Source organism: Falco rusticolus, chromosome 9 (genome assembly GCF_015220075.1).
Source record: "Falco rusticolus isolate bFalRus1 chromosome 9, bFalRus1.pri, whole genome shotgun sequence".
Taxonomy (NCBI): Eukaryota; Metazoa; Chordata; class Aves; order Falconiformes; family Falconidae; genus Falco; species Falco rusticolus.
The window spans coordinates 3,520,678-4,674,110 of NC_051195.1; the positions used below are offsets into that span (position 1 = coordinate 3,520,678).

A 1,153,433-nucleotide genomic window follows, 5' to 3' on the forward strand; every position below is an offset into this window, starting at 1 on the left:
GTGTATTTATGGGATATATGTCCAAATGGTCCTTAGTGCATGGTTATTTGAAAATAAATAGTGTATTGATTGAAACAGCTATGGAACAAAATGGTATTTCAACACATGGTGATAGCTGATAATTACTTGGAAGCTTTTTTTTTTTTTTCTTAATATATCAAGTAGTCTATTTTTAGCTCCTTTGTATAGAAAGGCAAATCCACTTAGGAAAATATGATAATGTTTCCCAGGGTTTTCTGTATCATTTTGAAAATTCTGCCTCTGATGAAAATACAGCATTCATACCTACTTTCCATCACAGGGGTATCTACATAGTCCCATTTTGACACAGTCAATACCAATTTGAGAGAGGTTTAGAATGGTATTTAATGCAGCCATATTGCTAAAACTCCATTAAAACCACATAATCTTCTGTCATGGGAAAAATCAACAGAATCCATTTCCATGAGCTCCATGCAGGGGAAGTTTATAGGGCACAACATCCAACAGCACTCTTAAGTTTCGGGGCTGAAATCTTTCATGGCTATATTTTTGGGTGAATGAATGAAAGTTATCAGCAAGGTGGAAAAAAGGGATAAAAAACCAATGAAGAGAACCAAGCAGGGGATGGTTATCAGTTGAACAGATTCTCCTCTGTGATTTGCTGGACCCTGATCATATATTCATTTTTCCTTGTATTCTAAAGCTAACAGATAAAATTCCTACACAGAGGAAGAGCTGATATAGTTTATTGGTTTAATATTATCTGATTTAAAAAAATAATTCATTTTTTAAAAAGCTGGAATGGGTTACAAATTTGGAGTAAGCAAAGCACCAGTTTCAATCAAAAAATACAGTGAAAACTTGCTTGGGTTTTCATGTCAAAATATACATGAAAAGTTAAAGATTATTTTTTAAAACATTAACTATCTATATTCTGACTTGCAAGGCGTAGAATTGGGGTTTACCAAATACTCAGCTTGTTGGTATGGTGGTTTAAGCAAGTATTTGGAAAAAATGTAGAGTATATTAGTCTGAGGATGTATTCACTCTCCAAAGTCTGACATACCCAAAGTGGCCACACCAAGCCTCCTCTACCTGCCTTTACCCTTTGGTCTTAAGCTCCCTTTCAGTTAGGTCACAGGCTAGCATGACCACAATATCTTCTTCTGTAGGTATTTTTTTAAGTGCTATTAGAGGCATAAAACCTATAGTGATCTGTCCCTTGGCCTCTTTTATAATTCATCAAGTATTTTGTAGTTGCAATCATCTCTATTAGGAGCTTCCAGACTACTAAATTATGAGGTTCAATCCCATTTAATTACCTCCCTGCAGCATCAGAAAGCAAAAAAGTTAAATCATTTATTCATTTATAACTTCCTCTACACAGCACATCCAATTTTGTAGATTAAGAAACAGCAATCTTATACTGTTAGTTTAAAACGAAAATGAGCGTACCACAGAGCTATAAGCATCTACCAAACAAGCGAGGTATTTTGCTTTCAGAAGGCAGAAAGCGGTAGAGGAGTGTACTGTTTTGCTAGTTCGAAGGACAGTGAAGGGGTTTTTGCATAGGAAGAACCAGGGTTATAGGGCATTTGTCGAAGCAGTTGTAAAGCCAACCCAGTTTCTGTAATTGCCAGTACAAGTCTAACAGTGCAGCCCGCAGCAGTTGCACCACTACAGCTCTGTTTATTGATCCCTGTGACTCAATGTTTTTGCTCATGGGCATAAGTCAGCACTTTGAGCAGATCAGCACAATGGCTGAAGGATCAATCGTTACTTCCCCCTCCTGATCCATTTTAATTGTGATATCAAAGATGGAGTAATCCTTGCTCAGGTTAGAAGATGTATTTGAAGCCAGGACGTAACTGTGTTATAAAAGCAGAGATGCTGGTACGCAGATCTAAAGGAAAAAAAACTAATAATTGCAGGAACTGACCTAAAAGAAGCAGCCAGTGATGCTGAGCTTAGTTTAAATTGTTACAACAACTGACTCAATAAATAAAGTGGTTCGCTTCCCTCACCTCTCCCTTGGCAGCAGCTGAGAACTGAAAGGCAAAGTGTCTCTGCAGGACAATGGTGCTCCAGGGAAATTATTAAGCTCAGGCTCAGAGTCTTTATTTTGACATTCAAGAATAACCCAGAGTGCAGACATGTTATCGGGCATGGGAGGGCTGAGCTTGCTTGAACCTTTAGCTGTGCCTTCCCTCTCGGTTTTTGAAATCTCTCTTTCTTCCCATCTACCAAAGTGTTTAACTAGTAAGAAATAATTTCTTGGGGCGGGAGTGGTGTGGGGGGAGAAAAGCTTCACTGAGCAGCTGCTGGTTGTTGTACTTAATGAGGAGGTATAATTAGAGATCTGGGGTAGCAGCTTGTTAAGACACAGAATTGCTGTCTGTGGTGGGGTTGGCTGGTGTGTTGTGGTTTTTTGTTTTGTTTGTTTTTTGGGGGGTTTTTTGTGGTTTTTTTTTTTTCTTCCCCTCTTTTGATTAGAGATGTGTCCCCTTTGCCTTTAGCTATGCTGGGTGCTAAGACCTTCTCACTCCATGTGGAAGGTGGCTGTGTAGCTCCTGAGGCTGTACTGCCAGCTATCCTATGGAGAGATCCTGTGGGGGAGCCATGAACAGAGGTGGAGGGAGAAAGGAGGTTTCTTCAGGGCTTCTGCACCATCAAGACAAGGCATTCAAGGCTATTTGAACTGATGCATCATTTTCTGCTCTTTTCCCACCTTGTCTGGGTTTCTCTCCATCTTCTAGTCCTAAGAATACTTCCAATGAAATCAAAGTAAGTCCACAAGGTCTGCTGTAGGCCTCCTTCCCTTTGAAGGAATATCTTGCCCTGGGGCTAATGCTGCTCCTTGGAGCCAGCCTTCCTCTTTGCAAAAGCAGAGAAAACTCAGAAAGGGACCTGGAGCATCAAGAGAGGATTTTTGTCTGCAAAAGAGCTTACAAAACTTTAAATTCTTCAGCTGCCACTCAAGAGGTGCACAAAGGACAGAAGAACACACAACTGCTCTTGCTCCCGCTGGGTCGCAAGTGAGAGATGGGGGCAGCCGGGGGGCGTGGCTGGAGATTTTGATCCAGAGAGCAACCACACCAGCGCAAGAGCCGCAGTTCAAGGATTTTGCTGGAGAGGTGCAGAATTTGCCCCAGAGAACCAGACTGGGTGAGAAGGACAGATGCTGCTGTCAGGAGGGGCTGGATCCTGGCTGTCACCACATGGTGGAAAACTGTGAGTAGTTGCAACACCAGGCATCTCTGTCCTGCAACCCATGGAAAGGCGAAGTGAGGGCTCACTGGCCTTGTTAGTTTGTAGTGGCCTGCAGATAAATCGAGGCCGAGAACACAGAGCTTGACTCGGCTTTGCTGTTGCGCTCCAGGCCGTAGTTAGCTGCCGGGTTTTATGCTGGGCTCCAGCAGCGCTATCTCACAGCAAGAGCATGTTCTCCTGCTTCCAACTGAGCTGCCGTTCACCTGCACTTGACACAGGTGGCAACCCTGGAAGCAGCAGGCTTGGGGCCTTAATTCCCTGCTCCTTCATGAGAACTTTACTTATCAAGGCTTTTACAAGACCATTCTGGTGAAGGGGAAGCCCAGACAACTGCTGGCCTCTTTTAGCATCCTCACACGGCACAGGAGATGTTGCACCAGCATCCGTGCAGATTTGTGACCCATTTCAGCTTTCCCTGGACCATAAAGAGCATCAATGTGGAACCCCAACCTAGAAGGAGAAATGGGTTATAACATGTGTTGTGAGACAGAGTGTGAGGGCTTGGGTTTGGTGTTTTTTTGTTTTTTGTTTTTTTTTTAATGTATGTCTTGTCAGATTTTATTTTCTCTTAGAACTGGGGATAATTTTGCATTTTGACCACTGCAGTGTAGCTTCATGCTGCGTTGTGGGAGCAGAGAGATGCTGACCAGAAGCAGGACTGTGTTCATAGGTGTCCAGTATTGGACACGGAGACTTCTCAGCTGATGCCCACAGCACTCCCATGCGTCAAAGCATAAACACAGGAAATTCTAGATAATTTGATTTCTCAAATTGTCCTTCAAAACTGACAAATTGTTCCCATTTAATTTTGTATTTAACTGCAATTGCAACAGTTGACTCTTTCATATTAGTGATATTAGATTATAAAGGCTTCTGTCTACACAAATCGGGTGATGCATCCTGCCACCTTATTTACATCCACCAATGGGCAAAAATCCAAGACCTTCTTATGTATGTTTAAAGTGCGCTTTGAAGTGGTGACTCTGTGATGAAGATATTGTAAAGATGGAAAAGGTATATGCGTAAAAATTGGGGGGAAAAAAAAGTGTCAGCATACAAAGCAAGGGAGGGACAGAATAAGAGAAGCTAAGCAAAATGCAGATTCACTGGGATGGGAACACACAGCAGGTGTTTGGACAGCAAGCAGGCAATAGTAGATGATTTTATGGCAACCCTACAGTGAAATGAGGTAATGCTGCAGACGGATGCAATCTAATGGACAAAGATAGGTGCCTTTAAAAATTAAGATGTAAGGAAAGGGGTTATTGGAGGTAGAGCTGGCACTAAACTGCAGAGATGGATGGAGAGGTATCAACAAAGAGGAAAATGGTAGGAGAGAAGGAGAGGTAGTGTATCACACACTCCCTGTAGAGAAAACGATTATCATTTTTAGATAACTTTAATAGTCCGAATCCTTGAGATACTCTTATCAGGAGAAGGAGCTTGAAATACGGCACTAGATAAAAGCAAATCGGAGCTGTGACACAGCTTCTGTAATAGCATCCCACCTCTGTAAGGCGATGCTGAGGAAGTTCAGATTTGATCTACAGCTACACTGTGCTCAGTGTGATCCAGTGCTCCAGGAGTCAGCCCAGGTTGATGCTCAGTGTACAATTTACGTTGCTTTTTATGTCTAAAGCAAGGCAACTTCCTGGACTTAGTTTTTCTCGGAAAAGTTGAAACTGGGGCAGGTAACCTGGAAGCAGTTTGAGGACAGAAATGGAGCGGTTTTGTTCTAATTTGCGCTGAAGTGCTTATGCTGCTTGTTCCCCTTTTGGGAACCAAAATCCAGGCTGTTTGCGAAGGTTTCTTTAAAACTTTTTTTTTAAACTATGCTTTGCATAGTTTATTTATGTATCTATAGAGGTGTATATAGGTAGATTAGATATATTTATAAAGTTATACCTATATTATAGAAATTATGCTGCTGTAAATTACACTTTGGTACCTCTGCCCTACCATTTTAGCCTTTGCTGCCTGCTGTGCATTTATCGTTTATTTTCCCTTTCTTTTGCCATGTATATAGTGACCCCAGCTATTTTCTAATCTGTAATAGCATTCGTTTCTTCTCCCCTACCTAGGGCACTGGAAACACAAAAAGTTATTTTCTGGGAAGCAATCACAGAAAATGCTCTCTATGAGTTAAAGGTATGGCTCTGTCTAATAACCATGCTATCCCTTCTGTTCCAAGGTCTGAGCCAATATTTGATCTCCTGCAGGTTGTTTCCATTAGGAAGAGAAAGTGATGATAGAGCTGTGTGGACCTCTGATGAACCCTGGTTTGTTTATAGGGCACGTTCACACTCCTGTTTCCCTGCGTGCAGCAGGGCTTCAGCTGTGGAGACCACTTCCTCGCCCACCACCCAATCCCCCTCTACCCCTTGTTCAGCACCACTGATGTTTTCTTATCTTTATCTCTGGGCAGCTCCACAGCTCTTCTGTGGCCCTGGGCAATGCCTCCTTGCTGCCTTTTCTTGCTGTTTCTCCAATTTTGTTTTCTTTCTTTTCCCCCCCAGTGCACAAAACATCCCAAAACAAACTCTGAAATCTTTGCACCTGTGTGTGCTTGGCACACAGCAGTGGTTTGCATGGAGGCTGCTGCTGCTCATGCATCAACCTGGCTACCAGCACTACTGTGTGAGGGTACTGTGTGAATTATTTTTCTAAAAGATAGGGTGGTTTTTTTCAGCTAGTGACTTAGTTAATCCAACCTACAAAAATAAGCTCTCTAATTTGGTACCTGGCCAGGGCTGGCTATCGTTGCACCTTGTTACAGATATGCCCCTCATAATAGTAGGGGGAGTGTATACTTTTTCTTTTATTTATTTCTCGTTTCTGTGCTATCAGACTGAGTAGCCAAAAGAAAAGTCTTCTGAAAACTAGCTCGTGGAAAATCCTTCTTGCAAATCATGGCATATATGTAATAAATGTCAGCCCAGTGTTTGCTTTGCGGTAAAAGGTTGCAACTCACCTATGAAATAATCTGTCCCCAGCAACCCGATCCATGGCAAACGCTCATAATTCACATCAAGGGTGTGTTTAAAATAACACAAAAAAAGCTGAAGATTTGTAATTGCGGTGACATGCTGCAAGGCTGCTAAGAGAATGGCCAGCTGTTCATCCCTCATAGCCAAATCTGCTCTGACATGGCCATGGGACCACTTTGCACAGGAATCTGTGCTTTACCTGAGGAGGTTTTCAATATCTCCGATATTCAGATAGAACAATATATCTGTGTCTCCTTCCTTTCCAGATACAGGCTGAAATGGCTTGATTAATTTGTCGGTTTTGTGCTGTCTTTTTGTGTAAGAATTGGACAGTTGTATTAAGGGAGAACCAGCTTGAGGAGGTAGGCGTTGCAGCCAGTTCTGAACATGATGAAGTCAACAGTGAGGTTGTCCTCACCTAGCTGTTGGGTGCCATGCTCCTCCTGGGGTTGTCTCCTGTTCTCACAAGCCTCCTGGTATTTGGCATGGTTCTTTTAAAAAAAAAATATTAAAAAATAAAAAATTGCAGATAAAAAGCAGCGCTAAGTAGCTAGTAGGCTAAAATGCTCATTTTTAAGAAGTGGTTCATGTTTATTGCATAATGAAGAAGAAAAAGTCCTTTAATTAATATTAACAATTGAGAGAAGATTAGACAAAAAATACCCTATTACCATTTTCCCTAATCCACCTATAATTGTGTACCAAGCTATCAGGAAAGCACTTAAAACCTGAAAAAGCCTTAGTAAGAACCAGAAGGAAATTGTCTGCTTCAGCATCTCCAACAGTTGGACGTGGATGCAATCCAGCTTCTATTGTCTTCTCTTCTTGCAATGCTCTTCACAGCCCCGTAACAGCTTGGGCTGTAAGCGGAGCCTGTGTGGTGCAGCCAACACCCAAATCGCAGAAGCTGCCGCTGAGGAGGAAATTTATTCTGGTGTGATAGGAAAAGGTTGTCCTTCTCTGGATTCTTGCACTAGAGAGGTGTCCTGGTCTTCAGCGACCTGCCCCTCTGTATTAGAAGGAGTACGTGTTTCAGTGTTACTGAAATAATTTAGATCACTTTGCCTGGAAAAATATGGGTCTGATTACCACTGGTTTGCATCACTTTTTACGTAAGTTTGGAGATGGCAAAGCTCTCCAGTGAATTAATTAATTTCACTCAATTTTGACAGGCTTAGAAGTCAGATTAGAAATGCCACAGCTGAGTAAACCCATCTAGCAGTTTGTGATTGCTTCTTTTGGAAGGACCTGCTCAATACCGACAGCAGCTGAAACAGTGCATTAAAGAGAACCACTTAATTAATTAACTGTTACAAGAGCAGACAATGGTAAGACATGTACGGTTCCTATAAGAAATTGATATGAAGTTTTAAAGAGTGATAAGGGTTTTTATTTTGTTTTACATTCATACATTTACTTTGGTGATTCAATGGAAGGTGTTCTCTGGTGTCACAGATGTGGTCACCCTTTAGCTCTCTGTACACACAGCAGGCTCCCATCCTGCAGACGGAAGTTTACAGCTGTCTTTTTCCAAGACTGGAAGGTATTTTGTGGGTATGTAATTAAAATATTTAATTAACCTGAAGCTTCCAGCTTGTGTGTTATATCTGTCTATCTATCTCACGCTTTAGCCCTCTAATATATATTTTACTCTTGAAAGGTCCGTCAGCTTTTCACGTGATGATCTGGCATGAACTCCATCCCAAAGAAAATGTATGTTAATAATGTCCATACCTGTGAGGAAGAGCCGGCAGACCTCCAGACTAAAAGTGTCTTCCCGTGTCAGTCAACAAAGTGGACAACAAAGCTGAAGTGTCTTACAAGGAGAGGCTGGGGGAGCTGGGGGGGCTCAGCCTGCAGAAAAGGGGCTCGGGGGGCCCTGATGGCTTTCAGCTCCCTGGCAGGGGCTGTGGGCAGGGGGGGTCGGTCTCTGCTCCCAGGGAACCAGCCACAGGACAAGAGGGAACGGCCTCGAGTTGCGCCAGGGGAGGGTTAGGTTGGGTGGCAGGGAAAGTCCTTCTTCACCAAAAGGGTGGGCAAGCCCTGGCACAGGCTGCCCAGGGAGCTGGTGGGGTCACCAGCCCTGGAGGTGTCTAAAAGGTGTGTAGGTGTGGCAGTTAGGGACACGGGTTGGCGGTGGGCTGGGCAGTGCTGGGTTAACAGTTGGACTTGATCTCAAAGGCCTTTTCCAACCTAATTGATTCTATGGCACAGGCTGTGGACCGTCTTCTGTGAAATATGGATGCCTTTCTTGCCTAACACTTAATAGTGTTGTGGGTTTTTTTTAAGTGCAGCAACATTTTAAGCTGTCAAAATGTTTTTGACAGCATAGTTTCTTAAGCTAGCAGATCCCTCTACCTTTAATTTCTGCAGAAGATTTTTTTTTTTATTTTTTTTTTTACTTTAAAGCATATGAAAAGAAGAGTATAAAATGCAGTCACCTACAACTTGGAGATGGGAATGGCATTTGCATTATCCTTCATTACTGTTGTGTTTTTCTGAGTTCCAGTGCACAATCATGGCCATCAACCTCGTTGACCTGTTTAAGTTTTAATTTACTAGAGGCTTACCATTAATGTGACCCTTTCAGAAACAACACCCTTCCTGGCAACAGTTGCAGTCAGATAAACTTTTGCATCGCCTGGTTTGTTCTTCCCTTTTGAATTATTTACAAAGATCATTAATTTCTTAGAAAATCAGGCAACAAGACACCGAGAAGTGCAGAAAGCCCGTTGTAAGTTTGTATCTGGGAATTCATTTTCATGAGCTGGGGGTGGCACTATGGCCAAAGGGAAAGCGTGAAACCCCATGCACTGCAAAATGAAATTACTTCTTGTCACTCGTTGTTTCAGGTCAGGCAGGTTACTGTGCCTGTAGATTTCTTTTACGTGGACCAGGTTGCTGCAGACAAGAGAATAATCAAAACCTATATACCTTGGGGGGGCTTAGCAATGTATATGGCAAAGCAAAGATGATACAAGATTTGTGCCTTGCAGGAACCAATGGGAGATTTTTCCACCTGCTCCAGTGAGGCCAAGGTTTCATCCAGGATGGCTTTGACAAGCTTCTGACTAAAACAGACCCAAAGAAAAGGTACAGCAGTAGGAAATGGTGATCAGTAGATGAGAGTGCAGGGTACAGTCCTGGGCTTGCTCTGATGCTTCATTGTAGCATGTATGTTTACATAATCTTATTTGAAAAAAAAAAAAATAATTTCTGGTTTTAAACTATAATAAGAGAACTGGACAGCACAGGTAATACTAAAATTATGATCTAATACTATTCCATTATCTAAGCAATTCCAAAGTTGTAGTGGGAAAACAGGATTATTTTTTTCTCTTCTGTATTTATTTGTTTATTTATTTTTATCACGTAGGTTTCTGTTAGAAATCAGTGCAGCCTCTTGGGCCACAAACGTGCATGTTTCTGAGCAAGCCAGCTAGATCTGCGGGTTCCCCATGACCGAGGGCAGAGGGACCCGGTCCCTGGGGAGGCTGTGCCATCCCCGACCTTGGAGGTCTCAAAACCCACTAGGGTAAAGCCCTGAGTAGCCGGGTCTGACCTGGCATTGGCCCTGCCTGGGATGGGGGCTGGACCTGAGCCCTCCCAAGTCCCTTCCCACCCAGATTTTCCTGGGATCCTGTGAACTGTGTGAAGAAGGCAATTTGCTAAACGTCGACTGAGAAATTTTATAAATGTGGTAAAGATTTGCTCCTGATTCACAGGTACGGCTTTTTTTCTGCTGACCTCTCTTGTGAGCCCTGAATGAACCGATGAAAATATGGAAGGAAAAGCATTAAATTGATCCAGTCTGAAATGATCTATTTATTTTGGTGTGGCTGCCAAACTAAGAGTCAGAGTCCCATCTGTACCGCGGTGCTGGCCAGGCGTCTCAGCTCATTGGGACAGGCGCTTAACAGGAACCGAAAGGTGGCAATGCTGCCAGGGAATTTACGGTCGAAGTAAAAACTGGGAAAATACAGGTGGCCCTCGCTAAAACTGAAAAAATACAAGGTTACCATGAGGACCACAAACACTTCCCTGGGACTTTTAGTTCCCTGGCCATTATCAAGTTGTTTGGTGGGGTTTTTTTCTCTGCAGAGGTGACCTTTAAGGGAGGGTGTGAGAGAGGAAAAATCAGGTCTCCTTTTAGTTTTTGAGAGGGCAGTTCTTTCAGTCCATTAGGACTGGCATGGAATGCAATTCAGAGCTGAGAGGTATGACACAGCACCAGTCAAGGCTGTGTTAGTATCAGAGCAGAGGCAGGGATCAACATCTCTCTAACAGTTTGTGTTTAAAGCAATAGGGAAGAGCAGCCAGTGGAGGGCTGCGAACAGAAGAGTCATTTGGCTGAAGCGATGAGCCAGAAAAATTGAGGTGCTTGGGGATTTGTCAGGGTCAGAGAGATATTTCTAATAGTCCAAAACAGAGGTTAATCAAGACCAACGTGAGCACTTTGCAACGTGCAGTTAAAAAGCAAAACTCTTACATTTGTTACCTAAGATGACCTTAGAAATATTACGCAGGAAAAAGCACAGAATTTGACTCTAACGCCAGTGGAGCTTAGAATAAATTATGTGAACTAATGGTAGGACTTGTCTCCTCACAAACTTGGATAATAGCGCTTCTGGGAAGCAAGGGAAATATTAAGTGGTTGCATCTATGTAAGAGATTGTAACTTCATCTCCCTCTCTTTATTCTTATTTAAGTGTTTAGGATTTTTTAAACCTGGCGGTGATATGATGAGACCCGAGTCCAGCAGTACTGCTAATTGGGACCCATGAACGGCACAGCCAGTTACCAAATGTATTTCTATTTTACTACTTGAAACCAATTAATATCAAACAGTTTATTAGCAATTAAATAGCTTATGTTTAAATTTTTAAAATGTTTGGGAGCTAAATATCTGAGCAAATAGAGGCTATTACAAGCACTTTCTCAGTTTAGATACTTGGCATGTCAATTTATTGTTCTATTTATTGAGAGAAACTAAAATGAGTCAAAAAAGCAAGTTCTTCCTTTTTGTACAAATTGCCCATGAAGCGAATCATTAAGTGGTCAGCTGTATCTGTTACACAGAAGAGTTCTGTGCAGCTGATTGCTACGGTCCAGGCTGTGCAATGCAGACTGTTCTTCATAACAGCCTCTGCCGCTATAACTAAGCGTAACGGAGAATTTAGGTGGCATTGACAAAAAAAAGAAGGGATGTTTCACTGCAAGTTTTACGGGCACTTGTAGACAAAGCCTCTTGTTTCTCTTCCATATCTGTGTATATGGTGTTCTTCTTTAGGACAGTTCACAGTAAATTTCATATGAGACCCCCTCCCTTAGTCCTTGACCCCCTCCAGCAGTCGCACCGGCCCTTCCTTGGCCATCAGAGTCTCTGGTGGTGGATGTCAGATGAGGCACTGGGCGTGTGTATCTCCCATGCTGTTGCTCTCAAGGTCTTGCTTCTGCAGCTGAGGGCAACTGCAACTTCTCTTGCCTCTTATCCACCACCAGCTCCGAAGTCTTGGTCTTTAGCTGAGCTGGTGGTGGTTACTGATTTATTCTGTAAGTGTTAAAGAAAGAATGAGGGCCCAGAGCGATGGGCGTTGTGGGGGTCTGTAACAGAAAGGTATCCCTGATATCTCAGTAATGAGCGGATGGCATTAAAAGGATGGGGCAAGTCAGGCGTGGGCAGATCAGCTATTGCTTCTGAAAAAGCCAAGATTTCACCTGCATTTTAGCAGACCTTTGGGAAAGTAACTCAACTGCACACTAAAATACTTTGCCAGTGTTTAGAATTTTAAAGCCTGTGCAAAAGGTATTTGAAGTTACCAATTACCATTATTTTAAGAATATAAATAGTATTTACACTATGATATCTAAATGAAGTTTGGAGAAGCAACTTGGCAAATAGAGGGGAAGAAACCACTGCGGGAGCAATTGCTACAGAATTGTGGGGGACAAGCAATGCACAGTTCAGCGTGCTGTTGCCGTATGGATGTTCATCAGGGAGACATTTGCTAGCCATGTTTTCTTGGCAATTTTGCAAAATTGCACTGTCGCTCCCTCCTCCTTTTACCATCAATCCAATTTTTTGATTGTCTACTGATAAGAAACGTCATCATCTCTTGAGATAGCGACAAAAGGCTGTGGGAATTTAGCCCCCCAAGTTGGGTCCACTAATGGGAAGCTCTTGAGCCCGTGTTTGTCTCTTTAAAACTGCTACCTGAGTCTGCCTGTGGCAAAAGGGGCTTGTGAGAGATCCAGTACTGGATTGCAGCCAAAGGGGTCTGACCTGTATCGAGAAAAATGCTGGGTCTCTTCGTCACCAGCTGATTTAGTGTAGTTGAATGTGCTCAGTAGTTTGTAGCAGCAAGTTCTACTGTAGGAGAAAAAAAAAAGTTAATTACACTCCATACAAATATTTAGCCACTTTGTGTAATGCATCTGAAATGTGAGCCAGCAAACTATCCCCTCAGTCCACTTACCAGTATTTTTTCCTGACTCTCTAACTTCAATTATTTTTTCATCATTGCACTATTCTTCCTTAATGCATGGATTACATGATGGAATAGAAAGTATGTTCTTGTTTATTCAGGGGAAAAATTACACAAGTACTTTTATTGCATGTCTCTATAAGCAAAGCAACTTGCTTTCTAAAGTGTCTGCATAAGTATTGCAAATATAGAGGAGTTATACAAAAACAGTTCTATGGTATTTATTAACAGATAATATTTTCTTTCCCTTGATTCAGTGCTGATGAAAAAACATCCTTGCTCTTAGGTTTAAATTATGCTTTAATTAGGTTGTTATAAAATCACCTGTGACTTTATTAATCTTTCAAAAATAAGAGTTGTTTTATGTACGTGGTGGCTGGAGAATAGTAGTTTTTATTTGTTTAAATTGCTTGTTTTGTTAAATTAAGTGCTTAAACTAATTAAAGGCACTTTTGGGGATGTCTCAGCTTTAGCTTAATAAATGAGAGGCACAAGAAGGTACACATAGATACTTCTTCCTTATTGCCCATAAATCTGTACTTACTACAACTGTAAACTCTGGAACGTAGTTTTATGACTCCCATTTCATTGGAAGCTATATAGGCTATTACTGATGCTAGATATTTGAATAAGAGCAATTCTGAATTTTGGGTTTGATTGCTTTTAATTGTGAATTATGTTGAAGCTGCTGTAGTCATTATCTTAAAAACTATTTAATTAAATGTAAGTATCCAGCTGTGTGTATTTTCAAAGAGCCAAAATGCTCTAAGGTCTTGAACAGAAGAGCAATATATATGTAAGGATCATAGGGTTTGCAAAAACCTTTCCTCCTCGGTTTTCTTAGAATTCCCTTACTTTGGGGTGTTTTGTTTGCAGCTTTATGATTTGTTTTAGTGTCTATTTCTTGTGGGTAATTTGAATTTTTGAAATAAGCAGAAAATAAGGATAGGACTTAGCTAACAGGATCAATATGCAAAGCGTCCTGGGCAGAGAGAGGAATGGAGACTGGAATCCTGTTCCACTCCGGCTCCCAAAGAGGAACAAATCTAACATCCCCTGACTCTTCTGTCCACTGCAACCAAATGTGAGGGGGTTTTACCTTTTGATTTTTTTTTTTTCTTCAGTCCCTCACAGCGCTAATTACATTTCTTCCCCTCTGAGAGATCGTCCTTCCATTTTCACTCCTGTCCCCATCTTCGTGCCAGATCGATCCCTATCCAAGTCACTCACTCTCTGGGTTTTTTTCATAGTTATTCCCTGTCTTTCCTGCCCAAACTTCTTTCTTTCCCCGGCCACCTTTTAACTCATGTCTTCTCTCTTGGCTTTCTCATTTGTCAGTGTACTTGATCCTTCTTTTTCTGCCAGTCTCCAGGATGAACTTATCTCTTCTCTCACCTCCCTACCCAGTTTCTCAGGAAATCTCTCCCTTGATTGCCCCTCTTTTTCCCCATACCAGTGTCATCCAGCCCCTTGGCCAGTCCCTGTTCCCCTCCTATATTCATATATGAATCTGTGCCCCCTTGGATGCATGAATCCTCGGTCCGTTACACAAACCAGCAAGAGTTCAGCTAAGGTTTCTGCCCAGACTTCAGGCATGCCTCTGAGTTAATGACTTGAGTTAAAGAATCAGCATTAACTTTGAATTTTCTGGCTTTTGACTTTTCACAGCTTGACATTTTTGTAATGCTTTGTTTTTCTGGTACTTTAAAAAAAAACAGATGGGAAATAATGTTACAGCAGAATGCATAACCCTGGCTTTGGCAAGTCTGCCGCCCCATTACCACAGCTCTCCCGGGCTGGTTAATGGTGTTGTCCTCGGTCATCCTGGAGCATTGCCCCTCCTGGTGCCACGCGCCAGAAGAGCCACCAGTCGGTGTCTCATCCCGAAGCCAGCCTGGCCACCTTGGAGAGGTGCCACCTTGGGTAGGTGGCAGCTGTAGCCAAGCCTCTCGGCAGGGAACACGTGGCCTGCCAATGGTGCCAAGGAACAACAACAACAGCAACAAAGCCAAATAACTGAGGTGACATGCTGAAAGACAGCCAGCAGGGAAGGGTCAGGCCATGGGCAGAGCAGAGAATTGATTCACTAACCTTCTAGATGCATTTCACTGATTTTCTGCAGTACCTCGACAGAAGCCAGATACCACAGTGATAGCTAATTTAAAGGTATCAATAGACAGTCACACTCCAATCTCCTGAATCCCAAACCTTTTCCAGAGTCACACGGTCACCCTGTCCTTCCTCGGCTACACAATATGCTTGATCTGCGTAATGTTATATACATCGTCTTTGAACTGTGACAGACTGGGGCCATGCAAACAGTTTCAAAGGTATGATGCAACTTAGTATATTCTAGGAATGATTTCAAATAATTACATACATGGATGCGTCTTTGCACAAAAGTTTTTGTGTGTGTTTGTTTTTTTTTTCATGAGCGGTGGAGACTTACTAAAGGGATGTAGCTCTGATAGCCACCACTGGAGCACTACACACAGTATCTCACAGGGTAGCAGGAGGGTGCGTAGCTCCCCCACATCCACATCCCACCTCAGCTGCCTGGAGGAAACAAATGGAATTAAAAATGCTTGATTTTAAATCATCAAATGCCATCATCTGGATGTTCAAAATTGAATGGAATCTATTTTATCTGAAAAAATACATGATAATATAATTGGGGGTTAAAGTGTTATTGAGTTCTCCTGAAATGCAATTAAAGAGATACTATTCGCATTGTGAACAGCACACCTTTAATCTTAAACTATTTCAGGAGCTCTGTTTGTATGGTGTTTTTGCTCTGCATTTGCAGGAAAGTTCCAGCCTATGTTAATAATACAGTGCTGTACTTCACAATGCTCTCCAATGCACAGAAGTAGCTATTAAACTGTCAACAGCACTAAAAGATGATATTTTGATGGCAATGGATAGGAACCCCATCTTCCTGCTCATGGTACTCAACATTTCTGTAGCTTTCCAGCACAGTGAACCATAATTTGTCACTGACTTGCATACGTGACATTGGCTGAATAGGTAGTCTGAGCTACAACTGTGTCAATCAATTTTGCAGGCAAAACGCGCATAGCATCTCATAGGCAGTTATTCCCTTTTCCTTCTGTATACCTCTTGCACTCATTCCTGTTCACCATATACCTGGAGACCTCTAGAGAAGCTGCAGGACATGCCAACTTTATCACTGAAGCTGTTCTGCTGATATCGACCTGCATAATCCCCTTCCACAGCTGCAGCCAGAGATATCATTATATGGATGGAATGAAAAACAAATTCGGTCTTGGTACATCCTGTGGGGAAATGTGTCCAAGGACTGAGTTGGCCAGTATCTGTCTGGCTATCTTCTCTCTTTCTGCCCAACATTTCCTTTAATGTTTCATGTACCTGAAAGGACGTTTTTCCTCATTTAGTGCAAGTGAAAAAATAGCATTATTTTGGGTGAAAACTTTTTGGTTTTTTGTCATTGTTAGCAGTCCACCATAGGAGGGGGTGACCACAGCAGTGATCTCTGTAATCATCACTTTGAAATGCTACCACACCTGCAGTCTGGAAGAAATGGCAAATTCTAGTCTGTGCCCACACCTAGTGGATTACCACAACCTCTTCTGTCCCTGCTGCAGCTCTAAACTGGTGGTCAATGCCTTAAAAGTCATTCAGTCCCATCTGCATCAAACACTGAATAAAGTTGTGCTTTTCTCGGTCTAAACCAGTCTAGAGTAAGACTATTGGAGGTAGAAATAAGCTTTACTTGTAAGTTCTCTGGCAAAATCAAATTATTTCATATCCTCATGTTCCAAGTTGGTTTTCTTTCTTGCCTTAACTGGAATGATGAGACCGTGGTGGGAGGAAAAGTGCAGCCACCTGGGTTGTTCTAGAAAGGCTCAGCAGCGTGAAGTCTGCCATGAAAAGTTCATCAGCCTAATTTGCATCGCAGTGTAAAGGTCCTCTGGATGAAATCTTGAAATCATAGCAAAATTTTTGATTTAAAGATTACCAGAATCACTGTATGCAACTGATAGGAGGATACATACTGTAAACTTCAATGAACTACACAAACACAATAAAATGCCAAAAGGATTTTAAGGAATTTGTTCTTATGTTCTGAGTCCAGCAACATTCTGTTTTTTGTTTGGCAAAACCATATCTTCTAGAAAGGTATCTGAAAAATGTCAAGGTTACTAGTGTGCTCAGTAGATTTTTGAAGTAGGTAATCACCTTCTCCATTGGAAATGTGTACCTCAGACATACTTCTATCCCAGGTATTTTCCCCTTGTAAAGCCCTTTGTACACTGTAGTCGAGTTAACTCCCAGTACCCTTTTTGACAGCAAACCAGACTGAGTCACATATTTTTAAGACCTTTTTCCTTAGCGAGTTCAAATAATTTCTGCAGTGAATTTCTACACTCTTATTTGCCAGTGTCCTAATTAGAATATGGATACCTAATACAGAATATGGAAAACTAATACAGTATTCCAGTGCTCTTAGCAGTATCAGATATAATGTTAAAAAACTGTGCTTATGTATCCCAACAATGCATTGTATGACTCCACAGGTTATTGATTAAAAAAAACCTTCATCGTGTTCAGTTGGTAGCTTTGTGATCAGTTATTCAGAATTATGATTATTTTATTGTTACTATTTTCAGCTATTGTAGTTTTCTGGATGGTAAACTGTGAGGGAAATAATGGTGCTTCTGTTAATTATTTTTAGAAAACATAATTAAAAATGAAAATAGCCCGTTGAAAAATATCACCTTCAAAACTTTCTTTTAAATAAAACACCGGAAAAAAATATGACTTTTTTTTTTTAAAAAAAAAGTAAATTACAAATTTGCTGGTTTTCCTTGTGGACTGCACACACACACACACACATGCCCCCTCCCCTCCCCCTCCCCCCCCCCCCATCGTGTACAGGGACATTTTGGAAGCCAGGTGTTAGCTATTTAGCAGTCCAAGAGAGAGGTCATTACAGAAATATGCACAAACCCACGTGCTAGCAGCATACTTGGAGTTTTCCTCTCAACTTTGCTCAAGGAGCACTCAGGAACAAAGAGCCCAGCTCTGATATTTACGTCAGGAAAATGAAACATTCATGTGCTGTAGCCAGGTACTGGTGCTGCCGCCAAACAACCCACACCTGCCTAAGGTTGAGGATGCACAGCTGAATTTATATTCTGGCCGTAAAACCTGCATTTAGGGACACAAATTCTAACCAATCAGACTAAATAAATCAGCAGGCCCAGGTTTTATCATCACAGACAACCCTCATTAATCCCGCAAGTTTTTCCTGAAGACAAAGGACAAAATGAATTGCTCCAGTGGAGTTGCCTGAGCAGCATGCTAATGCGGGGGAGGCGGGGGGCATGAATTATTCATGCCCTGGCAGCCCAAGCAGGCAGCTCCTGGCTTTCCCTGTCACCATTGCAACAAGTGGCCGTGGCCCAGCGGCGCGGGGGCCCTGGCCACCCCGGGAGCACCCCAATGCCCTCCGCAGAGCCCCCCGCCCCACGCCTGCCCCGCCATGGCTGCCTGCCTCTGCGCCTCACGCCTGGCGCCCAATGGACCCGGGACACGCAGTCTTTTGTAACTCAGATGTACCTGACCGTCAGCTACTCTTCGTGGAAGCAAATGGGTCGCTTCGGTAAGTTTGCGCAACTTGTGACGTTTTCTGACCCCGCCGTAAGCGATTTTCAGGTTACGGTTCCTACAGCGTGTGGTGTTTTGCCAGGCTTGCCGAAAATGCTCTGCATTCTTTTTGCTTTCAGGATCACTGAAAGATGTCTAAAGAGGCATGCTATAGCTTGATTTTTACCTGTAGAAAGTCAGCTATGTACAGGACTGACGCTAAAGTTACAAACCAGCCTTCTTAAATGAACTTGTATTGTTTACATTTTCAAATCCCTGTAGCATGCTACTAAAACAGAGCAGGATCCAAGATTTCCTGAGTCTCACGTAATTCGGTGTCAAACTGGGGACTCTGGAAGAACATGTGTTATTTTTTAGAAGCGTGTGTTCCCTGTTGGAAGTGTAACTTTGGTTATTGCTCTTTATTCAGCTGAATTGGGTTGCTGATTGGGTTGGGACCAGGAACTGAGACCTGTGTAACATTCTTCCCCTGCATTAATGATTCTCTTGTGTCAAAAAGTACTTGAAAGTAGGGGTGACTCACCCAATTTTTCTAAGGATAGGCAGGAGAGATATTTTGTATGTAAAACATACGGCGGCAGGGAACTAAAGCTAGACTTAGCACTTCTTTATAAGGTGTTTTTGTTTATTATTCGTTATCAGTCTACCTACCTACGATATTTGTTTCAATTGTTTGCCTGATTTTTGTTCTTTTCCAGTAGTGATACTATCAGCATTGCCTGAGAACTCTCAGGTAACTCGCTGCTTGGCACAGTTAAAAAATTCATATAAATAATCAGCTCCCAAGAGCAGAGGCCACAGGTAGGAGCGGGGATATGAAGTGAATCATGAATAAGTTTTGAATGTGGATAACAAGCTCTCCTTCACTTTGTTTGCTTTTAATTGCATAGTCCAGATTCTGCTGCTTCTACTTTATTTTCTTTGTTTTGATCATAAAAGCTTTTTACTTGACATCCAAAAGACAGCCGAATTTTGAAGGGATAAAAGTGCAGCATAATGATATCTAGTGCTAACAGTAATTAAATGCCCTGCGTTTAAAAAAAAAAAAACGAGGTGAAAATAGGGATATGTAAATAACAGGAGATATGCAAACAATGGATGTAATCCTGCACTCCTTAATCATGGGAGTTATCCTTATTCACGTAAGTAATCCTGTTGGTTTCGGTAGAGTCACATCAGTAGGTGCTGCAGCAAAAGGCCCATATTTTTCAAGGAGATAACAGTGTCTGGTTTACCTGTTTTTTTTTCTCTAATGTAATTTTAGCAACACAGGTTTTAGTGATGTGTTTGAATGCCTTAGTGATAATATTAAATTATACTTCACCAAATGTCTATTTTGCTTCTAAAAGTATGAAAGAGAAAAATGGAATAAGGTATTAGATGGGTCAGTGAGGAGGTGCAAATCCCACATATTTTATGAGAGATGTGCTTGCAGTGGAATAGCACTGCTCACCCTGTTGATTATGTTTGTAAATTACTTTTTGGTACATGAGCTGTATAAGCTTTGCTGCTTTTAGGATAGGGTGCAACTTTAGCAAAAAAAATCACTACGACACCCAATTTCTCACAAAGTACATTTAGGTCTACATAAAAGTGACCCTGACAAATATTGTTCATCTTTCTGAATTAAATGCATGGGGTCTGTGGCAATGTCCTGTGAATATTTTTATTGCGGTTATGGTCTCTGATGTTGCCAAAATAACACCTGCAGTTCCGCCTTGGGAATAACGCATTTGTATAAACTTTGCAGTTGCGTTACCCCCCACCCCCAGCCCAGCTTGGCACTTCTGAGCTTTCCACTCCAAGACCGTGTAGTGCTGCCCTGTAATCCAGGATGGGGCTCAGGACAACCTGTGTGCCCTTTCCCAGGCAGTGCATCTGTTAATGAGGAAAAACTAATTACTTAAAAGCCTTCGGTGCCGTTGGGTTGAGAAGTATAAATAGTCATGAACCATTCCTGGTGCTCTGCAGGCTATTAACCTGTGTTTGTGCTGGATGCCAGCGTGGACGTGGACGTTACCCTGTAACCATGGCAGTCATTGCTGTGTTAAGATGCTTCCTCTGTGGAAATACTCTTTTCTGTGCACACTGAAGGGGCCAAAATAGAAAGAAAGTAAAAATGTGACGGGTGATGTGTTCCAGATGGTGTACAAAACTTACACTGAAGTGAAGCTGGTATTCGGTACTCGTTGGCTTTTCTTGGTTGCACTGAGGTATCGAGAATGAACTGACAGTTCTTACCAGCTTTGTTACATGGCAAAGGTTTTGGAGTTTTGTATTTGCCGGTGAGGTGTGCTATATTACCCGTGTCTATTTGCACAGGGTTACCATGTAGAAGCAGTTTAATGCTGAGGCTACATGGCTTTTAGGGACAGTAGAGTGCTGGAGGAAACAAAATGACCAGTGCCAAGGGGCTGGAAGGGTAGGGGCAGCTGCTTCTGAGGGGGACACTGGGGTGGCCCTTGCCAGCAGCATTTCTGTTCGCTTACTCCATGCAGGGTCCCAGCAGAAACATTAATTCTTTCCAGGTAAATCCCTTTCTGTCCCTTCACCGCTGCCCATCAGTTCAACTCCTAATCCTTGGAGAAGTCCACAAGCATGGGTTGCTCATTAACTCGATCACCACAGTTCTGAAGGTTTTTTCTACATCTGTTCTCCTTAGTTGAATTATTTTTAAAAAAACCCACACGTAGCTATTTTTGTTTAAGGATCTCCTTCCGGCAATGGGCAGAGGTCAGGTGCGTGTTCTAATTTTTACTACCTTTTGTGAACTTTAGAGGTGGCTGTTAGTGCAAATTTAGTGAAGTCTTTAAAACTTGGCCAAAAAAAATTGCTTTAGAATGGTTTCAGCTCATTTTGTATAGAAATCATGTCTGTAGCAATTTGGAGCAGCCCGTTTTTCTTTGGGCATGCAAACTACATAGAGGAAGAGGTGTTTTCTGTAATCCCTGACATGTCATTCTCATGTGCCTCTTCATTAGAAGATGCCCATGCCTCCTTGCTCCCCACCCAAGGCGGAGGGAAGGGGAATGCGTAGTCTCCACTATTTCCCCAGGTTAGAAGCTCTGTAAGAGCAAAGCCATGGGTGTGCACGCTGTAAGCAATGGCAAGAGCAGGTTCTTCACGGCTTGGCAGCTTCCCCTCCTTTGTATAAGACGTATTTTGCTGCTCGTCGGGGTTGGTGACACAAAGGCAGTGCATTGTGGCTGTTCTGCCTGGCTGTGGGCATTGCTGCAGTTGATGGATGTTGCTGCAGCAGCATGGAAGCTTGCTGAGGTTTCCAACTTAGGGCTTCCATTGCAAAACTTGTAGAAATGGTAGTTATGCTGGGGTAAGATATTTGAAACAATACCAACGTCTTGTTCTAAGCCCAGGTAGTACTCAAAATAAAAGGCAAGTTTTAAAGTACAAGTAGGGGAAATTTTCTAGCTGTTTTTTTGCAGCTATCCGGGAGCCTGTGGCAGAGAAAGCAGAAAGACTGGAAAAGCCAGTGTGCAGCTAGCACGGTGTGCGGATTGAGCAAGGTCTGGCCCTGGGAAAGCTGAGCACTGGCTGAATGTCAACCACTTACTTTACTGGTCCCCCAAGTCAGAGCCACTCAGCAAACTTCAGCTGATGTAGCACGATGCAGCCACTGGCTATGGAGCAGAGCACGTGTCCCACCATCCTGCGTGTCTTTCTGATGGGACTGGCCGCATGGGTTGCGTGTAGGACCTTGTGGACAGCAGTGCCATGTGCATGACCAGAGAACGGTCTCTCGCAAAAGGAAGCCACAAGACATTGTGGATGGCTCAGTTTGGTCTTTAACCTTAACAAAAGACTAAACCAACATAACTGCCTTAATTATATGCTTATTAGTAGCTGCCTCGTGACTTCTAAGTGGAAAAGCTGAGCTGGTATGAAGATACATGTTAAGTACGACAACAGCACAGATAAAACTGCAATGCCTATGAACTACTTAAGGTTTTTACTTGTTCTCCATTCGTTCCTTTGCTGTAAATCCTGTTCTGTGTCTGACAGCAGCCAGGCCTGGAGGAGCAGCCGTCCTCACCCTCTTTGTGGTCCAGCCCAACCCCATGCTGACATCTCCCTCAGGGCATGCTTCAAGAGCATGCTTTCACACACTATTGCTCTAGTTTCATGTCATGTTTCTGTCTCTGTATCTGCCTGGAAAGGGAGGGATGAGCAGAGGACAGTCACACTCGAACCGATGTGTGTGGTCCCAGATCCAAACCTGTCTCAGATTCCCATCAGTGATGTGCGACATGCATTAGTCACAGTTGTCTGATGGTGTAACACCTCAGTCGCATGCAGACCTGACAGTCCACCAGGAGCAACTGGGAAAATTCAGCATAAACTACTGTCGGGCATACAGCGATGACCACTGTCTATTTTGAACATGGATCATCTTGCCTCCACTCCCTGCAAAGTATACACAGCCTCTCGCTGAATGTTGTATCTTGAGTCGTTGATGGCGTGCTACCGCTCATAACTAGGGTCCTGCATAGGGATGTATCACAAGAAACCGAAAATGTCTCTGCTGCCTTTATATAAACCTTTCCTGATGATTAAAGACCACCAGTGCTGGCTTCGTAAGGGACAGAGAATGTAATGGTGCAGAACAAACATAAAATAAACAGCGACAAATTGAACTATTTTCAATTATTTGGGCCGTCTTTTGGAAGATGAAGAATTGAGTCAAAAAGATATACGATTTCCCTTGTACCTATAGTATAGACAAGAGTAAACACACGGAAAAGAAGTTCTGCTCAGAAGACTGAGCAGAAGGTAACGCTAGCTGCAGTCCTCGTGGGTGGCATGCAGCACCTCTGGGATTGTGATTCAAATCCGTCTCTTTGAATTTCATTGATTGCATTTATTTTTATACTTCTATTGGTCTTGACCTCTAGTATCTCTTAGAGCTACACAGATGTAAAGTTGGGAGGTCGGGTACACAACGGGCGGGCAGGCTGGGAGGTGTCTCCCCTGGCTTGGCTCAGAAATGCCAGTGGGGAAGTGAGGGCAAGGTAGAACCCATGGCTGCACACAGACAGGTACCTTCTGCAACTCTTCTGCCCACCACCTCTTCTGAAACCGCCAGCTGCTGCTCTTCGGATGCTAAGGAGCCCGCTTTCCTCTCTGGGTCACCAGTGCAGGGCTGGTACAGCTTTCCTCACATCCAGCTTTTTGGCCACGTAGATGAAATATATACATTCACAGCCGTCAGAGGGGAGTACGTGTAAATCAGTCCTACCCATAGTTCTTGTGTGTAGCGAGGGCTATTTTGGAAACGCATTTAAATTTATTATGTTATTTTTTTTCCCCCAATAATATCAGGCTTTAACAGGCAGAGTTCCCCTGCAAAGTCTTACAGAAGGAGGGTACAGTTTTCCCCATGTAGTCATTTTTTGTTAACAAATCATACTTGCCTAAATCATACTGAAAGCAAAGTTTAATCAACAGCTGTGTGGATGGCTCTCACTTTGCTAAAATTTTGTTTGACCATCTTGTTGTTAATGTGACTGAATGAAAATGAGACACCCATTAAACTGAAGGTGGGTGCTCACCTTCACTAATAATATTGTGCAGTATTGCAAAACCAGAAAAGCAGTCTGCGGTGAGGTTCCGTGCCAGCCTGCAGATAACAGCACAAAATTTCTCAGCCCAATTTTAAAAAAGGAACTGAAGCAACATGATTTCACTCTCACTTTCCACATCTAGAATAGGGTGTGGACAATACAATGTGCATTGTCACACAGTATGACATACTGTAGTGCGCGTTGTGGCTCTATCTCTCATACAATCCTTTCCATATAGAATATAATAGTTGGACGGAGATACAGAACTTAATGGGAGAACAGAAAAAGCTGTGTGCTGGAATGGACAATAGATTTTGGAGGGTTGCTATGGTTTCTTTTATAAAAACCTTCCAGCCACAGAAATGACTTGCAAACAATGCTGTATGTAGGTGTAAAGAAACGTACCGCACCTGCAGCACCAGCCCACGTGTCGGGGCCAAGCACACCAGGCAGCGCTCAGCGCTTGGCAGGTGCTGAACGTCGCCAGTGCAACCATTCCTTGTCCTCTCCTTAAAATTGAGTTGTCACGATGCAAACAGAGAGCTGCCTGGTGGTAACAGCCTTCCCTTGGTGAAAAGGTGAGCAGCTAGCTAAATCACCCAAAATTTTATTTTCCTGTTGTATCCTCCTGTTTTTGTTATCTCACATTTCCAAATTTCCCAGTGCTGAAATTTTTAGGGCAAATGCTGCTTGCTTTGGTTTTTGTTGGGGTTTTTTTTTTTATTTTATTTTATTTCTTTGCTTGCATATTTGCTTGAACAACAGCTCATGACCTAATTCTGTCTTTTAATTGCTACTGCAATATGAATATTAATTCCAGCTAGAGTCCAGATGCATTGAGGATACGCAGCACATGTCAGGGCCAGGGCCGATTGTCTTACAGCCCGGTGTTTCCCAGCCCTTTGAATTCAAGGAGCCCTTAACCTTTCCGAAAAAATCTTAAACCATCATCATGTATTTCACTGCTTTCTGGTGATGGGAAATGGAGATAATAACTATTAATCTAAATGCTAATATGCATTTTCTCTTGCAGCTTACTTTGTTTCACTGTTCTTTAGGCTCTGACTAAAAATATTAATGGAGATGAATGTGAGCCTTGTGCTTGCATCCTCCAGTGCCCAAGTGAACCTGGCCATGGGTATTGACAATTTCAAGGTCCCGTTTCTGCTTACGGATACTTAATACTTTTTGTTTCTGTTTATGGCCATTGTTGGTGACTTACGGACTTTGGGGGTAGAAGATGAGTGTGTCACCAAGAGCTGTAGGTGTTATGCATCTGGTGGAGATCATAACTGATGAACAAAGTACTAGGTTCAGCATGCTTCAAAAGAGTATGCTTTTTGGAGCAATGTAATCTTTGTTCATAAAAAATCTTTATTTGCTTCTCTGCACTTTAGAAGAAACATTGGCTACATTTACTACATTTTGAGCATTCCACAGATTACCTCTACCAGCTGACATTTAGCTGTTTTGCTTAGCTAAGGTTTCCCCTTTTGCTCCACTGAAATGGGTAAGGAAGGCAAGTTATCAATATGCCTTCTACTGACTGCTCCAGAAAGGGCTTAATTTTAATCATTCTATGATTACACCTCGTGAGAGACACTGGAATCCTCTGGGAGGTAAAAAAAAAAAAAAGACATACATAAAAACAGAGGCTGTTTTAGTTTAAATTAGGTCTCAAAATGCTGGGATACACTAGTTTTCAATCAGCGTAGAAGCTGAATTGTTTATATTAAGGAAACTGCAAAATGGAGAGAAAATAGCCATTTCTGATGTACACATAAGGATGCCCTACCCAGAACGTACTCCTACAAGGCACGTGTGAGCAGAGTTTTTCTTTCTATTATACCAGTTGTAGAACGCAGAAATGGAGAGTCGATAATGCTCTGGAGAGCCAGAGGAGGAGCAGAAAGCAGAGGGGACAGCCTCACAGAAGAACTGGAAATGTGTCTGGGATCAGGCACCCGGAGGACAGCATATGGCTGTGTTTGAGTTGAGTACTGGTAAAAAAGCTGGTAAAAGCTGGCCCTAGGGGCAGAGCAGCTGCCCAGGCTGGGGCTCCATGGGCTCCTCCACAGGTGGTCAACGCTTTGCATCACCTTTGGGAAGGAGCAAAGAGCATCCATACCTTCACCATTACATTATCCTCTTTCCTGAAAAACTACTTGTCAGACCCTGGTGCTTGCTAGTCACTCTGCCAAGCAAATATTTAAAAGCACAGCTGCATCAAATTGTTATCACAGCAATATATTACAGATATTAAGTATATTGTGACTTGTTCTCACAGGAGACATAATGTTACTGCCTTATACTATTACTGATGTTTGATGCACAACCCAAGTATATTCAATTAGCTAACTAAAGTGCATCTTCTGCCAAAGACATGGTGAACAGGAGGGAAAATCACCTTCTTGGAGAAATGCCTCATAGCAGGATGACTAGAGAAGCAGATAGTACAGTCTGAGAAACAGAAATGTAGTACTTTAATCCTGAAGACCCCCCCAAAAGCTGTGCAACCTGGTAGCTGAGATTTCAGAATACAAACTAGCCATTTAGCTGTGAAATAAATCTCTTTAAAAGGAAACTGTCATGATATCAGCTACAGACATTTTAAAGCAACAGATTAATCTAAGGTTATAAGTAAGATAGCAGAAAGATGCTTCTGTGTCAGAGGATAAGTACTTTTATGTTATGAGGAGGACCTGCTCCTCACCCAAAGGGCCGAAGCCTTGCCGTGCAAAATCCAGCCGTGGTCCAGAGAGTCATCCCTCACACAACCACACTTAACATCATCTTCTGGATACCCACATCCATGGCGGCAACGTGAGATCATGAAATAAGTTTTGATGTGCTTTTTACATCCTCCGTGGAGGCAGGAGACCCAGTCTGCTGGCCAGAAACTTGCGTTAGTCTCCTGACTCGTCTTTGTGTGGCTGATGGCACTTTCTCTGCTGCCATGCTACCCAAAGCCAAAAACTCCCTCGGCAGCGTGTTCCAGCAGCCGAGCTGTTCGCAGTCGCTTTCATGTGCTTCTCTCCTGCGGGAAATGTGGGCTGGCTTGGTTATTGTACGTGGGAGGAGGATGTGAGAGTGTGAGCCAAACACCACTGCAGGTCCCTTTCCTCTTGCAGGTGGAAAGATAAAAGGGCTTGTAAATGGGCCTCTGAGCCCTCTTCCATAAAACTAGGGAGTCTTTTTCTTGCTTGAGGCTCATCAGGGGCTGTGAGAAGGGCCCCCTCTGGCACAGCCTCCGCTGCTTTCACCCCGCGAGGCTGGCGTAGGGAGCAGAGGGTGCAGCGGGGCAGGACCACAGCTCCTGCAGCGCCCGGCTGGGGCAGCTCTGCCACTTCGACACTCTGTCATCACCAGCAAACCTCTCCCTGACCGCACGGGACTGCACAGGGAACGCTTGCGGGAAGTGGCCAAGGGAAGCAGGATGGATGTGGGCTTGGTAGGCTTGTGCAGAATTAAAGAGCTGCTTCGGTGGCTCCTTCCAGGAGCTCGTCCAGCTCGGGGAGCAAAAAGGTCAGAAAGAGCCAGGGAGGAGGAACCCGAGGGGCAGCGCAGCAGGCTGCAGGGAAGCTTGTGCTGCCGTCTGGGTTTTACAGGCTGGTAAGTGAATCCCTGTTCCAGGTTCGTGAGAGGCAGCTGAAGAAGGAGTGAGCCAGGGGCATTGTGTCAGGTGCCGGGACTGTCTCCGCAGTCCTTCCAGCCCATGGGTAATCACAGCAGGTTACTGTGTAACAACTTAGTCTTAATCATCCATGCTCATTTACTGTCTGGATCTTCAGTGAGCTGCTCTGCCTCTTACTCACATCCAAATTCTGCTGTATTACTTACTTTTAATGTTGTTTCTTTTCCCTTTTGTGTTCCTCAGCTAGCAACTGCGTTTTAGCTTGTTTTCAGAAACCAGCAATAATATTTCCTGAGACGATTCATTTCTTTAATTTGTTGCTGTGGTGCTTTCTGACACCTCCTGCTCATACAGAGCTCTCCCTGGACTCGACAGTCTCTCTGCAGTACATCTATCCTGAACACAGTTTATTTTAATCAGGGCTCCCAGAATTCAGTAATACAGGCCAATTTCTACAGTAAATTCAAACACATTCAGCAAAAACATGTGCAGCCAGTGATCAGACATAATTGCCAACAATTTCACACCCACAGAATCCTTGCTTGACTCTAACATTCCTGAAGCCCCATCTTTCCCATCACTCTTTCAAGCAGGAATCTCACAGTTGCTAGGGGATGGAATTTTTTACACGCTTACATATGAAATGTTTTTAGCATGAAGTGGAGAATTACACGTACAGTTGTCTGGTTAATATTTGCTGTATTAAAATGGAAGGACCAAAATGCAGCGAGAAGCAAATCTCTAGAGGTCCGGAGGCCAGGTTTGATACAGGTACTATCCAGGCATTCAAAATATTCCTTGAATCCGTGTCTGCTGAATTTGACTGGAGCTCTGACAATTACAGGCTGTCACAGGAGACTTCCACTTCTACTCCTGACTCAATTACCAAGTCTCATGCTTCTCGTAATATAACTATTGCTGTAAATAAAGTCAAGTTCCTTCTCCTTTTTCTTTACTATCCTAAGGAAAAAGGCAGTGGCTGACTTCTAGCACCTAGCACTGAATCGAGCCCAAGCCTCAGAGGACCTCTTGGTTAAATTTGAATTAAATAGTTTTTCAGCAAACTAGTGGTTATTGATGCACTGATTTTTAAAAAAAGCAAAGCCTCCCATATTTATTGCCCATTCCCAAATCCTTGCTATAAGAGCACCTAGTACAATAAAGCTAAAAATAACAGATATACCTAAACAACTTAGGTCCCCTTAAAATTTTACAGCCGAGAAACAGTAGAAGACACAGTACTTTAGCATACCATTAGATTACATTTAGTGCTACTGCATTTTCCATAACACATTCTGTTCCTCATTCAGCCTCATACTTGTTTATTTTTTTGCCTATTCTTGCATGCTGAAAAGTGTTTACATTAAGCTGTTCGTGACTGTTGGTTTTTTCCTAAGTGATTAGTTGATTGCAGCTCAATAATGTTTTGAGTAGTTCAAATTATTTCTTGCACTTCGTGTTTGTAGAAATCTGACTCTGTCTATATACAACTCCTGAACTGTGTCCAGTTCTAGGGCTCATTAAACATGCATGCATCGGGCAGGCTCTGCTTCCAGTGTAAGTGCTTTCCTTCTCTTGTTTTTCTCCTTTTCCAACTGGGGTTGCACAGGCTGATTGCAAGAAAGGGTATCAGCAGCAGAGGATCATCCCTGGGAAGTGCTGTACCACTGAAACAAATTCCTCTAAACCTAGGATTCCCAGGCTGTGACGTGCATGCCATAGTGCTACTCGAATATTGGATGGGTTGCTCCCAAATGCCTTCATACAAGTTCTTCACCAAGCTACATGAGATAAACACCTCTACTTTTGGAGGCAGTACCCAAAAAAAAAAAAAAAAAAAAAAAAAGGCATATCTTTTAGAGGTCCTTTCCATACCCTTATGACTCTGCCCCTCTTCCAGCTCAGGTGAGCTCCACCTCTGAGACACTTACCCCAATTAGCTGCCAGTTATTCCGGCTGATGTATGAAGGGGTAGGATTGGATTTGACTCCTGGGTGTCAAGGTATCGCGAGTTGAGGTATGTGAGAAGTGGTAGGGAGGCTGGGAGATGTTTTGGGGTCCTAGGTAGGTGTGTAAGGACTTGATATCGTTTAATAGAGGAAGGAGCAACTCATACATGTCTTGCACTTGTGCACACATGCCTGTGGTACGGAACATATCTTTAATCAGTTTAATCAAGGTTAATAACACAGTGTTAAGAACCAGTGATAGGAGGATGGAAACTCATGGAAGAAATCTGGTTTAGCAAACAAGAGTGTGTTCTGTGTTACAGAGCTCAGTGCCGCTTGCGTCGGTTTTACAGCAGCAGAAGGGAATGACTTCGCTGCAGTTCTTGGTTCTTATTTTTTAATGTACTTTATTAAAGTACTTTCTGTAGCGCAAAATGCATGAGCAATCCCTGGAGCTAAGAATTCCTTTTAGCATTGGCTTGCCTCCCCTATTCCTTCATGTGCTTTCTTTTATCCCATGAGAAAATCAACCCTCTACTGTTTTACCTGGCCCACGCTCCAGCTGAGCTAATGGGTTTGTTCTGGGAACCGGGAAAATACACTTCTGAATCTTAGGTCTAGAGTCCATCTCCTGTTTCTTTATCCCTTTAATGAGCCGTTTACTTATAACTAGAGAAACTATCTGAGACACCTGGCGTGAAGGAGTGGCTTTGAGCTGTGCATCCCAGCGTGTGAGAAGAAGGTGAGCGCTGAGACATGCCATCCCCATTAGCCCATCAGCTGGTTTAAGCACTGTCCCCTCTGCCTCCCCTTTTTAAATCTTCAAACTTTTTGATTTTCTTGTCTCTGAAGTGTGACACTCTTTCCATTGGTCCATGGGACCAGGGCACCTCAGACGACACCCCTGGCTCAGTGCTGAAGCTGGAAAGTGGCCTCTATTGTAGTCCCTCTCCTTGACAGTTGTCCTGGTTTCAGCTGGGATAGAGTTGATTTTCTTCGTAGTAGCTAGTACAGTGCTATATTTTTGCTCTGATGTGAAAACAATGTTGATAGGACACTGATGGTTTCAGTTGTTGCTGGGTGATGTTTATACTAAATAGGACTTTTCAGTTCCTTGGGCCCTGCCAGCCAGGGGGCTGGGGGGGCACTGGAAATTGGGAGGGGACACAGCCAGGACAGGTGACCCCAACTGGCCAAAGGGACATTCCATACCATACGGCGCCATGCTGAGTGTCTAAACTGGGGGAAGAAGAAGGAAGGGGGGACATTTGGCATTGTGGCGTTTGTCTTCCCGAGTAGCCGTTACGTGTGGTGGAGCCCGGCTGCCCTGGGGATGGCCGGACACCTGCCTGCCCGTGGGCAGTGGGGGATGAATTCCCTGCTTTGCTTTGCTTGGGCCTGCAGCATTTGCTTTACCTATTCAATTCTTCTTATCTCAACCCTTGAGTTTTACATTCCTTTCCGATCCTCCTTCCCATGCCCCTAGGTGGGGGGATCAAGCGGCTGCGTGGGGCTTGGTTGCCAGCCAGGGTGAAACCACGACAGCCATGCACAAAGCACAGGCTCAGAGCAGATGCACCTGGCGAGGAGAGCTGCAAATTGGGAGAAAGCCTTCAGCACAGCGCCTTGGATGGAAACCCAAGGGGTGGTGGTGCCTGCAAGAGGATGCATGAAAACATGCGTCATTGAAACGAAGCTTCTCCAAACCCCATAGCTCTGCACAGACATCCAGCCTCTGCCGTGCACCACCGTGGGCTGCACATCCACGTGCCAAAACACACCAAGATGCAAAAACGTCAACGGAAAGAAAATGCTGTGTGTGTGGGGAGATGAGACCCAGGACCTGCTGCTCGCCGGCTGGTGCTGCTGGGGCGAGGCAAGGGCTCTGTCTTTGGGCAAAGAGTGCCATGGTGGGTGCTTTGTGTGGAGAGAGCTCATTAACTCCACAGCGCTGCTCCTGAAGATGAAAAGTCGTCTTTTCACAGCGCAGGAGTTTTAACTGTGCCCTGGCTAAAGATTACCTCAACCTGCTATAAATAGAGATGTTTCACTAATTGGTTTCTTGGTTCATTAGCCAAACTGTGAGTATGAGGGAAATGGGAAAAGCTCAGAATGAATTTCCCTTGCAATCCTTAATTCAAACACTGAACTATAATTTTATGTTGAATAAAACATGTTATGTGATTTGCAGCGATGGAGTTAATTTTTTGCTTTGGGATCATTTGGCACCTTTAAAGCTTTGTGGGAAAATGATCCTCAGCTCTGCCTCATTCTGGCACGGTGTGACACCAGGGAGGAAAGTATAATCATTATCATGTAATGTAATAATCTCAAATTTTATCCTGAAACACTTTGTCATGGGAAGTTCCTCCTCATATATCGCTTTAAGCAGTGAGGTAAGAGAAATAAACAGCAAAAATCTTTAAAAGTCAGCTTTGCTGCTATGGATGCTGTGGCTCTATTTCCATTACAGCCATGTAAGTAACAAAAATACAATGTGTCCCTGTTTTTTTCTTTCCAATGCAGTGAACTCAGCTAAAAATCAAAGATTAACTCTGAGCAGCTAAAGGGAACAAATTCTACTAATTCATCAAAGCGAATGCTGTAGGATTTAATCCATTTTATGAATTTTCTACCATTGATTGTTATGGCACGATTGTGGCACAGGAGGTCATTTGTGAGCACTGAATTGCTAGTTGTGTGACAGTAGAAAAAGAAGGCTAAAAGAAAGGTTAAATTAAAGAAGCTGCTAGAAGCTATTTTTGTAAGACAAATGTGTATTATCTAAACTAATGACAGTAAACCTCCAATTAGCTGAACGATGATGCAAAATTACAGCTTTATAAGGTAAATACGTGTTTTCTGAAGCCAAAGTGTTGGCTAAGGAAATATTTAGCCTGCAACTGTAAAAGGGTTACAGGTAGATGAACATTTTCTGTGTGTTGGGGCATGGTGACCTCACTGATGTTGTTGACAAATCTTTACAATAAATCTGTCCTTGCCTCCTAACAGCAATACAGACTATGGAACTTATGACCTTGTTCTCTAGAGTATTCTCCCATAATATGGGATGGGCAAAAGCCTAGAATGTGCCGCTTTGTTTTGCAATAAACAGCTTAGCTTTTATTCTAGAACAGAGATTGCTTCTTCAGCCCAGTGCATGTTGTTTTGGCACAAATACATTTGAAGCGGAACCTCTAAACTTGTTTCGGTTTTGTTAATTTATTGAATTCCCCTGTAAATATACATCAAAGAGAACAGAAGCTATGAACTCCTTTCGTTGTGTTTTTTGCATTTTATACACACTAAAATAATTGCATAATGGGGTTATTTGACCAATTTACTCCTTGGAAAGGGCAGAATTTTCTTGCAGATTATCTTTATGGGAAAGTTGGGTACATCTCTTAGATTATCATCTCACAGCAAAACACAACAGTTGCTCTCATCCACGAATACTTGCAGTATACCATTTACCTGTGTATAGGACTTTACCATCATTACGGATTTCAGTATCAGCCAAAAAATCTGATCTGTAAAAAAAAAAAAAAAAAAAAAAAAAAAAAACAAAACCAAAAAAGAAATAAAAAGCACCTAAGAAACAAAATGCCACCCAAACCCCCAAAACAACATCAAAAAACACCCCAAAACCACCTTTGCGTTATTTCTTAAAGTCTTATTTTCCTAAATATTTCTAAAGGATGCCCACGGTGTCTTTTTTATAGAAGCCCTGTGACAGGAACATAATAGCAACCCTGGGTCACAGCAAGGATCCAGTGAAATCCATATCCTCGTTCTGGTCATTTAGGCTCACAATTTGTATTGTGCAGAAAAAATATCTTTTACTGTGCGTGTATCCACCCAGTAGTTTCAGGTCCATGCCTCTTCCCTAAGCATCTTATGAAAGCTGTTTGTTGTTTTTGCAGATCTCTACCATATTTCTGCTTTTTTGATTTTTGCTGACAAGCCCCTAGTTATTTAGTGTCAGTATTTTGCTGTAAGCATCCCCGTTCCGGGCCATTCTGGGAAAATATTGGGGTTTAGTATACTTCTGCTCTTTTAAAATGGAAATTGAGTTTAAGGAGATTTTGAGGTACTGCTGTGTGTATTTTGTTTATTTTGCTTAGTTTATTGTATATTTTCCTTGGTTCTACTTCTTTGTCAGCCTGGTCTTCTGTCTTTTCTGTATAATATATTCTGGGATTTTTTCACAGTGCCCACTAATTTATCTTAATCCCATCATATTGCTGAGATGCCTGTGATATCAATATCCCCTTTTTTAAAATAAGCAGTCATTCTGGATTACTCAGCACTTCTAGGCTATGTGTTCTTGTTTGAACTTACACAGTGTTGCTTTGGTTGTTATTTTTATGCTCCATGTATAAAAGCAGTCTTCCTTGTCTTGGCTGTTCTTTGCAATATTTCTTTTAAACCTGAGACTCTCCCTCTCCAATCTGTCCAAATATACAGAGGCTTTTATAACCACCTTCTCTGCAGCTTTTAGTTTGGGGGTGGGGGGTGGGGGTGTGAAGCAGGGGGGAACCCAAAAAAAAAAATATCAGGAAAACTCTCAGTTTTAAAAGCATTAACTGTTCTGTTCTATTCTGGTGTAGATGGAGTAAGGCTTTCTTTGCAGGCTTCCTCCTTAGTCCCCAGGGTTTTCCCAGCAAAGCTCGCCTCTTTCCCTCTCTCCATTGCATTTCCCTGCAGAGGCACTGCTCTGTTAGGGTGGAACTATTTTTCCCTGTAAGGATTTTTCTTTTTTTCCTGTGTCCACCTCTGTCTTTCCCGGTTTGTCTAAGTGACTATCTGAGAAGAGATTGCTCTCCTCCTGAAAGCTGGTTGGTATTTCCAACACACATCATCAAAGACAAATAGTTATATATGTTGCTTGACCCCAAGCACTGGCTGGGCACCAGCCCACCTTTTCCTTAATTTATTTTTTCCTAGCTTTGATCCCCACTGCTGTTTATTTTACATTTCTAGCGAGCTCTAAGAGACATTTAGCAAAGGCTTTGGATATAAGATGAAGTCCAAAATCCATAGCTTTTCCTCATATTGTATTTTCAAACTGAAATCCTCTTGAAAGGTCACTCGAAGGCTTGAAATACTGGAGCATTTAAATTGTTGTTGATTTTTCTCATGATGATTGACTAGCCATCAAGTTCATCATTATCTTCTACCAAACCCACAGTGGTTACATTTTCTTGTCTTGTAAAGAAAGAGCCCGCTGAGCTGCTGGTGGAATTGCATTGTGCACGGATGGATACCCATGGAAATGACACGTGGATCTGACCTAATAGCGTAGACTCTACGGTGCAGAAAAGAAACCATTTCATATGTGTGCACTGTAGTTAAAGGAAATCACCAATCCGTTTTTAAATGCTTATGATGTCTCGTTCATTTTCACAGACCGGCGTGGCAGTGTTTGAGTTATGATAGCTCTATACATCCCCAGTGAGATGCATGGTGACTCCTTTATCGTCAGCGGCTGGCTTGTATAGGGCTTTCTGGAAGTGAATGGTATTGGTCATCATGCTAATAACATGGTTTTAGCGGTACATGTTAGTTGTGGATGTGTTGTATGGGATAATGTCATTATAGCTGGAGGTGTGGGTTGGTATCTTTTGACCAAGTCTGGCTGAAATAAGGAGTATTGAGTTTACAGTTCTACAGGTAACCCCAAACAATGTATAATTGCACAGACGTTTTATGGTAGGTTAAAACACTGAATTGACTCAGGAATAACTGAAGATGTTTCCTTTATAAAATAAATAAATTTAAAATAAATTCCTACCACCATCATATGTGTGAGGATCAAATTGCTTTAAGACTTTTTTACGAACGTAGAAAAAAAAAACCACCTGACTTTTTGGCTGGGTGGTAACTTCTTTCAGCATTGACCTACCTATGCATGAGTTTGATGCAGTTTTCATTAGTCTTTTGTAAGCAGCATGATAAAGTGTGTAAGCTTGCTCATCTCGGTACTCTTTTCTCTTTGAGATCAGTATATTTCTGCTGCACCACTCCTAGTTCATGGCCTTAAAATACTTTTACATTTAGCTTCCAGGCTTTAATGATCCAGCTCTGCATTGACAAAATGCAGAGTGTTGAGTTACGGTAGAAAAATGTTAATATCATACAGTGATTTTTTTCTGGTTTTTTTCCTTGGGAGAAGATAGATCATGTAAATGAGGCAATCATTTCTGAGAAGCTAACTTAAAATTTTTCGTTTCTCCAGTAGAAAGTGCCAAGTCTTTTTTTTTTTTTTTTTTAAAAAAAGGAAGATGATAAGTGCTATATGGAAGTCAGTAGAAAAAATATAATACTCTCTGTGTATACCTCTTTGAAAAGCTGTAAGTCTGTTTCTTTTTTTGTAATGAGTGAAGAAGTAAATTATATACCATTTCTGCAAGAGAGCTAGCTTTTATTTATTTAAGGCAATCAGAGTTTATTATAACTTATGCGTTTGGAGAAACAGATTTGAAAAAAACACTCTCTTGGAGTTTTGATAGGGGTTGTGTGTTTGGTTTTCACCACAATTAAATAAAACCTTATCTTTTAAAAAAGAACGATTAAATATTCTTTAATTCTTTTTAAATGTTCTTCAATACTGTATAATCCTGTATCATCTTCTATTTGGCAGCCACACAGCAGCTGTTTGCTCGCTGTCTTTTGATTAATTCTCTTACTGTTCCAGAGTGTAATATACCTAGTTTGTTTAGAGAAAGGGAGTATGTTTCATATTTTAAAATCCCTTTTACTGCAGTTACTGCATGTTTGCAGATTTAATTAGGTCTTGGTCCCTTCCAAATCATGTAAGTCAAAGGTCCCATCTTACTTGTCCCTGAGGCATCATTACAAAACGTCCCCAGACAGAGTCTAGTTTCTAACTGATGACTTTACCATATAGGGGATAATTACTTCTAATCTTACACATTGATGAGACTGTATTTTATGTCTCTGAGCCACTGAAACTGTAACTGCCAAATTATCCTCTACTGTAATATGCGGGTTATTTCTCCATTAAATGGACTGGCTTCACAAATGACAATCCCTTCCTGCCAGGCTTTTACATTTTAAACCATAATTATTTCTGGCACACGGTTCCATCCGATGAGCCCTTGTTAATCCACGTTATGATTTTGGATAAGCTGCTAGTGCCTGGCTGATTTAAGCCAGGAAATGGTGAGCAGAGCAAAAGAAGGGAGCCGGGAGCACGAGTGCCAGGGAGACTCCGGCGCTGCTCTCCAGGGCTGCTTGCCTTTCACTTAGCCCTGCCCTCAGCTGCCAGCTTTTTCTTTTTCTGAGTGATAACCTCCATTGGATCTTTAAAAGAAATGACTCAACACTTTCACCTCCTGAGAGGGAAAAAAATGTATTTGGAAGTCTATAATGCATGAAGGTGTTGGAAGCCTAATCTAGTATAAACTGGCTTCAGTCAGCCCTCTTAAGCATTGGGGAAGAGAAACGAATATCTAAAAAGCTGCAAATAACTCCAATTGCACTCTGATTTCATGGCTGTATGTGATAGAGGTCAGTAACATAAAGCTGTTTATTTCTTCATACAAAGCAGTGGCTGTTATCATAACTTGCTGTAGGCAAAATTATTGGAAACTCCGTTTTCAAGGAAATACTGTATTTTATTGCAGCATCACTTTCTCGCAGCTAGGCTTTCTTCCCTGCTTCTTCCTCTGTTAGTTTTGACCCAGCCTGATGGAGCTAACCTTGGGGTTGGCTCCCCAAAGGAGGAGTTTGTTCCAGGAATCCAAGCACAAGGTTATATTAATTTGGGTTTAGTATATTCCTGTAGAGGAATGAAGCTGGGCTAATTAGCATTGACAATATACAGCTGTGGGGTGGCTTCAGGGGCGGTGGGTTGGCTGGTGTAGATGAGGTGCCGGTGTGGCTGGTTAAGTGAAGTGGTTGGGAGCCAGTGAAGGGGGAGCAGCCGAGGAAGAAGCAAGAGAAGGGAGAACACACGGCCTGGATGAGGTGAGACAAGGAGAAGGCAGCAGAGGGACTGTATGAAGAGTGTGGTGGTATGAGATGGTAAAAGACCTTGGTGCAGCTTGATAGTTTGGAGAATGTTATGATGTATTCTAGATCTTAATCCAGCTCTGCCAATAAGTAACCTCTAACTGGAAGCTTTGGTAGAAAAGTAGGGGGTTTGGAAGAATACGTTTTTGGAGCTGGTGGAACTTTCCCTTGGCTAGTTTCAGGGAAGTCAGTAGCACCTTATAGATTTTGCTATTACTTTTTAAAAGCAACAGGGATCTAAGTTGGCAGTGGTGTCTGGGGGGAAAAAAAAAAAAAAAAGAAACAACACCAAAGCCCAAAACAACAAAAAACCCAAACCCACAGCCTTGAAAATCCTGGGAAAATACTAGTGTTACCACTATGGATATATATATATATACCGCAGCCAGAAACACTATCTGCTCAATTTCAGTACTTATGTTTTTTTAAAAAGGCAACAACCCACCGCGTAATGTGGATTAATAGTTTCCTTAAATGTTGATTTAATTATATAAATCTGCATTTATATACCTGTCACTGTAGCATTCTGGCCAAGGTGTTAACCCCACTATTAGTCTAACTAATGCAGCAATACATTTAGAGTAATAAGATGGTCCTAAATCAATATGACATTGACTAGACTGATCTTCCAAAAATGATGCTTTCACTTGAGAGTATGAGCAACAGTTTTACCCTTTTATTTAAAATAACATTAATAACTTGCTGAAGGTTTTTTTTTTACAGCATAGGTTACTTCTACCCTACTAAGCATCCAAATAGTATGCTTACTTATGAATGTATTTAAAATGCTTTTTCTTTTTTAAAAGGCACTATCCTGAAAGCCTGTGTTTTGATCCATTTAAGGAGACCAAAACCTCTAACCCAAATGACCGTAAGATTAAACGTGCTGTTGTGCATGCTGTTGCTGGTACCCCTGGAGTGTGTGTCCACGTGTAACATGAGTATGTGCTATAGGATTGCGATTACCAGAATATATTAAGCAATGTACAAAAGAGCAGCCCTGAATTTGCTTTTCCTTTCTTATCATTATTTGAGCTTAGTCTTTTGAGTGATTAAAACAACACATGAATCTCGTGCTAAACCTCTGAAGTTGGCTTCAATTTGTAGGATTTTAATTTACAGTAAATACTTCTGTTGTAAAAATTGGTCTTTTAGACTCAACTCTCTTGAATAATGCAGTACTCTATAGATTCAGTACCTGTGTATACGCATCTGTTTATCATTCTCACTAACCAAAATGCATGTCTGTATCACGGGAAACAAAATACAGGATCCGTAAGCTCCAGTAGGAGAGTAGATGTCCATGGTTTAAAATGAAATGTTGCTGGCTTGAGACCCTGTTTGCCTCCTCGTGGTGGGGCAGCTGTTGGAGTGCTCTTGGCACACACTTCTACGTGCCCCCGCGATGGCCAAGCTCTTCTCCATTTTGCCTTTGGACGTAAAAGCCACTAAGGTATCTTTTTTTTGAGTGGATGTAAAAAAAAGTCCATTACAAACCAAAAGAGCAAACAGCAGAAGAGCCAAAAACCCATCCCATCCTAAAAACAGTGGAAGTTAACCAAAGTAACTTTGAGTAATCCAATAAAGACATCTACCTGAGCCTATTGGTCCAAGAAAATTGGGATAAAAAGAAGATATAGTTGTACTGTGAGAGAGGAGGGGGGGCAGGGGGAAGGGTACATGCTGTTCAGAGGGGAAGTGAAATTGTTATTTCTGGAAGGAAAGGGAGCATAGTTGGTGGAAACAAAGTACTTCACTGGCCTCTCACAGCTACCTGCAGTGGTTTTGTGGCTGGGAATTTAGCCAGGACACCATCCTAAAACAGGAAAGCGTGGGACTGGCAGTAGAGTGGCAGACAAGAGTGTACCCACAGTAATGCATTAATTACTTAAGGTTACCCCAGGAGTACGGGTGTGGGGCAAAAAAAGGTTGGAGCTGTATTTTTCACAAGGATTCAGCAGCCAGGTAGAAATAGATATTGTGGTTTGCCGATACACATATTAACTAAGTCAGTTAATGCGGCTGGCAGTGAGTAATCCACTAGCACAATCTATGTGCACAAGTCTGTTGCAAGGAGGTCAGGTTAATACTCACAACCTGTTCCATAAAATGCTGTCTGTTTCCAGAGAATTTTTCTTTGGTGCTTTTGCTTGGGTTAGAGAGGTTGAGGGGGGGAAAGTCATGTTACAACATGAGAGTTCAGCTGGGAACCAGCCCAGAATGGAGAGTAGAGACCTCAAAATACAGCTTGCACAAGGGCCATAGCAATGTAGATAGGCTGTAGAGTTTTATGTCTTAACTAAATTTCCAGCTGAAACTTTACTAAAGGAAAATTCCATCTGAGCTTCTCCTTTGCCAAAGCATCCAGGCTTGCACTGGCTCTCTGCACAAGGATGAATTTTTCCCGTTCCCAGTGCAAAGCTCATTGCTCCTGGCTTCAGACAGATCATCTCCTGGTCACGTCCCACCTGAGCATCGGTGGCATCAGCATGGGGTTGTGAGCTCTTAGGGTTCTCCTTGTTAAGCTTTAAAATGCTTGGTAATGTCCTCTAGGTCATTCTGCAGCTTCTAGCTGGAGGATTTGATGGTAGTTAATATTAGAGAGAATATCGATAATGACCAAAGAGGTTTTTGAAAGCACATTCAGCAAAGTCTGTCTCCTGTAACTGGTGGACCTGAAGAGACCTCAGGGATCAATTCTCGTCTCAAAGCACCCAGTGGAAAGACAGAATTGAGAGATGCCAGAATTTGGCTGGGGGAGCTGGGCTGGATCAAGAGTGCTGCTAGATAATGTAACGGCTTACGCATTGGCTCTGGATCAGACGTTGTTGCTGAACAGAACAACTGTAGGACAAAAAAAGTGGTGGTGGTAATCATCTGTAACAATTTTGCCTTTGATAGATAGTTACTTCAGCATTTCATAATTGTTGTTCAGTTATTACTTCACACTGCAATATTCCAGGTATTCTCTGTAGTAAAATCTGAGTATCCAGTGCTGTGTCTATCATAGTAGGCACACCTAGGAAGATGAGTATTCTGGTAGTGATTTGCTATGTGACTTTAGACAGGACAGATGTTGTACATGATTGTCTAAGGTACAGCAATACTGGGGTCAAGCAGTTACGGCATCATTAGATTGGCCTCCAGCACTTAACTTTTCTTTAAGCCTCTCAATTTCCATAATCTTAGCATGAGATTTCCATATTGTTTTATAGAATGAAAACAGATGAAATTGAAAATAGAGGCTAACAAGAAAGAGGTCATTTCATGAGCAGCAGAGCTGATGAAGCCCATGAGTCATACCTGGAGACACAAGTATTGTCCTGGTGCTCCTCCTCCTCCTCACATCTCCTTGTCCATCCCCTCTTCCACTTGCCCCCCATGCCTCCTCACTGCTCCCAGGAGAAGGAGCAGCACCTGCCATGAGCGACGCGGCACTATGGATATCCTGCCCAGCTGCTAAGCGTCTCCGTGGGTCAAACAGGGGAGACCCAGTGAACTTCTCTCTGTGGCAGCTTCCCATTTCTACAAAGCTCGTTGGAGATCAGCTATGGACCCTTCTGTCGTGCTGCTTAAAACAGCCCACAAGATCCAATGGCCCAGGCTGGACAGACAGAAGGATAGGGCATAAATCCAATTCCTTCTGGAAATCAAGCTAATAATTTGATCCAAGTAGAGAGCACAGTGCAAAACAGTTGTGGGGTTTTTTGTTGGTTTTTCTTTAATTATTTCACATGCAGTAAACAATAAGTGAAAAATCAGGACTTCTAAAACACAGGGACAACTTTCCTGTAAGCACGGTTATGTCACACTGTCCAGCACACTCACACCCAAGAGAACCAGACCCTTTGTTTATGGCCCTCAATTGATCTTAGTGGCCTCGTCTTTAAAATGTAGAGGTATGTGAATTATTTACTCATAAAAATAGCTCCCAGGAAACAATTATTGTGAAAATAACTATTCGCATATTAGAATATTTTTTTAGATTGGTCTTAAAATCAAAATGTGTTGGGGGTGGGTGGGGTGTGTTTTGTGAATGCAACGTGGTAGAGCAAGGAGGTCTTGCAGCAAGTAAAGGAAAATGCATTTTCTTATCCATCTGTTTCAGGTCTGATGTTGCTGAATGCAATAATTTGGGATCTGAGCTTTTAGTTTTGCACAAGAAATGGAATGTACAATCATGAGGTTCGGGTTGTTGCTAGGCAGCAGGTTATCGCTCCTTGGAAAAGTGGCCACGGCTGCCTGGTCGGGCTGGGCTGCTCAGTTGTTTGGTGGGGCCAGGTAGGTGCTGACAGCTCCCAGCTCTGCTCCTTCTCATTCGGGTGACATCCACAGCCAAAAGAGAGCCTGACAACTCTACGTTTCATTCCTTCCTTACCAGTATTTAAAAGATGCCAAAAGTGAAGGTTTTGAGGTCTTTAACATTTAATCCTCAATCCCAAGCTTTTCTGCACCCTCCATTTCTGAACTGAAAGCCTGAGTGGTACCAAAAAAAAGGCAATTGCCCATTATTTTTTGTTGAATCTGATAATAAAACCAAAATCCACCGTACTCTGTTTTATGTTCGTATTACTATGTTTTTGTTTTAATCTCTAGCATGATCTCTGTTTCTAAACCTGTTGCGATGGAATTCAAAAGGGCTAATTCCAAGATCAAACAAAGCACAGCTGCGTGGTGAAGGCATGCTGTGAATAGAGATTTGTTTTTCCCTTTCCCTTCAACAGGCAAATGTAGGTAATATTTCACCAACCAAAAAGTTCTACGTGGTAGAATAATTACTAAGGTCAGCTGCATGAAGAGTCATTAGATTTAGAGTTGAGGCAAGGTGGTGACAACTGAAATTAGTGGGAGCTGCTATGTATTCTTAATTATCACAAAATAAATTTATTTACTTTGTGATCAAACTAGTGACTTATAAACTTTTTAGTCTTTATACTTATTTAAGTCTTACTGTGTTTCTACCCAGTGAACACTGATTATTTTTTTCTCTTGGTTTTAGCCTACTGCACCCCCTATTATCAACCAGTTTCTGATGTCTGTAATCCCAGCAGTTAATATGAAAGACTTTCCAGAAAGAAGTAATATCCCAAGTATTGTACAGAAATGAATGCTTCTATTATACAAAAGTAACATGAAAAGTCTGTATCAAATCTGGCATGACTGGTGCTCCACTGCATTTAGTTCTGTTGTACAAACCGTCCAGTGTCAAATTTGGCTCATGTGAACATCCTGGTTCTTTGTTTTGGAAACAAAATTGGACTAATATAGATGTGTGTTAGAATCACTACTTTGATGTCATGACAAAAGCATCTGTACTCACAGCACACATCATTTTCTGGAGCCACCACTGTATTAAGAGTATTAAAAGGAAAAAAAAAAATCAATAAAGGAAATACCATTGTTAAGCAAAAGCGTGGTGAAAAATCCCTGCAGCAGGATATATACTGAGTCATAAAACACATGCATAACAGACAGCGCACAGGTTTTCTTTTGCCCTCTCTACAGTTTCTTGTCTTAAAGTTATGGTCTTAGAAAAGCAGACAAATGTAAGAAACTTTGAACTGTTGAGGCCAAACAATTACCTCTAACTCTTATGATGCAGGAGCAGCTTTAGGCAAATGTTCACAATTGTTAATTGCTACCAGTTCTGAATAACACAGGTGGAATTTTTTACAAACCCCATTTGTACCATCAAATTCTGTGCGTGTTATGACCTTTACATGAATACATGTAATAGCACTAAAATAACTCTTCATAAATATACTTCTTGGCTGCAGAACTGCTTTTCCTTTGTTTGCTTATGCATAGTATTTGTCATGTTTACAGTTACTTAAGAATTTTCTACCTCAAACATTCTTGTACTTTCTGAAATGAACATGGTCACTAAAATGTGGATGTCTTGGCAACACGCTATGAAGGGCACCCTGGGAGTGGTGGAGGTTCCCCTCCAGTGGCTCCTTGTATACGAAATGTTTCTGTTAGTTACACCTTTACTTTGAGAGTACATTAGGTGCTCAGTGGTCATAAGCCAAAATGTTACAGTAGGTACCAACGAATCTTAGTGCAAGGATCTGAACCAGGAGTAGTATTCAGAATGTCTTAGAGATAAGTAGAACCTGAAAAAATTAAATGTTGATGCTGCTTGGATTTGCCTCCTTTCTTTGTCTCTATCTCCTGTCTACCTTTCTTTCTGTACAAATTCTGACCCATGTAGTGCTCATGTTTAAACATTTTATTCAGGTTTGTCTAACCCAAAAGTCAGTGTTATGCATTTCTTACATGAAACAGCCTCCAGTGACTCTCTTGGTCTTTCTCCTCTCCTGCCCCTTGTACCATTCCAGTGACAGACTTTCAGAGCCTGTCAGCTCTTCATCTCCATCTTTGGTTGCCATTGATCTGCCTTTTCCAGCATGGTCCCAAACGTCACCTCCAGGATGAAACCCCTCCTGTGATTTCTCTGCAGATGCTGCTTCCAGAGCTGCTGAGACCTCACAGGAAGATTTGTTTGAAAAATCCCGAATAATTGTTTGGTATCAACAGCTTTCCAAAAGAATAACATGGCCACCAAACAGGAGCTTTCAAGAAACCAAAGATGTCATCTCCCTTGTGCTGCCCCTTACCTTGGCGTGAGGACACAGCAGCTGATATAGGGGTCAGAATTTGCCAGAATCACCTAGAGGGGAGTAGTCTTATCCAAGGAGAGCTTGGGGGTTTTGCTGCTCATGCACAATCTCTCAGTGCTTTGCAAAATCCTCTTGGGAAAATCACAAAATGGCTGGGGTTGGAAAGGACCTCTGGAGGTCACCTCGTCCAACCCCCTGCTAAAGCAGGTCCTCCTAGAGCAGGTCACACAGATTCGTGTCCAGGCAGGTTTTGAGTGTGTCCAAATGGTAAATGTGTCCGAATAATAAAAAAGTAACCATCTCCCAGAATCATGGTGGAATGTATCAACAATATTGCGTTGCTTTTAGCAGTGCAAAGGGATGGGGTGGAAGCCAGTGACACCAAAGTGGGGGGGATCATATAACTTCAAGACCTCTGTTGCTAGGCTCATCGGCGCTGGGGAGCTTGATAGCTTGCTTCTTGCCTCCAGGAATAGGAACCTGTGGCATTTATGGCACCTCTTCTATTTCTACAATGAAACTACTGAAGAAAAATTAGAAAAGAGAATGATTTGGCTATTAAACACTGTCATCCCTCGTGATCCACCCCTATTTCTCCATGCCTTACAGATATCGTACCTCTAACACCCTGTTATTGAGCTCCCCATTCCCCTCCTACTGCATTTCCTAAAGCTCTCAAAAGAGCTCCAGTGGTGGACCATGTTATTTAGACTGAAGAAATCGAACCGCTATCAGTTAAATCTTCTGGTGTACTCCCGTCTGAGTCCTTGGCCTGAGTTATGTCCACACAGCTGGGCTTTGGCAGGTCTGGTGAGCTAGTCACTGCTTCTAGGGGTTGAGATCTCTTAGCATAAGCTTACGTTGCCTAGAGAAGCCTAGGAATGTGTTCCTCTCCACACCACTTGAAATTTTTAAAAAAGGGACAAAATAAATAAACTTGGAGGAGGAGGAGAAAGTGGAAAAGGAGAGAGTGAAGAATCTACTTAATTTTGTCTCTGTGTGTGATGGATATGCTGGGGGTGATTCCCCACTTTATTGTATTAAGTGCAGATAAAGAATAATAGCAATGCATAATGAAAACCGTGTATTTTTTTCTCTTATGCATGGGCTTCAAGGTATAATTCCTGTGCTATTTCTAGCCCCCTGATGAGCACCTTTCTTCTAACGGCATGGATAATGAGAGATTTACTACTTCTGGCTTTTTGATAGCAGACCAGAACTCATTTGTCCGTTCCATGGCAGATCCTGTAATCATCTCTGCAGGCAGCCAGCTACAGCTTCAAGGTGTGCAAGCCGGGAAAGATAATTCAGTTAACAAATCTCATGATGCTACTTGTAATAGAAGAAAATCCATCCTGACATCTTAAAAAAATATTTTCCTATTTTGTTTACATAATGAATTCTGTTCAGACTGAAATGATTTCAGGCTGTTTTGCTTACTCCGGTTTGAAAATCTTCTCAACAAAGCTGCCTTAAAATACTGTTATCTTTGTGCAACTTTGTTGAAGTATTTCTTTTGTGGCAAAGTACTTGTTTGTATTGGTTTGGCTTTTTTCATGATGAGAAAGATTTCAAGTAAAGAGTTGGCAGTTGCTTTCTCCTCCTTTAAATCTATATTGCTGTTTGACCCCCATTGTAAGTAAGTGCGTGCTACTTATAAGTTCAGCAAAGATGCTTTAACAGGACTGATGCACCCTCCCTCTACCATCTTCTCTTGAAGGGTAAGTACAGTTTGGTTTCTAGCTGTGTTTGAGCTATCAGAATGGCAGTGTGTGCTCCTTAAGTATCTTAGTGAGAACTGCTGTCTAGTCTTACGTGAAGGTTGTTGAATGTCAGATCCTGCAGAGATGAAAATCAGATGTATGTTTGATGAGACTGTAAGACAGTAAAATCCACATGTAGCTATGGGGCTGCCTCCTGCCCTGCCTGTGCCCGTCCTCACGGGGATGCTGCCTTAGGACCGTTGTCAATGCAACATCTCACCTCTTCCTTGACCTCAGCATCACTTCTGAAGGCTCAGGAGAAGGTCCTTGAAGGACGGCAAGATTGTGACGGTGCCAAGGCTTCATGGAGATGCATCACTCTCTCCACTAACAAGTAAACACAACATTTGCCAGTAAATTCCCTACAAATCAATTTAATTTCAGTAGGAACTTGAGTATAAGATGTGATTTTCAGCAGTCATCTGCCTCTACCTTTAGTACCAGGCATGTGAAGTTTACCTTCATTGTTCAGTTTTATTTCAGATGACAGTAGTCTCTGCAATTTTACGATGTTCTTTCTTTATGACACATGAAGACGATGTGGATTTGGTGCTGGTGTTCATTCTGACTTGGCTTTCATCTTAGATGTATCTGTAATGTCCGGATGGTTTCTCTGGATGACTCACTTCAGATCTGAAGAAGTGAATTACGATCTCTCCCAGCCCTTACTGACAGGGAGCGTGGTGAATCTTTAATGATGGCACTCTCTTCCTCAACGCTTCCTCAGTTATTTGAATTTAAAAATTCACGAGAAAATGTAAACAAATCTAATGTGGTTTACCTGTTGATAACTTGCAGCAGGAATAATGCATAGAAGGAGAAAAAGGCTTAAAAAAAAATGTTTTAAGTGATGCCAAAGACATTGTATTAGCTGAGGGATTGCTCTGATGCCTCCCTGACCCTGCAGCCAAGTCATCGATGTCCTTTAATTCCCAGGTGAGGAACAGGATTCTGGGTAATCAACAGTGCTGACCTGGGGGCTGTAGGGAGTAGGGAACCTGGCTGCCATGGACCTGGGAGGAAGCCAGAGTCCCTTCGCAGGTCTCTTGGATGGTGAGCTAAGAATCAATAAAAAAATGGGGTTTTTTAGGTAAATGGAAAAGTTTTCCCCTTTACATACTGGTGTATTTGTTCTGAAATGCTGTTTTACGGTGTTTTGAGGGAACTGCTGCAGGTTCCTGGAGCCTTCATAGGAGATCATTTGGAGGTGATGCTGGTGGTTCAAAGTGGATGGCAGTCTTGACTGGTGTAGAGTGAGCAGGGGTGGGAGCAGAGGAAGCCAGAATTGCTGACATGCATTTGAAATTTGTCAGCTTATGAATAGTAAATGAATGAAATATGCGACTTTCATGACAAAACCGGGAGATGGGGCCAGGGCCAGTGGTCTAAAGTCATTCCAGCTCTGCCCAGCATCACTCGGGGTGTCATCAAGCAACCCCACCCCCCACCCCCAGCATAGCAGTCTGTATGTGTCTAGCAAAGACCTGAAACACTGGCAAAATAGCATTCTCCTGCAGACTGTTTTCATGCATGTCTCAAGTTTTGTACAAAACCTCAGCTGGCTCCAAACTGGGCTGTCCTGTGCATGGCAAATATTTGCGGTACGCTATTTTTCACCAGCACCTTCACCTTTGCAATCTATCCGTGTTTTACTGAGCCGATTTACAAGTACATCTTTTCTGAATCATTATCTGAGCCGGCTGCCAGTTGGCCCGAGGCAGACATCCAGGCACTCGAGCCTGGGAGAATCGGTTCCAGCTGCACTGCGCAATTAGGAAAACCCTGGTCTGTAGCCGGATGTCCAGATGCCTTGCCAAGGAGCGTATCGTTTGGTTCAACAAACAGTATTTGTGAGGAAAAAAATAAAAAGAGTGAAGATGTAATAGGACAAAGTTCATCTGCCAGCAAGTGCTCCTCCATTCCTCATCGCATCTCCCGTTCGTAAGCTGGAGAGGTGGGTCATGGTGGGAAGGGAAGGTCTGGGGAGGTTAAACAGATCCTTGGGATTTCAACTCAGATTTACATAAGTTTCTTAAACTCCCCACAGAGATGGAAAGTACTTGAAATACGATTTCTTCCATGCTTTCGCACCAGGGAAAAACTGAACTTTGCATTTCATTGTCTAACAAGAGTTACAGTGCAATGTGTTTTGTCAGCAGTGAGAATTTGTATGAAAACTCTGTATGTGACACATCTCAGCTAAACCCTTGTGCTCCCTGAAGTGTCTTCATTTCAAACACAGATTCAAGCTCTTTTTAAAGGTTTGAGGGTGGGTTTTTTTGCTTCTTCTGTTGACATGAATTAACAAATGTGAAGCTTCCAAAACCAGATTTAATATCATGAAAAATACCGGAGCTTTTGCCACCGATGCCATTTAATCTGTCTCAGCAACTAGATTAAATGACTTGCCAAAAGTCTGAATGTTTTCCAACAATAGGATTCCACATAATATGAGAATGTCATCGCACAGGATATGGTATTAAATGCAATGCAAAACTCCACTCTGGATGATTTAGCAAAGAAAATAAGTATTTCCTCTTTTTCTTCCCACCTCACTTCTTCTTATCTCTCCTACTCCAGAAACAGCTAATGTTTTGAGATAGGCAAGCAAGAATTAACCAATCTGTTTCAAGCGATCTGTGGGAAATTGGAAGGTGTTACCTCCAGATTTTTTGCTAACCACAGGAAGTTACTTTGATAAGAATAACTTGCATGGTATATGTAATCTACGGAATGGACATTAACAACTTGTTCTTGTTTGACCCTGTAGTATTCAGTCTTTCTCTTGTGCTGAAAATATGTTTGAATGAAATTCATGAAAGGCCATCGGGCAAAACATGCTTTTCTGGACCTGATTTATTTCCAGCCAGCCTTCTGGATTTCCTTGTGTACTGGTTGATATTCACAAGTTGATGTTCTCCTGTTGTAGCTTTCCAGCTCAGTATGAGATAACTAGGGTTTTCTTACTGTAAAGCATTTCAGGAAAATATTGATAACTTAGTGGAAGTTATTGCTTTAATTGCATATGGGTTTGATCAGACTTTTGGACTATTTTGAGGTCTTGCATTAACTCATTCCAAGAATTTTTTCTCTATCCTTCTGTACAAGTTATTCCCTATTTAGTTGTTTTAAAAGTAAATAAGACAGCATATATAGCCGCTTTTCATCAGGAAGGTATTCCCATGTAATTCACCAGAGTACTGATATACTGAAAATAACCTTTCCATAAGGCTCACCCAGCAGTTACTCCTATCCTTATATATATGGGTAACTATATATATAGTTATATATACACATACATATATATATACCCTATATATATATGTGGATGCAGGTGGATTCTGCCTTTCACTGAACGCGCAGCACCTCCTCGCTGCGTACACGTCAGGGTGCACAGCAGGCTTCAAGGGCATCTCACCCGTGTTTTGTGCCAGCAGTTACCATCATCCAGTGCTAGATCAGCTTCATCGCATTCTCACTGTTTGTGACCATGCATTATTTCTTTGCCAAAAAATGTGTAGTGGGCCCTCTGTTTCAGCTGTTTTTTGGTTCCTTTTTTTTACCTTACCGTGGCCAATGAGTCCAGCTGTTTTCTGTGTTGCTCAGGACTTTGTGTTGCTCAATGACAAAAGCAAATCCCTTTTTTTTCAAACCAGTTATGAATATATGCAGTGGCACTGGCATCTTGGAGCTGTGCCAGTAAAGTGTTCAAGTGTGTTTTAGTATAGTTTATTAAAGCAGAAGGTTCATCAAACAACCCGTTAGTGGTCTGTGATTACTGCTCCATGGTGGGACTCGAGGAGATCTCAGGATGGGGGATAGACCTGATACTTTCCCCCACTTCGCCTTCTACTCCTTAGCTCCACCCAAGGAGATGAAGCCACGAACCCTGGATATCCTTTAATGATCACTTCTTAAAGTGGAGCTGATTTGTATTCCTTTGTTAGTATAAAGTTACATGTAAACTGAAATTCTGCATCTCAGAAAATTAGTAACTTTCTATGGCAGGCTGCCCAAATAGAAGAAAAAAAAACCCCAAACCAAAAAACAGGTCTTACCAGTAGTGTGACTTGTTGCTATAAAGCATCAGGCAGTAATGTCAAGAGATTTAAATCCAAATAGAGAATTTCTGAAAATTAATTTTGGATGCTTATTACAAAATAGAAAGTAACGTAATTTCTGGCAAAACTGTTAACAGGAGACGTAATGCATCTTTGCAGTAGCCCAGACTCCACGTTATTGGAAATTAGCTCTGTGTAAGAAGTTGCAGACAGGCTAGAGCTCACAGAAAACAGAAGATGACAATATCAAAGATTGATGCATTGATGTAATAGTTATCAGTGAACTAGAAAAGTCTATGATGCAATAGAATTTGTGAATATGATTTAAAGTTACTGTATTTCTTTAAATGGGAAGGTGACTTAGTTCAAAAGAAATCAGACTCACAGCATCCAGCCCATTAATGCGCTTGTTTGTGCTCCCAGTTCTGCAGACTACACAAAAGTGACGTTTGTTGAAATCTGCTTTTCCCATCTTCTCCGATCCCTCCACACTCGTGCCTGAAGCCATGGAAATCAAAAGCAGAGATATTCAAGCTTTGGCTCAGCCCTGAACACATTGTGTGACTGTCCACCAACACATCTTTGCACCAGGATCCCAGGGGTGTTTCAAGTGCCTCTCCTGGGAGGAGGGAGAAATAGGATCCCACCGCTAACCAGATCCCAGGGCAATCAGATCATTTACAGTTGCTCTTTCCCTCCTGCTTGTGCTCCATTTAAAACCAACGATTTCAAACTTGTCTCCTTCAGGACACTGAAAATAATGTTACTTTCTCTGCATTTTTTTCCACCAGGAGTGACTCAAAAGCAATGGGGCGCTGACGGTCAAAGGACATGTGCAGGCCTTCGGCAGAAGAGCGCTGCCGCAAGAAAATCAAGCTCTGCCAAGGTAAAATAAATAAATAATGTTTCGACAGCAGTCAGCAGAATGCAGTCAGGTTTAAAAAACAATCACTGATCGCTGAGCAGTGTATTTGCACTCAGTTTTGTTCAGCTAGGTTGAGCTTAGGCAGCAGAAAAGCCAAATAAAATGACGGCTAGATGTTGTGATTCCGTGTGCCCTTGGTGAGGGGGGAAAACTGCATGTTTTGTGGGGGGAAAAAAGCTGTTAAAAACACCCCAGGAGACTAAATCAAGTGGTATCCCAGATATCAGTACACTCTGTCTCTGATGTTCTCAAGATAAAGCCTGAGGTTTTCACTTCACCACATAGCTCTGTGTAAGTGCATGGTTTTTTCACAAGATGCAGTGAAGCCTGAAAGCTTCCAACAGCCATCGGATCAGCTGGTCAAACCTTTAAGATTCATTTCTTTGCCAAAGAGTGGGGGGAGGGATTCATACATATACTCAAGCAGAAAAAGGGAAAGTAAATTATTTAAAATATTGGTGCATGAGTTTGAAGCTAATCAGGAGTATTTTTGACATGCCTTTGGACTCTGACAGGATGTCTTCTTCATCTGTGCAGTCCTTAACAAAAGAAATAAATGTCAAATTAACTACTGGAGCATGAGAGATGCATCCAAAATAAGGTATTTCAAGGGACATTCTTCTTTGGTGCCCTCCCTGTAGAAATCTTGGGGAAGTGGAGTTGTGGAAGGCATGCAAAGGTCTTAAACCTGTACTCAGAAGCAAATGCAGTGCAGAAAATATGAAGAAAATGTTGTTACAGACCATGAAAGAAACAAAGAAGGAACAAAATGCTGTTCCTGGGGCTGTGAAATTATTGAATTGTCAAAACCACAGGCAGCTGGTTTAAAGAGTTGATAAAATTTACTTGGCATTTCACCTCGTTAATCAACTCTTGATCTACCTTTACCTCCAATCAGCTTCCCAGGAGTTACAAAGGAGCCCGTTTTCTGTGTTGTTTCCATGCACAGAGAACAGGAGCACAGGAATGGTTTTCCCCATGGGATCTGGTGCAGGGCTCCAACTCTGGCACTCAAGCCCTGAGAAGGATGACGCTGGCACCCAGGAGGTCATAACTCTGTCACTCACATAGCCTTCCTCGAAGAAGAATATTACGTTTTGTGAAACATTTGTCAAGTACTGGCATTGATTGTTGGGTGATAGACGCTCAGATATGACTGAGACGAATTCATGACGAGCAGGAGCAGCACAGCTAGCAAATGGCACCCAAACCCTGAATGACCTTGGATGAGCTTTCACTGTGAAGCTAGTCCTCAGATTTTGCATGCCAGCTCAGTGGGTTGTTTTGTTCGGTTTTTTGTGGTTTTTTTTTTTTTTTTTTTCTATTAGGACTGAGAGATCTAAGAACACATTGGCAGGAACAATCTGATCAGCCAATTTACAGCAGCGGTGAGATTAGGCCAGATGCTTTATTGCATGTTACTTATGTGACCAGCCATGTGGATAATATTAACAGGAGGTTTTAAACTCAGGTTTACTCTTTGTCAGATAGCTTTAACATAAAACCAGCTCCTTTGTCACATCGAGTGAAGTAACGTACAGTCTATCAAGATAGATCTTTGCTGTCACGGGTGGAAAAATGAATCTGGCCACTGTCGATCCATCTTGAACATATGTGTTTTTACCTCACTGATAGGTGTCACCAAGTGATCATAAGCAAGAGGGAACTAATGAATTGAAAGAGTACACAGAGCCCTTACAAGCAATTATATCACATCTGTGGGAGGGATCATGGAGTTTTTCCATGCTTATAACTGGTGAGGTTGTAGAGCAGTCACGGCCCTGGTGCCCACATGTCCTCTGCAGCATGTGATGGCACATGTGGACCTTCAGGCTAATGATCCATAATATATTCCAATGCATTTTAAATTCCAGCAGACCGTCATGGAAGGGTAGTTTATAGTCTGAAACAGGCCATTGCCTTTAACATGTCCATTTGTAAAGAAACAGAGCAGCGGCAAATCTGGACTGCAATGACGGGTTAAATACTGAAAATAATAGTATAGAATACACATTTTTAATTTTGATTTATTTTGCACCAGAGTACTAAGGTTTTCATTGAAGCCTCCCAGACAATTCAGAGCTGGTTTCAAGAGCGTGTGTTTTTAAATGACAAAGAAGTTAGCAAGAAATCTCAAACAAAACTGACCAGTGTGATAGTCAGTAGATGAGCAACAGTTACATATATTATGACAGAGTATGTTGCTAATTTGAATCTTTTCATTTGCAGGAATCTCTGTCATCACATAATACAACACTGATTTCACCGACAGTCATTTCACCGATGATTGATGAGAATAAATCAAAAGAGAATTGGCCCACTTCACCTATGCAGTCCGTGATCCCCCTGCCCTGTGCTCACCACAGGAAGCAATCTCTGGCTAACCACGGTTCTGTCAACGTCAACAGAGCATTTACAGTACTTCCCAGCAGGTTAGAAATTCAGGCATCCTTAGATGACACCACGGCTTCATTGGACTCTCCCGTTGCAGAGTGTCGCAACCAGCAGAAAGGTTTTGCCTCCATAACCGTTACAGCCAGGCGTGTTGCTGCAGGCGCCAGAGACCCAGCACATGGACCTGGGGCTGTGCAAGAGCCCGATACCACGTCCCCCACCTCGAGCAAGGTCCGTGCTGCCCTCCCTAGCTGGCCTCCACCAGGCCACGCACACCAACATGCCTCTCTGCTAAAGATTTCTGAATCTTGCTCACAATTAGGTGAAGAGCCACAAAAGCAGCTTTTTGACCCCAGAAACAAAAAGAGCGAAGTGGGTCTTCAAAGCAGCGATGGGAGAGAGAAAGCACCACCTTCCTTCTTCTCATGTGTCCACCTTCAGGTTTCTCAGCAGTGTCCAAATACCATCTATTATTTAGACAAGTCGCTCAATGTATGCATTGACCAACCTCGAATTAAATGCCCCAAAATTCATAGATCAACATTGTCCTTCAATATAAATTGCAGTTTGTCTAGATTAACAGCAGATGGAGTAGATGGCATAGCTAATGGAGAGCCAATAGAGGAGATATTTCAAACAAAGCTCCTAGGAGAAAACAAGACTCCACTCAGAGCAAACATGAGTGCAACCTTAAAAGAAAATAATGTAATTAATAAAGACAAAACAAGTGAAGGCTATTTGGGTAGTAAATACCCGTTGCCAAGTGTCTTTGTCTCTGAACTTTCAGCATTTGTGGATATACCCAGAGGACCTAATAATGTAGTAACGGCAAAGAAAGATGATGATAAGCAGTCTGGCAGCTATCACACTGCATTTTCTCTCCAGCGTCCTAGTTCAAGTGATGAGGCAGGTAAGTAATTTCCATAAACCTCAGTCTGGTGGAGCAGAGGCTCAGGCTGGAACAGACCCACCACAATGATTTTAAGTGAGCAGATAACAGTAATCCTTGCTTCTGCAAAGGCACAGTGAGTCAGAGCACAACCTAGACGTTTTCAGTTTTAGGACTACCGTGAATATATTTGCCGTGCTAGTGATGTGTGCTGCTCATCAGATGACAGAGAGAACTATGCCTGTGTTTTCTGTATTAAATCTCTATTTTTAACCATTTTTAACCGTAATATATTTTTTCCCCTAGTAACATGCAGGCGCTTAGCCCCTGAAAATAATTAGGTCTTTCTTTGAGGGCTGAATTTCAGGGTCTGAGATTAAGAGGGAGATGGCTGCACTGAGCTTGCTTTTGTGCTCCTTGCAATAAAAATGATCTTGTTTTCAGCTTTTATGTAGAAGGCTATAGTAATAAGCCCAGGCTTTTATAACTAATGGCTCCAGGTAAATGGTTTGCAAATCTTTAACACATTTGTTTCAAACATCTCCAAGCATTTTGCAAACATAAAATTTTCTTTGCAACATTGCTTTCAGAGAAGGGAAAGGTACTGTGGGGATTGCTTCATGCCCAGAGTGCTATAGCTTCTGCTGCACTGGGCTGTAGCAGCTATTTTACAGTGCACTTGAATAACCACAGCTGAGTTTATTGACTTTCCAGGAAAGGAGTGTGGATGGGAAGAATGTCAATGAGTGAGTCTGGGTTTTACCAGAAGCACTAAGGTTAAAACTTACCCCCCATGTATCCTGCGACCTTGGGCTACCTTTAATTGCAATTACCCAGTTCTTATACACCCTTTTTGATCTAAGTATATGAGCATAAGCTACATCTTGAGATTCATTTGTACCTTCATCTTCCCAGTGTGCAAATGGAAAATAGGAGAAAAATGAGAAGCTGCATGATGTCTCATGGGCTGGACATGTACAAAACCCAGGCTGTACCATCCCTTTGCACCTTGCTGTGACTGCTGCACTTGCTTCCCCGTGCCTGCAATCGATGGGACTGCTCTTGCAGTTATCAAGGTGCAAACAGTGGTTTCATTCAGAGGCCTTCTGCTTTAACCTTTAAGAAAATCATCCACGGAGCCAGGGTTTTCCACAGGGAAACTGGCAGTGTCAGTAATTCCAGAGCCAGGCCTTTAAATGAAAACTGTGTGGGTCCAAAGGGTGAAGCACCCCTCAGGCTGGGTGCTGAAGAAAGCCTGAGATAAAATATTTCTTTATTCTTTAGAGGGAAGTAAGGTTGTTCAGCCTGCAGAAAAGGGGGCTCGGGGGGCCCTGATGGCTCTCAGCTCCCTGGCAGGGGCTGTGGGCAGGGGGGGTCGGTCTCTGCTCCCAGGGAACCAGCCACAGGACAAGAGGGAACGGCCTCGAGTTGCGCCAGGGGAGGGTTAGGTTGGGTGGCAGGGAAAGTTCTTCTTCACCAAAAGGGTGGGCAAGCCCTGGCACAGGCTGCCCAGGGAGCTGGTGGGGTCACCAGCCCTGGAGATGTTTAAAAAACTTGTAGATGCGGTGCTGGGGGGCACGGGTCAGTGGTGGGCTTGGCAGTGCTGGGTTAACAGTTGGGTTTGTGATCTTAAAGGTCTTTTCCAACCCGAATAATTCTATTTATGTTTATAAGTGTAATCCGGGCTGTCTATTGTTGAGGGGGAGATGACACAGTGAGGAGCAGGAGAGGGAAGATGCCAACCAGTGTTAGAGATCTGGGGACAGAAATGTAAAGGAGCGAGGACTGGTGAGGACCTTCCACTGACTCACAGCAGCAAATTAAGCATTTTGGCTTTGGACCTCATTAAATACCATCCTAATTTCAAATAATGATGTCCTCCTGAAGCTTCCATAGGAAGTATTATGTATGCGAGTCATTGTTCAACAGCACCTAAAGTCTCTCTGTGATATACTGTAGAAACAAGGATTAGAATAATACTGAGCCTTCCGTGGGCTTAGTGATACAGTGACTGCATGAAAGAATCACCTTTACTAGAAGTAATTAGAAAGTGAAACAGGGCACTGCTTATAGATCCACAGTTTTACTGAAAAGAGGAAATAAGTGAGGTAACCTGCTGAGCAGTGCTGGGGTTTGAAAAATTACTTCCGCTATTTGTGTACACAAGAATACAGGTGTAAATAAACGTGGGAAATGCTACCTTTTTAACTGCTTCTACCTTTTGTGTAAGCAATAATGTAGAATGTAAAGGTATATATTTCTCTTGATCAGACTCTTTGTAATAGATAAGAAGGTGTTTAGCAGCTTGCTACAACTTTCCTGTCTGAAATATGTCTAAAGAGCCAGTATAATGCTTCAAAACAACGGCCTTTCTCACCAGGATCCCCAAAGTAATGAGCTCTGGCATAGCCGTCAACCATGAAATGTGACAAATCATAAGAAACCCAGTTAAATGCGTGAGACATCTGCAGTGCTCATTAAAATTAAAGGCAATTGGTATGATTTAACCTGGGAGAAAATGAAAACCTGAGTTCCCTTCAGTTTGGACAATGGGTAAAGTGAGGGAGAGAAGTGATTGCCTAGGTCCAATACTCCGTCCAGGTGCAAATCTGGTACAGTACTACAGCCTGTTATACGGGTTTTGTCCTGGACTAGTCTTAGATATTTAAAGAGAGTTATAGTGGGGACACTGTTGCCTTCCTGCTTTTTGCTGTGGCATATCTGCATATTGGAAATTACAAGACCTGTATTGCAAGATGCTGCTTTACCAGCACAGCAAAATAACTACCCCATCAGCAAAGTCTTTTATACCATTATAGATTCCCAATTCCTTTAAGTATTTTTTTCCTTTGGTGTTTACTAGCTCAAATCCATTCATGTTAAGCTTTGATCTGCTATGTGTTTATGCAATGAAATGTTTGTGAAATGGGATGTTTAAAAAGAAGGAAGAGCTAGCAAAGAAGGGAGAGTGAACAACTTTCGATACAGTGCTAATATCTTAACATAGTTATCTTATGGATGGGGGAACTGTGGAGAGCACACTGTCCATCACATTTCTGATGATCCAGAAAGTTTGAGTTTATATGAGTTTGCAGCTGTAGGCAATATCTTCCTGCCAGCAGAAATACAAGTGGTAATAACATCACCACGGGTAAAAAAAAAAAAACAAAACCACAACCTACTTTCAAGGCTAGACTTTTCTGTATGAAATCTGTAAATGTAGTTTCCAGGATGTATAGGCTGCCTTACTAGGATCTGAAGTCGAATGACACCCAAATACTTCTCTGCTTTTTAGGTACTGGGCCAAGTTTGCCATTTCCTATAGGGTCAGTTGAGTCATGGTCTCTGGAGGATTTTTTTCTAATTTTTCATATGACTTCACTAAAGTAACAATGATTCTACTTATAGTATTACTCATACTATTTCATGTTCAAATCCAAGTATTCAGGATTTGGCTTTACATAGACCTGGATAACCTAATCTAAGGCCCTGCTTTCAGCAAGAGGTTGGTCCAGATAATCTCCAGAGGTATATATTTCCACAATGTGCCACATATGAAAAAGATATTTTAGGAATATTAATGAAATGTAAATCTTGGGCTATGCTCATGGATGGTAATTATACTTAGAAATCCAAGTCTCTCAGCTCAGCTAGTGTTCAAAGCCATGTTTCATGCTACAGCATCCCAAGGATGGAATATGATCTTGTGATTTCACTGCTGTGGACTGTATCTTCTACTGGCTTCATTGCTTTGGGTACTTCCATTATTTGGCAAAAAATTGGACTGTAATTGCTGGAAAATCCATGTTACACGTGGTCAGACTTGAACTGCAGGAGGACATAGAGTTATAGGACATGACTGTCTTTATTTTTAATGAATGGCCACCATTTAAATCCCTTGGGCAGCTTAAGGAAGGTGTACCCGTTAATGTGAAATGATCCAGAGAGCCCCATGACCCACCTCAGAGATATGACCAAGGGTAAGCTCGGGCCAAGCTCCATGGGGTCCTTGTCACAGGTGATCGATGTGTATCACCCTGCCTTTGGTCATGGTTTTTAACAAGCTGTCAGAACTTGCTGGTGCTGCTTTTAAATGAATGCTGCAATTTCCTTTACTGTCTGTAGCTGATGTCTCATAAATACAAGGTAAGTTAAAAATGAAAGGATTAGTCTTGTTTCTGTTGAAGACAGGAGCATTTTTAATCTTTATTTCCCACCTACATTTCACGAAGAACATATTCCACATGAATATCTAGTTTTCCATCCATCTTTTACAATCTATTACCTACTGGATTCCATGCTGAATTATAAAAAAGGGACAAAGGGAAGAAAATCCCACAACTTTAAATCCATTTTAACCTTTTGATTAAACAATATCATTTACTGGGAATGAATATAAGTGCCAACATCTAAATTCATCTGTTTCAGCTTAATTGTAAACATTGTGATGCCTGAGCACCTTCGCAAACCTCAGCTATGATATAAACCAAAATAATTTCTGCTAACACTTCAATTTTTATAACGTCTACACTTTTGTTTTTCTTTTGTTGTCATGCTCAAAACTGCTGTGCAGGGTTACTAAGGAAGAACAGCTGAGGTGGGGAGAAATGAGAATCTGGTCGGGATGGCAGGTACTGGGCTGGCTCCCACAGCCCTACCTTGAGTTACAAAAGACGTGGAGGTGACAAAAGGGCATCTCATGAATCGCACTCCTATGTAAACGACCCAAATGTAGGGAAATCAGGATTATGAGGTATGCGTGAGTAATCAACAGAAGGTGAACATGACACAATGGTGGTGGCGCTGACTGTGGGCGGCAGTAAGTGCAGGCACGGGGAGCCAGCCCTGGCATGGCGGGGGGCTGGGGGCATGCACTGTGAACTGCCAGCGAATGACACAATTCAGGAACAAAGCTCTCAAGAAGAGGAAGAACACACTTAAATCAGTGAACAAGACAGATCAGAGAGCTGGTATTGCAGTTGCTCATTTTCCCCAAGAGAATGGCAGGTGACTTGAAAGTATAATTTACTTAATTAAAACAACCCAAGGCAATGAATGGGGAAAACGGAGATGGGATCTGGGCTTTTGGGGTGTTGAACAGCCCCAGATGACTATTGGCTTCTGATTCCTTCTTAAACAACAGTTTTATTAACAAGTGCTGAAGTCAGCAGCATTTTTTCCAAGGAGTGAATAACTGGACTTTAATTTGTTTCAAGAGCTATTTTATTTTTTTTATGTAGTGTGCGTGTCTATATGTATGTGTATATATACTTGTACTGGAGTCGAATCAGAACAGATTGTGCTGTGGGATTTCGATAGGTTGCTACCTGCAAAGCAAAAAAGCAAAAAAAAAAAAAAAATTAAATACACATTGAAAAGCCCTTGGTATTAGAGACATTTATATATCAAGAAAATATTTGTAGGTCACCTTTAAACTAATATATACTCATGGTAATCAGGATGGGTTAATGTAAGCAATCTTAAGACTGAAGACTATGCATAGCATTTACTTTCAATTATTAAATAGTATTTGAAATGTTGTAATGAATGAATGTGACCTATCTGGCGGTCTCACCTCATCTTCTGTTTATGGGGAAGCCACTATGCAATAATCCAGAGTACAAGTGTGTGTGTAGGGAGATATATATATATACACACACACACATATGAACAAGATATAATTAGATGAAAGCTGTTCCTTACAATATGGAATTTATTGTATAGAAACTTGAGTAGCTACAGCTGATGCTAATTAACTCTCCAGCCTGAGAATGTGTACAGTGGTAGTGATGGTGAAGACAGGAGAAATGTGAAATATGGCACAGAAGATTTTACTTTAGCTTGCACCTGCTAGGCATGAGGAGCCAAATCTTCAGCTGATGTCAACCAATAGAAAGATCTGCCTTCAGAGGAGTGACACTGATTTACATCAGCTGAGAATCTGGCCAGGGGATGTTACTGACTTGGCATTATGGACATAGCAGCTGGTGCTGACTTGTTAAGAACAAAGGACCACATGCCAAAAAGCCCATTAAAAGGAGCTCCTTTGATGTTTCACTTCATCTGGTATAAATTTAAAATGGAGGAGGCTGTCAATTTTCCTTAGTCTAGACATTTTGTGTCATTGGGTCTGTGTCACACTGCAATGTGACCTTCATGTACTGTATCAGATGCTGAGAAACTGAGAACTTGGTCCTTACAGATGTTGAAAACTCCGTGAGGAACTGGAAGTCCTCAGTTATTAGTGACTCTGGAAGGTGGAAGGGTGGGGTCGAGACAGACCCCAACCCGTGTGGTGGGCAATAGGATTTTCCTATCCTTATCCTGGAGACTTTTTATTCCTTTTTAGAAGGAAGAGGATGCCTCCTCTACTCTGAAGGGCCCTTTTGCATTTATAAAGTACCAAGCTCTTGAGCTTTGCTTTTAGTTTCAAATGCCCACTGCCAGTTTCTCCACCATGTGGTGTGGTGAAGGAAGGGTTAATGACGCTCACTGGGTGTAAGAGAAGAAGCAAGGGATTGGCATGGAGCGGTACTCTTCCTTACTCCACTTACTTAGATAAACTACAGGACTCAGGAGAGCGATGTGGCCTTCTGCCCTGTCTTATGGATGTGTAGCTACCATCAGAGGTACTGCCCCATCATACGGACGCGTAGCTACCATCAGAGGTTCTGCCCTGTCATATGGAGGAGTAGCTACCATCGGAGGTCATAGGCGACAGATGTGAGCAAGAGGGAGAGATGATACTCAAGGTTGTGTAAGCCAAAGCTTCTCCTAGGCTGGTTTTCAACGGCAACACTGGTGATGCAGTGGCACTGTTATGTCACAGCGACCCTGGCCCTGATTAAAGAGCTCATCTTTTCCTGTGGAGCTTTCTTGTTCTTTGACAGTTTTTCTGTGGTGTTAGGCACCAAGCAGCCACGGGTGGTTGGGTGAATGATTGGGGTTTTGTATTTGTTTGGGGGGGTTTTTTGTGGATGTTTTTGTTTACTTGTTTGTTTTCACTTGTTTAAGGGCATGACCATAAAATAGTTTGACTGGAGTTGAAGGAGCTCTTCACCTTCAGGAAACATGCCTTTTGCAGATTAAAGGCTTGGTTTTATGCTATGGGGCACAGCAACAAACTTGTTGGATAGAAAAGCCGTTGTTTCCCTAGAAGACAGAAGGATATCTGCCCTGTTAATGATGTTATGGACAACATTTATATGAGTGAAATTCATAAATTAGAATTCATTTCCTAAAGATGATTATATTGTCTGCTGAAGATCCAAGCTAAAGTTCAGCTCTCCTTGTTTTGTCATGTGAAAGTTAATGGTTTGATTTTTTCCACTGTTTTCCATCTTAGGCAGGGTGAGCATTTCTGCCTTGAGCTGTCAGAGTTGGTAAAAATGTGAGAGAATCTGAAGTGAAAGACTCTGGAGGGGGAAAGTCACTCGCTAGCACTCAGGGCAAGCAGTGGAGGACTGAATACTAGAATCATTAAAATGATGAAGAGAAAGAGAGGCTACGTGGATTCGGTGACTGCATTATGTCACTGGATTAAAGGGCCTCATTTTCCCCTTATTCACACTTGGTTTAAACTGGGAGCAACTCTTCTGCAGTCTGTGAAATGAGTACTTGCCTCAGTCTGGCTGCGGAAAATTATCAGAAAGAGCTGAACAACTAGGTGTTTTTGACACGATGAGAATACCAAGTGGTCGATACACTTCTTCCCCTGCAAATCACCATTTAAATGTTCTGAATCGTTGTGAACGTTATTTTTAAAGTCACACTGCATCAGATTACTCCTTGAGTCACTACAATAGTGTCTGATAGCTTCTGGCATGACACCCTTAAAATTCAAATGGGGATGTCTAACTCTAGGATTTTTGTTACGTGGATGTTACAGAGAACGTCTCAAAAGTACAGCAGCAAATTTCAAAGTATTTTCAATAACCATTTCCATGGTTCTTAACAATATGAACAGAGATTCTCTCAGTCTAAAGACCAGTTTCCTGGGAGCGTTGGGCTTGTTAAAGACATAGCTTTGGTATAGCACGGCCAAAAATGCATGACAAGAAAAACAATGATGATCCAAGGCATCACTCTAAGGCTGATTATCTTCAACCAGAAAATAATTACCAGGTGCTTGACCAATCTCCCAATTATGAAAAGTTTAATGAAAAGAGGATATTTTTCCTTTTATCCTGTCCTAGCACATAGGAAGCAAAAGAGGGAAAAACGTTAGCAAAATGTATAAACACTGATGTCAAGCAGCTGGGTATTGGGAACTCACTGGTGCAAGCAGTCAAATCAAATCATATGGGTGGATTATTTCCTGACCACTAAAATATTCTGCAGCAATAATATGCTCTTGTGATTCAGAGTGTAGGATGATCTCCTGTGGGTGCCAGGCAGGAACGTTTCCTTTTTGCTGGTGCAGTCATTGCAAATGACACCCTTGGTCCACCAAACCTCTCCGTGCACGGTCGGCGTCAGTCCCTCACACCCTGTCCTGAGCAGCACGTGTCTGCCCATGAACTCCCTGAAATAGGTGGTGTTCCTTTATTTAACACCAAGAGAGAGGACTGATTAATTATTTGCAAAGTGTTTGGAGAAAATAAATTGGCAGTCACCAGGGAGAGACTTATTGGTAGGTGCTGTTGATTAGCTGCATTATGGGATTGTTTGCTCTGAAAGCAAGTGTTGGACTACACTAATTTTGTCAAATGCCTTTTGTAAACAAGCTATTCCTTGACATTAAGAGGTTCTTCCTACTTTGGACTGATTGTAAATTTGAAGACTAGTAGATCTTAGGTACACTTGATAAGCTTTTTCTTTTAAATGATTACAACTTTCTACAGTCAAATACCAGCTTTTGTAAAAAGAAAGCATCTTCCTTCTGAGAAATGTGCCCACAGCTGTCAATGTTATTTTAAAAATAAAACAAAAAAAACCCCAACCTTTTTTAGAGATGATTTATTAATCTAGACTCTTAGCTTGAGGTGTTATTGATATAACAGTTAATTAAGCTTTATCCTCACCAGGCAGGGCTGTTTGAAGAAGCATTAGTAGAGGTACAATGACATGTTCATCAGGAGTAACAGTCTGGCTGGTCCTCTCAGCTCAAGCTTGCAATGTTGCCTCAACTTGGGGTCTTGAAAATTCTGGGAAGGGAGCTGAGGACATGGCCTAGCCCTGTTTCCCAGGATCCAGCCTCAGGTTCTTACTGAAAGGTAAGTCCCAGACCTTGTTAAGTGTGCCAGTTTGGATAGGGAGCACGGGCAGAGCTACAGTACTGTCAGGACCTTTTGCAATTCGGATAGTTTCCGTGGATGCTGATGTTGAGCAGTGGCTGACACTGTCTCTTACAAATGAGTCATTTGACAAACATTAGAAGGCAGTTAGCGATGTAGGTCTCATTGCTGGTCAGCAGAAATTTTAGTAAAAACATCTGAATTTTGTAGCACTCCTTGCCGACTGCAGCTTGTTGACTGATTAAAAGTGATGTCTTTTCCTCGGCAGTGATCCGAATAATAAATTATCCATCCTATCTTCCATCCTTTGACAAACACTGAAATAACTAATAATATTGTCATTGCTCTCAATATTTCCATTCTTCTGTGTTACCAGGCTGTTGAGATGATGTGGTCTGTTTGCTTCTATCTAAGACCATATGGCTTAGCCAGGGTAATACTTGTTTCACGATAGGAATTGAGTCATCAGTCTTTGTCATCAGGAGGCTGGAGGCTTGGTTTGGATTACAGATCGCTGCTTGCCTGCTTGAGGCACGTGTGGGCTCTGTACAGCCTATGCCCACATATGCCTGGGTCTAAATCTCAAAGAAGGTAGATCTTTCTTAGATTTAAGGAACATTAATTGCCACTCCTCTCTGCTTGGGGTCTTGGTAGCGTCAGCTTCCATCACGGAGGTCTGGGAGAGCTCAGCAGCCCAGGGCATGGGGCCTCTATTAAATTAAAAAAAAAAACCAAACAACAAACAAACAACAAAAACCACCAGGTGGTCTATAATGTAAAACCTACCTACAGTGGTGATGTCTGATCTCGTTAATGACACACAGTGAATCAGCACTGTGTGTCTCCTTCCCTGGCTGCCTCTTGTCAGGCTTGCTTGGTGGTCACAGAGGATTTGTAGTGCTGCATCTGTTAAAATGAGCTTTGGCCAATTTCAAAGAAGCACTTTGTCATGAATGGTCAAAAATCCACATTGAAACACTAGGAAGAGTGTTCTAGGAAAGTATGAAAAGCTGCATTATCCTGTTGTAAAGTGGAAAGAAAAAGAAAAAAAAAAAGTAGTAACAATGGAAAAGGGTATGTTTGCCTGAATTGTCCATGTTTGAAGGAAAGGCAAGTTTAACCTGCTGTAATGCAGGGTCACTTCCTGTTAGCAAAACCCCCTGAAGGGAGAGGGAGGAAAATGTAAAAAGATACTTTACAGTAAAACAATATACTTATTTTACTCAGAGATCAAGGATTCCTTAAAAAAAAAAAAAAAAAAAAGCTTTGGAAAACCCACCCTGGGTTTTACAGAACATTTTTAACTCCTCCAATATCATGTGGTTTTCACTAAGCAATTATTTAAAAATTCAACTATTGTCTTCTTTTTTTCTTGCACGGGGCAAAAATGACTTTTTTTTGTGATTTTTGTTCCTTGACTTTTTCTCCTATAAGCAGCTGAACTTTTACAACTAGGAACTATATTTGCTGAATTTTATTAACAGAGTCATTCTGCTTTCTGTTTCTTTGAGTTTTGTTCTCTCGTATCTCCCAAAGCATTACACTTGCATGTCTTTGTTCATTAGTTTTAAAGCCTTTCTTCAGCTGGGATAATAGAAAAAACATATATTGCTAGTCATCCAGTTGCAATTCTAGATATTCTCAGAGGGGCATATATATTTCGTCTGGTGCATGGGGATTTAGATATACAATTCCAGATAGTCTTAATGAGAGTAGCAGTCCTAATTCCCCACATAGTATATTAAAAACGGATCCAGAATGTATAGAGTGAAACTCTGTGATCTTACCTTTAAGTACCTTTGCCTTTTTCTTTTTTTTTTTTTTTTTCTAAATTTCATTTGCATCTGCATTCCTTAGTTAAGGTAATTGACAGCTGCTTTGAGGATGAGGGAGCTGATCTTTGGAGCCTGTCTGGTTTGTTTCGCTGTGTTTTCCTGGGGATTGGCTGCACCTGGGTGTACCTTTTGAATTGAAAGGTTAATTCAAGAGGGAGTTAGAGGAAAGAATTTAGCAAATTGGCTCTCTTATTATTCTGACTACTGTCGATGTTAGACAAGAACAAGGCGCACCTTTCCTTATTGCCTTAATTAACTACAAAAAAAATTCCCTATCATACTGTGAATATAATAAAGGATTAAGATTTAGTTATAATATTAGTACAAGATCTAAGGAAGACACTTTTCATGCAGAAAGGATGCAGTGGTTTTATACCTGAATTTCATCAGGAATCCTGCTTCTTAAAATTCTTTTTTAGGCATCCTTTTGTTGTCATAAAATGCTAAGAAGCAGCCATCACCTTTTTCTAATTTTAGACCCCATTCCTAATTTTGTCCATGACTTTCTTTCCTTTCTCTCCTGCTCCATGACTTTGTAGGGATTCCCCAGACCTGATGGGTGGAATGCCACTGTGGCATTTCTTTTAGCAGGGAAGGGGCGCAGCGCGTAAGAGAAGGCTGCCGCCGTTTGCACTGTATGTAGAGAAAATTCCTGGAGCTTAACTCTCAGTTCTTGCAGGTTACTGTACTTACACTTGGAAGCCAGTATCCACAAATAGCTAGTTTGGTAGTTAGGAGTAAATGGAGTGTGAATACTCCAGGCAACTCTTCTTTCTTTTGTTCAGATCCATATTTTAAGATGTTAGAGAGGAGAGATGTGACTTGCAGACAACTCTTTTGCACTGTTTTATTCTGCTACATTGCAGCCCCTTTTCACCACCCTGACGATTCATTCTGTAGTTTTGGATACCAACGCCTGGCAGCAGCAAATGGCCTCTCCTGGGGACACAACAGTGGCTTGAGCAGTCTGACAATCTCAGCAAAGAAGCTGTTTGGCTTCCCGACACACGCATTAGTTGCACAGACTGTTTCATGATATGAAGGCAAATTACCTCCTACTGTGATGCTGCCTTGGATGAGCAGAAACGCTTTTCTCCTTTCCACTTTCTGTTCTTCTCTCTGCTTTCTGCTGGCCAGTAAACTATTTGAATTTAAAAGATGATTTAGAGATAATTTGTTTTCCATTCAAGTCCTTTCTGCAGCTTAGTTCTCTTTTCCCCCTCTATCCTTCTAGTATCCTGGCTGTCTTTGTGAAAAGACTTCCTTCTCTGTTGCTTTGCAGTTACTTAATGCTACCTGCTGCTTTTTTCATCTTCTCCTACCGCGCTGCTTGTTCCTACCTCCTCCCACAAACAGACTTTGATGCCCAGGACCCCATTAATCTGTCCCAAAGTTTCTTTCCTCTATATGTCATAAAACATTTGTAGAAACACAGAGTGTAACTGCAGGTCTGGGATCAGTCAGGGACTGAAGGAACAGATCACTGCATACGCACGAGCTCCAACTGAGTGTGTGTACAGAATTCAGTCTATCCAGTTTCCTGAGCATATTCACATCAAAACTATTTTCATCTGAGAAAAGAGCTAAGTTTTGACAAAAGATAAGGCAAATATTTGCAACGTGTGAAAAGCAAGGAGAAAAATAAGTTATACCAGAGAGAAGAGGGAGAGCTTGGATGCCAGCCTAGAATTTGGGAGCTTTGTGTTCGCTTCCTTACTTTGACCAGATTTTCCGTATAGCTGTGAAATTGCTTGGGATGGGGTTCGTCTCAATGATTTTAATCAGGAAAAAAGGGGTGGAGGGTTTTTTTTCCTGTCTATGCTGATATTCGGGGAGCCTTCAATAGAGAATCCCTGAGAAGTTGACTTCTTCTCCCTATATGGACAGTTACAGGAAAGAACTTTTAATGTTACAAGCTTTCTGATCCGCATGGTAAGGGAAAGACACTAGGTGATGTACCTTAATGCCCTTGATTTCCTTAGAAATACAGGATGATGAAAAAGAAACATGAACCATCCAGATCACTAAAATGTGCAGGAGACCATAATTTTGCCAGTAAAAATATTTCTCATCAATTGTGAGTGCATTAAGGATTGGGAAAATGAACTGAAAGCTTCCCGCACCTCACTGCAGGATCTGATTTTACCTAATGACTCTTGGACAAGGAAGTGTCTTACATGATGTGCCATCTCACCATTTCTCATGGACTGGATCAAAGGCGGAAAACACTTCTAACCTTCCCTCTGTCCTCAACAAAGACATTAGAAAGAAGTGTTTAGAGAGGGGCAGTGGCTGAGAATGAGTCAGCAGAGAAAAGAGTGATGTGGCCACTTTCAAAAAAGCGTTTGTCAGGAAACAGCAGTCATCTATTAAATGTCTTGCGTCTGCAATGTAGAACAGGACAAGCCCCACCTGGTTTGTTTGGGTTCATGGTTAGGGCTGAAACCAGTTGGGTTTTTTCCCTTGTACCTCCCAGATCTCTCAGCTGCCACCTTTCAGATTGTTTTAATGGCTATTGGTCATTTCCATCTACATAAAACTTGAGGTCTCAGGTCAGCTTGTGACCGTAGGCAGTTTATGCATGCGATTAAAAAGGAAGAGCAGAGTCATGCTGTGCATGTAGCGATGTGGGTGCCTGCCTACCAGGGTCATCGCCGAGTGGTTCATAAGGATATAACATAGTTCGTACCTCTCCCTTCTTTCTCCCCCACTTGCTGATCCTGATGCCCTTTCCATGCTGTCCCTAATTCTTTGGATTTCGTTTCTTGATTATTTTTTATTATTATTATTGTACCGCTTCTCCCTTCAAAACTCTGCCTACAATGTCCCTTGGAAAACGGACACTTCTGTGGGCTTATTTGCCCACACTTTCAGTGTTCTAGGGTTTTGCTGACAGTAGCGGTGGTCAGCTTGAATCACCTTTCAAGATCTGTACAGCACAAGGCTTACCCAGCCAGCTCTGTTGCTTTTGACATGGCAGGGTCCTGCAGTTGTAGGTGCTGTGAAACATCCTTCTCATCCAAACAATTCCAGGGGAAAGTGTCTTTTTTTGCAAATCAAGACTTTTTGCTGAACACAGCTGTTCCTGCTGTGGCTTTGCACAGAGGTAGAACAGGGCACAACAAATGTTGGAGGCAGGAGATGCTTCTGAGGCAGCCACTCCACTACAAAGAGGTTAAAACTCTGGTGCCAAAACCGCTTGGACCTCAGTTTTCACCATAGCCACCACTGAACTCGTAACTGTAATCTTGACCAGGTTTAACCAATCTAAAATGTTCCTCTCAAGTGAATAAGAGACAAGACAAAGACACATAGCGTACCTTTTCATCAGAGGCATCTTGACTCCTTCCACGCTGCCCGTCAGTTAGAATGGCAGTGTATTTTTATGAAGAGTATCCTCAGTGATTATTTTTATGGGTAACATTTTGTTGCAGTGCATCTGCGTGGTAGTTGTGATAAAATTTGTATCAGTTACAACTTTTAAAATACACGATTGAAAGCAATTTTCCAGGAAATAAGAATTGTGAGGACTAGAGGCGTGAGAAGAAAAATGTTCCCATGATGTAGAATTTGGTTGGTTTGGTGGTTGTTTTTATTTTCATTTTTTTTACAGGAACAGAAATGCTGTTGGGAAGCAAGAAGCAGCAATGCACCACGGGCAGGATCATCACAACAGCCTCTGGCTCTCTTCCAGATACAGCATCCCGAAAGGCAATTGCTGCTGCTACTGATGGCTCATCGAAAAAGGGAGATCACTCCAAAGTCACCTCCAAATCCAAAGAGATCCAAGCACAGAGCATCCTGAAACCAAAAGTGTCTGTCTCCAATAGTATGTGCAATATAAAAGCTTCATCAAGAATCCTCTTGGAAGAAAATGTTCACAGGCAAAACCAGCTCCTAAAAAGTAAGGTACAAATCTTACTGTGGTTGTTAGGAATATGGTTTCAATAACAAGATGAGATCAGTCTCAAAGAAAAAAGTGAAATAATGGAAAGTCAGTCCATTTTTTGTCCAGCTTTAAGTGCTGAGTATGAGTCATCTGGTGAGAGATCAATCAAATAATCTGACTGCATACATTGCTATGGTTAATAGAACACAAGATTAAAATGAGAAAGATAGGTTTACTTTATAAGCAGATTCAACAAAATCTTGAAAAAAACATTAAAATTGCAGAGTCAAGCAGTCCCAGTCCAACCAAGAATGACCAGAAGTGAGGTTATTTTTATAACCTTGTTCTTGTTTGCAACGTTTCTTTCATTTTTTGCAAGGTTATTTTTTGACACAACAGCCTGAACTACATGGTACACAGACATAGCATGAAATAACTCGTTTGGAGAGATTATCATGAAGGAAAAAAAAAAGATTGTTCAAAAATTTATTATCAACAAGGTTTCAGCGTGTAAAATGTGATTTCTTCTAGTTCAGCACTGGTTGGTATGTCTTACTTCCAACACTGATTCACATAGCTAAATGGAGATGACATGAGCAGCTGTATTTATGCATAAGGTAGTTTTGCAGAAGGCAGTTGAAATATAATATAGATTAGTCTGGCTTTAGTATCAATAGGTTTATTTGAAATTTACTCCAAGGATACCTTAAAAATGCTATAATGGTCATGTAGCCTTTCTTCTTACAGCATTATTATTTTTTTTACAGATTTTTTTGTAGGCAGCCAGGCAAAATTTTTTCATTATTGACTGTAAAGCTACTGAACGTAACACCGATTTAGAGGAGAGAAGCCTACATGCTGCTTCCAGTGCCTGAAGTGAAATCGTGCCATTTCACTAACTGGAAATGACTTAGGTTTAGAAAAGCGAAGCATCCACTGAGATCTATCAAAGATGAAGTTAATTGACACTCTGTAAACCTGGCTTATCGAAGAGTTTAATTTCATGTTCACAGATTTCAAGTTGTTTTTCCAAAATGTTAACCAGAACAGTATTAGGGAGGAAATACTGTTCAGGCTTTTATAAGGCATATGTACCCAACACAGATAATTTTAATATTTATGTACAATATGTCATAAAGAGGAAAATACTTAAGTTTATTGTAACCAAAAATTGAAATAAAACAGTAATGGGCTTTATTCCCAGATATTTAGTTCTAGAAATCAAATTATTTGGCAAGGAAGAAGTAGTCCAGTGTGACTTTTCACAATGGTTCATATGGAGCTCTTCTGAAGTTTCCTTGTTGTTTTGGATTAATTCTGTCCTCTAAACAAGAATCTTGTCAACTCTGATTTTTGAGCACATAGCCTCTTTTGGTCCTAATTTGCGCAGAGACTGTCAATCATAGAGCATTAAAGCATAATTTTAAGTGTAGAATATAATATATTTTTCTCAATATTAATTGACAGGTTTCATAATAATACGCTATAATGCATGTTAAACTTTTGGGTTTTGTTTTTTGTTTTTGTTTTTGTTTTTTCATGGAGTCTTTCCACTGGCTAATGAATGTATAGAAGTGATAGAAAGCAAACTCGTATTATCAGCCAGGAAAAAAAACGGAACAGTGTTTATGAAAGTCTCAGTATGGTCAAAGAGAAAGGATATGTAATTAAGGTCCGTAACAATATGTTATTTCCTACAATATGTGCAATGAATGGAAATGAACTCAAACTGCAGGTCACAGGGTTATATTCTTCGCTTTCCATGATGCGACTGAGTTACAGAAGTGTCTTGCCTTTTGGGAAGCAAATATCAGCAAATGGCGCTAAGCGTCCGAGCAGTTTAATTGCACTTCGATGTGATGTCTGGCTTAATGTGAAAGATACTCTGGGTGTCACAGGGCAGTGAGTAGCACCTATGATTAGATTTGATCTATTCCGCTTAATGAGGCCTATTAATAATACCTTGGCATTCTTATTTTAGAAATTGCCCTCTATGTCTAATGAGGTGGAGAACCCAATAAAAAATTAACCATGCACTCTTAATGAACTTTTAAATCTCTCAAAGGTGATTATGAATTTTGTGGTTCAAGTGACAAAATAAAAGAGTGCAAGGAGGAGGATGAGCGGGAGCGAGCCAGGAGGGTAACGCTATCCGCGGCTCACTCGCCAGATGTTACTCGTGAGAAAAACAACCTGTTCACCCAGCCAGAAACCAGCTCCCAACCTGAGAGAACCCCACCAGCCACGCGGACGCTGCGGGTAAATACCAATTTGTTGTTATTGTTGCTGTTAATATGGGGATTTATTTTTTCTTTTACTATTATTTTAATTTTTTTTCTTTTTCCCTTTTTTTTTTTTCTTCCATGGAAGGTGACCTTTAAAGGTCCCTTCCAACCTAAACTATTCCATGAGTCTACAATTCCTGGGAAGTGGCTGAGGGCAGAAGTTCACATTCCTGTGATTTTTCTCCTTTCCCGTGAAGTTTTGGTAGCTTGCATCAGCTGCAAAGACTTGCTGGGTTCTCTCATTGTAAAAGCTCCCTGTTTTAAGCCCCAGCTGCCATATCTGCAGAGGAACATCTTAAAAGTTTGGGGATTTAGAAATTTCCCAAAGATATAATTTTGAAATTATACCTTGAAACTGCCAATTTCCCAAATGTGCATGACATCCAGTGCCACGGGCAGCAGCCACAGGTGCAGAGGTGACCCCAGGTTGATACCAAGCCCCAGCAGCCGCCGTGCTTCCCTGCCTTCTCCTTCAGCTCCTGCCTTCTGTCCTAAGACACTCCTAAATGCTGAGGCAGCCTTTTGAGTGGAAAGCGTTTTCTTTCTAGATCCTCCACGAACAGATCTGCAGCACGATGTAAATAAACAGGAACGCTTGTGAACTGCCAGTGACAAGCTGCTTCAGTGATGGGGTGAGACCAGGAAATAGGCAAAACACCAAAAGCTTGAATGTGGATAATATGTAATTCAAAACATATAAACACATAAATATATGACTTGTAACACATAACAACATGTAATTCAAAAATATGTAATCCAAATATGTTTTTTGAAAGTTGGGTTATTTTCAGAAATTCTCCTTTGTCTGATCTGGAAATTTCACACCAAGACAGCTTTCTAAGAGGAAAAGGAAATAAAGACAGAAAGGAAGGCAGCTGGCTGACTTTCACACAGACAAGCAATCATTTTCATTGATAATCTCTTACTGAACCCAGCTGGATGCACATCACCTTTTTTTTTTTTTTTTTTTTTTCTTTCTTCCTTTTAACTTTTTTAAAACCAAGGGGTTTCTCTGTTTCATTTAGGAAGCACTAGAAATCCATAAGCCTGAGTTCATCTCTCGTTCACGAGAAAGGCTGAAGAGACTTGAACATATGGTCCAGCAGAGGAAAGCCCAGCAGCAGAGTGATGCTCCTGTGAGAAACCAAGGAGTGCTTGTTCGCAAACTTTCCTCAACATCCACTTCCAGCAAAAAAAAACAATACACCATTCCTCACCCTCTCAGTGGTAAGTTGAACTGGGACCAGCAACAGGTCTGTAGCTGATGCTGACATCTTGCCACCACGTGTATAGTATTTCCCTCTTAACTTTGTGAAAAAACAAGAGACCCACAGCTCCTGTTTCACCCCACCAGCTCTCCAGCATCTGTCCTGATGCTCGGAGCAGACAGTCTCTGAAGGTGGGTTAGTGGAGGTGAGTTGTTTTCTGTGGTCTGTGGCAGCAGAAGACGTCTTCCTTGGGGACTTTGAATCGTTGTCATGTGCCATTGTGTTCTTCAGCATGATGCAGGTTGCTGCTAGTTTTAGAGGTGATAGCAATAAAAAGCATTTGATACCTCTCGCAGATCACAAAGACCGGTTTGGAGGGAGAAGTGACAGTTAGGGGGGGCAGTGGGATTTGGGAGTCGGAGTCCCAATCTTGTCTTCTCAGCAGCTTCACATGTGGACGTGCCACTTGACTCATGAAGCCTTCAGCAGCGAGCTAGCTCTGAAAGAACGCTTCTATGCCCAGCAGCTGTGTGCAAGGCTGCTAAATCAATGCATCTAAACTCTGTGAATTCCTAACTCAAGTTGATTAGGTTGTTTTATTGTCCTAGTGGTAAACAGACAAAATATCCAGTGAAAAAGAGTTCTCTCTGAGAAGCTCCTTCACAGCTCTCTCCAATAGCACCCCTGTAAATATTATCTAGGTGCAAGATGTTAAGCAAATTACTTTTGGTTTTGTGGTTTTTGGTTTTTTTAATTGCCATCTGGCTCTTAATTAATTCAGTTGACTAAAGAAAAAGATTATTGGATTGATTGGCATTCCTCTTTACATTTTCGTTTTAAATCTGTGGCCGTTTGAAGCCACATAGTTCTACTGAAAAGTAAATCAATTGAAAACATTAAACAAATAGATGGGTCACCCGGAGGAAGCAGGAAGGAAAATCTCTGATGTCTTCAACACTGGGAAAAAACATGGGTTTTGCTCGCTGGGGAGTGGGCTTGGACACAGGAAGGCTGGGCGCAGCCCCATCGCAGGACTCTTGGTGTGCTTTGCACTGGAGAGAACTGATTTCCATCGCTACATCTGTGCTGTTTGTTGTGGTACCACAGAGCCTACCTTACACCAGAGAGATAATGCCTTGTTATAGTAAGAGCTAAACAAGCGTAAGTGAACGAAGCACAAAGCATGAATTATATTTTAAAGAGTCGATAAAATTCATTCACCACCAGTTATCCAAGTTAATTTACTTGGCTTCGTATCTCTCAGGGTCACGCCGCCCTGCAGTGCTGGGGTCTCGGTGCCAGCACCAGCAAGCCCTCCCTGCAGGCAAGGGCACGGGCGTTTGTCATATATCTTAGAAGAAGCGGCAAATACGTGCACCTTCAGTCAGTCATCTTTGAAAGTCCCCTAAACCACTCTGCAAATACTTTACGGAAAAAAAAAAAAAAAATTAAATCTATTTCTCCTTAAATTATAATTAAATATTAATCTTGATGCTTGCTTAATGAGTAATAAAAGCATAATATTGAAATACATTCATTAATGATTCAAATAAATTACTATTTCCCTCTTTCAGTGGTTGGTCATTAAAGACACATTTGTCTAAAGAAAATCTTTAGTTTCCATAAGTCACCTGCCTTTATGTAGCCACGTGTAATTTTCTGTTTATGAAATCTTAATATTTTTATAATGACAGGAGCGTCACATGTCTGTTATTTAAGCGTAACTGTAATTAGTACTGGAAACCCTAGATCCTTGACAGAGCACAACCTGAGGCTGCAGTTCAGAGGGCTGTGTAGGAGCATATTGAGCATATTTAATTTGCTCTGAGTCCTGACAATTGGTATTTTAGGACTTCTCCTGGTGGATGCTATTGTGCAGAAGGATTAGTATCATTAAGGAGTCCCAGAGTGGGAGATCTTTGTTTCCTACATATGTTCCCAAGCTTTTCTAGTTGCAACCCCTCTTGCAGAAGAGACAAGGGCTTCTCCCTTGTGCTCACCAAGGGCACTGGGTGGATGCCTGTATCCTTCTGATGTCTCTGCTGACAACATCCCCATCCCACTGGGGTCACAGCCTTCTCCTCCCCTTCTGCCAGCCCCCAAGGTTGGAAGGAAGAGAAGTTATCATTTGTTGTCGTTATTCTGTATTCTCTGGAAAAGCCATTTTAGCATGTAAAATGTGCTTTTAAACCAAGGAAGGACTTTGTACCATGTTTTAGAAAACAAAAGTAAAATGAAAGGAAAATGCAGCTGTAGTCCAGGTAGGTATGCAAGTAGTTTCCTTAGCTGAGATGGGAAGTGGACATCAAAATCCCAGTGATTTAAGGATGCCATTTCACATTATAACCTGGTGCAAGGGACACTGTGAGTGCAAGCAGCAGTGTCACCGCCTGCTCTGTTGCTGCGCGTGGCCCATCATGCTCCTGTATTTTGGTTAGCTGATCTAGCAGAAGCTACTTTTTAATTATTTTCTTTAAAATTAGGATTTTGAGGTTTTATCAGATCAAACAACTGATCCAGCTCATCAAACAGTGTTGTGATCAGATGAACTGGCACAGGGCAGGTGGGAGGGAAGGTAGGAGGAGATGGGGAGGGAGGAGAGCAGCACCCCCTCCCTTGGCACCAGCCTCCCATTTTTACGGGTGTAATGGGACTGTACCCCTCCCAAAGAGAGCTCCCAGGCTGCTCCTGTACTGCACCCATGCACAGATGACTCCGAAAGCTACCTGCCAGCCAAAGCTGGCTGAGCAAAGGAAACATGGTAGGGTCCACCACTGACTATGTATTTCAAAGCCAGCTTTTCAAGTGGTACAGAGCCTGGGGTTTATGCAGGACACTAAGTGTCCAGAAGAGGGAAAATATCATCTTAAGGTATGTCTGCATGTCCGCACACACAGAGTCCTGAATGCCACCTCCATCTCTGGCTATTCCTGGTTGTGCGTGGGTTGTGGTCCAGGAGCAGCTGCTGTGACACCAGAGCTGGGACAGGGGCTGGTGGCTGAGGCTCAGTGCTGTGTTATCACAACCATTGCTTTCCAGGGTGCCGTCCTGCTGCCCAGGCTGCGCTGGGCAGCAGCAGACAGCAATGCCCTATGTCCTCCCTATGGTGCCATGGCTGTTCCTATAGTCACCTGGAAGCCCATGCATGTCGCAGTCACTCACAAAGGCCAAAAGAGGCATCAGACCCCAACCATCGTTCAGAAGTCATTAGAAGTCAGAGGAACTGGTCAGCCAACACTTCTGCACATGCGGGGCAGTTGCTTTGCCACGTCCCCATAGCTATTTTATTTGGTACTTGTACTACGGCTTTTCCTGTTCTCCCTGCTAGTGTCAAAAAAATCTTTGCCAAATGCAGCCACCTGCAGCTTTCTTTGTCGAGGAAGCAGGCTGCTCTGACAGCAGCACGCAGGGACACAACATTTGACACAAGGAACCCAGGAGGGTAAAATGATAACCTGGAAACTTGCTTAAGTGTACAGCATTGTATTGGTGGCACCTCTAGGCTTCAGGGTGTGATCCTGTGGTTGCTTTCTTCAGTCTGATAGTTCCCTCCTTTCTCACTTTTTTCTCTTTCCTGACATCTTTGGGGTTTGTGGAAGTAGAGGTCTTTATGGCTCTGAGGTTCACGGGGCTGGTTGCCAGCACACCTTTATACATTTTCCAGTGCCTTTTTCGTAAGAGCAGGTTGGCTGATGAGTTTAATTTCCACTGACCCCGACACAGCAATCCCAGGGATGGGTTATGAGCTCGCGGGTGGGTGGGCAGGAGTGTCTCCGTGCAGACCCAAGGTGCCCGCAGAGCAGGTCGCCACAGCGTACTCGCTGCAAGCGCTGGCTGTAGCTATGAGTTATCCAACTAGTTTTCTGCCGCCAGAGGCCATTCCCTGCCCAGTTCCCCATGTGCACATCCGTGCCCACATGGGAAGGTGGCTCAGGAGGGGGACAGGTGGGACTGTCCCCTTGAGTGGCAGCCTGCTTTCATGCAGGCATAAATGGGGGTTAACTTGCAGCCCGGGGTGTCTCCCTGTGCATCCAGAAAGGAGAGCAATGACCTTCAGTTTTTTCTCTGCCTGAGATTATTCTATCAGACTAAAGTGTCTTTATTGATAATACAAAATTATGAGTTAGCACAGGTTTACAATGTTTTGGCAGTGTTGTTACAAACTTAGTTTCCTGTAGGAGACAGAAATAATTGGCATTGAGCATCATTTCCATATAAATACCAACATCTGTGCAGTTTCCGTTTACCTTCTGATCCTCAAAAAACCCAAGTTGTTTACCATTTTTAATTGTAATTCATGAGCAGGATTTTATAAAACGCTGAAATTAATCTTAGAAAAATGAAAATGTTTATCCTGCAGAAGATTTTCTCGACACAAGAGCACTTTGAAGACAGAGAACCTGCAACTCTCATGCTAGCCTTAGTGCTAGGTAATGTGTACTGCTAAATTTTGAGAGTGCTAATTAGTCCAAGATAGACTACTCTGCTGTTGACTATGTCGAACAAATTAGAGATCCCACTGTGACGAACTGAATAGAAACAATGTTCAAATAACTGGATTTAAATCTCGAAAAACCGTAATGTAATTACTTCAGTGACAGGACTACCAGCTGTTTATAGGCCTTTAAATCTGCATAATGAACAGCCTTGTGATCTTAGTGTACACAAGCACTTTCAGAGGTTTAAAAAATTTTCTCAGGCCCATATGTTTTTTTCATACCTTCCATTTTGAGAGGGTAGTGGTTCATTGGAAATGGTAATAGAAGTTGCACGTTACCGTTCAACCCCTGTTGCGGGGCCTGCTGTGTTTCTCCGGATTTATACCCAAATCCTGTATCTTTAGTAATACTTTGGAAACAAGTTTATACCTTCTCAGTCATGCTTCTAAACCTTTCCAAAAAGCTTTATTGTAACTGCGAAAGCCTGGGGGGCAAGGACTGCTGTTGTTTGTTTGTTTGTTTGTTTGTTTGTTTGTTTTCAAGGGGGTGGTTTCTCGAGAAGCTCTGTGCCAGGGAGGTTTTAATTTGGGTTGTAGAGAGAGGGGAAAAATAGCAATCGGAGAACTTGCAATAATTCTGCAGCCAGCAACCCCTGCAGCCACTAATGTGCATCCTTGTGGTCTTCAGATGCCATTGGCAGTTGGTGAGATGTTTGCAGCCACCAGTCCATCTCTGTTTGTGTGTGACTTTAGTTGTGACATTTCTGGGGTTCCTTTTCCCCGTCAAAACTCATAGCTAGCAGTAATGCCACTGATCCTGTCGGCACCTGGCCTCCTGGTTAAGGCTGCCAGCTCTGAACACAGACTGAGCTGCAGTCAGGTAATTGAATTAGGAAGAGAAATGACCTATTTTTATGATATTATTATTCATCACATTGATTTGAGCACTGCTATGAGTCAGCTAAACATGGCAGCTCATTGCAAGTCCCTGGCTGTGGGTGACACAGTCTCTCAGGAGCATGATGCTCAGATTCACTGTGACGCCAGGGGAGGAGGTGATGTAGTGAATGGGGTGACCAGCATGTCCCCTCCATGCCCTCATTCTTGCAAAGAGGGGAGACAGACAGCCTCTGTGCAAGGAAGGCGGTAATAAATTGGAAGATCTTCAGATATGAAGAGTTTTCTGTGTGGATGACAGCAGTGTTGAAACAATGTGGCTTATATTGGATGACTTACAAAGTTTAGTCAATCTGCTGGGGGATAATTTCATTTGGAGTCCTGAAGCAGCCAAATAGAAAACTGAATTTCTGACGATGGACTTGTTAATCCAGGAATAAAAGGTCTGATTTCACCCATGATTAGAAACTGAAACTAAAAACTGTGAGGATTAAGAAGCTGGTGCAAATTTTACCAAAGATTAAATTAATCTTTTGATGAGTTCACTAAAATCTGTCAAACCATCTTCATAATTTGCTATTTTTTGAAAGAAACCTTACGCTTTCCAAGACTACCTGCTCTATTCAAACAAGAATGATTCAGGAAAGCCAGGTGAGATGCTGGTTTTTTCCACATGAAATCTGTAAGTGTTAAGTACCGTTTGGACTGAAATCTCCTGCATCATGCCCAAAATTAATTTAATACAAAAATGTTTTCATAAACCTCTAAACTTCACAGGATTTTTAGAGATACTTGTGATGTTTTCCATTGTTAAGAATGAAATATTAAGAAGAATCAGAATTCTCAATAGCCACAGTGTAGGACAGACGTGAACAGCTAGAAAGCCCAGGAACCACCTTCCTGGGGTTCCTCTTGGGTGAAGAAGCACTTCTCAGCTTCAGCGTTTGCCTAAGATGAGCAGAAAGTCCAGGCAGTCTTACAATCAAACTTTTAACTAATGGGTTATTGCATTTTTATAAATAATACCAAAACCTCATCTGTTGACTACAGCTGAATTAATTCATTGCATGAAGTCATTGACATACGCTGTGTAAAAGTTTGGGCAGCACCCCTGGGTGTAGGCATTAGTTTATATTCTCTGGATGAATTCCCAGTCAAGGGCTACAGGCGTGCTAAGCTGAATGCCACCTTGACATTCATCTTAAATTCAGGACTAATTTATCTTTTAAAGGACTGTTGATTTAAAAAAGCAGTGTTTAAAGTATTATTTTTTTTAATTTATTTTAGGACTTCTCTGGGTGAATGGGCTTTTGGTGAATTATTTTTTTCAGATCAGTAAAAAAACAGTTTAGAGAACCACTGCTATCAGTGCTTTGCATTTCAGCGACTGACTGCACATCCTCACAGGCACTTTTTAGCTCCTAACAAACTTGGAGGATTTGCATTTATGTTAGGAGAAAATGTATGTATATTCTGATGGGCAGAGTTTAGCCTTTGATAAATTTTGCCATTCTCTTTTTAAAGTGTTTCAGTGATTTAATGGTAAACATGAAGTCAGGGGATGATTCCAACGCAATCATTTTATCTGTTCTCTGTCTAAACATTTACTAACTTCCCAAGCAGGAAAGTTACTCACCCTGTCTGTGGAGCTGTTTGGCACTAGTTAAAATATACTACAGCGATGACCCATTTACCTTCTTCATTTACAACTTGATGAAGTGGCTTCTTTCTCCCACTGTGGAGATGTCAGACCATTGTTGCATACAGCGCTGGTGTAAATACCAGAAGCTCAGCAGTTTCAAAAGGTTTAAAAAAACCACACCATTGAAATGTTTCATGCCTATCTGTCTAGACCTTTTTTTAACTGTGGTGCATCACTGGAAATGCTGAATGACTGCTTTGAAATCCCTTCTTTTCTTTACTTCAGAATAGTTTTCTCCAAAAGTAATACAAGGCTATGAAATTTGATAATGAATTTTGATAAAATGCAATTTAGAAGACTATCAGCCTGGGAATTGTCCACCTTATGCCTCACTTTGATATTTGCTTGGTAGGAGAGAATGTTAATACAGGTCTTCACAATGTGTTTGGCAGGTTATTATAGCTCTGAATGTGTGCTGCTCTGCCACTTTGAAATATGCTTTCTTTTTGGTATTAAATATTAACAAATATTTACAAGTACGTATGATTTTTATTTTTCATTTATACCAATTTTTATTTATTTTTCTGTTATTTTTTGAATTCTAATCCTAAAATCTTTCAAGGATTAGCCTTATTTCTTCTTGTTGCTTGCATGTGAATTTTTTTTCCTCATACATAACGACCTGAGAGAGAGCTGAGAGATACTACCTGAATGGTTAGCTGTAAGCGTTTACCATTTGACTCCAAGTTGCTTCACAAAGGGTATTCTTATTTTAATATTCTTTTCCTTATTTTAAGGAAGATTTATTTTGTTCTTGGAGGATTTTCCCCAGACCCTTTGTTTTTAATCCTTCCCTTCAAACCAACTGCACAACCCCATACTTAGTTCCAGGCAGGATCACGGGCAGTGGTGGGTCTGATGGCTTCAAGACTGTTCCTGTGCCATCAGGAGAGGGTTATTCTGAAGGCACAGCCGTATGCCCCAGCACCCGCACAGCTCAGCCTCTGCGGCGCTTCCCAGCGTGCCAGCATGGAGTCTTGGCAACTCATAGAAAAAGTGCAGATTAACTTGTCATGCTGCTTACAGGATCGGTTGCAGGCCTGCAGATCCCTGCCTGGGTTTTTCATCCCTCACATGTTGTCGTGGCTACGCACAAAGGTCTGGAAATGTTAATGTGTTATTAAGAGGTTTTCTTAAGGAAAAAAGAAAAAAGAAAAAAAAAGGGGGGGGATGTGTGCGTCCCTAAAACAATTAGTTATGATCCAGAAATCCTCCATCTGAGTATTCCTGGAATAAAAATTGATAATTTTGAGCAGATGTCACTCGCAGTGCATGGGAAATCTTACAAACACCAGGCTCTGTGCTGGTCGGCCGCGCAGTGCAATAGCATCGCGTCTTGGGAGAAGTCCACCGCAACTCACTGCGCGAGGGTCGGGGCAGGCAGTGCGGGTTTCTGCCGGGGAGGTCTTTCCAATGCTCTCAGCTGCTCTTCTGTGCCCAAGGACAGGGGAACATGCAAGCAACTGGCTGCAACAGCAGGAACCTTGTACTAAGGACCACATTACCACACAGATGAAAAAGATGCCCAAATTTGCTGTGTAGCATGAAGCACCTCCTATTTTAGTTTTAGTGCTGCAGAGCACTCATAGCAATGGCTTTGTACAACTTCAGCTTGATCCCGTGCCACCTTCCGGGTGAGAGGACGTGCCTCACGGGCAGGGATGCATCCTGCAATCCTGAGCTGTCAGAATGAGGTGTGCAACCTCGAGCAGCCAGGGACTGCACTGAGGCTGCTCTGAAGTGTGCTGCACTCCACACCAGTCCCAGAAAATCAATGACCCCGGGCCCTAACCCTTCACCAGGACCATCGGGGTCACAGGTAATCTGCTCCCTGAAATTTCAGGGTTATTTGGACAGCAATAGCATCCAAGTGTTTATTCCTTTTAAGTTAATCAACATGTAAATGAACATAAAACCACTAATAAATACAAGGCAAATTATATTTTCCTAGCAAACTGAGCATGTTGTGTGTGTGTACTGAAGATTTAATAAGCATGATTAAGCGTAGACAACCGCTGAGTGGCGAAAAGTTAGTCCTCAGGCAGAGGAGGCTCCGCAGCCTCCCCTCCTTTCTCAAATCCCTAACACTTGCACGATTGAAAATAATTCAGAATAGGAGCTGCTGCAAAACTCCCTTTTATTTTTACATAGAGATACAACAGTGATCTTAAAGGACGTGTAGCATTTTCCTGAGAAACACAGTAATCTGAGTACAACTTTGCCTTCAGGTGTAGTCCCATAAACTGCTTGGGGCTGAGTGGTTGCTGAGACATCTCCCATAAATATCCCTGAAACGTGCTGTCTTAAAGAATGGGGAAGGAAACCTGGTGGGTAAGGTAGGGGTCTTTTTTGGGTAGGGGCCGCTGAGCCTGCTCAGGGCAAGCGTCTGCACTGGGCAGTTCTGGAACAAATTATTTTCTGTGTTTACTTCTCTGCCTTGATTATTGTATTTTGCCTCTTTAGTGAGATGGTAGAAGGATGCTGACATGACGCCTGCTGTGATATAGGCCTTCTAAACTTCCTTGTAAAATGGAAGTGCTTAAAAGTTTGCACATATATTTATCTTATACATATGTTCTGCAAACATACTGGCAAATATTTTGGCATTCAGATTATTGTGACTACACAGGTCATGACACCCCTGTCCTCAGTGCCCCAGCGAAACTGCCTGGAGCTGGCTGGGTGTAGGGAACGCTCGGGCCACCCTTGTGTTCAGGCACCAGAACGTGAAACCATTTCTTAAGTACACGTGAACTGAGAAACTGAAATTCCAACTACCTAGGTCGCCTGTGTGCATCAGGGTGGCAGGTTGTGCACTGCAGGGATGTTCCTTCCCCTGCTCTGGATGTGTCCTGCTGTACAGATGGGGGGACCCTGCCCCGTCTCCCCACTTTTTCTTTTATTGTCCTAGTGTAAATCTAAATAACATAGCTGTGCAGGCAGCAGTCCTCCCTCTTCTCCCTGATAAACGTAGTTAGACACAGTCTCCTTCATCTAGAATCAGTTCTGATTATGTATCTACCACCTTCCCATCTCATACAAACACCACCCCTTCCCATTCAGAAACCATTTTTGCAAGGAACATGTTAAACCTACTTATTCCTGAGACTTAGCTGACTGCTAAGATCAGTAATTATTTTCCCGTATCCAGGGAAATGCTGATTGGAATTATCATGGATAATTCATATTTGATCAGGAAAGAGTAATATAATTTTCATCCTCCTAACACTTGGCACAATTATTCACAGCCCTGCAAAACAGGTGGAAATTGAATCAGGCATGATCAGACCAACACTCGTCAGCTGAGGATTCAGGCGGGGGGGGGGCGGGGCGCTGATTGCCTGCACAAGCACGGGGAAAATAGATCACTGTGTACCACAGAAATCATCACTGGCTCTTTATCTGAATAAAGGGCACACACAGCTCCACGTGGCAATGACAAAAGTCATAGGCAATTTAAATAAATGAACTCTGCAATGAAGGTGGTTGCTATGGGTCCTACCCATCCTTCCTTTTCTGTAGGGCAGCTTCAGGAGCCAGTTCAACTCCAGATGTTATTAAATGCCTTTCCATTGACCTGTAGAGGTTTGGAACTGGCCTTAAGCCATCAAAAATTTAACCAGAAATAACATATCATGACTACATGAAACGTGACGTCTAAAATTTCAGTAAACACAGATTCCTCCAGTATTAACTTTATTTTCCCCCTGCTAGATAACCTCTTCAAACCAAAGGAAAGATTCATTCCAGAGAAGGAGATGCATATGCGATCTAAAAGGTACAAATCGCTTCGGTTTAGAGTCCCACCTCACATGTCTAAGGCACTGTATTTCCATGTCATCTCCATGTGCCAGGGGACCGGTCTGTCACTCTGCTTGCACGCTTTTATGCCATGCTCATGACTTACATCCACAGTATCAGGCTAATGGATTTGGGGCAGCCCTGCCCTATGAACACTCCTTTTCTAACCGTTTCAGACAGCGTGGGGTACTCCTCGCATGAAAACTAAGTCCCCGACAGGTGCCTCATATTGGACATTCAAAAATGTAAGCAGCACAGTCACTTTGGGTTGTTTGTTTGTTTGTTTGTTTGTTTCCACCCGATTATGGCACATAGTATGGGAATTGCAGCAAACTATCAGGAACGTGGGGTGTGATCTTTAACTGCACTGCACTTCCTGCCATCACTTACAGCAAGGAAAGCTGCTGGCTACCATGCAGCATTCATCCCGTTTTCAAGAGTCCTCAAGATGTGTCCCATTTCTCTTCTCCAAAACACAACCCCCAGCCAAAACAGACTGCTTCAAGAACTCAGTATAGCAAAATATTGTGAGGAAAAATCAGAACCAAGCAGGCTTTGTATGCATGCAAAGAGAAGGACTTCTGCAAAGGAAGGTCCGACTTTCTTCTCACGCTCCTGGGAATTTTATCACTAATTTCAATGGAAAAAGATCAGACCAGAAGTCACCTTTTTGAGGGCAACTTGTGTTATTTTTAAAATGGACAGATTATCTTCTCCTCGGTAAAAAGAGTTTCTAATGGCAGTGAGAAAGTGTTAAGAGTCTACAATCTTATAATGATGGTTTTCTTACATTTTAGAAAAATACTTGAAAATAATTGCTTGGTATTAATTTTGTGACATAAATACATAAAAGTGTACAGGCCAGGTTCTGGTCTGAATTATGTTGCTATAAATTGAAACCAACTCCACTGAGCTCACTAGAAACTACTCCAGAATTACACTGCTGCCTTGAGATAACCTGATCCCATCTCTTTCCTTACTTTTTAGTCTAAAATTAGAAGTGTTTTTCAGCAAGTCAGATTTTATATAAAAATTATTGTTCATAATATATAATTCCCGTGCCATAAATCTAATTCAAGTGCTTAGAGATGCCCATTAGTGACAAGTATTGCACTGAAGGCAAACGTTTCCTATAGGAAAGGCAAATTATTTACGAGTCTCAGGGATGGCATGTGAAGTTAACTTTCTAAATTCATCCCAGGATTTACAACAATTTACCTGAAGTAAAAAAGAAACAAGAAGAAAAAGAGAAACGGATCATCATTCAGAGCAACAGGCTGCGTGTTGAGATCTTCAAGAAGGTAAGGATTTACTGTGAATGCCAAGGATAGTTCTGTATCCCTTTTTTCAACCTGTGAAGGTGGTCTGTAGAGAGGGACCATCTGCCTGGGGAGCCTGGGCTAATCACGTGCAAACCCTGAGAGCAAAGGATGCTCTCTGAAATCTTGTTCTTGGGGTTAGACACTTTAAACTTGAATTAACAGCTGAACCTTGTGCTGGAACAGGCACTTTTGTTGTGTTTTTTGTTTTTTTAATGAGTAATTAGTTGCGATAGAAAGCTACATTAGCACAATTAACCCAGGTGGAGATCTGAGACATTGCTAGATAACCATGCTCTACAAGTACCAGGTTTTCTTTGTTTAAGTGCTGTGTTCCTCCATTTAATGACACCCTTCCTATCCAAGATGGAAAAGCTTTTGGCGGGTTTTTTTGATGGGGAGTTTTTTTTTGGGGGGTTGTGGGGGTTTTTTTTTTTGAGCAATGTAGCCAGTAGATTTGAAGTCTGAGAATGCTCATACCATCTCACCTACATTATTACTGAAGATTTCTACAGTTATATCCACCTCATGTACTTTAATGGTATCTTAAGGCTGTTTTGTATTGTTTCTTCCCCAGCAATTACTGGACCAGCTCCTTCAAAGAAACACAGAGTGACAAAGGATTCTCTTGCCCATGATCCTAATTGGATCTTGAATGCCTTTGACTGCTAGATAAGCCATAAAATTTACTGTTATCTCAATTACCTGGAGGTAATTTTTCTTATCTTTGGTTCTTTATGGAAAGAAAGATCATTTATATTTCAATTGAAATTTCAAGGCAGCTTTCAAGTAATCAAAAACAGTCTAAATGGGAACACAGCTGTTTCAGAGCATCACCTTTTGGTCAGTGTACCCAGAGGAAATAATTTTAAGAATTTTTAATGCAAATACTGAATTACAGTGGTATTACTTATCTTAATCTTTTAAAAAGTATACATCTCTGTAGCACTAGAACTGGGTTTATAAGATCTGGAAAACTTATTTCTCTGAAGTGTTCTATTAATTGATTTCCTGTGAGTTAAATCCTTGAAGTAAAGAAAAATGAATATCATTATTTGTTATGTTTAGAAACTAGCTGAAATAGCATTACCACATAATCATAGCAGCAGCAGTTTCACATTAATACTTAACATACCAAAAGGGACCAATATTTTAGCTCTCTGAAGAGCTCTATTCCTGTTTATATAGTGAATCTACATAGCAAGCTTACCCTTTAAAAAGCAATATTTAAAAATTTGATTATAACACTATTTTTTGTGTTTTTCATTGTAATATATATTTTACTCCACTTCTGTGAGCATTAAGTATTTATAGAAATGGCATATTAAGAAGTGGTGCCAAGAAGTATGTTTGCATCAAAACTGCAGAACTAAAACCATCTGTAACATTTCCTCCAAAAATATTTAAATCTTTATTTGTACATTTTGGAAGTAAAAACAACCAGCTTACAAACCAATGGAGTTTATTTATGGAATAAAATATGAATATAATATTGATCCAACTGCTATGTTTTTATTTGGTGCTGTTAAATATAACACAATTATTGAAACTGCTTGAGAAGTCATGCCTTTGTATGCCACAAATCCTACGGTAAAAAATAATGCCCATAAAAATCATTGCAAGCGTTAACCTCTGTTGTACAAACACCCAGTTGAGTGTGTTTGAATGAGCCTGGAATTTGGCCTTTGATATCTATGCTTTATTTTTCTAATCCAGCCTGAGATGTAAGGTCAGGGTTTTTGGAAGAGAGATGTTTGTGAGCTGGGCTTTGGCCACTGAGATAGCCTCCAGCTGTGTGACCTGTGCTGGACACAAGGAACCTAGTTATATTTTGTGCTTGACTGTCTCTGTTAGATTGCTTTGCTTCTTTGTGTTTCAGCTTTCCAGTTTGTAAAGTAGGATTCATTATGTTAATCTTTGCCCACAGAGAAGGTATTAATTGCATGAATATATTGCATTCCAGATAGATATCTTTAAAAACTCATCAATTAGTTCAATACGTTTCAAGAGGATATGTAAGGTGAGGTGGTGCTGACTGTGAGAACGAAACTGCCAAGGACCTTCCTCAAAAAAAGTCTTTTTAACCAAGCAAGGGATGCTGTACTGGAAAGCGATGTCAGGGCTGGACCACAAACGGCTTCAAGTAGAACCTGTAAAAAGGACTGCGAGAAGGAACATCCTCCAAGCTTCTCAGCTCAGCTGCAAGGTAGATCTACTCTCCCGTGGGTTCATTGATCCTTCTTGCTGCTCTCCAGGAAAAACATGTGGCCTGCCTCAAACAGGAGGGCCTTTCTCTCTGTGGTGAACTTCTGGGTCTCCACCACAGAGTGATAAATTATAGCCGTAAACACACCCCCACACATGGTCTCCTAGACTGAATCCAAAGGATTGTCTTTCAAGCTTTCATCCAGTTACAGCTCGCTGCAGCTAGAGACATTTCCTATAAAAGTCAGTGCCAAAATCCCCTTTGATTTCCGTAGGAAACTAGCATTTCTCCCCCTTGGCTCCTTGGTCTCTAGTTTCTTGACTTCAGAGAAATGCAGCTTTGGTTCATCAAGTTCGTACCCTTCAGGAGGATTATTTCCTGCACATATCTGTAGAGGAATACTATATACATTTAAGTCTGCTTTACTGTATGCATTTTAGGCCTCTTGTAGTCTCCCCCCAGAGCCACAGCAAGAGATTCTGGTATGGAAACAAGACATTTGGTATTTGGTATCCATGGGGCACACAGCAAGATACACACTGCCTGGGGCAGGGATGTCCCTGCTGCGGGACTGGCATCTAGTTCCACCAGGAGAAAAGAGCCCCCAGGCTTTTCCCACTTCTTCTCTGGCAGAGTGGAAGAGCCAGAGTCTTCCTTTCTGGGAGTGAAAGAGTGTTTTACATGCAACTCAGACATTTCTCCTGCAGTATGCCCGGGCACTGAAAGGAGATGACTTAATCTAACTGCTCTTCATTTCATCTCTACAATCCAGCCATTGTAATAGAAAATAGACTGTACAGGAAAATGTTACTTCAGAAAAACATGAGCGTCACAGGCTTAGCCCTCTATACAAGCAGGCATCAACTTAATAAAGTTTAGAGTTAGGAAAAAATTCAGCATATTTCACTTTGGACTTGCAGGCGTTTCAAAGTCAAGAGTACATTTGCCATTGGATAATACCCGACACAGAAAACTCTGCAGTCTAAATCACCCCCACTTGTCAAATACGGGAATTTTCCTTCTTGCTGGATGTTGTTTGTGTTCAGGTTTTCCGGCTGTCAGCCCATGCCCTGTGTCTTCAGGAGGGACACGTATTCCTGCTGGTACGGCTCTATAAGGATGTATATAAGTATGATATAAGGATGATATTCCCTGGTAATAGGCATTGCGATTTGTTCCCCACCTCCCCTGTTGGGTCACCTCTTCCCACGCTGCTGATTCATACGTGGCTGCAGAATGGTGTTTACCAGCAGAAGCTGGTGGGGATGAGGTGTCGAGGGTTTGGGGGTGTTCAGGCACCAGAGCTGGCGTAGGCTTGCCAACACGTTGCCTTGGCGTTCTCCTTTCGAAACAGAACACCTCTCAGCAGGGTCAACATTTTGCATTATTCAAAATGGAGCCCACATGGGGAATGCACAGTGGTTTAGGTGTGCAAGACATGGTGTTTGTTTGCTTGCTGGCATCATTAATTTTTATCTGACAGAAATACCTCACTAAGGATTGAAAGTCATTGCAACGTAAAGCACTGAGGGTTACAGTATTCTGGGGATTTATTTTAAACCCAAATATTTTCCTGTGTATGTGTATGCAAGCCATTAGTTACTTCTTCGAGTTTACTCAGCTGGTCAGATAGATGAGGAGACTGTCTGGGTAAGACTTTTTAGGAGTTTTGTTGTTGAGAATTTGGGATTGGTCACGTTACTGCAATGTTTTCTGTGAGAGAGCTGATTTACAAGGAAAACAACACAGAAAAGCAGGGATAAAGCTTCTGGCAGCTCTCTCCAGAGGAAACCATTCCCTGATACAGCCATCGCAGAAAGAGCACCATGGCTAAAAATACCCCCGCTGGCCTCATCTGTAGAGATGTTTGTCCCTTTGACTTCAGGGACAAAAATGCCTGTGTGCTTTGATGGTGGGTAATTATCTTTCCAGGAGCATTGACTGGCCACTTGTTCACTGACGGAGTAGATCAGTACACGGGGTTGTCCCACAGGGTCGTATTTCATCAAGCACTATGACTTAAGCCTGTGTAGTTTATTACTCAGTGTGCTTCTGGCTGAGCTGGGTTATGGCCGGCTGGATGCCTGTGAGATGCCCTCACTGTGCTCCCCTGCTGTCGCAGACACAGGTCAGCACCAGGCAAGGGGGGCTGAGAAGTCCCAGCCCCAGGTGAGACCATTCCCAGCCCGCAGAGTTCCCACTAAAAGGTGATTAGAAAGCAGTGGCACAAACTGAACTGCAGGGACACCTGAGCGTAAAAGGGAATAGGATAAAAAAAGATACTGAAAAGCTTTCAAATATAGTGCAGGTAGAGAAGGTCAATATATGTATGAAAATATTTATGAAGCTCTGATTAAAATATGCATCCACTGAGATCACAATCACAAAAATCCTTGCCTGAAATTCTCATTCAGTGCGAGGAGCCTGTGTTGCTGGTTGAGTGGTGCTACTCTGCCTGTTGGCAACGACCTACTGGTGTGTTGGGCTCTGGAAGAGAAACTGGTCTCCCAGCTGGACTGCCTGGAGGTGTTTGGGGAGGTTATTATTTTCTCTTGTAATTTCTGTTTAGCTATGACAAGACTCTTGCAAGAAGCACATCATGTGAAAACACTTTTCTATGTTGAAAATATAAAGCTTCCTCTTTTTTAAGTCAGGCATCTTACTTTTCCCAGTTCCCCTTGGCTCTGTACCAAAGCTGTAGGAGGCAGAATTACTTAATATCCATTTTACATGACCCACAAAATAAGATAATGAGGTGTATCCTCTCCCTACCAGCTGCAGAAGTGATTAAAAAAAAACAACCACAACCTGCATGAATGTGCTCATGGTACACACAATTATATAAAATAGGAAATACAAAAAGTGTAATGAACTGCTTAAGGTTCATGTTGCATAGATAGGAATATGTAGAAGAGCCACTAATTGCATATTTTTTTTTAATTGGTCACAGTGATGTATTTTTAGACTTCATGTTTTAAATACCATTATCTTCTACAGCATCTTACAACAACTAGAATATAGTTAGTATATACTTACAGGAAGATCCTTATGCAAAGATTTATTACATGTAGGCTACTCCCTGGTTCTAGAGTTACTGCAGGTCTGCAACTGGCTTGAGAAATTGCCAGCAGAAAATGAAAAAGACTCATCTGAAACCATTTTAGCTTCATCTTCTCGCTCAGGCCACCTCTTAATACACTGTCTAATATGCTCTTGCAGCTGCACTTGAAGAATGGGGAAACTTCCATTTTTATTTTGTATTTCTGTGCTTTTTTAGAACTTTTTGTTCCTTAAGATAAGTGAACATTTTATATTCCTGTAGTGGAATGAAGCTGGGCTAATTAGCATTGACAATATACAGCTGTGGGGTGGCTTCAGGGGCGGTGGGTTGGCTGGTGTAGATGAGGTGCCGGTGTGGCTGGTTAAGTGAAGTGGTTGGGAGCCAGTGAAGGGGGAGCAGCCGAGGAAGAAGCAAGAGAAGGGAGAACACACGGCCTGGATGAGGTGAGACAAGGAGAAGGCAGCAGAGGGACTGTATGAAGAGTGTGGTGGTATGAGATGGTAAAAGGCCTTGTTGCAGCTGGCTGTTGGAGAGTGCTACAACATATCCCCTTCTAGAGTGGTGAGGGGAAATTTAACAAAGATGGTGACCAAGGGGTGGTCATGGGGGCGGTGTCCAGCGTGAACTAATATTCTGATTACTTGATGACGGCGTCTGAAGGAAAGGTCCCTCAGCAATCGTTGTAATGAATTGTAATATGTAACCATGGCCAGGGAGTTAAAAAAATTTAATAGTTGGGACAGACATCTGGTTTTGTAACTGGGTTGTCCTCTGAAATTGTGTCACTGCAGAAGGAGGCAGGGAAATAGGTTGGAGACAGGCATGTGCCATGATTTGGTGGAGAAATGATGGGATCCCCACGGATAGATACGGGGCTGGGCTTGTGGTGCAGCTGCCCGAGGGCTGCCCGGGCAGGGCTGCTGGATGCGTTGCCCTCTGTGACGGTAACGCAGTGTATTGGATTAATCCCCCGCCAACAGCGGTGTGGTCTTGCATGGCAGTGGTGTCAAGGAGAGGGAATTACTGGTGTATTCCAGGCTGCCGTTTTATAGAGAAATAAACCAGTGCTCCAATATTGTACTCGCATTAGTTCTTTGTCGCTAATGTTGCTACGATGAACACCAGAGGAATTAGTAATGAATACCCACTCACTGCAAAGTGTTGCCAAATACATGGTTAACTTGTAATGCTACGGAGAGCACATATATAATTTTTGTGTTTGGTATTATGTAAAAATATAACTTTGAGGGCTCCTTGGTCTAAATTTAATTATGTAATGGCATAAGTTAAACTGCATGAAAGATGTATAATTATGGGCTGACTGTTCTATCTAATACTATTAGCTGATGTTACAAACCCAGCATTTTACTTCTATTTGTTTTGGTTTTGAGAGATTTTATTTACTGTGTTTGTGACCCAAAGCAAATGAAAGTTTTGCAACAGAATCTAAGAATCAGAAAATGCCTATAATGAAAGAAGCTCTGTTTCACTTTTCCTTTCATAAATAATATGAGGTTAAGACCTAATTGATTTCATTCTCCCATGATGTATACCATAGTGACTTTTAATGATTTCTCTCAAATTTCCCATTAGGAATATTTATTTTTCTTTAAAAACACACAAAAATGTGCTGTCCTCCTAATTTACTGTCCCAGAGTTTATGATGATGGATGTTGCATTGTTTTGTGGTTTGCAGAGGGCTAGACAGGAATATTAAAAATATATGACTTCATAATTTTTAGTCTGGGTTGAATACTGTCCTCTTGTGATACAAGTAAAAAATGTGGGGTTTTTTCTTTCTTTTGTTTTCAGGGAGACAGTGAAACTTGTAACAACACATCAAAGTGCTTGCTCTCAATGTCTGTTCTGAAGTAAAAAAAAACTATATTTAATGGGTCGTTTGTTGTAGTTAGAGGACTTTTAGCTCAGGACACCTTCCTGCCATGATCTCAGAAATGTCTGACATAAGGATCATGCTGGAGAACCATCACTTCTCAGAATGAGTGTCGAAATTAGTAGCAAAGTTTAAAATGACGTTTCTTCCACCGTGGAGAAATAAAGATCTGTTCAGGTGGTCTGAAAAATAAAATGCTATTCAGGTCCTCGGAGGGAAGAACATAAGCCCAAGTTACTCTGGTTTGGATGTTTTCAGGATTTTTTTTTTCTGTAGCAGGCTGCTGGGCAGAGAAATCTCCATGCTTCTGCCTACGTGGCAGAATTTCCTTCCCACTACAGTAAATCGGGGTTGATCAACGGTAGAGTGCCAAATGGGAAGATAGTGCAAGACTTTTTTTTTCTTTATTTTGTGGAATATTAATTCCTGTCTGGTAGCATTAACAAGCTGGTGTGCCACGGGGTCCTCGCTGCCCACTGCAAGGGAGAGCAGGGGTCATCAGTTACTGCAGCAGGTTTGAGAAAGAAAATGGCAGCAACCAGAACGAAAAGTGGAAGTTTAAGGCTGTGCAGACATTCTGAAGAAGATTCTTTGTTTGCTTGTTTATTTATTTATAAGTACTTGGTTGCGTGTTACCGAAACAGAAGAAAGTTTAGCTAGCATGGGGTTTTCTCCTCTTCCTGGAGGAAGGCTGGAAGAGGAAAATGTCAACAGCTAATTGAGTGTGGGGTGAGGCCGGGAGCAGAGCCCTACATCCCTGGGATGTCACGGCTGTTGGGTTAGGGTTCTGGGGGCTGTGGGGGATGCCCACCAGCAGGGAGGGTACCCCAAAGCAGGGAGGGTGCCCCAGGGGAGGCTCAGCGGTGGGGTGCGGGCACGGGAGGCTCAGCTCCCGGTGGGGGCTGCACTCACGGGGAGTGCTGCGCTTGCACAAGCGAGCGTTTATGCTACAGGAAAAGAATGTAACTAGGGACCGTGTGAGGTTTGCATTTTTGTGTTTTAACCGCCAAAGAATTTAGGGGGTTGCAGTTGTTGTTGTCAAGGTCCTGTATCCTTGGAGCGGTAGGTTTCTTTGTTTGCTCTTGCTTGAGCTCCTCTTGGCTTCTTCACCCTTGGCCCTGTTACAGCAGCCTGCAACAGTCTCTGTGTAGTTTCCCTGTAAAGAGCTATATGGAGCTTAATCAGCATTCAAGCAGAGCTTACTCCCCTGCTTTGTTAGAGGAAAGGAGCTGTTTTCCAAATCAATGTTGCAGTGGAGGGGTGGGATGAACTGGGCAGAGCAGGCAGGGGAGATGAATGTGATGAGCGTGTACCACCCACCATCAGCCCTGCTATCCTTCTTCCAGGTAGAAAGGATGCTAGCAAGCGGCGTTCGCCAAACACGGCTTAACAGAAGGGGCTTGCTCCCTCAGGTTATGTTTTATCCCTGAGACAGACTAAAAGTACTGAGTCTCAGTTGTTAAATGTATAAATAATTTCAGGATGGCTGTGTCAATTTTACTTCTATTTTAATATAATGTTGTAACGTTGTATCATTCAAACGAGGTAGGGGTTGATTTAGTTTCTTTTATATATATAAAAGTTATCTAGAAACATCTCAGTTCTGGGGTTTGGTGATCCCTGATAAAATTAATTCAGTATTACAACATCCTGTTCAACTGTAGTGTTTCAAGGTTCTCTACGAGTACATGGGACCATGTTTCTTCAAATAGCTCACAGGTAGGTCTCAGAAACAGTCTCTGCTCAAGAAAACCCCAACTTTATAAGCATGTCCCTTGCATGTGTGCAACAAGGGAGAGCCTGACTAAATCCTTATTCCTGAGAAGCTTATTCCTGTAAAAACTGAGCTCTGCTGAAGCTCATGGGGCACCTGGTGGGCACCAGGAGCCCATCGACCCGGACTAACAGGCAGACCTGGTGGCTGGCGGGGGGGAGGCTGCAGCGCGGGGCTGGCTGGTTTGCCTCTGCTCACTCCCGCTGCCCTGGCAAGCCCAAAGCTGTGGGGCAGAAATGTCAGATGAAATCAATGTTACGGAGCCTTTAGGACGGGAAGAGAAAAAGGTCGTAACCCAAGTAGGGAGCTGCAAGGGGAGTGGAGGGGAAGGGGGGAATGTATGTGTTGATAACAGCGAGGTAAGGTTGCTGGCCTTGCATTGCGTTTCATCAGCTCAATGGCTTGGTTCAGACTCACTGTGAGGCTCGGGTCAGCACGCCAGCGAGGCGAGGTGTGCTGGAGTGCACACTCGCTAAAGATACGGAGGACGGAAACTTACCCTCGTAGCCTAGGAAATGTATAGTATGCAACTTCTCTTGAGTGTGTGCAGTAAACAATATTTACAGCCAGTATTTTATTTCAGTGTGCAGACCTGATGGATGCTATTCATGGGAGCATGAGATTTGATGCCTGAATGTGGTGACAGAGGTCTATAGCGAAGCTCTGTGGCTAAAGGTCATGCTGTATTATGCTATATCTATGCCTGTTAATTATAGAGGACTGTAACCTGCCACTGCAGTCACAATTCAGCTGGATCTTGATTTTGCAGAGTTAATGAAGTGAGCGAGGACTGGAGACACAAAGTCTCAGCAGCTGGCGAGGGGACACACAGATTTCAAAGGGAAAAGCTTTTTTTGTTTTGTTTACTCTAAGAAGCAAAAACTTCAGCCTGGAGGCCCCAAAACTGTAGATCCCTGTAGCTAAGCCCAGACAAGTCTTCATGCATTTTGGCACATATGGGAATAAAAGGACTTGGGTTTTTGGATAATACTCAACACTGTGATTATACAGAGAGGTTTCCTGCATATCCAAAGGGAGATCAGGCAGATCTGGGAAGATGTGCTACAGGGATGCTTTTTCCCCACCTGAACCTCTTATCTTGAAATTGTTCAGCTAGCTGAGGTGGTTTATCCTCCCTTCATATAACTCTGGTTGTAATGCAGGAATGCAATTCCCACTTCACTAGAGAAAGATAGCAGACATAGCTTTCCTTTTCCATTTTTCTTTTCTTTTTCTTATACCCCATACCCTACAGCATACCATAATCCATCTCACAAGTGCCATATAGTTTGTCACGGTGCCCTCCATCTAATGTCACAAAAGCACACAGCATCATAGCCTGGAGATTTTAAACTTGATATATGTTCATTCCACTCCCCACCCCCCATTGTCTCTGTCAGTCACTAATTCCTTCTCAAAACTCTTTCTTCTTTAACCAAGGGGAAACTAATGGAAGTTGATGTTTCCCCGAGTGCATGCTCCTCCTTTCTGCTGCCTGTACTAACCCCTATGTTATGCTTGTTTCCAGGTAAGTTATTCCACACTGGTCTCTTCCATATTGCTCTCTTCTGAGCTGACCTTTTCAGTGCCATGTGAACTAAAGCTCCTGCATGAATTAGTAATTTGATAACCAGAGTCCAAGCCAACTGCCTGTATTGTCATACAGTCAAATATTAACTGTTAAAAATAACGAGTGCTCTTTACATCAAATTATTTTCACGTGTAAATGCAAACTGATAGTTAAGCTACTTCAGCTTGACCTATTAAACTGACATAGTGACGCAAGTCAGAGGCGAGTATGGTAGCTGGAGAGAAAAGGACATAGTAGCTGTAGCCCTGCTTCGTGAATGCCAAGAGGCAGCCGTTAATGCAGGATGCATTCCTGTAAGCATTACCAATTCTCACAGTATCCAGCTGAAAGAGGCGGCTTAAATGTTTCCAAACCACTTCAAGGGGCAGTGGGGGCACTGCAGTTGAAAGACATGCCTGAAGAGGGGCCCTGGTAGGATCTCAGAGATCCTTGTCACTTCATTCCTTGGTCTTTAGCCGCAGGTGACCCAGAGCTGCAGGGTGAGATCTTTCATCCACACATCCTCAAGCGCAGAGATGCTGAAGCCATGAGATCTGTGCTCTGCAGCTGGTGGCTAGGGGCTGGCTGGCTTCTCCTGCAGAGCAGGGGCTGAGGCTTAAAACCGAGCGCAAACCAAGCAAGCTGCCAGCATATGCCACCCTCCGTCCACAGCAACCAGAACAGAGAAGGAAGAACAATGTGTAAGGCTTCCCTTTCCCAAGGAGATAAAGAGCAAACAGACTATTTAGCTATTCACATGCTGTTGCTATTGCAGGATAGCCCTGAACTTGCACGGAGCGGAGGGTAAGCTTTGGAAAGAAAAACTAGTCGTGGCTAAAGTAAAGAAAAAACTAAACACCTAAAGGAAGGAAGATAAGGAGAACAAAAATGGGCGGGGGGGGGGGAGAAACAAAAACAACAACAAAAAAACCCACCCATAGAAAAGCAGTAGGAAAAGATACAAAGGTAAAGAAAACCTCAGCAGCAGTGAGACACCTCCACACAACACCCCCCTCCCATTCCTCTTCCGCTGACAGTGCTAAAGAACAAAGCTGGGAAGGATGGATGGAGAGCCATCGCCCGCGGGAATAACCTGGAGAATCGGGACTGGCCCCCTTTGAAGCAGCCACACAACCTGGATGCAATTTTCATTTCCTGCAGGGAAACTCAGCCTTGTTCTTCTGAAGTGGATATACCGAGCCTCGTAAAACTAATTGTGGGAGGTGGTTTGACATGAGAAATTAAAAGTCAGGGTTTGGCCTCTCTTATGCGCATAGGAATGAAGCAGGGACACTTCAGATTAACTTCCCTTTTCCTGGAGGGTTTTGGTTTTTGGTTTGGTTTTGGTTTTCCCAAAAGATTTTTGAAACTGCTGTGGAATTTTACTGTTGTTCTCCAGAGCCAGAGGTAACTGTAATTCAGTAGCATTCCTACGTGGATGTCATTCATAAAATATTTGGGGATCTTTGGTGATAAACTATTAATTGATAAACTTTAGGCCCATATAATTAGTGTGGTGAAATGCAAGTGTTCCTTTCTGGTTAAGTTTTGGGGGAGGAGGAGGAACTCTGATAATATCTAGTTCATTCATGCTGGTGAATGGACCGAGATATAATTGGCTCCACGTTCTCTGTTAGCAAATATTGTTACTCAAAATAAAAGTACTACCATTTAAGTGAAAAGCCATGTGGGATTACCAAAACTCTATTTAGAAGTCTTTAAGTCCCTTTGACGTATTTTTTTAATGGTGAAAATACCTTCCAAGAATAAAGATGTCTACACGGCTTTCATGGTGGCCTTTCACAAATGAGTCTTCTGTTTTAATTTTAACATTTTTAACCAACATGCTGTGTGGTGCATGTATATCCTTGATAAGCTAGTTCATTTGTTTATATTTTTAAGGGACAAAGTGTTGCCGACTATAGCTGTTAAAATGTGACTGATCATGGGTGAGTCGGGAAAATTTAGCATTTGGGTATCTAAAGCTACGTGTAGGATAATCCCCAGCTGCTCGCAAGGGTAGAGGTTTCCTGGGAAGGTGCATGATGGAAAAAATGTGTGCTGCTGAGGTGAGACTGGAGAGGTAAACGTAGATGGAGTTCAAAATTCAGAGCAAGTGGAGGTGAGTCCATGGGTCTAGTTTTGTGTGGAGGTGTAAGGGGAGAAAATGTACTTTTTATCTGTGAAGAAAAGCAGCCGATCAGAAGCCTTCCTGCATATGCTTCCCAGTCCCAGCTCTTTTTCAGGTTTATTTGTGATAAGATGACCTGACATTACCACTGGTATCCCAGAGATATGACGGTCCCCCAGGGTGGTTCAGGGATGCTCTTAACCATGCAAAGCAGGCATGGTGCAGGACATGGTGCAGGGCTCCAGCTTGGCACGCACAGTGTCTTGTACCCATTGAGTTTCTGCTGGGTCATTTCTCCTGCAAGATGGGGAAAGGCGTAGGCCGGATCACCACAAAACACTTACCAGACTCTGCTCCAGAGAAGACCTGCATCCGTGGTTTCAAAATCAGTTTTTTAAGTGGGATTGCACGGCTGTTGGGCATGCTGGTGTACAGGCATGTCAGACCAGTTTTGGCAACAGTTCCCTGCACAAGGAACACGGGGCCAGTCTGCAGAGTTAAACAGTGATACCCGAATGGTGGGATTTGGGAAGAATCTTGGTAAATTAAAAATAAAACTGCACAATAAAAGTCTGTAAGGGTTTACAGGATCAGGTTCTTTCTACAGCATTCTGTGCAACATGTGGGCATTATATGAATTTTGGTGGTACGTTAAGGAATGGATAATCTGTATTTGGTTATTCTCCCAGACAGTCAGTAATAATAATTTGAATGAGGAAGATTTTAAAAAATGCATCTGGCAACTCTGTGGGTGTGTTGTTTTGGTTTGGGTATTTTTTTTTTCTTACTTTATATTGTGGGTTTTTTTAAAATAAGAAAGTCGGAGGCACCAGAAACAACTCTGAAATAATTATGAAACTAATAAATAATCCCTGTGCTCTAACGTACACAGATGACTTTCCAGAGGAAGCAGCCAGGGCTGCGTGTGCAGCAGAAATGGGGAAAACTCGGCAGCCGGGGGGGCCGAGCCGCTGCGGGGCCGGGGGGACCCCAGAGCCCCCCGGGAGCCGGCTGGTGCCTGCGCGGCGGCGGGCAGTAGGACCCCGCGGAGGGGCGCCCGCGGAGCTCATTTGTTCCGTGGTGAGGAGCGCGGGGAGCGCAAGCCAGCTCGGACGGGCTGCTCGTTCATTGCAACGGTCAACAGAATTCTGCTTGCCAAAAAAAAAAAAAAAAAAAAAAAAAATCCTAACCAAAAAAAAAAAACCCCAACCAACCCACAAAAAAAAAAAAACCCAAAGGAGAAAAAAAACAAACCCAAAAAAACCAACAGACCCAAACCAAAGTAACCCAATCCAAACCTCTTTAAAAAGAAAGAAAGAAAAAAAAAAAAACCTCAAAACCAAAACAACTCTTCCCATACCCCCACCCCCCCACACCCCCAGAAAGCAGAGACCAACTCATCAGCGGCTCATGCAGGAGCAGGAGGGGTTTTGGAGTTAACTGCATGCAGGAAATCTCTCACATCCTGAGTCCCAGCTCGCTCCTCTGTAACTGTATATTATGGTGCTGCTCTCCAGCCCCAGCTGATGAAAGTTTCTCTCCCCCAGCCCGGGCTGCGATGCCAGAGCGCGCCCGTGCCGAGCGGCCGCGCCGCGCCCCCCCGCGCCCCCCAGCCCCGCGGCCCCTGCTGCTGCTGAGCCTCCCCTGGCTCCTTCTGGCATCACCCGCAGCGCAAGGTAAGTACCGCCGCGGAGCTGGGGACTTTCCTGAAGCCCTTCCTCAACCCACGCTCCATTTTCAGGGGACAAGCAAGGGAGAAGTGACCTGAACAAAATCAGCGCAGCCGGCTGCGCGGGGGGCGCTTCGCCGGGCGCTCCCAGCGCTGATTTTGCGGCGCCCCCCCCCTCCCCCCACCGCAACGCTCCGCCGTGCTGGGCGGCGGTGTGTGTGTGTGTGTCCCGGAGCTGCGGATCTCCCGCTGCTCTGCGCGGAGTGAGGGTTGCCCTGTCCCGTCCCGTCCCCCTCCCGGCGGGCCCTGCTGCGGCAGGCACGGCCCGCAGGGTCCCCTGCACGGCCCCGGGCCGGCGTGGGGGCTCCGGGACTGGGATACTGGCAGCGCTGGGATACTGGCAGCGTTCGGCTTCTTGTTTCCAGCCGGGAAAAAAATGCCTGAAAAAGCCCAACCCCGCCGGTAAAGGCGCCCCGGCTGGCGGGCGCTGCCCGGCTCGCTCGGCGGGAGCCGTGCGCTCGGTGTTTGCGGGGCTGGCGCGGCGCTGGCGCCTCGGGGACGGGGACAGCCTGGGAAAAGCCCCTTGTCCTTCGTACAGCCGGTCTGGGGCTGGCTGAGGGGTCCTGGGGGGGGGGCAGGGCCTGTCCTCTTCGCTCGGCAGCAGCTGACAGCGCGCATTTTACGTGAGAGCGGAAGGGAGAGTCTCCTCTACAAATACGTGTAACGGGTCTTTTTTATTGCACCTTTAAACCTGGTAAATGTTTGCTTGTCTCCGGATTTATCCAGAGCAGCTTTTACTGGGACATTGGCTCTGGGCTTGCTGAGGGAAAGATGGAGATATACTTTAGCACATGTTAGCCAGCAGACTGAAATGCTAGGGCAGGCAGAAAGAGCTGTTGCATTTAATCAAGCACCTAGGATTTATGTTAATGAATTAACAGGAGTTGAAGCTTCCCTTTGCCTTTGTGAGGGGTCTATAGTTTCTTGTCGTCAGCGTTTCTGTTTACACCAAATCAGCGCACTGGGGCTAAAGGCTGCAGCAATTCTCGGGTAGATGAGTAGAAACAGGCCCCCTGTTCCCTTGCGATGGGTTGGGGGTGGGTTTCTTTGGGTTGAGGCAGCACATTCCGGCCAGGCTGCTCCATGTCTTGGAAGTGGGCTGGAACAGAAGGTAAACTTGACTATGCATCCAGAAAAGTTTGAGGTAAGATGCTTCAAGCATTCACATGTGACAGAAACGAAGAAATGAACAAACCCCAAAGTCGTTGTCCATGCAATAGAGTAAGAGGGCAAGCTGCAGGTGACTTAGATCCAGCTTGCAAACGAGAGAGCAGAATGGTAAGTGGGGGTGGGAATCCTGTCACCTGTGCCAGGGGATTCCCTGAGAGCCAAGCTGAAGCTCTAAGGGTGAATCAAGCTCTTCGTAAAGTGTGTGTCAGCTGCTCATCCTTACGGTGCCCATCTGTAGATGTCTAAGCTTGAGCAACAGTGGTGCTTGCTGACCCTCGCAGCTCAGCTGGATTTCAGCTTTGCCTTGCTGCATCTTCCTTACTCCCCTTCTCCCCGTAACATGTGTATAACTTGCTCTTTGGCTTCCGCAGCCAGTGTGCTCAGCGAGCATCCTCTCCTCTAATACCATTTTCTTCCCGTGGAAGAAGAGAACAGCTTTAGCTTTGCCCAGAGCATGTGCTGCTTTCTTGGTCGCAGAGGTGCTGAAAGTTACAGCTGCGTGCTTCTAGACCCGGCGAAGCTGCCCGCTGGCGACGTGTGCTGTGCTGGCACTCCGCTCCACCGGGCGATAGGAAGCTCTGCAACTTCTACCTCAGCTGGCTTTGCTGCTGAGCCTGCTTCGGGCCCGGTGTTAGTGATCTGAGGGGCTGCTGGGACATCCTTATTTTTACGTAAAGATATGCTCGGTGATCATTTGAGTTTAAGTTATGATAAACCTTGAAAACCTGTTTTGGAATGTGGTAATAGACATGCATGAGGTGGGACTGCCCTAGTAACAGCTCTAATATTAACCAGTAATTATTAGGTTATGAGCCAGGCAACTTCGAAGTAGCCTTGCCGCTCACTGTTAGTATGAGTTTCCTTTCTCATTTTGTACAGTTTTACAATCGCCCTTCTAGTTTTCAGTATTGCTAGCTCTTGGTGGCTGGCTGAAGGGCCTCATGGACAAAAAGGAAAACTAATTGAAGTACCAGCCTCAGCAAAGCAAAACTGGCTTTGCTATCCTTGTGGAGGAATATATATAATAGGATAAGATCTAATCTTATGGACTCAATCAAATTCCTTAAAATCTCCATCTGCATAAGCTTTTCACAGAGTCAAGGCCTCCTTGTATCTGCAGGGCAGACAAAGTGGTGGTGTGTAAAGGTAAACTCCAAATTACTAGATGCTAAATCTCTTTTACATATTAGGTGTCAGCTGGAAGGACAGTGGAAAAATAAAAATGCTAAAATTGCAGTCCAAAATTCTTTACCTTCAATTAAAATAGCTTTTCTGTCAGATTTTATTGTTGTTACTGATTGCAACTGCATTAGCTGTAACAGAAATAAATTACAGAAGAAATCGTGTCTCTCGCTTTAAACCCCATCTCGCCAACACACTGTGTTTGAGAGCTCACTTTCAAATACTGTCTTCTTTCAAACTGTTCCAGTGTTTGTGGCAGATATTTATGGCCTGTGTATAATCACCTTCTTGTCTGATGATTATCCCTATCAGGTCCCCTGCAGATAGCCTGGCACGAGCTGTCACTGTCCGGGGGCTCCATAGTTCCATGCCAAAACACACCAGCTGAGGATATTATGCCCACTCTTCAAATCATGTTCGCATCGTTAACTCTCCTGCTCGCTGGGGAGCTGCTGGCTTGTTTGCTGCTGTTTTGTTGGGCATCTTCTTGCTTTCCTTGAGATTTTTGGAAAGGTCTCCATCCAGCCACAAAGAGCATCCGTGAACTAATGATTGACAGGCTACGTTCTGGGCAGCTTTTCATCCTGCTTGCAGCGCAGAGGCTGCCCTGGTGGCACTTCTCTAACGACACACGGGTGACTGCAGCCAGACCAGGGCTGTGTTTATCTGTTGCTTCCACTGAAGCTGTCAGCTGCTGCTGATGCTATTGATCATGAAATTCTGTTTTAAAAAGGCTGAATTCATGTACAGGCTTATTTGGTCCTCCACCAGCCTTGTTCAGCCCCCACATACCCTAATCCTGACAGATTTATCACTAACGGTCCCTATGTTTCTAACATACCTCACATTGCCAGTGCAAATTGTCCAAGGAGTCCAGCTGGGCTTTGTTTTATTAGTATTCATGTGCATCCTTTTGGGCAGCACCGTTTGCGCTCCAGGGCTGCAGTGCTGCATGCGAATGGCGAGCAGCAGGCTGGGTTTGCCAGGCGGGCAGCAGGATGTGGCCAGCGCGGGGTGGCAGAGAAGCCCCCACATGCGTGCCCAGGGTGCTTGAACAGCCCGGCTTCTGCTGGGGGTGCTGCCAAGCCTCCTGTCCAAAAAACCCTGACTTCTGGAGACTCTGCTTGAAGGCTGATAGCGTGGATTTTCTCTTGACTTCTGCTGTGAGCGTTGTTGTGAACAAAGAAGTGACGTTTCTAGGGTGTTTGCAGTCAGGTCTGAAATACTGTTGGGTTTATGTGGCCAGGCTCTGCTACGCCAGCAGGCTCTCCCCAGCTTCGCACCTCACGCAGATCCAGCCCTGCTTAGGATGCCAGGCCCTTCACGCTATGTGCATTGGAAGGATTTTTTTCTTTAATTGCTTTTTCTGATGGCTTCTTTTCCTCTACACGTTCTTGTGTTTTACTCCACATCATCTCAGATTTTGCTCTTCCTGTCGTGTGTGCGTTGTACTTGCACTTCAAGTGGCTTTTCAGGTTACTCCTAGGACAAAGTATACCACTTCCAAAATTATACTGTACTAAAGGCCTAAATCACGCCTGTAGAGGCTTCTCTAAGGCCCCGCTGAGCCTCCAGGGCAAATCTATGACAAATCAAATTAAAACCCCATGGCTTGAGTAAGTCTGGTAGAGGGTTGCAGCTGATTCTGGATAGGACAGCACAGTCCAAAAGGACAATTCCCTTTGTTTCTGGGGAAAGCAGAGCAAAGTGCTTCAATGGTATTAAATTTTTATCTTATTGATAAAAGGATCACAGTAACTGAGAAAAAGTATTGTTTCTTAGGAGGCCTCTGCTCCAGGATGTTGACCCTTCTCCTTTCAGTATCGCTTAAGAGTTTGAGACTACGTTGATATCGAGTGTGATGTTGGCATCGATGCTTCAGAAAGTGACTTGATGAACTGCATCATCCAGTCAGAAATGCTGAATCATCTGTTAAGTCTTTTCATGTTGTTTCGTTATTTTTTTATACCCCGTGTAAATGAGTTTGCTGCTTTCCATGCCTTGGAGCTAGGATGAGAACTATTTGGTTAGATTGGGGGTGGGGGATTGTCCATTCACAAGGTCAACATGACAAACCCATTGATTAGATGAACACATTCTTCCTTGTCCAAAATGTATGATCTAATAAGGCAAGAAGTGAAATGTTTCACGGCCTGTTAACCATGCTAGATAATACACAGCAAGGCATAAAAAACTGGATGCAGAATTTGGTACAAAAGAATCTTTAACTAGTTTATTTTTAGTTATTTGTTAGGAGGAACTGTGTCAGTCCCTGTAAATTTAGTCTTACTAGTATGTGTTGTATGTATTAAGTGAAAAACCTTCCTCTGACAATGGTGAGTTGTCTGTTTTCTTGCTTCTATTTAATCTGTTATCATTCTGAAAACAGCTGATCAAGCAAGAGAAATAAACCTCATGTGTGACTGCTTACCTTTGAAAGAACATTCTAGAATATAAACTTCACTGAATCCAAGTGCTTATGGGATTTTGTTTTGATATAGTCACGTAAAATAAAATTTCTGGAGTTTGTCATAATGCTACATTTAATAATGTGAGCATATGGGCCTGACCATGTGTGGAGCTGAACATCACCAATATTTTATTCAGCAGCAGTCTGTACGCAGTGATGGTAGTGTGCTAAAGATCCGCTGTTCCTTCAATGATTAGAAGACGTGAGGAGGAGTACTATTGAGTCCAGGTTATTTAAGCTTGTTTTGCATTCCTGTTCTGCCATTGAGAGCACGGTGGTGACAGAGCTACAACTGAGAGTAAAACGTGGCCTCTGTAGCTTACGAGGAAGGATGCAGCATCCCACTCCTGATCCGCGTTCCTTTGCGAATTGGAGATCATAAAAACATATCTGGATTAAAAACCACGCTTGCATTTTGACACAGATTTTAAAGCAAGAGGTAAGCATTCCAAGTGAAATAGTATTGATTTTGTCACCTATTGCCTCTTAAGTGAGCACCCCGCCAATGAGAGATTTTGGGTAAACCCTTGTGGCTCGTGGGGAAGTGCAGGGTTGTTGGGGAAGAAATCGTCACGCTTCAGGAAGAAGCAGCGTGTCTGTTTATTGTGTCCTGTATGTTCCTTGTGTGTGGGTCTGATCCTCAGTTGGGATAAATTGTCTTATTTCCATGGATCTGGTTCCTTTGTACAACCGGGCGCTGATGTTCTGTGCTATTTGTTTAAAATCTGCTTGACAGGATCAGAGGATGTGTAGGCTAGATAAGCAAAGCTACGTTAGTGACCTGAGGAGATATCTTGACCTGAGGAAACAATAAAAATAAATGTTCGTTACTCCTGTGGCTCATCCTGAAGAAGCCTGTGAAAGTCAGGAGTTATGGACCGATCCAGTGCTTATGGTGACATTTGTTGTAAGGTCACACACATAAACCTGAGCAGGGTAGGTGGCTTCAAGAACATTAAGTAACTCTAAGTTTTCTGTTCATTTGTGTTTCAAAAAATAGAGAGACAGGTTTCAGTGAGAGCTTATGTTAGTACATGTGCCGTTCATTTTCCTTTTTCTGCTGTTGTATAATGCGAGTAGCAGGTATTCCCCGCACAAACAAAAATGTGTGATGGATATTGCCTCCTCAGCCCAGTGTCTCGTTTGCTAGGCTTGAGAAAGAAATACAGATCGTTTCCCACACACGTTTACCTAAATCAATCCCGAAATCTGCTTCAGCTGGATTTGCAGTGTTTTCGGCGTGATTTCCCAGAGAACATCTGAATGAATGATTTGTGTGCATGTGATGAGCACAACTCAAGCTCCCACTCAGTAGGTTTTTTTCACTGATGATCGTATACGGGAATGAACATCCCTCAATACAGCTCTGCTAAGGATTCCTTGCACTCAGCGAGGGAGGCCAATAAATCACTGGAGAAAAGGATTGTGTCTTTTAAAAGACCAAGTGGAAATCGTATTTTGGGGATTAATTTTGAACTTCATTCAGTGGAAAGTAGATTTCTTGAGCATTTGGAGGGAGGAGCTGGAGAGGAATGCTGGATCTGGACTGTCACGTAATTATGTGGACTTGTTGCTGAAAAATGAATATATGCAGTACTTTGACATTGGGGCTCTGTGGATTACTTTTGCCTGGGCTTCTAAAGCACAGATTATTGTTTCTCTCCTCAAATGAGTGGTTTTGTTAGGTGCTGCCTCACTGATGCTGAAGGGTGTGAGGCTGAGTTTATAATCTAAATGAGAATCTCTGAGACTGGGATCCTCTGGGGAAGGAGCAGCAGTGCAGGAAGAAGCAGATGTGCCCCGGTGGTGCCTATGCTGGGATGATGATGGGGTGGTGTTAAGATGGGACATCTTGCGCTATGGCATCCTGGAAACACCTGTGGGAAAGGCATTGTGCAGCCCTTGGTATTTTTTACCTGTTATTAGTCCTGTCCCGCTTGTTTTATGTGAGAAAGAATGACTGGGATGATTTATGTGGTATGTATCAGGGCTTGGAAAAGAATTATGGACGGTTTGGGTTAGAAGGAACCCAGCAAGCTTAAAACAGGATCTGCAGCAAGGGGACAGGAGTTCTCCTAAGCTGTTATGTCACTTACTTTTCAAAGCTACTTTGGGTTTGAATCTTGCATTTACAACATGACATTTTTGGTGAACTCCAAGCCCTGAGCTCTTCCATGGGGGGAACCTCTTGATACGTACCCATCACCCGGTGTGCCAAAATGCCCTCTGGTTCAATGCTTTGTTGCTTTATTTGTCTCCTACCTTGAAATGTTTTCTTCTAGGGGAGAAAAAAAAAAAAAAAGAAGACGACAACTCTGTCTTTGGACTGGTCCTGCATAGTAATTCTTCAGTCAAATGCGTAACAACATCACAAATGAGGCTGGACAGCTGTTTCCCTAATATAGTATATGTATATATACTATATACGTAATAAAGCTTGGTTTTCACAATTTGAAATGCTCCGCAGTCTCCCTGCCCCCTCCTGCAGTCAATGGCAAATGTTGTTCTCCAAACTCCACTTGTCACATTTTGTCCTGGAGAACAGGGAGGATATTGAGATATACTGGCTTCTTTCCTTGAGTGCATTTCAATATGTATTTTGTATAATGAGAGCCCAAATCCTTCTCGCATTACTTAGGCTTTAATCACACTGTGCTCTCCCAAGATTGCTTTAATCGCATTTGCATCAGCAGGAGTAACTCTGTATGATGAGCAATATTTCATCTGCAAACAGAGGAGACAGATCTCGGGCACATGATGAGGAAGGAACTGGCTGTCCTGGATTCGTTGCAGCGCAGCTCTCTAGTGAAGAATGGTGTAGCATCCTGATTTGAGAAATAGATATTCAAGAATTAGAGTGAACAAAAGCTATTTTTGCTGTTTTCTTGAGGACTGTCAAGTGTGATAGTTCCCTTTTAATTTTCTCCTCAATGGCTTTTTTGGCATTTGTTAACTCCCAAGAAGCGCGATGCTGCCTAGTGCAGCACACATCATTTTGTACTTTAGCCATGACATTACCGTATATGAGAACTGAAAAGTTATATAGATATTACACCAATATATAAACCATGTGTGTTAGAAAGACAAGTTCAGTTTTGAAATATTTGACTTAGCTATGCTTTTCACTTTCAATCTGTGCCAAACATGTGCTTGAATGACTGATGGAGTCATATGGTTCCCTGAATAAAGCACTTTATTGTGCGCAGACTTAGAGCCTTCCAACAGTTGTATTACAGAAGCTTGAAGATTAAGATGATCCAACTGCTTAGGGGGTATGTTCCACAATGAACATTTTATTTTCCTTTATTCCCCTCTCTCTCTATTTTTCACCTTAATATGTGTCATTAGTTTGTTCAGCTGGTCACACAGTGACACTGACCACAGAGCCTTTGGTCGAGAAGAACAGCAAGTTACCTTGAAATTTCAGCTTTCACTCCCATGTTTGTATTAAAATGTTGAACACATGACTTTTTTTCCATGGAGTTTATGGGATTTCGTGGGGGAGGGCTGTTCCCTGTCGCAGATTATTTCATCAGCAGAATCACATTTAAGAAGGGAATAACTCATGCAAGAACAAGTGATGACAGGAGATAGTTCTTGGAATTATAAAACTGAAATATTAAAAAGCCTGGGTTTAATGCTGTTTAGTTAAAGGGGATCCGTGCATCTCAAACTCCTATTTCTCATCTGAGCAGCCGGTGCTTGCGAAGCTGCTCAGTGCAAAAGATCAAGCGGACGTGCTGCAGTCACATGCGGACCGGTGCAAAGCTGACAGACCTGTCAAGCTGGAGAGGGGATCTTTTTGTGTTAGAAGCAGAAAGAATGGAAAATTGATTTCAGAAATGCGTGGAGTCATCTTGCTGCTGCATGTCCTCAGGCTCATCAAAGACCTTTACTGACTTTTGAGGTTTTAAAAATTTTGTACATGAGTAGTAATTTTGCAACGGGAAGGAAAATGCAAGATTCAAGCCCAAGAAGATCTATGGAATCAGTTGCTTTCCAAAAGTTACATGTGCTTAAATGCCTGAGGTCTTGGGTTTGGGAAATGGGGGAGGAGTGAGAAAACAAGTAACACTTTGTGTTAGTTAGGTGGCTTGCATTTTTCTTTTCTTTTTCTTTCTTTTTTTTTTTTAATAATTATTTTCCAGGCAGGCCATGAAAGGACTAATTTTATTAGATTTTGTGGAGAGAATCAATGTACTGCTTAGATGTGCAAAGGTTAATTGGAAGAATAATTTATGATTTTGAACTAATAAAAACTTTACTGCAAAAGATAAGATTTCTATATTATGCGCAGTCAAATCTTGCTCAGCCTCTTGTGCTTACATACAAATGAGGGCAGAGCCCGGTATGCTCTGTGCTGTCTTTTTTAAAGCTGTGTAAATGCTGTTAGTGGGATAATGGGAAGTAACTTACCAGCATGGTGGAGTTTCTGATTTTTGGCCTTTCTTTTGAGAGGGCGTCTTTGTTTTCGACTGGTGGTTAGTGTAAAATTTAAGATGGATGGATGGGTGACTTTAAGGCAAACTATTGTTTATTTGACCCTATGCGAGTTACTGGGCTTTCTGTCTTTAACCGTGATGCACTGGAAATCTGGTACTGGTTTATTTTGCAGCATTTTCATATTTATTTTCAGATATTGTTTTAATTTGGATTTTTGTTACATTAGTAAGTGACCAATTATTATTTTTCCTGCCTCAAACAGAATGGGTACCATTCTAGAAGGTGGTTTCAGCAAGATCTGTGCCTGGATAATGTTTAGCTTGGGTAATGTTTTGGCTTTTGCTGCAAGATGGAGTAAAATAGAGGACTGGAAGCACAAATCCCCACTCCTAGGCCAAAGAGTTGGATAGTTGACACTTTTTTTTTTCTTCTTTTTTTTGGCATGATATAGTCTTAGTCCTGATGTTAACAATTTCCATTTAAAGCAAGTTGATTTTTTCCCCCCTTGATCCGCAAGAGCTGGATGTGATCCTCTTTGCTCAGAACTTCTATATTGCAATCCTATCTAACTTTATGTATAGCCACTTTATACTCGTCATCTATAAATATATCAGCACTGGCAAGATAAATACCAAAAGGTATATAAAGCTAAAGGACAGTCATGGGTCCTGTCATCTTTGGTTTTGTAGATTATGCAAAATAATTCTTTTAGTTCCCTTCTTGTAATTCAGTCTTTCCACTTCCCTGCTCACCCTGGCAGCCTTTCCAATCCACCAGCTCCAGGCTGAATTAATCTTTTGTGAATGCAGGTGAGGTGAGGAGAAATGCCCGCAGCATTCCAGATGTGCTTCTATCGCTAACTCTCAGGAGTAACTTCAATATCTGATATTCACTGGAAACACTTCTTTTGATGCAGCGTTCCAGGACTGCCTTTGCTTCACGTGACATCAGTGTTACACTGAATAGCGTGTATGGGTCTGTCAGGTGTCACTTGCCTTTAAAGATTACTGCTCAGAGCAGAAAACTTACTAGTCCCTAAGGGTATGACCCTCCCTTCTGTAGTACTTGGTTTCAGCCCTTTGCTCCAGCCTGCAAGTTATTGGATAATTTGGTAATATTCCTGTCCTCTGTGCAGACATTGTCTCCTAACTTGGAGTATTGGATTTCAGGAGGACGCTTGTGCACGCTGAGTAAAGGTTGCTGATAGAAATACTGATCCTGTATTGTATTGTACTTATTACATTTTCTTACTGAACCTTGGTGGAAACCTTCCTTTACCTGACTAGTTAGTGATGTGCTCGGTGGGTAGTTTTTACTCCTTACTCGGTCTCCTCCCCTTCTTAAAATTCCTAAGTTCACCCCCATCTTGAAAGGCAAATGCTTGTCCTTCTCTCTTAGTGTGTGAGCTTGGTAATTTTGAATTAAAAAGTTCTATTTTGAGTCTGGAGGTGTTAAAAGAATCATCCCAAATAAGATGTGACGGCAAATGATGTGGGGAATAAAACTTTCCCATCTGACGGGCATCCCGGCTGGCAGTGGTGGCTCTGTTGGGATGCCTGCCCAGCTCGCTGGGGCTGGTTGCAGAGAGCAGACCCGAGGTATCCTGGGCTGTAGGGGAAGCCATCTGGCAGCAGAGCCTGTGGGGATGCCTCAAAACTAATTGCCAATGGTCCAGCGCGTGCTGTATGCAGCCATGTGCATAGCCCTTCCACCACACGTAGCCAGAAATGACCCATCCAAATCACCGATCCCACTGACTGTGAACTAAGCAGAGGAAGCTGAAGAAAATGAGGAGGGAAATGGATAAAGCATGCCTCTTCTGTCTTCCACGGCATTGCCAAAGCCTTGCGATACAGAGCAGTGCTGTTAGCTGTTTTCAGTTTGCAGAAAAATTACTCCGTTCTATTATTCTTTCCTGTCCTAAGATTATTCTGGTGCATTGGTGTTTTGTTGCAGAACAAAAAGCAGATAGGCTGTGACTTACAACTCTGAGCCCATTTGTAATATGGAAGGTAACATGAGGATAATATAATTTAATTCCATTTATCCTTCTTTTATCCTATTATTTTCATATCTCAGCAGTAGCTGCAGTGGGTTGCACGAAGGGTGACTGGATGCGGTGTGCCAGGAAGGGGGCTGCGGTCTGGGTGGGCTAGAGATGGACAGCCTGCAGCGTTGCCAGGGCTGGGGCCATCAACCCTGGGCTGGGCTTTAGTGGGGTGCTGGTGCTTGGGTGCCTCGAGACCCTGACAGAACCATGTTAACGTGCGCGGCAAGATGTGCAGATGGGATTCCCAGAACGTGGACATCCACGACGGGAAGGAAGCACAGCATGCAACATTGGCTTGATCGTAAATCTGTATATGTTAATAGATGGATGGTATTTATAAACCGTCCCAGGTCTGACTCCTCCCTGTGCCATGCCAGGGGAGCAGGGAGCAAAACCAGCACTAGCAGGATGGCAGGGGTCTGCAGCTGGGGGGGAGCATTTTCTTTTTTTCCTTTCACTGAATCCCATTTTATCCAGACCCATTCAGCCCTGAGAGCATTCACCTTTTTGTTTGTCATAAGGACAAATAAATTACACTGCCTGGCTAAAAGCTTATTGATTTTAAGTAAATGCAAATCCGAAGCGTGTCTGGGCTTCCTCAGGAGACAGCAGCCCTTAAGCAAGGATGTCCCTTTGCATGCTTAGAGTTTATTTTGTGCAGAGCTCGGAGGAACCGAAATACAAAGCAAAAAGATGAAAACTGTTCTTAACTTCTTTGCCAATGAGTCCTTGTATGATAGTGTGCAAAGAAGAAAAGTTGTAGAAGTACGTGGCAGATGAAAAATATTGAAGCCACACAAAAGTTAATGTCAGATAACATCTACTCATCTCGCTATTTGTACAAAGTATCTTTTATATTACTGAAAAAAAAAAGTATAAAGGGCACTACATCAGCTTGTGGGCTGCTTGCGGATCAAAAGCGTTACCTTCAGTGCAGGCTGAAAATAGAAAACAGATAGACACAACTGTGAAGTTTTTCATGTGAAAAAGTGGGAGACGAGCTCGCGTCAGGAAGAACTGGACAGAATTTCACTGAAATGGAAAATAAGTAGGTGAGTAAGTAGGTGCATGTGACACAAAAGATAGGAAACCTGGGTCTAATAAAAATTTCTGGTAATACAGATGGCCTGATTTTCTTCCCCTCTCATGACACGTTACCAAAATTTAAATTCTCTGATTTCAATTACTACACTATTTATACTGCTGTAATACCGAGAGTCCCTGTAGAGAAGAGGCCTCATTATTAATGTAATGCAAACAACTCTAATGGTTCCAGCTTCAAAGAAATCGTAATGAAAATGGGTAAAGGAGATGAAGAGTGGCAGAGAGGAAATACCAGCACGTCTGCGCGCATGAAGAACTGCAGCACTGGGAGCTCATGGGATGTGATCAAGGTGATGGAAACCCTTCGTTAGCTCAGATGTCCGGTCCCGTCCCATCACGCTCCTCTCCTGGTGCCCCTCGGATGCTCTTTGGGAGGGCTGGGCTTATGCTCAGAGATGGGTGGCCCAACACCCACAGAGGGAAACTGGGAGTGTTCTGTGCAGCCATTGTGCAAGAGACTGGGTGACGTGGCCCTCCCTGGGACAGATTCTTCAGTGTTTCTGACTTTGTTGGAGGCGAGGGCCGTGCATGCCAAGGCGCTCCGAGGTTGCCAGCAGCTGGCCCACCTTTGCATCTACCCAGAAGCCCACACCACTGCTCAGGCTCAGGGCTGCTTTGGGCTGCACATCTGTTTGTCCCATTTTTTCAAAGTTTCCCACAGATTTCAACTTCAATTTCTACATTTTTTTTGGTCTGACTCTTACGGTTTTTTTGTGGTGTTTTTTTTTCCTCCTGACTTACAGTCTTTCCCTACCCACGTCTTTAGACAGCCCTTTAGATGCTGTCATCTTCCCCACCTCCGATGGGGTTGTGTGGGTCACTCTTCATTGGCTGTCATCCTTTATTTTCTGCAACGTGTTCTTTGAAGCTTTGCAGTGAGGCTGCAGAATCCTATTGGAAGGATTTACCTTTCTATCTTCCCCCTACTTTTATATTCACAGATTGATCTGGAATTTAAATATCACTTATGCAGTTTTCTTCATTTTGTCTCTTTCAGAAATATACACAGTACGTAAACATAATGACCTTAAATCAGAAAAATAAATTATTTGATTTACAAAAGGAACTGTAATATGCATCTATCACACTGGGGACAGTTGGGAGTTAAGCAAGTGCATGATGTTAAGCATGTGCCCAAGTGCTGTTCACAATGAGGCCCCATGACTGGGCTGCAGTGCTTTCTCTGCCTTCTTCAGGAAGCTGTGATTTTTATCACACCCAATAATTTAAATAAAAACATTCAGATAAGCAGCAAAATATTTGGCTGAAGGAAAGCAACTAGACAGAAATTGATCTTGTGTTTTATAAATGCTTATGGCTTCAGAAGAGTTTGCAATCCCTAAAGCTTGTCTGGTTTGTTTCCCCCAAATAAATTATCTTTTCCAATAAAGATATAACTGCTGCCTATAAACCTGTCTTGATGTCTGTCTCCAGACTATCAACACTTCTGCACAATATGCATTTTCAGTGTGCAGCTAAATAGGCATGTGTGTAAGATTAAATTTGCTCATTGTAATCTTACTTTGTTATGCACCGCAAGCATCACTTTGTCATAATGGAACAGGAGTAGGAGTGGCAAAATTGATCTGCACGTTGTGTAGATATTGTTCCCTTATTCCCGTGATATTTTTATAGCAGTTGCAGTTTCTGGACCATGACACGTAATGAGGGAATAACACATCTGTGCACAAATACTCATCCCTCCCTTTCCCCTTTTCTTCTGTTTCGGGTAATGTTGTGATGTTAATGCTTTGCAGAATTAATAAGAAAGGCAACTTGCACATGTAGGAGATACCAGAAAGACTTTGATGCTTCCTGATATCTAGCTGCAGCTCCATGGCGTAAGACTGTGTGGAAGTGATGCAAGCAATGCATCAGTGGAAGGAGAAGTACACTCCTAGGGTTTCTTAAAATTTAGGTCTCATGAGACTTTCAGAATGGAAATCATACAAAATAATAGAAGGACCTGAGTCATTTAATTCATATAGTTGTGACTGCTCTAGTGAGCCAAGAAAAAAAAAATCAGGGCTGGAGCCAAACTTTTCTCATTTCTCTGATATATGCTTCATAAATTTCTGTTCTGTGCAGGGAGCTTCATGGCTGATAATCAGAATAAAGAGCTGTGAGGTTCTCCCTAGACCCTCCTAGACACATGAGATGGTACCTTGTACATCTCCACAGGGGTGAACCCAGTTGTGGGCAGGGTTGGGACCATCACTTCCAAGGGCTGACACAGTGTCCTCCCAGCCCCCTGTCACCTGGGCTTGGGCTGCTCTGAGGGTGAGGTGAGACCCTTTCCTGCAGGAACACCATACAACAAGCAACTTTCCTCTCCCCAATATACTTTATCTTTTCATCTTGGTTTTTTAAAAGCATGCTGGAAAATACCGAGCTTGTCTTCCTCTGGCATCGGCTTAACTGTGATGACTGCATACAAAATTTTTAAATAGTTCTAACAGTGACTAAATTATTCTGCTCAAAACATATGTCTGGATTCTCAGAGTGTGTTAGGTGGCCAGAGGGGATAGGTCAGGCTGCTGGGATGGTGGTACTGAGCGCTGGGCTGCGTGGGCAGGTCCCTACAGCTCACCTCTCGCTCCCGTGCACGGTGCAGCCCTGAGCCACGGTTTAACTGCTGAAACGCTGCCCCACCACCTTCCCTCTGCACCTCCTAGCGCAAAGGCAATGGAGGAGGAGGAGGAAGAAAGGTAACACTGGCCCTTCTTCATCTTAACTGAGGGTTGTCACATGTCTAGAGCACCTGTGAAGACGCAGGTTTGATCCTCGTGGGGTCCAAGTGCACCAAGGGGCTCAGTGTGATGGTAGGTCAAGAGCGTGGCAAACCCCGCCAACATTTTGAATGTCCCACGGTACCTGGAACCCATCCCTATCTTCTCTTTAAGGCTTTTTCTCAATACCGTACAATGATGTTGTTTGGGGGGGCTGTTCTTTGACAGGCACCATGCCATTAGTATGTTTAGTGAGAGGAAAAACGCTCGATAAATGTTGCATGCAAATAGCTGTTTGACATTGTACTATGAAATGAAGTCATCTGACTGTGTAGGAGCTGAACATTATGTCAATGGGAATTTACATTCTCTTTTAGATTTTTTTTTTTCCCCCACTAATGAGAATGTGCCTCCTCGATGGTACGGGATTCTCGGTACTTTATGAATTCCTTGCATGTCCATATAGAAATGTCGAGGCTGCTAAATAAATATTCATTCTTTTGTTGCACCCAGTTCAGGATAGTTAAAACAGAGCACGACCACACATTTCCGTGTTTAGCGGAGTAGAGATGGTGCATTAAGAAATGTTTGGGGGATGATAAAATACCAAGGATTAAACGTGGTAGATCTGCTGTGTACGTCAAACCTGGAGCTTTCAGGAGCCCAGACTGGGTTGTTACGTCTATGCTGTAACTCCAGCTCGCAAAGCGTGAGGACTGGCTGACCCCATTACAGAAACGGGAAGGACATAAGGGAAAGTCTGGGATCACTGTCTGCCCTTAGGGAGCCTGTGTCATGCAACTGCAGGGTTTGCTCGCCCAGGGAGAGCAGGGCCAGTTACACCCTGGGCCACTGTCCCCCCGCTCGCCTACCACCACTTCTGCCTTGAATCTGACTCTGCGTGAATGTATCAGGGAAGAGGAATGGGGAGAAGAGGGACTGGGGAGTGGAATGCTCAAGGCTGATTTCTTACCTTGATTACGGAAAAATAGTCCTGATAAGATCTTATCTCTGTTAAATTCCTGCAGCTCGCTTACTGTCTTAATGATGACACCTATTGCATTTCCTCCTGCTATCATCTTCAATGAAAAAAAAAAAATGCAAAGTCTAGTATAATTATTAATGTAAAACTTTCAATAGTGGTGACAATTCCTCTCCAAATTTTTTTTATTTCAATTTGGCATCCCAGCTCCTTCTCTTTCCATCCCGGTATCTCTACTCCTGTATGGCCAGGCTTTGTCTTTTGCTGCTACAGAAGCGCAACATCTAATCAAACTCGACACTTCTCTCCCAGAACCCTAGCTCTCCCAGGAATTTGTGTAGGTTTTGACACTGACAATATGACCCCACAGTGTTTTAATGTTTCATCCTTTTCCTGAATGATTTCCTTTTGAAACGTGCCGCAGGTCCCTTAAGTAGCAAGGTTCACATTGCCAGCTGCTGTTCCCAACTAACATGAAGTGCTTCTCCTTGTCCCTAGGCGAGAATGTGGACAGCAAATTGGAGTCCCGGAGACAGCAGATGCCAACGGACCAGTCAAAAGATTATGAGATAACAATTCCCTTCCTTTTGAATGGAGAAGAGTGGAGACCAGTAAATGGCATTTATTCAAAGGTTAGTCTTCATTTTGCCTATTACTTTATTCTGAGGTGTATAACAATTTGAAGGCTTTAGGGGCAAGTAAATGCACTTAGCTTCATCATATCAATTATAGGAGTATTTTTTATATTTTTGTAGTGAGTCTGCTGTCTAAATTGTTACTTACCTAATTTCAGAAAATGAGTAAGGTCTTTGGCGGAAATTATTACCTTTTTACTGTAATGTGGCATTCTTATTTCTGGTGGCAGAAATGAAAGCTTGAAGTGAAAGAATTTTTTTGAAGAAGTTAACTTACATTGCTCAAGATTGTAGCATACAACAGCAAAACAGCCCCAAAACAGAGGGAGGGGCAAATACACCAAACACATTTCCTTGATTAAATACAGTATGACAGCAAAAACTGTAAGGAAAAGTGTAAATAATGTTGCTTTATTGACTGCAGCCTGAGGCATTACCTGGAGCCCATCATGGGAGATGGCCCCCGGATGCCACCCCATGTACTGCGGGGGGGATGGGGGGCGAGTCACCCTTCACACTCTGCTTTCCCCTTGCCTAACAAGGCGATAATCCATCGCTAGTTCTGACCAAGAAGAGATTGTTCCCCCTCTTGACAGGCCCTGATAAGCTTTCCTCCTTTTTTTCCCTTGGACATTGGCAGATAATATGGGCTTTTAGGAGAAAAGGGCTGTTTTCTGTCTGCTTGGTCCCCTGCTTGAAGCATGAAGACAGGTTGTTGTTGATTATCACCAAAGATGTCACGGGAATCTCTTAGCCAACTTTTTTAACTCAGGTCTGTTTTTCTTCCAGCTTACTTTTTTTTTTTTTTTTTTAATTGTCAGAATGAGGAGAAAAAAGGGTTGTTGTTTGTTTTTTTTAAAAAAAAAAATAACCCAAGCAAAGCAAAAACCATCACATGGAAACAGTGCAAACAGCACAGCCAGCCCTTTAGGAACAACTTTCTTTAATGCATCGGGAAAACGTTTCATGGAGAAATCCTACTTGAGTTCTTGCTTTTGAATCTTTCTGCTGATTGACAGAAATAGGCTTGAAAAGAGATTTCAAAACTAGGGATCTGAGCTTCAAAAAACCTTGTCTGGATTAGAATTTTGTTTACTTCCCAGCCCCCCCACCCCCTCCTAAATGGAAAAGAAGGGCCATTCCTAGTTTTGAATATCTGCAGTGATGAAAGGGATATCATTGTGGGTGTGTAATGGCTTATCTTAGAGAGATAACACAGATGGCTTGGTCCTAGATATATGTGCAGTGCTATTTTTAGGTCATTTAATTAGAAACAGGCATTCTCCATATAGAGTTCTTTTAGCTACTCACTGTAGCTTTCTCAAAGCATTACAACAGAGTATCTTTATGTGAGTAATGATAATGTGATTTATATCATTAATTTGTTTCCCAGAATTACTTTCAGTTTAAGATGAACATTAGAAAAGATTTGTGGTTTGGTAGAAAGATCCAAGTGCTGTATCAGCACTTTTTTTCTTTGAATACTTCTTTTCCATGGAAACAGTTATAAATTAAATACACAAAAGTGCAGTTCAGGCTGTGGCAAGAACAACAGCATTAAATTGGTAGAGGAGAAGAGTAATGAATAGCTTGTCACATAAATATTGATCAAAAGCACAAAAGTTAAATACTGTTGTATTTGATGCTTAAATAGGAGCTATTGTTCTTCAACTCATTTCAAAGTGCTCCTCCGTTTTATTTTAATTTTATATGAAGTAAAATAAAGTGCAAGTACACAGTACTGCATAACCAGGGAAATGGTATTGCAATAGAATACATAGTAAAATAAATAATGTAGTTGTTATAAAAATGCCGAAGTATTAAAGTTATTTGTGTGTAGATAATTACCTCACAATGATAGCCCCATTCTCCACTCCTTTGATCATAAATACTCCTGCTTAACAACTAGCCCCCGATAAACCGTGCTAGTCATTTAGTGCAGCTTACTCTTTCTTTCCTATCTTGAAGATAAAACTGTCCTTTCATTTACCCCAGGAGTCACTGCAATATCTGTTGGCATATCTCATTCAGAATCTGTCAGGAGTTGTTATTAAGCTAATGACTTCCTTGTTGAGGGCCATCTATGCAGTACACTGTGCAGAGCACAAGCAAAAAAGCTGGAACTAGTCATTCTGTCTAATCACACAAACACAGATCTGCTCACCAGCAGCAATCAAATTACATTTATTGAGAAGGAAAAAAATTTCTTAGCTACACCCTGGATTTACTTTAATACAGTTAGAGTGCACTTTTTCAAGGACTTTAATGATTATAGGTATTTCCTAAGAATGACAGTTCAAATTAATGGTAGGGAAAATCACATTTTTAAATCAGATGTGTAATCAAATTGTATTTAAATAATTTTAAAGACATTTTAAGAAATTTGCATTTCCTTAAGTACCAATGCAGTGTTTTGTTTCTGGAGGGGACCTGCCTTTTACTGGGCAGATTTTCTCCCTGCCCTCCACACCCCAAGTCAAAGCCATAAGAGACCCAGACCAGGATCTCATTGTGGGAGCATTATTTCAGAAATGCTATTGCTTCTTTCTGTTTCGAAAATAGATGCATATGCTCATGCAAACACTTTATATAGTGAAACACATTTAAAAAATGAAATATGTATACTTAAGAGAAGTTACTGTGGAAATGCATGTATGTGTTTGCAACTGCGTGATGCCGTTCATCTAGGTAGTGGTTTTTAGCACTTCTCCTGGCGTCTTTTGCTAAATTCAGAAAATGCAGATCATTTTCAGTTGGAATATTTTGATGGTGCCCAGTGAAATCCTTTTATTAACTGGATATAATATACAGTTGCTAATCCTGAACATGCTTCTAAAATTAGTGGGTACTATTTTGAGCATCCAGTTGTTGCTAGTCAGGACTACTGATGCGTAACTGTATTTGTGGGCGAGCGACAGCAAAATCAGGACCTTAAAGTGTTGTGCAACGTCGCTGTGTGCTTTCAAACAATAGCTGCCCATATTTGGTGCAGATGTGATTTCCGTCTTCGCTGAAATTTTGTGTGCATTATAGAATGTGTTGATAGGTCATTACCATTATAGCTCCAGTTCTCCTTCCACTTCTTTTTTTCATTTGTTTGTCACTTTGCATTCTGTGTAGATTCCTTTCTTTTTTTTCTTTTTTTTTCCCCAGCACTTGGTTTAAACCCAAGAGGGTTGGGTTCTATTTTTCTTAAATTATTATAAGGTTTGAACAAAATTGTTTCATTTTTGTATTATTCAAGTGCAGGGAAAAGACTCTTTTCCCTGCATGTTTCCAGCTGAATATTTTTCTTCAGACTTGGCTTGAGACTTGCAAATCAAGCCAAGTTTGATGAGAGTTGGGTAAGTGATGTTTTAGTACACAGAGCACTTTAGGGAAGATTTTTAGAAGACCATCTGTTTGGCTTCAGCTTTTATCCTCACACCCTGTTAGGGACACACACTGGCTAAAGTGTGCCAGATCCCTGCATCACAGGAGCTGTAGGTCAGGTAACATTGCTGGTGTTAGACTGGAGCCTGAAGCACATGCCTTCTCCTGGAGAGACAAGTGCTGGGCAGGAAGCAGTTCACATGGGCATTAAGGGTTTCTTGGCTCTGTTTCCATGCTTAAAAGGTCGTAACTGTGGGGAAACATTGCCTGCCAGAGACCATCCCGGACAGACTTGAAATAGTAGTACCGCTGGGGGAGATCCCGGTGTGGCAGTGCCCTGAGCTGACATTCATTCTCCTGGAGTGACACACTCATTAATGAAGTTGGCTTTGTATCCAGCTTTGGGTCCAGATCTTAAAATGCATTAGGTTTCTGGGAAATTGAAAGCATTTTGTGCATGCATGATATCATCAATTATGCAAGTAAACAAAGAGTCCTGAGGTTGTGACATCTGTCACTTAGATGCAGGTTTTTCTCCAGTCTTGTCTGTGCAGGATCTACCATGCCATCACTGGCTCCTGCAAGGACTCAAATACAATCACAAGGCTGATCAAGCGCCTTGAAAGACTGAATCCTCTGAGGTTTCTAAAAGCATAGGAGCAAGTCTGGGGCAACTCTCCTTACTGGGTGATGATTTGCATCTTTTAATGCTTATGCACACACTTTTGCAATTCTGATCTCTGTATCCATCTGCAATATTAAACGACTCCATACATAGGTCTATGCACCAGTCAGGCTCTAATTGCCGTTCATAAGGACAAATTTGTATGTAGCTGAACTTGGGCAGGGGTTGAAGGACCTGTAGCCGGGCAGCATGGAGCTGAGCATTGTTTCTGAACTGCCACATGAGAAGCTGGAAAGCCCTGAAATGCTTTAGGTTGCAAGTTGCCAGTCCAGGTTGCTTTCAAATGATGCAGAGAATTTGGTTTTCAACATGAAATTTGGGTAATGTATAGAGGACCATGATGCACGCGATATATCTGTTTATGGATTAGATCCTTAATCCACTTGAATCACAGTGAGTCTCACCTGATTCTTTTAAGTCTATCTTCTATCTGGCTGTGAGGAAGAACTTTACTGGGAGGGTGATGGAGCACGAACACAGGCTGCCCGGAGAGGCTGTGGGGTCTCCTGCTCTGGAGACGTTCAAAGCCCACCTGGATGTGATCCCGTGCAACCTGCTTGAGGTGACCCTGCTTTAGCAGGGCATTGGACTGGATGACCCCTGGTGCCTTCCGACCCTGACTGTTCTGGGATTGTGTGAAATAGTGCCACTGACCTCAATGTGTAAAACATATATTGGAAAAGCAAGCTCTCCCCCACCTTACAGAAAGTTAGACCTCTCGTTTGGCAGTGGGTGCTGGATGGATTCTGCATACCAGGAGACACAGATCTGTTGTGTTGAGGTTAGAGACAAGCAAAGCAAAAGAAAGATGCCCATGATGGGCAGAGAGGATGGGATGACCCACAGATGATTCCCTGATGAAGAACAGCTATGACTCTGACACCAATGACATTTAAATCCAAATAAATCAGAAAATAATTTTCCCTTGGGGGAGAGGGTAATGGATTCAGAGCACATTGAAACTGCTTCACCAAGTTTAAGCTCCCAAGGCCAGATTCTGAACTAGTGTGAATCACTTTCCTTCCTTTGGTTGGGCTGGTATAATAAGGTTTGCAAATCAAAATCTTAAAGAGATGTTTTCAAAAATGGAGAAAAGGAAGATAAGAAAACAGAGTTCCTTTTCTTGTAGCAATACTTTTTTCTTTCTTTCTTTTTTTCTCTTTCTTTCTTTCTTTCTTTCTTTCTTTCTTTCTTTCTTTCTTTCTTTCTTTCTTTCTTTCTTTCTTTCTGTCTTTCTTTCTGTCTTTCTTTCTGTCTTTCTGTCTTTCTTTCTTTCTTTCTTTCTTCGTGTTATGTTATGCTTTGACTATAAACTCTAGCAGTGAAATGCAAAGATAAAGATGAAGGCCAGCTATAAATACATACTTAGACCATATTTCTTCTCTTTTCTAAGTGTATGGTTGTCACAACTCAAAAGATTCTGCATATAAAGTGGCAGAAGATTACCATTTTTTACTGCTTAGCATGGATTGCATCTCATTGAGCTTGCAAAGAAGTAGCTTTTGCATTTCTGCCTGCCTCATTCGTGAAGTACTGTGTTATGGATTGTGTTCATAAACAAACATCAGGATCTTGATTATCTGTATGTCATTCTGGACAGTGATAACTTGAATCTCAATGTGAAATTCTCTACCACCTGTAAAAGTATCACATGCTCTGACAGCTGTAAGTTATCTTTATGTTTCTCCAGATTTATCGAATGTATTGGACATTACGTTGATTCTTTTACACCTTTTTGCATTTTTTTCCATACCTTCACTCTAATGCCCTAATTCAGCACCTCCTGAAACAGGGATTTTTGCCATTGAAACAAAAAATCATTGGAAGGAACAGGAAATGACTGTGAATTTGTTATGAAGTCACAGGACTAATGCTGGAGATTCAAGAACATATTTGAAGCTGCCAAGGGGGGATGAGCCTTACCCGTTTGGTCCTGTCTTCCTGCTCTTGCGTTGCTGCATTTCTCTTGCAAACTGGCAGAATATGCACGGTCCGTCATAGTCCAGTCTGTCATCCAGAGTCATGGTGTGCCTGCCAGCTTCAGTGTTGCTACGAAGTTATAGGTGCACCTATTAGAAATACCCCAATTTAACAGGATCTCTGTGGTGGTTCACATTTCCCTTCTTTGCTGCACCTCTTGGTGCTCTCACGTGACTCTAGCATTGGGGTGGATGCATGGCGTACAGCTGAGGGGCCTGCTATGTCAGATAATTAATTTAGTGCTCAGCGTTTTCAAGAGCAAACCCATTCAAGTTTATTTCATAACTGGCATAGCCTTCGTGCAAGTGATAATTGTTTATGTTCCCTTCAACAGAGCCTCCTGCTGTTCTTTTTCATTTGAAATAATTACCAAAGTTTAGACTTCCAGACAATTGTATTAAGGGGAATCATACAGTGCTGCTTAAACAGGTCTTTGAAGACTGAGAGGACAGCTTTCATAGCTCTTTTACATAGTTGTTTTACATATCTTAAAAGAGAGAGAGGCATAAACAGAATTTATAGTCCTTTCCATATTTTTATGACTCATGAGTATCAAATATAAGAGGCAGAGCTATGCAGGCTGCTAAGGCTGTGTCATCAGCTGGGAATGCAGCTTGGCACAGGCAGCCTCAGCGGTGTGAGAAACTGCACTAATCCTCGATAAAATTCTCTGGGAGATCTGCTCCTTGAGCCTTTAATTAGTAACCTGGTAGTCATTAATTTAATAGCCTAGTAAACAATCTGTTATTTCTTTTGCTTTTTATTAGACCTATACTTCTGCCTTGTAGGGCCACTGTGAGGGCTAATTAGTTCAAATATGTTCTATTATTTAATAACTCCTCTGTATTTGTTTAATTCAGAAATAGCGTAATTTTTGCATGGAAGCTATTAGGAAAGGGAATGTGTCACCTCCTCTGCTACTTGGTTGAATTTCTGTGGTGGTGCTGGTAGGGCTGGATCCCTTCACTGGTGAGCAAAAGCAGCTTAAAGCCACCCCTCTCACCCTATCCTGTGCAAGAGGAGGTTCTCATGGAGGAAAACATGTTCCCTTCTTCTCATCCAGCCCCGTAGCTATGTTTAAGCAATCAATCAATCTGATAATTTCATTTATGAAAAGTTTTAGAAATGTCGGTAGGTGATTCTTGGTTCTAGGGACTTGCTGGATCTTACGTAGCAGCTACAGGCTTGAGAAATTCCTGGAGCTGGGACCACCAATAAAAACTTTGTGTTGGTGATTGAGTAGGGGAAATTCTTTTCTCTGTCTGCACTGAATCAGTGCCCTGGTTTCAACTAGATACACTAGTATTCATTTCCTGCCTGAAACGCTTGGCCATACTGGGAAGTGTTAAGCAATTGGGATTCATCCCAGAAAATGGTCCATTTCATTTTTAGCTTAAGTGATACAGTGTGTTAAGTTTGTAAAGTTTTGTGTGATAGTTTATGCACAATATAAATAGCAGATATTATTGAGAGAGATTGCTATTTCAATAAACAGAAAATGTAGAGTTTTATATTAACCATTCACCAGACACTTTCCCCCCCCTTGCCCCCCTTAACATCTTGGAGCCCTCAACAGGGTGAAAGTCCCTTTCATGAGCCTGTATCACGCTGAGCTGTTGGGAGGAATTTTGTCATACTTGGCCAGTGAAGATCGCCAGTGATGCACTGGCGCTGAGTGAGCTCTGCCCCCCCCCGTACCACCCCGGCTCCCTCTGCCAGCAGCTGAGGCGATGGGACTCTGCAGAAGAGCTTTGTGGCGTTTGTTGCCTGCGACCCCCTGGCTATGAGGTAGTGTCTCAGATCAGAGCTGGAGGAATCCATTCATACGGTCCTCTGTAAGGTGATGGAGCTGAAGCCATGTTCTTTAGCATGAGTTTTCAGACTGGTATTTTAAAAAAAACAACAACACAACCAACCAATATCCAAACAAACAGATCATACTTTCCATAATAAAAATGGGAAAACATATTTTTAACGATGCAGTTAATGCTAACAGCCCTTTAACGTGGTATTAAATCTAAAACTAAGTTCTTGCAATTATGCGGCATTATACTGGGTTTGTAAAGTGCTTGTACTGAGGCATTTTCATATTGAATTAATTTAGCTTATACTTGGCTATTTCATGTCTCTTGCAACAGATCTTGCAAGCGTAAGGTATGAATTTCAGTATTGGATTAAAATAATACTTTGCTTTCCAGCTACGAACATGTGATCATTTTTTTTACAGGCAAGAGGAGAATCTCCCTTGTTCTTAATTCTTATTGTGCTTGCCTTGAGTCAAACGGAGCACCAGGTAATTCCTACAGCAGGCTCTCTCCCCCCACGTGCTCTTGGTATATGGAGCGTTCAGCTCCTGCAGGGAGGCGCTGGAGGACTCGCAGGCAGCGGCAGCAGCAGCACTTGGAACCTTTCAAAGGACTCGAGTCCTCTGAGCAGGGGAAGGCCATGGAAAGTAAGAGCTGCTGATGTATGCCTGACGAAGACCCTTATCTCAGCAAGACTTAGTAAATTGAATTCTGGTCGGTGTGTATTTTAGGGACCACGAGGTAAATTTAGCTGGTTGATCCATTGAGTCCCATTGTTAACAAGCCTGATGCCTTTGTTGTTGAATTATGGTTCGGTTTCAATATGATTTGCTCAACTCCCCATTGATTTACCTCTTCTATAGGAATGCTTCTCATTTCTCAGAAGTGTAATGAGAAATCATAGAGGCTATATGCAGTTTAAAGCTTGATAAGAAAAAAATAATTAAGATTGAAAATAAGCCTTTTTTAAATGCAGTAGCAATATCTTGGCAATAAAAGGATTTCAAAGTGTTGCTGTTTTTCTAGAAATAAAATGGTTGCCAAAAGTCTGCCAATTGTTTTTGAAAAGCTTGTGCAGATGAGGTAAAAATTATCTGTATCATATTGATATAGCAGAAAGTTTGCTGTTCTACCCTGAGGAAATTGTGCGTCCCTTTTGTGCACTGCCTTTCCTCAAGGACACAGTTTTAACGTATAATTGAACTTTCGAAGCTTAATTTAACAAAATTGCAATTTACAACATTGTAGACGCAGCAGTGTGATGAAGCTTGGGGAGACTGGAGACGAAATGTGTTTGGTGGTACTTTGTGCGATGCATTTCTGTGTGCACGGCGCAGGTGTGCAGTGGGGTGCTGCCAGAGCCTGCAGGCATTTTGCTGGACTTGGTCTCATCCCTGTCCTGCAAGGACATGCTTGTGATGCTGCTGGTCAGTGTAACGATGAATCTACTGGTGATACTGGTTGCAATGAAGTATGTGTTTGCTCACCCCAATGCAGCAGTTAGACACACATGGTTGCTTTGACAAGGCCACTGGATCCAAGGAGAGGTATTTTCACCTCTCATTGCTCCTTCAGCAAACCGGAATGCATTCAGCTCCATTTAGGTCTCCAGCTATGACTTTGTCATTGCCTTTTCAACCTCTGCCCCAACTTCCAGGACGCTAATATGTTGTTTCTTCTGAAGTTTGAATCACTCTCAGGAAATGAAGTGCTCTTAGGTCCTACCCTCATTCCTTTGCCCTTACTGTGTCTCCTGCATGAGGTTCAACTTTATTGCGCTTCTGCTGAATGAACTTCTGGCCATCTCCCTCTACCAGGAACTACTGGGCGGTTTCTTGGCAGGGTTCATCTCCCTGTTTGCTCCTTCTCTCTCCACTCACCACATCCTTGGAGGAGCACTTCAGAAGTCCTGCACAAAACCAGGCTTTTTGGAGGTGAACCTGCCAAACCCTTCCCAGCCAGTCGTCACTGTCTGGAGTGCTTTACCTCCTTCTGAGGTGGCAGCATTTTACATTAGATGTTTAATGTGAAGCCTATAGATAATTCTAATATTCAGGAGAATTGTACGTGTTACCTGATGCCACTTAAACGGGCACAGGAGCAAACAGTTTTAGTCAGAGCTGCTGCCTAGCTAGGGGAGGATCAGATCTTCCTTGAGATGCCTAATTTTTGCGCGCTGGCAGATGGTCTTTTCCGGCACACTTCATTTGTGTGAGTGTTGGAGATGGCAGGCTCCTTCGGGCAGCAATCTTGGATGAAATCCTACTCTGGTGTCTCTCAGATGACATTATTTACTTTAGTTTCACCCATTCCATCATCCTTCCCTAGATGTTTTCACATTAAGTACATCTTGTACTGAAAAAGAGGCGCTGCTGGAGGAGGTCTGCTTCAGCTCCTGGCAAGTGACGATGAGACAAAAGCTCTTAGATATGTTAATCTGAACAGCCGTAATATCCCTGCCCCAAAAAGGACCGTTTCCTTGGCAGAGACTGAATCTGCCTTTTTCAAAGGAGAGGGGAGGTTCTGGAAATTAATCTGTTGCGGGAAAAGCCAATAAGAGGAACTGTGTAATTTTGTCCTCAAAGCAACTTCTCACGCATTGCCGGTTTAGCGTTGCACACTCCCTTCTGCTACGCTGACATGGTCAGGGTGCGTTTTCAGCAGCAGGATTAAAAGTGGGATCCCTAAATTGAGTGTCTCCAACAGAAACTGCCTTTCTCTTGCTTTCAACAGACAGAAACATTGTTTAAACCAGACTTTTTTTGGCGTTTACTGGCATTACTAAGAAAGAGTTGGCAAGGGAAGCTGGCAGAAGGAGATGAGTTGGATAAGCTTTAAAGATATTTTTTTTCTTCTATAAAATGAATATCCAGAAGCTGTGTAAATGTATTTTTTTTACTTTTAAAAGTGTATAAAAAGACAACATATACACATTTCTGACTGAAATAACTTCTAAGCTTGCTGTGCCTTCCAAATTCTTCTCCCTCAATTAAAAAGGGGTGGGGAGTGGGGTTGGGGGGTGAAGAAAAGGCAAAACAAAACAACACCTCAGGAAATCCCTAGAATGTTTATTTGGGAGCAGACCAGCCTGTTACAATCATTAGCTTGCAAAAGTATTTCTGTTATAGTCAGAAGGCAAAGTGAATTTTAACCTTTTATTGCCAAGAGATGTCATGTTTGTTAGTGAAGTAGCTATTGAGAATACATTGAGGCATGCAAATTACAGTGAATAAGAGAGTGGCATATGTAAAAATCAAAGCCAAACCCCAAAAGCACACCCTGCAGAGAGAAATTAAAATAAATTTAAATAACCATAATTATACATAAAGTTCTATATTTCATACTTTATTGAGTTTCTATTTATTACTTTAGCATTTCTGGTTGTAAAAGGCTTCAGCTGCAATGAAAAGATATTTCAAAATATTGATGTCCTTTTTTCATTGTGAGTTTAGTGCAGAATGGCTTACTGGCATGGTACGTTGATTATAAAGGAAAAAAGAGAACTGGGCTGGACGGGTTTAAACTGTGATCGGTGGGAGCCTTCCAGACCAAGGCGGTTGTTTCCCAGGATCCCCATAGGAGGGAGGACAGAAAACCACCCCTCTGCAGAAACCAAGCATCAAGAGCCTGGAAACCCTCAAGATGCAGAGGTCAAATTTAAAATAAGGACAGAAAAAGTTGGGCTTTTTAAAGACAGAAACCAAAATTGTTTGCTTTGTACAGCAAACTCCCCTTTTATTGTCTCGGCCTTTTCCATCTACAAAATGGGAGTAATGTTTAATCCAAGTCATGGGACATTAATTTGGTTTTGGTAATGTCTGATTTCAGATTAATAGTGTTATTTGCATTCTTACACTCACTGTACAACTTTTTAGGGAGCAGGGATTTGCTGTTCTGGGGGAAAGAGGGATGTCTTGCATTTGAGGATAAATCATGCATGTGTTGTGATAACAAAGGAACAAATATTTTCAAGATTTTACTTCTCAAAGAATTAAAGAGGAGTGTTTGCAATGCTGTATACGACGGTTTTCACTGTTGCAATCACTGAGGCAGTTTAAAAGCATCTTGTAAGTACTATGAAGAGCATTAATTGATATCTTTATAGTGTATGATGAGCCATATGAATCAGTCCAAGTTTAGCATGATCACCTTTCTTCTGAGGGAGATTAACACTGACATGAAAACACTTTATTTTAAGGAACATTTTGAGAAATAATATTTCAGTGTACTATGTATTTTTCTTTCATGTTTACGTTTTTACTGCTCTCTAATATGCCATTTAATCATCAAACATCAATTTAATTTTAAAATTTAATGTACTAGTTTGAACACACTTTCATACATCTTTTATTAACTTATTTAAAAAGAAATCTCAGTGTGTAAAATTGAAATAAATTCTAATTTTGGCCTTCACAGAATTAGTATTTAGCAATTTCTCTAAATATGTGGGTTTGAGATGGAGATAATGACAACTAGATTTGAGCCATTTCTTTAAAAAAGTGATTCCTGAGGCCTCCCCACCGCATTATGAATTTCTCAGTGGGTATATCTGTATCTATATCAATACAGCAGGTATATTGGTGTCTATATTGCTATCTATAGCTATATATACATAGAGATAATCTGTTTCCAACCTTGTTGCAGGATTCAGCTCTTAAATCATGGTTTGAATTTTTTTGCAACATATGAGGAAAAAATGGCTGAATAAGGTCACAGCAAGATTGTGTGTTGAAATCAGATCATAATATATACTATTGAGTGGAATTCCTATCAATGTTTCTGCTCTTCTAGGACATGTTGTTAGGAAGGAATTTAATTTAGAAGCGGAGAGCTTATCAGTGTGTCCTTGTAACATACTTGCCAATGTCATGAACTTCATATATGTAGATAGAGTTGTTCTAATCTTAGCACTAGGCAGTGTAAAAAAAAAAACAGTATTCAGTCATTGAAAGTGTGGATTTTATTGGTCTTATCATTAAAGAGCTTAAAAATTGCAGCAGCAGCAGCTGCTACAGATATTTTGGCTGATGTATATGAAATAAGTGTCTTGTGGGGTTCCCCATTGTGTGTCAGAGCTGAACAACATTTCCTAGAATTCAAATAATTTTGGGCAGATAACAAAGGAGATGGATTTTTTTTTCCCCTTCCCCCCCCCTTCCCCCGAATGTCATGAAATGAGGGGTTTAGGTCAGGTGGTTCAGGTCAATTCTTCACAGCCTTCATTACTAACAATTTAGATGAAGAGTCCAGCCTCTGTTTGAAGTCTTCAAAGGCAATGCTGGTTTGGTTTTCCAGCAAAATCTTTATCTTTCTCAGGGAAAGATGAATCAATATATCACCATTCAAGCACAAAGCTGTGTCTCACAGGTGTATTACTTAAGCTGAATGTGAATTCTTACATTAGCCATCACAATCAAGCCAAACGATTTGGAAATCCTACTCTGTGCTTTGGGGTTTTTTTTAGCAGCCACTAGGCCATTTTGCATTTTTACATTCTACATTTTTATATTATGTGCATATATTTTCTTGTCACAGCAGTGAAAGTTCAAAAAGTTTCTCAAGAGCGATAGTGAAATTACTTTCACGTTCTTCTGGTGTGCTGTCTGGCACCTGACAGTCTACCATGAGCTAGTGAGAATTTTATTCAGCATAAAATAAAGTCATATGGCAGTTTATTGCTGTCTTTACCTATCCCACAAAATCATTCCTCTGCATCTCTCAGAATGAGCAAATTTGCTTCTTCGATTTTAGGGAGCTTGGATCTTGTCTGTTGATGCAATGTCACTGTCACAGCCTTGATAGATGGATAGGAAATAACTTGTCCCGTGTATTTAGCTTAGAGTTTGTATGCGTGAGGTATCCTTATCTGTGAATTTTGATTTGCAAACTAAAATTCAATTGAGTTCTTTGGGGCGGAGCAGTTGATATACCTTCTTCATTTTATGTACCTATATCAAATGTATCATGAAATGCAGGTTTCTTTAAAAACAGAGTCTTTATGTAAAAGCAAGTAACTGTTGATGCAACATCCCTGTGCTAAGGCAGTTCAGAGTCAGTTGCTCAGGAATCCCTCAGGGGACGAGTACAGGCGTGGCATCTTTGCTCTTCCTAATCCTTTCTAAGTCTAACCAACTTGTTCAGTCCTCAAATGTTATTTTCTTGTGCAACTCGATGAGTTGTCCGTCTGAGTTGCTCTCTGAAACTCTTTAGTCTTCTGGTGAGCAAGGCTAGTCGTTTATGTGTGATATGGCTCTAAAATGCTCCTTCCCTCATCATTTGAGGAAATCAGCACAGTAGGGGGAACCCCTGCAGGGACCTTCTCTATTTATATGTTGATAAGCCTGGATGAAAATTTCCAGAAAAACTATATATACTTTTAAACCTGCCAAAAAAAATCTGACTTGCTTCTGTGCTTCAAAGTCCCGCTCTAAACATACTGTGTTGGCTGACACTGTGCTACAACATAGTGGTACCCATGTCTGGCAAACACTTGCTGCTTACGGAGACACTAACGAACCTTTTCAGCAGCCTTCCTCTTCGCATTCTGCTAACTTATATGACTCAGGAGTACAAAACCGAGAATTCTGGTGCAATATGTCATGTTTTCGCAGGCAAAGTTTTATATACTCGCGTCACTAAATATGCAACGTGGTGCAGCATTACGTGGTTTTGTTTTTTTAAAGGGCTGTAAAGGAGTGGTAACACAGTAGTTCAGGTGCATACCTCAACGAAAGGTTGGACTTCTTGCTTTCTGTGGGGAAGAAAAATATAAATAAAAGGAGTACTGAATAAATAAAAGGAGTATTGAAGTGTAACAGTGTGGCACAAACCTGTTCGTTAATAATGATCCAGTGGCTGGAGTACTCAGTAGTGTGGGGAGGAGGCTGTGGACCAGACCACTGAGGTGTTGAATCTCACAGGAGACCGCAGCCCTGGAGACTGTGTGTGTTTCATACCAGATCCTCACTGAATAATTACTGGGAAGGAGAACAGCCATTAAAACAAACGAGAGAGAGAGGTCGCCTGGGGAGACCAGAGGAAGGAGGGCCGGGAACAGCTGGAGGTCCAGAGCCACTGCCCGCAGGGAGGACCAGAGAGCTGGGACTGTCAGTCTAGGGAGGGAGAGGCTGGACGGAGACGTGATAAACATTGCAGCGTGTAAATGGCTGCAGGAGGGCAAGAGGGAGTGATCAGTTTCTGTGTCACTGTTAGGTATGCTCCACAACTAGCAGGAGCAAGATGAATGGCCCTACCAGGCAGCAAGTAAGAGCTCAGTAATGAAGATAATGAGAAAAGGATGTATTTACGTGCATATAGTGAGGAAGGGCAGCTCTGAAGTCTCTCGGAATGTACTTGATTTTCACAGAAGCCAGAGAAACGGCTGCTAATGAGAGAGGTATAGCTGATCCTGACATGGGGCAGGAACCTCTGAGGTTCCATAAGCCACATTTTCTATTATCTGATGTAAAATGGAGACAATTCTTTCTCCTTTATAAATACATGCTTTGCAAACTTTTGCCATCTCTACATTTCAGTGAATAAGATTTGGATTTTTCAGGTATTATAACTACCTAAAACCAGGGAACATCTGTTTCTTGCCTAGGATGAAGACTCTTGCCCCATAGCTTTTCTTTCTCTTCGGTTTTTGCACAACCCAAAACCAGACTAAATAATGACATAGACAACTACAACATCACCTATAACTCCACCTCAGCTAACAGAAAATGCCCTGGCAGAAGTTGAGCCTTTTGCTTGTTCTGTTATATTTCATTATTAATTCGTGGCTGGGCACTGTAATCACAGAGGCGGATTGGGATGCCACGGAGGTTGGGATATTTATAACCTGAAGTGGCTTGGTTTACGGAGGAAGTAGTTATGGCTCTGGAAGGACTTGTTAAATTTTGTGTTGTACTGCAGAGTCCCCGTGTAATCATGGACAAATCAATTAGCTTCTCCGTGCTCTAGCTGCTCATCTGTAAATGGAGATAGTGGCACATCTCTGCCTTATAGGTGTGCGGTTGCAGCAGTGATAGAGACACCTAATAGATGTGCAAGACAGTTTCAGAGAACAGCAGCAGACAGCCTGAGGAAACCCTGTCCTTGGGAAATTTTGGATGTTCAAGAGAGAGATGTATATGTCATTCTGTCGAGACAGGTTGTGAAAAAATACGGTGTCTATGTGAACTGTTGACTATGTCCTGTAGCAGCACTTTCCTCATTGCCTCTTTCCAAAGTAGATGCTATAAAATGTTGAAAACAAAACTTGCATGGGGAAATTAATCTTTTGAAAGCTGAGGGAAGTCTCTTGTACATCTTTCTGGATTTGATGGAAAACTTGTTACACAGAAATAATCGGGCTTCACTGGAGGCCCTTCGATGGCTTTCTGGGAGTATAATGCCATAAGCAATGTTGGGTGGCAGCAGCAGGCTCGTATTTGTGTCATCTGTTACTCTGAGGAAGCATCAAAGCTTCAAAAGATTTTCAGGAAGGGGGAAGGGAGGAGAGGATTTAACTGGAGTGCATCATAAATAGACCAAATCCTGAGATGACAATTTCAACTGTTTACAATAAGCATGAAGTAATTCAAAACACATTCTGGGACATTGGGGTTGTAAAGTCCTGGTACACATGGGCTGTGTTGCAGAGCTGTCTGAGCTTTAACTAGCAGTGAACGGAGACATGGTGATGGGTTTGGGGATTGTTGGGTTTTTTTGAAGGATCGTCTGAATGAAAACACGTTCAGTCCCAAATTGGTTGGTTTTGGTTGGTTTTGGTTGTTGTTTTTTGTTTGTTTGTTTTCATTCAGTATCTTTTCTGCAGTTCTGTGTCAGTAGCTATGAAGACGGTAGATGGGATGCAGAGCGTGGCATGTTGGGAGCAGATAATACTGTGGTTGGCCTAATAGAAATTTTCAGGTGTTCAACAGATTTTTTCACTCAGTGCTCCTCAGTAATATATCTCTTTTGTGGTTACCAACTCTTCCCAATACTAAGCTGGAAAATATGATTTTTCTGTTTTGGTTGGTTTTTTTTTTTTTTCCCCTACAAAGAATAGTTGGTTTGTAGTTCTAGGTCTCTCAGAAGACAGTAAATCTCCAAAGCTGATGGAAATTCAACAGCATATGGCACACCATGCAGCTAGTGCAAATACCTTAATACTCCAAGTATCATAGCCCATCCCTGGGGAAACTTGTGTTTAAATTTCCACTGGGTTTAATCCCGGGGGTGGGGAATAATCTCTGGAACTGAAATAAGACACAGAGAATTTGAGACTCTCACCAACATTTAAATCAGTGTGTTGTCAGAGCTTTATTGTATTTCTCAAGTGAAAGCACATAAAATAAACTGTCTCAGATGACCCTTATTTTTCTGTCTTACCTGTGCTAATTCACTGGCTTCTGGTATTGGGGAAGGCAGGCAAAGTTATAGCAGGACTTGTACAAACAATGGAGTGACAAGAAGCGGGGTAAACATCGTAAATACATGCTTGAATGATATGTGAGCCTAAGAGCAACTGAAAGCTGTCCAGAAAGGCGGATAGACGGTCTTCTCTCATGATGGGATACTCTAGTAGCCTGTGTTTTGCAGAGGCAGGTCTCAGAAAAAGGTCTGGTTACATCCAGAGCGATCCAAATAAAGTTTGCAGTGTCAAACTTTACTTGCTCCTCATCTTTTAGCTGCAAGAGCAACTGCTACTTTCTCCCATTATTTCAAAACTACTGTCAAACTTATTTTCCCCCAGTCCCTATGGGTATCTGACTCCAGCATCCACTGGCTGAACTAAAAAATATTGTTACTCATTCTGGTCCATAAGACTGAGGTTGAGCAATTGAAACATTTTATGGGCCTTCTGCAGAATTTTCATTTTTCTGTGTTCTAACCCTGTGCAGTCGGTTCAGCAAAGAAACGGGAATATTTTTGTTCATTTACATTGTGTGGTAGAGCAGCTGAAGGTGACAGCAGACTTTTCTTTATACTTTTATCACATGTTGCAAATGCCTTTGAGATGTTTCTTTCTTTGTTATCTCAAAATTCTGTGCTATATTGATTTTTGCTTTTTCTCGAAGGGGCTGAAAATTTCAGCACTAACCCTGAAGCCAACTGAAATAATTGATTATCTGTTTTTACCTCCTCTTCAGTTATTTACCGCATGCCCTTCAATGGAGAAAGGGTGTGCTATTTCTGGATGATTTAGTGTAAAGCAGATCTTCGCTGAACTTTAATATCAATTTATATAACCTTGATACAGGGGTTATTTTCAGACCGACAAGTTTATCTAATACGTCGTGAGAAAACTTGCTCTAGAAATATCTTTTATAGCTTATTCTTATTGAATCTATGGGTAATAAAGGAAACATTTTCTATAAGCTCAGTTAATAATTGAAAATAGTTATGCACATTATCTACAGGAGGGATTAGAAGCATATTGGCCTTCTATAATCTAGCTAGATATCTTTTAAAATGTACTTTTTAATTAATAGATATGCTTTGTTTACAGTTTTTTGTGTATATAGTAATGGTAATGGCATTTTCATCTATGTTTTGTCTTTGCCTTTGTAGCAAGAAATATGTTGGACATTAATACTTCAAATCTCTGAGTATCATTCAGAAAACAACATATGTTTTTGTTCTAGAGAGTGCTTTTTTAGATAGGCTTTCCAAGATTTCCACACTACTTCATGTAATTTATTTTCTACAAGAATGTAAATGTATAGATAAGATATCTGTAAGTAAAGTGTCTTTCTAATTAAGCAGAAGAATGTGAGATGCTGCCCACAGGTTTGCAATATCATTTGTGTTACTAGGAAATCTTCAGATTCTTCTTTCTCTTAGGGCACATTCCAGGATATAAAAATGATTCATTTGTCTTGGAACTACAGCTTTGGAAAGTTTGTCAAGTTATCTTGAGTAGCCCAAGACTGGGGTAAAATTGCCCTTTCCATTAGGTTGAAAATATTAATATTTTATCTGTCTTTGTATAACTCATTCATCATCTTCAAAAGATCATCAGAGAGAAATTACAGTTTGAAAGAGTGGAAATTAAATACCATCTCCTCTCTTTCGGTTTGCATTCCAGTACTTGTGATGCAAAAGGAAACTTGAATCCAGAAGCATATCTGTGATTGCAATAACAAATTAGCAAAGAAGATTTAATCTGAGCCACATAATACGAAAAAATGTTTAGGGAGAATGAAGTCTGAGCTCAGAGATCTTGGCACAGACCTGGTGCAGTGGAGCAGTGCAAGTGGAGGGGAGCTGAAGGGATCTGAAAGTGAAGAACAGCATGTGAATTAAGCCAAATAATTAAGTGATTTAAGCATTAATCTAGCCAATCCTCTGAGTTCATTCAGAGAAGCAAAACATATATCATTGCTTCTCTGGAGATTGTTGCATTGTCAAGGATTCAGTTTAGCCAGGACATTCAGACCTACCCCTTACTTGCATTAAAAAAGTTCCCACATTTCTCATTGTCTGAAACTGATTGTATCTTTTTGCCTTTCAATAAATTTCATTTAGTTGCAATTACCCTGGCTTCCAAATCTTGAAATCAAATGAATTAATGAAAATGGAAAATCAGAACTCTTTCCTAATTAAGAACTGAGCTTTTCAAGGAATATGAAAGGATCTAATTTAGAGAAAGATGTTTGGAGAGCATGAAATGTGGCTTGAAGGAGATACATGTGCATTTAATATAACTTACTGAGCCCAGCCAGATTTGTATTGACGGGAAACAAAAAGCATCTGAAATCCTCTTTCAGTGATAGAATTATTTATGGGCTTTCTTGAAGTATTCTGAGTTGACTTTCAGTTCAGTGAAATGGGTGGCCATCTCAGCTTGCTTCTCGGTGGACACAGTTACTACTGTATTTTTCGTTATTGCTTTCTGTCTTAGTTAGCTGAACCATGAAATTATCGGGAGGGGGCTGACGATGGTTTTCATTTTTGCTCATCAATGGCCGTGTAACCCTTCCGTATGGATGTGGAGAAACGTCCATCACGGGACTGTCGCAGTCACTTGAGGATGCAAGTGACGCTGAAGGGACTTAAGGACTGGGCAGGTGGCTCAGATAACTGGAATGGGCACAGTTCAGAACAGACTTAACTTTCTCTTGGCCCTGAAACACAGTTCTCATGGTCTGCTGCTTCCCCAGCATACACAAATACGTTGTGCATACAGTTGTTGTGCGTAGTGCACGGAGCTCATCTGCTTGTGCCCTGCTCAGCATGCCAGACAGCTCCCACTGTGGAGAACATTTTCAGATATAATCTGGAGGACGCCTCATTTCTTATCTTTGGGAACTTAGAAGTAATTATCATCACAATTCTTATCCTCCACAGTGCACAGCATATTGTGGGTTGCCCACAAATACATGCCAAAACAACTACGTGCATGGACAGAGAGAAGAGGTGTCTCTAAAGAGGGTCAGGTTTGCTGTTCAGCTCCAGCTCTGTTAAAACACAGTGGATGTGTGGGTGGCAGAATGTAGAGATATTAAACTGGAATACTCACAGAAAGTACGGCAGGACAAAGGGGGTAAGCTGCATAAAACGTATTGACAGTGGGCAACTAGTTGACCTACAGTCTTTGACACAGTCCGTGCCTGACCTTGAGTTTTTGAGTACGTTGGAAGAATATGACATTGTCATCAAACTCCTGGGAAAAGGAGGTCATGGTCCCCAGAGTCCTTACAAAGAGGAGGAATTTTACTTTTAAAAGCTGTGGGTAGTTTTAAATCCAAGTGGGATCTACTAAATTTACATGGCATAGTCCTCAAATAAGTTCACCTACATTTTAAATTGGCAAATATCAACAGCTGCTCACTCACGTTATAATTACCCAAATTGCAAAGGACCGTCTGCAATGAGTTCTCTTCAATCACTAAGTCTACCCAGACCCACTGCAATTGCTTCCTAGCTGCCAGCTCTATTAAGTTTTGTTTTGTAACACTTTACTACAGAACAGACACGTTTGTTTTCCTTGCACAGCCTTCCACGAAGCATTGTTTAAGCAGCACATAATGTATTCCAACAATGAGGTACTTTTTGCTTCCATCTGTTTGATAGCAAAATGAACAGTTGTGATTCATACGTACAGTGTAAATACTGCATAATGACGATGGGTTTACTTTGAGAAAATTCCAGCTTATTTCATTCCTCTGCCAGGTTTGTGTCCATTTTTGTATCAGGGAAAAAATTCTGATGTTGGGCCTGAACTTTTCAGGTGTTCACCATTTCTCTAGCAGAGTGACCCGTGGTGGTGCAGAGGTGATAGCACAAGGCTGCCACAAGCAGACGTGGTAGCGCAGCAGGTGCTGGGACGGTGAGCTGCCACGTGCTCCTTGGACCTGCAAGGCTGTGTGGTAACTAGTTGTCTTTTCCAGATATAAAGCCACACTCCCCCAGGGGCTGACAGGGCTGTGGATATTTCTATTTTAACCTTCTGGGGCAACACAGTAAGGAAAAAACTATGTAGGAGAGGACTGATTTTTTTAACCAGTCTTTCAACCAGACTCTGCAGCAAGGTTGTTTCTTTGTTTTGGTTTGTTGTTTGGTTGGTTTCGTTACTATTAAAAAGACCTTTCTATTTGCTGATTGTTCAAAAAGTTAAAACCAGCGCTGTTGCAAGCAGCCTCCTGCCCCATCTCTTTGATGAGGTCGCCGTGTGTCAGAGGATGGGCAGGGCAGGGTCTTTCCTGTATAGCTATATATCCACATAGATATGTGGATATATATGATATATTTTATGATATAATATATAATAAGATATATGTGATATAAAGATGATATTTTATATGGTCTCTATATAAAAATAATAATATATATTATATATGATATAAAGATGATATATTTATATGATATAACTACATATCCATAACATGGGTTGTGATAGCAAGCACTCCCCTCCATCAGACTCAGCTGAAAAAGCACTACTGCTCTTGACCTGCTTCCAAGCTGAGGGCCTGCCAGTCATGCCGATGGTCCGGGTGGAAGGTGCTGTGCTCCATGGAGCCAGGTCAGCACCTGAATGACCACGTTTAGTGGCCTTAGAGAGCTTTGCGGGGACAGTCCTTTAAGGAGCTGGCAGGCAGCACCCAAAGTGGGGATCTGTTTGGGATACATCGCAATAAATGAGAGCTGGCTGAAAGCATACGTATTTTTTATTATTTTTATTAGTTGTTCTTAATACAAAATTGAGTTCACAGTTTGGTGCAGCCATTCCCACTCAGTCAAAACCATATGTTGTTGCATTTTCCTTTCTTCCTGCCTTTGTGATTCGTGAATCTAACGAATCACCCCCTCCCAGATGCGGAGCAGACTCCTTGCAGGTCATCAGGCACGCAGAGAAGTGTAATAAATACACACCGAATGCTGGTTTATGTTGGTTTGCATCCATCCTGCTGCAAAGATACAGGAAGGGCTTCCATACCTCGCATTGGCTGGTTTGTATTACAGCACGCATCCTTCTCCCAAACCACATCCTGACACACAGGATAGCGGAGCTTGTTCCCAATCGGCTTTTTTCAAAGTGTTGGCAAAACCAGCCCCCTTTTTCATAATTCACTCATGTTTGTTTTCTGAACTTGTTTTTAGGAGTCTTTGGAAGATTTTTTTAGTTTCAAAGTTTGTCCTGAAAAGGGAGTATTGATTTTTGACCTATTTTTAACCAATATAGTTCAGCAGATAATTGGATAGCTGCTTTAAAAACCAAGGCTGCCCTATTTGCACTGCATAGATTTAATTAAAAAGCAAGAAGGAACACATTTTACTTTATTTAATGTATAAAGTTGTGAATTTTCTGTTAATCCCCGTTTAGCTGGCCAAATGCACGCAAGTCTGCTTCAGCAGAACTTCAGTGCCCGATAATGAAAATATGGTGTAAATGTTGCATTCAGCTTTCATGCCTGACTTTTTACTGACACCAAATAAATTCATAGCATAGCTACTCAGCCTCAGAAGATGCAGATTTCTTTAAAACATCAAACTGGTTATTTTGGATTTACTCCTGAATTATTTGATTCATAATGTTATGACATTTTGAATGTTTTAGCTAAGTTATTCTTTAATTTTTAAAAAATGTAAATCAGGAATACCTCACAAAAAGGATGTAGCTAAATTGTAAGCATGCTTTCCCTTTCCCAGAGTAGTCATTAGCTTTGCATTTCTGCATGGAAACCAGGAAACTGTGTGCTAGAGCTCTGTAGTTTTATTGATTTTGGTCTGGCACAATTAACTTCTCGGTTTCCTCTTTCTTGAGCCTTATTTGCTTGGGTTTTTAACTCTAGATAGGGATCCTGGGACACCAACAGTGAGCAAGGAACTGTTAATTTAAATAGCCCTTTATAGAGATTTGTTGGAGCTTCAGCAGATGTTTCCAAATAACCTGATGGCCAGGGGCTGGGACCGCTGGCGGTATGAGGCAGTGCACCTACAGTTTTGGTTTTGCTTTTTCATTTTGATTGAAAATCTTTTTAGCTTATGAAGAGAAGTCTGCTGCTTGGGGTCAGTCCCAAGGTTGTTCTGTTACTCCTATTTTATGCATGTCACACGAGCTCCGTGGTGGGGTTTTCTGTTCCTGTAAGGAAGCCTGGGAAGAGGCAAAGAGCTGCTGCTGTTGCACTGTCCCTGCCTTAGGACCTCATGGGCAATGAATGGTTCCTGCTGTGCCTTGTGGTGGGCAGCAGGTGACAGGTCGCTGGCTGGTGGTGAAGGGGGCAGGCAAAGAAGAGGGTGGAAAAGCCTGACCGCCTCCAAGCAGCAGATTCTTGCGCTATACAAGGAGGTACTGAAAAAGGCGGGGGTGGGGGGTGGGGGTTGAGTGTGTGTAGAAAAAGAAATTTGGGTTAGAAACAGTGCCTTCCTGATAGAAGAATCTTGCATCTATTTCTACCATCAGCAAGGAGAAGAATATGATGATTCTGTTTTCAAAGAATCACTTTATTTTAAAGTTTGGAACAAACTTAGAAGGTCGTTGGTTTCCTACGTTGTTGGAGTGGCTCAGCCAATTTGTTAAGGGGCTCTGATTCTTTGCTACGCCATTTAAAAAAAAAACAACAACAACAAAAAAAAAAAAACCCAAAACCCCAAAACACAAAAAACCAAAACAACCAACCAACTGCAAAATACTCTGTTCTCTTTGTTGCTACTCATTATATACAGCCACAGGGATACATGCTTGTCATTTGACAGTAAGGAAAGCACAGCTGAATTCGCTGCCCTCAGGAACTTGCAAAACAATATGAATCAAATGTTTATACTTTTCATGTCCGCATGAAATATCACTTGGTTTTGGAGGTGTTTGCAAGAAACATAGCCTCTTGTGTTCACTTCTAAACTAAAGCCCAAAGTAAAAGAAGAAATACTTATTGATTTAAAAGCAGTGCATGCAATTTATAGTATTCGTTGCTCATTGTAATTACCTTAAATGTATATTCTTTGTAGACAGCTTGCATTTGTTGGATTGAATTCCAGTTATCATGGTAAGATTCCCTAGGTGGCTTTATTTCTTATAGATTTCCCAGTTTTGTGTATTACAGATAGAGGAGGAGTAATACCAGACCAAAAATCTGATACCTATAAACATACCTTTTAGCTTGTGAAAGCACCGACACAGAAGGTCAGTGTGTGATAAATAAAGGGGAGTGGGAGGTGGGGTATTTTTTCATATAGATAGCAGAAAATGGCATAGCATTTATCCCTACTGGAATTAATGTATTCTTTCGTCAGTTATGCAATTTCTAATTCCTGATGTTAGCTCTTCAGATACGAGAAAAAGCATCTAGATTTGGTGGAATGTAACTATCTGATATATCTCAAAAGTCCTTCATTTCCAGAGCTATGCTTAAGAGCTAACATAAACTTACGACCCTCACTTTTTTTGTGTTGGAATTTCTGTTTTCAGGAACATACAGGGGAATGTAAATAGGGTTTTATCCTTCGAGTAAATGTTGGTCCTTTTTGCATGGTTTAAAAAATACTCCTGAATTATCCCCTGGGAGAGTACTTTGACTATCACATCATCAAGTCTGGTTTGATGTGTGTTAACGCTGGGGGAAAACAGGTAACCTAAAGGCAGCAGTCCTCGTCGGCTGTCTTTGGCCATGTGAGTAGGTAATTTCTGCGTGAATGAACTCGCATGCATTTAGTTTCGTTCTAAACACCTGCTGAAGTTTCAGAAACATATTCTGGTTTCACTATTCCCCTCCCTGTTTTCATAAACAAGCATGGATTTGCTTCTGCACCCACCTGCCTTGTACAACACTGTGCTAAGCTACCAGCCACAACCACGTCCGTATCACAGCTCGGCTGGCTTTGTGTAGTGGTCAAAATAAACTGCACACTGCTTGCAATCTCTGTGTTCTTTATGCATCCTATGGGAAAATGGTACTTTGTTGTCATGGTCCGGTACAGTGATGATAAGCTTTGTGCAAGGCTGGAGTGGCTTCTAGAATCTCTTCTTTCTCCTCTGCTTCTCACTGATGATATTTCTCTTGCTTCAATCTAAAGTCCAAGCAACTAATTATTAAATGTGACAGTCCATGAGTTTTTGCTGTGTTTTCATATTTGCCCCATGTTAAATGTAACAAGCCTTGTTGCATACAACTAATTGCAATCTATAGTTCTTCTAATTTTTTTTTTCCTTACTATCTTGCCGATTTTGACCCATTTCAGGCTAGGAGTGTTCCACCAGTGACCTGTCAGGACAGTTCACATGAACTGTGGTCTGGCATGTAACAAGCAGTTCATGGGTGTAGGTCAACCACAGGCAAAGTTGACCGTGTTGCAAAGTTGGCTTTAGTGAAGTTAATAGCAGCTCTGGAGGGGCTAGAAACCACTTTGTTGGATTAAACAAACCTGCCTATTTCAGTCTACCATGTTAGGATATAATTTAAAACTTTGAAACCAGAGAAGCAGAGTCATCCCTTTTGGTTCTGTGTCTTGTGCTGATCTCTGTTCTCAAATACTGGGTTTGGACATCTGATACAGCTCACAATGCATTTCTCTTTCCAAATGAATTAATGTTTATTTACACTCTTCCCCTTGCCCACAGATTTTTCTGTTTATTTCTATTATGTAATTACTAGAATCTTTTTTTTTTTATTTATTTAAATCTATACGTGCTGGTCTAACTCATGTATCTTAATCCAGTAAAATCTTTCATCTTTTATAGAGAGGAATTTACAAAAGTAAACGTATTAGGACTGTCCACTTAATCAGTTTTCTGTCTCTTCAAATGTAATAAGAAATGACATGAAGTACTCTATACCAATCTCAACAGCCAGTATCAGGGGAAAAACTCAGAGCACCACAGTGTGATCACAGTGCTGCCAGCTCCACAGCCCAAGGGAAGAGATGATCCAGCAATGATTAAGACTTTTTCCTAGATTACTGTGCAGAAAAATATGCTCAGTGACAACAACTTTGTATTCAAATTCCAGAATGGGCATCCCACCAAGGTGAACAAACATACTCCAAATGGACAGCTACTAGTATTTCAGGCATAAAACCAGATTTTTTTTTATTTTTTTTTTTTAAGGCTATCATATGATTATTATTCAAAAGCAGTCCCGGAAAGTATGAGTTCAAAATCTGCTACTGAGACTTGGTACTCATGGTGGTGTGATAAAACATGAGCAACTAAAGGAAAAAAAGTATTATTGCTATTTTTGAGCCACTGTTCTTGAAATGCCTTGATGCCTTTACCAGAAGGAAGGTGCCTGTTTGCTCACCTCCGTGTTTAGGAAGCATGCCTTTCAAACAGTTTGCATGCTGAGTAGACAAAGAAAGGAGGATGAAAGCTCTTGCCATGTCCATTTTGCAGAGGCAGGTTGGAAGAAAGAGGTGGAAAGGGAAAGCGAAGCCCAGGAAGAGCTGAGGTGTTACTTGTTGGCTCAGCTGGAGGGTTTGCTGTTCCCACAATGAAACACAGCTGTCCCTAAGCCACTACACAAGTCCATGGTAGAGCTGGGCTCCCAACACCACCTCCAGGTTCACAGGGGAAGCCCTTAATCCCAAGCCATCCTGCCTTTTCTTTTTCTGTATTAATATCTCTAGGTCGGTGTGATTAAGAGAAAAAGTTTAACAGTACTTAAAAAACTTGTACTATTTAAACTAGTTTTACTAGCGCGCGGTGATTTCAGTTCCATTGTAAGAAAACAAGAGAGCTTCTCTGACTCAGGCTGCTGACTCACCAGCTTCCAGTTGTTCAAGTAGTGCTTTATTCATTTTTTTGTTTTATCAGAGAGCATTCTTGCTTAGCCTTAACTTAGTTTTTTCACTAATTTCCTTCAGAATATTAAGTTTCACTTCTAGCAATTCAAACCGACGTCCCTCAGCAAGCAAACAAGCAAGGAGCAAATTAATGGGAAAAATGCTTTTCCTCTTTGGCTGATACAATTTGATGTAGATTTTGAAAGTAAATCCCCTAAATAAGAGGGAAAATTTAGGGAGAGTACTACTTCAATTATCCTGCAGTCAGTGCTGCCTCTTAGGATATCAGGGAAAAGTTTGCGTGCACTGGTGAAATCTTCTCTTATGCCACAAAAACATTGCCAAAAAAGAAAGCATCAAACTGTAGCTGAAGAGTAGAAAGAACTAGAAACATCAGTGTAGACAAAAGAAGGTAGAACCATGCAAAATCAATCATTATGGTTTAAATAATGCTACCTTCATAAGGTTCACTTTACTTTCATATTTGATAATTTTAAAGGGATTGATGTGGGAATAAATGCTGGTATCAGCATGGAAATTATTTTTTGTGGTTCTTAAGAAAGGCTTATAACAAGTGGTTCTTTCTGAAATGTTCTGAGCAGAATAGTATGTGCTTTTTCGATTATTCTAAAGAGAAAATATAAATGAGCAATCTAATATCTGTATTTATAGTGATTCCTGTTTCATCTTGATACTCAGTTTTGAAAATATTGATTGTAAGGGGAGAGTATTACAGTGCTTCATGAGATTCAAAATGAGCTTTTGAGGTCTTGCAGCAGAACTGTGCAAATACTTTAGGCAAGGCTCCACCGCTGCTGCAAAAAAAGTAAAAGATCTGAGTTCATCTCACAAATGTATACATTAAAAAAAGGGAGACAACCCCCACCCACCCCTCAGACCTAACCCACCCTTTCTGAATGATATTTATTTTTCTTTCACATTAGAATTGTATCATTTTAAGTTCCTATGTGTTTCCAATCACTATACCACCTGAGCAGCGTGTGATTTTTACTGGATTTATGCTTAGGACTGCCAGTCAGAATAAGAAAAAATATAGTTTCATCTCTTTCCAGATGGCAAACAAGGAAATGAGCTGTTTGTTTGAAAGAAAAATCTATGGTAAAGCAAGAATTTGAACCTGTGTGCCATACAAAGCAGTCCAGCATCCTAACTGGGGACAGTGTTGTGCTCGATAGAGAAGTTTCAGCTTTAGGAGTTCTCCCAGATACGTTTTTGTCTTGTGACAGTCTGTTTTCTTCTGCAGCTGCTTTTTTAACTTTACAGCTTACTAACATCAACTGACTTTCAAGTAAGTACCACTGTGAACTCATGAATAAACATAGTTATCATTTGCATATTAACAGAGGACCTTTCGCTGAAAAGAATCCATTTGTGCTACTGCAATATCTTCATTCTTTACTGTATTATATTGAACTAATTGTATCTTACTCTCTCAGAACCCTATAGTATGTATATCTTACGGGGTTTGGAGCCAATGCACTAATATTAAAGTGGTAATCAACACTCCTAAATATTCATGCCAATAAATGACTCCCATGTGTTTGCTGAATGCCAAGGATAGTCTGAAGCATTTATTTAGCATTGCAGTGGGATCTGGTTTCTGAAAAGTTCACGTAGATGCAGAATTTCAATATTGCTGTTTTGCATGGGGAGAGGAAAAACGTGTTTGGGTTTGCCTGAGCAGTGGGGCAGGACACTTAGAAGAAAGTGATGGTATGTCAGTCACAATCTGTGCTTAATAATGTCTGAGAGCACTGGGGAGTTGTCAGCTATTTTTTATTATAACAAAATTACAATTTTGTTTAGTCTACGATGTCCTCCCCACAATTTCACTTTTTAATAAACATCTACAATTTTCCAAATAATTTAAAAACCATTGCATTTCATGGGTGGGGTGCTCTGACTGTCACGCAGCCGGGGCTCCATCAAGGCACCGCTGTAAGCAGTCACAAATTCAGACACATTTCTCAAGAAATCAATTAAATACTATAACCCTAAAATTATTCTGCTTCACTCCTGCAACTGGCTGACATAAATCTTCAGAAAAGCATATTGAGTGCACAGAGGAACAACCGATATATTGAGCTACTGTTGGAATTTCAAAACAAGGAAATACTGTCTCGCAAACCAGTAAGTTTGTTTAATGAAATGTAAGTTAAGTGTAAACAGTCTTAAAATGTATGGGAGTTCAGTCTTTTGGATGAAGGTTAACTGGCATATCGTACACTGTGTCGTCTCGTTTGAGGTACAGTTGCAAGAGCCCATATAGGTGCACTGCCTCTTTCTGCAAACAGATGTTGGAGCCTCCGCTCCCTCCTGCCTCTGCAGGCAAATGGCTCACCAGACCTTCCTGATGCTCCTTCACAGCTTCCAAAAAATAGTGGATTTACCTTCGAATGCTTGAGATGGAAAAAAAAAAAAAAAAAAAAAGTTGTTTTACAATCAGGGGAATGGCAATATGAAGATTGCACACAGTCATCAGGGTGCTGAAAATGCAATCCAGCTGTCCTGATCCCTGCTCCACGCTGGAGTGCAACTGGGATTTCCGTGTGCCCTGCTGTTGATGTCTTGTTTAGAAAATTCTCTTAAATACTCGTATACATACAAATACTTTGTCTATTGTTCTCACAGAGATACTTGATAATACTGTTGACCATATTTTTAATTGCTCCAACACCAGTTCTTCTATTTTTTAAGCTAAAACTTCCTAATACCTTATGAAAAGTTTAAAACACATATTAAAATATTTAGCTGTTTATAGGGAAAAAATAGTTCAGCATGACTGTACATTATGTTTAGTTTCCATGATCACATGTGCAGTTCTACATGTGAATGCTGAGCATACTCAGCCTTCAGGGAAAAAGCGTTTCTATTAGAGCCACCCTGCTGACGGTGATCACAGCACTACAGGTCTGCTCTTAATGCAGGATATTAAAGCTTTGAACATAGATATCTTAAACTGAAAACGGTCATGCGAAGCCCCAGCCTGATTATCTGTACCTCACTTTATAAAAATAGCACAACAAGATTGAGCATTAATAAGATATTAGTGTTTAATGTAGGTATGCTATTATATGGAGAGGAAAAAGAGAAAACTCAAAACTGTCTCAGATGTCTCCTGAACTGATGTGTCCTGCACCACTAACGCTTATCTTCCCAGGCAAGTTGCACTCTGATGTGCAAAGCTGCAAGTGATGCAATTGCTTCAGGGCACACGGTGATGTCTGGAGGACTGGGTGTGAAATCCTGCAGCCCTGTGCCGCCTCTCGATGTTTGCTCGCGCTGAGCTGCGGCACCACGAACACTTCTCTTTGTAGCTGCTTGCTCTTCCCCAGCAGGGCCTGATCCTGCAGTGACAAACACGTGTCCCCTGCCTGGCAGAGCTGGGTGCGGGGTGATGGGCTCTGGGTTTGGACTCAGCCAACTCCTGTTTTCCTTTTTCAGAATCACCCAGCGCTGCTGCAGTTTGTAATACAAGCAGAAAGCAAACATCTAGTCATCAGTCTGGAGAGGAATGAGTAAGTACCCTTGTTGCATGTTCACTTTGTACTGGAGGTTCTGAGAGAAGGGTTATAATTTTAAAATTGATGGTTTAAAAGTAACCCGGGGCCAAGTTTGCTACTGGTCCCTTTATGGAACAGGCCCCTAACAACAGCTCTTTGTTCCAGTTTGGAGTGTATTTGCACACTGCTTATAGAGCAAGAAACTCTATGATCATCTGCATTTATGTGGGACTGAAAATGGGCATGTTGCCTCTCAGTGTTTTCCTGTTGATCATTATTTTTATTTGATTTGGGTTTGTCCTCCTTTCCTGTGGTAAGACCTTTTATTTACAGTTACATGGAAACTCCTACAGTCTTTGGAAAGTCTTTTGGGGAGCTCATCCTTCCTAATGCTGAGCTCATCCTTCCTAATGCTGCCCACGATCATGGTTCATGGTTGCCTCCGTGCAGTGGCTGTAGGCATCTGCTTAGGGATGATGAGTCAAGGGTTTGGGCTTACTCCCTGCGGGACTTTGAAGTGGGAGCTCTCTGGGTTTGCTGGCGAGGGGCTGGATGGGATGTTTGCGCTTTTCACGAGGCTTAAGACCAAAGCTTAGCTTGAGCCCTTATTTGTGAGCCATAAATATTGCATCTTCTCCCATGTGCCCTTGGCAACTCCTGCTGGTGTCCATAAGCTTTCGGAGCAGGATAGTGGGGGCTGCTTTGGAGGTGGTCCCACAGAGTTTTTACAGAGCGGTACAAAGGGGTACAGAGCCATACAGAAATTAAGTCAGTTCTCTGGAAGTACGTGACAAATGGAACCAAAGTCATCAAAGTCTTAGTCTACCTTCTCAAATGTTCAACTCCTTTTCCTTTAAGAGCATCTCCAGAATACATTGTGAGGATCCAGATCAGGACAGCTACGTGCTGCTCGTCAAAGGAAAACCAAAGATCACTGTCAACGTAGGGAAAACTTTTTATAAATGTTAGCAAGGATCTGTGTGTTCTGTACATTTCCCTGCTGTGAAATAAAAGCAGCAGAGGTATTTTTTTACTGTAATAGAGACCATAGATGTAAGCGGCGCAGCTTTATGTGTTAAGAGGAAGGAATGTGCATGTGAAAGCAAATGTCCAAGGGAGGCCCGGTACGTGCTGCCTCGGGCTGGTGATGGACAGCTGCAATGGAAAATGATGGGGCACCTCTTCAGTCCTCTGTAGGAAAACAATTTTTATTTCCAGTCGTTTGGATGAACTCTTAACATTACCCAGCTGTGATAAAATCCAGTCCACTTTATTATTCAACATCAGGCCCAAAACTTGAGCTTTATTTACATTATTTTTAATGCTCCTTAGTTGTTCATTTCCTATCCTTGAAGGGTATGTGGATCCCCATGCTCTGTTTCAGTAACTGCAGGAGAATTTAATTCCTTTAGTAAACAGGGATTTAACTTTATATTCTTTTAATCTTTGTCAAAGGGTGTGCCTTCCTTCAGGAATGGGAAGTATGTGGCAATTGAGGAAACTATTTACATTCCATGTCAGCGATTAAAAGAACATAAAACTGCTAATACAGGCCTTGCTGAACATACCAAACTCTCTTGTACCTGTAATAAAGTCAGATTTAGAAAACTGTAAGATACAGTCCCCACCCCTTTTAGAAGCAGGACACAAAAGTACAGTAAATTAACTCCATAAGCATCTGTTTGCCTAACCAGATTCGGAGACGCTGAGATCCGCTCCTTAAGAAATGTAGTATTTATCAATGATTACTTTTCAGCTTTCCTATCTCTGTGGTGGGATGTCCACCAGAAGATTTGCATTCTAGAAGAGTTGTGTATGGTGTTAACAACATGAGGTTCCTCATCTTAGCAGGAACTACTAGGTAGTGTTGTAAAACGGTACGATCAGCCTTGCCCGTGTTTGCCCCGCGTAGCACATAGGGCAGTTCATAGATCCCAAACCACAGAAAAAGTTGGCCATGGTTTTGCAGAATCATTTCTCCCTTTTCTCTGGTATTACTGACTTTGATTTTTCAGAAGAAATAATGGTCTGAGTGTTGCAAGTCCGTGCAGAAATTGCTTCAGTGGCTGTGGGGGGTTGTCTGTTTGTTGCCTGTTTCTGTAAATAACAGAGTGCATCAGTCTGCATGACTGCTCCGTGCTCCCCGGGGCAAACAGTACCGAGGCCTCTGTGCCTGCCCGTGGAAGCTGGTGGTTGCATTTCTTCTGTCTGGAGTGACGGTGCCGGGCATTTTGTCACTGGCATGGAGAGGCCAGCGCAGCAGAGGAGGTGAGTCATGTGGGGCATGGAACAGGCAGCGCGCACGGCGCTGCTGCCGCCAGGGTCGGGGGGACTGCAGGTTCGTGGAGTGAAAAATAAGGTCCAGGAGAGAAATGAGAGAATGCATTTCTGCAGAGCAGAATAACAGCTGGTGGCAGTGGGCCAGATTGGACCTAAGGTAGATTATGGATTTGAGAGGTGTGAGAAGGCCATTGCATACCTGGAGAAGGGAGCAATGTTCCCGCGTTGCAGTTTCTGCCCACGTCTCCAAGGCTGCGGAGAAGACCAGCAGATGTGCGTACAGACCCTGTCTCCTCCAGCCTGCTCCATCTTCCTGATGTTGGCATGAAACATGCGTCTTAAATATCTTGAAAGCATTGATGCTGAGCATTGGAGTAGCCATTAGATCAGCATGCTTTAGGCAGAAGTAGAGTGCTAAACACAAACATCTTTTCTTGAGTAATAAGTGACAACACATATGAAGCTCTGATATGTGTGCTGTTATTTTACTGTAGTTTCATGTAAAGCATGTTATTCCTTGGAGAATGGTGGGGGTGGAGGTGGATGGGACCCCTAAATTACATAATTTCTGCATTGGGTCATGCAAAAAAACTGGATGTGATTTTCCATGGTTAGTAGAAACAGCTGCTTTGAGTAGTCTTGACATTAAACTCCATTTATTGAAAACCTTAGAGATTTTCCAAACCTTGAGTTATATTTCAAAACATGATTCAGATGCATTAGGCAACCCCAAGTGGGGACTGATGTGTTAAACCATCTGTTATCTATGGAAATATTTAATGTCAGTTTGGTGTTTTCTGATATTTAGACTCAGCAAGATGTGTTCGTATGTACTGGGCAAGATGTTATATGTTACTCCTGGAAGAGTTACTGGTACCTAATTTCACAGCTTAGGGTTTAAAGTCTTCTTTATGGTTTCCAGCTGTTAAGATTACTTTTGTACATATTCATTAAATATTTTAGTGATTAATTTTCAGGCATTGCACATTTGTGATTGCAAAAACAAAATCATTTGCTGTGAATTCAATTTTTCAATTGTGGAAGACCTGCTAGCAAGCTTACATTGTGAGTACATTTCTTACGATGATTTAGTTGCAAAATATGATTGCACTCTTGAGAACCTTAAGCTCTGTAGTACCTTAAGTGTTTTAGAAACACTTGTCGTATGGAGGGATTTCCAGAATCAGCAAAATCATCGATCAGCTGCAAAATAAACCACTCTTCAGAGCAGCTGACTGTACTGATGTGCATTACATCAATAATACTGATGCACTTCTGTTGTGCAAGGGACAGTAATGTGTGCACATATAAAACCCTTTAAAGTTGATTGCAGCAGGTTGGTTTTAGAGGAAAGTAGGCTTACCATTGTGTAAATGAAACAAAACCCCTGAAAGATTAAATCTGAGCTGGAGAGCAGAACGGTATGTGACTACTGGCTGTTTTTCTTCAACTGGAAACATTTTACACTCTGTCAGAAATCGGTCTGTATACAGCAAAGTACTTAAGTGTTCTTTTAACTTTAAACATATAAGTAATCCAGGTAAAGTCAGCGAAATTACTTATTTTCCAAATTAATTTCATGCTTAAATGATTTGCTGACAAAGGTCATAATTATGGATGTCAAAGAAATATAACTTTGAACAGATGTTAGAGAGCTTTTTCAAGGCTGACTCCTGTGCATACCTGAGTCTATGGCAGGTAAAGATAAAAAACTGAGGTAAACCAAGAGCGTGTGAGGGCAAGTGTGGAGGCAGGATGGTTTTGCCCTGAGGACATGGACGTGGGCAGCACCTCAGGTGTGTCCTGGAGAGTTTCCTTCTGGCAGGACCTCAGTGACCAGCTTTGCAGAGGGAGCAGTGAGGGTGCCATCAGTGCGGCTGTGGTGGATGGGCCATTGGCAGTGCCCAGGGGACCGTGGAAATGGAGAGAAAACGCTCGAGTATTTTCGAGAAGTGGAGTTCAGTGTTCATTGCCCCATCACTTTACACTCTTTTTCATCAGGTTCATAATACAGCCTTTAACAAAGCAATATGAAAAAGGAAATATATGAGGTTAGATTGCTGCCTTTTATTCCCTCAGTAATTTTTTTTTTTTTTTAATCAGGAGGCAAAATCCACCCCAGGCCCCATCTTGTAAATCCCCTAGGATCCCAGAGATCTCCAGAAGTTTAGAGCACCTCCACCTTTCTCCCTTGCAGAGTTACCACTCCTACATGGAGGCACAATACCAGGGCTGTATTGGGATGTAATGGTCTGGTAGTGGAGGTCACTTGGAAAGCTCAGTTCCAGGGCAAAGGAGGATCCAGCAGTATTCCCTCGGTCCGAAAAGCAGGCAGTGGGCGTCTTCATGCATGGTGCTAATGTGACCTGTTCCAATGAGGCTTTAGTGTTCAGAAATCTTTTGTATTCTTTGGTTAAAAGAAAAGTAGCAGTTTTCTTTTCTGCCTGACCTTTCTGAATAGGAGCCCTGATTGGTGTGCAAGTGACATTCTAGCTGCATTAATTTAGCAGGGAAACAACCCATTTCCAGTGCCAAAGAAAATAGCTGACAAAATTTGTTAATGAATTGACACGCTTGTATACAATCAATGGCTTGAAATACAGATAGAGGAAACAAATCTAAAAAAACAAATATCCAACAGAGAAATGGGACCTGTCAGAATATACTTGCTATTATAATTCTGTACTGTAACTTAGCCAAAACACTGTGACCTCTGACTGGTTTATCTGCAAATGCTGGAGCTGGCAGCTGCACTGCAGCGTTTCAGCATGAGATGACAGTTGGGATTTCACTTTAATTGAAATAAAAGTTTCACTTTGATGCGAGTAACAATTTTCCCCTTCTGTAATGGTAACAGTCAAATGGTCTCCACACACTGAAATGTGAAGATTCAGGTGCCACAGCTACAGTAACGACGGTGTCAATCCATGGCTCTAAGGGTACAGGTATTTGCTCTAGCTTTGTGGTATAAGGATGGCATATTTAGTGTGGGCACCAAGATACCAAGATTTGGTCTGTAATTGGGTATTAGCATAGGTTGGTGTTAGCAATGGTAGTCAAGGTTGTGTGGTTGGGGCTGACCCGTGCCTGTGTCATTTTGGAGCTGTGTGTTGCAGTGAAAGGGTTCAGCTCCACCAGGGGAGAAATTGGTGCTTTCTGGATCTGTTTTTCCTCTCCTTACATAAATACACCAAAAGAAAGGAACAACGAGAGAAGATATTTATACACTGATATAATATGCTGGAAGTGGTGCAGATAAAAGGACTGGAATTTGTATTCTGGAGATCTTGTGACCAAATGTCATAATCTCTAACACAGTCAAGCTGCTTCTCTCCCCATGCCCCGTAAAGCAGTGGGGCAATGGGGCTGTGCCAAGTCCCCTGGAGAGCAGGGAGGGCTCTGTCCCACCCACAGCCCAGACCCAGGGTCCGGGGGAGTACGTGGGGTCAGGAGAGCCAGCGCTGCTCTGTTCTTGCCCTGCAGCCTCGGCATATCTGAAGGACTGGGAGGAAAATCCCCTTTCTCAGGTATGAAAACTGAGATATGGGGAAGTTCAACATTTCTGTACGTGCCGCAGAGCGACAAGGCTTGTTCTCGAGCATGCAGAAGAATTAGAGTGCTGAGTAGGACAGGCACTGTTTTCTCTGCACGAATGTTTTCCTGAGAATAGCAGTTTCCAGAGCTCCATCGGCTGACAGCTTTGAACTGAGTTAACACAAGGTTTTGCTTGTTCAGTGTCTGTCAGACAGAGCAACCCTAGAGCTGTACCTTCCAATTAAATATATAACAATAATGGAGAGGGAAATGTACTTGCTGGTGCAATAAACTTAATAAAGAAGTGCCTGCTTCAGATTTCGTCCTCTACGTGTATGGCAGCAGTAGAAATACTGTATTTTCAGAACTGTGTTTTAACCTGCCTTTGTACTGCAGAATGGGAGGTTTTCAGCATTTCAGGTTGACACCGCTCTGCAGCGAGGTCGGGGAGGAGAGCTGGCTATCAGCAACGTGTGCTCCCCCCTCCCGCCGGTGGGCTGGAGTCGGCTTGATTGCCACGATAACGAACACGCAGGCAAAATGTAATCATCTAGGACTGTAAAATAAATAATCAGGGGAGAGACAAGAGATAGAAAGGACTTTCTGGAAACCTCGTAATCTCCCACTGATAGTCCCACGCCAGCCCACGTGGCGCAGGAGCATTGTGCGGAGGAGTGATGGCCATGCAGCCAGCAGCGCAGGGCTGTTTGCAGGTTGGCAGGCGAAGTCTGGGTGCAGCCAGCTGGACCCAGGCTTTGCTCACAAACCTCCTGGGTGTTCCTCACATGCTTCTGCTATCTGCTGCGTAGGCAGGTTTCAGATTGCTTTTGTTTGTTGAGGTTTTTTTGATTCGTTTCTAACAAGAGTGAGCAGCGTTTCAGTGGCAGCAAACGGGAAACACTGAATTTTGCTTTGCATCGCCATGTACCTCATGGTTACCCGTGATGTTTGGTCCCCAATCCACAACGCATGTACAGATACCAGGCCAAAATCACGAGGATTCTCGTACTTTTCAGCAACATTTTTGGATATTGCTTTCTGGCTTCAGAAACACAGGAAGGATTGTAAATGAGTTTTCAAGTCAAAATTGAAGCTAAACGTGCTTTTAATGAATTTTCTATTAGATATTTTCACTTTGGTGCTCTCTCCCAGGGGTGGGTCCGAAGTCTTTGAACAAGAGCAGATACATGACAGTAGGTCCAGCGTATCTGGAATTTGTCTTCTTTTTCTATCTAGTAGCATTTTGCTGGCACACGCTTGGTTCCTGGGATCTCAGCTCCTCCTGAAAGCTTTGCAGAGAGGACAGTGTTGCCTTCATAAAAGTCTATAGGGAAAGATGCCAGCTATTTAATTTGCTTACAGTGTTCCATGTATTTATTTTCAGAGGGTCTAGTAAATACAGAGCACACTGAAGTACAGTTTCTCAGATGAATTCTCCATTATTTTATGTTACACGTGGAAATGGACTATTCAAAATGAACAATTCCATTTTGATCATAATCCCTGTCTGGGAACCTGATCAGCATCCCCGCCAGACACGGGGCGGGGCACAGCACATGCATCCCTGAAGCACAAACTACACATCTGCAAAGAAGAGGTACCCCTTATTGTTTCCGTAAAACATATGTATTTTGATATGGTGGACTATCTATGGGGCAGATAGCTGTTGCTCTTGGCACCTATTTGTATCGTGGTCCATTCAGGTAATTGTCCCTTCCCTGTGTTTGTGCTCCAAGGATTTTAGCTGGGTGGCGGCTGTAACAGAAGGGAGGTAACAGCAGGAGAAGGATAACCCATGTCCTTGCAATACATGCCCATGTCAGTACAAACCAGAAAGAAATCACAGTAAAGAAAGAAATTTTTAAAAAGGCAAAATGCAAGTATTTGATGTTCTTTTTAATCTTCTCTTTTATTGTGATACTTAAGATTCCTATCCTCAAGCTTTGCTGTTCTGTCATAAGTTTAAAAAAAACCAACAAACAAAACTCCAAACCCAAACCCCTGGTAATATTTTCACAGTCACGGTAAAATCCTAAGTTTTGGCAGCCTTGCCGTGCTGTGATCATGGAGTTTAGGTACATGAAGATCCAAGAAGAGATTTTTTTCTTCCCACCACACTCTGCCCCAAGTGATTTGTGTTTTGAGGTCCTGGGACAAGGTTTTACATCCCAGCAACCTTAAAAGAACAAATGTTTATGAAGAACTGAGTGCAGGAATTTTCTCAAGGGGCTAAAGAGAAATTAGTCATCCTGTTCTTGTGAAGAGTTCATACCTTAGCTTCCTTTAAAACTCTCTGTCAGGAATTGAGTGCAGGAACTTTCAAATAAACTTTGATCTAATCTTTTTTCTTTTTTCTTCTTTTTTCTTATTTTTTTTTCCTCTTTTCTGCTCTTTTTTGCCCTTTTTCACCACTCCTTTTAGAGTTTTTTTCCAGGTGTATATGAATTTCCATAGAGAAAGTAGGGCACCCATCAGCATTTCAAGCTTTTCTGTTCTGCCAGGGATGCAGGTGAGGAGGCCAGCGTGCACAGACCCCTCTCTAAAAACATTTTGGTCATCCCATCCCACAAAATACAGGGAAAGAGGAGGGCCAGTGATAGGAAGGAATTAATGCCCAGCATTGGCAGGAGAAGGGTATGATCCCTGGATGTTTCTCTGGGCACGATCTCATTCAACATCACTGATGTAACGGTTTCTTTTACATTTTTTGACAGAGGCATATGTGACTCAGGCAGCAGGCATGTCTGCAGAGCTGCTTGCTGCAACAGCTGTTTCTCTGCATCTACTTATGGAAGGTTTTCCTCTTTGAGAGAGGGAAAAAAAAAAAGAAGGGAAAAGAAAAGGATAGAAAAAGAAAAAATAAAGAAAGAAAGAGAGAAAAAGCCAGATGCAAGGTACTTAAGGACAGGAATCTTCTGTATAGGACTGGATTCAGAGGAGAAGCAGATACTTTCCTGGACACTAAATTAAAGACTCTTTCCAGAAAATGTCAGTTCCTTTCCAAGTGACAGAGCAGTTTCTCAGGGCCGCGGAGGATGGCAGAAAGCACCGCTGAGCAAATCCCCGCTCGCAGAGTGCCCGCGCCCAGCTCTGCCAGCCCCGGCCAAGCCAGCTCACCTCCTGCTGCCGCCTGCCCGGCTGGAAACAGGGCTCGTGGCTTTTATTTATTTAATTTCCTTTGGGCGGAGCCTTGAGGATTAATTTGTTCACATTTTGAAGATGAAAAGCAGCGTATGAGCGCTAAGTATTGCAATATCGGCCGAGAGGGATGATTCGAAAAGCAGAGTCTATATGAAGAGTCTGAGTGTGGAGGAAATAAATACATATATGGAAACATAAGCTTGGCGATAGGGCACTTCCCCCACCCCCACCCCTTCTTTGATGTCTGGCCTCAGTAATCCAGACAGATTCCTTCAAGACATTGGTCCAATTTATTCCTGTGCTTTTATCTTACTACCTGTTACTTGTTCATTTGAAGTGGCTCTGAAAAAAAAATTGAGTACCTGGCTGTGTGTAAAGTATGCTTTTTGTATGAGTAAGGTAATTTGAGTCCACTGAAATACTCCCCCTGAACGGGACTGTTCTTGGCAATTTATGCTTCCCGAGTCCTCCCGGGATGAGAGCAGAGCTTGCCTGTTCCTTCATCTGACCCACATATTTGCACTTTGCCAGTGCTCTTTAGTCCAGTAAAAGCACACTGTCCTTTTCCTATCTGATGCTCTTTTTTCCTCTAAGGAAAAAAAAAGAGTTATGTTCTGTTACAGCCCCAGTTACGGTTCAGTTTCAATGGAGTCTCTATCACATTACATATTTTATCTGACTAGTATTCTGGTATCTGTGTTTTGCTAGTGCTTATGTATAAAAAGATTGTATCTTATTACAGTTTTTCTGTAAAAAGAAAGAATCAGAGGAAGTATGTGTCTCCTGTGCTCTGATCAAAATAAGTCAACTTTTGGCTTCAGAAAAGTTGCATGTGACATTTAGAAATAAAGCAAGCCTCCTAGTCAAACTGAATCAGAAATATGTATATATGCAGCCCACTGACTTCAGGAGAATGATTCCTCATTTACATGAGAGAAGAATTTGATAGATACGACTGTTATTTTTATTCTGGATCTTAGAAAAAGGGAAAAAACCAACACCTGAATGGGAATTAAGAACTAGAAATAGAGATATTTTTACAGCATAGTCTTTGCTGAAAATCATGTAAATAATAGTTTGCTTTAAATTACATACAGGCGCTCAAACATAGCGTAGAATTTTTGTTGCTTCCCTCTGTGACTTGTATCTCTGTGGTTTGGAGTCAGGTTTTGCCTTTTCTCCTCAACAGAGGTCCTCGCTGGAGAGAAAGCTTTGTGCTCTTCATTTCTTCCCCTTCCGAGCGATAGGTAAAGCAGACTCCACATTCTCCCCGCCACCCCCCGAAATCATTTATACTTGTTATAATTTAATACTAAGGCACTGAATGCCTTATCAGTTTTGAAACAGCAGTCTGAATAATTCCAAGCAGATGTCTCTCTTTCTTTAATCACAACACCAGTTATTTCTTGGTCAGTCTTGATTAGCTGATTCTTACATAATGAGAAAGTATAGTTAATGGCCACTTATATGTGAGTTGAACATGCTGAAAAGAACAGCTTAGCCCCTTGAGAACAAGAGGCTGATGAGCCAGTAAAATCAGGCTAAATGGAATGAGTCTTCATTATGAGTCATTAGAAAAGATGACGCTTTGGCTAACAGATGCGATATCTTTGATGAAGACCAGTTGTAAAAGCACAACTTAATGCTTAATAAATGTATTGGGGTGACTCATAAATTCAACGTACACATTTGTTTCTTTGCAGTACGTGTCAAGTCCGGTGCAACAGTGTTTCCTGTAGGAGATGTGTCCCCTGGCTGGATATGGGCTTTCAAAAAGACACTCTTGCAATCACTGGATGAAAGATGACTGTACGATAACTTGGCAGAGGATTCAAGATGAAAATAAGAGTGTCCAGACCCACTGCATTTGGCTGGAAAATGGGCAAATCTCCCATTATGGACTGGCTAGGGCCTGTTAGGTGTATCATAATTTGATTAGATTTGAAACTAATCTAGCTGGAGATTGGATTGGATTGGATTGGATTGGATTGGATTGGATTGGATTGGATTGGATTGAATTGGATTGGATTGGATTGGATTGGATTGGATTGGATTGGATTGGATTGGATTGGTGGAAGCTACAATAGTTTAACTTGTTCCACAGACCCATTGGATAGCTTATGCAGCTTCAGTTGGACAAATAAAAATCTAACTCATGAAACAGCAGGTATTTTGAATGCTACACAAGAAATGAAAAGCAGACTATATCTCTTATCCCTACATAAACAGGAAAAAAAGCCCCCAGTACAAAGTAGATAATGTTACATTATTAGCTGGGCAATAGTGTTGAGGTAGCATAAAAAATGGCAACAATTGTAACATAAATGCTTCTGAAACAAAAATTTTGGGGGAGGAGGGGAGGAAATCTGATAGGAAGAATGTTTTGGTTTTGTTGGAGAAATGGGTAGCTCTTGGTGTCTTCTGAAAATGAAGGAATCAAAAGCAAGTAGTTACTGTTTTCACTTTTACTTGCCTTTGGGTGGAAGAGTAACACAGTCTTTGTTCACAAAGGAGTCGCCTCTTCTTTAAAAGTCTTCACCACTTTATTTGGTGGATGTAATTTGTGGCAAATTCCTGTCTTTCCAAACTGTTGTGGGGATTAATGCTCAAGCAGGGCATGCATTTGACTTACTTTGAACTCAGAAGTGTAGTGATTTGGTAGAATGATCTTTTTTTTTAAAAAAAAAAAAAGGCAAAACCAGTTCTTGTTAAGATATTTTTATTTAGTAGCACCTGTTTGATCCTTTTAAATAAGAAATGCTGTTATTTCTGGAAAAAAAATAATAATATGGATTTTTATGCGAATTTAGAGGACTATCCACCCAAATTGCAAGCAACAGTTCCTTGAGGGGAGTCACAGATGCCTGAATGTAAAGGTGGGTTTTTCTTGACAAAGTTTGCCCAAGCTGTTCTGCAAGAAATAAGCATTTTCCCTTAGCTTAGCAATTCCTGGGGAAAAAAAGACCATATTGTCTATGCAGCATCAGAGGGACTGCTTTATTATTTGTTTTCCAGGAGGCGAATTCATTTGTTTCATTTTCACACCTCCTAATAATTTAAATTGGTTCAACGGTGCAGTCTCAAAGACTTTCTGTCCTTCGTGCTACATCAAGGCTGACATTGTTGTGGACCCAAATCCTTGCAATAACAGGAAGAGATATACTTGCATCTTCCATTTTCTGCCAGCGCTTGTGCTGCCAGCACAGTGCCTTCTCCTCGCCCTCCCGCCAGGCGTGCCCCAGGGCAGCATCAGTGCCCCCACCGGGGACCCCCAAGGTGTTGGGGTCCACCAGTGAGTCACTGGGAGCAAAAGAGCCAGCAGCAAATACATATTTTTAATAAGTAATGAATTCACTTAGTAGGAAAGGGCAGGGTTGAGAATGAATTGTTTAACAGATTAATGTGAGTGTCTTTTATATTTTATAAACCTCTCAAGTCCCTCGTGTGCTGAGCCAGGTTTTGTTTATGTACATGGAAACATGAAATCTTTTCCAGTCCCTGTGCAAATAACACAGAATTGGACTTCATTACATTGGCTAATTTAACAAGTCCTAGGAGGCTTTTTGTTACTCGGCAGTAGAGGAGGAGCCACAACCCCCAGAACTGCTGCACCAGCACAATCTCTTTGAATGAAATAATCTTCCTTGCTTTCTAAGCTCCCCACGTCGGGTTCGCCTGCAAGGCCTGAGTTCACAAGGAACAAAGAATTGGGGCGAGACCCAGGTTTCCTCCGGGTCCACCTGAGCCACGGAGCAGCAGGCGAGCGCCGTGGCGTCAAGCTCCTGCCCATGCTCCTGCTGCAGCAGCCTCTAGTACCCATTTCTCAACAAATAGTTGGAAGCATCCAATTTTGTTGAAGCAATGAGCTTTAATGAAGGATTTGAAGATCTTCTCTTTATAATGAAAAGCATTAAAATTCTAAAACAGGGGATTTATCTCTCTCTCATAACTGGGGGATAATCATGTGGTTCTGAGAAGCGAGGCATTTTAAACTGCTGATATTATTGCTGTTATGCCCGTTAAATAGAACTAATGCAAGCATTGCATAAATATTTTAATAGCTTTTTACAGTATTCCTTTAGAAAAAGTTTAAAGAGCCACCTTATGTCGAACAGAGATGCTTCCTATGTAAACCCTTGTTAATTCTCTTTTAATGGCTTTATTAACATTATTTAGTTGAATATTGATACACTTAGCAGCCCTTTAGCATCCTCTTTTATTGAAGTTTTACACTCACATATTGATAAGTAGCACAATGTAAGAGCACTGAATAATTGCACCTATGCTTAATTTCCTTTGAACTAGTTCAACATGAAAGATGAAATGTAGGTACAAGAGAGATCTCTTTTTTATCAGCGTTACGTATTTTATATACATAGGTTGTACCACTTAATTTAGGTTCATTTTGATTCCCAGTATGCCCAGTTAGTATGAGCGTGATCACACTCTCAGAGCTGGGGGGACGTGTCTAAATATTTCACTCTGCGAAATGTTCTGTCTTTTATCTCTTCTGTTGTGAATAATTTACTTGTTGGTACAGCTTCAGAAGTGAACCCTGTTCTGCAAAAGCGTATATATTTTACTGGGAAAAAAGTAAGTACTACAGTGATATTACCTTTCCTTTGGAAACTGTCCTCACGATATTAGAAGTCTGCAGAGAGGTGGATGCCTTGTCCTGCGTTACTTGGCTGAACAGCCATCTGCTTTTCTCGAATGCTTCCACAAGAAGCACTGGCATTACCATACAGATTTATTGTAGCGTGATTGCTTTTCCCATCTTAAATATTCTTCTTTGTTTCTTTTTACGCATTTATTTACAAAGTTCAAGCAGGGTGAAAATCAATGCAAGAGCAGAGGGGCTGTGGAGGATCACGTAGTGTACCGAAACCACATCTTTAGGGGTTTTGCCATTGCTGGATTTTTGCATAGGCTTTCTGCACCGGGGTGAGTTTTGTAGATTTTCATGACGTTTACTTACCTATTGTTAAGGCAATTAAAGATGTAGCAGTTTTATTGAGTTAGTTTTTCATGCTTATTTTCATTCACACACAGAGCTGAAACCATAATATCCCTTGCATTTGGACAATCCCTACCAGGCAGGTTTTGAACGGGCTGTCGACATCTGAGAGTTGAAATGGCGCAGGATGTGACCTTACCTGCTTTTAGTCTAGCAGGAAAACATGCCGAGTTTTGGCAGGAGAACTGAAAGGAGAAAACCCCTCTTCTGTCAGATTTCCCATAGTCCTCTGATTAAGGGAAAGGTACAGCTGTTCCACACAGGTAGACTATGGGCAGAGTGTTCTACCTGCAGCACAACGTGTTTTGCAAGAGACTCAGATCCTGAGCTCTGATCTCAGCCCTGTGGATTTTGCCATGTCTCCTGAAGACCATGCAAGGGCAGGTATGTCTGTGACAATTCAGCCGGTGACAACTGAAATCTCCAAGAACTGCAGATCCCACAGGATTCTACAGTCTTGTGTTACTTTATATTTTTTGAGAAATCCATGTGGTTTAGTGATTGCAGTCTACAACTTGAGCTCCTCCTTACCTTAAAAATGGAATTAAACGTTAGCCAGACGCAATTTCCTCCTCCTTGCTTCCTCTAAAGGGATCACCTAACAGACTGCTACTGCTAGTGACAGTCACCTTGAGCAGTACTGTGACACTGCTGTAGGATTGTAAAAATGGTGTAGTGCTTGTGCATCATTAGAAGCATTGGGGGAGGAATGCAGGAAAGGACTTGTGTGTAGGTTTCACACGAGTCGGAGTACCGATTGTTAAGCAAATGTGTGAGATGGGAACGTGGGATATAGAGAGTCTCTTTAGCTGTGATTATAATTCCATATCAACACCAAAATGAAACTACTGCCACCGGGGCTGAGGCTCTTTGACTGATAGCCACTCCTCGGGAACGCCATCGTTGGCTCACCTGTGAAATGTTGGGTTTATAGTGTGGTGGCACAGGGGAAAATCATCCTGATGGTGAAAGAAACAATCTAAAATGTAGCTTTCGAGTGCTAAAGTGTTTGGATATTTTCACTTTTGGCAGTGTAAAGCATCTAGGGAGTAACTGAACAGAAATGCATCTGCATTGGGCTAAAAATCAATAATTCACTTTAGATACAGGCCAGATCAGAATCTAGTTGACTCTTCTAGAACTCCGCATTGTTAGCAGAAATATGTGTGACATAAGTTAACTAATGGAAATATCAGGCACAGAGCAGAGACTCATTAATGAGACTGTCATGTTCTCTGTTTAATAGTTCAGTGAGCAAAGGTAGAGAAACGATGTGGCGGAGCAGTGACAAAAGAGTCTGAGGGAGGAACTGGATGTAGACAGAGAGCAAAATTGGTATGAGCAAGTCTTTTGTGGAAGAAGGAGAAGGACTTATACCTTTATTGAGGATTTAGGGGGAAAGGGGAGAAATAGAGGCTCCTTTGGTAAAGGTTTAGCACTGAAATATAAAGAGGTCCATAGGGGAAAAAAACCCAACTTGATACTATTGAGATGGTAAAAGGAAAAAAAAAAAGGAGGGGGTTGTGGGGTGTATGTGAAAATGTTGAAGGTAATAGAGAAGTTGTGATTAACAGTCTGGAAGATCTAAAAGGCAGTGCTGATGCTATGAAGATAAGAAATCGGGGAGGATTCAGTCACTCTGAATGTGGATGGGTTTGCTGATATCCCGAGATCACAGAATTAACTCGCTTAGCTTCCCCACAGGCGTGGAATCATGCAGTGAGGTGGTTCCCAAGAAGGAACAAGAAGCTGCTGTGATTGCCACCTGGTTTACATAACACAGCATATATGCCATACAGTACTCTGTCCTGGAAGCCATCTCTAGCTGTTCTCGGCAGGCTAAGGATTTGCTAGAGAGCCAGATGTATGTTTTATGTAGGTGATGTCAGAGAAAAGAGGCCCAGGTAAGCTACATGCATAGGAATCTTCTACAAAAAACCTTTCTTGTATGGCAAGGTTGCGCAGGAACCGCTGTTAGTGAAAACAGAGCTGCTGTGGTGAGCCCTAGAAGCCAGGAGATGATGTATGCACCCAGCTGGACTGCTGAAACTTGTTCTGGTTTTAACCCCTGGTGGGATTCTGAGAACAGAATTTATTAGGAAGGGATGATTGCAATCTAGAGATAAGGAAAATTGAAGATAAAAACTCAGTCCAATAAAAGAAAGCATGTCAAATATGTGATTGACAGTGCAACTATTGATAGGACTAACATATGCAAATTTAACCCTGGAGGTCACACACCAGGTACCAGGTAAAGTGCCCAGCTGGTATTGGAACAAGATATTAGGAAACTGTCTTTCCCCTTAGGAAATTATGTCTGGAATGAAGTATAAGGAAACTGACACAACATGACAATTCCTGACTAAAAATCATACAGGAAGAATAGGTTAGGTCAAGGGGACACATTACTCATTTAAGGTCATCTTAATTTGTAAAGCTGTAATAGTGTCAACCATGAGCAATTCCTGTGTGTTCTCCACATCATTATTTTCAGTTGCCTAAATAAAAAGATGTTTTCAAAGAGAAGAGGTAGAGAGGAAGACAACAGGTAGCAACAGGAGAGAACAAATTGGTCACAAGGTACGTTCTTTGCTGTACAAAACTCACATTAAAGAGAAAACTACCGGAAAATATGCTATAGCAGAGAAGTAGAACGAAACCTAGTAACTTAAGAGACTTGAAAATATGCTGATTCTAGAATAATGTATAAGTTTTTAATTTTCTCTGGGATCTTGAAGAAACAATTTTATTGATGCCAGAATTGGCTGACTGATTTTGATTGTTTAAGTTTATATAGAAGGGGAAGCAACTCTGTTTTCTATAGGAAAATGGAAAACCTTATATTTAGGAGGGATGGGAAGACAGGATTCAGACTCATAGGATTTTCTTAGATGCCGCACAGACAGAAGCCTTTTGCATGCGCTAGCAAATGAACAGAGACTTGGCAAAGGGGTTGACTGAGGTCCAGTCAAGGAAAAATTAGGAGCCTTCAGACTTAGAAAGAGGTTTAGGATGTGACTTAAGTTTAAGTACTAAAATAGACCAATTTGGAGCCTAGGTACATGCATGCTTTGTATCAGCTGCATGCATTTGGTTCAGCAAAGGATGGGCGCTCCGCTCAGACATGCTTAGAGAAGACCTAATGTACTATTCAGATATTTTAGCCAAAGTCAATTCTAATTTATTTCTGTGTATTACTAATGTCATTGCATGAATCATTGCAAAAGATATGGAGATGAGAATAAAAAAAAAAGTTAAATTGGAAAGGCCTAGTATTTTTCATACCTTGTCAGTTATGACATTTAATCTTAATTGTGTCTGAATTTGACTGATTTTCCAATTGCCTGAGTTTAGCAAGAGTTATGTTGTTGCTAGGACACAGCTACTTCATGTGATACATTTATCATCAACATAAAAAGAAAGATTTTAAAAGCTGATTCTTATATTTATGCTCACGATTATATTTTGAGCAGTGGTGTCCTGAATGAAGAAGTACCATAACATGCTTATTCTGAAATAAAGGCGTCGAGTGGTGGTTAGGAAACGCTTCATTTTTTTGATCTCTCCATGGATAAATCGGAAAGAGGAGCATGCTCTACCCTTGCTCCTGTTTCCTGTGATTCCTTAGTCATGGTTTGTTTATCATTTTCACGTTCTTAGTAGTGAATTTGACTTGTTCTGTTTCTATTCTGTTGCGTGTGAAAGGTAGCTGAGCACCATTCATTTCTGCCACTGATCTGTTTCCTGCTTTTGAAAATTAAGCACTCCTGTTGAAGACCAGTCACAGATACTCGCTGGTTCCACATTCCCTCGCGGGGGATCTCTGAATGCCTGGGGTTTTTTTACTATTGCCATGACACAGGGGAATTAACTGCTTATGTTCGTATGGACCCTGAACCATACATGTAGTAATTCCATTCTATAGTACAGGTACTAGTTACGTAGTGGTGACTTCCAAGGGCAACTTTGGTAACGTCTTTATGGAAAGATTTGAGACTGTGATTTTTCAGGGGGCCTGCGTGAACTGAATGCCTGTATCAGCAACAGCGCATTCGTTCCTGACTCTCTTACCCCTGAGAGGCCCCAGCAACGTTTCTGTAACGATGCAGAATAAGACCTGTGAGGTCCTCCTCGTGTTTGATTCACATCCCTAAAGCCCGCAGAAGCTCTGCAGGCGGCTTGGGTGTAGAATTGCTTCCCACGTAGTAAATGAACCTCTATACTTTTAATTGGTTTGAACTATTTATATCAGTGACCCGACTGCTACAGAATGTCACAGCTCTGGATGCATTTCAAGAACCTTGCCCTTGGTGGCCTGACAGGTTCTTTTTTAATTCTGAGACAAGTAGCATGGAAATGGACTCATTAAGACTCATGTATTAGTTAGGAGTGTTCCAAATTATGGCCGTGTTTGGGTCCCGGTAAGTTCACACCACAGCCTGGCCACGTGGAGAACTAGCTGAGTCACATTTATTATCACTACGCAGTTAGTAAATACGTAGAATGGCAGCCTGGTTACAGGAGCAGAGCTGGGAAATCCTTTGGCTCCCTACTTTTCTCTCCTGGAGACAGGCATTTCTGGAAAAAGTCTCTAGGAGCTATTTTTTCTCCTGAGAAAATACCTTGAAGGAAAACATTCAACCATTCAGTCAGGGGGGAGAAACAGATAGTGTCACTAGTATAACAAAAATGGGATAGCTGGGCGAAACCCTCAAGTTAACAAATTAATCAAATTGCAATGTATGGGGCTCCAAAATAATCATGAATTTGAACCGAATATGGCACACATTTTTACTTAGGAAATAAGAGGGGCATTTAGAGCATGTTAAAAAAATTAATTTCTCAACTTTATATAGTATTTTATTTCAAACTGCTAAAACTTTTGCTTGATGTCAGCTTTTTTGTTGGAACTTAATGTTTCCGTATAGCAACACAGTGCAAGGGCAAGGCCGCAGGAAAGGGTGACGAGAACAGTTTGCACATCATTAATCCTCAGAGTTCATGAAAACCCGAAAGAAGTTTGAAATTTGTGATAGTAGAAGACAATGACTGTTTTACTAGGGCCATTTAGAACTGTCATTTGCATGAAATTAAAGATGGTCTCTTATAAATTTATGTATGAAGTTCTGACAATCCACATCATTTCAGAGACAAAGATTTAGAATGTTGTACTGGAATAATATTTGGTGGATATATTGCCCGATCAAAGTCTGTTGATATTAATATGAAATCTCAGTTTTCTTTATCTTTTACCAGGGATTTTTTTTTTTTCTTTTTTTTCCTGGAGAAGTCTCCAGTAATCAGTGGTTCAGCAGGATTTTAGCATTCCCTATGCAGGGAAGAGTAGAAGACTCTTTTAACACCCTTTGCTGCTTGATGTGTTTAAAAGGTTTCTCCAAATGGACACTTCTGAGGTGAGAATTCAGTGCAGGAGGAAAGCTCCTTTATCCAATATGGAAGCTCAATACGGCAAAAGAACACGTAGACATTTAATGATGTACAAAGAAGCTCTTGTGCTTGGAGGGTGGAGTAGCATGTAAGACCATAACACAAATTCAGATGCCATGAAAGAATGTAAGCAGTGATGTTGCATGCCAGAAAGAAATAAATGGATGATGTTTTACTAATAAAATATGTTCATGTTATCATCCTTGGCTAGCATTACTGACTTAGCTTGGGTTTTGTATTAATTATTGAAATTGTGGGGGTTTGTGCTCCCCAGAAGAGTGCTTTATTATTACAAATGCAGCTGACATCTTGCAGCTGCCAACACCTTTTTTTAACAAATTCCAGCTTTTTACTTCTGTGTTTTAATGTATACATCAGCTTGCCAGAATGACACTATATTAAAGTATTAGACAGCATGGCAGAGGCAGGCAAAGTAAGTAGCATAAATTAGGCAAAGCTGAAAAATAAGAGCAAAGAAGCTGGTAGATTAGATCTGTCATTGACATAAAGTCAATGGCCCCACACCAATTTATCACAGCTGTGTTGATTTACAGGAGCTGGTGATCTTGTACAACAGGTAGTAGGAAAAGCATATTAAAGTAGATGTAATGACCTAGCATTCGCTGTTAGGTTAATGATTAATTGATCTTTGGTTAATAAATTTATAATCATGATTTCCAGAGACATCCATAATATCATTCATGGTCTGTAGCCGTGATAAGCAGCATCCTCCTGACTGTGAGCTCTCAGCATGACCGCTTTCTTCAAATGTCTATGGATACTAACCTGGTCACATTTGAAGATCTTTGCATCCTGATGTGGTCAGAAAAATGTGCTCTAGACATCTAGTTTCATTCCTGTAGTAATTAAAGCTACAATAAATCATGGGATGTTTACACAATGTAACTATCTCTATAGTTACAGAATGTAACTATAATGAATGATTCCCAGAACATCTGAAAGGACGTGGATAATGATATGCAACTGTAATTTATTTGGATGCCACTGTACTTAATTTATGATTAATATTACATCTAGATGGTAATCTGTAGGAATACTATTCAAACATAATATTTTTTATTTTTAAAATGTCTGTTTATTTTTATAATAACATAGGATTTCCTCTATAATATGGAGTTAGATGAGCAAGTACAAATGTCTCCAGATAATCTGGCTCCTCGGGTGTTTTCAGCTAGCAAATCTCTTGGTGATGGAGGGATCTAAGACAGTGGCAATGCCTTTGATCTCTCCTGATGTCCTCCTGTGGCACAGCAGAATTTTATGGCTTCAGAGCTTCTTTTCTGAAGGCTTTTGTTTTATTATGAGGTTCTGGGAATTTCTTATCCTCAGATGAATGGAGCTGATAGTATATACACCCTCCTAAAGTGAACATTTATTTCCAGGTGATTCTTTCTAGTCCTACCTTCCTGTGATTCTTCTGCAAACTATTATGTCATGTGATTTTATCAATCAACAACATAATCATTTGAGGATGGGAATGTAAAGATCAGGGACCTGGCATATTGGGTGCACTTCAGTGGCGTGTTGAATTTGAATGATATCTAAGCATATGAATGTTAGGCTCCCTAAAAGCAAAGCTACAATCCATGTTTAACGTGTAATGAGGAGGTCTTACCTGCTGTGTAGAAAATATTACATTGTCAGGTACAAATTACCAGTAGTTGGTGCTTTAAAAATAATGTCAATATTAACCTTTGGGGTTTTTTTCCACTTTCCTTGAGCTTAATTTTAAGAGTATCATTTAAGACCTCAACTTGTATTGCAAAAAATCACGTACGCAAGATTTGATTGATATTCCAGTATGGGACAGTGCTAATGATGTTAACACAGGAAAATAAATCAGAACAAACATTACATTACTTTTGTGTTTTGTCCATGCAAGTCTTGTGTATTGCAGTGACTGATTTCTTCAGGGGAGAAGTATCTTTGACCATAGTGTTGGATCAGTTCCCTGCAATCTGTCTAAGTCAAGCTTTCAATGTAATTTTCAAGCATGTTTCTTTGAAGAGAGTGTTTGACCTAGCAGATCATCATATTTCACTGTCACAGTTACCATTCCCTTGATAATTAGCCCTGTTTATCTAATTTCAGATGTTCTGTTGTGCTGTTCCTCACTGGTAGGAAGCCGATGCTTTGGAAATGCAGTTCTGGCAGGGGATTATGTGACCTCGAAGGGAAGACGTGTAGTTGATGTCTGCCTGCTCTTTCTCCAGAGGCCTCTTCTAGGGTTGGCCCAGTGGCCTGAGGAATGGTCCTCGGTGCAGGACCACCCCCTTCCTGAGGACCACGCGGGGACCAAGTGGGGAATACAACCTATGCGCATACGGTGCGCAGTAAATCAGAGCCTTGCAGGGAGTGCTGGTCCTTCTCTGCGCCAGTGACGTCTGTAATTAGAGTGGGAACGGTGGCATGTGGCATTCCTGCAAGGGCCTGGGGATCAGCGTGGCACTGCCCATCAGCGATGTGATGAGCTGGGCCAGGATGGAAACCTTACGTGAAGGCTCTGGAAATCGGGGTCTGATCTCCACCGCAGTTTTGTTGCGGCTTAGGGAGATTCAGCAACCGTAGGTGGTTGCCAGTCTAAAGTGGTTTGGATTCCAGGGTTTTAATTTGTTCCTCCAGCTGAAAAGTTTGTATAACATAGCTGTAGCTGAACTCTCGAGCATGCGAAAAGGCATAGCGTGAAAAAGGCTTGGAAGAAGACCCAGCTGTTTAGCAACCAGTCCGAATCATCAGCTGTGATTCCTTTCATTTGCCTACAGAGGAAATAATATCAGATTAATAAATGAAGCATTCAGGGTCTGGGCTGGGAGGTATGCAGGATCGAATAACACACATTCTAGGCAATGACAAACTCGGGCTGTAAATGGAGCTAAGCAACGAACAGTGCAGGCTGTGTTATAACCTGATTTGGTCAGGGAATTAAGAATTGATCCTTTTAGGGACAGACACTGAATTATTGACGCTCGTATGTGTCCTCCAGCAGCTTTCACATCTACGTGAGACTTGTTACACTGACCTCTAAAAATATCTTAATATGAACCTCTATTAATTTTGAACCTTTTTTGGGGTTTGGTTTTGTTTTTTTTTAAGGAAACTTGTTACAGAGAGATGGTCTGAAGTACTGGGACAACAGCAAAGATGCATTTGCCATTTATTTGCAAGTGTCACAGTTAAACTGTTACGCTCTAAAGGACTTTTCTACAATTGTGCAAAACCCCAGCTAGGGCAGTAAAACTGACTGCCCTGTTTTGCTCGTGGAGATTCAGAATTCCTTTCTCTGGGGATCACAAGGAATCAGTGACAGAATAGAAAGGCTGTGCATGATATTTTCCAGTACTGACCTACTTCTTCGCTCATTAAAATCACTTTGAGTTTTACCATTGACTTTTCAGCAGACTCAGGCCAATATTGTATGCTAATGAAATTGCTTTCCAAAAAGCTTCTCCAGTAGTTGTGTCCAACCATTCCAAGCCATGGGTCACAACAAGTTTTCAGAAGTACCGAGGAGCCCGTCAGCATTGTGAAACATATTTCCTGGCTCTGGGTGGCTCCAGTTTGTATCTTGTAGGCTGTGGCAGGAAGGAGAAACTACACAGAGGGGCCATTTCGGAAGAATCTGCTTGTGCATTTACCTCTGTGATCTCCCTCTTTGGGTCTGGTGGAGCAAAAGCATCACGCGGAGGATGCTGGCAGGAACACTGAGCGGGCTGCTCTGTGCAATCACCCCTGCATGCTGCCTAGGGGTTGCATAAGACAGGTGGTCTCAGAGAATTCATTGCTTTATGATTTCTATCATGTGAGTTTTGAACATTTAGGAGGATTTACCGCCCACCCCTCGCCTTTAATTATTTTGTAATTTGCACCGTAGTTCAGTGTTTCACACTACCTGGACACTCACAGCTCCTGCCAAAGGAAACAGACACAATAAAAAAGGATTTTCTTGGATTTCAATGTATATCCTTAAGAAGGAGCTTTACCTGGGTCAGGTTTTTCTTCATCTAGAGGAAATGCTGAATAAGCATAACAGCCTAAATGGATGGAAGCCCAATTTTCCTAATATTAAGGGTAGAATCAGAGCCAGGGATTTGGTTTTAGTCTAAATGAACTCCAGGGTATAAAGCTGAGACCAAAAGAAAAACAGAATTTTAAACTGTGTGCTTTAAAGTTAATGAATAGTTACACTGTCTGGAATGCTACGCAGGAAATAAAAACTCTGGGATGGTGGTGGGGGGGTATTTTTGGCTTTTTATTTTGGGGGATTTTGTTTTTTTCTTGCACAATCTAGCAGTCAGAGGTCTATAGAAGGAAGACCTGTGCATTCAGATAATTTTGGGAGATAAAATATTTTTTTCAAAGGAAACAAAGATGATCCAAAAATTCTTGAGCTGAGCGGGTGAGAGGCTGTGAAAGCAGCAGCAGCGTGCCCTCCAGTGACAGGAGCTGCTACAGCAGCAAGGATGACAGTCTTGCAAGGTCTCTGGGGACTTCTCGACCCAGGGTAGCTCAGAAAGTTAGGATGAATTAATCATAAATACGAAGTTAATACAGGCTAAGTGCAAAGATCTGCATTCCACTCTCACCATCCTCCCATCAGCAGATGCTTTCACTCAGATGTGAAGTGCCCTTAATTTGCTGTAATCTTCATACCCTTGGACATTCATAGAATTGTTTTTGGCTTGTAGGCTAAAATATACCAGGAGAAGAATGCAGTTTCCACATACATAAGTAGCTGACAGTTGTAATCATTTTATATACTTTGATGGATCATCTTGCAGGAGCAAGCAGCTTTGTGCTATGTGGTACACAAGACCTTGATTTTGCAATTGGATTCCAGAAGGAAACCCACCGGTGTGGGGCAGGGAGCTGTGACAGAGGATGCTCAGCATACTGCCCTTCATTGCTCAGGGCAGTGGTATTACAGTGGAGTAATGGAATTACTCCAAGGACTCGGCCCTGAAAGAAAATAGGCTGGGTTGAAAGAGAGGAGAGAGAACCTGGCCTTTCCACTGTCCTTGGGGCAAAACACTTGTGCTGGGGGGACACCAAGGTGACCACTGTGAATGCAGGGTTTCGTGCTGGAGATACACTCTAGCACTTCCAACCTAATGTTTGTTAGTGGGGCATGAGTGTGTCTTGCATGGCATATTGCTTCTTTGGGTTTTTATTTTCTGCATTGAGGCAGTGTTGTCAGCTTCACTGATTTTATGATGAGCATTGGTATAATTGCGTCTTCATTTAGGTTTTCAGCACTTGAGTGCCCTATGGGCATCCCCAAAAGACAAGCAGTCAAAAGGTAAATAGAGGTGTATTTCTGTAACGTAATGACTTCATAACTGAATCTTGTTCTTCTGCATGGAGGGGATATAACCACTGAGATGACAGGTCAGAGCTGGCATTTTTTTCTGAACCCTTTTTTATTGTTTGAAATGTGAGTATCGATGCAAGACTCCCTTGCCCTCCCTTTCTCTTTTTCTCATGCACATACAACTGTACGCAGAGAGAGAGAGAAATCCCAGGACAAACGGGAAACCAAGAAAGGAGAATGAAATCAAGAAAGCAGAACAAAATGCAGGGGTTTTAACAGTCATGTTTTGTTGCTCTGGGTGAGACGAGCAGAGATTTATGGTGTAGCTTGAGCAAAAGTTAAATTGTCTGTCATCTCACAAATCACATTGCACACAAAGTCTGCCTTAAACATATGAAGAGGGGAATCCTTTCTCTCCAGCGAAGCGAACTGATCATATGGAGAACAGCTGTAATTGAGCTGGATCCTGATTTAATAAAATATTATTAGAATGACACTGCCTTCCACTGTCATGACAGTACTTTGGCGTGGCATTCAAAGTGGTTGCCAGGTGGGAATCACCAGCTTTTTAACTGTTATTTCAGGGCTCTTTTCCTGGGCTGCTTTTTCAGAAGGGAAAAAGTAGAGAGAGACCCCTGGTTACATCTTTTGCCCGGAGAAGAGGAGGCTCGGGGGGGGCCCTGATCACTCTCAGCTCCCTGGCAGGGGCTGTGGGCAGGGGGGGTCGGTCTCTGCTCCCAGGGAACCAGCCACAGGACAAGAGGGAACGGCCTCGAGTTGCGCCAGGGGAGGGTTAGGTTGGGTGGCAGGGAAAGTTCTTCTTCACCAAAAGGGTGGGCAAGCCCTGGCACAGGCTGCCCAGGGAGCTGGTGGGGTCACCAGCCCTGGAGGTGTCTAAAAAACTTGTAGATGCGGTGCTGGGGGACATGGTTTAGCGGTGGCCTTGGCAGTGCGCAGTTAGCAGTCAGACTTGATGATGTTAAAGGTCTTTTCCAACCTAAACCATTCTATGATTCTACACAGACATAAGCGATTTTGTACAAAAGGAGATATTTTGATACAAAAGGATATTTTGATCAGGTCACTGTAATGCATCAATTTCTTAACTAATATTTTTAGAGCTTTAGAGTGCAGCTGTTTGCATGTTGTTTCCATACCTTCATGCAATTTTGTAGAGAAGTAGTTGATTTACAGAGTAGAAGAAATTGTTGTTTTGCAATATCTATGTCATTGAGGGGAAAGTGCAGGTACACAAACTCACCTTGGGTTCCCAGATGGTGGGAATAACAGGGTTCCCTTCACTTAAACACTTCTGAAAGAATTAAATAATTTTATTTTTAAAGTATGTCGTACAGAGTGCAGGTTCTCTTTGGTGTCTATCATCAGTGTACATTTTAAGAGGAGTCTTCTATGATGAAGAACTTAAAGCTCAGGGATACTGACTGAAAGCTCTTTAGAACTCTTTGTTTTGGTTTGTTTAACACCAAGGAGAAAATTATTTCACACGTAGCCCAGATCTCTTGACTTTATTTTCAAAGTAATAATTAGTAACAGTAGACTAACATAAGCAAATTTCTTTAGCACAGAAAGAGTCAGTATTTTGCTCTCTTCCAGTCCACAGTACCACATCCTGGTCCAAGTCTGAAGTTTGTGCAAACTCTGAATATGTGAATAAAGTTGATTCCAGTGGTACTTTTCACACACTCATGTATACAAGTACCTAGTTGGAGAAAGCTGGCTTCATATAAAGAAAATATTTATGTGCACTCTTCCACAACTAAATTGGTTGATGGCATCAGCAGGTATGACCTGCAAAGCTCAGAGAAGTTTAGTTTGTGCATGTCTGTATGCTTAATACACCTTATATTAGTTAATGCCTAATCCAGTTTCCTAATTTCTGCAGTCTGAATTATATAGGCAGGTCTTTGTTCTTTGTATTCTCACCGTGTTTATCAAGATAATTTTGGGTTGCTCTCAAGTTGTGTGGGTGAGGGCATGGAAGTCGAGACATTTGCATGCACATGTAATAGAACTGGATCTAAAATCTTAAAACTTTCTTTACACTGGGAGCACATTTTGTTAAGGAAAAGGAACTCCATTGCAGTAGCGATTCAAAAGCAAAAATATTAATTTCCATATTTTCATTTAAATTGATTGAGCCACAGTACCGTTTTCTCATTTTATTTACAAAAAATATGCAACTCTGTTTAAATGGGTGCTAAAATAAAACCATAAAACTATGAATAAAAAGATGTACAAGACATGATAGGGCTAGTAATTCCTGATTAGAAACCACTGCTACAGTTGTTACTGTCATAGATCAAATTTGCAGCTGTCTGAAGGCGTTATATTTCGAATAGTGTCATTTGGGAATCATTACCAAACTTTGAATGCACTTTAAGGGTTTTGACTTCTTTTTTTTACCTTATTTACAATCAGCATGTTGAAACAGTTCCTACTTCTGTTTTTCTTGTTTACTTCCCATGCAGTTATTAGGGCTGCAGACTTTTAAAAGCAAATTTATTCATTACAGGGAGGACCATGCATAATATAGAATTCATGCTGTTTATCAAAGCCTGAAAAATAGTTATGGAATTTGTGCATGAAGGAATAGAATTTACACATGTTAGTAGGATGATATTGTTGTTTATCCACCAGAAAAAAAATTGTTTGCCTGAGGCCAAAAAAGTGTAGTATTTTGCAAAACTCCCATATCAGAAACCCCTGAACTTTGTATGAATTCTTCTGTGGATTTAACTGCTAGCCATGCTCTTCTCTGAAAGAAAACAAAATTAAAATAAAGTTAGCATCTTTGGTAATTTTTTTCAGTGATTTTGAGGTATTCAGTCTCATTCTGACCTTTTGGATAGTTAAAGATCTTTTGGAAGTAGCGAGGGTGCAGCCCAGCCAGCCTGGACTGTGCTGAGCAGCTGCTTTGGTTATGATGCCTAACTTGAAGGGAAATTACTCTTTCTTTGGGTATGTGAAAAACTTAAGTGCACGTTAGATTTCACTTACATTTCAGTGAAGGCTTTTGTTATGAAGGTTTAACTACAGCTTTATTGTCTCCATGAAGCGACCTACTGAAACCTGTCACTTGAAGCAAAGACATTTTTACTCAGTTGCAATTTGGCTCTGTTTAATTTATATTTGTAAATACTTCAGAAACCTAGGGTATTTCTAATTACTTAATTCACAAATTATACAGCACGAGGCTTTAGACTGAATGCTCCTCTCACCCCAAAATCCCAAGCATTCCTGAACAACAAAGACAACAGCACAACTGCAGCCCATTATTAGCCTCCAATGGGTGTTGCAGCCATCGTTTTCCCATTGTAAATCAGAATTTCAGTAGTGTTCATTCAGTAGGAAAAAGCAGAAAGAGAGAAGAGCCATGTACCCGAATGAAACCTCTTCCCCTACAAAAACCCCACCTGAACAATTTCCATCTGAATTAAATCTCTGTAGACTTCAGTCAGGGTAAACATCATCCCAAGTATATGTCTAAAGGCATAAAAAAAATTCCATCAAACCCTCTCCCTTCGTATATGGTCACTAGCAAGGGACCTTAGAACTTCAATCCAAATGTTTGCATTTCTTTGAGACAAAACGTACATACACGATCTTGTAGTTGCACAACAGCTAAACTAAAAGGAATGCAAAATGGTATTTTATGACTTATGTAACCTCCAGCTGTTTAGCTGAAAAATATATGCTATTTTATGCAACAGCAATTTGGAATGTTATAAAAATAATTACTTTTAAAATCCATACTGCACATATGCAGATGGTTAACAAACTCTGGCTCACTCACCAGATGAAAATGATATTGGGAAAATCCATGCTCTAGAGATAGTGCCATTCCATTATAAATGTGCAAAGTATGCAAAAACATTACATCTATATTGTTTTCCAGAGCAGACTGTATCTTAATGCCAGATGTTTTATTCTTTGCATATCTTGTTATAACTTAACAATTACTGTTCTTTGAGTTTGTCCAGACTAGGAAAGGAAATGCGTATGTTAGATGCACTAGCTAAATGCCTGTCTGGTACAGACAGAAGAGGTTCTACCTAGTTAATCTGTCTACCAGCTCTCTCCTGGTTATTCGTATCACCTAAAACCCACGTAACTCATTTTGGTTTGTCCACGCTTGTGTTTAAAGCCTGGTATTAGATAGAAACACTGCAAAAACAGCTCTTGCACCAGTCAGGACAGCCAGGTCCATTGGAATAAATGGGAGTTTCTGTTGCCTGGAAAGAGAATGGCTTTGGCACTAATTAGCGAGGTGAGCCACTTCTGCTGGCCTCTCATTGATTTGTCTTGTAGCATTTGCCGGAATGAAGGTTGATCAGTGAGAGGTAAGAAATTTTGATAGGAAAGAAACTTGAAAATGTCCATTATTTTATAGGTCCAAGCTTAGGTTTACTGAAATTTGTAGCATTTTAAATTAAACATTTAGCTGCACTTTTAGAGAAGATTGTTATCTATGCATTCCATAAAACTACCTTCCATGCACTTCCACACAACATTCCGTTTGTATGGGATCGTTGCCAAGGGGAGCAATACCGTTCACCTCTGAGTAGCATCAGGTGCATCAGGCATTTACAGCTAACCCAACAGTCACCTTTTTCAGTGAAATCAAGATTTTAAAAGTCATTTGCTCACTTAAGATTGAATGAGAAACAGCAAACTTCCCAGTTTTCGTTTTAGAAGATGGCTTTTCCCCAAATTTATAAAGTGCAAGTATATTCTGTAGTATACAGAGGGATTTTTATCATGAATTAAATCTATTTCAGTTGTCATCCTTTAGCCTTATTACTGAGTTACTTAATTAGTAATTTCCGAGAGCAGCCATAATACTGTCACAGATATTATAGGAGTGTCATCGACACTCTGCATGTTAATAAAATTTTAGAGTTTTGTTAGTTTTCTGAGTGTTCCCGTTAAGCACCAAATGCTATTGCCAGTGTTTTGCCCACAGTATTTCATGCCTGAAGGAAATCTTTATTTAAATAAGTATGGACTGCAATTGTAGGAGTCTTCTAAACTGCAATACTTATTCTGCATAAGTATGCATTAGGAAAAGAATCTAAAATATGGTTTAACAAGCATGTGACAATAAATTAAGGAAATACATTTTGATATGTGAGAAAAATTGGTTTCCACAAAAATACTCATCTCCTCCTAGTCACAGCTGTGACTTTTGAATATGTATTAAGCTCTGCAAGGATAGCTAAGCTAGGAATTTGGCGGTAATCGTATACTCATAAATATACATGAAATGTGAAAAAAAATAGTTTACAGAATTGAAAGTGAACATTGGAAAGGGTAAGCATACATACCTTGAGATAAAAATTGCAATTCATTGTCAGCAGATGAAGCCTTTGCTTTTAACTTATAAATGTTATAGTGTCATTAGATTTTCTCATATATGCTGCACTACTTACAACTGAATAGTGTATTAACAACTGAATGGTTGTTTAAAGGAGGAGAAAAAACCTTCTACCCATGCAGTTTAAGTTTTAATATCTACTCTCCAACAGAAACAACTCATTTAACATTCAAAGAGAGATCTTGGCTTTTTCTCTCAGCTCACTTTACCTCAACAAACCAGATGGCAAATGTCTCACTGAAAGAGCCAGTGAAAACAGTGTCTGCATCTGCCCACCCTCATGATTTTCTTGCCAGCAAAGGGGAAACAATATTAAATTTAGGGTCTTCTATTAAACACTTGCAGCTACATTTCTAGTTTTTCCGATTTGGCATTCTGACACTTCATTGAGCCAACCTACTGACAAGTTTTACTTACTTTGACGTATAGTAGGGAATTAAATGTATTTATTGACATCATATTTCATATAACATCTTCCAACAATGAGAAAATGTGCATTTGACTGGTGTTTGATATTTTCCTTTAAATTTTTCACTCGTGTATGTAGAGATCTGTTCTTTTCCAAGGTGGTCATCTGTGATTTGAAGGCAGAGTTATCTGGTAAATAGATGTTTTATATATACATACCTCCAGAAGCCTTGCATAGCACAGATACTAGCTTGCTTTACCAATTTTACAACATTTAAACTTTCATACTTAGGGTAGTCAGAAAGCAACTGAAATTATTTCTTAGGAGGTTTTGTTGCTTATGTCACCACTGAGAACTTTTGAAATGAGCATCATACGTTGCCTTCAGATTTCTAGGGTTTTTTTCTGCACCCTGTCAGCTAGTAAGAGGCAAGAAACAGCAAGAATGGAACATATGGAATTTGTTTTCATATTTCTTCCTATGAAATCTATTTGGCATTAATAATATCACAGTAAGAATTTGATTACTGGCTGATGAAATGAAAAGTGAGGTAATAAATCATGTTTTCCATGAGTTCACGTAGGAAGAATAGTTTGTGTTTTAAGGGACACATTAAATTATGACAAACTTACAATGGTACAAGAGTTTCTGGTCCACATCGGCTGTAAAAGGGAGATCTTTAGAAAGGAAGGATATTGGAAAAAGGACGGTAACGTACCCAGAAAGTCAATTAAACTATTGAGTCAGATTGTGTTTAGTAAGAGCCAGTGGTTGCACCTTACTTCTTTTGTATTGCACATACAGATAATTTCATTTTTATTTAACTTGCTCCTTGGTGAATTTTGCAGTGGAGAGGTATATACTGCAGCATGGCTCAGTGGTTTTCAAATATTCCAGAAAACAGATAAGAAATACATTGTCAAAATAAGCACACTCGAAAATCGCAAGTGAACTCCAAGCAACAGTAGTGCTTTCATGGAAAGCAACACCACTACTTCCAGTAAGGGGCAGCGGGGAGGGAGGGGAGGGAAAGCAGATGGTTTTGATGTTTTTAGATTACACTTGAGATAGAAAATAGATGTGATCAGTTCAAAGAATCAGAGTAGGTTCTGTTCACATAAATTGTAACTGCTCTACATACTTAACCTTGAAAGACTTCTGCAAAAGAAATACCGTTTTGTGAAAGAGGTATCGTCTCATGCTCTGCAGTATCTCATTATACTGGGATAGTCTGCATTCCTGGGCAGCCGGCAGGCACTCTGAACACTATTATCTGCTACTTGTCCATTTGAAAAGCAACATCCAATTTGTTTACTCAAACAAAAAAATGGTGTTTGTGGAGAATTCACATTAATTCTGAGCAAAAGTCCTCACTGGGAATTAATACATGGACTAACTGACTAATTGCATTTTCAGACCACCGTATAATTTAAAGAAATGTATATGTATTTAAAAACGATCAGCTTTCCCTGCTGTGTATTTTAACTTGCATCAGAATAACCTGATGGATGTGCAGTAATTACAGGCAACATGTAGAACAGCGGCTGAGAAGATTCCATTAAATTTAAAGAGGAAGGAGGCCTCTGCGTAGGAGCAGCCACCAGATTTATTGCCAGCAGTGGTCCTCATCTTTCTGTTCTCTGCATAAGACATTTGTAGCTTCCACAAGGTCTGGTATGACAAAGATGCTGAGACCTCACTGTTATGAGCTTTATTTTCAAACGTCAGTACTTAGCGGTGTCCTAAGCGCTGTGGCATTCTCCAAGCACTTAATATGCCACTGTCTGTCTCCTCCATGGGTACAGTAAAAAAGACCAGAGCATTCTATATCCATGATTCCTAATTCATGCTGCGTTGCCCTGGGAGATGCGTTCCCGGCAGCCGCCTTCTCCTTGAAATATTTTTGCATCTAATCTCTTTATTCTCAGTTCCGAGAGTTATAGGAATAACATTTCCTTCTGCCTCCACGTTGGATATTTACACACAGATGCCAACAGAACATGAGGTCTGACTGTTACATTCTCTACTCCAGCCTTTTATCTCCCCCGGATGGCTGGGTGCTGTGCGGTCATGCCCGTGCCGGAGCAGTTGGCCGAGTTAGCTGCTGGGGCACGGTGCTTCGGTGGCAGCTCAGACCTCCCTCGGCTGCCACAGAGCTCCCCGAGCTCTCTGCTGAGATATCTCAGCCTTTCCAGACCATCTCAGTCTGGGACTGAAGAATCTTCCTTCCATATTTTTCTCTCTCTTTCCCGCCCCTTTCCTTTACGAAGCCCTCAGAGCGGTTAAGCTGTTTCTCTCCCTTTCTTTGCTGTATTCTTAAAGTCCTGTAACTATAGTTTGAACTACTCACCACATGTCTCAGTTTTCTGCTGCTTGGCAGAACCTTTCCTGATTCTCTAAATTTTGAGTTTTGGCCACCTTTTTCACGTGCCCAGAGGCTTGGATGGCCGATGTTGTTTAGGTACAACCCTTTATCCTTCTACAGTCACTGCTTTCCAACAAAAAGCTCCCCTCTTCTTTCCCACTACTCTAGTCTTAGGAAATCAAACCCACCAATAATGTGGAGATGTTTCTAATGGATCAATGTCTTTATATTTTGCTGCACTAAGAGACATCTTCCCTATAGACATCTTCCCTGAAGTAGCCCAATTAACAGTTGTAGTCCTTTCTTTCTCATTGTATGAAATCCCTTCCAAGTTTGAGTAAACTGCATATTTTATGTTTACTTCAAAGTTGTTGATCGCAGTGCAGAATAACACGGTGGCTGTTACAAAAGGCTGTGGAATCCCACCAGGAACTGAGTAAGAGCATTCTTTGCTGACACTCATTTTTTGATTTTTCCTGCTTCACTATTCCCTGTTTTATTTAGCATCTCTTGTATATGGATCTTTAGTCAGTACACTGTACAGTACTAGGTCAAACGCTTTGCAACATCTTAAACCATGTAATCATCTTTATAACAGCAAACATGTAATCATATCAATGAATGAAATCAGGTTTGCTTGACGTGACCTATTTTCCTTCAACAATGCTGGCAAAGATTCAGTTCAAAACTTCCTTTTTGCTCATAATTGTGTTACAGGTCTCAGCCCTTTCAAAATGCTGGTTCAGTGGCTTCTGTCCTGAACCCAGCTTAAACTCTTCAGTTCTTGATAGGGAGCGCGGCTTACAGTGAAACCCCTGCAGGCGTAATGTCGTAACATTGCTCCATAAAGCAGGGTGGGTGAGCTGGAAGTCACTCCAGCTTTGGTGTCTTCTGCAGCCATCTGGTAATGGGGGAAGGGAAGGGAGGGCGATTAAAGGTATGAAACTTGTCCTGATACAAAAACAAAGCACGCGGAAGCCTCTGTGATGCTGCTTTAAGAAATGTTCTTACATTAATGAAGGCTGGGATATTAACCATCCTGGATTTAATATACCCCATCTTAATTTCTCTTGCTTGTTGGGTTAGGCTCGTTAACATGTTTTCTTGTTTTGATTTGAAATACAATTGTATTTTTATCATTATCATTTACCTGTAACTTTTAGCCTGCCTAACAGTGCCTCCCTGGCTCAGTTTAGTCTTTGAAATTTTACTCAGCACCTGTTCAGACTCTGAGCCTTTTGGTATAAATGACAGAAATTCCGTCATGTATTGCCTTTTAAAATCTCAGTTTCCTAATATGTGAAGTAAATGGGTGCCATTCAGGTGGACACAATAGTGAATATGTGAGTGGAAGAAAGGCTGGAATGCAGCTAAGGAGAGTAAAATGCTGAAGTTATGAGACAGAGAGTACAATGGGAAGCTGAAAAGGTCTCTTCACTAAGATGTAGCCGAGATGATAAGATCGCAAAGTCTGTGAGTGCAAGAACAGGCACAGTTACTCTGTATAGAATCATGGCAAAATTTAGAGCTGGAGAAATAACCATTAAAAATGTCAGAATTCAGGTTTAACTGCTTTGTATCACCTTTGTATTGCCTATGTCTGCACCTACAAACCACTTGAAAGCCTTGTCCTCCTGAAGAACAGGGTATGATTTTAAATGTGTATTAAAAATACGTACAATAGGAAAGGCGAGTTATAATTTTATGGTTTTTAACTGGTAGGTTAAATCTCTAGGTTCTCCTTCAATCAAATAATTGATATTAAAACTAAAGTAACTAAAAATAAGTGAGTTTTCAAAATCTCCCTTTTTTTTTCAATACTCTCTGTAAGAATAGTTTTTACACTTTTAAGAAATTGTTGTTACGTGAATCTGAGTTTTGGCTTTTGATGAGACAGGCCAAAGGTAATGGATAAGGGTGTGAATGTAATAATAACCTTTTAAGATGAGTGCTTGGAAACTTATTGTGACTGAGAACACAACAGAGACCATTTGTTTCCAGCTGTTCACCTGTGCTCTCACTGTTCCTCATTGTTTCTCACTGGCTAAATCACTTTTTTAATAGGTAATGAATACTAAGTATTTTAATAGAATATCATAGCTGGTGGAGGTAGTCTGAAACGGAGTACCTGACAGCAGAACACCACAACATATGGTGTTTGAAGACACATGTCTAACAAGATTACTGTAGGGTTTTATTGGAAAGGTAAGGATAAGAGGTATTGATGCAATTTTAAAATGAATTAACAACAGAAAGTTATATATTTTTAGAGCGGCAGCGGTAAAAGTATTTTCAGTTCATTACTTAAATAACTTGTAATTCCATACATTAAGTGGATTGTTAATTAGGAGTAGGTTTTGCTTTCCCATTTCCCTTCTCCTGGATCTTCTCTCTCGCCTGATAATACAATTCTGTTCTCTTCCTGAATTCTTAAGAGCTGGATGTATACTAGTCATAAAGTCTTCCGTTACTGGCGATGTGATAATGCGTTTTCTGTTGATAATTAATAGTAATCAGGCACTTGGCTGGATTTTTTCATCATGAGAATAGTATGGGATGTTGTGTAGTCAGCTCTAATTTGCCTGTGGCTGTAGCCAAGATACATGTATAAATACAAGTGTCCCTTCCCTCCCCTGCCTGGGGCACTCCACCATCATACCCATGATGCTACTGTCTGCAGCAGCCCATTGCCCTGTGCTCATCTTTGGCCATCCTTGTGCTGCACACATTGCCTCATCTGAGCATGGAAGTTCCTGGCTTCCATGTTTGTCCCCTACCATTGCTAGATCTTTAGTATTATTTTCATTATTACTCCCTTGAAGTGTCTGAATTATGCTTCAGTTTTAATTAGGGGTTTTATTTCTCTTTAAGATCTTGCACTAGAAGTCTGATGAAACTAGACATGAAACACTTCACACTGTGTAACACTGGAACTGTTCTAGCACTGGACTCCATCAGGCTGTGTGATACAAAGGTGAAGATCTACAGGTACCACTGCCTAGTCTACTGGGACATGAGGGCATAACTGCATTTCTCAGATGAGGAAACTAAGGGGTTGGACAAATGAAGAGAGTTCCTGAAGGTGCTTCAGTATAGAGGAGTTAGGGGTGGACCCCCCAGGGGTTCTTGCTGCTCATTTTTCTCTTCTGTCTCCCTCATTACTGACTATTCTCAAGTACGATTTCCGATGCTTCTCTTTTAGTTGACCTCTAAGTATCAGATTTTCCTTTTTTTCCCCTTCTTCATCATGTTAAGGAAGCTTCAGTGCTTGTTTCAGGTGGATAGCTATTCTTGTAAGGGATAGAAGGGTTAAGTCCATCTTAGCACTTCCCAGTATAAACAAACCTCAGCAGGGACTGATGGTTATGTCAGAAGACATACTCTCCCGTTTCCTTAGCAGTCTTCCTGTAAAACAGCAAAACTCATTCGCTTTCATACTGTGAGATACAATCATAGTGCAATCCCATAAATGAAAGTCTGCCAGTACCTCTTTATACTTTAACCCTTTGACTTATTTCATTTTATAATGACGGATCAATACCTTTACAAAAGCCTTTACCTACCCCCCAGTCTATAGCAGTTAGTCTAATGGCCTTTCTTGCCATTTTCATTCTTTTTCTTTCTTTTCTCATATCTACATTGAAAGTCTTGTTCTGTTATCAGTTGATGCTTTAAACCCATTTATAGTGACTCAGCACTTTACAAACCCAGACAGAAGTCTGACACTGTGTCACAGTGCTATTGAGGCCTGAGATATTAACGTTAGAGTGCGAAGTGGTAAGGAATAGTGCACTAGCTGTACTTGCGTGTTTAATAAGTCATAGTGGCTGGCTTGAACTGGCTATGAACATTTTGGAGGCCACATGGAAAAGTTGCTTGCATTCTGGAAATTGTGCAAGCACTGACACCTCAGAGTGCTATTTGGACCACTTAGAGAGGATAATGATCCTCTCTTGTACTGTACCACAATTTTTATTGCTGTTCTGCATTGCTTGGCTTAAGATGCTGGAGAGCCTGAATGTTGTTGGTGACCACTGATGGGTTAGGTAGCACCTGGGTTCGGCCTGAAGAAGACAGGCAGGCGAGGAGCTGCAGAAGCAACCCACCAGTTTCCTGGTGCAATCTCCAGATACTTTTACATTGCTGTACATAACCCAAGAAGATTGTGAATTGTGCTTTATCTTTAAGGCTTCTGCAGCCTTCTGATTTTTCAAAGCCGTAATCCTTGTTTCTTCCATTTTCTCTACATATATTGAAATTTCTCCAGTGACTTTTGTTGGATTTCATTCTGTCTGGAGTACAGAAGTTGCTGATAATTGGAACTGTAAATACCGTGATGGTTTCAAAGGGACTCTTTTCTATAGTTACTCTGTCTTTAATTTTAATGAAGATTTTTTTGTATTGTTTTCCAAACTCATGTGGAGGTTAATCAGATATGAGGCAAAAAGCATTTGATACTTATGGATGACCATGAATACCTGGGGGAAACAGAAGCTGGCTTCACCTTGTGTGCTGCAGAGATCCTGTAGCAGCATAAAGACCATTGAAACCAAACTGCTGGTGACCCATCAGCCCGGCATTCAGCGGCTCAGGACCCGCCTGGGGTTTGGGAGGCAGGAACTGAGTGGTTCAGGGGACACCGATTCCTTAGCCACTTAGGCCAGATGCCTAAGGATGGTTGGAGAGAGAACAGGGAAAGCAGCAAGAATAGAAGTATAGAGATGCCAGATTATGATTTTCTTTTAAGTGTTGGGGGTATGTGTGTTGTTGTTTTGTTGTTGTTGTTTTTTAAAAGAAAACACTTTTTTTCTTGCCTGTACCTGCTGAATGTCTTTGCTGTCTTGTCCATCTTCCTTCATGATAGGATAGGGTGGCATTTGCCATACTCTTGTCTCTTGATGTTTGATTTGCTTTCATGCTCAGAGGAGCCAGTGTTTTCCTGTCTGTTCCTGGATGTAAGAGCTGCTGCAGTCCAAATCGTGCTCTCATGTTTTATAGGTGTGCTGAGCACTAGCACTCCGTTGTTGCTCTTTGTGTCTTATGGATGATTTCTTTCTTTTTTAAATGGGCCACATTTAAGAGTTTTACTCCTGTCTGAATGTTTTCAACAGTTACTGTGCACAAAGGAGATGAAGGACAATTATTTTTTTTCTCCTGTTTCTTGCATGTTGGCTTTCTAGATATAGAAATAACTTGGCAGAAAGCGCCCTGAGCAACCCTAGGCTTATATGCTGTACAAGTTCCAGTCAAGACCTGCACACTTGAGTGCTGCTTCTCTTCTGAAGGGCTTGGTTACTTAACATTTACTTTTATCAAACAGTTTCAACCAAGAAAAACCACTTTCAAAGCTTCAGTCATGTGCTTAAAGACTTCTCTGAAGAGAGCTGGAAATAAGCATGTGTTTTTACTTAAATGGGTGCTGAAATTTCAGCTGGATCCCAGCCATGATTCTGCAGTTTCCTATTTAGTTTTGGTAGACTTTACCCATTGGGAAGAGGGGGAGATGTTTTTCAAAACAGGAAAATGAAATTGTACCCCCCCACACACAATTGGCAGGCGAATAAAGGGAAAAGAGAAAACTTGAGAATACTCTTCACTGCAATTTAAATTGACTAGACTTCATTTTCTTGGCGGCAATTCACTGTTGGGATACTTGATGCATGTCTACCTCTGCACAGACACAATTTAGCTCTCCTATGTACTATCTGATATGTTTCTGGATGTCTGTCTTAGATTGAGTGCTGTCTGCTGGCTTATTCCTTTCTTGCTCTACCTACAGATAAACCATATTTGCTGTAATGATTTGAGTGAAACACTGATTCTTGACGAATGCAGCTTGGGTTTTGACTCTAGCAGACAGTTTTTCTATCTTGCGTGTCAGAAAGTGACTGTATGACCTGTAGCATCATCTACACCAACCAAGTGTGAAATCACCTGTGCCAAGCAGCTAGTATGTTATAATGAGGAAATAATTTATCTGTGGAAATAAAATATTCATGCTGTGGCACACCTGCTTTTTGAACATAGAGACATACAGCGAGAAAGAGGACTTGTCAGCCTTTCTTCTGCACTGCTACCCACAGCTGACACCTTACAATAAATACATGGTGGGTTCAAGGCTCTGCTACAGCAGGAGCTGCATCTTCATGAAAGAACAGGAATCCTAAACACTGATATTTGCACAGGGAAAAAAAGTTCTGAACAGTCCACCAAGAGCTGCATCAGTGAATGCAGGCTGACCTGTAATGTGTTTGTTAGATGTGGCAGCTTTTTCTGAATTTGCAGCCCTTAGGATGACAGTTTCCCTTCCTCCCCCATCCCGAATGTTTTTCTGTAGAAGTGTTTAAGTCTATACCACTGCAAAGGTATTGTTTTCTTGAGGATTTCTTTGCAAACTGCTATGTTCTTCACATCTGTGTTGCCAGGAGCAGGTAGTTATTAGGAAGTAGCAAAAAAGCTTCAAAAGAGCATTGCACGTGTCTAATTTAGACAGTGGGCAATAGCCGGCAGGTAATCGCTCGGTCCAGGCTGCAGAACGCCTTCCTGTTGCCTTGGCACTGATGCCATAAGCAAAAGGTTTTCTGCCTTCAGCTGGGAAGTTCGCCATAGCAACTCAGCGCATAAGTGCTGTGATTTAGTCTATTTAACATGAGTTTGCCTTTCGGATTAATCTCTGACATCTTGAATTTGGTACTTCATGGAAAAGATATGCTGATACACAGTGAGTTAGTTCTACTGTTGCACCAGCTCCAGTTGAGAAAATAGACTCATTGCTTTGAGAGGCCAGAAGAGGAGTATCCCAGGAAGTAATTTGAACTGATACTGTTGGGAGGGTAATATTGTTTGACATATCTGTTATGACAGCTGAAGCACGAAATAGAAAAGACAGTTGTTAGGCCAACGCCAAGATGAAACTGTACTATTTATGACATCTGTTGGCAGCGTGATATCACTGTCCTCAAGCTTTCTACTGATCTGGAGTATTGGAAACTTCAAGATCATGTTCGTTGTGTGTTTCTAGAGATCTTGTTAGGGATAATGCGCTCTGACAGCAGCCAACTGTAATTGGCAATGCGGAATCTTCAAACACAAACAAACATAAAATATTGACATTTTCTTGCTGATCCTTTCATAGGGTTCTTGGTCATTGCTTTCTTACTAGAACCATTTGCATCTCAAAAAGTCATAAGACTTTCTTGGTTCTAGACCATCAAAGAAAAAATATATGAAGAAATATAAACAAAACTAAGCTCAGTGAGATGCGGAGGGGCGTTTTAGGAAGCAGGCGAAGCTTTGTGTTCTGTTGGTTGAGGTGTAGAGCCGCAAGCCAAGCTGATGGGTTTAGAAAAGCTTTCAGGGAAAAAAATACCTTTAAAACTCTGTAATATCAGCAAACTGTCCAGCAGTGAAACCTCACTGAAAAGTGATGTTCCTGTGCCCTCTCCCCTCCAGACACACTTCTAGCTATTTTTCTGCCACTTAGGCTTTCCAGGTATTTTTTTCTGAGATTCTGCTACCTTTCCAGCCTCTAACCATCATGAAACTGAGACAAGCCAAATAGTCTCTGGTCAGGTCTTGTTAAAGTTTAAAATGCCTTTTTGGCAGTGCTGTCTGTATCTTGGCAGATTTGGGTCTCTGTAGCTGCAGTTACTTTCCTGTTTCAGTGACACTGTACTTTGAGCCTCTCATCCATCAGAAAGGCTAAGAAAAAATTCCTCTTAGGAGAGCAGATTTCTGGAATTCCAGTGCCGTGATGGTTTGGTGGTGGGGTTTTTTTCTTTTCTTCTTTCATAAACTACATTTACTGTCTTGGCACTGAGTTAAAAACTCAGCTTCGTTTGTTCACTGCCTGATTTTAACTGAAGGACCCAGTCTCTTTTGCATTCTATTTTTTATTGTCATGTTCCTTTCAGCTGATATGAACCACCATAACTCAGTAGGAAATAATGAGGTTCTGCTGATTTGCGCTACTATTTATGAGATATTGCTTCCTGTGCACTCTCTAGGTGTGTCCAAAATATGCTTATGAAACCAAATATGAACATTCATCAGTTGACACACTCTTTAGGAGTAAAGATTTCTACCAGATCAAGGTAAAGATCTGAACTGCTGCACTGAGGACCATCTTCCAAGGAAAACTTCCTTATAGCTCTTGATGCTGAAAAAAAACAGTATCTTGGGCTGCAGACCAAAGCTCATCTCTCTTGGCGTGTTATGATATGGAGAAACAGCATGTCTCAGAAGGTCATGCGAACTGCAAGCCATTGCACTTCCCAAAGTACAGCTGGAATATTCATCCTCTCTGGAGCGTGACAAATTGGAGCAGACCAAGGGGAAATCCAGGACCAAACAGTTTGGTCTTAAAGGGCAGAATCAAGTAGAGGTATTTTGTTAATGGCATCTAAAAATGTTAGAGCTATGATAATAGTGGTTTTCATAAAAAACTTCTACCCTACCTAAAAGCCATGGCAGTGTGCATGTGGTTTATTACTGAGATGAAGGGCCTGACTCCTATGTGGAAAATGAGGCAAAAATATGAAAGCAGTGAAGGTGTTTTTAAAGAAAAAAAAATCCACTTCCCATAAAAAATAGTCAGGAGGTGAGGAAGGAAAGCTTTGAAAGCAGTGGAAGGATGCCCCAAAGCATTACTAGCACCTGGAAAATGCCTACAAATATTAAGGAAAAATTTTACATACTTCTTTGGTGGTTGTGGCTTTGATTTTCCCAGGCATTTATCTTTATTTCTGTTTTTCTTTTGTTCCTTCTCTTACATTAATTAGCTGTCTGAAATGTTGGACTAATGTCCCTGGGATTGATGAGCTCTGCGTGCAGAACGTGTAAGCCAGTTTTACTGCACCCTCCTATCGCCTGCCCACTTTGTCTACCTCTGTCGTGCTCTGCCTCCTGCCTCCTAATAGTGAGAGAAGAGTTGGGAATTCATATGGGATCTCCTTCCCGCTCAGACTGATAACAAAACGGACAGTTGGCAGAATTGAGGGAGGAAAGGGGAATGTGGCGAGATTGAGCCTATTGTACGATGATATCACTGGCTAATCTCAGACCAGCTCATTTTTTGCAATCTACACATCAGCCATCAGCTGCTAAAATCCTTGCCATTAGTTTGGACAAGGATCTAATTAAAACCAGAAGTCTGGAGGGGAAAGGCTCAGTATCCCATGACACGTTTCCCAAATTGTTGAATTCTCGGCTATTTTGTGAGTAGCTCTGATCGTGTCTTCTGTTCCCTCACCTAACTGAGCTGGGTTAAAGCTTTTTTGTTCAGTATTATCTAGATCTCCCTGACAACCTGGCGTCTCCCCTGTAACGTGTGCTTTCTCTTTAACCTTTGTTGACAACGCTGTGGTAGGCTTGTCTGGCTTTGGGTAGCAGACAGACACGCACGCGGTAGAAAGTCTCCGTGCACCTTCAGTGCGTTGTCTGAGCAGCTGGCACAGCACTGAAAAAAATGTTCTCTCCTGCTTTTTGCGACGGAAGCGCTGCAGCTAATTCTTATGGTGCAGCACAGTGTAACATTGCTCATCCAGTAAAACAGCCTCCTGATTTCCCTGTTAGCATTGACCTAATGGGAAGAGCGCACCTTAAACAACAAAAAAAGCACCCCTTATTTTAGGTAGGGTAATCAACGTAAAATGTCATATCTGGTTTTTGGGGCCTAAATAAATTCAAAGGTTAAAAGTTCAGCAATGTGCAAGAAAGCAAACAGAATTCTTTTCTGTTTGCGGTGCAGTGGACAATTATACATTGGTTACCTCGAGCCTCTTCTAGTGTCTCAGCAGTTCTCCTTTGAAGAACTCTTTTGGAGAGACTTGCTCTAGGGTCTTTGTTGTTTCAGTTCTCTGCTAGAAACAATCTCTTGCCTTACCTGATGCTATCCAACACTAAAACATGGAGGAACATGTCCTGGCTTGGGTGTAACAAATAAAGATGATTCCGGGGGGAGGGGGGGTGGGTGTTACAAATAACCAGGAAATAAAGCAAAACAATCTTATCCTTTCATGTAATTAACCTTTCTTCTGATATTCCAGATGTGAAGGTTGCGAAATTTTCCTTTTGGAGGTTGACTGGCACTAGCACATGTCTCCACATTCTCCAGTTTTAGGTTCTCCAGCCTGCAGCGTGCTGGTTTGGGCAGAGGTGTTTACAGTGCTGCCACAGCCCGGTGCAAAGCACCACCTCGCCCCTGCCCTCAGGAGGAGGCAGGTTTATGGGGCAGGATAACAGAGCCTCCCTCGCCTTTTCCGTGCCCCAGCCTAGTCTTAAGCCTGTTCGCAAAACTTTTACCCTTATGAATTCCTTGGTGACGACTGCTGTTCCTTTGGCTGATAGGCATAGGCAGGGGAACATTTCTGCATCACTGCCCAAACTTTCTAAAACACACTTAAATAATTTACATAAAATCCAAATCTGCATGTAAAATATTCTCATGAGTCAAGGGTTTATTCACTGTGAATTCATTCTGTGAGTGGGAGGAAACCTAAACTGTCTTGGATAAAATGGCCTTTATAAAATATAGATCTATTTCCCAATATTTATGTCAAATTCTCCTCATTATATTTTTTTCCTCTTTCTTACCTCAGTCTGAAACTACCTCACCAGCCCTGTGCTAGCACTGGCTCACATGGATGTTAATACTAAATCATTAGAGTTTCTCCTGTGCCTGTGCCATTAAATAGTTTCTCTCTGATTTACCAGAATGTGAGTTATAATAGAGGCATTAAAAAGGCATGTATCTGTAATTGCTTTTTAATGCCATTGCTATTTATGGCTGATTTTAGTTTCAAAGTAACCTAGAAAGTCATGTAAAAACATAAAGCATTTGATGATAAAGGTATGCCAAGGAAAATTCATGATACATTAATTTGTTTAATGGAAGTACCGTCAAGGATCCCAGAATGAAGCAGGTTTCTAGGTGCAGTTACTATACTTATGCAAGTTAAACACAGTCTTGCACTAATTATTGTGTTTCTTCACTCTGGGCATCTTCTAAGTTAGCAACACCTACACAAAATAATAGCAATAAGTTGCCAAGATTTCTCCACTTGTGTCTGCAGTAGTAGCAGACATATGTTTCATTTAAGTGTGAATAATTCTGCGTGGTGTAAGATGATGGGGCACCAGGTTCATTTATTTCATATAGGTGACAGATCTATGTGACAAACTTCTTCTAAAAGGGATTTTGTGTGTCCAGCTAGACCAAGTGCCATAGAGAAAACTGATTTTCAGAGGATGGTTAACCAAGTGTCTGAAGCAGTGTATCTGAAATAACCATTCACAAGATTATTTTATATAGGTGCAAACACATACAGTGCTCCAAAGTATATGTGTGTGTATGTGTGTATGCACATACTATTTTTGCATATTTGACTCATGTCTGTATATATGAATAGTTTGTATATAATCCTGTGGAATTTTATTTTCTGGCAGATGAGTCTACATTAATTCCTAAAACCCTGAGCAACAACAGAATTACTTTGCAGTGTTAGGGGGGGAAACATTACAATAAAAATGAAGCATACTTTTAATTATCTGTAGTCATTCGGATGAAATCTATAATAAGCTTGATAAATGCTGATGCTCTAGGCATCAATTTTTCAAATGACAGTAGAACCAAAAATAACTGGAAAGACATTGTTAGCTTAGACTACACAATATTTTTGAGGTCTTGGTTAGTAAGAATAATTAAAATGACTTATGTAAGGTAAATGTCATATCTCTGTCAGCAACTAAATGTTAAATGTTATTATAAAGTAATTACTTCCTTGAATTGAAAAGAAAATTATAATTTTGTGTCTTAACCGCTAAAAGACAGTGTCTGATCCTCCTCTCACCCTGGCTTTTTACCAGCATATCTTCAGTGACTTCAGTGCAACGAGATGCCCTCAAAGTGGGTGGGAAGCCGGTTGGGACCCCCGGGCCAGCAGCAAACCTTCCTGTAGCCAGCAGTCAGAATCTGTTTCTGACATTGACCCATCCTAAATAAGTAAAAGCAGAAGCAGCTGATGCTGGGGGCGGGGTTCGTTGTGTTGCTGACCACAGCTTGCCAGGGGGGTGAGGAGGAGGGTTCCTCGTGCCCCAGCCCCACCGCCTGCCCTTCCTTCCCACGTCTGTTTGCTGCAGCTCTGCTGTGCGCGCAGTCTGCAGCGAGCCAGTGCCCAGCTAAAGCCACGGGCATTGATCTGATGTGTTCCTGCAGTCATTTTCTGTTGAATTAATGTGTTTAATTGGTTCATAAAGGGCTCTGACACATGTCAGAGTCAAGGAATTAGATACAGTGGAAGTGTGCGGCAGAAAGGGAGGCAAAAAAACAAAGAGAAAAGCTAAAAACCTAGTTTACCCTTACCCCAGTGTCCTGGTTTCACTGGTCATTCTTCCTCTCCTGCCTGAAAAACACGAAGAAGGAGCCTGACCTGACAAACAGGGATGATGATCAGTGTTATCTCCATTAGAGGTCCCACTGAGGTCATGTCTTGTGGACTTGGTCGCTTGGTGCCCTGGCAACTGCCGGTCTTGTACACCGTGTTGTGGTCCCCATAGATTTGAGATTTGTTTAAGAAAAACACCAATGTGGTTGTGTTGCTTTTTTGTGTCTTACTTACTAAGAAATCTGTATCTCCTCTTTAACAGCGCAATAATAAACATAGGCATGTCAGAGGTGATGAGAGGAGGGCCATGGAGGAATAATTTGGGGAAAAGGAGAGGGAATGGAAAGATGATGAAGAATGGCTGAGGTAAAACACAGTGAATGTGGGACAGTAATTAATGGGTAAGAAAAAGGAAAGGAAGGAGGAATATTTCAAGTCCCCTCCTTTCTGTCAAATGCCTCCACCCTGTAAATTCACCCATTGCTTGGTCCCTCGGCTCCACGGTTTTGTTCTGTGAACACCTGAATCACTCCCCCCAATTTCAAGTCATATGTTGAAGCAGAATTAGTTGGAAATGAGCCATCATCCTCTGACAGTGTAGCCTAACATTACTTGAAAAATCACTCCAGGTTTTCCCAAATCTCCTGAAGCACCATATGGCAACAGCTGACACAGTGTTTGGGACTGTTGCAGGGACTGAGGCAGTCAGTATAGGGCTGACCGTCTTCAAGCGTGAATGGTGGGGGATGTGCTAGTTTCAGAAGTGGTTTGGAAAACATGCAGTTACACCTTTGTGCAAGAAATGAGGCTACTAGCAAAGCCAGAGAGCAGCAGTATTTCTATTGGGTTGGAGTAACGTTAACAGGAGTCCGTGATCTCATGAAGCTTTGTTTGCTCATTTAAGAATAAACCTTACATACTTGAAAACCACCCGAGCATGCATAGCCAACCTGCAAACAAAAGCATTCAGGCTGTGGGGACAGTGGGTATCTTACGGGGTGCTCTTCTGTCCCGGCAAGGTTGTGCTAGGCCCAAAAGCAAAGCCTTTTCCATAGGAACCGACTTCCCAGCACACCGCGCTGTAATTGCTGCCATTACCTTTAACGCATTGCCTGAAACCTGCAGCTGCAGGCTTGCTGTGTTACCAAATTAATTGATCTTGATGGAAGGCACTGCTTTAACTGGAAAGGAAGAGTGTCAGGGGAGAGTAAGAACACCCTGCGAGCTCTTGTTCAATCCCAGAGCCTCCGCTCCACATCTGACCCTGGCTCATAAAGGATTTGGAGGCAGAGCAGCAGGAGCAGTATTTCAGGGAAATGTAGCATGCCTGTCCTCTTCACAAGTTATTTCCCTCATATTGGCCACTGTTGGAGGTGGAATATAGGACTAGGTGGACCTTTGGTCTGACAACCTGCAGCCAGTCTTAACGGCGTTTGGGTTTACTTAGTTTTAAATGAGCACGCATACCACATTTGTAGGCTTGAGACTTCAACACAGATTTTGCACCAAAATGTCCTTACATGTGTCTGCCCTTTTCATCCAGAATTTTAAAAGGTTAGCGAGAGGGACAGTGAGGCGTAGGGCAAAATGAAGGCATATCTGTAAAAGTCAGCGGTGTTCTGCAAGTGAAATATGAGTACAGCCTATTTAGAGCAAATGGCTCATTCTTGTGGCAAGGGAAAAACTGAGGGCTTTATAAAACAAAAATACTATTTTATGTTTCATCAAACTGGCAGAAACGGCAAGATAAGTTCATTTACATTAAAAACGCAAATGCAAACCTACGGGCACACACACAAAAGCGAGAATGAGAGACGGAGAAGGTGTGGTTGCTGGTCAGAGTCTAACAATAAACCTAGGCTCACTGACTTTTCATTAGTATAAGAGCCTGGCTTTCCAAAAGGATTTCAGTGCTTGCATATAACCTTTTGTAAGCCCACAGCACTATTTATATTTTGTTAGTTATATCTTAATAAGGTCTGATTTTTCATTGGTATTGCTTAAATTTCTATGTTTATAAATTTTCCATGTTAGGACTAGTTTTCTTGGATGTTTCAAATAGAATTCTGTACTAGTCTGAAAATGTTCAGATGAAAGTACAGTGAGACAATTTGCCCAATGACATCTGTTCAGCAGCATAGGTTTACTCAGCTACAAACGACATATTTAATTGAATGAAACATTTCAAATAGAATTTGACAGCTTTCCAGCCCCGTATCTCCAGACTTATTACTTAATGAAAATATGCCATCCTAGAAGTGTTACAGGGACTACAAAGAATTTGTTTTATGAAAGGAAGTACTGTGATGTTAGAAAAGAATGCATTAAAATATTATGTCTGCCACTTGTGATATGTACTTCTTAGCTTCTGAAACATCTCAATGTTTTCTAGTGAATCTTTTGAGCCATGATTTTATGGTGCTGTCTGCGTTGCCTACATCTGTAACTAATGCTGTATTCTGCATGCAAGATCAGAATGTTAAAAAAATCCCCTAGATTATCTTGTACAAGTTTTAGTGGAAGCAGAATCGTAGGAAGTATGTATTTCATCAGAAACCACAGCATTGTCATCTGAGGAACAGATCCATGGAAGGGGAGCCAGACTTTCAGAACCGTGTTAGTCTTTAGTCTAGCCAAAGCCAATTCAGAATACTGAGTTGCGTAAATTTGTCCGGGTTCATCCTGCAGTACAGCTTTGCCCATTAATTTTGATCTTTGCCATAGATACTTCAGAGGTGTAGTCGTTCAATGGTTTTTTCCAGCATAATGCTTGAACTTTTGTCATGTTGCTTCAGGGTTTCACAGCCACTTCCATTGTTCTAAGTTAAAACTACTCAATGTGGCTCACACAGTAAAGTAGCTCTAAAGCAGTCAGCCGACATAGTTTGCCTAAACGTACAGAATTTTATTTTTCCATCAAAAAGTCAGTTAACCAGTAAGTGCTGTCACCTCTCTGTAGCTGACAGCATTTCATGGCTGGTGTTATTCTGGAGCCTTTACTGAAGGTGTTGCTTTTCATGGCAGGCTGCCCAGCTGAACCCATTGTACAATTTCTATTGTTCTACTACACAGGGAAGCTCAAGGAGGTAATATAAAATATTCCTCACAAGGAGCTCTCCTAGGACAATTCTGTGAGAGAGATGCTGAAAACTGTCAAATGCTGCTCTGGTATATTGGAGTTGATTGGTGAAAAGTCAGAGCATCTTCAAGGTTAGCGTCGGTGGGATGCTGGGAAACCAGCTCTGATGTTGTCCTTTGATGTGTGTGAGATGCGCAGTTTTAGTCAAAGCTCCCAGAAGTGATGCCATTACCTCTTCTGCTGGAGAAGTTTGGCTATGTCTCCAAGCTCTCTGGTGAAGACGGAGCTAACCTTGTTCTTATTCCTTTCATTCCCCTCCACATGCCAGGTAGGTTGCTTCATCCCTTAATGACCATCTGAGGTGCATCACGACTGCCCAGAGGGTTTTGGCCAAGCTTAAGCCCTTTCAGGGAGAGAATTGGCTTTCACCCATCTGCTTTTTTGGAAAACATTTTGTTTATCTTCTTCCAAGGGAGAACATGCTTTCACCACAACACTGGTTAACAGTAGTCTGTCTCTTCATTAACATTTTGGAATTAGAATGATAAAATGAACGCTACAGTTTTGTCAGGTAAATGGTTGCTGTAAACATTGCCATGAGGGATGCAAGCAGGGTGTGCATGGAGAGCCTGGGACAGCATGGGAGGCCGCTGACGTGCTTAGTTTCGTTTCAGTCTTTTTCTATTGAAGTGTGGGGAGGTGAGTTTTATGGTTTATTTTCCAAGCAAACAGGAAACAAGAAAGCTCTCAATCACTCGGTGATTGCCTGCTACTGAGGTGGTTTTCTCCCTTAGGTGTTTGGATTTGTTTGCTTAGGCTGTTCTTTGGTTTTCTGTATGCTGCAACCACAGGTAGTGACTAGTTCTGAAGAGAGGATGCTTGTAGGCTTTAGAAGTTGTGCTTTGCCCCTCTTGTCTCCCTATCCCCAGCACACCAGAGAGAAGCTATCATTGAGAGTGCCTGTGTTTCAACACAGTGTCCAGGGATAACTCAGAGTGTGGCTGTTGCTTTTGATGTTGTAGCATTCGTTTATAAAAATTTGCTCTCTTGGTGCCAGATACTGTTCCACTCATGCAAGGAGATGGGAGCGGGATTTTAACGTGGGCTCCAGTAGACACAGGATTATATGAATTTTGCATCAAAAGAACTGGGTGGACGTACAGAGACATATTTTTCAGATGTAGCATATGATCTACTCAAATTGTCTATCCACAGACCACGTGAAACAGGCTAGAGGCTACTGCCATAGAGTTAGTACCGAAACTTGGGATGCCCGGGTGATTTCCTAGCTATTATAGTTTTATTTTGCTCCCATCTTGTCTTCAGAATTGTTGCGCTAATTAAGCTCTGTGAATTTCAATCTCTCAGGTTCTTCAATTATGACATTGCAGTCCCTCTATGGCAGCACGCTGGAGTGTAGCAGATAGGATATTATGAAGTGGAGACATTCAATGGGAAAATGTCCAAAAACATTTCAAATCACTTAAGATAATTAAACAAGGGGAAAGAATGTGCCGTGTTTAAAGAATATGTGGTGGTTTTGCAGATAGGATGATGTTAGGTGCCTGTGCATGGGAAAGTCATTACCCATGCTTCACTCATTCGTTATGTTGTAATGAGAAAGAAGAATCGAAAAACATCTCTGTGAATATCACCTTTCTGAATATCAGGAGGTCCTTGTGCTGGGACCACCACAGCAGAAGCGGCGGGCTTAACGGACTTGTTCATTCCTCTGAATATACCAGTGAAGAAATACAGCAATGGAAGAATTAACAAAAAATCCAGTATAAAGGTCAAAACGACCTGAATTGAGATGCTTAAGGATTAATGGAGTATGCTGGTGTCAGTGGGCAGAGGTTTAGATGACATTTTTTATAACTGCCCGTGCGCCGTCCTGTTTCGCCCCCCTCACCTCCCCCATTTGCGGGCAGGATTTACAGTGCACAGCTGGAGGGCTTGTAACGTGGATTTGCCTAACAGAGTGAGGCAGGACTTGGCTGGGGGAGAAAACGGGCACTTCATCATTTGGAAGGACGAGAAAGACTAACAAGTATCAGTAAAGGTCAGGTGCCCGTCTGAGCTGCAAGCAGCGTATCTGCGGGGAAGGGAAGCACTGGTCAGACTGGAGTCAGCCTTGCACTACCAGGGGCTTATTACGATCGATGCTCCCACCAAGGAGGTGAGGCTGCTGACTGCCATCATTTAAGAAGTCATAGGAGTATTTAATATTCTTCCTAAAAGACCAGTTCTTGAAGTGGTGTAGCTGTACTGAGGTGTTAATCAAAAACAAAGGTAAGTGGAAAAGCAAACTTAAGAGCATGAAAGGTGTGTGTTCCTCTGCAAAGCGCAGGAGGCTCACAGCACCTTCCCTGTATCATCAAATACAACCTTGGGAAACCTCCTACTCCAAGGGCGCATCGCTGTGAGGTTGGACCCCAGAACAGACATGTCCATACATGACCCTATTTGAAAGAAGATTTAAGGTGAGGATTAGGGGCTGCATTCCCAAACCTTTCCACAGGACAAGGAGTTGCAGAAACAAAAATCAGGTCATACGCTTCAGCCCTGCGAGTCTTGCAGTATATATGCGGAATGCCCAAGATTCATTCCTAGGCGTGTCAGACCTCAGAGTCAAATAGTCGACAAAGCTGTAGCTCTGATTTGAGGCTGCTTTACACTTCCATGAGATTCAGAAGAAAAAGCAGCTTTTAGAAATTGCTCGTGGTGTTTCTATTTCAAGCATGGGATTTTAGCCAAGTGTCCTGTTCCTGTTCCACTTTCCCCCATCTCAAAGTCCTAGTTAATGTTTAATGGCAGTAGGCAGATCACGCCACATCCCTGGCAGTGCTGGGTGGGTTTGGGCTCTGTACCACAGAGTGTGTGCCCAAAAGAAGAAGATGAGGTCCCTGCTGGCTCGCTCGCACTAACAATCAGGCAAGCAGAAGCAGGGATTTATTAGTGTAAAAACTTGTGTCTCTTCTGCCAGCTTGATTCCCTGCTGAAGCAAAGGTCAATTTTTATCCTCCATGTCATGCAAAAGCAAAGCATAGTCGTGCTGAGATGTGTGAGAGTGAGCCACACACCACCCAGGATGTCAAGGAAACGTGTACCAGACCATTCAGACATCCATCGCACTGCGTGGCTGTAAAGCGGTGCTGTTGAGTCTCGGTTGCTGGGTGTTACTTCAGGCTCACAGATCAGCCTTGAGAGACTTGTGATCCACCTTGATGGAGAACAGTGTTGGTGTCTTCCCCCTTATATCCGTGTAGCAGGGGGGATGACCTGGAACGGGGAGGGCAACCAAAGAAATTTCATCCCAAAAGACAGATGGAAGAACAAGCCTGTGTGCTGTTAGAGATTTGTTCCTTGGGCTTTTGTCTGCCGGTTTCTCCCGTATCACCAAGGGAAGCCCTGGTGTCTGCTCTGACTGTGGTGATGCTTAGCGTTTTGCTGAGTAGCACTAACATGACAAATACACAGTTCTCATCATTTTTTTTAGCCTGATATTCCATACTTGGCACATGGGTGGTTAAGGGAGAATTTGATAATAATCTGCACCAATCTGAATGATAGATGTACCAAGAAGGAAAAACAATTGTTTCAGCTAGTGATAGAAGTGTGACTCAGGAAAACTAGAAAAGGCTGAATATCAGGAAATGCATTGTGACAGTAACATCTGCTGGAATGCAAAGTAATCTCCCTTTGAAAGCGGTGGGATCAGCATTGCTTCTGACATTTGAAGCGCGATGAGACAGAACCTGATTGATCTATAGCATTCTTGGCTTCCAGGGAGGCCGTCTGTATGATCCACTAGATTTTTTCCATCTCTAGCTTCTGAGACTCTGTCTTGCTGACTCCCTGGGTGATGAAATATCATTATAACCTTTTGAAATAATGTATTAGTGCCTGGAGAGCAGAGACTGATTTTCTCATTTGCAAGTGAGAGGCAGTGTGTTAAATTACCATTCCTGTCATTAAATGGATTGAGCAAAAAATTTGATGTGTTTAAAACAGGACATTTTCCCCCTTCCCAAACAAACCGCCTAAGGCTTCACATTGCAGGGGGTCAGGAAGGTTAGAAAGAGTCAGTTAGAAGTTTAAATAACGTTCATCGTATTCCCTGAGGCTTAGGTTAGTGGAAGCTGCTTGACACCTGAAAATGTTTCAGCAAATCTGACAGGCAAGCTTCTTACTGATTTACAGAGCATGAGGAAGCCTGTGCTGTGTCTGTCATAGATCAGGAAGGATAAAACTTGTTCTTCTGGGCCCTCAAAGGTTCTACTTGTTAATTTGGCTCTGGGAAGTGTGAAAAAAATCCACGGTGCTGACAAACAGTGCCTAAGTACATAAGTAATTTAACTCAAGAACTGCACTTTTGCATCTTCGGAGAATAAATGAGAAAGTGCACTGATTTTTTTTTTAATCATATCCAACAGTAGATGCAGTTCTTTATAGCATTTGTTTCTGCTTCTTCATGCGGTGCAAAAAAAATGATAATCATCTGGTACTGCTGAGCATTGTAGCTGACAACATTTGAAACTCCAGACGTGGTGATGAATTGCACTATGATATATTAATGTTATTTTGATCCCTGCTCTTTCAGAATTACATTGATCCAATTAGGTTAAGTAGCTTGCTATCTCAATTAATTTACTTACCTCTATTAATCTCCTTTACTGTGGGTCAAAACCAGAAATGTAAATCAATCTATTACATTGGATATCTTTTGCGGGATGGGGGGTAATTAGATTACCTAATAGATACATATGTTGAAGTTATTGTTTGGTATGTTAAACATTATTGCCATAATTGGAAAGTGAAGCGGTGCACACTCAGTGGTGGAATTCGAGTGCTTGTTACACTTAGTTTTTATAACTTTCCAAGAAATGCCTTTATATGACTTGCTGTCCCCGGACACTAACGCCGTGTGCTTATACGGTTATACAGCTTTTAAGATATTAGACATTTTGAAAGTGGGGATAACAGCTTCTTTCTCTGCCAGAAATTGTTGGACTCCTTTGCAAAATGTCTTCTAGAGGTCCCCAGCCTCTACCGTGTGGAGAAAGCGTTTCCTCTGGCTTGCTTTCACACTAGCGCTAGACTGCATGTGGCAGGAAAACACATCTGGGCAACGAAGCTTAGTTACTAAACCAAAGGAGTGTTAATGCAGACGCCTGAAAAACTTTCTCATTTTCTTAAAAAGGTCTTTCAGTGGTACATGAAATTTCCATCATTTGAAATCCTACTTTGGCTTCTGCATTGGGGCATACTTTTTATTAGGTTAGTCCATAATGGGACTCCATCATCTTGGTGCTCTTACCAGTCTTTTACTGCTCACACTGGGAATTCTTGTGTTCAGCCGGTAATCTAATCAGGGTAGATAGCAGGCTTTCATCCTGGTAGGGATATTGATGACAGCTACACCAGGAATTTGGCTACCTGTTATATTTCCTTACTTTACTAAGTAGAACTGTCCATGAAGGCTCTAATAAAAATGAAGCATTGACGTAAAGGAGTGAGATCCACTGAGTGTGGACACAGTCAGTCTAGACACAAAGGGCAGTGTTTTTACACTGAGCTTAATTAATTGTTAAAAACTTAGCGGACTTGTGATAGCTTCATTATGGGAAATCTAGACAAGGGCTCTATGCGGTAAGAAAACAGGTCTGGTTCCATCACGGTCATCATACTAGAAGACTAATTCGAGTTAAATGATCTATGTAATGTGGCAGGTCAGATAGCTGATCACAGTGCTCCCTGCTGGTATCAAAATCTATGGATCTATGAAATATTTTCTAAATCTGTGCCTGAGGGTAGAATGAGCAGAAGCAGAAAGGTCACCTTTATCATCACTGCTGTCAAACACTTTGGAAATAGCAGAGCAAAAAGCAAGTATATTGCTCAGTCGCTTTGCCCTTATGCTACATCTGTTACCCTATCCCTTGCCTGTGTTTGATGCCATTAAATACAAATTGCTCCAGTATCCCAGATGAAATTCCATTTCCAGAAAGTGCACGGCAGAACTCCGTTGGCTTCAGTAATGATGGGGTCTTGCCTTTTGCCTTTGCAAAGGTAATGAATGCCTGCTAAGCACAGAACTTAGCAGTGTTGTTATATAAATAATAATTAAGAAAGCAGCTGCTTTTTGTGATAATAAGACAGTGAAAAATGGATAGATCACACTATTTCAGGGAGGCCTTCTAGAGCCTGCAGGCACGAGAGGTGAGATGAACGTTGGTGTCAAATGCCCTGCAAGACAGTACAAGGGGTTTGAGGTGTCCCTACGGAGCTGACTGCTGAAATATATAGAGTATCTCTGATCAACACTAGATGCTTGGTTGGACAACCAAATCCTGCTCTAGGTGTGGTGGCTGGCTGAGACCCAGAGCAGTTCCTGCACAACCCACCAAACACTGCGGTGTTTTAACATTCAGTATCTATTAATATGCAAATATTTCCCACAAGCTGAAAAACGTGAAGTGAGAATCTGTGCTTAAATACTCATTATGTTGGGGCTTTGCTACCTTCATCTTTTTACACTGCCATTTCCTTCTATCTTTTTCTTTTCTTTCTTTTTCTTTTTTTTTTTTTTATCAGTCTTGTTCATATTTTTTTTTCCTTCTATCTTAAGATATAGGCTTCTAAAAATGGGGTTTCTCTCTAATAAGTGTTTGTACAGTTCCTAGCACAACCAGATCCTGATAGTGACTGAGCCATTGGATATTGATGTGATCCAAATAAATCAGTAATGAAAAATAAATGCTTCTTCATGTTCTAGCTTTAATGTTTATTAAAGTGCAAGAAGTGTGGATGGAGACCGTGTACTAGTTCACACTACTCTATATGCAAGAGCACCTTTAAATAAAAGAAAGGGCCTGATTTGTTCAAATGAACAACCCAAGGGAGAAACACATTTCTGAATTGGAACAGAAAGAACATTGTGAAATGCTGTGCCAAAGATTTTCAGTAGTCCAAACTCTCCAGTTTTCTGAGGGTGAGGGTGGCATTTATCTTTGGTTTCTTCTGTATTGTGCTTTTGCATTTCTCTAGAATTTGTGTCAGGACATAGCTATGTTAGGAATAAATGTGATTATGTATTCTTCTTTCTGGCCTTGTTAGCAATACTTTTTAGATAAGGAGTTGAAAAACAGATTAATAGCAGGACTTCTTTAAAAAAAAAAAAAATTAAAAAATGCTGTTGTCCCTGTTCCATGAGTTTACTACCAAAAGAAAAGTTTTCATCATTGTCATGCATGTGCCCCTCTCTGGAGATGTCTGGAAAATGGCAATTGCAACTCAAGATTTTTTTATATCGTTGCCAAAGGCAGGAGGGGAAGTGTGGAGAGAATGAGAACATGTCTCATCACAGACATGTTTTTTCACCGTCTCCTGATACATCACTTCAAGTTGTTAGATTTCTGTTCATGAACATCCTTTTCAGGTGATGAGCATAAATCCAGTCCTTTAACTTCTGTGATGTTCTTGTAGTGATTTTCTTTGAGTGTCAATGGAAGAAGTTTTTTTCATTTACCCAGAGCTATACTAGTCTTTGGGTGGTCACTTGCTGATGAATGCAACACATTCTTTAGAAAAATAAGTAACACAGGGAAAAGATTTTCCTTTTCCACAAACCACCATTACTTAACAATACTCCAAATGCCTAGATTTCTGATTTAATGTAAAAGGTGTTGAAAATTACATGGAAGATTCAATACTGAAATGTGCTGGCATGCAGTCCTTATTTGGAAGAGAAAGTAGCCTGGAAACTTGTAGTCTTTTCACAATTAACAAAGGAAGTGTTCCCGTACTGCAGCTTCAGGAATGCAGTTCTATTTTTCCTTATTTCACACACAGCCCCAGTAGTCATTGTATCATTAACGCTTGGCTTTGATCACTCTCTGAAACGGAACCACTAAAGGACAAAGTCAAGGTGATGCGGCCTTAATATTGCGTGTGCTTTATTTTTTTCAGGGGCCTGTTAGCCAGCAGCTTCACAGAAACACATTATTTGAAAGACGGCACTGATGTGGTTCTCGCACGCAATTACACGGTAAGGGTGGCGTGTCACGGGGAAGCGACGCTTCATTGTTAAAACCCAAAGTGCTCTCTGCCGGGATCTGAGCCATGGGATGAAACAGCTCGATCTGTGATCTTTTTTTATTGTTTCCTTCAGTACCTTTTTGACTGCTGTGATCCTACACGTGAGTTTTTAGAGAGTGACTTTAAAGGCAAGCTGTGGGGTTTTTAACCAGGTGACTTTTAAAGCCTGTAAGATTTGTTCAGCTTCTTGGACATAGACCCATTAAAATTTTGTAATAAATGCAACCATTGTTGATCACTTACAGAGGACAGTCCGGGTTCAGTGAGGAAGAAAGCCCTAAATGTCTGATTTCCATAGTGCAGAAGCTCACATCAGAGCTTTTGAAGGCTTGACTGCCTTTCTTCATTGGGGAAGTCGTGGCTGGGGTTTGGGAGAGGGAGTGGGTTGGATTTATTTTTTAAACCAGACCATAAGACTGTTGCAGATACACTTTATATGCATGTATGTATGTATGTATTTTTATTTATATGCATGTGTATGTATATATATATATATATATATGTGTCATGGTTTAACCCCAACTGGCAACTAAGTATCACACAGCTGCTCACTCACTTCCCTCCAGCCCCGCAGTGGGATGGGGAGGGTTGGGAAAAAAGATGAGAACAATTTAATTATTGAAATAAAAACAGTAAATAGAAAACTGCAATAATAATGATAACTATAACAACAACGACAATAATAATAATAATAATAGTAGTAACAACAACAACAACAGCAACAACAATCATAATGAAAAGAGGAGAGAAGGGGAGAGGAATAAAATCCGAAGGGAAGGGTAAAAACCCAAGTGATGCACAACACAGTTGCTCATCACCTGCTGCCTGATGCCCAGCCAGGCCCCCAGCAGCGATCGCACAGCCCTGGCCACCACCACCACAGTTTACATACCGAGCACGACGTCCCATGGCATGGACTACCCTTTGGGCCAGTTGGGGCCACCTGCCCTGGCCGTGTCCCCTCCCGGCTTGTTGTGCCCCTCCACCCTCGCACTTGCAGGGCCGGGAAGCTGAAGTGTCCTTTGCTTGGTGTAAACATCACCCAGCAACAGCTAAAACCATCACTGTGCTTTCAACTAGTTTCTAATACTAAATCTACAACACAGCGTGGTATCAGCTACTAAGAAGAAAATTAACTATATCCCAGCCAAAACCAAACCAGGAAAATATATAAATACAGCTAATATCATCCTTGTTAAAATCAGTAGTTTAAAACTGCTTTTTATAAATAAAAAAAAAAAAAGATTTAAAGCAGTAATGGTTCTGTTCTCTGACAGTATGAATTCCTTAATTAGAAACAATGCAGCAAGTGATTCTAGTTACAAAGTTTATATTTTGTCTGCCTAAGTCCTATGAAGTATCTGTTATGTTATATTATTATTTATTGACACTGTCAGAAGAGGCATCGTGCCTTGTGTTCCCACCCATAACGGGCTTTGCATCTTCATTATAGCCCCAGACATCCCAAGTAAAGCAGTCATTCTGAAAGCATTCAGCATTTTCTTTTTTTGCTGGATGCTCGTATCTTCTTCAAAATCAGCTTACTAGAAAATACTCATTTTTTTTAGAAGAAGGAAGGCTGTGTAGACTCTTAAAGGAAGTGAAAGGAAAGAAGTGACGCACACATGTCTTGGACAGACTAACCTACACTGGCATGGATATGTGTATAGCTAATGATAGCTAGGCTTTCCTTTACTAACCCAAAAACCTGTTTACATAACGGCAGTAAGTCAAGATCAATACCGACAGTGCATTGTGCTGCCTAAAAGATATTTTTTTTTGAGAGAGCGATCAGTGAATTCATTTTTCATTAAATGCCACAATATGGTTTAAAAAAGATAAGTCTCTTGAGATTTTATTTTTGTATCTCTTTTTTGCTGATGACATCAGCGTAGTCTATAGTTGAAACCAAAGTCCAATTTCCCATTGAAAATTTGCTTAGTCAAATTCTGCTTGGAGGTCAAGCCCAGTCAGGTTTGTGGAGCTGTCATTTGGGGAGTTTCTCTGGCACATAAGTCAGTGTCTGAGTTATTTTTCTGGTTTATAGCACCTGAAAAATTTGCAGGTGTCACAAGCTGGTATTTATTAAATGATCTCAAGTAAGGGTAGAGTACTGTTTTAAGTATGACAAATCAGCCCTGGTAATTATTTGGGTTTAGGGGGTCATCCATTTTATATACTAGTTTATAGGAATAAAATTATCTGATAGGAGAAAAAAAAAACAAACAACCTGTGGTTCAGTGGAGTTACTGAGCTAGAAATCAATTTTCTACCAGTGCAATTGCAGGCCATGGTCTGATAAGTTTACATTTTCAGTATTGAGCTTTGGCATCATATAGTATGTGGATCTTAGAGAAATTGTGAAATGAGCCACAACAAGGAGCTCAAAGTTGATAAAATGACAAGTTGTTTGTGGAGAGGGAAAGAAATCAGGACCTTTGGTATAATTCACTTTCGGATAAAGACAGCTAGACTGCAGCAGCAGCCTGTGTGGGACGAGATACCAGCTTGCCCCCCCCCGTTTCAGAGGGCTGTTCTTAATGCTGGTGATGCTAGACGCCAAAGACTGCCTTCTTAAGAGCTCTGAACTGCCCCTCTGCCTTATACGTTAAGTAATGAGAATAAACCTGCTTCATTTTTGGTTTTAGCCTGTTTCAGGGTCACTATATGAGAGTCAGTGCTGAGGCGGAGGGCACTTTTTTCTTCTGTCTTATCAACTGGATATGTGTAACTGATAACATCACAGTGAAATAGCATGCTCACACTGAGAACTTTGACATCCATCACAACCGTGACTGAAGCAATCATCCCCAAACAATTCAGTTGGTGACTTCCTCCCTTCTATTGTGGCTTTATCCTTGCCAATGTGTCATCGACTACAAGTACTGATGATAAAAATACCCAAGAGTAAAACACCCTGTTTCTGTCATTTCTTTCACTGAGAAAAGCCACTGGAATTTGTATTTAGAAAGTCAGATGTTGCTGTTCTGTGTTCAGTTGCTCATGTTGGAAATACAAATGCTCTAAACAATTTTTTCATGGTGTAGTGTTATTTGCAGAAAATTCATATCTGAATTATTATATCTTGACCAGCATTTTCACAGCTATTGGTTTCTTTAACACAATCAAGGTGGTCTTTAGGAGTCTGCTATGTAAGGCTTTGTAAGTGAAAACCATGCCCCAAAACTGAAAAGGTTAATTAATGCAGCTAGATGGATGCGAATGAACCAAGTAATAAAAAGGCACAGTGAGATGACTGTCAGGTTGAAGCATGAGTGATAACTTTCCTTTGCACTAATAAGATCGGAACCTTTTACACGGCTGTTTTCAGTTTCCAGGTGGCATTCAAAGGAGCCATGCGAAATGAAATGCTGGATGTGACACAATCGCTGCTTTCCAGCCAGTCACATAATTGGGAATGTAATATAACCTTTAGTCAACAATAAAATTAACCTTGATTCCAGACAGATATGTGTATATGCTAGGAAAGTACCTCTGTTGTGGGTGCCTTTTGCAAGCGGTGGCTCATTGAGGAAACACAATAACCTATCCACAAAATGAAATTGTATTGTTGCCTCTTAAAATAGAAGACCCTCTTATTCTTCGTTGTTCTTAATAAGATGCAGCCGTTCGGTTGGTTCAATAAATGGTTTCCTTTCTAACCTGTTTCCCTTCCCCTTCTGTGATTTTTTCCAAACTATGGGGCTGGGGTTGGCTTTTTTGTACTTCTCTTTCTCCATAGCTGCCTCCTGTAGACATACAGAGATGCAAATGACCTTAAATTAAAATACGGATCTCTATAGAAACTAGTAAAATGTGTCAGCTGATTTGTTCAGCTGATTAATTTTATAAAACATCCTATATTGTAGCTTTAAATAACATAACACAGAAAAAGGTGGTCAGTCATGCAAGCTAAACTTCACTGACCTTCTTTCAAAAAAAGCAATGCAAAACCAAGCAAAAACCCCACCCATCCCCAGCTCTTTGAATTTTTCAAAAGACCCAAGGTTTAGGAACCGTTTGGATGTTAAGTACAGTGAATATTTAGTGGGACAGGAAAAGTGCTGTCAGCGCATTTCTGAATGCTGTAGCCTGAAACTGATAATCCCTTTGAAATGAAGGGATGGAAAACCATGAGGAAACTAGAGAGCAGAGAGTGTTTATGACTACTGAAATGTTTTCTCTCTTTTGCAATCAGGGTCACTGCTATTACCATGGCAATGTACGAGGTTACCCCGACTCCTCAGTCAGTCTCAGTACCTGCTCTGGACTCAGGTGAGCCAATATCTCAGTAATGCTCGAGCTCCTTAAGAAACCATCCTACTACCTGTTGAGGTTTTATTTTGCCTTTTAATGAATGTATCAATATCTGGGTTTCAAATGTTGGTACAAGCTCTGTAAAAACATTAATCCTCTAGTTGCTCAGAAAAGAAAAAAATGAAATAGGTAATGCAATTTGGGGTTTTTTTTCATGACGTCCCTTCTCTCTTGCTGCCCATCTTTCTTGATACCCCTTTGCAGCAATGTGGTGCTTGGCATATTTCTGGGCTGGCGCCCAGCGGCCCTCCAGTCCTCCTGGTCCTCAAAGCTGTTTCCCCAGCGATGGCAGGACTGCTTTGCAGCTATGAGCTCATGCATCGTCCAGCAGCCTCGTCATTAGGAGAGACTGCCTTGTAAATATGGCTGTGGAGCTCAGTGAACGGCGCTCATGGCAGGTATGATGCTCAGCGTTAGGTTTTTAGCTACGTGTTAACAGAAGGGTAGCAGATTCATATTGCTGAAATTCAAACCTCTTCTGAGTTTGAGAAAGGAACAGGCTGACAACATTTTAAAAACACAATGGACACGGTTCAGGAAACAATTATCTTCCTTACTTGGACAATCAGAGACTGGTATTTACTCACAGAGCTGTTCCAAATCACAGTAATTAACTGTAAATTGGCTCTAGTGTTCTCCCTGGAAAACCCAGTTTTCCTGTCAGATTTCCAGCTGTCTCAACTTTTCCTGGGTTTGTTTAATTTATCTACAAACAGCATGAATAGCTGGAGTCTTTTTCCCTTGATTTTGTATTTTGTGCAGTGGGGGTATTACCAAGGCTTTTATAACGGAGCTCTAGGACAGGCAGCAGCAGAGCAAGAAAAGTTTGTTACCAGGACCCCTCTCCCTGTCAGAGGGACCCGTTTGCTGGGATTCCTGTGGCTCATTCCCACATGGAGAGGGGCTTTCTGGGTGCTTCAGTATGTATCTGGCAGCTTCACCAAGTTCACTCTAATTAACCCCTTGCACAGACCATGGCAGTCTGCGTTCGCCAGTTGTTCCTACAGCAAGTGAAATATAAGGCAGCGCGCTCGGTATTTCGGTTAAAGGGGCTGCGTTGCTGCAGGGTCCGTGGGGCAAGTTTGGACTGTGTGGGACAGCATCTGCACCAATGTCTTATTCCAGAGCTACCTAAGAAATCAAGAACTCTCCAGATAAATTGCTCTTCTCCACATTTTCTTTCTTCTCTAATGTGCTCTTTTTACAATTGTTGAGCTCAGAGAGTCATTTCCCGGGTTTAGGTAGTGAGGTATGTCAAGGCAGCATATGCTGGCAGTGACATTTTTCTCTCATCTGGCACAATTACAGATAAATCCCCAAAGTGCAAACTGACAGTATTAGGCTCATTCCCCATAGGAAAAGTGTAGCAGCATCTTTTTCGATACAAAGTTTTGTAAGTTTCCCTGCCAATGCATGTTTTCCTCTAGCAGGAGAACAACTGAGGACGTATCTCAGCATCCGTGCCCATTTAGCTGCTACATTCGCTGCTGAGGTTGGCTAAGAGAGTGTCCACGAGTGAGAACAGTTTGTGACTATGGTGCCTGGTGACTTACTCCACAAAGTTCATTTCATAGCCTGATAGCAAATAGTAATAACTTCCAGTCATTACCTGCACTTGATCTGATCCAGCAACATCTGTTTGAAAGGCTTCATAATGCACTGTCAGCTACTTGAACCATCCAGATCTTCCCATTAAAACTGGTTAGGAATAAAAGGCCAGGTGGTACGAAATCCCAAGTAGCTGCACTGAGGTCCTGAAAGCACTAATCATCTTCCAGAATCAGGCCCACAGGTCACCGTGTACCTCTGCCACCAAAAAATATTATTGTATCGCTGCATCCCTTGAGAATTTGGGTGGAGAGATCTAGTTGAAGTTGTTCTTGCTCATTGCAGGGGGGGGGGGGGGGGGGGATTGGACTAGATGACTTTAAAGGTCCTTTCCAGCCCAAACCATTCTATGATTCTATGATTTTCTGCATGTGATCGAGTCTGAAATAATATGAGGAGAAATAAGGCAATTCAAAACTACTCCATGGCTTGCCTTGCTGGCAACTTTACTAGTATTAGAGCTTGAAAAAATGGTTATGGATAGGACAGGATAGGTTAGGTCAGAGTAAAATAAGATGATGTACTTGCCCACTAGCTTGCTGGAGTAGGGACTCTTGTTTTTCCATGACATGACAAAGGCTGCAGGCTGCAGGGGTAGGGACATAAGACATCGTGTGGCCATGGAGCCCTGGGTGAAGACAGTCCCTGGAGCAGCCGTTTCACTTGCAGCAACCAGTGGAAGGAAAGACTGGTCTCATTCTCAGGGTCTGGTCCTGGCTTTGTGACAGTTTCTAAGTGAATTGGACAAATCCCTCTGTCTCGGTTTCTCCATCTGTGAAATTCATTTAAAGATTGTTACCCACCTCACACAGCTGTTGCACAGAGCTGAAGTTTAAGTGCCTGAAAAACATCTAATGAAAGGAAGTGCGAGCTCTTAGCTCACTGCAATCTCAGAGCGCTAATATCCTCCCACTCCTACCAGACAGGCACCTTGGGCATTGTTCCAGGTGTGGATAGGTAGGGACTGTGTCTTTTCCCCCAGATTAGGAGAGTTCATTAAAAGACATGAAAGTAGTCATAAAGAATAGGTTCCACATTTTAGCATGCTCTGAAGCCTGAGTGCTCAGTGGTAGTCAAAGAAGCAAAAAGGATCATAGGAATTACTGAGACAGAAATAGAGGATAGAACAAAAACCCTCATTACCACTTTATAAATCCATAGCGCACTCACATCCTGAATTCTGCGTGCAGTTCTTGTTTTCCCCTCCCCATCCCCATCTCAGAAAAGGAAGTATTATATCCAGAAAAGGTACAAAGAAGGGCAAAAATCATGATCAAAGGTATGGAACAGCTTTTATCCAGGAGAGAAAATAGACTAGGATTTGTCATTTTTGAAAGGACGTGACAGAGAAAAGGGGTATGATGAAACAAGGTTGAATATCATGCTGAAGAGGGGACAATTACTGAATATTTTTCGTAACCCCAAAATTAGGAGACGCCAAATGAGACTTTAGAGCAAAGGAAAATACTTTTTTATTCAACACATAATGAAGCTGTGGAGCTCACTGTCACAGGTGGGTGTCAATGTAAAACATACCATTAGATTCAAAAAAGACGAGACAATCTGGGGAGGGGAGTTGGGGGAGCCTTTCCAGGGCTGTCACACCTAAAGATGTCCCTGACATCCACACTGTCCCAGCTTGGGGTACCAGCTGTGGTGGGCTTGTTACGTTCTAAGTATCTGCTGTTGGCCAGGGCCAGAGACAAGGTGCTGAGCTGGAGTAACCTTGCTCCAACCTACTGTAACCATCAAGCTCTTACTTACAGTGCAGCCACAGGGTTGAGCATTTGAGATGTGTTACTAGCATGATGACATGATTACTCCAGGATGAGCTACAGGAAGAATCAAGTGTGAAATATGCAAACTAAGACAGGTTTGGCTCGTTTGCATTTTTCGGAGAGGTAAGGGGGTGAGATATAAAGGTAAGCGAGTAGTAGACTTGGCTCTTTATACACAGACACTCATGTATCCAGCTACGTTACATCCTCTGACATAACATTCAAGTACCTGGCTTCACATAGGATTACAATGGCATAAATCGTTGGATTGATGCTGATAGCTGCCTGAAATGCAGATTAGAGGAGAATATAATCATGCCATAATCTGTATCCTGCTGGCTCCTCTGGAGGAGGAAGAGCTGAATGGCGAAGAGGAGACGGTAAGTGCTGAATGCACGAAATGGGAACAATGGGTAATCAGGATTTCCGGCGCTTCCATCTGGCTGAGAAAGCCAATTAGACTGTCAAAGCTTGTGGGAAGGTGAAGGTACGACAAAGTCCAGTCATTTCCTTCCTGTCCTCAGGAAATACCCTTCTGTTTATCTAGCTCGGAGGCTCTTCAAGGTTTTAGCAAATCGTTTTGGCCTGCAGCCATCACACACATCTCCTGTGATGAATTTGTATAGACTTGAAGGGTGTTTTCCCCTGTTACTTTTGCTACAAGTGCAGAACCTAGCAAATACACGCAAAAACGTGACCTGAAGAAGAGCGCAGCCTCCCTGGCCCAGGGTCTGGCAGAGGAAGCTGGCGCGGGGACATGCATCTACAAAGGGTCTACAGTGACCTCCCTGGGCGGGGGGGAGCTTGCCAGGTGCTCTCAGAAATGCCTCGGTAGTTCAAGGATACAAATCTCACAGGCAGGAAACCTTTTCTTTCTGAAACACCAAAATGCTCTTGAGAACCCTGAGAATCCCTCGGAGTTACCCGATTGCTAGATAATAAGCCCACTACACGTACGGGAGGTGTTCAGTCATTGTCCAGCCTCAGCAGCGACTGAAAGGTGCTGTGCCCACAGTGACAGCGGTGGGGATAGGGCCCCAGCCCTGAACGGACAACCATTCTGGATGGGATTACACAGCTGGGCTACCCGAGGCTGCTAGGACAACAGCCATCCAGCCATTTCTCAAACGGTCTGGCTGAGCTCACTGGCAGCCCAGGCACAGTCGGTTGAAGAGGGGGTTTAATATGACACTCCAGACATCAATTATAAAAAAAAAAAAAAAAAAAAAAAAAGAATGGAAGTAGGAAACCAGTGATAAAAAATATTTAAATTCCTCATAACTCCTCAAGCACCATTTCCCCATAGAAGGAGAGATTTCATCCAAAAAAAAGAAGTTAGGAGAAAACCCCAGTTGAGAAAAACACCGGCTTGGATGTGTGCTTTTCCCCATACTTTCTGAAGAGCTTTTTAGTTCATATAAACATCTCACATGGTTTGTAAGTTATCCAACTGTGAAACTACTGGACATTTTTTGAGCTTACTGTTAGAAAGCATTCAGCTTCTGGTGTTTCATAGCTTCTGTATTCTGGCTGTTCAAGCGGTAAACAGCTCCCGGATCACAATCACCTCTTTGATCTGAGATGAACGTTATGTCCATTCTTTGACAATTGTGTGCACACTGTCCCCAGGTGCACAGGAATCCCCCAAGCACCACTGCTACTGCCAGGACAAGAAAGAGATGATCTGTACCCAGCTGCCTGAGCCTGCCCCTTTTCCATCAAGTTTGTGCCTGAGAGCACTTAATTAAAACAAAAACAACAACAAAAATCAACCACAACAAAGCAGAACTGAAATTCAATTTTTTTCATACGCTTTGCAACTTGAAAAAGCACCCTGTGAGCCTTAATGTGATGTGCAAGTCTGAATCAGGCCTTCTTTTATTGTTATTCCGTTTGCTGCACAGCACTATAAAATGTGCTCATTAAATCTGCACTGATGCCAATGCCTCTTTCCTTCTTCATTTTTCTCTCCTTTCCTTGGTCTGTCTTGTTGCCCTCCCAGTTGTGCTCACATGTGACACTTCCTCTGATAACACAATTACTGTTTCTTGCAACCCAAATGCTGGACATGAAATTGCATTATCACTTTCAATTCAAGTAACTCCTTGCTTAAATTCCAGGAATCAAAGTTGCAGACCAATATGCATTCACTCTGGACAAATCTGTCTTGCACTGAGAAGGGATTCAGTGCGTTCTACAGTAGGCTCTGGGTATGACTACATTTTAGACACTGCGCTATAGAATATATTTTCAGGTTAATGAAAGGCATTGGCTGGAATAAAACATATGTGACTAATGATGTGTCTGCATGAGAACACTTCTACCACTACTGCAATATGTAAACCCAATAATGCTACTGCTTCAGCCTCCCTTTGAGATGCTGCCTTTTGTTGATTTGGGTCAGACTTGATATTTTAATGGGATCCTGGTGTGCAGTATAGTAGGATAGCAGTATTACTTGGGTCTTGTACGATACTTTTTTATCAATAGATATTTATTGTCTCTGGTTTCTAAAATTTATCCCATTTTAAAGGTGGGGAATTAATGCAGAAAGAGGTGAATGACCTGTCCAAGGCTGCCCAGGGGCAGTAGTAGAGACAGGAGTACTTCTGTCTCTGCAGTCCAGCTCCCATTCTCTGTACCTCCCAGTCGTTTAAAGTTAAAGAATGACCAAAACATTTGGAAAATATCTAAAGATCACCTAACCCATTAGAAAAACAGTTGATAGAGCATCTTGTTCATTTATCCCAATAGTACTCATCTGCAACTTATTAACACAGACTAGAAGTGAAGTTTTCATTCACTACTTCATTTTTCTTCCTCTTTTGTTTGTTTGCCCTTTTACTTGCCTGGGAATTTGTTACAAAAAGTCCTGAGTATGTAGAATAGATAAGAAAAATAAATAAAAATGACCTATCACTTTACAGATTGATGTCGTGCATGTTCAGAAATGCTGCAGTGAGTGACAGCTGTACCTCCACCACAAGCATCATGAGAACACGCCAGGGCCACAGGGCTCCAGTTCTGTTCTCTATTTAACTATAACTCTCGTTGGAATAAGCTGTGGGATCAGACCTTGTACTTCCGAAGCTGTAGCATTAGTTATGAAATGTAGGTGCTGTGATTTTTTAGGTGGCACTTGAGCACTGCACAGTCTTTTGCTGTGTCTGTGGCCAGAGACAGCCTTAATGTGAGTATGTGGTGTGTAAGCATGACAGCCCTCTCTAGTCTAATTAATTTCTTACAAACTGAAAACATCTACATTCCTTTTCCAGTGGTAATAGAGCTTTTTATTATTATTGTTTAGAAATGAATATAACTTTGAGCTTCATTAAAACCAAATGTTTAATTCATTCATGGATATCAGATTTATTGATTTACTTAGCTTTCCCTGTATAGTACAGCAGAATAATATATAACAGTTTCATATAATGCTGTCCTAGCCAAGTTTTACTTTAGCATCACAATTTCTCAGACAAGTATGCATTGATGGTTTATGTTGGCAGGGCCTTTGCTTCTGCTGACAAGTTGGAAAAGAAAAATCCCATTTATATTTTGAGATTTCCTAAAGCCTGTTGATACATGAAATACGACTGGCCTTGCATTAGGTTTTGTTTTGGTTTTGCCTTTTAAGAGGAAAAAAAAAATCACATTTGACTTTATTGACAGTTAAAGTAGTGGACTTATTTTGTCAGATTGCATTTCCCTAATTGAGAGGGTCCTGGCAAGTTAAATAGCAATTAATAACAACTGACTTGTTTAAGTTATGTTTTAATTTCTTTTTCTTTCTGATGGAGAGAGTTCTCCCATCATAGGCCATTTCATATACGCGTTCCCCATGTGTCCATATGGCATATAAAGGCATAGAGCAGGCAAATACCAATGAGTCGTTCATGTTGAGAGCTGATTAGCAGCAATGTGGATGTGGTTTATTTGGTGCTGAGCACCAGACATGCGCAGGATTCAAACCCTGATGAGAGGTAGAATGAAATGTTAACTCATGCTCAAGACCACACTGAAGCTGCTTCCAGTTGGCTTGGAGCCTGTGAACTGATGTCTGGACATGCTGTATGATATAGATTTTTCTGTTTTTTTCCCCTCCCTCTCTGCTACCAGTGATGAAAAGGACAGCCCGATAGATTTAGACAGGATTTGAACTGTCTCTTGTCTTTCCTGCCCAGCTTATTTGCAAGATCTTTCTGACTTCCCAGTATCAGTATGGTTTGGGACTGGGGAAAACACAGATGCCATGAACTAGCTATCTGGACACCAAGTAATGTATACTTTATATTGCATTTTTCCCAAGTATGTATAAGCTTGGGAATTCTGGGAGTCTTTTGCCTGGAAGAGGTGATGGTAGGACTCCAAAAGATTTCAGTAGACGTTGGTCTTAAAGAGCAGCCACTTCTCAAGTATTCCCAGAGTTGCTGAAATCCCTTTAGAGTTCCTTGAATAACCTTTGGTTGGGGATCTGTAGTTTAACATACTATCTATTTGGCACATTGGAAAACATCGTATTATTTAACATTAATGCCTGATGGAAAAGTTACACCATCTTGTCCTTTGGGGAACATAGGCTGACTCAGGAGTGTGGGAGAACCATGTTCAAAAGAAAGACACAGAAACGGTGTAGGAGTAACAGAGGCTTCTTTGAAACACCTGAAAAAAGTGAGAGGAAAAAGTAGTTTTAGATTTATTTTCTTTACATCAGATTCTTAGTATTGAATGACTGGTAGGTATTGTTCATCTAATCCTGCCACACCAAAAAAAGAAAGAAACCATAGCTTTGAGTAGTTACACTTTTAAGGTGCTGTGCTTGGCACTGATTGATGGGGGGAAAATGCAATTGTAGGAAAAGAAAATAAGTCAGAAACAGAAAGCTGGCCAAGAAAATTCATATTTGATATTCATTATCTTATTACAGATGGGCACAAGCCAAGTGCTGATACCCTGTAGGCAGCCCTCAAAGGATAAGTGTGCATTACATGAAAAGTATATTTTTCCTTATGCCGAATCCGCAGATTTTTTTTTACCATGGGATTGCTTCATATGCAAAGGTGGAAGTGTTCTTAAAGTCTGATGCTGTCACTTGGGATGGGACAGTGGCGAGCTGAATAGGCTGCCCTGGCTCTGGTGTGCTCAGTAGAAAAAATTTAATCACTCTGGTACCAGCTCATTTGTCTGTATGCTCTGCAGCTAATGAAAATGAGGGGTAAATAAATGGTATTTACTTATTTTACACAGAAGCTTGATATACAAGGGGTACATTGGAAACCTGACATTGCTGTGGCATGTTTTGGCTGTGAACTCTTCAAGACAATAAGCTGGCTTTAAGAAAAAAGAAAAAAAAGGTGCTTTACCCAGTAAAAGGATGCTAAGTCTCTCCCTATCTAGTATAAATAATTAAAGAACATTATTTAAGTCTATATTTTTTTAAAGTTAATGTTCTAAGCAGGATAAAGTTTAGCATTAAAATTAAAACCCTGCATGGTTTTATGTTGGTTTTGAGTTGTCAGGAAGGGGAGAAGGTCCGGCTGGCCCCTTTCAAACAGTGACCAATGGAGTTCTGTCTCCATTGCTGGCTCCAGCTGCCTCCAAAATTAAATGACTAATTGCACAAGGGAAAGACAACAGTCCTTATTTGATTGTGCTGATTAAACAGTTGCTGATTATCAGAGTAAAGGGAATACGTTGTCCTAGTTTCCTAAATTCTTCAATTAATAAGGCAGATCTGAAGATAATTCAGAGCTGTAGGGTATAAGGTTACTCAGATCATGGGGCGACCTGCTCGGAGGTCTCTCCTGCGTCGTGCATGCTGCATGGTACCCTGGCTGTAGCTACAAGGGTTACTGTAATAAATCAGTCCTGCTTTTCCAGCTGTGATCAATCATACACAGCATGGCTGTGCCATGGGTAAATAATATGTCTGACCTGATTTGCCAAGGCTACTAAGGAAGCTACAAATGAATTATCAGGCCCCGATTCTTGGTTCGCGTCAGTAAAGCAGGTTCTTGCAAATGCTGTCACACAGCCTTTAATATTATGTGTTTCCAGTCTTTTCTTTTTTCTTTTTTCTTTTTTTAATCTTGGACTTCTGATTGTTGTAGTTAACAGGAAAATGGTCATCTGTTGGCTTGGCTGAACTGGTGTTAATGATGGTTTATAGCAAAAGTGTGCAGTCAGCTTGGAATGAAAATTTCAGTTAACTGGTTAGGAGGCCAAAGACTTGAAGTTTCTTCATCATATCTTGCCAAGAATAGAATAGCTAGGGCAGCTTTTTCCTAATAATTTTACTTTTTGTTTTTAAATCAGTCTTTATGGTGTCATTAACCTGCTTCTGGGTCCTTCCTCTTTTTCCTTTTTTTCTTTTCTTAGCTTTCTGCAGAAGAATTGTATAGAGATACGTATCAGTATCACAGTGGTTGTAGTGTCTTACCTTTGTTGCAGTACAGACAGAAATAAAAAGAGCAGACAGTTCCTGTACACCACTAATAAAATGCAGCCAGCTTCGGGCTGAAATATGCTGCTTAATAGCATATATAGACAGTAGAGAGCAGTTTAGAGGAGGAATTGTGGAAGAATGCCTTGGCCAATTAAAAGTTTCATGGAATTCCAGGTAGATAGAATTTAATTATTGCTGCTGAACCTTTGCCAGTGCTTAGGGATTAACGCCTTCATAATTTAAAGACAGGGAAGAAATTAGTAATGCAGTGCAGTATTCTGTGTAGTGTCTAATTGATGAATGCTTACAACACCCCATAAGCAAATGCTTATCCCTGCTGGAGAGATGAGAAATGGATTTTAAAGGATGCCTTTCTCTGGCCACACAGTTACCCAAGAAAACCTGATGTCCAGCTCGATGTAGGAATTCCCTAGGGCTCTCCCGTGTGGTTGGCAGTATGCGCTCAGGATGCAAGTTAGACACTTGCAAGTTAAGCACAGAATATTAAATTCTTTTCTTTTACAGAAATTTCTACCTGAGCCCTGTCTGCAAACCTACTTCATTCCTTCTTATGCGGCGCCAGTCCTGCTGTACAGTAGAGCAGCCGTCTTATTCTGTGGTTCTACAGTTGCAGTTATAATTACTAATTCCAGTGATACTGTTGGAGGTTGTGCTACTTCATGCCGTAGAGTACCAGAAACCCTACTCCAGCACGTGCAGGCCATGGACATCCACACCAAGCTGCCGATATTTCCTGTGCTGAGCTGAAAAAGCAGCTTTATGCCAGCAGCTTCCTCAGCAGGAGGAACTGGAAAGACATTCAGTCTTTTGTCAACTTTGCTTTACTGTAGCAGCTCAGAATAATTGGGCAGGACCCAGCACAAGAGCCCAAGCATGGCTTTTATTTGGTGAGTTGTCTGGAGTGTACAGGGAGAGTGGTTTTTGCTTAGGAGACGGCATGTGAAGCCCGCGGTTGGCTGCATGCCCTCGGTTCTTCCACGTTTCGTGGAGCGAGGTGTTGTATCTCTTCCTAAACCCCTCTTTCCGCTGGGCATACAGTAGCTTAAAGCACTGCAACAAGAGTGCTTTCATTGATGGAAACACTTTGAGGTCCTCAGAGAGCAGGTGGTATTGCTGTAAAAATTACTGTTTTGGGTAGTAAAATGAGTTAAACAGGAATCCACTGGTTAATATAGCTGAGCTTCATTCTGCCGTCCCACTGTGCAATATTTAATAATCCCGGTTTGATATTGCAGTGCCTCTTTCATCTGGTAGAATTGATGCTTGCATCAGCATTTGTTTTAAAAGGTATAATGCACAGTGCAGATCCTAATGAATACTTTAACTCTGTACCTTTTCTTTCAAAAGCCTTTCACCATGCTTTTTGTTCATTACTGTTTGCCATGGGTCCTCAGAAGCACGCACGTCGTGGCTCCACTCAGCAATGGCAATGCATCACTGAGAGAATGCAGAACACATAAAACACAAATATAATTTTTCTCTACAGTACAGTAGTTCAGAAGAGGAAAATTTTCTTTGAGCCATTGCTTCTTCTAGAGTATAGCATACTGCAATGACAAATATACAGCTTTGATGTTTCCTGCTCCACTCAACCATGACATTGTAAATCAGCACTTTGCTTTTTCATACTCCATCATTATTAAAACCTGTTGTAAGTTTGTTGTAGACAAACACACATTAGCTCTTGAAAACTATGCATCTTACTCTAGTCTCTTCTGTAACAGGGGAATTATTGTATTTGAAAACAAAAGCTACATTCTGGAACCATTAGAAGGTGCTACAAGTGAACACAAGATCTACCGAGCGGAGAATCTGAAAATTGCCCCAGGATCTTGTGGCCACCAGCTGGACATCTCTGCCATCAGGGCTGATGACAGTGACATATCACACCATTCTCAAGCTGGCAGGGTAGGTGGATGATGCACTTTTATGTTTCTGATTTGCCGAGTACATCTCTGGTAGCGTTTCCATGTTACTGCCTACCATAGCTCTTTGTTACAAAGAGTCCCTACGGAGCAAACCATTAAACCGTATAGTAAACTTCTGTTGACATCATGTGCTTAAGTGCATGCTTAATATTCAGCATATACTTACATGATTTGCTAAAGCTTTATTAGTTTTTCTCAATCCTGCATACATAACCTGCTTTTTACTTTCTTTTTGGTAATGAGATGGCACAGAAAAGTTTATGGTTTCACATTACAGTAATATATTTTGGTTCATGTGTGATTACAGCCAGAATTTAAGACCCCATAAGAGCACTGAGCACTGTCTGGAAAAGTTCTTGCCCACCCAAGATGGAAGAGAACATGATAGCCGTGATGCTTCGCTAATATTAGGTTTTGAACCTTTAAATTCTAGTGGGAAATTATCTTAGGCAGACAAAACAAATTCTCACCATATTATTTTACAGATGTATTATCGCAGTTATGTTTTGTAGAAGGAAATACACTTAATGTGAAATGCATCTAGCTAATGGCAGCTGTACAAAATTCAATGAGCTAAAAATCAGGAAGAGGACTTACTTTAATAAGTTTATCCGCATATTGGATGAGAATTGTAGAAAAGGCTGGTTTAGGTGTTCAGAAATTATACAATGATACACATCTGCCCTCAGCATTTATTAAATGTCACATACTGGAATTTATACTTGCATGTCCTGCTAAGCCTTTGTATCAGGTTAATTGTTAAGGAAAGCAACCTAAATGGCATCCCTAGATATTATTTATGTAGTGGAATTCAGTTATTTTACATTTTAGGAATATTAAATATTGTATCTAATGCATTAGCCTTTGCATATATCATTTTATGGGCTAAGCGTATTTCTAAAAATGTGTGTATGTCGAAAGCATTGGAAAAGTACTTTTCACAACTCCATGAAGTTTTCCACAAAATCTATGTGACTTTTGACTGAATTTCACTGAAGCAAGCAATGTAACACTTGGAAACCAAAATAAAATGTGGGCATACAACTATCTGATGCAATCAAGGTAATTTTACTATTACCCTCATGGTTCTCACATTTTGTCAATGGCTTCAACTACATCCCAGAATTCACCTTAAATATCTGGAAAATATTTTTGCTATGGTTCAGCGGACATAATTATAAAAACTGTCAACAGGCACATCATATCGATAGGTACAATATATATAATGAGCATGTTGGCTACGCTTCTAATGTATGAATTTTGAAAGTTGTCAAATGTAACGTGTGGAGTGAGTTTTCATATTTCAGTGTTGTCATCAACTAAAGGCGGCTGTCAGGGCGTGCTGAATAAAGATGACCTGCAAAGTACGGAGACGTAAGGCTGCTCCAAACCACACTGGGTGACAGAACTGAGCAGAAATCTACTCTCAAGCTCACGGCATGATGAAAATGTTTGGTTTCTTGATGGGTTTGAGGGGAGTTTTTTGTTTGGGTTTTTTCCCCTGACCCTTCTCTCAACTACCTACACTGTATTATTATTGAGCAGAGCTGAAATGTGAGATGGATATATCACAAAGTTCAATTAGCCTTTGGGTTAGGTTTAAATACAGATTAATAGTGGGACAAACAGTAGATTCAGCTTCCCAGATCCAAACAGGAGATTTCATGGAGCAAGAAGTCAGGTAATGTAGCAGATGCGTGCGGGCACATTTTGCCCCGTTGGAGCTGGGTCTGTAAATACTGCATCGTTTCATAATTCAGTGGACCCTCAAATTGCAGCCAGGAGTGTGTTTTCCAGCTGAGCTCCATCGAGATAGGATCCTGCAGGAAGCAAGCCTGACATGTAAGACAGTCCCTACTGTACGGCCTTTTCTCTGGAGCCACCAAAAAAATAGCCATTGTGGTGGTGCTGGTGGCCCGCAGGTCAGGCAGGTGAGCCATCCGGGGCAGGTGGCTCACAGAGAAAGAGAGAGGTTGCCACACTGCAGTGTGAATCCACGCCATGCCGATTCCCAAGCAAGGGAACGTGAGGAAGGACTGCCGCAGCATGGCACAGCAGTTTTGTGGTAGGGTCAGTGGTGGCAGAAGCAGGGGAGAAGGGCAACAGTCTGGAACAAACCGTATTGCCTCCAACCACTTATTATCTGTCATGGCTGTATTACTGACGCTTCAGTTTAATTCTGAAGAATTAACTCAGGCAGCGGATTGCACATTGATGCAGTTGGCCGCAGAAAGCACGCTGAAAGAAGTCATAATTAGGTATATTTTTTAAATAAATACTGTATCCAAGGAATGCACATAGCCTTTGGGCAAATCACAGGAAGGGATTCGTTATGCAAGTCAGTCACCAGAGGCTTACGTGATCATTCCCTGCTAGCCAATTTCTCTCAGGCAAACTCTCTCCAGTCCAAACAGTTTTACTCTTGGTAAAAAGTAAATGGTTTAAACCGACTGATGTAACAGAGCTCTTCTTACAACTTTGCACCTGGGTTTTCTTGCCTCATCTTTTACTCTTCATTTGAACGGAGGCTAGAGGCACTTTGGGGGTACATCTCTGATTAGGACAGCATAACAAATTTCAGTTTTATGTTAGACTCGGTGTCAGAGTTCAATTCCATCACAAACACCACACACGTAGTGATTTGCCTTATGTGGCATCTCGCTCACGTCTGATGTATTTTGCAGTGAGGTAACCCAAGCTCTGCCAGAGCACTGTAGGTTCCACTGGAGTCTACTGAGACACAGCAGGCCCTTTGTGTTGCATCTGCTGCTGTTCCAGGAGCAGCAGGAGGGGACAGGTTGGTTCCTTGGTGTCCTGCTTCCCAGCTGGCACATGCTGATGACCTGTGTGGCCGGGCATGAGCACCAAGTCTGTTCACACACCATGACCCCATGGTGGTGACAGCTGCCTCCAGCAGAGCACAAACAGGTGGCAGAGAACCCCAATACCAGCAGAAGCTGTCAGAGTATCTACCTGCTCTCATTTGCCAGACCCCCAATGAAAGCGTAATCCTGTGAAGGGTTTATATCATTGACGGTTAGTTCATTAATGATAGCTTTTACAACTTTTTCAGTTCATAAATACTGTCCAAATGGAACTTAATTTTCCAGTTACTGTAGTCTGAAGGCTGTGTAACACTATTAAATATGAATTTGAAAGTCAGAGTAATTAAAGGTTGCATCTGTCACTGTCCTCTATACACAGTGTTTCTTGCAAAACATTCAAAATCATTAATCTGCAGATAAAAAAGAGGAACGCTTTGGTAATGTGAAGAAAACTTTGTGAAATTTGGCTGGAAGCTGATGTGCAGCACTGATTTAACTTCGGGGATCACACAGTTTACCTTGGAACAGTTTACTTTGGAAAGCTTTAGTCATGTTTTAGGTTATAGAACATTGGTTTGGTTCAAGACATCATGGTCATTACTAGGTCAGACATCTGCTTAAGCCCCTTGAATTCTGGCACGAAGATCAGATACCCTGCTGAGACCTCTTTTCCCTAACTGTCTTACTCCAGCAGCAAGGGAGGAATGACAGAATAGGTGCTCAGCTGCTGTAAATCACAGAACATTTACAGGCATTAGTAAGTCACTTAAATTTAGGGTAGCAGAGGGTCTGTGCGATGATTAGCACTCTTACAAAATGATTCCATTTTCTTCAGTCATCTTTTTTGCAGCGAAGCATTATGATTCTTTTAGACTTGCATTTAAACTGCAAGTAGCGTGACCAGCTGTTTTGTATGGATATACAGATACAAAATGAAATGTATGCCTTCCATTTTTATACTATTAGTTTGCTTCCTCAGACACTGACAGTGCATTCCAATTTTTTCTGCAGTTTTTGTTCTTGGGGTTTTCTTCCTACATAATTTATCAGTTGACCACTTGATCTTTTCTCAGCTTCACTCAATATCCCTTTATCTCTCATTTTTCTTAGTAGCCAGTTTGTCTATTGTGTAAAAAGTTTGCTAAAAGTCATCTCATCATTTCTTTAAATGTGCCTTGGAAATAGCAAAGGTCTTTCTGCTAGAGGTGATATTCTCCTGCGAGGAAAGATAACTCAAACATTTCAACCGCAGAAAGCTGAAAGGTTGAGAGAGAGTTTGCACCACTTTCCTGCTTGCTGTGATCAGATCACGGCGAGGTTTTTTGTAAGTGCTACGTAGACTATTTCTGTTGCAGTAGATAAAAGGAAAACTTCCATGAGGAGAAGGAATACAATAAAAATTTGTATGCAGGGAAATCTTTGGAGGTCTGAGATGTTGTGTCTCTCCTCTTCAAGCACTTTGTTGGACTGAGGAAGTGCTGATTCCAAGGATCATTTATTGCCAAAAAAAAATACTATTTTCATATTTTTTTGGCAGTACAAGAGGGAGACTCTGAAGACAACAAAGTATGTGGAGCTTGTTATTGTGGCAGACAATCGTGAGGTAAGAAACTGAAAACTAAAAGTTGTGGGAAGCTTGGGTAGGAAACAGGTAGCTCAGGTCAGCTGCCATGGTATTGCAAATAGTGTGCTTCAGACAGCAATATGATGGTTTTCAAAAGTAAAGCTTCTTCCCTAATTAGGGTTAAGCCAGGGAAGGTGCTGTTAAGATAGGGCAGCACTGACAGTCAGTTGTAAAATTCCTTGCAATACTTCATAAGGAATTTGACTCTCAAATAACTGGCACATCTGGCAGTAATTGAAGAGGAAAATATAAATTGACAATTGACTGCTCAGGATCTCCTTGAGCTAGTTAAGCCTACATTGGCAGAGACTCTGCCCTCGGTGGGACCATCACTGTTTGGAAGACACAGTAGGATCCTGCACGTGAAGCAGTGTTTTACCATCGCATTGCACAAAGCACGACTGCCTTCCTGACAGTTTGCAACGAGAACTTCAAAGCGAGTAACCAGGACTAGCTGTAGAAGTGTTTCAGTGAGTTTAATGGCAGCCAAAGATCTAAGTCTTGGTTTGAATTATTTTACCACCTTTTTTTTTTTTTTTTTTTTTTTTTTTGTCTCCTTGAACACTGCTAGTTAGGGACGTACGATATCACTTTACTAGTAGCAGGAGATGAAACAGCTAACAGAAGAGCCTTCTCTTTTTCACAAACATCGGTCCCTGAAAGATCCCTGTGTAAGACTCAGGGATTTTAAAATCTTTTCACAAGAACCAAAATCCTGTCCCATAGCCTGTGCTTATGCTGAGGCAGACCACGATCCCATGAAGCCAATGAGAGTCTGCCCATGGCCTTTGCTTGCACCACGCAGCTCCCAAACATCACCGACACCGCTGGCAGGCTAAGGTGGCTGTTGGGGGGAAACTGTGACATTTGTGCTGCTAGTACACTGATCCTTTACATTCCAAGTTTCAGAGACAAGGCAAGGATGTGGAAAAAATTAAGCAGAGGCTGATAGAAATTGCAAACTATGTTGATAAGGTAAGAACTTAAGCATTATTTCACTTTTTCCAAACGTACTATGCTTTCTGAAAGGTGTTGTGAAATCTCTTTTTCTTCTACTAGTAAATTAAGAAAGTCGCGGCACTCGGATCAGCAGCTTTCACAACCTTTGTCACAGCTCCTTACCCACGCACCTTTTCAAGGAGCTAAGCCAGCTGCTTTACTCATACTCCGGTATTTCAGAGCAATGCTTCTCTCCAACCAGTAAAACCAAAACAGTAAACTGAAACCTTTCGTGTGCCCTTCAACACACTAAGCTGTGAGCTCTGCTATATGGGATGCATATACCTGTGGAAGCACTATTTCTAAGGAGGTGCACAATTTAGCCCTAGGATTTCATTAACCTGGGGAGAGGGTGGGGATAATCACATATGGAACAGCCCATAGGAAAAAGATTATTTTGAGCACGAATTTGGAGAACGAATTCCTTTGCAGCAGCAAGGGATGGTTCAGTTGTAAGGCCAGCCCAACAGAGGGCCAGTGAGGGCACAGTCAAGAAGATACCTAGCCCAAGGGAGATGATGGAATCGAAGATACGCAGTGTTTAAGGAAGCAGAAGTTGATGGCTGAGTAAAAGCAATAACAAAGAGGCATACACTGCATTTTTTTCTTTATGTGAAGTAATTTCTTGACAATAAACACCACGAGTCCTCTACAGTGCTTTTTGAACAAATTAAAGTTTATTTTTGTTGTGCTGTATGACCACAAAAAACTCAGAGTCCAGTAGTGAAATTGTAACTCAGGGAGTCTTAATTTCACTGAGAATTTATCAAGTGATGCTTCAAGGGCAATAACTCAAGGAGAAGCATTCTTGATTAAAAAACAAGCTGCTGAAGACACCTCCACCTCTTCTGTAATTGTCTTGCTGACTTATTACTGGAGGACAGGTGTTTATATGTTACCTGCTCAAAATTAATTTTGCATGTTAGAATATATTTATGTTTCATGCTTAATTTATGCTCAGCAAATGCCAACATTACCCAAATGGCTGTAATGCATATAAACAAGACAAAGATCTAGTACGTTCTTTTCTCAGGCTGTCAGCCAAATCTGGACTTGATCGATTCTTGAATCTTTCTTCACATTAGTCTCACATTAGAGTTGTTATCTCTGCTCCATTACTAATGCTGCTCTGGCTCCTCTCTTGTGGTAGCTGCGGTATTTACCAGCAGGATAATAGCGTATGGAGCCCACAGCACTAAGATCACTTGTTTTTATCTGCTGCGAGCAAGACTCAATGACTCTGGCTGGTTTTCAGCTGTTATTTTGAACCACAATGGTAGCACAGCACAGCTGCCCCTGCCTCGTGGCTTGCATCGGTGCTAGCGATGGAGGGCAGCCATGGGGGTGTCACCTGCCGTAGCACCTCATTTGTTCAGAAGTGAAGGACGTGCGAAGGTAGTTGCAACGTTCTGTCTTGAAGGAAGATGCCAAACCTGGGTGGGACACAACATACCTTTGGATCTCTTTGAATGTCTTACAGGTATTTAGTCAGGTCAGAACTGTTTTCTGGAAGTCATGGAAGTACTTCATCTTAGTCAGTCATATCAGGTATTCACTTTTGCCCTGGAGAAGAAAACATTTAAGCCTCTATAATAAAGGTTCATATGCACATTATGCTTTGGTTGGAATATTCTAATCCAGTGTGATCTAAAATGGGTTTTAAAGACATGTTTCTGTTTTTCTTTTCTCATTAGTTCTATAGGCCACTAAATATTCGAGTAGCCCTGGTCGGAGTGGAAGTATGGAATGACATGGATAAGTGCTCTATTTCTCAAGACCCTTTCACCAGCCTCCATGAGTTTCTGGACTGGAGAAAGCTAAAACTGCTACCTCGTAAACCCCATGACAATGCACAGCTGATAAGGTACACTTGACACTCTGATATCGGCCGGGATTTCAGTGGTTTGAGACTGGTTGCACTGAATCCTTCCCCAGTTGCTAAGGTATTGTGAGGAACATCTGTGCTCCTGAGGGTTTGTCTCTCCCCTCTACAAACACCAAAATAAAAGCATTTTGCAAGGCCCTTCAGCAGATGCTTCAAATTAATTTCCTTGCACTGCTCTGCAGTAGCCCTGTTACTTGTAGACCTTTCCTGAATACGATTAATGTAAAAGTGTAGATGTGTACTAACCTGGTAAATACTGAGGGTATGAATTTACAGGTGGTTTAAGCTGGTCTCAGCCTAAATTGTTACTGGAAAAGGCAGTCCTGCCCTCACCCCAAATGCGGAGCTAAGGGGGCACTACCTGAAGTAGTAGTAGTCTTTCTTCTTAGTAGAAAGACCTCAGTAGACTTTAGAATTCAGTGTAAATGAGACAGATCATTTGCATTTGTGACTTAGCGTGAAATCATACACATCTTTTACCCTGCTGCTGTTTCCTGGATTAAAGTGAGTAAACATGCTCAAAGTAAAAGCAGTCTTAAAAAACAAGGTAGCCAAAGGAACACCTTTTTCTTGAACCAGGCATAATGTTGATTGATGAACTATTCTTTAGACTATACAGATAAACATACTTAATGTCTTAGTAATTAAAAGGAGCTCTTTACTCATTACATAGATATTCTTACATTAGCTGTGTAAGAATAGACTGAACCCTTCCAAACTGTTCCTCATGAGATATTTGATTACTTTCTATGTATAATAATACTTCGGAATTTTCTAATCTGTGTATTATAACAAGTAGCATATAGACTCCCTACCATTAAATAACCCTTCTTTCAGCTAAAGACATTATGTTTGTATTTCTAATCCCAACTTCAGTCAGGGAAAAAGGACAGGAAGGAAGGGTCCTGTTCCAGAAGTAAACCCAAAGGACAGTGATCAAATGGATCTTTCTTGTAGCAGGGGTGCTGTCATTGTCAGTCTGGCAAGTTGGCATGATTAATCGGTGCTTTGCATTGTTTTAAACCTGCAAATGTGGAGCCGAGACACTTGAAATGGGATCTTTGTTTGAGATTGGCAGAAATACAAAAATAGGGAGGTATCTTGGCACTGAACAGTGATTCTGTGATTCCTCTTCTCCTTTCCTGCCCTCCTGCAGCGGGGTGTACTTCCAAGGGACTACCATTGGCATGGCGCCCATAATGAGCATGTGCACTGCAGAGCAGTCTGGAGGGGTCGTCATGGTAAGTGGTAAAAGCACAGGACTTGAAACTGGCCCAGCTGGTGTGACACCGTCTCAAGTTTTGTAATACTGTATTCTGTAACAGAACATTAGCCCCATTTGTCCCATTTTCAGTCTTAATATTATCTATATGTACATTCAGATTGCTTGTAAATGATTGTTTCCATAGTGAAAAAAATCAAAATATCGCATTAAAAATATAGCATGACCTCTTTGCAAGGATCCTTTACTCCTAACTATCATTAGATCAGGTGCTGTGGTGCTGTGAAGGATGAGAACCAGAAGATATATTTGTTATGCACTTGGGTAAACTAGTGTTACAGGCAACAACAGCCTATCCTGAATCTTTTATTATATTGATTTTATTCTGTATTTACACAGTTTTCTGTGTAAGGCCTTATTTTCCATCTTTGCAGCGCAGTGGGTTTATTACTTTGCCAGACAAGAAGAACAAACAACAGCAGCATTTGTCCTACCTGAGCCTCTCTCAAACAGTGCGACTGGTAATGCTGCCGTTAGGTGCTAGGCATGATGAAAATACAAGTACGCTTCTTAGCCAGTTTCTGGGTGTAGTTCTGGAGTATTTTCTTTCAGAATTTTTTTTTTTTTTTTTACTTTATTTTGAACAGTGTTTTGTGCTAATCGTGGGGGAAGAAGTTTTGCATTGACTAAGCTTTGCAATAGAAGTACTTTAAATAAAATCAGATGTGGACTCCCAGAGTTTGCAGGCCACTAACAGGCTCAGCTGGTGACCTCAGAGCTCAACTCCAGAGCAGAAAGCCAGGGAGCCCTAAAAGCTTCCTGGTCTCTGAGTTCAGCCTGCACGTGCTGAAAACCTTTGTGCTTTCTACAGCTTTGTTGAGACTTCCAACAACCCAAGCGATGTGGGGGTTCTCTCCAGCTCTGCTGGACACCCCAGCTGCAGATCCCTACTTCAATGAGGTGGGAGCTCAGGAATGCACAATGCTCAGCATTTGCATGCTCTCAAAGTTCCCAGTTCTTCAGAGCTTCACGGGACTAACCTGGAGCCCAGGACAGAAGGCTTTTGCCTCAAGACAATCCGCACAGTGCTGTAAGAGCAGAGATGCGGTCCCTTCCCGCTCCTGCATTTCCTCCTTTCTTAACCAGCTCCCAAACCAAGGCTGGCCCGCAGTGCAGGGCCCCTTTGTGGTCTCATGGACAAGTAGGCAAGAAGCCAAGCGGGGGTGAAGCATGCAGTCATGGAAGATGATTTATAGACGGTCCAGACTGTGAGGATTTAAGAGATGAGCAGAGAAGCTGAGGTGCAGGAGAGCTGGAAAGAGCAATCAAATCACATAACTGGGAGAAAGGCATGTCAATATTGTAGAAAAGACAAAGGCTTCAGTCTCCCGGTAGCTGGAGAAGCTGAGCCTCTAGTAGCTGTTTGTAACAGCCTTTCACTGGGTACCTGGGCGATAGGTGCAAAAGAAAAAGGAGGAAGAGGAAGAAAAAGCTGTAGGAGTCTCCCAGAGCACTTCCAAATCTTGGCAAAGGCGTATATGAGGCAGACAGCCTCATTTTATCCATTTCACCCTCAGGCCAGCAGTCACCGCTTTGGCTTATCTGCAGTCAGAGCTGCCTTTAATAATGACCTTTTTGTCCTTTTAATTTTTTGCAAAAGCTTTAAACTATGCTACAGTGTCTTTTACTGCAAAGTCAGTCCTCCACAGTCTGGAGACTGTCATTTTAAACAGAAACAACAAAACATAGTTTGTTCCAGTAACAAGAAAACAAGAATCAACATTTCTTTAAAGTGCTCTCAGGGTTCTGACAGAGGAGAGATGGATTTATCCGTCCGGGAGAGACCCAGTGTCTGTGTACGAGCCATGGGGCTGGCTGCAGCTTCAGCTGGGCAGGGGAGCACGATGTTTTGCAGACTCCCACCTCAGTGAATTTCAGCTTCTGAGGTGCAAATTAACTCAAGGCTTGCGCAGCATAACTAGATCCAGTTCCTTAAGCAAATCCTTAAAAAGGAGCCAAATCCCAAACAAGCAAACACTCACCCCCAAAACCCAAATGGGCAGCTGCCCAACTTTCCCCCTCGGCTAACAAAGGCTAATTCAGATGTATACAAAAATTGTATATGCCGGTACCTACAGAAGAAAGCTCTACATTTGGAAGATATGCAAATGAAAGAATGAACTTTTAACCTGGGAGGCTATAGTGCTCAATGTCTCAACACTGGGCAACTGAACATTTGGTCAACTTTATAATCCAGCCAACCTATTACCCATCCCACCGTGAACACTCAATACCAAAAAACTCCCACACTCTCAAAATTGTTCTGAAAGATGAGGCAATGGAGAGATTGCATGAGAAATAACATTTGAATACAAAAAAATGGAGTCATTCTTGTATGATCTGATTTTACTGGCTGGTTTTGCAGCTAGTCGGCTCTACTATATGATATAAATTCCTCTGCCATGCCTCCCTGAGAGCATGCCCCTCTCCAATTTTCTATAGGGCCGGATTCTCTCAGTGGTAGATGACACCCTGCCTCCCACTAATTTGAAGAGAAACTCAAAGTGGTGAGAGCAGTCATCTGAGTATGAGAAGCTTTTGGTGTATCAAGAGCATTATAATTTTATTTTACTGTGATGCTTCTGTTGTGTTGTAGAAAGACCAAAGAAAAGAGCAAGCCTTTGAGACATGATTCAGACTTCATTCTTATTTCAAAAGATTGTCCACTAAATTCATGGATTTAAAAGTAAGATATTGCTGAGTTGCTGTAATGTAATGTAGTATTCTCACTCGTGTCTAATTTCTGTTAACTTAAGAGGGAAATTAGGCTGAATGACAGGTGTGGAACTGAGGCACTTAGGTTTGGGCGAATTAAGTGGAATAAAAGCATGGTTTAGGAAACTTATTCCTACAACTGAGTGAACCTGCATGAAAAGTACCAGGACTGGGGCATTTGCCTGCTCTGGCTGTAGGTGACAGTATTTTATTATTATGATTTGGTCTGAATCTCAGTGGAATGAGGCAGAGTTCAGCTGAAAGAAGCTGCGTGTTTTGTGCAACAGCTTAAAATGTCTTAACACTAGATGGCTGCTTATTCAGTGGTTGTGGTTGTTGGGTAATGACTTTTACTGCTCAAGTTAACTTTAAAAGGCCCTGGTGGAATAAGTCAAAGTCATTTCTTTAGTCCTTGTGATACTTAAATGGTCTCAGTATCAAATGGGACATGTCACTGTTTGTTTTGACAATCTTCATTTATGCTGCCTACAAATAACCTCTTTTGCTGAGGTATCACATTCTTTGTTTTAAAAACCCTCTCTAGAAACTGATAAAGTTGCATTCCAAGTGGATCTGAGCGAGTAATGAGAACCTCATGGGCTGTAATATTTGTTTGCCTATTCAAGACCAAAATTACATTTCAGATCATTTATTGCTCTAGTTCTGGAGTGAATCGTGTGAATTCTTGGGTTTGTTTTTAATTGCCAGCTTTAGAGGTGTTCAGATAAATATAATCCCTGTTCAGTAGTAGAAGAGATACTGGCAAAATAAAGGAAAGCTGAGCTCGGTTTGCTGTCTGTCTAGGCAGCTCAAAGCTTAAGGGAATTGCTGTCTTGATCACATAGCCCTAATTTCAAGGCATCACTTCAATGTGTCACTGGTAAATTATATGGATCTTTGGTCCTGGAATGTTCTCTGGCTGAGTGAGAGGTTGCGCTCTTTTTATGACATCAGGTTCGATTACATTGAATTCTGTAAATATTTCGTACATTTCTATGAGTACAATGATAAATCGGTTTGTATGTGACTAGTATCTAAATAAGATATCTGCATATGTAGGCATTGTGCAAGTGTACATATATTTTCTTGGTTATTACACATTATTTTGCTGCATAGGTTTACTCTGTTGTTTCTGTGACTAGAAGAGATTGTGCAGCTTCTTTCAGCAAACAGGCATCTTAGAATATAAGTGCACACAAACCTGCTGTTTTCTTAGTCACAAGATTTTTATAGTAAATTTTTAAATTCAGGAAAAACTAAAAAAAGATCTTTTGTAGAAAAGTACAATTATTTTGAGTTTTTTCGAAATGCAGAAAGAGGAGTTTCTTGTTTTCAGAATGGCTGTATTCTCCTTTTGATTTTGTTTTCTGTTTGAGAATTGATTTACTAAAAATATTAGCACAGACAGATGAGGAAACTTTTAAACCTACCCCAAGTCATGTATTAAGGGCTTCATTAATATATAGCTAATGTTTTAGACAGTTTTACCTTTCACTTCTTTTTAGTATGAAGGCTGGCTTAGATGATACTAAAAGAGTTGTTTCAACTGAATATATTCATATATGTTTCTAGAGCAGGCAGCTGTACATAGTAATTCCATTTACTGACTGTTAAAGACTGGATCATGCATTTATATTACATGTTTATGCCTTTAGGGAAAGCTTTCATATAGGTACAGTGGAATTTTTTCCCCTTAAGAAGATGATCAATGTGGAAAGGTCTTTTACTCGAGGTTAAGCCAAAACATCAGGCTGATCAGGAGCCTGTAATCAGATCATACGGTGAAGTTCTTACAAACGATTGTCCCCCAAATCAGCATTTCAATGAGGATTAATGTTAATATCTCAATCTGACACTTGGCAACATTTAGAATATTCATAGGTGTTAATAAAAGGCCATTGAAAGTTTGAAGATTGTTTTGTCCTTTCGTTTTAAAAAGGAGGTTTTTCAAAGTACCTGGTTTTTCTTGCAAGGCTTGTGAACTCTTGGGCTTTCTGATATTAAAGAAACAGTCCAAAAAATATTAAATAGACCAAGTGAAGTCTTTTGCTGTGTTTGTAATTTACATTTTGACGTGAACAATTTTCTCACTTTTCCCTCATCACACTTACCCTTGCCCATAAATGATGGCCCATTCCAATACTCCGCATCTGGGTGACTTTTCTGCCACTGCCGTGTCTTGGGAGTTTGGGGCATAGATTGAGCAGGGGAGTTTTAAGCCCTAAATAAAGAGATGGCCCAGATGTTCAAAGCTGCCCGATGGTCTCAAATGTCTAACGTGCTCGGGAAACTGGGTGGCCAGGCCAGAGAGTTTGTCCTCAGATTCCCAGCCTGCACTTAGTATACGCAGCTGAATTTAAACCTGTGTCCATTTAACAACAGTGTAACCACAGACGGCAAATTTATAAAACATTTCAAAAGTCAGGCAATAGGACGTTGGGTGGGAAATGTGTATTTTGAATTGTTTTTTATGTGTTGACTTGACTAGTTCTTTTGGTTTTTTTAAGGATCACTCAGAAAACCCTCTAGGTGCAGCAGTCACGCTGGCTCATGAACTGGGACACAACTTTGGAATGAATCATGATACATTGGAGAGGGGCTGCAACTGCAAAGCGTCTACTGATAAAGGGGGCTGCATCATGAACCCCTCTACTGGGTGAGTGCAAGTTATAGCACTGGCAAGTTACACTTAGAGTGGAAAATTTTCACTTTCATTTTGTGTCTCAGGACCATTTAAAGGGAAAAAAGAAAAAAAACCCTTTTCAACACCTGTCAAAATAACTTCTCGCAGTTATTCCCCTCCAGCTGAAACAATTAAACTTGTTATCAGAGCACAACATGTACCGTTGTACCTTTCTATTTCTGCATTACCAGTGTGAGAGACAAAAATGCTGTAAGCAACTGGTTGATGTAAAACAAAAACAATCAAACTGCATTGCAAGCGTGGAATCAGAATTTCACCATCTCTCCTCTTGCCAACCGAGTATTGGTCATAATAGGAAATGAGCAGCATCCCAAGGCCAAGACTAGGATGAAAGTGTAGGAAATAAAGTAATGCAGGAAATATATTATTAGGCTTCCTGTAAAGCTTTTCTCTTGTGCAGAGAACGTTCTTTAGTTTTGCACAAACTTTTCCATCTCACCCCTTGTTATAAGTGTATAGCAGTTTTCACATGTGACCGAATTAAATCTGCAAGGTCAGTGGGGTTAGGGTTGTTCAGTGGCCGGAGTGAGATCTTCCAAGAAAACATACAAGACAGTGGGAAATAAATCCAGTGAACCTGTGCTCATCATCTCTGAGTCAGTGCTGAATGGTTGATGATAAAGGCACTACGCCAATGGAGAAGCGTAGTGGTTTTGTAGACAGAAAAAGTACAGGCACCACGACCAGCGTAACCAGTTACAGCTTGCTTCTTTATATTTTAAAGTACTGTTAGAAACTGAGCAATATAATGAATGAGTTCTTCATGCCCGTATTCAGGCAAGAACTGATAGGATTAAATGGAGGTGAGAGAGAGTAGATTTTCCAGCGCTTTCTGACGGTAAGTGATGTGCTGGCCTGGACCACCTGCAGACCCACACATAGCTAAAGTTTGGTGACTGGAAGCTGGTAAGAACCAGTCAGACAAATATCTGTCAGCAGAGTCTTGTAGGTACAGCTGGATTTGCCCTTGGGCAGGAGGATGGTCTAGATGATCTTCTGATGTCTCTTGCAGCTCCAATGTTCTCTCTTTGTGCTTAAAGTTCATCTGTTGCTTAAAAATCTCTTCTGGGAATTGTGATCGACTCAACCTCTGCCATCTCCGAGGTTGCATGTTTCTGGGAAAGAAGGAGAGTGATCTGGGAGAGGCCAGGGAGTGTTGGGCAGGATTGCTCCCTGCTGGTCAGCCTAACAGCAGCCTTGGCATTTCTTCAAAGGCATGCTGTCACCCTCCTTCAAGGCAGAAAAAGGGCTTCTGGCCAGAGGCCAAGCACAGCAAGTTAAGAGACAAACAAAAGAGACTTATGTGAGTGGAGGAGAATGAGAGTGATTTCTACAGTTTGGAAAAGAAAAACAGCTTGGCTCTTCTAAAACAATAGGTAATAAATACCCATATGGAATTGCATTCTGCAGCACGTCAGAGCTCATATGCACCCTGTGAAAACAAATTGGAATTGGAAAGGGGGCTCTGAGGTGTGGTGAGGTAGTAGTGGTGGTGGGCAAGTCTGGGCTCTGAGCTCCTGAAAGATGCATGTAAATTTTGTTTGTCTCAGCTGAGTTGGGCATCCAGTTACTCCACTTCTAGAAATAAATACAGGAGATGCTTTCAGGACAGAAATTTCTAGACGCTTTCTGAACTCGTCTTGTGGAAGTGTCTCTAACGTGAGATTAGATAGCTCTTCCCTGGTTTTGGCTTCTGCACCGGAGTCCTTTGGGGGTATCTGAAGTTGTTCTCTGGGCTGGATGTGCCAATCCAGACACTTGGAGCTGAGTTGGCTCAGAGCATGGACACACCAAGGTTGTGCCCGCTCAGCATATTCCTCAGATATCAGACCGAGCATCTCAGCTCACTTTATGCTGGGGTTCCCGGAGCACCTCACAGGCTAAAGGCCATGCTTCTTTCAGCCCCTCCGTGCCCAGCCTCAGCACCCACAGGGCTGACACTTTGGGGAGGGGGCCATCAGCCACACTCCAGCTTTGTGACGCTCTCTTCGGATTTTGACCAAACTTCAGCTTCAACTTGTGCCTAAGAAGGGATGTGCCGTTCACAGAACTGAGTAGGCTGTCTTGTTTGCAGTGATTATTGATTTATAAACAGAAATTTTAGTATCAGGTTTCTAGCCTTAGGCTTTACCTTCATACTGTGCTGTCAATCTGTAATAAGTATTCTGGGACAATGCTTTATGCCTTAAGCCAAACTGCATTTACCAATTTAAAATTAATACTTTCAATGTTTACCCAACGCCTGACCAACAGTAGTATTCCTCTGAGCACCATTATTCAAGGGTAACTGAAAAGGTTTCAGCTGTGGAAGCACGTGTCAGTTAAGGGAAGGCCAGGTGAAGATTCCCTACCTGAAATGCATGCTTAAGATGGCAAAAACATCAAAACAAAGAGCATCCCAGGGAAGCCATGTACATTTAGAGAGACAGCCTGCTCTCTCAGTATGCTCAGTGGCACTCACTCTGTGCTCTTCTGATTTCTGTTGGTTTAAGGTAAATTTAACAAGGGCTAGGGGGAAAAAAAATCTTCGGGTTGAAGCTCATGTGAAAAGTACAAGCCCCTGAGAAACCCTTATCTGGTATCTAAAAAGAATCAGAAATATCTAGGTTATAACAGAAAGGCCTCTGTAAACTTCCCTTTGGAGTCATTTGTGTGGTTGTGCAGCAAAAGGGAATGTTTAAAGGCTTTTTACTTAAAAGTGATTTCATTAATTATTGCCATTTCTTTCAGTTCTTATGTTTCAGTCTTTGAAGAGGTCTTGGAAATTACATCTTGGTGGAAAAAATCTCCAGGGATCATTGTGGAATTTAAACTCTGTTGGATCTGTCCTTTAATGAGCTTCCTATAGCTTTAGCTCTTAAAAGATACCAGCAAGATGTGTACCACTTGTGTGTGAGCTACAAATGCCTTAAAGACCTGCGACTTTAGCAAAATATATTTTGTATAACATGGAATCAAGCATATGAAAGCCCAAATCTGTGGCATTCCAGGCCTTTTAGAGATTCAGATATCTGCGGTGGAAATCACATAAATCCCACTATAGAAGTTTGGGGGGTTGTTATAAAAATAGTATCAGTAAGGAAATATTTAATACTAACGCATTGTTCCCTTTTTAAGGTGTATGTTTTAATGATATTCCTCCAGTTCTTTTAGATTGTTTTTAGACTGTTCCAAGTGAAAAAGAAGGCTATAAGGAGTCTTAAAGAGATCTGCAAATCTTTTTACTGAGATGGCAGCATCTGAAAACTAAGGGGCTAGGCTGAGCCCACGAGGCCATTTCAGTATTCCATTTATTTCCCAAGTATCTCCCTGAAGTTTCCACTCAGGAGTGAAAATATTCTGCCTGACAGCTAGATAAATACAGAAAAGTTCTGATGAAACGCAAGGCATTAGTCTAGATTTATACCACTGCAACTGAAAGCAGAATTTAGCACAAACTCTGGGGCAAAATTATACCAATTAGCAATGCTTGTTTATTTAATAATTTTGGTAATGCACTTTTTTATGTGCTCCTTCCTCAAAATTGAGCACAGATATCTCCATGGGGGTTGAAATCAGGTGAGTTCCCCAAAGTAGTTGAAAGCTCAAGAGTGCATATATGCTTGAAATTTCTTGCCAGCCTTAAGGGAAGCAAAATTTTTGTGGTTAGTCTTCTCCCCTCCTGTAAAGCCAAGGGTTTCTACTTCCCCTCACCCCCATGTCTGTGTTCTTGCCAACAGCATGCTCTTCTAATTTATGTCTAGGTGACTTACACAACTAACTTGTCATAGGGAAACTGAGCATACTGGAAGCATGTTCTTCCTTCCCTCTTACAGTAAGTACCTCTTGATGCCTTTCCATTTCCCCCATCCCAGTTTAAGCATTAATGAGAGACCAGGAATCCACTAAGGACACCTAGTTTTACCAAGCTCATTCAGCTGCTGATCCTACTAGAGTCTCCATCCCTTTGCAGAGTCTCCATCCCTTTGTGGAGTCTCCATGCCTTTGTGATGTCTCCATGCCTTTGGGGGGTCTCCATCCCTTTGCAGAGTCCTGTGACTTGCTATCAAGAAAGATTCCTTCACTGTCCTCTTGCAGAAGTGTGTTGCTCTTGCCAGCAGCATTTCTTGTTGCTGAATCATCCCAGCTACAGCTAATTAAAATGTCAGGCAGGTTTCTAGGCTACAGCCATTTCTTTCATCTCTATTTCCACTTCTGTAGAGAGAAGCAGGTTTTCACCTTCATGCATGCCTTCAAATGCCCTTGAACTCTAGCATCAAGTGCTGTCACTTTGTGTCCAGACTTCCAAACCCCACCGCACATCAAGTACAGGCTGGCAGCAGGTTGGGTAAGTCTGCTTTGACTCTTATTTCTACCTTGGCTGTAATTGGCTTCTCCTCAAAGACCATGATGAAGAAATAAATGCAAAATAATTTAAAATAACAAAACCTTAGAAAAAGAAAAATACTGTATGGGCTTATGTATCATTTCAAGACATGAGACAAGCGGTATTTATTACAGTAGTGCAAAACTTGATGTGTGAGAAAGGGCACGGCCATTACTATATGCTCAAAAGACCTTTGAATGAAAGATTATCTCTTCATAAACTTTTATTTTAATCTAGGTCCCTAGTAGACCATTTTTTTTCTTTGTTCCAAAAGTTCCAAGGCAGGTGTTGGTTTGCATCCCAGTGATGGTATGAAGCGTTAAGGACAGAAAACCATTTGGTGCCACACAGGGAGGTCTGGGCCAGCAACAGAAACAAGAAATCAGCTTCTTTACGATAATTTCTCTGCCCAGCTCCTCTTTGTGATGTTCCTTTTGGTGTGATGTTCCTTTTGAAAAGTCAGAGAATGAATTGAATCCCTCTATGCCGGCCTTCTTTTCCCCCCTCTTCTTATCTTGGATCTTGTGTTACCATCTCCATTTTCACACTACCATTCAAAGTAAGTGTATTTTTCTGATTTGGACAGGTTTTAATTGCAATTTACTCACATAAATACGACTGCATGTGTTACAGGGAAGTAGAGCTTGGCCTGTGACACAGTGACTGTGTGCTGGTGGAAATGCCTGTGCTGCGGGTTGGCTTGGAGATCGGCTTCAGCCAGGGGACCCGGTTTTGTGCAGGGCTCGTCAGTGAAGAACAAGAAATGGGATTGAGATCAATTCTTTAACCTCTCAGCCATTGATCATAATTTTAGAGGATTTTTATGGAAATGTGCCTCTCAGTAGAAAATAACAGCTAATTTTGAGTAATTGCCTTTCAGTACACAATTTCACTTTAATTACTGAGGTTTTGGAGGCACGGCTTTGAGGGAGGAGAACAATTAGAAGCACAGAAAGGGCACATAGAAATAGTACGTAGAAAAATACTGGTTCATTTACTGTTGAAATTCAGAGAAGAATTTCTTTTTTTTAAAACCAATCCAGAAAACACCCACTGTTATCAATATGGTTTTAGGTAACATTAAAACCTTTTTGTTAGAATTAAAACAGCCAATGGGAAGCTGCATATTTGTGAATAAGAGTGGGAGCAAAACACGATCCGCTAAGAATCAGTTGAGTGACAGTCCCAAATTAAACTAATTGACTTGATCTCAGTGCTACTGAGGAGAAATGGGGAAAAATTAAAGGTGGGAAGGACCATCAGGTGGGCTTCTTCCAGATACCACTGAAAAACAGCATTGGTACATGCTATATTTTAATCCCTTCTGGGAAGAATTAAGTATTCTGCACTGAACACTCAGCACATTAGTTACAATTAAGACTAAATAAAATATTTAAGTGGAAGCAGTGTTTTTTTCCTGAATAATTGTACCAGATGTCTATGAAGAGCTAAGAAGTGACACCAAGCAAGACAGTGAGTGCATAGAAGACACCATAGATGTGAACATTCCCATTTGCCCCACTGGTGATGAGCTGGTCCACAGGTTCATTGTACTAGTGGCCCAGACATCCAAGGATTAGGTTAGGAAACATTTATTCTTTGTTGCATGTTACAGGCCATTTCCCGGTGGTTTTGAAAGCGTAGCACTGTATGATCTGGCAGAAGAAGCTATCCTTGAAAGGCAGCTTTCCTGCAAGTGAAAAACAGTTCCATTTGATGCTTTCACTTCATGCATTAATTTCAGTGGCCAAGGGGAGGTGCATTACATTTCTGTTTCTGTCACTTATAGCATCCATTTCTGCTGGCAAAGAAAAACTGATTTTGTTGGCTACCTTCTACTGACAACCCTCTGTGGTTGCAAATATATTATCAGGGACATCTAAAATAGCTATTTGTTTGCTTTCTCAACTTCCCCCCGTCCCCAGTTCATGCTTGCTTCATGTTGTTGAAGGTCTTGTTTTGTTTTGTTATCTGATTTTCCCCGTGTAAATGCGCTGATTCATTTTCTGCAGTGCTCAAACTTCAAGGCTTCTCTGGTGTCCATGCCTGGTGCGAGGGCAGGGTTACCAGAAGGTTTAGCACTCACATGTAGCTGTTGTTTCAAGAGTATGGCAATGGATACATTCCCTCTTCCCCAAGCTGCTGGGTCTGAGGGTGCCTCTGGAAATGCTCCCCAAGCCACGGAGGTGTCACAGCTTCGGTTAGGTATTTGTTCTCACTGATAAGGTAAAGTTAAATGCTAGGTCACAGGCATGTGGATTATAGAATCTCTGTACAGGGACTCCATCCAAAAGCCATCTACTATTTTGGATTATTGCATTACACGCACACCATGAAATACGGGTTTGGGTAGAAAAATTGGCCTGTGGATCTAAACCCCAACCTGGCTTACTCCTGTCCTGAAGTATGCTTCCATCTCTGGTGAACTGGAATAGTGTTTTGTGGGGTATGTGATAATCCAGATGATGGAAACCATACAAATTAAAAACAAGGCTTCGTGTGGCAGAAGAACATATACTAATGGGGATTATTTAGTGATCTGTCTGGCAGTTCAGGTGTACAGTTATCCTGATGCAGCTGGGGTAAGCGCGGACAGCTGGATTGGGTGAGGATGAGGAGATGCTCAGCAGCTTCTTCATCTGCCTTCACCACCAAGGGCAGCGTCTGGGGGAAGAGCACCCTGCTGTTAAAGTGTGTTACACAAGTGATGTCCTTTGATGGTGCTGAAGGTCTGTTCTCCCCATTTGTATCACCCATTACTCTTAATGAGATTTAGGTCTGCACATCAAAAGAAGGCTAGTAACAGTAATGCTGATTTTTTTGATACATAAGTACATATTTGCATGATAGATGGGTGGCTGATATCTCCTGGAGAACTATTTAGCTTGGTAGGGCTGGCTCTCAAAGGGTTTTATGGGCAGCCTTGTTATTTTGTTATCTGCTTCTGTTCAATTTTTGGTTTTGAGCTGCCATACAAAAAAAAAAAAAAAAAAATTAACTCTATTATAAACATGTAATCAAATAAATAAAACATAGTTAAAATTATTAAGGACCAGTTAGGAAAGTATTAATCGTATGTGTCATTCATTAAGTATTGGTTTCAATAACATTTCTTTTGAAAAATGATCTCAAGGAAGCAGGATGTAAGGTCATCTTGATTTTGGATACTCACACTCGGAACTGGAGTCTGTAGAACGGGGCTATGAAAACATACAACCTCCAGAGATTTCCAGCACACTAGCTTCAGGAGACAGCCAGGTATGCCATGAAAACAGCATCTTGGCTTTGGTACCAAATCAACTTGAAGTGAAAACCACTTATTCCAACACGTCACAAGGTTAAAAAAAAAATACAATTTTTTAAAAAAGCTAAAAAAGGCAAAAGGTCATGCTAGGAATGGGAAAGAAATCAGAATTACAGTGTGGGAAAGGACACTGTAATTTACTGACTGGTTCTCTTCCCTTCTTTCTAGACATCTCACAACATCTTGTAGCTGCAGAGCTGTTACACATTAGATAATCAAACCGTTATTAGTTAGCACAGTATTTCCTGGCCCCTCTCAGTTTATGTTCAGCTGTGCAGACCTCACTTTGCATTCTTTGGTCTGGCAGCTTAGAGACATTAAACTGTGGAGTCAGCAGAACTATCTGGAATTACCTCTGTTACAATTTGAAGAAAATGAAATTATCTTTAAGATGTAAACAGTTTCTAATTAAGCTCTGAAGCTGTTTATGTTTCCAAACCAGTCTGAGCAGAGCTCGGCACAAAGACAGACTTCTTTGTTGTCTTTTTCTTTTTTTAATAAAGTTGATATACTGATGTAATAAATTACTTGTGACAGAGGTAGGTCTGTTGTGCCAGCAGTGCAACTGCTTTTTGAAAAAAAAAACTTAAGCAACATATCCCTATGCCCTAGTAATTTAGCACATTGCATTCTGGTCCTTCCTTTAGTAGGAAACAGCCACGAGATTGCAGAATAGATTTATGTCGGTCTTTAACTTAACTCCAAGTAGCCTCATGTCTGCAGTGCATTTGGCATTCCTTTTTGTTAATAATTTCCATACATTACAGATATATTTAATTGTTGTGGTAAATAAGAGCTGCGTTGAAGTGTTAGTCGCATTGGTTGAAATACATTGCATGTTTCCCAGTCCTTTATAGGAGCGGGTCCCTGTTAACAATTAGCACACAGAGCTACGGGGCAGGTCTTTAAAAAAAATATACTGCTTTTTATTTCAGTTTAGTCTTTCACATTTCAGTAGATGTGCTGCTAGAAGTGAAAATATTTGGCTTTTCTGCTGTATTCTAGGGGAGAACTCATACAGATTTACAGCATGCATTTTCTGTAAGTGAAGCTGACAAGGAGAGAGGTTACTTCTCAAATGAAAACACATTTTACTTCTGGTGTGATTATTTATAGCAGATACTTAAGGACACATCGTGGTTTCTACTATGTGATGTATCCAGAATGGGTACAGTTTTACTGGCTTGGATGCTGGTATGTGAGAGCTCAGCTGTGTTTTGTCTTGTCAGTGTAATATCCATAGAAAATATAGCTCTGTAAGGGACATTTTTCTCCTGCAGTACTGCTATTGCCATGACCCATGAGAACAAATCATATAAGGACATTTCCCTTCATCTTAGCTTTCTGTTTCATCAAAAAAAACCCAAAACTTTTCAACCAGCAGGGATAAATCTGTAATGCAGAGCATGGAGAATTAAGCACACAATGTCCAGTTTTAATTGGTGTAATGAATTCCAAATTCCCAGAGTATAAATGGAAACATACCTTAAAGGGCATATGCTTAAGGTCACATGAATGCTCCTTTTTAAACGTGTTGTATGCCCCGAAGCAGCTTAAGGAATCGATGTTGACTTGGAAGGCTGATTCACTGTAATTAAATGATGCCTACAGCTGCGTTTGTCACAGTTGTCATGGGAATCACAGCCTTTTGTGCCTGGGATAGATGCAGAAAATGTTTAAAATTCAGAGAGGAAAGATGTCCGTTTTACCCCAACAACTGCTTCCTGCAAAGTCATTCTTTTTTCTTTTCTAATGTCAGAGCCTGTTACAAAGTCCTGGATGCATTTCCTGCAGGATTCCTGTGGCAGAAATGCAGGTAGGCTCCACTTCAGCCTTTTAAACCTGAATGGCACAGCCCCAGTAGTGACATGAAGATAAGCAACCACCTATTTTACTGTAAAGTCACTGAAAATAAAAAGGTGAGATAACTTCGGTGTCCTAGCAAGCCTTTCTGGCTGCTTCTACCATAGCATGGAAATCGTGTTCGTCTTTGTCATTATGTTCTCCCAGCACCCGACCAGCACTAGGTGTGAAATCTAGGTTCCCTCAAAGCTGGTAGGAGAGCTTCTATAGACTTCAGAAAGGCCAGGATTTCATCAGGGTACCTATGGATTCCTTTAGATTGCTCAGAAGCCTTTCATTCCTGTGTCTGAAAGTTTTGATTTGCTCACTTGAGGTTCCCTAATTCTCAGATCATGGCTAGATCCATTCTTTTCTCATGGCTTGAAATAATGATTACATACAATGTTGTTACTAAGCTGTTTATTTTCTGTGTTCAAGCTCTGTGGAAGAGAAAAGGGAAGCTAGAAAAAAGTGATTCATTGTTATTTGATATTTATGAAATTTTTTTTGAAAGAATTCCACTTCCATTTGTCTCAGCTGATTTCAGTGATATGGGATAAACTGCTTTTTTCTCAGTGCTTATCTTGCAGCACAAGAAGGGAAGGTGGAAATGGGGGGGGAAATGCAACCGGATTTCTAGGACTGTTATGCCTCACTTATCTTTCCTTTGGATCTTCTAAAAGAAAAGAAATAAAAGGAGCCATGGTGCTTGCAAGTCAGATACTCCTGTCTTGAAGTCCTGATTTATTAAGAGACCAGGTAGTACAGATGCTAAGTGAAATCAATATGAGCTGTCTCCCAGGTATATATTATTTCCAGCTTTTTGCAGGGCTCAGATGTTTTTCTTTAGCACCCATGTCTTGCTGACTGGAATTTCCATGCGCTTCATTCTCTTAGTGCTTCTGCTACTGTTCTTTCCAGTGGGCAGGTTCTCCACGTGCTTTATCCGGGGGGCTGCTTCCCGTGTATCTTCTCCCTGGCCTGGGTCCCTCCTCGTGGGGTTTAGCCCTCCTCGGAGTCCTCTTCCCTCAACTTGCTGTCATTTGATCTGCTCACCTCATCCTCGTCCTCACCCAAATCCATCGATGGTGCCAAGTACTCACAGTATGGCAGGTCTTTCAGTCAGGGTGGTCACCATGATCACATCAGCTGGGACAATGACCACACATGCTGCTTTCGTTCTTTAGGGTGCAGTGTATCATGAGTTGTGTTTAGGATACACACATGCAGGACAGGAGCTAGTGCTGATGAAAGGGGGAAATGTCTGTAAATGAATATCATGGGTTGATTTTTCTGTATTACAACTTGGGTTTGATGTTCCCTTTTGCTTGGTCTGCTTTGGTCTTTCAAAAATTATTTTGTTCTTCTCCCTCACCCAAACACGCTCTCTATAAACTGATCCTCTCAAAACCAAGTTCCCAAAATCAGATATTATTTTTTTTCCAGTGTGCTGCTGACCCATTTAAAAAGCAATTCCAAGGTTTTTCAAGGGAGCAAATCAGACTGTAAGTGCCTGAAACAAAAGTTGATTGTAAAATCATGTAGAGAACTGAATGAAGCATCATCACGGTGCAGTGCTGCCCTGGCATTTCAGGCCAGGTGAAACCGTGCCTTTTACCGAACCAGAAACCAGCGGGAAGCTGATCCGCAGCGAGGTATTTTCAGCAATGGGATGGACCGTTGGTCTTCATTGGCTTGTCCCGTGCTGAGGATGTTGTGGTTTTGTGTGACTAATTTAAACACGGGGCATTCTGGTTGTGCTTCTTATCTACCATTTCCTTCATCGCCGGCAGCTGTGGGCAGGCACAGCATGCCTGCTGCCCTGCTTGTCTTCAGCCTGGGACCAGAGCTAGCCCAGCCTTTTCATCCCTCCCTCTGCTATGTGTTGCTTTTTTTACTTTTACTATAGTCAGCATTGGATTAACCTCAAATTCTAAGTAGTAGATTGTGAAACCTGAACTCTCAGCAATCCAGCAAATTTTTATTAATGAGGTAGCAGTCTAAAAGGAAACAGAGCAAAAGATGAGCCAGAGGCAAATTCAAACCGATTATAGCTACTTTCCTTAGCTGTCTAGTTTCCAACGGGAAGAGCAGTTGTCTGAGTTCTATTCCCATAGAGCTTTTGCAATGCAGATAACTGCAGCATACAGTCAGAACACTGTTAGGATTGATGAATTGGTTGAGTATTGCTTCACCCCCAGAACACAGAAAGGAGAGTCACCATAGGCCTCTCAACCAGAAAAAAACTTCTCTGACCTTACATTTGTCAAAGTAAAAGTAACTGCTAATAATGTTTTATTTGGCAGTTTTGTGACGGCAGAAATATCAAGCCATGACAGTGTATACAGTATAAAGCCATTAAATGTTGTTCCTTTGCAGAAAGTATTTTTCTGAGCCATCCAGCCGTTTGTTTCATTGCTGCTTGCTGACCTGAAGCCCCACACTCCGTATTATAAATCTGCCTTTTTGAATATTTCAGGTAGTTAAATTTTCACCTTCAATGTAATGGGAGAGGTCAAGTCTCAGCTGGGGCTATGGCCATCCAATCTAGACACCTGAAGTGAGATTACTTGAATGCATTCCGGGAATCTGCGCTATCCCCAGGGCCAAATCAAAATGAAACTAAAGCATTTGTGTGAGAAGTTTAAACATTTGCTTGGGAAGACTTTCTTTTCAATAACCCTGGAAATTTCATTGTAGCACAACAAGCCATTGCCACTACGCATCAATTAAATTAACCACGAGTGTGATATATTCACAGTTACTTATTGGAAGTATAAAAACTGCCGTGTGGTGAACACGACAAAAGCTGTAGGAGAAAGCTAGGTTTGTTTTTTAAATCACTGACCATGAACTCAGACAGCAAGAGCTTTGATGTCACGTATAACTACATGGCCCAATTCCATGCTCTACTTTATTGATGCTCTAGGGTTTAAAACTATAAAAGAGGAGCAAGAGAGTGAAAAATAGGCTAGAAAAATAAGTATGAGTTGTCAGACATCTGCCTTTTGAAGCAAACTTCCCATTTCAATACTTGGGAGATAGATAGATAGATAGATAGATAGATAGATAGATAGATAGATAGATAGATAGATAGATAGATAGATAGATAGAAAACCATTCTACATTTTTAGCTAAACCCTTCCAACAGTGCCGAAAAAGGTGTGCCACATCATTTCTGGGGCTGGTGTCTCCTACAAAGCCCTATCATGCCTTTCAAATTCCTTCAGTGTCTTTCCCTCAAGCATTGTTTAGGGCTTTTGTTTTCCTGCAGGATGCTTACAAGGGCCTGCACATCTTGCAGGACCCCCAAAAGTCCTCCAGTTTTACCCCCTCTTCCCAATCGCCCTGGTCATTTGCTGCTTGCAAAAGCTTTGGGTCTGAGAGCATCTGCAGCTACCTTTAGGGTCTCTCCTTTATTGTGCTCGTGGGATCTACCTCAAACCTGCATTTGTGTCTTCTTCCCTCAAAAGTACTTACAAATGAAGACATTGTTTAAATAATAGATTTAAAAGCCTTTCCATATTATGGCACTTGTCTAATTTTAAACAGTTGCTCTTAAAACATGAGGTGTATTGAATAACGTGTCATGACAGAACTTGATACACGAAGGGATCTGTAGTATTTGAACACCTATTTCAATATCAAAGAAAACTGGATTTCATCTCCTGCTTAATACCTAATTCTATGAGGTCCTTTATGCTTACTAATTCATTAACATACATGCTGTACAGAATAGCTGAAGTGTCAGAAAATGTCATCTAATAGCAAATTCAGTTTTTTTCTAGTAGGCTCACATCTCTTAGGAGACCATAAAAAGTTGTTTTCAAGAGATGGAGAACAATAGTAATGTCTAGAAGGTTAAAACCAAAGGGGATGCTTTTTAGTGAGAAAGAATCGTCAATTTGATCAGGAGTTGGAGGAGGCTGGAAAATTGTCATAGTTCCTTGAAATCAACACCTCACTGTGTCTAGAAACATCCGTGTTGCTTGAGCTTCTACCTTCTAGTTTATTTTCTACTATTACTCTCCCTACTGCTGACATTTTTTTCATTGGAAAAATCACTTATACCTGAATGAACAAAAGCAACCCTATCTCTGTTTTTTTTTTTAAGTTTAAAAAAAAAACAACTTATTTTTATGTTCCTATGCATATGCATAGGAACACAGGGATATGCAGCAGGAAACCTACACATTTGTGGGTAAGTCATCCTGTAGAGTCTGAGCAAGAGGGAGTGCAAATTCCCATCTTATGCCCCCAACAGAAAAATCTGAGTTGATCTCCTTCTCTCCAGTTGTGAGCCACTGTGCAGCCAAAAATCAAGAATTTTGGAGGCCAAGGACAGTAAGTATCCGTATTTGTGAGTCTCAAAGGGTCCTGGATTGAGACAGACACAGAGACACTACAGTGTTCAGTTCAGACAAGTTGTCATCACAGCAAGCGTTGGAAATTCTGGTGCATAACTAGCAAAATTTCAGACTTGGAGGGCTGGGACCCAGCACCCCTCTTGTCTTTGAGCACCTTCGTGTTCCTAACAAGCACAGCTGATGCCTTAACTAGTTCCAGACATGGCCTCTCAGGCTTGGTTTTTCAAGCATTCTGGACAGAGCCTGGTCCCAGTTTGCTGCATCTTTGGAAATTAGCTAGTCAACAGTTGTTTCGATAAGTATGCTCTGGAAAATCAAAATGCCCTTTTAAAATTAATATAATCTCGAATTATCATATTACCTCAGGGAAGAAGGCCTGGTGGTACTTAATAGAGCTCTTTGGGGCTGTTGTGCATTTTAATTGAGTGAATAATTGTAAAACACTTCAGGGCCTTTTGGTAAAAGGCTCTGTATAAACATTGTTATAATGCTAAATAATCAGGTTGCTATATGAACTGGAATAAATGAACCCTATAAACAGTTATATAATTTATATATACATATCATGTATGTGTGTATATATGCCAACATTTTGGAGAGAACAAGGTGGTTACTTACTAAAAGTCCTACAGTTCTTGAATAGGAAAATATCCTGAGATTGAGTAGAAATAAGCATAAAAATCAAAGTGTTAGTTTTCAAGATATTGTGAGCCTGCAGTTTATCCTCCTGTGCAATGAACAGAGAATTGCCAGAATCATTGATGGTGTTACCATTTCAGTGATGCTTCTTGAGAAACAACAAAATATGTTGTGGGTTTTGGTGCAGGGACATGGAGGAGGTAGATCCTAAGTGCTGAATATTTAGATGTGTAAAGATGTAGAGAGAAATGGCTTGGAAGAACTGAGGTAGTTTCACTTCAGATAGTTTTCCCAAGGTATTGCTGCAATGCAGGGGTAGGGTTTGGAATGGAGCAAGGATCTCCTGCAGCCCACGTCAGTGCCTCTCCCAGCATTTTCCAGACGGAGCAGCGGGGAAGACAGCAGCAGTGAACAGGGCAGAGCAGCCTCCACGGTGGTGCCGGTGCTGGGTCTGTAGCTGATCTGCTGTGTCACCCCGCATGAATCAGGGGTCACTCCGTTACTCCTGAATGCTTTGGCTGTCTGATCTCTTAAGACTGTAATTTTCTGGGGCAGTGACTGTGTTTCTGTGCTTGTACTCTCTTGTTATTCAGCCCATTAGGAGGGGAAATACCTCTGAGATGGAGATGATGGAGATGAACTTTTATAGTTCATGCAAAAAAAGCCTATGCTGGGCAACACAGTGCTAGTATAAAAGGCCTTTATCCTTAAAAGGGACTTGACACAGTGATGATGCCACTTCACTTACTTAATGAAAGGAGCCATCTAATACAGGCTAAATGCAAAACTGCGTAAAGGAACTGGCATTTGAATGGCTTGAGTGCTTGAAATATAAATGAATGAGACAAGACCAGACTCTGTTTCCAAAGGAATCAATTACCAGGCATCCTCTTGCTACTATGAAGGTCTCGTTCGCAGGAGCAGTCAAAGCTCTTTTTGCTGGGAACTAGGATATTCGTTGCTTGAGATTACGCACATCTTTCAAGCACCTAGGAGACACTGAGGAATGCTGTGGATACAAGACGGGTAGAAAGACTGAAATTATTTTCCTTGCTGTAAACCCACTGAAGAGACTGATGTAGTGCTGGGCACAATTTGAGTTCTGTGGAGCCGTACACGCAGCCAGAATGGTTTGACAAAATGATCCATTGTGTATTAAATCTACAGATTCACACAGTGTAGAAAATGTGTGGGCTATTCAGCATCTCAGAATATGAATCAGGTTGGACTAAAGTTTCCTCTCTCTTCCTAACTGCAGAAAAATACGGATCTGTAAAAGAAAATGTCTTGAATGCAGGATAATGGAATATACTGATTGCTAATGAGGTTTTTACCTCTGGAAGGTTCTCCAATGGCCTATATGAGCTGGTAGCTGAGGGTTTTTCCAGTAGGATAAGTGTCTATGCTACCTCAGAAAGCACAAATATCCCTGATTAGCATGTTACTGAAATCTTGGAGACAGGTACTGGCTTCACCACGGAGACCCCATTACCCTTTCCCACCCAAGGGTAGTCCTTCCAGGTGAGATCTGAAGCCTCTTCACACGGCAGTGCGAGGAATTTTGCTGCATTTGTTCAGAGGATGAGTTTATTTCATGTGACCGTTACTCCACCATTTTTCTCAAGCCCCAGATTCGCTTACTTAGACATCGTGCCTAACGCTACCGACATCTGATATCTATACCTTCCCTTCCGTTCTGCCAAGGATTTCATGCTTCTGGTGAAACAGCTTTAAAATTGCAGAGACAGGCAAAATGTAGCCTAAAATCACAATGAACAGATTCTGTGGCTGTTACATAGGATTCCCCACCACCCCCACCCCTACCCCGCCAACGAAGAATGGTTGTGTGTTAGAATATCGTAGTATGAAAGATCAGTTGTGTTTCCAATGCAATACCGACTGGCATCAATTGATGTAGAATCTTTTCTTGCATGGTGTGGTTACCCTTCAGTTGTTCTCTCTTTCCACTTCTTGGGTTCATCTCTGGGTTTGTACTGCTTTATTCTGGGCTTACTTGATAAAGAAAAAGTATTTTCAGAATATTTCATCAAATAACATGTGCTGCGCTGATGTCAGCTGAGGAAATCAGCATCAAGAATAGGAAAAGCCAGAAGATGAATGGATCCCTTAGTTCAAAATAGGAAACAGCTTGAAGTTCCTTTGGGGGCAAACAGAAACCTCATTCATTAACAATGACATTATTTCACCTCTGGTACAGAGTAAGGGTTCTGTTCTCCCAGTGATGGACAGACATCTCTCACATTCATGCAAATAAGCCTGAGCATTCATGGATATAGGGGAACAGGCCTAAAATATCGACAGTTTTGACCGGTGAGCTATTCTCATGACCTGTGTGTGGCTGAGACATATGGCACAGGGAAAAATGCATTATCTGTGTTTCTGAATGAGTTCAGTCTGTGTGAGGTTTGTACGTCTCCGCGTCTCATCTCAGTGTATATCAAAGTAAATCTGTGTCACTGAAGTGAAGGATCTTGCCTAGATGATGCAATATTCATTTATTCATACTTTGATACGAGGATCATGTCTGATCAAGCACTCATATGTTTTGTATGGGATTGATCAGTCAGACGTATCTGGGTTTTTATGAGTTTTTTGCAGTGTTTGATAGTAGTGTACATCCATCCATTTGTTCATACTCACGTACACAGATTTTTGTGCAGGTTTTTTTTCAGTCAAACTAAGAATAGGACAGGAGTTTGTGGTGTCCTGTTAAGAACATCTCCAATTGCTCAATGTCAGACGGTCAGTAGGAGGCTTCCCAAGTGCCTTTATTTTCTGTTCCATTACTCCGAGTACCTTCCCTGTTTTCCCTTGGGGCCCAGAACTGCAGCTAGCAGCCTGACTCCTACCTCATGCTATTCTGAAATTCCTTTATTTGTCTTAGACTCTGTCATTTTGCCTAAACATCAGTAATTTTCCAGAAATCAGCTTTTTAAGCAGAGATGCCTATTAACTTTCTGAAGTCATATGTCAGTGAATCACAAAACTGTTTTCTTCTTCAGAGTCATGTTTATGTTCTTTTCCAATGAGCTGGCTGTTTTATTGCAAAAGAATCTGTAAAAGAGGTAATTTTTTAAAAGGCACCAAATAAATTCTGTCTGTGAAGTTCTCATAACCTTTCTTGAAGATACTAATTAACCTCCTTATCCCAGTATAGGAAGCTCTATTGCATTTATAATTGTCAAACATTTCTTTTTTTTTTTAATAGAAATGATCCCTTTCTGATACCTGTAGGCATCATCAGTCACAAAGGAAGCTTCTCATTTCAGGGTATTAGAAACAACAGTAGATTAATCGCAGTCTGAAGTTCAGCAGTGCAGAACTTCCATCTATTATCTTGCTTGTCTGTAAAGATTATGTCCTAATACCAAAGCATTTAGCGACTAAAGCCCAGCCATTACCAGGTTTACTCCCTGTGCTGCCATAACGTTAGATTACTGCTGGACCATGGAGCAGCAGTGATGAAGGTACCAAGTCTTAGGGGAGATGCTGGTGGCAACTTACTTGTCATACAGATTCAGCGTAAGCGTGTGCACATCTCGGTGCAGAGAGGGCACAGCAAACTTTAGGACACGAGCGATGGCCAGATCCTGGTGTCACTTTGTCTCGAATCTGTGGGTCAAAGTGCACGCTTTCCTTAGTAAAACTGGAATTATGTCCTCAAACAGAAAAACACAGATTATCTGGTGATACCTGTACTACGCTGGATCGTTTTGCTGACATTGTTCGTGTGTTTTGCAAAAGAAATCAAAGCCACTATGTGTTCGTACAGCAGGGCCAAATCCTGCTCTCAGCAGTGTGAATTCAAAATCTGAGTATTTTCAGTAGTGTCTTTACAGTCATCCGGATTTAAAATAAGAACTGTATATGCTTTAATCATGCAGTTCCCAAGCTCAGCTTTGATGAATTGCAGAAGTAGACTCTTACCAACTAACTCGGTGTTTTTATCTTTTTCTTTTCCTTTTTTTGTTTCCCTGAAAAGAGCAGGAAGTTTGCCACACTGCACAGCAAGATGAATGAATTTGCCATTTGAGGATGAATTTTCCAAGAAGGATTAGGATGTTTTGCAGTCCTGTAAATGCAGGAATCCTCCTTGCAAGGCCAGCATTTCTTTAGGCTCATGATCAAAATTTGCATTACAACTACATATGCAAAAGAGGGAGAAGGAACTTCAGATGTGAACACTTCCAATTCTTAACAGCAGATACAAATTTAAGTGGAAAAGGTGGAAATTCTCTTCCTCATAGTCAGAAATTCTGATAAATATTTTTGGCTCAATTTTACAGTGAATTGTTTTATCTCAATCCCATGTTAAAGGCTTTTAAAAAAATGAACACAGACTTCTTATTAGTGCACAGATGTGCTAAAAGGTCACCAGCATGACAGGAGAGAGATGTTTCCATCCAGTAATACCACCTTTCCTTATGTCTCCGTGTGTTTTAATTCTAGCTATCCCTTTCCGATGGTATTCAGTAGCTGCAGTAGAAAGGACCTGGAAAACAGCCTGGAAAAAGGAGTGGGAATGTGTCTGTTCAACTTGCCTGAAGTGAAGGAGTCCTTTGGCGGACAGAAGTGTGGGAATGGCTATGTGGAAGATGGAGAGGAGTGTGACTGCGGGGAGCCTGATGTAAGACACCATCCGAGAATTGCTGCTCACCTCCTGTCTGCAGGTTTTTAACAGCAGAGTTGGTTTGGCACATTTAACACTACTTGGTGTAAAACAAAACTCTCCCTTCTCTGCTTCTATCTTAGCTTAAACCTCGGAGTCTTCAGAAATGTGGGGAGTTTCTGCTTGACTTGCATTTGAGTTGCTAAAGTTCAGGCAGGGCTTTAGTTAAGAATGTGCTTGGTTCACTGCTAGAGAACAAGCTTTCTCATGGTTTGTCCAACAGAGTAACCGTGACTGTCATCTTCCTAACAACAGAAATCCCTTTAAGTGCTAGTTAATAAGCTAAACTCAAAATAAATTTGTTAACATTGCTCAGATTTCTCAAGATACCACGCATTAGCTGAAGGTTTGTTTACATATGTGAGAAGCCACTCATAATATAAATATAAATAGTTATATAAATATTAATATTGGCTAGGTACTTTTTTCATTGCAGCCAGCTTCAGGTTTTTGCTACAAGACCTTTCTCTCCATCACTATGAGGTTTTCCTTTGCTGCTAGCCCATTACCTTTCTAAAAGAAGCAGCCTCTACTGCCTCCCAAAAAGATAACTCCTACTTCAAAGATCATTCCATTTAGTTTAGTGGATGTGTCAGAGGACTGCTCAGATTGGGAGGAGACAGCCAAAACCTGGGGGTCAAATAATATCTGAGTGGACAACCTTATCCCTTTGGCATCCCATGCTCATTGGCTGTATTGAATTTCTCTCAGGTTATCTGAATTAAATACATCAGCAGAGGAGGGATTTGTTTCCTGCGCTAGATATGGTTCTGCAGACAAAATAGATTGGGTCAGTTAAAACATCGAGATACCGCTGTGTCCTGTCTGTACAGTGTATTGGATTTACACAAGCCATAAGGATTTCCTGACAGTTCACTCATTCTTCAGGGTAACGAGGTTGGAGGAAACAGGCTTATCTTCTTGTTTAAAGTCAATAGAGAGCAAGCAGCTTGCAAATGTCTTTCTAACCCAGTTATCTTCTTCATTTTCATTTTTGAATGTTAGTGATACCTTTTCAAGTCAAAGTCACTTAACATCAGCAAGCACTGACTTGATTTGCCTCTTCTTTCTATGTTGGGAAACAGGAGTTTGAGCCCAATTAAATTAATTTTGAATTTACTGCTATAATATGAGCGGTACCAGGAAACACATTAGATTAGTTACTAAATCACTGCCCGGTCATTTACCAGCTGAGTTTGTCGATAGTGTTGCAGTATTTTATGGCGTGGGAGGCTGTACAATAACGGATGCTGGTTGTATTTTATCAGTGGTCAGAATTAAATATCACTCCGAACATGCAGATGTAGGCAGTTGGTTGGGGTATTTCTCCTTTAAGGAAAACATTAGCCCTGTGTCGAGGTCTGCGCTCACTGACATTCCTTAGCAGTAGGACAGCAGTGGATTCGTGAGGGTGGAGAGCCGGGACTAGCAACACCTCTCACCCTTCAGGCAACTCTGGAAATGCTAATGCGGTTGGGACTGTCTGAACCACCTCCATCCATGCTACAATTCCTGTGCATCAGGTGCTGGTCGTCTTCTGGAGTATAATGGGTGCTGGCACGCCCACCACCAGGCTGAGGGTGTAAGACCTGACCAAGGATGATATTATCAATTAAGTTCCAATTCCATTTTGGATTATATTGCCAAAAATGTCTGATGTGCTACAGTGTCTGTAGAAGGAGATTTAATGTAGAATGCACATGGAAAGACAGGAGAAAGGAGGGGGGAGCCTTAGGCCCTGAGAACTGAAAAGTGACAGATGTAGCTAATTTTGTAACAGGCTGCAAGGGGGATCAGAAAACTACAAATTGGTAAATCAGAAGTCAGACAAATTACTTCCAAATGTAATTAAGAGCTAGTGCCTGAACAGCTGTGACATGCCAGGGACAAGTCAACACAGCTTTTGTGCCAGGAAATCTTGTGCAAACCTACCTCAGTGCTCTGAAGGACTTAGCGAGCGGGTGGAAAGGGGCGATGCTGTTATTGCAGGAGTCCAGAGAGGCTTTAGACCAAAGCTGTTCACGAAGGCCTCTTCAGGAGGCTAAAGAGCTGTAGGACGAGGGAATGCTGCATGGGCAAAAACTGGGTTAAAAGACAGGAAATACAAGCAGGTATAAATCATCCAGTTTGTGCAGTGGAAGGAGATCTGCTGTGATGTATCCATGAGATGTGTCCTGGGGGCTACACAATTCAGCATATTCATAAACAGCCTGGGAAGAGGAATAGTCTCGAATTTGCTGATGATGTTAGTTAGGATGGTAGAGATGAAAGCTGGCGGTGAAGAACTGCAGAGGAACCTTCTGAGACAGCTGGATTGGGTATTAAGGTGACAAATGGGATTCGGTGTGGAGTGATGCACGTTCCAAACATCACGTATAAGATGATGGACTCTGAGCTGACTCTGGCCACAGAGGAACAAGACTTCGTGCTGCAGTAAATAGTCTCATGAAAATGTCAGCTCAGTGCTCAAGACTGGTCTAAAAGGTAAATAGGCTGTTAGAAATTACTAGGGAAGAAATCGGAAAACAAAACAAAGCACCGGTAGGCCTCCATAAATCTGCAGCATGCTGCGTCTGGAACTGCGCATGGAGTTCTTTCCCGCTCCTCCCTGATCTCAGGAAAGATAAAGCAGGATGAAAAAGGGTGGAAGAAAAGCATTAATGTGGTTCAAAGTTTTGAAGAGGGTCTGGCTGGAAGAGAAGAAAATGAAGGAAAATGTGACAGAAGCTGATAAAATCGTGAATGAAATGGAAAGGGTGACTAAGGAGCGATCGTCTCCCGACAAGAACTGTGCAAGTGAAGCTAGAAAATGGCAGGTTTCAAACATGCAGAAGGAGCTGCTCCCCAGCCTTCGTCGATTACTTGCAAGTTCCTTTCCACTGAGTGTAACAGGTATAAGAAAATGCCCATGGAGCCGAAGGAAAGCCAGGAGACGAGGAAGGTATCGTGTATGTGATCTAGGTATTTATATATGTATATCATGTAAGGACTTTCTTGTCCTTAAGCACTCTCTGCTGGCTGCTGGCAGGGGGACACCAGGCTGGAAGGGCTATAGGCTGACCCAGTGTGGTCTGTCTTGTGTTCTTAGATGAGGGGGGGTGAAAACAACACGTCCTGTCTGCGGTACCTGGCATCATGTAGGTGATGCTAGAACTGCTGTTGTGTTAGTCTCTTTGAGCCCAGGAGCCCTACACCAAGAAACCCACTCCCATCATTGCTGTTGTTAGCAGTAATAGCTAATGATAATAAACTACAACACGGCGGTAGTTTTGAGTGGCAACCTCCAGCCTCCAGCAGCCTTGTGAGCCTTTTCTCTTTGCTTGCCTGTTTATGTTAAAACCATTCCTGACAATTTAATAGCCCAGGCACAAAAACCATTTACCAGGCTCGTTCCCTACAATGAGTAATAAGTGAGTGAGCAATTGGAAATTTCAAAAGCTGCAGCAACATCATTCACAGAGCTCTGTCTACCCCAGTCTGCCTGTGGAATGCCGATTACTTTCCATGGCTGGCTGGTGTAGGGCTAGATGGTGGGTTATAGGAGCTGACTCTTTCAGAAGGACTTTAATTGGACTGACATTCTTTTCCTCCACTCCGCTTTTCTCAGATTGCTACCGAGGTGAATTTATAAAATGTGCTTCTGCGCAGAGGAACGTTACTCCTTAAATACAGCAGCTGCACAGAAATATTTGCGTAGCCTGCTGCCTTCCGGCAACGATCAAAAATAGGTGCAGGAAGTTGTTCCGCTGCTTCAGAGCAGCACAAGCTTGGTATATTCAGGCAGATATTATCTAGGAAAACATTGAAATACTGTGAATCATTTTGCTTTTTATTTGTGAGAGCAGTGGTAGCTCTGTCTTCCACTTGGAACGCTTTGCAAAAGCCAATAAACTAACAAGAGGCTGTGAACATCATCCTAACCCACTTATTTTTCCTGTGTTCCCTATATTGTTAGTGATCCCTTGTTAAGTCAAACTGACTTAACACAGCTGAAGAGCAATTTTGTCTGCTCCTATTTTTGTTAGAGAGATGAGATTCCAGCACAGCCGACGTAACTTGCAGCTTGTGAACATAATCTTGGAAAAACAAATCTATTATTTTCTGAAACTTCTTACTAGCTTATTCTACTGTGAATAAAGTTTGCAAAAGCCCCACACATGCCACCATCTAATCCATAAGTGTGAAATTGGGATCTATCTCTTAGTGAGAATGCAATTCATACTCGTTTCATTTCTCAAAGCTCTATTACTGGCATATCCTGATAAGAGATTGCACGGAATAGTGTCATCATCTTTCTTTGTGGCAGCCACCAGTCTCCCTGCAATACAGATGGCTGGTGAGCAACTATCACAAAATAGAGAGCTGCAGTTGTGAAGCTCAGTAGCTGCACCAATGCAAATGGAGGCAATGGAACCATCCCACTGATTTTTGTGGAAATCAAACACCGTACTGCTGTATCAGGGTTGGTATCGGCATACTTGAGTTGTTTGTGATAGTTGAGGTTAGATTCATAGCTAGAATTAACAAGCCTGCCTCAGCGGCTTCTCTGGTATGTGCTACAATTATTGCACTTGTGGAATCTAAGGGCAGACGAGACTGTTTGGATTAAGTTGTAGAATTTCATGCATAATTCATTATTTCATGCCTAGCTTTTCTTGGCAGAGCTATGGGCACTCTCTTGATTTATGGTTCATTGTGACTGAAAGTTGACTGCTCTAAATTTATCCTCCATCTAGGAATGTACAAACCGGTGCTGCAATGCAACCACCTGTACTTTGAAGCCAGGAGCAGTGTGTGCACATGGACTTTGCTGCGAAGACTGCCAGGTGAACCAACGGAAACGTTTCTTATCTGTGTGGGTCGGGCAGAATTCCACAATATACCCAACTACAGAGCAGTAAGCAAGGATGGGGAACAAGCAAACTGGTATCACTAAGCATTAAGACACTTGCATTCCATGTAAGCAATTAAAAAAATTCTCAAATTGTAACAGTTATTGAAGGAGCAGATCAACAGATGTCTTAATGGTGTCTCTGCTATTTGCAGCCACTTCATTTGCTCATGCAAAACCTCTTATTTTTCTGAACTTCTGTATGCTTTGATTTTTTTCAGGTGTATATGGATGTTGTGCTCTGGCAAGCAGTCATCAAATGCTGGACACTTTTTTAGGGAAGACTTTTAAAATAATCATTCTGTCAACAGCGTATATATTTTTAATGGTAGACCATCAGCTCTCGTGGAATCCTAACATACTATAAAAAGCTAACTTGCCACAGACATCTACCTTCTTGAATTCTCAGACCATCTCTTGCATATGGGCTAATAAAGCATTCAGCCAGTTTCCATTGTGTCTGTGGCAACCATCTGCCTAAAAGCTCAGTAGCAGCAAGCTATCAAAACAGCCAGCAAATGCTTTTTAGCAAAATCAATCTTCATGTCCTTTTGCTTTTTACCAAAGGCGCTGTGGTGATGCAGTCAGAATTCAGTGCAGCTCCCAGAGCACACCCATCTTCTGTGGCTGCTGTTGATAAGTGAATGTTCAGACTGGCACACTGCACCATTGCCTACTAGCTGCCTTCAGCTCTGAAAAATGTAGTTATCCAGGGAAATCAGGACAAGACAGGAACAGTTACATGGACTAGTTGTATATTTAAGTTGAAGAAGATCTTGATGCCCGTGACAGTGCAGCGTTTCCATGAGGAAATGCTCTTCCATCCCAGGAAGCTGTCAGGCAGCTGAACCCAGAGTCAAGTGGGCTGGTGGCTTCGTGAGCTGTAACATGACACATAAAACGTTACGTGATCAGCTGGCCGCCCTGGTCCCTGCAGTGATGTTATAGCTGTATGGATGGAAAGGTTCCTAATTTGACTTTCAGTCAGTGCTACGGGTCACGCTTTGCCGTACAGCCCGACATGTTTCTGCGCCTGTGTGCTTAGGCATGATTGCAGGAGGCACGCAGAAAACCTTGGGTCCTACCTGCAACGAACCAAGGTCTGGGTTGACCTTCTGTCCTGAGCCGTGTAAGCCATGTTTGCAGCAACTTCAGCTTGGCCCTCCTTCCTGCCAAACCATTCACAACATGTCAAATAAACGTATTTAAAAAGCTGTATAATCCTTGCACTGTCCTCTGCGGTCAGTTGGTGCAGAGCCAGTGGAAAAAAGCTGTTCATGTGCTGCATGGTTATACCCCTGCATAACTCTTATTGTTCGGGAGCACAGCCGTTGACATTTTTGTTTGTTTTGCAGTTAAAACCAGCGGGGATTTCTTGCAGAGAGTCAAGTAATTCCTGTGATCTGCCAGAGTTTTGCACAGGAGCCAGCCCTCACTGCCCAGCTAACGTGTACCTGCACGACGGGCACGCGTGCCACGGGGTGGATGGGTATTGCTACAATGGCATATGCCAGACCCACGAGCAGCAGTGTATCACGCTCTGGGGCCAAGGTGAGTTTGAGAACGAGGAGATCTGTTTATGAAACAGGCTTGGGGAAGGGGGAGGAGGGAAGCGTGTGATTTGGAGGAATTTTATACAGTACCAATCTGTATCTCTTCTTTTCTGAAATGGAGAACTGGATAATGAGGGAATCATTTTGTGATTCATTTCAACCTTGATTTGCAGTCATGTTCATTTCTTGCAGCAGGAGGTAGAGAGCAACAGCAACTAGCTTCATTCTGCAGCACCGCTGCAAACGGCTGGGTGAACTTAGACAAATCATTTAATACTGACTTTAATATGGCCTTCTGTCATCCTACAAAGTGCCGACCACTCTTGGCAGGTTGAAATCGTACCCCATTTCAGAGTGGTATGTAAGCTTCCTCCTGTGCTCCAAATTACTCATCTGCAAACCATATATGTTTGTCCACATCCCAAAACAGAGTTGGGTATTTGACATTAACAGAAGATTCTTGTATCATTGTGTACATTTTATTAATTAGTGTTACCTGTAAACCTGCCTCCTGACAGTACTCTTAGCAGAGGATGCACTGAGGCAGAAAGAGATTTTGTTCTTCCGTGGGAATTTACTTCCTTTTTGCACAAATCTAATAGCATGAGTTCTTGGGTTATCCTAAACAGATGATATCGCAGGAAAGCTGTTCAACTTTCAGTATTGTCCTGTGGTCCTTCCACTATAACGCAAGGATTAACTCAGCATTTCTCTGGGGACAAGTCACGTCTCCTTCAGCATCTCACTTACCCCCTCTCTCAAATGGGAGAAGCACTTTTACCTCTCCTGAGGAGGAGCATTAGATAGATTTAATGTTTTTTGTGTTAGAGAGAGAGATTTAATTATTTCTTTTAAAGTAACTTTTTCAGCTCCCTTAGCCTCTTTCAATTCAGATCTCTCTGCCTTTAACTCTGTTCCAAAACTTATGCATCAATATAATGACACGCAGATGTTCCCCTTGGTCAAAACCCTCATCAGAAGTCTGTTGAAGAATTTGTTATCTTCACAGGGACTTGGATCATTCACAGGGTTGGTTTTTTTTTTTAAAGAGCATGAAAACATTTCAAGAAGTAGTGCCGCTGATACAGATAGCAGGTTAGCTTGGTCATGTGGGTATAAGAACACATTAGAGGAATTCCACTTCAAAATTAAACTCCCCACGTGGAACAAACCATGCATCTGATATACTCCTCCGAATCCCATACGTGTCACAGAGTTAATATGAGCTCATATAGGCATGTACAATTATAGCCTCTAGTCTTAGTCATACTGGGATTTTTAATCCCCTGGATACAGAGACATTTTCTCTTATATAAAGCAAAATCTTCTTATGAACCAGTTTCCCATGCCATGGAAAGTTTCTCGGTCAGACTGTTCATAATTTCAGTTGCTGAGAAAAATTTAGCTAAAGGTCAGGGAACTGAATTTCTGCAGCTCCCTTGCCAGGTCTGTTTCCTCACACAGCAAGTCCTCCAAACCCCCTGGGCTCCCCCAGTTCTTTCTTGTCTTTCTTCTTGGGACTATTCAATATGGGCACAGCTGTGCATGGAGTCTCCAGTGGCCAAGGCTATGGGGGATGGTTATGAGAAAGATGACTGTGTTAAGGGCAGAGCTCTGACAGACTTAAACTGGAATACCTTTATTGTCTTGGGAATACCCAAAGATAAAGATTTTGAAAGGGAGGATGGACATGACCAAACCTGAACCAAAAGGCTTAATTCTTATCACATTTTTGGAAATAGAAATAATGCCAGTAGACTAATTCTTCAAACAGTGTATAGGTAGGGTTCAAGCAAAAACCATGGACAATATTGAATTTGCAAGAAGGAAGAAACAAGATTGAAAGACTAGGGATGTGAATATCCACCACTTGATCAGACTTCCATCTGGTTGCAGTATGAGCTGGCAGATGCAGGATGGAGTTGGAAGAGGGCTAGGTGGACTATGCAGTTGGGAAAATAGCATGGTAGTAGACATAAAAAACCCCTTTCTCTCCAGCCTTGCTTGCAGCAGAAAGAGAGACTTGTCATTCTAAAATCCAGTTGTCTCTGGACTTCACATCAAAAAGATACATTTGAACCTTTCACCAGATTTTTGTAATGTATTAGAACTGTTTTTAACACCTCTGTGTGTTGGAGTGAAGGAGTAGTTGTGTGGGTTTTTTGAAAAAAAAAAAAAAAAAATTGTACCAAAAAGAAAAAACAGATCATAGTTCATTTACCTTAATTCCTTTTTTCTTTTTCCCAGTAGGAGAAAGCCATGCAGAAAAAAATACAATAACTTCTCTTAAAATAATATTCAGTATATTGAATTCCTTATTGATGGCTTCTTTTGTACATCCTTCTTTATTCGTCAGGTTACAGATGTCCAGTAGGCCAATGACAAACATCAATCTTTATATTTTTAGATCTAGTTAATGAAAAATGATGAGCATTGTCAGAGCTTGTTTACATTAGGCTGAGCGACAGAAACCTGTTTCCAGAAAGAAGTACTTGCGTTTCCTTGAGGTTTTTTTGTTACACTCAACAGATAAATTCAAATGAAATAGAGGAACATTTTGTTGCTATTCCGTGCCTGCCATGGGATGGAAAACTTGGTATGGAAGAGGGGAGGAGCACCTGGGCACAGCCTCTGAATATAGCCATAAATTCTTCCTAAAGACCAAGTTTATTCCAGTCTGCTTCCAGAACATACAAATTTTTCTCTCTCTCTCTCTCACCATAATTCGTGTCATTTTTATCCTTAAGGAGAAATATGCATGAATTGCTTGTGACCTTTTTTGTTTCATATTCAAAAAAAATCCAATTGCACTGACCTGAGCTGTTGATGGTAGTGTGACTGAAAGACATCGATGGTAAGACACGTGTAATGGCTGGTACTCCATTGGCACTTTGCAGGAGCAACTAGATAAGCAGATAAAGCTACTTAAGGGAGAGAAATTATCGATTACCAAGGAATGGAAGATTCTCAGCTTTAGACTCATGTCTTTTTCTACATTAACAAGACAGTGGTTCTTTAGGGAAGGAAAGGAGACGTTTGTCAGTGGGTTTTCCTACATTTCCCCAAGAGGGAAAAAAGCAATGATTTGGGGGAGCCAATGGCAGGCATTGACTTAATAATTCGAACATACTTAAATTTGTTGTATAGACATGACCATTTGTTTAGGAAGGAGCAATCTTAGTTTTAATGCCATTGGTTGTTACAAAGCCCTGTCACTGGTGTAAGAGCTTTGCAGCTGTTTCCAGGTGCAACCCTATAGGCAAAATAGATAAGTTCCCCATCTAAGTTTGCTAACTAAGCCATTGCTAACTGCTTTTTGTGTTTGGCTGGTTGGTTGCTTTTTTTAATATTAATTTGTCCAAGCATTGTAAAGATCTGGATTCAGTAGGATCAAACCGTTTTGATCATCACAGATTGATAGCCAGGCCTTTTCTTTTGGAGATGTGGAAGGCATTAGCCCATCTTCTCAGAGGTAGTGAGAACTAGAATGCTCCTTAAAAGCAAAAAATAACAGCTCAACCCCATCTTGCTCTTGCACAGACTAACAGGCATCACCAAGATGAAGAGAGAGGCTAAGGGGAGCTTGTGGAAAGTTTGCTTTGCATTATCAGTGCACTAAAACAAACGTAATGAGATATAAAACCCAGGTGCAAATCACATGAGCAGAGTGCATATTTTTATGCTTATATTTATTTATACAGTTGTTTGTGGTGCTGCTTGGCACAGCCTGAGCAATAGAACTCCAGTCTGTTACTTGGATACTGAGGTTTTATTCTCTTCCACACCCTTAAACACTGTGTAATTTTTTTAAAATATAAGCCTTGAGATGATGCTGGGAACTCAATTGAAATATCTTTCTTTTCTGCTGTCAGGCTGATAATGAGCATTTCTCTGCTCATGGAATCAGCACCATGGTCAGAAATTTCTCCCTTCTCTTTCAGGAGACCGTGACGGTGTTTTGTTCATTGCAGCAGGTCCTGTACTGATCTGAAATGACACAGCATTTCTGTATCGCTTCCAAAAGTATAGAACATCTCTCTTTTTTTGCAACTATACAGGGAAAGAAGTGGGCTTATCAATATACACGTTTGGAGAGGGAAAAAAAAAATAAAATCTACAGGCTGAGAACTGCAGTGGTGAGCTTTGACCTTCTGCAGTCTCAAACGGCTGATTTAATCCCTTGAATAAGGCTTGGCGTGGAAAGGCTGGCAGGACCTTAATTACAGGGTCACGATACTGTAATTATCAATTGCAAAGTGAAATAAACTCTGCTTATCCAGCTCAAAGCACTTAATAACAACTGGAAATCTTTCACAAATCATTTTGCCTTTGCCTGTAGAGGTAGCAAAATAGAGAAAGACAGGACTTTCTGCTTCAGTTTATGTGGTGCCATCATGATGAATGGGTTACCTCCAGAAACACAATGTTACAATTCTCTTCCTTCAGCATCCTCTGAAAACCTCCTTTTAACTTGGGAGCTCCATCTGTTCGGCTTCTTACACGCTGATATGTTTTCATCTGTTAAAAAGTCCAAATATTGTGAGAAACCAGTCAGGGAGGGAACAGCCATCTGAATCCCAAGCAACAACGTGTTTTGGTTTGATACCAAAGACAGAAATGGAAGATTTTGGGTTCCAAGCCACAGACGATCATTGGGTACCAGGTGTTTTCATACACAGACTGCTCCAAGCCTGGCAGGGGAGCATTTTTTTTGTACTCCATGAGGTCTTTTTTCTTGTCAAGTATGATTGGTTGGAGCTCAAGCGCACTGCAAGGATGCTGCAGATGTGTTCTTCTTCCTGCAGGCTGCTTTCCATCATGTGTAGCACACTTGACTTCTACATTCAAAAAAAAAAACAACCAAACAAACAAAAAAAAAAGGTTTCACCAGGTGAAAAAAGAAGATAAATTCCTTAAACTCTCTTAGAATTTCAGCAAGCCCTTTGTCTTTTTAATGCCATGATTTTTAATAAGGTTTTTTTAGGTCACTTACAGTCAAAGTGCAGGACATGAGCATTCATTTTGCCTTTGGCAGCTTTTGGAGCAACACACCACTCTGGGGAAAATGTGTCTGCGCTCTGGGCTGCTGCTGACACATCTCCAGGGAAGCCTCCAGTCATTGCAATGCTACTTACAGGTCCTTTTTAAACTAAACTGTTCTATGAGTCTGTGATACGCCACTGGCTGAACTAATTGTGGCACAAGGCTCCTGGCCAAGAAAAAAGCGAGACCCACACCAATTGCATATCATCATGATATGTGGTTGCAGGGCTTATTCCTTTGGTGAGGTAGGTTTGAGGAAGTTGGTCTTTGCAGATGTGGGAGGAGATGCAGTCTGACTTGATTTCTTGCTTACAGCATGTTTTTTTCCTTCCCTCCTCTTCCCTTCTAAAGCTGGCATATGTTAATGTTTGTATCAAGCTGAATGGTTAATGTCCCTGCCCTGAAAGATGAGGAGGGATCTATATGCTGAAAATGGAAATTTTACATTTGCCTTTCGCACAGTGCCTTGTCTGGATGCTTTTGTTGATTCTTTGATTATTGCTTGTGGTCTAATGAAAAGAAGTGAAAGAATGCTGTCTGAGTCCCTTTTAATAGTTCCAGATTTGAGAAATAGTCTGAACTCAGCAAGCTTGATCGTAATCTTCCAAAGAATTTCAGGCTCTTGTCCTGCTCTCCAGGGAACTAGCAGCTCATATTCTGTTCCTTCTGTGCTTGCCTTTCTGAGTTTTCCAGTTTAAGTATGTAAAAATGTTAGAAGGAAAAAAGGGTGCCATCTTAAGCCTCTCCAAGTTTTAATATTTTGTCCTTAAAAGCATTAGATTGCTGTGCAGCAGTATATAGTATTAGTCAAGCTTCTGACTGTGAAATGCAGATAATTAATTGAGGCTTTAATCTCTGAGTTATTAGTGAAAAGAACCACACTAACTGGAAGATTTACAATCATATTTGTATTTTCTTCTCCAGGAATTTGACCCCTTTTTTAAGAAAAAACAAAACAAAACAAAAACAAACAAACAAACAAAAAAACCCCTACAAACTTCTTCCTCTTTAAAGGATTTCAAATGAAATCTTCAGCATGGTTTAAATAAATGCGTTTTACCCACTGTTAGAGGCATACATGCTTGGAAGTGGCTCAAAACATTTGAAAAAAATGTAACATTAACTCAGATATTCTGTCTCTGTTAAAAATCAGGGAACACTGTACAAATGGCATATTCTCCACCTTTAGGATCATTTGCTGCCAGATCTTTTCATTTCGGTTTGGCTGATCTATCAAAAGTACAAAAATGCATCTAGCAGATCTCTGTGAAGAGTTCTAGCCAGTGTATCTCCTTAACACTTTGTCTCCTCAAAGCAAGTCTGTGTATTGGAGTAGTTGAAATGGTGGCAATGACCTGATTGTGCTACTGGTTATCTTCATGGAAAGAAAGTATGGGGTAGCAAAGGGCGCAGCAAAAGACCTTTAAATCTTGCAAGGAGCAGCAGTTATTGGCTGGAAATAGAAGCCACACTCACAACAGAACAAAGGGATTAAATTATAATACGTGAACTAATTAATTCTTGCAACAGTCAAATCAGAGAAGTAGATCCTCCACCTCTTAGACCTTTCATATGAATGCGTGTATCTTCCCCTAGAAGATTTTCAACAGTTGATCATAATCTGGGGGAAAATGGACAGGAGATTGTCTGTATAAGACATTAGAACAGGCGTCCTCATAGTACCTTTTAACTTCTAAAATTTAAGGATGAGTAATCTGTCTGCACAAACATTTCCAGTACTACTCCCACCAGGGAAGTTCCTTTGCCGTTAGGATATGTCTCCACCATAAAGGACTACAGTAGATAAGAAGCAGATGCCGCCTGTCTTCCCAGATTCCTATTTCCACCACCGTGGTAGAAACGACCCTTCTTTCAAGTCAGTCTTACCTCTCAGGAGTGGATTTACTAAGAATTAAAGTAGGGATGGGTTCCCATCCTCTCCCCAGTACATTAGCTTGATCTAACAGCAGCGTATCCTCTTTGCCATGTCATGTGGTCATGTTTTCACAGACACGTGGTACTCTAGTTTGCAACTGTTTTGTGGGGTTTTTTTTGGTTTCTTGTTGTGCTGAGTTGCTTTGGCTTCAGCTTCAGCTCCTGGGGTCTCACTACAATCCTGTGGGCTCCTGTAAAAATAAGGGAGCTAACTCACCAGCTGGCCTTTGTCTTTCTTCACCAAACTAGATTTGGCATTTCCTAAAAATTTTTGTGTCCTAGGAGGATTCACAAGAGGGATACCATCTAGAGAAATTCTGAAAGAGAATCTGAGTTCTGCATTCTCTATTACTCAGCATTGCCAAGAGAGACAAATAACAGTGGAACGAACCCCCCACACACATTCAGGCTCTTCAATTAGCATGCTGATCCAGCACAACTGTGGTGGTGTGCTCCATCAATATGCAGATCACATTCTGCCTTCCCCTAAAGCATCAGTGGAGCTCAAAGAACATTATTAAAAACACCTTGTATGAGATGAAAGTTCTGATTAGGTTTTGTTTCAGGTGCGAAACCTGCTCCTGGGATCTGCTTTGAGAGAGTCAATTCTGCAGGTGATCCTTATGGCAACTGTGGCAAAGACTCCAAGAGCTCGTTTGCTAAATGTGAACCCAGGTAGGGACCCTCCCTGCAAACACAGGAACAGATGCTGGGGGTGTGGGAGAGGGCTTAGAACATCTAAAACTATTTGACTCCTCTTTGGTTTTGTGTTTTTCCTTCAGAGATGCTAAATGTGGAAAAATCCAGTGTCAAGGAGGAGCAAATCGACCTGTAATTGGTACCAATGCAGTTTCCATAGAAACTAATATCCCACTTCAGGAAGGTGGCAAGATTCTGTGTCGAGGTACCCACGTGTATTTGGGTGATGATATGCCTGATCCTGGTCTTGTGCTGTCAGGAACCAAGTGTGAAGATGGAAAAGTAAGATTCTGAAATACTCCCAGACACGGAGAACATCACTACCCTCATGCTGCTAAGTATTTCGTACTAAACTGCCTAGGTTTTGATTTGGGATTATTTTTTTTTCTTTCACAAAGGAATTGTTTCTCATGCTTACACTGAGTCAGACTTTTTACTCCCTTCTTTTGGCCAGTGTATTGGGTTACAGATTTGCAGATGCAATGCAAGTTGCTGAAGTTTATAATTGATTTTTTGAGGACAGTTCCAAGTATCTGTCCATGTAGGCTAGAGGTTTTCTGCAAAGTAAATACAGCAAAATACATTACAGGCTTCTTAATATATTTGTAAGGAGTTCAGTGGATTCACTTGTCTGGTGTTTATAGCATTGCAAAATAGTCATTAAGTTCACTTTAGGTTTTAAAATGTATTATACCTGCTGATTATGGCTCCCCCCCCCCCCCCCCCGAAAAGTTATCTCTGTGTGCACTGTAGGAAAAAATATAAACCCATTGCTGTTCAGCCACCAAAACTGATTTTTGCAGTGCTGTTTTGCAAACTTTGCGAACTATCCAATGTGAATGTATTCCAGATTTCATACGGCTATTTCATTCTTAGTTTTCCTTTTGTGAGAAAAGGAACAGAGAAAGACGGGAGACTGCCATGAGTTTACAGGGTGGGAGGAATGGAAAGGAGTCCAAGAGCTATTGAAATGAAAAAGGTTTCCATACCCTCAGTGGAATACTTGCAAAAAGAAGGAAAAAAAAAAAAGTGCTTTGATAGTTTGTGATAAATTCAAGCAAGCCTCTGAACTTCTGAATGCTTTTGAATTATTCTGGATTACCACACTGTATTGGGAACAGGTTTAAAATATGTCCCAAGTGAAGCTACAGTTCTGTTACAGGAAAACAACCCTTACAACATTTCTAAGTCAATCTGTTATAAAATGTCTTTTCAAAGAAAATTCAGCGCTGGGAAAGCACCCCATTATGTTTTACTAATGAGTATTTAATCTTTCTAATCTATCTAATCATACACATACACTCTATAGAATACACAGGCTAATACTTATGAAATTGTATGTTTTACTTCGAGGACATTAGTGCGTTTGTATTATGGATTAAGAATATGAATTTAAATATTCTTGAGTTTTCTAAGCTGAAGATACACAATTTGAAATGCAGCCATTTTAATGTGATCAAAATTCTGTGTGCTACCGCACTATGAATATTTGAATTGTGAATGCTGCTGTAATCAGACCATATTCTCTACATGTGTGCGTGTTGATGCCAATTCGCTCTAATTTCCTTTCCATTTTTCCTTCTCCCCAGGGGATAAGTGCCCTGATTAAGCATCCCTGTCGTCTCCTTCAACACTGTTCCCTGCTTAATGCTAATTATTGTGACTGACTTTTATTACTACTGAACTGAACTCCAGTTAAACATGATCAAAATTGTGCGATGATTTCCTCCACCCCCCCTTCTTTTTTTCCTGGCAATGTAGCATAGTAACAGATATTCCAGCCCTGATTTCTTCTTTTTTCATTTTTGAGTAGAATAACTTCTCATTACTGACATCTTCATCAGTCATTTGTTTGTTTGATGGTATTAGTAGATGGTGCTAATCTTGCTTTACCTCAATTTTCAGCTGTATTGGCAGAGTAAGGTTTACCTGTAATGACTGGAAAACAAAAAAAATTGAATGTTATTACTTGGTGTACGCTACTTGTTTACTTCTACTTCCTATATGATTATTATACTTTAAATATGGTTGCTATGTATTTGACACCAAAAAAAATTGTTTAGCTTGGGAAAACTCTTAGAAAGGTCTCAGTTTTGTTGAAGAACAATGATGCGCCCATACACATCAATGACCTCAGTTAAATATCCCGACTGTCCTGGGTCCAAGTTCTGTACTAGCATCAAAAAGTCTTGCACTATTGATATAAACAGAGCTATATTAATTTACACCACAAGGGAACCCAGACCTTTCCTTGAGGAATCATCTGCTGCTGTGAAGACGCAAATGCAGCCAGACAAGTACTGGAAGAATCCTGCTCGGTGCATTCCTAGTCCTGCAAAAATGCAAATTAGTGGTTTTTAAATTGGCTTAAAGAAACCCCAAACCCCAGTGGTTTACCACCAGTTCCACTTCAGTGAAACTGTGAGTGTTTATTTACACAAGCTCAGCATATCCACCAAATGTGAACTATGTCTGAAATTCCATGTTGGCCAGGATGCCGATGGGGAGCAGAATTCAGCTTACACAGATTTGGACCTAAAAGACTGACAAAGCCTTTTACAAAGACAACACCACCTAATTCTGGTGTCCTTCTTGTCAATATAATGTTGTCAATGCAGCACATGGGCTGGGACTTCTTTAACTGCTAAAAGGACAACTCATAGATTGATGAGCAGATTGTACAGAGAGGGACTTGATGCCTTGTGGGCACCAGCAGGTCTGTTCCTCTTAAAATGCCTTTTCTCTTATTTTGCAGATTTGCCTTAATCGCCGGTGCCAGAACACAAGTGTGTTTGGTGTACATAAATGTGCAACAAAGTGCCATGGACGTGGAGTAAGCATTATAAGATATATATACACATATATAATATATATGTATATTATATATACACTTTTTTTCAATCACTCAATAAACACTGGACAAGAAATCATTTAATGTAATAGCTTTGGGATCTATGATTGCTTGTAATATATCAAAGCCACTGCAATGCTTTTTTATTATGTATTTCCATTTTCAGTGTCCCTTACATGAACTTCAAGAAATGAAATTATTTTTAAACAAAGACATATTTATCAGGTAGTGATTATCTTGTTCTTAATTAACAGCCTATGATAATAAGCAATTTTGTCATCTTCAAAGCAACTGTAAGTCTAACCTTCCTTCATGAAGAATTCTCATTAACATTTCAAAAAATACAGTTTCTATGTGGATACAGAGAAGTTATGTCTTTGAATAGAGAGTCAAATGAAAAAGCATTTCCAAAAGTATTAAAAAAAGTAAAACCATACTGAAGACTTTATAGGTATGAAAGTGGTGCAGAATGAAAAAAATGATGATATCAGTTAATAATATCAAAGTGGTTTGAAACCTAGTTTATATTATGGAAATGTTAATTATGTCAAGCTATGCCTTATTAACCTTGATTTGCTGATGATCTGTTTGTTTCTGTGAAAAGCTGTGGCAACGACACCGGAATGGCCATAGAAAATTCTCTGGCTTCTCCTGAGACAGAATTTTAATTTGCTTTAACTTGTTTTATCATCCCACATTTGAAAAAGTGAGCAGTGTTGATGGTGCTGCGTTCATCACTGTGCTGGAACGAGCGCTGGCTTAGCCCGGCATCTTTATGTCTGTACAGTGGAGAACCTCTGGTGACTCCTGAGTAACAAAAAATGACCTCGTGGAATTGTAGATGGGAACTCCTGTAGCACTTCAATCTGAAAAATAATGTTTAATGAATTATATTTTTAATTATTCTGCTGTCTTTGAAAAGTAAATCTTTTTCTTTTTGCGTTTTACATGGCCATAGCCAGTCTAAGCTATGAATGAGATTTTAATACTCTGCGGGCACGGCCAGTATGGTCCTTCTGAACGCCTGCCAGCTGACCTTGCCAGAAAAGTGCACATTTGCAAACTCTTATGAACTCACTAGCATCTTGCTGAGAAACCCATTTATTCATCTATTGTGTGGTGTCCCCACGGTGGTGGCAGATTAGTGATGATCAGTGTTAGCGCAGGGCTGAGGACCGCATTGACAACTAGCCCTAAGCCCAGAAACGTTATTTAAAAATCAGTTGGAGCACCTACATGTGACTGTGCCATCTCTTTCCTGTGCAACAATATTTTTTGGCCCATTCAGTTCTTGTGTTCGGCCGATACTGCTGGGAGCTTTAGCTTCTGTATTAGTCACACAGGCACTGCTTGGGTAGTAGCAAAAGGAAAAAAAAAGTGGCCTTTCATGAGCAACCTGGTCTCATGGAAGATGTCCCTGCCCATGACAGGGGGGCTGGAGCTCGGTGATCCTTAAGGTCCCTTCCAACCCAAACTGTTCTGTGGTTCTATGGTTCTCTTGATGGGTGTTTGGGGCTGTGGGACCTCCTGAGGAAAAAAGCCGTGAGTCTACCAGCTCCTTCTGCTCTGGGCAGTGGGAACAGGCTGATGTTGATGAAGGTCTCCAGTCCTTTGGAGCTCTCTCATTCTGCCGGGAGCATTTCGTAAATCAGGTCTTGCTAGTTGTTCCTTAACTCAGGTTAAACTCACCAGAAGGCTCTGGACTGTATCTTTATGGACAGTGCAGGTGTGATATCAAAGGGAGGGTTTCCTCAGCCCTGGTTCCAGTTTCACAAGTTCTTCCAGCACCTGATTCATCTCAGGGCCAGGGGTTCCGAGTACTGGAAAAATCAGTATGCAGCCTAGTGCAGCCTCGGTGGATAGGAGTGTTCAAGTGGGCTGGCAAAGCTTTACAGCTTTAGCGGCACAGAAGGACTCTTGTTCAAGTGAAGGCAGAAGGAAAATAAGTTAGAAAGCAGATAATGTTGCTGCTGGAGGCAACGAGAGAATAAGACTAAAGAGGCAGGTGATTATCCTTATATTATTGAAGCTGTCAGCTGGTGCAACTCTAATGATCACCTGCCAAATAAATAATGCTTTTTTAGGATCCCTGTTACTCCATGGTGTCTTGCACTCAGAGTTGCTCTATGGCATCTTAGCTGTGCCAATAGCCAGATACCAGTGTATCTCTTTGCTTCTATAAGTTTTATTTCTTTCAGATGTGTCACTATCTGATTAGAAAGCCTTATCAGCCAGTGCTGCTCTCAGATGTATAGGGTAATCCTTTCCATGTTAAGCTATTTGTCTTGGTTTGCAGGTCTGCAACAATAAAAAGAACTGTCACTGTGAGGCTGACTGGGCCCCCCCGTACTGTGACAAGCCAGGGTTTGGTGGCAGCATGGATAGTGGGCCAATTAGGCAAGCAGGTCAGTAGTACGATGTATGCTGTACCCCTTGTGTGCATGATAAAGAGTGGAAATACAAAGTGTTGTCTTGTAAGCAATGAGCTTGCAAAACAGGGAAATAAGTCAGTAAATCAAATGGCTTAATCCAAACGCATTGGCACCAGCTCGAAAATTTAGTGAAGCAAAACCAAGGCAGCCTGAGTGCATCAATTTTCTTGCATAACTAGAGGCACAGTGGTCCTGCTGGGTTCTGTTCTTTTCTTTGCCTTTCTTTTACTTTCCTTTCTGCCTTTCTTTTTGCCTTTCTTTGCTTCCCAAGACACGTGGTCAGGTTTAGTAGCTGACTGTAATAAGTAGGGAATAGTATTAATTTAAGCCAAGGATGAGGAGCTAACTCCTACACTTGAGCTAATCCTGTTGCCATGGTATATGAACATAGGAGTAATTTTGGATTCACCTTGAGATATGTCAAGCCCCAGCATTCTCCACTGAATGCATCAGGGCAGAAATACTTTACTGCACATGCAACCCGCTCCTGTAGCGATGTGCCTAATGAAGAGCAGATATTGCAATGGTTCTAAATGCAAAATTATTGCATAATCAAAAATTCAGCAATATAGTTTATATCTTTCTTCTAAGGAGGTTCTTTTGTATTGTGGAAAATAGCAACTTTCTGACCTTATCAGATTAAAACTAAATAGCTTCCACACATTTACCAGAAGTCGCTCTCACATATCATAGCAGTGGGAGGTGTGCATTTTGTATAACTTGTACTTTGGTTTCCCCTTGTTCAGTCTGCAGAACATTGGCTATGGTATCTTACTTCACCTCTGGCCAACCTCAGGAAGAATTAATTCTACACATTGTGAATTTTATAGGGTTTGATAATCAACCCACACCGATTTTTCTGCAGAGTGCTGCAACTTTATTTCTGTAGAGGTGTTTCTGATTTACATATGACAGGACAAGCAGTCTACTTGCCTGTACATATATAAACTAAAAGTCACTAGAAAATGATCTGCATGTTTTCATACGAATAAGACTATTCAAAACCAAACTGGACTGTATTCTTTACATGCCATATCCTGCAGTGAATTGTAATGCTGAATTTATGACATTATGGTCATTTCCTTGGCAAAGTTTCACATTACGATTTTACTATTGAAAAATCTTTTTTTTTTAAATACCTACTGGTTGGTAAGATAGCAAAGGAACCATGCTCAGGCACTGAACAAGTTTGATTACTTGTGTAATATGTTTTCTTTCAAGATTTGCTCTAAATCATTACAGTCCTTTTTCAACTTACCTGAAAGCTAAGCATCTAGGGAGCTATGAAATATATTATAATAACATGCTGCACAGACAACAATAACTGGACAAGACAAACTATCTTTGATAATTCTTGCATTTTGTGTTTTGGAAGCCATCACTTCAATTTAACAGAAAATTTTTTTAGCAATAGTTTAATATATTGTGGTAGCTTCACCATTTTTCTCTAGAGTGCTACATTTAATAATACTGGGAATAAACAAATATAGAAATTGCTAGAGGACATAATTTTCTATAGCTGACACGGATTTAAATATGAACACTTGATGAGGTGGTTTAGCTTATGATCTGAGTTTGTACATCTCTAAATCAATTACAGAAGGATTAGCTCAATAAAATACTTTCATCTTAGTCAAGAAAGGCACATGGTCTCATTAGTATTTAGTAACTGATTTTACCCAGCTGACTTAAAACAAACCTATGTGTTTGACACTATAATTTTTTTTGTTCTTACAAAGATGCCTTAAATATTTGATTGTTAGGTAGAGGAGTTAATTAATTAAAATTGCATCATCTTAGCTTATTGATTTTATTCATCTTTTGGAGATGGTGAAGGATTTATTATTCTGCACTGCTGTAAGGTGCCCGCCCAGCCCCACGTGTAGCTTGCTCAGCCAGTGTGGCTGGCTGCGTTCACCAGCATCCCGGCGAGCTTAGGCCATTAGATGAGAGCCAGCTGGCTGGAAATCCATCAGGATAAGACTGAGACAGTGATGACAGGTTACCAGAGTAAAGATTAAAGATGTTTCTCCTACTGTGGGAGTGTGCATTTTTTAGTCAGCCGTCCTGAAGAAACACAACATCCTCTCTTCCAGGCAATGATCATATCATATCTGTAACAATCAGAGCTGCTTCTTCGCTCTTCCTATAAATAAGGCTTTCTTTCAGCTGCAAGTCTCTACTCAGGGTTCATTATACCGTTGTGCCTCACTTAGGTCCCAGCAAGGTACTTAGAGCAGCTTAAAACACTCTGAAAAGGGGAACAGGTACAGAAGGCTGCAGCCCCTCGCTAAGCAGAGCATCCCTAGGAGGGCACACAGCACCGCTGCTGAAGGCTGCCCTTCAGCTCCTTGCTTGCCTCCAGATTCGATTTGACAGCTGTCTGGGCTGGGCCACACTGGTCCAGATTTCAGACTGTTTGCCCAGTCTTAAAATGCATTGAAAACCTTAAAATCTGGTGATAAAGGAGCTAGCGTTACTGCTTACCTCTGAGGGACAGAATATTTAAAACTTTACACTTCTAACGTGTTTGCACGTTCTTTAATATTTAAAAGTTTGCACAATCTAGGTATTTCTGTCCCTTTTCTCTCCCTCTCAGCCTCTGTCTGCTACCCTGGCAGCCCGTGAAGAAGGTGCCAGCTGGCATTGCTACAGCCATCACCCTGTGGGTGGCTGGTGCAGCCAGCAGCCCGTTAGGTGACAACCCAAGCAAGACCTGAACATAGGGGCAGAGAGAGTACACAGAGATGCTCATGTCTGGACCCAGATATCTGACTAGAATAGAACAGTTCAGTTGGAAGGGATGGACAGCATTATATTTTAACCGATTTTTCCCCAATGTTTAAGAAATAACTTTAAAACAGGCCAAAATTCAAGCACCAGGATAGAGTTTATTAGTCTTTCATTCATGGTTTATTCACTTCACCTGCATTGCAGTTGGAAACACGGCCCAGGCAGCAATGTCCCTCTCCAGACACACAGTACATTTCAGTGAAGATGGCTCTGGGTAGAAGTTAACTCCGTGTGTTTTGTTGCAGATAATAAGAGTTTAACCATAGGAGTGTTGATAACCATCCTGTGCCTGATCTTTGCTGGATCAGTCATGTATCTGAAAAGGAAGACTTTCATGACATGGTTGTTTACAAGTAAAAAGACAACCATAGAGAAACTAAGGTATGAACATTTTCCCTAATTATACTTTTAATAGATATTAGTGGAAAGTAGCTGTAAATAAGGCAGCTGTCACCTTGAGGTTCATTGCAGAACGGTGTGATTATGTTAGAAAGAGCCAGCCTGAAGAAAAATATGCACCAAGTATTAACAGCAGTGGTTTTCCTGGTTTCGTTTAACTTTATTGATGGTCAGTAAATAATGTAGATTTTGGTTTGACTCCATACCTCTTTTCTTTTGTGATAAAAAAAAAAAAAATCAAGAAGTGAAGGAAGTATTGCCTTTATTTTCATTTGCTTGAATTAGCTTCATTACATTGCATGGCCTTTTATATAAACTCAGTCGAGTCAGCTGAAACTTTCATATTTGAGGTCATTACTGTTTAAATGCTACATTCATTAGAATAGTCTCTTGGGTGTTACAAAGCTGCATTTCCACAGATTGCAGAAGCTAATTTAACAGACTACTGGTTTCCAAAAAATCAATATTTATTTTTATTCTTGCAGGAGTGCTAGACAATTTTTACTTTCCATATTTACTATAAAAAAGTCAGAAAGTCCTTGCAAAACCTCATTCTGAAAAAAAGGCTACTGTTTAAAAAAATTTATAAAGCAGAATGTTGTGTTCAGTAAGTATATGTTTGTATTGCAGGTCTGTGACTCCAGCAAGACCTTCCAGTTCAGCTGAGCCTAATCATGTTCATACCACATCTCTCAGTAAAAATCTCATCGTGAAGCCACAAAATACAAACGTGCAAAAAGTGAGTCCCTAAATAATTTAGCTGTGGGGTTTTCTATTAAAAAAAGGGGGGGTGGAGGGGGGGGGGGTGTTCTATAATTTGGATCTCATCTAAGTAATCTATTACAACACAATTATTACATGATCTTAATATCATGTAGAACTAACAATATGTAAAATGGGAGATGATGTAGTCTTCAAAATACATTTAGGGCTTTCAAGTTTTAAACAAGTGGAGGTGTCAAGTGCAGAAAAGAAATATTTAGTCTCCAGGGTAGAGCCTGCTGGCTTACACCACAACACGACATCCAAACAGTGAAGGATTAGTGCTCGAGTAAGATTCCGGAAGTTGTTAATTGCTTCTCTGGTTGAGCATGTGTTGAAGGTAGATGAAAGCAGGATAGAAGAGAAAAGCAAACAAATAACATATGTTTTAAAGTAGCAATACTTGTGTCAACTCTTGAAGTTCGTAAGTTTTGGTTGTTTGGTTTTTTTCAGAGAGACGGTCCAAGGAGACCGCTGCCGTATCAGATCATTGACATTAGTAACCCCATGAAGACACATGATTTGCCACAATTAAAAACACCGCAGCGAGTCCTACCACCCCTTCCCCAGCCGCCGTGTCACCATGCTGTGCCTGAAAGACCCTTGCCAGTTAACCCTTCGCTGAGGTTTGCCCAGGTAACCATTGATTTTTCTTTAAGCTTCTCTCCTATTTAATATTTACTGTGTATCTGCATGTAGTAAAGAGGAATTAAGTGTTTTCTCGTATCTCATACTGGCCTTTTTCCCCCAGTATTTCCTTTATACTTTGTACAAGTTTAGAAACGTGGTGCAGGTATATCGCTTTATGCCAGCTGAGGCTGTGAGCCTAAAATTTAGGATCCTGAACTCTCTCTTCGCCACTCAAGACACAACTGTATAAACAAGCTCCCTATAACAGGCAAACACAGGCTCATCTTGCCAGCTGCCCCACCGGAGGGGAAGCTGTAGGTTTGTTAGCAAGGTGCCAAATACAGCGATATCATTTAGGAAGTCAAGCTGCAGATGTCTTGCAGAAGAGCAAAAGGTATATTAGCTTGATGTGCTTCTGTTCTGCCAAGGGGTGCATGAACTGGATGTGTTTTTTCCAGAGCACAGACCTGAAAAGCAGATTTTGTAATTACCCACACTATTTCATGCAGATGTACCTTTCACTGCAATGTTTAAATAGAGCTCGTAGCCCATGTTTTTGTAATAAGATGCATCTCAAGGCAATGTTCAGGGCAGATTAAGTTGTCTGTGCAGTTGTCTATATTAAATTGTCCCTTTCTTGTCACCGGCTTCTCCTTTCTGGTTGCATTTGTGGAGTGACTGTGTCTAAGCAAAGGAATCGGGCACGCAGCTATTTCTGTTTTGTAGACGTGCTATTCTGGATATAGCACGAGATTAAAATGAGGTGAATGTTGTTATCTCCAAGCGTTCCTAAATGAGTATCACATCGATTTGGATGCACATACTGCAAATCTGTACTCAGACAGGCACAGGCACTCAAGACACAGCTATCTGGACCTGGCTAGGATGGCCAAAAATGGAGCACCTTCCTCCTGCAGTAACCTTGTGAGCTACTCTGAGATGCTTTCCCAGTGATTTAGAGGATGTGGCTATGAGAAACTGTTGCTGAAATGCAGTGCTTTGAAAACTGGCTGTAAAAATAACACAGAACCAAAAAGGGGTGAGAGCGCTGAGATGCCACGGCATGTATTATGACAGCAGAAAAAGTGTATCTAGTTTTAATTTTGTCTAAGTCTGAACACTGAACCACTCAGACCGACTTTTATAAGTGTAGCCAGTTTATTAACAGCTATCCAAGTATTTAAGCTTTTTCTTCTTACATTTTCTGTCTTGCTCGTAATTTAGGGGAATGGGAAATACTGATTCTTTCTAAAATCAATTTTATAGGAAATCTGAAGTAGTATTGGTTCATATTGCTTTTGCCTTTAGCTCCAATGGTTTTGTTGTTTATTTTCTTGCATTCCTTAAATTATTCTGCATATTTCACAGTGGTCAAAGTTAAGACTTTACGTGCAAGTGCTTTTCTGTTCCTTAATCAAATGATTCCATTAAAAAAAAAATTCTTCTATTTCTTCTCATCTAGCAACTTACAAGTTTATTCTGTCTCCTACTAGCAGAAGACAGCTGGAGAAAAGGCTTTCCAAGAAAAAGTAACCATTTCTCATTCTGATGGTGCATCTCTATCTGCCCCATCCTGTCACCACACATCAAAGCAGCCCCATGCACCACTGCAATTCATGTTCCTGAGCGCCCTCCCCTTCAAATCCCATACAAAGTGCAGGGTAGAATACCAGATTTCTAGTGCTATCATTACCAAAGACTGACAGATCAGAAACTGCTAAAAAGCTTTTAATTTTGGCAGCCTAAATTAATTGTGACAGTTACTCTATCAATCAAAATATCTCTGGTTACAATTTTCCGTTGCTGCATGAAACAGAAATAGGACGAGCAGAGGGTCAACTCAAGGCAGCCTGGTGAATAAGCAAGAGTGGCTTATTTCCAAATTATGTCCATAACCTCAATTCAAGATTGTCAGAAACAGCTACTTTTTATATCCTAAAGACACAGAAAGCACTGTGGGGAAGAAAATTTTTTCTTCTGAAGTTAACAATTTTACTCCCTCAAAGCTTGGAAGAAGTAAATTACCTTGAGAATAGTTTTGGTCTCGTTTATATAGGTACTGCTTCATGTATTGCTTCAGCACTGTCTTGGAAGTGCATCCATCAGGTCATCAAGAGGAAGCGCTTTACAAATAATTGCTACATTCATAATATCACGCAGATGCTCAGTGCTGCAGTACAGTGCTGAAGAGTATCTGAAGCCATTCACCGTTCCTCTGGCTTCACAGCTGCCTCCTGCTTCTCCCTTCGGAGAGGTAGATTTAAGCTTGAGCTCCCTTCCTGCTGCCTCTGGGCTTATAGCAGTGGACAGCTAAGGCACAACATACCGAGTAGAGTCGAAGACAAACCTTGTATCTTCTAGTGTCTGTTGAGACAGCAACGAATGAATTAATATTTTGCTATAAAATTTCCTTCCAGGTGTAAGTAAAATAATAAAAAACCCCATCACCGCAACAACAAATCCACCCCAAAAAATCACTTAGCAAACACACTGTTGCCGAGTTTAATATTTAACAAGCTTTTGACTGATAAACAGCTTTTTCTTCTTTCAGGTGCTCTCGCAAGGCAAACAGACTTGTATTTACAGGCTAGATTCACAGTCAATATAAATCAGCACAGCACCACTGAAATCAAGGAACCAGTGCAGGTTTATACTAACCGTGGGCTCAGTCCGTGCATTCCGATTCGATCACTTCCACTTGCCGTTGTTACCGTTAGCAGTCAGTTACTGCCTCCACTACTGTCATCATCTTATTACCAAAATATATCTCCCATTTTACAGGTCGTCCTTATGACAGGAAATATAGCTGTGTATTTTTCCTTTTCCCCTAGCAAATCTGAGCTGGGCTCACCTTCGGCTCGTTCTGCCACCGTTACTCCCGTGAATACCTCTCCTATGACACCTCACACTGGCTTCAGACACGGAGGGCTAACACAGATTAAGTGCCCATCTAAATAGATTGAGGGAGACACCACTTCTCATCCAGTGCATTTCAAGCAAGAACTGTCTTCCAGTTGCTTATTTAAAAACCAGTGACAAAAACTAAAGCTTCGTGCACCTGATGTCTTTGTAGCTGCTCAGTGTGAGAATTACGTTTTCCTTCCTAGCAGAGCTGTAAAAAGATCGTGACAATATTTAAAACAGTACTTTCCCAAATACAGACACTGAATGCATTAAATGCTAAGTTATTGATATAAAACTGGACAAAGAAATCCATCCTTAAACTCTTTGTATTGAAGAGCTGAAGCTCGCTCTGCAGGGGGGGAAAATGAGCTGGGAGAAAGGCTGGAGCAACGAAGCCGGGAGGCACAGCCATGGTGGTACTATGAGCTGTGCTACGGGCTTGTCAGGACACCAGGTTTCCATGCACATTAACATGCAAGTCTGTATCAATTTGGCATATAAAGAACATAAAATACCACCCTATAATTAGTTTGAGGAAGAGGATTTCATTCTTCAAATATACTTTCCTCTGCTTCTAAGGATGCATGTTTTCCTGGTGCTTGTGGCTCCTTTCTATGAAGGACTCCTCCGTTTTGCTTCATCTCAGTCATTGCACATTCTCCATCCCCGTTTTTATGTGAATTTCCTCCTTTTTTTTTCTTTTTCCCCATTTCCTCTTTCGTTTACCCTTTATTACCAGCTTCCTACATTAGACTTTCTGTCAAGCCACTTTGCTGCTTTCTCCTTCAGGATATCAACTCAAGGATGACTTTTTACAAGCCCTAGGGAAACAAACAAAATAAATAATCACACGTTGGGCTTGTATACCTATCAGAGTTATATTTACAGTATGATTGCTGTTTCAACATACTTCCTCACTTGGATGCTTCTGGAATAGGAGGGCCTAAAGAATTAGTTTGGCTTAGGCATCAAAGATTGCCTTAATGAGAGGATGCTCACCCCACAGCTGAAGAACTGTTCTAGATCAGCACATTTCAGCCATTTTCCCCCACAAACAGGGAGAAAAATGCAACTGATAGGATCCCATTAGTACTTAGCTGCTCTGAGTTTCTCAGAAAGTCAGTCTCTCCCAACTATCAGGTGTTGCAGGTCATGATTAGACATTGGACACAGCTAATAAACACACAAGCAAATAAACAAGGAGAGTTCTTCTCTCTTTTTGTTCATTTATCCTTACCAGATCTTAAGCTCTTCAGACCTTTGTTTCTCTGGGCTGCTGAGCCTGGATCCGTTCCTCTTCCCAATTACGGCACCTAATCACTCTGCCAACTGAAGAGTAAATACAAATCATCCAACAACAATTAGGGACTGATCAAGCAAACAGCTGAATGCTCATGTGATCGGACTAATTCGTGTGATGTAAAAGTACTTGAGGGAAAAGGCCACTTCAGTGAAGGCAGTCAAGGGAATAAAGCCTTTATGGTGTTCAAAGATGCATTTTTTATTTGCTGTCTTTATAATGGTGACATTTGTGCGTTTGTTACTTTTCTTTGAAATGTTATCACCCCTGAGGTGATGATTCATACACTCTTCCATGTTAACAAAATTATTACAGAAGCAACTTCTATTTATATGTTACTGTATAGTTTACTGTACTTTACAAGATGATGCTTGTAAGCTCTTCTTGTTTCTTTTTGATCAACTTTAGTGACAATAGTTATGGGAAACTAAGAGTAAAATACTTAGAAAAAGCACAACCACACAGTTCAAGTAGTAGACGGATCTCAAGTGGGTTTTTTTGATGCACTGTAGAATTTTTGTGTGCCCTGAGCAAGTCACTTAATCTACCCCAAAAACTATGAAGAGATAATTCAGTTATTTTAAAAGTATCAGTTTCTGCTGTGCTCTAATTTGTTCCAAACCAGTATATTTCACTTCAAAACACACCCATTAAGATTTCATTGTGTAAGAAATTTAGTGCACAAAGTAAACTTTGGTTAAGAAATCCTGATGGTAAGATTTCTTCTCCGAGTTGTTTTAAGGTCCTAGTTCTCTATCATGGGAAACGATCATGTTTTGAAGAACTTCCTTTGCTAGTGTTTAATTAAACTCCTTGACTTCCAACAGGATAACCCTATGAGATAAAGCCACATAGAGTATTTACCAGCATGCTGTTTGTTTAATCATTTTCCAGGCCTGATTATTTCATGAATATTCACGATTATATTTACTCCCAAAGACAGAGCTCACAAACTTCTTATGGCCAGGTATGTTTATCTTGGTGTCGTGGTTTCACCCTGGCTGGCAACCAAGCCCCACACAGCCGCTTGATCCCCCCACCTAGGGGCATGGGAAGGAGGATCGGAAAGGAATGTAAAACTCAAGGGTTGAGATAAGAAGAATTGAATAGGTAAAGCAAATGCTGCAGGCCCAAGCAAAGCAAAGCAGGGAATTCATCCCCCACTGCCCACGGGCAGGCAGGTGTCCGGCCATCCCCAGGGCAGCCGGGCTCCACCACACGTAACGGCTACTCGGGAAGACAAACGCCACAATGCCAAATGTCCCCCCTTCCTTCTTCTTCCCCCAGTTTAGACACTCAGCATGGCGCCGTATGGTATGGAATGTCCCTTTGGCCAGTTGGGGTCACCTGTCCTGGCTGTGTCCCCTCCCAATTTCCAGTGCCCCCCCAGCCCTCTGGCTGGCAGGGCCCAGGAAACCGAAAAGTCCTTGATTTAGTATAAACACCCAACAACAACTGAAACCATCAGTGCAGTTATCACCAATGTTCTCACATCAGAGCCAAAACCCAGCACTGTACTAGCTACTAAGAAGAAAATTAACTCTATCCCAGCTGAAGCCTGGACACTTGGTTTACAGCAGAAAGTCTTCTGGATGAAAGTCAAAAATAATTTTTATACTTCATATGAGATTTGGCTATAACAATAAGTTAAAATAAAAATTTTTGTTCATGTTGCTATTTCTGATTCACTCAAGAACTAGTACATGTTAGGCTGAAAGTGAAGAGGAAGAGGGACGTTATGTACAGCTTTAAAATGTAGTTTGTGGTAAATTTCAAATGACTATATATGAGGTTTACTTAAGCTCCCATATTTTCTTCCTTATCAAAATGCCTACTGATATCAGTCTGCATTTCCTTCTAAGAGGAGCAAACATTTGCCATGAAAAGTAAGTAAACAAAGGGATGCTGAAAAGTAATAATGATAAGTTGTACTTTATTCCGGAGCAATTTGTGCCTCTGATTGCTTCTTTTGATTACATCTTTCAGGGGATCTTTAACAAGATTGCGCTGGTAAACTCTTGTTTCTTTTTGGTCCATTTTACTAATGATGGTTATGGCAAACTAATAATAAAGAGTAAAACACTTAGAAAAAGCACAACTATGCAGTTCAAACAGCAGATGGATCTGAAGTGAACTTTTGGGTATATTGGAGAGGTTTTGTGTGCCCCGAGCAAGTCACTTAATCTATCCCAGTTCTTCATAACGAAGACCACAAATAGACATGTTACCATGTTTGCAAAATAGACATGTTACCATGTTTGCAGTGTTTCAAGGACCACACAGAAGAGACATTAGCTCATGCCTGACAGCAGATGACTTCTGTTCTTTATTAATGAATCATTTAATGCCACAGAATGAAAGCACAGCAGCATCTCTAAAAAAAATTCCACAGATGCTACCAATTCAAACTGCACTTGAGCAGTTTATTTTTGTGGTCATCTGAATTTGCATTTTGAAGTCATTTCTAGTATTTCCATCTTTCTATCTGACCACTTCAACAATGTTATGTATTCAGTCTATGTTGTTTTCATTTACCAGTAATTAATCATTAACTCCAGTATAGATGCACGCAGTATTTCTAGAGGAGGAAAGAATAAAAAATAAAAAAAAAAAAACAAAAAACCAGAATCATTAAAATATAGTATTAAATGTTTGCTTTAAAAAAAACCAGAATCATTAAAATATAGTATTAAATGTTTGCTTTAAAATGTAAGTGCCTGTTTATTAAAAATAAGTTGTGGCTTACTCATTTCAATATATCTGGTCACAATTACTCCAAACTTATCCTATTGGCTGTTGCTATGTTGAGTGTATTATGTCCATTCCAAAGACTAACGTGGCCTCCTGGTTTACAACAGGAAAGCCACAAGCCAGACCCTCCGCGGAAGCCTCTGCCAGCAGACCCTCTGACCAAAGTGCGCTACAGCAGCGCCTGCACCGCAGCACCCGGGCACGCGAAAGCTCTGCCTCACATTACTCCTGTAAGGTCAGTCCTGCTAATCAAAATGCCTTGATCTATAGCACTTCCTTCAATGACAGGTCTAAAATGTCTTGAGTAGTTCTGCCCTGCTGTTAAGTATTGCCGAGAGCTACTCAACAGCCATTTTCCACCAGCACAATCGCACTGGCTTCCCCAGAAATACGAGAATTTATGATACGTACGATGATTTGACTGTATAAACATCTGTGTGTTTATAGAAAATGCCCAACAAATAAAATTCCTTGCAAAAGAAAGGCGATAATAAGCACCAATTTCAAGAGACACCAAGCTCTTGCAGAAAAAAAAAAAAATTCCTACTCAGACCACCTACGGAATTAGGCTGAGAACTGAATGCTGGTAAGATCAGCCACCAACAAAAGCAATTTTCTGTTCACACATTTCACAGTGGAATATCAATTTCTATCGCCTGAAAATAATAACCCAGACTTTCAGAAAGCAGACAAATAGTACAATTCAAAACAAAGGATATTGAAAAAAAATACTCTGGAAGTGAAATAACTATGCCCAGTGTTAATGGGCACAATCAATGATATTTTCTTACTCAATATTCTTCAGTTTCCTATGAATAAAAAGTGAGCTCAAAGGAAGATAAAAGTAGTGTTTTAAGCTACAGGAATTCTGCTAGCGAGGCACTTAATTGCTCAGAAAAATTAACAACAGAATCAAGTTAGTTTCCTAATACTCCTAGAAAAAAGACTGCAGGAGTGAACTTTAATTAAGCTCCTGGTTGTCCATCCTAGTAAGATATTCTGAAAGTAATAACATCTCAAGCTGATAACTACAACTTTCTGAAACCTACTGCTATTGTACAACATTAAGTAGCATTTTCGAACAGGTGCAAAACTGATGAGCAGTCAAAGACATAAAGAGTTTAAAGAACCACACCAGAAATATGGAGCTAAGCTGATCCCGCTGGCCAGGCAGCATGTAAAACATGAACCGGTGGGAGAAAAAAAATAAAATAAGAAATTTGCTGGTACCATTTACACTTCTTGATGAGACTTGTGTATATAGTACCATGTCAGATCTCCTCGCAGTATGAGAGTCCCATGCTATGTGTCTGAAGTTGTTGGGTAATTATGAGAGGTTTTACCGTTCACCTTCATGCCTCAGGAATGATACTGGCAGTGAGAAACAGCAAAAGTTAAAATAACTCTTTACCATTTTCTTTCTTTCCAACAGACCTGCTCCTAAACATCCACCACAGGTATCCAGGTCCAGCAACACTGCTGATGTGAAATGACTAGACAATCTGACACCTTGATTTTAAAAAGTGAAGACAGAAGTTTGCACTATCTTTACACTCCAGCTGGAGTTCATTTTTATGACAATACTTAGAATTTTTAATGTTTAAAACAGCATTATTTTTAAGAATTCTGAGCTACTGCCTTTGGTGCTGTGCTGTGCTATGGTGCTCTGTATACTTGCTCAGGTACTTGTAAATTATTAATTTATGTTGAATATTTATTACAGTGCAGTGCACTGTAGTAGATATTTTTACCATAGCTGAGTTTTCCTAAAAAGGAAGCCTTTTTTCTAATACTTCATTGAACTTGAATAATTCTGCTCTATTGGTCCTACATAGAGTTTTTAGTTTTGATCTCTTCTTTAAGGAGTGCTGATACTCATGGATAAATCAAATGTATAAACAACTCAATCTCAATGATCCACAGCAAACTTTTGAATAAGTATGTCAGGGTAAAAAAAAAAGAAAAAAAGAAAAAAAATCTTTTCTGGAACATGGTGAAATGCCCAATATCTGCACACAGACGTGTAACATGTATTTAACCAAAGTATCGCTCAGTGTTAGCAGCTGTACTGTAATTTCAGTTTTCACATTACTGTTTGAAAGCACTGAGAAATCCGTGCTGAAGGAGGATGCATTCACTTTGGACAAGTTCTCTTACTGAAGTACTGTATATCATAAAACTGTATTTTTTTTAACCTCATTTTCCTCAAACACAATACAGTTAGTACATATTAATGCAGATACCAGGCCTCCCAGTGTTGTTACCTTTTTGATGCTTTGGTAATTAAATTCAGCTGTACTGTGCAAGGCAGTACCATCTCACTATGTTGCATAGCTGTCCTGTTTAGACTGACGATAAGTTACACGCAGGGGGTGGGGGGAAACCAAGCATTACAAACAATTACGTTTTAAGAATCAACTATTATACTTCTCTCTTTTGCCTCATTGCTCTGCTTATCAACTGTATTTTGCATATTTACTACTGTTTTGTATTTAACTTCTAAAATATTGTTCTGGGTTTCTTAATTTTCAAATCAAAATTTCTATTTTAATACATAGACTTTGGTTATCCTAAGACATAGGGGGGGAAAAATCATCTCTTTAGTATGTGGTAGCATTACATCTGATCTCTCTGTACCTTCTCGTTAGCACTGCTGAATACAGTTGTTTCACCTATGCTGTAATAAAAACAATTTTCAAATATCAGTTGAAATAGAGGGAGAAGGAACTATTACCTTACATAGGTTAGTTTCCTCATTGCTTGTAGTTTTTGTTTCTTTAAGCAAAAATAAAAGCATTGATAGAAACGTGGATCTCATTTCAGTAAGTGTAATTGTATTTAATTTTCCCAGTTATTCCCCATTGTAGCCATATAGCACACTCATGTTTATTGATAAACTGAATAAACCAAAATAAACCAGTTTAGTTTGTTGCTGAATAGCAAAGTAAATGCTTCACAAAAGCGTTTCAATTCTTAAAGTGATTCTAATAGCAACAACAGTGCTTTATGGGCAGAGAATCACTACAGCAACAGTAGGATGCTAACTAGGCTCAGCAATGCAGTTGGAACCAAAATGGTGCTTTTTTATGTATTTTATGTTTTTCATATTTAAAGCACTAATTTCTTCCCATCAACAGTAGCTTTATATCTAAAATGGGGTGGGGTGAGCGGGCACCTCAGTTTGAAACAGACGCGATCTCAACTTGCTTGTTCGAAAACTCTCATTTTTAGAATGAGATGTCAACATGCTGTATCAACATGTTTCTGATCACTGCTGAAAATCATCAGATCAAACTGTCAGTAGTGACAGAAGAAGGTGAAATTAAATGACTAAAAATCTGTATTATCTGCATCAGAAGTTCTAACGTCTGAATTTAATGGCACCAGCTTGGGTAAGCCTTAGCACGTGTATGAACTTCAAGCTTTAAGTAAAACCTAAAGTAAAGCTTTAGGCTTAAAATAAACATGACCCACCTATGCAGTCTCACAAGTAGAGAAATAGAAGAATCCATACAGGGCACCCAGTCCTGTCCCTGTAATCACGAGCAGCTGCTCACCAGCACCGAGCCCGAGCAGCCCACAGCCCACCCGTCCTGGGACCCCAGCACACCAAAGGCAGAGCTGCTCAGGTGGTGCCGAGAGCCTGCTGGACATTCAGGTGAGTGCCTCCTCCCCCACAGAGAAACACCCCCGCACACCCCCAACCACAAACACGCACCTCCCCACACCCATTCACCTATGGAGGAAGGCACCAGAAGAATGATACCATGGATGCTGCGAGGTGTCCCCAGTCCCAGCACGGTGCAATTTTAAGATTGGAATGTCTGGATGGTCTTTGTATCCCTCCGAGATTCCGTTACCTGGCTGTTGGTGTGTTGCTGAGCTGATGAACAGAGCGGGCATCTGTGCGTGCTGCCCAGCATCCCATCTGCTGCTGGCAGAGGAAGGTAAAGTCCAGCCATCCATCGTGGGTGAGGCGTGAGAGGACATCAGCAGGCACCCAGAGGCAATGGGCATCGTTAACATAATACCTTTCACTCTCTTTAACAATTCAAAGAGAGAGAAAGGACAATCAGGGTAAAAAATATATTTATACAACCTATGGACTAAGCAGAAAAGTATGTGTCAAATTCATTACCTATTGACACTTTTCTAAAACAGGCAGCTGAAGCACATGTATCCCATGGCACGGAATGTAGTGTTATAGTGGAGAGTGCCGGATTACATGCCCGTGCTGTCTGCTGGACTTACTATCTCATGTTAGAGGTGGCTAAAGATAGAGATTCTAGCCAGTTGGGAAAAAAACATCATTCCCGATCTGAAACAGAGGCAAACCTAAACGTCCTGTAAAACCAGCTGCCATTACTTGAAACCAGCAGAAAGTACTTACTGGCAAACTACAAGCTGGTACAGTAAACTACACAGCAAGTAGGTGCAGTGTACAAAAGAGTCATATAATCTGGTAGCCTTCCAGTTAGCAGATATACAAATATATTTATACACATTCAGATGCAAAATACTGCAGGTAGAAAAGGCTCTGTAGCTTGCAGGGTGGGGAGGAAGGTGGACCAAATAAACTATCATGAACCTCTTTTGGTTTAGTGCAACTTTTTTCCCCCAGGATGTGAGTAGTAGCTGGTTGTGTCATGTTTTCATACCAAATTATTGTCATTATGATTGACACACATCTGTCATGTAAAATTCCATTGTGAAAACCAGATGAATGGGTTTACATTCTCAAGGACAGCGTAAGCAAACAAATTACCATGGGATACACCAGGACATGAAATTCAATGTTGGGTACTCTGTGGTAGCTACTCAGTGTATGGACCTGTAGTATCAGGCTTCAAAAACGTGCTGTCAGCACAGGCTTTGAGTCCTGCATAATACATTTAGCTATCTCTGTGCTCAGCGCACTTCAATTTTGAAACCACCTTTAATAATTAAGGTACATCATATTCTAAATCCTCAGGGGTTTTATAGTGTTCAGTTTACCTTTGTGGGAGAGAGCCTCTGGACAGACCGTGCTGATGCCTGCTCTTCCTTTCTGTTGTCTTCTTGCACACCTGTATTTCAGCCTCCCACCTGCTCAACGTGAGCCGTGGTATAGCCAAGCCCCCCGAGCGGAGGTATAGCCAAGCCCCCCAGCACGGTATAGCCAAGCCCCCTGAGCATGGTATAGCCAAGCCCCCCAGCACGGTGTAGCCAAGCCCCCCAGCACGGTGTAGCTAAGCCCCCCAGCACGGTGTAGCCAAGCCCCCTGAGCATGGTATAGCCAAGGCCCCTTTCCAGCGGCATGGCAAGGGCGCAGTGTGCTCTCCTGAACACGCTGCAGGGCGGTGCTGCTATTATGCTAATCAATAGAGTGGCAATTGCAAAACACCATCGGCAAAAATGAATAAATATGCAGTAAATAAAAGGAAAGTGGCATATTTACCCTCTTTCTCCCCATCAAGCCTCACAAAAGAAACTTACCTAGCTTTTATCTTCATTTCAATTGATTCCTTCTGATCATTTGAGTATACAATATTAATTCTTCTTTGTTAACTTCCAATCAAGTATTTTTTAATTTAACAATAAATTACCATGTAACAATAAATACATTCATTCTTTATTTCACAAGCATTCTCCAAAACAATTTTCTAAACTCAGTAATGCTAAAACTCATTCTGCACCCAGTTTATCCTTCCAGATAACTTATACCTAACATAAGTAAAAGTTAAAGATGCCCCATACATTACAGGCAGATGCCCTTGGTACATAATACTTTTAAAAGAAAAGCATTAAAAACCTAAAGCATATTGAGATAAAGTTTTGAACTCTAGGAATTCAGTTAATTCAGAAACTGATTACCCAGCAGCAGCACCACAACAAAGATTTGTTTCTTTCCTATTGCCCTCTTTTTTTATTTTTTCCTTTATTTTGAAGCAATGTGCAGGTACTGTGTGTCTATACAAATTAATGCTTCACTATGTGTCTGATTTTTACATATCTAAATTTATACCCTTCAACGTACTTATGAATACACAATTTTCTGATGCATGGTGTCAGTGCAAAAATAATTTAATACATTTTTAAATATAACATTGGAGGGCATTTCCTATGATTGTAAACAATCAGACGAAGAAAAGGAACAGGAACATTTTAGAAACACTGTAAGGCAGGCTATCTAAAAATACAAAGCATATTTTTTATTTGAAAATGTGCTATGGTTAAAGAAATTATTTAGGAGTGGTGAGTAACATGTTCAACATGTGATTACAGCCTCTTCGTGGTATGAACGCAGATAGACCAGCATACCATTTTTATGAACAATTAATTTACAATCCTTCAGTTAAACCTCAGTTTGCTCAACTTTTCACATCCTGTGCTCTGTAGTGTTTGGGGTTTTTTACCAATGCAGCAGGTTTTCACTTCTGTGTCCGTTTCTAGTGGAATCTTCCTCTTGAAGGTGCTCCAAGTGAACACAATCTGTGAATTCCACAGCTGAACTGTCTGCTCATTCTTAACTACTCTCTCTTAATAAATAAATTCTTAATTATATTTGGTGTCTTGCCTATGTAATTACCCAGATGGTTACAAAAATGCCAGAGTCTCCTCAACATCAAATACAACATGCTAACAGAAAAGGACATCTTTCTGCACGTATACTCTCACTACTTCAGGTAAAACATATCAAAAAAGCATAAAAAAACCATATAAAAAATATCATACAAGCACTATGCAATAGATTGCGCTTATCTTGTACATACCCTTCGTTGGCATGTCACTGATGTTTATATGTGTAGATATTCCCAGGACTTTTTCCTTCTATGAAACAGAATTTTAAAAGGAGAGATTTGTTAAATAAAAGAACTCCAGTTAAACCACGAAAAGCATCCTACTGGGGGGGGGGGGGGCACGGTAAGGAAAAAGAAAAGAAAAAAAAAAGCCATTAGCTGCATTGGTTATCCTGCAAACTGAAACCACAGAAAGCTGAGCATAGAAAGAGTGCGTAGGAGAGAGACAAAATATAAAGCGACGACCATTAAGCAGCAAGTCTCACACAGCAGCCTTTGTTCGAGTGATTACAGAGCAGAAATTTGGCCTTGCAGAAGTAGCTTACCTGCTTCTCCATGGGCCAGAATCAGCTTGGGGCAAGTACCCTAGGCAGGGCGCTTTTCAAGATTTTAAATATAAATGGAATGGCCTCACATTAGCTGCGTTTCAGCTGTGTGTGAGCACACCAGCAATTTTAGAAAGCTTCTAACTCTCTGTCCTACAAGTTTTGGCAAATTCGCAAAGGCAAGGGAGTCTTTACCTGCAGACCCTTTCCACTGTAGAAAATGTAAGCAATGGGTACATACCACTACTTCTGTTTTACGTTATTTATGTGTTAATGACCCTGTGGGGAAAAAAAGTGCCTGATTATGCTATATATTAGATTATGCTTATTTGGAGGAAAGGACTATATTATTAAAAAAACAAAAAAAACCAAAAAAACAAAACACAAAACAAACCAACTGATTTTGCATGTTTCAATGTTTGACTTTGCAATCTTGATGTTACTTGATATAAAGACATCTAAAACTATTTTTTAAATGCCCAAAGCACAGAAATCATACCTTATGGCATGCCTGACTCTACCTGACCACCTTATTTCATAATAAGCAACGTCAATCGATGGGCTTCCAGAGGCAGCAGTGGGTAGAAGACAAAGCATGTATTTGATTATCAGTGTCACAGATGCTTGCTGCCAGTGAACAGACCACAGAATCCTGCATCTTGGCTCCATCACAACCATTGTGACTTTTCTGACTCCTTCCTGATCTTCATCACGCACTCCAAGCCTCTTTCCCCACCATTCCCAGTTCCCAGGCAGCGGGTTTCTCATCCCACTCACATCCTCTCGACTTGTTGCCTCCCATTTCCTGCTCTGGTGAAACTGCACTCCTTTCTCCGTGTCCAGGTTTCTCTGAAAACTTCCTAAACTGCTATAGTTTGAAGCCTGCACCACATGAAGAAGAATTACGAGAAAACTTGGCTCCATCATTTGCTGCGGCTTCTTTGGAAGGTTTTGGTCGTTGTTTTTAAAATGCTGAGTTAACAGTTTTCCTTGCAGACACTATCCTGAAGTAAAAGGAAGGCTAGAAATATTTTCTGATTTTAAAATGGCCTAAAATAATAGGAACAGATAAAAGCATATCCTAGAAATATGCTCCTTTTTCCTTTTTCTAAAGCCATCTATACATATGAAGCAGATAGTAAAGTAATACCACAGGGAGATACTAGTATATTCCCCAGTAAAGTAACGAGTTTCTGCAACAATTTTAAAAGCTTTCTTCTTGTAAAGTTTTCAAGTAACTTATGGAATTATTTTTTTAATTTTATTTTAATTTCCACTTTCAATTTGCAATAGCATTTTTCTATGAATCTATTTGTTTTTCTGGCACCTTGTCCACACCGTGGCTTAAAACAACGATGCATCGAGGACTGGTATTATAAGCATCTTTGGGAAAAACATAACAAGCAAGAAGAGAAACCACATTGCATGTTTTCATTATCATGAAAGGTAACAAGTATTAGTTAGAATTTATCAAAAAATGAAAGTTACTTCAGCTTGGAGCAAACTTTGTATTTTGACATACGGTTACCCCTGTAAGTTCGCACAAGCTATTCCTTGGGTGCCAGGTAGCATGGCCATTTCAAAGCAAAGCAAGTACCTGACAGCACTGTAACATTTCATTTTACAAACCAAAAAGAATTACAATGTATTAAAAAAAAAAATATTAGATGCCACCCTATGCACATTTCATGCTATAATGTGCAGACAACCATCAAATACTGACTGTGGTTGAGTTAACATATAATTTCTGCACCCCGTTCTCAAAGTTTACAGTGTCCTGTTACTTTCCACACAGTCCTCCCACTGCGAAAATTTAACACAATATGTATTAAAATACAAGCAACCCTCACCAATCTATAGGAATTAACCACTATTTCTTTCTTTCTGTGCAATCACCATGGCCGCCTACTAAACGTGTTGATATAAAAATATCAGTCCCTCTAAGGTTTCGTTCAATGACTCTTTCAGAGTAGGCTACATATAATAATAACCTACATACAATAATGCAATAAATTAAATTAAGGCATTATTTAATACCAGGCTATGCCAAATGCAAAAATAAAGGGTTTGCATCTTTAAAGGGAAGAGTATCTTTTTTCCTGAGTTGAACAGCGGCAATTTGTTTTTACCTTCCCATCAGTGTCACTGTCACACAGGTCTGGAAAGACCTCAGGTCATTTATATCAGACTATTTGACTATTAGAGTTGTAAATTACTTTTTAATTCCAAAAGCCAAAAGGTAAAGTATATTTTTTTTTACAACGATACATCAGGTTAGTTATAGTCTAATAATTTTTTCTGAAAGAATATGAGGTGCCTCAACACCTTGAACATCATCTTCACTTCTAGAGCTGAAGATAAATTTTCTGCATAAGCATTGTGCTCATGATTTGAAGTAAAGAAGCATCTCCTTGGAAAACTTAAAGATGAGTATTAACAAGGTTGGGTAGGAAATACTACTTTTTGTTTACTAAATGGACAGTCAGGAAAGTAAAAAAAAAAAAGGTCTTGAAGAAAAGAGGGAAGCAGTAGAGAAGAAAAAATAATAATTTGGCATTTAATTTCCAGCAGCTTAAAGACAGTTCGCAATATCCTCAGGAGAATGTCAATAAGTATGTTTGATTATTTGAATTTCTTGCTTTATATCTAACTCTGCATGCACGAGGGTTTTGAGTTCTTTACAAGAAATCAGTGACTGTAAATCCCATAGATACACTTAAATAGAGGAGAACATGCTGAAAAAGAGGCCAAGCTCCACAATTTAATGAGTTCCAAGGACCCAGAAAACTGAATACTAGAGCTGAAACAGGCAAGTTACAGCATTTAGCTGAGGTCCAGTATTCATATTTTCACTTTCTTCGTGGAAAAAACAGTTATTCAAATCACCCATCCCTGAGCTGGAAGACAGGGGAATAGCAGGTTTTCTCTTCGTTTTTTCTTTGTCTTCTAACAAAGTGACCAAGCTGCAAACAAACAAAAATCATAAAAACGGAGAAGGAAATACACTGAAAAAATTAAACCCAGACCCAGGAAAATAATATCTAGAAATTATTTGTATATGCCTGTGAAAAATTCCAGTATTTCAGGAGTCCTTTATAATAGTGAAAGGTAAAACCAATAGCGTATTCCTTTTAACAGTAACAAAGTTCTCTGCTTTCCAGCGTTGCAGCAGCAAGAGAACATGCTGGCTGTTACGAGCTAATGCTGGCCCCGCTACGTTTGATGAAGAGCATTTTCGAAGCGTTGCATTACATTGCCTGCCACGTGCCAACACGCAGCCCCAGTGATGACTGCAGGCTTGAAGGAGAACCATCATAATTGATACTTTACAGAATCATCATCAGAAATAAGATCCTAAAAAAAAAAAAAAAAGTAACTGAGAAAACAACCTTGGCTGCTAACTGCTCCTGGATCCCAAGGAGCAGACACTGAGCAAACAGCCCTAAATCCTGTTTGAAAGGTATAATCTGCATCCTATACCAATCTAACCCAGGGTGCTGGTGACTGATGTTAAAGTATGGACTAAGGTTTTAACAAAGCATGAAGTACCAAAGCACTTTTAATACCCCTGTGGCTACTTACAGCCCACACCAGGATGCAAGACAGAGTCATTAGGTCGGTACACAAACCATTAATTTGATTTTGGCAGTCAGTAAAGCCTAGTAACTTGGAAACTGTATCAAACAGATGGTCTGAAAGGATTTTTAGGTAATGCCCAAGTAGTCTGCGTGAGACTTGCAGATTTATATAAAAACATAGTTCAGCAACAGCTGCACAAATTAATCAAACTCTTCCTTGTTTATCAGTAGCATAATTTTGAAGCACATAAGGAATGTATGAAAAATATGTTCATTCAATGAATACATTCACTGATTACAATTCTTTTCCCTAAAAATGTATTTTGGATAAATTTTGGACTATTCCTTCCTTTCCAATTATTTTCAACCTATTACCTTAAATTACTCACCTAAATTAATGAAAACAGCTCCAAAGACATAAAATCCTCCGGCTTTTCTAGAGCAGATTACATAAAATTCCATTATTGTCAAGCATTCAATAAGATGTAACAAACCGCAGGGTAATAGCGTTAACGTGACCCACCTGTTATTAACCTCCTGGAGCTGGTGTCCCCACTCCCAAGCTGGGGGTCCCTTCCCAGCGGTCGCACGGAGCACACCGCTGCCCCTCAGCAGCCCGGCCATACGCACATCCACACTCGCCTTTTGCCACTCGGTTCTCTTCCAAAAAGTCTGTATAATCCTTCCACATCCAGCATACCCTCCCTTCACATATTCCCTCTTCATCATTTTTGGGTCTATTTCTGTCATTCATTCCTTCTTTTTGTCGTGTGCTCTTTGTGCTCTGTTGTCTTTTCGACAGACTTACGGCTCCCCGAGCCAATTTTATCAAAATCCTGTAGATGAATGAGCTTCTTTTTCTCTTCTTATGTCAGCCAGGCCTGTCTTTTGAGCATTATCTTTGTTTTTTCAAGGCACGCAGGCTCAAGTCATTCCCATGGCAGCACTGTGCCTGGCTCAGGCGGGCACATGTGCTATTTCTGTGAGGAGAGCCCCAGATCCCTGGAAGCACACGGTGGGTACAGATCATTTGATATGCCAGGCCAGAATATAAAGCCAAATTCCTGATTTACTACTTCAGTAATTCCCAGTGTCAGCTTTCAGCTCCAGAGTAACAGCAGCACAAATTTTACTGGGGCACAAATCTCTTGGCAGAGCATTTTGTTTCAGCCATTCAAACCAGTCCCAAACCTAAAGGTGATTACAAATGAAGATCTTATACAAGCCTTCCTAAGGAGTCTCTTCCTTTTTTTCCCCCCTTTCTCTCCCTCCTCCCCTTCTTCTCTAGTTTCTGCCATGAAGCTTTGCAACCTCAGATATACACTATTAAACCCCAGAATCGTTATCATAAATAACAGGAAAGATAGCTAAATACATTGATTGGAATAGATGGATTACACTTTCAATATGCTTACATTTCAGATCACAGAATCACAGAATGGTTTGGGTTGGAAGGGACCTCAAAGCCCACCCAGTCCCACCCCGTGCCCTGGCAGGGCCCCCTCCCCCCAGCCCAGGCTGCTCCCAGCCCCATCCAGCCTGGCCTTGAGCACTGCCAGGGATGGGGCACCCACAGCTGCTCTGGGCAGCCTGGGCCAGCGCCTCGCCGCCCTCACGGGGAACAATTTCTGCCTCACAGCTCATCTGCATCTCCCCTCTCCCAGCTTAAGGCCATTCCCCCTTGGCCTGTCACCACGTGCCCACGTACAAAGCCCCTCTCCAGCTTCTTGCCGGCCCCTGTAGGTGCTGGGAGCTGCTCTAAGGTCTCCCCGGAGCCTTCTCCTCCCCAGGCTGAGCAGCCCCAGCTCTCCCAGCCCGGCTCCATGGCAGAGGGGCTCCAGCCCCCTGACCACCTCCGTGGCCTCCTCTGGGCTCGCTCCAACAGGTCCGTGTCCTTCTCATGCTGGGGGCCCCAGAGCTGGTCGCAGCGCTGCAGGGGGGTCTCACGGGAGCGGAGCAGAGGGGCAGAATCCCCTCCCCCGCCCTGCTGATTTCTCTTCTCCTACAGCTTTGACTTCTCTAGTCTATTGAAATGCCCTGAGACCATGTTTCTCCATTCTGAGGAGCTGCACCTGAGCACCGTCTCATCAGTGACTGTTTACACCCCTCCATGTGGAATGCACTGCAGCACCTTAGCTATAAAATTACTGGTATAACGAGGGGTCTGGTTACTGCTGGAACTTCAACTTCACCTTATCCACTTCTTATTTCACCGCTTCCACCAACGATGACTGTTGACAATTCCCTCTGCCCAAAAAGCTTTATTATTGCAAAGCCAGTTCTTTTCCAGCACCAAACTCTAATCGCAGATGCTTTGAATTGTTTTTGGTGTGGATAAGGTCTCCTTGAGTGCTCACTTAGTGCTATTAGAGACTCAGCCAAGTAAACATATTTGCCATCTGATTCCATTAGAATGGGTACCACTACAAGCACTCCACACTGAAAAATAAGGACCAGTTTTTTCTAGAAGTCTATGACATAGCCAGAGTGGAAATCAAAAGTCATAACAAACTCTACCCTGAGTGACCATATAGTCAATGGAGTCTCTGAATGCTTTGAATACAGAATCAAAACTGGTTCAGCAGTTTAATTAACAGTGAACAGAGCTCATCTCATCAGATACAAGAAACAATAACTTTCTTAAAAAATGTGCCTATTCCAAGTAGTAAGGATGCAGAACAGAAATGCAACATTAAAAATATTATGGCTGCAAGGAAGTTCCACAGAATGTGTTGAATTTGGTAGTTTTCCAAATTTATATTAATGTACAATAGCAGCACTAAGTCAACTACAGAACAACAAGAAAATGGGCAAAAGCCTGAAGAAGAAAGGTTATTTCCCAGTGCAATACAGTTCTTGGAAAGGTGCTGTCCCACATCTTACCCTTCCTCTTCAAAGTCTCTTGTCTTTTGAGGAACAAAAAAACATTCCTGCCCTTTATACTCTGGAAACAGCATGAAAAAAGTCAAGACCAATGCCTCTCAGCAGCTACTGCTAAGCAGGAAGTTTTCCAGCCTTCACCTCTCAGGACATGTTCACCCCCAGCCGAACGCCTCTCAGAGAACTGCAGTTCCCAGTACAAAACTTTTCCTTCCTTCTCATCTAAAAGCATCAAACCATAAACATGAATAGCATGTTGTACTGTACAGCATTACAAATACATTAAGTAATAAAAATTACGCAATTGTAAGCACCTTAGCTATAAAATTACTGGTATAACAAATATCCAGCAGCATTAAAGCTATTAAGGCAGTAACTCTGGTGACCTATTCATGGCTGAGACAGTAATTCCTAAGTAAATAACAAGGGTACTCGGCTCCATCCTGCTCTCCAGAGCTGGGTCGTTGCTACATGCACCAAATCTCCCTTTTATAGCTTACATCCTCCTACCACCTTCCAGAGCCAACCAAGCAGCACTTCTCCCTCATCCCGGAGAGCTGCCAGACCTGAGTAACCATATGCTCAGGTTAATGTTGGGAGCAGAGTGATGGGAGCTGATGGACAGAGAATCTCATCACAAGGCACAGCTTCCAAACAAGACAGCACTGGGAAAAAAGGGGGGATTTGTAAGGAGAGAGAAAAACCCAGCCTCACCCTCAGTTCCATGAAAGGAATACAAGACTAAATTCTATCCCACAGTACACAAGTTTTGAGTGACACCTATACTATTATAACACATATTATCCTGACTATCTTTCAGAAAAACATTAGGCAAAACTGAAGCTTATCCGACACATACCCAGCCTTCTCTTGCCCCCTGCTCTGTCTGCATTCCTGCAGGAGCCTCAATCAATCTGATTTTTTTCTTAATCTAAGCTTGCTTTACAGGTCATCAATTTAATTTCTCAGTGCTTTAGGTTCTCTACTATTCTCAATTAGAATAACATCATATACATCAATCCTTATCTCTGAATCTTCAGCTTTTCATTTAGCCTCCCAGCAGTCTTGATCAGAGCTTCTCAACGCCTTATCAACTGCAACCATGTTGATTAAATTATACCATCCATTTGCTAATATTACTGAGCCATTACTAAATATGCCCAATTTTGTTTGCTGACGCACGTTTGTGTGTCTCTGTGAGGTGAGAACCAAAAAACAGGCAAACCTGCCTATCTCCTGTGTCACGGAAATCTGCAAATAAAATATCGTACTTTGATTAAAACTAAAAATGTACAATTATAAGCAAGGAAGGTTCCCTTTTTATAACCTGTATCAACTACTAATGAGAAAATTTCCTTACTCCCTGTTCCCTATTAAGGAACTGTTATTTTCCCATTAATTAAATATAGCTAAAGAGGAGACATTTAATTAGAAAACCACTACAATGGAAGCATCACTGTCCTAAAGACTTAGAAGTTATTCTATTTATTGCTATCACATTAGTAGGGCTTTTTCCACTTCTCCATCTTTCAGTCCTTTTCACAGTTCTTCACTCTTCTGAACCCATGCCACTGTCATCATCCTTTCAGGTGAATTAGTTTCCATCAAGCAGCAGCACTCCTTTGCCCAAAGGATTCAGGAATGTATCAGTGCAGGACTAACACAAAAAATGAACCTCTTCACATGTGGGACAATGCTGTCTTCTCTGCAAAACATATAGCTGAAACACTTAATTACAGCCATCACCAATTATCCATTCAACAAGATGACAATATCCTCTGCCTGCAGCCCAGAGCAAAGGTGTAGAGCCTCCCAGATCCCTGGCTTCCCAAGAAGAACCTTGTGATCTCAGGTACTTAACCATATCCAGGTGACCAGCAAAAGCAGCTAACATCAGGCTGTCATATTAAAAAATACAGAAGGAAAGGAAATTAAATGGCTGCAGAACCAGGGCATCATTAACACTGTTAAAAAGAAGTTGACTGCACTGTAAATTGCTGATAAATAAGAGTAAAAATGTACCAATGGTAGCCTAACTCTAATGTGTGAGAGAACTGAAAACACTTGATCTTGTGAAGACAAGGAATAACGTCGCAAATACATTTTAAAGGCTTGATGCACGCCTAAGAGCTTTCTGAAACCTCTTGAAGGGTTGCCTCTCTTCAGAGGAGGGGGCCAAACAAGAGCACAGCAACAAGCGCTGAGACATCCACATTCAAACCTCAGCTCTCCTACTGCCTAAACCATCCGTTAGTTCAGAAAGGGGATGTCATTACAACACCTACATTTTACGCCAAATGTCATTCTTCTTCCTGCTGAATTCTCAATTCCCTCTCTGGAGCAAGGGTGTGACCTTTGTATTTCCAGACATCAGCTGGAAACTATTGAAACCTAAGGGACCTGGACCTACGGCTCTATTCCAGAAGAGACCAAGTGTAGCTCTGAAGCTAGGTTTCTCCAGGGGTTTGTTAATGCATTTCTATTCCACCTGTTACTGGAGGTCAATGGCATTAACCACTAAAATTAAACCAGCTGATAGGTGTCTCTGATAGTTCTTCACATGCTTTGATACAGACAAGTGTGTGTGCCTGGAACAGCTTTCAGCAGTGGGTTTAATGTCTCCATCAGCTCTCTGCTTAAGCATTATCTGCAGCACAGATGGTAAAATCTTAAACTCTGCACCTTTTCTTCTGCGAACATCTTAATGTTAAGTCAGTTAATGAACTACCTTAATCATAGGATCATAAAAACTAGCAGGAGTCATTTTTTGACTCAGGAGGTCTCTAGTCCAGCTCCTGCTCAAAGCAGGGTCAGCTCTGAAGTCAGACCAGGTTGCTCAGGGATTTATCTGGCTTGGTCTTTGGAACTTCTAGGGATGAAGATGGGGCACAACCTCTCTGGACTACCTGTTCCAGTGCTCAGCAGTCCTTATGGTGAAAAGCTTTTTTCTCATATCCAGCCAGAAACCTCTCTTTCTTGAGCTCATGCCTGTTGTCAAGTCATTGGTGGACTTCAAGCATCTATAGGATTAGACAGACTGAAGGCATAGGTGCGGTTTAAAACATCAGACTGACAAGCATTTGGGTTTACATTTTCACCTTCATCCTTTCTCTCTTTTTATTGAATACTGTGCTCTCTCAACATCATTAACTCTATTGGCCACACCAGTGGTTCTTGGATAATCCACTTCATTTAATTTAAAATCATTCTGGTACTCAAAAATTTAACCATATTAGGAAATGAAAATAGATACAACAATCTAATAATAAATAAATAAAAATAAAATACTGTGAAAGAACCCTATAATACTGTAGCACTCTAGTTAAAGAAATACCTCAGAGATCATTTGTGTACTTATTTTCTTATATGAATAAAATATCAGATGGTTGTGTTGATTTTCAGCTGAGATCCTCTGCTACTATCACTCTTCTCTTGTCCCCCAACACGGTGCCACAGCACCTCTCATGTGATACCGTACGTTTATGTATAGGAGGTATATTTAAGAGGTGGTCCCGAGCAAACCTCATGAAGCGCAACAAGGCCGAGTGCAAGGTCCTGCACCTGGGTCAGGGCAACCCCCAGTATCAATACAGGCTGGGCAGAGAATGGATGAGAGCAGCCCCAAGGAGAAGGACTTGGGGGTGCTGGTGGCTGAGAAGCTCCATGTGACCGAGCAATGTGCGCTCGCAGCCCAGAGAGCCCCCCGTGCCCTGGGCTGCATCCCCAGCAGCGTGGCCAGCAGGGCGGGGGAGGGGATTCTGCCCCTCTGCTCCGCTCCCGTGAGACCCCCCTGCAGCGCTGCGACCAGCTCTGGGGCCCCCAGCATGAGAAGGACACGGACCTGTTGGAGCGAGCCCAGAGGAGGCCACGGAGGTGGTCAGGGGGCTGGAGCCCCTCTGCCATGGAGCCGGGCTGGGAGAGCTGGGGCTGCTCAGCCTGGGGAGGAGAAGGCTCCGGGGAGACCTTAGAGCAGCTCCCAGCACCTACAGGGGCCGGCAAGAAGCTGGAGAGGGGCTTTGTACGTGGGCACGTGGTGACAGGCCAAGGGGGAATGGCCTTAAGCTGGGAGAGGGGAGATGCAGATGAGCTGTGAGGCAGAAATTGTTCCCCGTGAGGGCGGCGAGGCGCTGGCCCAGGCTGCCCAGAGCAGCTGTGGGTGCCCCATCCCTGGCAGTGCTCAAGGCCAGGCTGGATGGGGCTGGGAGCAGCCTGGGCTGGGGGGAGGGGGCCCTGCCAGGGCACGGGGTGGGACAAGAGGATCTTTAAGGTCCCTTCCAGCCCGAACCATTCCGTGATTGTATGAGATACATATACATGTATCTTAAAATTTATGAATGCAGGACCTAAAGAGTTCTTCCAGGTCAAGTCCAGCCTTCTTCTATTACAAGCAACCATATTATGTCTTTCAGAAATTTAGCACGTACAGTCAGTCCTCAGTGTAATGAGCATTTTCCCCCTGCTAACTAGATAGTTATTCTGAAAAAAAATCTCACTGTGCTGATACAGAAAAACCTTCTTTTTTTAGTGGGACAGTTATCTTTTTCTGGTTAAAAATTACAATGTGATTCAAAATACAATATTATAATGGCTTACCCAGTCACTGATATCGTAATTCTCCACCACATCAATACATTTGCTAAATAAATGAATAAATAATGAGGAAATCAACAGAAGGTGGTTGACAGACATATGAATGCTCCAAGGGAGAGACCTACAGGAGCTGTGTGGCTGTCCCACCACGTGAGTAAACATGACAACACCGCAAGAACATGCACACAGGTTACTTACTAAAGAGTATCAAGCTACAGTTAGGAAAAATAACTTCTGTGGGTGGATGCCCAGGGAAGAAAAAGCCAAGATAGTTAACAAAAGTCATTCACAGGGAATACGGGTTTTCAGCCTAGGATTGCTGGAGGTTAACAACAATTTTATCAGCCTCTCCGGGATCATCAGTTCTGTGATTGCCAACCATCAGCGTTGAATAGATGTCAAACAATGCAGCAATCAGCACACAAGGTCTGTTAGGGATTTACAGTTTAACTAAGAAACACCTGCCCAATCCCAAAAGAAGTCATTATGCTGAGGTTCTGTAATTTCTGGACTATCCTAGCTAATACCCTTTAACACACAGGGTGGAAGTAGCGTTTGGTAACAGCCTAGAAATCACAGATATAATTCCTCACCTGCAGAACTCTACATCTAAAATGACATTGTTTGGACGGTATAATCCAGTCTACAGAAAAGTCCTTAAATCCTGTAAATGAAGAGCAATGCCTCATGCAGATTCGTTTAATCCCAAACTACCTCCCTCTTTCTTTGGCATTGTATTTTTAAGCAGTGCTGCTGCACACCTAGAACTCACCTGCGCGAGTTACTGAACTGCAGCTTTTGAACCCATCAGTAAAAGGGCCCATAAAACTGACCTACAACAAACAGAAACTGGCATTTGACCACGTATTGGGTTTTCAGTGAAAATAAGCATAATACTACTTTCAGGATACAAGGAAAGATAATCAGTAGGACACACAGCATGGTGTACAGTGATGTACAGTGATTCTCTGCTTTTGAATATGGAGAAATAGGTTTTCTTCACAAAGTGTACGTGAAGTGGAGAGGTCTGACACAGCAAAGGATGCCTGCTGATTGCCTGGCAGTGCTCTTGTGTTATGTGGAAATCTGCTAAAGTTTAGCTTGGGACAGCCGTTTTTAAAGACAGACACTAGTTTTGTTTGATTTATTTCTTTGCAACTCTAAGAATGCATACACGGATTAGCGTAGGGGGAAAAAGTACTATTGGTTAGAGCCAGGTACATACAGACCTTCAGTAATACATAAAGAATACATACAGCAAAAGTTTCCTCTCTTTAGACCCCGTCTGAAAGACATCACAGCTGACCTACAGCGCTCGGTGCTCAGAACTTAGGCAAAAGCAGCTTTTCAAAGCCCCCCAGTTTCCTGAACAATGCGGACGTGAAGGCACCGAAACACAATTGTGGCAGACAGAGCTGGGGGGCTCTGTGCTGTTATCCCTCAGCTGCCGGGACCAGCTCTCCGGCTGGAAACCACCATCCCCTCCAGAGAGCCCGCAAGCAAACTCTGATCTGCTTCAGTGCAAGTCCAGCCAGCTCCAGCACCATTCACTGGATATTAAACCAAACGGCTTAAGCCAAGCCGAGGAGAACCTGCACCCCAGGCGTGGGGTAAGGGCATGGGAACCGCCAGCCATGGGTCGGAGCAAATGCTTAAGTTTTTCCGCCTTCAACACCTATAGCAAAATCTGGAAAATATCAGACAACCCAAGACAAAAATTAACAAGATTTTTTTTTTTTAACTGTGATCTAAAGTAGATTACAAATCACAATCTCCAGATACGAAAAAGCAGTGACATAAAAAGTAGTTTATAGATAGATACTTATTTTATCTTATCTAAAGATAGATTCTTATCTGATACTAGATAGATACAGCAATGTTTATATGTCATATAGTCCCTACGTATCATACATGAAATAGATTCACACTATACCTGTCTTTTCCACGTCCATTCTTCTGCCCCTTTTTGCTTCAGCATGAATGCTGGCAGAGCAAGTTGTAGATAGAACTTGCAAATACAGCAGCTAAGTCTGATGTTAAAGAAGATACGCTGATAATTGAATTCTGAAAGTACAATAGCATGTCATTTATGTTATTTTAACATTATAATGGCAATTATAATGTAAATAACATTTACTGAACATTGTATAACACCATTATTAAAACATTTAAATAACATAATAATGTTATTTAACAATTTTAAATCCGTTCTTCTAGACCAGAACATTTTCTTAACCTCCTTGAAGAACGTCAAAAACTGCCTCTACATTGTTTACATTACCAGCCAACAGAATTGTTCTCCATTCATTGCTTCTCCTATAGAAAGTAAAGCACAAAGCCTTTTCTCCAAAAAATAGTCGGAACATTCATTTTAATCATATAGTATTAAGCTACTGCTGGTAGATGATTAATCTTCACATTTCATAACACGATGTTCTGGTATCTTTTACTTTCCAGTTTACTTACTCCAACAACAGAGCTCCTACCGCAATTCTCAGTTAGCTATGTTTCATGTAATGTATTATTCAAAGTTGTGAAAAGATCTGAATATCATTAATATGACAAAATATTTCAGACATAAGCCTTCTTTGGAGACTTGAAATGGCTTCAGAACCTGACTTTAAAATACCTTCTAAAGGAAGTAAATAGGATCAAATGAAGCGTTTGTATCCTTTTGCTTGCCAATTAATTTTAACTTCTTTTTATTAGAGTGAAAACAGAGTTTACGTTTGGATTTCGCGTTCTTATAGTTCGTTGTGTTTATTAGCTAGGTAACCCAAAGCAAATACTTTTCAGGGGTATATATATAGTGCTGGAATAGTCCCAGAATGGTGTAGAGAGACCCCTAACAGCCACTCCGTAGCTGAAGAGGGGAAACAATGACAATGAAGGCTCAACCAAACAAGTTGCAAAACGAAAATACGAAGAACAAAGCTAGAGGCAAGGGCAAAACAAAAGATAAGAACGTAACAACTAGGCACAGTGACAGCGCTCAGCTGCAAAAATTACTTGCAAGGGGGAGAAGAAGAAAAGGAGATTCAGAAGGGAACAAGAGAGAAAAAGTATGAAAGGACAGGAAGGAAAGAAGAAAACACTCAAACTTCTGTCAAGTTGAATTGAAGGTTTATATTTCACTGCTGTATGTCCTTGGAAAACCTTGCAACGGCACTGCAGACCTGCAGGTGAGCAGCCAGGGAAAGGGGGCAGGACAGAATCCCAGCCCAACAGAGAAGCTATAAATTGAAGTAACAGAGGTGTTCTGTGGAACATAAATACAACTAAATGAAGACCTGTGGAGGAGAGAGGAAAAAAGAACAGCTGCCCTCAGCTACCGAACGGAGGGCAGGGAAGGTGGGGAATCTCTTCCTCTAGGTGCGTGATGGAAGGACAGGCGGTAACTCACGCACCGTGGACAATGAGAACTCTGGCTTGACGTAAGGAGGCAATTTATTTTACCGTGCAGTGGTAAAACACTGGAACCAAGCACGGAGAAGCTGTGGGATCTCCATCCTCGGCTAGCTTCAAAACTCAACTGAACAAGGCCTGCAGCAACTCGCTGTAGCTACATCTCAGCTGAGCAGAGGGCTGGACGGGATGACCTTTGTGGTCCAACCCTTCTCCAGAGTGGGGAAATCTTCAATTTGGTATAATTTTTGAGAAGAAATTAATCTTTTAGCTAGGGAGATTAAACATGTTTTTCCCTTGATTTCGCACATCTGATCTGACCTTTCATGGGAAATGTGATTATTAGATGGAAACAATGAATCTGTGAGGGTGAAGGTCATGTATTTGTCTTTTGAAATAAATTCTTCATGCATCATCTGAGCTGCTCAGTTGCAAATGTGCAGGCAGTCATATCGCATGGTGATAACACCTTTATTTACAGAATCTAAGGCTGCACCGAAAGCAATGAATAAATGACGAGTCCATTGGTGAAGACATTCACCAATTAACAAACAGCAGCTGTTTGTCTTCTTTTCTTAGGGTACAATTGATTAAAATTGCATGCTTCATTTAAGCAGAATTCTCTCGTACTTTACCAAAGGGGGAGAGAAAGCTTCATTCAAACCAAGTAGTTCCTTTTCTGATTTATTGAATGTCTTTCCAGCCGAATACAAATTAGAAACCTATTCTGTTTGGTTGTGTATAATTTGCAAGGCACTCTTTCAAAAATCAGAGTTTAAATATTTTCAATATTAATAAGAAAATAAACTGTAACAAAAACCAGTTGGTGCAACAAGTTATATTAGGCCTAAACTATACTTCCTTTCCTATTTAGTCCACATGTGTATATATACACAGATACACACACAAACAGAAATATTTTTTATATATTTTTATATATATATATACACACACATATACACACGTTAGATAGTTATCAACTTTCCGGATATTAGATCAAGTCCAGGACTGCTATGAACCAGCACCACCTAATCTCCAACGCAACCAACCTACAGCCAAACTACTTAAAGAGATTTCTGCTTGGTGCAGTTATGAAATATAAAAGCTTAAACACCATTAAAAAGCATCTAAACAGAGCGCAAGAACTGATGATGACACCTCAGCTCTTCCATGTAGTAGGGAGAGGGAGATACATTGACTGGAGACTGAAACTAAGGAAATATCCACCAGAAACAAGGTGTACCTTTATAACAGAGCTAATTAATCTCTGGAACAGTTTATCTGCTACTGCAGTGGGTTCTCTACAGTTGCTGTAGTTCAGCCATGAGTAAGAATTTAAAAGGGAAACTCTATTGCTTAGGTTATGCCAGAGATTACATGCTGCCTGTAATGAACAGGGCAACTTTTACAGTAATACTTTTCAACTAAAAATATTATTCTAAGCAAGCTCTGATTACTTGAAAAGCTGAAGGTTTGTTACAAGTGTGTGAAGAAATAAGTCTCAGCTTTGGAAGATCTGCTTCGAAACAAATGGATCTGTTTAAGCTTACTTTCCTGCATCTAAGTCTCTCAAATATTGCACACAACAATTCTTAAATGCTATCGTCTTTAAACATCAAAAGCCACTATAAAAACATATGTTCATATTTTAGGAGAGCTCTCCTTTCCTGTGGAAAAACATCTGCAGTGCCAACTTGGAGATTTAATGAAAAAGGCTCATGGTAAAAAACTAATTCCCGATGTCATTTCAGGTGTTATCTAAAAAATATGCAAAACTAGAGCTTCTGAAAAACTTGAAAACCAATTGCCTGATTCCAAGCAGACATTATTCAAGCCAGAGAATGTTTATTAGGAAAAAAATTGTTTATTTTAATCATTAATGATTTTATATTCTTCTTATAGTGGGTGAACTCCTGCCAGTTACAGAAGTTACTCTTGCTTCAGGCTGCTCAAGAACACCATTTCTGTTAGTTGGTCTCATCCCACTAGGCACCTCCAACAGCAATTTTTAACAACTTCAGAAGTACAACATGTTCAAGGCAAGGTATTCACTGACCAGTGTCTCAGACACCTGAAAAGAAATGTAACTTCTATCCTTAATAAAAAATGCCATCTGAGTCAGCCACAGGAAAGAGCACGCACGTCTACACTGTCATTGATAGAAACATTTCTGGTATCATTATCATATTCTTCCTAAACCATATTCTTCCTGAATCCAGAAGGCATGAGATAGGCTACATAAAAAGTACACAGCTGCTTTTCCACCTCTAACCCCGAACAGCCAATACTCGGTTAAGGGGAAAAGATTTTAAAATATATTTAAAAAAAAAAAAAAGGGGGGGGGAGGGGAGAAGGAAATCAAGGAACATTTTATTCTTAATTTTTAAAGTCATGTTAGAAAGCACTCTAGAAACTATTATAACTAGAATGTAATCTACAGAATAACTTTAATCCTGATTAGTTAATCTGGGTCTTAAAATTATGATTTCCCTAGTATTTGCTCAGAAAACACTTTTTTTTAAGCATTTGGTTGTTTGGGTTTGGGTTTTTTTTCTGTTAAAGGAATTCTTGAATTAGTCATTTCATTATAATTTAAAATCTGTACTACTTTCTAGTAAGGAACAGAGATAACTGGACTATAAGCAAAAGCTCCTTTAGGGCTAGCGACCTTTAATTGATATATCTAGGGCATTCTTGGCTTATAGCCACTCGGGACATGCTGTGTAGGATATCCTCTAAAAAGTAAAGAAAGTCTTCATACGTTTCTTCAAATACTCCAAATGCTTTCTAAACATTTCAGCACACAGCGAGTGATCAGAGATGTTTCTGCAACGTTTTCAAAACATATGCATTATCCCTCAAAACAAAATGTCCTCAAGTTCTGCATCACTGCTCCCCTACTGATGCAGCTGTCAAATCTAGTCACCAAGATATAATCCATATTGGAACACAATGATTTTTTTCAATATAATCTAAGTCATCAATGACGACCAGAATACAAATGCTATAATCACTGCTCTTCCAATTAGCGCAGATTTTTTTCAGTTTTGCTTATGTCCCCAACTAAAGACGTTTTAAATTGTCCCACATGGTAAAAACCTCACTTGTAAGTAACCTTAACTGTGCCTGCGAATTAGCTGCTGTCATATGAAAAATGGCATTTAGAGACAAGACATTTGCACATATAAATACCTCATTGCACGTGTAATTAAAGCAGTATCTGGATATTATGCATCTTTGGAAAACACTAAAGGGGAAAAACATGTTTTCATTTGCAGATCATCTACAGATTTGAATACTAAAATACTTCTAAAATGTGGGAGTGAAGATTTCAGGAGAAAAGCAGGTTATAGCACAAATCCAAAGTGAAGTATTAATCAAATAGTTACAACAATTCTGAAGGGCAGCATACTATGCCTCCTACTTAAAAAAAAAAAAAAAAATAGTCCTTCCAAAGAGCTGCATTTATTAGTATGTATTTTAACGTTTAGATATTTTTGAATGCTGGATATAGTCAAAGAGGTATTTATGGAATAGAAAGAAGCTAACTGGACAAATGATAAAAAAAATATTAGGACTAATACAGTCTGATTCTGCCACCTAGTGACCAAGTTTCCTAGGGAAATTTTCGAGGGCCGTGACTGTGTCACTGGAAAAAACACGTTCACCTGTAGGAGAAGGACCAAAGTGTGCAGCCTCCATACCAAACTTGCAAACTCTGAATTTTAGCACCGCCACCACTTCATATTTAGCTTAAAGGAAAGGGAAACAGAAAGACTCAGTACTCATTTGCACAGTACCTAAAAAGTGAATATGTTCTCTACGTGTATGGGAAGCACTGGTTTGTTACAAGGGACTCCAGAATTGTCAAGAGCTTTTTTTGGGAGACACCTAACACATAATCAGGGTAAAAAGAAAAAAAAACACCTCCAGGGAAGTTAAAAGAAGTTGTGCATATTATCCCTCCATGGACTGACTCTCTCTGTATTAGAAATCACAGCATGACAGATCTGAAGGAAGACATAGCAGATTCCTGGGTGTGCAATAACTTTGAAATTATTCAGGACTTGCAATGTCCCCTTCTGAAATAAAATCCACGTGCAGCAGAGTAGAAAAGTGTTCCTTGATAGTATGTACAGTAAAACTTGTATTATTGAAGATATTTGTTAATGAATTACTTTCACTCTTCATAATATAATGCAAAATTCTTCATTTTACTTTTGCAGAAGATAGATGCACAGCAAATATTCAGCATCTCAATCACTCTCAGCTTTAAAATGCTTTACAAAACTGAAGACACTACAACGGTAACTTTGCACCTACCTATATACGACCCTGAAGTATGCAACATTGGCTGTCCTTTCTTCAACTGAATATTGTAACCCTTATCCTTACCATCCTCTTCTATCTGCTGCTTCTTCTGGGGCCCAAAGCATCCAAATTTAGTGGCGTTTCACTTCTAGAACTAGGGGGTGTTGGTTTATAGGTGGTTCTTTTTCCTAAAAAAGAATAAATATTTCAAAATATTACTTTCACGATATAGCTTGTCTAAATATTTTCACATGATAAAATGGATTTTGGATGTTCAATAATATATTATGTTATAGTTTGATTTAGCACTTGTACCTACATTAGGTGCTTGGAGAACCACAAGTACACACAAAAACTATGCACATATTTTGTACTTATATTTAAGTAAGAGCATCAAATTTAAAATTTACTGTATGATGGAGAAATTGTATCTGAAGTTGCACAGGATTACTTTAGAAATCTGACATGGTTGCCATACTAGCGTACTGAGCCTATGCATTCAGTTTTAATGCAGTCTCTATTCTCACTATAAATCATTCTATACACACAGAGCCTCTCTCACTGATGTTCCTCCCAACACGCCTGCAAGAAGGCTTTGGGTTGCTGTATACCAACACGCAGCTGAAGCCACAAAGCAAATCTAGGAAACAAAAAGAGACCAAAAATTTGGAATAATTCAGAAGATCCCTTTTATTTTTCTATTTTCTTTCAAAAAAATACCCCAAGCACATATATATGTAACCTAGGCAAAAGAAACATTGGTATTATGATACATGATGGTAAAAACTGTCAATAATCATGCATGTGTAAGTCCAGAAAAAGCAGCTTAATTAACTGATAACTGTTCAACCTGAAATACTGAGTTTCCTGACTGTATAAAAGAAAAATCTCTTGTATTTGTGATGACAAAAAGCAGAGATGGATGCCCTTCTGCTGTTATAGCCTGGATGATAAAACACATGGTGCCCTAACCTGGATAGCACTGCTTTACAAACACACACCCAAAAAGTCAGGACAACAAAAATCCCCATGCAGGAATTTTAGATTAGGCATACTCAGTTAAGGCAAGCAATTTTAAAACTCAGCCAGCATTTTTGTTTCTGGTTAAACTATTTCAAATAAAAAAAAAATCTGGGTATGAGAAAGATAATTTTGAAAACAAAATGTGACTCTTGACAAGCATTAATATAATGAGAAAAATATATAAATGACCAAAAAATAAAATCTGGGTGAAGAGTGAAGAGACAAGAAAATCTGGTGTTATAGATCTTCAGGGAAAACAAAACGTCCCATAAAAATGGCAGAAGAGTGGAAGATGTGTTTCCCATGATAAGATGAGGAAAACTTTTGATTTTGCAAACTATTAGGGTGTCCAACAGTCAGGCTGGCAAGAAAGTATTTCTCAAAAATCCAGCAGGTGAGAGTCAAACTCTGAAAACACCCTCCACAGCCCTGAGGAGCTGGGATGTCCAGTGATACCGATGCTTACAGTTGGCTACTAAAAGTGTCATTTTTACATAGATTTCCTTTCATAAAGGAAAAAAAGCAAACTCCACAGATTCAGTATCCTAAATATTACCTGAACTCCATAAAACTATTGCCAGGTTTCCTTAGGAAGTTTCCGTTTACAGAGGCTGTGAATGGAACCATAAAAAAAAAACAAAACTAAATTGCTCGTCAGTTATGTTTTAAAACATTGCAAGATATACTTACCAGTTTGAAACTACGATGAGAAAGCCAGTAGTGTTTTCTGTGAGCGGTACTACTCTGTACCCAAACAGTAGGAATACTTTATTTTTTTATGCCAATGGGTAACTTAAGTCCTGTTGCATTTAACAAAACCCACTCACGATTTAGTCTCTGACTCAGCAAAACCCACTCATTATTTCTTCTCTGATTCACACTATTCTGCATTCCTTCCATTCAAGCCCATGTCAGCAAAATGTCAACTCAACCACTTCTCTTATGACAAAAATATCCTACAAATATATTCTTAACAAGTTCTTCATTAATTAGACCCCTTGGCTCTGGCTACCCCCAAGTTCGGCAGGCTTGGGCAGAAAGTGGCCAGCGCAGCAGAACTGACTGATGTACCATTCTCCACCCAGGTGGTAGAAATGCTTCCAGTAAGTTTTTACATCTGCTCCACGTAAGACATCCCTTTTTCAAGGCACATTCCCTTTCAACATACAGTTGAATTATTACAGTGCCTAAATTTGCTCTTGTCAGCTGGACCTGAACTATCATGGTAGGCGCCCGCTCTTTTCATAAAAGGGTTTCATTTTCCTGGGGAAAAAAAAAAAAAAAGAGGTCTCATTGCACGGCTGTGAAGGAGAATCTAATTTGAAGGAAAGTCCTCTAAGCTTCTTATTCCATTATACTTTTACGCATTGTCAACTACAATTTGTGTCGTTTCTAGAAGCATACAGTGGAGAATGGTGTGTTAGCAAACACAAGCCTTCCAGACTTACTACCACCTTCAGAAATCCTAAAAACCCGAGTAGGAGCAACCTCGTACTAGAAAAGCAGAGCTCTCCATCCAGCTGAGTTCTTTGGCCAAAGAAACCTTCAGAAAGAGCTGGGGAACCACGTAATCCAACCCTTGTTTTACAGTTACATTTCTGCTGCCAACCTGTCTAGGCAACTAGGTCCTACTCAAGGGAACTTAAAAATTCAAACATTTCCTTGAATGATTTTCAAATCCCGTCTTACCTCTCTTTAATTTTTGGAGCACAGAAAAACAGCATAACCAAATGATTTATCAGAAGTCTATGTTCCCCCACTCACTCCCACCTACATTTTTTCTGCAGTCTGGAATAGCAAAGTTTTACTAGAACAGTGAGACCCTTTTGCTTCAAAGTTAACCTAAAACATTTACAGCTGTTTGTGTATAAAGGAATATATTATACACACATGCTGCATTTTTATTACCATACCCATACCTCTACCTTTTCCATTTCATGATTCACTTAAATTTCATTTTCTCTAAATGAAGAGAGAAACTGTCTTCATTGACAACAGTTATCAGCTGAATTACCTGAGTCTCTGTCAACTGGATACATTTTAATAACAACAAATACTGTCCTGTAGCTATTGTTACGCATAAGACAATTTTAATCACTAATCAGGAATTTGCATATGATTAAAAATATTGTATCTGTAAAGAATTAGAAAAAAACCCTTGCTATTTTGATCAAGGAAAGCATATTTCCCATGGACAAGGAAGTCTCAGAATTTTCTATACTTTAATAACATACTGAATAATAATCAGCGCAGGAGAAAGAAGTCAGCTTTAGTCCATTTTGGGCACTCGCCCTCCAGCAGCCTCTGCGAGCCCTGGGCACAGAGCAGAGCAAGCTGGATGCAGCACCACCGCTCCTGCTCTGGAGATCAGAAACCATACCTTGAGGTGGGAGAGGGCTGGAAGGATGTGTCTGGTTTGGGGGGGGGGAATTCCTTACCTCAAATCGTTACGTAAACTGGCCACTGGATCCCCCACCTAAGAAAGCAAAGCTTACCTGCATGCAGATTCCAATGGGCATGATTTTACTGCTTTAACTATTATTTTTTAAAAGCTTTTCCCCACCACCACTTGACTTGAATCACATTTGCCTCACTTCACTGCCATTTCATCAGAAGCACAGTGCTCTTCATGAAGCAGGAAAGCATATACAACACAGGGCTGACTGTTAGATATATTTTACTTACAAGAGAAAGGAACAAAGGGACAAAACCTCCTTTATACCTTGCTAGAGCCAGGACTATGATATGTTGCCCCACTTGTAATCCTTCTTAACGATTTATTCAATAAAGGCCGTGACTGAAAGTAACTGAAGAGAAAGAGTATAGAAATAACAAGTAGGTGAATTTGAATATTCAGCAGTTCATTCAAAGCTCATGAAAACACGTAGTTCTGAAAAATAAACACCACCGTTTAGCCCGTTCAATTATATTCTGAGGTGTAAACCAAAATGCTACCTTTACACACCTACAAAAGGCAAAGATACTGTATTTGCCTCCTGTTTCAAAGGCTCTAAAATTTTTATAATCCAAGTATTTATTATGAGAGATAGCGGATTTCATTAAAATGCCCATATAGCCCTTCCTAATGTATCGCACAAAGGTTCTGGTGGTGCAGAGTTTCCTTTAGTGCTAGCAAAGGAAAAAGTCAAAGTTATTATTCCAGAAACTTTGAAACTTAAGGTGACATAAAAGGTCACTTTCTCAGAGGAGTGACATAGTTACTGAGAAATAATAATAAAAAAAAACGTAAAGCAGCAGACGTTTTTCTTAATCAGCATGCGAAATTATACTGGCTTTCTTCTATAGAGGTAAACATAAAATCAGAATCAAGAGATCACTCCTTATCTAACATGTACTTTTTTGCTTGCATCTGAAAACTACAATGAAGTTTGACCCCACACAAAGGCTTACCCTACCCTAAGAAAATAAGCTACATTTCCATAATTCTTTTAACCACACACGTCTCATGGATATACTAACAATATTTTCTGGAATAAAATTTGGCTTGATCTATATCAGTGGCAAAATTCCCACTAAATTCAAAGGCCAAACATTTAGTTCTGCATCTGTAATGAAGCAGACAGTCATACTAAATATTATCTGCCTATACAAGAAGAAGGACTTGATTTGGCTGAGTATAACCACGCCAATTCACATTCACAAACTTCCCTAATAGTTTGGCTTGAATAATGACTGCAGGGTAAAAGCCACAGAGTGAAGACTGACTCCATTTATTCCGTAACACAACTCCTACTGGCCTGATTAGGGTCGGAATATTGTAACACCTCAGGCAAAATCAACACTAAATGGTGGCCAAAGCAATGACATGAGACTTTCTGGGTCTCAAGTCAACAATCACTGCATCACCACAGCTCTGCAATGAAACCCAACAGGGACAGCGGCCAAATGCAGCTGAGCGGTGCTGAGCCAGGGCAGTGTCACATGAAACCAACCTCCTAACGTCAAAACAAAACAAACTTTTATTTTGGAGCACGTTGATCCTCGCCGGTTCCCAGTGACAGTAACTGTGTGACCAGAGAGAAACAGCTATGTCAGCTTCAGCTCAGTTCAAACAGTACTGGGGAAAAAAAATGTTCAACCCCAGCATGCAAAATCAACCCTTCATAAAGGCAAAGTGCTCATCCTTTTGCCTCAGTTTTTATTTGCAGTACTGCAGCACCGTGTTTTGCAGGAGCGCAGCGTTCCCTTATCAGGAGACATCCATAAAGCTCAACATTTTCACATCCCATGCTTCATTAAATAAGTTATTAAGATACAAGTTCCTTAGAAGTTAGTAAGGATAAACAAGTACTAATAAATGAAAATTTTTGGAACGTGAAACAAATCAATAAAATTTGTACTCACAACAAAGTAGCTACAAAATGCTCTTTCTTTTTATATTAAGAAGTAAACTAGATTAACTTGGCGTATGCTTCTTGCATTCTTCATGATCTAAAGCATTAGAAATCCACAGCCACAGAGAAAGGAATAAACCCCAGCGCAGAGAAAGGCAGGCACCTGTGACACAGAAACACTTGGGGGTGGGGGTGGGGCGTGTAATACATTTTACTGAGCAAATCTAAAAAAATAGCCACATCAATTAAATCGTAAAGAGGCAGTTGGAGTATCTTACAATACAGAAAATTAATCCTAGAGTAAAGAGACTTCTCATGCCACCACCCCTCAGAGCAGCAATGACCACTCTGACAGTTTCACCGCTGCTGCCAAAGTTGCAAAGAAAACTGAAGCCCTGAATTCCCGAAGGAACAGCTCCGCCGCTCTGCTGACCCAGCAGGGCTGCTCGCCGCCGCGGGAACCGCTCCTGCAGTCGGAAACATCTTCTGATTTTGAGCTAGGTCATTTGAGTAAGCCATATGACTCCTTCCCAAACTCTTTGGGCTAAATCACAGCTCCCTTTCATCAGCTGCAAGCGCCCGCTGGCTGCGGGGTGACTAAGGGCTTGCCTTTTGGTTGATCCCTTGCCATCTGCCCGTAAATCGATCGCCACCACTATTTACTGCTATCTGTAAATGCTTCACCTTGTTCATTTTCCATTACATTGCACACCTTCCCCGTTCATTGCTCAACAGCTGTTCCGTATGCCCCAGCCTACCTCCCCAAAATCCAGAAATTCATATCCCAGGCCTTGAAAATACTTCAGCCTTCCCATTCAAATAAAAATATAGCCACATAACTAATACTTTCACAAACAGAACTTCCCAACTTGTTCCAAGAGACTTTCCAGAGAATGTTTTTCATCAGTTTATAAAGCAAAAGCACCCTCTGACAAACAGCCTGGTGTTTCTCTGGTTCCCGCACTGCTACAGCACCAGCTTTTGTTGCTGCCCCACCAGACGTTTTGGCCCCTACCCAAACTTCTTGTCTGTGGCTCCTGTCATCTGGAACAAACTGTACTAACACTGTCTAGCTGACTCTTCATCTCGTTTCAAATCCAAGTTCAAAATATCCTTTATTCTCTTCCCTATGAATTATCTCCATTTCTTCTTCCTCCTCCTCCTCCTCCTCCTCCTCCTGCTCCAGCTCTGGAAAGCGTTAAGTCTACAGTACGCAGGAATATTATACTAATGAATTGAAAAGAGAATGCTGGTCTTGCTTTTTCTAAACAACATGAAGAGAACAGAAAACAGATGAAGATATCCCACTACATTAAAAAAACACTAATAAATTAGAATTAAATTCCTTTTAGCCCTTCTATCAACTGTCTTCTGAAGATATCTGGTGTTTAAATAACACTTAAAGCTGTTCTCTAAAACAGCTCAGGAAAAAAAGTCCTTGCAAAAGATAGATATAGCTGCTAGCTTGCTTTTCGTATCATTATTCAAATGAAGAGTAAACAGACAGAGCTGGTGCCTGGCTGACAGTTTTGTGGGTAATGTCCTAATGCAGCTATACTACAGATAATGAGATAGCCAATGGTTTTATTAAGCAAATGGTGGTGATAAATATGGCAATATACAAGAAAAACGTGTTTTGAGCTGTCTTTTTCTTTTTCTTTTTTTTTTTTTTTTTCAATTATGGAAGTTAACAGCCTTCAGCCTGTGTCTCGTACCAAGCCAGTCCATGCTGCAGCCCTTTCCTGGAGGTGACCTGGGGACACAGGGTGCTGGCGGTAACCTCCCAACCTCTTCCTTCACTGTCATCTCTCCCCACTGCCCCTCACCGACGTGAACATGCTCATCAGACCCAGCAAAACCCCAGCCGCTCTGGGTTTGCTCAGCAGATGGGAGGACTGCAGTACTAATGCAAACCTAACGCCTGTTACTCCACATGGGCAACATGCCAGGTCTTGCCAGAAGTCCTGTTTAGGTTTAAATGATACTTAAATTAACGTTACGTAGCCTTATCTACAAAAGGATAGCAGATATCACTAATGAATATCATTAACATTGCTCATGCTACTGATTTGGGATGGGTGAGGTATTGAACAATTAATAAAATACTGAATTGTAGGTTTCATTTACTTTTCCTTTCAGAAATAAAACTTACTTAAACTTCATGTCAGTTTATGGTAAACTATATTATATCCTGAACTCACTGTAACCCATTGGTAGAAATAATACCCCTGTGGTTTATGCTTATTGCCAGCACCGAGCTAAGCAAAGCCGCTGCATTGTACCCAGAGCCCGCTGGAACGATACAGCAGCTTCTGGCCAGGACAGACTCCAAGTGAAAAGAGAATATTTTCTTGATTTGAATCTTGCAGGTTTACACTAATCTGAAGCCACCCTCTCAATTCACTAGTTCTTAGGCCACACTTCCTTTTCTTAATAAATCTGACTGGAATTTTAAAATATGATATTTTTGTTACTGTTTTCAATATTATTGAGTACTTAAAACATTCACATTGTTGTTTTAAGTGAATTCCAATTTCAATCCACAATTACCAAACAAGAAAAAAACAAAAATTAGGCAGTATCTTACATACTTCTCCTTCACTTCCACATAAAATGAAGAATCTCAAAACCAAGCAAGTATATTGCTTACACATGCACAATTTCAGCTCAAAACCATTCTCATTCAATACTGGGCAACCAGTGAGTTAAACCTAGATTTTTTTTATTTGCTGACTTGAAGCACTTTGTTCTAAACCTATCTATCACTGCCTGTCAGTACTTTTAAAAGCAGTTATGCAAAACTAATAATATTTTACCAACCAACAAAACCTGAAGTGGAAATTAAAAAACAATAGAAGCGTGACTTGTCTGTGCTGCTACAATCTCTCTCATGTGATGGAAATTCTCTATTTTAGTTTTACAATTTGCTCAATAAACAGTATTATAGTTGTAGGATAACCAAGGTTAAACATTGCTGTCAGTAGGCCAACAGAGAAGAGTCTTCAAATGAAAGGGGTTTTTTCCACATTTGTTTGCTGTCCGTTGGCCAGGCACCAAGCTTTCATATTCATAGCAGTATAAAAAGCAACCAAAAAAAGAAAAAAAGAAAAAAAAAAAACAACAAAAAACAAACAACCCCAAAAAGCCCTGCAGAGACTATTAAAGTGTCATTTATAGTAACAGGACTCCATAAATCATGGTGATGTTCTCACCTCCAGGTTCTACCAGTGCTTGGCATTGTCTCCCCCTGCCATCAGCTCCAGCAGGTTTATGCATACAAGTTACTGGTTCAGCTTTTATTATGCTCAAGGAAACCCGTGTCCTCAGCCCCTGTCCTACTTTTATCACAGAAAAGCGCTTCAATGAGGGTTTAACATGGGCCAAAATCTAGCTGTTGTCCAACCCTCCTACTTGCACCACCTGCCTTGGCAGGCTGACTGCCCTTGGGGAAGGGTGGCACCACAGTATCATGGATGGTAAGCTGCAGCTCCAGGGGTAAGCCTGGGCTTCTCCTGGTCCTGGACGTGGTCGTGGCCTTGGCATCCCACAGCTGAGGCCACCAGCCTCAGGCCATGGGAAATCAGAGGTGGTTCAGCAAGATAATCCAGTCCCAGGGAATAAACTAAGCTATTTGGGTAGGTAAAACGGAAAGATGCCTACTTTTGGAGGCCATCTCTCTTCCAAACTGCACTGGTGCCACATAAACCCTTGGTTCGTCTCATTGAGAAAAACAAAGAGCTCAAACAGATGAGAGCTCCTGGTCTAAAGTGCAGGGGAGCAATTGGGCATTGTAATAGGCACACAAAAAGAAATATGTTACCAGCATACAGCATTTTTTAAGTTAAAAGGGAAAATTAGTAAAGCCTTCAGGACAAATGTAATTCAAGGTTAGGAACAGCCCCTCCACTTCCCAGCTGCAAAGATGCAGTTCCAGGTCCCTGTGGACACACACATGATTGCTGAGGGGATCTGGCATCAAAAGACTTTGTGCTGGAAAACAGGATGGAAAGAGGAACTGTTCTTGACAGCATCTGCTGGTTCTCATCTAACAAGAATAAACTATAATTTTGCTTTTTAAAATGTGATATATCTCACATTCATATTTCATAAGCTTAATTTGCTTCATTGTAAAGTAAATTTAATCTGAAACCTTCTATTTAAACAACATTCTTGGGGAGAAAAAAAAAAGAAGTGACACCCTTAAATTCCCATTGCTACTGCAAGCTATTGCTGCCAAAACGGGGGAAGAAAAATGGAACAGAGAAGAAAGAACTTTGCAATACCGTTGATCTTAAAAAAAAAAAAAAAATCTGTCTAAATTACACACAGAAAATCTTCCTCCTCTGAAAGACTTAATAGCAAAGCTGCAAAGAGTACCTATATATTAACAAGGCTTTATTAAAGATACAGAATACGTTATGGGGTATTTACTGCTTTCCTACCATACATTTTCATAAGCACTTGCACAACATATAATTTAAATCAATAGCAAAGTTCTCACTGATATCTTTGAAAGCAGCTTATACCCTAATTGACTAAAAGCACTCATCTGCAGCGAGCGTTTCTGTTGTTTATTAGAATTAATTAAAGCCTTCTGTATTATGTTAGAATGCATATCTTGTAAATCCCTAAGGGCTTGCTACGACAGCAATCAGAAAAGATGATCAAGAAGCCTTATCAGAAAAGGGTACAACACTCCAAAGGGAAGAAGAGATCTTGCTCAATAGCAAAGCCAAAGCCAAGAACAACTGCAGCGGTACTATGGGAGACATTCAACAGAATGATCAAAAGCAGGTGGAGTGCCAGGGACCACGATGGAATAGACAGACATCATGAGGTCAAAATTAAGGAGTGAAAGAGGCAAGACCATAAACCAGTACTCTGGAAGAAAATGGCAGAGCTATAGCCGTGAGGCACATCAAGTAGCAAAGAGCTGCTGCTTGGATGTCTTAATTTGCAAAGGCAATGCTCAATCACACTCCCAACCTGCCGTTTGGCTTTGTTCGTTGGCCTCCCCCATTGCCAGAGAGGCTGGCTGCAGAGAGCTCTTGGGATGATGCTCCAGGAAGAGGCTCAAAGTGCTCGATCAGATACCTGGCTGAAGATCAGGATAAAGCTTTTACACGGGCCATTTTAGCAAAGATGAATAATGTAAACCAGTTAACAAACTGTTCTGTTAAAGTATTCATTCTCATGAAAGGAATATTAGTTTCAGAATTTTTTCAGAGTTCAGAAATTCAGGTTTTCAAATAGTAAACTTTCTTCTTGATTTGATAACATTTCAATTTGCTCTCTTCTATTACAGGTACCAAAAAGCAAAAACGACAACACTGCAGTGGTATGACCACTCAAAAGGTCACACCACATGCAAGTCATTCATTCAAACAAACCAGAAAATACTGCTGTCCAAATCTTAACACTTTGAAGACAAACCTATCCTGCACCTGGGAGAAGCAGTACGTGCTGCTGCTAAGCCTGTGAAAAACAAGTAAAATGAAGGATAACAGCAATTCACCTGTTTGCTTCATGTTGCTGTAAGCTGAATGTCACACACACAAAAAATATTCTGTAGGACTGCGCTTTCAGTCCCCTCATGACATTTATGCCTTACTGAGTGATTTTGACCACATTTGAGAGAGGCAGAGATCTCAATGGTAGTGAGTTTGCAACAATAAATAGGGATGTAACACAAAACCAGACAAACCATTAGATAACAAGGGATCCACCAAGGTCACAGGAAAAAAAGTCATTTCCAAGTTCAGCTGAATGTGATCCAATTCAGTGTCACTAAGCATGAAATCTAGACTCCTGTCTCCACAGATATCATGATATGTCATCCTGTCCTCTTCACAGGTATGAGGTGCAGCCTCTCTGCTGCTTTGTCCAAAGCACGTTTTGCAGTACTACATGCCAGAGAGTGGGCAGATAAGTCACCTCTGGTCCTTTTGCCTTTCAGAGATGCTCCTGCAGAAGACCACGTTTGGTTTTGGCCCTCAGACTGAGCAGTCTGTCAGCCTTTGCTGCCAGCCGCCCTACGTGCCAATAATCAGTCTGTTTTGTGAGCAGCATATAATTAGACTTATCTCATTTGGATTGAGATATTCAGACTGCTGAACAAAAGATTTTTCTTCTACTTCTCTGTGTTGGTTTCCTATGCTGCTCTCATCAGAGAATGCATTAATAGCATCATAGCCAATATGTTCCAAAGCCATGAAACAAGAAAAATGTGTAAGAAGAGGCAATAACTTTTGTTATATTACTTGGTGCAGAAAAAGCTTGATACAGAAAAAACATAAAAACATACAAGTATTGTGCTCATAGTCTGTTCATCAAGACATTATCTGTACCATTGTTCAAGAGGACACTTGCCTCTGGTACTAAAATAAAAAAATTTATTTAATATTTGTGTTACAGTACAGATCAGTCAAGATTAGGAAACTTTTGCTGCTTTTAAGTCCTGAGAGTTGGAGTTCCTTTACATCAGTAATATTTTTTTCTTCCCCCATCTTTCAAGGCCACTTCTGGTGCCCTTGAAGGAATAGAGTTGGCATCTCTCTGCTTTTTTTAATGCCTTCAGTACCTTTTAGATTTTTAATTGCGGCAAAGCCGTCAAAGCCTTGCAAGATTTCCAAGTAGAGTTAATAACCGGAGTCTATAAAAAGACTCTTTACTACCCTGACTTTCTAAAGCACTGCAAACAGCACAAACCAAAACCACCGGCCGTTCCTGACAGGCGCTTCCAGCAGCGGTTACCGCCGCTCCCCGCAGGCCCTGCGCCGTTGTGGCTGCAGCCGGGCGAGCCCCATTGTGCCGGGATTAGTGGCCACATGACCACCTCTGCCCTCACAATCATCGCTCCCCAGCCTTCTGTCCACGCTGGCAGCAGCGATAAAGGTCAGGCTCAGCGTGCTCTTTCCCAGTTATTCCCCAGCCTGGCCCAGCAGGAGCAAAGGCGCCGCTGGTATGCACCGTCAGCCTTGAACGCGCTCCCGTGGTGCAAAAGCTCCTCATCTTCTCTTAGCTATTTTAAAGAGTTTGGATGAGTTTTAAAATGTATTTTTCTAGGGGTTCATTGGGGTTATGAAACCTTGAAGTGTGACAAACAGACCCCAAAGGCTGGACCCCAAGACTGAGCTTTTAAACGGAAGAGCTGGGAAACACTAAATCCTGAAGCAAGCAGAAATGGATTCCTCGGGTTCAGGGGGCCCTGAGTGATCACTCAGTACACAAAGGGCTCCTGCTGTTACTGATCTGGTTTTGCTGGGAATAACATATGTAAGAAAAATGGAGTTTTTAAGCTTTTCTCCAGAGATCCACTGCTTTTCAGAATTACTTGACTGCAGCGATGGTGATGAAGAGGAAATACTAGTATGTGGAGAAGATTTCGAGCTCAATCCTTTTGATGGCTTGCCTTACTCTTCCCGTTATTATAAACTTATGAAAGAAAGAGAAGAACTTCCAGTATGGAAAGAGAAACACACTTTTATGGAAAGTTTGCTTCGTAATCAAATTGTGATTGTGTCAGGAGATGCTAAGACTGGCAAGAGCTCCCAGGTCAGTACAACATAGTTGGTTGGGGGTGTTAAAATTATTTTTAGACTATTTAATGTTGTACACTTTTCAGAGTTATTGTTACTCTTTTACTAATATTACACATTTTTAAAACAGAAAATTCTTTTTGCAATGGATTTACTATTCACAGCTGTTGCCCTTTGCTTATATTAGGCACATCAATATCTAGATTTATATTATACAAGTATATGGTTTCTGTTAGTAGCAGGCTGTTGCTATGATGAGTACCGCACGGTACTGCAATATAATAACATCCAGTTCTGAGGAGCTCAGCCGCGGTGTATGCACACAGTTGTGTTGAGTTTAGCAGTTCTCGGTGTAGAAACAAACGTGCAGCCATCTCTTGTAATCTGAGGTATTAAGGCCAGAAATGGAAAGTGAAATACAGAAGGTGAATAAAGATTAACGCAGCCAAATACAAATTTATATATATGCATGCATTTAAATAACTTTCTCCAAATATTCACAAACAACCAACACTTACCATACATTTGTCCATTACAAGCCATTTTTATGGGTTTGGTGATAACTTTTGGACTTCAGGGTAAGCTAGGCACTGAAGAATAACACTTCTCAGACTGTGGTTGCCATAAACAACTAACAAAAATCTCAAACCGCAACTTTTTATGTGCTAAACACTAAATCTAAAAATATCAAGCCCTTTCTGAACACTGAAGAGCACTCACATTAAATACTATAGTTTAAAATTCAGAACCAAAAATACAGACATAACCTTAGAAAAATTCTGTATAAAATGTTATTGTACCTACCAGTATAACACTGTAAAGTTTTGTTTTGCTTGTGTATCACAACATCACATCTCAACGTGAAAACCTATCAAAAATATATTTTCAAACATATTGCAGAATGTGTCGGCTAAAATCCTTCCCACTGACATTACTACTGGCTTCAGAGGCGCCAAGGCTAAGTGTAAAATACTTTAGGACTTCTTTCAGGTTGTTTCTGTTCTTTATCAATAAACCATTCCTTCTGCATTTGGCTGGCCACTATTTTGTTCATTTGGAGAATTTTATTGCCTTCTGCTTAATAATGACTGAACTAATCATTTGATCCTTTTTTTGTCCATCGTCACATTGAACACCCAGTGGAATTTTCGAACTCTGCAATGCCTGTACTGGACTCAATGCATATTCTTACTTGAAAAACATGTTTTGGTTCAGATTAGTGCTATACCAGGAGAGAAATACAGTGGATTTGCAGGCAGGTCATAAGAGAAGGTGGAAAAATGTTCTCAGGGAGTGAAGGACTGAAATCAGTAGGGCTGTTTCTTGGGCAGAATTAATGTTCTTTCCCTCACTTCAGCCAAAAGCAAATGCTTTTTCCAAGCATACACAAGTACTTCACCGATCTAATGTTAAAAGACGTCACTGAAGCTAAGATCTCAGTTGACTCTAAACATGCAAATATCCACTGGGACTATCAAATTCTGTTGCAATAAATCTGTAACGATCTAAGCCTGTTACAGTACTCTGTTACAGTAAACAGAGAAGAATTTCCAGTCAAGTGTTGTTTATGACTGGGTTAAGGAGGAAACTTTCCAGCAGGTAAAGCACGTAGGATAATTACTGTGGCAGTGCATCTCCTATCTACCAGAGGCTTTGATGCTGGACACTGCTAGTGATCACATATCGAACTCGGGTCATCATACTTCTCATTGGAAATTCCTATAAAAAGGATACACACCAACATGGTGACTGGAATAGGTTTTGATGTGCAAAGTGTTATATACATTACTGACTGTAATGTATATAAAACAAAATGTATAATAATAAACAGCTTGCTAAGAAATGTTAGATTTTTTAATTGCCCTTAAACAAGCTTAATAAGATGTAAAATGCTGCTAGCTGTTTTCTAAACATTTTTAGAAACATAAATAACTATGGAGAAATAAGTGATAGGTGGCTGATGCACCCAATTTATGTATGTTGAATAAATAAAGGGTTTGAAACCTAATACTTTCACTAAAATAATATTGATAATGTAACTTCACTTTCTCGTGCATTAACACTCATATTTTCTAGTGCTGCTTTTCGACTGTAAATATATAAATTAGAGAGCTACTGCATCAGTTTCTGGAGCAGTTCAGTTTCAGTTATCTTTGTTTACAGAGTAACTAATCTGAAATTATATCTATTTACTGGGGCATTTCAGTTTGAAATCATCTTCTTCCTGGGAGATGTTTCTCATGTTGAGCACCTGGATATGACATAGCAGGGGCAGGCGTACCACTACGCCAGCTGGGAAGCCCCTGGCAGCTGCACTAACGTTGTTGGCTCGATCAGCAGATGCTTAGGAATGACACTGCCAGTGGTACCCGCTCCCCAGAGGCCAGTTCTGACCCTCCTGCAACATACTCAAACTAGAGTATGAGTAATACTCATATATATACACTCAATATATACATATATACTCAATACTTATATATATATACTCAATACTTTCAGCTGAGAAATTCCCAGGTAAACCTTCTAGCCCGTGTCACTCCAGGTCTCAACTACTTCAGATATTCCAGGAGTTGACATTTGTCAAGGGAGATAATTTGGGTGTGAGGTACAGCTCATCCATCAGCAGGCAGACGGCAAGCAGCAGGTGCTCAGCTTGATTTAGTTCTGCCGCACTATTTCTTTCGCATTACAGTCTCTGCTAAATGTGTTAAACACCAAATACACCTGTTTTCTTACTTACCTCCAGGTTCCTCAGTGGTGCGCTGAGTATTGCCTCTCTGTCCACTACCAACACGGCGTAGTGGTATGCACGCAGGTGCACAAGCAGACAGCAGTGTGGCTGGCGCTGCGTGTCGCTGATGAAATGGATGTCAACGTTGGCCACGAAGTGGGCTACTTCATCCCATTTGAAAGCTGCTGTACAACAGAAACCATCCTGAGGTGTGTGTGTTTGGGTTTTAATGCCTTCAGACTAATTAGCTAGCTCACAGTTCTTTGCAAGGGCAAAAGTTTGCAGCCGGCAGCACTCCAGTCCTCAGCCCTTCATTGCAATGCTCCATTAATGTGGTCAGGACAGATGACCTAATAACTGGGGGGCGGGGAGGGACACCCATTGCTGGAATTGCAAAACATTTTTGCATACAGTATGAAAACAAAACCACCAACACTGCTCCCTAAAGTTGCATACGCTATTTTGAAATGCAGATTCTGGACATTTTGTGATCAATCAATAAGCTGCAAAAGGCTTGAAGGAGGTATTCTGTGCTAAGTTGTAGTGGAGATTTAAGTGGGCAGGGTTCTTGTCTGTGCCCAGCTTCATTAAGCACCTCAGGAACCTCCATGCCATTCTCCTTTTTCTTTTGTTTTCCAGTACAGGAGTGTTCATTACCATATGGGGATAATCTATCACAAAGTAAAGCTGGAATTTAAAAGCAATCAAAAATCATGGCTAGAAAAGGTTATATTCAGTAATAAGAAAAAAAAAAAGCATTTAGGAGGATTTTAAGAGCTAAGCAATGCACTTAATATATTAAATATAGGCAGGTGACAGCAGCAACACAGCAATTCAGATTTTGAACGTCTCTGAAAATTAGGAGAGTTATTTTCTCTGGTTCCTTAATATGGCAAGGAAAAACTATAAAATCTAGACCATAAGCCTTTTTCCCCCAGCCTCTGACTTCCAGCAGATACCCACCACTTCTGAAAATCATGTTCAACCACTCTTCTTTTTGCGTGTCCTTTCCCCTCTACGGAGAAGCCTGTAAACCTCATCCTATGGCACATCTTCCTGCAGCTGCTCCTGGTGTGAAAGGGAGGTGAATCCTATCGTCTCACACATCAAAACCTGGTTAAAGAACTCAACGTTCTGCTGAGCAACATAGGAAAAAATAGTATCTTTTTAAAAAAATGACAGTGGCAGGAACAGTAGGGATAAAAGCAAGGCAGGCCTTACGGCATGAGTTAATGTCTCATCTTGGTTGTGGCACTGCCTCACGTGTGCATGTATGTTTTCTTTTCTCATCTAAAAGTATTAGTTCCTAGCTCAAGAACTGATTACGGCATGCAATATGCTTAGATAGCTGGGAAGAGGGAAAGCAATATAAGTTATGATTTCAGGGCGGAAGTACTTCTCCTTTTGTCTAGAGCATCCTTTCAACCACAGAGACACTTAGTGTCATTGAATTACACTGAGTTTCTTCTAGCTCCTTAAAGAGGGATTTAAACACGTAGTTGAGACTGTAATACAGTCTACAAAATAGACTCTTTGCCCTTATCAAATCTTTCTTGTTAGAACGGAAAGAACCGAGCTGTCCCCAAGACCCTGAATTATTTTCTTACAATCAATACTGAATATTCCGAGAAACTTTGTAGAATTTTCTGTTTGTACGTTGCAGGTACTGTACAGATGATATGCTACAGAGGGAAATGATGTCTACACCTCTCCTGAACTGTTATGGTGTTATCATCTTGGATGACGTGCATGAAAGAACTGTTGCAACAGATGCGTTACTTGGCCTTCTTAAAGATGTCTTGCTATCAAGACCAGAACTGAGGCTGGTAATACTCACCGCACCTCATATGTCCAGCAGACTCCAGAATTATTATGGCAGCATCCCCGTGCTAAGGGTGGAAAACAAACACCGTGCTGAGGTTGTATACTCTTGCAGCATTCAGCAAGACCACTTTCTGTCTGCACTAAAACTGCTCTTTGAGATACACCATACGAAAGAGAAGGGCAACATTGTGATCTTTCTGGCATGTGAGCAAGTAAGTTATTAACTGATTCCAATATTTCTGATTTTAATCAAGAAACAACTTCCATCTGTGCTTTTATATGAGAGATATATATTTGATATATGTTATATCAAATTATATATATGATATATATATATATATAAAACATTATATATATCATAAATATATATATATATATATATACACACATACACTTAAGGCCAGTATCTAAGACACGAGACCCTGCCAATAGTTTTTGTCATTTCAGGTTCTTCCTACAAAAAAGTTACGGTATATGTAACACCGTAGTGTATATATATAGCATAAACTAATATGCTTAACGATCAGATTTTCTGTATGCTTAAAGAAAGGCTGCACGATGCAGAAGGGAGCGAAGGCTGTATACAGGGACAAGGGCCACAAGACGCGGGCAGTCAATACATTACAATCTGTGCTGGCATCGGGGATATCACACTTTGTTCCTGCAGAACAGGGACAACTAGAACACATGCCCGGTTTGCATAAACATCCTTATATGCGTGGATGTTTTTACCTTAAACCTGCCTACACGTTTTTTCCATTTGCATCTTCCTCTATAGCTAAAGCTTCCCAGTCATTTCTGTACACAATAGCAGGAGGCAAATGCCACTTCAGAGGTGCCGCCGATAACCCTGGGTTCTGCGTGGGCTTGGCTGTTCTAACTAGCGACATCTCTGAATCTTGGAGGACAGCAGTGATGCTCTAAATTCACTGCTGCCAGAATTGCACCATCAGGTCCTTTACAGCTGTCAAAGCAATCTACTCGTCAAATAAATATTTTAAGACTTGAAGTTATTATAAATTATAATTATTATTATTATTACTACTACTATCCTGGTAGTGATCTTCAACCTTCCACTTCATATCATTAAATCTGCTTTAGAACAACAAATTCACCTTAGTTGCTCCAGGAGACAATGACATTTCCCAAGCGGAGATAAATGACCATTTGATTGTACCGTTATATGTAATGTTTTTCTCTGTAAAAAGTGGGGTGGATATGTAACACTTCTAATAATGGTAATTATCAGTTGTAAACTTCATAGACACAAATTTTACAAATTACAAATTAATGAATTCTCTGTGTCAGTTCTCATATTTACCATAGAACATGTGAGAGAGAAAACACAGACTTCCAGTTTTAAAGGACTGGGAAAAAAGTTTCATTTCAGCTTGATTTTTTGACAAGTAATTCCCACACCATACTGAAATAATAATTCCTTGCTGGGAAGAAATTACTTAGTTTTCTCTCTCCAATGAACAAAACGCTCATCGCGGACTGTTACCACACAATTCACATCCTGTGCATCCTTGCCTAACTGTGATTTACTGTTTCATATCGCTAATGGCTCACTGTTCCCTAGTACTCAACTGTCCCTTAAACCGAACAGAAATATGAATAAACATGAAGATTTATGTGTTGTCTTGGTGCCAGCCTTTAGATGTCACTGTCGTATCTTTGTAAGACTTTTGATAGGATACTTTCAACCTATAACTACCATAAATGTAGTGTTGCTCTCAAATAGAAATTCAATCTGGTTTTTCCATTTTGAAAAGTGTTAGCTAATAAAAATGTTTTTGGAAAAAAAAAATCCCTTTCAAACTGAACAAGCCTATGAATGATGTTTGTGTACTTTAAAAAAAAAATAAATCAGTTCCAACACAAATTATTTTATATTTAAAAAAAAGACTAAAACAACAAAAAACCCCACCTTTTACAATTGATATTCAACGTCTGAATTTGTGAACTATTTTAAAGGTGATGTTCCATTAACAGAGCTAAGGGACATTTTATTGACTTAGTAAAGTCTTCATAGAGCTTATTAATCATTAGGGGAAAAAATTAAAACCTTTACAATACTTATATCTTCTTAAATATAATAATTAATGTAAAGTAGGGAGGTTTCCACATACTTTGATCTTTTTATGTATTGTAATGGGACTAAGAACATAACAGTAGTTTCCAAAGTGACCCAAATATAGGCTCTGCCGTTTCAGCCCTTCCAGCGATGGGGACATCAGGGAACGGAGTGGGGTGGCGCGGTGATTTGCCGCGCTCCGTTCCGTCTCCTGGGCACCCCTGCACATCGCACCCCTGCCAGCAGGGCAGGTCCCCCGTGGCCAGCCCCCATTTCCCAGGGGACACTGCCACTCAGGGCACCCCACGTGCATGACTTTGGTTCCAGCAGAAGAGAAAACTATTTGGGCACATCGCTGGGGCACCAGAGTATCTGCTACAGCTTTACCAGCCCTACACTCCCGACAAAAATGCACCAAACTGCTGATGCGGGAGCATCCTAGATGTCCCACATAAAGCTTAGTGACTGTTTCATAATTTCTCAGCCTTGCTATTCCTGTACTATATTCTTGCACATCTGTCTTCCCTTAGAGGATGGTTTGGATATGAATTAAGCAAGGAGGACTTTTTGAAAATTGTAGAAGAGGAAAAAGACATTTCAAATAACAGCCCAGCTTTTCCCTGGTCTATAGCTAGCAGATACAGTCAGGAAATTTTAATACATAGTTATGTTCCCTTTTCTCCCCTTAATTGTTAATCATGTAAGACTTAAATGTTGTTACAGTTTGATATGTAGTTAAAATTCATTTTAGAATTAAAAAGTTGTTTTAAAATTAAATATTGATAATTGGATTTCATATGAATGAAGAAAAAAGAAATCTTTCTCCTGATTACAGGAAATTGAAAAAGCTTACCAAATGATCAGACAGGAACAGGCTAATTTCAATCCTGACCTTGGAGAACTCATCCCAGTTCCTTTATACCCCACGAAACAAGACCTAATTCCCAAACCAAATCAAGACAAACAGAAATGCTGCAGAAAATACAGAAGAAAAGTGCTACTCACCACCAGCTTTGGAGAATCTTTGATTTGGATTAAAAATGTAACTTTTGTCATTGATGTCGGTGTTGAAAGAAGAAAGGTTAGTAAAGTTCACCAGATTCGGTATGCCAAACATGAACCATGCATGGAGGTTTTTCAGGGTGGGAGAAAGGGAAATGTACAGCTAATAGACTGATGCAAATGGTTTCTAAAGGATCAAATACTTTTCTATTCTTTTATGAGTCAGATTCTATAATATTTTTAACATTCAAATGAACAAAATTTAAATAACTTTCATGGACATCTCATGCGAAAACTAAGCAAGAAAACACAATTGCTTCCTACATTCAGTCAGAAAACAAAATCTTCACGTTTCTAAAACGAGATGAACACTCCCAGCTGGAACTGCCACTCCTTGGGGCACCAAACCAATGACATCTCATTTGCAAACTATAGCTCCCCTTAGTTTTGGCCTATCCATCATAATTATCTCTTCAGTACCTTACAGACAGAGCAAAATACAATCACTTCTTGGCTACCTATTGGCAGATTACCTGGTTTAGTAGATTAACCTCATCATTTCTTTAACAATTTAGTGATCAGTGTAATGTCACAGATCGTATAACGCCAAGGAATGCTCACACAGGGAACCACTCCTTTCTAAAGCCGCTTATGCTCCTTCCGGATACATGCCTCTATCCAAGCGCCTCAAAATGCTGCAATTTATCAAATCAGTCCTTGACCCTTTAAAGTTCAAAGTATGTCCTCAGCTCTTGTTTTCCACCCCATCCTGGGAAGGACTAGTGCAGCTGCAAAAAATACCTCGTTTCTTTCATTCACACAAAACTGATGTCCTAAAGAATGAGTAACTCTGTAGGAACAAGTCATTGCACGAATTGGAAGGCTGCACTACTACAGGTTTTGAAACTGTCCTATGTGTTTTGCTAGTCAAAATAAATATTCCAGTTAATAGGCAAAAGAAACAATGTAACGCAGTTTCTTTATATAATCCAGAATGGAATCACCAAAATCGAAGTGTTCCTAAAATTTTGGATTGGAGATCATCAGTCCTGATTAGCCCTGAAAGCAGTTCAGGCAAATGCTTGGAGACTACCACCACCTTTCATTTTCGTCTTAAGAAGTGTGTCTAACACTGCCATTTTTAAAGGATCCCATTTGGGGGGTTTAAACTAACTCAGCCTCAAGTTAAAGGGGAAAAAAGGAAAAAGGTCATACTGTTGTGTGAAATGAATAAAAGCCTAAAAGCAGTTTGCAATTAGACCATGCCTAACAACTTATTTCTGAAACTGCAGTTGTCTTGGATGATGGAAATGAACCTCACGTCCATGGTATTCTGAAGCCCAAAGTAAAATTCAGTCCTCCCAGACTTCTGTGAATCAGAAATATGAAGCAACGGGAAAAAAATCAGTTTCAACACAGTCCTGATGGCCATCAATTCACCTCTGTCAGTTATGCAGTTTTGACCCTTTAATTCAATGATTTTGTCCTAACACCTGAAGTTTAGTCCTCTCATACTCATTCCGCAGCACCTCAAATTCCCATTCAGTCTCTAGAGCTGGAAGTCAGCCTCATAGAGGCAAAGTTTTGTGCAGAACAAAATCCCACCTAAGTCTTGCATAAATATATATTGCATAAATAATAAATTTACCCCGAGGAAAATAAATTTGTCCCCTTCACATTTTACCTTCTGTATTAAAACCCTGCTTAAAGCAGACAAAGTCAATTCAGATGGCGTGGCTAGAAAATCGCCTTATCCAGACGTTGTATGTCTTGTCATATACTACAGAAGCTTATGGACATCATCTGGTCGTCAGAACAGCGAGTGAATCAGCTCCTCTATTTAATCAAAATAAAGTAGAATTAAAAAAAAATATATAATGGGGCATTCTACATCTTTAATACAGTCCTTATCTCCTGTACTGAACTGACAGTTTTCAGTATTAAGACAAAAATCTCAAGTTACAGAAAAAAATGTTATCAGACATTGCTGGGATTCTGTCATTGGAAGAAATAAATAATCTTTTTTGATGCTTTTTCTTGGTGATACCACAGATGTGCATTTTTTGTTTTAGTGATGTACATTTCTGGAGAAAAAGACATTTATCTTGGAGTATTCATACTGAGTTATTGCCAATTGCGTCTGTCAATTTATCAAAGCGCTGACTGGTCTTATTTCCAAGCTGGTGAAATACATAGTATAAAAAGCAATGAAACTGTTACTATACTTTCTGTAAAATGACCTAGACAAAGATTCAACACAGACCATTAATATTTTTGTAGTCTTCACTTACTTATCTGATGCTTAATATCTCTTTCATTTAAAGGTGTACAATCCTAGAATCAGAGCAGACTCTGTTATAACGCAGCCTATCAGCAAAAGTCAAGCAGAGATGCATAAACAAATTCTGGGCATGTCTTCATCAGGTAGAATTATTAGCTCAAAATTTAAATCCACTAGTTTAAATTATTAATAGAAGCAGTGTGGCAATGCAAAAAAAAAATAATTAAAATAAAAAAGGTAATTTTCCTGAAATCTCTTCCAGGAAAACTGTTTTGCTTGTATCCTGAAGAATTTACACACAAAGAAATGAAACCACATCTAACAGCCAAAATCCAGGAATCAAACCTCACTAGCATGGTTCTCTTCCTGAAAAGGATGGATATAGCAGGCTTCGGACACTGTGACTTCATAAGCAGGCCAGGTAATGATGATGCACCAATTTTCCATGTCTTTATTATTATTTTTGCTGTTATTGAAAGATTTTGTCCTGGTTTTTACAGTACTGTTTTTTATTAAAGTACTTGTAATAACACTGCCACTGCTTTTACCACTTACCGTCTAGAACAGTTCCCAGTGCAATAGCTGCACTTAGAGAACGGGTATCACGTAGGAACTGTTTGCTCTGAAAAAGACCATAAAGTATCTGAACGGAATTGGGGAGAAAAAAGAAATTAAAAAAAAATAAACTGATATTCCAAATATCTTCTCATCTAGGTTTCATATTATCTTCCTGGAACCCACCAAGAAAATGTGTGTCTCATTGTACAAGGCATTGTACAGATATCTAACAAAATATATTCCTTTATTCAAAAGTTTACAACCTAAATAAACTACCGTTGTTACCTAGGAGGTATATTTGGAGGAAATCAGCTTTCGACTTATCCTCCAGCATCTCCCACCTCGAATTTACAATAAGCTGTTACTTAAGGACAAATAAACCTGAATAAACTTTCAAAGCTAGACAGGGAATATTCCAAATTTTGAGGTAAGAGTGTGAAGAAAGTTATTCTTTCTTTTTTATTATTTTCCTGAATCCATGTTTTAGGGCTTTTTGTATAGAAGGATATTTCCCTCTGTTCTGACCAACCACAAAACCCAAGCACCACTGCAAATTCTGCTTTTGACGTAAAACCAGTCCAAGTGAGGGAAATAGCACTGATTTCACTGGTTTGGGGATCCTGTGACCTACTGCTAGCTTCATTTGTGGTAATTTTCCAGTGCAAACAGAAAGTATCTCTATATTATCCTCCCTTTCCTCACACACTAAACAAAATTAGAATGATTGCTTAACGTCTATGTGTTGTGCGCTGTAATTAATCAGTAACAAAGCGTTTAACTCCCACTGTTGGTTGTGTGATAGATTGTCAGTGGCGTTTTCAAGTAGAATTTCAGCTGCTTTTCCCTTGTCTGCCTGTTTAACAGAACCATGCCTGAAAGAAAAGTGAAAAAACATTGCCAGTCTGAGCAGTAACTAATGCAAGACTGATGAGAATCAGAGCATTTTGGCCTCGCGAGTGTCACCTCTTGTGTTGAATCTAGGAAACCTTCATAGAAAATGGTTATGGAATATAGCTGGCTTCCACTCAAATTTAGAAAGTATTTTATAAAAAATAATAATAATTTAAAAAAAAATAATCTAAAATGTACCAGTGCTTTTACTGGATATGAAGAAAGTTGTTCTTGAACTGTAGAATGAATTAGTGAAGTTACATTAGGCAAAGCACTTGGTATTTTAAGGGTTTAAAGGCAGAATGGAGGCGGTTGGTATTCAGAGAGAATGAAATGCTAGAGGCATTTAAGGATTTCACAGGTGCAGGAATTCTAAGTTTTATCTGTATTTTTGAGATAATACAGCTGAAGAAAGCATCTTGCTGATGTGTACAAAATTGTAAAGGTATTTGATGAATGCATCAGCTTTACTTGGATGGGCATCAAATAAGAAAAAAATTTTGCTAACTAGATCAAATGTGCAAGGTCAAGGTCGGGAAAACTTTGAGGAATTATTGAAACAGTGCAAGGAGCTGTTTGAAAAAAAGAAGAAATCCCCCAAATGCTGCAGGGGGTCCACTGAAAGGAGATGAGAAAGGTTGCACAATTTTTGGTGTCCTTCACATCTTAAGGTCCCACACAAGTAAACATTTGAAACAGTGCTTTAATTGTCTAGCACAGCTCTTCCCTTACCCTGGGACAGATCATGTGTTGGCTTTCTTTGCCTTGGGGCTTTCTTCTTCCCCACTTCTGAGTAGGCGACATACTTCTTTCCTACTCACACTTAAGTTATATCCCTGCTGTAATCCTCCAGAGATGACTATAAAGCTCACGCTATCAGAAAATACAGATAGTTTGAAGTACCTGGTGTGAAATACATGTGCCTGAAAGAAACAGGAATACTGAAGTAAGCAAATTTCTAAGGGGAGTTAGATATTGTATTTCACTAACTTACAGAATGCAAAACGTGTCAAGCTTTCAGGCACATAAAATCTTCTTTTGGGCTCTTCACCCTCCCAAGAGCTTTGGGGCAATGATCTCAGCCTGTGAAAGCCCAAGCTTTCTCATTCTGTGCCAAGACAGACCCAACCTGCCGCATACCCTCAATGGCACCGAGGTCTCCCATGGCTAAGGAAGCACAACATCCTCCAGCAGAAGCAGAGACTGACCCTAAAGTCACACCACAGAGTCCCTCCTGCCCAGCTCCAAATACCTCTGATCCTCAGCTAAAGGGGAGCCCTGAAGCTTTTTGGTTGCTAGTCACAGGGTCAAATGGAGGTTACAATTTTCTGGATGACATACTGCAGGAGAGTGTTGCAGAGAGGCAAAGAGAAGAGCCATCAGAGATGGAAAGCATCCTCTCTCGAGCAAAGAGATTATAGCTTTCCAACAAGGCTTCACTGCCTTTGCTGGAGTCCCTTTAGTTCCATAAGCATTCTGAAACCTGAAGTGATGGAGACGGCTGAGGACGAGGGATCTCTGGGGTGGCAGACCAACCTAAGCGAAAAAGTTGAGCAACAAAGCTCACAAAACAAGTAGTGTGGGGGTTTTGACTCGAAGAAAACTCCTGGGCACAACAGTTCTTATTCCCATCTATTACCAATACATACAAAGGCAGTTTGCCCACCCTCGACCAGACGTGGCACAAGACCAACTGGACCAAAGCAATGCCCCGCAAACCAGCAAACAAAAGGACAAGGCTCTATTTCTCTATGTTCTCATTCGACCTGGCCAAACCCAGTGCTGCTCAGAACAGAGAGAGACTAAAAGACACAAACAGCCTTGCTATTTCTCTCCAGCATGGTTTGTCCTGGGCTTGACTATTCCAAGCCCCTTCACCAACCTGGACCTGATTTGCCTGTAACGGGAGTGAACACACCGCAGCATCTCCCACGGGCCACACGCACCACACGTGCTGCAGGCTCTCCTATGCACCGTTTCGGTTCAGCTAACGTTCTCAAATTTTCTTCGCCGTTGAAACAGATGGAGGCTTTGGGAATTTTTTCAATCCAAGGTGAATTTTTCTTAAACAAAATAATGTTTTCACTGAGATGACAGAGTAACGTATGGACATGTGGTGAATAAACAAATCAAAAGTACACCAAAATGTATAGCCAGATTTCAAAGAGTACTTCAGTCCATTCCCTGTACATGACATAGAGAACATATAGCAGATAAGTAAAGAAACAAAAATTACATCAGTAAAACATTGTATTTCTGCTCAGCAGCAATGTGCACAAGTTGGGTTTTTTTCTGCTGCTCTGAGGAAAAATAAAAGCCTGGATTAACTCTGACTCATTACTGCATTATGAAAGCAACAAACATGTCAGGCTTACAGCTGTTGCATTTAATTCACGCTATAATCGAGATGAGTAAATGCAGCAGACTTGTTACCCTTTTTAGAATTCATGAGCCATATGAAAATGTATTTGGCACTGCAGTTCTGAAGTGCATTATTTGAATTCCTGTGCCACTATAATAGGGATGTGTTTACATTTTTATCGGTTAATCAGCTCGATCTTTACTGTGTTATATAATGGGACAAAAAAACTCCTTTCCCACGGAGTGCAGCAACATTACGTATTTTTGTAGATCACTGGAAGATCCCTATTTAAACTATGCAAATCAGTATAAAGATGAAGCCGTGTACAATTTCCATAAGAAATCAAGGTGAAAGCAGTTTGCAGATTCTGCGTTCATGCAGAATTACCATAAAAAAATTCAGATTAGAATGTTTGCTGATGGGCATGCATACCGTGACATTTGAGAGCTATGCTCATATAACCTCGCTGATAGTGTATTTCTAGAATCTCCATAATCACAAAGTTGTATAAATGCATGTAATTTCAAATTGTTTCAGAAGCAACATTTGTTTGCATATTTTTTCATTAGAAGCAGACTGTCAAAGACAGAAACTCAATGTGCCACACAAGGTCTGCTCAGCTGAGATCACTTCATGGCAGATTCATTATATTAAGTCCACTTGCCGATTCTTTGATGTTTTAATTTCTGAACTTCATCGATTAAATAGCATTATGTATCTTTTAATGAAAAGCTTTCTGATAGAATAGACACAGTCACATACTTCATAGTCTGTACTGCATAAATCAGTGGAAAAGCATAAAAGGAATTGGAGGAGGTAAGGACCAGACAGCAGAAGAATAAACAGAGGAAGCAAAGGGCAGACTGGACAATCTGACCCTTAGCGGCAGTCCCGTATTCGTGGGACTCAGAGCAGTATGCACAGCCCACGAACTGAGCACACACTGCACTGAGCGTAGCCAGTCGTTTAGAATAGGGAGCTGGAATCACAAAGGGCATCCCAAACAGGAGGAGGAGCCCAGTTCTGCTGAAGCTGCACTACTCTCATGCCATGTAACAACAAAAACCAAAGGGATTAAAAGCATTTTTATGCCATTATACAGTATTCATTTAATTACACTGTTTGTAGGTGTAGACACGTGTTGCACAGTCACGTAACGTGCTTTGAGGATGACACAAAGCAGACAGAAAACTGACTTCACTGAAGAATCGGCGCTGCCCCCGGTGTGCGGATACTACTGTGTGTGTCTGTGTTCGTAAAGGTCAGCCGGAGCTGGTGTACCTGTGGGCAGGACGGCACCGCAGGGACCATCACCAATCCACGTGGAGCAGTGAGGCAGCAGCGTGAGGAGGAACAGCAAGACGGCAAAGTATGACCTTGGAAAAGTAATTTTGAATGATCGACTATAATATCAAAATAATACTTACAGAATAGGTGGCTTCAGACCATGACAGACTCATAAAAGATCCTACCTCGTAACTTACACGGAGGAAAAGACAAGATGAAACCTGCACACAGAAGCTTGTCCTTGCAGAAGGAAAACGTCTGCATAATTTGAAGAAAATTTGGCACTAGATTTCTCTGTATCTTCAGTTTGCTATCCAAGGAGCGATGTTAAAGAACAGTAACAGAAAATGCCATTCCCCAGAACCGTTATCCCTGCAGTAATTACTCTGGCAGTTCCTCATGCTGTTAAGCCTAACAGAAGCTGGAAAAGCTTGCGGTTTGCCAGGCAGTGAATCAGCTCTTTAAAGACAACAAGCCTTCACCTGACATTCATGTCAGCTCTAACTTTATGGCAATTACATCCATGGAAAGAAAGGATCTATCAAGAAAAGTATTTTACATACTCAGCATTTTCACAGAGTAGGAGGCCAGAACGCAAGACCTTTAGATCCTCCAGATAAGCATGATATAGTAGTTAAATGGACTATTAAAAATCACGGCATTTATGTTTCATCCCTCTCTCTAACATTCTCTTATTACAGAACTTTGGGCAACTTGCTAAATCACTTGCTTCCTTAATGCAAAAAGCATAATATTTTAAGATTTATTTTATCACACCTTACGCACTGCAGTTTCAGCCACATAGGATGTGATACTGAAAAGATTAAAGGCGCAGCTACCTTTAGAAACATAAACTTACTCTGCTTGTGTCAAAGTTACAAAAAACTGGGAAACAAAAAATATCATTTTAAGTCAGTTGAAACTCTCAGGTAAATGATTTCAGTGCTAACAATAACATTTAGTTACATATTTGTTTTATGATCAAAAGTAAAAACCATATTTATATAAAACTGGTCAGATTTCCTGAAACAAGTCCAGAGCAACCCAGCCTTCAGTAGTCAAAGAACGCAGGCAAGGGAAAGAAAATATCAGATTAGGAAATACCTTTCAAACTTGCAGGGGTGTGACAGTTTCTCGTTGAAAGCACAGGACACATCACGAGATCTTCTTTTTAACTCTGCTCCTGTGAACGCAGCAGTCAAGTCACAAAGCCGTGTGGTTTGCCTCAATGGCAGCGGTAGCTAGCATTGGCGAGCAGCCCTAAAAGTAATGACGCTTGCTTGCTAAAAATCATTATAAAAAAGTATGAGTTTCTGTTTCTTAAAGAAGAGCTTTCCATATCTAAAAACGTATACTATTTTTGCTTTATCATAGTTTTTATTTAAATAGGAAACATACCATAAAGAACACTCAAATGAGCATTTTCTGTTCTTACAATGTTTTTTTATTGATTATGTGACTCAATCTGAAAGCCTGTATCTGAAAGCCCTAGGCTACCTTTTATTTTTCATTGGGTAGTTTGGTTTTTTTAGTTTGATTTTTGGGTTTTGGGTGGGGTTGGTTTTTTTGTTACACTGTTCCTTCACCTGCTCTAATCTACCTTTACTATCCTCTCCTTTCTGGCACCATAAACCTCCAGAAGTCGTCTTTTTTTTTTTTTTTTTTGTGGTAACACTGATAGCAAAATAGGAAAGTAATTTCTGTTTATAAATCTCAAAGCAACTAACTCTAGTGCATAAAAATGCAAATTACTGATGCTATCAGGGGATTGAAATTGACTGCCATATAACCATATATTTTGTAAGTTCTAGCACAAGCTACTTTGTTGATTTCTGGAAATTAGCTTTCCATGATTTCCGAGCAATTACTGTGTGCCTGAATGACCATTTCACTCTCCCTGTATTTTCAATCACTGATATCTATTTCCTGTCACTGACTCTCATTCTTCATCAGCTGTTCCTTTTAATTTCTTTAAGCTTCCTAAGCATTTTCTCCTCAGCTTTTGCAAGGGCTCAGCTTTTATCCCATATGTCTGATAACAAGTGTCTCTAGAGGGAAACCCCCCATGTACAGGCAGAGATACGAACTCTAATGCTGAAATAAAACAGGTCCACAGATTTAACAGGAATTTGCAGACCTCTGAGAGAACATCTATGAAAACTAACAGGAAGTGTTTTAAAATTAAGTGAAGTCACACTAACAGATTTACACACTGGAGAAGTTCTGTAAAAGCTCGTGTAAGAGGTATTAATAATAAACCATTTTTTCCCCTTCAGACATTAGTAAAGGGTTAAAACCAACAGGTGCTTGCTTGTTTCCCATTTTACTTTTTTCTTTACTTCGTTATAACCCGTTAATTACAGAGTGACAGTAATAAACTAACAGTTCACTGCCAACAAAGTAAAAACCCAAACTCAAAGATTTTCCTGCAGGACGACGGCAGGGTGCCTGAAGCGTGATGGTACAGCTGAAAGGGAAGCCCGCGCCCTAGAGGCTTGCTTGGCTTTTAATCCTCACGATGCAAAAGTAGCTTGCCAGCCACAGGGTCCCCTCCATAATGAATTACAGCAAGAAATTATTTTTAGTCATCTATTAATGAAGATGCAAGAACAAATATACACCCTGACGGTGTGAGTCGTTGTGCTTGTGTTTTATTTGTCGGGGGTGGTGGGGTAGTGGTGGTGTTATTTATTTATTTAGAGAATTTTTTTTTATTTATTTAGAGATATATTTTTTTTTTTTACATTGGTATTCAAACTGACAGCAGCCCACGGAAGACTGAAGAACTGCCCGTGCAGCCATTCCCTTCCCCGCGCTGGGTATGCTTGGCGGGGGGTGAGGCCAAGTCCTGCTGAAGTGGAATTTTTGCCACCAACTTCATTAGGACTAGAATGTAACTTGTTATCCATGAAACAGAGAGAAACAACCAAACAGTTCCTTAAACTGGAATAAGGAGAAAGTCGCTGCAGTGACAGGAGAGTGGTTAGGAATGTAAGTGAACTGGCACTCAGAAAATAGATTGACCATTACAACAAGGCCTGGAATAGAAATCTCCCTTTGGAGAGAGCTGGGAGGAAAGAACCTTCACAATTCAAGAGTTTCCAAATTTCCCCCTTTCTTTCATGCTCTAACAATTACTTTTTGGAGAGTGCAGGCTGGACAACTTCTACTCAGCTTTCAGGTTCATCCTCTCTAGCCCCACAGCTATAGCCACCACGTTTGCACATAAAGGACTTCTATGCTTGTTTTGCCAAAGGGAACTGCTTCCACCAACAGCAGATTTCCTACACATATGCTCAAGTTCTCACTTTAACTACTGATTTCCTTAATCCTGTCCTTTCAGGACATTTAATTTTTTTTTTTAATCACCACAGCTGTGAGGGTTTGAATTCATCACACCATCCTTTCAGCAGAGCAAAGTGTCACAGAGAAAACTTAAGACTATTTTTTTCAAAATCTGAAAAAAATGTCAGAATAATGCTTTACAGTTTTCTGGAACCTTCAGAAGAAAAAGCAGTCAATAAAAGGACTATGGTTTATGTAAGCTGTCTTCCACCGCCTCTGATACAGAAAAGTAAGAGAAAAATAGTGTGGGGGGGAAAGAAAACAGTAAAGGAGAAAGCAAGATAGTTAATGAGAAAGGAGAGTCTCTGTCAAACTCCCTCGTTACTTACTCCCATCCAGCTAAAAGGTTCAGAAGAGCTACAACAAATGCCACCTTTTAGTCTATCAAGAAATAACTGATGAGACGTAATGACAACTGGTGAACATGGTGGATTTGTGCCCATGTGTATATATTGTGGGTTGTCGATTTCATTCATCCTCATCCACAAAAGAGGAAGACATACCTATACCTTGTGGAGGTACTACTTATAGCATATTAACATGCCATTGATCAAAACTGAGTTAACTGAACAACTAACTGAATTAATTGTTGATACTCCAGCAGCCTTCAGCAAAAGCACATGCAGACCACTTTAGCCTGAAAGCTCAGCGCACAGCATACGCAGAAGCAACATCCCTACCAAACACTCTGGGCTGGCCTCCGCCTGCGTTTGTCTAAGACAGAAAAGCCACCACTTCAGTCTTCGTTCTCCTCTGCTTGCGCTGTTCAGATCCCCCGTCTTAAACACGAGACTGTAATTCCTGATTTCTTCATGTTTGCCTCTGTTCAACCCACCTCACACTCATGCTTCCTGCTCACTGTGTGGCCCAAAGTCACTTCTTTCCTACTTTCCCAAATTAGACTCTCAGCTTACCTAATTACCTGCCTGTATTCACTCATCATTTTTTCTGCCTCACTGTTCTCATTTCTACCCATGGAGGTTGTGAGGTTATACAGAGGTTAGAACCTACAATAAGGGAAAACAACGTTGAAATCTGTGTCGTGAAAGTCAATCGCTAGGGAGACATGTGCTCATATGTTTCCATTTTAATTATGACATTATGAAAAAACATGTAAAATAATAATTTTTTTTTTAAAAGACAACCAAGAGAACTTTGATTACCTGCAAGAATGGTAAGACAGCTCCAACTTCTGTAAATACTTGTCTTTTGTTCATAAACCTCTTTCCTAGAGCTGTTGTGTATCTCTCAGCACCCCACAAATGTGACCACCCCTCATCTATTACTTTTTCTTCTTACTCATTTACTCAAATGACAGAAGCTGACTTCTATGAATTTCACACAGGAAATATACAACTGAAATATTATAACGAGAATTCAGACATTCATTTATGTGTAGCTGTTCTCAAGAATTTGAATTATCTTTCCTTTTTATTAGCTCCTGAAAGCCTGATGCAAGCTTTGGAAGATCTCGATTATCTAGCAGCCCTGGATAATGATGGAAACCTTTCTGAATTTGGAATTATTATGTCAGAATTTCCCCTGGATCCACAACTGTCAAAGTCAATTCTGGCTTCGTGTGAATTTGAGTGTGTTGATGAAATGCTCACCATTGCAGCCATGGTAACAGGTACTCATAGATAATGTCTTACTGCATTTCTTGTGCCACCTGCCAAGTCCACATAAACCTTTTCGAAGACTATTCCCAAGGGCAACCCAAAGGCAAACTTTTGTTATTCACATCCTGAGTATTTCAAGTAAATTAGTATCTTTGGCTGTTTAAGTCTTGATTTTACACATGCAATGAAACACAAGTAATGAACTTGTAAGTAGCACTCCATTTCCATGCTTCAGCTGCCCCACTGGCTTCCAACCTTTAGTCAGAAATCATACACTGAACATCCCTTCAAAATTAACTTTCTTATCTTGTATTCTGTACGTTTGCTACAGACTGGAGCAGCAAATTAGGGGAAGTTCTAATTATAAACAATACTGAACCGGTGACCTACATAAGAATCACATTGTGATCTTGTTTCTCCATTCAAATACTTTTTGAAAATAACCTAACCTTAAGTATCCATACCATTCTGTCCTGACGGATCACTCTGCTCCTACATGGCACTGTAAGACAAACCAGCTGGCCCCAAAGACTGGACACATGATGGCTGGAGCAAGAACATTTACATTAAAAGGTTGTTAACTATAAAACCGCTTTCATTGATGTGACAGAACTTTCAAACCAACGCATAAATCCGATACTTAAAACTTATTCACTCTGCAAAAGCTGCTGTTGGAATCTTAATACATCAAAGATGCACAAAATCAAAGATTTTGGGATAACTGAGAGGAGGGCAACTCCAGAAGTTCAAAGAGAAAATAATGATGCTGACCTCTCAGGATCCCACCAGATAATGCAGGGCAGGGCTAGACTTGCATCCCTTCAGGTCTCAGCGTTACACAGTGATGTTGGCTCCAGCAATATTTAGCTGTCCCACCCCTCTCTGGAGCAGCCTATGCTACTGGTTTTCTGGGATAACCCTAATACAGAACCAATGCTTGAAAGCTATCTGCTCAACAGCCGCCGTCTGGCACGGCATTGCTGTGCTCTGCCCAGAGGCAATATCCTCAGGCTTAGAAATCGGTGAGGAGCCGAGGACAGCAAGCTGCGTTAGTAGTTGTCCTTATAGTACAACTTGGGTTTATGACTCAGCTGGCTTGATTTTTAACAGGGGGCCTAAACTTGTGATAAAATTGTTAAGTACATACAACAAATATAAACGATGGAGCAGAGGCACACACCAGTTTTTTTTAAAAAAGCTCAGCCATCTCGCAAGACACAATTATGTTGCACAGTACCACAACAGAAGTAAAACGCAGCGCAAGGCACAAATTTCAACATATAGAGGCAAATTAAGGCATTACAGCCACAGATTTGGTTTCTTTCTATACTAAAGAAACCATATGCTTGGGTTCTGGATAAATTGGATCATGCCATTATAAAGCATTTTTGGCATCAGTCTAGGAGAAAGTTTTTCATCTTCTTTTGTGTTTACAGCACATTAACTAAAGGAGAGACTGAAAGGACATCCACATAAATAAAACCTTAGCAAATGCAATAGATTCAGTCCTTCACCAGCAATCCAACACTGAAGATGAAAGGGAACTGAGGAAGGAAAACAACAAAAATACCAGTGGAGTTACTATTTGTGCCTGCATCTGCATGTCTTAATAACCCCTGGCTTGATTTTTTTCTAAGCTCCCAATTGCTTCTTACACGCACCTCCTGGAACAGAAGAGATTGCTCTTACTTGCTGGCGAAAATTCTCACACCCTGCAGGAGATCACTTTACACTTATCAATGTCTTCAACGCCTTCAAGGAAGTCAGTGCAAACTCCGCAAGCCAATGTAAGTGTACCCATACCAGACAAAATGAAGCACACTAAACAATCTGGAAAAAAAAAAAATTAAAAAAATTCTGAACAGTCATTACTAGCATTTATTTCATAAGCCCTTTTTGAATGATTCCTTCTAGATTTGCTAATTTGCAGGGAGAAACCAGAGATAGCAGCCATTGCAAATATTAGTTTTAGTTTATTAACCAATTAAAAATGACCTAGGATAGCACACCTCATCCAACAAGGGGACATAAGCGCCGTTAAAATTGTCATTGAAGGGACATTTACAAAAACGTAGTGATGGTGCCCCCTGTAAGAGCACTTCATCCAGGTTTAAGATGTGAAACAACATAAACTGTTGAGGAGGGACTCCACTCCCCCAGCAGCCTAACAATTCTGTTTTTCTCATAGCTGTCAACTAAAAGGGAAGTTTAAAGGAAAATACTGAAAGTAGCGAAGTTCACATTTACAGGAAACCAAATAAAAGCAAGAGGACTGCACTGCAAACAGAAGCTCTTCACAGCACTTTCCTGTGCTCAGAACACCTTGCTCAGGCTCATTTAGACTGAGTCCAGTATTTAAGAGAGTGGAGTGATAAATTCACACATACTGAGTAAAAACTTAGGACGGGACAGTGGGATTATTCCCCGTTCAGTCATGCTGAGTGCTAAAGCGAGGTCCAAGAAAACCTGTCCTTTACCAGCATACAGAATCGTTGTGTGATTGTAAACACTTGTGACTCCACTTCTACATCCTAGTCAAATCCAGAAATAAAGTCTGAAAATAGAGCTGCTACTCATTCTATTTGAAGCTATTACTTTTTACAGACCAAATAAGGGATTTCGAATATTTTTTATTCGGAAAGACAGGGTTAAAATTCTTTAAAACTAAGTAAGGATATCGAGTATTACCCACTCACTTTACAAGCAACATCAGTGAGCCTAAGCTGTCCACATGGCTCTTGCTATCAGAATTTTGGACAGCCTTGATGCAGCTACTCGTTCCAAAATGTTTTTAATCTATTGCACCAAAGAGCATTTTACAGAGCAGTGTATCTGTGGCTAGCACCTATCAGTAAGACTTTGCTTTAAGCCAAAATACTTTTTTTTCCTCCACAGACTACAGTAATGAGAAATGGTGTCGTGATTATTTTCTAAGCTGTTCTGCACTGAGGATGGCACAAATTATCAGAGCTGAACTAGTAGAGATTATGAAGCGTATTGAACTTCCCATTTCAGAACCGGACTTTGGATCCAACGAAAATATACTAAGCATTAAGAAATCTCTCTTATCTGGTTACTTTATGCACGTAAGGAAAATTATTGTGGTTTCATCTTACTGCATTGCTGAGTTATACAGAATGCTTTCAGAGAACGCAAGTTAGGTAGTGAAATCTCTTGATCATCAGAAAGGACAAAAGCCATTTTTCCACAGTGTAACAAACACTTCTGCCAATTCCAATCTTCTCCCTGTGCTTCAGCTATCACAGCATGACGTTCATACACCTCACTGCAAGAGGAGAACTGTCAATATGCCTTTCACTCAAAGAGCTCTTTTTACCTCAAAACACTCTTTAACTTGTAATATTCTCTCAAGACGTTATTTCCTTTTTGAAGATGTTTTTATGAAAATACCCTGGAAACAAAAGAACTCACTTCTTGAATATGTTTAGGTATACCATAATACACAGCTTTCTCCATCTCAACCAAATGAGGTACTCTTAACTGTAACTGTAAACACAAACAAGAAAGATTAATTTATTCCCACTTGAAAACATGCCTTGCTTCATACCACTATGTTCCTCCTAAATACAAGAATGACCCCTCCAAACTGCCCTACTTCAAGTGCCATGCCACACACTGCATTTTAAACTCTTAGAGTTCTTTAAAACTTGTTTTCACAGAGACCCTCCAAAGCCAAGTTCAGATACTTACCCTATAAGCCTGTCCTCATTTGTTGCAAACCGTTTCCTTTCAAATATACAGATCAACATTTTCTTCAAGCCTCATTTCATAGTATCCAGTCCCTAGCTTTCCCACAGAAATTTAGGCTCTCCCGTTGAAAGTATCTGAATGCAAATTTAACTTCTGGTTTTAATATAATAGGCAAACACTGATCTATGCATCTTGTACATTCAATTAAGTAACGGATAATTCTTTGCTTGCTTTTTTTTTTTTTTTAGATTGCTCGTGATGTAGATGGCTCAGGTAACTACTTAATGTTAACACACAGACAAGTGGCCCAGCTTCATCCTTTCTCATCATACTATAACACCAGAAGGATTCCTGAGTGGGTTTTATTCCATGAATTTAGTATATCAGAAAACAATTCCATCAGAGTCGTATCAGAGATATCACCCGATCTGTAAGTTAACAACAATGAAACTGTTTCATCACTCACACCTCTATCACAAAAGTATTAAGTCACAAAGAGGGTAAGGATATGTATGTACATTTGCAGCAATGCCTGGAGAAGGAAAAGATGACCAGAGTTGATTTTATCTCTGTCATAAAAAATAGCTGTCTTCTGGTTCTGTTGAGAATACATTCCAAACACAACTCACTCACTCTAGGCACAGATGTGGGTTTGAAAAAAAATAACCAGTAAAATAGGCATAAAAGGAAAGGTCAATCTTCATACCTAGTCAAGCAAGAGTTGGCATCACTGAAGGGGGAAGAAATTGTTGCTTTTCACACTTTTTATATAGTGAAAACACGTGGCATAGATTTTCTTTCTTGCCAGTATTCTTCTGTCACTGTGTTTAGCTTTGCTTAATTTTCATTGAGAACACTCACTGTGTTACAGCTCAATTATTAAAAAAAGGGAAGAACTGTGATCTCACGCCCTTACTACTCTCTTCCTGCAAAACAAAACATCGAAAATCAGGCTTCTGTAGTTCCTAATGTGTGCTGATCTGCTCAGGGACTGAAGTCAGTCTCAATGTCTGCCATGTAATTGTAACAAATTCATCCATTGAAAACACACCCTGTAAGTTGCTTAAGTTTCTTAAAAAGTAAAATATACGGGGGGGGTGGGGGGGGGGGCGGGGCGGTCAAGGAAGAATTAATGCAGCAGTGTACCCATACATTAAATTTAGCTGAAAATTTCTTTGTTCCCTGAAAACCTATTTTCCAGTACATCTTTTTCTTCAAATGTTTTATGTACCCTGCCAGCTAAATCATTCCATGGCAACTGTTTATGGATTCAACAAAAGACTACAGTCTTCCTTCTGCAGCAATCTCTTTACACCAAGAGTATACATTTCACTGTCCTATCTTTTCTATTTCCAATCTTTATAAGAAAGCCTTTTTCATAATTCTATTGAACCTGAAGAATTGCTAATGCAATCGGTGGCATTGAGAATTGAACTACAATCCCCTGAATTACAGACCGAGTACCTTAAGCGCAAGACTACTGAAGGCACAAACTACTACGACATCTTGCAGAGAGTTTTGGTTTTCGGTTGAAATACCAACTTTGTAGCTGTATGCATCAGCATGTGGCTGATGTCTTCTGTACAAGCCTGGAAATAGCTATTCAAGCATTTCAAATTTCAATTAAAAAAATGATAATGTATTTGTCTTATTTTCTCACCAGATTCATGGAGCTGGTACCTCAGTATTATTTTAGCAATCTTCCACCTAGTGAAAGTAAGGATATTCTGCAGGAAGTGATCAAACACTTGTCACCTGTTTCAGCCATGAAGGAGGAACAGAAAACTAATGACGACAACAAAGAAAATGAAAAATCTCTCCAAACTCCCACTGAACACAGATGTATTATTCAGTGATTTTAGACTGAACTATCATAGAAATAAAAGCATTATATGCAATATACATCCTCATCTTAACCCATGTAATTATTTAGAACTTTCAACATAAACCTATTTAACAGAAGAAACTCAGAAAAAGCACTTTTCTTAACAAAAGGAGTTGCATGCATTATTTTGTAGCAAAACCATACAACCTAGTTTTGGTTAAAAACATACTGAGCAGATCTCCAAGTTTTCTTCGAACATCAGGTTTTTATTGACTGCTTAATGATGATACCAAAGTACAGAAAGATACAGTATTTAAAAATATTAATTTGATGGATATTTTTAGTTGTACCACCTATTTGTCTTGTAAGTGTAGAGAGGAATCATTTGAGCAGTACAAAATCATTAACTCAATAGCAGTCCTCTAAAAATATTGTGAAGTCATAGTTCTGCATGGCTGCTTGATAAAAAACCAGCATTTACAGGAACGTTCAGAGTGAGAGATAGTCTTTGAGTTTATCCATAATTGCATTAATTCCATCAGCTGGAACTATCATAACAGTCCGTAAAGGTTTCATTGGTACATCATCAAAGGACCATCTGCCACCCAAACAGGTGTCACTTTCCTCTTGCACGGAGTAGTTGAACTTCAGAAGGGCTTTCTAAACAACAGAAATAAAAGCATTAGGATTAAATTTTTTAATTAGTGTGAAGTAATACATCATCAAAACAAAGTAAAAATAATGACCCTATCATGCACATGCTTAATAAGAAGTTATTTTCTTCACTCTCAAAAGGTCCACCAAAAAAAACCCTACAAAAGAATCCACTATCAAGTATTTTAAACTATATGCTTTTCACATAATTTATATAATTCATATTAAATTCTAAAGTTATTGATATCATTATAGTTTGGTATCGGAAAAATGACCTAAGGGGGGGGGGGGCGGGAATCAACACCTCCTTTATAAGCTTACAGTGCCCCATTTTAGACTGTTTAAGAGAGCATCTCCACTCCGTATTATCACATTAAGGAATGCTGACCCTTAGAAGCTGTTGTGCCAGCTAGCGGGGACTCCTGACCAGTAACAGGAATATGGGGCTCTTAAGAGTCCTTCAACCCTGGAGCAAGAGCAAACCACTAGCTGTGTAATTTTGAGAATTAGCAGATCAGCCACAGCCCAGATAAAAGGAACAGCACGAGAGTGCAAGTAGCGCAGAGCCTGCAATAAAGACGATAGCTTCGTGTGGACAACATGTGGAAGGCCTGTAGCAAGATGCAGGCTCTGCTCTTTTCATGGCCTACTCTGAAACTGCTCAGTCCTAAAAATCAAGGTACCTGTAAGAATATGTAGTACAGTAATCCTCTCTTTCACCTTGCCAGTAGAAATTAAGTATTAAGGGGATAGGTAATAATATAAATCCTGAGCAGAATTTCAAAAAGCTTTTGGAAAATCCCTAGATGGCTGGAGCCACTGAAAGACAATATTAATAAAAGGATGCTTCTTAAAATATGTAGGTGTCCATAACATGTATTCTTTCTCTTCAGTGATATATACTGTATACATATAGAACTGTGCCTCTTTATTAGCCTTCCTAGACAAAATGCCAGACGGATAGAAAAACTTACCCAACAAACACTTCCAGTTCTCACACAAGTCAGATTACAAAGTATGAACTGAACTCCTAAGTAGAAAAACTCATCTAACCTCTTCCCTTTGCAGGGAAAGTTAAGATCCAGTCTCCCTTTAGGTTTGTTATTTACTAACAGTATCTCAAGGCTGTAAATTTAATTTTGGAAGAACAATCACATTAATTGAGTGGCTTTGCTCAAGAACAAACAATTTAAGCAATGGAGGCTCTAAACCTTTGATCAATTCCAAGTCTGGTTATAACAGAGATTTTCTTCTGCTCCCTCAATAACATTTTAAGGAACAGAATAAAGCACAGGGAACTGACAAGTGCAAAAAGCTTCTCTCTATTTTATATGGCTCCAAGCCTCTGCCTCACCACATTTAATACTATTGTATAGCAATCTAATTAATGTTTCATGTGATCAAGAAGGAAATACACTCTAACACTAATTTAACACATATACATCATTAAGTACAGAGACTCACTTAATCTAATAGCCTCCCTCATGTTTTAAAATAATTTATTAACAACACGAGAAAGGCTGTTGGAAAGAAAAGCATGTTCAGATCGAGTCTATCCACTTGAATTGACAATTCTTGCAATTTTGATAAAAGCAGAAAATTAGTCTTTAAGATGCCAATCAAAACAACAAAACAGAAATAAATACAAAATAGGCCTCTGAGAACGTAATGCCTGTGGACACGTGCGCATCACACACTTCTCCCCTTCAGTTTTTCAGTAAGGTTTTTACATGGACTTCATACTCAGCTGGTAAAGGTGCTGTGGCAGGAACACAAAAATCCCAAACATGTTACTGCATAGAGGCTACAACAGTATTCCCTATAGCTAACAATTAATTCACCCACTTACATTTTTCTTCTTCCCAAGAAATAAAATTACGGCCATATTATAGCCTCTAACAGAGAATGTCATGAATAATTACCTACAGAAACCTTTGCCATTAACCATATGACACATGTGCAAGTATTTTCTCCTGTAGGCACTGCCAGAAATAAAAAATAATGGTATCTTGAAAAAGCAATAATATTGTAGAATAATATTGTTAAAGCTTTGGGAAAAAAAATAAAGAACAATGAAAAAGTCTTTGCATTTCAAAGTATATTTTTAATCTAATTTCCTGCATCTTTCCCTCGCCTGATTTGGCTTGGGACCTGCAGAATCGTGTAAACAGGTTGCCTTAGGAAAGAGGAAGTAATATTTTAATCTCAGTATCGTAGCATTTTTTTATTAATATACTTGTTCTGAGTAGAAGAGAGACAGGAAAGGGAAGTGATAGCTATTTGTTTGGATCTTCAGAAGTTTTTTATTCTTATTTCTTGAAAGTAACAGGTATCCAAAAGCAAACAGATAAATCAGCTTTCCATATAGTATCAGCAACAACACAAAGGCACAGCTTGGCATCTGTTAAGTTTCTTGGGAAGAGATCTCAAGCAATGCATTTCACTAGATTACCAAACCTAAATAAAGCCTCAACAGCTGTTTCTTTCTGACACAGGACTAACTATTAGGGGCAAGGAAAAGAGATCTGTGTATTTAAGTATTAACATGCATTGCAGATGCTGATCGAGACTCTAACAACAGAAGATTTTTTTGAATATTTATTCATCTAAGTGCTTAAAGCTGTGACACATGATTAAGTTAGAGCACCCTTGCAAGTTACTACCTGTTGTTTGCACTGCCACTCTTGGGCACTTGTGACGTAAATCATGTTAGCTTGAATCTCACTGACAGACATTCAGGCTAACCTGCCCCTCCTGCAGTGTGCACACCCACAGTCACACTGCTCTGTTCAGCTGGCACAGCCATTTAGCAAGTCTTCCACATTTCTGATTATTCAGATTAAAGACGACAACTGCACTGCTGCCAAAACAAAAGAAACTTCTTTAAACTCAGGAGGCCTGGGACATGCTGCTAAATTCAATACCCAGATTTGTTACCATTTGTTTGTCCTAAAAATGTAGATATTCCATTCACGGGATTTCAACAAGTCTGACAATTACTACATTCAATTCAATCTCTTTGGCACTGCTACACGAGTAAAGAGATGAAGTTTGTTAATTCTTTGAGGCCAAGACACTAGCCTCAAGACAAAGCAACACCTGATCTTTCCCCTAAAGTCTCTCATTATTGCAGGTATTCTCTGAATTTTTTTCCATTATCCTCATAGCACTGGAGACCCTATCAGGTAGTAACGCTGCTACAGGCAGTCTATGCCGCAAAGTCTTATAGCCAGGTTAATTGTGACCCGACACAAATAACATAATAGTCAATTCATGCCAATACAGAGTATTAGTTTAATAATGTGGACTTATGGATGGCACACCTCTCCATAACTCTGTAAGTACAAAAAGTGTAGTGTTCAACACACAAAAATAGGTTGCTTGCCCACCCCTCAAAACTAGTCTAAAAAAAGCAGGATTCAATATAAAGATACGTGACCATATCTTTTCAAAAGCCTTCCCTGAATTTAAGGTGAAATACCTTTTTTGCCGATAAGAAAAATAATATTATAAATTAAATTTCATATGGTACCTCATAAAAGAATTCTTCCTCTGCATTTGCAAACATTAATTCCTCCTTTTGCCGATTTCTTCCTTCCTTCCTCTTAGAATTACTCTTCGTGGCTTCTGTAAAGGTCTTGCTGACAAGGAGGTAGTAGTGGCACTTTCCACAAGGTTTGTTTGTTCTCTCTGCCTCTGTCAACTCTTTCCTAAAGATAAATAGATGTTTATACACAGAATTTAAAAATATGTTTACATACACAATTTAAACCCTCAACAAGCAAACCTTATAATGCATTACTACAGAAAGGATATTGAGATTGGAGCCTATTTTTTAACAGTTGCCTCAGAAAACAGATTTTGCATATGCATTCCTAGTATTTAAACACACTATTGGCACTTCAAAACAATAAAAAGATGGATGTCTTTCCACACTTCACAATATAACCCTTTTTCCCAGAATCTTGTTCATGGTAGGGTCTGTGAAATGATTCTAAGTGCAGCTCTGCTGGAAACACATCAGACTATCACCTCTATGAAGAACAATAGCTGAAGAGCCAGAAAATACTCTTGCCCACCCTTGTGTTAAACTTGTCACTGCAACACTCCAAAATCATTAAGAGAAAGAGACTGAGATCTGAATTTGAGTTGTGACAAGTGCTATACTAGTGGTAAACCTCAAAGCTAAGTCTTCAAACACCTCATTCCTTTCTCTAAAAACCTTCCTGACCATCCCTATCAACACATTTATTTTTACAACAAAGCAGTAATTTCTTGAAGCTCTGTTTTATTGCTGTCATGGCTCATTTAAACAGTCAACTTAATTTAACTTCTAATCCCACCTCACAGGAGAAAAAAGAAGAAAAAAAATAAAATTAACAATCTTCATTTGATCACTGGAGTTCCTTAAAAATTGTAATTTTCTGGCTGTCAGCATGGCACTAAAACAATATAATGCTGTATCTCAGTGGATTCCTTTACTTACTGCCCCCCAGCCTATGATATAAACCCATTAACTGGTAGACTACCCAGCATCTAACCTGCTTTAGTCATTTACTTGAAACTAATCAAAACACTGCATATTGTTTTCTTGTGCCAGAACTCATCCACCTTGTAAGCCTGTCCCTCGGTCTGAATCTTCCCTTCCAGAGCCAGACATTAACACACGAGCAGAAACATCCAAGCTGCTCATCATCAGCATGCTATAAAAACTTCTCATTTTAAATTTTTCCCAGATCAGTAGGAAATACTCTGCAATATAGATAAACTATAACATACACACAGCTATTTCTGCAGTAGAACAGCATACATTCTTAGATTACTTCCTCTATCTTACCGAGTTTGAAAAGCTTAAAGATATAAAAATATTTTTAAATTAACTGAAGACCTTATGTGAGATGAAAATATTTTTTTCTGGGGAAAAAAAAAAATGAAGCAAAAGTACTATTCAACATCATGTCAAAAAAACCCCAAAGAAACTTACTGAAGCTGCTGGTGCATGGGCAGAGCAATCTGCGGTGGTACATTAATGAATCTTTCACTTAGTATAAGACCCACAGGCTTAGTACTGTCATTTAGAAGCTTATTCAGTTGTTCAACTACATGCTGTTCGCAGCTCTTCTCACACCGACTCAGAATCAGCTCTTTGATTTGTTCAGCAGACTGTGTACCCTAGAATCAAAAGGTGTATTTTCTTTACATTATAAAACAATTATTTACACAGAAAACCTCGAATGTGTACTTCAAGGGAATATTCTACAGGCCTACTGGCAATTTCTGTAACCAGTCTCTAAAGCACTATACAATTTCTCTGAAATTATTTACCAACCCTGAAGCTGAGGGCAAACAAAGGTTTGTAACTGATAGGAATGCAGCTAGGAGCTGCAACACCAACACACTCAACAGCAAAACTCAAAAGCTGTGAGAGATGAAAATCAAGAAATGTAAGAGGATGGCAGCTCAGTCACCCTGGAAATACTATTTGACCTAATTTTAACTCTCTATGCCATTCTTTGCTTTATGTTTGACCTCCAGCAAGTTACACAGGACTAGATCCAAAAGCAAGCTAAGTGATGTGCAGCCTTTATGACCATAGTCCTCCACGGTGAAATTCAAAATCCTGATCCAGCTGTCTAGGCTTGTAACAAAAGGCAGGAAAGCAGGACACAGTCTCACTACTGTCTAGACATTAATGAGGAATACTAACCTTTCTTTCTGTTAAGTTTAAGCAGCTTATAAAACCAAAGACTTCATCATCATCTTCGTCATCATCACTACTGTCTTCTTGGACTTCTGCTTGCTATTTAATGAAAGAAAAAGCAACAACTCATACTGACATTCTATTTCTGCTCTGCAGCAAAAAAATGGGAGTTTTTTTCTTTCCAGAAGATGCTTGGTAGATGACAACCATCCAGGTAATCTGTACAAACACAAAACCTACAAATTCTGGTTATGGTTATGAAAGTGCTGCATCCCTGAATGTCTCTGTGTACTTAAAGCCAGCTATATAGAGAGCCAGGTTATCTGCCTTCTACAGTAGGGTCTTTTGAAAGGCACTAAAATTTGCTAGCTTACATTTAATAAGCAGCATCTCAGTACAAGGGATGGAAATATCTTAAGCAAAACCCAATTTTCTTCGGTTTCTAACATAGGGAAGTAAACCTGCGAAGTCTTGAAAAGCACACAGCAATAGAGCTTTGACAGAGAGCGAAACAAAAAGCTCAACAAAACTCCAGAACGAAAAAATTGGGAAAGAACAGGGGGTCATGCAATTGTAACATAAGGATCATATTAAACATGGGAAGAAAAACTGTTGGCACAGGACAAAAAGGGAATGTACAGCAAAGGTACCATGTAACATGGTAAACAGCACAACTGTGTGACGGGAGCAGTTTGAAAGCAAGGTGGCCGTGATGTTGTGAGCACCATACAGTACTGAACAACTTCCTAGCCAGGAGCAATTCAGGAGCCTCTGCAGAGCGCTCCATTGCCACAGCAGAACTTGTTTAGGACTCATTTTGGGATCCTTTCCTATGCACAAAGAACTCTGCACAAAAAGAAACTGCATGCAGGACGTTTTTGGTCTGACGTTGGGAAATCACAAGGTCATGTTTCTTATGAAGATGGTAACAAATTTCTCCATAGCATTTTCAGCATTACTACTCTACTACTAAAAATTCAGAGAGACAAGTGAAAAGCCTTCCATACATAAAAAGAAATCAACCAAAATAAGAAATCAAATTCCTTGTTTGCTTGAAAGTAGACATGGAAACTTTCAGCTCCCCTAGAAGAATCCTCCTCAAAGCAAAAAAGGAAGCAAGCATACAAATTACAAAAACAGGATCCCCTTCTGAAAGCCTGTTATGTCTTCTCAACAGAAAAAAGTATTGTACTTCATTCAAAAATGTAAACTGTCTTACCTTGATAACACTTCCAATATGATTCTGTTGTATTAATATATCAGTTAATTCAGCAGTGTTAACAGGAGCTTTTAGAAACAACTGGAAAATAGGAAACAGGTATTAAGAAGTTTTAGACCTGATGACATATCATGGGCCACTTAGGAAATAAAGTCAGTAATTTCTCCAAGTTGTTATGCAATACTCTCTTCCACTGTTAATTTCCATTTAGTGACTTTAACTTTCTTCAATACAATAATGTAAAGACTAAAAATCAGCTTCTTGAAGCACTTGTTCCTTGACCCTCCACAAGCTGCTATTTTGCATACCTGATATCCTTTTGAGTTTGGTATGATCTGAATGCTTGCTGAGCATAGACTTACTACAGAAACAGCCAAAAGAAGACTGGCGGCTGCCACATTGAACACACACATCATTCGTTCGTCTGTTTTTTTAAGGGCTAAATTTTACCAAAAAAAAAAAACCCCTCCAGGAAGCTGACTAACATTGTCAGCCCAGGTTTTCTGGGCAGCAGCTAACACAATGGAGATGGAAAAATTATACATACTGTGGAAAAACAGTCCTACAGTTCACTGGGTAAAGTTCTTGAAACCATGGTTTAGGAGACACATATTCACTGTGGCTGTAATTACTTAATATTCATGAGCTGAAGCACAGCAAACTAAGAATCAATACAGATAATGTGCACTGATGACTGTATAACTCTAGATATTATCAATGGACATATCAACCAAGATAATAAGAAGTCAAAGTACCTGTTGTAGTAATTTCTTTATCCCGTTACAGTCATTGTCTGATATGGAATGTGCTTCAAATTCAATATTCACTTCCTATGAAGAAGTAAAATGGAGAATATCAAACACACCTGGCAAGAAGCTATATCAAAAGAAGGCTAAACAATATAAAACTTCAAGACAAGTAATGGTCAACATCAGAAATAGAACTTATTTCCATCTCTCGGTAACCTCAGCAATTGTTATCGTTCCTTCTGTAATCTTTAGACAGCATCTGCGAAAGTAACTTTATAAAACTAACTTACAAATTGTGTTGTAATCAAACCTATAATGCTTTGTTCCTGCAATCTGGTTCACACAATTACGTTCACCGTAACCACATAGACTCTTACTCTAGAAAGGCATGATCCAGGCAGTTAAACTTTTAAAACTGCACTACTGCCGTGCAATGCCTTGGCTAAAGATGAAGATTGCTGCAGACTTTTAAATAATTACATCCAAAACAATGCTCTGCTATTTCTTCAAATCCTAATGGTATCATTAACCCCACTCTGGAAGCCTGCTCAGTAGGCGCACAATGAGACCCACTCACAGCAAAAGCAGAATGTGACCTCCTGCTTCTCCTTTCAGAACAAAGGCTGCGCACCTAGCAAACGGTTTTACTGGTATTCCATATTAACAGTACTGCCTGCCAAGGTTGCCTTGCCTGCTCAAGATCATCCAAACATACTTTGCCTTTTAACTGTCAGTTTGAATTCCACCTTCTGAACAATCTAAGCAACTGAGCCTTATTTTTGTCACCAATGAAGACTCATAACTCTCTCCTATCCTATACTGAGGTCATGGTCCTTACGGTCCACTGGGAGAACAGTGTTAAAGGCCTGTTTACAATGTTGAAAACAGATACATAACCACTTTGTAGGGTAATAAAAATCAGGAGACATGCTCAGATACTTTTCTATGGTCTAGTAAAGCAAGGAAGCTCTACAGAGGTAACTGAGAGCACATAATTTACTTGAGAAGCTATCAATATAAGAAAACAGATTTTATCTTTGGTGTATACAGCATTCACTCCTGGCATCCAGGAACTTTCTGACTGCTTTAAAATTCAAGGATCTCACTGAATGATTAAGCCAGTAAATTCTAAACAAAACACAGTTTACAGTGGTTCTGAATACTGTGCAAACCACAGCCATAAAATTGATATAAACCACAGAAGCGCTAGATGTTCTAACACTGGTCTTGCTTCATAGCTTTCCCACTACCCAAAGTAACAGCCTAGTATGACAGTTTACAAACCCTCCATCTTTCATCTATTAAAAAAAAAAAAAAAAGCAAATGGAGACTCATCATATATTCATATATTTTGGTGTGTCCTGTCTGGATGCTCTGTGCTTATTCTCTTCCCCCTGGACTGCATCCAAAGCAAAGCAAGACTATGCAGAACAAGCTGTACTGTGCAATACTCTGCTACGTATGACACAGCAGTAAGCAAAGCTCCTTCTCAGCAACCAGGTGCCACTTAGCCATCATGCTGCTGTTCTCAGACTGACAGAACTACCACATGCCCCTTCCTATAAAGAAGACATCTGCCTGAAGGAAGAGATTTTCCATTTCCACCTGAAGTGGCAAGAGACAAAGGGAAAGACTAATATGGCAAAAATAAAAATGCCAAGAATTGCAGAGAAACAAATGCCCTTTAAGTACATAAGTTCTTTTAAGTGTGTACTGAATTTTTGTAACTGTACAATTCTTTAATAGGAACAAGGCACACCTTGACATCTTTTACAAGAATTGAGAGATACTCAATGTACCTTTCTATGAAGACTTCCAAACTGAAATAGATGTAATAGTGATATATCATCCTCAAAAGCTGGAACACTAAAGTAAGCATTACATTGCAAATTTTATCCAGCACACAAACAATTGCAAATAAAATGCAGTACCACACACCAGTGCAGGAAACGGAAACCATCCTCAAAAGCCCTGCCACTGAAGACTCAAGTCTTCACCCACAAGCACCACAACAAAACCACTGTCCTTTCTACATTATGCAGGAATGCCATCCACTTTTAAAAAAGAAAAGGAAAAAAAAGGATTATTACCATTAGCTTTAATTTCATAGCTTCTAGACACTAGTGTAACATCTATCAGTTTACAAACACTGATTAGTACACGTAGTAGCAGTGCTAGCCAAGAACTTTACAAACATACGTTAGCTCCAACTAAGTCAGTCACTTAATGTGGCACACATTTCTAGCAAATGATAAATGTGCTTTTCCATCATGACTAAGAAGACAATTAAGCCTGCAGTTTTTATCACATGGTATCCTTTTAAAAGAGGTAGGGTTTGGGGTTTTTATTTGCTAATTTGCTAACTAAAGCCTCATCTAAGAAAAAGGAAGATAATAAACTCAAAGCAAAAACGTAGTCAAGACAATCGAGTTAAAATATTTAGTTTGAAATATACTGGGTTAAAACAGACAGGTCTGTTCTCTGACTCTTCTAAGCCCTGTGGAAACGACAGATTGCCTTATCATCCGTCCCTGAGTTCAAACTCGGTGTGTATCTCCCTCCTTCCTGCAAAGGGGGCTCCTGCTCCCCCCTCAGTGCTGTGTTTCACGGCTCAATAAAGCATTTTCACCCATGTCTAGGCCCAGAAAGGCGTGCGGGGGGAAAGACAAGTGTGTGCGCTCGGAAAAGCAATTAAAATGTTATTTCCGTGGGGCCTGGTGTTTTTTCTACTCCCCCCCCCAAAAAAAAAAAATAAAAAATTATAACAAATCATCTGTGCCAAAGCACTATTTCAAGCGGCTGCCTCCAGGCCCACAAAAACTCCGCACGCCGGGGCCAAGCCTGCACAACTGACTGCGGCCTCGGGGACCTCTGCATTTAAAAAAACAAACAAACAAACAAAAAAAACCCAAAACCAGAAAGAAAACAAACAAAAATCAGACTCTCCACAAAAATTACAGAATTCCCCTCACACGGCCGCTCGCCGACAGACACCACGGCGCCCCCCGCGCTGTAACCCAGGAACACGAACCCGCGCCCAGCGCCGGGCCGCAGCCCCGGGTGCCCCGCAGGGGCTGTGCAGGGGGCACCCCCCCAACCAGCTTCCAGCCGCAGCTCCGGCTGTCGCTGCCTGTCGCGGTACGACTTGTCCGAGAGCGGAGCCAGAGAGGAGGGGGCGGCCGCGGAGGCGGGCAGGGGGCGGCCGCGTCGGAGCGGCACCCAGCGGGCGGGGGGGCGCGGGCCGCCTGAAGGCCGCGAGGGTCCCGCTCACCTCACCGAGCTCCTCCGAGCCCGACTCCGAGTCCGACTCGCCCGACTCCGGCTCCGAGCCGCTCTCCCCGGCGGGGGCCGGGGCCTGGGGCTGGGGCTGTGGCTGGGCCCGGGCCCGCCGCTTGGCCGGCGTGGCCATGGTGTCGCGGCGCGCAGGCGCCCGGCCGCCGGAAGGGCAGGCGCGGGGCCCGCCCTGCGCGCTGCGGAGCGCCGGGGAGCGCGGCCGGCCGCTCCCCGCAGGGCCCGCCGGAGGGCCGTGCCCCGGCCGGCTGGTGGAGCGCGCCGTGCGGGCCTGCAGCGGCCAACGCCGCCTCCGCCCGTGTGGGGAACGCAGCGCGGGCCTGCTCGGGCAGAGCTCTGCAGGCGGCAGCAGGGGTAGGTCGTGCCCGGCCGCGGTGCATCGCGGGGACCGGCGGCGTCAGGCTGCCGAGGGCCGAGAGCCCCGGGGGGGGGGGCCGGGGCCGGGCCTGGCCCCGCCCGCTGGGGCCTCTGGGAAGCGTGGGCCCGGGCCGCCCCTGCCCCGCTCCTGAAACACCCGGAGCCCCTCTTCGTGCTGCACATGTCACCCGCTTTAAAAGAGTGTTCTGGGGAAGTCACCCGGGCTCCGCCGTCACTCGAGATACACTTAAGAACGATATGTGACCATGTAAGTGCGTGTTCATGGTGGCAGCTCCCTGCCCTGCTGAAGCAGCGCCTGTTTAAAAGCCAGAGAAATAACTGTGCAGCACATGCCCTCACGCTGCCCTCACTGCCCATGCGTGGCCGCGTCTGGGGCCTGGCGGTGACCCTGCCGGGAAGGGAAGAGCCGAGCAGGCCGCATGTGGCCCCCGCACAGCGTCGCTGGCGCTAAGGAAGTTCAATTAAACAAAAAGGAATCAAGTCCTTACTGCTTGCTTAAAAAATGAATTTCCAGACAGACAAACAGGAAAGGCAGCCAGGTAGAGTGCAGTAACCACAGTGTGAGTGCGTTTTTTATAAAAAATACTGATCAGGAAAATGAGTTGAAAAATCCAAAGCACTGAAATTATAAAGTGGCTGTGAGTGTCTGAGCCTGGTTCATGCGCACCATGTTCCATTTAAGTCTTTGTGTCTAGTTAAAGAAGAACAGTAAGTGTTAACGAGGTCATTTGAAGAAGAGGACTGGGCGCTCGCTGTTGCCAGCCAGAAGAAACACAAGGCGGAGGGCCTGGTATGTAATCTCAGCTTTATAAATGCAATCCAAACAGGTTAGAATTTTCAAGTCCCTTTAAAGTATCAAATAAGTCACTGTTTATTATTTTTTATTATTTTTCGAGAGCTGTGTGTGCTCAGGGAGCGCTTAGGTCATTACAAAACATGAGCAGTGATACAGGGAAAGAATTCAGTGTGGAGAGAGATGAATTGTCAAAGCCTTTTACTGCCGCAGTAGGACTGCCTCTGTGGCAATGCAATCTGTGCCTCTATACAGTTTTCCATTTTATTTCTGAAACTGTATCAGTCAAGAATTACAATAATTACTAACATTGCTTTTGGTAAAAATCCATGATGTAGTAGAAGAGTCTGAGTCCTTTGCTGTTCCTCTGGATTGCCGTGTCAAAAAAACAGTTTTGTTGTTGAGTTTTGTGATGTAGACACACAAACAGCAGGAATTATTCTCAACTCTTGTTGTTATTTGATGATAAATGTCTTACATTATCTGTGAGAAATATGAAATATGGAGCCATATTTCACGGCAGCCTTACAGGTAGGCTTTTTGCTTCTCTGGTTATTAAACCCATCTAATAATACTAAAAGAGTATTGGTAAGAAATGTATAGTATCAAAAATGGTAGCCCAGGGATTTTTAGAAGTTTTTTAAAAATCTTAGGATCATAAAATGCTTTGGCTTGGAAGGGACCTTAAAGATCCTCTAGTCCCACCTGGGCAGGGCCCCCTCCCCCCAGCCCAGGCTGCTCCCAGCCCCATCCAGCCTGGCCTTGAGCACTGCCAGGGATGGGGCACCCACAGCTGCTCTGGGCAGCCTGGGCCAGCGCCTCGCCGCCCTCACGGGGAACAATTTCTGCCTCACAGCTCATCTGCATCTCCCCTCTCCCAGCTTAAGGCCATTCCCCCTTGGCCTGTCACCACGTGCCCACGTACAAAGCCCCTCTCCAGCTTCTTGCCGGCCCCTGTAGGTGCTGGGAGCTGCTCTAAGGTCTCCCCGGAGCCTTCTCCTCCCCAGGCTGAGCAGCCCCAGCTCTCCCAGCCCGGCTCCATGGCAGAGGGGCTCCAGCCCCCTGACCACCTCCGTGGCCTCCTCTGGGCTCGCTCCAACAGGTCCGTGTCCTTCTCATGCTGGGGGCCCCAGAGCTGGTCGCAGCGCTGCAGGGGGGTCTCACGGGAGCGGAGCAGAGGGGCAGAATCCCCTCCCCCGCCCTGCTGGCCACGCTGCTGGGGATGCAGCCCAGGGCACGGGGGGCTCTCTGGGCTGCGAGCGCACATTGCTCGGTCACATGGAGCTTCTCATCCACCAGCACCCCCAAGTCCTTCTCCTTGGGGCTGCTCTCAATCCATTCTCTTCCCAGCCTGTATTGATACTGGGGGTTGCCCTGACCCAGGTGCAGGACCTTGCACTTGGCCTTGTTGAACTTCATGAAGTTCGCACAGGCCCACCTCTCAAGCCCCTCTGGATGGCATCCCTTCCCTCCAGCATGTCGACAGCACCACACGGCTTGGTGTCGTGGGTGAACTTACTGAAGGTACGCTCAGTCCCACTGTCCATCTTACTGACAAAGGTTAAACAGTGCCGGTCCCAGTACCAACCTCTGAGGAGTGTCATTTGTCACTGGTCTCCACTTGGACATCCAGCCATTGACCGCAGCTCTTTGAGTGCAACCATCCAGCTAATTCCTTATCCACTGAGTGGTACATCCATCAATCTATGTCTCTCTAGTTTAGAGACAAAGCTGTCATGTGGGACAGCATCAAGTGCTGCACAGGTCCAGGTAGATGACACCAGTCGCTCTTCCCTTATCCACCAACACTGTAACCCTGTTGTACAAGGCCACCAGATTTGTCAGGCATGATTTCCCATTAGTGAAGTCATGTTGGCTGTCACCAATTCTTATTTTCCATGTCACTTTCTTATTTTCCATGTGCCTTAGCATAATTTCCAGGAGGATCTACTCCATGATCTTCCCAGGCACAGAGGTGAGACTGACTGGCCTGTAGTTCCCTAAGTCTTCCTTTTTTCCATTTTTAAAAATGGGGGTTATGTTTCCCCTTTTCTGAACAGTGGGAACTTCACCAGATTGCCACGATTTCTGAAATACGATGGATAGTGGCTTAGCCACTTCATCTGCCAGTTCCCTCAGGACCCGCAGATGCATCTCATCAGGTCCCATGAGTTGTGCACCTTCAGGTTCTTTAGATGGTCTTAAACCTGATCTTCTCCTATGGTGGGTGGTTCCTCATTCTCCCAGTCCCTGCCTTTGCCTTCTGCAGCCCGGGCGGTGTGGCTGGAGCACTTGCTGTTGAAGACTGAGGCAAAAAAGTCATTGAGTACCTCAGGCTTCTCCATGTTCCAGGTAGCCTGGTCTCCTGTTTCCTTCTGGAGAGGGCCCACGTTAGTCTTCCTTTTATCACTGATTTATCTATAGAAGCTTTTCTTGTTGCCCTTGATGTCCCTGGACAGATTTAATTCTATCAGGACTTTAGCTTTCCTAACCTGATTGCTGGCTGCTCTGACTTCCACCCTCTGTAGACTTCCTTTCTGTGTTTGAATTTGTCCAGGAGCTCCTTGTTCATCCATGCAGCCTCCTGGCATTTTTGCCAGACTTCCTCTCTGTTGGGACGCATCGCTCCTGAGCTTGGAGGAGGTGATCCTACTAACCAGCTTTCTTGGGCCTCTCTTCCCTCCAGGGCTTCACCCCATGGTACTCTGCCAAGCAGATCCCTGAAGAGGCCAAGGGCTGCTCTCCTGAAGTCCAGAGCTTCTGTGTGCCCCCCTCACTGCCCTAAGCATATCTTATCTCAGTAGTATCTCAAAATTCATCTTTATTTATGTTATGATGGAACAGACAATTCCCTCTGCACATGGCAATCAGACCTTACCGTGTGACCCGTACGGTTGCTTATAATCAGAATAGCATTAGACAAGTTGTAATATTTTGCAGCTCGCAGTGTCACTTCAGCAACAAGAAACAGAAGTCCCCATTTATCTCTTTTTACAGGCTGTCCGCTGTATTAAAGATAGGTCGCAGTTAGTTTGGGGGCAGCTTTTCAAATGAAATTTGAGTGACCTACAAAGATGTTCTTTCTGTACAATGTATATAAGAAATCTGCAGGTTGTGGGTTTTTTTTTAATATGAGAGAGTATTGCTCATTTTTACTCTACTAATATCAGGTACCTAGAGATACACATTGTAATCCACTTTATATTTTAATTGAAGGCACAAGGATGTTGAATTTTACTGTGTGATGCTATGAATGAGAACCATTTCAATTATGTCTGTAAGAATAATATTCTGAAAATGCAGTGTGACCCTTCTTATAAATTAAGTGGACTTAAAATTAAGTAATGTGGACTCAGAGCACCAAACTGCTTTTAGCCTTCAGTCATGATGTAATGCTTCAAACACTCCAGTTGCTCTTGTAGTTCATTATCTGAGCTAATTGGATGGTTCCCAAACCTCAGACTGACCAATACAGGTTTTTCTTCATCTTTGTGTCTGTGTCCGCAAGGCAGAAAATCTGTTGCCCTCTTTTTAGCTGTTTGTGAGCCTAATGGGTTTTAAATGGTAATTTTTTAACATTTGAAGAACAGTCTTTGCAGAATTGTTATTGGTGCTCAGGCAAAGTGCTTGTTTAGTGAGCCAAAAAGTGGGTGGCCAGTATCATCCTAGAAACAAAGACTTGGCAGTGTAAAACTTATTAAGGTTTGTGCTGGCTTTGGCCGGGCTGGAGCTGGTTGCCTTCACAGCCGCCGGTGCGGGCCACGATTTGGGTCTGTGCTGGAAGCCGTGCTGATGACACAGGGATGTTTCCGTGACCGCTGAGCGGTGCCTACACGGAGCCGAGGCCGTTCCTGCTCCTCCGCCACCCCACAGCGAGCGGGCTGGGGGGCACGGGGAGCTGGGGGGGCACAGCCGGGGGAGCTGACCCCGACCGACCCCAGGGATACCCCGTGCCATGCGCCGTCACGCTCGGCATATGGAGCTGGGGACGAAGGGGGGCGGGGGGACGCTGGGAGCGATGGCGTTGGCCTTCCCCAGTCCCCGCTGGGCGTGCTGGAGCCCTGCTCCCCTGGGATGGCCGAGCACCTGCCTGCCACGGGCAGCGGGGAACCAGTGCCGGGCTTTGCTTTGCTCCTGTGCGCGGTGTTGCCTGGCCGGGTACGCTGTCTTCATCTCCATCCACGTGTTTTCTCACTTCCTCTCCATCCTGACACGGGGGGAGTGGGCGAGTGGCTAGCTGGGGTTAAACCACAGCAACGTTATTCATACACATTCCCTTTTCCAGGCACAGATAGAGCACTGCTGGGCTCAGCTAAGTCCATTCATTGTTCTAAATAGAAACTTTTAATGGTTGTTTAGAAGTTTGTGCATACCTCTCTTGATTAAATATGTAAGATGTAATATATAGATAAAATACGAGAGATCTGAAATATAGCTTTGTATTGTAAGTACTTCCCTTAGAATACATCAAAAATTACCAAAGATGCCGCATGTCTTATTTATGTGCTTTCTCTTAATGCTCTTTGATTTAATAAGAATTTGTCAGGATTCATGATTCTACATGTATTTAGCAGAAACCTAGCTTAAAATTCTTTCAGTCATTTATAGGGCACTCCTTAGAAACACCTCAAGGACACAAGTAAACCAATAAAAATACTGTATTTCTCTTACCTTTCCTGGTGCAGTGGAACCCCCACGTCATTGCAGCAAGTTAGGAAAACTTGTATGTTTTTCCCCAAAAAACAATCCATAATTGAGTTTTAACTTTTTCACCCTTTGAATGTATATTGGCATATTTTTGGTTTGCTGCTTGTCCCTCTTTGGGATCTTGTCTGCCTTCTGCCTGCCTGTTAAGATGGCATTTTGGCTGGATTCGCAGTGATGTGTCAGCAGTAGTAGGACGCACTTTCTAAGAAAATGCTGGGGTGGGAGGACCTGGCATTTGGAAATGGGTATATTCCAACAGTTTTCATTTGGTCCCTGCAATTCTGTGCGAACCTGTCTAAGCTAAATAGGTAGAAAGAACAGAACGGTCTGATAGGTTTATGGCTGCAGAAAAAGAGACTAATTTTTTCAGCGGTAAAACCAAAAGCAATCCGAGGGTAGTTGCAGATCAATATACATGTTATTCATGAATGCAGAAATTTATAGATTCCCTAGGTCAAATTTGTCTTCTCTTGGACACTTGCAGCCCCTTTTTGGAGTCCAAAAATGAGCTGCCTTCTGGCAGAATTGAAAATAAGCCAGTGGCTTCTAGGAGTGCCAGAGCTGTGCAGTCTTGCTCTTTATACAAGTAAGCCAGATGGCTGAGTCCAAAATACAGCTTGTATGATTTCTGTGTAGAGATGCTAGGTAATTGCATCTTGCTGTAGTTCATGATATTTTATGACTTTGTAATTATTTGTTGGTGCAGTATGTGTTTTGTGTGCAGGTTCTAAACAAAATAATTAAATTGATTATTGTAAGTCACCTTGTTAAACATGGATGTTTACCCATTTCTAATTGTTATTCATTACTTGACACAGTAATAAGGCATAGGGTGGGAAGTTAATTTGTTTGTAACTACCTAAAATAATTAATTAGAAATCTGCTTTCCCCAGGTGTACCTGAATTAACTCTCTCATGTCATCTGGGGGTTTTACTACAATACTTTTGGAAATGGCGCTTTCCAGAAAGTATTACTATCTTTTAGTAAACAGTTTGGAAGGATTTCCCCCCCCCCCCTTACATTTTGATGAGTTCATAATGTCATACCATTGACATTTTGGAAATAGGTGTGCTAGGTTAACATCATTTTCTTGGTGTTATTAGACTTTAAGAGTACCAGCAATGTAAGTGTATCGTAGTTAGAGCATAAGCACTGAAGGTGGCATTATAGTAACAGTCGTTAGTAACGTCGGGATCATAATGACAATCTACACTACAAAGAACTTCGGGCACAGTACCTTCTTACAGGAATGTTGGATTGCTAAAGACTGTTACAATGTCAAAGCGCCTGAGAAAAGTCGTTTCACACTACCTTCTTCAAGCTACTGGCAACTGGATACTCCAAAGTACTTGGGAGTCCAACTCTTGGAAGCCACGGATGGGATCTACTATGGCATTTGCTCTAGTTACAGATCGGCGAGAGTTGCACTGTTGAGAATACAGCCCGTGACAAAGCCCTTATTTCTTATTCTGTCTGCGCTTTATAGCCGCTCCCTTTGACTTCACTGGCCTTGGTGTTTCAGAACTGCAGCGCTGAGCTGCAGTGGGGCCGCGGTGCCGGTCGGGGCCGCGGGGGCTGCGGGCGCTTCCCCCCGGCCCCAGCAGCCCCGGCAGCCGCTCCCAGCCGGGCCCGCCGCTGGCCACGGCCCAGCCCAGCGGCCGCGGGGGCAGCGCCGCGGGGGGCGCGTTTCACGGGGGGGCACAACCCGCCCGGGGACCCCGGCGGTGGGGAGCGGGGCGGGAGCGGGGCAGGGACGGGGCCGCGGGCACCCGGGGCCGGGCCGGGCCGGGCCGGGGGGGCTCCCCCCACCCGCGGGGCAGGGCAGCCCCCGGCCGGGCAGGCGGCGCCCCTCGGCCCACGGAGCCCGCGGGGGAGCGGCTCCCCCCCGGGGCAGGGGGTGCCGGCGGGGGCCGTGCCCCGCGGGCAGCCCGCGCCGGAGCGGCTCCCGGCAGGGCCTGTGGCGCCGCGGGGAGCGGAGCCCGGGCCGGGCCGGGCCCGAGTGTGAGGAGCCGCCCGGAGGGGCCGGCGCGGCAGCGGCAGCGGCGCCGAGCGGAGCGCGGCCCCTGCCCGCCCGGGGGGAGCCCGGGGGGGAGGCCGGGCCGGGCCGGCCGGCGGGCGGGGCGGGGGGAGGCGCGGGCCGGGCCGGGTTCTCTCTCCCGGCCCCGCCGGGCTGTGAGCGGCACCGGCCGGAGCCCGTTTCCCCGGCGGAGCCGGCGCTGCCCGTGCCCCCGGCCCCTGCGAGCGCTGCCCCCGGCCCCGGAGCCTCCCGCCGTGTCCCCGCTGCCCGGCCCGGCTGAGGCGGGCGGCGATGGGCAGGGGGCTCCGCCGGGCGCCCCGCACCCCCGGCCCGGCGCAGGCGCTGTAATAAGTAATTAAGAGTAATTTGCTGATCAAACAAGTTAAGCAAGAGGAACGAACCCGTTGTGGCGGTCTTGAGAACTTCCTGTTTAAGGAGACATGTCCACAATGTTACCCTGCTGCACCAAACATGGGAACGTCCTGTTTGACAAGATAAATCTTAACCACAATGTTATCGGAATGTATTATCCTGGGCAGATGTTAAACCGCAATGTTATGTTAACGTGTGCCATTGTACCAATCAACCATGTAAAGAATAGATTGTATAAGTTGATTCTGGAACCATCATTTTATGGGAGCTACCTTAAGCAAGAAACCACGATAAGGGAAGAAGCAGAGGGGCATACTGAAGATGTCAGAAGGGAGATGACCTCGGTGAAGATAAAAAGAGCTGCTCAGCTTGCTTGAATTTGTGAGCCCTTGGTGGATCTGCGACTCCCCAGCCGCCCAGAGCTGCTTTTGCTTTCCTACCTTTATAAATATTTGGTGAATCCATTTTGGACTCGATTTGTTTAAATTCAACTATAACACATTTGGTGCCATGACTTGGATCCAGACAGCCGACTCAGAATTCAACTTTAGGAGGGCACCCCATCTTCAGATGGTCCCGGAGGAGATTCCAGCTTAGCTCACCTGGATTTTCCGAACTGAGATAGGAAAGCAAAAAGAAAGAGAAAGGAGATACTACAGTTCCCCATAATTTTTGTGCATGAAGAGCTGGACGAAGACTTGGGAGTGAGTAAGTGTATTGTGGTTCCGTTCGGTCGGGGATTGGATGCCCAGGGTGCAAGTGACTGAGACGTCCACTGGATGTAGTAGTCCACCGGGCAAAGTGAGTGTGGACCTCCTAATAGTGCGGTTCCCATTGTCTGCGAGGGCGTGGGCCACGGACGGAGGGAAACCAGTGTAATCTGAGTGAAAGAAGGCACTCTCGGAAGATGGGACAAAAGAGTAAGGCTTCTGGTTCCATGCAGGAGGTACGGGGTGGGGGTGGGCTCCCCGATATACCCCAAGGTGGCCCGTTAGGCCTAATGATCCAATATGGGCGTACTTCCCCTTCTCGAAAGGGGAAGCCCAAGGAGAAAATGGTCCATTATTGTATGGAAGTATGGGGATAAAACAAATAAGAAAAGATTTATATTGGCCAATTTATGGATCTTTTGAGGATTGGATATGTCAACAATTAAACATATATGTTAACAACAAATGACCGTTTAATAAGGAGGAGAGCGAGTATGCCTTTTTATGGATCCTGGGCATAGCTCAGACCACTAATTTGTTCCCATTAAAAGAAAAGAAAAATGATAGAAAGAAAAGGCAGGATGTAGGTGAACCTCCAGCGTCTCCCCCACCCTATATTCCCCCTCCTCCGCTACCACAAGGTCCTGAGCGTGATCTTCCTCCAATAGCACCCCCCCAACCTGAGGAAGAGGCCCCTCCTGATCGAATAATGACTAGAAGTCAAACTAGAAAAAGGAGGGAGGAAAATCTATTGTATCCATTAAAGGAGACTGCTATGGGGGGACCACAACCCGGAGTCGGATTTGTATCTGTACCCCTCAGCTCCGGGGATGTGAGGGAACTTAAGAAAGAAATGGGACACTTGTTAGAGGACCCATTAGGGGTAGCCGAATGTTTTGATCAATTCCTTGGACCTAACATTTATACTTGGGACAAAATGGAGCCTATTTTAAAGATCTTGTTTACAAACGAAGAACGAGGAATGATCAGAACGGCAGGTATGAGACATTGGGACCAGAGACATCAGCAAGGTCCCGCCAGAGATGAAAAATGGCCCCTGCAAAGGCCCAATTGGAACAATCAAGACCCCGTACATACAAATAATATGGTAGATCTCTGGGATATGATAATTCAGGGGATTAGCGATTCTATACCCAGAGGACAAATTATTAATAAGGCCTTTAACGAACAACAGAAAAAAGATGAAACCCCCACTGAATGGCTAGAAAGTTTGAGAAAGATTTTATAGCTATATTCTGGGTTGGATCCCAATAGTCAAGTGGGTCAAGCTCTGCTGAAAACGCAATTTTTAGCTAAATCTTGGACAGACATAAGAAAAAAGTTAGAGAAAATAGAAGATTGGCAAGAAATGGGGTTAGATGAATTATTACGAGAAGCTCAGAAGGTGTATGTGAGAAGGGAAGAAGAAAATCAGAAGAAACAAGCCAGAATCCTAATGGCAGCTGTAAGAGAAGGGCAAAATCTGGGTAGGAGAAGAAACAGTCCCCAGAGGGGTCCAGTAGACCTGAGAAGAAGATTTGGTTCGTAAGAAATGGAATGTCTTTATTGTTGCAAGAAGGGACATTTGCAGAGAAATTGTCGGAAAAGGATACAGGATGAGGAGATTTTTAAGAAAGATTAGGGGGGTCAGGGGCTCTATTTGCTGGGGACCCCTAAGGTTACCGAGCCCTTGATAAAATTAAAATTGGGTCCTCAGCATGAAGTGTTCGAGTTCCACGTGGACTCGGGCACTGAAAGGTCAACCATCCAAAAGTTACCATCTGGATGTGTTGAATCAAAGGATAAACTCCAAGTAATTGGTGCAAAGGGGGAACCTTTCAAAGTGCCCCTGATAAGGAATGTAACAATAGAAGCTCCAAATAAATATGGAGTGGGAACATTTTTATTGGTCCCAGAAGCTGAGTGTAACCTTCTGGGACGAGACCTGATGGTGGAATTAGGAATCAATTTGGAAGTAGATCAAGAGAAATTAAAAGTAAGATTATGCTTATTAACCGTGGAAGATGGAGCCAAGATTAATCCAGAAACTTGGTGTAGCCCAGGGTCGGTGGGAAAATTAAATATCAAACCGATTATGGGTCTCCATAAAAGACCCAGACCAGCCAATTAGGATAAAACAGTATCCCATCTCTAGAGAGGGGAGAGAAGGGGGACAGCCAGTAATTGAGAGACTTTTGGCCCAGGGGCTTTTGGAACCCCACAATACTCCCATATTGCCCGTAAAGAAGCCGGATGGGTCTTATCGTTCAGTACAAGATCTGAGAGCTGTAAATGAACGAACCATTTCCCGGTTCCCTGTGGTGGCTAACCCCCACACTATACTTAATCAGTTAAATCCAGATTATAACTGGTATAGTGTTCTAGATTTAAAAGATGCTTTTTGGGCTTGTCCCTTAGAAGAAAAATGTAGGGACTATTTTGCTTTCGAGTGGGAGAACCCCAAGACCCATAGAAAACAACAATTACGGTGGACGGTTTTGCCCTGGGGATTCACAGAGTCTCCGAACTTGTTTGGACAAGCTCTGGAACAGTTACTGGAATCTTATGAATTAAGTCAGGGACTAATTCTAATACAATACATGGATGATTTATTGATCGCTGGAAAAACTCAAGAAGGAGTCAGAAATGAGAGCATCAAATTATTGAACTTTTTAGGCCTCAAGGGATTAAAGGTTTCTAAGTCCAAATTACAGTTTACTGAAGAAGAGGTAAAATATTTGGGACATTGGCTCACAAAGGGACACAAGAAATTAGATCCTGAAAGAGTAAAAGGAATTTTGTCTCTAACAGCGCCCACTAATAAAAGACAGATAAGACAGTTATTGGGATTATTTAGGGTATTGTCGGCTGGGTAGAAAATCACAGCAGTAGAGTGAAATTCTTGTATGAAAAATTAACTAAAAACGGGTTGGTAAAATGGTCCCCTGAAGATGAGAATCATTGGGAAAATATAAAAAGAGATCTGGTAGAAGCACCTGTCCTCAGTTTACCCGATATCTGTAAACCCTTTCAACTTTTTATCAGTGTGGATAACGGGACAACTTATGGGGTTCTGACCCAAGGATGGGCAGGACAGAGAAAGCCTGTAGGATATTATTTTAAAATACTGGATCCTGTAAGCCGCGGGTGGCCCACCTGCTTGCAAGCAATAGTGGCCACTGCATTATTGGTAGAAGAAGTTGGAAAAGTCACCTTAGGAGATGAACTAAAAGTATACACCCCCCATAACATTCGAGTAGTATTACAACAACGGGCTGCTAAGTGGCTTACAGATAGTCGATTGCTAAAATATGAGGGAATTTTAATTAACTCCCCTAGGCTAGAAATGGAAACCACTTCTGTTCAGAATCCTGCCCAATTTATATATGGAGAACCTAAAGAAGATTTGACACATGACTGCCTCCAACTAATAAATTTGCAGACTAAAATAAGGGAGGACTTAGAAGAAGATAAATTAGACGAAGGAGAAAAATTATTTGTGGACGGCTCCTCACGAGTGGTTGAAGGACAACGAAAATCAGGATATGCTATTGTGGATGGGTATACTTTTAAGATAAAAGAATCAGGACCATGAAGTAAAGCTTGGTCCGCACAAGCGTGTGAGTTATATGCTATGTTAAGAGCATTAAAGCTCTTAGAAAATAAAATTGGAACTATTTATACAGATTCAAAGTATGCCTTTGGGGTGGTACATACTTTTGGAAAAATTTGGGAAGAGAGAGGCTTAATTAACACCCAGGGAAAAGGATTAGTCCATGAAAAGCTAATCCTAGAAGTTTTAAAGGCATTAAGAGGTCCGCTAAAGATAGCCATAGTCCATGTAAAAGGACATCAGAAGGGACTAACCCATATTGTAAGAGGAAACAACCTAGCCAACGCAGAGGCAAAACGGGCTGCATTGTTAATGGTTCAGACCTTGAGAGAGGAACCTGAAAGGCTAAAATTAGATAAGACTTTCACTCTCCAAGAATTGGATAAGCTAAAACAAATTGGAGCAAAAAGAGATGGTGATAAATGGCAGGGAAATTTTTCCAAAGGGATTAGCTCAGGGAATACCGAATAAATTACACCATAAAACTCATTGGGGAATTCAAGCTTTAGTGGATCAGTTTGAGACAGACTATGCCTGTGTCGGAATATACGGTCTAGCTAAAAGGATTTTAGAGAGATGTTTAACCTGTCACAAAGTGAATAAATGACAACTTAGAGAAAAGGTTCAAGGGGGTCATGAATTGGCTAAAAGACCCTTTGAGAAAATACAGGTGGATTTTACCAAATTGCCAAAGGTTAGGAGGTATCAGTATTTATTGGTCTTGGTTGATCACCTTACGCACTTTGTAGAAGCCTTTCCAGTGGTAAGAGCTACTGCAAAGACTGTTATTAAGATTCTCTTGGAAGAAATTATTCCAAGATATGGGACTGTTGTGGTAATTGACTCAGACCGAGGCCCACATTTCACATCCAAAGTAATTAAAGAGACAACTGAATTGTTCGGTACAAAATGGGAATACCATACTCCCTGGCACCCCCAGAGTTCTGGGAAAGTAGAAAGAATGAATGGGGAGGTAAAGAAACACCTAACCAAACTTATGGTGGAAACAAAAATGAATTGGGTTAAATGTTTACCATTGGCTTTGCTTTACGTTAGAACTCAGCCAAGAGCAGATACTGGTATATCCCCCTTTGAAATGTTGTATGGAATGCCTTATGACTTTGGGTTATTAGTGGAACACCCAAAGGTCGAGGATAAACTTTTAACAGAATATATTTTAGAACTTACAAAAAGAAGACAGGAACTAAGAAAGAAGGGCTTGGTAGTACAAAGACCTCCCTTGGACATTTCCATACACCGAATCCAGCCCGGAGACCAGCTACTAATCAAAACCTGGAGAGAAACCTCCCTAACACCCCGTTGGGAAGGATCCTTTGTTGTGTTACTTACCACCGATATGGCTGTACGGACAGCAGAGAAAGGATGGGCTCACGCTAGTAGAATTAAGGGACCTATCTTCCCAGAGAAGTGGACCGTGACGTCGGAACCAGGAGACCTTTGAATAAAGATAAGGAAAAGTGAGACCGGTAAATGAACCACTCCAGAAGGGAAGTAAGAGATAGTTTATATCAATGGTTCCAAATAGCACCGGGAAATACTCTATGAAAGGTATATTTTGCACCTTGGAGTGAAGAAAGGATACCTGACCAAACAGGGGGTGGGGGGGTGGGGCGTGGGGGGGTGGGGCGTGTGTGGACTATACAAACTAACAGGAACTCCCCAGGTTTTTCCCTTTTGTTGCGAAACAGAGACGGAGATACCCGAATCACCCAGAATAGGAGATCTCCGGGGCATACCCTGCTTAAAACACCCTACTTCGGGCATTTATGTTGGGTTGTTTGCGATGTCTAAATTGTAATAGAGATTGGTCCTGTGTTTCATTTAAGAGACAACCTTACTGTATGAAATGCCACAATGATTTGATACGTACCAGGGGGCCAGAGGATCAAGTGGAAATTCGTAAATTATTTTGTGGATGGGAACTGTCAGTACCTGAACTTTGGGAAGTATATGAAACAGACTGGTATAGATTTTAAGACAGTGTACTATAAGATTCGCCTGGAAACAGGCAGAGCAACCAAACAGGTGGAAATATATTTGAGAGATAACTAACTCTTTAGACCTTGGAAATTATTGACAGGATAACAGCAAAATTCCCCTGAAGACTACCTGCTGCTGCCGAGAAGATATTGATATCCCGTTGTTCTCTGCAAAAGAGTAGACAAGGAAGGCAGAGAGGTACTGAACGGTGGGGAGATGAAAGCTGGTATCCTCTTAATGGTATTGATTACCACGACTTTAGAAAATGAACATCAACCCTTCAATTGGACCTTAGGTCGATGGGAGGATTCAATAGAAGTTCGATATAACGTGACAGCCAGACCCCCAGAATTCCAAGTTAAATTGGAAGATTTCGTCTTTTATGAACTAGACCCACCCGGTCGACAAGAAAGAGCAATAAAACCTTTTTATCTCTGCCCCGGTTCGAATCCAGGGAAAAGCTATTGCAATTTCCCTAATCACTATTACTGTGCATATTGGGGATGTGAAACCATAGCTTCAAACTGGGACATAGCCATTAAAGATAGATTTTTAAATATAACATGGGGACCCAGAGGATGCAACCTGCCAGCTCCTAGCTGGGATGGACACATAGAGGGCCCCCATCTTGGCAACTGTAAGCTTGTTGTACTAGAAATCCTGCAGCCTAATGACCACGGATGGTTATTTGGACGAACCTGGGGAATGCGATATTGGGAATCTGGAACTGATAGAGGAGGACTAATATTCATTCAAATACGTGAAGTTAAAATGCCACAAGCAGTAGGGCCCAATCGAGTCATCACAAAGCAAAAAGGGAAAAAGAAAAAGACAAAGGTAGGAAGCTCCACAGCCTCAGTCACCCCAGGGACATACCTAACCTCTACAAATAAAGTGGAGAAAACACCCAAAGACGATGAACCCTTATGAACTGTAATGCAGGCAGCCTATCAAGCTTTAAATGCAACAAATCCAAATTTTACCATTTCCTGTTGGTTATGTTACGACATAAAGCCCCCTTTTTATGAGGGGATAGCTGTGTCATCTCCTTTGAATACCTCTACCAAGGACAATCCCTCCAGATGTAATTGGAAGGAACGGAAGGCGGGGATTACTCTCCAACAGGTCAGAGGGAGCGGTTGGTGTATAGGAAAGATAACGAACGAGAGAGGAACTCTATGTACCAAGCAGACTCAAAACTTTATATCTAATACTAAATGGGTTCTGCCTAGTCCTGGGGCATGGTGGGTCTGCTCCGTAAGCACATTAACACCGTGTTTGTCCACTGCTGTTCTCAAGAAAAATGTCTCAGAATTTTGTGTACAGGTTACTGTGGTACCTAGAATCCTCTTACATGGGGAAGAAACTATGTATTTACATTGGAGCAATTTAGGACATACAATCAACAAAAGAGAGCCAATATCTGCAATTACTATAGCTACTCTACTTGGTTTAGGGGTCACTGGGACCGCCACTGGCATAACCCCCTTGATGCAACAACAGCAGAGTCTAACATCTCTAAGAGTTGCAGTAGACGAAGATTTGGCCCGAATAGAAAAATCTATTTCTTATTTAGAGAAATCATTGACCTCATTGTCGGAAGTAGTTTTACAGAATCGAAGAGGATTGGACCTTTTGTTCTTGCAAAACAGAGGATTATGTGCTGCCCTAGGTAAAGAATGTTGCTTTTATGCTGACCATACAGGGGTAGTAAGAGATTCGTTAGCTAAGCTGAGAGAAGGATTAGAGAAAAGAAAACGAGAGCGAGAGGCTCAGTCCTCCTGCTATGAATCTTGGTTTAATCAGTCACCATGGCTGACTACCTTAATTTCTACTTTGGCGGGACCCCTCATAATGTTGCTATTGGCTCTGACTTTTGGACCCTGTGTCATTAATAAATTTGTAACCTTTTTTAAAAGCAGGTTAGAAAAAGTGCAGCTAATGGTGTTGAAGCAATCAGAACTGGAAATGAAAATTATACCAACCGAAAATCCTGAATTAGATGCAGCTTGTGAAGTGTTGTCTAGGTTTGATCAACAAACCGCTTATAAATAAAAGAAGGGGGGAATTGTTAACTAAGGGTAATTTGCTGATCAAACAAGTTAAGCAAGAGGAACGAACCCGTTGTGGCGGTCTTGAGAACTTCCTGTTTAAGGAGACATGTCCACAATGTTACCCTGCTGCACCAAACATGGGAACGTCCTGTTTGACAAGATAAATCTTAACCGCAATGTTATCGGAATGTATGATCCTGGGCAGATGTTAAACCGCAATGTTATGTTAACGTGTGCCGTTGTACCAATCAACCATGTAAAGAATAGATTGTATAAGTTGATTCTGGAACCAACATCTCGAAACTACCTTAAGCAAGAAACCACGGAAGAAGCAGAGGGGCGTACCGAAGATGTCAGAAGCGACCTCGGTGAAGATAAAAAGAGCTGCTCAGCTTGCTTGAATTTGCAAGCCCTTGGTGGAGCTGTTACTTCCCAGCCGCCCAGAGCTGCTTTTGCTTTCCTACCTTAATAAATATTTAGTGAATCCATTTTGGACTCGATTTGTTTAAATTCAACTATAACGGGCACCAGCCCCTGTTGTGTCAGTGCTGAGCGCTGGAAGCCCTGTGGCCATGAGCGCGTCCGTGTCTAACGGTAATACGTTCAGAATTGAACACCTCAGTTAACGACGCCACATTTTAGAACCTCGGTGAAAAAAAAATAATGAAGTTTAAAACCCACGAAATGACCCCGGTGTGGCAGGCGGGTGGTGAGGCCCTGGGGTGCCCTGGGTGCCCCCTCCCCACCCATGTGTCACCGCTGCTGGCCAAAGGTGAGCGTGGGACACCGAGCCCGGTGACCTGCACCAGGCCCTGCTTGGCCTGCTGCGGTCTAAAGCTGCCTTTCGCCTTTTTTTTTTTTTCTCTTTTCATTTTTTGTCTGAGTGGATTTTTTTTTGTCTTTGATTGACATTTTTGTCTTTGAGTTTCGAGGACTTCAGTGCATGTCATTCAAAGGAATCAAATCTAGGATGTTCTATACATTCAAATAGTCATTCTTATTTTCATTCATTTTAAAGAGAATTTGCTAGTATGTAACCTATCAGGAAAGTAACACATAAATAATAAATGTGCAGTTAGAGAGTGGATTTCTATTTGTTTGTGTTAATGCATGTGTTTACCTGGTGCTTGGTGTATTTGCTTAGGTGGGGTAAGGGGCTTTGAGCTCAGCACCCGAGGCAGCTTTTAAGGAGCTGAGAACTGTCACCTTCCATTGTAAAGGCAGAATGTATTTTTTTTCAGTCTTGCCTTGTTTACTACAGGTATATCAAAGAAGGCATTTATGAATATTATCAAATAATCAGATGTATAAATGTGTCTGTATATACACACACATATATTTGTATTTTTAAAAAACATTTTGAAACACTGCCCTGCATGCATTTTCCCCCTTGAAAAGGATGAGACCCCAAACGGATCGAGGTAAACCCCTTGCAAACTCATTACTATGAGCATAGGGTGGAAACTAGCGTGGGAATGAATACACAGAGTAAGTTTTTATAGGTAGGGCCTTGTTACATGGCTGAATGTGACTGCGTTGTAGGGGTTGTTACTTGTTTTACAAAATATTCTCCTTTAAAATGTATTCTCCTTGATGACTCTCATTGTAGTTTCTCCCTTAAGCAGTATTATCTGAAGACAGCATGTCATTTGTTGGTCTTATCAGGGTGGATATTCTTGCCCAGAGAATGTACATTAACTGCTTACTCATGGTATAGAGAGCAGTGCAGCTGTTAGCAACCCAGTTTCTTTGAAGCTATTAAAGTCACTGTTCAGTAGAAAGTACTCTAGATCTAATTTAGATAATTTCCATTGTTGTATTTCAGAGTTCTTTTGGTAAACAATGAAGGTTCTGTTGCTGAAGGATCCCAAAGACAAAGATTCAGGACCAGATCCCTATATTGAAGTGAGTAAACTTTAAAAAAACAAACAATTGTGTCACTTCGCTATTAAATAATAGAGCCACGCGTTCAGCAAGATAGGTGAATTAAACTGTTTCAAGTGAAAAATGTGCTTAATCAAAATGAGAAATGTGTGTCTGAAATTATATTTTCTAAGAAAAATAAGCAAAATTAGGAGTGTGTGTTTGAAATTACGCTGAGAAAAAAGCATGCTAGAAAATTTGCTCATACTAAAAAAATATTTTACTAACGGAGCATTTTTATTGAATTCACTGTTAAAGCTCTCAGTAAAGTACTGATATTAAAGCAATTTCATTTTAATTAATCAATATTGATTATGTTCATATGGATAAAATTAAGTTTACAAAAAATGTTAGTAGCCTTACTGGGAATGCAGTGTGAAAAAGTGGTTACCTGTTGCTGTGGTCTTTCTGCTGTTGCCTTTAGTCATGTGAGTAAGTCTTACTCATAAGAGCAAGTCTATTGACTTTAAAGAATTACAGAGATGTACAGGAGTATTTGCAGGACTAGGTGATTGTTTGTCACTTCGGGACTTCAGAGTTAGTGCTGGTATAAGCTGTAACCGTTCAGTGGCTACGTAGGAGGCCTCATTTCCACAGCTGTTTGTTTAGTATTATGTTGTAATGCTAAATAACTAACAAAACCAAAGTAGATTCACTAGCAAAAGCAAATAAGATGCCTTTGTATTTTGCTTTAGTATAAAAAAAAAAATATTTGTACTGACTCAGTCTGTTCTTTGAAAAACTACTGTTTGAGGTCTATTTCAAGAGCTCTAACCCCCCCCCCCCCTTTTTTTTTTTTTAAGGAGTTAGGATTATACAACTTTGAAACGACTTTGATTCCAGTTTTGTCATTTGAATTCATATCTCTTGAAAGCTTATTTGAAAAGGTAAGTTGTAAATGATTTCAGTTGTCTTATTTTTAACAGTATTTAGGCCATGGTTGCCAAGATGCCATGCCTTACCTTGATTTAATAATGCCCTTTATGGTACCTCTTTTTGTGTTTCCACAGAGCTGTATACAATTATTGTATTGTACATCAAGTACCTTGCCCATACTTGTTAAGTAATTAAGTTGGTCAGATAGAACTCACATTTAGTCGGTGGACCATAGGTAGTCACAGGTACTGAGGCATTTTGTCACAACAAAAAGTTGTTTTGTCACAACAAAAAGTTAGAAGACTGTAGTGACAACTAACGGTTACCTGAGGTTCACCCTTACGTTCTGCTGAAATTCTGTACTGCATCTCCTAGTTATGTGGAATAAAATTGCGTAATCGGTGTTCTCTTTCTACTCTTTCTTTCTATGTATGTATTTAATTTTAAAATCCTGAAAAGGTTTTCTGCCTTTATTGACAGTCTCCAACAGCACTGAACTTTGTTAGGTGTTCGAATGTGTCATGATCTGCATTTACAAGTGATCCAAGAACACTTTTCCTTTTTTTATACTGATCTTTAAGAGCCCCTTAGTAATTTTAACTGCTGTTTGAGGGGCAGGGGGCAAGCAGCTGTCTTAGTAGTACCCTCTGTTACTACTTGGAATAACAGTTCATTTCTCTTCTGTGAATTGTAAGAACCTCGTATTTCATTTGCCCATCCATCCAGCTCATTTCAGTGACAGGAATCCTTGTCCATTCCTACAGATTCTCAGAATGAATACAATCTGTGCAAATTTTGTTCTGCATTTAAGCTTTGTTATAAATTTCTCTTACAAATACTCTGGCTACTGATAGTAATGAAATATTTGCCCCGTTCAGTTTCAGACATTTATTGAAGCTGTTCTGTTCTTCACAAGTTTATAAAGAATTTATCAACTTATTTTTATTTTTTTTTAATTTACTCCTTAAATTTACTTTTTATAAGTAGCTTTCTCATCCAGAATGTTATGGAGGCCTAGTTTTTACCAGTCCAAGAGCTTTAGAAGCCATCAAGATGTGTTTAAAAAAGAATAGTAAAAATGAAGGTAAGTACATATTTATATTGCCTACTCTTTCTGGTTTAGTACTCTGTGAAGTTTGTGATTTTATTTTGCCCAGCAGTAGGCGTTCGGAATATACCCTTTTAAAAAAGCTGCATCGCATAATTCTTTGGGCATCATAAAGGCCTCATGCTAAACAGAGTTTTTAAGGGTTGGGTTTTCCGCACTTACACTGTTATTGTAAAATAAAGGAAAGAGCTTTTGGTGCAAATTACTAATTACTGTGAGCTTTTGCAGTTGTGCTTATCTCTTGCATAGGGAGAATTTTGCTGCAGTGCCAAGTTTTGCTTACCAACTACTTTCCTTCTTGAAAGAGAGGAGCGTGTTACAGAAACAGGCCACTGCTAACTTCTGAGCCTGTATAATTCATATGAAGTCTTACAGAAGAGATTCCTGTGTTTTGAATATAAAATTTCTCAAGTGAATGAAGTATTAGCTAAAAAGTGGTGAAAAAATGGTGATACATAAAAGCTGACAGATTAGTTGTAAGAATCCTGCAAAGTGCTAAATAGAATTTACCATACCAACGATCTATCAGATCCTTGTAAACACTTCTAAAATCTTACTCTAAGTGATAACTTCTGGCTTTGAGTTTCTGATTACACTTAAATTGTTTTATGACTTCATCTGCGCCGTATTTGGGCTGTAGTCATACTAATCAATGTACAGCGAGTAAGCTTACGCTCTTGAGTAAGCAGTGAATACACTGAGACTGTTAGCTTATTTTAGCATTTTCAACAACAGAGGACTATATTTTAGGATTCTTGGTCAAGGGTAATCTCTTATCTAGTCCTAATCTTCATTAGGACTTTTGGCAGCTACTGAAATATGTATTTTAATCAATAAAAAGTGTCTTTAGTTCCTATCAAAGGTAATAAATTCTTATCTTTTTCCTTCTTTAGAGTAGTTTCCTCTGGGTTGTTTTTTTTTTTAACTGTTGTCATTTCTATTTCTAATTTTTTCCCTCAAGAATACTAGAAAGGAACTCAACGTCCTATGCTATGTTTTAAGACAAGACAGTAAAAGACACAGTGTATCTGGTTGTGACCCATTAGGGTATCAGGCATAGGCGTCAGGTAGCCGGAAGGAAGAAATGTAACCTATAACCTACTTACTGCCTGAAGGAGGAAAACCATTTCCTAGTAACTTTATTTTGGTCTCAGGTATATTTCATTCCTGAGCTGATAACTTATTTTTGGTTCATGTTTGAAATATAATGAGTTTCTATATTTCTCTTGTATAGGGAAGTGTTGCTTTATAGAATACTGTAGTGCATGGATATAATTTTTTCCCCTTTTATTTGTTGTCATAGAATGTTATATTTGTTTTCTGCCTAAGCCTTCAATTTTAAACCATGTTTGTATGTCTGAATCTCCCTTTGTACTATACGCCTTTTTTCCTATGAGTTTTGCCAAGTCCTTAATGCCAAAATATAAATGAACATTGCAAGTTGCATGTGATCTGGCATAGGGCATATGTGCATTAAAAATGCTACTTAGCAAAAGCTGTTTACTCCAATTAAGCTTTTAAAAACAAGTTGTAGACTGCTGTTTACACAATGAAAAAAATACTGGAGAAATTAATTTTGTACATCCAGATTTACTGAAATGTGTAGCGCAGTGTTAGTTATTATTATTTTGCTCTATTTGTAGATTAAACAGAAGTTTAAAAACGCTCATTTAGCATTCATATATTGTTGCCACATGCTTAAATTTAATGAAATGTTTTTCAGCCTGGTCAAAATCTCTTAAACTAAGGTGGAATACCAAACCTGCGTATGTGGTAGGAAGAGCTACAGCTTCCTTAGGTAAGCTTGGGTTTAGAAAAAGAAGTCTTAGATAAGTCGGTCTTGTAAGTAAAGTTTTTGGAGTATTATCTGTTATTCAAGGGTGCTCAGAAAAAAGAAATAGGTAAGTTCTATAAATGGATAATTTTGTAGACAAGTAATTGTATACACATTAGAACGATACATGCTTACTTTAGCAGAGGATCCAGATTCTGGTTTTCCACTACTTTTATTGTAATGTGATCATAACTAGTTTAAAAACTGATCAGAAAAGAAGAAACCTTTATTCTTAATTTGCATGTGGGTTTTTTTTTATTCACTTTGAAATGAAAAAGGATGAAAGGATTTATAGCATGATGGTCTGAGATTGTACGAAGTTTGATGCACTGGCCCATCTTTCCCTCAGCGTTCCTTTGAGGTATTTACCAAAACGAAGTCAGCAGTACGCTCCACATTGACTTCAGTGCGCCAGCTGTTTGATTTGTCTTGACAGTGGTTTTAATCTGGTGTAATACATATTTTTGGTGCGTAACAAAAATGCAATGTAGATTGTAGTTTGTGAAAGCCTTTCTTATTGTAAAGTTGCATTGCAGCTTTAGCTTCCACTGAACTACCCAGGAAATATTACGAAAAGACTTAGCATCTGAGAATTTTCAAAGTCTCGAAGTTTTTCTGCTCCTAGTCCAAAAATAATTTGGATAATTACTGATGTATTTTTTCAGGCAGACTGGTAACAACAACACTGGATCACCAACTGGTGACACCTAACAACCGTCTTGAATGAGTCAAGTCCCAAACTAGTTAACTTCTCAGGGTTTGTCTTATCCCTGCTTACTTGCTTAAAGAAGCGCAAGGTTATACTCTCAGATTTTCCAGTAGGATTCCAGCCTTCACTAGAAAAAGCAGCGATCCGCTCCTTGGGAAGCTGGCTGCAAGCAGTCCATGCCAGGAGCTGCCGCCCGTTCAGCATAGTCAGACAGGGCTTTCTGTTTCACCGCTTCGGGTACAAGAGTTTAAAAATTCTCCGAAACAGCTTAGCTATCCCCAGAATTCTTAATTTGTAATTCTTTCAGGTATGTCTTTCTAGAGCCAAAATCAGATTTTCAAAGCATGTTATTACTTCAAGTGCTCCATTTTTTTTTGCTTTTCAAAGAATTATTTGCGTGCTTGGTTCAAGTCGTGTCTCCCTTTTCATCTCATGTTTCTGTGACAGTAAATACGATTTGTTCTCATCAGTCTGAACGCTTTTCTTTGCTGCTTTTGGTTATAGTGGAAGAAATTGGCCTTACTCCACAAGGAGAAAAGTCTGGAAACGCTGAAAAATTAGCTGAATATATTTGCTCAAGTAAGTATCTAAAAATCTTCTACTTAAATTAAGCTAATGTACTTTCCATTGTTTCAGCATTTCCTATAAATAAAATTGAGTGCGTAGTGAAGCGGAGCAATCCGTACTGCATGTATCTCCTATATGTAGAACCTGTGAATTCAGCTTCTGGGGATGTGGGTGATACCTCTAAAAGACGATAAAAGATATTGTGAAATACCTATACAAAATATTCATTTACATGAAATCTTAGGCTCTCTCATTGATTAATAATGCTGTATGAGCCAGGAGACAGAGTATTTTTTTTACTAAAAGATCAGGGCTGTAATAGTTAGAAATTGCTGCTTAATCGTAAGATTTAAATGCCGGTGACTGTAGATGTGCTGGTTCTCTGTGAACTTCAGGTGGCCTCAGCCCACTTGGTGCTGGGGATTGTTCACTGCCGTAGCTCAAAGTAGATACGGGGAACTCTTCTCCTCAGGATTAGCATGTGGCTTCAGAGGAATCTGTTTTGTCAGCACGGAAGGAGGGTGGTTTTGAAGAAGGTGCAGGAAGCGTTAGTTCAAATGATTTTCTGTTTTGTGTCACCATTTTTTTATGGTTAAAGCTGTAACGCTGGTCTGTTTGCAGCTTCTAAATGTTATATCAGTTGTTGGGTAATTTTAAAAGTCTACTCCCTCTTTTTTTTTTTTTTTTTTTTTTTACTGTAATTTGTTAAAATTTCCAATAGTAATACGAAACATTTTTAGGCTTAGGGGGTGATTAATTTTTTGTGTGGGTGGGTCAGTACAGGCTGTGAAAAAGGAGGCTGTGTTTTTGTGCAGACCAGCTTGTAGAACTCGGGTGAAAATGTCATAAAGCAGGAGCTGCCAGTGCTGTGCGTTTGACCTCAGAGCTGCTGATGCACGTGGTGGTGCTCCAGGGATCCACCACTGAGGTACGTGCTGCCTTCAAGGTGTCTGTCTGAGCATCTGCTGGGACGAACAGCTGCCAAAATAAGCCAGCAGAATTAGTCCCCCAGCACTCTGAAACTCGCTGCTAAAATAATCTTTGTACTAGGTGATAATCACACCGAAGGTTCAGTATCTCAGCAGGAACCTTTTAGTTGGCACATCCTCCTCTGTGCTTTTATACAGCCTGGGGCACATCCCGGCTCACGTGAGAAAGCAGGGAAGTCTCTGGGAAATTAGAGGATGGCTTTCAGTCTGATACAAGGGTATGTCCCCTGCGGAAGGATTTGCTGCCCCAAATTTAGAAAGGGAAACAGAAACCTTCATCTAGAGGCTCACGCAGGGTCCACTAGCTGAACAGAGAACGAGCCACGCTTTGAAAATCCACGTTATTCAGTCAGTCACAGTCACCAGTCCGCCTCCGGCTAACCCTGGTCAGGGAAACAAAGGACAATCAGTGCAGTTATTCTAGATGTTGGATGAATTATTCTATCTGCTGGTTTAAAAGCCCTACTGCTGACCCACTTTATGAACTTGCTAAATAAGGTGCTAAGCGCTGCAGTAGTGGAAATGATGTCAAGAGCCCTGACACGTTATTTTTGGCTGTTAGTTATGAAAGAGTGCGTTGATTAGCAAAGCCTGCGTAGTAGCAGAGATCTAAGGTAAAAGTAAAATGCGATTGGAGCTGGCAAGTGTTTTTTAGGGTCAGTGCTATTTAATTAATTGGCAAATAAAGTATTTTAATTATGTGGAATATTTCATGATAAAAATGATAGTCGCCAACAAAAGATTAAATGATAAATTCTGAAAATTAATAATGAAATTTTCAACGTCAAAATTCTGTAAGTGAGGAATAACCCGTGTCTAGTCTTCAACAGATACTTTAAAACAGAGGTGTTTTTTAGCTGTTTTTTTAGTGCTAGGAATTCTACCTCTGGTAATGAATTAATGTTTGCCAGTTTACAGATGGAGGCTTTTTTCTTGAGAAGGAAGGTGAGAAAAATACGTGTCTCTTCTGTTGTATGAATGTGAAAAAAAAATAGGATCAGGTCTAAAGGAAGCAATGCGTGTGGTACCACGAGTGGAAAAAGTCCTTGTTGGAGAGCTTGTGACTGGCACAGTTACTGCATCGTAGTATCTCGGTTATTTTGTCGGTCCAGATGAGGGTCATCCTGGCTCTTCCTCCTCCTTTGGGAGCCGCTTGGTTCAGACCCTGTTACTTCTGACCGTGTTTGATCCCGTGGCTGTTTGCCGGCTTTGCCTCCCACCGCTGCAGCCCCAGGAGCCAGGCAGGGAACAGCACTTTCTGGTGAGAGCAGGGAAGTTCAATCCAGAGCCAGCAGCAGCTTCTGGCAGCCACCACAGGGAAAGAGAGATCCGTGGCTTTTACAGCCTTCTACGTAGAGGGTGCTGAGATCCAGAACGCCAGCAGGCTATTTAAATTAACACGGTGCTGCAGCACTTCCATTACCCGTGCAGAAACGCCTGCCTTTGAATACCCTTCAGTTTTGATAACCAAAGGGTGAATTTCAATCACTGGGGACTGCTTGTTGTTAAATATATAACCATGCTCAGTGAGTTATTGGATTGTGCATATTTATATGTTCTCAGCTCATCAAGTGGTTTATAACAGCCTCTGAAGTACGAATTAAATTACGTCGTGCTCCCTATTATGTATATATTTATTTTTCTTTATGCATAAAATTATAAGTAAATGAAAAAAATACCTCTAAATTTTCATATCAATAGAATTTATTGTCAGAGTAAAAATAAAATTGGAGGTAATTATATTTCTTTTGTTATTCACCTGTTGTGCTTTGGTACCCACTTCAACTTATGACTGGGAAAATAAAAGAATTTACTCCTTTGCTAGCTAGCTTTACTCTCTTTTCAAGGCAAATATTTTTCTAGTTTGATTACAGTGTAACATTCGTGTTGGCTACAGAAGTAGGAGATTAGTGTTTCTTTACAGGTATGACATTGACATTTCAATTAACTGACATGAGTTGTAGGAGGATTAATGCTGAGATACTTGGTTTTATTATATTAAAATCTGTTTTACTTCTGTCCCAAGTTCATTCTTCCTTCCTGTAATTTGTTACAAGCATATCTGTAGTTTCTAATAAAATTTCAGCGTGCAGTTAGGGCAGTCAAAGGTATCTGTGTTGACTCCTAATGAGGGTCTTTCCATTTCATTTTTACTATGCTGTCCTTCCTTTTTTTCCTGGGGGGCATCTCTGATGCTCACTGCTACAAACCAAGAGTCTATTCCAGCACTTAGGAAAAAGCATTTATTTTTCTAGTAGTCATCTCTTAAACATATGTATTAACATACTTGAATTAGTAATAAAAAGATGTGTTGGGGAACTCTCATTTATTTTGAAAGATGAATGCAAAGTTGCGTGCAGCTGTGTAGAATTCCATCTTGAAATTTTCTGTTATTTATAGAAAAGGCAAACTGTACAAAAAAAGTCTACGGTTAAATTCCTGTCTAAAAGTTGAATTCTTCCTTGATTAAAATGCTGTTTATTGTCTGCCTAGTGTCAATATTCACTTTTATGAGATAAAATCTAGTGAAAAACCTTCCAAAACTATTAGTTTAAGCCCTAAGCCCAGCGATTTATTGCGAGTCTCACACAGAGAGTGCTCGCTCTTTCTTCCGAGCCAGCTGTTTGCATTCACCGTGTCCTGATCACGGTCAGTGTTCTTCGGTGTGTGGGCATGTGCATAGTGCACGGGGACAGGGTGGCCTCAGGAGTGCAGGAGGTGTAACCAAAGAGATGGTAACATGAGTAAAATCCCCTGGTGGTATTTTTAAATTTTGCTCCTCTGGTAACGTATTACAAACATACAAAACCTGTGGAAACTGCACCCCAGGTGTATCACAAGAGGTAAGTTATCAGCAGCCATGTATCGGGAAGGTCCTTCCAGAATTACCAAGGGGCTTTCACACCTCAGCAGTGTAAGAGTAACTAAAGTTTCAAAGGAGAAGAGCAAGCGAGGATACCTACTTCCATCCTAGCAGTGGAAGTAGAATAATTTTTCTTTGGGCAAGTAAAAAAAAAAGAATTTCAGATAGGCAGATAGACTGAAACTTTTCAGCCCTCTTCTTTGTCTGCCTGATCATTCGTCGCTATAGAGAGAGCTGTCGTGTATTGAGCAGGACTAAGATTTTCGGTATTAAATTGAGGGAGATCGTGTTTCTGAGGAGGAAGAGGAGGAGATAACTTGCACGGTACTTGTTTTGCTTTGTAGACTGGCAGGGGGAATAGAAATGCAGTTTGTCTTTTGTGAGATCTTTTTAGCCAATGTGTTCATATTATAGTTATGGAATATTTTTTAATGTACATGCAAAGTGTAGCCTCTGTCCTCTGAACTGCGGATGCAGTTGCCCTGCAGATGTTTTCAGTTATCTTAGAGCTGTGTCTGTGATGAAGCACGCAGCATTTACTGCTGTGTTCAACATTCGATCCTTTTAAAATATATTCAATGTATTGTTTCCTCTTTATTACACATGCAAGTTAATTAAAGTTCTTGTTTGTTTACAGGAGAGAAACCTAATTCCTCAGCTCTTCTTTTTCCTTGTGGAGCCCTGAAAAGAGAAGTACTTCCTACAGTACTTAAAGAAAAAGGTTGAACTTCCCCTGGAGCCTCATTTTAATTAGTCGGTTATGAGAAAAGTTTCATCTAAAGCTTGCGAACCACATTTTAATAAGTAAAAATTGAATTTGCCATTATGTCGGCTAGAAGTTAGAGGATGGGATTAAAACCTGTGAGGCTGGATTGCTGCCCGTAGCTCTGGGACTGCGCTGTGGCCTGACAGGGGCAGGGTTATTCGCCTTGTTGTCCCCTGGTGTTCCCAGCTGTGAGATGGAAGGTGTCACAGAAACACTGCGAGGCTTGCGAGCTGCGAGGCGTGCTCCGAGCTCCTCTGGTTACGCGTGCTTTGGTATACCTTGCAACTCTAGAAATACCTGCAAGCGCCTCACAGAATTTTTTATCTATCTTTTAAAGCCTAAAATGGTACACTTAACTGCAATTAGTATGTTGAGAGTCTTTTATTGAAATGATAGAAATTAATGAAACCTCGTTTAATTATGAATGTATATCATGATCCCAGGTATACCTCTGGAAAGCCTTACCGTTTATCAAACAACGCAACACACTGATCTGCAAGAATCTTTGAGCAGTTACTTCTCGCAACAGGTACTGGATGCTGATGTAGGCTGAGAATTTTGGGGGTATACAATAATACCTAGCAGCGTACTCCTTTTTTTCAGCTGTCTGGAAAGGATACTTGTGGTGATACAAGAATATCCTCCATAGGCTTCTCGTTTCCCTGTTGGTTATCAACAAAGTCCGATAGCAGAAGGTTCAGACAGAGAGTGAGTCCCTTAGCTACTTGTTATGGGAATTACAAATGAGCCTGGAAGTGCCTCCCTTTGAAGAAAACAAATCCTTCCACATTTTGTCTAACTTTCAAAACAGATGTGTTTCAGAATTACCGGGAAATAACTGCTTAATTACATATTCAGTTTATTCCTTTCAGCTGGACACAACTACTTTTTCAGTAGTAGTGTCAGAAATTACATTTAGCGAGGATATTTAGTGAACAGCTTTATTATTATTTTTTATTACTGTAACTGAAATCTCACTGGACATCTTTGCTGTATATTACAAATCAGAATCCAGCAGTAATCTGCCCTACGTAGTTTCAGCGTTCTTTCTCCAATTATGCGATCTGTGAATGCATTAATGATCTCACTGGAAGTGTTAGAGCAGTGACTTGCTGTTGACATGTGTTGTTGAGATCTATTTGCTAATTATTGTTTTTCTCTTTTTAAAACCATCTAGTAAATGTCATTAAGCAAGGATCAGTGCATAGTAAAAGATCTGAATGTACTAATAATTGCTTTTATTTTTTCAAGATTGGCTTTCTGAATTTTCCATTTGTAGGCACCCACATCATACGTAGGATTAATTTTCTGCAAAACGCAGGCTTTCCTTATTACACAGACTTGGCCTCCTTGAGCACATTGCACCTCCTTTTAAAGTCTGCGCATTAACATCTTGTTAAATTACATATTGATTTTGAAGTTCTTTTTCAAGAGGCCCTAAAAGGTTATGGCACGGGCAGTCGATGATACACGGCAGTATCCCCGTGCTCCTCGGTGGGTACTGCAGTTCTGATCCCCACGGTATGTAGTTTACAGCCGTTACAAAAGTCAGTCAATGGTACATACGCATTTTGTAACTTTCTGAAACCTTTTGATGGCACTCCTCACTTGCTGCAATTAGATGTTGGTTTAAGCGTAAAGCTGTGAAAATGTGTTTCTCATGCGCTTTTTAGTTGTCCTTAACTGGTGCTGCTGTGGTTATGTATTTAGTGTGTGGAGAGCTGACATAAAATGACAAGTGTTGAGCAATTTGTGAGGACAGTGAAGAGCACTGTGTGAAACTCTCATTCTGGCCTCCACGAGCTAAGGCTGGCTACCAAGTCACGTGCTATAAACTAACAACAGATGTACTCTAAGTGGAACTAGTGTATCTTTCTTGTCAGACAATCACGATAAAGTGAGCATGTGCTTTAGGTCTGCAGCTCAGGAGCTTGGGACCTTCACTCCAGACAGAATTGTGCAGTTTTATTTGGCTCCAGAAGATTGCTGCTGCTCTCTTATGGCAGGTTTATTCTGAGAGTCTGCGGTTTTAAGGCATCGCCTCACCTTTGCCAGAGCATCTCAGGGCAGGCAGAACTTGGGGTAAACCTCAGGAGCTGGGCAACAGGGTGCCTGTGCAGAACTGACAGAAATGGGGATGGAGCAGAGAAAGAACTTGCCAAGTTTTCTTGCAGAGCAGGAAAATGAGAACAGCTCCAGAACCCTGGCAGTGCATTTATCACCAAGCGCTTGTGTGACAACGCATTTGGTTGAAGTCACACCTGAATTTCAGCACTCTGTGGTACGTGGGGGCTGGGCAGGCTCTCTGCACCACAGGAAACCCTTTCCGTTGGCATACCTGCTGTGTCTCATCAATAAAAACACTCCACGTCCATATAGAGACAGTTGAAGGGTTTTATGTGAAAGTGTACCCATACACTGCTGAGTAATTTGTGAGTAATCTATGCCAACCTGTGGTTACTTTTACACAGGGAATTCCAGCATGTATCGTGTTCTTCAGTCCATCTGGTGTCAAGTTTTGCCTCCAGCACATTCAGAAGCTTTCAGGGGATTTTATCAGCCATATCAAGGTATACTCTCTTTAAAAGTGGTGAAATACAATAGGGAGTAGGTTTGGTGTGGGCAAATGAGAAAAGGGAAAGCTGTTAAACCCATTACAGACCTTCATTTTCTCTTCTGTTTGTGCTTCTTTCTCTGAAAAAAAACACATTATAGCAAATGCACAGAGAGTAAACACAAATGTGATTATATAGCTGAGAGCCATTTATTTAAAAAAAGTAATTGTTTTCACCTAGAATTATTTCCCCAGTTTAACTTACCCAGTCTCCACTGGGTATAGGCTTTCTTTTCTTTTAGTAATGTGAAGGTGTAAACAGTTCTTGCTTGAATCAGGCTGAGGCATATTAAAATTCCTCTCACTTTTCCTGTTTCACGGGACTAAGAGCTGTCAATGTTTCTAATAGCAAGATAAATAATAACCTTTCCTAAGTGACTTCTAAGTAGCTCAATTCGTAGGCGGTTTTTAATACTGAGACTCTTCAACCTGAAATGGTTAGTACAGTTTAGTAAGCTCAGCCATACAAGTTGGTAACACCGGCAATGTCAGCAAAGGAGGGGTACGTACCCGAGTAACTAGTGAGAGCTGGTGCTGCACCTGACTGCGCTGTTGTAACTGTAAATAACGTCATTTCAGTTTGCTGCTATCGGTCCAACGACAGCTGAAGCCATGGAAGCAGCAGGAATCCCTGTGAGCTGCACTGCAGAGAGTCCGACTCCACAGGACCTCGCCGCTGGGATCCAAAAAGCACTTCACAGACAGAAACGCTGTGTGCCTGAATAAGAGCACGGCAGGCATTTGAAAGGGAATATGGTGCTGTAGGTTTTTCCATCTTGCAGACCCGTTGTCCTGCAAGAAAGTATTTTTTTCAGGGATATGCAACACTGTCCTGGTCAGGGCCTGGTGTGAGAAGCTTGCATCTAACTATCTCAGAAATCTAGATTTTTTTCCAGTGTCCCTTAAAGCATGTAGCTCTTCCCCTTTCCTCATGTTTGCAGTGTAAATATTTCATGTGGGCGCTCCCTGAAGAGGGGTTGTGAGAGGCTAATCCGCGTCAGCGTGTATCAAAAGAAGTTCAGTGTATCACTTCAGGTAATACTAGCACACAAGGCAAGGTTTTCATTTCTCTGTACAATCAGTTTTCCAAACCCATCTTTCTCCCGTTTCTTTCCAAACCCAGAAGAAGCAGTCTTACAATGAAGTATTTTCTGTTGTAAAGCTTACTTGTTCATTGTTCTGCTTTTCAAATATTTATAGTAAAATAATGATTGTAGACTCTCAATGGAATAGGACAGGTCTTGCAGGGAAGTTGCACGGTGTGGAGCCAACAGCAGGGCAGCTGCTGCCACTCCATATCCTTACAGTATAGGGTCTTAAAAATTAGGTTTTGGTTTCTAGTGCTGTAAAGAAGGAGGATTTATTAACAGAGAAATAAACTGGATTGTCATAGTTAATCATGGTGTTAAGAGTTGTCTGTTTTGGATGTGGTTTATGCTTTAATTGTTTATCTGTGAAAGGGGGAAAAAGTAATCCTATTTAGCACTAATGCTACCTTCAGCTAATACTAAGGAATTTGTAGAAGATTTAAATCATAATACACTCAATTATAATCCTCATGAAAGTCATTCACGTTGTTAGGATAGCACTGAGGTTCATAGAATAACAGAGAAATCCTCATTTGCTGCAAATGTCTATTAGCTTAATTCCGAGTATACGGCCTGCGTTTCCAATTAGGTGAGATGCTCCATACCTAGAATGAGAGTCAATCTGAACCCAATTATGTTAATAATAACTGAAGTAATTTCAGATTGTGTATGTGGATTCATCAGTCAGACTGGGCACAATATGACAACCATTTTGCTTTATAAAGCAGTTCAATTTCTTGCAATGACATAGGATCTCAGAAGTACGCTAATTGCTGGAAGGCAATGTTGAACAGTGGAATGCTTCACCCTTACAGAACCTCGTGTAGGATACTGGAATGGCTGTGGTAACTGGATGCAGCTGCAGGACCCGAAAACATGCCCTAGGGAAGAAGGAAGAGGATGAGTATGCAGCAGTTGCTGACTTTGCCCCTTCTGTAAGATGACTGAAGCTCAGAGTCTGCTGGGCACCACCCCTGTAACACAGCGTGCAGGGCTGCTCATCGCTTCACTCAAAAATAAATCCACGGCAGAGCCAGGAAGGGGAAGCCTGTTCCAGCCCCCTGCAGTGCTGCCCGCAGCTCTGCTCTCTGACAGAGGGCAGCTGTGATGAAGCCTGTGTGCCCCCTCCCGCGAGTGCCCCCTCCCGCGAGTGCCCGCCCAAGAACAGGAGCCAGGATCAGGCAGAGAATGGGAACTGGAAACAGAAGCCAGCTGTGGGCTTCTGCTCCCTTACACTAGCAAAATTATTTGCCATCTAGTGTAAGTTGCACCTGTTGTTGCCTCGCTGATGAGCGGACACCACCGGTGACCACCACCGCCACGTACACTTTGCCGACGTTGCCTTTACCCAGTCACCACTGCCAGGCTGGGGCCGAGGAATTCGCCCTTGTGCCAGACCCACGCCGCACGCCCTGCGCTGGGCCCTTGGGTCTTTAACCCGCTGCCAACCGCCTCGAGCGCGCTGCGGGAGCCTGTCCCCGCGCACAGGCGCTGCCTGCAGGAGAGGCCACGCTCCCAGCTGCTGCCTCGGTGGCACCGAGTCTGCCCCGGTCATTAAGCAGCAGGGGACCTTACCCAACCGCTGTGGCGTTCATAAACCAGAGCAGGCTTAAGACTTTTATTAGGATGTCATTTGGCAGGTTACAGACCTGATCTATTTTTATGTGAGGCTGAAGTACCGTAAAATATTACTTGCATTTTGTTACAAGGAATCAAGAAGAGGTTCCATAACCCGCTCCCCCCCCCCAAAAAAAAAAATAAATCATGGTAACAGCCTGTTACCGGTTCTCCAGGCTTACTCTGAGGCTCTTCTCATCGGCTGGCTGACCATCACACACCTGCAGAAGCACACGCTATGCTCACAGCTGCTTCCCAAAGCAGCAGGACTGGGGCAGGTGTAAGTGCTCTTTGACCCGTGCAGCAAGATAGCCTGCGAAATTGGGTTTGATCAATGGCTTTCAGCTAGAATTTCCCCTTACACCAGGAACCTGCCAGCAGCCATCAGATCAGCAGACTTCTCCAACCCTGAGTAGCTCTGTGATACAGTCACTGATCTCAGCAGTCCTGCTTAGTCACCCCTCAGCTCCTCTGCTCTGAAGAGCTTTTTGTCGTGAACTTATTTCTTCCACTCCTCGCTGCTGCCAGGCTTCTCGCTGATAACAGCTTCAGACACAGGGCTTTTAGCAGTCTTACCTCAGACACCCGCTGTTCAATTTTCTGCAGCTCCGACCTCACCAGAAGTGAGGCGGGTGCAAGGGGTGCTGCCCCGAGCCAGCCCCCAGCTGGAAGGCAGGAAAAGACACAGAAATCCTTCTTTTTCAGATCAATCATTCCAAATCAGAATCGACAGAACAGATACATACGACGCCTGTCATCTTTCATCCTTCCAAAAGGTGCTTTTGCTTCTTTCAGGTTATTTGTGCTCTATGTTGCACCAGAAAGATCAGGTTTCTTCTGAAGAGAGACCTAAGGCTGCACTTGTAAAACTGTCTTTAAATTGTCAGGATGGAAATTTCTACAAACTGGGGTTTTCTGGGTGAAAACATGTCCCATACAAAAAAAAAAATATATATATATATGTCACTGTCTGTCACCATGACAGTAAGAATCACCTCCTCAAAATAAGCAACTTATATAGTTAATTAACCACTTGTGTCTTTAGTATAGATTAAAAAAAATATATGTGCATGCATAGACACATGAAAACTATTACTACCTTGGAATAAACAGTGTGTTTTATACTATTATTATCCTATAATGAACCACACTTTTTATAAAAAAAAAACCATTAAGACATAGTTGCATTTTGAAAACTTTATCTTTAAATAACACATCTTTCCAAAAAAACCAGAGTCCTCACATACTGAGGTAAGACTACACTCATCTGTTAGGTGTGATTTTACAGATTTTTTTTCCCAGCGCCTGCTGCCTTTCCAATTGTTTTAGTTCTGTCGAGCAGTTTGCTTCTCTGATGAGGGTTGTAACAGTCATAACAAGAAAAACAAGGCAGACTGATTCATTAGTTTATATTTAATAAATAACTTCTTATTTAAAAATACGCTCTCATTTATTCACAGTTTCAAGTCTGAAAAAGATAATACTCTTCTTGATTAATTCAAACACAGCTAAAACCATTCACTTTCTGGGGTAAATGAAGTCCCAGTAATGGCTAACATTTGCAAGAGTCTTGCATCAAAGCGAGAAAGGCACACATTTCAGTGCAGGACAGCAATGGTGGTAGAAGTGGCATGTCCACATATTCAACAGAAATGTCCCTTGTACAACTCTGGGTCACGTTACCGGTTGAAGTGTTTCAGTGAAGCCTTGCTCAAAGTGCGTTTCCGTTAAATACCAAACTAGAGCAACTGTGAGATTACATTTTTATGCAAAACATGTGTATCACTGCAAAGCCCATTATCTGTAGGAGATAAACTGAAGTTCTCCAACATGAAAAATTGTTGTTTCTATCCCGAACCCAAAATTGGCTTTTCAAAGAAAGAAACTCTAGTAACTGAACCAGTACAGAGTCCTCAGGATAAAAAGGAATTCCTGTTCTTTCCCAGATGTACAACGTTAATGAAGTAGGTGATATTATCACCTTCAACAAATACAAATGACATGGGAAAAGCTACTGCTGATCCCATGTGTAGCAAGGCACTGTTTCTGCTGGTTTGCACCATTTCAGTCACTGAACTCCTCCGTTACTACCTTCAGCATTTTGAGCCAGCTGTTCCAGTAAATTTACGATTACCTCTATTCGTTCTAGCAGGGTCATACTTTTGTTAGCAGTTGCACGCAACAGCAGGGAGTAAACTTGCTTGTTTGTTTTAAGAACAACTTCTTCTTCATTAATGCCCCTAAAAAAGAAAACAGATAGCACAACCTATTAGCTTTAACCACAATATTTTATTCCGCAAATTATCAAAACCTATTATTAAATGACAACAGTGATGACTATCCCTGTGAAACTACATGGCTGGTGTTTTGCTGTGAGTCTCTTCTTGCCTTAGTTCCTGTCTCCTGCCATTTCACAGCACTGCAGTCAGAGCCCCTGCTTATACTGCAGGAGGGATAAGCTGTGCTGATTTTTATTCAGCTCCAGTCTGGCCATTTTATTAAGTCATAATCCAAAATCGCATCATAAACCCTCCAAAATCCAGGTCTAGATGCCAAAACTCTGTACTTTTGATAAGTTAGTGTCTAACCTGATCGTGCCAAATGCAGACACCTGAACAGTCAGAGGACACTGTCTGTTTGCTCCTGTGCCATTGCCTGCTATTAGCTCTCCCCTCTAAACCGCTGTGGACATAATTTTCCTATTCCACGTCTGACACCCACGACCTGGCCTCATTCTCTCAAGTTCCATACACCTAAGCTATTTCCCCTACGATAAGGGACTTTTCCGTGCTCGACACCTCTACACAAAAGAGCCTTTCCTCTTCTTGCCAGCCCGCAGTCTAAGCTCCCACCAACTTTCCCCATTCAACAAAGACTGTAAATCACTTATAGCACACATCCTGGTCTTCTGCTTCAGCACCATCACCCCCCTGTCTTTGCCACCCTGCTCTGCTACATTTAATGTCCAAGACTAATAAGTGACCCAAACTAGAAAAATGAAAAATAAAAATGCTGCCATTGATACGACAAATAAAGCACATATGTGTACAAGCAGCAGTGAGTTTAATTGTAAATGCTTTGGGCATTACCATGAAAAAGTGAAGCAAATCAAATTCATAAAAACTTGGCAGAAGCCGGACAGGTTTATTTATTAAACAGAACAGGTAGTCAATAAAAAGCCACTGAAACGCGAAGTATTTCCAGGATAAGTTAAAAGAATTCCCAGAATAATTACTTTCAATTACTTCTTCCCTCCAATTTACATAGCCAAGTTCAGTTACACTTGTGCATTTAAATTTTAGAGGGTAACACTCTGATTTCATCCAGTTTTATAGCTAGTCTGCAGGTTTTGCTGTCAAACATTAATTTCACCTCGTTCTCCTGTTCTCTGCCAAACTGCATCTGAGACCCTGAAACAGATTTTGGGGGCTCCAATTTCCTCCCTTTTCAACCCATTCTTAAAACAGAAGGCAGACGTTACCTTCCTGTCCAAAGCAGAACTGAGGAAATGTACACAAGGCACTCAAAAGGTTTAACAAAAGGTAGTTTTAAGCTTAGCCTTGATCCATTTTAAAAAGTTTCACATGTTCCAACAGTGCCACTTCACAGCATCCAAACTGTAACTCGTTCCCTATGTGGGATCTTCAGTACAAAACTCCACTCAAGACAACGATGAAAAAGTAAACGGGGGGAGCCCCCGAACAAAAACAGAGGCTTTTTGTTTTACAACACTTACCCACATTATGAGACAACAGAACTAAAACAATTTGCTCTGTTACTTGGGCCATCTACTTGGTTACATACAAGTTATACTGCAGTCCTCTGAATGTCACACATTCAGATTGCCACCTTGTGGCAGCTCTTCTTTAAAAAAAGTGAAAGCACCGAACACTGCGCCTAAACCAGCGCCAGGGAAGCACGCGGGATTTTTCCTGTCTCACGGTTTTCTATTCACAGCCTCCTCCGATCAGCAGACAACAGACTGTGCAGAGTGAATGCATTTCACAGTTTACTTCTAGCAAAATAGCACTCGCATCAGCAGTGCTTCAATCTGAAAAACTATTAAGACAACTTCCAACAATAAAAGAATTCTCTAGAACCGCATACTAGAACTAATGCCACGTTTTCATAAGCTAACTTCATATAACATTAGAAACAGCAACAGTATATTGCTGTAGCTTCTGCAAACACATTCGCTGCTGAGGGAATAAGTTATTGTCTGGATCCCAAGGGCAGCACCACACACACCCAAATCAGACCAAGAGAAGTGGTGTAAGGAATTACGCTGCCACACCAAATCCCAACAACACTTCAAGGTCAACACAAAAAGGAGAAGCCACGTTTGTTCTGAATCCCAGCAGCAAGACAGAAGATTCTTTTTTCACTGCACAATGCCATTAGGCATTAGAAAATTCTTTAATGCCAGTGAGTATCTTCCCAATACAGCCCCCCTCTATTAACAGCATTGCTGATGTGCCCACATTTATTCTGAAGTATTCTGCTTGCTAAACGATGCTGTAGCCAATACATTTTATTGTCAAGGTAGATGAGATCATCAGCATGCAGTGGTTTCTCCCCCAGTAGCTTTCAAGTGCTCTGTCACAGACAAACCAGTGTCAGTTAAGATAAAGGACACCACATACATGTAGCTCATTCCCCGAGCAAACAGTTTGATTACAAATAAAAGACAACTAGAATTATGCCAGCAAAATTATGGCAGTAAAAGTTAAACTGCTTTGTGTGTGAATTTATACCTATGAGACGTAGGATTTATACCCTCTAAAGGGTAAGTCAGGTATCACAGAGCATGATGAAGCATCAGTGATTCATAACTGCACCAGGCACTTCAGGAGACTATTACAAACCATTGTTTTCCCATTTGAATACAGCCATTCAAGTCTGATTTTTTAACTCACTCAGCCCTGGACTGCTATCAGAAAGAGGAGAGAAAAAAGCTGCCTAGACACGCTCAGTAAAGGTGTTTCTTGGTCATTCCATCAATTACTTGCAAAACCACATAAAACATTCAAAATTTAGATGGTTAAGGCATATCTCAGCTCCTTCTCCACGCAGAAGAGTGTGGTATTTATTCTTTTATGGAGGTGACTGTTACATGGTTAAGATACATACTCCGTATGAATTTATGGATGACAACCACACCTACACACATCAAAGTTCAACTTACCCAATTTTTTTTTTGGTTGCAGTTAACAATTTAATGGACTGGAGGAGAAGGAATGACATTCTGGACTCAAAAATACCAAGCAGTTTCAATACTTCTTCTTTGTTAAGGCCAGCAGAGGAATCATTAGGTGACACATTCTCAGCAGTACTTTTATTCTCGCTCATCTACAGAAAAAGAAAGAAAACCCACACCATTTCACTGAACTCCACCGTTTAAACACAGTTCAATCAAGTCAGACAACTGCACTTGCAGGTTAGCTTACTCTTTACAGAAGTGGTACCGACACCCCAACTGCTATGACACCCTCTTTATGAGGCTTCAGTAGTTAGCTCAGATCTACGCTGCACACAAGTTACACCGACTGCTTATGTTGTCCATTGGAGTATTCAGTTATAAAAATATCAGGAAATTATGGACCTGACTGCTCAATCTGTTGCTCAAATTGCTAGCAAGGGATGAACACCGGGTCAGCATATATTGCAAGTAATTATCGAGGCATCACGAACCTATTAACACTAGCTACAGATAACCTTCCACATTTTAATAGTTCAATATACTTTATAGAGAGAATTCCCGTTTATATACATTAAGTTCTTTAAGACTACTTCTAACAGATAATAAGGGATCTTTTAAGGGATAACAGAGTTGCACAGAACCCCATTCACTCACTCAAGCAATACACATGTTTTAATCCATCTCCAAATTATGTTCTAGAGCAATTTTTTTTTTTTAATCTGCTTCCACTTAAAGGCTAGACAAGAATTGCAATAGGCTCAAAGCCTGCCCACGCTATTTAAGCAACTAGCTCTACTGAAAAGCGACCAAGCAGTATCTTAATTGCCAAATAACGGTTTTACAGGAATGCAAGAGAGACAAGGGAGCAAAGAATCACACCACTTGACTTCTGTTTACCTGTTCACTTTCTGCCACAAGCTCCTTTCTGATGAGCTGGAATGCACCTTTGGTTTTTGCCATTATATCTAGGGCCCCAAACAAAGTCTTTAATTTCCCAGCACTGCTGTTCTGACCTAAAAAAATAAAAAATAAAATTAAAAAAAAAAAAGGTAAACATGACACAAATGGGTTGTTACAGATTGCACTTTCTTCCATCCCAATTAAACAGTTCCCACAACAAAAGTGTGTACTGTTCTAGTTAACAGAAAACTAGTAAGAAAAAAAAAAATCTCTTCTCTCTTGAAAACTCTATTCCAAGGAGCAGATTAGTCCTGCTCTCATATACACAGTTATCTAAAAATGAAATTTAAGAGCTAATGGTTGTTTGAAAAGCTGTTGTAGTAAGACAAAGCCAGACTTACTCGCCATCTGGAATTCTGCAAATGCCACCCTTTCCAGCTGCACACGAAGGAACTCACAGGGTGCATCCTTCAAGAGTTGGAAAAGTCGTACTGCTTTACTGTAATGAAGATCAGCAAGTACACGGTGTTGCTTCCTCAAGTGTTCATCACCAACCTGCACTCAAATTAGGGTACATAATAAATCCCAGACAGTTTGTATGTTCGTGAGATAACCGTTAGGAAAAAAACCACCTGTGTAGGTTGGTACACAAGGTGTCCACAATCATTCCTCACCTCACTGCATCACGGTTTATATGAATGGCTGCACGGTTCTAGAACACATCACCAGCACGCCATCTTTGAAGTTATTGTAATTTCATAGCTAATGCTAACAAATTCACACCAAGTAGAACTAAGTCAGCCATAAAGAATACTACTTTGGGGTTAAAAAATAAATAAAAAAAATCAGTGCAGATTTGCATGTTGCTTTCTAAGACTTTAATAAATTCTGTGCTAAAGTTCTAGCAGAATGCTGGTTGCTTGCATATCAGAAGAGTGGCCTGGACACAAAACCAAACCAAAGAAAATATTTATCATCAATGGCTTCTGTTATGAGAGCATGGAACTACTTAGAATAGACAGAACCATAAAGGTCAATACATTCTGTGAAGGAAAGACTACACTTAAAAATAACATTATATTTCACAATGATTTGCAAATCAAGCATCTCAAATTTCTTTGGTTAAATCATGTAAATAAATATATCCCAACTACAGGTAGAAGAATACATATCAACCTCCATGCACACGGACATGTTACGTGTGGAAGCTATGCAGAAAAATTAAACAGTTTTTACTAATACCTGGTTTCTCAGGCAACTGTGGTACATTGAAGCAAGCCTGTGGTGGATGGTTGCAGCCCGATACTGGCAGAGAGGCTGTCGTGCAGACACCGTATCAACATCGCAGTATTTCAGGGATTTCATCATGGCTTCACTAACTTCCTTCTCTATCTATGAAACAAACCAATAAGATGTAGTGTGGCTACTCTGAAACTAGAACACAACTATGTGCAAGTGTAAGAGTTAAATCTGTTTGTGACACACACTTTTCATTAAGCAAAACTTTAAAAAAAGGCAAGTCACTAAATGTTTTCTGTTTTCCAAGAAATACTTCACGAAAGTTTTTGAATCCAATAAACATTTGGAAGTTATTCCAGTATCAATTTTTTTCACTGTTCAGTTTTCCAGGAAGAAAGTAATTTTTTCAGATGTTGCCACAAACGCTCTGTATTACCTGTTCCTGAGCCTTCCTAGATAACGGAGCATAATCCTGCTGTAGAGTTGCCATAGTGAAATATGTAGTAGACAGCTCCCAGTTCACAGAATCCCACACAGCTGGATGCACGTCTCTCTTACCTAGTGATCTTAATGCCTTCAGGTAGTAATCAATAGCCTGCAGATGACAAAATAATACACATACTTATTACTGCCTGTATTTACAGCAGCTAGTAATTAGTTTCCTTACACTCATTCTCAAGGAAGCATTCCAAAACACCTATCTGAGCGTTCTTCATTTTCTTTACAACCATTTTGGTCCTAACTTGAATCCGGAACAGGCATTTCCGTCTCCCTTGTGCACGGTACTACAGTCCGTTAAACACCAGGATCTGAACGGCGCTATTTCAGGGCAATGGAATTAAACCAACAATACTGAAGCCTACAGAACACCGATTAAGGCAATACAAAAGCAGAAGAGGTATCTCAAATTATTACATCAAGGCTTACAGATATTTACAAAGATATTTGCACATATTCTACAGTAAAAGACAAATTAGGGTATGGGACATTCTAAAAATAGTATGATGTTACCTTATTATAGTAAAGGGCCTCTTCTGGGGAAAACTCTCGTTTGAAGTCACCTTCAGTTGCACAGTGGGCTTGAGCACAGATTCGCATCAGCCTTCCTGTGTTGCACAGCAGAAGAGCAGCATTGGTTGCATCATCAATTGACTCAAAATTCTGAATTCCTTCTTCAAAGCAAGAGAAGCTTTTCTTCCAGAGTTGCTGTTCTGTCGTCGATACGTTTTTACTCACTAGGGTTAAGACACAAGGCTTACAGTCTCACCCAAGTTCTTTAAAGATACTGAACAAACATTTCCACTATGTTCTTTTTCTCATAGATGACCTTTTAGAATTTAAGGGTAGTAAATGATTCTGAAAACCCAGTTCTGGGAAACTACTCTTAAGAAAAAACTCAAACATAAGAAAACTAATGCCCAAAGTGCACTATTACACTTAAAGAACTGTGGTAACACGACATAAAACCCAGGGGAAATAAGCAGGATAAAACAGCTAATTTTTTTTTTCTGTAGTAATATTCAGGGTATTGCAGTTGCTTTATAAACTTACAAGTATGAAAAAAGTATGTATGAAGTGTAGTGAAATACGAAACAAGTAAAAAGTGTCTTTTACAGACAAGTGAAATCCAGTATTTCAGCTACTTCAGCTAAATGGCAGTTCTACTAAAACACAGAGATGATGAAAAATTACAAAATTGAAGTCCAACACAAAATCTTTCAAATACTAACTGGACAAAGGTCTCAGAAAACAGCTAGTATTTGGGAGACTGGAGCTGTTTAAACTGAACCACCAGCTTCTAATTTGTTCTAGTTTATTTAACTCTTATTTGTAGACACTATTGGCTTTGCTTTCAAAACCAAAAATCTACCAAATACTTTACTGTGCAAAGCAGCTTAGGTAACCTCTATTTCCTCAAAAAAACCCCACCAAAAATAAACCGGAAGAAAACTTTCCAAGGATTTACTTGTCAGCCAAAGAATTCTTTTGGCTTTACCGAAACTATTCTTATGTTTAAATTAATCTTACAGTTGTTAATGCCATGCTGGGTTTAACTGAATATCAAGAAAGCAACATGCCCTCCCTTTTATAACAAAGTTGGTTGAAAGTTGCTGTCCTGTTTTTTGAAGGTGTTCTACCCACTGTAAAGGAACTTCTCCAAAGCTATAGATCTCATCATTCAGTTTAGACTTAATTTACAAGTCACAGTAATCTACTGTAGAAAAATATTTACAATGGACATTAAAGTTTTTTTTGTAATTGATATTGTGTACTTCCTACAGAGTTCTTTAAATGTTTTCTTTATAATTAGAAATAGACAAGACTTCCAGCACAACCAGTGAACATGATTGTTTTTGCAGTTCCATGAAATAGTAAGAAGGGGGGGGGGAGGGGGGAAGAGTACTTGCCCACTCTCTCAGTCTGCACTGCAGCAGCCTGGTTCATGTAAAACACTCCAATCTCGTTCCTGATATTGCCCATCCTCTTTAGTACCTGTATATGCTGCTCTGGATTTTGGTTTTTTAAATTGCTGAAAAGTAAAATTTCATAAGCTGCTTCATAACATTTACAGCTGACGGAAAGTTGGCATTCCAAGTCCGTAGACAAGTCCGTAGCCCAGGCAAATGCTACAAAACAAACCAAAAAGCCTGCATGTCAAATAGTATTTCCAAATAAACTTAAACCTGTGATAGTCTAGAAGAAAATTCCCTAAAAGATAACCAAATATAAGACCCATGTCAGAATGATCCCACAGTTTCTACAGGTAAGTAAAATTTACCCATTACTTAAACAGTTAGTATCTAAATTTAGTTATTTTACAGCTTCAGGCATGTCATACTGACAGCCTCCTTACGTGTGACAGGCACGGTAAGCTTTCTCTGAAGGGAACTGAACTGAAGCATAATAAACCCTCCTCCAGAAACGTTGCTAGTGCATGCTTTTGAGGAAGCATAATGCAATTACTTATGTCTGTCACATAACCAAATTACAGCAGTTATCTTGTAACAGTACCATACCTTGGCACCTGGATTCTCTATGAAGACTATGTAGTATTTCCTGATCTTCTTTTGTCTGGTAATTATATTCTTCAAGATATGCTGCTCTGTTGTTTGCATTTTGAGCAAGCATTAATTGGATATCTCCACAAAGGGTTAAACACTGACAAAGAAATACTAATACTTCAGGAAGCATGCTGGCGCAGAGACAACAGTAGGTATCTATTAGAAAAAAAAAAATCCCATGGATGAGGGAGGGGAAAAAAAAAAAAAAGAATTAAATGTCAAAAGGTTTGACACAGACTGACAATATAATTGGTTTTGATGTTACCTGTCACACTTATTCTCTGTATGCAGACAACATACTTTCTGCTAAGAAAAATTAGCCTATTTTAAAGTTACAGCTGCTCTACCCAGCTGACAGTTTCGAAAGAGCAACTATGTTGTCCAAGATGAACAGTGAATTTGATAATTACAAATGCTAATCTCATATTTGACTAAAGGAAAACTGACTTTCTACAGATTAACTCAAATGAGTTATAGCCTGAAAAATTCATTTCCAAAAGGTACAGCTTAAAATTGATTCTCAAGTCTTTAAAAGACTGAAAACTGAAGAATGCTTTGAGTTATTGATAAGCATATTGATTCTTCATCTTAAGATCAAGACTCTTGCTTTATAAGACTCCTCCTGCCCCAAGCCCTACAAACATGGAAGCAAAATAGCAGCACTATAGTACTAAGCTAATAGCATTTTCCAACTAGTTACTCTCATTATGGTAGTAATACTCTAAACAGCCTGATTTTACTTTCTTCGTTTTCCTCAGTAATATTTGAAAATATATTTCATTTTAGAGGAGTATCCAATTCAGCTGATGAACAAGTTTGGTATTTTTGAGAGTTGGGAATATATCTAAATGAAACAGGAACCACCAGGCACTTCCAGCAAAAAAGCATCTGCCTGCAGCGATAGCACTTCGACCACAGAATATTATCTTGGTCTTGGCACCAGAACAACTTTCCCAACTTCAAGTCTTCTGAAGCTCCAGATATGCCCAGTCTGTCAACATGGGAACACCTTTCTACCAAAGGGAGACAAGAGTTCTTCTTACTACAGACTTCCCTCCCGAATAAGGAGCTAGACACTTAGTTAACTAAACGCACAGTTGTCAGACTTGTCACTGCGCACCACTAGGATAAATCATGCACATGAGAAGTATTTGATATCGTGAAAGGTATCTACAGGCAATGGTGCAGATGACAAAACACATTCAAGCAACTTACCATGGCACTGTAAAGCCAGCTTGATGTATCGTAACGCTCTCCCGTATTTCTGTAGAATCACGGCAGCATCAGATAGGACATAATAAGCCTTCGATGATTTCAGAATGAGCTGGAGTTTCATTTTATATTGCCACGATCCAGGAATCATTCCTGACTGACTGGAATGCTTACCCTTCTGAAATGAGCCCACTGTAATGCAACAGAACCTCATTAGTAAATCTCATCTCCATAACATATGTTAGAGGTTGAACATAATTCATCAGCATTCAGACAGAATGCAAATTGCCTTAGTACAGCTCTGCACAAGCAGAGTTATGCCAACTTGTCTGCCACTACATTTTTCATCTGCAAAATGGACCCAATACTTTGAACTTTTCCATGTAGTCCACTGGTAGCAGGATGCTCAAACATAGTGAGCACAGAGCCAATGCAGCTACCCTCTCAAACTTTAAACCATTTTTGAAATACAGATGCAACAACCAAGACTATTCCATTAGACAGCAGTAGAAAAGAACAAGAAAGCCATGGGCATAACGTGTCACGTTCTCTGCCAAATCCTTGCAATACATGCTCTGTTTCTGTATGAACAGTCTCAAAGTGAGAAAGCCTCCATTTGCGAGTTTAGCTTCCAGCACAAAAGGAACTGGATAACCCGGTCCTTTCTGCAAGGAAAGCCAATGTCTGTCTCGCGCTCATTCCAAGACATCCTCAACATAAGAATATGAAGGTTCCTTCAGTGCTGCAGGGTTCGGTTATGGAACCAGAAAGAACAGGTGACTTGGCTTTAGACATACCAAAGGACAGAATTTTGTCCTGACAGTATCTGCATGCAGAAATGAGTCTCTTGCTCACAGGTGGACATATAAGGCCTGACCTGCAAGGCCACTCTCTTTAGTAAGTTCTAGAACTACGTGTTTATAACAAAACCAAATCTAATACGTCAACACCTCATGCAGTTAAAGACATAGAATGCACACATACTGTGTCCATATACCATTCAGAAGTAGTTCTCCAAGCTCAAAATTCAAGAATTAAGAGCACTTACCCTTTCTATACATATGTAAACATACACATGTAGCCAAGAAACTATATCATCTGCATCACAGAAAATAAACCCACACGCTGGAGAAGCAGAAGTTTCCCCCTTATGTTTGAAATATTTTTCTCTAGGTTGAATTCAATCCTTACGACCTAAACAAGCAACACCGTTGCTACTTCAGGGAAGAACTCCAGCACAGATCCAGAAATTAAGTTGGTTTTTTTTTTGGCGGGGGGTGGGGGGGTGGTTGGTGGTTTTTTGGTTTGGTTTATTCTGAGATCTGTACAATATTCAGCTCCCACCTCCCCCAGGAAACACTTGTTTCTAAACAGAAAAAGTTAACCTGGACATTCTCCTTGCCAGCTGGCAAGAGCTGCAACATGTTACCAGTTCCAAATCCTGAAGGCAGAAAACAGAGCCTGACTGCAGGAGAGCTGAAATCCGCCCACTGTTCTTGCTGAGCTGCCCTAGGTGGAATTTCTCCGTAGATCTTGGTAACAGTTAGTCTCACAGTCTGTATTAGCAGTACTGCACATGATTTATGCAAGCTGGGCACAATGTAACTTTCTGATGGAGGTGCTAAACTCCTTGGTCTTGTATGTGATAAAAACTAGGAAGTATGTGTACATGTCCAGATCACTGACATTCAAGAGAATCATGAAATTGGAAGAGAAATATGAGAACACAAACTAGTACCTCAAAACGGAACTTGCTTATTATTTAGAGATTTTTGAAGGGGGAAGCAAGGAAAAAGGAAAGAAGAAAGAATTGTACGAACATGCAAGACAAATTTCTTCCTGGGTTGTGCTTGTAGGGCTTCTCACCCTGCAGAGAACTCTAATTTCAGGAGAGTCTTTCTTCTTCTACCCTTTTATGGTAATCCAGAGAAAAAGTAAGTAGACAGACTATAGTCTGAGACTTCTGTATTTCGAGTATTTAAGCAAAAAAAACCCCATCTTTTACTTGCTGCTTCCTTCCACAACTGTAGATGTACAAGATAGAAAACAAAATCCTAGTTAATATTTGATATGCAATTCAGCAGCAAACAATGTAGGAGAAAAACCTGCCAGAAGTGAGAAGTCACGAAAACCCCACAACTAAAGACTATTTTAAAAACAACCCATGCAATTTGTCATGCTCCATGTATCAAACCCCAAAATACTAAGTCCTTATGGAAGTCATCTGCAAACTACATCTAAATACGGTCCCGTAAATTATGAGTTTACTAATATAATTGCTTTGATATGCAAAATATCCCAAATGACCTATTCTTTTCATATTTAAAAGGGAACAGACTGTTCCTCAATTTTCAATATATTACTTTTACTTAGGCAGTAGTGTAATTAGTGACTCGTAAGTACACTGTTTTGACAATCAAAATAAAGTAGCAGCAGTTTGTGCTGGCACTGAAAAGGTCTTATTTGCACAACAATACAACTTACTTTTGTCCAAAAATAATGCCATCTGTTTTTCCAGACACTCGGGACCACCACTGGTGGATTCATCTTCATATTTCAATGGGATTGGAGTGCTGGGATCAGCTGCAGGAAGGTCACCCTCTTTTTTAACACTGCTGTCAACAGACTTCAAGCCCTGCAAAAAGAAGAAGTAATTTAAGTCACCTTGAAAGCAACATTTAGGAAATACAGAATACATCAAGAATTGGGTACTAGGTGAAATATCACTAGAAAGTTGACTGTAAACTTACCTCCAGGACATAGTTGAGCACTAGCCTGCAGCGCTCTTCAGTGCCATGGCAGACAGGAAACGCACAGCTAGGCTTCATGGAGGGGGCACAGGGAAGGAAGGAAAATGTTCAGCAGAAGAAAGTTACTGGCTAGAAGATGCAAATGAGACCTAGCATTAAGGAAATGTGTTAACGGAACAGCTGAACTCGAGACTAAAAAGTGTCACAGTATTTCTTTCCTTTACCTTAGTGAGCAATTCATATACCTAGTCATTTACTTGGTCTCCCCTGGTAATCACAAATAGAAGAGATGTCTCTATTCCATCAGTAGTTACAAAAGCATCCACAGACGGTCTGCAATGCAGATCTGGGAGGATAAGATTCAATACTGCAGAAAAATAATTTCTTCAGCCTATACATCAAAGCTGCACTTTTGTCACCTTTGAACAACTCAAAGCTTTGGGATTTCAGGGGTGGTGGTGGGGGAGTTTGTATTTTTGTTTTTTTCTAGGATTGAGTAGAAGTGGGAGGAGAAACAAGAAACTGAGTACTTCTGCACCTGTACAAGTTGTGTTTTCAGCTGATGGACCTTGCAGCATTAGAAATTAAGATGCAATAACAGTTACAAATTTACTTAGGAAATTTTGTTCTTTGCTACTCAACACAGGCATTAGAAAAAAAAGGTTTAGCTTTTGACCAATGAGAGTAACTTCACAATCATATCCCTATATTAGGTAAGACAAGTAAAATATCAGAAATAAAATGCTTTGAACAACTTCTTCACTGACCTTCCCAGTTTCTCATGTTCCTGTATTTTGTTACAATAATAATACACAGAAAGTGCAACAAAGGTAGCACTATTACACTTCTGCCAATTCCTTTATCAGGCACATGTATGCCAAGAAAGTTTCAGGAATACTATGGCCACGCACCCAGCTATCCCCTTAGACACAACATGTACATGTGTGCAGAGTGAAGCTTCACCTCTTCTTTAAAATTAACTAGAACCAAGTTTTCAAGGAAATCAATTGCTGTATTTCGATCAGTTACCTTGGAAAGACAAAGGGAAATCAAACACTAACCCTGTGGAAGTGAAGTAGCTGCTGATCTCAGAAAAACACTCAAACATCAACGTTGCTCCAGAAATAAAAGACTAAGATACCCTAGCTATCCACACAAACTCGTGGTCATCTACAGTGCTTACACATAGCCACAGTTGGCCTATTTTCTTACTATTGCGACGGAAATAATTTTTCTGTATCCTGCTATGCTGACACAAAGGACACATGCAAGACAGGGGAAAATCTACATTAAACCTGCTATACTTTAAAATTCAAAGACCTCAAATGTTATGAGCAGCCCATCAGAAGTTTTTTTCCCCCCACTGTCTTGTCTTCAGGTTAACTGAAGCACAAAACAGGTAACTGAATTTCAGTAACAAACCTTGCTACATGAACTGAATCTTTCAAGAAAGCCCTTTAAAAATATCCACAGCTTTACTTACACGGATCCGATGAACAGACTTGTACTTTTCTGGTACTGATAACTCCCCAACAGATTTGATTACAGCCACTGCTTTATTGTCATCTGGCGGATCAGAACTGTTACTGTAGGAACCATTTTCATCACTGTCTGGCATTTCTTCCTCTTCCTCGCTGTAACTTTCATCAGAATTTCCACTTATAGGGAAGTCTGTACCATCTTCCTTTTTAGGTTCATCCAACTGAAAAAGCTCTGATAACATGTAGTTTGCTGAAGCAATAATCTTTTTAAATAAAAGAAAAAATTGGTGATTTATTTTCAAGTTATTTTTCTTTTGAAAGGCAACATCAATATAAATTGCCTTAGAACAAGGAGTAGAGTGTGCATACAAACAGGTGTTGATAACCTGTAAATACAGCCTGTACACACACACATTGTATGACCATATCCTTGAGCACTGAACTTTAAAGAATATTTAAGGAACAAAGGCTTGCAGACAGTATGTTGTTAAATATCCATATATGTGCATGCAGACCCTGCAATCAAGCTTGCCCACACTTGGCTTCATCCCCCACGTTACAAGGTCTTTATGTCATTTTGTAAGCGAGGGTGTAAAGGTAAAATTTGGAACACAGACCACCTTGGGCCAAGACAGCTTTAGTTTGTTTAAAAAAAAAAAAAAAAAAAAAAGAAAAAGAAGTAAGGGCAGCTCTATCACACTATTCTATTCTTTTCAGCACCACCCTAAAAACTTGTTTATTCACATCTTTTGAGGATTGTCTCAAACAGCAGTTATGCTGCCTTCCAGAGAAGCTTTTACCTCCTCCACTTTTGTTCTAACTCACACAAAAAAAGGCAAAATCTGCTGTAAGAGAAAAACCCAGCAGCTATCTTAGTTGACAGTAAGGGGGTATTTATCCCTTCTCTTCTCTGGACTGCTGCTGCATGGAGAAAAATGGAGTAATGAAAACTATGTTCTGGTAGGGATAAGCATTCAGGGGGTCTGCATTTAATTTCTTCCTGCTTCAGTTTATACACTGCCAGAGTTTCAGAATATGTCAGTGAATGAGCTCTTAGATATAAACATTTAAAAGCTATGCTGTAGCAGCAGCAGCATGCACAGTACTAACAGTTTAGAGCGTGAAGAAATCAATTTCAGCTTCTCCAAAAACAAAGAACACACTGGAACTGACAACCATAACAGATGTAAATTGAAACTCAAGGGGTCAAACATGAAAACAGCACACAAATGGGATATACTTGTAGAGGTAACTAGCTTGCTTTTTATAGTGAGAAAACAAATAAAACTATATAGTAAGTCAGGAGAAATACAATGCACACTGGCAACAGCCTAAAACAAGGAGCATTACACCCCCTGCTTCAGTTTGGTTTTATACAGAAATAAAAAGCCTTGAGGCAAGATGTACCAAAGTTCAACCTCATTTCTTGCCTAAGTGTACTACGCAGTCCTGTACATGTTGCTCCATAACCTCCTCCCATTCCATTCAAAAAGAGACTGAACACAAACAGCTGAAAGCCAACCTGGTCCAGCATCAGACTGCACTCCAGAACATTTCAACACACCCATCAAAGACTAAGTCAGCAAGATGAGAAATATGTATACACACTATACACACATACACATACTTTTTTCCTCTAAGAAAAGTGCTTAGAGAAAAGGTTATTTTGGAACCATAACACACACCTAACAATTAAACCAGTAAGAACAATACAATAATAAACCTTACAGTAAGTGTTAAGCCCTTTTCTTGCTACCTCAAGTTTTCAAGTAAACTGAACTCTTGCTCAGACAGCTCTCACACTCCTATCACTAAGAATTCTGACACTAAGAGACGAGTCAAGTCTGCCAAGAAAATTGGATCAGATTTAGTTAAAAAAAAAAAAAACCACACAGAAAAACCAAAACACAAACCAAACACAAATATATGCCTTGAAGTGACCTGCTTTTGTGCACCTGGTCCCCAAACTGGAATGAACAATTTTGATAAGTGCTTAGGCTCCACCTTAAATCACTGACTCTTGTGTAGCTCCAGGAAAACACTAAGGAACAGCTTTCAGGTTTGGCCTTTTGCATTTAGGCACCTTAGGAAGGATGTAACAGCCAAAAGACTTGCATTACTGCTTCATGCACACACAGAGTGATTACGTCAAGGCCTAAGTTCTAGAACACATTTTTACACTGAAATCTCTGGCTTCTGAGACGCCTTTTCCCCCCCCCCCAATGCTGAACAAGTGTTGGGTGAAGGACGTGCGATTAACTCCCCTGATATGCACCTTGGTGATTCATAACTCCTGCATTTTACTTCCTGAACATTCAGAATATGAAAAAGTGTCAAGAGTAATTTCTAAAGCAGTGGGGTAGCCAGGGAATAGGGGGAAGAAAAAAAAAAGTGACAAAAAAACCTGCGCCCACGCTGCCGCCTTCTGCTTCCCAACATCTTCTCTACTTCTGACTTCAAAAAAGGTACTACATGTAAATAGTGGGCTTCAGTGGCATTACAACAGCACTGTTACTTACAGTTCCTGCTTCTGGCAATAAAGGGCATGTTCCAGTTCCTGGTTCTGCTGGAATCTAGTGAGATTGGACCAGAATACAGTCCAGCAATTTCATACAAAATGGAACTGAGATACAATTTCCCCACAGTAGCCATGCTATATCATGTAAGCATGTTAAGTAACCCTCCATCAGAACAGCAACCTTTCGGCATTAGCCATTTGGGTGAACTGCCAACCAAACAACATTTTACACTTCTTGTGTATTTTTGGAGGGCTTTTTGCTTTGTTAAAAAAAAAAAAAACACACAAAAAAAAACCAGCGCTCAGAAAATTACTCATTTTACCAGGCCGCTTTCTGAACCAGTATACAGCTGCTGAGAGAAAGTAAAAGAGGCCACCACTGTGCAGGAGTATGAATTCCATTAACCTACTCAAGTAAGGACTCTCTCCTGCCCTATTAAAGAGTTACTTAGAATTAAAAAAAAAACATATAGGAAAGGGAAAGCGATTCTAGCCTGATCAAGTTCAGAAAAGAATAAAAACCAGCTGTTAAAGAGTATTACCTGTTCTAAAAGCTTGTAGATCACAAGAAGCAAACAACGGAAGGATCTCATGCAAGCAAAAAAACCCACCAATTTTCAAGAGCTTCTAACGGGATTTTGAGAGCTTCCCACAACTTCAGAAGGAGTCTACAAAATACTTATGAATTGTATTTAAAGTAGATAACAAGAGGAGACATGGCATGTATTAGTTGAACTAATATTTTTCACATGACGTTTTTGAGATCAATTTTCAGTTGAAAACAGCTTAAATCTAGACCACTTACATGTAAATGAAGACAAACTTTGGATTAGATTTTAGTTTCAGTACAGGTATTTCTTTTTTACATGTATAATGTGTTGCCTATAAATAGTATTAAGTTACCATGCTGGTGTGCTGTAGCCTGCACAAAGCAGCTCCTGCCTGATAAACTTCCAAGCCTCCTGTCTTTTGGTTAAGCATATTGATAGCATTCTGAACCTACAGATTTCTCAATTTAAGACAAGGAAAAGATTGTGAATAGACTTAGTCAAAATACCAATGAGAAAGTAGCACACTCCCTTATCTTCTGCAATGAAAAAAGAAGCTAGCACATCTGGCAGCAGTAATACTTTAAGACATACACATGTTCCCTACCTCCCTAAACTTTAATAAACTACTTGTCTGACAGAGCAATTGGATTCCCGTCTTTCTTCGAAAAGAACCAGAATCAACTATGTGGAATAAAGGTCAGTACAGCTTCACCTTCTTTTCATTACTTACTGCTTCTGAAACTACAGAGCATCAAGGTACCAAAGGCTGACACAAGGTCTAATGAAGAGGTAAGAGTTTGAGGTTCTTTTCCTGACTCTCCCATCTATCACAGAATAGTTGAGGTTGGAAGGAACCCCTTGAGACGGCCTAGCCCAGCCCAACCCCCCTGGCTCAAAGCAGGTGGCTCAGGTCCACATCCAGTTGGGCTTTTTGTACCTCAAAGGATAGAGACTCTGTAACCTCTCCGGTTAACCTATCCCAACATTCAGCCACCTTCAGAGTAAAAACATTCTTATATTCACACTTTACACTGTCCAGCTAAGATCTACCTTAGCACCTGTATAGCTTCCAAGCACAAAAGGACTCCTCGGGAATGAAAGCAAGAGAGCAAATGTAATGACAAGTTCCTTTTTAGAGCAGGACAGAAGCAACATTACATAGCAATGCATGTCAGTGAAGGCTACGGCTTAGAAATTTATTTGTGCTTAAAGAAGCCCCAGAGTATTTTTTTCTTTTAAGTTTATAAATTAATTATAGTTTTCTCCCTTGCAAGGAAAGGAGGAAGTACCACACAATATATTACTAGGTGTATTACGATGACAGCATTTATTATATTTACAAAAAGTTACAAGAAAACATGCAATTCTTACTTGAGGATGTCTGCCATTGTCCAATAACTTAAGACAATTCAGGAGCAATGTCCTGATAGTGCCATAGTGTTTCTTGTTCTGGTTTTTCTTCAGCATCATATTGCAAGCAACTCTAGAAGAAGGTTGAACAAAATCATGTATCACAGAATAATTTCTTTGTGCTAGAAGAACTGTAAATGTACCCAGATGCAAATGTAGATCTCCCAGACTTTATGATGGGTCTACAAGACTTACTTAGCAAGAGTGTAGTTTACACTGAGAAATGGTGAACAGAAGAAAGTCTGGTTTGATTTTGTAGGACTGCGGCTTACCAAGCTTATGTGTAAAAGACTACTTTCATTTAATGCATTTTTTAATTGTAATGTACTTTTTGGTCTCAATTCTTAATACAACTGCACCAAGAACTAAATATTACAACAAAAACTATAAAAACTTACTTGTACAGAAGAATTGCCACAGGCATTGTAAAAGGGTTTTGGTATTTGTCTTCTGTCTCTTCACAAAGCGTGGTTAGGTCATAAAGCTTTACTATATCACTCCCACTTGCTGAAAGGTAAGACCTTTCATTAATCAACCTCGCATTAACATAAAGCTCTTCAAACAGATCTAAATCTACTTACCTTTAAACAACCAATAAGTATGTCCTTCTTTGGTGCAATTTGATTTCAGAAAAGATAAGATATTTTGAGCAATATCTTTTATCACTTTGGTAGAAAAATTTGAGTTTTCCAAATTGGGAATATCTTCAGTCTTGATCATTTCATATTTCTGCAAGGAATGTATCAAGATCAGGAGGGTTTTCTGCTACCTACCTCCCCAAAAATCTATAGAGCAGTGTCTCTACCAACTGCTAAAAGAAACAAAAGGCTACTATTTGATACAGCGTCATGATAAATTGAGTTAATTTCTATGATTTACTTTAAAAGCAAGCACATCTTGATTACACTACTCAGTAAGAGCTTTAAAAAGCTTTTAAACATCACTTCTGTGACAAACATGGTAACTGGAGAATAAAAGGTGAAAAAACAGTAAAGGTGCAAAATCTAACTATATTTGGGATAGACTTTTTAGTGGTGCCTGTAGCAATAGGACAAGGGGTAATGTTTTTAAACTGAAAGAGGGTAGATTTACATCAGGTGTTAGGACAAAATTCTTGACTGCAAGGGTGGCGAGATACTGGAACAGGTTGCCCAGAGAAGTTGTGGATGCCCCAGTCCCTGGAAGTGTTTAAGGCCAGGTTGGACAGGGCTTGGAGCAACCTGGTCTACTGGAAGGTGTCACTGCCCATGGCAGGGGGTTGGAATGAGATGATCTTTGAAGGTGCCTTCCAACCCAAACCATTCTACGTCTACTTCGATGAAACCCAGTCAGCCTAGTAAGCAACTATACACTATCAGGTACAACAGAAACTCAGCTGATACGTGTGGTCTACTGCAAAATAATCAAACTAAAGTTTAAAAAGCATGCATCTACCTTGACAAGTGAACACTACAGATTTTAAGATGCAAGAAACATTATTTCTGCTGCTACATTTTTTATTTTTGCCTTCATTCATACATCAGGGAAAGAAGGAATCTTGCATGCATGGGAGGGAGAGGAATAAAGAGCATAGTATTTTTTAGTGGCTGTTGCAAGCTGTGTAGATACTTCTCATTCTGCAATAAAGGATTTTTGTAAATCTTTCTGTCAGAGCAGTAAGATTTTAAAGAGATCTGTTACAACTGGAGCAATTTCAGAAACAGAAGAACAGATTAACCATGCATAGTGCGAAGTGCCAGACTTACCTGAACAATGCCATTAACATGAAAGCACATCACAAGCTCTGGTACATTGCATATTAAGTTGTCCAACCAATAGTCAATTCCTGTCAGCACATTTATTGGCTTGTTGTTATCCCTAAGAATAAGTAATTCTCATGTTATTTAAGTATTTACTCTTCAGAAAATACTATGGATGTTTACCAATGGGATTTAGATTTGAGTCACCTGAGAGTGGATGGATACTAAAACAATTATTTGTGGCTTGTTATAACAATGAATTATATCAAACACAATAGATGTACCAATCTCTCCAATGAAATACACTCACATTCCCTCAACAATTTTGAATTTTTACCTGCACATATACTGAAACTTAACAAGCTTCAGATGTCACACTACTACCAAGATAATAAGTACCTATTAAGTAATACTAAAGGAATGGCAATATTAACTGCAACTAATTATAGCGCAAGCTTTCTCACAGACCTTCCAACGTTCCTTGCAAAGCAAGTGTAAATTCCTATACGTGTCTTAAAAAGACAACAAATATACCGACCAAGTTTCAAGTTTCTACTCATTCTTTGCCTATGCATAGGCAGGAACAGAAAGACTAGTAATCAAGTGATCAGCAGAAAGTATTAGTGAACAGTAAGACAGAACTTAGAAATACTATAATCACAAGTTTTAGGTATTTATACCCAACTAGAAGTTACCGAAATTCAGAATCCCAAGAGGAGAAATACTACTGCTCTGTTTTATAAAATTAGCAATAGAATAAAACTAAGGGCTAGATATACAGGAGTGTTTTAACACTCAGCATTCTCACTGAAGTCAGGAAAGGTTGCAAACCACAAGTACTTTCAAATAAAGGTTTACTTAGAGCCAGAAAAAGATCAGCAGAGCATCTCAAGTCACAGTGCAGTGGCATGGCATTGGGACTCCATTTCTGTTTTTCTGCACTTCACAATGCCATCACCACTTAAGTCTAAAGTACAAATTTTATTCTTTAAACTGCATGTAAAAATTGAGTGAGTCAAACAATGCAGATAGCTAAAGAGGAAGCAAAGCAACAAGTCAATCAAGGCTGGCATACGTATCTCATTAACTTCAAAACTCACCTGAGACGCAAGCTCACAGCAGGGTATCTCCCACCTCCAAATATAGGCATATTTGATCCTACTAACATGTGGATATCTTCAAAAGTCCACAAGATATTACGAACAAAGTCATTTTTAAGTCCCTTCATTAAGAGAGAAAAAACTGGTCTATAAAGCACTACTATAAAACTTGCTCTCTATGATACTCTGTGGAATTATGAGAAAGCGAGAAGCAAAAGCAGCAAATAAAAGACAGCACAGAATGAACTAGGCTACGCATTCACATTAACTTAAAAGACTGAGATTGCAAATGCCACAAAAACTACTTCTACAGGGGACTTAGTTTTTCTCTCTGTTCCAATTTAGACCAAATTTTTAAATGGTTGATTAAATTGGGGGTTCAGTGTTTGAGCTCAAATTTCACATATAGCATACCTGACTGTTTTCCCCGTCATTGAACAAAGTAGTCAGGTTTTGTTCTTTGGGGGCTGAGGCCACATGCCCCACTATATATGAGGGTTCAAGAGGCACACTACCCTGTGAAAAGCACAAGGATAAGGAGTGATTCTGCTGCTGAGGTAAAGTTAGGCCATTAAAAAAAAATATCTGAACAACAAAAGCATAGAAGGGAAAAACCTTTACCTCTAATATCTTTAAATAAATATGCACTAAACTACAAAAAACCTCTAGTCAGCGACTAGAATACTTCTTTTCTATAGGTAGTACCAAAATTTTAGATTTTATATTCTCAGAGGCTTCGGAAAGAAATCAGAAAATTTAAAGAAACTCTTTATTACCCCAGAGTCAGCACCAGATTATCATTCTCCAGAAGTAAAACCTCTATCCCAATTAGTAAATTAAAGAAAATGACACTGTACAAATGCACAATAGCTCCTTTATGATAAACAGTCTGGTTTAGGCAATAGCTCCTCAAGAAGGCAGAAGAGAGAAGTATAAAGCTTCCAAGTACTGAAATATTTCACCACTTGAAACTATTACTAGACCACAACATATGAGGTTACAATTTTATGGATAACATAGCTTAGAGCCTTCCTAAGTTAGCTGACAGTCATTTGGCATACCAGTTGGTAGTCTAAGCATAACTATAGCATCATCATTATACTAATGTAGACTGAATACAACAGATCTTTCAACTTCTCAAACATTAAATCAATTCCTGTATTGTATTACTCAAAAACGCCAGGAATTAAGTTTTCATAAATAAGCTTAGCCACTGACTGAAACCCTAGAATCAGGGCCTAATAATGATTGCAGTTTGTTGCAGAATTACTGCAACATCTCCCCTTTCCACTTCGATAATCTCATAGCAAGTATCTGTAAATGTTGCTTAGTTGTTTACAAGCATTTTCACAGATCTTAATTTTCTTCTTCACCTAATAAATTCAGGGCCACAACAGATTCATTTACATGGCAAATTTAAAAAGAAAGGCCAAGACCTGATATTCAGAAGGTGTGCATGGAAACCTAAGATTTTCCTACTTTTACATAAAGTCATTGATGACTACTCCAAGCCAAATGTTTTGCTTCTCAAAAATGTGTAGATAAATATGTATTTAGTATTACAGTGACAGAAAAAAATACTTCTGAAATTCAGAGCTCTGAAACACCGGCATAAGCTAAACCGCACATACTGCCAAGTTCTTCTTTCTAACGCCTTAGTTAATTTATTTCAGCAGAGAGTTCTGCAGCAGCACTTTTGAAAACCTTTCAATATATATGCCTCTACAAAAACTAAGGTGCCATTTAAAACATCATACACACTAACCTGGTTAGAGGCACCCGGATCTTCAGATAATGAAGAAGGCATTTCAAAAGGAGCTGGCCAAGAGGCCCTTCCTGCTTCATCACTCTCACCTGAAACAGGACCCTCCTGGTGCTGTTTTGAAGTGGAAGGAACAGGCTGAGCAGCTCCATCACCATTAATGCTGACAAAGGAACATTAAAAAGTTCAGTTGACAGTATGCACAGAGATTCGTTTTACAATTGCTATATTTGATGCACTGTTCTCAAAGAATGACTTTGCTATATGGACAATTTGTTCATTGCTCAAAGTTTTAACAAAATTACAGCAGGTGTCACTATCTTAACTTGGACATTTGAAGTTGTTCTTCCCTCAGCGAAATACTGAGATATGTAGTTAACTAAGTCATACTGTTTATTTTACTCTTCAGTACTTTAATTTTACTTTAAAATAGTTCAATTTCTGTTAAAACATTTGCATTATTTCCTGATCTTATCCCTCAATTTCATCTGTATAAGGATAAATCAGTAAATATGACAACCCAAAATATAATTTTAACATTTACTTCAAGACAAGAAACCAGGCAAAAGTAAGATGTGCAGCATCAAGATTCATGCAGACATAAGGTTACCTGTAATACAAAAATTTAGAAAGTATAGCCTTCTGGTACCAATGTTCTTTACTCTTCTTTTTTCGTTGCCACTTCTGATCAATCAGCCTTTGATAAAACTCTTTCAGCCATGTCCAGTCCCCTGTCTAGGCAGTACCATAAATACAAAATTAATATCAAAAAGCATCCGTGAAATAAACCAAGAGCCTTATTAACTTATGAATACTCATCCACAACAACAAGAGAAACCCAGAATTACTTCACAGCTAAAGTCTTGAATTGGTCATTTATTGAAAAAGTATCTTCTAGAAAAGTAACATTCTTATTGAAAAGCTGACTGCACTAGAAAGTCAGATACATAGTAAGAGGTTCCACAGTTACAAATACTGTGTATTAATAATAAAATAAAAGAGTATAGCAATACTGAAATAATTATAGGAAAGTGGGACATGGAATTTTAATCCTACAGTACCATAAATATAGGACATCAGAAGCAGTTTGTGGGTAAACCAATTGCTGCAGAATAGAGGAACTTTTGTACTCACATATGGCTCTCAGGAATTCCAATATATACATGCTTTCTTGCTGGCTACACTGTTATTGAAATAATACATTCTGACCATACGACATACTTAACAAAAACCAAACAGTTAACCTGAGATGATCTCATGAAGAGTTCTTGAATATCTAGCTCATCCAACAAAAGCGTCCGCCCAATGCGATGTACTGCCATGCTCACATGTGACTTGCTATAAGGTATTTTCAGAAGTTTTTTAATATTCTTGCAGGAGAAAAAGAGAACAAAGATAATATTCAATATAATTATAATACACTGTAAGACAATTCCTCGGAAATTCTAAGCAAAGAATAAACTAGAAACATTGGAGAGGGATGAGCAGGCAAATAAAACCTTATAGTGCCAGTGATTTTAAGAAGGCCATTTCACAGGAAGTTGCATTTGTTGAGGTCAGAGAAGATAAGTAACGATGATGAAGAGATCAGTATAAACCACACAGGTGGTTTAAACATGATCTCTCTTTGGATCATCACAACCACATGTGACAAAATGGACGGTTTTGATTTTAAACAATCCAAGCAAGTGGATGGTTTGGATTTTAAAACCTTATCTTCACCACAGGAATACCAACACTTTGTCAGGTATCTGGAGGAATCTGGACAAAGACCTAATTTTGAATAAAAATCTGCCAAACATCAACACTGAGGCAGCAAATGAGTATGTATATTTCCTCTTCTGAATAGCCTCATCTGAATTCTACAGATATTACCAGCACCAAAAAAGCTGGCAAAAATTAGAGGAAAGAGGAAGTAGATTGGAGAGTGGGTATCTCTTCTAGATAAGAATAGAAAAAACTTAATAGAGAGTAATAATTTACATCAAAATAGCTAATTTCAAACACACAAGACGACTACATTGCAAGGTTGACGTGCTGCATTCATTACACTGCATATTTTAATCAAAGGTTATTTGCAGGAATACACAGGAAATAATAATTTTCATCTCTACATCCCTTATTCAGTGATCGCAGCTCCCTTAAATGACAGACCAAGTCAGGGGATCTGTTTGTATTTCACTAGGGGACCTTTACTTGTCCTCAAAGGACACAAAGATGACAGAAGCCAAGACAGGAACTTAAAATAAGGTTTATACAACGTAAGAGTTTGAATGATAGGACTTATACATACCTCTGAATCAGACACAACATCTACATCATTTCCAACTGAGTCAATGAAGTCATATGCCATCCCAAAGCTATTTAGAAAATAATACAAGTTTAGACAAATGCAACGTGGCATTAGAGATCTGGTTTTTTAAGCTTATTAAATATTTGTAAGTTTTTCCTTCATAAAAAACCAGAAGTCTAGGTAAATGTTACCAGGTATAATAACATCTAAAGTGAATTAACAAAATCATATCATTTTCACATTCAACAAGTTCTTCAAAAGGTACCCTTGGACGTGCTTAGATCCAATTGCAAGACATTCTAAAAGGTAGTTTAAGTTTTGTTGAAATCAGGAAAATTGGAACTATTCAAAGTGTTTGTTAAGAGAGCTATGGGAAATTAGAAAAATTGAGTTGTTTTTTTTATTGAACACTAAAAACAAAAACAGTTTTTCAAAGAGTTTCTCTTTAAGGCATTAAGCACCTTAAATAGTTTCATTTTAGCAGCTGTCATTTCATTTTACCTCTTATTTATATTTTCTGAAACTGGCCTAGATTCTGTAACAGACAAAATATGGTTGTATCTTCATCCACCCTCATTAAGGCCTCTCTAAATTATAAGCTGAACAGAATAGAATATTTTAACATACAGATCAGTCTCTAAAATTAAACCAGATATTACCATAACCCAAAAAAATACATGATGTGCAAGCATCTGAAGCTATACCTTCAGTATTAGCTTTCTGATACTAACACTAGAGAGATTAAACTGCCAAAATCTATTTGACAAACAAACATGGTACCTAAAATAAATAGGAAAAAGTCAGAGCCCTGAGTAACATGTTACTCTGCTCAAAAACGTGCATCTCCTAAAACAGATCATGAGGATCTAAACATAGACCCTCCACAAACTGTTCAATTTCACTAACTAGTTGACTTAGTGTGAATTTGCTTGTTCAGCACAGGATTTAAACCTATTTACAAACACTCAGAACTCAACTTATCCAACTATTTAACATCCATACTGAAAGGTAACACTGCTTTTTGGTTTTGCTTCTTATTTCACCTTCTGTGTTCACTCCCGACATGACTACCAAGTGTCTTTTGCCATTAGTTAGCCAGGTCCAGTTTCTAAAGATCCAGAAGAAGTATAAATTGGCTCTGTAACTTTCAAGGTGAACCACCTTTGTTCCATTTTCGCCTGCTATCAAAAGCGGAATGGCTGGCTTAGCCAGACTACCTTGGTTTTGGCCAATTGACAACAGTCAACCAGGGAAGAACATGAGGGCTGTTTGACTGTCTCAGGCAAGGTGTCAACATGCACTTTAAAAAAATAATAATCAACAGCATTTCCAGCATCATTAATCATTTACAAAGGAGACAAGATTATAGCACACAGGCAAGAACTAAGGATGAAAAAGCAGAGGGAGTACAGTGAAAAAAAAAGCAATAGCTAGTTGCTATGGTAAAGCCTGTACTTTACACTTAGAATTACATAGTGTCAAGTCAACTACTAGAATTATTCTTAAAGGCCTGGAAAAAAATAGTGCCTGCTCTTATTTACCTTGAAAACGGTTTACTTTTTTTGTTGTTGCCAAGAATGGTTGTACCCGCCGGTCCCAGCTTTGCGCTCTCACGTAACCAGTTGGCAGGTGGAAGTTTCAGGTCTGTTTTCTCCTGAAGACGGGCGAACGCTGCCTGTGGCGGGGCAGAGGAGTATTTCACCACAGCACTGCTCTTCACCTCATTGCCTCCGAGAAACAACACCGAGCCCTGGTTTTCAAAGAAAAAAAGTATTTTGTTTATCATAGACAACAGCAGTTGAAACTACCTGATTATCAGTTATTTTTCATGGTAAGTGATCAAAGCCCCCGTCCTGCACTTGCTCCCAACTTTCTCCCACATATACGCTCATGAGTATTTTAGTTACCCCGACTCCAATGCTTGCACCAAGCACACATCCCACTTTAGGGCTAAGGCGTGATTAAGGCTGGCTCCCCACAGAAGGTGGAAAATCAACCGTAATTCCCACTAATGCCTCAAAAGTTTGTGTGCTAAGAAAGACCAACACGAAAGCCAACCTCACTCGGTACGCACGCCTTACCACTGCGCGTTCCCCCTCAAATACAGCCCAACGCAGCTGCCAGCTCGTGCAAAGAGCTTTGAACCGGCACACGGTAAGGGAAAAACAGATCCACAGGACACTATTTATGTAAATACAAGGCAGCACGCTGCACTTAAACATAACAACAGAAATACTGCTCACAATTATAGCTTAATCATAATTAGTACGTTCCCTCCTGTACTCCAGCCCTCCCAGCAGCATTCCCTGACCCGCCCGACCGGCGGGAGGACACCCGCCAAACACCCCTGTGGGCGGTGGTACAGCCCCGCCCGACCGCCGAGCCCGCCGCCGCCCCCCGCGCCTCAGCCGGGCCGCCCGCGGCACCGGGGCGGCGCCAGGGCCCCCTCCCGCTACGGCTGCCGGGCACAGACGCGCCCCCCCCGCGCCGTCACCTGCTTAGGCTCCTCCGCGTCTCCCCTCAGAGAAGCGGCGGCCCCCACAACGCGGAGCTCCTCCATTTTCCACTCGCCTGCCGGGGCCGGCCCGTGCGGGGCCAGGGCCGGGGCCGGGCGAGCGGCGCGGAGGCGCTGCAGGCCCCTGTCAGCGCCCGCTGCCGGCGGGGGGGCGGGCAGCGCGCCGGCTCGGGAGCAGCCACCTCTCGCGACACTTACGGACAAGTCCCGCGGGGCCCTGTGGGCGGAGCAAGGGGGCTCTGGCCAATAGGAGAGCGCGGAGGGTGGGGCTAGCGGGCGGGGCGGAGGGTGAGGAGAAGGGTGGCGATGGCGGGCGGTGCGGGGGGTGAGGAGAAGGTGGCGATGGCGGGCGGTGAGGTGCTGGTGTGAGGCTCCCAGCGGGGTGTCCCGCCGCCCAGGGGTGCCGAACCGAAGCGGGTGGTTGTGTTTGGGCTGCACCATTAGCAGCTGGTCTGGTAGCGCCACCGTGTGCACTGCTGGGAGCGTGAGGTGCTGTGGTTTTCAGGGCGTTTGTGTGTGGCGGGGAGCTGGCAGCCCCTGGGGCCTGCTCTGGGGCCCGGTTGTCCCAGCCCTGCCCTGAGACTAGGACTGCTACGCTGCTAACCGCCGTGTTAGGTAGCTTAGGTAAGGAAATGGGCCAGTAGGGCTTTCTGATGGGGTTTACGGAGATGCTGAATAACTCTCAATGAAACCAGTGAAAACTTTGTGACAGGGCACCTTACCTTTAGGGGGATCATGAATGTGTTGTGCTGGCCTCTTGTTCATTAGTTTAATTTGACAAAGGCCTAGCTGTGATGGCGTAAGCAAGTAAATGGTGCCTTGAATAGCGCACAAAGAATTCTTAATGTTTATTGTTACCCTTTTAGACTAGATTGTTTATTCCTCAGGCCATAACAGAGTACAGTTTGTGAGTGGTTGGGAAGTACAAATGTTCTCTGCCTGTCATCATCCCCCTAAACATACATAGCAACAGGGCCAGGGCCTGCCTTTCTTTACCGAGGTACTTTTCTGTCCTGCCACTGATCCTCGCTGAGCTTAGGTGATCCTAGTCATCTTCAAAATCCTTAATTTCTATCAAAGTTGATTGAAAGTGACCTGAAAATCTGAAAATTATTATGGCATCCGAGAATCAGAAAGTGCAGTTGCGTAAACCTTGTTTCCTTTGTGAACCAAGCTGAAATAATCTTACCTATTTTTACTAACACAAAGCATAAGTCTTTTAGCAGTAACAACAATATTATAAATACGGCAACAACTTTGGTATGCAAATAAACATAAAAAATCTATTTAAGAAATACAATTATTTAAGGTAATGTTTTAAAGCAGTTTTAGTCAAGCTTTTATTATATTGGACCTATGCCTACTGCCATTGTGGACTGGCACAACTCTTCCTTAAATGAATTATTTATTCCTTATCTTCCCTTAGAATCTTTTCATGGTGTTGGTAAGGGACCTTTTATATTTCATCCTTAAACTTTCTCAGTTTTACCCATATCTCAATGGAGAACAGCAGTACATACAAAACTTGCAGCCCTTCAGAAAAAAGAGGTTCTAGTGGAGTAATACCTTAAAAGTGCTGCCTGAGTTTGCAGTAAGGAGCACCAATTTACTTAATCTGAAAATTAAGAGAATAGAACGAAAACAAATGACAGGTTCCTCTGCCTGTCACATTCTTTATCCTTCTCTAGTTGTTTCTATCACGGGCTTAAGTCTTAAAAATAGCATGAGTTAACTCCACAGCCTTCTGAGCTGATCCTGGCACATTCAGACATTGGTGCAGTTCATTACAGTCGAGGCTGACGTGACAGTACAATCATGAAAGTATTCCAAAACATGTTGCTCTTAGAGCTTGCTTACAACTGTTGGGTTTTGTTGGGGTTTTTTTTTCTTTAATCAAAATTGCATTATCTGCAACAGCTTATTTTTCATAAACAAGGCTTGCATTAGCCTCTAAATCATCATAAAAGTCAATTTACCTACTTTTGTACTGAAAAGTAACTCAGCATGGCATCATGAATAATGACAAGTTCCAAATAATTGCTCTTATCTGTATTACGAAAAGCTCAACAAGTAGAGAAACAAGTATTTAGGTCATTTAGAAGAAAGCCTTGAAAAATCATGATGTCTGCTAGTGTTCCCAAATATTATACCTGTGTCTGATAGTAGGATGGAAAACTAGATTTTCCTGCAGGAACTTTGCAATTGCACTTTGTAAATGGCTGTGACTGTCTGAATCATTCATACTTAACTAATACAAATACTGTATTTTCTCTTGTTCCATTTGCCAGCGATAGTGTCTGATTCCCACATAAGCTAGCCTTGAATATCAATATACTGGAAATCAGGCTGCTTGCCGTACAAGTGTCATGTTCTTTACAGTCTGTCAAGGCCAAGGAGACAAAGTCTTGGTTTGTGCTTAATTTAGTGAGAAGTTCTGCCTTGTCTCCAGCTTACCCACAGCCTTATTTCACAGTAAGCAAGGGCTTTGTGCCCCAGTTTTTCATTCTGTGAAAGAAGCCTTACATTTCAGTTGGCTCTCCACTTCCTTGTCCATAAAAACCTGTTACAAAATGTTATAAAAAAAAATAATTCTGCTATATCCATCTCGGGGACTATGTCTGTAACACAGATGAACGGACTAGGGATTTTTCTGGCCAGCAGGCAAGTGTAGATGGCATCCCCCCACCCCCATATTCCTTGAGGGACACTGGTGGTGCTGGGTTTCTGCCAGGGCAGTGCTTTCTGGCAGAGCACACTGACAGTGAAATAATATGGGTATTGAGCTGGTGCTCAAACTCAAAGGCAAAAAAAAATACCTTTACAGTGCTGTCAGGTTTTTAAACAAAAATTGCTTGTGTAGGTGATTAAGGTGTGTGTATGTGTAAAGTGATTTTAAGAAGAGCTTGAGGTTACAACTTTAAAACAATATACATAACATCCTTAGTTTTTTCCTCAAAAATGACCCTCCTTTCTTCAGCTATTACCATTATTGTTATATTCACATTATTGTGAAGTGTCATTGCAGTAATTGTGCAGAACTAATTCATTTTTAAATGGAATTCCATTTCTCTCCCACTTTAAGGCAGCATTCCATACTTTTACCAACTCCCCCTGCCCTGGCGGCACAGCAGAGGGATAAGAGTAGCACTGCCTTTGCCTGTCAGGCTGTTCCTCCAGCACCAGAATCACTTAGTGATGCATCATGGCGGGTCTGATGTCACAGCGGGTCTGATGTCACGGTGGGGGGTTCCCCTGGCGCTGCCCCACTTTGTGAGCAGGACAAGCGGCAGCAGCAGGCCAGGGGCCTTGCAGAGCAGAGCCATGCCCAGGGGCAGGGGGCACCGCCCCAGCCAGCAGCACGCTGGAGCATGGGTGAGGGCCGGCCGGGAGCCCCCAGCTCCCCAGGGCTTTTTTAGCCTTAAACACTCGAAAAAGCTTGGGAGGGGTGACTTTGTCTTTAGCCACAAACGCCGTTTCCCGTCCCTGATTTTTAGGAAGAAAATGTGCCCTAGGTATCCGGGGGAAGTAATGCTAAAAGAAACTCTGGCAGGATTTCCCCAACCCCACACACACCCCCCACACCCCCCATTTTTCTAACAGCACTGGAAAGTGTCTTAACTTTATATTTAGCTGATTAACTTCTGAAAATGCTAGCTGACGTTTGCCTGGGTTCTCAGCCTCAAGAGAAATGCTGCCTCTCATGTTTTGGGCCCTGGGCTGGGGTGCCTTGGCGTCCTGGGGCGCTGCGATGTGCACCTGGCATAGGCTGTTCTTCCCTCTCCGAACCCCTGGGCCTAACGTTTCGCTGAGCTGTTCCCAGAAATTTTGTGCTTTCAAACCTATGTGCGACCTTACTATGTACAACAGCATGGGCAAAAAAAAGGTGTTATAGCATATGTGGTTTTGCTAGTTGAATTATCAGCATATAAACAGTTGTCAGAAACTTCCTGGAGAAATAATATTATTGTCCGGTTACTGATCTATGTTGTAAGATTTTTATGGTAGGGATTGTGTTGTATGTGGGAGGCTCCTGATTTTTCCAGAGGCCACTAGGTGCTGCTATAATCCAAATAATAAAAAATAAATGGGAAAATACAATTTTGCCTACATTGGTGATCAGATGTATTTGTTTTTTGTTGTTGTTGGCTTTTTTTCTAAATGGATCACAATTTTCTTTATTTTCTAGTTTTCTCACTCTGGAGCGTGCCAGAGTCAACCTGAGTCACCTACAAGCTCTGCACTAAAACAGGTCCAGGACTCAGAAGCAGCTCAGGGTACTGAGGATAGATTGCCGCTAGCATACAGAGCTCAGGAGCAGGTGAGTTGCTGTGGCAATACAGTCAATTTAAAGAGCTCTCTTTTTGCAAGATATCACTTGCTAAGTTATAAGTAAGAATAGCACTTACAGAGTTAGCAAAGCAGTCATAGCAGACTGGCAGACTTTGTGCCTCAGGGAGTAAAATGATTCCTAGCTGTGTTAAGGAAGAAACAGATTTCACTGTTACTTGGTTGTAATTTTGGATACTCAAAGTCCTGCTGTAGTTATTGCTGATTTCCAGCATCAGTTACTCTTTTATTAGCCGCTCTAGCTGTTCGAAACACATTTGTGCGCCAGAATATATTATGATCTATCTGTCCAAAACCTGTGTGTAAAGCCCTATAAGAACATTTAATTGAAATTTGATGATCTGTTTTGATTTGAATGTCAGAAATCCTATATATTCAGGGATAAGACTTTTTTTGATCATTAAAAAGTTAGAAGCTTCCCATGTGAAATGTTTTTAAGGCTTGCTTAAATATGAGGGGATTTGGGACAATCTTGGAAACAAAATCCAGTATTTTAAAATCAGAAGTATTTAAAATGTTAGAATTTTATAAGCACATTTTTATGTGCTTATTTTATCATCAGACTGAGCTTTGCTTTACCCATCCACTTTGTGCACAGAAGATTTTCTGTTTTCATTTTCTATAAGCATAGCAATTATATTGAGTTCATTTCACAGAGTTTGCTATAATGAAGAGCAGAAATGGGCTGGGAAGGAATATTTAAAAGGGAGGCTTGAGGCTAGTGAAAAGGAGGAGATTATACTGTAACATAAGTATGCATTATGTTGATAGTACATATACCTTTCTGTGGAGCATCTTGCCTTAGCCACTGTCTGAAAAGGTGAACCAGGTCAGATGGATCTTTTATCAACAATAGTAGGACTGTTCACCTGGTTGTTTTTGTCTTGTATTTACCAGCCCTTCACTGTTAAAAACAGTAAGTGGAATTCCTATCTGTCATAAATGAGGAATTACATGAAATCAGTGGTGAGAGTACAAAGATGCGTTAAAGGCTACAACGTGATGTCACAGGAACAATCTGAGGGAGTTTGTTTATGTGACATTTTTAACAAGTGCTGATAAGAGTGTTGGAAGCTCACTGCATGAGAAGCTGGATGTCTCTAATCTCTGTATGAGGGAACTCACTGGCTGTGAGGTTAATTAATTTTCTAAGAAATACATATTGTTTAAGCTTATATTACCTCTCATTTCTTACTTCATGATAGTCCTGTAATTATTCTGTAATAGATTTTTTTTTTAACCATTAGTTAATATGGGGAATCCTTCCAAGAGACAATATTCAATATTTACCATCTTGGTTTTCAATTTTCCTGTAGCATATAAGCACTAGTAATAAACGCTATTCCTAAAATGTTAAGATTGACATGTACTTGCAGTAGGATATTTTACCAAGTCTTACATTTTACTGACTTAGAAGGTACTTATTTTTAAACACATATATGAGAATATATCAATTGAATTTACTTATCCATTAAACTGTAGTCTACTTGAATCTGTATGAGAAAACAAGTGAACTTGTGGTACGTACCTAAAAAGGTAGATAATCTGTCTAGTGTGCCAAATATTTTAAGATATGATCACGCAGCTGACTCCATGCATGCATATTTTGTATTTAGTGATTCTTCTTGCTGGATCAGTCATCCAGTTACATTTATCATTAGAAATTATTCAGATTCACTTACTCTTGAAACACATTTTTTTAAACTGTGTTACATTTAAAACTTGCTCTTCCGTTTGGAGATGAATATATCATAGTTGGAAGATGAAAAATGTATTTCACCACATTAAAAGTAAAAATTGCTAGAGCGTTTACAGAAGAAACATAAAGTTCCCAGCATGAAGCAGGAAAGTTATGCTTGGGGAAGAACAGAGGCAATCTAATAGTCCAGAAGAGTTTGCAATGTTTCAACTTTTAGCTATTGTAATAATATGACAATGATACATAATAAACTTTTAAAAAGTTAAATATGTTAAATTAATTTTAAAATGGTTCTTTTGCAGTTGTCCTTTTTTCTTCTGAAACTCTGGTTTCATTTTAGTGACTGGATGAACATTATGTTAAAGAATGAGATTATAAATTAGTTATGCAATTAATACTTCCTCTACTTCCCCTGCAACAAGCAGTGTACATGACATTCAGTACATAAATCATAGATTAATTCAGTTTTGAGGTCCCTTCTGTAGTTAATTTTAATTAGCTTTAGGCTTACTAGTGAATCAAACAAGGCAATCCTGACATAGATCTAGTATTTTGCTGCTTGCAGACAGAATGTATCATTCTTTATTTGAAAATTCACGCTTTTATATTAATCATATATAGTCAGCAAGTCAAGGGAATGCAAATTCTCCTGATGATTTTGTAAAATTATAATATAATGAGGGTGCAGTTGAAGATTTAATATATGACTTCCGTGTTAGAACACAGGCAGCTGTAGTTTCAGCATCTGTCAGAATATAAGAACTAAGACTAGTGGACTCCAAACAAGGTATGTGAAAATTCATAATTTTTTTTGCTATAATTTCTTCTTTTCAGAGAGCAGTGAACAAAAACTTTCCATTTTCTTCTCATGACAACAGACACTGTCTACAGAATGTAGGAGAGTATTTTGATTTGGTAAGTACCCAGCACTGAGAAGATCAAGCAAGTTCATGTATCTGTCTGCCAGAGATTAAACACGATCTTTTTTCTCTCGTGCAAACTTTATAGATGCTAAAAATTGTGAGAAAAGAAAAATATATACAGCAAAGGAAAACACACTTTTTTTTAGTATAGGGATGGGACTTCCCTGAGGCTGGCACAGCTATACAGCAGCACACACGGTCATTGAAAGTGACAGAATTCAAGGGGAACAAAAACCCGATGATTAGGGCCTCTGACAGGCATTTTCTAGAGATCCTATTTTCTATGTCCTAACATGGTTTTGTAACAAGTTACAGTCCTATTAGTCTGCTAGAAGTGATTTGCCTTGTGATGAACTTTTATAGGGGTGTCAGCCACTCATAATTCACAGCCCCACATATTTGATTCAGACTCATCTTTATCATAAGTTTCACCGAAATCCATAGGGGACAGACAATATATCTCCAGAATGTATTATTTTCCCATCCGCTTCTCTTTATAATATAACTGTTTAAATGTATGTTGCAGAAGCCACAATTTTTAATAGAATTTAAATTGTGTGAGGCTTTGCTGTATGTGCAACAGTTTCACGTTTTTCCACTTTTCTTAGATTGTTGACAGTTTTCTAGGCATTGAAAGAAATAGTGCACTTCACAAGATAATGAATAGAGGAGGAAGCAGCGAATTGTGAAAGTTTGTCTAACTTTGGGCTCTTACAGCTAGGTTTTTTTGATACTCATTATTCACTGACTAACTGCCATTTCTGTGCACTTTGTGCAGTGTCTCATAATTTTACAGATACTGATCAACCATAATTCCAAATAAATTTCCTGCAAGCTATGGAGTGTGAAAATCAGGCTCTGTCTCTTTGTGTTTGGACACACAAGGGATAGCTTTGAAGAATCAGATTTCATGGTCTATCTCAGTTTCTTTCTTGCAGTCTGAACATAAAATTATTAACCTGTTTCTTTGGGTTACTCTGAAGATTAATGTAGCCGAGTATAGCTAAATAGCCTTGAGTATATAGTATGCTACAGAAATGCAAAGTATAAGGGATTTATTAGTACTACGAGGTGGAAGGTCAACACATTTCCCATTATATATGCAACCAGAAATGTCCATACAGGCAAGTCTAATAATATTATTTTTAACTTACTAAAGATCAGCCATGAGTTCTTGAAATCACTGTAGTAACAGCTTTGTTAACTTCCCAGTGGGGTAGTGACTGTTACAAGATTCATCTGTGAAACTGTGATTATAAGTCATATGTTTACATGAATTTTTCTTTTGATTTTTTTTTTCTAGGGTATGGGCCGGAGGAAGGTTGAACCAGAGAGACAGCAACAGAACTCGCAAAACTTCTTCCTATGGGCTCATGACTCCGTTCCTAGCAGCGAGGATGGCTTAACCATTTATCAGACATCATTTGTAAAAGATCAGAATACCAAGAGCCCATTTTGTAGGCGGTATCCGAAACACCACTCAGAAAAATGTGGCACTCACAAACCCCTTCCTGAGAATGAAAAAAACCTGCAGCCAAACAAGTCATCTTAATTATCAAAACACCTTTGTAGCATTATTTATCATCATCTGTGCCTTTTCTTGAGAGTGGAACTACTTGTTACTCAAATGGATGATGAAATAAACATTTGTGTAAAGAGAATGTGGTAGTACAGTTGAGAGTTCATTGAAGTCAACAACCATATGTTACTCTGAAGACGTCACTGAAATTTTTATAGTAATGCAAGAGGAGCATTGTAAGGAAAAGCATGATTGTACATATTTTTAGAAATACCTCTATTAGGAGAACAGAGGTGGTGATTGTACTTGTGTTATTTGATACTGCTTGACCCTCATCTTGATCGAAAAGCTCCTTCAGCTTCCGAATCAGTGGTATGACTGTACCTCGAGCAGCTGATAGCATCTGTGTTGACAGAAGTATATAATGGAACTGGATTCTTGAGGGTTTACCACAACAGGGAGCCAAAACTGTGTGTTCAGGTAAGAGAGACACTTTTCTGAAAGGTTTTGTGGCTATGAAGGTGGGTTACTGGCCATTGCAGACATTAGATAAAAAAGCAGCTGTGCATTAGATTACTGTGCAAAATAACTGTAACATTTGGTTATAACACAGAAGTTGTATAAATGAAGAAAGAAAGGGTGTGGCAAACAATGTTTGCATGCCTGTGTGTGCACTCACAAAATGTGAGTGTACATGCGGAAGCGTCATTCATGGCAGTAAGGGGAAAAAAAAAGGTCAAGGTGAAAGTGGAAGGCTGCATGAAAGTTTGAGTTTGAGATGAACTGGATCTCAAAAGAACTCATGATTTTATAGTGCCATGTCCCTAATGAAGTGAATTCAGAACCAATCCTCTAAGCACTCTGCTCCCAGAATCTTACTGGCTGTATGATATGGAAGGCATTAGAGTCAAAACTCCAAATACTGTGTTTTCCTCTTCTGGATCATTTCCATTAGTATGAATAAAATAATAAACCAAACTGTGTGTCTTAAAATACACTGAAAGTAAACTTGTTGCTATGCAAAATAATGTTGACTAGAAAAATTTAAGCATAAGTTTGTGGGATAATTTCCCTTTGTTTACAAGATAAATGGAAAAATAAAGCCTCAACCCTTCCCATTCCCTGCACTGTAAGAGATGCCTTGAAAATGATCTATGTTAAAAATTATTTCTTCCTTTGAGTGAACAGATAGATATTTTTGCATCAGCATGCAATGGCTGACCTTTTTGTGTGCCATCCAGATAGATGGTACTAGCATATTTCCCTGAACACGTAACAATTTTATTAGGACATGCTGAAATAATAAACTGGTTTTTTTATGAAGTTCTCTCTACTAAAGTTCTTGGGGTGCTGCACAATATGTAGAAATGCAAAACATTAATGAACAACGTAAAAACAGATAAAAAGCCAAGTAACATAGTGTTATTAAAAAGAATTATTTTTTTCTCAAAGTAAAGACAGCCTGCCTGACAACTCTAGAGTCAGAATTTCCGTAGCCGTAGCCAACAATTTCATCTCCAAATTGATTCAAAACTAAAGTGTGTGCAAATCACATGGTAAGTGAAGTACCCCCTGCTGTTTGGCATACTCAAGAGGGCAATCTTGGACCTACATCAGAAGGAAGAAACACATTCTTGCTACATTATAGTAATGTTTATCTGTGGTTTAGCATTACAACTGGATATGGTGAAATAAATTATTGGAGTTTGTTATGCCTTAAAACACCAATAGAAAGATTCCAGACTTCTTTTTTTCCCTTCACATTTTGACTCACACACACACACACTCACACATATATATATAAAAAATTATTTTTTTTTTAAGTAACTGGATTAATACATGTTCTCAACTACATTGTGATGGAGATTCCAGAGGAGAAAATAGAGAGATCATAAAACCTCTATACACACTGAAATACACTGTGCTGGGTTGAACCAAACAGGTGATTCCCACATATCTTGTGCTGTGTCTGTTTCTTGGGTAAACAGCATGAGATACAATACATTGAATTTCAAAATGAACTATAACGCCCCTGATGAATTCTAGAAAGTCATAGGCTTGTGTACTTTGGATAGAAACCATCAGTTTTGTTTAAACTTGCAATAATTATGTCTCTGAGAAGAAGACCTGTTGAGTTAAAGTATTTTTGCAATATGTTTTTTTTTCCTCCTTGGAGGATGGAAGAGAGGGGAGGAGGGCTGGCAACTCCCAGAAAGGTTTCCGAGTTGGTGCAAGGAAGTGATCCCAGCTGGTAGTTATTTAGGATCAGATGGGTGGAGGTAAGCTCAGCAGAATGAGCGCACTGTGGGCTAATTCAGCCAAATACTGTTTTGGAGAAGTAGAGGTTATACCCTAGGTGGTGTGATAAAGATGGACTTTTTTTGCTTGTTTTATTTAAAAAAACCCCACAAAACCACAAAACACCCCAAGCAAGTTTGTAACAAAATTTCCTTGAACAGTATTATCAACAATTTGAAAACAGCCAAAATCTCTTTACAGAAACAACTGGCTTTGTAATATAACCCTTTTGAATGAGCAGGTATTGTTGCCCTCTGTTTTTTCCCAAGTCTGCATCAGTTTAGGGACTGTCTATACAGCTGTCTTAAGAAGTCACTTCTGTGTTTGTTTAAAAGTGTTTTAGTATCTTAGCTAAATTCACAGAACACAAGTGAAATTGATCAAAAAAAAAACAACCAAGGGGCTGGGCAGATGGCTGCAAGTTTCTTTGATTTAATGAGTTGCTACTCATCAGCTGAACCCCACAACAGGCTCAGGCTGGTCATTAATACGGTTGAGCTGAAGAGTAGCAGCTTTGTCATTTGACTTTCCATACCCAGCTTGCTTCTTGGGTCACATCAGTTTGGCTGCATTGGAATATAGCCTTATGCTTGTGTCTGCATGGTTATGTCCATTTGTTCAAGGTGTGTTTGTTTGGTTTTTTCTTTTTGCTGCCCTGGTTGCTGATAACTAGATCTGAGAAAACAGTCTCTCTCAAAGCTGCTGTCTCTTGGACCACATGGCCTGCTGGTAAGCTAGATGTCAAGCTTTTATAGCTGTTTCATTTATGAAATGTTGTGATCTATGAAATGCTTTTCATAGTCATTTTGACCCTCATAGACAAACTATTGTTGTTTGATAGCAGATTGGTTCTGGTACAATAGGAGGCAAGATTTAACTTTTGCATTTTGTTTACTTGGTGTCTAAAGAGATGCTTAAAGCCTGAAGTGCCTGGCCTGTGGGGATGGTTGGGTGGAAGGGGAGTGCTGCTGCTCATGGGGTGAGTAATTCAGTGGGGATGCAGCAGCTTGACTTCCAAGTCATCTACTGCTAATCTAACCACTCAGTGTTCATAATCTAATCACTCTGTGTAGCTGAAATGTTTCTTAGCGGGTACTCTCAAGGTTAGTCTGAGTGAAGTAACTTGATATAAATGTTGCACTGAAGATGAGCCCATTTTGTTCCCTGGGCTACACAGTAGTAATACTGTTGGAGATCTGTCTAAACTCAAAACTGGTGCTGATTTATTTACAGTGATGTAGTTCAAAATATTAAGCTTCTATAAATGTTCTTATACTGGTTTAACTTCTCCCTATCTGAGCAAAATACTGCTATAGCTGTTCAACTGTTGCTAATGTTGAACCAAAAATATAGGCCTGTATCTAATAGAAATGTTTATGTTGGTACAGTGGCTGTGCTGGTTGACAAGAAATAAAGTATCTGAAATAAGTAGAAACTTCAGATTAGGCTCTTCTATCTTTAAGACACAGTCTGCAACTTTTCTTTTTTTTTTTTTTTTTCTTATTGTGCCTTAACCTCTCCCTTTCTGCTGCTACATTATCTAATGAGCATTAGATGGCAAATACAGAGACCTATTCCACTCTGGAGTGGGAAAGGACTATATAGAGCTGCCTCATCCCAAATTTCTTGTTTTATGCCTGCCTCCCCAACAAAGTTGAGTTGTTAATAATGAGTTGTTAAAACATTACCTCTGCAATATCTAATTAAAGGGAAGCCTATTCAACAGGGAAGTAATCCTAACTGACCTTAATTTGGATGTATGGCAACAGTGGGTGTGAGCGAACCATTAAAGCACCCAATTTATGATTCAGGTAGGCAGCTGTTTAGCATTTATGAAAAGCACATTATCAGCTTGCTCTCTTGTCTGATCATGGTTTGTGATACTTCAGTATATTCACCTGAAAGTGAAATATCTCAAATCATCGTTTCTTAGATGTGGTGTACAGAAAGAAGAGTAGTTTGAAATAGGTAAGTTTCAGCCAAAGAATCAAAGAAGTGCTGCTCAGAGGGGACCTCTGGGACATGTGTAGTTCAGTTTCCCACTCAGGCCAGACTTGTCAGCACAGGATCAGCTCAGCCTTAGCCCTTAGCTTTGTTGACCTGAGTCTAGAAAGTCTTCAAAGAGGGAGCTTGCACAACCTGTGCAGGTAACCTGTTCCAGCACTACACTGCAGTGCAAGAGAACAGTATTTTCCTAATATCCATCCTGAACTTCCCAGTCTGCTCTCTGTGACCACTCCCTCTTGGTGTGTCATCGGACACTACCAAAAAGTTTGACTGCATCCCCTTTGCAACTGTTTCTCAGATAGCCACAGACCTGCCTTAGCCTCATCTTCACCAGACCAAACAAACCCGTTTCTTCACAAGTCACTTGCCTCAGACCATCTTACTTTTTGCTGGCTCCTCTCCTGTTTCTCTGTGGCCCAAAGGTGGTCACAGAATCCCAGGTTCAGCCTACAATACCGAAGGAATAATGACATCTCTCAGCCTGCTCATGGGAAGGGATTCTCAAAAGCCTTAATCTCTCCTGAAGCCAATGAACTGAAATCATGTGGACAGCCTGTAAACCAGGGTTTTAAAATAAAACAGCTGGGTAAGCCTCTGTTTTCTCCTTCCTTTTGAGATTATGCAGCTAATTCTATATGTATCAAAAGTGGAAGCTGTGTAGAATTTGCAGAGACTGTATATATTTGAACTCCTGTTAATCTGGTGGCAGATGCTAGAGATACCCAAGTCCCAGAAGTCTTCCACAAGTGCTTAAAATGCTACTTCTGGACAAGTCTAAAGTGCCTTAGTCTTGACAGCACCAAGCTCATACCTGTGTTGGGGGAAAGATTCACAAATTAATTATTCTAGTGTCATGACATGCTTTCAATTGAAAGAATGCTCAAACACGTCAAGTCCTCCAGAGGGTACATGAAGAGCAGCTATTATCATGTTTGTGTGTAAACTTAATTATTACAACACCCATTTGAAATAGGTTCTATTATTTCCTCCGGTTTTGCATTGTTTCAGCGAGGAGGTTATGGCTTATTACAAAGTTTTCCTTACTTTCCTTTTCCTGAAGCTGTCTCACGTGCATGGGTTATTTAGATGTTCATTACATCAGGAAGAGAAAGTTCACAGGTATACGTGAGTGAGCATGATGATCTAGCCCAGAGGTTAGAATACCCACCGAAGGGAGGGGGTTGCCTGGGTTAGGGTCCTGGTATGACTTTTAAATTTGAAGTAAACATTAATTGAAGCAGGGGCTGGCACTCATGTCTGCCTACTCACAGCTGAGCGCCCAGACCACTGAACTAGAGAAAACCCTGTGCTTTCTTTCAGGCCCAATGTTTAACTGTTTCATATAAACTGTAGCAGCTCTGGAAGAAGGGATATGGAGTGGTCATTTCCCCAGACTACCTGAACCAGTTCAGAAAATTCAAAGAATCTTAGGAACGCCTATTTTTTCCCCTTGCTGTGGGATGTCTAGAAATAGTGATGTGATGATCATAAAGCACTATGCTAATAGCACTGAATTAATCCTTACGGTAGCCCTGTGAAGTATTTAAGCAGTAGTACTCATTTTGCAGATGACTTAATTGTGGCATGCTGTACTGCGGGGGATTGCTCAGTCAGCAGCAAAGGCATGACTGTAAGATGGAGGAGTCCTGACTCCTACACTTTTGCTGTAACCAGCACTTCTTTTCCTGTACATAGATTTGCTATAGAGTATTTAGAGCTTCATTAGAGACCTAGTTGCCTGCCAGTGTATTATTTTAAGAAACTAATGGCTGTGTATATTTTTTTATGATCCCTTTCAATAGTTCATGGAATGAGAGGCAATTTTTGTAACTCGAGGCATGCTATGTCTGAAGTGGAAGTGGGTTTTTTTAATTTAAAGTGAACATCCATTCTTCCTCTCTCATCCCCCAACCTCCAAAAATAAAAATTGTGTTTAGATTGTCCAGCATATTCTAATACCTACAAATAGCTCTGCCTACTACGCAAACAGACCAACACAAGTATCAAGTACTGTGCTCAGATGTAAATTCTTGTGGGATCAGGCTCTACAATACTAACCAGGCATTCACGCCTCAAATGGTATTTTAGGCATGCATTAATGACCCTAAGCGACAGACCTTCTCATCTTATTGCTTAATTAATCAATGGCCCAGTGGCACATTGGCAGTGCTCTTTTTCAAGCTGTGCCTTCCCTCAGATGGTAATCAGATGGTATATGGCTGTATCTACTTATGGGAAAGTCAAAACCCAATAAATAAAGTTTAATTTCCTGATTCCCCTGGGATATAGTGACTCTTTTTAACAATGCTTCTTCAGTCGAGTTGAAATTAAAAAACAGCATGATCAACATATTGTGTAATATTTCATGGATGGAGTTAAGTACCAGGTTTAAAGACTTCTAAAAAAAAAAGGGGGGGGGGGCGGGAATAAAAGAGGACTGGCACGGGGAAGACTGTTGATACATAAGGACAATATTTTCCATCAAAACTGCTGAATCCTATTTTTGTTACTGGTGTTAAACTCTACGTTGTCATCTTTGAAGCATTACCGTGAAGGTTTTCTGTGCATGTGTGGCGTTAATTTTCATTCTAAATTAGGCTTGCTATCATTGGAATAGAATTAACATTTAATTCTAAAAATATTTTGTAATGTGCAATACAGTTAGGTACCATAGGAGGGCAGATGTGTTGAACGGTGTTATTTTGATATGTAAATGTTATATTAGTATAAAACCTGCCGTAGTGGGTTGAATTATCGGATTTATACTGGTATCAGTGAGCTCTCAATCATGTCAGAGAAATGCAACAACTTGATTCAGACACAAATGGAAATATGTAAGTCTCATGGGTTTTATGGATTTAAATATCTTTTTCCAGTTGTTCATTTTTGATGTGTATAAAGTTCAAAATTTTTTCAATCCAGAGCTATTTTGTTTTGCCTTTGAGAGCCTATAATCTGACTACAGTTACTTATTTAATCACTGACAGTATCCAGCAAATTAACAAAATTAGTTCTTTAGTTTACTACTTAGATTTAATTCAACTTTTTATTGTTCTAGTGTCAAGTTTTCAATATGTGCTAATTTATGCTACAATTTTCTTTATGCTTCAAGTTAAATTCAGGCTTCAATATAAAAGAGCTTTAGCCTCTGGGTTAAATAATTCCTTATGAAATTTGAAGTTCCATTTAATCCATATTTGCCTTTTCAAGTGAGTGGAAAAATGAATGAAACTTGTTTTGTTAGAGGAAGAAATGTGTGTGTGTTTGTGTATGTACTTAGATGGTCCCTTCTTGCAGAGTAGTTGGGAGAGACCCTGCTACAGTGATGGGTTCCTATGCAGTGGGTTTGTGCTGAGGGCTCTGCTGACAGACTGTTAGATTCAGAAACACCATCTCAGAAAACAGTTGTGATCTCTTCAGTCTGTCCGTTTGGCTCTGTTGTTTCCGACCCCTAAGTATCAGAAAAGGGCGATCCCTGCTGAGTTGTTAAGCAGAGGCTGTCCTGTAGCCTGGAAGTCCTGCTTTCCTGTAATGATTGTAGAACGAAGGCTTTCAATGGGCAATACTGTTTCTCCTGAAAGTGAACAAAAAATTTTCAGCATCTTGAGCCGGAAGAGTAAGATGACCGTTTCATCTATCTCATATAACGAAGTCCCTGAAGTAGAAGAGGGCTTGTTAAGCAGTGAAGACATTAAAGGGCATAATTTCTAAGACAAATCTGGTCTTTCAGATGCAGGAATGACTGTGTGGTGGTTTGACCCTTTCTTGCTGTTCAGCTGACCCTTCTTCTTCCCTCGGAGATTGGCCAAGTCTCTCCCCAAATGCACAGTAGCACCTGCAGAAGGGATTCAATCAGATTTCCTGCAGCATGAAGCAGCTCCAGACTGCTGTGGAAGCAAATATCCTTAGGTCATGGGAGGATGACGTGAAAGAGTGGTATTCTGTTGTCTGCAGCACCAGCAGCCAACAGCGGGCAAACCCTACTGTGCTTTAAAAAGAAGTTGTCACAGAGTCTGTTAGCAGATGGGTGAGCCCTTGCTTGCAGAAGTGGACACTTTTGTTCCATATCCTTCTTCTACAACACAGCTTTAGACTATCAAGTTGTCCCCAAACTATGTTTTGGGACTCTATCTTAAGGAAGAAGATCCTCCTCACCTCCATTCTCTCCCTTATTCTCTGGTTGCTCTTATATTTAAACTATATAGATCGTGTTCTTACTGCCAAAGTAGGTATCAGAGGCCAATATGGCAGCTGTCACACAGGCAGAGATCCTGCTGAGTTCTGTAAGAATAATTCATGTGTCAGAACACAGGCCATCTGATAAGTTTATCTTGATGTGCAGGTGTCTTGTTGGATAAATTCAGAATCATCTCAGCCCACTGCCTAGTATATGGTCTGAATGCTGCTAAGACAGGAATATGATCTGTCACAACTGTTGATGTCCTTGGCACACTCTACATGGGAAGTCTGTCTTCTCATTTGCTTTGCACTCCAATAACAAGTATCTACAGCTTGCTTTGTATAATGAAAACCTTTCTCCCATTTTCCTGAGTGGCATGACTGTGGGCTAACATGCCAACGTTGCTCTTTCACGAAGGTGCAAGAACTTTTATAGCCAGCTATGTTTTTTCTATTTCTTCCCTACTTCTCCCCGCTCCCCTTTAACTCCCCCCAGTAGGATTTTTGCAATACATTTCTAGAAATACTGTACGCACTCTGACACAAAACAATATCTTCAGCAGTAATAATAAATTAGACGCAGTGGGAATTTCAGCTTGTTCTTTTGTCCAAGGTGATATAATGGAAGTCATTCATAATGAAGAAAAAAGTAATTGTTATGCAGTATTTTTGTATTAAACATGCCTCCCCAAATTATCCAGAGTATAAAAGAGAACGTTTTTGGAGCTTTGTTACAACCATGGTTGAGCAAAATGCATGTGAATGTCCTCTTATTTGCATAAATAGGATTTCTTACAATACAAACCATTTGTATTGTGTTAAGCTCCCTCAAGCCTTGCTACCCCACAAGACTATCATAGTTTTATCATTAATCAAAACAAAGCCAAAATCGATAAACATGTATAATCAGGAATCTCTGATTCCACTATGCAAATGCACTACATACTGATGAAATGTTTCTGGATCTAAAATAGTTCTGCTCTTTTTTCCTCTTGGAAGTCCCTGAGCCTTTTAATTTTAATATTTTATGCATTGCAATGCAAACAGTATAAGAATAAATTCATGTATTGGAGATAACAAGTTAAAAGATAAATGTTGGATGAATCTCCTAATAGTTTTTGTTTACTTTGCTGACTTTAAAGGCAGTTTATGTTGCTGAAAGCTGGTAATTGCTTGACCTTTAAGGGCCCAATCCTGCAAGCTGCTCTGCCATGCGCTTTCCAGCCAGTACCAGAGCATGGGCAGCCGTGTCCCCGGGCCCCATGCCAGGGCCATTTGTTAATTAGTGAAATTCAGGTATTCCATATGTGTAGGGCGATCGAAGCGTTACATGACAGGAAGACAGAAATGATGTTCAGTCAGGACAAGTTTGTGTCCTTGGCATGCAGCTAAGATGGTGATCAGTACCTGCAGCCCCACAGAGCAAGGGCACTGTTCGGGGGGTACGAGCTTTGCTGCTAATGCTGGTCAAAGCTCAGCTCTTCCCACATGCTAGCAGATCATGCAGACCGTTACCGATAGGTATTTTCTGCTTCCCTCTGTAGTTTTTAGTTCCTTATCGAACATGCATACATTATGGTACAAGGAATGTTACTGTCTGAAGATGCATCCAAAAATAAATGTTTCGGCAAGAGACTCGATAATTTCATAGCTTTCAGGGGCATTACACCACTACAGTTAAGAACCTCTTATCAGTGCATGGCTCAAATTAATGCTGCAAATTCCTTTAATCTGAATCACAAATTTCTAACAAGTGAGCTGAGATGGGGTAAATCTTATCAGCAGCTACTGCTTACCTCGTTTTGAAGCTGTGCAGATCCGTAGCAAGTACAAAACACAGACCCAAGAAATGTGCACATCAACAACCAAAGGATTAAAATAAAATAAAATTCTACGAAGGCCACAGTTAAAGGAAAAGAAGGATGAAATAGATAAGTGGTAGAAAAGCCAGGCTTCAATTAAGTTGAAAAAGTTCCTTGTTTACCAGTCAAATAATAAGCTGTGTCAGAGCCATAGAACTGGCTATTCTAGCATAATTGCACCTCTTGTGTATCTGTGGGACTGTGCTAACCACAGGCACGATCCTCTTGTGAGAGTCATCCCCTCTGAGCTGATTTATTAGCAATGTGAAAAGTTTAAAGGTATGATGTTTATTTTCTATCACAATAAAATAAATGTAGCAGCAATCATAGATTAGGAAGCACAGTTTCAAACTGTGAGAGTCTTTTAGGTTTATTAATTTGCTGTGGTTGGGTTTCACAATGGGTATGTCTGTTTGCCAAGTCATACTTATATTTGCTCAATGCTTGTTTTCAAAACCATGGAGTGTAAAGAAAAAAAAAAAAACAACCCCAAACCCCCAAAAATAAAACTTAAAATTTCCTGTGCCTTTGGTGGGAATAGTGCTCACCTGAAGAGAATCGTAGATCCTACGTGAAGCTGTGCTCCTTACTTATGGAAGCAGCCCCACCAAAGTCAACAGGATCATGTGTGTATATATATAGAAAGATGTATAAGGCGAGGGGTGCAGTGAGCTTCTCAAAGTCAGTTGCTGCTTGACTTCTGTTTGCTACAGGGATAGTTTATGGGAAACTTTGGAGTTATGCTTTTTTAACCGATATTTCAGTGATCTGATCAAACCCTTTTCTTTTAAAAATAGGATGGAGTTTTAATTTTCATGGCAAACGCCCGAACTAAGGAGTGTATCTGGCAAAGGGAAGAATAAAGGTTACTGCAGTGGTGGGTCGGTGATCATGATGAGCTACCATTTCAAGCCAGAACATCTCTTGATGTTCTTCACTTAAATTGCTTAATTGCACCTGCATAGTGCTTGCTACGTGTTTGCCTTCCGCTCCGTGCCTTAACCACGCTGCTTTTCGGAGGATGGTGATCTCTGGCAGCAGTGTGCTCTGCCGGGATAACTGTGTGCTAGCAACTCTCTGAAGAGTGTGGCGAGATATTCTTCGGCATCCTCCTCACTACTCAATTTCCCAGATCAGTGAAAGGAATGAGAACAGTTTATCTTTGTTTCAACCTTTATTTATACAGTCTGAGGTAGAACTTAACCTCTAACCTTTTCCTTCCTGATTTTGGTAATTGTAGTGCATTGTTGCTGGACTATAACAAGCTTATAGTGTCTGTGTCTGCTTTGTCCACTGTCGCTTACTACATTGCATGCATGAGGCATATCGTTGTCTTCTATGTGTGCTTGTTTGTTTTAACTGTAATTTTTCATTTCAGTAGGTCTAAGGCTAATGAGTAATTGTTATGACCTGATGTACCTTGCACACAAGTTCTACCTTACATCTTTTTGTACTCTGTTATTTTCAAAAAGGAAAAAGAAAAATCCATCAGCCAAATCAGGAGAAACAAACTATGAAGTCTGTTCTTGGCAAGGATGGTAAACACAACTGAGGCCATTTCTTTATTCCATTTATTTATTCAAATAAATAAGAAAGCAGACAGAATGAGAGTAGTGATGTGAGTGATATTTTTAAAGCTTTTGGGTTTCTTTGGCTGGAACTTTCTGCAAAAGGGTGGGGTAATTAATGTTAATCACGAGAAAGAACCTTCAGTCTCCGGGACTGTCAGCTTGGCACCTCTTCTCATTGTTACATATACAAAGGAGGGAATAAAAAAATTTACTGGTGATCTTGCGGGAACATTGCAGAGGGTAACAAGCTGTGGAATGAAGGAAAACACGATCTTCTTATCCAGGTCTGAGGGATGTAACTTTTAATATCAGTGTGTACCGCAACTCAAAGGAATGATACTCACTGGGTTTATTAATCTCTAGCTACATGGACTACCACTTAGATTTAGACTCATACAGTGTTTTGTGTTTTGAAAATATTTTTCACATGAGACTTCTGAAGTGCACTGAAGAGAATAAATGGACCTCTCTCCACCCTGGAGAAGTATAATTGACTACTTGGCAAAGATAGGATTGGAACCAAAGAAACCCCCTTGCCTTTATCTCCTTACCCTGCTCTAAACATTTTCATGACCTTTTTTGGAAAAGTTCGCAAAAGTAATATCAAACAAAGGACTTTTTTCCCCATGTCCTCCTCTGTTTTGTTGTGCAGTGTGGTCTGTTTTAAATAAGCTCTGCAGTGCATTCATTTAAAGGAAAGGAAGATATTTCATAGCGTGCTTAGCATTTGCATTTGAATATAGGCCACCCTGCTGTTTGATTAAACTGGAGTTTAAGAAAACTATAAGAATCGAGGTTCATATGCAGTGCAGTACTTCACACTCAGATTGCAAAGGTTGTTGAAGGAAAAAAAAATGATAATATCCTTGGAAGTACATGACTAATGAGAATATATATAGCACTTCTGAGACAGCTCAAATATATAATTATTGTGAGGATTTCACAGACACATAAATATAATGATCTTCAGCTAAGTAAATTGCTACCTACCAATGAAATAAATATGGTCCCTTCAGAATTTGAAATAATTCAGTACTGTAGGTGGTGGGAAATGATTCACCTTAGCTGTTATCTCTGGAACAGTAATATAGAAATATATCTGCCAGTACTGTTACATTTACATTGTTCTTCATATCCTGTGGAGTTTGTCAGAAGATCTGTGGTCCCCGCTGATTTCCACCCCCTTATTTTGATAAGGCTCCGCACAGCATGGTTCAACAATGGGTTGGAGCAGCTAATATTGTTTACCACAGTAGGCATCTCAGCCATAATATTTTTCCAAGAAACACTGATGTGTTTAAAGGTCAGGTTGATACTGATTTGACTGCTAAACATGAATTCATTTTTCTAGGAGTAGAAGGGTGTACATGCCTTGGGATAAAGGTTAAACTGTTGTTTATGCACTCGATAGGTGGAAAACACAAGGCTTTAATACACAAATCATAATAGCCTATTCTGGTCAGTCAGGGAAATGTGGTGCTTTACATTTAAATGGAAGGTTTGAATCCACAGGAGTTTTCTGACTAGCCTATAGAAGAAAACTCACTGAAAAAATCAGTGCTTGCCTGGATGATCTAGACTGAAACCAGTCTAAACTTATTTCTGAGTAATCCAGAACTCATCCAGGTCTTTCAGCAGCACCGATAAAATCGATTTTTCCTACCTCTGATGAGGTGCCAGAGACTGGCCACTGGTAAGGGGAGTGAAAGTAAGGAGAGGGGGAGAGATGAACAGCCCTACAAGTTTGGATTTACTGTTCTTGCCATCTTCAGTGGAGTGGGAGCAATGGGGTGGTGTCTGCTTTTGCCAAAAGGAAGGCCCTCCTCTTCTCTTGTAGCTAGCACCTCTCCTGTTCAGGTGGCTTTTTCCCTGGCAGTGAAATCGCGGTCGGTAAGGCTGGCTGAGCCATGGACTTTTCTAGCAGGCAGCTGCACTAGACACCTGGATTGAAAGGAAGATGTGACATGTTTCTGATAGCTTCAGCTGGGCTGGCTGGGCTCCCCAGGAAGGCAGAATTTAGCCATAACGTGCTCAGTTCCTGATTTCTTAGAGGTGACACATCCAATGGAAGAATGAACGCTCCGTGCTGAGCTGTGCTTCATCTGCAGTTCACTCTGTGCTCTGTGTGGGCTCTCCGGGCCAGGTGAAGAGAGTAGCAAATCCCAAAGCTGAGAAGGAGCCTGTACAGCGTGAGTACAAATAGTACATGCGCATCCACGTAGGTGTCAGTCCCATCAGTCTTTCCTGGCTTCCATTTTCCAGGTACTTGTTCTTATTTAGGTATCGTTTCCTCCAGCCTCTTAAGAAATTATGCTGCTCTCAAGAGATTTTTAACCAAACCCCATGCTAGATTTTGTGGGAAGTGATTTTTGCTTCCATCAAAGGGTCTTCTTTGCCCACAGTCTCCTTTCTTTCTTGCACTGTGTCCACATCAATCACCCCCTCCTTAACCATTCCTCTCCTTTTCTCTTCTTCCAGCCTCTCAAGGTCTGAGTCACCTTATTTACTCATCCTGTGTATACCTTCCTTTCCAGCTTTCTTCTTGCTTTCTATAATGAGGAAAATCTTTAATGTCAGGTTAGAAAGTGACGGTAGCCATGTGAGAGGCTAACAGTTTCCAAAGAAATAACCAGAGCTACCTGATCACTTATGTATCTCCTTAACCACACCTTTTGGTGTTTTGAGATAGGGCTTTTGGGGCTGTTTGGGTGTGTAGACAGGACTGTGTGACAGGTGTTTGGCTGATGCTGTTTTCAATACAGTATTCAGCTTCTCTCTTCACTGAGGCAATGGGATGCCTTTGCAGTAGACCAACGCTAGCTGTAAAGATGCATTTTAAGAATTTAAGTTTACTTATCAGCACGGATAAGCACACAATTTCTGCTTTTAACTTTGCCTTGTAAAAGGATTGGTTCTCTTCACTGTTTTATACTTTGATTGATTTGGGTTGCAAACTCTGCTTGGAAGTCTCAAAATTTGTCCAGGATTGGTCTTATTGAATTATCTTATGAATGTTTTCTAGATTTGTTGCTGAATTTTATTTCTGTAGATTTTGTTTCTGCAAAGACTCTAGTCCTGGCATGGCAGCTCAGGTCTCTTCTTTGATCCAGTTTTCAGTGGGATGTTCTGACACCTTGACCATCTTGGCATTTGCTTTGAGAACAGATGGAGAAAACAGTCCATAATATGCCTGTTGGCCAAAAAGCAGAGAATCTCGTAGTGCCATGAGTGGCTTGCTGGCTGACATCAATAGCACAGGATGCTGTATTTGATTAGCATTGCTTTCACAAGAAAGACCCACTGTATTGTTTTGAAGAATGTGTTCAGTTGTTTTAGCAAACTTAAAAATCCCCCATGGCTACAGAAATAGAACATTCAAATGAAATGGTTGCTATGTCAGGGATTAAAAGCCTTGCAAAATGTTCTGTCTACAGATCACCCTTAATCCTGAAGCTGTATCAGTTCAGAAATACTTCTGGATTTCTTTTTTTCCTTCATATTCTGAAGACAGGTAAATCTAGAAACCGTGCAGGAGGATTTCTGATTTAGCAAACAGCACTTGACTGCTTTTTGGTTTGGTATTTTAGCTCAACATTACAAATACTTGTGTCAAAGATCTTGGCTTGAGTCCTGGAATTATTTCAGATGCGATGGTCTGATAATAAGAAAAAAATCTTCCCTAGGCTTTCATGCCTGCCTCTTATTTCTGCCAGGTTGCCATTACTCTTTTACTGGAGAAGCTGAAAAGCTAACATTGTATTTCTGAGGTATCTTACAGGGAGATGATTTCCGTGAATGTTGTGTAAGGAAATTTCTTTACTGTTTTTAAAAGGAAAACATGACACAGAAAATAAAACAAAAAAGAAAGGTCCACTTGAGGAAAACCAGCACCGGACTGGAAATGAGAACGTTCATTTTCTCTCTGCAGTATGTTTTTCTTCTTCCACCCCCGCTCCTCAGCCAAGGAGTCCCATGCCCCGTTTCCTGTCCTTTGTATTAATCATTCCCCTGCACTGATAACATCTAATTGGTTTCTTAGAAAGCCATCTCTCTGACTTTCCGGTAACTTTGCCTCATCCCTTACATTTTGAGCAGTAGTGACAGCCACTTGTTAGATTTGTATTTTATAGGGGTAGGTCGATATTTCTTAAACATTTTAATAAGTACTTTATATCTATTTTTTTATAGTATTTTAGTGTCTAATACCTTGTTATTTTAGAAATATCATCCTACAGATTTTTCTAGAACTGGGAATGATATTTATCCCATATTTTTCTATTTTCCATGTTATTGTTCTTTCAAACCAGAAAGAAGGAAAAAAGCTTAATCTGTTAGAGATGCTAGGTTTCTTTTCCTTTTCAATAGTAACCCATATTCACCACAAAGTGTTAGTTCAAAGCACTAATTGCTCAAGATAGAGGATACAATTTGATTTTCTGTTTACTGGTGAATTTTGTATCATCCTCATTACCACAGAGTCTGAGCATTTTCAAGCTGCCCTTTAAGTGAGAGAGCTGACAACTGTCATGGTTTTCATGTCTCTTATGGAGATTTGTTTATGCACTTGGTACTTTGCATTGGTACAGTCTTGATTAGGGACTTCTTCCACCCCCCAAAATGTACTCACCAGGCAAATAAACCAAGTGCCGTGTACAGAGAGTAGACCATGGAGTATATGATGAGGTTCTGGGTCCTGAATCGCTGATCAGAATAGTAGGCTGAGTGATGCCTCAAGTCTGAGCACTTCTTAGATTTGCATCTGTTGTTCACCAGAGCATTTATCACTGCTAGATAAGCTGTCTCTCTGATGGAAGCACGGAAAGCATAATGGGTAAGGAAGACATAAAAATACAATATGATGCCTGGTTGTATGGGTCAAGACATAGTATTTTACCACCACACTGAAACTGCCTTGAAAGGAACGAAAAAACCCAGTGCTTTCTCAATAATAGCACAATACAAGTCCTTAACTATGAGATGTTGCCTGCGCAAGGTTAAGGCCTGTTTAATAGTAAAAAGAAAACAAACGTCTCTGATTTAAAAAAAACCACAAACACCTAAACTGAAAAGCATGTCGTTCTTGTTACTAGTGTAAAGGCAAGGTTTGTAGGCACCTTCAGATTAAAAAAGGCAATTAATATTTATTTCATAGTGAAGTAGATTGCTAATTAGGGCTTTGCTCTTCCTATCCCCCTGGGAAATAGTCAGATGAATGAATCTCATCTGGAAAGTTCACATATGGCAATGAGAAGCTCATCATGAAGATAAAACCAGAAAAGAACTTGGACGACCTGATGAGATGTTCAGGCTATCTCATAGGCTTTGCTCTCTAATGGGGTTTAAAAAACCTAGTATTAGTGAATTTATTTTACTGGTTTGCTGGTGACACTTTCTAAAAGCCCATGATTATATATAGTTCAGTCACTTGTCAGTGTCCTTTCATTAACAAGCCTAAAGAATCTTAATTGCTCAATCAAAATAGCAGATTCTTCCTCTGCTGGTGAAGTTTAAGAGGTTATTCAAGCCAAACAGAGGAAATGGAAATCCTGCCCAAATGGATCCAATATAAAGAGCAAACTATTACAGGAGAAAGTCAAGAAAGACTAAGGAGGAAATTGAAGAGCAAACAACTGAAGATAGAAACGTAAACAAGACATTATTTCAAATACACCAAAACCAAGTGTGGCAGGGAGTAAGGGACAAAAGCAGTGCTGGATATTGAGATGTCAAAAAATGACAGAAGTAAACCAAAACCATGGAAAACGACAAATAAGCTAAACTAGATGGACTTCAACATTTATATGTTTGAACTATTAAATAAAATATGCATCTGTCCTACCTGCTGGGTATAATGCCGTATTATGGGCATTCAGTAAAAATTCTGTGTACCTTTAAGTAAACACCCAAGTGATTAAGTAAGCCTATCTTTGGTATAGGGATATCACTTAAAATGATGTGTAGGAGTGATGTAAAATTTTATGTTAATGAAGAATTGCCCCCTTTTATTTTTTGACAAAAAAATTGTCTGTATGCATGCAGAAGCAGTTTTGTTTTCCACTGGAAAATTTCAATTCTTGCGAGCCTTCCCAAAAGCACCATCAAGATCCTCTCTGTTGCAAACTGAATGTTTGGGTTTTGGATGGAAAGTTCATCTGTCATAGAAAGTTTCTGTCTTTAAAAATTCAGAAGAAATTCTTGGGGAAAATTCCTGTTTTCAACCAGATCTGATCAAAACTGCACTGTAAGACATTTGGGGAAAATATAGGTACTTTGAAAATTGTGCCTTACTGGTCTGATAGATTTTTTTTTTTTTTTTTTTGTTATGGTTAACTGGTTAAGATAATAAATTTGGACTTTCAAGTGTCTATGATAAGCTGGTAAAACAACAAAATTGACAAGAAGAGAGCCAATTTTCTTCAGTTTTGTAACTACTTTGTAATCTGAAACAAAATGAAACCAAAACATCAGAACAACAGTCAACTTCTTGTGTGGCAAAAAATGAATAGAGATGTATCCCAAGGATTCGTATTGCATCTCATCCAGTCGCTTAACATTTAGGTGACAGTGTGAACAAAAAGATGCTAAAATTTACAGATGAAACGGATTAGGTACTTACTGAAGACTACAGACTAATGAAACTTTGGGAGAACCAATATACATTGGTGTTTGGATGTCGTAAAAGAAATTAAATTAGGTGTTAAAGCATATTTAAAAGAATCATTATAGCTAAACACATGGATATAGGACAGATAGTTTCTAAATTCATTCCAGACCCTCAGGAAAAAGATCTAGAAGTCCTTGTAGGAAGATTAATGAATAACCTTTCAGATGTATAAATTTCAGTAGTTAAATATAAGGCTATTTTCAGAAATGCATAAAAGTAAAACTCAACTATTATGAAGTCTTATGTGAATGCTTATGCGTAGCATTACCTGAATTGCTTTACTCAGTTCTGATCAACCTGTATTAGAAAAGATTTAGTGGAAATGGAAGAGCTAACATATATTATTACAGCTGGGGGCGGGGGGGGGGGCAAACTTCCCCAAAGTATTTGAATAATGAATAATAAACCCAAGTAAACAAAAGCTTTTGAAATAATCCAAATAAAACCTGGTAAATTTAGTAAAAGAACCATGCAATTTTTCATGATGTTTTCCTGTGTGGGTATGTATTTAAACTTCTTCAAATAGATTCTTTGATGTTTTGTAGATTGTATTACGTGCTTTGAGGTATTTGTATGAGGAAAGGTGAATAGCTGGAATTTTTTCTTTCCTTTCTTTAAATGCCCTGTTTGCTATTTCAGATTTAATTGAAAGATAGAGGTTGTCTCCTAGAAGCTTAATGTTATTAAATCAGCAGCAAGATGTCTGACATGGTTTGCCCTTGTTCTTAAAAAATAATGAAACAATGTAGTGAAGGCAACGCCAGTGGTATAGAGGTATATCTGCTTTATAACCTTTAAGGTGCGAGTCTTAGTTACACCGTGGCAATCGTCACTTTAGCACTTCAGTCCATTTTGCTGGATGTTGACATTACTAAATTATCTCGTGTTCTAAATGCAAAGTAGTTGATTTTTCCTAAATGCATTTCTTGGCAATAAAGAGATAAATTTGTCTGGTTCCATTTTTAAGAAGGGTTTTGTCCTTTAATGGTCCTTAAACTAATCCTGATAATTCCACCTGAGAGGATGGCGGTTCCAGAAAGCATAGAACAAAATCATGCATTGTATTGCTTGCATGCGTTTACAAATATTCTGTAGTCTGCTCCTGTTCTCATAGAAAAGAGATTTCTATGGTTATTTAAGAACAGAGATATAAATAGATGAATGTCATTAAAGAGCAGCCTTCCCACCTTTGAATTTAATGGTAGAGCTTTGGATGAAGTGGAGGACGGTTTGTCCTAGAAGAATGTAAGTTCATTTTCAGCAGAGCTAGATCACTTAAATTAGGTGATAGTGATACATTTATAGGTATACATCGTAAGAATTTTTAATGCATCTCCAACCCACATTCCTTAGTTCATCTTAATTCTTAGACTGATCTTTTGAAATAAGAGACTGTTAGCAACCTGTTTTATGTGGTGCAGCTATAAGGATCGGTGTTTGGGGATCTACATCCTGCTGCCTTTGCTCCTTTGCATAAGGTAATTTTTTAGGCACAGAATTTCAGTGGCTGTTCTGAGATTAATAAAAGGTGTTTAGGGGAGCCAGAGCAGAACCCAAGTCTGTTGCTCATTCCCAAGGTCTCTCCACACTTGTTTGTTTGCTTTTGAAAAAATCTGTGATCTTATGAGTTGGCTTTTTTTACAAGTTTATGTCTTTACAATTTGTTTTACAAGTATGACTTTGGAGAAAAGCGGATACTGTGTTTAACTAAAAGGGAAGCCGTTAAGAAGAACTCTTAAAGAACCAGACCTGCAAGGTACTAATGCCAGGAGCTGAGCTGGAGGTTCCCACACCATCTGATGCAGCCATGCTTGCCTTGTTCCTCCCACGACCGTAGAGCTGCCACATCCCCCTCCACCACATCATCTGTAGCTGTAGCAAGGATTGTTTTCCCACCCTGTGTGCAGGGAAAGGAGACGGTGTTGCCAGTCTCTTCCTCTGCAGTAACTTGAAGGACCAAGAGAGAGTCCAGTGATGTGCGGCAGAACTGAGAGATCTTTATGGACCACTGACTTCATGAGGGCCCCTCTGAGCACCACGCGCAACAGTGGGCAATGTCTGCTGCTTGAAACTTGTCACAACTTCTCATTTTTTGGCTTTTTCAGTAAGTATAAGGAATACGCGGTGCAGTCCAGAACCAGGGGGTTCTCCAGTAGATGGTGCTGCTGTAAACTTTTGCCTAACTACGTACAGTGCATCCCTGGGAGGTGCCAAGGGTTGTTTGTGTCTACACCCGCTGTCTTAGGGCATGGATTTTTATCACAGATTTCCCAAAGAGGCTTTTCCAGCGGGAAGGACTCCTGAAAAAATACCTGCCTTTACTTAACACCTTCATTATAGCTACATATGCCAATTAATAAATAAAGCAATGCAAAAATTTACTCAGTAATATACCAACTCCATCATTTAAGATCAGAAAAACATCAGTCCTGGTGCCTTCAAAGAAAGACTTTATTTACTGGCCAAAAAAAGGAACTAAATCAATATAAACAAACTATTAATAGACCTGTAGTAGTTTGTATTAGTAAAGAGAAGGGACTACACATGGTCCTTTTCACTTGGTTATGGTATTGGAAAACTTTGATAGTGGTGTAAAAAAAAAAAAAAAAAGTAGAGAGCTTGAAAGGTATCTGTACTTGCAGTCCTTTTGTCTGATTTCTGAAAGGTAATTATTTACAATTCTGTAATTCCAGGCTAAAACAACTAGCTAAGGTTAATAACAGTAGGTCAGACTCTTCCCAAATGATTTTTTCTCTGAAAATTTTAAGTTTCCATCTTGGCCACACAAGTAATGAGGAAGGAAAGAGCTCTTAAGAGAGCTAAATGTTGGATTCAGTATCTCAACCTTTCTCTTAAAATCCAGGATAGTCAATGGAGGTGTTCATGGCCTCTTATTCAGGAGGGTCCTGTTCCTTCTAGAGGCCTCAGAGAATCAGAGTTGGAAACAGGAAAGTATTTGTCAGTTAGGAGATTAATAGCTAAAGTGTCACCTACATCAGGCTTTCTCAGTTCTTGCAGAAAAAGTTAACGTGGTATGGTACTTTTAAATGCATACATCTAAGGTCCCATCATACCTCACTTTGAACAAACCTCCTATTAGAAACTGAGCTGGACTTTCACATCTCTGCTGAAATGCCATTGCAATGAGGGCAATTAAATAAAAAGCAAAAGCCACAATATTCTTTTCACCTCTTCCTTCCTGGTTTAAATTTCTACATTCATTCTTTTGGGAGTGGAAGACTTTTTATGGAATGGCACTGAGACCTGGGAGCAGAGACCTGCCCACATGGAATAACACACAGAGACAGGCAGAGCCAGTGCTCCGAAGAGAGACTTGTATGTGTGTATTTATCTTCCTGGTTATCTTTGATGGGAGCAGGGCTATATTATAAAGTAGTTAAGAACGTATTTTACAACTAAATTAAAATGGTTTAAGTCCATGATGCTGCCAAAAGAAGGGTCTGGGCTTTCTCCTCATTCTCAGACTCATGGTCTTGGTCTGTCTAGCACTGGTAGTGGTGCTGGAGTAAGTAATTATGTAATTAATCAGATCAATAAGCTGACACCACTGAAAGCACGCTCATCTGAGAAAGGAAAAGGAAAGTTTAGTTTCTTGTTTGGACTGCTGAAGCTGAAACAGAAGCAGCACTGGAGGTGTACACTTAGATGGAAAGAAGGTCAGGACCGCCCCTTTCAGAGCTAACATAGTCTTAGGAATGCTTCAACTGGCAGCCATGCCTTACCCATTGGCACCTAAATATTAAGAAAATTTACTGGCTAACTCAAAAATGTAGTCCCCCAAACCTTTAACTTCCTAGCTATGTAGACCTCAAGATGTCCAAGCCTTTAAATGCTTCTGTTCCTTACCTGTGTTTGCTAACTCTTTGGTCTCAGTATCAGTTTTGACAAGACCAAGTGAAGAGCTGCAAGCATAACTCAAACCTGATCCCCCCCCAATTTGGAGCTGTAGCTGGGGAAGGATGGAAGGACAGCAGAAGGAGGGGAGTGATCTGAACACGAAAAAGTCTTGCAAATGGCTGTGATCAAAGTACTTGTACAAGCAGATGTGACGTGTTGCATAGAGACGTATGTTCTATTTCCTCCTTTGAATAGTGAAATTCAAATTAATCTCTCAAGTGAATTATTTGATTTATAGGTGGATGGGGAAGGAGCATTACTAACTTTTCCCTGTTCAAGATTCATTAGTCCAGTGAACACTAGCAGGAACAGGAGCCCACAATCCAGTACATAGGGCACTCAGTTTGAAAGCGAAAGGGCTGAATGGGATCTGTCTTAAACATAATGACTGTTTGGCTTGACATATAGGGGAGAGGTGCTCTAAAGGCAGTCTAAAACCTATTATATATTGAGTTGCAGCATCTCTAGGAAGTTATAAAATACTATTAGTCCTAAAATCAGACCTTAATGTAATTTATTGAGGGATCACAACTTATGTTACTTGTCATAATATTTGTGATACAGAACTTTTTATGACCCTCTGTGGTGGTATCATCTGACTAAGAATATAGCACGCCTTTGGACAAAATGCATGCTGCAGGCTAACTTTCTGTAGCTGAATTAGCCACCTACCAGGACAGTATACAGCTGGAAATCTCAAGTTGCAGGCAATCCCATCTGAGAAGTGTGTGCAAATGGTTTTGGTTGATTCTGCTGAAAGATTATTTGGTTCAATCTGAACAGTGACTTTTTAAAGACCATATGGGTTTTGGAAGCATTGCTTGAGAGACTGAGGTTAGAGGATGGGTTGGTTCTATTTATGTGGGGTAAAGATAGGGGAGGTTTCAGAAGGAATGGCAGTATATGCATAATGATGTTGATTTTAGTACAAAGTGACCTCCGCATCTACTTCTGGAAGATAAAAAATAATGGGACTCTCTTTCCCACAATTGTGGTTAAATAACTGCACTGCGACTGCATTTCTGGTGTCAAAATTAACTAAATATATTTTGCTTTGCTTGTATTGCAAGTGGCAAGTGAGCAAGTCACTAATAGTAACGGAGCTGTTGTGTAATCAAAGCTAATCCTTACTCATGGTAAGAATCAGAGTCAAAAGCCTATAATCCTACTGTAGGCTACGTTCCTCTGTAGGTTTCCTTTTAAGATCTCTTGCTTTTTGCTGCTTGTGAAGTGTTTCTGTATTTTTAGATTAAAATGCTTGACCTAAAATTTGGGTGGGGTTTTTTGTTTGGGTTTTGCTCAGGTTTTTTTAGGTTTTTTTCCCCATGGGGAATATGTTCTTTGAGTTTGCCTCAGTGCCCTCTTCAGTGCATAGCAGCCTGCCTTTAGGTCTTCAAAGACGACCACAGTACTGGCAGTGCCTTGCTCTATTTGCTGCATTGCTCACGTTCCAGATTTTTAGATTCCTGCTTTATTTCTGAGACTCTCAGCTTTTATTTAATAAAGCAAGAGGAAATAGTGTCTTTGTGGCTGTGGAGAAAGGTCTACCATAAAGGCCTAAAAAAGAGAGAAAAATAAAAGACCTTTATATTCAGTCCTGTGTTCTTGCAAACCCGATTCAGAAGTTTCAAATACTTCCAGCTTAACATCTTAACATTTGGTTTACAATGGATTGTGGTTGAAAGGAACATTGCGCACATGCACACGTAGGTGTTTGCAAAGGCTTTTCCTCTGTTGCTATTGTTGAACAAGTGCATCGAAGTCCTCTGCACTAAACTGTTCATTGGTTAGTAATTCTGATAGCAGTTGCTGCAGATTAATTATAACTCTGGTGCCTGTATATGCTGATCTCCTGATGTACTGAGTTTATCAAATCAGTAATTAGTAAGTAACAGCTGTTCTGCGGCCTCTTGCACGAGTTATTTTTTTGAAATAACTTACATCAGTTGTGATCGCAATTTTCATGTATGGCTTCAGTGCCTATACTGGAATGGACTGTAGATCCATCCAGTTTGCTAACCAGTCCCTCCCAGCAGCTAATAGCTGAAATTGGAGAAAACAGACTGCGAGCAAACCACAGCGCTCAGACTATTCACCAGCCCTGTGCATGGCTGTGTGGGAAAATTCTTCTCCAAGACCTGTCAGGGATCATCTTACAGCCTGGAGCATGAGAGTGAATATTACTTATTATTTTCATTTGAAAGGACACAAGCTCTATAAAAGGTAGAGGAGTCCCCCATCCTCCCTTGCTTGTGTGCCTGACCTGTCAGAGGAGCCTTCTGCAAAGGCAGTCTGCCTCTTTGCCTAATAAAATGCCAGGAAACAGTGGAGAGTGGCGCAGCAGGTCAGCCCAGGTGGTTCTCATTGCACTCTACCAGGAGCAGATGACTACTGTATCAGAGGTGGTGGTACTATAAAGGAGAATTAGCCAGAAAAAAGTGTTGCCTAAACTAAAATGGAACACCTTCTCTGCAGTTTCTTCTTCTTCCTTTTTCCATCCGTGCATCACTGATTGACTGATCCAGGTGAGAAAGGTCACATTAGAGCCGAAGCGGTAGGTTACTTCTGTGCATCTGTGTATGTGATAAGATTAGATCCCATCTCCCCTGGCCCTGGAGGCAGCTCTTGGAGTTTACGCTCCAAAGCATGCTGCAGAGCCTCTGCCCTCTGTTCTGCCCTGCTCTATGCCCAACGCTCCTCCAAGCTGGGATGGAGATCCCTGGACAGAACCCTTTGTGTGGCGGTCACGGTTCCTGCCTCTGGACTGCCTTTACTGTCATCACTGATATGTTTGGGCTTGGCTTAACTTCTTCTGTGGGAAGGAAGAGACCAGCAGTGCAACTTGGCATAGCGGGTTACAGGTAGGGTCAGCCCCATTGTGCTGGAAGTTCTCAGGTGACCTCTGAACAAGGACAGATGGGACCATGGCTCTAGGCAACATTTAAGCCCTAGATCAGCCCTTCTGAAATCACCAGAAGTCAATGTATTGCTTTTTTCTTGTCTTTTCTGCTTTCTGTTTTTCCCATAAGCTACTTAGAGTTGCTCATTTTGGGGTATTCTTCCTTTCTGAAACTTCATATAATTCTTGAAAATATAATCTTGGGTATTGAAAGACAGTAAAAGGAATCACAAATCCCTTCCTAGCCAAAGAATATCCAGCATGTGAAAAAAAGATGCTTTAAATTTTTTTTTTTTTTTTCTGCCTAAAAAAAAAAATGCTTAAAACTGTGGGGGAGACTACAGTGTTATCAATGATGAACTTAATGAGGAGGTTTGTAGATGGACATGCATTGGTGATTAATTTGATCAGAAAACAAGATTTGTGACCAGTCTGCGATGTATTCATACTGCTTTAAACTGTATTGAAATAATTTAATTTAGTTTTGAAGTTATATAATTCTGTGGAACTGAGATCAATATCTGTTTCAAATTTGTTGCGTTTTTTCCTGTTGTTTTAGGCAGAGAAGAAGAATAGAAAAAACTTTATTCATGAAGTTTTGAACTTGTTAGAGCTTCAGGTACCAAACTCTCAGTTAGATACAGTGTTATACCCATTCTTTTACCTGCATCAATCAACTCTTCATTATCACTTGCCTTATAATCTGGAAACTTAATTACTGCCGTTCATTACTATCACTGAGCAACTATTTCCCAACACTTATCCTTCCCTAACACAATGCATGTGCTAAACTCCACACTTAATGTAAAAATTAAGTAGGAAAATTTCCAGGGAGTTTCAGACAGGTATTTTTGGATTTGTCTGTTCATTAGAAGTATTCTGTAATACTGTGTATTCTTGTGTGCCAATCTTCTGTTTCCAAAGAAACTACGGTAGTGAAGTGTGAAACCAAAACCACTTGATCCACTGTATCTTGAAGTCACAAGGAATTAAAATAAAAAGCCTTATTGTCTAAGAAAGAATGCCCATTGCTTGTCATCAGCAACAATAGATTTTTTTTTTCCCTGCTTTTAGAGTTTGAAAATCTCTGCCAGGACACAACCATGAATGAAGAGTGTTTACACAGACCAAATTCTTGTTTTTTAATTGGTAGGAGTTTTGTTTAACTTGGAATGCAGGACTTCACTTGAAGCTTTATTTTAATTAATTTTAAATCTAGAGGGGCTCTACAGTTGAGAGATACACAAAGCATTGGAATAGATCTTACAGAGGGGTTGTGGTGTCTCCATTTGCGGATGCTGGTTGGCCTCAGAAGTCATTAGATGTCATGATCCAGTTTGTGGCTTAGGATGAACCAAATGACCTCCAAAAGTCACTCAAAATTCTATTATTTTGTAATTAAGCAGTAACTTGCCAAACTTTGCTCTCATACGTACCTTGTATAAAGCCAGGCTCATATCACTCCAGTAAGATTAGGATTTATACCAGGTTGTTTCAGAAGCAAATTAGGAAGCCCTGGAAAAATCCAATGGCAGTTGTCTCTTCTGGCACCACATTTGGTTTTTTGACCCCACAGTCCTAAAAGACAATTTTATTTTTTATTTTTTTTTAAAAAAGACATGGAACTATGAATATATACAGGAAAGACAAGGTGGATGAGTATAACAAATGGCAAAACATTCAACAGGGAGGAAATGTCAGCATATATTATACATACAAGGCAAGTAGCTTTTTAAAATCAACAGTTTATTTTGCTAAAATTTGTTTGCAAACATGTAAGCTAAAGGATCAGAAAGTGTGAGAATGCACTTAATCTCGGTTACTGTCTTATAATAAAGGTTAAATAGGTAAATATTATGGTGAATTTCAACCAGTTCAATTCATTGTCTCTTCTTTCATGTACATATATTTTCTAAACTGTAGCAAACTAACACTTGTGATTCTGAACAACCTCCTCAACGTGAGCAGATTAATTTTTTTTAAATATATTAAACTGAGTTGTATACAATACATCTTTTTGCAAACAGAGGTGCTTTGGATAGCAATAAACATCCTCTTCCTGCTATCAAGTGTTTGGCCCTGTGATCTGTCTTCAACTTGTAGCTGTCTTACTTTTGCGTAGATGCCGATAGGAATTGGTATTTACTAACCCTGCAGACAAGGTGAAACGCTGAGATCTAGTAGAAAATGCGCTGGAGACTTTGCGGCATTTTGCACATGTTTTATGGTGCAGAATGGTGTTTTACTCTATTCCAGCTTTCAAGAACTGACTGAAGGGTAATTCTGTATTTAAACTAAGTAGACATTTTAAACTGGCTAGACCACTTTATATGTCAACATTTGTGCCTCCTGTCAAATGGCTAAATCTTGCCCTCCAATATATTTGCAATTTCCTTTTAACTATCATGTGTTTGCAGAAAAGAGATGGCCCATATGCTACTTCCAGCAAATCTGTTACTTCATTTGAGCCAGAAAGGGTCATTAGATCTAGTTTAGTCTTGCATGTAACATAGCCAGGTGAAATCCTGGAGTATATCTTATTTTTGAGTATAATTATTTTTCATTGAGGAGGAAGAATCTGAGCTCAGTTTATTAAAAAAGTCTTCGCTCTCATGTAGGAGGAGAATGTAGTCAGAGATAATCTTTATTTCCCAGTCTCTTGATATTACCAAAAAGCAGCTATTTTGACAGCTGGCTTTCAAGTAGGATGGAAGAATCGGGGGTTTTCCTCATGAAATTTCATTTTTAACTTTTAAGTAATTGGAAAATATGAATGAAAATAAATTGGAGGAGGTCCTCTGTTTGTGATCACTGCAGATAAACTTTAAATAAATTACAGATGGCTTTTCTATTAATAAAATATTCAAAATGCCTCCATTGACACATATATTTAGCTAGTGTATGACAAAGTGATCAGCAAGTCAAGAAAGCAAACCAAAAAAGAGATTCTTGTCTCTTTCGAGGATGCGCACAAATTGCAACTGTTGACAGAGAAGCATGGTCATCAGAAACACTGGATTAATCTGCACGTAACACGGACTAGGCTCAAAGCAGGAGAAAAAGTTTCAATAACAGCGACAGGAGCATTGTTGGGCAACATGCGGAAAACCCCTCTGCTGCAGACGTGACTGAGTCCATACACAGGCATGCAGAGAACTGTGTGTCTTGGAGAGCAACTGGTGCTCCCTGGGAGAAGGTCTGGGCTAGAGACAGGCTGGACCTGCCTCTAAGCACTTTTCTAATGGCGGTGGGAAGGATACTAAAAAGAAATTTCAAATAAAAAGTTCCCATTTGTTCAGTTGGAGTGACCTTTCCAGAAACTCTTACAAATTTCCAGCTTCTGAGTCTTAGGTTTGAACTACGAATTTTAAAGGCGGGGGGGGGGGGGAAGGTAACAGAGGAGTGTGGCATTTCTTTTGGTATTTTGTTTCCAGCTCTATCCTTTGATCTCTGCAGCAGTGTAGTTCAGACAATCTGTAGAAATATTGCTAAACCGAGTTACTTTGTTATATTTTACTTCAGCCATTTGTCAGCATATGCCATAAAAATTTTAGTTTTCTCTCTTGATCTTTATCAGAGATTGCTGTTTCGCTTTGATGTCTCCCTCCTTATTTGACATTTGGGTCTGGTTTCCCATTTAATTATCTAACTCTCTATTGCTATTTTAGTTTAAAAGTTCACTGCAATACTTTACTACTCCTGTTTCTCAGTCCGTTCCTTTGTGCTCCAGCTGAGGCGCAAGAGAATGATGCGGGTAGTCACCACGTCAGGGAGCTCAGTGCCTGAGCCCTCCTGTGAACAGTCAGCGAGCGGGGGCTGCGAATGCGAGCTCAAATGCTCAGTCTCCTAAATCAAAATTTCTAGGGGCCATTCTTTTAATTAAATGGTAAACGTAGACCATTTCACAGAGGTTTGAAAAGCTGAAATGTAAACAGCAATGCCATCAAAATAGCTGTAAAATATGTCATTTAATACAGTCACAGTTCCTACAACCTACCCTATAAAAATACCATCCTCGCTGGTTAGCTGTGTCAGAAAACAGAAAGAATTCCTCACATTTTGTAGCCTAGCGAAGAAGGAAAATTGCCCTCAAGAGAGACAAGCTGGAGCAGGGAGGACATTTTACCTTCCCTCCAAATTTCTAGGAGTGGACTGAACAGGTGAGGAGCTGACAGTGTGACGGTTCAGCAGACGTCAGGGGTCCGTTGTACGCCCTTCTTCCAGAAAGATGACTCATAATAGCTGCAAGCTCTTCAGGACAGCTGGTTCTTGGGGCTGTCTGCAAGCTGTAGGCCATCGAACTAAGCGGGGGTGACTGAAGAATGAATGATGACTTGATCTGGTCAGTTTATTGCTGCATAGTGTAGCCACGTGAATGTGATGTATGGACTGTCTATCTTCTGGCATGGCCGGAGAAGTGCATCTAAGACAGTGAGGTATCTGTGCCACGTCAGTGATGCTGTGAAGTCCTGGTAAGCTCCTACAGGGTCACCAAGTAGAACAGAGAAATATTATCTTCGTGCAGGACATGACAAGTCAGAGGAAGAGAAGGCTGGGTGCTATTTCTTGCTGTGGGGTATGGCCAGGATGGAAGAAGTGCTGTGTGGGTGCTCTGAGATAAAAGATGAAAATATTTCCGTTGGTTATTATGAAGAGCAGAGCTGGGCCTGTGTACAGCTACGGGCTAAATCCTGGCATATGGCCTGAGGGTCTTTAGTGGGGGGTGCGGAGCTTCGTCTGGCAGCGTGTCCACTGGAAGCCTGCAGCGGAGCCGCTCTGCAGACTGAACAGACTGTGCTTGTGGCTGGGTGACCTCCTCCCCCACCCCAAACCTGGCAGCCAGACTAAAACGGCTAAAGGGAAATACTAGGTTTGATCAAACCATTGGGGTCCGGGGGGGCTTTGTACCCTGCTTTTCAAATAAAGTCTTTGAAAGCAGAGGAGAAACTAGGGAAGTGATGGTCCCGACCTGCTTATGTTCAAGGGTCAGAGTGCTTGTCTAGAATGAAGCAGACTGAGGTTCAGCCTCCTCTTTTGCCCGAGAATGGAGTCTGCATTTCCCCTCATTAAGGAAAAAAAACCAGCTACCGAGGTATTTGGAGATGTATTCAGATATGTGGATATATTTTTATGTATTTGCCGTGCGTCTTTTCTGTTAAGCCAGTTCTTTGTAGGAAGTATTCAAATACTGATGGAGCAGAAGAGAAAGACTGTGAGAGTGACTCCCTGGCATAACATGTCAAGCTAAAAAGTGTCTTCTGCTCTTTGCGCTGCAATAGCTTATTTTTGTCTGCCAGATAAGGCACTTCCCACGAGATGGTGCTTGGAAATACACTCCTTTGGAGACAGGCAAAATACTCTCTTGCCTCTGGATTTTCTGGACACGTCCAAGGCTGGAAACCCCCATGTACCACATCTGAACATGGTTGTGAGTCAGTTTGGTGCCTGGGTGGGATGAGGCTCTGCATTTGTCTGCCTCGCCCCAATTTGCCTTGTCTCCCAGTGTGAACAGGGACTTTAACAGCAAAACAAAGAAAACGTTTGAAACTCAAGCTAAATGTTTGGTAACACAATATAAGTAAAATTAATAATTATATGGTCCTATCTGTAATTGTGAGAGGGCTGTTCCCTATCTCATCCCTTGTTCTCATCTGGATTGTGTTTTTTAGGGTATTTCAGATGAGTAGATCTCTTTGGGTAGCACAAGTACTTTGATCCCAAGCTGCTGGGTGTGAAGGAGTGTCCTCTTCAAGCTGCTGGGTGTGAAGGAGTGTCCTCTTGTCTTCCTACCAAGTTTTATTCTAGCTGAAGTTGTTCAAGAATTCTTGGGCAGTTTCTAGGTTATTCTTCATTCAGTGTTCAGGGGTTTGGGAACAGAGTTGACTGTGTTAATTAGGAAGAAGTCACGATTTAGGAAACATCTTTTTAAATTACAGGGAAGAGTTTGAATACTGGGAGGGATGGTTTTCAGTAATGTTTTCTTTTTCAGTAACATTTTATTTTCCTTGGTGTAGGTCTGTTCAACTTTCAGCATGTATAAAATGCCTCTTATCTAATGGGCAGTGACAATAATACACCAGTGACACTGGAAAACACCGTTTTCATTTAGCATCTCAAAATGCAGGGAATTTCAGTTACGGCAATCTCAAACTATTGAGCTGTCTGTTTTCCCACTTCAGGCCAAATTTAATCTCATCACTCCCAATACACCAATAAGCCTTTTCCTTCTCTTGCACACAAATCCTTAGGAAGTGGATTTTTGCATGAGGACGTGCAGGGGAGCAGGAGAAGGGACTTGGGATGTGTGGATAGCTGGTCTGTCCCCACTGAGCGACAGGGGAGCGCTGCGGTGTGGGAGCCCCATGGGGGACCCGTGCAGTGCCAACAGGCAGGTCCCTGGCTCTGCATTTTGGCAGGTTTTTTGCTTGCTCTAACGACAGTCTTTGCATCCTTTGCACAGAAAGGATAGTTCAGCTTCAGGTGACTGCAGAGTTGTATTTACTTGCCTGGCATCTTGTGTGTCCCCATGGAGGAGGGAGTTTGTATTTGATTTGTAGCCATGCATTGCTTTAAAAAGACCACTAATATCTTTCTAAGTTTCCTTTCAGAGTTATCACAGGGGGAAAAAGAGAGCTAAGGCATTAAAGACTTCACATGCTCAAAAGGACCGCAGCAGAAAAACAAAGAAACTTAATCTGGGATACACAAAGAAGAAGTGGGGGGAGCATGATGTAGCTATAATGAGAAACAGCAAGATTGACATGAAAAAGATGGGACAGGCAGCAGAGTATAAATAGTAGCTGCAGTTTATTTGTAACTTTCATTTTTAGGTGGGCATGATTGACGCTTGGATGGGCTGGATGAAGGTAACCTCCCTGATCTTTAACTTGCAGGTCACATGGAGAAAACTTTGAGAAAATACTCCAACATGTAGATGTCAAATTGAGTGACAGCCGCGTGTGAGGTGAATTGCATTTACTGGCTTTTTTACATGCATCACTTCACAGAAATGATGGCTGCCATTTGAACAAAAAGACATCCTTCCCGACCGGGGTCAACAAACTGACAGTGCCCACCCATTAATAGAAAACACTGTCATTTGAAATAAAATGCTATGGAGAAAACTTCAAGAATCTATTAGCCAACACAGAGGATAGTATCAGTTTATGCACATGAATTACTGTATACCATTCCAGTGTTAATGTACAGCGCAGTGTGTGGTACAATTTTCATCTGTAACAATATATATAGAATGCCATATGGCTGACAGCATGTACTACACATGTCAGGCTCTTCTGTTTTCTAGCTCTGTACATCTTATTTGCTTCTGTCTAATTATCTTGTTCTGTTGAGGGGAGGAGAGAAAATAATAAAAGCCAATGAGATTTCAAAAATCAAGGGCAACAAATAGTGCCAGTTACTTAATTCCAGTGTTAACGTGTTTCTGCAATATTTCTTAAAAGATGCAATTGGACATCCATTGCTCGAGGTGGAATGCGCTGCTGTAATAAAGGCTCTATCTGTGGCATGTAAAAAAAAAAAAAAAAAAAAGAAGCAGCAGATGAGAAAGAACAGCCCTGCTTTATGTTGTCCACTTGTATTGTTTAATTCTAGGCATAATTTTCCCAGCTGCTGGAAAGCGCCATATTGCTTCCTATGCTTAACTCTCTGTCTAAAAGTAGTGTCTGGAATATTTTTTTTTCCCAGCAGAAACAAAATAGTGGTGAAAAGAATTGCTATAAAATTGGGCCCCTGGATCTGAAATAGTCTAAGGAGCTCCTCAGAAGTTTAAGCCCTGGATTTTAATTTTTTTCTGAGGGATTTTATATTGTTTAAAGGTCAAAGCCCCAAGATTTGTCTTCAGAGATTTAGTCCTGGCTCATCTGTCAGTCACTCTCACCCTCGTAAAGGCCAGAGGCGATTGCAATGCTCTCCACTTGCCGCACTCCCCTCTTCTTGAACACTTGCTCCACTGAGAAATATCTTGTCCTAGACTGGAAGGAAGTAGCTTCCATCTCTTCTGTAATAGGAACCGTAGGTAAAGAAGAAAAAAATGGGGCCACCACCTACTTGCAAAGACCCTGAACGGGGCAGAACTGCTCCTTCTGCTCTGTTCCTGCTGCAGTGGTTGCAGTGATGGAGTCGAGGACTGTTAGGGAGATCGCAGGGTGGCTGCAGAGCTGCTTAGAGGGGATGGGATGTGCTGGTGCCTGGGAGTCTCCTTGGGGTTTCACCCATTTACAAAGCACGTGTGTGTATTTGCCTTCAAGTACCAGGCTTCAAAAGTCGACTAGATTTTGTATATAGATTCTGGGTAAATTCTTGTGATAGCCCTTGAAGAAAGGGTGGGTATTACTTAGTTGGGATTGAAACAAGCTTGTATTTCATGTGTGAGGGGTGACTTGTCAAGTCCTGAGTATTTCTAGGTGGTGCTGCCCAAACAGTGCATGGAAGGGACTGGAGGTTGAGGATGTGTGGCTGCTACAGCCTTCAGGCTTTGTGTTCTTGCAGGGCTGTGAAGTAAATCCCTTAACTCCGTAGCTGGAAATAATTGGTTGGTCCGCCATGAGCTTAAAATAGTAACTTTTTTGGATCATTAACTTTTACTAGCTGCTGCTTTTGAAATGAAGCTCAATGCCATGCTGAAAAGTCAATATAGTTAGAAATGAATTATAAAATTGGTCAGGAAAAGCAAACAACACAAACAACTGGCTTGGTGCGCTGATAGGCTGACAGATGCTAAATAGTACTAGTTAACATTAGTCTGTGAACGTAATTCGTTTGTGAGTTAGGGGCATAAAGTGAACTCCCTTTTTAATCTGCACAGCATGGTCTTCCAAGCAGGAAAAAAGGACTTAATCCATGAATGTGGAGTTCAGAGCTGCCTTGATGTGGTACCTACCATCTACAAGATTGGGATGTTCCAAAAGGGGGCATTCTTTGATCAGTAAGGCAATTTTTCCTTAATGTTTTCAACGGCAAAACTGTTCTTATAGTAGAAATCTCATTGAAAATTCAGGAAGCAGCCAAAGTAATTGAAAATTCAGGAAGCAGCAAAGCACTCTGCTCTGTTGTGTGAGGATCCCTTGCCATATTTTCTCTTAAACCTAATTAAACATGACTATCCATTTAGGAAAAGAAACCCTAGTATCATTTTCCAAAAGTTTTCTTAATTCAATATATTATCACTTTATACCATGACATTTTGCTCAGCAATAGGGCCATTTCTGCTGAACTTATAGCCTGATTGCAGCTGGAGTTTCCTACTCCCAGAAATGTGTGTTCTTCCTGAGTTGTCGTGATCTTTGTATCAATTCCAAGTACATGATATTTCATTAACACACATTTCTTCTCGTTCATATTTTTGTTGATTGTGTCAGATTCCTTCTGCACAAATTCTATGGTAATTATGAGGAAGAAGCATGTTCCATGCTCCTATTTTGGTGTGAAACCTGTTCCAGCAAATGGCATATAATTCCTCTCTCCCAACTTTAAAGTGGAGATTTAATTTTCACACCAGAGGTGTCTGAAATTCCAAAATAGGGGCATAGTGCAGCAAGACAGAAATAGAAAACTCAGAACATAAAAAATACGAATATTTAATACAACGAACACCAAAAAATCTAAACTTAAAAACCCCCATTCTGAATAGTGTTTGGTTTCCCCAGTAAACATGTCTTCAGTGGGATCTGAGGCTATCTTGAAGCTGGCCCCTGTCTCAGTGATGGAGATGCCATGGCAGAATTTTCTCTACATCACGCTCGCTGCAAATACTCTGGTGTCTGGTAGAGGTGAGGCACAGAAAGAAACATTTCTTATGGATGGAAGGAGTCTTAGTCCTAGTTTTTATATTCCAAAAAAAGTAGGTGTTGCAAAGTTGAGAAAGAGATTACAACAGCACTGAAATACTTCGGGGGAGAAAAGAGCCTGGGGCAGAAAATTAAGAACAGGGTGGCCCTGGAGCCACAAAAAGGAGAAATGAGCTGTGCTCTCCCATGTGTGTGCTCACTCCAGGATACATACAAGGTTCCTTTTGCTTTACGTTTCTATTTTTCTCCCTAAAAATATATATAATTTAGAAAAATCAAAATACCAATACATGATTGAGTCTGAGCACCTTACTGAATGAGCACATTGGGGTTTTTATATATACGTACATATATATAAATACTTCTACAAATGTTGTATGCGTTAAATTCAGCTCTTTCAACCATAGTCATGGAGATTTGGTCCTCCCGAAATGGATAGTTGACAAAGATGTGGTATGAATGGAAAAAATAATTAATTTATCCATGGCAAATTGCAGGATCAAGTTCTACTATGTTTCATTAGTGCAATCCATAGTACTTCAGTTATTTGAGCATCATTTCTCTGGCTTTCTACCAGGGCAACTTAAGCAGTGGAGTATACTGTGCTCTAATGTCTGTCAGACTGATCAGACTGAGGAGTATTTTGGTATTGAATAAATTATTTTTATGACATCTTAAAAATAACACCGAGCTTGGTTCCCCTCTAGGCTCAGGCAAATGAGGCAGTTGCCTGGAGCAGGAGACTGTACGGGAAGTGAAATGGCCACGGCCCTTATCCACTGCCTGCTTTGCTACAGAGAAACCCCTGGATAGCCAGAGCAGCTTCTGCTGCTAAGCAGACCATCATCCTGGAGGGAAGGCATGACAGGGATGGCCACCAGGAACAGAGTCTAAGGAGTCCCCTAGACAACATCAGTAAATCTCTCTCTTTTCCATCCCATGGTAAGCAGAGAGCCAGGCAGAGTACCCAGGACCCCTGCTCCCCTTCCTGTACCCCAGCTGTCTGTTACAAATATGCTCTCTGTCTGTTTCGTATCTAACTTGCTCCTCATAGGCATGGCCCAGCTCCAGCTCTGGCCAGACCCTGTGCTCCTACCTCTAGGGTATGAACATTCAGTGTTGCCTGTGCTGCTGGGAAACCTGTGACATACACCTGTGATGGTCAGGGTGCCTACACGATGGCCATAGGTGTCCTTTTGTGACAGTAATATCTCGATACACTGACCTGCAAGAATAATACCTCCAATGCATCTCCTGGAACTTGTGTGTATACTTCCTGTAGCTAAAGCTAAATGTTGCCTGCCTAAATATTCCCTGCTTGTTAGTTGATCATGCCGAGTTTCTCCTAACCTCCAGTCTGTTGCTGTGAAGAGACATTGCAGAGCATCTCCGTTTCTGTCTGAATGACTCTATGCATTGGTGTTTGGTCTAGGGCTGGCTTCTGGGTAATATTAATCATTAATTCTAATGAAGTTAGTGGTTTCGGTCCCATTCTGTGTTGCAGTTTTGTAAAGAACACTTATATTCTTAGGTTGAAAGGTTCAGAATAAATGTGAGGTATAATCTGTAATGGATATGAATAGCTCACTTATTGAAAACACTGTGAGTGATTAGCTTTGGCTGTTTGGTCATTAATTTTGGTCACAGGCACTTAGAAGAAAGCAGAAAGCCTGCAGGGAAATCACATCAGGCCTTTCCATCTGCCCTTTCCACCAGAAAAGACATTCCTGCTTCCTCTGCTTTGTGACAACAGGAGCTATTCCACACGTGGAATGAGTTTCCATATGGATCGATTCTAGTTATATGACCCTATACATTTGTTATTTGTGTATGTGTTTATAAAGCATGTATAGATCTCAGTGACTTCCTCTGCTGCTGCCAAATAACTCAGTACTGACATGAATGGGGAACGGGGAGCCCATGGGACTGCAGCACTGAGGGACTGAGTGGAGACACTTCCATGGTGTCCATATCTCCTGCTTCTTGGGAGGAGCAGCTTCCTACCCCTATAGGCATCGCAGCCTGGTCGAGCTATTTCCCACAAAACCTCTGCAGTTGTGAGCAAGGAGAGGCAATTGCAAAGGGGAGAAATCATTTGTCTCATTGTAGCAGAATCTGCAAAGCTTGGGAACCTCAACGAGGAAAGTGTGAGACAGGGCCTGAAAGGAGTCCTGGGGAGGAAACGTTGGGTCCATCCAGTCTGGACCCTGTGGTCCTTCTCTGGCACCTGATGTGGAACACACAGAAACTGGATCCTGCATCAGCCAGCGCTCCCCGCTCCTGTTTCAGGAGGCGCGGTGGGCGCAGCAGGAGCTGGAAAGCATGCCTCGATTGCTGCGACAGCTGCCCGTTTGTAGGTTGCACATCTCCGCCTTTTGCTACATCTCTGCAACACTGTGCCCCTCAAAGCCAGTTCATTTCCGGGGAACAAAGCTGCTGCCGCAGGCCAGCTGTGCCTGGCCTCACCTGTGCAAAAGTCTCCCTGCTTCTCCCCAGCCGAGCTCCAAGGTGAGCAGCATGCTTTGTGCTGATGCCTCTGTCTGCACTGTCTCCTCTTGACTTTGGTTGCTTGGGAAAATTCAATTATTTCAATTTCAGTCCTTCAAGGATATGTGTCTATTCTGGGACAGGAGGTGTATTTGTACTCGCCAGTTCTCTTTACCCAAATACCACTGTGTTTCTATTCTTTCTGTTAACTTTTAATCTGCTGTTGGAACTGCCTGCTCTATGGTAATATTTCCGCCCTTGTGTATCTGGTTACTCAGTGGGAAAGACAGTTCCCAGAACAACTGCTGCAATAAATGCTTTTTGGCACCCAGATGTGTATTCTTTCGTTTCTCATGCTGTGCATGTGCTGTCTCTCACATCCATGCATCAACAAGTGTGGACAGGTATAGAGGCATATGGTGGTGTTATTTCATTGCTGACACTGAAGAGGGGCTTTCTCATAAGGAAGAAACCAACTCAGCTACACCTGCGTTGTTACAAAGGACACCTCTTTAAAGTCAGCGGCGATTCTGTTCTTTGCTTCAGTATTGACTAGCTTGCAAGTGGGCAATTTGCTCTCCATTTCAGCCACAGATCTGCTGAAAGCATCCCGCCGAGAGATTGTGTGTATGAACTGTGCTGTTTGTTAAGCAAATGATTCCAAGACAGGTACCCAGGGATAGGAAGCCAATCTTGACGTGACAAACCCAAGCTTACATAAATGTGCTGTCATTAATCCTGTTCTGTGTTGGATTGCTCTTCCAGAATGACCCTGGGTTACAGAAAGTGAACACAGGAGTTCTGTGGTTCTTGGTGGTGCTTTATGCCTCGTGCCTAAAACTGCAGAAAAAAATTAATCTGTTTTATTTCAGCAAAATTAAATTTAGATACACAATTAAGAAAAATGCCTCCCATGGGATTTCCTGCAGCCCCGATAGCTGGATTTATTTTCTGCTGCTATTCTTTAAATGTGGTATGCTGAAATTGTACAAAGGATCTGCAGACTCACAAGCTATAATGGGGGACTTTTAGCTCTTTGAATTACTTTATTATCCTTCCTCTATCTGTACCATATGCTAAATAATACTGTTAAAATTGGCTTTGATTTTTATTATTTTACAGTCTTGTAACATTCATAATCTTGGCTAATCCCGAGAGTGTTTGTTTGGGAGCCTTATTCATTATTTAGGCAAAAATATTAAAAAATGTCACTCCTCTGTCAGTTCTGGGGTGTTGCTTTTTTGTGAGTTTCATTTGGGTTTTCTGGACTTGTTTTATGCAGCAGTGCAGAGCATCACGCTTTCACCACGGAGAGCAGAAACTTCAGAGGAGTGTGCCTGGCTTGGAAAGTGGAGGAGCCCTCTGCTCTGCACAGACTGCCAGGTGCACAGTGGGTCTTTTCTGTAGGAGACATGAAGTGACCATTTGTGATTTCTGGACGCTGGGCCACACTTTAATGAAAAATAAAAAAAAGATATCTTTAGTCTGGCTGCACTGTGCCCTAAGAAACTAGGTTTGCTGTTTCTCAGTTCCCCAGCAATGTCTGTAGGACACAGCGTTCAGCAAAACCTCCGGCCTAAACTCTTGTATTCCAGTTGTGAACTCCTGAAAAACTACCTTGTTTTATCCCTGAACTACTTTTCAGTCTTGAGTAAACCCTGTTTCAGTAAGGAAACAAATAGGTTTTCCAGTGTTTATTTTATTCATGTGTTTCCTGGTGGTGCCTAAGGGCTGACTGTTGTACAAAGAGCAGCAGATGTAAGTAGACAAGACATGCGGGAGGGTGGAGGGAAGGGTATGACACGTGAGCAGGGCAAATGGTGAGGTGGCAGCGAAGGGCATGCCAGCTCCGTGGCTGCCTGTGTGATTTGTGAGTGAAGCGTGGGGCTGAGCTGCCAGAGAAGTGTGGGGAGAGAGCAGAGGACAAGTGAGAGAAGCAGGAGTGAGCTGAGCCTGAGAGCAGGAAGAGTTTTAAAGTGAATTGTAGAAAGCAGTAAGAGCCCTTACTCCTGCCTCAGAGTGGTGTGGCAAGGAGCAACTGGTGCTATGAAGCTCTGGGAGCCATCCGTGGAGGAGTGAGCCTGGTTAGGTGCCAGCCGTGCAAGCAGCGCTAACCCTCATGCTCACCAGAGCACCTGATTGCCTTTGCCAACACAGCTCTGCCCCTGCAGCCCCTGGTCTCAGCTCTTGGCCAAGGAGATCGCAATGTACTTTTCCTCCCCTGCGAAGTGCCTCCTGCAGTACGTAGCCCTGTGCAGCTGCGGCCGTGAAATGCTGCCATGCAGACCCAATACTATAGATTAATAAACCTAAATAACAGAAGTCTGCTATAAGGACAGCAGCTTGCCTAACCAAGCAGCCAGCTTGGTGAACCAAACTGCATTTGCTTCCCATCACGAGCTCAAAGTGTGGCAGTAACCCTGGACACGAAATTCGTAGACTTTCACACAGCACACATACTTGTAGAAAAAGGACTTACACTACAAAACTTGTTGTACGTAGCCAAGCCTTCCCATGCCGGTGATGAATATTTATGCCATGAATGTAGAGTGGAAGGTGGCGTCTTCCTTGATGAATTGGGGGCTAGATGCTATAACTACATTATTTAGACTGCTTTATTGTAAAGGGTTACAGCTTTTATTGCCTGTTGCAAAGCAGAGAGATACAGTAGATCTTCCCAAAGATCAAAGTGTGTCTCTAGGGCAGCCAGTAAATTAGCGGAGATTATAAATGAGTGCATAGTCATTGATGTCTTGAGAGCTCGGCTCAAGAGATCAGAGAGTATTCTTTCCCCCTTTCTGCTCATAAGTCTTTTTCTAGAATAGATTACTTTTTTTACACTTAAAAGCAATATTCATGGACTTCATAAGAACAAGTGTTTCAGTAGGACATGCTCTGATCACATCACTCCCTGTTGTATATGGTCTTATTACGGACTGATGCTTCCCTGTAATACAGAGTCATAGAGACTGATGTCAGTGATGTGTGTTTGGGGAATTGTATCGCTTAACTAATTTCATCATATTTTATAGCAAGTATAGCCTCTGTAGGAACTTTTTCAGCAGAATGGGAGCTCTTTGAAGCTCTGTTATGAGGTGCAATGAGTGTATGAAGCCAAATAAAAGCAAATTAGAGAACACCGCTATTCTGAAAGAGGAGATTATAGCTATGGTGGGGAAAAGTAAATATGAAACAAATCACACTATGCCAAAAATTGCACATAAAACCCCCAAGAATAAACATCCATTTCATGAAGGGATTTGAAGTTAACTTTTAATATCCAAGCTGGGAGAGAAGTCAGAATTGTGTCTTTGTGCAGAAGATGGAACAGAGCTCTCATTTACTGTAACAAATTTGGAGTCTGTATATTGTAAGAACAACCTCAATCTGAAACTTTAAAACCTTTTCTTTTAAAATTTCTGTATATCCCATGAAATAGAAAGAAAGAAAAAAAATAATCCTAAACCAGAGTTTTCTGGACCACTCAGCTTTAGAGAAATGCTTCGTGTGGAAATTACCACTGTGGTGGTAAGGAAGGATTATGCTATCAAGTTTTAAGACAGTTATCTGGTGGTGCCAGTGGAGATAACAGTGTTAGGTTTTCAGGGGTGGCTTTAATTCATTCATCCTCATCCCTATCACAGGAAGTTTCTGCTGCCATCCCAGGGGACACTCTGGTCTGGTTGGTCTGAGAAGTTTAACCCATCTGAGAGGTTCCTAGAGAAGGAAAGACTCATAATGCAATATGAAATACAATGAGCAGATCAGTTAATAGTGGTTTTCTACCTGTCTGCCTCTGTAGTATGCTGAATGTCTCGGACAACGTGGAGTATCAAGAAGGATTACAGAGCCCTGGGAGTGCCAGTCAGGGACTGTGGAGCGCAGGTAGTTTTTTCATCAGTCCTCTCAGTCAAAGGGAAGGGGTTTGAAAGGGCCAGTTGAATCTGGTGAATCAACAAATGGTTACTGGAGCCACAGCTAAGGGTTTGGCTACTTAGACCATGGGACCTACTTTGAGAAACCTGGTCTACTGGGAGCTGATGGGGTCCATCTGTCAAAGAAGGGGAAGAACATCTTTGGTCAGAGGTTTGCCAAGCTGGAGAAGAAGGCTTTACAGTAGCATTGCCAGGAAAGGGGAACCTCAGTCCATCCCACTCCTACCAGTTTGATGCCAGTGCCAGCAAGAGATGCCCAGAGCCTGGAGAGGGATCACAGGGCAGCAGGAGAGCACCTGAAGAGCAGCACAAAGGAATTCCAGCCACCCCAGCCAGTAAGTCAGCTTCAGGGGGACCCCACGCAAATGCGAAGGCACATGGCATGGGGAATAAACAAGAGGAGCTAGAGACATGTGTGCGCCTGCAGGGCTACAGTCTGACTGGCATCACGGAGAGGTGGTGGGATGGCTCCTTTGACTGGAGTGTTGGGATGGAAGGATACAGGCTCTTCAGGAAGGACAGTCAGGGCAGAGGAGGAGGGGGTGTCACCCTCTATGTCAACGACCAGCTGGAGTGCATGGAGCTTCTTGCCAAGAACAGGTTGTAGGTGTGACATTGTGGCACACTGCTGAAATGCTTCACTCCTCACTGGAGGACTTTAGATGTGCCTCCTCTTGCTACAACTGGTAGGACTAACCAGTGCTGGCAGCTAGGACCAGCAGAGCAGTGGATTTTGTCTGTAGATCAGCATGTTTGGGATTGGCTCTAGGTCACAAATTCCTTTAACTGAAACAATATTACAAGTTGCAGACATCCATTGGCCACCCGAGCTGCCACAGGAAAACTGGATGTGAAAGTTTACAAAACAACACACTTTCTTTGAAGATGTTAACATTTTGATGAGGAAATCCAGTCTGTAAGAAGTCCTTGACAATACCTGTCACCATGGTAAATTGCATAAAATATATTGCTAGCTGTAAATAAAAATGCATAGCCTTTGTTTGCCATTTTTACACTGTTACCCAACTTAAATGAGTGACATACCACAAGATGACATGTACCATGCTGTCAGGAGTGCCTCGCTTGTGCAACATAGTTCCTAAGAGCCTAGCACTGAAAGCTTCATTTTGGTGAGGATCTTAAGCTGTAACATCTGCTCAGAACTGTAGCAAAAATGATGTTATTAGATTTTATGGGAGGAAATTCCTACTCCCCGTATGAATTCTTTTGGAATTTGTTTTCCCTCTATGGATGCAGAAGATTTAATGAATGACAAAATACCATGTCAAGAACAGGTCTGATTATTAATGCTTTTTCATATGGAGAGGAGCGGGTTATTTGGGGAATTTCTTTGCTTGAAATGTGGATACTGTTTTCTAAGGTGATTCACAGAGGGATTAAATTTTCATCGTTATGGTGTTGTGCTTTTCCACCTACCCTTACAAAATATTCATACTGTTTTTTGAGAGTTAATGCGAAACTTTCTTAAGTGTCGGTTGGTACCAACTTTGATGACAACTTAGGCCACTTTCTGTCCTACTTAAACTCCAGACACTTTAATTTCCTCTGTGTCTTTGTTCAGAGGTCTTGATTACCCACTTGGGTTGTTACACAGTGTAGCTGTTTGCTTTATTGTTAAGATCCATCTGAGGACAAGCTAGGTTGAATGGCCAACGCAATGTAAACATGTGTGACTAATCCGTCTGATATGGTGTTGCTTGGTCTTTAATATTCCGGGCTGTAAGATAATGTCTGAATGCTCCTGTCAGAAGGGGTGGGAAAGGGGCAAGAAGCAGCCTCCTTTGGGTCTGGAGAATCATCTTGAAAGGCTGTCAGGTGGTAAACTGCAATTTGAACCGGTCCTTAAAATATGTTTATCTGCTGGGGGGTTTGGGGGGATGATTGTCGGAGTCAACCTTTCATTCAGGTTTGAGTGCTCTAGGTATACTTAAATGGCTAAATTACCCCTTTCATGTTTCTGCGCAGGAGACAAAATACACAAACATTTTAGCTTTTAAAATATGGGGGGGAAATCTGTCCTTGCCTGCTGCTGTGGAAATGTGTGGGAATCCTGCTTGAATTATCTGGTATGACATGTTTGCTCCCTGTCACTGGATTGCTACTCTGGTTTTCAGTTCTTTCTGGGTGAGGAAACATCTACATGAATCACAGATTGCACATGAATGTTTGTCTTGTGAAAACAGGTGAATTGACTCAGTAAAAAAGCATTTGGCCTCAGCAATGTAGATGCTAAATGTTACTGCTCTAGTATAGTAACACGCTTTGAAAAGTGATGAGAAATTCAGAGATTTTTGAGTCAATGGAAGAGTCCTTTTCCTTCGGGAAACATGGTATTGACCAGGTTTCTCCTAGTACCTGAGGGAAGTGATCAAGGGGGGAATATGAAACACTATGTTTGCAAAATAATGAGAGGACAGAGCAAAAAAGAATGTGCTTATCTCAGTGCAGAGTTTTGCTCCTTCGACAGAGAGTGCATCCCAAGCCACAGCCTGGTTTGGCTGAGCAGGGCTGGCGGAAAGCTGCTCATCCACCTCGCACGCTCTGGCGTGCCCGTGCAGGCAAGGAGGACGGGCTCTGGCGCGTCTGCATCGCGGTGGCCACCGCATCGCCACGGCTGATGGGCCATGAGCTGATTCATATTGATCAGGATGCTGCTGACACCCGCTCAAAGCTCCCGCTCCCATCGCCATGGCAACCAAGAGCCCGAATACTTGTCCACATACTTTAGGAACCTCATTAAATCAGGCAGCAGGACAGCAGCTGTGGTCTCAATGTGTTACCCTGACAGCCGGGGACTCGGTTTATGATGCTCAGGTGATTTTTGGCCCTCTCTAGGCCAAACTGTTGAAAATGTGGGGATAGTGGGACAGATGGCAGAATAAATAAATATTGCCAATATGTTTAATGTGCACACATCTTCTGAAAGGTGCAAAGCAACCGCGCTCAGTTTTATCAACTCTGGTAATTTTAAACAAAGCATAAATAAAGGATAAAAGAGTACAGCTGAGCTGAGGGTGGTTTTTTTAAAAATTTATTTCAGAAGCTGATTTTAAGAACAAATTAATTGAACTTAAGGCTTGTAGTAGTTTTCATAAAATGTTGCATATATGAATAAGTAATTTACGTTCTCTTATCTTGATAAATAATCATGAAAATTCAGCAAAGCAGGGCCCAGGTCGGTGATTTTTACCACTGCCTTCCATGAAGCTCTGCCAGAGGTAACATCAGCAGAATAATATCTAATATTTCTTAGGCAGAGGAGTTTCTCATGCACCATAGGAATGAAATACTCCAGCCACCTCCCAGCTCTGGCTTTCGCCTAGCTCTCTGGTGCACTCCCCTGAATTGGGGAGTATTATTAGCATAAGTAGGACTTTATACCGTGGGGCTAAGCGAAAGATAGATTTAGCCCCATACCACTCTAAAATCATGTACAGTGCATTTTATGTGATAATGATTGCAATTATTTCGTGTTCTTCATAGTTCACCTATTTTGACTTAGGGTGTTAGAAAGCAGTAAGGTCAGAATGTAATTAGAAGCTTCGTGTCCTAGTATTTTGCATAATTTTACGTTGGTTTGGGCTTTTACATTATTTCATAAATAAAGTGGAAAAATGGTGGCGTAGAGTTCTCATTCTCCTTTTTAGTGTAAACAAAATTGGTCGCATTGCTGATGAACGGTTCCCCCTGGTGAAAGGTGGTCACCCAGAGGATATTCATGGTTCTGGTCATTTCCAAAGAACCAAAGAAAGCACGGAAAACATCGAGCTATGTAGAAAAAGCATGTTACAAACCCTGAGATTTCAAAACTGGTACATCTCAACAAGAGCTGAAAAATAGCAATACTTCATCCAGGTGCTTTAATTTTCCATGAAAGGAAATGACAGATGCCTCAGACCCTAAATTATAATTTGTGGTTACTAAACAAAGAACCTCAATTAACCACTAGTAAAGCAATTATTAATATTGGCTGGAATCCATTCTGCCCAGGGTCTCAGACTGCAATCCAGTCCAGTCGGCTGCCCAGGACTGTCTGACCTGGTAGGCACCTATATTAATTTCATAATTCCCTACATCATTTGAAGTTGCTCTGGGCCCTTAACCTTGTAGCCAGGATCGGGTCCTTTGTTTTGCATTTGGATTTTTTTGTAACCCTCAATGTTGTCGTATAAAATGGGCACGTATCGTAGGACACGTGGACCAAAAGGCAAGGGTTTCCGCCTGCCCAGCTGGTGCAAGGCATTTGGTGGGAGTGAGATATTGTCTGAGCTTCTCTCTGGCTGCCTCATGAGCTGTGTACGCCTGCCTGCAGTGCTGGGAAGAAAGACAGAGTCCTCTCAATCTGATTACCTCCCGGAGAGAGCATTTTCTTGTGAGCTTGATCCAATTGCCCTCAGTGCCTAGAACACAAGGCCACCCTCTTTCATCCCTCGACCAGTATGCAAAAGCAGAGCCCCACTGCTGCTAATCTGGTTGATGAGCGTACTTGGAGAGGAGGAGACCTAGAAGATCTAAATCCACAGTGGAGAACAGCACCTGATGTTTCCTATTGCTTCCCCGTAGTCTCAAAGAGGCAGACATTCATCTTCTCATGAAAAAGAAACCCACTGAGGGGTTAGTAAATCTATAAAAACAGCCTCTTGCTCAAAAAATCCTTCACTTGCAAATAATGAATGGGAGCACTGGTCTGGCCGCTCTAGAAGACAGGACTCTGCCCAAGATGGACCTGTGGTCTCATCTCAAGTATGACCATTCTTATGTTTAACTTCAGTGCATTGGATTGCTGTCTAGGGGCACTTAAATTTTGTATATAGCTGTTGGGAAGAAGGAAATGCATACATTAGACAGATTGGATTGCTCTCTGTGATTCTTCAGGCTTTCCATTAACTGCATTAAAGATTAAGCAGTTATATGAGATGAACCTGCCTGCCCCTGCTCACTGTCCCCCAGCGCAGGTACCTAAAATGTCAGTCAGTCAATGGTTAAGATAGGTACGTCAGAGGGACTGCGAGGATGTCTCCCTTAGAATAATATTTTCAGACTACTCCGGTCATTTTAGGAATATGATCTGTACTATGCATGGAAAATTGGAACCTTTCTTTTTTTGGCAGGTTTATTTTTTCATCCACCGTCTTACTTCTTTTGTGTATTTGGAATTCAAAATAAATGCTTTGCTTTATATAGTTCATGATCGAGGGCAGTTGTTATGCAGCTAATTTTATTCCATCTATTGAAAAGAAAAATTATACAAATACCTTTTTCGACTGTGTGAATAAGATGAGCAAAAAGAATCTAAATTTAATGACCAAATCTGGGTTGCCTCTTTCCTGCAGCAAACTCAAGGGAATCTGCTTAAGTAACTAATGTGCACAAAATCAGGCTTTAAATGTGGCCGTTTTACCTGAAAGAGCTGAAGGACTGACTTGATGGCATTTTCCGTGAATCCTGCACAAGAGAGAGATAATGCCGCTACATATGCAGATAATATGTGATCATAAACTGCAAGTAACTATGTGATAAAAATGGCTTTTGGTTGCCAGCACAACCCGTAAGAGCTCAAGGAAAGCTACTGGGGCATTTCTGTAGCCAAAGTGCCGCATAGCATTGCTGATAAACAGTGTCTCTTGGGCCAAGTTTTGCTTTTCCAAGTGCAGCACAAAATGTTTCTGACACATGCTTGTCAGAGCTGCTCACCTCCACTTTATGGGTAATTTGTAACTGTGTAGGTGTTGACCATGGAAAAATACATCGGAGTCTTGACTTTGGTAGGGTAGAATTATGCTCTGAGTCACAGATAAAATATTTTAATTGTCAGTCTGTCAGTCTGTGCAACAAATATCCAAAATAACGTCATATTAGAGAAGGGGAAATCTTACTTATTATGGCAAATCATTAGCAACTGGCACGATTATGATAGTGACAGAGGCTGTCCATTCCACAAGTAACTTACAGTGATGTTTAATAACTGATAATACCTTTATTCTTTTCCTATATTAATTTTATGGGTGTTTGCGTAACATATAAATATTTGTATCGTGTAATTAAAATGAATTAATGGATTCCCCAAAACATGTATTAATTTAAAATGACTCTTAGTAAAACCAATTAAACAGCAAGTAATTGTTTTACTTTGTATCAGTAGTTTTAAATTGGCTTTTTAAATTGAGAAGCAAAATATAGCACGGTGAATGCACCTGTGTTTCTAATTAAGCAGTCCACACTGAAAAAAACCAAACAAGAGCACTTTAAAATGGTAACAAGTGAAATCCAATTCAGAGTAGATTTTAGTATTTGTTGTCTCCGAAGATAATGTCTGAATCTCATCAACCTCAATGAGACTTCAGCTAAGTTATAAGATTTACTTATGTTCTCTTACACTTAAATTAAGAGTTGACTTAAATTAAGGCCTGTGACAGGCAGTAGTCCTGTGGCAGTCACCAGAGTTATATTAGCCCAGGAGAAAATAAGCCCTCCTAGTAATCTTTAATTTCGCAAATGCTGTAACAAATTCCATTATGCGCGATGAAAGTAGCTATTGACGTTGATGTCACTGACAGGTTTCACTCTCTGTACTTCAGTGGAGTTAGCTGGAGCCATGACACAGTCCACAGTCCATTCGTCTGAGAAGAATTACCTTAAATTTCTTGGTCCTTTTGTCTCAGCGAGGTCCAATTTACACTGTAGAGGAAACCTACCATCAGATAAAGAGCATGCAGGTGAGAAGAACCACCTTCTCAAAGCACGTGAATTTGTGCATGCTAAAGACAGGGAACCTCACTTACTCTCAAGTAGAAATGGCTGGTTTTTCCAGTAACAAATTACTTATTCATTAAAAAAATAATTGGTCGGTCCAAATTTTTCTATAAGGCCAATGCAAACTTTACATAAAAATGTTTTTTCATTCTGTATTTACAAAATAGCAGGGTCCGTTTCACTTTTCCCAGGCTAACTCAATGGTGATGGTGGTAAGCCATATAAGAAGGCTGGTTCCTGCCTGGTGTGACTAATTCAGACACCCAAAATATCCCAACAACTTGGAAGCGGTTTAATGTGAAACTCCATAAATTCTGTGGAAATGGCAGTGGATAGGATCTGGGAAAAGAGTGTGCTGTGAAGGTGTCCACCAGCTGAGGAACATGCTGTTGGGGCATCTGCTCCCCTGAGATCAGGGTCATGCTGCCAGAACTTTATCTTGGAGATGCTGCCTGCGAGGGATGTGTCCTTGTCTGTAGAAAGGGATTAAAAGCAGATTCAGGTTAAATTTATTCTTTCCAGAGCTTATGTGGCTGGGAAGATGATGTATGTTTGCTTCTTTACTGGCCCAAGGCTAGTTTTGCACATCCTATGGGAAAGGGGTTGGCCACTTGGCAAAGTCCCTTTGTGAGCCAGTAGACTATCAAATGGAGTCTCAAAACCTCATTAATAGCATCACTTGGACTCATCTGTCTATAAATACTGGTGAATGAGGAGGTGAATGTATTCTTCTGCAACTGTATAATTTTACAGATTTGTTTTCAAGCACTAGCATGCTTTAAAAATTAATCTCTTTTAAATGAAATGTTCGTTTAAAAATGATGTTTAATGAGGACTAATGCATCCTGAGATGCTGGCAGGAGAAGGTTTGTTCTGCAGCTGATCCTGACAAAGGAGGGCGGGAGGTAATTAACAAAGACAATCAAACTTTCATTAGTATTAATAAAGCCTGCAAGTTAAAATGTTTTGATGCAAACAACTGATATTTATGTTTCAAAACACAATTCTTTTCTATCAGTACATCTTTTAAAGATGCTTTACTGTGTGGGTTTCTAGTTGACACCACATGTAATAGATTTCTTGGAAATAGAGTTTAACCATTAAACATGAGGATGTATGTCATTATTTTCTCCAGCTAAATGCCTGAAGGTGAAGCTGAGTGAATTTAATGCATTAAGAAAGGTAATTATCAGATAATCTTGATTGCCAAGATTCTTCCTGCTCCAACAAAAACTGATGGTAGAATAATCTGTGCACACTAGCATCTCATTTTTCCTTCATGACTTTGATTTAGATTTGACAGCAGTATACAGCAATGTTTCTATGTTATTTTTGTATTTTTCTTCTAATATTTCTTCTGTATTTCTCATCTGTTTCCTTGTCCATCCCCATAAATTACACTTCTTTTACCAGCTCCTTTTCTTTAAGTAATAATCAAATGGATTGCTGTGCATTAAGGGCTAGAGGGGAAAAATTGGCAAATTTTCCAGTAACAGATTTTTTTTTCTCCTTTTCTGAAAGCTGAGGTGTAAGTTTGTCACAGCTTTCACAAATCTTCTTTCTCAGCAGTCATGCATCAAAGGCTTAGAACTGCAAATGAATTATTTTGATTACTGCTGCCCTGGGAAGATCTCCAGGGGTGGGAGGTGGCAGGCTTAGCTACTGTCCATTCCTGCTGGGCCAAATCCTGCTCCCAGGGAAGAAAGGCATTAGAAAATTTGCCACTGACTTATGTGGGGCTAGTGTAAAGCGTGTAAAGCACAGACGTTTAAAAAAAAAATAAATCAGTGTGCTCATGGTGGTTGACTCCTCAGATCTGGTTGAATTGAACATGTTGCTTCCCTGCACTAAGCCAATATTTAGGTAAGTGAAGGAAAAGAAGACAAAATGAAGGACATCTGAGGAGACAACAAGAAAGAAAAGAAAAACTCTTCCCAAATACATTTGCATCATCAAAGGCAGAAACACCTTTTCCTTCCCCAGGTTTTTGCTTTTGTCTGATAGATCCTTACAGGACCGACTCTACCACCTCACTATGTGAAAGCCTTAGAGATGGTGATAAGGGTAACATTAATGAGGGTTTAGAGCAAACAGTTGAAACCATATAGATTCTATATTTACTGCAGGATTTTTTAATCAGTTCACAAAACCCTGCACTACAAGGCACGTAGCTTTTTTTGACCGCAATTTTTCCACCATGCTTTCAACTGGAAAGGGAGAAGGTTGAGGCAGAAGTTTCTGATATGGGAAGATTCTCTCCACATGCTTGTCTCCTTCATTTTTGGCCCAGCAGAAGTTACCTTACTTGTGCTTGCAGCTTCCTCAGGCCCTTTAGGTAGGCTCAGACTCCACTCTTTTGGGTACCAAGTGACAGCCTGTTTATTGTAGACCCTCATTTTCAGTCTCTTTGACCTTGTCTGCCTGGGAAAGTCATGATGAACATGGTTTTCCAGTGCAAAAACTCTTTTTGTGGACTCCCTTCCTGGGTATTCTTACTGCCTGCTGAACCTGCACCTGGAAAAATTTACTCTCAGGTGTAAAACTACGCACAGGTGCCTTGAGAGCAGCATAGCAAGGGCACAACAGCTATTCCCCAACTGCTGTGCCAGGCTACTCCATTAGCAAAGGCCCATGTAAGCCTGCATCAGTTCTGTCTTCCTCCTTCCTCCATTGTCAAAGGGATTTTTTTAATAGATCAGTGTCTCACGATCTCCGGGCTATCCATTTTGGCAAAGAACCTTGTCATCTATGCCCGGTACTTTGGAGTTGATCCTTGCCCCTCAGTTATGTCATGTTCCTCTTTCAGAGGGTGCTCCTCTAGACCACTCTTACCTTTCCTGCTGCAGTCTTCATCAATGCCGTTTGATCTAGCCCTATAGCATGAAGTCCTCACAAAAGCATGCTCTTGCAAAATAATACAGCAATTTTTCAGTTTTCTATATCCCTCAGTTAACTGAGGCCACAGTAGAGTGAACTGATGGTTTGTTTTTTCTTGAATATACATGCATCTTTTAAAATGCTTTTTTTTTTCTAAATAGAAGAGTGAGAGATATATATCAAGTGTTCCTGCTGTAACAAAGGCATGTATTTTTGTTTCATAAGTACGTACAACCGTATAAACTTTCTGAACAAGGTTTGTCTTAAGGCACTTCTTTCTGATCTCTTGTTCTGACTCTTTGAGTGCCTGTGTTTGCCTTGAGGGCAATTTGGAGCCTGTATTCTCACCTCTTCTCCCCCATTCCTTTGTCACCCACCCCTTAGGGCAAGTAAATTTTTATGCCCCACACAGAAGTGTGGTCCTTTGGAAAATTACAGGTAATACTGTATCCCCAAAAGTAAAGGAAAAGGTACAACAAATTCTATAAATTAGATCATTGCAAAGGGCAGACAAGAAGATGGACATGGACTTTTATTAAAAGAAGAAAAGAAGATCTTGGAAGAAAAGGTTGTGGTCTGCTTAATTAACTGAAGCAGAGGGTCCATCTCAGGATGCATGTCTTCTGACGCTTGCTGCTGTGGGGCTGGCCAGCTTCCAGAGCAGAGCACTTGGCTTTCATTTTCTCCAGTCCTATGTAGGTCTTCCCACAGCTTCCTCTGACCTTGTTGATGTTGCTGGTTTGAAATCCCTGTCTCCTTCCTGGTGGGGAGGTAGGCTGGTCTCTTGTTATCACTGAATACTTGTTGTTATCACAGTGTCCCTGCAGACCAAGTCTTAGAGTAGTACAAACCTTCCCTTAGAGACAGAGGGATTTCCTCAGCCGTGCCAGTTCCCTCTGCCATCTCCAAACAAAAGGGATGCTCCCTCTCCTTTTCCAGTTAGAGTGCCTCTACCTCCCTTGCTCTGCAAGGAGCTGTGCTTTCCCCGGGCTTGTCACAGGTATGGAGCCAATCCCTTGTTCATCGCTGAGCCACCCCAGCCCTGCTATACTGACTGCTCCTTTCTGTGTGACCCAGGGGGGCTCAGACAAACTCTGAAAGCTGGGAATCCCCAAGGGAGATTGTATCTTAAATCACGAAAAATCCATGGGAAGTATCAAATGACCAATAAGCGTTTCTGTATTTATATACCAGCAATAGTGGATTTGCCAGATAGCATGAAGGCAAAGTTCTTGCCGAGGAGGGCACATAAAATAGTCTCTTATTTTAATTAAAGTAGGGACTCCAGATGTTTTTAAAAAAGAAGAAACAAAACCCTCTGCCTGACAATGAATAGCAACATGAATTGTCTGAGTTCTCTGTGTCAGAAGGGCAGAATGGATCCACTGATCAATACATGTCTCTAGTTTTATAAAATAATGTTAATTCCTATTGCTGTCAATACTGCTATGGAAAGTAATTTAATAGAAGATTATTGTCGTTCTATGTCTTTTTTTAAAAAAAAATCATTAGAATTACATCCTTCTGCAAGTTGCCGGAAGAAATGGCTCTGAAAAGGACTCCCTGCTGTACTAAATTCTATAGGCTGTCAGAGGAAATTCCACAGAGCTGTATTACATTTCTATAGATTTAATTCCTAGTGATTTCTATGGGAATTTTTTTTCTGGGAGGACATATGTGAGAGATCTAATGCTCTACTTGTATGTGCTTTAGTATTCAGCAGTTTTCATCCTTTTTTTGTTTGTGGGCTACTGAAACAATTTCCACTAGAACTTGTGGGCTCTTGTGTATTGAATTTAAGCTCAGTCACTGTAGACTTAACTGCTTTCTGCAGGAATTAGAACTCAGCAGACTCCAGTGGATCTGTGGGCAACACATTGGGAAGCACTAATTTATTTCTTTCCTTTACACTGACCGTGGAATAGAAAATGTAACCACCATTCCCTGTGTTTGCAAGTAACTGATAATCGCTGCCTCCACTTTTAGGCTTATAACACATTACTGTAATCATCACCATTCTAATTTATTAATTTAGGCAGATTCTCATCTGCTTTTCCAAAGTGAAGATCAGGCTGGAATTATCCCCTGAAGTAGGAAAACAGGAGCGGTTGTAAACCATAAGTAATATTACTGCCATGGTGTTAGTTTTCAGAGAAGCAGCATTAGGGGAGTGAAGGGGATACTCAAGGAAGAAAATACCCCAGGCTGCTTGGAAACTCAAAATATGACAGTGTGCAGCTAACAAAAAAGTCTGCAACCATAGTATAGAATCATAGAATCACTTAGGTTGGAAAAGACCTTTAAGTTCAAGTCCAGCCATTAATGCAGCACGTGTGTTTAATCATGTCTGTTCAGTGTTGGGTTCTTACTTGTACTCATTAGAATGTGAGAATCAGTAGACTTCATTTTTTCAGAGACCAGCATTTTGCCCCCATTTTGGTGTTGAAAGACAGAAGAAGAACCTGTATAATATTGCACGTAATTAGATTTTCTTGACTTCCAGACAGTGAGTGTTTATTGTTGTATCCCTCTCTCTGAGTAAGCTAGACAAATCATTTAAGAAAGTGTTCGTGCTGGCTCTGAGAAATCATATAGATGAAGGAGCAGAAGTTTTAAGTTATCCTGATGCAAAACAATTCTTGTGGCAGGGTAGACTGTTTTTTTGGTTTGTTGGGTTTTGGGTTTTTTTATGTTGTAGGAACTTTGCAAGTCCTCATGAATCAGTGCATTTGGAATCTTATGGAACAGGTTCAAAACTGTCAGAAAGGTCTATTCAATATTGAATATGCTTGCACTGTGAATAGCAGACAGGAAAATCCAATGTCTGCCAAAAGAATGTTAAAAGGACTGATAAAACAAGCAGAAATCAGTTCTTTCAACTCCAAAAGGTTTTGTTTCTTTTTTCTTTTTCCTTTTTTTTTTTTTTTTTTTTTTTAAAGTAAAAAGACATAAACACAAAAGCTGCAGTTGACAGTGTCTCTTTGACAGCACTTTTGTAGCCGTTTAAGCAAAACAATGCAAAGCAGCTTTCTGGAGGGCGCTGGCAGAACATACTGTAGCTTTCAAACTTCACACAGACTGCTGAGAAATGAAATGTTTGACTGAGAAGCTGATGTGGGTTTGGCAACATTGCTTAATTGATAGTGTAAAAAGAAAGAGGATTCTGCTTCCACCATCTGCAACAGTAACAAGGACTAGCTCTTTGTCTGATAGCATCTGGGGCCTTTCTTCCACCTCTGCTTCACCAGAATAGTTTAATTGCAAGGAAACAGTCCAGCACATGTACCTGGAAGGATCAAAAAGTGTGCATTTCCTTTCAGTTTAATTACTAATATGAAACTCCTCTTTGGGCTTACCTTGTTCCTCCTGTTGGAAGAGAGATTGTTTAGAAATGGTAGGACAGACCCCTGCGGTCTCTGCTGTGCTGTCATGGCCCTTCCAAGGCTCTCAGGTTGGTCTGTATCCCAGCTGAGAGATATGAGGTGCTTTAGTTTAGGACTTTCTGGGTGCATTTGGCAATGTGATTGGGATTTCCTGCTATTTACAAATTTAAAAGACTTTGCAAGGCATTCATGGCTGTCATACCAATCCTCGCTGCTCTTTGGACACAATGGCAGAGCCACCTGCAGAAGCATTTATGTGAGCCCCGGCTGAGTACCTCCACACACTGCAGTGCAAGTAAATCTGTCACCTTAATTTGATGTGTGGTGTTTCACCTAGTTGTAGAGTAGTGCCTATACCACACCGTGCCAGCCAGAGGTCAGGTGCGTATATCCAAAGTTATGGTCTTCCTCTTACCTGAAATCTGCCTGCTTATGTTTATCCTATTTTTTTACAGATAGATCTAATCCCTGAAATTGCTGTGTCCATTCTGACAACATGCTGTGTCCTCCCACCCTTTTCCTTGAGCAAACGCAAGAGTTGTGTTGATGGACCGGAGTGTGGCCCCTTTATTCCAGCATCCTATCTCTGGCAACGGCCACTGCAGAGAAAATGCAAGAAATATCAACACCGCCATTTAATGGATAAGCCAGACCAATTCAGAATACTTCTTCCAAGTACTCATAAATCATGAGCTAAATTAAGCCCTAGGACAGAAAGTTTTAAATCTCTCAGGAAAAAAACCTAAACCTGACATTTATTTTCAAGTAACAAAAGAGTGATCTCTTCTTCCACACTTTGTTTAGCGCCTTCCTTGTTTTGCTTTTTAATACCAAAAGGGGCCAATCTAGCCCTGATGTTCCACAACTTAAGCAAAGAGAAAGTTTGTCAATCAAATTACTTGAGCATCTGTATGACCAGATTTAGGAATAGAGTGCTTAGTTGTCCTATTTTGATTTGAAAGAATTTTGCAGAAAGCCTCTGGTAAGCATAGAAATTGTATCACACCAGCATTTCAGTTTCTGTAATGCTTAAGAGATAAACTATAGGACAGTTCACGCTATTGTGTAAACATCATCTGTGAAAATAATTTCATGTGATGAGAGTGTTTGTGACTAAGGAGAAGTTACACCATGCATTGCCATTATCAGCTTAATCCTCCTTTGTGTCCATCCCTCTGAATTCCATTCCCAGTCTGCCTTCAGGCATGTTACGTACAATTAATAAATCATCCTTAGCATCTCTGGGTTTTTTTCCATATATGTAATTTTGGCTGAATTATGTTCAAAAAGGGGTGGTGGTGGTGGTGGTGATACTATTGTACTAACTGGAAATATTTTTGTATTGTGCTTGATATACAAAGCTTGTATTTCTAATCTCTCCTTTATTTGGTAGCATATATCATGCCACTCGGACAAAGTTGCAATCCTAATAAATCTGTGCAGAAGTAAAGAACCACGCCTTGGTCTGCAAGCCAGTTGTAGTACAAGTAAGGGATACACTTGAGGTGACAGTGAATGGAGTAACATGGGGTGCTGGTCACACGTGGTGCTCCCCAGGGCTCGGCGCTGGGGCCGGCTCTGTTTAATCTCCTGATCGATGACCCGGGTGAGGGGATCGAGTGCCCCCTCAGTCAGGTTCCGGCCCACACGCAGCCGGGGGGAGCGCTGACCTGCCGGGGGGCAGGGGGCTGCAGAGGGACCTGGGCAGGCCGGGCCGAGGGGCCGAGGCCACCGGTGTGAGGGTCACCTCGGGTCCGTGCCGGGCCCTGCCCCTGGGGCACAGCCGCCCCCGGCAGCCGCGGGCTGGGGCAGGGGCTGGGAGCTGCCCGGCGGGAAAGGGGCTGGGGGGCTGGGCAGCAGCGGCTGGGCATGAGCCCCCCGTGTGCCCAGGGGGCCGAGAAGGCCAGCAGCACCCTGGCTGGTAGCCGAAGCAGCGTGGCCAGCAGGGCCAGGGCAGCGCCCGTCCCCCTGCGCTGGGCACTGGCCAGGCCGCCCCTCGAAGCCGGGCTCAGCTCTGGGCCCCTCACTCCCAGACAGACCCTGGGGGGGCCGCAGCGTGTCCAGAGCCGGGCAGGGGGCTGGGCAGGGGGCTGGGGCACAGGGCTGGTGGGCAGCGGCTGGGGGAGCTGGGGGGGCTCAGCCTGCAGAAAAGGGGGCTCGGGGGGGCCCTGATGGCTCTCAGCTCCCTGGCAGGGGCTGTGGGCAGGGGGGGTCGGTCTCTGCTCCCAGGGAACCAGCCACAGGACAAGAGGGAACGGCCTCGAGTTGCGCCAGGGGAGGGTTAGGTTGGGTGGCAGGGAAAGTCCTTCTTCACCAAAAGGGTGGGCAAGCCCTGGCACAGGCTGCCCAGGGAGCTGGTGGGGTCACCAGCCCTGGAGGTATCTAAAAGGGGTGTAGGTGTGGGAGTTAGGGACACGGGTTGGCGGTGGGCTGGGCAGTGCTGGGTTAACGGTTGTACTTGGTGATCCCAGGGGTCTTTTCCAACCCAAATGATTCTGTGATCCTATGAGAATTCATGAACAGGAGAAAATGAGTGAAAACTATTGAAGATTTGTTTTCATGAACTTCTCACCCAGCTCTGATTTGGACCCCTTAGTACAAAGCTTGCTCTCCTTGCTCTTGGGAGTGCTGCCTCCAGGCAAAGATTTCCTGGCTTTCTACCACCTCTGCCCTCACTCGGGCTGTAGTACAACATCAGCGCTAAAATGTCTGCTCCCATCTTTCTCCATTTTAACAGTTAGACCTCCTCAAAGAAGGACCAGACTAACAGCTGGTGAAGCACCCACACTCTGAGTCCATCAGCAATGCTGGGAACTTTGCTGCTTTTTGGAATGTGGCGGGGTTGTAGAAGGAGAGAATCCTAACAAGAACTGCGCCACAGTTCGGATGGAGACAGCAGTGTGATGTGTGCTCCTCCAGCATGGACAGCCTGGAGGGAGTGTCACATTTTACATCTCTTTTAGTTGACCTTCTCTTGTCTATTAGCTTGTACTGGAGTTAAGTGGGAATGGTCATGCATCTCCCTCCCTATACAAGCAAGGCTTTCACCTGGCCACACCTCCGTGGGAAGAAGGAAGGCTGCTGGACCTGGCCAAAGCCAGCAAGTAATTTCCCTTTAGGAGCAACAACACTCATGTCAACAACAGAATGATGAATTGACATTATTTTATCCATATCTCTTCAAGATGTAGTGCTTAAATGCAAATAAATATCTCTTCATTCTTTTTTACACATACTAGCTAGAATCCAGGCTTCTTCTAAAATGTCAAAGCTGCAGGTTGTAACTTGTAAAAATTTATACCTTAAAAAATCTGGGGACTTTGTTTTCTGACATTTTTTTTTTTTAAGTCCTAAATAGGCAAGTACATTTTCTTCAAATGGTGTAACCCAGAGGGAGACATTTAAATGTACTGGCCTCAGAGGAGACGACCCCTACTCTTGTGACTTGTAATTAAGAGCCTCTCATTGAAATTGCGGGGAGTGTCTGTTCATTCTGGCTGTCACTTGTTTATACTCCAGCTGGCTAACAAGAAAAAAGCACTTTTCTTGCAGGTTTTAATCTGGAAAAATCACAGTAACCTGTGGTGACTGGTATAGATCTGTGAGAGAAATTATAGCAATGTTTTGATATGTAGTGCTAGTGGTAATTCTTTCACTATGGACACCCAGTGCTGAAGGCGATGATAACTTCAGCAGGTAAGGAATTAGATAAAGTAATCTGTAATAAATAAATTTTGTCTGGGTTGTAAACTGCATATTTCACAGCGGTTTGCTTCTTCACTGGCCTTCAGAGACCTGGTGTCTTACCTGTACTTGACAAGTGTTTGCGTCTCTTCCGTAATGAGCAATTTGAGTAGGACAGCAGGTGGAAATCTGAGTTTAGGTTTTTATAATTCATATCTTAGGGTTTCAATTTTCCTTCCCAGAAACCTACAAAATGTTTTGGGTGTTACTTGATAAGCAGTAAGGCTTAAAAGAAGGTTGCAGAGGAAGCCGCGTGTGATTCAGTGGAGAGCTTCCTGAAAACTTTGAACGTTGATTTTATTTTAATAAAGCAACATTAAAAGTTTTGAAAAAAAACCCACCAAACCACATAAAACTAGATTGGTTTTTGCTTTTAGTGTACTTAGTACTTACAGAAGTCTGCGGCTATCACTACTCTTGTATTGTACATACGTGTTACTTCTTACTACTTCTGTACAATACCTGAAACCAAGCATCACCTTTCTTACCTCTTTTTTTAATAAAAGGGAAACGTCCAATACAGATAAGAATAATTCACCACATTTTATGTTGTCTTTTTTTTTTTTTCCTTGGGACCAAGAAGTTGCGCTTGGGACAGAGCAATGTTTCCGAAGAAGAGGTTTGTTTATTTCTGCTACCCAACAGTTTCATAAGCCAGAGATAAACGAGGCAGCAGAAAAAGCATCACCAGAGGAGTCTGGAACAAGCACAGCTGTGCTGGGTGAAGCTGGCTCGCTCTGCCTGGAGACCTGGCAGCGGTACTGTCCGCCTCCTCTAATGATGTGCTGCAGATGAGCGGGGAGACTTCCCGTGGGCCACCCCTTGTTAGTTGACAGGACAGTGGCCAAGCAATGCACCCGTTCTGGATGGGCTTCTCTGCGCCCGGTGCCCTCCTAGAGCTGGTGAAGACAGGCAGTGCCTGCACCTGCTTCCTGCGACGCCCCGCGGCTCCAGTCAGACTTCCTTTCCTTCCCTCGGCTTTTGCTTCTTCTTAGATATGTTTTATGCTTCACACTTGGCTAAACCTCCCCTGGATACGAGCATGTCGCTGTACATTTTCAAACTCCTCATGTGGCATGCCTTGCAGTTAGCTCATTCTTTCTGCTGGATAGAACCTCAATACATTAAAAAAAGGATTAGTATGTGCAAGCACAAAAAAAATCAGAATACTGTAGAGCACTTAATTGGCCAACTGCCGTCAACCATTTCAGCACTTGCATCTTCCTAGCTACTTGTACCGTATTGTTAGAGGAGAATAAATCATTTGACACAACTAGGTTTTAGAAAAATATGTGAAAACCATTCAGGCAAAAAATCAGTTGAAATGTATGAAATTTTCCATCTGAGTGCTCTTTGCTAAGAGAAAATATTTCAGCGAGGTGCAATATTTAATCTTGTTTTAAAATAAATAGTTTACTATATAAAATCACTCAGGGTGTGATTTTTAAAATGCAATGTAATTTTATTTTAGTTTTAAGGTTTGTTACCAAGAAATGCTGGAACATGGCATCACAGAATGGTTTGGGTTGGAAGGGACGTTAAAGGTCATCTCATCCCACCCCCCCTGCCGTGTGCAGGGCCCCCTCCCCCCAGCCCCGGCTGCTCCCAGCCCCATCCAGCCTGGCCTTGAGCACTGCCAGGGATGGGGCACCCACAGCTGCTCTGGGCAGCCTGGGCCAGCGCCTCGCCGCCCTCACGGGGAACAATTTCTGCCTCACAGCTCATCTGCATCTCCCCTCTCTCAGCTTAAGGCCACTCCCCCTTGGCCTGTTGCTACATGAGAAATAGGGTCTAGGCAAATTTGTGTGTTAGAAATAATCCTACTGCGGCTGGGTTACGTAAGGCATGTGCATATATTTAAGTCTATGAAACACTTAAACTGATAAAAATCTGCAAACAGGGCTAACACAGAGCAGAACCCATGCCTGCTTTTATACAAAGTGTGCCTTTCCCACCTATACAAAACCTGGGTGAGATGTTTCTCCTCATTTATACTGTTGGAAGTCATGGATTTGCACTAGCTAAGAGGAGGAAGCAGACCAAATAAATGATGGACTCAACGTCTGAGCCCAGGTGGCTGTTCCCATGTTCTACCAAGGCGTTGCACGGTGCGTGCTGATGTTTGGGACCTCTGGCCCTTGGTTGTTTACGTGTTTAGAGTATGTCATAAAAATACAAAGTTTGTAAAAGATCAGTATGTGTAAAGGTTTTATTAGAGACTCTGCTTTTTGGACGGAGATTGAAATCTAGAAAAGAGTGTGTCATACCTGAAGTAATGCATTGAAAATGTCCAGGATAGAACATTTTGTTAATTAAGTTATTAAAGCTATAGGGGGTTTGCAACACATGCACGTACCCAGTCATGGCTCATTAAAGTCTAATCTTCAAAGCTGCTGAGAGCTGTAGACATTTCTCAGAACTGTGCAATCTTTTGCTCTGATGTTTTATGATCTACAGGAAAACCATACTGTATCTGACGTCGATACATGACCAATACAATCAAACAGTAAGTGGCTCCGCATGCATTCTCTTAATTGTTAGCTGTCATATTGAGATTAAATTGGGCATTAAATGAAAGTTAAAGAGAGATTAAATTGTGACCTGATGTGTAGTAAAGTCATATAAGCACTTAAATTTAAAGCCTGTTGTTTATTGAGAATAAAAGAACTCATGTTGTTTGTAGAATTCAGTTTATTCTTCTTAATATAGATTAAGAAAATTTAAAAATAACTTCTGTGTATGGCCTGTGTTTACTCTCTCAAGGGCAGAGCAAAAGGAAAAGGTTTAGGGTCCAGAAAGCTTTCCCATGACCCTCCAGCTGCTTCGGCAACACTCCTCTGTCCTGTCACCAGGTAGTGATCAGGGAACTACTTTAGAAAATCCTCTGTGCATAGCTGGGCATCTTGGGTTTTGTGGATCTTAAAAACTGGATTTGACTCATTCTTTCTGAATGTATAGGGGAATGTTTATTTTCTTTGACTTCGGGGTTGGAGGTTTTTTCCTTGTTGTTTTTACCATGGCTTTAGTGACTTGAACGTCTAATACGGGTTTTGGTCCTTTCACAGGAGGGTTAGCAATCTGGGATGCAGGTGCTGAGAAGGGCAGGTGGGTGGGGGTGAGTGATGGACAGCAGGTCCACATCTAGGGGAGACTGCAGATCACAGCCCCCATTTCCCACTGGATTTGAGACTGCAGTGGGACAGCAGCCCTTGTCACCTATAGCAGCAAGACACTGCCAAGCAGCCAACTGGCAGCATCTTGTTTCTTTGAGAGGCCCTATCTTCTGGCTCCCACCAAATCCCTGCCAGTGCGTGTAACCTCTGATTGAAAGAAAAGAGACGCGGTCTGGCACACTGCTCCCAAAAGCTTGCTGATCTTCGCATTAATGACCTAATCGTCGATTTTATTTTGTTCCTGCTTGTGCTACCACGTTTTTAGCTCTGCTTGCTGTGTTCCTCCTGTCTGTATTTTGTTACTTCTCCATGGTTCTTAGTACATATCAGTCACTGTCCAGCTGGGATTTTCAGTGGTGACTGGGAAAATTTTAACGTGCCCTCATTCAAAGCACTTAGGCCTTTGTGGGAGTCCTGGCCCTAAATGACTGTGTCCGTGAGTCCGGCAAACCTTAGTGCAGAATACAGACCTGGCAAAATGTAGCTCTAAAAGCAGCGTGCCATTGCCCTGCGTGGACCCTAGGTGAGGTAGGTCGTAGTCCATCAGGCTTGGTTTTCCTTAGCGAATGGACAAGCAGGATGGTCCCAGACATAGGAGCAGGAGAAGCGATTAATGCACAGGCTGTGCCCGAGTGGAGGTGGTAGCTGAAGGTCCAACCTGTTGTATTTGCTGTACTTTTGAAGCAGAAAATAATGTTGATGTGAAATGTGGCATAAAGTTAAACACACAGTGAATTTTTGTCTTTTAAGTATTGTCAGGCAGAGAACTGGACAACCTTGGACGAGTTTGATAACTTGCTTGAGAAAACAGGCTGAAGCAGTGTCTGATCTGGAGTAGGTCTTGGATGTTTCTGGCTCCCTGACCAGTGCTCAGCTCATTAGGCTCATGCTTCCTTACCACTTCAAATAAGCAGTTCTACAATTCACTCATTAAAAACCCTTTTGTTCTTATTGCTTCGTTTCGTATGTATAAGAATGTTAAATTAAGCATTTGCCTTAAATTAAATCATGTAAATCTGTGTATACTTTTGATTTCATCAAATATTATGAAATAAACCTTGTCATATAAACAATTAAAAGAACAAATTCATACATATTCTGGACATTGAGCAGTCAACCTCTGCAATGAAATGCAAGCGTATTCATAGAAAAATAAATGAAGAAGTCAGATAATTGAAATCCATACCCAAGCAGGGTCATCACGTAAGAGCTGATACGTAAGGGCTCCATGAGATCACCTCTCAAACTGTAGACCTACAGAGAAGATGATACAATGCCTCTTACAGCAAAACCCTCCCACAAACAGGCATGAGCTATAGGCATGAATTACTGTAATTACAATTCATTTAGGAAAATTAGGCTGCATATTACTCGTAGATTTGAAAGTGGTATGGGCATTTGAAGAGAAAAGGTGATGATCCCAGTGCTCAGGAGATGGTAAAAGATTCTCAGAGTCAGGTGGTGGGATCCCCTGGATGGCTCCTGGCCATCAGAGCTTGACAGAGGTCTCCAACATGAGAACCTGACTTTAACTGCCATGGGATTGTTCAAGATTTAGATATTTTATGTCAGCTTCTGAGTCAGATCCTGGGCTAATCTGTACTTTGTCCAAATCCATGAGCTTACAGTGTTGGAAATGAAAGCAAAAGTGCCTCAATTTATGCAGGTCCTACTACAATGTGTGTAGTGGGTGATGTGTACTTGTTCACTTCTGTTCATGTTTTCATTGGATCTAAATTGGCTTGCTCCATCCTCCACTTAATTGCAATTGTACACTCTATATATTACCTTGCTCTCAGTTGGTTTGTATAGACTGCTTAAAGTATTTTTTTCTTTCCACCTGAAGACTGAATTGCATGCTGTTTTCATAGAGGTTGTGAGGTTAAATGCTCCAATATTTCTATTCCTATTTCTGAGCCTGGAGTAAAGTTTTTCTCTGCTATTTCCTCACTGACCTTTTTAAAAATTGAAATTACTTTGGGCTCCCTGTTACGTTTGCAAAAGACTTCTGCATTTCACCCCGTTGTAGTGGCATATTATAAATATTTCCTTTGATCTGTGTCTTTACTCCATTCCCTCCCACCCTCTCCTTTTCCAGAATGGTGTACTGTTCTTTCTCTTTTTCTTCCAACCACGGCTGCTTATCAGCAGCCCAAAGCTAGGAGGTGGTTCCCTTTAGCATGTAAATAAAGCAACACTCTTTCCAGTAAGTAGCTCAGGCTGGCATTATATGCCAGAAACTCTCATCTACACAATGATGAGTTCAAGTTCTGCATTGTGCGAAAGGTTTTTTCTTTCACAGTAGGAAAGATGATCAGTCTGCAATTAGTCCTTTCCTTCTCTCTCCTTCCCTCTCCTTCCCCAGTCTTTTGTAACTCCATCTTTGCTAGTTTCTCATCTCCCGAGACCAAAGCTGAAGGTAACTTTTCGGAATCCATTTAATGTGACAGTCCTCCCATCATCCAGCTCTGCATAAAATTAGCCTGTCCTCCAGCTGACAGTAAATGATGTGGCATTAGAGCAATATTTGGAAAGATGTGCCTAGAGTTCACTATTCTGGTCAGATGAGCAGGGAACATGCTTTTGCATTTTAATTTGAAATTCAGTGAATATTTTGAATGCCACAGCATGTCTATAACATTATTTAAAAGATCCTGTGCACTCAGGCATGTAATGATTGACATTGGCTGTAACTTGATGCAATGTTGCACTGTTTTAATTCTTTTTGGGGCAGTGTTATCTTTGATCATTTCGTATTCACTGGAAAAATCCCACAATTGCAATCCCACATTATGTTTCAGTAAGGATGCCAAGTTCTCTATGGTACGTAGCTATTCAAGGCACTTTGTCCACCCTCAGGCTGCTCATTAAAGTGATGGCAGTTTCTATTTTAATGAATAAGGTAGAGTGCAAATTCCCAACTTCATTCACAGACCTTGAATGGTAAAAAGGAGTGGGTTCTTTTTTCAGTTCCCAACTTCTTTGTTTTCTTGGAAATTGTGTAAATGTCTTCATAACCATGGCTGCAACTCGATGTGCATGCAAAACCCATCCAAGTTACAGGTTTTTAATTTGCATCCAGGGTTCATATTATTAAAACTTGATCCTGTGACCAACATCTCCCATCCCAGATTTTATTTCTAGACACAGTTACATGTCCATATTGCAAGAGGTAAGAGTAGGAAGATGTCTGACAAGAGAGACTTGGTTCCCTTTTTTAATTCTCTGTTATTACGTCACTAATTGCCGGTACTGTGCAGAAAGCCCTTCTATACAAAACCAACATTCCTTACTTGCAGTGACTGCCATTTGAAAGACTCCACTTGCCCACAGTTTCACAGCAGGAGCATGAAAACCGCTGCACATTTCCTCTCCAGTTAAAATATAGCACTTTAAGGTAAAGCATGAACTAAGTGCATCACTGAAGTGCTACACAAGTGTGAACAGTCGGTGTCAGGGAAGGAGGCAGAGTTCCCTGCTCACGCTCCTGCCTATTATCCGCGTGCCATTAAAAACTAACAGCCTGGATTACCGCTTTTGACCGCTGTTACTCCTCAGTTTGCTCTGAAAAAACTCTTTTTTCCTGCCCGTTACCCAAAGTTTGGGAATAGCTGTGGCTGCCAAGTGGAGGTTTGTGAGAGCAGTGCTGAGTTGCTTCTCGAAACGGGGTTAAGGAGCACATGGGGGTTTTGCCGTGCCCACGTTTATTTCTGTCCCCCCTGCAAGGCAGAGGTGCCCGTAGCTGCCCTGGCTGATAGAACAGCCAGCTGGGGGGATGCACCGATGCGGACATTTCCAGCGCTGCCGTGAGCACCGGCCTCACCCCTCGGTTATCAGTCTAGGGGTGGGAGGTTTTGCTGTGGGCTCTGTTTCAGCTTGTGCTCAAAGTCAAGACATGAGCAGCAAGAGCTGCTGAAGGCCTTTTGCAACCCTCCAGCTCTCTAGTAAAACACCCTTTGCGCTTCCCTGAGGTTGGGCAATCCCTGTACGTCTTTTCCAGCAGGCCAAGCCATGGGGTAGTTGGAGACCGACCAAGAGGACTCTGCCTCCATCTTTTCTTGCCCACAGCAACTTGAGCCAGATCCATCTTTTCTGCGGAGATTTTGGCTTTAGCTGAGAGGTACAAGTTTCGTTGCTCTAGTGCACAATGATTTTTATCCAGTTGTATAAAATCAGGGAGTCAAGTACAGGTGCCTTTTATATTTTTCCTTGAGAAAAACTGAAGATAAATATTGAAATAAAATAAGGGTTTGCTATTTGAAAATATTGAATAACACATGGTTGCAGGAGACTAAGGAATTATTTTGATATGATTTTCATTTGCATATGTTCCTTCAAAATCCTCTTGCTGCAGCATACAGTTCCAAGGGAAAAGCTGAAACATTTAATTATTTAATAAAAGCAGCTCTTGCCCCATATTTGTTATCATCATAGATTTTACACACCAAAAGATCTTTGTGGTACACAAAGAAAACGATCCAGAAGGGAGAAGTTGCCTTTTTCCAGCTACGCTAAAACAGCTTTGCTCCTTAGAAGTCTCACCTTCTTCATCCATGGGGCTTGGGGCTCCCCAAACGAGCAGTTGGCCTCGACACCGGATAATTCCCACCCCATCATTGTGTTTTGATAGAAACCGTGTTTGACTGAGAAAAGGGATTTACGGTAGCAACTGGAAGTAGGGTTGTATATGCCTGAGTCAGAAATGTTAAATAACTGCCAAAACTTGTGCTGTTTTTTTTCTGGAGGGGTCTTTCTTCACTCAGTACCTTTATGTTTGTATCTGGTACAAAACACTGTTGCCTCTGTTTGATGTACACATCCACAAAGAGATGTGCACATAGATTTGGATTTCCACTGATGATTTTCAGCTTTTAACAGGTTATTCTACTGCATAAAATGATCTTCAGGCATAGCTGCAGCAATCTGTTTTATACTTTATAATTTGGGGCGATTAGTGGTTGCTGTACCACTATAATGTCATTTGTGCGGTTACATTTTTCTCCTGAAGCCAGAAAGTGCTAGTTTCTATTATTCTTTACTGTGTATTAGTACAACTTATTACACCTGGGCCATGCAAAGCTGACACCCCTGGAGAGCATGATCTCCTTGGACAGCTCAATTGGACAAGTCAACCCCAACGGGAAGGGTCAAATAAAAGGGGCTTCTTCCCTCTCCCAGTCCGTGGAGGCTGGGGTTTCCTTCCCAAGGCTCCCAGCCACATGAAAGAGAGTTTTTTTGACTAAAACTTGCTGGTTTGGTAAGATTGGTGGCTGTTCCCGAGGAGGGAGCGCTGTCACCACTGAGCAATCCCTGGGTAGCGGGGCTGCCTGGCAGGCAGGAGATGTGTCCCAAGTGAGCCAGGCTCGCTGCAGAGCCTGCATGGAAACTTTTGGCTCTCCTCGGAGAGAATTCCTGGGATGAATCATGATGATTGGCTCAGCTTCAAATCTGCTGAAATTAAAAATTAAATAAAAGGATGCTTTGGGCTTTTTTTTTTTCCTTAACTGGTATCTCTGTGAATTCAACAGAGAAGCCACTCGGTGGCCTTTTTGCCTGGAGCATCCTCAGCACAAAGATTTAGTGTTTGGAATTTTAAATTATGATTTGATTATTTTCCACATGCCACAATAGATATCACTCACTATCATAGGCCTGCATGAGCTGCAAAAAAAAACCCCAAAAACACGCAGAGAAAAAGCAGGAGGGTTAAACAAACAACACCTCAGCATACAGAACTTGAGCTTTTTAAGGCGTAAACACACAACTGCAAGGACTGTGGTCTTAGCAGTGTATGACCCCTAACATGCAAAAGAAGTATATCATTGAATTAAAAAAGAGCCATTTTCCAGAATGTAATTGTGCCTTAAGGGCAAATAAATACCTTCTTGCTGCTTAGATTGGTAGCGTTCCCTCCCATAACTGAAGCATCAGGAATAATTATGCTAAAAGACACTTAAGCTGGTAGAGAAAACACATACTGCATTTTATGATGCTCTTGCTGGGCTTCTTGTGTAACATGAGAGAAATTATATTAACACTGGTGCTACATCGGTGTAGAATTACACCCCCGTGTTGGTCTGAACTGCATTGTGCAGCTTTCCTCACTTTTTATAGCTCTATTAATGGTTTTGAAAAATTGTGGGCTAAAGGAGTATTAAAATGTCTTGGCAATGTACTGTTGCTCAATCTTTTTACTGTGGGATTACATATACCTTGTTTCTATTTGATTTTGATTGCTTGCTTGGCCTAGATTCTCTGCAAGCATTTGGTATGACTGAATAATTTTTAGTTGTACTTTCTTGCCATGCTTTATGCTAATCTGCTGATGTTTTGCAGCTACAGCATTGCCAGTCAATGCTGCAGTCTACAGTCTTTATCCTTTACTGGATTTTTAAAAGGGTATTTTATTGCCTGTCATTACCATTCATTGTGGCTTTATGGACTGTGCTCGCCGCTCACACACTCTCTCGATGCTGCGGCTGCCGCTCGCTCCCCACTGCATCTCCCACTGCCTTTGTTCTGCCGCGGGGACTGGCCCCTCCGGCACAAGTTTTATATCGTCCCTTCTGCCTCCTGCCCTTCTGGAGTGCCTCAGATATCCCCCTGTACAGGGGCTGCTGGAGCTCGCAGATGGGAGAGTGTAATTTCAGCTCCTGAATGTCTTCGTGATTTAAGCTGAATGTTTTTTTCCAAATACCGCTGGCTGTTTCACAGGGTAAACGTTAAATACAAAATGCATAATGCATTATGCTTCAGGAGGTTTGATACCTCTTGAATATTTTTTATTATGCTAATGTCTATTTGAAGGAAATTACAATGTTTCATTCAAATGACATAAATTAATAATTATTTATTAAGAACACATTCAACTTCTCATACCCTGCTTATGAATATTTCCCAGCTTTACTTAATAACATGGGTATGGGTCAAAATCAAACCCTTGCCTGCACTTCCTCAAAATTTGGGTGGCTTGCGTAAAGCAGAACTCTGAATGAAACTGTTATGACCTTGAGGAGATTCTTACAACTCAATGCTCACCTTCTTTCATCTTCTTTAATAGGTACACAGCTTTGAATTACTCCCTTTTAGTTGGAGATGTTTTCGGGACAGTTAAGTCATAAAGAAAATAGTGAAGCTGTGCCAAAATAGGGGTCAGCTTGTCAATTTGACTTGCTGAAAACCACATGCAACAAATCAAAGTAACTTTTTAATGCAGATAAGACCGAATACCACACCCCTAGCCCATAGACCCACAGACCCATGGACAAGTGTTGCCCACGAGCCCATCAATATTGCCCCTGGTCCCAGGAGACAGGGAAGTGACAGCTGAGGCTGGCGGGCAGAAAACAGTCTGATGTTGCCTGTGGTGCGTCATTTTTTCAGTGCTGTTGTCCTACTTATGAAGGTCTGAGATCATGGAAAGGAGGGAAGGCTGGAGATTTAGTAGTTTGGAGTTAGTTAGACTTGCACAAAGGTATTTATATATGGATACAAATATGCATAAATCTTTGCCTGACTACTCAGCAAAAGGAAAATTGATAGTTTCCCATAGCAACACTTGAATGTCTTTATTGGTGTTTTAAAAGTAAATAAGTCATTCACACTGTACTTTTTTGTGAAGTGATTTGTATCTTTAAAATGCAGTGTTCTAAAGCAAGCAAATGTGTTAGATTGGGAGAAGAGGAGCAGCGCTGTGAAAGCCCGGCTTCTCAGGCTTGATTATCTGCAGTGGCTGTTAACCAACAAGTTGGCTCCCCTGTGCTGCAGAGACACACATTTTAAAAAGCCTGGCTTGCACACTGACTTCAGTGGGAGCTGAGTGCTCAACACCTCCCAGGATTGGACCTCAAATACTTATCTGTATGAGCTTTCCATTATTCATTCCACAAATGAAACTGGTTGTAATGTAAATTATAGAATGAATCTTTCTATGGCTTAAGATCCTGTAACTTAAACCTCCTAGGCTGCTTATCTGCCTTCTGCCACCTACCTACAGTTTATCCAGTGCACTTGGCATTCTTGATTGTTCCTTGCATATAAATTTCAATCATACCCACGGGGTACCTCTATTCCATAATAGCTTGCATTGTGAGCAATTTAGCAAGAGAACCGTTCTGCCCAAACAGTGAGTGAGACATTTGCTACTGGGAAAAGCAAAACCCTTGGGAAGTACCATGCATATTCCTCACATAACACTGTAATAAGGCAATTGTAGTGAAATTAAAATAGAGATTGAGAGATTTATCTCCCCTTTCAGTCACACGGTATCATGGAGCTGTCTGGGAGCCTCTAAGCAAAGCAATCTCACATATGCAAAATCGGCCGTCTCAGAAAGTCAGGCTGATTGGCTAACGATGGCTTGATACCTTCTACAAAAGTCATTAAAATTCTTCTTTATCTCAACAGAATAACTTTGCACTGTAATAATCTTATTATCCCCCAGTTGTTCTATCCTTCTGCCAGCCAGGTTACATGCAATGCCTGCCTCTGTGACTCTGTGCCTGCCTTTCACCCCGCTCCATGTACAGCCCCGAGCCAGCCCTTTGCACAACTTTCTCTGAAACACCGTAGATGCTGCTGCAGAAACTCCTCTGCCACAGGAACAAGTGAGAAATGGTCACTGGCTGTGCGTGTACACCGTAGACCTCAGAAAAACCTGCACGGAGTGTGTTAACTGAACAGTTAACACTGTAGCGGAGTAGCGGGGAAAGCGTATGGGAAGTCTTTGTGGAAGCAGTGCTTTCCGAGAGGGGTAGCAGTAAACTCCCTCCTCCACCTGCACTCGCTTTCTGTCCTTGGCATAAAGGGATAAGAGGGAGCACAGGGAAGACCACGGTGTGTTAGCGAAATGAGGTCTGTGTAAGTAGGGTGAAAGTGGAATGAGTCTTAAAACCCTGGTAGTTCTACGACAAGGTGTAAGGAGATGGAAAAGGTGCCATCTGTATGGTGCCAGCCAGGACTGTGATTTGGAGCAGTCCTTAAAGCACCCCAGGCAGACCTTGAGGGTTTTTATTGAATCCTAAGAAGCTTTGACATGTTTGATTACACTTAAATCTGTATAGTTTTTAATTTATAAATGTCACTTGTAAGTAACAAACCAACTGCTCATGCAACTTACCGTCTTGCTGTACCTTGTAGCAGCACAGTCAGAAATGGAGCAGTCCATTTGGAGAGACCACACAGGGGACCTGCAGCAGGAACTGTTTCAGGATGTTGTAGGCAAAGGAAGTCTCACAAAAGCCTTCTCGAAAACCTACGAGGTATTCAGTGGTTCCTACCAGTATTAGAAAACAGCAAGAAGGATTATGCTAAAAATCTATTGCAAGTGATTTCCTTTAATAAAGTTAAGGAGATTTCTCTCTGTAATACTCATCATGTTCCTCCTGAAGTTCATTCTATTATCATCCTCACTAGTATTTCCATGAAGCCTTCCTAATATTTATGAGATAAGAGAATTTTGGCCTCAGATACACAGGAAAGCATTTTAGGGAACAAAGACCATTTGTCTGGGGAGGCAGTCATGGAGCATGGCAGAGTGCTGGTGTGTCCTGCTGGCAGGACCACAGGAAAGCGTGAAAAATGTATTTGCCAGTTCAGCAAGCGACCAAAAATGCAGTTCAGTTCTTGTAACAGTCCTTTCCAATCTGAACTGAAAATGTTTTCTCACCTAACTAACAAAGCAACAAATCTGAAATCCTTTTTCAGGTCAGAACTGGAAGTAGTTCACTATTAAAGAACATGTCTGAATTTGATGTGGAGCAACTGCCAAAATCAAAGTGAAGAGATTTCAAGGAACAGTGGCAGCGGTTTCCTTTTCCCCAGCAGTCTTTGACGTGAAGTTCCCCAATGGCAGGAACTGGATCATCTGAAGGCCTCCGAGTTAGCTATCTTTCTTAAGAAATCAGAGATACTAGCTCAAGCAGCATGACAAATAGAATTTGAACCAACCACTCTTAGGTCAGTGCATGGCTGAGAAAGTTCTGGAGCATTTCAGGGCTGGACCGTCTGTCCCGTGGAGTTCTACATTGTAGAAAATACTTGGAGAAAGTGTGAGCGGCTTTATGGCATGGTGGTACCACGTTTGCCTAGGACCTGAAGGCCTGCCTCTGTCCAAATAGATAAATATCAATTAAATATTAACAGAGGTTGAGGAGGTGTCTCAGAAGGTCTGTGGTGGGCTCTACCCTCATCCCTTCTACCATCGGTCCTCCCACCAAAGCCAAAATAGCCTTTCTCAATCTTGTTTTTTTTACAAGTTTCTACAGTTACTAAATACCCAGGATGTGCACAACACCGTACTTCGGGTGGGGTGCTTGAGCTCAGCTAGAAGAATCTGAATCTGCAGAAACTGAGAATTTTGGATCTTTTACTGTGGCCCTCAACTTACGAACTTTATTAAGTAATTCTTTTCTTTGGCTTCACTTCACCTTCTGTAGAAAAGTAGGGAGATACCTTTTATCCTAACTTCTCCATTTAGACACAGATGATTTTTGCATATATTTAAGGGAAGTTTTTAAATCAAACTGTAAGGGAAGATGGATTTGTTATGTTTTAACCTTCATTCACAAGAATGCCTAAGCGCGCCAAATAGGCTGAAGTCTCAGTGTAAGACACCATGCAACCAAGTAGCAGGAGAAAGTCCTTGTCTGAAGAAACTAATGGTTTATAAATGAAAGGAAAAAACCCCACAACCCCAAAACAGAAGCTGTATACTCCACAAGTACACACATGGGAATTCAGACCCATGTTGAGTGACTGATCCTGGGTGGCTCCTGGAGTCTCTGGTGTCTCAACTCACCAAAGTCATTACTTCAGTCCACATTTAAGTGCTACATGCTTGCTCATTTCTTTTTCTAACAAGTAGAATAATCAGTGTTTCCCTAACACTGCCTTTAACCAGCTCTAACCTACTTCTGTGGAAATCAGGGGCAGAACAACTGACTCCGTGTGGAACACTGGCACAGCCAATGTGCATTATAAACACAAGGTGGTAGTAATTACATCTATTCGTTTGCTGCACATCGTCTGTGTAGAACTTTTGTCTGTCTTTGTCCCAAGAGCCACAATACGTCTTAAAATCAATAAAATCGATACCTTTAAAAAAGATTTGTTGATGTTTGGATGCACATAAAATTAGATCCTCTGATTAATGCTACAACGATGTGACAGTATCATTACATTACGGTATGTGAAGCCCTTCCTCATTCACCCACTTACAAATAACTGTATCTTGTAATATTAAAGACTAAAAATTACAGCTAAAAGAATAGTTATTGACTTCCAGAAATAAACTACAAACTACTTCCATTGTGCTCCCTTTCCATATGCATTGTATTGTCATTTGTTCCTGTCCTTCCTCATGCTGGATGTCAGGACACTTAACACAGCAACAATGTAGTCCCACCATGGGGTTTATGTGGCGACTGCTATGCTGTAAATAACAGCCCATCATAACCAGCCCCTCGGCTTAGCAGCTTTTTGGAGGAATGGTGACGGACACACTTCAGAGTGAGTAACCATCTCCTCTGGTGCTGGTGGCTGCGTGAATTATCTCTGCAAGCTCCGAAAATTTAACTCTCTGCTTACAAATATTGGACTTGAGGTTTTATTTGCCTTTTAAAAATTTAATCTAAGCAGTAGGCATTCTTTCCAAATGTTTGCCCATTTCAGCTTATTCCCCAGACTTTCCTAGATTGTCTTTTCAGCTGTCTTCATTTCAGCCCCGGCTTCAGGGAAGAGCTTGCCTGTGATCTGATTTTGGCAAGTAAAAAGGTAATGTAACATCACCTTTATTTATAAGCTTACATCTTTGCAAAAGAGAACATGAATGAGGATGTGCGTTAGGAACACAGTTCAGATGGCTGACCTTGCTGTGTGCACTGTGTCCTCTGAATGTAACTTAAGGGCGCAGGATAATTTTGGAAAATAGGGGTATGGGAACTTCTGAGTCTACACACAGCTCAGAAAGCCAGTGGCCAAACTCTCTGCCCACTGGTGGTCTTTTTACACACTAGCACCTTCACAGATGTTGTCCCTGCTTTCTGTTAACATCAGAAGCAAATTTACTTCAATTTCCTTATCATTTCCCTTCCTATTGCTGTAGATGTTCCACAATACCCAAGGAGTTTCTTCTCTGGTGTTCTTGGGCTCTGGGGGTGTTTATGAACTGAGGAACTAGCAAGTGGGAATGCTTTGCATTCGGACTGGGTTGTCTCTACTACCTAGGTTAATTAGATTTATGTCCCATCTTATAAACTTTTGTAACATCTTACTGCACTTCCATAGATTCAGCTCTCAGTAGACTGGTTTTAATTGCTGCGCAGTGTCTCTATTTATTATCAAATTATCTTCTTCATATTGTAATTTTAGTTACAAACCTGTGGCTCCTATAAACTCAGTCTCAATGATATTTTCTTTCTGGAGTAGCTTGTGTTTTTCTTGCATCTGTGTAGTAAGAGACGTCACTCTGTTTCTTTTGAAAATGATTACACACACCCCTTTTCAATCTTAAATAACTGTTCCAAGGTATATTATTTTTTAAAGCCTTGATAAGAAGCTATTTTATTATTCTTCAAATGAGTAACCAAAGTCATCTGAGACTGCTAGGTGAAACAGAATAAAAAAACATGATGAAATGGTGCCTTTTTGGAGAGAACAAAGCAGCTTTTAATTGGCTGCATTATCTCAATTTGCCTGTTTGGTAGGAGGAGCTGCCCACGCACAGCAGGTACCTGTGGGGTAGGTATATGGTACCTGGTGATGGTGGTGGTGTAAAGCAGAACAGGGACAGTCTGGTTCATGATGTGTTTAGGAGAAAACCAGGAAAAGGAAAGAAGAAGAAGAGGGTTTGAAAGAGTTTGGACATTTCAGACATGAGGAAGGAAGCTCAGCTCTGGCAGGTGTTGCAAAGGCTTTCTGGAGAGCAGCAGGAAGAGCTCACTGCAGTGTTACCCAGAAGACAAATGGGGACGGTGGATGTGGCTGTGCTGTTTGGGGGAACTGGCTTTGCGTGTCAGCGTGCAGCCACTAGGCATGGCCAGATGCCAGCGGTGATGACAGCAAAGGCAGAAACCTGGTATATTCTTGAGAGGACAGTTTTCATTAGGATGGGATGAGAATTTGGGCTGCAGGTGGGTGTTGGGTGCAGTTATGGTTGGTGAGCCAGACAAATGGCTCACTGTCATCAAAAAACAGTGGCCTCATTTCTCCTCTCTGCTGCTGGCTGCAGCTTTCTTGCTTATCTGGTGCTGCTTCTGCCACTTGTGGGCTCTCGCCTTGAGCCTTGACAGTTTGCTAGATTATCAGGAAAAAGGTGGAGCAAGCCCAGGATGTGCCCCACCGTGCAGTGGTGGGACTGGCTGTTGGGTCAGCTTGGCCATCCTGTGCACTGTCACTTTGTACCACTTGTTGATGGGGGGGACCTTGAGCCTTAAGGAACACCACGCTCCTGGGAGATGAACTTGCCCTTTGCAATAAATTGTAGGAAGTAAGAATGAATGATCTAAAAAAAACCCCGCATTGCACAGGCAGCTGCGATGTTATAGGGAAAGAGAGTTCCAGAACTGCCAATAACTGATCCTAACCCCAGTCTAGCCCAGGATGGCACAGCTCCTAGCTGACATTTTCTGAAATGACCCAGCTGGGTGCACAGCAAGGATGTAGATGGGTACGTGGACTGTGAATGGCATGATCCTTATCAGCACGTGGGACCTCTACCAAGGGGCTGGCAGGAACAGCTGAAACAAAACTGATGTGGGCCAGCAGCAGCAGCAGCAGCAGCAGTGAGTGTGGTCCCACTGAAGGGCAGGGGAGCTGGGCAGCAGGGAGGGGGGTTGCTGGAGGGGCCTCCAGAAGTGGTTTGTGCTTCACTGATTTTCTTTGCAGCAAGAGATCTGGCTTTGGGGGTTTTTGTTTCTTCCTCTCTTTTTGTAATTTAAAATGGAAGATTCTTATCACAACTTTGTAGCTTGAATTATGGGACAGTATGGCCCTATGAAGTGCGTTAAGATGGCTTTGAGCATATTCACACAATTAAAACACTGACCTAAAGCAGACCTTTTGTTTAGAAGGAACTAAGTAGCTCTCTCAGAAGTATGTCATATTTATTTTCATCACAGCGACACCCCATTGAGTGTAGGAAAAAAAAAAAAGAAGGCAATTTCATTTGCTTCTGCTCGGTCTGAAAATGAATTGAATGTATGAAAACTGAGGGTTTGTAATTAAGTTCTGTAACATCAGGAGAAACAAATATGTCTGTGAAATATGTGCTGACCCTGAGTGGAAAAAGTTCTATTAGTTAATGTGTGTACATAAATATAGATATCCGTGTATCTTTATGTGCACACAGACTTGCACACTACTGCATGTTTTCTGCTAAAAATTGCCCTTCACAAGCATGCCTTGGCCAAGGAGCCCCACACAAACTTGGGTTTTGGAGATGATACTTGAATGGAGAAGTCGTCACTCAGATGAGTCATCCCCATGCTGTCAAAAGGAGCCACGTTTGGAGCAAGCTGCTGTTTGATCATGTGGAGTCTGGGGTGCAGTGAGGGTCACCTGCAGAAACGTAGGCTGCTGGAAGGAGAAAAGGGACCTTGGGGCAAGTTCTGTTCTCATTTGTATGTGGCTGCAGGGGATTATGCTGCTGCAAGGGACAGCCCAGGTCTGCGGGCTCCTGCTGGTGCTCTGAGCACCTGGCTGATCCTGCTTAGAGGGCTGGGCAGAACAATTCAGGCGAAAACAAGAGCCAACTCAGAGCTTTTCCTGTTGTCCTTGGTTTTATCCATTCCTGAATGTGAGCACGCTTAGCAAGTTTCTAGGTAGAAGCGGAGAGAAAGACTGAAAAATTCTTTGTAGTGAGGCTTCAGATCGACCTGTGTGTGGGGATGTCCCTGGTACTTAGTCAGCTGGTCTTCATCATACTTACGAATAGATTTGAAGATTCTGGCTGTTGTTCATGACATAGGAAGATAACTGTGAGGGGACTGTTCACTCATTTAATTATCCTACATGTGTGTCAGTAAGGATGGGAATGCTTAGAGTATTTAACAAAACTCAGAGATACTCAGTAAGGTATTTTTGTCTTGTTAAAGACTAATTCCCTCCTTCCTCGCTGAGAACAGCACAGGAGGACTCAGAGAGTTCAATATCCTTACGGTTCATATGACAATTGAATCCCTCCTCTTGTTCCATCCAGGCTTAATTAGCATTTTCATGTGCATTTACTTGTTCTTGCTGAAAAGCCTGAGATGAGAGTGAAGATGTTCAGGTAATTAAGTAATTATGAAATACCCACCTCTTCCTTTGACTGCCCTGGGGAAATTTGCCAACTTGCTAACCTGTACCGCCACTACCTGCATTGTCACCTGCGTTGTCACCCGCCCGTGAGCTGCGGTCAGTCTGCGGGGTCTGTGCTTTGATAGTCATCACCAACTTACGTGTTAGGGACAAGCTTTCTGACGGTGCATGTACCGTATCTTCGCATAAATACAAGGAATCCATTCACAAATACAGAGTAATGAGTTGTCCTTTCTGCCGCACTAGGACTATTCCTGGTGACCATCTCTTGGTAACCTCTGGAGAGGGTGGAAAGAAGGTTTGAGCCCAACGCTGGCAGGAGGGGAAAGCAGCAGACGGATCTGCCTTTCTGGAGGCTTTGTAAGATGTCCTTGTGCTAAGGGCTCTTGCTGAGCACCGTGCCCATCTGTAATCGCAGATGAAGCGGACATTCAGAGCCCAGACTGGTTCTCAGTGAGAGGAGGTTGGCGAGGAGAGATGCGGGAGTGGGCTGCTGTTGCCTGCCCAGCTCGGCGTGGAGCATGGCTAGCGAGCAGGCGTTGTACAGGTTGATCCATCGCCCCTCGGGGCACTTCCCGCTTAGGTGCTTCGGGGTGGTCTTGCCCATGGATGAGAGGGGCAGCAGAAGCATGTTAGGGGTCCCTGTAGGATCGGACAGCTTGGATTTTGCTGCCCTTCCCCTGTGATTGGCAGCCTGCATACATTTATGGCACTTTTCATACCTCACTACAAACGCCAAAATTATACGCTTTAGCTGAAAGACAGCCAAAACGTCTGAAAGGCTCATTGTTTCCCAAGTAATATTTTCAATACAAATTGAGCTGAATGGTTCTTGAAAACAATTGTATATTAAACTCCAGCAAGTATACGTGCTGTTCAGGCCCACACAGGCTAATATAAATGCCAGCATGACTTGATAAAAGCACAATGAAAGGTTCTATTTTTGTTAGTGTCAGTGACCTTGCGTGGCTGCTTGAGGACTGTTCAATCTCCTGTTCAGGATGTATAAAATTAATATACCTAAGGGGGAGGATGTTATTAGGAGTTAGCTCGGAAATGCTACAGGAAATGCTGCAGATAGATGGCTGAAATTACCCTGTAGACATTGTTCAAACAGATCTGTGTTTAAAATTAAACTTACAAGAAAATCCTTTTACTAGTTAGTCATCAACAGAAGAAGTATGTATTGATTGCATCTCCATTTGTTACATCTTAATAAAAAAAAGAGTTTTAAAACTACATAAAAGAAAAAGTGTGTGTGTGTGTGTGATAGAGTGTTAGAAGTGTTATTAACATATTAAAAGATAACCACAATGGATATAATAAAATACATTATTCACGAGGCATGATAGCAAAACTCAGTGAGAGTGTCTTTGCCCCTGCACGTTCTTAACATCGCTGAAAAGCATTATCTCTCTTCATCTATTTTCTGCTGCCTCTGCTTTACCTCAAAAGCCATACATTATGCCCCCAATCTATTTCATTGAGCAAGATAATTATCTATGCATGGATGCTTTAGCATGAAAGCATCTCCCAGGAAGTACAACTTTTCCATTTATTTATTTATTTTTAACAAAAGGGCTAAAAGAAAGGTGTGTGGGAGAAGGAAATAAGGATCAGTGTTTAAAACATAGCTAATGACATGCTAATGTGCACAAATGAATATTGAAAGAACTCAAACATTGCTTTGAAATTAATTATACCACTCCCTTTGTCCTGTAGAAATGGGAGATTAAAACCTGTACGGTGATGTTTACTATGTTTAATTTTCAATTGTTTCTTTGATGTAACAGATAGAAAGGTTTGCACCTGCAAAGTAAAAAGGCTGTGAACAGATTGCAAACATTCTGCAAACACTTCATCAAGAATTTTAGTTGTCAGCCTCCCCAAGCACAAGGGAGCCTTGATGATATCTTTGTGTGCCTTTGACTCCTTTTGATTAATAAATGCAAACAAATTTCGCTCAGTAACCTCTGGTTTCAATCTATGCATGACAATTAGGGACAACCTCTGGTGAAGGGATGCACTGAAGTCTGTTCCCTCTTCCTCTCCTACACAATAAATAGTTGATCTTTAACGCTTTTTGACAATTAGAGAATGAAATCTTTTGTAGTTGTGCAGTCCTGGCTACTCATTATTCTGTTCTCAGCAATGAAAGATCAGTGTTTGTTACAGTATTACAGTGGTTTAGGTGGATGAGCTAATTTCCCCCGTCCCCCCCTCCCCTCCTTTTCTTTTCCTAATGCTACTTTATCCCATTATTGAAAGTTGGAGTGCAAATATTGCTTTTTTACTGAACAGAATTGTGAATTACATCAATACAATGGATTTCAGCAAGAACTGTCAGAAACTTGCATAAAACCCAAGTAAAGTATTGCTTGACTTTGTGGGTCCACCTTGCAGATAGCACTAAAAGTGTCTTAAAATGGTAGGGGAAGTGCCCAACACCTTGGGCAAGCAGCAGAACCTTATTTACTCCTGTGCTAGGACTTTAGTCCTGTTACTACACCCCTTATTCCCATTTAGTTGTATGCTAGTAGGCACAGAGGTCGCTGCAACTCTCCCATGTACTCACTGGCACATGGCAGGAGCTTACCAAATGAGGCAGATGGTTTTAGAAATGAATGAACTGAGTGGCTTTATAGATGGGAACAGATGCGCAGACAGAGGATGCATAACTTGTTTTCATAAAATCTTAGGTCTTGAAGATATGGTTAGGTACTTGAAGGAATTCAGGAAATGTAAGGATAAAGTAAGCCAGCAAAACCTCAGCCAAAACAGACTTTGCAAGGAAAAATAAGAGACACTGAAGCTCTTTGGGGATAAGAAGGCAGAACAAGTGAAGACTGTACAGAGGGGATTGTGTAGAAATAATCAAAGTATGACCCCAACAATCAGTGTCTGTGTCTTGGTTTGCAAGAAAGGTGATAAAATGGGTCAGAGGCTGAATGGCTGCGGGAATCAAGCTGTAAGAATTTACCTGGGCTCAGGCCGAAGCAATATTCAAGTTGCTCAGTGTGCTCAGATTAGGAAGGGTTAATACATTTGTCTAATTAGAGACAGCACTGTATGTTTGGAGCATAGCACACACAGTACCTGCACTTGAGAATGGGGGCAGAAGGGGATGAGCAATGTTCTTGACAGCCAAAGCCTGATTGTCTGATCTCAACAGTGTACAAGACTTCAGATGCTATTTGGAGAAAACCAGTAATTAAAAGCTTTAATAAAATTAATTAAATAATTTTCAAAAGAAGATATACATGGAAAATGGAATAGCATACAATTTTTTGTCCTATGGTACCACATGCCATGCTAACCTGATACCTTTCTCTGATAGGATAACTGATTTTCTTGACAAAGAAAATTCAATAGGTCTCATCTTTATGGACTTCAGTGAAGCATTTGATATAGCACCACATGGGAAATTATTAGTTAAAATGGAGGCAGTGGAGATTAGGAGAAAACCTGAAAGGTTGATAAGGAATGAGCAACAGGTAGAAATGAAAACAGATTGCATTAACAGGGAAGACATCATGTTAGAAGGAGGTTACCTGTAGCATTCCCCAAAGACTGGTCTTGACAGTATCTGGTGTAATATTCCCAGTAATGGCCTTGGGGAGGGGGACCATGCTAACTGAGTTTGCAGACAGCACAGAATTAAAACCATCATAAGTACAAGAACTTACTATGTTGTGTACGTGGAATTTGGGACTGGAATAGTAGAAAATAATAAGATTGAGTATATGCCCTTAGGGGACAAACAGTGATGATTTCTGTGATAAGCTGAGGCTCACAGGTTAAGGACACGTAGGTGAAAGAGCAAGCTGGCCATACGCAGCGGTCCCAGAGGATTTTGAGCCATGATGTGTTGCCATGAAGGTATTTTGAGTAGTGCTAGTGAGGTATTGCTGCCTGTGCCCATCCTGCTGCTTCTGCTTGAGCTGCCGTGGGTGGCTCTGATCCTGCTCGATCCGTGGCTGGCCCCAGCACTGGGAGCTGAGATTTCAGGAAAGGATACAAGAGTCTGGATCATTTAAGCCAGCAAAATAAATGCTGAGATAGGGTTTGATTGTTCACTGATAAATGTCAAGGGAACGAACTGCAGTGAGGGAAAAAGAGGTAAAGGACAGTGTTGACACAAAACCAAATGGATATAAAGTGACCACTAATAATTTTTCTGGTCACAATTGGATTCCCAGCCTTCAGAGACCCCATGTGCCGTTCAGCAGGAGAATGAGGAGGGAGAAATACAACCATTTATAAGACATTGCTTTATCATATTATTTGGTGTTAAGCAGAGTCTTAACAGCCTCGCTCCATCCCAGGGTCCCTGTTACTCTTAGAGGGGTGGATTTTGACCCCTTCCCATGGTAGGAAAACCCATCACCTGCTGGCAGTGCTGTGGGAGTGTGTAGGGAATGAGTGGGACCCTTCCCCAGGGTCTCCAGGACATCGGTCTGACTGATTACAGAGCTGGTCATTCAATCCTAAAACTAGAGAGAATGCAGCAAGACTAATTACATTTGGGTGGCACGGGGAATATACCCCTTTTGCGCTTTTCCTCAACCCCAAGATATACCTCCTGCATCCAGACCATTCCCACGGCTGGTTCCTGCAGCATCCTGAGGCCTGGCAGGTCCCGGGTCTCATGCTAACACAGCATGTAGTCTGCTCTCAAAACCTCCAGGTTTTCTTTTGTCTTTCCTTTTCTTTTAATGAAAGTGTGAGTTAGGAGGAGTGGTGCTTGTAACATTTGCCAGACATCGCATGGAAGCGGTAACACATGCTGAGAGCCTTGTATATCTCACAGATGTTTAAAATAATTCCACCTCTAATAACTCAAAATGTTTCCCTACCTTCCAGGTGAAAATAGCTCTGTTCCCTAGATCGCAGGAGGGATTAGGGGCTTAAATGAGATTGACATTTTACATCAAGTAAATTCTAATTTACAAATGGGTCAAAAAAACCCAGTAGAACAATTTTCTAAAGGTGAAGCATCATCGTTTTTCCCAAGTTCCACAGATCTGCAGTGATGAGTCACTGAGAATTCAAGCATATAAAAGCAGTTGTTTGCTAGGCAGGACTGAAAATTTAGCTGGCAAAAGTTTTCCAGAGTATTAGAGGTGATGAGGTGGAAGACTGATCATTCACTGAGAACAGTTTGTCCACATGAGTCTTGCAGGAACAGATCCTGAGTTCTTAAGTCACTGTTCTCCACTCTATTACCTCAAAACAATGCCAGTATCTCAGCGTGCTTCTTCCTTTTTTTTTCCTGGTAAATCCTGAGGTGACAAATCAGAACTTCTAAATGGTGTGAAATGTTCGTGTAACTAGTGAAAAAGATTGAAAAACTAATTACATGAAAAATTTCCTTCACATTTGCTTAGTTGCCCCTCTATTACTGACATCCTCGATCTCCATCTCTAGCCCCTGTGTCACAGCATACTGCAGGGCGCTGGTTCACAACAGCCCTCTCAGGGAAATGGTAGGAGAAGAGATGCTGGTCCATGTGTACTAATCGTTATGGAGAAGCAACCTGGAGATGGTGTCCAGAAAAGTTCCTGGGGGCTGTGTGCTCAGGATGGGCTGTTTTCACACTGTTCATGTGTACAGCCCTTTACATCCAACTCTTAATAATACCCAGTTTAGTAGTGTTGGGCAGATATGTTTATTCTCTGTGTTATTTAATACCCAGATAACTACTGCTAGGGCATTTAATGAGTTCTTTAAAAAAGATCCTCTGTGAGCCACACATTCTTGCATACCTCTGGCCTTATTTCATGCACTTAATGGACTCCAGCCTATGCTCTGGTAGTTAAAAATCTTCCATTACTATCACTCCAGCATTTTTACTGCTTTTTTTTTATTTGCTCAATCATTTCACAGTCCAGTTGTTCGGTTTTGGTCAGGTGGGCTATAAAATATTCCTGTAACAAGTTCAATATCTGCAACATCTCCGGCCTCCATCTATAATGACTTTGCACTGTTGCTAACTTCTCCCAAATCACCGGTTTCAAGAACTAACAAATCTTCTTTGCAGAGAAACACACATCCCAAACACACACACCTCCTTCCCAGCAGCTCCCAAACAGCAACAGTATTTAATCCGCTCGGTTATTCTGTCCCCATTGGAAAGATTTCATTTAAAATTATCTGAATTTTAAGAAATGAAAACTTGCAGTGGCTGAGCACCAACTAACCCTGCTACCTACTCATGTTTTTGGGCCACTCTCAGGACTGTCGCTCCACAATCCAGTTTTGGTTGTGTGTGTCTGTGGTTTTTTTACCCCATTTCAGTATTATTTTGTGGGAGAGTTGCCCAAGTAAGAGCAAGAAAAGCCTGGCTGAAGTTCTGTGTGGGGTCTGTTTGGCAGGACCAGACCCCCATGTGACAGCTGAAAGGCTCAGTGCACACCGAGGGACCGCCAGGAGCTGCCAGTGAAGGGCTGTGGTTTCTCCTCGGCCAGCTGCAAAGAACGGGCTGCATTGTGTCCTGTGCCTGGTGTGCGGGGAAGGGGGGGCATAATGAGATTTTCCCCCCTCACAGGCATCTGTCGTAATTTCAGTCCTCAGCTGGTGGGGTGGGAAGGCAGCGGTGAGGCCACGTTGAGATACTCCCAGTATCAATACAGGCTGGGCAGAGAATAGATTGAAAGCGGCCCCGAGGAGAAGGACTTAGAGCTGCTGGTGGACAAGAAGCCCAACACGACCCGGCAATGTGCGCTCGCAGCCCAGAGAGCCCCCCGTGCCCTGGGCTGCATCCCCAGCAGCGTGGCCAGCAGGGCGGGGGAGGGGATTCTGCCCCTCTGCTCCGCTCCCGTGAGACCCCCCTGCAGCGCTGCGACCAGCTCTGGGGCCCCCAGCATGAGAAGGACACGGACCTGTTGGAGCGAGCCCAGAGGAGGCCACGGAGGTGGTCAGGGGGCTGGAGCCCCTCTGCCATGGAGCCGGGCTGGGAGAGCTGGGGCTGCTCAGCCTGGGGAGGAGAAGGCTCCGGGGAGACCTTAGAGCAGCTCCCAGCACCTACAGGGGCCGGCAAGAAGCTGGAGAGGGGCTTTGTACGTGGGCATGTGGTGACAGGCCAAGGGGGAATGGCCTTAAGCTGGGAGAGGGGAGATGCAGATGAGCTGTGAGGCAGAAATTGTTCCCCGTGAGGGCGGCGAGGCGCTGGCCCAGGCTGCCCAGAGCAGCTGTGGGTGCCCCATCCCTGGCAGTGCTCAAGGCCAGGCTGGATGGGGCTGGGAGCAGCCTGGGCTGGGGGGAGGGGGCCCTGCCAGGGCACGGGGTGGGACGAGATGACCTTTAACGTCCCTTCCAGCCCAAACCATTCTGTGATTCTGTGATTCTACAATTGTGATGCTGTGGAGAGCTGAACCATTGCCTCCTCCTGCCAGAGGAGCTGCCCGAGCTGCGGAGAGGAGCAGGGAGCCCCGACTCACCCCGAGAGAGCCTGTGGCCATTTCCCCTGCCGCGGGGAGATGAGTTGATAGGTGGCATGTGTATATGTGTGCTCTGGAGCTTCCAGGCACTCCTCAGGGACAGCAAACCCTCTCCCTGGTCTCGAAAGCCTCCTGTGCATCTGCCTGACCCTGTCCTGTTGGAATGACATCTATGTCCAAGACACAGTTACGGAATACTGTGCCAACCCCAGTGTTCACGAGTAAACCCAAGGCCGTTGAGCTCAGCACCACATTCAAGCACTTTCTGGAGGTTCTTGTTAGGTCTGTGGGCTCCGAGCCTTTTAATGGACACAGATTCCCATGTATGCCCACGTGAAATAAGAAACAGGAGATTTAATACACAATGTATTAGGGGGTTTGGTGGAGCTGTGACTCTGGGTCACTCTCCTGAAGCCTGTGGTGGGAGCAAGGAGGTGCAGCACCCACAGAGGCTGGTGTGCCACTTGTGAAGCAGCATGGTGCTTGCTCCTGCCCTGCGGCACCATTTGTACGCTCACGAGGAGGAAGGTTTCAGCATCTTTCTCAAACACGCTGCAGTTCTGCACTTGGTGAGGAGAGGCAATGGAGAGATTTAGTCTATAAGCCTGCAGAAATTTTAAATAATGAAAGTTACTTCGCTCCATGTCTTGCATTCAAATAATGGCACGTTCCCATGAGCCAGACCCTGCATCACCAGCCTGTCAAGCTGGCAGCTCCTGTTGGATTGGCTCATTGATTTACTTCGTGTTGTAACTCAATGGAGTGGTTACAATATCTGTGGGGTTTACGCTACAGTCTTCCTCTGCCTGACTCACCTGGCTGGCTCTGATTATCTCCTTCCCTGTCTATCGTACCAGTCAAAATCGCTTTCCAGTCCTTTCCCACAGGTAAACATCATCTCCAGCCCATGATGCATGTTGTATCTATCCAGAAAGTAATACCTATAGAAGTCAGCACCTCAGTGATTTATGTAATTAAAATATGATGGATCAAGTCATTAAAATTCACTAGCACTGGTACATGTGTTCACAAGTACACAACTTGTCTCCAACTATGCCTGACCCATCATCCTAAGTTGACCTTGGTTTATTACTTAAGCTTTTACTCTGTATCAGAAAATTATGAATAGCAGAACAAACTGGAGAGTGGAATTAAAAACAAGAGTGCCTGTTATATTTGTCTGCTTGTATTTACTTTGTCACTTCAAAATGACAGGCTTGAAATTCGTGCATGATCTTCAGCATGTTCTAAAAATGACAGCTACTATAATTCAAATTTACTGCTGTATTTTTTTTACTAGTAATGAAGTTGTAAATGCAGCATTTCTTTCATTACCTATTCATTAAAGATATGACATGAAAACAGAGTTACCATGGAAATGGCTCTGTGAATTCTGAGTACATAATAAGAATTTCATTGTTTACACTACAGCATAGATAACTGATGGGTGTTGTTGTTGCTGGTAAAGTCTTATTTAGCCTCAGGAATGCTTGTAAGGGGAGAAAGGTTATGCAATTGGTCTTCCACTAAGTGCCTGCATACAAGCAAAGCTCTGTAAAATAATCAGTGCAAAAGAGTTTTATGATGAAAAGGACTGAATATGTTTAGAGCTTTAAATCTTTGAGCATCCTTTGGAGTTGAATATTTAAACATTCAAAATAGAGATAGCTTAGTTTGTGTGTTACTAATAGTCTCATTGCAGATCTAATGCGTACACATCTCATATAAATAAATTAGCATACAGAAAATCTGGGAGTTTTTATACTTAAACTGAAAACAATAGGGTTTAGGAACATGAAAGTATCAGGTTTGATAAATAACAATGCCAACAGCTTTGCAAAAAGGTAAAGGTACTAGAAGCCTTGTTTTTGCTTCAGGGCTTGCGATTTCAAATGAAATAATGAAAATTGGGAGCAGCATCCTCTAACTGTATAACAAGGACTGTACTTTTGTGCTATACTGCACCTATAAAAGGATCTGGGTTTGTAAGTAATGGGACTAGGAATATTCTTAAACACCCAAATGCCATGGTGACCCTTTGACAGCTGAAGTCAGAGTGATGGTCAGCAGCACTTTTTCTAGTAAAAAGGTTTTAATCTGATCCTGCACAGCTCTATAAAACCTGTGTAAAAGGCTTGAGCCCCGTTAAGGATAAAGGAGTCAGGATTGTCATTTATGCCACAAAACCCTGAACGCTTGTTTCTCATTTGAAAACCAGTTCATTCTAGGGAATGAGCCATAAAGAGAAGCATTATAGATACTGTGTTATAAAATAGAGTCATAATGAGATCTCCTTTGTGCCTTAAATAAACATTTAACTGTTCCTAGTTTTAAATAATAAAATATGTACATCTGCACAAAGATGAGGAGTCTGAATGTGACTGGGCACGTGCCGAGTCCTTTGATGTCCGTGACAAGATTCTTGTTGATAATAAAGGCGCTGAATTGGGGTGTTTGATTTACATCAGTACTCTCGTGTTCCAGAGTCATTTGCACTAGGCAGCACTCCTAATTGCAGTTGATTGCCAGAATACCATTAATGACGTCCTAAAGCAGCCTGTGCATTCATCTTCCTAGGTCCTTTGCAGGAGGACTGTCTCCCCACCAAATCTTTCAGTTGGTGAGATAATGAGCGGAGGGAAGGGACTGTCCCCAGTGACACGCACAGCAGTGACAGGTACAGCCCTAGAAATCAGGTCTTCCCATTCCCAGCCCTGTGCCGGGAGCTCATGCTGATTCTTGTTTTAGTAGAATTTGGGAAGTTTGGGGAAAAATTAGACATGGCAGCCTTCAGACATAATAGCTTAAAACAGTAAGACTGTAAAGAGTATCGGATGGGTCACCTACATGCAAATAGCAGCTAGCACTTTCTCCCGTGAGCTAGTCTGCCACAGCGCAGTGATAACCGTATTAAATCTGTCTTTATGAATAATTTGATACTTCTGGTATTCTGAGGGACAGCCACAGACCACAGTTATTGCATAGTATGAATAGAAATTTTGTAGGAAAGGATTAGAGTGCTATTCCTCAACATATCTGAAGCTACTTCAGAAGAGATTTAGGCAGCGGGGAGACTAGACTAGTTGCTACTGCCACACTTTCACCAGTAAGTTAGAGTTTGCCTTGGAGATTACATTTCACTGCCTTGAGTGGGAAAAGATGGTTAAAATAGTAGATTATCTCCTGCTCCTGGGAAGTATTATCTTCCACCTTCAGCTATTAGAAGGGATGCTGTTGTCCACACACTCATCTTGGTGCATATCATACGTCTCTCTTGCATGTGTTCAGCTGGCATGTAGGGATGCGCTTTGGCTTTCGCTCAGCTCGGTCAAGTTATGCAGCAGCTGATGGGCAGCCAACAGCATGTGGCATGAGAGAGAGAACAGTTTTCACATCTTGCTGTTGATTACCAAATGAAATGTAACTCAGATTATTGGAGCTGCTCAGATTAATGATCTTGGTAGTATTTTAACTTTGCAAAGCATCTGCACCATATGTGATCCCACTAGTGTTTTGTTGGTTGAATCACTGCTGTGACAGAGCGAAGAAAAAGTGTTTAAATCATATCTTCTGTTGGAACTGGTAGGCAATGTTTTGCTTTTGATAAATTTTGTCAGATACAAAGAGAATAGTTAAATGGAAAAGAAAAGCTATTTGAATAATGAGCACACTGACCATCATATTAAGTATAAAGATAGTGGGTTATATTTTGGACCTAAATTGTTTGTTTCAGTCAGGTTTGGTTTAAAATTTATGTATTTTTTCCTTTTGCACTGTTGTCAACTATTTTTACTGATTTTATATGTAGGGTCAAATTTTTCTGATTAGCTAGAAGAGCACAAGACAAAAACATTTTTCCCCTGCCTCCTAAATGGACCAAAAACTATAAGAGCCATAACCCAAAAACTGTAAGAGCTATGTCTTGATCTGAAGAGTTTACCTGGCTTCTCACATGGAGTTCTCCTCTGCATGGTACTGCAGGGAGAGAATGAGCAGGAATTTCAGCCTTCCCTTCTCTGAGGGGTTGGGGGTCCCCACCGCTGCTGGTGTCCCATTGCTGAAGGGTGCAGAGGCGTTTGTACTGCCTCCGGTACCAGCTTTTGCATGGGATCCACATTAGTCCCTGGGCCCCCCTACACACTCCTCATCACACAAAACTTACTGCAGGATGTATAGATGAGATTGGGGGTACATAAATAACAGAGATATTTTACATTTTTACTGTGTTTTGCAGTTTTGGTTCTCCGGGCTTATTTTCTACACAGCAGGGGCAATTTGCACGTAATATCTTTGCTGCTGGACTGTGAACAGTTATGCTACATGAAGTTAAGTAGCTGGTATAAAGCCCTCAGAAATGGAGTTTTATAAAAGAAGTGCTGACACACTTTTAATTGGAGTGCTGCATGCCACAGGAGCACTGTGTCATAAGCCTAGGTAGTTAGTGTATCTTATTTTGCAGCTTGCAATGTCCAAGCTATAAGGCATGACTGGCTTTATTTTTAATGCAAATTATAGCTTATTTCCAACTGTTGAATTGCAGGTAGTGGGAGCCTTGCTTGCTCTTAAAACTGTTATTAGTAATTCGAAGAAATTGATTATCAGAAGAGCAGGCAGATCCTTGCAGGCAGGGGATAAACACAATTGTTTGCTGTCAGGGTGGTTTGTTTTTTTAAAGCATTTATTAAAACTGCTAGAAACCATGCTGGCTAAAAGTGTAGTTTGCAATTTTCTGAGTGCTTTATGTCTCTCAGAAAAAATTCATTATAATAACAGAGTAACTGAGCTCACACTATTTGTGTAAAACAACAGAATCTCTGGAGATACTAGGAGGGTAAGGAAACAAATGTACAGTGTCCTGATAGAAATAAAAGTATTGATCTGATGAATATTGCAGCCTAAACACTACATGTTATTAGGGTGTAATGAAATTTTGTTGTTTTGGCTTCAGAGCTATAGCACTGCAGCTGATCACTGCAACACTGAATTATTCAGAAATCACATCTTTGGCAATACTGGGGTGTTTTAGAAGATGCTATCAGCCTCCTTGTTTCTTTTTATTCTTCTCTCCCATCCAAATGTTCTTTTTCATCTGTAACTATTCCATGGATTCTTGAAATAAAGCCTTTCCCTCCTGCTTTTGCCCTGTTTGACAGAAGCTGAGGTTGTGGTTCATCGATACAGTAAATCTGGCACTAAGACTCTTGGTATTGGATCCAAAATGCCACAGGCAAGTGATACAAAATGCTGATTCAATACAAACTGACTCTCACAGTTCCAATTTATTTGGAAAAGTTTTGATAGATTATAGCACAAGGTTTTCTGCTGAATCAGATATTGTCTGTACTCCCACTGCTGCAATAAAGTTGGCATAAAACCAGCATGAACTTCATCTCATCCGCTTTGACTCCTTCAACAGATAGACGATCATGTACCCACTCCTACGGCAGATCAGATGTGTGTGCCGGGAAGCCCAGGACCACACAAGCTGGGTGTTACCAGCAGCAGAGCCTCTGCCTGAAATGAAACCTGTTCTACCCCAGAGAATAGGGGGGGGGGGGAGGTATTCAAGGTGCAGTATCCAATGTCACGGACAGCTTATCCATGGAGCAGCCATTCTTGTATAGCCTGCCGGGGATGCAGTGGTATCTGTTAGGCTGTTAGTTAAACTATTTTGGTGACTGGCCCTTCTCACTAACCAGTCTTTCCTTCATAATTTCTACAGTCTGCAGCTGCTCCCTCAGTGGATTTACTGCTGGCCCTTTACTCATGCTGCTCATCAGGAGCCTGGTTCTGCAGCCGTGTTACAGTGTGTCTGGAGCTGTTGCCTCCTGAGTGTGGTGTGTGTAGCCGTTGGTGCTCCAGCCCTTTTCCCTCAGCTGTGGAGCACTTCCCAAGTCCATGCTGACTCAGGTGATGCTCTCACATTTCCTGTGGATGGCTAAACCGCTCACAGTGGAGTGCACCTCCCCAGCATTGCAAGCAGCACCACCTCCACTGGCTTCCCTCCCTTGCTTCTAGTCATGCAGTTGGGTTTATATATAGCTGTATCCATAGCTATGTCCAATTTCATGTTTTGGACATAGATGAAAGACTGCCTGAAAGTTTCAGACAGAAACAGACCATTCTTTGCTGCATATGATCTCTTCCTACCCTTCCAGCCTTGCTTTATTAGCACAAGTGTCCTTCACTGCTATTTCACTTGAAATCAATCTCTCCAGCACTGATTGGTATGTCAGATTCCCTCTGTAGGCAAGCTTGCTGAACACTTTTATTGTACTCCCTGCAGGCAAAGTGGTCCCACAAAGAGCCCTCTAGACTGAGCTCAAGGTCACAGGTCCTAATAGCTTTCTTAGGGTGGCTGCATACTCTGTCACAAATTCACTTTCAACCTGATCTTGCTGTGGAATTAAATCCCACTCAGCTTTAGCAGTGGGGAAAGGTGTTGTCCAAAACAGACCATCGCTTACAAAGGACTTGCCTGCAGATTTGTCTGGAGCTCTGGTTCTTTCCTTACAGGAGCAGGGTCTGGCATCAGGAAAGCTTCTGAAGTTAGGCACCTATCTCAAACTTCTAAAAACAAACAAACAAATTCACAGGTGAAGTGTTATTAATTCAACATATAAGTAAATATTTCTTCTACAGAGTCTTCTGTTGGATCTCTGTTACCACTGCAGGCGGTGGTGACTCCTCTGTGTTTCACTTTGCTGCTTAACTACAGTTGGGCTCAGTTCAGCTGCAAATAAGTAATCTTGGTTCCTCATTACATCGAGCCTTGTGGGCTTCATTTAGGAACAACACACAGGTGGCTGTTCCTGGGCCATCTGCAGTGGTCAGGAGGAGAGGTCCACCCTGTACCAGAAGCCAGCAGCTTGTGTACAGAGGATGAGCACATCCCGGTAGGGTCACTGAGAGAGAGGACTTGGAGCAACTTTAAGCCAAACTGCAGGCCTTGCAGCAAAAGACTAAAAAAAAAATAATTAAAAAAAATATGGAAGCTTCTGCAAAGACTATGCTGTGTTTGAGATAGCAGAATGGCATTCGTGTCTCTGAGACAGGGATCGGTCCATCTGTCCACCTAAGATGCAGATCTCAATACAGCCTTTGGCCCCTAAGTCTTCCCAAGATGGTATTTTGGAGTTGGTGGTCCTGGACTGTAGGCAGGCAAGCTGGCTTCCCTCCATCCCAGGCTCACCTGGGCTGTTGATGCAAGTGGCTCCACACAGACGTCCTATAGGGCAGTCATTATATGATTGTAAATGAATGCTGTACCTCTTTTGTTCGTAACACTTGAATGCCTTTGGGTCATTTCATCTGCTTCCAGAGAATCTATCTTTCTTCGGAGAAACATGTAGAATTTCAAAAATAGGAAGCATTTAAACCTCTTATACATTCTGGAGTGGATTAAAAGATCAGGGCCCAGTGCACGCTGGACGATGAAGTATGACAGAAGGATGAAGTAAAGTACTGAAGCTGAACTTTTAACGTGGTCTCTTATAGTACCTGTGTAGTGTCGTAGGTAGCAGGTCCACTCAAGCAGGCCTCACTCATGGAGCGAGCGGGTTCTGGGCAGCTGCCTTTGGTGCTCGCATGTCCAAGGAGATTGGTAGCATACTGGGATATTCCCCTGTTATGAGTCTTTCCCCCTCTACCTTTCTTCTAATTTGGTGTCATTTGTTTCTTTGTCTTCGATGCCTGTGTTCTATCCCACTTTGTGGTTATCTCTCAATACACGTAACAATAGGTTGTCAATCTGTTTTATCATACATCTTTGTTATTACTTTTTTTGTGTGTGTGTAACTGCCAGATAAAGGAAAATAGCTAACATTTATCTCTGGAGGCCTTTAAGATATTATTATTGTTTTATTATACATATAGCATTATCGTCTTCTTGTTTAGGGTCATTTTAAGATACAGTGCACTTCACCTTTATGTTCTGCACATTATACGCTTTTGTGTGTGACCTTTCAACAGTAATAAAGAGAGAGGTTTCAAGAACACATCCACTTCTGCTGTATATTGCTCACCTTGAGCCATGGTCTTCCCATTTACGACATGGTAATTTTCATAGCAAGCGCTCTTCATACAACATAATGCAAATGAATGTGGTACTGCATCATCCCCATACCACTCTTGCAAAGTTAAGTAGTCGCTATAATGGAAATGTTGCAATAAGGTGTGAGGTGGAGACAATAGAAAGGGAGAGGCTGCCAGGATTCTGTAGGTGAGAGCTATTGTACGTTGAGGTATAAGAATGACTGATGAGAATGGCAACATGGAAAACAAATGATGAGCAGTCTTTGAATATTGGATTTTTCTGCTTTAAGTAATTACCAAATTCCTGGTTTAACTAATTACCAAATAATTTAATATTAGATTATTTAAATTTTTTTTTGTCAGAATGAGAACAAACAGAAACAAATAGTTCATACTAACCAAGTATTTGGGGTAAGATGTGGGAAAAAGGTTATGTATTTTCCAAATTCAACACAAATGTAGTTTTGAGTCCCTTTCCACTGTGCCAGACATGGTGCCATTCTCTTTAGAAATTGTCTTTTTAAAGAAAATATGAACTCAGTAAGGCCAAGGAAGGTGGATTAAAATATTGAATGTACAGTGTAGACTTATATGGCCATGGAAATTTCCTTCCAGACAGAAGGAATGCATTTTAAAATTGCTACCATGGGTACTTCCAGACACAAAAGCCTGTGAGAAGACTCCTATTACCTTACATTAGCTTTTGATCTAACTCTTGGAGAACTGCTACAGGATATTAATGCCCATGATAAGAATTCTTACAGAGGAAACCTGGGAGCTGCAAGCCCTGAAGTAAACCACATCAAACACCCAACAGAACCATGTGTAAAGAATCCGCATTAAGAGAAGGCCACATTGGGAAAGTTTGCACAAGGAGGCCGGTAGCGTTGGACCTGCAAGCGCAGTGTACTCCCTTTGTGCGTATGGAATATGATGTTGCCTTCAGTTACATGTCCATATGTCATTTTCTCCAAAGAACTCACTCAGTGCACAGAATGCACAGAACTAATTGCAAGAGCAAATTCCGTCTTGCTTTTCATTCATTTGGTGACTTTTCTGCCTTAGTTTGTGTACACCATCCAGACTTCACTCACAATGTACCCTAAATATAGCAATAACGATCTACTGTAGCCTTGATGGTAGTAACCGAGTGCTTTGGATGCACCAGTGAACCCATCTTTACACCACCACACTGATGCCAAGAAGATCACGCTTTGTCCGTCTTGCTGCTTGTCACCCTCCCAGCAGCAAGGCTGACTTCTTACAGCTAGTTGCAGTTTGTAGGAAAAGCTAAGTATTTTCTCCATATCAAGCACCAGCATCTTTTCTTTATCTTTCTGAAGCTCTGGTACCAGTATTTATGTCCTTCCACTTTTAGGATCTGTGCCCTTAAAATGAGGTGTGACTTCATTTGTTGCAAAGGATAGTGAAGAGGAACAAAAAAGCTGTTCAGATTTGTGTTAAACACCAGGTAAATACAGTCACTGATAGTGCATCTGTTTCACATTGACTTTACAGTTATTGTTGCAGCTAGATTATTTTCTTGTGTTAGATGTTTTATATATTAAGCAAAGATTCAAAACGCTTTCCATTTTTTCCTTTCCATTGCTTGCTTTTTAAGTTGGAAACAAGTTTACTCTTTTAAGGCCATAGATGTTTAACAATGGCATTGCTTGAAAAATTCAGCTTTTCATGTTCCCTCTAAATTAGGAGAAGACACTAACTGCCATATTCTTTATGACATAGTGGAATACCCTTAGTGTTTCTTCTGGAGTTGCCTAAATTGGGCAATCTCTGGAGGCCCCCATTCCCTCCATCAAAGACAGAGAGAAGCTGTGGTCGTGTAGGCTCCTTAGCTAAGGTACCTCAATGAAGCACCCGTAGTCTGTAGTCCCCAGCCTGAGGATGGCTCACAGTAACAGAAAAGTGACTTTTCGTTAGTGCATGACTTCACATCAGGTAGCCTGGGGTAACCACCTGTGTAGGCACTCTGGATCTATGTCCTTTGCAAGGCGGGAGGTTGCTGTGGGTTAGCGTAAAATCAGAGCGCACCCAGTTAACTCAAATTATGCTGTGTTTTCTGTGCGCTCAGAGCATGCACGCAGGCCCGCTGATGTATGGTAACTAACTCACCTGATACAATTTGTGGTTTGTGTGCTGGAGCCCTTGTAGTCTACATTAATGAGGTTTTAAAAAGACAGATGCTTCCTGAGCTCCGAGGTCTCTTGGAAACGCTGTGTACTTCTGATGTCTCTTTTCACAGCGGAGCCGATGTTTTCCAGCGAGTTATTGTCACTGCTCTCCAGGTCTCAGATACACTTGGCTGTGTCTGGCCAGTGAATAGCAGTCACTCTTTTATTTATGAATGGCTCCTCTGATGCATTTGGGGGGAGAAAGCGTTTTATAGGAACCTGAGCGATATAGTGCTTTTATATATGGTGGGGTTTGCATGTGGTGTTGACACACGAAGTGCACTACTATTAAGAGGCAGGCAGCTGCTGGCTGTCCTCACAGCGTGACAGGCCTGAGCACCTTTACCTTTGCAGGGTATGGTTTGTCCTCTGGACTGTTGTGACAAAAGCCATCAGCCTTGTGCCTTGCAAGAGGTGGGAAGCAGATTGCGTTTGTCCCTGCTGTTCTGCAGTGGCTGGGTTTGCCCTGCTGCCATTACCTCTTGGTGTAATCACACCCTCTAAACCTGTTGTGCTTTACCTGGGATCAGAGGACACAGAAAGGCTCTTCAAGGAGGACAGAGCCAACCCAATACCTCATCTTCATCCTTTGCTCGAACACATGAAGTTCAAGGGGCGTCAAAGTTGTCTTGTATGTCCTCCTTCAGTATGCACATGCAACACCCATTCACAGACTGAAAGGGGAGACGTCCAACCCAGTGTATTTAGAAACAGTTTAACTTGATGCAATATGTCGCTATAATGGATGGCCCTCCGTGATTTATTTAGTAGCGTTTTGTTTTTCACTCCTTTTTTTTTAAACTCAGTCCTCTTGCTTCTGCAGTACAAAGGAAGAGTCAAACTGACTACTTAACTGACTGAATACACCACTTGGGGTGTTTCATTCTAAAACCCTGGGTGGTTTTTTTTTTTCAAATTATTTACACTTCAGAGTGGAAAAATAGCAACATTACTATAGCATTAGATTAAATTTCCCCAGGTTAATAGGCTCAGTGTCAGAAGTGAATAATCAGAAGTGCATTGCCAATGGAGAGACCATAAAGGCACGTTCCTTTCACAATATATTCTACTTCATGAATATATTAAAATATTTTTCCCAGTACAAAAAGAACGGAAATAGCCTTTTGTTTTCCTCTTTTCATAGCAAATGCTCCTGTCATTTGCAGCACAATGAATCCCTTGAATCTGTACCAGTCAGTTTTTATCCTTTCTTCAGGACCCAGAGGCCACTGGAAAAATCTTTCACATGGCTAAACTTTGCTGAATATATTTAACCAGTAAATTATTTGTCTTCTGAACTAGACGAACCAATACTCATTTATGTTCTAAAAATGGTTTGTTTTACTTACTTTATGAGTTAGGTCTGCAATAGTAGCAAAGCCAAAGGACATTTAATTAAGTTATATTTGCTTTTTCATGATCTTTTAGCTTTAGATTATAAATCACGAATCAATGAGTACTTAATTTCCTCATATAGCATTAAAAGTAATTGCTTCATAAATTCATTTTAGTAATCCAAATATTTGCACAGGGTACGGCAGAGAAGTTGTTTCATTGATGAGAGTTCTCACTTCCCTTTCTCCGTTGGAAGAAAATGGGGTTTGCTCATTTGGGGTCCAGTCTTTCATGGTACAGAAGTCTCCAAATACTAGTGGTGGTATTACTATTAAATATTGATGTCATACAGATTATTTTGCTCATTGATTTCCTTGGCACTTGAATTACAGTCAACTTCTCTCTAAATTCCAGTCTGGCAAGCAAAATTTTGTAAGTAGGTCCGTGATCCTGTGCAGGGCCATCAAACAGCTGCTAGCTCCGGATATTTCTACTTTCTTTCCAAAATCCAAGCCCAGATGTGAAGAGGTGCTTAGATCCCTGTATATTAGATACTGCATCCTTGAACTTGAGTTTCCATTTAGCAACATGGAGTGGAGAAATTCTTCCTGCGCCACTCACCACCACAACGGACCATCTGTATAAAGACCCAGCTGCTTGAGAAGCTACAGCCAGCCAAGCCCTCAGGTATGTAGAGTACATACAATGCATGTATGTATTGGGTCCTGCTCAATTATAATGATTTGTTATCAGGCATTGCTGGTTTTCCCAAGTGGAGGATTATTTTACTGAGTTGCGGACAGTGTGCTGAAAATCACAGTCTTTTAAAAACACAAATTGTCACAGTGGTGCAATGGTCCAAACCTTACGCAGCTCCATGAGAGCATTTTCACTTAAAGGCTTCTTTTGAATTGGAAAGCTTCTGATGAATTGTTTTTTCATGCGAAGAAGAAGAAAAAATTGCCAGCAGCTGCTGCAAGGAAAAGGGTCGGTTTTTCCAAGTTCTTAAAAGACTTGAGCAATGCCTCTTGCTGTATCTTGAACACCTCTCAGATGGGTTTCAGTGGGCTTTGAGTTGCCTCTTAGCCACAAAGGTGGAAGGCAGTGAACTGATACCCTGCAGAACCATGCAGGAATAGAGCTTGTGAAAAGCAGCTGAACGCCAGCATCATCTGCTCGGCGGTGCTCCTGGGCATGGGAGGAGGGAGGGCATCCTAAGGAGCAGCTGCAGAGCGTGAGGCACACCTGAGGTCTGGCTGGTAGGATCCAAAGCCCACGCTCTGACTGGAACTGATACAACATTTCCTTTAGACTTCATAGAATCATAGAGTCATTCAGGTTGGAAAGGACCTTTAAGATCGTCGAGGCCAACCGTTAACCCCGCACTGCCAAGTCCACCCTCTAGCTAATCGGCACAGGAGGAACATCAGGCTAAGGCCAAGTATGGGAGCGCTGGGAAGCAGTAAACACGTGGCACTCCCAGTCTGTGAGTTTAAATGGGATATGCCCAACATAAGGAGTTTTCTCTAGCTGGACTTCCAAGAATACCCACGGGTGTCCTTGTGCAATGATAAATCAGGCAAAATCTCCACGGGGGTGAACAGCAATCTGGGAAAAGGAGAAGGGAGGAGGAGGGGGCAAAGGAGGAGCTGCCGTGGCCATAATTCCCTTGTGTCTGAAAAAGGTTTTGAGAAGGAAGTGTTTTGTTTCTTTAATAGAGATGTGGGTGGCAGGGAGGGGTCAGAAAAAGAGGCCTGGGGTTAGAAACAACTGTTACGTTGGAAGAAGATCTCCACTGGAGTGCAATGGAATAATCAATATTTATCTATAAAATATTGCTATTAAATAAACATTACAGAAACTTTCGAATATCAAGCTTATTTATAGCTTTAGGCATGAAAACCCACATTAGTATGTTGAATTATATGAGTTCACTGCTGCCTGATAGCTGACAGCACGTCAGATTATTTGCAAATATTTTCTGGAACAGTAACCTTGAAGGATGCCAGCACCATTCAGCGTAACCTTATCAAGAGACAGGAACCAAGTGATGAGATGAGGACAGAGGATACAGAGTTTTTAGCAGCAAGTGACCTCTGACTCGCTGCCTGAGAACAGAGTTCACATGGTACCTCCCTCAGCAGAGAGAGACGCTTTTTTGTCTCTGACATTTGCACTGATTCTGTGCAGGGGTTTTGGAAGATGCTGTGAGTGATGTCTAGATGAGAAACTGCTCTGGGCAGGAATTTGAGAGTACATTGGTCACATTTAAGTGGGTTTATCTCCTCCAGCCTGCAATACCAAGCTTCCGCACAAATTATGTAATCATTTTAACAAAGTGTTCTGTAATTGACATGAAAAAGGCAAAGTAAAATAAAAATGAATTTCTCTGTAAGCAGGAAGGTTCATTCATTTTAACTGCAATCTGCAAGAGGGAAAACGGGGAGAAAAAAATCCCAAATGCAGGCTTTTTATGGAAATTGTGGCCTCGTTGAAATTATAAGCTTTCTGCTATTTAAATGAATAATGTTCCCTAACACAGACTATTTTCTCATTTAAAAGTCTGTTGGAGTATAATTTCATCCTTTTACTGTCTGCTGTGTTTTAACTTACAGCAGTCTGACTAAATATTGTATTTTCTATCCATCAAGAATTGTCGGTTGAGTTTGTGCAACAAGCATTTGTTGCTCAATTAGAAGGCTCTGACTCTGACATGTAACATTCTGCATGGAGGTATATAGGGCCCTTATCACATGTAGAGCAGGTGTCATTAAAATGCATATTTTCTTCCCTGGTGATAGCCAACAGCCATGATGCCTGCTTGGGCGCACAAGGAGTGAGAGGGCATAGGAGTCCAAGTCATTGCACATTATCTCTGGGCAAGATGCAGAGGCAGGCCAAGTGCCAGAATGACTGTCCTCCCTGTGAGAAAGGGACAGAGGGGACAGGCAGGATGAGTGACCGGCTCTAACCCACACCAGGCAGAAGAGCTAATCTGAGTGTTTGTGGATTTGGCACTCTGGACAAGTTGGAGGGCTCCCTTGGGTGCAAAGTGCTTCTTCATGCCAGCAAATTCAGTCCAGCATGGGCAGCCAAGCACCTTATATCCAAAAAGCATATTTTTTCGTTTGTTTGTTTTTCGTTTGGATTTGGTTTTTTGGTGTGTTTTTTGCACATCCCACATGCTCCCAAATCTTAAGTCATGGCTCCGAAACCTGGTCTAAAAATAATGAGATGTGAGTAAATACATGCACCTGGGTTTCTTCGCCTTCTAGTTTTCAACCATTTAGTATGCACCCGGGTCACATCTTCATGTTTTTATCCATAGCTGTGATGACTAGTCACTTTATTGTTGTTGTTAAAACAAATGTTGAGGTTCTCACAGACTCACTTGGCTGGGAGTTGGGGCTTTTAAAGAGCATACCGTGGGGCTCCTGGTAAAACGATGAGAGCAAGCAACTTGCAGCGTAAATTACCTTCAGTCTTCTGAGGGCATCTTCGTTAAGCAGAAGGACACAGGAGTGAAAGATATTTAATGACAACAAAAAATGTCTTGCCTCAAAGATGCAGTTAACCTTGACAAATAAGTGTGAGTCCTCTAAGGAGTAATAAAAGTGCTTACCTACTTTATGTCTGTCGGTCTGTCGTTTAGATGCTGCTGCATGCTCTATCAATTCTTACAGTATTTCCAGTGGCGAGGCCAAGTGGTTTATAAAGTTTTACATGCTGCCTGTGCGCTGATAGAATTACAGCAGTGACACCTCTGCTAGAGCAGGAGAGGAGTTCCCAAGGGCTGCTGCTGAAGCACGCTTTGTGCGAGGCAGGCAGAGGGACCTGCATCACACCCAGGCTGCCCGGAGCGGGCAGGCAGGCAGCAGGCACTGCCTGTGATCAGCTGTGGGATCCACACCGGAGAGAGAGCCTGCAGCAGGGGCGGCATCGCTCTAAAACTAGGCTTGGTGACTGCTTCCAGGAGCCTCCTCTGTTCCGTTGGGGAACACTTCCTGGATATCTACCCACAGTTTAGTATTACTGAACACTTTATCCCACCCACAGAGACAACTGCGACTGAGGACAGCAGCCCTGACAGGCACAGTGAGAAAAATATTAGCACCCCTGGAAAGCCACTGTCTGTGAGGCTGATCTTCCTTACCATGTTACTTCATGGTAAAGTTCCTCTCTTCTCTTACCCTGCTGTGGTGGGGAACATCCCTGACCCCATGGCACTGCCATTACCCAGGCTGCTCTGGGGTTTGTCCCAGCGAGTGGGGAGGTACTGGGGGAGAGCAACTGGGGACCACTAGAACTTCAGTTATACCACGGTCTCACCGTGCATATGGTCCCGGGCCCCTGGACCCTGAGGAGTCAGACACCCTCTCTTGAAAAAAGAATTAAATGTGGCACAGGTATTTTGGGGCCATCGTGAAGGTGACTTTCAAGCCTGAGTTTGCTCTGCACTGAAGATGTACACATTGTGAAGGGAACTTGTTGCATTTTCTTTGTAGTCCTTCTGTGCTTTTTTTTTTCCAAAAAAAAGCCCTTACCGGCTCTTGTTTTGGTTAGAAATATGGAAAATACCCAGCTGGAGATATCCATGGTGGAAATGACACTGCTTCGAGAGGGCTTTCGATGCCGCTTCACAAAGCTGGCTGCAACATCGTACGTGGTGTCTTGCAGGCAACATAAGTGGCACTAACAGTGGAAATCCGGATTGCACCGAGAGACAGGGCGGGGGGCAGTGAGGGTGCAAGAAAAGACCAAGCGAGAAGGTCTCAGGTGGAGCACTGCCATTCATCAGCACGCAGGGGGTGGCCTGGCTGTACCATGTTTTCAGCTCCTGCTATCTCAGCTGTTCCAGAGGTCTAGCAGGCCTGCAGGTTTGCTTCCTGATGCCCTTACCTCTTTGCATTTACAAGAGAAATGGAGTTTAAACCATGCTAAAAGCTTTTGGCTAAACCAGGCTCGAACTTGACAGTTGTCCCTGTGGCCGCCAATCTCCTGAAGGAAGCAGCCAGCAGCACCAGTGTAATTACGCCCTTCCAAGCGGCGATTGCACTCATCAAAGCCAAAGCCAAAGCTGAAATACCCTCTCTGTCCTTCCCAGGACTGTTAAGCAGTGGAGTGGCATCTCTCTTATTTAGCAGACCTCAGGAGATGTTTCAGATTTATTTGCATATAGCATTGCAGGTAGCCAACCTGGTTAACGTGTTAATTCTTCTAGAGCCGAACAAACCCTTCGTGCCTCTCAGGTCTCACCACGGCTTCTGCAGGGGGATCTCCATGCGTTGAACGGACGCAGTGGGTGACTTACATTGGTAGCTTTGTTTTTGTCTTAATTGTTTACATTTTGGCTTGACACAGCAGTCCCAATGCTTCTCTGGCCACATGTCAGTCTTGCTAATGCCCTTTCTGTGGCTGATCATCCACTGCAGAGCTGCTGAGGTATGGCCAGAGGTGGGAAGGGGCTTGCCTTTCAGTCGCCACTACATGTTGCTTAATGGTATTTACTTAGTTTGGGCTGGAAGTCTTATTCTTCTCTTGCTTATTGTCATTACTCACAGCAGTTTGTTTCACCTCTTATCTTGCTAACATGAAGTTTGGATAAAGCCTCTTAAGAAACAGCCCAAGTATGTGATAAATAACAGCCATAGGAGGCCACAGCCAAGTACTTTCAACTCTTGCCTTTTCTATTTTCTATTGTTTGTACTTAAGGATACATTTTAGACTTCACAGGCCAAATTCATCCTATTCAAATGAAGTTACCTCAGAGACATGCTTGGCTCTGTTGCTTTAAAAAAATAGATAATCCCAAACAGCAGGATAATTTTATGACCACTAATTACATTTGTTGCCATGCAAGCTAAGATAATGATAAGAGTAATCGTGTCTCATGCTTCAGGGCATACGCTCATCACCTGTGGACATCAGGAAGGAATTTTTCTCCCCGTGTACAGAACTGTTCAATTAACTAGATGTATTGTGGTGGTTTTGTTTTCTTTCTGTTTTCTTCCTCTGAAGCACCATCTATTAGCTTCAGTCAGAATAGGTATACCAGACCAGATTAACCGACAGTCTGATCCAATACGGGTATTCCTAAATCCCCATACTGGAAAGTAAAATCAGCTGAGGAAAAAGAATATGTAATCTTTTGCAATTTGGATACAGATGGTTTTTTAAATGCCTGAATATCCCGCCTGTAAACAACGTTGAGAATGCAGCAACGCTGAGCTTTGAGCTACCGTGTCGCATAAAAACCGGCGCTGCGAGTGTCCTGGTTTGAGGAAACTTGGAGCACGGCTCTTCTCTTTTGACTCTGTGAGTAGCATCTGCATTCGAGCACCACTGGCTCCTACGGATTATGTTTGTGGCTACCCGTCACGTTGCATTAGAATAGCCAGCCTCAGCCAGAAAAGCAATTGAAAGGCATTGGAAATCTGCCTCGCTGCCCACATCCAGGGAATAAGCTCTCTGATAATCCTAATAGAGAAGATCAAATTTGCCAAGAAAATAGAAGAGATTGCTTGTATTTTGCTTCATTCTCCTCAACTATCTTTCTGCTCCTCACAAGACTTAATCAACAGCTAATAAACCTCGGCTTCTCAGTGCACAACCGAGTATTGTCTTTCTAGTACTTGTGTTGGGACTGGGATTTATCTGTTATTGACTTCATCCCTTTCCTATCCTTCGCTTTTGTTTGGTCCCCATTCCCCTTTTCTCACTAGCGCTTGCTTTATTTTTATCTCTAGTAAAGCAGGTTTGCCATTTAATTAGCAGATTGGCCTCTACCTGAAGCCAAATGAAATGTAATCTCCTGTCGACCTGCATGCAAGGTAGAAATTCTGTGTCTGAAAGATTTCAACATTTGTCTTTGCTCATTTCTGGACAAAATCAGAAAACTCCCAGGTTTATTTCTGGGAGAATATTCTGAAAACAGAATGGTTTGGATTTGTCAAAACTTGTTGGGCCTTTGTTTTACGTTAATAAACCAGCCAAAAGGAAGCCATTTTGCAGCAAAACAGGAGCAGCTCTGCATTATTTCCACTGGCCTGGGGTAGCGAAAAACTGAGCAGTGGCATATTCAGATGCAGATTTTGGTGGTAGATGAGAAGATGAACTCCTCAAAAATTAAAGCGACCCGCCCTTTGCCGTTGGGGAGCTGAGCGGCTGGGAGGAGCGGGCAGCGCTGCCATCCCTGGGGACCCGCCGCCTCGCCGCCCTGCAGCCGGCTCTGCCCTGCCCGTGCCAATGCTGCGATGCCGAGCACCGGGAGGTCTCCTTTCCAACTCTGGCAGCCATCAGGGTGAATCATGAGATACAGCTCTTCTTAACAGTTCTATACACCTGTGTTATTAACTATTCATAAAACTATACGGCCCTTTTAAAACATCCAGCTACAGTTATTTAATTCTCTTGACTTGGACAATAAAAACGCGATTGGAGAGGATGTCAGACACTTCCCCAGGAGTCAGCCCCACAAATATAGATATCTCACAGGGCACCTGAGCTCCTGTGGTGGCTCGGCGTGGCTGAGCATTGAACCAACATCACCCAAATAAGCTCTCTTGATTCATATTAGGAAGAAAGGCGTCATATCGTAATCAAATAGCACAGGTCAGCGTAAGCAGTAACAGCTTATTTTCATTGCCGAGCCTGCACTGCACAAACACCTATCTGTCAGCATTCAACTGGTTTAGTTCCAGGCAAAATGACTTGCTTGCTATCCAATCTGGCGTGCTGGCAGTGCGGGAATGCAAACAGCCAGCCCTTTGTGTTCACCTGCAGCTCTATTCCCTTCATCAATAATTGCTAAAAAGACAAGCGAAATTTTTTATACGTTGATTCTAGAATTACATCACAGCAGTGCTTGTGTTTGATCAAAATTGCTAAGTGTTTTTTTGTAACTTGGAATAACATAAAAATTAAAGTCTTGAAAATTACACATATGCCTCATCTTAATATAAGGAATTCCAAAAACTACTTGTGAGACAAGTCATGCTCACCATATTCCTTGTAAATTGTCAGAAAATGGTTGACCAACCTATTCTCATTCCCTCAACAGCAATGGCAAAATGCTCAGTGCAGCTGGGAACATACCGCTGCAATGCAAAATTCTTAGCTGAGACTTCCAGATCTGAACATTTGCATGAAGCAAAGAGACCATTCAAATGCATTAACCAGGCCAAGCGTGTACCTACTGGTTTTATCCACAGTATCATAAAAACAACTATTCCCAGGGGCTTTGGCATGAGAAGGTGCCATCAGTCCTACCTGTAACCAAAGTCTGCCGAAGCTGAGGTTAGTCAGTACTGATGGGGAGCGCACACCATTTTGCAGGTTGGCTCCAAGGGAGAAGTTGCCTGTTTCTTTGGGTTCTTCTCCAAACTTAAAAGCATAGGAGCTGCACACAGTTCCCTTTGCTTTTTTAAGAATTCAGATCCAAAACCTTGTATCTGGCCCAGCTCTAGTTTTAAACAGAGCGTTGCAAGTAGAGAGTGGGGAGTTAGTTGTGGCACGCAAAGAAAGAGAAATGATTCCGAGGACAATGAGGAAAGAATGTAAATACGGAGCTGGAAGAGAGGTGACACAAAAGAAGATTAAGTTACCTCTGCAACAAGGGACAGATCGGGAAGGACTTCAAGGAAGTGGAAGTTCACATGGTCAGAAGAACGGGAGAAGTCAACTTCAGCAGCAGAATTAAAGCAAGATTTCAGAAGAGAGATGGATGGAAAGTGAAGTGGAGAAAGATAGTTCATGCGCTTTGGCTTCAAAGGGTAAGGGGAAAGGACTGGATTTAGGACTAGAAAGAGGAAAAGGAATAACCAAGTGGGAGAGCCTAAGTGGAGGGGGAGCAGAAGAGTCAGGACTAAGGCAACACTGAAGTTACAGGTCAGTGAAGTGGAAAGGTTAGTGAAGTTACCAGCTATGGCAAAGGAAGTGTTAGGGTGGAGGAAAACAGCTTTGTTCCTGAGAAACCGAATCTGAGGTAACAGCAAGACATTTAGGAGGAAAAGCGAGCTGAGGCAGAGAGCTGAGACAATGGAGGAAAGAAGGAAAAAACTGGGCAACACAGAAAGAGGCCTTGGGTGTGTTCGCTTTAAACCCTGACTTCTTAGGAAGTTCACACTGAAGTGGTGACTGCATCCTATTATTTTACTTTACTTGATGACCAAGAACAATGGCAGAAAAAGAGATAAGGCTTAAAACTAAAAGGAAAAGGTGTCTGGCTTGTCGAGTTGCCTTCTCAGACCCCCAGAAGCCAGCAAGAAGAGGTAACACCACAGGATTGTGCAGGAGAGGCGGCTCAAGCAAAATAAAAAACTATCTGGTTGCACGTGGCAGCAAACAAGTATCTTAACAGCAGCTGGGAAAATCTGTTCTCTTCTTCTAATGCATGGGAAGTGACAGTGCCCAGGCTGAGACAGGGCTACAGAGCTGACGTGCTAAATGGCAATTGTTTGGTACTGGGTTCCGGCATACACCCACACATATTACATTCCGATGTTTGATGTTCACAAACCATTAGATACATGTATATTTATGGTTTGATAATCAGCTGTCATTAACAGATGAGTAAACAACATAATGTTCATATTTAGGAGGAATATGCAAACTAAAGAGAAACTGCCAACTCCTAAGAACATTTATTTTCTCTACACTTAATGGGGGGAAAGGAGGAGGAAATACTCTGTCTGTAAATTAATTATGGGATATTGGCAATGCCTCCACTACTGTACAACTGTAATTATCTCATCTCAGTGCGTGGGACTGTAGTCATGCACCCCCAGCTATTCACATCCATGGGAGTTAGGAATATACCCATCAGTGTACATTTCCTAAGTTAAATCATTTTTACTGTTTCTTTGAACTCAGCAGAGCAGAGATCTCACGATCTTTTCAGCTGCTGTTGTGCCGGGATGGGGAGGCCTTCGGCCCTGCTCCCATCTTGTAAATCAAACACGTTTCAAACTTCAAGAGACGGTGGAAACTTCTCCCCATGGAAAATGCCAATTTAAGTAGAGCTGCTTGATTTGAGTGGGGTTTTCATGCAGTTTTGCAGACCTCCCCTAGTTTCTTACAGATTTGTTGTTACCCATCAGCTACGAGCAGAGCATGAAAACGCTCTTGGCCCCTCCACAGATGTCCCTGAGATGAGTACGATCCAACGTAGCTGTCACTCCCTGGTGACAGCTTTAACAATCCCTGACAGTGCTTTGCATACAAATGCACTTTATGAAAAGGTGTCATTATCCTGTATTTGTGGATGAGAGAAACTGAGGAAGCAGGATGGGATATATCCAGGGATGAGGCAAAAGAAGCAGAGAATTATAAGGAAAGGTCAGGTCTGGAAAGAATGAATCTAGAATGATGAGAAGATGCTTCAATAGATGTGGCTGACAGAGCTGGAAGAAATAAAAAGGCATTGAGCTAGGGATGAGGATGGGAACAGAGTCCAGTCTCCTGACTGTCATCTCCCCATTCTCCTACCGGTTAGGCCATGTGCTTGCAAAATGGTACACGTATTTATAACACGTATGGATATTTGACAAATAACAGATTAACATTAACAGTAGTTTCCTGGACAATATCACCAACTTTCCTCTTAGCTGATTCTTCCCCTGCCTTATAAAATTAGAACATTTTGCTGTCTGTTTTGTAGATGAAAACAGATCATGTACAGATGCAACAATTTGGCATGTTATCACACCAGCATTTTCAGTGTGGGACAGCAGAGCCTCTCCAGCTGCTAAGTATCCGTCCCTTCAGCAGAACCAAATTCACTAATCTTGTGCTTCCTCCTGCCCATAGCCAGGCTTATTGGGGAGGATTATCTCGTTGTCCAGGGGTAATTTTCTCAAATAAATGGGTCAAAGCTTGTGCTGGCTCCCCTCCTGCAGTCCTGCTGAGTTCAATGGCTTTGCTCAGAGCACAGACTGGTTCCTCATTTCCATCTAGATCCTTGGGCTGTGGCTGAGTAACTAGAAGTGGCAGGTGAAGCCGAAGGTTTTGGCTTTGTTTTTTGTGAAGAAGAGACGAGTGCAGCAGAACAACATATGGTACACTGCTTGGCTAAAAATGATTTAGTGCGGAACTATTGCTTCTTTTCTGTCTCTCTGCAGCCGCATACACTAATGTAGTGGTGTAACTATTAATCTAATAAACCGCTAATATTTATTATTAATTGAACCATTTAATCTAACAGTGGATTAGAGGAAGGCAAATGTAGGACTTAATGACTATGCTGATTGGTATAAATTTTAACAGTGAGCACAGGCTGTATAATATAAATTGTGTTCCTGCTGCTGATAAATACCTTGTAACTGGAAGAAACTGTACTCAAGCAAAACTAGTGCTGGCTATCAAGAGGTATTTTTGTTACTGTTGTTTTAGTGAACACGGCAGGACTTAACTCTAGAAGATGAGGTCACTGTTTATTACCAATGGTTTATTATACTAATGGCAAAGAAAGTGGTTATTGGTAATGTCTGCTTAACATTAGAGGTCATCTTACACCCAAAACAGAGCCCTGAATGGATGGTATAGTGCTGCTGTGATAAACTGAAGTGTAATATAACAAACGGCAATCATCTTCATTTCTAACAAAATCCCCTGCGTTGTCTGCAAATCCATCATCGCCAGGGCTATCTCCAGCCCACCTACTGCTGCAAACGGCTCCACATTCCTCGTTTTCTAACTGGAAGCAAGCACGCACCCACATCTTATGTAGACAAATAATCTGCTTAGTGCTAAAATCTTGTTTCCCAGACAATGATGCATGAGAGTTTAGGAATATTTCCGTTTGGATTGGAGAGATGCTTCAGCTCTGTTACTTTTCAGGCTTTTGTAGTCAGAAGGAACATCTGTATCCTGTGGGGAAACTAATGGAAAAGCCCAAACTTCCTAATGGGACGTATCTTGCTCTAAGCTCTTGGAGGACCTGAGATATTAGACTTTATCATTGTGACATTATGGGCTTTAGACAAGCTATTTTTAGAGGTTTCTTTAAAATTTGATCAGTTATAATTTTCCCTTTACAGTTATAATTTTCCTTTTTGTATGAGCTCTATAGCTAATACAACAACTCTTGGAAGCATGGCAGCACCCTTTCTAAGCAGGGGGTATGAAAAATACTCATAATTAAAAATATTCTTTCAAACATTTGCAATTTTGTTGTCGTCGTTGTTATACATAGGACATGTGGTAATGTTATGTGTCTCACAGTCATTTCATCTTGCTTAAGTTATTGCAGCAGTTCCAGGTTTCCCGCTGCGAAAATGCTGATACCACCTTCCAGGTCTGATGAAAATCAAGGATATGTTTTTATTCCTGGCTATCCTACCTTAGGCCTCCATGAGGCTTGATGTTAGCAGAAAGAGAATGGTTCAGCCTACATTTTCTAGTGCAAGCAGAGACCAAAGCATGAAGGTCATCTTCCATTTTGTGTGTCCCCTCCCCTAATTTGCTCTCCATTTTCTACAGCTGAAGGAAACATGCTCTGTGCTTCTGCTGTGAAAGCAAGGATGTGTCAAAGAAACTAGAAACTTACCTTTCCCTATCTAGGAAATCTGTCTTCTTGTTTTTCCATCTACTTCTGGTATATGAACTGGGAGAAAAGCTGTTTCTTACTCTCATGGCCTCTGGAGGTCAAGAGAAGAGAGAAATGGAAGAAACAAAAAGCTGAGAAGATGAATTAGAGGAAAAGAACGAATTGGTGGGAAGATTAAAGAAGAGTGGAAAGGAAGGAGGAGAACCTCTCCAAGAAAGAGATGATTTCGTGGCTTGCTTACCTGTTTGAGATATGATCGTGCCAGGAGTTTTGGCAGAAGTTGCTTTATAAACTTGCCTTGGTTAGGAGCACTTTTGATCTCACTGCAGTATGGCACATCACCCTACTGACGCAGCTACGCTGCCTCACATTTCCCACTGTTATCCCACACTTTCTCCCAAATTAGCTGAATCTGGAAGAAAACATAGCTAAGAGAGTCCAAGGGAAAAAGTGAAGGGAAAGAGTTCAGCAGCAGGACAGACATGCTAAAAGGATGATGCAGCGAGAGAACTAAAGCACATGAAACCCTGATATAAAAAAAAATAATAAAATTATCAGGATTTGAATATGGAAATTTGAAAAGGGAAAGACTCAGCACAATGTCCTCAGTACCGAGTAGTAGCTGTCAAGTTGTGTTTTCTGAGCCATCTTCAGAAAAAGGGAAGGGGGTGCGATGCATTAGTGAAGGTGTCGGCGTTCAGCTGGCACGAACGCTTACAGCTGCAGTGACCGCTGCTCTGGCACAAACCCCAGGCTCCCCCCGCCCCAGCTGCATTGTACTTCGGAAAATTAATAATGAGCGTGACTCAACGCTGACCATAATCAGTGCGGAGGACTTCGCTCGCTTGGCCGGGGGTTGAGTCCTGCCACGAAGGCCGAGCTCCCTGCTGCAGAGGGAAGTGGCTCTGAGGGTGAAGTCTCTCCCCTGGCAACGTCTGAACTACAAACCAGTTTTAGGAACTGGTGGTGAGGAAGACAGCGGCTCTTGGCTGTCCCGACGCAGTAAAGCAGCACTCGCTGCTAGCCATGTTGCTAAATGCAGATGTACTTCATCAGGCGTATAGGTCAGAGCCTGCACCTCCTTCACCCATGGAAATTGCCACAAGTCCCCTGACCTCCATGGAAACACGCTGGTTTACACCATGGCTCCCGCTCAAGCAGTTTTCTCCTTCCTTCTCTTAGAGCTGGTTGGTATTTTACAGGTGTTTTCTTGCTCCTGGTGCTCATTTAGGTTGCCAGGTTGTTTCAGCTTTCAGTTATTCTCCTGCCCAGCAACAGAATGGGGCCGTAAAAATTTACTTTCTTGTTTACATCCACTCAGCAGTTTTTAAGAAGAAAAGTGGCAAAAACCATAAGCAAAGAATCAATGCTTGCATTTAATAGTTAAGCATAAAAGTCATTCTTAAACAATATTTTTATTTCACTTTTAATGAGAGACCAGAAATACCACTACTGGGTTTTTAAGGCCCATAAGGCGTTAGTACTCTTGTTATCTCTGATGTTCATGGTCTCTCGAACACCATTTATGCTGGGCATTATTTTTGACAATGCAGTATGGCAAATGCCTGGACTGGGATTCCTTGGAATGAATAAAAGATTTATAGTGGAAATTCTACAAGTAATATCTTGTTATAATACATTTTTGTGCTAACTGCAAGTGACAAGTGATTGCTCAAACTTGTTCCTGCAGCTACCAGGTTTTCCTCTTTAATCCTATATTAGTTCTACAGAAAAAAAGTAAGAAACACAAGGAGAGCTGTCTTTTCATTTATTTTATCTCACCTCTATAGGAATATTTTCATGGTAAATTCAATATACTTTGTCCGAAATGTAAATGGACTGTTCAATATATTTTTAACTCAAGCACTGTTTAAACATTAAAATCCTCTTTTGCAAATGCCGTTGTGATAGAGGTTCAAGACTTTGCAGGGGCTTAATAACTTACTGAGAGGAAAAGAGGCCAGTTTTGTAGTTAAGACTTGGTTTCAGAGGCTGCACTTCCTTGCTCTGCTGCAGGCTTCCCACGGGACCAGGGCTCAGCTGGTAGTTGCTGTGGGTGTCATTTCCCCATCCACAGACTGGACACGATGTGCAATGGGTGCTCTGCAGTCTGCAGGGCAGGGAAACAAAGGGAAACATTAAAACAGACTAGACACAGGAGAACCGCAGGTGGGCTTTGATGCAAATCACAGAGGGGATGGTGCTACCATAAAATAATTCGAGATCTTTTGTGTTTGTAATATGACAACCATATTTTGAGGTCATGAACATCAGGCTTCAAAGCTTTTGTGTATATTGGTTCCGCTACCTTCTACCTGATGTTACGAGGCACCGTTTGGGCTATGAATGAAAAAAATCTTTCAATGGAAGAGGAAAACCACAATGATGTTTGAGACCAGTGACATGGTGATGTGTCACTGCAGGCTGCGGTATATTTGTATTTGCAGTGCAAACCAGAAAGGTTTGCTGTACACAGGCAATGCAGAGTGTACCAAAGTGCAGCATTTCACTTTAAGTAAAGGTTACTACCAAACATTTCCAAAGAATGTAGAAGAACCTCCTCAAATGTCAATTATCAGCAAACTCTATCCAAACTAAATTTTCATGGCAAGTCTTATGCTGTTTTGGTGGTTTATGTCCTGAAGGTTGCATATGCATCCCTTCCATCCCTTTTTCCGCTCTAATCTAAACACAGGATGTTATCTTTATTGCGTATTTTCAAAACTTGCACAGGATTTAATTTAGCTCCTGTATGGGAAGAAAATGAGAGGAAGAGAGAAACTGGCTGGGGTTTTTTTGGAGTAGAAACAAACTGGAGCAGCACTTAGGGGAAAGATGTAAAGTGGTGTGAGGTGATGTAGCTGGTCACTCAGGGAGCAGTGAGCAGCAGCTGAGTAATACCTGGCTCCATGCTCTGTCAGCTTCAGCAAGCCTCTCCGTTCTGGGCTAGAAAAACACTTTCCAATTCAATATCCAGGCAACGTTCAGGTTCTTTGCTGAGATTGCCAAAGGTGCCCATTTGGGTCCTGGTGATGGTCTATGTATGGATGGCTGCTTACCAAAAATTGCATTGATAACACCTGCTGTGTCTGTCAGCTTTTATTGCTACCAGATGTAATTAGATTTAAGTGGTGACACAGGAGTATGAGACAATCTGCCTCTTAAAATGTGATCTTCTGGACACAATAAAAACTTCTGAGCCTTGGTCTGTCCTTTTGTTAATCATCCTGCCGGTTTCAAGATTCCCGTCTTTCTTTTGGATTTCTCACTCTGATTTATTTCCATCCGTGGCTGTTTTACAGAGCACACAACACGACAGCTCACATCTCTGCTTGCTTCTGGTTTCTTGCCTTGTACATTTTTCTCGTCATACTTGGTACCAAAATTTTCTTCAAGCAAAAGTATTTCAAGAGCCATTAGCTTTTCCTTGCTAGCCTGAGTGTTGCAGTAGTGGATTGTATCGTAATTGTGTCTTGTTTGTTACAGCTAAAAGCTGGGCTCATTGGTTGTACAAATTTATTGGTTTGTAGCCAAAATCAATCTGTGCATATGTTTGTCGTGCTGTGACACAGTTACTGGGTTTTTTTAAAGCAGTAGTTTCTCTGACAGCTTGGCTCGGTGTCCTCTGGATAATATCAATTTGCTGTAGGTAGACCTTCCTACTGAGTCGCAAATGCTTTCAACCCACCGGAGTCAGGACTGAGCGTGCTCACGGTCGGCGGGTCTGTGTCTGTAGCACACTCCTAGTCTCAGGTCTCTTCTCGGAGCCTGATGTGCAGTTCAGACACAGAAACGGTGGCCCAGATTTCTCAGTCCCCACACTGTTTCTGCTTTCTCATTTGTCTAAGTCTGCCTTTGTGGACAATGAAAAAAAGCAGGCAAAGGAGTGGATTAATGGGGTTCACCTTGCTCATCAAGAAGGCTGCAGAACAGCAGTTTTTCCAAAGCAGCAAATGCCATCATGTTGTCCTTGGCCTTGGTTTCCTCTCTCCTGCATATCCATGGTTTTGTCAGTATTGCACATTAGGAAAACCATCATAACGTCACTTTAGTTCCAGACTACTTTTGGTGCATGCAACGAGAGCTACAATCAGGCCTGTCTGCAGAGAAGCCACTGCCGTGGAGCCATCTCCATGGGCGGTAGCTGAAGGGCAATCATGTCTGGGTCTTGGGTAGCTTTGTCTTGGCTTCTCAGAGACATTCAACTGGGTATCAACCTCCTTCCTCAGGCAGGTGGTTCTGAATATATCACAATAACCTTGCGGTAGGTATTTCTCTGTTTGGCTTCAGACTGAGGTTGAAAGCACTGCTGGAAATACACTTTAGCCAAAGATTGTTTAGGTCAATTGTTCCTTCTGGTATTAAAGTTATGAATCATCTTGGCATCAAGGTGTGACCTTTCCTCTTTCACTATTATGTCACCAAAAAGAAGGCAGAAATGGAAATAGGAAGATGATTGCAATAAATTTCTCACCACTGATATAATGTCTCATGTGCACTAGGAGTATTGTACTCGTAAACCTCATCTTCCTTGGCACAGATCCACACTAAACTTTGTTTCTGGTAACAGAATCCTTCACTTTTTTTCCAGCACAGCTTTCTCAGCATCATAAACCACCTGCTGGAATGAGTTCTCTGAAGTGACAGTGCAGAGATTTCCATCCAAAGCCGATGCAGGCAATCTGAAAAGCTGCATTCCCGCAGTGCGGAGTCCCCCCAGGAATGGTCTCTCCAAACATCATGTTTTGATGTTGCTTGTTCAGAGGTGACAGTGAATAAAAACATTTGAAAAATCTAAAGTTTAGGTAACGATGAGGGAATAAATGTCAGTTCTTGATCTGTATCTGCCTTGGAAACAGTTAAATTTGCAGAGCAGAAACTCAGTGCTGGTTATTTACTACAATTCTAATCTTTCACTTAAAAAAATGATTTTTTTCCCTGCAATAAAAACTCTTGAAATTAAATTTGACACATTGGAGTCTGAAAAAAAACTCTATTTCAAATCAAATTGTATCTTTGGAACAATGTACATCAAAATACAGAGGGAAATTGCAAGGAGATTACGATAGGATTAAGCTATTTTCTGCGCCGAGCGATAGCGCTGCAGCCCCGTCAGAAGCTCCTCTCTGGGCTAATGCGGTTGCTCAGGGTAAAGCACAGCTCCTGGAGGATGCTCTTCTCTCTCCAACCTACCGGCCGGCCGGAGTGGTCTTAAAAAAAATGGTGCTCCTAGGAGTTTGTCACCTCCTATCTCAGCTTCTTTTGACTTCAGTTGACTTTGTGTGGACTCTTACCCTGGGCTGGGTGCCCCAGCCGTGGAGCAGCCCCCAGGGACCCAGCAGTGGGGGTCTGGGTGCTCATCCAGCTTTCGGGAGAGGGGAAGGTGCTGTAGCTGACTCTGCAGTAGCGCTTGGCTCAATATGAAGGGCAAGGAGAGTGAGAAGGGAGGGTTTGCAGGTGTGGGGCTTGAGAAAGGGGTGCACAGCACTCTGCCAGAGCATGTGGGTGCAGTCGGGTGACCCCAGGGTTACCCTATGGTTAAGCACATTCAGCCCCTCAGTCTGGGAGAGCAAGGAGACCTCCCTGTCACCTTCCTCCTGTACTTCTCCTCAGACCCACTTCTACAGAAAGGGTGCAGGACTAGGATTTAGTGTAGTGTAAAAAACCTCCTCCGTCTTGCAAACCGCTTCTCCCATTAATCCAGAAGATTTTATGGCATCTCACTCTGCTCATCAGTCCATCGTCAAACCATACATGTAAAATGGTAACAGATAGTTTGATTTTAGAAGAAACTTGTGGTTTTCCTATGCCCTTGTAAAAACTCTTAGGAACATAGAAAACGGCTAGCTTTATATTACAGCAATCTTCTTGTCTTCCCAGACCTCAGCATCATTCCCCAGTAACCTTTTAAAAGAAAGATAAGTCACATAATTTCTTGCCTGGGAGCAGGACGCATCTGCCCTTGGGGATTGTGAAGATGTGCTATCCCTGACCAACGCAGCAGTGCCAATAAAAGCCACAAGCATGGCTGTATCTCTTGGATGCGGGAGGTGGTGTGGCTGAGTGGGGCAGGGGGAAGCTTCCCGGTGTAGCTGCATCTGCATGCAGCATGCTGTGCCGCGGTGCTTGCTGCGGGACAGCGTTCCCACACAAGCCTGCCTTTCAATTATTAATAAGGATTGAACTTTCTTCTTAAAAGTGAAGAATGTGATTCATGTTGAAATCCCTATTCCGTGTCTTTGCTCCCAAAATGTCAATATTTTGTGATTTTTTTTTTTTTTTTATATAGCATTATACGTATGGCTCACCAATCCGGTATGATAAAAATCTGAGAATTATATCATTTTTTTGATAGAAGAAAAAGAACCAAAGCATGCTTACTATAGTTTCTATTTAACTGTTAGTAGGGGGCTAATTACTGTGAACTTTTGCATCATGATTTCATGTAACTTGTTAAAAAAAAAAAAAATCTATTTAAAATCTGATTCCTGTATTTTGACTAATCAAATAATTTGCGGTAATTAGTTTTCAGGATTAAAAAGAGTAGAAGAAAGAAACCATGGGAGACTAGCTCCATATTTTAAGCATGCATAAGGAGTTACTCCCATTTACACTTAACTTTATATTCAGTTTACAACTAGTCCTGGGATAAAATTAACACATAGCAATATTATTAATATCTTGAATTTACAGAGCACTTTGGATATACCCAAGTCCTCCACGGATCTTTCCTACCTGAGTAGATTTGGGTTTCTGCCCTGCCATCACACGAGCGCTCCACCTTGTAAACCATTAAATTGTCACACAAATGAAAATTTCTCCTCTCCAGACCATGTGAGCGGGGTCACTCAGCTACAGCTCAATTCCCAGACCTCTCTTGTAACTCTTCCAGAATTTATTTCCAGAAGTCTGATGCAGTGTGTGACTTGCTCTGTTGAAACGAGGTGGTATGGTGGAAGTTGGGCTCAGGTTTGTGTTCTCAGCTGAACGATGGCCCTGGCAGAGTAGGGAATGGAAGTTTTGGGATGTAGAAACACCGTGGTGGGAAGAGGAGGTCAGCACCCTTCCCAAGTCAGGACTGGGACACTCAGAGAAGGCAATAATCAGAAGTGACCGCTGCTAGCAGGCAAGAGAAGGGGTTCAGTGGACACAGAGATTAGGGGGCAGGGTGACAGTCAGCCCAGCCAGGAGGTTCCACATATTGGTGACCATCAGCTATGACTGTCTCCCGGTTTCATTGTATGCTCTCAGAGCCTGATCTGCACCTACCTTGCTGTCCACTGACCATCGTTTTGGCACGTGAACGCACCTTTGCATGCTACTGCAGCACAAATAACAGGGAGAAGATGCACACAGTGGCTAAATTAAAATCAACTTTTTGCTCAGGGCATGTGCCATGGGCCACCCAGCCAGCTCAGGTGTAAATGGGCACCTGACTGCTCTGACTGGGGAATCAAAAACATTTGACTGCGAAGTCTAGGCTTATCATTCCCGTAGTGGCATTAAATGCTGCTGTGCCCACACCACCCCAAGTCCTTCTAAAAGGCCAGCGGGTCTCGTAAACTCTAGCACAGCATGATGGTTGAATAATAAAAACGGGACCTGGGAGCTCTATATGCCCTTTGACATATTTTGTTATATTGCTTTTTAACAATAAAAATGAAACTTAATTATATTTACCAATACATTCACAGTATGTATTTGGATCAGATCCTTGGATAAAGAAAATTGATGAATTCTATCTCTGTTTGATAACTGACAGTCCGAATCCCGGTTTGCTGTTGATGTAGTCAATATGTTTTGTGTAATACCTAACACACAGATAATACCTATCCCGGCCCCATGGAATTTACTTTCTAAGCAACTCTTGTTAGCGAGTTCAATATTTGCTGAATTAATTAAAACCCATTTTAGCTTTGATCAAATAATCTTCCAGTTGCAGGAGATCTATAGTGAAAATAGTTTATGGTTCTTTAAGACCAATATCCAACCTTGTAAAACTTGTTCACCTAAAACGGCTGTCGAGGCAGAGGTGCGTGCCTTTGGCCAAAGCTGTCGATGAGTATGTACGAGACATCCCTTTCACGTAGCCAGATTGTTCTTGCAGCCATCACTAGGTCACAGGTTGTTGTCATAGAGCGACAATTGTTTTGTGAGGAAATATATTAAACACTTCTAAAGTAAGATTATCTTATTCCACTTCAACATCTGAACCACTACAAATATTTATAAGTTAAGGAGAGCTGGAGGAAAGAACAACCAAATGCTTGAAATGAAAGCAGGAGTGGTCAGCCCTGACCATGATGGTCATTTTACCCTTACAAGTACTTTCATCTAGCAGATTGAAAACACTTCTTGCGGAGAAGAAAGGCCTTCCTGAAAATGCCACCAGCTGTCATTTATGTGTGGTTCCTGTGTTTGTCAGTGGGCATTCACGCTACCAGGCCACTGCTTATTCTGCTTCCAACACATCAGCTTCCCAGTGAAGCCAATGTGAGTTACGCCATAAAGATGTTAAGACTTGCCATGTCATTTCAGACCAAAGATTCCCTTTATATCTTTGTATCTTCTCTGTAACAGGGGCCAGCAGGGGATGTTTGGTGAAAAAAAAAAAAAAGTAGAATAAGAGTGGCAACACTAAGTCATCTTCCCACTGGAATATACTCCCAGCTTCTAGGGAGTTTTAGAAACTTCCACAGTCCTACCATTAGAAATTAGAGTCTTAAACGGATTATTTTTGTGTCCTAGAGGCAAAAAAAATAATGTGTTTTCCATTTCATTATTATGTTTCACTAGAGAGAGTAGAGCAACTGAATAACAGTATCTTGCAGATAGAAGGTGCTATTGAACTGCAGTGCTTTTCGTACCATCTGGTGCACGTTGCAGCTGCAGCTTTGCTCTTAAAAAATGAGAGTTGCAGTCTTTGCAGGGGAGCAAGTGTTTATTGACTCCATTTTTACACAGCAATGTGGCACAGCTAGCCATCAGCATTTGCCCCAAGCCCTGCCTGCACTTGCAAGGCGGTGTCCTTTCTCCTATCATTCACACCGCCACGTATTGATGTACTTCAGTGCCATGCATTAAAAGAGATGACTAACATCTTTCAGATGCTTTCTTTCTCCTGTCCTCCCTTGTGTAAGCAGCGCGGTGTTTTATTTGGAAAGGTTTTGTTTCTGTTTCTAATGTACATGCTGCTGAGCGTTTATGACTAAGAAGGCAAGTTCAGGAGCAGTACATCTTGTACTTTTAGTGGAAGGTGTTCGGCTTTGTGATCGCTGTTATTTCCTGTGGGAGCTGGCTGTCAGAATTATCTGCCGCAGCTTTATGTAGTGCCTTGCAAAGATACTGTACCTGGGACTGTGGATGTTACCAGCCGTGCTGGAACCTTGGGCCTTTTCACAGAAATAGTTGGGGAAAAGATCATGTCTAAATACCAGAGCGCAAATCGGAGCCAGCCTTTTATCTTCTTCCATACAAATCACTTCTGCTTAATTAGGTGTAACTTCCCATCCGCTAAGCTTCACAAATTCCAGGAACAGGTTAGGAATTAGTATCCCAGATTTACATATGGAAATCCAAAGCCGTGGAGAATCCATTATCCAACATTATATGGGAAATAAAATACAGATTTCCTGACATCCGTGAGGTTGTCCTCTCAGCTAATTACACAACCCTAGGTTGTACGAGCATTTAGTGGAGGCGGTGACAGACTCGGGTGGATAGCAAGGTTGCCAGTTCATGTAGTGGAAGATCCCCATAAATACACAAAGGAGTACCAAGCTCCTCGTGTACCGCTCTGTGCGACGCCTGCCCCGGTGAAGTCGGGAGATGGCATGCCGTAATGAGCGACTGGGAGCAGAACCTCACCTCAAGGGTGGACATTTATCTCGCTAGTTATTAACTGGTCAATTCTGATTTTCAACCATATTCCCACTGGACTGATTTGTATCACATTCGCAATGAGTACACAAGGCACAAGAAGATTTTGCACTTGTGCAGGGGACAGCGGCAACTGTTGACTAAGCGTCAGCCTCTACGAGGTGACATGGCCAAGGGGAGAGGGGAAAAGGATTTGGGAACAAAAAGCAGGCTATCCAAGATACTTTTTTTAATCCCAACTGAAATATTTGGAGTGATCCTCTGTTCATTTAACAGGCCCAGCAGTCTGATGAAAGTGAGACAGAGCAGAAGAACAGCAATGATAAAACCCATCGCTCTTGATAAGAAAATATAGGGTGCTCGAAGGCAGCTAGGCGCTTTCCCCTGCTCTGCTGCACAGCCTGCCCTGTGATGGGAGGAACAAAACGGGAGAGGGAGAGAGCGATCACCTGAAGGAGCAGAGGTGATTAAAAGTCTAACTCCCTTGTCACACACGGCGATATTGTTAACACATTTCCTCAAAGCCCTTGTGCACTGACTCGACACCGGAAGGCTACTTGCTGGAACTGCAGTGTGCCTCTTGTAACGGAGCCCGTTTGTTAATAGGGAGACCTGTAAGTGTTGGCAGCCTCACTCCATTTTCTAGTGGAGACCTAGCTACATCCCAAAATCCATGCTAGTTCTCCGGCTGGCACCGAACTGGACGAGGAGAGCAATTTTGGAGCTGGTGCAGAGGGAGCGCTCCCAGCCCAGCTCTCGGCACTGGAGTCACTGCGACAGGGCAATGGGAGGAAGCATTTATCCTACCAAATAATTACCTGCGTGTGACAACAGGCTTTGGTCTCCCGAGCTATCAATCTGCAGTCTTTCACCAGCATTAAATTAACTGGGGAGGAATCTGTGAGTGTGTCTGGAGAATATATAGGAAAAGTTCAAAAGTTTAGCATGCTGTCGAGGCTGCATGCTCACTCCACGTAGCAAGCAGAATAACTTCCTTCGAAATGAGACCCTACTGAGCCACCTGGGGCAAATAAAAAAGAAAAGGAAGCAAAATGATGATGCTCTTTCTGAAGCCAACCCTTGGTTTTGGATCCAACTACTTGTACGGGACCGTACAATATAGGTGCTATTGCAGCAGTTGTCCTATTTCTACTTTTTGTCATCAATGTCCAACACACCACGAAGGGCAAATACTTCAGGTCAGTATTTTTAGTAGTTATTAGAGCAGAAAGGAATAAGGGAAGATGAAGAAATTTCAACAGAATCCTTGTTCTCAGTGTGGTGTGTCAGGATAGATTGTTATATTGCCTAAGTATTGATTCTTTTTTTTTTTTTTTTTAATAAAAAATTAAGTCCATTCTTTTATGGGAGATAAAGTAATTGGATTTTTCCAAAGCTTCTGCAGGTTTCTGTGAAAAATCATGTGGAAAATATAATGGACTCTGAATGCTGACCACTGATATACCAGCAACAACTGGAGCCCAATAATCCCACAGTACTTACGCAAAACTCCAGTGGAAATGGATCCTTAAAAGTTAGTCTGGTAAACATAATTTTACATCAACTTCCTTATCTAGAAAAGTATTAGTTTTTAATTAAAGATAATGTGGGTATACAATCTACAAATACAGAAAGTACACATCATTATTTTCTGTAGGTATTCACCAATACTTTGAAAGCTTCATTATACTTTGTCGTGCTACAGATATCCATACTGGACGTCAGAGTACAGTAGTTAGGAATTCACATTAACTGTTTTACAAGTCTAATGATGCCTTGAAGATCCTACAATGTAGACAACTACTTGAAGAAGATACCAAACCCATGCAGGATGAAGAGACTTTGCTGTGGTCAGACAGTGGCTTTGTGGCTGAGCTAGGAATAGATGCAAGGTCCTACTTTCCTACTCCGGACTGCATGTGTACCTACATACGAGGTAGTCCTTTGGGACAGATACCTCTCTTTTGACTTTTTAATTTGTACATTAGCTCTTTCTATGTTTTGGGTCCTGCAACAAGGAAAGAAGCGATTACTCTTAGAGGTGGGCTTTTGCAATAGCAGGAAAAGCCACAGAACTCTCCTTTCACTTTAATGTTGCTCTTGATAAATGTATTCTGATGGACTACTTGGTTTCTCATTCATGCAGATATTTAGTACATTCCTTTAATGGTTGGTGATGCACAAATCGGTTTTAATATCAATAATGAACAATTTGGATGGCATTCAGATTCAAGATCTGCCAAAAAAAATTTGCTACATGTCAGGATTTATTGAGTACAATACAATGAGGTTGCCAAAGAGGCTGGAGTTCCTTCAGCAGAAAAGTAAACAGATGGTCCCAGGAAAGTGAGCACATTCTTAAACACTGAATTGCATTTGGACAGAATGGAGTCACATCTGCCAAAGCTTGCTGGCCAGCAGTATGGCGGAAGGGAGCCATCAGAAACTAATGTGACATTCTTCAAGCTCTTTCACTTAATATTGATATTAGTAACCTAATAAAAATGTTCCAGAATTGCCAGGTGTCCTTTTGGTTGGCCAGTTTAGGGGAAGGAGACATGATTAACAGTTAGTAACTGGATACACATATGCACTGCGGTCTGAAGTGTTCATTACTAAATATATCCTTTTAGGTCATCCATGTCCACCTGGCCTGGAGCTAAAATGGTAGATGCTCCTCATTTCAGATAATCTGTTTCTGATTTCTGCTAGCAGAAGCCAAAAGATAATCTTGCAAAAGTGCATGCTCCTGTGAAAGACTGACTTTGAGAGGAGGCACCAGACCTGGGAGTGCATAGCCCAACTGTTTTGGAGGTCTTCTCAGGCTTAGCACAGTCAGAGGTCCGGGAGCAGGGTTCAGGAGATATAAGGTGTAGGATATGTCAGGAAATACATAGATTGTATGAATGCTAATGTATTTTATGTTTGTGCAGTACTTTGTAAGTGTAAACTGCAGGGTAGGGGAAAAGGCTGACTTGTTCTTCAGCTGCATTTAAACAGCAGAGTGGGAAATGACCCAGGGTAGTACTGTATGTGAGGAAGACGCATCCTCTGCTTCAAGCAAAGTCTTCAGAGATGCATGATGAGGTTCTAGCTCTTGGCCTAGCTTTGCCAAGAGTAAAAATGTCACTAAATCTGCTCCACCTCTCAACTTCCCATCATAATACAGGGATCATAATACTTGCCTCACAGGACTTTTACAGAACTTAATTCATCGATAAATATGAAATGTGAGGTCCTTGTATGGAAGGATCTGTGGGAATGCACTAAATGGGCATCACTGTGAATCACAGGAAGAAATCACATCGCTGATGTGGTGGAAGAGGTGGCCTGGAGAGCAAGGAGCTCTTAACGTTCAAGGTGAGACACCTGACACGTTCAGTGAGTTATACAAACGGTAAAATGTTAGAGAAATGTTAAGGTTGAGACTGGCACCTACGAAAATGTGACTACCCAGACCTGAGTGTCAGCACTCATGGCTAATCAGTGCTCAGATGATGCCAAGAGAAGTGGGAGTTGTGAGCTTCAACTTATCCTTGTTCCTGCACCTTCCCATCAGCAGGTCTGGGTACACCTTCGGGTAAATTAAAACTGATAATGCATGTTTCCTACGTACTGGGAGGAGGGGAGACGGTTGGTGTCTTTGCTAGGTATGAAGTTTTTCCCTGGGCAGAAGTTGCTGTGAATTGTGCCCGTCCCAGAGATCTCTGTGGGATGGATGTTCTGCACACTCTGCCTGTCCTGTTGTTAATGATAGAGTTAATGATGTCTGAGGTAATACACACTTTCACCTTGACTACCATGTACGTGTTACTCCTTGGGACCAAGTGGTTTTTCCGCTGGCGAGGCTCACCACTGCTAGGTCCCTCATCTACCTCTTCATGAGTCTTCCCTGCCTAGAAGAGGTGGATTCATCCTCCCCATCTAACCCACACGAATCTCAGCGTTTCACACCTCAGCCCATGTGAACTTCAAGCCTCACTATAGAGAGGAGCAGCCTGTTTGTGTTACAGGCAAAACCCTTCAAAGTGGAAGCGCTCACAAACTGGGTGCAAGGAGGCCTTTCGTCTTCTGCCTCCAGCCCCTACGGTGACGAATGCAGCATAAACTGACTGAGCAAAACCTCCTGCTGACAAGGGGAGGATGCTCAGTACCTTAGAGTGGCACGCAGCATCTTCCTGTAGCAGTACCAAAGCAACTCCCCTGCCAACGTGAAAAGAATAAAATCTTTCAGTCGATCATCTGTGTGTGTAATGGGGAAATGGGTAAAATTTTCTCGCCTGTGTTTATGCAGGAGTCAGATGATACGATCGTAACGGTCCCTTCTGGCTGCAAAATCTATGAATATCCTTCTGTGCTTACTGGGGTGTTTCATGTACACGTAGTGAGCCTATTTCATCTCTGGTTTAACTCCACTGACATCAGTGAGTTACACCAAGGATAAATTTGGCCTTGTCACTGTGTTTTGTACTGTAATTCAGTTCCTCCTTTGTTTAACACTTTTGGCAGCTTAATATATTATAAGTGCCGCGTACATATAAAATGCATTTCTTTGAGCAAAGAAAAATATGCTAATATGCATATTCCTACTTTGTCTCTTTCTTGTTACCAGTTAATCAATCACACAGAATGTTTGTGACACTTATTAAAGGGAATGAGTAGATAAAAGCACATGACTTTCATTTATAAGACCCTGATAAGTTGGAAATACAAAGGATCTTACCAAAGGGAGTCAGTGTATACTAATGGGTAGAACAAAGAGCCGAGAATGAAAAAGACATTGAATGTGGATCCTGGTTCTATTAACTCCCCTTGTGATCTTGTGTAACTAAGCTATTCCCCACACTTTATACGTGTGACCAGCTCCAATCTGGAGGCCATGCTTCAGTTGAATATCATTAGGCCAATCATTCTTTTAAATAAAATACTTCTGTGCAGTCAGCTTTTAATTGCTATCAGCCAGAAATCCAGATTAAAATCCTGGACCCTGACTTGGGGAAGATTATGTTTTTAGTCTGTGTTCAGATGCAGCTTCAAAAGAAAAGCAAATCCCAAAGCAGTGGATATTACTTATCTTCTTTTTTTTTCCTCTCTTCATTTCCTTGTGTATTCGGATTGAGTGGCAAATGTGCAAATCTTTATTCCACCTGGTTGCATGGTACAAACTGAGCAATCCACTCTTCAGCTGAAAACTCCAAGGCTCCAGATAAATAAACCCCTGGAAATAGCAAGTTGAGGAGCAGAATGGATATTGATCCAACACGCAGTGTTTCTCAGAACACATTACTTTCTTTTTCTGAGGAGAGCGGGTGTTTCCAAGAGCAGGAACACCGCCCCAGCGGCAGGTGCTCCAGCACAGACAATAGCAGCGCAGTGAAGGATGCACTCTGCCTTTGCAAGGCTGGGAGGCAAACTGGCGCTCCAGCCCAGTTGCCATGGGGTTGTCCAGGTGATGGGTATTACAGCACGTCTCAGCACAAGGGACCCCAGGAACCTTCATAGCCTAATTGACGTTTTACGCACACTTCTCCTTACACGTCCCAAGTCCAAATGCCCCCGCCCTGGAGTGGGGAGAGAGGCGGCAGCTCTCCGTGTCTCTAGCAGTATTGTGTGAGTGCAGCAGGCAGATCTTGGCCGTGGGCTTGGCTCTGAGGCATAGTCCCATTCCTGAGGATGAGTAAATTCAGTGCCATGGGACAGCAGTGCTCCTCAGGCAGGCAACGTTGGTCCGGGGGCTGCCCTCGGTGCTGCTCAGAGAGAGGGTCAGGGTCACGGTGTTGAGGAAAATAAATATTTCATGGGCTTCTCCTTGTGTTGCTTTTTCCTGACATTATTTCCTGTAGGCTGCTTTATAGCTTTTCACTAGCTTTTGAAAGGCAAATGTTAAAAATGGCCTCTGAGAAAAGCAGTACTTGCCTCTGCAAGTTAATTTAATGGTTGAGTGTACGAAATGGTGACAAGTGGCAACACGCGCTTAACCATATAGCAACCCCTCCTCGGAAAGCTGGCCCTCTAGTAACTGCGGAGGTTGGGTGCCCTCTCGCTGGGGCGCTCGCCTCCGTCAGGAGCAAGTCTGTGAATATGGCTGGGCGGGTTAACTCTCCGGGGAGTGAATCAACCAGCTGGCCTTGCGCTCCTCGGAGGGACCTCCAGCTTGCAGAGCGATGCCCTCATACGCGTGTCGCTTCTCCCCAGGAAGAGCGTGGAAGAGAGGTACAGCACCCCAGGAGAGGAAAGACTTCTCGGAGGTGTGCAGATGCTAGATATACGGCTGGTTTGGGCACTGCTCAGAAGCAAGGGCTGAGGTCTGCCATTGTCTCACCGGGTGTAAACGTGCAGCCCGATCAGGTCCAGTGCCGGGTCTGGGGAAGGGTGGGAGGAGCCAGTGGACGGAGCGTGGTCAGCCATGAAGGAGAGCTGAGCTCTGGTCCTGGCACTGATGCTGCGCTATTAGCACTGTGCAAGTCATTTTCTCCCTCTCATTTTCCCATCTGCAAAGCTGGGCTGCTGCTGCTACCCTGTTTCATGCTGGTTTTGGACATTTGCAAGTGAACACTGATATTATTGTTATAATTAATGAATCTGTAAATCTACTAATTCAATGGTGTGGCAGCGTAATAGCACACAGTACCTTAAATATGGTTCTTAGGTGGCTGTATGAAGCATATGCTGCTGTTATTTTGACTTTTTTGTATATTTTCTAAATTCCTCCCCTTTGGTGAGAACAATTATGTTATAAAGTTTGGAAACTAAAGAGAAGTGTGCAGTGTAAATGCTCAGGAATGACTAATTTTGAGAGCTTGTTACAACAAAGGAGTTCAAAATGCAGTTAAAGGCCTGACTGTTAATGAATGAAAAAAGTAATTTGGATACTACCGGCAGTGCAGGAGGTACTTTTATTAGGTAAAGCAACGCAAAAGTTTGGCATGGGTTCAGTAATAATAAAAGAGCAACTATAAAGAGTTAATTATCTCTGATCCCTAAAGGAAGTATATCTTTCCTATCATCATTGAGGCCCTTTGTAGTGCAGTGTTGGGAAAAACACAACATTCTGGCTGAAAGCCCAACACCTGGCCTGGGAATCATGTTTTACAGTGGCCAAAGATCATCAGCTTCTACTAGATAGAGTGCTAATAACGTGAAATCGGTGCTGAAGTTACCTCATTAGTAGCACTACAAGTAAACTCCATAGCATTTTTTTACAGGAAAAAAAGAGAAGAGCCTTGGAGTCATGGTGTTTGCCTTGCTTTGATCTTTAAATAAAAGTGTCAGTGTAGTTTCCTACATTAAAAAAAAAAAAATATGGCTGTTGTTGGCCTAACCCTTCCTTGTCAAGTCCCTCTCTCTGCAAAAATGGGAAATAAAACCATACACATTCTGTCATTTGTGTTAAAAGAGAGGAAATTAGGAAGAAAAAAACAACTGTAGGGATATTTGGAAAATGGTCCCTCTTCTGCTATAACTGCAGCTGAATATTTCTGCTTTTTTCTTTTTTCCATAAAACCAGATATTGGTGAACTATTTTGATTCATATGTAGCCTGTTGCAGTGGTGCTGCAAGGGCATCATGACCACACTCCTCGGAAGCCTGGATGATGGCAGCCTTGATGCTTTCTAGGTGACAGGGATTTGAACAGAAAACCTTGTGTGTGCTTATGTGCTTATACGGATGGATAAAGCAAAGGAGTTTTAAGAGAGAAAATCGTACCAAAAAAATAATTCCCCCAACAACTATAGAGCAGGCACACAAATGTATGTGGAATCTGTAACGAGTTTAAGCATTACTAAATATACACATCTATGGACACTTTTTGCATGCTACAACAAGTTGTTACAGGTTGGGGATTGCCCATTTCTCCAGGCCAGCAGAGATGAAGCATCTTGGCTGAGAACAAAAAGAGACACATAAAGAAAAGCTGCAAGGTCCTGTACAAAGAAATAGCCCTTTTTTTTCTCTCTCTTTTTTTTTTTCCTGCTTTCCAGCTGAATAGTCTCATCTTGTTCTTATTACCTGTAGTCTTCTCTTAAACCTCCTCCACAATACGGCACTGCTGTGTGGCCCTGTGAGGGCAGAATAGACAAAGCAGATTTTAGCAAGGCTGATGATCTTAGCAAGGTTCATACATTCCTGGTGGGGAGGGTCGTCACCGCCGAGGAGCGGGGCTGCAGCACTCTCCCTGTGCCCGGTCCTGCCCGAGCGCGGGGACAAGAAGCCACGGCAGCTCCGTGGGGTCCGTCGGCAGAAATGAAGTTCACCATCGCCGCAGCTCCTGGGAGGAACAGGAGAAGGGAGGCCCCCAGCAGCAAATCCAGACTGATGTTTAGGGCTGTTTGGTTCTGAATCAGGACTCAACAGCTTGATGGGTGGAAAATAAAAGCCAAAAAAGCAGGCAGCGTCTTTAAAAGAAAGTGACAAATGTGGAAAACGGTTTCTGTAGTCATTTGCTTTGCTAGAAAATAAATCTTTCTTTAAAAGCAAATGAATAAACTCGGATATTTAAATTGCAAATGCTTTACAAACCTAGAACAAATCCTTCCCAAACCAGTGTGAAATATTTCTGTTTTGTAAGGATTTCACTTCATCTGCCCCTATTCAGAAATTCAGGTAGGAAAGCAAGGCTGCCCTTTATTATGTATGCCAGCCAACGTGTCCCTTCCATCCTTTAATAACTGTGTCACAACACCTTTTTCAGATGCTTGATGGTATAACGCAGAGGTTAATTGGTTATGGAAATGGCTGCTAATGTTAGAAGTATGAGTGTAATTTGTTCCCCCGAGCGGGAAGAAGATGCAGCAGCAGCACGTGAGCTGTTGCAACCCCCCTCAAAGGCCTCTCTCCCTGCTGCCCCCACTGCCATGGCCATGGGATGCTCTCACCGCACACATTGGTGACCTTCCCCTTCACCCTGGGCTCCTCAGCACCGTGTGGGCTGCCACGCCGGGGGGGGGGGAGAGCTCACTGCTGTGCTTCTCAGTACCTTCCAAATCTCCTGAGAGGAGCAAGTGAGCCAGTCTTTACATCAGCCCCCATCCCCAAGGAAATCTGGATGGCTGCATCCCTCCTGTCCAAAGTCTTTCAAACGCCCATGCTCTGGGGATGACGGCACTGCTTGCATTGCATCCGCCATGAACATACATTTAAAATCTGCTCTGGACTGCTTCCAAAGCCAACTTTCCCATGGGAAAAGTCCTCCTAAGGGACAAAAACAGCAGCCAGGTACAAGCTGGGAGAGTTTGGATGCATTTCTACTTGTACTTCCTAAGGACTGTCCTCCCTGTGCTGGTATTTTCAGGTGACCATATGTGTACCAGGCAGGAGCTCCCAGCCTGGCTCTGCAGTGACAGCATGCCCTGTTTTGGTGAGATCTGGTGCTGCTTAAAGCCAGACCTTGGTTTGGCTCGTTGACCCTGGCCCAGAGCCGGGGAGGAAGGGACCCTTGATTCCCCAAAACGGAGGAGGCTTGGTCGCTGGTCCAGGTGGAGCCTCTCCGCCCCCACAGCAGAGGCTCACTGGCCACTGATGGCAAGCGTGGCATGAGAGATGATGCACTGGGCAGCAGAAGGGTTTGGAGGGGCTGCCTGGAGTGGTCTGGCTGCATCCTGGGAGGCACTGTTACCTACACCAGCAAGGTGCTGCTGCCCCCTGGGATTTACTAAGGCTGCTCTTTGAGTTAACGTCATGCTGTAACACCAACTTCTTAGTTAGGGAAGGAGCATACACATTACCAAGTCCCCTATCCTGTATTCACCCATGTGACCTATTAGTGTCCTAAGTGCAGCAAGTACCAATATACTGGCACTGCTGTACTTCATTTCGCAAGTTTCCCTTGCTCAGTAATAAGGGACATTACTTTTTGGCAAAGGGAGAGTTAAAAATCCCCATAGAGATACTTATGTTTATAACATACTCATCAAAAGCTTTTAACCCAGAATAACATTTACACAAAGGCTGCAGAGCTCCATCACACTGCTAATACGAGATTTCCCTAAATGCTTTTCCAGCAGCTCTTCTTGTGGAGGGAGTCCAGAGGGAATAAGTGAGTCGGAGCTGGGCATGCTACCCCTGTGTGTGTCCTTCTCAGTGACACCCTTGCTGGTCCAGCCTTGTCAGATCCACTCACCTGCACACCTCGGTGAGTGGGGAGCCGTGGAGGTCCTGTGCTCCAGCAGCTGGAGAGATGGTCGTGGCTGCAGTGAAGCCGGGATGATTCAAGAGGACAGTGACAGATCAGCTTATTGGGTCTCGCACAACTCGATGAGGAAACAGGGAGGCAGATGCTTGAGACTTCACCGCCAAGACAAAGAGCTTGGGCAAGTGCCACCCTTCCAGGGAGGAAGGACAGGACATGCAGTGCTGAGCTGCATGCGTTTTGCTTTCCTTTACATCTCCACTGGAAAAAAACTGAAGGCTTCTGCCATTTCATTCATCCTTTTCAAAATGAGTGAATAAGGCTCCTCATTCCTCTGGTTTCCTCATTCCCCAGTCAAGTAAATAATGTGCCACTTAAAATGTCTGCAGGTCCCTTCATTGCAATTTATTGCAACAGAAGCGCTGTTAATTTGGCTGCACAGCTTCCAGGTGGGGCTGTGCTGAAGCAGCGTGTGCGCTCGCTGTCCTGCCAAAAGTCCTCACTCCCCAGCTCGGAGGGAAACGAGCTGCCACCCCGAGAGGCACCGCGTCCCTCGGGAGGGGTAGCATCCAGCTGAAAGTCTCAGCTACTCAGGGTGGTTTTTTAATTTCTAACCTTCTGGTGCTCCAGAGTATACTGGACATTAGATTGCAAGGCCGGATCTCTGAATGCAAAATGCAGCGAGTGAGAATCGATGTAGTAAAGCCAACAGAGCCAACAGGATTTACAGTAACCGAGGATCAGGCCCCCAGCGTGTACTCTGTACTGTGGTAAATTCTTACCAGGAGGCACCGGCATATTTAGTCCTGACATCATGGGAACATTACCTACCTGTAGCAGCTTAATTTACACACTCCCCAACACCTTTAAGATGCTTTATAACCTTGAAAATCCCCTGACAACAAATATTCTCCACTAGCATATGCCAGCAAGGAAACGGTGCAGTATAGCCATACCAATTAAGACTGAACATTTCATGCGTCTGTGGTATTTTTTTTATTGAGGTACTGTCTATCTTTTTAACTAGGTTTGTTTTTATTGAAGCAAAAACCTGCCCTTTCAGATGAGCAGGCTAGTCTATCAGAGCTGACATTTAGTGGAAAACAAAGTGTAGGCATGAGAAGGTTACGAGAGCTGGCACATGCTTTTGCCTAGATTAGCCCATAACAGAACTGGACTCATCTAGTTTTACTTTCAGAAAAATCCTTCTGTCAGTAAATTTTGTCTTGCTTGTGAGCCGAGTAGGACGCCAGAGCAGCAACGGTACTCGACAGCTATAGAAAATAATGGTTTGGGATTTATTTTGTCATATTCACTCTAGAATTCATAGAACAGGTTGAGGCTGGCTACAGTTGTAAGCTCAGTGGCTAAATCTATGGTGGTTTTGTGGTTTTGCACCACGGGGGAACATGTCTGGTGTGCAACCTGAGGCAAGGAGGTGAGCAGGGTCCCCTCTCCACTGAGAGCATTGTCCCCAGCATCATCCCTGCCATCCTCCACCCCCATCGCCCCGTGCCCAAGATGCTCCGCTGCCCCTGGCCCAGGGCCGTGTGTTATCTCTGAATAACCTCTGTTCCCAGCAGGATCCAGGCTGCGGGAGCTGAGCACCACCCAGGCCATCCATTAGGCCTGGCAGGATGTGGTGTTGCCGGTTACTGATGACAGCAAATTTGGCCGTGAAACCGTGATCCTCTCCTCGCTGTCTCCATACAGCTGCCGTTGGGACTGGCAGGAACTTTAAGCTTTCTTAACTGTGGGTTTCTAATGGCCTTTTTGGACCATTGTAGGTAAGCAGGTTTTATTATCCATGTCCAAGTAACACTAAATTAATTATGCAACCTAAACTTGTGCAGCAGACAGCCGACTGCAATCATGACTTTCCCTGGCATGTGTTATTTGCATCGTACGGTCAGATATTTGGTCCCCAGCTGTGGGCCAAGGCTCCTTCTGTTCAGCACTGCCCAAAGACAAAAAGACTGTCCCAAACCCGGGCAAGCTGCAACATAGCTTTGTGTGGAGATAAAGCAGGCAGGAGTCAAACGGAATTAACGGCAGGAGCGTGTGTATTGAAACCACAGAGCAAGAGGGCTTTGCACAGTGTGGGGACTGGGGAGGAACTGGAAGAGGAGTGGTGTCTTCCCAGGTATGGGGAGGAAGTTTTTCTGCAAGTGAAGAGCTCACAGTCCCCAGGTGTTGGAGCTATCATCACTAAGCAGCATGGTATTTTTGTGTTTGAAATGGTTTGGAAGTGATCTTCGGCTGACCAGTCCCATGCCAAGCTGCTGCGCTGCTTTTAGCATTCGTGCCTTCCTCTCCGTGAAATGAAAAGGGCCCGAGTGTGGTTTTAGGTTTGCACCAGGAGAACCTGGTCTGCTTAGATAGGGAGCACTGAAACTAATCACATCCACAAAGATCTTCAGGAAAATATTTGCTTCTCTAAAACTTGAAGTCTGAGTGTATTTGGTTTTCATACAATCGTCATTATTTGCTGGTAAATACTAATAGCAGCGATATTTAAGCTACATGTTTGTATGTAAAGCTTTCCCTCTGCCATTCAGTGCCTTTATCTCCCTATTCATAGACCCAAGTCCAAATTCTTTACTCTTAACATCATCATCTGTTGTCATAGAAACTATTGCAATACATAAGTACTCTTAAATGACTGCAACTTCGTTGAATGGCAAGGGATCAAGATGGACTGTGACGGGGGAACACTTTAAGCAGGTATATCTGTTGACAACAATTGGTGGCAAGGAGTATTCACTCTCTCAACAAAGCAGTGCACTCATTTTTATGCTACCAAAATCACAGAACGTTATTTGTTGAACCTTTTATTTTGTGTTTTCTTTTCTACGAGACATATAAACCAGGAGGCTCTTTGTTTTCTTTAAATAAACCCGTGTAGTCCAGTTCTGAACTCATTTCACTGGGGTTTCTTGGTAAAATTTCCTACGGAGTTGGGGTTTACGTTCCTTATTTCTTAACTTCATGTTTGTTTGTACCTTGCTAACAAAGAACGAATACATCTGCTTCTTCCCTGTGGTTGGGAAAACCAGTCCTGAGCTTTGCCTCCTTAGCGTCTTGCGCCGGGCCGGCCGGGCCGGGGGTGCGGGGCGCCCGGCGGAGCCCCCTGCCCATCGCCGCCCGCCTCAGCCGGGCCGGGCAGCGGGGACACGGCGGGAGGCTCCGGGGCCGGGGGCAGCGCTCGCAGGGGCCGGGGGCACGGGCAGCGCCGGCTCCGCCGGGGAAACGGGCTCCGGCCGGTGCCGCTCACAGCCCGGCGGGGCCGGGAGAGAGAACCCGGCCCGGCCCGCGCCTCCCCCCGCCCCGCCCGCCGGCCCGGCCCGGCCCGGCCTCCCCCCCGGGCTCCCCCCGGGCGGGCAGGGGCCGCGCTCCGCTCGGCGCCGCTGCCGCTGCCGCGCCGGCCCCTCCGGGCGGCTCCTCACACTCGGGCCCGGCCCGGCCCGGGCTCCGCTCCCCGCGGCGCCACAGGCCCTGCCGGGAGCCGCTCCGGCGCGGGCTGCCCGCGGGGCACGGCCCCCGCCGGCACCCCCTGCCCCGGGGGGGAGCCGCTCCCCCGCGGGCTCCGTGGGCCGAGGGGCGCCGCCTGCCCGGCCGGGGGCTGCCCTGCCCCGCGGGTGGGGGGAGCCCCCCCGGCCCGGCCCGGCCCGGCCCCGGGTGCCCGCGGCCCCGTCCCTGCCCCGCTCCCGCCCCGCTCCCCACCGCCGGGGTCCCCGGGCGGGTTGTGCCCCCCCGTGAAACGCGCCCCCCGCGGCGCTGCCCCCGCGGCCGCTGGGCTGGGCCGTGGCCAGCGGCGGGCCCGGCTGGGAGCGGCTGCCGGGGCTGCTGGGGCCGGGGGGAAGCGCCCGCAGCCCCCGCGGCCCCGACCGGCACCGCGGCCCCCGTACACATTTATACACCCATAACCTCTTCACGTTGCTGGCGAAAATACATTCACCAGACCCAGTTAGGTTTTAATTATACAGCAACCTGAGCACCTCCGGTAAGCCTGCAGCCCCACACATTTCTCCGAAGCATGGACTGCTGGCGAGAAGCAGAACAGAAGGTCAGTTACAAGTTGCCGGTTTTTCCCCCCCCCGCCCCTTGCTATAGCTGCAAAATGCCAGAAGAGCTTCAATTTGAAGCCTGAAGAAACTGTTATTCCTGCATCATCTCAGTGGAATGCAAAGCTCAGACAGGTCCTTAGGATGTGTAAATGTCACAGAGATTCAGTTCTGCAGAGAAGTCATTGACACTCCAGTGACAGCACAGCAGTATTTTGCTTCTGGTTCAGTACAAATTACAGACAACTTGACATTAGAGACCTTCGAATGCAAAAGCAGTCTGAAATCCTGCATGATCAACTGACTCCCTATTTACAAAACCACAGCTTTCATTTAGACGGCTCTTCAGCGACAAATTGATGGAATGGAAACGGAATGGGGAGAGAAGCCAGGGAAGTTTCTGATTCGTATGGTACCGCTTGCTCTGCTGAAACCTCTGAAGTATGGCTGAGAGTCTCCCTTGCAAGATACTGTGTGCAAATGTTCGAGTTCTCATGTTCAGCCTCAGCTCTCTGAACTCCCCCTGTAAAAAGCACAGAGACCCAACTCGTTTAAATAAGAAAACACCTTACCAGAGCTTCCAGTCCTTGCTCATACTGTTTATTTCAGATAATTGCCTGTGTTCATCTAAGTTGTCTAGTGACTTTGCAATTATGCTCTTGTCTTTCTTTTTACACGTAATAACAGCCCAGTGACCATTCTGTTAACATGGTTGAGTGCAGCTTAATCCTGCATTTTAAAGAAGTCATTTGCTGAAAGTAAGGCAAGAGAGATCACAGCTTGGCTAGGAACTACTGCGGGCCATGGGTCAAAATAATGCTTTGGGCTCTACAGACAAATCAAAGAGCCCAAATGCAGGCGTTGTGTGTATATGGGGCCAAGATACTGGGTGAATGGCAAAAGGACTGGAGCAATGGCTTTAACTGCCTGTGAAGTGAAGATATCATGACATTCACCCAGCTGAATCTCACGGAGATCAAGAGACCGTGCAAGCATCGCTTTGAACAACACAGGAGAAAAAGGGTTAAAGAGAAAAAAAAATTGCCAGAATGAGTAAAGTATGCTCTTGCCCCAAAGACTGGCTCCGTGACTTCAATTCCTACTGGCAAGCAAAGACCAAATAAAAAATGCAGGAAACATTTCCATGGCTACACTGCCCATTTTTTCATTTCTTACAGGTAGGGTGGGATTTTTTAACCTGCTCCCAGCTGTGGCTGTGGGCTGCCTACAAAAGCAGCCATCCCATACCTTCACCAGAATAAAAATGAGCAGTTCCCTGTGAGCCTGGGCTGCATCTGCCAGGGGTGCTGGGGCAGGGGTGGGCCATCAGAAGAATGAACCTCGTGAGCCCCTTCTCTGCCGTTAGAGAGGGCAAAGCTCCTCCTTGGCAGCTCCCTGGTCCTTGGCAGGAAGGCAGGGTTGGCTCACACCTGGGGATGGGAGCACCCGCTGTGATTTCTAACCTTTCGGTCATGGCAGGACTTTTGCATTTCAATTCCTGTGGTAGCAGGACCACCTGACCAGGATCAGAGGAGCAGCAGCCCAAGTGACACCAAACTCCTAAACTAGTGATGCTACTTAGCGAAGAAAAGGCATTGCAACCTGCAGCGCCAGCCTAGCAAAGCTTGGGCCAATCCAAAGACAGGGTTTATATTGCCTAATTAATTCAACTGTCATGAAATTAAACTATCATGTACTTTGATATCTGTCTGTTTTCTCAGGTGCAGTTATATTTGAAGAGACCCCATGCCTGTTTAGCTGTGATCCCTTTTGGAAATAATTGGCGCAGTTTTGATTGATAATGTGTATTCCTTTTTAAAAGAAAACACACTATTTTTCATAATCAGAGGCTGAATGCATAATGAGTGCTCTGGTGCTGCCTTTAGCATCAGGTCTGTCAAACTGCACAGTTATTTCCATATTGATGCAAACTAAGATATTACACTCCCTCATTACATTGACATGGCACATCTTTCAACAGTCAGCTTCCAATCATACGTTCCTTGCAAACAAAATTACCTTCATTTTCTCTTTTGCTACAGAAGGAACTAGCAGTGGAAATGTGCCCTAACAAGCTAATCAACTAATTTTTAGAATATGTTTGAACCATTTAATATTCTAAAAGAAAACAAGAAAAAGTTGCTAATGGGTATGCTGGCATAAACAGAAATAAATAGACAACTGGTTGACTGAACATTAGCATACTTAAGTTTTGTCGAAGTCACAGTGGAATTCATTTTGCAAGTCAAAAAAGCAAGATCTATTTGTATCCATAAGCTGAACAACTTCATTTACTCTGTACATTCTTGAGCAGATAACCTTGGTTATGAAGGTAAAAGAAAAAAAGGAAACTATCCTCTTATGAGCCAAATACTTCAGGCAATAAATGGATTTTAGTGGGACCAGTGCGTAGGGCTACTGATAATAGTTTGTGTGATACTAATGGCCCGGCTGCTAGGAGAGAGGAGTCGCGCCCTGGGTTATGGGCTGCCATTCAGAGGGTTGGCAGGAAGCGAGGGTGTTTCCAAAGCAACATCAAGGGATGGAAAAACGGGAGAGGCAGCTTTGCATCGCTAAATCCGAACTCCTGTCCCAAACAGGCAGCCGTCAGCAGGGAGAAGGGTTTGTGTTTTAAATGACGTGGTTCAGTGCAAAGGGAAGAGTCGCAGTAAACAGGCTGCAAGGGAGCACAGGTAAAGAATGTTGACTAGAGAAAGCATTGCTAAGGTAGCAAACACCATGCAGGGCAGCTAGCAGCAGGCCTGCTGGAGCCGCGAGGCGCCTCAGCAGCCTGTGGCCAGGTCCCCAACCACCCCCTGGGAGTCCCACAGGGACCCTCCGATTCTTTCAGGAAACACATCATTTGTTTTGCTGCAGGAGAATTGCAAACTCTGTGGAAAGGTCATCATGCTGCCTCATGTTGTACGGTTTGTTTGCAAAAAGGAGTTGGGTTTCATTTCCTATTAAGATACAGCTCTGCATTTATTACAGACGTTAATTTGCTTTGGAAAATTCACAGAAAAGCAAATTATTGTGTTGACACGGTGTTTAGGCAAACCTTCGGTGTCTCCTCCGGGTCTGAGTGTGGAACAAGTGACAGTCCTTCCCTGGGCTGGTGTGTGATTGCAAAGCCCTGACCTGATAAGATCCATAGTGGTCACCCAGGCTGGTTGTGCCTGAGGACAGCCCTGGGCAGCACCTTCTCCAGAGGCAACGCGGGAAGCAGCAGAGCCATCCTCACGTGAAGCAGAGACTTGCCTGGTGCAGGTGTGTGTCCTCTGTGTGCAGAAGATCTTCAGACAGAGCACCGATACGTCCACATGACAGCTTGCCTCTTCCGATAACCACACACTGCGCAGGATGTGAAGACGGCAACTTTCAGCCCAGTCTGGACCAGGAATTTGCTTCTGCACCTTCAATTATCCCCAGATTTCATTAAGGTAATGTGGCCGTTAAAGCTTGCGAGTTGATTCTGAATACTTGAATGTCCAAATCATAGTCATTCCATGCACAGGTCATCGTGAGGAGTATATGGGGTGATTTACACATCTGAAACCATTATCTGGTAGCAGAACCCGGTCTTTCCAGCTGTATGTGTAAACTTTAGGCACTGTATTTTGCATTTCTTTTCCTGTAGGACACTTGGGAAGCTGACCCTGAAGGCCATTAGGTGGTTAGAGTTACTGTAAAACCTAGTATTATCAGCTGCATTTCCTTACATATCCAGGGAAAAATACCTTCCAAAGTTGACAGTTGCATGGGAATGCACCAGACTGTTGCCTGATGTGGGATTAAACAACACACTGTGTAGCAAGAGAAACATCTGTTTGTTCTTGAGCTGAGCAGTGACTGTCTCGGATGAGGGTCCGGAAGAGGAGGAGAAGGCTCAAGATGAAAGCCTGCACTTCAGCTGTTGGGGGAAGGAATACATCCACGCTCCTGTAGAATATTTCCGCTCGATTGTAAAAATCAAGGCAGTGGCTATTCCAGCAAATACCCCAGCACCACTGCGGCATGACAGCCAGCAAATGAAACTGGAAACATTTCCATCATAAAATCATATCCTACTAGTCAAAAAGGCAGGCTAGAGAACAGATGTCCCGAGATCCGTGAGTGTATTATACCCATTACGGATGTCTTTCAGTTTAGAAAACAGAAAGAGGTTTCTAATGATGGGAGTGGCTGGTGGAAAAAGGAGGGTGGAAGAAGCTCTCATCCATTGCCGGGACTCTGGCAGCCTGTATCCCACCCAAAGGAGCGTGTGGATGTGGAATGGCATGTAAAATCAGAGGTTGTGGGCAGCCAGCTGAGGGAGGGCACTCGGTGTGTAATGTGGTATCATGGTTTTCAAGCAGTTGGGATGATGTGGGGCACGGAGAGGGAGAGGCAGCTTTCCTCTCGTGTCCTTAAGAGGTTTTGAACATGCTCTTCAGCTTGCAGACTGAGATATAAATTTGTGCAAAGAAGTGTGATAACTCTCCCTGAAACCTGATTTGATTTTCTTCCTGGGATATCTTATCTGGCATAGAGGAGATTTAAGTCATACCAGATTATGAAGTGTAACCCTCTCTACTCAGCCAGAATGTCTCTGGACAGTCAGGCTTCCAGAGCTAAGCTTCAGGTTGCCTCTGACTGCAAGTTTGAATTTGGAAGGTGCTTTTTACCCGATCGCTGACTCAAAAGATGTAAACGCAGAGTCCTATGCCTAGTGATTTCTTTACATAAGTAAAAATTCTGCAAAAGATCCCTTTAATGACATCAATTATATGTAACTAGGTGCACTTTGAAGACCGATTTCTTTTTTTACAGGGTCGTTTTGAAGCATCTTTGAATTTATTAAGAGTAATTTTCTCTTTATCAACTAAAAAGCAATCTTCCTGTAGAAGCTAACGCCCCTGACGGGTACATTGTTCCACCTTCAGGTCTCGTTATTTACTCGCCAAATGCATGAGATACAGAGCCTGAGAACAGCTGCACAGATATAAAAATACGTGACTTCACCTTCCTTTTTTTCCCCAGCTGGTGCTTGTGCATGGGGTGTGCAACCGTGGGGAATGGATGGAAAAGGGGACGTGCCATTGGGGAGTGTTGGGGGCTGGCCTGCTTCCCACAGGGCTCCCCTGGTGCTGCAGGCTGCACCTAGCCCAAGCTGCCTACACAGTGAAAGATAAAGAGTTACAATTACATTATTTAAAGGTTAAATCAAGAAAAGGTGTGAAGGTTAAAGGTCTTGTGCTTTCTGTCCCTAACGAGCCAACCCATCCCTGAACGGGCTCTGATACTAGACCCTTTGTAGGCATCAGTACATCGTTCCACCCAGGTCATGTTCTGAAGAGTATCAAGACCACCTGAAAACACAGCAACTTGGGTTTTAATTCACGACAGTTTTCCACCCGCTGCTTGCAAACCTGCCAGAGCTGTGGCCAGAGCCACAAGACTTCTTCCTTCCTTCCCACTTCTCCTAACATCAACAGGAGGTCCTGTCCAGACAAAGGGCTTTTTTTCCTTGACGAAGCGAAGGAAACCTTTCTCTTCAATTAGGTATGCAAAGCTTCACTCTTGGCCGAAGATCTAAACCTCAACTGTTTGTGCTACATTGTGAGCTGTTGTTTTATATTGTCCCCATTCACAGTCCCTCTGTGCAGGCAATGGGGACAGTCACCCGTGCCAGCTCACACAGACGTTGCAAGAATAACTGCATTAAAGACACGAGGTACTCAGAGCTTATGGACATATGGATATCTGCAGCAGAAAGAGAAGGCCCTGATCATATAATTCCCTCTGCCGTGGGAGCTACTGTTTCTACTTAAAATTTCACTGACAATATAGAAAAATGCCATTCAGGCAAAGCAATATGCCTATGCATATAGTGGATTGCTGGAGAGTATAAAATAACAGCCAGCCAGCCAGCAGCTGATAATCTGCTTGTAAACTCCTGTTTGAAAATAAAGACAATCCCATTTTACAGTAACCAGATGTTTAACAGAATATTAGTATTTACAAGTGCCTTAGGCTATTGTTTTATAAAGGTCTGAAGAGGGCTTACAAAAATGTAAAATCACAAGCAAGTATGCAGTTCAAAGGCCTCTCGAAGCTGTGAAATTTTGTGTAATGTGGGATAGACCGCCTTTTGTTTGTGCCTGGTATGTTGGGTGTGATGGATTGCCGAGTGTTCCTCCGTAACTTACCTAACCAAGTTCCTCTCTGCTCAGATTTTTCCCCATTCTTTATTATCCATAATTGGATAACTTCTCTCCAATTTTCTCCTTGGAACACTGAAGATAAGGTTTCTGTTTAATCATTCCACTTTAAGTACTTGCAATCAGACAGGATATTGCGGCTTTTAAAATAAGACAATGACATTTAATGACTTTCGTTTCTTCCTATACAAAAGATTAATTTATATGCTGGAGTCATCTTTTTCATTGGAAAATTCTCTCTACTCTTTTTGAAATGATTCAACCTGATTAACAACCTAATTCTCCTTTTATATTTCTGATTTTGTGGCTTTCACTGCCAGCATTTGCTTGTCATCTTTTTACCAAGTCTAATTCGGCTTTTGTTTCTGAATTAGTGTGAAGTTAAGAAGCCAGGCAAGTAAGGTGTGTGAGTGCAGAGATGCTGCCGCTGCTGGTGTGCAGTGTTGGGAGGAGGTGGGGGGGATGGCTGTGTGCTGTGCTGATGGAGCCACGGCTAGCATCACCGCACTTGGAGGGGTGGCATCAAAAGCTGTAGGAAAACAGAGGGATGCTCTTCACAGCCCTTAGAGCCTCTAAGAAATTCAGGTGAAGGACTGTGGGGTCCGTGTCTGTTTCTGGGAAAACACAAGGCAGAAGCAGTGCTGGGGACGCAGAAAACACATCGCTGATTTTGTCAGGCAATTGGGAAAAGCCACTGGGGCAGGAGGCTCTGTGGGGCAGGTGGGCCGCTAGGGAAGGGGGAATGAGCCAAAAGCTGCAAGGAATAGAAATTAATGGTCTAGCATACACCTTGCCTGGCTGCTGTAAAATGCAAAAATGCAGATTATTTGACCCGCCAGTTTTAAACTGTCTACCTGTAGTGTTTAATATTCTTCTGGAGTGCTGTTGGAAAGACAAGTTTCGTCAAGATGCTGCCGTGTGAGCACATCATCTGGATGAAATGTCTGTTCAAAGCTTTGTACTTCCTGCATCCTTACTGACGATTCAACGATTAATAACATAAATTGAAATGTAATCTTTACCTTTGAACAGGTGAACATTTGCCTTTAGCAAGGTAAATACAATTGTTTAGGAATTTATTTTGTTTTACTGCTAATATACTTTAAAGGTATCACCATTACTCTGCTGGCCATCATTTTGTTTCTGTGCCTTTTGGCTTTACTTAGCTTCTAACGTTTACTTTGATTTACTTAGCTACTTTCTGATTTATATTTGTTACACTTGACTTTTGTGGTGTATGTATATGTTCTATTGGCTTCAGAAATGCCTTAATTTTGCAGTTGTGGGTTAGGGGTTTTCAGCATATAGGAAAAAGGTACTTGAGCAGTCCCTATTATAAGTTACTTTTTTTCTGACAAAACTGTTATGCCCAACAGATTTAGCCCATAATTGTTTGCTGGGCTGTGAAACCAGTCTTTCTAATGGACCTAATCTACAAATACAACGTTGAAGTGGGTTAGTATAAGCCACTTTGCTGTGTGAGGACTTTTCAAAAGCTCAAATGGCTTTTTCTACACTTCTTTTGTCTTTGTACGAGACAAATGGGTGAGCCCAGATGCTTTTATTTTTCCCAGTAGAGTCTCTACGTGCATGGGTTGCCCTTCCCCTATGTGTACAACAAGTGCAATGAGCTTTGCGTGGAGTTTGAGCTATAACACCGCATTTCTGTACTCGCTTTAGTGCCACACTCAATTTTTCTGTGTAAAGCTATTACTCCCTATCGCTGCCATTGCTACCGAGTGGCACTTCATTTTCAGTTGAGTGGCATCTTAGTTTTTGAAGATGGCACTTTGTTTTCAGTTCACGTGTTATAAATAAAATGTTCAGGGGCCTCCTGATGCGCACGGGCCCAGTGCAGCAGGAATCTCATTGTTGCTGCTGCTGCCCTGCCCCAGACGTGGCCCCGGGTAGTGCTGGGTCCAGAGCCTTGCTGGAGCTGGCCCAGGGACGCCCTACATGCCGTGCAACACGGAGCTGGCCCAGGTCTCCCTTGCACGGGAACTGCTTCCATCCCAGCCCCAAGGGCTTGGGAAAGTGGACATGCACGTGCGGAGTGCCATTGGGGGCTGTTAAGCAGATGCTAATGATACTTCCTATCTGAGGACTGTGAAGTATTGTAATGATGCTTTAACGCAGCTCAGCAATCAAACACCAGAGTGTAATGAAAACAGGAAGACGTGTTTACCGGAGTATAAAAGCATATAGAGAACAGAATGAAAATGGTTCTTCACTTAAGGGCACACACATGTAAATACACGTATGTGTCACTTGACTAATCTGTGACACTTAAACCCAAACACAATCCCTATTGCTGGGGCACCGCAGCCACGGATGGAATATGGTACACTAGATAGGATCCGCTTTCCAGATCAAGATCCTAATCTTACAAGTAACTCCAGGCTGCTGAAATCCTACAGCCACGTGATGTCCTCCGTGCGGTGTCCCCCACACCCCATCGGCGATCAGCTCTGCCCCAGTGCCTGCCCTCTACCCTGCTCCCGCTGGGATTGCGGCAGCAATGAAGCAACACGCTGGGAACTCTGGGGTGCTGGCAGGACCCAAGCAAAAGCCATAAGGCACCCAAGATGACAGATAACGAAAAGCCAAGTAGACTGGGGGGGGGGGGGGGGGGGGGGGGCGGGGGAAGTCTGGCTCACGACATTTAACCCAGAGCATTGCCTCTCCTATTGAATTGGTTTTGCTGGCTAGAGAGGCAGCTTTGATGCTGTTAGTACTCCAAGCGTAGTTTTGGCATGGTAATTTCCTTTAAGAAAAAAAATAACCGTGAAGTGAATGAGAGTTGACATGACAGATTGTATCTGCTGTGCCTGTTGGCCCCAAAGGCAGTCATTTGTGTTTTAAAATTCAGTAATTATGTATGTACACAAATGTTTCTAATGGGCCCCAAACAGCTAGCAAGACGGGCCACCATCCCCGAGCGCTGCATAGCAGACGCGGGAAAGATTAAAATTAAATAAACAAGCAAGGAACGTAAGGTTTGCCTGGGTGGAGAGAAACGTCTAGAAGAGAAACCTCCAAATGGGGAGCAGCCACAGGTTGCCCCATCATGAGGAAGGTCACTTGGAGAAGCCTGACCACAATGAAAGAACAAAACCCACCAAGAGCCTCGCGAGGCTGGTGGGCTCTGCCGGCGGAAAGCCCGCGTCCTCCACCCACCGGCGCTGCCTGCGCAGGCACACGGATGCACGCCCTTTGTCTGGCTTCGTCTGCATCTGGACCGTGCCTGAGGTGTGGACTGGCTCGAGTATGGATTTTTATTCTGTTTTGAGCAGCTCTCTTAAAACCCAGCAGAGACCCTTGACCGGGCAGCTGGGCTATCGGGGCAGCGCCTGGTTAATGAACCGCTGTGGCACCTTTGTTTCTCTGGCTGCCTGGTGCCCTGTTCTCACTTGTACAATTATTACAAAAATCAGACAGAATGTTGCCTTGAGATATGATTTTCATAGTGGGATAGATTTTATTATACCAGCCGTACAATACCCGCTATTATCATTTTGATTATATGCTCCTCTCATTTGCACTATTGGAACATTATCTGTGGTACATTCATTATTACTTTATAAGAAACTGAAACTACATCCTTAAGATGAATTGTAAGGAAGGATTTCTATTTCCTCAGATAGATACTTTGGCTGAGAGCATTAAGTGGCAAACGTTATTTGTAAAAGTTTATTTTATTTTATTTACGTAAACTCTAAAAGAAAGAAATAACATAGATATTTCTAACAGACAGAAAAGCCCGCGGCTAGTTGCAACAAATGACTGCAATTTAGAATTCATGTACTATTAAGAAGTTCTGATTAAATTGTAAGTTCCTTCAGAGGAAGGAAGTTGAATAAATGAAAGTCTGGCATTGGCCCAGTGGGCTTTGATGGGCTTGCAAGGGCCAAGGGTTCAACAGCAGCTGATGGGTTCCCCCTGCCCCCTCAAGCCAAGGTCCCTGACGATCAGATCTATCAGGCACCTGATGGGAGAGGGCAGAAGGTCAGGAAGTTGTTTGTGCTCAATAGCCCAGTTGGGTTTAAAGCAGTGGGTTTAAAGAGGTTACTTGTATGGCCGGTGGGCATCCACCACTGGAGCACAGTACGTGCCCGTGGGTGAGACCACCTTGCGCTGTATGTCAACAGAGATGGCCTTTGCCCTGAGAATTTTGCTCCCCACCTTTTCTCCGTGTTGCCTTTACCGTGCAGGAGGCTTCATCCTTCTGTACACATGGGAAGGGAAAACCGCCAGCTGCAGAGACCTTACCCAGCTCTCTCAGTGCAGGTCCCATCCCTGCTTCCTAACCACACTGCCCCGCTTCTGCTCAAAGTACCTGGGCACAAATCCTGACCTTATCCAAGGTCTAAAGCTGTGATACAACCAGGTCCTCTGGCTGAACAGTGTCAAGAGCACCTGACTCACGAAGCATCCTATATTTTTGTTGAAGATGTCCCTGGCCATTGCAGGGGCGTTGGAGTAGATGACCTTTAAAGGTCCCTCCCAACCCAAACCCTGCTGTCGTTCTGTGACTTGGCTGTGCTGCTCAACTGCCGTGGACAAGTGGGACTCAGCACTCCTGTTTAAAGGGCATCAGTCGTTTCAGGTGCCCCAGAGTGGTTAAACCCCAAACTGGATAGAGCTGGACCATCTCAAGGAAACTGCTAATACGTGAAGCCGGTTGCCAATTTACAGAAAGATACTTCATGACTTCACTGGAAGAAATCACACTTTGCTGTGTAGATAAAAGAACATTTTCAGGTTGATTGCAAATCATAAATATTTGATGTGCTGCAATTACTGGTTCCTAAGTATCATTTTCTAAATAATTAGTATTTCTGTTAAATGCATGGCAACTTGGGATGGAAGAGTGAGTTAATGCAGTAACAGTTCACCACTGAAGATCTGGGTTTGTGGAAGGTCATAAGTGAACTTGTCTTTTGTCCCTTCCCACCTACCTGTCTCACGGACCACCACAAAAGATTGAATTGGTGCTCAGGTGATCCCAAACCTAGCAGGACAGAAGTTGTGGGCTATGTCATACAATTTAGTTTCTGCCTGAGTAATGCCCAGCTCTGGTTGATATTTCCAGTCTCCTGAGAGCCAAACTCAGGTAGGCATGAAGAGCTTTTAAAAATAGCATTAGTCATCAACTAGTAGGAGCTAAAAACAACAGCAGTGCAGGCCCGTGAGAGTAAGGGCTGGAGTCCTGCTATGATTTTACGCCTCCCTTTACGTCTCTCAGCTGTGTCATCATCGTGCCTTTGGGCAAATTATTTACTCTCTCTCCTTCCTCAGAGTCATCAACTAAATGGATACAATTCCTCTTTCAGGGGTCTGTGATAAGGTGGAGGTGGTGTTTGTAAAGCACACTGTGCTTTGTCTCTGTTAGGAGGCATCCTATGAAGCGTGTTCATCGTCAGGCTGTTCAAAAGAGCAGGACATGGGCAGCCCAGCAGGACAGAGCAGAGGTGCCGCTGGGGGTGAACCACCCGGGCATCTCCACGTCCAGCCCTTCTCTGCTCCAGAAAATCCACTCTTGACCCTCTGCGAGACCACTTGTAGCCAGATCTCTAAATCCAAGTTATTTTTCCCATGTAGCCCATCCATCCCGCACCAAAATTTCCCACTTGGCACTGTTGGGCTTGAGCAGCCGGTGATGAGCCGCAGGGTGCCGCTGCAGCAGCCCAGGTGGAGATTTTTGCTCCCAAGGCATTAAACAGCATCCTACGGCCACCGCCCCAAACCTGGGCATGGCACCGGCCGGGACCGATGGTGGCAGAGGTGGGTGGCCACAGTCCCCTCTCTGGCGGGTGGTTTCTGGACCAGCTCCGGATTACTGGTGTTTGGTTGGTTTCTGTCTGACCCCTAGTGCTATCCAAGCGCACCTATTCTGTGGCTCAATTATTACTTACAAGTTGGTAAACAGAAAGAAAATACTCAAACTAATCTGGAATAAGTCAGATATACTTTTTTCACCTCTGGGGAGATTTTCAACTACAACAATGTAGCTTTGAGCTTCTGACAGATGCTAATGAATTGTTGTTTACATGTTTGATTTACTGCCTAAACAAAGATAAGACATGCTCTTGAAAACACATTGAATGCACAATCCAAACACATCCATTAAATCTGTCACAATAAACATGACAGCTTTCTTCTAACCTAACAACTGGCATGCCTCATTTACATATTAATGAGAAAACTGGGATCAGTCTGCACAAATTGCTTCTATCTTGCGAAGGGGAAGCACTGACTGACAGTGCAGCTCTCCATGGTGTAAATACAACAAGTAAATACCTCTGCCATCTTAATGGATTTTATTTTTATTTGCCTATTTGGTTCCACAGTTATTGATTCGTTGTCTCCTGCGAACTGCAGTGACAGACATTACAACTACAGGGACAGACATTAAAAGAGTACCTACAGCTTTACGGGAGCCGGGGGTGTCTGCTGGGCTTTGGGGTTGGCTCTTCCCAAAAGGGCTTGGTCAAAGGCTGGATCTGCCTCAAAGACCTCTCTGGTCTCCATCACCACAGGGTACATGTCCCAGTGCTGCCAAGCGCTCTGTTGTCCTTAGAACATGCTCTGTTGTCCTTAAGCCTCTGGAGGATGAGCCGTTCTGCAGGTGGGAAATCAAGGCACAGAGGGGAAACTATTAAAAAATCCAGCCCTGTGCCATTTCAAATATGATTTAGGAGCTAAATTCCTGGAGTTACTTGGATCCCTAACCCTGCAAAGGTTGCACTGGAGTATGCTCATGCCCGTGCTGTCAGCATAACAGTGGCATCCAAATGTCACAGAAATAGAGCTTTAGGCATAGCGGAGACCTATAAGGGTTTTTCCTGCACCCTGGAAACCCTGAAGTCACATCAGCAGGGAGCTGCACACCATCTAACATTATTTTTTATTGGTATCTGTACCCTACAGTACATTTTAGAATACTAAAAATCTACTTTATCTATCTAATTATCTAAAAGTTAGATAGCTGGTCTTAGCCGGATGCCTGGGCTCGCTCTGTGTCAGTAGGGGAAGCTCAATGCCCACCCAGGGCAGACTGGGCCACCTGCATCTGTCACCAGGCTCGGGAGCATCACTCTCCACTGCCTGCGGAGGAATCCCGGGAAGCCTCGTCCAACTTTTGGACAGTTAAGGGAGGTAAGATGAATTGCACCTGCAGTGTCACTGAATTTCAATCAGGTTTACACTCTGAAGTGCTTAAATTACCTTCTAGAATGGCGCTTAGTTTTCTAAATCACCTGGCTACTTTGGGAAAATCGACTTTGAGCGCTCAAAGCTTTGTGCTGTGCAGATGTTCTGAGACAAGATCCACGCTCAGGTTCAGCAGGGGGTGCTCAGAATCCTTAGAAGTAGATCCCAAAGTACCTTATGAACCCTAGAGGCACCGTATCAAGGGATCATACCATTGCACACTAGAATTTTCCGCAGAGCCAGAGGCTGTTGCAGCAGAGACATGGGAAGTTGCACGCTCCAGGTCCAAGGCAACATGAAGATGAAGCAGATGCAATCCTCAAATCCAGCCAAAACCTGGCTAGGTCAGGAAGTGTGGTACAGATTTAGAATCTGTATTTCCAACAGAAGAAGCTTGCAAGCATTCCAAGGCAGCACTTCTGACCATTATGTGCCTGTTCGAAGGCACTGGAGAGCTATTTGCAAAATTTTGATCTGCCTCCAGTTGTACACTTAAGGCATAGCTTGGGCTTTGGATTTAGGGAAGTTTCCTGTTGTGATAGTTAGCTCTAAAAGGCTGCATGAATAACACTAGAATGATCCAAACTGTTCCAAAGGACTCCAGGGAAATTAATGCACTCCTATGCTTTTGTTTTGAAGTTTGGTTGGTTGGGTTTTTTTGGTCTCAATGAACTATTTCTTCCCTACAAAATTGTGCACACTGCTTTATTCTTCTGAGGCCCACATAACCAGAAATTTCAGAAGGCTAATTTATGTCCTGAAATTTATAGTTCTATTTCTAGATTAAAAGGGATGTGTTCAGTTACTCTTGGATATAGATTTCTTCTCCTCCTTTCCAAGACTCTGTTATCTGACTCATGTCTCCAGACATTAGTGGTTTGCCCCTGAAGTAGTCTTTCATCTGTTTATGGCTGAACAGTTTGTGTGCTAGTAGGGCATGGCATAATAACTGAATTTGTATTAAATAATTAACATCAAATGAAACAGATTTTGCTGTAAATGTTATTGCAATCCAGCATTACGGAACAACATTCAAACGAATGAACGCACCCAGAGAAACGCAGACAACCTCCCCCAAAAGGAACCAGACCCCCAGACCCCTAACTTTCTCTGGTGACAAAGTTCTTCATTCAAGTGCAGAGACGGATCCCCCAGCCTCATCCAGGATGAGCCCTCCCTTGCAGTCAGAGGCTCTGGGGAAGTCGATGGGGTGTCTAGTAGAAAAAGCTACTGCTCAACCATGCTGAGCAGAGTTAGTTGCATGCAACGTACAAGCAATGAACTGATTTAATTTCACTGTCAATCAACAAGGAAAAAGGGCCAGCATAATGCAGATAGTCGCTTCTCTTCAATCTGAGAAGAGCTTTGGGGGAAATATTGTAAATGTCATAATACAATATGTTAAATATAGTAGTTAAAATACTGTTCTGCAGCCAAATTCTCTTCTTAGACACAAACACATCTCCCACTGGCAGGAACGGGAACTGTGCAGGGTAGCCCCAAATGAGGAAAACCTTTTCCAGGGAGGGAAGGAGGGCTGGTCAGCATGCGGGGGGTGTGCGCCCTCTGAACCGAGCGTCAGCAGGGACCTGTGGATATGAAAATATTCAGGATGACTTTGAAGGCTAATGAGGAATAATTCTGGAAGAGATCTCTAATCTTGTGCTCCAGGACACTGGACTAAATCCTAGGTCAAAGCCAGCATTTCTGTTCCTCTGTACTAATGAACCGTGGACTATGTAAGCGCAGGAGTGAAGCCAAGAAGACCCCAGTCCTAATCCTGATTTTAACACTCCCTGTTTGTGGTTGCATGCAGATGACTTAAAGCTGCTTATCCCACACCATGCAAAACCTTAAACGTAATTGTACTGATAAGGGCAGCAGCTGTGGAGAGGCTGAACACAAGGGCTGTGCTTCCCATGTTCTGCGGTCGCTCTTTCTCGTCTAAAATTACAACAGCTGCACGGGCAGAGATTTGCTCTGGCCGACGCTGTTGCTAACCAGTGGGCATCAGCACCGCCAGGTCCCCATCTCCAGCTCTTCCAGCTACAAACAGCTTCCAAACAGTCAAGGCTTAACAGATGAATGAGACTAACAAACGGGGCAAAGCTTTGCTGTGGGGGTGGTTAATCAATACAAATAGACAAATGCTGTTTTCCTGGTAGTGATGGTTCCAGGCGGTAGCTTAGTCTTCCTAATTACGGGAAAACTAGGGGTTTGTGAGGAGGATGGAGACGGTGAGGAAGAGTACTTCCGATGATTCTGTGACACCAGGATCACCTAGCAGGAGAAGATGGTTTAAATAAAATACTGTGACACCAAATGCGTCATCATCTATACTTTCCGTTCCTTTTGCCTGCTCCCTGTAAGAAGCTAGAGGCATGCCACGGCCACGTTGTGATATATTGTCCATATGTGACCATATTCTTCTAGTGACCAGCAGGAAGCTACCTAAAGTAGAAGCTGTACAGTAATTAAAGAGCACAGAGTAATCAGCAAGTGTGGGCACTGAAGGAGATGTGAGACCACTGAAGGAAGTATGGGTCATTACAGCTCAGTGCAGTATAACTAGATGAGTAATAAGAGGAAGAAAGAGGCGCAACCCATCCCTTGGACCTTTCCTGTGTAAATCTGTCTAACCCCTTTAAAATCCATTAGTTTTATTTTTTAGCGTTGATGCACCAAGGCAAATGAGTTCCACAATTTAAGTAGACTTTATGTGAAAAAAACCTGAGTACCTAGTATTTGCTTTGCCTACTGATCCAAAGTTTCATTTGGCATTCGCTTATTCTTAAATTGAGTAATGCATAATCGCTCCCATTACACCTTCTCCATGCCACTCAGGCTATTACAGATCTTTATCATATTCCTCCTTCAATCATCTCTTTTTCGAAGCTGAGGGGGATATGGGAGAACTGCACACAATATTGAAGAGGTGAGCACACATGAATTTATATAGTGGCATAATGATGTTGTCTGGTTTAGTGGTATTTTGCTGCAGTTGTGATGGTCTAAGGATACAGATGGAACAGAGTTCATCGACAGATGTAACACCTTTTATTACACCAACTTATATAGCTGGAAGAATTAAATGAGCTTTCAGGCACACATGCGTATAATATTCTGGTTGCCTTTCTGGCTGCCTACGAGCTTTGACTGATGTTTCTTCAAACTATCAGCAGTGGCTCTCACATCTCTTTTCTAAGTGGTAATAGCTGAAGAAGAGCTCATCAGTGAGTATACAGAGTGAAGGCTGGGGTTTTTTCCCTTTGAGCTTATCAGAATTGAATTCGATCTGCTGTTTTGCCACGGAGTCATTTGGCACTGTGAGACCCTCTGCAGCTCTCAGACAGCTTTGCCTTTGCCTTTTGCATCATTTTGTGTTGCCATTTCATTATTCATTTGTTTTCTGGAGGGAATTTGTAAAAGGAGGTGAACAAAAGGCAGGGGTCAAATTAGTATATGTGTTTCTTCTGCGCTAAAGCACAGGTATTGATGGGCTCAATAGCTATTCATAATGAACAATCACTGCAACATAAGAGTTTTTACTGAGGCATTGACAGCTCTTTAAAATTGCAGTTCATGCGTACTTTTTTCATGCTGGGGCCCGATCATTACGGTTTCCAGCTGAGCAGCTGTCAATTTAGGCTTACCTGCTTCCAGGATCCCAGTTGGGAAAGCCTTGTTAAACTCTCATATTGCAAAGCAATCAAACATGTTTGTTTGTTTGTATGTTTGTTTGTTTGTTTGTGATGATTTATGCTTTGATTAGGCATTTGATATTACACTGGTTAGGGTAAGGTGCAAGCAATCTCTTGAAACGGTGCCAGCACGAAGTCAATATTTCATTAAGACTCATTTATGAGAGAGCAGATGAAGTACTATAGTGAGGTCTCTACCCATTTCATATGCATCTATTTGGGTAAGGCAGCTGATTTTTTTAAATGTGCTTTGATACTTAGTAGAGTTATAACTGATACAACACCTAAAGCAGGAACAGTCATTATGATAACAAGTGTCATTTATGGATTAAATTTAATCGACTTCCCTAAAAAAAACAAACAAAAAAAGTGACTGCAAATATGTGAGTGTAAAGACATTGGTACTGCTATATCTGCATGGATGTATAGACAAAGCTGTACGGAACAGTGGAAACATTTGAAAGAAGAGCCAGGGCAATATCGAGACCAGGCTGTGCAGCCTGTGGCAGGATTTATTTATAGTATTTTGGGCAAGGGCGTATATTTCCTCCCCTTCTTTTCCCTTATACTCGGTCTCTTTGCTCTCCGTATGGCATGCAGCTAATCCACGCTGTGTGACCCTGACCCACACCTGCAGTTCTGCTGGGGTGGGAGCAGCACTGGGCTCCGTCCATGCCCCACGCTCTGCTCAGGCACCGGCAGTGACCCCCCCTCCGGCTGCCACATGCGGCTCCCGCTGCGGTGCTTGTCCACAGCAGGACAACGAGAGCAACAACAGCTTTAAAGACAGTGCAAGTTGCCAAGAAGTAGATACACAACCAAATGCAGAGTTGGCTGGGGGATATAAAAAGCAGGACTCCGGGCTGGGCGCGTTGCAAGAGCTCTCCTTGGCAGGCAGTGCCTGTTTATGCTGACGAGTGCACGCTTCTCCTGGAGACTCCAAGGGGAAAATGTGTTTTGCTTATATGTGAGTCCGGAGACACCTTTTTACCCCGAGGGAGATTTTGCTCAAACTCGGTAGCACTATAGTGCACCAGATGAGTGAGAAGCAGCAAGTAAGTTGTTGGCCAAGTGAGGACACATCCACCAAATGAACTCCTCAGCTGGTACCCACTGACAGGGAAGGCTTGAACACCACAGCAAGCCTTGTGTCAAGTGAATGAGTGAAGTGAAATGTAACGCCGGCCCTGACAAATGCTTGGCACCGGTGCCGCTGGGGAAGATTAATGCTTCCCTTCTCCTTACCTGCACCGACATGATGTTCTCTGACACTCGGCTCTAATTGTAGGAGCTGAGGTGTAGGAAATGTCACCCTTGCTTAAAACGTCGGCACGTAATCGGTCTGCGATGATGTGGAGACAAACAGGAGGTTAACAGATAGGTCTTTATCTTCTGCATGCGGAAGAAGGTCTGCGTGTCTGCGTGTCTGCCGCAACGATCGCCATCGCTGTGGTATGTGCTTCCCTGTGCCGGGAGGGGAATTACAAATGAGGTCAATGTACTCAACGAGATGCTGCCAAAATATGTTTTTCCTTTCTACAAACTTTTTTTTTTTTTTTTTTTTAAGAAAAGTCTCATGCTGGAGACTGTAATTAATAAAGGAAATATTTATACAGTGTCACAAAATTTACCAGTCACTTTATAAACATAGATGATCCATGTTCCCTGTCCCAGGCACTTACAGTCTAAAAAAGGCAAGACACAGAGAACAGTTTAGATGAGGGAGAGCGCAGGGATTATTAACGGTGAGAAGAAAGAGGACGGGTTGCAGGGAAAGCTTTGTGAGAAGGGAAAGCTTCTTCATGGAAGTCAAGGTGGTTGTAAGGCAAGGATGGAAAAGTTGAAGATCAAGGCAAAAGTGTTTTGAAGGAGCAGGTACAGATGTGGGCACACATCTGGGAGCAGAGGTTCAGGCAGCGATGCTGGTGGAGCACAACTGATGAGAAAGCTGTGGAGAGGCTTGGAAGGTCTGGAGGGGCAGAGGGTAAGGAAGGTGGTGTGGAGCAGATCTTCAGGATGTGGGCTGGCACTAACGGCAGCCTCAGTGGAGGAGGTGAACAGAGGGCTGGAGAGCCCTGCAAGCTGGACCGAGGGGAGCTAAGGGGAAGGTGGAGAGCTAGTGATGGAGAAGGGAAGAAAAGACGAGGAGTCATTGCAGAAAATGCTGAATGAATGTGCTGTGGAGAGAGTAGAAGGAGGAACGCAAAGCTGAAGAAAGGAGAGGAAGTGAGATAAAGGAAAGGAAGTTCAGGCAGCAAGAGTTAAGAACTTTGCCATTGGTTTTGAGACAAAGGAGGAAAATAGATAAGAATAATAGAGAAGTGAGTGGGATTAGGGGAAGTGCTTGGAGATAAGCAAGGCAAGAAGGTAGAAAGCAGAAGACAAGGCAGGCAGGCAGCGCAGGGGATGAAGTAATGAGGCTTGGGCAACTGGAGGGGATGGCAAAGCAACCAAGGAGCCCTATCCGTTTCTGACGTTCTAATTTTTCTTCTCTGATGGGAGAAAAGGAATTAAGGTTATTTTCAAGTAGCTGGGCAGTAAAACTGGGGCACTGCAACTACCCCCCGGCCAGCCACTGCTTGATTCAGCCCCTCATGCGCGTTGGCTGCGGTGGCAGCACTGTAAGAGGCGATGCTGTGGCTATGTTACGCTTGGTGAAATTGGTCCTTATTCAAAATCCGCAGAGTTCAGGCAATTCAAATATATAGTAGTTTCCAATATTCCCTCAGAAAGATAAAGTCTATGTATGTCTGAGTTTTGAAGTAGTAAAATGCCACAGTATTTTTAGTCTTTGTTTGATCAAAGAAAAATGAACCAGATAGTCAAGTAAAAAATTACCCAGGAGCTGAAGTCACTGGTGATGTCTTTTATTGCGCTATCATACAAATAGGAAGGATGTTCTTTTCATCTGACATAATGAAAAATGTATACCCTTTCAAACTCCCTGGTATTAATTCTGAAGTTAGCCCAAAAAAAACCCCCTAGACGTTACCTAGAACTTGACGACTTCTGATTAATTTAATAGGAAAAATCTCTTGATATCAAATACCAGCTACTGTTCAGGAGAAGGTGAAGAGAATATGAATTTTATTTTAAACCCATCTATTACATGCAAGTAATGATAAAGAGCAATTTTCAGACTTTTCTCATACTAATATTTATTGTTCATATTAGATTAATCAGGATGGAAGTGTTCTTATAAGAGGTAGGGATGGTCCACTCATGAGTAGGTGCAGTCAGAACGCTATCCAATCAAGTAGATAAATTAAGATTTTTCTCCCATGTGAAAATTTTTTTCTACTCCAAAATACCAAAGCCTTTGCATCACAGAGGTGTCAGCCAGCACTGGGGCCATGTTGTGCAAAGCATGGGGGGGCATTTGAGCAAGACATCCCACGTCCGACATCCTCCCTTGCTAGAAATCCCATTGGAGACCAGAATGGAAGTAGTGGTGGTATACAGCTGGGGAGAGACACCCACAGTTAAGTGACTCTCCCAGAGTTGCACAGATGGCAGAAATAAAACCTGAAGTCAGATGTCTCAGGTCCCATCCAGTTCCTCAACCAGAAAACACTCTTGCCACATGCTATGCAAGCCAAGTCTACGCACGTGTAGCAGCCCCGCAAAGCATCCCCCAAGCTGTGGTACCAGTGGCTGTGGGGCTCCTTTGGGGTCTTACTCCACACTTTGTAAAGCTGATGGCAAAAGCCCCGCTGAACTGAATAGCTAACAGTCAAGCCCTGTGGTGCTTTCATGCTAATTACGTCTTTCATTTCGGTTTGGATGATGTCAGTGAAAATACATTCCTAGCACACAGCCCTTCGTGGGTTTGAACCTAGTGATGGCGATACCCAGCCCGTGTTTATAGCCCGGCCTTTGGACCTTACTGGTGCACCTTTACACTTCAGTAAGGAGAAGCATATGCTTTCACATCAAGATTTTTATGGCAATTCATAAAGGCTTCTTTTGAGCTACCGTTTATTGTACAGAGTATTAGAAGTTACAGGAATTTTGACCTGAATCTGGAAGATCCTTCTCAAAATATAGTTCAGGGATATATTACTGCATCCACAAAGTACTCCCAAATAAATGGTAAACACAGTGCCTGGCTGTGCCACTGGGTGGTATGTGATTGAGCTGCAGCCGGAGAGATCCTGGGAAACTCTTCCGACTCCCAGTGCAGGCGCAGTGGAGAAGTTTGCGTTCGCTGCGTTGCGGCCACGAACTCTAGAGTTAATGCATTTACAGTTTATATTTGGTAATTAGTTTGGAGGTAGACCACACATTATTATTTTTGAGTGTGGTCACCATTGATCAGATATACATGATCCAAAAGCTGAACACTTTCGCTGCAGCGTGGAGATAATTACATTCATAATTTTATATTTGAGCAAATGATGGAATGAGGAAAAAAAACCACCAGCCACAGTCTGGGTTCTGATACTGAGGTGCATGGAAGCAAGAGGGAAGATGACTCTAAGGTTTTGCTTTTTTTTTTTTTTTCCTTTGCATCAGAAATCACAATTTTATTAGAAGTGGCAGACTTAATACGACTGCTCCCGTGGTTTAAAAAATGTCAGCGCGAGCAAGTGATTGTAAGTAAGTGGCCCTTCCAATGTGGAGCCTGACACACTCAAACACTGGAGCAGCAAGGACTTGCAAAAGAGTCTGATGATGCTGAAAAAATTAATAGGATTTATTTTTTGCTTTTGAAGTCCAAATTAAGAAAAGAACATAAAATAATCGAACAACATGAACAGTGAGAAGAAAGTCTTTTGAAAACAGTTAGCAGCCTGTGTGATACTCTGTGCAGAAAAGGGTTTTGCTTACACACAGTGCGGGAACGCTCAGCTGATCGTCCCTTTCAAGCAACATTAGATCCTGAATCAGGAAAGACAACCCCCCCACACACTCACCCTAAAGGGCTTTCCTGATGCCCAATACTTAGCAATACTGGGACTATAAGGTTTTGCCTTTCACTTGAATGTATAGCTCAAAATGGGCTGAACTGATTCCTTTAGACCTTTCTGTGCCCGTCCCGCCTGCACGACCCTGACCCACCACCCTGAGCCAGCAGCTTATTCCAGAGGCACATGCTGCAGAGGCGAGCAAGTGGGGTCCAGAAAAGGCTGGAAACCATGGACTCAGTGGATGTGCAGGGACGAAAATGGCTGTGCCCCCTGCCCCGATACGGGTTTGGGTGTGGTTTTTTTAATCACAAGCCAAAATGGGTTTTGCCCTGGAAACTGCATGGTGCACAGGCAGACAGGGATTTGTACGGCAGAGACCAGGACGCGCTCGATGAAAGGGCACATCCTCTTTCTTGCAAAAGTGCCTTGCAAGCAAATCAGGTGTTTGTTGTTTCGTGTGCTTTCATGGTAGAAATCCTGTCTTCAGGTTAAGAAGATGAAGCAAACAATGTTCTCATGTTTGCATTCGCTTTGTCAGCTGGGATATTTAAAATATTTTTCTTCTGTGTATTCAGCATTGCTTAGAGGAAAAAATGAGAAAAAAGAAGTGGAAGCCTCCATGAGATGCTCCTGTACAGAGTCTGGACGTATGGATTTCCAAAGTTCCTTGCCTAGCTTGTGAAGCACTAGCCATGCTTTCTATGGACCTATCATGTTTGCACTCTTCTTTTGCATAAGAATAAGATGAAGATCTCCTTGGTGACCAAGCCTTCTTTAATAATCCTCCCAGTGTGGTTGCTATTCAAACTCAGACCAGTTTTCTATCCCAACTCTTTATATCCTCTCTCCTAGAAGGTGGGCACAGCATCGCTGCCAGGTAAAGAATTGCCTTCCAGATGAGGGCAGGAGCCTGTGGCAGCCTCATCCACTGATTCCCCACAGATTCAGTGATGCCAGAGATAAGTCAGGCAGCAAAAAAATGCCGTTTTCCCATCCTAAGGGTGACAGGCTGGACTCCAACCTCTTTTGCTATAGGAAGGGGCAAAGCTGGGAGCTCTGGACACGCAGACTTCTTCCCTCTTCTGACATTTGCTAGGTTTTTATTAGTCACCTGTATGTTTTGTTTTACTGGAGTAGCACTATTTAGGCTTCCGCATGGTTGAATTGCTGTGTTCCTGTTTCAGCAAGGGTGCCTCTGGGCACGAGTTGTTCATGTGCTCATCCCTGCGGGACTTGTGCAGTAGAGGGATGACCTGGCTCAAACTCCTCCGGAGCGGACATGAGCGTGGTCCCCAGCGAGACCCCGCGGTTTGCTCAGCACTCTGAAGGCAGTGACACTATGTTGGTTTGCTCCATCAGCTCATGTATTGCCGTACATCTCTCTCTTTCACTCTGTTTTGGTGCTGTGCCTGCATGTTCTGTAACAGTCTGGTCCCACGTCTTCCAGGTCAGTGGGACGTTATAAAGGCTCTCACTTCGGGCAGCGAGGAGGCTGTGCTGGCTGGGGAGGGAAGGGGACAGGCTCTGTTTTGTGCAGACCAAAAGGTCTGTCTGTTGAAGATTATTTTTTTTTACCAGAAGAATAATTTTCCATGCTTTTCCCCTCTTCATCTCCATCAGAAAGGGGAAAATGAGGGAGGAGACACCTTTCTAGGAATTAGGCTGCATGAACCTTTCTTGTCCGCAGTTTTACAAGTAGATCCTTATCCACACCTCTGGGGTTGAGGTTTCCCACAGGTGGAGGCAGAAACATAGTATTTGTGTATTTCAGAGACAGGCAATTTTTAATTTGCTAACAGTTTTCTTGCATAATAGTAATCCCCACCACTTTGCAGGATCCTTGTCTTAAAAGACTTCTGGGATGGATTAAACTCCTTGGCACCTCCTCAGTGATTAATCAATCTCCATAGGCGTTTATTGCTTTGTTCACTACAGCGCAGGAGAGATTATCCCTTAAATATACTTGACTCTTTTGGTACCATTCAATTACACCAAAAAGAGCCCCAACACATATACAATTATTTTGAACTACTTCTCCAGCGAGGAGCAATTGATCTTTGAGAGTCTCTTCCTCTTCTTGTTATGCTGATTAATAGCTTTGGAGTTAGTCCCTGAGAGGAAAACATTTCCAAAAATAGATGACAGTTTCCATCTTCTTATTTTAATCTCTTGAGGGCCCTTTACATCCACGACAAAGCCTGGAGGAATTTTCCCATTTCTCCCCATCTATTTTAACCTCCTCACCTCCATGATGGACCCACGGGGTTCCAAACACAGAGAAACAACCTGGGAATCGTTGGCGACTCTGCTCCCTTCCTCCGTGGAGCAGAGGTCAGGTCACCCACCGAGGTACTTCACGGCATCGTGTGTTTGGGAAAAGTGCTGGTGGTTTTGCTGGTTCCCCGTTGCTGCTCCCCAGTCGCGTGGCTCTCCCAGTCTGTATTTCTACCCTACCCTCGGTTTGGAGTTTGGTTTACCCGTGACACCTTGTCTGCTGCTGATGCTGCCCCGCCGAGACTGTATCAGACAACACGGGGCTCCCTGTGTGAATGAGGAGGCCACACCAGGTGACCCCAGACAGGCTGATTCACCATGGCGTGTGCTGCTTTAAGTGTGGTACCGGGGCTCTGGGACAAGTTAAATGACATTTCACCTCCCCTTAGGGCCACCCTCTGTGTGCCTGTGTCCCGTGGAAGGACACCAGTGTCCTCGTGGTGAGGCACCACTCCAGGGGGGCACAAATGCAGTGTCAGAAACCGGTGGCTGTGGCAGGGACAGAGTGCAAAAGCCCGGTGCTTCCCAAAAAATTCTCCTTCAGTGCTGAGAGAAGCCGGAGCAGCACCCTTACCTACTAGTGGTGCAAATGCCTGGGTAAATAATGACAGAAATCCCAGGAAGGGGGGGAGGGAGGGTGGCAAAGAGTGGGGGACAAGGCGATGAATTGCAGAGTATGGCCTGGGGAGCCCACCTTCCTGCTGGAGACAAGCCTGTGCAATTTCCTACTTTAACATGAATTTTATCTCTGATTGTACATTTATAGCTGCTCTCGCGGTGAGCTGATGAGTCTGCTAGTCATTTTGGGATTGCGTTTTGTAGTTACTCTTATCCTAGGAAAATTTTTTTAATACTATCCCATACCAAATGAAAATAGCCAGAAGGAAGAGGTGACTGTAAATCTCAGACCTTCCCATCAACCGTGAACAAATAAAATCTACTGTATAAGCAAAGCAATCCTGCAAAAACATCCACTGGCAAAATGTGCAGAATTGGAACAAGCGGCTCTCTGGACCGTATACTTACGGGGGATTAGTGCCTCGGAGCAACCAGTCCTGCTCAGACCTGGGGCTTTGAGGCTTTCCCTCCGTTCCTGCACGCCGTGGCAGATGTTGTGTAGCTGCTTCAACAAAACACTGGATGGAGACGGGCACATCTGCCTGCATTCCCGTAGCGGACGATGTGGTCCTGCGTCGGCGTAGGTCCAGCCTCCTCCCTGCACCATCCCTGACAGCGGCGAGCCCAGTTACCCCCACAGCAAGTGGTGTGGGGCCAGGCGAGCCCCCCAGAGTGGTCCCTGCGTGCTGGGCAGGGGGCAGAGCACGGGCAGGGCTGTGGGCAGGGAAGGGATGTGGCTGGCAGGGTTTGCATTGCCGTGGCATCGCACCGGCACAGCCATTTCAAGGAGGAATCGGCTCCTTCGGTACAAATGGTGCTGCACCTGGGGTCCTGCTCATGAAATACTTTGCTTTTGATCATCTGATCAAGATATCATGAAATACCAGGAGGTGTGCAGGGCTCTTTGCTTTCTGCGTCTCAGCTCACGGTGTGCAAGCCCTGGCCCTGTGTGAGTGCCGCTGCTGCACGTGTTTTCCTTCTAAAGGAATAACGTGGTGTCTGTTTGCATCTTTCGTTACTTTTCAGGAAATGATTTTTAATATACTTTATTGAAGGGAGAAAAAACAATTTAATTGTGAGAGCTGCTACGAACCATATTTAAACTCCGAAGTACTAAAAGGAGTGTTTTAAGATAAGTTATGGGTTTTAATCTAAGTTAAACCATTATGTACATAAGCACTATGTTTTTGCTATTCTAATAACTGCCAGCTTGGCCTTACCAATTCTTTTTCTATCATCTTTTTTTGTCTTTCGAGAAAGACTGCTCCATTTGAACTTGAAGCAGTATTTTATATTTTATTCTTCTCCGTTACTTTTCCACAATGCGCAGTGCAATACTGTATTCTTAAATCTGAGCGTGATTTCTCTCAGCGTATCTGTAACTTACCAGCTTTCCTACGAGTTCTGAAACGTCTGGATGAAATTCCTGCTTTAGAGAAGTGCATGCAAGTGGCCCCATTTCATCTGTCCTGGATGGCATCCAGTGGTCTCTTGTTAGTTCAACACTCTGATTAATATTTTACATATACTTTACTAGCACTTGAAATCAAGTTTCTTCCCTGCAAAGATTAATAATTGAATGAATGGCATTGAAACCATATTATTCTCATAACTCATCTGGGGAGATAATCTTGCTAAAACATGAAGTTAATTACATGACAGCAATGGAGAGGGTTTAAGATATACACTGTTTTCCCTGCCCTTTAAATAACTGTCCTTAGGTTGCAACAAAGCACTCTACAATAACAATTCCATGTGCAAGAGGCAAAAAAGAACATTTTAGGAAAGGAACTTTCTAGTTCATCTCTACATAAACATCACATCATTGCAACTCCTTCCAAGTACTTTATATACCCATTGTGCCTTTCATGCAAAGACCCAGAAATGCTTTACAGCCATTAATTAATCAAAGTTTCTTAACAGCCCTGTCCATAGGTCAGGTCTGAGCGCCCTGGCTGCAGCAGAGCTAGGTCGGACACAAATAGGTCAAGACAGGGAGGGAAAGAGCAGAGACGAGAGGAGCGCCCCGGAGATCTGTGCTGCTTCACCCTGGGCACAACTCGTCAGGCCATCCTTACAAGAAGTATATTAATAACTCTTGTTTATTCCCATGTCCGGCGATCTGTTTTGTAAAAATAATACATCAGAATCGCCTGCTCTGCTCCCAGCAAGCAATAATCCAGAAAGAGTAATTTTAACAAAACTTCTTTTCTTTAGCATTTTCTCCACCTTTCCAGAGTAATGAACGTTTCTTCCCACACTAACCCCTTTTCTAATCATTTTTCAAGTGCACTGCAGGGATGACTGTGGTGCCTGGTTCCTGCCCCACAGCGGCACCAGCAGCTGCTGGCACTGCCCCATATTCAATAAAAAGCTGTGAGCACAAGCTCGGCACTGCAGGGTTCAGGGACCCCAGTGGACTTGTGATTTCTTAACTCTTCTGCTCAGTCTTTTTTCTAGCTAAGTCTTAATATCATTTATCAAGTCTTCTGGCATTACTGACTCAACAACATTAAGGTTCAAGTTATCGCCCACCCTTGCTGAAAGCGCAGCAGCCATGAAGTGGCCGTGCAATGTGGTCCTTCTCCCCTGCCTCTGCGGTCCCCTGCCCAGGCTGCACGAGGCTGCCAAACGAGGGTCACACAGCTCACGGCTTGCTCGCTTTCAGACTCTGCCTGGAGGTATGGCTCCGAGCTAGCGTGACTTCCAAGCCCTCCTCTCTCTGCAGGATGGCGGACCAACTTCCCTCTCCAAGATCTCATCCCTCTGCCGCGTTCCTTCCTAGCAACGGGAGGAAGACAACTTTTTTTTCCTTGGGATGATTTTTTTTAGCATTTTCACCTGTCTCAGTTCTCTCCCAAACACATTTTCAGTATTCTCAGTCTCTAGAAGATCTCACATTTTTTGGATTCTGGGCCTTCTGGCTTTCTTCAAGAGTATTATCGCCTGGCTTACTGTCTTGACATCGAAGCCAGCCACTATCTGTCCGCAGCCTCAGCTGTACGGAGCCCAAGTTGCGGGGGTAGTATGCCATGAGCGGGTCTGTTCTCAGGGAGGTGCTGCCAGCATTTGTCTTCCAAGAGGTATTAGCACCAGCAGGTTTAGCCTACAAGCGAGAAGGTTTGCACAGAGGCCCATCACTGGGACGACCTGGCCCCACATGGGAGCAGGTGCCCTGTCAAACAGCAGAGCCATCAGAGCTGCTTCGGTTGCAGTTCCTCTGCCTCTTGCTGAGATGATCTCTCCCTTTACCACCATCTAAACACTCAGTGGCTTCACTTCTACAATATGTCCCCTCCACCACCCACAGAGGTGTTTCCACCTTCATTACAGGAGCCTGCAATGTGCCAAGGTGATTTCCTTCAGAGAAATCCTGGAGATTTCTCCTCCTTCTGCACAAGGAGGTGTTCCTCTGAGCTGAAAGCGTCCTTTCAGCAAGTAAGGATAACAGGAGGCACCCCCTAAAATATTGTTGTCCCCTAAAACATTGCTACCGACACAGGAGTTTATCTCTGGGACATGATCAGAAAACTATGATGAAAAAAGTACTCTCTTGGGGACTCAAACTGTAAGCTTCCTAACTCCTGGGGAGGCTGTAGCGCAGGGGCACAATATAAGGGAAGAGAAATCAGTGCTGCAATCATATTTCTGCTTTGTAAAGTCAAACAAGCATTGTCTTACACAGCCTTTTTCCACTGTAAGGCAGCTTATGACAACGGTTTCTACCAACACCAGCCCAGTGCTGGCAGACTCCCTGTCTCTTGCTTGAAGATAAAGATTACAATAGCATCTGGGTGGAGGCCTGGGCAAGGAAACCCTTCCCACAGCATCTCTCGGGATGGTGTCGGGAGCCCCAGCAGGCACTCCTGCAGCAGCCAGAGGCGGATGCTCCTGGCTGGATTTGTGACGCCTGAGCACCGAGCACATCAGCAGCCAGGTCTCGTGTCTCAGGAAGGAGAACAGCCCGTCTGGAGGCAGGTGGGTGACTCCACTTGTGGCAGCTGCAGGGCTCTGCCACCAGGGAAGCAGGTCTTACTGCTGCCACTTCTAGCTGGAAAAAGAGAGATGCTGAAAGACTCTGCAAGGTCGTGCCCAGTGGCAGAGGACTTGGTCCTGCTTCATGCTGAGCACTCTTTTTCCAAATCAGCCAAGTCCTTAAGCGTGTGAGTAGCCCTAATGAAATCAGCGGGTTTACTCCTGTACTTAAAGTTAAATGCATACAGAAGTGCTTCGCTGGACCAGAGCCAGGCAACTTGTCATCTCGCAGGACTCGGGCAGAAAATGCTGTGCCACCTGCCAGCATCTTGAGGGGCTGCTCCCCATCCCTGAGCTCCAGAGGTGGCTGTGGGTGGCCCAGCAGATACAGCTCCATCGCCAGATGCCGGCTGCATCCCACAGCGGTGCCTCCCTTGAGCACATCTCTGTGAGCGCCTTGCACAAATTTGGGAACTCTCTGGTTAGAGGAGAGCTACAGGACCCCGTCACCTCCACGCAAGCCAGTCTGGCTGGTGCCTCCCCCTGAAACGAGTCGCACTGTTGCCAGCAAACAGCAGCATGCCTGCCCTGGGTAGGTGACCGCTACCCCCCAGACTTTGCCCAACTCTATGTATTGCTTGTCAGTCCTGCTGTCAGATATGCTCACAGTGCAGTGTATTCACATTTTTCCCTCCCTGACCCTCAACATCTCAATTTTCTGTCTGCCTTTGAAATCTTGGCTAATTAGGAGGCTACGTGTTCCCTGTGAGACTGGCCTTTTGTGCAGAGTTTGTAATTAGAGTGACTGTGCAGTGCTCTATTAATTGCAAGAATTGTGATTTTTAGATTAATGAGTTAATTGCTAATATCTGCATACGACATTCCCTCAAGATGTATTACATTACAGTAAATAAACCTTGTGTCTGGAATGGCAGACATTAAAGGAAGCTGCCGTGATTAGTTTGAATACTTTAGATAGCTAAAATAATATTTGCTCAATACACAATGTGTGTAAAAGTGTATTTTCCAGCCTTTTCTTTCCCCCAGCCCCCCTCGCTAGATAACATTTATATTTGATAGCTCACAGACAGGAGCTGCCAGGGCGCTGCTCTTCCCGTAGAGGTCCTCCACCGCTCCCCCAGCCTGTCCTCCTGACCCGGTCGAACCCTCCCCAGCTTCTGTCGTGGACTCTCCATCAAGACCTCCACCTCCAATTACACTTTGTATTTCCTTTAGACTTTATCCCCCATGCTGGATTTTGCCTTTGTTTCCTCCTGAAGGGATGCTCCAGCAGCCTGCAGTGGTTGCCGTCACCCCAGCCTGCAGCGCAGCAGCACGCCGGAGCCAGGGAAGAGCTGAAGCTGCAGAAGCTGCAACAGGACGGAGGGAACTATCCATATTTAAACTCCCAGGCCACTCCTGCTTAACTGTTGTGGAAAAATCCCATTGGAAATGTAACAGCCAGAGCTAGCCAAGACCTTGGTAACAGCTGAATGCTTTTCATCAGACAAGTAGCTGTTTGCTGAAAAGTGTAATTCTGGGACAGCTGAAACTATTTGCGAATTCATCATGATTTCAGGAAATAGCCTCATGTAGAAGAAAGGCCCCAAATGAAAAAGTTTCACAGTTTTCCAGTTTGATATTTTCTAGATTAAGTGCCTCTTTTTGTTTTGCAAATGAAATTTGATTTAGATATTTATCTAAATTAAATAAAAACCTGCAGAGAACGAACGCAAATGCCGGTTTGCAAGACACAAATCCTTCTGGGTTGGCTCAGAGTAGTTCTTTCCTTTTTGTACTTTTTGTTTATTTGTTTAAACAGAATCTAAGCTCTACCCGAAACAATTTCCCAGGACTTGACTTTAGTCCGCAGGCTGAGTTATTCACATGAGTTATTTTCTTACTTGATAACACATAGAAATAAAGGGAGGATGAGTTAATTCCAGTAATGAGCAACTTACTTTCTGCTTGGCTCAGTATCAACATCCCATATACTTCTCATATGGAAATATGTCATTGCATTCGTGCTTTTTAAAACCCGTTTGCTTTTGCTGCTGAGAGCCAACACAGCTCAGGCACTGCCGGCTGTTCCCCAAGCTCTGCCCGCACACCTCCCTCCCAGCAAACCGTGATACCTCTCCATTTCCCAGGGAGACACTAAACACCGAAGGCAGCTACACTACTTGTACATGCCTTTTTAAACTTAAAAGTTTTGCTTTAGTGCTGCTGGAGCGTGAGGCTAATGGGGTAGAGAATAATTCTAGCAAATACAGTCTTGTATTAACGGCTTCGGGTTGCGTTTGGCCTTGGGATGCTTTGAAGGGAAGCTCTTTCACCAGGCTGATAGGGCATGCAAGGTGGGCGCTGTCCTTGAGCCTCACACGCAGCCAGAGCTAAGAGTCATTTTTACCCTCGTACCTAAGTCACCAGGCTGCAGCCAGCCCTGGAAGCCACCCTACAAGCTCTGGTGACCCCAAGGTGGGACACCTGCAGGGAGAGGCTCGGCAGAAGGCACCCTCTGATGGCAGCGTGAAGGGGCACAGATGGCATTTTGTTCCGTAAAGCACTGGGCAGGGCTGGGCTGCTCTATGGCCCCTCTAGCAACAGTCATTCCATCTGGCCTGGTTTCTCATTTGCTGTCAAATGTCAGGACTAGATGGACAAGGAGGGCTGGATGTGGGGTGCTGGGGCCAAAAATCCTCAGTGTTAGGTTCTGTGAAAAATTGGACCTCAAGGTGAGGCATCCGGTAGGACTGATGCTCACTAGGTTCCTTGACAAGCATCACTCTGGACTTAGACCCTATAGCTTTAGGCACCTGATTTTTAAATAAGATGGTTCGTTACATAAATTAAAATTTCCTTAGGAAACAGCATTAACGAGAATTGAAAAATCCTCTTCACATGTTGATGTATTTTAGATTTTATTGTTTTGAGCCTGGTTAGTCAAAACTTCAGACTGCTTTCCCAAGAAGAGCATCTGTCTGTATTGCTGCCCACTTGTGCATGGGGTCATGTTAAGGCACGTGCTTTAAGGGAGAGGATTGCGTGGTGTCCGGGCCTTATTCTGGTTTGGGAGATCTGTCCGTACCTCAGATACCCACCCAAGTACTACTATACCTCCCAGGGCTCTTCATCATGGGCAATGTGGATGCACTTACTAAAACCTTTGAGACGCAAAGGTATTGTAGCAGGAGCCATACTCATACGCAAGATGCAAAGAAGGATGCGTCCCAGACAAGGAGGGTCCCACACCAGACCACAGTCTATATGCACATTGGGTACCTATGAAAGACATATTATCGCAGCACTATTAACTAGAAAAGTCACTTTGGAGTGTCCTGAGTGTCACGAGGTTCTGCCTCTGAACCGCACAGAAGTTGGACTCCAGGCGCTTCAGATTTATTCTTGATTGCTGATGTGTCGGAGGATGTGTAAGCCAGTGGGACACTCAAAACAGCCTGGATCAATTCTTATTGAATCCGTGAAAACCTTGTTGGGTGGAGCAGCCATGAAGGAGAACGGCAGGGAAGGAGTAGCTGACCAGCAACCGATCTCCCGTGGCGGCCGCCTCTGTCATGCCAGCCCTTCCACTCTACTCCTTACCCACCCCCTCCAAGTGGCAAAGATTTACATCAGATGCCTTCGCTAGGTCTGGTTTTGCTCCCCTGGCATGAGGTACCAGGCACAAGCAGGGGGAGAAGCCTGCTTTTTTTACCCCTAACAATGTGTGTTCCCTGAGCTCTGGAAGTCCACCGAGGCTGTGACCATGCTAACTCCCTGGGCATCCTTGATAACCTTTTACAGATCCGCACCTAGGGAAACGGCACTGCTGAGAAGCTGGCTCCGTTTCCTATCCCCACTGAATGCATAGTGCTTGTCAAAATGTGACACAGAAAAGGACCAGAAACATCTCTTACTGGAACCTCCCTAAAACCACGGCAGAAGAGCGTATGTGTGAACATGCAGGGCCCAGCAGAAGGCTGGTTTCACCATGTGCCTCTGTGAAGGTGCTGGAAGAAACAGGAGCATCCATCCTGCCTGTCTTTTGGGGGATTTTTTCCTGACCACAGATCCTGGGCATGAGGCTTTCCTGGAGATTTGACAGTGAAGGTTGAAGGCATTTCTCTGACTGCCCTTTTCTGAAGTCTAATCGGGAAATAGGAACGTAAGAGACCAGATTTTCTGTGCCTTTTATCTTTCTCTTTAAAGGACAGGATTCCTATGTCTTATTTATTGCAGGCAGAAAAGTAAAACTGCTTACTTAAAAACTAAGGACCAGTCTTGACCGCAGAGGTCTGTTGCTTTAGTACCATTCCTGTTTAAAAAAATCTTTGTGGGGACAAAACCACTAAAAGAAATGCACACACCAGTGCAGCTTGCTCCAGTTCGGAAAGCAAAATAAGCAAGATGTTACAAGGTATGTTTACAGCACTATAATTATATCACAGTAGGATTTCCAGTGTATAAATGTTTCAGTTTTTTTTAAAAAAAAAAATTGTATCTCTAGCTGTCACTGCTACAACATAGTACTGTTATCAGGCGGGCCGTCCTTTGCTTCACCTGGCACTGCGCAGCTTTTGGCAGGACTGGCTGGGATTTGGCTACGGGGCGTTGTTTGCCCGAAAGCAATCCTTCCTTCAAGATGAAGTAGAGGAAGGGTGAGTGTAGGTAGCTTTGCTGCTGGTGCATGGGTGAAATCATGCCTGATCAACCTCCAAGACCATGTCCCTCCTTTAAATTCCCAGCTGGAGATGGTGCAGTCCTTACTGGCAATGGTGTGGTCCTTACTGGCGATGGTGCAGTCCTTACTGGTGATGGTGTGCATCGCAGGAGCCTGCGCACAGGCGCTCTGGGTTATTTCAGTTACAGCCGCGGGTACCAGGCTCACACGGCTGAGCCCCCTTGTACTGTACCGACACGATATAAGCGTCTGGCAGCCCACGGGCCCTGCCTTGTCTGCACTTCCCTTGCTCCGTCTTGAGCTGACACCGCGCTTGCTACATCTCTGGTGACCAGAGAGATTTAAGACGCAATTGTACTATCAATGAAATGCAACTTTTGCCTTCCAGGCACTTAAATCCTTGGAGGGCCTCATTCAGGGCTGCACCGCTTCGGTTTCATGTCAGTAACTTCCTAATTAGCATAAAACCTCAAGACCGGTGCTGTGGTGAATAGGATGCTGGCGGGGGACTGCTGAAACCCAGCTTCTCCCTGACCTGCCGAGGGACTCAGTGTTCACTTCGTCTCTGTTCCCCTGTGTTTGACTCTCTAGCCTGCAGCACCCTGCAGGTGCTTTGGGGCTGAGATGATCTTCCCAAGGACAGGCAGCATAAGAAGGATGAAGCCAGATCTGCTGTCTGGGCCAGCTCTGGCTGACCTCACCCCATTTCTTGTCTCTAACGGGGGACACAATGGATGCCTCAGGGCAAAGTGAGAAACAGCAAATATCCCTCCTAGCTTCCAGCAACCAGTGGCGTGAGGATTCCCCGAGTCCAGAGACCGTGTCTAGATGGGCATGTGCAATAATCACTGATGGACCTGAAGCCCATGAATTTATTTCAGCCCTATTTAACCCATGATATAATTCGGCTCCACAGCACTTTGGTGGAAGGGTGTTGCACAATTTAATTTTGTACGACAAGCAACGGTTTTCAGATTTAAAATCTGATACCGAATGGTGATCGGATACATTCTTCTGTTGTAAAAATTAGTGAATTCTCGTTCCCTGTTCCCTCTCCCACGCCCTTCAGGGGTTTATAGACATCGGTCATACCCCTTTGGCCAGCTCTTTTCCAGCCAGCTCTCAGATGATGCCCCAGGCGCGACTGCAATTCAAAGAGCCGGTGACAGCTCGAACGAGGCGGCCGTGGGCCAGGCCCAGCCTGCCTCCAGCCCGACACCAAGGAACACAAGCACGTGTGTTTCACTGCAGCGGCCAGCAATGGCCATGCAGGGGTTACCAGCACCCCAGCAGACAGCAGATTACCTGCAAGGCCCAGGTCACCCTTTTATTTTCTTACCAAACTCTCTCCTATTGACATTATAATGTCAGTCTCTCAAGAATTGGCTTACAAAACAACAACAAATGTGGAACTAGAGATCCATGGTATTCCCCATGAAGATATTAAAAGTATGCTGAAGGCGCAGGCATGGAAGCAAGCTGGCATTTAAGGAAGGTGAACATTGAGGAAGCCTATGGCAGATAAGGGGGAGGGAGTGGGAAGGGCTCTCTGTGTCTTTATCTAATAACTGTTTGTTTAGAAACACCTGGCACATACATCAAATTAGTGCAGCCAAATGCTCTTCAAACTTTAAACCAGACAGATTCATTCAGGAACCTTTCATTAAACTTTCCTGGAAAGATTAAACATCAGCCATGTGTTTTATCAGCAGAACAATTCTGCTCAACAGCGATGACATTAAGATGTTTTATAGAAGGGGTATACAAATGTACCTGCACTCTGTGAGGCTTTTCTGCAGGCTTGTAATTCCTTGCTTAAGAATATAAAACGAATAAAATGGGGGGGGAAATACCCCAACAGTTCTGCATAATGATTTCACACACGGGGGGGTGGGGGGTAGGGGGTGGGGGAAGCCAAGAGGATTATCAAAGGGAGAGTTTTATTGTATGTTTGCATCCTTTTGCTCATGTTTGCAAAGGGAAATGGATTTGAGAATTTCCCACCGACGTTGAATTCAGGGTCTGTAGTAGGGCAGAAGTAATATGTATTGCCTCTTTCTAATCATCGATTCCATTCAAGAGTCCTCAGCATGTAACTCTTTTTCTTTCTCAACGGGAATAAATTTGCCAAGAAGGGATAACACCAACATATTATGTAAAATATCACCCGGCCCCTAAATGTGTGCAACTTTGTGAAAATCGTTCAAAATCTGTCTTAAATTTAATGTGAACAAAGTGTGATACCGAGACTGCAGTCACATCACAAAACAGCTGTTACTATTACGATCAATTGAATTAAATTGTTTTATACATTGTATTAGAGTATTCCATGTGTTTGGCTGGTCTTACGACACACTTGTTGCTGCAGTTGATGCCAACGGGGGGATCAATGTACCCTGATAATGTGTGCAGGTATCCCATTCCCCGCCGGGGACCCCGCAATTGTCTCCCCAACACACCCACGTCCCTGCATTTTGAAGAGCAGCGTTGGACACCACTGGTATCTTTTCTCCCACAGATCCTGCAAAACGCAGCGTCACGGTTCCGGGAGTGAAAATCTAGCGCTGTAACCTCTGCTGTACGGTGCACCGAAGCAGTAATATATTAACACAAGGTCGTAGCCTGACAAATGCTTTTAAGACGGCAGAAACCAGCGCTGCCACAAACCCAGCCCTGCACCCCCTGCCCCGGCTGCTCACTCCCACCCGCCTGAGCCTCTCCCTGCGCCAGCACGTGTCTCGTGCAGCTGAAGGCAGAACCAGGTTGGGGAACAGATCCAGCTGAAAATAAGCTTCCCCCCCCACCCCCACCCCCACCCTTAGGATTAGTGTTCAGCTGGATCTGTTCCCTGATCCACTTCACCTTGCAGCTGCACAAATGCTCGTGCTGGCAGCGGGAGGAGGCAGCAGGGGCTGGGAGCGCATGGCCGGGGCCCAGAGGAGCCAACTGCTTCTTCAGGCACTTGCAGCAGCAGCTGAGCACAAGGCTGCAGAGTGGCTATTTTTTTTTTAATAGGCTTGGTTTTCTTTCAAAATTGGAAAGAACTGGGAGAGTTTCTGCGCAGACTGCAAATAACCTGCACCTTTCCAGCTAGGAGCTCAGAGTGCACCATGACCCTGCGGCAGGACAGACCCCGGGATGGGCATCCCCTGCCTGCGGAGCTGCTCCCGGAGCCAGGGCGGGCAGGGCAGGCAGGGCAGGCAGGGCAGGCAGGGCAGGCAGGGCAGGCTGGAAGAAGACGAATCAGGGTCTCCAAGCCCCTACAGTGCACACACAACCACCCACGTCAACTTGGGATCAGAGCCTGGAGGACCCAGCACCTCAGATACCAAGGCAGCACCAGTACAAGATGATAAATGAGAGCCACCCCCGTAAGAAACCCACCTGAAATACTCCCATGAAAGCGGAGAAGCAAAATTACTGAGAAATATTTTCCTGGCAACTTCCAAACTGAAAGCTGCCTTGATGGCTTTTTTTTTTTTTTTTAATGAAAAGCCAGATCCACCATGCTTTTAAATCAGTAGAAAAAAAAAAAAAAAAAAAAAAAAAAGGACAAATTAATTTACCCTCCTTTTCATTCACCCTCCTTCCTCTGGGTTCCCACAGAGAACTTGTGGCATGAATGAGTCCTGAGGTGGGGGTCAGCCTCTTGTGCTGAGTAACCAGCAACAGGACAAGAGTAAATGGCCTCAAATTATGGCAGGGGATGTTTAGATGGGGTATTAGGAAAAATGTCTTCACTGAAAGGGTGGTCAAGCACTGGAACAAGCTTCCCAGGATGTAAGGGAATCACCACCCCTAGAGATGTTTAAAAAATGCATAGATGTGGTGCTTGAGGACATGGGTTAGCGGTGGGCTTGGCAGTGCTGGGTTAATAGTTGGACCTGATGATCTCAAAGGTCTTTTCCAACCTAAATGATTCTATGATCTTCACTTACACTAAGTTAAATACTTTTATGGTATGAAACTCTACATCTGTAGCGCAAACCTTTTAAATGTGTGAAAAATAACATTACAGTAATTAAATACAACAAGCTAATGCTAAAATGGTGGGTGGGGAGGGGAGTTGCTGATCTAATAAAGATCATACACTGCCTTTAGGAGCAATTTTTTTTTCTGCTGGTGCAATCCTTCGCACTGGATGACATCCTTATGGCAAATTATACAAAAAGTGATCTGAACCACCCTCTTAATGAACTTACTTTTAGATGATTGATACCAAATGGTGGACTTTTGACTTCCCACTAGAAGTAATTCTGCTCAATGATGTTTGTATACCCCTGTCAGTCTGGTGTGAGATAAAAACTGTAAGAAAAACAACCCGTCTTCTAAATGCTTAGTTACAGAGCAGCTTACAAAGTGTGTTTCGGAACAAATTCATCCCTGGTTTACATCAGTTACAGCAGTGACATGAAGGATGTGATTCTTTTTATGCACTTTAAATTTGAACTAGAGTACTAATATTAAAAGCAGAGTAAGCAGTAAAATAAACCAATTAATTTCTCAAGGCTCCAAATTTACACTCACAAAAATCTCTACGGGAAGTTCCTTAATGTATTCATAATCCCGCTTCATGAACCTATACTATGGACAGTTAAGCCAAACTCCAGGGTTAAGTTTCTGGATTAACTATACTGGTAGAAAACAAATGTTTGCTGCTACTGATTTGTCAAAAACCATAAGCACCTTCTTAAACAGGGGTGATAATTTTAAAGAATATCCATTATAAGCTAGCCAACATACCTGTCCAAAGCAGTTGCATCTTAAAAACTGGTAAAAAATAAATGGGATATTGACATCGGTGCCGGATATGTGGCGTCAACATACAAATTTATTTTCTAACGATCCAACGTGATCTCTGGCTCAGAAGAATCTAGGCAGGATTTGAGTCTGCCTGTTCCTGCATAGCACTGAGCAACGAAGTCGCGCAAACACTTGGAGGAGTAAAATAACTGGTCTATTCTAGTCAACAGATACTCGCTCTAAATCTGCAGAGAGATGCATGCGCTTAAATTTATGCACTGAGAGTCATCCAGCTGAAGTCACTCTTGACTCCTCACGCTACATAAAAGCTGTGCAGGAGCATCATCTATGCAGGATCAAGGCCCATATTTGCATCTGCAAATCAACCTCTTTATGAAAACCAGATTGTAAATTTCATTTATTTGTTTATTTTCATTCCTTGCAATGTCTTGAGAAGTACCCATGTAGCAGTACCCTGCACTCAGGCTGACATGTCGGTGAAGTGTGGAGGGAAAGTGTGACTGCGCTCCCGGTTGATGGAGTGCCTCGTGTGACGGGCGTTCAGCTGCTCAGAAGCCAGCATGTGGGTCAGGAAACAATACTGGTACATCACCATTTTCCCAAATCCACTGCTAAAAGACACCGAGTTATTCACAAACAAAGCATGTAATCCCTTGCTAAAAATAATTACAAATTCATGAAATATAACTATTATAGACACAGAGGCTACAGGCATTCTGTTGTATTTTTGGAAGCTGTGAAGGTGCAACGCTGGATGAGCACAGCGAGTGCTGAATTAGCAGCAGCAGGGAGGAGCTGGGGAACCATCCAGCGGGCGAGGTGAACCCTGGATGACAGGGAGAAAGGGTGTTGTGTAAACCTGGCACCCCAAACACCCAGTTCCTGTAGCGGAAGGACTCATAAGAACTGCATTGCTAAACAGTGCCAGGAACTTTTCAGTCCAGCTACCGATAGGTTAAAATAAATAGAAGAGCAGGAGAGGAACAGCTTGATTTTGCTTTGCTTCCGCAAGCATCCCTCACAAGCCAAGTTTTCAGGGCTATTCTTCTCCTGGATGGGATTGTCTGCACAACTACCTCCAATATTCCCTAAGGCTGGGTGCCTCAGTCTTTTGAAAATACAGTTAGAGAAGGAGGAGATGTGAGGAATCTGCCTTTTAGGTAACAGCCTACTGCCTGAAACGTATGTCCAGAAAGTGGATAAAAGAAATAAATGGGAGGAAAGAGGCCAGAGGAGAGGTCTGCCCCATGCCTGCCCCGGTAGCAGCACGATCCTCTTCCTTTGGCTCTTTCCTTGTCCCCAGATCGCCGCTCCTGAGCTCCGGGAAGCTGAAAAGCCCTGCTCCAAGCACACACTGAATTTTGCACAAACCAGTGAGATCCCGGGGGAGCTGAAGCTCCTTCAAGGCTGGGTAGCAGCTGAGTGGAAGTTTTAAAAGCTGCGATTTGAAATTAAAAACCTATCGTTTCAGGCCCCCCACCGAACATACCGTGTATCTTCTTTCCTAGCATCTAATTACAAAGGCTATTTCACACTTGATGAATGTTCGATTGCAATCCAAATAGTTTGAAGAAGAATCCACATGCCCGAGGACTGCCCCCCGCTAAACTTGAAGATGTTTGCGTCAAAGCTTTCTCCTTTACACCCTGTAATCTAATTGCTTCAGTAATGAAATAATTATTTGTGGGTTTGGCCTTAACGTATGTCACTTTGTTTATATCACGAACTCAATGTTATTTATTAGAAGCAATTACTGTTTTCCTGTCCCGCGCCCCCATACGTTGTATACGTAATGTTGAACAAAGCAAATTGGCTCAAGCAAAGAGCAACAGTGAGTGTGGATTAACGAAATCACCACAGGCAGGCCCTCGGCTGGGGCAAACTGCTGTTACTCATTGCGGCCCAAGCTCCACGTGCCAGCAAGCTGCCCGTAATATCTGGGCAGTGATGGAAATCCAAGAAATCCCAGTCAGGCGGAGGCTGTGATGCTTACAGTGAGGTTTCCTGCAGGCGGGTAGGGTTTTTCTCTTCGGAGGCACTGTCGCCAAAGGGAAGAGCGCAGAATTAGATGCGTCTTCAAGCTGAAAGCTGCTTAATTTTGCTAAAATCTGCTTGGGGGTGCCCGGCTGTACCCCGTGTCGTGCAGAGCCTGGGTATGACGGGGTGGCCGCGGCGCTGGCCACCTGGGCGCCTACACCACGGGAATCCCGGTGAGCTGAGGCTGTGCGAGGCTTCAACTTCTGTGGGATGGAGGTAGCGGCTCCCGGCAGCAGGTGCTCGGAGGATAAATGATGGACATGGTGTAAACACCCAGGACCTAACCCGTTCTTCTAAGAATCCAGTTCTTTAGGCTTTTCACCATGTAATTTTCCCCACAGAAACTGAAGCTCGCTTATTAATTTTGATGGACAATTGATCCAGTTCAAGGGGTTTATTTGACTAGAAAAGGAATGCGCTTTTTCACAGGCTGATTGAGAAGCACAGGATATATGTAATGCAGAAGGCTCGATGATTATACAACAAAAAGATGGGATCACCACCTGCCCACGTTCTTGCGATAAGCAGATGAAGAACGTCTGTCAAAACATTAATTCCCAAATCTATGGGGGTAATGCAGAATACAAATACAAATAAACGCACGTCAGAGCGCGCTCCCGTTATCTTGCATTCAGCTGAACGCCCCGGTGTGATTATACGATAGTCACATCAAATTGGGCGCTCGGCGGGGATGGATGTGTCAGCCCCTCCGTCTTGGAGATGCCAAGGGCGCGGGCTCAGCCTGCCTGGTGGCCTTTATTCCCCGGCCTCACAGCGGCGATTCCAGCCCCTGCGCGCAGTGCGGGGCGCGGATGGAGTAATTGCGGATGGAGTAATTGCACAGTCAGGCAGACAGAGGGATGACGGCCATACAAAGGGGCGCGGGGCCAAGGCCGAGGTTGGGTACCGGCTCCCAGGGGGTTCCGCAGACCCCTCCCCCCCCCCCCCCCAAAGGCGGCGGGCTCCGCGCCCGGCACCGCCGCGCTGGGGTGACCGGCCGGCCCGGGGCAGCGACCGCGCAAGCTGCGCGCAGCGCGGGTGGCCGAACAAAGGCGGCCGCCGGCCCTGCCCGCGGTACGGGTGGTGGTGGGGGGTGTCCCCCAGCCCCGGGCCGCCGCCGAGCGCAACAGGCACCGCTCCCCGCGGAGCCCCCTCCCCGCCCCGCGGAGCTCCCTCCCCGCGGGCGCGCCCGGGGCCGCCCGGTCCCGGTCCCGCTCCACCGCCCCCCCCCCCCCGCCGCCCCCCCGCCCCTTCCTCGCTGCGTCTGTTTGTACTTTAGCTGATCCACTAATCCCCCGAGAGAGCCTATTTGTAGTGAAGAGTATCTATAGGGGGCGAGGCTGGTCCATGTGGGTTTGTGTCATTGGTTTGCAAGGAGAGACCCCGCCTATTGCCCAAAAAAAAAAAAAAAACGGGGGAAAAAAAAACACGACCCACGCAAACAAAAAAAAAAAAAAGGCAGTGAGAGCCCCTACCTCTCCCTTCGCTCACCCAGCGTGGCGAGGGGGAGCGTCCGCTCCGCCCAGCGCCGCCCGGGCACTTTCTCCCTTTCCTGGCTTTAAAAAAAAAAAAAAAAAAAAAAAAAGAAAGGGGGGTGTGTGGAATAAAAGGCAAAAACAAAAAAAAAGAGAAAAAAAAAAAAGCCGGCGACCCTCCCCCCCAAGTTGCAATTAGCATCCTCCCCGCTGGTGCTGGGCGCTGCGCGGGGCTCCGCTGCCCCCGTCCGCTCCCGGCGCGGCGGCGGGCGGAGCAGGAGAGCGGCGGGGTGGGGGGGGGGGGGGGGGGGGGGGGGGAGGATTAAGTTTTTTTTTTTTTTTTGTGCGGTGTGCGAGCGGGTGGCGTTTTTAAGGTGGATCTCCAGCAGGCAGAGCCCGGCGGCGGTGGCTGCGGGAAGGGATGCGGCGCTGAAGAGCGGTGCGGGGCTGCCGGCGGCCGGGCCGAGCCGAGCCGAGCCGCGGCGGCCGGGAGCAGGTAAGGGGGGGGCGGCGGGCGCTGTCGCCCTGCGCTCCGCGGCGAGAAGGACAAGGAAAGGCGAGGACATCTTTGCTTGGATGTCCCCGCGGTGGGGATGGAGGAGGAAAAAAAAAAAAAAAAAAAAAAAAAAAAAAGAGGGAGGGCGAGAACCCGGTGTGTGGCGGGGAGGAGGTGATGGTGGTGGGAGGCGGCCGCGCAACTTACGCGGGCGGCGGAGCGGCGGGGTGAAGTGGGAGATCTTTTGTTGTGCCGGGCCCCGCATTGTTTACTTAGGACCGAGCGCCGCCGACAACATCTGCCGGGGGATTAACGGGGCGGCGGCGGCAGGAAAGTTTGGGCGAGGGGGAACCCCGCGGTGCGGCGCGGCCGCCCGCTCCGCGTCCCCCGGCCGCCGCGGCCGCGGCGGCCGGGGGACGCGGAGCATGCGGCGCGATGCGTTGGATATCTGTCTGTGTATATTTTATTTTAATTTTTCCCTTCACGGGCGCGTGTTTCTTTTTTTTTTTTTTTTTTTCTTAATTTTCAATCGATTTCCCGGTTTTTTTTTTTTTGTAATTTAGAAAAATATTTTTTCTATTTTTTACTTTTTTTTTTTTTTTTTTTTTTTTTAAATCTTTAAAATCATCAGTTTTTATTTGGGCTGAAGACCGGCGCTCGCTCGCCGGGCACTTAGCGACTCTCCGCGCTGAGCCCGCGGAGGTGCGCGGTGCCGGCTTCCCGCACCCCCCACCCCCCCGCGGGGCTCCACATCCTACATTTCCCCACTATTTATTTACCATCTCCCCCCTCCCTGGGAAATTTTCAACCTTCCCTCGCTATGCCTGGAAAGCAAAAGCGGAGGAGGGGCGCGGATTTCCGCGTGCTGCTCTGAGGTTATTCTTCCCAAATTAAAAAAAAAAAATAAATAAAATCAAAAAAAATACCACCACCACCCCACAACTTGCTGGACTTGCTGAGGGGGAAAGAACAGCCTTTTGTCCTGCCGAGGGACGTGCCCCAAAGGTAAATCCTGGCTGGGGCTCAGCGCTTGGTACTTTGCCGGGTCCTCCCAGTGCTAGGGAGGAGGAAAGGGGGAGATGGAGATCTCAAAGTAGTAGAAGTAATTTCTTCTTTCAGCTGCACTTCTTCGCTGCCTTTGAATTGCCTGCAATGAATGTACGTAGCTCTAATTGAAGTACTTTAATCATTCACACTTGATTAAGTATACCGTGACCAGAGGAGAGGAATACACCCGGCTCCCCAGAACGTGAGGGATGGTATGACATTTTAATCCTGTGTTTTAAAAAACATTAGTGAAGCAGCAAAAACGATAGCCGGTGATGGTTAGGTATAATGGACCGTTGTTTTCATACAGATGGTGGCTTACCGACCGGAATGAAATTGCAGTTATTGCAGATTTTTTAATTTTTATTTTTTTTTAGGGGGGGAAGGCACATACTTTTCAGTTTGTTTAAGCAGAGTGAAGAAAATAATGATAGACGAGATGCCTGGTGACAAAATGCTTTTGTTCCTGTTTCCATCAGTGCATAGGGGCGCCGACCTGCTTTAGCATTCTTTAAAGGTCTCTTTACCAAGGAAAATTGAAGACGGTCTCATTATAGGAGAGTGTGTTCAGAATACTATGAGGTATTTATGAATTCAAAGGTGATTGTTGAATCGCAGACATTTCAATTACGCAGCCTGTAGTAAAAAAAAAAAAAATTATTTGTGGCGATGTGTTCTGTAATCTGTTATTACCATAAAGCTGATTTGTGCTGGAGCTCCAGAGCTGGCCGAGGGAATGGGTTCGTCCACAGGGCTCGGATCTCAAACAAAGATTTGTATTCTTCCCCTCGGAAAACTTTCTGCTGCAGGGGCAGCCTCAAGTTCCTATAAAAGCGATTGTTTGGGATACGTCAGCTATCGTCAGTATTTTTCTGGAAAATCTGGCATTGTAGATGCGGGGCGGTATTTTTAGAAAGGAGCTTTTTATTTTTGGACGCATTTGTGAAACCCACCTGTTAGTCATTAGCAGGGAGCGGGGACAGAGGTTCACTTTCATCATTAGCAAACCCGGGTGCTTCTGGGGGCTGGGGGCAGTTCCTCCCTTGATCTGAGCTCTTCCAGTCATGGGCAATCAAAGTGTCTTTCCCTTTAAAAGTCTTGACCAAGCGGTTCTGAAACTGAATAGAAAAGGAGGTGGTTTAGTAAGGGTGGTGTGTTTTGAAATGCGGCTTGCATGCACCTTGGCTTTTCATTTTTCCCCTAGAATTTCAGGCTGAGATGCTTTCTTGGTCCAGAGTTTCACTCTCAGCTTTACAGCAGTCAAACCGTAGGTGGTACTGCCTTGCCGTCAGCTTTCCCTGGTGGTAGGGCAGTTCTCTCCCTCGCCCAGCCGGGGTGGGATCCCCGGGGTGGGATCCCCGGGGTTGGGCTGGCCAGGGCGGCTCTGCAGCGTGGCGCCCCGCAGAGCTGCAGCCCCACAGCCCAGTTTGCCGACAGCTCCCTCTCACCCGGACCCGCTTTTCGGGGGCAGAGTTGTGCCCTGTTCCCCTCGGGCTTTTGCTAGGTGGCAGACGGTCACGGGGGTTTCCCCACAGCCAAAACTGCAGCGCAGAACGTCGTCTGACGCTGGCGTTTCAGTCCAGGGGCTGGCCGTTGGGGTCCAGTGATAATATTCCTTGTATCAGCAAAAACCATCAGCCCCCGAGTATGAGGTCCCAGGCACGAGTTGGGAGTAGCGTTACTGAAACCTTTGGCCGGACAAGTCGATTTATCCATCAGGCTGGCGGCAGTTCAGATCACACTTCCGCGGTTCAGCGGACGCTGGTAAGAATATGTACTTCCATGAGCAAAACCAACCCAAACGTGGAGCTGCCCAGCCTTTTGGAAAAGGTAGGGTCGTTTTCCCTGGGGTGTGGTGCTCTTCGCTAGCTGTGGGAATTGCAAGTGGCTTCGTGTTTAAATGGAAGAAATGGAAAAGCTTCTCTCGACACAGCGCTGGCAGTTTGCAGGTGTTTTTGTTAAAGTCTGGTGGATGATGCCATCTCATAAAGCCGGATAGGTGTCATATTTACTCCTCAGATCAGATCTGGCAAGTATGACTTGCTTTGCTTTATTTTCGAGTTGTAAGGTAAAGAAGTGGAAAGTGGATCTGCTGGTGAGGAGCTCTTCACACTGGGGTGACTACACTTTCTACTGCCCTAGAAATTTGGGGGTTTTCAGAGCACAGGGACCCCCTGCCCCCAGCAGTTACGGATGTTTAGGTTGTAGGCTGTGGCAGGGGAAACAGCATGGGGATTCGCAGGATAGCAAGGACTGTGTAGGAGGGGTGTAGGGGGGGTTGTTGGGGGTCCCCACTTGCAGGGAACACTGAAACTTTGGAGGGGAGGTTCTTTGCAAGTCGCTGCTGGTTCGGCTGTTGACTGGGATAGCGCAGACGTTTTAGCCAGGAATCGGTGTTTTCACCTCCGCTGTACACGGTGCTGGAAGCTGCACTTCCAAAAAGCGGTGTGTCAGGTACACCTGGGCCAGCTCTCATGCCAGCTCCCATGGCTCATTTTTCTGTTCCTTCTTTACCAGAGGAAATAAAATAAAGATAAGGTTTAAGGTGAAAGGATGGAAAATACTGTCATCGTCCTTTGCGCCAGCCAGGGCATGGAAACCAGACCTTCTCCGTATGCCCTGCGTACCTTCTCCTTCTGCTCAGCGCCGTCGTGGCGAGGAGACGGGGATCTTTGGCATTTTACAGAGTACCAGGGAGGCACCAGACAACATTTTCTGTGAAGTCAGCAGGAGTTTTTGGTAACAGAACACAGTTGTTATTATTTAGTTACAAGGATCGTTGTTTTTGGGTTTGGTTGGTTTTTTTTTTTTTTTTTTCCCCTTTGCAGCAAGGATCAGCTGTTATTTATTTAGTTCTACAACAACCAGTGATGCTTCATGAGCGTGCGCTCCCCTTTCTTGCACTGTGAGCCCCGATGGTTTCTTAAGAACCAGGAATTGTTTGCAGAGGAACAAATGTCTGAAGTTTTTAAATTAAATTTTGTTTCTCCTCTGTGAGGTGGTAATGCTGGTGGGATGTCGTGCTCGGGAAATGGGATGGTGAGAAAGATTAAGGCTTCTTGTTCGGAAAAGAGCTACTGGACTGTTGAGAAACAGAAGTCCTGTTTTGTCACGCCTGTCTTCAAGGCAGCAGGGGGCCTGGGTCCAGATTTGCTCCAATCTCACCTAGATTTGATGCCCTACTCGAACTTTCCATGTTGAAACTGTGAGATAAGCCCGGCTGCGTGGGCTTTAGGGTTCGCTTTGGTCGGTTGGGTTAGTGGCACTTGGTCTGGTGAGGGGGGAGCACGGTGGGGCTGCATGAGAAGATCGTGGTGGTCCTGCTAGCAGAGTTGTTGGTGGTTTTTTGCTCTGCAATGATTTATTAGTGCCTGGGTTGCATTACATGTAACTTCCATGGGATTATTAAAAAGAAATACAGCTGGAATAGCTGGAGGGGAAAAATGCGTGGTGGAACTGGAGTGGCCTGATGGAGGGGTTTGCATCTGCATTGGCACGTCCTGAAGGTCAGTGCTGGTGGGATGGAGTTTGCTTTGGCCGGCCTGAGGTCTGCAGTTACGTGTCCTGCATGAGGAGAAGCATGGTGAGGAGCAAGGCCGGCGTTTTCCCACCAAACATCAAAGCTGTGGTGCTATGGAGGGTTCCCCTTAGCGGTGCACGTGTCACTGCCTCTGTTCCCATTAGTGTGGCATTTCTGGGTGTTACATACATGTGTCATCTGGAGGGGGATGCGTGTAGCTCCTGGGGGGGCACACAGCCGCTCTCAGACCCCAGTGCAGCTGTGGGGAGGGCTCCGCATTGTTAGTGCCCACTTCGATGGGCCCATGGAGGTCATCAGTGCCGCTGCCTGGCGGGGTTGCCCACTTCTGGATTTTTAATGGTTTTGGGGTTTTTTAGACCATCTTGAAATTCCAGCCAGGAGCAGAGCCCGCTCCAGCGGGGGGGTGGCGGCTCGCCCCTGCTCTGCGGTTTTTCCGTGGGAGGACAGCCCCTGGGATGCCAGCACCTTTCAGGGTCCCCCCCACTCCACAGCTGACAGGAGCTGTGCGCACTTGCGTTACACGGTTATTTTGGATAATTCAGCCTTGTTTTTCAAATACGTGGTTTTCTGGGTGGATCACGGTAGGCATCTTGATAGGCATCCATGAAGTTCCATCTGTTCTGGGACTTTACTGTAAAATGCAAATAAAACCCAAGTTACTTGAATGCATCAGTAGTAGATTTTAATTATTAATTACTTGCTCTTCCAACCTTATCTGGTTCATGTATTGTCATGTGTTCTTTAAGCCAATAAAAAGCGGTGGTCCTGCTGAAAGTAACAGCCCTGCTCGCTTCTGGGCTTGTGCCCATCCCTTCCACCAGAAGCAGGTTTTATGTGGTTAAAGCGACCTGCTCGGCTGTGGAATTGCGGACTCTGCTTCGCCCAGGTCCTCTCCCTAATCCCCACCAGCATGCTGTCTGAGCAGCGTGACATCAGGAAGGACCTGTGTCATCACGGTGGCCAAAGCAAGGTTGACCGAATCCCACCCTTCTGTGGACCCAGGTGCAGGAAGCGCAGGGAACCTTGGCTGTGAGGTTTTTGCAGGGGTGCTGGTAGGAACCTCGCTGAATTGATTTTTCACACGAGGACTGCCACAGTTGCTCCCATGTACATTAACTTGTGTAATGTTGTCAAACACTCAGCCACTATTTCTTTGCAACAACGCATACCAATTATTACTTAAATAGACCCCTGAAGCACAGCGCGGAGGGAGAATGTGTGGATTAGAGACATAATATTTACAAGGAGCCAAGTCTTTAATGAGACCAGGAATAATGCAGATGGATTCTCTGCTGCTAAATATAACAGATATGTAATGGATTCTGCCTATCATTTTTTTTAGCGACCCGTTTGCTCTGGAAAAATAGTAGCTTCTGTGCTGAGGAGGTTGGCACAAAGTCGTAGGATATTCCAAAATTAGCCTGGCCTTTGGTTATTATTGTAATAACTATAACGTGTGGCTCTGGGAGGTATCAGCAGCTCTGACTGGGAGAATGGTTGAGCCCCACTGAAATGCTGGTGGGCTTTGGCAAGAGTGGTGGGTGTACAAGGAGTGCAGGATCAGCCCCAAAAGAGGCAGAAGGAGGAGAAGGAAAGCCATTAGTTTCCACGCAGCTGACATGCTGACGGAGCCAAAAGCATCATCATTAGGGCAGAAAATAAACAAACCCAACAATTAATCACGTGGCTGGCTCCTGCACAGCCAGTGGGTATGGCACTGTGGGGTGCCATGAGCTCTGCAGGTCCTCAGCCTGCCTTTATGGAGATTCCGATTTATACGTAGAGGAAGCCGGCGCTACACCGGCCCTCCCTTCTCAACAGGCAGCTCCTGGTTTTGTGCCCTTCGGTGTGAGCCTGGCAGCAGTGCTGCCATCGAGGGCATCTCCTGGCTTTCCTGCATCTTTTCTGTTACAGCATCCCAAGCATGCCTGGTACAGCCGTGTTGTACCACGCTGAGGCTTCCCCAAGGTGCAAGGTCTCCGTGGTCTCCTTATTCCTCTGCGGGTGATGCACTAGGAACTTTGGGCATGAGGAGCTTGTAATTTATGGTCCAGATAAAGTTTTTAATTAAAAACTGGCCTTCTGCAGGCCCCTTTGAATAACTGCATCTTGGCTAGCCTCAGCAACATTCCTCCTTGCTTTTATCAGTGTACCCTTTAGTTTTACGACGATCGGGGGGTGGGGGTGGGGGGGAGTGTCCTTTGTTTGTGTTAGCTGGAGGGAAAACCCTGTAAATTCCCCTTTAAAACTGTGCTAGGCCAAGTAGAAGAGATGGTAATGGTACCTGTACAGCTGTCACAAAGTGTTGACTTTTTTATTATCTTTATTCTAAAAACCAGGTTCTGCATGAGAGGGGATGCTGGAAGAAATCAGCAATTTAAACAAAGTAATTAGGCTAAATACTAGATGTTACACTTAAAAGTTGAGAGACTGGAGCTTTGCTGTGACAAGCTGTGGATGAAATGAATTTCAATTCAATATATGGAAAAAAACCCCTTTTCATCTGCTTTCGTGATCTTGCAGTTATCTGAAGTTTCATGATCGCACAGCAGAAGATCATGTAGGTTTTATAGTTCCACTCGTCTGAGCTGGTACCTCTCATATAGAAGCGGTATGCTGCAACAGTTGAGCCTAGGATTGGGGTGTCCAGATGTTCAGTGCCGGAACACCTTATGCTAACTTCAGCTTTTGCCCTTTGCTAGTAACAACAGCGCTTCTCAAATAAAATGCCTATTCTACCTATTTTCTGTTCCTAGAAAGAAATAGGATTTTTGTTCTACGCTGTAATATTTTTGCTAGGTGAAGCACCAAGATGACGTATTTCTCCCATCCTCAATGTTTGAAGAGCAGAAAGCATAGATCTGTATCTCTCCATCTGGACAACAAAAAATTGTGAGCATTAGGAAGAAGCAGCGTAGATTTGGAGAGACCGAGTGCAATTTTAGTGTTGTCTAGCCAAAAGTTCAACATATTTCTTGAATTTGTGCTTTCTTGGAGGTGACCCAGCTTCACTAAGTACTAGTTCCAGCCTTGCCTGGAGTATGAAATCTCATTCTTGCTTAGCCCCAGGCAGTGAGGTTGCGGCCAGTGATGATTGTTGCGGTTGTTTCTGAAAAAAAATTTAGTAGAATGATGTATCAGGAGCAAGAATCTGGCCAAGTGCATCTCCGCCTGGCTGCTTCACCTTCAGCCATCACCCTTCCAGCCTGTGCTCCGGGCCGCTTAAGGTGCTGGATGCCCAAGTGGGGCGCACAGTTGTTATGATGCAGTCACCGCCTGCCCATCCCAGTGCCCGAGAGGGGAATCGATGGCAGAGGATAGAAATCAGAGCTTGAGGAAAGAGGCGAAAGGACAGAGAGAGAAGCTGCAGCTGGTAACAATGAGAGGAACAAACAGTTTCTGCAAAGTGTTAGGAATAAAACTAGGTTACTAGATGAAGTTAATGGAAAAGACAAAAATATTACACTTTTTTTGAGTGAGAAAAGTAATGGGGTGTTTAGACCCTGTTACAGTTGTGGTAGCAGTGGATGTTAAAACAGCCGCCGCTTTAGTCGGACCTTTGTACATCAGCCCCTGCATCTCCCTGTGAAGAGGTTCACAGAGTAAACCCAGCCAGTAACGTGTATATTTTACTAAGTCTTGAGATACTGGAGAATTCGCTGCAAACCATAGCAATTCTTAGGTTGTTTTATTATCGAAAAGCAGTAAACGGGCCAGGCTGAGTAAGACAGACCTGTCAGTTTAACGCAACTCCTGAGCAAACGGTTCGAGTCGTTCGTAGACTTGTTTAATGAAGGAGGGAAGGACGGCGATGCACACAATCTCCATCAGTGTGAGTTTCAGGGCAGCACATCCTTCAGAACTAACTTACCTTTTTTTCATGGAAAGAGCTCATTGGTGGGATTGATAAGGATGACTGTGGGGATTTTTATTTTCTTAAAATTCAGCAAAAAATGCAGTTGGTACAGCACTGCTGTTTTGGCTGGGGAGGTGCAAAAGAGCGATGGGCTGAGACCTGTCAGAGCATCAGCTTTCAGAATACAGTTGTAAAATCAGGAATAATTTCCAAACATCCATTTCTAGCAGCTTCTCTGAGTGCTCATTTTTGTCCTTATGCTGCTTAACGTGTGAGCAACTCCGTGATAAGGGAGTCACCGTAGCTAAAGCTTGAAATGTCACTAAGATTGGAAGAGTGGTAAATAATGAAAAGGAGTGACCGCTGGTAAAAGCAATTTGTATTGCTTGGATACAGGCAGGTAATATTTCTCAGATGGCCAACTGTAAATTTCTCTATCTGAGAGCAAACAACGCAGGCTGTACCTCCAGGATGCTGTCTGGAGAAATCACATCTTTATAGAGGAGCGAGGAGTCACGAGCGAGCGCTGCTAATACGATATCATGGCCAAAGGTCTTACGTGCTCCTTGCCTGGGCTGGCAGGTGGCTGCAGGGCTGGACGAGGGACGTGGTGGCTGCCGTGTCCCTGGCGCCTGTCGAGGAGGGTCTGCCGAGGGCTGTGGGAGCACCCAAGGTGTCGGGGAGGGATGCAGGGGAGGGGTCCTGGACCTCCGTCCGCTTGACTTACCTGGGAGAGCGTTGGAAGGTAAATTGATTAAAGCAATTAGTGTTGTCATGGGGAAAACAAATTGAATAATAAAGAGCTTTTGGGCTCTAGTGGGCAGAGTGTTAACAAGACCCGATAGCTGGAAGGTGAAGCCGGGGAAAGGCTAGAGCTAAGGGCCAGGCAGAAGAGGCTGCTGAAGGTGCTGGTGGTTCCTCCACCTTTGGACACGCCAGATTCAGCGCTCTTTGTTCACTGGGGTGAATGACACTCAAGCAGGGATTAATTGAGGTAAGTTAGCATGCAGTGTGTCAGGCTGGAAAAGCACGGTGGTCTCTTCTGACCTCAAAATCCGTGAAAGCCCATCGTTTAAATGAGAATGACCAGATGTCTGCAGATCCCAAGCACCAGCATGGCAGATTTTCTTCAAGAGGGTGATTTGCAGAGAGGAGACCTGTATCTCAGGGTGGAGATTGCAGGATGTGATGACCTTCAGTGCTCAGGGAAGATCGTAGGTTCTTCATTTCCCACCATTTCTCTAAAAAAGTCCTTGTATCTGTCATAAGGATGAGTCATCTGCGGTGCCAGCAGCAGGTACGCAGCACTAGGTCAGGAGTTAGCAGGGGCCGTGTCAGCCTGTGTTATGGCTAATGCCTGGGTCAGGTGGGGATTAATTTAGGTACGGGAAGGAAATGAGGGGGGATTACTTTTTTTGATAGTTGTGTGCTTCATCTAATTGTGCAGAATTTATTCAAACTCATCTGAGTCAGCTCTTGGTGGCCATGGGACATCAGAAATAACTCCAGCCTTGGTGCCAGCTTCTGCGCAGAAGAATACAGACAGGAGAGCAAACTGATCAAAACAGGTTAAACCCAGATTTAAAAATTAATTATACGTTGCTTGTGTTGTGGTTTGTGTGCAAATTTATTTGTATTTTGATGCAAGAATGTGCAGCTGGATGTTTGGAGATTGACTCCGCTTTGAGGTGAGTTTGCAGATCGTTCTCTCTGTCTCATCCATCATTCATGGATGAGGTTTGCGGGATCGCCAGGCTCCTGTCCGGGTTGTGCTTGAGTATTCAGGAGCTGTTATCGCAGGAGCGTTGGTTCAGACCCTCTGTGTGTGTGTGTGTGTGTGTACGTACATACACACACACACACACCCCCTGCTGGGTTTACATTGGCTTTTTAGGTCTAGAGGTTGGTTATGCTAAAAACTTAGTTGCAAAGAAAACAGGGAGTACATGCAAACATTAGGCAGTGCATGGCAACGTTTAAGGGTTTATTTGGCCACTCGAGGTTTCCTTGTGCTGGCTGACCTCTGGGAATGAAACTGGAGCAAAACAGGAATTTGTTGGTGCAATGAAAAGCAGGATAGTGCGATGGGCTCACATGGTAACCCAGCTGGGGCTAATGCTGTGAATTAAGGACATTTAGATGTTTGGCTTTGTATGATTTAGCTTAAACAAACAAACATCACATTAATCTCATTACTCAAGCAAATGAAATAAACCTTTAAGGCACTTAAAACACGCCGATATTAGTTAGCCATCAGACCAGAGAGACCCATTTCCAGACAGCACATCTACTCCTGTGCGTAACGTCACTCGAGTGTGTAAATGCTTGCAGAGGGGGGAGTTCCTCCGGGGGTGGCAGTAGGGCTGGTGGGGCTGGATGTCAATTTAGTGGGAGTTGCGGATGCAGTGGGAATTGTTGGCCTGGCTGGGGAGAGCCGGGGGCACAAAGGGTGAGAGGTTTTTTGCCACTGAGTACTGGGCACTGTGCACTGTGTGGGCGCTAGGCATCCATGGCTCTGCCTTGCTTCTTTATCCTTCCGTTAGAAAAGATGCGACTGCAAAGGTCCTTCTGGGGAATGTAATAAAACCCCCTCAAGTTGTCATTAAAAGCGATGTATTCCTATATACCATGTCCTTAAGTTGCTCTGGTAGTGTAATGGATGTGACAAACCTAAGCCTGGAGAGGTTGGTGATTTTTTTTAGTGTCCTGCACATTGCACTTTCTTTAGAGGAAAGCATAAGAATTTTATTAACTTCGACGGGTTAGGCTAGCCCAGGAGTTTTCTGTTGTCTTTCAGTTGCATTTGTTTGGGCTTTGGTTAGGCAGAGAAATGACTGAAAGATGTGTCACGTTTATAAAATCAAGAGTACCTAGCTATTTTCCTACAGATCTCTTCATAAAGATTAAACACAAAATAGAGCAGAATGCATCAACAGTGATATTCCCATAAGCAATATTGTAACTTGCATGCAGTGTAATTATATTTTGTACACTTGCCAATTAAGCAGTTATGCTTTAGAGAAAAATTACTTTCAAGAGATGAAGAAAAGTATTACAGTAAATCAAATAAAATATACATGTGTTAGAGGGTTTTGTGTACGCACCTGAAATTTTAAAATTTCCTGCTGCTGTTCAGGTTGCAGTACATGGAACGATGCTCTCGGTCTGGTAGCTTTTTTAAGGGCTGGAAAATAGCAGAGAGGAGAAAACAGAAGAAAAAATACGTTGCTTCCTAGGATAGCGGTGTGCTACGTGACACTGAAATGCTCAGGCAGCCCTTGTTCCCCATCCTCGCTCCTGCCGGGTCACCCTGCCCCACGGCAGGGGAAGCTGTGGGTACCAGCTGGGCGGGCACCCCCACGCCAGGGCTGTGCACCCCAAAGCCCGGGGCAGTCCCTGCTCCTTCCCCGGTACCTCTCGTCTTTCCCAGTCCTGTTGGCTGGTGCATTGGAAAAAGACACTCAGGAGCACTTGGGCTGCTTTTCTGCTGGTTTCAAGCGGTTTTGCTCCTGCTGTTCTTGGGGCTGTCGTCTTGTCACCCCACGCCCCTGCGGCAGCCCACCGCACCATGGCATGGGGTGCACCAAGCTTAATTATGATGAGAAACCTGCAAGCGAACCCTCTCCCAACAGCTCGTGGCTTTCTTTTCTTCACCTGGGCCGACAGCAGCAGCACAAATCCATACTTGCCCGTCATTGCAGTGACCATCCTTTGGCACCTGGGATACCCTCAGCAGCGTACCTGCTTTGAGGAGTGGTGCGGAGCATCGCATGAGCAATGGTTTCCCTTACCCCGAAAGGAAAACAGTCTTACTTCCCTCCAGGCATAGGTGTTTGTGCTTGCGGGGGGGTGGGCACCCGATAGCCGACGCCATGCTGAGTGAGTGATGCTGCGTTCCTGGGCTACAAACCAAGACCTGAGTAGCTGAAATAACTGGGGTGGAAGTGTACCCAGGGATGCCAGTTCCCAGCGTGTGGCCGGGTACCAGCATCCTGTTACGTGCTGGACAGGCACAGTGTCCGTACCATATCTGGTGGATTCCCTTTCGTAATGCAAACTCAGTGCAAGGGGAGCGTAAGTCGTGATAGAGGTGAGATGAGATTATTTTTTTTTTATCACTCTACGAGGTCTTTACTTGAGGATTTCCAAACATTTTGGAGAGCGTAAGTGGGTTAAATGAGCTTGCCAAGAGCGTGCTGCCTGTCTGAAGGGGAGAGGGGAGCCCCATGGCTCTTGCTCCCCATCAGCTCCGGGAGCCTCTGCTCAGACCAGATCTCTTCTGGGTTGGTTTTTTTCTGTAAATCACTAAATGTATGTTTTCATCAGTAACTCACAGAGCTACTTTAAAAATCACTCTGTCATACAGAATTAGGAATATCTCACTTCAAGTGTGTCAGACAAATACATTGAAGTAAAAAAACCCAACCCTCGGAAAACTCAATATGAGGTCTGCTGGGACAAAAGGGCTGCAAAAGACTTCTCCTGGTGGTGTGGCCGCTGGCCTGGCCACCGTCCCTGCCTCCCATCAGCCGGGGGATGTGCCTGGTGCCGGGACCCGGCCGCTGTGCCGGGCTGCCCTCCTGCATCCCACCGCGCCGCTGACGCTGGGGTTGGGCAGCGACGTTTCCTCAAGTCCTAGCATGTGTGTGCGTGATGTCTGGGAGGAATTTCTCAGCAATGTAATGAATTGGTGGTGGTCCTCGTTGAAGGATACATCAGCGTTTTCACTATAATCCACTTTTATTTTAAGGGTTTAACCAGCCCAGAGTGCAGTCTCCTGTGATGGACATCTTTCCCAAAACCAACTAATTTAAAAAAAACAAACAACAAAAACAACAAAACCACAACAAAAAGCAACCTTCAAATGGCTCTGACGTGTTTTCCTGAACTCCCTGATACAAAACCAGCCCGGTAAATCAGATTAAGAAGCAATCCAGGCTACCCAGGTGTTTGCTTTTGAGGTGTGGCTGCACTGGTAGGGCACAGGGCTGGCAAGGGACGCACTGCCGGAGCCGAGCAAGCCAGGGCTCCGTTCCACACCCCGGGCTTGTGCAGCTGCAGCCTTTGAAATGAAATGTTTGTCATCTAAACTGCTAATGTTTTAAATGTTAAAGTCTGAGTGTGCCTGGCATGGTTTATTGTTCCATTGTTACAAATCTGCAGGCTTTCAGAGACTTAGAGAAGGTGTTTGCATGGAAAAGCTTGCTGTGATAGTTCAGTGAAGGTGACAAAATAAAAAAGTAAAATAAAAAAACCTTAAAATAGTGTGATGTAGAATAGAGTTACCGGCTGCCTGCTGTCTCCGTTTTCCTGGACCTTGGCTTGCAGCATCACCTTCCCGTGCGGGTTGTGCCAGTTTCTGCATTTCCCAGCTGTGCTCTGGGGAGGATGAGGATGCTCTTGGGCAGGCAGCCGCTCACCTGCCGCGGTTCCGTGCCCGGTCCCCACTGCGCTTCCATGCCCGGTCTCTGATGCCAGTGAGTCTCTTACCTTCCTGCTTCTGCCGCCGTGCCTTTGCTGTGCTGCCCAGCACTAAGTGCCAGATGCAGATTGATGGCTGCAGGGTTAGGGTTGGGGTTTTTTGCCCCCTCAAGCCCTATACATTTGGTTCCTCGGGAGGCTGGCAGTCAAGGCAAGTTTATTTCTGTCGTTTTATTTTTAGCCTGATGCTTCTGGCCCCACTGTTGATGCTGGCCGCCACTTTGCCATCCCGTGGTGTGGAGCGAGCGTGTAACACGGCGCGTCCGTGTCTGTGTGCATTCCTTTCTCTGGGGAATTTGCCTTGCTCGTCCCTGACATGCCCATGTCGGTATGTGTGACTGCCAAGCTCCGTCCTTGCACGCAGCAAGCCAGCAGTGTTTTGGAAGTGATGAGGGCTGATCGTGGGACGCAAATTTTGTGGAGGGCAAAATAAATATTTGCCCGCATGTCCAGTGTGGGTGCGTTTTTCAAAGTGTTTCTTGCCTTTTTTTTACTGACTCTGTCACAGATGAATTCCTGGCTTTATTTGTAGCTGCATTGCTTCCAGCAAGTTTGAGGGAATTGTCCCGGTATTAAAATCATCTTTTTTTGAGATCATGCACTTCATTGTCTTGAATACCCTACTGTGAATCATACTAATATAAAGTGAGTTTTAAATGGATTTGGTGTCACTTTTTCCACCAACCTAGCACTAGCATGCCTTCTGCTCAAGATGCAGGACTTTGGTCGAGTTGAGCAGTTTCCTTGTCATACCTTGGGTTTATCAGCGCCTTACATCCCTCCTGCCGGCTCAAAACTCTCTACTAATCTTAATTTGAGAAGAAATAAGCCAAAGTATGCTGTGAGTATAAGGAGATGATTATCATGATGGAATAATTACATTTTGGTGCTTGATTTGATTTGTTAGCTGGAAGATTAGTCTGAAAGCGGAGAAGAAAATGAATGCATTGTTGACTGCAGGAAGTTATTTATGAGTTTTTACTTATGTTTAAAGGAATTCCCCCTGTGACTTAAGTAGCAGCGCGATTTATGGCCTTTCACATTGGATAGCTGAATAAATAAATAGAATAAAGACAGGAAGAATAAAAAGAAATGGTACCAGGTTTTGTGGGTGTAAAGTTTCTGTTGTGGAATGCAGGAAGCGATGGCTTTCAAAACCCCAACCAGGCGGATCAACAAAAACAATGCACACGTTGCGTTGGAAAAAGAATATGATCCCAGTGTGTTTTGCGTTAGTTATTCTATGGCAGGAGAAAAGCTTACATACTCACGTGCTCTGTGTAGGGTTTGTGTTATGTTTCTCTATTTTTTCCGTAACCGTCTTCATGTAATATTCCTTCCATGGCTGCTTCTCCTACTTCTCTTTCCACAAATCAAGCAAGTGGCGTAATCCAGGAGGGAGAAATGGTGTCTCTGCTGGACACAGGATGTTGGGAGCTGCTGGTGCTACTTAGTGTGGTGGCACTTTGGCAGGTGGAGACAGAGGAGGTGGAAGAAGATGTGGGTCTGTGGACAGGGGTTAGGGAGCACTCAAGAAGATGAGGGGCTACTTGAAGGTGGGGACAGGTTTGGACAGGACTGACTCCTGTGGAGGGGATTTTGCCCCATCATTGGGAAGCTCATGTGTGGAAACTTAACTGGGAAGCCAATCTGAGTGGAGTTAGCATGTCTCCTGTCGCTGTGGTAGAGGACATGAGGTTGGCATGGCACTTCTGCAGGCTGGCCTCCTGAGATGTGCCCGTGTGCCTGGGCTGCTCCTGCGGCAGAGCAGCATCTTCCAGAAGCAGGCTCTTAGCATCAAATGTGCGTTATCACTTGACTGTTAAATCTTGTCACTCCATACTCGGTGTTTTTGTGTCATGTCCTGGGTCAGCAGGATGCACTAAAGTGGAAATAAAGGCAAACCTCCTGCTCTGGCTCTGGAGGACGTCAGTGACGAGTGCACTGATTCTGTCAGAGGAAATCAGGGATGCTCCCGCGCCTTGGAGCGGCGACAAGGGCCAGGCTCCACTCTCTGCTGTGCTGCTGTAGTGATGCTGGTTTACACCAGCTGGTGGTGTGGTCCAAAACCGTATTTCAGAGCCGCTCGGACAGGGATCAGTCTTGCCGCGCTTTCGGGAAGCCCATCGGGCAGTTTTCCTACCTTTTCCAGGTGCCATGTCCTGCTGTTGGCAGTGGCTGGGAAAAAAATGCCAGTCAGAAAGCAGCCCACTGACATCTCCCAAAGCTTCATTTCATGCGTGTAACCTTCAGGGTTGGAAGATACCTCAGGGGAGCGACGCGCTTGCAAATACTGCATGTGCAGTGTTCGGGGGTTGGTTCTTCACTCTTTCGTTGGGAAGGCAGAAGGGGAAAGGAGTCCTGCCTGAAGTCCAGACCACTCGTTGCTGTGGGCAAAACCCATAAGAGGACCTTACAGAGGGTGGGAAAGTACCGTGGACTGACTGAAGTTGATTTGAACCTTAAGAAAACTTGAACTCTTGTCCTCCCCAGAGCAGCAGACCGAGGGAATGGGTGCAGTTGGACCCCACAGATCAATAGGGTGGAAATGGCCAAAGCTGAGATGGTCCCGCTTGCAGCTCAGGCGTTTGGTTGCTCCTCTGCTGGTTTATTACCATGCATAAAAGCAGCTGGGTAAGCAGGGAAGCAGAGGCAAAAGACAAATTCCTTGCTGTCCCCACACTGCAATAGAGTCTTGGTCAATAAGCACTTTCCAGGTGCAAGGAATAGGAATAACACTGCCTCTGCTAGCAGAAAGATTCGTTGTCTTTGGGTGAGCTGGAAAAATTATTTGGACAGGATAGAGAAGATGCTGTGCTGTCAGGTGCTGAGTGCCCTCACGGTGGAAGATGGTGCTTGCTGTGTCGTTCAGGAGGCTGTATGAAGAAATGAGCTGCCACGTGCGGCATTGAGTTTATCCAGGTGCGAGCAGTGTGGTGGGTGTCGGGCAGGGTCTCCTCCGGTGGCCCAGCTCGCGTGAGACATACAGAAGATGTGATTTAGGGGATCAACAGGAGGAGCTTGGAGGGGTGGAATGTTTGCTTATTTTGTGTACTTGCGAAACCCATCAAAAGTGATGTGCTGGGCTGTGGTATTAAACTGTCACTGGTTTTATTTAAATAACCTTTATGACACTGTTCATCGGTGTTGTATCAGCAGAACGTACTGGTAGATCCATAAACCGGAGAGTAGCTGTTCATGGAGGGATTATGCATTCCTGTTTATTGTTCCAGAGGAGGACGCCCTTGACAGTGGCAGGTGGAGGGAAGGGTAGGGGACTGGGGGCAGTCCTTTGTTGCCCCTCGCAAGCTGAACCCACCAGCGTCTTTCTTCCGTGGTGGATGAGCAGGTACGAGATGGATGGGCACCTTGGGGAGAGCATCAGGTGTCATGGGCAGGGGTGGGAGGTTGGGCGTCGAAACCCAGTGCAAAGTTCCTCTCTGTCCTTAACTACATTAAATTCATTTATGGCATGATGATGGATGTCGTGCATGAATCCTCCAGGAAAATGCTGATTGTGGTCTTGGCTATTTTAGGGCAAGCTTGCTTTGGATGCCTTCTGCAGTGTGATCAGCACAGAGCGCTGCCAGCGGGCAGCATTGTGTCCCTGTTGCCTGGCACTGACATGCTTTCTGTAGTACTAAGAGTCCTTCAGTAATTTTCAGATTTTTAAATACAGAGTATAAGCTTTAAGTAAGCCAGAGTTGGTGGTGATCGTGATTTATGTTACGACGGCTGCGCTGTAATTTGCTGCGTTATGCACCAGAAAGTTGAGAGCGTTAGGATAAAGTCTGTTGGTAACGTGCAACAAATTCTCATCATCAAGGAGTAACTTGTATACGTTGTGTTGAGTAATTATAGAGTACAAGGAAGATTTGATACAGGAATTGTAGCTTAATCTCCTGCACTTCATTACATTTTCCCTGTGGTGGTAGTGAGAAATGGGAGGTATATTTTATTTTCCAATTTGAGTATGCTTGCTCAGGATGGCCTTGCTCTTAATGTTGCTTCACAGGGGAGAATTTACTGTGGGGATTTCCATTAATGCTAATGAGAGTTATGCCCATACACTTCACTGGCCTGGTGACAGAGGAGGAGAAATCATAATTAAATTCTTTGTCTTCTAAAAAAATAAAATGACCCTAAAATGAGTTTGGTATGTCAGTGGGAAGTAACAGAGAATGGGAACTGCCATCGTTGCTGCACTTGACCATTTACCAGTGGCTGAGAGTTTTTTCCTCTGTCCCTCTTCTCTGTTCCTAAAAGAAAAGGGAAAGGAAAAAAAAAATCCAGAAATGCATTCTAATTGGGGAGAAAAATGAATAATCTAAGGATAGATATTGTGATTATAAAACAAAACATACAGGTTGCTAACATAAAGTTATCTGAGATGAGTTGCAGTAGATTTTCTTTATGCTTATGATTAATACACTCTTCTATTTAAAGCATTAGGTATAGTGCTGCACTTGATTTAAAGTAAGTGCAGTTAATATTTTCGGTTATAAATTTCAGGCATGCTGGTAAGAAGTCATCAAAAAGTACAATTCTTCATGTAAAGCAACCACAGATTCCTGTTAGTGGCTGTGCAGAAGGGGAGGTAGGCGCTGGCGCAGCTGGGTTTTGCTGGTTGGGAAGGGCTGGATGTGTGTTGGGGGATTGCAGCGAGCACAGCGTTAATAGGAGCTGTTGTGACACATCTTTTGTAGGGCAGTTGTATCGGAAAGGAGTGAGGAAAGGGCTATACTTAATCAGTATAAATGTCAGTAGCATATTTTAATAAATTCTTGATTTTGCTTGGACTGTTTGCAATTGCATATTTAAAAGGAATCTGCCATCCCCTTTCGAAGGTATGTGACATTTAAAAGATCTGTAAAGAAGATTGGTTTGACAGCTTCAAATTACATTTGAAAGAGTTTTTTCCTTTCAAAACAGAAAATGAATACTTCCTATTCTAAATGTCACTGCAAAGACATAAACATGTTTAATCAAATTATATATTTAATTTATGTAGAATGTAATTTTTTATTCATGCAGGAGTCACTTGCTACTTTTTTACCATCTCCAAAGCTTCGCGAAGTTGGTGAACTGTGGGATCTCTTGAGTAAATCACTGCTCAACGTTTTTTTCAGATTCTTCTGAAATAGCAGTTGGCTTAATGTTGAATCTCCCTACTCTCAGGTGTTTGTGTGTCACCTCGCGCTGCTGCGCTGCTTTCACTGGCAGAGCCAAGGAGATGGCTGCGTCCTGGCGGGGTGAAGGGTGCAGCTCCCACGGAGGAGCCGGGCTGGTGGGGGTGCTGGTGGAGCATCTCTCGGGATGCCCAGGCTTTGTGGCACCGTGGCTACGCACCAAGCTTGTTGCTTGTCTGCACCATCACGGAGGGTGAGGGCTGTTGACCATCAGCTTGTGTCCTCGTGGGCGGTCATCTCGTGGTGAACCAAAGCTGCTGGGCCAAAGCTGTGAAACCTCTCCTAGGGGAGAGGAAAAGCTGTTGGATTTGGGGCTCTGGACTCCAGCTTCCATGGCATGTGCATCAAGGGTAGATATCTGAAACAGCCCAGCAGGTCTCCAGGAGATAAGGAGCTTTGGCTCTTGGCAGGGCTTTTTTGTGCTGCCATGCCCGAGCTCACTGGAGCAGCTACCTGCTCAGCTCTGCCTCTGCCAGCAAAACCACACAGGCTAGTGCCAGCAGTCCCACGCCGGCTGCCCTCAAGGATGGGCTGCTTTTCAAGAAAGAAGATTGAGCAGTAATCCCGGGCGAGTCCCCTGAGCAAAAGTCTGCATTAAGGAGGCCTGTGTCATCAGGTGGTGTCACCCAGCTCGAGATGGATGGGCGTCCGGGGGCTTGGGCTCCCTTGCTGAGAGAGGAAGCAGTGGAAGAGGAAGCAACTTCAAAAAGCAAAACCAGGGAATTCAGCTATTTCACCTTGTTTCTGTTTTGATGTCTGCAAGCTTTGTGTGTTTGCTGAGCAAATACAGAAGCTAAACTCATGCTCGTCCCAGAAAGCATTAGACCTATTGGGACGTACCTGCCCTGGTAGGAATATAGCAGGCTCGGCAGACGTTTGAGCGCGCCCTGTTGATGTGCATCCCTGTCTCAGGGTGACCAGGCAGCCCATGGGTTAGCTTTGGCAGGAAGGAGGATGTTGTGCGGGTTCTACAAGCCAAGAAGCAGCAAAGGGTGGAGTCATGTCACTGGAAGGAGGGAAGAGCAGGACCTGCAGGCTCCTCTGCCGAGTCCTGAGATGACAGTGGAGCATTTTGCTCAGGTGCTGGCCTTGGAGAGCTGCCTTGGTTTGTATAACTCTAGTGATACCTTCCTTTTCTGTGTGGTTTGTTTGTTTTTTTTTTTTAATCTCATCAGTAACTATAGTTAGTAATACTGGTGTAAGCGCTCACTGCTAACAGCACTGGGAGTTAATTGCAGCACTCAGCATGTGTGGCCCTGCCAGGCAGGTCCTGCCTGAGAGCAGACCCAAACTACTGGGGACGTAGAAGCTTGGGCTACATCAGAGGGTATAGCTTGATCATTTAGTTGGTAGATTGTAGAGGAATGAAGCTGGGCTAATTAGCATTGACAATATACAGCTGTGGGGTGGCTTCAGGGGCGGTGGGTTGGCTGATGTAGATGAGGTGCCGGTGTGGCTGGTTAAGTTAAGTGGTTGGGAGCCAGTGAAGGGGGAGCAGCCGAGGAAGAAGCAAGAGAAGGGAGAACACACGGCCTGGATGAGGTGAGACAAGGAGAAGGCAGCAGAGGGACTGTATGAAGAGTGTGGTGGTATGAGATGGTAAAAGGCCTTGTTGCAGCTGGCTGTTGGAGAGTGCTGTGACAGTAGATCTTCTCTTTCAGGGAAGACCAGTGTGCACAGCAGGGACAGAGCAAACAGAGTCAGCGTGAGTGCTGGAGAGCAAAACTCAAAAACCTAACGGTCCTTAGGTAAATCCATCCTCTAGCAGGAAAAAGTGTCAGAAATCCTCTGTCCAAGGTAGATCATGTTCTCACAGTCTTCTAAAACTCCTCTGTCCTCCTTGTGTTCCAGCAGGTGCGTTTTGTCTATGTTTATTTGTGTGGGAGATGACCAAGCCATAGCAACTTAAACCAGGATCTTGCATGCAAAGATGCCCATCCTGCAGCAGGCATGGAGACTGCTCTGTGTGGATGTGGTGACCGTGGCAGCTCTGACCTTGGGACACCCTTGGAGGGAAAGACTTTCTTGGGTAAACCCAAAGATCTCAAAGAGTTTGGGTCGTTCAGCTCTTTTTTTTGCTAACAGCGAAGAGGGGTCTGCTGAACAAAATAATATTGACAAAGCTATAATTTAGGTAATTAGCCAGCTGCCACATGTATTGAAAAGGGCAGGGGGGCAGGGAATATTTCTTCGCTGGTTTGCAGTTTCCTTAGAAGGGAAAATGTATCCGACTGAAGACAATAGGGATTCGCAGTTCTCAGGTAGCTAAAACCACTGGTTTTGGCAAACAAGGGGGAACACGTGTTTTTAGAGATACCAAAGGGAGCTCCTGAATGTTTTCTAAGCCCTGCTCCCTCAGCGTACCTCCAGTGTTGGTCTGACATTAAAATAGCGCAGGAGGTAACAGAGGGGTTTGTTTTGCACCTGCTCGTCTAAAATTTCCTGACCCTGATTTGCTCCTGCCCCTGGGATTTGAAAGCACCTTTCTTCAGGCTGAGGGACACCGGTGGGCTCCACATGTGGGCAAAAGGGGTTTGTCCTCCACCTCCATCCTTATGTCAGGCTGGAACGGAAACTCAGGTTGCCAGAACATTCTGGATCTGGGGTATATTGTATATTTATCTTTTATTTCATTAAAAAAAAAAAAAATCACGTTGAAAATATTCCCAGCAATATTTATAGTTCAAGCACAGTAGATTGGTGTAGAGATTTTGGAAGACAGAGAGCGGTAAACGGTGGAGATTTTTCAGTGTATTCCTCCTTTATGTTTTAGGGGAAATGCACAGTCTATAGTTTTTTTATTACCCATTTCAGTATGAAATATGTTGCAACATTAAGTTGTATATTTCCATTGAAATATATGGCAGGAATAAAATTCCAGATAAAAGGTAACTATTTGACATTCTGTATAGTTGTTGTCATGCTGTTAAAATAACACATTGACTACTAACTTGATATGAGACAAAGATGAAGAGGAAGCTGTGTCAGCAGGATTTTCTGAGGAACCCTCTAATACCGACATCCAGGCGGCTGCCTTCGCTCGCAGTACCCTTTCCTCTGAACTGCAAAAGCAGAGGTTGCCCTGAAATATTAACATCCTGAGAACTTCATTTTCTAAGTAAAATAATCCGCCTGGCCTCTTCCAAAAGAAAATATACTTGTTGTACGTTTCAGCAAAGCGTAATGTTTAAGATTTATTTTCACCCTGCATGGGCTATGCTGTAGAGAGTTTAAATCTAAAATTAGAAAAAATTGGAGGCAAACTGCAGTTAGGTAGCTGAGCTAATGAGACTTTGGGAGATGGCAGTTCCACACTGTACGCTGGCCAAAGCCTTCGTGTCGTAGGGTGTAGGATCATCTCAACTGAATCAGCCAGAATTATTTCACGTGCTGGATTCTCTATTTTACCCATCAGTCCTAACTTCTGCCTTTTATTCTCTTGCTGACTCACCACCTACCATCAGTGGTCTTTGTCCCCTGTCAGGAGTTACCTCCTACAGTTGCTATACTCAAAGCAAAACAACTAAGCATGTGCAGAAATAAATATTTTTTGCTAATGTGGACTACTTTACTTCTCTGGTAACATGCTTTAACAACATAGTTGAAGTCTAGTAGAGCAACATGTCCAGCTGCTGGCATGCAAGAGTTTTGCAGGCAACCTGTAGAGTATGAAATAGCTGAAGGCAAAGGTGTCTAAACCAAGGACAAAGCCAGAGCAAGTTTTGTCAGCGCTTTGACATGTTGCAGTGCTTGATGGTTGCTCCAGACTCAATGTCTAAACTGCCCCAAACATCTCCCACCGGAGGTGGAGGTTGTTCCCTAGAGACATGACTCCGGACCGTGGGCACCTTTCCTGTGCAAGCTGCATGGAGCTCGTGGGGGCGCGTGCAGTGACGAAACATGAACATCTCCTGGAACCAGCAGACCAGGAGAAGCAGTTGGGAGCCCAGTTGTGTATGCACTGTTCAGAGTAACTCCAGACAGCAGTGGAAATGTATTGTAGGGCAGGATGGAGAGCAGACTTGATGACCAGGTGGATCCCTCTTTCCTCACCTTTTCCCCAGCCAGGCTTATTTTGTCTCATTACCTGGACTATGAAGGCTTGTGAGGTGTGGGAAAAAGGGAGACCTCGGTCTCCAGAGGGGTTCTTTTTGTGCTTTGAAATGCAGTACTGAGTGAAACTGTGCTTGGGTTTCCCTAGTTGGTGTGTGCAAACATTTTCAGAGCTCTAATTAGCTGTAGGTGCTGGTCTTGTCTGGACCATGCTGTCGTGGCTGCAGATGTCCCTGCTCAGCTGGAGGTCACCGTGGCCACGGTTGACCTATGGAGTTTGTGAGCGCTCCTCATCCGCTCCAGTGCAGCGTTGAAGGAGTGATGAGGATGGTACCTGGGGCAACCCCGGCTGACCTTGCAGCGAGGCAGGTCAGCAAGCACCTACCAAGCCCTTGCTGCTGACACTTCCACGGGAGCAGCAGGTTTGTAGATCACTACTGCTATTTCCAAGATGACTGTATATTTAAAATATTATTTAAGAGCTAGTACTCGAGGAGTAACTGAGTAGGTAGCGGTGCACTGCACCAGCAGAAGTGCTGTCTGCCTTACTGATACTTTGGACTTTCGTTTCTGGTGGTGGCAGGACATGACCCTTAGCTGTGCCAGCGTAATTGTTTTGGCAACTTTTAATGCTCTTCCCGTCCAGTGGTCTGTGCAGTAAAGCATCCTGCTGTGTGTTTCCTCGTATGTGCGTGTCCTCTGGGTGTTATGCCCTCCTGCTGCCCATTCTGCTGATTTTTAGAAGGCAATGGGGTCAAGTCCAGCATCATGGTGTGCCTGCGCAGGCTCTCCTGGTGTGGAAGCTCAGGCTGTGGTGGTTGTAGCAGTAAAGCAAACAGAGCCGTGCTTCTGCCACTGCATCGAGACACCGCACAGCCTTATTTCAGCAGCTGGGTCTCCCTAGTTTGTAAGTGCTATGAAATCCCTGGGTTGTATTTGAATAGCTGCTTGCATGTCAAGGGGTTGTCCTGAAGCAGTGACCCATCTCTGCTCCTGGGGAAGTCACCGGGAGGCTAAACCCACCCTGCTCCAAAAGTCCTGCCTGGAGAGCCCCACCGAGGGCTGTAAATATAAGCTATTATTAAAAGATGGTGGAAATAACAGTTGTAGCAATCTAACGGCAAAATGGAATAGCTTGATAGTAAATTAGACTTTTAGTCAAATAGAAGAAATGTTCACTTATCCATTGTCATTGACAAACTTGGTTTTTTGTACAATGCGTTATTTTTTCACTTTGCATACACGCATATGCCTTGCTATTTATAGCTTTACATGTGTGTAACTTGAAACCAGCCAGTTTGAAATGTTCTAATCTCAGATTTTCCATAAACATTCCTGCCTGTGCCGAGACCCCTGTGCACTGAGTTTATGAAAACAATCCCCTCTAGGCAAAGATTTTTCTAATTCCCTGAATGTAAGGGGAGAAGTTTATAATGAAGTGTTGATAGGACCTTTAGTATAATGGTGTGAGTATGGCTAGCTACAAACAGGGTAAGAATTAGTTCTCAAGCATTTCGCTGAATAAAGGATAATTTTACGTTCATATTATTGTTGCTGTAACTTACTTTCATGCAAAACATGCTTTTAAATATGTAAATAGTTCTGCTATGACAAGTTAGACTTTCCAGTTTCAAAATAACTCTTTCAATATGAAGAATTACTGCAAAATAATTGATTCTGCTCAAATGTCTTCTCTTAAGCAGGTTTAATGTTTGATGTGAGAGGCCTTGCGGAGTGTTATTTCAGACGAACACACAATAATATTAAGCTATTAGGCATTTCCCCCATATGTTAATACTTACAGGCTGGCCTGGCAGGCATTAGTGGTTTCAAGGGCTCTGCAGAGGAGGGCATTGCATTATTGCTGGGTGCTGCTGGAGTTCCTGCACGTGGGGGACGCGCAGGTTGTGAACACCAGCAGCTTTCTGTCCCCTTGCAGCATTTCGGGGTGGTGTGCTGGTGAGGGCTGCCGTCGCCACTTTGCAGGGGGGGCGTTTGGAGCAAGCCGGGGCCGGGAAGCCCCTGGGCTGGGGTGGGTGCAGGCACCCTGGGTTGCCTGTTGTGGTCCATCCCGGTCCTTCATCACCCATCCCAGGCTCTGCCATCCCGTCCCCTCTTCAAGCTGGGTTGTTGAAGTGGCTGGCTCTGTAGCATTAAGCAGTGTTTGGTTGAGACCAGGAGGAATTAAATCACTGTGTGGCCATTGACGTGGCTAGTCTTGGGCTTTTTGCCGTGGTAGTGACATTCCCTGGTGGACCCTCCCGCACTGAGACCCACAGCACCAAAGGGAAGATGCCAGCCACAGCATCTGGTCTTGCAGCCTTGCAGATCACTGAAAAATAAGATCCTGTCCTTGGATACTGCCATAGCAGAAGGGCTGTTTTCCAGGCTGCTGGTCAGGTAAATAATAAAAAATATCTGGACGACATCCTAGGTTGTCCTTATGAAGCAGCTGGGGATTTATACTGACATCCTCGGTGACTTCCAGGTATTTTGTTGTCCTGGAGTTTCCTCTTTTCTCCTGGTACCTTTTTTCTTTCCTTCCCAACAGTATATTAAAGGGATTTACTGGCCTTTTAAAGTGTTTAATGTAACACGGGCAGTGAGTGGCCGTCTGCCCCCCCACCCCCCATCTGCGGTGCATGGCTGGGGACAGGAGGGTGCCGCAGGGTCTGAAAATGCTTGGAGTGCCCCTAACAGGTCCGGGCTCACGTAGAGGGGCCATACGTGTATGTTATGAAAGCCAGAGCATCCTGGTGAGCCAGTGGGTGCTGAGTCCATGGGAAAGGTGGGCTGCAGCCTGCACGGTGCTGATCATGCCGTGGGATGCCCGTAGTGCGCTCAGTGGAGATGACAGTGGTCTTAGTCCTTCTCTTAATGGGAGGTGACACCATTGTTTCAGGGACTTGCACTTCCTTGCGTGTCCCCGTGGACAGAAATCCTTAATTCACCTAAATACAACCCTGACACTGTTCCCAGCTCCCTTGAGTTAACTGCAGAAGACTTAGGCTGAATCTTGCTGGAGCGGGACTATGGCTTGGTGAACTCAGTGTCTTTTCAGTCTGCTTTCAACAGCACTTAACAAATGTTAATTGAAAACAACATCTGTGTGCATCTGATCCCAGGCAAGGCTTCTGCACTCCCTGGGCGCTCCAAATTACTGTTACCTTCTCTTGGGACTTCTGGTTGCACAGGGATGCTGGAGAAGGGCATGCGTAGAGAACCTTTCTGATAATACAGCTCCGTAAAAAATCTGCAGAGACTGAACCAGGACCTCTGGATCAGTAGGCGTAAGTTGCTGCTGCCAGTGCTAAAAGCATACTCTTTCTGTTGCTTCCAGAATTATTTTTTAGCTGTCATTTTTAGGGTTGCCGAGTACTCCCGGAAAGGTGGTCTGATGCTTTTGGTTCCAGAACAATTGACTCTTGGCAAAGAGTGCCTCAAAATTACTTACGTGGCTTTACCTGTTCAGAAAATAGCTCCTTTGTCTAAGATTAATTGGAAGACAGCTTTTAAAAGGTATTTCTCTAATGGCAAATGATTTTTTAGGCAGCGAGTGTTCATCTTTTCCACCCTTTTGCTGCCTCCTCCATTTCCTTCTCCAGCATCCCAGATAGCTGCCAGGCTGGAGGTGTGGCTCAAGACCTGGTGTTTGGATGCAAAATTCTTGCTTCAAGTATTTGAAGTATCCATGGTAAAGCACCCTCTGGAAAGCAAGGATTGCTGCAGGAGCCGGGAGAGACGTGTAGCGATGGTGTTGCAGACTGCACAGCGCTGCAGTAATGTTGTGTGAAATACTGTACCCTCGCGTTATGTTTTGGGAAAAACCCCGTGTTGTAACAAACTGACATTTTCCCCTTGGTGTTCGGCTGGTCCCTTCTGTACGCACTGACTGTGGCTTGTGCTGCAAAGGAAAGCAGGGTTGGAAAGGAGTAATAGTCACAGTGGAAATTACGGATTGGAAAAGGCAGAAAAGTGCAGGTTGGCATTTAGGAGGAAGGGGAGTAGTTGGTAAGATTACACCAGACCCATCTGTCGAAAGCAGACCCCTCGGGTCGGGGTGCCCATCTGTGGTGCCCAGCCGGGCTGGACCGTCCCTCCTGGTGTGCAGAGCCCAGCCCGAGATCTGCTCCCATCCCTGTCCAAGTGGGCTCTGCCAGCCCGTCCCGACTCGCAGGGTATCCCCACCTCTCGCACGAACACGGGAGGGCTGCGGGGAGGATGGAGATGGATGCGCTGCCCGTGCCAGCCGGGGATGGCACCGCGCCTCTGCTTTTCACCCTGCACCCTCCTAATGTATGGGAGCGCTGCTAAATGCATCACCTCATTTCATACTGCATTTGCAGAGAAAGTGCGCTTTTATTGAACATTAGGATTGAATTCTTAACTGACTAATCAATTTTAGTAGTAAGTTAAAATGCCTAGTATTAATGGACAACTGCAACCATTAATCAGGGTTACAGTAGATTAACAGTTGTCAGCATTTATGCTAATAGTACTTACATACCGTGAGTTTACAGATTGCTCTCGCCACTTCTGTATTTTTCTAAACATGTGTAACACGCTGGCTTTGCACCTCTTGATTATTTTCTCCCTTCTCGGACTCTCCTTTGCAAACACAAGCCTAACCAGCATCGGTAGGTGGCTTTTTTTGCACACTCGGTTTCATGTCAAAAGAGATGGAAAAGGTTCATTTGATCAACTCTTTGACTGTTTAATTTGATCTGGTATGTGACTAAACTAAGACAAATAGAGCATTTTTAATGAAACTATCCAGCACTCTCCGGCAGCTCCAGAAATCGTAAGGCATTAGAAAAATACAGTTCAAGGAGTTTGGGTGCATGTAAATAAGAAATGCACTTCAGGATTCACTTACCAAATTAATTTTGCTTTCAGTATTTTATCACAGTAAGCAGGTTTTTCAGCCAATGAAGCAAAATTTTTTGTTCAAAACCAGCCAAAATAGAAACGAGTCTTAAACCTTCACGGGTTTTGTGAACGTTTTTCCTTCATCGGCTTTATTGGAATATTTTTCAATTTGAAGCTGGGATTTCCTAAAATCTTTTTAGTACACAGTCTTCAATTAGCTGATTACTATAGATTATATGCATACTCTGGATACCTCATCAAGCTGTCTAATAGCTGGATCATATTGATTGTCCTTCAATTAATCATGTCCCCTATTTTCATTTATCAAAACCAAAATACATGTAATTAACTCTGAAGTGATATAGCTCACTGTAAAGTGATTTTGCTACTGCTATAGAGATAACTGGGTAGATTATACTAATAGGAAATGCAAGTTGAAATTAAATTAATGGTATCGTGTCCATCACAGAAGAATAATTAAAAAACTAAAAGTGAACAACCATAGCAAGGAATCCTTTGTAACGGCCGATACAGATGTTTGTGTCTGTTTTCTTCTTTGCCTCTTGGGGACTTGCCATCCTTGAGCTTTTGAATGATTGCCATTACATCTCACAGGGGAGGTGCAAGAAATGCCCCAAATTTCTTACCGGGTGGGGAGAAGGGACTAAGAAGGTGCAGGGTGGGTAACTGCAGAGTATTTTTTTTTTTTCCCATCGATGGGCTAGTTTAGGGAAAAAAAAACTACCAGATGTCGTTGGTTTGCTTTAAAAACAACTTTATTCATTTGAATGCAATCTCTCCTTCCCCCAGCGCTCGTGTTGAAATTGGCTCAATGTGCTTAATTCCATGACAGACTGAATTGTAATAAATAATATACAATATCCCTAAACCAGCTTGCTTCAATTGGCATGATATTTATGAACAGTGAGCTTCCGAATTGCTCATCATTGCTTTAAGCTGCAATTTTATTCATAAACACAACTGTGTGTAAACTCGGGGAGAGCAGAGTATTTGCGTGTATCATCATTCAAGCTTGCAACCAAAATGGACGTGCTCTGTAAGTGCAGGCTTTTTTGCAGTGCATTGCCACTAATTATTGAGGAACTCATGTTATTTTGAAATTACTCTTCTCCCCCGCCCCCCACCACCACCTAGCCTTAAAACTTATGCGATGGGAATACATTTGTTTCTGGAGCAGAGAAGTTACCCAAGTTACCGTAGGACTTGTCACCGATCCTTTGATACCCCTCAAGACCTTGCACTGAGAAGTGCTTGAATTATCCTGGTTATTTGTTTCGATAGCCAGAATAAAGAGGAATATATTCTTAGAAAGCATGGCCCAGAATTTCCAATATGCCTCATTCAAATAATGTCTGTGATGATAGAAATTAAAAATTATTATTTTCTTTGAGCTGGTTTGGTTAATCCTCAGAGAACAGGAGTTAGAGCTTTGTCAGTAGTGCTGTTTCACCACCACTTCAGCTTTCCTGCCTTAGGCACTTTGTTATCAGACATTAATATCTGCAACAGCAACCAATTATCTTGTAATTTTAACAAAGGCATCAGAAAAGAGAGAGTGCTTGTTGGTTCGATGGTCGTAAATACATAGATCACAAGCAAAGAGCCTTTACTTTTATTATGCAAAATAATGACTATGTAGCTGTTAATGGAATTTACTTTATACTGTGACAATTTATACTTCTGCATGTCTGTGGAAGAGCTTTCCCACCAGGCTGTTTTGACAGCTCTCTGTAATAATATAGGAGACTGATGTGTCTAACGAAGTCTCTGAGAAAAATATCTGGTGTGCATTTCAGAACTTGTCATCCAATATGTTTTGCAGTAGGAGATAGCATGGGAAAGATGCCTTCCATCGCACCCGTACAGCGTATGTAGGGGCTGCTGCTGCCGCCTGGCCGAGCGGGGTGGGAGGAGGGTCTTGCTCCCGTTCCAGCAAGTAGGGTCCAACCTTTAAGGAAAACTTTGGGTTTTCTGAAGCCAGGTACAGTGCTGTGTTTTGTTGGTCCAGGATGGTGGCATATATTGGACTGTACGGTTGCAGTGCCTCTTTTTTTTTTTTTTTTTTTCTTTTTTCTCTTCTTGGTAAAAAACCTCTTCTTGCAAGCTTGACCATCTCAGATGCCGTCTGCAAGCTCCGTGCTAACCCCACGGGTGATGGGGATTTTAAGCTGTGGTGACTTTGGATGACAAGGAGAGACCAGCAGGACCCGTTCACCAGCTGTGCGTGGGGAAGGGCTGGCAACAGAATCTGCCCTCTTACAATACGTGATTGGCACATGGGTATGAGATGGTGGTGGCTGGAAAAAGACGTAAATAATGCGTGCGTACCAAAACAGTAGATCAAGTGTGCTCGGTTGGGGTTCCCCCATCCGTGGATGTGGGTGCAGTCGGAGGAGGAGCAGGAGTGCGTCGGTGCTAATGAGAGATTGCTGTGGCTGGTGTTTCTCTGCTACCTTTGCAGAACCGCAGAGATCTGAGTTCTGAGGTCTGGGACCGAAAGGAGAGCAATTCTCACCCTGCCCTTCTTTGCCACCATGGGATGGGTTTGCAGCCAGCCACGAGCCTCTGTCCGTCTTGGCGAGGTGGTCACAGCCAACTGCAGCCGCCTGAGGAATTGTCCTCCCCGGGGCTTTTGGGCTGCCCAGCGTGAAGGTGCGTGGAGACCTTCTGGAGCTGGTGGTGGAGCACATGCAGCCCCCACCGCAGCTCGCCTCGGGGCTTCTCCTGGCCTCTGGCTGTGAGAGGGCTTTCAGGGTGTGCAGGCACTTTGTTGTGCGTTAATTAGTTTCGTTAACTCCCCTCCACATTGCCAGGGACTTGTTTACTGGGAGAGGAGGCAGTTCTGCAGCACTGGGATCTCCTGCCGGCTCTGCCCACCCCTGGACCGGAGCGGACCAGGGCAGCGAGGGAGCTGTGTTTGGCCAGGGATGTGGCCGAGTTGAAGTTCGGCTTTGTTGTTGTTTGTCTCTTCCTTTTCCTCAGTGAGCTTTTCTTCTCCGCTAATCCTCAGAAGCAGCCCAAGGAATGACATTTATGCATATTTCATAATGTGATTTCTGTAGGCATACGGAGCAAACAAATCAATTTCTCAGCAGCACGCTGTTTAAAAGAAACAGCAACAACCTGTGGGATAAGTTGCAGAAGCTGTTAAAATTAATTATAAATGGCAGAAGATATAACATTTGGGGGAAAAAGTGCTAATGTGTGAAGAATAATAAACGTTCAGTAGATGAAAAGGAACTCTGTCATCTGATTATTTAAACTTCATATATTTATAAATATCATAACACGTTAAAACAATGTACTGCTTGCTACCAACAGCACATTACCATTTTATTCTGGAATTGCAACAGCCTCATCTGCTATCTCAAATAATAGCTTTCACCTTTCTAGGCTCAGAGTTTTGCTGCAGATTCATGTCTGCGTGACTATAAATGCACTATAATATTTTTCCAGAAAAACTCAGAGTCCGTCGGTGGTGAATGTTGATGAGGTTTTACTGCTTTGTGGGCTTAAGCTGCTCACTTAGGAGATGTTTTCCTGTTAGGCACGGTCTTGGGGGCTACAGATCCAGCCTGCGTGCGGGTGTTACGGTGTGGCTGTTGTCGATGGTGGCTGTTTTACAGGTATCCAAGAAGATGGAAGAGGACATCTGTTTGAAGTGAGAATTGGGTAGGATAAGCCAAATCTCTAGAAACTGGTGCTGTTACAGAAGCATTTGCTGGGGTGCAGTTAATTTCCCTTCAGCTTTTTTTTCCGTAGCAGAAGCTCCACAGCAGATACGGTCGTGCTGAAATACTGGACTTTTATTTGGAACGTATTGTAAATTTACCCAGGCAGAGTGGGTTTTTGTAATGCTGTAGGCTTCGGTGAGAGCAGAGTAGGTCCTGCCGGTGTATCTGTAGCCTGTTCAAGGTGCCTCTGGACCACAGTGCTGTAATTTCCGTGCAGCTGGCATCTGGGTTTCTTAAACCCGACCATCCCACCTGAGCTATGGAGTTTGCATCACTGCAATCTTTGCATCTATTGAGGAATGTGATGGTGTGGATGAGATCTTCCCTGGTAGCCAGGACCGTTGCCACTGAAGTCAGCCCAGGGTGCCGTTGCTGTACGGTGACTGTACTGCCATGAGCACAGGCACTATGGTATTAACTTTTCTCAGATTGCCTCTGCAGTGGAGAAATTAGGTCATTGGTCAGCAAAATATGCTCTAATTAGAAAATAAACCATTATTGTCACCCTGCTTTTACAGATGAGATCAATGGAAAATACTTGGAAGAGAGCATGTTCCTGCTTGGGATGTCTCATGGCCATGGCTGTGGGAGTGTTTAGGTGGGCGGCTGCTCCTGGCCGGGCAGAGCAGCTGCAGGGTGGCCAGCAAAACGGCCGTGCAGGCAACAAAGGATGCAGAGCATCACCCAGCCGCAAAAGGGGCTCAGGGAGGTGGGCAGGATGCGAAAACCTGCAGCAGAATGACATGCTGAGCATCATTAAGCCCAAAGGGCTTTGCTATGTTATGGCTGGATGTTGACCCCGATGAGTTTGGCAGGGTTTTGCCGTGGGCTTCTGTGGCACAGCGTTGGGTCTCCTCCGTGCCCCTCAGCCTCCCTGTGGTTTTGGCAGCCTCACATTGTAGTTATTCCAAAATCCACCATTTAAAAAAAAAAAAAATTCCCGAAGGTGTTGACCTGGTAACATGGTGTCAAAACTGCTTGGTCCCCGTCACCCTCCAGCCTGTCCGATGCGATGTGACACTTCATCCCTAACATATGTCACTCTGTGCTAGCATGTTCTCACTCCTCGGCTGCTCGCAGGAGACCTCCTCGCTTCACGGGGAGCCACCTCTGGAGCCCCACTCCGACCTCGGGGGCATTGTGTGCCCGTGATGTCCCCCTGGCGCAGGGACGCCACACCGGGAGCTCGGCGGGGAGCGTTTGCCCAAGCCCACGCTGGCTCAGGCTTGGCGGCCGTGACCTGGTCGGCGGCAGCGCGGCTTTGTCCCGGCGCAGGAAGGGAGCCGGGGTTGGGGAGCGAGGCCGTTTCGGCTGAAAGGCTGTTAGATTCAGGTCACTGAGTTTGGGCTGCTGCGTTTTCTGACAAAGTCTAAAAAATGCAGATTTGTAGCAACCCTATGTTAATGAATTCAGACTGCTTGAATTTCGCACTGAATAATGGCTGGAATTACCAGAGATAGTGACTTATGAGATGTGATTGAATATCATCCTTTTCGCGAGATTAAATTGATAGAATGATGTAATATCACATTATTTTTATTAGCGTGCTTTGATACAAAAATCTCCGTGGAGCTGAAGATTTTGTTATAATAAAACAAAGGTACTAGAATGACAAAAATATTCAATAAATTTTTAAAACGTAGTATCACATTTTAAATGCAATTTTGTGCATATGGTGAGTGAATGCAATACCTCTTTACCCTCAGGCCGCCCACTTTCATACATTAAAAATATTCTATTTAAATGCAGATTTTGACTTGCTATCTGCTATGGCATTCAAGAAGAAGAGACAGGAGGAAAGGAAGAATGCATGCATCTCTTAATTTAATTACATGTTTCCTTTGACGTGCAAAGGTACAAGCAGTTGTTAGGTGTAAGGGCACACACATTAAAAAAAAAAAAAAGTGCAAGGTTGAGTTTTGAAAATCTGGAAAAGAAAAGGTACTCATCTTCGAAAGAGAGTCCGCTGAGATCTTACAGGGACATAAATCTGTATGTATGTATCGATACTTGCATTCCACATGTGCGTTACTGGCCCCCACATCCCTCACACCAGGCAGCTGATTCCCAGCGCCTTGACTGTGTCAGGACAGCTCTGCTGAAAATCAGATCTCAGTTGAAAAGAACTGCCTGCTAAACCAGAAAGATTATTTTTAGCCAAGATTGGTAAAATCATCTGGTTTCTGGTGTGGACCCATCCGGTATGGCGGGGGGGGCTCTCACATGCCTGGGAGGTGTTGGAGTGCGTGCCCCTTGTTCTGTTCGCTTGGTGTCATCCGGGTGGATCTGGGTTCCTGCAATCAAGACCAAAATGTGGGGTTTTTTTTATAACTACCTTAGAAATGCTGGAGATTGACTGCAAGGAGCAAAAGTCGTAGCAGAAAAACACTTTGAACCATGGAGTGATTTTGCCAATTGTGTGAAAACCAGGGAGGTTGTGTTTGGCGTTGGTACTCTTTGTCTTCATTTGTATGTCGTACGAGTGAAAGCCTATCCTCAGAACTCAAGAATATTTGAATTTCAGTGCCCTGGAGCAAGTAGGTTGAGTGGTATCAGAGATTATCAGATTTAATTCATTTATTTTAAATGTAAATTGATTTGAAGCCACTGGGAGCCATTAAAGTGTGCAGTCATTGGCCTCCGCACTTGCCGTATATTATTTCTCCTGCCATCCACCTCTGTCCATCCCTTCTCCCAGTCTTTTAATCAGGCTGGTTTCTTCCTCCTGTCTCAGAGACCTGAGTTTTGAGGCTCTGTGCATCTCAGCATCATGTGTAAGGTGTGGCTCCTCTTCTCCTGACAAGCACTTGGACATTGTGGCTTTGCTGGTGACGTGCAGTGGCCACGATGTCCTAGACCACGATCTTCCAGAGCCTGAATTTCTCCTTGTGTCCACCAGCATTTCCCTCCCTTGTTTGTAACGCACAGATAATGCATGTGTTTAATGGAGTAAAGGGATGGTTTAACTGGACTAGGTGATGATGGTTATTCTGTGGTCCTGTGAGGGTACTGGGCTGCAGTGGGACTGAATTTAAAAGCTGCTGGGCTCCCACCTCCGCTGCCCGGACACTGCTTCTCCGCTCCTCTGAGTTCAGTGCAAAATGTGTGTTTTCAGGGGCTGCGTGATTCACCAGGAGCAGCTTGTAGTTTCCTGTAAATATAAATTCGGGGCTGTACCAAATAATGCCAAATGTGTATTTTTAAGTCTATGTATAAAATTATTTGATCTCTGAGAGCATCACATTTGCCAATTTTTCTCTCAGGCACATAGATATTAAAGTCATATTATGCACAATATGTGGTCGTAAAATTGAAGTCGCAATGGAAAGCAATATTACAATTTTTTTCCTCTTTAATTTTAGTCTCAGAAAATGTGTCCATCTGAAGAAAAGGTTATTTGTCTAATATACTGGAGAACAGTTCACAAAATTAGGTAAGAGTTACCCCCATAAAATGAGCTGCAAAGAGAAGGCAAGCCACGGAAACACTTGGGACTCCAAACCCATCTCGGTTTCCCAGCACAAATTGCAAACTCTTTGTTTCTGAGTCACTGCGAGCATCGGGGTGGCGATGGGCTTTGCGGTTTTGGCCGTGCGAGGGCTGCTCCCGGGCTTGGGGGCAGCACGGAGGGTGCTCCGACCTTGCACACCGGCTCCTCAAACCAACGGAGGGGCGTCGAGAGAGATTTAAGATGTGCCCTTGCTTTACGGGAGATGTAAATCCCAACAGGTCCCTCTCCTCCTTCGGCATTCAAAACTAAAAGCATTTTGAAATGGCTATAGCCTTAAAATAAATGTTAATAGGTGAGTAATAAACAGCTGATTTAAAACATCCTGGGAAGCGCTGGTGACGTTACCTGTCTCATGAGTGCTTAACTTGGGACTCCTGAATTTCAAGTTTTGCTTGTTTGGGGGGAATTTTTTATTCCCAGTGTGGCGGGAGGAGGAAGAAAATCAGTGGAATTGGTTTACATATTGCCTTAACTACTCTCACAATAGTGAAAAGCTCTCATCAAGTATGTATCAGATTATTTTATTATGCCAACATTAATATTGGAAGCACACACGTAATCTGGAGTCAGCAGGTTCATACACTACTATCTCATTAAATTTTCAGGCAAAAGCTGCAAAAATTAATTGGAGGCGTGTAATAGTTTAGAATGTGAGCTGGCTTATGGTAATATAAATTACATGAGGAGAAGACAGTTTTATATACTGAGAGAGGGAAAACTGGTTTACTTTAATGAGAAGAGATAGAAATGTGGAGCTATTTTTTCATTACAGATGCACTCTAAACTGTTTGGACTTACTTGATGAATAGAGTTAATTCTCTGCTACAGTTCCAATAATTCATGTTGCACAGTTTAATGACTTCTAGATAAAAACAGGATTGAAATGTTAATTTCTATGAAGAAATTGGAGCACTCTCATACATCAAGCTTTTTTTCTATTAAACTACTAGTTAATTTCGCTAAACAAGTCTCTTAGAGATATTTCATGCTACATAGATTTTTGTATTTCTCACCTGCTTTATTTTATTCTGTTGGCCATGAGCATTGGCTACCGCAGAGCACCACTGAGATGCGGAAGAATTTCCATTGTACGTAACCTGCCGTTATTGCAATTAAAAGGAATTTTTTTCTGCAACGCGCACAGTGGTGTTTAGGCCTTTTGGTGGTTTCTTGTGTTTCCCAGCTGATGCTGGTGATCCACCTGGTCTGGTTTTTAGGTTCAGGCATTCAGCACCCTGCTGAGGGGTGGCTGGGGGAGAGCCGCAGGTGATGCCACCTCTGCCGCAGCCCCACCGTGTGTGCTGCCTTTGCGACCACGGCATAGCCGGCGGGCTTCACCCAAGGAGCATGTCTGCGGCGGGGTGCTTGCTTGTATCTGGCTACCGTGCTTGGACCTCCACTGTAATCTGTTTTGACGAGTGGTCTTCTGCATGCTGCCTCCAGGTTGGGTACTGGTGACCGATGCTGCACAGAGGGGACAAAACTGGTTTTTTTTCTATTGCATATTCTGTGTTCCAGGAGTTTATCTGCTAACTTGTATTTGTTGCCGTTGTTTCGGTTCTGTTTTCACTGTCTGTGTCGGTACGTAGTCCTTGCAGTTCGCCTTGCCTCTCCCTTGTGTCTGGTGCTGCGCCACTCGCTGTTACAGGTGCTCCTCTGCTCACCTGCCATCACTTTGGGGTTTGCAGGTTTATACCTGGGGACTATATTTGTGATATTCTGCAACATCTTTATCTGGCAACCTCATCAGACAACCTCAGTTAGCAGGAACCAGCTTGACTTTGCCTCCTACATGGGATTGCAGGACTGGTGCCTGTGACGTACCTGCCTGGCCCCGTCCGTGCTGGGCTGCCGTCCCCTCTGCCCGCAGCAGCTCCCCAGCTGATGCTCTCTCTGCTTCCACCTCAACTTCCCCACGGCATTTCCTGCATTTAAGTGTGGGGGTTTCCTGCATTTATGTTTCTTGCTGTGGCCAGGTCTGGCCCGCGGTGCTCAGCTGAGGCACTGCACAGTGCTGTGGCACTGTCAGGTGTGTTGGTTTCATTGCTGACTTGGGGTTTGCTGGGAGCCAAAGCCCAGATCTGCAGAAACCTGCTTGGAGGTCAAACATTTACCGTCCGTACAGTGAGGCGATGGTCAGATGCTCATTTTTATTGCTCTCTATTTATTTACGTTCTCTCCAACATAAAGCTGTTCTGCTTTGCTTCCTGAGCAGTTGGTGGGTGCTGAGGAACGTTCCTCCTTAGGCTGGTAAGGTGAGGGTGAGGGAGGGTCCGGGGCTGTTGCAGGAGTGTCGGGCTGTGCTGGACTTGTGGCTTCAGGTACTGTAGCAGCTTTCTTGGTAGAGTCCATAGGCATGTGCGTTACAACAGATGACATCATTTTGATGTTTCATCTAGGCTTTTCTTTGCTAAAGTGTCCTGCCTGGCTTCACTGGGACCCCAGGTACCATGTTTTACGCCTATGGTGGAGACCTGGACTACATCTGGCTGCTTTCAGGGGCTCAGGTTCTCTGCAGGGCTGGTGGTCCTGTCCCCACGTCCCCTGCTCCATGGCTGCCATGCTTATACAGCACCACAGGAGCACAGGGAGCAGCATCCCTGATGCAGGAGCTCCAGCTCCCATGCTGTGACCATGGAGGGAGAGACACAGGCTGCCCAGCATGGGTGGCACTCCCTTTGGTTGTTAATGTGTGCTTCTAGAGAACAGGTTTTCAGCTTTTATATTCAATTAAAGTTGTTTTTTGTGCACGCAAGAGAAACTTTTAACCTTGCACTCTAGGCGTACAGTTTCATGGGGGGGTTGTGTGCCTGGAGGTGAAAAATCCATCATCTAGGTGCATTTTGCAAAGAGGTAAATTACCAAGGGGAGGCTGAAGTTGGCTGGTGAGTCAGTGGCTGTGGGGACACCACCGTGGAGCTGCTGCTGAGCTCTCCTTTGGGGCTGGGAGCGCTCCCGCCAGCTCCTCTCTCCCGCACCCTCCTGGTAGCCGCCTCAAACCCCGGTGGGAAGTGGCCAGAGCCAGCCTTTTTCCCAGAGGAGGAGGACCTGTGGGGGGCTGGTGACACCAGCCAAGTCCCTCCCCAGGTCGGGAGGCGAGCGCCCAGCCGCTGGCGGGAGGGAGCTGTGCTCCCCAGCCTGGGTTCCCCCGTACCGTGCCTTGGGCTGCTTGTCCTGAAAGGCGCTTTTATACATGGACCTTGTACCGTATTGTGTGGCCTCGGTGCCTGACACCGGATTAAACAAAGTGTCACGCGTGCGAGGTGTACGGTACAATTATTTTAACCCGTTTTGCTTTCTAGTGTGGAAAATCTGCTTAAAATAGGACTTGCTAAACTCATTGTAGCATATACAAAGGGGTTATTAAAATGCACTCTCGAAATAGAAAATAGGATTAGAAGAGACACTTTGGCTTTGAGGCCTTCTTCAGCCGAAAGAAGGCCTCATGGCCAAAATGTCTCCTTTAATCTCATTTTCTGTTTTCTGGTAGGAATTTTATTAACTCTCCTCACCAGCTCCCAGCCTCCCCATCTCTCTCTGCCCACATGCCGCTATGGCACTGCTCGACTTCCTTCCCACAACTGGGGCTCGTAAGACAAAAGGATGGTTTTTTTTCTCTTCTTGTAATGGCAGGACCTTTTACTTGTAGTCCAAAAAAATCCCCCAAAAAACCCATGACCTGTTTGTATCAGCTGACTTTTGGTTATTTGTAAGATGGGAGTCTATTAGGATTCTTCGCTCTTCAGTCCTGGTGAAGACTTACTGTGCTTCTCTGTCCTTGGTACAAAAAAACACCTGGAAATCCTAATTATTTAATGTGAGATGCTGTATTTTCTGTCTCTGAAGGGAATTCAGTAGTGGACATCTGTGATGTGGATGCCTATATATCTATGTATTAGTTGGAAATGGAAAAACTGCATGATATACCAACAACTTATGTTTCAAACATGTCCTGTAATTTAAATTTGACTGGATAATGTCGAACTGATGTGTAGTTGCTTCACAGCCTTCTAACATTTAGATTCTTAAATGGAGGTTTTAATTTAACATGTAAAAATCTGTGCCCCAGAGTAGGGGAAAAAAACCCAAATCTTGCTGTAACTCTTAATTACAGTTAATTACTGTATTTCTTAATTAGAGTCTTAATTTCCAACTATTTAACTTCAATGAAACAAACTGAAAAGAAGCAGTCTGCAGAGAACCCATCTAAAAGAAGCAGTCGTGCTGTTTTCATGTTTTTGCGTTTTGAGGGAATCCTGAATCCATGGAATTTTATTGCTGTAACTGGGAAGGGCAGCATAATTGCAGCAGGAAAACTCTGGGTGAAAAAATGCTGTGTTTGAAAGGATTTGTGTGCTGTTGGCAGGTTGGAGTAGGGAGAGAGTCACCCAGAACCCAAAGCAGGGAAATGTTTGCCGAGGGTGAACCTGTGGCATCTCCGTAGGTTACTCACTGATTGGGGTAATAAATATTTGAAGAACTGGTTGGTGATCAGATTTTTAAATGTGAAAACCTTTTGGATGTTTACACTTGGAGCCTCAAAATCATTCTCGGCTAGTAACATCACCATGTACCTGCCTGAGCGCTAACGTGGAGGTCCAGCTGCGGTGGCTGGGTTTCCTCTGAAGATGCACCCTTCAGCGATGTCAGCTGCCCAGCCTCCCCAGGTCACAGCCTCCCTGCTCCCTCGAGTGCCCTGACTCATGGTTTATTTATTTTTTTTCCTCCCAAAACAAAAGTAAAGATTAAAAAAAAAAATACTGGTATGTTTGCTTGGAACGCAGTACCAGACACGAGCGCATTTCTGCTTCGGGAAGGCTGATTCTCCGTTGGAGAAGGATACAAATGGTCAGCTTTAAGCCTTATAACAAAAGGTTAATTTTTCTTCCTTGACGTCTTGCTGACTAAGTCAAACCCCGAACATGAGGTCGTTCGCTGTTTCATACATTTCCAAAGACAGCTTTATACACCCATGATATCAGTTTTGTGTCTCTTGGCAACAGATGGGCTCTGGCACCCCAAAGACAGGGCGCGTTGGCATTCCTCAATTGCCAAGAGACACAAAGCAGATACTGGGGGTATTTGATGCCTTGTTGAAAAATACATGAAAATCCGTTTTGTGTGATAATAATGTGATTTGAAAAATGAGCTTTTATGTTTTTTTTCCTGAGCCAGTCCTCCCCCTGCCTCATTCATTGGTATGTTTTTAATGCCTTGGCTCCCGCTGCCCTTTGTGGATGGACGCGTCCTATCTGGAACGCTGCTTGCCCGCGCCCAGGGGTGATGCCTCCACTGCAGAGCTGTTTTCTTTCCCTTTTCCCTCTGTGCAGCAGAAAATGGCTAGAGCTACAAGATGAAAACTTTTTTTTTTTTTTCTTCAGGAAACTGTCTCCTACCTTAGAAAGAGCTGGCAGTCCAGCATTTTGTTGATGTATTTTTCTCAAAACAAGAAAAAAAAAATTTATAAAAAGAGGTGATTCTTTATATTACAGGGCTGATTATGATGTGTCTGTTAGATGATCTTGGCAAAGTCTTAAGTGCCTTATGTGCATAACCAGGACAAGTGCTGAAACCATGTAGAATAATTTCTAATGCACGGCACAGCAAAAAATCTACTGTCATTCAATCAGTGAATTAACTAAGTGTCATCTTACCTAGCTTTGGAATTCACTCCGTTTCATTACCACGGATTATGTGTATGGTGATGAGGAACGATGGCAGGCAGGGAGGTGCTGCACAGGTGTCTGCCTGGGGTGGGAGGGACGAAGATGCACCTGGGGGGTTCTGCAGTTTCTCTTGCCTCATAGCAATCACCAGGCAGACGTGGGCAGAGGAGTCATGATGACCAGAGTAGATTCCCACTTTTTTGGGGGTCCGTGGGTGTCATGCTGTTGGCTTCAGCAGGACCAGGCTGAGGTTTTGTGTGAGGGCAAGGTGTGGAAGGCAACTCAGAAGAGACGGACATGGGAAAGAGGAGCTGGAGGGAAGTGGCAAAATGTGCAATGTCGAGGTTTTGAATGTGGTGTGGATGTGCTTGAGGAAACTGGGAGGAAGAGCCAGCCAGCAAGGCAGAGGGTTCGGTGGTTTGCATGTGCATGGCTCTGCTTGGAAAGGCTTGGGCTGGTGCAGTCGCGGCCGCTGTGCCTCTGCCCCATGCAGTACGTAGCTGCTTGGGACACATCTGATGATCACCTGAGAGCTGCAAAAACACCCCTTTGCTTTATTCATACAGGTAGATTCTCGTTTCCTCGGTGCTTGTGCCACTAAAGACCTCCTACCTGTTGTTAAGGGGGTGCTCATCAGCATGTGCAAATACCAGTGAGGTATGTCCGCGTTGGTCTTCAGATAATCCTGATTTCTTACAAACTCAGAACAAGTGATCTTCTTTGCGTTGCTTCCTTTCATGTTATGTTGTATGTCCTCTTTTTGTTATATTCACAAATACTGAGACTTGATTGTCATCTTCCCGCTTTAAATAGAGCACACGGGAAGATCTAAACAGACAACTTACTCCGCATCTAGTGGGGACTTGATACATGTACCAGCACGTACTCTTGTGTTTATTCTTCTCCATTAAATTATATGTTCAAGACCATTTTTAAATGTGTATGTATCCAATGTTAATTTCAAGGAGACAGATTTTTAAAAATACATATACTTAAACGGTGATGGAACCCATTAAAAAAAATCTATTTAAAATCAATTGTGTGCGAGAAGAAGTCAACAAACAAAAGGGCAGAGACAAGCATATCAGCTTTAATTTAGTACTGGATTCCCTTTGACAGGAGCCATTTAGATAGAGGGCAAAAAATTATCTCAGTGAAAAAGGCAGTGATTGATCACATCTTGGTAAGTGAATCAAGTCTGCAAAAAACAGAGGCGATTAAGGGACAAAGAGGAATTATCATATTACAATGTTGCTGCCTGTCAAACCTCTGTTGTGTTGTGCATTCATGTGTCACGTTGTGACATTCGATCAGCGCTTAACTCCCTGGGACAAAGGGATGGTCGTTAAAAATCTTTAAATGCTGCAAGGAATTGTGCTGGGAGTGTAAATCCGTGTTTTGACTGCTGACAGAGATCTTTACGCCCGCAAGAATAGATACGCAGGACCTGGCTGACAACTTATTAAGTAGATGTTAGCACCAGGGTGTTTCCAGCTCTTGCTCGATTTTGTTGTGTTGCTTTGCTGGCCAAAATGGGATGGGTTGGGAGGTGCTGGGGAGAGCGGGCTGGTGCTGATCACGGGGGAGGTAAAAGCAGCTGAACATCAGTGAAACTAAGCCAGTTAGTCTCCAGAAAATGGAAAATGGCCCAGGTGGAGCCAGGAGATGGGCTGGTGAAACCTGTTATGAAAATCAGGGGGCTGAGGATGAAGCGGAAGAGGGTTTGTAGGAAAATGTGGGAAAAGGAAAGAAAACCCACGGGCGGCAGAGCTGGAGGGAGAGGCTATCTGCTCAGATGGACTTCGGGGGGTTAACCGCAGCCGTTAATGAGGCTGGAGATGAGGAGAGAAGACGTGCAGTTTCTGCATCACTGTTTTCCACAGGCTAGACCCAGTTAATATCTAGACCAGATCAGCTTCTTTCAGGCGGCGGTGTTGGAGACGAGTGCGCGGGATGTGGGTGGCGGGTGCGTGCCGATGAGGAGTGACAAGGCCGGGGAGCAAGCAGGCTGGAGAGGCTGCAGCAGGCAACATCATCTGGGCCGCTGCAAGCCATGTCACTGCGGGTCTGTGCCTCCAGGCTTGGTGGCATCTCCCATGGCTCAGCATGTACTGTGCTGAGGTGCTAGTGTCCTGCTGCTGGGGCGCAGAAGCTTGTGGAGACCATGGCACATTCATAAACCTTCTCTAGGAACATGACAAAAAATGTGCTGTATCTTTAAAATCATGTACTACTGTTAAAAAAAGTAAAAAATCTTTCGGGTTTGCATTTTGTGGCTGCAGGGGTGCTCCCTGGGTACCGCTGTTGTGGCTCTGTCCTTTCCCACCCATAGGAAAGGACACAGCAGGACACTTCGAAGTCTTCTTGCGGGTTCTGGAGCTCCATCAGAGAAGCCCTCTTGCTCTGCTGCTTTTCAGGGTCGTGCACACATCCCCTTTTCTTGTTTTTTTCTGCCTCCAGTACACACAGCTAACCAGGGTCTTGCCTGCTTGGGTCTGCACAATATTGTGGCTCCATGTGGTTTACCTGCTTGGGGTTTTTTTTACAGAAGAAAGGAGAGGACAGCTGTGTGCCTCATCTGAGTACCAACTCTTTCAAAAAGACACAGTTAAAGATACCTACATGACAAGGATGCAATAAGGGAAACCCAAAAATCGCCAGTCGTCAGCAAAGCGGTAGAGAACCAGCCTATGATTTTCAAAGAGCCTCTATTTAAGCAAGAATTGTGGGGTAAAAAAAGCTTGCTCTGGATTAGAACAGGAAACATGTAAAACATCAGCCTTTTTTCAGGGAAAAAGTGCTGCTGGACTGTTCTAAGTATCTGCGTCGTGACTGTATGTCTGAATATTTTCCTTAATAATCTGGAAAAAAGGTGGACGGCACAGAGTGGGCACACAGAGGCAGCGGCAGGCGGCGTGGTGTCCCTGGTGGGAGGCAGCCCCACAAAGGAGGTGGCAGAGCTGAAGTTAAGTGAAGGAGGACCACAGGGGCAGATGAAAGTCACCAGGGCCAAACGCAAGGTTAGGCATCCGGGAAGGAGCAGTCCGAGCTCCTTGTATACATTGCCGCGCTTGAAATGAACTGTAACCACCGGGGAAAAAGACCTGAGGGTCGCCGCAGACAGCTCGATGAAGACATCTGCTCCGTGTGCCGCCACAGTCACAAAAGATCAAACAAGACATTAGGCCATAGGAAGAATGAGAGAGAAAATACGGAAAATATAGTAATTCTGTTACACGGGTCTCTGTAGTGTCCTGATCTGGGTATTGTGTGGAGGTTACCCCTCACCTCTGTGGCACGGGCACCCCCAAGATTTGAGAGGTGGCAGCTGAAATAGTCAAAGCAAATAGTGTCACTTCTGCGTCGTTGGAAAGATTGGGGCTGTTTAGAACGATCACGTGAGTAAGAGGATTTGTCGAAGAGGTTTTGTAAACTAATGCTTGACATATTTAACCTTTCTCAAAATACGAGAGCAAAGGAAAATCCAATAAAACCAGAGGCGTGCATCGGGCACTCTGCAAGGCGGCGTTTCTCCCCCAGCGCTCGCAGGAATGCCGGGGCTGTTGGGCAGCTCCTCGTGCTGCCCTGGCTGCGGCCGACCTGCTCCCTCCTCCCTGCTCCTGCCATCGCAAATGTCGTCTGCTTATCTATCGACAAGCATATTTTCGCCTGTTTGACACTTTTTGGCAGCATGTACTGAAACTGCTTTTCATACCGTGTTAGAAACACGGGCCGTCACAGCGTGTTCTCTGCTACCAAATCCTTGCTGAGAATCTGAAATATTTTGAAGTCACATTCAATTAATGTGACTTCTTCAGCGGCGCGGGGATTCACCCAGCAGTGTTTTCAGCAGCTTCACGGTTTCCCGTTGTTGTACAGAAATGCTTCTTACGGTCCAGTCTTGATGGAAGCGATAGGGAAGTGCTGGGGGATCCCTGGCTGGGGCTGGGGTGGGTGGTGAGAGCGTGTAAGGCCGTACGGCGTGGTTAGGCTGCAGCTTTCTTGGAGGGGGAGCGTGTTGCACACACATTCCTCTTCCTCACGCTTTTTTCTTGAACTCCGCTCAGTGAACTGGATGTGATGATCAATGTATAGATACCGAAAAGCACAGTCAGCTTTTTAAAATTTTAGTGACTTGGAAATACGGGCTGGCTACCATGGAAGAGGGTGCTTTGAGGAGTTTGTCGGAATACAAAATACGGGGAAGTCAAACTTTACAGTCATTTAATTTGTCCAGTGGTTTCAAATAAGTATACTAAATGGATATATTTAAAACAGTGTTACCTCAGGGAAAATATTTATTTGACAGGGTCACTGTGAGTTCACTGGTACAATACTGGAACAGCACAATATTGTTTAAGGTGGAGATGGAGAGAAAAGCCTGCTCGGTGTAAAGCCCTGGTAGTGCTGCCCCAAATCGGAGCGTGGTGGTGGCGGTGAGCCCTCCTGCGTACCTGCAGCGTGTGCTCCAGCGAAGGTGGCTCTCTGCAGGGACAGCTTCAGTAGCTGCGTTTTGTGTATGCATTTTAGAAATCTATCTGGGTTTTGTAATTTTTTTTAACTAGCTGCAAAGATCTAAGAAGCAGTGTAGCAGTGTGCCCCTGTAACAGAGCGGAGGGGGCTTGTTTTCTGGTGTCACCCCAGTATATCAGCGGTGTGAGCGGGAGATGTGGTCTGGGAGTAGTCGAAGAGAGGGCAGATGTTGATACACTGGCTATATAATTACATCTGAGCCTTAATCAGTCAAAGATGAATTAATCCAGTCTGTATAAAACCTGTAGAAGCAGAGTTCTCTGATGGACTGGAGGGCTTCATTTGGGACACTGGTGATGGAGCAAGGGTGAGAGTTATCCCAGGTAGGTCCCGTCTTGTGACCCGGGTACACGTGTCCCCTCTTCACTGCTTTCTGGTCTAGTGAGTGCCCATCTGGCCAGAAGACACAAAGAAGGGTCCCCATCCTGTTGGGTGCTGATTGCCTGTTGGTGAGCCATCACCGTGAGGCGGGACACAGCTCTGTGCTCTCTGCGTGGCAAGTGAGATGGTGGAGGGCTCTTGGGGAACAAGGACTGCCAACCATTGCTGAGGCGATTGCAAGGATTCAGAAATGTTTAAAAAAGCCTTACTTCTCCGAAGAGTCAGAAGCAGCTCCAGCCAAACCAGCCCAGTGCCAGAAAACAGCTCGGATGGTGGAGTCTCCTGCCGGCATCACCGCTCTGCCAACAGCTAATCCCCTGCAAGAGCACGGGAGCAAAACTGTGCCGCTCACACAGCTACTCCTCAAGCGCAGTCTAATTAATACTAACCCCATATCACTGCAAAATTCACACTATATTTTTCATACCTTATGCGCTAAGCATACCGCTTTGCCAAGGATCATGCAGCAAAACACAGAGCGTGGAATTATGATGCTTGGCCTGTGCCGCCAGGTTTGCTTGGAGGTAAACAAAACCCTGGCACCTCTGCAGATGACAGTCTGCTTTGTTTTCTGCTCCTTCAAAAGTGCTTGTTCTTGGGAGTGGGCTGGCGAGCCTGCGGAGGTGGTGGGGACCCACGCGGCAGCTCGGGGTATGTGCATAGTGCCAAGTTTCAGAGCCCCAGCCTTAATTTTGCTGCCAAGCCCGATGCTTTTGTGCCCAGGAGCTGGATGTGTTGCTTGCTTAGTAAAATGGGTTAATGCTTCACTGGACTCCAACGCGCCAACGGCTCGGTCAGTTCAAAACAAACAAAATTCGAGTTTGGACTGAGCTGGCCCAAAATGAAATGCCTTGTTTTGTTTTTCCTCCTGGAGTTTTAGGCACATTTTCCCCGCATGAAGTTTTACACTTGGCTGGAGCTGCGTGTTGGTGATGTGAAAGGGCTCCAGAGGAAGAGTGGATAAGCATTTTGATGTCAAGATCTCTAACAAGGGAAAGTTTGCATTTCGGCTGCCTTCAATTTAGGGGTTTTGGTGAATGCTTCATCTCTGTCCAGGATTTTTTCGCATTTCCATCTTGTAATCTGTGGACTGATACAGCCAGGTTTATAGGAGCTTTTGGAAATGAACCCATTCCAAAAATGAAAGTCTGAGGGCAGCTGAAGGCACATCTCTGCTGCCTCAGGCAGTGAATTTGGCTCACGTCTCTAATGTTGAGGTTCACTCAGTTCTCAGGGGAAGGATTTGAAAAAGAGGAGGAAAAAAACACAACAGAGGAATTGCTGCAGGTGATTCAGAGTGGGAGGCTGCTGTTCCGTCACTTCTGTTGCTCCCCTCTCACAGTGGCACGCTGTATCCTGGCCTGTGGGCAGAGCCCCCCCATTTGCTCTTATCGTCATCAGTAAAGATGCTACAACATTTTTTCAAGAGTGGGAAGGCATGAAGCCATCCTTCATGTTTCCTGTAGTTGCGTTTTGATTCCTCAGAGGTCCCCATTTCCCAGTGGTTGGAAAGGGGAAGTGTTATGTGTGCATTCATGGGCTCCTTTAGGATGAAAATACAGTATTTGTACATACCTTTTGCTGTTGTTACTTAAAAACAATTTTTTAGTTATAAAAATACAGGAATTTGAAATGCTGACCAGAGAAATTTAGCCAGTGCCTTCTTCCTTCGCAACTGGTGAACCCTTGGAGTCGTTTTAAGCAGAGCCATGGTGAAGGTGTTAGAGGTGGTGATCTTTGAAAAAAAGCAGAAGAGAACAACCACAGAAACGTTTGCGCTAAAGAAAAAACCTACAGCATAGGCATCCAATGGGCAAAAGTAGCTTTCAAAAGTCCTAGTCCCAGGCGGGATTTGGTCAGCGTATGTGTGGTCCAGAAGACAGTGGGAAACCAGGTTTCAGGAGCTCCTGTGCTTAAGTGGTTGGTGTTGGATCATAGCTCCCATAATCAGCCTGTTAGTGTTCCTTGGGTACCTGTTGCTGTATGGGTGTTACTCTTAGGTGATGCGTAGATGGGACAGCCTACTCCTAGGAGTAGTTCATGCGCATGAAATGTCTCAGCCCCCGCAGGCTGTTTGCTCCTGTGCGTTTGTAGCCACGGTGAGAAAATTCCCACTAGCATTGTTCTGTCAAATGCTTTTTTAAGTCTCCTAAGTTTTCTAACCACTTTGCCCCTTCATTTTCAAGTCAGTAGCTTTTATTATGAAAGCCCTGGTGTATTGATAACTATTGGGGAAATTCCCTCCGGCTGCTGAACAGGAATCTGCCTTGATGACAGAGACGCTTCCAATTTTTAAGCAAAACAGCCTGTAAACTGTGCCATCAACTAACAAGTACGGGATCCCTGCTGTGTAATGTGTGGGATCTTGTAGTATTTTTATTTCCAGGGTGATACCCTCATGGTAGCATGTGGAGCTACAGCTGGGCCGCCAAGGAGTGTCCTGCTTTGGGAAGATGAACAGAGAATATGTTCCTCAGGATTGCCATGCCTAATTAGCCTCAAGTTCTGGTATTAGGAGATGTTAATGAGCTGGAGCATATAAACTAACCGCAGGAAAAAAAACCCTTTTAATGGCTGTGCCAGTGGTAGGAAGAGTAGTGCTGCTGCGGGGGGAGCTGCCTGACCGCTCGGGGCTGGTGGCACAGGGCCAGGGGTCACAGTGGCCAGTTGGCCACAGGGACCTCGCGTCACACGTGGGCACGGCCCGCCTCAGCTCAGTGGTACAGCAGAGGCAAGCGTCTCGGAGCCTGATGATTGTGAGGAGGTGTGGTCATTTTCGAGAAAATGGTCTAATTAGCACAAAGAAGAAAAAAACAAAACCCTCCTTTTTTGTTGTTTGTGTTTGTTTGTTTGTTTTGAGCGTGCGTCTCTGGAGCTGACCAGTATATCCAGTACGGCAGACTAGCAGTGCACACTTCAGTTAGCGCTGCCTGCTCTTAATGGTATGTTGTACTCAGTTTACCTTCATTTTTCCTTTTTTTTTTTTTCCCCCCGTAGTGAAGATAAAGGTTTAAAAACAGAGATAGGACATTTAATTCATTTGCAGTTCTTTATCAAAATTCAAAGAGATCAGAGAAGTTCATTCCTTCTACTTCATTTTAGCTCATTTGACACTTTTCTTTAGAGGCAGGTGAGGAAGTTGCACTTCCATTCCGTCTCCTTTCCATGCACCTTCAGCGTGCACTCTTTAACCGTACCAGCTATTGTATTCATTATTCAAAAAAAGTGCCGTGTTTATGGGCAAGCTGAGCTGTCACAATGTGAGATTTTTATTCATACTGGAAAAAATGTCTCTTCTTTTTGTTTTTGTTTTTTCCTCATTGCTTTGAACCTGTGTAAAACAGACATGAAAAAAAAAAACCCAAAAAACCAGCTTGCCAGGCTCTTAAGTGAATTGATTGCATTGAAGAGCAGAGTTGGAGAGGAGCCAGCACAGAACCCCTGATCAGGCAAGAAGGGAAGGGCTAACGCAGCCACGACGAGGATGTGAGGCTGGAGAAAAACTCTGAGAGGAAGAAATAATTGCGGTGGGGAGGCAAATGAGAAATGTTTGATAAAAGGATGTTGGTTAGCTACCAGGGTGGAGCGAGTCACAAAGAAAAGATGAGCATGTCAGGTGGGGAATCGGCAGAGAGGGGTATTAGGACTGTCTCCACAGAGCACACAGGGAGATCCTGCCGGGAATGCTGTCTGTGCTGCTAGCCACCGCATTGATAAATGTGGGCTGAGTTTAAAAGAAAGCTTATATTCAACCAAAGAGTGAAGTTTCTTGAACTTCATGGGCCAAAGGAGTCGGGCAGTGAGGTCCCTTCCAGCCACAGACCCCTGTGTTCCTATCGGGCAATAGCCTTGGGGAAGTGGGACCTTGGTAATATTTTAGCTGTAAACTCAGTGTCTTTATGCTGGGGCTCTGGATTATCCTGTTGGACTTGGTGGAGCACATCTGTGTGTGCTGCAGCGGCTAGCCTGCAGTCATGCAGTGAGTAGCCAGGGATAAACTGCCCGTGTCATCATCTGCCAGTGAGGGTGGCAGCTCCCGACAGTCGGTTGCTTCAGCACGTGGCTGTGCCAGATAGGCTTTAGATCGACGTTCCTGCCAAAGCCTGAGATGTACACATTTTTCCAGGACGGAGGCTGAGCATCTGGGTACTTGGTTCTGACAGCAACAAAACTGCAGCAAGAGTGCTCTGCTTGTCTGTCGTAAGGGCAGTGCATTGAGGTTCTTGTTGGAAGATGCCTACCGAGCCTGACTTTGCACTCTGGTGTCACTGGAGATGGCATGGCAGAAGCCATGTGCAAATGGCATCCTGCTATCGGTGCCTCTTCTGGAGACTGAAGTGGTGGTGGGACTGCCCCAGGTGCCTGCAGCTGCCTGCGGGAGGGGAAGGCGGTAGGAAGTGGGGGGCACGTGCACCCCCACTGCGCGTTTTGCAGCAGCTGCCCTTTGAAGGAGCAACTGCCTGAGCTGGCAGCCAGCGCTGGAGAAGAGACGATAAAGACAAGTCATCCTCATTTCAAGTTGCGGTATTTTGACTTAGTTAAAATATTTATCTAAGAAATCTAATGGGGAAATGTAAAAATGTAAGTTTGTGAATGTTCCAAGGAATAGGAAGAAAAGACAAAAGGCCTGGGAGAAAATACCACAGTATTTTCATTCTTTTAATGATATCTGCTGGTTTTTTTAAATGCCTGGGCATGAAGGACTTCCTGTATTGGTCTGATTGCAAAGTACTCGTAAAGCCGAAGCGTAACAGTTATAAACAGTGCTCCTTTTCTGACATCCCATGTTCTCGAGCTCAGGAAGCGTAATACCAGCTATTCCCCCTCCTATTTATTGCATCCAGCTTTTTAAGTAATGGGCCAAATAATGATTGCAGATGCTATAATCAACATTTTTTTTAATGATACAGAGCTCTCTTTGCAAAATAATTAGTTCTGCAGAGCTCTATGGTACAATACAAGAGGAACACTCTCCCAACTTTTTTTAACCCCAAGTTAATTGGAAGTACAGAGCCTGGAGGTTGCAAGGCAGGCCAAGGGCAAGCCCGGGAACCTCAGCCCCAGGATTATTGTAGCCTGGTGGGTGTGAATTGAGCTTAAATACTGGACATGGAGCTGCCCTGGACACACCTGAATGCTTGGAAGAACCTGCTTGGCTCCTGATGGCCGCATAAGTGGGTTGTAGCCTCTGCCTGTTAAAATTGGGCTGTGCCCTTCTATCACATTCCTTGCAATTTTCTATAGGTTCCTTGCAGCTTTTCCAGAGGTTCACAGGAGACCTGTTCCATGGACCCAAGCAGTAATAACTGAGCTCTTGGGGATAGGGACCGCAGGGAACCCATCCCGGTTTCTTACAGCAGCAAATGCAGAGACGGTGCCTGACAAAACCAAACAGCTGACCCATCTTTTCCAAGGGGCTCTTGAAATCCACTTGAAAGAATCGGCTTTTGTGTCGTGGTTTAAACCCCAGGCAGCAACTGAGCCCCCGGCAGCCTCTTGCTCACTCGCCTCGTGTCAGGACTGGGGAGAGAACTGAAAAGGTCAAAGTGAGGAAAGCGGTGGGCTGAGACGGAGACAGCGTACCCGGCCAGGCAACACCGCGCACAGGAGCAAAGCAAAGCCCGGCACTGGTTCCCCGCTGCCCGTGGCAGGCAGGTGCTCGGCCATCCCAGGGGAGCAGGGCTCCAGCACGCCCAGCGGGGACTGGGGAAGGCCAACGCCATCGCTCCCAGCGTCCCCCCGTCCCCCTTCGTCCCCAGCTCCATATGCCGAGCGTGACGGCGCATGGCACGGGGTATCCCTGGGGTCGGTCGGGGTCAGCTCCCCCGGCTGTGCCCCCCCAGCTCCCCGTGCCCCCCAGCCCGCTCGCTGTGGGGTGGGGGAGGAGCAGGAACGGCCTCGGCTCCGTGTAGGCACCGCTCAGCGGTCACGGAAACATCCCTGTGTCATCAGCACGGCTTCCAGCACAGACCCAAATCGTGGCCCGCACCGGCGGCTGTGAAGGCAACCAGCTCCAGCCCGGCCAAAGCCAGCACATCTTGCTATAGAAAAACCCAGGTGTGCTCTGTGTCCTCCCCGGATGGCCAGGACGGTGGCTGGGTGCAAAGTGGATGGGGTTTGTTCATGCCGTGGCTCCTGGCCGCTCCAGGCCACACTGGTGAGGTCCCTTCCTCTGTTTTCCCTTTTGTCTGTTTGGATTTTCAGCTCATGAGCAAAAAGGTCTTGATTCACGCTTGGCACAACATGGCTCTGATCTCAGCGGCAGATGCCAGATGCTGCCGGAATACAAAGAAATAATGAAAGTAACCCGAAATGTGTGAGTCAGCAGTAGGTGTGATGGGGGTGCCTCCTCTGCTTTCTTTGTTTCTCTGGTTTTCTTCCTCCATCCTCTCTGCCATCAGCTTTAGTCTCAGCTTCTCATTTCTCCTCCTATTTTCTTCCTCCAGCTTCATTCCCTTTTGTCTTTCTTTTCTGCCTTTTGCCATCTCCTTACTACCCACTCCTGTGATGCCCATTCCATGTTGTGGAGGAGTGACATTTCCCATGACGCTTAGGAGAGCTTGACTCTTTGGTAACTAGAAATCTATTTCCATGCTGCTTCAATTCCTTGGCACCCCCATACCATTAGTGCTGTCTCAGCAGCGGACATTGCATTTATGGAAATTCGGAGTGTTCCTTCCTTCCTTCCTCCTCTAAACACAATGCTGTGTGCGGGTGTCATTGCAGAAGTGCTAACTGCAGTCAGTACCTCTTGAAAAACATCGAAAAACGCTGAATTGCTTTAGTTCTGCATTGTGAATCGCTAATTTTATTTCTTCCTAACACTACGTACAGTTTCTACTGGTTCTGGAGGTCACTGGAGCTTTGTAAGTGCAGCCAGAAGTGTTTTAAATAGACATTGTGCAGCATAGCGATGCCATCAATCTCCCATGCCATTATTATATCTAGAAAGTTGGATTTGATATCCATTTTCATATTTAAAGTGAAATTACTGGCAAGCCGCCATATCCCGTAAGGCACAGAGAGTGGTAACTTGTTCATAAAGGTTTATATGAGTGTAATACTATTACCTGTTGGTTTGGGATATTTTTCAACAAATCAAGAACTGCTGGCAGCCAAATGGTTTTTGAAGAGGGTCTTTTCTCCTTAACTGGTCTTACTTTATTTGTTCATTTCCAAGCCTGTGTGTAGTCTAGCTCTAATAATGATTTGATCTTTTTAACTGGAGTCTCGTAAGCTTCAATTATTAGCTTGCCCAGAAATGCTTTGCTTTTTGGCTTTTACCTATGGGGGGGGGGGGGGGGGAAGGAAGAAAAAACTCAGAAAATAATAGCAGAATGTAAGTCTGTGGCATATTGAATTAATTTCCTGTTCCACTTCTGCATCAGCTAACCAGACAAATAACCAATTTGTTAAGGGCTCTGCTACTTCCTTCAATCACTTGCTCACAATACACTTTTTACATTTTATTTCCTGGTTTTTCCATTTCAATTCCTTGCATCCCCTGCAGGTCTCTCTGTTTCGGTGCCAACAGCAACATACCCACTGAGGGAGGGCAGGGTGTGAGCCTGCGCCTCCCAGCAACCCCATCCGCCCCCTGCCACATGGGTTTTCTGCAAGGTCCACGACTCAAAGGACACCGAGTTCTTTGATGAGCATCCCTTTACGTTCCTCTTGCCAATTCGCAGGGACCCAAACTGAGGATCCTGCTGGTGCCGCCTCTGTTGCTTGGCCTTGCCTTATCGGTGGCGGCAGGGATGAGGGCTGTTTCAGGCGTGTTCCCAGTTCACTGAGCTGTTTCTGAGAGCACTGAAACAGGAGTATTGCCACGGCACGGCACGGCACGGGGAGGAGGGTGTCAGTGGTCTGTATTAGGCAGCAGCATTAAGCAATCGTAACAAACAGGGCTTTTATTATTTTCCTCTCCTGCCACATGATGAATTCTTTTGGAGACTGGTACAGCACTGGATAACTAAGCGCAACGTGGTTTTTTGCTTCGTTCAGTGTATTTTGTGGGTTTATATTTGTATTTAGGAAATTGATTCTGGACACTGTGCCAGGGGCCTCTTTCCAGAGAAATGGAGGCGACGGGGAGAGAAAAACCAAAGGGCGCTCTGCGTTTCTGGGTATGCTGCTTGAACTGCCAAATGTTTCCTTGCAGATAAACAATCCTATAGGAAAATCTCTAAGAAAAATAAAGACGTGTAATTTGAGACTTCTTGAGTAGAAGTTAAAGAGGGCTTTCAGTGTACTCTGACGGACCGGGGAGGAAGTACATCAATTTGATTGCAGTATTGTGTAGAGCATAATAAATATTTTATTACCAGAGACTATCCTTTAGTTACTAAACAGTGTGGGGCAGATTCTGCTCTCAGATGGTGTCCACACATTGGCAACTCTGTGAATATCATGCGAGTTTGTTTCTGTGGTTGAGGACAGTATTTGGGTCAGATACGGCAAAGTTTGCACATAAAATGTTCAAGCACCGTGTAAGAAAACTCTCCAGGCTGGCACCGTAGCAGTGCGTGTTAGGGCAGCGGTTGTTGTTATGAATCTAATGCTGTTTCTGGTTTGACCATAAAAATACTTTGGCCTAAGGCTGGAATTTGATAGATGAGATGAATTAGACTATTCCAATGCTGATGATACAGGATTATATGTATTTTGAAATACAGTGCAGCCTTGGCTATCCGAATGAGAGGGGCGGATAGTGAATGCTGTTTTGTAGGGTGAGCTGAGCAGGCGTAGCTGGTTAAAGAATCTTCGGTCTTTCAAAAGAATCTTCAAGAATCAGTTATCTCTAGGTTTTGGGAGTTTCTGCAGGTGTTTGCTGTGCAACGTGCATACATCTCTGTTGGAAACGAAACTCGAGCAAATTCCAAACAAAAGGTCAGTAAGGATGGATGGTTGGGAACCAGCACCGGTGCGGATGGAACTGCATTTGACTGAAGCAGTTCAATAGCAGATTCAGTGTGTGTGTGTGTGTGTGTGTGTAAATAACTGGGGCAGCTTTTTACCGTTGGAGTTTCTTTTTTGCGTTCAGTGTGATGCAAGGAAGCCAGAAAGCCAGTGGGAAACTGGGGAAGGAACATGCGTGAAAACCAGCAGCAGAAATCTTATTTTCTGGTAATCATTTATGAGCTTTCTCGCCAGCTACCACACTAACTTTTGCTTTCTGGTTTTCCTGCTGTCATACAGTAATAGTTTTAAGTTTGTCATGCTGGAGGGAGATGCCAGTATCAAACTGAGAATTAAGTAAATGGTTTTGATTGGTATTGAAAAGTGTTCTCTGCTTTAAGCTAAGTTTTAATTTAACCTAATTACACAATAATGTAATGGGTGTTCAGTTAATCCTGATAGTTAAAAATTCAGAAGGTAAGGCAAGAGGCATGTCCTTACCCAGACACATGGTAAGTGCTTTGCAGGCTGGCAAGGACGTGTGAAATTCCTTGCATTGCAGGTTTACATTCAAGTGACTCTTCGTGTCCCTTCATGTGCTTTTCCCTCTGGGACTTTTTCGGAGCTGTGTTTAATACAGAAGCACTAGGACACCCGTGAGTTATGGGACAATAATTCTGTGTCAGATACTGTGAGAATGAAGCTTATTTTACAAGAATTCCCTTTGATGGAAGTAGGGCCCCTAATTCAAACTCGAGTGCATTTTAAGAGACATATACATGCACACAATAAAATCCAGGGAGAACAATTTGCATAGAAAAGCCAGGAAACAGCTGGTCTTACAGACAGCTTGAGATTTTAGGGGTGGTTTTCTGGGGGAATAGAGGTAGAGTCAGGCAAAAGAATTTTAAATCCAGGCTGGTTTTGAGAATTTTGTTTAATATTGCATATGTTGGAAAAAAATCTAAAAACACAGCTGTGTGCTGGCTCCTGAGACCAGGTAATTTTACCTACTGTTAATATTGAGGTTGTTGTTCTTTGTTATTTTTAGCTAGCAGTAATGGTAAGAGACGCTTACTTGTCTGGGTCATATATGTATGTATTTGCTCTTATTTTAAATTCTTTCCCATAGATACAGTTCAGCACAATCAATGCCAACAAAATTATTTTGAAAGCAGATTAGATTAAAAATCTCATCCCTACTGAGCTTCCCATTGGTATATGAGACGATCCTTAGAGAATTAAGATTTGTGTCAGCGACAGAAATGTTCGCATGAGATTGCTCAGCCTCTTGCTGGCCATTTTCTCTTTAAATATTTGACAGAAGTGCCCGGCCAGGCTAAATTCAGTCAGTGTAGTATACTTCAGGAGGTTGATGACTAACACCAGAGCAGGAGAAAAGTATCTGAGAAGCATTTTTCTGTACGAGCATGTTTGTAAGTGTTTTTATTCCAGATTGTGTTGCTGGTGACTTGGGGCTCTCCTAGAAGCAGGTCAGGACTGTTCCTGTTGGGAAGGCGTAGCTGTGTGTGGGCTGAACCATTTCCAAACCCCAGCTGGCGGGGGTCTGCACTGGGAGTACCTCGGGTTTGCTTTTGTTGGGTTTCTGTAGAAGCGTTGTACCGTTCAGTGATAATTTAAGCCTGATCCTTGCCTCACGGAGCCAGAGGGATGCTTTCCAGTACTGTGATTTGAGTTGGGGGATAAGAGGATGGCGCGAGCAGCCCTGGATCGGGGTGATGGGGCTCGCACCCTGTGATGTTTCCCAAAACCATGGTGCCATGGAAGCAAAACAACCTCATCCCCTCTTTCTTCCCCCATCTCCTGGACAACTTGAAACATCTCAACCCCATCGTTTACAGGCTTGACTGTAGGTGTATGTGCACGCACGCACACACCTTGGTGAAACTGTAATAAAGCCAACGGGTTCATCTCACGGCACTTATTTATAAATGAGTTCTTTCTTCCCTGAATTTTGGTTGAACTCGCTGGTATTCATCCCACACAAACGTTCTGGCTGCTGCCAGCAGCCTCTCTGCAGTGATGGAGCCAGTTCTGGTCATGCGCAGTGGGGGTCTACAGGACTCGGACCTCAAAGTCTTTGAGGCAAGATCTTACCTTGCCTTTTCTACACTGTCTGAAAGCAGGTTGGTGCAGATTTGTGAATAATAAATGTAGAGTCTCGGGCTCCCCCTGCTCTGCCTGTATCAAATCCATTTTTATAGTCAAGGGTAAGTCCCAAGACTGGAAAACCATTTGGCTGCCAGAACACCGTGGTTCCAGATGGTTTAGGATGACAATAAAGGTATAGTAAAGGTATATTAGGGTCATTTGGTATCCTTGCCACTTCATGTATCTATTGTAGCAAATCATTTAATAAAAAATAAGCAAGGCTGTGACTTTGGAAATAAAGTTAGGGAGCCTCCCATTGTTGCTGCTTTGGTTGGCTTTATTTGAAACAGGAGTTACTCTTTTTATAGATTTATTGCCCCAGCCTAGCTTAAAAGGGAAGGGGGACAGGACAATCAACAGTGATTTATTTCTTTAATGCATTTTAAATAAGTAGACCCCCAAGAAGGAAGCAATGGTGCATAATTACATTACACTGGTCACAAAACTTGGGCTGTTCCTGCTGCAGGCTGATTATTTAACACCTGGTGAGTGTAAGTGAATGCACTCCTAGGGCTGGAAGCTGCGACTTCCTCTGGTTTTTACAAAATTTATTTTCTGGTAGCAATTTCTCTCTCCATTTCTGAAAGCTAACAAACATTTTTGCCACGTCTGGTAAAGCAGATTGTCTTAATGTTATCTTTCAGTTAAAGTGCTGTGTAGAGAGGTTTCACCCAGTGTTGTGTGAAGGTTGGTTCCTTTTGTCCTGCCTCCTTCTCCCAGTGTGAATGTGGGGAGCGGGAGGCTGGAGGAGGAGGGACAGAGGTTTTTCCCTGTCTCCCTCTGAACCCCATCACCTCTTGACTGGCAGAGACCTTTCCCCCGTCCGTCACATCCCACCAAAGGAGGAGGGGGAGGTGACTCCGATTCACAGATCCCCTTGGTTGAGTTAAGGTGAAACAACATTCAAGGTCTAGGCGCACCCATTGATTTTACTGAAAGACTTTACATAATGAGTTTCCCATACAGCTCGACATCCAACAATATTCAGCCTTACAGAAAATTAAAGTAAGCCTTGCAGTTGTTGACCATATGTGTGGGGTCTAGGCCTTGCGTTACTAAGAAAAGAAAGAATAAAAGGAAAGGAGAGGACAGAGAGAGAGAGAGAAGGAGGTCACCAGTCCTGGGTCCAGCGACAAGCCTGCTGGCAGGGGGTGTTTCTGTCTGTAGGAGTGCTCATCCAGAAGTCCCCCTCAATGGCACTTGCCTTCGCCTTTTATTTTTATGCTTCAATGTGGACCACCTCTTACCTAAATTAACCTTGCTTGCTATGTAAATTAGTACATCTGCTCCTTACAGGTGGGGGGAGGTGGGTAGGTGGGCAAGTCCTTTTGGTCTTGAATTGAGTTGGTGGTCGAGACTCGATTCAAGACCACCAGAGGTGGTCCCCCTGCTGCATTTACCTTCCCCCAGTTACTGCAGACACCTACTGCTTCAAGGCCACACAAAGTAAAATTTCGTTTGGTCTCGCGAGTGTTTGAGACATCTCTTGGACAAGCTGAGGGGATCTTCACCCCCTGTTCCCTTACCGAGTTTCATCTCCTGCCATTGCCCCGTACCCTTCTGAGCAAACCGTTCTCTGTTCCAGGGGGTTACAAGTTACCATGGTGTTAGGTTGGTTGTTCTTCCAGCTGGGTCTCCTACACTGTCCCTCACAGCCTGCTCTGTTTGCAGAGGTGCCAGTCCTGGACCTCTGCACTGAGGGTTCCTATAGCTTCGCTCCCACATCCATACACTGCCTCTCCTCTATCCTTGTCCTCCCTCTCCTGTGTTCTGTGTGCACTTCCCTCAGAGGAAAGGCTGCGTGGAGCTCCTTTCCAGATTGCAATCTCTTAAATTAAAGAAAGCAAAATCGATTTGAATATTGCATTTGCCTACAAGGACCTCCTGCTAATTTCTATGGTTTTTACAATTGTGTTTTCCTGTTTTTGTTTAGTTTTTTTCATCTTTATCACTTCCCTGCTGCTGACTAAAGGAGCTACACAACAGGGGAAAGTGTGACTAACTCACTGCCTGCACAGGGGAAAGAGTGAGACTGCTTCTACACATGCTGGTGATAAATGTACAGAGTAAACAGAATGGAAAAGTGGAGAAAAACAGCTTTTTTTCCTACAGTCTCTTTTTTTTTATAGCAATGTTAGTCATTTCTTCCAGCAAGTATAGGTTAAAACAACTCCCATCATAAGGTTTCTCACAGAAGAAGCAGTATCAGCTTAAAATTTTTACTTCCTTCTGAAATTGTTTTTAATGACTCCTCTTGTAAGAAGGACTAAAAAATGTTTTCCTGCTTTTTTTTTTAGTGTCTCCTTTGGTTTGACAGCAAGTCATATAGATGCAATTTTTCTCCTTCTCCCTTGTGTTCAGGTCCTGTGTCAGCTTGGCAGGTATTGCCTGTATCAGCTGGGAGGGAAAACGTTTAATCAATGGGAAAAGGGCAGGGGGATTCACCCCGGCACAGGTCCCGAAACCAGCTTTAACTTTGGTTGAAATGGAGTATTCCAGATGACAGCATCCCTTTAATTAAGCAATGTAATACCAGTGATTTAAAGCCCGCTGAAATCAATGGAAAGATGTCATGGGCTGCAAAGGGCTCTGCAGCAGGTCCGGTCTCCTTTTGTGGTACAGAAACGATGCTTCAACAATTTAAGAGCCTGGGGAGGCTGAGTCAGAAGCACGACGAGTGACCTGCTCACGTATTAGGTCAGCGGCAGGGAAGAAATAAAGGTTTGAGCTCAGCCCTCACTGACTCGGGTGCTAATGAATGGCCACGTTTTCCCTTCACGAAGTGTTACGGCAGAGCTGCTTTTATATTTTTCCTCCAACTATCCCAGCGTGGCTTTGGAAAGGAAAGGGAAATCTATTTTGCTTGTAAATACAGTATTGCAATGTTTGTTTAATGTCTTTGTTTACTTTGAAAGTTAGTCCCATACTAATGAATTTATAAAACCTACATTATCCATAAAACTGTCACTGGTGCAAAATTCAGTAATAACTCAGGTAATGTATTTAAACCACTAGTGAGTGTGCTCTATCCTTGAGTTGATAAATTGTATAGCTTCATTGGGTAGGAATCAGCAATTTTATGTGGCAATTAATTTTAACAGCAATAGGAAGCCAAAGGACTAAATTTTTACCCTTGGTTTTCTGCATGTGTGTGGGAATATCTTCGTGTTTAACAGTCAGGTTGCAGACCTGGGGAACAGTGTGTGTGCAGGGGGAATGTCTCTTGGCAGGCGTTACGGCCGCACTGCTCCAGCTCACAGTCCAACCTGCTCGTTAAACCATTTGGGGGGTTTCTCATCTTTTAAAATATATGTCAGAAATATGGCAGATCGCAAAAATCATCTGTCCCCAGGATACATCTCGCTTTACCCCCCTCTCCTGCATGAACTTGCTGTTTGCCTTTTTTATTGTGTAAGTCACCGGCATCAGAGATGATGCTGAAATCATGAACGTGGAACCAGAGATGAGTGTTTCTGAAGTGATTCTGGTTGTTTGTTTTCCCTTTTCTGGTCTCTGATACCCAGCCTAGAAAGACCCCATTTGTACAGTTGCCTGCAAAGCTGTAATTGTGTAGGATCTGATCTGGGAACCCAAAGTGCCTTAATTCTAATCTTAGCTCCTGCTGCCATATTTACATAGTGGTAGCAGGTCATTTTACTTCATATTTATATCTGTAACACTAACTGCATCCTCAGGAGTGTACAAAAAGCAATGTAGTTCCCCTAAAGCTAAAATTTGCCTTGTAGCAATAAAAAATACCAAGGGAGGTAATCTGACGGGGATTTATTTATCATGCCATGTTTTGGGGTTTTTTGCTGTTTGTGAAACCATCTAAAGAGAGATGGGGTGCAGGGGTGGGTTTGGGCACTGCTGGGCAAAACTTCACATTGTTGAATGTATGGGGCGAATAAGGGTTTTGCTTTGAGGCATCCATCCTCGCTGCAGCAGCACAGCGGTCTGTAAGATAAGCCCAGGACCACAAATGATGAGCAGGGGTGGTGTGCGTAGCTCCTGAGCGTTGTATTTCAGATGTTGGTCTCCCATCTCTGGCCTTGGAGCACTTGGTGGCTCTGTGAGTGCCACCAGCTCATGGCTGTGGATGTATCTGCATTTCAAACATCATTTGTGTTATGGCTGTGTCAGTTCTCAAAATGGGATGGTGGCCCTGAAATGAGGTTTGGGAAAGTTATGAATGAGGTCATGGGCATGACAGAAATTTCATTTTGTCCGATTCTTACTCTGCTGTTTGGGGTTGCACAGAGTTACTGGTCTGTAAAATGAGGTCGCAGCCAGGAAAGAAAGTTTGGGAGCTGCTGCTTTAGCGCTTGGGATGAAATTAATTATTTGTATACCTTGGAGGGTTACATTTTTAAACGAGACAGCTGGGTTAAAAAACATGGTCCGAATTCATTGCGAAATGCATTGTATGATGGCCAGCTTCTGAACCGTGCACTCCCTTGGTACACTACCAACCAGAAATTTCAAATTGCCTGCTTAAAACTGGCCGTGTAGTCACCCAGATATTTCATCATGTTATTTTAAAAATCTCGGTGGCTCCAGATGCTCCAGGACCGTGGAGGAGTTTGTTGTAGCTGCAGTAGGAAAAGTTGGTCTGATGTAGCTGTGCAGCTTGCATTATACCTGCAGATGACTTAGGCAGCAGAAATGCGGATGCAGAAAGGAAGGCTGGCCTGGCTAAAACCAGCTTAAGAAAAAAAATCATCACCAGTATAGGACTGGATGTGAAAAACGCAATACTGAAGTTGTAAACTGTGTGGCTTCAAAGGAAAATATTCTCTTAATTTTTCTAAGATTAAAATGCCTATAAAATAATACCCTTTAAAAAGCCGAGTACTTCTCAAACACCAATTCAAAATGCCAGTAATTCTCAATTTGCAAAAAGAAAAATCTACGGCAAAATTACTGTGGTTTTGTGCACAAAACCTGTGGGCTGTCTGGAAGAGAAAAACCTGATAAAACAGCAGAGCCAGGTACTTGTGTGTGCTTTTCAAGGGGAATTTCTCTACAGGGCCTCCTTTCCTGCTATGTCCCTTGCCACCCGTTGCCTATTCTGTCTGCTGGTAAGCTCTCTGATCTCCCCACCATCCTCCTTGCTCTTCTGCTTCAGCGTGGCACACAGGATTATTTTCAAGGTGAATGTTTAGATGCAGGCCATGTTCATAAGAATGAGTCATTTATGTATTCTTTCGAGTCGTGAAGTGCTGACTCTGGATATTTATTTGTTTTTCTACTTGTTGCTTCCTTCTGAAAAAGTCCCGAACAAATATTTAAAGGTGTTCTGCTTAGGCTTGAATTGCTAATTAGTTTTCAGATCTCTGTGCTTTGGGGATAATTGGTCGGAGGAGAGGGTGCAGCCCTCCCTCGCTGTCCATGCCCAAGAGATGCCACGTGGGCAGCTGCCAGTTGGTAGTGCTCCTCCAGTTGCAAATTCAGCATTTGGTGGAGAAATTTCTCTTTGCCTCGTTCTTATGGTTTGACTTGTGACTTTATTATTGCATGGTCTGAGTTCCAAGGAGGGAAAAAAAAATAGCAGGAAAGGAAAGCAGGGTTTCGGTATGCTTCCTGCATCTTGAGGAGCCGTGCTTTGTGTCAGCTGCTGATAAAGAGGTCTTCAAACCCACAGGTTTTGAAACACAGCCTATGGCTAAGCATCAGAGAAAATAGATGCCTCTTCTGTCTCTGAAGTGCCATTTTGGAGCAGTCTGTACTAATACTCTTTGGCTGCAGGGAAGACATATTCCCCAGCTCAGGGCTGACACAGGTATTCAGCAGCTCCTGGACCACCAGACTCCTGCCCCTGTGCAGACAAGAGGTGTGAAGAAGTGCGGAGGACTCGCAAGCAGCGGATGCTGCTTTCCAGTGTAGCTGTTGGCTTCCGTGTTCCCGCAGCCATCACTCCAGATAGATAAGCAGGGCAGGACACTACTGTGCTGGTATGTCTTAGATGGCTGAAATGAAATTGAAGCTGCATCAGAAAATTTAGATGGGTTCCTTCAGCTGTTTTTCTCCATTTGCCTCGCTGGAAATGGTGGAGCAATGCAAGAAGTTGTTTTTCGTCCTATTAGATGTAGCGGAGGTGTGGATTCCCAGGCAGGTCCCAGGTAGCTGCAAAGATACAGATTTACTTGTCCTATTAGGCTGTATATCCCTGTGTGCATATGCAGTGCTGCTGGCCAAACTTTGATTAAAACCACTTCATCCCTCGCTCTCTTCAGTCTACAAAGCATATTTTGATTAGGAAGGACTTATGACCGTCCTGCGCTCTGTCAGATGCACCTTCCTGGTCCCCAGGAAGGAAAGCATTCACAGCTCAGTCCCCGCTCGGGGAATGATCGGTGGGTGTATCTGATGCTGCATGCGGAGCCAGGGCAGACACTTGCGGTACGAGGCAGTCCGGAAGCCTTGCGATATGGCCTTGCCAGAAGCGAACCCCTTCCTTCAGCAGCTGCTGTAACTGGCTGTGGTGATGATAGCTGGCTGCTCTAGAGACGGCTTATCCCATCACAGGCTCCGTCCTGCAAGACACGGCGGCACGTGTGGTGGCCATCTCTGCACTCGGTTGGTTCTCTGTCCTTTGAAATGTTGAAGCTTCCTTATTGCTCCCTCCTCCTTGCCCTCTCTCTCTCCTTCATTCCCCAGTTTCACCACTCTGTAAAATGCAAGCTTTGCATTTTTAGGGAACTGAAGAAATGGTCCATCTCCCAGGTTCCTTGGGTGGCACTGTGAGAAGACTGTGGGTGCAGGTGTTTATGCTTAGGAGTCACAGAACTCCTGCATGCTTGCAGTAGGTCCATGTTCACAATGGTATTTTATAAACCCCGGCCCGTGAGACCATTCTTCCCTGCTAGCACTTAAGATGGTGTCTACGAGTGTTGGCAGACACGGCACCGACTCTGCTGCAGGCTGCCCCAAAGCGGTGATTGTATTTGCCTGCTTCCTAGCAACTTTGTGTGCTGGTTCAATTACAAAGGACTTGGAAAAACGCGCTCCATCTGGTTTTCCAGCCCCAGATGCGACCACCCCAAAGAGTGATCTAATTCTTCTGTATTTAGACTTGAAAACTTCTCACCAGTTGGTGGTGCGGGAAATCAAATAAGAGTCCTTAGGAGCAATAAGATCCACATGCTGGCCTAATTGCACATGGAGCTAGACTGCTGCTCCTACTCCAGTGTATTTGCAATGCTGCTGTCAAAGGCGTATTGTTAGGCTAGGGGAAGACCCACAAATTTTAATTTGAGTAATAATTTAATGTGGTCCAATAATTAGCTATTCAGGATAGGGGCCCCTTGGCGTCTGGTGTGGTGTGGTGTGCTGTGTGGTGTGAGGGGAAGGCAGGCAGACAGGGCGCACGGGCAGCCTCTGTCTGTAGACCAAGGTTTGTATCTTGACCTGCGTTTCAGTACAGTTGTCTTAGTCTAGATTAGATCGTCTGGGAGTGTTGTTCTTGTTTTAATGTGTCTTTTTGAATTAGGACCAAAAAAGCGCTGCCGCTTTCCACCTCTGCGGGCTGAGTCGGGAGGGCAGGGTGCGTTGTGCGGAGCGAGGGGCAGAGCCCAAGCCGCAGAGTTACTGAGGAAAATGTCACACAACCTCGACGGAAAGCTGGAGTGTAAAATTTCCTCCCTCCCTCGCTCTGCGGAAGGCACTGTCCTGTAATTTCTTGGTTGTGAACTTTTTGTCAACAGAGGGCTTGGGATCGGAGCCTTATCATTTTAGGGCTTGTCCTTAGGCGCTGGTGGCTCGTCCTACCTGGCCCACACTGCACTTTCCTACATGTACAGAGCCAGCTGGGGAGCCTGTCAGGGAAAGTTTGAAACAGCTTTCCTCGCGCTTAAAACTTCAGACTGAGTTTTCACAAGGGGGTTACCAGCCTTAAACATGCCCTCTGTTGATTCATGCAAGCCCTGAGCCGCGCTGGTGGTTGTTTTCTGTCGGGGTTTCCTGTGGGAGCCCCCGCGCCGCTCAGAGGAAGCGCGGCCAGGCCAGGCCCACCGCCATCAGCCTCCTCGGTGGCCCGGCGGCGGCGGGGAGCAGCGCCAGCCCGCTGTGGAGGGCAGCCCCGCCGCCGGGCAGCCGTGGAGGTGAGCCTGGCTATCCACACTCACTCACACACACAAAAAATAGTAAAAAGGCACAACCCCTTGGGACCCATGTTTTGTCAACAAATCAAGCAGGCGCTATTTTAAGCGGCTATGTACCTAATGCTTCCTGTTTTTCAGAAGAAACTTCTTGTTTTTTCACTTTTATGTTGACGGATTTATTTTAACGGCTTGTTCCTGAGGCAGTGCGAAGGATTTTCCCCCCCCCAGCCCCCCCCTCCCTTGGCGAGTGGGGAGCGGTGGCCCACAGGGGGCTGCCGGGGGGCCGCAAGGCTGCCCTCGCCCTGTCCCAGGGGTCGCCCGGGGCGTTCCTGGGTGCACCGAGGGGCCTGGGCAGTGGGCAGCTGGCGGGACGGCCGCCGCGGGGCTCTCGTCGTTTTGTGAGCGCTGCTAAGTTAAGCCATGTGTGGTTCTCTTTCGAGGAGCGGTGGCCTAACCAATAAGGACAAAGTAAATAGCATTCATTTCCTGCTGACCTTTTAACACGAACAGATGTTTTCTCTTACAAGTACCGTAGGCCACTTCAGTCCCTGACCTCATCAAGTGGGCTGCTGCCGTTTTCATACTCAGTAGTCTATAAAACTGCTTTTTTAACCTGTTTTGCTGAGACCTACCTGCAGGAATGGGTCTCCTGCCTTGGTCAGGACCCATGTGCCTTTAATGTTTCTGACTTTTCTGGATGAACCAACCACTTCCTCCTCATTTTTGTCCTCTGCGGAGGATGGCAGATGTTTCCTCTGATGGGTTCTATCAGGCAGCCCAGGGGAAATGAGTTTCCCTTTATAATATTTTCCCTAGCCATCCTCACACAGGTTGGATTTGCAACCCCATGGCTGGAGCAGTAAGTCCATCACCATTATCCCTGTTTGTGGTGGTTGAGCAGAATGGAAGGGGTCTTGGAGTCACCTCCAGGCTCAAAAAGTAAAAGGTTGGCTGTGCCAGAGCTGAGGTTTTCATCAGTGTAGTTTCCCTTCAGTGCTTTCTGCACTGCTGGAGCCATCTTGGCACCTGCTGGTGCCTCCTCCTCTGCTGCCCTGTAGGTCATGGTCCTGCTCAGGGGAGTGAAAGTGATCTCAGCTCCATCCCAGGCTGCTCTGCTTGGAGATCACCTGGGTGTTGCTTTTTTGCTGTGTGGTCTTCCCTACCTCATCTCTAAATCTGCTGCTGCAGATGATGCTGGGTGGGAATCTGTGCAGGAATTGAAGGAGTTTGGGAAGCAAATGTGTTGGGAAGGAGCAGTAAAGCTTTCTCATTCCGGCTGCCTTTTTATTTGCTTTCGGTCAAGGGTCATGCAAGTCTGAGCATGACTTGTGTGCCCAAAAATATCAGAGATGCCTAGTTCATCCTGGAGATGGCTACAGGAAGTTTCTGTGCTGGTTCTCCTGGCCGGAGCCTGCTTTCCTCGGCCAGTCCATCGTGGAGATCAAGGGAGCAAGCTCTGCAGTGAGGTAATGGAGGAGACAAACATGGAGGCAGGCGAGTGTGCATGCCGTGAATTCATTCGAGACCTTTGACTGTGGGTGAAGAGCTTTTTTCCAAAGTTGGCATTGCAGTAGTGTCTCATCTGATGTCATCAGGCAGGGCGAGGTGTTGCCATGTCTGGGATGAAAAACACACACCTGTGGTGCTTAAAGGACGGTTTATTTGCTGTGCTGTGTAGTGCGCAGCTTGTGTTCCTGGGTTAGCGACGTTCAGTTCGGAGAGCAAATCATTTGGTCTTCTTTTGGTTTCAGGTGGAGGACATTGGGGATATGAATAGATACCAGTATGATTTTCAGTTATTGAGTTACACCATCTGGAAAGGGATGTATGTTAATTTAAAGTTCATGGAATAACCTTTATAAACTAATTTTTTTAATACCATGCTGAACGTAGGTTGATAGAGATTCCCAGGTTTCACTTGTTGAGTTTTTGGCCTTTCCCTAAAGAGATATTTTGTTTTGTATTTGCTCTTTTAGCACTCTCCATATGTATTTAGTGGAGGGTGTTCAGAAGTTTTACTCCATGAGTTGTGATTTCTGCCCAAGAGCAGTGAGTCTGTGCAGGACAAATAGCTCTTTCTGTGGGTCAGGTTACCCTCCTTTTCCTGTTCGATTAAAAAGAGAAGTATGCACAATCTTTAAAATTCCTGCGTATTACCCAAACATTACCATTTTTATGGTCTGAAGTTTAGAGAAAATGAGTCAGAAGCATTTTTAATAAAGGATTGCTCAAAACAGAGTGGAGCGTGATTCACATTAACAAATCAAGACACAAGAGAGGCAACAAAGAAGCCTTTAACCTGATACTCACTCTTCCCCATGAGTATATTGCAAAGCGGATGGCTGAGATTTCCCCTCTGCCCATGGCGCCTGGCAGCTGGGGGAGCAGCATGCAGGGAAGGAGCAGCAATGGATGTTGCTGAGCGGTCACAACACTGCTTCTGCGGCAACTGGGTTGAGTGGGAGCGGTGCACGGTGCGACCGGCCCCTGCTCCGGTGGTGCCTGTCCTCTGTCAGCCCCTGTTCAGTCCGTCTTGCAACTTACCTGCTAACGTCTTCCTGGGCAGGTTGGTTGTACAAAGTGTTTACATCCCAAACATCCCTGCCTGAGGAGTAGGAATTCTGCCTGTCTTGTCTATAATTTTTTTATTGGTCAGTGTACTTAGAGGCAATGACTAATTATCATAGGTAACCGTGAAGATCAAACCTTTGAGCTTGAAGTGGAAGAAAGCCTGCAGTTGGGCACCTTTGGCAAATGCGCCTGGCTTTTCCTCAGCGGCACTCGGACCTAAGCGTGTGTCCAGCACCGCACTGGCCTGTTCTGAATGTTAAGGTCAACATGGCAAGAGAGATGCCGCATCTACAGCAGTGTGCTGCTTGTAGGGGCTTTGAGCAAGGAGCCAGCTTCTTTGGCTCTACCTGAAAGCAAGGAGCGTTCACAAAGCACCCTTGTAATACAACCTTTGTGAGAAGAATTGTTTAACAAATAGCCAGATAATCTAGGTTGCCTTTTCCACGGTGTTTTAGTTTGCCCTGTGCTGGCAGGCAGCCTTTCCCAGGTTTAACCTTGCACAAAAGATTTTATCTTGTGAGTCTGCGGAGATGGCTGCTGGTTGGGGAAAACATCACTGACTTACCAAGTGGATTACTGGGCAAAATCGATTTTACTTGGTACATTCATATGCTGAAAAGCAACATAATAGTGTCTGCTTTGCTTCCACACCAGTGAGGGTGAAGTGCCCCAGCGTGTATTGGAGACCCCATACCAATCTGAGAGGTGATATGCGTGTTTTGGACCATATTTATCACCAGCGTAATTCTGATGGCATCGTTTTGACTGACTGAACGAGACCTGCGGAAGTGCCTTAGGTATACGTACTGATGTATGTTTTGTGGCTGTCTTTACTTAAGTATTAAACATTGCCTGTGAGCAATGAGAGCGGAGACCTTCCCCATGCTCCTTGCGGCTTCTTTGGTTGATATATGGTGTTTTCCCTCCTTTTTGTCAAAGTGTCCTCTGTTCCAGAGATAATACAATTGCTATGCAGTGCCGTGCAAATACTCTTCTGTATTTGTATCTCTTTTCTATTTAATTATACTGTATAAATGTCCTCGGTAAATTTGATAAGTTGGATGAAGGATATTGATTTTTGAGTCTCTCTTGTGCAGGGCTCCTTGTAGTAGCGGCAGCCATTCACCAGGCCTATTTCCCGAGGAGGTTTTGAAGGTTCAGCATTTAAGTAGCTACAGGATAACAAAGGAATTTCTTTCTCTGTGCTCCCGGTTGAGCTGTTGATTGCAGGTTTTAAGGCCATAGAGAAAACATTAGTGTTGGGCAGGTTTTTTTTAAAGCCTTAGGCGCATGTCACCTGCAAAAGCAGTGGGATGGGAACTCAAGAGTACAGAATAGACCCGTTAACCTTCATTCTTGCAAATAAAGCCTGCTACCAGCTTTGGGAAGAAATGAGAGAGGGATGCTCCTGGGGTCGGATGAGGTCCTGGGGCAGCAATGGGGGGACCCTGGGCTTGCATCTGGACAGTCCTCGTACCTCACCCTTCCATCACCCCATGGCTGGTGGTGGGGCAGGAGGAGTGGGAGACAGACCAGTGGGCGTGCGTGGAGGCAGAAGGGAGGAGAGAGAATTTGCAGGGTTAAAACAGGAGGACCAGCGGCCTATTTTTAACTGCAGTTTTGAATGTGAAGTGTCACCAATGTTAAAAAAAGCTGCCGGTAAATGGTGGGGAAGATGCATGCAATAGTGGAAAGCCAGCTGCAGCTCTTTGAACTGTTCGCTGGTGTTTGTGAAGAGGCTGTGAACACTTGGTTAGTGTTAATGTTTTAATTTTCCTTTTCTCAGCCTGAGGTCTCCCTAAACAAGCGACTTTCTTTAAACTGTGCTTAGCTGTCAGCCTCTCAAGATTATTTTTGTTCTTCAAGAGGAAAAGAAGGGAGAAATGTAGATATTTGTGCACTTTCCTATTACACTCGCTTTCTTCACATTCTCTTGGAACATAAAATGTTTTCCTTTCCTTTTTTAATGCTGAAAATTGGACGGTGATTTTTCTGGCTAATTTCCATGTATTTCTCATACAAGATTTTAGCCTTGATCTATAATGCAGGCCTGTGGCTGTTCTTGCTAAAAGTTTGGTCCCGCTGGGGCTTTCATTATAAATCCTTATTTTCAGTAGCAAATTGCTTTCTGCAAATGTCACCTCTCGGAGCCGGCTGGTTTGGGTGGGTAGGGGGGCAGCATCCCCACACCATCGGGCCCCGCACCCCTTGGCTGTGCACCCACAGCTCCCCAGGATTTGGGAACCTGGGGATTTAGTGTGCTTGCCTGCTCGCAGCATTAAGGCAGGAGGCTGGAGCCATTGCAGTCTATCATGTCAATGATCCGTCGGATAATGCATCCCCAAGTAGTGGCTGTTTCTGTCTATTGTGTCAGCGATCTGTGCATTAAAGGGACCCGAGTAGGTGTTGCTACAATAAACCGTAACAGCTCTATAGGAGCCGTCACAGTTCATTGCATCAATAATCTGTGTATTAAGGCATCCCGAGCAGGCCTTGGCACACAATGGACTGTTATGGCTCCAGATGAGCCTGTGTAAATTTAGGTCAATAACCTGAGTGGTGTTAAATCCCAAAATAACCTTGCTACAGCAAGCTGGCATGGCTTCTAAGAAAGATGTGTAGATTATGCAAACGTGTGTTTGTTGCAGAGGATACTCTTGACTTACCACTAAAGGTTAGTGGCAGGAGAATTATTTCATCTTATTTATTACTGTTATCTAACCTCGCTCCACTCACTTGGCTCCCTCCTTCCCTCTCCTTTCACTCCTCTGGAAATTAAACTGTGTGAGCAATGCTGGAAGAGCAGTGAAGGCGAGATGTGGAGGGAGAGACGGGGATGGAGGGATGGGAGGAGTGGGGAGGAGGCAGCGTTTTGCAGTTGAGCTGCCCCAAAGCTACCCTGCATCCTGACGAACTCTTTCCCACGGGACTTCATGGAAAAACTGTCACACATTTCCATCCTGACTGTGCTTGTGCCTGACCCTGTGGAGCTCAGTATTGTCTGGAGCATGGGTTTTGCATGAGGGGAGCCCAAAGAGCAGGAGGGTCCCCCGGGGCTCGCCAGACCCTTGCTTACTCCAAAAGACATCCTCCATCCTCATCCCTGACCTGTTTTTTGATCCAAGCCCTCTTGATCCTTGATGCCCCAACATCTGGCTGGGCTCCTCTCCTCTCCACCGTGCTTAGCATCCTTCTCCTTCCTTCATTTCTCATCTCCCTTAGACAAGGCCCTTTTGTAGGTAGGTTGTGGGGAGAGGAGTGCCTTCAGCACAGGACGGCAAGACCCGTTTGCATTGTGGGTGTACGCTTGAATGGAGACGTAGCCTTGAACTCTTGAACTCTTTTTTTTTTTTTTTTTTTTTTTTTTTAGAGTAAAGCTGCTGTGTGCTGACAAACAGGACTCACTCCGATGGAAAGAGACTGTATTGTAGGAGCAGATCTTAGACCACAAGAAATGGGGTTTTCCACATTTCATTCTGAGACTTTCCATTTGAGATTTCGCCAGCAGTTGGGCAGCAAAAGATGAATTAGCTGAGCTGTTAAAGGTATTACATGTGTTTCCCCCTTCAGAGACTTGTTAGAACATATTTTCTTCAGTGATAGTAATAAGTGTTACAAACAAAACCCAGTTTTCCCCTTTGAATATTCCTTTACACAGAGCATCATCTACATAAAAAAAAAAAAAAGTATGTTACACAACAAGAATAGCTTCAGGCTATTTTATTTTATGTTGCTAAATAAGTCAATGCAGATGAGGACTTTTTATGTAAGAGTGGCTTGTAAATATAAGCACTGAGATAAGGGCAAACTAATTCCAAAGATTTTCTGGAGACAGAAGAGTGTCACCTCTCCTTTTCACTATTCCTGGCCCAGGCAGAACTCCCAGGAGAGGCTCTAGGAGATTTGATAAAAAAAAAAGCTTGAGATATCTGTGATATAATGAGAAACACAAGGAGTTTGTTCCCTAGGGGGAAGTTCAGTGTGCTAGTGAGGGGCTGAGTCTCCTGGTCTGCTGGGCCATGGTGCAGGTGGGGCATGAGGGGCTTCACCTGCGCTCTTCAGGTGAGATGGGTCCATCCTGAGTGAATGGCAGTCAGTGCTTATGGTTCCTCCTCTGGCCCTCACCTGGGGCATGAAGGTGTGGGCTGGTGTGCACCACTGTGATCTTTCCTGGGATATGGGCATGTGTCCCCTAAGGAGCTGGGCTGAGGCCACCAAGGTACCATCCACAGTACACATCCGTGCTATTGCCCTGCAGTAGCGTTTGGTTGCTGTGCGACAGGACCCAAAGTGAATGTCCCGTGCTGCTGCTCATTGCTGGAGCCATTTGGGTAAGATGTAATTGTCTGATCCTGATCATGGAAGAATTAAGAAATTAAGAGTCAGAGGTAGTATTCAGACTTGGAGACACTTCAGTCCTACATCCTGTAAACCTGTAGGTGGGCTGTGGTGGCTGGCATGAGGGTGCTGTCATGTTCCTGTCACGTCAGCCCACTGATGCAGCTGCTGGTTACGCAGCATACGAGGTGGGCACCGCTGTGGGACTGAGGTGCCTTCACAGACGGGCTGCGAGGGGGAGATGCCATAGGGGAAGGAAGAACTGTACTCCCCGAGTATCCCATGTGTTTGCTTGTAAGGGTGCACTCATCTAGTTGCTTCTTCATTATTTCATTTTTTTAGGAGTGATACAGAGCCAAGGACTTGAAAGAGTTGCAAAGACAAGTGGTCTTGGTTTTAGTGTTGGTCCTTTAGCTTGGGCACCCGAAGGAAAGCATTGATATCCAGGGTCTTTTTGGTAGTCTTTGTGTTGCTGCACTTGCTGTTTTGAACTTTCGGTTAAGGAGGAATTCAGGAGTAACTTGTGAGTATTGTGGAAGTATATACTACGTACAGATGTTTAATGCAACCCCACATAGGCGGGAGTGGCGGGTGCCGCAGTGGTGAGCGGTGGCCAGCCCTGTGCTTTCGGCCAGAGACCAGCGAGGGAAGTGGGCTTGGTGGGCCAGCGGTACAGAGCTGTGGGGGCGGGAGGAACGCGAGGCTTTACGGGGGGCACAGGGTGCATGTGTGGCAGGAAGGGGGTATGGAGGTTGGGAGGATGTGGCTCTTGGCCACATGAAGATGTTGGTATGCAGCTCTTACTCAGGAAGTTTGGCCACCCTGATTATAAACATACGTATATTTGGAGATGTACAGCAAGATATCTGTCTCTTTCCTTATTTGATTTGTATTTAGATGGAGGGAGGAAAACCACCAAAGCAGGGAAGTGGGTGGCTTTGCGTGGTTTCGTAGCCAGCAGAAGCTGTAAACGGTTTAAAGTTCACTTTTAGCATTATAGTAGTAACTAGAAGGAGACGTCTGAAGGTAAGTGGTAATGTCCTACCTCTTGGCAGTGAGGAAGCTGGATTTGCCTTTGTTCAGAAGCTCCTGAGGTGGATGAGCTCTCCCCTCTAGCTCCAGAGATGGGTAGTAGTGCCATGGTACAATTTAAAGAATATTCTTGGTTAATCGTTTTCAAACCTTAAAATACAAACTGCTGTTTGTGAGAGTAAAAAGGTTTGCTGTGTCAGAGTTAGCAGCGGGGAAGAAGTGCACAGAAATAAACCAAACCTTGGAAGCAACAATAGCTGCACACCAAAAGTGTTTATTTAACCAGGACTTTTCATAGCTGTTTCATCTTATTTTCCTTTTGTCCTTGCTCTTGCTTGCTCATCTATATACAGCATATGGAAAGGATGAAAAGTGGCAATTACTAAATGAGAGTAGACAAGAAACTGTTCTCCAGCAGCTGAGATGGGGGTTAGAGATGCTGTTGACAAGCCGTTCACTCTGCAGTATAAAATGCCCTCTAATGGCCACGTAACTGCATAACTCATCTGACAAACCAGCAAACAGTCATTTTTCTTGGGACTTCTAATTTGGCTACGCTGATTTTGGTACAGGAGCAACTAGTGGCTTGAGTAGAAGAGAGCTTTTGTTTATGCAGGTGCACAAACATTGAAAGTTCACCTTGCTCCAGCATTAATGTTTGCAATTAGTAAAAATAAATTACAAGTAATTTAAGGAACTCTGGTAAAACATAGAATGAGATTGTATTTTTCAGTATGGCAGGGACCTTTGGAGACTATATGATTATTTATTTACCGTTTCCTCTTGTTTTATTTGAAAGGTTAAGGGTAGTTTCCCAGCCAGTTATGAGCTATGGCAGTATCAGTGTGTGTGTTATCAGCATCAGATACTTAGAAAAACAAGATAAGAGAGGCTGAAGGAGGCCCATGATTAATTAGCAGATGGATTAGGCACTCTTGAAGCTAAGTGGATAATTTGGGTTCAGCTCCTGGATATTGTTTTGCCCACCACCAGGCCCCTGAAGGCTGTCGGTGCAGGGTAAGCAGAGCATCAACCTGCTTCACTTTTGATGCCGGAAAGAGAGATGACAGTTATTTTCTTTAAAGCAATTTTCTTGCTGTCTGTTTGCGTTGCTTGTTTGTATTTTAGCTTTAGGAATGAATGGAGTGCCAGTTCTGGTATTTCCTAGTTTTACTTGAAAACTCACAGAGGGCTCTTATTACCTGACAAGGGAGCATGCCTGACTCTTCTCTTCTTGAAGTCAAGAACTAGTCACTAATGTTGAAAAATAAAATTGGGGGGGGGGGGTAAAGTTGAAAAATAAAATAGGTATCTCGTTCCTCTCTCTTTTGTACCATGACTATTGTGGCAACTTGCATATTGACGTTCCAGTAGGTCTTTGTAACATCTTTCTGGCTACCAAGAATCCAATCTGTAGTGCAGTTTACCTGAAATACAATTCTTAAAGAAATTTTAAAAAATTCCAGTTTCAAACAAAAGCCTCATGCTTTATGCATCAGTATGATGGAAAGGAAGGAAAATGCTACAAACCCATATGTCTTTTTCCTTTGAAGGGCATATATATGTATAATTGTGATTCTTTTACTGAGTCAACAAGCAGCTTTGATGGAACAGAATTGATGAGGGATACTCGCCGTGACTTTCAAGGGCTGAAAGGAATGCAAGATCCAGCCCTCAATGTCGTCTTTGAAGCCTTATTATTTTAGCACAGTCTGTATCTTGTTGCATAATGTTTTAAGATGTGGTCTGCATCATTATGTAGCGCATTTAATTTAGCAACAGATGTGCAGGCTCATATGCCGTTATGGTACATTTTGTTCACTCATATAATAGCAAGTTCCTCAAAATTGTTACCAGTTCTTCAGCGCAAGACTCCTACAGCATGTTGTTATTCTTTTCTGCATGGTGAAGAGCAGAAGAGCTCTTTATTTGCCATCAGCAGGTGCTAACGTGGGAGTGCCAGCTCTCTGTGAAGCAGGTTTAACCTGCTGCGTTACTGCTTTCTCTGCAGGGCTGCAGCACCCAGCGAGTGCACTTTCCCCAGCAGGTGGGGGACAGCGCAAGGTAGGCAGTGGAGGGGCAAGACTTCAGTTATTAGGTTTCTGGGCAGAAAAAAAGGGAGGCACCTAGACAAATAATGCTTATTGACACCCACGGTGTCATCTAGTCATTGCCACAGAGAGGCTTAATGCAAAACATCGCTGAACACTCTGTGGCAGAAAATTCATACTGGTAACTAGTAAAAGTTATTAACAGTGGTTTTGTAGTGAGGGTCCATGGGGGGGGATGCACGCTGCTGGGAGCCTGGCACTAAGGTAGTTCTCCCTGAAATTGGAAAAAAGCCTTTTTGTTTCTCCTGGCATCCTATTTCCCATGCAATGGCTGAGAGCATTTAAGGTAGTGGGAGAAGTCTGAACCCTGGCCATAGAGAAATAGTGTGATTCCTCTTCCCAAGTGTGAGGGTTTACATACCTCAGGCATTTAAAAGAAAATAAATTAACTTAGATTTTCATTAGCCATAATAAATAATATGTTTGTTCTCACTACTCATATAAATGTTTAATCCAGTTTTGGTTCCTGCTGGTCTGTTGGGCTTAATGGTGTCTTGACATGGTGAGTTCCTGTCGTGGTTTAACCCCGGCTGGTAACCAAGTACCACGCAGCCGCTTGCTCAGTGCCCCCTCACCCAGAGGGATGGGGAGGAGAGTTGGAAAGGAATGTAAAACTCAAGGGTTGAGATAAGAAGAATGTAATAATTGAAACAGAATAAAAATGAAAGAACAATAATAACAATGATGACAATAACAGTTATAATGAAAAGGGGGAGGGAAAGAATAAAATCCAGAGGGAAAGGAAGAAAGACAGACGTGGTGCAAAATGCAACTGCTCACTACCCCTCGACCAATGCCCAGCCAGTGCCCGAGCAACGGTCTGCCCGCCCCGGCCAGCCCCCCAGGCAGACACTGCACGCGTGACGCCCCGTGGTATGGAACACCGCTTTGACCAGTTGGGATCAGCTGCCCTGGCTGTGTTCCCTCCCAATTCCTTGTGCCCCTCCAGCCTTTTTGCTAGCAAGGCCTGAGAAACTCGGAAGTCCTTGACTTGGTATAAACAGTACCTAGCAGCAACTAAAACCATCAGTTCGTCATCCACATTGTTCTCACATCAAAGCCAAAGCACAGCACTGTCCTAGCTCCTGAGAAGATAATTAACTCCATCCCAGCTGAAACCAGGACAGTTCCGCATGTTGTTTTATTGTGCTTTAAAAGAAAACATCCAAAAAAAGGATCTCCGAAAGGATCGTGTTGCCTGTCCCTTCCCTTCTATGTGCTTCCCTCCTCCCCTGCAGTCATGCCAGGGCTTTAAAGAGAGGAAAAGGTGATGGGGCCTGATCAGGGGCATCACGCTTAAGGATGTGCTGCTGGCATAGGGAGGAAGGATGACACAGTGTTCTCAAAGTGTTCCTCCTGCATTGTACTGTCTCCTTTGTCCGCTTCCCTCCCCTGTCATTATCTCTGTGTGTCTCCTTCTTTCTTCTCTCCGCGTTGCCTTTCTTATGCTGAACTCTGCTTCCCAGCCCCTCCTGTCCTCCCCACGGCAGCTGCCGATGTCTGAAATCATCAGCTGTGGAAATGGCCAGCTAGTTCAGCACAGTTACCACCTGGTGATGCTAATGCAGGGCTTACACATTTCACAGCTCTGAGGGCTGTTCTTGCGTTCAAATCTCAAATCAAGTCCAATCGAACTTTGGAAAACTGGATCTTAATGCAAAGGAGGCTGCAGGGAGAGCTGTCCTTGGCATTGACAGACACTAACTTCATGATTATGGACCACTTGGGCATCCTGGTCTACTTCCAGCTGGGAGGACTGATGTCCTGCAGTAATCACATGTACAAAACCTTCTCTGGGAACCTTCCCTTTCCCAAGAGCCTAGGAAATGTCCAGTGGTATCATCAAAGCATTTGGACTGAATTTTCCCTTACTTAAGTAAGGAGTTGTACATGTGGAAACCTAATTTAGATGTGAGGAAGGACAGAAATTTTCCTTTGCTTGTTGGGAAATGGGAGCTTTTGCAGTTTGTGGAGCTAGGAGTTTTCTGTAGTAGAGAATCTCCATTTTGTTGTTGCTGTATTTCATAGAGGGTAGAAAATGTAGTCAGAAATTGTGAGCAATGGGTTTCTGACTCCTCTAAGAGTCCCGGAGTGCGTGCATGCTCTTTTTGATCGTTTAGAAAGATGCTTGTATTTGAAGTTAAAGAGGAGTCCCACTTAACCCACGACCATGTATTCATTGGCAGGAGTGGTGCATTCGTACCACTTGTTCACACACCTCGAAAGGCACCAATTGCAGTTTTATCACCTCCTGGCCGACGAGCTGCGCCCTGGGCAGGACTCACAGGTGCGGTTTCACAATGCTTACCAGAGCCTGCGGTGCTGCAGTGGGGCTGTGCCCTCACATCGGCTTTGGCTCATCGCAAAACGGGGTGTAGGGAACACCATTCTTCTTTCCCAGAGCTGTGCACAGGGAGGGAATGCGTGAGACATGCTTTTCTCCGGAGTGTGCTTAATCACCTGCTGGGTGCTGCCCTGGTTTGATGGCAATGCCTGTGATGGATTCTCTAAAATAGATGTTGCCCATGTTTGTGCTCCTGTGCTACCTATGTACACCATAAAAAGATGCTGAAACGGTGCTAGTTGAGAGAGAGCTTAGAAGACAATACATTCTTCATAAAGCCACCTTTCTCTTATTTTTGTCTAACAGGGCATTTTATTTTGCCAAATCACCTTTTCTTTCTCTCCGTTTTCCATCAAAAGCAGGAAAAATAAGCTCTAAAAGAGCTTTCTCTGCTCTCATTTTCTGGCTCATGGATTGTGGTATTTAACAGGCAGTATTAAGAAGCTATTTAAATGTGTCACATCAGGATTGTTTTTTTCCTAAAATTTTGTATTTAAATATGTCCCTTCTTTAAATAAATAAATAACTGCTGGGCTATCATTGTGTCCGAGGGTTTTCAAGAAAATTTACATTTTGAAAGACACTGTTGGAGGCTAACATGGCCATGCAATTACTGTATGTAAATCACTTCACTTGTTTCCTAATCTTGCTGAAGATGAAGTACAATTTTTGTGCATGCGCCTCTCTCTCCCAAATTTCCTTATACAATGAGGTTTTCTTGTATTTTAATTGCTGACCATGATTTTTGTTCTGCCTAGCCTGATTATATTTATTTTATTGCAGGGGAAACTTAGCCTTGCAATTGTTTTGAGATTGGGTTGGGTGTAGAAATCATTGAGGGTAGATTGAAGTTGGGTGTGCAACCAATTGCGTCCTCCATCCCACAAATGGAAGAACTGCTTTCTTAATTACAGCATCATATGAAGGCTAGGGACTATCTGCTTGTTTCTGTGCCCTGCACATCTGCTTTTCTCCATTTTATCCATCCCTGCCAAATCCTGCTCAGCAGCTCCTGCCACATTTTTAATAAGTCTTCTGAGTTGGGCTTTTATTGCTGGTTGATATCGTGGACACCTGTCAGACAAAGATGGAATAGTTAAACATCATTAGGAAGGAGTTCATTCATGGGCATTACATTAAGCTGTGCGGGATTCTGATAATATGAGCAGTAATTTCTCAGATTGTTATTAGTTTCTTTTGTAGAAAGTTTTTCTCCAGGGAGTAATGCAGGGAATTGAGATGGCAGGAGAAAAAAACTTTAATGGAAACGTTTGTCCCCCAGAAAATGCACTCTGTCAAAATTAAATACAGTTTGCATATTGATTTTGTTTGGGAAAGAAAGGGGAAAAGAGTTGCAGCCTCAACATAATGAATCATTTCAGCATTTTCAGAACAAAATGCTAACTTTTTCTCCCCTGACATGACTTTTTAATAACCTGGTATTTCTCCCTGAAATTGGAGTGGGATGTAATAGACGTAAAAATTCATGTGTATGCTTTTAAATGTTGATCATGGAAATGCTTTTAGCTACCGTGGCTTTAGCTACACTAACAGTTTAGGTTTTGTTGTAAGAAATATTTTGACTGTAGCAAGTGTCTGCCTCTGGAATGGAAGTTTTCTGCTTCTTTTAGAATGGTGCATTAATTATTAATGTGAGTGGGAATCGTGCTCTTTAGCATCCCTATGTTTAAAAAAAATCAATTAATTATTGCTATAAATCTCAGAGATTATGCTGCAGTTGCGCTGCTGGGAAATTGGCCATTAACTACCAGGAAATCGCCTATCTTCCCTTAGTCAGAATTCAGTTGTACCAACACAACCCTTTTCCTTTTATAAATTAACTCTCAATGTGATGCATAATTGATAACCATTTATAATAATAACAATAATCTCCATGAAATTGTCATCTCAGTACGCAGCGGCTTTGTTAGAGCCTTTACCCCTCGCAAGCTCAGCCTAGGCTATTGCATTTGTTAACTGTGTTTTCTGGGAAGGTATTGCTTCACTGGCGTGTTTTTAGGAGAGCTGTACGCTGTTGCAGAGGAATAAAATGTGAGGTAGAAACACCTGACTGGACTATGTGAATATGAAGAACCTGACGTGTTTTGAGAGGATGGGTTAATTATTGCTATCACGGCTCTACAGAAGGGGAGGCAGAAGGTTACAGACATTGCCCAAGGTCAACTTTTGGACATCAGCCTGGATTTTCCTGGTTCGTGGTGTCTTCTTCTCATCTGTCCTATAGTACATGAACCTGGTGGTTTTTTACTTTGTTGTAAACATTTTGTTTGCAAATAATGCAGTTTGAATAAGTGGTATCAAGTTTATGGTTGTTGCTGGCTTTTCAGACTTTATTTTGTTAACCCTTTCTTGTACTTTGTAGGCAGGGTGGTTGAGACTTCGTGGCACGATACAGATGGCCACTTAGGAGAGGATTTCTTGCTGTGCTTGAGCTTGTGCCTGTCTTCTTCCTCTTCTCTCTTTGCAAGGCCTCCAAAAATGTGGTGGTGTTTTGCTTTGTTTCCAGAAATCATAGCTTTGCACTAATTCTGCTCTTTTGGTGCCTTTAAGTGGGCTTAAAAGGGTAGTGGATGGCTGGTGGGGGCAGGAGCCTCTCGAGCAGGATCCATCCCTGGAAGGTTTGTAGCTCTTAGCGTGGTCATCTGTCTTCACCTTAAAATAGAAACGGGGATATTGATTCACTGGTCGTATAGCATAACTCGGTAAAAAATCAGTGCATGTAGCGCTGAATTGTTTGAATTCAGTTGTCAGCATGACGTCTTTTCTTGTATGTCACGATTCATGAATGCTGCTGTGGAATCTGCTTTGAAAAACTCGTACCTGGATTTTCCAGCAAAGCTGTTGGGTAAAAGTGCCACAGTGGCACATTCAGGAGCTGCAGCCTGGGCTCAGGTCGGAGCGTCCGGGGGTTAAACACACCTTTGGCGCTCTGGCAGAAGGAAAGCATCACACCTGAGAGGATCCGTTTAGGGTCTTCCTCCGTGTCACCAACATGTAGACAGCCTGCAGCTGTTATGTCTCTTTGTAGAGCATTTCTTGTAAGTTAGCCACACATATCACTCTATGGATTGCTTTATTTCATTAGCATTTAGAAGCGTGTATGCTAGAAAGAACAGAGCCCTGGCACCCAAAGTTTAATGTGAGTCCTTCAAGTCTGAAGGTAAGGACAGGCTACAGTGACAGCTGGAATATGGATCAAGGTCTAGTTGCAAATTCAAGGTCCATTGATGACTTTTACAGGGCAAGGCTTAACCAAGACATGACAGGGGGTTTGTGTGTGTGTGTGTATGTGTGTGAAAGTACTGGAAGAGCAAAAGCTCCTTCTGTTTTTCATACGCTCTCTAAGAATCTTTCAGTGTCTGTGAGCCTACAAAATAGCTTAATGGATTTTATCTGCTAGGAATAGATTTTTAAGACAGAAATAAAAGTAGGAAGGCCATACAGTGCTTCAGCAGTTCTTGTGTACAATGCTGTTTTTTCTGATCACCAGGAAGATAAAGGAGCCGGCTGTAAGCCTGACGTGCAGTATAAGATGTGTGACCGGTGGGATGGTGGAGTTGGCAGTGCTAAACTCACAGCTGTCCTTTCCGAAACCCTCTCTGCTGTTGGGGATGGGCAGGTCTCACCTGACATGCTGGAAACCCTAATGAATCCTTCCCTTTCTCTGCAGGATCGACAGTGGCGGTATGCACGCCAATTCCTGTGATTTTTCCTAAGTTCCTGGGGGAGTGCTTTGCTTTTTGAATCAGAAAGTTACAAAATACCATCAAGAATGGCACTTGTGGATAAACACAAAGTCAAGCGGCAGCGACTGGACAGAATCTGTGAAGGTAAGAGTACACTCCAGTTTTTCTATAGATGCTGACAGATGGGTAAGGTAGAACATCTAATTTTCCTTGTCTTTTACAGTGCTTAGACATAAAGAGACCCAGTTCCAGGACTAGATCCCCTGTCCTCTCTGTTGGCTCAAAAAACAGTCATACTGTTCTTGAAACACTGAAAAAGGATATACTAGTTACTCATTTGAAAGTTATCTGTAGTCCTTGTTAATAGTATTTTTGTTTCATTACTAGGTCTTCTCCTTTTATCCTTTATCCTTTTAGACTGAAATGGTCTAGTCAGTCCCAATTTGAAACATAGCTTAAATTTATACTGTCTTTAGAAGAGGGTTGTGCTCTGTTAAATGTGCTGCTTTCTGGAGGTCTCCTCCAGCCAGAGAAAGAGCCGGGACACAGAGGCTGGTACCGTAACTCTTCCTTCCCTTCCCACTCCAAGCAGGGCCAGTTGTAGTGTCCAAGACAAGTGTCACTCGAGGCGGTGAAAGTATACGATCTGTAATGTCGACTATCATCCTATAAGAAACAGATGGAAAATTTAAAAGTTGTTGTTGGAGTATTTCTTATGGTTTTGGACATATTGTTGGCACAGCATTTCTTTCATTGGTGTGTGGTGATAAGGCGGATTTGCTGTGACTCGTTCTTTATTAATAGTGTGTTACAGTGTCACAGCACAGCTGACTTCTATCCTTTATTTCAATTTTCTAGCAGAAAAAGTTTTTTGGGTAATGTTTTCTACTGCAGCTCGCATAACTACATTACTTATGATAAAAATCAAGTGATGGCAAACAAGCTCTGACATTCAGGTGTACACTCCAGTAACTCTCCTGTGCAGACACACTCCTGCAAGTTTTACCATCAGCAGCAAAAGCAGAACAGAGTGTTATTTTTAGGAAGAATATCTGAAGTTATGTCTCTTAAAGAGTTCCAGTGTTATCTGCTCTTAAGGAGATGGATAGTGGCCTCAAGGTTAACAATGTGCAGTATTACTTGACTGCCAACGAGGTGAAATAGGTTTTGCTCGTGGATGAAAGCACAGAGCTCACAGAGGAGTTGTACCACATCTGTTCGAGCAAAGTGGGGCTTTGCGGAGTTTTTAGCAAGTGTAAATGCTGATCAGCAGGACAGGGTGTTTTTTGCCTTGATTTTTGTGTGTAGCATATTGCTTACGCTAGTATGCCAAAGTAACGCTCCTTTGCTGTTACTTCAAACTTGTCATGAGTTACTTAGCTCTGTTAATTTTGGAGGCAGAGCAGAGAAGATGAGAACTAGGAGGGAGTATCCAGGGTACACTGCAGTGTGGAGCTGCATATTTCTCCTATTGAATGTCATAAACACTCAGGTGTAGTACGCTATCTCATCTTCAAAATTTACTTTGAACTTGACTTAAAAGAGTTGTATCAGCTGAGCCTGGATTTTCAAAAGCTGCCTTCCCGGTTTGATGTTTACTATCAGATCTAGTTGCTGAGTGTACAAGAAATTCGAAAGGATCGTACGACAAACCTGCTAACAGAGCTTTAGATGTGATTGAAGTTTAGATTATTTCCCTCTGATATATGAGCTTTTTTCATCTTTCTTGGTTAAAAGATATTCTTTTCTAATCTGTAATGTGCAGAATACAACTTTAAAGTATACTTTGTCATTTGCCACTTGTTTTCTGCATTGATTGAAATGATGGGATTCATCGTTGTAAGACACTTGTGTTGTATTTATAAGTAACAGCTTAAGACTCAGTGTAAACAACATGGTAAAATTACCTTGAAAATTGCAAAAAGCTTAGGATTTGACAAAACACTAGCCCTGTAGGACACCAGTATACTATACTGGCATCTCTGGTGGCTATTTTTTATTATAGGCTCCTAATCTTGGATTATAGCATAGCAAAGCATTGAAGAGAGGCCATCCCAGCTGCTGTGAAAACACACTTTGAAAAAGAATGAGCATTTCTCTTTGTTTTGTCTTAAAAGTTATAAGGAATAGTCGGTGAAAGATGAGGAGAAATTAGGGAACTGCTTCAGCAGACTGAGGAGAGGAGTCTTTGCTAACAGAATGGTGTTCAGTGAGAAGAATCTCCACTGTTCCAGCAAGCTGAGGGCAACGTGGTCCAAAGAAGTTGCTATTAATGAGTTCTTGTTCTGTGGATGCACTTGCACAGTTTTCTCTTTAAAAAGTGAATGGGCTACAAAGCTACTTGATGAAAAGCTAAATGTTTTGTGGTATACAGGTGGATTTCTGTACTTTTTATGAAGTTGTATATACTGTACCATCCCGTTTACACTTTACAACACAAACCCTTGGAGGGTTTGCTAGGAATGGACTTCATTTCCATGCAGAAGGATGGTAGTAGGTCTGGAGGTGGAATATCCTCAGGCTACATGTTGTAATCACTATCCATACTGCCGAATGGATTCTCCTTCATACAGGCTTACTAAAACATGTTGAAGGAAATAGCTTACAAACTGTTGTGGCATTAAAAGAGTATATTAAAGAAGCTGCAGTGTTTGTATTACTCTCTTAAACATGCATCTGGCATGGAAAAATAATCCAAGACATACAAGGAGGTGGTATCTTTGAAAACACCGGCTCATAGACTTTATAGGCAGGTTTATGAGTCTTCCAGGGAGAGAAGCAGTTCAGTCTTATTGCATTACTCAGCTTGACCAGTTCCTCTGTTTTTTTAATATATAGTTATGACGTCTCTGTATGACGGAGTTACTTTTTGCTCCAAGCAAGCTGTCTTGAAGAGGTGAGCTTTTGGCACCAGGTTACGGATTTTGCTCTATAGAGAAATACAGGTGGGACAAAGGAGATAAAGGAATTTTAGGGCAACAGCCTGCAGTAAAGACTTTTAAGAGTAGTCTGTTAAGAATTAAGCAGGTTTATGATCCCATCCAAATGAAGCTAAGTCAGTGTGCTCATAGTGATCGTGGCTTAACTGTTTCTTTCTTTTCTGGTTGTCCCAGAAAGCTTGGGTGCCTATTCTGTAATTGGATCCATGTGAATGGAAAGATGTACTCAGTGAATGACTGGGGCTTTTGAAAATAATATATGCAGCGTGGTTTACATAATTCCTGTTTGTGGAATTGTGTCTAATTACGTAGTGGGTCGAAATATGCTTTAGAGGCGGAGCTGCTGGTGCTGTGTTTAGTTAGACTTGTCCAGCACACCCTAGTTCAGATCCTGTTCCCATTAGCTTGTAATTCTGCCACATTTAAAATTTGTTTGAGCTGAAATTTTCCATTCCATGATGAGTTTTTAGCTCAGGGTGAATTTAAAAAAAAAAAAAAAAAAAAAAAAAAGTTCCGGCAAAAATTGGGAGCTGTATCTGAGTGGGAGATGGAGAGGGATGTTGGTTTTGCTGCGTTCGAAACAAAGGAGAGCTGCGGTCCTGCAGCCATGCAGTGTGGAAGCTGCTGTGCCGCTGGTCTGGATAAAAGGGGTCTGAATTTTGCAGCAGAGTTGCTGTGGTGTGAGGAGTGTTCCCATTACTGTTGTCAGATTTGGGGCAATTTCTCAGCCTTTGAAAGAAATGAAGCGAGCACAGGTAACGCAGCTGAGGGTCGTGCCACATGCTCTGTAACGCTCCTCCAGGTGCAGAGGTGGCAGGTGGGGGGGGGCACCTCTCACATGTCTGCAAAAGCCGAGCAGCAGGATTAGGTGAAGATGAGTGCAGAGTAAATCAGAGCAAGGAGGCAGGATGGAGCCTGCGCGAGGAAGGGGAGAGCAGGAGCTCAGGGAACTGGCCCTCAAACTTCGGTGCTGCAAGAAATAAGGTTACCCTTCGATCCTTCATGACCGTCCCTCATTTTAATTTGTTACGATGGTCTCCAGTTGCATGATCCTACAGGCATGTGTGTTATATGTCTTTGTCTTGTAAACCTGGCAGGTTCCTCCTGCTCTTCCTCGGTGCTCCCAGCCTCGGCGGCCTCCCTCTGGGCAGCAGAGAGTGAGTGAGGCTCCAGGTTGAGGAGGACCCGTGGCAGGCCCTGCGAAGATGACAGAATGTAGGCAAGATGTGCACTATTGCTAATATGCTGGGTTTCTTGTTTTTTCCTGTTTATCCCTTGCCGTTTCATGGAAGGGAAGGTTGAGCCACAGAATCCAGCTGCTGACAGTTGTGTCTCTCCCTGGCAGCACCCTGGTCAAGGTGGCTTGTTGCAGCCTGCAGGAATTTCAAACCAGCAGCAGCAATAACCCTCAGGGCAGAAGCTCACCTGCCTTTCATTTAGAAAACAACAACAGAGGGAGATCAGGTGTAGGTTTTTTCTGTGCTACCTGTGGTAGAACAAGGTGTCTAAGAAACTCCAAGCTCAGAAGACCATGGTACTCCTGGCACATGGCATCCATCACTCCTGTGGGACTCCAGTGCTCACACAAGGCATTCCTGTGCAAGGCAATGAAGTATCACTTCTGCTGCCCTGCCTGCTGCTTGCTCAGCCATTCTTTATCCTGTGCTTCTGTGAATATGGTTTAAACAAATATTAAGTGATACTGGGTCTAGACAAGGAGTGAGGAGTAGCTGTGCAGTTGCTGGCAGTGTCTTTGGGAACAGTCTGTCTCGGAAGCCAGAGGAGAAGGCGCTATGGCAGTGCGCAAGGTTGTGTTGTCTTTTCCTCACAAAATGCAGAAACTTAATGGGGACAGGGCAGGAGTGGTGGCACATCTAGGGTACAGGATGGCAGTGTCTTGTCTGTGTGTAAAACACAGGTTTCTTAACACCTCTGAATTCCTCTCTGATGATCCCAACTGCTGCCTCTGCTCCATACCATTGCAACTGTGCTAGCCTGCTGCCTTCAGCACCAGTGCCATGAAATTTTAATGCCTGGCTTTATAGGTTAAAGTTTGCGCTGACATTTATGAGTCAGTTAAGCTTTCAACACACGCCCCAAAAGTGGCAGCGCTGAGATGAACAAGAAGCAAAGAGAAAAAATAATTGCAAGGCCAAGTGAGCCCAGACATCTTCTGATTGAGTTTTTGCTTCAGGATTTGTCATTATCCAGTGGGAAATCATGTCTTATGCGTCAGTTTGTGCCACCAAAGCTCTGTACTTTGCAAAATAGCAGAACAGTTTGCACTGCCAAACAAGCCGCTCATATTCTTTGTTTTCTTTCAGGTCCTGTGATATGTCTAATGGCTGATAAATGCCAGCACAGTCACATAATACTTTTCAGTGCTTAATGCATGAGTCTTTTGGCTTTTGACTTACTGATTAATATTCTGAGTGGCACCCTAGTGTCATCTTCAGATGAGGCTTCTCTGGTGCTACCCATAATTTATAGTTCCTGTAGGAATTACTCAAGTATTTCCCTTCTGGTCCCTATAATATCTATGTGTGGTGTTGGACCTCCCCATACCCTTGTTTATCAGTGGGTGTGGGGCACCATCGTGGGTACTGATGCCTCTTGGATAGGTCTGAGTCCTTTGATGCAATAGTTTGTCTTGAAAACCTTGAATCAACACCTTCCTGTGATACACGGGCCAGTGGCGATGGTTGTTTTCTCTCTGTTCTCATCTTTCCCCACTGATTTTGTGGCCATTCAAAGGAAAAGGAACAGAAGCCCTTGAGTGATATACTTGCATTTTCAGGCTGAAGCAGGAAACTCAAGATGAACTAGGAGATGCCTTTGTTCCTCCAGCAGCCAGTTCAGTTGATTGCTCGTTATCTGTTTGTTTGCGGTGGTGCCTGCTGTTTGCTGGATTTGGACCAAGCCCTCATTAAGGAGGGTATCTGCTCTGAATTGCACACAGCATAGAGCACCTGATGGTTAAAATAAAGTACATACGATCTGAAAAGGAGCTGACGTCAGCAGCTGCTGCACAGAGCAAAATCCATGCATCCTGCAGCAGTTGGGAGACGAGGTGGCCCTAGTGCTGCGTATCCGCGCCCGTGTCTGGTCATTGGGCTGAATTACTGAGTTGGGGAAGCTCTCCCAGCTGCAGTTGCTGAACCATCCATAAACAACCCAACAACAAAATCTGGGGAGTTTTTCTGTGGGGTTAGCAGTCCAGGTTTCTTGCAGGCGGCCTGGAGGGTTTCTGTGGAGCACAATGTGAGCAAAACAGGGACTTGAGGTGGTGGGAGAGGTGTGGTAGCACTGGTGGGAGTCTAAAGCTGGCTCGTTTTTTTGCAAAGGTGAGGAGGGGTCTATGAAATGGAAGAGGGAATTTGGAGAAGGAAAGGATGGTTTCATCATTAACTAAATAACCTCAGCTGTGGCTGTGTGAGGCTGGTTAAGTCGTTTCAAGGGTGGACAGAAGAAATTCAGTATTCCACATTTTCACCTGTGATGGAAGTCAATGCAAACCATATCCAGTAATATTGGAATAAATATACTATGTAATGCTAAGTACTCTGGTAAATTCAAACCTGGATCTGTGGCAGGGCTGGGTTTTGCCTGCTGTTTATTTCGGTTTCTCATCCATAAAAGTGGACTTAATATTCACACTGTCAATTATTGCTTGAGGTGAATTTCCTTATAGTTAAAAAAACCCACAACCAACCCTCAATAAAAGTGCCCCTGAAGAATTGTAATGGTTCTGACTTTTCAGCAGTATTTGAACAGTGTGTCCTTGAGGTCTGGGCTCACATACCACTAACAGCAGAATGCGGCATAAGTTCTCTTTCAACAACTACAGTCCATTTGCGCTAAAAAATAGAGGAACCTTGCTCGTAGAAGCAGATGGGAAAATGTACTTAAAAACTACAAGACAGTCAGAATGAAAGTTGTACAAGCAACCTGAATTCTGGCATCCTGTTGGTTTCCAGGCCTTAGTGTTTTGTTAACATAGTATTGTGTAGGAAATAATCAGTTTAAAGACATTGTGGTACATGTAATGCCAGAAAATTATTTGTTTCAATGCTCAGCATCACTCTTCCAGGCACATCGCATGTGTGAGGGTCTCACGTGTGACTGGGCAACTCTGGAAAGTGGCTGCCTCCAATTCTTGCTCCTTTGTTTAGCGTAGCAGTGGCCAAAATCAGTACGTTTGATATTTGGGTGGAGGAATTTTCTTCCATTCTTGCAAATTTGCATGCCAAGTATCATCTGATAATACTTATTTTTACTGCTTAGAAATAGAATTTTATTATCTCAGGAAATTCTTATCACCACTAGTCATTTGATGAGAAACAATGAGTTAAAGATGATATCAAGTGTGGAAGAAACTGCTTGTCCTGAGTAAAAGTGACTTATTTAGAATAAATATAGACCTTTTTTTTTTCCTAGCAGACTTGAAGTTCTTTGTTCTGTGAATATAAAACACAGTACAGGGATCCCACCCCCCCTTCCCCAATAAAGCTTTTTATGCTTTTTTAGGAAAAAAAAAGTTTCCACCTCAAAGCACATAAACTATCAGGCTTTTAGGGAAGGGTTGCTTACCACATTTTGCCCAGAGAAAAAGCAATGTTAGCTTGTCAGATCCTCTGCCGTTGCAGCCTGTGCTGATTTATGCTAACTGAAGATTTGTCTGGCTGCTTCTGATGTTTTTCTCTTTCAAGAGTCCATATGAAGTTCTTTGGCCTTTACAGAGGTTTCAAAAAGTCGGTTCGAATTAATACAAAAGCTGAATTATAACTGGTTTTACCAGTGTGGGCAATGAAAAGTATGCCACCCAGCAGTGCTCTTAATTACTTTTTCACTGACAGAGTCATAGCAGGTTTGGGAATTACTTGCCATTAATAGGTTTTGTTAAAAGTTTAAGATTTTTTTAAAACTGGACAGAATGCTGTGGATGAAGAAAGTTGAAGTAACCTCCTTGGGTTCACAGACATTATTCAAGCTTATTGACCATATTCTATGATTTTCCAACTCTTTTACTGTGCTGAATCAAGAACTCTATATTTGTAAGTGGACGTCTGCTTTGTGACAGGGGTACTGTGTAGCTTCTATCTGCAGGTGTGCTGTTGTCCATATAGCATGGAGGCATAGGCTGTTCAAGTAGTCTTCCAGTTCTGTGTAGATTTTTTTTTTCTATACATTCACTTACATGCAGTCTATCTCCTGTGACACGCCATAGGGGGATATGCATGACAAGATGTAGAACTTGAGCCAGATATGAACCCAGCCTGGCAAAATCCCCCAGGGCATCCGGTAACGAGTAAGACACATTCAGATAAGGTTAGAGGCAAAAATTTTATTAATTTGGTGTGCAACTTTTTTGTAGTAGATACATGACTCAAGCTATTGCAAGAAGGAGAGCTCCCCTTTCCCTGAGCTGTATGCACAGACATAGGAGGAAATACCTCTGTTGTGTTCTTCTTGTGTTTAAGTCCACATTTATGGTAACTTAATACGTGTCCAACTCTTAATTCTGCCCTGCATTTTTCCATTTTCCCCAGCCTTAAGACAAGGAGGTTCCATGTAACATACTTTATAACTTCATGTCATTAATTAAGAAACAATTACAGATGATGACTTCAATACCATCAACTTAATTTTCATCCTCACCACATTTCCCATTTAAATTAACTGGTTTAGGGATTAACATGTTGTCATCATATCTGGTTTTTTTTTCCTCTTATGCTAAAACTTCCCCTGCATTTAAAGATTACTCAGAAAAGTGATAATATCCCCAGAATATGCAATGAGAAGCCACGTTAAGGGGCTGTTGGAGCAGTGGCCCTGGGGCAGCCCTATTCCCGAGCTCCAGAGTTTGGCAGTGCTGCAAAAGCTGCCTCCAGCATCCAGGGGCTGGAAGTTGGTTGCTTTACCTCTTCCAAGTACATGATGGGAAGTGATCAGTCTTCAGGGACAGATGAGAACAGGATGGATTTTCCCTCAAAATACCAGAATAAAACTGGTATCTAACTCCTAAGTTAGAATCTTTCAAGGACTAATGACATTTGGGTCTGGACCAGACTTTCAGGTTTGATTCGGATTCTATTGAATATTTACTAGCAAATATTTTGACAGGAGTAGGACATCTGGCTATACTAAAATAAAGCTGCAGAGAAACACACTATGCAACTTTTTTTTTATATTTTTTGTTATCCACAAACAGATGTAATGGATCGAAGTGCCAAAACAGTGAAGGTTTTCATTATGTCTTTTATATCTGAGAGCTTTCTTCAAAGAGCAAGTTTCCTAGAGATGGTTGTGCATTTTTGGTGCCTTAAAATTAAATGGCATTGATCATTTCTTACTGACACTTTTATGTAGCCCATTAGCTTAACACTATTAATCTGTTTTGTCTTTTTTGTAGATTGTCTTTTTAGTTTTTTTAAAACAAAACACTCTCTGCTGCCATCTAGCACCTCAAAACTTACTAATAAACAGCTTCAGTTCACAAAATAGCCCATACTTACAGACTGACATCTGTTTTTGAGAGGAAGCAATGTTGCTGCCTGCTGATGATAACAGGTATTTGATTGAATCAGCAAATGAACCGAAGCAAGGGGTGCAGTACTGGCATCGGGGTCAGCCCCATCGGGGAGCAGCTGTCCCCCATAACCATCCCCGGGGAAGGTGGGGGACCACAGTAAGACATACCTGCAGATGCGGTCCCTCCACATTTGACACTTTGATTATTGCAATACAATAATACATAATACCAATCTTAAAAAAGCAATCCATAAGTGTTTTTTAGCTGACGTAGTATTGCCTCCTGATTTGGTTCAGTTTGGTTTTGATTTTCATTCTGGTTTTTATCTGCAAGGGAAATATGCGTTTCAAGCTCTTGGTATCATCAGGCCAAGTAAGGCAGAGAGACACCCTGAACCCCAGCCTGTTTATCTCCTCAGGACCATGTTACAATCTAGTCATTAATTATTTTTTATGCAAAGCCCAGACATGCATGGCAGAGTTCAGAATTACAATATATATTCATTTAACAATGGTTTTCTCTACTGCTTTCTGGGACAGATATAATTCCTATGCTTTTCATTACATGTGCTATTTAAATCTTGATCCTGAATTCTTATTAAAAATGATGAGATTTGACCTCAAAGTCTAATACCCAGTTTTGGAGACACGGTGCTTGATGTGATTTCTAGGGGATTATTTTTTAAGAGCGTTCGTAGATTAGATCTTTGCGAATAGCTGAGGGATGTGCCCAATGAACCTTGTCTACTGGCTTTTAGACTGTCATTCAGCATCCAGATTGATTTTTATTTTGTAGTCCTTGAAAGTGTGTAGTTTTGTGGTGTAGGGATACATCTGATATTTTTATTATCCCTTTGTTGATTCAGGAATGTGACAATGCTGTTTCTGCTAACTCTTATTAGAGTTCCCCCGTACTCGAAGGCAAAATTGTTTCTGATTGAAGTTTTGAGAGCTTGTAGGGCTCATTCCAATGGCTCAAAGTGTGTTTTACAGCTGGGCTTCTTGTTTTTAACTATGAGTGTATTTTAGATGATTGCTAGCTTCCTGCATTTGTTACCTGCAATTTGATTTTCATCCTGGATAGCAAATCACCAAGGCTTTGCCAGAGGAGCAGGGTCACATGAGGTGGTAAGTTACCACTTGCTCGTCAGGGTGCTTCTGCACGTACCTTATTCTGCAATAAATACAAGCTAATTGGAGGTAGGGTACCCTTCAATGAAAGATGGGTGAAATGTTTCCAGCCAGAGAGTCGTTGGCACGTGGCAGTGATTTGAGACGCAGTGCTGGCTGGCTGGGAGGATGGGAAGGAGCCTGTCTTCTACACCAAACTCCTTCCGAGCAGACATAGGAACAAAAAAGCAGCAGAGCGGCACGTGGTCAGGTCCACAGGTCACTGTAGTTTCCTTGTGTAAAATGCTCCTGTGTGCCTTCTCAGCACGATGCCAGCTGGTGTGAGTGGAAGAGGCTTCGCATCCTCTCTCGTCATGTTGATGTGTAGGGTTTCAGGGGATTCTTGGGGGATTACTCAGGATGGCGCTGCAATAGTGTATCACCAGTTTTGAGAGTAAACGTCTGCTTTATTTGGCATGGGAAGCAGACTCCTTTGCTGTGCCTCCACATTTGTTTGAGTACAATACTGAGGTTTTATTTTCCATATGCACAGGTCCATTTGTGTGTAGCCAGTGGGAATGGCAATTGAACCCAGTTACAGATTCCGGTTTGTGCACAACATTTAGAGGCAGTGTGTGCTAGTGCATTCCTGTAGCTTGTCACGCATGTAGAGCCAATGGTTATGGCATATTTCTACCCCAGTGCCAGAGGGGTTGAGTTACAAATGGACATAAGCTTTTGTATTTTGCTTTAAAGTCATCAAAATACAGAGTTACATGAGGCAATGATTGTTTAATAATCGGCTGATCTTAAGAGTGTTTTGTTGTAACACACCAAGTTGGTATTTGAGAGTGTTTTGTTGAAGTTACAAAGCATCTATGCTTTTGGTTTGGAAATTGGTAAAAGCATGTGGCATGGCTTCAAGCGCTGAGTGCTTTCAGATGCTGTTCTGTTCCTTTGATTATTGAAAATGATTCCAGCACAATCCTGCTAATTTTCTCTTTGTACTCCTCTAATTTCAGGAGACTGTTAGAAAGTCCATCTAGGCAGAGTGCTTATTGCCACTGTGAGAGAAATTTTTGCAGAGCCAAATTTTAGCAAATGCAGTAATTTCCAAGGATTTGGAACATTTCCTTTGTGCTTTTCTTCTCCCAATCTTTTTTTTTTTTTTTTTTTTTTTTGGTGCATATGCATGTGTGTGTGTGCATTATTCACGGTTCATGCTATTCGTTTTCTTCTCCAAAGCATCCATGGTATACTGTGGTATAGTTTAGCACCAGCTTGTTTATGCTTCCCCGGTATCCTGCAAGCTGAATGTAGGAGGACGTTGTTCAGTACAGGATTCCCGAGCTTTGAGGGTCATTAGGCACAATCACATGTGGTCCTTGAGAGCCCAGGCAGTGAGGCCAGAAGCATTTATCCCACCAGTAGCTTTGTACCTTGTCACTTGAAAACATCTGACAAACACTGATTAATCTTAACACTGTCTGAATGTGATAGGTGTATATTATTATATACCTCTTGATGGAAGAGGAATCTGCAAGTAAGAAATTAAGCAATTTACTTGCTGACAGTGACATAGCAAAGTATAAAGGCTGAGTGTCCTGGTACCTGCTCTCTACATTAACATGAGACACGTTTGTTCTCTAGAGGATTTTGTACTACCAGGGGTAGGAATCCTTTCCTTTGAAAGAGAAATAGCCATTCCAATACTGATGCACCTTACAGTTTTTGCCAGTAATGACATTTAGCATATTCACTGCATTGTTTCAGTTCCACTCTCCCAGAAGGAAATGATTTGGGAGAAGACATCAACATTTTACGACATTTTTTTTTCTAATAGAAACAACATTTAAATTTGTAATTGAAGAGTGTTTTACAGTAATAAAAAAGCAAAACTAAAATCAAACTATTTTGCTGCACAGAGTAATTTTTCCAGCAACTTGCTTTCAAAATTAGTAATGAAAGTTTTGCATCAATGTCAATGAAATTTCACATCCAGCCTCTCCTGAGTCAGTGCTACAGACACCAAAAAATGTTTACACAGTTGTGTTGCAGGTTTAGCATCTTGATTTCTTACAGTAGGTTTTATGTGTAGAACAGACACTCCTCATGGGAAGAAGAGGGCACTTTCTGGCACTGGCTAAGATACTTGTTTCATATCCACTGCAAGTGGTCTCCAGACTCAGATTTCATTCATCTGGTTTTGAATGCAGTGTCTAAACGACAGGCCCACCTTTCTTCTACTCTGTCATTACCTTTTTTTCAGAGCAGACTTCTGTAGTCATTGTATCATAGCAAAGTTTACCATCTATTAGATCAACACTAAACTGAAACTCAGGTTATTAAGTCAAAACTGCATTTTTCACATGATCTGAAATACCAGAGCGTTTAATCTCTTGATCAGCTTTTTTTTTTTTCTTTTGTGTGTGGTTTTTTCCTCCCAAATACCTCCAGAATTAAAAGATAAAGGGAGGATAAATTTTCCGCCTGTCCTGCAGTCCTTCGTCTCCCCCTCATGTCAGGAATGCAGGTGCTGGTGCCTCCTCCGCTCCCAAGAAGCGCAGAGGAGATCAGTTGTGTTGGGTTGTGCCCCATGCCTCCACGTCCTCTCTTGGCCATTGGTGCCTGGGCCTGAACTTAGAAACACCGACAGCTACAGGAATTTGCATAGGCATTGCTTTTAAGAGTGCCAAAAAAAGAAAAATAAAAGACCCTTACTTCCCAGCCATAAATATTTCATTCTGATAATTTCTTAGTCAGTCTTGATTCACCGGGGATGTCACATTTCCTTTGCTGCTGTGGTGGCATGGGAGACTCCTGGGCCCATCTTTCCTGCTGGCCATGGCGTGTTTGGCAGGTCTTGGTCAGCAAGAAGAGGGGCCAGCAGAGCCCTCCAGAGCGGACATCTGCCCCATGGCTGAAGGGAAAAGTACAAGTCCTACAGCCCCTGGGCCTGCAAGTGTTTACCTCTGCTTGGCTTGGAGCACAGGAACAGTTAATTTGTTCCATTGAGGTCAGTTCATATGGGATGAATTATCCATATGCATGAGTGTTGCCAGCGGCAGGTCTGAAGTTAAAGTTTCCTGGCTCTTGCGACGCAGGTGTGAGAAGAACACATCCTTCTGCCCAAGGGCTGCGAGGCTGCAGGCTGGTGCGGTGGCACATGGGTGTTTTTGGAGCCCAGGCGTGCGGCTGCCCCTGCACTTGGGCTTGAAGGGAGTTCGGAGGTGGGTTGTCTGGTCCTGCTGTCACCCATGTGTGTGCTGGAGCTGGGCAAGGCATGGCCACCAGTTCCAGATCTGTTGGTTTGGGTGAGGTTTCTTTTGTGTGTCCATCATGCTGCCCAAGGGCTTATTAAAGCTTTTGTTTCTTTCAGAGGTAGTAAACGCTCAAAGCTGCCTTCTGACTTCCCTTGCAATTGTTCAAGATCAGCATTTTTGAAATTGAGTTTCTCTGTGGTGTGTTTTTTTCCATTGCAGACCAGGGCTTAACATGGTGGCTATGTTCATTAATGATTTCTCTGAACACAATGCTGGAGGATGCCCTTGATCTATAGACCAGAATTTTTTATTTTTTTATTTTTTAATACATTTTTGGTAGCTTTCTTCTGCTTCTTCAGAACAAACAAATGGCACAGATCTCACTGTATCCAGTTGGGAATACATTTTATTCTTTAGCAAAATGTTGTTGTAATAAAATGTTTTTGTTTGTTAAAATGTTCTCTGCTTTATTTATAAGCCACAAATGTGTCTTCCCATTTTGACTCTTACAAAAGAAGAAATTTTCCAATGTGTCTTAAGTTTGTTAGTTAATTCAATATAATGCCAATCAGATATTCTCTGAGAATTGCATAAATAATCTTTTGGGGACCATGTTTTGCATGTCTGTATAATATCCAAGATAATTTTAAAGACTGTGGTTCTTGGGGATGGAATCGGAGGAGTGAATGTTTGAAGAGGATTTATAATATTTACTGCAATAAAGAAATTTAGGGATTACTCAAAGATCCTGTCAGTATTTGGGTCAGAAATATAGCCCAGAGGTATTAGTATGATAGGCAAGTATAAGCATTAGACTGTATTAGTGATTTAGCTATCATAATAGCACAATGGTCTATCATGTGATGGCTAGTGCACTAAACATTTATTGTGGATTAGCCAGGAAAAATGTGCAAGCTGTCTTGCAGACAGACCAGGGAAGGTGACTGTTACTCCTTTTACTGGGTCTGTCCTGGAAGGGGCGTGTGTGAAGTGAAGAAATTTGTGATCACAGCAGAGAAAGGCAAAATCATTTATGTCTGATTTTTTTTTTTAATTAAAAATGGAAAATGTTTCACTAGCAGTGGTTAGCAAAATAAGTAACGGTTGACCTATTCTTTTGAAAAGGAATACTTGAGCATGAGCAGCATGTGATAATTTAGATGCATGTTTTGGGGAGCCATTTTAATATCTCCTCTGAAAACAGTGGCTATATACAGAATTTTTTATTACATTCCCAAATAACAGGTTTCTTTGGCCTGATTCTGTTTAAATTCTTTTGCCTACTTGAAGTGTAAAAAAAAAAAAAAGCTTCATCCATGTGAATATTGAAATACTGCTAGATACAAACTGAGTTTTGTCTGATGTTTCGAAGTGTTTTCCCATCTCATAAACATGTCATTTTGCCATAGGAAGACGAAGATAATAGGCAGAAGTCTCCCGTTCCTTTTTGGTTTGTAAGACCAGGCTTTAGATCCTTTGATCCTCCCCTCTTTCTCTGTGACCTCTGCTAGCATCTTAAAATTACACATTCCAGATTACACCTCCACAATTTTCTGTCCTGGGATGGTGAAAGGATTTGCGTATTATGATAATAATGTAAAGGATCCTTTTGGAGCCTAGTTAGTACGGCTAATTTGAAACTACAACAAAAAATGTAATTTCCAAACCAAATTACAATATTCATAAAGTATTGAACAGATACTTAACTAATTTCTAATCGCTCTTGTATTCTTGAGTATCTTGCATTGGCCTTTTTTTAGGCCTGCCTGCTTGCTGCCATTTAATTTGTCCTTAGCTGTGTGCAGTGGATTAGCATTTCATCAGAGTGGATTAAGATTGAGCTGACACTGAAGCTTTCTTTTTTATTTTTACATGCACGTGTGTGGGGATGAGCGGATACGTGCATGTTTCGTTATCTCACTGCCAGTTCCTGGTGGGTGCTGGTACAGACTGGAGCCCTGGGTGTGCAAGGAAGGAGACAACTGAAAAGTGTGTTTAAAAACCAACATGGGTAAAAAAAAAAATATCATTCCCCCGGGAGAAATTGCATTGAGGTTGCTGGCTGGGTCGGTACGGGAGATTTCATCGGGCTAAAATGATGTCACATGGAGCAAGGGCTTTAGTGGTTTTATTTAGCTCCTAATCCCCACACACTGCTCGGCCAGTTGTCCATGTGCACGCCGTCCCCAGCGGCAGAGGATAAAGCATCTGGGCTGAGTGCAGCCGCCCTCTTCTGCGGCTGCACGGCGCAGGAAGGGTCTCTCCCTCCACCGACCTGGAGCGAGAGCGGGTGGCAGCAGCTTCTGCATGTTTTGCCTACTAAGGTTGCGAAGAATTAATAATTCAGGCAACACTTTGAAAGGCAAAACCGCCGGTCAGTGGTTTCTGAAGTCCCAGGGGGGCTCAGGCGAGCGCGGTCTGGTTTTGATGAGCGCTGGAGAAGTGCTGAGAAGGAAGGCACCTCCTCTTCTCCGTTTCGGCGGGAGCAAGTGGCCTTGCAGCGATGCCCATCCCCAGCAAGCACCCCAACATCGGCCGCTCGCAGAGCTGGGACGCTGCCGGCTGGTACGAAGGCAACTGGGAGAGCGAGAACGCCTTTGAGTACCAAAGGCTGCCAGGCCGGCGGAGCTCCCTGACCTACGGCAGCGAGGGCGGCTGGTATGAGCCGCCTCGAGCGAACAATATCATCTTGCAGGGCGGCGCGGAGCTGAAGCAAGAGGCGTACCCATACCAGGATGCCACCTTCGCCCCAGGGCCCCTCAGGAAAGGCTCTGTCCCTGACTTCACCTACTGCGACCGGCAGGCAGCCATGGCAGGCCGGGGCTCCCTGCCACCCCAGGATTACTACAGCGACCCGTCCCTGTCGGCTAGGTCGCCCAAGGACCCCCGCAGCTACCGCGACCAGGCGGTGAGCAGGCCACTGGCGAGCTACGGGGCGCCCGGCAGCCGGCTGTCCTGGGACCAGGCCTCGGGGCGCCCGCCCGCCCCACCGGAGGCCGCCCGCCTCTACAGGGACACCAAGCTGGCCCTGGACGGGCAGCGGATGCGTGGCAGAGATGTCCCCCCAGCCTGGTATGGCGCGGAGCCCTCTGGCCCACGGTACGCGGCGGAGCCGCCTGCCTTCCCTGGCAGGCAGGCCTACGGTGACGGGGCAGAGCGGCCCCCCGAGCCAGGGGCGGGCAGGCAGGCTGTCCCCACCTGCCTGGTGGTGGACCCCACCAGCAGTGCCGGCAGCAGCTACGGGCAGGGCAGGGAGAGTGCTGGTGCCAAGGGCCCCTACGACAGCTACGAGGCAGCAGTGGCGACGCCTTCCCACCCGCCAGTTCCTCCCGCCTTCCCCGGGACGGAGGGGAAGAGAAGCTTTGACCCCGAGTTCGTGGCGCTGCTGCGTGCGGAGGGCGTCTCAGAGAGCACCTTTGCCGCCCTGCTGCAGCAGGGCTTTGACTCCCCGAACCTGCTGGCCATGATGGAGGAGAACGACATCAAGTCTGTGGCTCCAAACCTGGGGCAAGCCCGCGTGCTCTCCCGTATCGCCCACAACTACAAGACAGAAATGCAGCTGCAGAGGCAGGAGCGGAGGAGCGGGGCCCTGCGCCTCAGGACCCGCTCCAACAGCTTCAGCCACCGCAGTGAGCTGCCGGGAGACTATGGGGCACCCCTCACCTCGGGGCCTGCTGTGGATGGCCCTGGTGCCCCGCAGCCCCCGCCTCCGTTGCAACCACTCTCCCCAAGAGTGGGGGAGATACACCGCCGGCCATCTAGCGCCCCGACCCAGCACTTGCTGGAGACCACCACCTACCCTGCCTCCGCGGGGGCTCCTCAGGGGCCGCACTTCCTCCCCAGTTCTGGATACAGCACCCCCTTGCCTTGCAACGTGCACCCGCGTCCGGCCTCTGCCTACTCTGCTCCAGCCAGCGTGCCCATGACCACGGCCAACCCTCACGCCAGCCCTAAAACGGCTTACCCCACCACCTACACCGTGCCCATGGAGCTGATGAAGAGGGAGCGGACAGCAGCAGCGTCACCAGCGCCCAGCCCGCACGGTAGCCCACAGCTCCTCCGTCGGCCGGCAGCGCCGGGGGACAGCAGCCTGGCACCCACCGGACCCGCTTTCCCTGCCCAGCTCTCCCCGTACCCGAAGCTCAGCAGGCGCACGGGGCCCCCTGTCATCGTCTCCACCATGGCATCGCCTGAACCAAGTAATTTCCAAAGGGTCTTAGCCCATAGGGTAGTTTAGAACCACCTTGTTGTTGCTTCCTTTACCCCCTCAAAAAAACACAGTCAAATAATACAGAGTTTCATGCGTAAAGATTAGACTATTTTCTATGTAGAAAAGGAGGTGAAGGGGATTTCTTTGCAGGGCCATGCCGGCTGCACAGAGTTAAAGATGCTGTTTCTCGCTCTACAGTTAAATTCCAAATATTTTACTTGTTTAGCCAACTTCAGTTAAAAGTGAGCAGTATCTCGGATAATGCTTCCAGGGTTAATCTTGCCATTCCTGTTGTTTGTAGAGAACAGGAGATTAGATACTGCGCTGGCTGAGCAATTAGGACTACAGGGTTTGCTGCAGATTGACTTTTTACCGCTGTTATCAGGCGCAAATGTGTTCCTCCAAGGAAATGGTTAGCATTGTTTTGACTAAATTCATCAGATAGCTAATGGTGTTATTCGAGAATCGACTTACCTTTGGCCATTACCTTAGTCTTTTCTTCGTATTATTAATTTGCTGTTTTATCAGGCATACAAAATAAAACCCTTGATTTCCTTCTAGAGATGCCTGTAAGTGAAGTGATATAGCTGTTAAAGTAATAGGTCTGTGCTTAAAACTAAAAGCCTGTCATTAAGCACTAGAACAATAAAAATGAATGGTGGCTCCCAGTCTTCCCTCCCTTCCCCTTCTAGAAGCGCTCAGACCCTGGGCTGCTGAGATGTAAAGCTGGATAAGCTGAGCAGGCTCCGCTCCTCCGCTTTGGAGATGTACATTGATGATAACGCTCTGAGCCTGACAGAAGCTAACCCAAAACCCACACTGCTAAGTACGAGGAAATTTGGCAAATCCATTCATTTGTGGCTTGACTTGCTTGAAAAATGTTGAAAGAAATCCCTTGAAATGTTTTTCCTGGTAGTGACTCTTTGAGCAGGGAATTTGCTCCCTGTGCAGTTCAGCTGAACTCCCATGCACACAAGTCTCAAACAATGCGCCGTACCAGCATGCACGCACAAAGCTTAAATAAAAGGATACCATTTATAGGCATAGAGACAGTGCCAAACTGGTGATGCCGTTCCACAGGAATCTAAATAAAGAACGATTTTGTGAGTGGAAATGATAAAGTTGTCAAAATGTAGACGCTTGGCACACCCCTTTCCCCAGTTTACCATAATTACACAGCTAGGAAGTAGATGCTGTTTCTTTCAGGCTTGTGCGTCCTTTATGTAGCTGGTGTAATGTATTGATTTCTAAAAAATGCTTAAATATTAGGCAACACATTCTGTGTTGACATGGATCAGACACAAAAGCAGTACATCCAGGCAGTATTTTTAAATAAACAATTGCCCAAAGCCTGAAAAAAAGACAAACTGGCATAATGCGAGGAACACAAATATGTTCATTTATTTGCAGTACGTCTGACTGAGGCAGTCGGTACTGATGCAGGGAAAGCCCTGGGGCAAGGGACCACCAGAGCACATGCATTGGGAGAGACCTCCTCCACCACAAGGAACGGACCCCTTCTTCCACATCTCATATATAAACTGCAAACCCTATTCTCTAAAAATCTAGATATTATCCCTTCCCTTTAAAAGAATTACTGGTACGCAACAAGAGGAAGCCGGCAGTGTTTCTGTGCTGCTGAGTTCTTTCTCTCTACTGAACCCCTGAACCCTTTTTTTTTTTTTTTTTTTTGCCTACGACCAGCTCATTTGCATGGGGATGACATTTGTTGCTCCAGTAATTTCATCTGATAATGGCCAGCTTGCAAAGCGGATCTGAAAACATATTCCTTAATTATGTGTTGCTAAGCAACGAGAGGGTTTGGCCATAATCACAGAAAGATTATCTTCTCATTGAAGTCCCTGAAAGGTTTAGCTGAAGTAGGACCTGTAAAATTGTCTTCATTTTGATTTATTTCCCCTTTTATTTTCCAAATAGCCTGAGAGGTTTTCTTCCTGTTAAACTATATTTTAAAAGTAGAAGCCAAGGTAAGACACATGGCAAATGGAAGGATACGGATTAGAAATGGAAGGCGTGGCGGTTTGTGGATGTTTGAGCTGTGTTGAGAAATTGCTCTTTAAGGAACACCATTGCTAAGGAGTGTTCACACTTACATGCAAGGTGACAAGCGAATATTACAAATATGTTAAGATGTTTCTAAAACATTGAGTGGGTGACAGAAACTTGACTAAATGCAGGAAAATTGTATTTGCCAGCAAGAAGAGACAAGATGCATTTTTAGGAGCAACAGACCTCTTAGCTGTTGCTTTGGTTGTAGATACGTGAGACACAAGGTGAAAGCAAGTTCAGTATTAAGGTCTGTCTCTAAATGGCTGCAAATAATTTCTGTTGGTATAGGTTAATCTCTTCTCAGTTAGCAGAGGGTTATAAAACATGTATTTCAGTCTGGTGATGTTTTGGAGCTTCTTATATGGATAGGAGTTTAAAACGGATCATTTTGGTTATTTTTAAAGTCTCGTTGGACTATGTATTGTAGTCTTTCTACAGTGAGTTGTTTCTAGATACCTGATTTGTGATTTTGTGCTGAGCTTTGACACTCCATGTGGATTCTGCACAGCTACTGTGTACTTTGGAGTCTGGGCAGAGGGCTCACGGGAGGAAGGCGTCTTCTACTGCCTGGTATTTCTGATGGCAGGGACAGCGTCCTGGCCAGAAATATAGGCACACACCACATGCTTACGGGCCACTCACTCCAGTACGGTTCGATAAGGGAAAATGATCAGTGAGATTTATTGCTGCAACTTCTTTGCATTTCATAAAATAATTATTAAGAAGTTGTTGGATAAATTGCCCTTCCTGAGAATTGCAGAGTTGTATGAAGAGAAGATGGTGAATGAGCACCTGAAATCTGTCACTGTGGTGGTAGAGTGAGGGGGTATAGGTGCAGAGAGCGGTGTCTCTGGAGCTGAGCCGGTGTCCTGTCCTGGGAACTCCCCAACCGCAGCTCTGGCAAAGCTGCTTCTCTCTGAGTCATCAAGAGCTTGTCGGCGAAGCTGGCAGGAACGGCTTCCCCAGGGAGAAACATGCGCGGAGCTGGCTGCTCCTGCAGCCTTGCCATCCGTGGTATCACAGGTAGTGAATGCACCAAACCATCTCAGTGGCAAGCAGGAAAAAAACCCTGCAATGTCTGAGTGACAAAGCTATGTCAGCTGGCAGACTGCTGCCAGAGCCGGTTTGTGGCCAGCCTTCTGCTGGAGAGGGTGGTAATGCAGGAAATAAACAGTGTAGGTCAGCAAAGCTGGCAAGGGCAAACCGTGTCTAATGGTCACTGATCAGATTACTGGAGCTCCTCCTCCAAAATGCTGCATCTTCAAATTATTGTGTTTACTAGTATTTTTATTAGAGTACTTGATTTATATTTTTTTTAGCCACTGTTTGAGTCTTAAACCTGTTGGCTGATAATGTATTATTGTAGCTAGCCTAGACTTGTCCCGACCGAGTGGTCTGTCCAGATTTCTGTTTCTGATGATGGACTTAGGGGGAGCTCTGATGAGGAATGGGTGATCGCAAATATGTCTCTTGGATGGTTTTTGAAACTCTAGTTTACATGTGAAGATACAAAAGCTTGGTCACAAGAGGGGAGATGCTTCCCACAGGGATGAGGAGCAGGGCTGCCCCGTACAAGTCAGGTAGGTATCGTAAGGAAGAAGGAGCAAAATGAGCTTCTCCTGAGCAGGGAAAGCCAGGCTGAGGCTAGCTGCCTTCCTGAGACAAGTAGTTCCCTCCATTGTAAAGGGGACTCATCTCTTTTATCAGCTTAGAGCCCAGCTAGAAATGCCTTTCACTGTGATTAGCTCAGCTCAGATTATACTGTTTAACACTTGGTTGTGATTCTTTTTATTGGCATTTGCTGCCCTGTGACAGATAAAAATTGTGTTAACCACTCATCAGTTTCAGGTTGAAGCTCTGCATGTTGGCAGCCCACAAAGAGGAGAGGGCATAGTCAGGAGCAAGAGCCTTGATGGTTGTTCAGGGATGGTTAAACATTGTTTTAAGAGTACTGCATTGAAATTGTCGTAGCTTTCTATGGGCAGAGAGTTTAGTGGTGGTACTTCATACACAATATAAGTTTCATGAGCATTTGTTGATGTTGGTTTCTTGTCTGCCCAATGTACCATATAGCAGACAGTTCAGAGATCAACTTCAGGTTTTCTTCACTGTGTTTTCTGTACAGGCTGTAGCATGTAATCACAATGTATACATGTAAGGCAGCTCAATTAACAATCCTGAGGGAAACAGCACCAAAAGAAGCTCTCTGTACTGAATAAATCTGATTTAATTTGTACATTGACCTGACAGACCATAGCAAGTCCTTGGAGTCATTCCCAGCTAGTGTGTTACTCAAGGTAAAGTGAAGTTTTCACTGCATTTGCTGGCAAAATTACTGACTAATGGTTTTAAAGGGAATTGTAACTTCCATACAAAAATACTGTTTGAAATAAGCAGACATGTCTGGCTAGTGTCTGCTGTCCTGATGGTCACAGCATTGTTCTCAAGACATTAATATCTGACGAGGGTACTAGCTGGAAATACGCGCAGAGAGTTTGGGAAGGCCTTTGAAAGGCACACAAGGACTCTCACTAACCTCAGTTGGGCAGATGAGTGTGCAGATGTGTGCTGTATGTGGATCTCAAAATTGAAGTTATCAGAACTGCTCACATTAGTAGGGTAAGTGGCTGAGGAACAGAGCGTGCGAGACCTGCTTTAAACTACCTTGATAAGCTATTGACTATCTTGGCCAATATGCGCACACGATTCACTGATTGCAGAGAATACACTTTAAAAACACTTTTTTAAAGGTTGAAATACACTTTTTATAATGGTTTTATCAAAAGCAATATAAAGTGTCAAACTCATTCCAGTTGCAATTCATTGACTTCAGTGCCATGGCAATAAAAATGAATCTGGTCTGTCAGAGGAGATGTCAGATGCACATGTGTTGTCATCTTCAATTTACACTTTCCTTTTACCTGGTGTCTGTAGTTCTCTATCATTGTTAGGACTTTTCTTATATCCAGATCATTCCCTGGCTATATTTGCTGACGTTTTTTTAGCTTTCTCATAAGTAGTTTCCATAGCTACAAACTTAGTGTTCATAGAGGGAAAAATTTTTAAAGGTTTCTTATCATTATTGTATTAAACATTTTTTTTTAATTTCTTCTCCTTGTCCTTCTCATAGCATTACACTGCAGATGAGTTTAATGAAAATGCTACACAACTGAATTGTCTGTTATTTTTATAAGGAAAGTAGGTGCTGAGCTGAATCCTTAAAAAACAGACCAACACCATTAAGCAACTGATGTAGAATAACTGTTGCAGACATAGGACATATATTAGTAAGGTTTATGTATAGCAACTGGCAGATGAGCTTTTGACTTTTACACCTAAATAACACCCGATGTTAGCATTCCACTGGCTTTCGGTAAAGAAAGCTAATTTTTAATCTTTTCTGTCTACTGTTTCTAGTGTTTTGTTAAAGATGAAATGTTACTTCTGGAGGTTCGATTCCCATGTGTTATTTTCCCAGTATTTAGTTTCACCTCTCCAGTAGAGGCGTGCTGGGCAGCCATGCCCTGCTGCAGTGCAACCGGTGCATCCTTAGGAAGGGTTTGGGCAGGGGTGCTTTTGGCAGCACGGTGGGACCCTCGCCCTCTGACTAGAGCAGCTTTGTTTAAACAGGAGGTTTCTGAGTCCTGTGCCTGGCCGGTGTGACCGCCAGCGCTGTGGCCGGGAGCCTTGCCTTCTGTACTCGCAATCCAATTACCTGCTCCAGAGCAGATGGAGCGGATTAGTGCCCGGCTTCCCTTCCTCCACCCTCTCTCCCAGTGCAAAGGGTGTCGAGGCCAACAATTGGCTTAAACATGGGTCCCATGGCACAGCGTAGCATGGCACTAGCCCTGCCTGTGCCGGGCCACCCTGTGCCCTTGCTGGGTGGAAGGCTTTCCAGCTACAAGGCTGCTGCAGTTCATTTCCCTGCTGCGATGGCTCCAGGTCTCAGGGAGTTCGGAAGACCTTGACTTTTAACCCTGTTTGCCAGGCATAAATTTCCTTTTTTTGTTATTAAGAAGCATCTGCAGAGCCCACAGACAGATGTATGAGAATGTGCTCAGTGTTTGAACAGCTGGTGCCATCGCTGCCAGCCATAGGGTCAGTGGTGGAGGCTTGTGGTTCCTTCCCTCCTGTGAGCACCCCACCAAGCCATGGGAGCACCCCCGGCCTGGGGGGGTGCATCTCAACCACCAGATGTGGGGTGGTCAAGGGAAATGGCCTCTTGCCGTATGTTGCACATGGAAGCAGAGGCAGCCAAGGAGGGGCTGGGAGAAGAGTGGGAGTACAGTACTCTTCCTACAGTTCCCAAAAGCACTATAGTCCCTGGGAGGAGGGTGGTTTAGGCTCTGTAATCTGAGAGATAAGCAGGTTGTTGTGGTAAGAAGGAAACCAGCAGGGCTTACCTGAGTGGTTGAAGCCAGTGGAGATCCTTGGTAAATACTGATATGAACAACCAAGATGGCATTGTCATGTTTTATTTATATATGAAGATACACATACACATGAAAATGGGGAGAAAAACTCTCAAAAATACAATCAGTGTATCAGTTCTTATCCATTTGGGTCAGTACTTTTGCGGAGACTTCATTGTTTGCAAGTAGTGACTTGTTTTGGTTATCAAGCAATTTATTATTTCCTAGGTTGTCATACTGACTTAGCAAGTAAAAAAGCAGACAGGACTTTGCTTAGACAGCAAACACAACAATAAGAAATAATCTAGGATATACTTTTGGTGAAAAAAGCCAGAAAAAGAAGATCAAAACTGGGGTCCCATTGAAACATTTGGGATGTATTTTCCAGATGTGAGGGTGGTGTCTGCGGGTGGGTTACCTCCACACCAAAGCCATAGGTGGTGGGATACAAGAACTGGATGAAGCCCCCTTATCTTCCTTGCTGGTCTTCTTAACCCCAGCGTGTTTTCTGACGCTTGTTCTAACACTGCAAATCCCTGAGCAGTTTCAGGCTGCCTCCTACACATTCCTTTACTGACCCTACAGATTATCAGCCTTTTTTTTTATGATGGGCCAGTTTCGTATTGGAGCCTCTCACTGTTACCTACAGAGTGAAAAAACCCAGGAATGGAAATGTCACACACAGTTAGTTGTTGTGTTCTCTGCCTTCCTCTGAATGGTTTATTATAAAGTTTTAAATTAATATTCAAAAAGCGCAGTAGTTTATGCAACTGCATGTATTTTGCTCTGTCAGTGAAAGTAATCTTGATTAGTATGTATTATGAAAGATAAAAGAAAGTATTCAGTGTGGACAGCAGGGTGCCTGTCAGTACCTAGACCGTCCTGTTGGGACACTGAAGTAATCAGGAAAGCCGAAAGCTACAGCTTTAGTTATCCCAGCTAGCCAGCAGTTGCAATTCCTATCGATTGCAAGCTTTCCCTGTCTTGGAATTCTCACTCATGTTGAGTGGACCTGCATTGGAGTGGAATTTGTTATCTTACCAGCTGAAACATTTGGCTTAAGAATCTTAAATTCCCATTTCATTCTTGTTTGCAGCAGTTGTGGTTCTGTTTCATCCGCAGTCAGGGCTAAAAGGTCCAGAAACCAGAATTCCTATACCACTCCCAATGACTACACTATAATGCAATGCAGAGCAACTCTGCGTTGGGAGTTTTCCCCTTATGGTTCATATTTATTCAGCAGGGGCAGGTGTCCTCTGTATTTGCCATTCATCCTAAAAGCTCAGGATCCAGAGGAGCAGCGTGACATCTCCCATGCCATGCTCCAGCCAGAGGGCAAGCCAGGGTATCATCTCACTGGTGTATGATAAATAAGATACAGAGATCTCTGTTGTGGGCTAGCAGCCACGTGCTTTGGCTCATCAGCGCTTTTTTACTCCAGTTTTCTGTTTCTGAAGCTTGCATGAGAAAGGCCAACAAAGTTACTATTGCTAATTTTTGGAGAACATCTTTCTGGACAAGTTAGGGTAGTAATGAAGATTTGCTTCCATCTGAAAAATGGTAGTTTTGTCATTGATTTCAATAGAAGGCGGCTTTTACCCTCTCCTGCAAAAGGAACCAGCTCCACATAACTTACTTTTATTGCATTTTTTTAAATTAGATCTACAAAACCAATGGTTTCTTAAGCAAGAGAAGCTGTAAATTCCATGCATTGAATGCCTGTGCGTTATTAAAAATAATAGGTTATATTTGTCAAATGGATAATGAGTAGGTTTCTTTCTCTGTTTTTCAGTCTTTTAATGAGTACAGGAAATGTTTGCTATTTATTTGCTTTCAGATTTTACCAAGAAGCTCTGGAGATAATTGTCAAATTTCGAAGTGTGTATCAATATTTCATGAAGTGCTGTTTTTCCTCTGTATGTTCACGGGTTAGGTCATTAGCACTGGGAGTGTTATTAACAGTCTGAAGCAAGGCATAAAAAGGGATTCCACTGAACACTTGCAAGTTTGCAATTGAAAATTTCTGAAACAAAATTCTGATAGAGGGGTTTATGGGTAAAATAAATATCAGTAATGTTGGTCGGTTTCAGGTGTTGCATGTTAAATCTGTTAGACCATTTCTTGCTTAATCTCTGTTCCTGTGGTTTGTGGGCCTGATCTGGACGACACCGAGGCGTGTGTGCGTGCGTGTGTGTGTGCGTGCGTGCGTGTGTGTGTTTGGCCGCACGCCCAGCACTTGGTACAAATTCGGGTGTGCCTTACAGAGATAGGATATCCATCCACGTCATGCTTTGGAAAAGAATTAATTCCACCTTTCTTATTACCAGCAAATTAAGTTCTGTTGAATTATTAAAGTTCAAATTGCTTTTAAATGTAGTACTGATCGGCACTGATGTTGACTATTCAGTTTTCGGTTATTTTTGCATGGTCAGCCTGACTTCGAGGTGCAGGACTGGCAGTGTGTTAAGAACTATTGTTCTGGTTTGGACATTTGCCATTTAAAAGTGGTTTAGTTCTGCGTATGGTTGAATGCTTCAATGTTCTTCATTTCTGATATTTCAGTTTTACATGAAATCATATTTCTGTTCCCGTGCTGATTATGCCACATTCTCGGTTTGCTCAGCCTAAAACTGCAATGTGTCGGGCTGGCCTTTGCTCCTATTAATGTGCTAGTCCAGCCAGCTCACTGTGATGCTCTCAAGAAAAAAATAACTCAGAAAATGAAAATGATTCATAGATACAGTGCCACTGTGCTCTGCTGTAGAGAGGGCACTGTACAAAAATAATTTATAAACTTTTGTGGCTTTTTGACCATTATAAATGGCTGGGTTGCCATACATGCTTCACTAGGCACAGCTTAGTGGTATCTGTGCAAAGAGGAAAAACAGACTTCAAACTTGATTGAACTATGTGAAGTCTGGAGCATTAGTGTGGAAATCTAAAAGTGTACAGATAGCTGGAAGGTGGCTGGAAAGAGCATCCAGGTCTCCTGAAACAGAAGTAGTGCTTTGGAGTTAGAAGTCATTAAAGCAGAAAGGGGAAAAAACTGAGGCTTTTGCATCACTGAGAATGAAGGAGAGGATTTCTAGCTGGAAGTGAGTGGGATATCATGGGATAGTCCTCGACTCTCCTGGAGAAGAGGACTCCAGGTGAGGGGATGGGACATGCTGCAGCAGCAGGAGGTGGGACACACTGTGATGGCAGGAAAGTGGAGCTGGATTTGCAAGACCCACAGAACGGGAGGCACAGAAGGAGCTTACTTGGCTGCTCAACCACAAAAGCATGAATAATGGGCAAGGACCAGTGGCTCTTCCCTGCAGAAGGAGGGATGAGGTCCCGTGGGAAGGGCAGAGCTGGCTGTTTTACAGAGGGGTTTGAAGAACATCCTCAGAAGTGGCAGAAGATGTCAGAACTGGCATATCTGTCAGTATGCATTTTGGGATAATTTTAAGATTAGTGGCACTGTGGAATACAGTAAAGCAGGGGAGGTCACCTGTAAAAGCTAATGGCAACACGAATCATGGTAGCAGTTGAGGAAGAGAAAGAGAAATGGCAATTATGTCATATTGACGTGACAAGAGTGTGTGAAGATAATGAATTTGGCCATGGCTCAGTATTAGAAGTTCCACACTGTAGACAGGTATCTCTCAGGGGGGAAGGTAGTGCTTTGTAAGTAAATAGCACCTTGTAAAGGATGTGCAGCTGTGAGACATTCGTAAGAGAAATCCAGAGCAGATCCATTTGAGTGTCTTGTTCTTCTAAGGTGGCACATGGAAAAGAGGGAGTTTGGCAAGTGGGTAGTAAGTATGATTTGTAACATGTGCTTAGTTCTGCAACTGATTTTTTTCTGTCTTGGTAGTTGTTTCATAGTAGTAGGTGAGCTTTGTCCTAGGAAATGCCAAGGGAAGTCCCATCCTACTGTGGCTTCTGTCCTCAGAATGGCAGTGGGACTGCGTGAGCAGAGGCTGGAGACAGCACGTAGCTATGGTGTTATGTCCTTAGTAGGGGTGGCATTGGAGAGAAGAATGGTGCTGAGAAAAGCAAACAGGACCATTTGATACCCATCCACGTGCATTTGTGTGCAACTGGCAGGTGGGCTGAGACATGGAAAGGGATAGGATCAGCGGAGAGGGAGACTGGTCTTTCACAGTCGTGAAGGAGGCAAGCACGTCGGCAGAGACATATGGAAAGCAGATCTCACAGAAGGTTTGGGAGAAACAACATTGGCTCCTACAAGGCTTGGTGCTCGAGAGGTTTTGCACAGCGCAGATTCATGTTATGCAACCGGTTACGGCATGGGAAGTTGCAGAGCACTTAGTGAGAGCCAAAGGAGATGCTCCACCATTCTCCCAGGGGGGAAGTGAGCTGCTTTTGCTCCAGGAAGGAAAAGGCGTCAGGTGCCAGTAAGGAAGAGTGCTGCTTTAACTCCTTCTGAAAAGCCTCTCACACTCTTCCCAGAGCCCTCAGGCTCCATAGCAGCAGCTGGAATCGAGAAGATAAGCAGTTTGCAATGCAATTCCTGTCTTGCTTTTGGTGGTTTTATGGTTCAGCCATGGATTGCCTGCACCAGGTGCCAAGGGTATATGATTCCTCTCTGCAATGCCCCCTGTCATGGGGAGAATCTGGCCATGCTTTGCATACCAGGACAGTTTCCTGCGGAATCTCCAACTTCCTTTACTCCCCCTCTGGGAAGTTATTAGACATGTTGAGTTAATGTGCCTCTTACCTATTTGGTTGATTAATCTGTTCATAAGGCACGTAGTGAAAGCACCGCAGTACTGAACAAGAAGTACGTACCAAAAAATGCTGGACAGACAGCCCAGGCAGCAGCCAGGTTGCGAGCACTGCTGAGCATGGGCAGGGCTGGAAACTGCCCAGCAGAGTCAAAGGGAGCAGCTTGTCTTCAGTGCAAGCATATCTGGAGGAGTGGGAGAGGAAGACAGAAGGTAGGAGGGCAGAAGAAAGGGGAGAATACTGGAATCGGCAGCCTAAGCCAAAATGCTGCAGTGGGACAGACAGTGCCCTAAAGGTAGCCAGTTTCTAGGAAAGTATTCCAGGCTTGGTAAGAACACTGCTGGTAACATTCACAGAATGTTTGTGTTTCAGATTTTTTGTATACTTCTCTCAAGCTGGTGTGGTTACGTGCTTTGTTTGTTTCTCTTTAGCTTCTACCCTCCATGCTGTTAGAAATACTCTGACTCAAGTCCATCCAAATACAGCAGTGCCGTGTTTGGTAAGTGGGTTGTGAGCCCTTGGGGTCTGAGCAATGATTTTCAATCAGAATTTGGCAAAACAGCAAGTTAAAATTGCTTTTTTAAAAAATTGATTCCCAGATCCAAGATTTCACTCCACATCGTTTAAGATTAATTTTCTCGTAAACAGAGTGTTTAACCTGTGCTTTGCTGCTTTATATCAAGCCATGCGAAGGTCCTGGGTGTCAGCCGTAAGGTAATTTTGCAGGTCTCCCGGGGTGATTGCCATGGTCCTGCTGCAGAGGTGTTTGGGGCAGCGACCCTCCAAGGAGCTGCACCTCTCCCTGGCCAGTTTGGGATGATTGTTTTTCATCTCCTGCATGCAAGGGGATTGCAAGGGTGTTCTCTGAGATTTTCTTTTTGGATCCACACTCCAAAAACTCAGCCTTCCTGCTGCCATTGCTCTCCAGTCACCTGTCTGCAGACCGCAGCCGTGCTCCTCAGCCTCCCTTAAATCAGACACCCACATTTCATTTCATTCTGGCAGCTGATTTGCAGCAGAAAAACACAAACACCCTGTCCTCAGTCACACGGGGTGGCAGCCCGCCATGGCAAGGAGCATGCGCAGCCCTGGGAGGCCACAGCTTCGTGTTCAATTACAGTAAGAGCATCTCAAGTGCACCGCTGGAAACAGTCCACAAACTGTGTTTATCCTTGGCCAGTCTTGTGCTTAGGAGAGGCATCAGTATGTTGGTTTTCTGCTGCAGCCAAGTGTTTTCCTCTTCTGCCTTGCTGGTCTCCCCAAACACGGCACAGCTGCCTCCTCCCCAGGAGTGCTGTTCTGGCCCCGGCCATTTGAATTTCCATAGCGGGATGCTCAATCATCTCAGCATGACAGGTGTCAGCTTCTTTCTGATCGCAGGTGTCAGGTGCTCGTCGGTTTGACAGACCTGCATGCAGCCAGCACCGGGCAAAGCTGCAGTTTGTTTGCCTGCGGTGTGTCTACCTGTAGTTTTCTTCACTTTTTGGTACAGTTACCCATCTCTGTCGGCATGTACTCCTTGCTCGCTTGAGAGATGTGCATGATCCGAACTGTCCGTCCTTAGGGAGTTTGTTGTGTTTTCAGGATGGGATCTGGTCCGCTGTTTAAAAAAGTACACAGCCTTCCCGGTTAGTGTTTTCCATTTGCTACGTGACTCGCTAGTTCTCCTGCAACAGCACGCGGGCTCTCCACCAGGACAGCCGGGCAAGCCCAGCCAGCGTGCGAGCACTGAGGTGTGGGTGTCTCAAGCTTCTTCACAGTTGGTCGCACAGCGCTGGATGTCTCTGTACTCAGCACCAGAGCAGGGCAGAGGGATAAGACCACCACTGCCACTGTATCGCCAGGGATTCCTGGACGCTGCTGAAGCTGGGTTGACTGATACTCTGAGAACAGGTCAGTAGTCTCATGGACCGTGTTGTGTGGTAGCAGCTCATGATATGAAATGCTTAGCTGCAGTAGGAATGTCCAGGGGATAGAGTGACAGCTCGTCAAAACTAGACAGCAGTTCTGTATTTGACATCTTGAGGTCAAAAACTGTCAGTTCCTTGATATTTTTATGGTGTCTTAAATTGCCTGGAGAGTGTTTTGAGCCTTGTCAAAATGAATCAATTAAGGCCAAGTCATTCACAATCTTGTACTGCTCTGATTCAGCAGCAGGACCATGCTTGATTTTCAGCCTAATAATTACAAGTGGTTTGGAGGATCGGGGGGGCTGATAGAGCCGCTTTCTGTTTCCCTCGGAGCTGCATGTGCTACACTTTTTACTTGCTCTTTGCCTTGGCTGTCTGTAGCATTGTTTTCCTCCTCCTGAGAAACACAGCCAACTTTCTAATTAAGGAAACCACTCCGCAGCCGTTGTGGCTGTTCATTGAGTTCTTTCTCCACACCAAAGTTTCCAGCTCCCCAAAAGATTTGAAGTCACTTCTTAATACAGCTGAAGGAAGATAGGAGCTTTGGCTTGGGGCAAGATCTTCCTTTAACTCTGTTAAGAAGCAGGCATGCTGCACCGAGCATCGCTGTGTGCAGCATATTCACTTCGTAAGCGCTTCAAATTCACCTCTGGCTATGACAAATAGTGCTGAGGTTATTTTTCTATTGGATTCTTGTATGAAAAAAAAATAGTTATGAGAAATAAGTATCACTTTGTGCTGGGCTTTACTGCTTACTGGGCTTTGAGCCTGAAAGGATTTAGAAGTCATCATGCTCTAAGGGAAAGTTGTACTAAGAGGAGGTGGGGGTTGCTCCAGCCAGCTGTTGTGATTGGGAAGAGGCTTGTCCTGACCAATGGAAAGGAGACCGGGGCTGAGACAGAGAGGCAGCCAGCACTGATGCAGCTACACCCAGTGAGATTAAGACCAAATTAGAAACTCAGCTTGCAGGGGTTTATCATTTCCTTTATATTGTGATATTAATAAATGCAAATATTTTTTATCTTAGTTGTTATCCTCTCCTCTATCTTCTGTTAATGGGCGTTGTCCTAAGTTCAGGCTGCACTGGTAACTGTATGAAGAGGATGGAGACATATTCACATGAGTTATTGTGCCATGCAAAAAGTACCTGGGTGTGCGAGGAAAGAATATGGGCACTTCTTCATGTCTGCGTGCCAGCTCCTCTTGTCAGCCTTGAGTTGGACGAGATTCCTTAAGACAATGCCATCCTAATGCATCACAGTTCAGGGCTGTTGATATTTCACAGCAAAGCACAGTAACGTTTTTTCTCATTTCATTTCTGAAGTACACAAAATTTGGAACATATGCACCGCATCAGGATTAATTGCTCTTGCCAGTCAACCCAGAGGAACAGCTCAGACCAGGCCTGGTCACTCATCCAGTAGGAACTCTTACTGTCTGCTACTCTACCTTTGCGACCCTAGCAACATCAGCACCTTCTGCTTTTCAGAACTGTTGTAGTTTAAAAATAAACTGCAAAGACCTGGCCATTCCCACCTGGTTGCTGTGGTGCTTTACAACTTTTTGAGAAAATTTGTTTAAATACTCTCAGAGCATCCTTGTGCTGCTAAAACTGGGTGCATGGAGGGATGGTGATGGGAGCGTACAACATGGTGGAGGATTTGTTCAGAGCCTGCTCTGCACCATGAGTCCAGGATGGACCGGGAAGCCGGGGCAGGAGGGTGCACGCAGCACATTTACACATCGTGTAGGAGCTGCACTGCGTGGCCAGCACGAGGGAATACACCCCGCCTCTGCCTGGCTGCACGGCTCCAGGGAAGGGTGAGCAGCCAGGAGCTGCCCAATTTGCACCCTTTGCCCAGGACTCCTGCACAACTGGGCTTCGCTGTGGAGGGCCATGGTGGCCTGGTGCTCAGCAGGGACTGGACTTTCCATCCCAGTAGATCTGCTTTCCATCCCAGATAGGTTGCATACGGAAGGGAGCTCTCTACTAGCCAAAATAAAGAGACGCAGCAATCTGCCAGAGCTGGTTAAAGCATGTAGTCTGTTACAGGCAGAACGGAATACAATTTGCGGTAGAGGCTACAAAATACATTTGCAAGGCATCTGAGCCTGGTGCTAAGACATTCTTTCTTTCAACGTTGTTGTTGCCAATAGCTTCTCTTGTGCTCAGACCAAAACTATTTTGGGTGGAACATTTGCTCCCTACTTTCTAGCAAGCCTGGTCACAGGAATGAAGAATGGATTCTTTTCACTGGCCGCAGCTGGTTTGAATGATCCCCACACTGAACCCATTGACTCCAGGCACTCCTCATGTGAATCGCAAGGAAGTAGCAACTGATTTTTTGTTCATGTGCCTGACAGGCCGAAACAGCAAAGCTGTCTGAAGTTGACTGAATGCTTGAATCCAGGCACATGCCAGGGAGGAGTCCTGGTGCATGCTCTGTACCTAATGCTGGCAGCAAGTGTGATTCACCAGCTCAGTGCAAAGTAAGGAGGCAGGAGAGGGTGAGACGTGTTTCTGTTGTGGGTGTCTGTGCAATGTCCTCTCCAACGCTTCCTGCAGGGCCCCTGGAGAGCACAGCAGCATGGCTGAGTTTGGTACAGAAGATCCATCACGCTCATTCAATGAGAGCTTGAAGAGAAGTCCTTCAAGAATTGTGACCTTTGCATTACATACAAACAAAAAAAATACCTTGAAGCCCATCCATGTCAATTGGCTAGACCTTGAACAAGGCATTGAGAGGGATCTGCACCTCTCTCAAGGTCTGCTTCTTGCAAGGAGCAACAAAATAGCTCGTTTAGAAAACTCTTCTTGTAGGTGATCTCTCTGTTGAGAGCAACTTCCAACAAGTTTCTACAGAAGAATCACCTTCCATTTTCCTTCTGAAGGAAGAGGATTTCAGGGAAACAAATGGGCCCAGCATTTGTGTGCTTGCAGAAGGAGGACAACAGGTCAGGGATGGTGACCCATTTGTTGAGCTGAGAACCAGGGAGACACTTGGCAAAACTCTTGCTGAAAGTAATGCTACTAAATGGAAAGGGGCTTGGGGATAATTACGAAGCCACCTCTGTATTCTGAAGTACGCTTAAGAAATTCAACTGGCCATGTGTTACGGATTTTTCACCAATACTGGATTTTTCTTTGTACTATCAAAGGTATTAATTAGAGTAATAGATTACACGGAGTACTGTACATTTTATCTCTCGGGTATTTGTGGAATGAACCATGAAAACACAGACATATTTGTGTGTGAAATAATTGTAAAATGCTTGTTTAGCTGGGTTTCTTGATGAGTACCATGTCTTATTTCACCTCTTGGCCATGTAGCCTGCACCTCTTGATTCCAGCGGGGTGATGTCGTGCCAGTGGCAGCTAATGTGCGAGGGGCTTTGGGATCCCCTAGGACAAAGGCACAGTGTAATGCTGTTGCTGCAGGAGCCTTCTTTTTCAAGATCCCAGGGAGTTTTCTCAGCACACTCTGTTTGTTTGATACAGATTTTGTAATCTGTATAATGTGATCAAATCTATAAACATGTAGACAGGGGTACGATGCATCAGCATCCGTCTTTGCCAACTGCTTTCTACTGCAAGGCAGGAGTTTTTGTCAGCTTTCTGAAACTTTGGTACAAGACTCACCCTTTCCCCCCCTCCCCTACCTCCTTCCCGAGAAAGAAATGAAATCTGATCGGTTCACTTTGCCATACCTCACTCTTCTGGTGGATTTGTGGCACAATTTCAGAACTAAAAAAATCAATTAATTGAGAATAACCATAGGGTATATAACTACAGCTCTTAGGTTGATAGGTGATGAGTTTTATTGAACCAATAAAATACAGAAAACCATTAGAGGAAAACGGCTTATGGCAGTGGTATCGTTCAGTGTGATTTACAGTTTTATAACTGTAGGCAAATTTGAAATATTTTTCACTACCTTCAGTATACATTATTAGATAAACCTATAGCCTGTGCTTACCTACATCAGCACTGACTTTCTTCTCTGTGATAGTGAAGAGGCATAAAAATGAAGACATTTTCAGCCCATTACAGTTTAACATGGTTTCAAGAGCAGTCAGTTTCTCTACAGTTTGGATTTTATTTGTCTCTTAATGTGCTCAGGATGTCGGTAGGAAATGCCTCCCAGCAGCCGCAGGAGTTTCAGTGTAGCTGTCTTTTGCATGCACAAGAAAATAAGACACCTTAAGAATGAAGATTATTGAGCAAAATACCACCTGATGAAAAAGAGAGAGAAAATACAGATCCTTGCCGGGCGTGCTTTATTCCAGCGTCCTGATCATCCTCCTTTAGCTCTTGTTGCATTGCTGAGGTTGCTCCCATGAGAAAAGACGTTCATCAGAGCTGGGGAGGGCAAGGACAGGGCTGCCCTGTGCTTCAGCGAGGTTCTTCGTGTGACCAAATGAGTGGAGTGAACTTCAGGGGCTACTGGGAGCTGGAACAAGCCAGGGCTGCAGTGCTACAGCCCCTTCCCAAGGCGGTGGGGGAGTAGGAAGTGCTCCAGGGTGACGGTCAGAGACCTCTGCGGGGCCCCACGTGGTCAGGGGAGAGGTGGGTGTTGAACTGCCATAGCACACAAATAGCTCATCATTCTTGGAATCGAAAAATATGAATCTGCCAGTGTGTTATCTAGATTAATGAAGATGAAATGTGCTGTATAAATACATCAGAAGTATGAACGTGCTGTTATCCCTTGGGCTGCTCTGGCTCACAAGGAGAAAAGGTTGATTTGTATTTGTAGATGATTTTGCTTGCTCTGCCAATGTTCATTTTTGTTTTAGTACGCAACCCAGGGAGCATGTATTTCTTTTGCTCAAAGATGTAGCAGATTAGCAAAGATTTTTTCTTGATTATCATAGCTGAAATAGCTTTGTTTTTAGATAAATTTTTCATCTGTCATTACTTGTGAGGGTTAGTGATACTATTTTAAACACTGGTGATAAATTATGGAGGTTGTAAGCTCTATTATTCAAGGAACTGTGCAATATTTGGACATTGAATGTGGTTTCCATAAACCAGAAGGTGCTTGTGTGCAGCTGACCAGGCTGAGTGTCCTCCAGCTGGTGCAGGAAAGGTGGAGATGAAGCAGCTACAAGGGTAGGATTTGCAAAACAATGAGAGTTTAACCTAGCCTTGACTTGAGCCCACCCTGGGTGCGCAGGAAAAAACCCATGCAGAAACCCTCAGCAGGGTGGTTGTCACTCATGCCGACAGATGTGGTGTCTCAGGGTGAATAGGTACTTCTGGTATCAGTAAGTTAGTTATGGTGTTTGGTAGGCATTGCTTGTTCCACCAAATTAAAGATGTGAGTTGTGTGGCTGTGAATTATCGCTAATAAGAAGAGAACATTTTCAGGGTCAGGGATGAGAAAAAAGATTAGGTATGCTCCCTTGCCTGTTTGTGGTGCGTGCTGCTCATTCAGGGCCCAAGACGAGCCTGGCTGGAAAGCTCCGGAGGGGGTTGTTTCAGCCTCCAACAGCCTTGAGAGGACAAGGAGAATGAGGTGGAGTGGCCGGAGGCGCCACAGCTTCCACCCTGGGTCCTTACTTAGAGCTTCCTTCCACTGTCGCAAAAGAAACCACATCTCAAACATTATTTGAGATCTTCTTAGAAGTTTTGGGTTGTTCCAGCCACGTTCAGGTCCAAAGGCTGTTGAGGTGGTGATGTATCAGGAGGAGGTGTGTGGAGGCTGGGCTGAGGTCCCTGGCACTGCCCGCAGGTGGGTGCATGCCTCCCCTAGACCTGCAGGCAGTGTTTTGCAGGAAGGCAGGGATGCTAGCAGCCAGGAAAAGCCTGATAAAGGGGGAGAATAGAGAACCTGAAAGTTAATCATTAAACTTTTTCTGTTACCTTTAGTCAGCCAGAAAATTGAAGCTAGGTGAGGTTTGCAGGGAGACGTAATATCTTTTATTAGACCAACTTGTATAGTTAGAAAAACACATGTGCTTTGGGGACCACACGCTTTTCTTCAGGTCTCCACAATTGCACATTACATTAAAAATAAAATTCATTTAATTTTCAAAGGGTTTAATGGATATTTGCAAGAACTGAATTTAAAAGCAACTCACAAAAAATACCTCATTTGGTTTAATTTGGTTTGGACATTTTAGGAAAGATTTAATATCCATGAATCAATTGCAGAAGACTTTTTTTTTCCTGACTTGAAGTTTAGTAGTAGAGACCTGACATCTGTATACATGGCGTCAAAATTTCTGCATGCAGTCTCCAAAGCTTGTTCTTTTGTGCACCTGAGAAGTCTGTCTTAAGTGTATATACATGCTCTTACTTCTTTCTGAAATACCCTTTTACAATTTCAAGATGCTGTTAGCATAAGGCTCTACAAAGGTGCAAAGTCAGAAGGTTTAAAAAGAGTGAGTTTAAAATAGAGTTCTCTCTCCTGACCACCACTTTTTTCTCTCAGTCTAAAAAAAAATGTGATAAAATGATAATATTTTAAGATTTGGGAGTTTGTTACTAATCGCTGTATTGCTATTAATCGGTGTAGTTTCTGTGTTACAGGAGATAAGATGCTATTGTTAATAATATTTTCAGTAGAGGTCTTGGTTCACCCTGATCTCACGAAATTTTCAGCTTACAATCCCATTCTGTGTTGAGTGTTTCTTTTTTCTTTTTAGAGTGCTTTTTTATCTTTTTATTTTTCATAACCTTCTATGTTGTCCGGTACACCAATTTAAAATTCCCTCAATCCAGCTTAGTCTCAGCTGTATTAATGCATGGCTCGAGGGCACAAATAGCTAAAAAGGGCTGTATTGTGTGGCATCTCTAAAATCTTTTTTCAGAGAAGTTGGATAAAGACATTGAGGTTTCTTGGGGGTGGTCATGGGTTGGTTTTTTTGTTGGTTTTTTTTTTTTTTACAGCTGAGTGAGGCAGCCTTGCAGGTGTCTCAGAGAGAAGACATCAGGGTGGCAGATGCTGCCAGGCCCCACATCACCCCATTTCTGTTGAACTCTCCAGGAGAGTATGCTCCTCTGGGAAGGTGGCTGCAAGCACAATGTGGGATCCTTCTTCATTTTACTGATGTATCTGGGGAGACAGCTTTACAACAATATTAAAAATAATAAAAGGTTTTAGTTAAGGAATGTGGGTTGAAGCAGGAGTGAGTTTCTTTTCAATACTTTCCCTAGGACATTACATACCGAGCTCTGTCTTCTTAATGCAGTCACAGCCAGTCAATCCTGCCTGAGGTAGAACCAGTCTTTTCCAAGATGTAGTAAAAAAACCCAGCAAATACTGGGGTTCTGTATTCAGCTTCAGAAAGTATAAGCGAAGGGGCAGGTCGGAGCCAGCTGGTTGTGCCCCCAGCGCTGCCGTTGCCTGCAGGGCCATGCCCCGGCAGAGCGGCGGGGCTGCAGGCAGGGCTGCGGGGCTGGGGTGCCCAGGGGACGATGCTCCCAGGTGAGCTGCTTCGCTTACTTACTCTCTGTAGCTGGGAGGACCCACAAGGTAGCCTCCCTCTGTAAACTGTTCCTCTGAAGGATAAAAAAATCAGTTCTCATTTGGCTGTGCTGTGTGGTGCAATCCTCTTCTTCATCTCCCATGGCAGTGCACCTTCTTGGCTGGCAAATAATTAATAATGCACCTCGAGGGGATGTCAGCCCAGTCCAAGGAAGCGCTTCTGTTAAGGACAGCACACGCTGAAATACATGCTAAGCTGAAATATGCGCTTGAGGGTTGACCTCAACCGTGGTGGGTTTCCTGGTGTCTCAGTGAGTTCCCTGGGTGAGAGCAGAAGGGCCAGGAGCTGGGGTACTCGGGAATGAGCACCCTGCCCTTGGGGAGCATGCCGGGGGACCTGCCGCCCGGGCTGGGGACATGCCTGCAGCTGCAGAAGTAGCAGAGAACAGACTTTGTTTGTTAATCCTCGGAGAGCTGGTGGGTTTTGGTGGTCGCTGCTGAGCCCAAAGTTTTGTTTGCTGTGTTTTTACGTTTCTAGGCTGCTTTATATATCAACAGGAATTCAACGTGTGCCTTTTTTTTTTCTTTTTTTTAGTGTTACTGTGATAAAATCCTACGATACGCTTGTAAAGCATTCATTGTAAAAGTAAATCAACTTTAATAGCAAGTAGGTTGTAGTTAAGTGCTTTTGAGTGTGAGTATTTAGGGTTTTTTTTCTCGCTTAGTTATGATCCTGTGCTACAGGGAAGTGAGAGTGTTTATCTTAGGGAAATGAGTGGGATTTGCAGGCATTCAGCACCTCCCAGGACCTTCCAGGGTTATCCCCTTGCTCATATATTTCCATTTTGCCATCCTTTCTGCACTAAGCAGAATTGGTCTCAAATTCCTCAGAGTGATGGGAGAGTACGGGGGGGGCTCCGGGTACAGGCTGGGATGGGGAAAGAAATGGAAAAAAAGAGACATAAAAAACTAGGACAAAAAAAAAAGCGGGAGCCTTGTACTGGCTGTGAATGTGCTGCAGAAAAGCTGGAAATGTGGTGGTGGTTGGGCTTCCTTTCCACGCAGAAGTTTCCTTCGTTTGATCTTCACTGTGAAAGAGGGCTGGGGATCTGAGAATGGGGACGTGGCCAGGAGCAGCAATAGGAAGGGAGAAAGTTATCTAAGGTCCAAAGCCCTCAGCAGAAACGTTACACATCGTAGGTTGAACAGTGGCTTTTTCGGTCTCCAGAAGGGATGACCTTGCAATGGGGTCGCTGAACAGACGGTTCCAGCTGGGCTTGTGCACTTGGCAAACGCCCAGGAGCTATTTTAATAGGTCTTACAAGGGATGAGGCCTTGGCAAGACCTGGGGGTTATGGAGTGAGCTCTCAGTCTTTTTTCCTTTGGTAGCTAGCAAGCGTCACTCAAGCTATGGAAAAGCCCCCGGGAGCTGTGTGGCTCACAGAGCTCAGGGACAACCCACATCCTTCTCTTTCCGCTGGTGCACGTCACTGCAAATGGCATCACTCACTGCTTGTGGCTTGAAGGCTTTGCACTTTTTATCGCTTTCAGTGAAGGCACTGGAGGTGTCCAGGTGGATTTTAATATTGGATCCATCCTTCACCCAGGCCAGGGCCTTGGGTGCTCCCTGGGTGGTCACAGCTCCTGCTGCAGCCCGCAGCCGATCCCGCAGCATTTGTAGGAGTGGAGGCAGCTGCCAGCCCTTTTGGGCGCTTTGCACTTGGCCAGAGGTTGGTTTGAGGAGGGTTTTAAAGTCGAGCTGGGCTCTGACTGAAGGCTCCCACATTGCCCTTGTGGAAAGAGCGTTAGGTAAAGCCTGGGTTGGATCTTTGGTGGGTTGATATCCCTTCTTACTGTGAACAAATGACTTGAGATGACAGCAGGTGGATGTGGAGATGAGGATTTATCTTTCAAAAGGCTGCCCAGGCTCCTGCCCCAGCAAAGCCCTGTCTCTCTAGCTTGCTCATCTGGGCAGTAGGAGCATCAGTTACAGGGACCACTGTAAGCCAACAGTGAATGGCAACCACTGTCCCCCCCCAGCACAGAAGCTCCTGATGCCATCTTGACCTTCTCCTGAGATCTACAGAAAACCTCCAGCAGCAAAGCAGAGCAGCATGTAGAAAGCCCTATGTATATCTTGCCTAAAAGATTGGTAGCACTTTTTGTCCAGCATAATGGGAAAGACTAATGTCAGTGCTTAACGCCAGTGTAATTTAATTCCTGCAAGTATCTCACAATGCAACCTTTTGCTTTCCACTCAGAATCACTGGCTATCAATGCGCAAACACAAGTTTAAAAGGTGCTGGTGGCACACAGAGAGCTCATGTGATTGAGCCCATTGCTTCCTAAAAGCTGAATCTAGGTGCTTGCTTTGATGGATTACCTTTTTTTTTTTTTGTTTTGTTTGGGGTTTTTTTTGGTTTTTTTTCATTCAAAGGAAATGTCCAGTCTAAACCACAGGGCTGTCAGTTGTCCCTCTATGTGATAAAACTCAGCTTGCATCCTGCAGTGCTGGTGTGTTGTCAGCAGCCCTGGTGCTGGTCTCAGGTGGCCTCAGGTGTGTCAGGCTGTCCCACTGCCAGGGCTGTCTGTCTGTGCTGGTCGGCAGGCTCATCTTTAGCTTTGATTTTTACATCTCATCTTCCAAAATGTCTTTACAGCCTCTGAATAGCTTGGGGTGATTTGACAGCCTCCTGCCCAGATGGCTAATATCAGCGGCTCTCCCCTACACCCTCATGTAAAGCATCAGCATCGTTCTCCTTGGGTTTATTTAATTTTTTTTAAAAAAAAAAAAACAACAATGAATGCTGTCCGTTTCCTGGAGGAGCTCATTTGGTTTTTTTACTGCTGTAGGTTGTAGGAAACAACAATGTAGGTTGTTTCCATTTCGATAGAAGGGAAAAGATAAATGGATAAAGAGAATAGGGAGGGACCCAAAGGAGAGCTGGTGTTGGGATGTCATCCCTCCGGCATGATGCCATATGGCTGGAATGTGTGTCTCAGAGATGAACATCACGCATATGAAACGTAAAGAGTATATACTGCAGCTGAAGTGACCACACTGGAGAGAGAGTATTTTTTTCGGGTTTCTGGATAATATCAAGAAAGCCATCCACTAAGCACTACAAATACAGTTTGTTTTCAGCACTGGGTTTGGTAATGGAGCATGTTCGAGGAGAATTTGTTGAGGTTTTTGCTGCCTTCTCCATAATGGTTTTAATAGCAGCTGCAAAGCTCAGCCCTGGGCAGTGGGACAGTTTGAGAGTCCATATGGTGTCTGAATCATAACCACAGTACAAAGCCTAACTGGGTTTTTCCCTTTCTTTTCCTATCCCTCTCAAAAAACAAAAGGAATACAAGAAACGGAGCTCCTTTGAGCAAGCATTTTTTCTCTCAGGTGCTTCTTTTAGCTTTCTTGGTAGCATCCCTCACCACCCCATATGGCCTCTCCCATCTGCTCTGCCATCTCTCTCACGTGCCCTGGCAGCTCCCACTGCCTCCCCAGACTCGCCATCCCATCCATTCATCCCATCTCTGCACTCCTGCTTCTTGGGGTCCCCCAAGGTTCTCGGGTTCAAGGGTTCTCGGGCACCCTCTGTCTCCTGTCGTGTTGCATGGCCGTTACGAGTGTCACCCTAAGGCCTTGCTTAGCTCCTCTTGAAGTCGCTCCTGCTAACCCTCCTGTGAGCTGGGGCAGAAGGTCACAGGCTGGCGTTTGTAGACCCAGATTTACCAACCTAGCAGCCTGGGAATAACCAAAACACCGATGATTTGGTAAGGCAGGTATACAGCAGAGGCTACATAGTACTATTCTGTTACTTTTTTTATTATATTCCAGCAGTTTCTATACTTGTGGCTGTATCTAGAGAGCTCCTGGATGAGATTTAATTCAGTCCAGAGATTATTTTGTAGATGGAGAGTGCTCCAGAGTTTTGCAAAGTTTGTGTTTGGCTTTCCTGACCCAAGACTGCATCCCTGTGGCATCTTATGCCTATCTCGGTGCTTTAATGGGGGTACGCAAAAGGAGGTGAAGAGGTATCTCTGTTTCTGGTGTGTGTATCTACAGATATTCAAATAAGAGTAAGAAAATGCCATGTATATATATACTCCCTGTATTTTTACTGAGGATTTTTTTGTGGTTGCTGTCTGCTTCTGTAGTTCAGCTGGGGACTGTGATTACAGTGTTTGTATCACCTAGTAAGGACATTGTTTTATATGGGAATTTCCGATGCATTTTTAAAAATACATTCTTAAAGGAAGCCCTGAAAAGTTATCTGAAAAGGGAACTGGAAAAAAGCCATTTACGCTTGTGTGCTGATGGGAGGAAACATGCCGGAGAGGTCAAGAGTTTGCCCAGGCTCTTCCCCATGGCAGGTATGAGTTTTTCCTTCTCTAGCAGGGACCCTGCCCTTCACAGGGAAGGATGAGCCTTCCTGCCTTTTTGCCCATCTTTCTGGGGCTTGGGAGTTTCTCTGAAGTGTGATTTCCCTTGCTGGGGGTGGTGGCCGTGGTCCTGTGGGTTTTCACAGTGGGCTGGAAGTCGCCTCTGCTTTGCCATCATCCTCCTTCCCCATGGCAGCCCTGGCTGCAAGCGTGGAGCCCCTCAGCTCCAGCTGCATTATGGACATGGGTTCAAACACCCAGGTCTTCTCTAAATGAGAAGATTTTTCAGTCTTTCCTTGGTAGGATCCTGGCTTAAAAGAAAAAAAAAAAAGCATGCCTTGATTGTTTATAAAAAAGATACTTGATGTCACTTTATAAACTGGCTGTGTATTTGTGTGGCTTCTGTCTGTACAGTGCCAAGTGCCTCCAGAGTATTTACAATTACAAATAACAATAAATATCTGTTTGTTTCTTTCTTTCCCCTGACTGCAAGATAAGACTGTATTTCATTTTTGCATATGCATTTATTATGAGAAGCATTTATTAACAGGAAAGGTTAAGTGAAAGAAAGAGCATCACGTGTGAGTACACTGCAGTAGGGGAGGGTGGTCCTCTCGGTCCTGCAGCATCACAGTGCTTTGCAAAAACATCCCCATCCTCACAAGAAACCTTCCTTCAGCACTTCTTCGATGGCACCTTCACAACTTGCTTACACCTTTCTGCTACAGCTTGAAATCCCCACCCCATGTCTTACCTGTGACCCACAGAGATGCCTTCCCACGGGCTTCCCCTCCACACACCCCTGAAGCAGGATCAGCGCTGGTTTACAGCCCACGGAGAGTATGGCCCAGAGCCAACAGGGAGTGGGGACCCCGAGCCACCTCAGAAAGGCACTGGGAGACCCCGGCTTTCTGCCTTGTAATGGAGGGGTGATGGATAGGACAGTGATCTGCAGAAAATTTGAAGTGCTCAAGCAATGGTAATGTAAGTTCAAGAGAAAAATGTGCCTAATTCCCCTTGTCTTGTACTCGGAGACTGGATTTTAGGGGGGCTGACAGGTCTCTTAATGTTTATATTACAAGTCAGCATCAGCTTCAGGTAACAAACATTTGTTCTTCCTATTCCTGATCCCATCCTCTAATTCCAGGACCTTCCTGGGCATCCATAAGCATCCAACAGGGTCAGCAGGACCCTTGTCTGTTAGAGGCCTGCACGTGCCTATGAACTGCTGCCCATTTGTCCTGAGTGTTTCCCTGGGACCAGCTCTGGGTGGTCCAGACCCCCAGTCTGCAGAGGGGAAGGATGATGCTGTTTGAACCAGTGGGATGGTGGTGAACTGGTGATGGAGAAACACAGGTTTGCACAGGCTAACCTTGCTGCTGACAGATTTCCCCAGGGACTGCATTTCTCCCAGCTGAAGAACTGTAGTCGGTACCACTGGTGCAGTGGCAGTGCTCTGGTTCAGCTTTGGCTTCCATGACTGAAAATCAGTTTGATGGATCTGGGGTAGTTTGCAGAAAGGCCACCTAGATCCTTCTGTTAACTAACTTGCACTGCTCTCTAGCCAGGGAATGACAAATGGTAAGATGCAGCACTAACACTATTAAGCGGGAGCGAGATGCAGATTTTTTTTCTTGGATGAGGATTGTCTCCAGCTGTTGCTGCCACTGGCAATGGTGATGGCGACTAGAAAGAGAAAAAACCAGCTGCTCCAAGCCGTGAGCCACTGTGTGCCCTGGGGATGGGGCATTGCACAGGTACAACCTCCCCTCCTTCACCCTGTCCCGCAGCAGCCCTTCCCAGGAGCGTGGGACTGGGATGACAATGATACAGGGCTGCTTTTACCTGTTTGGGACAAACTGGTCAGGATGAGATGGGCATCTCTAAGAAGATGTGAATCTTGCCAGCAAGCGAGTGGGATTTCTGATGCTGAAAAGCAGTTGGTGTGGACACCAAGAAAGAATTTGGCCCTTCGTTTCTGGGTGCTAGATGAGATCAGCACAGCCCTGCTTTCCCCCAGTGCTTTGTGTTTGTTTTCGTGCTGCTGCTGCTGCTGCTAAAGGCTATCAGCCTGTTTCTGGAGCCTTGTTCAATATACTCTGCATGGAAAGGCATGTTTCATTTTTAAGTTAAAAAAAACCACACAAAAAAACCCAAACAAACATAAAACGCAGCGTGGCACAGATTAAATCCATTTGAGACAACTCCAAAAAAAAAAAAAACCCGCTGTATGTGCAAGTCAATAGGAGGAGGGGAGTGGAAGGGGAAAAAGCAACTGTGACATATACAAACCCTTTAGTGTGCATAGCATAAGATTTTTTGGCTGGCACTCACATGATTTTATTCAAGGGCTGGGAAAGAACTACGATTAGTTAAAAGCTTCAGCAAAGTCTGGAGGGAGTGCTCTGAAGAGTTGGGAGCCGCGCAGAGGTGACTGTAACTCCTCTCGCAATTTCAGACTATTCTTCTGTGGCTCAGGACAAAAGCCTTTTCTTTTCCCTCCGTGTTCAAAGAGACATTTGTCTTGAGATGTTGCAGCTGTGGGCCGTGGGATTGCTTGTTTGAAGATACCCCCTCGTAGACGAAAGGAGAGGCAACGCACTGAAAAGTGGTAGTATTTTATCGTGTGTGGGTTCCCCCCCCTCCTCCTCCTCCCTCCCTCCTCCTCCACTGCCATGTGTGGTTTTTAATAAGAAGAAGAATGTGGAGGCAACATTTTCCAGGCAAGGGGAAATTTCCTGTTTCTTTTCTGTTTGTTTAATAAAGTGTGTAGTTGACTGTAAAACTGTAGCTACTTTGTTGTGAACGGGTAATTCAGGCGAGTGTCAGGATCGCTTCTTGATGCACTTTTATATACTGCAAGTGAACATGTTTAAAGCCTTTTTTATTTTTTTATTATTTTTTATTGCTGCGTGGCGTAGGCAACTGAGATTAATAAGAATTAGGCAAATGGCTTCTGCTTTTGTTTCTGTGAGATAGTACCAGCCGTCTTGCGGTCACACAAAGGCTGCCATTTACCAAGGAGCACTCCCTAATTCTCTTGGCAGGGGTGCCATTGGGATCGGATACAAGTGGGTGGCAAAGGGGAGGAGCGGCAGAAGAGGACAAGCAGGCTTTGTGTATTAAAAATGAAACAAAAGCACTTTATACGCGGGGCTGCGTGCAACAAGCGGAGCTGCCTGTGAGCCGGGGTGGAGTTTGAGTTCTCAGCGTGACTGCAAAACCTTTCTTTTTTTTTCTTCCATGAACCCTTCCTCCTCTCCCTCTTCCTTAGCAAGCTCTCCCTGCAATGCTCATGAGGGTCCGCGGGCAGCTGAAAACGCCTAAAAAAACCCCAAACATATCGGAACAATACTTGCCATGACTTTGCAAGAATGGCTGGGGGTTTGTTGGCAAAACCAGCTTCAGATGGCGGTGGAGCCGCCAAATTTGTGAGGCGGTTGGGAGGGAGAACTGATCCCACCCCAGCCCCAAGGAGAGATGGTCTGCTGCCTCTCCTGCCTGCGCCGCCCCCCCCCCCCCCCCCCCCCGCTGGTTCTGCTGCCTGTGGGGGGCGGGCAGCGATGGTCTTGGATTGCACAGCATCGTACCCCTCGGCGGAGGCAGCCCCCTGGTTTTGCAGTGCGTGGCAGAGTGAAGGGGTTAATGGCTGCAGTGTTTTATCAGAATTTAGGGGAGGTGTCTGGCTGTTTAATTACTTTCTGATCCATGGCATACCTCGTTCTTAATGAAGCAGTCGCACGCAGAACAAACATGCTGTATGAGCTTGGGTAAAAAGAAAAGCGGGCTGAGTTTAGCTTGGTTTTGTCAGCCCACATGTTTTGGTTTGAATGTGTTTATGCCAGAGGTAGGACGGTGAAGAATAGGTGCAGGGTGGTGGAAAGGCAGGTGAGGACTATTGCAAATCTGTCAGTGGTTTTTATTAAAACCTAATTTCCATACATTATGCACTTCATCTCATACTGATGTGCTTCAAAACTTTCCTTGTCAAGCTGAAGTAAATTCCCTCATTGAAGTAGGAGAAGGGAGAGACGTTCCTCTGGCTACCTCGCTCTTTCCAGCCAGCATTCAACCTCGGCAACTGCACTTCTGTGTGCGGGTGAGGGTGAAATGCCTAAGAAGCCTGTGTCATCATGCACAATTACATCCCTAATCCTGGGCAAAGACACAGATGCTGTTTCAAAAAAAAAAAAAAAAAAAAAGCCGTGTTTCGTTTGACTTTCAAAGAAGCTTATATAATGGCTGCATAATAAAACCGTTATTTTGGGGCTCAGATTAAATGTCAAAGTTTCAGCTAACCCGTGGTTTCATTTTCCATGTGCCGTGCTTGCAGGCAGCCACCACCAGCCTCCGTGTGCTGCTGCTCTGCCTGAGGCTGGTCCTGGTCCCTGGTGAGCACCAAGCTCAAGAGCTCAGCTTGTCCAGATGCTGGGTGGTGTGGGGACAGGGATAGTGGCCACCGAAGCAGGGACTGCCACGGCCACCTTGCCGCTGCATCCGATTCCTTGTTATTTACAGTTGCAGCGTGAGGCTGGTAGGTGATGCTCTAAGCCTTGGAGATCATACATGTTAGTAAGCGTTTAAGTCAGTGTTATAATTCACTCGTTAACCTGAGAAAATAATCTAGCTGCAGTATAGTGCTTCACACAAGGATTGTGTAAGCGCTCTGAGATTTGTACATGTTTTTTTCTTGCTTATCTGCTTATGGCAAGCTTCTTTCAGTTATCCAAATCGTCTCGGCGCTCTACCCTGCCTACTGACACAGTTGCACTTCCATCTGGATGAAATGCATGCAAACAAAACGCATTGCTTCCAGTACATGCTAATGGAGAGCTTGGTAGGAAAGACAGAGAGGAGGACCTATTCCAAAAATGTTCACGTGTAATGCTGAAAATCTTCAGTCAGGTCTGCTGGGTTGGTTGTTTCTTCATTTCTTAAAGCAGATTCAATAAAATAGGAATGGAGAGCCGTTAAACCCACTGCATTAAACCTGCCTGTTTCCATGGGGTCATTTTTTCTCATGTAAAATATATGTAACTATGTGCTATTCCGAGTTTTATGATGCAGCAGTACAGATACCTCCCCAGGGTGATGCTCTTGGTGCCAGCACAGTCTAGGAGGCATCGCTTTGGCCTGTAGCGCCTGTGTCTGTCACATACGCATCAGCTGGTGGAGATCTTGCTAATACTTTATGTGACAGCAATCTGGACAAAAAGGCACATTTAATTTTGCCTTAAAAAAAAAAAAAAAAAAAAAAAGAAAAAAGAAATCAGTGCATTGCTCTTCTCATTAGTTTCTTTATCTCATTGTCACTTCTCTGGCACATGGGGCTGCAGTGACAGGATTCCTGGGGTTGACCGCATTCCAGAGGGCTGGAGCAGTACCCAGCCCTGCGCACAAGGGCCAGTGAAGGAGCCTCCCGCTCTCGGCTTTAGTCCCACTTACTCAAACAGTGCCACAGGCAGAAGCATTTGTTCTGTAATACTCCACATGCAATGTTTGACCCCTGCAAAATACCCCAAAACAACTTGGCAGTTTTCCTCAGTCAAGCCCTGTGCTTGCCCAGCTCACCAGCATCAGCAGCTTCACTGCGAGTATGTGGTGATACTGGTGATGTAGTGTGGCAGGGGAAAACACCAATCCAGAGGGAGTGAAGGCATTTACTGTGCCTGTTAGCCCCTCAATAAAAGGATCACACAACCACTGTGCTTAAAGGTGAGACAGATGTTGGCTGGTAGCCCTGGAAGGTTCCCGTGCAGAAGGGGGTTGGTAAGGAGAGAGGCGATGCTGGGGCTGCTTACGCACGGTGTGAAGGTTCCAACCCAGACCCTTCAGGCTGGGTCATCTCATGGTGGCAGCAGCAGAAATAAAATACTTTGTGCCTAGAGCCCCAGCTCCCTGCACCTATGTTTTTTCCCAGAAACCACCTGGGTAGCCAAAAAAGTTAATTGAGATATTTTGTACGGTCCTAATGTAGTAAATGCCCTTTTGAGTGGTAAAGGGAGGTACAGAAATTTCTAAGTGGCTTGTCCAGAAATGAATGCGATTCTGTGCGACCTGCTCTAGGTGAACGTGCTTTAGCAGGGGGTCAGACTAGATGATCTCCAGAGGTACCTTCCAACCCTGACCACTCTGTGATTCTGTGAACTGGTTAATCCCTGGCAGAGCAATAAATAGGATATAAAACCCGGCCTTCTGCAGCCCTTGGTGGTGATCTTTCCTTTCCTCACCTCAGCCTGGAGAACATGTGAATGTGAAATGAGAAAAATGCAGCACAGCTCAACGGACCCTGGAATACAAATAGTTTCAAGGGAGCAGCCCGTGGCGAGGTGTGTGTAAGTGGGAGAGGAGCGGTGTCCTGCACTGGCATGAGAGCACTTGCTGCCATGGCTGAGCAGGGTCTGCGGCCATGCCATCCTGTTATACAAGGTCCTTCACACTGGCTCCAGCCGCACATCCCGGAGCATCCTGCGGGATATGGGGAGAGACCAGGTTTGGTTTTACAAAGTAAGCTGAGCTTCACTGCTCCCACCTTGAAGCCTTTTGGTAGCTGGTAATAGAATATAAGCCTATATGCTAAAGAGATCTTCTTTGTCCTGCTTTTTGTGTGGTTTTCCAGTAATCCTTTTTTTTTTTTTTTTTAGTGGATATCTGTTTGGACTTGTCTTTCTGAGGTGGTCAAAATGGTAAAGTCATTCCTTAAAAAAACAGACCAAGTGCCAGTGTACATCTGTGGAACAAAACCTTGGCCCTCCTGCAGGCAGGGAGGGGTAAAAATGACTGCTGGCTTGGGGTTCACTCCTAAGGTGCTAAACAAAACGGTTTAAGAGGCCAGCAGCTCTGGTGTACGTGGTTTGATTGAAGGGTGGCCTGTGTCGGTGAGGATTGGCAGAGTGGGGATACACCCCCATAAAGTCACCAGTGGCTGAAATGGGGTCATCCATCCCTGTCCTGGGAGCAAGCCTTGCTGCGTTTTCTCTCCAGCCAGGGCAAAACCGCAGCCCTACTCCCAGAGGGGAATCTGGACCTTGTGCTAAGCTTTGCACTGTGTTGCCATCATCCCCTGAAATTTGTTGTACAACCCAAAACCAGGTACCGCTGCCCCTCACCTGACACAGGAACACACGCAGGTACCGCTGCTCCAGGGGAACCTTCCGACTGCTGCCGGTGTAAAAACTGCGCTCCTTCTGCTTGCAGGTATTCGCCCTCAAATCATGAACGGCCCCATGCACCCCCGGCCCCTGGTGGCACTGCTGGACGGGAGGGACTGTACGGTGGAGATGCCCATTCTGAAGGACTTGGCGACGGTTGCATTCTGTGACGCACAATCAACTCAGGAGATTCACGAGAAGGTAACGTGCGCTGCGAGGGCATGGGGGGGCCGGGCTGGGAGCCGGTGTGCTCCAGCCTTCTCTTCCAGTTCTTGAGCAAAATGTGTACCCAGCTGCACTTCGAGTCAATCAGCAGATAACATCAACAGAAGTCGCCGCAGATTAAAATTCATCGAGGCTGTTTTAGAAGCCAGATGTTATTGGGGGGGGGGAGACACAAAAAAAGTCACCTTATCTCTGTGCATCAGGTTTTTTACATCAGTATTATTAATGTTTCTCATTTTTTTTGGAAGTCCGCTTGCTCAGTGCAGGAGTGACAACACTCTGCGCTTCCCCAGGGTGCGGCACAGTTGCTCTGGCTTTGCTAACACCATCCCACACTGCTGATGGCTCTCCTCGGGTGCTGGCTGCACCTCCAGCAGCTCATTTCTCCCCAGCAAGGAGTAAGTGAGGTTGGGGCAGCATGTAGGCAGATATGTGCAGTGTGGATCGGTGTTTCTGCTTGGAAGCTCAACTGCTTGCTTTTAAAAGTATTCTTTGTGCACATTTAGATAATCCCAGTGAGGTTTGAAGTTATCAGAAATCGCTTCCAGAATCGAGGGAAGAGAACGACAAATAGCATCACTGCTGAGCTTTGTAGTGCTTCAACTATTGAATGTGGGGGAAGGAGGATGGAGGGGTTTGTGCGACATTAATAGATGATAGGTGAGCCAGTCTTGGAGAATTTACATAGGTCTTGGGTTTCCAGAGCACTGAGGTAGCTTGTGGTGAGCACTAATAGAGGTTTGAATCTTCATTGAAGGGGACGAAGTACAGCCTTACGTGACTGCAAAGCCTCACGCAGATCTTTTTAGGTACTCTGGAAAACATACAGAAAAGGTTAATGTGAACAGTGTGACAGGTACTTGAGCTTCCAACATGCAAAAGAAGGTCAGGGAGTTGCAAGTGACACAGAGTCATGTCCAAAACCAATAGATACTGCCATAAAACCTAATTCCTTTTTAAAGGGTTGGAAGTAGAAGGATTAGCAGATAACCACCTGGAAAAGGGTCTGGGTGAGCGACAGGCTTGGTTTTCCTTTGTCTTGTCTTCTCAGACGTAACATCATAATTTTCAGATACCTATCCGATCCATTCCCAAAGGGAATGGCCTCGGAGTCGGTAGGTGACACCCCTGACGGTTTTAGTGACACCTTGAAGTGTCAGCTTGCACCGTGCCTGGGTCAGATAGTCAAATCTGGGGTCAGCAGTGCAGATGTACAATTCACTGATGTTCTGATTCGGGAGCTGTAGCTTTCCCCTCCGGGTGTCGTGGTGGCTCTTAATGTCTCTATTCTGTTCCAGGTATTAAATGAAGCTGTTGGGGCGATGATGTACCACACCATCACGCTGACTCGAGAAGACCTAGAGAAGTTCAAGGCCTTAAGGGTCATTGTTCGAATAGGCAGTGGCTACGACAACATTGACATCAAAGCTGCGGGGGAGCTTGGTAGGTCTCAGCTCTGCACCCTGATTCCCTCCCGTGTCCTTCCAAGTCTTTAAAATCAGCACAAATACCTGCTGCTTTCCCTAGGGGTGTGCTTGCAGTGCGGGCTTGCAGGCAGGGCCTCCAAGGGGCCTTAATTCAGCCCCTAAAACTACAGGTGCCGTTGGCATTTTTTTTTCATGTAGAGAATATTGTGACAAGAAAACTGGTGTGGTTTTAGAAGTTTTAGGAGGCAGCTTTTAGGCTCATACTGTGTTAAAACTGCCCTATCTGAATCCTTGATTCCTAAGCTGTCCCTAGTTCCAGGTGCCCACTTGTACTCAAGGATATTTGTATGGCTGTTCTATTTCTGGCACAGGAGAGTTGATCTAGCTCTAGAAAAATTGGAGGAAGGGTGTTTTATTATATTTTGTTAAGCAAGATTAGTCTCTTGATCTGATCTGGTTCTCAGAGTCATGCCCACACTGCTGGGAAGGCAACGTGTCAGATGGTAGAGCAGGAATTGTGCGTTGGGTTGCTGTTGCCTCCTTTGCCATCTCATCAAAGGTGCCTCAGGAACTTGAAAAAGACATTCACCGTGAGTCCATGGTACATGGACTGCCAAAACACATGGATCACGTTGTCAGAAAGGAGCCCTTATGTCCCTTATGTGGGATTTTTCTGGGGTCAGGGGTGCGTGCAGGCTGCGTTGCATGGCTGTCACAGTGCTGGGGACACCGGATTTCTGTACTGGTTGGGATGGTCAGAGGCCTTTGGCTGCACACCCACAGCTGCAAAAGCTTAATTGTATCAGTGATTTTAGCAGCTGAGTTACAATCGGTTTTGATCATCTGATCCCAAGATTCAGTCTATCAAGCAGTCCTACAATAGTGTTTAGGATATCTTGTATTAAAGGTTATCTCTGGGGAAGTGAAGAATAACAGCCATTTCACGTGAGCCATTTTACAAAGATAATTGCGATAAGAGAGTTTCAAATAGTCATTCCTAAAAAAGCAATTCTCAATATAGTGAATTATTTTTTTTTGAGAGGAGAACAATGTCTTCTCGATGTAATGGTTTCTTCACGTTTTTAACTCTTATTGTTATTATCCATTATAACAGTGTTCTGAGGCTTTGAACATCAAGAAGGGGAAAATATAACGACTAAAGTAATGGGATACTGCAGTATAATCCTTCTTTTTATACTTGGCAAATTGGGTGGCCAAATGATGTGGTTTCGAGTAGAAAATGTAATGACTACCCACAAATGTAGCGTAAAGTTTAATTGGTATTGCCTTCCATAAGGTAGTTTTTAAACTGTGCAGTCAATAAATGAATGACCAGTGCCTAAACACGGTGCCTGGCCACGCACCAGTGGCCACCTGTGGGACCAGGTCTGGCCCAGAAGACACCCCCAGAACAAGATGCTGGTGTTGAACTATCCACTGTGGGTATTTAACCCCCTGGTGCCGGCAGCTCCTGCTCCTGGGGGCACGAGGGCAAATAACAGGGTAAGAAGCTCACGGGAAAGGCAGTCTGGTGTCATCCAGCTCTATAAGCAAGTGGTCCAGCAGAAAAGGGACAAGACCCAGCAGGGTTGGGGATGGGGACGCTCAGCAGAGCTGCAGGCTGACAGGACGTGCTGCTAGAGTCACCCGTCACCCTCCAGCCTTCTTGTCTCTTCTCTTCCCCCACGAGCAGCCACGGCCTCTGCCTACAAACGGGCAGGAGCTGTTGCCTGGTGCCGAAGCGGGTGGTCATCTTGGGAAACCCTCCCTGCTGCTTCGTTAGGGCCTTGGGCAGGCGCTCAGCATGGTTTCTGGGCTGCACCCACATCCCCAAAGTAAATCAAAAGTTGCCCTCTGTGGAAGAGATGGGGAATGTAAAATGGGACAGCACCAGCTTTAAGAGCTCATGGGGACCGGGGCATCATGGCCCTGTCACCTGAAAGGGAGAGGAGGTGAGCAGTGGTTTAGGGGTTAGTTGGGGTGGGGTTTTCCACCCTGTAGAGTCAGTCAGTTTTTCTGTAGGTCTTTCAAACAGCCACGGGGTGGAAAGCAGTTTTGAAAACAGAAAAGCAGCTCCTGGGAGCAGGGATATTGACAGGGGGATGGGAAACAGATTTTCGACTTTGAATCAGTGGCCCTCACAGTGGAAGGGGATTTTCTGAGTCTCTTACGCTGTCTTTATCTCCTACTTTTTCATGGTTTCTACTCAAAGGCCCCAGTCCAGTAAAGCACGTAAATACACATCCATCTTTAATATGTGTGTTTAAATTGCATTGAATCCGGTGGGATGTAAGCATGTGCTTAACTGCTCTGCCGAATAGAGGTGCAGTTCAGCACCCCCTTACACACACTACCGAGCCAGAGCCTGGACGGGGCAGCGAGCGGGGAGGCATTGCCAGTGAACTTAATACTTGCAGCTCCGAGCAGGGACACAGCAGCTTCAAATAAGCCTTTTGTGGCAAAGGAGCAAAAAGTCTGTTACCAAACCTGCGCCAGGGCAGGCAGGCGTGCAGCGGCAGTGCTGGGGTGGGGGAGCTGCTCCAGCGTGGCTGTGCCCCCTCCACTTGCCACATTCTGAGAAAGCCTCCAGATTTTGCAGCAGGAGCAACTGGTTCTTCCTGCAGAGTGTGTGGTGGAGGCTGCACTGATGGTGCACGTGCCATGGTGGTAGCCATCACCCCAAGCCTTGCTGTGGGGTGTTTTGAGTCGACTGTTGTGGTGCTTGTTGGTGGAAGGGGAAGCTGACCCTGCCATGCCAACCTGGCACACCATCCTGCTTGAGCGCACCAAATTATTGATCCCTAAATAATTTAATAGTTGAACAGTCTTCTTGTGGAAAAGGAGTGACTTCTGCCAGCATGATTTAAATCACTTTGAAGGTAGATTAAAGTAAGCAAGAATAAGACTTCCTATTGCAAAACAAACCTTTGCTGCTAGAGTTACTCCTGCATAGCTATTGCACTTGAAATCTGCACTTGTCCTTACTCTAGAGAGACGCTGGAGTGTAGGGGACCCCTGAGTATTACAGGTCACTGTGGTTTTTGCAGAGATTTCAGGCAGTTGTACCTAAACCAGGCACATCCTTAGCAAACGTTGCTCCAAATGCTTTAAAAAAAAAAAGGATGGGCTGGCTGAGTGATGTGAAGATGAAGTGCCAGGAGCCCCCCTGCTTTGCTGTGGGGTGGGTGGCCGGGGCTGCCCCCCCTGAGCCACGGTTGTGCTTTGTGGTGTTGCCTCTGCAGGGATCGCCGTCTGCAACATCCCCTCGGCCGCTGTGGAGGAGACGGCCGACTCCACCGTCTGCCATGTCCTCAACCTCTACCGACGGAACACGTGGCTCTACCAGGCACTGCGGGAGGGCACGCGGGTGCAGAGCGTGGAGCAGATCCGGGAGGTGGCCTCCGGTGCTGCCCGCATCAGGGGGGAGACACTCGGCCTCATCGGCTTCGGTAGGTGGGCGAAGGGCAGGCAGCCTGCGAGCAGCATGTGCAGCACTGCTGGCCCCATGTTCAGCCTCTGAGGAAGACTCAGCACCACTTCACTGCCCTGAGAAGGACCTAAAATGAGCATTTTCAAAACCAGAACCACCTCTTAATGCTGATTTTTTTGGTGAAGGAGCTGCATTTTGTGAGCCTTGGCTGAGTCCTTGGAGAAACACTGGTGAAACCCAGCAGTGCCCCAGGAGGGACTACATTTGGTAGTGCTGCCATCCTCTCCCAAAAAAACCTGTCCCTGAACCACAGCTACACCAGCCTGGCTCTTCCTGAGACATTCTGCCCTGCTTGGGGCAGGGCTGGGGAAAACAAAATTTGTCTTCAGTTCACCCATAGCTATAGGGAGTTTCAGCATCAGAGGGATCATCAGCACCTCTGCTGACAGCCATTTGGAATCCCTTTGGGGACGCGAAGCCCCCATCACGAGAGGGATCAGGAGGTGTGTTCAGGCAGCTGAAGCTCACCCAGCACTTGATGGCCAGGTGCAGGCAAAGTGGCACCATCGTGAGCAGAGATTTGGCGAGGTGCTGGTGTAGGGAGCAGTTCTGGCTGCTGGAGGGTGGCCGCTGTTGGGGTTGTGCCAGCCGGGAGCTTCACCACAAATGCCACAGCAGCATCTCCACTTGGTTTCTGTGCCACAGCCGTTTGCCCCACTTGCTTCACGCTGTTGTCCTGCAAAGCCCTGGGCTAATTAGTGCAAAAAAGCTGGCATATGAGCACGTTTAAATGGGGAAACTGGAGCAAGGCGGGTGGGTCAGGTTCCAGCAGGAGGTCGGGGTTAGCCAAGGTCTGTCTGGCAGGGCGAGGGTGAGGGCGGCAGCGCGTACCTGGCTGTGTGCTGGCAGCTGGATGTCCATGCAGGCAACCGGCTGATGTCCCCTGCTCAGCCATGCCTCTCTGGGGCAGCAGCAGGGCGTCAGGTGTGTGCATGCACGGGGGGACATCACCGTGCACCACTAACCGGGCACGCGCTGGGCTGCCACGCTGCTGCTAGCTGGAAAAATTAACAAATAAATAATTGAGACCTGACACACAGGGCACGTGGAACTTGCACAGCCTGTGGCGGGGACAGGCCGGGGGGGTCTGTAGCAGCGCTGCACGTCCTTCCCCAGCACAGCGGCCATAGTAGCCCTTTGCTTCCAAGCCACGACAGTTGCCTTCATCATGCCCAATTAACCAGCCGTTCAGTGAGAGGCTGAAAAATCTATCGCAAGTCGTCTAGAAAAGGCGACACTCTTTTTCTTCCATTTTTGGCTTTTCTTGGTAGACACGGCACCGCAGAGGATTGTTTCTCTGTGATGTCCAGAGCTGCGTGTTGGTGGGGCCAAGGCACACACTGGGCCTTCCCTGCCGGACCTGCATGGCCATGGATCGTGCCACATGTTCAAATGGCCACGAGCTGGCAGGTGCCTAATGGCCTCACCCTTTGCTTTGTTTGGCTTTTTTTTTTTTAATTTTAACATAAGCATCTGACATTTGCTAGAGCCAAGCACAGCCCTCCCTGTGCAAGGTGGCATGGGTTCTCCCCTCCAGCCAGCATCCCTTCAGGGGCTGTCTGGGGAGCCCAAGGGGTCCCAGGGGACCCACGGCAGCCCCCAAGCCACGCTAGGGGATCAGGCCATGGGGCAGCTCAGCAGTGTGAAGCCAGGGAGGTGGGAATCAGTTAAATTACTGCCTCTCTTCCCTTCACACACAGGTCGCACTGCACAGGCGGTCGCAGTCCGAGCCAAGGCGTTTGGCTTCAACGTGATCTTTTATGACCCGTACCTGCAGGATGGGATAGAGAGGTCCCTGGGAGTCCAGCGGGTCTACACACTCCAGGACCTGCTCTATCAGAGCGACTGTGTCTCGTTGCACTGTAACCTTAACGAACATAACCACCACCTTATCAACGACTTCACGATTAAGCAGGTAATTCACTTCGCATGCACAACCAAGGAGAGTGCTCTGCTCTTCAGCGGGCAAACCCGACACATCACTGCTGGCCACGCATCCCTCTGCAGTTGCGGCCACAGTGAGCCAGCGCCTCAGTGCCTAGGGGCTACCTCCAAAGTAGCTGGTTGCACCCACCAGCCCATCTGTTTCCCCACGGTGCTTACCAGGGGTAGCATGCTGCCGGGTACGCGTGCCCTGCGCCTGTGGTGGGGAGGCAACGGCAGGAGCGGGTTTTGTTTGCTGATACCAGCCAGAGCTGGACTTTCCCTAGAAAACCCACGTGCAGCAGGGTGGGGACTGCTCTGGGGCAGGAGCACAGCCACTCAGCCTGAAAAGCGGGGTGCAGTCCCAGCGGGAGGCACCCCAGGGCACCTGCTGCTGCGTCGGGACAGGAGTTGGGTCACTGCACTGAGCTCACCCTCATCTCTCTCTCCCCGGCCGCCGCCAGATGAGGCAGGGAGCGTTCCTGGTGAACACGGCGCGCGGGGGGCTGGTGGACGAGAAGGCCTTAACTCAAGCCCTGAAGGAGGGACGGATACGAGGGGCTGCGCTTGATGTGCACGAGTCTGAACCATTTAGGTAAAGCTCCAGTTTGCGGGGCCAGGGGACACACAACACCCACGAGCCTTGTCACACACTGCCAGCGCTGGGGGATGGTCCTACTGGTTTGGGAAAAGGCTGTGGCACCTTGTGGTATCCATCATTCGTGGGCTGGCACCGGGATGACAGATGTTCAAAGGGACACTAGGAGCATAAAACAAGAAATCAGCCTGGTTTTTGTTAAACAAAAAACCACGCTCATTAATCCATGAGAACAAATTTAACATGTTGAATGTTGGGCATTTTTGCCCACAGGCTGCTGCTAGCTGGGAAGGGGTTGGTTGTAAGTGGGAATGCAACTTCTCTCGTTGAAGACCGTTTGCTTGTGTTTTCAGAAACTTTTTTTTAAAAAAGTAAGTGTGCTTCTATAAAGGGTGAACCCCCACCTCCTCCCACCCTGGGCTGGGTGATCCAAAGCCTGTGCCAGCATCCCCAGCGCTGCTGCAGAGACACGCCCAGACATTTATTCCTGTGGAAGCATTAAGACCAACTACCCAGTAGGTTGGGGGTTCAGCCCTGTTGGCTCTTTTTTGGTGCATTTTCAGTTGTGCCATGCACGGGAACTGTGCTTCCTCCCCAGCACTTCTGTGGCCATTTTGGGCTGGCAGGACCCTGTCTGGCTGCTTCCAGCCCCTGTGCCACAGGTGAGGGGCCGGGAAAGGAGGCTTGCATGTGCAGAGGACAGGCCACAAATCTTCTGCTACTCATAACATCTTTTATTCTCTCTTTAAATCTTGAGTAATCTTTGTTTCCTCTCCCCCTGCTCCCAGTTTCGCTCAAGGCCCGTTGAAAGATGCTCCTAATTTAATCTGTACTCCACACACTGCTTGGTACAGCGAGCAAGCGTCACTAGAGATGAGAGAAGCTGCTGCTACTGAAATACGGCGTGCGATCACAGGTACCCAGCCCCGCGGAGAAGCTGGGGTTAGCTCGTGTGTGTGTGCCTGGAACGGGAGCCAGGAGAGGCACAGACAGGGCTTCACCCTGTTGTGTCTTGGCAGGATACTGGGGAAAGGGGCCTAACCCTGATTGTATTCCCAGCAAAAGAGCTGAGACACAAAACTTTACCCGCATTTGAGCATGTTTGTGGTTTCTGTGGGGGTTTGTTTTGTTGTTTTTTTTTTTAATTAATGGGGCACTTGTGCAGTGTGGCAAAGACTAGTGTGCGTAAGTGGGAAGCAAAGGACAGCGAAGCGATAATTGCTGCCCAAACGGTGGTGCAGACCACAGCCGACTGCATGCCAGAACCAAACCCCGAAGCAGGGAAGGCACCTGTGTCCAGCTCTTGCTGTAACTCAGCTTGCTCCGAGGTGGCAGTCACAGTACTCCAGCAAATGGGTGGTTCTCTTGTCCTAAAAATTGCCCTCCTGGTTAAGGTGGAAGGCACAGCATCATCCCTGGCGGACTCAGAGGAACCACCCTTCCCGAAACAGAGTTGGGACTGAGGGTAAGAGACTGTGCTGCAATGTGCACCTGGGGACAGCCAAAACCTCCTCCTGAAACAAGGCGTATGGGATGTGTCGTCCCCCCCATCCTTTACACTAACAAATCTAGTGACATGCAAAAAAAATGTAGCTTATTAGAGGGTGATAAAGCTAGGACCCACCTGACGCATAATTACCTTTATTACCAACTCCAGGGCGCATCCCAGAAAGCCTAAGGAACTGCGTGAATAAGGAATTCTTTGTCACAACGGCTCCGTGGTCGGTAATAGATCAGCAGGCGATTCATCCGGAGCTCAATGGCGCCACGTACAGGTGAGCGGGGGAACGGGAGGGCTGCACCCGCGGGCCCGGCTGTAGCGCTAGGAGCCCGGCTGTAGCGCCCAGGAGCCCGGCTGTAGCGCTAGGAGCCCGGCTGTAGCGCCCAGGAGCCCGGCTGTAGCGCCCAGGAGCCCGGCTGTAGCGCTAGGAGCCCGGCTGTAGCGCCCAGGAGCCCGGCTGTAGCGCCCAGGGGCCCGGCTGTAGCGCCCAGGAGCCCGGCTGTAGCGCCCAGGGGCCCGGCTGTAGCGCCCAGGGGCCCGGCTGTAGCGCCCAGGAGCCCGGCTGTAGCGCCCAGGGGCCCGGCTGTAGCACCCGCGGGCCCGGCTGTAGCGCCCAGGAGCCCGGCTGTAGCACCCGTGGGCCTGGCTGTAGCGCCCAGGGGCCCGGCTGTAGCGCCAGGAGCCCGGCTGTAGCGCCCAGGGGCCTGGCTGTAGCACCCGCGGGCCCGGCTGTAGCGCTAGGAGCCCGGCTGTAGCGCCCAGGGGCCCGGCTGTAGCGCTAGGAGCCCGGCTGTAGCGCCCAGGGGCCCGGCTGTAGCGCCAGGAGCCCGGCTGTAGCGCCCAGGAGCCCGGTAACGGCTGCTACCTTGACTCAGGCGGCGACTGGGATCCCCCTCCCTGGGGAGCAGGGATGCCACCGCGGGGAGTACCAGCGCTGCTCGATGTAACCACGGGTTTATAAAGCCGCCCGTTTACGCTGCCTTCGTTCGGGTGGGCCAGCAGTGACGGCTGCAGCGCCTCCGTAAGCCGCAGGACCCCCGGGCCTGCAGACACGCAGGACGCAGCTTTTAAAGCGAAGTAGCGGCTGCAGGTTTGCTCTCCGCTTCGGCCCGTGCCCTGACCGCAGGGCGCCTGGCCCAGCTCGCGGGGTCGCGAGCCAGGGTGAAAGCTCCAAATATAGGTCCGTAGTCAGGTGGCCCAATTTCCACCCAAATCCCTGAGATTAGGGTTACTTACTGCTCCACTTTGGGTGGCTCAAAGCACGCCGATAAGAGACACCAAGGCACGAGGCCTCAGCTGGAACACGGGCAGCTTTCACCATATCACCGTTGCCAAGAATACTCAAGATACAAAAAAAAACCCTGCGGGACACATGGGGTGGCATTAGAGGGCAGGGGCGGGCAGGCATGCGGCCGGCCGCAGAGCCTTAGGTCAAGGCCCCCGGCCACGCATGTGCCATGGCCCTGCGTGCTCAGAACCTGCAGGTCCCACACAGAGTGCACAGGCTGGAACATCCGAAGCTGGGGCAGGCATGCCCCTCCGTCCTGCTCCGGCTGCTCTGAGGCATGGGGACAATGCCACCACCCCAAGGACAAGCCTTGGCTGCCGCCACAGGGTGCTTCATCCTTGCTAAGCCCCTGGGGAGCTGCGGCCCCGCTGCCCTGGTAAGCGGACAGGGGTCAGCTCTGCACCTTCAGGTAAAACCTTCCTTCCCCTCCCGGCTCCCCCTCCGCCTTTCCCTCCAGAGATGGCAGCCACGGGAGGTGCTGGTGGTTGGGGTGTCCAGGAGCCCTCCAGAGGGTTATGGTCACATTGCCCCCATGTGACAGCTTCCCTGTGGACAGCTCAAGAAATCCCTTCTTCTCTTTCTCAAACTCTTGGAATTTCTTGGAACACGCATAACTCACCCCATCCTTAGAAAAGAAGATGAACCAGATCCTACCCCGTTTTTCAGCTGCGCTCTCTGGTTACACGAGGAAGATTCAGCTACCCTCTGGAGAGGGAAAATTTACAACCCGGGTGTAGGTGTTCAAAGGTATTCACGTGCAGGGATGATTTAAGCCAGCGTGCCAGCATCCCAGAGCACTCTAGAGGATTCCTTACCCAGTTTTTCAAAAGAGAAAGGTTTCCTTATGGTTCAGCCACCTGCTAGAAGGCACAGAACAAGATGCAGTCCTGTGGAGGACATTTACCCGAGACGCAGCAGCACTGGTTTAACATTTAACATTGAGCTTTCCCTTGTAGTCTAAAAGAAAAACCAAACTCAGCTGTAGTAGAGAAGCGGAATCTCTTTGCTGCTCGGTCTTTCCATAGCCTCTGCAGCGGTGGTTGTGCTATTCGTGCTGTCTGTGGCCAGCTCTGACGTGACAAACTTGCCTCTCTCTGTCCCCTCTCCCAGGTATCCACCTGGGATGGTCAGTGTCGCACCAGGAGGAATACCGGCAGCTATGGAGGGCATCATTCCTGGAGGCATCCCTGTTACTCACAATCTTCCCACAGTGGCACATCCTTCCCAAGCTCCATCTCCTAACCAGCCCACAAAACACGGGGACAACAGGGAACATCCCAATGAGCAATAGCAGATAATTTAAAAATCATTCAATAAACTTAGGACCAAGAGACATTGGAAAAGAAGTTATACACAAACTAAAAAAAAAAGAATTTGATACGAAATTTGTAACGTTGATTTTGGACAGACGCATCATTGATGTTCCAGTGTTAATGACAAAGCGATAGCAGTCAAGACTGGGGAGAAGCCCTGAAGAAGTCACCTTCTGAAACTGAAAACTAGGATGTGATACATTAATGATCAACTTCTGTTATTGTGTGTTAAGTTTCCTTCATCTGTGCATCAATCACATGAATAAAAATAGATATTTTTTTTCCCCCCTCAATTCCTTGGGAAGGACAGGGCTTCTGCACCTGTTTCCAAACCATTGCATTAAGCCATCTTTACAGAGTTAACATAGAAATGTTAGAGGAAACCATTATGTGGCTTCAGCCCTTTCCTTACTCTTGTATCTGGTTACCTCTTCTAATGGGAGGCATCAGTACTGGCTTAGAAGTGGAAGAAAAAAACCAATGGTAATAATAATCCTTTTTGCAGTCTTACAGGGCCAGTGACATATAACAGAAGTTCTCCTGCCAGGTTTAAGTTCTAGCCATTCCAGCTGGGATCTGTGGGATGGGGAGGGCAGAAAGGGCTCCCAGTAACAGCCGCTGCCCTCCCAGGCTAATGAAAAAAGAAACTGCCAGTCTCTTCTCTGCCCAATACACTGAATAAAGTAGCTGTGCATTCACCTATGCCCTCCCTGCAATGATGCAAGAAAAAAAAAAAAAAGAAAAAAAGAAAAAAAAAAAGAAAAAAGAAGAAAGTATTAAGTTTCACACACTATTTGTACTCAAATATATTTTCTCAGTTTTAAATCTGCAGCTATTTTATCAAGTGGAAAAAAGTCTTGAGCTGGAAAGGGTTCAAGAATAATGTTGCATTTCCTTATGTCTCAGGAAACACTTTTTATGGTAACTTGTCAGACTGTCTATGAACAAAACCCACTTTTTTAGACATTGATAAAAGTCTTCTTTTCTTCACGTGATATTTTATACAAGAACACTTCAAAATGTGTTATTAGATGTGACTGATTTTAACAAATCCTATTAGATTTGTATCAACTAGTTACATGTTATATTCATAGTCTTTTGTGAATCATCGCCTTTTTGTTTTTAAAAAGATGGCCTATTTTGAGCCTTTGTATGGGTACATTCCTGTTTCTGTGACGAAAAAAAAAAATATCTTAAGCTGTCCCAAACAGAAAGAAAAAAAAAAAAAACCAACATAAAAACGAATGGCTATCAGAAGTATGTTTTGTTTTAGTGTGTTACCGTTATTGTATTTGTTTATTGTAAAGGTGGACATTTAGCGTTCAGTGCAGTTTTCAATAAAAAGTGATAAAATTTCTTTAATTTCTGAAAGGTAAGAGCTCTCGCTGCAACCTGGCTAATGCTTTAAGTTGGAGACACCGAGAGGTACAAACTGTAACGCTGATGGCTCTGTGCCCTCCTCCAAAAGCGAACAATTTTGCAGCAGAGAGCAGGTAAGTTTTCCTCGCGTCTGCCTTCAGTACCTCTGGCACGTGAGCAGCCACTGGGACCTGCTCCTGTCCCCGCCAGCAGAAGGGTGACGCTTACAGCAAACTGTGATGGCATCGGCCGAGGAATGGCCTCGGCTTCCTGCAGCAGCCTTGGAGAAGTGCTGTAGGAACTCTGTTCAGGCTTGCTGCGTGCAGCTCGCTTCTAAAATTGCACTGCTGGGAAACAGCTTGCTGAATTCAGTTTCCCATCCAGGCTTGCAGGGGGTGCTATCCATAAGCTGTACATTTGTAATTTGTGAATATTTAAAGTCAAGTGGGATATTACATGCAGCCTAGGTGAAAAAGTAAAAAAAAAAAATGCTATGGTTTCCGTTAAACTACAAAGGCAACTACACCTCAGCATATTTTGTGCACACAAGAAACGAAGCATTAACAAACCACTAGTGAACAAAACTGAAAAGGTGCTCTAGAGGTGCTAGCGGCTCCGAGCCCCACCGGACAAAACACCCGTTCATTTGCTTCCACCCTGCATCAGAGTGCCAGCACACACGGCGTCAGACGAGGCACGGAGCTTGGCCTGAAGAGGGACCAAGAAAAAAAGCTGAAACCAAAAAGCATCTAGGTTACAAAAGTCTGTATTTTGTTTGCTTTAAATTAAACTGAAAACTAATTACCGACTTCGCACATGTTAAAAGTTGGTCACCGTTTATAGATGAGTGACCGCTCTTTGTCAGCAATCAACATAGCACAGCAGTGATTATCCGTGACCACCACGAGAAACCAGGATGATAAACCAGGTTAGTTACAGAGAAGGTGTTTGGGAAATGCTGAAACGACAGTAAAAACCAATAGGAAACCATTTCATTGATGTTAAGGTTTAGAGTTGCTTTTAAAAATAAACTAGCTCTGGTACTTTGGTTTGTTTTTCAATAAGCAGTTGCATCCCAGATGGGTGCAAGTGCTTCCCTGCGTCGCAGGATCTTGTGCAGCGGTTGTTCCTCGGGGATCTGCTGCCAGCAGCGGGGACCGCAGCCGGACAGCGAGGGGCTCGGCTCAGACCCCCCAGAGGACAGGCAACACCGTGTTCTTCAGCTGACACCCAACCTGCCTCTCAACCCAAACCAAGGACGGATGCAAACGTGGGCAGGCAGCTTCCACTGGAGCCCTGCAAGCTCCACAGGAGCGGAAATCCGAGATCCCAAGGGTTACAAACGAAAGGACACGTTTTGGTAACAGGCTGCAGTTCGAGAAGTTCCCTCTGCTGTTGGGTTTCAAGCGTCTGCAGCGCAACCACCAGCAAAACGTGCAAAGAGAAGATCCATGGACGTGGAAAGGGAAGAGTATCATCGCAGTTACCATGTGTTAAAGTGCCGGGAAGCAGCATGCTGCAACTCTCAAATGGAAGATTATTGGGGAAGGAAACGGGAAGTAAAGGAGTCGCTGCTGCGGCTCTGTGCCGTTACTTTGCTGACAGAGCCACACTGCTGTCATGCTTTGGGCAGGCAGATGGGGAGGCTCTCCGTTGACTATGGATGTCAGAGCAGCTTAAAACAAGCAGCTTGAAGGTGACAAGACACCAAATAAAACCTAAAAGAAGGTGTTAAGGGAAGTTACTGAACAAAGGGGTGGGGGCAGTGGGGGGAAGCAGCAATTAAATAAGGGTCTCTATAAATGCACACAAACAGATTCTGTTAATGGAATAAACACGATCTAGTAATATTTGCCATAAGCCATGCAGCAGAACTTTGGAAGAATCCAGAATTACTAAATTTTAATATATTAAAAACAAAAGAAATACAGGGATTTTTCACTGAGGAATTCATAAATTAAACCAGAAAAAACAACCAGATGCAAAGGAGGTAGCAATGAAAAGCCAAGTTCTGTGCCAGGAAAGCACGTGCTGCTGCGAGCAATAATATGAGGAAAATAACACGGAGAAACCCAATTTTATATATATGTACTTGGCTAAAAGAGCAGAACTTGCTGACAAGCTGCAAGGTAGCATTTGCAAATTAACCTCATTACTTGTAAACTTTCAAGTATGTGATTCAAGGAGAGTACCCATTAACATACACTGACTACCGTGCTAGCACAAAGCAGGGGATTGCATCTCTTTAATCTACAGGTACATGAGGTTTGGATTAACTTGGATTCTGAAAAAGATCCTTCACCAGTTCCGAAATGACCTGTGAAGCACGGTAACCTGAACATACCATTTTACAGCACATCAGAACAAAACAATAATGATCAAAAAAGCCAAGAGCTCTGAAGTACCAGGACTGCCCTCTCATACCAGAACTAGATAAATACCGGAGAGCACGGTGCATGCTTTTGAAAACGGCTGAACTGACTCATGGTGAACTTCCACTTGCTGTGGTGAGGTGGTGGCTGGGGACGGGGATCGTCAGGCCACAACGCAGGCTGCCCACGTACAGCAACGGGAGGCGAGGAAAGGCGCTCGTCAAAATTTGGCTCAAGGTAGACTTTCACATCGGTTATTCCCCCCATGTCACACGGAAGCTTTACTTCCTTAAACGGAACAGTACTGCAGAAAGCAAAGAGGGGGTGGGGGGTGTTAAAGTTCTGCACACCCCGTGAAGTAGCCAACTGAAGGCAGGAGCTTATCCTTTTGTCCACCCAAACGGTGGTCTGCACAGGGGAGCCAGTCCTGGGTAAGCTGGGATCTGAATTTACAGCAGCGCGGCCACTGAAGCACAGCTGCTCAAGCTGGCAGGCCTAGCCCTGCGCTAGAAGGGCCTCCAGAAGTGGGGCGGGTTATGCCACAACGGATCAACGATGCCACCGAGCACACCAGCTCAGATCAGGGAAACTCTCATCCCAGCTTACTCTGCACTCCGCTCCCCCGACAGAAAACCTTCACGTCCTCAGCTAGACAAGGTATAAAAAGGATTTCACCGCAAGGTAAGAAAAAAAGGAGAGAAAAAAAACAAACCAACCCAAAACGATTTAGAAAGCAAACTTGAAACAGGACCATATGCTTGTGAAGAACCTCTTTAGTATCTGCGGTTTGCCTATTTAGTTCAGGTAAATCATACGTACATTGCAGATAAGCATGCATTCTTTGAAATTAGCGCATGCATCCATCTTGAGGAGATCTAATGGCCAAAGGAAGAAAAAAAAAAAAAAAAAAAAAAGGTGAAGACATTTCATAATAAACCTCAATGGAATCTGTGCTGGGAAAATTGCTAAATTAATACAGTACTTCATTATTCCTATACTTGCGGTGCTGTCACCAAGTTTATGTAGGAGTTGTGCACATTTCAACACCATCTAAGCAGCATTTGGAAGAAAAAGCAGCAAGTTCCTCAGGGTTTCCATAGCTCTGAACTACATAAAAATATGTGCTATGGGGCTTCTTTCCAAATTCTAATTCAAACAATTTCATCTACTGCAAAATTCCTTAGTCAACCACCACACCATCAAAAGTGCTTTTCCAGACAACCTGAATTGCACTGTATATGTAAAAACTGGCATTAACCTTTAGTGTTTAAGTGAGATTTTTAGATAAACTTTATCCATTACAGGTTACATGGCTAAAGTTATCAAATATAATAAAATTTCTACTGGAGAATATACTCTGAACTTACAATCTTAGGAACTTACATAAGTTTAAGTATGGCCACATCAATCAACATGCAAGAAATTCCCAGGTTTACATACTGAGAAATATATAACAGTGCTTTTAATAACAACTTTAGCATAGATTCTTCTTTTTAATCAGAACTGCCGAGTGTATTCTCACTAGATTTAATGACTGAGGAATAACCCTTTAAAAAGGTGTTTTTTCATTTGCAGCAATGTTTGAGTTGATGAATAAACGATAAAATGATATATAGTTTGTATCACAGCAAGACAGAGTTCTGACAATATGAAATTCTCAATCATGTCTTGAGTTCTCGAATTTCACACAATTTTGTTTAGTGTATGCTCACTGGAATAAAATCCCTATATTTTAGGTCACTTCTCTGAATAAATATTCTTACATATACTGAAAGGAATCTATTAACTATTAGAAGAAAAAAAAATATGAAAAAACCCAACCAAAAAAAAAAAAATCAACTTTTCAGGAAACAAATAATTTCACTCAATGAAAAATTTAGCTTCTCTTCCAGTTTGTTCCGTAGAGTTTAGATTTTATTATATGGGCACAGCAGTAACTCAAATATTAGTAAAATAATGAATGTATTTTGCTTATGACTTGCTGTGGCTATTTTGTGCAAACAAAAAAAAACCCCTCACAATCTGACCTGGGCACTAGTGAGATTTCACATAAATGGGCCTTTCACGGAACTGTGTCAGAGTATCTAAAGGGTGATGCAGAATACCAAGTTCTACTGTAAAAGAATCTCGGAGGGAAGAGAGATCCGTCTAACATGTGCTTTCATAAGTGCCCTTATTTGAAAAATTTCTTCGCAATAATTAAGATGCTGGTATACTTTTCCTATTACACAACCTCTTACACAACCACATGCGGTACATTTATAGACAGATTTACAATCAGAAAGAAAAATGGTTTTTTTCTGTCTTGATAATAAAATTAGCTGTTTTTTGTTTCTTTTTCTTTGTTTTAATACAAACTGTAGTCCAGCCCATTTTGCTCTCTTCACGCAGCAGATGAGCTTCTAGACTCTCTCCATGCTGGTTAGAAAAACCCTTTACAGCACGTTTCCCCTAGAATTGGGTCGTTCCACAACGAACTGCTAGAGCACAACGCTAACTCCGGGTCAGACACTCTGCGCTGGTAATTTCCAGTTTCTTCCTCATCATTCATCATCATCATCCTCATCTTCCTCACCATCAGAAAGCGATGTACAAGGGCGGATCTGTCGGTAGCGATCAAGCCACTTCTCTACCATCTGGGTGACCAGTGGATGATTGCGCCTACGGGAGCTTTTCTGCATCGCCACGAGAACCCCTCCTTCTGTCACACAGCAGTCCAGCCATTCCCGAAGCAGTTTCTCTTGCTGCTCCTCATTACCTATCTTTGGGGGAGAGAAAACAGATTGAGAACGATGCTTGAAACGTCACCAGCAACTTTAGGCAAGCCACCTGTGATATTCCGGAGCACCCAGGCTAGGGCAGCAATGCAGCTCCTTTTCAGAGCTGCCAGAGTTAGCACACTACTTCACTGCAGCTGGGAGTCCCCAAAAGCCACACGGATGCACACTGCATCTTCCACCAAAATTTGAAGGGTCTGGAAATATTCCCCAGCTATTCTTCCCTTCTGCATTTTTCAGATGTGTATTCCCAATATAGTGCTCCTATATTTACTTGTAAGCAACTCATTATTTATGGTAGGCACCATATATAAGGAGGATAACTCCTAAAAGAGTCTTCTGGCTTTATAAAGTAGTTTTTAGGAACCTAGAAGTTCTTGGCATGAAATATTTCCTCTTTTAAGCCATAACAAATGTTGCAGCTTACTGAAAAAAAATATCCTTCTCTAGATTAAAGCCCATACCTTTTCTCCTTTATTTACAGGATGCCCACTTTTAGCAATTACTTCAGATTTTCCAACCCTCCCTTTCCCCGTGTACACACCTCACTGAGGTAGTTCCCTGTCTTTTATAAAGAAGAAGAGAGTTGAATTTCACTAGAAAAAGAGGTAGAGCATGCTGTAACTACTGGCCAATATTTGTGTCACATCTTTTAAAAAAAAGAAACCAAACAAAAAACAGCTGTATTTCAGTCTCACATCAGTGTCAGAATCCTTATTTCTCGGTCCTTTTTAAGGTACGCTTGTATTCGCATGCACAGTGAAGTTACATTCAATTTACAGAGCTATAAATAAGCATCAAATTTCTGGGAAAACACCTCTCAATCACCTCAAATGACGGGGAAGGCAGCAGTATTAATTAATCAGAACGGTACACTCCCTGGAATTCTCTGAACTGCAAAAACATATGGGGCTACAGAGACTGCTGAGGCCACAGCTTAAATAAGCAGCTGTGACAAAGGCGACCAGCTACACAGCTATTTCTTACCTCTTGAGCAGAAAGGAAGTGAATGTGCAGTAATTTCCTCTCGCTATCCACCAAGGGTAGAAAGGTAACAGTAACATCATCATCAGTGTTCAAGTTAGCACCAGCACCTCGATTGCCATAGCCATCGTTCTCCATGGCAACCAGAGCGGAGAAATGGCCCCTTGTGTAGCCCAGAGCAATAGGACTTTTCCAACAAAAACTCTGTTCCCATAACAAAGGCAAATATACACCTGAGACAAGTTAAAAGAAAGGGTAAGACAAAACTGCAGTGTTCAACAATGAAGAATTCGGAAACAAACCTTTTGCTTTTGGCTAAATGCAGTAGCAGCGACAAATTACACAAGCATTTTAAATGGACTTGGTTTGGTCTGCACTAACATAGGTCACACCTTTCATACAGCTGATTATTATTAGGTTAACAGGAGATTAGTAAAGTATCTCTGCAATTGTACAAAAGCGATCACAATTACAACCAATACCACGTTACCCCAAAAACCTATGGTCTATAATATAGCGATGAACAAAGAACGAGGTTAGAAGAGCAGTCTTAGGTTTAGCAACTCTTCTTAAATATGTCTTAAAAAAATTACAAAGGGAAAAAATCAGATTCTGCATCACAGAAATAAAAGCTACAGTCAGATGCCTATTTTTACCAGAACAAAAATTCCACCATCTGCTTACAAAACTTATTATTAGAAGAACTTGCTGCACTAAACGTTATTCAGCACCTAAGCATGTAGCCCATCCCAGAGGCAATGGGACTTCTCATAAACATTGTATTAATAGATTAAAATAACCTACATCAACTATGCATACCTAGTCTCCAAAAACAACCCCCACCAAAACCCAAAGCAACCAACCACCGAAAAGCTGATCCTATTTTACTCAGCTACGACAAGTTACCGATGTCACAAATTCTGAAAGAAACTGCACTTTTTCCTCACCAATGTTTTTATTGCTAAAAGACAGGAATTCGCTTGAGGTGCATGAAGTCTCAAAATAAAACTCTAGCTCCTTTCTTCTAGGAACGTCAGTAATTCTTGGTGTGTACTGCTGCAAGACAACTTAAGCAAAAGCATGCCTTACCTTGTGACAGTTTAAAAATAGCCACGCATAAACTTAAGTGCACGTGTAGCATAGCAACCTTTCCTGGTACAGCTGCTGCCAGCAAGCGAGGAATAGACGCCGCAGCAAAACAAGGCACTTCACTTCTACTCCAACATCCATGGAGATGAGGTCTGAGGAGGGGGTGGGTTTGGAGGTTTTAACTGAGTTTAAAACTCATCTTTGCCGCAACAAAAATTAGCGGGGGCTACCAGTAAATACTTGTCCCTTGTTTACCCTATTCTTGAATTAGCAATCAAGAAATACCTAAAAGTCTTTCTACTTCTTTGAGGTTAAGATTCCCACAACTTTTAACAACATCTAGTTCTAAGGACAAATCCATTTAACACCTTTTTAGCGCTGCCCTCCTCCCATCCCCGTTACAACGAAGTCTCACTGTGATTCAATGCTAAACACAAGAGATGCAGAACAAGGGATAAGCATTAAGTAGAAAACTTCAAGCCTTTACACTGCAGGAAAGAACCGAGCATCTGGTCAAAATTCAAAATTACACTGAAAATAACATGCTAACTGTCAAACGTAGCAAAGACACTCCCTCAGTTCCTGGCAATCCAGTCTTAATGCATACTCACAGAAATAACTTCATGAACTTTTTTCCAATCTTTCTTTTGAAGCAGCAGCAGAACAATCAAGCAGCCGGGGGGAAACCGATCTATGAATATTGTATGCTTTGTTTAAGTATGACGGCGCTACCTACCTACATGTTGGTTAGGTTACCGAGGCCTTTCAGAACTCAAGGCATCCGCACCCTCAGGATGACTGCTTACCCACCTTCTTCCACAAGTTATGATCGTAGAGATCTATCAGAAGGTCCTCTCTCTCCACTTGCCACCTGTGCCAGCTCCTCAGGACAGTTACACTAGCGTGGCAAGTTGACCTTGGCTAGCTGCTGAGCACCCACCCAGCCGCTCTCTCACTCCCCTTCCTCAGCCAGACGGAAGAAAACACAACGAAAAGACTGTGAGTCAAGATAAGGACAGGGAGATCACTCACCAGTTACCATCACAGGCAAAACCGATTCGATGTGGGGAAGATTAATTTAATTTATTGCCAATGAATACAGACAGTTAATGCCTTACTGACCTCAACTGGTAGATTTTGGCCCCAGGCACTACACAATGCTTTCAGGGCTACAGAAGTCACTGATAAGCAAAGGGTCTCATCTCTGTGGCCATCTCATACCGCATCTAACACCACAGAACTCCTGCATCAAGCACAGCTACGTGACCTTTCAGGAGTGGAACTAGTCTGTTTGCCTTGCTGTGATCTCTACATTGAAATTCAGCAACTTTGTGGAAATTTTTTCACACTATTGTTTTATCTTAGTAAGAATTCGCCACTAATAATAACCCCAAGACAGAAGGATGTGTTACGCTTTCCATTCCTCCTCAACATTATGTGCTGAGCTCCACAAGAAGGGAATTTCAAGCATTATCAGGGAGAATATCTTGTGCTCTTAAGATTTATAAAAGGCAATCTGATATAAATTGATAAGGTAGCATAAGAACAGTTGACAAGCACACAAGCCATGGAAAATAAAGAGTACGGGGTAACACCTACCCGTGAAGCCATCCACACCGGGTTCAGTTTCTCCAGCCTGACCCGATAATCATTTCGGTCACCTTTTTTCCTGTTTAATTTTAAAAGCTGTATAGTCGTGCCACTAAATACATGCGGCTAGACCAGGAGCACGCTTCAGGCCGAGTAAATGGATCTTTCACTGTCAAAGCTTTAATATTTAAAGAAGCATTAACAGTCAATTGCAATCTAGGAAACAAGGAGGCTGTCAGTTACGGGATTCACAGCAGTTACAGCAAGGATCCCACGCTGGAGCAAGGAATCCTGGAGAACAAAGTTCTGATCAGGGAGATTTCAGGGGTGGACAGGGTGTGTACAATACCTGCCACGGCACTATGAACTGAACCGTGATGTTAAGTTAAAAATCACTTCCCCACCTCTATTATAACCCACAATCTTTCTTTTTTGGTGAATGTGATCTGAACACACAGGCAGGGTGCTACACGGCAAGTCCGAGAAGCCCGAGCACTCCTCAGAGCTCCACCGAAGGGGCACATGCCAAGCAAGGCTCGCACACAAGCCCAGAACACCACGTCTTGTACCATTTACAGACCTGTCTTGGCAGCCCATACTACTCCGAGTCCGACGGCTGTTTGGTTTCAGCTGTGCTGCTAGCATTTAATTAGCACACATTAACCACAGAAATGTGGTTGGACAGGGACAGAAGTTACACAGGACTCCCAAGTTCACCTGTTCAGTGCTGTGTGTTTCTATGTATGGATGATGTGGCTTGTGGCAAGCAAATCACAAGTCATAAATATCCGTCTGACTAAATTCCTGGAAATGTGTGTCTAGTAAAAGACTGTCCCCCAGACACCCAGTTACCTTCTGGTTCACAGAGCTAGAAAACAATTTCAGCGTATTTAGGCCACATAACACTTGTCTGCCTCAATGCCCAATCTATAAAATAAGAACATCTTGCAAACCACTCAGCCTTTAAGTTAAAAAGCAACACAAACCTGAAGCGTCAGATCTGTATCACATGAATAACTGTTCTTTCCCAGTCTATCCTTTCATCATCTCTAATAAACGATACCATGTAACTACAAAGAGTACCAAATTTTTTTTATACTCTTCAAAAGAACATTTCATTTCCTCACAGAAAGAAGTTTTGTCTCTGCCCCAGACTTACAAGCCGAGTGATTTTCTGAAGACCGAACAGTTCTAATAGGTTACACATGCGACGTTAACGCCACAGTCTGGAGTTCTACACAACACAGCTCTGCCCACTTCCAAAGGTAGCGTGCTCTTTTTAAAATCACAGGAGAGGTTTTGGGAAGTCCTCTGCTAAGATATAAATAAATGGCGATGTGTTGGTGAAAACAACTGTAGGAGAGCTGTCAAAGCAGATGTACTTGAAGGCAGGAAGATGAACCATGGGAAAAACCAACACCCTGCAGCACAGCCACAGCATCTGATCAAACAGTTCTTCCCACATGGGTTTTGTTTACTGCTGAGCATCTACAGATGCTCCCAATCCCCTCTTGGGTTTTTATTCTTTAAATAATAAAGTGTTAGCGCGTGATACTGGGGAAAGTCACCCAAACATGTATTTGGCTTGCAAAACAGAATACACATCTTTATAAATCTACAAACATATGTCTAAGCAAAACTGGACTGTCAGCTAATCATCTTCGCATTTATCTTGAGGATAGTTAGGCTGTTTGCCCAGAAGACTAGGAGGAGGAACAGTCAGAAGGAACCTGATCGAGTTATGCAAGTGTATAGTACTACTTGAGAAATAGGTCACTATTTTGCATCACACTTGCTGTAAACTGCGAATTACAAAAACTCAAGACAAATTTTAAAACCTTCCCTTAACTACATCACGGAATTCACTTTCGCAGAAAATGAGATTTACATTATCAGTCGGCCAATATTTTGCAATTGTATCTAAGTTACCTAACCTCATACCTCATAATTATCTGTTGGTAGAGCACTTACGAACAGAATTCCTTCCTTTTCAGCCTCTGCAATATACATTCAAGTTGCCACCTCTTCTACTTTAATCAACTACAAACAAAAGCTCAACTTTATCATTCTCAACCCTACTTTAATTTCTCTGCCTTTCTTTGTATACCCTTGCCTCTTGCTTCGAGGGTGGCAGCTTTCCGCTGTTCTTAAGGACTGCCTCACAGACCACCTCCTGCAGTGCTGCAGAGTGCCAAGACGTGCTCCTTCGTCCTGGAAGAGCATCCACAGATCCCACCATCACTCTGGTGAGAGACTTGCCAATGCAAACACCTTCTGCCTGCCTCGCCCCCAACTTTACGAGCCTCCTTCAGAAAATGCTAAATACGATACAGTTTCCAAAATGAACATCTGCAGCCATTAGTACCAGTGAATGAAATTTCAAATTCCATTTATTAAATCTCTTGTGTCTTACAGCAGTACAAACCATACAACTTCTGTGAAGTTTTCAGTCCGATTATTTTACATAAATTACCAACTAAAGGCAAGTTGAGCGGAGGTAGAAACACATTTTTACTGTGGCTACAGGCAGCATGCCCACTATACAATGAAAACCTGCAAGTTTTCAGGGGATTGTTTTGGGTTTTTTAATAGCTAACGAAAATTCACCTAAACCATAATTTCATCCTCTTCCAACTAGTGGCGTAATGTCACTCTCCTTCCAACTTCCTTTGCGTTTATGATTTATAGCTCAACTCTTTTTAAAACTCAGTTTGAAAGACTAAAGGCTTACCTTGAAAGCGGGTATATCCTAGTGTTTCTCCTCGGAAACTCTTATAATATTTTACTCCATAAACTATAATTGGTCTTCTAAGAATATGTGCAAGTACAAAAATGTGTGTCTGCTCCAAACTCGCTCCAGGCTGAACCAAACACAAAGACAGACATCACTTGAAGCAGAACTTATCATTCTTTACTCTGAAATTTGAAAAACACACCTCCAAATTGAGACAGAAAATGCTTTTAAGAGTGATCTAGCTTTACAGGAAAAACGAAACACTGGAAGACTATTACATGTCAGTTGGAAATAAGCAAAAACATTTCAGCTTGCTCCAGAATGTAACCTGTCAGTAATAATTCTTTCTCCTGTCATCCAGATTCAATCTAACATATTTCATTCCCCAGTTAGAAGTGAAACTCTACAAAATGTTTAGTCTAAAAATAATTCACTCATCTGAGGACAGGTTAAGCTAAATACCTTTCGATGATAGCAAGAAAGCACATCCAAAACAAAGAAAATAGCACCAAAATCATGTTTATGCTTTAGAAAATGAGCTAAAAATATTCCTGTAGTTGGAAGCGTACAGGAACGTACATCTCTTTTTTTGGAGGGGAATTACAAAATACCAGCTTGCTGAAGTTCAAGTAGTTTGAGCTTACAGATTTGTAGGCATGCTCTAGGAGTCAACACATTAAATACACAATTGTGTATTGGTTTATTCTACAGACTTCACTCTGACACCAAAAGACCCATACTTTTTTGTACTGTACTGCTTCATGGTAAGCTCAAAAATTAGAATTTTAAATGAACCCTTCCCTCCTGGCAGAAGAGTCTAGCCAGTGATACTTTAAGATGGCTGGCTTAAGGGGAACGTTTTCCTTTGCACATGGAAACTCTTTATTCCTGAAGAATACTTTGGGTCCTTGAAGTTTCTATTCAGAGATTAAAATATCCTTTCTAAGGGCCATCTCATAAAGAAGTTTTCTTACCTGGCTCGCAAGAGAGAGTATGAATGCCCAGTCTTCCTGCCACTGTTCCTCTCGCAATGAGAAATGTAAACCAAAGCTTTGGGAATACCACGACTCCCACTCTTTCCAGCGCGTATAGAACCTAAAACAGTAGAGAAAGAGTGGTAGAGACAAAAATATTTACTCAACCACCATACACCAGATAGCAATGTTCAATCCTTGTAATCCTTCATCCCAAGTCTGTAAAGAAGAGGGATGAGAGTATGTCAGGAAAACTGGGTTTGGTTTGGGTTTTAATCTTCAGCAGACTCCATTTGGTAAACCTCATTTAAGAAATCACTTGGGATCGCATTGCCTACAGCAAACACGTGTAATAGATGCAAGTGCCTAACAGGCTCCTGGCTACTTTGATGCTTCTTGTAATAGGGTTTTTTTTAAGCCTTAATTAAGATTATTTATGTGACGATATGCAGGGAACATAACTAAGACGTTCCATTTCAGGTAAGAGGAGTTGTTCATTCTTCTCACACAAACAATACAAGTATTCCCTATAGCTGACCATATCACGAGCCAATTAATGCCAAAATACTTCTGTATCAACTTCAAATAGACCGTTGTTAAGAGGCAGAATCTGTTGTAGATCAGGTTTTGGAAGAAAGAGTATGGTAATTTCACATTATATGGAATAGTTATAAAGCAGCGTAAACAAGATTCAGATACAGAAAGTAGAATTAATCTGATTTGCACTGAAAGTTTTAAAGTCACATAATTTCTATTTTCCTGTTTAAATTAAAATTAGCATTTTTATACACTAGTTCTAATGTTTTACCTTTCTTAACCAATTCCTTAAAAAAAAAAAAAAAATTACCTACACATTAAAAAGCAGATGCTGGCTTTTTAAAATTGTCAACTCAAGCCTGATCACCACACTATGGAAAGGCCACAACTTCACATTAGGAACATGGGTTTAGCGAAGGGTGCTAAGCCAACTTTTAAACAATGGCCTTTACTGTGAATACAAAGAAACCATTCTGAAGTTCAGCTTATTAAAAAAGTCATTGAAATGAACTCATTTAATTAGAATCTGAGAAAATTAACAGACAGGGAGCGTGTGTGGAAGAAACCTTTCCTATGCTTTCAATGAAGATGCAATTATCCTAAAATCTTGGTGTATGTAACAGACCTCACCAACCAGGTTGGCTTTCCCAAGTACAGCTAAAATCTTTGCATGGCTTAAAAGGCCTATTAATAAAGACATTTTGATAGGTCTCCGTGCTCATTCACAGAAAATGAAGGGAGGGAGGGCAGGAGGACAGAAAAAGAAACTACTTCCCCAAAAGCTCTACTGTGAAAGTGTTTTACTAAAGAAATTTCTTCCTTGAATTAGTCAGCCAAAGCCACAGTTATCTGTAGATGTTCACAGGAGGTAGCCTTGTAGACAGAAGTCAAGGCTCAAGATTTGCATCTAAAAAAACACCCGAAAAATAATTCTGAAAGCCCACTTAGGGGCATATGCCCATTCTCCACCAAAAGCTTACAATGGAATTTAAACAGGGACAAATCAGAACACACTTCTGTGTAAGCTAAAAAAAAGTGTACTCATCTAAAAGGTGAGTGGAAAAGATGCCACAGGCCAGAGCCTCTGGGAACTTCACCACTGAGCTTTTTCTGAGTAGCGGACACTAGACTGTCTCTAGTAAATAGATTCTTCTTTGTTCAGCATCTGAACAAACACAACAAAATGAGGCCAAATGAGTTACATGAACGTTCTGTGTCTGAGTATAGAAATACCCATTTTTAAGTGTCTTTGTGAAGGCTTTGAAGAACAATTCCACTTGAAAACAGTTTAAGCATACTGTTGTTGAGACTAGCGGTTACGTTTAAGAGCCTACTCCTTCAGCACAGTGACAACAATGTCACTTCTACCTGCTACACATCCTAGCCCACAGAATTAGAAGTGAATGTATCTTCCCACATAGATTCTATACAGCAAGTAAAGGATGTACAGGGTGATCTATTTACAACTGAACTTCAGTAAAAAGACCTCTCACACCCTCACTCGATCTTTTGAAAGGAATTATGACTCAAATCTGACCTAGTATCACCCAGACTGACCTTGAAGAAGTTGATTCTTTACGGATTTCCATCACTAACAGCCTCTGCAAGCAGGTAAGTTCCTACCAAGGATGTAGCTCTGTAGGGGTTTGTACTAGAATCTGTACTAATTCTTCCACTGACAAACTAGTATATAAAATTATCCAGACTGAAGGTAGGCACCTGTACTTAAACAACTACGAAGGAACACATGAATCAGTCAAAAAAATCTGTGCTTTCAGTAAGGATAAAGATTAAGTAAATTCAGAGTAAAAATGCAAATTCTGTCCAGAACGTGAACTAAAAAACTTAACCAGATTTCATAGAGTCTAAATAGCGAGTGTTACATTAGATACAACAGTAAGTCAAGAACAGTTAACACTAACATTTTGAAAGACTGGTTTAAACATCAAAAGTTTGCAGCATGTTTTTGGATACCACACTTGATTTTGTTACCATAAAGAACAAAACCTGACCTATCATAAATCTCTGTTCTGGCCTCAGGGGAGCTGCTTATAATGCCAGGGACATTCCTGCATGGTCGAGATGCACACTCCATTATAAACAACTTCAGAGTAGCAGCAGATCCATTCAGAGACAGGTCCTCAGGAGGACAGTTACTGAAGCACCACTTTATTGAACCCAGCTCTGGATGCTAACTGGGGGAGTTTTCTCCGAACTGCAGGCAGCTGGGGACAGTAATCACCAAGGCTACGTACAGGTACCCCCAAAATTAACCTTTGTTGTTGACTTCATGTACAGCACAAAGCAAGGGGACAGGCTCTTTCTCTAGTATCCTTGCTTGCAGTGTTTCTCTTGCCCTTGACTACAAGAACGTAAGAAAACCGACCACCTGTGTCTTACACAATCTCTTCCCTTAGTCCCTTTACGCACTCAAGAATTGTTGGACACCATTGGGGTCCAACTGTAAGAATTTTTCCTCTAGTAAAGGCAAACCACAGTATCGGACTAAAGAAGGTTGCCAGTGTAAAACAACACAAGTTCTACAGAATGATAAATTAATTTTATGTCCAAATGACAGCGCTAGTTAAAATGTCAATGCTCTGTCCTTAACTGCCATTATTTTAGCAGACAGAACAGAAAGAAAAAAAAAAAAAAAAAAAAGAGCAATACTGAATAAAGCTGTAACTAAGCAGACGGAATGAAAATACTGAAAAATTTGTACAGGAATAAAAGGCTATCTTCCATCAACAATCTTCTGCAAAGCTTCCACAAGGCAGCGAGGCATGGCATGTGCATGATTTACACTGCAAGTATACAGAAATTCCAGTCTTAATATCTGTTCGCGTACTTTTGACAAGCACACAGCATAAAATACTTTACTGTGATTTAAATGCCGTTTGTTGAGTATCACATACCATCGCTGAGTTCAGAACATCCAAGTTTCCAGTGCTTGCATTTCAAATACACTAGATCTAAATGACCATGCGATTCACGCAGTGACTCAACGTCTCTGAGGCACACAATCCACAGTAAATTGGGGAGCAGGGGTTGTGTTTCTTTTTAATACTATACTACTACCGACTACTATGCTACATGGAAAGCTGTCTTTAAATTTGACATAAAAAACCCCTAACTCACCAATGTGAGCAGTCATGTAAACTGTCGTGAAGAGCTTTCCGCAGCACTGAATCCTTGTCGTAAATGCCCCAAGTGGCCTGTAGTACTGAATCAAGCAGGCAGTCCCCTGCAGTCCGATTCCAAAGTGCATATAACCTGCTGTCCAAGCGCGTACCCAGTTCCAGTGACCAGTTAATAATGGGAGATTCCTCTTCTAGCTCTGCAACATGACAACAACCTCTTTTAAAACCGATGTTTGTTTGAAGTCTCAGAGAATCCAAACAGCACAGTAGTGGCATAATCTCAATAATTTACCCATTTACCAAGTAAGAAGTTTTCCTTCTTACTACAAAACCAGGTGAACTACAATGGCTAAATGCATTCCTTGGGCAAAATACTGTCAAGAAAAGAAAAAACAAACACCAAAAACAACCCCAAAAAAAGCAAAACAAACCATAGCCTTAAAGCATCACATCATTTGTTTGAGGATTGCTACTGAAGCAGAAAGATTTTTTTCCATTTTCTTTAAAGAGCTTGTGACTTATAACTCTAAAGCTTTAGAAATCTTTAAAATTCAAAAGATACATTATAAACATGATTTCTACAGATTCCATTCTTGCTCTGCCTCATAAATAGACTGTAGATGTTAAAATAATTCCAGGGTGAAGAGTAACTTGAAAGCAACAAATCTGTATTTAAAACAAATTCAGGCAACAAAGCCACATACATACACACACTTTTTTCCTTTCTTTATTTAAAAAAAAAAAAAAAAAAAAAAATTTCCCTAAAGAAAAGCAAGGAGAGATTCTAGCTATTCTCAGAGCACTTACCTTTCTGAACATCTCTGTCAAGTACTTCATCAAATAACTTTTCTTGGACTGTAGGCGGTAAGTCTTCAATATCTGGAAAAATAGAAAGCAAATATAAAAGTCACTTAATACTGCTGTAAGAGAGAGATTACGAGCTGGTGCTCAGGAGAACTTATGCAACAGCTTTTGCCCCATCATCCCTAATGTCTCCTCTGAAAAGCTGCTGTTACTTTCAGATCTGTCATTTGTGAACACAGGCTTCATACAGCACGCTAAAGTAGGCATGTATCCCAGACTGATTTTCATACCTTTTACACAGAAAGGATCATCACAGCACGCAGAGGGTAAGAATGGATTTGTCTGAACGAGAAAGCGAAGTAGAGAACCACTTTGACGTAGGGAGGAAAAAAAAAAAAAAACCCAACACTACTGCTTTCATCCCTACTGTACTTAGGACAGACTCAATCCTAAGCAACAGTTTTCCACCCATTTGAAGGGCTTTCCCTCCCTGGTCTCCCCCAGGGGACAGGTACAGTTTGCAAGAGATTTGTTCTTGTACAGAATATCCATTTCATTAGTCATTCCATGCAAACTTCAATGAAACAGTGCAGAGAACCCCAAGGGTTTGCAGGCTGCAGTTTGCACATTCGAAAATAAGAAACGGAAAAACTAACTATTGAGCTATGACACCAAAAATACCACTACTGACAACTGTTCCAAGAGCTCTACGGACAAAACCTGAAACTGTGAATGTAGCTCTTAAAAAAAAAAAAAAAATACACAACAACAAAAAAAAAAACAAAACCAAAAAAACCCCACAAAACAGGGATGAAAATTGTATACTGGGCAAAACCCTTCTGCAACTCCTGTATCACGTACATTAACACACAGTGTCACACATTCTAAACCACAAGCATCTGCTACACCTTAAAGATCAGGTTAAGTAGTAAATGGTTGCTAGGCAAATCAGCAACTGAAGAAACTTTGCTAGCCTCAGCACCATTGTGAAATTTAAATACATTAAAGTTAAGGAAGTAAACCAAGTAGTTACACAGAAACATCTAGCATCCCTTCAGGCAGTCTAGGGGATAATAACTGGGCTCTAAGTGGTATTTCAAGGGCATGAAGATTTCTCTTAATTCCAGTGTCCTCTCTGCCAGTCCTGCTCAGATGCCCAATACCCTCAGGCTTCTAAAAGCGAAGCCAACATTTAGGCATATGAGTTGCTGCTGAAGCATACTATTGTTTGGTGCCAGCAGAGTGTTGTGGGATGGAGTTTTTTGGGTGGTTTGTTGGGGTTTTTTGTACGATTCATTGTTTTTTTTCAAACTAAAACTGACTTAAATTGGTTGCTGGCCACTATAAGACTTTTGCACTAACGTCTGTTCATTGGCTTTTCAGAAGGATCCTATACATTTCTTTGAAATATTGAGTGGAAACTGGTTCCTAAATTACATCATATAGGTAATATCCAAATAGGATTGCGTGACTTACACTACTCTACTTGGAAATGCTGTGTTGAGACCAGCTGCTAACTGTTGACTACAAAAGACATTCAGTTGCCTAAATGTGATGGAAGTGGAAATACACTGACAGCCTTGATGGACAGAAGCTTTTGAACATTCTTATTCTTTAATTATTTAATGGTTCTTACATGTATCAGAAAGCTGCACAGTGGTTTGAGACAAGTCTCTTGAAAATAATGAAAAAATTCCTCAGTTCTGGCAAAAGCAACATTTCTCATGCAAGTTACAAGATTGTTCTGTTGCCCCTTTTTCCCTTCTCTCCCACAAAGAGCAAGGAAGCATTAAGTCTCTAACCCATGCCGTTTGCCTCTCATATGTGACCTGCAGAACAAGGCTGAATACACCACCTCAAGTGGATAGTTGGTAGATAAATGGTAAATATTATCCAGACTTTTTGAAAAGGAGGAGATGAGGTAACACTAAACCAAAGATGCTCCAAATAATTTTCTGATAATACTACTGCTTCATTAAAAAAAAAAAAAAAAAGACAAATGGATCTGATTGATTAGTACAGTTTCCATCTACATATTTTCTTACCTCTGGTAGCATTACTATTAAAGGAAACCGCTACTGAAGATTAAAAGCCTTCTAATAGCTTTTTGTTAATAGGTAAAAATTCTCTAATCACAGAGTACCTCAAAAGTATTCAAAAAATTGTTACTGCTATAACCAAGTGCAAATGCAAAAAATAGCTCTGGGCCTTAATGGAAAGGACCAAAAGCTAACATAGCTATGTGAAAGGCCCTATTAGAGCCCAGAAATATCTAGGCTCCAATCTTAACTTTAAACACAGCCTTTCCTTAGAATACACCACTTTTCTTCAGTTTCCTAGTGTTTAAATAGGGTAATAGATGTTCATTTCACAGGAACAATGTATGGATCAAAGTGTGCAAATACTGAATATTAATAAGCAAATTCAACTGCTAGATCTGACCTAAGCTATTAGAACTTTATAAATAAAACCTAATACACACACAACTACCATCAGAAAGCCAAAGTATACATCACATCCAAAACAAACAATTCTCAACTAGGTGAGGGAAAAAAAAAAAAAAAAAAATCATCCATCAGTAAGAATTTTGTAACTACCTGCAGGTAACGTAAATGTTACAAGGTCAGTCAGAAAATAGCAAGCAAAGTCTCCCTTTCGTTGATGAAGAGATGCAGCAATTTCACGACGAATTTGTTCTGTGACCTCTGGACACACCATGGCAGGAATGCACTTTGCTGCATGTTGCGATACCTGTAACATCACAGAGTTACTGCACTCAGTATTATTTCTAGTTAAATACGAAGACTTAGGAGTGATAATCGCCAGCGGACAGTATTTTGTTAGCAAGTAATGCAACAGGAGTATAAACAGTTTTATACTTTATATACCCAGAAAAATTAAATGTTTGGTGACTGTCAATGAATTAATGTCTCATTTGCTATGTAGCTGATAAACCAAGCTGGTTAAACACCTCTTTTAATCAAAGTGAATTAACAGGGGACCACTTCCAGCAGGAAAACAAACCAAAAAAAAAACCCCCAAAACCCAAGAACCAGAGACCAGTCACACATACCTCAACTCTTATGCATGAGCCCTGTCTACATTTAAGAAGGAACTTTGCTAACACAGCACAAGACAGTTTCCTACAAAGAATCTTCCCAAAAAGTATTAAGCTAAGACACCTAAGACACTTAAATTTCTCCAGATTCTAATCATCACTGCCACCAAGAACTCATTCAGTGATACAGGGCAAGTAACACAGGGATGACACTGCATATATATATATATTAAAAAAAAAATAAAAAAAAAAAAGGCTTTAAGACACACATTTTCACTAGTTAATACTCTAGCAAAGGTAAGGATCACTGTGGCTCAAACACTACTACTAACGATTTTGACACATGGTATGTGGAGTAAGTATTCCTAGAAACTGAAACAAAACCACACAAACACTGTAAGACCCTATTTCCAGCAAATTAACTTGTTTTGAAATGCGTAACTCCATCCACCCAGACAGCTATGTAAGCAGCACAGAACTACTCATATTAGCCATATATATTCTTCTCGAGGTTTTAGCTATATTTGTCTTGCTTCATTTACTTTTTTAAAAATTATTTAACCCTACACATTCCATAATCCTTATGCCCTTCTCAGGCATGCTGCTTTTCTTAGGAACACAAACTTTCAGCATTGTATTAGGCATCAAAGGAGGCAGAATAAAAATTTGCCTCTGATCAGGTGAGGATCCAGAAGTCTGAGATGAAGAAAACTGACCAAAAGAAAAAGATAACAATTACATATGGGCGTAGGAGGAAAGCAGACCACCAGAACTGAGGTGGATCGTACAAAAATATACAAGGAAATGGAAGGCACAAGAGCTAGGAGACCACAGAGAGGAACCAACTAGCCTATAAAAAGGGCAAAGAGCAGGAAAAAACGCAGCAATTTTTCAAAGCAATGAACTTGCCTTTCTCTTGCAGAGAAGCTCCCAAGAAAACCAGAGAAGACAGACCAAGCAGACTTGTTCATTAACAAAACTCAGAAAAAAAACTACGCTGTCATTGATGTCAGTGTTTTGCTTTCAGGGCATTTCCTCTCCCCCACCCAAAACTCAGGAAGCCTCACAATAGCTCACTTCCACCGCCACTAAGGTCAGAACGTGTGCCAAGACCACTCATTAATGAGAAAAGTGAACATCCTCAAGACCACCACACACATACAGCCTTAAAGTAAATTTGCTCCTTAAGGAGAAACAGCAACAAAAGCACAAAGCAGCAATTGATGTATTCCAACAATATTAGCCTCTATCTTCTAGCAAATGCCACTGGCTGCAAACAATGGTGCAGTTACATAAGGTTCCTATTCAGCCTACACAGGGGCCAAAGTAACTCACCTCCGTAAGCAAAATTGCTAGCATATCTTGTCTCTGAAAGCGTATCGCCAGATGCACAAGCGTGTACCCAACGTCAAAAGCAGAAGGGCGATTTAGCAGGCGCACTTCATCCGCAGTAAGCTGCCGGGCAATATCTCCTCCTGATGACTTGTAAGCTTCAACAGCAGCTAAATCACCTTCTACAACTCCTGAAGAAAAAACAAAACAAAAAAATAATCAAACAGTTCATTTTAGCTAGTGAATGAGCCATTCTGGATCACGCTATCTTACTTAACCCTATCTATTCTGGTACAGACCCAACATACAAAGACCAACTGCATATCAAGAAACTTGCTTTTTATTTCTTTTCTTGAACAGACATTATAAAATATTTAGACTTACCTCACCTCCTAGACCATTTCCACTACGCAAACTAGCTGGAAGATACAGCAGATCAAAGGCCAGCTACGAAGTGGTGCTGAGGACCCTTGATGAAATACCTAGCGCAACATACTCACTGGTTTCATTTGATCAGCAGTGCTGAAGGAAAGTCATTAATTCATAGGACAGAGATTAGTTCAATTATTATATCTTCCCTTTTAAATTATCTTAAAAACAGACTACTGGACCTACAAAAAATAGATCTATCAAAAGATTTTTGGAACAAGTCTCAACCCCCCTCCACATGGTTTAAAGCAGTGTTGGAAAAGGGTTCAGAACACAAAGTTTCTCTTCAGCTCACCATCTCTGCTACTAATCGAACTCAGGCAGTTATCACTCAGGGTACTCTATTAAAACTGAGTTAAAGTCACACACACACTGCATACGCTTTCTAAAGCAAGATGCAAGGGGAACCCTAATGTCTTCTAGAGTCCCTGGGAAATTCTAGCTTCTGTACCATGCTTCCTATCAAGCCCATTCACGCTGAATGCATTCCTTAGCTGCAATTATCAGGATACACCATCAACAAGATGCGGTAGTGTTAACAGTATCAGTTCCAGTATTAGACTTTCTAAATTTAGAAATCCCTTTAAATATAAAGGTTCTATTTTACATATGGGCTTCATAAGAGAATAGTGTAACACTGAACTGAGGAAACAGAAAATTGATCTTAAAGCCATCTTTAGTAGATATGTAAATAGAAGACTTCAAATTCACTATTGAGAAGCAGCTCTATTTGCAGCAGCTCAAGATCGCAAATGAGAAAACCCCCTCCCATTCTCTGCAGATAAACCTCCTTAACAACTCCTAAGAGTCAGCAGTTGAGCAGAGGCCATGAGGCTAGAAACTGAGACTCCAGTTTATCCTTCACTCAGTTTGCTTAACAAGACTCAAAAACTGTTCAGAAGGGCAAGAGGTAATTCTCAGTCAGGGCACTCACTCCCGCTCAGGACCAAGATTCAAACAGACACCAAAAAAAAAAAAAAAAACCCACCCCAAAAAAACAACCCACACCACACAAAAAAACCCACCAACAAGCACCAAATACCACCACACAAAGGACCAAAAAGGGGGGGGTGGGGGTGGGGGGGTGGGGCAGGAAAAAAAAAAAGCCAAATAACCCAAAACCCCAATAGAACAAACTGAACTGCCTACTACTAGAGAAGCATACTAACCGCTGGGTTGCTGGTTAATCCAGGATTTAGGAAAGCGATTCTTAGCTCGGCCAAAAAGTCTATCATTTTCAATAGTGAGATTGTAAAGCTTTCCAAAGAAACGCAGGGGGGGAAAATGGATTATCAGTGCAAGACGTTTCTTGACAAAGTTATCAGCTCTACTTCATAAGCCTCTACAGATAAAAGTTAGATTATTCATTTTAACAGCGGTCTAAAGCAGAGAAGTTCCAGAATACAAACTCAACTGCAAATTTCAATCAGACAACACCTACCTATTCATCAAGGGCCCAAAAATCCTAACAGGCCAGGCCAGAATGAAAGCAATATGGGATGACAATTTCTTAGGGTTTTTGTTGCGTGTTTCTGGTCTGCCTGTACAGGAACTCATTCCCACTCCACCCCAGCACCAATGCCTCATTCTGCTTAAGTGCCTGCCTGTGTACTCACCCCAGATGAGTTAGAGAACTACTTATGCCTGTCCAATTTTAGTTCTTGTTCCATAAGATTTAGAACTTTGCTGATGAAAAAATATTTGATTTTAAAGAAAGGAGCTGCTGCTTATGGATAAAAGCTACTTCAGCGAAGAGAAATGAACACTGAAAAGTCATTGGTTTTCAAGACATTCTCCAAAACACACATCAAAGGAATGCAGCATGGGACGTGATGAACATAGCTGTGCTCCTCTTGCAATACTTCCAGCTCTGAGGGGAACCAAAACATACCAAAGCAAAAGGTACGTTTTTGTCAACACATGCTGTATCCATAACAAGAATGCCAACCGCAGCATTTTATTTCCATGCAATCCCATTTATGCCACTGATAAGGCAATACCATCGCTGCCTGTGATACATCATTCCAACCAAATGCAGCAAACTGACCTGTTGGGGGGTTTTTTGCATAGTAAGTAACCAAAGTCAGATTAATTTCCATGACCCACTCTCTTAAAACAAGCTATACTACAGCTCTGGCCCAAGTTCAGCTGTTGGCAAACCCAAGAATCCACAGGGAAAGAAGAACCTTGACAGACGAGTAAATTCTCTTCTATCTTATGACACCCTTAATTTTTTATCATTAATTTATGAAAGATATTTTGTTGAAGACTAAAAGCCACTTCATGCCCTTTTGTATTTTAACCACTTGTATTGACACAGGAAGGACTCCTGTTACCGTACATGCACACTCCACCACACCACCCAATGACAAACATACTGAAGACCACCTAAGACAGGCAGGTAGCCACTCTCGACAATCCAAATATCACAGATTAATTTCAAACAAACATCCCAAAAATGATCTTTCAATGACAGGCGATCAGACCCAAATCATGGCAACAGTTCCAGCTGGCCAGCTTGCCAAGCACATACAGCGATATGTGCTACCACAGACTTAAGTCAGTACCCAGTCAATTTGTATTTGTAATTATTCTTTTAGTCCCTGACCCTCAGCTGCTAAGGCAATTTATTATCATCCCACTCTTCAAACAGCAACAACTGAGGCCGAAGACCGATGCTGAGAGGCAGTCATGTGAGGTTTGGCAATGCCTTCAAGCGCTAACTACTAAAAGCTGCGATAGGGATCCAAATCAGTGACATGTGCTCTTCACAGCACTGCCAGTTCTTGCAGTTTATTCCCACGTCTTGCAATACTTGACATTCCTAAGAGCCCCATGTTCTAGAATTAACTACTAAAATTTTTATATAAGCTGTCATTTTAAAAGTACATTTCTAAACTTTGCTGAAGTTTAAGCTAAAGATCAACACATCAAAACCAGGCAAACCACATATGCTTTCTAGGCCTTATTTAAAAAACAGAGATTGTAAATTATTTTTTTTTAGGTATAGGGTTGGCAATACTTTTATCTAGAAGTGAAGAACAGTGATGGTGTGCTAAATGACACTTCAAACTAGCACAGTTACAGCTCATGGAGGGATGGTGATGTGACTATGTGCAAGCATCATATTTGGTCATCCTCTGTTCTTTAATCCAAACAGCCAAGTGACTATTTATGGCTGGGGGGAGCATCAGGCAATTTTTAGATCAAGTCCAGACAGACAAACTCACTTCTGGACGCACTAACTATTTTGTAACTGAGCCTCAACAGATGAGCATGAGACACAAAATCAAACCATACGGAACTCACTCGGCATAATTTTTTGCATAGAGCCCATTACAAGTCTATTTCTTTTTAAGAAGCTTCCTCTTGCAAAACTGCTGCGTGCTCTAACGCCTGGTACTAACCCGCGCTGAAATACCGTGACCCCGGTACCCAGAACATCACTACTGCAGGGACAATATTCTATGGTCACTGCAAGTCTCCTTGGCCTCTCCTTGCCACAGCAAGGTAAGTCCGAATTTCTCTTTAGCCGTTCCGCCAAGTATCTACTCTATTTTGGTTGCTTCAAAACAAGGAAAATTCTTGATCCTGGCTCATTAGGTGCCAGCCTGACAGTACAGTCCAAGCCTGCACTGAACACCAAGCAAATATATAGCATTAACAGGCAGACTGCCAGAAATCTGAACCAGAAAACACAAATCCTGCCCCAAAACTATGGGATAAACTTGCCTACATGCAACATTCATCAGAACTGCCTGCAATTCCTAAATTCAGTATCGCCACTTCAAAATGAGGTCTTAATATGCTTTCATTGACAATAGGAGGCATATTCCTACAATAGCTTTGATTTCTGTCAGATGAATGAGAGCCTCCAATTCATTAAGTCTATTTAAATAAAGCTTAACAAAACACTATTTACAAAAAATATTGCAGAAATATTTACTGATGTTCTAATTCACTACATTTCATAACACACAAGTGCCTGATTACTTACACAAGCAGCCTCTGAATCGCGTTCTGATACAGCACCATGCCAATTGGATTACTCCCCACTGACACCCACAGCATTCCTCAGACTGTTAAAATGTCAAAAGAAAGATTGGCATCTGTCTTAAGATTGTTCACACAGCATCCATGAGTGCTCCAGCAGCTAGACCTCTTGCGAGGGCACAGCTCCGATTAGCCATAAGAGCTACACAAATGCAAACAGATCCTTATGACTCAGTGTCTACTTCTGCTCCACAGCAAGAATAGCTGTTCTTTGAAGTGGACTCCAGAAATGTTAGTTTGGTGTTGCAACTGAAGACATCACTCTGTGTGTGTCTCCCAACAAGTTTTGCGTTGCTTAATGCATACGCATGACTACAGCCTGACACCCCAAGCGACAGGACAGAATGCTAAGTGCTGCACCCAAGTAAGGAGAAAATACAAAGTTAGTATTCCACGTTTACAGGTTCAACTGTGTTCCCATTTGCAACTCAGGCATTTCCCTTTATTGGAAGTCTTCCACAGCACAGGCAGCCAAGGTTTTTTCTTTTTCTAGTAAAGCCCCAACTCTTACAAATAGCACAGATCTGGAATATGAAATCTCAGTGCACGTGAGATGATACACAACAGAGATTAAGGAGATTATTTAAGAAGGCTAAATTTTACAAATATTAATCACCCAATAACAACTATTTGTACGATCTTGATCCTGCATTTTTGCTCCTATGATGACTGTTACAACTATCTTCTTTATTACGCATCAATATTGCTTGCCTTTGCTCATATAAGCCCATAATGAACGGAGCTGCTAAAACCAAACTACTTCAGCTAACGTGCTGTTAAGTTTATTCTTTAGAACATGTAAATATTTATAGGGTTTAGTGCAGTTAAGTAAACTTGGAAAACCAGCAACAGCTTACAGGCATATCCAGAAAACTAAATCCTGGTTGCCCTCATTGCACAGTCCCAGTGACTTCAGAACAGCTGGATGTACAAGTTTCCAGAGAAAACACCACAGCAGCAGCCTTTATTTACTTCACTGTCTCTCTGACAGACCTGGAGTGCGCTGGCTGGCACAACTTGCACATGAAATCGGCAAATTCTTCCAAATAGATTGATGTAGTTCTGCCGCTTATCTACGGGGCAGAAGAGAGGCTGGGGGAGGCAGACCTGGGCAGCAGCACTGCGCAGTGGATCAGGACAGGGGCCCACCAGCTCCACACACAGTTCCCAACAACAGCAAGGTTTAAACATGCAGTGAGAAGAGACTAAAAGCAAGTAAGAACACAGATTAGTAACCCTCACTTCAACAGCATTTGCTGTCAGTTTAAAGTTTCCTGAACAATTCAATTCCTCAGTTAAACTGCTGTGGAGACAAATGAGCCATTGCAGAGCAGCAAAAAGCAGTGGGTCAGACAGCCCACAGCAGCGGATTCTGCAGGAGGCTCCTGACCCTCAACAACTGTTAAAAGCATCACTGCATGAAAGGCACATCCGCAGTCTTGCATATACTACAGGGCAGGCATTCTATATCTTTGAAAAGGCTGAATAGGATTACGCTGAAATGAAACGAGCAAAACCAAAGAGAATTAATTTCAATCATATACCTGCTAAAAAGAAGTACAAAGGGTTTTGCTAAATTAATGGAAGAGTGTGAAGATGCCTCTGTTTAGATAAAACATGTAAAAAACCACCCAGAGATTCAAGATTTCTTTGATTCAAGAAGGTAGCAATGCTGCAGTAAACAATCTGTTCTCACATTTGTGTAGACTAAAAAGGAAACACTTCATATTAAAGAGGTCTTCGTGCCTCCTATGTGGGACAATCGCAATCAACTTTACTGTTCCTTGAACGGCCTGGTCATAGAAGGCAAACTTCTCAAACAACCAAATTATACATTTTAAACGTCAGCAGCAGAGTCAGATCCCTCTGTGACATACACCAGATCAGAAGCACAGAGCCCTGTGCTGCTTTCTCTTCTGTTACAGGCACGATTGCAAGTGATCTGTATCATCCACATGCTCTCACTTACCCGTCTACAGACCAAGCCGAAGATTCGTTTAAGCGCCAAGGTGACCTTCCACAGTAAGTGAGGGGCCAATCAACTGACCCACTAAAACCTAATTCTGACACTTGTTAAAATCCTACCGCTCCTCCAGCATCAAGAGCGCTGAGGACCGGTGGTACGACCACGCAAGCTGTAGCACTGGAGCTCAGCCCGCACCCTCTTCCAACTGCTCCCCAGGGGCACATCAGGTGACCATAAAGGAAGATCTGTTATCAATAATTGCTCCACCATTTCAGCATTTGGAGGACAAAACACATTCAGTCTGAGAAGAATTCCTCCTCTTAGAGGAAGAACTCTTTTGCAAACAAATATGACACATCAGTTAATACAAATGATTGTCTGAAAAAACTTTATGGGCCTCTAGCCACACCCTCCTGCTCATTCTCCTCATTCTTCATTTCCAGGACCTCTCTTTTTAGTATTAGCACACAATCAAACAGCAGATCACTCTCCAGGTAACAACAGCTTGAGACTGAACCTTCTATATACTAATTTTTTTCAAAAAAAAATTTAACCTCAGCAACTTGTATTAACTTAAAAATAACAACTTATAAGACATGTACTTTAAAACTAAAGCATGCAATGCACGACAGTATGACTATCACCTAATTCTTCCCCCCCCCCCCCCATACAGTCCATTTAGTACATTCATAACCTATCATTACAGGACAAAGCAGCACACATGTAAGACCTGCTGAAAGATGTCCTTATCCCCTCTCCTTATCTGTCAGATGCATCCACACCCCTTGTGGCGTTAACAGCTGATCAGCTGCTTGCAGGGTTCCACCCAAAAGGGAGACTGGACAGTGGAAAATTATGAATGATACTCAAGTTAACCATTAGTGTTTCCAAGGCAAATTTAAATAACTATTTAACTTGATAATTTATTCCGTCATTTTAACATAAAATATCACCAACCATTTAAAAAAAAAGTCTTTTTTTTTTTTTAAGCCAAGAGACCAAAATAAAAGCGTGTTTCAGGAGTTAAGATTTTCTACCAAGGTGTACAGCCTGCAGAGTACTCTCAAAGATACACACACACACAAAAGCAAAGCATTTATGGTAGAATATAAGTACAGGACACAGACAACAACACAACAAGATTTCTTACCCAAGTGAAAGTTGTACGCTTATGTCACTGTTACCTGGCACACTACAGACAAGTATGCCAAGTCATGCTTCCCAGCATCACAAAGGAACAGGGAAAGGCAGCAACTAGCCCTACGGGCAACTGTTTGCCATACTGAGTCAAGGCCAGCACAGCAGGTAATCACCGGTCACAAATTCATGCTCTATTTCCCCAAACAGTTCAAGGTAGCCTAAACTGACACTAGCAACGGCTGGTGCATGACCCTTCCCTGCTTCCACCAGCTTGTTCCCACCCATATCCTCACAATCCCTCATTACAGCATAAACAGCCCCATCAAGACTCAGCTCTACTATGGATGGGACGAGGAAACTAGTCTAGGTTTACTAAAACAGCAAAACCAACAAACACCACCACCACACCCCAACACAAAAATATCGCCTAATCCAGTTTATCAAGCTTCATTTTCAGCGAGATTAGTCTCAGATGCACTTCTTCACATGCAAACACGCCAGGAGGACAGAAACAAGCAGTCAGGAGGACCACTTTTGGGTGGCAGTGCCAGCTGAAAGCACCTTGGTGCATCAGTCCCTTCAGGCTGCCTTTATTGTCAGTGAAGAGCCACATGCTCCGCAGGACGCAGGGCAGGAGGTGGCCTCCACATCTCCTGGAGCTGCAGAGCAGCCTGGGACACTGCCCGGCCGACTTCATACCTGTATCTGGACAGAATGACTCTCCTTTCCCACAGGGTTTCAGAACGCTTGGGTAACACATTTGGCACTATTTCAGAAAACCGAAGGGAGAAAAGGACAACGAAAAAAAACAAACATAAAAGAGATAAAGTAGTTGACAAAGGAAAAACTAAGCAGACACATATGGAGGAATACCAGGAATGAACTAACAGTCCTTTTAAGGATGTACTGCAAAACAAGATTCATTGCAGTTTGCTCTAAATATTTTGGATTGTTTAAGAAACACACTCTTATCCACTTCTTCCACAGAGCCAACAAGAGCGCGTGCCTACTTGGCTCTGAGGCCACCACCCCCAGCAGAGGAACTCTGGCCCACGATGGCAGTAGCTACCTCACCGGCCTGAGCTGAAAGAGAAGAGCACACTCTCTTACAGCAGTTCATAAGCAGGGTTGGAGGAGAAACGAAAAGAAGAAATGCAGTTCTTCTCATCCGTGGGCTGCAGTTCAAGCTCAGGAGTTGAAGACACAACCCAGGAAGCCCCAGCAGCGCCCTGCAGCTAACACGCACTGCTAGCACCGCTGCAAAACCCAGCCCTGCAGTGACAGGAGAGGGGAAGCTTCAGCAAGAGCTGAAGCTGAACTGTAAGTCCCAAACAAACTCTGAGAGTTTTTAAAGTCATGACCGCCTTCATCCATTTGTACTGCTTAAATCCACAGCCAGCTGTAACCAGCTTCACCAGGCCCCACAGCAGGACTGCTCCTCTTGCATGTCAGATTCCCTAAGCCCCACAGGCCACCGAACCTCTTTGGCATAGATACCGCGAGTTATATAAAAGACAACGGAGCTTAATTTCAAATATACATTAGCTTCCCTCCCTCCTCCAAGAAATGAGTCACCTTGGACTTCACATTAACCTTGTACTAGGCCAGTACAGTAGAAAGCCTCGATGTCCTTGCAGAAGACATTTGTGATTTCTCACTGTAATTCAAACTGGCAGTTGTAGCAAGTCATGCTATTCAACAGCCATACTTACTAGACATTCTGTTTTGATCTTAATAAATTTTAATCAAACAAATTGGTCCTAAAAATCTCATCCTTTTGAGAAAGAATCATTTGACTGATACATCCACTGCTGCAAAAACCAAGTCAGTAACAACAAAAAAACCCCATTAAAGTACATTTACTTGCAGGGTTTGAAAGGGGGAACTCCACTAATCCTGATTTGGAAAGGATACACTCCATCAAGGAAACTATGCTGGAATGCAAGAGTTGCACTCTTCACATTCTGTACAGCCTAGATTTCAAGGAATAGAAGCTTTGACGACATGTTTATTTACTGAGGTGGGTAGAGCATTAAAGGATGTCTCCAACAGGGCAAGAAAAACCCCACAAACACACAGAGGTACTTTTTTAAATCCACACAAGATATCTTCATGTTTCAGCTAAAAAGAGCAGATGTGGGAAAAAAGTAATCCAATACATGGTTTTAATGACACCCGACATTAAATTTAAAACCTAGTAAAAATAATTTTATACTAGAGCTGAGATACGAAGATGCAGTTCAACTAAACAGCTGTCCTAAAGTATCAAACATTTTCCTTTGTACCTTTTGAAAAATACTACCTCCTAAGAGAAAAGATCACCAGTCTGCCAAGAATTACTCCTCTAATCTTTGAGTTCAGAAAAAGCTACACTTTGCACATCCAAAAAACTTTAAACTGATATATTTCTCCTACATAAGATAGAATCAAAACAAATGGATCCTCCACAACCGACGGAGCTTAAACTTGGAGCTGCACAGCCTGAAGTTACCAAATACTAACAAGTCACCACTTGTCAGCTGAACTATGGTAACAGACTACACACCAACTCTTAATCCATCAATTTTCACAAACTTGCTTGATGGACTTAGCCAAACACAATTATAAAATAGGACAAGGATTTACAAGTATCAAGGTCAGCTAAAAGTTCACAAGAGCTCCAGCTTGCTAATGAACAGTAACTCACTAAGTCACCATAACTCAGTTGATTTCTATGACAAAAACATATGCTTCAGGCAAAATTGTTCAATTGATAGTTAAATTGTTTTAAGTATGTCACACTAAGACAATAAAACAACCAGCACAAATGTGGCTTACTGCTTTTAATTTTTTTTAAAAATACTGGTTAAACTGGTACACCTTTCCAGTATCAATACACTCTGCAAAACGTCCAGAGACAACCACAAAAGAATATATGAAACTTTCATCAATCTTCCTAAGGTTATTCCAGCTACAACAAACATTTGGAAAAAACATGACATCTATGATATGCAAAATGAAATTCTGAAATGAAGGATAATTAACAGCTTTGGTTGCTGGTCCCATCCCTCCCCCAACAACTCCCCCATCCCCGCACAGTTAAAAAGTCAAAGTATAGTAAGTGTTCAAGTTACAGAAAGAAATTATGCAATCTCTCAGCACAACAGTATTTTTAAAAAAATAATAATAATCAGCACACAAGTCTATTTGCATTCTGCTTTTCTCATCAAGATCCCTTCAACATCCCTTCAAACTATTTTCATTTTAAAAGAACCAAACCATTACTGCCTTACAAAATTTCTATGAACATAGTTTTGAGTTTCATGCACAACTATAGTCACAAGCCACACTAAATACTTTTAAAACTCACATTCTAAAATATACACACAACCATTCCCACACAGATTAGAAAGTGTGAAATATTTTAAGTAACATTGCAAGAGTAAAAAAAAAAAAAAAAAAAAAGTCTAACATTTAATACAACTGGTATCAGAATAGACTCCTGTAAGGCGAAGGAATGACCTCCAACAATTGGTCTTGGGTATTCAATGACTTAGAAAATACCATACAGAATTCCAACTGCTTCATTTCAGAAGGAGAAAGCACTGCGCATCTACTAGCATGTAAGGAGCTGAAGGTATCAGGAAACAGAGGCATCTATTTTCAAAAGGAAATGTGCTTGTCGAACTACTAACGCAACACAAAAATAAACTGGGACATTTATTAGCTCAGAGAAACCAAACCCACGATACCCATTAAAAAATTTACACCTGATCAAATCTATCAAACGAAGCAGCTCCACAAATTAATTCCTCTACTATAACAAGCATGGAGTAACTTCATGAAACATTAAGGAACAGTACAAGACATACTAGTAGTGCCAGAGTTTCACATTAAGTGTTTTACTCTAAAAATAGTTGTGTATTCCAAGCGTTTAACCTGCATGTACACTAGGCCACAAGGTATCTACTTCTGGGAAGTTACAGCACAAAAGTTAACCCACAAGGTCAGTAACTGAAGAAAACCCTGCTCTCACATGTCCCTGTTCTTTAACAGCATTGGGAGAATTACCCACAATTTCCTTAGGAAAGCACTAAAATGCAAAACAAAATTGGTATTTGAATTTTTTGAAGCAGTTAACTACAAAAATACTTCGAGAGAGCCTGTAAACATTTACAACACAGTAGCTGTATTAATACAACATTATTACTTTCAAGGTCAGTATTACACATGCAATTTCTTGGAGCTACATATTTTGGTGTTATTTTTAACATCTGACAGAGCATCTTGTACTGTTGCAAGCTCTACACTGTTTACAAATACTCCCAAGCTGCAGCTGCTGATTCTGCTAGCAAATCTTACCATTGCAAAGAGAAAAGTAATTTTAATGATCCAGTAATGGCATTTTTTACAGTACCATATGCATTACATTGTTCTGTAGACTGCCTTTGTAATTTTTCCACCTTTCAATGACTACATAGAACTACAGGATTTGATTACAAGGATATCCACTTCTACAAAAGGTCAGAAAAATCCAAGCACAGTTGGGAAACACGTCCAACACTATTCAGATTATGGATGAACTCTACACCTTCTTTTAGCTGATACTATTGCAGGAGTTTCTACATGTGGTTTACTTTTTAAAATTAAAATGCAGAGATTAAAAAACTCTATTGCAAAATGTCAAGCTTACATTTTAATTCTTCATTCTCCCAAAATACCTAACCACAGGCAGAACGGTATAAGGTAGCAGCAAACAACTTACCAACACAAGCATTTAGAAACAGCCAGTCAGTCTTTTTCATTCTATTTTTAATTTGCTTTAGTTTTTTGAAGTCCACTTCAAGTTCTTCCTTGCTGCCAACAGCTCCAGCCAATTCAATTCTTTGGAAGTCCATTTTCACATCAGATTCACGTTTGGTTGTAGGTGGAGATCTTCTTTGGCTATTACCACTACTACAGCTTCCTCTCCATCGAGCTCTGTCTTGCTCATTTATGATTGAAGAAGGCTCTTCTGTGTCCGCCAGTTCTATTGTTTCTATGTTGTTAGGTCTGGGATGATCACATACAACACATTTCCTGGCCTTCGCCCAGTTTTCATATGTACAGACAGAACAAGTCCAGTGCTGAGCCCTTGTGTTTAGTTTATTTCTGTCATTATATTCCTCACAGGGATCAACAGAAAAAGGGACTGGTCTTGAACCAGAACCTGAAGACTGAGGAGACTCTGTGGGACTCCTGGTCCTGCGTTGAGACAAGCACTGAGTACACCTGATCGCTCTTGGCCAGTTCAAGTACGTGCACATGTGGCACGACCATTTATTTGCACTTTCCATACTGTAAGATGATTTAACTCTTGGTCTTGCGCTAGAATCTGGACATATCAAAGGACTACTCCCTCCTTCAGTGCTCGTAGGATCCCAGTCTCTACCAATATCACTTGAACCGCTTTTAAATGGATCTTCTGTGATAATTGTTCCACTAGGTCTCGGAGCACGACACATGGTACATTTGATTGCAGATGGCCAATTTTCGTATGTACAATACTCACAAGCCCATTTAATTCCACGCTCTGTCATCGTGCACTTCTTGAAATTAACTGCGTCAGGCAGAAAGCTAAGTAATCAGAACACATCATTAGTACACACTGGTTGTATAGGAGCTCTGTTTAAAAAAAAAAAAAAGTAAATTAGACTCAATCCAGTTGATGTGTACTACACCAAATATAAAAATCAGGCTGGGCAAACAGGCAATCCTTTTTTCTTGATACTATCCAAACACCTAGGGGGAGAAAAAACACTATGAAAAGGATAAGACTTGAGCTAACAGCACTTTAAATGCAGACTTCAGGATTACCTAGTGCAGAAATTATAAGATAACTCAGCTCTGCATTTCTGAAGTTTCTTAAACTTGCACAAAGGCTTCCAAACAATGTGTATCTGTTTTCTGAATTTAAGCACTGAGAATATTGAAGAAGAGACCAGTATGGCTACAGAAACAAGCTACATACTAAATTATTAAAATAAAACTCAACATGAATACAGCAGTACAAGAAAAGGAGCACAAAGCCTAAATCTTGTGAGGTCTATTACAAGACCTCACCAGATTTGGAAGGAAGGAGTGTAACAGGTGAGCAGCTACACAACGAATCAGTTCTTTTGGAAAAGTAGGTGTACAAGTTTACATAAAATGCACGCATCTGAAAATTTTATACATGTGCTTAATCAAGACTAGGCCTTGACTGGACACCGCTCATAACAGTACTGTTACAAAGTTAAAATACCACTTGGAAGCAAGCACAAGCTGTGTGTGCTGGCAAGCTAACATAGTATTTTTGTTCTACAAATCCAGATTTCAATCCAATTACAACTCACTTTTTCTCTAGTGAAGAGGGGATTCTGTCCTCATGCTGGCTCAGACCTTTTCCTCAGACTGGCAAATATGAAGGATGAGACTAAGCAGGTAACTATTCCTGTAAACAAAATGAAAACAGACTCATTATAGGTTTCCTACTGGACCTGAGTAACCAGAAAGTTAATTATTAAATGCCACACCTATACTAATCCCAATTTACTTGTTCAAACGCAGTCATGACCTGCTGAGACTAACATATAGACTGGTTAAAATAAACCAATATTTATAAAGAACCAGTCACCACACAAGCAATCAATCTGCTGAAGAACTATTATCCAATCAACGTCAAATTCACATCAAAACATCTACAAACACTCTTACTGCAATCTGAAACTTAGGATGGGGAAGAAAAAAAAAAAAGCTTTGCATAGAAAGCATAGCAGAGGGAAAGAGTGAGGCAGGTAGATAAAGGACAAACAGACGAATGTATAGACTATTTCCTCTGTTACCACAGAATAGTTACCCAACACGTATGAGACAATTATGTGCTATTTTTAAAACATGCAAAACTGTTAAAAAAATAAATTTGTCATATCAAATGACTGAGAATTCTCAGTCATCATATTGCAACTCTCTCGGCTAACAAAAACACCCAGAGTCTAGTAAACAAAAACTCTAAAAAAGTTACACAACAGGATTAAAATCAAAACTAGACACATCAAACTAAGAAGTAGTTTATACCTGTTCTCCGATTAGGAAATGTTTTATGAGTTAGTACACTCTTCACCGAAATACCTTCACATGCACCTTGCTCTACCAAGGCATAGCTAAATGTCCACTTAAATTTGTGACCCTTATTCCTACTATCTCCCTTCTGTGGGCTCCAACACACAGCGCAGGTTTTTTTTCCAACAGCTCAACGCTGATCTATTCGCCAGATCAGGTGGCTGCATGAATGAGGGGCTATCGCATGGCCAGGACAGAGGAAAGGGTAGGACTATCCTTTTCAGCAGCAATCCATATTTATGCTGCATGAAAGCAGATGAGCAATCAGGAACACAATCAAACTTTCTCATCAAGCTCGGGTTCTAGTATCACTTGTCTGAACAGCCTGCAGAACACTTCACTCCCACCTATACGTTATAAAGCCGTGTCAAACTACGGAATGCCTTCTCGGTACAATTAGCCTTCCTACTGCCTCCGCTCCACCATTCCTCATAAACGTCCATGGCCATGCGTAAGGGAAAAAAAAAGCAGTGAGATCATACTAGGGTCCCCATTACCAGTAATAAAATAAGTGAAAAATACATATACACGAGAATGCAAAGTCAACTTGATTTTACTAAAGGTGACTTCATAAAGACGACTTTTCAGAAACGTGGAGAAAAAAAAACCAGTTTCTCTACTCCATAGACAAACTAAAGCTTTACCAAAACACCTCCTGTATGAGTACACTATATGCTAGATTTATCTATGCCACTTGGTCAAGGCTTTTTCCCTCAATTCCCAAAATAAGTTTTTAAATTACTTTATAGAGAGAATAAGCCTATTCACAAATGTTAAACAGTAGAGTTACCCGAGATATTAACACTTTCTACTTAAGGATGTAAGACAGTTGAACGCGGGTTTCAGAAAGGAGAAGGAAGCAGCACACCGCGCACACATCTGCCAACGGCCACCAACAGAACCACCAAGAGCAGTTTCACTTCTGCTACCGAGGACAATCAGAAAGTGGCTGTCCCAATGCGGCAATGCCCAACACAAGCTTGAGAATAATTTCCACCTGAGCAGAAGCTGGCATGTTTTGAGCAGGTTATGCTTCCAACCAAAAGCCAGATCCATATACAATGTGTGACGAAGCCCGAGAGGGATCTGTAACTGTAAATTGTCTCTTACCTGCCCTAGTTTGTAAAGCCTTAAACAAAGCAGTTCCCACTGAAAACAAATCCCAACCCACATCTGGGATAGGGCAAGAAAACAAAGCATCATCTGTTTTACTGACATTAAGGCTGGGAAAGGGGAGTGCTGCTCAAGTTGAAAAGTAGCTGGTTGCAAAAACAATCTAAACAAATACAGAGATACTACTTATGAAACTAAATAGCACAGTGCATATTGAGTGACAGAAAAGCTTTCTTAGATATTGTAAGATTAGGGGTTTAGCTGCAATTATCCTCTGCGCTCCTGAAAAAGCTAGATGCTTTCAGATGTAATTCTTGGAGAGGCTGAGTATCTGCAGCTTCGAAAGCCACCGAGATATGAGCTCACTACCTCTGAACACGAGGCCTCGGGTTATTATGAAGTAAAGCAGATGAAAAGGCTCAGTGGAGCAATGCAATTTCTCTTCTTTGATAGCTCTGCCAACACCCACTACAGCACAGCTAGATGAGGCAACTTAGCACTTCCACCTACCAGGGGGTTCTTTACCTTTAGGTCTTGGTCTGACCCCCAGCTGCACCCCACCCCAGGGACACCAGAACCATCTGATTTACTGGTGACACAGGATTATCATCCAGCCACCCAGCAGTTTGAAGACTGTTATATTTTTTCAGAGTTACTTCTTTGCCACTCTGTCTTCAAATTAACTTATTTTAGATTCTTCACAGAGGAGAAGCTGAATCATGTAGTACCTCCTCCGACAGAGAAACAACGCAACAGTGACTGTGAAGTGCAGGTGCATGCCGTATGTCCAAAAAACATGAGCAGACAAGAAATTAAAGCCCACAAAACTCCAAGCAGATTCCAATTGATCAGTTTATATGGTGTGCTAAATACCTTCTGGACAGACTAGTTAGTAGAGTAACTCAGTACATTAAAGAGGATTTATCAGATCTTAATGTATTCTCAAGTAACAAAGAAAAATCAATGCATTATCAGACCACTTTTTACTAAATTAAGTCAGTTGGAAAAGGTCTCCTAAAACAAATGAAATTTTGTTCTGCTTTGTTTCAGCTTTTAAGAATAGTCTTCTTTTTAGGTGCATGGGAAAACGCAAAATGGCACAGAGAAATCAGGAAGAAACATCAGTTTCTTCCCAGTTGGGAAGTCCTTAAATAACATTATTATGACAGGTTATATTATACTCCTCTCAATTTAGTTATTCAGTGTCCAAAAGGTATTTTTGAGCTCTGTTTCATTAAACAATCAAACCCTTCCCCGTGAACAGGGGACACCGATTTAAACCAGTCTACACTATGGATTTTTTGCTGGGCTGGTGCTGGCATCTGTGCTGGCAGAAACCTCGTGTAATCACACTGACCGAATCAGTGTTCCCACCTTAACTCATTTTGCTCACATGTACGGATTTTCAAACAAATCTAACTGCTTCTGCATTTGCACGGAAAAGAGAGCTTAGGTATCAACGTAAGCCTTCAAGCAAGACCTGCAAGGCAGAAGAAATCCACCCTTCTTCCCCCTGACCTAGCTGCCTCTCTCAGGCTGCTCCAGAAAGAAAAGCAGGCTGGTTTATTTATTTTTATTTTGAAACACTGAAGCAACTTTTCGGAGGAACAAAATAAGCGGCAGCATCTTGTTCTGAAAGAGAGGACCCTATAACCAAAGGCAGAATCTGTCACCGCAGCAGCTCAGCAGTGCAGCGGTAACACCTCTCACACACCCGACCACAAAAAGGAGCGCAGAGGAACAGGACTGCGAGTCAAAGCAAAAGATCAAACAGCAGCACTTTCACTGACTGTATTCCTTATGTACGATGAAACATGGTGTTTTTAAATGTACACCTACCAATAACGGGTCTCAGTCTAACAGCTGTAATTGCTCACTAACAGCTGGATAACATTGCTGTGGAGTTTATATACACACAGGATGGGCAAACAGCTTTAAGAAAAACTGCCTATGATTAACCCTAGATAGTCTGACGTACTTGCAGAAGTACTTGCTCCCCTTTGTACACCACCACCTCAAGTTCTCTTCCAAGTACCCATAAAAAAATTACCATGCTTCTTAGAAAACTGAAGTTCATTTATACACAAATAAACTTTCTAATTAAAGCTGTAAGAAGAGAACCTGTTAAAAACACACATCTGGATGATCACCTTAAATGGTTACGATAAAATATGCACTAGTCTGAATTCAGGTAGTTACAGCTGGTTTTGTTTTATAGAACTGCAGAATGTTTTTAAGAGATGCCTAAGATGAATTCGAGTCAACTGTTCAAAGTCAGAAACAAAGCAATGGATTGATTTCACTGTTTCCAAATACATTTATAAACACTGCCGCTCTTGCTGACCCTGACCACAGTGTCTTTCTAAATCTCACATAAACTGCACCAAGGGGCTCAAACAAAAATTTTGCAAATTTTTTTAATACAGCCAGTAGGAAGGTCTAGAAAATAACATAGCTGTACACAAGCTTAAATAAAAAAGGCCAGTTTGTTTCTTTCAAAGCTGTAAACTCTCTGAAAACCTCCCCAGTGATTTGCTACATAAAAGACATGGTTATTTAACTGGCTCAAATTCACTTTTGTTATCTGGGTCCAAGAATCCTTGTGAAGTATCACACTGTCTATACACTTCAACAAAAACAACTGACATTTTTAAATAATCTAGTTGAAATTTATTGCCAAGTATGAAGAATCAATTTTCACCTAAATCTGCCTCACCCAGTAATTTAGGGTGGAATTTTACTAACGCTTTCTTCTTTTAACGTACTATACTTGCTTACTCCACCTTCAGCTAGCTATTCTGTTCTTGCATGACTGCTTTCTCAAGAATTCAGCATAAACTGCAACAGATCATTATATTAAAAGCATAAAACTCGAACCTAAGCTTCTATAGTTAGAAAGGAACCAACAACAAGTTGCATTGTCATCTCTGCATATTAGTTTTTAAAAAAATTAAGAACACTGACCTTGTCAATGAGACAACCAAATCAAATCAGTGCTGAATCTGGAAACTCTGCATTAAGGGCAATAATTATGTATTATAATAAAGAATGGAAAGATTACTGCAAAGTCACAAATGTAGAAGCATTCTCTTTATTAGCCTGAATACATTGAAGCAAGGAATTTAACAAGTAAGCATAGCTGCTTTGATTGTTAGGACAGTTCTTTAGAAATGAAAGGACACTGTCCCAAACAGATCAGCAGAAAGGAGAAAATACTCTGTCATCTCAGGAAGAGAGCACCGAAATAGTTTTCTGCAAGCTGCTCTACAAGGTGGGGGTTTTTGCTTACAAAATTTTTCTTTCTTTACAGAACACCAGCCAGCTATTTGCAGTGCAGACAGCAGGAACTGGCCTCTCACTGCTGCGATCATCACAGAACGCAGAAAAAAGCCCTTTCTGATAAAATACAGATAAAAAGCAAGAACCATGCTGGAAGACAGAGGCTCTTGTCAAACCACATTATCCTTCCCAGTCTTATCCCAGTAAGAGCACTGCTCTCAAAACACGAAGTATCACCTTTGCTCTCCTCCGAGTAGTAGAGTTCCTCCTTTGCTCCCAATAACATGGATAACAGGGAGAATGTTGCTGTCTTAAGACAGGCGTCATTAAGATTGACACATATCTCAGTTCTGAAGACCAAATCATTGCTATGTAAATCACAACACAATCTATAAACTGTAACATTAACAGTGCACGAGAAAAGAAAAACTGAAAATATTTTGCTCATAACTGAGTAACTATTTACAATCTAGTACGTTAAATGAGTTTTAACATTTTTCTTCAATTTTGATAGTCTGGGCTGTCAACAAATACTCTGCACTGCAGATTTGTAGGTGTGACCTTTGTTACACGTAAGAGTGTATGACAAGTTGCAAGTGGGCAATTAGTTAAAAATCCAGAAGACTTGATCTTTCACAAAGAAACAACGCTGCAAGAAATGCAGTTCCCTTAACCAAAGTAATTCTGACAAAGTAGAAACTTTCGAAAACATTCAGAAGTATGTTCATTGGGTGAATTCTGACAGGCTTTGTTTATATATAATTAATAAAAAATTGTTTTAATTTTGATTTATGGATACGCATCTCATTTCAAAGCGCCCTAAGTCTACTGCGTTAGGTACTTATGATATTCAGAAAAATGATGCTGGTTTTGGTTCAACTTTCTTTTCAATATTCCATTCACACTTCCAGCCCAACTGCTATCACTTCAAATAAACCCTAAAGCCTGACTTTTCGTAAGCAAGAGAATTTATATGCAGTTTTAATGCAAAAGGATAGCTAATTTTGCAAACATTCTATGCAGTAAGTAGTCAAACGTTTTGGAGGTTACAGATCCCAGGAGACATCTGAAATACAAGATCTGACTGTGAACTTCAGGTTAGGGTGTAGACCTAACTATACAGACTCTTGCACAAAAGCTGAAAACTCATCACAGAATTAACAGGTATTTGACAATATTCAGCATTCACTCTTTCTGCTGTCTTTTTTTATTTTGATGTTTATCCCTTGAAGCATTTTTGTGCTCTTAACCACTACAGTTAATCCTGCTGCGTAACTTGCAAAGTGCAAGTTTCCATTCTATTTGCTACTCACTCCTCTGGGTCAAACTACATATAGCTCTATTAAATTTGTGACTAAAAGCAAGGAAAACTTTAACTGCTGTAGCAGCTTGCAGTTCAGTCCTCTTTCTTATTTCAGGAGAGAGTTACATTTTTCAGGTTTTTTTGGTTGGTTTTGTTTTGTTTTAAACTCAATTGAAAGTGAGCAACTACTTAATGAGATGTTACTACACATTAGGATGGACCAAATACAACCACTTACTTAGAAATCAATACCATTTGGTAAAACGAGAGTAAGCAGATCAACAGTTACATAATACACAGCATCTCCCACACAACCCTAATCAAAAAAACAAGCAAAGTGACTCAAAATAATGAGCTCTGATGAAATATTCACATAAATACAGCCAGCAACATTTAATGAATGTGATCATCATGAACAGTCAGCAACAGATAAATACTGACTCAAGATGTACAATACAGCAACATATGTAATAAAACACAACAGAATTGTTAAAACTTCATTTTTAAGACATGTGCATTGGACAAAGTACAGAAGTTGAACAAGGGCATTCTTTATTAGAAGCAAGATCAAATACAAAAATACAGTTTATCTGTGTTTAGACTATATGCCTAAAACACGTGACTCAGTTTTGTTTAGATCTCAGCCATCCTCACACAAGATGAGGAAAACCAGATGTCATGCTCTGACTAAAAACACACTGTGGAGTCACACATCAAACTTGAAAACACTTAAACCTGTCCAACAACCAAGGAACATTATATTAAGGCTTGTACATTTGACATTCAGTTCCACTAATTATCCTCTGGACCTCCTCAGTACTGGCTGATCATAAATTAGATCATGGCTACATGCAGACATAGTCACCATTTGGTGGAGAAAAACCACCTGCCTCCAAATGAAACAAGGAAACACACACTCAACATCAACTGTTGTGTAGTTTCCTCCTAATTAATGGCAAACCACTTGCAGATACAGTTAAGGACTGACGTCGGTATACACATGTGCAATTGGGCTATATTTAAGACTAGTTCTAGTAAACCATACAAGCTACACTATTAGCCAGCTCTTCTTAAATACTGGGTAAATAGCAAAATACTGAAAAAGGGGAGGGATGGTAAAAAGAGAAGCCAAAGTGCTACTATCACAGCACACATAAAAACCACTACTCTGTGTGTCACTGCTTCACATAGTGCAAAGAACTAGTAACCAATACCACAAGAAAAAGAAATTCAAACTCCTCCTAGAGAAGGAGTGGTATCAGTTTTAGGGAGGGGGGGGGAAAGACATAATTATTTTTTTAGCCTTATGATTAGTAACCTGCATTTTGCTCATAACTATCCAGCAACCCCCAAGTTATTCACCACAATGTACTCTGAAACTTTTTAGCATCTCAGGGTAACAGCTCTAAACAGTAAACCTTCTGCTTTTGAGGGGTGGGGAGTAACTTACTCCTAGAGACAACGCTGAACAACCTTCTTGAAATAAACCATTTAAAAGCCATGAGGTGACAATTATTTTTATCTCCGCCAAGCTAAACAGTAATGCAGAGAACAAAACTGATGTACGTAGCTCAGCAGACCACCGCAACCCTTCAGCAAGATAAAAATTAGCTTCTGAACAAGCACACAGTAAAGGGAAGCCTTTACAACCAAAACCTAAATCCACAGGCTCATCCGACAGATTGCATAAATGACAACATGATGATCAGATATTGTTAAGACACCTAGTACAAAGTACTCCTGACTTACCATGGTAGCATGAACTAAAAAAATGGAAAAAAAAGAGAAAAAAAATAAAGGCCTAGCATGAAAACAAGTATATATTCAACACTTCCTGTAGCTGCAGAAGATTTAAGACTGAGACCTGGAGATTGAAGCTGTTTCAGGGGAGTATTCAGATAGCAGCAACTAATAAACATGCCAGCTGTCTCTACTGAATCCCTGCTTAGATACTGGGAAGATGAATGGAGACAGAAGAAATACTTTCAAGCCCATCAGCCTGAAAGAAGTACAAATCAACACTTACACAATGCACTTACAGTCTTTACAACCACAATAAACAGGATTCTCTCCTAAACCCACAATCACCTTCACAAAGCAAATTTCCTGTTTTTTGCTAGAATTATCCACATTATGAAGTCTATGACAGTCATTTTTCTTCCCAGCTAATCAATGCACCGAGTCGCACGGTTATCAAATGAATAGACCTACAAAAGTGTGTGCAACTTCAAAGCCACTTGATCATAGATTACATAAAATATTACTTGATCACAATAGTTCTCATCTACTGGAAACAAAACTGATCACTCAAGTTTATTTTTCTTTCCAGTGTCACATAAACCATGGTTCTGACAATCTTCTTTAACTCAAGAAAACTAACTCCTGACTATCTCTGGAAGATAGCAAAACTCCAATGTAACTTAGAAAAATTTTCTTAACATCTGTAAACTCCCCGCCAACTCTGACTTTTTCTGTTTCATTAAAAACAGCTACTCAAGACTAGATGCTAAATGAAATCAAAGTCAAAGAATCACATGGAGGATTTTTAAACCATAACATTTGTTTACAATAATAATGGCAAACATAACCCAAATAAAACATCACCACAATTGGCTTCTGGCAAGGTGGGAGTAAGGAGAAGAAAAAAAAAAAAAAAACCAAACCCAAAAACACACACACACAAAACCGTTGCCTCCTTGCTCACAGGTGATAGTTTCAGAAAGAAGCCCTACTGACACTTACCAAAACAGACACAGGTCCATACTTTCAGACCCCCATCCCCTGGACAGCAGGTTGCACACCTGGTATTCATTTTGTACCTAGCTCTCATTACTTCAAGTATTTTCAGATCAAGTCTGAACTCAACCTTTAAAGACAGATGTAAATTCTGTGCCTTCTCCAGCATCTGTTTTAGGAGTATTTTCCTTAATTTAAAATGCACATGTGAATACAAGCAAAATTAGCAGCCATTCTTAGCAAAAAAAAAAAAAATCCACCTTACTGGGGAAAGAAAAAAAAAATACTACTGCATTATTATTAGCAGAACAGATCATATCACGATAAACTCAAATAACTGAAGGGAAAAATGCCAACTTAATTATGCCTGCTGTACAGCAGAAGATGCAAAAGGGCTGCAAACATGACTGCTTCACAGGCAAGATGCTCTGTACATACCAGTAACTATGCTATTTCCAACATATTACCCTCCCATGTGCCTCCTAAAAAAAAAAAAAAAAACAACAAACCAACAAACAAAAAACCCACAACAAACTACCATTTCGTCTTCCTTCTTGAACCAAGGTCTCCATATCAGCCCCCTCTTGACAGCTCCTTCTTCAAATGTCACTGCACTCATTCTATGCTCCACCCTCTCCAACACCTCTCCTGGTCTTCAGCAAAATGAGGTTTTGCATAAATGGGACAGCAGCACAGAAAAAAAGGTGTTTTAAAAAATGCTAGGTGGATACAACTACAGTTCAACTGCAGAGCTTCTGAAAACCTGCCCATGCCACAAAAGAAGGAAACACAAAATCACCTGTATTATTAGAACGAGTTCTTAGAATTGACAAAAGTTCTCTTAATGTATGTTAACTGTAGGACACCAAAAAGGTAACAGTCCTATCATTAATCTTGTATTTCAAGAAAGTTCCAAAACAATTTACATACATATGAGAAGTTGCGCTTCAGCAACTGATGCTGCAAAATCACACACAGCCACAAAATCAATCCAATCCTGTGCAAATTAAAGCAATATCAGCTATGCAAGAAGTGCTATGAAAAAGAGTAAGTACCAGGAAAGCGTCTGAATTCCTAATGTTTGAGATCTTAATTAGAAGATAGAAGTTTTCTTTTTAAGGTATAACAAATTCCATTCAACTGACATTACAAAGTTATAATTATCTGTGATTTAACTGATTTTACCAAGCTATGCCATTTGACAAGTGAAGCAGTAAGCTCTTCATCAGCTGTGTTGAAAAAAATTCTTTCAACTCTGCCTCATTCCCCTCTTCATATGCAGTACTACTTAAAAAAAAATAAAAAACTAAGAACTCTGTCACAGCTAAGCCAGCCATTTTCAGCTGCCAAACTAAAGTTTAGTTCCATTTTAGTACCAGAAGACTGTGGAACATAATTCATGCAGTTAAAATGAGGATTACTTGTTGACATAAATTCTGAACAGCTCAAAATAACCAAGTCTTCAAACTTAGGGGGGAAGAAGGGGCATGAGATTGCTAACAGAACTGGCAGTAGCAGTTTAAATGCTTTGCTGTGATTGGTAGATGGTATATCACAATAAAGAGCATATTGACCTGAAGTTCTGTACAATCTTGACCCAGTGCAAAACCGGTATGGCAAAGGGAAGCTGGAAAGAGAAACTCCAACACCTAAGTTAATACCACATGAAGGAGCCTGTAAATCTCACGTTAAAGTGCCTAAGAGTACATCTGATTATTTGATTGACTGTATTAAAAATAAACTCCCTTACAATCAGTAAAGTATTTTCTACTTACACTTCCGACTTATTTACAGATCCATCTTGCAAAGAACACCAAAGACGGATGGGATTTCCCATCCCCAAGGAATTTACGTATCGCGTGATGTACAATTAGCATGGCAATACACAAGGCCAAACAGGCTGTACACAAGGTTAAATAGGACTGAAAATGTTGCCCTGACCAATTTTGCATTTTAACTAGTCTCCCATTTAAGTCATGCCTCTGTGATGAATCCCATTGATGTTTTACGCCACTGAGCATTCCAATTAAATTAGTATTTTTAATTATACTTCTGAGAAAATGCTAATGGATACAACTCTACAATAACAGATCATGGCCTCATTGGTCATCCCCATATGCCAGTCCTCACTTAGGCAGCATAAGAGAAGTAAAGGTAACAATTTCTTTTTTTCTTCCAGAGTTACACCACGTAATTAGTTTCACAAATCCTACAAAATGCAACACATCCAAAAGCATTATTCTCTTTTAATGCTGTGACAGAATTAAATCAAAAGTGATCTTTTACATATGACATGCTAGACTCCGCATGCTGAGACACCAATTCAACTCAGCCTTCGGAAGGAGGCAAATGAAAGAGTTCCAGAACACCTCCTGCTGCTTACCTGCTTCCCCACCTCTGAGTAACCACTGGAAAAGGAGAGGGAGGGGGGGAAAACCAACCAAAAAGGATTCACAAATCTTTCCTACAGTCCCCGAAGACCAAATGCTAAATAAGCAGAAGGGAGAGCAAAACTTCAGTGCAACAAATATCTCCTGAACTACTCTTACAAGGCTCTTCTCACACCAGAATGAGCTTTAACACAGCACGTATTAGAAAAAGGAGGAACTTAATAGACAGAAGACATCTCACCTTTCAATCTGTGCATCAACAAATGTATCAACGTGTTAAACTCACATGCCAGCTTCACCACTTATGACACAGCAGGTTGCTAGTGAGCAGAGACTGTTCAAGCACAGCACAAAGCCTGTCAAACAACATTTGTGTACTACACCGGCTCCCAAGAATTCTAGAAAAAGTTGTCATTATTATCACTGAAAGTCACCGTGGCAACAAGAAGTTCTCAGCGGCTGCGCTGTGTCTACAGAGACCCAGATGAATCGTCTCCCATCACCTCTCCCACCCCGCTGCTGCCGGGAGAGCGGCTGGGTGCTGCGGGGCGCCGGGAGCGGGGGGACCCCGGCACTGGCGGGCACTCTGACCTCGCCGAGAAGTTTACCTTCCCCTGGCAGCCAGCTGCCGCAGCGTGGGACTGCGAAGGCAGAGCCAGAAAGCTGGGAAGGGGTTTGCCTCACTCGTTCATAGAAACTTTTCTCATCATTTTTAACCTCCGGCTCCCAACAGCGAGCTCGGCTTTGAGATACCTCCCACGGCGCGCTCCGTTCCTGATAAAGCACCGACGATACGCGGTGTCGTACGAGGGGCAGCATGATGGAAGTTGTGCTAACCCAAAATTCACAGGCACAAGCCAGCAGCTCCCATCACCCATCCTATCGGGCACACAGACCCAACCAGGCAGCTCCAAAGGGAAAAAAAAAAAAAAAAAAAGAGGAGGGAGGGAAGAAGTGGGAGGCAGCAGGGGCAGGATCTCGCCCCAGCAGACCGAGGTACCGCAGCCCAGCGCCGGGAGAAGCCGCCACAGGACAGAAATCAGAGTTTCCTGCCTTTGTAGCGAGGCTCCAGCCGCCGGGGCACGGCCGGCCGAACGCCGCCTCGCCGGGCGGAGGGCGGCACGCCGCAGCCCGCTGCCCGAGCGGAGCCCCCTTCCACGCGGGACGGTGACCCCAGCGGGGCAGGGCCGGTCACGGGGCCACGGAGGAGGCGACTCCCCACACGGCCCCTCGGCCGGGCCGCCCCCGCTCCCGCTCCGCCGGCGGCGGCCGAATCCCGGCGGGTCACCGGCCGGGGAGCCGCCGCGGGCGGGCTCGGTTCGCCCCCGCCGCCAGCCCCCCCCCCCCTTCCCCCGCGGGGGGGCTGCCAGCTGTTCCCCCCAGTGCCCCGTCCTCCCCCAGCGCTGCCCGAGTAAGGGAGAGGGGCTTTACCTCGCCGCCGCCGGGAGCCGTCCCTCGGGCACACGCTCGCCGCTGCAAACCGCCTGCACCCCGCGCCGCCGCCGCCGCCGCCGACCCCCCCCCCCCCCCCCGGCCCGCTGGCTGCGGCGTCCTCTCCCCGCTCAGGACATGGTCTCTCCCAACGCGGCGGGCTGCCGCGGCCGCGGGCGTTCCCACTCGGCGCGGCGGGGGGAGCCACTCGCCCCGCTCCCCGGGCTCCTCTAATGGCGGCGGCTGGAGCGGCCCAAAGCAAAATAAACCCCCATACGGCCAGGAGCCCGCACGTCAGCCCGGCCTGCCAGCCTGCCCGGCGCCCATTGGTGGAGCCTGCTCGCTCCCCTCCGCCAATCAGCTTGCGCCTCTTTGGGAAGAACGGGTGATGTCATCCCTGCCGCTGGGGCGCCTCGCTGCGGGGGCGCTGGGCCTTGCCCCGCCGGCCGCCCCGCGCAGCGCGCTCCGTGCCGGCCCCGCCGCCCGCGGGCCCTCTCCCGGCACCGCCCACGGGCTCCGGCGGCCGCCCTGCGGCGTCTCCCTCACGCATCGCCCGGTCGGTCCCCTCGGGGCCACCCGGCCCCCAGCGGCCTCCCCGTTGGGGCTGGCGCTCGGCCCTGCCGGGGCCCTCCCTGAGGCAAACCTGGGTCCGCCTCGGTCAACAGCGTCGGGGGTAAGGAACGCATTAGAGGTGGAAACAAGACCGGCCGCTTGGCTTGACGGTGGTGTATCGGCATAAGAATTTCCTATGGAAATAATCCCTCATGAAAACCCCCTTGCGATGGCATGTGGTCAGGCAGCAGCCATCGAAAATACCACTTGTGTGGCAACACATCCTTCCAGCATCCTGACGGGAAGCATCTCCTGCACGGAATAAATAAAGAGAAAATGGCAATGGATTGTCTCACACTCAGGCTATACAACCCCCAGCCTTGGTAGATTCCCGTTAATTCCTTAAATTCTTCACTGCAAAATATTCCCTGAACACTGGTAAGAAATAAACTCGAGATTTTCTCCACATGTTGATTCCAGCCATTCCTAACTCGGCATGGTGAGTGTGTGGGGTTGGGGTTCAGGAAGTTCACCCTGGCCCGAAGGACTGTTCCGTAGCAGTCATGCAGTGCAAAGCCCATTCCTCTTCTCAGGCGACAAGGCCAGTAGCAACGGCTCTGCCAGCCCTTGGGTTCAGGCCTCGTGATAACTAAACAGTCATATCTTTTCTTTGTCTTCAACTCAAAAATTGTGAGTCTGCATCTTCCTTAAGCTGCTCTTGCAGGCTCACTGACAGAAAAAGTGTATTTGCCCACATCCTCACTTTTCCCTAATAGGTATAATTTGATACCTGACTTTTTTTGTTCCATCACAGTTCCTACTTTTTATTTCAGGCTTTCTGAGATGTTCTAGTACTTTTCTGTGGTTTCATTCCCTGTTCTGAGGGTGATAGAGGGGACTCTGTTAGCTAATGCCTTGGGCTAGGTGTTGCATTGGGAAACTCATCCCCTTCTGACCAGCTGCATCCACCCTGTCTTGTTCGGTCGGCATAAAAAAAAAAGCACCCGAGATGTTCAAGCAGAGCAGTGATGCCTTGCACTAGAGAAAATCTGTTTGTCCAGCAAACAACTAGAGCTAAGGTCAGGACAAGTACAATGTAATTGCTTATGGAGACTGAAATAGAAATTTGTCTCCATTTGCAATTAGATTAGTTCTCTACAAACATGAAAAACTGTTGGAGGGGAGGGTAATGTGATTTGTCTTTCCCAGACTAGTTATTTACTAAATTCTCTTTCAGACTCCACTGAACAAGATGGGCCCCAGTCTGCCTTTTGGGAAACATACCAACAATTACATATATTTAGCTATAGAAAAGATGGGGACAACTCTATTTTCTTTCACACACCCACATATAAGATCCAGATGAACTTGGATAAGTCATGTAGAAGTCCTTATCTTAAGGAATTGTGCCATCTCTGTGCTTAGAAATAACACAGAAAACGTTGCCCTTGCTCTTGGCAGCTAGGCAAGATGATGGAAGAGCTGTCATGGAAGCGAACAAGTAGTGGGGTAAATCCTAAATGCTGCCACAGCTGTACAACAATGGGGAATTCCCAGAAATAAATGTTCCAGATTAGACTGCATTAAAAGATAGGAAAACACAATGAATATATAATTTGGAGGGAAGTATCACTTCAAATTTTTCCAGAATATTTCCTAAACCTGTCAGAAAACCATTTGGTGATCACAGGAACATATTTGAAGCAAAACACAGTGCACTGCAGCACATTAGGAACATTTAATATAATTTCACAACTCAGAACAGAACTTTAATGAAGCGAGATTCCTATAATTTCAAAGACTTTTGTTGCATAGGTAAGAAAAACAGTATGACCAACTGAAAAAAACATTTTGAAGAATTCTAGAGAGAAGGTATTTTCATATCTGCACAGTTGTTCTGCAGAACTGAAGCATTACAAGTAATGAAACCGGTACCTGTATCGTGTATGAAGGTGAACACATAAGGGAAAATTGAATTTGAAAATAGTCACCAGAGCTGTTAGTTTCAAAAGTGAATCCTGGCAGCATCTCCAAATTACTGGGCATTTTTGATGTTGGCAACATTATTCCTAAGGCCATGTCTTTGGCTTTCTCTCAGAAAACTGCTGTCATCTCCCACCAGGTTTACCTTGCAGGGGTTTGCCATTTGTTCTAGACTTAAACAATAAAATACAATAGGAATGACCTTTCAGCAGTTCAGAACGCTGGTATTTACACGTATATTTTAGCCAATAATAGCTTTCAGACTAATAATTTGGAGAGAAACAAAAATCTACATGACTTGATAACCCAGTTCTCAATAGATTTGGTGTTTGATCACCTTTTTCTTTTTTAAATGTCAGAAAGATAATTCTATTTTTGTTAGAGGTAGCAGAAGTTGTATGCAAGTACTAATTTCCTATATTCCACCCCAAATTTTAATTTTATTCCATCGGTTTTGGGACAAATTTTAATTCCCTAGTAAGGAATTTGGAACAGTCATGTTCATTTGACAGCTTAATATGTTATTTTGGGAACTTTGCTTTGCAGAGCTGAATTCACTCATGCCTTAGAGATTATGTGCCTTCACACAGAGGGTGTGCAACTGCCCTCTGCAACCCAGAATAAACCCATAGCAAAACTATGTGCCTTCATTCACATCTAAAAATATGATTTGCATACGTATGTCTTCCAGCTTTCTTCTTCCCCCTGCTTCTCAAACATCATAAATATTCCTCCAACACCCGCTGATTTCTCCCCACCTTCCTCAGCCATCCCAGGTCTCTCTAATCTCATTTCTTTCCTTCCAGTTCTGCTAGAACAAGAAAGAGCTGCTCAGGAATGAACCGATAGTAAATTTCCTTGTCAGAACTCACAGATTTCATGAAATCCGAACGGCGCACACGAGTCATGCAATTTCGCAGAAACACTGGTGGAACCCAGCTAAGAATCCCACCTGGTTCCTGCTCCTTGTCAGCCTGGAGCTGCACCACCGGCACTTGTGCAGCAGCCAGTAGCACAGACTGCCTGAAGCAGGAACCCTTTGTGCCTCTGAGGTGCGAGCCTTGCTGGCAGCCAGCGAGGCAGATGGCTGGGAAGTTCCCTTCCTTTTCTGCAAAGAATTTATAAATTTAGGATTTTTTCAGAATATCCCAGAATTGCAAATTGCCGCTATCTCCTATTAAAACAAGAGCTCTTTGCACCACGCTGCCTTACAAGATGCCTATTTTTTCTGTCCTGATGCTCACTGCTAGTAAAAGGTTTCTTCCTCAGCCCTCCCTGATGCTTCTGTTCTGATTCACCCTGCTTATAACCGAGCAAATGACACTGAAAGCTATAATTAGAAAGAAAGCATCAAAACGTTTCACAGTAGCATGTTTCCAGATGTTGTGTACAATAGCTGGGGAACTTAGTAAAGCAAAATTGTGCTTCAGGTAAGCAAAAAGACAAATACCAAATTACTTCACGCTGGCATGGAGTGTTTTTGTGCTGCAGCAGAATTGCCTCAGCCTGAGTGCAAAGATTACACCTAGTTAGCAATGTGTAAGTGCAGATCTCGCTCTTATGTAATTCTCTTTACCCTGGTAACTACTCGCTCTCAGGCAGAGCAGTGGCTCCCAGTAGGCAATTCATCCTCGGCTTATCCAGGAGCAGAGATGTACGTGCTCACCAGATGGTTATTTCTCACTAGATGAACTTTGAATATGCACAACTCCCTACTCACTCTGGCTCTTCAAATCCTGCTCTTGCCATTGCTTTATTCAGTGTTTTCAGGCTTTTTATGAGCAAGGAAGATTTGCAACTGAACTGAAACACTTAGATAAAGGGTGAGGAATAGAAATGCATGAAAATCCAAAGGAAGCACAGTTTTTGAAGCTATTGAGAACAGAATATTTTAAATAGTTGACTGATTTCTTATCACTTTTCCATCCTCTATCTGAGTCAGCCTCAGTCTTCACACCCAGTAGATCTCATATTTGTGGCTCCTTTTCCCACTTTAGTTGGAAACATAAAAATATTCAACTATTGCTAGATCACTATCCCCGCTATCCAGACAAGGATGAAGTCAGAGAAGGCATAATGCCCCAACCAAATCCATTCTTCAGCCTGCCACAGCTGTTGGGTGTTGTTACAGGCTGCCACCCTGAGACCTGTAAGCAAGCTTCAAATATTTGCAGCTGACCTCTGGCCAGGGAAGGAAGACGGGGTCCTTTCCCCACGTTACCGCATGCTCCTGGTCATGATGGGAGAGCTGCTGCGCTCACACTGGCCCTGGTCTGGCCCCATGGCTGCATCCAGTGGGAAATGGCTTTGATGATTCTACCCATTCTGTTGGCTCAGGTTTAGCTGTTTCTTAAAAAAAAAGCATCCTTCAGAAAATATTTTCAGAGTCACAAGTTTTCTCCTGACTTCCCCAGGAGCTGTGCACGGAGAAGGGATGTCATGTGTGGAGATAAGCCCTTCTCCTTTTTGGTTGTTTTTTTACTAGAAGAAAAGTAAGGGTTTACCCCATACCCTGAGCCACCAAACACATTGGCACGAGGGCCGGGGAAAGAGCAACTGCAGAGGAAGGTGGTCCTTTCTGCCTCGCGGTCTGTACCTCCAGGAAGAGCTCGCCATCTTCTCCCGGTGGGTAGGCAGAGGTGGGAGCAGCTTACATTGCACAGCGAAACACTCACCCACATGTTCCTGCTCTTCTTCAGCTACAGGGCTGCCCTGCTGCAAAAGCACCATGGCTTGCAAGAGGCACCTCGCACCTCTGGGTATTGGGTGTACGCCCAACGGGGGGGGGTGGGGGGTGGGGGGGTGGCATGTGTGATTGTTTCAGGGACAAAATAGCTAGGAAAGATGGTGAATAAATAAATATAGCTAGAAAACACTGTGCACAAATATGACAAAAGTATGCGCTGAGTTGTTATCTCCTCAAGCACTTTGAAATGTATTTCAGTAGCAAAAAGAAAAAAGGTTAAAAGCGAGGAGCACTTGTAGTGAAAGCTTCAACACGCACCATATTTTTCTTGCTTTCTCTCTGGTTCTACAGGGAGAGGAGGAAGGGGGTGAAGGAGTAAATCCACTGGGATAGGGCTTTCCAGCTGAAGGGTTTGAGCCACATGATAGGCAAATCTTAGAAACTTTTCCCAGTTGGGCAGACAGTGAGTAGGTGAAGGCATCTGTGCTGGATGGCCAACAGAAAAGCAACGCACATAATATAAAATGGGATAAAAATGGGAACCTGGGAGGCGATGGGGTGGCTGTAGTCCAGCGTGCACATTCAGTAATGTTCTGGAGCCTCCAGGAGGCTGCAGGATCTGCCCGTCCCAGATGGTGAGCACAGTGTGGCTGCTGCCCTAGCTCTAAGCATGCATCAGCGGGTTTGTCACAGCAAAAGAATGCGGGGGGGACGGGACGGGACGGGACATGACACCACACAAAGTGAAGAGGAGAAAAAGAGGGAAGGAATTAAGGAAAATGTGAAACAGTCTTAAAAACAAAGGGAAAAGAAAAATACAACAGGAAAATACAAAGAGCTCTTTGAATGCGCTCTTGAAGAAAGTCATGAGGGAGGGCAAAGACAAGTAACAATGCAACTATAAAAGGAAGCAGCAGCCTGATTCCCTTTAGGAGCATGTAAGACATTTGTGAGGACTTGAGACAAAAATCCATGAGAAAAATGGACTAAAATCCATAAACTAATTGCTGTATAGAAATGTCAGGCCAAAAGAGTCTGGATTCCTCTGTGCAGTGGCCAGCATCTCTCTTCTCCTCAACAATGACAGAGTTAACCACTACCAAACACCGGGACCCCTCCAAAACGCTTCTGCAGCAGAAAAAGAAGTGTTGACAGAATTGTGGGGTGAGCGTAACACTGACTCCTCCAACGCTGCTAACTGAGGTTAGATAAAAATACCACATTATACAACCCCTGGTTTTGATGCCTAGGGTAGGTAGCTCCCTCCTCCGAGTACTGCTGGCTTTCCTGAGCCCCATGGAGGCATCACCTCCCCGAGCAGCCCATGAAGTCATAGACGCCGAGCTTTGCGGCCGTAGGTTTGGCTGTGGAGCTGAGAGGCAAGAACTCAGGCGTGTGTCTGCTTTAGGTGAGCACGCTCCTCCTCCTGTGTAGCAAGGCAGTGTTACCAGGTGGCATTAAAGTGCCCCAAACCTGAGCTGAAGTTGGGAGCCATTAGTGATGGGCGAAAGTGAAAAGGGTCATTACTGTAAAAGAAGGCTGCCCGTGAGCGTACGAGGCAACAGAGAAGGGATGTTCTTGCGTGCGGTTTGCAGAACACAGTACCTCATGCCCGGCATGATCAGTGTCAGCTAATCAGATTATTTGATGAGCCAGAGGGAGCAAAATCTGTCTTCAAGTTGACGTAATCCACTGGTAGACTGCTTAAGGATTCTGGATATGTTCACCCCGTGCTTCAGAAGCTTTCTCCTTACCTATTTATTGAGACTTACCCTTTTTATGAGCAAATCTAGGTTTAAAACACATACAGTTCAAATGAAAATCAGAAAACAGGTAAGAGCGAGGCTGGATGGGAGCGTAGCTGGCGGAGCGGTGCCCATTGCCACGCTGCCGGTTCAGCAGGGTAGTGACAGAATATCAGTAACACCAGGATAGTTTAGTGCTAACAGTGGAGACCTTATAAGGATGGTAAGTGATGAAGCTAAGGAACACACAAGCCTGGAATTAAAATGTGAAAAGGACGTTTTCCTGGAAAGTCCTGAATTTTGGAAGAGAATAGATTTTTATTTTAACTCAGGCCTAGCCTCGGCCATAAATTCTTATTACTTTAATACTTTTGCCTTATTTTTGAGATATGTTCTGCAAAAAATCTATACCTTCTCCCAGCACTTCTCATCACAAATAGGCTGCTTCAAAAACCGGATTAAAAGTAGCTTTCAATCTTATTCTTACTTTTAATCTCATAGAAAACCATTTAGCAGGATAACTCATAACTCTATGCCTTATTTACAGGTACAGCAAGGGGAAAATAAATCAGAGAAACAGAAAAATAAATAATTTTTAAATTACTTCCCTGGAAGGACAGTTCTTTCATTGCTTTTATTCCTAACCTTAAAATAAAATTTAGTAATTATACATTGAGCAACTATTGTTTACTTGTACCAGGCATCACAAAAGCTGCTGTGCCTTCCTTTCTTCTATGTTATGCTAAAATTATGGGTAGAGACAGAATGAAATAATTGCACTAGCACATTGTCTAGGATCACTGTCTCCCTCCCACTGCACAAAGAAATGCTGAAGCAAAGCTAAGACATTTATCGAGCAGCAGGAGCTCATTAGCTTGTTGTCAGTGCTCTCTCCCATTGATAGCTCTTACGTGGCTATCTAGTAGGTAAGCAGCATTATAAATAGCTTTTTTGTAGCACATGTTTCTGCTTTCATATGAAAGATATGTTTGTTGTCTCTCAAATAATACTTGCCACCCTGAGAAGTACAGATTCTGTGATTCAGGAGCGTGTTGCTTCAGTATTCCAACCACATGTCTCAACTGCATATGAGTTTGTCTTGCCTAAGCTGTTTGAAAACAGTTTAAGGTTCAATAGCCTCCACTTCCATAAGACAGACGGCTCTGGAACTGCCCGTGTCCAGCGACAGTTGTAACTTTACAGGGCTTTACCACAAAAGGAAAATCTAGAGTATATATTGGGATTGTATGCAACTGAAATCACTTAAATGTTACAGCAAGACAGATCTTCCATAGAGGTCAGAGTAACGACTGAGTATTAGAGAATTCAGAACTATATTCAACTGAGGAGTAAACTCCTGTTCTCAACAACTGATGCTGTAAGCCAGCCAGCTCCATGTATAATCATTTGTCTGTACATCTCATTACTGGCCAAGCAAAACAAAGCAGAGAGGGTGAGCCATTGACTTTACGTTTGCCCAATGAAATTCAGGTTAATCAATAAAACCAATTTTCCAGAATTATGCAAAATGTTGAGCTCCCGCTGAAGTAATTGGAAATTGGTGAAGCTGCTCGGTCTCACGAAGGTCATACTCCTCTGCTGGAGGCTGAACCTTTACAAACATTGAAATCCTTGACCGGTGGTGGTAGGGGGGTCGCATGCTTCTCTTCCCAAACGTCGCAGTGCCCTTCTTGCTGTGCCAGAGGTTTCATGTAGCCCAGTTTCCCCAGGACTTCCCACCATACATCTCTCTGTCAAGTCAACTGCCACCGTCAAGGGGCCTGGGAAAACACCCAAGGGCCAGGGAGAAAGTTCGGATTTGGACCTTTGCCCACAAGCCATATTTGATTGGTATAGAAAAATCACATTACGCTGAGTACATTAGTAATATTTGTTACACCACTGATGTAGACAGAATCCAGGCTATGCATGGCAGAAGCAGAGGAAGGCCGTTCAGATGAATGGGGCTGATTACTAGCATCAAATTAGGAAGCTTATTTCTCAAATGGAGCAAAAACCCGGTTGGATTCATGCTTTCCTACCACTCTGCGGAAGAAACAGAAGTTCTGCCATTTCATTTTGGTGTTCTTTTGTCTCGCCATCCCGGCTTTGAATTTGCCGCTCCCTTAAACCGAGTATACTTCTTGCCCAGAACAGGTTAGTCCTCAAGAGGTTTGATGTTGTTCTCGGGCGCTCAGCGGAGAGGTCAAGTGGAGCTGGTCTTCCCCTGGAGCACACATCTCCGGAGCTGAACCGTATTCGTTTCTTGGCTGTCTTCCTCTCACATCAGAGAATATTCCAAATAAGGTCCCACTGGTGTATTGCTCAAAATCAAAATAGCTTCATCATATTTAAGTTTGCGAACCCCTTGAGAAAAGTCCCTTGGATTTTGACTTCTCTTCAGAGCTGCTGACTGCCTCAGCATATGGTCCTGTTAGATCTTCTCAGTCGAACACTGTTAAATCACAGTTCTGTCAGCTCTCATATTTCAATGTTTTTCTTGGAATATTTGCTTTCTGTCCTAGACCTCCCGCCTCTAGAGTCAAGTGATTATGTTAGACTGAGGTTTTATTTTCAAAGTAGATTTCTAATCCTCAAGGCAGTGGAGAAAAGCATAAAATATGGACTAAATATAACCTCAGTGCAATCTGAAGGTTCAGAAACTAGAAGTTAAGACAAAAAAAGAACAAGTTCCTAAAAGTAGTTATTTAAAAATATATTTCAGATGTTTTTGAGGATGAGAAATTGGTTTTTTTCCCAATGTTTCTGACTGCCAGTTCCACGATGCAGAAGATGCTTCTTTTTGTGCCAGTGCTGGACCAATATCCCAGCTTAGTACAGAGGAATGAATAGATTTACTCTCGCCAAGAGGTCAGTCAGGCTGAGGTCCTTACACCTAGTAGTAATCATGGTCTTCCTAACACATGCCAGGAAAAATAAGGATATTGGCATCTGTGTTCTGGATTACAGTTTAGGTGGATATGTTCTGTTTAGCATTCCTTTTCTTTCTGTACCATCAGTTGAATTTGGACTGCGTGGCTGCAGTTATCCATCCTGAAGATGACTGTGCCATAGCTCTAGCTACACTAATTTCTTTGTATTTGTAGGCATTGTCTACAGCTTTACACAGCTTTGGTGTTAAATGTGTATCGGATAATGTCATGGAGTCATGGGATGATTTGGTAGGAAGGGACCTCCAGAGGTTTTCTGGTTCACCCTCTGCTCAAAGCAGGGACAACTCTACGGTTAGATCCAGCTTGCAAGTCAGACCATGTTGCTCAGGGCCTTGGCTGAATCCCTCCAAGGATGGAGATCCCACAGCTTCTCTGAGCCCTGTTCCAGCATCTGACTGACACCAAATTACTATTTTTTTTCTAATATGTCGTCTAAGTTTACACTAGTTGTTTCCAAAATATGTACACACTGACTCTTCCCAGTGTAGTAAGCCTATATGAAGTTTAGCCAGGTTGTTTTTCATTGAGAGATAAAGTGACTAGATGTGGTGGGCTGACCTTGGCTGGATGCCAGGTGCCCACCAAGCCTCTCTATCACTCCCCTCCCCAGCAGAACAGAGAGGGGAGAAAATAAGATGGAAAAAAAACTCTTGTAGGTCAAGATAAAGGCAGTTTAATGAAGCAATAGCAAAAGTCCTGTGCACAGAAGCGAAGGAAAACAAAAGATGCAGGTGATGCTCGGCCACTTCCCGGGAAGCAGGGCTTCAGCAGGCGTAGCAGTTGCTCCAGAAGACAACACTGTAAATAATGACTGCCCCCTCTTCCTCCTCCTTTCTCGTAGCTTTTATATCTATATGGTATGGAATATCTCTTGGACACCTTGGGTCAGCTCTCCTGGCTATGTCCCCTCCCAAGATCTTGCCCACCCCCAGCCTACTGGTAGAGCCAGCCGTGGTGCTGTGCCAGCCCTGCTCAGCAGCAGCCAAAGCAGGGGTGTGTTGTCACCACCTTTCTAGCTCCTGACGCAAGCACAGTGCTACGAGGGCTGCTGTGGGGCTCAGCCGGACCCGATACACGAGAGATCATGAAGCCTCACTTTGCTGAGGCTGCACGAAATAAGAGATTCTAGATTAGAAACACAAGCCTTTAATGTAGAACACCAAGATGATGTTTGGCTTCTTTTTCTTCCAGCCTAATACTGGAGGGGCCATGACAAAAATCATGATTTAATTAATATTTATCATACAAGTTTACAACCAGAACTGATTAAAGACCATTATTTCTTTTCTGCTTGAATTTTCAAACTTCTGAAACACTTAATTCTACAAAAGAAAAAAATATGGAAAACTTGCCAGAAAAAGAACAATGTTATTTAATACAAAAACTAAAATGATCAGAGAATGTGGGGCTTTTGTAACTTTTTCAGAAACTCTGGAACTTGCTCTCCAAAGCTGTGTGCAATCTCCTAAAGTCTCCAGTGTCCGTGCCCAGGAGCCCAGCGTGCCTGGGTCAGGGACGGACTCTGAAGCGATGGGGATGTCTCATCATAACACGGGGCTTCCCCAGAGGTACACCATCAGGTTCAGGCCACCTCCCGGTCATCCTGGCAGACTGGCAGCACTTGTTAGTGTAGCTCAAAAATGTGCTGAAACTTGTTAGCTTGTGCAAAACATTTTGGTTTTGACAAACTGCAATTTCCCACAACATCTGCATTTTTGGACGCTGTCTGGCGAGCAGTATTTCCCATCTAAAAGGAAGCATTTTGTTTACCATCTAGCAGCCATCTCTCCAACAGCCATTACCTACAAGTTGTTCTGAGATGTGCAATCTTCTGAACGCAAGGAGAAAGCACCATACGCAGCTCACCACCCTTGGAAATGTCTCAGTACATCTCACTGCATCTAAACTGGGCTAAACAAGTTACATGCTAGGCACACTGACCCCCGGGGGAATACAAACAATCTCGTTCAGACTACAGTCACATTATAAAGACCTAATTTAGTCCTGATGTTTCGAGATGCACATGCAAGCTGCTTTTTACAAGGTCACCCCCAGCAGAGACAAGAATATTTTTTTTTTTACTATTAGCATGAAGACCTTGAGTTTTGAAAAATGCCCTTGCCTTTCATCATCATCTGCATGCTATTTTTTTCCATCTTACTTGCATTAAATGGTCAGTAGAAGAGGCTGTAATTTATGCAGCACTCCAAACAGCTATCTCAGGGGTTACATGTAATGCAACCACCTTCATTTTAAATGCTATTTTTAAATAAATGGTCTCAAAAACACCGTATAGTTTTAAAACTAAAAAGACAATGGAGGCTTTGTGGTATGGATGGAAACCTGAACTGCATTTGGTAACAAACGAAAGCATTCAGCCTCAAAAATGATAACTAAGAAGAGACGGATTTTTAAAAATGGTAAAAGAATGCTAAAGTAAGACATTTTGACATTTAGGCACATTCTCTCCCTCTCCTTATATAGACTATTTTTAAAAGGTGAGTCCTGATCCTGTGTAATTGTCCTCAGGAGCTGGTACCAAACACTTGCCACAGGAAGATGACTTCACTCTGCCAGTCACTGATGACCCTTCCCTGTGGTACCCATTTCCTTGGGTGCTCTGTTCTTCTCCATCACCGTGACAACACTTCCCATGCCAGAGGAAATACTTAGCTTGCATCTTCCTGTAGAGTAGCAATTTCCCCATTTTCATAACTCAAGCCTCCCTCAGCAGAGCAGCTGCAGTATCTGCTTAGATTGTTGAGTATTTTATTTTTTTGGGTTTTTTTTTTAAGTCTTGATCAAATTAGTTCGAGGGAAAGATACCTACAGCATCTTAAAGAACAGCTGCTCTTTACAAATCAACCCCAGGAAATATTTTGTCTGTTTATACTATGAATTGGCAGAACACAGACTTCTGCGTCCTGAAGTATTCCATCATCTCCTATTAAAGAAGTAGGGAGCTGAATCTCGGCTCCTAGCTACAGATCACAAATGTAAGCGGGAGGAAAGTAAACATCCAGTTTAGCCTGCACCTCAATGTGTTTGCCAAGATCTATATCACATTATCTAGTTCCAGTTCATCTGAAGTCTCTCAACAATATCCTTAAGAAAATAAGTGAGTACATTGTGGGTTTTTTTCTTTTACTGGACATCAGTTAGTCCACAGTGCTCTCACATCCTCCTTGGCTAAACTGATACATCTGAGATGGATAAAGATGTCTATAGACAAGGAATTATTTTCTAACCTTTGCCTGGCCAGGAGCCAAAGCAAGCTGTGTGATGTCTAATCTTACATTTGCACAGCGTAGCATGAAAAAGAAATGTACAGTGGAAGCCTGAAGGGCAGAGTCAGCTACTCCTCGGTCTGCTTTTCAGCACTAAGTGACATGGAAGTCTTTCCTTTCATTTAAAAAACAAATTTTTAAAATTTTTAAAATTTTTGTTTTGGCACAGTAACACCGGTGGTTGTGGGTTTGGGGTTCAGAGGCTTTTTTTTTCCTGCAGGATTTCTAATGGCAGCAAGGGTTCCTGATCCTGCATTCGTCATGCTTCTGCCAGCTTCCTGCAGAGCAGCAAGGACAGTGCCCGCGAACCTGTGTCAATCTGGTAATAAACAGTAATAATAGACTCTGAGCTGTCACAAGAGGTTACGACCAGGCCTTGTTTGGGTAATGGAGAATTCAGCCATGTCTGATGACTGTCAGCTGAGATGATCTCAGAGGGAAGGGAATCCGCCCACAACAAACTGCGTGTTGCCTGCCCACAAATACAATTTACCCCGCCACGGCGATGTCCCCAGCTTCTTCCCTTCAGCATCCCTGCTCCACTGTGCTCCCCATGCACCAGAGCTGGCATTAGCCAGCATGATCCTTGCAGGGGCACTCTCTGCTCTTCCCCACTCAGGGGGTCAAAATTGGATTAATTTTCTTTATTTTCTCCTTTTTTTTTTCTTTTTAAAAAGAAACCAGAATTTAAAAAGAATTTGTTTTCTCCTAAACATGATGTAAGTTCTGTGTTCTCGCTATACCACGGCTTGCGGGCGGGGGGAGAATTTTAAGCCCTGCAAGGGTCCCACCTTTAGGGGTTCCCGACACCCTTATACAAGTGATGGAGCTTCTACCAGACCTTGCAGGGTGGGGGAGCGGTGGTGATGAGCGAGCCCTACTGCCCAGCTGCCCTAGGACCGGGCTGAGCTCCTTCCCCCAACAGCAGGGCAAGCAGCTTCCCCATTTTTGTTTAGGAAGTCACAGTAATTACAGAGCCGTCATCTCTTCGTTTCAGCAGGCAGCATTAATCCCGATGCTGCTGAAACCTCAACGTTTCCAGCTTTCCTCAGGAACGCTAAGTGAAGGATGGCTTTCTGTGGGAGCAAGCTCACACCCACGCTCCTCTTCTGTGGCAACACCGGGCAAGTGGCACAGCCACTGTAAATTCATATTTTGCTGGCCTCCTTGCCCAGGAGCTGGGCCAGAGCAGCCTGGAACAGGATCTGTGCTCCTGCTTCCCGCTGTGACAAAGAAGGTGCCACAGGAGGGCACAAGGAAAGTGAGTCATTCCTGTGATCATTAATTAATTAGTGCCCTGCTGCTCCTCCAGGCAGGCCAAACAGATTACACACGGCAAAATTGACATAAACAAGTAGAAAAATATGCTCATAAAGGAATGTGGGAAGGCTTTCCATCCCGAACCTGCCAGCGCCCCAGGCAGCAATCCAGCCTGCTCCCTTTCCCGGATGCTCGTAGGTGCTTGGATCCATTAGGCCTCTCCCTAACGAAGTTGGGGTTCCCAGATTAGAGGATGCTCAGAAATGATTCTCCCTGGTGACACGAATGATTCTGTCTCCAGCCGGGATGGGTAATGCTTTATGGTCTGACTAAACTGCAGCCAGGGCCACCACATCCCAGCAGGTCGTCTGTGTCCCTCGGTGAAGGGCAGGCACCTCCACCACCCGCACTGAGACCAGGAGTTAACGGCAATCGCCACATTGCCATCTCCAGGTTTCTGAGGAACCTCCCTCCGCATCCTGTGCTGCCAGAGGACTGGGGGAACGGGGAGGATGGCATCACTGCCACCACGGTCAGGAGCCTTCGCGTTTGCTGAGACCCTCCTGAACGGGGCAGACAGGAGCCCCACGCTCTGTCTCGCCTCCCTGCCCTCAGGGAACTGTGTCTCTTTAGAACTATTCCAGATGTGCACAGGCGCGCTTTGTAAGAAAGCCACCAGTAAAAGCCAAATCTCATCTGGATTTGTGCGCTCCCTTATCTCTTAGTGTTCCTCGCCTTGGACAGCAAAAGCAGCTGCCTGCCAGAGTACAGCCTTCCCTGGCGTCCCCTCTGCGCCCCGTCCCAGGGTCACCCTGCAGGAAAAGGCTCACCAAAAAAAGGCAGTATTACTAAAAAAAAAAATAGGGATCTTTCAGCCCCCACCTGCTCAGAGAAAACCAGCCTGGGGGTGGACTCAGCAGGAGGGTCCCTGCTGCCTGCCTGCCCTTGCAGTCCTGCTTGGCTTTGTGTCCTGCTCCCCGGAGCTGCTGGCGGAGGGCAGGCAGGGGCTGGGCACAGCAGAAGACAGCAAAGGTGAATGATGCTCCCAAGAGTGTGGGCTGCCAGGCGAAGAGTGCTGCCAGGGGCTTGCTGTTTAAGTTGCCTGATGTATTAAACAGAGGTCAATATCAGATACATAATCTCCATCCTTGTCTTGGAGCATAAGCTTGTCCAGGGCACGCAGCATCCCATCACGGCTGCGCCAAGGCACAGACTCCGACGCGTGGAGGCATCTGCTGAAGGCAGAGCTTGATGTCCTGCATCCATGCCTTACCCCGGCCAAAGGACTGGAGGTGTCAAGAGGCTGCAGATAGCTGGCGGCTCTTAAACAGACCCTCTGAAAACACAGGTGTGCTTTATGCTGAAGTACAAAACCGTCAGCAGGGTGACCCTCTGACCTCCGTCTGCACAACTTGGCCTGATGATAGAAAAGGCCTCAAACTCACAGGAGGATGCATTTATATAACAAAAAAGTCATTTTGAAACTGATGGATAAAGCTGCAACCGAGGAACCAAACCTTGTGATCAGTCCCCATAAAGCTGAAGGTCCGTCACCCTTCCCAGTGCCATAGGCTCAGGCCCAAACTCCTCATTGCTTAATTGCTGTTGAGTTACAACGGTCTGTGATAAAATCTCCAGCTATACAGTGCTTCCCCCTGGCCGGGGCTCAGAGCAGCAGATGCACCTCGATGCCTGGGCCACAGCAGAGCACCCCGCAGCCAGCCAGGGCACGGCCACCAAATCCCTGTGGCACTTTGCAGTCCCTGCTCCGGCAGGTAGCATCCTGCCTGGCAGTAGCCACAGAGCACTGATGGCAGCAAAATTTGCTCATTAACAGTTTTTTCTGGGCCTCTGAGTTAAGGATGATGTGCTGTACTTGGTAAGTGAAGTGTATGAGGTCTCATGGCTACAATAGTTTATTAATTGGCCTCGTTAATCTAATTCCCTAGACTCTTTTGGGAAAGATCAAATGAATCATATGTAGACGTCGAAAGTCAGTGCAAGGGGAAGAATCATGGAGGCCTAGCACAGAAAAGTCAACATTCGTTATAAAATATTGGATGAATGTTTGTGGTGTTCAGAAGCAAAAATAATGAATATTTGTTACTAGGAAGAAAACTCCCATAAACCCTATGGAAACCCTGCCTAGGACTATTAACGAGCACGTTTATAAAGATGCCAGCTCTGTGTGAAGCTGGGAACCGCGACTTGCGGAGGGGCTTTCGGTGGTGCACTTACATGTGTGGATCGGTGCCTCCGTGCTCCTGTTTGCTTAAGTGCAGATACAGCTTCGCAAGGAAAGGCCCGGAAATAAGACTTGGGAAAAGCAAAATGCTGAAACAAACCTTACGGTAGGTCACCACAACCCCTGGCAAGTCAGATGTGAGATAATCTTCCCATCAGTGTCGTGCATGGTCAAGGCCACAATTAATACTTTGATGTTTTCGGTAAATCGAACTGGGGAAAAGATTTGCTTTCAGATTTTCAGTAATAAAAATTCTCCCAAGTCACACACTTTAGCAGTTTTCAGAAATAGGCTGGAAGCTGTCCTTTGATGAAGAGCTTAAAAGCAGGTTCCCACATCCAATTTACCTGATTTTAAAGGCGGTTGAGACAACTGAAGAGATGGGTTTCAGGGTTTAGCCCTCACCCGTACAGAGGCACTGGGGAGAGCTGGAGCAAAGCGGGGGTTTGGGGATTCCTCCGGCCAGGGGTTAACCTTTGCTCGGCGTAAACAGGCGTTTCCCAAAACCTCATGCAGAACCTGCAGAGAACAACCATCCAGGGACAGCCTCCCTATTTCCTTCCACAAACCAGCCTCTCTTTTAGCAGTTGTTAAGTTTAGCCGTTTTGCATGACTGAATTTCCATTCCCTAATGGCACATGATGTCCCAGCTTGGAACTGCCATCAGCTTGATACTTTAAAAGGACTGCTCTCTCCTAGACTTCAGAGATTTCAGATTATAGCTTGTCAGATAACTCCCACCTCTGGTCCAAACTGCAGCTCTGTAGTTTTTCTCCCTTTGCTCTAGTAGAAACCGTTTGAATAACCCTGTGAAAAGCACTAGGTCCTGTACTGGCTCCACAGAAGACAATTAATCCTAAAGAAGGGTCAAGACCTGGTCCCACCTCTTCAGGGTTTAATAATCCTTTCATCATTGTGACACTTTATAAGTCATTAGCTGTTTAGGTCACCTCATTTTCAGAAAGTTTCCAGCCCAACTGCCAATATCTGCCTTATCTGAACTGAACATTACTGTCATTGCTTACTCAGATGTCTTAGAGGGTATTGATCATGGACCATCTCAACTTCTGCTGCAAGATACATAGTAACTGAAAACAATTCAAGGGAATCTTTCTGAGACAGACCCTTTATTTCATTGGGAAACCTGTGGGTGGGAGGAAGCATTCACCAGGTCCCATACGCACAGTGAGCCTGGGGCAGCAAGGAGGGCTGGTAAATTTAAAGCAAATTATGCCAGCATTAAATGGCTCAGGCTACCAACACGGTCCTACAGCAACAGAGTGGGGAGGATGGGGGACAATACCTGGACAAGCCCCCATCCCTTCACAAAATTTGGGCCTGGCTAGAAGATATTTTGTCCCTCAGACACCAGCCAGTTTCCCAAGCAAGCACGACGCAGGCCTGCCAAACCCTAGCCAGATGTCCGCAGTGACGGGTGCCTGCATGTGCCTCAGTTTTGGGGGGTTTCTGCACAAGAGTGATGGGTGATGCATGTTTAAATGGGCAACAGCCCGTGTTTTGCCTTACAGGTAGCACTAGTGGTGGTTGCACAAACGCTCTTGCTTGCGCTTCTGCATGCTCTGGTCTGGTGCTGGGAGAGCCTGCTGCTCAGGCTCGATCCATCCCTGGGCAGGCAGTGCCTGTCCACTTTCTTCCCAGGCAGTGGTAGGGCTGTTTGCCTTCACCTATCACCGATTTTCATAAAACCACTAGAAACGGCACGTGGTTTGAGCATCTCCCTCTCTATCAACCAACAGAAGTGGGCAACATGTCCAAAAGCCACCCGAGGGGAGCAGTGAGCCCAGGGACCAGCAGGCAGTGGGATATCCTTGGGAAATCAGGCTAGAAAATAACCTGGCTCACGCAAGGGCTGCAAATAAACACGCTGCAAACACACGAAGGCTGTAGCTCCACATTGCCACGCCGGCAGCCTGAATCACTGCCAGCATCAAAGGCCACACGGCTGCAGGTCGGAGCCCAGCCCTGCCTGCTGCTGCCCGCTGCTCCCTGTGGTACCTGCGCCGCCTGCCAGACATCGCCAAAGCCCTCCTGCCGCCCCGGCATCCTTCTGCTTGGCTCTCTCTTAGCTGCACAGCTTTCTGCCCCGGTGAATACACCACAGTTACTTCCCGGAACATTTTTAAGGCTTTTGCTTTGCAGAGATCAACTTTTCCCTCGCATGAAGCCAGCTGTGTTTTAAGAGGTTGGCGATGCCATGCAGGAGTGTATTTATTTCCACGCAGAACCGATGGGATCCACCATCGCCTGCCTCATGCTTGGTGTTTTGCTGCAGCTGCCCCAAGAGGCACTGTGAAACATTGCTTCTACTTGACTCTCCCCTCTTTCTGTGAGAGATTTTAATATTTTCTTCTACATTTCTCTGCTGAAGCAGCAGGTGAGCTGGATTTCTGATCAGCCCAGTGAAGGGCAGGCAGGGTGGAAGGACTGTCCAGGTGGCTGCCCGTGGCATTTAGGAGACTCAGCCCAGACAGAGCAGACTGGTGCAGGGTCTCAGAGAGACACTGTGTCATGTCTGTCAGATGCCTGGGGACATCTAACACTGCCCACCCCCTTCTTGGGGATCTCAGCATCGGCTGACAAATTGTAATCCCTGCCCTGGAGTGACTCAGCGGTGAGTTTTAGGGTATTTCTCTCTGCTGTTACCCACACAAAGGTGATATATAGCTTACTAACAGATCCCAAACTGGAGAAGTTTAATAGCTTCGGCAGAAGAATCAGCACTAAGTTTGTCTCTACCAAACACACAGCAATGGTCAGAAACGTCATTTAACTGCATGTCCTGTCAGACACGGGGAGTCGTGCATCCCGCTGCATCCACACCTCCCTCAGCTGGCTCCCCCCTCTCTCCTGCTGCGTTAATCAGACCTTTTCCAAAGACATTTACTAGCTCTTTCCCTGTTCAAAATCCCAAAATAATTGTCAGTAGCTATTTAAAGCCCTTCACAGACTGGCGCACCACGGGTACAAACAAAACCCTTCTGGGTCAGCCCAGCCTGGCTGTTTATAAACAGGACACAAAAAGGGACAGTCACATTGCCCAGATAAGCACAGAGACTCCTGCTCGTCAAGAACAACCCCGGAGGTTTGCGTGGCCAAGCCCATCAGTCATGCAACTGCACTGCATTAACCTGCCTAGGGCATAGCCAGAACAGGCATCACAGGTTTGGGTAATGCTTGGTGTCCCTGGAGACATTTGCAGCTTAATTGATGAAAATAATTCTTCAAAGACACCCAGGCAGCAACGCAAGCGAAGAGGAGCTCTGCATCTTTCTGGGGTTTGCAGGATGCCGTGGTGCTGCTGCAGGGGTGCAGCCTGCAGGACAATGCAGCAATGCCACTTGGTGCAGTAGATCAGCAGCGCCGGGCTTCATAGCCACAGAGGGAAGATGGAAACACAGGCATGGAAAACAAGCAAGCCATCCGAGTGAGCCACGGAAGCGTCCAAGCTGTAACTCTGGCCAAGTGTTTACTCTGGAGTTTAACAAATCATGAAACAGATTGGAAAAACTTTTTGCAAATTGAAAGGGGAATTAGAAATACAGAAAATCTCCTGCCACAAATACTCTGCTGTGCACAAATGTCAGCAGAAAATCTTCAAAGTGGCGGTAAGGTCATTCCTATAAATAAATCATCCTGGCCCTAAGGAGCCCTATGGAGCTTCCCAGGAAATATGCATCCTAGCAAATTGGATCTACCCTGAAAGAGGAGACAGGTAATGACCGCTTCTTTCAATGCTGCAGGAACAGAGAGTTTAAATGGGACCAACAATAGCTACTCCATTTTTTAATCTCTCTGATGAATAATGCAGTGCATTCAATAGGAAGCTGGGCAATACGTTCCAACAAACCGATATCGAATACCAGCAGCACTTGTGGTCCCAGGACTGTTCATTCAGAGGATAAAAGCAGAGATGGATCCATTTGACACGAGTTGGATTTGCACACCCAGGTGTGCTGGGGTGCACGTGGGCAGCACCTGGCACCTTTAGCCAGGCAGGCACCTAGTGCCCATGTGCAACAGCGGGGCTGGACCTGGGTGCTGAACCCCACAAAGGCAATCACGCTGTCGTGGTTTAACCCCGGCCAGCAACTGAGCCCCCCACAGCCACTTGCCCACTCCCCCCACACTGGGACAAGAGAGAGCACTGGAAGGGTAAAAGTGAGGAAAGCGGTGGGCTGAGACGGAGACAGCGTACCCGGCCAGGCAACACCGCGCACAGGAGCAAAGCAAAGCCCGGCACTGGTTCCCCGCTGCCCGTGGCAGGCAGGTGCTCGGCCATCCCAGGGGAGCAGGGCTCCAGCACGCCCAGCGGGGACTGGGGAAGGCCAACGCCATCGCTCCCAGCGTCCCCCCGCCCCCCTTCGTCCCCAGCTCCATATGCCGAGCGTGACGGCGCATGGCACGGGGTATCCCTGGGGTCGGTCGGGGTCAGCTCCCCCGGCTGTGCCCCCCCAGCTCCCCGTGCCCCCCAGCCCGCTCGCTGTGGGGTGGGGGAGGAGCAGGAACGGCCTCGGCTCCGTGTAGGCACCGCTCAGCGGTCACGGAAACATCCCTGTGTCATCAGCACGGCTTCCAGCACAGACCCAAATCGTGGCCCGCACCGGCGGCTGTGAAGGCAACCAGCTCCAGCCCGGCCAAAGCCAGCACACGTGCAAATACCTGCAATACAGCAAGAAGCAAAGCGCACTAAATTACTTCCACCCAACCTTATAGCTCAATCGTAGAGGCACAAAGCAATCAACCAGGCAACCCTTCTGCGTGGCTTAAGGGCCAACAGAGGCAGCTGTGTTGGTGGGTCCGTGCCTGGGAATTTATCTGAAAAAGATAACAAGCTGGCAGATGGGGCACCCACGCAGGAGGTGATGCCCAAGCCACAGAAGCACATTGAATGGGTTACATGGGAGAAACAGCCCAGGGCTCCACGGCCTGCATGGCATGCTGTGCCGCTGCTGTGAGTAAAAATCCGTGGCATGGATGAAAGGAAAAAGGAACACACAGGGAATCATCTGAGTGCGTGCTTTAATATTTATGCATTGCGGAGTTTACTATAAACTATTTTGCAAGCAGAAATTTAAATACTGAAGAGAGAAAGCATTAGGGCTAATGCAAGCGTGAGTCTCGCAGGGTTTGCACATCTTGTGATCGACTTCCATGGCCATTACGCTAAAACTACTTGCTGTTCTTCCAGAAAATAATTGGATTTGAAAAGAATAAACCATAATTATTTTAAAGTACTATTACTCCATTCTCATCCTAAAGCTTCCGCTGACCTTCAATAGCACAGATCAAATCCACACACCACCTTTTAACCTCAACCCGCTTTAAAATATTAATCCTTATGGATGGCACAGAATTATTATCCCCTTTTCTGGGGCTGGGGAAGGCATGGTAGGGAGATGGGCTGAGCTGCTGGAGCTGCAGCGAGCAGCGGGGGGATGCACTACAGCAGTGTTTTAAAGAACCCCCCTCACCTCAGACGGAGCGCTAGCTCTGTGTGCGGAGTAGAGAAAGCAGGACAAGGGCAACGATGTCCTGGGCAGAAGCAGGCTCGGCGTTGGGCTGCTGGGCAAATCCAGGAGGGTGGCACCACCCCAGCACATGGGAAGCTCACCAAACCCTTTGCAAGACAGAAAGGCTTTTGCTGTAACATCTATCCTGTCTGGGGGGCAAGGGGACAACAAAACCAAACCAAAACCTGTGCTTTACAATATTCTTATGGTAAAATTATCTGTGCCGTTTTTTCAGTTAACATTAAAAAATAGCTACGTTGGGATGCAAATCAACCTCTGATTTTAATTATTTTGCTTTGAAAAAGAGGAGGGATGGGGAAGGTTTCCAAGTGAGAAGTGCGTTAAAAGAAGAAACATACACTTTATGATTATTTTTCGTGAAGGGTGAGAATTATTGATTAACCTGAAAACATGGTAGGAAAGGTTCACTTTGGCCTGAAGAGGCTTTTCTCTTGAAACAGTTTAAATAGAAAACTTATAATCAATAGCCAGTTTAGATTCTATAATGAGCTCCACTGAAAAGGGGTGGTAGACATGTTCACATCCTACGGCTGCATTAGCTGGATGAAGCAACCTCCTCCCTAACTTCCCACATCTTATCAAACACTGTGCGATCAAGAGATGTTGCCAGTAGCAACGATGAGCATTTCACCTGTTTGAAGGTCTCTCTCTCCCTTGCTTTAGCTGCTTCCTGGGCCCTGATCCCGCTGCACGTGGCGCATCCCCAAAGGCTCTGTGCTTCGCGGTCTGTCCTTTCTTTTCCACCAGGCAAGTGACTGGAGCTCGCTGGAGCCCACAGGGGCTGGTACAGACCTTTACAAGACACCCAGGCGCTGCATTTCATGCTGTGCTCATTTGGCATCCCAGTAAAGGCGAGTCCCTGATGTCAGAATAGAACAGACCGGTTGGAAAGGACCTGCAGCGATCACCTAGTCCAGCTGCGATGGGGTGGCATGGGTCAGCCCGTTAAAAATGAGGAGCTCCAAGAAGAGACCGAGCAAAGCTGCTCAAGGATTTAGTAACTCAGCCATCCTTCTGGTTATGAATTCAGAAACTGCCAGGTCACATTCTGAAAATAAACGTGCATGTATCCTTTGTCAGACCAAAGCCAAGTGACACCGGGACCTCACCTTCTCCCAGCTGTGGTCAGCAGCCGACCTTCAGTCTCCATGTCCTCAAACGGATCCTGTTCCCTGTGGTCGCAGCACCATCTACTCACCCCAGCTGGTTTCACCAAGTGAAATGTTTTCTGAAAATTTTATTAAAATGCAGAAAATAAAATGAAGACCGCAGCTGGGATGTTAAGTGAATAAATGATGTTAATAGTTTAAAACACTTTTCAAACATTAAGCCGTTCTATTTTAAAAAAAGCCTCATCTTTTTTACCAGTGGATCTTCTCCACGAATACACATCACACTCCCCCAGCCTCCCCCCAAGGGAAGGCAGCCAAAGCCTCGCTGCAGACAGCAGTTGTCAAGCCAGTCCCTGAGTTAAACACGGGCTAGGTCATGGAATGCCGTGCAGACGGCAAGCAGCACATCGCATTTCACCGGGAGATAAGCTGGCAGATGCTGCCGGCGGGCCGGCCGCGGTGGGCAGGCTGCCACGTCACGCCGCAGCCACGCACCCCCGAGTCAGCACCCAGCGAGGACCCAGCCTGCTCCTCCTCGGGGACCCCCCCGCACAGCCCAGCTCTGTGACCGACCAGCTGCACCGCAGCACAGGCTGTCGGCACCAGCTCTTCATCAGCGCTGCTTGGTTTTCCACAAGGGCTTATCCATGCATCGAACATCCTGAAAGACGGAGGCCAAAGGGATGATAAACGTGCTGATCTGCTCTTCCAGCATCTGCTAAGAAGTTGTGCTCAACTTTATTCTATTTAGTACTTTTTGGGTTCTCTCACCTCCCCCTGAAAAAAACATTATTATTTTTTTTTCTTATACTGAAGCCATTTTTGAAATGACAATTCTGAAAGACTTGAGTCAGTGCCTTTTGTAACTAACTAAAAAAAAAAAAAAAGGTAGATTAAATATCTGCAGAGAAGTTTGACGGCGTAAAAAGAGCATCAGCACAATAGCAGGTGTCAGTCTCTGAAAGTATTGCTCAAAAAGGGAAAGCACAGAGCGTTCGAATCAGAAACGTTTTGATTATAATTCCCCCCCACAATGACTGTGCAGTTACAGCTATGAATTATTCAATGGTATTAAAAATGATCACTGAAAAAAGAAAAAAAAAAAAAGAAAGAAAAAAAAAGTGCAAGGCAACCAGCACATTCTGTCAGCTCAGGTCCTGAACCACCAGTTTTCCACCTCCATGAGATACTGAGGCTGTATTAATGAAATGCTACACCTAACAAACCCATGAATGTGGCTGGAGTTTGCAACTGTTGAGCATTCACTTTAAAGCGTCTATATGCTTTTTTCCAGATGACATGCAAGGGTTCTCTGCCTTTGGGTTCATCTTTCAGAGACTAAATCCCCTTTTTCACTTGGCAATACTCTGCCAAAATGCAGTCCTCTGCTGCTGGCCAGTGTGTCACAGAGAAGCTCCCCCTTTTCTTTAGAATAAAATATTTTCAGCTGGAAGGGACCGACAATGATCATCAAATCCAACCCTTTGTATAGGACGCCTTTTAAAAAAGAAATTTCCTATTTTAAAGGAAAAAGAAAAAGGCACAATTATGACCTGAAGCCAGTGGAATAAAAAACGGGGTTGGATGTGCAGAGGATAACCTCAAAGACCTGCTCGGTCCGTCCCTCCCGAGACAGTCTGTGCTAATGAATGGGACTCTGAGAGCAGCTGCTCTGGGCAGCTCGCAGGACCACCTTTCCCCGATTCCAGCACCGCCACAAAGCCAGGCTTTGGGTGCTTGCTCCAGAACGAGTGGAGTCTGTTTCCAACACTGCTGCGAGCGTGACCGAGGTCCATGGGGAAGGGCATCCCACGAAGAGCCACGTGAACCCTGTGACTTGCCATGCCCAGCGTGGTAGCTCTGTGTGCCTCCCCCTCAGCGGGGCTGCTTCGCCCTCCCTACCCGCTGCCTGAAGAAGATTCCTGCAAACCCTTTCAGCAATGCCTGGATGTCTTCAAACCTTCCCCAGGTGCTCTTCCAGTCTGGGAGCACTCCAGAGGACCAGTGTGCGTGGAGCGAGTTGCACGAGGTTTGCCCTGTGTCCTGGTGAGCAAAGCCCAGCCCAGCTGGACCAGGGCACCGGCTCAGTTCGCAGAGCCCGGTTTTGCCTGCTTCCCTGCACTGGGATGGAATCATCACTCCGTAGAGAAAACTGGAAAAGCGCCAGCTGCATCCTGCTCTCTGCTGGCTCACAAGCCGTGGATAACTTCATTTTGCCCAGCCGCGCTCGGAGCGGCAGGTGGGCTTCCCACATCCAGACCTCACCTCCGCCCCAGGGCTTCCCGGCAGGCTCCCAAGGATGCTGCCGCATCTCTGCTTCCCGCACGACAGCCTAAACCTGCGATCTGAGGCTGCATGGTCTGTGCTGCTCTGAAAGCCTGGAAAGTTTATCTTCCTTTACCCACGGGACAGGCTTCAGGGCCACCGAGTGAAGCTGTCTGAGCTGCTCCCCAGCTCTCTCATGAGTCTTCCAGCCAGTGCAGGCTCAAGCTGTGATCCAGGCATTGGAAAAGAAAAAAACCTGAGCACATAGGTTAAAAAACAAACAAACCAACCAAAACCCAGAAACCAAAGAAAACCAACCAAACAAACCCAAACAAACCCCCAAACCCAACAACAACCAAATTAGCCATTTCAGGCTTTTTACTAAATCAAGACAAAGAGGATAAGTACAGACCCTTGGGGGGAGAAGTTCTTTAACAGATGGGTGCGGTCTCTCTGAAGTAGCTTTGCTGCCCCACACAGCTTCACTGAACACCCTCGGTACCCCATGGGTCCAGTGAAGTCATCCCCAACGCAGCCTCTTGCGTTGCCTCCAAAAACATAGATGAGTTTCTCCTGAACGCTACCAGTCCACCATCGATAATTCTGAAACCTGCCAGAAACTTTGGGCAAGTTATCAAACACCAGACCAAACCTCTCATCTCTTAATTTGCAGCTAGTAAATGCAACTTCAAAACAGTATTCATAAAGAAAATAAATTTTTCAGTGCCCCTGTTCTGAGCTAGAGCTAAGCTGGCACTTTGGACCCGAGCAGATAATTTTAACACTTGAGCCTTTCACTCGCATCATATTAAATTTGCAAGAGCCTGCAGCCATAATGTATGCTGTAACCCATTCTGGAGATAGATAAAAACCTAAATGCTGTTCCCAGACATCAGTTCCATCTACAAAATGTATCCATCAAAGTAATTACATGGACCCAAAGTCCTATAAACACATTGCATCATCAGCTGGTAACATGCAAAATTCCACCTCCTTGCTAGACACTAGCTTGAATGCAGTTCAGCAGCTCTGACAGATCACCCAATTAGTCAAAAAACTCTCCAAAGTTAGAACAGTGCAACTTAATCTCACATTCACGAGTGTCATCTAACTGGTTGGATGTAAAATTTCACCCAGAAGCAGCCTGAGAGCTGCAGCGAGCCCTGGCTTTGAAGCTTATTTGCTACCACAACCCCTTAACCCAGGAGCCCTGTCGATACCGTTGTAGCGATCGAAAATAGAAATACATGAAAATTCCCCAAACTATTCTGATTCAGAAAGAAAATTCGTGGTGCTGCTTTCAGCAGGATGCTGGGGGTGGGGGAAAGCGAGGTCCCGTGCTTTTGGAGAAAATCCAGGTCTTGACTGCCTTGGTTCGCTGGACGATGTTGTGTACCAAACCCAACTGGAGTTAAAAGGCATGACCAGGGTGGGCTGCTCTTATGAAGGCACTCGCTTTCTCTCAAAAACATGCTGGGAACAAGTATTCACTGCACTGCAAGATTTCTCCCTGCTCCACGAGCGCGCTGGTCTGCCGTCATGGTGGAGGCTGGCACAGGATTTGTTTTGGGAAGCGAGCTCTTCCTGGAACATCCACCAGCAGCGAGACAGATCAGCGTGGGGGTCACCCAGGGCCAGCAGCGCCTTATCCCGAGCCCACGTTCAAAGCGCACGAGCTATTTGCAGCCTCCTGCTGTTGATCTCCAAATATCGGCCCTGATGCAGCAAGACACTCCGGCATCTGCCCCCCCCCCCCAAGCACACAGGCTGTCCCGTGGCGGGGTACGGTGCAGCCCGCAGATGCTGCCACTCTGCTGTCAGCCAGGGAAAACCCAGAAGGGAAATAATTGCGCAGAAGGGGGATGGAGCTGAGCCAGGATTTTTGCAAGCATCCCTGGCTCCGGCAGCCTCAGTGGGAGGGTAAAGCTCTGCTGGCTGCCGTTCCCCGGGAGGGAAGGTCACGTTTGCTAGCAGGACCGGTTTCCTCCCATCCCAGACGCCTGCACCGCTCGATCTGCCATTGCTACTTCGGATGTGCACAGCAGCCTGAGGAGCAACTGGGATGACACAGCTGATGCTGGGAGGGCAAACCTAAAAACAGCCCCACCAGTAAAAATATGCTGCACAGATGGCCTGAGGCCACCTCTTGGACTCAGAATTGGAGAGATTCCTTATTTTTGGAGCATTTTACACAAATGGCACCCTGGCAGAGAGACTGGGGTGGGAGAGCCCGGCTCCGTCACAGTGGCAGCCCTGACCCCTGCCTCACTGGGAACACTGGTTTGCCAGACAGGCATGGCCAGAGAGACATCACTTACTTTATACCCCAGCTACCATTTCCCCTTGTCTGGGGGCAAGCACCCTGCCACAGGGCATCTCCCCCGGGATACAGCTGCATCACTGCCAGGATGGCCCTGGAAAACCAAGCAGCAGTGTCTGGGGGCCTCTGAATGCCCTCAGGAAGCTCTTTCAGGGGCCCAATAATTGTAAGCATTTTTTTTTTTTTTTTTACCCTTCCCTCTTTTTAATGGAGATGAGCACTGCTGTGTGCACTCAAAAAGGATTTTTAAAAATCCTGTTCTGGCAAATGCACCAATTACCCATCAGCAGGAGCTGGCCATTCAGAGAACAGGTTTCTTGGTCAAACAGGGGCTGCTCCGCTTCCACACAGCTGCTCTCTACCAATACTGCAGGAGCAATTTGAAAGAAAAGGATCTTTTTTTCTTTTAAATGACTGACTTCTGGTATTTTAGGCTGACTATGTGTGCATGCCATCAGGAACATCCATCCCCCCCCAAGGTATTTCAACAATCCTAGCTTAAGTCTCCTGCTTCAGTAAAAGGAAGATACCAATATTTGCAATGCATTAAAGCATTGTAGAGGAAAAAAAAAAAAACCCAACAAAAAAACCACCACAAAAAATCAAACAAAAAATACCCCAGACTGACTCCACTCAGGACCCTCACAGCATCCCTGGTAAGCAGGTGTACAGAACTAAACCAAGATCCAGCCATGCCCTCAGACTGCTGGAGGTGAGCTTGAAATGCAAAGTGCTGGCTGTCCTTTCTGTGCTTGCAGAAAAAGCAGCAGAGTGCACGTTGGAATGGAGCCTGACTTTGGTCGCCTTCACGATTTATCTCCTTTGGAAAACACACACTAGGCTGTCCTGCAAGGACAAATATGCCTCGTAATACACAGCCTTCACACAGAAGAGAGCAAGGCATCTTTTAAACCAAAAGCAGAGCGCTTGCACTGCTGCCCACCTGTGTAGGACAGCGTTCAAGCACCCAGGGACGGGCAGACAAAAGTAAGGGCATGGGATGCCAACAGTGTCATGGTAACAACAGCAGGATGCTCCCTCGGTGCTCGGCATCACTCCTGCCACTGTGGGGAATCACCGACTTGTAGCCTCGCTCCCCAAACCTGCCCGTTGCCGCTGTGGCAGGAACATAAGATCATGGCGAGGCTGCGTGCAGCCAGGAGAGACCCAGGTGGGATGACCGTGCTTGGGAGCAGGAGGTGAGATGCGATTAGCAGGCCAGCGTGCACAGGAGATGCTAATCCCATGGCAATAAGCCTTGCAGCACAGCTGGGGCACTGCTCCTGCCCAGCAGTAGCAGCAAGGTCACAGACAGGATCAATGGACAAGTCCTCGGCCCTGGCATGACCCCTCTCAAGCCTCTACAGGGATGGAGGTGGAAGGCTAAATTGCTCCATGCTGAGCTCTGGAAAAAGGGGACGCTTTGCCTTTGAGCCTCTCAAGCTAAATATCACACACGAGACACCGAACACGCACTCAGGTTAAGTGCTCACAAACAAGCAGTCTGATGCAAGCCCACCAGTGCTCCCTCTTTCCCTCATCACGTGGGACCAGCAAGATTGTTGCTGGGGGGTCGTCTTTTATGCAAAAAACTCACTCGGGAACAGCCTTAGCCAGCCCCACAGTGGGACCAGGCTCCAAAAGCCTCAGTCACCAGGAAGGCATCCCACCGCATCCCCTTGGGCACCTCCCAGGATTAGGAAGCAGTTAGCTACAACTGAAGTTAGAGACACCCCGCACAGAAGGACGCTGGATTTGCAGAGCTTGCCTGGCTCAGGGCATGGGAGCAGGGCTCTCGGGTTAAAGGGAGACCTCCGTCCTTCCAGCTCCCACGTGCTGGGTGGACGTTGGCACCGTGAGGCTCTTGGCCAGCAGCTCCCCTCCATCACCACCTGTGCCGAAAGCAGGAGAGAATCCACGCGTACACCCCGGCACCGGCAGCCAGGCGGCTGGTCCTTGAGGAGCAGCAGGGCTGAGAAGCGAAGGTGGCTCTGGGGGAGATCTGGGGGACCTCGTTACTCACAGAGCAGCATCTGTCTCCTGCAAAAGTAGCAGGCACCCTCCCATTCTCTGCAAGCATAACAAAAAATTAAAAAATTAAAATAAAGCTTTAGAGCAGACACAAGTCAAACTATGCGAGGCTAGACAAGCTTGCATGAGTGGCAATTTTCAGAAGAAAGCCAAAAGGAAAGCCCTTCTCTTTGCCACTAAAAGCAGGGCTGTTGCTGTCAGGTGCCAGGCGTTTCAATGCATGAGCGAGGTGCTTTGGCACCAGCATCCTCCTGAGCTCCCGCCTGCCTGCTCCACCTCAGCAGTGGATAAAGCCACATCTTCATACTCCTGGAGGCTCCTCTGCCTCTCCAACAGCTGCTTTGTAAGAGTGTATATAGGTCTTTATATAGATCTATCTATATATAAAGCATGGTCTTAAAGCTGTCTGGTAGAGGTGCACCTGACAGCAGCAAACCCATCCCTTTGCAAGCGGGGATCCCTCTCTGAAAGACACACAGCATACTTCTTTCCAGCTGGTAAGGGTACTGGGGTTTATTACCCACAATTTAAAATTCAGTCGTGAAAGTGTTTTAAATGAAAATGGAATGGAAACTGACAGTTTTGCAGGTGATTCAAAAAATTAGGTGGGAAAACTCTGAGATTTGCTCCTTTCCAAAAGGGAACTAAGGAATCAATGAGTCCTGAAAGACTCGCTTGCTCTCTCAAACAAATAAGGAATAAAGCCCAAGAGGAAATAAAAATAAACAGATAGGCTTGAATTTAACTCTGCATTAATAAAGCTTTAGAAAGGATTAGGTTAAGCCTGAAAAAACACATTTAGCTTTATTCAGCAGCTTGTTTGGGTTTTCCTTCAGACACGGGAGAGCTGGTAACAGATCTCCCTGCAGCATCTACAGGCCGGTCCGGTGGCTCAGGAAAAGCAGCCGGCAAAGAGGGACTGTAGAGCTGCTGGGGGGAGGGGCACCTTGTCCAGGGTGGATGGAGCTCTGTGCCGGTGTGCCTCGGCTCGCGAGTAACTGTGATGAACACACACCAACCTGAACCCAGAAGTAATTCTGCATCTCGAAGGAAGCTGGGCTCCGTCATTGCACGAGTGCGATCATTCCGGCTTTGTTTGCATTTACTTAATTAAAACAGCCTCAGAGCGCTGCTGCTCTGCTCTTCACAGCCACTCTGTTCTACCGGGGATAAAACCTTCCCTGCTCCCACGGCCAAGGGAAGCCTCGTTCTTACCGCTGCAATCCCATTCCAATTTGCATTAACGTTGAAAATGAAAGCCTAACATTTATTCCGTGCATTACAACAGGGAGTAGGGGCCTGCCCAGTTCAAGGTCTTACAAAGACAGGCAGGTTTTAAGCTCTTCAAAGCAGGGGCCAGTCAAACGAAATGGGGATAAAGGGACAGCAGGGAAAGTCTCACACAAGGAGCAGGGCAGGGGTGGAAGGGGGAAGAGCGCTTGTCCTGCAGGTGCATTCTGCATCCCACCCCTCTAACTTCGTACTGCCCTCCAAACAAACCCAACCGCGAAATGGAAAAATAAAATCAAACCAGTTGTATTTAATGACAAAGACATCAACAATAAAACAGAGAAAAGAACATCCAAGCCAAGTAGCAAAGCCGTGTGCTGTGAAATCATGGTTACAAGGGGCACGATATACTGACCCATTTCTCTTGCTGGGACTTCTTAGATGTGATTCCCAGGAGCAAAGGATGAAACAAGCTATGGTGGAGTTTCCAGGACAACTAAAGGGAATCACTTGGCTTTCCGTGCGATGCTGGGTATTACAAATGTGGATTTCTGCTGATACAGGCTATAACCTGTATCAGCTTAAGCTGAAGATCAAAGCAATCCCCCTGCTCTGCCTCCTCCGCTGTGGTTGCTCCGGCCTTACAAAGGGACTTACTGCACGATTGGGTCTGGCACAGGGAGCTCCTGGTGTCTGGAAATCACGGATTCAAAAGGGGCAAACCTGTCAAAAGCCGGGGGGGTTAATTAAACACCAGGTGTTTTTCAAACAACCCTTCTCACAATGCTGAAGGCCAAGGCCGTTTTCTTAAACCTTACCAAACCAATTGCCTTTCTCCGGAACATCAGCACCGAAGTAACGACCGAGGTAAGCCCCATGCCCTGACCGCACTGACTGTACACCGAGCATCTGCACACACTGGAAAAATGATCTCTGACTGCTTGATATTTTTTTAGTGCTTCACCTGCTTTGAATTGCAAGCGCTTTGATAAATGAACTGAGAAGTTCCCTGTCTCCTCCACTGCATGGGTAAGTAGCTCAGGACGAACCACCAAAATTACAGAGTGATTTTTCACAGCGATGCTCACTGGATCACCGCTAAAGCCTCTCTTCCTTTGCCTGCACCACAGCGCAGGAGAACCCGCTGCTTTCTTCTTGTAGACTTACCAGCTCTTCCAGCAGCAAAACATGGGTATGTTTTTGGAGACTGGCTCAACAGGCAGAGTTTGAATTTGGGTATAAAATCTTGATTTAAGGATTTTAGTCCAAAAATCATAAGCTTGGAAGGATGCAAGCAAACATTTCCCTGCCAACAACCTGCAAGAGTGTGGTCGTAAGTGCTAGGCTTCACGCATCCATCATAACGTGCCCATTTTTGTTTCCCAGGGAAAGGCACTGTGGCTGGTCTCGCTGGGTTAAGATCCCTTAAATGTACCAAAGCCAACAAATCATCTGGATTTAGACAATTAGTAACCACGTATAAATGGCAGAGTGAGAGCCACCCCCTCTGCAGCCACGGGACTGATCAGTAGTAGGAGTCGGTGACAGACCTGCTGCTAAAATAACAGCCTTAATCCCGCTGAAGCATCTCGGTTAGGCATTTATAATGATAAATGACTTATGAATAAGGACAAGTGAGTGCAAGGGCTGTGCAGGTCCAGGAGGTGGGCACCCCGCGGGAGCTGGGTTCTCCGGTCCCTCTGCTCTGACTGCCTCCTCATTTTCTATTCAGAGATTTATTGCATGGCACTCTGAAATTTGAGGCAGGATCTAGGATTAAGAGCCAGAGGTCTTCCTTGCTGAAGCGAGCTGGATGAGTATTCTCCATCCTCTCTCTAAATCCTGATAATCCTGTTTGCACAGAGGAGACAGTTCCCATTTTGCAGCTGCCATGCTGTATCGGTGCAACTGTCGTCTATATTGTGTTCTTTACTAAAGTAACTCCCCGTGGCTTCCCTGGGCTCCTTTCATCACCCAGCCATCCCTGGCAGCAGGGAGATTGCGTTGCTCATGCTTTCTGAGAGCGTACAGGGTCCATCGCAGATGCAACATGCAACCGAGCATTTCCAATAGAGGAAAACCAGTGACCTGCACAGCCGCGCTTACTGAAACAAAAGCCCGAGTCCCGCGTTACAAAGACAGGCAGGGAAAATGTCTTAAATTCAGGCAGCGATTATAGTTCTTAGCCAAGTGAGAGGTACAGGTGGTTTCGCTGGGAGGCGTGGGCAGGTTCATCACCATCCTGCTGCGTGCGGGTCAGCGGGAGACAACCCCCAGACAACCAGCTTCTCGGCCGCGGGCGGGCATCAGAACTTTCTGTGACTGTCTGAGACCTTTAGGTGGAAGGGCGATATTGGAAATGATGTCTCCAACGTGTTCGGAAGTGCGATGCAAGAGACAGACTGCAAGGAGAGACCGTGGGAGGACTCACCCGGTGTTCAATTAGCGGCTCGGGAATCAAGACTCCCACCTTCAGTTTCACGGCTGATGCACCACGGTACTCATCAAAAGTTCAGCCTTCCGTTCTTTCAAGCGTTCAGGCTGTATTAAATTTAATATCACTATGTTAAGAGTTATTATTAGCCAGTGACAGCTACTTTAATATACTCTAAGTCAGCAAAGCATCAATCTTTCTGCACACCAAAGCCGTACATTATTTCGCTGATGTGACAGCCAGCAGATGAATGGTCCAGACCTGCAAGGGCTCAGAGAAACGAAGGGGTGAGGGATTTGATTCCCAGCTGGAATCTGATCCAAAATAAAAGGTTAACATGTCAGTTTGCTGGTTGAAGCTGGGGGTCATGGTCTTGCTCACACTCCTCTTTCTGGATGTTGGGTTTGGGTTCCCATCTTACTTTCCCACTCACCTGAGGTCTCCCCAAGACTGGGCTGCCTTCTCCCTGAACTGCTCGTCTCCCAAACGGTTCCTAGTTGACTTCTTACCCTCCTGCTACATTTCAGAACAAGGATCACAGCAAAAACCTTAACAGTGTATAGTCAGTCTGTGCACAGGATTTATCCCCTACCTTCAGCAAGTCCTGGGAACTTTTTGGGTTTAACTGGTGCTCTAAGCAACCAGAAACACTTCTGCTCCTCCACACCTGCACAGTCCCACCTTCGTGCTTTGGCAGACTCTTCAAATTGATAGTAGGAGGGGAGGGGAAATAATTTCCTAATCTACTCTTCTAGCCTACTTTAGACAGATCTCCCTGGCAGCTGAGGAAAGATCTCAAAATTACTCATTGCTTGCTTAGTCCATGGCATGCTTAGGGAAATACAGCTGAGCTGGAAGCTTTCTGTCCGAAGACAGTCAATTCCATCATCAAAATTGAGTAACTTTATACTCTGTGCAGGAGTCTCACCTTTTGGTTGAGAGGCTATATAGCATCCAAGGGTCAGGATACAGATGCCAGTAGCAACAGACCTGCCAAAATACCCTGGTAACCGAGAAAACGATGCTCAGAGAAGACAAATACACAGCAGATACTTGTTTCCTAATTCATGGCCAGCGGCGAGTCAAAATTGTGCTTGGGGAGTTACCTGTCTTCATACCTCGAGGTGTCACAGGTGGGGGACACTGGTTTTGCCTTTCCCTGGTAGTAGACACGAGTCTGAGAAGAGTCACCCTGGCGTCAGTTTGCCCAGCACCAGGAGAAATACCACAGCTGCGCAGGGCAAGTCAACACCAACATCACCAGACCTAATGCTGTCACCAGCCATTTATATGGATTTTAACAAAATAAAAATCCTGAAAAACCCAAACCCAGCTCTAGGTAACACCAAACGTGTTATTCTCAGATCCGACAGATTTATGAAGCGATTGCTTAGGAGGTAAGTGTACATTTTCTCTAGGCAAGTGTTTGTGCTTCACCCACTGAGTATGAGGTGCCCAGGCAACCTCACGGGGACGTGCCACGTGTTGGAGGAGTAAATTCCAACCTCTCTACAGGCTTAGTAAGACAAAAGCTAGCTGAACAGCAAGCAGTGCCTTTGGTGCTGCCTTTCAACCAGGAACTCTCACGGCTCAGACTAGAAAGTTACATCCGCAGCATCTGAGCGATATAACTGCGTTTAAGGAACTTGTCCCCTGAGCCCTGAATAAGAACATTTTATTTAAGAAGGCTCCATTTATGGCTAAAATTAGCTATTCCTTGTTAGTACTACAGACCACCAATGATCTCCGCTCACAGCTTTGAGATGGCAGCTACAGCAGCCTCTTGCTCTTGAAAATGTGTTAGAAATGACAAACTGGCACGAAAAATTTGTTGGAACAATCCTTGTGGTGGAAATAGGGCTTCTGGAGGGAAAACCCTTAGCAGCACTTATTTTCCTCCTTTGGAAAAAAAAACCAAACTACAAAACCAACAACAAAAGAAAAATGCTGAGCAGGAAAATAACTTTGCTAAAAGTTGTTTTTTTTTTTTTAAGAAAAGAATAATACTGCTCGTAATGGAAGAATTTCAAACCACCTGTATGTTTATTACTGACTTGTCTCTGGAGGATCTTCAGATTTTTCCTAACGCTTTCTCCAATAAAGCCAGAGGAAATAAATATATGGCACGCAAACCCACACGAGGAAAATGACCAACTGTTCTCTTTGGCGAGAGGTGAATGCCGAGAGCCCCTGTGCCACAGAGCCACCCAGCTCGCCCAGTGCCCTGTGGCAGAGCTGGAGAGAATTAATGCAAAACCCCGCAGGGACCTGCCGCAGAAGCAGCAGCTTTCCTGGCCTCGCGCCTTCAACTCCTTCTGCAGAGCTTGGTGGGCATCCCTGTCCCTAATAAGCCCAGAAAAAGCAACAAGGTGTTTTCTTTTTGCTGGACAACGCTTCGGGAAAAAGACGAGGAGCTGCAAGTTAACATCTTGTTTAATGGTCAGAAAGAGGAAAAACCTACCTTCCTAGAAACTTCCACCGGCACACAGCTCAGGGCTGGATTTCATCCCGACACACCCTGGCCAAGAGATGCTGATGTGACGGTGACAGGCCTCTTCTTCCACAAAGGTAACTCTTACTGGATTCAGCTGGCCTGCTTTAACATCCATCTCCGCTTGCGGGACTTGCCCTGGGAAGCTGAACCTGAAATTCTCCCAAGATAAGGAGAAGGCTGAGCTCCTAATGCACACTTCACCGCGGCTGAAGCAGCCGGAGCTCTTGGAAAGCGAGCTCTCCTGCACCTCTCTGCTCCCTGCCCAGCGCAGGATTTGCTCCCTTTGGCAGCGTAAGGGAGCAGCAGGTCTACCTACAGCCACTGCGCCAGCACGTCATCTACCCCGGGGTCCTTCGCTCTCCAAGGCGACTGGGAAGTGCTCCTGGCCATCCCAGAACGGCAATCTGTGTTCAGAAGGACTTAAGAGGCTTTGGATATAATTAAGGGAAGATTACCATCGGATGTATGGGAAAGTGTAAAAGCTTAGCTTTCAAGAAAAACCCAAAAAGTTATTTCATCTGAAACCAAAGCACAAGAATGAAAAAGCTTGCAACGTTAGCAAGGCAACTATAAACACACACACCCCCCCATGCCCCGATACCCCTGAAGGACCTCACTGCTCCCAGTGAGAAGGTGCAAGGACCATCCTCGGGTTGCTCTCAGTCTAGGTAGGAAACAAGTGTCTTTGTCCAGGATCTGTGAGAAAGCAGCAGTATCCTAAAGCAGTGCGCTGAACCAGGCAGCCCTTCGGCACGCGTGGCACGCCAGGGCAGGCTGCTGGGCTGGGCAGGACGCGGCACCAGGCACTGGTGGATCACAGGAAAGGGAGCAGAATGACCGTGGCTCTGAAGCAGGAGCTGCCGCACCTCCAGGCCAGAGCCATCAGTCCCTCCAGACTCTCGGCTGCCATTGACTCAGTGAAGCCTGAGTGTCACGGCCCCGTTTCCTAAAAACACTGGGATTTCCCACCTGTTCCAGCCCCTGTCCCTCGTGAACAGTGATCAGCTCCCCCCCAGTTTTGCTTGAAGCTGGCAAGTACAAGAGACAGACCTCTCTGCTTCCACCAGCGGGAATGACACAAGCCACCCCCAGTGAGGAATCTGCAGGTATTTCTGTCCACAGCCAGGGAATCTCTCCTTTTTCCTCCTATAGCAACTTCAGCTGAGATGCTGCTGTGCAATAGGTTATTTACAGGGACGCAGGAGCGCAGGGTGAGAAGACGCAGGAGTCAAGGATTTGAAGAAACGTTCTTGCACTTCGTGAGATGAGGTGTGAAACATGAAGCAGGTGAGAGATTTGCAGGAGTCCTTCAAAAGCAACAAATGCAAATTTGAGCAATGCGGCATTAGGGTCACTGTTCTGACCACAGGCTAGGACAGGTGCCCTAGTATTTAGCAATTTACTAATGAAACTAATTAAGCTTCCTTTTTTCTTCCTAAACCTGTCAGCTATGGAAGTGAGCAGTGTAAAGGTGTGTGCACATGCAAACACACACACACACAAGTGTAAGCACGTACGATAGAGAAATGTGTACATGAAGTCACTGTAATTTTACACACCGAGAGAAAGCCAGGGAAGACTCTCCTCAAACAGCCAGAGATGAACACCTTTTGAGCTGCCCACAGGCAGCCATGGAAGAACCAAGCAAAGCAAGTCTATCATCCAAAGGCTTAAAATAAACCTTGCAGGTGTCCGCAGCGCTGAGAAAAGCAAAGTTAGGGTGACAAACCAACGAGACAGACGAGCACTGACCAAGCACAGAGGCGTACCTTTCACATAAGAGGACTCACAGAACAGTAAGGAAAGCACCTGCTGGCCCAGCAGACATTTGCTCACAGAGGTTCACCTGCAAACAAGAATTCCACGACCGTGCACCCTCAACACCTCCAGCGTTTCACTCCCACAGCAATTGTAAGCAGGGGACGGTGGATATGACAGAGGATGCTGCTGTCACTTTGATCTCAAGTAGTATCAATTTTCTTAAATGCTGTCTACTGCTATAATCAAAGGCATTATATCTAAATAAAAGGCGCTAAACAACAAAATATGACGTCCACTGATCCGATGCTAGTTACCTGAAGTATGGTCTGAAGCATCTTTCCACTTAACAGGAAATTTAATCATTCTTCACTTGCTTATTGTATCTTGCTGCTACACAAAACAGTAATGGCTTCCCTTTAAATTTAAACTCCGGACAAGTCAGAGCCAGTGAAATGTCCCCAAGTAGTTAGGAGATGCTAGACAAGAACACAAAACCTGCATAGTCATGAATGTGCCAAAATTAAAGATGCTCACGCTTCTTTCTACCAACATGCACCATTCCGTCCGTAAGCGAACAGAGGACTTGGAGACTCCCGCAGTGTCAGTCCTAGCTAATTTCAGAAGTATTTGGTGATGCTTTCTTTTGTAAGCATATGTGACAGTTCAAACTCACTGAGACTTTCCATATGCTATTCCTGTTCTTACAGCTATAAATAACAGGGGCCGGGGGAGAGCAAAGTAAAATTGAAAATAAAGGAAACAGCAATTCTAGGTTTCTTACAACAATAAACCAGAAAAATATTTCATTGTATCAGAGGAACTACAGGATTTTGAACTAAGAGGTAAACACCAGTTTTTAGTAGCTTTTCTTCAATGCTGCCTACCTGTTTGTGGGTGGACATTGCTACAGGTCTTGCTGCCGGGTGTCGTGCTTCTGAGAATCACCGAAACTCTCCACGAGTCAGACGCCGAAACCTGGTACTTCATGGGTATGAAGCTCTGGTTTCTTTATGATTAAAGCTATTCCCTATTCCTTTCAGATGGATCATAGCCCAACACCATTATTTTTAACAGGACTGTAATGAAAAACGTAATGTCCATTCACAGATATTTTTACCAGAATATTATCTGAATTAAAAAATAAATAAAAACATACCCTTCGTTCTCATAAGCGGTTACAGTAAATTAAAGTACCTGCAGATAGGCACTGGCTAGAGGGCACGAGTACATTCTCGTTCCACCTCCAACCACCCACGTCATATGTAAAACCAAGTAGAACTTGCGACATTTTTTGTTCTTAAAGGACTCCAGAACTCAAGGGATCTCTGTATCAACATCTTTACGTGTGGCAGGCATGCAGTACGGGTGGTATACCGCTACCCTCTCACCCTTCTGTCAAATCCCCCTCTTAGTCCTACAAACAGGCTAGCATTAACACATCAGCAATTTTGAGCTGCTGGAAGTATTCTAGCGAGTTACTGACATGGAACCTGACAAATATTAAAATGTAAGTTACAGGATTAAATAAGATTTTATTGTCACATTTAACTGCTTTGTCAGAGATGTACATTTTGCAGGTTTCTGTGCGGAATAGAAATAAAAACGGTCGTTGCCATCTTGTCAATTCCAATTTCAACGTACACACGTCTATCCCACCTGACCCACGGGTGCTCGCAGCCAGCCAGCACTAACACCGGAGCAAGTTCCCTGTTAAGTGGATTGCAACACTCAAAGACAAAATGCATCAAATTAAGGCTAATGAGAATAATGTAAAACAGTTAAAACAGACCACTAGATGTTTAAAGGTGGACAGACTCAACAAAAGAGTGGCAATTTTAACATCTCATTTTTTCCAGTTATTTTGCTTAATTTAGTACAGGTAAGGAGAGGCTAACGAACAGACTTTTGCCTACATGTACAATACATACTGAAATTTTAGTCTCTTGTGAATCCAATATAGTTAAACTTTTAAGCGACTGCTTTGTTCTTCTGGGTGTAAACCAAAGAAGTGGTTATTCACACCTCGAAGTGATAAATGCTTAGGATAACCTAATCTTAAAACGTGTATTCTCTCATTTACAGATCAGGGAAAACGTCCAATAACAAACTTCTTAGTGGCACAATTTCACATATTTTGGGCAACATTAGCATACAAGCAGTATTTAAATAAAAATAAGTGCATCCAAACATGAAATTCTCTAAATATACCACACTTCATTTATCCCAAACGGCAATTTTCTGACAAGAGCTGTAATTCAAATTAAAATAATCATTTACATATTTCACCCAGAGGAAAAGAGGTAATAAACCCAGGGGACTCTCCAAACAATCTTCTCCTACCCTATCCCCTATTTATTACATAAAACAACTCATCTAGAAGCGTAAATCCAATATTCAGATGCAAATAAAATGCAAGAAGCAGTCTCTGATGTTTGTAATTTGCAGACTCCAAAGTCCAATCATGATGGAATTTACTACTTCTGTCAGTCATTTACTCCTGTATGTGCACTTCCTATTTATGCTAAAATAACAAATGAGACAATAAATGAGGCTAGTGTGGCATAAAGTCATTGTAAACCCAGCAAAACCAGAATAATTATATTTATGACATTCATTTGGATGATTTACCAGTCATCCCACCCACCCCCCACACCCTTTACAGAAAAAAAGGCAACCATCATTTTAAGTGATACACACATTCTGCTAGTAAAAAAAGTCGAAACAAACCCCTTCTCTGTTAAAAGAGCATGCCGATAGAAGAAGGTAGACTACATCTGTTCCAATCAGGCTTCCCAGAATTATCAAAATTTCTTCGCTTGCAAAGGCCAATTTGGCTTACCATAGAAAGCTATTCTGAAGGCGGCTGATATATTTATTCCCTTTCAAAAATTAAAATTCAAGGCATGATAGTGCAAGAGGTAAGTTTTGATTTGAGAACATCCTTTGTAGACTAACTGTGCTTAGTTACTACATCCCAATTTATTGTCTTAAAGAAAATACGGCAACAAAAGCTACAAGATCTCTATAAATTTCATTTTGCCTAAATTTACCAGTACATCCATGAACCTCATCGGTATTAGTACAACTTGATTATCCTAATGATTCCATTATAAAACTTGCAAAATGTATCACAAGGTGAATAAACCATCTAGTGCAAGTCTTCTATGTTTTGTGTGCACAGTAATCCTGTGTAGTTCATTTCCTCCGGGTTAAATCCCCAAAATCTCTCTGTAACAATTACGAAAAAACAGTGTCATGTGGATTTTTCCCCCCCCCCCATCAAATCTGAGAAGTTTGAGTGTTCCTGGAATCACCATCAGGATGTGCTGAAGGTCGTGAATCTCTTGTCTGTGAGTATTCACTGTCAGATGACTCTGTAGGTTCAAGCAAATTTTCATAATCACTGTCTTCTGATTCATCAACATTGTCACCAACCGCTCTTTGGGAGGATGGCATGGATGCTCCATTACCAGAATATTTCAATCCTGCATTTGTGGAAACATAACTAGAAGAACCTACTGCTTGAGGTCGAGGCATAAAAACATTGCTTTCTAGGAGATCATGACCAACAGTACTTTCTTGATTGGTTGCATTGAAATCGGAATACGGAGGAGGAGGATCAGACACATCTGAATCTTCAAGCGTGCAGCCTTCCACAGCAAATCCAGTGTAGGACATTCGTGGAACAAACATAGGTTCCAGGTTATCTGTTGGCATTTGCCTGCTTAAAATTGCTTGCTGCATTCCTGCAAAAGCAAAGAACATTGATGTACTTCATGCTTACTTTGCAGTACACTTTATATAACCTAGCTGTAACATACCACACCCGCCCCGCCCTTAGCTGTTCTCTCTTTCTTTCTGGTTGTTACTACATGTTCGTCCCTGGCACTGAATCTGTCCCTCTTAGTCTCCACTACTCCTCTTCCACAATTCTGATTTTTGTATGATGACGATGTAAGACCCTATCCCTAACCATCATGTCAAATCTTGCGCCTATTACTACATCCTACTCCTTGAGCTTGACAAAGAATATCTTCCCTAAATTTAGCGTGGCATCCACAAAACTCAGCAGCATTAGCACAACTTGTACCCTAGTGATCCCATTTCAAAACCAAAATGTGTCAGAAAGCAAATAAAAACGCAGCACACTTGCACAGTCATCCCCCACAGTTAAGTTTTTCTCCAGTTTAAATCCCCGAAAAACACAGCTATGGGAAGCTTCCATGACCTGTTCTTTATAACAGAACCTGTTGTTCTTTCCATCTCATCTTCTCTCTGTATTTCTGTTTCTTCTCACATCAAAAAGTAGCCATGTTAGAGCTCATCATGCTTGCTCTTCTCCACTTAATGTCTTACTCAGTACTGAAAGCTTGACTCACTTTTGAACAGACCGTAATGAGCTTCTACTGTTGACATGACATCTTAAAACCACACTTCTGTACTTCCTCTTGATGTTTCTTGTGCTAGGGGACAACCTCAGAACACCAGTAAAGGAGTAAATACCTGCTTGTATTCTTCCCTCAAATACTTTTCCCTCCCCAATATCTGTGATCAGGCGAGCAGGCTGCCGAGACCACCGCCTAGCATGCTTACCTTCTGCGTGCCGAAATAGCTGTACTCACATGGTATCTCGTAATTACATTGCTAACTAGCTAGCTGAGCAAGAATCCTGTTTTGAACCTGTGTTTCTGTAACCCTAGCACAGCGATCCACGGTCAGGGCTCTGGCACTACTGTAACACTGGTATGTTGGTCACTGTAACTGGAAAAGTCAGAACAATCACTGAAAACTGTTCCCTATGAAAAGTCATACACAATGGGTAAACCCCAGCACTTCCATGTTTTGACTTTTATTTAAGTAATTGTACAGTTAGACAGTTGCCATAAATAAATTTGTCTACTAAGGACAGGGTCTCCCTCCAATCCATGTGGTTTTAACAACCAAAGCAAGACCAAAAGCCACACATCTCTCGCCTTTAAGGAGTTCGCAGCATCTCCGTGTCTCATAATGAACAGGCAGTAACATAAACATTATGAGGATAAAAAAAAAAAAAAAAAAGTTGCTTAAGAACTGGTTAAAGAACAATTACAATGGTTACACAGCCACATTGGAAAGACAGATCAAGATGAAGCTCCCACAGCTTTGCACCAGAACTATGCTCACATTAACAACCTAAATGACGGAATTTAATCAGCACATGCTTATTAAAATTACAGATGGCACTATGCTAGTAATAGCTGCAAGTATGACAGAGTATCAGAACCGGAATTTGAAAGTGATCTTAAATGAGATCATTTGGAAAATAATTTAAGACAGACATACACAGGAATAATGAACCGCACCAACTACAAAAACGAGGAACAGTTCCATCTTACTGCAGAAAGGCAATATAAGTCAACAGAAAACCTGTGTAAACTATAAAATACCAACATGCATTAAGTGTACCCGGCTGCTGAGAAACAGGTAGGTATTATTTCAGTATGTACTGTAATGGTTTACACAACAACTGAAATACTGGATCCACTTTTGAACACCACAGTTTAAGAAATAGGGAAAAACTGGAGAAACTCTAAAAAAGCAAAGGACTCATTAGAGGTCTAGATATCATGACCTAAGAGGAAATACTGCAATAGCTGGGATAATTAGAGAAGACTGAGGAAACAGTTTCAGTCTTCAAATGTGTATAACAGGCTGCTGCGGCAAGGTAAGCAGAAGGCAGCTTCAATTAGAGCAGCATACATTACACGTGAGGAAAAACTACCTTGCAGGAAGGTCTGTTAAGCACTGGGAGAGACTTACATTTTTGACTAGTTTCTAACTGGTTATTAACCTCCAAATATCTGTCAAAACTGCCACCGGTATACGTAAAACTGCCTTGCAGCTAGGTGATAAGACAAAATGGTATCGGCTCTACTTACTGTAACACCACACTTCTGGAAAAAGCAAAAATCAAGATGGAAGAGTTCCTTTAATCAAGTCAATGAGATATCTCTTCAGTAATAAAACCAGCTTATTCCCTCAAGTGGCTATGTAATGGCATTCCGGTTTTGGTCCACAATACGGGAACTGCAGTGGGAGATTTCCTGGCATCTGGGAAGTGCGCAGCCCTCACTGTGCCCTAGAACATGCTGCTACATACACAAAATGATTTCAGTGATCTGGCCAGTAAAGTCTCAATTGACGTTTATGCTAGAGTGGTAAAGTCATAACCTGTCAACCAAAAATTTGTCAGAATAACAAGCTTTCACACAACACTACCGCAGGAATTTGAATCAACTGCTCCCTTTTCCTCCAGCTTAGAGAATGATTAATTGGAACATTTAGCTCGCTAAAACCAAAGAAATTATCCCGATATTAAGAAAGTGAGAGAACAGAAGGCCAGCTTTGGTATTTAGCTACTCACATCTAAAAATATTGCAGAGATACAAGCTGCATGTTTTCCTGTTTCAGCTCTCTCACATGATTATCTGCTCTGGCATAAATTTTCAGTTCAGCATTTGCATCTCACTGGTAGTACCTAGAGGCTAGCACCGACTGCTCTTCCTCCTCCTCCCCCATCTTTTGCCATATGGGCTGGGATCAGCTCCAGTCACACTAAAACCCATCTCCACTTCTTGCTAGCTCACATAGTAGCAGTTCCCTGTTTCATCTACAGCCAAGCAGGAAACAGCAGTGAGTCATGCCACTTCCATCTTTCAAATGGTCTGTGGCTGATGCTGGCTCTTTACCTTATCTTTGAGGTTCAGAGAAAGAAAAACTCAGGCTGACAAATCAAACTTTGCTCTAAAATGCTCATGTGATAACAGCACCTTGCTGCCTGGAGAAAATCAAAATACCCAGTCATAGCAGCACAGGGTCCTGTTGAGTTTAGGTTGTTAACCCATCTAAGCCATCTTTTAGTCTCAGACACAGCTTTAGATAAGACACAGAAGTAATAAAAAACACTCTGTAGCTAAAATGACAAAATTTGGTTGTTTACTTATTATTTCAACACATTGGAAAGAGAGGAATTGTTTGCTGAAATACATTATCTACTTATTAATTACTTTTTAAAAAAAATATTACTTCCCATTTGCCTACTCTTTGTTCCTACTCTTTACCTTCAGTCTTCCCTTACACTCACAAATTAAATTAGGTCAGCAATGGCTTCTTGGAAAGGTCCAGGCTATTCAGGATACCTATCTACTGCTAAGCAAAAGACTCCTGATGCCACATTCAATTTTTAGGAAAGAAGGACAGTGTGGCAACCAGCCGAGTATGCTCACACAATAGCTCTCACTAATTCAGAAAATTAAGAGCAGCAAAATAAAGATGAACATACACCTACTTCTGACTTTCCTTACCAGGCCTAAATATATACTATGAAAACTTGTACTGTTAATACAGAATGCAGAACCGACCCTAATAAAACCATGGGCATTTAATGGGACTTATTTGCACCATGAAAACTTAAACCCAGTCAGCTCAATACTAATATAGGTCTTCAAAACATAGCATTCAGAACTTCACTAGAAAGACGACAGTCATGCTTGTATTGCCATGAATAAAGCAAAGAATTCCCTGATCTATCTTCCCTCAAAATGAATCCCGCCCCCGCCACTGCAAGAAGAACAATATTTCAGTCACTTCATGGAATTAAAACTAACACAGACTAAAATTCATATCGGTGATGACATGGAACTTGAAATAGGTAGTCAAATTCCAATAATATTCTGCATTTAAATAGCTTCTTCCATTTCCTAGCAAGTATTCCTGAAGAGAAGAATGACTTCAAAATGGACTTTGGAGAAGACTTACTTCCACTTTTCAACATTAATCACATTCATCACTAAGTCAGAAAATAACACCAACAAATGCTGATTTAATTAGGATTCAGTAAGTATGAAGTGGGAGAGGAGGATAAAAACCTAGATAGTCTCTTCTAAATCAGTAACACCCCCCCCCCCCCGATACATCCTTGTAACTAAAAGTTACAAGGTCAAAAACAATCTAGACAGCACTTCAGACCTACATCAATGTTCATCACTTAAGCACTCATTTTCCTTCACTCAGTTTGTCTGGTGTCCCGTAATATAAACTGAACTAACTGAACTAGTGCTGGGCTTGTATTTGAGGATAGGGTTGGAGAGTGGGAAAGGGAATAAAGATTTCAAAAAAACACGGACAGCTACTGGCCTGTAACACAGTACTCTGTTTCTATGTAACACTTCAAATCTAAATGCTGGAGAGATTCCTTTTGCTTTTTCCATTCTTGGCTTTGCTCCACTTTTCCTTTCCTACAACCTATCTTTTCCCGTGTTGTTTCCAGAATTTACTTTCTTCTTTTTCTACAGCTTTGTCTCTCTCCTATGTTTTAAGTTTGCTAACACAGGATGACGCCTACAGAAATACCTGCAGTACACATACTTTCACAGTTTGGGTATTGTTCAATGTAAATCCATCATACACCCTTCCCAATGTGATTTTTTTTTTGTTTGTTTTGCTGAGCTATCAGGAATACAACTCAAAATAACTCCACAAAACATTTTGTCCTTACAGCATCTGCTTCTGAAACAAAAAAAATAAGGCAACTTACTTATTTCTTGTTCTTTCTCATTTTTCTTTTGTGCGATTTGCCTTTTTAACTTGTTTACATCAGCTTGAAAACATTCAACAACACGTTCACTTTTTTCTACATCTATACATACTGCCTAGAAGAAAAACATAAGATATGCTAATATTTTGCAAAAATACATGAAAGACTCTCATGGCAACATTAATAAAGTCACTACCACACAAGAAGCCATTAAAAGCAAAACATTAAGAGGAATTAACGATATCAGAGCATAATATTCAACCTGAAGATCATTTTCTTTACTGGCTGTTGCCAATTCCCAACAGATACATGATAGGAAAAGCATTACCAAATAATTAATTGTTAAAGGAAGATTTGTAATAGCATCCAAAGTTAGTTCTTCCTACTTGGTGGAAAAGGCTTGCCTTTTTTTAAAAAAAAATTCACCATTAGCACAATAATGGTACTATATAGTAGCATGATCTTAAAGCGTAGCATAAAGGTGCACGCTTTTTGTACTAGACCAAATCTGAACTGGGGTATGAAACAGTTGACTTGAGACAACTGTCCCAAGCTGATCTAACTGATACATCTATTAAATAAACAAGACCCACTGATTTTTCAACAAGATTTCCTTATACTGGTTAGGAAATTAATGTGAGAGAGGATCAAAGTTTAACACCAGTTCTAGATAATATTAATTTCTTTTTTAATCTAAACATGTTATAATGGATACTGTTTACTTCTTCAGAAATCTAAGTATTTGTCATTATCATTAAACATGATCAGTTTTGCAGAGTACACAATTCTAAAAGCACTGATGAATCTTGAACAGTAAGTCACTAGCCATTTATTGTTTCTTCTCCAAAAGGTTACTATCAGTCATCTTACCTACAGAGCTGAAAAATATTAGCTATGCTTTCAGTTCTATGCCTAATTTTTAGAAGTTCATAAAGCTGAAACCCTTCTTTCCCAACTAATTAGTGAATAATGCAAATACATGTGTCTCAGCTGCTTTACCAGAAAACTTATTTCCAATCCTGTAACAGTCTCTGTGAAACAGTCACTTTAAAGGTAAGTTTCTTAAGTCAGCTAACACCTACGTTACTTTTGAGCTCTGAAAACATTGCACAGCAGCATGATTTACACAGTGAAATACAACTAAGTCATAGTTATAACAGGTAGGAAGACAACTCCCTGGTGATGTTACATTTTCCATTTTTCCAGACAGTAATTCAAACAGCAGCAAGAGCACAAAAGGACAGATGCATTCTTGGCAAAAACAGCATTACAGAATAATACCATTAGCTAATGGGCTAGACCTCTGGAAATCATTTTCCTGTCTCCTGAAGCAGCATGAAGGCTGTCTTCCTTCTCCTTGCAAGTTACCTACCTTACAAGGCAGGTTAGAAAGTCAAAACTTCCACCGAGAAATAGTAGTTCTTCTGTGCAAGGAGGTCAGGGGATGGCTGGAGTGATTACTGCCTTGTGCTCTGCTATACGTGCCAACCAGCAAAGCTAAGCTGGGGCAGACATACAAATCCCTCCAGGGCAGATATAAGGGGAAAGCCTGGAAATAAGCTGTGACTACAGCACAATTAACACATGTGTGTGCTCCTGAGGCAGCACAGCTATGCTGCTCTTCACATAGGACAAGCTGTGAATTGACAAGCTTAAATTTACTAGATTTGACACTCAAGGCACTTTCAGATGCTTTGCCACATTTGGAGCAGGATTCACTCATGCTCTACACAAAACATTCACAAGTTTTAGCTAACAGATGGAGCTCTTTGCTGCATGCTACATACCAAGAGCCAGGAGACATTTTTAAACTCACAGGCAAGGCTTTCAACCTGTGCAAATCCCTACAGCCTTCAGCAAGGCTTTTCTTGAACACATACTCTTAAAAATAGCTAACGACTCCCAGAAATCACTGAACATTAAGTCATTCTTATTTGCAAAAAAGAATAGACGATATCCGTATCAACCACTTTCACAGCAATCACTGCAAATGCACACATTAAATAGAAACTGACACATTTCTTTATTAATGTCAGACTTATTTTCCTACAGTTCACATTAAATTGTTTATGAGCTCTAATAGTCTCCATCTCCTCCAATGCTGGTTTAACCAAAGGACAAAGGGAAGATGCCACATACATACCGATCAATATTAAGTAAAGGAAGTTACCTGTACTTTTTCCTGAAGTGCATTATAAACCTGATATATAGCCCTGATGTCCTTCATCACTCCATCTTTGTCAAAAAAATCAGTACTAAAAAAAAACAAAAACGCAGAAATCATTAGTTAGAAAAGACAACACAAGTTTCTAGCTCATGTTATCTTTGAATTGCTGCTAAGCAGTCTATCACAATGTTTCTAAAATGTATTTTATATTGTTAAAAATGTACCGTACTCTTAAGAACCAAAGCTTGGACAGCAGCATATTCAATAGTAAAATTCCTTCTGCAACAATAAAGTCCCATTTGAATGAAATTAAAGATATGCAGAAATCTTTAAGCTTGTATACCTTCATCGTTAACAGTCAGAAGAGCTACTCTGCATTTACAATATGTAATTAAAATACTTAAGATAAACAACAACAGTTCAACACTTCCAAGTCAGAGTTCAAGTTTTAAATCAAGCCTGCACTCAGAATTCCTTGTAATTGGGAGGGTAAGTGGCAATCAAGTAAGAAACTTCCAGCCAGAAGGCCTGCAGCACTGCCTGGCCACCCTGAGCCTGCTTTTCTGAGTAGTGCACCAAGTCCCCTTTGTTCTTGAATCTAAAAGATTCAATTTAAGCAGGAAAAGAAGCACAGTAGGAACTAGTTTTTTTCCTGCTTGAAATGCACATTTGCAGTACTCCTTGGAAGGTACAGAATGGAGAGCTTAATGACAGTACTTAATTTACAAAGCAAAAATCCTTACCCGTGTTCCTTAATAACTTTGGCATAATTCTGAGAAGTATTTGGCACTGAAGAAACTTTGTATTCCTGTTGACTAGTGTTGCCTAGATTAGGAATAGTAAGTGACACCCTTTGATTATACCTGTAGAGAAAATTTAGAAAGACTTCTTAATCCATACTCAAAAGGTTATTTTCAATAGTCCTGATATTAGCCCAGCTCTCTGATGATCACAACTCATCTAGTTTTATAGCTTCTGCACTAGGTTTATTACAAAAGCTGCTAAATATTAGAAGTTGTGTTCAAAATAAATGATCAAAAACTCCCTTGAGATGGACCTACCTCTGTACCTCTAACAATTTTAACTGTGCATACAAACTACCACAGATACAAGAGGGATGAAGCTACTACATTCAGATCTCATAAGAAACATGGTACTAACACCTGATTTCTCTTAAAATATCTTTTGTCTGAAGAGCTAAGAACTGAAAAAAACTTCTGCTCACCCCAAAACTTTCATTTATAAATTACTTGCACAGGAAAAAAAAAAACCTGCCATCACTAAGTCGTACACAGACACATCACTTGACAAACACAAAGCCTCCTTTATGTGTAATTGTACAAGCTTCAAATTAGTTTAAAGTATAAGGCATAGCAATAAGAAGCAGAACAAAAAAAAATGAGGATTGGTTCATACACAGAGATTGCTTACCTTCGGTTTGGTCTAAAAAGCACATATTCTAAAGCATGTGTTGAGTTATTTGCAGTGGAAATGAAGCTGAAGAGTAGGAAGACAAGATCAGGCACTCCAAGAATGTGTGTCAGCTGTTTATGAATGATGTGCTCTCTATATGACATTTGCTGCTGAGTGTTTCTCCTAAATCTGTACCATCCAATAACGTTCTGTAAAAGTACATCAGAAAAAACCCGAAGTGTTAACAGAGATACAGATTTACCTTCTGATAATAAAGTTCCTAAACCCGTATATCGCGTGAATTAGCCAATAGCTTTACTACAACAAAATCGGACTGAATTACTAGAGGCTTGCACCTATTAAACAACCCCAAATCCTGTTACAACATGATTATCAATTGCTTGACCTTATTGTGCAACAAACACCTGTGTGTCCTGAGTGGCATTTAAATCCCACTTCCAATATACTTCAATTGTTCAACTTTAGCAACAAACCTCAGGGCATGTTCAAATTATTAGACTTGAGCTGTTTCCAAATACAGCAGATGTCTGTTTTCTTTAGCCTAAATATTTCAACTGGCTATTCACTTGTATTGGTTTCTAAGACACTTCCAGTGCTTCACAAACATATTTGCAAATTCATGTCTGTTCATGAGACATATGGGACTAATATGCTGTGTACAACAATAAAATTATCTCATTGTGTATTGAATTGTGAAAGATTCATATGCACATCAGATAAGACCTATTCTAATGCAATTAGATACATTTTAACACAACAGGCATTAAACTCCTTTACTTCATGTAAACATTTAAGAGATTAATGGAAAAGGACATACCACGAACAATTCTGTTTAGAAAGAGTCTCAGGAACAGGCACTATCCATGCAGTGATGCCTTAAGACTGCACGTATACTCAGTGGAAAAGAGCAGATTCTATATATTAAACAATATGACTCCCGTGTCAAAAAAAAATTTGGAGGCATTCTTTTTAACTTTTTATAGCAAATCTGTACAATTACTTAGTCTGAATGTAATAAAACATACTTAGTTTTCTAACTAAATACAAGACCGTCTTGGTTCCCACACAGCAGTATTTCTTTTTTGACATTATGACAATTAATGTCATTAAACCTGTGGTGCCTTAGTCACATGACACAAGTTCCAATTTCTCCATTTTTGCCTACTTTCTCACCACAGATAACACATCTTGCCTGAGTCTCTTTGCAAGGTAGGTCCTAACGAAATAAAATTCAACTGAAAACTACTGAGACACAAACATTTTTAAAATAAGTTTTGTGCCTTGTCTCCTGAAGGGGAACTTAACGTGCTCTGTAGTATTCTAGAGTAGAATTACGGGGTTACAGAATTCAGGATCTGAGACTGGAAACTCACTCCACCATCAGCATAAAGATGTACACGTCTGTATGTATAAATACACACACAAAGCACCTATGTACTCAGCATAAATACATCAGTATACACAGAGGAGTTTATTCTGAGAGCACTTGCTGCAAGAAACAGACAAGAAAAAAGCATTACAATCATCAGTGTTGCAGAAGTTGCACAGATTTAGAACTTTCTTCCCTAAAGATCCCTCCTCAGCGTAAGCCTTGTCTATAAGCACAAGTCCACAGTTCAGGTGGGCAAGGTGAACAGAAAGCAAAGACTGCAAATGCAATTAGCAACTGAACAACTGTCATCACGCACTTTGCGTAACGATGATCAATTAACACAGTAGGCATTTTTACTCAGAGTAGTGAAAGTTACACTTGAGTCACCAGTAGAGGACAGAAATCCCAAAAGCCCAACGGCCATGCCTTGACAGTTGGCTCTGCTACTAGTGAAATGCAACCAGCAGGCTGGAACAACATTGGTCTGCTGTTGCTTTGTAAAAGTATGATAAACAACAAACCAGATCTTCTTTTAACCACCCCTACCTTGTACTAGCTCTGACACTAACCAGATCGTGTGAGCAAAATTCCTGTACTAGTGATGCTTTCCTGCTCGGTCCAACAAGGTCCACAGCTGCCAGAAATTGAACCATACAAGTCAGTCATCTCTCTTTTTGCCAGAGCAAGCTGACTGGTGGCTTCACTTCATTACATCAGGAACCACACCTTCAGTTCTGCTCTCTGATGTACCAGTTCATGAGAACTTCTGAATCAATTATTTGATAATTATTATTTATTCAATAATTATTCCATATTTGCACAAGAATGGAATAAGGTGAAACACTGAAAAAAGATTTGACTCTTCTCCAAGCAACTAGTAAAACTGAATCTTCTTAATACTAGTTGTGCTACTAGAAACATATGCATGACATAAAACTATGACAACATCTGACGTAACTAATAGAACAGTTTTCCAGTTTAAAAGTAACATTGCAAAAATAGCAATTACAAGGCTGTATCATTACAACTCTTAAATGAACTCTTTAGAACAGATTTTCACATCAGCTACACTGTTACTGGTTTCAGCAGCAGAGTACACAATCATTACACTACACGTTTAGCTCAGAAATCTGAGAGGGTTAACACCAGCCCTTCCCTCTTGGAGAATTAAATCCTTTGCAGTTCTTAGGGAATTTAGACATTGTCCCCAGTTTAACTTAAGTACCACAAAACCACCAACTTCTGTACAGAATAAGCCATGGGTCAAACCAAACCATCAGATTTGTGAACAAAAATATTTTTTCTAGTTTAGCTTCTTTTGTTTGTTTGTTTTCTAAAACTTCTCTTTCTAATTATAGGCTCTAATGACCAGAACGGGAGGAAAAGATGGAAAACTTACTTTTCTTCGGTCTTTAAGAATCCTGTCCAAACTCTCCTCATTAACCTTGCCTGCATAGTCATAAAAGCTTGAACCAAAAAGGAAGAGAGAAAGGTAGGTACACAGTTTACACACACACATTATACATAAAGCAAATAATTTATACTTTGAGTGTTCTTCAAATAGATGGCACTCCATACATTACAAAGCCACTTCTATAGTTTTACCTTTATCAACATAGGTCAGTATTCACATCACCTACTTATAATATCCAATTTGGGTGGCATATAGGGCACAGTTAGAAGTCTATTAGCTGTGCAATCAGACCTAGACAGAGGCAGTTACTTACAGAGAAAGGTACAGAGCATTTAAATTAGATGCATAAAACTAACTGGTGTGAAAACTAACTACTTTAAACCACTAGTAATGAAATACAAGATGCCTGTGATTATTAGCTTTAAAATGCTTTCATTGTGCACATTAGTTTGACACCTAGCATTTCCCTGGTAGCCCCTACAACAAGGCACTGTACATAATTTTATTTGGACCAGGATTCTGCAAAACCCTGCTTTGATAATAACAGGACTACCTGCCAAAGAAAGGAAAGCAAGGCCATTTTACATGCAACTACAAATCAATTTCTTGAGCTCCAGTCCTGCAATTAGACTCACATGATTGGACCCCTGAAGCCAGAACAGTTACACTGAGGTCAGCAAGAATCCAAAGTATCCCCATCTTTCCATACGGCTCTGCAAACAGAACTGAGGCCCAAACCCTGACATGTTGTTATTCTGAGGGCATGACGGATTTAAGAATTTATAAATCTATCTACAGAGACAGGTTTATAAATTCAAGTAGAACACACTTCATGATAAAAGGAAAAACATTTGAAAATAGATTCCTCCTTAACTTACCTACCAAGTCCTTACTTAAGTCTCTTTCAAGAGCTGATACCACTAACACCTAAAGCAGTGCAGGAAAACACTGGTTTTAGAGGTTTATGATCTCAACTCTTGTGTGTAGGGGTAAAAACCGAGAAAATCCTGAGCTCAGTACTTGGCTGGTAAATAAGGGTAGATTCAAAATTTGTTTCAAGGTGCAAGTAATTGAACAACTAATTATTAATTTGAGCTACTACATAGTATTGACATAATTTTTCCATTAACGTTCACAGTATTTATACCTTCTTGTAAGCAGCAGATACACAATTCTTTCTCTTCCTATGCTTTGTAAGAATAACTTTCTTATGGGATGAGCAACAAGTACGTAATGAAACACCTTCATTTGAAAACTGCACAGAGAAATCAGTCCTTTTAAAATCCTAGCTTCTTATTCAGTTCCCACTTCAGTTGGTAAAAGCCCTAGAACCAAGCCTGTTCCACTCAACATCAGGAGTGCCAGCTTACAATACACAAGTGGATGAGTGATAGGCCTCCTCAGACCGGCTCCACTCAAGTCAAAAAGATAAGGCAGAATGCCTCAAAATCAGCATCTGCGACAACCAACAGAACAGAGAAACCAAGACCACACTCTGCACTGATAAAAGCTACGTGAGCTGTGAGTTTCCCTTGTGCTCTGAAATAAAATCATCAGTTTTCTTGTGCAGAAAGCATTAGTGAAATACAGGCTTCTTCCCCTTCCTCCGTCAGCTCAGTTACTAACAACCAACTTCTTGACTGGAGAGAAGCAGTAAACGTGATCAGTTTTGATATGCGCTGCACAAAGCAGCACTAGGAACCAAAAGAGTCTACTAGACACTGGGATATTATCTTGATGTGTAGTCTCTAGCATTTAAATCACTGGGTTAAGAGTACCCTCTCTGTAATTATCAGGTAGCAAATGATAGACTGCAGCTTTTCTCTCTAATGTAACCAATGTCAATCATAGTATCTAAGGTACCATGTCATCTTAATTGGCTGGAAATCTCTAAATAAAGACAAGAGGAGATTAATTGAGAATTTCTTCTAAAAAGAATTTCTAGACAGCAATTTAGAAGCTATCACTATAACAAGTAGAGACCACTGAGAAAAGCTACCTCTAAATAGATGGAAGCTGCTAAACAGAATATATTAGACCTATATTTAATTTAAATTCTGGAGGAGATCAGAAGGTAAAAATAACTAGTAAGCTGACAGTTTCAGAATAATTAGTTTGTGCAAGTCAGTACAACTAACTACAGAACAGCTTGTTAACCCAGCAAGTTACTAAGGTTAGGGTACACAAGGTGTTCAGTGACCCACCAGGCCCAGCAGAGCTAACCTAAGACTGCAACTTCAAATTCGTTTTGACATTCATCCTAATTATCAGAGTGATATGATTTGATCTGACTGCTATCCTACCTGCCCTGACTACATGAAGTAGAAATTCAAAAAAATAGAGAAATAAGCCTATACTAGCTACCTCGGCACCCTTTCTAACCTAAGAAGTTCAGTGCCACTAAAACTGTAAACTCATACTTCCATTGTCATGGTTGGTGCTATTTACATGTATTTCTGTAATAATATCAAATGAGCAAAAAAATGCAAACAATGGTGGGTACATTTGAAATGCTAACATATTTCAGTGAGCTACCTATTTTTATATTCTGCAGCCAACACAGGAAGATAACAGAAAATGCTTACCTAAAGAGTTTTGAACAAGGCTCATGGTTATGGATTTCTGCAACAACAAACAAAAGAAAGATACATATGTGCAACTGCTCAAGGTAAAGAGAAATTACAGTGGCATATCTTGCATGAACTTTCCACATCACAGCTACTGAGCAAATAAACATTTGTGTCAGACCGCACACTGCCCTTACTGTCTCAACAACACTTGATGACACAGCACCATACCCGGAAAGCTAGCTTCTCTTTCTAATCTGTCATTTTACAGAGGAAAATATTTAACAATAAGCAAGACATACACTTGCTCAGATACACACAGATATCTGAGCCTCAAATACACATTTTTTTTATACTATTTTATAGTTGCAGCCTCCTCACAAAGGCACTTATGATTTATTTTTCCCTTGTTGGTACACCTTTCCGCAACAATTTACTTGCATTCATATACACTGTTTATTACAGCAACAATGAATAAAAAATGGGATGGGGAAGGGAATCCCTGAAATCTTACACATTGAAGTATTTAAAGCAGCAAGGCAAATAGAATCTTTGACGAGAAAAGGGGTTAAACACCACTCCAAAACAGCTGCAATTTATAATTCTGTTATATGAAGTATTAAAAAATCACAACAGTATTTTTTTTCATTGAAGAGGTTGAAATAAATGCTAAAATGCTTATTTAAGTAGCAAAGGTTATAACATGTCCGTAATCTCAAAGAGCGAGGAAAAACACAAAAATCCAATCCACATTCTCTCTCTAACACCAAGCATGACATTTTTGTGGTGTTTAATACTTCTTTGAAGTTCTCCTCTACTCTGACTTTCTACCAAATACAGCTTATCATTTATTCATATTATTATACCTTCATCACATAACTTTTGTCTGAAACCATACCTGCTCAGACTGAATAGCACTTACGTAGCAGTAATATTTCAAGCTCCTGGATTAGAACCACGCTAGAGAGTTTAGCAACAACCTTGTTTAGACTCTTCCTTCCTGGAGAGTGACTCACCACCTGCTGTTCTGGAAGTCATAGACTGCTCATGATTGCAATCTCAGCAGAGTGAGAATCCGATCACAATCCCCAAGAACAACAGACTACACGCATTAGTATCTCAGCATATTTAGCCACTATCAAAACAAGGCCCTGAACATCCGTGGCAGGCGTACTGCCTGAAAAACCGTACATTTTCACTGGCAAGAACACCTCACAATGCTGCTGTTAGACTTGCTGACTTTATTTAAAAACGTCTCATATTTTCACACTGGCATACAGGAATCTGCGGAAATGATCTGCTAAACAAAGACAGCAAGTGGAATTATTCCATCTTAGACCACCTCCTTCCAGCAAATACACTGGCTACAATGACTGAGAATGCATACTTGATTCTTGGGTTATTATTATGTCGCTGCACTAACCTTGCCTTTTGAAAAACAGGATGCAACAAGCCTATGGCTCAGAACATACGAAACAGCCATCATTTCAAATTTAAATTTTACACATTGACCTATTTTATATCTATATAGTACATATACTATATATACACACATATACACTCAAACACCACCATAAGCTTTGAGACAGCAGACACGCCAGAATGTTAAAATGCATCTGTGACAACATTGCCACAAAACTGTCAGTCTCAGTTCATGAGTTGAAATGGGAGTTCAAGAGTTAATGCCAATGAATAAACATTGAAGTAAACATTTGATAAACAAATAAAATATCTAGAAGATCTCCAAGGGCAGGTAATTTCCCTTTTCAGAAAATAACTGTAACCAAGAAAGTGACACAGGGTTATCTAGAAAGGGAATAATTTTTAACACCACCAACACTTGGTTTATGAAACCACGCTGAGGCCGCAATTGGTGACATTACTGTATTACACTGTCAACAATAACTAAGATCAGTTACCACTGAATAGGAACGTCTAGTTTTGTCTGAACAGACATAGCTGTCAGCTGCCCTTCCTTTACACAATACTTTGATAGTGATTATATACACACATACAAAATCCTGTGCCTTTATTTTTTTGTAATTAAGCTTAACTAGCTAACTGTAATTCACGCAGTTTCCTTAGAAATAACCAGAACAGGAAGTTACTTAACCTTCTGGATTCTTGTATATGCAACCATCACTACTTTAATGTGGCAAGTATCTTGAGATCTGATATAATATACTACACACTTTCAGAGATCATTAGTTTTGTATCAGAATAACATTTGAGAGTCAATCACAAAATGTTGGTGCATTAGCTAAGCTTTACACAGACCCTGCTATATTATCTGGAATCAGATCCGCAAGGCCAGATATGTATACATTTGGGGTTTTCAGGAAGGTTTAGATGTATTTTAACATCAGGTTATATATGCGTAAATAAAAAAGGCTTTTTCTTCCAGGGGTTTCTTATTTTCTATAAACCAGAGCTAAAAATATGCAACAGTTGCTACCTCATGTATAAAAATACCTACTTCAACCAACAACACTTAACAGCAAGATCTTAGATCTTTCACTTTTCACAACAACAAAAAATCAGCTGTACAGTTCCTTGTGTTTATCAATAAAGGAAATGGTTTGAAAAACATTCCTTGGCAAATCTTGCTGTGACAATTTATGATATTATCAACTACCATCCATCCATCCAAACTCTCTACTGGAAATTTGATCCCTTTCAGTAGTAACAAATCATGTGATGCATTAATTTTCTTTTGAGCACATCTGTATTTAGGCAACCATATCAATCAGGAAACTCCCTGCAGGACCAAAAGCCAAATAAATAATTTCTCCAACATGAAATGCCAATAAATGCCTTCAATGAATTATCTTTTCTCCACAAAAGGAGCTCCATAAAACCCTTGTATCTAGGAAAGGACTGTTGCCTTTCCTCATATCTCAATCACAAACACATAAATAATGTAGCAAATCCAATTCTTCAAGACTGGAACATCTTATGCTCATCTCACAAGTGAAATAATTCTTACTGAATTGCTGTACTGAAAGTTGAAATACTGAACAGTGCTTCTTTCACAATTTCTCAAAGTTCTATTACTTACCAATCACTTGTAGAAATTCAGTGTTGCTGATCTGTGAATCACTAATGCTGAAGGTCTCTTCTTGCCTCACCTCTCCTAGCAGAAATCCTTCCTACAATTTTAAAGGGGAAAAAAAAAAAACTAAAAATAGAAAAAACCCACTATATACAGTCATTTCCTGTAACTTTCTCCACACTAAACAGAAGAATTAAAACATAGATTTAGTTTGAAACATGTATCTGAGATGCAGTAGATATAACCTGTCCTTCAGTTTACCAAGACTGATTTTCTGGTTTACCAACATCCTTTCACAACGCTATAGGGACAGGCTGTCCAAAAAGTCTATCGAAAGCTTCTGTAGGTAACACGCAGCTTATACTTGGCAAACTCGGGTTACGTAAAGGAGCGCTCTGCCTCCAGTCCCAGCTACACAGGCACAGGGTAGGTGAGGAGGCGGCCTGAGAACGGTGCACGAGGCGGTCTCAGCACAGTGCACAGCACCGCTGCTGCTCTGTTCCTTCAAAGCCAACGGGAAGTGCAGCTTCCATCTGAAGAGGCTTACTCAAGTTTACATATGGAGGTTGGGCGGGAACTTGAACAATACCAGGGAACATCTTCTGATCAGAAGGTAACTTATAATGTTTTATTCCCCATCCCTGCCCAAAACAAAGCAAGAGAATAAGCTGGAATGGGGTGCTTTTGGCATAAGCACCGTAAAGGCGGTACACCGATAAGGGAGCAAGCTCAGACTAGATGGCTGTCAACAAACCCGAGGGGCTTCGGAACACCCCAGTTCTGCACTGCAGCCGGGGCTGGCTACCGGCGCTGGAAAGCCAGCACTACCGCAACGTGCGCGCACATCCACGCAGTTTTTACACACGCGTTTTCTGCCCGCAGCCCCTTCCCTGCGGGCGAGGCGAGGGCCCTGCTCCCAGCCCCCGGCGCCCCCCGCAGAGCCCAGCCATAGCCCACACTCGCGGGGCGGCCGGCGGCCCCCCCAGCAGCGAGACCCCGCTGTACTGCAAGTCACCCCCCCAACCCCTCCCGGCCGGGACCGGGCGACACCCCGCTGCCACCTCTGACGGCGAGAGGCACTTCCACGTCGCCGGCAGGAGCCAAGCCGGGCCGCTGCCGCCGGCCGTTACCCCCTGCCGGGGCCCAACCGGCGGTGGCCCGGCCCGGTGGCTGCTCAGGGAGGGAGGCGAGCCCCAGGGCCCCAGAGACACCCCGCCTCGCCACGCCGGGAGGCGGCAGCCCCAGGCACCTACGTGGTCGGCACTGCTGTTGGCGCTGTAGTAGCAGACGGAACTGAACGTGTAGCCCGAGATGGAAGCCGCCATGATGAAGACCACCGCCACCGCCGCCGCGCCCACAAGCCCCCGCGCGCGCTCGCGGCGCGCCCACTTCCGGCGGCGGCGCGGGGGCTGCTGGGAAGCGCAGTCTGGGGCAGGGCAGGGCAGGGCAGGGCAGGGCTGCGGCCGGTTGTTGCGGGTGGGCGGCTGGGGGACGCCGCGGCCCGGCTCCGTGCAGCGAACGGGCACTGCGGCCTCTTGGCTGCTAGGCTGCAGGCGGTGGGTGGGTAAGCTGGGTACCCTTCACCCGAGCCTAGGGCCTGCCGTGCTCCTGGGCTGGTGGTGGGATGTGCGGCCCGGTGCCGGCAGGCCTGTGAGCGCTACCGGCGGATGCCCTGAGAGGAGTGAGCATCCCCGAGTGACGAGTCCTTGGCAGAACGTATTAAAATGAGATAGTTGGGTGTTCCGAGTAGGTTTTGAAGGTGAGAAATGGTGCTGTGTGTTACAGGCACGAGAAGCAGTGCAGGAGCTGAGAGCAGCAATGCCGTTTATCTCTTTGTTGGATTTCTCGGTTTGGCCACTTTAGGAAGGGATGTTTTATGCGTACTAAGTCCCCAGAATTTTTCAGGCCTTTTGCTTCGCCAAGGAGGAAACTTTCAGCCCTGATTTTGCAGGCAGCGCCCTATTGACGACAGCCTGTGCTGCAGGGAGCCCGCAGGCCCCTGCTGGCTGCTCCAGCCCCGGCATCCCCCCACGGATCGTCCAGTGGCCCAGTGGCGAGTGTGCACCCCCGTCGCCTCCTTCTAATGCCAGAATTATTACTGGTTTGGAAATACGTTATTACTACCTGCTGTCATTTATCTTGCAAAAAGCCTTATGGAAGCAAAAACTTTCGTGAAATTTGAAATTCATAAATAAGGAAGAACGTCAATCCTATTTTAAAAGATTCCACTGATGTTTGGTGATCCGTATGGATTGTAGTGATGGAAATCTGGTCACTTGGAGCGTTACCGTTTCTTAGAAACAAAAAAATATAGAAAATTTAGAATTTTTTAATTTTTTTTTTTAGGGGCTCGACGTCCCGGCCCCCGTGGGGCAGTGAGCAAGAGTCCTCCGAGCGCCAGAGCGGCGGCCGCGGGCCCTCTCGCAGCTGCGCTCGATGGTGCCGAGGTGCTTCCGGGCCGGGCATGGCGGTGGCGGGGGAGCGGCCCGGGGGAGCCGCGGGGCCGGGCACGGGGCATGGGCAGGAGCCCTTCAGCCCCTCAGTGCTGGGCACCAGAGAGCAGTGAGTGGCGGCACAGCTGCCGCGGGCGGGCGGGGGCGATGGGCCGCGGCGTGGCGTGCCCGGGGAGGCGGCGGTCCGGCCGGGTTCCTCCCGGCAGGTCCCCTGGTGCTGCCCCGCGAGCAGCAGGCCCGTGCTGTGCCCCAGATAACTCTCGTCTGGTAGCCCCAGGCTTCCTTCTCTGGGCATCTTCTACCCGGTGCCTGGCAGACAATGTGCTCCAGAGGAATTTACTATCTAGATGATACCGTGGACGTGAAGTGGCACTGCTACACAGATACTGTCTTTTCGCCTTTTCATCTCCTCACTCTGTACATCTTGTGTACATGTATTAATGCAGTATCCTGTCCTTTCTCCACTCCTACCCCCCACCCCCGGATTCTAGCTGGGATGCTGCATATGAAAGAGAACTGCAGACTTTTCAAGACATTGGAGATGCTGGGGAAATTTGGTAAATAAAAAAACTCCACCAAAGTATTTCTATTATTTCTTTATAAAAATAGACAATATAAAAACATGAGCCAGCAATTTAGTGGTTTACTGAATAGTTCTGGATGTTGGCAGAATGATGGGGCATTTTAATCTTGAAGCCTCCAGTGCTCTTCTTGCCCACTTTTGCAGTGCAGATTTTTAGGCTGCACTAGCACAACTGTCATTACATAGAAAGAGAGCTGGTAGTTGTGGTGTGTGTTAGTAACAAATGTGCTTTTTATCCCCAAGCTCAGGTTTAACTATGCAAATTGCCAGTGTTTTTTAGTATATGGAAGGCTTCACCTCCCAGAGTTGGTGTTTCAGTGAATTTTAAGACTATGTGATTAATTTTAATTTAAACAAAAACATGGAATATGAGCTATGGCAGTTGTTACCCAAGTGGTTCTGTAAGAGGTGCTTTGCAAAAGCTGGAGAGAGGGAGCAATGAGCTAAACTTGCTGTGTCTTTTGTATAGTTTTGCTGTCTTAATTACCTGAGGCCTTGTTTCTCATAGGTTTGGAGAAGAAAGCATGGTTCGCATAATCAGATGGCTGGAAAAACAAATGATCCCCCTTGACAGCTCTGTGCTTGACATTGGAACTGGAAATGGTGTTTTACTCGTGGAATTGGTTGGTATATTGCAAAGATTGTGCTTTTGATACAGTATCTGTGCTCCAAACAGAGTAGTTTAAATACAGTTCACAAGTGACAATAGTAATTATGGCAAGCTGTAACTTACGTGAAAGACAAAAAACAGACAACCTAAATTAAAACTTATATTGTAGGGTTTTCCCCATCAAAAGAACACTGGTTACTGAGCATCAGATTTTATATTTTCATTTGGCTTAAGAGTATTAGTGGAATTCACTTTGTGTGGTTGATATGCTCTAAAGAACATCCTGTTACAAAGACGAGGCATAGCTGCAGGTGGCTGTGGGACCTAGGTGTGTAACTCCTTGAACCAGCAGTGCCATTATGGGGTGCAGACCTAGGAACAGAACATCTATGTTGTTCTACTGAATGGAAATACCTACTTTTTTTGCTAGACATGCTCAAACTTCCTGTTTCTTGGTGCTGCCCAGAGTGTCAGATTTCAAAATACACAGTATTTCTTTAAATCAGTCAGCCTGAGTATCCCATATTTTAACTTCACCTTTCTGTTTTCCTACGTTTAAAAATGCATTTCTTTCCATTGTGTAAAACACCCCCAGATAAGGAAATTTACTAATACACGAAGTACTCGTGCAAAACCAGACCCTTTCTCCACACTCAGTTCTGGTAATAACATTCATTATCAATGTGAAAAGTGGTTACACCCAAGGTTTTTATGTAAGTGATTTTAAAAGCTGTTAACACTTCTTTTCAAGAAGTGTCTGTTTCTGTCAGGGTTGAAACCCCTTACTAGTTATGTTCTGAAGTGTTACGATGTTGTTGTTACACAGTGGTACAAGATGTTTAGGAGTTCCAGTATTTTTTCCTGTTCTTGATTGAATACTTCAGTATAATACTACAGGAGAGGTGTAAAGAAAGGAGCCGTCATATTACCGCAGTTTCTCCATTGGCTCCATTAGTTGCTGTAGAAATTGAAAGGGCTGTAAGTCAAAGTCAGGTTTATAATGGAATTTTTTTAACATGGACTTTGATTTTGGAAGAGTTTGAAGCCTTTATGGGGACTGGCTGCTACACTGCAGCACAGGAGAAGTTGCATCATCAAAAGCAGAAATTGCTCATCTTATTAAGAGGAATCAGCCTAATAATAATGACTGTTAAATGCAATGCTGGCTAGCTCTATCAGTGTTGAAACATCCAACAGAAAAATCTTAATTTATAAGATTTTGATTTTTATCCTGGCCCCACTTACAAATCTGAAATTGATTTTCATTCTGTAATGGGAAAATGACAGCCTCTTAGCTTTTAAAACTATTAAACTGCCATAAGAGCACCCTCTCCTCTTACATTAAGCACCTCAAAGTACTGTAGTTGCTTTAATAGGAAATTTTCAGTCTAGTTCCCATTTGAAAAGTGACTTCAAAAATTACATTGTTTATTGTTGCTCAATAATTCAGGATCTGACTTGCTTAGCTGACGTAAAAGCAATTTTTTTTTAGTGATAGCTGCTAGGCTTTGAAGTTAGGATTCTTTTGGCAAGCACATTAGCTTCTGTAGAACACTTCTGCTGTTGGAGTTGGACTCCATAATGTGATAGAAATGGCAATACTGAAAAAGGCAGCCAGGCTTGAGTCATACAGGACGTCAGTAGCACCCCTCTAAAAGGTGGCTACTTGAGAGTATGTATTGGACCAACATCAGACCAGGAAAAGGTGCTGTAGAGTATGGTTTGTTGGGGAATACTGGGCCCTGGCATGCTGTTAACAATAAAGAATAGTAAATGGAGGTATAGCAAGAAAACTACTTTTAAATGCAGCTAGGTCTAGGTGAGATATTGTCAGTTCCAGCAGGGAGTACTGCATTAAAAAGAGGCAGAATAACCATCCAAAAAGCAGGTAATAAATAAAATGAAAACAAGAAAATGCTGGATCCTGTGTAAACTGGCCCTGCTACCCAACTAGAAGGCAAAGCATCTAGCACGCTGCTAAACGTCTTCTATGTGCATACTGCAGGGATCTGCCCATCTGTAAGCTCCAAGAGAAATGCTGCTGGAGGCTTCCTCTCTTCTTTCTGCTTGTTTTAAGGATCTTGGATACATAAGTGGGACCCCATGCTGGTTTTGTATGTGCGGTAGACCATGGTCCTACCCCTGTTAACTTCAGGAATCTGGTAGGCTGCATCAATGACCTAATTTTGCCTTCCAAAAGTTCCAGCTCTTCTAAGGAAATGTTGCTGCCACATAAAGCTCTGACCTTCTCCTTTTTTTCTGAGTATTGTGGGAGCCAACGGTATCGAAAAACTCTGAAGCACAAGGTATTCACCACCCAAGTGAGAGCGTCCACCTGACTGCACCAAAGAGCCAAACATGAGGCAGTGCTGATAACATTGCAAAACTACCTTCTGCTATTTAATCTGCTCTTTCAAGAATTAGTAGAAGAGTGCTTTATAAATACCACCTTCAGGACAGGAGTCCAGTTGCAGAATGCAGCGCAGTCATGTTTGGCGCTTGACTGAATGATCCCTTCCAGTCCGTACGTAGTCAGGCCGTACAGGTCTAGCAGCATTTAATGTTGTTTATCCTTAAACTTTCCTTCTCCACCCCAGAGACCATAGGAGGGAATGGGAACTCCCTGAAGTGACTCAAGCTCTTCCTTTCCAAACAGAGGAGCTGTTGTGGGAACAACTCTTCCACCCCCAAGTCTTCAGCACAGGCATCTCAGGAAGCTTGATTTGCTCTGGGGAGGAACGTGGGCAGAAGCCTGAGCAAGATGCTGTTCTTCATCAAGTGCAAACAACATGGTCTTTGTGTTTAGCTGAAATTAGTCCTCAATTAAGAACAGCTGGCTAGCACTGAGCTCACATGGGCTGAAGGGTTGCTGGAAGGAGGAAGGACTGTTTTAAAAAATTCTCATAGTTTTCCTCACTGTTGAGGTATTGGCCTTTGGAACAAGTGGATACGCAGCTGACTGCTTAATGCTAGTTAAAGTCCATGTGTTGTTCAACACTAAAACTAACCCGAGCCTCCTCCCTCCCTCTGCTGTTACTGCCTGCAGCTGGCCATAAGATAATTGCTCTTCCTGTTAGGTTTGGATCTAGCCAGACCAACTGACACACGTGAGACCCAGATCTGGTCACTTCAGCTTCTACCTCAGAGTGAAAATGTGTCAGTGCCCCCCTCCCACATGCCCAACTCCAGCTGATGCAAGGTGCCCGCCCACCTGCTTTGCGAAAGGATCGCTAGGATCTCACTGCCTGAGTTCACTGAACTGGGTTATTGTTGTCTACTGCAAAGTTGGATGAACAGAAAGTCTGTGTGTGCTGTTTTACGTGGTGCATAACCTGCCTGAAAGCTGCTGATGCAAAGACCTTGCAGCATGCAAATAACTGCATTCAAATAGACGTTAGCATGAATAATTAGAAAAAATTAATGTTTTGAAGTGGATTTCTGTACTAGTAAAATGTATTACGTATTTTGGCTCTTCCACTTGGGGTTATAAACTAAATAATTGCTCAATCTCAAATGTTATGTAAGTGTCAGAGAGGTTTTCTTCTTCTTTTGAAGCATCTGGCATTGGCACATGTTCTCATCACTGAAAATTCCTGGTTTCTAGGTTACTTTTGGTGCAGATAAGGGAGCCTGTTTTCCTCCAAGGGTGTTACTTTTCACAGTTCTGCTCAATTTTCCACTTGTTGACATAAACCAGCTTTCAGTCAGTAGTTCTTTTGATGAGGTATTAGGCAGAATGGACTTATTTCAGCTCATTCCCCCAGCTGTTTGGCTCTTGCAATGGTAACAGGTATAAATGATAACAGGAATAAAAATGAGGGTTTTTTTTTTTCCTGTCATTAAGAGGAGGAGAGATGAGATAGGTTATAGATCCAAGGGAATACACTTGTTGGATAAAAAAAAATTGCTAGCACACTGATTAAGACTCTCTGCTTCTGTCTAGGCAAAATCTGGCTACATGAATCTCACTGGGATTGATTACTCTCCTTCTGCAATACAACTTTCAGAAAAAGTAAGAGAGAAAGAAGGGATGTCTAACATTAAATTAAAGGTAAGTTTTGAGAGAAAGCTTATTGAGGAAATAGGAAGCAATTGAACCCAAGATTAAATGGCCTAATTGATATTCAAATGTACTGAGCATACTATATTTATTACGTATTCTGACATGCATTTGTGAGAAAACTCTAACCAAATAAATCTATTTACAAGATTTTTGGTCTTTTTGTTGTTGTTGTTGTTTGTAATAGTCATTAGTAACAAGATTCCCCTGCTTCTAACAGGGAGCAGAATGGCAGTTTGCTATTTGGCGAGTTCTGTATTTTAGCTGCTACATTCTGAGTTTCAGATTTGGGATAGAGGATGAAATCTTTAAGTGATACAATCCCTACCTGTAGCTGTGCAGTAGGAAGTTTGAGAGGCCCTGCTGGAGCAGGGGGTAGGACCAGATGACCTTCAGACGTCCCTCCCACCCTCAGCCATTCTGTGATTCTGTGGCTGCTTTTCATCCTGAGCTCTCTGCTATGCTGTTTTATCCTCCAGCTCTGTACCTGTATGATGTCTCTGTTCTTGTATGTCAGTTGTAATCTCTTTGTGGCAGGCACTGTCTGTTCTTCTGTATTTGTACAGTGCCTAGCACACAGCACCTAGGAAACCAGGGATCAAAGTATAAAAAATGTTCTAAAGAATGAAATTCAAGTATGATAGTTTGAGCTTTGGATGATGGGTATACACATGGGCTTTAAAGCAAACAGATCATCACATAATACGTAGAGAAGAATCTGACATGGCATTGTAAGTGTGAAAAGCATGTGAGTTACCCTTTCCTTAGTACACCTATTGTCAGGTTTGAGGCTTTTTCTTTTGAAGTATTGGGTTGCATTAAAGATTCAGGAGCTCCTGAGTAAAAGATTGTTTTCACAGTTGTAGACTTCTGGTTTAGGTGGAAGACTTCCTGGCTCCATCAGCTGAGCTGTCAGGATTTGAGATTTGTATTGACAAGGGGACTTTTGATGCCATAAGCCTTAATCCTGATAACGCGGTGGGAAAGAGGAAGCAGTACTTGAGTTCTCTCTGCAGCGTATTGAAACCAGAAGGCTTTTTTCTCATAACGTCTTGCAACTGGACCAAGGAGGAGCTATTGAACGAGTTCAGAGAAGGTAAGTAGTCGAACAGAACCATCTGCTAATTTATGGTTGTTCAAGGATGTGGTGGGTAAATTTTAATATCTGTGTTAGCATATTGACTTTCTCACATCAGGATTAGACCTGGTAAAGTGACTAGTAAATGCTTCAGCCTATCTCTCCTCCGTTTTCCTCTGGAATTACAGCTTCTGCATTTGCCAGTGCCAAGGGAGATGAGGATTTTGGTCTGGTTACACTGGGAAAGCGTATATCCGGGTGATACTTTTTTTCTTTTGGTTCTTTATTACCAGATCCAGTTCACCCATCCAATTGCTTTGAAATTGGGGTAACATTGTTACCCATGTATAGGGGAACTGGCAAGTCTGTGACCATACCTTTTACGTCACCTCGTCAACCACCTTTGTGATCCACCCAGAAGGGGTTTTTTTACATGCCAGTTAGCTCCTGAATCTCATGCCTTGAGGCTTGAAACTCGGTGTGGATCTAAAACAACCATCCCTTCTGGGGAACTAAACTTACTGGCAAGTTATCATCTTTTGTGCCATTAATTTGTGTGAGTCAGCTGGCTAAGATTTTTATTATCCATGGAAGGGTTTCAGCTGTATAAAGCAGCGGTGCAGTGTAACAATACAGTCCTATAAACTTACAGAGTAAGTTTTCCAGACAAATAAAGAACGGTTTGCAAAGGGTTATCCAAGAGGCAAATAAAATTACTTCCTTCTAATAAGAGTATTTTAATTTCTGTCTGGCAGGATTTGAAATGCTGGAGGAGCTGCCAACACCCAAGTTCTGCTTTGGAGGAAGAGTTGGAAACAGTGTAACAGCATTGGTTTTCCAAAGGAAAAAAGTGAGGCCATCCATCTTGGAGAAATTAGATTAGTTGAGAAAAGTCTGAACTTTAAACCGGACAGAAAAGCTCAGACACGTGTGTAAATAAATGCTCTTTGAGTATACAGTAAAATACTATGTATGGAACTCTAAGGCACTGTAAAACATTGCCCTAGAAACATTTCAGCTTTGCATAACTTGCCCGTAAATTTTGTCCTTGCTACAACCTCACTTGTTTTAGGGAAGCTGCAAGTTCATAAGTGAGAGAGAAATAAGGCATTCTAAACATGGAGACTAATAGAACTGAATTGTATTTGTGTTTGGAACATAAAGGTTACCTGGTATTTAATTTCTGTGTTGGTAATCAGTGACCAACAGAGGTAAAGGTATTGTACAAAGCAAAAATCTCATTTCTCTGTTGTGTGGTGTAATAGGGAACAAGCTTTTGCAATGTAAGCGCTGGATCTTTTATTTTTTTCCTCAGGTGAACATGAATGTAGCTGTTAAAGAGGAAAAATAATATAAAAGCCATACACTCACCAAAAAGGGCCAGTTAATGCTTAAAATTCAGATTTTCAGAGGTTCTCAGACTCTGCATAGTTCGGTCTCCTCTGAAATAGCTCAACCCTTTTCCCACAGAGGGAGTGTTTTTAAAAATCTCACTTGCCTCAATGTGTGCATACTTCATCAGTTATTTTCACTGATCTCATAAATAAATAAGTAAAGGTGTGATGTTGCAGTCTTACTAGCATGTGACGTGTGCCTCCTTCATTATTAATTTGCTATATAGTAATGTCTTCAGAGCCAACAATGACAGTATGTTTTCCAGTGAATTTCTCAGGGCAGCTTTTAGCTGCATAAATCCAAAAGAGTTCAAAGCATAACTCTCCATTCCTTTTTCCTTTTTTAAAGTATTGTGGTTTTTTTAAACTTCTGTGTGTGATCTTTTTACTTAATTTCTTTACCTTTATTTCTTCTATTGTTTTGTATTTTCAGAATACTACTTTTGCTCGAAAGGTAGGAAAATGAGATTTCTTTATGCCTTGACAAACACGTTTGCAGGTGACAATAGACTTGTTCTTTCAAGCATCAAAGGGGCCCTATTAGACAATAGAGTTTTGTTTCACAGGCGAGGTCATGTTTGCTTATCAGATAATTGCTTCTCCTAGTTTGCAGACTTCTCCTAGTTCCCAGGGTTCAGGAGATCTTTAAGGGTCAAGAAATACTTCTAGTCCCTTCCCAGGATAGGAAATAAGGCATTATTTGCAAGTGGTGAGTACTCGCTCTGTGATCCATCTGGTGATGTCATCAGGGTAGGAATCCTAAATTCTGCATGTTTTTGCAAAATCGGATGTACTGGTTCCATTGGAAAAGTGGTCTGTTGGCAGTGGTGAGAAAGTTTAGTCCCAGTGAATAGCTCTCTGCATAGTTGGTGAGGTTTGGGTTCCTAACTTTACCAAAACCAAGTTTTGTTATCGTCTGGGTAACTTGCAATACGATGTATTGCGCCTGCCCAGCAGGCTTGCAGCAGCCCACAGGACTGCTATGAAATTTAAGTGGTAATTCAGACAGAGGATTTTTTTGATGGAGTAGTACAAAGGATTCAAAGTACTCTACTGATCACAACCTCTGTAAAAAGACCATGGCATTTTTGCAGACAATTTGGCATCAGATAGAGTTAATACCAGCAGATTTTAATTGGCAAGTAACTCTGGCAGGATGTGTTTAGGGTATGTGTTTTATTCCCATCTGTAATTTTTGCTAATGAAGGCATGATATGTGTTTAATCATGGAATGGAAATAAAGTCATGGCTGTCATGGATTTTCTTTTAATCAGTTAGGAGGAATTTAACAATAGATTCACACTCCATAAGATACGTAATGTTCAGGGCAAGTATTGTTTTCTCCTTTTCATAGGATTGATTATTATTAGATTTTGTTCTCTACTTAATATGTTTATATCATTTATGAAGCTAAAAATAAGCTTCCTACAATGGTTATGCAGAAATTTTGTTATCAGAGATCATGTAAGCGTGTCATGTAAGGTGCATGATCAACCAGTTTCAATTAGTATTTTTAGCAAGGCGTTTGGAAGCAACAACAGTAATTCACTATTTTCTCTTGCTACTTCATATTGCTGTTTTTCAAATGTTCTGGACAACTATTGTATTTCTTTTTGTTATTATTTCCTCCTATGTGAATGGATTTTCTATCAGGGAGGCTTCTTAGTGGTGGGGAAGGGCTGAGAACCAACCTCCTCTTCCAGCCTACTTCATTATTTGCCCAAGTCATGGATTGTTGAGGGCTTCCACTTCAAGCATTTCCCTGCCACTTCTGGGCTATACATAGCCCCATAGGCAGCAAGCCTATGCTTTACTTTTGGCATTGCAAGGTCCAGTCATGAGATGGAGATACACACGCTAATGTCACAACTAAAATGTCATCCTGCTGCCCAAAGGTGTCACAAACCCGTTAGGAGCCTTAAATTCTGGTTGTCAAGAGGAGTTTGGGACAGAAGTGTGTTTTTCCCATGGACAAGGGTCTGGGCTTTGTCCATAGGCAGTTGTCTTCACATCTCTGTGGTGGTTTGGGCCAGAATTCACGTGCCTGTCTGCTTCTCGAGTCCATATAAAAGTTTTCTATTAACATGCTCAATAAAGCTGAGAAGAGCAAGCCTGCAGATAGGTACCTGTGCAGGGAGGATGGGTAGGGAGTGGAAGAATGGAGTGGCCCTCATGTGTGGAAAGGTTTTGATTCCTAAATTTGTCATGGCCCCCCTTTAGTCTCAAATGAGTACACAAGCTATTCCTTGAAAGTAAAGATTTCTCCATCTGGTCTTGAATATGAATTTCACAGGCCCAAGCACTTTCAAGTATCACAGGAGAGTAGGCAAATGCTTGTAAAACATGTTTTAGGAGATTTATTTTAAGGCAATAATAACCAAAGCCTTACTATGTAAAATCTGCTCTGTTGGAAACCTGGCATTTTATGAATAACGGAGTCTAGGTCGCAGCTCTAATACTGACTTAAGCACCAGCTTTTTTCTAACTAGCAGGATTTGGAAATGTCATGTCAAAGAATGTCCTTGGTGTGGGGCAGTTCATCTTGCTAGATGGTTCTTCATGAAGGTACGATCTCTAAATGTTAATGCTTTTCAGTGGAAAACCTCTTAAAAGAAAAAAAAGAGAAATTATCAGTGGGTTAGGAGAAGTGAGCCTTTGTAGTTGGGGGAGTGCTTCACGCGTCCGCGAAGGCTGGTATCTTCGTGACTACACAGCGGTGTGACTCGGTTTCAGCTGCAGCACCAGACTAGAGGAGAGTAAATGCAGCATTTGAAATAACATTTTGCTCCATTGTTTTGTTATCTGAAGACTGTATATGTGATTTCACTGTCAAATACGAGGTTTGTGGGTAATGAAACTAACATCTTTCATGGATCTTTACAGTGGTTGAGCCCACAGGCTCTTCCTGCAGTGCTGCGTTTAGGCTGGGTGCCGCTGCAGAGCTGGCATACCTTGCTGGAGCTGGATATAGTTTTGCATAAAACATAGGCAGAACGGAAAGGGTTTATGTTCCCTTGTTGATCGACACCATACTGAAGGATAAAACTCAGTGCCAGTGGGCTTTGCATTTGCTGTTACGAGCCAGATGCCAAACTCAATGAGATGCCTGGAAAGACTGGAAAGGGAAGGGAGGTCTTGGCCAGTGTCCTCCAGAGGGGTCCAGAGCCTTGAGTGGAAGTCTCTCCCTTTCTCCCTAAGCGATTAAACCTCAAGACTGGCTGCAAGCTAGATCTCATGTTCTCAGTCAGGTGTTCCCAGTGGTAGTGTGTGCAGCTCCAGTGATAACATGAACTACTTTGAAACTGGTAGTTGTGAGCTGGGTTGTGTGGAGCATGGCAGCCTCTCTCTGTACCGACCTTTTCCTCCAGGAAGATGGGCGATGGCTTTTAGTGCATAAGCCCTAACAAGCAGCACCTCCACCAACATCTGTGTTTGGTGGAGCTCAGACATCCGATTCCTGACTCCTGATATATGCTATTGTCAAGAAAATTGCATTTAGGGAGTCTCTTCTGAGGCATTTACTGGGAGAGGCCATTGCATTTGTTGTCCTGTTGGAAAAGCGTGGAGCATTTTACCCCGGATTTTTATGGGGTGTATCAGGGAAGTGAACTGTCAGGATGAAATATCTGAAAGAGGAGACTGAGAGAAATTAATGAAATAAGTATTGATTTGAGATGTCAGATCTAGGGGAATGTCTACACACGGGACTCTGCTAAGAGTGTAGGGTAAATAGGTTCTCAAGACAAAAAGCCTTTGCCATTTCAGCAACACGGTACTTCCTTGAAGTAAATCCTTCCATAATCATGTTTGTATAAATTAAAAAGTGAGAAATACCAGACATGAAAATCATGACACAACTGAATGAACAGAGAATATTCAGAGGGAAGGATAATGTTCCCTTACTCCTTGACTTCCTTTCTGGTGACCAACTTGTTATTTATAAGTATGTTCATTTAACGGTCCTTAAGGAGGAGGAATAGTCAACTGTAGTGCTGCCTGTAGGCTGTTTTTCAAATGTTAATTGTTTTGGAAGGTTTAGAAGATGCGGAATTAATATTTCCTTCTTGAACTCTGTATAATTCTGTGGTGTGAAATGAAGAATTCCTGGGAGCTACAATTTTTTTTTGAGGAGCTGTTGGGTTACATCAGAAACACTAAGAGAATTATGGCAGTTGCTCTTCCAGACAGGGCTGGCAATGATGAAGCATGTAATTCAGGCTTTCTGTCCCATCAGGAGACTATTTCTTCAAATCATTATTGAGAGCATCAGGTTGAAATAACTGTTTGATTTATGGGCTCACCCTCCCAATTTCAAACCCAGTGTAGCAGTACCGTTTCTGAAAACCAGGAATGGCCAGCTACCTTGATTGTATCATAGGGTTTGGGGTATTTGACACCTAAGCGAAAGGAGACTCTCAGTGTTTTTTACTTTTTTCACAAAATTTTAAAACAGAGCATTCAGGTGTTTAGGGGTTTAATCCTGCCATTGCTGTTTACAGGACAACTGGTTCTACCTGAGCAAAAGAAATGTGTGTCCCACCACACAGGTCTCAGGTGTGAGTCTCCAGAGAGCAACTAAGGTGTGCAATAAACAGGGCAGTGCGCAGACTGCCCCGCAACTTCAGTGCAGTAATAAGGTGTTTCAAAGAGTGACCGCAGGATACCAATGTGGGAGCTGTGGCTGTGGTACAGGATCTGCTGTACAGAACCAGGGCAACCTCCGAGGCTCAGCTGATGCCTTCACAGTGTTATCCTTCTCTTTAAGCAATAAAAAACATTCTCTTCTAAGGGAACATGTCCATATAGACTAGAAATGGAGATGTTCTCTCATATCATTTGCATCCAGATTGTTCCAGTTCTGCACAGGTTTCTGGTGTGACATCTGTGGGCCTGAAGAGTCAAAGGCCTGAAAGGGCAAATGAGGGGATGAATTGAAACCACTTGCTTCGAACAACTGGGCTTTGTAAAGGGTGAAACCACGTGTACAAGGTAGACGGATACCTGTGAAGCCACGAAGCTGAGCTGACACAGCTTCTTTGGAGTTATTTTTACGTAAGGAGGAGTTCTTGGATAGTTTTTCTGGCACATTAGGCACAGCATGCTTTGCTTCATCCTTGACGCTAGCTTCCATGCATTTCCATATTCCAGGAATGCACTGACAGCACTGTAGCCATTGTAAGGAAAATCCATGTGTATATATACCCTGCTATATCCATTCTACTGTGTTCCAGGGTACCTGGTAAAAGACTGCTATTCCATACTGGTCAAAATCTTTAAGTATGGTATTTAGCAACATACAGCAAAATTTTCAGGGTTTTGGCACTCACATTGCTTTCCTAATCTTGGCATGCAGGAAGGTAAAGAACACGGCTTGCTACAACAATAACTGCTGTATTTTATAGGCCCTCTAAGCACTTTAACGTATCAAATTGTCTCCCGTAAAATATGTGGAGAGCACATAGAAAATAAACGGGCCAGGGCTTTGCATCCCCGTTGCTCGCTGCCTTTGCTGGGGTAAGAAGAGAGGAAGGCTGCGCTGCACAGCGTTACCTGCCCTTGGGCTGAATGGGCGGTACGGGCACCTGCGGAGGGGACAGCTCTGTCATGTGCCTTGGCTGGAGTTGCGTTGAGTATGACCTAATCCTTGTGGGTAGCAGCTAAATTAAGGAACAATTAATGGATACCTAGGGCTTTCAGTGAAATGGGATGAGGTGTTATAGCCTCAAGATAAAGGAGGAAAAGGAACGCTGGCATGTTTTATTTGACACAAATAAGGAAAAACCCAACCTGTGGCTTGATTTCCGTTTGTTAGGTAACAGAATAGCTTGAAATAAGCCCATTTTTAGGTTACTAGGAAATTAAAGTGAGTGCTGTCAGGCAAACAAATGATGTAGCTGCAAGGTAGCATATAAATTCTGGATAATCGCAAGTGCCTAAGTCTGTGCCAGAGAGTCAGGGCTAATAAACACTGGCAAGGGAACAGAAACGAACTTCAGCACAGTCACTCCAGCAGCCAAGTATTCATGGACAGTGTCACATGTCAAGCAGAGGTGGGAAGAATGTGCATTTATTGAGTAATTTGAAATGTTGATAGGGTTGTGAACGGAGACCTCTCACTAGCAGCACAAAGACATGCACACATGGTGTGATAAGCCTGCATCCAGCCTGAAACCGACCAAGAAAAGGCGGGCTGAAGGTTCGTCAGTTAGATTTTCCCTTATGCTTCCCCTAAAAAACGAATGAGTTGGTGTTTCACACAGAAGGATCTAGGCTCTTTCACCCCAATTTGCAGTAGCAATTAGCCTCACTGGCTGCTGCCCTACCCTAGGGCACCTGAACGCCATGGGTACTGCATTTCTGCTTATCCAGCGTAACGTGCTGCTCTGGGGCATGTCCACAGCTGCCTCGGTTTTTGTGAATGATGGACAACTAACCCTTGGCTTATATTAAGCCGATTTAGAAGCAAACATACCTGACAAAGTGATTAGCGCATTCAGGTGAGAAGAGGGCTCGCATATGTATTTGAAGGGCTATTTATTTTATCCGTCAGCTGTTCCCATTGCACCTAGGCTGGGGCAGCCCGTAGCTTAGCCGTCATGCCCTCTGCCAAGGCAGGCAGGGAGGGAGGCAGCAAGCGAAGCGGGGAGCCAAAACGCAAAGCTGTTATGTGCAAGCTAATAAATTTGTGTGAAATAACAGAAGTGTGAAATAAAAGAAGGATTTTTGTGAATTTGTGTGAAATAAAAAAAGTGTGAAATGAAAGAAGGATTTTTAGATTTGGTGCAAATCCCCTTGTATGCCAGATGTAGTAAGAACTACACTCCTCACTACAACCCTCTCTGCACAGCAATGCTTCGCTTGTTTAGGGCATTGGGTGTCCTTGATTCAGATACTCTCTGACTTGGAACACATTGATCGTATTACAGAGATGTGCTTGTTCCCTGGGTATGAAATACTTGTTAAAAATACTTCTTGCTGTTACTTAGATTCTGTGAATTTCAGAATTTCCCCTGAAACTGGAGTGTCGCTTCTGAAAGTGGTCTCTGTTTTGTGCTGTTGGAGACCTTCAGTGGAGCCAAGATGTCCTTGAGCACACGGTACGACTGGGACACTCTTGACTCCCTGCTTGGCCTTGGGCGAGTCCCTTACCTGTGTTCCTTGACGGGCAGGAGAAGCAGAAGGATAAAACTATAAATAACTGGGATTACTCAGGTGCTCAGAAGAACAGTGCAGAGTTGTAGGTCATCATGAAAAGGACACTGCTGAAATTATTAGCAACTGTGGTGCACATGACTTGGATAACAACAAACTGGAATGGACAGTGAAGTGTTTGCAAGGCTACACAGAAAGCAGGCTGCAACTGCAGCCAAATCCTGTGCACTGGAAGCGAAGGGAATTGTGTCTATCCAGAGGGCTTAGCACTGTCACATCTAAATATTTTAATGACTTGGACCCCAGTATAATTTCAGAAAGACGATGGGGATCCTTTGCTTTTTTCCTACCCACAGACTTTCGTCTCCGTAAGGAAGGATCCTAGTCAGTGGGTAGCAAAGGCGCTGACATCCGAGACAAAAAGACAAATTAAATCAGCTCAGAATTTAACTGAATGAATTTTCAGTTCACGATGACTAAACTCTCATGCCCAGTTCTTTAAAGCTTGAAAATGGTTTCCATCTTTTCCCCTCTGACAAAGATCTTCTGCGCTGACACCAAAGCAGGGACCTATGGGCAGCCTTTACATTTAAACTACGTTACTGAAAATAACAATCTGTGGAAAACGGGTTTATGCTTGGGCAGCAGGCTTTCAGGCGTGCTGGCGACGCTCCGCAGCCAGCTTATCTGTCGGGAAGCACGGAGGGTGAGAGGTAGGAAAGGCTGGGTTCAGGCCATGCTGCAGAAGCAGAAATCAACTTTCTGCTTGGTTCTCGGAGCCCAAGCCTGCACTGCGCGAGGCTGCTATGGGAATGGATTCAATTACACTGCAAGCTTTATTACAGAAATATTCAGCTGGGAAACCATAAGCAAACATTTTCAAACTTGATTCCCAAAGTTCTGTAAAAGGAGTTTGCAAGCGTTTTATGGCTAGTAGCCTCGGTATGTGATAAGAAAAGCAAATACTGAGTGGGACTGAGAGGAGCTTGATGTAAAAGCCCCTTTGCATCATCAAGCCCTTCTTCCCATTCGTAACCCACTCATACCAGTCACTTCTGCCCAATGTTATACAGACCGAGTACGAAGCCACTTTTGTCAAGATCAGTCCTTGCAACGCTGGCGGGAGCTGCTCCACTGATAAATTTTCTCTGGCTACTGCTGCTTACTTACCTCCTTTCTGCTTTATTATGTTAGATACTGATAGTCTTCCTCGACATTTATTTGGTGTCTTGGGCCATGCATCAGCAGGGCAGGACATCGGAAGCGCTGCAGAGTGACACAGCTAAAGCCTCCCCAGCCGTTCCGTGCACGGATGCCCTCATGCGTTCCTGCGTGCCACCTCCAGCAGCGTGCCCGGTAGATGAAGTTTAGCCCTGGATTCATTCCTGATGACATCTGTGTTGTCTGCTTGCATATGTTCAAGATTAATGTTTAGGCTCTGATTTGTAATGAGTTCTAAATCTTCCTTTTAGCTGTCATGTAGTTTCCTTGTTCAACTAATTACGGTCACTCTCGGAAGAAGCCTACGTGCTGTGCGCAGGGCAGCCTGGATGGATGGAAAATGTTATTGTTAGGACAGATTGTTTCTAAAGGCCATCTCCCAAGCGAGGCCACTGCAGAGGGCCCATGGCCACCTTTGGTCTGGCAGGGTTTTGCTCAGCTTGTGTTCCATCGAATGCTTCTTCCCAATAGCAACAGTGGAAAAACAGTGGAAAATTAAGGAGTGTGATTTTTTGCCGAATCCCACCAGTTGGGTACCGATGGTGCACATCTGTGGCGTACTAAAACTTAAGGGCTACTTCATGTTGGGGGGCTCTTCTACGTGTGGCTGCAGGAGCCGTGCTGGGAGCTCCACTGGAGCCCTGCTGGGAGCTGCACTGGGAGCTCTGCTGGAGCCCTGCGGGGAGCCCCACTGGGAGCCCTATGGGAGCCTTGCTGGGAGCCCCGCTGGAGCTGTGCTGGAAGCCCTATGGGAGCCCCGCTGGAGCCCTATGGGAGCCCTACGGGAGCCCTATGGCAGCCCCACCGAGAGCCCTACGGGAGCTCTATGGGAGCCCTACGGGAGCCCTACGGGAGCCCCGCCGGAGCCGCCCGTGCCGCGCCACCAGGAGTCACTCTCGGCCGCCGGGCGCGCAGTCCCCGCGGGGGCAGGGCCGGCCAGGCCGGGCTGCGGGCGGCGGCGAGGCGCTGGCGGTGCCCTCCGCCCCTGCCCCCCTCAGCGCTGCCCGGCCTCGCCGTTCTTACATTTTTTATGATTTCGGTGCTTTTTTCCCCCCTCCCCGCCCCGGTGTTCATCCCTGGGGACGCCCACTCTGGACGGCGGCCGGGGTCCCTCCCCGCCTCACCTCGCACCGACCCCCGCGGGGCGCCGCCGCCTGCGCCCGGGGCGGGGGCCGGGGGTCCGCAGGTGCGGGCCGGGCCCTGCCTGCGCCGGCCCCGCTCAGGAAGTGACAAGCGCATTTCCTCCTCCCTCCCCGCCCGCCCGCCCCGCCCGCAGCACGGCGGCGGCGGCGGCAGAGGAGCGCTGCTCGGAGCGGCGCCCACAGCCGGCCCGGCCGGGCCGCGCCGCCGCCACCACGGTAAGCGCCCGGGCGGGGCCGCGCCGCGCTGTCACTCGCGGCGGGTCCCTGCGCGGGGGTCCCGCCGCGCCGCCCCGGGGAGGGCAGGGAGGGGGGCGCGGCGGACAAAGGGCGGCGGTGCGCCGAGCCGTGCCCGGGGTACGGGGCGGCAGGAGGGCAGCGGCGGCCCCGGGGTGGGTGGCAGCCCCGCCGGCCGCCGCGCACCCTCGGCCCCGCGGGAGCGGCGGGGCTCAGCGCTGCGGCCGGGCGGAGCGTGGGCTGGGGCTTCCCCGCGCCTTTGTGCCGCCGCTTCGCGCTGCCCCCCCCGCCCCGGGGCCGCGCGGGTGCCGCGGGGGGAGCGCGGGACGGGCGGGAGCCGCCGGGGGGGGCCGCCGGGGCCGAGGCGGGCTGGGGTCCCCGGTGGGAGCCGGGGCCGAGCGGCCCCGCGAAGTTTGGCGTGTGGGGAGCGAGCCTTCCCCCCCCCCGGGCTCCTCCGCCCCTGCCTGCGGGATTTCTGCCTCCACAGGGACCAACACGTGCTTGCCTTTCCCCGGGCCGACCGCGGCGTTTAACGGGGCTGAGACTCGGATGTCGGCGGGCAGGGTGTAACCCCCGGCCTGGGGGGTGCGATGGGGGGGCTGCACCCCGCGGAGCGGTGGGCACGGTGGGGCATCGCTGCAGGGATGCTGGGCGGCCCAGCCGCGCCGCCACCGCGGTCTTCACACCTGACACACGGCATGTGGCGTGGGGGGCGTGCGGGCTGTGCCCCCCCGCGGGGGTCCCCAGCGCCCAACGCCACCGCACCCAGACACGCCAGCTCCTGCTGGCAAAAGCCCCTGGCAGCGGCTTGTCCTAGAAAGTCTTGCTTCTCCGTTCAGCGACGTCAGGTTGTTCGAATTACATGGTACGTGAAGGTGTCACGCACGGCGGTACGCGAAGATCTCCTGGATTTCTCCTCGATGATGTTAAGATTTCCTGTGCTTGGCAGAGCAAGCGAGTTGGCGGCGGCGTGGTGCCCGGCGCTGGGTAGTGCCGCTGTCTTTCTGTGCCGTGCGGTCTCGGCAGGCGCTGGCGTACCTTGGCAGCGCATCCCCTCCTTAGGAAATCCTCTGGAGTAAAAAGTGAGCGTAATTTGTTATGAAAGAGGCTGATAGATGAAACTTCGGTTTGTGATTGAAACCAGATGTGCGTATTTTCCTTGCGAGTCCTCAAACAATAATAAAAGTATATTTTGACAGGTTAAAAACTACTTGCTAATTGCAGAGGTGGCAGCGTCTTGCGATAACGCAGCGAGAGCGCGACAGGCGGTGGGCAGCACTGCCCACCTCTCCCCAGTATCGGTGTCTCCGAGCGCAGGAGCCTGCCGCCGCGTTCAAGTATTTACCAGGGCTTGGCTGAGGGCTGGAAAAAGAAATAAAGAAACCCCAAGCCGACGTAGATAATGTTTCTCGAGAAAATATTTGGGGTGGGTCACAAAACAGATTAATTAGGGTGATAGTAAAAAAACCTGAATTTCAGAGCGGTTTGCTCTGTCCTTACCTGTCGTGGCTCACTAGGTTTGAAGAGGGCTTCTGAGCTATTTCTTTGTTTTTAGCAGTCCTCTGGAGCCTGGGGATGCTCGTGGTGGTGGGTGTGTTAGCCCCCGCGCTGGCACGGCTGGGCTCGGGGGTGCGGGGTTAGGGCCCATGGGGCCATGCTGGAGGCGCTTCACTGGGAGGACACAGCCTCCTTGCTTTCAGAAGTCCGGGGGAGCAAAACCTAAGCAAAGTAACCTGCCGTGGAGTTGTTTCCTTCTTTCCACTTCAAAGGAGAGAAGGACACCCCGCTGAGCACGGCCACGTGGAGCACGGCCACGCATGCGGGCAGTTTTGCAGCGGAATCCCTGGATCCTGACTTTCTTGCTTCCAGGCTAAACCTAGAGGAGGGAGGGAAACTTTTGCGACTTCCAGCCCTGCACAGGGCCGAGGTGTCCAGGAACCGCGTCAGTTATAGAAAGCAGATGGCTTTGGGGAGGAAGATTGGGCTGTTGAATGCAGAACTTTGCATGGAAAATCAGGGCAGATCGAATCAGTAGATTTGTGTGAGTGAGATCCAGATTTTTATATATGGAGATCCAGCAGACTGTGGGACGGAGCCAGGCACCGATGTTATGCTAATTTTCAGGTATGGATACCTACATAAGTGAATACATGTGCATAAATATGCACACATGCAAATAGGTAAGCGCATACCAATAGAAATCTCCAAATCCACTTTGGTTAATTATATGTAATTGATTTTTAGTATCAAAGGCTTGCTTTGCTTTCAGCAAAGGCATAGTTAGAATGAGATGTACAACTTTTTGCCGAAACACCTGTAGTTCTGTGCAGAACAGGCGGGATGGACTGTGTCCTGAAGGAGAGTGCAGGGGGGTGAGGTTTATCCAATTTGTCCGTTTGATTATTGCTGGTTGACTTCTGGTTTCTCAAATGGCAGCTGCGTGGTTGGCAGCTGTTCTTCTTTCTTCCTTTCTTGTAATGTTGTGTAGACTTTCTTTTCTTGATCTTCCTCGGGCTGGAGGTAGTTTGTACTTTCCTTGTAAAACATCAGGTAGAAAAGAGGACGCCCCAGGTTGAAAGGGCTGATGTGGGCCTTGCTCCCTTCCCCCTCCTGTATCACATGGTTTGTAGAATGATTTTGCTGGGAAATAGTTTTAATGAACATTAATCTGTGGCAGAGCAGACTTTGGACCGACGGGCTGGGGCAGGGCGAGGTGCCAGAGATGCTCACAGCTCTTTGGAGAGCTTAGCCTAGAGGAGTCGGTTCTCCTTCCCACGTCCCAGGGGAGGGAGAGGGGAAGCAGAGCCTTTGTATCAGGTCCGTACTCACCAAAACTCCCTCCTGGAGTGAAAATACTGCCAGAAAGACAAGCCCACATTTTATTCCCTTGCCCACGGGGGATCAGGCCAGCAGAGGAGCCGGGGAGGTTGCTTCTCTGTTAGCTCCAAGCTGTCTTCTTGGCTGACTGTTTTATTTTGCTCCTTTCTCTCCCAAAACGGGGAGGAGGAGGAAGAGGAAGCAAGCCTGCTGACTCAGGGAAACAGAACAACAACAACAACAACAACAAAATAATAAAAAAAAGAGGAGTCCACCACGCAGCAGAGGGCTGTGTCTATCGCCGTCTCGCGTGCCTGGTCCGATGCGGTGGTGGAGCGAGGCGGTGATGGCTGTTTGCTGGCAGCCTCCCCCGGCATGCCGTGGTTTGCGTTGCAGGGGTCCCCGCAGGGACGTGCAAAAATATCACCAAAACAACAGCTCCTCCAGTGCGTCTGCTCCCTGGAGAGCTAAATATAAACTAATTGGGCAAAGAGAAGGGAATTTTCCACCATGCTACTCATCTGTGCCTCCGAGCCTGCCGGGTCATTAAACGTGATGGGGCTGCTCCCCCCTGGGGAGCCCTCCCTGCCCCAGCCTGGACCCCGGCATGGCACGGCGTGAGTGCCACCGCTGTCTTTCGAGATGAGACCTTGCATAAATTCCTCGAAAGCGGTTGGGGCAGCGGCAGACCTGAACCCCGGAGCTCTGGTTCTGCACTCAAGTGTCCCTATGGGCAGTGGCCATGTTATAATTATGAAAGAGGACCTAGCCAAGGTCACTCTCCGTGTCCGCAGTCGCAGCCCAGCTGCCCACGACCCAGCTATTTGTGTAGAGCAGCAATGCAGAACGTGGCTCTGGTACAGTGAAGCGGAGAGCAGATCCTTGGGCTGTGTTGTTTTTCCAAGCTTTTACAAGTTGGCTGCCTTTAGAGAGACAAAAATTCCCAAGCAGAAGCTTTTTTTTCCGAAGCCTCACCAAGCTGATGCGAGCTCTGATAGCGCAGGCTGTGGATGCGTGAGCCTTTAGTCATCAACAGGTGAAGTGGGTATTGAAAATTAAGAAGTCCTGTCATGCAATTTATTTACAGCCAGCATTTCTCCTGGCTTCATCTGGTTGACCCGTGAGTTTTGAAGCCTGTGACGTTTGATATGTTAGATATGCAAGATACTGCATCTTATGCCTCTAACATATGCTCTGTAAGATAAGTAAGATTTGATATGTTAGAAGTTTCTGTTGAAATGCACGGAAGGAGGAAACTCTGTTGGACTGAACAGGAGGAGCACCGAAGCCTGCACGAAGCACAGCTGCTCCTGGCACTGCAGGCTGCGGGTGCCTGCACAGAGGGTGAGGGGTACCCGGGCGAGTTTCGCTCTGTAATTGCCATATTTAAGTAATATTTTAAGAACTGGTTGAGTGAGTGCAAAAAATCTGTTCTGGTGCATTGACTTTCTATGCCACCTCCCCCCCCCCCAAAAAAAACCAAACAAAAAAACCCCAAACAAACCAACAAAACATGCCCAAGGGAGACCTGGTCATGCTTTTTGCTTTTAGAGGATTAAATATAGCAGCAGCATTGGTGTCACTCCTCTGTAGTCCATTTGAAGCATCCCTCGGGCTGTATCATTCCCTATATTTGTGGATCCTGGCCATAGCTTTTGCTTTCAGCAGCCGAAGTTCAGCTTGCGCTGTGCGGTAGGTATGGGACTTAGTGAAAGAAGAGTTTTACTTTGTGGCTGTTTCGTGCTTATATATCGTTTATGTCTCCTAGGGTTTGTTAAAAAAATAAAAAAATCTGGCAAACTTTGATCCAGCTGGAAAACCTGTGTCCTCCTCTCTGCTCCAAACTAGCCCTTGAAAGGAAGGACCAAAAATCTTTTCGGTGGTAGAGGAGAAGTGGGGCTGGGGGTGGGGGTGGTGCAGAATGGTGCTGCTGTCAGGGTGCATCAGCACCTTGCTTTGGTCCTGGCAGCCGGTCTGGACTGAGGGTGTCGAGAGATGCACCCCTCGTCCTGCTGCCAAACCCAGCATCCCATGGATGACTTAAAGCACATCACACGCTTAATTGCATTTAAGAAATTTCTTTTTTGTCCTTTCTCCCCTGACATCTCTTGCGGTGACCCGAGACAGGCCTTCGTGCTCCTCTGCCTCAGTTGCCCCAGTTGTACAACCACTGTCATCGCTGCTCAGTGCTGCTGGGGTATGTTAGGGAAGGAAAATGGCCTTAATGAAGGCAACTAGTCTTGTCTCTGGGTAGGGCAACCTAGCTGAGCAGATGGGCTGGGTGGCGGTAGCAATTCCTTGTTTCAAGTGATGTGGGAAAGTCACAATAACTGTGAGTTTTGTATTTGTGTGCTTACCTTAATGTTAGTGCAAATAGCCTCCTGGTGTGCTGGGTAATAGTTGTCGGTGCTATAAAATTACTTCAAGTATATATATTATTAACTCCATTATTGCATGCTTTTTTCCTGTCCCAGCTGTTACAAATTAATATTGTATAATATTTTTGAAAGGACACTTCTTAATACTATTAAATAGATGCCAAAAGCTACAATTGTGTGCCAAAGCTGAGGCTCCATTAAAATTATAAAGACAGAGAAAGCATTAAAAATATCCACGTTTGGGTTTGTAGCCTCTCTGTTAATTCAGAAGAAGATTATCTCTTTGTTGGACTATCAGCTGTGCTATAATTGAAATGCAGCGCAATGGATGGTACTTCTCAAAGTGAAAGCGTCATGGTTAATGAAGATTTACAGTTACCGATAGCTTCGTTTAGAAACTGTCACCCACTTTTTTGGTTGCGTGTGGTTTATGGTGTTGATAGAAGATTATGTTTCCCGTGGAGGTTTCGGGTGGATTGTTAAGTATTTTAAACTTAATTAAAAAAAAAAAAAAAAGCAGGCATCTCTCTAGTGTGATGGATTGCACTGCTGGTGCCCTCGCTGTGCCGGTCTCTGGCATACCCCCGCGATACACCGTGAAGGTGGCAGGTTAGAAAGGAGCCGTGTTAGAGCAGCAAGAAGAGCCCGGCAGGCAGCGGCGGGGCTGCGCTGCCCGCCCTCACTCCGGGTCCCGGCACATGCCACCCTGGGGACCACGCTGGGAGGTGGGGGCTGCGGGATGCGGGGGTGCGGCAGCAAACTGGGGGCACAGGGCAGTGAGCCAGGAGAGCCGCGCTCCGGCAGGCTGCTCTGTCGATCACCGGTTTTGGTAATTTTCCCAATTAGTTCTTGCTGGAGCATGTCTTTTAGAAAAGCCATCCAGGGCAGAGATAAAAATGTAGCGCTGATTGAAAACCCACCGCAGTCGTTTATGGTGCCGGTAACTTCTTGCAATGGTTATTGTCTGTGCTGTTCAGGAAAACATTGCGCTTCGCCCTTACGCTGAACCTGCGGCGCTGGGTGGTGGTGCGCTGCCCGCCTGCTCCCTCCCAGGGACCTGCTCGGCGCCCCCTTCCCCCCCTGACAGTGGCCAGGTCATTCCTGAGCAGTCACCGCTCCACACGCCCCCAAGTCCTGTGCTGTACCCGTGTCTTCGAGTCCCTCGGTTACTGCTGGGGTCTCCCCAGACCTCAGTCACACACGGCAGAAGGCTCTGGATGCCCGTGGTGGTTCGTGCAGCGCACAGAGGCAATGCCACCTCTTCTCCTCCTGGATATCCCAATTTATCCAGCCTACAGCCGTGCCTCCGTGTGCCTTGGTAACCCCCCGCGCAGCGCAGGAGCTTGGGGACATGCCCCCTGCCTTTGAGGTGAGTGTCTTTTAAGCAATTTATTTTTTTAAGACGTATCTTAACATCTTGGTTAAAAACTGTGCTGGGTGGCTTCCCTCCGTTCTGTGTTGTCGAGTTGTTCTTCTCTGTATTTCGTGCTCTGCCAGCCTCGGGTCACTCACACAGCACTGATTTTCCTGTTTCCTTCCCAATTACTGCCACAAGTATTATATGGCAAAAAGTGAGAGTCTAGATTCTGTTGAAGCCAGTATTGACAGTTTATTTGCAGGTCTGTTTGAGATGTATCACTTATAAGAGTCATCAGTAGCCATCACCCACTTTTGCGTGCTTTGGCCAAGTCTTGTTTTACCAGCGCTGCCTTTTCCCGGCACACAGACACGGAGCGAGGCGAGAGCTCTGTTCTCGGTGGTGGTCATTGTGTTCCTGACTCTCCGTGCTTGGCCTGGACCCTGAGCCTTGCAGGGCTCCTGTTCCCGGGCCATCGCGTGCCACGCTGGCGCGTGCCTCTCCTTTGGGAGCATCGGCGCTGATGGCTCCAAAGATGTTTTTGGCACAATTTTAGAAAAGTTGAAGGTGTAAATTACTTGGAGCTGTTGTTTAAGAAAGACATGTATTTAGTGCCTGCTGCTTAATATCATCCCAGGTTACTCTGGACAAACGTGACTGTATCATTTTACTTTCTCCTTAAAGTATATATTGACCGTTTCTCCCTTTTCTGCATTGTGGCTGGTGTTCCTGCTGTCCTTCCTGGCTGTGGAGCGATGTTGTCAGTGGGACTTCTTGGTGTCCTTGTTTGTAAAAAAATCTTTACCTTGTTTTCTAACAGCCTGATGTTTAACTTGCAGTCTTACACGTTTTAAGGTGCTGTCATCATTTTAGAGACTTGATTTACAAATTCCAGGATTCCTTAATTCCTTCCCTCACTGGTGTGGCGAGTTGATCGGCACTTTTCCCTGTGAGGAAGGTGGATGTTTTTGCCATTGTTTGTAGTGGGCAATTGTTCATGTTTGTGCACTGACAAAATGCCTGCGCGATTCGCTTCCCGACAGCCTGCTGGCAGCTCTGGAGCCGGGATGGGATGCAGCATTTAGCTCAGTTCTCCTCGGGATGCCGTTTCAGGAGGGGGCTTCATGGTTCACACCGTGCCGGTGCGGTGTCCAACCCCGCTGTCGTTTGGGCTTCCCATTTCCATGGCTCGGAGGAATTAATCTGCTTCTCCTCCAGATTTTCACCTGTGGGGTGGGAGGAAGAGGGATGTTTGGAGACTATCCAGAGATGGAGAGTCTTGGGGTGGAAAATGCAGATATTTTTTTATTTATTTTTCTCCTTTTACTGCATGCTCACACTGTCATAAATGAGCTCGAGGAAGGCTGGACAGGATGGTGTTCCTGCCAGCCCAAATAAAAGCAGGGACTGTTTTCGTTTCCACTTACTTTATTTATTTATTTTTTTTCCTCATCTCCGAGACAGGCTGCAAAATCTGGGCTTTTATGGGTGCCAAGCTATAGTGGGGCTCATCCTGCCCGGCTCCAGCTGTGTGGGAATTGGGCATCTACAGGCTTCGAAGCATCCTGACACTAGGAGATCTGTCCTGCAGGCACTACTGCTCCTGCTGGGCGATGGCGTGGTGGGCTCGCCGCGGCGCGGGGGGAGGCTGCCCACCCTCAGGGAGCCCCTGCCGGAGCCAAACCTGCAGGAGGTTCGGGCTCTACGTGCTGCTGACACCTCGCAGGAGCTGCAAGTTTGTTACAGCAACAGATTCTGTATTATTCCAGCCTCGCAAGCGTCTCCCTGCGATATTAAAAACATCAGCTGGAACCTAAGGCCAAACTCTCGATGAATGACTCTGTGGAAATGCTGTCGGGCGCGTTTCGGCACTGCTTGGGCTTTGATTTAAACGGGTAAACACGGTGAGTGGGTGTTTGCTTTGACTTTCCTCATAGCAAAAGACTTCCTTTGAAGGAGGGTGAAGCCTCCAGTACTGTTCCCCATGGCAGCATTAGACCCTTCTGCCCACGGCTTGGTGCTAGCAATGCCTTCGCTGCATGCCCGGGCTCCGTGCTGCCGGGCTTCCCGTTTCCCCAGGTTATCGGGGATGCCTCGTGCCCAGGGCTGCGCTCCCAGGTACGAATAACCCTCACGGAGCCTGGGTTCTCCATCTGGATGCAGTGTGGTCATCCCAGTTGGAGATGATGCTGTGGGACATCCTTGGCTTTTGAAGGCATCTCCTCTTGCTTGTCCCACACTCTTAAGCTCCCCTTGAAGTTTCCCGGGATCGCCTCCAGCTTTGGCTGCCCTGGGCTTACATGTCAGAGACAGCCTTCGCCACACGGTGGGTGAGTGCTGGAGGAGGCAGGATGGGTGCAGCCCATCCTTTCCTTGCCCTGCGGCATTAGGGAGACCCTCCTTCCCCTCCTCACACGTTCCCCCGTCCCCACCACAGCTATCAAAACCGGCTCCTTGGCAGCCCATGCACGTAGGAACCATCTTCTGGTAACAGATTGTTATGTATTTAATGAACCAGAGGAAAACAAGAAATTTGAAGGCTGCGGGGCGATACAAGTTTGCTGTTCAGTCTGCCAAATTCACGCTAATTCAGACAACTCACAGATGTTTGGCTCCTCGTTCGTTGAAGAGATTTATGTAAGATGCAGGGCTTGGAAGTTTACTCCCAGAGAGACGGAGGTGGCAGCGTGGGCAAAAGTTTCCCAGCCCCGGAGGGCTCCTTCCCTCCCTCCGCAGCCGCACCGCTGCCGTACCTCCCCCTTGCCAGTGTTGATGGCAACGAATGGACAAACAGCAGGGAAATGTGCCTTTCAGTCGCTAGGAGGATTAATAAAGGCTCTAGGTTTGTCTTTCAGGAGCCAAGGAGCTCTTTGAAAGCTGTTAGTCAGCTGAGGAATGAAACCCCAGAGATTGCCCAAGAGCTGGAGTGCTTTGGCCTAATGCAAACAGTGGTCTTGTAGGGTTTGCAGGCGACGGCAGGCACGTGTGGTGCCCTGTGTGGGTCTGCTGAAAGCATCTGAGACTCTTAAAATGTTGCCTGCCTTGTGCAGGTGGATACTGTCAGTTTTTGGGGAAGGTCTAAGTGCTCATTTTGCTGGGCTTTATGTGAGGTTTCTGCAGTCTTTGGGTGTTTCTCCTTAAAGGGGAAGTGGAAGGAGATGGTGGGAAGTCCGGCAATCGATGCGTGCCTCCAGTATTTCCCTGCTTTAAATTCTGGCGTTTCTTTAGGGGCCGTCAGCCTCTACTGATTCTCCAGCTCAGCCTTGAAACAGGGAGAAATCGGACTTGCCAACGGTATACAAATCTGTTCTGAGAGCGACAACGGTGTTCTGGCGCTTGGCAAGCTTTCCTCACTTACCCTGCGAGATGTCCTAGATCTTGCTCGTGCTTGGTCCGTGGGGTGGGTGGGTGGTTGTTACAGTCCGCGTTGCCCTGCTGAGCTCGCTTTGTGGCTCCGAGGCGTGCTTCTCACAGAGACCCCAAGAGCTCTGGAGCAAGCAAGGAAGCCCAAGCTGGCCAAGAAGCCCCTCTAGCCCTCAGAGCATTATTATCTGGCTATAAGTAGGTGGACGTCGTCTTATAGAGGTAGGTATTACGATGGGTTTATGTGCTGTTTGGAATTGTTCATGCTTGAGAAGTGAGTCTGTAAAAATGGCACGGTGCGGCTGCGTTTTACTGTCTCTGTCTCAGACACTTCAGGTTGTGTATGGGAAAAGAATATAAGGAAGAAACAAGAGTTATTTTTTGTGTCTGTTTACTAGAGCAGCACGCTCTGAGTGGTAATTAAAAGTAAACCTGGGCTCTGCTGGCTTGTTCAGCATCCCTCGTTGTTGAGATTAAGCAGCCAAAGCAATTCTCAATTCAGCAATTCCTCAGCTTTTGGGAGCGTGGCCAACACTCACAGTGTCTCACAGACCATTGCAAATTCTTGTAATAAATCTCACAATTGGGGGAAGAGGAAAAAAAAAAAAAAAAGGCAGAAAGGTGAGATGGCTGGTTGGACCAGCAGGCTGGAATGCTGCTGCTGCTTCAGCTGCTCTTCTCCAGAGACAGCCCTTGGTCCATTATTAGCAATATTGCTTGGAAATACTATTCAAAATTAGAAGCAGTCCCCTAATGAGCGGATTAGGCAGCGATTACTGGTTTGCTGAAAGAGAACGTGCCATTTCTACGGTCGCTGGGACTAAGAGCATCCTGTAGGATGTGTCTGTATGGCCCGCGTGGTGCCATGCAGCAATATCAGCAGTGTCTGTCCCCAAGCCAGCGTGGCTGCTGGGAGGGCTGCGTTCCCATGGGGCTCCCCGGGGACCAGTCCTGCTGGGGGAAGGTGCTGGGCTCGTGGGGCTGAGCTGCGCTGTGTGCCGCTCCTGGCACCGCAGCGGCTGTGGGCGAAGCCGGCCCTGGCGTCGCTGGGTGGTGGAGCGATGTGCTGGGGGTGCACCCTGAAGCTGGAGCAGCTGGTCAGCCTGTGCGCGCGGCCAGCTGGGGAGCCATCCCTTTGGAGGTTTGGGGCTGGTCCTCCGCGAAAATTCGGTGCAGGCTGGATGTGCAGCCAAGAGATGCTGGAGACCCCACGTTAGTGCTCCAAGTGTGCACGCCCTTCGCTTTGGCTACCAGGCATGTGGTTTTGTGCAGGGAGCTGGGTCCTGCGCAGTCGCTTTGCACGTCTCATTGGCACCTCTCCGCTGGAGACCAGTCGTCTCCAGACTCACACCTCTCGCTTGCCGGTTGCTGTTTTGCAATGACTAATTTTGCTCTCTTCTTTTCCTTTTCAGTTGCCAGGGAGGAAAAGGCAAAGTCACTGCCAGCACCATTTTCTTCAAGCTAAGATGTTGAGACAAAGCGCCTCTGCCCTTACCCTGTCCTTTCAGTCCCTGTCGCTGCTGGTGTGTAAGGGAGTCCTTCCCCTGCCACTCCTGTTTTCCCTAAGAGCACGGGGGCAATAAACCTGATGTGTTTTACTCAACTAGATGGTGTGGAATTTTCCTTAATTGCTCTTTTCTTTTTGGTGAGAGCTTGCCCGCAGACGAGGTCCAACCCGAATATGTAGGTCTGGGTGTGAGCTTGGATTTCAGGCTCTCTGCGGGGGGCTGGGGCTGTTTGGACGCGTGGTCTGGGGCTCAGGGTGCTGGCGACCCGCTGCCTTGCATGACTGTTGTCGGGTTGAGGCGGTACCCAGGCACTTGGAGCAAGGGATCGGATTGAAAGAATAGATTTTTATTTGCTTAGTAATTAATTTATGGTGGTGGGCAGGAGCCCGGTACATCTGTTGTTCCTGGTAGCGAGGGTTAATCTCGGTTCTCATGAGCCAGGTTGCATGTGGCCATCCGTGGTGGCTGCACGTGGTATTGGCTGTTCCTAACGTGGCCCCTCGAGGTGGGCGCTGGTGCAGTGAACCTCGGGCTCCTTCTGCTTCTGGATTTTATTAGTGGTGGCTGTAGAGGTCGGCTCCATCTGGGCTGTCCTCTACTGGGACAGAGCAAAGCTTTGCTGGGAGCAACACGCCGTGTTAGTGAGAACCTCCATTCCTGCGTGGAGCTGTTGGTTGTAAGCAGCGAGGTGATGCGGTACTCAAAGCCACGCAGACCTACGGAGCGATGCTCCCCTTAAACACAGCCCATTACTGCTTTCCCCTTTCCTATGGTGGCCATTAAAAGTGTGAAGTGTAGGCATGTCTTTTACTTATTAGTTAATGCTGAAAGTGTGTCTTTATCTCGTTAGCCCCGGAAAAGTCTAGTCTAGCTGCGAGCAGGAGGCAGAGGAAGACATTTCTTTACTCCTTCTCTTTGGCTGGTGATTTCCAGGTACCTGGAGCATGTGGTGAGCTCAAGCCCTTGCCGGGCAGGAGGGGAGTGCCATGTGGGATGCGTGGTCTCCGGCACCGGAGCCCTTCTCCCACCTCTCGGCCGGACCATGTTTGCCCGTACAGGAGCTGGGGAAGACCCTGTGGAGCAGGAGGCGGTGGCTGCAGGCTGGGGGCGAGGCGGGGCAGTGCTGCAGCCTTTCTGCTCCGAAGGCTGGGCAGCCTGGGGCAGCGCTTTCCTCTTGACAGGCTCCCAAGGGGACGATCCTGGCACGGCTGCATCCGTGGAAATTTCATCTTTTGAAGTCACGTGCGCTGACTCATGATCCTGTTTACTCAGGACTAGTCCATGGGGCATTTTCAGAGTGTAAAGACTTCCTCTTGGGCCCTGAATGGCATCTTTTGCGTTCATAGGAGGTTTTTACCCTGTGAATAGAATCAATACTTGCTGATGATGTGGAAGAATGCACAAGCAAGGGGAGCAAGCTGTCCAGAGTGGACCACCTCTCAGCCCTGCTGCAGAAGGCAAATTATTGCTGGAGTGAGGAAATGAGCCCACACCTAGCTACATGAAAATAATAGGGTTCAAGGACTTGCCCAAATTCATGATGCAATAAACCAACAAGTTGAAGAGGTACCTCTTGGCATTGTCCAAAGTGCGGGTGGTGAGCCAGGCTGTGCAGTGAGGAGATTCAGTGTAGCCCCAGATCCCTCCTAAGAAGCAGAAGGATGGGCAGAGGGGCATGGCTTTTAGTTGCAATTCTATCCAAACATGATGCTCTGTAGAAAGCCTTAAACCCCGCAGTTTTCAATTGCAGTAACTAGTTTTGGCTATTTCCCCAAATTCCTTGGAAGTCACCTGCAGTGTTTGGAGCAGGGCTGGCCGGCTGCGGTGTGCCTGGGCTCTGCAGCCGTGTGTCCGCACGGAGCAATGGAGCTCTGCCTAGTGGGAGGGGAATTTCCACGGAATTGGTGAGAGAGGGAGGGCAGCTAAGCCTTAGAAACAGGTTTGGCCTGGAGGGATTAGGTTTGGTTCTTCAGACCTGTGGGTATAAACTGCGTTAAACTCTGCAAGCGCAGCGGCTCTTCGCTCAGCCCATCGTTCTCTGCTTGGAGGGGCCAGGTTGGCGTTTTCCACTGCTGAGCTGCATTTGCTGCTTTTCCCCTTGGAGAGGTGTTTATATCAAAACTGCTCCTCCTGTCCTCGGTCATCTTCGTTGCTCCTTTGGTGACATTTGCAACTTCTGAACTGGCGTTAGTGAACCCTTGGGGCAGCGGCTGCCAGAAGATGCGCTGAGCCGGGAGACTCAGCTGGCTCCAGCCTTGCCCCCCGCAGCACTTTGTGCCTTGGTACAGCGTCAGCGCTGGCTCTCCGGACCTGTACAGCCCACGTTCATGGTGTGGGAATGGGAATGGTTTTTGCTGAGCCAAAGCGTGCTCTGGGTTGCACCGTAGTGTTTTGGAATGACCCTGCTGGTGGTGATGGAGCCAAGCCCGCAGCTGTGCCGAGGATGAAGGCTGGGCTTGGGTGTTTGTCCTTCCTCCTCTTTCACAGCCTGGGAGGGATTTGGAAGTGGCTGGAAATCCTCCGCCCGGAGAGGGACGGGCAGCTCTTGTTTTCATTCAGAAAGTAAAGGTCAGGAATGCTTCCCTTTTTCTTCTTGCAGGGGTTTAAGAAAACTTGCTGTGCAGGCAAAAGGGTGTGCGTGAGTATTTCTCCAGGCACAGCCCAGGGAGCCGTGCTGGGGCATGGTATAAGAAGCGGGGTCCTGCGTGGGTCGTGGCGTTTTCACTGAAGGCTTTGAGCAGCGTTAAAGATTCAGCAGGGGCGGGTGATTTATATTCTGAGAGCAGTCCCACTGTGCTGCTTGCAAGGTGTATCAGTATGCAAAATACGGCTCCGGCTCCTCGTTCCCGTGTGCCCTTTCTGCCTGTAAATAGGTTTTGTGTCAGCGTGTGTGTCTGGAGATGGATTATTTGAGCCGGACGGGGGTTGAATGTTTTCTGTGCAGGGGGTGGTGGAAAGCAAGTGGAGACCTGTGTGATGCTGATCCTCACTTGTCCTCACGAAGAGTCCTGCTTGAGGGTCAGGTGTATGGGTGCATGGTGGTGGTTACTGCTCAGGCTCCCTCCAGCCATGGCAGAGCATCCGACAGACAGTTTGCTAAATCCGAAGGCCTTTTCCTGACATTTCAGTGTAGCAGGTGAACAGGGTCTGGTGGTGGCTCGGCAGCTGCGTGGTGCTTGGAGTCTGCTGCGGTGGCACCAGTCGTGGTGCGGGGAGTGGGACCGCCCTGCAGGAAAGGGCTGTTTGCCCACGGTGAGCAGCTCTAGGGCTGCCCTCCTTGCTGGTACCTTGTAAGGAGCATCTTTGTTCACAAGCATTACCTTTCGTGCCTATGGATGAAAGTTGGATCGTCTGACTTACTCTTTTTGCAGTGCAGGTTTTTTTCCAAACCCAGCTCCCAGTTGCTGCAGTACTGTCCAGAAGGCAGCCCAGAGAGAAAACTCTCTCTACCTCTGCAACTGCAAAGATCACCTGGGCTTCTGCCCGGTCTGTATTTTGAAGCAATACCCATGGAAAAAGCACGGTTTGCTAAAATTTGGGGGCTTCCATGTACTAGCGCTGCTGGTGGGTGCTCCATCCAGCTCAGGAGATTGTGTCAATTGCAGTGACCGTGGCCCAGGTCTGAACTTAACCTTGACGGTGCGATGAAGATAGTTCCTTTTTCTGATTGTAAAAGAGGAAATGCATTTCTTAAAATAAAGGATGGTCCCTGAAGGGTATCTTTTTATTAGCATTTGTATGTGTGAAAGCCTCCAGTCTACAAATACACAGTAGTTTCCTCCTCAGTCAATAGGGAGCCCGTCCTGGGTCTGCAGAAGCGTTTCTGTCCCGCAGCACTTGTTTGCATGGAGAGGACGTGACGGGGCAGGACCGCGCTGGGTCACGCCGTGCGTCAGGAGCCCGGTGAAGCAGGATGCAGAGCCAAAGATCACAATTCACTGGAAAGTTTGCCTTTTCATTGCAGTTTTTCAGCGGGGAGGATTTCAAAACCCAACCCAGGTGGTAGTTAAAACAAAAAAGCCCAGAGCTAAAAGTGCGCCTGGGACCAGACACTGGGTGGTGCGAACTGCCAGCTCGCCAGCGGATGGCTGCGTTATCGTTAGGGTTGTGTTAATTGATTGCAGGAGATGCAGCGGAGCGGGGCGAGGGGAGGTGCGAGGTGGGCGAGGGGAGGTGTGAGGTGTGCGCTGCAGCCCGTCCGGCCCGGGCAGGGAGCGGCTGCCTGTACTTGCCGCGGTTCCTGCCTGCTGGCTGCTGCGCCTGGGTGTGTAGAGGAGTCTGCTGCAGCAACATTAACCATTACCTTAGGGAAAGATAATTATTCGTGAAGAAATCATACCCCGTTAACGAGGAGCCGTGCTTAACTGCTTTCATGCTGCTCCGAATGCTGCTTTGATCTTCGCTCCCCGTGCTGCTGCCGTGCCGGCGATGGCTCCGGCGTCCTCCCCAGCGCAGTGAGTCCAGCCCTGCGGCGAGCATCCCTTCGCTGTGTCGGGAGCAGGGACAACCAAGGTTTTGGCGGATAAAAACCTAAACTCTTGTGTTTCTTGGCCCCGTCCCGTGCTTTAGCCATCTACGGTGTGGCGCAGGGGAGCAGGAGGGCACTGCCAGCTCTGCGCCGGGGCTTTCCCCAGTGCTGAGGGAAGGCTGGAGCCTCCCAAAAAGCCCCCTGCTCCTCATCCTTGGTGGGGGGGTTAAATCTGGCTCAGCTCCCACGGCTTGGAGGCATGCACTGGGGTCTCAGCACCTCTCCTCTGCTGGAGGCTGCTGGCCCTGCAAGTTTGTCCAGAGGGGATTTTTCCTTAGGGAATGGGAGCTGTGTGCTGGCAGCTGGCTCAGACATCAGCATGGGCAGATGCTGCTCTGCTCCCTGGGCTCAGTCTGTGGCTCAGCCACGGTGCCTGGTGGAGCTCAAACTTCAGGGAGAGTGCTCGTGAGAAAGAAAAGGAGATGAGCTGGTGAGGATGGAGCGCTGCGCAGGTGCTGGCAGTGCTGCATTGGTGCTGCTGGGGCCCTGTACCAGTGCTGGGGATCTTACTGTAAAACGCGGGAGGCTTCAGCAGTGGGCATGCCACCAAGCACTGCTTATTTTCCCCTGCATTGCTGTTTATGTGTCACTTGTTCCTCACTTCCATGCATCTTTCATTTGTCCCCATCTGTTCCCTGTTATGTGCAGGGAGCTTTTGCGGGAGCATCCCCTCGCCTCGTGTTTGTTCAGAGCCTGGTGTCAGCAGCCATGCCTCCTGAACAGCACCTCTAGGTTTTGCTGCATACCCATGTATCTGATGCAAGGACCATCAAAATACAGAATGTAATATTCCCATGGACCTTACTAATGACTGCACAGCAACTCTTTCTGCTTGCTCCTGGAAAACAGTGTGGTGTCCCCGAGCTGGCCCCAGCACGGAGCTGGGGGAGGCTTCTCAGCATAACCTCAGGGCTCTGTGTGCTGTAGCAGAGCTGTCTGAGCTGCCTGCAGGATCACCCGGGGGGGTTTAGTCCTGTGGAGACGGGCACACATTGCTGTGTTAGTCAGCTGGTCCTCCAGCCACCCCGTCCTCCCTCAGGTCATGCTTTCCTTGCATGAAAAATTGCACAGGTGTGGTGCTGGGGGACACGGGTTAGTGGTAGACTTGGCAGTCCTGGGTTAACGGTTGGACTTGATGATCTCAAAGGTCTTCTCCAACCCAAATGATTCTATGATTCTGTTGATAAATATGTGCTCTGGGCTTGCAAATTATGTGTTGTTTTGATGGTCAGAAATGCTTTACTTTTCTAGTTGACGGTTTGCATTTGGTCATTAGGTTGCCCAGAGGTTTATAATGAAGCTACTGGTAAATCGCATGTTATAAGCCCACTGATGTCCTGTAAGAAGCTGGAGACTGTACCAGCTGCTCTTGGGAACAGTAAATCTTTGGAAAATTTATTGATTCCCAATCCGGGCTTTGCACTCTGGATGAACTTTGTCCTCACAAAATAATAGAAGGTGATTTTTCTTCACCAGCCAGCTGGCCTTCAAATGAGCCACCCTTAACACCGTGGTGAGCTCTAATCCAAGTAAACAAAGAAAAGGTGATTGACGAGCTGGGACAAGAAGCCACAGCAGTTTGTAATGGGGTTTAGTACTTAGCGGCACGTTCTCAAATACTGTCCTTAAATATTGCAGTTGGGTTTTGACTGCACGTTACAAGATCAGTGTTTTATGCTCTTTGAATCACCCAAACGGTGGGTTTGGTAGCGAAAGAAGGTTAGAGGAGTGATTTGGGGAAAACGCTGATTTCTATAATCAGATTTGAATTGCAATCTATCTGCTTTTTTATGGGAATAAGTTTATTGGAGAGGATGCCGGGAGGTGAGGCAGGGCTGAGGGTCAGGTCTGTGCGGTGCTGTATGAGCCTGGCTCGCAGTTTGTTCTTCAATATGCACTCCTCATTGTGCAGCCTTTGGCTTCTCCTGCCTGAAACTTCCAGAGAAATAGGTAAGGGTCAAGAGGCATGGTGTGGCCCTGGGGATTTCAGGGCAGGGAGCTCTCTCCTTCCTTGCAGGCAACTCTTTGCCTTGTTTTTTTTCCCCAAAGGGCTCCTCATGGGTTGGGAAACAGGGAGTAGCTGGGGGGGGGGATAGGGGCATCCAGGGGATTTCACAGTCTTAAGGATGCTGGAGAGGCTTTTTCTGCCGGACATCTGCTCCCAGTTGGTCTGGGGGCAAGGGCTTCTGAGAGATCAGCCTCGGGGCTTTAACAAGCCCCTCTCCAAAGCCTTCGTGTCTTCGATATAGGGGTATGAGTTCCCTTCTTCAAAGAGAGAATTCAGAGGAAACTTTATTTATTTATTTATTTGTTTGTTTGCCTGAAATACTTCTGTCCCTCTGGCTTGCCTTGTGTACCTTGCGTGCTTCCAACAGCCCATGCCAGCGCCCGTCCCGTGAAACACCTCTGTGCTGATGAGGTGCAGGGGAACACCAGCAATATTTAAGAGTCTAAAATAAATACTCCCCTGGAGCAACCACCGTCGGGATGGTTTTTGGGCAGTGCTTGCTCCTCGCCCAGCGCGCTCCCCCTCCATCCCGCCGCCCCCCCGGGCAAGTCCCTTAAACCCTTCCCCTCTCTCAGTGCACGCAGGGAGATTTCCACGCTGGGAGCCTGTTCCTGCGCATCCCCCCAGGAGCCGGCGGGGCTGAGCCTTTCCCGGGGGAACATGGACTGAAAGAGGAGCTTCGCCAGACCGTGGCTGCCAGCGCCCCTCGCCTGGACCCTGATGGACTCCGAGGCAGGGCTGCATTACCATGGTGATGATCTTAACCAAAACTCGGGAAAACAAAGGTGCTGACTCTGTAACATGCAGGACTGAGCTGGTAAGCTTTGTGAAATCTTTATTCGAAACTGTTTTGCTGCTGAGAGCTTTGCTGTAGCTTTATAAGAAGGGGGTTTTTTTGTGCTGCAGGGTCAGATCTTTAGGTGGTGTATAGCACTGGTTTCTACCGCGCTGCGTTAATATCCAAGGAGCAGGTGATTAGTAAATGATAGGGGTGCTGTGGCTTTTGCATATGTGAATTTCAGTAAGCATGCAATGGAATAAACAGCAGAAAAAAAATAAAATCACTGTCATGAATAACATGGGCAAGAAGTTACTTTGTCAACAACGAACAGATGCTCATCATTAATAGAAGGATGAGCAAGTGGGGAGCAGGATTAAGTGGGAAATGGCGAAGGGCAGTGCTGTGGTACTTAACGGTCTCACTGGCAGCCTGGAGAGATGCAAATCCAGCCAACACCAAATGAGAAGACAACAACAACAGAAAACCAACCAAATTGGGGCAGCAAACAGACTGAATGATGGTACAAGGGACAGGTGAGCCCATGGGGCTGAGCATACCTATGGTAGTGGCACATGAGGGGCAATGCCTTGTCTGGGGCAGTGTCGGAGCAAGGGGAGCAGGGGCAGGAGGAAGAGGTGTGGGGTGATGGAGAGCCATCTGAGAAAGCCCAGAGCAAGGCTGGTGGTGGACATTCACTCCTCGGTCCTCCAGGAGAGATGTCATAGTCCAAGAAGAAATTGGACTGAAAGGCTATTCCTCGCGGGGTGCGCTGAGCGTCTCAGATAAGGGCGTGCAGGAACACAGCAGGATGCAGCTGGCAGGATTAGCCATAAATGGGCGTTTTGAGCATAAAAGAAGTATAAATGCCTAAGTTTGCCGAGGATGACAAACTATCTGGCTGGGCTTTCCGGGCAGATAGCGCAGCGTGCCAGGGCAAAGGAAAGGCAGGCTGCCCTGGCAACGCGTGGTGGAGGAGAAGGCGAGCAAGCCAGAGGCAGCATTAAATCCTGCCTTAAAAGGGTGAAATTTGGGAAGGAAGGCTATTGATACGTTAGAAAAGTATCATTGCTTCAGTGTTGGCTCCTGCTAGGAAGGCAGCATCTCCTGTGGCTGCTGCTCGGGGCGAGGCGGGAGCCTGAGCATCCGACGCCGGCGGTGCCCCAGGAGGTGTGCGGGGCAGGTGGGGGGGAACCGGCTGGAGGGAGGCGGGTGAGAAGTGGTTCCTTCTGGTGCTAGGGGAAGGGATGGGCAGCCGGGCTGTCCGATGGCAGGCGGCGGAGGTGCAGAGCTGTACCGGGAAACTTTGCCCTCGCGTGTTTGCCCAGTGCCTCCTGCAGCTCTGGGGCTGGGTCGATAGCGCAGCGATAGTCCCGGTTACACGAGCTGGATTGCCAGGTTGTCCGGGCTGTTGGATTGGGGCAGATACAAGAAGGCTGATCCAGCAAAGAAAGCAAGAGTTTTTGCCTTGACTTCCTGGGAAAGGCCAAAAAGCAAAACGTAAAGGAAATAAATGCCTGAGCAGCGGGGCAGTGTTGCCTACCAGCACCCCATGGGCTCGTTTGGTTCAGTTCCCAATTTGGTGTTAAGATGAACATCTTACAGAGTGGTAATTATATTCAACATGGGACATATGTCACCTGAAGATGTTCTCCTCCCTCCCACGTTTGAGGCAGTAACTGGTCTCTGGGGCTGGCACACAGATGTGTGTGAGAACTGCTGCCTTCTCTGGGGCTTGTCCCACTTCCATCCTTGCTCGGCTTTGGCCACTCCTTGGAGACAGCTGCCTGTGCTTGCTGTCTCCTCATTAATTCTACCTGCTGCTTCATGAGGTGGGGCTTGACAGATAGAGCTAGCCTTACTTCACCTAGAAGAAAAGTGGCACATGCTCCACAGAAGGTGGCCAGCTCTTACTTACCTTCTTCTTGTCCGCACCCCATCGTTGTTTTCTGCCCCCACGTCCCTCTATGTTCAATATTTACAGTATTCTGTATATGAAGTGGGATCCTTTGACTGGATTGCTCTGTACAGGGAGGTGCCAGTGTTTGGTTGTTATTATCATCGTCATCATTATGTGAGCAGGCAACGTGTAAAGCATGGATCGGGAGAGAATTTACGAATGCGGTGGCCTAACAGCAGTTAAAATGCAGCTGTGGCAGTGCAGATGAACAAGGGGGGTGATGCTGGTGCTTCCCTCAAATGATGTGAAGCCTCGGTCAGATGGGGTGGCGTTGCCAGGAGAGACACTTCAGAAGCAGAATATGGATGTTTTGGGAGGTAATAAAAGAACAATTAGCAGGAAGGAGTGTTTTTGCAGACATAGCTGAAATGGGATGTAGCTGCAGGGCCATATTGATTTATTGTACTTAAAACAGTCTGTGCCTATTTTTAGAAGTCCGATGATGCCTCTTACGCTGCGAAGAGGAAGATTCTTGGGAAAAAAGACTGTAAAAAGCAACTGGGATTACTTTGTGCCCATGCAGTGGCATTTCCCCCTATTTTTAGTGCAATTCAGCACAATCCGAACATGGACTCCCGAGAAGTGCTGGGGTGAGGGCGCCTTGCCTTAGAAACACACTATATGTTTTTTGAAAAACTAAATAGCTGCTTTGTACCTAGATGGGAGGCTTTAATGGGCTTGGATGGGGTTCAGATACCACTGCTGCTGCTTTCTTGCCCAGTGCGGGATTACTGCTGACTTGCAGCTCCTAGTTTAGTTTCTCCGGTGTTTTGGGTCCCAGGGCTGGGCACCTGGCTGCAGCTATTCCCATGGGAAAGGACTAGCTGCAGGACCCACCATCTGCAAGCTTGGGCCTTGACACCAACTCTCCGCAGTGTTTAATTAAATTTGATTTAATCGAGGGAAGATGACCGGGTCTGCCCCCCTGGTCCCTGCCGCAGTGGGGCCGTGGTGGGCACCCAAGGCTCTCCTTCCCGCTGGGTGCCGTGTGGCTTTGCCAGGGCTGGAGGCAGGGTGGTTTCTGGTGCCCCGGTCAATTCTGCGAGAAGTGAATAGTTTTTCTGGTTGTTTGCAGCACACTCCAAAGATGAGTCAAGGACCTACCCTCTTCTCTTGTGGCGTGATGGGTAAGTAACAGAAACTTCTGTCCGTATTTACTCTACCTCTGCTCCCGCTTCGTTGTAGTGATGGGTGGGAAGACGTCCGGACTAGCTGGATGTCTCCAAAAAACGCTCTGCTGCAGACCGTGGGGTGGGCAGCCACCCAGCTGCCCCACACAGCGGGGACGGAGGGGCACCCAGCCCACCACCCGCTAGTGGTGGCCATCATGCCCGTGCCGCTCTCCTTCACGGAGGGGGTTGTGCTGCCCTGTTGCTGTTGCTGAGTGAATTGCTTCTCTCCTTTCCCCTCCCCTTTGAGATATCTGCTTATTTTTAGAGTAACTCCTATAGTTGAGATTATGAGCGTTCTGGGTCTGAGGCTGTGTTTGAGTATCCAGCGTGTGACTGCGGCTCTCGACTGTTTGCACGATGCCAGTAAGGAATATCAGTATTATCACTAAAACGTTCTGCCACTTGGCAACAAAGTGTTTGGACTCAAAGCTCAAAGGAAAACTCAAAAAATAAGGAGAATGTCTTATTTTTACCTTTGACAATAGCCATGGTATAGGATGTTTAATCCCTTTTATCTCAGAGCTTGCAAGCAAAACCCGATCGTGCTGGAGGATGTGCTGTTATATTGTGCTCTTTGGGTTTTGTAGGGGGGAGCCAGTCACCAGGCGAAGTCTCAAAACCCAATTAAAATCGTAGGTCAAACTCGAGCCAAGCTACTTGCTATGAAAGCCAATACTTTGCAGACAAAGAGGCTGCCCCTTTTCTTCATGGACACAACTCATTAGCGTTAATGGGAGCCAAGCAAATGCATTGACAGGAGATATTTCCCAAGCTCTCTGATAACTCCAGTCATTGGGTGGGTGGGGGAAGATGGAAAGCATTTGGATTTTTTCAGATGAAAGTTGCAAGCTTCAAAGTCAAGAAGGGGTAGAGGCAGCCCATTCCCTTTCTGCTGCCTGTCAGACGTGAGTGAGGAACAAAGAAACCCAGTCGGATGGTCTTGTCTTGCACTGTGGCGCTGGCAGGCTCTTCAACAGATAGGAAGAGTCCACACCTAATTGAAAAGCAGCTTGTCTTCAAGAGCTTTTACAAAGCCTTCTGCAGTTTTGTAGCACTGGGCTGGTCTTCCTCGGCTGCCAAGTTGCCCTCTTTCCGAGGGGACTGAATGTCACCTCCTTGACCACAGCTTACCATGCAATGGTCTTCGTCATGCCCAGTCAAGAGGAGCCAATCTCTCCAGCATGCAAGGGCATCGGATGGCTTGGGTTTAATTTTAGGCATCTTTCCCAAGCGTTCTTCTTGGTGCCTCCACATGTGGGCCACAATCACAGACTAATCCGGTGTCAAAACTTACTTGACTTTTTAAATAAGTCCCATGGTTATGGTGGCACCGAATGCAAAACTGGGGGAATATTTCAGGTCAAAGGGCCAGGTCCCCGTCGGTGGAAAGCACTGAGCTAAATAAGCACAGTGACGTTTGAACTGGCAGCACAGCCAGTGAGAGGCAAAGGCTCGTAGTTCCATGTACGATGTTGGGGGCGTGGAGGGAAGTTGGCTGAATTTTATGGGATTTTAGCCAGAAGAGGCTGAGGGTCTTCGCACAGGGTCTTCCCGGTTGGCTTTGGGGGCGAGGGCAGCTTTGGGCAGGAAGATAGCTCATGGCTGGTCCCAGCGGCCATGGGACAGTGGGGTAGAGGGAAGCCCAGCCTTGGCCAGGATGCCAGGGAAAGCATCATCCAAACCCTGGAGCTTCCCACAAGCGTCGGCTCAGGAGCGTTTATCTCCAGGAAGGAGAAGGAAGAAGTTGAGTCAAAGCTCCAAGGGGTGCGTAACGCAGCATGACCAAGAAACCCAGCTGGCCCAAGGTGGCAAGGCTGGGGTCCTGCTCACCTGTGGCATGACGTGGGGAAAAAGAGTAAACTGGAGCGCATGCCTTCGGGATGTGGATACCGTGTACACTGCACGAACCTGAAAATCAGTTGTAGATTGGAATATAACTCAATGTAAACACTTGATAAGTCAAATGATGCAATGTTAGATCCACTTCTCAAAGCAACCAAAATAATCTTTTGATTTTTAGATTTGTAAGAAATACCTCTGTCAGTGTGATGAGAATATTACTAAAAGGATTGGGTTTTATCTTTATATAGCCCTTTGCTGGGAGGAAGATTAAAGGTGCCTAAAAGTGCCTGAAATTATAAATATAACACTTTCTTTTTTCCCTTCTCCTTGGTGGATCCTTGAAACACCTGGGAGTTTTAAGAATTTTGCTGTTGTTAGATGTGTGTGTGTGTGGGGGGGGTCCTTCCTTTTTTCCTTTTCCTTCTCCTGCAGTCTCCATCACATGTCCCCAGTGAAAATATCAGTGACTGTGATAGAGAGATAAGGTGGCGTAGTAGAAAGTTGGGGCATTACTTTTGAGTTCCTCTGTTGAAATTTTCCTGTCTTTGGGTGGATGGCAGATGAAAATTCACAGTATTTTAACAAGGCATTGGTGGCATCACCTCGCCTTTCCCTAGCAGGTATATAAGAAGTACTCAGCATCTAAGTCGGTAGCGTGAGGCTGCACTAGTTCAGTGTTGTATGAAAACCTCAGTGGGTGCGTGCCAGCAACTGTGGCCTCCTGATTTCTGTGTAAGCAAGAAATTACCTCTGAGGCAAGCTGCAGGCAGGGTTTTATTGAGGCTGTGACATGGTGCTGGGGAGTGCAGTCGCCTTGGCTGCAGGATCAGAGTCCCGGAGTGCTGGGCGTTGCGTGCACAGCCCTGCCTGTGAAAGGAAGGAGGACGGGTTTGAGCCCATGGGGATGGATCCTGCATACATCCTCTGTGAAGTGCTCTTTTCAAATTAACAGTCGTTTGCTTTTTCCCGTGGAAAGCACCCCCAGAAGTTGGCCTTGGAGAGCGCTGCGGCAGAGGTCAGCTTGTCTGTCCTTCAGCACGCTCCTCCACCAGCGCGGTTTGGCAAGGCCACCGGTCCAAGAGGTGAGCGTGCCGGGGGGGCTGCAGCCTTGGCTCTCATCATTGCACACCTCTTACCTGGAAGATGCTTTTCACCCTGTGTGGGTGGCAGAGGAAAGCAAAGGGGCCAGAAGAAAGACCAGCCCACGGTGGGTGATGCCCCTCGATCGCGTCCTGAAAGCACCCACAGGGCTCACGCGCCTCTTGTTTCTGAACTGGGATTTCCGGGGATTTCGGGTTTTTCTTTGGAAAGGCCACCAGTGTAGAGCAGCGTCTTGGTTGGGCGTTCGAGCACAGTCAGCCCGCGAAGAGAAAAGCCGTGCGGGGAAAGCCAGCAAGGCATAGCTGGCGCGGGGACGCCTCGGCAGAGGATCGCCTTGAGGAGCAGGGCACGCTTTGCCGTCGAGAGGGGGAATTTCCCTCCCCCATGCGGATGGTTGGCACGAGGAGCCCGCAGCTCGCTGGTGTGTTTATTCTCCAGCGGTAGGTTTGGGGGCTGTTGTTTTCGTTTCCCATTGAAGCACAGCTCCGCGCATCGGATTTTAATCTTACTTCTCCAATGAGAAGGCTCCGTGGCGCTGCCGTCAGCTAATTACAACCATTAAATTTGTTCCACATTTAGAAATCATCTCTCGAACATAAACAGGGGGCAGTGGAAAATGCAGGCTGCCTTCCCCCTGTGCACGGGGACCAGGAGACTGAAATTTGACTTGAACAACATGTAAAACAAGGGAATTGGATGCGCACCTGTGTGAAGAGAAATGTTTGGGTTAGGATCCAAACAGGATTTATCTGCCAAAAAGGAGAAGCAAAATTGATTGAAAACCGTAATTGCTTTACAAGTTGCCATAATAAATTATGTATTAATGTAAATTATTTCACGGGAAAGGAACATAGAGGAAACTTGAGCAGAAGGATCATGCATTATGTATAAAAAAGAACTGTAAAAATATTATAGCAGCACATTTGTGTCGCTGTAGTTAAAAGTTGTGTCAGCGTTTTCATTTTACACCCTTCTCGGTGGTTATGAGCATGGTCATTAAAATTTACTCTGTGTCACCAGAGGAGCACAGCAGTCGTTTAAAAAGCCCATGGCCACCCCGAAGCTGCAAGGTTCCTGGCATGGCCGTGCGCTGCTCCTGCAACACCTGGAGCTCAGCATTTGGAAGCCTGGCTGAGATGCTCCGAGGATGGTCCCTGTTCTCCACGGGGCTGTGCAAAGCTCTCGGGGATGCTTGGAGGATGACGCCCAGCTCCTTGATTTTGGGATGTGACTTCAGCCCGCGAGTGCCTCGTGCCCTGGATCACTGGGCTTCTTTGGTGCAGTGGAGGTTGCACAGGAGAACAGATGGATGCTGTTAAGGGGTCACGTTCACTCTTCAAAGTCAGTGTCTTGGTTTTGCCCGAAAGGAAATTTAGGAACAGCCAGTGGTGCCAACCGTGTTTGAGCATGCTGCCGACGATCCCAGGGTGGGTTGGGCTGTGCTCACATGCAGGTGGCTTCTGGCTTGTCTCTGAAAATTGGAGAGAGGGGGGAAATAAACCAGGTGAGGATGGCCTGGCAGCCAGGGGCCAGGACACGCTGGGGCTTGCTGGGGCGTGTTGCTGCTTGCCCAGCCCAGCGAGTCCTGCCGGTGCATGCTGGTGTGGCATTAGCCTTGCACGGAGAGCAGATGCTGTGGCTTGCAGTGACGGCTGCTCTTCCCACACCCCCAGTGCTCTGGCTGTTTGACACCCAACATCTCCCCCCTGGAGCACCCCTGGCGGGGCTGCATCCTGTCATCCCAGGGACAAGGCTCTGCCACCGAACTGTCCCAGAGCCAGGGTGGTGGGATGGCGTGCAGGCTGGAGCGGTGATGTGGGAGCTGGGGCTCAGACTGACCTTTCCAGGGCTGAAATCGGAGCTAACTATCGCAGCCTTGCTTTGGAAAGCAGAAATAGTTTGGGTTTGGGTCCCCTGAGGCTGGGTAGCTTGGGAGCCCGCAGCTGTAACTTGAATTTAATGTTGCTTTCTGCCTGTCTGAATTTCTTACTGCTTTGTGCGTGGTTTGCAAGAGGGTTCAGGCTCCTGCTGCCATGGCCAGAGAGGGCAGGACGAGAAATTCAGTCCTCCCCAGGCTGCTGATAACAACCCCCTGTGTCTTGGGAGCTGGAAAGCTATTTCACAACCAAAGAGATGCCAGAAAATTCACTTTGTGTTGGCTCACCCTGGAAATACAGATTTGCAGATTGAAACATCTCAAGAGAAATTTGCTGGACGTGCTCATCAAGTGACTCTGAAGTGTTTGTATTTGCAGTTTTAAGTTAAAATCGAAAAAAAAAGGTGCTATTTCATCCTAGAATGCTAACAGCCAAGAAAGGCCCGTTTAACCAGGAGAAGAGCCCCTCGTGCCACACTTACATCGTGCTCTGGTTGGAAATGTTCTGGGTTTTTTCCAATAGGCAAAGGAGAGTTCTCCAGCAAAGCAGCTCACTTGCAAGCTGAGGGTTTCTCATGGTGGGTTTTATCCTGGAACAAATTGATGCCTCAGGGTAAACCAGGCTGAGGTTTATAATTTAAGAGAATTAATACATGCTTAAGTGCAGCAGTATTAATGGCTCCACTGCAATTATCATTATCAGCACGCTCAGGATGTGAATCTTAGCCCTAAAAAACTGAACAGAAAACCAGCCGCTTTTCCTCAATAAGGCTTTCCTGAGTTCTTTACTTCCACCCTCAGCCCTTAGTCTACCCCGTTTCCAGGTTGTTTAGGGGCGAACAGTTTTCTGTTTGCGCTGAAAAAAAACATTTTCTGGGTCACCCGGTGTTTTGGGACCCATCAGTGGTGCTCGGGGAGCGGGGGGGACAAGCTGTGCCAGGGTCCCCTCCCTGCCCTGCCAGCAAATCAGCTCCCGCGGGGCCAGGGGAGAAGCAAATAACCCCAAGCTAGCGCTGGGGATAGCGGCGTAATTACCGTTTGCTTTGCAAGGTTTGGAAGATTTATAGCTGTTTGTGCCAAAGCAGGGGTGAAAGAGGAAGGTGTCCCGTATCCTCCTCACCAAGGCCTTTTGTACAGCGTGACGTCTCCGGCCAGAGGATCGTGGCAGCTTGCCATGAAAAATCGGCTTCTATTTCTGTTTCTTTTGTCTGCTGACCTGACCCAAGAAATCTCTCTGCTGGCAGGAGAATACAGAGGGAAAATAATAAAGATCTAAACATAGATGTAGTTGTTTAGCACAGATTTCTCCCTTTTCATTGTGTTTATTAAAATGAGGGCAGCAACAGTTAAAATGCCGTGCGGTTATTGAGGGCAGAGCCAGGCTGTTTGTGGCTGGAGCTGTTACGGTGGCAGGGAGAAATGGGAAAACTGGCCAAGAGTGGTGTAAGGGGCCCCAAATCTGACCTCCTGACTTGAAACCGAGCCTTGTTCGGAAGCGTTCTGCACCGTTGCATCTTCCCTCTCAGGTTGGTACCTACAGCTTGTGGGCTGGGTACCGCTTTCGATTCATCCTTCAGTTGCCAGAGTGGAAAAACCCCAAACCCCCTCCGAAATATCGCAAGATTTAGATACGATCATACGAAACTTCGCAGCGACGGTTAGCTAGCACGGTTTGCCTTTGTTTGCAGCAGCAGCCGACGACAAAAACAGTCACCGGAGAAAGTCTGTTGGGTGATTACTTTTTTCCATTGCAGCAGCCGATGGGGTTGTCCTACCATGGTTTTCCTGTTGAGCGTCAGCGGCGTGTCTGCAGAGAGCCCCGCTCGCCTGCACCAGGGAGCCAGACCTTGATGATGCTTTGCTTTTTTTCTGTTCTGGTCAGCAAGACCATGTGTGGGAATGAGATCATCGCCCTTAATCCTCTTTTGACACGGTCATCAGTGGGATTTCTGAACCCAGCTGTAGCCGGGTTTGCAGGCTTCCTATGCGGAGCTGCCCGTAGCCACGTGGCTTCTGGAGGTGCAAGTTTCTCAGAGCTTTACCCAGTCACTGCAAAACCCGTCTGATAAATAGTGTCTTTATGCTGGCCCCAAAACCCTGCAGCAGGTCTCCACCACCTTTTGCTGTGCTGCGCTGGAAGACTGTCAATGCAAGCCAAATTTGCAGGAGGAACAAACTCTGGTGTAAACAAGCTGAGTGAAACAGGGAGAAAATGTTAAAAAAAGTGTGTGGGTTTTTTTGGTTTGTTTGTTGTTTGTTTTTTTTACAAAAGTGAACCTGTGAAGTGATTTGTCCCTTTAAATAAATGCTTCAGCATTAGGTTTGTTATAGAAATGCGGACAGCTGGCTGTGCTGGGTACTCCTGGGATTTTCATGGCAGCCCCGAGGAGACGCTAAGCCCGGGTTGCCCAGGTTTCTGCAGCACCTTCCTGCTCCGTGTGGGTAACCGGGCAGGGGGCCCCTGGGCCAGAGCACCCGGGTGCCCAGCTTGGGGAGCTGGAGGGGAGATGGCTGATGAGCCTCACAACAGGAGCCTACGAACAGCGTCTTGCAAAGAACTGCTGGAGGTTTATTGTGCATTTGTGACAGCATCAGCCATCTCACAGCTAATTATGTGCCCCCGCTTTTGTTATCTTTGGGTTGGTGTGGGAGGGGTGCTCAGAGCCTCGGTGGGGGTAAGTGGGTTTCATTGGAGCAACACTTTAGCAGTGGCTGAGAGCGGGACAGCCCAACGGGTATCAGGATGGCTTTTGGTTTCCCGTAGGCTTTGATGACTTTTTTGGGGAAATTGTTGGGATTTCTGTGCTACCACAGGCAGGCAGCTGGGTGCCCAGGGAGCACTCCCCTTTCTGTTAGGACCATCCCAACTGCTCTCTCATCTCCTGTCTGGGGTTTTGTCTCCTGAGGTCTATCTCACCCCAGTGCTGCTACACCTTTGTGCTCTTCACTTCCAGTTTTTGTGCATCTCTTAGGCAATTACTGATTGTGGAGCCCAGGACCAGCCGCATGGATCTGAGACATGACTTAGCACAGAGATGAGGCAATGGCCGCACCATTTTATGCTGCTGAATCTCACTTAGCCAGTGCGATCCGGATATGCAAAGGCATGTTTTTGCCTTCTTCTAGCAGTTCTGTTCCTGCTGCAATTGTAATTTTGTCTCTCTCTCCGTGTACACCGCAGCAGCCGCTCTGTTGGCGGTTCGGAAAGCTATATTCCAAGAGTTAATTAATTTGTACTGGAATACATCCCATATGCTACTCTTTTTGTTTATGGACATAGAAAGCGAATCGCAGAATTAATTAATGCTAATGCCTGTGCATGTGTGTTGTTTTTTGGGTGTTTTTTTTCTTCTTTCTGAACCAGAAAATGACAGATGGAGAGATCTCAGCAGGAAATGTCCACTCCAGCTCGAGCAGCCGGGCGCCAGCATCTGGGACTGCTTGTCGGACAAGGGCGAGGAGGGCTCGCGCTGGCCGAGGGAGACGGCTAGCACCTGCTCTGTCACCAACCTGATCAAAGACCTCAGCCTCAGCGACCCCCACAGCAACCCCTCAGCCCCCCCCAGCAAGCGCCAGTGCCGCTCGCTCTCGTTTTCCGATGAAATGTCCAGCTGCGGGACCTCGTGGAGACCCTTAGGCTCGAAGGTTTGGACCCCGGTGGAGAAACGGCGGTGTTATAGTGGGGGGAGCGTGCAACGCTATTCCAACGGCTTTGCCACCATGCAGAGGAGTTCGAGCTTCAGCCTGCCATCACGGTCCAACCCCCTCTCCTGCGAGCATCCCGCCCTCAGCAACCGGCTGGGGTGCCAGCCGAGGAAACCGGCCACCGGCGGGCGCGGAGGAGAGCGGGTGGACATGCAGAGGTCCCTCTCCTGCTCGCACGACCGCTTCTCCTCCTCGGAGTACTGCCCGCCCTCGGCAAGCAGCACGCCCGCCTCCACGCCGGAGCTGGGGCGACGGGCCGGCGGGCTCTCCCGAAGCCGCTCGCAGCCCTGCGTCCTGAACGACAAAAAGGTCGGGGTGAAGCGGCGGAGGCCGGAGGAGGTTCAGGAGCAGCGGCCCTCGCTGGATCTCGCCAAGATGACCCAGGTAAGTTGCGGCGGGGCCAGCCCCGCGAGGGCCCTGCAGGCGCGGCTCGGCAGTGAGGTGGTGGTGTTCTCTGTGCTTCGCTAAAAACCCTTCGGCATCCTCCCGAGGCGGGTCTGCGGCACGCAGAGTGACACGGCTGTTACGGGGAGGTGCATCCTTCTGCGTGAGCAGAATGCCCATTCCCCTCCAAATGGATTTCTTTACTAAATTCCCACGTTTCTGTTCTGCGGTGATTTTTGCGCGCCAAGTTCCACCATGTCATCGGTTCCTCCTGGCACGCTTTTCCAGCAGAAATACGTTTTGCGGGGGTTTTTTTGAGCTCATTTCTGAGCTCTGGCGAGGAGCCCCTGCCCTGCTGAAGTCAGCACCCCGAGGCACCTAGCCCTGGCTTCGTCAGGGGTTGAATTCGTACCACCATGGGCTTTACTTGCTCTTAGCATCTGTGATTTTCCACTCTGGAGACGTTACCGTGTTTCATTTTCAGTTGCAAACACAGAGCACAACCTCCCTCTTCAGCCTGCCACACGAAGCCAGGTAACAGATTTGGGATGTAGATCGGGGAGGATTTTGCTCCCAAGTCCTCTCGCGGCAGGACCGGGTGACTGGGCGTTAATGAGAGCCAAAGCGAGAGGCTGCGTGAGCAGCGTTCCCGTTTCTCACTCCTAACATTTCTTTTTCTGCAGTTTCATGAGTCAGCATTTCCCACATCGATAATGTATAGCCGTCAAGTCAATGACACCACCAGCTCTGTGTGGGATGGAGATAACGGGGTACCTGAAGGCTCCCGCTGTGGGAGCGGGGGGGGTTTGCCCTGGGCACCTCCTGGGGTGGGCTGTCACCTTCTGCTGGCCAGAGATCTTCCCCTGTGGTTTCAGTTTGATGCCGTCGGCTGGTGTGCGGTGCTGCGGCGCTTCATCCCGTGTCGGGAGCATCTGTCCTGATTTTCCTTGTACAGCTGCGGCCAGCGAGTCCGCCCGGTGCAAGGCAGCCCCTTGCTCACAGGGAAACTGCTGGCAGCTATTCATCAGCGGGGTGGAGAAACAGCCGTGGGGGTTCTCCCCTTGGGGTGGCATCCGACACTGTACATGTGTTTTCCCCACTTACAAGAACATGATATTTTATGGCGTTTCATGCTTGGCAGCACAGGGGGTGTTTGAAGGCGTGTGGTGGAGTTGGAGGAAGAGTTTAGCTTTTCCTTCTCCAGAGGAGCTTGGAGGGTAAAAAGGATGAGGAAATCACATATTTGGGTGATAGCAGGGGAAAAATACGAGGGTTGGAGGGTCGCTCTCGTCTTTTGATAAACCACACCAGCAGCATCTAGTACACTAAGCTTTTTTATTAGCTAATGAGCTGGATGGGCAGTAAAACCAACTTATGCGTGTTATATTTCGGTGGCCACAGGTTGGATTAGCACAGTTGCCCCCTCCTGATCCTCTCCCTACTCATTGCTTGACCTGTACCTGTGATGCAGGGTGTCCCGCCAGCCCACGTGGGAGTTTCCCAGCAAACCAAAGCCTGCAAAAGACCCAGATTGCCTCAAAACTAGAAAGCAAAGTGGTTCCTTGCTTCAAAACCAGCATGTTAAAACTGCCTTTGCCACCGCACGCTGACAAACACAGCTTTCTCGAGTCTCCATTAATAACCCACTGGTGTGGGAGGAGGTCCACAGCTGTGGGCAAAGGGCTGACCAGGCTGAAAGCCCACGGTGTGGAGCAGCCAGGGAAAGAGGGGGAAGGATGCGGCCCCAAGCTCACGTGCCGGGGCTGGGAAATGGGCTGCTCCTCTTTCTGCGTGCCTGCAGCGGCCAGGGGAATGCTCATCCGCATTGCCTCTGACGGCGTGTGTGGGGTCTGCATTTGGAAATGCAAAGCGTGACTTGCGTTTATACTTCTCGGGGGGGTTTGCGTACGCATGCAGGCATGTGTGCCAAGGTTGATGAGGAGCCCTGCAAAGGGCCGTGTCTGCGTGTCACTGGGTCTCGTTGCATCAGGGCAATTCGGCATAGAGACGTGGCAGTAGCACGCGCGGTTGCGTGGGCACGCAGCTAACAAAACCCAAGGCGATACCCGTGCATGCGGAGCCGGTTGTGCCCGTGCCAGCAGGTACCTTGGTTTGGTTGCCCACGGGGGTGTCTGCCTGCTGTGGCCAGTGGTTTGGTCTTGCAAGGCTGGACATTCCCATCGTATCCCTCTGGACAAGCTGCTCAGCACCTCAGGAGTGATTATCAAGACCTTTTGGGATGAGTCAAAAACATGGAGTGCATTGCGAGGTATGACACACGCGTGCCCCGCCTGCATCTGCTGGAGTTCTCGCTGCGGAACAAAGGGAAGAGATCAAAGGGATGGGACTGGTTTCGTTCGCCTGGCGGTTCTGAGAGCCTGCGCAATGGTCACCGTCTCCGAGCGGTGCTCGCGCCGTGGCAAGATGAGCGTTTCAGAAGCTCTGGGAGGGCAGAGCAGAAGTCATCTGCTCTTCTTTGCTCATACTTCATGCTGGGCCGGCTCGCCGGGGCACCAAGGGGGAGCATGGAGGAGCGGGGAGCGATCTCCTCGAGGGAACAGCCATGGCAGGCTCCGAGGCTTTGATCCCTCATTAAAAGAATTAATGAGTTTATCCTTGCAAATGCCAATGAGGCCTTTTTTTTTTTTTTTTTTTTTTTTTGCCTTTTTTTGTTTCCAAAGGCTCCTTGTGATTTTCTGCTCTTTAATTGCCAGCCTTTGCCAATGAAGGGCACGGAGGTGGTGGGGCAGGTAGGGCAGACCCCCAGATGGACCCCGCTGGCAGGGATGCAGCCCCAGCCCAGCACTGAGCAGATGGGACATTGTGTCCAGCTGTTTTCCTGCCAGTGCTCCACTCTGCAGGCTTTGGGGAATAAAAGGCTTGTGCCAGGGCTTGGGAAGCCTCCTTTTGTAGCTGTTCTTCCAGCCTTGTGAGCCCATGGGTGCTCCTTCCCGGCTCCCTTGGTGCCCACTGGGAGTTCAGCACCTGCTGTAGCTCATCTCAAGCCCTTCCAGGTCCCTGCCAAGGTCTGTGCGAGGCTTCACAGGCACAGCATGGCTGCATGCTTGGCTTGGTCCCTGCTCTGAGGAAGTGAACCGCAGGCTGGGATCGCATCCTGCACCTCTGAGCCCACCTCTGTGGGTTGGCCTTGGCCCCAGCAAAGCACAGAGTCCAGACAAGGGCAGCCCTGACCGCCAAGTCCCTACCCGGCTGCTGCGTTGGACGGCTCTCCATCCCATGGCCACACAACGGGGACCCTGGTCAGGATAGGAGTGCCCCCAGCACGGGTAAGGATGCGGCTAAAGGATTTAACAAATCTCAGCATCTGGCTGTCAGACGTGTGTGTCGGACTTGTGTATTAGGAGCTAATACATGGGTAAAGAAAGACTGACACGAACCCGTCTAAGACCCAGGTTTAGGAGGATAAAGGCACAGCGAGACCTGGCAGATTGCCCTCCTGGAGCATCCTCAGGGAGCACTGCAGGCTTGGATCCTGCCGGGAAACCGCTCTGCACCACCGTAAGCTGGGTCACTGGCTCCCACAGACCGTGTGCTCCCAATGGGTTCTTGATTTCTGTCCCTGCAAGGGCTAGACCCTCCCTCAGCAGCCTCGAGGTGTCACCTCTTCTGCAAATCCCTAACCATTTGCAAGCCTTTCTTAAATCCCACATGCCAGGTTCGTCTGAAATAAGCTTCATGATTTTCAGCCGCCAGTGGAAACGTGGAAGTGAAGCAGCAAATGGAAACGGGCTGAGAAGCGGGGACGGCGCGAACAAATGCTCGCGGTTACGAAATAACCAGGGTGCTAAAAGCCGCGGCGTGTCCCCGGAGCAGCTGTGTTTGGTAATCGAATTTCAGGAGAAGGGCTGTGGGCTGTGTGGCAGGAGCTGTTTGGCAGGAGAGAGGTGCAGGACCTCTCCCCACAGCACTCCTGGTGCTGCCTGGGGTCTGTGCAGGAGGTCACCGGCTCCGGGAAGGCTGCCTGCAGGTGCTTTCTCTGCTGGTGTAGAAGGTTCATGCAGTGGATAGGGAAAGGAGAGTGTCCGGGCTCTGGTTTCCGCCTTTTGGGAAGAGAAGGTCTGAAGGGTGGTACAAAGCCAGGATGGTGGGCGAGGAGCCACAGACAGTGCAGTTCTCGGCTCCCTCAGTCCTTCCCCACCTCACATCCCTGCCCTGTGTGGGACAGGGGACGCGATGAGGAGGCAGCAGGACCTGGAGGCTTGAAGCAGAGCTCATGGATGGGCTGGCCCAGTGTTTCCCAGCATCTCCCGCCTTCAGCTGCTCCAGTGAGGCTCCTGGAGGACAGGGATGGACACCTTCACCCAGAGACGCAAGACACACACATAAGCATTTCCTTTGCAGTAGATGTGCCTGAAATTGCTGGCTTACAACTGCAGAGGTAACTAATTTCGTTATCCCAGCAGGCCCAACTGAGCGCTTCAGCAGTTAGGTTTATCCTATCCCATAAGCTTTGCAAAACTCAGCTGTATCAGATGGCAAAGCTGACCAAAATATTCCACCGTGGGGGGTTCTTGGTGGCCCTGCCCACAGGGTACCAGAGACTGGCACCAGCACCAGCACCCCCGGCACAGCTCCCACCGTCCTTGCTCTCCGAGGATGCTGTGAGGCAAAGCCAGCTTCTCCATCACGTCAGACCGGGGGGAGGGTTTGTCAGCTGGGAAACAAAGGCCTTGGCTGAGGAGATCCCAGGGGGTCAGAGGAGCTTCCCTTTCCCTCCGGTGGATGCCGAGCCCAGGTACACATTTATAATTTGGATAGCCATGGCCCTGGCATGGGCGGGTGGCCCAAGGATGACAAAAATCTAATCATTTGTATGGCTGTAAGCAGCTTCCGTATTCCTGGAAAACCTTCATCTTGAGGAACAGTTGTGTTTTCTTTGGCTGCTGTCCTCCACATCAAAAAATCCTCCCAAAGCGAGAAAGCAACACCTGAGCAGCCTGTGTTACCCTCAGGTTTAGACGAGAATAGTTGTCGGGGTGGTTCATCCTCTGCAAGGACTGGTACCGTACAGCAAGGGTCCCAGAGCCCTGTGCTGTGACGCACAAGCACTGCGGGGACGGGAAAGGGATTGCTGGGTGCAGCACCTCCCCCAGCGCGGGTGGCAGCCAGGGTGATGGGCACCCCCTCTCCCATCCCTGCTTGCCCACTGGTCCAGGCTGGGTGGCCGAGGCCGCTGCCGAACGCCCGGCAGTTGCTAGCACCGCCGCCGCCGCCAAGGATCCACAACTGGGATCCAGCCCAAGGCATGTCCTGTGGAGCATCCCTGGTCTCCTGGGAGGAAACCCAGCCGGGTCCCACAGCAGGGATGCGCTGCCGGGCTTGGGGCGGCAGGGCTGGAGCAGGGGGGGAGGAAAGCGAAGCCAGGAGCCGTGCAAGGGCCAGGGCTGGCTGAGCTATTCGGTTATGAAAAGCAGCGCTGGCAGGCTGCTCGCCGCGTGGGAGGACTGGCACAGAGGGACGAGCAGGATTAGGCAAGTTCTGGTGAGCATTCTTGCCTTTGGTGGGGCGGGCTTTCGGGGCGTGGGGCACGGTCAGAGCCCTCCCCGGCACGGGAATGCCGTGGAGACCAACTAATTCCTGGTGGGCAGTTAGGAGGTGGGGGATAAGTGTGCTTGAGAAAACCCTGCACGTTTGTGTCTTCCCCCAGGCTGCTTTTAGTGCCTCTCTAGGAACGAGACTGGAAAGTCAGGTGATTTCAGATGGAGGCTGAAATAATGGCAAAGTGTCCGTGTGGCTGCACATGTCCCCTGCGCTGGCTTTACACGGGGTATGAACGGCTGCGTGCGGGGGTCTTCGTGATCCAAAGCAAAGGAAACCCAGTGTCCAAACTGGGCTTTCCAGTAGACCTCAGAGCCTTCACTTTGCAGATGGGGAAACTGAGGCACGGAGCACACTGTGAGTCCCCGGGGGCTAACAGCAGAGCTGGGGACCGGGCTCGGGGTGCTGGGTGCTGAGCAGCATCTGACTCCGGCAGCGGATCGGTTAATTTTTTTGCTTTGCTGGTAACCACATGTGTTTATAGGCCTGAAACCCAGTACCATAATCAAAATAAAAATAATTTGACCTGAAAGAAATGTTTTCTTCATACCAGGAGGGATATTTAGGCCAGGCAGGAGGGGAGGGAGCCACTCCTGGAAGCAATTACATGGCCACATGACTGGGCTAATTAAGAAAGAGACCTAAATGTTAAAAGTTCTGCTGGGAGGGAAAATACTTGGGAAAACATTGCCTTTAATTCCTCAAAATCCTGGTTTTGTCTTTTCTCTCTGCGATTCCCATAGCTTGGAAAGGGGAGGTGAGCCCGTATCACTCCCCTTCTTATTTACTGATACAGCACTGAAGCGGAGAGGCTTCAGCTTTGGGCAGAAACCAAACCATGAACACAGTTATTGTTGAAATAGCAACAGTTTTTAAAAGCCACAGCACCATGAGAATCCTTCTGCTCTTCCTAAGGACACACCAACGCTCCGCTTTGTGCCATTTTGCCTTTGAACTGGCAGTAAACCCAGTGGGTCATACTCAAGCGAGTGGGTGACGATGATGTGTCATTTCATCATCCCCAGCGTCCCGAGGCAGGTGAGGTGCAAAGCAGCCGGTTTCTAATTCCTCACCCCGAGCAAGGAGGGTTTGGGTACCGGGGGAGCTGCCTGGCATCTCTGACCACCCTTGCGCCCTGTAAGCCGAGGACATCACCATCCTCCTGTTTCAGTGCACGGCTTGGGCGTGCTTTCCAGCGACAGCTTTTGTAACCCCTTTCCACATGAGACAGCAGCCCAGGGAGGACAACATCCAAGCCCCGACATCCCAGCAGTTGTTCTGACAGCCTGTTAATTAATCTCCTTGCTCTCCTTCCTCGGCGCAGTGCTTTCGGTCTCGCGGCTCGGGGGACCGTGCCTGTACCGGCAGGTTGTGATTAGAAATGGTGGGGATCCGATTTTTCCATTAATTGGGAGGTTTCTCAAAAAGCTGCTTTTCTTTTTCTGGTGTGGTTGCGCCTAAAAAATCTGGGAGATGAGCCGTGTTGCAAGGGTGACGGGAGGTGGCTTGGGCCCCAGCTGTCCTCCCAGCTGGGCTGGTTTCGGCAGGAATGGGTGGCTTCACCCTTTTCAAGGCACTAGGAGAGTCTGGCTGGATGTATTAGGTGAGAAAAACGGATTTTCTCAACAAAACAAGAGTCTGCCAGAGATGCTGTGTGTTGAAAAGACACCTGCTTGGTTTTCCTCTCCCATGGTCTGGTGCAACTCTTCTCCAAAGGGCACCTTGCTGTGTGTTGAGCTGGGCACTTGCCATCTCCCACCTCTGTGTCCACCGCTTTCTGGCATCTCTGTGGCAGCGTTTCCCGCAGGATTTGGGGTGGTGTGTGCCGAGGTGCCTCGCGGCAGTATGAACGCTGGGTTTGGTGGCTTGTCTGAGTCATCTACGGGAAGCCGAGCCATGGGCCAGCCCTGGTGCTGGCGTGCGTGTGCTGGCTGAGCAGATTGCTTTCCTTCACACAGCTCTCTGGGGAGCCGCGAGGGAGACAGAAGATGTCTGTCACACCAGCGACAGCCGCCCTGAAAGAATTTGCAGTCATCCCTGGCAATGGCGAAACGAGCCCTCGCTATCTCTTGCCCCTTCTGTTTCCTGCCTCGTAAAATTATGATATGGTTGTTATTGGGAGGTTTTCGTTTGTCTTAACACATTTCCAAACACAGCTCTCCTTTAAACAGTTGTTTGTTTTTTTAAAAAATGAATCATTTATATATATACACATATATAAAAAAAATATTATCTATCTATGTGTGTGCTTGGCCCCAGCCGTGTTCCCTGCAGCTCTAACCCCAAGCCAGGTTATCCCTGGAGGATGGTCCTGTTGTGCTTGGAAGTGCAAGTTGCTGTGGAAAGGCAGGCACAAACGTCCTCGTGGCACGTAACCCCTCGCACCGCTGGCAGTGATCATCAGACGTGATGAGAGATGTTGGTTCCTGCTAGTTTGTAGGGTGCTGGTGCCCTGCCAGGATCTGTGCACCGGCAATAAATGAAGACTCGGAGGTGGCGCCTGAGCCCCATTTCTGATGGCTCCACAAGGGTTTGGCTTCTGTGTGAGCCTCCAAAGCACCTGCAGTTCAAAGAGCTACGTCTGTCCTAACAAATACTGTGAAACTGATGTCTTCCCCTCCTGACTTTTTTCTGACATCCATTTACTTTCCTGCAAGAGTTGTACCATGAGCACCGAGGAGTCCCAGGCAGCTGGCAAACTGCTTCTCCGTGAAGCAACTTATTATGTAGTATGTCAGATGCTATATGGGACAGAGAGTAGTTGCTATAGAACAAATAAGACAATTAAAATACAATATGCCCTTGCGTCTCCCTGGTGTTATGGAGGGGTTAAGAATTCACCATATATATATATATAAAAATATAATTGGGTTTTACTCGCAGTTTTGCTCTTGTCTTTGGAGTTCTGTAGCTGCCGCAACGGCAGTGGTGATGTTTAGTGAGTTTCCATAAATGCAGAAGAAAAAGCTGTTATTATGACCCACCAACGGGAATCCCTCCGGTGCTGCAGAGCCCCAGGAAGATGCTGGAGAGACAAATCCTAGAAATCATGGAGATATATTAATAAATAATATATAAGTATATATATATAAAATATAATATATAAGAGTTCACCACAGGTTCCTGTGGCTAAGAATTCACCCTAAATAGCTATCTGCCCTGCGGGTGGGCTGTGAAGGATGGACGAGAGGGTACTGGCAGCAGTGGCCACCAGCCTGGTGGGGAGGTGGTGGGGATGAAGCGCTGGGTGTGCTTGGTAAGGAGCAGTATAGAGAAGACTTTGTGCCTGAGAGACGCCTGTTACGGGAAGGGTGCTGAGATGCTGGTGCCGGGTACAAGGGGACCATTCACGTTGCTCGCTGGCTGCCGTGGTCAGACAGCACCATTCATGGGGTGACTTCACCGTCCCCTGAGGAGCACGTGCCTTCGCAGGATGGAGTCATCTGCGCACCAGGAATCACAAGAGCATCCTCCTGAAGTGGGGATGTGTGTGGTTCTTGCGTTCCTCAGGATTAAGATCAGCTTCACCCTGGGCTGCGAGATCCAAAGGAGCAGCGGGTGTTAATGCTCTGGGTGGCTGGGAGCTGTGCTGTCCCCTGCCTTGTTTTCCCTTCCAAACTAAGGAATAATGGCAGTTTCCTTGAGGATCCATGCACAAAGGAGCTCGCACGCTCCCAGAGCTGAAGTGAGCAGCCCACCAGCTTGGCAATGGTTCAGGCTGGTCTTGATGCTGAAGTGGGGAGAAGTTTCAAACTGCAGGATGGGAGAAGTGACCTCTCCTCTCCAGCCAGCCAGCTCTTTCCTTGAAGGGTAAAATTCTCTACGTTTTCATGGAGGAAGATTTTTCTGTTTAAGTTTTGGCAGCTTTCAGGCTTGCTGGCCAGGGCAGGAGGGGTGGCAGTGATCTCAGTCGGCGTCAGCACCCACTCGAGCTGGTGGCAAATATTGCCAAAAGGTAGAGACAGGCAAAAAAACTGGAGGGTTTAAATTCCAGACGTATCCCGGGAAATAGTTTGCTATTGATGTAACTTCTGAGACAGATTCCAGCTTCCAAACCCCAGTGTTTTTTAAATAAACATGAATGAGAGCCTGCAAAGGTCAGTTTGTGGCTCGGTGGGAAAAAGCCTTCGGTTCAGGATCAAAAGCAAATGCCTTGGTTCGGGGGGCACGGAGGACCTCGGAGGCCGGCTGGTGTTAACTTTGGTCAGGCTATTACACATGCCACCATCGTTATTCATTGCACTGGTATTTTTTTATTTAAAACCACAAGTGATTGAAAAACATTCGGGTCAGTATGGGAAATTAGGTTCACAATGATGTTTACTCCCGGCATGAAGCATTAAGGGGGTTTGTCCCCTCCCTGCTCCTTTGACAAACCGTTCTCCGTATTCATCGAAGTGTAGCAAACCTCGTCTCGCTGGTGTCCACTGAGGAGACCAAGAGGTGTCCCACTGGCAGGAGCTCATGCTGCTGACACCCTCCTGCTTGTGGCGCCCAGGGTGATGCTGGCACGCTGTGAGGAACTTCACCCCTGAAATATTTCCCTTCCTTTCGGAGATGTTTGGCATTACTTTCTCCCTATGCTGCACTAAAAGGAAAAGCTTTTGTTGGGGATCATAGACTGGCTCGGTCTGAAAGCTTTATCAGGCCCATGTGCATATACGTTTTACTGTATAGAGGGCACCGTGTTAAGAGGAATGGATGCTTTTGAAGTTATGGCACTGGATTAGGCCTCGTATGTGTCAGCTCCATTCCTGCCTCCTCTGCAAATGTCCTTCAGGCAGGTTTCCCCACCTCAGTTCCCAAATGGAAAAATGAAGGCAATGCATGTTTTCACCTACCCCTGTCCATAGGTTCCTGAGGCCGTGCCTGCTTGGGTGGGATGTGATTTGGGTGCTGCCACAGCAATAAACCCCTGCTCTTAGGTCCTGGGTCACATCGCTGCCAGGAGTAGCGTGCAGAAAAGATCCGTCTCCCTATACAGGGCTGATTGATCTGTTAGTGCAGCTCTGGAGTGACCGTTTCATGCAAGGTACCTTGGCGTAGTCAGAGGATGCCCGTAGGAGGTGATTGATTGCAGCAGGCTCTGTTTTAGTTACCTGACAGAGCTTTTAATAGCAGTAACGTGTAACGCAATGACATCCATTGTTTCGATTTTACAGTCAAAACGGTCCCATCTGCCCCAGTTACAAATTTCTGACTCGCCAAACACAATGGGCTGAAAATAAATTCAGCCGTGAAAGCAGAAACGGGCCGCATCCAGGGATGTGAGCGATCCTGCCACGAAGTCACTTTTCCAGCATGGGCTGGGACTTGTGCAGGTGGGTGGGCTCCTCCGGCAGCATCCTTTGCCTGTGCAAGGGGGGTCCAAGTGCCGAAAGGCCCCGTGGTACCCAGGGACTGTGGCCTTCCATCCCCTGCTCCCAGCTCCATCCCCTGCTCCCGCCTCCATCCCACCATGGAGTCCGGGGATGCAGGGTTGGGGGTGTTCCACCCTTGTTCACACTCACATGGGAGGACAGGGCTGGAAACACAAACAAAGCTCAGTAGTGTCTGTCCCAAACATGGACAAAATCCAATTGTATCCCAAAGATGCGCATCTGATTCACCACGTGCTGTTTAACCCTCTGATCCCTGGGCTCGTACGCTACGTGGACCCAAAGGACAGCACTTACGAAGCAGAGGTTTATCCATGAATGATTTGAAAAGTGGCTCAAAAGTGGCGGCCAAGAGCTGTTGTTCATACTGTTTTTAAAAAAACCACCCAAACCCCAGCACTCCAGGAGATTTCCAGGCTTGCTGCCCCCTCCCACGGTTCAGGTGGATGCAGTGATGGCAGGATTTGCAGACGATGGTCAGGTTTTTCTCCCCTCCAAGGTGCTTCGTTGTTGGCATCTTCTGCCAGAGGATTTCAGAAGCATTTGAAAGATGGAGCAGGGTGCAGATTTTGGCTCGGTGGCTACACCCAGCACCGCGGTGGGAATGGCTCCTTTAGGCATAGGGAAATGTGGCCGTGGCCTCCTGGGCAGCTGGTGCTTTTGTAGAAAATATTTTGTCCATGCAAAATTTTAGTAGTGATGATCAGAACAGTTCCTTGGGAATCTCTTGCCTTGCAAAACTCCCAAAGCATTTCAGGAAGTGATGCTAAATAACCCAGGAGGGCAGGTCACCTTTCTTTTCAAGAGAAAGATGTTCAGGCTTAGCTCGAAATGGAGACTGTGGGAAAAGTGGTGCGTATTTCAAGTCCACATTTAATGTGCAAGAGGCCACGATGCTGGGTGCGACAGTGGGTGCAGGTACCCCAGGAGCAGTTACAGGTAGATGACTCCAGATTACTTGCTCCCCTTGCATTTTTAATCCAACCCAACAATGGTTTGATGCCTGGGGAAAAGCAGACTACTACTATCACCTTAAATTAGTCACTGTGTGCTAAGCCTGCTCGGTGTCTGTTGTGGGAGGCAAGATGCTGGCACAGGGAGCTATTCGGGATTAGGTGCACCCTCGCACCTCCTGCCTCATGTTTGGTGTACACACCACAGCACCACCTTTTTATAAATTCTGGATTTATGGTCATCCACGATAGGATTTTATGCCTTTACTTGCTGATAGTTTCTTTAATGGCACTGCTGAAAAGATGAGATGCTCCATGCCTGCAGCCATCCCAGTTCTGCATCACTGCGGTCCATCCCGCTCGGCACCTCCCCGGCGGGGGGGGACGCAGTGTTACACCAAGAGAGGGGCATCGCCTGTTTGTCTCAAGCACTTTCAAACTTCTTTTTGATTTTAATCAAAGTGCTGGTGCAAAGAAGGGCTTCGTGTCACTGCCAGGGAGGTGACAGTGTCCCTGTGCTGGTGACAGGATGGGTGTGGGATGTATTGCCAGCCATCCGCTGGTGCTGCTACGGGAATGGTACCTGGCGGGGTCGGGTGGGAGTGTTCATCTGGAGTGGGTTTCCACCGACACGGGCTGATTCAGGGAGATGAGTTTCACAGAAAACATTTTATTAAAAGTATTGAGTGAGAATTTTTTTTTGAAGTTTGGTTTTAATTTCATTAAGGTCTTGCCTTATAATTTACGACGTGAAGTGAGACCACAATAGTATAATAAAGATATTACTTCTATGCTGAACATGATGCAAATAGTATGAAAATGGAGTAGGGCCAATATTCTCAAAAAATGTGGTTTAAAAAAATAAATAAATATCCGTATTAGTGATGTTTCATCCTAACCTGGGGCAAGTCGAAATACCAGCATCTCCAGATTTCCCCAGAGACGAACCACTCCAAACCCTGGAGTTTTGCCCGCTCTGGGGATGAGACGGGTGCAGGCTCACTGTTGCTTATGCCAGAACCACTCCGCTTAAATCTGTGGCGTTGCAATGGCATCATCAGGAGAGCAGCCCTGCCCCGGTGCCGCTGTCTCCGTGGGGCTCGCAGCAGTGCTGAGCTTGTCGGTGTGAGTGCCCTGCGGGGCTCCAGGGATGCTCTGCCGCAGCCTCTGGGGATGAAGAGGAGAGGGCGGGGAGGCTGTGAAAGGCTGGGCACAGCAGGAATGGGCAACCTGGAAATAAATAAATACACAGTAGTTGCTCATGAAGTTGTGTAATGACCTGTCTGAGCAAATGGATTTCTCCAGCTCGTAGTGAAGGGTTCAGTGTCTGTTAGGGAAAATAATTGTTCTTTCTTAATTATTTCCTCCAGTTATCGTTGTGAATGGGAATGGGCCATCCCCACGTGTGGGATGCTGTGGGATGCTGCACATGAGTGGGACGGTCAAGCCCCAGAGAGCATCACTGGTCTCTGATTCCATGCACAGCTGTGCCTGCTGTATTTCTCCATGATTTCTGGGATTTGTCTCTCCAGCATCTCCCTGGGGCTCTGTAGCACTGGAGGGATTCCCGTTGGTGGGTCATATAACAGCTTTTTCTTCTGTGTTTATGGAAACTCACTAAACATCATCACTGCCATTGGGGCAGCAAGAGAACTCCAAAGACAAGAGCAAAACTGCAAGTAAAACCCAATTAACCCTGCGGGCTCCAAAGGCAGCATTAATACTAATGACTTAAAGCCTCCTTCTTGGTTTTTTTTTTGGTTTGTTTGTTTAAGACTGCAATGTGAAGCAACTTGGTAGGATAATAGATATTTCCGAGTCTGGTTGTGAAAGCTGTTTTTCACACCAAACAAAATAAAAGCAGAATTATCTGCTAAAGCTTTCAGTGCACCATCTAAGCACTGGTGCCTGTTATTGCAAAATTAGGATTGGGGCTAGGTAAATGTTCTTCATTAGCAGATGAGAAGGGAAGAGCCAGGAAGGCAGACCCTGATAACAAGGGCAGCATCGTGGTACCCGCTGGGCGCAGCGCAGGGAGCCACCCCTCTGTACTGGGGATGCTGCTGCAGGCAGGCTATGCAGCACATCAGCCTGACGAAGGGTGCAGGAGTGCCTGCGAATTATTTAGCGCCTCCACAGATAAAATTTCAAAAACACGAAGCAGCGGATGAGTTTGAGCTCTCTGACATGGCAACACCGCGTATAACCCAGCTCCGGCGCTGCACCAGGCACACGACCTCTATTTGCATTTCATATACCCCATAACAGCCTCCTGTGGTTTTGTTCCTCAGGGATTTCGGTCATTTCTTTCCCAACACTTCATCCATAGCTCAGAGGTTTTTTCTGCGGGAGGACAGGGTCGGTGGGAGACCCGCGACCTCCCACCCATGGCAGTGTTGATCTTGGAAGCCGGTGCTGCTGAGCCACGGCGGGCAGTGGTCACCAGCATGGCTCAGGGCAAGACGACTGCACCTCCTGCTTTTTGGGGGGCCCAAAGAGCAGTGGGTGGGGTGCTGGCGGGACCAGTCTGGGGTATCCACCGCGCTGGTGATGTGCGTGGCCAGCACATGGCGCCGGCACCTGTGCTGCAGCCTGGGCCCATTGGCAAAGCTCCTGAGATGCTCCTTCTGGTTGTAAAGAGGAGAGGTTGATTATTCTAGTGTCAGGACGGAGCAGTGCCTGGTGGAACTCCCTCCCCGTCTCCCATATTCCCCTTCCCACTTACCAGGAAAGCAGCCTCGGGGACACCAGATTTTGGGTGCCTTAAAAGCAGGGGAGAGTATTGAACCCGAGTGGCGGGTATGTGCCTGGGCCAAATAAGAGCAGCTGCTATGATGAAGTTCTGCAGGACTTTAAACCCAAAGAAATCCCATTTTCCAGTCTCAAGCACCTCGCCATCCTCCTTGGCAGCACAGACGAGCGCTTGGCATGACACAGCTGCCAGGCAGGACTCCGCTGTGCTGCAAACGACCAAAGCAACAGAGAACAACCCAGGCTGAAGGTGTTTTACAGGAGCCTGTTTGCCTCAGAGAGTGGGTTAAACCGGAGCCGGGCAGAGAAGCCCCCAGGTTGACTTTGCTCATGACTTTGCTGGTTGGGGGGAGCTGGCAGAGGTGCATCGTCCCCGCGCGGAGCAGCCCTGCTCGCTGCCCGCTTCCCCCTTTCCTTCTGGCACCAGGTTATTTTCAGCTTTATGAAGCAACTGTAGCCCAGTGTGCTAACAGGAGGTGATGACAGCTCGGTAGGTAGGGCCGGTGGTGCTGACAGCTTGTAGGGTTACACCTTTCCCAGGAATATTGCGGCAATCACCTGGCCGGGTGGGGGAAAAAAAAGTGTTTGCGCAAAAGCCGGGATCGCCGTGGGGATCAGGGTCTGGCTAATATTTATTCTAGCAGATCCACCGTGTTTGCAGGGATGTGTTTGAGGGGAAAGCTCACAGCCAGGTATTTTATGAGGGGCAGAGTTATATGAAGAAGTGCTGCCGAGGGATTTCTCCATCCTGCTTGCTGTCGGGGCTTCCAGCCCCCAGCCCCCACGGGCTCACATGCTCAAAGGGAGGAAAAACCTGTGGAGAAGGATGGATGTGGGGGGGTGAATCAGCTCCTGCAGCCTTCCTGGCTTTTAGCCCTGCACAGTGTGGAGCATCACAAGAGCCCTGCGGGAAGGAGGCGTAGCCTGAGCTTGGTCACCAGCACACAAGAGAGGTTTTGCTCTGGAGGTCGGCTGGCAGCCCTGCAGCTTGTTCCCAGTGGCCAAGGGTTTCTTCCTCACATTTTTAGATGATTTTTCAGGTGCTTGCTTGGGCAACCTCTCATTTTCTTCCTCTCCCTGAGGGGTTTTCCCAGCCTGCTGGATTGCTGCAGCTTCGGGGAGAGTCAGGGGAAGAAACCCCAGCACCTCAAATGGTCAGAAACGGGTGATGATGGCTGTGAGTGAAGGGGGTTTGGATGGAAGGTACATTACGGATGCTCGCTGGGTGTAGTTGGGGTGGCCAGAAGGATCTCCCAAAAGCCACCTGTGTCAGATCCAAGAGGGTGTCTGAATTCCCACAGTTTGCTTGAGACCAACAGCGTTTGGGATGCCTGCTACCCCTCTTGGTCTGGCGTGAAGGACAGGGCTGCAGAGGGGCCCAGGGCTGCCTGGCCATGGGGAACAAGTGCTGCATTGTGCCACCAAAACTGCTCTTTGGCCGATATCAATAGAGGACTTGACTGCCCGGTTTTGCCTAGCTCAGCACTTCAGCACATGCTAAATTCACCCAATAAATAAAAAATGAGTAAAAAACTCCCGATGGCTTGAGAACAGACGATGCATTGATGGCGGTGGCTGATCCACCGCTGCTCCGCAGCCAGCGCAGGCAATGCTGGCTCGGTTACCACCAGCCTGGGGGACCCTTCCCCAAAATGCCCATCCCCTCACCTTTGCAATGTCAACCCCAGCTGTGCTGCAGCCATCCCTCCGGCCGGGAAGGCGAGGCGTGGGATTTCGTGGCAGACGGTGCCTGTGAAAACTTGCTCGGCAAAGCTGCGTCAGAGGGAGTGCCTCTGCCCACCGCCCGCATGTGGCCTTTCCCCGCAAGCAGCTGCTGCAGCGCTGGAAGCAGCGGGACCAGCGGAAGGGTTTTTCCGTCCTCTTGCAGGGAAGGTAAGATATGACCTGGAATGACTCAAGGCTGTACATGGAAAATGCTGGGTTGCAGCATGTGTGGGTTTGAGCAGGGAAAACACGGCTCTTTGCTCACTTATCTTGCCAAAGTCCAATGAAGAGTTCCCTGGAAGTCCAGTGCCTTCACGGCTGTTCTCTGAGATGCCTCCAAGCATCGAAACACATTCCTTTGAATGGGAAGAGTGTGCTGTGGACCTGTTCAGTTGCTCTCCAGGTTGCATCCTCCTTCATTCATCATCACAGGCATCACCATCTTCTCTGAAGCGCTGTAGAGCATCGCCCACCTTTGCAGGATGCTGTAGCCCACCCGCAGCAGCCCGGCATGCCTGCGCCTGGGTACTGAGCCCAGGGAAGCGCCAGAGCCAGGAGATGAGCTTGATTAGCAGGAGAAAAATTAATGTTCTCAGAAGCGCCAGAGTTTTGTTTATAGAACGGATTTGCACTTCTGGGAGGGCTGTTGACTTTCAGAAGGCTTAGGCTTTCAAGTACCTAAATCACACTCACAGATTTTTTTAGGTACTTAGAAAATATTTCTCCTATGTCCTCAGGCCTTCTCCAAGTGCAGCGGTAATTACAAGTTGTCCATTAACCATAATGTGCAGATCTCTGCTTGAAGCTGTTATGCTTCCAGCACCTAGAAGACAGACCGCATGGAGAGGCACGGCTTGGATTTCAAAAACACGAGCAGCATGACGTGAGGACTGGGTGCAGTTGCAGTTTTAAAGGACAAATGCCTGTGTTTTTTCACATGGGCTCGGGGCTTGTGGGGTTTTGGAAGGTTTCAGAGACCGAAGGCTGTGTGAAATGTGGCTCCCCCCTCCTCGGCTTGGGCAGTGGCCAGCCCCTCCTTGGGCAGCAGGAACTTCTCCTTTCAGCTACTGCAGCCTCTGTGTCGTCTCCTGCAATGACTCATTTTACCGTAGTGCGTCATTTAGCACAGCACCCAAAGCCTCTCAGCATCGTGTTGTCGGTGGGTGCAAGTTCAGCACAAGTACCTTTGATTTTGTAGGAAATTATTGGAGTGTCAAGTAGGTGGGGGTTTGGCCTGCATCCCTCAGGGGGGAAGGAAAGGGGTGATTTTTCATTTACAGCCCGGGGTAAGCTATTTTAACAGTTACTCCCATCTTACCTGGATTTGGAAGAAAGAAAACCTCGAGCAAGTATGCATAAATTCCCCAGGAACATCAGTGGGGATGTTTGGAGCAAGACTGTGTCTCCAGGCTGCATGTTTGGTCCTGAATCATGCTGGAGCGGAGGCAGGCAGCAGCCCTGTCGCTCCGTGTGACCAATGCTCGGTTGGGTACCAGTCTCTCCTGGTTACTCCAGCTTCAGTCTGGCCCAGGCTCTTGGAGAGAGTGTGATGGAAACAGCACCAGGGTTTGCCTTCCCCCAGATAAACGAGCGTAAGAGGCCCAGAGAGCTCTGCTACCCCAGGCAACCCAACATCCGTGGTAGTTTAACCATATTTGTTTAACCTGTGGTAACGAGTTCTGGTGATGAGGTTTTACAGCTCTCTGAAATCTTTAGCAGTGCTCCAGGATCTGTATTGTTGGAAACGCAGTACGGAGTCCTACACGCCTCCGCTGGCTGTCTCCAGCCTAAACCCAGATTTTTCCTCAGCTGTTCCTCAGAGGTCTCCTCATCTGGACTTACCAACTTCTTGCTGCTCCGGACTCCCAGCGAGCTGCCGGTGTCAGTCTTTGCAGATTTAACCCCACCAGTTTATTCAAGAGAATACTGACTGATGCCAGGCACCGGTGAAGCCTCTGGGACATCCCACCTGATCCGTATCTCCACAGGCCACGAGCTATCCATGACTTTGCATGGAGTGTGTTTTTTCTCCTTCAGCTTTTCTTTGTGTGCCCACCTCCCGCGGCCGATAGACGGACGGTAGATCAGGTGAGCATCTTCAGCCAGCGAGGGGGCTGCCACCCCCCAGGTGCCCGCTGGGCTCCCGCTCAGGCCTGGCACGGGGCAGGTGGCCGCGCTGGGTGGCCGTGAAGCCATCGCACCGTCACACGCTGCCTCTTGCCAGAGGCTCGCACAGGATGCTCCGCGATCTTCTCCGGCTCAGAGCACCCGCCCTGCCCTGTAGCCAGTGGGGTGGCCATGGTACTCCCGTTGGCGTTCAATAATTAAGATTTAGTTTGCTCTTTTAAAAACCAACCTGGGCAAAAGGCATGCCCTGCCAGGTAAGGGTGCTGGTGGGCAGCCAGCATCTCCGAGGGGTTGTGTGCGTTCTGCTGCGGGGGAGGTTGAATGCCCGCGAGCTTCTTGTTGGTGGAGTTTGAAACTGTGTTGAAGACGTGACCGTACGTAGAGTAAATCCAGGTCCTGGCCAAGGCAACCAGCCGTGGAGCCTCTTCGTTAGAGAGACGGGGACAGAGAACTGACCTCGTGTGGTCTTTAATAAGGGAGGACAGCCGTGAGCCATCACAGCGGAGGGTTTGGCAGCACACCAGCTCCAGCTGCTTCAAGAAGGGGCTGAAGTTTCTCTTGCCGTGTTTAATAAATGGAGTTGTCGGAAACAGGCATTTATTTTTGGCAGATGGCTCTGTCCTGCCTTACAGGTGGGACTGGGAGATGCGTGGGGTGGAGATGGTGGTGGGACTGAGCCGCGCTGGGGTGGGGGTGTTGCTGATGCCGTCGCAGGGGCAGGAGGGGCGCGGGACCTGCCACGGGTGGGGGGTGGCTGTTTGCGGTGGCTGCCCAGCTCCAGGGACCAGCGGCTGCGAGCCGAGTGTTCCTGCTGGGATGGGGGGCACTTGGCTCACCTGGTGTAACTTCCAGCCCAGCCCAGCTTCAGGATTCCCTCCGGTCCCTGTCCCCGTGCCTGTCTCAGCTGCCTCTTTCCCCTTGCCTTTGCAGAACCGCCAGACTTTCAACAGCCTTACCTGCCTTAGCTCCGCGGCCGAGGACGGATCCCAGCGGCTCCCCGGCCCCCAGCCATGGACCGCAGCCCCCTGCTCCCCGGAGGTGATGCCGGGCAGGACCCCCGCCTGCACCCCGGTGCCGGAGCCGCCGCTCCCGCGGGCCGAGGAGCGCCGGGCCAGCAGGGATGACCTCTCCTGCGAGGAGGAGGAGGAGGGCGGCGGGAAGGAGGAGGACGGGGCGGCGTGGCGGAGCGGCGGGCCGGGCGCCGAGAGCCTCTTCCAGCTGGATGGCGAGATAGATATCGAGCAGATAGAAAACAACTGAGGAGGGAGTGGGTCCCCTTGCCCCGCTGTCGGGGGGCTGCCGGCGGAGCCGTGGAGGGCTCCCCGCTGCCGGCGCTGGGTGCACGGGGTCCTGCCACCGCTCTCCTCCTGCCAGCCGGAGGGGACGAAGCAGCTTTGCCAAAATTTCATCAGGTATTTAGAGCAATTTGTGTGCATGCGTGTGTAAATCTTGAAATTCTTTGTAACTACTGTAGCCAGAGATCAGCTAGCCGGAGGAAACTGCCTGTCCGACTGGGGAAACCAGGCACAGGGATGGCCAAAAACTCGCATTTAGCGAGTAAATGGCTTTTGCCAACCCCAGGTTGGAGCTGGTGGGGCTGGCCACGCTCCCCCGGGTCCCACCTGTGCGTGTGTGGAAAGGGATGCACAAGGAGAAACCACCACCCATGGGGCTGGAAGAAGTGGGGGGGAACCAGAATGTCGAGATTCGCCAGCGAGCGCTGTCTGGGGCTGCAGGGGCGGCTGCGGTTCTTCTGCCACATCCCACACGGCCCCGGCACCACCCTTGCTCCCCACGTCCCTGGGAGTGCCGTGAGAAGGAAATCACAAGTGAAGTTTTTTGCTTAAATTTAATAATGGTAAGAGCTGGATTTTTACTTCTTTTAAAAAAAAAAAAATTCCTTTTCCTGATGAGGAATTAAAGGGACCCCTGGCCCGCCCAGCTTCCCTGTGGGGTGGCATCCACAGCAGCGCTTGGCAGGTGCTGCCTGGGGATGCTCAGATGCCTGCCTTCCCTATTTTATTTTTTGGATTCCCAGTCCCTTCTCTCAAACCCATCGGGAAAAAGCCCCGATCAGGCTCGGTGCCACCCTCGCTTGTGTTCTCAGCACCCAGTTTTTAGCAGGGCTAGGCTGTTTACCCATTTACCAGCGGCTGTGCCCTCTTTGCTACCTGGGGCACGGCTGCCCCCCTCCTGTTTTGGCTTGGCCGTACTGTGAAGGGGCTGCGCCCGAGGCACGCTGCGGGGTTACTTGACAGTGTCAGCTGGCAAAAAGCTGAAAATCCAGGTAGCAGCACTGAAAGCTTTTCCTCTTCCTGTGCCTTTTTAGCACAGATAAAATGGTGACCAATATATTTGTATGATATTAATTCTCTTTGGTAAAAAGAAGCTGTCCACTTGCTAACAGGTTTAGAAGGACGCGTATTTTTTTTTTCCTCCCTCTTTTTTTTTTTTTTGTTTGTTTTTTGTTTGTTTAAAGCTCTAGGAAAGCTGTACAAGTGGCTTGCAGCATCTTCTGCAGGTGCCCTCAAGCTCAGGGTTTACTTCCCGAGCTCTGCAAAAGTGAGAAAGGGAAAAAAAAGTCATCGATACCAGCAGCAATTGAAGACATGACATTTGTAACAGGGTTCAGCACCCCCATGGGCAACACTTGATGAGTCTGTAACTCAGAAAGGGCTGAGAGCCACCGGTACAGGTTTTATTCATCATTTCTGGTTCTGTTAGTGCACTTTTTCTGTGGTGGTTTGGGATGTGCGTGGCGTCTCCCATCACAGTGGAACCCATCAGCCCTGTCCCGGCACCGCAGAGCGTGGCGGTGGCCACGTCCATGCCCCCGCTGGGTGCTGGCGAGCTGGGCCAGCCCCAAATGTTTGTGGAAAGGATGACAGGGATGTCTTTTTCATTTTGGGGAACCCTCCAGCTCTTTTAAGTTGTCGCTTGATGCATTATTTAAAAGAAAATACATCCTGGCTTAATTTTTAGCCCTCCTGTAGTGGAAGGCGCTGCCTGGCTGACACATTCTGGGGGGGTCCAGCCACGCCAGCGTGTCCCCAGGCTGCTGCCACCCCTCCGGCACGTGCCCCTGCAGCGGCACGGCCACAGCACAGTTCTCAGCTTTTGAGTCTTCCTGATGCTCGATATCCCCCTCACCAACATGTCCCCCCTCCTGGGGCGCACAGCTCCCGCCGGCCACGGGCACCTCCGCAGCTGCCAGCTCCCGAGTGACCGAAAAAGGGCAAATTCACCCAAATCCATGTCCGGCTGCTGCCGCAGAGCTCCGGGTGGGCTCTCGCATGTGCTTCCCCGGGGCAGTGATTCCTAAGGGCTTCTGTTTTCTTTCCAAGGGCTGCTACCGGTGCCATGCTAACCCCCCATGGTAGGAAGGTGACCAATGGACCACTACCCAGCTGTACTCGACGTAGCCGTAGCATTCAGTTTACATACAGCACAACCCGTTTGCCTTACTAAAGACGCTTCTCCAATGAGTAATGGCCTTATACTGGGCACGTTAGCGTAGGCAAAGACTACAGTTAGCGACGGTTTTGAGGCCACGGTGGTGTTCTGTTGGGTATTTCGTTGTTGGGTTTGTATGATTTCATGTACTTATTCTCAGTTTAAGAAAGCCTTACTTTTAAAAATTTTTTTCTCTCTCTCTCTCTCTCTCTCTGTAGAGGTAAAACATTTGTGGATTTATATATATATAAATATATATATAAATAAAGTAATTAAAAATATTAAATATAATATAGTATGTGCCTCAGATTCAGGGGACATCCTGTTGATTGTAAAGTCCGAAGTGGCGTTGCTCCCCGGCATCAGGAGATGCGGACCCTACGCCCGCAGCCACTGCAGCGGGAGAGCAGGGCATCCCCCCAGGGGTCCCGCTCTTGGTTTGTAAAGGACGTCACCTATTACACAGATGCTTTGGTAATGCCCCCCTCCCCACCCCGGCAAATTCCTGCCGGCTGCCAGAATGTGATATTAAAGTAATATGCAGACAAGGGATGTTACTCCTTGCTAGGTAGCTAAAACAGAAGGGACTCGGTGCTCGTCCAAGGCGTGACCCAGCCTGGCCAGCAGCCGTGGCAGGATGACAGCGTGCTGTGTCAGCAGCAGTAAGAGTTCAGCATCCTGAAAAAAAAAGGATTTTACTAGGAAAAGTCTTAGCACGCGCGCAGGGAGTTTGCTGTGTGTTTGCAGATGCAGCTCTTTGAGCCTGTTCTATGAAAGATTACATTAAAGAAACCACGAAAAGAAATATTTGTAAAATAGATTGTAATTTTTCCACGTTATAGCATAGCCTCTTTGGCCAATAAAGTTGTGTTTCAAGTGCATTGTTTAAAAGCTCCTGGCTGAACAGGCTAACAGACTTACGTAGGATGTTATAGGATTGTAGCAGTGCTTTACAGCGTTTATGGGTTTGATGTTCAAGAAATCAAAAAGAAGAAGATGGCCAAAAAAAAAAAAAAAAAAAAAAAAAGAAAAGAAAAGAAAGCCTTCTGAAGCTATGACCTGTAGTAGGCAAGTCTCGCTGGCAATTGCACAAGTGCAGCGGGATGTGCGTGTCCCCGGGAAGGGGCTGCCCGAGGTGCCCCCACCGGTGCAGGCTGCCCCCTCCCCGGGCGGGCGAGGAGGCTGCCCACCCGTACCCCCTCCATGACTTGATTGCACTAGAGCAGCTCAATCTCAGGAAATTGCTTGTTACTTTTACTGTGTAAATAAAGCTTCCTGGTTCAATAACCCCGGCCGGCGTCTCGCCTCTCTGTGCCGTCCCGGTGGCCGGGCGCTGCTGCGGGGTCAGGGCGCTGGGGACACCACTGCCCCTTGGGGACCCATCAGCCGGGTGGTGGCACCGGCTGGAGTTTGATGGGGCAGAGCTGGGGGGAGTGGAGGGTGTCACAAAAATGGGGGGTGAATGGGGAAAGTCCCCGGCTGGAACCCTCTGTTGGGGTGTCAGAAATAGGAATGGTGTCCCAGCCATGGGTTGCACCAGAAAATGGGCATTTTTGGTGACGTTCTCCTGCAGGCAGATGTGATGCACCGGGGCGGGGGGCGGGGGGGGGGGGGGGGGATGTCTCCCACAGCCCCCCGAGCCTGAGGCTGGCTGTCATCTGTAATGCAGCCGAAGAGGTAACAGCAAAATGCAAATCAACATTGAAGTGCTAAGTAGCACCTTATGCTTTGTGTTCAAGGATGGAGCTAATGTCCCACCTCTTAAAAAAAAAATAATCTAAACTCAAGAAAGGCAAAGAGCCCACAACAGGGCAAGGGCACGCGGGGGTGTTAAATTAATTCTTGGGGAAACAAAGCGATTATCTCCCTACAGCCTTTGTAAACCAGAAAGGAAAACGGCTGTGTTTCCTCGAGCAAGCAAACAGTTTAAAAAGTTTCATGACAGATGGCAGGATGTTTATCTGCCTAAACTTAATCAGATTGAAGAGATAGGCTTAGTATAATAGAACAAAAATGAAGAATTATAGGATAAAAAAGAAATTCTCAGTGATCCGTCACAGCCCTAATGTTCAACCAGGGTTTACGGCATCCTCTGTGTGTGCGCAGATGCAGATGGTACCATACACTTTGGCTGAACCACTACCCGGAGGACAAAAGATACAAAAACAGACCAAAAAAATGCACTAAGGTCACTTTCCCAGATGTGGTTTATTTTATTATAATTTAATTCCTAGCCTGCTTTAGCCTGTTGTCCCCAAGGGGTGCCGTGCAGCTCAGCAGCCAGCTGATAGCTCTGAAAAACAAGTGTTTCCAGCGCTCGCAGGCTGCTCCAGAACCACGGAGCATCACTTCGGTGTCCTTCAGTGTCCGGGGTTGTCTTCTGCTGTTGGGACTGCTGGAACTGGAACTGGAACCGTTTACCTCCTGCCTGCAAATGCAGAAAGCAGTAGCTGAACGCAGACAGTGGCCAGAGCGCGCTGCCTGAGCGTATGTATACATGAATACCTATAACATGCACATAATTACAAACCTTTCCATGGTCCTGTGGGAGGTCTGGAGCAGGTTGAAGCCCGGTCAGTCCTGTTCCACTGCAGTCTGAAGCACAAAGTCTTGCCCAAAACCCAAGGGGGTGCAGAGTTCTGACAAGCTGGTTAAAAGGAGACTTTTGCCTACAAAAGGGTGACCCTGCGAACGCTGGCAAGCGTCGGGGAAGGTGGGCAGCCCCTGCTTCCCCTGGGGCAGGGGACACAATGGAGCAACCCATCGGCTTTAATTCTTCTACCCATTTTGAGCCCCTGTTCCTGCCACGCTCTTGCCACGTGCAGCAGGGCCAGGCGTTGCCGCGCACGCTGCAAAGAGCCGCTCTGCAAAACTGTCGGGTGAGAAAAACTAAAATCCCTGGGGATCTGCTGGAGCGCCGCAATGCCCAGCAGCAGGGCGCAGCTCATTTTAGCAATGCTTAATCTGATTAGAAAAAAAGACGTATCCCCTGCCCACCCCTGCTCAATGGAGCATCTCTGGCAGCCCTGCATGGGCTGAGCGCTCCCTGGCAGCAGGATGGAGCTGAGCTGGGGCTAAACTGGTGTGGCGGGTGCTCGGCAGGCAAGCGGTGCTGGCGCAGGATCGGTCCCAGGGGATATTCAGAGAACAGACCGGGTTCATCCCATTCGGGTAGCTGCAGCTGTCAGGTAGCAGCGTATGCCTGTGTGGATTTGGTATCCAGGAGAACTGGAGGGAAGTTTAGCAATGACTGCTGAGAAGGAAAGAAAGTGGCTGGACGTTCAGCTTTATAAAGCAGAACTTACAGTTGTGGCAGGACTGATGGAGCTGGTGCTTTTACAGAGACTGGTTCCCAGCTGGGACTGGAAACTTCAAGCCAGGAGCACCAGCACTGGCTGGCACCGTCGCCCACGCTGCCCGCTCTGCCGTGGCCCACCGGAGCATCGCCGGTGGGTGAGCTGGAGCTGTGTGGGACTCGATGCCAACAGCACCCTGGCATGGGGAAGCCACGGCTGCACGGCCGGGATTTTAATGGGAAAAGGTAGGAAACCCATATCCCCTCCCACAGCCACGTCTGCCTGCCAGCCCCCCCCACCACAGAGGGAAGGAAAGGCCCCTCGTCCCACAGACCTCGCCAGCTCATTCCAGGTAGGGAAAAAGCATCTCAGATCCTCTAAACATCCCTGCCAGCGCCGATGCGACTGAACAGAATGACGAACAGGCCGGACCCGCAGGATGGGGTTTATTCCTGACAGGACGACGCAGTTATTCCATAATGTGTCACAGCGTTTGTGATATTCGCATAATATTCGCATAATGTGACCCCGGGCCGGGGCCAGGGAGGGGTTAACCACGGCGGAACAGGGTTATCGGCTTCCCAGGGGAGCAGGGGCTGTCCCACTCCCCAGGGTTTGTGCTGCCCACAGCGAGGGGCACACACGGGACCCCGCAGAGCCAGGCTGGGCCGGCGCACCCGTGCCGGGGGCTTGCTGGCCTCCGTCACCCCGCAGGGACAGCCCCCTCCCATCTCTCAGTGACACCGGTTAGCGGTGGGCTTGCCAGTCCTGGCTCAGCAGTTGGACTTGATGACCTTAAGGGTCTCTGCCAACCCAAATGATTCTATAATTCTGTGGTTCTGTGATCTCAGGCACCCCAAAAGGTGCAGCGTGGGCGAGTTAACCAGAACAGCCTCTTCATGAAGGGGTGCCAGGTCCCCCGTTTCCCACCCAGGCACCTCCAGGCTGGGTCCCTGGTGTGAGCAAAAGGGGTGCAGCCCCCCCCAGCATCGCCCGGAGGAGGCAGAGCCCCCCCACCGCCCCCAGGGCTCCCCTCGGGCAGACAAGGCTGAGCCCCGGCTGGGGAAAAGGCCGGCCCTTTTGGGAAAGACTTTTGGCAGGGCACGGCACCAAGGGGAAGGCATTCAAGACATGATGGAGGACAGCACGTTCGGTGCTCCCTCCGAGGAGGTCAGCAGGTCATTTTAGTACCGTTAATGTGAAATATTTAGGAACGCTGGCATCCACCAGCCCAGGCAAGGCTGGGTCTGTTCACATCAGGTGGAGGTGGGAGAGGACGAGGAGCCCCGTGGAGGGGCTGCGTGAAGGGCTTCGTTCCCGCTCCTGCCCATCGCCCACCGCGCCCTCAGTTTTACAGCTGCTGGAGGATAATGTCAACTGCTTCGGCAAGGTTGTTCACGTACGCGTCAGGCTTCACGTGGGGGTGGTTTTCATCGCAGGGCCTGCAGAGGAAACAGAAGGGCATGGCTGAGCAAGGACAAGCTCCCACCGAGGTCCCATGTCCTCGCAGAGCCCGGGGCAGCACCGAGGTGGACCCAGATGAGCACCCTTGGGTGAGCCTGGGTTTCACATTCCTCCCTGTTCTGTTTTTTTTCTTCTCCTTTTTGCTCCTCTCTCCCTACCTCCCCCACAGCCAGGTTTTTTTCAGCATGTCCGGGTGCAACTAAACTGGGCGAAACTTTGCGAAGGCTTGCACGGAAGACAATCTCCATCGTTAACTAACTAATGCAAATTAATGCACTGCATTTTACGTGGTACCTCTTCATTCAGGCAACAGCAGTATCAGACAGGGACTGCTGGGAGGACAGTTCACTGCAAGCCCAAGACCCTACAAACCAGTGCAAATAATCATTCTCCCATGATTTTTTCTAGAAATAGGCAAAGCAAGGAAGAACTCACGTCCAACCTAGAGACATGAAAGGTCTGTACACAGCTCCAGTGAATGGGGAGGCTCAGCCAGCATCTGATTTTGCAGGACCACCATCTTCTTGAAATCCAGCAGCCGTGGTTTCAGACACTACCATGAAAAGGGTCAGACTCGGCCTCCGCCCCGAGTCACTGCCCCAAAGCAGACCGGCCTGCAGCCATTTTTTTGCCAACGATTTAATTAGAGGTACTGGCCTAACGAGGCGCAGACGCACAATCCTATTTTACTGATTCAGCAGCGCTGCTGGTGGGGACAGGGGCAGATGTGGGAGGCAAAAATTTTTCCAAACCTTGTGGTCCTGTTGTGGCTCTTGGGCTGAGAAACCCAACAGCTGCTGAAGAGAAAACATATGTATTTTATACGCTTAATGACTTCCCTTTAGGGAAGAGATGAGACCCCCAAGATCCACCTCCTATCTCTCTCGCTCCCTGTAAAGGGCAAACCTTTATTTAGCACTGGCCACTTTCCCAGTGGGGAAGATGCATTTCCCATCGGATGCATGGGAGGCAGAGAGATCAGTATTATTATTATTAATGATGTGCAGAATTTGGTGAGCACTTGTCTGTACAAGTACCAAATCCTTTCTTCAGTCCAGCACTGAAGCTCCCCAGGGCTCTCTCCTTTCTGTTCATTTTTCAGCCGTGCTCTTCATGTCCGAGCACACGAGCTCCTCGCAAAGGCACGGCCCCTTCTGGGAGTCCACGCTGCTCGAGATTTCACTTGCTGCAACGTTACAGTATGCAACTAGGAAAAATAAAAGGCACTGATGTTCAGCTTTCCTTGTGTCACCTGCAAAGCCACGTCTGGCCCAAAGACGATGGCTCCATGAAACGGGCCCTACACTGCTGCTGGCTGTCATAAAAGCATCTTATTTAAAAGGTGGAAGGTTATTCCATGGGTTTTTTTATTTAATTATCCAAGTTCTAGCTCGTTGCAGGGCTAGGGTGCAGTAAGAACCGTAATTATGATGGGGTTTAGTTTTTCCTTAACTAAAGAAGTTATAATGCAAAATGGAGAAAAACCTTTAAATATAAAACAAGTAAAAATCTGGTATGTATCCATCCCTCAGGTGGTGACGATTGCTCAGCCCCTGATTTAACCAAGTGGCTTTTATGAACACAGAAATATCGGGGAGGGGGGTGTGTGTGTGCGGGGGGGTGTGTGGGTAAAATACTGATTTCTTGGCAATCATTTTTAATTCGAGTGGAGGTCTAAAAAAAAGTAATGAACAAAACTTCTTTCCATTTTACACCCTGACAGATGTTTCTTTCTTAGCTTATGCTTTAGGAGAAAATTTTAAGAACTGCTTGAAACAAATGCTTCTACAAGAAATTGTCAATTACACAGCACTCTTTGATCTATTAAAAGGATTTAATGATTGGTATCTGTGCTGACTACAGAGAAATCCAACGGTAACAACTCAGCTGTGAAGTGCCAGTCATCAAGGAAATGCCCTGTGTACACTCAATGGGTGCTGCGGAGGAGAAGGGGGTAAAGCAGACCAGGGAAAAAGGGATTTTTACCCCTTTGCCCAAGTAACACGCGACCACAATGCACAGACTGGGCAGCCACCAATGCAGCGAGGTCACTGTCAGAACCCACCTTAGCTCCCGGGGAGCCCTGGGTACACCCTGGCAGGTTGCACAGCAGCCCCTCGGGACTGCTGGGGTGGACACGGGCTTCATTTTTATCTGCTGCACCCCTACTATTCATCCAGGGCCAATTACTTCTCTTCTGCTTTGCAGCCTGATACCCTACAGGGTCACACGGGGAACCCTAAAACGCTCTTCTGCCGCCCATGCTGCAGACGGCCTTGCTCACAAGGGTTTCAAATGTTTTTACTAATACTTTACCAGCATTATCCGGAAGAAAACGAGCGGGATACACAGCCCTTATGCAGCAGATGCCTCCCCATAAAGCAGACGGGGTGCAGCAAAGCCTGGCAGCTTCAGCAGGCGCCTCCCCTGCCTGCCCAGCTCCGGGCAGCACCCCGCTTCCCCGCCGTGGTGGGGACCGACCCCCTGACACTGCACTGTCCCCACACCAGTCACCCCTACGCCTGGGCTGGAAAGTGTACCTCGTTTCAGCCCATGGCAGTTTGCAGTTATATTTTTGAGACATGTCATATGCCTTGGATTACCTATATGCTCATCGCTGCTAAGAGGGGGGGGGGGGGGAATGCAGTAAATCAAATCGTCTGAACTCTGTAGGAAAGCAGAGAACTGGACTAAAACACACTTCCCTGCTTCCTTGCCTTTTCCTAGGGCTGTGCTAGGAGCTTTTTTCTTCCTGTCAGTGCCACCTCAAGAGCTGTTTCATGTGGCCTCTTGCTTTGTCTTACAGAACGCTTTGTAGCTCACCCAACTGCACACAAATAGCCAAGTTGGTTTTTCTGGAAAAACTCCAACTGGGTTCCCCCGCCCACCCCCCACCCCCCCATCTCAGTATTGCTCTTTTAAGCAATAAAAATTTCCTTTTCTGTCGAAAGGAAACTGCAAGCAATAATCCCCAAACGCTAATGCCAAGAAGCAATGCTCCAAATGTAGCGAAACAATTCGGGAGCACAAGCCTGGGTGCCAGAAGTAAGGCAGAGGAGAGAGCTGTGCCATAAAACCTCCGGGCAAACCCAAGACGCTGGAGGATGAGCCCTTCTTCTGCCGTCCGAAGGGAGCGGAGACCGTGGCTCTCCACCAGCCTCTCCCCTGGGGGATGTCAGGCTTTTCCCCTGGAGAACAGCCCAGCTGCTGAGGGTTTTAAGATACCCTGAAGTGGAGTGCTGCTCTGGACCTCAGCCCTGATGCCCTGGATATTGCTTCGGTGCGTCACAGCCTCCCTGGACAGGGCCATTGTGTGCAGGCGAGAACCCCAGCCGAGGGCAGATCCTGCTCTCACGGTTCCAGTTTGGCTTCTCTTTGGGTGACACTGATCCCTTTTGCACTGCACGACGGCAGGCGTCACAACAGCAGGCCACAAAACTGACAGCGGAGGTCACTTTGTGGTACTTTTCTCTTTCATATTCCAGAAATAAATAAAAAAATCCCCTAAAAATGTCTTCAATTTGCTAAGTCAGTTGAAGAATAAACTTGCATTGAGCTAACTTTAAGATAAACTCCTTCCGATTTTTATTTTTTTTCACATGGGACTCCGGTTGCGGGGAAGAACATAAATCAAAATGACAGAAAATTACGTTCTGTAGCTGAATATTGAGCTGTCAGCAATCTTGGCCACTGCACAAACTTTGCTGGTGAAAAATCAACTATAGCCTTGGGAAACACTTTCTTCAGTAAAGCAGGACTCCTTGGAGTGGGAAGCCGCGCAGCCCGGATGCGTACACCAGGAACATCTTCCAGCCCAAGCTGGCCACGACAGCTGTGAAACGCGGCGCTTCATTTCTGCGTGGCCTCTTGGTGGCCGCCTTGTGGGTCTATGAAGTGGTCAGGGAAAGAAGCGGCTTAGCCCAGGGACCCTCTGAGATCCAGGGTGGTCCTTCTTGGTCCCTGCAAGGACACGATCGGTGCCTGCCGTTCTGTGCACAGAGCTGTGTTAGACTATGTTCTTCAAAAGAAAAAGCCATCCAAAACGATCGGTGCATTACAGCACATCAAAGATATGAAGTATCTTTAGCGTAATGCAACATGGACGAGGTCTTGAGGCTTGGTAGTTACGTCCATCAAATGGTTCTCGGGAGATGACTAAACATCCTCTTCTCCCCGGGACCATTTATCACTGTCAGCGCTGCAGAAGCTGAGCAGCTATCTATAGCCCCATGTGCTCTGAGCCAGATCCTCCGCCCATACAAAACTGGTTAGTTCAGATCAATGCTTCAGTCTGAGACATCAAGGAAGCAGCAGGGGGCTGCAGAAAACTGGCTCTGCAATTTTAACTCTTCACTCGGTCACTTGGAAGCTCCAGCATGGTAACGGGACTGCTGACTAGCAGAAAGTGATGGCTTCCTCCTGGTGAAGCACCAAAGCAAATCCCTGATCGTAAGAGGCAGTGAAAAAATGGATTCTGCAAGAACAGGAGGGTTCGCTTACCATCTGGATCAGATTTGCACTTGGATTAGGTCTGTTCTGACAAGCTGAATTCCCTACCTAGACTCAGCTATCAGGAATGGTCTTGAATTGCCCCAACCTACCACGCAATTTTCTGCAGTGGTTCACCCAGATGTAATTGGGTATTTGAGGTATGAACAGATCTACACCGGTCTGCACAGTCCTTCGCAGGGACTACCAGGGGCCTTTAAAGCAAACGAAGCAAACACATGCAGAAGAGAGCACTGCTAAGTAAAAAGACGCTCCAAAAAACCATGGGCTTTGGGTTAACCATTTTCTCTCCCATACCAGCTGGTATCCAGGTTTAGCCTGTGGGCTGAGGCGGGCACCGGCTGCTGCTGGCAGCCAGCTCCGAATGGCGCTCGCATGGGGGACTGGAGCTGCAGAGCATCTGCAAAGCAAAGCATATGGCTGGGTGCCGGAGGTGTCCTGCCAAGCTGGGAGCCAACTGTCCCACCGGGAGCAAGGAGCGGGGGGTGCCTGAGCACCAAAACCTCACGCCATGCTGTGCTAGGAAACTCCACGTACCAGTTGGAATGATTTTCTCAGCACCTTGCTCACGCTCATTTCCAACAAAACATATGGAGAACAAATAGGAAACAGCTGGATTACTGCGTGGACAAAATATTTAGGAGATAAAAGCCCAAGTGGAGGTAGCAGACATGGACAGTCATGGCCACAATGATGGAAACATCCCCAAAATCCAGCTCAGAGACCTGCTGAAACTTGACTGCAGAGAGCAGGAGCAGATGGGGATTGATCAAGACATGATTAGTATCACAGGTTAAAAATAGCTTTTACATAGTTCTTTAGAAATGGAAGTGGGTAGGAAAAACACCACGCAGGGCCAAAGCAAGGCATCCAGGTTTGAAAAAGACAAATGATCTCACATGCCAGGGTACAGAGCTGCAATCCTTCGGCAAACCTGAGCTGTAACGCCGTGTCCCACGATCGCTGGCTGTTCCGGCAGCACAGCCTTCCATGAGACAGCAACCCCCGTCCCACAACCCCTGCTTGTGCAAGGGTCTCTCTGTGTCACCACACAGACTCCCCACTAGCTCCCCAACTAAACAGCATATACTCCTGCTGCACAAAATTAGAAAAAAAAGCTTGAAACCATTTCTCCTGACAGCAGTATGTATTCTTCAGGGGCTCGTACCATGGCTGTAAAATATGTGAGACAGAGTTTAACAAGATTTGCTTTATAAGGAATGTAAACAGACACTGTAACCTTTGCTAGTTTCTCTGGACAGATGCAATAATTTTACTTGGTGCCATGACTGAAACTCTCTTTTTTGTGAAATGTGCAATTTAATCAGTTGGGCACTGAAAACCCAGATAAATCACAATGACTGACAGCGCACTGACGGGCAGTTGATGAACGGCTGTAGAGCACATCTCCTGACGTTACGTTGAGAGACAAACCTGCACCAAAGCCACTAAATGCACCCAGTGCTGGAGCAGGTCCCAGAACTGTACCTGGACCCCGTATCTCACGTCACAGACAGATCTCCCTGGAATAGGAAGAATGGCTTTTGTGGTTAAAACACTAGATTTTGGAGAGCTGCTTTGATGGCATGCATGACTCGGGGCAGAAGGTTTGTCCTCATGAAGCAGCTAGCACCTTCCTTAGCTTTGCTGCTGTCTTTTGGGAAGATGCTTTTGCTCAACAGAAACTTCTAACCACAAGCCATGCAGCCGAGGATGCTTCTGTGTTCCTGTAGAAGTTGGTGGCCTCTAGAGGTGACCTTGCCATGCCATCTCCTCCTGGCCAGCGTGCCTGCAAGAGCGGGAAAGCAAACCCGTGTCAGAGCAAACCAGCATCCTCTGCTGCTCCTCTCTTGCCTCCCAGAACCGCACAAACAGCTAATTGTGTTTAATTGCAAGTCACTTAAATTCAAGCATCCACAAACAAGTAGAAATTAACAGCCAAATTGTTTGCTTACACCTGAAGGAAGTCTGTGGGCTTGTGTCTTAATCGTTCCTATTTATGTTAAAATGCTACAGTTGTAACTGAGCAGAATAAACCCTCTCAGGTACAACACTTCTCCAGGCAATACACCTCAACATACAGGAAAATACTAAGATTGAGGGGATAAGGAGTTATTGTTCTGCATAAATAACCTAAAAAAAAAAAAAAAGGAGAAAAGATTGGCAAATGCTAGCAAGCGTTCCCTAGATCTTTGTTTTTCTGAATTTTAAGGCACTTCCTGTGGTGAACACTTGTATTTTTCAAATGTACACGTGTTGAAAACTTAATTTGGAGCGTTGTGGTAATTTGTTTGTTTCTAATCAGTTGGCTGCACGGTGATGATCTAACTAATGAGCTCAGACAGACATGCGATTCCAGAAATAACTGCTGAGAAGGGGATGCAGTTTGCTCCACCAGCTCTTTTTAAACTGGCACTTGCCAAGCTCTGGTGCAGGACATCACGTCGGGGAGCAAGGAGGAGGTCAGCAGTGGTGACCGTAACTGCAGATAGGAAGTGGATAACGGAGAGCAAATTGTCAAAATAAAGAAGTAAAAGGAGCAGAGGTGACCTGGACAGATCACAAGCCGGAGGCCGGCAGCGGCAAACTTCTGTGGCTATTACACGTAAAGCCTGGGAGAGGGTCAACACCAATATTTCCAATGCTTCTCTTCACAGGCATGACGTGTACTCACGCTGGCTGTAAACGATCCCTTGAATGATCCCAATTCCTGCCATTTCTGCCGCATACAGTGCACCAGGCTGCCACTGACCATGCAGCGCTGATGATGTGGGTGACGCAGGCAGCTGCCTTCCTCTGCCCATCCCTATTTATTTTCTCTCAGGAAACACAGCACATGTGAACACGTCAGATTAAGAGCTTTGGAGACTGAAAGTCGTGAAAGTCTCCGTACTGTGGGTAGGACATATACAGACTCATCCACACACGTAAGTAAGCAACGGGCATGAAGAAAGGCAGGACGGCGATGGGGAGACGCGAGGCGAAACGCTGCCATCGGGACAGAGGGTACTGTTGGCTACATGCTCTCATGTGATTACACCAGAGCACGAGATGTTATTAGAACTGACTTCTTTCCCTCACCTCCAAAATCCCGCATGCAAAAATGCACTGCAAAGCCAAGCTGGTTTGAGCAAATATTTAAACAAGCAGAGCACTGGTGTTCAGGCATCAGGAGAGCAATTTTCCTCGTCAAAACTTCAGAGCTCTCTCATCTTGTAAAGCAAAAGCAGTTCAGCAGGGGCCGGGCACTAAAAGCGTGCATACCAACGTTATGGTGGAGGAGAGGGAGCAGCACACATGACTCTTCTGGTTTTGGACTGGTTCTCAGCCTGCCTGTCCCCGAATGGCTGCACACGTGGTCTGGGGACAACTGGTATTGTAGGGAAAGCTGGAATCTGGTGGCCATCAGGACAGTGGGACACCCAATTGGCCCCTTCTGCCAAATGGGGCTCTGGTCCCTTCTTCTCTGCCCAGGCTGAAGGCATCATGTGGGCTCTGAGCTGGGACCCGCTGTGGTCCCATCCAACCCCGAATCCAAAGGTTAAGCCATCAGGGCTCAAAAGCCAGCGTGGCTCCGTGCTTGGGATGACGGATAGTTGATCAGAATCTTCAGTGAAGACTCAGGTGGAAGGGTGCAGTTGTGACTGCCATCCTCAGCCTCATGGAAATTATTTTAACTCACCCCATGCAGTGAGGGCATTATTGGTAGTATCCGTGCAACATACTCTGTTAGGCCAACCGATACAGCTAGAGAAAACAGATAAACTTTTGAGAACCCAAAATGCTTCTGCCTCCGCAGAGGTGCACATTCACCCCTCCGTCACCTGGGTTTCCCCCGTCACACTGGCCCAGACCCATTTCACCCAGCGGTGCCTGTCCAAAAGCCAGACGCTGTGCCCAGGCTGGGCACCTGAACCTCTTCAGGAGCCTCCTCAGGACAGACAGGTCCCTCCGAGGGGAAAGAATTCATCCCCTGTTCATCCCATCTTCTTAGATAACAAGGCTGGATAGGAAATATTCTCTGGAAGAGATGATTATTTTTTTCTTGTGAGTCTATTTAAAACAGATGACAAGCTCATACCCCAGAACCAGTTCTTCCAACAGGCTGCGTTAGGTGTCAAGAATCTGGTCTAACTTTTAGATGAAGTTTATGTAGAGTTAACCAAGATAAATCCTACCTTTTGTCTTACTGCCGTCTGTGAGCGCGTGGTGGAAATGAACCGTATGTGCCAGACATGTTTGTGTAAGTGCACTGGCCCCCAAGCTGGACGGGGCTGGACTGGGGATCAGCAGCTCTGCGCTGTACATATGGATGCACCTAGTGCTGCGATGCAAGCACAGCACAGCTGTTTTCAATAAAAGCAAGTCTCCCTCTCCCCCTCCAAAGTTAAACGCACATTTGCTGAGAAAATCTGAGAACTGCCCCTGCTCTGCCAAACTATCCAGTCTAACAGGGTGTTTGCAAGCACTGGGAGACTCAGCTCTGCCTGCTTGGATTAATTATTGATGACCTGCATGGCTTTGCCAAATGACCTTACTCAATTCAGTAGAAAATAATCTTAAACGCTCCTGAGAAAGAATTTGGACATAACTGTTTTCTTTGTGCATATATACAAGCAGATGTGCATCATAAATGCAACTGATGCATTAGCTATTAATGGGACTTAATATTACACAAGGATGGGAAAGATTAATTTCAAGGGCTGAATTTGAAGCTCAGTGGCGCTCAGGCATCTTACTCTGTGAGGCACTTCGAAAGACCTTAACTGAGAGAACATGTCACTGCCTTCCTTTAATACATTGCTTACAGAATTCATATGAAACGTGTAAAATCAATGCCGGCTTCTGCATTTGCAAAGCACTGCATGGAGATTTAAGTCTCAGAACTCTGGTAGATCCAGATACTAGCAAGAAAGGAGCTTTGCAGCTTATAAAAGAAAGAAGTCTTAATTCAAGATGTCAAATGCTGTTTGGAGAAGTTTAATTTAAATAGTATTAGGCCAAATTTGCACTGATAATGTAACCCTCTAAATAAGACCCTCAAAGATACAGCACGAAAAGACTGTTTCTCACCAAACAAGAATGTGAGCTACCCTAAGGAGCATAATGTTTGTCTTCAGATGGTGCTCGCTGAATCGGTCCTAATTTGAAATGAGAATGAAACTATGAGATATCTGTGCCACTCCCAGGAAACCCAAGCAGACACACGCACGCAGCCAGCTCCCCTTCCAAAGGGCAGGAACAGCCAACTCACACACGTGTTGGGAACCAGTGCCTCCCTGCTCCAAAACCTTTCTCATGTGAGAAGCCAAAAAAGCACCTACGCTGGAAAATTAAGGCACACTCTACATCTTTGGCTTCCAAGTTGCTCAGCCTGGAGAAGGCAATGACGCAGTCGCACAGCCACCCTGGCACAGCAGGACCTCTCCGCAGGGTCTCTGTTTGACCTCTCCTCCTCCCAGAGCAGACAGGAGTATTACATCCAACCTCCCTCCGCTCCAGGATGTCAGGAACCCACCTGTTTCTAAACACGCTCATGCTATTAACTGACACAACGAACAGCAATACGTATTTGCACTAACCAGCAAGAGTTCAGCCTAAGCCTGAGTCAGTGCACGACTTAGGACTTCTGGAAGGGCTCAGAGCATGCAGAGTCCACCCAAATAACTCGGGCATGCTCATCAGAAACTTCTGCCCCTTCTCAGGCAGAAACTTTGCTACAGTTATTCCAAATTATGGCTCATTTGCTTAAGCCACTCTGTAAATGAGATTTTCATAATCTTCTCCTTGGATGTCTGCCTGCCTTGGCTTCCACGACCACAGTGCCAAGGAGATGAGACTTAATTTGCCTAGGAAATATTTCTACCAATACCTGCACACCTATAGGCGTTTCCATACAGCACCATTTGCATTCAATGAGCTTTTGGACAAGGGAGTATCCTTTCCTACCTGCATGGCGCCTACAGCAATGCAGCCTTCACTTGGTGATGTTGAGCTTCTACTACAATATAATTTTCTTCTTTTAAGTAACACATTTCCATGGATTATTCTGAACCCTTCCCAGCCCCTGCCAGTGGCTGTTATAAAAGCTGGGATTGCGTCAGCAAGGAAAACAGCTCTGTGCACATCACCCAGACAGCAGCTCCTTCTGGTCCTCTGGCATCCAACTCCCCAAAGGTGGCAGCCCACAGAGCTATTTATTTTCCATAGCCTGCGTCAGCTGCTTGAAGCTGATCAGCAGCTTTGCTTTTTGCTTTGTTTCAGCAATGAGAAAACCAGGCCCACCTGGCAGCTGAGCAGGTAATGAAGTAATCCTTGTACCGTGTGCCCGCAGCCTCTGGGCTACCGTATGGGGCCGCAGTGGAGCGAGCACCTAAATCCAACAGAAAACAATACAGTCCTGTACGGACCAGCAATAGGAAGCCCACAGATTCCTTTTCCTTTTTTCATTGGCGATGGAGATCTTAGGCTAGGCAACCTCTCTCCAGAGAGATGCAGGATGTCCTCCGTTGATTATGTTCACAAAGATGGGAAGCTGTTCAAAGAATGATGACATGCTGCATTTACGGACCATGCTTCGTCCAAGTATCTCGAGCTCTTCGGAAGCACGGCAGGAAACGTGCAGCACCGCTGCCCTGGGAGCACGCTGACTGCAGCTGCGCAGGGAGGCAGCAGGGACACCGCAGCATCTTCCTCCTCCTCCCGGTTCTCTTCCACCTGGTCCTCACATCAGGCAGGACACGGGAGGAAGCAAGCTACCTAGCACATTTTTCAAGGTGTCAAACCACATCTATGTTTGCGCTTAAGAATGGATTACGGAAAGTATGCTAAGCTAACATTGTTAGTGTAAGGATTAAATCCTCAGTGCTGCTGGCGCTCAGCCCTCCGCCTGGACCAGGAAAATAGTCCAAGGTTTATACCCACTTCCTTCCAGCTCTGAGTTACAGCTCCTCAGCCGGAGGCTGCTGGTGTGTCCGACTTGCCCTGTGCTACAGCACCCACCCAGGGCAGGGTCAGCGTGGACCCCTGGTCCCACCAAAGTCTTCCAAGAGTTTTGGCGAACGCCCAGTCCAGGTCAAGTTAACAGGGATTTTGCTCTACGTTGTCAAATAAATAATCCCAAATTTGAAACAACTGACTGATCGATACTCGGGTTTGAGCAGTAAAGCATCTGGGACGCTTGGTTTCAGCTCGGGGTGCTGCAGCCCGTAAGCTCGGCACAGGCAGGGTCTGCATACTGTGCCGGACCTGCACAGCCTCCCAGCGCCGCCTTCTCCACCGATCCCCAGCCGCCACTTTCATAAATATAATGGCTAAAAAATACTCCACATATAAAAAATTATAAAAAAATAATGGCCACCTCCACACAGCTTCTTTAAATTAGGTTGCGTGGGACTGACTAGATACCTCCCATGGCAGTTTACTGCGGGCCGTTACACGTGCAAACCATGGCCTGAAACCACAAATCCGACATTACTAGATCTGTACCACAAGAACCACGGCACCAGGCACCGCTGCTGCCACCACTTTGTCCCCAGACCCTGCCACACCCACCCTTGTAAGGCTAAGATGGTTTCTGAGCCAGTTTGTCACCAGCTCCAAGACCGAGCAGCCAACGATCAGGCTGTGCAGGGTGCGCAGAAGAGCTGGGAAGGGAAAGGGGAGCCCTGGGAGAATGACTCCACCTCCAGTGCAAGGCACCAGCCGAGATTTTTCTATTGCAGGTATCTGACCTCTCCCAAGGGAAAACTGAAAGAGCCTGCAGGTCCTGAGAGCACAGAACTGCATTTCTAATGATGCCCTCAAAGCACCAGCAAGGCCATTGCAGCAGCTCAGTTCCCACCTGCTTAGGGACGGTACTTGGTGTTTCTTAGGATCAGGTCGAACTGGGTACCTTTCTTAAATATTAAATCAATAAAAAAGACTTCCAGGTTTAAAACAGAGGAGGAGAAGACCCAAATAAACAAGAACAGCAGCATGGAGACTGCTTAACTTTCTTGCTATCTGCAATATTTGCTTTTATCTGAGCGTTTCTGTTGAGACTAGTTTCCTCCCTTTGCATCAGCTTCAAGTGGAGAGTAATCCTTCAGAGAACGGAAGGCACATAATACTGGTTTTAGCTGTGGACCAGCTGCTTCTGTAACCCAGCCCGGCCTGAAATGAAGTTTATTTACATAGCATGCTTGATACCTTTGAGAAAATCTACTGCTTAACATCCTTCAAAGGATCACTTTGTACTGGAGGTGGAACAGCCAAGAAGACGGTATTCTCTGCACAGATTGCTAAATTCTTGCAAGGCATCTTAGGGTGGAGATATTTGTCTACAAAGGTAAAAACAACCCAACAAACCCAATCCTTTCAAATTGCATTCAAGACAGCACAGGGCAATCTGTGAAGAGTGAATCAATCCTTTCTGCTGTTTGCTCCCAGTCTACAACAAAGCAGTAGCTTGAAATGCAAGCTTGGTGTGTGCGCTGTGTGGGTATATAAATATAATAAAGACATTTTTGCAACAAACCACTCAAGCCCTTGTGTGGAAAGGGCTTTACTAGATCGTAAAGAGAGAGGCTTCATCTTCATTAAGTAAAACATTGAAGGAAATGTTCTAACTTACGGCAATATACATTAATGCTCAGCAATGTAAGGGGTTTAATTGCCTGTTGCTTTCCCACCATAAATTACTACCTGCAGCTAATGGAAAACCTTCCTCCAGACCTGTTTATGCACCTTACTCCTATTTCATACATTTGCACTGGATGGAAACAGCAAGGCAGCCTGGAGTTGTCCAAAGTCCATACAAACGGGCATGTCTTGGGAAAGCAACGAACGTATAAGGATATTGCATGTGTCTGGCATAAGCTGTTTGAGTAGCTCACTACATATACAAGACTCTGCAGATTTTATGACCGCATATATCTGAATTTAATAATTAGCCAGTACAGGTTTAAAATGTCCTGTAGTGACCTAATACAACAGTGGGACAGGACAAACCCTCCTTGTTTGCAGCTGAGCAATATCCACATCCAAATACACGCACAAAAATTTTTTGATCCCACGCGCAAGGCGTGCATTTCCTCCAACCTTCAAACCCCACCTGCGTCTCCTTTCTACATCCTCTCGCATTTTATAACATCGCTTTAAAAAAGCGCCTGAGAAGATACCCGTGTGCCCCCGGAACAGCTATAGCCTGGTGCCTGCGGGGAGGCACTGGTGGGAGCATGCTTTCCTCCACAGTCCCTCGAAGCTCGAGCCCTGACTCCTAACCAAGCCCAGCGGCCAGCTTTGCTGCTCTGTAAAGTCGGGTGTGAAATCCTCTTACGGGTCACAAGAGCGAGTAAATCCCAAGAAAGAGCGCCAACTCCAACTCAGGCTGAAGAATCTCAGCATGAAGAAAAAGCACCGAAAAAAAGCTACCTAGGCGTCCCTCTGCTGCAAAACCTAACAAAATATTGATTCAGCTTTCAAAGAGGAGGCTAAAACCCGCAGGCTGTGCAAATCCTAAAACCCACAGGTCTGGCAGCTGCCACCCACATGATCCTTCGCTTCGGTTATGCTTCAAGAAGTCGTTTTCCAACCTTCCCTTACGGAGATCTAAAACTCTGAGATAAAAACAAAGTAAAAACATCTACATCTTAAAATAGCCCTCTGAAGTCACCAGGAGGATAAGCTGGGTTTTCTCCAACATTTAGGAGGTCTCTTGGTTACTTTGGGTATTCTGGCACAAGAATATTTTCCTGTCCTCTGCATCTTCCCTCATTCTTTTGCTACCAGACCCCCTTTTTTAGACTTCCCAGTTTATCATGCTAAAACAAACTCAAGGCTGATGTGGACTTCAGGCTTCCACAAGTTGCTCTGAGCACAGAGATCCTGACACTTCTCCCCCGAGCAGCACTGGGCTGCCGTGCCGGGGTGCCCCATGGGTGTGTATTTGCCACATGCCTGTACTCAGAGCCCTGGATTTTTAGATAACGTGCTTTCGATACACACCCTGATACGATTTGGTTAGTAGTTACCTGTACTTGATTATTCACTAAGTAAAACCAGAGAAGCTCCCGAGGCACTGCGAGCAAGGACACCGGGGCAGGCTCCTTCTGCTTCCCACCTGATGGGATCCACGGGAAGTAACACCCATGAAGAGAGGTTATTTACTGGAGAAAAAGCTGGGTGGATGGCAACCAGGTTAATACGAGGCAGCCTTAAAATCTTACACAACAAACAAGGAAGCAAAAAAACCCAAAGGAAAAACCAGGTGTGTGGCTTGGGAGGGCAGCTGTCTCTGTTGTGCGTCTGGTTTTAACTACAGTTATAAACAACGTGGGACATTCGGCAAAATTGAAATTACAAAACATAACTACGGATAATTGCTAGAGGCAAATCGACAAACTCTGACTTTGAATGGCATGTGCCTGAGTCCTGGCTCCAGGGACTTCAACGTATTTCCTAACTCTGAAAGCCACTTGTCCAGCCTCTAGAAGTAAAATGATGTTTGCTCAAAGACTTTTATCTTCTGCCTAGGACTCAGCACTTCAGAAAAGCTTTCCATCCAGCCTGTGACCACTCACAGTTTCTGAAGCTAACTCTGCCTGCATCACCGTAATCTGATTTTAACTTGCCAGCCTCTGCGGCTAGTGGTAGCTTGTATCCTATAGCAGTCTTTCACGTGTCAGCATACTGACTTCAGACAAAGCCTTTTTGTGCTTTTGCAGCTAACCCAGCAAATACCACTCAGGGAAGGCTGAAGCTCTGGAAATTCCAAGAGACCAGATAATATGGAAAAGGGCCTGAAAAATGTTTAACACTTATGCAGAGTAAACTGGTGTTCTCCGATCATTATCAGCAGTTCATCTTAAATACTATGGTGAAATCCGGCCCTACTGAAAATTATTTCTGATGAAGACAAGCTTTTATTTCAATGTTCAACCATGCTGCCATTCACACACATGATTTTAAAAACAGCTGTTTTCTCCCCAAGAAAGGGCACTGCCTTCTTTGGGGGTGGGAAAAACATCAACAGAGTGATCCCTCCATCGCCGTGTAGCTAAAGCAACCCAGCTCACTTGTTCTCCAAGCCTGGTGGGCTTCCAGAGGACAACGCAAGGGAAACCCACCCACGTGATAAGCCCTGATAAGGCTGTGAAACGCAAGCGCAGCTGTGAGCTGGAACCGGCGGGGAGCCAGCCCCGAGCTCAAGCCCCAGCAGCGCCGCGGCCAGGGTCCCCCCGCAGGGCTGCCAGGACCCGGGTACCCAAACCAGCCTCCCCCAGCCCACCCGCACCCACAGCCCGCGCACAGGGGCTGTCCTACGCAGGGACCATCCCATCCTCCTGAAGGCTGTCCTCCACACGGCTGCTGCCCCTAGACTGTCAGCATGATGAAAAACAGGTAGAAAAACGAATGTCTGGCACTTTCCTAAGCTAAATTCAATTAGTCCCCGCCAACAGCAGCCAATACATGTACAGAGACCTTGTACAGGTCTTGTACAAGACAGACCTTGTACTGTCTTTTCAGTTGGCTATAATCTTGAGACATTTACGTTAACTTTCCAGCACCATGCCATCACCATGCATTACTTCACAGGAGGAGTAAAACACTATTTAAGCTGGTCCACAGATATTCGTAGACAGCTGATGCCCTGGCATACTGGCCGAGGCAGGCTTCATAGGCTGGCAGCAACAATTTCACTTGGGATAATGGGGCAGGTGACTTGAAGGAGGAAGAAAAATTACCCATCGGAGAGATGCAGAAATGCAAGGAGACATTTGGACCCGGGTTTCACCGTTCTGAATCTGGGAGGTGCTATTTAGATACAAACCCAGACCAACAAGCCAGAATCCAACCACTTTCCCAACGGATTAATTAAGGCATCCTCCTCCCAGCCCCCATTCAGAAATATCTGGCTGGAAACTAAGTAACAGCAACTGTTTACCCCATTAAAGCTATGCAGTAAGAAAGGACAGCCTCCTAGAGCTTCCCACAAATTCAGGCAAGATAAACATCTTTGTTTCAAAGCATGAGCCTCTCCAGTTTTACTGACAGAGACAGAAAGCGTCAGAGAATGGGAGCAGCTCAATTCAGCCTCTGATTAGCAATTAAACACTTCGAGAGGGGCAAGCCTCTGGGCAGCAATGTCCTCCCCATTGATTCATAGAAAACCTTCTCACATAAATTAGCCATCCCCGTGATTTTAATGCTCGGGTATGCCCTTGACAAAGGAGCCCTCACAGGGCTCTGCGCAGCCAGCGGCTCCAGCCTCGCCTGCTTGGCAATCTGGCAGGGGTCCAGCGGGCTGCGGATAGAGCCCTGCTGCCCCCCGGCCACACATGTGCCCTCCCATAGGAACGAGCCCTTGTGGTCGCCCGTGCAGCCCCAACGCTCCGGGGAGCCTCCTGGGTGCCCTCCTGAACGCCACGCTGCATCGGGCTCTGTCCCTTTGCTGTGAACTTGTTCGCGCAAAGAGCAAACGTGCCCTGTTTTCGCAAGCAGGGGAGACGCGCGGGGCCGCGGTGGATGCCTCCGAGCTCCCCGGCTTCCTTACGCACCGCGGGCTGGGATCCAGCCCCACATGCCCCCGGGGAGCGACACCCACCTCAGCCAGCAAGGCTGTGAGTTACGCTGGCGGACAGAGGTGAGATCAGAATCGGGCACGTTCTACATGAAAGGTACTACATAAAACCAAAGGGCTATTCACGTCACCGGCCCATCTCCCTAATTAAAAGCTGCGAGACTCGGAGCTCGCTCTGAGCGAGCGATCAATCCTCCCGACACAATGTGCCCGCAGAGACGTTTGCAGAACACGTCTGACGCTGCCCAAGGCTTTGTTTCCCCTGCACCTCCTTCCCCGAGCATAAAAGGCTGCAATTGAAAAGTCCTGGTCCTCAGAGGGAGTGCTGGTTTTTATCAGATGGTAATGATGAGTACATCATGAAATCATTTAATAGTTCTCATTAAATGCATTGCTGGAGAGCAGGCCTGATTTATGAACAGTATGCCGTGGGTATAAATAAGCTGCACTTTGCTTGTAACACAGCTGGTCAAGAAAATTAATGTTTTGTTTTCCATAACCTTTGTACTCTCCCTTCCTCTGCTACTATGGCAAAGCTCGAGGCGTGTAACTTGATCGTGCTTGGGAAGAGGACACATGGCCGAATGCCTCGCGCGGGCTCGACCCACGGCGGAGCAGCAGGCTCCCGGACACGGCCCTGCGCTCCAGCGCTCCCAGAGCCACCGCCCGTACACGTGGATATACCTCCCCATGTCAAAGCACAACCCCAAAGTGCTCGCACGCCGACTTGCCTCTTGCATTTGTGCTGGAAGTGCTGCTGGAACAGCGTATCCTGCTAAGTTCAGGTCCAAGAAATACTGATATATTTAGCACAGCTGCGTAACTTTCCATCTTTAAAAGCCCAGTACTCCTTTCTCTGTCCTGCCCAAAAGCCACTCAAACCAGACGAACATCCATCTTCAGAAGAAACACGAGGCCATTGCCACACAGGACAGTGGCCAGAGACACTTTTTAATGCTTGTATTAACCACGACACCTAATCCTAAGCAAAGAGTTCATCAGTTGCATAATGTTTTTTTTTTTCAAAAGACCTTTTAGTGCGCTGTGCATGTGATTGAGCACAGGGAAAACGGCACTTCCAGGGTAGACAGATGCTGAGGAGGCTTAGGAGAGAGTCAATTTAAACAAGGACAGAGAGAAGGGCTTTGCAATCATATGGTTCGCATCTGGAATTTACAGGCATGATAATTTTATAACCCTCTCCTGACGGTTTTGAAGCAATGCAATAGCTTCGCTCACTTTCCAGCCTAAGCGATGTTTCATCGCTGCTGCAGGGACAGGGCGGCAAGAAACATCCTCGTGCATCTGACAACTTTATGCGACCCTGAGACTGCACACCGTGTTGTAAAAAAGGGAGTGGGAAGCAGGCAGAGGCAGTGATGTGCACGCGGGCACTTGTATTTCATGGGTATTAAAACACGAAGTCTTAAAATCAAAGAGGAAGACCCAGTTTTAGTTTACTTCTGCTCACAGCAAGTCCCTTTATATCTCATTCAGAGACCTGTTTGGTTACTTTTATGGTATATATGAGGCTTTCCTCATAAAAGCCACTTTCTAGTGACATTATGTATTTCTTTTCTGGTTGAAACCAAGAAACCTCTTACTCAACCAACCGTTTTTCATGTGCACATAATACACGAGGCTGTAAAATCGCTGCAAGAAGGGATTCTCAGGCAGAAGGACTTGAAGCACTGCAACAGCCAAGAACAAAACAATGTGAAAATCACCTCCAACCATAGCAGGAAATGTGGAAAAGATTAATCTCTTTTAAGACTAGGATTTTTACATTTCCACATAGCCCCAGCATGGTCACAGCTGTGTGCGTATTCCAGGCACCAACTCTGTGTGTGGACTCCCAGTCTGCCTAAAACCAAACCTTAGCTATCATCAAGGCTAGTTCAGCCGTATATTTGGAATCTAAATCCCAAGAAATTAAGAGCATTTCCTCAGCAGGCAATACAGCTTTTGGCAACTGCTCCTGAGTTTTAAACATTTGAAAGTAATTGCTAATGCACAAAGAAACTGGAATTGAGGAGAATTTTCCCCAGGTCGAGGAGCAGCGTTGGTCTCCGCTCCAACAGCTATTGAAGTCGGTCTCAGCCCAACGTGCCCCGCACAGATGTCGGCACCAACCCCGAAACATGGGTACACACAGGTACGTATCTGCATTAGCATCTATGTTACTTATTTTGCCTGTCTGTTTCTCCGTAGATGGAAGAAAATTCATATTCAATTACCTCCCTTTCCAATGATACATAAAGCAGGAAGGCAACTTGTTTCAACAGGAAAAATTTACTGGACTAATTTATAGGGTATATTTATTCGTAAGACAAATTTTTGCTAGGCCTGGTGATGGATTAAGACAGATCTGACCTAAAGGCTTTGGCTCTTCTCTCCTACTAGTTCTTGTCTCAATAATTAAGAGGGATTTAATTATTTCTTAGAATGTAGTTATGCAAAAATATATCAGTTTTGCAGAGGTCATTAACTCCAGGGTTTCCCCTGAGCTGCAGTGACTCCACGGTTGATCTTGAGTTGATGCCGGCTCCAAATCTCATTTTTCCTGGTATGAACCTGTGTTTCCTATTGCCGCTGTAAGGGTTTATGAGAGAGGCTGGGAAGGAACGGAGGACACGGAAACCCACTCGTGCCTCTGACATCAGCTGGTGCGCGACCTCACGTACGTCACTTCGCCTTTCCCTGTGTTGGACTCCCCAGCTGAAGCATGAGGCTAACAACACCGAGCAACTTCTGCGAGCACTTTGATAGTTCATTATGGAAAAGTCAGGCACAGAAGAGTGAGGTGTTTCCAGTCCCTTCAAGATTAAGCGCGGATAAGATTCAGCGCGATGGATGAATCTGTGGCCAAGCCCTAAAGCAGGGGCCGGAGGATGGGTCGGTCACAAACTGTTTGGGACAAGGCCCTGGCCAGCTGGGAGTTGTGAACGGGTTTTGGCATCAACCTCAAGAACATCAGAGCTTCACCTTCCACGTCACAGCGCCTCATCTATAAACCAGAAATAGCGGGATTTCTGTCTTTCCATTCCCTCTCCTCGGCACAGATATCGTGTTCTGCAGGCACAGACTGTGTCGTACCTACACCGTTAAACTCAGTTCTGGTAGGAACCTGGAGGAATTACTGAAAGGCAATGAAATAATCCTACAGGCGACAAGACCAGCAATAAGAGGAAGAAGAGTGGGAGAGCAGGAGGGAGAAGTAGTTTGTGGATCAGCACCGAGCCCTTTCAGGCAGGAGCAGTCGCCCGCGAGGCAGAGCGCACGCACAATTTCAGTGATAAATTTGTCCATAAAGTATGGACCAAACTCTGGTCTCTGCCAGCCGTGAGCAGCTTCCTTTGGCTTGAGTGGGAACCAGTCCCACACAGCTGAGAGCAGGATTTGTCTCTCTATGTGTAATGTCCTGCGCATCAACAGAAGAGGAAGGAAGAAACCTCTCAGATCATCATCATCATCGACGTGATCTTGGCCTTTCTAACCCTGACGCCAAGCACAGAACTGATGGAACACCCTACAGCTGATCTCAGCCTCGTGAATGGATTTTCACCAGCATAAATGTGGAAATTTGTGTGCTTGTGTGCAAGGACGTCCCCTGCATAGTTTCTACTAAATGTGTACAAGGAAGCAAGGGCCCTGCTTTCCTTCCAGCGCACCAAGTCTGTGGCGAGGGAAGCCGTACCCCATGCACTAACGGCACGGCCCCCTGCAGCAGTCGTGGCAGCCTCATGGCAGACACCGCAACCAAAATCTGATGACTTGTGTTTGGCACACAATGATACCTTTGTGACCTTGCGCTAACCACATACTGCAATTTCAACATGTATAAAGCAGAGCAAAAATACCCTGCCTTAAACCACCGGAGACCTGGGCATGAAAAGCAGTGCACTGACGGAAGCATGCTCCGAGTATCACCTAAGCGTACTCCAAGTTCCTTTTCCTACCTAGACATCATTTGCACGTACTCTTGAGGCTCCAGCATGCTTTCGAGATGTCTGAAGTGTCAGGATTACAGTCACACAAACCACTCTCCTTCCTTCTGGTTCACCTGCTCCTGTGCAAACCCCATGGCCAGCAACAAATTGGTGAGTTCCCCCTGGACAGGGGCATGGGAGCAGCTACTCCTGAGAGCAAGTACTTAGAGTCATTGCCCCCAAGGAACTGAGTCGCTGCCAGGAATTAAAGGTAGCCAGTCGTTCCTTGCTTACTGTAAATACTTTGCAGCCAGTAATTACAGCCAATTTCAATCCTCCACCCTGGAAAAAGCTTGGTGTTCCTAAGGCAGGGGCAATCAAACTGTTAGTGACTGCTTCTTCCGACACCTCCAGCTTCCCTTTGGAGTCCTTCAGGATATCCCCTTCCTCCAGCCTCCAAAGGACCACGACCAACAGCCCGACAGTCCCTGAGGGAGGTGGTGGCTTTGGCCAAGAAGAGATGTTCAACCCATACTCGAACAGGCCAAGCCTCCTCCTGCCCAAGCAACTGAATCACAAGAAGCAGCCATCTCATAAAGAGTTAAAACGAAGAGTTCTGCTAACACTTAAGCGTTACAAATCTTTTCAGTTAAAATAAATTATTCAGGAGATGTCATCCTCCCATCAGCACCATCTGAGCTACATTTTTAATAGCTCTGTGCGCTGAACACGTTCTGTCATAATATCAGTGATACCAAGGCTGCGAGACGAAGGAGGGGGAAATGCAAGCACGCGACGGAACATGAAAGACTGAGCTGTTTTCTCTTAATGGCCATGAAACACGTGCTGCCCAAGGCAGAGGAGAGATCAGTGGTGTCGGCTACACTGCAGAGGAGTAAAACAAACAGAAAGAACTCACTGACTTCAGGAATTGCAGGAGCCTCTTTGTTTTCCCTCAAAACCACTATGCTGCTCGATGGATAATTCACCCACCACCTTCCACTGTCTCAGGTCTCACTTACTGTGACTCCACCAGATTTTTCCAGACATAAGATGGAATCAGGATCCATCCTCACGGTTGCATGGATATATATAACTAAACAATGAAGAGTCTTCTGCTCCGTATCGCTAGGAATAATAAAAAAGGGAGCATTTCTGTGCCCCAGATGTTAAAAAAATCATCTGTCTGCCCACCAACCCATGTATTCGTTTATTTGCCCAATTCACATACCACATACACAAAACAAATGCAACCGAACACATTTACAAGCAACTAGAGGGAAGCAGATCTGAGCATCACATATAGGAGAACGTTGCATCAGTTCAGTGCCTGCGATGCCCAAATTGCCCATATGCCTACAGCACGGACAATGACTATGATGCTACTCCAGGACGTGGTGATGAAAGTCTTGCTTGCACTTGTAAACACGCTCTCTGCTCTGAGAAGCACGCAATACAGGGAAGAGACTGCTCCAGCCCCACGGCTTAAACTGTCTTTCGTGGCCAAGCCACTCTCCCCGCTCAGTGTGGGTGAAGAACAAGAGTAAAGGACCTCTGATGGAGGCAACTTGTAATCTTTCCTTTGGGCTCTGCAGAGCTCCTGCACACCCCAGTCACGTCCACCTGGCCAAACCTTCCTCCCTCCCATCCCTGTTTCGGCCCCAGAACATGGAGCAGAGGACCAGGTTACCCACAGGGAAGCTGTCTGGGGCAAGGTAAGCCCTAGAGAAGGGCCTCTTGTCCTACCAGTCAAGGGAAACTGGCTGTTGTGGAGTGACTCCAGATTTTCATGCTTCTTGCTTCCGAGTAGGAAAACAATTTTGCCCTTAGTGTTTTCTGCCGGCAGCTTCACCTGGTTCAGGTTTTCATCGAGTGAGAAGGAGACACAATGCGTAACTGCAAGACTCTTGCAAATCAAAGGATAGAAAAGAGATGGGGGTATGGGAGATTCTCAGCCTCCTCCAGCAGCACTGGTGTCAAGACTTACGAATGGACATGTCAAAACCCAACTTCTGAGAAGCCACCCACCACCTGTGTCCTCTCTTGTCTTACAGACGGGAACAGCCGCCGACACAAAGGGTAGGGCAGCTCCGTAGGTCTGGTTTGCTCTCAGGTGTAACTCAATAAGGTTAACTGAGGATGTTTTGCTAACTGGTGGTTCTCTTAAGACAGACTAAGAAGAGATGCTGTCCAGGCCAACAAGGCAGCATACAAAGGACGGAAGAAAGAACCAAGATTTGGCAGGGGTTATGGAAAAATGTAGACTTTTGTTCGTTGCTCAGAAGTAAACATGACTACGAGGTGTGAAAGTGCTCTGGATGCCTGCAAACACTCCCACTATTCACCCTGGCATCTCCTCGGGACTCGAAAACATTCTGCAAAGCAAAAAAATGCTGCGGTCAGTTATGAGTGGGCTCAATGACTGAATAGCTAGCAAAGAAAACCCATACATGCCCAGGCTGGAATGAAGAAAATTCAAATGCAAATATGCTAAAGTATCACTTGCAGAATTCAAGTCCCCTGGGGAGCAGCAGAATGAGTCTTTGCCAGCGCGGTGGTTTCTGGGGGTTAAACATGTGCCCAAAGGAGAACCCAGTGACGCCAGCAACCCCAGGGCGCGCAGCGAGGGCACCGAAGGCTGAACGTGCAGCTGCGCCACGAGCCCAGAGACAACAACGCTCTCCACCATGCACAACAGAGAACAGCAGCACCCTGCAATAAAGCCAGAAGTCCATCACTTTTTCCATTTTGATTTATGCCTGTTTCCTCAGCTGTAAAATAGCTTAAATCCACTCACCTATGGCAGATAGGTTTCATCTGCCATGGCTCTGTTATCTCATAAACCTGGCTGCAAGGAGGACGAGCCGGCCCTGCGGTCAGTGACAGCACACTGTAAAGGACAATCAGCGTCCTGGAGAGATGCCGTCCAACACCAATCGATCATCCGGACCAGAGCCCAGAGGATGCAAGTGGGGGCTGAATCAGCTATTGTGTGGCTGCACCTACGGGGGGACATTTGGTGGAATAAGGGTAACAAGGGAAACAGGAAGCCCAGGCCTGTTTGCCCAAGGACAGTGATTATAATAGTCCCTATCTTTACAGTATACAATGGACGTTCCTGCGAGACTGTCACGTGCCACGAGAAGGAACATCTGGAGAAATAGCTTTCTTTGGATACCTGGGAGGGTGAGGAACCCTCATCTCCTCAAGTGTGAGGTGAGCAGAGCACCAGGATGGAGAAGCAGAGCAAGGGTGAGGATGGGTGGGAGTGGGGAGAGGCAGCTTCCAGTTCTGGCAGTGATGCTGCTCGAGGTATCAGGGAAGTCACTTCCCTTCCGTGCCTCCCACTTGCCCTGTGGAAAAATAGTTTGTTATCTGACATGCAAGAAATAAATACCGATCTTTTCCAGAAGTACTGCATAGTGGATCAGTACCAAGATCTACCACAAAGAATTAATTCTGTGCAGGACCTGGTTTGGGTTATGGTTATGGTACCTCCGGCAGCAGGAGTTGTGCCCTTTTAAAGGAAATTTCTGCCAAGGATAAAACTAAGCCTCTGCACTACCGATCCCCTCGGGGAAAGCATATTTCTGGGTGCCCTCCAGAAAGCTGTTCCTTTGCCTTGTTGCATTACTGCCCATCCGCTGCAGCAGTCCCACTTGTTCCCTGGGAGGCTGAAGACAGTTCCGGGTATTTCCAGACCTGGTCTGTGTTAACACAGGCAGTGGAGGAAAAAAAATCCAACCAGAGCACAGCAGCCAGAGGTTCAAAAATGCAGTGACCTTGTGAACACTGAGGGCAAGCCCAACCCAGAGCAGTCTGTTTTGTTTGGAGACACCCTGGCAGTGGCTGCATTAAGAATGCATGGCCTCTAATGTGGAACATGTGTTTGGTGAGAATGGTAACGCACCTGAGCAGGAAAGCTGGGGCCATTGAGCCTCCTTCCCTCTTTCAGCAGCCTCAGAATTGCTTTCTGGTTTATGGCTTTCAGGGTGTGAGCACGATCAAGCAGGTAGGCTGGGAGGTGCAGGGGTCTTATCCGGCCATCTGTCCCCAGAAAGCACGCGTCAGAAATAAAAAGGATGGGTGGAAAATGACCGACATTTCAGCGGCGGGATCGGAAACACCAGCAAAGCTGGGACCAGGTCCAAGCTGGTGCCCTCTCTGGCCGAGCCCTGGTTTTGATTTAAACCCCTAAAATCAGTCACTGCTAACCCCCTGGGTACTCTCTCAGGGCAGATTTTTTGTATTATATGAAACACGCCGATCCACATCAAGCATCCCATGGGATGGCTATAGCAGCGGCTGGGAGTGGGGGCCACTGAGGGTCCCCAGCAGAGAGGGGTCCCTGAGCCCTGCCCAGGGACACCCAGACCTGGGTGACTGCTCCACAACCCCAGGAGATCTGGGGGTAAAGCCAGCCCAGCTATATCCCGCTCCTGCCCCTGCCCAGGAAGCTAACCTTGCGCAGAGCCCTTCTGCCGGGGAGCAGGGAAAGCGATGCTTCGCTTCAGGTGCCTGCCCAGCGCGAGGCTACGACGTGGGAAGGGTTAAGGTAACCACAGTCCCAGGCTTGTTTACCCTGCACATTAGAGAGGGGTAGTTTGCTGTGAACACACTGATCAATATCTCCCAGCTGCCAGTTTAATCAGGATTAAGTGAGCAGCTATTAATTTTGCTCTTTTCCAACAACCTTTAGCCACCGTGTGAAAACGTTGCCTCTATCACAAACAAATTAACCTCGGTATCATCTATCCAGACATTTTAAAGGGACTTAGAAAAAGAAAACTCCAAACCAAAATGCTAACAAGAAGGGCCAAGACCAATAATCTGGCTTTAATTAGAAGTTTTCCAGCGAGCGGAGCAGGACGAAGCAGCGGTGGGGGTGTTTGCTCAGAGCTTGCCCGGCACACGGAGCCAGGTGTCAAGATGAAGGCTGGATGGACAGCTGCAAAGCCACCTTTGAAGTCTTCAGGCGTGCAACCACACAGCACCAGGCAGGAGTGGGGAGCAGCAACCAGGTCCCCATCACCCTTTCCCCACCCGTGGGGGCTCCAAGGCCAATGTCAGAGCAGTGCCAGAGAGCAGAGACACCTCCCGGGTCTGCAGGGTTGTGGCCGCATGCAGAGGTGTCACCACAGCAGGCGAGGTTTGACTCCTCAAGCACGCTGATTTACTGCTAACGAGGCAAATCCTGCAGCCCTCAAGCATCCACCCCTCCCAGCAAATTTCAGGAAGTATTTTAACATGCCGACTGGCACAGTTTGCGGCTCACCCACAGGCACTGAATATTTATATATGTGCAAATGGCTTCACTTCTGAGACGCATCCACCTTTGGCGAGAGGTGGCAGGCAGCCACCCGGCACGGCGTGCAGCTCCGCATACAAACACACTGAAGTAATTCAGTTTGGACTGCACCGGAGCTCTTTGGGATTGAACTCCCCAGGCTAGAGATGACAGATGCTTGCAGATCCACGAACAAATGACCACAGCACAACAGCTCTGAAGAGCCAGCTTCTGTTGTTTTGTCTGCTTTGCCTTAAAAAGTCTCTTATTCTCATCCACGGGGTGAATCATGGAGGAAGAGGACACGTCCTAGGAAGAAGGGAAGCAGGACACGCAGAAGCCCGGCTCTGAGCTTTGCAAAAGCTCTTTCTCTCAGCTGTTCTGCCCATCGCAAAGGCACCAGAAGTTCTCTGAAGAAAGGACAACAGACGGGGCTGGACTTTCTTTCCAAGCTTCCTCTGAAATCACACTTGGCAGAGCAGCCCCGGCCTGTTGAAAGAGCATGGGAACGTGCGTGGCAAGAGCTGCTCTCAGGTTGGAGCTCTTTTGGCTTTTCTAAGCCATCTGGGCTCTGATTTAGCTTGCGGAATAAGGTCCTGTCGGTCCCAAATGAAAAGTCAGCTCCTAACCCAAGGGTTCAGCTTGGGGTCAGTGGCGGAGGAGCAGCTGAAGAACTCGCTCCTAATCCCCCTGGTTAATGGCAGCGGGGAAAGGCCTTTGCCACCACAAAGGAAAACTCACCTGACCGCTTCCCACTCCCCAGACCCCCCAGTTCCGCCACCTCATCTAGCTGGAAAATTTCTGCAACTGTTTCCCATCTGCTGGAAAAGGAGCAAGAGACCCAGTGCAGGCAGAGCTCAGGTGGCTGATGAGTTTCCCAGCACTGGGTTATGCAGCCCTTCTCCTGGCCAGCAGAGCAAGGGGATGTTTCAAACCCTGGTGCCCTCCATCTGACCCTGAAGTCCTACATGGATTAAGTTTCTCACCACCATGCCCAAGTGCAAACTACCATGCGTGCCACCATGCCCAAGCGACAATGGTCAGCAGCCTCAGACCAAAGGACCCTAGTGCAAACACCATCTCCCGCAAATCCCTCGTCCTTTAGGTAGCTCCAAAGCTTTGTGAGACGCATGGACATCTCCCTCTCTCCTTTCTCCATGAGGACCCAGAGGGGTCCCTGAAGAAGGGAAAAATTTTGACCACGTCTCGCCCACGGGTGAGAATCCTGTCCTCTTGGTTACGCTCCGTAAGCCACAAAGACACGGCCACAGGGTGGGGAAGGGTGTCACGCTCGGTAACAAGTCTCTGCAGAGCAAACCTCAGCAGCCTTTCATTGCAGGGCTGTTTCCTTCCACTCTGGTCCGCACAAACCATCTATGAATTGCAAAGCGACACCCAGCTCCAACTAACAGCTGCGTGGCACCGGGCCTCCCCCCTCCCCACTTCTGTCAGGAACTATGGCGATATAAATTAAAGTGCAGAGCCGCTGTTCAGATTGGGCCAAATGAAGCCACATTTGGGCCAGCAGAGCAGCGATTTGAGGGAGGCTGCCATGTAGCAGGTTCAGATAGCACTGAAGGCCCAGCCAACTCCACCGTGGGGGGCTACAAGCTTGGGGTGCCAGGTAGGATCGTGGATAAAATTATGCTCTCCCAAAACTGGATATAATCCAGGTGACAGCCATTACCCAGTGCTGCCGCTGGGAACGTTCAAATAAGACTCTGCCTTCTTTCTTTCAAGATGTTAGAGAGTTTTACAAACATTAGGGAACTCAATCTCTCGGCACTCCCAGGGTGCAATATAAACAGGCTGGGATACCCACCAAGGCAGGTTTAAAAATCCCAACAACTCTTTCATTTGCTTTACTGAAAGGGAAACTGAGGCCCCGAGGGAGCCAAGCCAACGTTTCCTCATTTGGATGCCTGATGTTAGGCAACTCATCCGCATGAAGAAATCATTTACAATTTTTACTTTTTTTTTTTTTTTTTTTTATCAGATTAAAGTATTACAAGGTTGATCCCCTTCCAGACAGCTTGGTTGGCTGCATTATGTTTCAGTGCTTGGATTTTCCCCACAAAAAACACCACCGGTATATTGCAGAAATTCGACCGTACGCCTGCATGTGCTTACACACACAGAGCCTTGAAAACGGCAACACCAAATCAGTATTTCCCACAAAAACAAAAAATTCCCTTTGAATATTGAAGCTGTTTTATAAAATATATACTTACTACTGCATAATTAAAAAAGCCTCTGCAACTTTAATGCATATTGCCCTTGATCATGTAGAAGCAAGAAAGAACAAAATCATTAGGAGCTAAATTATTATAGTAGCCTGTTATCATAGTGTAATCTTATTAAAGAAAATTCATGCTGGTGTAGCCTCTTACCTTCGCCGCTTACAGAAGAACCATGTGGTGTATTTCTGAGTGCACAGAGATAATAAAATTATAGTGAATTATGCAGCCTACATATGGAAAAAGAAGTGTAATTCTGTTCCTCTGAGGAGGGATGCTGATTTTTCTCAGGGAGGCAAAACCAGCACTACTCAGTTACTAAGCATAAAGGGACTATTCATTATTATCTGCAGACAAGCGATTCTGGAGAAGATCTAGGGGCTGCCAGAGCAAAAAGGCACAGCTTGCTGCTGTGGCTTGGCCAACAGCCAGTGCCGCTTGCTGGGCTTCAACAGCATCCATCACGCCGCTCGGTGTGGGTGCCTGCACCTGCCCACCCAACCGCGCGTGGAGCCCTGTGCCACCGACCCGGGGCACCACCGCGCGTACCCCGACACGGCAGCGCCGGCCGGCACTCGTGCTGCTCTCCCTCTGCTCAGCCCTTCCCCGTGCAGCCAGTCCCAAGCTGATGAAAAGCTGCGGTGCATCGCTGGGAGAGCTCCCTCCCTGTGAACGTCCCTGCAATGGATCCTGCTCGGCTGATGGCACTACTCGAGTTCAGCGCCGTTGTGAACTCGTGTTCATTGGCAGGGAGGACAGTGGCCGCTGCTCTGGCTTCCCCACGGCTCAGCGCCTGGCCGTGGCTGTCCCTGTGAGCTCTGGCTGCGCGCTGCCAGGATGCTGCACTGAAGTGGGGCACGGAAATCCCACCTGGCCCAGGGTAATGATGAGGGCAAAAGATGCCACAAGAGCCCAGGCATAACAGAAGGCCAAAGCAAGCTGTCCGCAGATGGAGCGGGGAGCAGACCTGGCCCTACAGCTCTGCTTTCCACCAAAAAATCATCGTGCACGCCTGGCCAGAGCTGACCACACTGGCATGGTCTGGACCAGCCCATGGCGATGCTCATCCAGCCCTGTTCAGCTCAGCGAGCTGTTTGAGGAGATGACAGGCCACACCGTGAAGACCTCTGCATTTTGTGTCTTTGGGCCAGCTACTCTCTTTCCTAACCAACCTCTACAAATGGAGTTCGGCTGGTCACGAGTTAGGGACGCACAACAGAGAGCCTGTAACCTGATTTAAGCACCAGCAGCGCAAGAGAGAGAGGCCTCACTTCCCTCATCACCTGCTGTGAAGGACAGGCACACAATTAAAAGTTTTCTGTAAATGTTAATTACAGTGGACTTACTTAGCTAATGACCAATTGATCTTTTGATTGTATTACGTTTAGAAGTGTAATGAACTTAACTGAATTATGGATTACAATCTTGTTCTAATTAAAACAAAAACGTGTAATATATATTAGCCATCAGAAAGGGTTTTCATGGCTGTTTGGGGTCAAATCGTTGAAAATATTAATGTGTTGTCTAAAGCCTGCAGCACTTAATTAGATTCTTCATCCAAGTGGAATTCATGTTACTTCAAACGATGCATCCAGGTAAGATCTTCTTGTGCACTTAGAAACAGCTAGAATATAGATCTGGCCCGTTACTTCCATGCTAGCCCTCCTCTGCCCTCTAGTTACAAACCCTGACTTCCTCCGGCCCCTCCGATCCAGTGGCTTGGGGAAGAGGTCAGGAGAGCTTATACTGCTGAACCACTCGGTGCAGATGCATTTTGCATCTCACCACAGGAAGAGCTGTACCATTTGCTACCCTGCTGCTGCGCACCAAGAGTAGAGCAGGGAGGTCGTCATTATCTTGCAACAGATGGATAACAAACACCACACATTGCTATCAGCAGCCGCGGGGAAAAGGTGTTTAGCATTCATACCCCACTAGTGGCCAAGCGAAGCTCTGCTCAGAAAAGTAAAGCAGAGCTCAAGAGACCACAGGGTTGAATGCCAGGAGTGCTGGAGGTCAAGGCTGAGGGAAGAAGAGCTTGCATCTCTTGCCTGCGCCGTGCTACAGCTCCGCCTCTCGCCTTTGCAGCCCCAGGAGGAACTGACCTACTTTAATCCAACATTTTGATGCCAAATGAAGAGGGGACTGGAAACAGGACATTCTCCCTGGAAAGTGCTGGACTTAATTTCTTCCACTCCTTTGGCAGCACCTGTTTCTGCACTTCTTTAAGACTAAACACACAGTCCTTTCCTTTTTTTCTGGATGCTGCCTGAGGCAGGAGAAAGCCATTTGCTCCACGTGACTTCTCCACCCAGCTCCTACAAGATTCTGCAAAGTCAAAAAGCCGCTGCTCCTGAGGCCTCTGCAATCTTCCAAAAAATATTTTAAAATAACTATGATCCCTTTTCTCCCAGCCATGACCTTTGCCTGTCTTCAGTAACTCTTCCTGTGAGAGCTTTGTTTCTAAACCACCTGCAGATGCTTGGAAGGACACAGGAGAAATGCAAACTTACCTCCAAAGGGCAACAAGATCCCCAAAACACTGGGCTGACTCAGACTGTTAAAGCACCGACAGGCTGGTGCATCATTTATTTCAATTTGTGCCAGGGTTTGCTTTTTGAGGAAGAGCCCAGCTGGTGTCATTGCTCCAGGTGCCCCCAGCATGTCAGGCACGCTGCTGGACACCCAGCTGCTCACTCCGGCAGCATGCCGGGCTGGAGCGGAGCTGGTGCAAGGAATGTGCTCCCTAACGTGGCTTCCCCCAGACAGACAGTCGGAGCTGTGGGGAGTTGGAAATGTGCTGGTGTCCTGTGGAGGAGCAGTGGAGAGGCTCTGTAAGAGCAGCAGCTGCTCAAAGGCAGGGCTGGGGAGGAAAACGGCTGAGCTCAGGAAGAGCTTGTGGTTATGAGTCAAGGTGTCACAAAGCAGCATGTGAGGTGACACTTAGACCAATCTGAACTAAAGGCTTCCTGCCATCGAAACGTCTCATTTGGGTCACACTTGAAGCAAACCATGCTCAGCACAGCCACACAGCAACACCCTGCCTCCAACACATGACGGAGGTGTGCAACTTGTTGTAACAAGTCTGACAGTACAAACTCTTGGGGTCTTGGTGCCACAGCAGTGAAAACCCACACACACCCACAATCATGCCGGTATGTCTTCCTCCAGACTTTGATACAGCAACTTACCGGTATCTTTATGACCGCTCAAGTCACCTCTCTCAACCCAAGTCACTGCCTGAACGGGGAGCCTGGGATCAGCAGAGCCCCTGCCACCGCTGCACCGCTGCTGAGCCCTGCCACAGCAGTGCCATGGCGTCTGTGAGTTCCAGGGTAACTTCATTTCAGACAGCCTTAACTGGTCATGTTAACAGTTAGTAACTGGTGTTTACCCAGTATATCAAGTCCCCGATACCATGCTTACCTGGCTGTGCCCTGCATTAAAAGAGGGAGGAGACTTCACACTAGAATTTGGAAGTTGATTTAAAAATCCTCCTTGCCTGATGTGCAAGTCCATGGTATGAGTTTACGAGCAAGGCAGAGAGGGTTTGAGGCAGAGGGTGAGGGCTGCATTGCAACCATTGCCTCTGTGAAGAGATACCCAACTGAGTAGAGAGGAGATAGCACTGGGGGGAATACTGCAGGGAGTAAACCTAATTATGTGCCTATTAGGTTGCCAAGAGCTGGAGGGACAGAAGATGCTATAAGGTGAACACATTAGCATAAGACAACATCACTCATGCTGACAGCCCCAAAAAGGAGAGAGCCTGTAGCCAGAAGAAGCCACATCCAAACAACTAAAAACCCTGCAAATCCATTGTGAAATAAAGATGAAGTCAAGGAGAAAATGATTCAACCTAATTCAAGGACGAAGACAGGACTTGACGACAGCACCAGTCAGAAGCAGAAGTGCCCAGCATCTGTTAGGAAGAACAGACAAAAAATCCAGCTGCTCCATCAGAGAGGCACAGGTCTGTAATGCCCCACGCAGAGGTCCCCTCCCTGCCAGCGCTATGACTCTGAAATGCAATGGCCAGGGCTGGAGGGAGACAGCATGGAAGCTGTCGATGGGAGGCACATCTGGGGACAGGCTGGGCACACCATCGCCGCAGGGGTGGGAGGAAGGCTGGGAGTGCGGCTACAAAGCAGGCACTGCTCTGCCTGGTAACGGAGAAAATAAATGCACCGAAGACCTGAAGCAAGAGAAAGCTGCAAGGAGTTTCTACTTCGCATCCAGCGCTGCTGCCACTGAAATCGTCCAAATCCCAGCACGGCAGCCCCAGCGCCAGAGGCCGCGTCGGGGGGCTGTACTCAGGCATGTGTGCACCCATCCGAGGCAACCTCACTCCGGCATCACCCCTCTGCTCGCCAAGGCACCTGCAAACAACCTCCTGCAGGCAACACAAAAGGCAATTCTACTTGTTCAGCTTAACAACGAAGCTACCTTCAACTCCTCCCTTTGCCGGGCTCATTCGCTTCTGGGATGTAAGAGGGGAAGCCTCAAACGCATGTGAGCCCCTACTTCTGTGTACACAAATACTGCCAAGTAACTCGTGCAAGAACTGGGAAGTCTGCAGGCACACGATCGCAAGAGCACGCTGCAGCTAAACAACCTGAGCAGAAGTGATATGATTTACTGAGAAAACTAAGCTATATGTTCCTCCAAAAGCCGCAGATTTTGCTCCTGAGGTTTCTGCGCAATAAATCCCATTAGCGATAGGATTTACATGTTGAGATGAGGAGAGGTAAAGCAGGGTTAAGAGAAAGATAACACAGATGCTACTTCACCAGCCCCAGCTAATTTTCACACAATTCTGGTTTTAGATAAAGAGCCTTCCATCGGTTTTTGTACAAGAACAGCAATGCAGACTATTCAAAGGGCGATAACACACCACTCTCATGGCCAAAGCCACCAGCCTTCTGAACGTGCATCCTCAGGGAGCACAGCAGGGAGCGGGGATGTGCGTTCAACAACTCAGCTACCAGGCTCCATCTCTTCCCCGAGACCTTTCTCAGCTCCTGCTTTGGGGCAGACAATAGGACAAAATTATTTCGAGTGACTTGCTAATTGCATTTTGTACTATCAATGGATTATGTGCAGAACCAAGCAGGAGCAGACAGATTTATTCTGTATTATGGCTATTTCAGGGAGTTACAGTGAACACCGAACCCCCCACAGATTCAGTAAGGGACAACATTAAGGCTTTGTTACAGCTGAGCAAATGCTTAAGAGCTTCACTGAAAACAGATGAGCTGAAAAAACCTTAAAGTGTTTAACAGACCTGCAGCAGCCACGGATGGCTGTTTTCACAGCCCCATAAAATAGATACTGAAAAAAAGAACAAGAAAAACAAAACAAAGGAAATCCACTTTAGCTGAGATAAACTGCACCTGGGCACACGTACACACCCAAAAAAGCAACAAGAGGCATCTCACAAGCTATAATGAGCTCCTCTTTCCCAAGACTGTCAGGTATGATCATCTGTGAAACAGGAATGTGAGCCGATGCTTCTTTTACCAAAACAATGAAACTAAACGTTATTTTTGAAAAGTTTATTTGAAGCTAAGTAAGGAGGATAACCCCAGCCCCTTACAACAAACCTCTGACATCTTATAATGCGTGCCAGAAGGGAGGTGTAACCTCTGAGCACAGCTCAGTCCTCCAGCATCCCTGTGTTCTCGACACTCCATCATGAACCGCCTGGCTCTGAACCACCACTCGCCCCTCGCTGCACTCCTCTGGCACAGCTACAGAGGAAAGGTTTGTGTAAATCTTTGCAAAATCTGAAACGGAAATGAGGTTGCTTGAATGAGCTTGTAAAGCAGCATCCTCTGGGTCTCAGAGCTCCAGCCAGGTAATATGCTGCCTTCACTGAAACAAGCAGGTGAATTTTTCAGACTTTCCCCCAAACGAATGGTCAAGTCTATGCAAGACAAGAGGTGAGCCCTGTCAGTCCACGGGACAGCAGCCAAATCCTCTTGTGAGCCCAATAACAGACTCCCCTGTTGCCCTTATGTGGCCTCAGCACAAACCCAAGCCCTTCTGCCCTTTCTGCACATATGTATATATATATATATACATGAATGATGTGGAAACTAGATAAGGATAACTCAAAACGGAGCTGCTGCTGCTCAGCTTCCCTGTGGTTTTGCAGAGCATGGGCTCCTTTGAGCTCTTCCCATCAGACAGACTTCGTCCTGTGTCGGGACAAGGCTTCCCCCCCAGCAACGGAGATGATCCCCCTCTCCCTGCCCCCAGCCCTCTGGAAACCAGAATGCAGGATTTGGTTGCATGACTATAAATGGTGAATTGCATAGGCCAGGAAGGATTATTTATTTATTCATTCATTCCTCAGCACATGCAAAGCCAAATTCTGCCTGTCTCCTGGGACTATGTGCGAGAGCTAAGGGCTGCGGACCGGTCGCTGGGGTGAAGTCCCCAGGTATTGTCAAGTGCGTCATTTTATTGTGCAAATAAATCTTCCTGAAGCTACAAATGAGGAATACATTTGGGACAGAGGCTTTATCACTGCACAGCAGCATTCTGAAAGCATGCCCACCTGTCCCTTCTCAAGAAAAAATAACTAATAGTGGGTCTTCAGGTGCCTGCCAAACCTTTATGTACCACTTTATAAAGTGACACCCAGGGAGGTCCCTCTTACCTCCCCCTTCAAGCACTCTTTTCCGCTTTTCAGCTCTTGTAACCAAGGGTAACACCTGAATGGTCCCGGGCACTCTGATCTGTTCTTGGAAAGCATCAGGTTGGTTTTCTTTCAACTTCATTCCTCTGTTCTCCCTTCTCCCCGCCATGCCTGTTCATCAAGCTCAGCTCACCTCATTCCCTGGGAACAGGATAGCTAGTAATGAGGTGACTGGCACCTTTCAACATTTTTCCCTGGGAAGGACACTCCTCCCGGACACTGCAGCAATGTGTGACACTGGGCAGCACTGCGGTGCCATCTCACTTGGAGAACACAGTCCAGCTTTGCACTTGTGAAAGGGGTTTAGCCGCTGGTGTTGGTGGATTTGCACCCACCTACATCCTGGGCTAAGTCTGTGCCTTAAAAGTCATGTGCTAAATTTGTAATGCTTCCCTCCCCCACCCCTCTGCAGTACGGGTGTTTAAGAGGAGCATCGCTGGGCTGCTCATCCCAGAGGATGCTGTTTGCTTCCCACCCCAGACAGAGGCCAGGGGTGCATATGGAGGCTCCTAGGTGGTCCTGGCCCTGGTGGGCATCAGCTTGACAGCCCCTTGCAGCCTCAAAGGTCCCCCAGAGCACCAGCACCCACTGAAAGACGCGGCCAGTGCCGAGACCGTTTCTAGCAGCGCAATGTGACCGCCCCACAGCAGCACCCACTGGCCTGCCTGAGCTTTGTTTGCCATCTCAAAGCCCTCACGAGGGCTTAATCCTGTTTTTAGATCTAATCCATTAAACAAATGCGTTATCCCTACACAGATTTGCTTTTTTTACTGAGCTCCAGCAAAACTCTGTGTCAAGTCTCTCTGTCAGACAAGATTTTTGCAGTGGCCTGGCTGTGAGCACAGATCTTGGCAAAAAACTGCCTGGGACAGACAAACCCTCTGTCCTCCAGCATGCCTGCACGTAGGCTTGGCAACTCACCCCAGGAAACACACCCAAAAAATGACATTTTGTGCTTCTCCTGAACAGCATGACCATGCTCTCCAAGCCCTGAATGGTGCAGGAGGCACTACGAGCCGCTGCCGTGCAGCACTGCTCTCCTGCACAGCCACCAGACCCTCTCCAGGATATGTAGCACCGCCACATGATTTTCTGTCCTGGAGTCCCTTGTTATCTCCCCAGGGTGAGAAACTGCAACAGCACTCATAGCTATGCAAAAGCCTGGTCTTTACCCATGGCCTGATCAAAATAAAAAGGGAAGACAGTCTGCTGAGAGTCTTCTTCTGTCTTCTCAAAGCAGAAGTCTCCAGGATCCTTGCAAGCTAAGGACTCACCCCAGTCCCTTCTCCACTGTGCTTCCAGCTCAGGTTCAGCCCTCACTGCAAATGCCCCCGTCAGTCAGGAACGGGCCAGAGTTCAGCAACAGGAACAGCATCCTCAGCTTCACACCCACTAACGCCTGAGCACGGCACGGCAGGAGCGCGATGTTGGCCCCCCCGGGCTGAAGGGCACAGCCCCACTCGGGGTGCAGGGGCACGCGGGCTGTGCTTGGGGCACGGGAGGTGCTGGCAGAGATGGCAAGCCCCCTGCCCAACTGCCTTTTCTGGGTGCTGAACCCCCGTACTATACCTCTCCTCACTTTCCCTGCATCTGTCTTGGGAGAGCCAAGCAAAGCTCTGCACCCTTCCCTGCAGGCGATGCTTGCCTTTAGCCAAGCTGCTGTCCCCACCCAGTAACTCGTACAGCATTTCTTTGCCTTCACCTTGATCCAGGTTCAAATCAGCTGTCAAAATACCGAGAGGTTTGGTTCCAGTTCCAGGACAGAACCCCCAAATCCTTGGCACCGCTTTGCAGACCGAGCTCTGCACCGTTCTGCCATCGGTCCTGGACAAGGTCCCGCAGGAGGCTGCGCGCTCCCCTCTGCAGCAGCCTGCCAGCACTGCTGCCTGCCGGGGGGGGGGGGGTAATAACCTGAAAAAACTGAAATAACACAAAAACGGAGTGATTCTGTGCTCTGCAGGACAACGGCCCAACGCTTCTTAAATAAAAGTCCTCGAGTTACAAAAGCATCCTGCAATTCCACAGACTTTTACAGCGAGAGCTCCAGCTGCAGGGTACCACGGTGCACCCCAAGAGCTGCGCGCCCACGGACGCCAGCACTGCCTGCCACGCTGCTGGGACCCCAGCTGCCGGCCTGGGACTGCCTCCTTCGGATGTCACACAACGGGCCAAATCCTGTCTGCCGCCACCTGAAGGCAAGGGTGCTGTGAGCAGGTGAGGACCAAAGAGTCAGGCTCAAGGTATATATGCTATCTACAGGCTAGAAAAGAAGGGAAAGTAATTTTTTTTATTATTATTTTCAACTTACAAATAGAGCAGAAGACGAACTCAGCAGGAAGAAATTCCAGCACTTTCCTTTTAATTGAAAATAGATCCATAAAATCCTGCTAAGTCTATTGGCTAATGCAAGCACTGGGGGGCAGCTTAAATACACTTCCCAAGGGCAGGGTACGTTACGTTCATTACATTTAAAAGTCACTGGGGTCTAAGTTTAAAAATAAAAACTACACATACGTTCCCTCCCCCCAGACTTCACCGAGTACCCACCCGCTCCTCCTGACCGCCTGCTAACACAGGAAACCCGGTTTTGGAAATGCTCCCAAAGAGAACAGAAGTAATGGTGAGTCAGTGATCAGATTTTCAAATGTGATGTGTCGGTGATCAGATTTTCAAATGTGATGTGTCAGCTCTGGCATAGTGGAGAGTCCTGGTGTGCTAAACCTGCTGATCACAGGAATTCCTACAGGTGGGAGTTGAGAAGAGGGATTTCTTCACATCCAGTAGATCAATGACCTTCAACAGTTATCAGGTCTCTTCACGGTTTAGAAAGAAAGAAAGAAAAAGGAGATGCCTTTAATTAAATGCCTTTAATCTTCCTACTACACAGGGCACTGCATAGCAAAATTATATGTATGTATCAAAAGTAAACTAAATTCAGACATCAAAAACCGCACCTGAAGGTCTGTAATAATTTTTTATCCACGCCTTTTCAATGCATTTTTCAGCCATGAGATGCCAGCGCATGGCAGGGAGCAGCCGTCACCAGTCCCCACTGCCAGCTGGAAAGCTGGGCCCCACCATGACATAGGACATGAGTCATGTCACTTCACGCTGAAGCAAAACAAAAGCAATGGGAAACTTGCTTTCTTTAAGGCTCAGCTGCTTTAAGGAGCTTGCTTTTTTTAAGGAATGTCTGCTCCAGCGATGTTGGGAAATGGGGAATGGGTCTGTGGGGAAACAGCCTTCCCCAGGCAGGGACAGAGGAACTCGCTGTCTTTGATGCCATCTACTGGGAAGGTGCCTCCATGACCTGGGACCTGCTGCTCTGCTGGAGACCACAACATGACGGTTTGCTCCGACGGGGAGTTGGATGCTGCAAGCGGGATGCAGGCTCGAAAAGGCTGCCCAGCCGAAGTGATGCTCTTTGGGATCCACAGATGCAGCGGGACTTGCACCAGCACAGCCCAGGTTTGTAGAAACATGCTGTACTGGTCCTGCAAGCCTGCTGATGTCCAGAAAACCAGCAGGAAGGCAGAGCCCAGGGAATGAGCACTGCCGTGGGAAAGGAGGGCAAGGAAGAGGCTGTAAGGTTTGACCTACGGGAGGTTATGGCCCTCCTAGGAGGGGAAAGGAGGGACCGAGCAGCCATTTGGGGCGGGAAGGGTTCCTCCGCCCCCAGCCACAACAGCCAGCGCAGGCACTAGTCTCCGAAATCAGACAATGTTGGGCTGTTGCCTGTAAATGACCACAGAAACAAGATTTGGATGGTATGTCTGGAATCCCAGAGGATGGACCAACCTTCAAGTCCCTCCACAGCACCAAGTTTCCCTCCCCACCCGGCTGCCTTTCAGTGCAGCAGACGGGCTGGTTACAGGAAAAGAAGGCTCATTCACCTGCTTATTTCACATTACAACGTTTCCGATGCTGACGCCATTTCCCCCCAACATGCTGGTCAGATGCCACGCTGCAACAGCCCTGGCACTGTCTGCAGTACCCACATTACTGGAGGATGCTGGATGAAAACACTGCAAGACAGAGAAACAACACTGCCACGCTTTTTTGAGTCCTGGCTATTTCAGGAAGGTGTTAAACACCATATTTAATCTCCTGAAGGGGTTATTCAGGGGGAGGTTGTACATTTCCTTTAGGAATCCCAGCAGATGAGACCAAGATTGGCCCAGGGCTATTTTTTTTTTTTTTCCTCTCCTAGCAATTATGATTTGCAGATAGGAAATCCCTGCCAAGTGCCCCAACTACAGGGCATGTGCTGGCTCTGGATGTGGAGCCAGCACTGACTTGGAAAGCAGGCACAGCAGTCTCAGTATAAAGGACACTTCTCCCACACTGTCTTCTGAAATGAGCTGGACAATACAGTGACAGCCACGCAGCTTTCTGGAGACAGTGGCCTGTCTTCTCTGCAAGAGTCTGACCACTCTAGGGAGTATTATATCCTGCCCCGAGTCTTCCTGTGGTTTTATAGTCACATAGTGCTGTGCCTTTGGAAACATCCTCTTTCCTCTTGCTGTACAAAAGATCCATAAAATAAGGAGAGGAAAAGAACTATCTACCCAGGGGAAGCAGTAAAAGTGATGGCAAACAACACGCGGTTGGTATGCAAACTGCAAACTCAGAACAGATAAACCGAATAAATAAACTTTTCTCGAATCTCCTGTCATTACTCAAAACTTCCCTGTTACTTGTAAGGACGGCAGGCTGAACAAGGCAGAGGAGAAGCCTAAGCTAACAGCAGGTCTTCATATTTCCATGTCGACTTCATCTCCAGTCCAATAAATACACAGTCCAAGCAGCTGGCCCGCGCATTACCGTGCCAATAGGTTGTTCGTTATCACTATTTGTTGCTTGTGCACAGCTTGGACATACAGCAGAACCAAGAGTTTTCACAGGGAGTAACAAACACGCCTGAGAAACTCACTTATTTGGAAATAAAACGCTTTGAAACAACACAGACCCTTAGGAACCCCTTTGGGATTTGTGTGACCGGAGTAACTCCAAAGCCAGGACCCACCTCCACGAAGGACAACCCATTGCTGGGGGGGGGTGTTGCTCTGCAGGCTGGAGAGCAGCTCTCTGCCCCGTGCTCCCGAAGGGACATCACAGGGCAGAGTCCCCGGGGCAGCTGCAGGAGCCCACCAGGACCCCCAGCATGTCCACGCTCCTGCCCAGTCCCAGGCTTCAGCAGGGACCCGCAGGGAGCAGGGCTGAAGAACAGCCTCATCGCATGCAACTGCCTCTTCTTGCTCCCAGCACATAACGAAGCACAAGAAGAAAGCAAGGCAGACACACAGATAAAGAAAGAAAGAAAAACAGACAGGAATCTGGGGTGAAGAGACAGAGAAGGGAAAAAAAAAAATGAGGAAAATGAAAAGATGAGCAAAGACTCCATGACCTGAGATGGAGTAAGGGGAGGAGGTGACTGAGTTCGAAAAAAAAAGGCAAATTCAGTGTATTCTGCTCATGGGGCAACACATATCTTTGTTTAACAGGTTTTGCTGCCTCCAGCATTCCCTGGGCATCTGCCACAGAGATCTGGGCTGACTCTCCATACAAACAAGTGGGATTGATTAAATTCTATCACACTCTCAAGGATTTCTATAGGCATATGTCCTATACATTTGCAACACAGAGATCCGGCCAAATTCCCCACAGAGTAATTGCTATAGAAAACTGGTGTTTTACTGCCTGGTCAATCTTCTAGGAGTTTCCTATAAAGATAGGAGCTCCTGGATTTACCTGGCAACCAGCCACTTTCCAGATGATAGCCACCTGGGATCAAGTCGGTTTGCTAACCGGTCAAGACAGCGCTGAATACCGCCGCAGTCTGCGCTCAGCCAGCCCCAGCCGAACACCACACCGCAGCCCCAACACCCAATGCAGAAATACTCAGACAAGGCAGAAACGCTCTCGGTTGCTTTTCGTTCCCTGCCGCCTCCTGCCAGTTCAGCGGCTGGTCCATCAATGCCGCCTGCCAGGCTGCCTTGGAGGAGAGGAACGGCTGGTAATCAAGTCAGCACTGAAAAGGTCAGGCAGAAGTAGAAGGACGCTGCCAATTACCCTCGTGTTTAAGTCGTTTCACCTCTCCGCTGTTTGCCGTGCCCTTGCAGAGGGCTATGAGATGGGGCTTCTCTCCAGCCACTCTCATAGGACTGCAGACTTTTCCATGCAAAAACCATGGGTGCATGTGAGCTGGAGCACCGCAGCTTTTCTGCACGTTTTTCCTTGAGCACTGCTCTCTTGGATAAAACCCACCTGGCCATGTTTGTGGGTTTTGCTGGGATGTAGCAGGGCCCTGGAGCACAAGCTGGGCTGGTCTGGCACTCCACTTTCAGCCCCAGATTCCTCTCCACCTACATAATGGTTTGGTTTGCTTTTCCCCCAAACCTCTCCCTACACCTTTTCCTCAAGCTTGCAACACAGCTTGATTCCTCAGGTAAAGTCAGGAGGGCCAACACAGGCTGTCACCAAGGCACTCGGGGTTACAGCATCCTGCACAGAAGAACCAGGCTTTTCCTGGGAAGGGATGCCTGCAGGATGTCCCCACACCATCCAAAGGGGACGGTGTGGGAACGGCTCAGCCATCAGCAGCAAGTAGGTCCCACTCAGCAACTTCAACCTGTGCAGCAGATGATCCATAAAGGGCAGAAGAAATACATGCGTGGGCACGGTGTCAGCATGAGAGAGGGGACTGAGGGCAAGTTTGTGACTGCCCTGGTTTGCCCAGAGCCACCCAGAGATGATTTCTGCCCCCAGGACAAGGGCGTACGATGGTGGGCACTGCCTAAGAGCCAGCAGCACGCCGGCGTCAGGAGGCAATGTGCTCGTGTGCACCTACTGAACCTGGCAGGAGCAGCAACCAGGCTGGGGCCGGGACAGAGGTCTCCACCCAGACCCCTCAACAACCAGGATCTGGGCTGCTGACAAACCCTGCTCCTCGAGCCTCCCAACGCAGTCACCCTGCACGACAGTGCAGTGGCCCGCGGCCAGGCAGGGACAGTCGCTGGGATGACAGCGGGGACCTGAGCTGCAGGAACTGGGAGCTGCAAAGCTGTTTATCCATTCCCATCAGATCCAGTCGCTCCTTTCGATCCAGGAAGCATCTGTCTGGATGAAACGATGCTCTGCATTATTATTCAGCGTGGGTAAGTTTGAAGCGTTTACATGGCAAACTCCACCGCTTCCTTTTAATTGTCTTGTTCTTTTGGTAACAGGCTGTGCTTTGGCAGGGACAAAGCCCTTGAGAATGGCCATACTAGTACACAAGTGTGTGGGATAAGGGTGCCAGAAGAAGCAATTTTGAGCTAAATAATGTATGCTGCAGCTGGAACGGAGGGTCCAAGGCACTGACGGAAGGCAAGGAGGTTACTCCATCCCCCGCGCAACTATCCTATTTACCATCTCCTGTAACACACTTCCCAAACCTTTCCAAGAGCCTCTTCGAGCAAATTCTGAGAAACTTTGTGTTTACGCGACATGAAAACACTCTCCTGAGACACAGCACGAATATTGCCACAGCGTTTTTTGTAGCTGAAAGGGATCCCAGGTCAGGATCTCAAGAATGCCTCTGCCCCTTGTGACTGGGGTGTGCAATGTTTTAAAAGCAATAAAAAAACCAGGAAGAAAGCAATACATGCGGGAGCTGCAAGACCTTTTGCAGCTCTTCAGGAGTGATGGGAAAGTGACGGCTTCAGCCGGAGAGGAACCAGACCTGCACATGGCTCTCCAGCCTGACGAGCCTGCCACGTACAAACGGCATGCTCCCTCCCCTCGTCCACAGCCGCGCCGGAGCTGCTGCACAGCGGGCAGCACGAGCCAGCTGCAGTGCACTCCTAAACCTGCCTCCTGCTGCCAGACACCCAACGTGTATAATTTTTGCTGAGGCTTCAGCAGGAAACCGGTGAGATACAAAGACCTCAGGAAGCTGCTCTGACTTCCTAACACTCACGAGTGGCTGTCGGCTCTCACGTTCAATGACCTGCCTACAGAAGGGTTGAATGTGGAGCAGAGCTGGCACTAAGGGTACTGGCTCTGCCCTGGGCGGGTGTGGGGGGGTACATTTTGTGCTGCTGTCCCACTGTTTTCCCAAGCACATGCAAAGACGTCTTCCTTTGTTTTGCTCAGGCCAACCGCTTCACAGCTCCCAGGCTAAAAAGCACTGATGTTCCCTCACCAAGCACCAATCCCACACCATTCGATAGCTTACCCGAACGCTTCGGGACTTGGATGCATACAAAAATGTGACTCGGCCACCAAGGTGAGGGGCAGGCAGGGATGGCAGCATGGGAACTGGGAGCACGGGACTGTAAAGATACTGCTTTGACAGCCAGGGCACTGAGGCTGCCTGATACACCCCCAAACACACGTTCAAACCCCTCATCCCCCTCCCTCCCCAATTACGTGACCCGTCTAGAGCCTGGGCCCTTCCCGGTGACAGTGCAGCAGGACAGTGACAATGCAGCCTCCTGCCCGTTCGTATAAGAAGGCGTAGTACCGAGCTGCCACGCCAGTTCAGACAGGCAGCCCGATCTAATTGTGTATTCCACTTTCAACAGTGGCCAGTTTCTGACAGCGGTTTAGGAAAATGTAGGAGATTTTATATTAGAATTTGTGCCCTGAAGGAAAATTGCCTTTTGAATTTTATTAGCAAGAATTTGGCTTGTGTCTTGAAACAAAGGTTTACAGTGCTACCGAGCCCCTTGGACTGAAACCCTGCCTCAGAAGGAGTCAAAGCAAATTTTCCTTCTGTCTTCTTTGGACCATTATTTTAATCTTTCAGGATTTGTTGTTTGGGGTTTTGTGTGTGCTTACAACAACCCTAAAATCCCACGGCGCTTTAGAGTTGAACGGGAAATCAAGGCTATGCGTTTCAACTCCTGCGAGGCACGCTGGCCTGGACAAGGTGCTTTCTTTCATGGTAAGAAAAGAATAAATATTCAGCCAAAATGCAGCACAGCTCACAAACCCACAACTGCAGACAGGCCTAGCAATTATGAACTTGCTACAAAAAAGACCAGCAACAATTATTAAACTCCAGTCCAGGCGTTTTCCTCTAATATTAAATGATGGTAACAAAAGGGCTTCCAGGCCCATAGCTCTGCTCCTTCGCCTGCCTTCATTTTCACAGATTCTGCACAACCTCTCTTTTTCAGCAAAGCCTGTATTGTCCCAAAGGGATTGTCCTTGCTGTGCTGCTATCCCTGCTTCTAACAGAGGTTTTCAATTTCTATAAGGTGCTAGGATGGACAGGTGCTATCCGTGGCTTGTCAGAGGGAAACAGCCGTCGGCTCTCCTGTTCACACATGCGCTTGCTGCTATGACCTTCCCTGCACGGGGAATTTCTAAATACATAATGCCTCTCCTTACACGCAGGAAAAAAACCTGCAGATATGCTGGAAAGAGAAAAAATAGGCGGCTCCTGAAGAGGGCACAGAACGAGCTTTGTCCCCTTCCCCACGGCACCGACAGCTAAAGCTGCCTACGAAGGTCAGGTACTTCTTGCCTGCAAAGCAAGTGGAAGAATAGCATTTTGACGGATTCTGGCTGATTTTCGGCCTGTGCCTCCCTGCGCTCCCATCTGCATTCCCAGTTCCCACGGCCTCTGAGCAGTGACAGTGAAAATAGCCAGAGCAGCCCAGGGGCTGCGCAGATGAACTCCCAAGTATTTAGATTACTAAACCGCATAAATCCAGTCGATCCTCTGCCGCAGGAAAGGGTTCGGGGTGTTAAATAAATAGACAGTAAATTTCAGTGGATTTGGTAAAATTAGGATTGTCATTACTTTTCCATTCCAAGAAGACTAATCTGGGTTATAATTATCCCAGCTACAGCCAGTCTTTTCAATAGCTCGTACACTGATAAATGAAGCATACGCTCTCACAAATGCCTCTCCTTCCCCTGATGTATGCAATGTGTTCCAGATGGATGGAGAAATCATTTTTTTTCTCTTACACTTGCTAAGTTATTTCCAGGCATCCAGTGGGCCAGAGCATCAGCAGGTGTAAATCAGCAGAGCTCTGCCGATTTACTCCACTCCTTATAGCGGGTGAGAATCCAGCCCTCTATTTCTAAACTTAAAATAACGTATTGCACATAAGTGGTCTTCCCTGAGCAATGTCCCGTAAATGAGCGCGGTACAAAAAAACCCCACCAGACAAACACAAAAGACGGTAATTGCACAAATCACTTTGGGCAGGCAATGCAGCGTGCCTGTCAGCTCCTGGAAAAAGCCACCTTAATTAGGCTGATTTAAATGCAGACAGGTTTTTTTTCCCCTTTCAACTGAGGTCTTTGTACCCGCTTTGTAGAAACAGGAGTTGGCCTCCGAGTCCTCAGCCAAAACCTGTCCTTTCGCTCCACTAATGAGAGCCAGGACAGAGGGAAGAGCAACCTCAGCAGAGCCTGTGTGAGCCAGCCCAAGGGAGACCGGCACCTCCGACGCCTGACGAAGGGAGACAGAGACGCTTTTGAGATGAAAAAGGTCAACGCCGCCCTGCGGAGGAACGGATTCTCCCTCTGCCCAGCCATGCCATTCCCCCGTGGTGCCAGGCTGTTCGCAGGGCACTGTGATTTCCCGAGCGCTGCCCGGGGCCAGCTGGGAGCCCATCTGCAGCAGGGCTGAGCCCACACAGATGCCCCCGCCGCAGCCGCGGGCGGTGTTTCCAACATATGTTTACACGTAATGCTCCAGAACTTTCAAGCGAAGCATTGTGAGTGACTGACCCTGTGGCCAGCGTTAGTTTTAACCTCTGTGCCTCTTGTCCATCTGCCCACAGTTAAGGCAGGATCTCAAAAGCTCTGCTCCAGAAATAAATGCGTTAATGTTTGTATTTAGCTGCCAGGAAGACAAGAGTAGAAAAACCCACATGGAAACCAACGATTGTCAAGGGGGAAAAGTTGCTCTGTAAGCTGCCCTACATATGAGGCCATGTCTGCTCTGTGCAATGGAGAGATGAGGATTTGGTGTGGGGAAGGGGATGTGAGCATTTCATTAAGGACTGCTGCTCAGAGCGAACGCACGATATGGTCGAATTCATGCCGTAAAGATCCTGCATTTTAAAAGATGGTTATCTGAATATTATTTGGTAACTTGTGCTACATGCAGCAGCACTGGTCATCGCTGTGTGTCCACCAGTGCCTCTAGCCGCCATCTCACAGCCCTCAAACCCACTCCCTCTTCCCAAGTAAGTCACAGAATCATGGAATCACTTAGTTGGAAAAGACCTTTTAAGATCATCAGGTGTAACCGTTAACCCAGCACTGCCAAGTCTGCCGCTGAACCATTTCTGTAAGCACCGCCTCTGTGCATCTTTTAAACACCTCCAGGGCTGCTGACCCCACCACCCCCCTGGGCAGCCTGTGCCAGGGCTTGCCCACCCTTTTGGTGAAGATATTTTTCCTAATATCCAAACTAAACCTCCCCTGGTGCAACTTGAGGCCATTTCTTCTTGTCCTGAAAGTCCTCTGCACCCACCTCCAATTCTGCACGTCAAACTACAGGGTGGCTATCTAGGGACGTGTTTTCAAAGAGATGCAGCTTTAAAAGCATATATGCATAAAAATACAGTTTTGTACAAAACTACTGTATCATGAAGCTCAGGGGCTGTGGAGAGCAGGGTGATCAGTCATGCCAAAAACTGCAGGAAGGGACTTTTCAAAGCAAAAGCCCATTTGCTTTGGTAGAAGCCAACTCCCCACCTCTCTACATAGTTTAAAGATGACAAGGAAGGCGAGTGTTTGCTAGAACATCTCAACCAGCAAGGAAAAATAAACAGCTTCATCTGCAAAAATAAAAGCCAGTTCTTCCAGTGTGTACCTTGCTTTCATTTATGTCAGCTCCATTAATGCCCTGTGAAATGATGGGTCTGTAGTGGAGCAGCTGAGCTGCAGTGGGACTGGCATTCACCGCTGGCATACACAGGATTTATTCCAGCTGTTCAGGTTTAGGTCCCTGCCTTTCACACGGTTACTCCAGTTAGGCTGTACTTAACAAAAAGCATCAGGGATCAAAAGCTAAGAAGTTTCACGGCCTAGCTGCAAGCAGAGATTTGTCTTTCAGAGAGGCTTCAAGCTCTCATGTAAAAAATGGCTAAAACACAGAACGACTGTCCAAGCCCCTCTCCGGTCCATATATTCAACCCTAGCGTGGGAAGGGAACCCCATTCCTGACCCGGCCTGAGCTGCCATCTGCCTTCCAGGGGCTCGGTCGATGCCAATGAAACACCTTTGCAACCTCAGCCTGGCCATTTCCCAGCAGACAACCAGGAATATCCTCATGCCTAGTCAGACAAATCCTGCGCAAAGGCTGATGAAGTGAAAAGCAGCTCATCTGCGCCTGGTGCTGCGGCAGGTGTCTATAAACTGGCTTGTCAGCAGGAAAAGTTTCACTGCTGTGATGCCCTAAAAGCACGGAAACCCCATGAAGGGCTGGCACACCTGAACACTTTCCAAAGTCTCTAACCAAACCAATCTGTTTCATATCAGATTAGACACCGATATGGCAAAACTCCTCCTCTCTTTTCATTATCATTGTTGGTCCAAAATACCCAGCAGTACGCATGAAATCAGCCCTTGACATAGTGTTTACACGTTTTTTCAGCTTCATTTGGGACTCAGAGACCAAACATTGCCCACGGTTGTGCTTTAGGCATCTTTGCTATAACAGCATTATAAATACATAATGAGAATTTAAAAAGCAGAAGGAAAACAGATAATGGAGACGCCCCGTCTAAACATCACACTTAGCTCTCACCGTCTGGAAAGAGCTACAAATTCCAGCACGCACTCATCAACACCGAGGTAAAGGTGTCCTCATTAGAAGAGCACAGGAGTCACCTGGCAGCATCCAGAGGAAAAAAGACATTAAGTTTCAGAGGAAAATTGCCTGCTGCATTTTTTGCACACTATCAATTTGAAAGGAGACAAACACCCTTAGCACAGAAGCACGAAGAACTGGGTTCAAGTGATTTGGATTTACAACAACAACAGCAAGGCCATCCATGCTACTTGAGTACAGAGTTGGATCAAATCCCTGAAGGTCAGCCTGGGCAAAGCTGCTTCCAAATGTCAGAGACCTGAAACCAAGGGAGGTCATTCAGTACCTGGCCATCTTGGGTGCTTCCATGGCCACCATGAGCAGTAGCCACGCACTTGCAAGTCTAAATCATGCAGACTCAACCCACAACCATGACTAGTATCACCAGCTATCACTGGGTAGGCTGATGGTCAGACCTTTGACTGCAGCTCAACACCTTTTAGCACATCTAAAAGGAAACAAAACTGTTGCATTTATGGGGCAAGCTCTGCCTGGATGGGACCTTTTTTGCTCCTATCATCTCCCCTCGAGTTACACACTGACAATGCTCCCAAAACCCTTCTCTGACATGCGGCTCCGATCCTTCTACTCCATCTTTTCTTCCCCATTCCCTCGTTCCCCTGATTCACAGCCACAGGGAACGTGCCGCCTGATTCTCCATTGACACATGCGTTTAGCACTCCTGCGGGGAAAGGAACGAATCTGGAAGCTTTTCCAGCTTCCCCTCTGGATGATGTCACCCTGGGAGGGTGCCAGCCTGGGTTACCAGTGGAAATCCCTCACTTCAGGGTCAGACACCCTCCTATTTTTAGGCTTGATTTCAGTGTCACGCAGCCAACAGCCGAGCTGAACAGTTCACGTTATTCAATGGCAAACGCCTGCCGGAGCTGGAACAAAGCTCGGCTTTGTGGCAGGTGAAGGGGCTCTGCAGCACAGGAGCCCCTTTTAAAGGCAGGCGGCAGCTGTTTCGCTCGGCACGGTGCTCCGGCAGTTCATGCCAAGATGAAAACCACGTCAAGCTCCCACCCTCCACAAACTGCAACTGTAAACCCAAAACCAGGGTCTGAATTTGATCTGGCACCGCGGAGCACTGCTAGCTGCACCCTGCCCCACGTAGCCCTCTGGAAATTCGCACAGCGAGAAACACATCCCCTCCAGTACAAACTGGGAACTGGCAGCGTCCCAAGGGGTGGGGAGGGGGATGGGGGAGAAGGGCCTTGTGGCTGCAGCGTGCAGGGTATTGTGCAGCCCACAGCCTGCGAGCTCACATACACCCGCTCAGCTCTCCCCAAATTCTCGTTAGTGCTGAAATAACTCTTCCCGTGAATTTCCCTACTTGCAGCACATGGATCAGCCAAAGCCTGTGTTGTGCTTTGGCCATTTAAGCAAGTGATGCGCTGCTGCAGGTAGGGCTGGCCCCCACCAAGATCTGCCCGGTGTGCTTTAGGATGACAGGACTTACAGCTACAGGTGCCCAGCTCCCGCTGCGGAGGCAACCCAGGGACCAGCTCGGGTGTTTGTTTGCTCGGCTGCTGTTGGAAACGGGGCAGGCTGACTCGCAGCCCTTCTCCCTGCAGGAACGCAGCAGCACAGCCACATGCACTGCACAGCCAGGCTGCCCTCCGAGGGACAGGCTGCACAGCTCTGCGCACTGTGTCTGCTGTGTGCGCTGACAGCGGCCACAACGGGCTGGGAGTGAGTGGAAGCTGGCAGGGCAAACCTGACACTCCCTCCTCCCAGTACACCTCAGGGGGCACTCAAAGTGCAACTGGGAATGGAAAAGCAAGCGGAGCTGTGAAATAAAAGCATACACTGGCACAGGGAACATGCAAGAGACGTGGCCAAGAGCACCCTCTAAAATGACGAGCGAGTCCCTGAAAGCGCCAGAGAAATTATATTTACACAGGAAGGGGTCTACAGATCAGGAGCGGCACTTAGCAGAGTATTAGACCAGCTGCTGATGTGGGGCCATTTTAGACTTGGTCAGAGTGGAGTTAAGAAGAAAAGGAGAAAGCTTTTGAGAGGAGCTGTGGGTGCCTACAAAGGGCGACAGGGTGTGCAGCAGCTGCAGCCAGTGGCCAGTTCCCCAGCCCTGCTCCCCACGGCACTGAGACCCATCCCTGGTTTTAGATAAGCCTATGGCTCAAGTTTAAAGAATCAACACAGGATGCAGACCCCATACAACAGCCCCAGCCCTACAGGCTGAAAGAGCTTGTGTTCGGCAACCTGTGAGCATGCAGGGCTGAGGTGTAACCATACGCACTGCTGACAATGAAAACCACAGGCAAGGACGAATCGTCATCATTTCAGGGCAAAGTGTGAACATGAGTCACATCCCAGCACCAGCTGCAAGCTGTCCTCACCCCCAGCGAAAGGCACTGCCCAGCGCTGGCAGCACCGGGAGCGCTGCTCTTCACCCAAACCCCTTTTCTCACATCACACTTACTCCTGCCACAGCACTCACCGATGGAGCCACTGGAGTTTCCCAGCGCGTGCAGAAGACCTAAAGCTGGCACTGCCGGCTGCTTTCTTTCAAACTCTGGGCAAGCCACCTCGTGCCTCTCAAGGGGGATGAAAACCAGCCGCTGGCCCAAGCCCAGCAGGAGCAGCTGGGGGGGCAGCAGCGCCCATGCCTTGCGGCTGCTCCCTCGGCCTCAGCAGGCTGGCGGCTCCATTCCCACGCACCTCAGAGGACACCTCCCTCCGTCACCTCTGCATGCCTGCAGCAGGGTCCCCAGCAGGGCTCTGGAACCAGCCGCGATGGCTGGTGGTCCTCTGAGCACCCCACTCCCCTGTGACTGCGCGGCCATGTGCCCCAGCAGACGGCAAAACAAACAGGGCCCTGCTTGGGATCTCAAGAGCAGAAAACACACCAGGGACTAGGCAGCCACCCTGGCTTGTTGGTTAAACTCACTCTTCGAGGAAAAAACAAATGTCACTAGATATGCCTGCATCCACGGGCCACAAAGTGCAGCGTTAAAGCACAAATGCCCGGTTGTTTTGTGCATGCAGGGTGCCAGCACAAGGTACTGCCCCTGCACTGCGGCTGCTGAGCGTGTTGACACTGCGAGCGAGAGCCCAAGCCAGAAGATTAAATTTCAGATACCGAACCATTTGCTCCGAGGGCGTTACATCAGCAGCTGGGTTGGCCTGTGCCTCTCCTTGGCTTCTCTCTCCCTTTGAAAACGACGCTTTGCTTTGGTCTTATCGATCAGAGAGCTCTCCCCTTCCACCACACTCCCCGTGCTGCTGAGAGGACTCCGTGCACCAAGCTAGCCAGGATGACATTTAACTACAGGAAAAAAAAAATATGCAGAGGAGAGGAACCTGTGTTTTTAAAAAAGGAAATCTCTAGTGAAACCACAATTGTGTAGCTGTCCCAGCTGTGCCATTTCTGCAGCACATTTCAACACGCTCATTAGGATTTTTACGGAAATAAAGTAGTTAGTGATTGGTATGGTATTCATCAACGCTGTCAAATGCTGAACAAGCTAATACAGCTCAGCATTCTGCAAGTGACAAGTGTTGAGAAACACTGCTGCGCTCAGCCAGCTCCCAGGACTGCTTCGCTGTGGAATTTCTCCACTGCAGCCTTATGCTGGTGCTAAGAAAAGGGCCCTGAAGATAGAAATAAGCAAGGACCTGCTCCCTGTCCCGTCTCACAGCCTGCAGTGCTCGGCCTTGTACCAGGGAGGGAGGCCAGGGGTCCAGCAGGAGGTAGAGCTGGGCCTGTCCCACCCAGAGCCTGCGGGTCCCCTCAGAACGACAGCTCGGCTGCGGCCACGGGTGAATGCAGTGACAGCGGGTGCTGACGGGAGAGATGATGCTGATGAGAGAGATGAACACACTCTGTGGAAACCCTGGAAAGCCCCTGAGCTGCCTCCTTTCAGGCAGTTCTGGCACCACCACCTCAGCTCATGAATTATCTATCTGCAGAGAGGACAGAAAGGCAAAGGTGTTGGATACGCAGCTGCCAAGGGCTCTGGTGTCGCTCACGCAGGCGCACGACCATGTCAGGTGGAGGACGGCTGCCAGCCCAGGCTGAAAGACCATGTACTACCCAAACATCACAGCACCAGAGCAAAAGACAATGAAAGCAAAATGGTCATTAGCTTTGGATGCTTTTCAGAGAGGGTCTGGAAGCGGTTTAGTGCCATACATCAAGCCCACCTGACCCACGTGCCCTCTCAGGTCCCACTGCCTCTTGCTTCTAGTAGCAGATACTGGTACCACCTCCTCCTCTTTCAGCCCTTTATTTATCAGCTTTAGAAGAGAAATGGAAACCTTTCAGACAGCTGTCTCTGCCAGTGCATGTGTTGTGTGGATGTCAAGCAAAAGGGGAAGCAAAACTGCAGCACAGGCTGATTCGGTCACTACCATCTTGATTTGCAAAATGCAAATCGCTTCCTTTCCTAGGTGTTTGAGATGTGACAGCTGATCAGGGCAGCACTGCTAAGGAAAAGTCAGTGCTTAGACAGGTAGAGAGCAGAACTGTCCAGGTTGCGGAGTGATACTACTCTTCCTCACTGGCCTGATACCTTCCTCCCTTATTTGTCCTTGCTCCTGCTCTCATCACAGACTGATCTCTTTTCTGATATTCAGGCCAATTTTTTCAGAACAGCACATGAGCATACATACAGCACCTAGCCTGGCTACATCCTGAGCCCACACTGCTTCCTCAAGGTTTATTATGGTACCAACGAATAAATTAACCTGCTCATAAACAAGCCCCAGAACTCCCATTTCTCTTTTAGACTGAAGATAATTAAATTTACACGTTAGCTATAATGTAGCAGAACCCCTTATTCCCCCTTGCTCCTTTCAGGTCTGTTTTAGCCCAGGTATGATCTGCATTTACAACAGAATAAAACACAACAGAACAGAACAGTCCAGTTGAAAGGGACCTACAATGATCATTCAGTCCAACTGGTATTTCTAATATCAAATACTTTACTGGAAAGTAAACACTTGGCTATGTTCAGTTAAGGAAACAGAAATACCCAAGACACACAAAAGATGATTCTTTAGGGTCAGAAGGTAAAATCTTCCGCTTCCCAAGTTCACCACTTGTAGTTTAACAGGAACATATTTCCAATGTAATTTGTTATTTTGCATTGCGATTGGCTACACCCTACGCTGCAAAGTGGATGGTTGGATTGTAGCACTGTCCTACAGCAGCGAGAACTTAAACCTTTTCATAGTCCACCATACCTAAAGCACCAGGTACTAAAACTGTAATTTCTGTGTCTGGACACTTGAATGTACTAGGAAAATTTAAGGCTGTCATCAGATGAGTATGCATATGCTAAGCTACTGCAATATTTACTCTGAACTTCCCCTCCAAAGCTGATTCAAAGATTACGGTAACCAAATCACGGTTGATAAATTGATAAACACACGTGAAGATCCTCACATGGACAGAGCAAACTGTGATTTGACTGTGCAATAAATGGTGAACAAGACTATGCCTTAGGATTGACTGCAATCAGCTATCATGCTAAAATGAAAACTGACTTACTGACACCAGGTTTTAATAAACATTGCCTAAGACGTCAACTAACGTGAATTACAGTACAGCTTTTTACAGTGTAAATATGGGTTGGAAGTCTTTCCATTTAATACTTGAAAGAGGCTTAATTACCAGGACTGTGAGGCCATCAAAACGCCTCTCGTTCAGCTTCAGCACAAAGGGAGTGCCTCCGCCTGTTCTTTCTCATTACGCACTTCTGGTATGCTCCATCAAGACCCAGGAGATGTGAACAAACTAATAAAATTGTTCATCTCGGCTGTGGTTAGCAATGCAGTGAGCAAGAACGCGAGGGTGGAAGGATGCTGCTTCTCTGCAGAGCAGTAAGATGTGACTATTTCTTTACAAAAGGTGTCATGAGCTTTCATTTACAGTGACAGCTGTGAATTCATCTATGGGTGGGAATTTTATTTTTTAAGAATGATTTTATAACTTCATTTAGGAGGTTATTATAATAACCTAACCTCGTTTTCTCAACCGTTAATCATTTGACAGTGGCAGCCTAAGAGACTTCTCCTCTGTCACAACTTTTGTCTTGATTGCATATGGATTTTTATTCTGGCAAGCCAATTTCATATAAATCTGTACAAATTCTGTATGTTTTCTTAATCAGATAAGAGGCACAGATCACATGCCACTTTATTAAGAAAGTCAGGATAATTATTCTCAGAGGATAATTATAAAGTGGGGAAACTGAAGAACAGCAACATGAAGTAACTTGACCCAGTTCTCCCAGAGAACAGAGGCAGAGCTGGAGAGAGATGACAGCTCTCCCAGGCCTCCATCCTTTTATCCTCCATCCCTGGAGTATCCTTTATGTCCGTAAAGAGGCAGCTTAGGGATGTTGCAGTATCAGCCACGGCCATCAGATAAATCCCTAATCAAACAAAGAAAACCCCACATGGGCACTGGGTACTACTGCCATCAATACTACTGGCTACCGCCACACACCAGCGACGGGAGGTTCTTTACTTACAAATCAAGACCTGCAAATAACAACATGGAGAAAGGGGTAAGTAATTCTTCCACCCTGCCAAAAAACACCTGCAATTTGACACACTGACGCACCTGAAAGCTGATTCCGATGTTACAAGGAGACAGCTGGAAAAGCCTCAAAGCAATTTTTCTCTGCTCTAACTTGCATGCTACAAAGGAATGAGGATATTACACAGCGTTGCAGAATCAATAGTTATTGTGGAAATTATTGGTTTGATGTCAAGGCCAATTAGCTGCAAGTGGAATTAGCACATACCCTTGTGAGGGAAGACATGTACATGTTCTTCCCTAGATGGGAAAGATGCTGGCTACCAAGGGCCTCCCCACAGGTGTGCACAGAAACTTCATAATTAGCATCAGGTTTCCCAATCCTGCAAAACCTAACACCAGCTTCTTCTCTTGGCACACAAGAGTCTGCAGCAACGACCTGATCTGTCCTGTATATGGGACAAACAGAGTGGGCAAACCTGCAGAGCAGACTGACCCTTTGCATTTGGATTTTACACCTAAGAGAGGCTATGCTTGGCCAACCCAGCTACTCACCCCGTGTCAGAGAACCATGCTGGCTGAGATGGACTCAAAATATCATCTTATCCCTCCGCCTTGCCACCGTTGCCCTGATTTGTGCCAACTGAAATTTTATTCCATGTTGCAGCTAGGATTTATTGCATTTCGTGGACTAATCTATGCTATGCCTGGTTTGGCTACTGAGAAAGAGCTCAACACTTGAGAACGAATCCTGCTGGAGAATAAAATGCTTTAGAGGAGAAGATAAGTACAGATGCAGGAGTGAGGAACGTGCAAAATCTGTCATACTAAAGGAAACCAGCTGCACAAATTTTATTAAAGATCCAAAAGAAGCAAGACAAAGGAGCTAACTTTCAGGACCTCCACGCAAGGTGGTGTAAAACTGAATGGTTTTGCAGTAGCTTAACCCGCGCTTTGAATCTCACCGTGGGGGAGGCCAACACTGCAGAAGGCCTTGCAGAGCCCAGGAGGGAGAGAGCCCAGGGAGGGAGGCAGCCCTGGGGCTACACCGGCTCTCCGTGCACGCCCCTTCCACGCCTCCTCTGCACCCTGACTCGCCTGCCAAGCCAACCACCCTCACTCTGCCTTCACAAACGCAGTCAGTGGGCAGCTGGCACCCACCACCGCTGGCACCGAGCAAGGCGGCACCCACACCGCCGAGAAAAAGGCTCCTGCAGCACTGCAGGCTGTCAGCTTCTTGTGCCCAGCGGGAGGATGCCTGCCCTGCGCACGACCTGTCCGCCCCTACCTACTGCTGAAACCTCTGCAGCAGCAGCTTAATCAGTTCTTTCCACAAAAGGCTTTCAGGGCCAAAGAGGACTTTTTCTTCTGGCTTGCTAAAGCAAGTAAGATGGACCACCTTGCTTTGCAGCCTGCAATCTCCGTGCGATCGCTGAAGTCCCTCTGAAATACAATAAACAGTACAATAAACCTTGGCTCATGTGTCATCTTCTGTGCTACATGCATAATCCTTGGTGGCACGTGGTGGGCAGCAGACCTCAAAAATGTTCATGTAAACTGCATCGACCCCTGAAATAAGGAGAGCTGCCCTGATGCACACCGCTGCACAGGAGGTGACAGCATCTGCCAGCTGGGGACAGCATTTAGGTGAGGATGGAGGGGCACAACAGGATCCCTTGGAGCTACAGAACAAGACGCAAAATGCCTTCACTGGGATAACTTGTGCAAATAATGTCATTTCCATGTATCCAGCAGTATGCAGTGAAATGCACCTGCAACAATTCTTCGGGACAGCTTCTCTGTTATTTTTTATTTAATTTTTGAAGCAGCTCTGCATCTGTTTCGCTGAAGCAAGGCACCATTGTTAGGGTGGAAATGGAAAAAACTACTCACAGCTGTAGAAACACAGAGGCAACTCAATTGGGGTGATCACCCACGTCCTGAGCTGCAAGACTCTCGTTACTGAAATCTGTGGAAACCCCACCACACCAACGCTCAGAAGCTACAGCAAAACCCGGATGCCTTTGTGCACTACACTTTGGCAAAGACAGCCTTAGATCCCGGGCAGGTCCCGAAGCTGTGGCTAATGCTGAAGAGCATGTACTAACGGTGCCATCCAGAGGTACGCGGGTGTAGCACACAGCTCTGTGTCAGCAAGGACTACCACAGATGAGAAAAAGGGGACGTACGCACAATCTCATAGATCAGACTTCAAACTAAAACCTCCATAAAATAATCACATTTCCTGTTATTTTTAATTTATCTTGCCCATCAACTTTCATTCACTCTTTTTTCCCCCCCATCTCTCTCAATACTCACTGCGTGTTTTGATTTTCCATGTATACTAAATCAGTCATTCTTAAAATTACGTACATCTCTGACCTCTCTTGGCAAACAAGAGCTATTTCATTTCACTCACAATTGCTACCAACAGGACTGGCACCACATGCTCAATTTAGAGACGTTCGACTGTATTTCAGTGCCATACAACAGTACACGATTTCTCATCACAGCAACCACACACTGAAACAGGAACTGTAACAGTGGAAAGCAATCTTTTTTCCCCCACCTAGAACAGCTGATGACTCCCTTTCAGCTGTGAAATCATGACTCAAACTTGACACAAGAAAATGTTTTCCCAGCATATGATTATACATATTTATGTGTGTGTATATACAGTTTATGTCAGTTGCCTGAACAGTTTGGATGGAGCATCACCTGGGGCATATTTTGATGGGCAAAGTACGTCACAGGAGTTATTTGTTAGTAGCAAAGGTCTAACTTACCTCTGCGTGCAGAGATACCTCCTTCACTGACACCCGTATCTGTGTGACATTAAGATGTGGATTCAGGAAGTGATCCCATTAATACCAGAGGAAAATCGACCTTGAATTCAAAGTTGAATCCTTATTTTCTCCTTTAGAAAAGTAATGGGATTACACAGATTACAGACAAATAATCTGAACAGCACACATTATATACTTCCTTCATTAATCTTTGGGATTTTCTGAGCTTGATTCAGACCGGTAACTGATTTTGAATTGTACTATCCTAAAGATGTAAAAAGAGACAAAATACAATTACAGTTGTATCTGTCTCTTTTCTTCTCAGAAACCATCACTTACTGGTCCATTAGAAATAAGGCACTGGATAGCATTTTATCACCTTACACATACTAAAAGGAAAATTGAGAAGCAGATTGACTTTAAAACTAGCAAAGTAACTTTCAGATAGCCTATGGCAAGCACCATTCTCACGTGCTGCATCCTGCCCCAAAAATGGTATTCCTCATCTACAGTCTCAGTATTTGAAAAATCAAGAAAAACTGTAAAAATATAAATTATGTCAAATGACAGATGGTGTTGCTGAACCACGTTTACTACAAAGAGGCATGGTTATGGTTAAAAGAAGACGGTTAAGAGGAGATTTTGCATGTTACGGAATCCAAATGTTAAGTGTACGGACTGATGTCTGCACTGCATTTGGAGAGCCACCTTGAGCCAACCTCAAACCTGCCCTGGCCTGAGTATCGTAGGATGGCTTCATTTTCCACCAGTCAAGCCTGGACCATCCCCTGCTTATTACTGCACTGGTGTCTCCTATCAGCAGCTGCAGGAAGGTAGCTCTTGAGTCAAAGAAAGCACAAGATCATGGAGACACCTGCACAGAGAAGGGTTATTTGAAAGAGATGAGCGAGCCTGCAGAAGCCTGCACTCTGGTAGGATGAGAAGTGGAGAAACAGCTCCCGCATTTCAGACATGTCAGTGCTGAATACACGTCTGGAGGAAATAGCAGACATATGGAGTCCTTCATAAAGCTGTGAGATATGACCTACAGAGATCACCGAGTCGACAGTCTAATTTTATAATCTTAACCCTGCTAGAAGTTTCAGACACGTCTTATATCAAGTGTACAACACTTTCACGCAGCAGCAAAAAAATAATAAAATAAGTGAAGCCCAAGAAACACACCAGTTCTATGCACTGTGATGAAAAAATTATAGCAAGAATTTAACAGAAAATATTTCTTTGAAAGATCAAAGACAACATGTCTTGCCCTTCCTGCCACTTCCATACACAGTGTTTACCCAAACTGCATTTTGCAAATGAAAATGTCATCATCCACCCAAGCCTAACTGCTGCACAAGGAGGTGTTTGTTCAGACAACAAATGCAAGTGTACATTGACAGCAAATCTGTGCCACCAATGGGAAAAGACCTGGAAAAGGCAGGGAAAAATGCAGTCTTGTGCTCTGAATGCATACCAGGTTCCAAACCACAACTCCTTTTCTCCCAGAAATTAATGTGTTGCACGGAAATCTGAGCGCAGCGTTGTTTAGCAGAAAACTAAATAGAAAAATCATTACCTACAATTATTTCCCCTCTTTCCACAACTGCCCCCACGGGGTGCGGGGTGTAGGGTGTGCACTGACCTGTACTTCCCCGTCCGCACTTGCAGAGCTCTCATACCGCACCGCTGGGCACCTCCTACATCACTCACAATATCATCTCCAATCATGATGGCCTGTCAAAGCAATGAAATACAGGAAATCTGGCATCAAGTGAATTTTATTTCTGCCATACGTCACGCTCCTTTGACATAACAAACAGCTTGATTTGATGTTTAATACTGCCATCAGACAAATTAAACAAGATAATATTGTCATCGTATTGATTAAAAGTCATCCTACCTTGAATGTAATTTGTGCCATAGCTCCTCGAGCAATGTACTAGTGCACTATACATCCATACAATTTGTAATCAATCACAAAAATCAAAGTGAATTGGCACACAGTTCAAAGAAAATGTTGGATTTTATGAAGTTAGGCCTATTCTGTTCCTAACGATCCATTTACTTTATGCTCCAAGCAGTTTAAATTAAGCTTAACTTTTTAAACATCTCCTTAAAACTGGTATTCTGAAAGCAAGACAAAAGCTTAAGCTTGTGATCACTGAGATGTATAACTTCACAGAGCCTGATCCCAACCCGTTCTCAAGTTGACACAGAAATTTCAGGAAATCACTTTAAAATCTAATTTATTCATTTTTGCACAATGTGACACAGTATGTAGAGGGCTAGCACGGTTTGCGTTAGTCAGCTTAAGTCTATGCAAATACTAATAAGCTCAATTGAGTAGATTACCCCAAAAAATGTAACTGAGAAAAGATCTTCTGCTTGTGCTATTTATCTGAGTGTCTGATGAAAACACGCAGCATGCACGCTACCTTCCTGTCGTTGTTAAAGAACTTTGTTAAATTCAAGTGTATCAACCAAGGTGTCTTTTTCATTGACAACCATGTCTACAAAATTTCAAGTGCTTATTATCATCCTGCATTAAAAATGATTACGTTTATTTTATTCTTCAAACTTAAAAATGGTTGGGGAGGTGTCATTTTATAGTTTCAACAAAAAACCAGCATACACATAAAAAAGTAATCTTCAATTAACAAACAAAAAATCAGCTTTCAAGCCTCCAAAGGCGTTCTGGATTACTCAGAACAGAGGCAGCACCAAAAAGTGAGGAAGCACACCAGCTTTGAAAATACGTAGTCTAGTTTATCTATCCAATCTTAAAGTGTTCTTTTGCACCTTTTGCACCAAGGTTGAATTTTATCTAAAGTACATTCATTAGTTGCATCTTTGACCATTTGATCTTTACCTTGTTGAATAAGCCTCCTGCTTCAGAAACGTAACTGCCGGGCTTTCACAACAGCACCCTGCAACCCTAGAAATTCCTGCCTGAATTTCCATTCCTTCCATACACTTTTGATTATTTTCCTACCTGCACATCAGACACATGAAGTCACTATGCAAAGTGTTTCTTTTTTTACTAAAGAAATTGCTCTGTGTGGTCTGACCTTTTTCCAGAGTCTGCCATGGTGGGTCCTTGCCCCACGTGCGGGGCTTGGGAGGTTAAAGGACCCGTTTGCAAAGGGACCAGGAGCGGTTACTGGGAGCAGCACCAACAGGGACTGCGCTGGACACGCACACAAAGCCAACCCAGCATTTTTCCATCTGTGAAGGACTGATAAATAGGCCCTTGCCAGAGAGGTCATGGGAACCAGGCGCACACGGCAGAAGCAGGCATGGACTTCTCCAGAAGCAGCAATCTGTGGGAATGCTGAGTCTTTCCATACAGCTGGCTGCAGCTTTAAGGTCAAAAACATACAGAAAGTCTGCGTTGCAGGCACCACTCCGGCTACCGGTTCTGCTGAATATAAACCCCCCTCGCTCCTTTGCCTTCACATGGAAGCACCTCTTTTTTACGTAGCCTGCAACCATACAAGAACCATTTTATCTTCTGCGTCACCCACACCTCAATTCCCGTTCTGTAAGCAGTCTGCTGGGCAGGACTAAATCGTACTTATTTAAGAAGTTTAAGAATGCTAAAGCTCCAGGGGTATTAATCATCTAATGACAACAGAATCTTCTCTCACTCATTACAGAGCATGTAAAGGAAATCTCAGGGTATACCTAAAGCCACAGCTGAACAGAAGATTTTCCGAGTGTTCATAAGCCAAACTGAGCGATGAACACATGCATCCAGAACAACTTCAGCCTATAAACACCAAATCTTCTTTTGCCTAACGCATCAGGTGCGGCGTGCAAGATTATATATTGTAGTTACCAGCCTAATCTATCTTCCACGTTGGCTTTTAATACTGTCTATGAGAGGGATGCCGATCAACCCTCAGGTGATGGGATGCAACAGGATGCCCTCTCAAGCCAAGGCTCATTTGCCTGGTACCATGTCGAAGCAGTTTATTTTGAAACAGTTCCTACGTGCCCACCCTTGCTTCCTTTGGCCCAGAAGAGCCACGGCTGTGGCTAGGCTTTGAGAGCTCCTGTAAGGAGCACAGAGACATCAGGACCTGTGGGCATGTTTTCCCACAGGGAAGAAGCAGCAGCAGGCTTTGGGACAGGCAGCTCTGCCTTTCCAGCTCTCTGCTCACAAGCCACTTTACAGCCACCAGACGATGGAGGGCTCGGTCTTTTCCAGCCTTTCATTATTGGACCATTTTCCTTACCCACTGTGCTCATGGAAACCTGTGTGTTCCCCATAAGATGCCTTCCCCTCTAGATGGTTCACCTTTCCTTACCGCTTCTCCAAACAAGCAATCCAGCATGAAATAGGGAGAAAAGGATGGGTTAATTTTAAGTAATTAGTAAATAAAGCATGTATACGCAGACGGGGAAAACAAAATAATCCCGCAATTACATGCAGAGCTGCAAACAACCTGGCAGCACCGCTCCCAGCCCACCACCATCACCGATTTCCCCCCAAGCTCCTCTGAGATATTTAATCATTCTCAACCACTGGCTTTTAATGGTTTATAATCCCCTCTTCTTATAAAATTCCTTCCAACACCTCCCCGAGGGGGACAGAGCTCAGCTGTGGGGGGGACCTCCAGAGCAAAGCTGCCCTCCGTCACCTGCACGCCTGTGCTCAGCCTGAGCCGAGACATTCAGGATGAGATTTTGGAAGTAAAGACAATTTTATTCCCAGGTTCTCCAAACGCTAAAAAGGAATTTCCTCTGCAAACAGGAAAGGGCAGGGCGGGGCAGCCCACCAAGCACTCGCTTGCTGGCTGAGGCTGTATTTTTACCCCATCCAGGCAAGTTTTCCTGCAAGATGCCTGGCATCCCTGCGAGCGCGGCTGCAGATGAGCAGCGATGCCTGTCCAGGCCAGCTTGTGGCATACGCATACAAAAATGTACTCCAGCCCCTGGGGATTTCACAGATTTACTATCGGTGAAGGGCAATAATCACTAAAGGAGGAGCAATTATTCCCAAATCATTTAGGATTTAAAAAATCATTGGCAAGAAGATAGAGGTCAAAAGGTGCACTGTCAAGGGAAATAAAAAAACCCTACCTGTCAAACCTGGGTCTAACTTCCTCTCTGACTGCAATATGGTAAGAAGAGAGAGAAAGATATAAAACTGAAAGGTCACATACCCACTGAAAGCAAGAATTAAAAGATCCCCGTTCATGTTCACATTTTACACAGGGATCACACCATTAATCTGTCCAATTATTCTGCGGAAGTTACCTTTTTTAGATCAGTGAAAAATTTACTAAAAAGAAGGCAAAAATGCAGTGAGACAGTCTCTCTGGTTTTAAGACAAGTCATCAAAGAATTAAGATGGGCCTAAATTGTATTTTCCTAAACCATACAGCTGGTGAGAGATGGTGTGTGTGGTTGTACACACGTAATAAATAAAGCACACGTCTGCTTAAGCCGAGTGAAGCCACGGCTCTTAAAGAGTCCCCATCAAACTCAACCCAGATCTGCAGCGATAACGGGGGAGATGAACATGACCTCCAAGGATTTTGGGGTGGGAAGGCACAATACAATCCTCACTGGACAAACATCTGTGTCGGAGAGATCACCATCATGGTCAGCAATCCTACTGGTGGTGTCTGGGCCACAGACCCAGAGCTGAATGTGTGTGAGGATTGCCTCCTCTTACCCACAGGAGTAGCCAACACTAATAAGCCTTCAGAGGGGCTGCCAGGGTGGTAAATGGGAACCTTAGGTATTTTTTGTCTGCAAACAAAAGTTCTAATATTAACTAAAATGACAGAAAAATGTCTCATCAGAAAAGGAATGACTGAGTAAGAAAATCAATGAGGCAGAAAGATACAAACACCCCGTACCACCCAGCGATGCTCGGGTTGCAAGGCAGTGCTTACTAGGACAAGCTCAGGGACGGTACTTTGGAGGCTGAAGTCTACGGAGGATGCAAATGGAGAGACACGCAGAAGGAAGTGTTCTAACGCCAACCAAATACTGAAGCCCTGAGGAGGACTGGGGGATGTTGGTCAGCGAGAAGCCCAACACGACCCGGCAATGTGCGCTCGCAGCCCAGAGAGCCCCCCGTGCCCTGGGCTGCATCCCCAGCAGCGTGGCCAGCAGGGTGGGGGAGGGGATTCTGCCCCTCTGCTCCGCTCCCGTGAGACCCCCCTGCAGCGCTGCGACCAGCTCTGGGGCCCCCAGCATGAGAAGGACACGGACCTGTTGGAGCGAGCCCAGAGGAGGCCACGGAGGTGGTCAGGGGGCTGGAGCCCCTCTGCCATGGAGCCGGGCTGGGAGAGCTGGGGCTGCTCAGCCTGGGGAGGAGAAGGCTCCGGGGAGACCTTAGAGCAGCTCCCAGCACCTACAGGGGCCGGCAAGAAGCTGGAGAGGGGCTTTGTACGTGGGCACGTGGTGACAGGCCAAGGGGGAATGGCCTTAAGCTGGGAGAGGGGAGATGCAGATGAGCTGTGAGGCAGAAATTGTTCCCCGTGAGGGCGGCGAGGCGCTGGCCCAGGCTGCCCAGAGCAGCTGTGGGTGCCCCATCCCTGGCAGTGCTCAAGGCCAGGCTGGATGGGGCTGGGAGCAGCCTGGGCTGGGGGGAGGGGGCCGTTCTCTGGTTCTATAACTTAACACAGTGAATGCTTCTAGAGTCACACATATTCTGCCTAAACAGATTTTTGCTATGGGCTTAATAACTTTAATCATGCTAAATGTGCCAGGGACATAAGGAAATAAAGCTTATACACAAATCTCAATCAATGTGTTATACCTCTTTACACAAATAATATAATGCATTTATTTTCTCCCTATTTTCCTTGGCCCAACCAGTGATCTCCTAGGCTTCAGGATCCCAGGCTACTGTTAATTATATTTCTATCTTGGAACTACTAGCTGTGCAAACATCAAACACACAAAGGGCATCACACGCGGCCTCTGATCTGGGAGAAAGCATACAACGATGCAGGTGAAACAAAGAAATACATCAAACCCCCAGGGCAGATTTCCAAAGGCTGCAGGGCCAGCCAGGCTTCAATAAGCTTTCAGCAGGACTCAAAGCCTGAAACTTCACTCGGCCACTTCACTCCTCTTTCGGAGATGGAAAAATGCCCTGGCGCGGCCAGTGAGCAAGCAGGGGATGCCGGCACAGTGGCAGGTCCTCTGTGCCACTCTCGGGGTGACCTCCCTCTGCTCTCACGCGCCACTAACTCCCACCAGAGACTTGCAGGTGGCAGAAATGGGAATTGGTTAACTACAAGTAGTTTATGCACTCCAGCATGACCTGCCATAACTCCCATTAAAACAGGACAATTTGCTACAGAGAGAACTTTTTATGATTATATAAAACTACTGGAACCTTAACGTTATTTAGGTTTTATTGTAAAGCTGTAAAAATCATCCACTGTTACAGCTGCCTTAAAACATATGAATTAGGCATTTCAGTAACCTTTAAGATGTGTTATTCTTTGTCATATTACTGAATCGTAAGATAGGTCTGGTTACCTCTAAAAGGTTTAAATTTCCAATCTATTAAAGTAATACCAGCAATCTGTTATTTCTAGGCCATTGAGGAAAGGTTAAAATGAAAATTGGACTTTAGGGAGTTCCTCCTATTCTAAGTGCAAGTTGAAAACATTTCAGCAGCAGAAGGAAAAGTCAGGGCTAGGTGAGAAGCAGTTATCAAGGGAAACAACTGGTGATAACTTTATTGATTAAAACAGCTTGAGAAATTTAAGATTTGCCACTGTCTAGAATTACTGTGGTGAGACAGCTTTATTAAAAAGATATTTTTCATTAAAAGTCAGGTGAAAGAAAATCGTAATATGTTTTCAAAAGCACAGCTCATCTAAAATGGTTTAATGATGGTATGGATTAAATGCATTCCACAGGTGGAATAAATTATTGGCAAACATTTTATAAAAGCAAAGGCAAGTAAAACCATTCCTTGTCATGCCATTACAAATGCAGAGAAGTATAGCTCATTCAGGAGACAGTTAAAATGCAATACAGTGCATTACTAAGGAACTTATTAAACTGAATATACCCTGTTTTTATTATTACATATGACGAACTAAAACAGCCTGCAAATCTGTCTCAAAAGAACACTAAAGTTGCAAGGTCAAGCACTCAAAAGTTAGGAAAAGATGTTAGAATTAAGGTAGCCTGCTCTGCTGTAATTTGTTCCTCCTACGCATGTGCACAATGATCCAGGTTTTAACTCCAGGAGCATGGACTATTTTTTCCATAGTCTAAAGCACAGAGTGACCAGTGCCATTACACAGTGGTGTCTGCTGTGCCCTCCTTGGATAGGCACATACTCCCTGCATCTCTCCGAATACAAAACATTACACCTACAGACTAGACATATTACTACATCAAACTGATGGCATTTAACACTAGAAATTAGATGGGGAAAAAATATCTCTATCAAAATATAAAGTTAGTCACTAGCAGAACTATGGCAAACAGCAGAGAATGAATAAATAAACTCTGCTGGGGACTATTACTGTTTTTTGGTACCCAAAACAAATCCTCCTGCAGTTGATAGGAACCACTCACTAAGGCTCATCACCTGTTTGATGCTTTGTATCAAATTTGTTTCCAGGGGCAAAGTTTTTGAGACTGGAGCTCTGGTGCCCTGTTGCATCCCTGTAACAATTCCCTCGGTGCCACATGCTGATGCAGTCCCGAAGTGCCGCAAGCTGGGCAAAACAGCCTCTGAGGACAACCACAGCATCCTGCCTATGGAAAAGGGCAAGCAAAGCCACTACACAGGGTCCAAGGATAGAAAACTCAAAAATTACACCTTCCCTTCTACTCCTGCACACCAATCATTTCTGATCTAAGCAGAAATGAAACACAAACCTACATGCATCTGATCCACACAAACAGCATCCAAGGGCTGAGCTCTGTAGGCTTTCCCCCCCACCCCTTGTTCTTTTTTCCAGCTACTTTTTCTTCAAATGCCACTGTGTGTCTGAAATGGATTTCTTGGTTTGCTGGTTGGATGAATGGATTGAATAATTGCCGTGGCTGTACCTGGGATATTATGTTCAGGCTGAGCTATCTTGTTACTGGGAAGATATCGACAAACTGAAGGGCGTACAGAAAAGAACGGCGCAGCAGGTTAGGGTGCAGAGGGACCAAATCACGAGGGAAGCTGCTGAGAGCTAAACACACAGTTTTAGAGAGAACTACTGTAATGATAATAAGTCTAGAGATAATTGAGGAAAAAAAATACCCAGGAAGGCAAGCATTTTGGTTGTTACCTGGAGTAAGACTACAAATAAAGAGATGTGCTTTCAGAGAATATTCTGATGAATCTCAGAAAAAGCTGCCTGCTCACAAGACCTCCTTGACTGTGAACACTGTCCCTAGGGTACTTACAGAAGCCCAGTTGTTTGGCTTACTGAAAACCACTCTGGACAAAACATTAACAAACGTGGGGCAGGGAACACTCCTGCGCATGGAAGGAGATGGATTAGGTAGCCTACTAGGTCTTTTCCATCTCCCCACTCTGTAATAAAGTAAGACGAAGCACATACTGAATTACAGGGCCATAATTTCATCTCCAGGCTCTAGGAACCCTCAAGCCACCCAAACTTCATTCCTGTTGTTTATGTCACCAAAAAAACCCTGATGGAGTTATTACATTGTAATTCACCGCTGTCCATGAGTCATCTCATACTCATCCTTATGTCCTGAGTGACATAATAAATCAATAAAGATGACACGGGCACAACTACAGACAGGGGAAAAAATGGGCTGTACTAAGTAAGCAGGGAGCATCACACATTCAGCATGTTTTTGGAAAGCGTTATGAACCCAATAACACGGGAAGAGTTTTGGGGTCAGCCAGTGCTTCCCATTCACCTAAACTAGAAAATATTTTACTTCTGCCTTTCCCTTTTACTAAAAAAAGTAGTCAGTGTGACATCAAAGGAAATAAATAACATTTTGGCTGCAATACCATCCTGCTGCAGCCTCCAGTCACCAAGCAGACTGCCAGCCACTGGGGCACCTATCATCTTGTGAGGCGTAACGTCTTCCATAATTCCTTGGGAAACCTAACTTCTCTCTTCTTGTTTTCTTCGGCCTCCAAATAAAGGAATACCATGGCAGAAATGCATGTTCTTTTGAACTACGTGGCTTGGGAAGAAAGTGAATAAGAAAGCACAACACAAGAGTACAAATAGGAGGAGAAACCACAGTAGAGAATGGAGGGATGGAAGATTCTAAATTGGGAAGAGGTATGAGGTCTCAACTCAGAGCAAAGAGAGAGAAAGAGATGCAGGGAATGAAAAGGGAAATAGCAGGCAGTCAAAAAGAACTCTCAAAAAAGCAGAGAAAATAATGTCATGCCTTTCAGGAGGGCAGGACATACGAACAGGGCAGAAGAAATTCAGCAGGTCCCCACCTGCTAGCATTGACTCTCTTGGCTGTCAGTTCTCTTCTGTACACTTCACATTATTTGATAGAATGGGCAAACATGGGGGGCGTGTCCCTCTGAAGCATTTTTTTCAACAATTTTTCTTTTCCTTTTTCTTCTTCTTTTTTCCTGAGTAATTATTTGGAAGATCCTGAATATAAATATTTCTCTGCACCACCTATAACACACTGCGTTTGGAAAAACACATTTGTATATCCACCCAAAGTTTACCACATCCTCCTGGCCACATTCCCTTCAACCTCTTTGATAACTTTCCATGAAAGACAGCAAACCAAAAAAAACATGCATCAGTGGGCATAACTATATGGCACAGCCAGCGGTCACAGCATCAGAAACCTTACCTGCTGTGGTGGAACTCCCATTTCTGCTAAGGCTGACTCAAAAAACATTTTTGCTGGTTTTCCCACTACTTCAGCTTCAACATCACAAGCATACTGGGGAAAAAGGAGAGAGAGACACATATAAAATGCTGATCAGAAAAGGATTTGTTCAACTCCAAAACTCCAGTCAATTGTACAAAAATGATGGGATTATTGATTTTTGCCCTTAAGTAACATAATGAATTAACAGGTGAAGGCGAATATCTGAGAATTTGGATAACAGAAGTGTTTAATATTCTCTGGCAGGAAAGTCCTCCTGAAACACTTCATGTTACAAGCTTTTTACATTCCCTGTCATGAGAGTAGTCTTCACACTTGTTCCAGGACCGCTCATTTTTGTAAGACCATCACTCTTAAAGAAACTACAAATACCCTTCATATGAAATGATCAAAAGTACTGGAGGGCCTTAAAAGATACAGAGGGTTTCTTCAGTCACCTGGCATATTTGCAATGATTCAAGTGACCAGCCAGACTTGAAAAGTTTTATTTTCCTGCAACTAAATATCAGCACTATGCTGAAAAAGCACGGTATGTTTCTAGCTTATTCCTAGACAACTGGAAGCCTGAACATATCTGAGAGGGAAAAACTCCCCAAAACTCACATAGGTACAAAAGAATGTGCTGCAAGCATACATTATATCCACTAACTTTTGTGCTTGTATACCACTCTACTTTGCTTTATTTTCTGCATTCACGATGGTTTGGTCTTTTTAACTCTCTGCAAGCCTATAAAAGGGAGAATAAAGATTCTCTCCTTCCCTCACCCCTAGGCTGACTTATCTATCAGGTTCCAGTTCTGCACAGACTTTATCAGGCTTAAAAACAGGAATACACTTAAGTATCTTGCTGGATAAGGGCCTTTTGCTGTAAACTATTAAGGGCAAGGGCTGTGTTAACAATGCTACACCAAACATAAAACGGACCTTCAGTTTTTCCTGAGTATGTTGCAGACAATATTCCATATCTTTGCTCTTCTGACTCCTTCTTTCAAGGGCCTCACTTCCAATAAAGGTACCACAACGGTTAAAGTTCACATTTTAAGTAAAACTTAAAAAATGAATGAAGCCAGAAAACAAATGAATCCATCCGTCTTTAGAATGCAGTAAATGAATTTCAATCTGTGGAAACTTCCTCCACCAAGGTGAGTAATTACAGAAGATGACCCGTATTTATACCAGTTACTCTTTTAACAAGGTGCACAGAGCGAGTAAGCATAATGCAAGCTATAAAATACCTCTAATGCCTTCATATACGCTCCAACATCAAGTTTCAGGCCATCAGTTTCTTTATAGTAGCGTCTGGAAATGAAAGTGATAAAGTTCCAATGAAATGAAAATGTTGGCAGTTAAATACAAAGAAACCACATTTTATTATTTCTGTGCCTATACAGATGTCCATATGGCTGCAACAAAAAGTCAAGTCATCAGAAACTCTGGAGCCTTAATTTAACACCAGAAATTAAGTAAAGGACAGGCTCAGTCCTGTGCAATGCAAAGATCTCAGATCGGATGGCTGTCTGGCATCTGGGACGCAACTCCACTGGTTCAAAGGGATTTCGGCTAGCTTACATCAGGGATGAACTTGGCTGAATTTTATTGCACAAAGTACTAGCTGCTCACAAAGGACAGCGGTTACACTGCTCTTCCTTCAATCAGTGATGAAGAGCCCTCGGCAGACAGCAAGATGAGTGCTGGCACCAACCAGCAGCTGTAACACCTTCTTCGGTGTATCTGGAAGGCAACCCCAAAGAGTTGAGCATCATTGCTTGCCAGCAGACTCTCACATGAGAAAAGCCAGAACACTGTTTACTGGGACTAAGGAAGCCATCCAAGCCAAATTTTGCTCCTTCTAAAAATGTTCCTATTGCCATGAAGCTCATAAAACTAGTTAGTATCTTTATGGTGTTTTCCTGGAATAGGAAATCATATTAATGCAGGTCTTCCAAGCTCTCCTGACCACAGCAAAGACAGGTTTCTGTACGACAGGAAAAAAAGGTAGGATGAGCAGTCAGTTAAGATTTTATGCCTTATCCTTCTGCCATTTTCGATTATTCAGCACAGCCTCCCTTTAAAATGACCACTTGACCTTTGCTAGAAGAGCCATTAACCTTCTATAGTCTAGCGTAAACAGCTTAATTTTCTGACAGTGGCATGACAGAAGAAATTACAAAGCCAATTCCCACTCTCAGCCCAAAACAGATGCTAAATGTAAATCACTCCATTTCCAGGAGGCGGGCATTCTGCTTCAGTGACTCTGACACTTTCCTTTTCTACGGAATGAACTAAAACTTCAACCAAAATCAACCTACTTGCCCAAGGTAGGCACCTTGTTAAGGTCCACCCAGTTACACTGATCCTGCATGTTAAAAATGAAGCTGGCTTGTGGCTGGGTTTTGTATATGACTCTTTGCATCAACAAGGCTTCTCTAGTCAGGTGAACAATTCATCCAATTCACAATCTCTCTTCTTCAAGTCAGAGAACTTACCTACCTGGGTGACTGAATCAGAACTAAAGTTCACATTACCTAAATGATCAATCATTAAAAAAAAATATGCTCATGGTGAAAAGTGAGCTCAGAATATCCAAAAATCATTATTTTTCAATGGAAAATAACATTTCAAAAAAGTAACAGTGGGTCTGTTTCAGAGCTGTCTACGTCAATGAATAACCACATAAATACTTTTATATGCACACGGTTCAAAGGCATTTTTGCATTGATCGCGTTGCAAGTCTTAAACAAAGGTTGATTCTATATTTCATTTTGAAAGACGGTATTAGATACCATAAAACGGTTGTTTTACGTACATTAGCTATTCTGCTGTTGGCTCAACATTTTCTCCTTATCCATCTAAGAAACAGTAAGGATTTTTCGCCTGTGTTGTAAGATCAGAGCATGAGTGTCAGGTAAAGCAACACAATGGATTTAACTGCTCCTTCCCGCTGGTAAGTTCTACCCAGCTGGATCAATAACCCACAACCTAAGAAGGGTTTTCATGCCCATTACAGTCTATTGAACCACAGGAAAAAGTTGTCACTACTGCTTCCTCAAGCAAAACATGCATAGCCTTTTTTAAGCGCATACACTGCACAACAGGTACCTCCTTCAAGGTCATTGGGATCTGTCATTAGTCAGTGCTGGCATTAATAAACTCCTGTTTAAAATCTTGGAATACCTCTAACTGAATTGTTCTTAGGAAAAAACATCCAAAGACTGGATTTTTCCTGTATGTGAAAGCAGGAGGTCAAAATTTACCTTTAATGTTCAGAGGATAATTTAAAATGTCTTTTGATATTCAAACTACAACAACAATTGATGTGTCATTTCAAAAGCACAGCTGTATTTGCAGGTCTTCGCCACACACACCAGCACAGCATTTCTCAGTATATCCTTGGGCTCTCCCCTTAGGTCTTCTCAGCCACCACACTTCACTCACAGCCAGAGGAACCTCTACCCCAGTCTCCAACACCGTTCAGGTGGAGTCTGTGCATCGCAGCTACTTCCACAAATTGGTAGGGCTTCTCTATTACCAAATAAAAAAAATCTCCTGGCTTCTTATTCCTCACGTATAGCAATTCTCAAGCCACCAGCATGAAAGTGCACCCTTACATATGATGTTTTCATGCATATGAATCAACCTGCAGAACGCTAACACCAGCTTTCAGAGACTACATCTTGAAGTACCACTCAAACAGCAAGGAGTCATTTACGTTACACAGGCCATGAGCCACATCCAGTATCACATCTCAGCCACTACAAAGGTGGGTAGAATTTGAACCTGGAAGAAGAAACCTGGCTGACTGTTGCCTGAAAGAGAGTTTTTGGACCACCTGATCCTCCTTACCATTAGTAATTTCAGAATGCTGCAAGATCAAACTGCATCACAAATCTACACTAAAAGCCCTTTATCCAAGCACAGCCTGTTGGATTTTTGTTGTTTGTTTTTGGTTTCTTTCACTACTAAAATCATTTATTTTCAGTTCAGACAGGAACACATGGCTACAGGCAGCAGTTAAATCAACAGTTCTCACCTCTGAGATCTTGCAGAGGCAAGGACAAAAAGACAAGCAGTGTCTATAATCCTACTGCCCTCCGGCAACACTCATTCACTTAGGGGTTGCACCCAGCAAAAACCAAACTCTCCATGATTTCTGTGGGTTTTTTAAGAGGCTCTCAGACTTGCCCTTAAAGCAACAAAAGTCCTTTTCCTAGTGGTTTACAAAACTACAGCTATTTAACCCGCCCACTGCCACCTGCAAATATTGTTGATTGTTTCATCAAGGTCTAGTTCACTCGAATGCTGACTTTGAAGGCATTTGCTGCAGTTATACACCAGAGCATCTCTAGGTTCTCTAAAAGCTGCAACCATTCCTCCTCAGAAGAGCAGCTACATCTCTCACCCTGCAGCAGCCGACAAAACACGTTCACACAACTGCTCACTCTGCACCATCTACAGAAAAAAAGACCACTGACAGCTGAAGTTCAAGAGATGCCTCACCCAGTGCTGTAGCAGCACAGAGACCCTACTGATGAGTATTTTCTAAGCCTACTGGAGGATTCAGCACAGCAAGTTCAGTGACTGCCACTGCTCTTTGCAATCCTGCATCAGCACAGGAGTGCACTGTGGCTCACTGGGAGCATCCATACAACCTTCTTTTAGAGATCTATTTCAGTGTAATCACCTCAGTTTTCCCTTACACCCCTGGAAAGACTACAAGTGACTCAGGGCAGGAGGCCAAGTCAGGCGACTGAACTACCCACTGAGGACTCTTGGTTGACAGATACCTCAGCAGATCAGCCTCTCAGTCCAGACACATAGATTAACTGCTTAAAAATTGGTACTCTGAATGTCCACACTGATATCTGGCCTCCATTACATACAAAGATGCTGGGGGAAATTAAAATTGTAAACTTGAGGAAGAGACAGTGCTTAACTCACCCTCTTCCAAGAGAGATCAAAACAGGCTTCTCCATCCCAATCAGAACTCGGAAAGCTTCATTAAGGTTTGCATAGGTGAAGTTTTCTGCTGCATCTCCGATAACCACGCAGTTTGGGTTTGTTTTATCAATCTCGGCAAATTCAGGGACAAGATCTACAAAAGGAAGAAAAAAAATTAATAAACCCACAAATCCCTTACCATTTCAGATCGCATTAGAACTGATGGGTTTTTCCCCAGATTTGTGTTTCCCTTCATTCATGACACAACACATTTAAAAAAAAAATAATAATTAAATAAAATCCAAGTCTGAATCAAGTGTTCTTCAGACCCTTCTATTCCTGACTGGATCCTGCTATTTATCTGTCCTACAACAAAGAGCAAAATAACCCATTTCCTACCCATGCCTTAGCTCCTGCCACCCACATCATCTAATAAGCATCTTGGCTTATTACACCCAAGCACCTAGATCCAAGGCAAACTCCTGGGTAGTTGGATGAAAGCATCTAACAGAAAGGCCAGGGTCCATCTTCTTTCTCCATACCCACGTTCTACAGAAGAAAACACTTTAAACTTAAAACCTCTGTCATGATAACAAAGACAACATAATGTCCTGCACAAGACCTCACATATCTCCTGGTCTTTGTGGCTAAGCAGCAGACTCCTCCATGCTCTTGCTGACCGCCAGCACAACTCTGTGCCTTCACCGTACCACCACCACAATGGGGATCTCACTCAGACCAGACCACTAAGGTTTATTCCACAGCCTCACAACTAAGGAAGAAGTTTTTCCCTGTAGGAAAACAACAGCCGGGAGCTATTCCCCACACAAGCTATGGGAATTCACTGCTCTACCAAAAACGCCCACATCCCTCTGGGCTGTCCCCTGTGTGTCCCAACATCTGCTGCAAGCATCATCCCACCATTGTGCACCAGCAAGTGTGGCCTCAGGCTGCGCTCCTTCAAAATGCGGCATGCTGCTGGGGCTGGGGCAGTGACTTCGGCCATGGAGATGTCAAAGCCCATGCCCTGGAGCTTCTTCACAAACTTCTCGCGGGTCGCTTGGGTTTCGTTAGTGCAGAACTGCAGCTTCAGACCAGCCGCTTTGATCCTGTTGAGTAAAAGCAGCAGAGGGGTTAACTAGACATAGAAAATGAGTGAAGAGTGTCAGTTTTGCTGTCCCACACCCAACTTGGATAATTACAATAAAAATGCAAAGATGATATTCCAGAAAAGCAACGGGATCCCTTACTGTGACCAAGACACATCTAAAACGTTGATTTGGGGCACTACAGCTGCAGTTTTCACGTGCAGAGTCCCTGCCATAGCATGTAGCTGCCCTTCTGGAGCCGAGAGCTAAGCGGAACACAGCAGCATAGGCAATGCCCACCATCCCCAGGATACAACAGTCTGTCAGGCACACACGCTCTCAACACATAAAAAAAAACCCAAACCAGTTCCTATTCTTTAAACTGGTCTATGGATGTAGACACACATGACCTGAAGACACTGCACTGCCCTGAGGACGGTAGCTGATGCAATACCCCTGGCTGTTAGCATTTTAACTTGGATTTTTACCTTTCCACTTATTCATCACCTGCTGCAGTGATCAGCTGGAGGTAACAGCAAGGCTTCGCACCTCTACAAACCCCAGGTAAGCCGCCAGCTAATTGCAGTAACACTTATATCAGCAATGGGGTTGATATAAGTTACAGTTATTATTCGGTTACATTTATTATTTAATCTCTCATAAAACACCTGTGCTGTTACTTTGCGGGTAATCAAGAAAAATACGGTACTTCAACTGACTCAGTCATTAATGTTTACAGGTAAATGGCTTCTCAAGGGAAGAAAACACGGCCCCAAGCACCCAGAGCCAAGGACATGGTTCCTGTGGATCGGTACTCTGCAATCTTGTGCAAGCCCTCTGCCTCTGCGCAGCTTTGTTTCCTGCCCCAAGCTGCGGTGACCTACTGGGGATGTCACGACAAGCCCTCTTCTCCAAGGATGAGTTCCCAGCTATTTGGAGAACTAATGCATTTCAAAGTGGCCATGAGAAATCAGAAGTGCTGAAAAAGTATCACAATTTTTTTTAGAAATATTTGCCAAAGGGATTGTGACTCAGCTCCTCAAATATATTAAAATGCCTAATTTTTTTCAGGTTTAGTGTGAATTTGTACATAATGCCCCTGCCCATGGCAGAGGGTTGAAACTACATTTTAAAGTCCCTTCCAACCCAAAGCGTTCTGCGATTCTATAACTATCTTTGAGAACCTGAGCTCACACAGGTTCAGATACCTTGGTAAGTTTGGGTCTAGGCTTATTAATTCTTACTAAAGTATTATTACTTTTCTTTGTGTTAGGATGAAAAAGGACTTTCCTATTAGGAAAGCCCCTGCATTGATTCTCAAGACAATAAAACATGCTGGGTTCCTTTTCTAGGGAAGATGATCCCAAGTGGTTGGTGCAAACACTAAAACCGCCTCGAGGCAACACATCTGATGATGAACTTCCCATCAAAGGATTCTTGGAAATCTGGTCCTGACCCAGAGAACTCCTTCTGCTCATTAAAAATGCATGCCAGTGTCTTCTTCAATAATGCTGGTGATTCATTTCTTTCTTATTATTTGTCTTTCCTAATCATAGGTATGTGAATTATCAATTACACTTAGTGGTTAATTGCCCTTCATAAAGATAGCTTTTCTATTTTAAATTAGGCAGTTAATATATTGTAACTAATAGCATCCACTTGTACATTATAAATATATCTTCATTGATTGGAGCAGTGAATGTGAGATTCACTTACAAGTTAATGAAGCAATTGAGTGAAGAAGTGCAGGGTGTACCCGGGGAATAATTATTGTTAATGAATTATGATGTGACCTTCTCAGAACAATGAACAATTGGTGTGACAGTGGGATGACAGTATTCCACATCTGTTATTCGAAACACGGCTTCAGCTGTAGTTAAAAAGCAAAGCAGTGTAATTTGGATACATAACAAACTTTAATGGAGTGTGCCATGGTTAAAAAAAATCTTATTCTAAACGCAGAACCTATCTGCACACTCTTAGGAAAAAAAAATCCCATGATTCATGACTGCCTGGAAGCAGATATTTGTTGAATTAAGAATTTACTCTTTCTCTTCCTAAAGGTCAATGAAATGACCAGGAACAACACTAAGCGCTGACTTGCACAGACAAACAAGCACCCTCACGGGTCAGCTCGGTCAAAGCAAAGACTCAGTTTTCCTATACTACAAATAAAACTTCCTTCTAAGAATTTTGGATGAAAAACAAGAGCTACACTTCTGAAAGGCTTGACCAAAGCAGAAGCAGTCTGGACACATCCTGGACTGCTTCACGCCTTTGTGGCCACCAGCAATCACCACTCGACAAACGAGCTCAGTAAATGCTCAGGATCAGGTGAGGTCTACAAAGAGTTAGGTCAGGCAGGTCAGAAAATGGGAGTCCTCTGGTGAAACATAAAAAGGACTCCAAAAAATATCCTGGAACACTAAACAAAAGAAAAATATCAAGAACTCCAGAAAAAACTTATTTCTACAAAATTATCTTTTCAACGAAAAGCCACCTTCTCCTTCAAATTAGCATCTCTAAAAAGACCCTTGGCTAGCTCTCTGCCAAATCCTCATACAGCAGTCACACTCACCGGTACATGCATGATCGTACACCCAGCGGGACAAATCCATCCCTTGATGCTCAGCATGAGGACCATGAGTGGAACCTGCAGGCCTGCACATGTCAGCAAACAACTGAGCTTAAATAATTAGGGAGAGCTTTTAACAACACCTCTACACGGGGGAAATCCTGACTCTGCTCATGTTTACAGCAAAACTCTCCTTCAGTTTTCATGGTCGGGCTTTGCACCAGCAGAAACTAAAAGAGACAACTTGAAGGGCTCTGACGGAGGCTGCAAGTCTGCAATGCATGGAGGGCACTGCTGCTAATCTGGCCAGTTTAGCGGGAAACCTCAAGCTACCAAGCTGACCCAGCGCTTGCACTTCAAGAAGCACATGCAGAGCATGTTACTGCCATTTCTAGTGCTGGCAAGTGTGGAGATGTCAGGAGAAGAATAAAGAACAAAATTTGTAATGTGATGCCTTGTGAGATAAAGAGCAAGGGATTAGATACCTGCAAGTAGAGAAGAATGAGGCAACAGCAAATGAAATACACAACACACATTTTATCAAGATCTCCAGTGTATTACAGATTTATCAGCACCTATATTACAGAAGTGCAGGCACACCCAGGAAACCCAGTCAATCAGGGCTTCAGCTGACTTCTATACATCGTGGCTGCGATAAAGATCCCACTTAAACTCCAGAAGCACTAGAAATCGATCCTGATTAGAGTGCAAGCCGAGCACACCGACAGGCAGCACTGTGCTCCATGCTGCAGGGACTCTGCATGGTCCCGGTAGCCACGGACATCCCGAGGCCACCTCTCGCTCCCCATTTGGGGCCATCCACAGGCTCACCGTCAGACAAATCCACTCTGTTTCCAACAGGACTGCTCAGAGCACTCCTAATGCCTACGAGCAGGAATGGGGGAACTTGAACTTCACCTGCATGCAGGGAGCTAGGCGTGAAGGGAGAGCAGCTTCTGACCTTTTGGTGTCACAAATGGCAAATTGGGCTAAAAGCATCTCTGAAGCAAAAGACACTTGTCGGAGCCCCTCTTGGTGGGGACAGGAGAGCACACAGGGCAGCCGGGAGTAGACGAGGGGTCCAGCTGCACCCCCCCAGCTGCGAGCTGCACAGGCTCCGCTGCAGCGCCGGCAGTGCTGGCAGAGCAGGCGCTGGCAGCCCAGGGAGCTGCCGTGGCACACAGGCGCTGAAGCAAAGGACAAGTCACTTTCAAGCCCGAAACGATAAGCGGAGAGATGAGCACTGAACCAACACACCAACAGGTGGGGAAGGAGACCTTTTCTAAGCCTCACCAGAAGAGGGATTGAAGCCCACTCCAAGCCAAAACAACCGCTTGGTCACCCAGCAATCCCTAAATCTAGAACTGGGGCACCCACCTGGCTCCAGGCATGCCGTGAGCACACGCATAGGGGAAAGATGGAAATGAGGTTTTTAATTTCAGCCCCGAGCTGCCCCTCACGCTACGCCAGCTCTTTGAACTGACCTTTACCTCGTTCTGCTGGAGCAGGACACGACGCTGAGTGACAATGTCCCACAATGCAATTACCATGCGTCAGATGAGCCGGTCCCTTACAAATCACCTCGAACTTTACACATCTGCTGGCTGTCAGCATCTGCCAGGTTCACTCACCCGAAAATAATGAAAAAACTCTCATTATTGCTCCATAACAGGTAAAGTGTTAGGACAATTATTAGACATCCTGACTGACCTTGTGCAGACTTAACCAACTGCCCTTGCCAACCTTTACGGGCAGCCTTTGGGCACATAAAACACAAAACCTGTTCCTTCAGATGATGTAAAGGTTGCGACACCAGTAGGAAAAGAAATGGCCCTGGAATCTAGGCTGGAAGCCATCACTCCTTAAATTCACATTGTTCTGCACATGGCAGATGCAACTAAGAACATGGCATAAACCTACACTTCAGGCTTCCCATCTTTGGTCACTGTCTTTTGCAGCGAAGGTTTTTCCTACCACAGGAGCAGAGGGAGAATCCTGCCCACAGCCAGCCGGTACTGTGCAGATGGGCAGGGCGGCAGAAAGCAAAACCCTGGAAGAGGCAACAAACCTGAGCTTGGCAACTGTCCAACGCCAACTTCAAAGGGGTCTGGAAGAGCACTGGTTATGAGATTTCCAGAACTGGCTTTTTATTCTGCTTTTCTTTTTGCACAGTGTTGTGGTTTTGTTTGTGGGGTTTTTTTTTAATTTAGAAGAAAAGAAAGCGTGCTAAGCACTTATGCTATTTGACTCTTTTGCATCAGCAGACAAATACCAGCGTGCTTCACTGTAAACTTGTCAGCACTCCAGGATCACCTCTGAAACACAGGGAAATAAAATAACAGTACCAGAGAGTTATCTACCTGCAACCAAACAATAAAACCAGGACTTGTGCAGCAACGCCATTCTCCTACCTGGGCAGCATTAACATTTGCTTATTGCCCTCTGCAGGGTGCTGGTGCTACAGGTAAAGCATCTCCTGTCAAGAGAAGAAATCAAGCAGAGAAGAAACTGAGCATAATGCTCAAAAGTAGAAATGACTTGCCTAGTTTCAAGGGCAACACAGATGAAAGAGTTTGAACAGAGCAGAGATTTATACCAATTCTTTAGCCTGCCTGGCTGATGGAGAACCACAGCACGTGATGTGTTTTAGCCAGCATCTAAAAAACACTCAAAATGACAAATTGCAATGGGTTTTGCAACAAGAGATCAGTCCTAGTCCTCAAAAGCTTGCGTAACAGTGGGAAAAATCTCATCCAGACCACAAAATGGTGAGTGAACAGGACAAAGGGAGGTATGAAAAGCTTCTGTGCCTTCAGACACTAGTGACTAGCAGGCAACAGGATGTTTTTCCATTGCCCATGAAAGCCCTGGCTGGCCCTGCCCCAGCTGGGAAGTAATTCACCTAGCAAGTCACACACTGCTCTCCAGAGAAGGCAAAGACCCTCTTCTAGCCCCTGTGAAGACAGGTTACATCTCAGAGTCTCAGATTATATCACGTTTATGAATTAATGTAAATCCTGGGCCTGATCTTGCAGGCTTTTCATAGGAGAACCTCCCACTGCCAGAGGGGAACCTCAGTGCTGGCTGAAAGTGATAACCCCTTCTGGGGTCCAGCTGTGGAAATGCCTGTGTGTGGGGAGGACATTCGCTCTGTTTTACGTGCCCTCTGCTTAAAAAGTGTATTTGTGGCAATAATGTCTCATACTTCCTTCACAAATCTTCATTCATACTATTTCAGTGGCTAGCATTTTTCATCTTTAATTTCAGCTTCTGAAATAACACCGAGAAAAATCATTATTTCAGAAGTCTGAAGGAGACCAGCCATAAAATTCTTCATCCATCCTTAAAGTCATCTGGCCAGTTTTTATAGCCCAAGCCTCTCCCAATTCCACAGAAACACTGAACTTCCCTGTGTTTTGCTTGGTGGGTGCAATGAATCATAGAATCATAAAACCATAAGACGGATTGGGTTGGAAGGGACCTCAAAGCCCACCCAGTCCCACCCCGTGCCCTGGCAGGGCCCCCTCCCCCCAGCCCAGGCTGCTCCCAGCCCCATCCAGCCTGGCCTTGAGCACTGCCAGGGATGGGGCACCCACAGCTGCTCTGGGCAGCCTGGGCCAGCGCCTCGCCGCCCTCACGGGGAACAATTTCTGCCTCACAGCTCATCTGCATCTCCCCTCTCCCAGCTTAAGGCCATTCCCCCTTGGCCTGTCACCACGTGCCCACGTACAAAGCCCCTCTCCAGCTTCTTGCCGGCCCCTGTAGGTGCTGGGAGCTGCTCCAAGGTCTCCCCGGAGCCTTCTCCTCCCCAGGCTGAGCAGCCCCAGCTCTCCCAGCCCGGCTCCATGGCAGAGGGGCTCCAGCTCCTCTGACCATCTTCACAGCCCTTGAGATGAGATCAGAGGACTGTGGATGAAACCCCACGCATGCTCCTGTGACACAGCAACCTTGGCTTGCCTTCTGCTTGTTCCTTCCCTATCCCAGCGTCTGAACCTTTCCTTCTATTCCTCTGATTTCTGTCATCCTCACAGTATGTTCAAACTGCTTAAATCTTGCTGTCACATCTCAGATGATACTTTTGTGCCATGATCTCCTGGTGTTGCCATTCTCTGATGTCCTGTCATCGCTCCCAAGCGTAACTGAGCTCATTAAAACTCCTGTTCTCCAGTGGTGCAGCTTTCTGCTCCATATAGCAAGGCTGGCCTGACAAATCCGTACACGCAGTGCTTTTTGGCCCCACTCCCCCTTGCTTTGAGACACTATTTGACAGCAAAAACTGAAAAATCATGGAATTGTAGTTCAAAGTAAACTTTAAAAAACTACCAATATCTTTATTGAAGTAATTTCACCCATTTGGAATTTTTCACAGGTAGAAATAAATACTGGAAGTTGTACATCAAAACAAACACAAAGTCCATCTCATCCTGAATTCTCTACAAAGCCTGCCTCTCTCTGACCACTGAATACAGCTCGATACCAGAATTACTGAATTACCTGATACCGTAAATCATATTCCACCTGCCTGAACAGAAGGGTAGACAACAGATTTGTCTACAGATTTGTAGACAAACAACAATATGTCACAACAGTGAAATCCAGAATTAAGTATTTAATAAAAAAAAAAAAACCACCAAAAAACCATGCTTTTGAAGTGAATCTGCAGAAAGGAAGTACAAAGCAGAACATAAAAAAAAAAATCTTTCTGGTTCATTACGTTCAGTAATAAAATGCATTTAATTGCTGCAGATTACCAAATTAGCTTAAAGTACTACACCTAGCAGTCCCAGACTTTAACCGCACTGCAGGAACTGAATGAGGGCTTCTCACTTTGTCTTGTAGTGGCTGGCCCATTGTTTTGTTGCAGCAACTTAATACCGAGTATAGTTCAAATATATGGGTGAATTTTGCAACAAACACAAACTCCGGTTTACTGGTAATTCTGCACTTTGGAGAAAAAAAAATTAATCTGAGTTTTGCGGATTCAGTCAGCATGAACAGGTCTGAAATATATTAATTTGCATTAAGCAAAGCACTTTTATGGACAATATAATGACTCATACTCCAACAGCTTTCATTCTCTGCTAAAAGCAGTTGCATTGTTTTGCCTCTGAAGCTACTCATTATTCTATTAAAATTTCAGCCAAAACCAAGTTATCTTTGTCACGGTCAAATTCTTACTTTGTATACAAACAGCACCTGTTTGTAACTAATGAATTCTATTTCTCAGAAAAAGAAAGTAAATTGCCAAAGGGTTTTATTTAGCCTGTTTTGTAGAGAAATAATTCACTTGCACGTGCTCTGCTTACCTACTTTAGAAGGTACCATACCATTTCACTACATTAGCTCAAAGACCAAGCTGCATTCCAGCAAACTTACTGTGATTTTAATCTGGAAGCAATCAGCAACTAATTCCAGCATATCACTTGCAAAGACAGCATGAAATCTGAACGGCAATACTGCTGAGGATATGCAAAGAATCAGGCTCAATTCTAAGATTCCAGACTGAGTTCACCAAACATGAAAGGTGGGGAAAAGAAGTTACTACCACAGTGGTAAGCTGAGACAATTTTCAAGTTCTAAAGCACAGAATGAGGCAGTGCTGCTCATCTACTTCAGGGAATAATCAGTATTTATACAAGGTAGTGGACAAACAAGTACGTTAGGTAGTAGGTATCACTATAGTATCTTCTATTATTCTTTATTGGCAAATATTTGCACAGCACATAATCATGCTGATGGACAGGTAAGTAGCTCAAGACCCTAAAGGTTAATGATGTTTAAATGCCACAAGCATAAGCACTTACTCATGCAATTTGTGTAGACAGCACTCGGAGCAGCCACAACTTCAGGGACACAGGTCTTTTTAAAAAAATCACGAACACTGCTGATTAGGAAAGCAAGTATGTATTAGGAAGGTCCACTGCTCTCAGAAAACTGAGGCCATAGCTAATGCTAGAGACTAGAGTGGAGTTTTTGACAACTCTGCAGCCCCTGAGGATCAGCTCCTGGACCTCCTTCTGGCTCTGTCAGTGAACAGCTACATGACAATACAGAATCGCTTCATCTTGTTGTGTCTCTGCTACTTCAGGAAGGGCAGGTGACACCAACCCCTCTTTGGGATCCACAGACAGAAGGTGTAGAGTTACGGGCAAAGACAAATGAACAGATAATTTGCACAACAGTATGTGAAGTTTATCTGCAAGTCTCTTTCTAGGAGAAACAACAACTTTGCTAGCGCATGTCCTGAAGGCACAGCCAGCCTTGAAACTCTGAACATCTGCGGAGCCTGTGCTAAGCCATGCTTCAGTTTTCTTCTGCGACAACAAAGATTTCCTACTCCTTGTCGCACACACTCTTTCAGATGGCTCTTTGTAAAGTCACAACTGTCCCACCTGAACCCCCGCACACGGAATTGCTTTACAGCTCCCGTTCCGCTTGTTCTTCTCACAATCTTCGCCTTGTTAAGACTCTCCAGGTATTTTATTTTAACACGACTGTCCAGCTGCTCCACAGCCTCCCTGCTCCCCAGATTTCCGTTGCTCTTTTAAAGGACTCTCTAGAAAGTTGTGCTAACAGATGCACTATACGGGCCAAACAACAGGATGTTGTAAATGTCCAACTACTGTGTGCTTTTCATATGGATATGCTAATGGGAACACTATCAGCACACAGCTGTAAATGCAAATAACAGAGCACAGGCTGAGCATCTTTTATGGACGTTTAACCACCTTCTGTCTTGTAAGAGACCAGCTCCCTGCTATTTGTAAGATAAAAAGCGAATAGCTCACCTCGTGTCAATGCTGTGTAAATCAATTAAGACAATAACAGCACAGCACAGAGAGACTGTTACGGCTGGCTCCAGAAGAAGCCTTTAAGTCACCGATGGGGCTTTCTGATCTTGTCCATGGGCTTTCTGATCTGCTCCACAGCATCTGCCAGTTAACTGCATACACTCGGAAGAGATGTGTTTTATTTAACTCTGTTATGCCACAGTAAATTAAACCAAGAAACGTTACAGGTTAGAAGTTTTAAAGGGCCAAATTATCTTATCAAGCTGCTTTTCGATTTTCTAGTCATCCACCACTCCACTATCCCCACCTAAAGTTAGCAATAGCAGCCCCCCGGTGGATTTAATAACATTCCTGGCACTCTAGCTTCTGGGTTAAACCAGGGCTGCCCATGCCTTTAGGCACACAGATGCCTGTCTGCCATAGCCCAGCTGAATAACAAGAAGGATCCAGATTCGCCTTATCATTATGCAAGTGCGTAAGGAGGTCTGCTCTGTACAACAAATACTTCCATGGCTTATCCTTTCAGTACATACCGAAACCTAAGATATTTCACAGGTAAACTTTATCAGAGATGCAGGTACATTAGCAATAAATAAAGCATTCCCAGTCGTAACACTTAGTGTTCCTCACACAAGTTATACCGACTCAGATAGTGACTACTGATGCTTTCCTCAGGAGGGTCTCCACAGCACTGGGAAGTGCGTTACTGAATGTCATCTTGGTTGGGATGTTTCAGTGTCCGTCAGCTTCTTCGGTCATTTTTTTCCACTCCATCTGACTCTACTGCTAGCTAAAAACAAACAGATGAGAGAACCACACCCCTGTAGCCATCATAAATATAAAACGGGCCAAATTCCACTGGCAGAAATTACATTGCTATTCTCTCAAATACTAACTCAAATAACTGCAGAGCAGAATTTGGCTGAAATCAAGAAGAATCATGCAGCAAATATAGTTTTAAGGAGCTGAAATGCCTTCAGTCACGTGCAACCGATGACAAATGAAAATATTTACTTATGATTTTTATTGGTGTGTACTATATGTTGTTATGCAAAGTTAATTACTGTAATGGTGTGGGAGACGATGTAGCAAGGCAATCTGAAGAGAACAGGTCAGCTGTCATATTATGAGAGTCCCCATCTGTAGTATAAATTATCAAAATGGTATTTAAGACTCCTATTGAACATATATATGCACTAAAAGATTTTTGACATGTCTTTTAGCAAAAGATCTCAATTTGAATTAGTTATAAAGTTCCTATCTATCTGCAATTATTTGTTAATTGATACAAAAATGAATTCATTTTAAAAAGAGCTGCTTTTAGCTTTAATCCACCTGCTTGAAACCACCGAGCTGTACTATGACGCAGACAAATATTAATGACCAACTGGCAATAGGATAATGAGTCAACAACAATTTTAAATGGTGTGAGCTAGCACAATTACTAACCTAATAGGCAGATAAATAAGGCTACTCCACTTTACTCAGGGAAAACGATTATTCTTAACCATTACACTGAACGATCCAAACAAAGCGTTTGGGGTTGTTTTTTTCCCCTTCCTGGCACTTCTCCATACTGACTTCTGCCATTCCCAGTTTCAACAGCTACCACCACCTCTTCTCCATTGATCATTGATATGAAACTCCTCGGAGCCCACATATGCCAAAACCAACCACCAATTCCCAGCATGCTCCCTCTGAAACAAGCCTCATGCACAGAGCTGAGGAGAAGCCCAGCAGCCCACGAAGCAGTGCGGCATTGTCACTCCTCCGGCAGCACAGCAGGCACCAGCAATGCTCACCAGATCCTGACCAAAACAGATCGACTTGCCCAGCACAGTTCTCAGAAGCCCGTTGCTAGATCACCTCTCCAAACTGTCCTCAAAGACCCCGGCAGCCCCCACCGGGTCAGACAGGCTGGATTAGCTACAGAGTTGCAGAAACCTCTGAGGAGAAACAAGGGCTTAGACATTTCCAATGTTTCAAGAGGAAGTCTGTAATATCTTACATTTAGCCCAAGGCCAGAGTTTCACTGGCATATTTCTGATATTGCTACCAGTTAAATTGCAGTTTACATTGCCTCCATAAAGGAGGTTTCAGCAGATGCAGTGACAAAAGTTAATAAATAACAGCCTGCAACCCAACAAAAAAGAAAGTTTAAAAACCTACAAGAAAAAAACAGTATGCCAAAAGGATCTGGTAAACTGTGATGCAGACCTTATTGAATATGTCCTGGTTTTTAAATAAACAATCTGATCTCCAGCAGTAATTACATAGTTGTTATTTATGTTCACTTTGTCCATGTCTGGAGGCCTCAGCTATGATCCAGGCTGTCCCATGCTACGCACTGCACAAACTTGGCATACGTGATGGTCCCCACAGAAAGCACCAATTGGCAAGAAATGAGAGGAGGGTAGTAAGGTTCTCCTGGAAGATGGAGAGCAGGAGAAGACTGTCCTTCACCAACAGACCGGCATGGGCATCAGCCTCAGCAGGAAGCAGTATTAGCAGGATTTGAGCAAGGCAAGAAGGAAAGCCAGGGAGCTGTAATCCAGGCAGAGCCCACCCCAGCAGTGCCTGACCCTTCGCAGTCAGCAAACAGGCTGCTTTACAGAGAAAAACAAACGCCTTCATTTTGCTACAAGCCTTTTCTCTTAGGGTTCCTCTTGAGTCCTGAGTCTGCAGCACAGGTACAGAAAGGCACGAGAACAGAAACCTCTGTGAAATATTGTGTAAAAGGGACATGAAGGAATGGGAACACAATCCCTTGGAAAACCCACGTGCCACAGGATTTCAGTACAATGTCTTTATAAAAGCAACTTTTCTCTCTGCCTAGTTTCACCGAATTCCCTTGGCGCGCTGCTCTTCTGTCAGCATTCTCAGCCCCCATGGCTCCCTCCGGCTGGCTGGGGCCAGCTGAGCACCACAAATGGGCCAAGAGCCTCAATAAGCTTTCAATTTGCTTCAAACACTGCTTTCTGACAGCACTGGAAAGTCGTCCTGTAGACAAAAACAGAAAATTCATCCAAAGACACTTTATGTGCCTGTTACACGTATATTAAGAAATACGAACAAAGATATAATTAAAAAACAAACACAAAACCAACAAAGCAGCAGCAAAGCCTTCTTCTATCACCAGTACATTTGGATCTTCTCTGGTTTTGCCTTTTCCATGGCAGTTCCACCAACAATTAGGCGTGTATTTAACTAACCTCATACAATTAACTGTAGTGATTTCATTATTTCTTCCTGCATTATTTCCCTGCTTGATAAAGCACTCGCCACAAGTATGTTTGTGTTGGGTGGCCACAGAAAACAGAAGCCACAGAGGTGCTCGCCAAGGAGGCTGTCAATGTTTCACACAGGTTCAGTATTTAGATATTTAAAACATTTCAAGTGGGGTACACACAGCAGCACTCGCCACATGAAAGGATCCTGCAGCAGGTTAGTGAAACATCACGCAGAGCCAAAAGGCTCTTCAAGAAACCCATGACCTCCTCCAGCAGGGCAAACGCACAAACTAGTACCTATCTTTAAATAAAAATGGCCTTGCAGACATTGCTCTCCCTGGTCCCATCCTCCTCTGCTCAAGCAGGGCCAATACAAACACGCTGGCAAGTCAACCTAGTTCACCGAAGTGAGTTAAGTTAAATTAATGAACTCACTGTCTGTTTAGCAGCGGTCACTCAGCTTGTGTTAACTGGATTGCATTACTCAGCTAAAAGGGAAGCAGTTCACTACTTGTGGGCGCTGGAAAGTAACTCGCCATAACAGTATTTTGCTTTTGAGTCGCTTACAAGCTGGGCAATCATTAACTGCACCCCTGAAATTCTCCATTTCTGCTGCATTGCAAGTTCTGTGCAAGAAGCCCCAGCTAACCTGACAGCAAAGCTAACCAATGTACAGCTGCACCGTGCCAGCGTGGGCCATATTTTTTAAATTATTACAGGGGGAACGTGCCAGATCTCCCACCCATTGCCCGCTCCCGCCGCACGTGCGGTGACGACAGCAAGTACAAAAATCAAGCGGGATGTCACCTGCGCGCGCTGCTCCGGGCCCCTGTCCCCTGTCCCCATCAGCCCAGGGACAGCGGAGCCACAAGCTCAGTGGACACACTCACAGCTTAAAAAAGCCTAAAAACCACCAAGGTGATCCAAAATGTTCACGTTTGCTGCCCTGTCCCGCTCAGCTTCACACAGCAAGCCGAGGGGCTCCACAGCCGGGGCTGTCGCAAACCCCGACCCCCGCGCGGCCTCGGGTGCAGCTGCAAAGCCCAGGCCAGGCCCGCACTGCGCGTTTCGGGGCGCCCGGCCCGCACCGCCATGCTCGGGGGTGCCCCCCCCGCACCCCGGGCGGCCCCTCACGCCGCCGGCCGCCTCCTCCTCCCCCGGCGGGGGGCCCAGGCCGGGCCGCGCCGCGCCGAGCCGAGCCAAGCCGAGCCGCCGGCACCCACCTGCGCACCGCCTCCACCGAGCCGGCGATGGGCACCCCGCCGCCCTCGCCGCCGCTGTCGTAGAGGACGCCGCTGACATCCAGCAGCAGCCCCCGCACCGCCCGCGCCCAGGCCGCCATCTCCCCCCGCCGCGCCGCGGGGGCTGCCGGGAAATGGAGTCTGAGGCGGGCGGGCGGACGGGCGGGACCGCGCCTCACGCCCGGCGCGATTCGCTCCGCCGCCGCCGCGCCGCCTCTCCATGCACTTATTAATTTATTTTGGGGTTTTTTAAGAAGGCACCTGAGGCCGCACGGGCCAGGTTTGGCTTTTCCAGGAGACGGCAGCAGCAGCGCGGCAGTGCCCGGCGGCTGCAGGCAAGCCCCAGAAGCGCGGCTCCTCTCCTCAGGCGGGGCGAGCCGGGCTGCCCGCCGCCAGCAGCCGGCCGAGGGGGCCGGCCGGGGACTGAGCGCCCGGCGGGTCAGCGAGGGCCGGGGCTTGCTCCCCGTGTCGCCATAAGCCCCCTCAGGCATGGCATCCCCGGGGAAAAAAACTTCCATCCTCTGAAACCCACATGGCACCTGAGCCAGAAGCTGTCAAGAGCGTAGGCAACATCCGTGTTCTCTTCAGGATTTATACTACTTGTGTCATTTCTGGAAGGGCTCCAGACCCTCAGCGATACCTTCGTGTCAGCACCCGGAGCCTTGATTTGGGCCAGGCTTTCCCAAAGCACGAGACACTTGGCATCCATCTTCCCACCCATCCCGCCGCTTCCCCGTGGCGCGGGAGCGTGGCTGGACGGACAGTGGTGCCAGGGCAGATCCCCACACCGCTCCCGCAGCCACCGCAGAGCCAGGGTTCACCACACACCCCGCAGGCAGCCCGCACCGCCTCTGCGGGTCTGAGGAAACTGAGGCAGGACAGGGTTTGGCCCTTGGGGACCGTGGCACTGAGCCACGCAGCGGCACAAGGCTGGCGGGACCCATGTCAGCTCAGCTGAAACACTGATGGGGCCATGCCCTGCCTCGGTATCTTCTACATGCCCAGCACTTCATACAGACCACAGAGAAAAAAACCCTGGCTCATCATATAAAGAATTGAACCGATCCCCTCCATTTTACAATCACGGATAAGACTTTATCAGCTGTGTTCTAGCTTTACAGATAACATTGTTTTCTCCCTTGATAAAGCCCCAATGCTTTCTTATTCTAATTCCATCAATAGCATGCCACGACTCCCAGAATATTTAAGGAGTTGTCGTGGAATTATAGTTCACTTTGTTTTAAGAAAAGCAGAGGAGCCTTGGCAGCATTGATTTGCATCACCGCTTCTGCCATAGCCTCTGGCTTCTCCTTAAAGATAATATCTAAACTGTGAAATTCATTAAATAGATCCAGAAATGGATCAGGTTATTTAAAACAACATTACTAATGGCGCAGTATCTCGGCTGTCTCCACCGATAGTGAACATTGTCTTGGATAATGTTATCAGTCCAGGACACCCGCTATGAATATTGATCCACAGCTTGTTACAGCCATCACTTGCCGTCAGGACAGGTCAGGGTTGAAACCCACCTAGCATCAAAGCAATTTAAAGACAGAACTCGGGCTGAATTTTAATGCTTGAGCTAGGAAACGGACCAACTTCAAACGCTCTGCTAAAACTAATCCACAAACCTATGCTTTTTCGTGTGTGCCTTTTCACATGCATGTATGTCTGTAGGTCAGTGTGCATGCATGGATGATACTTGAAGATGTCTGCTAGCTCACAAATTAATCTCAATGCTGCAATTTACCTCCTCAGCTCCCGCAGACACAACTCAATCAGAAGTATTTGTAGTTTCACATAGATCAGATTTTTTTTCCTTCAAACACAAAAAAAATACCTAGCACTGCCAAGGCTTTTGAGCATTCTTAAAATACTGAGCCATACACTTACTTACCATACAACAATACTTACGGTTTGTCCACATAGTTTGAAAGTAATGTTATGCCACAAAAAGAATCTTGTTTCAAAAACATTAACAGGATCTGCCCTAAGACTTCATACCCATTTTCTTTATTTGATCTCGCTTTTGTACCAAGCTGTTCAGTGGCTGCAGCTGCTCCTCCCCTTTTTCTTCTCCTTCTTCTGCACCTCAAGGAACCTGAAATACATTAGCAATAATCAACTACCACGCACCACTGTTTTCCAGTTCACCACCACCTTCACTTTTATGCACTTTTTACCACTTTTAGGGTACATCCCTAAAACTAAGATTTATCCTTCTGCAGCTTTAGTGTGTGAACTCCTCAGGACTGAGCTCCTTTCTCTTCTGCTGGTGTGGGGTAGCCCATACCAGAGGCCAGTGCCAATCAGGTTCTTGGATGCTGCCACCACATAATTAACAGTAACAATTACTTGTAACCACATTACCCTGCACATCTTCATCTCATCTCTTGCTCTCCTATTATCTTAAGGCCTATGCCTTTGCAATTGCAAATAGAAAGCCCAATTCTGCTGAGGCTGAGATGCCAGTCAAGAGGAAGAGGGCTGTGGTCTGCACCTCTTCCTGGGAATAAAAGCAGGTTGGAATAACAGGTTCCTACCAAGGGCTGCCTTCCCTGGCCTCCTCTGGCTGAAGGGTGCCCCTTCCTTCACAGAATGAATCATAGAATCAGAGAACGGGTTGGGTTGGAAGGGACCTCAAAGCCCACCCAGTCCCACCCGCTGCCGTGTGCAGGGCCCCCTCCCCCCAGCCCAGGCTGCTCCCAGCCCCATCCAGCCTGGCCTTGAGCACTGCCAGGGATGGGGCACCCACAGCTGCTCTGGGCAGCCTGGGCCAGCGCCTCGCCGCCCTCACGGGGAACAATTTCTGCCTCACAGCTCATCTGCATCTCCCCTCTCTCAGCTTAAGGCCATTCCCCCTTGGCCTGTCACCACGTGCCCACGTACAAAGCCCCTCTCCAGCTTCTTGCCGGCCCCTGTAGGTGCTGGGAGCTGCTCTAAGGTCTCCCCGGAGCCTTCTCCTCCCCAGGCTGAGCAGCCCCAGCTCTCCCAGCCCGGCTCCATGACAGAGGGGCTCCAGCCCCCTGACCACCTCCGTGGCCTCCTCTGGGCTCGCTCCAACAGGTCCGTGTCCTTCTCATGCTGGGGGCCCCAGAGCTGGTCGCAGCGCTGCAGGGGGGTCTCACGGGAGCGGAGCAGAGGGGCAGAATCCCCTCCCCCACCCTGCTGGCCACGCTGCTGGGGATGCAGCCCAGGGCACGGGGGCTCTCTGGGCTGCGAGCGCACATTGCTCGGTCACATGGAGCTTCTCATCCACCAACACCCCCAAGTCCTTCTCCTCGGGGCTGCTCTCAATCCATTCTCTGCCCAGCCTGTTATTTGTGCTTGGGATTGCCCCGACCCACGTGCAGGACCTTGCACTTGGCCTTGTTGCGCTTCATGAGGTTCACAGAGGCCGGCCTCTCAAGCCTGTCCAGGTCCCCTGGATGGCATCCCTTCCCTCCCGCGTGTCGCCCGCACCACACAGCTTGGTGTTATGGGTGAACTTGCTGAGGGTACACTCAATCCCACTGTCCACATTGCTGACAAAAATGTTAAGCAGCACTGGTCCCAATACAGACCCCTAAGCAACACCACTTGTCACCGGTCTCCACTTTGACATTAAGCCATTGATTGCAACTCTCTGAGTGTGACTATCCAGCCAATTCCTTATCCACTCAATGGTCCACCTGTCAAATCCATATCTCTCCAGCTTAGAGACGAAGCTGTCATGTGGGACAGTGTCACATGCTTTGCACAAGTCCAGGTAGATGACACCAGTCGCTCTTCCCTTATCCACCAACACTGTAACCCTGTTGTACAAGGCCACCAGATTTGTCAGGCATGATTTCCCCCTAGTGAAGCCATGTTGGCTGTCACCAGTCACCTTATTTTCCATGTGCCTTAGCACAGATTCCAGGAGGATCTACTCCATGATCTTCCCAGGCACAGAGGTGAGACTGACTGGCCTGTAGTTCCCTAGGTCTTCCTTATTTTGCTTTTTAAAAAATGGGGGTTATGTTTCCCCTTTTCCAGTCCATGGGAACTTGACTGGATTGCCATGACTTCTGAAATACGATGGATAGTGGCTTAGCCACTTCATCTGCCAGTTCCCTCAGGACCCGCAGATGCATCTCATCAGGTCCCATGGAGTTGTGCACCTTCAGGTTCCTTAGATGGTCTTGAACCTGATCTTCTCCTATGGTGGGTGGTTCCTCATTCTCCCAGTCCCTGCCTTTGCCTTCTGCAGCCCGGGCGGTGCGGCTGGAGCACTTGCTGTTGAAGACTGAGGCAAAAAAGTCATTGAGTACCTCAGGCTTTGCCATATCCTGGGTAACTAGGTCTCCTGTTTTCTTCTGGAGAGGGCCCACATTTTCCCTAGCCTTCTTTTATCACCGATGTACCTATAGAAGCTTTAGCTGTTGCCCTTGACGTCTCTGGCCAGATTTAATTCTATCAGGACTTTAGCTTTCCTAACCTGATCGCTGGCTGCTTGGACAATTTCTCTGCATTCCTCCCAGGGTACCTGTCCTTGCTTCCACCCTCTGTAGACTTCCTTTCTGTGTTTAAGTTTTTCCAGGAGCTCCTTGTTCATCCATGAAAGCCTCCTGGTGTTTTTTGCCGGACTTTCTCTTTGTAGGAATGCATCGCTCCTGAGCTTGGAGGAGGTGACCCTTGAATATGAACCAGATTTCTTGGGCCTCTCTTCCCTGCAGGGCTTTATCTCATGGTACTATACTAAGCAGACCCCTGAAGAGGCCAAGGTCTGCTCTCCCCAATTCTGTGGTAACAAGCTTGCTGTGTGCCCTCCTTGCAGCCCTAAGGACCTTGAACTCCACCATTTCATGGCCACTGCAGCTAAGGCTCCTCTTGAGCTTCACATTCCCCACTACCTGCTCCTTGGTGAGAATAAGGTCGAGCATAGTACCTCTCCTCATTGGCTCCTCTATCCCTTGGAGAAGGAAGTTATCAACAACGCATTCCAGGAACCTCCTGGATGGCTTACACCCTGCTGTGTTACCCCCCCAACAGATATCGGGGTGGTTGAAGTCCCCCATGAGGACTAGGGCTTGTGAATGTGAGGCTGCTCCTATCTGTCTATAAAGGACCTGATCCACCTGGTCCTCCTGGTCAAACAGCCCGTAGCAGACCCCCACTATAATGTCACTTGCCCCTGCTCTCCCTTTAATCCTGACCCATAAGCTCTTGGTGGGCTCTCACCCATCCCCAGGTGGAGCTCCATGCACTCCAGCTGGTCGTTGACATAGAGGGTGACACCCCCTCCTCCTCTGCCCTGACTGTCCTTCCTGAAGAGCCTGTATCCTTCCATCCCAACACTCCAGTCAAAGGAGCCATCCCACCACCTCTCCGCGATGCCAGTCAGACTGTAGCCCTGCAGGCGCACACATGTCTCTAGCTCCTCTTGTTTATTCCCCACGCCATGTGCCTTTGCATTTGCGTGGGGTCCCCCTGAAGCTGACTTACTGGCTGGGGTGGCTGGAATTCCTTTGTGCTGCTCTTCAGGTGCTCTCCTGCTGCCCTGTGATCCCTCTCCAGGCTCTGGGCATCTCTTGCTGGCACTGGCATCAAACTGGTAGGAGTGGGATGGACTGAGGTTCCCCTTTCCTGGCAATGCTACTGTAAAGCCTTCTTCTCCAGCTTGGCAAACCTATGACGGAAAATACTGCATCTACACCTCAGCCTGATTCATGGCACCAGCAAACACCGGAATGCTGAGAGGGAAAAGCATCCTCCTGAGCAGAACCAGATGTAGAGATACCAGGTTTCTTGTAAGCGCTGCTGGCGAGAAGTGGTCACGGTCATGGGACTGGCACAGGGTGGAGAGGCTTGGCCCGCTGTTGCCTACTCTATCCCAGTTCCAGGTGCGAACAGACAACAAAGCGTTACCACTCAAGGCAAGGAGGGTTCATCAGGGTGCTCGGTGGGGCAGGTACTGCTCCACAGCAGGCGTGCCTCAGTTTCCCTGCCTATTAACTGGGAATGGCATGAATGCCACGGGTGAGTTGCAGGAGCTGGGGGCAGCCCATGGCCCAGAGTCTGAACCAGACTGGCCCCGGGCTGACCCAGCATGAGAAGCTGCTCGTTCCCCCCGCGGACCCCGCCGTAGTTTCACATCTGAAACGGCCGCTGGCAGCGGGAGCGCTTCGAGCCAGGACCCGCGGGGCGCAGCGCAGGGGGGTGCGGGAGCCGTCCCGCCGAGACAGGCGGCTCCCCCCGCCGGACCCCCGCCCGCCCAGGGGGCTGCAGGTGGCCCAGCGGGGGCACAGCGGCACCAGGGGCTCTCCGGACCCCGGGGGGCAGCAGCTGCCGGCGGGCTGCCACGTGCCGCCGCATCCTTGCACCGGCGGCGGACCCGGCTCTGGTGCCGGGGCTCCTGGCCGCCCCCGGCCCACCTCGCTGCGATGTGTCGCCCTCCGTGCCCTCCGTGTGTCCGTCTCGTGTCGTGCGTCGTCGTCCGTCCCCCCCCCCCCCAGTCCGGGGCAGGTAGCGGGAAAGCCCGGTCGCCGGGAGGCTGGGACGGAGGGTGGGAGGGAGGCGCCCGCTGCGCCCCGCGGAGCCGCGGGGAGGGGGCGCGGGGGCGGCGTGCCAATGGCTGCTCTGCCCCCTCCTCTGCCCCCACCCCGCCGCCGGCCCCTCCGCCCTCCCCGCCGACCCTCCTCCCCGGCGCTCACTCCGCGCCGCCAGCGCCCAGGCGTGCGGGTCGGGAGGCGGCCGGCTCCGCGCCCGGCGCAGCCCTCCGCCGGCTCCGCGCTGGGAGCCAGCAGGTCTCCGGGAAGCGCGGAGGGTGGGGGGGATGCCGGAATGCCCGGACCGCGGGGCCAAGGCGGCCCCCATCCATCATAAAATCTCCTTCTCCATCTTAGACATCCTGGATCCCCAGAAATTCAGCAGGAGACGCGAACCGGCCGCGGGGAGCTGGGGCAGCGGCCCCCGCTCGGGCGAGCGGGAGAAAAGTTTGGGAAGAGTTGAAGTAGGAAAGGACGCTGCTGCTCCCGGCAGCGGGAGGAATAAACTAGAGGCACATGGTAGGAACGCGCTCGAGTTTCTCCGGCCGGCGCTGGCGGGGCGAGCAGGTGGAGGCGCCGGCGGACGGGGGCCCCCGGCCCCCCGAGCCCGGGCTGCGCTCCCCGTGCGGGGCTCTCGCAGGAAGGTGCAGCGGGCAGCGCGGGGGGGGGGAGGGAGGGAGGGAGGGGGGGCTGGGGCTGGATTTTAAGTCTCGATGATGCGAAGGGAAAAGTTCTCGGTGTGTCGTTACCCGCCCCCCCGCGCCGGTTCCCGGCGTGCGGGGCCAGCCGCCGCCGCCCGAGGAGGACGGGGCATCCCGGCCCCGGCTGCGGCTGCTCTCCCCGCGGCACGGCGGCCCTTCCCCGGGGCGGGGTGGGGGTCGGGGCTGCCCCGGCCGGCCCTGACCGGCAGCGGGACGGGCGGCTGGGTAATTGCTCAGCCCGTCCCCACCGGAGGATGCCTTAGCTCCCGCTGATCGATATCCTATTACCGACTCCCGCCTATCTCCTGCCCGCAGCTTGCAGGTGCCCACTTCAAACCTCCTTCCCCCGGGCTGATCCTGATACTGTTCGATTAAAACTTACCTTTAATAGATGACATCTATCGATCTGGCCCTCGCAAATCTGAAACTCCATTAGCGCGGGGATGGGGAGGGGGGAGGGGATTTATTTCGCTTCAGAAGGGGACTTTAATAACTTCTTTTTTAATTGGTAAGAAATCCATACCGACGCCTCCCCCCTCCCCGCCGCAGACGCGATGGCACAGCGGGGAGCGCGGAGGGGCTCCCGCACGGCGGGCGGGCGGTTGTTTAGGGTGGTTTTTTTTCCTCCTCGTTATTTGATTTTAACGATTGCCCTTGTTTTATCGCGCTGGCGGGTGGGGGGTGCCGGGGGAGAGGCGGCTGGGCGCGGGGTGGGGGGCGGGAGGAGGGTGCGCGGCCGCCCCCCGAGGCGCCCTGACGAGCGCCGCCATCTCGCCTAGATGCGCACTCCCCGGCGGAGAGCGGCGCGGAGGCAGCGGGGCAGGAGCGCGACGAGGAGGGCCCGCCCGGGGCCGGGGCCGGGGCCCGCCCGGCCGCTCCCGAGGAGGCGGGCTCGCCGCGGGGCGCCCGGCGGCGGCGGGCCGAGGCGGGGTGCGGCAAGCCGCGGCGGGCGCGGACGGCCTTCACCTACGAGCAGCTGGTGGCCCTGGAGAACAAGTTCCGGGCCACGCGGTACCTGTCGGTCTGCGAGCGCCTCAGCCTGGCGCTCTCCCTCAGCCTCACCGAGACGCAGGTGAAGATCTGGTTCCAGAACCGCCGCACCAAGTGGAAGAAGCAGCACCCGGGCGCCGATGGGGCGGCCCCCGCCGCATCCCCCGCGGCGGCAGCGGGCGGCGGCAGCCCCAGCCCGCCGGGCCCCGGCGCTCTGCCCTTCCAGACTTTCCCTGCGTACGCCGCCGCCAACGGCCTCGGCCCGCCGGCCGCCCCCTTCGCGCTGGGCGGCGGCCCCTTCGCGCCCTTCCTCGGCCCCGCGTACCTCGGCCCCTTCTACGCCCCGCACCTCTGAGCCGGGCCGGGAGCCGGGCGCCGGGCGGCGGGGCCGAGCCGGCGGGGCCGCCCGGGAGCCAGGCGGGGCGCGGCGGCCTCACTGCTGCTGGTTGCATGGCCATGTGAAGTGTAAGAAATTGATTTTTTTTCTAGGCGTCACAGCAGAATGTGTAAGGTACCATACTTGGACACAGAGGGGAAAAAAACCCCAAACCCCAAGCCACTGTAACCACTGGATTTTATTAGCACGTTTGAGATGTAATTACAGCTGTTGGAGATGGGAAAAGTAACCCTCTTTACACATGCCTGACACTAATTCCTTGCAAATTCTTCTCCAAGTCGGTTTGTAAAACACTCCTCGCTGCCATTTGGCTTGCCAGCACATGTCCCAGATGCGGAGAGCTCGTTACTGCCGTCAGTGCTGCTGCTGGTGCATGTGGCCGTGTCACATCCCAGGGATGCTCGCAGGTGAAGACATCCTCTGAATTCACTCATGGACTCGGTTGTGCCCTGTTTGATTTATGTTGTGTTATCGTTTCTGACTTTGGGCCTGAAAACTGCAAGCCGTGGACTTGGTACCCCACCTGGAAGAGAGTTTCTCTTTTTTGTCTGAGAAGGTGTAGGAAACGGCAGCTCCGTGTCATCAGGCGACAAGTAGAAAATCTGTCCAGTCAGTGGGAAAGTGTTCAGTTGCTGCTAATGTACACTGCCTTTCTTTTCAGTTCATTCCCAGTGACTTCAGAGGTTTTGGATGAGATGTCTAAAGATCATTCTTTTTGCAGAGAACAGTTGTTCTTGTGATAATACAGCATTAGTGCCAAATGAGGCAGAAAAGAAAACATAAATCAGAGAAAATGATTACATTATTCATTTCTTTAAAAATGGGGCACTTGTGGTAGAAAATAAGTAAAATGCAGAATTTCCAGCATGCCGAGACCTATTTTCCATAACAGAGAAACACATGCTTTTTCTTTTTTGCTTTTTGGAGCATTTGTTAGAAAGGAAAATCACATTTCATCTTCATCGTTACAAGCACCGGAATGAAACGGAGTTTTAGCTGGGGGCTTATCTGTCCCTGAACGGATGGGAAGTAATTGGTTTAAAAAAAATCTGTCTCATGCAGTTTTACAAATTATTACAACACACTGTTCAAGACTGTTGTCCTCTCAGTCTCTTATGATGTTTTAAAGTATACATTGGCTCTCCAACCAAAAAGTTTAAGTCATAAATCCTATCTAGCTCTTCTTGTGTTTGTCTAAATAAAACGTTTTTTTTAAATTATACCATGTTTAATTGTTTTTAATTGTACTTGGACAAAGCAGCGTTTGCTTTGTGGACCAGTTCCCCACTGGGTGTGTATGGAGACAGTGCCCTGGGGCCGCATGCATTGACTGCTGGTGGTACCCCACCTCCTCCAGGTGGGCTGCGAGGAGGGGCTTCGCGGACACCCCTTTCTTGCAGAAATTGGCTTCCTGACTTCCAGCTTTGCAGGGAGCGAGGTGTGCAACGCTCAAGGCCAGGCTTAGAGAACAGCTTCTGGCAGGCAGGCTAACTGAAATTGCCTGCCGTTGTCTTCCGCACTTGAAGAGGAGGTGTTCGGTGTCACCTCGATTACTTGTGTAGCTATGAACAAAGCATCAGGTTCGCCTAGGGTCATGGTTTTGGAATTCATAAGTACTGTATCAATTTATTTACTTGCAGGTTAATTAAAGTAACTTTTTAACTCTGATTTGACTTAAGTTAGAGTTGGAAAAGACAGGGTTGTTACAACCACACAGCATACATCCTGAGCTGCTGTGTTTTCTGGGCATTGAATCAGCAGCCCCAGGTGTCTGAGCCATCGGGATGCAACACTGCTAGCAAACCAGCTGTCCATTTCTGGCTGCCTGTAGCCAAGCCCCACAGAGAGAGAAAGATGTTCTACCAGGCTTGTCTAGTCCATTTTCCCTGCCACAAGTTAGGACTAACCAGACCTAAATCCTCTTGACTATTTGTGGTCTCCTACATGTGATTGGCATCGCTGTGCATGAAAAAACGGTTCTTAATTTCATTTGGCTGTCACTTTTAAGACGTTCCCAGAGCACGAAATGGTTGGTCACCTGCACTGTACTGAAACTTCTGGTGGAAAAAAAAGACTTGTGTGCTGTCATTTGTCCTGTGATTAGTTCTATTCCTTAAGAAGTGTAAATCGTAGCAAAAAACAGGGAACGTTACGAATCAAAATAACACAAATACTATAAATTGTCTCCTCCTTTGAGATGTGGTTTTGCTGTTCATAAATGTTTTCTAGGCTCTGCGGTTTGCCAGCAATTTTGCCTTTGGCAAAACGATGTTAGCTTTATAGGAAATCTGAATACTTCATTCCTGTGCAAGAAATGGCAGCCCTTTTTTCCACCGCTTTTAGTCAACTTCTATAGCCCAGATTCACAAAAATGTTTTACAGTTAATTCCAGAGAAGATACTGGTCATGGTTCCCACTTTGCGTGACTTGCACCTCTGCACAGCATTGGAAAGGCGATGCATAGCAATGGGACTGCAGATTTTCTGGCACTGATCCCAGGCCACCAAAGCGTTTCTGGCTAAACGCTTCCAAGCCCTTCAGATAGACCCTTCCCCTCCTGCTTTGCTGAGGGGGCAGCTGCTTGGGTGGGTGATCTCTTTGGCTTCTAGTTAGGGATGTGGTGACTGGCCACTTATTACAGCTGTAATTAAAAGCAGTCCCGGAAACAGCAATTGCCATCAAACACTGCGTTGTCCAGATTATGCTATTTGCGCTGGTAACACTTTTGGAAATGCCCCACTGAGTATCCATTATCTCTAACAATTCTGAATACCGATTTGTGCAGTATTTTCAGGCATAGACAAAAATTGACTTTACTCACAGCTGAGTATAGATGTTAAAGGGGATCACACGTAAGTCCCATGTGTAAAAGGCAAAATATGCATTTCTATTAAATTAAAAGTTTTGAATTCAAATGCTCCACAGAGTACAGGAAAGTTAGTAGCCTCCCTCATTCCTACCATACCATCTGTAGTAGCAGCGTCTGTGGTGAGCAGGCATCATCAGCTGTGCTTCAGACTGCCCAAACTACTGGCAACTTCTAGGTCATGCAAGCCTGGATAGAGCTTTGCTTATACTCTTTTTGGTTTTATTCCAGAACATAACACGGCAGCGAGGGTACTAGGCTTGAAATCTCACCTCCAGCAATGGCATCTACTTGGTGCTTCATTGGACAGCAAGAGAGCATATGCTGTGCTTCAGCTGTAGAAAGGGAAAGCTTTTGGCTCATACAGTGTTCATCACTAGACAAAAATTTCACTCTTGTTTCATACCTTCTCTCTGCACAGGCAATATTAATGGTCCAAGAACCACAAAAGCACTTTGGAAATCAACTTCATTTAAGCTAATAACGAAAGAAGTACATGGGGGAACACCGTGACATCACAGTTTGGGAAAAGTTAGAAATGTCAGTTTAACTGGACTTTCAGATCTGTACTTAAGAAAAAAATGAAACAACTCATACCGTTGGGTTTGCAAAGTCTGAAGAATACACTGGACAATTAAATGCATTGAGAAACAAAATATAAATATATTTATTGAAATGTCAGTGAGCAAGCGTTTTTCATGAAGAAAACCGATATGGTTTGTTGTGTAATAGAGGACTGGAAAATTAAACTGAATTCTATTTCCTTCCTGGTGATCTCTTCCTTTCTCATAATTTGCCAGAACGTCTGTAATAAGCTGCGTCCCACCGACACACAGCTTACTGAGCTGGGGATAGGATCCCCTGGTTTCCACCTGTGGATTTTACTTTGCAGCGCCCGTCCCCCTGCGCTGGGCACTGGCCAGGCCGCCCCTCGAAGCCGGGCTCAGCTCTGGGCCCCTCACTCCCAGACAGACCCTGGGGGGCCGCAGCGTGTCCAGAGCCGGGCAGGGGGCTGGGCAGGGGGCTGGGGCACAGGGCTGGTGGGCAGCGGCTGGGGGAGCTGGGGGGGCTCAGCCTGCAGAAAAGGGGGCTCGGGGGGCCCTGATGGCTCTCAGCTCCCTGGCAGGGGCTGTGGGCAGGGGGGGTCGGTCTCTGCTCCCAGGGAACCAGCCACAGGACAAGAGGGAACGGCCTCGAGTTGCGCCAGGGGAGGGTTAGGTTGGGTGGCAGGGAAAGTTCTTCTTCACCAAAAGGGTGGGCAAGCCCTGGCACAGGCTGCCCAGGGAGCTGGTGGGGTCACCAGCCCTGGAGGTGTTTAAAAAATTCGTAGAGGTAGTGCTTAGAGAAATGATTTTGTGGCAGACTTTTCCAACCTAAATGATTCAAAGTAGGGCCGTGTAGAGAGAGTCAGGGATGACCCAAGACAAGGAGCAGGCAGAGACTGAGCTCAGTGACCTTGCTGTTCCCTGCTTCTGGCAGAACAGTTCCTTCAGAAGAAACATGACCACTGATATTTTTTTGTCACTGTGGAACATGTAAGTCCTACCTCCTGATGGCAGCACAGGTTTTATTTATGTTAAGGTGTACATAGCAAATGTCTTTTGGCAGATGTGCTCTTGGCCATCCACACTCAGATACACCTGTGTTGTGTGAAATGGCCAATGCACAGGAGACGCAAACATAGAACCGTGGAATCATTTGGGTTGGAAAAGACCCCTGGGATCACCAAGTACAACCGTTAACCCAGCACTGCCCAGCCCACCGCTAACCCGTGTCCCTAACTGCCACACCTACACCCCTTTTAGGCACCTCCAGGGCTGGTGACCCCACCAGCTCCCTGGGCAGCCTGTGCCAGGGCTTGCCCACCCTTTTGGTGAAGAAGAACTTTCCCTGCCACCCAACCTAACCCTCCCCTGGCGCAACTCGAGGCCGTTCCCTCTTGTCCTGTGGCTGGTTCCCTGGGAGCAGAGACCGACCCCCCCTGCCCACAGCCCCTGCCAGGGAGCTGAGAGCCATCAGGGCCCCCCGAGCCCCCTTTTCTGCAGGCTGAGCCCCCCCCAGCTCCCCCAGCCGCTGCCCACCAGCCCTGTGCCCCAGCCCCCTGCCCAGCCCCCTGCCCGGCTCTGGACACGCTGCGGCCCCCCAGGGTCTGTCTGGGAGTGAGGGGCCCAGAGCTGAGCCCGGCTTCGAGGGGCGGCCTGGCCAGTGCCCAGCGCAGGGGGACGGGCGCTGCCCTGGCCCTGCTGGCCACACCATGTTTGCTCTGGCTATTCCCTTTATCAGCTCCCTGGTGGGCTCCAGATAGCTATTGCTGGACTGTAACACCTTGCTCTTACTCCTGAAGGTGTCAGCTAGGAAGACCTGGAGCAGGAAACGTACCAAACATTTCAAAATTGGTTACTGTGCGCTGGGTTCCAGCCAGCAGTTTTTCTGTACGATATGTAAGAAGCAGACTGGGTCCCTTTTAAAGACGTGGGTATCTAATTCTACATTATTTTCTATGACACATATTAGAACAACAGGTATGTGCAAACCTAGTCTTGGTATACTCAGTCTGACAGCTAGACCCTTTTTCTTGTTTACCTTATTTCATAAAACATCATAGATACTACCTTTGGCAACCTGCCAGGCCTATACCATGTTCAGAAAAGCAATGAAAGTCAAGGTACTCATGTGTTTATCAAAGGGCTCACAAAATATAACAGCTGATCTATTAAATGCCTCATCAGCTCACTAAGTGGTCAGGTGACTCAGGAGTGATTGAGAAGCGTTGCTTTCGTCCCATAACTGGTTACGAATTAGATCAAAGTCTGATTTTCAGCAGCTTTACAGCTCACAGGCAGACTAGACGTCTAGCAAAATATTTGGTGTGTGAGATCCTCCTGAAGAAAAATTGATAATAGGGTTCTTGCATCACTAGACCTGAACGCGTTTTTTCTTTTCCAGTGTGACCCTGTATCAGCTGAGGTCACCTTGAACAGATCTTTACAGCGCTTTCTTGACACAGAAAACTCATATTCCGGGCCCCGTTTCTGGTAGGGTACTCAGTAAAAGTTTCTGGGAAGATACTGATGAGTGCAACTAATTTACAAGAGGCATGTTACAGGTTTGCTTTAGCCTCTTACTTGGCATCTTTGCTATTTTATTCACAGGAGGTGTTTTGTGGTTGCTGTGATTCATGTAGCCTGTAGCAACACCACCTTTGCTTACTACTGTAGCACAAATATTAAACTCAATTTATCTTAGATTTTCCCCTTTAAACACCAAAGAGTTCCCAAGCTAGCTTCTTTCTCAAGTTGATCATCTCATTTTCTGTGTTCTGTTGAAAGCCACATGAAAAATGTAATTAAAGATGTGGCATTCCATGGGGCTTAGGCACGTTGTAACACTGCAGAGAGATTTCAGTAGTATTTAAGATCCATGCTTTTCCATTGAGCAGCCTCTGACATGCTGAAAATACTGTAAAAGATACAAGATTTATGCACAAGATCAATACAAATAAAAGATTTTACTCCTTTTGACACATGCTGATTTGTTATAGTACCTTTGATCATGGAAATTATTTCACTGCTATTTCTTTAAACATTTGTATATTTTTTAAAAAGACAGAATATACAGAGATACATACTTTGCCAAATGAGAACTGTAGAAGATGTCAGGTTTTCTGTCTGTGGATCTCTGAGAACCTGACTTCACAAATTGAGAGCCAGCTGAGTTGAAACCTTGCCCTCTCAGGTTAGGTCAGTTCTGTGATGATGTCCCAACATCCAATACCTGTGCTGACTCCTCTTTCGTGTTCGTGGGTAGCCGTTAGACTTTCTTATCATCCAGTCCCTTCCACTGAATTACACTGAACGTCACAAGTATCAGTGAATTCAAGAAATGCTGCATTTCACTGAAAGTGCTACAGAAGAGCATTAGTTTGAATAAATGATAAACAAGCTGCAGGGAGCAAAGAATGGATTAAATACTTTACTAATTTATTTGTCCCTTACAAGGATAAGTAAGTAATGTCTGTCAAGATCCTGCTGCTTTCTGAAGATCTTACTTTCTTTTGGCAATATGCTCTCTGTATTTCTGACCCCTCAAGTTGTGTGATTTTTGAAAACAATTATTATGAAAGAAATTGTTTTAAAACTATGTACTTCAAGGCAAAGTCTTTTGTCCTAACATGTATCAAGAAAGTCTGTAATTTTCAGAATTATCTAGTATTCTAGAAAATGTAAGGCTAGTTTAAAGTCCTTACTGCAGAAGTTCAGGAACTGACTGCATGTCATCCTACGGTAATGACAGGTGGCAGATAATGCAGTAGGTTGCCTCGCTAATCTTTTACTGGAATGACACCAAATTAAAGTCTGACTTGGTCGAGGAGCTATGTAAATTCTTCATCTTAGAGACTACAGTAGCCCTGAGCAGGTGAGTGCTTACCATTTAGCAAGACTAGCAATTGTTGTTGCAGCAATGTCAAACACTGGAACAGCAGGGCTGGCAGGGACATGCTGTGGAAGAATTTTGAGAAGAGTTTCCCAGCTCCTGAGATAAAGTGTATCCAGATGTTCAGTGCTCAATCCTGAGATTAAGCAAATTGACAAGATACTTATTACACAGTTAGATGAATTTATGTTCATTTTCTGTGTGCTCTCATGACAGTTATAGCTGCCATCTGGGTCACATTTTGAAAGTCTGGAGAGCAGGTAAAGTAATTGTCTTTTCCAGAAATCACTGTCCTGAGAAAATCCAAGAATGAAGAATGGAAGTTAGGAAGCAAAAGGTCTGCAGGATCCAGATCAAAATTCATTTGTACAAGGAAGAAGCAAGCTCATGTATGAGGCACCTGAAAGCCTGAAATTCAAACTGACATAGTCTCACTCCAATTTTCTTTGAATTTTATTTTAACATTTCTGATTTTTATGCTAGAAAATGCTATTCATTTGGTTTCTGTAAATTCTTGGACTCCTGCCCACCTTCTGCTCTCATGGATCTCACACTCGGATTGTGTTGCTGTTGGAATTGAGGTACACTACTGTCAGAGTTGCATGTCAGAACTAGAGAAAAATCTAAAACTAGTCACTAGTGAGCTGAAGATACACAGCTCTTAATCTGTCTTGGTACATCTGAAAGTTGGTTTTCCCAAACTCTGTCCAATTTGTGTCTTCCTGATAGTGTGATGCCCAGGGAATATGATGCTCACCAGACATTATATGTAGAAAGCCTCTTTCATTTAATTAACTTCAAGAAATACAAAAGCTTATACTTTACCTTTAAATTTAGCATACAAATAATATGTCTCATCTCATTTGTGGAAGGGTCTGGGTGTAGGCATTGATAAGCTGCAAAGGGAAATAGCTGAATGTAAGTTCAAACATTGGAAACAATGCCTAACAGAAGACAGTAACTTAAACTATTTTGATTCTATAATCCAGTTATCCACACTGTCATCTAACAAGCAGAATGTCATTGAAATCTGTGTAAAATAAGCCAAAATACAAATTAGGGAGGATAAGTATTAACTATAGCTCAAGGTTTATAGCGCAATAAGAATATCAGCTCTAAGGGTTGTTTGTGGTGCTTTCAGCTGGGTTAACTAACATCCATCCAATAAAACAGCACTATTTTGAGGGGGTCGTCCTATGCTTTGCCAAACTATCTTGAAAAATATGAGCTAAAAAAGAAATCTCTAACAGAATTTGAGAGGCAGATATGCTTTGCATGTATTACAATTTGTTGCTCGTGTGCTCTGACTGCACTGTAAAATATTCTGGCTGTGCTGCAGGAAAAACTAAAGTTTCTTGTCCTGCAAGGAATGTCTTAATGTAGAATTCTGCTGTCCGTAAATAACCAGAATAACACAAACATAGGCCATGGAAAGCCATTGTTCTATATAAGACACTATCAAAAATGTGCATGACCTTCAACTCTCATTGACGAAAATGAAAGATGGAAGTGCACAAGTAGAAAATTCTTGAAATCACCCATCTATCCCTTGGTATCTTATAATCATCTTCTTCTTGGCTCTTTCCCAGATATATGTGTTCAAGTAGGAGACATCTGCCACAGAAAAGTCTTACCCCTGTGTAGGTTTGATATTACACCAGACGCTTTCTGATAGTGGGCAAACCAAGAAATGATACATGGCCTGTGTCTGCGCGTTCCACACGTACACGTGTTACAAGAGTCCCATCACTGCATACTGTTACCTTGGCAGTCCTTGTTCAGATGACACAAACATCTGCAGGGCTGGCCTGCAGAGTACGTGACAGCATCACACTCTGCAGAAAGCTGTTCAGTATGAGGTACCTGGGCAGCTGTCAGGCTGCAGCTGTAGGTTGAGTTCTCCAGGGCAATATGCTGACCACGAGGTTTGCCTTAAAAGCTGCCTTTGGCTCAGAGAAGCATAACTTTTCTGCTGAGTGGCAGTTTCAACAAAAAAGAGAAATGGTGAAGACTACCCTTGTGGCTTCCCTAGAGATGGGAAGAGGGGTGGGACTGTCTTTCTGCCAGCACTGTAGACTTGTATTGGTTTTAGCTAACTCTGAACTTGCACCTTGAGCCTCATGACTTGGATAAACTTCATATCCAACCTGCTGACCGGTCTGAGTCTCACTCCGAAGTGAGGAACTCTTCCTCTGAGCTGAGTAAGAAACTACCATGCCATTAAAGAACTGAACACTGGTGCGTGTACCTAAACATCAGCTATTGAGGCACTTTGGGGACATACTGCAGCAGACCTAAGACAGTGTTAAACTCAAGAAAGGGCCCTGCAACCTTGCCACTGCACTCGTGCCTGCAGCAGCTCCCACGAGCAGCATGTTAATCCCTGGTGCACACTGAGCTTGTGCAGCCAAACTGACTTAGGAGGCCAAGGCTGTAATAATTCCCTTGTATTGGCCCTACCTCTAAATAACCACAATAACTGGGATGCAGTTCCTCCGTCTCTTCACATGCCTAATTCCCAACGACTTCAATGAGCATTTCTGCCAGAGACAGAGCTGCAGAATTACTCCTAACAACAGGCATGACTTAACTTGTTCTTCTTATAACTTTCTGGTTTACTCACATGTCAGATTGTATTTTATGGATAAGCAGAATGAATATAATAACCCTCTTTCCTCAAGTAGGTCAAGATTTTCTTCTTTTCTGCAGGCAAATTACTGTAAAATGTGAACATTTCATATTTTCTGTTTTTTGTATTTTGGTTGCTGTCATGTGGAGCCTTTTGGGTATCTACAGGTAACTAAATAGTACACATTAAGCGTCTGCTGTCCTTTTTTAAATCACAGGAAATACTATAGTTGAGAGCATCTGCCTCAAGATCTATGGTAATAGGTGATACTGTGCACAATGTGAACAACTTAAAATTCCAACTTGTAGCATATGAAGAAGAAAAATGGATATTTTCTATGTCTTGATTATAAATGCCAAAAACAAAGGAGGAAAGAAAGTGGGTCACAACAGGACTACAATGATCCTATATAAAACTGATCAAGTTTACGTTAAGTAGTGTTTTGAAGTCACTCTGTCGAGTGTTGAATTACTAGACACCAGCTGGGAGTTAGAATCATAGAATCACAGAGTAGTTTGGGTTGGAAGGGACCTCAAAGCCCACCCAGTCCCACCCCGTGCCCTGGCAGGGCCCCCTCCCCCCAGCCCAGGCTGCTCCCAGCCCCATCCAGCCTGGCCTTGAGCACTGCCAGGGATGGGGCACCCACAGCTGCTCTGGGCAGCCTGGGCCAGCGCCTCGCCGCCCTCACGGGGAACAATTTCTGCCTCACAGCTCATCTGCATCTCCCCTCTCCCAGCTTAAGGCCATTCCCCCTTGGCCTGTCACCACGTGCCCACGTACAAAGCCCCTCTCCAGCTTCTTGCCGGCCCCTGTAGGTGCTGGGAGCTGCTCTAAGGTCTCCCCGGAGCCTTCTCCTCCCCAGGCTGAGCAGCCCCAGCTCTCCCAGCCCGGCTCCATAGCAGAGGGGCTCCAGCCCCCTGACCACCTCCGTGGCCTCCTCTGGGCTCGCTCCAACAGGTCCGTGTCCTTCTCATGCTGGGGGCCCCAGAGCTGGTCGCAGCGCTGCAGGGGGGTCTCACGGGAGCGGAGCAGAGGGGCAGAATCCCCTCCCCCACCCTGCTGGCCACGCTGCTGGGGATGCAGCCCAGGGCACGGGGGCTCTCTGGGCTGCGAGCACACATTGCTCGGTCACATGGAGCTTCTCATCCACCAACACCCCCAAGTTCTTCTCCTCGGGGCTGCTCTCAATCCATTCTCTGTCCAGCCCGTGTTTGTGCTTGGGATTGTCCTGACCCACATGCGGGACCTTGCACTTGGCCTTGTTATTTCATACTTCTAATTTTTAAATCTCATAAACAGTCCATACAAACTTTTGAAAATGCATTTACATGTAGTGTCTATACATTCCATATGATTTCTTTATTTGAGCATATAAATATTTTTCCTTCTTTCAAGCCCTGCAGATTCCAAAAGAAAGCAAGCCTTTTCTTGCTTGAGGGTTAGTTGTTTGTTTGTTAGTGCTTGAAACTCTGCATTTCAAACACGAATCTGCAGCATTTACTTGGGTACACAACTGCTGTTTTCCTGGGAGTAAGGCTGGATGTCTGGCTTCTGAAATCATCTCCCAGGGCAGTATGCCTTTAGCTCCATGTGGGAGAGCCTGAACCCAAGATTCAGCACTTCAGCAATTGATCTTGGTTGCCTTTAGTTTGCATTCTTTAATTTTTCAGATGTGTATTTTCCTTACATGATATGTGCTGTATAATCCTTTGGACAAGGTCTGTCCTTTCTACATTTTTCTGCTTCCTCTGAAAAAGGCGTGGCTGGATGAATCTAAAACAATTGGAAGTGTCCTTGAGAAAAACAGAATTTACAGGTAGGTAAAGGCTGTTCTTGAGTTGAGTCTATGAAAGATGAAAAGAAAGTAGCTCCCAGTATCTTTTTTTTTTTTTTTGTGGCTAAATAGGTAGAATGCATCATTAGCATGAGTTCAGCAAACTGATAAGCTATCTACCATGTTAATGAAATACCAAAGTTAAAAAAAACAGGTGACTTGAAACAGCATTTCTTACCCAGAAAAATCACATTGATCCCTCAGATGGCAAATTCTGGCCTATGTCCAATCAGACTATTTAAGAAAAGTGAGTATATGACAAACAAAATAATGCATTTTTTTCTTACACCAGAGATGAGCTGGAACCAAGTATAATACTGAAAACAGGTGGGTCATTGCTTATTTTCAGCCTTAAATTTTTAGGTGTTTCACAAAACAACATAGCTTTAACTAGAATACAAGGGGTTTCAATATCTCCTACACAATAACTGCTTATGGACTTAAGAAACTTGGCACAGTACAACCATGTATTCGCTCAACAGACATGACTGTGAAATGTGTTTTGCAATTTAGCACCTAAGGCACAACCTTTTGGTGCTTTACGCATTCAACTTTGGCAGCAGATGTAGGGCACTGTGTGTTGGCAGAATTAGGCTAGTAAGAGACACAAATACATTAGCAAATTGAGCCTAACTGTATGTGTATTTATAAAGAGCACAGTGTTGTCTGTTCTACTCCCAACCCTCACTGCATCAAGCTGACAGCACACTGGGAAAATTTTCCCTGAGGGCGTTCTCCAAACACATAAGCAATGCTGCTCCCTGACATCCAAGGTCTGAGCAATTCGGTTAGAAGATATGACAAGATTCAGGAATATTTTCAAATGCGAGGTTGCTTTTGTGTGGGGAAGATATGCAAATTATCTGTATGTCAACCTAGGATACCATGTTTTCTTTGTGGAAAAAACAACTGTTTTCCAGCACTGATAGACTTGTCAGGACAAGTTATGAACCAAAAGCAAGAGGCACTCAGAAGACTGAGGCACTACTAAGACCGAGGTTTTTTTTGTTTTCTCTACTCCTCAGTGAGGTGAGTAGGATAAAAAGTGAAATATTCTCAGTGTTTTTCTTTCGGATTAAAACCAGCACATATTTATCAAACACAGCTCGTGGTTCCGTGCAAATGTCCAGATTTTCTGGTTACAAAACACTCTCCGAGTGCAATTCAGCCTGGGGAAAGGTCAGGGTTCTGCTGGCTAGTTACAGCCTGCCCCTGCTCACCTGCTGCAAGCTCCCTGGAAGAGCTTGCCAGGCCCTCCCGCAGCGGACCCCGCTCCCCACATGCCTCCCTCCTTCCCAAGGCAGCAGGGAGCGAAGACTGGGGCTCCATCAACGCCACGCCACTGGCGGAGCATCCATTCCCGGCAACAGCCAGCGCCGGAGGAACCATGGCGGGCTTGGGGAGAGCTGGTGCGTTTGACGCGTAGGCAGAAAACTGGGTGCAGGAGCTCTGTGAGGAATTTGTTAGCAAACTTAGTGAATCTCTGGCTATTGTTTTAAATTACTTTTTGTGAGCCACATATAAAGCGTAAAAAGATCAGGGAAAAGCTCACGCACAGCTTTTGTGAAGAGAAAGGAAGGACAGGACTGGCTTCAACTATCATCCTCACAGTGGCGCTTCGGGAAGCCATGACCTGCAGACACCACTGCCCACGCAGGGAGGCCACAGGCCAGTTGAGAGCGTTACCACAATCATCCCCCACACTGCCCATTTCCAGGAATGTCTTCCCAGTCCCTCTCTATTATTATTAATTTTTTTTTCTAGAGCAACTTCCCAGATGGGGGGCAAGCGCGGCCAAGGGTCCGTGGCACTACGGAGGAGCCGGCTGGGTGCTGACACCCGGCGGGAGGGCGCTCGGCTCGGTCCGCAGAGCCGGAGGCTTCAGCCCGCCGAGCGGGGAGATTTCTATGGCTGCAAAACCTGCCCCCAGAGCCCGGCCCGGCAGAGGCCAGCGGAGCCCAGCAGTGGCCAGCGGAGCCCGGCAGCGGCCAGCGCCCCCACGGGCCCAGGGCAGGGGCCGGCCGCCGTGCGGGAGCGGACCGGCCACCCTGAGGGAAGGAGAGCCACCGACCGCCTGGGCGGGACCTCGGCGCGCGGGGGTGCCGCCGTCCCATGCTGATTGGCTGAGCGCGGGGTGTACGCGCGGAGCTCGACCAATGGGAGGCGGCCGTGGGCGGGAGGGCCTGAGTGAGAGCGCGGGGGTGGAGGCGGCCAATTGGCGGCGGTAGCCAATCGGCGGCGGCGGGACGTCAGCGGCAGGGGCGGGGCGTGCCGCGGAGCGAGGAGCGGTGACAGTCGCCGCGGGCCGCCTCCGCCTCTTCGCCGCGGGCTCCGGGCTGAGAAGCAGCAGCAGCAGCGGCGGCGGCCGGCAGGTACAGCGCGGCGGGGGGGCCCGGCCCGCGGGGCCCGTTCCTGCCTCCCGCGGGGTCGCCTTGCTCCGGGTGCCGGCCCGCGGCGGGTAGGGGCTGTGCGGGGCGAGGCCGCGGCAGGCCCCGTCGCCAGGACAACGGGAGGGGCCGAGCTGCCCAGTGGCGGCTGCCTCCAGGGGCGCGGCAGCGCCGGGCCGCTGAGCGGCCGGAGCCCCGGGATCCGGGGCCGGGCCGCTCTGGGCGCCCTCTGCGGGGGGAGCGGGGGTGCCAGCCTGGCCCCGGGCTCGGGCTGCGCCGCCGCAGGGTCCCCGTGCGCCCCGCGCCGCTGGCAGCCCCGCTGCCGGCCATGATGCCACCTTCGCCTTCGCAGGGGCCTTGGCCGGGGCCTGGCCAGAGGCTCCCGGTGTTTCACCGGGGTGTTTCATCCCGGGAACCGCAGGGTTTCTCGCTCTTCCATGTCTGCCGGCCTGGGTCCTGAGCTGGGTCTGATGTGGCGCTGCTCTGCAAAGGTAGTTTGGGTGGCCAGGCTGATACCCCTCCTGCTACAGCTTGTCCCCTTGAACGTTCACCCCCTTTGGATTCAGTTGGTAAAGGCCGCAGGTGGCATCGATTCTTCTGTGCTGTATCAGCATGAGTATTTTTTGTGTATTTTATAAAATAGGCCGTTTATCTTGGGGGGTGTTTCCGTGTATGTCATGGATTGGGTACACAGAACCGTTCAGTTTACTCGGGAGGCCTGCAGGTGCAGTGCTCTTGTCTGGATATTCTTGCTCAACAGCTGAGCAGAGTTGTCCAAGTATGTTTTACAGCTGTGCTTTGAGTAACTCTTCTGTTCTGATGCAAGACCTTTTCCACTTGGTGAAATGCCTGGCTCCTGATTTCAGTGCTGCGTGCTACAGGGCATGATCATATTTCTCATGTCTTCACAGTTGATAATAAGTTTGGGAGTTTGGGTTTGTTGGGTCCCCGTCATCCCGGCCCGTCTGTCATCGTTGTCGTCCCCCCCCTCCCCCCTTATTTTGCTTCTCCTCTTTCTTGAAGTTTCATCTTGTCTTGCTGATCCATCAAAACCAAATTTTTCTCCTCTTAACTCGAGATGCATCCATAATTTTCAGCTTCACTCAGCCCTACACCATGTAATCTCCCACACCTTGGCTAAAATGATGTGGCCTCACTAGCATAGTTTGCAGGGCATTTCTCCTCGTGGAGGGGAAAGCCCTTTTAAATATTTCTAATTAATGTTTTCCAACCTGAAAGAAGTAAAAGAGCCTCAAAGTGGTGGTCATCAATTCTTCATACAGAAAGGTAGCTCTCTGATACGGAGCAGACGAAAGTTTCATTTCGTTACAGCTTTCACTTCAGGAATATCTGGAAAATCTCCAAAATGTTGATGCTTATGATGGAATTAGCTGCTCTGCCATGAAGGTGTGCCAGGGGCCAGGATGTCACAGACCAATTAAATTTTAGAAGTTAAGCAAGCTGTAATTTTGAGTGGCAGAGCTGAGCTGAGTTTCTGCCAAAACCTTTTTTTTTCCACAGAGAAGTATTTGGTTTTCTTATCTGCAAAATCTTTGAATAACTGTCTTGAAAAGTATTAACACACTGGCTAATATTTAATGACGTTGATGGTAACTGGTAAAATGCCCAGAGCTGTGAAGCTCCTGTTTATCTCTTGGCGGAATGGAGACTATTGACTCTTCCGAAAGACTTGGATTTTGGTAGATGTAGAAAATAGTCTTCTGGCTTTGCTTAGAAGTGAGGAGCAGCAATGTAATATCTTAGGAGTCTGCTGAAAGAAATGCCTCTCTAAGGTGGCACATCCAGTGTGCTGACCTTTTCCAAAATAAATTCAGAATAAATCTGTGACTTAATATTTCTGTCTCTGTTCAAGCAGCCTGATATACCAACGCCCTTGTTGTAAACGATCCCTGCATTCTCCTGTTCATACTTAGTAAGTATATTTTGGTTAAGTTTTACACTGTACTTTTGTTGCTAGGTAGTGCAGCAGTGTCAGGGCTACTTAGCTCTTCAGTTTATTATGGAGCATGTTACAAAGTGTTTGTGTTTGATAACTGGAGCACTTGTCACTGTAATCTGCAATCTTCCTCTTGGGCCAATACCTTTTTCCAGTTTATCAGTGTGATGTTCAGCAAGACTGGAAACTGAGCTTTGAGAACTATCGGCCTTGCTAAAGTGATCGTTGTTTTCTTGGGGGCTCTCAGCTGTTCCCACTATGTGGTGCTGTGGGGAGGGCTTGCTTGCACAGCTTTTAAAATGCCAGCTCGGTTTCCCTTCACTGGGATGTACCTTCATGTTGGCTGAGGTGAAGGCACATGGAGGAAATGCGAGTGCATTTGTCTTGTGAAGTTGTACCCTCAGATTATCTTTGAATGTTAACAGTAAAAGGTTATGCATTCAGGGGAAATCGCTGAGTTTTACTAAGAAAATACAGGGTGTTATAATGATTGTTAATGTCTGACATACTTTTATTTCCCATCTATTTTAGACCTTATTTGATAGTCTTCAAATGCTACTAACAGTGAGTGCTTTATGTGTAGGTGGCAACATTTTAAAATCAAGAATGCAATTTATATAAAAAGTCACAGATTTTGCTTCTTAAAGCAGACCTCAGTTAAAACTAATCAGTCCTTTATCAAATCTGAGAAATATTATCAGCTAACCACTCTCTGGGTCAGGTACATGTTTCCAGTACTATATTATTTACTTTTTGATTTCTCAACAAGGTTTGTTTTATGGAAAATTTTTTGAGGCAAAAGGCATTTCAGTAGCACAAGAAGTTTTATAAACTTTCTTATTGTAGTTTATATTAATAATTCTAGTCACAATTTAAGGCACAGTAAGAAAGGAGCAGTTATAGGAAAGATTATGTGACCTGTTCATAGATTTGGTGAGTCATGTATTTTAGTTTTCTTTCTGTTACTCTGAGTGTATGTTAAAACAGGAAAAAAATACTTACTTGAAGTTAGTACTGCATTCATTTGTATATTTCATATAAGCTTTCTTGATTGAATTGCAAAAGAGTTGAGAAACCTGCCATCCGTGCAGTAAAAACGCTTCAATGGCATCGTACTTTTCTGAAGTATCCTTAGTGTTAATTATTAACTTTTTTTTTTCCCCTCCCAGGTCTGTAACGGCATACCTGAAGTCAATAATGTTCTCCAAGCTCACTCGCTCTCAGAGCATTGCTGTTCTCTGTCGAGGTGTTCATGCTTCGCTGAGTTCTGCCACCTCTGTTGCTACTAAAAAAACCATTCAAGGACCTCCCTCCTCTGATCTCATATATGAACGTGAGGCTAAGTATGGTGCCCACAATTACCACCCACTACCTGTTGCTTTGGAAAAAGGAAAAGGTATTTTATTTAGGCTTCCCTGGGTGGTGTAGATGAGATGGGATCATGGCATAGTTTGGATCTAATTAGTTTCTGAACCTTTGGGGCTTTTTTGCCGAGTGGGGTGAGATTGAGATAATTGATGAAATACAGACAGATAATTGCTGATTAGAGAATTTGATCATCATGCATAAGGCTGCCTGATAAAATTTTAGTCTCTTTGAAATGACTTACCTAAGTAGAGGTTTAAGTTCTAATAGTTTTTGTAATTCAGAGTAACTCAGCAAGAAAGTTTCAAGCAACTTTGTTTCTTCTTTTACCTTGTGTGGAGAGATTTAATGTCAATGTGAACATGATGAGGTACATTGTAACCCTGTTCAAGTCCTTGTGTACTGTTCCTGTATTATTGCTTAATTTAACTTTAGTTACGTTTAAGAGGCTTTTGTGCTCTGCAAGTTAAATTCTATGAGCTTATGTTGAAATGCTATCAGCATAGTGATCCAGTAGTTTTTCTTTACTGGTACACATTTTGACAGCTCAGAGCTGTCGCTCTTTTAAAAGAGTTTTGAGACTTATTTAGGTTCTGTTGGTTTTGTTCTTCTTAGACCTCCAATTCTTATTAATTCTCTTACAAAAGTACTCTTCTCTCTCTGCTTCTTAGGACCCAAAACAAGCTCTTGGAAGGGAAGTAATATTCTGATATTACTTATTAACTTAGTGGAATGGAAGCTTTATATGGGGAGTGCTTCTTTTCTTGATTCCTCATTGGGCATTTATTTGTACTGTACTAGGTTGTTGCTCACGCTCTCCTTGTCAACTGATTATTTTCTAGCTAGAGGGCCTTTCAGATATGCGCTAAGGAAGAACAAAGATAATGTATTTGACGAGATTGTGCTGTAGCTCTTAGCTTATACCATTTAATATTGTCTTTTATTTTGTGTATTGATCATACCTCTCTTCTCCTAGGCGTTTACGTGTGGGATGTTGAAGGTAGGAAGTATTTTGACTTCCTGAGTGCTTACAGCGCTGTTAATCAAGGCCACTGTCACCCAAAGATTGTGAATGCTCTGAAAGCTCAGTCTGAAAAACTGACACTTACATCCAGAGCATTCTACAATGATGTACTTGGTGAATATGAGGAGCTTGTCACCAAAATGTTCAATTATAACAAAGTCCTTCCAATGAACACAGGTAAAAAAATAATTGTATTTCCATTTTATGTCTTATCTGTGAGATTGAATGATTCTGTAACATTTAGTACTGCATCAATGTCCTGTGTCATGTACAAGTGTGATAACAGTACTGCTGTATGTTTTAGGGGTGGAAGCTGGAGAAACTGCCTGTAAATTGGCTCGGAAGTGGGCATACACTGTGAAAGGAATTCCAAAATACAAAGCAAAAATCCTTTTTGCAGGTATGTAAAGTGCATGTTATGAGTTGAGGTATTGAAGAAGAAAGCTCTAGATGTTGGATGTAGCACTCTTTTCTGTCGTAGCTCTAGTGATTACTTTGCAGTACTCTTAATGTTTCTTTTTTTCACTGAAACAAGTTGAAATATGTCCGTTTGACATTTTAATAATGTAAGCTAAGATCTCAACCTGTTAATGGGTTATTTTGTACTCGTGTATCTGCAGTTGGTGATTCTGGTGAAACAACTGCTGTTGTGGCTACAACAGGCTTTGCAGGACCTTAAGGTTCTCTAAGTGCCTCCTTCTAAATTGTGAACTTCAGTCTTAAATATATTCTGTTGACAAAATACTCTGTGTATGCTTCTGGGTATTTGATTTTAACCTTAAATAGTTACAATTAATTATAAACAACATAATATAAAAATGATATATAAATGTAATGTCCCTTAAAAGACGTCTGTGATTTGCTTTTACAGTCACATCTGTTAAAGAGATAAGAATATAATTCCTATGACAAATCAGTTTCAGATCCTCTCGCATGTGGAGATGTATGCATCTGTTTTTGGCATATGAGGATATGAGGCAACGAGGGTAGTTGTGCTTTGTCAGCAGCTGCTGGTAATGTCTGGGTTTGTAAGGGAAATGCAATGATGAACTTAAATTTGGGAAGGAAAATATAGTTAATGAGGTGTATTATCAAGCTTTATAAACAGTGGTTGAATATATGAAGTGGACCTTATTTGTACTAAACTTTTTTGGTTGTGAAAAATTGATGAGTGGCTGCCTGAAGTCACATGGGAAGTGCGTTCAGTCTTCCATCCTCTTTTAACTGCTTCATGGCATTAAAGTGTAATATCTTTGATTTCTAATTAGTTGATTTTTATATACCTTTGTCGTGATTTCATTCCTCAGATTGCTGCCGCCTGTGTCATATATTCATCAATTGGGTTAAGCCAACTTCCCTCTTAAGCTTTCCCTACCAGTTATAGGTAGCCCAGAAAAGCCATACTGTAGTCTTGACCATATAATGAAAGTAAAAGCAATACTGCTGAAGTAAATGTGGGGCCCTGGAAAGTCCTGATTATATATGTGATATACTTCCTCCCTTTATCTGCCTGCTCTGATCGGCTCTGTAACACGGAGAGGTTACCTGCCTCTGAAGAGACTATTGTACTTGGCTTATAAAAATAAATATAAAACCTTCCAGAATAAAGCTTACCATTTAAATATTGACTGCTCTATTTTTTTTGTAATTGCCACAGCTTTAAATAATGTTTTTGACTTTTGGTACCCATAGTAGCTGAACTGTAAATTGTCATTAGGCAGCATTTAAAAGTTGCAGTTCATAGTTGAATATTGCATTATGGCTTCTGGGATCACATAAATTAGATTTTTATATTTTTTTATTTCTTCTGGGAATTCTTTGAACAAATATTTCTCCCTCCTTTTCCGTATATATTTTATTTTGCTCTTCAGACAACTAACTTTCAGCAAGTGCTTTCTCAACTTGATAAACTGGATATGCTCCCATCCCCTTAACCACAGTTTATAATTATGTGCCAAGTAGTTGGAAAACATAGTAATCCTTCTCTTGTCAGAAACCAGCATTCTGGCAGGTAAAAAAGCTCTCTTGGGTAGCTAGCATCAGAACAAAAGATGGCTTTAAATATCATCACTGGAGAACGTGATGTAGATTCTGTGCTTGATAGTGAGCCAGTACGGATCGGAGCGGTGCGGTGGAGACAGCCTGCTTCTTGTCATTCAGTCTGCAGGGCTTTGTTCCAGCATACAGAGGGTTGCATGAGCGTAACCTTGAGGTGTCAAGCAGGTGACTCAGCAAAGCATGGCCAGGGATTATCCTGCTGGGAGACATTGCTGTGGTGTACAGTGTCGTGCTGTTTGCATTTGGTGACCAGGAAGAAGGGATGCCTGGAGCTGGCTGTGTCGGTCATAATTGACTTCAGGATTTCCTGCAGATTGAGAACACCCTCTGCCCCTAGGATCACACTTACCCAAAGAAATTTGGGTGGGGGGGAAGAAGAGGCTTGTAATGTTGGGAAGGAGTTGAACCCTTAATCTTCCTTAGTCTTATTAAGCACCTTATTGATTAGCTGAGAGTATGTTGATTTAACTGAAATATTAAAATGAATATATCATAGTCTTGGTGATAATTGGTTCTTAGGCATTTTAACCGGTGTTTCTATATGAAATAGTGCGATGTCACAATATTTTTACAAATTTAAATGGATCCTTCTGGAACTTTGAAATGCACAGAAATATATTTTTTGATTTAGGCTTAATGGCCACTTTATGTTCAGGATCTAAATTCTGTGTGATGCTAACTTTTTTTTTCTGAATTTAATGAGTAATATTTACTTAAAAGCTGTATATCTTCCTTAAACAGATGTTATATTACTGAGTAATTTTCAGTTTTTTCAGATTACTAATAAAGCTCATGGAAATTATTTTGTATACTTGTCAGGTCTAATACCATAATTTTCTTTTGTTTTTGATATAGCAACACGGTGTATTTATAGCATCAAGGTAAAATGCTAACAATTAGCAGAAGAATGCTAATAGGCTAATGTTAGACAATGCCTAAAATGCACTACCAAATGGAAAGTATAAACTGTTCTGGATTTTAGTGAGTTTTGTAACAATCTTTTTTTTGTTATTGTTTTTATTTTTAGCTGGCAACTTCTGGGGCAGAACAATGTCTGCTATCTCTAGTTCTACGGATCCATCCAGCTACGATGGATTTGGGCCCTTTATGCCAGGTTTCGAAGTGATCCCATACAATGACCTACCAGCTCTTGAGGTACTTGGCAATTTTTGTTCTCTTGTACGAAAGCATCCTACAGTGTGTGGTAAGTAGCAAGGCAGGAAAATCAGAACTTTATCCTTTGAAACGTGTGCTTTGACATTAAGATATATGTATCTAGACATACGTAAGAAATATATATATTATAATTACATATAGGAAATGTGTGTAAATTCTGCTTTGGTTTTGATTTTTAGTTTTGCTTTAGGGTGTAAAAGGAAACCCACGTGGTCTGTTTAATTTCCCACATCATAAGATGTCCAAGGTACAAATGAAGAACAGCAGGTAAACTGCAAGGGAATTTGGATCAGTAGCATACATTCCAAAGTCAGGACTTGGATTCTGAAACTAATATCTTTACCTAATTTTCTTAGAAATGCTGTGCATTCTTCAATGACCAGATGACTAGAATTTGCTGTAGCTGCAAACAAGTCTTTCCAGTTTCACAGCATCCTTAAAACCATGCTAGGCTGGCCTTTCACTTACACCGTTGAAACGCTAATGATTCTGCATTTCCCTGGGTTTTCTGAGATGCATCCTGTCAAACTGTTGGGGAGGGTTGACCTTGCTTAGTCTAAAATTTCCCACCCTCATAATGTGGGCTTAGTTATTAAAGGGTCAGCGGTGCCTGATGGCAGCCATAGGATGCTGGGCTTGGGACTCGGGAGGCAAGAGGATTCTGCCAAACACAGGTGGTCCTGCAGCACTAGGGACATTGGCACTGCCACATTTCCGTCATCTGGGTATGTCATCTCCATGAGTGACAAGTTGGTTAGTCCTCTGTGCCTGTTGGGTCTGCTTAGTACAAGTGAGTCAGCTGTGGAGACTGGAGGGTTTATAGGATGGAGATGCTTGCCTCCTCGGAGTTTGGTTAAGGGAAACAAAGGTCTTACAGTGTATTATAGTTGCAGTGTGGAAAAGCTTACTCGGATTTGAACCTACATAAGGCTGCCTGTTGTGAAAGCCCTCTTAAGTATTTGGTGGCTTTCCGCCAACTTTTATTGAGGCTTTGAATGTGCTCAGGAGACCCGAAACTTAGCTCCACGTCCATCAGAGTGATAACTGAATTTGTTGTGTTTACGGGGCAATACCGAGAAAAGCTGTAATAAATTTGTGCTGGGAATCATTATATCTCGAGTCTCGTGGACTTCTAAACCTTTTAGAACTTGATGGTGCAAGAATATGGACTTTGCTTTAAGATGACAAAATTGTTCTGGAGAGGCTCCATTCTTTTTTGTTTGAGGGGAGCGTTGAGCAATTGTTTGTCTGGTATGGGGTAATGCAAAACTGAGTGTATTTCTGAGATAACTTATGAACTGATCCGATAATCTATTTGTCTGGGTTTGCAATTTTTAAGGTTTGCAACTTCCTAAGCGAGCACACCAGCTGATATTTTGAGGCAAATGGCGACACAGGCTTCTGTGTTGGAACTGAAGTGGCACACGGGGATAGCTGCCTGACATGAATACTATTATCATCATTTACCAGGGTCAGAGCTGGGTTCTGCTATATGTATTCATTGCCGTATTTTCTGAATTTGACCTGAGGAAAAGGTTTTTCTTTTTGTCTTTCCTATCCGTATGTCCATTTTTGCAGCGGGCCCTTCAAGATCCCAATGTAGCAGCTTTCATGGTTGAACCAATTCAAGGTGAAGCAGGCGTGGTTGTTCCTGACAAAGGTTATCTCACAGGAGTGCGGGACCTCTGCACAAAACACAATGTAAGGAATTTGCTGTAACAAGGTGGCTTAAACATTACACACTGTGTTTACTGATGTATCTTGTAAGGTCATTCTTGTATGCAAGGTACAGGACTTCATATACTCTTTAATAATTTCCTTTTCTTTCAGTGGAGTAGGGTAGGGATACTTTTTGTATTTCCTGGCAATATCTTACCAGGAAGTATTTCTTAGTGTGCACTTTTCACTGTTTCATATTCCTGTCACTGATTTAATTTTCTGCTGAATGGTCTTGAAAATGGATTTATTTTAAGTAAATTTAACTTTTAATTTCTTTTTTCACATTGTAAGTTTTTTGGACCAGAAGCCAATTACTGCAGTGGCTCTACTATGGCCATCAAGGGGCCTCTTGCTGGGGTGCGTAAGCGCTACCAAGAGTTAGTAACAGTAATGGGTCACAACGAAACACCGAAGAAAATGATCGTATGTTTATGGATGTTCTTTTAAGACCTCTGAAGAGCAGAGGTCTTATAATTTTGTTCCTTTGTTCAGCATTTTCTCAGATTCTCTTCCATACCATCTTCCTGACTCCTGAGTATTATATCCTGTGTGAATTCTACTAAGAAACGTTTAGTTTTGAAAATAGTGCTAGATCCATAATCTCTGTTTTCTGCTGGTGAAGACACACTGGATTAGACTTGCATTCCAGTGTCTCTGGAAGGGTGGGAAGATGTGTTTGTATATATTTCCATGTCTGTCAGTTGTCTTCGGGTACTACTACTTCTCACACGCAAGCTGCCCTCTCCCACAGGCCTAGGCCATATCCTTTGTAAGTGTAAGGAAAACGAAAGAGATCTGTTGATTTACATCTCTTTCTTCCCTTGGTGTTGCCAGTCTGATTTAAAAATCAGCGGTATCTCTTCCAACAGAACTCTGATTCTTCATTTGCAAGTGCTACCCCTACTTCCTTCTATACCTTCTGAGGAAGGTATCGACATATTATTAATAAAGTTGTCTTTGTTATTGCTGTGATACTTGGCTCAGAAAAAATAAGAGCTACTTTACAAATAGTAGTGTGTGACAGTAGTGCAGCTTAGGAAAACAAGATCCAAAACTTGGATTTAGGTTCTCGGTTATTTAGATACTTAGCAACTCTGCAAGTCTTCTTGTCTGATGTCTAACATGGCGTTTTTCAGAAGCTTCCAAAGGTCAATATATGAACGATGCATTGGGAGTAAAGAAATCCTAACTTATTGGTAATCCCACTCATTGTTACACTGCAAATAGATCTTGGTTGGACAGTGCCCAGCCCTATGTGGACTATGCCTTACATTGAAAAGAATATGCTAAAGATGTCGGAGAGAGAGGACAGCTTGTTCATTTGTTAGAGGTTTCACATTTTGTGGAATGTGTAAGTCTCTGGGAGGTTTAGAGGAGGTAAAGGAAGTACCTTCATGTAATTAGTGTAATGCAGCTGGAAGGTCTTTCTCTTACTATGTGCAATTATGCTGTGTTGTTTGCATTGAATTAGGAATGCGAGTGAAAGTCATTCTCTTAAGTGTGGGTTTCTCTCCTTTTTGTCTCTGTAAAGGTTCTATTTATTGCTGATGAAATACAGACTGGTTTAGCCAGAACAGGGAAAATGCTAGCTGTTGACCATGAAAATGTGAGACCTGATATAATTCTTCTTGGAAAGGCCCTTTCTGGTGGCTTGTATCCTGTGAGTAACAAATACCTGTTTGTGGAATAATGTTTCTTAAGTACAACACTGAAAATCTGCTAGTTAGAACAATAGATCTGATGTTTTTTGTGCTTGTAAATTGGTGTTTACAAGGTTAACTATGATCTATGACCCAGGTAGTCCAACCTGTGAGAGATACGTAAGAAAATAATGGAATACATAATAATACCTTTGTAGCTGAAATGGCTGTATAGTGTCCTGATCCTTCTAGATTGATACTTGACTTGTTAGAGTGACAAGTTATTAGATGCCACCTTCTTAGGCTGGTGATTTTGGGGTATTTTGACCCTTGTCAATTAATTGAATAAATTTGGTATATCTCTGTTTTCTTCAGTTTGATATTACCCTGTTAGGAAAACAAGTGTCTGGTGGTCAGCTTTTCATTCTGGAATGACTGGTTAGTCCTTTGTACTCTCTCTGGAGAGTAGTTTGTCACAGTCTTGCTGTGATTAATTTCTAGATTAATTCTGTGAAGGAAAAAAACCCCAACTAATATGTGTTTAAAAAACATATTATAAAGCTATTTCTGAACAACTGGAATTATTTCACTTGTTTGGCATGCCCGCATGACTGATTTTATCCTCTTGAAGTGACTTAAATTCCAGCTGATTAGGCTGGAAATTACAACATGCCTCGAACTATTTCAGCTGATTGAAGATATTTCTGAGTTGTTAAACAGAGTATTGAAGTTTAAACTCTAGAAATAATACTAAGTTTGTAGAAATGCCCCTCAACTGTGGTTAGATGTTACATGTTACACTGTAGCTAAGTGTATTTAAGGGATTAACCTGTTACGTGATTGTCAGATACGCTCTCCTCTATACAAAGCTGGGAATGTAAATGTGATTTACCACCACAGGCTGAAAAATACCCTTTCCTGAGCCCTGAGGAAAAGTTTGCTTCAGAGATACTTAAGATTACTATTCTAAATATATATGTAAATGAATTGACTGACCTTCCCATTTTAGGTCTCAGCAGTGCTATGCGATGATGAAGTTATGCTGACCATTAAGCCAGGTGAACATGGATCTACCTATGGAGGAAATCCATTAGCTTGCCGTGTTGCCATGGCAGCACTGGAGGTTTGTATGTTGTGATAGAGATTTGCATTCCAAAGAAAAAAGGGTGTCGCACTGACATGATCTTTGCTTAAATAAATGGTATTATTTGTTATGCTACAAGTAGAAATACAGCTTTAAGTAAGAATGGAAAACTGGTAGTGGTTAACTGTCTGCATAGATCACAAAGCAAATTCTAAAGTCTTTGCTGGAAAAGTGTCCTAATTTCTGTGTTCTTATGGTCTTTTAATGTCTTAAATGGCAAAATTTATCTGGGGCAAGTTTCAAGGTACTTAGTAAATTTGGTAAAATAGTTTCACTACTTTCACAAAGACATTTTTAAATTGGCTCATTTTACTATACCACATTGCAGAGGCTGCTGCTCTGTGAGCGTGATAACACATATATGCTATTGGTGCTCAAATGGAAGTTGGTAAAATGTCTTGTCCAGAGCCCATACTTTAATTATTCTGTGACTTTATAATTGACTATGTGTATTGCAAGTTACTCAGAAAGCCTCGTTAGCCATACGTGGACCTGGGCAGATTAAGAGGCTTCAGAGGTTTAGTGTTTACCTGTATGTAACGGCAAATGAAAAGCAGTTAATTCAGAATAAAATTCAAAGAGGTTATTGTTTCTTGGAAACATGAATGAGTAAAAGCTTAATACTAATCTGCTTGGATATGCAGCCTTTGCAGTGACACTTTGGATGCAACAGCTTTTGTATCTCAGCAATTGTAATGTCATTAGTCATCCATTCCAGCGTCGTCCATAAAACAAATGCAGTGCCTTTCAGTTGACTGTAGATCTGACTTCCCTTTAGGTAATTGAAGAGGAAGACTTGGCTAAAAATGCAGAAATAATGGGTAACATACTAAGAAATGAGCTCATGAAGACACCGTCTGATATAGTAACTTCTGTAAGAGGAAAAGGACTATTAAATGCAATTGTAATTCGGGAAACCAAAGGTAAGGAAATACAATCAACTGCACAATTACCGCATGAAAAAGTATTTTCAACTTTAAGTTCTTAATGGAGTAGGGAGATGGCTTATAGGCATAATGTTTGGGTTCAGATCTCAGCTGTAGTGTAGTAGTACCTACTGAAAATTTATTCAGGTGACTGGTGCTATTAAAAATAAGGGGTTTTTTACTATGCGAGTTTGAGCAATTTTTTTTAATTACTTGATTATTATTAATTTTTTTATGATTTGATAATGTTCAAACCTGATGATAAACCTAACTCCCAACAAATATCCTTTTGTCTCCTCATTGGAAGAAAACTGGCCACATTTGGAACACCAGTTTCTGTCAGGTTATGGAAGGATTGGCTGAAGCTGGTTGTTTTCAGGACAGTTAGAAGAGAACAATGAATACAGGAGGGTAAAAGGAAGGGAAAAAGCTAATGACTGAGAACATGTTTCTAGGGATTAACACCTTGAATTATATTAGAAAACTGCTTAGAAGCCAGAGCAGACAATTACTTTTGTCATGAATATGCTGAGTGACAAAGTGCTGCAGGGAGGTGTAATTTCCGAAGACATGCACGTGATGCACTGAAATCCAGGCATAAACCTAACCTTGTCTGAAGCCCTATCCAGATGTTCTTACCTCCCCTTTGCATGGTTCCCTGTTTTAAATTTATTGCTGTATCTAGACAAGCACTCAGCCGTGAAGGAGCAAAACTCGGTGTAATGGAGGCAAACTTGTAGGTCCCTTCAGAAAAATTGCAGTTTTGTATCAGTCTTGCACGTTTGCTGCAGATTCTGAGGAGATGCTCAGGAAGTGACCACTTCATTTCTGAACACACTTTGCTTTTCACTGCCAGATGGCAGACGGTTGACAGGCTGGCCCCACAGACTGCGTGCTGCAATTGTGCCACTTTTTCTGCTGTAGTGTAAGTGTCGTCTTTTACTTTTCCTTTAATTGTAGACTATGACGCCTGGAAGGTGTGTTTGCGGCTTCGTGATAATGGACTTCTTGCCAAACCTACGCATGGTGATATCATTCGGCTGGCACCACCGCTTGTGATTAAAGAGGATGAAATCAGAGAGTGCATTGAAATAATTCATAAGACCATTCTGTCTTTCTGAACACATGGCTTTTAAAATATATCTGCTGGCTGACCCAAGGTTGTGTGTTGAAATATGTGTGATGACAGCCTGCTCTTGAAGCAAGCATCTCTCGTTCATTTTATCTAAGAGGACTTGACTCTTAAAACGTAGCTATGTCTTTAAATTATAATGGCTCTGAAGAAAATACAGAATGATTTTCAGGAGTTTCCAGTCTTGGAATACTTGGAAATAAAGTGGTGAGGTTCTGTTCATCTAGTTGTTCACCTACTGAACAGTGAAGTCAGAACATTTGAAGGGAGGTATCTGTAGAAATCCTTATAATTGTTGAAAGTCTTGGCCAAAGTTTAAAGTATAATTCATGTATATTTTACGAAGAGTGGTCTTGCACTCTCATATCACTCTCCAAAACATCACATTTGGCATTTTTGCCCCTTGGTGAGATGTCTGTAGGATGGAAGCACTTGTCATTATGGATGAATTTCTGTTTCTCATTTGTAGCTAGAAAAAAAATTCTAATGCTGAATGTTTGACAAACTGGGTGTTATGCTGGTGAACTTGAAGCATCGAGCTGTGTTCTCTATGTACAATATTTTGATTGTATGACAAGAGGTGCTGTTTTCAAGCCTGGTCTCAGTGTTTGGCTTTGCAATCTTTTAAAATAGATCTGAGCATATAGATCTGTTTTTACTGTTATAAAACTTTCTATAATCAGGATGTTTATACTAAACCATGCCTTGCATTAAAGAAAAGTTAATGTCCAACTAAAATACATGGTGTATTCAAAAAGAGCATGCACTGCAGAAACTTGCAGTTGTCTCTGTGCAGCCTCTGTAGTCTTTCTGTCAATCTATATCAAAGCTTCTACTTGCTTTTTTACAGGATGAGTGCTTCTGTACTTTCATGCTTTTGGACGCTGCTAGTCTAGTATTCTGTATGAAGTTGCAGAGTTGGCCACTATTCTCGTACTAAGTTGTTTTTTCATATTTCTTAGCTGGTTTTAGCTGAGACTAAACCCTGATTAATCACTGTGACTGTGAAATGTTCCCTTTGCCAAGCATAGAGGTTAAATGCAGTCACATGTTTGTAATTGGAAGTGGTAAATAATCCCTTGGTATTTTAAAGACAACTTAGTTTATGGAAATGAACCAGTCTGCTGGTTAGGGTCACAGAACCATTTATCCTGCCTTGTTTTGGGTGAGACAAAATGAGTAGTCGTCTGCTGTGGATGAAGTACAGCTGACTTCAGTTTGGAAAGGCCTCATTGTTGCAAGGTGTAATGTGTCACTGACTGTTAGGAATAAGAAAATAAATGCAGAAAGGTGTTGCCTAGGGAGTCTGGCATTTCTGAGAGCTATGCTTATGTAGTTTGATTGGAAGGGAGTGAAGTAACTGAAAGAAACCATAATATAAACAGCATTTGCTGGAGTCCTTTCATAAACCAAAAAGTTAAACCCCCAAAAGTCCTTAGCAGCCAAAAAGCTTACTTTTGTAGAGTAGTAGGGGTGGCAAGGACGAAGGATGCGGTCAGGTCCGTTCCCCTGCCCCAGTTACAGTTATGTTGTTGGTTGTGCTCAATAGGGCTGTGGGGCAGGAGACTCCAGGCTTTTGTTTTCTTGCTTCCCTGTCCTTACTGCTACCAAGTCTCCCACCATATTCTCAGTCTCTCTTGTTGCCCATCTATAGTGTCTGGCAGGCCACAGGGAACAGGCTATCTTCCTTCTATGTAACAGCCTTCTACATACCTGCAGTTTGTTACTGTTCCTGTTTCAGCCACTGCTTCTTCCTTAGTTACAATTCCAATTCTCTCCTGAGAGGTAACGTTTTCCAGAACAGGCCCCACTGTTTTCCTCCTGCGATTCACTGCTCCAGCCCTGCTTTCACTAGTGCTGGGTAGAGCTACACTAGTTCACGTGGCTTGTGTGCTGCACTGTGGTTTATGCCCCAGCATTGTGGTTTGGGTTTTCCTGCAGTAGCATATTTTTATCTCAGCCTGTGCTCCGAGACTCCCTTCTGTGCAAACTGTTTTGAAGAACAGCTTTGAAGTTGTTTCACCCTGCCCCCCCCCCCCTTTTTTTTTATTTGTGTCATAAGCAAGAATTACATGCGTGTAAAATTCTGTGGTCTGGTCTACTAACTTTCATCCTCTATTACCGACAATAACTTCTCTGGCTTCTGGTGATCAGTTTGAGCTCTACTCTTGTCCAACCCACTTTCTGGTTGTGGATTCACTAGGTCAAGTTTGCTCAGAACTTGAGAAATTTTTCTTTCTACAGCAGACCGTTGCTGCCTGATCTTTGGGCTCTTTAGTCATCTTATGATTGCTTCCTGAATCCAATGTCTTTGCAAGCTTATGAAGATCAAGGTATGTATAGCCTTTCTGAAGACAAGTCAAAAACTCATCTTAAATTGCTCTTCTTTAATGATGAACTAATTGAGGAGTTTTCTGTTTTAACCTGAAAGCTCTCTTTGAGGTTGAGGCTTGCTTTCAACCCTGCATTGTTCCCATAGCCACAACTACCTGTGTGAGGAAGGCAGGTGTGTAGTACCTGCCCAAGCAGCTCAGAAATTCAGGAACAGGATTGAGGATGACAAAATCCTTGGAGCTAAATACATGTTTTGGCTGTCCAGGGCCCTTGCAAGGTACAGTGGCAGCTGGTTCTCGCTTTTTGCATTGACGTGGTGGTGGCTAGGATGTGCTTCTGGGAGGTGGCTCTGAGTGAGTGAGTCCTGTGGCTGCACGAGTGTCTTTGTCACTGCCTGTCGTTCTGAGGGTGGGACAAATTCTGCTCGTACTTGTGAAACAACGCTGCTGTGTGCAAACCAGTGAAAAACTAATGGGGCAGGAAGCAGAGCAAGGACAAGGGTGTATGTCTGCAGCCTAGGAGCTAAAGCAGACAAAGGATTTTTTGATAGTTTGGTTTAATTATGGTTCAGTGCCAGAACAAGCACAGAATTACATGTATCATTTCAGTAGTAAAGACAGGAACACATGGCTTCTCTTCCCAGCCGTTGAGCCTGTCACCAGTTAACCTATACTTCAACAACAGTGAAATACATCTTGGCAGTTGTCTGTGAGATAGCAGGAGGAGCTGGAATGGCCAAAGGAGATGTCAAAGCTCCTCCTCTTCTAGTGTGCAAAGTGACAAGATTGTAGGCTATTAGAAAGATCATCTGCCTTGGATATGTGGGGTTTGTTTTGAGAAAGAAGCAGCAAAAGAAGGGTTTGCTTTATCATGGAGAGTGGGTTTTGTCTCTCTTCCAGCAAGCATAAATAGGGATTTGGCCAGTTGTCAGTGACACCGCTTAAACCTCTCAAACGCAAAGATAGTTGCTTGTATAACTAATGTGCTTGTAAATCAGTCCCTGGTTTTGCTGTCTGGGATCTTAGTTAGCCTTAGAAATTTTCTTCAGGGCTTTTATTACCAAAAAAATGTAGACAACTAAAGTGCCCTTACCCGCTTGGTGCCAGAAATTCAGTGCTTTCGGGTTTGTACTTGTTCCGCTTATTGCTCAAGTGCATATAACTCAGCCAAATGCTGGTCCTGAGTAAAGTATAATTTGAAGGAGGCCAAAATGAAAATAATTTACAAATCAAGGTAATATATATACTGAAATGTACGAAGAAAATATGTAAGATATTTCATAAAATACTTTGAGTTTATTTTTTGAATCGTAACTTTAGAGGAGGTGAAGAAGTAAGAAGCAAGCTCAGAGAATGCCCTTTCTGTACCTTTGCTGTATTTTTCAAATACTTTTCTTACTTTGTGTTAGAGATGAGAGAGTGGAAACGGTACTTCTTTGGTGATGCTTCTTGCTGTTGTAATTGAAATTTATTTTTAAAAATGGTACTTGAAAGAGATCTGTATTGCCTATCCATAGGGTTTACATTTCTTTAGCAAGAGCTATACAGCAATAAAATTTTCTACAGGTATATGTATGGATCTACAAAATGTTGCTTTAAGCATTTGGCTGTAAAGGCTTCATCTGTCTCCATCATATCACCTGCACGTATTTTTGTGAAGTAGCTTCTGGTGTTTCTTTGCATCAGGTATATGAAACGCTTTCCTAAATGAATAGTGACGCTGTGTTCAGTGCTGTGTAAGCACAAGGAGGTAATCTAAGCGCCCAAGAGCCAAACCAGCATTTCCTAGGCACCCGGGGCAGCCCTTGGCTTCACTGGAAGCTTTGTTTGCAGGAATAATGCCCAATTGTGCTGTTTGGCAAGGGAAGTGTGCGTGTTTTTTGGCATGAAATCATGAAATATATATACTGGCATAAAATATATATATATAAAACTACACTATTTACAGATAAATGTAAACCAGGGTTTAAAGGCACCATGTGAAACACTGGGAGGCAAGAGCAACACAATGAACAGTGGGGAGATAGGAAAACATACAATGAGGGTTTTCCTCCCCCCACCCCCTTTTATTTTTCTTTTCCCTTTCCTGCTGGCAATCTCGGGAACCACACTTATTCCACTGTCCTTTATCCGGGCTTCTTTTCAGCTACAAACCCATGAATTTATGTCATCAGACAGTATTAAACTTTTCTAAAGTTAAAAATTACCAAAATAGATTACTTAATAGGACCCAAATGCCTATCAGTTGTGATCTGGCAAAGAGCTGCACATCTTGAACCTGTTGGAAGTTTCCATGATGAACCCATCTCTGTTTGGTTTGTCTTTTAACAGCAATGTTAGTGCACCCAAGTAGAAAAGCAGGCCTTAGTTGTCTTTTTTTTTTTTTTTTTTTCCCGGCTGTAGCGGCTTCTTGTTCCGTTCTCATCTTTTCCACCTTTCTGGCAGCAGATGGAGCCAGAAGCTCAGCTTTACACCCAGCAGTAAGCTCTGAGCTCAGAGTTTTTGGAGTTTGACTCCTGGGGGCTTGCTTTTGGTCTTTACTAATACCAAAACTTCAGTGACACAAACTTCAGTCTTCTCTCTGGGCGCTATCTCAATGCGTAACTTGGGCTGTGTGCTCTTATGGCTAGTCTTGTGTGAAGGGGGTGGTAGAAAGAATTCCTGTATCTCTAACATGGCCAATACCCAGTAATTCATAACTGTCAGCATCTGAGTGATGGGGATGTGGGGGCAGCTGAGAAGGAAAAAATAAGAGGCTTTCCTACTCACAGCACTGAAGTAGAGCAAATCAGAAGGTGGAGGTCTGAGCCAAAATTTTAAACATTTCTTTAAACCTGGGAACTGTTTTCCCTGGGCCTCCCTGTGGTGCTTCAATCCAGATGAGAAGCTTAACCAGTTGGAGTTGCTGTATTTGTGCAGTAAAAAGAGGTGTTTTGCCGAACGTTCATTCAGCCCTCAGCAGGCAAAGCAGACAAGAAAAAAATGGTACTGGCACTATTAGGCAATTAAAACCCCCTAGCAGAAAGCTCACAAAATTACTGTGCTGATTGTCTTTTGGAAGGGGTCTTGGCATCTGCAGCAAATGCTTGAGAATGTTAACCTTGTGCATTGCTTCATCTGTGCAATCTGGGGGAGCTGGAGGGAGTTATCTGAGCCCCACGCGGTCAGGTTGCTCTGGCAGTCAAGGAGGAGCTGCTGCCTTGGGCCATGGGTTAAAATGCTCCTTTGTTTTTTTTTTTTTTTTCTTTCCAATGCAAGTTACTGTGCTTTTATTTTCGTCCCTGAGGCAGTGCCTTTTCACCCTGCAGCCCAGTGTGCTGAACGCTAAGGTGATACAGATAAGGCGTGACCATAAACAAGGGTCTTTGGTTGTTGTTTCCCTTGGTGCTCTTTGTCCCTCTGCTCAGGCTTGTTTGGAGAAATCTGAGCAGAGACGGAGCTGTCCGGAAAATCCCCAGGCTGTTATCGGCACTAGTCTAAATAAATAAAGGAAGAAAGCAACTGGTACTCATTCCTGTATAAAATCCTATTAATCTGCTATGATTTAGGCTGCGTAGAAAGCCCCTCAAGAGTATTGACCCTTTGCATGACTTGTAAACCAAACAAAGGCCTGGACCTTGGATGAACTCCCGGCCCTTCCTTGGAGTCCGACACATGGGAGACCTAATCCTCAGGCTAATACAGTCATTTGGAATAGCTGTGAAATGAGAAAGGGGAAAAGCTGGCCCAATTATACCCCTCAGCTTGAAATAACAGAAATAACCGTACGTAAGAGGGGGTAACTTACCTTCTAAACGCTCAGTTCCCCCTCTGCCACAGTTATTTCCAGCAGACACAGGCTGCCCTGCGGTAGATGAGTTGTGCCAGAGGCTAGTTTTATGCAAGAAATAAAACCGTGGTTCAGACCGACTGGCAGTGGCGTGTCGTTCTCTCTGGCTCTCCTCGTTTGCTGGCAATACAGCCGACGCCTGGCCAAAATGGTTCAGGCCTCACAAGGATGCTGTGGGAGTTTCCTCAAAATTCAGGAATTGTCTTGAGATTGTTGGGTGAGAAGATGCACAGGGACGCTCCCCTTACCACTGCTACCGACTGCACCTATAGATCTGTGTGTTGTGACAAGAGCGTCTGATTTCCAGTATTCCTCTGTAACAGTTTTTCATCTTTTACCCTTAAGAACAACCACACATCATTAAATATGAATTACTTGGTATGGTGGAAGCGTTTTTGAACAACATGTGAGTAACACAGCTTCTCCAAAAAGGACCTTCATTCATTTCCACCCTGACGGAGGCAGGATGGATGAGGAAATAAAACGTGTGAAGGCTTTGGCTACTATCCTGCGCTGCAGCAAACCACACCTTCTGCCACCAGCTACATGGCAGCTCCTACCTTCTCTGATGATAAATGCTCATCTTTTTGAATAACAAGGGTAGGACGAGTCCCGCAGGCACCCGCCTGCTCTGTCATAGCAGGTGGGAGCAGGAGCAGCTGTACTGATGCAGGAAGAAACCCCCGCTTTTACGTACTGTATTGCAGTAGTTTAACACACCAGCCTCGGCTGGGACTAAACATCTAGCAGAAAATTATTAGCTGTATCGCATCACGGATGCATAACCGCGTGTGGGTGGGTGAAGCCCCCTTTATTGGAAGTCACGTTGTTCACGGGGGCGGGAGGCCACGGCAGGAGTACCCAGCTCTGTTCCCTTTTTCTCTTCAGAAAAACTTCCAAAGACTCTGAACTTTGGCTGGTTGCTCTGGCCGAAGGAGCGGGACAGTGTTAACCATTCTGTGGTCAGTTCCTCTTGGGGAGTCCGTAGCTGTTAATGCTTCATTAGCTACTCTGGTGAGGAAGGGGGTGGTGGATCATCCCAGCTCACTGCGGGGGAGCTGGTGCCTGAGGAGCCATGGTGACCTGTGGGCAGTCACCCAGCTCTGTGCAGGATAGGTCCCACAGCCCTGCTGCTGAGCACAGCACCTTCTTCTATGGGACAAGGATAATGATAGAATCAGAGAACGGTTTGGGTTGGAGGGGACCTCAAAGCCCACCCAGTCCCACCCCGTGCCCTGGCAGGGCCCCCTCCCCCCAGCCCAGGCTGCTCCCAGCCCCATCCAGCCTGGCCTTGAGCACTGCCAGGGATGGGGCACCCACAGCTGCTCTGGGCAGCCTGGGCCAGCGCCTCGCCGCCCTCACGGGGAACAATTTCTGCCTCACAGCTCATCTGCATCTCCCCTCTCCCAGCTTAAGGCCATTCCCCCTTGGCCTGTCACCACGTGCCCACGTACAAAGCCCCTCTCCAGCTTCTTGCCGGCCCCTGTAGGTGCTGGGAGCTGCTCTAAGGTCTCCCCGGAGCCTTCTCCTCCCCAGGCTGAGCAGCCCCAGCTCTCCCAGCCCGGCTCCATGGCAGAGGGGCTCCAGCCCCCTGACCACCTCTGTGGTCTCTGGCCTCTCTCCAATGTACGTGCTTCCTTTCTGCTACTACATTTGACTGACCACAAGCTCTTGAGACATCAGCGAGTGACTGCTACTCTGAAGGTGCCCTATGCCTGGCATGACAGGACCGTGATTTCTCCCCTGGCATCTAAGCAACACCATCATTTGAGTAGTCCCAATGTAAATGATGCCGATGCACGTGCAACATCGCAAACTTGCATTGTACAAGGCAGAATATCATAAAAGAGAAAAGAAAAAAAAGGACAGGGAAAACGATGCTGTTGTATGAGAAGCATTGCACTGCTCTGTGTCCCTGCACCAGGCTGGCTGTCCCTGGGGGAGGCTGTGTGTGTGCATGGACCGGAGCCACGTCATCAGGACATTCTGTGTTGTCTAGACTGCAATAAATGTCAGGCAGTTGGAGCACAAACACAGAGCCGTGGCCTTGCTGATACATTCCTTGATCTCTCCCTCTCTCATCTGCAGGAATAATTCCTTCACATCAAGGTTAAAGGCAGTGTGAGCAAGGGACTGGTATTTGCATGCAGTACGGGCTGTGAGCAAAAGAGCTCGGGTTTGAGCTCCCAGCTCTGAAGTTAACCTTCAAGAGCACGAAAATGAAAACAAGATTAAAGCCAAATCGGGCAGGCGTTCCTGTGCAGCCACTGCATTTGTAGCCGACGATACCTGCATCATTAAAGACATTAGGTGGGTGCAGAGTGGCCTTTCCAAGCGGAGCTGCTTCTTGCTAGCGAGGGAGCTAATGAAAGACATGATTTTCAAAGGCCCCGCTCTTTGTGGCAGTGTGAAGATGAACTGGGATCCTGTAATGGGGCTTTTGCAGCTCCAGTACCGCTACTTATGTCCAGAGGTGTGAGCCACAGGGATGCACGGCTTGTCATGAGGCAACCTGGATGAATTTCATCCCTGGGAGGGAGGGCCCCTCGTGCACCCGTGGGTGCTTTCAGCTTTGTGGGTGTTTTTATTTTGTGGGCTAGGATTCCAGTCATCAGATGTTTCCAGGAGAGTCTCGAGGTGTTCCTGATGCTACTTGAAAGGGATGCTCACTGCAGCCTGGAGCCCTCACGGCGAGGGGGAAGCACTGTGGTGGGGGGCTGGGGAGCGCAGGGTGTGCAGAGGTGGGTGGCCACAGCTTTCTCCAAGCTGAAAGTCAACAGTTTGTAGCAGTTTGAGCGGGAACATTTTGGTTTAATCTAGTTCTCTGCCCATGCTATTCTTCTGCAGGCTAGTGGGTGGTCACATGCTAAACCAATAACAAGTAAATTAAAACCAAAAAAGAAGGGCTGACAACCATGGTGGTGCCTGGGTCCTGCTTCCCCGTGTGGCACAACATCCCTTGTCTCATTATGGCTGGGCCAGCTGTGCCCTTGCAATCGTGCTGACGTTTCTTTGTGGCTAGAGCAACTGAGATCTCAATCCAGAAATGAACGTAAGATTGCTGAGCAGAGGGGGGGTAAGGTCTGGGGTGAAAACCAGCACTTTCAGAGAAGTACTGGTGCCTGCCTTGCCTTGTGAGAGAATTCTGACGGTCTCCCTTGGCAGAGCTAAAATTTTGGATCTTTGGAGAACGTGCATTTGCATTTAAGGGAAGCTTGGAACGTGATCAATATCTAAAGAACAAAAAAGTAATGAGGATTTGAAAATGTGAAATAGCTGGGTGGGAGGAAGCGCAGCTAGCAGAGGTTGCACAAGAGTGATGAAGAAGCTTTGCAAGAACAGAAACAAAGTGCTGGCAGTGGCAGCAGGTCACAGAGCTCCTTTCAGCCGTGCTTTCCAGGCTAGTGCTCTCCCCAAATCTGGGAAGCCTCAAAAAATGCTCCTCCTCTGCCCAAGGGAGTCTGGGCCATCGTCTCCCACTTCATGCCTTTCATGCCTCCATTCCTTGGTCTTATCACCCAGGCCTTGGAGTACAATTTATTCTCCTCTTAAAGATTTAGCACATGCCCCCTCACTCTTCTCAAGGCTAAATGATCCACATGTTGAACTGTTTCTGCCTGTGTTGTGTCTTCCAGTCCGCTCAGCGCTTCTGTGCTCCTCTCTGCGGTGCTCTCTCCCCTTGCTGTGCTCCCAAAACTGGCTGCAGCCTTCAAATGAAGATTTTCCAGGGCTTACACAGAGCAGCAGCACACCTTCAAGAATGCTATTCTCATTATTTAGACGTCTGAGCTGGATATTTTCTTTCTTTTTTCTAACATTCTTTTACAACAGCATGACTCGCACCTTGCTGGTAACCTACGATAACCACCCGTGGCTGGTTATCTTTTGTCAATGCAATCGATTATTCCTGCCCAAGTGTCACACTTGTCACTCGCCCCTGCCATCAGGCCTTTCTCCAGTTTGTCAAATCTTGCTGAATTTTATCCCTGACAGTCTTCTACCTGCTGCCTGTCCTGGCTGTGCCAAGCTTAGCCTGTTCTGGGGGGCCAGGAGAGCACCGCCCCACACCAGGGCCAGGGCAGACCCTCGCTCCATGCCGATGCCATTTCGCCAGGGAGCCGCTGGGAGCTGCCAACAGATTTATTTGCACCTGACTCTACCGCAGGTTCGTGCAGCCCACATTTTCGGAGCTTAGTTTTGAGAGCAGCAGCGAGAGCTTTCCCAATGCGAGGAAACACGATGACTGCTGCTTTTCCCTCGTTCACCAGTGCGGCCAGTCTGCTGGGGAAAGGACCAAAGTGGTTTTGCATGATGCTTTCCTGATGCATCCATCATGCCTGCTAATCACTCGTGTGAGTGGGTGAGTGTTTTCGGAGTATCCCGTGCAGGGCTGAGGGGTGAGATGTCGCGGTGGATTCGAATAGGCAATATTAAAATAATAGCAAAGCAGCCAGAAACTGGACAATTAAGTTCAGTCCATCTTGTGGATAGGAAGCTTTGAAATTCAAGTGGGAGACCAGTCACTGAGAAAGAATGAAATCTATGAATAGAATGTGATCCCTGCTCATCACCAAGCTTCAAGCAGACGACGAACATTAAGAACACCCACACCAATGGGGTGGTGGTGGGGAACCACTGGCCCTTGGGCTTGCATGACCCAGTCTCCATCTTACAGTTATTCCTGCGAGACAGTAATTGAAACAGCTGGTGGCGAAGGTGTGTCCCAGAAAATTAAAGCATGTTTTACTATTAAGCAGCAGCAGCAGCAGCAGAGGGTTTGCAGGTGGATGGGGCTGCTAGATCCCTGCTAGATCCCTGCAGCTGCTGGGGCTCTTTAGCCTGCACAGGTTGCATTAAGATATGGGTTGGTTTTTTCTGGCTGAGCTTCCCACTGCTTCTGCAGCACCTCCTCCTCCTCCTCAGGTCCCAGATCTCTGTGTTGTCAGCAAGCTTGATTAGGGACAAGCTTTCCACTTTCTTCCTGCTCTTTGATAAAAGTTGAAAGCGGCACAAGACTGAGTCAAAGCCGATTGAAAGGGACCTGCTGCTCACAGTTTTCTACAACAAAAGCATTTGCTCAGTTAGCTGACCATTCCCAAACCTGATTTCCATGCTGCATCGCACACTGCACCGCCTTGTTCCTCCCGGTGCACGCACCTGCTGTCATCCTGCACGATACCCTGTTCCCCCTCCATTCCTCTTTGCATCCCCTGGCAGAGGGTGAGCGGGGAACGGGGAGCAGCACTCTGCCCATGGGCCACCCAGTGCTCCTGGGGTGACATAGTAAAGGCGCGTTTATCAAGGCTTCGGATAAAGGCTCAAAAGAGAATACAATACTCAAAAGCAACAGAAAATGTAGCCTAGGCTAGATTTGCATAGAAGACAATTTCTTACACGTTTGTTGAAGCTGCGTACATGATGTCTTAGTTTTTTTGTATGGTAATTAACCCTCTGTTGGCCATCCTAGCTCACTGAATGAGTCTCTTGTCCTCACACACCAGAGATCTAGTGGCCCCCACCCCAAATGCTGGTGACGTTGGTGGATCATACTCAGCAGCTGACTATAGCTGCTGTTTGCAGTGCTTCCCTGCCCGGCCACCTCTCCCCACTTCACACCTCCTTAGCAGGGAGATACGTTAGGATCAGCCGCTTTGTCTCTGCTCACACTACAAGCGTTTAATCCCTGGTTGGGGTTTGTAGCCCTGTTCCTGGAAAGCTGTTGCTGCCTGTGTGACTGCTCCAGCCTCCCAAAGCCTCCTCTAGACAGACATCACTCAAGGCTTTTTTGGATGTGTTGTTAGAAAGATGCCTAATGCATGAAATCAGTGTTGTCCTGAATAGTTTAAGGTCAACTCCAGCCCCTGAACGCAGCGTGTTCCAGCTGCTGCAAGCCCCGAGCCAAGAGGTCTCCACCACCACCCCCAGCAGAACGAAAGTTTTCTCATTAGCTGCTACTTTAATCAACATGTGCTGCTGCCACTTGGCCCCTCTTCCTGGGAGGATTTCTGGCTCGTGGGAGGATGGCATGGTCACATTCTTGAATCAAACTTGTCCTGATCCATCTTTGATCATCCACATGCTTTCATATAGGGGACGCCTGGCCCCAAACCCAGGATATCCCAGCAGGGTCAGCTCTCCAGCACCCACTGAATTAAGCAAAGGCTGTCCCACAAACACCGGTGTGACACCCTGAGAAGTGGAAGCCAGGTGTGAGAAGTGAAACACAGGCTACCCCAGGGCTGATCATGCTTTTCCATTTCCTTCAGAGCTTTGCCATTTGCAGTTTTCATGGTCAGATGAGGTGCAGGCTTGTCCTTGTATTCATGAAACAAACAGAAAATGTGCCAAGCAATTCCCGAGATGCTAAAATGTGGCACATGCTTTTGGGAAAAAAAAAGAAGCTGATAGGAAGTAGAAGCAGTGCACACAGGTGGTGGCTACCAAAGGATGCATGTTTACCGTGCTGGTAAGTGATCTTGCTAATTCTATCAGACAATTTTCTTAAGGCAAGCTGAATTTGGAGACTTTTCAGACAAAAGGAAAACTTCTGAAGAGCTCCCATACTCTTGGAGGTCAACTCTAGCCTTAATTCTTGAGTACTTTGGCTTTTATCACAGCTTTAATGTAATTTTATGGCAGGGGAGTATACATGTGGAGCATGCCATCGTCGTCTTCCCTGTAGTCCCAGAGGACCCAGCAATGGCTGCATTCCCTCATCGGGCAGCTGGGACGTGCTGGGAGAGCTGCACCCGCCTCCCTGGATGGCACCCATGCCCTGGCCAAAGTTTTTGTTTCAAGTAAGAAAAGAGGTTTAATCACGTGAAGAGGTAATAAAGTCATACACAACTGACATGTAAGAAATACAGCTGGAAACCCACAAACAGCTTCTTTTTCCCATTCCCCACCCAACTGTGAAAGCGCCCTTTCGTGTAGAGCTAGGAAGATCCAAATCTTGTGTTTCTTCTGGTGCCCACGCCACGGGGATAAGCTTTCTTTCTTCGCTATATAATCTCATTTTGTCCTCAGAGCCTGAATTCCTGACCTGTTTACTGGTGCTGACCTATTTACTGGTTTGCTGGAGGACGGGGCTGCCCATGCAGAGCAGCTGATTTATGTGCCACCTTGCAATCACGCCTTCACAGCCCTGGCAGCGCACACCCAGGTTCGGATGTGGCTAGGATTTTTCTAGCACAAACTTATAAAAATGTGTTTTGAGTACGTCTGACACAGTTCCATGGCAAAAAAAAAGAAATACTGAGGGCTAACAAGCGGTTGGCAGGAATTGTTTTAGAGTCTGCATTCCTTAGAGAGCCCATCATCAACACAGACGATGTAATGGGCATGATTAAATAGTTAAGTCATATGTAAAAGCAACGGAAGCATGATCTTTCATGTTATGTCTGATGACATCATTCCCCCCAATGAGATTCAGTGCGATTCCCAATATTTTGCTTTAGGAAATACAGAACATAAATTAATGTGATGTACATTTTGCTGTGTAGCAAACAGCAACAGCCATTCCTGTAAGGAGATTTGAAAATTTGCTGTTACCTTCTATTTTATTCTTTCTCCAGGACAACCAGCCTTTCCCAGGATGTTTTTCTTTTCCCACTGCTCTTCCTGTGCCTTATTCATGATACGCTTTAAGCCTCACTTAAATGAAAATTTCATTCATTATAACTTCGTCACCTTTAATATCTGAAAGGTCTGTCTAATTATACCCATAAATACCTCAGGAGAGGAATTATAATCAAACATCATTCAGGTAGTGTCCACATATATTGAAAGCTGCTCTCTGAAACAATGACTCATCTCATTCTACATGCCAGAACGCATGCCTCGCATTGTTAATACCTGAAGTATTCTTTTACTTCGAAAAGCTTGGCTTATAAAACTTCATCAGATAACATTCATATTTAACAACTGTGTTTAGATCACATAAATCAGCACAGACGCTGCCTCAATTTGGGAACAAGTGGTCTGAAGGGCTTCCAGCTCTTCTTCTTTATCTTACTCACTGGTTCCATTTCTGCATCATAATAAAAGCCATCCTGGCTGATGGCCCACTCCATCAGCCGTTTTCACAGATCCCATTTGCTATTTTATCTGCAGGGCATCTCAGACATCCTTGAGGACTTCTGGGGTGTTTGATATGTGTTTCCCACTTCTTGGTGGTTTCCAGGGGATTGCTTTTAAAGCTAAATTGATGGCAGCTTTTGGTCTGGACACAGCAGGGACAGCGCAGTTTCGCCTGGGACATCCCAAAATACCAAGTGGAGGTGCCTGATGTCACATTTCCTACCTTCAGCAATGCTGGGTTTTCTCAGCAGGTGAGGGGAACACCTCTCTGTATGTTTTCCATCCCACCTGGCACACTTCCCTTCCAAATTCAGGGAAGGCACAAGGTGAAGTAATATTCCAGGCTCGTTCCATAGCTTTGGAACTTAATCTGTTTGATGCCGCCTGATGACATTTCGTTAAGCAATAAACCGCTGGACCCGGTTTGCTGAGGCGAACAGAGGAAATAAGCAGCAGTTCGTCAGACTGACTCTTAGCCTGCTGCCTGATGCTCTCCCCAGCTCAAAAGTTCTGTTCTTCTAGATCAAATTTATTCCAAAGATGGTTAAAATTATTGGCCCTATGGAAGGCTTACCCTAGCATAAGGCTAAAGGTTTTGAAATGAACCCTTTTCTTAAGCGTAGGAAAAAATATGGCCTTTAATGTAGACTGATAGAAACCAACAGACCTTTTTTTCTGAGCTAGGGGTGTGTGTAAATCTCGGCGTCAGGGCAGGACAGCAAGGAGGGGTTTATGGTTTCTTGGAGCTGTATAGAAAGGTCTGGTTTTTGCCCAGATTTGTCTGGCCCCAGCTGGTTTGTGTCACCTCCAGAGGTTTGCAAGGACTATTTATTTCTACTACTTGTAAACCATTTTTCCACATGCAAATCCTCCCTCAAAATGACCTTTTCCCGGGTATATACAGATTACTCAGCCCAGCATCCTCTCAGGCTGAGGGATGCACTGTGACTACACCCAGTTGCAGTTTTCCCCAGTGTCCCAGCTCTCCTGTGTGATGGTTTCCTTCGCGGGGGGGCGGGGGGGGGCTTCTGATCCAAATTAATTATCTTGAGTGGTTGTGTTATAAACGTGTGTGTTATAAAATAACCAAATGAGCAGCAAAACTCACAGCCGCCTGACGCTGAATACCGCTCTTCCTAGATATTGTGGCATATTTTTCCATGTATTTCTCTTCCCTCGAGTGCTTGGCAAGTTCCCATTCCCCGCTGAGAGCATTTTGCTGCCCAGCTGGTTCCCCCATCCCCAGGTTGCAGGGGACCACCGAGATGGGGTGTCACTGATGTGGTCCATGCAGCCCTGGGATCACCACCCCCCTCGGACTCCAACCAGCCCCAGCCCTTGCGGTAACGGGGACAGTGAGCAGCCTCGCGGCTGGCTTGCACCGCTGTGCTTGTGTGTGGTGTAAAAAGGGACAATTTGGTGTGACACAGCTGAGCTGACCCCGTGGCTCTGTCTGCTGGGCGTGCTTGTCTCACCAGCAGCTTCAGCACATAATGGATTGCTGTCGGCACAGCAAGAGCAGGACTCAATTAAAACTGGCTGTTTGAACATCAGTCTTTAAAATGTGCCACCAGTTGTAACGTTCTTCCTCATCCCTCCGCAGTGAACACCTGGAGGAAGCGTTGGTGATGATGAGCATCATGCCTGTTTCAACAAATCCTAGCGGAAGCCTGGAAAACCACTGATGACCAGTTCAGTGAGCTGGCACAAGCCAGCCTCTTACAAACAGCTGGCACCCTCATGTTGTCAGGGCTTGGTATGTCCTAATTTCCCTGCTACACCGGTATGTTCTGGAACGATGCTTTTGTAAAAGGACCTGGTATGGGTATCGACCTACTGTGTCCCATGGTCTGCTTGGCACTCTCCCACAGACTGGTCTAACCCAGGAGCTTCCCTGAAGAAATCCTCCTGCTGCCATTGCGTTGGCCAAAGTTTTGCTCCATCCTCCTTCCCAGGGAGACAAGCTGGACTATCCCAGCAGCACCAGTCCCGGCTAACCAGCCGTGCCTTTCCCTACCATCAAATTAGCATACATAACTCAATAAATGGCACACATTAATAACATTCCTGATGAGTGCCCGGGCTTGCAGGTTTTGACTCAACACGGCACAACTGCTTTCTCACGAGGTGCCTTGGAGCAGTTGGTATTTGCAGACCTACAGGGCAAATAAAAAGAGATTGATGTGTTCATGTCAACCCTGCCCCCACCAAAGACAGGCAGCAAATTATGTTGAAGCACCAGTGAAGCAATCTGAAGATAATGTGTCTAGTGATAAATTAATTGCGATTTAAAGTTAGCTGGTTTTCCTTTACAAATCCCAAAGAAAGCAAGAGACACTATATAAAACAGATGGTATCTTGTCAGTCAAGGAAGCAGAATGAACAGAGCTCGTGGGGATTCAAACCCGTGTGAGGGGAAACCTGGGCTATGGAGTGGGGGTAAATGATGGATACCGAGACAGTCATTAAAAACTGGTGATCTTTTTATTGCCTGTTGTGCCTGTAGCTTTGTCTCCAGGGACCTGTGCTTCTCCCCAGTGGTTTTGTGGAAACCACGCAGAGCTTTTTTTCGCTGGTGATGGGTGAGAGTTTTCAGTGGATAAATGCACTTTTACACTCACTCCGGATTTATCACCCAGTCTTCGTATTATCTGAGTGCTCAGCTGCTAGTAGTATCTGAGAGTCAGTCTGTTTTCCTTTTTCCAAAATGTGTCCAAAGTACCCAAACAACGCACCCCACGTGTCAGTGCCCGTGTGCGGCGGCACACAACCTGCTCCCCGGCTCCGTGATTTCTCAGTGCGCTCATCATCTCCCGGCTGAGAAAGAGGAAAGGCTTGTCACAGCAGGCTCAGCGTGTGGCTCTCCAAATTGCACTGCAAGGAGTCAGCTTTCCTTCAGAGCTCAAAGCCATGAATCACGGCGAGGCCATGATCCAGCAGAAGCTCAGACACACATAATTAAGGCACTGAATATCAAGGAGCAGGTCCTCCCTCTTGTATAACATTACAGCAGTGCTTAATGTTGCAGCGATAAAGCACACCCTATTGCTTCTGCCCTCACTTAAAATAGCTGACCGGTGGGGCATCTCTCTAAGAGTGACCTTTCATTTCCCGTTAGGTGTTTTCGATCTGTTAAACCAGAGCTTTAATATATTACATTCAGGGACTTTTGAATCGTCCTATTTTGCTTTGTGCAGAAACTTAAAAAGAGGGAGAAAAATGTTTTTTTCAAGGTCTCTGTTTTTTTTCTGCCATATCAAATGAAATGTCATTGTAAAAATGATTTTAAGGTACTTTCAGATAATACCCAAGAAATTTAAGGGTCATGTATAACTCAGTTTAGCTGCAGTTTTCAGACCGTGTGTGGATCTCTTGGCCTGGGAAAGTCCACTATGAAATAACAGCAGATGTTGATGGGGTTATCATTACTAGACCTGTGCCTTTCAGGTGCATCTTTCAGCTAAGAAAAGGGTTAAATGAACAAGAGAACATTTCCTTTGAAGAAAGTTTTGCGGTGAATATTTGAATATCCTCTGTAAACAGAAGTTTTGCAGTTACTTCTCATTTTGCAGCTGCAGGGCACGAGGGGCGCACAGTAAGATTGCTGCTGTTGGGAAAGTCTCAGGGCCGTACCTTCACCCTGAAGCTGTCTGTCCCTTGAACCATCACTGGGATGCAGCAGCCCATCAGGGGAGTCCCACCATAAAAGAAATGGCACCAGTGTGGCTCACAAACACTTTTTAAGATGTGGGGCCACACAGTCTCCAGACCGAAAAACATGCAGTCACAGCAAGGATCAATTCATCCCTTCCCTTCCCTGTTAAAATCCTCACTTGATGATGATCTCAACAGCTGGCAGGAAGATGGAGATAACTGTGCCAAGCTTTCATCCTGAGACCACCGCTGGAAAACCCAGACCCTTGCACATCCAGCAAAGAGGCCAGCTGGTGCTGCTCACTCTCCTGTGCCTTTTGAGAAGCTCAGACTCTCTCGGTGGGTTGCAAAGACACTGGTTTCAGGACAAAAACTTCTTTTGACCCATCACACAATCCAAGACATGCCCTTTTTTACAATGAGGCTAGCTGAAAGGAGTCTGAAAACCAAGTGTATGAATCCTGTGGTTTACTCCTTCCTGCTGTATCCCCCTCTTGTCTCCATCTTTCAGTTCGGGGCTTGCTCCTCCATTTAGCCCCTCCTTTATTACCTTTATTCATTTTAATTAAGTTCTCCCTCAGATTCAGACGCTTAACAAGGTTTAAAGAAAGAAGTGACTTGCCCAGCAGACTGGCTTTCCCCAGCTTAGCACTACACGGTCACAGTTCCCCTTTGGCATCTCGTGGTCTGAGCCCCTGGAGCTCCTGCTCTCAGGGCGCAGGGGTGGTCAGGAGCTGGAGGGCTGCAGTGGGCCAACAAGGGGATGCTTTGCTTCCAGAGTCATTGGTACTGACCAGCTATTGGGGCACAACCGCGTCGGGTGACCGCCCCCCGTTTTTTTGAAGGGTAAATTGCCCTGTTCCCATCCCCACTGGGTGCCACAGGCCTGACAAAGCTGGCCACGGGGGCTCCTGCCAGGCAGGTCCCAGGGACACCCGCTCCAAGTCCCTCCAAATGAACAGCCTTGCTGGCTCCAAGCCCCCGGTGTGACAGTCGGTGACGGGGAGTGGGCTGGGGGTGGGTGATGCTGTGGGCACCCTCACGCCCAGGGTTGAGTTCCCCAAGGACTGCCTCCCTCCTTGAGCGTGGTTTCTGCCTCGGGCAGCAAAGAGTTAATCTCCAGCTGAACTCCTACAGGTAGCAGATTCCTGCAGCTGAAGGTAGACCTTCAGGCTACTCTTTAATAGAGGTGAACAGTATTTAACTCCTGGATGGCGGTGGTTCCGCATGCAGCTCTCCGTGCTGTCATCAGGCTTCCTCTGCTGAGCCCTCTGCAAAGGCAGCTCCTTGTTTATCCTGTGATCACACACTGTTACCACCCAAACAGCCCTCGGTCATGTACATCATCTCTGCATCTTATTACACAGTTAGCATCTTGTTAGACATAAATATGCTCTTCCAGAGCTTGTTAATGTTCAACCAACAAACGAATACATTTGCAAAGTAAGATACTCGGCAATCTAGTAGTGCTGGCAGTACTTTTCCACACTCCTATGATTAGACAGGTCCTAACTGAACTATGTGTAGGAGTCTGGCTAAGTCTGGAAATAATAGGCTTATTTTCTAGATCCCCTTCTGCTGTACTGGTCTATAAGGGCACTGAATTTTTTTTGTTGTTGTTGTTGTTTACAGTGATTATTTTTTATTACTGCATGCCTAGATTTCATCCACACCAGCCTACCTCCTGCTCAGTGTTTCCCCTCTGCATTACCTTTATTACTACCCTGACTTCAGCAGAAGTTTCTGGAGAAGCCATAGAAGTTTAAGTGTAATCAGCTCCAGGCTGCCTAATGGGACACCTCACTGCAAATATTTAGTATTTGGGCAGTGCTGTGCTCTAATCTCCCAGCAGCAAGATGCTGCTGCTTCTTTTTTGTGCCACCCTTGTGGCCTGTGACACTCAGCTGATGGGAACTGCCTAAAGATCCGTTTTGGAGCAACGTTAGTAGACACTCAGCTCACAGAGCCTGTCTGAAAGCCGGGAGATGGACTGGAGAGTTGGGAAAGGGCAAGACAGCCTAGCACTAGGTAACCAGAACCACTGATGCATGCAGGCACTGCTAACGTTCATGATATACCCAGAGGACCAATACCACTTTCTGTGATCTTGGCAGTTACCCACAAGTCATATTTTCCATGCTTAGGAATTGTCTTTGAAATGCCGGTTGTGTCCTGGACACAGTAGCTGCTCTTGCCTTTCATGTAGTTTTCTTGCTATGTATTTATCTTGGCCACTGCGAGGAAAAATCCCTTCCCTGATGCAGCCTTATTTCCACCGCCTCCCTCCCTTAGCCTGCGCGAGCACGTAACACAGCAGTGCTTGTAAAATCCTCACCGTGGCCGTATGATATGCTCACATGGCACGGCCCACGCTGTGTAGACTCACCAGGGGGGTCACATCCTTACGTTAACAATCTTTTTCTACTTGGATTCAGGAGCAAGACTCATTAGGGGATGGTGATTTTGCCATGTGATAAGCTGGAGTGTTTTCCCGACAACAACAAAAGGAAAATTTCTGCTTGAGCACAGGGGTTATAAAACTTGCCAGGGGCTTTGCAGAGAAGTAACGCCTTTTTGGTTCCTTTGTGCGCCTCAAAGAACGGCTCGTGTGGCCAGCCCGAACGTGCACAGTCTCGCACATCCAAGCAGGGCTGGACACAAAGATGCCAAAGTACAGGGCACATTTTAATACGCTGGAGGTATGGGCTGGGGTACGAAATTGGTATCCCCAGGGACGCAGGAGAAAGCGGGAGGGAGTGTTCAGGGCTATAAGTGCTTGGTCCTTCAGAGGCAGGGGGTCTCCGCAAGTGGCCAAGGATTCAGCTTTAGACTAGAGCTAAGAGTCTGGATATTAATGGCGGTTAGGTGAATGCAATCAAGTATAAGTGCAAGGTGGAAAACCAGCAAATCAGCCTAAAAAATTAATAATCAAGATATTGGAACAACATATTTCACATTAAGCAACTTTCTTCCCTCTGCCACCTACAAGGAAGAAATGGAAAAAAGACCAAATCTTCGTCCCTAGTCCCTGGTATTTCACACCAGCTGGCCAGGGCATCGCGTGGTGCCAGCGGCTCGGCGTGCTGGCAGCAAGCCGCCCTGGTGTGGTCCGTAGGTGCGGCTAGGCACTGGGGAGCCCTCGCTGTCCTGCTGAAGCAAGCCCTGCCCTGCAGCTCATCAGGCAGCAGCAGCTCAGGAGGCTGCTGAGCAAAGAGGTAGTGGGGAAAACCCCTGAAATTTGCCTCCTGATTTTCTGCCCTGGGTTCCCCTCTTGGAGCCAGCTCCCGTCACCGATTGCTCCGCTCCTGCAGCGAGGCTTTGCCCTCTGTGAATACAGAGGACAAACCCAGCCTAGAGGGTTTGTGATGCATCTGATAAAAAGCCTCATCTGCTCAGTTTTTGTTACTGACCGCAGTAAGCAGTTGGATTATTGCATGTTACAGCCTCCCAGTAGCTGGAACTCAACGAGTTTTATAGCCAGCATTTTAGTCTTGATGGTCCGGCTTATGATGTGGAATTGGATTTGAACATCAGCCCTGGTTTTGTGAATGTGCGTTGGGTTAAATGCAGTGAAGTTACACTGCGGACCTGACAGAGAGGCAGGAACATGCATCATTTAGAAGCAGTGATGTTACCAGGAAGAGCAAAGTTTTCCAGAGAAACATGTTTGACCTTCCAAGTGTTGAGTTTTAGTACTGGAAGCCATAAACATTACTGCTTCGATTAGGAAACCCAACTGCACGGAATGTCCAGTCCATCGTCCTAGGGGCTTGGGTTTTATTGCTTGTTAGAGATAAAAGATTGCAAACATTATTTTACTCTTAAATACTTACAGGACTTGCTTTACATTGTACGTTACAAATCTTAATGCCCTCACCCTCAGCCTATCCCTAAGAGAACAGGGGGTGCTACTACCACTTTACAACCAGGTTACGAAGACACAGAGCCGAACTGCCTTGCTTCACATCAGACATAAAGTCTGCTCCAGAGTAAGGAGACTTGGCTTTGATTTGCAAACCCCCGCCCTCTGCACTAACCAGGGCACAGTATTTCCTTGTTTTTCTAGCATCTGAAAGGGCCACTGAGGGTTTGGATAAGAGCCCTTTTTAATAAATGGGAAAAGAGGAGAAAAAAGAATGAACACTTTGGCCTATCAAGTGTTATTTGCTGAAACTGAGCACTGGATTGTGAACCTTCCAGCGCAGAGGCTGGCTCTGTTGCGTGTTTGTATGTTGTCTAACACAGTGGATAATTAGTCCCAGTTGGGATACTTTGGATGTACAAATTATGCAAATGTATTTACTACGAGTAATAAAAACAGTAAAAAAAATGGGCAAAACCCTCCTGCTGTCTAAAACAGTTTTTCATTTGAGACAGTATTTTCAGTTAAAATTCAAACAATTCATTCAATATAGCCGCCTTCACTTTCAGGTCCCCTAATCATCTCCCCCGGGGAAGTAATAAAAAACATTTTCCCAATCATTTTCATTTTAGTTTTTCTAGATAAAAGAGGGCCTATTCCCAGCCTTGATCTATCAATTGTTGCTTGATCTCTTCAAAAACCACTCTCATTCTGCTCAGGGCTGACGCATAACTGGGTTGTGAACAGAAATGCTGCTCATGGTGATGAGGCCAGTTAAAAATGAGCAGTCAAGAAAAGATGGGGTTTAAAAAAAGCTCAGTTTGGTCTTTGCTCCCAGTGACCTTACAGATGATGGGAACAGCTTTAGACCAATGACAGGTAATTTTTGAAATCCCATATGAAAATAGCTATGAAAACAGTTGGATTAGAAAAGCGTTGGAAGATAAGAGGTTGGGATTCACAGTCCAAGATGTATGATGTGAATGGCTGCAGATCTACTGGCTCAGCAGCTCAGTGTCACGTAGCTTCTTGACTACTTTTCATTCTTCTAATTATTTAATGTTTGTCCCCGAACTAACGGCAATAGCAACCCTTCCTTGCGTGGCCCCTATACCTCTCAAAGTCTTGAAAGGAAAATCAATGATAAATTCATTCTCTGAGATTTTTGCCTATCAGAAGTAGAGTTTCATTGCTGTGCAACATATTTTCCAGAGTAAGAGAGAGGAGAACTGCAATTTGCAGTTGTTAACTCTCCTCAAGTGTCCTTGTTTCACAGAGGCAGGCCCCCAGACCCGTAAGAGCAGACACACCTGTGCTGCAGAGCCAGGTTGCTTGGTGGCCTGGCAGAGCCTGGCACTGCGGTGGGTGCTAAGCGTGCTTATAGCTGAAGGGAAGACACATTACCAGAAAATCATGACTTTTTTGGACACGCCAACCCCCACACCCCTGTTTCCACAGGTTATATCATCGTGATTTATCAATCTACTTCAAAAGATTGGCCTAGATGGACTTTTTTTCCTGTCAGCTCCAAGCATGAGACAACACGTTGATGGTCAAGAGGATAGCGCAGCCTTCAACTGCTGATGCATAACAATCCATAATGCCCTTACTTTGTGTGCAATCCTTCCCAAACTCTCCTATGGAGGCATTCAGAGTCATTCAGCTGGTTATTTTAATCAGAAAACCCTTCAAAACACTGTTGTGTTTGACTTCAATTCTGAAGAGTCAACACAACACTTAATGCTTTATGGGTAGGTTGCAGGGGTGATGCTGAGCACTGCGGAATCAATTAGCACTTTTCCTACCCTGACCTCTGCTTCTGGAAAGCACTTTTGGCCTCACTGGTTTTATCAAACCATTGGGAATAAGCAGGAAAATTAACACAGCATAAAACTAATTTTCTTCAGAATTCTAGGAAACGTGCAGCCAGCTAAAATGCAGGTGAGACTGGCAAAGCTTTCCCATACTGGAGCTGTACTTCTCTAGTTTGATTGGAAAAGAAATTTCAGGAATAAAAATCATGAGGCCAACAAATAATATTTTATCAGAAATGATGTTTTTGTTATTACAGGACATAGTGTTTTACATAGTGTGGTTTAGTCAATGAAACTGGGCAATTAGTGACACTCCACTGTCCTCACTGATACTGGTGTGGCTTCACAGAACTCTTCCTCTAGCTCAATGTGTGATGCTCATTTCCATGACAGCTTTAGTGAATGGGTATTTTATTATGAACCGCTGAAGAATATCCACATTAAACCAGTATCAAATTTATAATGGAAAATATTCCCACCAGAAGCCAGGTCACTTAGAATAGGTGCAGTAAACTGCTTGCTGGATAAAAAAGGAGCTATAAAGTAATATTAAGTAAGAAACAACAACAAAGGACAGCTTGTGTTTGAAAAAACTACTGAAGAATTAGTCACAGGAATCTCTTGATGAACAAATCAGTCAGTTCCCAGATCATTCAAGAGCAAAGTGACATATTTCACACTGCAGTCTTCTCACAAGTTTACTTATAATTTCCCATCTACATTTTCTCAAGGGCCTCGTATTTTCCATTTTGTCAGAATAGCTGATAGCAGTCGCTTCCAAACCTTTAACATCAAAATGACACAGATGAAAATAAGAAATGTAAATCTCATGGCCCTTCAGATGAAGGGGCTAAAATGCTGCACAGCTGTTCTTTAAAAACAGGAGAGCTGCTACTGACCTGCACAGTCCTTGGGACCCCTTGTATCACTTACTCATCAAGAGAAGAAGCTCTCCTGACCCACCCTGGCGAGAAGGGAGGCTACACGTGCATAGGACGGGGAAGCCAAGGTCTCCTCTCCAGGATGAAAGTATCTGGGGTGGCACACGTACCTCATGCATGCATGTGCCCCATCCCCAAGGCAGTGCCTAGGTTTGGTCCTGGCATACCCACAAAAGACAGCGAGGTGTTCACCTGCCACCCACTCTCCCTGGGAGTTTCCCAGGAAAACCTCCTGGACTTCAAAGTCAGGCTGGATTGGGCTTGGAGCAGCCTGGTCTAGTGGAAGGTGTCCCTGCCCATGGCAGGGGGTTGGAACAAGATGAGCTTTAAGGTCCCTTCCACCCAAACCATTCCGTGATTCTATGGCACCCCCAACTTGACCCTGGTGCCCTACCAAATATCACTGCCAAAACCAAAGGGGTTTGTCCTTGCTTTGTGGGCAGCAAGACCACACTTACCAACATTGCTGAGAAGCCTCGAGCCTCTTCCAGTCAGAGAAACCTGAAGCCACTAGGTCCTCCCACCAAGGGCTTTATTTGGAGCCATGAAGTGTAGAGGAATGAAGCTGGGCTAATTAGCATTGACAATATACAGCTGTGGGCTGGCTTCAGGGGCGGTGGGTTGGCTGGTGTAGATGAGGTGCCGGTGTGGCTGGTTAAGTTAAGTGGTTGGGAGCCAGTGAAGGGGGAGCAGCCGAGGAAGAAGAGGAGAGAGGAAGAAGCAAGAGAAGGGAGAGTGGGCCCTGGATGAGGCAAGATGAGGAGAACGCAGCAGAGGGACTGTATGAAGAGTGTGCTCGATGAGATGGTAAAAGACCTTGTCATAGCTTGATAGTTTGGAGAGTGCTGTGACGATGAAGCTCTCTCCCATCAGTGACCTCAGTTTCTATTTGCTTTGGACTATGACTGGCACAAAACAAATTTAACTGCTGTGGAAATAGGACTCCTTTACCTGGTCCCTTGTATACAGAGCTTGGAGGGAGGCTAATGCTGTCACCTAAACAGAAGCACAGGTTATAGTAAAGTAAATTTTGAAGCCTGCTCTGCTTTTTCCATGCACGGCACAACAACGTTATTTTCAAACTAAAAGACTTCTTCTACCCTTCAGGAAAAAGTCAAACCTTTTAGAGAAGATGAGTGTTGGGATTTGTGTCTGCTCTCTGATGGCCTCCACTGAAATGAATGCAAGGCAGCTGCCAGGCGCCGTGGTGAATAAGGGGATGCCTTCGAGATTTAAGAGTGCAACGTACCAAAATAAAGGCATAACAGCTCCATAGTACATGCACCACAAATTACTAAGTGTAATTACACAGAAGTCTGTATGAATCTGAAAATATCCTGCTGCCACATGTTATTTATTAGTGAAATCTACAAAATTGCAGAATAATTAAAGGATAAGTTACACGATATTTGTGCCCAGCGACTCAATAAAATCACTTTCACAGCTGTTTTGACAGAATGTTCACTTTATTTACAAAGAAATTGTTATGCTGAAACAGCTGTGAAACTGCCTTTGATGTTGCCTGGGTTTACATCTATTCATAACTGGGACACTGATATAAATCATATTTATCCAATTTTTTCTCTGTGTTGACTAAGCTACAAAGGATAACATTCTAGGGGTACATTCATAGGACTCTGCAGTGAAAGTGCATGCCGCTTGAAATTCTGTAGTTCTCCCTGATACTTCTCTATAGGGAAAAAGAGAACTTTGTAAAGGTCTTTTAGGCCAGAGAATATTCACCATCATATAATCGAAGCATTTACCTAGCACTTAAAGGAAGTGGAAACCTGTGCATAAGGAACGTATCTCCTGTTGGATTTAGTTACCTCTGCATTAGACTGGAGAAATTATGCTGAAAGCAGTTGCCTTCTACCAGTACAAAACTGGCAACAGAACTGGGCCAGGGATGCTGGTTTGCAGGAACTAGGATCATGTAATCGTTCAGGTTGGAAAAGACCTTTAAGGTCGTCAAGTTCAACCGTTAACCCAGCACTGCCCAGCCCACCGCCAACCCGCGTCCCTAACTGCCACACCTACACACCTTTTAGACACCTCCAGGGCTGGTGACCCCACCAGCTCCCTGGGCAGCCTGTGCCAGGGCTTGCCCACCCTTTTGGTGAAGAAGAACTTTCCCTGCCACCCAACCTAACCCTCCCCTGGCGCAACTCGAGGCCGTTCCCTCTTGTCCTGTGGCTGGTTCCCTGGGAGCAGAGACCGACCCCCCCTGCCCGCAGCCCCTGCCAGGGAGCTGAGAGCCATCAGGGCCCCCCGAGCCCCCTTTTCTGCAGGCTGAGCCCCCCCAGCTCCCCCAGCCGCTGCCCACCAGCCCTGTGCCCCAGCCCCCTGCCCAGCCCCCTGCCCGGCTCTGGACACGCTGCGGCCCCCCAGGGTCTGTCTGGGAGTGAGGGGCCCAGAGCTGAGCCCGGCTTCGAGGGGCGGCCTGGCCAGTGCCCAGCGCAGGGGGACGGGCGCTGCAAAGTAAAATCCACAGGTGGAAACCAGGGGACTGCTGTTTCCAATCAGCAATGATCAATAAACCATTAATTTGGAAAACGAGCAGAGGGCATGTAGTAGCCTTTGTGGTGGAGCATAAACATGATTTCTGCCCGAGAAAAATCACATTCCGTCTCCCACTTATAACAGTTAGCGATGTTCAGCCTGGGCTTGAAGTGTTTGTGAGGCGCAGGAGCTGTAAGAGTTCTGTTTGTACAAACCATCACCAGTTCTGGTAGGCATGATTTATACAAACGGATGTTTTAAGGGAGATTGTTATGCAGTGTTTCAGAACAATAAAGCAGAAGGCTCTGAAGGCAATCTAAGCAATATGCCTGTGCTGTGTGTCTCAGCTAAGGGCTTCAAGTATCTTGAGAAGTGATTTCAAGCTTATACATTATTCATCTACAATAACTGTCTTTTAAAATGTAACCGTTAGAGGTAACAACAATCAATGCTTATTCACCATTGCCATCGCTACCCTTAACAAGGACTAGCCTGTAGTTTCAGTGCAAAAGAATATTCCTGAAATCTCTCCCCCGACTCAGGCTCTTACAAAAAAGCAGTGAATTGTGACAAAACCAGGCTGGTTATGTGCATCCTTTCCCTGGAACTGCCTCAGCATCACAGCTAGGTTCAGTGCTGAAACCTGCTGAAAACTTTGTGAGATGAAGTGCCTACAGTTAGAGAATTGTGTGTCAAAACTATAAAGGTATAAAAAACCTCCATTTGTGATGTACCATAGATATTTCTCTGCTTTTCTTTCAGCTAGATATGTTGTACAAGCTCGTTTCTGATGATAAACGTAATTGTGTATGGAAATAACGAAAAATATATTTAGGCCATGTGCTGTTTCTGTTGCTGAATGTAATGATTTTTAAACTTACATCACATTGTGAAAAGATGTATTTCCTTTTTGAATTGTATTTTATCAGCTATACCCATTGCTTCTGGCACAGATAGGAGTGTTACACAAAAAAAATGCCATGAAAAATCAGGAGGAATCGCAGCCATGGGCTTCTAGACATCCATTAGCCAAATATCACGCTAGTGAAAACTCAGTTTTTCTCTTTCCTAACTGGAAAAAGGATAATCTAGTACAGCTCTGGTTGGAGGGATGATAAGCCTGGATGAGGCCAGCTGGGATGGCTGGACACAATGTGTTGGGATGTTCATTCATTTGGTTTTAACATGGAAGGTAGATGGGATGCTTTGGGTTGCAAAGCTAGTTTCTTTTTGTGAAAGTAAGTGAGGCGCTGCTCGGACACTTACACTCTCATATCCCTGACAAAGACTTCGGTATAAGTGTTGTCCCTCAGTTATATAAGCAAGCGTCCCTCAGTTCATCAAACACAGAGGTATTACGTGTGCTGTTGCCATCATTAAGATGGATTGCAAAAGAAAGGCATAAAATAAGATATTGACAGCAAGGGAGACAGTGAAATGAAAAAGAAAGTCTGATTTTCTCCAGAACATGCGGATTATTTTCTAGATCCTGAATTGTGGCTACTTCTGCGGAATGCACATCAGATAGCACGAAGGAAGACAAATAAGTTAGATGCATAGCCGGGTAAGTTTGAGTGCTGTTGAACTGACTACAAGTGCCATTTGTACAGATGCCTTGCTCCCTAAATGTTGCATACCTCCACCCCTTTCCATGTAATGTACACCTGCAGTTAGAGGTGGGGGGGCTGTAACTCAACACTTGGGGCTGCTGCCATCTGCACCTGCAGCACGTTCAAAGTCATCACAGTCCACCTGTTCGATTATGGACATGGCAGTATCATTTTTGTTGTTCTGTTTTGTTCTTTTCTCAGTAACACTGGCATAAATTAGAGCAATTTTTACTGAGGCACAGAGTAAAGATGCTGCTGCAAGGAACTGCAGATGTGCAGCTGGAGAGCTGGATAGGGCCGATGTTACTAAGTGAATCTCAGCAGGGATATGTCCTTGCATCCCCTGCTTTGAGTAGGAGAAATTCTGCTATACGCTCAACATGGACCCATTATTATTACTATTGTCATTACTATTGCTATTACTATTACAATTACTATTAATTACTACTACTATTATCAGTTATTCAGCTTGCTGAGTATGGATGCATAAATCTGTAATGACATGGTGTGCGTATGGAATGATATACAACAATTGCCTAAAAGGCTGTTCAGAAACACCATCCTTTAGAGGATATACTTGTACCTCTTACCTTTCATTCACTCCTATCCAAACTGATTAGATATGCAATTGCTTAGCTGAAAGATGCATACATACTGTTAGGTAGTTATGATTATGCATACGTGCTGTTAGGTAGTAATGGTGAAAGCGCAGAGGGGGTTCCAGAATGAGCCAGGAATGGCCATCTCCTGTCAGTGGGCTGTGGGTTACACGCTGTCTGCAAAGCTAGCTCGTGACTGACACAGTTGATCACTCCGGACCTTTGCAATCAATCATGGCCATGACACCACTGTGGACAGGCAGTCACCACAACGCATAAAACACTAATTGGCTTCAGGAGAAGGCTTTTGAGCTGAGATTTACACTGAAAATCCCTCTAAGTGCTGAAATTTGCTGAGATTGTGAGCAGCAAAGTTATGAATGATCCTGAATGTCAGTTGACTCTTAAGGACAGATTAAATAAGGTTTTATTTTGGTAAATATGAAATTCCTAGGAATCTAACCAAACGTAAACCTGTTTTATTTTCAGAACACTTACTGCTGTGGCCCTTTACTTCATTGACAACTGAATTTCAGTGATTACAGGAATTCCTTTGCATCCCGCGAATGCAGGCGCAGGTAACAGCACTGCTGTGTACTCCTGCAAGCGCACTGTGCAACCAGAAACAAGGCTGCAAATGTCAGTCCCAGGGTCTGCTCACCTCTCCGCGTGCTAACACTCCATCACGAACATTTTGGTGACTCAGTGAATCTCAGCTCATCTTCAGCATGGTAAAGAAGCAGGGCAATACGCTCTGGAGTGCAGCTGTGTGGGCTGAACAGCATACGCATGAATTTGGGGGCTGTAATGAGGAACAGAAGAGCTTCTGTTCCTCCAGACAGGGGTAGGATAAAGCCCTCCGCAAGGCCGTACGGAAAGGAATGCCTCTGAGTCCTGCTGGGACCACACATGGTTGCAGATCATCATCTCAGCAAGGCAGATAACTCGGTGTTTTGAGCAGCACATTTTGAGGGACATGAAGGGCTAAAGCTTCTGAGCACTGAAGCAGATTGAAACCTTTCAAGGCTCCTAAGAGCTAATATTAAAGCTGCAATTCTGAAATTATAAAAGCTTAATTTTCCATCAGGGACACTGTGCAAGAGCAGGGAAAGCCATACTGCATGCTCTACTGCTTGTACCTTAGCATCCTGCATCACAGCAGTGACTTCTCAAGAAAGGGTGTTGGCACTGGTCCTTCAGTCTAGTGTTCGTGAAGCACTGATTATAGTCTATATTACTTTTTTGGTACCTTTTACTATCTGTCTGAAGGTCTTTGAAGCAGAGGCTCTCACAGAGTAGAGAGTGGGCAGTTGCTCTGAGTACACAGTGCCAGACTTTAGAAAACCCAGTCTTATTTATGTTCTTAATGGGAAAAGCATTCATATGCAAAGATGTTTTTGAACTTCTTGCCCAGGTTTTTATGTGGATAAACGTAATACAGGGTAGCTACAAACAGGTGCAGTCCTGACCCTAATGAAGTCGACCGCAATATCCCCACCTACTTTGCTGAGGTCAGTCCATGCAGGATCATTTTTACTGTGAAGATTATATAGTGTAGTTCTGTAACCTGGCAAAATGGAAATGCTTTCAGTTCTAGGCAAAATGGAAATGCCTTCAGCTCTAGTAAAAATCCTTGATGTCAATACTTCTAGTGGAAAAAGAATTGTAGAATCATAGAATCATTTAGGTTGGAAAAGATCATCGAGTCCAACTGTGAACCTGGGACTGCCAAGTCCACCACTAAACCATGTTCCTAAGTGCTGCTTCTATGAGTGCTTCAAACAAGTCGTGGTCTCACTCACATGTTGGTGAAAAGCTCCTGTCTTGCATTGCCAAGTGACATATTTCCTATCCTTTTGGATTCACGGCTTTGGAATCCTTTTAGGGTGCCAGCTGATGTGATGATATGGGTTCAGCTCATTTCCTACATGTGTCCCAAATAAATGTCCAAGAAAATGGAATTTAATAGATCAAGGAAAGATTAATGTAGCCGTAAATGGGCAGAGGCAGAGGAATGTCTTAGCAAGCTACTGCTCTCTCATCTTGACTCTCATCAATACTTTTCAATCTACTGTGCTGGGAGGGATATCACGTTCAATGCCCTGAGGTCACTGAAACCACACATCAAATCTGTAATCCCTGAGTTCGCAGCATGGCAAATGATTTCTCTATTGGTCTTTATAACTGTAATTGCCACTGAACAGAATCTTTATATATTTCTCACTCTAAATTATGTGACTGATGACACGGATGGTCTCTGTACAAAGATGAAACTGATGGTTTCTGATGGTGTAAAGCTGATGAACAGTGCTATCTGTTGGCTTTTATGTCTTTCAAAAGCAATTTCTTGCCAGATGGTCTTCTGAGATTGTATAATCTTCTCTATAGTTGAGGTAACATTGACATTGTAGCATAAAACTTAATTTCCAGGGTATTGTAACCTGTAGCCACATAATGTTAAAAAAAAAGAGAAAAGTAAAAATATCTGTTTCCCTCTTATAGTAATAGAATAGAAAATATTGCAATGCTGAACAGTCGTGAAGGTTTGTAAAACTACTGATTCATGGAGTATACATGGCTTTCGGTATAATTAACAAGATGCCGAGTTTTTTATTAATTTAAGTCCTCGGTTAACTCATGCTCTGGCTTAATCCTGGCCACCGAAGAACTGTAATGTCTAGCAGCTGCTCATTTGTTTCTTTCAGGTCATGAAGACTCAGAGGGGAGAAGCAGGCACATCCCATCACCCAACGGCCCTCAGAAGGGAGCTCAGCAGTCACCCCTACATGAACCAAGGCCTTCCAGGCTGGTACGGCACTTCGGGGTGACATGACTGGGGAGGGATGTGAGCACCCAAGGCTTGTTCTCTCCCTGCTCTGGGGCTAATCTGACTTTCCTGACCTACCTTTGTATGCTTTGTTAGATGTGTTCCGCATGAGTTGCTGTATGAATCAGTGTTTTAACTGCTGTCGATAGAAACACCAATTATGCAGTTGCGGGGCTTTAAACTGGAGGTGGGAATGAGAGTATTAAGCAACACAACTCAGGACTGGTGCATATTATTTGAATGAGTCTCCTTCCCCTTCTGAGCTTGTCTGAACATCAGTGTCCCCTTACTGCCCACTTCCTTCTTGGGGAAATGTGATTTAATGGTCTCTCCTAAGAAGACTTAGGTCAAGTCGCAACAAACAAAGTTTCAGATGAATCAGGCAGCACTTACTGAGTGTATTATCTGTTCTCCTCCGTCTATGCACCCTCCCAATCAGGAGCAGTTCCTTGGTCATGTCGCAACTCTTCATCTCGCTCTGATGCTGACAGGACCATCAGAGCATCACCTGTGACATGGGTTTGTTGGTGTTTGTGGAAACACCTGGCAAAGGGATTTCTCCCCTGTTGACTTTATACTTTGGCTTGGCAGTGCTAAGCTGGACTTCCATGCTGCTGGTGTCATGAGTAGGGCCACTCTTTAGCTGCTGGGAGCAGAGGAGCAGAAATGTCCATTTTAATCAGGAATGAGTGGGACATGCCTTTTCCTGGGTGTGCTCCGCAGTGCTGAGCTCAGCTCAGCAGCAGCAGGAGAGCTTTCCTTTGTGGGTAAAAAATGCCAACCTTTGAACTGCTTGTCAGGTAGCAGAACTTTAATGGTATTGAAAGACTTTTTATTTCTCTTTTCTTTCGTTCCAGCATTGTCTGCAAGTATTTCTCAAATAGATGGGAAAGCAAAGGGCCGGATTCTCAACTGTTTGAGCTGTCACTGTTGACTCAATAAAGGTATGTTGATTTATAACAGCTGAGAATCTGGTTTTATACAGAATTTATTAAAAACATAAAACCCCAAAAAATCACTGAGTCTGATCCTACTAATTCTTAATTGTTTCAGTGAACCAAGACAGTGGTTTTTTGCCAATAGCTTTATGTGTCTCTCCTGTCTAAGATGTGTTCCATAAATGTTGTGCCTAACTGCCTTATAATTATCTTTCACTGAGGACCAGTCTATTGTATCCCCTGGTAATTAGAACAAACCAAATTAATACATTTCCTATGAGACAACAGTCCAAATGTTTTAGAGAAAAAGTGATTTGGGGTGGAAGGCACATATTTTTCCAAAGGACACAATCGCCAGTACAGAGCAGCGCTGAGCTAACAGAAAATATGGTTGCTTTCAGAGCAAATACCATATGTCGTAAAGCCACGGGGAAACACTCAGCTATGTTATAAATGTGTCCGTGGATGAACTTGGAGAATTTAACCAGAATCATCCTAACATAAGGAGAAAATCCATTTCAGGGAAATTTTGCATCTTGAACTCATGTGGAAATTATGCAAGGAAATATTAATTCTTGGAAAATTGTTCAAAGCAGTTGAAAGGTGAGAAGGGGAAACAGCAGATGGGGACGAAGTAACTCCATGAATTTAAATATGTAACAGGAACAGAGGTAGCTCCACAATCAACAGCACAACTGACAGAGCAACCAGCCAGGAAGCCAGATGCTGTGGCAACAGAAAATATCTTCCACCACTTGGCATTTGACTCCTATAATTGCCAAGGACAATGGAAAAAATTCACATGTGGGAAGTAGCACCACAGGATCCAGAAAGCAATTGCATACGAAGAAAGTTGGTTTTAAAAAAAGGCACAGCCGCTCTTTTTTGGAAAGAAGGGTGCCAAAGGAAAAAGGCAACGGAGCTTTTGTGCAGGGGAAATTACATTCAAATGTTTATTTGTGTGATTCCTCGCCAGGGTGATGTGTTTGGTTGCTTAGGTAGGGTTGCAGGGTTTGATGTGTACGGGTTGCAGTGACGTATAATGGGTTGCCGCGACTGGTGGGCACCCACGTATGGTGGCACCCAAGAGGCACGAGGTGGGGAACAAAGACCAGTGGAAGGCAATTGTTTTTTTTTTGAGGAATGAAAACACAGCATGTCCTAGAAGAGTCCCGCTTTTCTGTTCTGTGTGCATGCAGACACCCAAGGCTTGCTTTTAGAGGAGGAGACTGGGGATATCAGACAGGAAAGCTCTGCCATTAAAAGCTCAGCAGAGCTTAGACAGCAAATTGGGCTACACCTGTGTAAACTAACTCTTTATCTTAATCTGCAGAGAGATTCATATGTGTACTCTAGCTGCCATGAGAAGGTCAAGCATGATTCCCTTATTTTCTGAGATAAGACTATGATTAGCTCTTTTAAAAAAGCATATATTCCCAAAGAAACGGTGGCCTGAGGTCTGGCAGAGTCTGTTTTCTGAAGATGCAGGAGAGCTTTGTTTATGCGCTCACGTATGCTCCTGTCTGCTTGCATTTTTTAAATAACAGAGAAAGTCAAACCAAGACTTCGATTACTTTTCCCGTGCAAAAGGAAAACTCATTTGAAGCAAAAGAAGGGGACTTGCAGTGATCCTGTTCCCTCTGCAGGTAAGAGCCTGAGAGGCTCCCGGCTGGACAGCTGTGCCCAGCTGGGGACACGTGCTGTGCCCGTCTGTCCGGCAGCAGCACCGAGCTCTGTGTGTGGATGGAGCTCTGCGGGCAGCCACCCAAACCAGCATCATTCCAGACAGCTGGGTTCAGGAGAAGGACCAAAAGACGATTCATTAAAAAAAAAAAAAAAAAAAAAAAAAAAAAAAAAAAAAAAGCCTGCTAGCTCATTGTGTCTGAATTTAAAGACTTCCCCGGTGAAACCACAGCTTTGCAGTAGGATACGTAGTGCCATGATTCAGCGGGGGATTTTGCTGTCATAAATTATAAAACCTTAGCACTCCACACTTGTTTTCATAATCACACTCAGGTCACACATTTTTTAATTACTAGCATTATTGCTATATTATCGCCATATTGCATTAATGCAAGAATGGCTAAATCTGGTCTTTCAGTCCCCAAAGGGACAAAAAAGCTTGGCAGGAAGACTTTATACTGGCAAGTCCCCTGCTCCTGCTGGGAAAACTGTAGCAAGACGCTGTGTGCAAAGCACCTGCCATCACCTGGGATCGAATCCAGTGTGCATTGCCGACTGCGTCCAGCTTTGCAACACACCAGCACTGTGGGCCTGGCTATCTAAAGACTATAAAAAGATCATACGCTTCTCTCCCATGAACAAATATCAACCAAAGGCAGAAAAGAGAAGATGTGTCCAATGTAATCAAACAGCTTATAAATCCTCCCAGCCTGGGGCCTTGTCCCTGGATGACTCTCAGCCAGGTTTTGGTGATCAAAGCACACTGCTTTTTTGTGGCTAGAAGAGAGACAGATCCTCAGAGTTTCCTCCTCCAGCTGGAGAGTGGGAGAAGGAGGATGGGAAGCACTGGGATGGGAAACACTCCAGGACCACGGTGCCCGTTACTACAGGGGTCATCTGAGCCCAGGGAAGGTTGTTTCATTAAGGGGGACCCTGGGTTTATTCAGCTGTAAAACTCGACAGCATTTGCTGGAACCCCAGAATTATGAAGGCACCCACAGGTAGGAAAAAGGAAGCAATGAGGGACATGGATCTCTTATTAATGTTTTTCCAGAGTTGATCTATGTCCGCAAAAAGGCCGGAAACCAGCTGGGGATGTAAATTGGAAATGTTTGGCGTCTTGTTTACACTGGATATTTCCTGCCTTTTGCTGTGCTTTCCCACCCTGAAAGACTGTTTTTGGCACACGCAAACTAAATCACATACTGAAAAAATTGCATTAGGTACATGGCCTTTTAATATCCCTCCTTTTTTCCCATATAAGGGGATCTGTATAAATGCCTTTAGGAAAATAACATTCTCTTCATTCGTTTTATGAAATATTTGCCTGGATTAACAGAGTTGCTGCTAGAAATGAAACTTGTATTCTGTGCTTCTCCATGGGCTCTGATGCTGGTCCCTCTAATCCCACTGAAACCATTAACAATAAGCCTCATGGCCTTTCATGGTCATTTCCAGTGCAGTGGTTTCATTAGCTGGACTAATCAATCTTTCACCAATTTAGTCTCAGGCTGGTGCTGCATAGGGAGGCTCCTACGAGGACCACCGAGGCGGCTGGCAGGTCTGTGGGCCCGGGGCTCCGTGGCTTCCCACACGGGTCCATTGTGGGTCTGCGCCTGGGAGGTGCCTCCAGCAAGGAGCAGCTCACGGGCTCTGGACCTGCCTTCATCTGCTCTGCAATTCCCTGCAGAAAGGGAGCTATGAAGGTGATATCAAGCAAGAAGAGCAGCAGTACCCATCTCTGAAGGGTTTCTCTCCCACCTTCTAGCAGTAAACGTATATTAATCAGAGATTCAAAGCACTAACTGATGATTTTGCATGAAGCTTCCTTTTTTTTTTTTTTTCTCCTAAGAATAATGTAATATTCTGTAAATTGCTAGTCATTGGAGGCTTTTATGATCATTTCAAAGTACTTAAGCCCGTGCTACCTGACACAGTTACTCAGATATCTTCCTTGTGACTAAGCTAGTGCCAGGACAAGCTGAAAGACTTACCCACTGCAATTAAAACTCAAAATTTACAGTGACAGGCCCATTAAAAATTCTGTTCACTCCTCACAATTTCAAACAAGCAGAAGCTTGACATGTGTGTAGCCTGTTTTCAAAGGAGAGAAAGATGACCTCTATAAATGTCAACGCAACGAGGATGTGTGTTCCCAGTGATGCCTTCCTGGAAACCCATTAGTCCAGCAGCAGCAGCCTGTCTAGTGTGAGTAAGTAGCTCTTTTGCTGGGTGTAGGAGTAAGTCATGAAGCTGCATGTAAAGGGCCAGGAGGACCTTAGGTTTGTCATCAGATCCTTTCCAATGTGGAATTGCAGCGGGAGAACTGCAGGGGCCTGGAAAAGTGAAAGAGAAGGTGGTTGTGTCCTCAGTAGAGTTACACACAGATTTACACAGCTGCAGGCTGGAAAAAAACAACTAATGCCTCTAGCAAGAAGAGCATGAAAGACAAACCACACCGGAGGTGAATAATCAATCAGGTGGGTGGACCTCAGGGTTAGCATCACCAGCACCCTGACAAATGTCACCGCTCTGTTCCTGTGCAGCTGTTTACTTGCTCTCATGCGAGCTGTCACCCCGCAGACACGGGAGCGATGATCCAACTGCAGACTCCGACCGGGTTTGCATTTCCTCTTTTTATAACAGACTGAAAAGCACAGAGCGTTTCTGCTCTCTAATGCAGTACCTGTCAGTGACTTCACTCAGTACATCAAGGAAGAAGAATGATGTTTATAGACCCTCACAACAGGAAAGTGAGGGTTTAAATAATTTTGCTTCTTTTAACTCCTCTGATTTCTCTGGCACAGATGAAAGAAAACAGTGCATCAAATATTAATATGATAAAGATTTTGAATTGTGCTTGCACTCCATGTGCTCCTGAAATTACGTGACACTTTCCTCTCAACCGTTGGAGTCCTGATGCTTCCAGAACAGCTGTAGCCTATACAGACTTTGTGGGAGTTGTTCTGACAGGAGTAGTTTCAATGAAAACTGAACATCCTTCTTATTAGGATGCCAAGAAGCATGTTAATAGCAGATAGCACTACCTGTGTTGTATAAATATATACTGCAACAAAGAAGTTATCTATTTCCAAACAAACATTACAGTTTCTTCAACAAAAGGGTGGGCAAGCCCTGGCACAGGCTGCCCAGGGAGCTGGTGGGGTCACCAGCCCTGGAGGTGTCTAAAAGATGTGGCGATGCGGTGCTGGGGGACACGGGTTAGTGGTGGGCTTGGCAGTGCTGGGTTAACAGTTGGACTTGGTGATCTTAAAGGTCTTTTCCAACCTGAATGATTCTATGATAACACCTCATGCTTGGAAATGTTTAACTGGACTGGGAATTGGGCAATCTCTGGTGACGTGAAAAATAAGACCTTTGAAGCATATCTCTTAGCAATTCAAGGATGTGCCAAAATGAAGGTGGTTTCAGGAAGTATGAGGTGCTGGTGAGAAGGAAAAGCATGGGAGGAGAAAGGAGTGAGAAAAGAAAGGCTGGTCACAAGGGAGAGGTGAGCTTTGCTGAGGAGGGCAATAGCTGCTGAACATGAGAGCACACATTTGTGCCCTGATTTGTGCTGCTGCAGGAGAAACCAGCCACGGGTCACACCAGGCCATCCTCCGCTTGGCCCTGGGGCTGCCCGCGTGATGGTCTGCAGATACATCTGCGCTACCTGAAAGAAAATATTTGCCCGGTTTCTCGTACAAGGAGAGAACCTTTAAGCTCATGACTATGAGATCCTGGTAGCAATAGATGTATGCAACATGTAATGAGTTCATGCTTTTAGGACTACTTTTAAGATTTATGGTGTGTACTGAATTCACTCCATCACTACAGAGATTACATTAATGTGGTTTTCTACTACATTTAGCTCAGAAGCTGTGGTTGCTACTGATCAAGTATGCAGACTATTAACCAGGAAAGATGTTGTAAGAAAACACAGACATCCAGAAAAATTTTGCATTGAAAGGGGCGGAGCACTTTGTTAAGTATCGGAGCAATCAGCGATTTTACAGAAACGTGATGGCTCTTTGAGAGGAATTTGGAAACCCTTATAAAATGGAAAGAGTGGGAAAGAAAAGGAAATAAAAGAAGGAAAAAGCACTGTGCACCCCCGTGCTGTGCAGGAAGCCCATCTTCTGTGCTTGTAAATGGCCTCAGATAAATCACCTGCATTTCCTGCACTGACTCTGGCCAGCTGTGCAAGGGACGTAAATAAGCAGTCTCCACCAGCGTCCTTTGGAACGAATTAGTCATTTCCACCTGAAAGAACGAGCACAAAATGGGAAAACAAACTAAAACAAGGTTGCGGGGCCAGAGCTGGTTGCCTGTGGGACTGTGTGGTCTCTTCTGAGCCGTGCAGAAGGGACACGATGTCCCACCTCCTGCAGCTCCACGAGATGGAGGGGACAGCCCTCCCAGGATCCCCATTACATCCCAGCTGCTGCCTGCAAGGACCTTCTTCATGCTGCCCAACCTCCTCAGCTCCTGCAGGACAGATGGAAAGAAACAGCCATTTCTCACTCAGGTTCCCCTGTGCGTGCTCATCTACGTAGTGGAGCACACAACTGAAAAGGAGCCACGGAGCAGAGGACTTGTGTGGCTAATTACCCCATGGGCACACAACCCTCCACGCAACTCAAAACCTCAGTTGCTGCTGAATTTTCCTCAACTCATCAAGGTGCTGAGCTCCTCCAAAGTAAGGAAAATTGGTGGTCCATTGCCGCATAGTTCTCTGTTTTCTGTGACCATCAGCTGGAAATAAATTGTTCTGACAACCTAGAAAGCCAGGACTCCGCCCTCCTGAACATCTATTTGCTAAAGTGAAAGAAGCATAATATTTTATTGTTGAGATGGTGCTCTTGACTCCAGTGCTTGGCCATCGTAAAGGGCACGTGGAATTTACGAGGAAAAGCAAACACCAGCCTCATAGTAGCATGTGCCACTGATGACAATGGGAACTTCTGTTGCTGAACTTTAGGTGTGGAATATATGCCAGGCTACTGTTTAATATATAGAAACACATCTCCACACTACTGAATTTGAAGCTGTGACCAGTGCAAAAATATATGGTCCTCTATCAATCGCTACTCTTTTTCAACACGTTTACCATAAACAAGCTCGCAAAGTCTTCTGCTCCAGCTTCAAAGCAGACAGGACAGAGAGTCTGGGGGCAAGACAGAGATAAAAACACTCATCAAATATATAAATCAAGCAGCCTGGAGTATCAGATGACTGCCACAAGTGGAAGGAGTGATCAGCCCCAAGCACAGTGGCCACAGGGTGAGCTTGAAAACTGAGCAGAATTTCAGTTTTTGGATGGTTCATGCAAGCTTCTTTCCCTGTTGGGGGGCGATGTCTGAGAAAAATACAGTATGGTCACAAGGGAAAGCTTATTTTATTTTGCCATCTGATTTACAAGCAGTTTGGTTGACTTCAAAGGAATCAATGAAAGTGATTAGAATAAAAGTAGTACTTTGCATTCAGGAAGATGTATCTGGCTTTCCAGGGTGATGGTGGGTGGCATAGAGGCTATCCTGACCATCTGCAAAGAAGCACTGGAACTAGACTTAGCGAGAATGACAAAGTAGGACTAATTAGGAGCAGAGACGCTGCAGATTTTTGATATATATGCTTGCACAAGTGATACTGGCTGCTTTGTCTTTGATTTTGATTCCAGTCATGTTTGGAGGAGCTTTCGCATTGTGTTTGACAGAGGTCATGAGCCATAACCTAAAGCAAACTATATAACCAAACCGCTGAATCACATGTGCCCTTGTCAGGTTATTTCCTCTTTATGTTCTGCAAAATCGAGGGAAAGCCTTAGTTCAAGCTGCCTGTTGAAGAGGTGGGGGTTTTGTATGGTAATGGGCAGCACCAAACACTTCTGTCGCTAATGTCAGTGAAAGTAATGCAGTTTATTAAATGGGTCGTGGAGAACATTGTGGGTCCAGGGCTTTTAAACAGATACTGGAGTGGAAACTATTGCAGAAAGAGCATACTAATAATATACCAAAATAATTTTGGTCTTAGGAAGCAAATAACATAGCAATTAGAGAATCTAATTAATGAGGATTTTTACATAATTAATTTAATGTCCTGATTGTGGTAAAATGTCACATTAACATTTCATTAACATTCATATTTACTAATAAAACAAGTGTTAACTAGTGATGCATTACATTTTCAGGATACTTTTAGCAAAAAGTAGTACACTGTATAGGAACTTGCTTTTGCATCATCACCTGCCGCTCTCCCTGGGTAGGGCACACGGTTATGCATTTGAATACCCACATCCTTTTCCTGAGAGCAATTTTGATTTGTTCTTTGACATTAGACATTATCTCTTGCACAGCAGGGCAATTTTTACACTGTCTTTTAGAAGCAGTTGGAGAAACGGGTAGTATATGGTTAATTAGAGTTGTATTTCGTTGTCGTAAAGATACTTAAATGCCCTGTTCCTTCTTTGGCTTTTTTGTATCAGGAATTTCCCTGGTGACCAGTGTGGAAGAGAAATATTTTCACCATTTTAGTAATCTCTAAGTAACATGCTTCTATTGTAAGGTGATGTTAAACCCTGCAGTGAATGAACACTAAACAAGCATTTCTAAATCCACCTGAAGGGATCAGGAGTGGGAGTGGGAAGAAGAACCTGAAGTTACAGTAAATTTAATCCTTGCTTTGATATTCATGTATTTCATCGCTGGGATCTTTCAGGATTAGATCCAACACCCGGAACAATTTTAATAGGCTTTGAAAAAAAGCCTTTGGCTTTTTCAAAGCCAATATGACACATCTTTATCACACAACCCTCTCTCTGCACCCATTTTTCTCTGTACAATTTGAATGTTACTGATTTGGAAACTGGTGTTTTCCCTGTGCACCTATTGCAACATGCAAATAAGTAACAGGGATGCTTGGAGGCACACATCTCTGCAGGCCTATGTTCTTTCTGGGACAGAAAAGCTTAACTACCTTGTTTCTCGACTAATCCTATAGCACAATGCATGACAAATAGGAGGTCCCAGCTACAGCGCAGGAGCCTAAGGTGCAGTTGCATCTCTCTAACCTCCCTCCTGGTAACAGGGAGTAAGGCAGGAGATGATGCAGGGTCCCACTAAGTCAAAATTTGATTTCAGGTTCGTGGGAAAAAGGTCCTGATTCTGAACATCTAGGATAGGCACATGCCTAATCCAGGAACCTGGGCTCAGAGTTAACATGTGACTTGTTTTATGCTGAATCAAATCTATTATCAATTCTGTTTATTTTCTTAATATCCAACTTCTGCATCACAGCTTTGAGGGGACAAATAATGAAGTACTTTAAAAAGGAAAGTATTTTATTATATCCATGTTAATGCACAGAGTGACAACTTTCAAGGTCACCTGCTAGGTCAGGAACAGCCTTTTGGTGAGGACTGAGCTCTCCCGTGTTTGGGACTGGTGTGCGTGCAGGCGTTGGGCCACGCTGGCGGTGTGGTTTACAAATCTGGTGTGCAAAGCGTGTGACAAATACAGAAACTTGATTTTTCCTGGTTTTTCTCCTACTTTGGGCTACACTTCAAAGGAATGCTGATTAACAGTAGTAGAAGTCACTCATCTAATTAAAACTATTCCTTCTTTCAGAGCCTAGGCATCCCTGGGAGAAAAAATAATATCTAAACTGGCCTGTTGCTGGGCCTAGGCAAAAAAGATGGCTTCTGAGTAACATGTAAATTGCTAACTGGAGGATAAAGATGCTGATTAAAATGAAATCTGTAAAGGAGTAACCCTATAACCTAATTCAGGATCTTTTAGCAAACTGAATTGAGCAGAAACCTTACAGACGTGGATAGCACACTTCAGTGCAATTCCCGCAAGCTCTGCGCTGTGACACAAATGTGGTGATCACGTTGCTCCTGGCTAGCTGGGGACGTGCATTAGGGAGGGTAATATTACTGTTAATAAGCAATGGACTTGCGGAAGGTGGACGAAGACTGCTTCTGCAGTGCAGTGTTGCCTAATGTGCATTTCCCAGTGCCTTCTCCACGCCTTCAGTGGTCACTTTTCCATTACTTTTCATAAGAAACCACTAGGAAACACCTAAAGCACTCCCTGTCAGGGAATTCCCCTTGATATTCAGCCTTAACATTTCTCTCTGAACTCTCATCTCATTATTTTTATTTATAACCTCTTGGAACACCTTGAATAATTCTTTTCCATCTTTTCTATTTTCAGACACAGGCAGACAGATATTCACATTTTCCCCAGTGTTTGCCCAGCCAGGCTGTTCAGAAGTTTCCTTTAAACTTCCTTCACATGCCCCTGCTTCTACAAGTCCTGTCTCCTTTGGTCTTGAGTGGGGTTTCAGGGGAGGAGGAACGTCTCGGGGGGAAGCTGTGGAGTAAAAAGAGAGTACAGACACTGTGCCTGCTTGGGGAAAGGGGGAGAAGTAGAGGAAGGCAACCAGCCAGAAGTAGCCTGTGCTGTTTCTCTAATAAAAGCTTCTGGTGTTGGAAAGGACTTTCTTGGTTCTGTAGTGCTCTTGTGACACCGCAGCACGGGCAGGTTTCCCTGCAGAACAGTTGCTGCAGGAGCTTCATGCCCTCAGCTCTTACTTGATGGTGGGGACATTTTTTGGACCCCGCTAAGGCACAGCCTCTGCACCCACTTCCCGGCATGTACCTCATCCGAGAGGAGATGGCATGTCCTGACTGGCAGCTGGTTTTACCCGCTTCTTACCAATGGACCTTCCAAAAGCTCATTTCAGAAGATGTGGTGGAAAAGGGAAGGTTTCAGCCAAATGGTGGTTGGCTTTTGTGGCTGAACAAAGGAGCCAGCCAGGTTTGTGTTGTTTGAATGTCCTGGTCTGAGTTCACAACTTGTAAACCCATTTCCCTTTTCCAAACTAATTCTTCCTGCAGGGGATGGCACTCAAAAGCTTTTGTTAGGACTGCTGGGGGAGTGGGAAGGCTTACACACCACAGAGGCATCTAAGTGCCTAATTGCCACCAATTTCAATATTAACTGCCCTAAATATGCCTTGGAGGATACATATCAAAGGCAGATACTTTTAAAGGGGATTGGTCTCTATCTGAGTTGACAATCTCCTTGGTTCCTGCCAGTGTTTTTTTGCAAAAGATTTTATTCTTTCATTTTTCCTGCTGGCTTGAGCAGCTGAGACACAGAGTGGAGGAGGACTGCAAGGCTGACAAAAGGTGGCTCGATAACTTTTGAATCCTAGAAAGGAAAGGGTCTGTGCAAGGGGCGTTTGCTACAGCAGTTCTGTTATGCACTGACTTAGGCGCTGCCTATCTAACACACGCTCAGCTTCCTTGGAAAGAATTTGCTCTTGGCCTTTGCTCTCAGCCCATATTGTTTCAGCCTTCACAGCACACCAGCTACGTCTTCAAAGTGCCTTGAATTAGTTTCTCCTGTCATAACGGTATGAAAATAGCAATGAATTCCACTGATCCTGCAGCATATAGCAAGCAGTGTCACTACAGCTTGTTTCTTGTATTTCCCACATAGGATGCCAGGTAGTTTTTGAGCCCATATGTTATGAATATAAGGTAGAAGCTCATGACCTAGAGTTGTTCTCTTCTAGGTACAGCAAAAATAGAGTAGGTGAGAGAAAGGAGCAGAACAAATATAGTGTTGGTTCACACATATACATAAGTAGGACGTGCCAAAGTTAGCTGAGCTGCTCTGATGGCTCTGCAGATCCTTCAAGGTACCATGAGGAGATGTTTGCGTGACAGCTCCTTTCTGTGCTGCAATGGGAGATCTAGCACCAAGTGGCATGTTATTAAAAAAACCCACTCTCAAATGTAAATCAGTTATGGCAAGTACCTGACATTCAGGTCATATATCTATAATTACCCCAGCGTGATGAACCTCTTTGCTAACATAAAGTAACTTCCACCACTGATAATGTATCTGTACTTCGAATGGCCCAGAAGGCGTCACCACGCTGAAAAACTGGTGTTTGCTGCTTTGTTAGGAGCTGCTTCTACATCAAATTCAAACCTAAAACATCTATTTGGAAGGAAATGGAATAGTGGGTGTATTTAAAAATATATGGCTGACATCCATTTTCTGGTAAGAATGCTGAACAATTGAAAATGCAGTTATCTAACCTGACTTGGGCTAGCATGTAATTAATTAGCCCAATAAAGTCAGACAGTCTACATGCATTTCTAATATAGAGTAAACAACATCAACAGGAAAATTATTTCACATCCCACTTGCCCTCACTGAGCCTTGAGTAATGTTAGAGTTGGCTGAATGTTCGAAATAATCTTCCAGCTTGTGTTTTGGTAAACAAAACAAAACCAACAATCTTCCACTTGAAAACAGTTTCCTTCTTCTTTCTATTTCAGCGAATGCTCCAGTTTGCTCAAGTGTCTCCTTATCCCTAATTTGCAGCATCTGGGGGGAAAGCATGGCCACAGATGTAATCTAGAGTTAATTTTTAATTTATGTATTTATTTTTAGAGGACATATAAAAGAGTCTGGAGCTTCCCCATCGGTCCTTTACAGTCCTTCTGCTCTGAACCGTCATTAATCCGCAAGAGGGGATGCCCTCAGCCCCTGGTCCTCAGTAGTGCCTGGTGGGAACTGGTGCAGCAATTTGTGGCTGCCCTGCTTTGGAAAGGATGGTTTTCTGTTTACGCATCACAGAGGAGGTTCAGCCCTTCGCTGGCCTTCACGCCAAGCTGCAAGAACTCAGGCAGCCCTGAGACTTTCAGAAATGCGAATATTTTATTACAGCTGCCATCATCATCAAAAAAGCTAAAATAAAATGCAACATAAAAGAGAAAAAACAATGGAGGGCACATCTGGGAGGCTCTTCTCCTGCCAGGCCACCTCTTGTGGCTCTGGCTGCTCTCTGTGCCTAGCGCCTGGCAAAGTGCTAGGTGCTTCACGGTGCAGCAGGACACTGAGCTGCCAAAGGACACAGGCAGCCAAAATGGAGCAACGATGGGAGACAACACATTTTTTGGAGCCACTTGTTTATGTGAACTCCCTCCCAGTGATCACTAGTTGAACCCTGGAGGGTTATTCGCTTGCTCCTTGCAACACAATGCTGTCGGCGCCTGGCTCCTTGTGAAACAGCTGCCAGTGCCAGGGGCTTTGGGGTGTAAGGGGGCTGCATCCCTAATTGCTTAACCTCATGCCAAGGCCATTTCTACCAGCACAGATCACCAGCACTTGCCCTGCCAGGGTGTCTAGATACCTGATCCTTCAGGAGCTGAAATGCCAGACGAGACTGGTTGACTTGACTGGCAGAAAGACATGTCATGAATTAAGTGATAAACTCCATTTGTGGCAAACAGCACGGGTACAGGAGCCAGCACATGTGGCATAGTCTGAGTAAAAAGAAATGTCAAAAAAGTAGTTTTCAATCAGAGGAAGAAGAGTTCTTTTCCACCTTGTGGTTTTTTCAGTAATTATGTGCAATTTCTTAGCTGCTGGCCAAGGAAGGGTGGCAGAATCAGCTCCTCAAACAAATATGCTCACCTTGCCCACCAGTAAAATTTAGAAATGTATGTGGAGCTTAAATAAATGTGTTTGCTGAACTAGCCTGACATTTTCATTACAAGTTCCTGAGGAAGGTGCTGTTTTACCTGGGTTTTGTTGCTGTAATTCAGTCAGCGTTCTGGATTTGATGAAAACAATTTTTACAAGTTGGTCTTTACTGAGCTGGTCCAAGAAAAAAATAATGAAAAAGCTGCCACCATTTACCAAATCCAAAATATTTTTCCCGTCTCTAGTTCCTAACATTTTTTGTCAGTCATGCCTAGAATGAAAAGTGCTCTTTTTTATGCACATGAATTTGAAACAATTTTCCTAAGGAATTCTTGGAACCCTCCCACGTACCCTTTATTATGATTACTTTTTTTTTAAACTTTTTTTGCTTTGGTGCAATTGTCATACTGCATTTGAATATACTGGATACTTCCAGGGGAAGAACAAAAATAAATGGGCTGGGCTTGGCTGATGAAGCGCAGCTAAATCCAGAGAGCTGCTTTTGAGATAACTCGGGCTTTTATGAGTGGGAGTGGGATTACCCAAATGGGATAAAATATCATTAGTGCCTGGCTAAAATACCTGCTGAAGGATTTTTGTCTTAAGATAGTCAGTTTAGGGAAACAACAGACCCGAGGATCAGATTTTACGAGTGACTGTGATCTGGCCCAGCCCTGTCCATGGGAGCCAGCCTGCACATACCTTTCAGGAGCAGGCAGTTTTGCAGATGATTATGTTCCAGCAGGACTCCTTGTGCTAATTACTTTCCAAGATGACTAAAGTATCATCACTTAAAATATAAATAAATAAATAAAAAAATCAGCCTGGGGAACAAGAAGAGAGACTAAAATGCAAAATGATTTGTAAGGAACTGAAAACACACTGAACAAATTTCTGGCTTTCAGTTAAGGAAATGTGAGGGTTTTGTAAGAGGCAGAGAATGTAAGAGCCCCTTTTCCCATGGGGAGAAGAAACCCCCATTTTAGAGAGTTTTCTGCTGGACTTTTCGAATCACTTTTGTTTCTCTGGGAGACGGGAATTCCTGGCAGGGACAAGGCCTTTGATTCTTCACCTCTCTGGAAACTGAGCTGATGGTTTTTTTTCCATGGTGCAGCCTGTTCCTGCTTTGTTGACCTGGTTATTCTTCCTTGTTTAGAGAAGTTTTGTCTTAGGCTGGAAAAAGAAAAATACAGGCTTTTGCTCATCTTTCATCAGGCTAGAATGAAAGACAAAAAACAAGGCGGCTTTTGCGCTTCCAGAGAATGACAGGCATTTCTGATACGTTAAAATTGTTAAACATTCCAAGTCTGGCAATTGGAGTCAAGTGAGTTCAGTCAATGTTTATTTCCTTTGGTCTTTTAAAAGCCTTTTCCTCCCTTGTATTTTTTTTTTTATGATGGTGAAAGCATAATTCAAAAAACTACAATAGAAAAGGCCCTTTTTCTCTCTATCCCAGCATTTTAAATTCGAAACTCCTCACCGCCTGCCAAGGGAACGGTGCAGCATGCGACGGCAGCAGCAAAAGCCCTCGCAGAGCGAAGCACTCATTGCCCCTGTTACGAAACAGGAGGCAGTAATGGGAATAGCAGGAGGAGGTATGGTTTTATGGTGTCCTCCTTGTCCTAAGGGTGTTTCAAGTTTCATTTGTACCTCTACCACCAAGCCATGAGAAGGCAGTTAAACCTCCTCAGCCTGGAGTGTTTTCGTGGTAGGAGCGGGGCCAGAGGAAGAGGGGAAACAAACAGCAGGATGGGACATAACAGCCTCCAAATATTTCACTTGTTTGCTTTCCCTCTCCATTCCCGGCTGCAAACACAGCACTGCCAATAACAGGCTGTCCTCGCCCCAGCCCAGACCCCCTCAGCAGCCCTGCCGTTGCAAGGGCAATTGTACCAGCCAAGCCCCTGCCTCACTTGGGTGTCTAAAATTCAGATTATTTGCCCCTTCAGTTAGTTTCAGCTAATGCCACCGACCTCCCTCCTCTGCAGCGTCAGGCAGGGCTGGGGACTGGTCCTGCTGGCAAATGTGCGGTCCCTGCAAGGTGACCGACCAGCATCCCAGCAGGGTGCCTTTTTGGCATGGAACACTCCCCAAAAACACCAAACTCAGCATCACAGCTGAAGGGGAAGGGGAAAAGGAGGACTTTGGCAAGTGGAAATGAGTGTTGATTAAAGAAATCCCTCTGATTAATCACACACCATGGGCATGTACTCTGTGGTAGTTTGGGGTAATATTTAGCAACACCCCATCTTTTTTGTTTGCCAGAGGCAGGATGTTTTCAGCATTTTTTTAAAGAGCAGCCAAGGGAGTGTGGCAGTGGGTGAGCACATGGCAGCTCTCCTTCCTGGAGCCTGTGCTGGAGGGACAGCGTGCTGCCATTTGGTATGGCAAGACCTGAAAACCTGCTCAGAAATCTGTCAAAAGACAAAGACATCATTCAGAAAATATGATCTTACCCTTAATTCTTACAGAACGTGTGGATTCAATAAAACTGAGAAGAAATGTGATCCAGGACAGCTAGGTGCTTGCAGTCAGCATCTGCCTAGTGACTGCATCACTTCCAATACCGAGCATTAAAATATTAAGCGGACTGAATGTTTCAATCAAACTCTGAATTGATTCTGTTCCTGGTCAAGGTCTAGTAAAGCCTTGATCATTACAGAAGAAGCTGAAACGGCAGTAAAGCAGTTGACTGACATCCCCTGGGAGCACTGACACACGCCATGGTCAGAAGAAGCCTCAGCAGATGGACCCAAAATGTCAAAATGCCAAAAGCAGGTCTAGTGAGGAGCTGAAATGGCAGTCAGGATGGAGGGACAAGGTGTGTGTTGTGGTTTAACCCCAGCTGGCAACTAAGTACCACACAGCTGCTCGCTCCCTCCCCCCTCCCCCCCTACCGGGATGGGGAGTGGAGTCAGGAAAAAGGTAAGCTCGAGGGCTGAGATAAGGACAATTTAATAACTGAAACAAAATCTAATAATAATGATGATGACTCATCATTGATGGTGTGTGATATGGTGATGATGGTAACGACAAGAGTAAGAGTAATGAAAAGGAAAAAGAAGGGGAGAGGAATAAAATCCAAAGGGAAGGAGAAAAACCCTGAAGTGATGCACAACACAGTTGCTCACCACCCGCTGCCCAATGCCCAGCCAGGCCCCCAGCAGCAAATACCTGGCTCTGGCCACCCCCCCACCCGTTTATATACTGAGCATGATGTCCTATGGTATGGACTATCCCTTTGGCCAGTTCAGATCAGCTGCCCTGGCTGTGCCCCCTCCCGGCTTCTTGAGCCCCTCCAGCCCTCTCGCTGGCAGGGCCTGGGAAGCTGAAATGTCCTTGGCTTAGCGTAAACGTCACCCAGCTACAACTAAAACCATCGCTATGTTATCAACATCATTCTCATCCTAAATCCAAAACACAGCACTGCAACAGCTACCAGGAAGAAAATTAACTCTGTCCCAGCCACAACCAGGACAGTGTGTTCAAGCAAGCAAGAATGAAATTGGCCTTTGACAATTGCTGAACTGGCAGAGGGGAGCTGCTGCATCTCAGATCGCAGACATGGACTAGGAGGAAGCTTGAAGGGAGGTCCTGGGAGGTAAGGATGCAGAGGGGACTGGTGCAGAGCATCCTTCCCTGCTGCCGGCTGGCTTAGGAGCACTGCCGGCGCTGGGCACTGCAAGGTGCTGCCGAAGCAGACTCAGAAATCAGCTCAGTCTCAGAAATGAGGCTTGGGCAGGGGTTCGCAGATATACACATGGAGGACAGAAAACCAGTGCTGTAGATTTGGGAAGATGTAAAAAATGAGGGAAATGCCAGCTACCATGGCGAATGGACAAGAGCAATGTTGATATTAAAAGGTGAAGCGTTGCAAGAGAAGCATCAATTCCATGCATAGCAATGCATATAATTAACCTTTGGCTATGGTGAAAAATATTTCAGCAACAGGCATACATTCCTACCCAGACTAAAAACCAGCCTGCACTACGCTCTCAGCGCTCCGGCCTCAGATTCACACGCTAAAAATGCGAATGCCTGCCAGTTGCCTCCTGTTTGATGGGGCAGTCTGCGGCACCGCTTCCAAACGCTACTGTCACAAAGCGATGGCACGTCTGACTGTGCCTTGCGCTCCAAGGAGGGCAGGCGGTGCTCCCGACACCTGGCCCTGAGCAGAACGTGCCACTGGCATTATCGGGGTACGATGCATTAGACATGTGCTTGCTATTGTTAATAATGCATTTGCCACATTAACTTATCACTGCTCCATCTCTAACGCGTATCACGATAAATTAATCAAAGCCTGAGCTGCTTGCACAAAGCAGGAGCCCAGCGCTGATACAAGATAATTTCCCTGAGTGAGAATTTGAGGATTAACTCTCGATTACTTTATGCCTGGGATTAACAACATTACAAGACTGATAGTGGTTTCAGATCCAACAACCTCTTTTTTATTAGGAGGGCAGAGTCAGAAATAATGGATCACTGGGGCAGTGAGGTCCGTTCAGGCAAAGGGATGCTCCATATGAGGGTAAATATCTTTTAAAAGGTTAGCATTGTGCCACCCCTTAATTCCTACCGAAGAGGAGTGACATACTTCACACTGCTTGCATTACCATTTCACTCGTTACTGCCTGCCTGGATTTCTGTTTTAATTCTGACAAAGTGCATGGCATTGCAACTGAGCTTCCCACCAGCACAGGGGTAAAAAACCATCAATCGTGTTTTTGACACTTCCAGAAGGAAGGTGTTTAACATACAGGAGATCCATCACACACCACTCATCAGATAAGCCACCCTGTGTTTGTAGTAACAGGATTATGTGGCATGCCTTAAATGCAATTAAGCTCTTATTAAAGGATTCAAAATACCCAGCTCTCTACCAGACTTCTTGCAAAGCATCCGGCCAATTTCTGCTCATCTTTTTAAAAGTGCACCAGTCCTATGAGAGGGCACAAATGGATTTAACTTCTGCTGCGGCTGTTTGGTTCAAAACTAGCAAACTCACCATTAATTATTGATCTGGCTTGTCAAGCTAGAGCATCAATTATTGCAGGCCTGGCACATGGGGCTTTGGAATTAAAAGCATCCGTAACCTTTGCGTGGAAAGGGCTTACTCTTTTTGGCTTAAGAATACCATTTTTCTTCCACGATATGTTCATGACTGCTATACATGTGGCTGGTTCCCAGTGCAGGTAAGCCTCTAGGCTGATTAAATAACAGCAGTAAATGGTACCCAGATGGACCCCCTGATAAGCAGAAGATTGTTAATTTCTGGAGCTGGTGCTCTGTTCCCTGGGGAAAGGAAACCGCTGTATCACTATTTTTTCTCCTCGGTATGAATGCCTTTCAGTTTTAGGCTTGTAAGGATGTCTTTGCTTTTCATCCATTCCAGCTGTGACATATATTTGATGGGTAGAAATGGAAGTTATGGCCATCAGGCATGGAAGATGAATCAGTTGACATTTCCCTGGTGTAATAGGGTTCAGATTTACTCCTGGAGGATGGGAAAATGACTCTGACAGAGAGTCCTAAAATCCTGGGCTGGGGAAACATGTTTTTGTAATTGCACTTGTTGATGAAGAAAGGATAAGCAAAGGATAAAGCAGTATTTCTTTTCTGACTGATTCAAGAAATATTAGCTTGCCAATTTTGGAAATCTATGAAAAATCACCTTGTAGTTATTAGGGCTGGGAGTCACAACGAATTACAGAATCCTTACAGTGATATTTCTGAGAGCTTTTATATGGACACATTTCTTAGCACTGAAAAACAGGGAAATAATAATTCACGTGGGATTTGTGGGTTTGCAAATGAAAGCAGCACTTGCTCTCAGCAACATGAGTGCATAAAAGAGCTGAGTCTTCCCTCTAACGTCAGTGGATGTTGCAATTCACAAATTAATGCTCATATTCTACTTGTTTGTGGGCTGCTGCTCCAAAATGTGCATTTCAGGGGGATCTTCCCCTCCAGAAGTGCCGTTGGGTCTCAGGCTTGGGCAGGCAGGTGCCGGGCTATTTTGTCTCCATTTTGTCTTGTGTTTTATGGTTGGATTGGGAATTTCACTGCCTTCTGTGTTTTTTACAGCACTTATTTCAGGACAATCTTCATCCTGCAGTGGCACCATATACTAAAGTGAACGTGTTTATGAAGTATTAAGTCTAAGAAGAAATTGTAAGGCATGAGACTGGAGAGGAACTACTGCGTGTAACCCACAGCATCATTTTTTTCTCTTCAGGATCTTCCAGCTAAAGTAAATCAGTGAAGTCCTACTGTTTAGAGCCTCACATTAAACTCTATCTCTTGGCAGAAAAGGAATCAAGCAGCCCAAGGACATTGCACTTGCACACTCAATGGGGAGGTGCAGCTGACAAAGCCTTTGTATCAAATGCATCCAAGCAAATGATGCTAAAATAAAAATCTCATTTCTTTCAGAGGGAAAAACCATGGACATATGCATAAAAGATTTTGAGGAAGATGTTTCCATTTCATTTATCTGTTTTATTAGACAAGAAAACCTGGTTTCTGGACCTTAGCAAAACACTTACCTTAAATCAGCCCATGCAGCTAAGGATATTAAGCCAGTGAGCTCATCACACCCTTTCCTTTCATACGTGGCCTGAAAGCTAAATTAATAAACAGTTTCTGTCTTATCTGGCCAGTCAGGTGGGGGAGCAGCCAAGAAAGCACGCTGAAGGTTGCTCCTTGAGACCAGGTCAGCAAACTGCTGCCTTCAGAGTGGGCACAGCCATGGCAGACGGGTGCTGGCATCGCTCCATGGCTTCAGCTTGTTATCAGCCAGGAGGAATTGCTCAGATAAACGGCGAGGTCATGGGAGCTGTTTGACTGCAGCCCAACCTGATGGAAATTCTTCCCTGATGACTCCACCATGCCCTCTGAGTCCTGTCCTTCCTGGTGGGGCAACCGAGTCAATGGTGAGCAGACCAGCCCTTGGTACCTTGCAAACACACAGCTGCTGAAATAGAGACCTGCCGTCAGCCGGCAGGCTATGCCTGGGATCTGCTTTCAAAACCAGAAGCAGCTTTCAGCTCCTGGTCCATTCCTCTGCCAAAGGCTACTCTTGGAGGCTGCTAGGGCTGGAGGTTCGTGGTGCTAAGGCGGTGCACGGGGAAGCCTTTGTGTGCTGGTGTGGTACCTTCCTCCCCCTGCCTCTTCACAGGAGCCAACACTCCCTCAGCCAGTCGCATTTCTGTGGGAAAAATGACACCCAGAGGGTTCTGCTTTTGCTCTAGACAGCAGGGAGGGGAAGCTGAAGAGGTCAATGGGCCACAATCGCCCTTCTTCTCAAGGGGAAGAGAAGCTGCTGCTTCCTATGATTCAGAATTTAGGGGAGATAAAATTAGCATCAGTCATTGCACCTTACTGGGACACTTCAAACACCCATATACTTAGCTGGCCTAACCTCAAACAAGCTAGCTGCTGGGCTTGGCAATCTCTTGGCAGTGGATAGAAGGGGTAGAGGGTTTCAATAGTTTGCCATTTCCTCCTCTAGCAAACAGACTCACTCCATGAAAGCTGAAAAACACGCGCTTGGAGAGCTTGGAGAGAGGCAACACAGGAGATCCCACCCATTTTCCTTGCACTTTCTGACCCCGCAGGTGTTTGGGTACGGAGCCTTCTGCGAGGAAAACAGAATGCAAGTAAACATTTCCATGATGGATTTTGTCAATCCACTCATCTTCACCATTTCTACCTGGTCCCACCTGACTCTGAACTGATGGTGAATTTAGGGGTCACTCGCCGAGTGGGGTGCAAGGCAGCCTTGCATCAGGGAGCCCTGTCCCAGGCTCTGCCAAAGCACCCTTGCTCCCTGCAGAAGAAGGGCTATGCTTGGAAAAGCAAGCCTGTCAAAAATGGATTAGTGAAAACACTTATCCCCTTTAACAAGCTGGATTAAAAATAATAAGTCTCATCAGGAGGCTCAGTTTAATTGCTAGGATTATTACAGCAATGGAGTCATAAGGGGAGGAAAGCTAACAGGAGACATGTCCTCCAGAAACCTGCTCCCTTGACTTCCCTCGCAAACTGGAGGAGAAAACTGGCCGATGATTCAGTTTTGCCTTTGATTCAACATAATGACTAAATCCTGCAAAGATAATTGGTGTTATGGCCATTTGTGCTGGCAGCTGTACTCCAGCACTTTTTAAAATCATTATCTGTTAAGACATTTGCAAATATACAGTGAGCCTGGCAATGCCTCATTAAAGCACTGAAGAAGACAGTCATAAATTTTATTGCCTCAGCATTACATGTGGAAGTCATAACGGTACAGATCTGCTCTGAATGTATAAATTCCCTTATCGCTTCAGCAAAATCTCCTGTTTCTCTGGACAAGCTCTTGAGAAGGGCATAAAAATGAAAAATTCCATCAGTATTCAAACAGAGAAGTCTGACCAGCTCAATTTTTTTTTTTTTTCATTTAAGAAAAATGTTTTTTCTAACCACGCAGAAATGTATTTTAAAATGTAACCATACCGAAACATCAGGCAAATACTATTCCTGCTGCAATTATCTATGATGCTTCACTTCCAGCCCACTACTTCTCCTGATGCACATTAATTTTTAGTTCAGGGTCTCTATACAAACTTACTGAGATCGGTGCAAAGATTATGGTTGATTTCTTTCAGTTTTGCATCAAACCCTTGATCAGGACATCTCAGCTTTTATTAGGAGATAATAAATTTGCTAGTGGTTTAGAAAAATTGTGTTGCCTTTGGCTTAGAAGAATGGGTTGTTATTAAATGGAGCTGAAAAAGAGAAATTCATGTGATATCATTCTATATTCCAGGGACAGGCCTCTAGCCTGTCTTCAAGAATTTGCTGTTTGATGTTTGATGTTGTCAATTTGTACATATGAAAAAGAAGTTTAATTCTGTCAACTTCCCAGAGGTTTAATAGTGTTTGAAAGGTGAACAAATCCCATTGAGTCAGTCACCTGTATCTTATCCCACATGAACCTGGAACTGGGCTCTAAATCAAGGAAAACAGATAAATATTTAGCCTGATGAAATCCCCACGGACTGAGATCAGCTTCTTACTGTCACTCCTGCTGTTCCTCTCCGCAGGTCTTTGGATGTGGAGAGGGATTTTTTAGGATGTATATCCTCCTCGATGTGCACGCAGGTCGCCTCTTTGTGCGGCTGTGTGTTTGCATGTGTATCCAGGGGAAAAAAATCGCCTTTGTATAGCTTCTCAGAGGGAGTTAATCTGTTTAGGATTGAGCCATCTATTCTCTAAGAAGGAGAGGGCTGCATTAAATGACGTGGATGCGAAAACATCCATGCTAGAGTTTCACTGCCACGCTGTCATGGTGAAGGAGATGTAGAGCAGGGACAATAAGGTGACACTATCAATATAAAGCCAGATTTACCATCATCGTTCCCAGTGATTTAATTCAAGGGTATGATATCATTCCCTTTCAGTTAATGCAGAAATACAGTCTCTATTTCAAGGTCTGAACACTTCCATCCAGATGAAAATACCACTTGCTCACCACTTGTTCAAAGACTTTACATGCGTTTTGGAGCTGGATTGCCAGGCGGCGTCCTGGGGGATGATCTCCTAACCCTGCAGAAGGGCATTCCTGCTGTGAGCTATTAATTGGAGCTGGGATAACATCAGCTGGGATGGAGGGAGCAGGAAAGGCACAGACTGATATCCCTCAGCTTCCAAAAGATTTTCCCCTGTGCCATGAATGACGGAGCAAAGCGTGAGCTGCAGGCTGGTACGTGGCCATGGGACACCCGGCATGGCCAGGCAGCTGACCTCCACGCAGCCTCTGCCACCCTTCTGCATCTCTTTGCTACCCCAGTTGAGAACTGTTTTAAAAAGAGAGAAATAAAGCAAATACACTTAGGGTTTGTCATTTTAAAGGCAAGACAAAATCTAAAAAAGGAAAAGCAAACAAGGAATCATAGGAAAATCTTACCAATAAATGAGAGGCCCCTGAGTGTTTTGATCACTGAAGCTGTCCAGAGGCATTGCCAGATATTTTTTTCCCAGCACACTGGAAAAACTCTCCGCTGGGATAGGTCTGCTTTGTCAAGTGTTAAGAGAGCCGGTTTGGCCTTGCTGAAGCTGAGGGTGGAGTTGGGAATGAAGCCTGGTTCTTGGTCAAGCCCTGGCTTTGATCTCAACTATGGAGACACTAGCACCTCTCACCGTAATTTAGGATCTGCCACAAATATTTAAGCTTCATATTCCCCTCCTCCCCCCCCCCGCCCCTTTTCCACGCTTTAGGTTTCTTCCTTCTCCTCTTGGACTCTTTTGTAATTTCAGGAGCTTGACCTCCCAGCAATGTTGGCAGCTGTGTATGCCAATGTTGACATCCCAGCCATGTACAGCTGCACAGCCCACAAACCTTCATAGTCAGAAGGTCAAATCACCTCAGGAAAAAAAAAATTAAGAACTAATAATCGGCCTATCCCAAACACCTTTTGTTTGAAAATCTTAATGATTAAGAACAGAGCTGGCACCTTTCTGAGGGTCACTCAGCCCTTCGCTAGACCCTACACCCGGCACCGCTACTTCTTACCCCGAGTGGGCAGATTAGGAAGGGCAAAGTCTTGGCTTAGTTCCCCAAAATACCGATCAGCTTCAGACGACACATCAGGGTAAGGGAGCTGGCTCACGGTAATTCCTACTTGGACCAACAAATCATTCAAATCAGGAGTCAGATCTTAGCTCTTGCCCTGTCTAGGATGTTACCCACCTTTGTACTGGGTGAGGGGGAGCCCAGCTCTCAGTGAGCCTCGGAAACACAGCCAGTATGTCCTTACCGAAACAGCAAGCCCTCGGGGGCAGTACGTACGACATACAGCACCTACAGGAAATAATGTTAGGATTACAAAAAAGAAAGATCTTTCTACCCTGTTTCAGTTCAGACTTGGAAATTACATTGTCCCTAGCTGCATAGTTAAGGGATACGGATGCAGGAGAGACTGATTTTTATTGAATCACCGCTGGTGCAGCACCTTTATTCCTTTTAAGCTATTCCACCCAGAATATGGGGTTACAGGACACTAGAGAAATCTACAGTATGATATTGAGACAACTGGATAATTTTACCAGCACCCTGTGCTGGCGTTACCGTTTTCATTACACTCCTATTACAGCAGCACATCTCAATGCCTCCTTTTTTCAGCTGGTGATGCTTTTCAACTCCAGGTCTCCCCCAGAGACTTCTGCAAAACTTCCCGTGAGTTCTCTTCCAGCCTCAGTGTACTTTGAGTATGAAAAGCTGCCACAAGTAGAACCATGCAAGTGGTGTGCTTAACGCAGCCGATGCACGGCGTACACGCAGATGTAAGAAGCTGGGATCGACGGTACTGCTGTGAGTTGACATTCTCTGAACTTTATAGTGGTGGGAACCGCGTATCTCCAAAATGTTTTGTAAATTGACCCTCCAGCCTAGAAAAGCCAAAGGCAGATTTAATTTAAGGTTAAAAGTGGAGAGGTCAAAGTGTTCTGGTTGTAAAGTGAAGGACTGAAAAAAAGCCTGGGCTTTTCAAGGTTCATACTTGGGCTGATGAGATGTAAGACATGCCTCAGCTCCTTGGATCCATACTAAGGAAGACTCTACCTCATGTTGGTGTAAACGATAGCAGCATCTGGCCAAAGACAAGAGGTTCAGTCACTCAAGCCCTTTAACAATGTCAGGCACGGTGCTTATCACTTTTCATTAACAAATAAAATGAAACCAAAAAGGCAGAGCACTGTTTGTTCCATTTCCACTCTAATTAAAGATGCACTTTGTTATTTTCTGGATCATTCACCCTTGGTTCAGTTTAAGTTTATTTTAAGGCAGGCAAATCAGCCTTTTAACTAGAGAATCCTTGGCCTCCCACTGCTCGCTTGCAGTGGCTGCCTAATCAGGGGGAAGGAGCATTTCTGCTTTGTGTAAAGGTGAGGCTGACGCTGACCTTAAGAAGTGGCCTGCCAATAAGTCACCGCTGCGGACCTGCCACGATGCACAATGCATCGTGCCATTACAAATGCGACGTGTCCAGAAAAGAGGCAAAGGACCTAGAGGTATATAACTACGAGAGTGAACTAGATCCACATCCTCAGGACATTTCCCTCATCTAATTCTAATTACACCAAAGGAAACTCCTGTTGTGACCAAATGTGAAAGCACATCTTGTGATGAATATTTCAACGTCTCCTTAATTTTTAAGCAAAGCAGAATACAAGTAGTACATATGGAAGAGGAAAGGCTAAGCGTACGTAAGTGTTAGTTCCCGTGCATGAAATACTATGAGGAAATCTACTCTTGGCTTGAGTTCATTAACCCCTCAGTTAACTCATTAACTGTCTGCGTGCTGTAGCGCTGCCATAAGCAAAGACCAAGGAACTGGCCCCAGCAAATCCTGCATCAAGGTCTCAGCACCTGTTAACATCACTGCTACATTTGCTTTCCTTCTGTGCATTACAGTACAAAGGGAAAGCAGCCAACCCTGATTAAGGAAAAAAAATATGAATGGGAACAAGAATAGTGAAATCAATAACTTGTTCAAAGCTGAAACATTGAAGAAATCTCTTAAAAAGTCCTCTTTAAGCAGACTGGATAATAGACTATTTTACTATATGTTATCATAGTACAATTTGCACCACGAACACAGAAGCTCTCCAGGTAGCTAAAGCCTTTGCTCTTGATCTTTATTTCCCAGTCTTTTTGAAGTGGTGATGGAAATGGAAATGAGACAGAGATGATGGTTATTGGGAATCTGCAGTGGAGCCTGAGGAGAGAGGGAAATTCTTTGCATGTTTAACTCTGCTAACTTCACCAGGGATGTTGCTGGCCTCGCAGGGCTATTGTCTTGGTACAATATGTTTTTATACTTTCATGAATGGGCTATTTATGTAGCTTCTATGGAGGATCTTCATCTGGTGGAAAACAATAGAGAGTGATGAGGATCTCTTCCACAGGGTTACAGATCTGACATTCGAGGGCCCCATGAGCCCGTCAAAGATAAAGTCCATTGTATTTAGATTTGAATAGAAGGAATGTTCAAATCTGAAATAAAAAGGCTGGGTTTTGATACCTTGAAGAAGCTTACCCGCTGATTTGTTTGTTGGTGAGGGAAAGTCAGGTAGCTTCAGTTTCTTCTTCCTGGGAGCTATGCACAACCAAATAACTACTCTGAGGAAAGCAAGCTGTTAGCTTCTTCAGGCATCTTCTTGCAGGGTTGTGCATTAGCTTGGCTCACACCGCTGACAGTGGGACTGTGTCTTTACTGCGATAGGACCTCAGTTCTCATCATCTTCACCTCGGTATTGACAAGTTTCTATGTAGCGCAATGGCAATTTGCTTCTGAGTGGAAACAATCTTAGCATGAATATGTTTATATGCTCACCGGGAGATCGGGCACGGATTAAACTATGCATAGTATTCTTCATAGTTACTCTCAAACAAATTCTGCACTTGGAAAGCCATCATTTTTCCCCACTATTTTTTTCTCTTTTGTCTGTATGCCACTTTTTCTATAATCTTTTTGCCTTCTTGGGTGGTAAACAATGATGGTTAATGTTAAATTTGTGCCATTGGCGTTGGTCAGGTTCCTAGAAGACAATTATGAACACCTTCTTTGATGTCCTGCACAACATGGTCTAAAGACACCAAGCCAATAATTCTGTCTTCAGCTCGTAAAACACACTTGAAGTATAGCCTATCTCTCAGGGAGTTATTGTCTTTAAGCATTGAAACACAGACCTCAAAAAATGGAGACTCCACCACATTTTCCTTTCTCATAGACTTCAAATAAAAAAAACGGGGGAGCGATCATCCCCTAAGCCTAATTTGCTCTACTTACACTGGCATAAACAACAAGTGGGAAAATAATGTCAGTATGATACAAAAAAGAATTACTTTTCAATTAAAATACGACTGTTGGATGGAGCATGATAAACTGACCTTTTTACACTTAACCAGCCTCTCTGCCTGAAACCCAGCAGTTAGAAGAGTGTCCTTACATCACCTTTTTGACTTGGTGACATTTCTGGTTTCCATTGGGCTTGGCTGGAAGACCTCACAGTAGGAGAAAATCTGGTGGTCTTGCACCGTCATCTGTGGTAACAGCATGTGACAAAACAACTTTGCACCACTTTCTGCAGTAGGACATGGCATAATGAAAAGAATAGAAATGAAGAAATTAAAGGTTGGAGGAAGGCAACAATTTTCCATTGCTGGGAAGAGCCGTTTGTAACCAGCTTCCCCGCCTGACTATAGGCTCTTGGCTTGCAGCAGGACTGAGCACTGCCTTTCCCCTGGCAGGGGGAGGATGCAGCAGCAAAACCTGTCCCTTAGCTTTCTGCACCTTGAGGAGGTAAAAGCAGTGGTGTACCAATTGCCAAGGGTGAAAAAATGCCTTGTGAATGTGGCTGTTCTCTAACCAAACCTGCTGGTCTCCATCTACCCCCAAGTATGCTCCCAAGGGTACATGCTCCAACCACGGTGTCATCTCCTTGTGTTGGTCCCACATCACTCTCCTGACCCCAAGCAGGCAACAGTGTTTTTCCCTGGTTATTTGGGCTTGCAGACAGGAATGGGCCATGCCTGTGCTAAACCCTTCATCTGGCTGGCGGGTAACCAGGCAGGAGCACCTGCCCCCTTGCATAGTGCCTGCTCCTTGGACGTGGGGAATTCTGCACAACCTGCTCACTGGCCTGCTGGAAAAAAACCATGAAATCTCCCCAAGATTCTTTATTCATGAATACTGAGAGCAAGAACAGGCAAAACTGATCGCTGGGCTATGAAATATCAGCACATCTCCACGTGATGCGGCCGGAATCCTCGTGCTTCTGATAAATTCATGTCTCTCTTATCAGCTCTGAGTATTACATTGCTTTCTAACTTTTTTTTTTTTTTTTTCATAACTGTAGATGTTTAGCTGTCTGTTAAAATGAATAATTAGACTGGTAGATTGGGGGAATAAAATAGGACACACTGTTGGTTTAGCACCGTGTTGCTCCCAGGGGACACTATTCTGGTGGCTGAGGGACTGGAAGACATAATCTTTAACAATAAAAAAGGAGCTGATGAGTCATTCCAGCTATGAAAGGAATTAAAATATTTTTAAACAGAAGAGTTAGTTATTAATAAAGTGCAGGAAGTGATAGGGAGTTATTGCACTTTGAGCAAAAAGACCAACACGACTTCCTCCCACATACTCCCTACTTTGATGATACCCACCCTCCCTCTTAAATCTTATTTTTATTCCCTCTCGATTTTCTTTCAGAACTTGTTTACAAAAGTAGTCATGATGTTATCCTTTCTCTGGGTGGATCCTCATTTGCAGTAAATGGTTTCTACTTCTCAGTCTTTGAAACTGGCCAAGGTTTGGAAAAACATGTCCAGTCATCGTTTCTGGAAAATGCCCATTTCCTGGGAACATGACCCAAAACACCAGTAGCCGGTGCAAATCTCCCATCCCTTCTGAATCCCCCCGAGGCTCTTTTCTTCCTTGGTATCTTAATACGGAAAGTTTAACCTGGGCCATATATCTTATGCAAATAAAACTGCCACTAATTTTGACCATACCAGGTGGGAAGGGTGCACAGCTGCAGAACATGGCCCTGGTGTCTTATAGACTGCAAAATCATCACTGGGGAGAGAACAGTAAGAAACACGTATTCAAAATCCTGCACCAGCCAAACCCTGTTTTCACACCTGCGTAACCCATTGCCTTCACAGATGTCACCTGGCAGCAAAGGCACCACGTTTTCTCCATACTCTATTCTCACCTTTGACATTTTTTCTGGAAGGTAAATTTAATGCATTAAACTATTTCAGAAGGCATTTAACAGGCTGCCTCCGCCCCTCCCCCCCGTAAATATCATAGTGCACCTTATTTTTCTCTTGATAAGTTTATGGATTTTCTTCGACTCCTTGAAGTATTTTGGCTGCTTTCCATAGAAACTCACACCAATCCACCTGAGTTAAGTGAAGTACTGCTGAAGTGCAGAGTCTCATTAGTTTGAGCGCTTTTTGACAGAAAAGCATTTTCCCTGGAAACTTTGCATCTGCACTCTTTTTTACTCACTGGTGCTCCAAATCAAAACTTTAAAACTGACCCCCCACCTAATCTATAAGGTTTTCTATATGGTTTTTTGTATTTATAAATATATATTTATATTTATATATAAATATTTATATTTATAAATCTGGCTTTCTAGCTGCGTGAATAACTGTGTTCCGATTTATGCTGCCTCCTTCCTTTCATCGCCGGTAATAGGATCCTGCCGCTGGAACCAAGTCCAAACCTCAAGTTTAATTTTAGTTCTTGATGCTTTACTTTTGAGATGGTCACTTTACAAATCAGAATTCCCCCCAGCTACCAGCTCGTTTTTGCTACTCTAAATCCTATGAAGCACAAGAACACAAGGGAAAAATGTCCTTCTTCATCTTGAAAACAGAATGTTGAATAGTTGGAATGTGGCAAAATGGAAAAAACAATTATGGTGTATTTGCTCCATGTCTAGTGCAGTACAGGGAAGACACTAGCCAGAAAGTTATGAGCCACAAAATGGAGGTTTCAGAGGAAATAAAATAAAACCAATTTCTTTTTTCCCCCTCTTTTTTTAAACTAATGCTTGCGTTATCGTAACACCTTGAGCCCTTTATAAGAAAAGCACAAAATCAAACTCCATACGGTTGCATTCTCTCTGATTTGAAAGATGAGGCTCTAGGGCACTGAGTTTAATATCCCTGTTTAATATCCCTTTAGTCTACCCCTGCTTCCCTTTTTTAATGTTAGTGGCCCAGGCTCATATTTCCTCTTTTGATTTCTTCTGAACAGTGAGGTGGATCTTTGTTTAATTTTGGCTTTCTTCCCCACTGCTGAGATCGTTTTATTTCTTAATCAGCTGTTACAGCAATGATTTTCTGCAATGTTTCTCTTTTTTCTTTTGGAAACTGTACATCTGCTCTTGGCATCTGTTCCATATCCTTTATGAACATTGAAGCAGGGAATTTATTTTTCTTTTTTTTTTTTTCTCGCAGAGGCTGAATCTATTGTCTAGAAGTTATTGTCTTTGCCTTAAAAAGCCCATGATCTCCTTCACTGATGCTTTACTCTTCTCATATTGGAAACACTTGCTATTGCTCATCATCTGGTGAAATCATATTTTATTCTATATCATTACTTTCCATGTAATTTCTGGAGTCTTTAATTGCATTCACTAACCATTTCAGCCCTTCTCTGTTACCTACTTTTTTATTGCTCCTTGTTACTTTTTGCACCTCATTTTTTTTGCACACCCATATTTTCTTTTTTATGCTACTAGTATAGATTTAATGACATCCACAATCTCTCAGCCTACTAGAAATAGACTTCAAAGCTGTGGCTTTTCTACCCCGTGTCATTTCTGCCTCTTCATTCAACAGAATTTCATTGCATTTGCACTGCTTCAATGCAAGCACCTCATTTTTATCATTTACCCTTCTCCACAGTATGGAGCAAACCACTTCTGCTGAAGAGTTTTGGTCTCCATTGAGATATTTTGCTCTTGATAGCTCCAAATCAAGTGGTGAATTTCTCTCTTTGTAGTTTTTGCATTAAAAAAACCACCCTACACACCTCAGCAAAGCGCTTGACTAATGCATTTATTGCTCCAACTTGTTTGTATCTGTAAAGTTAACATCTTTCATCTTGAAGTATTATTACACACTGTTGGCCAGTAAAGTGAAAATGGACAAACACGCCGTCTGGTTTATAATAGATCTTTAAACAGACGTTTTTATGCTTCACTGAAGAATTACTGACAGAGACTTTGCTCTCTAGAGTGCCAAGAACTTGTAAAGCTCAACAATTATAATACCTGCGCACCGGGAATGCTAACACAAAGCAGACCAAGCGTTTATTGAACCTCCAAGGACTGTGGATGCACAGGTTCCCTGCAGCTGAGCGCAACGACCATGCAAAGCTCAGAGCGAGAAAGGGGCCCTGAGTTTCTGATGTGCAATCTGATGGGCAAATTTAACTCCAGCAAAACATCAACCAGCCACCTGCAGACTCAGGCATCAGTAGGAGCATCAGCATATCTTGTGTCTCTTCTTCTGGCCCTTCCGCAGAGTCTCAGAGAAAGGAGAGCATCTCCCTCCTTCATCATCCTCTCAAAACAAAAGTCAAGTGGAGGAAAGTTTATCTTGCCTCCTATGAGTAACCAAGAGGAGCCCTGAAACAGGAGATTACTATAATGTAAGTATGGTACAAACACTGATTATCAACAAATACATGAGGAATTTATCAACAGCTCAGGCACACATGGATTTATCAGAGTAATAAGTGTTATTACTCTTTCCCTATAATTTCTTTTCTATGAACTTACCACACGATCTTAAAACACTTCAGTTTCCTTATTCCCAGTAATACATTCAGAAGGCTGCACCGAAGTTTTACTTTTGGAAAGCATAAAAGCTTTCATATTGTCTCAGCTTGGAGGTAATTCAAGACCAGCCCCCAAAAAAGACACCCAACATGTAAAAATAATTTTAGGGAAAGAAGCCAACTCCAGAATGGACCTTAAAAGTTGTATTAGTGGAATGAAAGCAGGACTCACTCCTCTCTGTCTCTTTTTTTTTATTTTTTATTTTTTATTTTTTATTTTTAATTTTTACACAAATTCTGTGGGTGTTAAGAAATGCTTTCTCCTTAGATCCCTCTGAAACTCAAGACCCCAGTCTACTCTGCAGGTTTACTCTGTAGGCTATTTTCTGGGACTATCACTTAAGACCAAAATCAATAGAACGTAGCCATATGCAAATGCTTGCAAAGCTCTGTGGATATAATTTTTCCTAATTTGTACCAAAAGTGATTCACTTATTGCTCATGTTTTGGTAGAACATATATTATCCCTTTGGAATATATTGAAAAACTGGAACAGCATCAGAGAACTCATGTTACGGGGAAAACCTTGCAAAATTGTCAAATGTTAGTCCTCCCAAATTTCACATTCCCCATTATCCTTTGGGATAATGGAACAGATCCAGCAAGACTGTCGCACTGATGCTAAAAGGGTTTATTGTAATAAATGGAAAGAGTTGGAACCCCTCATCCTACTGGCATTTATGGCTGTTGGTGGAAAGGAAACACCTCCTTTGGGGGAAAGGCAAGAAGAGAACTGTGAGTGCCAGGAGGCTTGTGCTGGGAAATCAGCCACATATATGCAAAAGGATTTCCACTGATATTTTCATGCAAAAATTTCGAGAACAGTGTTCGAACATTCATTTGGATAACACAAATATTCAAAGAAGATCAAAGCAAAAAGCAAAGACGGTTTATCGGTAGATGGAAAAAGATTGGAAAGCTAACGGTTTTGGGGAGGGCTGCCCTACGTGGTAGTAGAGCACGTCTGGTTGGACCCCTGTTGTAAAATGAACAATGTAATAATTGTGAACAGAGCTGGTTTTACATTGTTCCTGAAAAATCTTCGAATAAAAGCTACCATCCAGATGAGATTAAACTGCACGATTTCCTTTAAAGTAAGGAAATCAAAGTCAAGACAAACTGTAGCCAAACTTGACAATATGATGTTTTATTTTATGAGCCACAACAGAAAAAAATGTTCACATCTTCCAGAAATTAGTAGAAAATGGGGTTTCTGTTATATAAGAGCCTGTTGCAATGATGACAACTCAGATCAGATCCCTCACTGATTTGGGCACTATATTTCATCACTGTATTTGGTGCACCTTTTATTTGGTGCAAATATAGCTGTTTCATGCATCTATCATTTTAAACCTTTCACACCGGAATGCAAATCAATTAAACAGTGCACTCACTTCTACATAATTTTTTTGTATATTTCACTGCTGACTAGTACATTAGAATTTTATCAATTATACTAATGAAAAATTGCTATTCAGAGTCTGGCTGTTGAAAAGAAATTTGCTGTTTATAATATGCATGATGTTAACTTATTGAGGCAGCTGCAAGAGAAAATTAATGATTTATTTCAGCACATGATAAAGAAGGCAAGAAGAAATTGTGTGTATAGAGAAATGATTGTTATAGCTTATAGCGGTCATGTGTTATCCACTCTAATTAACTCATTGCCATACGAGAAACAGAAAATCTCACAACTATACCGAGGATAAACACGCAGCTAAATGTTGTCGTTGGTGGTGCATGCCCAAGGTTTGCAGGAACTGGCAGTTCCCTAATCCCCAACAGGGACGCAGCAGCACCCGAGGCCAGGTCAGTGGGGCAGGTGGGACAGCTGCCCCTCTCATCTGCCTCATTTACGAAGTGACACCAATGGGCAGCAAAAGCCACCTGTGATATGGAGACATGGTGTTATGTAGCAACAAATCATCCAGACAGCGTGAAGGCCTCAATTATGTCATTATTCTAATTTTTTTAAAGCTTCGTAAGAGCTCTACATTAAATTAGCGAAGATGTTACCATACTGTGCCAGGTTGCTCCTTGTAAGTCAGCTATTGATTCAGTATAAACATAACAATCAGAAAAAACGTACACATCTCTCAAGCTGCCCTCTTTGAACCGTGCTCTTAAATTTTTCAGTAAGCAATAGGAGAATTTTCTCAAATTAGCAACGTCACACAACACAGACCAGGTTTTTTCTAAAGCAATAACACTACATGTAAGCGTATGGACACTTGCTTTTTAAATGTGAAGTTTCAAAGATTTCTCTGATGCAGCAATGGAATGAAAAGGGGGATTTACACACTGCCTTATATTCTGAGCATGCTTACACCGAAGCTAAGGCTATAGCTAGGAACAGCCCTGAAAGATTGCTTTTATTGACGGTGTGCTAGTCTACAGGCTGCAGCATTCTTTAGCCATCAGGAGAAAGACAGCTCTGCTGATGTTTAACTTTATCACTTTGTATTGTTAATTAGCGTAAGTAAACTCTTTGTTTGCAGAGGGTGGGATAATGTGGTAAGGGAGTTAGTAAAATAAATGATTCGCAACAGCCATAGGGACGGAGCCATGAGTGTTGCAGAAAGCTGCTAGGAATATATTTCCTTTGAGCGTACATTTTTGGGGCAGGTGTTTTCTGTGATTCTGATCTCTAAAGCAGTTCTGCTCCTTTTAAGTATTGCCTGTCTTTCATGACTAAACTTCTTTTTTCATCTTGATTACTGAAGTTCTGAATATACACAACACTGAAATCATCAGCTATTTAATCTGTATTTGGTGGCTGGTGAGAAGGGTAAAGTGATCTGCATATACAGTCCAAATCAGCAATAATTTAGCATTCTGATGCACTCGAGGCACTTACAAAACCATGAAAATCATGCAGTGTTGACTATACAATATCACACCTAGGGGGCTTTTTAGATTTTTTTTACGCTTGAAGCTACAAGTCACAGCCTACGCTAGCAAGAAGGTTGGACTAAAGCCCAGAGTTTTTAAGTTTTCAAAAGTGAACCATTGTGTTAAAAAGGTGTCAGACTTTTATTATAGCCCTGCTTTTCATGAAGCAAAAAAGAAGTGAGTGTCAAGAGTCTTCTCTTAATCCTTACACTATCCTTTAAAACATGCTCTCGTCTGAAGTTTTACAACTACGTGCCTTTGAAAGCCAAGGGGATGCTTTCCCCTGGACTGCACAGGTAGCAACCAGCTGCTGAAGTAGTCTAATGCTCGTCACTGTAACAGCCTGTCTTAAATCGTATGAATTAAACAAAGACCTGGTGGAAAAAAACAATGCCTGATCCTGTAATTACTAGTTGCCCACTGAGCATGTTAGATGCTGACATTTCTTAACTTTGCTATCTGAAATGCACCTCTTCAGTTAGGGTTTTGCAGCTGAGCTGCGTTGCGCTGCCTGAGCATCTCCATGTCCCCAGGGTGACGGCTCTAAGTGATGGCGAGCCCCTGGCCGATGGGGCAGTGCCTGTGGGGTGGGGAAGCGGGGGCACACAGGCCACAGCTGGGCATGCAACACAGCAAAGCACAGCACCGGCTGAATCACTGTCCCTGGAAGTGTTTCAAAAACACGTAGATGTGGTGCTTAGGGACACGGGTTAGTGGTGGACTTGGCAGCGCTGGGTTAATGGTTGGACTTCGTGATCTGAAAGGTCTTTTCCAACCTAAATGATTCTATGATTCTAAGTCACATATGCCTTGGTCCTTGCTCAGGCACACTGCAAAGCCTGACAGAAGGGCTCTGTTAGCAAAGCCTGAGTTCAAGTTCCTTCAGGGATACTCTCGGCTTTTGTTGGCTTTGGAAGCCCTTTTTGTTGCAGAAATGAACTTGATCCCATCAAGTGATGCGGGGCTGCTCAAAGGACACAGGTGAGCAGCACTGGAAGGAGCTGGTAGGCTCCCCTGCAACAGAGAATTGGGGACAAGCCACAGCATCACCCTGTACTGCCCACAGGATAATTAAATACCAGTTCATTAACAGCGGTGTCAACCGTGAAGCACAGTCTCACCAGCCTGCAGCAGGATCCTCAGGCCACCTGTTCATATGCAGGACAAGAGTCAGTTTTCTTCGTGGAGGAAGAAATGGCAGAAGTTATTTCACACTCCCAGCCAGAAGCAGAAACGAGCTGGCTCTGGTGGCACATGACGCGCGCCGTGCCTGGGAGCGTGCCAGTGGCAGCGCCAGCCGCGCTGCGAGACACGCTGCAGCGTCCCTGCACCCGCAGTAGCTGGTGAGGCAGGCGACACACTTATCCCCGCCAGCCACTCCGGGACCACAAGAGACAGCTGATAATCACAGATGAGGATGAACAGCAAATGGAGCTAGAAGGGACCCGGAGAGGCCGTTGGACTCATCTGCTGCAGGGATGCCCCACGAGCCCAGGCTGCCCCTCTGCGCTGGCAGGAGCAGCCTCCCATTTCAGGTGATGCTCACTCACCTGCTTTTCAAAGATAAACTCATTCTAGTGGTTAACTACCCTTTTTATTGGACAACTTTTCTTGATACTTAACTTAATCCTTCTTTTGTATCCTTTAGGTTTATTGCTCTTTCTCCTGCAGTCACAAGCATTTATTCCCTTGCTCTTTACCATAAGCATTTACATATTTGCCAGTGTATTTCAGTCTTTCCTTGACTAAACAGACCGTAGACCCTTCCAGTGTTCCCAGTGGATTATTTTTTCTAGCTGTATGATCATTCCACTTCCTCCCACTTGGACACCCTGCAGTGCAAGGGCAGGGTGGCACCAGCCTCACCACCCAAAACCTCTATCTGGGCTTTGCCAAAGATGCACAGAGAGGAAGAAGGACTTACAGCTGACAAGAACCGCCAGATATCATTTCAGATCACTTTTACTCACTGTTCCCAAGGTCCTTCTGCTGTTCCTTTGTCAGGGCACGGGTGCACCACCATCGTCAAAGCCCTTGTCTGGGAAGCCTGAGCAATGCCCATCCCCACCGCCTCCCAGCTACTGGGAAGGGAAGCCTTCTCCTACCACTGGCACCAGCACCAGAGGCAAAGCCCAGCCCTCCCTCTGGGACATCCTAGCCCAAAATCATGTAAAACAAGGGAGACCCTCTCTCTTGAAACATAAGGCTCTCCTTCCCCAGTAAACTGCCCCTGCTTCCCAGTTTCTCTTTTCTCCACCTTTCATGACAATAGTAATTTATCAACTTTCTCAAGCAAAACAGCTTAAGCCGGTCTGCTGCTGCTCATCTTAATGAGTCAAAGACTCGTCGTGTCTTTAGCAGGATTTTGGATGTGAGAAGGTCAGAAGTAAACAATACACCATGTCAGGCTAGATTAGATTTCATTTTAGGGTATGACACCCTTTTGTTTCTATTATTAACGCTGCCAGGGACTAGGAGTTTCTTTAAGCTGCCTACAGCAATGCCAGCACGCGCTTTTTTGTACAACGGAACAGCCAATAACATACACCAAATATTTGCAGTAGGAAGGGGATAGACCTTGAACTCTTCAATGAAATACATTTTTTGTTGGTTGCCTGCTTGCTCCCCTTGACCTTCTCTAAAGGTAATCTTCTTCACTTGGTGTCCTTCACCAATGTTACACCTTCTTCCTCTTGGGATGGCACAGTGTTGAGGCGTAGCCTCAGCAGGCTGGGGCAGCTCTGCCAGCTGTCAGGAGAAGATGTAATTTCCGTCTTGTTCTGTTCCTTAGCTGTTCTTTAGGCAGTTACAGCCACTTAACTTCCATGTTGTGCCTAATTTCTTTTGCAAAAGCTTTTCATAGGTGGGTTTATCAATGGCTTTGTAAAGACCCCAATAAGCACCACCTTGTCCCCCATCATGGGTACTTAGCTGATACACAAAGAAGCAAGGTAACAGATACGGGCAAACACTGATAAGCTTAAACTAAAATGCAGCTGCAGTGGGTGATCTAGCAGCTTTGCACAAAATCTCCCGAAGGATCCCTCTCCCTGAGATAAGTATTATAGTGAATTAATTTCTGGAGGATTTGGGAAGCTTGTATCTGATCAAGCTTAGAATAGGAATTCAATGATTATCTAATACAGCTAAACAGCATGGAAAAAGCATACAATAGGTCTTCCATTTTTTTAAGAAAAAAGATTATACATAGGACAGACAAATTAGGTACAAAAGGAAATGAGCAGCTACAGACTATCTAGAACTTCCTCTGCCCCTTGCCACTGTAACAGCCACAGAACGGAACAGCAAGACAGAGCCACTCATACAATTGCAGATGCTTATATTCTAATACAAGCTATTTTCTTTCCACTCATCCTAGAATAAGAAATAGAATTAAAAAAAAAAAAACCAAACAAGTGAAGGGAAGGGGAAAAGACCCTGCAGCTTAAAGCCCTAATGTAACCTGCCTGGCTTTTCATAAGCAAGGGCATGTGGTAGGACCTTTTCGAAGAAAATCTCCACCCCCACTTCTCGCTGTGCTTTGACCCCGTAGCTATATCTAAACCAGCAAGCCAGTCACGGTGGGATATGTTTTTCACTTTTTCTAGCTGTGGGTAGGTTAGTGATGTGGCTGTTGTTGCTAACTGGACATAGATCTCTTAGGTCAGCCGTAAGTAGAGCTTCTGCTGCAGGTTTGCACAGGTACGTTGCAAAGAGCACTAAGCTTACTCATGTTTTCTGAATCTGGCCAGGGTCAATGGAGTGTGTCAAGCATTACCTGGAGTTGTGGATTTTGACACCAAATTAGCACATCCTGCAATGTTCCTTCACTTGTTCTGAACAACAAGACTTATTCAATCATCCGACCTTTGAATAAGGAACAGTTTTCTTTAACCATTGCATCTGATTAAAGGAATTCTTATGAAAACAGCAGAAGTACCATTATGTAATTAAAACTTTCCTGTTTACATGGAAAATCACTACGAGACTAGTGCTGCAAGAAGATGAAGACTTTAAAGGGTAGAACCTTGACTTTCAAGCCCATTTAAAGAACATGAGTAATCTTTGGGAATGGAATTAAAGTAAATTTCTACTTTGGTAGTAGCCTTACTTTGTGGCACTCCTTTTTCCCTTTTTCTTTCTGGCTGTCTGCTGTCTATGCTCAGAGGCAAACTAGGAAGGGGAGTAAACTAATACTATAAAGGTGTTCCTGTAGAAGCCCTTCTGCTGTAATTAGGGATGGGAGACCTCCACTGCAAGGCAGCACTGTTAGCAAACTGGTCAACTTCAGCAAGATTGTCTTGACTTCTACAAATTCTCCCTAGTTCTGCAGACCGGGCTGATGTCACTGGGAGCTTAGCTTGAAGTCCTGTGGTAGCCATCCCAAAATCGGTTATGGTCTGAGATAATGTGTTCTTGTTCTGAGCTTGTTGGGGTGGAGAGGGCAAAAGACATTTCATAAGAGCCTTGAAAAAGGAGACTCTGCTGAAAGTTTGTTGCACTATTTTTCTGTTATTGCATTTTAATCAACACTTGTTTTCTAGATGGTGTATGAAGTATCTATTCTTGTAAAGGTTACAGGCAATGTAATACGCAGTGCCAGCAGTTCACTACCTAGGATAAGATCCTCTCAACAACACAGTTACAATAGAAAGGAAATCTGAGTTACTTTATTGATCCTTTAGGAGGAAGAAAAGCCAAACTGAAAAAAACCCACCATTCTGCAGGCTATGACCTCTATAATACATGTAGCAATAGAATAGGGACTTGAACATGCATCTGTAGATGAACTTCTACAATTCACACCTCATTTAATGCATTAAAAATGACAGCTGACTCCTTAGCATTTTTAAAAACAGGCCGACCTTTGCTGTTCAGCAGTTATGTGTGGAGTTTCCATCATCCCTGAAGATGGAGGAGGAAACTTATTTCAGCAGTAGGTTTAGTGGGCACTCTCTCCCTTCTTCCTTGATAAAAAGGAAGAAAAGACATCTGAAAGAGAAAACCAAGGAATGAATGCCTTGTGATGCTTGGTGTCACTGGGTCCTCTCCTGGGACATGTCCGAGGAGAGCCAGACCCATGAGGAGCAGGGAGGGAAGTGTCTCTCTGTGGGCCAAGGGCTCCCCTGGGAGGGTGATTTCTTTCCAAGCAGAGGGAGATGACCAGAGCAGGTGCCAGAAACCAGTAACCTGTGAAAGATCGGGGAGAAATTACCAAGGAAAAGCAGAAGTTATTTCAGAGAAAGGGGAAGGGATAAGAGCGAAAAAGAATGGCAATAGAAGATGCAGATGACGTCTTAGATGGTCCCTCTTTTGCGAGGGTCACAGCTACCTGCTGCCTCTAGGAGGAAGCTCAGGGAGGACTCCTTTGTAAAAGACCTCTTGCTCAAGACGTAAGCCTGTAAGTGATGCAAAAGTTAAGTGTAACACTTAACACAAGCTCTGTCACGATGAGATGAGCTACTAACACAGTGCAGTAAAATATTCTGTAAATGGCACGTAGGGAAGGCTTGCACAACCTGCACTAAATCCGTTTTCCCATATGTGCTAGCCCGCGTTGGAGTAGGGGATTCGTGGGCATTTTGGAAGAAATCAGATGAGAAAATGAGAAGACAAGAATTGGAGGAAAGCAAATCTATGGGCTGTGTCCACACAGAATGATCTCTTAGCAATATGGTGAATGAAAGAAACCTAAACCTAAAATGTTTTGATAAGCATCATTTTGAGAATAACTCAATATGTTAAAGATGAAAGAAAAGTTCTTAAGGTCTGGTTTAGTGTGAAATAGGGACACTTGATGGAGAAATTTAAACAGACAAGAACAACTTCCAGGAGAATGCACCCTTCAGGGTACCATCTCAGTTTTGAAATGCTCTTACAGAAGGTATATTCTCCAAACAGCTGATACTGTTTTTAAAAAGGCTAAACTTTAATGTCAGTTGGGTGTCTGCAAAAAGGGAAGACCAGCGAGGTGTAGCAAACCCTCCGTGTAGGGGTACCGTTGAAGAACGCTACTGGAATACGTGAATGTGATTTGGTATCTATTACAGGAATAACTCAACATTCTCTTGCCATGTTGTGTCATTCCATTGACACCTTGCTGATGTTTATGGAACTTGCCTTCCTGTAGGGTAAGCTAACTTCTACTTTATGTTGTATACGGTGATTTATTTATTTATTTGTAGCCAGCTAGGCTGATCAGTTGATGAACAACAGATTCCAAGTTTCAGATTTTTAATATAGAACCCGTTATTTAGCAATATCAGGGGACTCACCTATTCTTTCAGAGACTGGTAGCAGGTGACTTTTGTTTTGGAGTCTCTAAAACTGTATTCTTGTAAAGCCTGGGTCTTCAGCCAAGCCCAGGTTATGCGTAGATTTACTGGTGCTGAAGTTCATACCAACTCCGAAGTGAGCAGGACTCCTTGTAGCATGGGAAGTTTAGGGTCTGTCCATGGTGTCCTGCCTGATGGAAGTCTCAGATGCTGTGGCCAGCTCTGACGGCCATGCTGGGGTGAGGGGCCGGTGCTCTAAAACAGGCAGCCAAGGGATGCTTCACTACCCAGGTTAAGAAGCAGTCAGTAACTGGACTCAAATCCTTCCGCACTGCATGGAAGTGTAAAGCAAGCGTGTAAAATATGCAGCGCTGCTAGGGTGACTCCATCTGCTCCATGGCAGCACCACGGCTGCTCTGCCCTGTTTCCCTGGCAAGCTTCCCACCTCCTCCGTGGTTTATAGCTCAGGCAGCTCACCATAGATCATCCTCTGCCCCTGAGCAAGGTTAGAGACTGAAATCACCATCCCTGAGTCTCCATGAAAAAAGGGCATCAATATCTCAGGCTCAGCCATCAGATCTCATTTCCTCTCTTGGTGCTGGACCATATCTATAGCCAGCTTCCACAGCCAGCACACAACTGGGTACTGGGCTTTCCTGCTGCAAGCTGTGGGTTTGCTATTCTCTTCCAGCCAGGTACACCATTACCCAGGGAGGTGTTTATGTGCTTCAGCGTTTTGACTACACCGGCTTTCAGTTCAATTTGTGGTGAAAACAAAACCAAGCCTGCGGTGAGAGAAGAGGGCAAGAAATTGGTAAAGCTATTTTGTTGGAATAGCCAAGGTCTGAGGGCAAATCACAAGTAGGATTGTGGTGGTGTGAGCAAGAAAAAGACATGTTATCATTTTCTCAGAGGCTTCAGCACTGGGTGTAGGGATGCTTGCTGTGTTATTCACAGAGAAAATGCCAATTGGAGATGAGTTATGTTATACTCAGCCCTGAAACTGTACTCTAGAATGAATCAATTCTGAGCTGCAAAGTGAAAGAAAGGCATATAATATTTATATGGTGTCAAGTTTATGCCCTTGAAAGTGCAGATCCCAGCACTGTGGACTGGGGGGTTCCACAGAGTTCAGTGAAGATATATTGATGCAGACCACCTGAGAATAGGCAGCCTCGCTGGCAGCGAGAGAAAATGCTTGTTCCCTGATGAAGTAAGTGTTATTTATCTTTCTCAAGTTACAATCAAATATAGAGGCAACTGCTGAGGGAAAATAGGCAGGTTGCATTTTTTTTTTCAGCCTATCTTAGATTCTGCTAATAAAATACAGTTTAAGGATGGTCTGGCATGGCTGTTAGAAAGTTTATTTATTTTTCTGAGAAATTATTTAACACTTTTTCATGAGCCCATATTGCACACGGGGGCTATAAATCTAAGCTTCCCTTTTCAGCACATTTGATTACCATCCTGATTACATATAATGGCAGAATTTGGGATAACATTGCTCAAAAATGTCTTCATAGATGACTTTTGGAAATTTTCTTCTTTTCCCCAAAATAGTCTGACAGTAAAGCCTGACAGTCTTTACAAAAAGTATAGATCAAGTTTCCCACCATTTTCAAAAGTTGGGTAGGTTTCTGGGACTGTTTTTCTATGGAAATGCATAGAAAGAATTGTGTTACCTATTGTATATGCAATACATGTACAAATTTGTACATGACTGGGGCTCTTAGATTTTATTTTTGAGGTGTCACTAACACCTGGGGACAGGTGCCCACAAAGGAATGACAATGGATCCTGCTGACCTTAATTCCTGTCCCCCTCACCTGTGGCTACCTTCATTTCTGGGGTGAAACTGCTTTGTACCTCTTTCTATCGCTAAGCTGTAGCACCGCTGGACAGATACATGGGTGGCTGAAATCCTGGTTGGATTCAGAGCAGCTGTGGTCCCACTTGTTCCACCTGAAGAGTTCATCCAAGCACATGGGCTTTGAGCATCCCCATGGCTTATTTGTTTAGGGACCTTTTAGGGGAGGTGGGAGATGAGGGCTTTATGCCATGTGTCGAGTAGAAAAGGCTTTTAAACTTGCATCACCTATGTGCTAAGAAACAGATCAAGAAGACAGATGTCTTCTTCCAGAAGCCCAACCATACTTCTGCACCCAAACCTGGGATTTGGTTCGCAGCCATGGATGGGGGGGGCAGACAGGAGTCCAGCTGTTTGAAGGGTGTTTCATCCATTCTCCTCAGCCTGCTGTTTAGCCAGCAAAGTCAAACCTGTGTCAGCACTCTTGTTTGCATTGTGTTTTTAGGCATTTAATTATTCCCATCTATTTTAGGAGTCGTCAGTTCACTCTTGCATGTCTAGCCCCTGAAGCCTATGCGTAACTACCTCTCCTTTGGTAAATTTAAGTAGATGCATTATCTGATGAAGTGCTTTTTGTGATTTAGCAGCAGCACTGGGACTAAGCGCGGAGATCAATCAATATTGATTATCACAGTTTTTCCTGGGCTTAAGAAGAGCATGCTGTAGTAAGGGACTGCAGGATCTACCTTTTCCCTGTGAGAAATCAAAGTGAGGGTAATTAATGCTGTTGGCATGAACATTAATTCTGGACCATTGATGAGATGGATAGTAAGAGGAGGATGTAGCCTTTCCCATCATGTATTGCACTAAGTGTGTGTATGTATATTTGGCTGTAGTTGAGTTCGATGGGTTATCTGCCTTGGTTCTGCCACTGATATTTTTCTAAAGCTCATTAAATACAACACGGTGGCAAAGGCACTGGTGTGGTGCGCAGGGTTTTGACTGCTGCTCAAGGGCCACTCACGACACGTATTCATGCGCCAGTTGTGTTTTTTCTCCAGCTGTGCAGAAGGAGCAATTGAGGCTCCTAAGTAGGGCATGCAATAAAGAGCTGCGTTAAAGGCAAGAAATACTGCTACCTCAGTCTTCCCAGGGAAAACAGCAATCGATGGTTCCTGCAGTGCTTGGTATCGGAGGGGGTAGTTAGACCAGGCATGCTTTTTCTGTATTTGAGCTTTGCTTCTGTTTGTCCTTGAAGTTTGTAACATCCCCAGCCCTCACTGCATTGAACTGGGGGAATAGTTGTGCATTCTGTCGCTGCTGGCCTGGCATGAACTTGGCTTTTCTGCTCTGTTTTGTGCAGGGGCTGGCTGCAGAGGCAGGTACAGATTTAATGCAAATTACCAGCTGAGCTCTGCTGGCTTTTGCATAAAAAAAGCTAGGAGCAGAATGGGTTACCACATCGTGGTGACAGTCTCCCTCTTCTCCATGTCTCCCTTTTGAAACAATAAAAGCTCATTTGTGTCTTTTAAAAATAAAAAAACTCCATAGACTACAGCCTCATCTGCATGCCAGCTTGTGTGGCTGCAATAGTCTGAACCCTTTCTCTTATTCCAGAGACTTAATCTAAAACTCTTCTGATTTGTTGTGACTGCCCTGAAAAAAGCCCCCTTTGAGTGGGTATAAGGTGCCCTTATTGCCTCTTTGAACCACTAAGCCTTGTACCTGCAGCTGCTGGGGCAAAGCCCCTGGGATGCTCAGTGAAAGCCATAAAGCCTGGCACATGCCAGGGCTCAGTACCAGCCTGGGTGGGAGGCTCCCCTCTGCCTCCAGAGAGGTCCGGGGTCTGGAGAGCTGCCAGTCGCTTTGGGAAGCTGCTCTGCCTGGAAGGGTTGCAAAGTCATTGGTAACATCAAGAGCGGGAGAGGGTTTCTAACATGAGGACTTCCCAGGTGGTTCTCCCTTTCTGGAGCTCTTCCAGAAGCTCGTTTTGCTGTCTGGGCACTGTGTGATGTGGTGTTGTCTGGGGGTTCCCACCTTTGGGGTGCGAACCTGTGGGCCGCTGTGACCCTGCTCCAGCTGTGCCATGATGCTGATCTGGATGGGAAGCACTCAGAAGAGGCAACCCTGGCACCTTTTAATATTATAATATATGTAAATAATAAATATAAAAAATAAAGCACCTGGCTTTAATTAGTTACCTGTATGAGAACTTCAGACACTTGCTTTTGTCCATGGCCAATGTTAATATTCAAACATGAAAAAGCAGATTTTATTTAGAGCTCAAAGCATGTTTTATTCATTCACTGATAGAGAAACTGAGGCAGAGATTTCATTTTCCTCCTTAAAGACTACGGCCACTGATCAGCAGTCACATTTTTATTTTTGTACAATAGATTATATTTTCTAAGTATCTACATCAGCTGAGCTCATGGTATTCTATAGATCTCTTCCAAAAGGCTAATAGGTTAAAAAAAAGAAAGCTGACACATGCTGTCTAGACCACCCCAAAACCTCCTCTCAAAGCTTTTCCTCTGTTTAAGATGAAGCAAATGGAGTTGAGTGCTGACCATCCACAAATATTAATAGTTCTGCACCTATAAAACATGTTGGTGATATGAAAAATAATCTCACCAGGTTCACCTTTACTTCCACATTTTCCTAAAGTAATGTGTCTGGAGTCAAAATACTGACACACAAAACTGCTGAGACCTTCTGATCTGTGTTTGAATTGGTTCCAAAGTTTTAAGTTGGGATTTATTTATCTTTTTAACATTGCTTTATCAAAATGCTTGTTTCCAGCTATCTAGTGGTTGCTTAAATTGTATTTGAATCCTCTTACTAGCTTGATATTATCAGATTTATTTAATGATTCTTTGTTTGCATATCAAAGACAAAGACTACATTGGTTGCTTACAAAGCCAGATCTAATCTTGAATCCTGTGTTAATTCTTTGATCTCGGTACTTCCAGTGTGTGTAAAACAACAAACCACAGCGTTCTCATTAAGATACGCAAGTGATACCATTTCCTGAGAAAAAAAGATTTTATTGCTTGATCTTCTGAGGGGGTTAGCGAACATGAGATCTGTTGGTGCAGTACATAAAAAGGTCAGCAAATCTACAAGGCTGGTTATGAAAGAGCACATTCACCACTTGAGAAAGCAAATTGCAAAGTAGAGCTACCTCTACGTGCAACCCCAGCGTCAGCTTCTAATGGGGGTGAATGTGATGTGGGGCAGTGACCACCCACAGCAGTGCCTTACAGAGAGCCTGGGGATGGGGGGACAGGTAAGAGGAAGGGGGAGTGAAGCATTTCTCATCCCACAGGTCATGCGAAATGGTTAAACATGCTAAAGCACTTCAAATTTGATTTGTTGCAGTACAGTGTTTCTTAAGCATTAAGGTTTAAATAAATACTCTTGCTTTGGTCCTCCTGATGAGAAGATATACAAGAGGAGGGAAAAGAAAGAGTAAAAGCAATGCAAGCGTGCAATCCAAGTCATGCCTCACAGCACAAAGCTTGTAGACAAGACCTTTCCCCCCCATCCTTAACTCAGGACTTTAGCAGGTATTGGATTTTTTCCAACCATTAGCCTAACTATGCGCAATCATTCATAAAACAGTTTTGAGGCAAGAAGTCTATAAATGCTTTCAGCGTCTGAAGAAAGGCCTGTTATTACCCTGGAGCTGCCATAATTCCTTCTGCAATATTTGTACCACTGATTGAAGCCACAAATCCTCAGTCTGTACTGTTGTGCTAGTCCAGTGCCTCACGGTACCTAAGCTAGTGATTAATGGTGCGGTGGTGATCAGCAATACAGTACAAAGGAAGCAAACCTTCAATTGCCGCTATCCTGTGCCCCCCTGGGAGAGCAGCAGGGCAGGATGGTCAGGAGGAGCTTTTAAGAAGGATTTCTTTGAAGTTTTCTGTGAATAGCTGTAGACAAAGGGCAGGATATGCCAGTCACCTGTGGGCTGGAGGGTGGGATGGGGGACTGGGAGGGAGCCGATGCCTGCAATTAAAGACGGAACATTTCTTACTGATGGTTGAAAATCCTATGTAAATGTGATTACATTTTATTTTGTTGCAATAACGGTAGCGGATGGAGCCTGCAAGGGTAATAAAGCCCCTGTAACGTGGGAGCCAGGGATGGGGCCAGCCATGATGCGTCTGGCTAATGGCAGCAAACACGGCCAGTGGTCTTCCCTGGCAGCTGCCCGAGGACCTGGTATTCCCCTCGCTTCCCTTTGCCTTTGGGCCTGTTTCTGATGTCTTTAGGGATGATGGACCCTCCACAGGAAACAGAGACCAACAGCATACACAGCCCAGGCTCCTTGCCTAGACCTTGGCAGGTCATTGGGGAGCCTTTCTCCTTGAAAGCTGAGAAATGCCAGTGATGGATCTGTATGATCAAGTCCTGACTTTTGAGAGCCAGATTCATGACTGGTTCTTTTTGGAGTCTTAAGTTCACAATTGGTTCTCTTGCTGTGCCATGGCTCAGCCAAAGTTCTCCTTCCAAAACCTTTGGAAAGCGACGTGAGATCCAAATTTTGGGGCTAAGCTGCATCTTTTCTGGATATGCTGCAACTGTCTTCTGTTTTTGTCAGACTACCAAGTTCTGCTCCTGCAGAAAGCCTATTTTGGACATAAAGCTGGTATTTCATAAGCTTAAAGTGCATTTGGCAAGCATAACGATGCTGCATTCATTGTTATTCTAAAAAGATAGCAGATGAGAGAAGATGCATTAACAAGCTTGCCATTTGTAGCTTGCTTAAACTAATCAATGATATGGGATTATGAACAAGACTTGCCGAGAGGCTAAGGATTTTACTGGAACATTTGCAAATGATATTAAAGTGAGACCTATAACAATACTCTTGATGAAATTTAATCTTTCTTAACTACAGAGCTGTGATACAGTCCATTGCAAAAATCCACTGGATGCCTAGAAGCTGATTTCCATAACCCGGATATGTGCCTGAGTCCCTGACGTACACCAATGTGGCTATGCCTATGGGATCTAGTCACGTGAACTGAGAATTTTCTTGTATACTGCTCCTCTGATGTGATTTTACTTGTAAATATCTCTAGGCACATTGCTTTGGGTACTGAAAATCCAGCCCTTCCTTTTTTTTTCCACCAGTCAGCTTGGGCAAACATGGAAGCATTCGTGTGTTTTGGCAAAAAAAATTAGTATCTTGGGCAAACGTGAAAGCGTTGATCAAAATGCAGCAAGGATGTGACCAGAACAGGTGACTGTGGTGTGTCTGTTGTCAGGATGTTGCTTCTGATGGTAAGGTGTGTGAGATGTTAAGGGGGTGCATAAAAAGGGAGCCATAGATAAGCAGGGGAAGGTTACTTGCGTCTCCATCATCTCGTGCCAGCTTTATTTTTCATCAGTTCTGCTAAGTGCTCATCCCAGAATTAGGGAAATTGTATCTTGGCTAACCAACGAAAAGGAAAGAGGGACATGTAGGCTGAGAATCTCCCAGGGTTGTGTAGGTGGCCAATGTCAGAGAGAGCAGCCAAGTCCAGAACTCCTGAGGACCACTCTGGAATGTTTTTAGCATTTTTTTTCCCCTGTTTTATCATGTAGCAGTTGCATTTTGGTTTGGGGGTATTTTTTCTTTTTAATCATCACCAGAAGAGAAAGGAGAGGTCTAGCAAATCATTTGACTGCTCCCTGAGAGCCTTGTAAGAGCAGCTACAGCACAGCCCGTGCAGTCTTGGCCTCATGTGTTGGTGCAGAGGAACCTTCCACCCCAGATGGCAGCTGACTGTCCCATCTCTTCACTCCTGATCTGGCTGGAGAATCTGCAGTCACCTGGCAATGACAATGAGCATGGTCCTGTGTCTCTGTGTGGCTTAGGGATGCCCAAGTGTTAGTGCTATAGAGCAACAGAGAGCTGTGAACGATTTCAGCGATTAGTTTTTGTCCCAGCAATTTTGGTGTCCCTTTTTTTCCTATTTGTAAATATAATTCCTTTAGGAACAAAACCATACCCATGGAAAGGAGGCTGGCTCCTTACCACAGTTTAAAGCTGAGATTGCCTCTAATATGGCTCCTTCCATTGGGACATGAAGTTTTTTGAGCATGCTAAAAATATAAAATTTTTCTTTTTAGAGAAGGAATATCTTTTCCTGTTATCTTTTTGCACCAAAATCCTTCTGAAATGATTGAAATGCCTCCCTCAGAGTGCTATTTAATCTTTGCTTCTCTTTTGTGCCTCCTGCTTATTTATGGAAGCCGTTTTGCTTCCTCAGTAAACAAGGGCTACATTTTTTCTTGATTTCATCAGGCTAACAGCATGAGCTGTTCAGGACCAGGTCTGATTTGCTTCAGACTCTACCAGAAACAGTGATCATGTCAAAGGGATAAGGTGTAGATATGATTGTAATGTGGGCCCAGGCATCTGTGAAGGGAGTTGCTATCGGATATAAATAATTGTTGAAATATGATAAACTACATAGGATTAAAAATAAATGACAGGAAGGATTTTTGAAAAACACAGGCATTTTTTTTCTTCCTTCTCCCTGAAGCCACCTCTGAATCTAAGACAGCAATGTACTTCAAGTTCAGAAGCATGGTACACCTGTGAAAGCCATTGGGATAACTCCTTCTGGCTTCATAACAATCAGGATTTAATCCAAAAGTCCATAATGGAAGTATTTTGCTTAAGAAATTTACCCTTTCCCCATCAATGCCTATAGTGGAGAAGGTGCTGCAGCCTGAAACTAAGAACTACCTGTGGAATAATTTTTGGTCCCATTTGCAAGGACGATATCGAAGTCCTCAGTCTCAAATCAGGCTTAGTTTCCACCGCATTTACCAAAAATTCTGGTAACACCGTTCTGTGCAAAGTTCTTTGCTGTGCATTTTCCCAGTGCTGATGATGTGCAAGCCTTTGACTCCTGATCTCTAGAGAATTAACCAACTACAGCTGTCAGAAGAGAGCCCTGATGCGCAGGTGCTGATGACCTCGTTCCTTTACCTGGAATTTACCTGGGGTTTATTCCCATTTGAAACCTAAACCCAGCAGGAAACACTGGAGGGATGTGGGAAAATTTTAGGTCACAAGAATTTGGGCCTTTTTTTGTTGCATTTCATCTCCCAGTGCCCGTAGTGACAGATGTTCAGAAAGGTCTAAGAAGGTGGTAAAATCCCATCGCCCGTATCACTCTGGACTCTACCTTGTTGCCCAAGTGGGAATTTTGGGTGACACACAGCAGAAAACCCCATCTTTCCCCTGTAGAAATCAGGGAGCCACTAAGAGCTATTTCCACATCCACAGACACTGCGAATTCATGTAACAACCTGACTTTAAAATGCGAGAGATTCTATGCGAATACTGTCAATTCTTTGCGAGCTTGCTCATGCTGCTTATTTCACTCTGCTAAAATAGTTCTATAAATAAGCAAAGATGCTCGTTTCCTCATGCCTATGTGCAAGCTCTGTCTTTCATTTACGCTTTTGGAGGGTGAGAGTGGCTGCAAGGCAGAGTGGGCTGGGAGAGCTGGCTGGAGGGTGCCTGCAACCCATCCCGGGGAGACGTGCTGCTGGTCAGTGCCTCTGGTCCTGGCTGAGGACTTTGGCCAGGAGAGGACCTGGGCGGTCACTTACCTTCCCTGTGCCACAGAAATACGGGCAGAGATTCCTTTTGAATTACTCCATGAATCGTACAAGGTTGAGGAGGCCCAAACACAAATGTTTTATACAACCTAACAGAATTTTTTCCCTGTCCTTTCTAACAATGATATTTCACATCAGCTTGGCTGTTGGCAACCCTCCCCAGATACAGAGCCAGATCAACAGAATTCCATTTACTTCAGTGGAAGGATGCCAGGTGATGCAGCCGAGGACCTGGCTCTTTTATATGAGCTGTAGCTACCATGTTTATCTAAGTTTATCTGCAGATTTTGCCGGAAAATTTTGTGAGAATCAGTTTTCTCACATGATTCAGATATTTCTTGTTCCAAGATGGGCTCAAAATACCCCACAGCAGATGTTCTGGTGGCAAAAGTTATGCTGCATTCCAGGTCTGGCCTGACCTTGAAATAGCCGAGCATATGTGGAGAAGCAGAGGAGCAGAGAAGCTTACCGGAAAATTCATGGTCTCCTCAATGGCTTGTTCATAGAATCCCAGAATCAGTAGGATTTGGGGTGGTTCAACCCCCCCTGCAAAAAAAAAAAAAGCAAACCCAACACCCAAACAAACCCAATGGAAAAATTTCTGCAATGCAAAAGTAAAAAAATGCAATCAGGTTGCTCAGAGTCCTGTCCAACATGACCTTGGATGTTTTGCAGGATGGGGCATCTACCACCTCTCTGGGCAACAACAGCTGGGTTCAGCATCAGCATTAGCAGCAGCAAAATCTAAATTTCCAAAGGAAGGAAGAGAGCTTGTTTCTCTGCCTTGGTTCCCCTACTCTTTCACGCGATACTAACTCTTGAACTCTGCTACTCTGGTTTATATCCCACTGCCACTGTAGATGTTTACACTGTCCTGACTTTGCAGAGCTCCACTGTCCTTGTTTTCCATGCCATGTAATGATTTCCTGTGCTTAGAGATATCACACATGAAAACTCTTGTTAGCCTTGCTAATTACTATTGTACTACTTAAAATCAGTTTATCTTTTTTTTGGCCACTCAGGGCAGGCATTTATCCTTAGGGCTGTCTAATTTACATCAAGTGGGTTATAGGATTGCGGTGCTGTAGGTTCTGCTTGGCTGTGCTTGCTTATGCTCTGAGAAGTTTTGTAATCACAAGTAAAAAACCAGCAACGTTCGATCCCAGACTTTAATGCACACCCCATAAAGCACGTGAGGAGTGCTCCAAGCAATTGGTTTTTACAGGACTTATTATTGAGGATTTGAAAAGTGGTGCTTACTGTGGGAAGAGTTTCCATGTACAGATGTAATGCAATCCACGTGTACATTCGGGTCTGTTTATGTTTAGCAATATATTAGCCAACAATGAAAAACACATACATTCAACATACAGTTACGGTTAACTACAGAAGCCTGCAGCCATAACGTGGAAGGCCCGATTTGCTCTTTACGCACAATTGCTGTTTGACAAGATTTAAAGTTAAAGCATTTTCAAACCTGTACTAGCACAAAGCTCAGCTGTTCCAGGGAAGTTGCTCTTTTAATGCTCATAGTACTTACAGACCAACTTTTCATGGTTTTATATGGGTTGTGATTACTTCTCCGTGTAACATTCGTAGCACGTAAATGAGATAGACCATCTGATATGATAATATGATAATAAACCATTTACTTTTTATGTAGTGTGTTTACTATTAGATATCTAAACACTTTATAAAAAAAAGAAAGTTACTTTCCCTTTCAGTATAGAGAAACATGCCAGAAAATGTAAATTATTTATGTAAAATCCATTACCAGTTCAGTGGCAGAAAAACTAATGCTAGTTTTCCTATGTTCCAGTCCCTGGTATGTTCGCCAATGCTGTGCGACATTCAGTGTATTTCAGTTAATGAAACCCAAAGCAATAAATAATAACTATTAGTGAGTCCTAGGTCTACCCTGGGATTTCAGGGAGAGGAGAATCGGGTTGTTATTGTGAATTCACTACAGCAGCTGCTTCAAAAGCAGATGCCGCTATTGAATACCTAGCTGAAGTCTGATGTCCTATCCTTGTCACTAAGGCACATTTTATATAACAGAATCTATCAAATGCCATTCGTGACTAGTTCCTCAAACAGTTTTGCTCCTGAATTACTGCATTTTTCTACATTTTTTGTTTGGTGCATTAAAAACCATTCTCCAGTTCTTCAGGTAAGCTCGTCGGTGATCAAATAAATGACTGAAAACCTTTTTTCATTAACACCCTGTTACGTTGTTCTGCTGAATCTAACCAAACTCACTCTTTTGTGCTTTTGCATTTGAGTTTTCCTGGGTGTCTACTTTCTTTTCCATTCTAGAGCTGGAGTGGGTGGTGGACTGGTGACTGTCTGGGCAAGCCTTCCCTGGGGCAATGGGGATGCCCTGCAGAGCCACGCCGGTACTGTGCAGGCAGGGAAGGTCAGGCAAAGCTAGGCCCACTCTCACTTGGCATCTTACATTTGCCAGCATCATCCCTCTACTTCAGCTTTTATGGACCATGAGCCAAGAAATACTGTGATCAGGCTTCCCTTGCAATCTGGCAGTCTGGCAGGGAACATATAATGGATTCAATCTTCGCATCTGATCAGAAAAGCACATTATCTTATGCTCAAGCAGCAATGCAAATGCAGACATGGCATGCAACGGTTGTGCCTGAGAGGGCATATGCTTAATAAATGTATGAGCATCTCCGTTTCAGTTCAAAGGCATGTTTCCCATCCCTGTCATCAGGAGGTTTTCTTTACATTGTATGCAGCAACTCTTAGCTCATAATTACAGGCAAGGAATTATTTAAGGCAGCCCAGCCCATTTCTTGGTACCTAAAATAACTTCAAAGTGTGCGTTTACCCCCTCAAAATGGGTGTGATTGTGTTACAAGTGTAGCTCTGAGTAACTCCACCGAAATACATGCTGTAGGAGCACAAAGCCGATGTAATCGAAGAATAAACTCTCTGTAACCCTCCCCAGTGCCACATCCCATGGAAGCTGCTGAGAAAAGTCAAGCCTGCTCTTTGCTCATAACCTCCCTATAAAAGAAGACTTTTTGTGGCAAAAGGGCAGCAAATTCTGAATCTTGGTCACGGTTATTGCAACAAAGCGTTTGTTGCCACCACACCCATGACTGATTTTATTTTTTAAGTAGAAATCCATTCCCTGGGTAATTCCAACCACATGCAAGATTTTCCCATAACAATTTCTGCAAACATCCCTTGAAACACCCACAGTGTTTCATATCCACTTCTGAATTGGAGCCTTAAATCTTACAAAATGCCACTTCCATTTGCTTTAAAGCCTGGAATTTGATTTATGGCTACAGCATGAATCCCACATATGCATGTTTGGCCTGAAACCCATGCCATATTTTTTCCTTGTGCTGCCTTTCAAAGACCAACATGCGAGTAAAGAAAGGAGAAGCACTTCTTCATGCTGCCTGCCTCCTCTTCCTAATTCCCCAGGACTCCCAACCACAACAATGTGGTGGTTTGCCACTCTGCAAGTCCTTATCTTCCACAAATCCACAAAAAATTCCCTTTATGGGCCACGATGTCTTCCTGCAGAGAATGAATTGTGAAGGCTAAGAAAATTAGCTTAGATGGAAGGAAGAAATCCATGGGTGGCAGGATCAGTGTCAGCTTTCTGGGGCTGGGAGAAGGTATCCCGAAGCGGAGGCACTGCTGTGCCTTGCATGGATCACGCTGAGCTTCATGGCTGATCATCATCATTTTTCCTGAGTTGCACCTTGCTTCATCTCGGGCTTCCCAAGTAAAGATTTTACAGCACTCTGCTGCTCTTCTGGCTCACCACCAACTCCCAAAGGCAAATGTGAAAGCTGCCTTTCCTCTTTAGGATTTCACACCTTGCTGCAACGTAGGCAAGGAGGACAAATTGGCCATTTCACGCTGTGGTGCACTACAAAGGCTGCTCAGCTGGGTGTTCAGGTATGCCGAAATGACTTGGCGTGCACCTCCAGCGTATTATCAGCCATGGTGTATATGTCCTGGGTGTGCTCAGTGCTGCTGCTGCAGCAGCAAAAATCATGAGATGGAGTAGTTAGGGGAATGGCAAGTTCCTAAGGTGTCCTGTGAGTGCTGGAGGGTGTAATATTCAAAAAACCCACTAATAAATGATTTCTGCCATTTTACTGTGCAGTCACTTGAGGCTATTTTTTAGTGTCAATTAAGTCTTTCTAATAGAGGGCTGTTTTTTCCCCTTAATTAACATTTTACACTTCTCTTTGGTATGGTCATATACAGAAAGGAAACTTAGGTTATTATTTTAGCTCCTTCAGTAGCAAAGGAGAGCATCAGAAGAAAGAATTACTTTCTCTTCTTAACTCATTTACAGCACGGAATATGAAATTTGGAAGGGAATGAGAAAATAATCAATTGTGAAACATTTTGCAATGACACTTACAATTCTGGAGGGCTAAAAAGGCTGGGACTCGATAGGTGTTTCTTTTCTTTGCCAGCAGAAAAGCACCGGAAAGGAAAACCAAACTCTTAGAAACTTTGCTTTCATAACAGGGTAGTCTGACTGCCGTATGAGCCATACTGCTAAAACCAGGCTTTTAGATGACATAAGCTATGGATCTGGTTTAAAGAACACACCATTTTAAAAATAATTTTTCTCCTCAACAAAAGGAGAGTTATGACTCAGAACGACATGTTCCCACAAAACCCAAAGGCCAGATCTTGCTAAATCACAACTTTTTTTGGTTTTAAATCACCTGCTTGGCCACAGAAGAGAACATAATTCGGTTGAACAATATTTCGCAAGAGCTGCCCTTACAGACGATATGGTCAGGACATAAAAGTTGTAGTGAGGAAAGGGTAGGGTATTTTTATCCCTGTGAGTAAGTTTTGATGTGGAAAGCCCCAGTGAAAAATTAAAAAAGTATGATTTGCAGGAGTGAGGATAGTATTCAGGATCAGGCCCTTCTCTGTCTGCCTTTTGATGCTCCAACTGCGAAGTGGTGGCCTTGCTGGCGTGGGCTGTTTGCCCACTTCGTTCCAGCACTATGGCTGTCATAGGGCTGGTCTTCACAAAGGACGTCTCAGATTGGGATCGTTTTATACTTCTAAGTAGTTGAAGGAGTCTCTGCAGCCAGTTAATCAATCAATGAACTGTGTAAGTGCCAGCACTAAAATTAAATGGCTCAATTGAGTGAACTTTCTTTGGGTTGCTTCTTCTGCGTTCTCCCCCGTGTGCTGCTGTAGGACAGGCTCTTCCAGGAACAGACGGGGTCTTCTAGGTCCGACACGCACCCAGTGGACTAGTGTGAACCCCACTGAAATAACCGGGAATCTTTCCACGCTGTTTAACAAGTTTAGCTCATCCCATTTGCGCCGGGCCGGGCCGGCCGGGCCGGGGGTGCGGGGCGCCCGGCGGAGCCCCCTGCCCATCGCCGCCCGCCTCAGCCGGGCCGGGCAGCGGGGACACGGCGGGAGGCTCCGGGGCCGGGGGCAGCGCTCGCAGCGGCCGGGGGCACGGGCAGCGCCGGCTCCGCCGGGGAAACGGGCTCCGGCCGGTGCCGCTCACAGCCCGGCGGGGCCGGGAGAGAGAACCCGGCCCGGCCCGCGCCTCCCCCCGCCCGCCCGCCGGCCGGCCCGGCCCGGCCCGGCCTCCCCCCCAGGGCTCCCCCGGGCGGGCAGGGGCCGCGCTCCGCTCGGCGCCGCTGCCGCTGCCGCGCCGGCCCCTCCGGCGGCTCCTCACACTCGGGCCCGGCCCGGCCCGGGCTCCGCTCCCCGCGGCGCCACAGGCCCTGCCGGGAGCCGCTCCGGCGCGGGCTGCCCGCGGGGCACGGCCCCCGCCGGCACCCCCTGCCCCGGGGGGGAGCCGCTCCCCCGCGGGCTCCGTGGGCCGAGGGGCGCCGCCTGCCCGGCCGGGGGCTGCCCTGCCCCGCGGGTGGGGGGAGCCCCCCCGGCCCGGCCCGGCCCGGCCCCGGGTGCCCGCGGCCCCGTCCCTGCCCCGCTCCCCACCGCCGGGGTCCCCGGGCGGGTTGTGCCCCCCCGTGAAACGCGCCCCCCGCGGCGCTGCCCCCGCGGCCGCTGGGCTGGGCCGTGGCCAGCGGCGGGCCCGGCTGGGAGCGGCTGCCGGGGCTGCTGGGGCCGGGGGGAAGCGCCCGCAGCCCCCGCGGCCCGGCCTGGCCCCGCAGCCCCCTAGGCCAGCGCTGCTGCTGGCCGCTGCTGCCGAGGCTTCTCTCCAGGGTCAGCGCTGGCTGAGCCCAGCGGCGATGGGCAGCATCGTCTCATCCCCTTGTCTTACACGTGGGTGGTGATGTACCCTTGGAAAGAATTACAGCGTGGGCGTGCGGCCAGAACATTTTTTTCTCAGGTGATTTTATACCTCCCGAGAGGCATGTGCTAGGGCACTCTGATTTATTGCAAACAGAGCTGGCACTGCACGTAAAACACCCAACATTGTGTTAAAACAATTCTCACAACTAGCCTCTCCTAGGCGGTGTTGCTGTTTGCTGGCAGTTTGGAGTAATTCAGATGAAAAATTATGTGAATTTTTACATGGTGCAATCTCCTCATACTCCGGCACAACCTAGGAATAGCTCCGCAGTATTACAGTGGCCTGAGAGCAGAACCAGCACCGCCAGAAGCAGTGATTTATCACAAATCCTTGTAGATCTAGGGGTGAAGTAAACCTGCAGCTGTAAGGATTCAGAGTTGGGATCCTGAGCCTGTGATGCTTGTGCCAACGCTTGCCAAGGGATGCTTGGCATCAGATCTTACCCAAACCCTGGAACTGGTGTCCTTGGGGACAGAGGCAGCCCTGACCCTGATGGGGTGACACTGGTGGGTGACAGGCTGTAGCGTTAGTGCTGCTAGTTTGTTTGAGGCTTGTTGGGCACAGCCTTGGAAGATTTTTGTCCTTTTTGGACTTCAGATTTTGGGTAGTAGAGCTCCCCACCTGGCCGGAAGTAATGCGTTATCTTTCCTTTGCCTCCTCCGTGGCACCTTTGATGTGTTTGGGCAGGGAAACATCTCACTGCAAGAGCAGCAAGGCCTGTCCTGGTGGTTCTTGTGCTTTCATGTCCTCAGCTGCTTTCTGTAGGCTCTCTGGCACATCATGGTCCTCTCTCTCTTTCCTGTCACTTTGATAATCCATGTGCCCCCACTTTCCCTCTAGCTCACTCACGGGCTTGCTCTCTTTCGCTTTTCCATCCTCACCCTTCTCCAGCCTCACTGGATACCCATTGCCACGTGTGCCCAAACCCCTTCTCTCCGCAGCAATCAGGTTGCTCAGGGATTTACTGCTTTGCTTGTCGTTTCTTTCCTCTCCAAGACTACCTTTTTGAAACAGCTAAGGCTTATGGCCAAAAAACCCACCGTTGTGTCCGGATGGCCTCGAGCTTTAGGGTCCGTACGGACACACTCAGATCTAGATTTTGATGGTTCACTAGCCTACGAGTGCTGAAACTTAAGGCTTTGCTGGGGTTCACTACAAAGACAGGAGCACCTGAGGGATGGAGGGAGTATGCTGAGGCAATTTAGGGGGTGGATTTTGGGGGCTGGGTTTAGAACTAGCCTGAACGTTTGGGCTTTGGGTGGCTCAGGCTGAGTAGAGCAGAGCTGTGGCCATCTGCAGACTTCTTACAGCCCTGGGGTCTCTTTGCTGTGCACAGCATCTCCTCGCAGCGCAGACAATTCATAGCACGTTTTCAGGTCCCTTCCAGGAGCTGTGCATATTCTTACAGTTCTCTGAAAAGGCACGTCATCTCTGTCCCCATGGCTGCTACTGACGGCTCCTTCCAATTTATTTTCAGGCGCTATCACTGCAGGTTGCATCCACTGGCTCCCCTTCCAGAAAATACGAGCTGTAATTGCTCCAGTTTCTTCTAAGAGCCTGTATCTCAAAAGGCTGAGCCACAACTTCTCCAGTCGCTGCAGCCTTGAGCTCCCCACGGCTATCAGGTATGCAAAATGCGTTTCCGCCTGCCAGAGGCTTGAAAACTCCTGTGCATCTGTTATAATGGGACTCTGGTGCATCTTCCGTGGTCTTTCATGTAAGATCAGAGCTTTTGTACCCTGTGATATAATTCTGCTTGAATTAGGAAGCTTAGTTCTCAGCTTTTTGTTATAAAAAAATTAAGCTGATGGTGTTTCATGCTTTGAAAAGCTTCTCTGAAGAAGCCAAGATGAAGTCTATTATTAGGTATTGTTTGGAAAGTATTTAAACTATCTCATCTCCATTTTCTCCCAGGCTATTTGGATGAGAATATCTAGCATCAGTCTTTTGTGCTGAAATCCGAAATACCCAAGGTCCTGTCTGGAGCAGCGATGACCAGCAGCGGACAGAGCCACTTCCAGGCTTTTGTGTCTGGGGGATGCAGGCTGTGCTTCGCCCGTTTCGAGGTGGGATTGTCACAAAAGTACAATTGCAGGGAGCATCATTATTAAGGAAGCATTAAAATGTACCATTGACCTGTAGTGTGGAGGCACCTGCACTGCAACTCCATTATGTCTGGATCCATCAATATGGCTCTTTCCTAGCCTGAATCCCTTGGCAAATTTCATGCATTTCACCAGCTATTTTCCATTTCCACATTCATCTTGTGATAAGTACAGTGTAGCCTGGTGTTTCATTTATACTTCTTTATTCCTGTGCAACAATCACATAGATCCTGAAAACTTACTGCATTTTTAAATCCGCTGCTACCTGTTTTTTTTCCAAAACCTAACCAACTTTGCAAACAAATTTTAGCTTTAACTTAAAGTCTTAAACTACAGAACCCTTTGGTATCATTGTTTCCCAGTACAATATTTCTACTTTACTGGCCTTTCTTTCCTAGTCAGTTTTTAACAATATTTTCCAGTATGACACTTGCCTGAGTACCAGCCCTCACTTTGTGGCAAACCCACGTTGCACTGATCTCTAATGAAAGAGATTGCTGTCTATCAGCCTTTGAGGACATGCTCTCAGTGTACAGTTCCCTTCTTTATCAGTTTGCGTTGCCTTTGTCAACATTCTTTTTCACTTCTGTTAATTTGGCTGCAAATACTTGGGAAAATGGTTGCATTTCTTGCAGTAGTTGCAGTTCTTTTCCTCTGTCACTTGCAGCAATCTCTGTGGAATTTGTCTTGAGTTTCTAATTTATGTTCCCATGTTGGTTCCCAGCTTTCTTTCCTGCCTGGATTGATTTCAGATCCAGTGCTGGGATTAGCGGTGACTTCTCTGTAAATGATGTTTCCAACTGGATTCTGCCAAGGTGCCCACACCGATCTGATCTAATCTGCTCCTACCACCATGTGCACCGAGAGATGCCAGTTTCAGCTTTTGCCTAAATGACCTCAAAATAGACCACAAAGCCTCTCAGAAGGAAATGTTTGCTGTTCAGCGTGCAGTGAGAGGGGAGGGAAGATCCCCCCCATGCTAAGCAACCTTACCATCGGCACCAAGCATCCTTCACACATCGAAAGCACAGAGGAGCATGAAGGAAGCGAAAGAATGGCAAAGCCCACTTGCAACTATTTTAAGTGCTTAACAGTAAGGTTTCATGCCTGGAAAAATTGAATGACTTCCTCACTTTTTGGTTTTCCAGGTGTCTTGCATTTTAAGAAGAGCATAAATGACACCTAAGCACAGCTTTTGTTTGCTGCGGAAATTTATTTCGTCTACAGTGTTTTATGCAAAGCACTGTAGCCTCAGTCAGCCTGTTGCTTAACGCTGACTCTGGTTTTCAAGGACATACAGGACAAACCTTACTCCCCATAGCCTCTGGGATGAATTAAAAGCCTCACGGTCACCTAGGGGGTTTGGTTGAGTCTGACTGAATTTTGCCATCATGGCCTCTTCCTGAACTAGGAAATGGCACCGTGTTTTAAGAAAGACAGCAATGAACTGTCAGGGTCAATAAACTGTCAATAGGCTGACAAATGCTGGTTTAGGATTAGCCTGTTGTGTTCAAACAGCCTAAACTCACACGTCCTGCCAGGTCTCAAACCAGGCAGTCAAAACTTTCTGCTTAAATTGCTGCTTGTGGCTGAAAAGCCAGGCAAAGCTGCCTGGGTCTATCACAAGTCCTAATCTGTTATCTCCTTGACTGCCCAAGTCTTGTAACTAATTTTCTGTGTTTTAACTTGTATTTCATTTCACATCTTACAAAGAAAGTTCTCTGCACTTTTTATTTAAGAAAGAGCACTTTTCTCACTGAATTTTCTATTTGGAGTCAGCTGGAAGTTACCATTCATTTCCCTGCTGAAATTAATTGAACTGTTTTCATGGAAAAGCTGTAGCATGCAGGAGCTCTTGCTCTGTAACACATCACAGATTTCATGTGCTTGGTTTGAAAAATCGGTACTTAAAGCCGCGCGAATAATTAATGGTGCGTTATGTAGCTGGGTCTGCAATGGCAGAGTGCAATGTGTTTCATACTGAAATGCTTGTATTCACTTGTGGCTCCTGTTTGTAATTTGTATTTTTTCTTATTTATAATATGAGAGTTACATTCTTCCACTGGGAGATGGATGCAACCCGAATCGGTGGCATTACTGGAGTGAAGGCTATATTCTCGCCTTCTTTGTTGATTTAAACTGCAAGTCTTTTCCACTTCGAAGGATTACCATTAGTTTGGTTTTCCAGTCTTGCTAGGAAACGTCTTGTATCCTTTGAAAATAGGAACATTCGAGTTGCAATTGGCATGGACTGAGAAAACCTTTATTAATGCACCGTTCTGTTTTTCTGCTGTAACCCTCATGCCCTTGGTGCAGGAGCAGGAGGTAGCACTCGTGGTCATCGG

The 1,153,433-nt window shown here is 44.0% G+C and overlaps 15 protein-coding genes and 1 long non-coding RNA gene across 33 annotated transcripts; 10 read left to right on the top strand and 6 right to left on the bottom strand.

The window, feature by feature from the left end:
- Positions 1–18,211: 18,211 nt before the first annotated feature.
- Positions 18,212–86,326, top strand: C9H10orf90 (chromosome 9 C10orf90 homolog). Its single transcript, XM_037400054.1, has 9 exons — positions 18,212–18,371; positions 50,814–50,908; positions 53,177–54,251; positions 68,915–69,205; positions 71,256–71,449; positions 72,501–72,702; positions 83,435–83,498; positions 84,723–84,822; positions 85,418–86,326. The coding sequence occupies exons 1-9, from the start codon at positions 18,212–18,214 to the stop codon at positions 85,454–85,456; spliced, it is 2,220 nt and encodes a 739-aa protein (XP_037255951.1). The 3' UTR covers positions 85,457–86,326.
- A 12,541-nt stretch (positions 86,327–98,867) lies between these two features.
- On the top strand, positions 98,868–286,224 carry ADAM12 (ADAM metallopeptidase domain 12). Its single transcript, XM_037400747.1, has 23 exons — positions 98,868–99,152; positions 115,834–115,967; positions 146,487–146,560; positions 202,897–202,975; positions 207,224–207,300; positions 218,916–219,099; positions 223,482–223,547; positions 224,472–224,543; positions 226,262–226,431; positions 227,609–227,693; positions 232,957–233,105; positions 252,142–252,319; positions 257,098–257,187; positions 258,608–258,803; positions 266,350–266,458; positions 266,566–266,764; positions 269,238–269,315; positions 271,630–271,738; positions 274,804–274,939; positions 275,588–275,696; positions 276,173–276,355; positions 283,412–283,539; positions 284,737–286,224. Exons 1-23 carry the CDS (start codon positions 98,921–98,923, stop codon positions 284,795–284,797), a joined length of 2,898 nt encoding a protein of 965 aa, XP_037256644.1. The 5' UTR covers positions 98,868–98,920; the 3' UTR covers positions 284,798–286,224.
- A 35,273-nt stretch (positions 286,225–321,497) lies between these two features.
- Positions 321,498–347,650, top strand: DHX32 (DEAH-box helicase 32 (putative)). Its single transcript, XM_037399818.1, has 11 exons — positions 321,498–322,105; positions 324,836–325,029; positions 326,484–326,856; positions 329,557–329,802; positions 332,048–332,147; positions 332,267–332,425; positions 341,886–342,077; positions 343,704–343,853; positions 344,962–345,152; positions 346,026–346,207; positions 347,441–347,650. The coding sequence occupies exons 1-11, from the start codon at positions 321,836–321,838 to the stop codon at positions 347,631–347,633; spliced, it is 2,250 nt and encodes a 749-aa protein (XP_037255715.1). The 5' UTR covers positions 321,498–321,835; the 3' UTR covers positions 347,634–347,650.
- Positions 347,651–347,847: 197 nt separating this feature from the next.
- Positions 347,848–359,376, bottom strand: LOC119153371 (BRCA2 and CDKN1A interacting protein). Of its 2 annotated transcripts, none has more exons than XM_037399814.1 (7): positions 359,197–359,368; positions 355,932–356,006; positions 355,177–355,257; positions 353,964–354,056; positions 353,241–353,428; positions 351,789–351,966; positions 347,848–348,262 (listed from the first exon to the last, which is right to left on the bottom strand). In XM_037399814.1, exons 1-7 carry the CDS (start codon positions 359,332–359,334, stop codon positions 348,092–348,094), a joined length of 924 nt encoding a protein of 307 aa, XP_037255711.1. In that variant the 5' UTR covers positions 359,335–359,368; the 3' UTR covers positions 347,848–348,091. The 2 variants fall into 2 exon arrangements, with proteins under 2 accessions (XP_037255711.1, XP_037255713.1); XM_037399816.1 differs by lacking the exon at positions 347,848–348,262 and adding an exon at positions 348,271–351,116 and having other exon boundaries at positions 359,197–359,376.
- Positions 359,377–377,571: 18,195 nt separating this feature from the next.
- On the top strand, positions 377,572–391,508 carry UROS (uroporphyrinogen III synthase). The gene is made up of 9 exons (XM_037399817.1): positions 377,572–377,767; positions 378,589–378,672; positions 379,649–379,745; positions 381,493–381,567; positions 382,817–382,891; positions 387,369–387,452; positions 387,941–388,026; positions 389,969–390,067; positions 390,691–391,508. Exons 1-9 carry the CDS (start codon positions 377,705–377,707, stop codon positions 390,835–390,837), a joined length of 810 nt encoding a protein of 269 aa, XP_037255714.1. The 5' UTR covers positions 377,572–377,704; the 3' UTR covers positions 390,838–391,508.
- On the bottom strand, positions 383,521–390,690 carry LOC119153374. The gene is made up of 2 exons (XR_005106124.1): positions 390,622–390,690; positions 383,521–384,251 (listed from the first exon to the last, which is right to left on the bottom strand). It is a non-coding gene; the product is annotated as an uncharacterized LOC119153374 (long non-coding RNA).
- Positions 391,509–394,211: 2,703 nt separating the features above from the next.
- Positions 394,212–422,698, bottom strand: EDRF1 (erythroid differentiation regulatory factor 1). Of its 5 annotated transcripts, none has more exons than XM_037399809.1 (25): positions 422,528–422,698; positions 421,575–421,783; positions 420,034–420,100; positions 418,985–419,110; positions 418,351–418,475; positions 417,744–417,903; positions 416,393–416,494; positions 415,979–416,100; positions 414,885–414,996; positions 413,721–413,868; positions 413,538–413,646; positions 413,101–413,212; positions 408,663–408,923; positions 407,180–407,251; positions 406,914–407,064; positions 404,433–404,621; positions 403,173–403,373; positions 402,564–402,782; positions 401,167–401,390; positions 400,592–400,750; positions 400,156–400,308; positions 399,318–399,471; positions 398,914–399,029; positions 398,002–398,165; positions 394,212–395,056 (listed from the first exon to the last, which is right to left on the bottom strand). In XM_037399809.1, exons 1-25 carry the CDS (start codon positions 422,591–422,593, stop codon positions 394,885–394,887), a joined length of 3,693 nt encoding a protein of 1,230 aa, XP_037255706.1. In that variant the 5' UTR covers positions 422,594–422,698; the 3' UTR covers positions 394,212–394,884. The 5 variants fall into 5 exon arrangements, with proteins under 5 accessions (XP_037255706.1, XP_037255707.1, XP_037255709.1 ...); XM_037399810.1 differs by having other exon boundaries at positions 400,159–400,308; positions 422,528–422,697; XM_037399812.1 differs by lacking the exon at positions 416,393–416,494 and having other exon boundaries at positions 400,159–400,308; positions 422,528–422,697.
- Positions 422,699–425,583: 2,885 nt separating this feature from the next.
- Positions 425,584–431,178, top strand: TEX36 (testis expressed 36). Its single transcript, XM_037401068.1, has 4 exons — positions 425,584–425,920; positions 426,735–426,866; positions 429,429–429,509; positions 430,821–431,178. The coding sequence occupies exons 1-4, from the start codon at positions 425,744–425,746 to the stop codon at positions 431,067–431,069; spliced, it is 639 nt and encodes a 212-aa protein (XP_037256965.1). The 5' UTR covers positions 425,584–425,743; the 3' UTR covers positions 431,070–431,178.
- Positions 431,179–431,278: 100 nt separating this feature from the next.
- Positions 431,279–750,311, top strand: CTBP2 (C-terminal binding protein 2). Of its 4 annotated transcripts, XM_037401063.1 has the most exons (11): positions 431,279–431,516; positions 434,008–434,063; positions 687,014–687,173; positions 737,222–737,376; positions 738,699–738,843; positions 742,070–742,276; positions 744,018–744,232; positions 744,705–744,835; positions 745,627–745,754; positions 746,496–746,613; positions 748,738–750,311. In XM_037401063.1, the coding sequence occupies exons 3-11, from the start codon at positions 687,116–687,118 to the stop codon at positions 748,916–748,918; spliced, it is 1,338 nt and encodes a 445-aa protein (XP_037256960.1). In that variant the 5' UTR covers positions 431,279–431,516; positions 434,008–434,063; positions 687,014–687,115; the 3' UTR covers positions 748,919–750,311. The 4 variants fall into 4 exon arrangements, with proteins under 4 accessions (XP_037256960.1, XP_037256959.1, XP_037256957.1 ...); XM_037401062.1 differs by lacking the exons at positions 431,279–431,516; positions 434,008–434,063 and adding an exon at positions 605,715–605,872; XM_037401060.1 differs by lacking the exons at positions 431,279–431,516; positions 434,008–434,063; positions 687,014–687,173 and adding an exon at positions 703,056–705,071.
- A 3,113-nt stretch (positions 750,312–753,424) lies between these two features.
- ZRANB1 (zinc finger RANBP2-type containing 1) lies at positions 753,425–798,925 on the bottom strand. Of its 5 annotated transcripts, XM_037401065.1 has the most exons (12): positions 798,650–798,924; positions 797,460–797,574; positions 785,632–785,729; positions 784,023–784,873; positions 771,694–771,881; positions 769,898–770,051; positions 767,304–767,375; positions 766,495–766,693; positions 762,820–762,940; positions 761,843–761,972; positions 756,436–756,665; positions 753,425–755,433 (listed from the first exon to the last, which is right to left on the bottom strand). In XM_037401065.1, exons 4-12 carry the CDS (start codon positions 784,834–784,836, stop codon positions 755,215–755,217), a joined length of 2,127 nt encoding a protein of 708 aa, XP_037256962.1. In that variant the 5' UTR covers positions 784,837–784,873; positions 785,632–785,729; positions 797,460–797,574; positions 798,650–798,924; the 3' UTR covers positions 753,425–755,214. The 5 variants fall into 5 exon arrangements, 3 of the variants coding, with proteins under 3 accessions (XP_037256962.1, XP_037256964.1, XP_037256961.1); XM_037401067.1 differs by lacking the exon at positions 797,460–797,574 and having other exon boundaries at positions 784,023–784,921; positions 798,650–798,925; XM_037401064.1 differs by lacking the exon at positions 797,460–797,574.
- Positions 798,926–839,830: 40,905 nt separating this feature from the next.
- ABRAXAS2 (abraxas 2, BRISC complex subunit) lies at positions 839,831–858,517 on the bottom strand. Its single transcript, XM_037400082.1, has 9 exons — positions 858,395–858,517; positions 857,148–857,238; positions 854,108–854,144; positions 851,508–851,574; positions 848,734–848,924; positions 848,046–848,165; positions 847,306–847,390; positions 845,136–845,250; positions 839,831–840,306 (listed from the first exon to the last, which is right to left on the bottom strand). The coding sequence occupies exons 1-9, from the start codon at positions 858,464–858,466 to the stop codon at positions 839,840–839,842; spliced, it is 1,245 nt and encodes a 414-aa protein (XP_037255979.1). The 5' UTR covers positions 858,467–858,517; the 3' UTR covers positions 839,831–839,839.
- A 1,061-nt stretch (positions 858,518–859,578) lies between these two features.
- On the top strand, positions 859,579–868,574 carry EEF1AKMT2 (EEF1A lysine methyltransferase 2). The gene is made up of 6 exons (XM_037400347.1): positions 859,579–859,703; positions 860,086–860,151; positions 860,686–860,800; positions 864,731–864,838; positions 865,727–865,943; positions 866,681–868,574. Exons 1-6 carry the CDS (start codon positions 859,606–859,608, stop codon positions 866,806–866,808), a joined length of 732 nt encoding a protein of 243 aa, XP_037256244.1. The 5' UTR covers positions 859,579–859,605; the 3' UTR covers positions 866,809–868,574.
- An 8,081-nt stretch (positions 868,575–876,655) lies between these two features.
- On the top strand, positions 876,656–931,078 carry FAM53B (family with sequence similarity 53 member B). Its single transcript, XM_037399845.1, has 5 exons — positions 876,656–877,050; positions 895,603–895,844; positions 898,841–898,892; positions 907,121–907,845; positions 927,269–931,078. The coding sequence occupies exons 2-5, from the start codon at positions 895,776–895,778 to the stop codon at positions 927,596–927,598; spliced, it is 1,176 nt and encodes a 391-aa protein (XP_037255742.1). The 5' UTR covers positions 876,656–877,050; positions 895,603–895,775; the 3' UTR covers positions 927,599–931,078.
- A 2,441-nt stretch (positions 931,079–933,519) lies between these two features.
- On the bottom strand, positions 933,520–1,022,734 carry LOC119153426 (phospholysine phosphohistidine inorganic pyrophosphate phosphatase). 4 transcript variants are annotated; one of them, XM_037399954.1, is made up of 7 exons: positions 1,022,586–1,022,729; positions 1,008,600–1,008,787; positions 1,007,679–1,007,832; positions 1,003,976–1,004,039; positions 1,002,702–1,002,794; positions 993,547–993,638; positions 933,520–934,529 (listed from the first exon to the last, which is right to left on the bottom strand). In XM_037399954.1, exons 1-7 carry the CDS (start codon positions 1,022,702–1,022,704, stop codon positions 934,439–934,441), a joined length of 801 nt encoding a protein of 266 aa, XP_037255851.1. In that variant the 5' UTR covers positions 1,022,705–1,022,729; the 3' UTR covers positions 933,520–934,438. The 4 variants fall into 4 exon arrangements, with proteins under 4 accessions (XP_037255851.1, XP_037255853.1, XP_037255854.1 ...); XM_037399956.1 differs by lacking the exon at positions 933,520–934,529 and adding an exon at positions 959,541–959,598 and having other exon boundaries at positions 1,022,586–1,022,731; XM_037399957.1 differs by lacking the exon at positions 933,520–934,529 and adding an exon at positions 972,155–972,591 and having other exon boundaries at positions 1,022,586–1,022,731.
- Positions 1,022,735–1,029,402: 6,668 nt separating this feature from the next.
- On the top strand, positions 1,029,403–1,032,365 carry NKX1-2 (NK1 homeobox 2). Its single transcript, XM_037400061.1, has 2 exons — positions 1,029,403–1,029,634; positions 1,030,596–1,032,365. Exons 1-2 carry the CDS (start codon positions 1,029,403–1,029,405, stop codon positions 1,031,159–1,031,161), a joined length of 798 nt encoding a protein of 265 aa, XP_037255958.1. The 3' UTR covers positions 1,031,162–1,032,365.
- Positions 1,032,366–1,045,227: 12,862 nt separating this feature from the next.
- On the top strand, positions 1,045,228–1,060,269 carry OAT (ornithine aminotransferase). Of its 3 annotated transcripts, none has more exons than XM_037399031.1 (11): positions 1,045,228–1,045,338; positions 1,047,230–1,047,286; positions 1,048,480–1,048,706; positions 1,049,652–1,049,876; positions 1,050,004–1,050,099; positions 1,052,785–1,052,912; positions 1,054,512–1,054,634; positions 1,056,184–1,056,312; positions 1,057,302–1,057,415; positions 1,058,215–1,058,359; positions 1,059,323–1,060,269. In XM_037399031.1, exons 3-11 carry the CDS (start codon positions 1,048,508–1,048,510, stop codon positions 1,059,481–1,059,483), a joined length of 1,320 nt encoding a protein of 439 aa, XP_037254928.1. In that variant the 5' UTR covers positions 1,045,228–1,045,338; positions 1,047,230–1,047,286; positions 1,048,480–1,048,507; the 3' UTR covers positions 1,059,484–1,060,269. The 3 variants fall into 3 exon arrangements, with proteins under 3 accessions (XP_037254928.1, XP_037254929.1, XP_037254930.1); XM_037399032.1 differs by having other exon boundaries at positions 1,045,239–1,045,338; positions 1,047,227–1,047,286; positions 1,059,323–1,059,716; XM_037399033.1 differs by lacking the exon at positions 1,047,230–1,047,286 and having other exon boundaries at positions 1,045,246–1,045,338; positions 1,059,323–1,059,716.
- The last annotated feature ends 93,164 nt before the right edge of the window (positions 1,060,270–1,153,433 follow it).

Bases quoted from the DNA above. Each gene is read 5' to 3' on its own strand.
- C9H10orf90 (XM_037400054.1), top strand. From the start codon at position 18,212: ATGCCCTCCGCAGAGCCCCCCGCCCCACGCCTGCCCCGCCATGGCTGC. The intron at 18,372-50,813 runs GTAAGTTTGCGC...TTTTTCCACCAG, and splicing joins GAAGCAAATGGGTCGCTTCG to GAGTGACTCAAAAGCAATGG. The intron at 50,909-53,176 runs GTAAAATAAATA...TTTCATTTGCAG, and splicing joins GAAAATCAAGCTCTGCCAAG to GAATCTCTGTCATCACATAA.
- ADAM12 (XM_037400747.1), top strand. From the start codon at position 98,921: ATGCAGGAAATCTCTCACATCCTGAGTCCCAGCTCGCTCCTCTGTAAC. The intron at 233,106-252,141 runs GTGAGTGCAAGT...TTTTAATTCTAG, and splicing joins ATCATGAACCCCTCTACTGG to CTATCCCTTTCCGATGGTAT. The intron at 283,540-284,736 runs GTCAGTCCTGCT...TCTTTCCAACAG, and splicing joins CCTCACATTACTCCTGTAAG to ACCTGCTCCTAAACATCCAC.
- DHX32 (XM_037399818.1), top strand. From the start codon at position 321,836: ATGGAGTTTTTAAGCTTTTCTCCAGAGATCCACTGCTTTTCAGAATTA. The intron at 322,106-324,835 runs GTCAGTACAACA...ACTTACCTCCAG, and splicing joins AGACTGGCAAGAGCTCCCAG to GTTCCTCAGTGGTGCGCTGA. The intron at 345,153-346,025 runs GTAAGGAAAATT...TTTTTTTTTTAG, and splicing joins TATCTGGTTACTTTATGCAC to ATTGCTCGTGATGTAGATGG.
- LOC119153371 (XM_037399814.1), bottom strand. From the start codon at position 359,334: ATGGCCACGCCGGCCAAGCGGCGGGCCCGGGCCCAGCCACAGCCCCAG. The intron at 355,258-355,931 runs GTACTTTGACTT...CCTATTTTCCAG, and splicing joins TAAAGAAATTACTACAACAG to TTGTTTCTAAAAGCTCCTGT. The intron at 354,057-355,176 runs GTAAGACAGTTT...TTCATTAAATAG, and splicing joins ATATTGGAAGTGTTATCAAG to CAAGCAGAAGTCCAAGAAGA.
- UROS (XM_037399817.1), top strand. From the start codon at position 377,705: ATGAAGGTTCTGTTGCTGAAGGATCCCAAAGACAAAGATTCAGGACCA. The intron at 387,453-387,940 runs GTTGAACTTCCC...TCATGATCCCAG, and splicing joins TACAGTACTTAAAGAAAAAG to GTATACCTCTGGAAAGCCTT. The intron at 390,068-390,690 runs GTATACTCTCTT...ACGTCATTTCAG, and splicing joins ATTTTATCAGCCATATCAAG to TTTGCTGCTATCGGTCCAAC.
- EDRF1 (XM_037399809.1), bottom strand. From the start codon at position 422,593: ATGGAGGAGCTCCGCGTTGTGGGGGCCGCCGCTTCTCTGAGGGGAGAC. The intron at 416,495-417,743 runs GTTAGTGTGTAT...TGCTTTTCACAG, and splicing joins ATCCGGGTGCCTCTAACCAG to GGTAGTGTGCCTCTTGAACC. The intron at 398,166-398,913 runs GTAAACAGAAGT...CTTTTTCTGTAG, and splicing joins TTGTGGCAGAAAGTGAACAG to ATGAGCGAGAATAAAAGTAC.
- TEX36 (XM_037401068.1), top strand. From the start codon at position 425,744: ATGCATCATGGCGGGTCTGATGTCACAGCGGGTCTGATGTCACGGTGG. The intron at 426,867-429,428 runs GTGAGTTGCTGT...TCTTCTTTTCAG, and splicing joins CATACAGAGCTCAGGAGCAG to AGAGCAGTGAACAAAAACTT. The intron at 429,510-430,820 runs GTAAGTACCCAG...TTTTTTTTCTAG, and splicing joins TAGGAGAGTATTTTGATTTG to GGTATGGGCCGGAGGAAGGT.
- CTBP2 (XM_037401060.1), top strand. From the start codon at position 703,376: ATGCCCATCCCCAGCAAGCACCCCAACATCGGCCGCTCGCAGAGCTGG. The intron at 705,072-737,221 runs GTAATTTCCAAA...TTCTGCTTGCAG, and splicing joins CATGGCATCGCCTGAACCAA to GTATTCGCCCTCAAATCATG. The intron at 746,614-748,737 runs GTGAGCGGGGGA...CCCCTCTCCCAG, and splicing joins CTCAATGGCGCCACGTACAG to GTATCCACCTGGGATGGTCA.
- ZRANB1 (XM_037401067.1), bottom strand. From the start codon at position 784,836: ATGACAGAGCGTGGAATTAAATGGGCTTGTGAGTATTGTACATACGAA. The intron at 770,052-771,693 runs GTGAGTTACTTT...GTGATGTTACAG, and splicing joins TAGCAATTTTGCTTACGGAG to GTATCGCAACATGCAGCAAA. The intron at 756,666-761,842 runs GTAAGCCTTTAG...AACTTGTCTCAG, and splicing joins AGGATATACCCGCTTTCAAG to GTGTATATTTGCCTTTGTTA.
- ABRAXAS2 (XM_037400082.1), bottom strand. From the start codon at position 858,466: ATGGCGGCTTCCATCTCGGGCTACACGTTCAGTTCCGTCTGCTACTAC. The intron at 848,166-848,733 runs GTAAGCAATCTC...TTTTCTCTACAG, and splicing joins CTTTTTAGACCAAACCGAAG to GTATAATCAAAGGGTGTCAC. The intron at 840,307-845,135 runs GTAAGTTGCCTT...TTGCTTTTGCAG, and splicing joins TGAGAAAGAACAAGAAATAA to GAATGCAGCAAGCAATTTTA.
- EEF1AKMT2 (XM_037400347.1), top strand. From the start codon at position 859,606: ATGGCGGTGGCGGGGGAGCGGCCCGGGGGAGCCGCGGGGCCGGGCACG. The intron at 860,801-864,730 runs GTTGGTATATTG...GCTTCTGTCTAG, and splicing joins GTGTTTTACTCGTGGAATTG to GCAAAATCTGGCTACATGAA. The intron at 864,839-865,726 runs GTAAGTTTTGAG...CTTCTGGTTTAG, and splicing joins TGTCTAACATTAAATTAAAG to GTGGAAGACTTCCTGGCTCC.
- FAM53B (XM_037399845.1), top strand. From the start codon at position 895,776: ATGGTGATGATCTTAACCAAAACTCGGGAAAACAAAGGTGCTGACTCT. The intron at 895,845-898,840 runs GTAAGCTTTGTG...GGTTGTTTGCAG, and splicing joins TAACATGCAGGACTGAGCTG to CACACTCCAAAGATGAGTCA. The intron at 898,893-907,120 runs GTAAGTAACAGA...TTTCTGAACCAG, and splicing joins CTTCTCTTGTGGCGTGATGG to AAAATGACAGATGGAGAGAT.
- LOC119153426 (XM_037399954.1), bottom strand. From the start codon at position 1,022,704: ATGGCGGCCTGGGCGCGGGCGGTGCGGGGGCTGCTGCTGGATGTCAGC. The intron at 1,007,833-1,008,599 runs GTGGGATGATGC...TTCCTTTTGTAG, and splicing joins ACACTTGCTGGTGCACAATG to ATCTTGTCCCTGAATTTGCC. The intron at 993,639-1,002,701 runs GTAAGGTTTCTG...TTGCTTTGACAG, and splicing joins TGGGAGTTCCACCACAGCAG to GCCATCATGATTGGAGATGA.
- NKX1-2 (XM_037400061.1), top strand. From the start codon at position 1,029,403: ATGCCGGAATGCCCGGACCGCGGGGCCAAGGCGGCCCCCATCCATCAT. The intron at 1,029,635-1,030,595 runs GTAGGAACGCGC...CATCTCGCCTAG, and splicing joins GAATAAACTAGAGGCACATG to ATGCGCACTCCCCGGCGGAG.
- OAT (XM_037399031.1), top strand. From the start codon at position 1,048,508: ATGTTCTCCAAGCTCACTCGCTCTCAGAGCATTGCTGTTCTCTGTCGA. The intron at 1,054,635-1,056,183 runs GTAAGGAATTTG...GTCTCTGTAAAG, and splicing joins ACCTCTGCACAAAACACAAT to GTTCTATTTATTGCTGATGA. The intron at 1,057,416-1,058,214 runs GTTTGTATGTTG...ACTTCCCTTTAG, and splicing joins TTGCCATGGCAGCACTGGAG to GTAATTGAAGAGGAAGACTT.